The sequence below is a fragment of the Kogia breviceps genome, chromosome 10, assembly GCF_026419965.1.
Source record: "Kogia breviceps isolate mKogBre1 chromosome 10, mKogBre1 haplotype 1, whole genome shotgun sequence".
Classification (NCBI taxonomy): domain Eukaryota; kingdom Metazoa; phylum Chordata; class Mammalia; order Artiodactyla; family Physeteridae; genus Kogia; species Kogia breviceps.
In genome coordinates, this window is record NC_081319.1 from 1,942,984 (window position 1) to 3,032,500 (window position 1,089,517).

The following is a 1,089,517-nucleotide window of genomic DNA, read 5'->3' on the forward strand; positions in this document are numbered from 1 at the left end:
TAACCCCCCGGGCGCTGTGCTGGAGACCTGCCCTGGGTGGCTCACAGTGGAAACTCGGCAGACCTGTCCCGGTCTCCAGCGCACTGTGCAACATCAGGAAAACAGCTTAACCTCTCTGTGCTCCAGCTTCCTCTGCTTTTTGTGGGAGGCCCCCAGCTCTGCGAGGGGACATTCACCCTCAGGGAACTGCTTCACAATTATGCGATCAGAAAAGTCTGGAGGAAAATCCAGATTTCAACACCGAGTTCTGATGTTACTTGGATTTGCCGGAATGTTTTTAAACAAACCCCCACGGCACTTTGGCCACTCCTCTCCCCACTTCGCCTGCACGGAGGCGCCAGCGGCGGCCACACCTCACCGCTTCACAGAGGAGGAGACCGAAGCGTGGCCGGGTGGACAGGCTGCCCAGAGGCGGAAGGCTGCAGAACCGGGATTCAACCCCGGCACGTGGCTCCAGGGTCTGGCTCACAAACACGGCTCTGCACGCCGGGCCCCGAGGACCGCAGACACCCTGAGCTGACCTGACCCTGCCCGCGTCAAGGGCTAAGGTCCCCACTTCAAGAAGGAGTCGTGCTCCAGCATCGTGTAAGGGGGAGGCGTGTGCGCGTGCGTGTACGCCTGTGAGTGTGCGTTGTCTGAGTGTATGTGAATGTGCACGAGTGCGTGTTGTGAGTTGTGGCCGCGCGTGAACGTGAAATTGAGTGTGCTGTGAGCGCATTGTGTGTCCGTGTGTGTGTGTGTGTGTGAGAGAGAGGACGTGTGGGTGGGTGTGAGTGTACATGGGAGGTTGGGTGTGTGTGTGTGTCTGCGTGTGTGTGTGTGTGTGTGTGTGTGTGTGGCAGCCTAGAGACTCCTGAGAAGAGCTGCCAAAGAAAGGGGGAGGCGGGGCAGGAGGGAGACTTTGGGATGCGCCTAAAATATTAAAGAGCGATTAGTCAAAACTGAATTGTTTTTCTAAACTCCTAATGCAAACAACATGTGGGGCAGCGCCCAGATGGTGCCCGGGAGCCCCTGACAGGGTCCTCAGGAAACAGGTGCTCTTGGAATGTTTCCTGCCGCCGGCTTGTGGCAGGCGAGCGAGGTGGCCACGATCTTCATTACCGTCAGGCGAGCCCAGCTGCAGCCCCATCCAGCTGGCTGGAAGCCGCAGGCAGCGGTCACGACAGCGCAGGCCTTAGCCGGGCCGGACCCCGCAGCCTGCGTGCCTGGCCTCACCGGCCGGCGCGAGCGCGTCCCTGGCCAGGGCCGGCGAACAGGGCTCTGTTGACCCCGTGGGATTGCTGGCAAGGGGTTTATGGGCATCTTTACTTGGGAAAGCCGTTGTCAATTACTCTCCCAGGCATTGCACCGATGAGCGGTCTCCCTACACCCTCCACAGATGTGGAGCCTTCTCTGCCGCCTTCATCCTTGTGCATCTGATAGAGGAAAACGGCATCTCCCAAGGGGCAGATTTCCAGCAGAAGGGGGGCACAGTCATGCCTGTTTTAGGAAGACCGTGATGGGGGCTCAGCTGATGACAGGCTGGGGAACAGCCTGGATTGTGTTCAGACACAAACAGTATCTCAGCCACTTAAACAAATAGGGATTGATTTTTCTCACATAATGAGAAATCCAAAATGTTCAGCGGCTGAAGCATGCTTGGACTGAAATCTCTGTGCTTCTCTTTCCTCAGGGTCACAAAATGACTGCTGTAGCTCCAGCCAATAGATCCATGTTCAAGGCAAGGAGAAGGAGGCAAGAGGAAGGGCTGGACCAGCTGAGTTCATCTCTTTTTATCAGGAAAGAAAGACTTTCCTCGAAGCCACCCCCAGCAGATAGCTGCTAATATATCATGGGCCAAAACTACCACCTCTGGCTACAGTGGGGTCTGTGGAAGTCTTTTGCTTTCTTGTCTCCAAAGTGGAAGGCTCCAGGGGAGCAGAAGGTTGCGGATGGGTACTGGGCAGCCTGGGCCCCGCCCATGCGGCTCCATGGCGGTGAGCCTCTAGCCACCCCCCAACTGTGTGCCCCGTCCTGGCACCAGAGAGAACTCAGCCCACAGCGACACCAGGAGATTTCTTCCAGCTCAAGGCAAGAAAATTGCCTCCAAACTTCTGGTGAGAGTCACAAGGCAACTCCTTGTCTGTCCCGGTGTGGAGCCAGTCGGTGGCGTATGAGGCCCCTTGACAGTTCCTTTGCCACGGTCTCTGGGGTATCAGGCCCCTAGACAGTCCATCTGCCTTGGTCTCTGACACCCAAAGAAGTCCAGCCCTGTGTCTAAGAGACGCTCCAGCTCCCACCAGCCTTCTCCCGGTGTGGCCTCCTGCCTTGAGTGCCCGTCCTGGCCAACAGGCCGCTGCTCTGACCGGCCACCCTGCCCAGCCGTCCCAGAGGCTTCCTGGGCTGCCGTCCACGCCCTGCCCCTCTCACACCCCTAAGGACACTCCCAGACACGTCCTGCGCACACATGTCCTCCCAGATCCTGTTTTTCTGGGAAGACCAAGCACGACAAGAAGATGTCCACGAATGTATTCACATAATGAAAAAGCCAAGTACCCAGAAAATGGACTGAGGGTTGCAAGAGCTGGGGGAGGGGGCGGGGGAGGGGGAGGGGAGGGGGAGGGGAGGGGGGGAGGGGAGGGGAGGGGGAGGGGGCGTTTCACGGGGACAGAGCTTCAGTTTGGGAAGAAGAGTTCTGTAGATGATGGTGGTTGCACAACTGCGTGGACGTCCTTAATGCTCTGAAGTGGGCACTTGAAAGTGGCTAAGGTGGGACATGTTATGTTACATGTATTTTACCACAATAAAAAAAGGTCAGGTAGCCCAAACATAAAATAAACATCCACACTGGTATCAGTAAATGATCGAGTACATTACTAAGAGCGGAAGAATTTCTCTCTAATAAGGTCTCAAGCTGTCCCACACCAAAGGAGGGAGCGCGTGGGCTGTGACATCCTTCCCAGGCGCTGGGCGTGGAAAGAGGGAAGAGTTACTCACACGGAGACACCTGACAACACGGCCTGGCCACGTGGTCAAGGTCCACACCGGGGGTGATAGGACATGGTGGCAGCAGGCACCCTTGACGTGACATGGTGAGAAGGCCCCTGACCTCTGTCGTCTTCCTCCCCAAAACTCTTTATCTTCCAGTGAAATCACAAAGCCAGCACAGAGAGCTCTCACGTACCCCTCACCCTGTCCCCCGTCAGTGATAGCTTACATCACTACAGCACCTGTGTTACAATTCGCCACCCAACATTGACGTTATTATTATCCTTAACTAATTACATTATTGTTAATTATTAACTCAAAGCCATACTTTTTCAGATTTCCCTAGTTTTTCCCTAATATCCTTTATCTGGCGCCTGCATCCCGGGTCTCCCAAGCCTCGGTCACTGTCACAGCACCTTCACACTGTTTCTGCATCCATCCAGCACCTACCTGGACTATCATAACTTACTATTTATCCTTTCCACTGGCTTGCTTTTAAAAATGAAAGTATTTTAAAAGAAAGTCTTTATGTCGCTATCACTTTTAAAATCTTACACTAAGACACATTTAAACAAACATCCATGTCCTTCAACACACCACCTAAACCCTCTCCCTCACCCCGAGGTACCTGTCTCACACCTTCAAGGTTAAATCATGGGATTTGAACCTCAGCTCTCCTCCGTGTATCGTCACAGCTCCGTGTGGCAGCTGCCTCTCTCCTACCTTCGGACCTGCTCCTCCCTCGGAACTCCCATCCTGGCTGACAGCGACTCCATCTTCCCCATCGCTCAGGGCAGTCACCCACACCCACCTGGATGTCTGACGGGCCCCGCAAATCTCACCCGCCCCAAAGTGTGGAGTCCCCAGTGGGATATACGAGTCTGGAGTCAGGGGAGACATCGGGGCTGGAGATGATTCATTTGGAAGTCACCAGTGTGTACCGGTGTTTAAAGACCTGGGACTGAGTGAGTTCCCAAGAGAGTGAGTAAGACGGAGGAGAGGCCTAAGGACTGAGTCCTGGGGCTGAAGTTTAGCATTCCAAAATGAGGAGGAGCCAGCCTCAGGGCCTGACTCAGAGCAGCCAGGAAAGGCCAGGAGAGGCGGGAGAGAGTGCGCTGCTGACCGTAGGTAATAGACAGATGATATACAGACAATAGACAGATGATAGATAATAGATAGATAGGTGATAGACAGATGATAGATAACAGATAGATGATTGATAGGTAGATGATAGATGATAGAAAATAGATAGATGACAGATAGATGATAGATAGTAGATAGATGATAGATAGATGATAGATGATAGATACATGATAGATGATAGATGATAGATGATTGATAGGTAGATGATAGATGATAGATAATAGATGACAGATAGATGATAGATAGATGATAGATGATAGATACATGATAGATAGATGATAGATATATACATAGATATATAATAGATGGATAGATGATAAATGGATAGATGATAGATAGTAGATAGATAGATGATAGACAGATGATAGATAATAGATGGATAAATGATAGATAGATAGATAATAGGTAATGGATAGATGATAGATAGATAGATAGATAACAGATGGATACATGATAGATAGAGAGATAGATGGATGGATGATATATAGATCCATAGACAGATGTACTGACTTGTAGTGTTTTCCAATTTCTATGGTGAAACACTCCCACCATGGTTCATTTCAAGCTACCATTGTGGTATCACTGAACAGGTTGTTGGCACACAGTCAACACTTGCAAGCTGATATGAGCTGGCTCCTGCTCAGCACTGCCTGGAAACCAAGTGAAGAAAGAGTCACAAGAAAGAATTAGAAGAACGGAAGAGTGATCCTCATATTAAATGCTGTTGACATGTCAAATTAGATGAGGACTTCTGCAGTGATGTATATAACATTTTGACATACAAAAATGTTAAACTTCATTCATGCAAGATGCAAAAATAGCATGACCTCATACCCTGTTTGTAAAGTCAAGTTCTCCCAATGTGACTTAAAAACCAGAGAAAGGAAGAGAAATAACTGCTTAGCTCATTTATTTTCAACCTTTACCCTTTTTTCTAATATATGTATTAAGGCTATAATTTTCCCTCTAAGCATGGCTTTAACTGCATTCCACACATTTTTATGTTTGGTATTTTATATATCATTCTCTCAAAATATATTTTTTATTGCCATAGTGTGTTCTCTTTGGCTCTTATGGTTTGGGGTTTGGTTTTTGTTGCTGTTTTGCTTAATTTTTTAAGCAAAAATCACTTAATATTCTTAAATTCAGAGACAGGAAGAGGACGTATTCAAAGAAACAGTGGTTTGACCCCAGGCTGATTCATTTTTACCTGGGTCCACTTTTTTCTTCAGTTTCTTTCTTTTTGATGGAATTACTCCTCATATCCTGTGCTTAGTTAACATCTGGAAATTTTAGTCAGATTTAAAGTGGCACACTTGGGACTTCCCTGGTGGCGCAGTGGTCTAGAGTCCGCCTGCCAATGCAGGGGACACAGGTTCGATCCCTGGTCTGGGAAGATCCCACACTCCACGAAGCAACTAAGCCCATGTGCCACAACTACTGAACCTGTGCTCTAGAGCCCACGAGCCACAACTACTGAAGCCCGTGAGCCACAACTACTGAAGCCCGCACGCCTGGAGCCCGTGGTCCGCAACCAGAGAAGCCACCGCAATGAGAAGTCCGTGCACCGTAACAAAGAGTAGCCGCCAGTCTCCGTAACTAGAGAAAGCCTATGCGCAGCAACGAAGACCCAATGCAGCCAAAAATAGATAAATAAATAAATTTATTAAAATAATAAGAAACAAAGAGACACACTCAAATACTTCTCCATAATCTTTAGATTGTTTTAGGACATACTGTTTTATTACTGCAAAAACTTTGAATTTTTCTACTGTAAGCATTAATAACATTTCAATTAAATGACTGTCTACGTAATGGGTAACATTTCTTTTTTTTTTTTTTTTTTTTTTTCCGGTACGCGGGCCTCTCACTGCCATGGCCTCTCCTGCTGTGGAGCACAGGCTCCGGACGCACAGGCTCAGCGGCCATGGCTCACGGGCCCAGCCGCTCCGTGGCACGTGGGATCCTCCCGGACCGGGGCACAAACCCGCGTCCCCCCTGCATCGGCAGGCGGACTCTCAACCACTGCGCCACCAGGGAAGCCCTCATTTTTTTAAGAAAAGGATTTTTTTGGTTTACTTTTAAATCATTATTTCTAACTTAATTTTATTGTGCTCAGAGAACACTTCCTGTAATATTCCAATTCTTTGAAACTTTTTGAGACCTGCTTCCTGGTATGAGTACATTTTTGGTAAACTTCCAACGTGTGCTTGAAAAGAGTGTTTTCTAAAGTAGTTGTGCGTCCAATGTACTACACAGGTCCAACAGGTCAAGTTCACTGATCCTGTTATTTGAATCTTTTATATTCTTACTGAGTTTTTTCCGCTTGTTCAACACGTTACTGAGAGAGGTAAGAGGTGTATTAATACATCCCACTCTAGCTCTGGATTTAGCCATTTCTCCTTGTCTGTTTTCTGTTGTCTGTTGTTCCTCCTAGTTTCTGTTCGTGTGGTCTTTTCTCTGTCTGGCCTGGTTACTTTCGTCGTGTGCTTGATATTAAAATTTTAAACATTGTTGGTAGGAATTATTTGAGGCCTCGAATGCTGTTATCTTCCTTCAGAGAGGTATTTAATACCTTTAAATACAATACTAGAAAGGTTTTTCTAGTGCCTTAGACCCTAAACTCTAAATCTAGTCTTGGGGTTTGAGATTATGTGAGACTGAACAGCAGCTCCTGCAGGGCTGGTGGAGGTCTGCCTGCAGGTCACCCTGGGTCCCAGAGGTGCTGCTTCAAGGCTCGGAACCAGCTTCACTAGCTCTTCCCTTCCTCACCCCGCCAGCTGCCAAAAGCACTACTCAGGTCCTGCACCCTCGGTCGAAATCGGCAAACAGCCTCAAGGAGAAGGTGATCCCAAATGTTGAACTCCCATTTTTGGAATTTTTACTTTATACTAGGTTCTGGGCCCAGCAATCCCTCACGGTGTTGTTAGCTCTCCAGTGCCTTCAAGCAGGCATTTTGCTTTGTTCTGTTTTGTTTTCTTTTGCCTGGTTTTTCTAACTGTCTTCAGTGGACAGGTTGGTACCAATCACTCAGTCACCTTTACAAAAAAAGCAAACGTCTTGCCTCATTTTTCAAAGGAAAGGGTCATGGCTTCCTATCTCCCAGAAGAAGGAGTACCTTATTTTCATTCCCAAAGAGTTCCCTTCCATGATGAGTATCTCCACTGATGAAAACTGGAGGGAAGAGGTTTGCTAGGAAGGACTCCTAAAGGCAGACAGTATTAAGAGCACAATTGACAACGGCCAGCCAAAATGCTAAATGCAGAATTCTGTTTCCACACACAAATTGTTAAGCTAATTTCTTCAATTCCTGCAAACCTCAGCCACCGTTAAACCCCGGAGCAAGTAGGCAAGATGGATATGGCACAGCCACTTGGTGACAGCACGTCCTAACTATAGGAAATATACCTAAATGGGAACCAAAGGTCCAAAATCAAATCACAGGTTAGGACACCATCACTACAGGAGGTTTGACAGCCAAGCCCCTGCCTCAAGATATGACAGGGAAGGGATGATGTAGAAGGCAGATCCTGGAGAAGAGAGACTCAGCACCGCCCCAGGCCAGCACCTCCCCTCCCCGGCGCCCGGCTCAGCCCATCTCCGCACAGGCCTCACCCCTTAGCGCTCACCAAAGGGAGGGGTGGACTTGCACTTGAAGCTCTAGGATCTCAGGAGAAATCTCGGTGGGTATCTTAGCCACTTCCTTACATTCGGCCTCACTCAAGACCTCTCTTCATGACGGCCCCGTCCTAACCCACTTTCCCACTGATAAAACTTCCACTTCTAGTTCTTGCGCTAACAACCAGAGACAAGGTGTTGGTGTTGGAACTGCTCCTGGGAAATCTCGAGTGACCCTTCGTGTTAAGAGAGGAGGAAGGAGAAGTTGAGAAAGCCTGACAGGCCTGCTCACCGTCGCAGCCACTGAGGCAGGGCCGGGGCAGCTGCCGCCTGGCCTCCCGTCGCTGTCTACGTGGCCTCAGTCACAACACTTTCTAGCAGCTCAAGGCTCGGGGACCAGGCCGGTGGGCGCCGGGCTGGGGAACTGACTTCCCAGGGCTATTGCAGGAGGGTCTGCTGAGACAGAAGGCGGTGTGGTGAGAGCAGAGGAGAGGGTCAGACCCCCCCCCCCCACCCCGGGACCGGTGAGGGCCTCAACGCTCCCGCCAGCCCTCGGCCTGGCCTCCCGTGCCACCCGCCAGCGCCACAGACGGGACGCAGCTGGACTTCAGGCACCCGGCAGCCAAGCAACGTGCGAGTCTACGGACTGACTCCCTCCTGAGCGAGACCTCTCCAGGCAAACGACAGCCCGGTTCCGCATCGAACTCACTGTGTGACTCTGGGTGGGTGGCTTCACCCCTCCGATCCTTCCTTCCTCCTCTGTGCTGGGGACACGGTAGCAGCACCCATCCACGGGTTATTGTGTGTCAAGCACTTGAGGCCGTGCCTGCCTCACAGTGGGTGCTCAGTGCATGGGAGCTTTGCTGGCAGAAAAGGAAAGTCGAGGGAGGTGTAATGCCGCGGGGGAAGGATCTGGGCAAACCCGGAATCGGCACGCGTCAAAGGCCTACCCCGGGCCAGGTATCGCTCTCAGTGGCTGCTGTGCGTTCTCTCCTTCGACAGCCTCTGCTTGAACACCCTCAGTGACGGGGAGCTCACTGCCGGACATTCCATTTTTGAAGCCTTGATGGATTAGGAAGCGTTTTCGTCAGGAGAAATGTACCACCTACAGCTCCCTGACCCCGGGCCTCCCATCCTGAGCCACACAGCCTTTGCCTCCATGCGAGACCACAATAACAGTAATAATAATAATAGGAGGGCGGCAGTTTTTTGAGTCGGTCTGGCGCGCTAATCACCGCGCTCCAGGCCTTTGAATGTATTATCTCACTTTAGCGTTGAAAGGCAGCTATTGTGCCCAACCCCCCACCCCAACAAAGACAGGAAGTTCCCAATTTATGAACTAATTGTGTTCCTAAAATTCTTTCCTATGGCTGTTGTTTGGATGGCAGAACCGCTTTCCCACATAAACAAGTTCTAAATGGCTGTGGGCGCCCAAGGAGGCCCCCGAGGCCCACCACGCCCGATGGACCACCAGGCATCCGCGGCGACAGAACAGACTCGGCCAGGTTACAGCCGCAGCCATTCAACAGCGCAGGGAAAGCGGACGTCGAGGGGCGGCGGGGGGGGGGGGGGGGGGGGGAAAGACGCTCGTTCGTCTTCAACGGGGCTGCTTGACGAAGCGCCGGCCCGGAAGCACGGCCGACTTTCCACGCAGGGAACCAGCCCCAGAGCCACCAGTGAGAGACCTGGACAGCCGTGCTGGGAACTGGACCCAAAGGCTGGCCCCCCCGGCCGGTGGGAGTGGTGTGGGGGTCCCAGAAGAGCTGGCCGGCCGGGCTTTGCCACCTCCTGCACGTGTGGCCCTGAGCAAACTTCCTGCCATCTCGAGGGTCCTGCGTGGAAAGTGGGGTCACCACACAGCTTCCTGGGGGCAGTTCTCACCCACACCCCAAGCCCCTCCGACGCCCGGCCCGCGGGGCTGTCTGGCGGCTGGGCGGCTGGGAGAACCCAGGTTTGCAGTCAGCAGGTCCGCGTGACTCCAGCGGGTCACCCAGCCTCCCTGGGCCTCAGTTTCCCATCTGTGCGCTGGGCGCAGACAAGCTGGGGTGTGTAGGGCTAACCTGAGGACTGGCGATAATGCACGTCAGGTGGTGGCGCGGGGCCGGGCACACACGCGCTCAGTAGCTGGTACTTGGGGTTGGGAGTCGGGAGCTGGGAGAGGCCGCCCCGGCCGGCATGAAACGGACGGACAGACAGCCGAGAGCGGCCGGGTGGGCAGCTGTTTTCCCGGGGCAGCTCCTTCCCAGACGGCTCCGCCCGAAGTGCACAGGTGCTTCCTGGAGGGGGCGCACCTTTCACCGGGGACTGGACACGGCCTGGCACTTTAGCTCTGCAAAATGGGACGGAGGTTGTCAAGGGGAGATCCCTTCTTACCAGAGATGAGACTAGAGCTGGGGAAACCCTCGCCTCTTTCTCCCCCGGCCACCTGGCTCTGCCTGCAGCTCACGCCTGATGCAGCCTCTCCCCGGAAGACAAGGCCGCTCACCAGCAGCGGTTCAGAGCCTGCCGCGGGTTTTGAGCAAATCCCTCACCCTCTCTGAGTCTGAGATCCTCATCTCTCACTACGGGGAGGAAGGTGACAAGCATTCATTCACCCAGGAGATTTTTCCTGAGCGTCTACCCGGGTGCGGAGGAGGCGGCGGTGGTGGGAGGGGGCGAAACCCACGGTGAACACGGCAGAGACAGCCTCACCCCCACGGTGGGCCATCCGGTGGGAGAGCCAGGCTTTAGTCAAAGCGTCTGCAAATACCTAATTGCAAAACCAAATATCTAGCTTAGAAAGTTGTGGTTAGGCGAAGGTCCTTCCAACCACTTTTTAGCAGCAGAACCCTTTGTTCAAATAAGGTCTCACACAGAAAGTGGGCATGGGAAAAGAGATCAGAGGGAAGCGGCTCGGAGGGCTCCGGGAGGGGGGGGCGGGTCTGTCCAGGACCCCAGGCCTTCGAGGAGCACAGCTGGCAACTGTGCTGGGGGGGGGGTGGGGGGTGGAGGGAGGAAATGTCTGCAGGTGGCCGAGCGGTCCTGGCCCGGGTGGCACTGGGGGATCAGCACTGTCATCCTTCTGTGTCTAGGGGAGCAGAGGGCAGCACTTCAGATGGTAGTGGGGGCAGGGGTGCTGGGTGCCAGGGCAGGCTCAGCCCTGGAGCCCCGTGTCTCTCAGCGGGCCGAGGGTGCCCTGGGGGCTGTGAGCCGGGGTCACCGGGTGGCGGGGACGCGTTGACGCGTTGACGCAGGGGGACTCACGCTGGAAACCAGCTCCCTGCCGCGGCCGATTATCTGATGGAACGCTTCCTTCATCAGCGCTAATATCCATGTAGTGAAACAATGAAAGGGTTTCCTATCAGTTCCAAATAGGACGTGAAAAACTCTCAGTGCTAAGAGTAGAGGATACTCGAATAGGGCAATGGGAAACGCCTGCGTCACCAGAGGGCTCTTTGATTCCAACGGCCAATTGGTGAAAGGAAAGAGAGAGAGAGAGTGGTTCATCAGTGGCCACGGGGGGGACAGGAAGGACGGTCTTTCACGTGGGACCCCCGAGGGCCGAGAGCGGAAGGAGCCCAGCTGTCAGGACGCCACCTGGACAGAGGGACGGAGCCCCCGGCTTCACCGGCCCCCACCTGCGCTCCACAGCAGCTACGGGGTCCTTGTTCAAGGAGGAACTTCCAGGACATACCCGTCTCAGAGCACCCCTCGCCCTGGAGCTGGACGGCCGCGGGGCTGGCCCCGGGCAAGGAGGCCAGTCCACCCACTGCCTTGTCCTGGGGCTCGGGGCAGCCCCCGGGGCCTCACCCGCAGCTCCGATTTTCTGCAGGAAAAACGGGAGAGTTCCTCAGGCCCGATTCCTGCCCAAACCCTTTGGAACCGACCTGCCAGCTCCCCCCGGCTGGACGCAGGCCGTCTTCTCCCTGTTCTCTAAGATGACACCGGGCCATTTTTCCGGAAAAGACGAAGTGTGTACCTGCCCAGCAGGGCAGGATGGCGGTTAGCTTCGTGGCTGCTGCGGGCACTCAGACCTGTGCTCCTCAACTTAACTGTCTGTTAAAGTCAAACCACAGGCCCGGGTATCAGCCTGGGAAGTTACAGGGGGGCCTGGCGTGGCTCGAGCCTACGGGAACCTCAGCCTTCGCTTCACTTCAAGGAGCCGGCCTCCTCCGGGACTTGCGTGGCCCAAGGAAACGATGCAGGCCAGAGTCTCGCTTACGCAATGACTCTCTCTGGGGTCAGAAATGACCGGAATGAATGACTTTCCCTTCCTTACTGGTGATGTTAGACTGTCCCCACCTTTAAGCTTCCCGGCGAGGTGAGAACGTTTGAGCCTGCCTGCGGCCATATCACCTGGGGGCCTGCCTACACCTAGCTGCCCGGGGAGGGGCGCATGGAAGCCGAGCTCTGCTCCGCGCTGACAACAGCTCGTAGGAGAAGCAACCATCTGGGCGATCTGCTGGCACGGGCCCGGGTCCTGTGCACAGTAGGGGCTTTCTGAGCGCACATCAGCTGAACCTGAGCCAAAGGGAGCTTACTCAACACGTGTCATCCAGGCTCTCCTTCCCCGGGAAATGGCATGTCGGGTGCAGGGAAGGCTCCTTGGGCTCCGTTCCAGATCAACCTGGAGGCTCCCGAGAGAAAGGGGCCCAGCTCAGCTTCGGGCTTAGAACAATGCCGAGCGCTCAACATGGTGCAGGTGTGTGTGCGCTGGAAACTCCTTCCTGGAGTCTCTGAGGTCAGGGGCCAGGGCCCGGCGGGCTGGCTGCCTTTATTGTCCACTGTCCTGGCTGGGACAGGAAGCACTTTCTGTTCCCGATTGCTCGGGTGGATGATTTACAGCGGGAGCTCAGGGTCAGCGTGCTGGCACCTGCTTTCCCACCGAGAGGCCCACTTCCGGGCTCGGGGGCCTTCGGGAGGGGTCCCCCTCTGCCCAGATACAGCTTCCCCAGACCTCCCGGCTGCCCTCTCCGCCACGCCGGCCTGTGGGCCCCCAGACCTGCTGGGCCGCGGCTGAGGTTGCCGTTGGGCACCCCGTCCACGGGGGACAGTTCAGCCCCCTGGGGTACATGCCACACTGGCCCCGTGATGAATAAGGACCATCAACCCTCACAGACCGTGGCCTCCCTGCCGTCGAGGACCCACTCCTGTGCCTGGAGTGGCTACGTGACACCCACACGCTCCTCCTCTTTTCACCTGATGGGGATGGTGGGTCCCATTTCACAGACCAAGAAACTGAGGCTCAGAGAGGTCACTACCCAGGTCGTAAACGGAAGTGCTGGGGTTCGAGCACAAGTCTGTCCGGGGCCCTGGGTTCTCTTGCAAACGCAGATGCCTCCAGGGTCCAGGCAAAGCACCCCACGGGGAGGTGCTGGCCACGGGCAAGCGCGGGGCAGTGGGCGAGGAGAGCCTGCTGAGACCCGGAACCCAGGTAGGCCTGTGTGGCCAGACCTCTACGTGGAACCTCCACGTTCCCGCGTTAGTAGCTGGTACGAAACGCCGGGTGGGTCAGAGTAAGCCTGCGCGCCGTACCAGTGGCAGCAGCGGGCACCTCCTGTATGCACTGGTCCCCCGGCCTCTCCATGCCCCCCTGCAGCTGGTTCCCTATCGGACAGACGAGGAGACCGAGGCCAAAGAGGCAAACCAGCTGACCGCGGGCACCCGGCCAGCCCCGGTTTGCTCGCTGCCTTCCTACCTGATCATATTGACATCTCGCCCATCTAGAAACAGGGGAAGAGTTTAGGGGTCCGGCGGAGGATGGTGACACCGACCTGTTTCCGGAGGTCGTCTTCCTGTTCCTGGGACCGGCCCTGAGACCGGCACCCAGAGCCCGCACTAACCGCCGGCTGGTACCACCAGGACCGGCCCAGCGGAAGCTCGGCTCCCTGACTCCAGTGGCCCGAGCTGGCCCCAGGCTCCTGCTCTCTGCCCTGGGCCCCTGGCCCCTGGCCCGGCCTCCCCCAGCCCCGGGCAGGGTGGGTGCATCGCCGTGTGCCCAGCCCCAGGCCCGCCGGCTCCCCTGAGTGACGGGCTGCCCTTTGTGGAGGGGGAGATCAGGCGCGGGCGAGGGGGCCGCCAGGCCCTCCCGGATGACAGGGGCCGTCAGCCCTACACGCCACGCAGCAGCCCGGAGCGAGGGAGCCTTGACAGGCCTGGAGGGGATCCAGGAGGGAGCGCGCGGGGGCCGCACCCCTCAGCACAAAGGCCAGGCCTGTCTTCGCACCTGCGGGAGGATGGAGCCGGCTGGGGGGGGCGGGAGGGGGGCCGGGGCGCATGAATAATTCGCTCTGAAAGAAGCATGTCACAGGGAGATAGCTCAGCCAGACACTTCAAATAAAGGCAAGCAGCCGCGGTGACAGGGGACATTCTTTCCCACCGATGCGCGGCTGGGACCTAAGTGCTGGGATGTCGTGAAAGAAAGGCGTCTTGAACCCTCCGTGGTTATTTTTATTAAAAAAAAAAAAAAAAAAAAAAAAAAAAGAGCACCGGAGAGAAAGAATGAAAAATACCACCACGATGCAGAGATGAGCCTGCAGCCCTGAGAAAGGCCAGATAACAAGCGCGGCACCTCCGTTCTGCCCTTGCTGGGACCCTCGCAGTTAGGCTTAGGCCCGCCCACCCCAGCGCCCTCGCCACCCCCGGCCCAAACTTGCAGAGCAGCCCCGGCGACCCCTCCCCTCCTGCTTCACAAGGACCACCCCGGTCAACCACCCCACCTCCTGGCTCTCTCCTCCCCGGACCCCATGACGTGGGGCTCACGTGTGACCCCGTCCACCCAGCCAAGCCCTCACAGCAAGGGTCCTGTTGCATTCCGCTCCGTGTCCCCCGTCAGAGCACAGGGTCCTGTACACAGTGGCTGCCACTACATGTCAACCAATGGGGACGGTGACAGTGGTTTCTTTTTTCTGGGGAGAAGGCGGCAATGAGGCCACAAATAACAAAACTGGAGTGAAAAACTGACCCTCTCAGTTTCCATTCGTAGAGGAACTAGAGCCCAACAGGGGACCCCTCTGGGGACCCTCAAGACTGAGGCCGACCTGTGTGTGTCCACGTGGATGGAAGGCATGTGGGGGGCTTCTCCCCGAACCATGGCCTGGGGCTACCTCTGCCGAGTCAGGATTTAGTGGGAGAACGACGCTGAGGGAGTTGTACTTTTCATCATAGGCACTTGGGTAGATTTTGATTTTTTACATTGAGTGTGTGTTACTTTTGCAACTAAAAGTATATATTCTCAAGCCCTGTGGTTTAGCAAGAGCTAAACCCTTTCCCAAGCTGGGTTCCAAGGCATTCTTTGTTGGCGGAAGAAAGAGGGGTCTGAAGATGGTGGCTTTGCATCCACCGTCCTCCAGCCGTGATGCCCGGCGGGGAGGCCGGGAGGCCAAGACCCTCGTCCTCAGGAGGACCCAAGAAGCCATCCTTCCTCCTTGGTTTCCTCCCTCCCACTGCAGCCCTGCGGGGTCCCAGGTACGGGGAAGGACCTGGGAGGAGGCCTGCAGGATGTCCAGTGTCCAGCGTCCAGCGTGAGCCCCTGACAATAGCTCTTGTGGGAACCCAGTGGGCAGGGCCGTGAGGCCAGGGGTCCTTTTTATCGAAGCCTTGCTTTCACAGAGGACCTCGAGTTTAGACTTCTTTTATATTACCTCCAAATTAGGTTCCACCTACAGCAGCCTTTTAGCTGGGGCATCAATCTGTGTTATTTGAACAATTCATCACATGCTGTTCTGTCTTGTCTTCGTTGTTAGTATTCTAGAAGGCCCCTGGCTCCTGGAGGGAGCAGCCTTGGGACACAGCTCCCAGGGTTCCCGGAGGACACGTGCTGCTTGTACACAGGGAACTGTCGGGACTTAATGCTGTGCCCCTGAGGCCAGGCCCGGAGCCACCAGACAACCCCCCAGAGAGCCAGGAGAGACCCGAGCCCAAGTGTAGTCATATCGAATTCTCCTTCTGGGGGGAGGCTCATCCCCAAGCCACTGTCCCTTCAAAGGCCATCAGGCTGGCCCTGGATGTGGAAGATGCGGCCCAGGGCACCAGCAGCTGCACCGGGGCTGGGCCGTCCCTTCCCTGAGCGGTGGCTGCCCCCAAGAGGACAAACACAGGCGGCCAGGCATTTCCGGGGCAGGGGAAGCTGGCCGACGGGAGACGGGGGAAGGAGGGCCCGAGGGCCGGACACACTGGGCTGTGAAAGGGACTGAGCAGGGGCCCTGCACCTCACGTGTTTTAGTTTAACAAACTACAGCTGTTATGGGAAAAATTAAAATATGCCAGCCAGTGATTGTGCTCACACAAGGTAATGAGAAGATTTACAGAAATACGTGTGTATATATATATATATTTTTTTTTAATTTTTTATTTATTTATTTTTGGCTGCGTTGGGTCTTCGTTGCTGCGCGCGGGCTTTCTCTAGTTGCGGCGAGCGGGGGCCACGCTTTGTGGCGGTGTGCGGGCTTCTCATTGCGGTGGCTTCTCTCGTTGAGAAGCATGGGCTCTAGGCGTGCGGGTTTCAGTAGTTGCAGCCCGTGGGCTCAGTAGTTGTGGCTCGCGGGCTCTAGAGCACAGGCTCAGTAGTCGTGGTGCACGGGCTTTGCTGCTCCGCGGCACGTGGGATCTTCCCGGACCAGGGCTCGAACCCGTGTCCCCTGCATTGGCTGGTGGATTCTTAACCACTGCGCCACCAGGGAAATCCCGAAGTACGTGTATATTAACCTGGAGTCGCTCTAAGGAGGGCAACTGAGGAACACGAATCAGTGGAAACGCTGAGGGAGGAACAGCATCTTCTTCCAGCCCTGTCAGTGGGTTTCTGCAATTGTGTTCAACCTCGTTTTTGTTTTTGTTTGTTTTTAATTTTTAAACGGCTTTATGTTTTGAGCCGTTTTAGAGTCACAGCGAGATTGAGTGGAAAGTACAGAATTGTAACGTGGTACATTTGTTACAATTGATGAACCCACATTAACACATCATAAGCAACCAGGGCCCATGGCTTCCATGCAGGTTCATTCTTGGTGACGTACATCCTGTGGGTTGTGATAAATGTATAAGGACACATATTCACCACGACAGCATCGTACAGAATCCTTTCATCGCCCTGAATTCCTCTGGGCGCCACCAGTTCATCCTTGCCTCCCTGTAACCGCTGGTGGCTACTGACCTTTTCACTGTCTCTACCGTTTTGCATCTTCCAGAATGAAATATAGTTGAAATCACCCGGTGTGCAGTCTTCTCGGATCGGCTTCTTTCACTGAAGAAGCGTAGGTTCCCAGGTTTCCACTCTGGTTTAGCGAAATGGACCACAGTGTATATATTCATTCGCCTGCCGAAGGACCTCTTGGTGGCTTCTATAATTAGAAAGCTGCTGTAAACGTACACGTGCAGGCTCTTTGTGGACATAAATTTTCAACTCCTTCGGGTGAATACCAGGGAGCGTGACTGCTCGATAGCACGGCAAGAGTATGTTTAGTTTGGGGAGAATCTGCCAGACCGCCTTCCAGAGCGGCCGCGCCGCCCTGCGCTCCCTCCAGCGGGGAGGGAGAGCTCCTTCGCTCCGCAGCCTCGCCAGCGTCTGGCGACGTCGGCGCCCTGGATTCTGACCGCGCTGAGCGGCGTGCAGTGGTGCCTCGTCGTTGTTTTAATCTGCCTCTTTCCCCGATGACACGGCAGGTGCAGCATCTTTTCCACGTGCTTATTTGCCACCTGTAGGTCTCGTTTGGTGAGGTGCCTGTCCGGGCCCCTCGCCCGTCTTTAAATTGGCTGGCTTGCCCTCTTATTGAGGAGAAGAGGGCCCTTATGGAGCCCTCTGTGTATTTTGGACAACAGCCCTTTACCGGATGTAAACCTTGTGCAAAGGTTTCCTCGGTCCGTGGCTTGTCTTGTCAACCTCTCGGTATTTGACCTCTTTCAGGGAAAATGTGGAAAGCCTGAGTTTGAGACCCAGCCACGTGCAGCATCAGTGGGACCCCCCCACCCTCCTCACGGCCCGTGGTCCCTGAGGGGAGGGGAGGGGCCTGTAGGCCTCACAGGGAGGGACAGAGATTCCTCCCTTGTGGGGGTCGGACGGGCGGAGAGTTGGGCCTGCAAGAGAAAGCTCGGTGTGGGCGGGGGGGGGAAGTAAGAGGGTGGGGGAATGAGGGGACACTTGGGACGGGCAGGGAGGCCGGGTGGGAAGCAGAGTCCACCTGAGGCTTCTGTCCCAGAGGCTGGAGTCCTGGAGACAGATCCACACGGACTTTCCTCCGCCAGGCCGGCAGGACCCTGGAGCCGGGGGGTCCTATGCTGTCACTAGGGGGCCCTAGTGAGCTGCTCCGAAACCTTGTCAAGGTGCCCTTGTCAGCTGAGACCGAGTGGAGAGGCCATCCCTGGCACTTTCCAAGGTCAGACCCTAAAAGGGCCCGTAACCAAATGCAAGGGTCAGGTTTTGCTATGTTCACCCGTGCCACGCATCCTGGGCATAAAGCAGAATCCAAATTCAAACCGTTCCTTGAGGCCCGAGTTGGCGGCTAGCCGTCCAGGCAGAACCTTCACATAAATATTCCGTGACTGGACCAAACAGGCCGCTTTAAGGGGGTCAGTGAAACTGCTGGCATTTGAGTTCCCCTCTCGAAACCCATATCACCAAAAATAATCGGAGGTAAACGTAACACCAGGCTGGAGCCCAGCTGGTCTCTGCAGGCCTGAGCTGCTGCCAATTTCACACAAATTCATCAACTGTCAAAGCAGAACTGTGGCTCTATCTCCACCTCCCCAGGAAGCACAGAAGTCGTCACCAGGCCCTGATCGTAAGATCTCAAATCGGAAATCTTAGCCCAATTTCTTCAGCTCCCAGGTACTGAGAAATAAGCCCAACAAGGAACCTAAATTCTGACAGTCCTGGTTCGGGATGACTTTTCCGCATCATTAGCCCCTGGAGGTCCTCACAGGACCTCAGGTTTGGTCCTGATCACCGGGCGGGGGGGTGGGGGTGGTGGTGGTGGTGGTGGTGGTGGTGGAGGACATAAGAAGGAGAAGCTGGAAAAAGTGAAGCGCAGAAAGGAAGTAAGATAAACACTGAAGAGCATCTGAGTCACCAACCTGCAGATGTCACGGGCAGGAAGCACGCTGATACCCGCCCCCCCGCCCCCGGACAACTGGGCACAGACCCCTAGGCCTCCAGGCACCTGACCTCCGTGGGGACGTGTGCCCCCAGCAGCACCCGGAGCCCCGCCCCCAGTGCTTTCTCGGGGCCTGTCCTGTGCCCAGCACCCCACCACTGGAGGCTCTGATCTCCTCTGGGACGCACACAGAGACCCAGGAGTCCGCCTACACGGACACAAGTAAGAGACAGCTCAAACAAGCGACGGTGCCTATATCACAACAGAACGGGACACAGCTGTAAAAGAGAGGGAAGAAACTCATTATTGGTGGGTCTCCAAGAGACCTCGTTCAGGGAAAAAAATCAAAGGCGCAGAACCCTGGTGTAAGAAGCGGGGAGACAGAAATACGACTCAGCCGTAAAAAAGAAGGAAACCCTGCCATTTGCAACAACATGGATGGACCTCGAGGGCGTTATGATAAGTGACATAGGCCAGAGAAAGACAAAGATCGTATGATCTCACTTATATGTAAAATGTTAAAAACAAACAAACAGGAAACCTGAACTCATAGCAACAGAGACTGGTGGCTGCCAGAGGCGAGGGATGGGAGGGTGGGCAAAAAAGGTGAAGGGGGGCTTCCCTGGTGGCGCCGTGGTTGAGAGTCCGCCTGCCGATGCAGGGGACGCGGGTTCGTGCCCCGGTCCGGGAAGATCCCACGTGCCGCGGAGCGGCTGGGCCCGTGAGCCGTGGCCGCTGAGCCTGCGCGTCCGGAGCCTGTGCTCCGCAACGGGAGAGGGCGCAACGGTGAGAGGCCCGCGTACCGCAAAAAAAGTCCCCTGATGAACTAAATTTTTTTTTAAAAAAAAAAAAGGTGAAGGGGGTCAAAAGGGACAAACTCCCAGTTATAAAATAAATAAGTCCTAGGAATGTAATGTGGAACATGGTGACTATAGTTAATAATACTGGGCTGCATAGTTGAAAGCTGCTAAGAAAGTAGAACTTAAAGAAAGATCCCAAGGAAAAAAAATCTGTAACTATGTGTGGGGATAGGTGTTAACTAGACTTACTGCAGTGATCGTTTCGTAAGATATACATATATTGAATCATTATGTTGCACGCCTGAAATGAATATAATGTTGCCTGTCAATTACATCTCAAGTTAAAAAGAGGATCTAGGGGACTTCCCTGGTGGCGCGGTGATTAAGAACCCACCTGCCAATGCAGGGGACACGGGTTCGAGCCCTGCTCCAGAAGATTCCACATGCTGCGGAGCAACTAAGCCCGTGCGCCACAACTACTGAGCCTGCGCTCTAGCGCCCACGAGCCACAACTACTGAAGCCCACGTGCCTATAGCCCGTGCTCCGCAACAAGGGAAGCCCGTACGCCGCAAGGAAGAGTAGCGCCCGCTCGCCGCAACTAGAGAAAGCCCGTGCACAGCAATGAAGACCCAATGCAGCCAAAAATAAAGAAAGAAACAAATTTGTAAAAATCAAATGAAAAGAGGATCTATAGACACGTACGCTTGTTCCTAGGAGAGCTGTCTCTAGAACTCACCAGAGGCCAGTGGGGCTGGCTGTCTCTGCGGACTGTAACTGGGGGACAGTGGGGGAAGGGGGCTTTCCACTGTGTGCTCTTTTGTACCTTTTGGATCTTAGATCACATGAATGTGTTACCCTTTAAAACATATTTGGATTTTAAAAGGAAGGGAATGGAAAGGATCTCCATGGAGAGATGTTGAGAGTGATACAGATTAATGATTAAATGAAAGCTATTAACAGGGTGTCCGGGGTGCATAAACCTGTGTTGAAAAAAAAAAAAAAGAATATTCACAGATTTTCCTTCCTTTCGGAAAACCAAATTGACGGAGCAGGCTTCTGCAGTCTTTGAGGGCGTCCCTCCCACCGTTTCCTAGAGCCCCTTCCCTTGAAGGAGGAAACACCCAGAAAGGCAAAACTTTCACCTAAGAACATCACCAGCACATCCCTTTACAGGAGAGGCCACACTGGGGCCGCAGTTCCTAACCCTAAAGGATGCTTCCTGGCCCCCACACCCTCCGTGTGTACACGTGCTCACCAGTGCCACAGTACGCACCACTCCCTGTTGCACCCTGACACTGAAGCTGAGATACTGTTTTCATCTCTAAAGGTCTTTACACAGTTGCTCTTCCTACGGTGGAGACATAGTTCGTGGTAGCACGTCTCCGTCAAAAATTGGCAAATAGGAAGTACCGTGGGTGTTACTTTATGGACACGAGGAATGTGCACATGGAGCCAACCTGCACACACCGTCCTGTTCCTGCTTACCACGTGCATTACCAGCTTGGCCAGAGCTGCCTCATCAGGTTGTCTAGGTTGTGCACTGCTCATTCCAGGGCCCCGTCCAGTACAGTCTGCCCGGAGGGCAGCTCCTGGAGCCCACCACCTGCACAGCTGGCACGGCAGAGGTCCAGCTCTCAGCCCCTGTCCCCGGCCGTGTGCTCAGGGCTCTGCCTCTCTGAGTGATCGACACTCGCCCTCCGTGGTGTGCGTCTGTCTCACGAGAAATCCCAAGGAAAGGCTGAGTCTGGCCATGTCCGTCTCTACTAGGCCCTCGCGCTTCCTGAAATGGCCTCAGATAACGCAGTGCAGATGACCGTGGCGATAGTGATGCCTGGGACCTCGGCACTTCCCATCAGCCTCTGAAAAGCGATCTAAGATACGGCTTCTTATCTGTGACTCCCCACATGCAGCCTCCACAAACGGGAATTCCCTTGTTTAAGGCTGGGCTTCGCACGAGAGCTGCCGGGAACCATTTGGAAGATTTTTTTTAACGTATCCCCCTTGCCTTGTTCACCTATTTCTGGAAATCTAGCCTCAGAAAGGCATAAAAAGAAAGGGAGGGAGGGAGGGAGGGAGGGAGGGAAAGCTACATTCGTGAAAACGTCCGTTGGGCAAAAACACATCCAATGGTCACGGCGGGCATGCAGTTGTGCGGGCAAAGGTCGTGTTTATTCATTTTGCTCCTGTTACTTTGAAAACCTTGTGCAATGTGATGTTAGTTTGATAATTCAGACTAAACCGATGCAACCTGACAACCTGATGTGTCTTAGGGACTCCAGGCTACCCACGATCCCCAAGGGCAGGACTCCGGAGCCGGACGGCCTAGGCCCCTGGCGGCTCCTCCACTCCTGGGCCGAGTGTCTCCAGAAGGTCCCTGACATCTCTTTGGCTCGGTTTCCTTATTTTCAAACGGGCACAGTAACAGTACCAACCTCGTCGTAAGGCTGCTGCTGGCATCCAGTGCGTTAATAAAGGCGAAGGCACCGGCGCTAAATAAACCCTCTCAGTTGCCATTAGCGGTGCTAACAGTGGGGTGTGCCATTGTTCCCGACCCACCAGCTCTGCCCAAACCCCGTGGCTCCCCGGCACCAGCCTGGTCATCCTCCAGCCCCAGGGTGGCCCAAACCCAACTCTGCCACGAAACGCCCGAAGCACTGGCCTCCGGCTCCAGGTGGCTGCCCGGGAGGGAAGATCCGGTGCCGCAGGGCCGCCCTGCACCCCCTGCCGCCCCCTGCAGGGCCCTTCGCCCTCTCCCCATGCCCTGCACCACCGCCTCACCCCCCCCCCACGCCCTGCCTTCGACCAGCCCCCCCACCCCGTTCAGAGCATCCTCTTCCTCAGCCTGTCCCCACCCTCAGGACCTATATGTTCACAGCAGCACTGTTCACAATAACCAAGACACGGAAGCAGCCTGAATGTCCATGACCTACAGATGATCCTACTAAGCGAAGAAAGCCACACAGAGGAAGACCGATACCATATGACGCCACTTATATGTGGAATCTAGAATATGATACGAATGAACTTACTTGCAAAACAGAAACAGACTCACAGACGTAGAAAACAAACTTATGGTTACCAAAGGGGAAAAGCAAGGAAGGGATAAGTTAGGAGTTTGGGATTAACAGATACACACCACTATATACAAAAGAGATAAGCAACAAGGACCTACTGTAGAGCGCAGGGAACTATATTCAGTACCTTATAATAACCTGTAATGGAAAAGAATCTGAAAAAGAATATTTATATATATATATAACTGAATCACTTTGCTGTACACCTGAAACTAATACAACATTATAAAACAACTATACTTCAATAAAAAGCTGTTTGTTTTGGAAAAAATACATATATATAAAACTGACATTCACATTTTCTCCAAAACAGAGGGAAGGAGTCAGACGCCGCAGGCTGTGTGGTACACGCACTCTGTTATCTGTGGAGAGACCCACAGCCATGGATCTGAGCCCAAGATGTGCAGACCCGCCAGGCAAGCACTCGGAGGGCAGCAGTGGGCGTGGGGCAGGCATCCCCAACAAGAAAGTAGAGAAGGGGGTGGGCCCTGGCCGAGTTAGCCCTTGGGACTTGCCCCGAGGACGGGACCTGGCTCTGCCGGAACCATCCTGACAGCAAATGCTGCCTCTGTCACTCTTGTCAGGGCCCCAGACGTGGCCGGCTGGGCCCCCAAGCTGGGTCTTGGCAACTGCATTGCCATAGTTTGGGCATGCGGCCACAAGGCCCCCGCAGGCCCTGTCCTCCCCTTGGGCCCGCGCAGGAGGGTGGGGCTGGCCCTGGGCCTGGCTCTGGACCTTTGCATCACCGCAGGTGCTCCAGCCCGGCCTGGGCGGTGCGGCCTGGGGGCGTCTTGCTCAGCAAATGGCCCAGAATCCTGGACGCGGTGGGGAGCACGTCCTGTGCCAGCCAAGCCGGGGCCTCTCTGTCGCCTCCCAGCCAGACCAGGCCTCTGCACTCGTGGTTGGCGGGAAGGGGCTGCAGGGGAGATGTGTGATCGGCCCTCCAATCCCTGCCCTGCTCCGGCCCCCCTACTGGCAGAGGGGCCAAGACCTGGCAGAGGACCGGGGGAGCAGGAGGCAGAATGGGGCCGCCTCGCCCTGCCACTTTTCACTCCCATCCGTTGGGGCCACAACGACAAAGGAGCTTCTTCGCAAGGGCGCAGCCTGGTGGGTGGACGGTGCTGCCGGGTCACCGTGATGCGAAAGATCCCGAGGCACCGTCCAGGCGTGAAGGAAAGAGCGCAGTGCTGATCTACGGGCCGCGTCCGCACGACGTGGGATGGGAAACTGGGAACGTACAGACCATGCGTTTCCATCCCCAAAGCGGGGTGTCTCCATTTCCCCAAGTTGTAAGCACGACCTCAACTTGCTGGGGGGAGGGCTTCAGCACAATTATTGCGACGGTGACTCCCGTTACTATGGTGAGTATCGTTACTACTACTATCAGCACTCTCACTGGAGCTCGCTGAGCAGTCCTCCCGGGCAGGCACTTTACAGGTGCGTCCCTGTGAGCCCCGCAACAGTCCTAAAACTGTTGCGAGAATCAACGAGGGCTGGAGTCTCACTGTCTCCGAGTCTCTATCGAACTGAGGGGTGACCATCATAAGCCCATTTCCAGCTGCGGCCACGGAGACTCACAGAGCACTTGCCGGGGTCCCACTGCAGCAGGGGGTGGATCCCAGAGTGGACCCCAAACCTGGCTGCTCCCCACCCCCCCGCCTCTCCCCCATCCACCCTGCCCATCCCAGGGCCCGGCCCCCGGCTGCCTCCCCTGAGCCCCTACCCTGGGCCTGAGCCCCCTGCAGACACGGGGGACATCTGCCCGCAGGACCTCGGGTGCCACTGGGCGGGGGGGCGGGGGGGTGCAGCAAGGTGGGCGGGGACTCGCCGCCCCTGCAGGCAGTGGACCGGGCCTCCCTGCATCCGTTACGGCCCCCGGCCCGGGCTCTGCCCACCACACAGCAGTGATAGATAGTTTGTGAAATACCCCGAGTTTGCGGTTGACCAGAATTCTGAAATAATTCCATTGAGACCGGAATTCATGCAATGTTCTGTATCCTGATGTGGTAAAGAAGGCAGCCCGCGGCGGGGGTGAGGGGATGTGAAGGCCAAGGATGGTGAGGCAGCCTCCAGGCCCTGCAGCAGGGGCTCCCGCCACCCCCCTTCGCCCACGGGCTCCGGAAGGCCCATCTGACAGGAGCAGAGCCCTGATAAGCACCACCTGACCAGGAGGCCCCGGGCAGAGAGATTAATGCACAACTTGCCAACAGCCTCCCGCTGCTCCCCAACAGGGGAGCAGGGGCAGGTGGGGGGCACGCCGGGAGAGGAAAGCCAGACGGGGCCTCAGCCAGGGCAGGCAGGAGGGCGGCCCGGCCTGCTCCACACCTCAGCCTCGGCCTGGCTTCCCGGCCTGCGGCACCAGCCCTGACTCCCCGAGGGGGACAGGCGCAAGGTGCGAGGCCGGGAGAGCACCACGGCAGCCCCGGTTCACTGCCCAGCCGGCCCTCGCTGTGCATGGGGAGGGCTGGGAGCCGGCAGAGACCCCCCTCAGCCTGGAAGCTCCCCACGGCGGGGTTGACGCCCGAGCCTCCGTGCCCAGCACTAGGGCTTCAGGCCGACCGGGGCTTCACCAGCTCCTGGGCCAATGTGCTGGAAAAGGGGACGGGAGCGTCTGCTCGGTGGGGTCCCCCTCCCAGTGCTGCAGAACACCCTTCTACCTCGGCAGCTGGGCAGCGACCCCAGGCCCGGACTCGACAGGAGGAGGGCAGGCCCGGGGTGGCTCCGGGGTCACCACGTTCGGAGCCCTCCTCACAGGCCCTCGACAGGTTCAGGCCAATGACACCTCCTCTCTCCTCGCCGGGAAACCAGAAGCCTGAGGGCAACCCAGTGGGTTTTCCGTAAAGCAAAACACATTCATGCAACGGGCCTCCCTGTCCTCTGAGGTTAGGGGTATCCCTCTCTTTAGGGAAAAAAAAAATGAATAAAATCTTTTCTCAGAAGAAAAGATGGTGCTAGCCATCAGACATGGCAAACCGAAGGCCCACTGGTATACTGAGTTTGCTATGTGGGTTTCCGTCTTTAAGTCTCTGGGTCCACTCTTAAGTTATATTTCCAGCTTTGTTTTGGAAGCTCTGAGCCCCAGGCCCCATCTCAAATGTTTAGGGAATATCTCCTGACTTTTTTTTTTTTTTTTTTTTTTTTTTTTTTTGCGGTGCGCGGGCCTCTCACTGTTGTGGCCTCTCCCGTTGCGGAGCACAGGCTCCGGACGCGCAGGCGCAGCGGCCATGGCTCACGGGCTTAGTTGCTCCGCGGCACGTGGGATCTTCCCGGACCAGGGCACGAACCCGTGTCTCCTGCATCGGCAGGCGGATTCTCAACCACTGCGCCACCAGGGAAGCCCTCTCCTGACTTTTAAATCTGGATAATGACCTCAGCTTTCCATAGTGATGATAACATTCTTCAAGAAAAGAAAGCACATCTGCATCCAGCAACAAGATGATTCGCCAGATCCCAGGCTACACGCAGCCAGCTGGGGTCATGAGGACGCAAAACCAGCCCTAGCGACACTGTCTGAGCAGCCCTGGGCACCCACGTAAGGCAGCCCCCATCCTAGGCCTCAGGAGGTAGGCACGGAATGGTGGACAGAGACAGATCAGGAAAGAGCAGTGAAAGAGTGTGAACATTCTTGTGCAGAGTGCAGAGTTTCCCGGGGAATTTACAAGGAATTGCTAATGAGGTTTTCTCCTGGAAGGGAGGTTGGCCCCTGGGGGCTGGTAGGAAGGTGGGGAGCTTTCACTCTTCCTCTTGACACTTCTGACCTGCTAAAACGTTTACCACGAACAGGTATTACTTTTACAATTTTTAAAATACAGTATACGTTTTTTAATGAATCTGAATGCAAACCAATGCAGCGATACCGTTACGACACTGTGACTCAAAGGGACAGAAAGCCCAGCGAGGCAGTAACTGTCTCCATATAGGAGAGAGGAGGAGCGTGGCATTAAGCCTTCCCAGGGGCAATGCTGGCGGCTGGGTTTTAGAGAATGAGTAGGAGTTTTTCCAGGCAGACAAGGAGGGAAGCTTCCTCGCAGGCCAAGGAAATCAGTGGCTATCAGCCACCAGATACGGTTTCATGGAGTTTATGGAGGGGCGGGCTTCGGCGGGATCTTGGAGGATACGGAGGATGTGAATGAGAGCGGTCAACGTGGTGGGCGCAGACCAAGCATGGACACAGGGGGAGGAATGAGCCTGACACGTGTCAGGGGCTGTGGGCCCTAGCTGGGCTCCAGGAAGGCCATCTCCCAGACCACCTATTCCAGCACCGAGCCGTAGCCTCCAAGCTACCACAGGGCAGTTCCAGAGCAGGGACCACAGCCTGAGGACGTCCCCAGGTCCCCACAGGACCTGGCCCGGAGCTGCCACCCAGAGTCCGGGAGGCCGCCTCGGGCACTCTGCCCACCGGTGCGTCCCGGGCTCTCAGGGGAGCCTGGGTCGGCAGCACTGGTTGTGGCAAAGGCCTGAGCAATGTGGCAGGACCAGCCGGCAACTGGGAGCCGGTCACTGGGCCCGGATCCCAATGGGACCCGCGCTCACCACGGGGGGCCCTGAGCTGACTTTCCCCCTCCGCCCACGGGGCAGCTGTGAGGGCTCAGGGGTGTGAGAATCCGGGCTCCCACTGCAGGACCTCGCCCGGAACAGGCGCCCAGCAATAACTGCTGACACGTACCCGGCGCCCACCCCTCTCAGAGCTCCGCCACCACCGGCTCGTCCCGTCTGCACAGGGGCCTGTGAGGCAGCTCCGGTGACAATCCTAGGTGACAGGTGAGGAACCAAGGCAGAGAGGGCTGCACACAGCTGGTGAGGGTGCGGGAGGACCCGGCGGTCGCCACCTCACCCCTCAGGCAGGCCCCACGCTGCTCCACCCTCCAAAGTAGAATCCGCCCCCCCCACCACCACCACCACCACCAGAGCTCCTCGGGGCACAGGTCCCGCAGGCGGCACAAAACGTGCGGCCCCTGTGCCCTGGGCTGCTCGGCCCTGCTGTGGGCACAAGCGTGGATTTCCTGGGCGGGGGCGCCCTCTGGAGGCCACGAGGTCACAGTCCCCGCCGGCCTCGGAGGGTCTTTGGCGCAGAGAGAGGCGAGTCCAGCCCTTACCTGAACCTCGCTCACCACTCAGGGGTTGGGGTCCAGCCACCCCGCTTTGCAGAGGGGAAACCCAGGCCCTGAACCCCGAGCAGTAACTCTGTCCAGACCCACCGAACACGTCCCTGGAAGGACGACAGGAAGCCAGATCGGTGCCCAGTGGCCGGCCTGGGGCGTGACGTGAGACTCCAGCATTTATTGAGAGCCCACTGTGTGCTCTACAACTATGGTCTCCCATGACCCCTATCAAGGAAAAAATTATTCAAGGCCCTTGTTAAGGACAGTAAGGAAGACTGTTATCAACAGGCCCCTACAAGGCGGCCTTGCAGCGGGGCAGTGATGGGGCCTAACCTGAACACATCAAGCAAAAGGCAATTTACTGTCGAGGAGCAGGTGGGGGCAGTGGATAGAAAATGACCAAGAGGAAACAGCGGGGCGCCGGGTTTCTCGCTAAACCAACCTCACAGGATTCTCGAGGAAGGCGGGCCAGGTGATCAGGGGTCAGATATCCTGGGTGGGGGAATGCCAGCTAAACTGACCTAGCAGGATTCTTGCTAAAATGGGACCGTGCAGAGAGGGACACAGAAGCCCGAATGTCAGGGCCTAGGTGAGAAGAGGGTTCAGAGGACCCCGACTGGAATCTGGTCAAGGAGAGGGTCCCTGTCGCACCCACAGCAATCCCGGAAGTGTCCCATCCTATGTTTGAGACCCAAGGCTCCGAGGCCAGGCTCCCAGAGAACCACCTCTCAGCCGCCCCTGTATCCCCGGGGTGCAGGGGAGTGCGGCACACGACAAAAGGGACTCAGTTCCCCTCCGCAGTGGCAGCTAAGTTAGAAGGTATTTGGTCAGCGGTCGACTCCCCCTTCACAGCGGTGCCAGATGCTCCCAGCCCCCAGGCTAAACGTTCCCATAAACAACAGACCCCCACCCGGCACTTACTGTTGGCCACCGCCCAGCCTGTCAACTCCTGTGAGCCTCATAGCAACAGTGACTCTCAGAGTTAGGAATGACTATTACCCCATTTTACAGATGGGGAAATCAAGGCACAGGGCACACAGCTAAGTGGTGGCAAAGCCAGCAATCTGCCCCAGCAGCCTGCCTGGAGCTCTCTGCCATCTCGCATCCTCCCTACTCCGGTGAGTCTCTAGCCTAATTTAGTTTCCAATGAGAGTTTGTATCCCTACCTTAGTGGAAAGCCAGTTGCACTCGCCTAAATAAAAAGTAACTGTAAAGAGATACTGTGTTGCCAGGTGTGAGATTCCCGCTGCCCCCAGGGTTTCTCTCACGTCACCCGGGTGCTGCACCCCCGGACTCTCTTTCCCAACAGCGGGCATGGCTGCGCTCTGGGGACCCCGATACTTCAGAGCAGCCAGGGGCTTTGCGGCGGCGCCCGTCTCGGGTCAGGCAAGGCGCAGCTCCCAGCGCTGGGTGGGTGACAGCACGTACCGGTCATTTTGCAAGTCCCTGCTGCCAGCCCGGCGCCTGACCTGCCTGATGGTCGTGTGGCCCCAGAAGAGCCACCTCTCCTCCCGGGGGTCCTGTTCTCACTGGAAATGGAAATGAGTTACACCCCTCCCCCCAGGTCTGCTGTAGGGACTCAACAGATACAAACTGCACAAAGCAGGGGGGACACGGCTGAGGAGGGGACACACCGTGGCCATGCTGGCAGAGCCTGTGAGCTCCCAGTCCCCCTGCAGACTCCTGTGGGGAGGAAGGAAGATGGGCCCAGCCTGCAGAGCGGGGTCACGTCACTGCAGGCTGGGTGGTCGAGAGGCAGAGGACACGCAGCAAGATACTCCAGGACAGGACATCCCAGATGTACACACGGCAACGTGAATCGACCCCAAAACCTGACACAAGTGAGACCAGCAAGAAACAGAGTGAGCTCTAGAGCCAAGTGGACACACACGCGTGGAGACAAGCCACATACTTCACCAGGGTGCACGCACGCCTGCACCGTGGGCCCTGGGTAAGGCCATGTCTCTGTGTCCCTGTGTCCATGTCTGTCAGATCAGAGCCCTGCGACAGGGCTGCTGTCTGTGCCAGGTCCACAGACGGTGGCTCTGGGCCCCGAGTAACAGGTGGGCTGCGCACCTAGAACCAAAGGACGGCCGCGCTGGGACGGGCCTTCGAGACCAGCTCTGCCAGGAGCTGCAATTCACAAGCCTGGAAAGGGCCCCAACACCCTCCCCTGACACACACACACACACAAATAAGTCACAACTGCCCTGTCAAGACGCCGACTTGCACACTTTTCACCCTCGTAACACAGGTATCATGTGGTCTGTAGCCTGAGTCAGGAAATGTGTGCAAAGGACCCAAGTGACTTGCAGAACCAAGACTCAACCCCAGGCAGGTCTGAGGCTCCCCCTTGCAACTGGCCCAGCTGCTGCCCACAATTTGGCAAAACAAACAAAGCCCCATGTCTCCTCCCTCCTCAACAGAGGCTGGGCCAGCATCCGTCCCAGAGTCAGGGCAGAAGGGCCCTCAGACATGGGCTTGTGCAGGAAGACTTCAGGCCGGGGAGGGGAAGGCACCTGCCCAAGGAGAGGCAGCTGGGGGCACCCCGAGGGAAGACGTGGAGGCAGGAGGTTCTGCCGCCACCAAGGCCTGGCTGGGTGGAGCACAGCAGACGCCCGCAGGACGCGGCAGGACTTGGGGGGCTCGCTGAGCCCTAGCGCCAACCCTGCCGCCGCCTTCTCCATGCCTGCTTCCTCCTCCCAGAGAGCCTCCCCAAGCCTGCAGGCTAACCCCACTGATCACATCACCCTATTTTATTTCCTCAATAGCACTGCCCGCAGTGATTTGTTTTCTAGTTTCCTGTCCTCCTGAAAGTCACACAGGACTTTGCCTACTTGCTGCATCCCCGGTGTCTAGAACTGTGCCTGAGACAGAGTGAAGATATTTGCGAAATGCATCAATTGCAGCCTCGACAGGCTGCCTCTTCAGCCCCACAGAGAGCGCTCCGGGGCTAGGGCAGCAAGCAGTCACTGCACCTCAGAGAGCAGTGCCGATCTGTGTAAGGTTGGGGCCTCCCAGACACCTGGGGAATCGGGAAGGTCACCTGGGAGGCAAAGCTAGACGGGGTCTCTGCTGCTTTCGTCCACGGAGCTGGGGGGAGGCACGGCCAACTGCTCAGAGATCTCCCTTGAAACCCCTGTTCAGCCCTCCATCCCTTCCAGTTCTGCTGTTCGGGACTCCTTCTCTTGACCGGCGCCTTCTCTCCTGGATCTGCGACCTTTCCGTCCCCATGACCTCCTTCCTTCCCTCCAGCATTGAAAGGCGCTCCTGTCTTTCTCATCTTAAAACATACCTTTCTGGATTCCACCTCCTGAACGAAAGGCAAAAAGGGGGCTGGAGTCTGGGCTTCTCCTTCCCCACCACCCCCACCTGCAACTCCTCCAGGCCCTTTGACCACTCCTCTTAAACTGTGTCCCATTCGGCCTGCTCTTCACGTCCCCACGGCCAATACCGTGGCCTTCTGTTCACTTCTGTTTCCCTGCAGTTGGTTCTGGGCCTGTCACAGTGACCATGGAAGCAGCGACAGCAGGGACGCCGGGAATGTAAACGGCTGGGTCGGGGGCACCACAAGGGCTCGGCCATGGGAGGGAGAGGCCGCCCTTCCTCTGGCTCAGGTCAGGCCCAGGCGGCAGGCTCCATCTTCCCTCCATGTCACCTCCAGGCAGGTGACAGGTGGGTCCCCAGGTCCGGGTCCCGGTCCCCGGCCACCGGGCTCCGGTCTGGCCCCGCCATCGGGGCAGCAGCCGGCGTAGTGAGGCCGCGGGCCGGGCGCGGGGGCCTTTCCTGTCTGGGCCGCGGCCCCAACCGCTGGCAGCGCTTCCGGCGGGGCTGCGGCCAGGCTGCACTATCAGCTCGGCGCCAGACGCCCGGCCAGGATACTTGTGGTGAAACTGTGAGGGCGCACTTGGCCCTCTGGGGTTTCTCCGTGTCAGCCTCCAAGACAAATGGAGGGGGAGACTGACACCCGGCCCTCTTCTTCAGCCACCTTTTCCTCCCTGTGACCACCCGCGGCCGTGGGCAGCTCGAGGCCCGTCCGTGGAGGAGGCAGGCTGGACGACGGGGCTGGACAGCGTGGCTGGAAAACGGGCTGGACAGCGGGGTCGGATGATGGGCTGGACGGTGGGGTCGGGTGATGGGCTGGACGGCAGGCTGGCCTGGGTGCCTAGAACCGCAGGTGGCCCAGGAGCGCCCACTCCCCACTGTGGGCCCAGGGAGGAGGCTGCTCCTCGACCAGTGAACGTGTCCGTGTCTGGGGCACCTCGACATGCACCACGGGCCAGGCCAGTCCACCCTCGCCCCGGGCATAGGAGGGGGAACCAGGCCCCGCTGGCCACTGGGGAATCCAGGACCAGGTAGGAACAGGGGGGCCCGCGCTCCAGAGCTGGGGATGCGCAGAGCTGGGGCAGCGGGCGCGCAGGCCTAGCCCGGACCCCGCTGGGGTGATGGACGAGGCCCGGGCTCCTGCCGGCCCAGCGCAAGTCTGGTCCAGGCCGGGCGGCGACTCCCGGCCCCCGCCCCTAGGTGGCACCACCGCTAGCGCCCTGGGCTTCACCGTGGGTGCGGCCTTGCGCATGCGCGGCTGCCCTAGCCGCGTCTCCCCGGCGGGCCCTCTGCGCCTGCGTACCCGGCGCCGCCCGTGTAGTGTCGGCGGGTTTCCGGGAGTCGCAAGGACGCCGCGCAGCTTGCTCCCCGGCCTGCGCGCGGCCCGCCGGCCCAGCAGAGGGCGCCCGCCGGCACGACCCTCGGTTTCTGCCCCCGGTTCTTCCCTTCCCTGCTCCGAAGTGAGGGATTTACCCGAACTAAGCGGGCGGGGAGGCTGGAGGAGAAGCTGCATAACAGCCGGCCGAGGCGGACCCCGCCCTGCAGCCCGGGGCCCCGGCGGAACGCAGTCCCGTCCTGCGGCCTCGAGAGCGGAACCTCAGGACCCGGCGCGGCCAGAAGCTCTTCGGAGGAGCCAGCATTAAGGCCCAGGGAGCGGCCGCGAGGTACCGTCACCTGTTCCCTCCCGAGGGCTAACCGAGCACCGCCCGTCGGTCTCCCAGGCTCCCCGAGACCACAGTGTCGGTGGGACTGGGGGTCGTGCAGCCCCGCTCTGGAGCTGGAGCCCCGCTCTGGAGCGTCTTCCGTACCCTCCCCAGCCTCCTCTTGGTCGACCCGAGACACACACTGCCCGAATCCACGCGGTCCTGCGCTCCCTTGCCTCACCCGCCGCGGCGTCGTGCTCCAGGCGGCCGCGGCACCCTGGGGCCCTAATACTCAGTCCTGGGTCTCCACCTCCCCACACCCTTCCCCGGCAGCGGACCCGCAGCAGCCTCCAGCTCGCCGTTTCCGCAGCCGTCTCCACGCCGAATATCTAGCTCCCACGGACGGTCCAACCGGGCGGCTCAGGCACACACCCCCCCCCCCCACCAGGTCTGAAGCAGAATTCATCACCGTCTTCCTCGAAACTGGCCTCGTGCAGACTTCCCCACATTAGGTGAATGGCACAGCCATCCTACCACGCTCCCCACCAAGATGTAAGCCACCAACTGGGTGTCACACGCTGATCTGAACATCTAGCTGATAACACAAGGGCGAGCGTTTCAGACGAGAGCTCTGCTTTATCAGGTCTGGTCCAGTGATCACACGCGTTCCGACCGCGCTGGACGATGTGGAGGACGGGTACAGGGTAGCACAAGAGGGCACAACAGGATGGGTCCCAGAGGTCGTGGTAGGCTTTCCAGGGGCAGTACTTAAGCTTTTCCCTGAAGGACGAGCAGGACTTCACTCGGTGAGGATAAGGCGGCCACCCCAGGTGGAGAGGAGAGTGAAGTGGAGGGAGTTGATCACTCAGCAGCCGATTCCCCACCTAAGTCTCTCCACTCCATCCGTGTCTCTACATCACCACACCTTCTTCTTCTGCCTGGGCTTCAACAGGCTCGCAGGCCTTCTCCCACATCTACTTATAGCCTTCAGTTCGTTCTCAGCCAAAATCAAAGCTAAGCGTGTCTCTCATACACGGGTCGGTCTTCCCTTGACTTGAGGGTCAAGCCAAAAGCCTGGGCAGACCTATGAAGCCCTATCTCGTCTGGGCTCTTCCAGCTCAGCAGCCCTGTGTCATATACTTTATACCCCACTCTCTGGATTCCCTTCAAGTCCTCAAGCCCCAGGGCCTTGGCACATGCTATGCCACTTTGTCAGGGAAACTTTCCCCAATTCCCATCGCCATCCAGTGCTCTCCTGTATTTACCATCAGAGGACCTTGTCCCTCTTCCTTACAGGGTTCTGTCAGTTTGTGACATGAGTCTGTGTTGCTCACGTGACTGTTCTCCACGAGAGCCATCTCTGCTCTGCTCATTGTTTCTTTAGTGCCCAGAAGAGCCCATGACACAAGCACTCTGACACCCCACCACTCTGTTCTGGACCTTACCTAGGCCACTTTACCTTTGTGGTGTCAGTATTCTAATATGTAAAATGTAACCAATACTTGCCATGCAGGCTTGGTCTCAGGAGCGAATCCATTATTTAATGGATAAAAAGCACTTGATAAAAGTACTATCCCCAAAGTTAAGAAATAGAGTTATGAGAGACTTTCAACAGAACAGATGTCACCGTTCCAGCTTTATTTTCATTTGGTCACACATGCTTTAAAAAACATACACACGCGCCTGTAAAATACCCAAACATCAGGAATTAGAAGGGCATAAAACAAGGGGCTTACAGGTGGAAAGAATGTCCTAGGCTTCAGAACAAACAAAACCAACTCAAAAATTTCTTTGTTCAAAACACAAAAATATTTTGTTTTTAATGACATTTAGGTTTTTTTGTTTTTGTTTTTTTTTAAAGGAACATTTTAGGGACAAAAACTAAGCTTCTTGTATTGCCCGAGGCAGAGCCTGGCTTCTTTCTTCCTGGAAGGCCTTTTGCAAACTACAGAAGCCAGCATTTGCTGGCCCTGATGTTCACCACTCCCCGCTGCCCTCTGGAAGTGCAGGGCTACAGGGCATCCAGGATGTGGTCGATCTTGGTGACCAGCTCCTGTCGCTTTCCCGAGATGAGCTTCTCGTTCTCGATGTACGTGTCTTTCTTGAGCTTGCCAGCCACTAGCCGCTCAGCCTCCACTGCCGACTTCAGTACCAGCTCCTTGACCTGCGCGTCCAGTTTCTGCATTTCGCTCACCTGGCCGAGGCAAGAGCAGGGCAGGGCTCGAGTGTCCTCCGCGGCCCCGCCCCACAGACCCACCACCTCCCGGGGCAGAGGGGCTGCTGTGGACGGAGAGGCCAGCTTCACCCCCTCTAAGGCCTGTTCCTGCAAGCTCTGGCCCCTGTGAGCCAGGCCCTTCACCACCCCCGGCCCCAGATGTGGAGAGACTGTAAGGACACGGTGTGGAAATACCGACACCCCCGAGTGAACGTTTATTCTCTTCCCTCCCACGACCATACTTGGCCAGGGACTTGGTCGGGCAGAGGGCCAATGGCAGCAGGTGGGCGACTCCTGTTATCACCAGCTGGGTGTCAGGCTGAGGCCTTTTATAGCCACATTCATTCAACACTCAACAAATACTTGTGAGCCACAAAGCCAGGCACAAGTCTACGCTACGGCAGTAACGACAGATGAGGCATCTCACCCTCGGGAAGCTGACGCACAATAAACACTTAAGCACGCGGATACGTGGTTCCACAAAGGGGCGGGTGCGCGGAAGAGAACAGCACAGGGTGCGGAGAGGGAGCAGGAGTGGGTGGGGGTGCATGGAGAGGGTAGCTGGGGGCTCAGAGGGGCACCCCGGGGGCTTTTCAGCCTCATTCACAGGCGCCAAGAACTCATGCAGCGCGTCCTAGGCAGGGTTCCCAGCGCTTCACATGCACTAACTCATTTCACATGACCGCTGTGAGCTCGGTAAGAATTAACAGCTCCCCCATTTTAGAGATGAGGGAACTGAGGCACACAAGTTAGGTAACCTGCTCAGGTTCAGAAAGTATGAATCAGCCTGGATTCAAACCCACAGTTCTAAGTCTGGGTGCTTCTCCCTGCAGCCCGAGCAACCTGGAGCCTCGTCCAGTCTGGCCTCCAGGAGAGGAAGCAGCTGCTCTCAACACCAGTGCTGTGGAGGCGAGCAGCGCTTCCTCCAAATCCAGCTCACCACCAAGAGCTCAGATCTCATTCCACCCCAAGGGTCAGCACCACGCGACACGGCCATAACTGGGTGCGCCCAGCCAGCGGCGAGCAAGGCCACGTTGGGTGAGGCCGGAACGAGCCGGGTGACTCGGCGACGGCAGGCACTTACTCTGTCGCACAGGTCAGAGCCCTCTGTCTTCAGCCTGGACTGCAGCAGCGCCACCTCGCTGGCCAAGGCCTTGTGCTCCGTTTCCAGGCTCTTCTTGCCACTGTTGAGGGTGGACACGTCCCGGGACTGTTTGTACCTATTGACTGTCTCGTCAAAGTGACGGTAGAGACCTAGTCTCTTGTTGACCAGGGTCAAGACCTGCTCTGTGATGCAGGCCACCTTCATCCTGGCTTCTGCAGCCGGATCCTGGGGGAGAGACACCGTGTGTGATGACATCCAGCCCTGAGCCCACTCCGACCTTCTCCTCCCAAGGAGCACCCACCACTAGCACACAAACGAGAAAAGCCGCCAATCTTGGAAGGTCAGAGAATCACACTCTTGCCGACACCGACCCTGGAACGGTTCAGCAATGGGCAGGACGGGACAGGAAGATGAAGCAGACGTTCACATCCAAGTCCAGTGGACAGACAGACTGGTTCAAAAGGGATACTCATGCCAGGGTGCACCGTGAGAAGGGTATGAGGTGCTGAGGGAGGAGAAATTCCATCTCGGGCCGGGGAAGGCTTCCAGGACATGTTTCCAGGGCCTGAAGGATGAAGCCCAAGCTCCTTAGCCAGCCACGGCCCTTCAGACGCAGCCCCATGTACTCCCCAGAATCCCTCACCAGTGGGCTACTGCAGAAGCCCTAACTGGGCAGGCTCAAAGGCCAACTCTGGCCTGCAGAAGGCCGATTCGGCCCACAATTAGTATTTTTTTTCCTTGATAAATTATCAAAGCTTTAAAATAGAGATGTATACACAGAAAACTGGTTGAATAAACTATGACCTATCCATATAAGAGAGTCCTCTGCAGCTATAAAAAAATAACAAGGAAGAAAGCTCTCTATGAACTGATATGAGTGATTTTCAGGATACGTTAGTTAAGTGAAAAAAACAAAGTTAAAAATAGATAGGCTGTTGCTACCTTCTGTGTACAAAAGAAGAAAATAAGAATGAAATATCTGCCTATTTTTGCAAAATAAACAAATCAGAGACTACCTAGGGGACTGATGAAATTGTTCCCTACAAGGCAGGGTGGGACAGGGTGGAGGAAACCACAGCATTTTCAAGTTCTCAATTTATAACTTTGTTAATGTTCTACAGTATCAAAACCAACATTAAATATTACCAACGACGGAGGAAGAAAGCAGAATGAAATTCAAGCATAAACGGACCTACCTTTCAGATGAGTAACGTGCGAAAGAAGAACAGAGCAACTACCTTGGGATCACAGTACTTTGACACTATAGTCTCCATCTAAAGACCAAAAAAGAGGGCTTTCCTGGTGGCGCAGTGCTTGAGAATACGCCTGCCAACGCAGGGGACACGGGTTCGATCCCCGATACCGGAAGATCCCGCATGCCACGGACCAACTAAGCCTGTGCGCCACAACTACTGAGCCCACACTCTATAGAGCCCACGAGCCACAACTACTGAAGCCCGGGAGCCTAGAGCCCGTGCTCCACAACAAGAGAGGCCACCGCAATGAGAAGCCCGCGCACCGCAACAAAGAGTAGCCCCCGCTCGCCGCAACTAGAGAAAGCCCCGGCGCAGCAACGAAGACCCAATGCAGCCAAAAATAAGTAAGTTTATTTAAAAAAAAATAAAGACAAAAAGAACTGCCAAGGAACCTGGCGCTCTACTGGTGGGTTTGGTGTTTGTAGTGGTATGAGTGTAGCAACTGTGGAACTGTTTTGTTTACAGACTTCAGCAAATAAACAGACACTGACTGATGTTGGGATCCAGGCAAAGAACCCTGCGGTGTTAGACTGGAATAACTCACATTTCAAATACCACATGTATTTATCTCCCGGCTCTGTCTGCTGAAAGGGCTGAGGAGCAGAGATGCTCCAAAAGCAGTGATCACAACCAGCTCCCAGATCATGGTCTCCAGGTACCATTCTGCACTGAAAGGAACTGAAGCTCCTTGGAGAAAGTACAAGATATGCCGGAAACGTATTGCTGCACCCTACAATAAGGAAGTGCTCAAAAATACGATGTAGACAGAAAGACAGTCAAACCTGGGACACTTGAGCATCAAAAGGAACAGCACAGTGGACAGTCATCCAATAAAATAACACATGAATCCAAACGAATAATGAACCAACCAACCAACAACAAAAGCTTTTCCTTACAGTAGAAAACCGCCTAGTAAGGTACAAGGCACCATAGTTTTTCAGCTACCACAACTATCAGAGTCAGGTAAGAATTAGTAATAAATACTGTAACTAATGGGTGAATATATATGATATTTATATAGCCTCAAAGAGATTATATAGTAATTGCAAAGAAAGAAATAGTAACTTTACGGTGAATAAACCAAGAAAGGCAGCAACTCAACCAAGGAGAGTCAGTATCACCGAGCCCGGACTCGATGACGTCAGGCGCCTCCCGGCGCGGCGCACTGCAGACACAGCGCCGCTTTGTAATGTTCTTGCCAGAAATAAACAACTTGAACTTTCAAGGAGAAACATAAGAAACCTAAATTACATACAAAGGCTGAGGAATGTCCCAGATCACGGCAGACTAAGGAAATAGCACAACTAAGTGAAAGGCATCATCCTCAGCTGAATTCTGAAGTATGAAAAATAAAGGCTGCAGTAGCGACCCTTGGGGCGATGAGCAAAATTTGAGCCGGGACCGGGTGCCGGCTGTTACTAGAGCAACGTCACATCCCCGACTCCGATCATCGTGCTCTGGCCGTGCGAAACGGGGCCCTTGGGGTCAGGCTGTGCACACGCGCAAGCGTTCAAGGCAGGTGGGCAACTAACTTCCTCCCGAACGGCTCAAGAAGGGTACGTACGGCAGAGAGGCCAAGTGTTAACCACTCCGTCCGGGTGAACAGTGCACGAGAGTTCGTTTCACTATTCTTGCAAAGTGTCTAAATGCAGAATTATTTTAAAACTCGGGATTTTTTAAATTAATAAAACAAAAGCAATTTTTATAGCCTAGAAAATGGGGATGTGTCACAGTAAAACCTAGGCTCAGCCCTTCTGCGTGACAAGGCTAGCAGCTGCCCCGGTGGCACCCCCACCCCAGGGCAGCCTCGCCGGTCTACGGAACCAGCCAGAGCGACGTCCTTGCTCATTCGTACCAAGTGCCACCCACAGGCCCCAGCGAAAGCCTGCCAGGCCGCCCCCCTCCTGCCGGTCGCCTCCCCGGGAGCCTTGCTAGGCACGCGCCCTGCCCACCGCCCTTCCCCACGGAACTGGCCGCCAGCAGCAACCGGTCTGCAACAGCGCATGTCCGTGACCACGGCAACAAAAGGAGGGGTCTCCAGGGCAACGGTCAGCTGAGGCCACGGGCAGGGCAGAGGCTATGTCGCGCGGCCGGGCGCTGGGAAAGCGGGTCGGGCGCACTCTGCCGGCGGCCGAGTGGGGTACCTTTGTGATGGAGAAGTCCAGCCTGACGTAGACGATGACGGTGAAGAACAGGATGTAGAAGGCAGCCACCACCAGCAGGGGCTCCTGCAGCATGAGCACCTTGTTGAAGGTGTAGTGTACCTGGGGGGAGCCGGGAACGCACGCTGACGCACAGGTCCGCACGGGCTCGGAAACCGGCGGGCGAAGGGGCCTCCCCAGGCCTACGACTGTCCGGGCTGCCTCTGCCGTCTGCCCCACCCCCGCCCCCGGCGGCGGCTGTGCCCAAACCACTCCAGGCGAGGAGGAGAGGATGGCGAGTCCCTGACCCGGCAGCCACTCTCCAGGGAGGAGGCCTGGGACGCAGGGCTGTGGAGTGCATACCACCATGTCCTGAATGTGCTGCTCCACCAGGTTTTTCTTGTGGGCCACGATCACGGGGCGGCCAAACGTGTCCAGGTAGGTGTAGTGCAGCTCATCAGGGGCTCGGCTGATCTCATAGGGACTGTCCACTTGGATGTTCCTAGATGCCGATGGGGGGAAAGTGAGCCTCAGACACACTGCACTGACCCGCTGGGCTCACAGTGAGGAGCCAAAGCCCAAGGGCTCTTCCAGGGTCACGAGTTCTGCTCCCCTCCGCTCCCCTCCCATCACGGGAAACACCCGACCCCCCGAGACCGCGGACCCATTGGCAGAAAGCCCTGAGTATGAGAACGTTTTGTCGCCCATGCCAAGGGCAGGTGGCCCTGTGAGTGTCCACTGGTTTCTGCCAACTGGACTCCTAGAGACGCCGCGGCTCTGTCCTTTCCCAAGCCTGGTTCTTCAACTTAGGCCAACATTTGATGAGATCCCTTACCCTTCCAGATTCCTTCCTTTCTGCTTAAACTGGCCAAAGATAGCTCCCTCTGTTTATAACCATGGAACCTGCTATACCATCTGAGAGCCCCCCCGCCCCGCCCTTCTGAACCTGGTGTGACACGCCCAGGACAAGACAAAGCCGTCTCCGCTATCCCTCCCCGTCCTAGGAGCGCAGCCCAAGGCCGCCCAGCTGCCTCAACTCTGCGTTCTTCCCTTTGGCCAGTCACCTCATCAGACTCAGGCCACCGCTCTGGCCTGCTGTGACTCCTGACCCTGTCACAGAAAGGGCTGTGTTCGGGTAGCTCATAAGTGAATCTTGTGCCCTCACTGAGTCAAATGTCTCAGTTTAAACTCCACCGGAAGACCCTCCTCTGTGCCCTAGAACCCAACGTCCCCCTGAGGTGCCAAGAGGGCACCACCAGGAAGGGAGAGAGGAAGGGAGGTCAGACTCACTTGGCCCCTTCTGGCAGGATGATTTTCACAGTCAGAGAGTCTATCACTTGTTCATCAAACACATGGTCCACAAGCCTCATCTTCAATGCATACTGGTCTCCTGGAGGGTCAAGCAGACACAGCTGTGACTGGTTTTGTCCATGTCTTTCTCGTAAGTAAAGTACTAGAATCTAGGCCCCGAACGTCACAAAAGGAGACACCAGCCACCACCGACTGTGTGCCTTCAATGAAAGAAAACATCAGCCGAGTCTTGCTGAAAGGATCGACCTGAGTCCGATCAGGCTGCAGAGACAGCTGTCAATGGGCTAGAAATACGGAAGACAGGAATGTGCCGCCCTGCACGCTGACCCGCAATCAGCAAAATCCAGACCACAGGCTACACTACCAATAGGGTCAAGTTCTTCAACAGAAAAACCATGAGGAACACAGATGGAGGAGGAAACTGGATTACTAGAGACTGACAAGACAAATCAACTTTTTAGAAAAACGCAGAACTAGAGTATCTAGAGACATACAAGTGGGTGATAGAACGATGAAGAAATTCAACAGAGTGGCCCCCAAAAGTCAGGACCATGATCACTGTTGTGGGGAAAAGAGGAGGTACATGACGGCCTTCTGAGTGGCTGGCAAATTTCAATTTCTTGACCTGAGCGATGGTTACAAGGTGTTCCTCTTATAATTTATCAAGCTTTACATTTGTGTGATTTGCTATATTTTATTTTGCATTAAAAAGGTTTTAAAAAGACTTGGAAATATGACAGAATGTTTATAATCAGTAGTTCTGGGTGCTTGTGTAAAAGTGTTTATTAATATTCTCTGAATTTTTTATTTTTTAAATATTTCAAATTTAAATAATTTAAGCAGTTCCTTCTTATGCTAGAACTGGGGGTAAGAAGAAGCTTTTTACCGTCCTATGTGAATTGATTACCGTATGCAGGTATCACTTTTAGAACAGTAATTTATACCCACCCATGAAAAGTTGTTGCTGATATCCCAGCCTTCCTAAGAATGACAAGAGAATACCCTCTCCCCATCTAAAAGGACTGGCAATTAGCGCACCCGCACGCGCACACACACACACACACACACACACACACCCCACAAAACAAACCCACAGGAAATTAAAGAAAAAGACAGTCTTTCCCTTTTGAACTCTCTAACAATTGAAAACTGACCCAAATTATAGAGGTACTCATAGCTTGGGAGGTTGTAGCCGACGATGTAATGGGTCTTCCACCCGCCAAAAAGAGGAAAGCGAGGCCGGATTTCCATCTCTACGGAGTCATCCAAAATAAGAAGGTGGCTGGTGGAAACGTTGCCAATCTCATCCCGATAATAAACATCCTGTGCAGCAGCAGGAAGGATGGTCTGCAAGAGAGTGAGTATACCTTCTGAAGACTCCGGAAACTGACGCAGAGGAAGTGATCCTCAGTCCAGAAAAGACTTCCTGCACCAAGCTCTTCATCACACGACTACTTAATAGTCTCCAAACTGTGAACAACCTGAGGAAAGTCTAACTTCCCCGCAAAGGCTTCAAAATATCTAGATACCTCATCTGCTTCTCAATCAACGTTGGTAAATAGCCCAATTCTTCTAAACAGTAAATAACAGACTCATAAATACCTTTGCAAATGCTAAAGACCTAATACAAAGGTAAAAATAATCTGTAAGTTATTTTGCAGTTTGAAAGCAAACTAAAGATGGAGGAAATCACATGAAATCGCTAGGTGGTTTATGGTTTACTTATGAAAGGGGTTTCTCCACCTAATATTTTTAACTTATTTTTTAAATCTTTACTTATTTTTAATTATTAATTTCCAAATCTGTAAGCATATTTTGATAATCGAGGGGAAAATGTAACGCCTTTGTTCGCAGTGAGCGCTTCTGTAATACTTAAGTATGTGGAAATGCTTCTAGGAGTTCATTTATAAGACAGAAAAACATATAAAACTATATATGCAATATGATCAAATGTTTTTTAAAAACAGTATTACAAAAGAAAAAGGAAATATATAAGAGTGTCAGCAAAACTGGTGCTTGGGTTTATTTTTCCTTTTTTCCATTATTCAGATTTTCTTTAAAAAACATGTTGACTTACTTATATAAATGGGGGCTTTTTTTTTTTTTTTTTTTTTTTTTTTGGGCCTTGATGCTACTTCCCCAACCAGGGATTGAACCTGGGCCACAGCAGTGAAAATGCCAAGTCCTAACCACTAGACCAACAGGGAATTCCTGGGGGCAGTTTCTTTTTTAACATTCTGTCGGTTCTAATACCGTCGTCACTCAGCTACCTGAACACCAGTCAATCCCAACGACTATCCATAATGAGCTACTTTCAGAAAGCAAAAGGAAGGACAGATGTGGACAGTCGTCGTTTCCCCGATGTCCAAGTCCAACAGTGCAGTGCATACCTTAAAAGAACGGATGGAGGAGACTCCACTGTCGGGCTGTCTCTGGTAATCATACCGCGAAAAGGGCCCCTTCAGCACAGCCCCCGTGTGCTTCAGGTCCACGTTTTCCTCCACGGCAATGTTACCCCAGTGGGAGACCTCGATGACTCGCGTCATGCTGGTGATGGTCAGGAAAGGGCTGTTGTTCTCAGAGTGTACTTTAAAAGTGTCCTGGAGAGGAAGGAAACAAGCAGCTCAAAGTTTGGTGACAGAGGAGTCAACACTAGCTTAAAGCAAACTGATTGGAGACAACCTATATGCATCAGTGCCAGGTCGGTTAAACTGTGACACGTCTAATGTTTGCAACAGAATGGTTCGATTGTGCTGTCTCCAATGTAGTGACGTGGAAATAGTCACGATGTGTTATTAATTGAAAAGATAGAATACACAAAGCTGTATTTAGGTTCCAACATAAACATCATTTGTTTTACAAACAAAATTGTCTATACTTATTATTTTATAGCGACTATGTGAGAAAAAGAAAACAGAGCCTGAACTGAGACACGTGAGAATCTCAACACAGATAGGAAACAGAATTACAGATTATTTCTACTTTCTCCTTGTAGTTTTTATTTTCCAAATTTCTGCACATGAGCTTTTTAAACTGATTTTTTTAACCAATTTTTACAGTTTTAAAATAAAATCTTAAGCTGTAAATAAAGAAAAACTGTAACTAGGAAATAAATATAAAATCTAATGAAGAGATAACCTCTCACCAGTGAGCTAACAAATAACTCATAACTGAGGGAGACATGTAGCATTACTGGATTTTTCTAACCTGAAGAAAATTCATCTGGAAAAGTTCACAGAAGAGACTTTTTAAGATAACGTTTACGGAGTTAACGTGTGTATGTATCAGGCACTCTTTATGAGCTCTGAATCAGCACATAATTTCATTTAATCCTCAAAACATCACAATGAGGTAAGTACTACATATCCCCAATTTTACAAATAAAAAGCCCAGAGGCCCAGCAGTTAATATTAAGAAATCTTTCTGGTCACAGATACAAAGAACAGATTGGTGGTTGCCAGAGGCATGGGTGGGAGAAATGGGTGAACTGTTTTGTTTCTTTTTAATTTAAATAAACTGAGTAACAAACTTTTTTTTAAGTAAAATTACAAAAAGACCAGAAAAACATCAAATCAAAAAGCTTTTGTACAGCTAAGGAAACTACCAACAAAATGAAAAGGTTGCCTACTGAATGGAAGAAGATATTTGCAAATGATACAGCCAATAGGGGATTAACATCCAGACTGTACAAACAACTCCTACAACCAGACATCAAAAAACAAAGGACCCAATTTACAAATGGGCAGAGGATCTCAGCAGACATTTTTCCAAGGAAGATATTCAGAGAGCCAACAGGCAAATGAGAAGATGCTCGACACCACGAGTCATCAGGCAAATGCAAATCAAAACCACGGGTGAGCTACTATCACTTCACACCTGTCAGAGTGGCTATTATCAAAAGACAATAAATAACAAGCTTTAGCGAGGATGTAGAGAAAAAGGAAACCTCGTGCACTGTTGGTGGAAATGTAAACTGGGGCAGCCACAACAGAAAACAGTATGAAGGTCCCTTAACAAATTAAAAATACAGCTGCCATATGACCCAGCAATTCCACTCCTGGCTATTTATCCAAACAAAATGAAAAACGCTCATTAGAAAAGTTATATGCACCTCAAAGTTCATAGCAGCATCATTTACAGCAGCCAAGATACAGAAGCAACCTAAGTGCCCATCAACAGGTGAAGGGATAAAGAAGATGTGAGACACACACACACACACACACACACACACACACACACACACACACACACACACACACACACACACTGGAACACTACTGAGTCATAAAAAAGAATGGAATCTTGCCATTTGTGACAACATGGCTGGATCTAGAGGGCACTATGCTAAGTGAAATAAGTCAGAAAAGGACAAATACTGTATGATTTCACTTATATGTGGACTCCAGAAAACAGATGAACAAGACAGAAACAGAGTTATAGAGAGCAAACAGGTGGTTACCAGAGGGGAGGGGGGTCAGGGAAGGAGAAAAATAGGTGAGGCACATTAAGAGGTGCAACCTTCCAGCTGCAAAATAAATGAGACAAGTATGAAATGTACAGTGTGGGGAAGTCAGTAGCTATGTAATACCTTTGTATGGTGACATATCATAACTGCACTTATTGTGATCATTTTGAAATGTACGGAAATACTGAATCAATACATTGTATAACAGGAACTAACATAGCATTGTAGGTCAATTATACTTCGAAAACCAAAAACTAAACAAACAAACTCATAGAGAAAGAGATCAGATTTGTGGCCCCCAGAGGCGGGGGCGGGACGGAGGGAAAATTGGAGGAAGGTGGTCAAAAGGTCCAAACTTCCAGCTGTAACATAAATAAGTACTAGGGATGTGACATACAACGTGGTAAATATAATTAGCACTGCTGTACATTACATATGAAAGCTAAGAGAGGAAATCCTGAGAGTTCTTATCACAAGGAAAAAATTTATTTTCTATTTCCTTAACTTTTTTTTTTTTTTAATTTCACAGCCCCTCGTCCCATATAATTTATATATGAAGCACCAAAACTGGAGCCAAGGTCTGAACATGTATCTGTCTCTTTAATTTTGTATCTGTATGAGATAATGAATGTGCACTGAGCTCCTTGTGATAATCATTTCATGATATAAGTCAAATCATTATGCTGTACACCTTGAACTTATTCAGTGCTGTATGTCAATTTAATCGCATTAAAAGTGGAAGAGGGCTTCCTTGGTGGCGCAGTGGTTGAGAATCTGCCTGCCGATGCAGGGGACGCGGGTTCGTGCCCCGGTCCGGGAAGATCCCACGTGCCGCGGAGCGGCTGGGCCCGTGAGCCATGGCCACTGAGCCTGCGCGTCCGGAGCCTGTGCTCCGCAACGGGAGAGGCCACAACGGTGAGAGGCCCGTGTACCGCAAAAAAAAAAAAAGTGGAAGAAAAAAAAAAGTTAAAGGACAAAAGGACCAGAAAAACACCTTTCTTTCCCAAAAGTCCAATAAGTAGACAGGTTAATTTATTTTGTTATTTTATTATAATTGCAGTTAACAGCATTTAATGCCAATACCGGCACGGGTATGGGGAAACTGGCGAAACTGGCAGTTTCATAGTGCTGGTGCCCTAATAAATTGGCTAAATTTTCTGAAAAAGCACTTGGCAATACAGCAAGAGATTTTTAAATGTTCATATGCTTTGGTTTGAAAATCTGTACTTCAGAAAATCTATCCTGAGAGTACAGAGCAAAGAAAAGAAAAAGAGAAAGGACGGCTGAAGCATTGTAGCAATAGCCTGACAACCACTGAATCTCAGCGACAGAGGGCTGTCCGTTTCCAATACTCTATACTGCTGTATGTTTGAAACGTCCCATAATTACCACATCTTTTTTAAGCCTTCATCACTCCCTCTGCCTTTAAGGCCCACGCCCGAGGCGCAGCAACACCACCAGCAGCTAACCCCAGCCACCAGGGCCAGCACAGCTCACGTTTTCCCATCCCCACGCCTTTGTCCCCCCCATCGCCTCTGCCCAGAATGCCTTGTTTCCTGCTCCCCCAGCCCCCGTCTCCTTTAAAAAGTCCTCCTCAAGCCCCAGCCTCTATGTGATCTGCCGGAATGAGGACAGCGAGCCCCGTGGAGCCACTTCTCGGCAGGTTAGAGCTCTGGGGATGGTCGTACATAGTGCTCTGGGTTCCCACCCAAGCCCCTCGACGCGGAGTCACCCCCGCGGGAGATACGCTCTGCAGCGGACAGGGGCGGCCCGGACTCCGCAAGGGCCCACCTGACTGTAGGCAGGGACATCACGGAAAGGTCCGTAATCCAGGAGGTCCTCGGAGCGCGTGGGGTTCCCCAACTTGGTGTAGCTCTCCACGTTTCGGGAGGCGAGTTTCACACGCATGGTTTGTGTCTTGGCCGGGTAGGGAGAGTAGAAATAGTGGTTCCCCTCAAACACCACGAACTGTTTCTCCGACTGGGTGATCTGGGTTGGATATGGCTGAAGCACATGGGTATAAACGGCTTCCACAATGACTGAAATCTTGGCCCCGGGATCAAGAGCGACTGGGAGCTTGACGGTGAAGAATCTCCCGCTGGAGTAAGATGGAGGAGAAACAATTAAGAGAGATTGAGAAACTGAAAAGAGAACAGCAGCTTAAAATCACAGCAAAATTTTGTACCAAGATAAAAGCAGTTACTTCTAACAGATTACCTTCAACCTATTAATTTAAGCCTCTTTTTAAAAAATTTATTTATTTTATGTTTGGCTGCGTTGTGTCTTCATTGCTGCGTGCGGGCTTTCTCTAGTTGCGGCGAGCTGGGGCTACTCTTCGTTGCGGTGCACGGGCTTCTCATTGCGGTGGCTTCTCTTGTTGCGGAGCACGGGCTCTAGGCATGTGGGCTTCAGTAGTTGTGGCACGTGGGCTCAGTTGTTGTGCCTTGCAGGTTCCAGAGCGGGGGCTCGGTAGTTGTGGCGCACGGGCTTAGTTGCTCCGCAGCATGTGGTATCTTCCCGGACCAGGGCTTGAACCCATGTCCCCTGCATTGGCAGGCGGATTCTTAAGCACTGCGCCACCAGGGAAGTCCCTTCCTGCTTTTTAATGTGTGTTTGAAAACTATCCTTAGTAATGTGTTTTAAAATAAATAACAAGTGCCAGGCCCCCTGCTAGGTACTGAGGTTAAAGCAGAGAAGAAGGCAAGTTCAAACCCAGGCTTCATGTTCAAAGAGCTCAGTCTACCTCCTGCGAAAAAGCATCACTTTGGGGCTTCCCTGGTGGCACAGTGGTTAAGAATCCGCCTGCCAACACAAGAGACATGGGTTCAAGCCCTGGTCCGGGAAGATCCCACATGCTGCGGAGCAACTAAGCCTGTGCGCCACAACTACTGAGCCTGCGCTCTAGAGCCCGCGTGCCACAACTACTGAAGCCCACGCACCCTAGAGCCTATACTCCACAACAAGGGAAGCCAGCGCAATGAGAAGCCCACGCACCACAACGAAGAGTAGCCCCGCTCGCCGCAGCTTAGAGAAAGCCCACGCAGCAACAAAGACCCGACACAGACAAAAATTTTTAAAAATAAAAATAATAATAAAATAAAATTAAAAGCATCACTTTCAGTGCCATGAAGGCTGGCGAGGAGGTGTGGTAAGGCTGTCTACCCTTTGGAAACAGGACGGTAGCCAAGCAGCGATGGGAGGGTATCTGCTGAGGCAAACAGCCTGCAGGTCCCACCCACCAGTTTCCCATCTATTGGCTGGGGATCCCTACCCCCATAGATTAGAGACCTGATCTGGCATGGTAGTAACTACTTTCCCATTGTGAAACTCACTGCCACTCTCAGGGGAGTCCAATTTTAGCAGGAGTCAGAAATGACATCATAAATGGGTCTAGAATGCAGGGAGCCTGTCGCCTGCTACTACACACTCTATTAACTGAGACAGCCTCTAACACGCTGGGCCCATCCTAAGCGACTCTCCTAGTTATGATTCCAGCCCTGATATGATAACCTACAACCAGACAAGGCAAGACAGACATAGATATTCTGACTGTTACCTTACCTTTTACCCTTAATTTTGGTTTCTCGTACTTCCAGATTGTTCTCTTCCTCATCCTCACCCTTCACCTGTAAAAGGACAAAGGAAGTTATTCTTTTTTGTCTTTTAGTCTCTAAATTTTGAGTCAACAATTAACGAACTGCCGCTGAAGTCCATATTAAAACATTCAAACCACCAGAACTTTGCAAAGATTGAATTCTGGTTTCAGTAACAATTTTTCAAGTGAAATACAAGAACACTGTCAAAAGACCTACTTTTGCACTGAATAAGCTGTATAATATGCTCTAGAAAATCATAATATTTTCCTGAATGATCAAATACACACATACAAAATTAAAATTACGCTTCCAAATACAGTTTACACTTCCAAACAGAAAGGCCAGAAAGGTTTCTTTCTGGATGTTTTCTTCTTCATTTACATTCCAATATGCCTATGCATAGAAAAAGCCCCAGTATTATTTATTATTTTTTCATTTCTTATTTTGGCTGCGTTGGGTCTTCGTTGCTGCGCAAGGGCTTTCTCTAGTTGTGGCGAGCAGGGGCTACTCTTTGTTGCGGTGCACGGGCTTCTCATTGTGGTGGCTTCTCTTGCTGCGGCACGCAGGCCTTAGAGTGTGCGATGCGGGCTTCAGTAGTTGTGGCGCATGGGCTCAGTAGTTGTGGCTCAAGGGCTGTAGAGCGCCGGCTCAGTAGTTGTGGCACACGAGCTTATCCCACATGTTGCTCCGCAACATGTGGGATGTTCCTGGACCAGGGCTCGAACCCATGTCCCCTGCACTGGCAGGCGGATTCTTAACCACTGCACCACCAGGGAAGTCCCTATTTATTGTTGTAGAAGAAAAGTCTCACGCATAACCAAAACTGATTTCACTTGCGCAAAAGAAGCTAAGAGTGGCAAAAGCAATGGCCACTGTGTGGCACACTCTTTTATTCGTATCCTTCATTGCAACCGGCTGTGCAACCAGGAAAAGGATGCCAACTCTGGCAGGCTGCAGGGTCTCTCTGAGAAAGAGTAGGCATCTTGAATGAGACTGTGGAACAGAGTCTAAGGAAAAAACTTACACACACAGCACTGATCTCTTTGCCAACCCAACCTCCAACAAAAGAAAAAAAATTTAAGACCACCTTTTAAGACTGGAGCAGTGATTCCCAATAAGGTATACAAAGCTGTAATGAGAAAGCTATTTGTAATATTTCAAAAAGCCTAAAGGTTATCATACAATCAACCTCAACAAAGTTGTACAGCCTAATCAAAACAACAAATTTCACTACTTTTACTAGAATCCTATCACAGTGGGGACATTCTAGTATACTTGTGCTTATCAGGAACTCTCATTGTTCAGTTATATGTTGATCTGTCTTAAGAAATATTTATTATCACTTCTAAATATTTACTAGATTCAATGTATAATCTAATAAAAGGTTAGAGAAACAAAATATTTCAAATATAGACTCCAAATGAAAGCAAAAATAGTAAGATGAGTCTTTGGTAGTAAAGAGACAAGGAACCACTGGCTCCTAGTCAATAATCATCACGGCCTCCTCTACCAGTTCCTAAACTTCTACATGTAGCTTTGAGGGTAATTCACTGAAACAATTTCTAGCAACCTCACCAAAGGCTCCCAGTCAGTTGTTGGAAAATACACATCTTCTTGGTTAAGTTTTTCATCCAGTTACGTTTCCCATTGGGATAGGGGTACAAGGGAGCACATACACCCGTTTAACTCATCTCGCTCTTGGACTGCAAATCAAAAAATGGTTCTGAATAAACCTGTTGATGGGACTACAGGTTTTATACCCCAACAGAACCCGACCTCACACCATCTAGGCCAGAAGAGGCAGTGTCGTACAGTGAAGAGCACACACACAAAAAGCGTGAAACAGACGAACCTGACTCTTTATTCTAAGACATCATGTAGGTTAAACAACTTAACCTCCCAGGCTACAGTCCTCACCAGCAGTAACAGTACACCTCGAAGGACTCTTACGAGAGTTAAATGAGAATGTACTTAAAATACCTACCACAATACCCGACACAAGGTAAATTCTCAATTAGACACCAGTACCGTAACCCAGCTTGTAAGCGCTCTCCGGCATAATGGCCACATAGCTTCTGCTGTCGTCTTGTTGTACTGTGGCAACCTCACTAAATGAGAACTAGCTTTTACAAAAGAATGGGATTTAACATTCAGAACATTCAAATGAAGTTTTAATCCATCCTTCCACAAACCTTTAAGTAAAACTGCGTGTTTCATCATGGACAAAGCATGAGAAAGAAACAGGAGTCATTTCAGAAGCATGATCTCCATAAAGGCAACTTTATAGCTCCAAATTCAGCAGTCAGGTATGCTAAGAAGAAATACGACACTGGAATGACTATTCTCCAAACCAGTAACTGGGTAATCACTTAATGGATGTTGTTTAAGGAAAACAGTAATAGAAGGCAAACCTCTGTATACGTCTATTCCCTCTATTCCCAAAGCCAACACCGTTTCCTTGAGAGCCCTAAAAATGACCACTGAAATGCATGGAACAACAGAAGCAAAGTTGGGAGGCATTTACTGCCTCACTGTAAGAATGAGAACCGGTCGGGGGGAGGGAGAGAACTGGACTTTCCCTTTCTGTACTGCCTAACTTGCACGAGTTTTTAAACTAACTTTAAGGAAAAGGAAATTTTTTGAAGCGTCCGTTCGCAACCGTAAGAAGTGCGTTATATTAACAGCGGTTTCAAACGATTCCAAACTTGGAAGCAGGGAACCTGCTCCATTTGCGATCGCACTGGACGGAGCCCAGCTCCCTGGCGAATCTGCGCTCCGGCCGCACCACCGCGCGGCGCCCCCGCAGGCCCCGGGCCCAGCCGCCCGCGCCGCCGGCCGGGGCTGACGTGTCCGGGGCGGGGACGGGCGCCGGTCCTCCCGGCCGGCCCGTGTCCCCGGGCCCCGCTCACCTGCACGCCGAGGTACGCCAGCCGGGCCTCCAACTCGGGCTCCAGAGCCAGCAGGAAGGAGGCGACGCGGGACGAGGAACTACCGCCCGCATGCGCCAGGACCACCTCGGCCGTCACCTTGGCCAAGTGGCTGCTCAGGTCCACGGTGCGCTTCACGTCCTCGTTGATCAGCGGCGGCGCCTCCGCGGAGGCGCGGCCCGGCGCCGGGGCCCAGGCCCCGATCAGCAGCAGCAGCGGCAGCAGGCGGGCTGCGGACGACTCCATGGCCGTGACTGAGCTGGGCCGCGGGTCGCCCGCCAGCGCGCGCACCCCGTGTCCGCCACGGCGCAGCCGCCCATTGGGCCCGCCGGCGCCCAAGATGGCGGCGCCCAGGGGCGAGGACCCCGTCTCCATGACAACGAGCGGCCCGCCGGGCGCCTACTTGCGCGCCCTGGCCGGTCTCAGGTCCCTGCAAGGCGCCCTGGCCGCCCCACCGCTGTCCCACAGAGGTAACACTGGCAAAGATAAAGGAAGGGCACAGGCTGCGTCTGTCCACAAGAAGTGCTGATGATGAGTGAACGGTATGTTACTTTTTAGCTTAGAAAATACTGCCCCCAAATTCTCCGTTAAACATGAAGCCATTTTCATTCTATTAATTCATCCTTTCACTCCCTCAAGAAACATTTATTGAGCTTTAAGTTGCACACCCATCCGAAAGAGAGGCAGTAAAACATCCTTTTAACAGAGAACATACTTTTGATATGGATGAGTGAGAGGGAAGATGTCTTGTAGACGCGGAGCAGTCTGGGCCACAGAACTCCACAATCCTTTTGAGGAACTTGCATTAGTTCCGTTGGGGGGAACGAGACCCAATCTAGGCCAGACTCGCTCGACCAGAAGCTGGAATCTGAAGGCAGCAACTACACCTGAAAACTGAAGAACTGATTCATGTGCGCTGGGAGGCCTGCAGAGCTGGCCAGGATCCCGCTCTGATCTCCAGCTTCTCCGTGTCTGCTTCTTCAACGCCTCCCACTCTGGGGAGCACAGGCTCTTCTCCAAAATAGAGGAGGAAGGAACTCATTCCACGAGGCCATCATTACTCTGATTTCAAAAACAAAGACATCACAAGTGAAAAGAAACTACAGACCAATGTGGGTTTTGGGTGTTTTTTTTGATAAATTTATTTATTTATTTTTGGTTGCTTTGGGTCTTCGTTGCTGCGCGCGGGCTTTCTCTAGTTGCGCGAGCAGGGGCTACTGTTTGTTGTGGTGCGCGGGCTTCTCATTGCGGTGGCTTCTTTTGTTGCTGAGCCTGGGCTGTAGGCACGCGGGCTCAGTAGTTGTAGCTCGCGAGCTCTAGAGCGCAGGCTCAGTAGTTGTGGCGCACCGGCTTAGTTGCTTTGCGGCATATGGGATCTTCCCAGACCAGGGCTTGAACCCGTGTCCCCTGCATTGGCAGGCGGATTCTTAACCATTGTGCCACCAGGGAAACCCCCAAACCAATGTTTTATGAATATATTTGCAGATATTCTCAACAACATATTAGCAAACCAAATCCAGCAACATATAAAAAGAATTATATACCATGATCAGGTAGGCTTTCCCAAGAACAGGAGCTTGGTTTAACATCCAAAAGTCAATTAAAGTAATACAGTATAATAATAAAATAAAAATGAAAGAGAAATGAAGATTCCCAGATAAACAAAAATTGAGAGAATTTATTGCTAGCAGACCTGCATTCCAAGAAATAATAAAGGGAATCTTTCAGGCTAAAATGAAATGACACTAGACAGTAACTCAATTCCAAACGGTGGGGGCTGGGGGTGGAGAGAGTACCAATCAAGGTAACTACGTGGGTAAATATAAAAGACAACATAAAGTACTTTTTGTTTGTAGGTTTTTTTCTTTCTTTTTTTTTTGCAGTACGCAGGTCTCTCACTGTTGTGGCCTCTCCCGTTGCGGAGCACAGGCTCCGGACGCGCAGGCTCAGCGGCCGTGGCTCACGGGCCCAGCCACTCCGCAGCACGTGGGATACTCCCGGACCGGGGCACGAACCCACGTCCGCTGCATCGGCAGGCGGACTCTCAGCCACTGCGCCACCAGGGAAGCCCTTCTTTCTTTCTTTTTAATTCTGATTTAAAAGACAACTGCATAGAGAATTCCCTGGCGGTCCAGTGGTCAGGACTCAGCGCTTTCACTGTGGGGCCCAGGTTTGATCCCTGGTTAGGAAACTAGGATCCCACAAGACGAGGGGCACAGCCAAAAAAAAAAAGACTACATAAATCATTAATTATACACATTATGTGGATAGAAGTGCAAAGGCCTGATGTTCCTGTTTGCTTTGGTTTGTGTTGTCCAGCACGAATGTTACTCATAACATTCAGGACGATATTTGACAATTTCAGTGTTCAACAGAAAAACAGGATGAGGTTTCCTTCCTTCATTTCTTCCACGACAAGGCAATAATACCTGTGCATTTGCACACCTGGCTTAACAAATCTTGTCTATTTCCCAAGGACAGAAACGGCATCTTCCCTGGGTCCTGGACTCTCACCCAAGAGTGTGATGAGGATGAGGATGAAAACTCCCAGACTTGCCCTTAACTACACTCATCACCTATGTGGGAACTGATACCAGATACAAAGGTTACTTTTGCACTTTAAAGAGAGGTCTCCTGAAGCTCTGGAATGCATCCAAACAGGAAGCTACCCTGATGGAATGGGAGGTGGTCTGATTGGTGGACTGAAGCAAGTAGAGCAGGTAGTGTTATCTAAAGAGTCCTCAAATCACTGTATTTGCACTTATGACACAGAATATAAGTGCTACGCATCTTGAAAGTGTGAATCCCAAAGACATCCATGAAGGAGGACAAGCAGGAGCCCTGCAAGGGAGGCCAGGCTGCCAGACTCCTGTGACACAGCCAGGGCTGCCGCCTCCGGGGCACTGCCCAACCAGTCAGGTCCCTGAGGGCTGAGAGAGCTGATAGCCAGGTCTACCAGAACACCAGCCCGTGGCGACCCATCACCAGCCACAGATAAGGGACAACTTCTGGGTGGGCCTGGGGATGGTGCTTCCCTGGGCCGTCTCCATAACCACTGCCGTCTGCTTCACGGACCCCCTGGACACCCTCCAACGTGTCGCTGGCCTCGTTCAAATGAGCAGGTATGTTCATGCCTCGTCTGCTCCGCGGCTGGCCCTCTGCAGAAGCTTCCTCAGCTCCCGTCATTAATGTCCCCACCCCGTGCACCACGCTGCCCCCACTGTCCTTTACCACTTCAACGCTCCCTGCCCAGGAGGATCCTCCAGGAGACCTGTGCAGACCCCGGGCAGCCCAGGGGCCATCTGCACGGGATTGTTGTTATCACTATCACCGATGGAGAAGAAACGGACGTTAAGAACCAGGTACTGTCATCCGGAAACTCAATCCTCGCAATAACCCCTCGATTAAGTAATGTTACCCATTTTACAAAAAGGCGGGACGGATCTCCAGGCCATCTTCACCGGGGTTTACCAGAGTGGGCAAGGAGGGCGCGTGTTCTCAACCGTAAATGGTAACAACAGCACGAGCCTCCCAGTTGGGGGCGAGGTAACAGACCACGCAGAACCCTCGCCCCACGCGATCCCCGCCCGCAGCCCCGCGCCGTCGCCGTGGCGCATGCTCGGGTGCCACCCCAGCCGCGACCCTGTTCGGCGCTCACGTCAACGCCCCACCCCCAGGAGACCCGGAAGCAGAATTCCCCGCAGGTCAAAGCTGGCGGCGCTACTGCGGCGCCGCCGCCAGAGGGTGCTCACGCCACCTTTGTTGGCTCGCGCCTCACGGGTCAAGTCCGCGGTCGGTCCCGGAAATGGAGGACTTCGCCGTACAAGATTACAAGATGGCGGCTTCCTGTGTGGCTGTACGGCACGCTGAGAGGCTGGCCTGTTTCTGGGACACGCGGGGATTGTAGCAGGCTCCTCGCGAAAGGCGGCTCCCGCGGAGTTTCCCGGCGTCTTTGGCGTCGGGTAGGTGGCCGAAAGCAAAAGATGGCGGCCCCCACTGCGTAGCCGGAAGTGGAGGCGAGCGTGCGGCGTGGCCCGTGGCCCGGCCGCCGGCGCAGGGCGCTCGTGCTGTGCCGCGGTGGGGCGGCCTTTGGGGCTCCCGGCCCTTCCCGGCCTCGGCTTTGGGCTGACAGTGCCCCGCGGCCACGTTAGGGGTTCCCTCTCGACCGTTTAGCGAGGGGCGCCGGTGCCCTCAGCTGCCTCGCGTGGACACGAAGGCTGATCTTGTTTTGACCACGAAACCAGGAACAACCAGGTGACATGAGGTAGTCTCTCCCTTCAGAGGAGTGACCTGCCGTCACTAGAAACCGCGAGACGGTTCCTACACTAATGTGGACCCAACCCCAGGAGACACTGAGTGAAAAAAGCAAAGCGCGGAAAAACGTGTGAGGATGTACATTGTTGGCGGGTTTGAGGTGTTTTTTGAAAAGACCCACGAGGGCAGAGATGCCCACGAGCTGGCAGAGGCAGAGCCCCAGCCAAAGGGCCAAAACGGGCTGTGAGGAAGGCAGCAGAGATGGGAGGACGGGAACGGGGCGGACAAGTTTGGGGATATTTGAGTGTGTGATCTAAATACACGAAATCTTTTTATGAGGTTATCACATCATAAAGCGAGAAGTCAACGTTAAAAAAAAATAGGGTTGGGCTTCCCTGGTGTCAGAATTTCCTTCCCTTTAAAGGCAGATTAATATTCTCTTGTGTGTGTACAGCACTGAAGGGGAGCAGAATATGCCACCCCAAATGTGCCACCTTGTCATGTGAATTATTTTTATTTTTTTGCGTTACGCGGGCCTCTCACTGTCGTGGCCTCTCCCGTCGCGGAGCACAGGCTCCGGACGCGCAGGCTCAGCGGCCGCGGCTCACGGGCCCAGCCGCTCCGCGGCACGTGGGATCCTCCCGGACCGGGGCACGAACCCACGTCCCCTGCATCGGCAGGCGGACTCTCAGCCACTGCGCCACCAGGGAAGCCCATGTGAATTATTTTGAGCCAAAGCTATCAGGACCTAGCAGTTTCAGGAAAAATTTTTACCTCTTCTTTATCAGCCTAAAAGAATTTAAATAGGGGGCCAGCCCCTAAAAAAAGCGATTATGAGAGTTGACTTATTTATGTTAAAGACATAACCTGCTGGCAGGGCAGACATCTAATCACCAGACATCCGCTCTTCTCAGGTGCTGTGAATGGCCCTCCTTCCCTCTGCAGCCCCAGCTTCTATCCCTTTCCTCGTTCAGGGATGTAGATAAGCCTCAATTGCCTGACTGCCTTTGGCTCTCATATTTTTACGGGGCTCCCGTACATATGAAATTAAATCTGTTTTTCCCCCTGTTAATCTGTCTAATGTCAGTTTAACCATTAGACCAGCCAAAGAACCTAGAAAGGTGGAAAGAAAAATTTTCCACCCTGACACCACATTTTGTTTCTTCATCTGTCAGTGGACACCTGGGTTGTGTCTACCTTTTGGCTGTTTTGAGTAATGCTGCTATGAACGTGGGTGCGTACGTATTTTAACATGAAGTAGTATCTAATAGGATTATAGAGAGTAGAGTGTGTTTTATATAATTGCATTTGACAGAGTAATTCTGAATCATAAAAAATGCACTATTAAGCTGTTTACAAGATCATTAGAGGATTTAAAAGATGTAGTTAGTCATTGTGCATCATGGGCCATGACGTGGCCCAGTGATGGGACACTGGTTTAAGGTATTGTGATGATCGTGGATTCCCTGCTGCCCTACCAGTGGGTTTCGGGGATTTTGTGGATAATCTTATTTAGAGATGGCATCGGAAACCTATGGAATAGGTGCACAAAGATAGGAATCAAAGACCTTTAACAAAGGATCGTGAAGTGAAATATTGGAAGCCCCTACCTAAGGCCTAATGTACTCATGTGTGAGGTGTGGATAATGAGAGTATTCATCTCAGGGTATGTTTTGGGGACAGTAGAGTCACGTGGATAAAGGGCTCACCTGGCCATTAAAAGGAAGCAGTATATCTGGGAGAAGGGTACCCAGGGATTCACAGGGGGTCTTTTTACTATCCTTGCAACTTTTTTGTAAGTTTATATCAAAATAAGTTGAAAAAAACAAAGACATCAAAATAGCATGGAAAGTAAAACACAACTTTGAGGAAAAATTTATGCACACAAAAAAGACATATTTTTATGTTAAAATTGCTAATCGTGGTTATCTCTGGGTGGTAGAATTACATATTTCCCCCTCCCTTGGTGTTTTCTTGAATTTACCAAGTGTTTTTTGTTGTTGTCACTGATATTGTTGTTTTGTGCATGTATCATGCACGTAGTTTAATAACTATGGAGAAAAAATCATTAGTACGTAGTTAAATAAAAATCTGGAGTCTAGTAGTTATCTAATACTTGTCAATAGAAACGTCTGAGACCTTGCATGAAATTGAGTACCATCCAGATGGCCCCTGGCTTGGGCTTCCCTGGTGGTGCAGTGGTTGAGAGTCCGCCGGCCGATGCAGGGGACGCGGGTTCGTGCCCCGGTCCGGGAGGATCCCACGTGCCGCGGAGCGGCTGGGCCCGTGAGCCGTGGCCGCTGAGCCTGCGCGTCTGGAGCCTGTGCTCCGCAACGGGAGAGGCCACAGCAGTGAGAGGCTGGCGTACCGCAAAAAAAAAAAAAAAAAAAGTAGGTTTTTTCTGCTGGAACCACGGTGGTTAATAGATTCATGAGATTGAATTTGTGAGGATAAAAATTTTAAAGGTCAATACTGTAGTATCAATACTTGCTGCAAAGGTTTCGAACCGATGAGACGACCCGAGTCTTGAAAGCGAGATTTTTGTTCTTGTTTTTGTTTCTGTTTTTGAGGGGAGGAGGAGGAGCCGGGCAGACAGAAGGCGCTCAAGACCTGTTTGTTGAATGAATGAATGAATAAATGCCTTTTTGCTACAAGCTCACATATTTTCAGTAGGTTCTGTTGCTGGTATATCTTCCTGTGTTTTTAGGGTTAGTACCATGGAACACAATGGCAGCATTGAGTTAGAAACTGAAGCAAGTGCTGCCTTAAAATCATCCCGAAATGTCTTCTTAATGTTTAAAAACTAAAGTAGTAGCAGTTTCAGAACTCGTATTGGTTTTGGGAATCACATATTTGAATGTGAGAGCCACGTCCTCCTTCCTGAAGCAACTGACCATTATTGAGCTTCCCCAGCGTGCTGGTGCTGGACAAGTGGGCACCCTTGCGCGTACCAGTCGGGCCTATGGTATACACATAATGCCATAGCTCTGGTGATGGAACTAGAGAGAGTTAGCCAAGTTCCTAAGCTGTGCTAAATGCTCAGGAAAGAGCATTTACTATTTGGGGGCAACCCTGAGTTGCTTGATACATTTTTGCATCTGGGACCTTATAGGGGCTTTAAAAATATGCTAGTTGCCCTATGGATCTTACTTTTATTTTTATCATCTTAGAGGCCATATAAGGCAAAGAATTTAGCTCCCTATTGTGTATCGTTGAGTAAGTTACCTAACCTTTCCAGACTTCAGTCTCCTCATGAGTAAGACGAGAATCACAAAACCTCTTTCGTAGGGTCACCGTGAAAATGATTAGAGACAATGTATGTAAAGCACCTTGTGCAGGGCATACAGCAGGCATTCAGTAGTGGTCTCTAGTTCTGCAGTATTTCAACCTCAGGATTAAGGAACTAATACTGCACTCAGAAGCAGGAGAATTTCTCCGAAGGGTAAGGAACAGGCGGCCTCAGGGTGACAGTTAACACAGGAAGCCTGCAAGGAGAAGTGGGGGCCAGCACGTCTGCTGGCTTCAGGGCCCCCGGCTTCCCATCTCCAGTGGGAGAATGCAGACATGGTCTGCAGGCCGTTTGTGGAGAGGCCTCCTTGCTCACAGCCACCTGCACTGTTCAGCTCACAGGCACCTCTTCCAGGCGTCTTCCAATGCCTTTCAGAGGCATCAGCCTCCGTTTCTGCAGCTCCTTGCTCATATTTCATTGCTCATTTAATATGAAACACGTACCACGTATGTTCAAAATTTTTCTTTTAGTTTAATAGTGGTAATGTACACATAATGTAGAACTCAGCATCTTAATATTTTTAAGTGTACATTTCGGTGGCATTAAGTACATTCACACTGATGTGTTAGCAATCTCCGGAAGTCTTTTCCTTTTACAAAAAGATGAAACTGTGTACCCATTAAACAATACCTCTCCATTTTTCCCTCCCCTGAGTCCCTGGCAGCCACCATTGTACTTTCTGTCTCTGTGAAGTTGACTGCTCCAGGGACCTCATATAAGAGGAGTCATAGAGTATATTTTTGTGACTGGCTTATTTCACTGAGTATAATGTCTTCAAGGTTCACCCAGAACCTTGGTTCTGGCCTGTGAGCTGGGCCTGTGAGCCGTGGCCACTGGGCCTGCGCGTCCGGAGCCTGTGCTCTGCAACGGGAGAGGCCACGGCAGTGAGAGGCCCGCGTACCACAAAAACAAACAAACAAACAAACGGCCCCTGGCTTCTATGAAAGACCGTAGCATCAGGGCAAGGATGGGGGCCCTTCGACTCCTGGTCTCACTGTTGGGTGGGTCCTTTTTCCAAGGTTGATAACATCACACTTCAGAACCAAATCAGATGCTTAGAATACCAGCAGCTCAAGGTTTGAAAGATGCGAAACAGTCATGGAATCCACTTCCCGCTGCTCCGGACCTCTCCCCCGCTTCTCCAGCACCCAGTCTCTGCTTGCACTGCTCAAGGAGCACAGTGCTCCCTGACTAGGCGACCCGTTCCTTTCTTGGGCAGCTCTGACTGTGACAGGTTCTTCCGTATTTGTAGTCCAAATCTGACCCCTGCTCTGTTCCTCAGAGATGGTCAGAATGTGTTTGTGCCCCACCCAAGACCAGCAGTGACGGACTCTGAAGTGTCCACCCTGAAGTCTTTTGACCTGTCTTTGCTTTTTCTTTAAAATTTATGTATTATTTATTTATTTACTTTTGGCTGTGTTGGGTCTTCGTTGCTGTGCGTGGCCTTTCTCTAGTTGTGGCGAGCGGGGGCTACTCTTCGTGGAGGTGTGCAGGCTTCTCATTGCACGGGCTCTAGAGCGTGGGCTCCGTAGTTGTGATGCACGGACTTAGTTGCTCTGCGGCATGTGGGATCTTCCCAGACCAGGGCTCAAACCCGTGTCCCCTGCATTGACAGGCGGATTCCTAACCACTGCGCCACCAGGGAAGTCCCTGACCTGTCCTTTTCTAGCCCAGCTCTTTTCCCCAAGCTCCAAACCCACACCTCCTGCTCTCTCCTGGTTCTCTGTGTTTGTCTGTCCCACCGGCACCTCACACTCAGCATCTCCAAAGCGTGGCTGTTCTCTCCTTTCTTACCCAGGACCCTAGAATGATGCATGTTACTTGTCTCTGCTACAAGTGATGAACAAATTAGGGCTACATCTTTCTCTTTTGTAAAAGAAGTTTACATTTCTGCTAGAGTGGCTGCCCCATGGGACCATCAAGGACCCAGACTCCTATCTTTTGATAGAAAACCCAACCCATAGTGCCTTAGAGGAACATAGATTTCCCTTTTCTCATGGAGCAAGAAGTTCTGAGAAGTACAGTAGATCCGTGAAGCCGTCGGAGGCCGAAGCTGCTTTTGTCGTTTTGCTCACTTATCCTTACCCTGTGGTTTTCATCCTCATGCTTGTCACCTCAGGGTCACCAGATGACTCCAGGCAGGGTGAAGGGGAAGGGAAGACGGCAAAGGGTACTTGCCGGCTCAGTCAGCTTTCTTGTTATGAGCTGCTCAGGAAGCCCCACCCAGCAGCTTCCCCCTCGTTGCCTGGAGTCCTGTCACCTGGCCACCTCTAGCTGCAGGGCCTGCTGAGAAACGGAGTTCTTTAGCTGGGCCCATTGTTGCCCTGAACAAATCACGCTTACATTCTAGGAAGCAACGGGAGACTGGACACGTGAGCAGTGGTGTCTATCACAATAACGCTTCGTTGGGACCTCCCTGGTGGCGCAGTGGTTAAGAATCCACCTGCCAATGCAGGGGACACGGGTTGGAGCCCCGGTCCGGGAAGGTCCCACAGGTTGTGGAGCAACTAAGCCCGTGCGCCGCAGCTACTGAGCCTGCGCTCTAGAGCCCACGAACCACAACTGCTGAGCCCGCGTGCCGCAACTACTGAAGCCGATGCACCTAGAGCCCGTGCTCCACAACAAGAGAAGCCACTGCGATGAGAAGCCCGCGCACCGCAACGAAGAGTAGCCCCCGCTCGCCGCAACTAGAGAAAGCCCGTGCGCAGCAACAGAGACCCAATACAGCCAAAAATAAATAAATAAATAAATTTATTTATTTTAAAAAAAATCTTAAAAAAAAAAGCTTCCTTAAGCGACAGTAACCATGTTGCCTAACTGCAGGATTTCTCAGAGCCTCTCAAATTCCGGGGAGAGCACTGTGCATCCACAGAACCTTTTTGACAGTGGTCACGTCTCAGGGATCGTTTCATGGTGCGTGCTTCAGGAAGCACAAAACGAGCCATAGTCTCTCTTTCAATCTTCAAAAGAAAAGTTGGGGACTTCCCTGGCAGTCCAGTGGTTGGGACTCCACGCTTTCACTGCCAAGGACATGGGTTTGATCCCTGGTCAGGGGACTAATCCCACAAGCTGTGTGGCGCGGCCATAAACAAAAAAGTTATATCTGAATTCAGGATGAATCTGTTAAATGTATCTGCTTTACTATCATGTAGTAAGAGTGGCGGTTTTACTGACTTTGATGGTAAACGCATAATTTCAGTTTCCTAATGTAGAAAGCTTCTGGTCATTTTCAGCACTCCCTTCTCTTTCATGGTACTTAGGTCTCTTCCCTGGGATCTTGCAGCAGAGTCCTCACTCTTAACGCGTTGAAATATTTCCTTCTAATCATTTTTCTGTGCATGGGTATACGGTTTGTTTGTTTGTTTGTTTGGGCTGTGTTGGGTTTTCGTTGCTGCACGCAGGCTTTCTCTAGTTGCAACGAGCAGCGGCTACTCTTCGTTGTAGTGCGCGGGCTTCTCACTGCGCTGGCTTCTCTTGTTGTGGAGCATGGGCTCTAGGCACGTGGGCTTCAGTAGTTGTGGTGCACGAGCTCAGTAGTTGTGGCTTGTGGGCTCTAGAGTGCAGGCTCAGTAGTTGTGGCGCACAGGATTAGTTGTTCCGCGTCATGTGGGATCTTCTGGGACCAGGGCTCGAACCTGTGTCCCCTGCATTGGCAGCCAGATTCTTAACCGCTGCACCATCAGGGAAGTCCCGGGTATATGTATTTTTATCAATAGTTGAAATTATATGCATATATGCAGCAGTAAGAGCAGTGTTTGTTTCCCATTCCCCGTTCTAGGATGAGGAATACACTGAGATGAGTAAGAGAGGGACGTCTTTGGTCACCGTTGTGGCCTCTTTGGGTTGACACTCCTCACTACCCCCCGCAAGACACTCCTATCTCCTCGCCGAGGCGCACTGGTGAGAAAGCTCAGAGTTAAGAAATAGATAGAGCTGCTGTGACAGAGATGCAAAATAACCGTGACTTTGTTAAGGTGAAAGTGTGTCTCCACATAAAAGTCCAATCTCGGTGGCTCCATCGGCCAAAGCATGATGGGTCAAAGTCAGAGTGGTGGGCGTGGTCTTGTAGATGGCAAAAGGATTACAAAGACAAGAAAGAGAAATATGACCCTCCTCTACCTATAGAGTGAGAAAAAGGAAAAGAAAATAGTGACCAGATGCTGCCAGCAAACTGTCTCCGGTGCCCCCTCATACTCAGTGCCAGTTAAAATTATTCAAGTTGGAGAGAATTAAAGACTATGTTCTCTGGTGGAAGAACTCATTAGAATTCAGAGAAAAGTGAAGCCTTTAGAGGAAAAGCAAGAGGAGGAGAGATCAAAGGTGGGCGGTCTGAGGGGATGGCAGTGTCGGTGGGAAGCGCAGAAACGGTGATTGTTGACCAGATCACAGCAGGTGGAGCCCCATAGGCTAGGATAAGGTAATCATCCTTAATTGGAGTGAGATGAAAACCTCTGCAGATTTGTGTGCAGGCCGGATGGCATTTACATTTTAAAGATCGCGTTGATTTAACAAGTTACGAACTCTGCATACTGTGGATCACAGGCCTAAATGTAAGAGCTAAAACCGTAAAACTCTTAGAACAAAATATAGGGCAAAAGCTTCATGACATGGGGTTTGGCAGTGATTTTGTGGATTTGACACCAAAGACACAGGCAATGACAGAAAAAATAAATCGGACTTCATCAAAATTTAAAATGTTTGTGCGTCAAAGAATGCAATCAACGGAGTAAAAAGACAACGTATAGAGTGGGAAAAAATATTGGCAAATCACACATCTGATAAGGAATTAATACCCAGAATATATAAAGAACTACTAAAAGTCAGCAGTACCAAACAACCCAATTCAAAAATGGGTAAGAGTTGCACAAAAATATGAATGTATTTAATGCCACTGGTATACTGAAAAATAGTTAATTTTGTTATGAATATTTTACCATAATTTTAAAAATGAATTTTAAATAGAATGCCCAAAGGACTTGAAAAGGTATTTCACCAGAGGAGTTATCCAAATACCAATAAACACATGAAAATATGCTCAACATCACTGATCATTAAGGAATAGAAATCAAAACCACAATAAGATAACACTTCACACCCATTAGGAATCATCAAAAAAGCAGAAATTGGAACCCTTTTACACTTCTAGTGGGAATGTAAAATGGTGTGGCTGCTGTGGAAAACAGTATGGAGGTTCCTTTAAAAAAAAAAAATAGAATGTCCATATGATCCAGCAATTCCATTTCTGGGCATATTCCCAAAAGAACTGGAAGCAGGTACTCAAACAGGTATTTGTACAACAATGTTCACAACAGTATTTTTTAAAATAAATTTATTTATTTTTCTCTTTGGCTGTGTTGGGTCTTTGTTGCTGCGCGCGGGCTTTCTCTAGTTGCGGCGAGCGGGGGCTATTCTTCGTTGCGGTGTGCGGGCTTCTCATTGCGGTGGCTTCTCTTGTTGTGGAGCACAGGCTCTAGGTGCATGGGTTTCAGTAGTTGTGGCTCGTGGGCTCTAGAGCACAGGCTCAATAGTTGTGACGCACGGGCTCTAGAGCACAAGCTCAGTAGTTGTGGCTTGCAGGGTCTAGAGCACAGGCTCAGTAGTTGTGACACATGGGCTCAGTTGCTCCGCGGCATGTGGGAACTTCCTGGACCAGCGTTTGAACCTGTGTCCCCTGCATTGGCGGGAGGATTCTAACCACTGCTCCACCAGGGAAGCCCCACACAGTAGTATTATTCACAGTAGCCAAAAGGTGGAAACACCGCAAATATCCTTCAGTGGACAATGAATAGAAAACAAAATGCTGCCTATCCATACATACAATTGAATGTTATTCATCTGTAAAAAGCAAGGAAATTCTGACATACTCTACAACGTAGGTGAACTTTGAGGAAATTATGTTAAGTGAAGTAAGCCAAGAGGACAAAAGACAGATGTTGTGTGATGCCATTTTTTATGAGATCTCTAGAGTAGCCTTAGAGATGGAAGTAGAGCAGTGGTCCCAGGGGCTGCGGGTGGGGGTGGGGATTGAGGAGTTCATGTTTAATGGGGACAGTTTCAGTGCAGGATGATGAAGTTACGCAACGGATGGTGGCAATGGTCGCACGACAGTGAGAATGTACTTAATATCACTGACCTGTGCACTCCTTTTTATGTATATTTTACCACTACAAAAATTTAATTTAGGGCTTCCCTGGTGGCACAGTGGTTGGGGGTCCGCCTGCCAATGCAGGGGACATGGGTTCGTTCCCCGGTCTGGGAGGATCCCACATGCCGCGGAGCGGCTGGGCCGGTGAGCCATGGCCGCTGGGCGTCCGGAGCCTGTGCTCCGCAGCGGGGGAGGCCACAGCAGTGGGAGGCCCGCGTGCCACAAAAAAAAAAAAAAAAAATTTAATTTAATTTTTAAAATTTAAATCTACCTACTCAAATTAGCATATGGTCATTTAAAAAATTGGAAGACCTTTGACATACTGTCAAGTAAAAGAAGTTGAATGCAAGGAAAATCAAAGGCTGCCCAAGAAAGGAGATGTAACCATAGTACACTGCTTGGTTGTGCGGGTAATAATATTTCTATCGTGCTAATCATATGAGCCAAGTATTTATTGAGAGAGTCCACCTGTCAACTCAGCAAGGAAGACAATTATGGTTACAGAACATAACATATTATCAGTGTGGCAGTGTAAAGTTATAGTTAAAGAGGTAGACAGGTGTCAGGGTGAGGGAAGGAAAAGGTACAGAGCTGGAGCTCAGATACTGCCGGAGTGGAAATTACAGAAGGACTAGAGATAGTGACGAAAACCCTTGACAACAGTGGAGGGAGGTGTACGTGAATTAAATCCCCACGCAAAGCAGGAAGTCAGTGTACCATTCGTACACCCAGAAACAGCAGGTTAAGCGTGTTATTAGAGCTATAGGGGTAAGCACCAGCAAAACAAACAGTTAGGAGTGGCTGCTCCTCAGAGCAGCCTTGGGGTCAGGAAGGGGTGGGGCATTTGAAGCCCTTCAGTACCGTTACTGTTGAACCATATGCATATATTGCTTTGATCTAAAGAAAAAACTTTTAAAAATCAAATTGTAGGGTAACATGTAATCTATGACCCTGTTTTTAAAAAGAGACCAAACCCCAGCAAACCATGCATCTGTGTATAGATGATCATCTGAGCCCAGAGAAATACGTGAAAGATCGTGCTTGTGTCTGGGAGGTGACAGCAAAGGGTGTGGGAGAAACCTTCACCTGTCCTCCGTGCTCTGTTGTCTGACTTGACCATGGATTATTTAGGTAAATTTATTGCGTTTATCATTCTCTCTCTCTCTAAACCACTTGAGAGTGAATTGAAAACATCTTTGTGTTTAACCTCTAACTTCAGGGTTTATTTCCTAAATTCAGAGGCATTCTGGAACAAAACCAGAGTACAACTATCAAACTCTGGAAATTCAGCATTGATACAATCCTGTTATCTAAGTTACAGCCCGTATTCAGTTTCTTCCATAGTCCCAATAATGTCCTCTTTATGGTGGTGGTGGTGGTGGTGGTGTTTTCATGGTCTAAGATCCATTCCAGTACAATGCATTGCATTTTGTTTTCATGTTCCTTAAGTCTCTTGATCTGGAACAGTTTCTTAGCCTTTCTGTGTCTTTTTCGACCTTGAGATTTTTTTAAGAGCATAGGCCAGTTATTCTGTAGACTGTCCCTCAGTTTGGGTCTGCCTGATGTTTCCCTCTTAATACATCCAGGCTTTGCATTTTTGACAGAAATACTATATGTGATATTGGGTCCGACTCCATTCATCTTGTCAAGAGGTCCATGGTGTTGCTTTATGCCAATGTTGCCAATGTTAAATGAGATCATTTGGTTACAGTGGCAGTTTCCCCAGTCTTTCTCTTTCTTACTTCACCTAGTATGATAATTTCTAGTTGCATCCATGTTGCTGCAAATGGCATTATTCTGTTCTTTTTGATGGCTGAGTAGTATTCCATTGTTTGTATGTACCACGTCATTTATTTATTTATTTATTTGGCTGCTCTGTGTGGCATGTGAGATCTTAGTTCCCCCACCAGGATTGAACCTGTGCCCCCTGCAGTGGAAGTGCAGAGTCTTAACCACTGGACTGCCAGGGAAGTCCCGACCACATCTTTATTCATTCATCTGTCAATGGGCATTTAGGTTGTTTATAAATTTTATTTTTTAATTGGTTATTTATTTTTAAAATTTTATTTATTTTATTTTTTTGCACCTGGACAGAGACTTGAACACTGGGCCCTCAGATTAAAAGTCTGATGCTCTAGGGGAGTTCCCTGGTGGTCCAGTGGTTAGGACTCGGTGCTTTCACTGCCATGGCCCCAGATTCAGTCCCTGGTTGGGGAACTAAGATTGCACAAGCCATGTGGCTGGCCCAAAAAAAAAAAAAAAAAAGTCTGATGCTCTACCGACTGAGCTACCCAGGCATTCTCCCAACGTGTATTTTTAAGCTAGGCAGGAATGACAAGGAAGCACTTTAGAAGAGCGTTTGGTAAAGGCCAGCGTCCAGAACCCGCTGTCCTTCCTGCTCACCTGGTTCCCCAGGCCCCTCGGTCATCACTTGCCATCACTCCTCTATCCTATCCATTTCTGCCCTGGATATCTTCAGAGGCAGTGTGGGCCCAGTGCACAGTTCTTCAAACCTGAGGCCTAGGAGATGCTAAGGCAGTGGTTCTCAAACTGTTGGCTTTTGTTTTTAGGCCACACCATGCGGCTTGCGGGATCTTAGTTCCCCGACTAGGGATCGAAGCCGGGCCCCCTGCAGTGGAAGCACAGAGTCCTAACCACGGCACTGCCAGGCAATTCCCCCTCACACTGTTTTTAGAATGTGAAACAGATGAAATGGAAGTTGTTTGGGTTGCAGAAGAGCAGTGAGCTGCAGCCGTGCCCAGAAGACCTTCGCCTTCCTTGCTGGTTGGCTTCTGAGGCCCCAAGCTGGCGCCCTGGGGCAGCGTTGGAGCCTCGGGCACAGGAGGCACACTGATGGCCACCGGCCCCTCAGGAGGGCTGGCTAGAACAGCTCTGATCCTGAGACCTGGGCCACACGAATCATGGGCTTTTGAGAAGGGACTCTCAGCCTGTGCCCAGGCAGCACCCCAACCCCCACACCATCCCAGCTGCACTTTCTCATTTGTTTTCCTGAGATATCAGCTGCAGCCCAGAGAGGAGGCCAAGAAGAAGCATGAGAGACCCAGCAAGGGCCCCCCTCTCTGCCCTGAACCTGAAGGTGGCTGCTTCCTTCCAGGCTGCACCCTGGAGGAGGCAGCCTACTCGCATGTCCAGGCCACACCTCCTGAGCTCTCCCTGCAGCACACCAGCCCCATCAGAGGGCAGCCAGGAACCTGGTGGATGACCACAGCCGCCAGGAGGAAGTGGACTGGAAGAGTCTTCACTTCTCCAAAGTGATGCTTACGGGTGGCTTTCGGAGTCTGTATAAGGTGGGGGTGGGACTGGGGTGAAGACCATGCCAGCCAGGAATGAATCCCAGCTTTGTCACTGACCACTAGCAGCTATGTGACACTGAGGTCATTTCAATTTTCTGATCCTCACTCTCCATTCTACAGTGGAGGCAAAAACTGAACAACTCCTACTGTTGTCACAGGGACCAAATGTCATCTTGCAGTGGGGTTTCCAAATCTTAGGGATTGGCATGCCACCTGCATGATTTTGGCCGTATCTTCATGCCAGTTCTATTGCTTACCTAATTATCCCCCCAATTGGTTTGCCTTTTAAACATGTCCTAAAGAGATACTGCTCATGAAATTGGGTTTGTTTCACATGTTATATTTTCCTACTCTACCTTAAAATAAGTAGACAGTGATTAAAATTTAAAATGTTCCTGGTGTACCACAGTCAGGTAATGGATGCAGAGTGATGGCCCTGCTCTCTGCTAACGAACCACCAGCAGTCCCCCTCCCCCACCGTCTCCCCGGAGTCTCCCATTTAACTTCATGGCTTTGTTTGTAGGGAGGTGAAGGAAGACCCAAATCTCTATGATGATAGGTATTTTAACTCCTTCTGTGTGTTGTTGCAGACACTCAATTGGCCTGAGCAGTGGCTAGGATTGTACAGCCCTTACCTTTGGGTGTGGAAGGAGGACAGATCTGTCAGAAGCAGGATCCCTGCAGCGAAGGCTGTGTCTGTGCTTGCCCTCAGCTGCTCTCAGAAGTGATCTGTTCTCCACTGAGGTAGGCCAGGTCAGGGGAGCTTTTTGGTGGTGGTGGGGTGCTGTCCATGCTGCTTCTTGGGCATAACAACAAGAGGCTCTCCAGGATGTAAGCCAGAGCCTGGACTTGAGCCACATTTTAGGTGGAATGTGGTTGAATAGTCAGTTTTAACGGCAAGCCTCTGCATTAATCAGAGTTCAGTTAGAGGAAACAAGCCATTCTACCAATTTTAATCAGAAAGGGATTTAATCCAGGGTGTTAGATGCTTACAAAGTTATTGGAGGGCCTCAAGGAATGTCTCTGAGTGGGCCTTCAAGAATGCAGCCAGAACAACACAGCAGAACTTGCCTACCAGGGGAGCTGCAGCCTCTCCCACAATCAGAAAAAGGGGGCATCACTGGAGCTATGTTCCAGATATAAGAGAGCCACTGCCATGGCTGCAACTCTCTCAGTCTCTTAGTTCACACAAAGCTGAATTGCTGGGCTTCCCTAGTGGTGCAGTGGTTAAGAACCCTCCTGCCAGTGCAGGGGACACAGTTTCGAGCCCTGGTCTGGGAAGATCCCACATGCCGCAGAGCAACGAAGCCCATGCACCACAACTACTGAGCCTGTGCTCTAGAGCCCACCAGCCACAACTACTGAGCCTGTGTGCCTAGAGCCCATGCTCTGCAACATGAGAAGCCACTGCAATGAGAAGCCCACGCACTGCAACAGAGAGTAGCCCCTGCTCGCCACAACTAGAGGAAGCCCATGTGCAGCAACAAAGACCCAACACAGCTAAAAATAAAATGAATAAAATAAATAAATTTATTCTCTTTTTAAAGCTGAATTGCTGCTGAAACATAGTGTTTCCCTGGCTGTGCTAGCCAGCAATAGCAACCAGAGAAGCAAAAAGATGGCCATGACCTCACTCCTAGCTGCATCAGTGCACTTCACTGGTGGAGCTAACTCATCCAGAATTCTAGCTGCAAGGAAGACAGGGAAATGTAGTTTTCAGCTTTATGGCCTCAGCAGCCTGTGAAGGCACATGAGGAAGTTGAAACGGATGATGAGAGCCAGTTCACATACCACCACAGTCGGACAAGTGAGGTGCCTTCCCCTCCAAGACCTGGGCCCAGTATCATCTCTAGCCACCATCCACCCTGTGTTCAGTTGAGTTGCTGGGGTGCCTCCAACGTTCAGTGCCTTTGCTCAAGATTTTCCCATTGTCAGGAAGGCTCTTTCTTGTTTTTTTCTGGATGAATTTGGATTTCCTCTTCTTAGAAGCTTTCTCTTTCCTCCTGGGAGAAGTTTGGTTCTCGGCTTCTATAGCTTTTTGTGTTTTCCTTCTGTAATGATTTATTTACGTGTTTGTCTCCCACACCAGACCTGGAAGGCAGAGACTAGGTCTCACCCGTCTTTGGTTACACAGCTGAGCAAGGTCTGGGCCAATTCCTTTTAGCTCCTGGCATATAAAAAGAAGAAGACTGAAACAGGGTAGCACGTTTTCTGGTACAGTGTAAAGGTTTCAGTTTACCAACCTAATGCTGTTAACATAAAAATGATGATGCGGTATAACTGGGGTATTTTTAAAATAAGTACAGAAAAAAATTAAATAGATAAATCTGTAGAACATAAAAAGTATTAATTCATTTTTTAAAGGTATTGGAAACTGTAGGAGAGAATGCTAATTTTGCCCTAGATCAGTTCTCCTCTACTTTTCATGTTATGACCCTCAGTTTTTAGCTGGATATATGGTCAGCCAGATCAAATGCTACATTTCCCAGATTCCCTTGCAGCTACGTGAGCTGTATGATTAAGTCTGGGCTGTGGCATGTGGAACCAAGTGCTCTGTGCAATTCAGGTCCCCTGAAAGGGAAGAGGCCTTTTCCAATAAGCAGTCAGCCACATTGGGCCATGCAGACCAGGGCACCCCAGGGACAGTTGAGCAACAGTATGTATATTTGCAGCCTGGCTCCTTGATACTGCAAACTGGGCTATTAATAGATAAGAAAGAAACCTGTCGGGTACACAAGTGTTCTGGTTCTGTTCGAGCAGCTGAAAGTACATCCTGATTATTCCTGGTTTGCAACTATGCAGTTATGTGATGAGCACCACTGTCTTGCAGATATGACTTAATCTGTACACAGTGTACACAGCATTAAAATTCTAAATGTAGGGTGTTCCCTGGTGGCGCAGTTGTTGAGAGTCTGCCTGCCAATGCAGGGGACGCAGGTTCGTGCCCCGGTCTGGGAAGATCCCACGAGCCGCAGAGTGGCTGGGCCTGTGAGCCATGGCTGCTGATCCTGCGCGTCCGGAGCCTGTGCTGTGCAGCGGGAGAGGCCACAGCAGTGAGAGACCTGCGTACAGCAAAAACAAAAACAAAAACAAACAAAAAAACCCCCATAAAATCCTAAATGTAGTACCTGTTTGTGAATGTGTGGTGCAGGTGTTTTCTTCCTGAGTCCCTGTAATAGGGAGTTGGGCACAGAAAAGAAATTTACTGTGTAAAAGAATTAATGATCTAGGAGGTCATATGTGTTTTTTACTCTGTCTCAGGTGTTCTTTTGGCAAGGTAGCCTGTTCCCAGCTTTAAAGGAGTATAGAAAGCTCATTTCATGGAGATGTTCATCACCGTGAAATACTGGAAATGAAGTAATAATAAATCGACATGGGAGGGGTTAAAGAAATATTCATTTAGTCAAAGGAAAATTGCAGCCATTAAAATAATGGCAATTATGTGTCAAGTATAATATGCTTTAAAGTTATGCTGAATCTAAGAAGATTATAAAATAAGGTTCAAAATGGGAATCCACCTATGTCAGGAAGTGTGTACACAAAAAGAACAAAAAGCCCTGGTCACCTACTGTGTGCTAGGCCTCCAGCTGAGTCTTAAGGATACACAAATTAATAAAACGTGGTCCTAGGCTTCCTTAGTGGTCCAGTGGTTAAGACTCTGCACTTCCACTGTAGGGCACAAGTTCAGTCCCTGATCGGGGAACTAAGATCCCACATGCCACGCAGCCAAAACAAAACAAAACAAAACAAACACGTGGTCCTATTATGGCTCTCTGTTACGATACCTGCACCCAGTGATGTGCAGTTAAATGCTTAAAAGCTGCCTGTCATTTGTGGGTGGGGGGAAATATTTTGTAATTTTGCCAGTTTCTGTGGTGTAAGTGTCTCCACCATGGCTGATTTCAAGCTACCAATGGAACTTTACTGAAGGAGGGAATTGGGAAGAGATGTACACAAGTGGCTCTTCAGAGTCAGCACAAGCTGGTTCCTGCATGTCCCTGGAGCCTTCCACCACCTAATGTCTACCAGTCAGGAGGTGGCTGTTAAATAAACAATAATGTATTCATAGAATGGAATGCTAATCAGTCATGAGAAGATCATACTTTGGAATAATTAGTCATATTTGAAAAATTTCAAGGTTTAGTTTCAAGTTTCAACACAAGTAAGTGTGAGTGGAAATGATGGTGTGAGTGGAAATGATGGTGTGAGTGAAAATGGCAGTGTGAGGATTACAAAAATTGCCTCCTCCATAAAGTCAACCAGAACGTTGGCAAAAATTGTCAGAATCAACTTTTTGAGAAGTGTGGAAACTAGCCAAGGTCTTGAAACAAGCTGGAGAGCATTTATTCAAGAATAAGGGTGAACACTACAGATTCAATGCAATGCCTTTCAAATTACCAATGGCATTTTTTATAGAACTGGAACAAAAAATCTTAAAATTTGTATGGAGACACAAAAGACCCCAAATAGCCAAAGCAGTCTTGAGAGAAAAAAATGGAGCTGAAGGAAACAGACTCCCTGACTTCAGACTATACTACAAAGCTATAGTAATCAAGACAACATGGTCCTGCTGCAAAAACAGAAATATAGATCAGTGGAACAGGATAGAAAGCTCAGAGGTAAACCCACACACCTATGGTCAACTAATGTACAACAAAGGAGGCAAGGATATACAATGGAGAAAAGACAGTCTCTTCAATAAGTGGTGCTGGGAAAACTGGACAGCTCCATGTAAAAGAATGAAATTAGAACAGTCCCTAACACCATATACAAAAATAAACTCAGAGTGGATTAGAGACCTAAATGTAAGACTGGACACCATAAAACTCTTAGAGGAAAACATAGGAAGAACACTCTTTGACATAAATCACAGCAAGATCTTTTTTGATCCACCTCCTAGAGTAATGGAAATAAAAACAAAAATAAACAAATGGGACCTAATGAAACTTAAAAGCTTTTGCACAGCAAAGGAAACTACAAACAAGACGAAAAGACAACCCTCAACCCTCAGAATGGGAGAAAATATTTACAAATGAATCAACAGACAAAGGATTAATCTCCAAAATATATAAACAGCTCATGCAGCTCAATCTTAAAAGAAATAATAACCCAATCAAAAAATGGGCAGAAGACCTAAATAGACATTTCTCCAAAGAAGACATACAGATGGCCAAGAAGCACATGAAAAGCTGCTCAACATCACTAATTATTAGAGAAATGCAAATCAAAACTACAGTGAGGTGTATCATCTCACACCAGTTAGAATGGGCATCATCAGAAAATGTACAAACAACAAATGCTGGAGAGGGTGTGGAGAAAAGGGAACCCTCTTGCACTGTTGGTGGCAATGTAAATTGATACAGCCACTATGGAGAACCGTATGTAGGTTCCTTAAAAAACTAAAAATAGAATTACCATATGACCCGGCAATCCCACTACTAGGCATATACCCAGAGAAAACCATAATTTAAAAAGACACATGCACCCCAATGTTCAAATACTATTTGAACAGCAGCACTATTTACAATAAATAGCCAGCTCATGGAAGCAACCTAAATGCCCATCGACAGATGAATGGATAAAGAAGATGTGGTACATATATACAATGGAACATTACTCAGCCATAAAAAAGAACAAAATTGGGTCATTTGTAGAGACATGGATGGATCTAGAGAGTGTCATACAGAGTGAAGTAAGTCAGAAAGAGAGAAACAAATATCGTATATTAACGCTTATATGTGGAACCTAGAAAAATTGTACAGATGAACTGGTTTGCAGGGCAGAAGTAGAGGCACAGATGTAGAGAACAAACGTATGGACACCAAGGGGAGAAAGTGGCGGGGGAGTGGTGGTGGGATGAATTGGGAGATTGGGATTGACATGTATACACTGATATGTGTAAAATGGGTAACTAATAAGAACCTGCTGTATAAAAAATAAAATTCAAAAAAAAAAAGAAGAAGGGTGAACAGTGACTTATGACATTTTAACTTGCCCTAGACTCATCCTCTGTTCTCCAGGTCCACAGTAGCCTTTAGATATAACAGCCTGCCTGGTGCCGCATGGCAGCTACCAGAGGCAGAAGAATGGAGCTAGAACTCTTTGAAGACACGTTCTCAAATGGATGCCATTATTTGATCAGTCTGGTGGTTCCCTGGAAGCCCTCAGTTGCAAGGCTGCCTTGGAGCTCACTCAGTGTGAAAAGTCTTCTCTCTAGGGGACATTTTTAAAAAAACAATTGCAGGCATGTTTTTTAACTATGTGATTGTTAGAGGCAGCAGAAAAGAGTTGGGTCAAACAGTAGATCTGAAAAAAAAAAAAAAAAAGGCTTAAAAGTTTAGGGAATAGAGTTCCATAAGGGCTTTGGAACATTTGATGCATTCCGGGAAGTCTGGGTGGTCGTGCACACATGTGGGTCTGTGTGCCCAGGGATGTGCACTTGCTAAGAAAAGAACTGAGAGAGCCCTAAGCTCTCACCTTTGTTGACCTTGAAGCATTGCCCACTCAGGAAATGAAGTCTAAGGTGGAGTTGTAAACTGCCTGTCTGCACCCTGAAGGCCTGTCCTAGCTACACTCACAGCCCCTTGGCAAAGAATGGGAGATTTATTTGTTCCAGGCATTTAAAGAAATCTCTGTCCTATCATTAGCTGGCCATTAACTGAATGGAGACTTCAGTGACCTTATGTGACAAAGAATACAGACACTATAGAATTAGTTCAGGGTAGTCACTTAACAATTACTACGACAAGCAGTAATGACAACAGACCTTGGGGACAGAGAAAATCTTATTTCTAGAGCTGTACATTCAATTATTTTAAATGACCGGTTTTCACCAAAAATTATGAGAACACTTCCCAACTCATTTTCTGAAGTCAGAATTACCCGAAACCAGACAAAGACATCCCAAGAAAAGAAAACTACCGGCCGGTATGTTTTATGATCGTAGATACAGAAGTCCTGAACAAAATACTAGCAAACTGAATCCAGTAGCATATAAAAAGGATTATACACCATGACCAACTGGGATTTATCTCAGGATGCAAAGCTGGTTGAACATATGAAAATCAATTAATGTAATATACCATATTAATTGAACAAAATGGGACAAAAACACATGAGCATCTCAGTAGATGTAGAAAAAGCATTTGACAAAATCCAATACTCCATATGATTTTTTTTTTTTTTTTTTTTGCTGTATGCGGGCCTCTCACTGCTGTGGCCTCTCCCGTTGCGGAGCACAGGCTCCGGACGCGCAGGCTCAGCGGCCATGGCTCACGGGCTTAGTTGCTCCGCGGCATGTGGGATCTTCCCAGACCAGGGCACGAACCCGTGACCCCTGCATCGGCAGGCGGATTCTCAACCACTGCGCCACCAGGGAAGCCCCTCCATATGATTTTTAAAAAACACTTAACAAAATAAGAACAGAAGAGAACTTCCTCAAGTGGATAAAGGGCATCTAAGAAAAACCCATGGCTAACATATTTAATGGTGAAAGAATAAGAGCTTTTCCCTGAGATTAGGAATAAGACAAGGATGTCTGCTTTCATTACTTCCTTTCATCATTGTTCTGGAAGTTCTTGCCAAGGCAGTTAGGCAAGAAAATGACATAAAAGGCATTCAGGGGCTTCCCTGGTGGCGCAGTGCTTGAGAGTCCTCCTGCCGATGCAGGGGACGCGGGTTCGTGCCCCGGTCCGGGAAGATTCCGCATGCCGCGGAGCGGCTGGGCCCGTGAGCCATGGCCGCTGAGCTTGTGCGTCCGGAGCCTGTGCTTCGCAACGGGAGAGGCCACAACAGTGAGAGGCCCGCGTACCGAAAAAAAAAAAAAAAAGGCATTCAGATTGGAAAGAAAGATGACACGATCTTACATATAGAAACTCTTAAGGAATAAATACACACATACACAACACACAGTGCTAATAAACAAGCTTAGCAAGGTTACTAGATACAAGATAAATTTACAAAAAAGTTCTATGTGCACTAGCAATGAAGAATCTGAAAATGAAATTAAGAAAATTCCATTTGTAATAGATTGAAAAGGATAAAATACTTAGGAATAAATTTAACAAAAGTGCAAGATTTATACACTGAATAGTTCAAAACATTGTTGAAATAAAGAAGATCTAAATAGGGCTTCCCTGGTGGCACAGTGGTTGAGAGCCCGCCTGCCGATGCAGGGGACGTGGGTTCGTGCCCCGGTCTGGGAAGATCCCACATAACGCGGAGCGGCTGGGCCCGTGAGCCATGGCCGCTGAGCCTGCGCGTCCGGAGCCTGTGCTCCGCAACGGGAGAGGCCACAACAGGCCACAACAGTGAGAGGCCCGCGTACCGCAAAAAAAAAAGAAGATCTAAATAAATGGAAACACACCTTGCATTCATAGATTGGAAGACATAATATTGTTAAGATGATAATCCACTCCAAACTGATCTATAGATACAATGCAATTTGTATCAAAACCCAACTGCCTTTTTTTTTTTTTTTGGTAGACACTGACAAGCTGATCCTAACCTCTTGGAAATGCAAGGGACCCAGAATAGTCAAAACAACCTTGGAAAATAGGACAAAGTTAGAGGACTTCACACTCCCCAATTTCAGAACTACTACATAGTAACAATAATCCAGACAGCGTGGTAGTGGCATCAAGATAGATGGCGGATTAATGGTACAGATTAGAGTCCAGAAATAAACCCATACATCTACAGGCAATTGATTTCAGTTAGGATGACAAGCTCATTTAATGGGATCAGAATATTCTTTTCAACAAATGGTACTGGGACCACTGCAAAAGAATGAAGTTGGATCCCTAACAATACCATATACAGAAGTTAATTCAAATTGATCAAAGGCCCAAATGTAACCGCTAAAACCGTAAAACTTTTAGAAGAAAATGTGGGAATTCCCTGGCAGTCCAGTGGTTGGGAATCCACACTTTCACTGCTGAGGGCCCAGGTTCCGTCCCTGGTTGGGTGGCTGGGATCCTGCAAGCTGCGCGGCCAACAAAACAAAGAAGAAAACGTAGATGTAAATATTTACGACCTTAGAGTACACCATGGTTTCTTAGCTCTGACATCTAAACCACAAGCAACCAAAAAAATTAATGGGACTTCACCAAATTTTGAAACTTTCAATAATAAGACAACCCAATCGAAAAATGGACAAAGGATTTGAATGGACGTTTCTCCAGAGAAGGTTTACAAAATAAGCACAATAAGCACATGAAAATATACAAACTTCATTAGCCACTAGGAAAATGCAAATCAAATCCACAATGAGAAACCACTTCACACCCACTAGAACGAGTACAGGAAAAGAAAAATGGGCGATGACAAGCGTTGTCCAGGATATTAGGAAGTCAGAACTCTCGTACACTGCCGACGGGAATGTAAAATGATGCAGCGGCTTTGGAAAGTAGTTTGGCAGTTCCTCAAAAAATTATACGTAGAGTTACCGTATGACCAGCCAGGTTTATACCCGAGAGTTGAAAACATAGGTTCACAAAAATGTGTACGTGGGTATTAATAGCAGCATGATTCCTAATAGCCAAAAAAGAGAACAAATATCCATCATCTGATGAATGGATAAACAAAATGTGTCTCTCCATACAGTGGAATCTTTCTTGGCCATAGAGAGGAATGAGCACTGACGACACCCTGCAACACGGAAGAACCTTGAAAACATTATAGCTCGGAAGCCAAAACACAAGGCCGCATATATATGCAACTCATATGTATCCACATATGTAACATCCAGATGCTGCATATGTGCATTTATGTGCAGTATTCAGAATAGGCAAATCCATAGAGACGGAAAGTAGATCACTGGTCTCCGGGGCTGGGAAAGAGGGAATGGGGAGTGGCTACAAATGGCATGGAGTTTCTCTATGGGTTCATGAAAATGCCCTGGAGTAAGTGGTGCTATTTCCACAACCCTGTGAATATACTAAAAACCACTGAGTTGTACACTTTAAAATTGGTGAATGGTAAGTTTTGTGGAATATGAACTGTAGCTCAAATAAACAAAAAACAAGTAGGTTACAAAATAATGTTTCATGTAACTGGTAGGAAGGCAGCCTCTAAAATGACCCCCAGTGATTTTCATCCCCTTGTGTATCTCTTGGTCTTTGGTGCGGGCCAGATTCAGGGACTCAACTTGTAGCAAACAACATAGCAGAAGTGGTGGAATGTCGCTTTTGATACTAAGTTCTAAAAAGATGGAGCCTCTCCATCACCCTTCCTCTCACACGCATCCCTCGCCCTGGGGAAGTGGCTCCAGGCCCTGAGCAGCTCTGTGGGGCTCCCGGGTGGGGAGGAACTGCTGTCTCAGACGAGCCAGTGCAGACCTACGCCTGCCAACAGCCGCGAGAGTCAGCATCCAGGTGGGTCCTTCCCCCGTCAAGCCTCAAGGTGACTGTAGCTGCAGCCAGCACGTCAACTGCAGCCACATACACGCAGCCCAGTTACCCCTGGATTCCCGACCCTCAGAAACTGTGACATGATAAAGGCTTGTCGTTTTCAGCTGCTAAGTTCTAAGGTGAGTTTGATATTTTCTGAAGGTAACTACTGCAGTGTGTTATAGCAAACATAGACAAGAGACACCAATGATATGTACCACATATTGTTTTACCAGTTGTCTCTAGGTGGGATGATTTTGTTGTTGTTGTTGTTGTTTAAATGTAATTGGCAAATACTCATCTTTAATATAATTGATCTTGGTGTCTGTTTGTTTAAATGTTTTTTTGCGGTACGCGGGCCTCTCACGTTGTGGCCCCTCCCGTTGCGGAGCACAGGCTCCGGACGCACAGGCTCAGCGGCCACGGCTCACGGGCCCAGCCGCTCCGCGGCACGTGGGATCTTCCCGGACCGGGGCGCGAACCCGTGTCCCCTGCATCGGCAGGCGGACTCCCAACCACTGCGCCACCAGGGAAGCCCAAGGTGGGATGATTGTTGTTGCCTCATTTTCCTATTCACAGATGCCTGATTTTTCTAAAATGTTCAGTAATGAACATATGTTGTTTACATAATCAGAGAGAAAGTGAAAGTGATAGCTGATTTTAGGATGCTTAGGAACCATTTGGTAACATAAGTGCATTTGGTATAACATTAGGTAAAATAGGCAGTATAAAAATGGTCCATAGGGAATTTCCTGGCAGTCCAGTGGTTAGAACTCCGTGCTCTCATTGCCAACAGCCTGGGTTCCATCCCTGATCGGGGAACTAAAATCTCACAAGCCACGTGGTGCAGCCAAAAATAACCCCAAAAAGTCTGTATACTGATATTATTGCATGAAAATTCCATCTGCATCTGGACAAAGCCTGGAAAGGAAAGCTCAAAACAGTTGGTTCTTTGGAGTCTCTGTTTTGAGTATCAAATTAATTGTTATCACGATGTTTAATTATTGAGTTCCATTTGGCGGAAACATTGAAAGTAAAGAAAGATCCCTGAGGCAGAGTGGAGGCCAGGTCCCAGTAGGAGGGTGGAATCGTGGTGCGTGCTGTGTGGGATGCAAGGTCAGGCGTTGGAATGGAACAAAGGATGAACCCAGGAGAGGAATAGGACGCCAGATGGGTGGATCCTGGTGCCTGGTTTAATGAAAGGGCAGAGAGAGAGGTGATCCAGATAACTGTCCCACACTTGAGATAGCTCCAGAGAACACGGAGAAGGAAAATGAGGCTACTCTCTCAGCATTATTAATAACAGCTTTCCCCCACTATCCGAAAGTAAGGCATTCCTAAGAAACCTTTCATAAGCCAAATGGCATAAAGCGAAGGAGCAGTTACCTTAGGACACATCTTGCTCACAGATGCACAGAATAAATCAGGATAAGATGCTTGCAGACACAGTCGAAAGCTTGCGGCGGCTTGACGCTGAGGCGCTGAGTGTCGTTCCTGGGGGAAGGAGCTTGGCAGGACCACGCCTGCTGCTCAGAGCGCGTGCTGCTTCTGTGACAGCCGGCTGCAGAACACACGATGAACACTATTTCTGCTTTTTGCCTTTTCTCGTAGAAGTGAAAATCCTCTTTAGAGATCTTTGGGTTAGTGAAAACGGGTACTAACGTAGGTCTTTCGTAAAAGCCAAGTGGCATAGAGCGAACTTGCAAAAAGTGGGGAATACCTGTGTTAGGTTATTTTGAAAGTTTTACGTAACAGTTTGTGTTCTACTGGCCTTGTTTCTTCCGAGAATGGAATAGAGTCCTGGCCTTTCAGCTTGCTCACTAGTGCTGTCAGTGGGAGAGAAGCGTCTAAACGGTGTGATAATGGTCGTTAATATTCAAATACTGTCCAAACATTCAATGCTGTTCATTAATACTCAGATTATCCTCCTTTCAGGGTCGTAGTAAGATCACGCTTCCCTGCCTCATGGAAGCTGTTGTGACCAGGTGACAGGCTTTGTCTGAGGAAACATGAATGGAGGCATCATGTTTTTTTTAGTGTGGGCAGAGGCCTTGAAGAGGCAGAGCAGGCCTTTCCACATCGGCGCCCTGGAACAAACACAGCAGCGGGTGGTCTGCAGGGGTGGAGGCTGGCGCCATCGGCCCGGGTTCCTGAGTGAGGACGAAATTAAAAACAGTCTGGTGGTGGATACACAGACCGACACAGGGGATTCAGTTATATAGCACGTAGCATGCACGCGCATGGGTGCGCGCGCACACACACGCAGAAAGGAGCACAAGTAAGGCTGAGGGGCTCTGCACGCGACCAGTATCAGTGTCCTTGCGCTGAAGAGCTGTGGCTTTGCAAAAATGTCTCCCTTGGGGGACATTCAGTAAAGTGTTCAAGCCATCTCTCTGGATTATTTCTTACACCTACATGTGAATCTACAATTAGCTCCAAAAGAGAAAAGTGACAAAGTTATTCCTTTTCCAGTTATTTTCTGGTCTTTCTGAATACCTCAAGGAGAAATTCTAAGTATGATGGCAGTGCGTATGTTGCATTTCTCTGACACTTGCAAATACACATTTTGAACAAAGAGAGCAGGCTTCCTTCAGCAGACAATATCTGGTTATAATGCAATAATGCTTATTTTCATTATGCTTATTTTGCCAATTATCTTCTATATATGTCAAGAGAGACTCATTACCCCCTTACGATGGTGATACAAAGTTTTTCTTTAAAAAAAGTTTTAAAAATTTCTAAGTCAACTCCCTTTCCATAAATGGCGGTATTGATGACATGGGAAGATGGTATGCAAACAGTGGAATTTGAGGGAACACAGACCTCCCCCTGGGAAAAAATGTAGAATTTTTCTAAGAAATTTAGTGTTAATTGGTTGAAGAATCTCAGTGTCTTGTAATATAAGTATGAAATATGCTCTGGGTAGCAGATTTATTTATTTATTTATTTATTGCAGTACGCGGGCCTCTCACCGCCGTGGCCTCTCCCGTTGCGGAGCGCAGGCTCCGGACGCGCAGGGTCGGCGGCCACGGCTCACGGGCCCAGCCGCTCCGCGGCACGTGGGATCTTCCCGGACCGGGGCGCGAACCCACGTCCCCTGCATCGGCAGGCGGACTCTCAACCACTGCGCCACCAGGGAAGCCAGGGTAGCAGATTTCTTAATGACATTAAACATTTTTGAAGTGTTAACATACATAGGAAAAAGCATTCAAATAATAAGTAAGTGTACAACTCAATAAAATTCTCCCCAAGTGGAGTATAAATGCCATGCAATTCCAGTCTATCTTCTAGCAGAATTTTTGGGGGTGGAAATTGACAAGTTGATTCTAAAATGTACATGGAACTGTAGAAGGCCGGCAACAGCCAAGGCCATCCAGGAGAGGAGGAAGGAGTTGCAGGACTAACACTGCCGGATATCAGGGTCTAGAATGTCAGTGTAGTGATTAATCTAGCGTGGTACTGGCATCGGGATGGGCAGACAGATCAGTGGAACAGGACGGTCTAGAAATAGACCCATAAACGGCCGGTCATCCTGTTTATGGCAGAGGTGACACTGGAGAGCAGTGGGGAAAGGGCCATCTTGTGAACAGACCTCTCGGGTCGCAGCTGCTCCGTGAGCACTGCCATCTCCGTTGGGCCTGCCGCCGCACAGGCCAGGTGTGAGTTATCCGCAGAGCCCTTTGGGGCCGTCCCACAGCTCGGGTCCGTGACGAGGGAGGGCTGACTCAGGCTTGAACTCTTCCTCCCCGTCTGGCTCATCCTCTCCAGGCGCCCCGTCCCTGGCCAGCCCTCCTGGCTGCGGAGCCAATGAGAGGGCCGCGGGCTCCAGCCTCCACGTGGGCCCCCGTGATTCTTACCGCCGGGGTTCACGTCCTTCCGTGGTCCCCTCTCCCAGCGAGTGGGAGCTGACCTGTGTGACGAGCTGAGTTCTGTGGAGGTGATGACACAGGACTTCTGAGGCTCGGTCCTATCCGACGTCACAGCGTCGAAGTCCTCTGCACAGTTTTCCCAGGGGGAAGCCGGCTGCCGTGTTGCGTGCGCACAGACAGCCCTATGGAAGGACGCTTCTTGGGCAGCACCAGCCGGCCAGCGTGTGAGCGAGCCCTGGGCAGGCCTTCAGGTCATCTTGGCTCCCGGCCTGCACGGCCCCTCAGACAGCACGGAGTAGAGAGAGGTCACGCACATGACCTTCAGTCTGACCTCCTGGCCCACAGGAATCATGAGATAAGAAATGACCCCAAGTTTATGGCCCTCAGGTTTGGGGGTGTTTAGTTTTATAGCAGTAGATCGCTGATACAGAGGCTCAAGCCTGCTGCCCTTTGGACCAACCCCTTGACTCTGGGAAAGGCCTGCCTAGTGGCTTTACCCACGCAGGTTTGCAGGCAGCCGCCCTGCAGCCTCCTCTGTGAGCCCCTCTCCTGTCCCTGCCAGGAAGGCAGAGGGCAGGATCCACACATCTGCTGCCGATGACGCAGTGGTTCCCTTGGGAAATGAGATGCTAGTCCGTCCTGCTTCCCCCACCCCAGCTTTACACCTCACCTTGGCAGCGGCGGGGGAGGGGGAGCCCCGCGCTCTGGCCTCAGCGGCCCTGTGACCGCAAGAATCCCCTCTGTCCCCTCTGCCTGTGATTCTGCTGCTGCTCGGTGTGGGGAGGGGAGGAGGGGAGCAGTCGTGGCGGGGCCAATCCTGCCGCTTCTCTGCGCGTGCGCGCCCCCGCCTCAGCCGATGTCCTAGTCATCCGAAGTGTCAGATCCTCCGTGCTCTTTGCCCTCAGTTTTGGATCTTGGCTGTCAATAGGAGGAAAACGGGAAGAGGCCCCGTTGACCCCTGGATCAAAGGCATTCACGACCCACCACGACCCAGTCTTTGTGCGTGTTTCCTTACTGCTCTTGCTCCCGTCCCTTGAACTCTGTTCCCCAGGAACACTAAGCTGTCAGCAATTTCTGCACGGAGTTATGCCCTGCGCTCTCTTTTCTCTAAACGTTCGCACCCAGCATTCCCTCCCAAGCGGTCGCCTTCCTCTTGGCCCAGCAGGTGCTTAATCATCCTTCGTGAGTCACCGCAGCACCTCCTGCTCTGGGAAGCCCTCCTTGACTACTCCGTCTCCCGGGCTACCTCAGGTGTTTCTCCTGGGCCACCCTCGCTCCTTCACTTCCTGTACCCAGAGATCACCGCGCTGTATCAGTGGCAGAGGCAGACAGCTCCCTAAGCGAGGTTTGCTCTCCCTCTTCTGGAGTGCACAGCTGTTGCCTCACCTGGGCCCCTGCTTCATGGGTCCTCTTGCATCCGGGCGTGCAGCGTGACTAGCTCTTACCAAAGTAACAGGAGCAGAGGTGGCATGTGTCCCTCGCACACCCAGGCATTAAGAAGAAGATGTGCCATCTCCAGAAAGTTCCGCCCCTGCTACCAGCTCTATCTAGACAATGACAAGCCCCTTGGGAATGGTGTGGCCACAGGGGAGAACGAGCCCGGTCCCCACATCAGTGTGTGGAGGAAAGCCGCCTGCTTCTGTTTTGGTTGAGATCTGACTCATTTGGAGGTCTATTTGTTATAGTGGTCTTCATTGCTGCACACGGGCTTTCTCTAGTTGTGGTGAGCCGGGGCTACTCTTTGTCGCGGTGCACGGGCTTCTCTTTGCGGTGGCTTTTCTTGTTGCGGACCACGGGCTCTAGGTGCGCGGGCTTCAGTAGACGCGGCACGCAGGCTCAGTAATGGTGGCTCGCAGGCTCAGTAGTTGTGGTGCACGGGCTTAGTTGCTCCGCGGCATGTGGGATCTTCCCGGACCGGGGCTCAAACCCGTGTCCCCTGCATCGGCAGGCGAACTCTCAACCACTGCGCCACCAGGGAAGCCCCCTAATTACTTTTGAATGAATGGATGAGTGATCACATCTTAAAGAAAAGTGCCTGAAGCCACCACCCAGGAACCGACGTGTAACTCTGGTCTCCCCCCACATGTGATGGAGCACTTTGTAAGCCACTTTCACATCTGAGTCCCACAATGACCCAGAGAGGCGGGCTTATCAACACCATTTCAGAACGAGGGCACTGAGGCCCAGGGAGCTCAGGAGAGTACCTCAAAGGCACAGGGGCTCAGGCTGAGTGCTGGGGTCAGGGGAAGTACCAAGAAGGAAAGACTAGAGCAGGGGTGGGGAGCCAGCCAGCCTAACTCCTGGATTAGTGAAGACTGACAAGGGTGGAGCCCTTGAGCCAAACCCGACGTGTTTGAGTAGAAAATCTCAGAGAACTTTCTAAACCATGCAAAGCTGCATCACACAGAAAAATTCAACATTTGAATTGGTCAGACACGTACCCAGCGGGTGCTGGGCCATTGAGGCAGGCCAGGGCACATGCTGGTCCCCAGGCTGGACGAGGAGGCAATGAATCAGCAGACATCAAGCAAGCAGTATCCTGGGGCTGCGGCGGGCCTGGGCCACGGGTCGCCGTGGGAACAGGGGAAGGGCCGCAGTGACGCAGCCTGTGAAGGGAGACACCCCTCACACATAGACACGCACACGCTCTGCATCAGACCCGCCCCAGGCTTCTCCTCGCACGCAACGCACACGTCAGAGGCCTTCCCACCACCCATGAGATTCTGCGTGAGCCAGCTCTGCCCGTCTCCCCGCCCCCTCTCTCCCCTCTCTCCCTCCCTCATTCTGTCCAACCCCACTGGAACAGGACACCTTGTCTCTGCACAGAGGAATTGCCTCTGCTGTTCCCTTGTACCGTAACACCTTCTGCTCAGGTAATCTCAGCAGGGTCGCTCCATCTTGTCAACAGGTCTCTCTGCTCGAATGTCACCTCCTTAGGGAGATTTCTCACCACCTGTGTCGAATACCACCTGTCCTCCAACTTCCCTCCCTGTCCGAGAAGCCTGTCTTATCGCCTGCATCCCATTTTATCACTCTGTGGATTTCTTTTTTTTTAATCGAAATATTTTTTAATTAAAAAAATTAATTTACTTGTTTGGCTGCACCGGGTCTTAGTTGTGGCACGCGGGATCTTCGTTGCCGTGTGCGGGATCTTCAGTTGCGGCGTTCCCCGACCAGGGATCAATCGAATGTGGGCTCCCTGCATTGGGAGTGCAGAGTCTTAACCACTGGACCACCAGGGAAGTCCCTAATTTAAATATCTGGTAGTTAATACAGTCCCATAGTTAAAACTTAAAGATAATATAGGGACTTCCCTGGTGGCGCAGTGGTTAAAAATCTGCCTGCCAATGCAGGGGACACGGGTTCGAGCCCTGGTCCGGGAAGATCCCACATGCCGCGGAGCACCTAAGCCCGTGCACCACGACTACTGAGCCTGCGCTCTAGAGCCGTGCTGCGGAACAAGAGAAGTCACCGCAATGAGAAGCCTGCACACCGCAACGAAGAGCAGCCCCTGTTCACCACAACTAGAGAAAGCCTGCGTGAAGCAACGAAGACCCAACGCAGCCAAAAATAAATATATAAATAAATTTATTAGGAAAAAAAAATAGTAAGGCCAACCCAAATTCAAAAGGAAGGGAAGTAGATGCCACAACTCCAAGGAAGGAGGAACAAAGAATTTACTACCTTTTTTAATCTACCGTGGTCTACCTTCAGCACACAGATTTTGTCTAGTTCTCCTGTGTGCCAGATATGCTCACCTCGTCCCAAAGGCCCTAAAAATCTCATCCCAGTACATCATTGGCTCATAGTGGGTCTTGTGTAAATCAGGTCCTGGTGCAAATGAGGCTCCTCAGAAGACGAAGTTCCTGTGATTCCTCAAGAACAGCTTCTTGAATATGTTTCTCTTGATCTGAAGACCTGTGAGCTACAGACATGTTTTCTAGTCTCCACGGAACCAACAAATAGAGTTGAGAAGCAGATGACAACCGGAGCAGACCCTTCTGTTCAAAAGGGGAAAAACAGGAGTGACATAGCTACGACTGGGTCACAGCCATTTTGAAATCCAGTCAGGCACATGTTGTCAGTTTTCTGATAAGGGTCCAATCCTGCTCCTTGGGAATAATTCTCTGCAGCTCCTGACTCCACCTTCTTAGAGGCTGATGGGTTTCTCCGGAGTAGTCCTTTCTTTTTCATGAGAAACAGCCATGTTTGCATTTGAATCGCCATCTTGGTCTGCTTCTTAGAAAGCTGTGGGGTTCACAGGTCTCTTAATTTTTGTGCTCTGCCTTTTTCTGTGTTCTCTAGTTGTTTCTTTAAGCCTAGCATTTTGAATGGCTGCAGAGTGGGGTGGAATTACCATAATTCTTGGCTTCTGAGTCCATTTCCAACTTCCATTTCCCTGAATACTCTATAAATGGTACTCACTGAGCATCTGCTGTGCCCCAGCACTGTTCTAATCAAGGATATGGCAATGAATGAAACAGACAAAATCCCTACCCTTACGGAACTGCCATTCTAGTGGGGGAGATGGACAGGAAGCAAACAAGAAAGCAATATGAAGAAACAAAAAAGCAGGAAGGGAGATAGCAAGTGGATGTTTTATGTCTAGCGTGATAGGAAGGGGAACTTCAGTTTTATTTAGGGAAGGCCATTCTCACTGAGAAGATGACATTTAAGTCATCTTTCTTCAAAACATGAAGAAAGTGAGGGAGTGGCCATACAGATACCTGAGGGAAGAACTGTCCAGATCCAAAGAAGTACAACTGCAAAGGCTTTAGTTACATGTGTGCCTTCTCTTTTCTTAAACTAGTGTAGTTTGAGCAGACTGATCAGAGGGGATGTTAGAAGGAGATGAGGTCCGAGAAGTATCTAAGGGGTCAGGAATTTTTTTTTTTTTTTTTGGCGGCTTGCGGGATCTTAATTCCCCAAGCAGGGATCCAACATGGGCCCTTGGTAATGAAAGCACAGAGTCCTAACCACTGGACTGCCAGGGAATTCCCAGGATAGGACCTTTTGTTTGTAAAGCCTTTAGTTTTTCTTCTGACCTATGGGAATAGTTTGAGCAGGAGAATGACATGGTTTGACATTTTTATAGAATTACACTGGCTACTGTGTTAAGACTGGATAGGGAATGAGGTGGGAGCAGGAAACCAAGGTTGTTGCCATAATCCAGGTGAAAAATGATGGCGGTTCAGACCAGGGCATAGTGGCAGAGACAGTAAGGAGTCACATTTCGGATATCTTTTGAAGCTTGTGGATGAGGGGTCCGAGAGATAGGGGAGTTGAGTTAGTTTCCTAGAACTGCTGTCACAAATCATCACAAGCTTGGCAGTTAAAACAAGAGAAATATGTTCTCTCAAATACAAAAGTCTAAACTCAACACCGTTTCTCCCTGCCCTCCCCCCCCCCCTTGCTGTTGGCATTCTTTGGGTTGTGGCTACTCACTCCAGCCTCTGACTCCATCTCCACGTGGCCTTCTCTTCTGTGTCTCTTACATGGACACTTATCATTGGATTTAGCCCCCCCCCCCCCATGGTAATCCAGGATGGTCTCATCTCCAGATCCTTAATTACACCTTCAAATACCCTTTTTGCAAATCAGGTCACACCCACGGGTTCCAGGATGTGTAGGGGGGTCACTATTCAACCCACTACGGGGATCAAGAATGATTCCAAAGTTTTTGTACCCAGCAACCAAAAGAATGAAGTTTGCATGAACCAATAAGAAAAGGCTATGAAAGGAGCATGTTTTTGAAGATGGGGCCAAAGTTCTGAGTAGATTCTAATCTGTGCAGGTGGAGCTGGAGCTGGATAGGGTGCCCCGCCCTCCGCAGAGCTCTAGTGGGTTCAATTTCTTTGCTTCTCTTTTGGTGCTAAGTTCAGGGACTGAGGCATCGGTGGGTGGGTCCAGCATGGCGCCACCCTGCTCCCGGCCGGGCCTCAAAGATGGCCGCAGCCACTGGGAGCAGACATGTTTGTGCCACGTGACCCAGGGCCGGGCCAGAGGCGGCTGAACGTGACGTACGGTAGAGGCGGGGCTCCTCCCCCGCAGCCCTGGCGTCGAGCGTCTCGTGACAGGTACTTCCGCTCGGGGCGGCGGCGGTGGCGGAAGTGGGAGCGGAGCCGGAGTCTTGGCCATAAAGCCCGAGGCGGCGGCGGCGGCGGCGTTGGAAGCTTGGACAGGCCGAGGAGCCCCCCGGAATCGGAGCTTGGACTTTCCTTCGCTCCTGTCGTCCCGTCGTCTCCTCCTCGGCGGAGCCCTCGCGACGCGCCCGGCCCGGAGCCCAGCGGAGCGGCCGCGGTAAGTGGCGGCCCGGCCCCATCCCCCTCCCGGCTCTCGGTCGCCGGTACGCGCCGTCCGCGTCTTGGGCAGGCCCGGCCCGGTCTTTTGGGGAGTTCCGTGTCTTCGTGCCCGGCGGCAGTGTGGCCGAGCGTCCGCGGGGGTGTCAGAGGTCGCCGGGTGTGACCCCGGCTGGCGCCGCGCACGCCTGTTTCCCGGGGCGTCCGGCCCGAGACGGCCAGGGCGACTTGGCCTGGGCGGCCCGGCACTGGGGCGGCGGCCGAGGGCGGGGGCCGGCCGACCAGCGGCGGGGGTGCCGCCCACCCTGCCCCGGTGCCAGGCAGAGCCGCGTGTCCGCCGTCCGGTTCTACCGACGCGGGTGATGGTCCCCGACGCCGCGAGTCCGCGGAGACCCGGGTCACGTGCCGCGGGATCCCTCGGGCGCCTCGGGCTCCCGGGACTGGGAGCTTTTTATCACAAAGACGTTATGGTGAGGCGTGGAAGAAGTTTCCAAACTTGCTGGGGGAAAGACGGTGGCTGGGTGCAGAGCTGTGTTTGGTTCGGACCGCAGCGGGGCCCGCTTAGGGCGTTCAGTTCGGGCTTCCCCGAAAGGAATGGTTCGCAAAACTGGGGAAATTGAAAATAACAGTAGCAAACATTGGAGCGGTTACTGCATGTTAGGCAGCGTGGCGGTATTTTTGCACCGATTATTGTGTTTAATTCTCAGAATAGACTTCTCAAGTACCATTATTGTGCCCACTTATAGATAGGGGAATGGAAGATCGGAGAGGTTAAGTCGTTTGCCCAAGGTCGCAGAACTAATAAGTTATGGAACGGAGATTCGAGTCCAGGCACCTAGACTCCAGAGCACTGTGCTCGGCCTCTGGATTGTACTGCTTTCTGATGTCTCTGAAGCTTGTGGAGTATCTTTTGCCACCTGGTATCTGCGTCTCTCCGCCTCCTTTCTTTCTAGTGATGTCATTTTGGCAGCCTTTTTTGGTGGCATTAGTTTTGCCTTAAAACCATAACGTATTCCATTTGCAGTTGTGAGTTTTAACACGCTTTTTTGTTTTTAAATAGTGTAGCGCCAGGAAACTGGGAGTTCTAGTGTCATAACAGAGTACTCAATTGAGGTTTGAAAGTTTTTGTTACCTACGTCTTTTGTCAAATGAGTTGGGCTAGCAGTCCTGCCATGTGGACCTTTCTTGAAGCCTTAGTGCATGGGTGTCCAGCTAGCTGGTTCTTTCCTGTTGAAAATACTGTATCTTCTCTTTGGATTCCAAAAGAACAGGCTCTTGTCTCTTCCTTGTGACTGAAGCAGCTGATTACCCACATGACTTCTCATCCATGGATTGATAAAGTCTCCTATTGGTGTGCTTCTCTCTTCAGACTTAGGAGAGTTTGTTCAGATTTGAGTCTAAGAACTGGGAAGTGAGTTGTGAGTACTTCTCCTGAAGATCTTGTCCAAACCCTGTTGTAGTCTGATTTCTTTCTTTTTTTTTTTAAACTTTGTTTGCCAGCCTGATATACTTAAGTGGCTATTAAGTGTGGTAGTCTTAAGTATTGTTTACATTTAGAGGAGTGTAATGATGAGTAGCGTTTCATCCATTCATCAGATGTTTTGAGTATCCACCATGTATCAGGCATTGCCTATTGACTCAGGGAGATAGGCCTGGTTCCTATCCTCAAGGAATTTAAAGATGGTGAGTGATCATGGCCAGGAATTCTCTTGTGGAATGGCTTGGTGGTAGAATTTGAGATTTTTTTGTAAAGAGGAGTTATTTTTCATCTCAGCAAGTGCTTCCAGAGTAATCCAGGCAGCACGATGTTCTGGGTAACTTGGAAGCTTTGTTCATTTTAACAACAGCATTTGATTTGGTTTGCTTTTGAAGAGAGTTCGTAGAAGATAATATCATAGTTTCTAAATTGGTCGTGTTTTTTGAAGGGTAATTTTCATCTCTAAACTTGTTTTACCTTTTGCTCTCCAGCATTTTTTGTTGTTCACTGAAGAGGGGGTTGGTGTCACTGTCTTCTTACAGTGCGGATGTCAGCTTCGGGGGCTGCCTGAGCAGAGGTGCACTTGGCAGGCTGGGGCTGCTGCTTCAGCCAACAGTGAAAGTTTCATGTGCCGCCTCCCAGTCTCAGTACCAGTATCATCCGAGACAAAACCCTCCGGCCACCCGACGTCCCACAAGTCCTCTGGTTCCCCTTCTTTAAGAGGGAACGTGAGTTTTGCATTTGTGGTAGAATTTCAGGAGTAGAGAAACAGAAGGGGGAGGGGAATGTAGAAGATACTCCAAAACAGCTTTATTTGGACATTTTTTCAGGTAATTGTTAGCAACCTCAAGGAGCAAAAATATTTCTTGGTGCCAGCCAGGCCTAACCCCCTGCCCCAACCCCATAATCAAAGAGCATTGCTTTATAGTACAGTGTGGCTTTGAATCCAATTCCTGACCCCACCACCAAGCCAAGCAGAAGGCTTTGGTTGTTTGATTAGCTCTTAATAAATTCCCAAAGGGACCTGCGCTGAGAACATCCGTGCCCTTAGGTTTGGAGTTAGTCTTTCTATGCAAAGGTGTAGCAAACCCAGACCACACACGTGGGAGAGCCGTTTTATGCACTATTTCTTTTTGAGATTTGACGTAAATATTTACCATTATTACTGTCGTGAGTTTTCTAGCTCTGCGTGTACGTGATCCACATATGGCTGAGGAGAACTCATCGGGCTGTTGGTCTGGGAGTTAAGAGTCCGCGTGTTCCGGGGAGGTCAGGGGGAGTCCTCCTCAGGCATGAGGCCCAGACGGTGGTTCACCCGGCACTGATGTCATCCCTGAAGGAGGCTGGAGCTGGGGAAATTAGCTCCCCCCACTTCGCTGCGCCTGGCTTTCTGCTGCTTCCTGCCCCCCCTGTAAGGTGGCGGTTGTATTCGCGGCATCTGCCCCTCTGCGCGCGGGCACCCCCGCGTCTGTGGCCGCCGCCCGCTAGAGCTGTGCGCCTCTGCCTGCGGTTTGCTGCGGTGTGCTGGTCTCTTCAGCTGTTTGCTCTCGCGCCTTCCCTGCATTTTCTGCTCCTTCCTTCCCGCGTGGGGCATTAAACACAGAAAAATAGTTTGCGCTTATATCTTAAAACTTGCTAATGGCGGTCGTGGTTAGTGTGATTTGTGAATCAAAAGTAAGAGTGATGCGGTGCGGGAAATCAGAACAGGCTTTTTAGCACCGTCTCCGACTAGTTTCAATTTTAGTACTCCAGGCTGTGATTTCAAAAACAATTTAAGAATAGCTACATGCAGAATGTCTCCATGGGGGAGGAAGAGAGCTTGGGAGTTGGTTCCAGTGGTGACATGCAGTATTGGCCTTGTTCATCTTCCTGAAGATGCCGGGCTGAGTGCAGGGGATCTCAGGCCTCGCCCGGGGCTCTCAGTTTTGGTGATGCCGTCACTGGCGCGGAGATCAGTCTCACTGATTCTGTTGTCCATTTACTGGTTGTCTAGGACTGCTTGCTGTCCGGACGGAGCAGGTTTGAGCGAGCCCATCAAGGGAGGCAGGGACCTTGCTTGGCTCTCAAGTGGCCTTGCGTGCGTGCCCGCCCCCAGGTGCAGGGAAGCGCCTTCTCTGGTCTCCCAACCCTCTCACGGCTAGAGGGCTTGCTCCTACTACTGCCTTTGCTGGACTTACGCTCAGCTCAGTTAGGGAATACTTGAAAATTTCCATTGTGAAGTAAAAAGTGACATCATTGGTTTCCAATCTTGGTATGCGGTTTTAATTTTAAAAATTTATGGGCTTCCCTGGTGGCGCAGTGGTTGGGAGTCCGCCTGCCGATGCAGGAGACGCGGGTTCGTGCCCTGGTCCGGGAGGATCCCACGTGCTGCGGAGCGGCTGGGCCCGTGAGCCATGGCCGCTGGGCCTGTGCGTCCGGAGCCTGTGCTCCGCAACGGGAGAGGCCACAACAGTGAGAGGCCCGCATACCGAAAAAAAAAAAAAAAAAAAAAAAAAAAAAATTTATTACCATTTGAATTGTTTGAGAGTACACAACAAAGCTACTATGAATTAACCTTTAAAAAGCTGATAATAACGGCACAGACTTTATGAAAAATAGTGCCTCTTACATGTGTTACTCACTCAGTCAGGCTACCGACAGTTCTCTGTGTACTATAGGCCAGGGGCCCCAGAAATAACTCTGGGTCGTTTGGGCAGCCCACAGGTTAAGAGCCTCCTCCACCCTCTCCTGTTCAGTTGATGGTTGTTAAAGAGCGTTCATTTTTTTTTAAAAAAAATTATTTATTTATTTATTTATTTATTTATGGCTGTATTGGGTCTTCATTGCTGTGCACGGGCTTTCTCTAGTTGTGGTTAGCCGGGGCTACTCTTTGTTGCACTACACGGGCTTCTCATTGCGGTGGCTTCTCTTGTTGCGGAGCACGGGCTCTAGAGCGCAGGCTTCAGTAGTTGTGGTGCACGGGTGTAGTTGCTCCGCGGCATGTGGGATCTTCCTGGCCCAGGGCTCGAACCCGTGTCCCCTGCATTGGCAGGCGGATTCTTAACCACTGCGCCACCAGGGAAGTCTGCATTCATGTTTTGTAGAAACTTTTCCTACATGGTATTTGTCTTTCAGTGTTTTTAAATGTTTGAATAGTGCTTAACAGTTCACATAGGATTTCAGCTGGTGTTCACAGCAGCCCTGCAGGCTTAGAGGGTGGCTGAGCCTGGGTGCTCAGGTGGCCCGGCTACTCTAATGCTAGTCTGGGTCTCCTGAAACACAGCTGAGGCTCTTTCTGATGCACACGCTTGGCTTTTTGATTATTCATGATTGTTGTAAAGCACTCAGCATTTGACTCCTTATAAAAATGTATCTTTCCTCCACTACTTTTTATTTAAAATGACATTTCTGTTTTGCTGATTATTAAATAAGTCGTTTTTAAAGAAAAAAAAAAAGCTAGGAAAATACAGAAGTAAAAAGAAGAAAAATTCAAGTCACTACTCCGAGGAAGACCAGAGTGTTAACTGGTTATTTTCTTCTCATGAATGTATACTTTGATATCTTCCTTTAATGAGATTGAATTTTTAAAGTATGGTATGAGAGATTAACTTTGGAGGGCCCTGGATATTCTTTGGATCCTTTGACCGGTGGGACCCCTCTAGATAGACACTCAGTGGTGGGAAGCTGGGATCAGGAGACTAGCTGTATTTTTCAGGTGTTTAGTGGCAACAGGTGAAGAACCTGATGCGTTCAGTACCATAATAAGGTTTTTTTTGCTGTGGTGACGGTGGATCAGTAAGTTGTTGCAACTTGTCTTTTCTACGTTTTAGCGGACTATGAATTTGCAGTAGGGCGTGTGGAAAGTGTACAGATACGTGAACAACTTCGGGAGTTTTCATCAACTCAGAAGCCCCCTTGCGCCTCCTTCAGGTCCTTGTCATCCCCTCCTGCTGCTTTTCAAAAAAATGTTCTAGTTTTCCATTTACCTTTTTTAAAAAAAATATTCATTTATTTATTTAGGCTGCACTCAGTCAGTTGTGGCATGCGGGCTCTTAGTCGTGGCATGCATGCAGGATCTAGTTCCCCAACCAGGGATCGAACCCTGGACCCCTGCATCGGGAACTTGGAGTCTTACCCACTGTACCACCAGGGAAGTCCCTCCTCCCGCTGATTTTTAACACTGTAGTTTAATTTTGTCTGATTCGGACTTTGTGTAAATCATACACTGTGTATCCTTTTGTATCTGTTTCTTTGAGTCATTGTGGCCTGTGAGATTTTCTTTTGGGTGCAGTGGTAACTCCATTTTCATTGCTCAGTAGTATTTGATTATATGATATACCGTAGTGTTTTTATTAACTTATTGATGGGCATTTGGGTAGCTTGTAGTTTGTGGATGGTAAAAATAATGCTGTATCGGGACTTGCCTGGTGGTTCAGTGGTTAAGATTCCACGATTCCACTGCAAGGGGCACAGGTTCAGCCCCTGGTCAGGGAAGTCCCACATGCCACGCGGCGTGGCCAAAAAAAAAAATGCTGTATGAATATTCTTGGGTTTGTCTTCTGACGACTTTATGCACACATATCCATAAGTTAATACTGAGGAGTGGAAAGTTTTAGCATATGTGTCTGTATATTGCTAGGGCTGCTATAACAAATACCACAGACTGGGTGGCTTAAATAGCAGAAATTTATTTTCTCATGATTCTGGGGCCTAGAAGTCCGAGACCGAGGTGTTGGCAGGGTGGTTTCTTTAGAGGCCTCTTTCCTCGGCTTGTAGGTGAATGTCTTCTCCTTGTGTCCTCGTATGGTCTTTTCAGTGTAGGGGTCTGTGTCCTAACCTCCTCTTACAAGGACACCAGTCTGATGAGGGCCCACCCTCATGACCTCGTTTAACTTTACTCACTCCTTTGAGAGCTCCATCTCCAAATGCAGTCACATTTTGACATTTTGAGGTACCAGAGGGTAGGACTTCATAAATTCTGGGGGTGGGGGACGACAAAATTCAGTCTGTAACGGTGTGTGTTCAGTCCGTGGTGGTCAACACCGCCAGCTTTCCAGAGCTGCGTACCGCTTTACACCCCCATCGGCGGTATGTGATAGTTCCGGATCTTCCGCGTCTTTGCTGACGCTTATTTTCATTTTGCCCTCGTGGTGTTAGCATCGTAGCTCCCTCCAGCACCAGCATGGGCAGTCCTTGAGGGGGTGGGGAGGTTGCTTCTGGAGCCGTATGTGTCATAACTTGAGACTGCCTCTTGTAAATGCTTTTTAAATCCGTTGGGGATAGAAAAGCAGAATGACTTCCGTCTAGTGAGCCGTTAGCCCCCCTTAGTTGCCCTTATGGGTTTCTTTTTGCATTTATAATCTGGACTCATTCCTGGGGATGGAATTGGCTTCAAAGTGTCACCTGTAGGGTATAAATCTAGCCATGGTAGAGAGTGCTTTCATTGACGTTCTTCTTTGGTCTGACACTTGCATCCTTAGAATATTGGATTCCCTCATACACGTGCTAGGAATAGGTCTGATTTGCATGTTCTGACTGACCGTTTAGATGTTAGTTGGTGTTTGACCAGCTGCTTTCTGGCTGCGTGATCTTGAGCTTTGTGCATCCACTGTAGACCTCGGTTTGATTGGAATAGTATTACATGCACCTGCCCCTCCCCCACTCTCATCTCCTTGAGGGCAGGGGTGAATCATTATTCTAGCATGGTTCTTGAAATATAACTCAGTAAACTTAAAAATATTTTTCCAGTTCTCACTTTGGACACTGTTTTACTATTTGTAGCATGTAAGTTTTGCTTCTGGGCCAGTGATTAATATGGATAGCCTTCCTGAATGATAAATTATGTGTTCTGTGTTCATCTGACCCAGTTTTATTGTCTACTGTAAGAAAATACTGCTGACAGCTGTGGGGAGTATCAAATTAAAAACACTGGAGGTTTAGGAATAATTGTAAAAACAAGACAGGTGAGAGTCACACAAACAGTAGAAGTGTTCAGTGGCTGGGTTAGGTGGTGCTGAGTAGATTTTGGATGAATTGATAGGGAGGGGAGACTCGGGAAAGCCCTTGTCGTTGGAGGGAATGGTGTAGCAAAGGAATGGAGGTGGGCGAACGTAGGGCACATGGAGGGACGATGGTACCTCACCTTGGGGAATGGCAGTATGTCTGGGGGCCAGACTGGGGGGGGAGGGCACAGACTCCAGTGCCACGTTGAAGGAGTTACGTTTAACAGAGTGGCACTTCTCTGGGTGATGCTAGGAGAGGGCATAATCCTTTCATTTGAACCTCACAGTCCTGTTGGGTAAGACCGGTGCTGTCCCAGTCATGGATTTATAGATTGCCTAAAGACACCCACAGTCAGAGGTGGGTGGGGCTAGGACTGCAATACAGGCGGGTGCGTAAGCCTTCAGAGGGGTGCTTGCTCAGAAGTGCCTGCAGCACAGGTTAAAAGTAGGAGCTGGTTTGGGGGATGGGCTGCAGAAAGAGAGCAGTTAGCTTGGTTTTCTTCTTGAGCCAGCCAGCCCATGTGGACACTTGTGACCAGTTTATGGGCAGTGTTTTATTGGCTAAATGCCTGAGATAATCTAGGGTTCATATCAAACGTTCAAGCTATTGAAAAATAGTTGTGTGTAACTCTCTCTTGTTTTCCATTCTGTCTTAACCAACAGGTTAAAAAAAAAAAAAAAGGCACTGTCATCGTGGTCTGTCAGTACAGACTCTTCGCTCTTGGTTTGGCACTTGCATTTAGATCGGTAGGAGCATCATAGTCAAGAATCTATTGATCGTAACAAGAATTGCTTTCCAAGGAACTTGATTCTTTGAGAAAGTGGCTTTCGTTTTTGCCCGCTCCACACACGAATGTGATACCTTGGACAAAGTATATATACACACACACACAAATAATCTTACATTTTGTAGAGCTTAATGGTTACCTTGTTGATGCTTCACTTCCAAGTTCAAACTAAGCAGCAGCATTTGCCTTGTCAGAATCTTTTTGCAGATGCAAGACCAGCCTGAAAGAACATGCTCAGCATCCCGACTAGCGCTCCGTAGTCCAGGTTGGCAGAGGTGTCTTTAACCCCAAGGATGGTGAGAAGAATAGCACCTTCTTTTTTTTTTAAAGATAAGTACTTTTTTTTTTTTAAATTTATTTTTAGCTGCGTTGGGTCTTTGTTGTTGCGGTGCGTGGGCTTTCTCTAGTTGCAGCGAGCGGGGGCTACTCTTCGTTGCGGTGCGTGGGCTTCTCATTGCGGTGGCTTCTCTTGTTGTGGAGCACGGGCTCTAAGCGCACGAGCTTCAGTAGTTGTGGCTCACGGGCTCTAGAGCGCAGGCTCAGTAGTAGTGGTGCACGGGCTTAGTTGGTCCGTGGCATGTGGGATCTTTCCGGACCAGGGCTCGAACTCGTGTCCCCTGCATTGGCAGGCAGATTCTTAAGCACTGCGCCACCAGGGAAGCCCAGGATAGCACCTTCTATGGAAGAAAATAGCCCTTGTAAACTTTAGTGATCGGTTTTATTTAAGTGTTCTTTTAAAGCGTTTTTGAAAAGAGGGATGCTTTGACTGTTCTGTTTCTTTTGAAATATAAATTTCCAGGTAGTGAGTTTTCCAGCAGCATCTGACTGAATTGGCTGGGTTTTTCTGTAGTAACAAATACTCTCAAAATGGCCAGCGTGTTCAGTATGGATTTTCCAGGGGCTCTGTGTCATCCTTACTCCAGCTGAAGAAGCAGCCACAACAGTGTGGGACGCTGTTGGCTGTCTTGGCGAAGTAAAGGAGAACTGTTGGAGGGTCTTGCTCGCGTGGTTAAGTGTTAAGTGTTCCAGCCCAGAGGTGACACGTCACTTCTGCTCACAGCTCACTGGTTAGAGTGAGTCACACCGCACAAGGGATCAAGAGGCACTTGACTTGGAAAGCAGACTTGGGAATATTGGAGCAATGGTGCTGGTTTTACAGTGGCTGGCGTCTGTGGGTAACAGCTGATGGGGGAAAGTGCCTCATTTGTGGATTCTTGTTCCGTTAGCTAGTAATTGAAATGCAAACAAGGATACCAGGTTGCCCATAAATCTTCTCTCACAAATCAGCTTCCTATCGTAAGAAATCTATTTCTTTTAAATGGTAAGTGGGATGATCTCAATTCGAGAGCCTTGCAGTATCCTTCCCACGAAGGAACGTTTGAGTGTGAGCCCTCCCTTGCCTTCTGCATTTTCAGTACCTTCGCCCAGCCCCCCCATCCTTCTGGTGAAGTGCTATCAGAGAGTCTTGAAGTGGTCCTTAGGTCCCATTCCTTCCCTGGACACAGAACCCTATGTTTTTCTACACAAACTGTCTCCAACTTGTCTTCCTGGCTTTATCCTTTTGATGCAGACCCTGTGTTACCCTGACTTGCTGTATTTAACCTTTTCCTGACCACACTTTGTTCCCTGCTTCCTACAGTTTGGTTCCTGCCCCTCCCCTTCATGTCTGTGTTCTGTCTCTTGGCGTCCCGCCTTGCTCAGGCACCACCAGCTTCATTTCCTACGTTTTCCCCACCGTATTCCCACCTTTCACTGAATCCCTGGGACCTGTATATGTGTGTCTTAAACACGTTTTATAGATGTTTTACCTGCTCTAGGAGAGGGTCTGAGGGTAGATCCCAGACTTATTTATTTAAACCAGTAAGCCTTTTGTGGTGGGCGGGCTCCGTGCAGCTTGCGGGATCTCAGTTCTCGGACCAGGGGTTGAACCCGGGCCACGGCAGTGCGAGCGCTGAATGCTAATCACGAGGCAACCGGGGAACTCCCAGATCCTAGGCTAATTTATGTTTTCCCTGCAAAGGTAACCGTATGAAGGAAAGAACTAAAAATACGTTCCCCGAGTGGCTTTTGATAGATACATATACACACACATCTGTTGTGCTCCCTGGTGAAAATTCCTCACCTTGTTTGAAATTGATGGGCCAGAAGCGGGAGGATTGTAGAGGCTTCCTTAAGCAGGGCCACGGGGTGGGTCTCAAGGGAGTTGATAAGCTTCCGTTTCCACTGCTGGAAAATGAGAGTACACTGGTCCCCCCTTATCCCCAGTTTAACTTTCTGCGGTTTTAGTTACCTGCTGTCAACCGTGGTCCAAAAATATTACGTGGAGAATTCCAGAAGTAAACAATTCGTAATTTTAAATTGCATGCTGTCCTGAGTAGCGTGATGAAACCTCGTGCCGTCCTGCTCCTTCCCGCCTGGAATCCCCAACCGTCCACATTCTCCGCTCCAGACGTCCAGGCCTTGACACCGTCATGGCCCCACCATCTGGGATCGCTCCAAGCCATGGTCCTCCTTTAGATGTGTAATCAGGAGGCCGGCAGTGGCATAGCGCCATTTTATCCTCTCACGTCACAAGAAGAGGTGGGGTGAGTACAGTACAGTAAGCTATTTTGAGGGAAATCACATTCACATAACTTTTATTACAGTATATCGTTATCATCTGTTTTGTTATTTGTTATTGCTGTTAATTTCTTTGCATGCGTGGCTGAAAGTTAGACTTTATCATAGGCGTGTGTGTATAGGAAGAACAGAATGTACAGGGTTGGGTGCTGTGTGTGGTTTCAGGCATCCACTAGGGTTTGACCGTGTGTCCCGTGGATAAGCGGGGGGCTAAGTACCCGCGGGATCCTTGCTACTCTCGTTCTCTTTGGCTCCTGCTCACACTGCAGCGGCTTTGGCAGCAGCCTCACTGGCAAGGTGACGCCATGGAAACGTGAAGGACCCTTCAGCCACGGAGACGCTGCCACCGACGTGGAGCCCTGCTCATCCACTTCTTCAGAGGAGTAGGCGCGCCTCACTGCTAGGCGGCTAGAGTTTTCTAGAATGACGTGTTTCTAAATCACAGAAGCAGTGTAGAAGTCTTAAAGTCCTTCCGATATTTGGTGACCGTACTTCCAGACTTACATTTTTCTGTTTAAAGGGGGTCATACAGTGCACACTCTGTGTCTCTTGCTTGTTCAAGACCTCACTCAGCACCCGTCCTGTCAGTGCCTGCTGTCGCTCGAGGCTGTGTGCTGCTGCTGGCGTAGGCTGGCCGTCCTCTCGGTGAGCACTTCGGTGCCTCTTACCTTTTCTCTGTCACAAAATTATTTACTGTTCATTTTTGCCCACTTACCTGATCGTTTCCCTGAGATGTAGTGGTTATATGTACTTACAATTTGGCATTCATTACTATAGTACCCCCAGGAAGGGTGTGCACTTAATATTTGTAGTCGGAGAGCTCTATTTATATAGTTGCCAATTGTCACGTTTCTTAGTGTTCGCCAGTTTAACTAGTGGGGAAATTTTTTTTTTTTTTTTTTTTTTTTTTAGTGGGGCAGTTTAAATGGTGCCTCATTGTTTAACATTTCCATTTCTTTGATAAATTGATTAAACTTAAAAAAGATTAGCCATTTATTTTTCTTTTGTGAATTGGCTTTTGTTCTTGAAAGCCCATCTGAGGGTTTTAAAAAATATCTATAGCAAGGGACCTCCACGTTGGCACAGTGGTTAAGAATCCGCCTGCCAATGCGGGGGACACGGGTTCGAGCCCTGGTCCGGGAAGATCCCACGTGCCGCGGAGTAGCTAAGCCCATGCTCCGCAACAAGAGAGGCCACTGCGATGAGAAGCCCATGCACCGCAAGTAGAGAAAGGCTGCGTGCAGCAACGAAGACCCAATGCAGCCAGAAATAAAAGATAAATAAATTTATTTAAAAAACAAAAAACATATATACGTATCAAGAATGTTTCTTATATAGTAAGAATATTTTTTATATAGGAAGAATATCAACGCTTTTTCATGTTGCAGTGTTCCTGGCTTGTTTCTTTTGGCTTGGTTTGGTTGATGCTGTGTTTTTGTAGTAGAGAAACTTTTCTGTAGTCACATCTGTCAATTTGTTTTGTTTTCTGGGTTTCATATTATACTTAGGCCTTCTCCTTTCCTAGGACAATGAAAACAATGGTTATTTTTTTCCTCGTACTTAGCACGTTTGGAATTCTTCTGTATGATGTGATGTCAGACTCTTCTTCCAAATGCATAGTTGCCTCAGTATTTCATTGTATTGTCATCCTTTCCTCACTGACCAGAAATTTTTTTTATCACGCACACTAATTTCCCACCTACATGTGTCTTTTGTGAATGCTTCTGTTCCGTTCTTTGTTTCTGGGACAGTGCCGCTGTCTTGCTTGCTTCTCTGCTTCATGATACGTTTTCATAAATTAGGCAGTTTTCCATCTTTCATAGAACTCTGTTGAAGCTGTGCTCAAAGACCTGTTTGCTGCTGATTAAATTGGTGCTCCTCCTACGCTTGTCCTGTTTTCTTGATCAGTTTGTCAGGCAGATTCATTTATCACGAAATTTAGAGGAAGCCTTTTCCCAAGGTGCCCTGGTAGGGGGAAGGAGCTACCTCCAACCCACCTGCCATGTGTCTGGGACAAACACCATATACTTGCTCATTCAGTCAGCAGGTTTTATGGAGCACCTACCACACCACAAGCTCCCGTACAGCAGGAGTTGTACAAACAGTAGAAAACCTTGTTACTGAGCCCCAGAGAGCCTTGGGTTTGGGGGGCAGTGTACGTATCTTTTCATCCTCGTATGTATGCCTGTTGCCTTGTGTAATGGGTTGGAAAGCAAGTATTGGGTTTTAAACTGTGTTTGTGATGCTTTTAAGCATTTCATGTTTTGCCATCTCTGGCCTTTTCTTGCAGTATTTGAGCAGTTACTTCATAATCAGCACTCTGGATGGATTTTTTGGTTAAATTTTAATTTACTTTTTGGCCATGCCATACTGCGTGGTGTGCGGGATCTTAGTTCCCCAACCAGGGATAGTACCCGTGCCCCCTGCAGTGGACGTGTGGAGTTGTAACCGCCGGACCGGCAGTCCCCCGGATGGGTTTTTCTTGTCAACTGTTCTTGTCTAACTTTGACAAGTGAGATTTCTCTTTCTTAGAGAAGGGTTGTTCATAGAAGATTCCATAAGAATGTGCCAGGCTTGGCATGCATTAAAATGTTTCTTTTTACTAATTAATTTTCACAGATACAGAGTAGACCATCGAGCCAGTCTTTATTTTCAGGGCTTTTGAGGAAATGTTAGCCATCTCAATTGGGAAAAACAATTACCTTTTTGACAGAAAAAGTACACTGGGTCAACCAGTTCTTTCTTTTTTCTGTTGCTTGTTATCTTCTAAAGGTGTAGCTCGTCATTTGTGCAGTTGTGATAGGAAGTCCTGTCCGTGGCCTCCTTTGTTGCGGGTACCCACGGTCTGCGAGGGGAGGAGGGTGAAGCCTGGTGCCCAGGACCCCTGTTAGCCCAGTGGAGAGGCAAGGCTGCGTAGTCAAGAGCCCTGGGAGTGGGGGCAGGTCGGGGCGGGAGAGGAGGAGCTCACGTGGGCTGGCCCTGCCGCATAGCCCCTCTCTGGGCACACAGTCAACCAGTAACTGCACCCGTAGCTGCTCACAGGCCAGAATCAAACCCTGTGTGTGTGAATCTGAGAACTACGTTGGTTTTTGGCTTCCTGTCGCTGTGGTGCGGGGGTGGAAGTGCGGTCTGTGGATGCCTGAGCTTGCCTCCTAGGGAAGCGCCCAAGGGAGAGGCGGCTCCTGTCCTGGGGGGCCTCCTTCGGGCTGTGTGACACTTGAAGAGCTACCTACAAAGGGGATGATGTCATGTGAAAAACGATTTGCTAGGAGGCTTCCGGACAGGTGAACAGGCGATGACGCACTTGATGAGTCCAAAAGGCAACCTGGAAAACAAGTCTGTGTCTCCTCTCAACGCCTCCGACCTAGAGATGACCGTGGACCCTGTAATTGCTTGGCTTTGACGTTCAAAACTTGACATTTCGTAGGCTTTAACCTAATAAACACAATGGAAGCATAATTTGTTCTGTATGCCTTTAAAAAAAATCTAACTACATTTTAGAATGTCCATTAATAATACTTGTAAGTCTGCCTGGTATGTATTTAATATATTCTGAATATGTATTTTGAAGGAGGGGCAGAGTATTTTCCCTTCTTGGGTCATTTTTTGGCTGAGAGAAGTGCATGGAGGGGAGGATAGAAGTGGACCTGTGACCCGCCAAACATGCTGACGTGGCAGAACCTGGGAGCAGGCTGTGAGATTCCGGGCCTGGTTGACTGAGATGGTGGTAGGCCTTGAAAACGCGAGGCGGGAGGATCGGGACTGAGGGCCGTTCGAGAGAGCGGCCTCGTGTGCAGCGCTGTGCACGTGACTGCACGGGCGGTGGGCTTTGCGCTTTTCAGCTGTGTTTTTCGAGAGCCCGGGTGGCAAGTACGTGATGGGGCTGAAAGCAGGTTTCCGGTATTCTTATTTTCACATTAATCACATTTTGTCATGGCAGCCTGTCCATACTTACATGTCGAAAGGGAAAGGACAAGAAAACGCAGAGGAGATCATTCTGGGTGAAAGGATTTGCAGCTGAAATAGGCGTGGCGTGAAGCGCCGGAGCCCTGCCCAGGACGATGGCTGTGGCGTGAAAGCAGGAGAGCTTGTTGGGCAGGTGTTGGGTAGCTGGGGGCTGGGCGGGGCAAGCGCAGTGGAGTTGGTGAGGGAAGGGAGCAGGGCGAAGTGCTCCCGAAGAAAGGAGGGACCAGAGGTGCCCAGGCAGTGCTGCGTGCTGCGCTGCCCCGGCCTGTATCAGCTTCCAGTGACACGGAGAGTTCCCAGCTTCCCCTTGCTGCTCATTGGTGATGACGTCACGCTCGGGGCCCCTGAGGACCAGCTCATGGTGCAGTTTTCCTGTTATTGTTGGAGGAACTTGTTGGGTAGGAATTGCTGGCTGTTAGCACATCGGTTTTTCACGTCGTATCCTCCGGCTTACCCACTGGTACAAATTAATTGCCTCAAAAATGGCGTGTTTAATTTTTAAAATTTATTTATTTTATTTATTTATTTTGGGCTGTTTTGGGTCTTCGTCGCGGTGCGTGGGTTTCTCATTGCGGTAGCTTCTCTTGTTGGGGAGCACGGGCTCCAGGTGTGCGGGCTTCAATAGTTATGGCACGCGGGCTCAGTAGTTATGGCTCACGGGCTCTAGGTGCACGGGCTTCAGTAGTTGTGGCGCACAGGCTTAGTTACTCCGCAGCATGAGGGATCTTCCCGGACCAGGGTTTGAACCCGTGTCCCCTGTGTTGGCAGGCGGATTCTTAACCACTGCGCCACCAGGGAAGCCCAAAGCCATGTTTTAGAGAAGGTTTCTGGAGTGAGAGCTAAGTCGTTCTCCTGCACAGAGCATTCTTTGTATTTTTTCTTATGTATGCTTCCAGAAAGAAGTTTCTATTAAGATAGAGGAAGGTAAATATTCTAGCAAATGTCCAGGCTCCTAATGTGGTTAGGGTTAGGGCACGGAGTTGGAAGTATTAAGTTCAGCTGCAGCCGCGGGCAGTCGGAAGTTGTCCCCGGAATGGAGACTCTAGAAGTAGATTCTTTGTCACGCTCCTTGTCAGCCACCTCTTAATAACAACGTTCCACCCTGGTGCTTTGAACAGTACTTAAACCCTGGAGCATCTAGGTTGATGCGGGGGTCTGTGCTGTGAGCTGAGATGATCTTTGCCTGTTGCCACACACTGTCTCTCTTGCTGTGGTCTTCTGTGGTCACAAGAGGTTTAAGGAAGGAGTTACATTCAAGGAAGAGTGAGTCACCCTGATCCTTTACCAAAACTAGGAAACAAATCATACCTTATATTTAAAGAATATGCATGTACCTGGCATTTTCTGCTGAGAGAATTAGCAGTGATTCAAGGGCTTGAATGTTTGGTCAGGGTCTAAAAATTGGACTGAGTCGCTGATATTTAAATTAAAAGACTGTAGACCACAGTGATGTCACACAAAATGACAAAGCAGGAAGCTTTAGTGGCCGGTTCCTCTACCAGCTCAGCCGTTGAGCTGGAAAGAGCGGTTGGAATCAGCTGTTTTGGAATTCTGGGACCTGATTGGATGAAGCCTTCCTGAGGGCATAGTCTGCTGGTCTTTCCTAAGCGAGTGGTGGGCTCACAAGTGGACAGTTCTAGCCCTGAACAGGCAACAGTCAGCAATCCTTGGAGAGTCGGAGAATCAGATTTCCAGAATTCCACACTATAAAATACTCAGAGTGTCCATTTCTTAACAAAAAATATTATGGAACATAACAAAGAAACAGGAACGTGTGGCCTATTCACAGGGGAAAAAAAGAATTTGACAGAAACCATCCCAGAGTAGGCACAGATGTTGGGATTACTAGTCAGACATTACATCAACTGTCTTTTAAATATGCTCAAGGAGCCAAAGGAAACCATGGGCAAAGAAGTAAAGGAAATTGGGAGTACAGTGTCTGAACAAAATGAGGTTATCAAGAAAGAGTAATTATCAAAGCGAACCAAACAATTCTGGAACAGAAAAGCATAGTAACTGGAAGGAGGAACTTACTAGAAGGGTCCAGGAGGGGTGTCAGCAGAAGGAACGACCAGCAAGCTGAATGCGAAGACAGCTGAAGCCATTCAGTGTGAGGAACAGAAAGAAAAGAATGAGGAGAAAGGAACGCAGCCTGAGTGTAAATGGATTCAACCCTCCTGTTCTGACTTGGACTAATGAGGGAAATAAGAGGCAGCCACGGCCCAGACCCGGCCCCAGGCTCAAGGGGGAGGAGAGCTGAGCGCTCCATCATTGCAGCCGCCTGCTTCCAGGCCCGGAGCTGCATGCGCTGAGCACGGTGCACCAGTGGGCGGTCCTGGAAGCGGGGGTGGGGTGGGTGGTGGCGTGTGTGGGCGGGTGGGGGAGAAGGCGGCCCAGCCCCTGCCTCCTAGCCTCGCTCCCCATTTCTGTCCTGCGTGTGCCTGACACTCCGGCTTCCTGCCGCCCGGATGCCTGCTCTCCGTTTCTTGCACTCACACCCACGCCTCGGGACCCAGGTGGACTTCACCTCCTTCACGAAGCTGCCCTGATCCCTCCCACCGCAGGTGAGCATAGGCTGTGCTGTGTGTCCTCCTTGGTCCCTGTGAACAGGTGACTGCCCTGCAGTTGGGTCCCTGTCTCATCTCCCCAGCTGGACTGGGAGCTCTTCAGGCAAGATCTGTGTCTGATTCCTCTTGGGGAGCCTAATGGTGCTTGGCCTGGGTTGTGGGCACCCCAGGGAGAAAACTGCACATGCAAAGTGTCTGTGGGGAACTGAGCGGTTCAGTGAGTAACGTGCAAGGCATGGGCGGCGCTGAAAGCTCTGCAGGGGGACTGGCACACCAGGTCCCGAAAGCCCAGTAAGGAACTGGGACTCGCCGGGGAGGGGTTGGGAGCTGGCAGTGGATTTCAGGGAGAGCAGCACTGGTTCACTGCACATTGGGCTGCTTAGCGTAAAAAAACCAAAACTGGGGCTTCCTTGGTGGCGCAGTGGTTGAGAGTCCGCCTGCCGATGCAGGGGACGCGGGTTCGTGCCCCGGTCCGGGAGGATCCCACGTGCCGCGGAGCGGCTGGGCCCGTGAGCCGTGGCCGGTGAGCCTGCGCGTCCGGAGCCTGTGCTCCGCAACGGGAGAGGCCCCGACAGTGAGAGGCCCGCGTACCGAAAAAAACAAACAGAAAACCAAATCTGGGGAGATTAAGGGGTGCAGCAAGATCCCCAGACCGTCCTAGTCCTCCTCTTGCTTCCCCAGCTGCGCTCTCAGGGTGTGGCACGAAGGAGGAGCCTCCCTGATGGGTCAGATGCAGACTCGTGGGCAGGGTCCCTGAGCGTTGAAAGGCTGTACACACAGTGCCGGTGGGCTGCGCAACGTTCCTCGGGCTTCCCAGGAGCCCACGCGGGTTTTTTTGTTTTTTTTTTTTTTTTTGCGGTACGCGGGCCTCTCACCGTTGTGGCCTCTCCCGTTGCGGAGCACAGGCTCTGGACGCGCAGGCTCAGCGGCCACGGCTCACGGGCCCAGCCGCTCCGCGGCACGTGGGATCTTCCCAGACCGGGGCACGAACCCGTGTCCCCTGCATCGGCAGGCGGACTCTCAACCACTGCGCCACCAGGGAAGCCCTGGAACTTGCTTTTTAAAAGGCACCTTTCCATCATCCCCTCCATCCCTCTGGGCTGCTGTGTGTTATCCAGACTCCTCCCTGTGGACCCCCCAGGATGTCTGGCTCATGCGGAGCTTCCCCCTAGAACCTCAAGCTGCTGAACAGCCCATGCTTTGGTCAAGCCTCTTAGAGGGGCTGCCCCATGCCACTGTTATAAAAAGGAGAAATCACAGCAGAATACAACTCCCATATTATAGTCAGGGAACTCGACTCTACAGGAAAGTGACCCCAAGCCTCTTTGGGGGGCACACCCCCTGTCACTTCTCCGACTCCCCACACAGGCTGGTTCATGGTGCTTTGTTATCCTATAATGAACCTCCTGCTTGTAATGAACACAGCCTGCGTTCTCTGCCATAAAGCACACCAGTGTCTTCTTAGGTCATTTTTTCAAGGTAATAGAAATAAAAACAAAAATAAACGGGACCTAATCAAACTTAGAAGCTTTTGCACAGCAAAGGAAACCATAAACGAGATGAAAAGACAGTTACGGACTGGGACAAAATATTTGCAAACAGTGGGACTGACAGTGGCTTAATTTGCAAAATGGATAAATAGCTCACACAACTCAATAACAAAAAAACAACCCAGTCAAAATATGGGCAAAAGACCTAAATAGACATTTCTCCAAAGAAGACATACAGATGGCCAATAGGCACGTAAAAAGATGATCATCGCTAATTATTAGAGAAATGCAAATCAGAACTACAATGAGGTATCTCCTTAGACCAGTCAGATTGGCCATCATCAAAAAGTTTACAAATAACGAATTTTGGAGAGGGTGAGGAGAAAAGGGAACCCTCCTGCACTGTTGTGGGAATGTAAGTTGGTGCAGCCACTATGGAAAACAGTATGGAGGTTCCTCAAAAAACTAAAAACAGAATTACCATATGATCCAGCAATCCCACTCCTGGGCATGTATCCAGACAACACTCTAATTCAGAAAGATACGTTCACCCCAAGTGTTCATAGCAGCACTATTTACAGTAATCAGGACATGGAAGCAACCTAAATGTCCATCGAGAGATGAATGGGTAAAGAAGATGTGGTACGTGTATACAGTGGAATACTACTCCGCCATAAAAAGAGTGGAATAATGCCATTTGCAGCAACATGGATGGAATTAGAGATTATCATACTAAGTGAAGTCAGAAAGAGAAAGAAAAATACCATGTGATATCACTTATCTGTGGAATCTAAAATATGACACAAATGAAACTATGAAACAGAAAGAGACTCACAGACGTAGAAAACAAACTTATGGTTACCAAAGAGGAAAGGGAGTGGGGGAGGGATAAATTAGGACTTTGGGATTAACATATCTTGTACAAACTACTATATGTAAAATATATAAATAACAAAGATCTGTATAGCACAGGGAACTATATTCAGTGTCCTGTGATAAACCATAATGGAAAAGAATATAAAAAAGAAGGTATATATGTATAACTGAATCATTTTACTGTGCAGCATAAGTTAACACAACATTGTAAATCAACTGTACTTTAAGAAATAAAATAATTAAAAAAAAAAAAAACCTTCATGCTGTGGACTTCATGGAAAAGTGCCTGCAGGCTGGAGGAGCTCTTTTGATTTTTTTTTTTTTAAGGACCTTGATGGCCATCTGGGCCAGCATCACTTTAGTGAAGTTACCTTGGCCTGTGGTTTTGAGGAGCTTTGACTCGTCCATACGAGCCTCCTTGTCAGCAGGGAGGCCTCAGTGAGGCCCTGCACCGTGGCCACCTGCTAACCACGCTAACTGACAGTATTCACGAGCAGTGCTGTGCTCTGCTAACATTGCTAACTGCCTTGCTTTACTGCAGTTTGCTTTACTGCACGTAGCAAATATGCATGTTTAATTATTGGAGTGTAATTGCTTTACAATGTTGTGTTAGTTTCTGCTGCACAACAAAGTGAATCAGCTGTATGGGTATGTGTATCCCCGTATCCTCTCCCTCTTGCGTCTTCCTCCCACCCTCCCTCTCCCACTCCTCTAGGGGGTCACAGAGCACCGGGCTGATCGCCGTGTGTTATGCAGCAGCTTCCCGCTAGCCATCCATTTTACATTTGGTAGTGTATATATGTCAGTGCTACTCTCATTTCGTCCCAGCTTCCCCTTCCCCACCATGTCCTCAAGTCCGTTCTGTACCTCTGCATCTTTATTCCTGCCCTGCCCCTAGGTTCATCAGTACTGGTTTTTTTTTTTTTTAGATTCCATATATGTGCGTTAGTATACAGTATTCATTTTTCTCTTTCTGACTTACTTCACTCTGTATGACAGACTCTAGGTCCATCCACCTCATTACAAATAGCTCAGCGAATATGCATTTTTTACAAATTGAAGGTTTGTGGCAACCCTGCGTCCAGCAAGTCTGTCAGTGCCATTTCTCCAACAGCATTTGCTCAGTTCATGTCTCTTTGTCACTTTTTTTTGTTTTTGTTTTTGTGCGGTACGCGGGCCTCTCCCGTTGCGGAGCACAGGCTCCGGACGCGCAGGCTCAGCGGCCATGGCTCACGGGCCCAGCCGCTCCGGGCACGAACCCGTGTCCCTGCATCGACAGGCGGACTCTCAACCACTGCGCCACGAGGGAAGCCCTGTCACATTTTGATAATTCTCAAAATGTGTCAGACTTTTTCATTATTATTATATTTGTTATAGTGATCTGTGATCAGGGATCTTTAATGTTACGGTTGCAAAAAGATTACACCTCCCTGAAGGCTTAGAGGATCTTTCGTAGTTTCAGTAATTAAGTATTTTAAAATTAAGGCCATGTACATTTTCTTAGACATAACACTATTGCACACTTAATAGACTACAGTATAGTGTAAACATAACTTTTATATACACCAAAAAGTTTGTGTGCATATAAAATGCCTAAAAGTTTGTGTGCATATAAAGACTTGATTTATGACGGTATTCACTTTATTGCAGTGGTCTGGAAGCAAACCTGCAGTATCTGAGCTGCCTGCATACTACCTGTGCTATCCAACTACAGTTACAATACTAATTTTATTAACAAGACTATGCTAATGATACTAACTAAATAAAAATTTTTTATTTCAAGGAAGAAAATGAGAAAAAAAGCGCTAAAGATCAAATAAAGATTATCAGTAGATTTCTCATCAGAAACTTTGGAGGCCAGATGGCATGGTTTGATGTATTCAAAGTATTGAAGGGGAAAGCTGTCAACCAAGGATCCTATATCTGGCAAAACTGTCCTTCAAAAATGAGGGAGGAATTAAGACCTTCCCAGATAAACCAAAGCTGAGAGAGTTTTTTTTACCACCAGACCTGCCTGCGAGGGGCTCGTCCTGCAAAATCTGGTGCTATTGTAGCTGCTGTTAAGAGACTAACTTACTTAAAAACCCAATTGTTAATCCTTTGTAGGGGGGCACACAACATAAAGATGTAATTTTGTAACATCAGTAAGTGAAAGGGAGGCGGGTCAGAGTTGTATAGGAACAGTTCTTGTATGTTTTTGAAGTTAAGCTGGTATAAATTGGCCTTATACTGTTACTAGGATGTCAAATGTAATTCCATGATAACCAGAAAAAAAGAAGAGCCATAGGATATATGCAAAAGGAAATGAGAAGGGAATTAAAATGTTTCACTATAAAAAATCAGCTAAGGACAAAAGAAGATAGCCATGCAGGAAATGAGGGGAAAAAAGCCATAAGGCATATGAAACACAAACAGGAAAATGACTGAAATAAGTACTTCGTTATTAGTAATTCCTTTAACTGTAAATGCAATAAACTCTTCAGTCAAAAGACAGATTGGCAGGGCTTCCCTGGTGGCGCAGTGGTTGAGAATCCGCCTGCCGATGCAGGAGACACGGGTTCGTGCCCTGGTCCGGGAAGATCCCACATGCCGCGGAGCAACTAAGCCCGTGAGCCATGGCCGCTAGGCCTGCGCGTCCGGAGCCTGTGCTCCGCAACGGGAGAGGCCACAACAGTGAGAGGCCCGCATACCGCAAAAAAAAAAAAAAAAGACAGATTGGCAGATTGGAGAGAAAAACATCTATCTACTTGCTGTCCACAAGAGACTCACTTCATAGCCAAAGACATAAAAATGTTTAATGTGAAAGAGTGGGGAAAAGATCCAAGCAAATAGTAACCAAAAGAGAGGGCGACTATACTAATCTGAGGTAAAGTAGATTAAGTACAGCAAGAAGATAAAACAGGGATAAACATTTACACACCATTTGACAGGCCATCAAAATATATGAAGCAAAAATTAACAGAAGTGAAGGGACAAGTAGTTTGACAATAATACTGAGTGACCCAGACAGAAGATAAGTGAGGAAGTGGAGTACTTGAATGACACAGTAAACCAATTCAGTCCAGCCGGCACACGCACGACCCTGTCCACCACCAACAGAACACGCCTTCTTCTCAAGTAGACATGGGCCATTCGCCACGGTAGAATATATGTTGGGCCACAATGAAAGTCTCAGTAGGTTTTAAAAAGTAGATTGTCAAACAGAGTACCTTTGTGAGCACAAAGAGATGAAGTTTAGAAATCAGTAACAGGAAGAAAACTAGAAAATCCAGAGATGTGTAGATGTTAAATAACACATTCTTAAAGAACTAATGGGCCAAAGAAGAAATCACAAGAGAAATGTAAAAATATTTAGGGACAGGGAGTTCAGTGGCAGTGCAGTGGTTAGGACTTGGTGCTTTCATTGCCACGGCCCGGGTTCAATCCCTGGTTGGGGAACAAAGACACCCCACAAGCCATGAGATGTGGAAAAAAAAATTTTGGGGGGACAGATAAAATAAAAACAACATACTAAAACTTACGGGAGATGGGACTTCCCCGGCGATCTAGTGGTTAACACACTACGCTCCCAACGCAGGGGGCATGGGTTCGATCCCTGGTTGGGGAACTAAGATCCCGAGTGCTGTGTGGTGTGGCCAAAATAAATAAATAAAATTTTAAAAATAAATAAAACTTACGGGATACATCAAAGAAGTGCTATGGGGGAAATTTATAGCTATAAACGGTAACAAAGATTAGCACAGAAAACCCTTTAGTTTGACTAAGAATTTTAAAAAGGCTCATATTACTAAAATCAGAAATGAAAGTGGGGATGTTACTACCTATTCTCTGAATAAAAAGGATTATAAGAGAGTCTTAGGAACACTTGCACACCAACAAATTGGATAGCCTGGATGAAACTGACAGTTTCGTAGAAGCACACAAACTGCCAGAGGTAAATAGAAAATAGAACATCATACTTGTCAAGCTAGGAGATTGAATCAGTTATCGTAAACCTCCTGACAAAGAAAAGCCCTGGATCTAATGGCTTCACTGGTGAATTCTAACACATTTAAAGATAACACCAGTTCTTCTCAAATTCTTCCCGAAAATTGAAGAGGGGGGAAGATTTCTTAACTCATTCTATGAGGCCAGCATTGCTCTGATACTAAAGCCAGACAAACACTACAAAAAAAAGAAAACCACGGAGTAGTATCTCTTACGAACAGTGATGCAAAAGCCCTTAACAAAATACCAGCAAATCAGATTCAGCAGCATATTAAAAGGATCATATACCATGACCAAGTGGGATTTATTCCTGGAATGCTAGGATGGTTCCACGACCAAACAGCGATCATGAATACACCGCATCAACAGAATGAAAGGGAAAAAAACCATGTCATCTCAGTTGATGCAGAAAAAGCCTTTGACAAAATTCAACACCATTTCACAATGAAAAGGAAACACTGGGAATAGAAGGAAATTATTTCAACATAATAAAAGCCTTGTATGAAAAACCCACAGTGAATGTTATACTCAGTGGTGAAAGACTAATACTTTGTCTTCTAAGATCAGGAACAAGGCAAGGATGCTCACTTTTACCCCTTCTATTCCAAACACTACTGGAAGTTCTAGCCAGAGCAGTGTGGCAAGAAAAAGAAATAAAACATCCAAATTGGAAAGCAAAGAGATACATGGTCTTATACGTGGAGTACCTTAAAGATTTCATACCAAAAAATTAAAAAACTAAAACCTGCTAAGAGCTAATAAACTAGTTCAACAAAGTTTCAGGATACAAAGTGAACATAGAAAACTCAGCTGCATTTCTTTTTCTTTTGTTTTTTTTTATAATTAATTTATTTTTGGCTGCACTGGGTCTTCGTCGCTGTGCTCAGGCTTTCTCTAGTTGTGGCGAGGGGGGGCTACTCTTCTGCCCGGTGCATGGGCTTCTCATTGCTGTGGCTTCTCTTGTTGCAGAGCACGGGCTCTGGGCGCGTGGGCTTCAGTAGCTGTGGCTTGCGGGCTCAAGAGTGCAGGCTCAGTGGTTGTGGCGCACAGGCTTAGTTGCTCCGTGGCATGTGGGATCTTCCCAGACCAGGGCTCGAACCTGTGTCCCCTGCATTGGCAGGCGGATTCTTTTTTTTTTTTTTTTTTTTTTTTTTTTTTTTTTTTTTTTTTTAGTGAGGTATTTTGATGTAATTGCCTTATTAATAAAAATATGGAGCGCTTTGCGAATTTGCGTGTCATCCTTGTGCAAGGGCCATGCTGATCTTCTCTGTATTGTTCCAATTTTAGTATATGTGCTGCTGAAGCAAGCATGGCAGGCGGATTCTTAACCACTGTACCACCAGGGAAGTCCCCATCAACTGCATTTCTATATACTAAAAATGAACAATCCAAAGAGGAAATTAAGGAAACAACTCCATGTACAGGAGTATCAAAAAGAATAAAATACCTACGAATAAATTTAACTTGGTAGGAGAGAAAGACTTATAAACTAAAAACTATAAACATTGCTGAGAGAAGTTAAAGATGTAAATAAGTGGAAAGACATCTCACATTCATGGATTAGAAAAATTAATATTCTTGAGAAACCATCTACAGATTCAATGCAATCCGTATCAAAATCCCAGTGACGTTTTTGCAGAAATAGAAAAACCTATCCTAAAATTCATGTAGAAAATCATGGGACCCTCAATAGTCAAACAATTTTGAAAGCTCAATGTTGGAGGTCTCTCACTTCCTGATTTTATAACTTACTACAGGGGACTTCCGTGGTGATGCAGTGGCTAATACTCCACGCTCCCAATGCAGGGGGCGTGGGTTCAATCCCTTGTCAGGGAACTAGATTCCACATGCCACAACTAAGAGTTTGCATGTCACAACTAAAGACCTTGCGTGCCTCAACTAAAGACTCCACATTGCTGCAACTAAAAGATTCCTCGTGCCCCAAGTAAAAGACTCCGCATGCCACAGCGAAGATCCCGCACGCAGCAAAGGAGATCCTGCGTGCCACAACTAAGACCCAGCGCAGCTAAATAAATAAATATTTTAAAAAATAAATGAATGAAAAAAAAAAAAATAAATAAATAAATGAATGAATAAAACTTACTACAAAACTATAGTAATGAAAACAGTGTGGTACCGGGATAAGGATACACATGTAAACCAGTGGAACAGAATAGAAAGCCCAGAAATTAATCTTCACATTCATGGTGAGTTGAATTTTGACAAAGGTGCCAAGTCCATTCAGTGGTGAAAGCACAGTGTCTTCAACAAATGATAATGGTGCTGAGAAAACATCTACCTGCAGAAGGATTTGGACCCGGACCTATCATCATATAAAAAAATTAAAACCAATCAAAGACCTAAGTCTATTTTTTTTTTCTTTTAAAAATTTATTTTATTAATTTATTTTTCTCTGTGTTGGGTCTTTGTTTCTGTGCACGGACTTTCTCTAGTTGTGGTGAGTGGGGGCTACTCTTTGTTGTGGTGTGCAGGCTTCTCATTGTGGTGGCTTCTCTTGTGGAGCACGGGCTCTAGGTGCGCGGGCTTCAGTAGTTGTGGCGCACGGGCCCAGTAGTTGTGGCACACGGGCTCTAGAGCTCAGGCTCAGTAGTTGTGGTGCACAGGCTTAGTTGCTCCGCGGCATGTGATATCTTCCTGGACCACGGCTCGAACCTGTGTCCCCTGCACTGGCAGGCATATTCGTAACCACTGTGCCACCAGGGAAGCCCAGACCTAAATCTTTTTAAAAAAAATTTTATTGACGTATAGTTGATTTACCATGTTGTGTTAATTTCTGCTGTATAGCACAGTGACTTCATTATGCATATTCTTTTTCATATTTTTTTCCATTATGGCGTATCACAGAATATTGAATATAGTTCTTGTGCTATACAGTAAGACCTTGTTTATCCATTCTATATATACTAGTTTGCATCTGCTAATCCCAAACTCCCAATCCATCCCTACCCCACCCCCTCCCCCCTGGCAACCACACGTGTTCTCTATGTGTGTGAGTCTGTTTCGGTTTCATAGGTATGTTCATTTGTGTTGTATTTTAGATTCCACATGTAAGTGATATCATATGCTATTTGTCTGTCTCTTTCTGACTTACTTTGCTTAGTATGGTAATCTCTAGGTCCATCCGTGTTGCTGCAGATGGCATTATTTCATTCCTTTTTATGGCTGAGTAATATTCCAGAGCGCACGTGTGCGTGTGTGTGTGTACACATATATATGTATATATATACACACACACACCCACATCTTCTTTATCCATTCATCTGTCAATGGACATTTAGGTTGTTTCCATATCTTGGCTATTGTAAATAATGCTGTGATGAACATAGGGGAATGTATCTTTTTTGTGTGTGTGGTACGCGGGCCTCTCACTGCTGTGACCTCTCCCGCTGCGGAGCACAGGCTCCGGACGCGCAGGCCTAGCGGCCATGGCTCACGGGCCCAGCTGCTCCGCGGCACGTGGGATCCTCCCCGACTGGGGCACGAACCCACATCCCCTGTATGGGCAGGCAGCCTCTCAACCACTGTGCCACCAGGGAAGCCCAAGAATGTATCTTTTTGAATTAAAATTTTGTCTGGGTATGTGCCCAGCAGTGGGATTGCTGGATCATATGGTAATTCTATTTTTAGTTTTCTGAGGAACCTCCATACTGTTTTCAATAATGGTTGCACCAACTTACATTCCTACTCACAGTGTAGGAGGGTTCCCTTTTCTCCACACCCTCTCCAATATTTATTATATGTACACTTTAAAAAAATTATATGGATGCGTCGGGTTTTAGTTGCAGCATGTAGGATCTTAGTTGTGGCATGTGTGCTCCAGAGTGCTCAGGCTCAATAGTTGTGGCATGCTGGCTCTCTAGCTGTGGCATGTGGGCTTAGTTGCCCCACGGCACGTGGGATCTTAGTTCCCCGACCTGGGATTGAATGTACGCCCCCTGCATTGGAAGGCGGATTCTTAACCACTGGATCACCAGGGAGTCCCTTGTAGCCTTTTTGCTTTTGTTTTTGTTTTTGTTTTTGTTTTGGCTGCACTGGGTCTTCCGTTGTGGTGTGCAGGCTTCTCTTGTTGCAGAGCACAGGCTCTAAGCACGTGGACTTGAGTAGTTGCAGCACACGGGCTCAGGAGTTGCGGCACGCGGGCCCTAGAGCACATGGGCTTCAGTAGTTGTGGTGCATGGGCTTAGTTGCTCTGTGGCATGTGGGACCTTCCCAGACCATGGATCAAACCCGTGTCCCCTGCATTGGCAGGTGGATTCTTAATCACTGTGCCACCAGGGAAGTCCCCATTGTAGACTTTTTAACGATGGCCATTCTGACCTGTGTGAGGTGGTACCTCATTTTTTTTTTTTTTTTTAATTTGGTTGCACCATGTCTTAGTTGTGGCACGTGAGATCTTTAGTTGCAGCCTGTGGGATCTTTAGTTGTGGCATGCAGGATCCTTTAGTTGCAGCATGTGGGATCTAGTTCCCTGACCTGGGATCGGACCCAGGCCCCCTGCATTGAGAGTGCGGAGTCTTAGCCCCTGGACTACCAGGGAAATGCCCCTCATTGTAATTTTGATTTGCATTTCTCTAATAATTAGCGATGGTTGAGCCTCTTTTTAGGTGCCCATTGGCCACCTGTATTTCTTTGGAGAAATGTCTGTTTAGGTCTTTTGCTTTTTTTTTTTTTTTTTTTTGTGGTACGTGGGCCTCTCAGTGCTGTGGCCTCTCCCATTGCGGAGCACAGGCTCTGGACGCGCAGGCTCAGCGGCCATGGCTCACGGGCCCAGCTGCTCCGCGGCACGTGGGATCCTCCCGGACCGGGGCACAAACCCGTGTCCCCTGCATCGGCAGGCGGACTCTCAACCACTGCGCCACCAGGGAAGCCCTGCATATATTTGATTGGGTTGTTTTTTTGTTATTGAGTAGTGTGAGCTGTTTGTATATTTTGGCAATTAAGCCCTTGTCAGTTGCATTGTTTGCAAATATTTTCTCCCAGTCCATAGGTTGTCTTTTCATTTTGTTTATGGTTTCCTTTGCTGTGCAAAAGCTTGTAAGTTTGATTAGGTCCCATCTGTTTATTTTTGGTTTTATCTCTGTTGCTTTGGGAGACTGACCTAAGAAAACATTGGTATGATTTACATCAGAAAATGTTTTGCCTATGTTCTCTTTTAGGAGTTTTATGGTGTCACGTCTTATATTTAAATCTCAAAGACTTAAATCTAAAGAGTTAAAACATTGAGGGACTTTTGTGGTGGTCCAGTGGTGTTAAGACTCCGTACTTCCACTGCATGGGGCGTGGGTTTGATCCCTGCTCGGGGAACTAAGATCCCACATACCACGTGGTGTGGCCAGAAAAAAGAGTTGAAAACGGATATTTCAGGAGATGGATTCAGCAGTGATTTTGTGGATATGATACCAAAGGCACAGGCAACAGTAGAGAAAAGGTAAATTAGACTTTATCACAATTAAAAACTTTTCTGTTTCCAAGGATAGCATTAGGAGAGTAAAAAGTCAGCCTACAGAATGGGAGAAGATGTTTATAAATTATACATCTGATAAGGCTTAATATTCAGCATATATATTTAAAGCTCCTACAAGTCAACAACAAACAAGCAGTTTGATTAAAAATGGGTTCAGGACCCAAACAGACATTTCTCCAAAGAAGATATAGAAATGGCTGATCCACACACAAAAAATACACAGCATTAGTAGTCGTTAGGAAATTCATAACAGTGATATACTATTTCACATGGATTATGATGGTTCTTATTTTTTAAAATGCAAAAAATATGTGTGTTGGTGAGGAAGTGGAGAAATTGGGACCCTCGTGTCTTGCTGGTAGGAATGTAACATGGTGCTGGAGTTGTGGAAAGCAGTGTGGTGGTTCCTTGGAAGATTAAGCAAAAGTACTGTTATGTCCTGGCACCTAGGTGTCTATACCCACGAGATTTGAAATCAGGATCTCAGACAGATACTCGTACACTGTTGTTCACGGCAGAATTATTCACAGCAGTCAACAGGCAGAGAGAACCCGTGTACTCACCAAGTGGTAGATGGATAAGCCAAATATGGTATCTAGATACCGCGTTGTGTTATTTACCGTATAAAGCAGTGAAGTTCTGGTGTGGGCTGCAGTGTGGACGCATCTTGAGATGGAAGCGTGCCAAGTGAGAAGCCAGACAAGAAAGGACAAATATTGTATGACCCTGCTTACGACAGCTGTTTAGATAAGGCCAGTTCAGAGACAGAAGGTAGAATAGAGATTACCAGAGGCTGGGGGAGCAGGAGATGGGGAGTTATTGCTTAATCTGCATGGAGTTTCTGTTTGCCCTGAAACAAGTTCTTTCTCCCCGATAAAAGCCAGACAGCATCTTAGCTGACAGATCTCTGACCTTGAAATGTGATTGTGTAGTTACATCAAGGTTGGGAAACTGAGAACCTCTATTCTACAGCTGCTGTCCTAAGGCGACCACGCATCACCCCCTGTAGCGTGCTCAGCAGCGCTGCGTGGACCTGTGCAAAAGCGCACAAAGCTGACCGAGTTACAGACCGTTCGGCCCTTTTCCTTTTTGGCGTGGTCCTGGTGTGTTTCCACCTTGAGTACTGTTTGGCGGTGGTATTCCTAAACGTTATCCGAAGCAAGCTGTGCGTGGGTGATCTTCCGAGGCATGTGCATCTTTATTTTGCCGGAATCTTGCCAGCACGGTTTGAGTCCCTGTAAACCTATCCTTCAGTAATAACCTGTGGATAGTAACCTTTGAAATGGAAGCAGAGCGTTTGGAAACTTCTGACATCCTGTGCGTTAGCACTTCCTCCTCAGCCTAAGGAGCTGGGCTTTTGCCTGAGCCCTGCAGTCTGCTGGGTTTTCACCTCTGCCTGGTGTGATGGTTAATTCTGTGTGTCAGCGTGACCGGGCAAGGGACGCCCAGGTATTTGCCTAAAGCATCATATTCTGAGGGTGTCTTTGCCATGTTTCTGGATGAGATTCACAGTTGAATGTGTGGACTGAGCAAAGCAGACTGCCCTCCTCCAATCCTGGGAGGTCCAACTAGAAAGAAGGGCTGAGGAAGAGAATTCACTCTGGCTGCAGCTTTTCTCCTGTCTTCCATCTCAGACTGGATCTGACACCACCAGCTTGCCTGGTTCTCAGGCCTTCTAACTGCAGATCGTGGGACATCTCGGCCTCCATAGTCACGTGAGAACTTCCGTACTAAATCTAAGTACTAAATCTCATGTATGGATTATATAATCTCACACAGTGTTACATAAACATAAATCTCATATATATGAAGTTTTATTTTTTTTACAAACAAAAAAATTTTATTGTAGTTGAATTTTGTGTAAATTTCTGCTGTACAGCAAAGTGACAGTGATACGTTTATGTATACATTCTTTTTCTTTTTTTTTTTCTGACATCTTTTTTGGAGTATAATTGCTTTACAGCGTTATGTTTCTGCTGTATAACAAGTGAGTCAGCTATATGTATACGTGTATCCCCATATCCCCTCCCTCTTGCGTCTCCCTCCCACCCTCCCTATCCCACCCGTCTAGGTGGTCACAGAGCGCCGAGCTGATCTCCCTGTGCCCTGCCGCTGCTTCCCACTAGCTGTCTGTTTTACGTTTGGTAGTGTGTATATGTGTATAGTAGTGTATATATGTATATACATATTTACACTAGTGTATATAAGTAGTGTATATATGTCCATGCCACTCTCTCACTTCGTCCCAGCTTACCTTCCCCCCACCCCTTTTCTCAAGTCCAGTCCATTTTCTACGTCTGTGTCTTTATTCCTGTCCTGCCCCTAGGTTCTTCAGAACCTTCTTTTTTTTTTTTAAGATTCCATATATATGTGTTAGCATACGGTATTTGTTTATCTCTTTCTGACACACTGAAGTTTATTTTTAACGACAGATTTTTAATTATCACTTAAAGGTAACTGGTAAATCACGGGCTAATAGATGGTGTCAACAGAACCGTAGGCTCTGTCCCTTCATCCTAATGGTTCTGTTTCTCTGGAGAACCCTGACTAGTGTATCTGGCGTTAATAGAGTTACCCTTCCTAGAGGCAGGCCCCAGAGCATCACTGTGCTGATCTTTTCCATCCGTCTGCTTCACGAGTACTTCTTACAAGTCAGGGGACTAGTCTGATTTGAGAACGGCCACATGTACTCTGACTGCCAAAAAGGTCGTTGCAGTCGCCACGCCAACAGGCTTTTTTGATCGGTAAGTCCTTTGAGTCCCAGTGGGGAAGTTCATCCGGGAACCAGACGTGTGAGGTAGAAATGAAAAGCTAGTGAGAGCTGCGGGAAACATGGGGTCGAGAAGATGGGACTAGCGGGAACTCTGAGATCTTTTCCAGTCTAGCCATTGTTGTAGGGAGCAAGGCAGAACCACGTCGTTCCCCACTGCCTGTCCCACAGTGACTTCATTCAGGTAGGGTGCGGACCTCTGTAAAGCCTTCTCTTGTTTATAAGGTGCCTTTACCAATTTGCCTATGGGATGAGCCGGACAGCCCTAGGAGGTGGGCGGGAAGTCCTCCTACAACAAGGAAGGAAATTGAAATGCAGATGTGAAAATTCATCATCACCCCTACCCCCCTTATTCTGTGTTGAGAGTTTCTTTTGATTGCAAAAATTATATATGCTTGCTATTTCAAAACGTCAAAGGAGGCGAATTTTATATATACGTATACGATGTCAGTGTCCCGTACACTCCTCATATCCCACTCTTAGGAAGAAGTCTTGACTATATCCTTATGACCCAGCACATATCTTCCTGTTTGCTTACCAAGTGTCTCGTTAAACCGAGCTCAAGACATGGAGACTAGCTCAGTCATCTTTGTATCTCTAGCATTTCTCAGTGCAGGCACTTGAGTAATCGATCTGTTCCAAGGTCACCGGCCTCTGAATAGGCCTTATGCACCAAGGCCTACCTGTCCCAGTTGACATGACCTCTGAGCCAGCAGTCCTTTATTTAGATTTTCAAGACTTGGTTCTATACAGTAGATTTCTCTTCTGGAAGAATGGGGTACATCTACTCTAGAGCAACAGCTGTCAACCAACAATCCTGTTGTAAAAAATAATTTGAGTTTTAGTTAAACTACAGGAAAAGGGTCTATGTATACAGAACTCCGTGTATTGAAATAGTAATCTGAATTACTGCCTGAAAAGCGGTCAGGCATTTAGGATTTCATTTCTGTCAGTGCCTTTCGCCCCGTGGTGTCGTCCTCATGAGCAGACACTGCCGGTGTTCCTGCTTTGCGGCAGCTGCGGCGCCTTTGCCTTGCCGTATCCCCCCTTCCCCGCGCTTGGCCGCCCATGTACGCCCGGGTTTTGCCGGTCACCTTCGGTGAGATTGAAAATGTCTTGTTGAAAATAAACTTCATGGGACTTAATGCCATTGACTGTACACTTAAAAATGGTTAAAATGGTAAATTTTACGTTATGTATACTTTACCACATACATTATAATAAAGTAAGAATGCTTTCTATACTTTTATGCTAATACATTCGAAAACCTGGGAGCTGAAAGTGATGGGTCGGTGTGTTCTAGGCGGTAGGTAGGTTTCGCAGTGTGAAGGTGAAAGGTGAAGAGGGCTAAGGGGGAGGGACAGGGGCGGGGAGATGGGCGCTTGGAGGGTCTCTGCTCGCTCTACCCCAAGAATTCGGAGGAGCATCTACCAGCGTTCCTTTCCCTTCGAGCCTTTCTCCCTCCAGCACGGTAAACTAAGCAAACCATGTCGTTTATCCTTTATTAGGGATCTCTCCCACACTTTTTCTTAACTTTCTGAAGTGTTCCGCACACACTCCTCTAAAAACAAGAAACAGAAAGGAGGGAATTATATAGTGTCCTGAAGGATTACTTAAATCTGATTTAGTAGTGAGGGCCTTTCTGGCTTGAGGAGGGGTGTTTCCTAGTGCAGCACACCTGAAGTTCTTTGGAAGGTTCTGCTTGAGGCATTTCCCTGGTGGGTCTCACAGGCCCTGGGGGGCGAGGGTCAGAAGCCGTTTAAGCAGAGGATGATCTGGCCAGAGACGGTGCCCTGGTAGCACTGTGTCAGGGAGCCACCTCTCTCGTGTGGGGTGGCTCTTTTTATTTTTTATTTATTTCTTTTTGGGGTCTCTTTTTAAAATGTTCGATTATGAAAAAATTCCAAATATATGAAAAGTAAATAGACTCATATAGTACATGAACGCACACACTCCTACCACATTTCAGCAGGTAACATTTTATCTCTGTTTTATCTGCATATTTGGTTGAATGAATACAAAGTATATTAGACATCATGACACTTCACCCATAAATGGCTGCGTCTTTTCATCAAGAATGTGGTCTCCTCTCCCCCACTTTTATATCGTTACCTTTAACTTTGACAAGCTCAAGCTAGGTGTCCTAACAGAATGTTCCACACTTCAGGTTTGGCTGGTTTCATCCTTTGATGTTGAATGTGTTCCCTGAGTCCTGGTACTTCTTGTGAACCGGAAGTTAGATGTGAAAGCTTGAGTACATTTGGTTGTACATTTTTGACAAGAAGACTTCGTAGTGTCCCACCGTCCCACTGTTAGTGAGGATAAGTTCAGTCACTGTGTTATGAGGACGACGGTCACTGCTCTTCCTCCCTGACCTTCGTGACTGCAAAGTCATCTGCGAGGTAGGTAATATTTTGGCACCATGTGGAGCTTTAGTTTTCCACCTACCTTCACCTGTATGGTATTAGCATCACTGATGATCTTGACCTGACTTTTCTTGTTTTCATTAAGGATTACAAAGTGATTTTTTAAAATTAATTAATTTATTTATTTTTGGCTGCATTGGGTGTTCGTTGCGGTGCGCAGGCCCCTCATTGCGGTGGCTTCTCTTGTTACGGAGCATGGGCTCTAGAGCGCAGGCTCAGTAGTTGCAGCACACGGGCTCAGTAGTTGTGGCGCACGGGCTTAGTTGCTCCGCGACATGTGAGATCTTCCCGGACCAGGGCTCGAACGCATGTCCCCTGCATTGGCAGGTGGATTCTTAACCACTGTGCCACCAGGGAAGCCCCGAAATGATTTTTAAAAATTCTATTTCAGTCATTCCTTCTGTATTCCTTCTACTCTCTTTTTTAAATTAAAGTAGTTGATTTACAATGTTGTATTATTTTCATGTGTACAGCAAAATGATATAGATATATATGTCTATTCTTTTTCAGATTCTTTTCCATTATAGGTTATTACAAGATACTGAATGTAGTTCCCTGTACTATACAGTAGGTTCTTATTTTTTTTTACCATGTATTCCTTCTACTGGCATTCATGTGTTAAAAATTTTTCCCCACTTGTCAACTGGCAAATTTTTTTCCACTTGTACAATTCCTTTTTTTTCTCCCCCATAAATTTATTTATTTTATTTATTTATTTTTGGCTGCGTTGGGTCTTCGTTGCCGTGCACGGGCTGTCTCTAGTTGGCGGCGATCGGGGGCTGCTCTTCATTGCAGTGCGCAGGCTTCTCTTTGCGGTGGCTTCTCGTTGTGGAGCACGGGCTCTAGGTGTGTGAGCTCAGTATTTGTGGCTGTCAGGTGCTAGAGTGCAGGCTCAGTAGTTGTGACGCACGGGCTTATTTGCTCCATGGCATGTGGGATCTTCCCGGACCAGGATTCAAACCCATGTCCCCTGCATTGGCAGGCGGATTCTTAACCACTGTGCCAGTAGGGAAGTCCTACAATTCCTATTAAAAAGGCAGGATACACTAATTGTTTTTCTCTAATCATGGACTTTCAGAGTGAGGAATTATTATATGAAATAATCTTCATCAGAATTTATACTCTGTAACATTTTTGGTAGCTGATTATAAAGTCATGACTGCAGAAAGGAATCGTGTGGTACATTTAGTTCAATCTTAACACTTGCTGTCCTGATGAGTGTCCTGTCTTCTGCTTCCCATGACGGTGTTTTTCCCAGTGCTTCTTGGTATATCCTACTTTATTCAGCAACTGGTGGTAATTCCGTCTCCTTGATTCAAAACTCGTTTGTTAAAGCGCTGGTCCAGATCCTGCCCTCTGGAGCAGTGCAGTTGGGCACACGTTTATTGTGTATTGAGGCTGCCAGTGTTTGAGTGCCTTTTTTCAGTGGAGCACATCAGAGTTCACGTGATGTTTTTGTGTCTGTGTCTGTACAGGTAGCGGGGCCAGCTGAGAACCTAGAGATTTCTTCACGTCAGAGGTGTTGCGGTGTTGTTTGGGTTGGGTTAGGCAGGACAGGTGAGTAGGTGTGAGAAGCAGTGATGGTGAGGAGGGGCAGCAAGGGCGTTCCATGAGTCGAGGGCGCTGGAAAGGGGCCGGATCTGGGGAAGCGGGCAGCCGCGGGCGGGGCCCGGTGTGCGCTCGGGGCCATCCCCGCACTGCTCCTGGTTCCCCCGGACTGGCTGCAGGGTTCCTGGCGGCCTCCCAGGAGAACCTGGTGAATCCACGTCCCGCCCGGCGTGGCGACGGTGAGACATCTCGTGATTTCTCATCTTTTCTCCGTTTTTGACTTTTTAGTCGTGGGGGCCCAGGTTGTTTTGCTTACCTGTAGTTTGTTCTCCGTCCGTCGGTTGATGCACGTTTGGATGTGTGTTTTGGAGCCGTGCTTCAGCACAGGTGGACTAGCTGGGGCTTATGGGTGTCCCTGAGGGCTGTGTGTGTTCGTTGCAGATGCTTAGTTCTCGATTAGACTCTTGGTGCTGTTTCTTGTATCTTTAAATGTTAAGAAAGAATAGATCTTAATTTTAAGTTTTGTATTTGGTGGAAGATTCCCTAAGTCATGGGGCTCATCTCAGGAAGAAGGGTAGAGACTAAAATAGGTTCTGCGGTTGAGCTGTCACAGGACAAGGAGCCCCAGAGCACGCTGAGTTGGAGAATGTTGTACTGAGTTATTTCACCAGGACCCAGCTGTAGCTCCGGGGGTTTGAGAAGTAGAGACACGCTGGTCTCTGGTTCCTCTACCTCTTCGTTCTCGTATCTTCTCAGGAGCAGACCCACCTTTTTCAGAGTTAGGAATTCAGTGTAAGGCCCAAGGAGAGCAAGTGACTTACCTCAACTTGCACAGCTAGTACGTTTCAGAGCCTGACTTGAACCACAGCGTTCCCGCCCCAAGCCCTTGATTGGTCTCTCGTCCCCAGAGTTCCTCCTGCATGTGAGTGAGGAGTGGATCTAAGCCCCCCTGGGGAGAGGAATTGGGAGCCCCTGAAGCCGTAGCATGCTGGCCGGCCTTTGTGTGGCCAGCTGTAGGCTAGTAGGAAGCTTGTCACTCTTCATGTTCTCTTCAGAGGATTGCGTTTTTGCCTCTGAAGATGAACCAAAATGCTTAAAACTTTTTTGGAAATGTTGGCTGTTAAGTCTAGGTGATGGGTTTTTTGCTGTTGTTTTTGGTTTTGGGGGGCTGGGGGGGCGAGCGGAATGCAGGATATTAGTTTCCCGACCAGGGATCGAACCTGTGCCCCCTGCAGTGGAAGCGTGGAGTCTTAACCAGTGGACCACCAGGGAAGCCCCTAGGTGATGGGTATTGTTAAAAGATAATTTTCAAGAAAATGTAAGATCATGACTGTCATTTAAATATGACATGAACAAAGACCAGATATATCGTGGAAGTTGGTAATGTTGCAGGGAACCTGCAGATGGACACAAAACTGGCTTTTCCATGGTGGAAGTTTGTCCAGATAGAATTCATTTGTGTAGACAAGAGCCATTTGTTCTACCATCATTCCTCCAACCTACAGTAGGTCAAGGGCAGTGAGACCCCAGAGTGAAATAGCCCAAGGAAGTGATCTAGAATCGAGAGTCTAAGTAGTGCATCATTTCCCATTGGAGGCATCCCATACTCTTTTTTTTTTTTTTTTTTTTGGCTGTGCTGGGTCTTAGTTGCAGCACGTGAGATCTAGTTCCCTGACCAGGGATTGAACCTAGGCCCCCTGCATTGGGAGCACAGAGTCTTAACCACTGGACCACCAGGGAAGTCCTCCATACTCCTTTTCTGCGGTACGTGGGCCTTTCACTGTTGTGGCCTCTCCCGTTGCGGAGCGCAGGCTCCAGACGCACAGGCTCAGCGGCCATGGCTCATGGGCCCAGCCGCTCCACCGCATGTGGGATCCTCCCGGACTGGGGCACGAACCTGTGTCCCCTGCATTGGCAGACGGACTCTCAACCACTGCGCCACCAGGGAAGCCCCACCGCCCCCGACCCCATACTCTTTTTAATTGCGAGTTTCCTTACAGAATATGAGTTGATAATGCTATTCTCCCTACTTCTTTCCTTTCATTTAAAATTTTTGAACACTTGTTTTAAAAATGTTTTTGCTGCGGAGGCTTTGTGATTTGAAGCCCCAGTGGTTACATATTAGGTTTAATGTACTTTGATGACATGATATGAAATATGGTCTTTATTTTAAAGCTGATGTACTTGGGAACATTTTCTTCTTCCGGTATGTGTTCTGAGAGTGATGGCCCTTGTGACAAGGTACGGGACCCCTGGTGCTCCTGCATTACTAGCATCTGACTTGGAAGCAATACCCAGGGTTTCGAGCCTGCAGACCCTTAAACTTTGGGCAAGAGTTTGTGTTCTAACTAGCATTTCCCCTGGGGGTAACTCCACCCGCGCGCTTCCGCGTTGGAGAGGTAAATACTGTGTAGTAGCCACAGTTTTGTATTCCGTTGATCTTATTCTTTGGAGAGGTGGAGGGATTTGGGTGGTGTGATGGTGCAAAAGTTGAAATTGAAGTTCATGTTTGGAAGAAACCAACCAGTCTTTGGAACTGCATACCATGGACAGCCAGGGGCCATTGAGAGTCCTTATGTCTTCAGTTAGATGTGAGGAGGGGTGGGCTGCCGTGCAGGGAGAGTCCTATTCGGGGGTCTGTTGACTGGAGAATAGCAGGAGCGCTGGGGAGGAGAGGTAGCACTAATGCAACCTGCACATTCATAGCCTGGCCTTTGGCCTCAGCTTGTGTTGACTTGGGGAGGAAGGCTGCCGGCTTGATGAGGCTCTCCACCTCGCCCTCCTGTGGGCTCCGGTTGAATCTGTCTTCCATTGGTTTCCACCTTTCCGCTCTTAGGAGGGTAAAGGACACATTTGCTCTTCATCCGATAGAGCTCAGCGTGCCTCTCTCACTTCTTGCCCTCTCTCTCGGTGGCATGTTGTATCATGTGACCTGGGCTTCCCTGCCTGAGATTCTGGAACATGGACCTGTGGCATTAACTTGTTGGCGTCTCACCTGCCAGGCGTATTACATTCTGCAGTGTCTGCTGTACTCGTTTTGGAGCTTTAAAAATTGCCCAGTGTGGAGACAGATTATCACTTACCTGACTGGATTTTTTTTTAATTTTGGCTTCTTGATTAGGAAGTGTCCAGGAAGAAATTGTTTTCAAATGTGAGTCTAGCTGTGTGACACACCTCAGTCACCACGGTTCTTCCAAGGGTGCTTGAGAGCAAAAGACGTGTGACCACCTTACACACTCGCATCCAGCTCCTAAGAGGATCTGATGAAGCTCTCTGCCCTCTCCGGAGAGGACTTGCACACCGAATCAAAAGGAGGGTTTCAAGATTTGGTTGACGTTTTCGTAATGTTACCTTACGCAGGCAAACTGTCCCTGTGGACCAGTGCGCTCGGGGTCTGGCCCTCGATGCTCCTTGTGGCGTTCACAGCGTGCTTTGCTTTCACACAGTCAACTGAACCGCGGTCTCGGTGGGTTACAAAGGACTTCGGGTAGTGTTTGCACATCCCTAGTCTGCTAGGACCAGTGGCTCCAAATAGTTTGAGGTGGTTATGATGCAGCCAATATCTTGCTGTAGTATTCTAACGAGAAATTCGCATGTTAACGAATACTTTCTAAAATTTGCTCTTGAGGAGCTAGTACCTTTACTGTGTTTTCAAGAGTGAAAGAAGATGGGCTAGATAATCAGTAATTAATGGCCGTAAATCGAGATTTGAGATGTTTGAGGACTATCTACTAATGCTAGTAAAATCCTCCAGGGTTGTTTAGACCAGCACCATCCCATAAAACTTACTGTGGTGATGGAAATGTTCTCTGTTTGCACTGGCCGGTGCGGTAGGTGCTAGCTATGTGGCTTGTGAGCACTTAAAGTGTGGCTGGTATGGCTGAGGAGCTGCATGTGATTTCATTTCAATGGCTAGTGACTGCTGTATCGGACCGCACAGGCATAGAGCAGCCTTTCTCAGCCACTTTTCATTATCGCACCTCCCTTCTGCCCCGCGGGCCTTTTTAGATTTTTTTCCTCGAATTGTCTCCCCTACCCCAGTAAAGTTTTAATACCATGGATGTACTGTGTCTGTCTGTTTTTATATTGGGCCTTCTAGAGGGCCACAATCCATTGTTAATGACACCCCTGCTGGGCATGCGTGGCCTGGACTAACTGAGGGTCGGCATTACCGAGAAGCTTAGCCCACCGGCCGTACACTTCCTGGACAGTTAGAACGACTGCTAAGGCTGCTGGTACCTGGGAATGCAATTAAGAACATCAAAGCTGAGTGAGTTCTTAGAGGTTTGTAAAATTCTCCACATCCTTATGTCATCACCGTGTGTTAGTAATGGGTGGTACTTTTACAAAGAGGCAGGCATTTTAAGAAGTACAGTGAATCTGATCCGGTCAGAGGTAGGCAACCAGGAAGTTGAGTGATCTGGAAGCCTTGTTGCATGGACAGGAGTTGAGAAAAGATGTTGGCACTGGTGATGGAGTGTCTGAGTGTCTCTAAATCCCTCTGCAGCCTTTGACAGTGGAACACTGCACAGGAGGTACTTCATGGTCACTGTGAGTGTGCGGGCAGGAACTGGGCGAGGTGTCGGTGCCACGGAAGAAGTGTCTCTGCTAATAAAAGGTCAGGATAAAATAACTTCTAAGGACCCACTATGGCTGAGTTTAAGGTAATTTGGCTTTGTTCTACACTTGGCCTCACTGTTTTTTCCCCCCATCTATCTATCTGTTTATTTATGGCAGCGTTGGGTCTTCACTGCTGCGCGCGGGCTTTCTCTAGTTGCGGCGAGCAGGGCCTTCTCTTCATTGCGGTGCGCGGGCTTCTCATTGCGGTGGCTTCTCTTGTTGCGGAGCATGGGCTCTAGGCACGCAGGCTTCAGTAGCTGTGGCTCACGGGCTCAGTTGCTCTGCGGCCTGTGGGATCTTCCCGGAGCAGGGCTCGAACCCTTGTCTCATGCATTGGCAGGTGGATTCTTAACCAGTGCGCCACCAGGGAAGCCCCCTCACTGTTTTTAGAATCACATGGAACCCCTTGTCCAGCAAGGAGTTGTGAAATAGCCAGCTGAATTTGGCCACTGAAGTTTCCAGTTTAACACTTGAAAGCTACAAAACTGCATGCTTTGTTCAGCTTACAGAGAATTATGATGGCCTCCTTTTGAAATAAGTGTTTGTAGTTTTCTGTAGGTAAACCCCAGCCTCCAACCCAGTAACTGACACTTACTGGACCCTCAGCAGGTGTTTGAACTGACCTAGGTGTGCTTACCCTTAGGTCGTGGTTAGTGACCAGTGTTCCTGAAAAAAATGGGGATACGTGATGGGACATGTTTAAGTCTGAAGCATGGAGGAGAGATTGCAGGACATGGGATGTTTTAGTCTGAGGTCGTCTGATCGACGTGGGTCAGGATCTTGGGAGCAGTGAGCCATCCTCCACATGCCTGTACGGTTACTGCACAACAGTAGGGGCAGAGGCAAGAATTCAAACTGTAAGTCACTTAGTGACCCAGTGCCCACTTCTCAGTCCTGCTTTTGCTTCCATGGCTTTGGCCACGGATCTTCCTCCTGTGATAGGACTTACGCCAGATACGACTCCACTGCAGTGTTTGCTGATGTCCTGCACAGGGCCTCAGTGTCTGGTATACAGTGTGATTTTAGGAAGCACGTAAGTGAAGGTGCGATTTGTCTTAGAGGAATAACTAGGACCTCAGACACACTTATGTGGGTTAACGTGTGAGTACAGCAAAAGTCAAACAGGCGGTATGAGAGGCTGTAGTGACGAGATTTGGAAAGTGAAATACTAGTTGACTAGGTACAAGTTTTCATTCACTGTTAGAAAAGCCCTCATGTCATAACAGCCACTTATGAGTAGATTTAAGGAGCCAGTTAGAGCTTCCTCTGCATTGTCTCATTTGTAGGGGGTGCTCACGTTGCCCACGGAAGCACATTTAAGCTCACACAGCTGAACGCGCGAGGTGGGGCTCCGTCCCGCGGTCGTGACCCACAGCCTCTAGTCTTCCCATGGCTGTTGCACCTCCCCCGTGGAGGGGTGGCCTTTAGACGGCCTCGCTTGGTCAGCTTCTAGCCACCCTTCTCTCCCTGGCGTTCAGTACAGTCACTTGTCTGTGTCTCCCTGCGCGCTCGGGAATGCCTGCTTCTGCTTACCATTCAGTGGGGCCGTGAGCGCAAGTTCCTTAAGCAAGTTGGAGTGGGACAGTCAGAGCACAACTATAAAACAGAACCTGGCCTGGTGCCTTGCACTTAGATACCCAGTGAAAATTTGAATGTTGGAGAAGCCAGTGATTCTTGTTGGGAGAACTCTGGAGCCGGACTGCCTCATTTCAAATCCTGACTCCAGGGACTTCCCCTAGTGGTCCAGCGGTTAGGAATCCGCCTTCCAATGCAGGGGACGTGGGTTTGATCCCTGGTCGGGGAAGTGAGATCCCACATGCCGCGGAGCAACTAAGCCCATGCACCGCAACTGCTGAGCTCTTGCGCTCTAGAGCCTGCGCACCACAACGAAAGATCCCGTGTGCCACAACTAAGACCCGAAGCAGCCAGATACATAGATAAATAAATATTTTTTTAAAAATCCTGGCTCCAAGATGACTAGCTGTGTGGCCTTGGACAAGTTACCTTACTTTTCTCTGTGTGTACGTCTTGAGTTCTAGGGAGAGGCTGCCATTTCATCCGGAGCTGAATGGAAAAGCATTGCAAATGCCAGGACAGTTCTCCGTGTGGCAGAGGCTGGTGCCCGAGGGGTGGGGATGCTTGCTGTGTGCCTCCTGCTCCTTTTACCTGCGTGATGGTTGGACATAACCTACCCGGGCTAGAGCTGAGGAGCAGCACCGAGGGCTGCGGAGGCCTCTAACGGAGCAGTGCTGTGCGCGAGCGGGCACCGAGTCCCCTCTTGGCCCAGGCGGACCTTAGTGAGAGGCGGGGCTAGCCGTGAAAATGATCCAGGCCTGGGACTTCCCTGGTGGTCCAGGAGGTAAGACTCTGCGCTGCCAGTGCAGGGGGCCCAGGTTCGATCCCTGGTCGGGGAGGTAGATCCCATGTGCCACAACTAAGAAGCCCACATGCTGCAACTAAGAAGCCCGCGTGCCACAACCAAGAGTCCGCATGCTGCAACTTAAAAAAAAAAGGTCCCGTATGCCACAATGAAGATCGTGCGTTCCGCAACTAAGACGCGGGGTAGCCATAAATAAATATTTTTTTAAAAGAAAATGATCCAGGCCTGGGGAGGAAACAGAGCTGCCAAGGCATTTCTTTATGTCTTGTGTAATCCATCTAGATTTTTACCTACTCCCTTAAACCTTTACTGCTAAAGGATCACAGATCGCTGCACACAGAAAGTAACGTCTCCACCTTATAAGCGAGAGCACAGACGACAGTTAATACTGTGGCGGATCCAGAGAATGTGCCCTGGTGAGAATGGTCAGCCAGGCTTTTCCTGCTGAGTGAGGGGCAGGAGGCTTGAAGTCTTCACGTGAACAAGTGCTAGCCTTGTGCTCGGAAGCTTGGCATCGTCAGTGTGGGCCGAGCCTAGAAGAAGGCGCCCGCGGGGGCAGCCCCCGGACCCGTGTCTCCACCGGGCAGGGCTGTGCTCTCCAGGCCCGTGCGGGGCCCCGTGGGGAGTGGCCGGCGCACCTGAGACGGGGCATTTGCGGGGAGATGAGGCCTGTTGGGAGCCGTGTTGCCGGGTTAGACGAGATAGCTCCCTCGGAAGGTTGCCGGGAGCAGCGAGGTGGCTGTGCTTGGGCTTCGTGTGCAGCTCAGGCCCCCCACCTTGGCGACGCTGTACCCCCGTGTCCCGCCTGGCTTGCCCCAGGCCCGGCGCCCCACAGTCCGGCTCTTCCTCATCTCAGTCCCCTAGCACTTTCCGCCGGGCTTCCTGGGACTGTCTCTGCAGCTTCTGAGGCGCTGGCAACAGCGAAGCGTCCCGGCAGTTTGGACGCACTGAATGCTCCTTCCGAGGCATCCGTCTTGCTTTGGGGAATGTTCGGTATTTCCGCTGGTGGGGTTCTCTCTGCTACACCACTCTTCTCTGGAAGCCCGTATTTGTCCCGCCCCGCGCACCGCTTGTCTTCTTGCCGCCGGGCAGCAGCCTCTGGGCGGCCAGGCCCACCAGCTGTGTCCTCCACACTCTGTCCAGGGAGTGCTGACGCTCCCGAGTTAGCACCGGGGTGGAGACTGAAGTCATAAATCCAGCACAGTGAACACTGAAACTTAAGAGGTACCTAAGTACAACCGTATCTTTTAAAAATCGATTTGATTGCAAGATTACCCCGGGCCCTCTAGTACTGGAGGAAAGGGGAATATGATAAAATTCAACTGAGTTCGTGTTTTTCATAGTCTTGGAAATCCCTGTAAACGATAACGTGGAAGTAGGTGAATGTGAATCTCAGAATACCTGTTCCTTATCAGATCTTGAGTCCGTTAAAGCAGTGGCTCTTGAACTTTGCAGAGTACAAACCGATTCAGCAAGGCAGGAAGTTCCACGCGTCCTGCGCACTGCCCCCAGCCATTCGCCACCCTCGTGTGGGTGCCCTCTTCGGGCAGACTCCATTCTGGGTTGGTCAGAGATACTGGCGGGATCTCTGCTTTTAGTGGGGTTTTCCTGCAGTGAGAGGTAACTGTTACTCCGAGTCTCTATCACATCTGTATTTTGATCCACGTCTGTCCTCCACTCAGCTATATATCTGCCACTTAAAGACATGTTGAGCATTAACCAAGCAAACCATATACTTAATTGAGTAAAGACCTTCTCTTCTTTATGTCAGGGTCACTTCACACTTAGCATGTCTAAATCTAACGTAATTCCCTTCCAAGAAACGCCTGGCTCTCTTTCAGGCTTCCCTGTCCGAGGATGCTTTCGGTTGCGCTGCATATGGACCTGGGCGCTTCGTGGCCCTCCCCTCGTGTCCCGCCTCTTCTTGGCGCTGCCCCTCTTTCCGTGACCCTGGGGGCACCTCCGTTCCCCTCGTCTCCCCACGGCTCTGGCGCGGTCGCCTTGCCTGGAGGTCACAGTAGCCTCTTCACCGTCCGCTGCGGGGTCTCCTGCCCGACACTGCCCCGCCCCCCACGGCAGGCAGGTTGACGGCTTCACAGCACGAACGCTACTGCGTGACAATCGCAAGGGGTGGGCTTCTCGGTGCTCTGGTTTCAGGGCCCCGCCGTGGCCTGCTAGGTCCCCTGTGACCTGGCTGTCAACCCCCAGGTGTCCGTGCCTCCCCGCAACGAGGCCTTTGCATGCTGCGTGCGCTGGTTTACCTGCCAGGGAAAGTTTGGCGCGCTTGTCCTCCTTCAGACCCAGATTCAGTCAGATCTTCCTGGAGGAGTCCTTCCCTCACTCTCCCAACCAAGGTAATTACCCTTAAAATTAATATGTCTCGATCACGGTAGTATCTTAAAGTATTGGGCAGCTCCTTAATGTGCTTCTCTCACTAGATATTTTTACTGTGTAATGAAAGAGTGTCTATCCCTACCTCTGGGGCCCTCACAGTGTGCTTTTGAAGGCTTCTAGTAACATCTGCCTGCTGAGTTTCCCACACGGAGGTGGTGGTTCTAAGTGGAACATCAGACCAGCAGCCTATTTGCTAATATCGTTACAGTAGAAGTCTTACTAGGAGCATACAGGTTATGCACTATCTGCAGACCACGTATTTCAAGCTGTATAACCCCAGTGTCTCAGAACAAATGCATGGGTGGCAGCGGCGCTCGGTTAGAGGACCGCAGTCCGGGGCGGAGAGCCTTTTGAGGACGGCGGCAGAGGTGAAGATGGTCTTGCAGGTGACTGTCATCCTGTCCTGCGCTGCCCGCAGGCTTCCACGTGGTCAGAGAGCCACGCCCTGAAGGCTGACCTCTTCCACCAGAGGGCCCTGTAGAGCCCCATCCTCCCCTGGCGGTGCGGGAGAGTGTAGCGGACACAGCGGAGGGAGGCTTGAGTCTGTCCTGGGCTCTGGGGAGGTCAGGGGAAGCTTCTCAGTGAAGGTGGCATTTGACCTCAAGGGAGTGAGGAACAGCTCACCACAGACAAAACCTGGTGCCCTGGGAGTTTATAGCCAACATTTAAGGGTTTAAGGTTATTCTGAAACAGTTGTGTTGAATGAAGGGGAACTGGGGACTGGACAGTGGAGGGGCGCGGAAGGCGTGCGAGGCCAGGCTGATGCCTCGGGGGAGAGGAGAAGAGTGCAAACAAGGCCAAGGCCAGTCACAAGCGAAAAGGAGGCCTGACTGCCCGAACGCCTGCTGTACGTTCGGAGGTAGTGATGGTCGTGACCAGTTGCTAAGTCCTGTGCTCCAGTCTAACCGTGCCCCCGTCCCTAGAACAGCAGCATTGTCCTGAGCGCCCTGGGAGTGCCTGGACGGCTCCACAGAAACGGCGCTTGGCCTCCTACATCTTTCTCTCCTTCACTTCCTGGTACCTACCTGCCTTTGGTCCCTGTACCGCCTGACCATGGAGTTTCAAAACATCTCCAGTTTCCATCTTCCTTTATTGGTGGGACATTGTTGCTGCTGTTTGAAGTTATGACTTCAGTTTTCGTTCTGTAGCTTTCAAAACGTTATGCAGTGATGCTTTCTTTTGCCTCTCGCCTGGGCTTAGCACTTGGAAGCCATGTTCATCTTTAACCCAAGCCAGTCTGTCACACCCCACCCTTCTTCCTGTTTCCTGTAGTGGAATTTTCCCTAGATTGGCTAACCCTCGGGTCGTTAGGGTGGCCACGCTTCAACTCCCATCCCCAGGGACACGCTGGCCACCCTTAGGGACACTAAGTTGTCTTCACCGTCCTGCTTCCCCAGGTGAGGTGAGCGGTTAAAATGCTTATTAGCCTAGAGACAGTCAGTAGTGAGCTTGCAAGGGAAGCAGTTGGTGATGAGAGCTTACTACATACATCAAAGTGGCCCCTTTGAGCTCAGGCCTCTGGGTGACTAGTCCTCCTGCACGGACTTGTGGTCTGTGTTCCCCAGGCCCGTCAGGCAGCCCTCCCTTCTGCAGCCAGCATGACTTCCTTCCTTCCTTCCACCTCCTGGCTGGGAGGTGCTGTTGATAGACATTTTTTATTCACCTTACAACACTTTATGGCTCTTGCCTGATACTTTAGAACCCTTGCACCGTGCCTTTTAGCCACTGGAATTGAAGTTGTCTGGGCGGTAATATTGGCTGAAAATTCTGATCTCATTCTGACTTTTCTCTTTACTTCTTAAGCTCCTCTGGGATCGGAATCCAAATTCATATTTGTGTTACCTTTTTCTCTCTCAGACTGATGTTAAAAGGAGTTACCTGGGGACTTCCCTGGTGGCCCAGTGGTAAAGAATCCGCCTTACAGTGCAGGGGACGCAGGTTCCATCCCTGGTCAGGGAAATAAGATCCCACATGCCACGGGGCAGCTAAGCCTGCGCACCACAACTACTGAGCTCCTGTGCCTAACTAGAGCCCGCGTGCTGCAAACCACAGAGCCCACGTGCTCTGGAGCCCGCGCACCACAACGAGAGAAGAGAAAACCCGCACGCCACAACGAGAGAAGAGAAAACCCGCATGGCACACAACTAGAGAGAAGTCCCCACACCACATCGAAGAGCCCACGTGCCACTTAATAACAAAGGAGTGGGATTATCAATATGCTAAAGTATTATCAGGCTTAATAACGTGGGAAGATATTTAATGTAGAAGCAAACGGGATGCAAAGTTATGAACAACAGTATGATGTCAGCCGTCTGAAGGAAAACTGGAAAGACTTACACCCTGATGCTAATAGTGATTGCTTCTAAGAGATGGAACTGTGCTTGGCCTTGGTCTTTGCTTCATTCTTCTGTACTTTTCTGAATGTTGTACAGTTCAGTACTTTAATGGGGGGCAGAAAGGTCAGCTGTCCGGTTAGGCTGTAGCTGTTAAAGGCAGGCAACTTGGAAACACAGACCAAGTAAAAATGTTAATGGACTACAGAAAATCAGTTGGTTTAACTGTCCCAGCTTTGTTGAACCTTTAGCTCTTGTTCAGATATTTCGTGCCATCGTTAGTTTTGTATCAGACACACGTGTCAACCAGAACAGCAGTTGGTGACCTCCCGTCACTGATTTCCAAACCTTGAGTGTGCACCTCAGTCCCCAGAGGGAGCTTTTTTAAACGCCTCGTTCCTGGCGAACCAGGGGAAAGCTGGTATTGCTGATGGCAGGGCAGTCACGTGTTGGGTCTGGGCTTACACACCTGTTAACTCCAGCTCTGCCACTTGTTTGCTCTGTGACCTTGGACTTGATGACACCTCGTTCAGTTTCATCCCCTGCGTTTTACACTGTTGTCTTGACGGCTTTGCAGACACTTGGCTTTCACCTCCTTGGCCCTGCATCTCCCTGTGGAGCCTCACCTCCACTTGAGCACAGTCAGCGTGTTTGTGATCACCAGGCAAAGTCGTTCTACCTCCAAGAACGCAGACTGTGCTGTGGCCCGCTGACCCCCAGCTTCCTGCTCTTGCCCTCCCCAGCCCTTGCTCCTCATTGCCCGCCGCTGACCCCTCTCCGTCAGTCCCTTTCTGTCCGCACTGACCCTGCCCAGCCCAGAGCCGGGAACGGTATTTTCCTGATGGTTTTACCTGCTTGGGGCTTCCTTATTTTGTCTGCCTTTATGGCCAGCTGGCTGCTGTGCTTCAGCAGTGAGGAAAGCGGCAACTCCAGCTGATGGGGGGAAGTTCTGGTTTTTGATTCATGACACGGGAAACACTGTACGTGAGGGAACGAATTGATTCAGCGTATGGAATGGTTAGTGTTCTTTAAAAAAAATGCTTGTTCTTCCAAGGAAGAATGCACCCCAGAGCACACTGATCAAGTTTGGTTTGATAGCAGAAGGAAGGAAGTGTGTTCTGAATACATCTTATTCTGGAAAGGCTTTTAGAGAGCTTCCTGGATTAATGGATGCTATCTGAAATGTTCGTGTCCCGGCCCGGCAGCAGGGGTCAGGGGCCTCACACAGCTCCCTGCGTTCTCTCTGTCTGCTTCCCTTTCTCCTGGAAAAGGGTAAAAGGAAGTGGTCTGTGCGTCGAAGAATGGAGTTCCACTTAGAAATTTCTAACTTGGTAGGATTTTTTTTTTTTTTTTTTGCGGTACGCGGGCCTCTCTCTGTCGTGGCCTCTCCCGTCGCGGAGCACAGGCTCCGGACGCGCAGGCTCAGCGGCCACGGCTCACGGGCCCAGCCGCTCCGCGGCACGTGGGATCCTCCCGGGCCGGGACTCGAAGCCGCGTCCCCTGCATCGGCAGGCGGACTCCCAACCACTGCGCCAACAGGGAAGCCCGGTAGGATTTTTAAAAGTAATTACAGTCTTCGAAAATTCATGAAGATGGTGATGGAAATGGGTAACAGAAAGCAGAAACTGCCAGTGAAGGTTTTAAAGCCACTGCTTCTTGGGGCAAAAGTTGTGTTCAAGGTTTCGTTTTGTTTTTTCTTAGCTCTTTTCTAGAAACAAGTGCCCCATTCTTGGTCCTGGAGAACATTAAGTACAAAAACGTAGCTCTTAGCTTCTGCCAGTTTGAAGCCGTCAAGAGTCCTGGTGAAGCCAGCCGGGGGTTTCCTCCGGGCCGGCGCCCTGTTTGCAAAAGGCCGACTGTTGACAGGCACCGAGCAAAGAGGAAAGTCTGCCTCTAGGTGCACCTCATGGCGAACAGGAATATTCTCGCAAGCAGAAAATTTACCTGAAAAATCAACAGGTGAACATTGTCCTCCAAAATGGAAATAGCTTTTTCAGTTTAAGAGAAATGCGCTCTTCACATGAATATAAAGAAAACAAAATCATTCGGAATCCCACCGCCCAGGAAAAACCTGCTCATCTTGTATGTATTCCTTTCAGCTTCATACATAGCCTTTCTTACATTTACGTCTTTACTCCTGAGGGAATCTGTCGTGGAAGATGAGGGTTAAGGATGTTAATTCTGGCTCTCGCCACTCGGTAAGTCGTTCATCCTTTTGCTGCTGAATTGCGTAACGCTGGCCCTGCTGAAGCTGTTCCTTCCGGAGCCGCTGCTGTTTCTTCCAGCCCGTGGTGTTCATGTACTTTGATAACATACTTTCCAAGACTGTTAGGCAAATCCCTGCCATTACTCTCTTTTGAGAGGAATGGGAGGGACTCTTGTGCATTTATTTTTATGAATAAAGTTATAATTACTTCATCAAATTCCCAAAAAAACCCCTGGAATTGTTTAAATAGGGAAGAATTCATATTTTTACATTAAGGCTTCCTATTGGAGGTATCTCTTCATTTATTCAGATTTTTTTGTCTCAGTAAAATTGTCATTTTTCTCATTTAGATGCTATATGCCGTTAATCACTGCAACAGTGGGTGCAGTGTAAATTTGGAAAATCCTTCCGGAAAGTGAATTAGCAAAAGTTATGAAAGCGTTTATACTTTTGACTCAGTTACCCCATTCCTAAACAATACCCGTGGGTCAAGGTGGACGAAACCCCTGCCCGTGAGTGAGAATTTGCCCTTTGTTTAACTTTCTGGCTGTTTCCCTGGGATCCCCACTGAAGGCAGCGCGGTTTGCGATGAGTCGTCTCCTGCTTGGTGATCGCATCTGACAGATGGGGAGGGGCCGTGAGTACCTGGTGGGCCCCAGGCCCGGTGGAGCACAGTGGCTCTCGTGCTGGGCGTGTCCGTCGCGGGGAGCTCCCCGGGAAGGAGGGCTCAGAGCCAGGGCGGCGAGTCCAGGCCTCCTCCCTGTGCCTGAGCGGTGTGCGGTGTGGGCTGCCGCGGGGACAGCCAGCGATCCGTGCTCCTCGGGGCCGGCGTGGCCTGCGATGGCCTCGTGAGTCTGAGCCTGCGAGACCTCCCCGGCGGCACTGCTGCGGCCCAGGAAAACGAGCCCACGGGTGAAAGTTCAGAGCTGTTCCTTGTGGCGTCGTTTTTCCCAGATTTTTGATACATTAGACAAAAGGGAGGAATGGCTGTTAAAATGCTTGATTCACTCAAAGAAGTATTAGACGCCGAGACTGTCATGGAAGCAGGCACTGGAAGACAAGGCTAAACAGTAACATGGGAGAGACAGAGTGCCGGCTTGTGTGCGGGGCTGGGCGAGCTCTGCCGGCGACTCGGGACTTCCCGGGCGCGCCCTCCGCCGGGTTCGGGGGGCTCGGGGGGTTCTGGGACTGGCTGTGCAGGCGAGGAACGGCGCTGAGGCGTCGAGCTCTGCCGCCCAGGAAGGGCGAGGACACAAGCGTGGGGCCCGTCGTGTGGGAGCCGGGTGGGCGAGTGCGTTTCTTATTTCCCTCCAATGTGATGAGCCAATACTTGGTGCGCCGTGAACCGGTCACGGAAATCCCCCTTCCCGGTCTCAGAATCAGTGACTTAAATATTCCTTAAGAGTTTCTTTGCAAAGCTCACCTTCTTTTCATACCTTTCCTTAATTTGCCCTTTGGATTTGAAACTTGTCCCAACTGTCATAATCTGATCTCTAGCCCAAAATATGGTACCAGACCTTGGGGTGAGACTCTTACACTTTGGTCAAGGTAGTGCCCAGGGAGGAAGGTAGGGCTGCGGGTCTCGTGGATGATCGTGGGAGACTGGGGGTGTGTACCTCTAACTGCAGAGAGAAAGAACCAACACCAACCCTAGATCTGATGGAGGGCTAGAGGAAACAGGCAGGACTCGGGCTTGTCTTATGCCACCCCCAGCTAGCACGGGTGGGCGCTTCAGAGACGGAAGCTGGTGTCTCCAGAGACCGCACAGACACCAGGCTTTGGGCTCTGAGACAGCTTACCCCAGGCTAGGTCGTGGTGGCAACGCCAGAGGAGCACGGGATCGGGGTTTGTATGCTTCAGTCACGCCCACCGTAGGCCTGCAGTGTGCTCGTCGTCTCCTTCAGGAAGCCCGGTGGAAAAACGTGGAATAAGGGTAGCTTTCTTCAGACCTACTCTCGGCCGTCCTGTCTTCCCAAACCGTGGAAGGATAACAGGCTTTATTTAACCCACATCCTTACCTCCTTTGCTTACGTACAGACACTTAGTTTCCCCCAGCTCCACTGAAGGTAGGAGTCGGATATCGCCCCACGACTCTTAGTGGTGCTCTCCTGCCCGAGGATAGTGGCCAGGGCTAGAGGTTCTCAGAAGGCATAGGTGTCGTTTCTGAGGCTCACACGCGGTCATAAATTGCTGACTCTAGAGGAGGTTGCAGCTCTCTCCTGGGGGTCAGCTACCCGAGGAGTGCTCCTCTGGCAGTTTTTAGTTAAGTCACTGACATCGAGGCCCCGAATTTAGGGCTCCCGCTTTCTTGAGAGTTGTTCATCTTCTGAACGTTACTGGGTCAGGCCCTGAGGACTGAGGGGCAATGAAGACAGGAGGCCAGTCTTGATAAGTAAACTGACCGCGCGGTCACGTGGTGGCAGAGAGTTGAGCACAGATGAGGCCTCTGACATGCTGTGTGGTCGAGGCTGTGGAAGGCTACCTGAAAGGCTTTCTGGGGAAAGGTGGGCTCGGGAGGTAAGTCAAGTATTAACTTGTGCACTAACCCGGTATTTGATGATTCTCTACTTGGCACTGGAGAATAAAACCGCGGGGAACAAAAGTGAAATTATTAGGAAAGGGAGAAGAGAAATGAGTGTCATACGGGAAAATGTCAAGTGCAGTTGACCCTTGAACAGCACAAGTGACGCCACCCTGCTTGGCTGATACTGTGGAGGCGGAGGGCCGACGGTAAAGTTCTAAGCGACTTTCAGCTGAGTGGAGGGTCAGTGCCCCCTAACCCTTGAGATGTTCAAGCGTCAACTGTGGTGGTAAGTACTCTGAAGGAAAATAAGGCAGAGTAAAAGGATCGACAGCAAACGGGGAGAGGGTGTGCTGCTTTACTTCAGAGAAAGTGGTCGCCTCCGAGGAGTGATGTTGGAGCAGAGACCTGCCTGAAGCAGGACCCGGCTCTTGAGTAAGTGGAGCATGGATCCAGCATCCAAGCGGGAGAAGCACTCCTTCAGACTCCTCCCGGGGGCGGCATGGCCCTGGCACGCCGCGTGGCCGAGCTCGTGGGTCCGGGGTTCCAGTGCTGATGCCGTGCTCTGCCGAAGGCCCCGGGCGGCGGGGAGCGGCCGGCAGAAGGGCCCAGGGGCGGTGCTCTCGGGGCTGCCGCGCCGTTTCGCGCCCCGCGAGGCGGGCCCCTGGCCGTTCCCACCCTGCTCACGCGCGTGTCCTCTCTTCCAGCTGAAGGATGGCCTCGAGGAAGAAAGTGCTGCTGAAGGTCATCATCCTGGGAGACTCTGGGTGAGTGTCCCTCCCGATTCCACCCGCTTGCAGCTCACGCCCTCCGTGCTGACGCTTGCCGCCTCCATCTCTGATAGCCGTGGCATCGGGGCCCTATTTCCGTGCTCTCAGGAGCGCAGCAAAAATCTGCGTGGGCCCTGGTCAGGCAGTCCCCAGTTTGGGGCATGGTTTAGGGAAAAGGGTGGCTGTGTGAACTCAATTAATGGTAGTTTCATGGGGGACTTCCCTGGTGGCACAGTGTTTAGGAGCCCGCCTGCCAGTGTAGGGGACACGGGTTCGAGCCCTCCCCGTGGCTCCGAGAAGATCCCACATGCCGCAGAGCAGCTGAGCCCCCGAGCCACAACTGCTGAAGCCCGCGTGCCTAGAGCCCATGCTCTGCAACAAGAGAAGCCACTGCAATGAGAAGCCCGCACACCATGAGGAAGAGAAGCCCCCGCTCGTCGCAACTAGAGGAAGCCCACGCGCAGCAATGAAGACCCAACGTGGCAATAAATAAATAAACAAGCAGACAAACAAATTTATTTTAGAATCCACCTGCCAATGTATGGGACATGGGTTCAATCCCTGGTCTGGGAGGATCCCACATGCCATGGAGCAACTAAGCCCATGTGTCACAACTACTGAGCCTGCGCTCTAGAGCCCGCGAGCTACAACTACTGAGCCCGCGCATCTAGAGCCCGTGCTCCGCAACAAGAGAAGCCACCACAATGAGAAGCCCACGCACCACAACGAAGAGTAGCCCCCTATCGCCACAACTAGAGAAAGCCGGTATGCAGCAATGAAGACCCAACGCAGCCAAAAACAAAGAAAATATACACATTTTTAAAAATTCATGGAATCCCTTTCCCAAGCTGCTTAGACTAGGGCGCGCTGTTTATGTAGGCTTGTTGCCGTTGGCGCCGTGTCCACGAGATGGAGGCTTGGGGTGCACTGTGCAGCACACGCAGACCCCAGAGACACTGGGCTTGGTTCTGGACTGCCGCGACGAAGTGGGTGTCGCAGAGAAGGGAGTCGTGTGAGCGCTGTGGTTTCCCAGGGCCTCTAAAAGTTTCGTTTGCACTGTACTGTAGTCTCTTACGTGTGCAGTAGCCTTATGCCTAAAAACAGCGTACACACCTCACTTTAAATGCTTTTACGGCTAGAGAATGCTAACCATCATCTCAGCCTTCAGGGAGTCGTAATATTTGTGCAGTAGTAACATCCAAATCACTGATCGTCATAACACATACACTAATGAAGTGTGAACTATTGCGAGAACTGACAACGTGACACAGACATGAAGTGAGCAAATGCCATTGGAAAAATGGCACCGATAGACGAGCTCAACACAGACCTTTTTACAGACCTTCAGTCTGTAAAAAGCGCAGTTTGCGCAGAGCTCATTAAAGTGAGGTATGCCTGTATCCTCCTCCTGCTGTGCCTGAGTCACTAGAGCCTGGGGCTGGAGACTGGGTTCGGGTCTTAGATCTGCCGCTAACCAGGTAGCTAACTAGTTCTTTCATCACTGTTAAGATTCAGGGGGTTACGGGGGGGAGCTTTTCAGGCTTGGCATCTGAAGTGACCCATGAAAACAGACTGGAGGCTACATATTTTTAAAAACAATATGATGATAAATGCAGGTGCACGTCCTTACTCCACAGTTCTTTTTAAAAGGCAGTGATTTCTCTACTGTGGCTGGCTTTTTTAATCACCCGAGGAGCCTTTTAACAATTAGCATTTGCCCAGACCAGCGGGTAGGACCCGGTTGGCAGTGCTTAAATCCACACGCACTCATCTCTCCCCCCACTCCCCCTCCTCTCTCCCTGTCCCCCTCCCACTCACCTACATTCTCCCGGTGCCTCTGGTATGCTGTCAGGATTGAAAGTACTGCTTTTAGCCTGTGTGACCCAAACTTGCCTGATTACACATTTCCTGTCCTTTCCCCCCTGGAAATTCTGGTGCACGCGATGGGTGGAGAACACTGCCTTGGGCTGTTTGTATTTCCAGGTCCCTCTGCATGTGAAATGAATGTGTTCTTGTCTTTGGCCTGTGCTACCTACCTACCTCATCACCAAAAAAAAAAAATTCACACATTGTCTCTTGCTGAGTTTTCTTACTGGAAACTACCTCTGGAGGAGCATCCTTGGAGGTAGACTCTGGTTTGGTGGAATATTGGTGCTTTTTTCTGCTTCAGATTTTAAACTTTGAAGCAGCAGATTGGTTAACTGGTGTAAACGTCTGCTCAGAGCCAGTGGCTTCCTCTGGCTATTATTTGCTCGGACTGAATAGCAACCACTAAATGGAGACACACCCAAGGCGGCAGAGATATTTTTGGACTAGTGGAGCGATCTCATTGCTGGGGCTTCTTTTAGAAGGAGAGTATTTGTTGGCATGCTTCTGGAAGGAGAGAAATAAGAATCCTAGGCTCTATCAACTATACCAGAGCCTAGAAGCAGCTTTTCCAGATCTGGCCCGCGTCTGTGCCTGTGTTTTTGTCCCAGGAGAAGGCATGTCGCCAGGCAAGTGAACTGGGAGGTTTTCGTCCTCTGACGGGGGTGGGCAGGACCTTGTTCTCCTGCAGGACGGGCAGGTTCCTTCCGAGCTGCAGGCGTCAGAGTCAGTTTTCAGTGCCTTCCTAGTTGACTTATACTTGTGGTTTTTCTCCACTTTCAGAGTCGGTAAGACATCACTCATGAACCAGTATGTGAACAAGAAATTCAGTAATCAGTACAAAGCCACAATAGGAGCAGACTTTCTGACAAAGGAGGTGATGGTGGATGACAGACTAGTTACAATGCAGGTAAGCGCACGTCTCACCTTTGCCAGCCAAGCCTTGGTCATTCCGTCTTTACCCCTTTTTCATGCCCAGGCACTTTCCCCTCCCTGTTCTTTAGATCTCACTATTACAGTCACGGATAATTGGCTTATAGGTAGGATTGCCAGATAAAATGCAAGACGTTAAGTATGTCCCAAATACTGTGTGAGACATACTAAAAATTTTTCATCTTTTTCCAGAGTTCAGATTTAACTGGACTTCCTGTTTTTCATTGTTTTTTTGTTTGTTTGCTGTTAAGTTTGGCAACCTACAGGTTCCTGTCTTACGTCTCCAAAATGTGTAACTTGTCTCTTTCCTAATACCTTCGCCTAGTTCTTTAGGCCAAAAAAACCTTTGTGTCTCTCCTCGGTTCTTACAGCAGCTGTTAAATTAGTTTTCCTGTTTTTCTAGCTTCTTATAATCTGTCCTATCTGTAGCCCTTAAAGTCGTGTTTCTATTAAGCCAATCATGTATCGGCTTAATCTGATTTCAAGGGCTTCCCTTTCAACAGTTAGGATAAAAACAAATTCCTTCACGTGGCTCTTTCAAAGCCTTCGCCTTCTGGCTACAAACTATTCTTCACTTTTTCATCTCCTGCCAGTCCTTCCAGGTCACGTGCTGCCCTTACAAAGCTGTAGTTGCACATGTCTTTGCTTGCTAGGTCCTCTGGTCACAGGTGCACCCATCCTGAAGTCGCCAACTTTCAGCCCAGATGTTGTCTTTGCAGGCTCCCACCTCCACACCGGTTGTTCCTTACTTTCTCTGCTGAATGATGTCCTGGGGAGACTAAGACAGGGGGGTCCTCGCGAGCACCGGGCTCGCTGAAATGTGTGGACGGTCCAGGTTGCAGGTCGTTCTTACGTGTGTTGGCCTCAAGCTGTCACATGCTCCCAGGGGAACCTCCGGGATGGGACTAACGTGGCTCCCCCATACTGCAAGCACACACACAGAGGTGTGCGGCGTACGGCTGGAGGTGGGCAAGATGCGTCAAGGGGATTAAGAGGTACGAACATCCAGTCATACAGTCAGTCAGTCCTGGGGAGGTAATGTATAGCTGGCAGTGTTGTAATAACTCTGTGTGATGCCAGATGGTAGCGAGACATCGTGGTGGTCCCTTTGTAACTTACAGAAATACACAATCACAGTGTCGTACACCTGAGACTGATACGATACTGTAAGTCAGTTATACTTTACTAGTGTGTGTGTGTGTGTGTGTGTGTGTGTGTGTGTGTGTGTGTGTGTGTGTGTGTGTGTGTGTGTGTGTGTGTGTGTGTGTGTGTAACTAAAGTTTGAATAAGCCAAGCTTGAGAGAAAAGGAAATTACCAGATAACAGGAAAGAAGAGAGAACTGAAAGCTCATCATAAGCTCAGGGGCTCCTGCCATGGTGGTTTGTGAATTTATAACGGGGACTTGAGTTCTGTCTGTCATCAAGGACCAGAGGCGTGAACTGCACAAGGTACGGGCCCAGAACTCAGAACCCCCTTGCACACATAGACACACTTATCTGGGACCTTGGAAAGATGTGAAAACAGGACCCCAAACCTCAGCCTATGCAAGTGGCAAAGCTGGCATGTGGGGTGCAGGCTGGGGCTTTGCTGCTTGCTTCCTGGTTGGAGACTCCCAGTCCCACTGTGCCCGTGTGTGGACTCTCCGTTTCTGCTCTGCCGGGCACAGAGGATCTGACATAATCTTCTGTCACTCCAGGCAAAAACAAAGATAAGACCACCCTATAGGGACAGAGGATGAGCTCAAGGGGAAATAATGTCCTGCAGAAAATGCTCACAATGACTAGAGATTTCTTGGAACGGAAACCATAATGAAAAGGGGCACTATAAAAAATGAGGATATGGAAAGCTTAGTAGAACTTCAAGAAGTGAAAAAACAGTCACGGAAATAAACTGAACAGTTAAACCTCAGATTAAAACAGTAAACTTCAAGATTAAGGAGAGTAAATTACCTCAAGAGTAAACTCAAAGCTGGAGTGCCAAAATTCAGAATCCTAAAAATCTCTCCTGAACTGGAGCGAGAAGACAGGTTACAGATAAAGGAACAGCAGTTAGAGAAGTTCCCGGCTGCACCAGAAAGCAGAGGGAAATGGGATGCATTCAGGGGGCCAGGGGGTCGGACGCCACCTGAAGAGCCCCCGCGTCCCGTAGCAGAAGCAAGTGGAGAGCCACGCTGTGGTTCTGACAGCCGGGTGGGCTGATGAGAAGCGAGACCCAGTCCCTCCTGGCCCAGGGGCCCTTCTGATGGAGCCCCACAGGTACCCTGAGCTCGGAGCTCGGCGTTTCCTGGAGTCAACCCCATCTGGAGAACCCAGGGCGCCAAGCTGAGTCTGGAAGGGGTGGAAAAAAGAACATGGCCCTGAGGCTGAAACAAAAGGCTGGCCCTTGTGCTCCTGCGGCCAGTTTAAAAGACTAGAATGAAATGAAAACCTTCATCATCTCCGGACAAAGGCGTCATCATTATAGATCTTCAGGAATCCTCACCTATTCTTCACGGGCCTTTAGCAGCTTGCAAAGAAAGATAGTTCAAATTAAGACAACAAGGCAAGAACCAGTGGAACCCCCCCCCTGGCAATTCAGAGTGGTCTTTGTATTTCAGGAAATCAGGCAATGTTGAGTATACAGATACACAAGAAGAAACTAAGCAGCTGGTTTGGTCAGTAGAGCTTCTAAACATGAAATACAATAACCACAATTTGGAAATACAGAGAGTGTTTTTAGCAACAGGATACACCACACGAGGGCGGAAAGGAAGAAAAATGGTGGGAAATGGGGAAAAGGGTAAAAACAGGATTCCGTGAGTAGGTCGGACTTAATTTTAATGAGTCTCAGACAGGCGAAGAGGTGAAAGGTGTTTGCTGAGGGTTTTTCAGAGCTGATGTGGCACCAAACCCACAGATTCAGGAGAAATAAGTCGAAAAAAATCATGCGGGAGAAAAATTCTGCTTTATTTTTTAAGACAAACTTTGCAGCCAGCCAGAGGAAACAGAATGACCTGGCGCAGCGGCAGTGAGGCTGACAGGGGGACCTGGCAGGCCGTGGGGGTGAGCCAGGGGGTGGTCCGCAGAGTTTCCTGACGCCCTGGAAACGCCCTCCGCCAAGAAGGAAGCCAGCGCCGCCTCAGGCTCGGGGGCAGAAGTCCTAAGCGAGACACTCGGGCAGAAGTGGAAAGGTCTGCGATGAGAATCGTACGCATGCATCTGTTTTCAGAATTGCGACGCTAACAGGAAGAGCATGTAGCTGCAAACCAGTACCAGGAAGCTGGGATTGGAACTGGGGAGAGATTAGTGACGGTCGTGCGTGTTTAAAGTTTCTTACATTGTTCAGGAAGAAGCTAGAAATCAATCGGTGTTAAACATGAGATGGAGTCAGGTGTGCATGAAAAACCTGAAGGTAACTTGCGAAGCCACAGTCATGGAAACAGTATGATACAGTCACAGAGACCCACAGACCAAGGGGACGGAGCGCACAGAAACAGGGCACAGCTAGCTGGACTCTGGGTACGGAGAGGTGGCTTTGCAGAATGGGGAAAGGACAAGTCAGAGGACAAGTCATACTGCAAACAGGCCTGGCCCGGTGGCTTTCCACTTGGTGAGGCGTAGCCACAGTGTTCAGGACCTCAATGGAGAAAGCACACAATGAAAACCTGTAGAATGAAAAGACAGGGGTTGTTTTGTTTTTGTTTTTTTAACACTTAAAATAGAGAAAGCACAAATCATAAAACGTTAAAGATTGATAGCAGACCACAGTAAACATCTGAATAACAAGATTCTAAGTAACTGCAAATTTAAAAGGCTGACAAAATCGAGTTTTGGCTAGAAGTAGAATATTCTCAAACTGATGCTGGGAATACATCCGTGCAGCCTTTCGAATGGAGACTTCTGTTGGCCCTCCACCGTCACACACACACATCCCTGACAAGCAGCCGCTCTGCATCTGGCTTCAGAGCCTAGGAAACTGGGGGCCCGACGAGAAGTGAGGAAGAATGCTCACTGCAGCCTCTGTGCAGTCATGAAAAACGACGGATAATGTAGAGGACCAGGGAGTCAGTGGGGGTGTTTGAAGGCACTGGGATACTGTACAGCTGTTAACATCTGGAGGAAGAAAACAGCAAAAAGAGGCAGAGGATCTTGTGCGTAATAGATGAAATTCTGTTACATACCCTGTCTCTGTGATACAGGTCTCAGGAGCCGCTTACTTCTCGTGGGGGAAGGGAATGGAAGGCGGGCTGTGAGGAAGCGCTGGCTCTTCCTGAAGAGCTGATGTACAAACAGCAGCGATAACAGTTGTCACCTTGGAGTTGTGGGTAGATGGATATATTGGGTGTATTTTGAAGGTAGAAAATAAAGTATTTCAGTTAAAATATTACGAATTTTGAAAGATCATAGCCACAAGACTGTAGTTTTCTAAGTGCTAAATTAATTTTGGAAACGTGCTAAGAATAACCCCCAGTTTTTCAACTTTTCTTTTTAATTCCTTACTTTGCCTTCTCGGTATCTGAGTTCCAAATACCATGTAGTTCTGCTCTTGGGATCCTGTCCTAAAGAAGCAATCGGAAATACAGCAAAGACTCTCTGTGTTAAAGCTCATTACTGAGCTACTTACACTTACGGAAAATTGGCAGCGATATTTTTTTAAACCGAGTGAAGTGGCTTTCTGAGCCCGCTGGGCGGAGTAAGGCTGTGCGCTCTCGCCGGGGGCGGGGGGGCGCTGTGGGTTTGGGGGGGCGCGGAGGAGTGGCCCGTGCGCCGAGACTCCAGCTGCGGGAGTCAGCGCGGCACCTAGAGAAAGACCAAGACGTGTGCTCCTGACGACCTGGCAGGGGACGCCGCCGAGAGTCTCGGGGCGTTTTTTGGCTTTTGCTGTACTTATCCGGGTGTTTACGTAGTGACAGTGTTATGTCTCTAATGGGGCTTTTGTTGTCGTTGTCCGGGCCTGTATTGAACTGTGCTCACGGTTCTTTTTCCCGTGTCTCTCGTTGTAGAAGTAGTTGTGGGTTTTTACCTGCTCTGGCGGAGCTCCCTGTTCTCCCTCCAGCTCGGTCTTTTTCCACTCAGGGACACGCGTTCAGGGTGGGACGCTGGACAGCAGGAGAGCACAGAGCGACCCTCACAGGGTCCGGCTGCTGCCGCGCCGCCCACGGAGCCCATTTGTCCGCACGCGCGCTCCGCGGCTCTCGTGGGCCAGGGCGGTGCTCTTGCGCAGAGCCTCCGGCTTTGTTTCTTCCACTGCCCTTCGGCCTTATCGTCACTTCTCCTGGTTTCCAGTGGCTGCTTCCTTCCGCGTAGTGTGAGCGCCGCTAGGCCCCGCGTGGACGCTCCCGCAGCCTCCCGAGTGCACGCCTGCAGGCACGCTGAGCCCCCGCGGCCACTAGGACGTGTCCTCTTCAGGAAGGTTCTTCCCAGAGTGCTTGGAGCACGCGTGGGCTGGAGGTTCCCAGGGGGGGGGCGGGGTAGGCTGCCGTGGTCGGGCCCCGTGCGGCCAGAGCTGTGACCCAGAGTCTGGGCGCCTGTGGCGTCGTGTGCTGGTTGTGGAGGGCCCCATACGTCGGAAGAGAGGGCTGCGTGGGCCTGGCAGAGCCGCCCTCCTTGGAGGGTAGCCTCTGGGCTGGGGTGGGCACTCTTTGCCCGGCACTGACGGGCGACCACGACAGCCCCCTTCCACTTGCACCGTCCTTGGCCCGTCTCTGAGCCAGAGTTTAGCCTGTGTAGTCGCACTGCTTTATGGGAACTTATTTAAGGAGTTCTAATGCTGCCGTTTCCAGCTTTGCATATTTCCAGACAATATTTAAGTCCTGGCCCTGCTCCTGTCTGCCGTGATGTTGTTTGAGCCCGTCCCCAAGGGAAAACCAACCTTCAGCATTTGCATGTTATGTTTCAGGGCTCCTTTTGGAGAACATTCTGGGAGGTTTTGTGGGGTTTAGAACATCATGAGCTTGGTAGTATTAAAGAAATGCAAATCCCGTGATACTGCCGTGTCCTGCTGGATTACCCTCGTGTGTATTCACTCTCTCTGCACAAGCATCCTGTGCGCATCCTGTGCGGTGAGGCTCTGCCTTCCTCACCTGGACGCTGTCTGTGGCTGCAGTGGAGTTGGCGTGTCCCTGAGTGCTGTGGGCTGCCTGGGAGGAGCTCAGAAGCTGCTTCTGCAGATGAAACCGTCGTGGCTCGGTCCACACTCCACGTTGGTCTAAGTCGCAGGCCTTCGGCTCATCGGCTGGTGCTTCGGACATAAGGGTGAAATTTATTTGGGTTATGAGGATGGTCCAGGTTCTCAGGTGGCTCTGAAGCTAAGTGGTTTCCTGCAGACAGACAGTGGAGCCAAGAGGTGACTGCGCACCGCTTGGGACCCTGGCCCCACGGCTCGCCGCGGGTGTGCGGCCACTCTGGAGAGCACTAGTCCTCTCCAGGCAAACCGGGCGCCCCGTTGGGATCTGGGGCGTCGAGGAGGTGCATCTTTGCTCTTGGAGCTGGTGCGGCAGGAAGCGGTGGGGAGCTCTGCGAGCCGAGCGCCTGGCGGTCCGCTGGTCAGAAGCGACTTCAGTGTGTCTTCCGTGGCGCGTTCCCGCGTGGCTTGTCCCTCTCTCTCTCTCCCCCTCTCTCCTTCCCGGCCCCCCACCCTTTCTGGTACTTTTGTCTCTTAATTAAGGCATAATATAAATAAAACGTAACCGGGGTTTTTTAGGTCAACTTTATATATACAGTAAAATGCATACATTAAAACGTACAGTTTGGGCTTCCCTGGTGGCGCAGTGGTTGGGAATCCGCCTGCCGATGCAGGGGGTGCGGGTTCGAGCCCCGGTCCGGGAAGATCCCACGTGCCGTGGAGCGGCTGGGCCCGTGAGCCGTGGCCGCTGAGACTGCACATCTGGAGCCTGTGCTCCGCAACGGGAGAGGCCACAACGGTGAGAGGCCCGCCTACCGCAAAAAAAAAAAAAAAGTTCAGTTTGGGAGTTCCCTGCTTGTGCAGTGCTCAGGACTTGGTGCTTTCACACTGCCGTGGCCTGGGTCAAGTCCCTGGTTGAGGAACTGAGATCCCACGAGCCACACGGCACGGCCAAAATTAAAAATAAATGTACAATTCAGTGAATAATCACGTCCCTAGATTTCCATCACCCCCACAAAGTTCCCCGGGTACATAAATCTTACGTTTACAGTGCAGATTTTACATAAATACCTACCCATGTGACCACCGCCTGGGTCAAGATGAACATTTCTGCAGCATCTGCCAGACTCACGGGACACGTCCACTCACATGCTGTCGGGGTGCTCTGGACACTCGGGTGCTGAATTCTGTTCCCTGATGAATCCTGACGCGCTTGTCTCTGGGGGGGCCCCTGGCGTCCTCCACACGCCCCACTCCTGGCACTCCGCCCCAAAGGACAACCGTTTTGTCTCTCGCAGATCTGGGACACGGCCGGACAGGAGAGGTTCCAGTCTCTGGGTGTGGCCTTCTACAGAGGCGCAGACTGCTGCGTCCTGGTGTTCGACGTGACTGCCCCCAACACGTTCAAAACCCTCGACAGCTGGAGAGACGAGTTCCTCATCCAGGCCAGCCCCCGGGATCCTGAGAACTTCCCCTTCGTCGTGCTGGGAAACAAGATCGACCTCGAAAACAGACAGGCGAGTGCCAGCGGCGCTGGGGGTCCTCGCTCTGGGGCTTGAGAACGTGAGAGCCTGCCCTCACCTGGGCTGGGGCTGCCGAGTCACAGGAAGGGCCTTCTTGTAAAGGGGCAGCTAAGTTTTGCATGACAGGTGCCGTTTTAGATTTGACTGGTGAGAAACTACACTCCTCAGGGGTGTACACCCCGCGTCTCCGGCTGCGTGTGCCCGTGCGGGCGTGGGTGCGGGGGACAGCTCACTTGCCCGGCCCTCGGCGTGGGGCCTTGCTGCCCAGCCTGTAACGGCCGACCAGCCTGGCCCCCCCATGGAGAGACGGGCGGCAGAAGCCCGCGGTGGCTGCTGTCCCCTTGGGGCTTGCGGCCACAGGGCAGGTCCTCGCTGTGGCGCGGGCGGCGCCGGCCAGCCCTCTCGGGCCCGGGCACGCGATTTGCCTTGAGGCCGCCGTGTGCCACTCCGCTCTCGGACGCAAAGGCGGACTCGCGCTCAGTCTGGCTGGTGCGCTCTTAAACTGGGGGCGCTTCCTGGGTCGGATGCTGGGTTCGTCTGACGAGGACACTCAGATGCCGGATGCCGGTGCGTCGGGGCCTGCGGTGCCCCCGCCCGGGAGGGGCCTTCTAGCATTTCCCTCTCCTGTGAGAGCCCCCTGCCTCTGGGGCACCGTGTGAACTTGCAGGGTGCTGGCCATCTGCCTTTGGGGACCGGGGCCCAGGAGGCCGTTCACATCCCCATGCTGCCCCCGCAGCTGTGACTTGCGAGTCTCATTCCCTTTCTGTGCTGCAAGGGAGGAGGGGATTCGAGTGTGACCGCCTCGGGGGCTTCCCTTGATCCCTGTGTGTACAGGAGGTGCTTTGGGCTTTGAGCAAAATCGCTCTAGGTTGCTTTCAAACAGCACGCTTCTCTGGGGCGTGCAGACTCTTAGTCGTAGCTCGGTGTGTTTGTGACCACTCATCTTTTGCTCCCTCTCCTAAGTGACTTAGTCCTTCTCATGCCTGAAGACGGGCTAGGGTGGCCTCGGGGCTCTGGTGCCTCGGTGTGTGGCCAGGCGAGGCGCCGTGGGCAGTAACAACAGAAGGGGCTGCAGAGCTTAAGAGCAAGCTGCCAGGCCTGCAGGAGGGACGGTTACCTCTTCCTGGGCCAGCGTCTTACTCCCCTCAGAAGCTGCTTCTAATCTTAGTGAAGCTGTGGGCGGTAGACGGGGTGCTTTGGCTCCTGGCTCTACGGTGTGTAGCCAGCGGGGTGACCGGGGCGGTGGGGGGGACAGTCCTTGCCGGGTGGGATTCCCGCTGTTCCCCGCACACACGTGCCCTGCCTCCTCTTCCAGGTGGCCACAAAGCGGGCACAGGCCTGGTGCTACAGCAAAAACAACATTCCCTACTTCGAGACCAGTGCCAAGGAGGCCATCAACGTGGAGCAGGCCTTCCAGACGATTGCCCGAAACGCGCTGAAGCAGGTGGGTGTGTCTGGCTCCCTCTGGCCATGGCCTGCCGAGCCCGCCCCGGCCTGGCTCCTGTCCTTCACCTGCTTTCCTCGCTGACTCTTTCCCATGTAGCCAGAAACCCCCGTGCTTATCCGGGAACGTAATGGCACGGTCTGCCAAGGCTTCCAGAAATTCCACTCATTTGTGAATAACGTCAATCGTGCGGGGCAGCAGAGCCTCTGCCGGGGTCTCTCTGGTCTGGCCGGCTGCGTTCTTTCCTGTCGCAGCTGCCAGGTGGCCAGGTCGCCAGCTGGCCCTGGTCAGACTGGCCCTTCTCTTTGACGAGGGGGCAACTTGAATTCGAGACCCAGCTCTGCTGCCCATCATTGGATCTAGTTTTGTTTTTTAACAAATTTATTATTTATTTATGTATGTAAGGCTCTGTTGGGTCTTTGCTGCTGCGCAGCGAGTGGGGGCCACTCTTTGCCGTGGTGCGTGGGCCCCTCACTGCAGTAGCTTCTGTTGTGGAGCGCGGGCTCTAGAGCGCAGGCTCAGTAGTTATGGCACACGGGCTTAGTTGCTCCGCGATATGTGGGATCTTCCCCGGAACCCCTGTCTGTCCATTGCGCCACCAGGTAAGTCCCATTTGTTTTTTTTTCTAATCATATCTGAGCTGTAAGAGACTGTGGGCTTTTGGGGGCACTTGTGAAGATTAAATGAGATACACTGACTTTTGGAATTCTCGCAAATGATCCCTGGAAAGGTTAAGCCAAAGCTCTAGGAATTGTATTCCTTGGATAAAGTTTTCCTACATTTTACTTTGTTCAGCTGTCCCCCGAAATAACAGTGGCTTCTTGTTGGCAAGTGCCAGCCGAAGACTTTTGGACGCAGCCGCTGTGTCGGGGCAGGTGCCAGCATTGTCAGTCGTCTGTAGGGGGCAGGTGAGGGATGCGGTCGGAGGCCAGGGGCCCATGGCAGCTGCAGAGGGCGGGCTGGCCCTGCAGCTCCTGGGAGCGGCGGGCTCACAGCGGAAGGCGCGCTTCGTCTCTAGAGCCTTGTTATGGTGATGAGGTGGCATCTCGGGAGTGAGACTGTTAGATTGAAAGGTGTGTGTGTTTTTGCGGGCAAGTGCCCCCTGGCTTTCCCAGGGACAGCAGTAATCCTTCGGTTCCTGCCAGCACGGCGCAGGCCTCCCCGTGGAGCCCCGCTGACACTCCGCACGGCGGAGCCCGTACGCAGCGCTCCGGCAGGACCCCGCCGTGCTGAGCGCTCGCAGAGAATCTTGTAGCCGAGTAGCCAGTTGCACATGCGTTGGGGCCTGCTCCGTGCCTGGGCCACCTTGATTTCGCTGCCTCTGCGTCTGACCCCGATCAGGCAGGCCTCCCCTCACTAATTTTATCTTTTTTCTTGGCTGTTTTTGGCTCATTTTATTCATTTTTTCTTTCCTCACCCTCCCTCCAAATAAGACCTTACTGGGATTCTGATTGGAATTGCGTCGCACCCGATGTCTTCGTCTCTCTGGCTGTGCCTCAAATACCACAGGCTGGGCGGCCGAAGCAACAGACTTTTATTTTCCTCTCAGCTCTGGAGCCAGAAGCCCACAATCAGGGTGCCAGCAAATTCAGTCTCTCCTAAGGACCCTCTGTTAAGACGGAAAGTAGCTACGTGTGGGTGAAGGGCTGAGGGCGTCAGATAGGGTCCGGGTGGCTGCGCACGGTGCAGACTTTCTGGGGGCGGTGGAAGCGTCCTGGGATCAGGGCGTGGTGGCAGCGGGCAAGTTTTGAATATGCTAAACGTAGTCCTAGAGGTTGTTACTTTTATAGCAATCGTGAATGGAATGGAACTTCTGATGGAGAGAACCAGTCCCTGCTTTTCCAAATCCTTGAACAGCTCCTGACGCACAGGTGCTTGTAGTGTGTAAGCGACCGCGGAAGTCCCACTGAACGGGCCCGACCCCAGTCTGTGCCCTGTGATCCCCACAGACAGAGAGATCCGTCCTCTGCTGGGCGCTGTGTGTGCGCATTTGCAGATAAGAAAAGGAAGCTAGACCCCGAGTCCAGAAAGATGAGAGCAGATAGGGGGCTGGAGGAGCACCTCCTTCTCGTCAGGCGCTGGGAGAGGCCCCGGAGCGGGCGGAGGGCACGCCAGCCCTGTCCTGCCGGCCTGCTCAGTGCACCGCGCCCTGGACAGGGCTCACTTGGCTGTGAGCGCCTTCTGCCACGGCCCTCACTTCACCGCCGGGCCTGTTCCGTGCCCGTGCCCCCATGTGCCCGGGCTGAGCTCGGGAGTCGCCCCGAGCCTGGGCTCGCCCCCCTAACCAAGCTGTTTCTCTCTCCCCGCCCAGGAAACGGAGGTGGAGCTGTACAATGAATTCCCTGAGCCCATCAAACTGGACAAGAACGAGCGGGCCAAGGCCTCGGCAGAAAGCTGCAGCTGCTGAAGTGGCAGAGAGAGCAGAGCACCCAGTCTTCACGAACCAAGAACACACGTAGGCCTTCCACCATGAGCCCCTCTCCTCTCCACACAACAGTCATCTCTCACATCCAGCTGCCAAAAGAACCCCCAAAGTTTCCCCTGCGCACACACACACCCACCCCTGACACAGACAGACTCCACAGCCCAGGCCTGTGACGGCTCTGTCGGGGTCCCTGCGTCAGCAGATGGCAGCAGGCTGGGCCGGCTGTAGAAATCGTTCCGGTTTGGAGTCGGCCTCGGAGGCTGCTTCTTTTTGTCCACTGGAGAGAGAGAACTGTTACAGTCAACCTGTGTCTAAATTAGTTGGTTTTTTTTTAACTGTCTTGTGGTTTTACCCCCCCGCCACCCCACCCCTGTGAAGGCTACCACTTGGGAAGGCTGGTGCCCTGCGCTTCCTTACAGGCTCACACCCGGTCCGCTCAGGCTGCGGTTTTGTATGTATCTGTTAATGCTACTTTTAACTAATCAGATCTTTTTACAGTATCCATTTATTATGTAATGCTTCTTAGAAAAGAATCTTATAGTACATGTTAATATATGCAACCAATTAAAAATGTATAAATTAGTGTAAGAAATTCTTGGATTACGTGCTGAAGTCCTGTGATGCAGGCGTAGAGATGGAGGGTTGAAGCCCGTCTGGATCGCAGAGCGTTCAGCCACTCAGATTTCAGAAATCCAGCTGGAGGCAGTGTTCTGATCAAAGACTTAGGAGCCAAAAAGCTTTTCCTCTCTCCAGGGGGAAAACTGTCTAGTCCCCTTCTGTATCTAAATTTTTCCAAGAGGTTGATTTGCATAATACCGTGGTGTGTGCAATGGAGAAACGGCCGTTTCAGAAATGTAAAACTCCCATTTTTCTTTTTTTTTCTCTGCTCCACACTTTGAAACTCCCCTATTAGATCAGCATCCACGTACAAGAGAGAAAGGAAAAGGAAAATCCTACCAGACCTGTCCTAGTGACTTTACCTTGTTCTGGAAGGTGCTCCTTTCAGGGCTGTGGCATCCTTAGGTGAGCAGACCTTCTCTCCTTCCCAGTACAACCCGCCATGCCTTCCCCGTGTCCTGGGTGTGGAACCAGGCAGCTGTGCCCCAGGACCTGCCCCGCGTTGTAGCTTGCTTCTCAGAGCACCTCCCTCTCTCCAGAGGCCTGCATTCTAGAGTGTGGGCCAAGTTCTTCTGTAAAGAGATGAACGTGATGCCAATAAAATGTAACAAGAACAAAGACCGTCTGTCTTCGCCCTGTCTTTTTTCCCTCTTCCAGACTCGGGCTCAGGAGAGACCCTGTTAGCTAATCACGGCCGTTGCTTTTTCTGGGCCCGCGGGCCTCAGAGGCAGAAAGACCTTCTCCTCTCCAGCCCTGCAGTACCTGCCCTGCAGTACCTGTCCGTGGCTTTCGTCTTTTGCATTTTTAATCACAGTATTGGGGGGGACCCTGCATGGAGAGAGCACTGTCCCTTTAGAGGAGCAACCACGAGCTGCTGCTGACCCACGGACCACGCACAGCCTGTGAGTGTGACTCGGCCTTTGTGCTGTCTTGTTTTTAACTGGCGTGGTTGCTAATGCTTTGATGGTCGGCCATCCCATAGTGGTGGGTTTCTGATTTCTCACAGGACAGGAAGGTCCGGCGGCCCCGGCCCCGTATTCCAACATAGATAAGCAACAGCCGGGATTGAGCAGATGCCGCCCAGAACCAACTGTACGAACTAGTCATGTTTCCTGCAGCAGGACAGTGTAGGTTTTGCACACTTAGCCTTTGGATTCTACCGGGGTCCACTTCTCCAGCCCCTCAGTCGGTCGCTTTCCCCCCGCTGCTCTCAGCTCGTGTACTTCCCGTGTTAGAGTAGCGTCCTGAGGGGCTCAAGCACGGTGCCGCCGCGGAAGCGGGGCTCACCCCTTCTGTGGCCCTGCACCCTGGGCTGGGCTTGGTGGGTATGCTGTTGGGCCTCGACAGGAGCAGCGCCCTTCCCTGCTGGCGGCCCAGTGCTGGGCCCGTGCTGTGTGCGCCAGGCGGCTCTTCTCAGACCGGGTCCCTCTGGTCCTGACCCTGAACATGACCTGGAAATGGACTTTGACCTCCGACCTCAACCATGCCCTAAAACTGATCATCCTTACACTGACCTGCTGTATTTTGAAATGAGTTGGAACATAACCTTGCGGCCCTGATCCCAACCGTAGCGAGCCGATTCGAAATTTGACTTTCACCCGACCTTACTCTGTTCTCAGCTTCCTCTTGTCACTGACAGTCATCCTCCCCCTTGAAATGACCTTGAATCTGACCGTCCCCCTGACCCTGTCATATTCCAACTTTGAGGTTAACACTGAACCCTACCTACCATGACAGCCTTGCTCTGCAACCTGAGACTAATCCACGTAATGTCCCGTCAGCCCGATGTCTGGCTGACCCTGATCTCACCTTATTTACCTAAACTCTACACATACAGCTACGCTTGTCTAGATGTGGTTTTTGCACAGTACGAAGTAAGGCTGAGACTGAACTCGGCACTAATACAGCATCTTTTCCCATATTCCTACTACGAGTCAGCATCAGCACGTGCTTTTGAGAGAAACAAGTTTGCTCCAACAAGCAGTGAGGTCTGCTTTTGAGGAGAATGGGATTTGGAGTGTTTGCACGAATGCAGATTCTTCTCAGTAACACAGTTAAGTTCTTCTGAATTTGCTGTGCCTCCCGGTAAGAATGTGAATCGAGAGGAACGTGTGCGGCCGTGTCTACATTCCTCTGGGTTTGTTCTGACAAGAGGAAGTGACTTCTGAGAAGAATGGGAATGATGTGCTGCACGGACGCACGTGCACCTCAGCAGCACACTCCTCAGCGTGGCCCAAACCCACCACCGCCCTGCGGACGTGCACTGCTGCGCCTGCGTCCAGCTCACTCCAACAAGCCGCAAGGAGTCTGGGACTCTGACACTGTTGCACTGGTGGGAGTTCTTATCAAAACCTCTGTTCAGATTTGCTCCTAATGTCTCCCCCTCCTCAGTAACAAAGTTGCCTTTCGATGAAGCTGTGTTGCCTGGCTTCCGTTCGTGCTGGTTAACCCTGAGCAGCAGTGAGGTCTCACCTTTGAGAAGAGGGCCTGAGGCCGAGCTTGGGTGACCGTCGCGCCCGAGAGCTGAACGCGGGTCCATCACGTCACGGTTTACGCTGACCTGCAACGGTTGAGACTAAGCCTGCTGGCACGAATACGGATTCTCCCCATTACCACTAATCAGACTCATCCTCGGTGGCTCGAGCTCCCAGCAAGAGCTTTTTGCTGTTGAGGTGAAAGCATATTGCTGAGCACGTTCTTCTTGTCTCATTAATCCTGACCCAGACCCTGATTCTCAGCCAGAAACACTCTGAGGTTGAACCTCTTGCCTTGTCACGACCCCAAAGATCTTCCTGGACCTCACGCCGATGCTGGCACTTGTTTGCTTCCAAATGACCTGACCACATGGTGTCCTCATTTTAGGCTGACTTCCTACTTCGCCTCAAACCAGATGTTGACCTTGAGTCTGACCCTGATCCAGTCTCCCACCCTGTGGATATGTGTTCCCCGTGACTGCCCTAATTTTCACCTTGTCCTGAACGTGACCCTGTCACACTTACGTGACAACCTCGGAGTGACCCTCCCGATGCACGTTAACCAAAGTCAGCGCCGAACGGGTCCTTGAATTTGATCATCCTGAAGGTGACCTTGGAATGGACCCTCACCCCTGATCCAGATCATGCTGCCAATGTCTCACACTGAGAAACTGATTTCAACCTTGAACTTCTCAACTCCAGTCTTGTCCTTCATACCGGGATGTTCCTGACCATAATCCCCTTGAAGCAACCTTGGGTAAGCTTTCACATTAACCTAGAACCTGACCTTGACCCGGTGTTCTGTGCCTCGCTCTTTTCAGCTTGATCTTGAACTTCACCTTGAACCCGTGCACTGAAAATCACCTGGCCTTAATCCTCCTTGAATTTCAATAAGAACTTCACCTCACATTTGAAAGTGGCCCTGTACAACTCAACACCAAAAAGCAACCCAGTAGAAAAACAATCCCATGGGTGGACAACCTTAATAGACATTTCTCCAAAGAAGACATATACAGGTGGCCTACAAGCACGTGAAAAGCTGCTCAACATCGCTAATCATTACAGAAATGCAAATCAAAACTACAGTGAGGTATCACCTCATACCAGTCAGAATGGCCATCATTAAGAAGTCCACAGGAGTTCCCTGGTGGTCCAGTGGTTAGGATGCCATGCTTCAACTGCAACAGGAACAGGGGTTCAATCCCTGGTTGGGGAACTAAGATCCTGCATGTGTGGGGGCAAAAAAAAAAAAAAAAAAAATTAAAAAGCTGTTCTTTAAAAAAAAAAGTCTACAGATAACAAATGCTGGAGAGGGTGCAGAGAAAAGGGGACCCTCCTGCACTGTTTGTGGGAATGCAAGCTGGTGCAGCCACTATGGAGAACAGTATGGAGGTTCCTCAGAAAACTAAAAATCGAACCACCATATGAGCTGACAATCCCACTCATGGGTGTATGTCCAGAGAAAACTCTAATTCAAAAAGATACAAGCACCCCTATGTTCACTGCAGCACTGTTACAATAGACAAGACATGGAAACAACCTAAATATCCATCGACAGATAAACAGATAAAGAAGATGTGGTACATAAATACACTGGAATACTACTCAGCCATAAAAACACTCCCAAAAAAACCATTACAGGCCAGCCAGTATCTTTGAATATAGATGCAAAAATTCTCAACAAAATATTAGCAAACCGAATCCAACAACACATAAAAAAAGATCATACACCACGATCCCAAGTTTGAATCCAAGTGGGATTTAACCCAAGTTCACAATGATGGTTCAGCATTTCCAAAATCAATGTGATATATACTACATTAACAAAAGAAAAGTCAAAAACCAAATGATCATCTCAATAGATGCAGAAAAATTATTTGACAAAATTCAGCATCCATTCATGATAAAACCTCTTACCAAATTAGAATAGAGGGAACATATCTCAACATAATAAAAGCCATTTATGACAAACCCACAGCCAATATAATAATGGTGAAAAACCTAAAAGCCTTCCCACTAAAATCTGAAACAAGACAAGGACACTCACTCTCACCACTTCAATTCAACATAGCATTGAAAGTCCTAGCCACAGCAATCAGATAAGGAAAAGAAAAGTTACCCACATTGCAAGCAAAGAGGTAAAAACTGTCATATACAGATGCTATGATACTATATATAGAAAACCCTGAAGACTCCACACAAAAATTACTAGATCTAGTAAATGAATTCAGCAAAGTAGCAGGATACAAGATTAACATTCAAAAATCAGTTGCAGGGACTTTCCTGGTGGTCCAGTGGTTAAGACTCCAGCCTTCGACTGCAGGTGGCATGGGTTCCATCCCTGATTGGGGAAGTTATGCATGCCACGAGGTGAGGCCATAAAAACCAAACCAAAACAAAAAAATCAGTTGCCTTTCTTTACACTGACAATGAAATATCAGAAAGGGAATGTAAAAAACAAGTAACTTTTAAAATAGAACCCCCCCAAAAAAAATCCTAGAAATAAACCTGACCAAGTAGGTGAAACACACCCTGAGAACTATGAAACGTTAATAAAGGAAATTAAAAAGGATTCAAAGAAATGGAAAGATATGCCATGCTCTTAGATTGGAAGAATATTGTTAACATGGCGATACTACCCAAAGTAATCTACAGATTTAATACCACCCCTATCAAAATTCCCAAGACATTTTTCACAGAAATAGAATAAATAATCCAAAACTTTATATGAAACCACAAAAGACCCGGAAATGCCAGACCAATAATGAGGGAAAAAACAAAGCAGGAGGCATAACTCCCGTATACTTCAAACAATACTACAAAGCTACAGTAATCAAAACAGTGTCGTATTGGTACAAAAACAGACATACAGATCAATGGAACAGAAAAGAGAGCCCAGAAATAAACTCACACCTATGCTCAATTAATTTTTGACAAAGGAGGCAAGAATATACACTGGAGGGCTCCTCTGGTGGCGCAGTGGTTGAGAGTCCGCCTGCTGATGGAGGGGACATGGGTTTGTGCCCCGCTCCGGGATGATCCCACATGCCGCGGAGCGGCTGGGCCCGTGAGCCATGGCCTCTGAGGCTGCGCGTCTGGAGCCTGTGCTCCGCAACAGCAGAGGCCACAACACTGACAGGCGTGTGTACCGCCAAAAAAGAAAAAAAAAAAAATAATAATATATATATACACACACACACACACACACACACAAAGGAAAAAAGACAGTCTCTTCAGCTAGCGGTGCTGGGAAAGTCTGACAGCTGCATGTAAATCAATGAAGTTGGCACACTCCCTCACACCACACACAAAAATAAACTCAAAATGGCTTAAAGACTTAAACACAATACATGACACCATAAAAGTCCCAGAAGAGATCGTAGGTAAAACATTCTCTGATGGGATTTCCCTGGTGGCGCACTAGTTGAGAATCCGCCTGCCAATGCAGGGGACACGGGTTCGATCGCTGGTCCAGGAAGTTCCCACATGCCGTGGAGCACCTAAGCCTGTGTGCCACAACTACTCAGCGTGAGCTCTAGAGCCTGCAAGCCACAACTACTGAGCCCACGCACCACAACTACTGTAGCCCACGAGCCTAGAGCCTGCGCTTCGCAGCAACAGAAGCCACTGCAACAAGAAGCCCGTGCACTGCAAGGAAGAGTAGTGCCCACCCACGGCAACTAGAGAAAGCCCGCACACAGCAATGAAGACCCAACACAGCCAAAAGTAAAATAAATTTGTAAAAAAAAAAAAAAAAAAAAACCTGAAAAATAATTTTAAAAACCCAATTTAAAAATGGGCAGAAGACCTTAATAGACATTTCTCCAAAGAAGACATACAGATGGCCAGTAGGCAAATGAAAAGATGCTCAACATCTCTAATTATTAGAAAAATGCAAATCAAAACTACAATGAGATATCACCTCACACTGGTCAGAAGGGCCATCATTAAAAAGTCTACAAATAACAAATGCTGGAGAGGGTGTGGAGCAAAGGGAACCCTCCTACACTGTTGGCGGGAATGTAGATTGGTGCAGCCACTATGGAGAACAGTATGGAGGTTCCTCAAAAAACTAAAAATAGAGTTCCGTATGATCCAGCAGTCCCATTTTTGGACATTTACCCAGACAAAATTATAATTCAGAAAGATACATGTACCCCAATGTTCACAACAGGATTATTTACAATAGTCAAAACATGGAATCCACCTAAAGGTCCATCAGCACATGAATGGATAAAGGAGATGTGGTACAGGACTTCCCTGGTGGCGAAGTGGTTAAGAATCTGCCTGCCAATGCAGGGTACACGGGTTCGAGCCCTGGTCCGGGAAGATGCCACATGCCGCGAAGCAACTAAGCCCGTGTGCCACAACTACTGAGCCCATGTGCCACAACTGCTGAAGCCCACAAGCCTAGAGCCCGTACTCCACAGGAAGAGAAGCCACCGCCATGCACGGTACCCCCTGCTCGTTGCAACTAGAGAAAGCCTGTGTGCAGCAATGAAGACCCAATGCAGCCAACAACAAATAAAATTTATTTTTTTAAAATTAAGGATCTCAAATAATGCACTTGCTCTCCTCACCACCCCCACTAGGCTGCAGTCCTGCATGTATTCTTTGGTCCACTTCCCCTACACACATCCCACCAGTATTTCTGTTTTCCCCCGCAGCGTACAGAACCTTAGTTCCCCGATCAAGGATCGAACCTACACCCGCTGCACTGGAGAGTTAAGTCTAAACCCCAGGACCACCAGGGAATTCCCCCCATCAGTATTTTGAAATTGGAAAACACCAGGCAAAGTCCAGTTTTCCACCTGCTCCTATGGATCACTAACTGAGGACCCGCCGCGTTGCACACCTGCCTTCTCCCTGTGTGCGTCACTTGCACGCGCCGGCCAAGCAGCGTGTGCCTGGCACCGGGTGCTGCCGGAGCTCCGGTGTGTGGGGAGCGAGGAGCTGGCGGGGCTGCTCTGCCAGGCGGGCTCCGGCTCCCGAGGTTCCTGACGTCTGGGGAGAAGCGAGCTCGCTGGCGGGAGTCCTGCCTCAGTTGGCGCTGCAGGGCTAGAGCCGCCCCTGTTGCTGGGCGCTCGCCATTTTGCCAGAGCTCCGGGGAGAGGAGCCAGTGCTGGAAGTATGTTACCTTAGGGTCTAGTCTAGCTCATGGGCGAACCTCGAGTCCCTGCTTTAGGCCGGAGGGGAGGAAGGGTAAGGGCTGTAATAAACCCCTCGCTTTAGGGGAGCAAAGGCCAACTGGCTGAAGTGGGGTCTGCACGTGTATCTATCTGTTGCTTCTACTTGGAGAAGCCAGCATGGCTGTCAGTTCAGAGAAGCACGCTGGGGCCCTCCCTGGCAGTCCAGTGGTTAAGACTTCCTCTTCCAATGCAGGGGGTGCGGGTTTGATCCCTGGTGGGGGAGCTAAGATCCCACGTGCCACACTGCCAAAAAACCACAACATAAGACAGAAGCACTATTGTACCATATTCAATAAAGACTTGTAACAAATGGTCCACATCAAAAAAAAAAAAAAAAAAAAAACTTAAAAAAAAAATAAATAAATAAGGACCCTGGCTCTCTCTCCAGTCAGCTCTCCAGGCCTGGAAAGGGCTGTTTGAGGGCTGTCTTGTCCAGGGGTTGTGGAAGGACAGGGAAACTGCCTGCCATCCCCCACTTCTGGCCCTGGGATAGGATCCTCCAACTCTGAGATCAACTCAGGTTACCCTCGGGATCGTCAGAATCCTATCAGGTCACTGATTCTCCGGCTCTTCTCACTGGAAAAAACGGAAATTGCTAAAACATATCAAAAGGATTATACACTATGTCTAAGTGGAATTTAGTCCTAGAATTCAAGGACGATTCAACATACAAAAGTCTATCGACACACGACACGTACAGGATGAAAACAAAAACACACGATCTCAACTGATGCAGAAAAAGCATTTGAAAACCTTAAACTAGAAAGCTTCTGCAAAGTGGGCCATGAACACAATGAAAAGACAGCCTGGCGAATGGGATAAAATATGTGCAAATCCTACAGCTGATAAGGGCTTAATATCCAAAATATATTAAAAAACGCATGCAACTCAAAAGCAAAAGAACAAACAGTACAATTTAAAAACGGGCAAAGGATCTGAAGAGACATTTCTCCAGAAGACACACACAGGTGGGCAACGGGTTCATGAACAGATGCTCAACCTCGCGCATCACCGGGGAAACGAGGCCAGACCACGATGCGCAATCGCCTCACACCTGTCAGCATGGCTATTTATCCAAGACAAGAAATAACAAGTGTCGGTGATGATGTGGAGAAAAGGGAACCCTTGTGCGCTGTTGGTGCCGAGCCGTCTGTAGACGAGCCGCTTCTGGGTCGGGGCTCGAACGCAGCAGAGCGGCTCCCTCGCCGCGATCTACTGAAAGTCAGCCCTCGACACAGGGCTTTGTGCAAAAGTAAAACAGACAAGTAAATTTCAAAATGGAACTATCAACCCATCCAGCAATTGCCCTGCTCGGTATGTATCTGAAGGAAGTGCAAACACAACTCGAAAGGCAGCCGCACCCTCGCGTTCACCGCAGCACCATTCACAACAGTCAAGACACGGAAACAACCTGAGTGTCCGTCAACAGATGAACGGAAAAGGACGCGGCACGCGGATGCGACGGGCTCTCGCTCAGCCACAGACACGAAGGAGATCCCGACACTTAGGACACCGTGGATGGACTCTACTAGGGCATCAGGCTAAGCGAAGCAAGTCACAGAGAGACTAATGCTTATGATCTCCTTGAAGGACATGTGCAATCTAAAAATACCTAAGCCAAACCCACGGACACAGGGAACAGAGTGGAGGCGGCCAGAGCCGGCGGGGGTGGGGGTGACATGGGTCGAGAGGGCCAGGCTTCCGGTTACAACGTCGGTCCTGGGAACGTATCGCTCAGGACGGCGCCCAGGGCTAATCACACTCGATTGCAAATTTCAAAGTTGCGGAAACGAGCTGTCTTACCTGGCGCGCAGCAAGCCACAGGCTGAGATGCCCAGGTCGGCCAGCCGAGCGAGGAGCCCGGAGAACAGACGCCCCGGCAGGCCAGGGGCCCGGGCGGTCTCGCGATAAGGACGAAGGGAGCAGGGCGGGGTCTGCGCGTGCGGGGCGTGCGGGGCGGGGGGCAAAGTGATGGAAGAAGGCTGTGAGCGCGTGGAACTAGGCCACCGGCCTCCGCAGGTTCAAAAGGCCGCCCCGGGGACAGCTGCGCAGGCCCAGTTGGAGGGCCGGCGGTCCTAACCGGTTTCCACCGGCTCCGCCCCAAGCGGGTGCAGCTGACTCTGGGCTTCCGGACACCGTTAGGCTGCGTGGAGGACGCGCAGGTCTTTTTGCAGCAACAATCAACACCTCCTTGATGAGTCACGGCAGGTTCCAGGTGAAATGGATTTAACTCAGTCCCTGCAGTTTCACTGAGAGCCTAGACCTTAAAAGTTCCCGTCAGAAGAAAAAAAATGTCGTCACGATGTCCGGTGACGGATGTGAGTACACAGTTACCGCGGTGACCACGTCACAGTGTATACAGAGAGCGGCACACCTGAACCAACATCATGGCGCGCGTCAGCTGTACCGCAGTGTTGAACACTTCAACGCCTCGTTGTGACACAGACACTGCGTAAACTAGCAACGGAAGGAAACTGCCTCAACATAATAAAACCCACATATGAAACTCCCACGGTCAACATCATACTCCGCGGTTATAAACCGAAAGCCTTTTCCCGAAGATCAGGAACAAGACAAAGGTGCCCCCTTCCATCCCCGCGTTCCACTGGGCCCCGGCAGTTCTATCCAGAACACTTAGGGAAGAAAAAGGAACAAAAGGCCTCCACATCGGAAAGGAAGACGGCAAAGTATCTTTGTTCACAGAGGGCACAGTCTTATGTAGAAAACCCTGAAGAGGCCACAACATAATTAGAGATGATAAACTACTCAGCAACACCACAGAATACAAACATCAACACACAAAAGTCTGCTGCTAACAATAAACAATCCAAAAAAATGAAGAAAATAATTCCATTTACGACAGCATCAAAAATGATAAAATATTAGGAATAAATGTAACCAGGCAGGTGAAAAGTACGAAGCAATGCTGACAGAAATTAAAGACCTAAATAAATGGAAACGTACAGTCTTCATGGATTGGAGGCTTAATAAGTGTTACGATGACGAATAACTTCCCGATTCAAAGCTTAATACAAAACCACTGTAATCCAGACAGTGAGGCGCTGGCATAAGGACAGACATACACACCAATGGAACAGAACAGAGCGCCTGGAAACGGTATATATATATATACGGTCTATTAACTTGCAACGAGGGTGCCAAGACCATTCGAGAGTCTGGGAGAGAAGAGTCTTCAACAGATTGTACTGGGGAAACTGGACAGCCACACCAAAGAATGAAGCTGGGGTTTCCCCGGTGGCACAGTGGTTGGGAGTCCGCCTGCCGATGCGGGGGACGCGGGTTCGTGCCCCGGTCCGGGAAGATCCCACATGCCACAGAGCGGCTGGGCCCGTGAGCCGTGGCCGCTGAGCCTGCACGTCCGGAGCCTGTGCTCCGCAACGGGAGAGGTCACAGCAGTGAGAGGCCCGCGTACCACAAAAGAAAACAAAAAGATGAAGCTGGACCCTTACCTTAACACATATACAAAAATTAACTTGAAATGGATCAAAGGTCTAAGTGTCATAGCTAAAACTATAAAACCCTTAGAAGAAAACACAGGGGAAAAGTTCATGACACTGGATTTGACAATGACTTTTTAGATATGACAGCAAAAGCACAGGAAACAAAGGAAATAAATAGGTAAGTTGGACTTCATCAAAATTAAGAACTTTTGTGCAGCAAAAGTTAATATCCGAACATATAAAGAACTTCTACAACTCAGTAAGAAAAAATCAATGCAATTGAAAAATGGTCAAAAGACTCGGATATGTGTCCAAAGAAGATACACAGGTGGCCAATAAGAACATGAAAAGATGCTCAATGTCACTAGGCATTTGGGAAATGCAAATCAAAGCCACTTTCACCCAGTAGTATGGCTATTGTTCAAAACAAAACAAAAGGGACCTCCCTGGTGGTGCAGTGGTTAAGCATCCGCCTGCCAATGCAGGGGACACGGCTTTGATCCCCGATCTGGGAAGATCCCACGTGCCGCGGAGGACCCGCCGCGTTGCACACCTGCCTTCTCCCTGTGTGCGTCACTTGCACGCGCCGGCCAAGCAGCGTGTGCCTGGCACCGGTGCTGCCGGAGCTCCGGTGTGTGGGGAACGAGGAGCTGGCGGGGCTGCTCTGCCAGGCGGGCTCCGGCTCCCGAGGTTCCTGACCTCTGGGGAGAAGCGAGCTCGCTGGCGGGAGTCCTGCCTCAGTTGGCGCTGCAGGGCTAGAGCCGCCCCTGTTGCTGGGTGCTCGCCATTTTGCCAGAGCTCCGGGGAGAGGAGCCAGTGCTGGAAGTATGTTACCTTAGGGTCTAGTCTAGCTCATGGGCGAACCTCGAGTCCCTGCTTTAGGCCGGAGGGGAGGATGGGTAAGGGCTGTAATAAACCCCTCGCTTTAGGGGAGCAAAGGCCAACTGGCTGAAGTGGGGTCTGCACGTGTATCTGTTGCTTCTACTTGGAGAAGCCAGCATGGCTGTCAGTTCAGAAAAGCACGCTGGGGCCCTCCCTGGCAGTCCAGTGGTTAAGACTTCCTCTTCCAATGCAGGGGGTGCGGGTTTGATCCCTGGTGGGGGAGCTAAGATCCCACGTGCCACACTGCCAAAAAACCACAACATAAGACAGAAGCACTATTGTACCATATTCAATAAAGACTTGTAACAAATGGTCCACATTAAAAAAAAAAAAAAAAAAAAAAGGACCCTGGCTCTCTCTCCAGTCAGGTCTCCACGCCTGGAAACTACTGTTTGGGGGCTGTCTTGTCCAGGGGTTGTGGAAGGACAGGGAAACTGCCTGCCATCCCCCACTTCTGGCCCTGGGATAGGATCCTCCAACTCTGAGATCAACTCAGGTTACCCTCGGGATCGTCAGAATCCTATCAGGTCACTAATTCTCCGGCTCTTCTCACTGGAAAAACGGAAACTGCTAAAACATATCAAAAGGATTATACACTATGTCTAAGTGGAATTTAGTCCTAGAATTCAAGGACGATTCCACATACAAAAGTCTATCGATACACGACACGTACAGGATGAAGACAAAAACACACGATCTCAACTGATGCAGAAAAAGCATTTGAAAACCTTCAACTAGAAAGCTTCTGCAAAGGAGGCCATGAACACCATGAAAAGACAGCCTGCCGAGTGGGATAAAATATGTGCAAATCCTACAGCTGATAAGGGCTTAATATCCAAAATATATTAAAAAACACATGCAACTCAAAAGCAAAAGATCAAACAGTGCAATTTAAAAACGGGCAAAGGATCTGAAGAGACATTTCTCCAGAAGACACACACAGAAGGGCAACGGGTTCATGAACAGATGCTCAACCTTGCGCATCACCGGGGAAACGAGCCCAGACCACGATGAGCTACCGCCTCACACCTGTCAGCATGGCTATTTATGCAAGACAAGAAGTAACAAGTGTCGGTGATGATGTGGAGAAAGGGAACCCTTGTGCGCTGTTGGTGCCGAGCCGTCTGTAGACGAGCCGCTTCTGGGTCGGGGCTCGAACGCAGCAGAGCGGCTCCCTCGCCGCGATCTACTGAAAGTCAGCCCTCGACACAGGGCTTTGTGCAAAAGTAAAACAGACAAGTAAATCTAAAAAATGGAACTATCAACCCATCCAGCAATTGCCCTGCTCGGTATTTATCTGAAGGAAGTGCAAACACAACTCGAAAGGCAGCCGCACCCTCGCGTTCACCGCAGCACCATTCACAACAGTCAAGACACGGAAACAACCTGAGTGTCCGTCAACAGATGAACGGAAAAGGACGCGGCACGCGGATGCGACGGGCTCTCGCTCGGCCACAGACACGAAGGAGATCCTGACACTTACGACACCGTGGATGGACTCTACTAGGGCATCAGGCTAAGCGAAGCAAGTCACAGAGAGACAAATGCTTATGATCTCCTTGAAGGACATGTGCAATCTAAAAATACCTAAGCCAAACCCACGGACACAGGGAACACACTGGAGGCGGCCAAGGCCGGCGGGGGTGGGGGGTGACACGGGTCGAGAGGGCCAGGCTTCCGGTTACAACGTCGGTCCTGGGAACGTATCGCTCAGGACGGCGTCCGGGGTTAATCACACTCGATTGCAAATTTCAAAGTTGCGGAAACGAGCTGTCTTACCTGGCGCGCAGCAAGCCACAGGCTGAGATGCCCAGTTCGGCCAGCCGAGCGAGGAGCCCGGAGAACAGACGCCCCGGCAGGCCAGGGGCCCGGGCGGTCTCGCGATAAGGACGAAGGGAGCAGGGCGGGGTCTGTGCGTGCGGGGGGCGTGCGGGGCGTGCGGGGCGTGCGGGGCGTGCGGGGCAAAGTGAGGGAAGAAGGCTGTGAGCGCGTGGAACTAGGCCACCGGCCTCCGCAGGTTCAAAAGGCCGCCCCGGGGACAGCTGCGCAGGCCCAGTTGGAGGGCCGGCGGTCCTAACCGGTTTCCACCGGCTCCGCCCCAAGCGGGTGCAGCTGACTCTGGGCTTCCGGACACCGTTAGGCTGCGTGGAGGACGCGCAGGTCTTTTTGCAGCAACAATCAACACCTCCTTGATGAGTCACGGCAGGTTCCAGGTGAAATGGATTTAACTCAGTCCCTGCAGTTTCACTGAGAGCCTAGGCCTTAAGAGTTCCCGTCAGAAGAAAAACAATGTCGTCACGATGTCCGGTGACGGATGTGAGTACACAGTTACCGCGGTGACCACGTCACAGTGTATACAGAGAGCGGCACACCTGAACCAACATGATGGCGCGCGTCAGCTGTACCGCAGTGTTGAACACTTCAACGCCTGCTGTGACACAGACACTGCGTAAACTAGCAACGGAAGGAAACTGCCTCAACATAATAAAACCCACATATGAAACTCCCACGGTCAACATCATACTCCACGGTTATAGACCGAAAGCCTTTTCCCTAAGATCAGGAACAAGACAAAGGTGCCCCCTTCCATCCCCGCGTTCCACTGGGCCCCGGCAGTTCTATCCAGAACACTTAGGGAAGAAAAAGGAACAAAAGGCCTCCACATCGGAAAGGAAGACGGCAAAGTATCTTTGTTCACAGAGAGCACAGTCTTATGTAGAAAACCCTGAAGAGGCCACAACATAATTAGAGATGATAAACTACTCAGCAACACCACAGAATACAAACATCAACACACAAAAGTCTGCTGCTAACAATAAACAATCCAAAAAAATGAAGAAAATAATTCCATTTACGACAGCATCAAAAATGATAAAATATTAGGAATAAATGTAACCAGGCAGGTGAAAAGTACGAAGCAATGCTGACAGAAATTAAAGACCTAAATAAATGGAAACGTACAGTCTTCATGGGTTGGAGGCTTAATAATTGTTAAGATGATGAATAACTTCCTGATTCAAAGCTTAATACAAAACCACTGTAATCCAGACAGTGAGGCGCTGGCATAAGGACAGACATACACACCAATGGAACAGAACAGAGCGCCTGGAAACGGTATATATATATATACGGTCTATTAACTTGCAACGAGGGTGCCAAGACCATTCGAGAGTCTGGGAGAGAAGAGTCTTCAACAGATTGTACTGGGGAAACTGGACAGCCACACCAAAGAATGAAGCTGGGGTTTCCCCGGTGGCACAGTGGTTGGGAGTCCGCCTGCCGATGCGGGGGACGCGGGTTCGTGCCCCGGTCCGGGAAGATCCCACATGCCACAGAGCGGCTGGGCCCGTGAGCCGTGGCCGCTGAGCCTGCACGTCCGGAGCCTGTGCTCCGCAACGGGAGAGGTCACAGCAGTGAGAGGCCCGCGTACCACAAAAGAAAACAAAAAGATGAAGCTGGACCCTTACCTTAACACATATACAAAAATTAACTTGAAATGGATCAAAGGTCTAAGTGTCATAGCTAAAACTATAAAACCCTTAGAAGAAAACACAGGGGAAAAGTTCATGACACTGGATTTGACAATGACTTTTTAGATATGACAGCAAAAGCACAGGAAACAAAGGAAATAAATAGGTAAGTTGGACTTCATCAAAATTAAGAACTTTTGTGCAGCAAAAGTTAATATCCGAACATATAAAGAACTTCTACAACTCAGTAAGAAAAAATCAATGCAATTGAAAAATGGTCAAAAGACTCGGATATGTGTCCAAAGAAGATACACAGGTGGCCAATAAGAACATGAAAAGATGCTCAATGTCACTAGGCATTTGGGAAATGCAAATCAAAGCCACTTTCACCCAGTAGTATGGCTATTGTTCAAAACAAAACAAAAGGGACCTCCCTGGTGGTGCAGTGGTTAAGCATCCGCCTGCCAATGCAGGGGACACGGCTTTGATCCCCGATCTGGGAAGATCCCACGTGCCACGGAGGACCCGCCGCGCTGCACACCTGCCTTCTCCCTGTGTGCGTCACTTGCACGCGCCGGCCAAGCAGCGTGTGCCTGGCACCGGGTGCTGCCGGAGCTCCGGTGTGTGGGGAGCGAGGAGCTGGCGGGGCTGCTCTGCCAGGCGGGCTCCGGCTCCCGAGGTTCCTGACCTCTGGGGAGAAGCGAGCTCGCTGGCGGGAGTCCTGCCTCAGTTGGCGCTGCAGGGCTAGAGCCGCCCCTGTTGCTGGGCGCTCGCCATTTTGCCAGAGCTCCGGGGAGAGGAGCCAGTGCTGGAAGTATGTTACCTTAGGGTCTAGTCTAGCTCATGGGCGAACCTCGAGTCCCTGCTTTAGGCCGGAGGGGAGGATGGGTAAGGGCTGTAATAAACCCCTCGCTTTAGGGGAGCAAAGGCCAACTGGCTGAAGTGGGGTCTGCACGTGTATCTGTTGCTTCTACTTGGAGAAGCCAGCATGGCTGTCAGTTCAGAGAAGCACGCTGGGGCCCTCCCTGGCAGTCCAGTGGTTAAGACTTCCTCTTCCAATGCAGGGGGTGCGGGTTTGATCCCTGGTGGGCGAGCTAAGATCCCACGTGCCACACAGCCAAAAAACCACAACATAAGACAGAAGCACTATTGTACCACATTCAATAAAGACTTGTAACAAATGGTCCACATTAAAAAAAAAAAAAAAAAAAAAGGACCCTGGCTCTCTCTCCAGTCAGGTCTCCACGCCTGGAAACTACTGTTTGGGGGCTGTCTTGTCCAGGGGTTGTGGAAGGACAGGGAAACTGCCTGCCATCCCCCACTTCTGGCCCTGGGATAGGATCCTCCAACTCTGAGATCAACTCAGGTTACCCTCGGGATCGTCAGAATCCTATCAGGTCACTGATTCTCCGGCTCTTCTCACTGGAAAAACGGAAACTGCTAAAACATATCAAAAGGATTATACACTATGTCTAAGTGGAATTTAGTCCTAGAATTCAAGGACGATTCAACATACAAAAGTCTATCGACACACGACATGTACAGGATGAAGACAAAAACACACGATCTCAACTGATGCAGAAACAGCATTTGAAAACCTTCAACTAGAAAGCTTCTGCAAAGAAGGCCATGAACACAATGAAAACACAGCCTGCCGAATGGGATAAAATATGTGCAAATCCTACAGCTGATAAGGGCTCAATATCTGTCAGAATGGCTATTTATCCAAGACAAGAAGTAACAAGTGTCGGTGATGATGTGGAGAAAAGGGAACCCTCGTGCGCTGTTGGTGCCGAGCCGTCTGTAGACGAGCCGCTTCTGGGTCGGGGCTCGAACGCAGCAGAGCTAATCCCTCGCCGCGATCTACTGAAAGTCAGCCCTCGACTGAAAGTCAGCCCTCGACACAGGGCTTTGTGCAAAAGTAAAACAGACAAGTAAATCTAAAAAATGGAACTATCAACCCATCCAGCAATTCCCCTGCTCGGTATTTATCTGAAGGAAGTGCAAACACAACTCGAAAGGCAGCCGCACCCTCGCGTTCACCGCAACACCATTCACAACAGTCAAGACACGGAAACAACCTGAGTGTCCGTCAACAGATGAACGGAAAAGGACGCGGCACGCGGATGCGACGGGCTCTCGCTCAGCCACAGACACGAAGGAGATCCCGACACTTAGGACACCGTGGATGGACTCTACTAGGGCATCAGGCTAAGCGAAGCACGTCACAGAGAGACAAATGCTTATGATCTCCTTGAAGGACATGTGCAATCTAAAAATACCTAAGCCAAACCCACGGACACAGGGAACAGAGTGGAGGCGGCCAGAGCCGGCGGGGGTGGGGGTGACATGGGTCGAGAGGGCCAGGCTTCCGGTTACAACGTCGGTCCTGGGAACGTATCGCTCAGGACGGCGCCCGGGGCTAATCACACTCGATTGCAAATTTCAAAGTTGCGGAAACGAGCTGTCTTACCTGGCGCGCAGCAAGCCACAGGCTGAGATGCCCAGGTCGGCCAGCCGAGCGAGGAGCCCGGAGAACAGACGCCCCGGCAGGCCAGGGGCCCGGGCGGTCTCGCGATAAGGACGAAGGGAGCAGGGCGGGGTCTGCGCGTGTGGGGCGGGGGGCAAAGTGATGGAAGAAGGCTGTGAGCGCGTGGAACTAGGCCACCGGCCTCCGCAGGTTCAAAAGGCCGCCCCGGGGACAGCTGCGCAGGCCCAGTTGGAGGGCCGCGGTCCTAACCGGTTTCCACCGGCTCCGCCCCAAGCGGGTGCAGCTGACTCTGGGCTTCCGGACACCTTTAGGCTGCGTGGAGGACGCGCAGGTCTTTTTGCAGCAACAATCAACACCTCCTTGATGAGTCACGGCAGGTTCCAGGTGAAATGGATTTAACTCAGTCCCTGCAGTTTCACTGAGAGCCTAGACCTTAAGAGTTCCCGTCCGAAGAAAAAAAATGTCGTCACGATGTCCGGTGACGGATGTGAGTACACAGTTACCGCGGTGACCACGTCACAGTGTATACAGAGAGCGGCACACCTGAACCAACATCATGGCGCGCGTCAGCTGTACCGCAGTGTTGAACACTTCAACGCCTGTTGTGACACAGACACTGCGTAAAATAGCAACGGAAGGAAACTGCCTCAACATAATAAAACCCACATATGAAACTCCCACGGTCAACATCATACTCCGCGGTTAAAGACCGAAAGCCTTTTCCCGAAGATCAGGAACAAGACAAAGGTGCCCCCTCCCATCACCGCGTTCCACTGGGCCCCGGCAGTTCCATCCAGAACACTTAGGGAAGAAAAAGGAACAAAAGGCCTCCACATCGGAAAGGAAGACGTCAAAGTATCTTTGTTCACAGACGGCACAGTCTTATATGTAGAAAACCCTGAAGAGGCCACAATATAATTAGAGATGATAAACTACTCAGCAACACCGCAGAATACAAACATCAACACACAAAAGTCAGCTGCGTTTCTATATGCTAACAACAAACAATCCAAAAAAATGAAGAAAATAATTCCATTTACGACAGCATCAAAAATGATAAAATATTAGGCATAAATGTAACCAGGCAGGTGAAAGACTTGTACACTGGAAAGTACGAAGCAATGCTGATAGATAGTAAAGACCTCAGTAAATGGCAAGATACAGTGTTCATGGATTGGAGGCTTAATAATTGTTAAGATGACGAATAACTTCCCGATTCAAAGCTTAATACAAAACAACTGTAATCCAGACAGTGAGGCACTGGCATAAGAACAGACATACACACCAATGGAACAGAACAGAGCGCCTGGAAACGCTATATATATATATATATATATATATATATACGGTCTATTAACTTTCAACGAGGGTGCCAAGACCATTCGAGAGTCTGGGAAAGAAGAGTCTTCAACAGATTGTACTGGGGAAACTGGACAGCCACACAATAGAAGGACGTTGGATCCTTACCTTAACACACATACAAAGATGAACTGGAAGTGGATCAAATGTCTAACTGTGATAGCTGAAACCACAGCAGCCTTAGAAGAAAACACAGGGCAAAGTTTCATGACTCTGGATTTGACAATGATTTCTTAGATATGACAGCAAAAGCACAGGAAATAAAGAAATAGGTAACTTGCACTTCATCGAAATTTAGGACTTTTTTACAGGAAAGTTAATATCTGAACATATAAAGAACTTCTACAACTCGGTAAGAAAAAATCGGTGCAATTGAAAAATGGTCAAAAGACTCGGATATGTGTCCAAAGAAGATACACAGGTGGCCAATAAGAACATGAAAAGATGCTCAATGTCACTAGGCATTTGGGAAATGCAAATCAAAGCCACTTTCACCCAGTAGTATGGCTATTGTTCAAAACAAAACAAAAGGGACCTCCCTGGTGGTGCGGCGGTAATGCATCCGCCTGCCAATGCAGGGGACACGGCTTTGAGCCCCGGTCTGGGAAGGTCCCACGTGCCGCGGAGGACCCGCCGCGTTGCACACCTGCCTTCTCCCTGTGTGCGTCACTTGCACGCGCCGGCCAAGCAGCGTGTGCCTGGCACCGGTACTGCCGGAGCTCCGGTGTGTGGGGAGCGAGGAGCTGGCGGGGCTGCTCTGCCAGGCAGGCTCCGGCTCCCGAGGTTCCTGACCTCTGGGGAGAAGCGAGCTCGCTGGCGGGAGTCCTGCCTCAGTTGGCGCTGCAGGGCTAGAGCCGCCCCTGTTGCTGGGCGCTCGCCATTTTGCCAGAGCTCCGGGGAGAGGAGCCAGTGCTGGAAGTATGTTACCTTAGGGTCTGGTCTAGCTCACGGGCGAACCTCGAGTCCCTGCTTTAGGCCGGAGGGGAGGATGCGTAAGGGCTGTAATAAAACCCTCGCTTTAGGGGAGCAAAGCCCAACTGGCTGAAGTGGGGTCTGCACGTGTATCTGTTGCTTCTACTTGGAGAAGCCAGCATGGCTGTCAGTTCAGAAAAGCACGCTGGGGCCCTCCCTGGCAGTCCAGTGGTTAAGACTTCCTCTTCCAATGCAGGGGGTGCGGGTTTGATCCCTGGTGGGGGAGCTACGATCCCACGTGCCACACAGCCAAAAAACCACAACATAAGACAGAAGCACTATTGTACCACATTCAATAAAGACTTATAACAAATGGTCCACATAAAAAAAAAAAAAAAAAAAAAAAGGACCCTGGCTCTCTCTCCAATCAGGTCTCCACGCCTGGAAAGGACTGTCTGGGGGCTGTCTTGTCCAGGGGTTGTGGAAGGACAGGGAAACTGCCTGCCGTCCCCCACTTCTGGCCCTGGGATAGGATCCTCCAACTCTGAGATCAACTCAGGTTACCCTCGGGATCGTCAGAATCCTATCAGGTCACTGATTCTCCGGCTCTTCTCACTGGAAAAACGGAAAGTGCTAAAACATATCAAAAGGATTATACACTATGTCTAAGTGGAATTTAGTCCTAGAATTCAAGGACGATTCAACATACATGTACAGGATGAAGAGAAAAACACACGATCTCAACTGATGCAGAAAAAGCATTTGAAAACCTTCAACTAGAAAGCTTCTGCAAAGGAGGCCATGAACACCATGAAAAGACAGCCTGCCGAATGGGATAAAATATGTGCAAATCCTACAGCTGATAAGGGCTTAATATCCAAAATATATTAAAAAACTCATACAACTCAAAAGCAAAAGAACAAACAGTGCAATTTAAAAACGGGCAAAGGATCTGAAGAGACATTTCTCCAGAAGACACACACAGATGGGCAACGGGTTCATAAACAGATGCTCAACCTCGTGCATCACCGGGGAAACGAGGCCAGACCACGATGAGCTATCGCCTCACACCTGTCAGCATGGCTATTTATGCAAGACAAGAAATAACACGTGTCGGTGATGATGTGGAGAAAAGGGAACCCTTGTGCGCTGTTGGTGCCGAGCCGTCTGTAGACGAGCCGCTTCTGGGTCGGGGCTCGAACGCAGCAGAGCGGCTCCCTCGCCGCGATCTACTGAACGTCAGCCCTCGACACAGGGCTTTGTGCAAAAGTAAAACAGACAAGTAAATCTAAAAAATGGAACTATCAACCCATCCAGCAATTCCCCTGCTCGGTATGTATCTGAAGGAAGTGCAAACACAACTCGAAAGACAGCCGCACCCTCGCGTTCACCGCAGCACCATTCACAACAGTCAAGACACGGAAACAACCTGAGTGTCCGTCAACAGATGAACGGAAAAGGACGCGGCACGCGGATGCCATGGGCTCTCGCTCAGCCACAGACACGAAGGAGATCCCGACACTTAGGACACCGTGGGTGGACTCTACTAGGGCATCAGGCTAAGCGAAGCAAGTCACAGAGAGACAAATGCTTATGATCTCCTTGAAGGACATGTGCAATCTAAAAATAACTAAGCCAACCCCACGGACACAGGGAACAGACTGGAGGCGGCCAGAGCCGGCGGGGGTGGGGGTTGACATGGGTCGAGAGGGCCAGGCTTCCGGTTACAACGTCGGTCCTGGGAACGTATCGCTCAGGACGGCGCCCGGGGCTAATCACACTCGATTGCAAATTTCAAAGTTGCGGAAACGAGCTGTCTTACCTGGCGCGCAGCAAGCCACAGGCTGAGATGCCCAGGTCGGCCAGCCGAGCGAGGAGCCCGGAGAACAGACGCCCCGGCAGGCCAGGGGCCCGGGCGGTCTCGCGATAAGGACGAAGGGAGCAGGGCGGGGTCTGTGCGTGCGGGGGGCGTGCGGGACGTGCGGGGCGTGCGGGGCGTGCGGGGCGTGCGGGGCGGGGGGCAAAGTGATGGAAGAAGGCTGTGAGCGCGTGGAACTAGGCCACCGGCCTCCGCAGGTTCAAAAGGCCGCCCCGGGGACAGCTGCGCAGGCCCAATTGGAGGGCCGGCGGTCCTAACCGGTTTCCACCGGCTCCGCCCCAAGCGGGTGCAGCTGACTCTGGGCTTCCGGACACTGTTAGGCTGCGTGGAGGACGCGCAGGTCTTTTTGTAGCAACAATCAAAACCTCCTTGATGAGTCACGGCAGGTTCCAGGTGAAATGGATTTAACTCAGTCCCTGCAGTTTCACTGAGAGCCTAGACCTTAAAAGTTCCCGTCAGAAGAAAAAATGTCACGATGTCCGGTGACGGATGTGAGTACACAGTTACCGCGGTGACCACGTCACAGTGTATACAGAGAGCGGCACACCTGAACCAACATCATGGCGCGCGTCAGCTGTACCGCAGTGTTGAACACTTCAACGCCTCGTTGTGACACAGACACTGCGTCACAGGACGCAGGAAACTGCCTCAACATAATAAAACCCACATATGAAACTCCCACGGTCAACATCATACTCCGCGGTTAAAGACCGAAAGCCTTTTCCCGAAGATCAGGAACAAGACAAAGGGGCCCCCTTCCATCACCGCTTTCCACTGGGCACCGGCATTTCTATCCAGAACACTTAGGGAAGAAAAAGGAACAAAAGGCCTCCACATCGGAAAGGAAGACGGCAAAGTATCTTTGTTCACAGAGGGCACAGTCTTATATGTAGAAAACCCTGAAGAGGCCACAATATAATTAGAGATGATAAACTACTTAGCAACACTGCAGAATACAAACATCAACACACAAAAGTCTGCTGCGTTTCTATATGCTAACAATAAACAATCCAAAAAAATGAAGAAAATAATTCCATTTACGACAGCATCAAAAATGATAAAATATTAGGAATAAATGTAACCAGGCAGGGGAAAGACTTGTACACTGGAAAGTACGAAGCAATGCTGATAGAAATTAAAGACCTCAGTAAATGGAAAGATACAGTGTTCATGGATTGGAGGCTTAATAAGTGTTAAGATGACGAATAACTTCCTGATTCAAAGCTTAATACAAAACCACTGTAATCCAGACAGTGAGGCACTGGCATAAGGACAGACAGACACACCAATGGAACAGAACAGAGCGCCTGGAAATGGTATATATATATGGTCTATTAACTTTCAACGAGGGTGCCAAGACCATTCGAGAGTCTGGGAAAGAAGAGTCTTCAACAGATTGTACTGGGGAAACTGGACAGCCACACCAAAGAATGACGCTGGGTCCTTACCTTAACACACATACAAAGATGAACTGGAAGTGGATCAAGTGTCTAACTGTGATAGCTGAAACCACAGCAGCCTTAGAAGAAAACACAGGGCAAAGTTTCATGACTCTGGATTTGACAATTATTTCTCAGACATGACAGCAAAAGCACAGGAAGCAAAAGAAATAGGTGAGTTGCACTTCATCGAAATTTAGGACTTTTTTACAGGAAAGTTAATATCCGAACATATAAAGAACTTCTACAACTCAGTAAGAAAAAATCAGTGCAATTGAAAAATGGTCTAAACACTTGGATATGTGTCCAAAGAAGATACACAGGTGGCCAATAAGACCATGAAAAGATGCTCAATGTCACTAGGCATTTGGGAAATGCAAATCAAAGCCACTTTCACCCAGTAGTATGGCTATTGTTCAAAACAAAACAAAAGGGACCTCCCTGGTGGCGCAGTGGTTAAGCATCCGCCTGCCAATGCAGGGGACACGGCTTTGAGCCCCGATCTGGGAAGATCCCACGTGCCGCGGAGGACCCGCCGCGTTGCACACCTGCCTTCTCCCTGTGTGCGTCACTTGCACGTGCCGGCCAAGCAGCGTGTGACTAGCATCGGGTGCTGCCGGAGCTCCGGTGTGTGGGGAGCGAGGAGCTGGCGGGGCTGCTCTGCCAGGCGGGCTCCGGCTCCCGAGGTTCCTGACGTCTGGGGAGAAGCGAGCTCGCTGGCGGGAGTCCTGCCTCAGTTGGCGCTGCAGGGCTAGAGCCGCCCCTGTTGCTGGGCGCTCGCCATTTGGCCAGAGCTCCGGGGAGAGGAGCCAGTGCTGGAAGTATGTTACCTTAGGGTCTAGTCTAGCTCATGGGCGAACCTCGAGTCCCTGCTTTAGGCCGGAGGGGAGGTAGGGTAAGGGCTGTAATAAACCCCTCGCTTTAGGGGAGCAAAGGCCAACTGGCTGAAGTGGGGTCTGCACGTGTATCTGTTGCTTCTACTTGGAGAAGCCAGCATGGCTGTCAGTTCAGAAAAGCACGCTGGGGCCCTCCCTGGCAGTCCAGTGGTTAAGACTTCCTCTTCCAATGCAGGGGGTGCAGGTTTGATCCCTGGTCGGGGAGCTAAGATCCCACGTGCCACACAGCCAAAAAAACCACAACATAAGAGAGAAGCACTATTGTACCAGATTCAATAAAGACTTGTAACAAATGGTCCACATCAAATTTTTAAAAAAAACCAAAAACTTAAAAAAAAAAAAAAAAAAAAAAGGACCCTGGCTCTCTCTCCAGTCAGGTCTCCACGCCTGGAAAGGACTGTTTGAGGGCTGTCTTGTCCAGGGGTTGTGGAAGGACAGGGAAACTGCCTGCCATCCCCCACTTCTGGCCCTGGGATAGGAACCTCCAAATCTGAGATCAACTCAGGTTACTCTCGGGATCGTCAGAATCCTATCAGGTCACTGATTCTCCGGCTCTTCTCACTGGAAAAACGGAAATTGCTAAAACATATCAAAAGGATTATACACTATGTCCAAGTGGAATTTAGTCCTAGAATTCAAGGACGATTCAACATACAAAAGTCTATCGACACACGACACGTACAGGATGAAGACAAAAACACACGATCTCAACTGATGCAGAAAAAGCATTTGAAAACCTTCAACTAGAAAGCTTCTGCAAAGGAGGCCATGAACACAATGAAAAGACAGCCTGGCGAGTGGGATAAAATATTTGCAAATCCTACAGCTGATAAGGGCTTAATATCCAAAATATATTAAAAAACGCATGCAACTCAAAAGCAAAAGAACAAACAGTGCAATTTAAAAACGGGCAAAGGATCTGAAGAGACATTTCTCCAGAAGACACACACAGAAGGGCAACGGGTTCATGAACAGATGCTCAACCTCGCGCATCACCGGGGAAACGAGCCCAGACCACTATGTGCTATCGCCTCACACCTGTCAGCATGGCTATTTATCCAAGACAAGAAATAACACGTGTCGGTGATGATGTGGAGAAAGGGAACCCTCGTGCGCTGTTGGTGCCGAGCCGTCTGTAGACGAGCCGCTTCTGGGTCGGGGCTCGAACGCAGCAGAGCGGCTCCCTCGCCGCGATCTACTGAAAGTCAGCCCTCGATACAGGGCTTTGTGCAAAAGTAAAACAGACAAGTAAATCTAAAAAATGGAACTACCAACCCATCCAGCAATTCCCCTGCTCGGTATGTATCTGAAGGAAGTGCAAACACAACTCGAAAGGCAGCCGCACCCTCGCGTTCACCGCAGCACCATTCACAACAGTCAAGACACGGAAACAACCTGAGTGTCCGTCAACAGATGAACGGAAAAGGACGCGGCACGCAGATGCGACGGGCTCTCGCTCAGCCACAAGACACGAAGGAGATCCCGACACTTATGACACCGTGGATGGACTCTACTAGGGCATCAGGCTAAGCGAAGCAAGTCACAGAGAGACAAATGCTTATGATCTCCTTGAAGGACATGTGCAATCTAAAAATACCTAAGCCAAACCCACGGACACAGGGAACACACTGGAGGCGGCCAGAGCCGGTGGGGGTGGGGGGTGACATGGGTCGAGAGGGCCAGGCTTCCGGTTACAACGTCGGTCCTGGGAACGTATCGCTCAGGACGGCGCCCAGGGCTAATCACACTCGATTGCAAATTTCAAAGTTGCGGAAACGAGCTGTCTTACCTGGCGCGCAGCAAGCCACAGGCTGAGATGCCCAGGTCGGCCAGCCGAGCGAGGAGCCCGGAGAACAGACGCCCCGGCAGGCCAGGGGCCCGGGCGGTCTCGCGATAAGGACGAAGGGAGCAGGGCGGGGTCTGCGCGTGCGGGGCGTGCGGGGCGGGGGGCAAAGTGATGGAAGAAGGCTGTGAGCGCGTGGAACTAGGCCACCGGCCTCCGCAGGTTCAAAAGGCCGCCCCGGGGACGGCTGCGCAGGCCCAGTTGGAGGGCCGGCGGTCCTAACCGGTTTCCACCGGCTCCGCCCCAAGCGGGTGCAGCTGACTCTGGGCTTCCGGACACCGTTAGGCTGCGTGGAGGACGCGCAGGTCTTTTTGCAGCAACAATCAACACCTCCTTGATGAGTCACGGCAGGTTCCAGGTGAAATGGATTTAACTCAGTGCCTGCAGTTTCACTGAGAGCCTAGACCTTAAAAGTTCCCGTCAGAAGAAAAAAAATGTCGTCACGATGTCCGGTGACGGATGTGAGTACACAGTTACCGCGGTGACCATGTCACAGTGTATACAAAGAGCGGCACACCTGAACCAACATCATGGCGCGCGTCAGCTGTACCGCAGTGTTGAACACTTCAACGCCTGTTGTGACACAGACGCTGCGTAAACTAGCAATGGAAGGAAACTGCCTCAACATAATAAAACCCACATATGAAAATCCCACGGTCAACATCATACTCCGCGGTTAAACACCGAAAGCCTTTTCCCGAAGATCAGGAACAAAACAAAGGTGCCCCCTCCCATCCCCGCATTCTACTGGGCCCCAGCAGTTCTATCCAGAACACTTAGGGAAGAAAAAGGAACAAAAGGCCTCCACATCGGAAAGGAAGACGTCAAAGTATCTTTGTTCACAGATGGCACAGTCTTATATGTAGAAAACCCTGAAGAGGCCACAATATAATTAGAGATGATAAACTACTCAGCAACACCGCAGAATACAAACATCAACACAAAAAAATCAGCTGCATTTCTATATGCTAACAATAAACAATCCAAAATAATGAAGAAAATAATTCCATTTACGACAGCATCAAAAATGATAAAATATTAGGAATAAATGTAACCAGGCAGGTGAAAGACTTGTACACTGGAAAGTACGAAGCAATGCCGATAGAAATTAAAGACCTCAGTAAATGGAAAGATACAGTGTTCATGGATTGGAGGCTTAATAAGTGTTAAGATGACGAATAACTTCCTGACTCAAAGCTTAATACAAAACCAGTGTAATCCAGACAGTGAGGCACTGGCATAAGAACAGACAGACACACCAGTGGAACAGAACAGAGCGCCTGGAAACGCTATATATATATATATATATATACGGTCTATTAACTTTCAACGAGGGTGCCAAGACCATTCGAGAGTCTGGGACAGAAGAGTCTTCAACGGATTGTCCTGGGGAAACTGGACAGCCACACCAAAGAATGAAGCTGGGTCCTTACCTTAACACACATACAAAGATGAACTGGAAGTGGATCAAGTGTCTAACTGTGATAGCTGAAACCACAGCAGCCTTAGAAGAAAACACAGGGCAAAGTTTCATGACACTGGATTTGACAATTATTTCTCAGACATGACAGCAAAAGCACAGGAAGCAAAAGAAATAGGTGAGTTGCACTTCATCGAAATTTAGGACTTTTTTACAGGAAAGTTAATATCCGAACATATAAAGAACTTCTACAACTCAGTAACAAAAAATCAGTGCAATTGAAAAATGGTCTAAAGACTTGGATATGTGTCCAAAGAAGATACACAGGTGGCCAATAAGACCATGAAAAGATGCTCAATGTCACTAGGCATTTGGGAAATGCAAATCAAAGCCACTTTCACCCAGCAGTATGGCTATTGTTCAAAACAAAACAAAAGGCACCTCCCTGGTGGCGCGGCGGTTAAGCATCCGCCTGCCAATGCAGGGGACACGGCTTTGAGCCCCGGTCTGGGAAGGTCCCACGTGCCGCGGAGGACCCGCCGCGTTGCACACCTGCCTTCTCCCTGTGTGCGTCACTTGCACGCGCCGGCCAAGCAGCGTGTGACTGGCACCGGTGCTGCCGGAGCTCCGGTGTGTGGGGAGCGAGGAGCTGGCGGGTCTGCTCTGCCAGGCGGGCTCCGGCTCCCGAGGTTCCTGACGTCTGGGGAGAAGCGAGCTCGCTGGCGGGAGTCCTGCCTCAGTTGGCGCTGCAGGGCTAGAGCCGCCCCTGTTGCTGGGCGCTCGCCATTTGGCCAGAGCTCCGGGGAGAGGAGCCAGTGCTGGAAGTATGTTACCTTAGGGTCTGGTCTAGCTCATGGGCGAACCTCGAGTCCCTGCTTTAGGCCGTAGGGGAGGAAGGGTAAGGGCTGTAATAAACCCCTCGCTTTAGGGGAGCAAAGGCCAACTGGCTGAAGTGGGGTCTGCACGTGTATCTGTTGCTTCTACTTGGAGAAGCCAGCACGGCTGTCAGTTCAGAAAAGCACGCTGGGGCCCTCCCTGGCAGTCCAGTGGTTAAGACTTCCTCTTCCAATGCAGGGGGTGCGGGTTTGATCCCTGGTGGGCGAGCTAAGATCCCACGTGCCACACAGCCAAAAAACCACAACATAAGACAGAAGCACTATTGTACCAGATTCAATAAAGACTTGTAACAAATGGTCCTCATCAAATTTTTTAAAAAACCAAAAACTTAAAAAAAAAAAAAAAAAAAAAGGACCCTGGCTCTCTCTCCAGTCAGGTCTCCACGCCTGGAAAGGACTGTCTGGGGGCTGTCGTGTCCAGGGGTTGTGGAAGGACAGGGAAACTGCCTGCCATCCCCCACTTCTGGCCCTGGGATAGGATCCTCGTTACCCTCGGGATTGTCAGAATCCTATCAGGTCACTGATTCTCCGGCTCTTCTCACTGGAAAAACGGAAATTGCTAAAACATATCAAAAGGATTATATACTATGTCTAAGTGGAATTTAGTCCTAGAATTCAAGGACAATTCAACATACAAAAGTCTATCGACACACGACATGTACAGGATGAAGACAAAAACACACGATCTCAACTGATGCAGAAAAAGCATTTGAAAACCTTCAACTAGAAAGCTTCTGCAAAGGAGGCCATGAACACCATGAAAAGACAGCCTGCCGAGTGGGATAAAATATGTGCAAATCCTACAGCTGATAAGGGCTTAATATCCAAAATATATTAAAAAACACATGCAACTCAAAAGCAAAAGAACAAACAGTGCAATTTAAAAACGGGCAAAGGATCTGAAGAGACATTTCTCCAGAAGACACACACAGATGGGCAACGGGTTCATGAACAGATGCTCAACCTCGCGCATCACCGGGGAAACGAGGCCAGAGCACGATGCGCTATCGCCTTACACCTGTCAGCATGGCTATTTATCCAAGACAAGAAATAACAAGTGTCGGTGATGATGTGGAGAAAAGGGAACCCTTGTGCGCTGTTGGTGCCGAGCCGTCTGTAGACGAGCCGCTTCTGGGTCGGGGCTCGAACGCAGCAGAGCGGCTCCCTCGCCGCGATCTACTGAAAGTCAGCCCTCGACACAGGGCTTTGTGCAAAAGTAAAACAGACAAGTAAATCTAAAAAATGTTACTATCAACCCATCCAGCAATTCCCCTGCTCGGTATGTATCTGAAGGAAGTGCAAACACAACTCGAAAGGCAGCCGCACCCTCGCGTTCACCGCAGCACCATTCACAACAGTCAAGACACGGAAACAACCTGAGTGTCCGTCAACAGATGAACGGAAAAGGACGCGGCACGCGGATGCGATGGGCTCTCGCTCAGCCACAGACACGAAGGAGATCCCGACACTTAGGACACCGTGGGTGGACTCTACTAGGGCATCAGGCTAAGCGAAGCAAGTCACAGAGAGACAAATGCTTATGATCTCCTTGAAGGACATGTGCAATCTAAAAATACCTAAGCCAAACCCACGGACACAGGGAACACACTGGAGGCGGCCAGAGCCGGCGGGGGTGGGGGGTGACATGGGTCGAGAGGGCCAGGCTTCCGGTTACAACGTCGGTCCTGGGAACGTATCGCTCAGGACGGCGCCCAGGGCTAATCACACTCGATTGCAAATTTCAAAGTTGCGGAAACGAGCTGTCTTACCTGGCGCGCAGCAAGCCACAGGCTGAGATGCCCAGGTCGGCCAGCCGAGCGAGGAGCCCGGAGAACAGACGCCCCGGCAGGCCAGGGGCCCGGGCGGTCTCGCGATAAGGACGAAGGGAGCAGGGCGGGGTCTGTGCGTGCGGGGGGCGTGCGGGGCGTGCGGGGCGTGCGGGGCGTGCGGGGCGGGGGGGCAAAGTGATGGAAGAAGGCTGTGAGCGCGTGGAACTAGGCCACTGGCCTCTGCAGGTTCAAAAGGCCGCCCCGGGGACGGCTGCGCAGGCCCAGTTGGAGGGCCGGCGGTCCTAACCGGTTTCCACCGGCTCCGCCCCAAGCGGGTGCAGCTGACACTGGGCTTCCGGACACCGTTAGGCTACGTGGAGGACGCGCAGGTCTTTTTGCAGCAACAATCAACACCTCCTTGATGAGTCACGGCAGGTTCCAGGTGAAATGGATTTAACTCAGTCCCTGCAGTTTCACTGAGAGCCTAGACCTTAAAAGTTCCCGTGCGAAGAAAAAAAATGTCGTCACGATGTCCGGTGACGGATGTGAGTACACAGTTACCGCGGTGACCATGTCACAGTGCATACAAAGAGCGGCACACCTGAACCAACATCATGGCGCGCGTCAGCTGTACCGCAGTGTTGAACACTTCAACGCCTGTTGTGACACAGACACTGCGTAAACTAGCAACGGAAGGAAACTGCCTCAACATAATAAAACCCACATATGAAACTCCCACGGTCAACATCATACTCCGCGGTTAAAGACCGAAAGCCTGTTCCCGAAGATCAGGAACAAGACAAAGGTGCCCCCTCCCATCACCGCTTTCCACAGGGCCCCGGCAGTTCTATCCAGAACACTTAGGGAAGAAAAAGGAACAAAAGGCCTCCAAATCGGAAAGGAAGACGTCAAAGTATCTTTGTTCACAGAAGGCACAGTCTTATATGTAGAAAACCCTGAAGAGGCCACAATATAATTAGAGATGATAAACTACTCAGCAACACCGCAGAATACAAACATCAACACACAAAAGTCTGCTGCGTTTCTATATGCTAACAATAAAGAATCCAAAAGAATTAAGAAAATAATTCCATTTACGACAGCATCAAAAATGATAAAATATTAGGAATAAATGTAACCAGGCAGGGGAAAGACTTGTACACTGGAAAGTACGAAGCAATGCCGATAGAAATTAAAGACCTCAGTAAATGGAAAGATACAGTGTTCATGGATTGGAGGCTTAATGATTGTTAAGATGACAAATAACTTCCCGATTCAAAGCTTAATACAAAACCACTGTAATCCAGACAGTGAGGCGCTGGCATAAGGACAGACAGACACACCAATGGAACAGAACAGAGCGCCTGGAAATGCTATATATATATATACGGTCTATTAACTTTCAACGAGGGTGCCAAGACCATTCGAGAGTCTGGGAAAGAAGAGTCTTCAACGGATTGTACTGGGGAAACTGGACAGCCACACCAAAGAATGAGGCTGGGTCCTTACCTTAACACACATACAAAGATGAACTGGAAGTGGATCAAGTGTCTAACTGTGATAGCTGAAACCACAGCAGCCTTAGAAGAAAACACAGGGCAAAGTTTCATGACACTGGATTTGACAATGATTTCTTAGATATGACAGCAAAAGCACAGGAAGCAAAAGAAATAGGTAAGTTGCACTTCATCGAAATTTAGGACTTTTTTACAGGAAAGTTAATATCCGAACATATAAAGAACTTCTACAACTCAGTAAGAAAAAATCAGTGCAATTGAAAAATGGTCTAAAGACTTGGATATGTGTCCAAAGAAGATACACAGGTGGCCAATAAGACCATGAAAAGATGCTCAATGTCACTAGGCATTTGGGAAATGCAAATCAAAGCCACTTTCACCCAGTAGTATGGCTACTGTTCAAAACAAAACAAAAGGGACCTCCCTGGTGGCGCGGCGGTTAAGCATCCGCCTGCCAGTGCAGGGGACACGGCTTTGAGCCCCGGTCTGGGAAGGTCCCACGTGCCGCGGAGGACCCGCCGCGTTGCACACCTGCCTTCTCCCTGTGTGCGTCACTTGCACGCGCCGGCCAAGCAGCGTGTGACTGGCACCGGGTGCTGCCGGAGCTCCGGTGTGTGGAGAGCGAGGAGCTGGCGGGGCTGCTCTGCCAGGCGGGCTCCGGCTCCCGAGGTTCCTGACGTCTGGGGAGAAGCGAGCTCGCTGGCGGGAGTCCTGCCTCAGTTGGCGCTGCAGGGCTAGAGCCGCCCCTGTTGCTGGGCGCTCGCCATTTGGCCAGAGCTCCGGGGAGAGGAGCCAGTGCTGGAAGTATGTTACCTTAGGGTCTAGTCTAGCTCACGGGCGAACCTCGAGTCCCTGCTTTAGGCCGGAGGGGACTTGTACACTGGAAGATCCCACATGCTCTGGAGCAACTAAGCCCATGGGCCACAGCTACTGAAGCCCGTGCGCCTAGAGACCAATCTCCACAAGAGAAGCCACCGCAATGAGAAGCCCACGCACCGCAACGAAGAGTAGCCTCCGCTCATCTAACTAGAGAAAGCCTGTGCGCAGCAAGGACCCAACGCAACCAAAACAAAACAAACAAACAAACCCCAAAAAACAGAAAATAAGTGTTCCCAAGGATGTGCAGAAACTGGAACCTTTGTGCACATGGAAGTAATGTAAAATGGTGCGGCTGCATGGAAAATAGTTTGGTAATTCCTCAAAAATTTAAACATAGGATTACCATATGACCCAGCAATGCCACTCCTATGTATTTACCCAAAAGAACTGAAAGCTGGGACTCAGAGAGATGGTCGTATAGCAAGTTCATAGCAGCATTATTTGCAATAGCCATAAGGTGGAAGCAACCCAAGTGTCCATCAACAGATGATGGGTCAACAAAACGTGGTTTATATATGCATGTCGGAATACTATTCAGCCACAAAAATGGAACAAAGTCTGAATAATGCTGCAACATGGATGAACCTTTAAGCCATTTCGCTAAGTAAAATTAGCCTGACATAGTAAAATAAATATTGTATGACTTCACTTAGATGAAGGAGCTACAATAGGAAAAATCCTATCGACCGAAAATCGATGTTGTGGGCAGTGGGGGATTGGAGAGTTACTCTTTCGTTGGTACAGAGTTTCTGTTAGGAATGATGGAAAAGTTCTAGAAATAAACAGTGGTGATGGTTGCACAACATTGTGAATAGATGTCATGACACTGAACTGTATACTTAAAAATGGTTAAAATGGTAAAAAGTTTATGTGCATTTCATTTCTGTTTTTTAAAAAAGGGTAAAAAGGAAACTGCCGAGCTAAAGAAGTCAAAGGCCGTTAGTGTCTGCAGCTCACGAAACCTGAAAAGAGGGCTCAGCCTCCCAAAACCCCAGGAGCCCCCTCCTCTGCCCGCAAGCACCCTCCGTCCTCTGTGATGTCCCCGCGCGGGTTGCCCTTTCAGCGGGAGCGCCCGTGCGTGGGCGAAGCCACACCGCACACGGGACGGCTCGGCCAGCTCGACTCTCCCGCCAGCCCCTGGTGTATATAGAGAACACGAGCTTCTTCCAAGGTGTGGGAGGGCGCAGTGGGGTGGGGCTGATTTCTTTGGCCGTCGAGCCCTTTTTAGAGCTCGTGCGGGCAAGGCCAGTGGGCAAGGCCTGCCAGCCTCACTACGTGAAGGAGGTGGAAGCGGAGAGGGCCAAAGAACACCCTCTCAGGCACCCCTCCCTCCCCCGAGAAAGGCCCCCGACTCAGATTGACCCCACCCCGCCCTTGGAGTGGCTCTCACGCACCCGGCATCCCGGAAGCTGGGAAGCCTGGCCCTGGACCACGCGCAGGGCTCACCTCCCCTCGCTGGGCGCAGGCCAGTGTTTCCACCGCCCCGAGGCAGGCATTCTTTCTCTGGTAATGCCCTAGACACGCCCCCCCCCCCCCCCGCCGGAAATCCTAGTGTCCCTCAATTATATCCCAATAAAACTGGAAGAAAAAATGCTCATGCCTGGGCCCTACCTTTGCCCTTTGGATTTCACTGTCCTGGGAGAAGGCGCTGGTAGTTTTTAGAGCTCACCAGGTAATGTGAGCGTGCAGCCAGGTTGCGAACCACTCTTCTGGATTTTGACCAATCAGCAGAGGCCGTGGCCCAAGGCTCCTTAGGGAACTAGGAAAGGAGCCGGCGTCACCGTGGTCCTCGTGTTCCAGTGTCCGTGGTCCTGCAAGATGACGGGTTGGCAGCAGACAAGTATTAGAGGGCAGAGCAGTTGGTTTCTATTTCTGTTTGTACGTTTCTGGAAAGGGGAAGAGAGAAACGCCCTCCCCTTCTCAGTCAAGGCCTGAAGCCCGAGGAACTACCGTCACATGCCTGTGCGCAGGAACTGTCCCCCTGGGAAGTCACACCTGGATCTGGAGGAGCCCAGGGCTCCCTGGAGCAACAGGGCTTCTGAATGGACCGCTGGCGCCCCAGAGCAGGGCGCTGGCTTATGCACAAATGCACGTTGCTTGTTAGCACAGAAACCATCCGGAAAGGGGCCAGGAACGAGGTGCAGATTGTCAGGGCTGAGTTTGGGAATCTCAGTACCGGGCGGATGCTGCCAGGAAGCTGCTGGAAGCCAAGCTGGTGTGTGCTGCTCTTTCCACCCTGACCCGTAGGTGCAGGGGGTGGGAGGGGCTTTTGAGAAAGTCGGCTCACAAGTCTGGGGACAAACTCAAAGCGGGAAGAGTGCACCGTGCGGCTGGTCTGGCACCTGGTGCTGAGAGGCCCAGAGACCCTCTCCTCCCCCTCCATCTCCTACACTGGTTGCAGGATCAGTCCGGTAAAGAGTCTTTGGGCAGCCCTTGCTGCTCAGGGAGAAGGGTCCTTGAGGGTCCCGTCCTGAGGAGCCCCAACCGGCCAGCAACACGGAGGGATCTCTGGGGCTCAGGCACATGCAAAGAAGAGTGTCCAGGGGGTCTGCACACAGCAGGCTTAAGTGGAGTTTTCACAGAATCACAGGCAGACAGGGCTGAATCTGCACTGAAGCCCAGGCTAGCAAGCCAGGCAGGCCAACCCTGAGCTGCAGACGTGCCTTGTTTTACTTCTTACAATTTTTTCTTTAATCTAAAATTTTTTTTTCCACTTTTTTTTTTTTTTCTTTTTGCGGTACACGGGCCTCTCACCGCTGCGGCCTCTCCCGTTGCGGAGCACAGGCTCCGGACACGCAGGCTCAGCGACCACGGCTCACGGGCCCAGCCGCTCCGCGGCACGTGGGATCCCCCCGGACCGGGGCACGAACCCGCGTCCCCTGCATCGGCAGGCGGACTCTCAACCACTGCGCCACCAGGGAAGCCCTTTAATCTAAATTTCTAAAAAATTTTATTTATTTATTTTTGGCTGCGTTGGGTCTTCGTTGCTGCGCACAGGCTTTCTCTTTGCGGCGAGCAGGGGCTACTCTTCGTTGTGGTGCGCGGGCTTCTCATTGCAGTGGCTTCTCTCGTTGCAGAGCACAGGCTCTAGGCATGTGGGCTTCAGTAGTTGCAGCACATGGGCTCCGTAGTTGTGGCTCGTGGGCTCTAGAGCGCAGACTCAGCAGTTGTGGCCCACGGGCTTAGCTGCTCCGCGGCATGTGGGATCTTCCCGGACCAGGGCTCGAACCCGTGTTCCCTGCATTGGCAGGCGGATTCTTAACCACTGTGCCACCAGGGAAGTCCTTTAATCTGAATTTTGAATAATGTTTAAAGAACAAAACAAGAGATCATATACTAAAAAATACCGTTTTGCCAGTTCTCTTCAGAGCATTCTGCAGCCCGGGGCCTGCCTTCTACCTGGCATAGCAGCGGGGGCTCTGCTCATGGCCCCTTTATGGGCCCACTGTGGCCCCCAGGTCACCAGTTCCTCGCAAACCATCTCATTCATTGACATTTTCTATCTGGCCAGGTAGGCCTGTAAGTCTGTGAACACCGGGACAGACAAACTTAATGCTTTTGTCTTCTGTTTTGGTTTGGACTTTTGTTTTTGTGTCTCCTGGGACAACATTTGAATAGAAAAGCATCCCAGACAGGTGGACAAGGAAGGCACAGAGGTGTGCGGTGCGGTGGTTCCACGTGAGGACAGACCTCTGGTGGTTTTACCTTCAGGCAAATCTGCGAAGCTCTGGTCCCCAGGGTCCGGTGTCACCACAGGGGCTGGCGGCGTGGATTCCTGACATACAAAGGCCAGCAGGTGCCGACTGTACAGACCTTGAAGGCAGCGTCAGGAGTGGCCACTGAGGACCAGTGAAAAGGTCACTCTGGAAGCCAGCTCTAGTGGTTGGTGCAGTGGCGGCTCAGGTGTGCACCAGCTGTCACTTGGCCATATCCCGGGAGAAGTCAGCTTTCACGTTAGCCAGTCCTCTCCTGGGGCTGTGGACATCTAAACATCTGTGCAGGGTGCGGGTCTCGGGAGGAAACCAGCAGTTGGTCTCCTTGGCGGGCGTAGATGTGGCCTAGGCTGTTCTCTGAGCCTACCAGGCAGAGGTCCAAGACCGAAGTCACCTTTGCAGAGCTTCTGCCATAGCCTGGCTGGGATCTGTGGGGGCAAGCGGTCCCCACAGCGGGACGCCTTCCCTGGTGGCTGCCCGGCGGCATCGGGGGGAGCCCTTGCAGCGTCCTTCACAGAACGTCATCTCAGAGCCTCCTCCAGTGCAGCCCCGTGAGGAGTGACCAGAGGGATCTGTGCCCAGGGGACGAAGTCTTGGGGTCTGGCCTCGGCGCCACCCCAGGGAAACCTCAGCAAGGCCTCGGGAGGACCTGTGGCAGGAAAGCTCCAGCGCAGGTCCTGGACCAGCAACCGTACCCAAGGGTTGGTCCAAGCTCTCCAGGCTTTGGGTCAATTCCTTTTCCCAAACCTGTCCCGGCATCGACCCTTCGTTAAACGAGACACGCCCCCCCACCTGCCCTCCCTGGGCCTGTCGAGAAGGGGTCTGGGGGTCCGCGTGTTGACGTGCGTCTCCGGGCTTTAGGATCCGCGCGGCCGGCGGGCTGTTGGGAGGCGGGCGCGCGGTCTCCATGGAGACGGGGCGGGGCGCGCGCCCAACGGCCGGCGGCGGCGGCGGCGGGCCGAGCGCAGTTACCCGCCCGGCAGTCCAGCCGCAGCGGCGGGGCGGGAGGGAGGCGGGCGCGGAAGGGCCGGGGACGCGGGTGAGACCACGCGGCGCGCCCCTGAAGCCCGGAGGGGACTTGGGCAGCCGAAAACGCAGAGGCTGGGCGCCTGCTCCCGGCTCTTCCTGACGCAGAGACGAGCATCGTTTCCGAGCATCCCGGGGACCCTTTCCGTTCGGTCCCCTGCACAGCGATTGACCCCGGCCGTGGTCGTTACTCACCCGAGGGGTGAAGGCTGTCCTTCCCGAGAACTGTCCCCGCTCCCCACACAGAAAGCCGCCCCACGGCCCCAACCGCCCCCGTTTGAAATGCTAGCTCCTCCACTGGCGCTAACTGCTCACTCGTCGAAGGCCTAGGGTATGGGGGAGGGCAGGGGAAGGTGCGGTCCTGGCCCTGCAACCCCCAGGCTCTCCAGACGCGCAGTTTAATACCTCGGGCAGAAAAAACGGGATGAATCTCTGTACTCCCCGTGAGGGCCCTTTCTCTGTCACTTATTCAAACAAATGTTTATTGAGCATCTACTGTATGCTAAGTACGGAGAATTCGGTGACCCACACACCAGACAAGCTGACCCCAGGTGGGGAGGAGAGACTAGACTATGAATGCAAAAGCTCAAGTAGTGATATAAGTGCTTTAAAGAAAAACTTGTCAAAGTGATGATGAAAGATGGGGGTGGGTGGCCCTACTTCAGATGGGGTGTTTAGGGAAGGCTTTCCTGAGGTGTTACTCACCTGACTGGCAAGAAGGAATAGGGCCGGAGAGTCCAAGGAGGAGGGAACAGATAGCGCGTGGGGTGGCCGGCTGTCCAGGGCAGGGACAGCAAGGCAAGCCGCAGAAGGCCGTGGGGAGACGTCTGTATTTTATGGTAAGTGTGGTGGGGAGCCGCCCGCGTGTTTGAGGGCTGGGCAGGATCTGATGGGGTCCAACGGGGGCTTTGAGAAAACCTCGCCCTCCGTGAAGATCTGGCAACAGGGAGATCCACTCTGAGGCTTTCTCAATCTTCTGGGGCAGATGGCGCCTAACAGGCAGGTCCAGAGTGAGCTTAGATGCCTGAAGAGTGCTTGGGCCTCCTGAGGCTGCCCTTCCGCTGTTCCCTGGCTCCAGGGCCTGGCCCGGATGGAAAGACTTCCGCGTCCAGACAAGGCTGGAGCTCGGCGAACACCTGTCCTCATCCTGGGACCTAGCCTTGGCCTTGCTGTCCCTCCCCCGCCCCTGGCTAACTGGACAGATGAAGGGTCAGGAAGGGCAAGGGCACTGCACTAGGAATCAGACTCGGAGCGCAAGCCGATGGCACCGCGTGAGCCCTGCCTCTTCTCTGGACCTCAGCTTCTTCATGTAAGATGGGGACGGGGCAGACAGGACGACAAGACGGGGTCTGAGGGTCCTTCCCGCTGGATCTCGACGGTCCCAAAGCGTTCAAGAATTATATCTGATTAGAGGGGAATAAAGTAAGGGAACTCATTTTTGCAGAGCCATGTATGTCAAGCTCTAGACTAGGTGTTGGTTTGGTGGCTTTTGTTTCCCCCTTTCACAAATATAATTCTGAGTCCTGATGGACCTAACTCCTGAGTTTAGAGTTAGATTCCTTTCTAGATTCTCATCATTCAATGCTACACAAGACAGACAAGGTCTTGGGGGTGGGGGACAGATGCTAAGATAAAAGATACTTTAGCTACAGAAAACTTATGAGAAAAGGAATCAGGATGACAGGACTGAAGGAGCCGATGGAAATCAAACCAGGGGTGGGAAGTGGGTTCCGGGAGGGAGGCCGCGGGGATGGCAGGGGCGCCAGGACATAAAGTCTGAAGAGGTCAGCAGGCCTGCCCGAGTGCTGCAGGACGGTCAGGGAGCCCTGGAGGGTCCTGAGCGGGGAGGGCAGGGGACCGGGCTGGGGGGTGGCAGCCCCCCCGGACAACGGCAGTTAGGGAGCCAAGTCCCAGCCTCTCAGGGCAGCTGTGAATTGTTCTTGACCAGGAGAGAATGTCGGGTTCTCCAGTCACACTGACGTGAGTGTCTGCGAGCCTCGCAAGCCCCGTGGGCCCTCGGCTCGGCCCTGGGACCGCGCAGACTCGCACCGGGACGGGTTTGACTCCCACCTCATTCAACGAATATTTATTGAGGACCTACCACGTGCCAGGCCTCGTGCAGCATGGGTTGACCGGGTCCCTGCTCTCCTGGGGGTGGCAGGCATGAGAAAGCAATAGGTGGTGTAAGACCAAGTGCTAGAAAGTGGGGTGGGGGGGCCGCCTTGAAATGAGGTAAACAGCAAATGCTCTGCCATCTCTTCCTGGCCAGCGGTCACCGGGGACCTTACCCAGTCTCTCCTGGGTCCCGGTTTTCCACCGCAGGCAGTAAACGCAGCCCCGGCCGCACGGGATGGGTGGATGCCGGGCGCCTGGGCCCGGGCTGCTCTCGCCCCCTGTAGGGCTTTGCGGGTCCCCCGCCCCGGCCCCCGCGGGAGCGTCTCCACAGCTGAGGCTGCTTGTAAGAAAGGCGATAAAGCCAAGATTCCCTTGTCGGTGCCTCTGCCTCACAGGGCGACGCTGGAAGATGGTTTCTCTGTTTGTTGGGTTTTGTTCTGGTCGCTGGGGCCCCTCCCCAAATGGTCTCTCCATCGCAAACCCGCTGGGGCTCCTCGGGGCCTTCCGGAGAAGAGATGTCAAGCTCTACCACGGCCCAGGGCTGGAAGACACGTCTGGCCTCGCCCACTGGGCCGGCTCCCTCCCGGGGGGCACTGGAGCGGGCAGCCTGGGTCCCAGGAGACCCCTGCCCCGCAGACAGGGGGGCCGGGAGCCCGCGTCTCCCGGGCCAGGAGAGTCGCCGGCTCCCCTGTCCTTGAAACAAAGGCCCAAACGCCACCCAACTCCACTGCTGCCCCCAGGCTTGGCCCTGCGAGGCAGAGACCCCCGCAGGGGAGGCCCTTGGGGAGGCTGGGCTGGGCCAAGGCCAAAAGGAAGAAGGACAGGGGAAGGTGGGGAGGGCAGAGCCAGGCTGTGAGGGGGGCAGGATGCCACGTCCCTTCATGCCCCCAAAGGCTGGTGGCCGTGGCCCAGAAGAGATGGGGGTCGGGAAGCCCTGAGGAGGCAGCCAGGTCACGGGGGCGCGGGGAGGGCGGTGCCTGAAATGGGGCGGGGAGGTGGGGGACACACACAGGCCAGGCTGGGTGCAGTCACAGAAGCCGGGGTGGGTGCTCATGGGGGACGTGGGTGCGGGGAGGAGGGGGCGCTCGGAGGGCTGCACGGTCGCGGGGCAGCAAGGCTTAACTCGATTTATAACAGTGAATCTGGCGGCTAGTCCTGGGCTCGTGAACAAAGGACAGTCACGGGAACACCTTAGTAACAGCCCCGCCTGCCCCGCAGGAGGACACGACCAGACGGCTGGCGCTGCAGCCGTTCAGGACAGGCCACCTGGACGCGGACCCGGTGTCCAGAGTCAGCGACACGCAGCCCTGTGCGCGCAGAGCTCGCGAGCTGGGGCCAAGGGCAGGGGCTTTGTTTTCGCTTCACGTCCTTCTGTTCCCGTTGGGTTGTATATAAACCGCAAATAACTTCACCAAGAAAAAGCTACCCAGCACTTGAGGAAAGGAAAGGGAAAGTCCTGGAGAAGGTCCCCAGCACGCAGAGGAGGCAGAGGGGGAGGGGGTAGGACCCCTCCTGGAGCCGAGCCACTGCTTATGCCCCAGGGTTCGGGCTCCAGCCTCCACGCCGCGCCTCTCATCAGCACTGCAGGCCCGTCTCTAGGCTGGGGTCCTTAAGCGGCACCCACGGTCCTCAGTGCCCCGGAGGGGGGGGCCTCCCTCACCGTGACCCTGACCCTGACCCTAGGCGGTGGTGGGTCCCGCCGAGGTCTGGCTCCCTCCACACTGAGGGGCACCTAAGTCCCTTCTTGACAAACTGCACATTAAGCGCAGCAGCACCTTGGGGGCGTCTGCAGCGGGGGACCCTGCGGGGAAGCAGAGGTGGTGGGCAGCCGGGGCCCCCGGGGACAGGACAGGACGCGGTGGCAGCTCAGTCCCCCGTTCCACCTCCTCTAAGCGTCAGCGTCGACTCGCCCGCTCCTTTGATCTCAGCCTCCCGCCTGGCGGCCCCGACCCCACCCCGCCGCCCAGCCCTGCGGGTGAGGGGCCAGAGGCCTTCACCACGTCCCCATTCAGGCCTTCACAATACACATTTGCATCTTAAAGGCAACCTCCCCACAGTCTCGTCTGGTGAAGTCCCCTTTGTCTCCCCTTAAATACTGAAAAGCACTTAACGCCTCTCATTTACATTTCAAACCCCAAACTGGGCCCAGCCCAGGCTAAGGCTGGAGCCAACCTCTCAGCTTAAAATACCGTCTGGGGGAGACAGACCCTTTGGCCTCTTAACTGTTACCCCAGCAGCCCAGCCAGAGCCGACTGGGCCTTTCCTACAGCAGGCTGGTGACCCCACAGCCCTCTGGGCCTCCCCCCCAGGCTGTCAGAAACACTCCGAGGTGGAGGTGCCTCTGTTTGCCCTTTTGTGCGTGTACCCCTTATACAGATGGCAACCCTGAGCCCGCCCGGGGCCCAGGCAGGTGGGTCACACAGGGAGTTTGGGGGAGGGGAGCTCCTGACTCCCAGAGTCCACCTTCCTGCTGCTGCGTCGCCAAGCAGGGTGTGCCCGGGGCTGGGGGCCGGCAAGGAGCAAGGCAGACCCAGCTACGCTCTCGGAGCCCCCTCCCACCCCCAGAAATAGGCAAAACAGGGTCAGATGATCGCAAGTGCTGTGAAGAAAATAAAGCAAGGTGACGAGACAGGAATCCCAGAGAGACGTCTTGGCCCGGCTGGCCTGGAGGCTGCACTGAATGGGTTCTGGGTGAAAGGAGCTAAGCACACAGCAGGCACAAAGGCCCCAAGGTGAGAGCCCCTACTGTGTGGGAGCAACAAAAGGGCTGGAGAGGGAGGGCGGCGAGCGTGGCGGCTGTGGAGGAGTGCACACAGGCACCTCTGGGTTGGGGGAGAGGGGAGAGGGGAGAAGAGATGAGGAAGGGCCCATGCTTTCTGCAAGTTTGGGGAGGAGCCGGATTGCAAGAGAAAATGGGGAGTTTTTATTTCAGCGATGACACAGAAGAGACACTTTTTAGACATCCCAGAGGAAGCGGCGGGCAGTCCGTGGCTGTCTGTTAGTTGGGAGAGAGACAGAAATGGGCGTCACCAACGTATGGATGGTGTTTGGAGCCGCAGGACTGTAGGAGCCTGCCTAGGGAGAGGGGACCCGCCCAGAATATGCACCCCTGGGGAAGGGGTGGCCCTCTCCGCCAGGCCCTGGCCAACTCCAGGTGCTCCTTTGCCCGTCTTTTGGCATTTTCCCATTGGCCACGTGAGGCCTTCCCAACTTGTGATGTCCTTAGAAGGATGGCAGGGGCTACCCCGGAGCGTTCGTTCAAGAGGCATCCCTGAAGGCCTAGGGTCCTGGAGAACTGGATAAAGCTACTAACTGCCACTCAGGCCTCAGTGTCCTCACTTGTATAATGAGGTCACCAGGAGGAAATCACCTCCCTGCACACTCCCAAAGCCTAGAATTAGTCTCCCTGAGCCCTGGGCCCCAGGCAGCAAACCCCTCTGGGCAGGCCAAGGAGCCCACCAGGGCCAGTGTGGACTCCGGAGCTGTGTCTGCTGTGTCCTCCCTGTGGACTGCCCTGCCTACGTGTGTCCATTCCCTGCTTTGACTCCTTCTCTCCTCCAGTTACGGCCAGGCCTCCGCCAGGGCAAGAGAGCTTCCAGCACCCCTCACTGAACAGTTACTCAGGCCCTGCACCCTCTACCCGCTCCCCCCAACCCACCCCGGTCAAATCTTCAGATTTTTTTAAAGGGAAATCTGAAATCTGGACTGTATTTTTACTGAAATCGCCTAATTTTTAACTCCTGGAACTAATTTAGGTTTGAGTAAAGCACCAGGCGAAACAGGCAGGGTCCAGGCAGAGGGTCTCACAAGCCGGCTCTGAGGATCAACCAGCTTCCTGAGGGAGCTGCACTGGACAGACCAGCCCTTCTTTCTTGAAACTCTCCTCCTCGGCTTCCAGGACACCAGCCACGCCTGGCCCTCCCTTGCTCTCTGGCCGTTCTTCCTCTGTCTCCAATGGGCAGCCTCCCTCCCCGGCCAGCCCCACGTCCTTCCTTCCCCCCTGATGACCCGGGGAGACAGCCCTCCCCCCGCCTGCTGCTGCAACCAGCTCTAGATTCACATCTAGATTCACATTGCCAGCGACCTGCCCCCCTCCACGGCGACGGCTGGGCAGCTTTCAGTCAGGGGTCCTTCGAGAGTATCACCCTCTGCTCTCCCTTTGACCTTTCAGAGACCCAAGCTGGAACCCCTCTTGCCAGTCTCCCGGGTGCCTTGGGCCAGCTCTCTCGTGGGCGCCCCTGCTCCCACACTGCACCTCAACGCGCCCCGGTCCTCCCGGGAGGGCTGCCACGCCCACCCCCAGCACACCCACCCTCTGCTCGCTCCAGGGGCTTCTGCTCGCAGGCAGACACCCGGGGGGCACGGGGTCTACACCTCGCTGCTTCTCACCCTGCGTCTTCGGAACCCGAGGTCTGTGCTCAAGCCATGCAGTATCTGCAAGCTCCATGCCACTGCTCCCGGCTCCTCCCAGGTCTCAGCTCTCACAGACCCGTGTCGTCGTCCCCCGCCCCCACAACCCCGTTAGGAACTTCGGACGGTCTTTCGTCACCAGGGCTGGGCTCGGTAAGCGGCCCTCCTCCCTGGGAGAGGGGCTTGGCCTTCTCTGCAGGAGCCCGGGCTGAGATCCATCTTCCATCTTCCCTCTCTTACGGGCTGTACTCTGACCCCTTTTGTGGCTCAAGCCCCTGACCCCCGCAAACACCCCACCTGCCTCAATTTCCTTCTCCCCTGGGGTTTATTCCCCAGCTTGTCGGAAAGCAAATGGGGGCCGGACAAGCGCTGTGACAGGGGGAAGCACAGACCGTTCAGGGGGCCTGTTGGGTCAGAAGGCCCGAAACGTGCCCCGCTATTTTGGCTTTCACGGCCTGCAGCTCTCCTCACCCCTGGAGCTCCAGTCCAACCCCCCCACCCCGCCCACCCACTCTCCTCCATGCTCTGGCCTCAGGAAACTAACTGTTTATCCTGCCGTGGCCGCGGCCGCAGGATCCGGGCCTAAATCACTCACCCCAAAGGGATCCGCCCTCCTCCCGGAGCGTCTCCCCGTGGCCTCAGCTCCCCAAGTGGGGGCTCCTTTGGCTTCGAGAAAGATGGTCCAGAGCCTCCTCCACACCCCCAATACTGGACCCAGCGGAAGGGCTACCAGATTTGCACAAGCCTCCGCGTGGTACCCGGAGAGGGAGCCCCCGCTCTCAACTGCGCTCCCCACACGGGAGGAGGAGGGGTGTGGCCCGGAACGAGGAGCAACTCCCCTCCCCCATCCTCTCCGGGAAACCGTCCGGGGTCCGCGGCCTACCCCTCTCTCCCGCCGGAGCCGCCATTTGGCTTTGGGGGGAATGGTGGAGGCTGCTCACCCTCCATAAAATGGGGGCACTTGTAGCAGCTGCGGCAGGGGCGGTGGGGGGCGTCGACTAGGAAATGTCCCCAGAGAAGCACCTGCGGTCCTCTCCGCCGCCTCCCGCGTCCTGCCCAGGCCCCCGAGGCCTAAGGAGACACCGGGCGCGCAAGAGAGGGCGCCAGCATCCGCTCTCCTCTTGCACTCTGGCGGAGACCCCCCTCGAAGACGTCCCGGCTCCCTCCACACTGCCCCAGCCGACCGCGTGAGGGCGTGCCCTGTGTTAGTTCGGACAAATTAAAGCGCGTCCAGCGAGCAGGCCCGGGCCCCCCCGGACGCGGTCTGGGCTTGGGGGCCCGTGGACCACTCTTGGCTGACGGCCGCCGAGCTCCGGGCCGCGAGGCCTCCCCGGGGGCCCGCGCTATTCGGCCCTAAACGGGGTGCCCCCCTCCTCTCGCGCTCCCGCAGCCTAGGGTGCACCCCTCCGTTCCCCTCTGCCGAGCCCTCCCTGGGCGCGGGCCGCCTCTCCGCCGCGCCGCAGGCTCGGGCCCTGTCCGGGGCGCACGGCGGCGGGCGCGGCGGCGCCGGGGAGGCGCGGTCTGAGAAGCCAGCGGCCGGGGAAGGGGCTCCAAGAAGCACAAGTTGGCGCTGGCCCCGGACCAGGCTGTTGTTGTTCTCAACGTGGTCCGCCGTAGAGCCATAAAAGCGGAGCGGGGCGCCCTCCTCGCCAGAGCCCAGCGCGCACGCCCAGCGAGCTCTGGCGGAGGCGGCGGCGGCAGCGACGCTCGCGAGGCCGACTAAACCCGCTCCGAGACGGTCCCCGCTCCGGCTGCTTCGCGCCGGACTCCTGCGCTCCAGCCGCCCCCGCGCCGGCCCCGGCTCGGGACCCCCGCTCCGGCCGGCCCGGCCCCCACCCCAGCCCTGCCGCCCGGCCCCAGGCACGGCCGCGGCCGCTCCCGCCTGGAGCCGCCGCGCGCCCCCAGCCCCCCGGCGCCCCCGCGGCCCCTCGCCTTTCTCTTCCCGGCGCGGCCCCCGGGCTTCCGCGCCCCGCCCGCCACCAACCCGCTCGCCACCATGTCTGTGGAGCTGGAGGAGGCCCTGCCGCTGACGACCGCCGAGGGGGCGGCCAAGAAGGCGGCCAAGGCCGGCGGCTCGGCCTCGCTGTCCCCATCCAAAAAAAGGAAGAATAGCAAGAAGAAGAACCAGCCAGGAAAATACAGCCAGCTGGTGGTGGAGACCATCCGCCGACTCGGCGAGCGCAACGGCTCGTCGCTGGCCAAGATCTACGCGGAGGCCAAGAAGGTGGCATGGTTCGACCAGCAAAACGGGCGCACCTACCTCAAGTACTCCATCAAGGCGCTGGTGCAGAACGATACGCTGCTGCAGGTGAAGGGCACCGGCGCCAACGGCTCCTTCAAGCTCAACCGCAAGAAGCTGGAGGGCGGCGGGGAGCGGCGCGGAGCCCCGGCGCCCGCCTCCGCCCCGGCGCCTGCTGCGCACAAGGCCAAGAAGGCGGCCCCGAGCGCGGCCGCTGCCCGGCGCGCGGACAAGAAGCCCGCCAAGGGCCCGCAGCCCGAGAAGCGCTCGCACAAGAAGGGTGCCGCCTCCAAGAAGGACAAAGGCAGCAAGGCCAAGAAGGCGGCAGCCGCGGGCGGCAAGAAGGTGAAGAAGGCGGCCAAGCCCAGCGTGCCCAAAGTGCCCAAGGGCCGCAAGTGAACGCAGGGCCCCGGCGCCCGCTTTTCCACCCCGAGTGCACGTAGGTTTTGCGCGGGGCACCGGCCTGGGCCGCCGTGCGCGCTCCTACTTCAGGGGACCCGAGCCCGCGCCGGCCTGCCCATCCCCCGCGTGGGAGCGTTTTTTTGTTTGCTTTAGATTTTTGAAACGGCCCTGGCGATGACCCTATTGGCTCTCGCCCTCGGCAACGGGTGTCGCCTTGGTTACCGGGCACCGAAGGCCGCGCCGCGCCTGCGCGCGAGGACGCGACGGCCGCGCAGCCCTTCCCGCCCCCGCCCTCGCTGTCTCCGGGCGCGCGCCGAGCAATCGCGCGGGGCGCGGGGCCGCGCGGCGCTCCTTTTTCTCGTCACCTTTTTTTGGGGCACAATAAATTGGGTACAATAAATTGTTTAAACCTTTGAACCGCTCTCGTTTTCTTCCGAGTGGAGTAGGGTTGGGTGCGGCCGCATCGAGGCTTGGGCGGGGCGGGTCCCCAGCACCCGGATCTGTTAGAGGTGCAGGGCCGGAGCCCGGCACGAGCGGGGGCCGGTTGGGTCCCGAAGGAGGTGCGGAGTTGACCTTAGTAGATGGGCAGTTGAGTCCACCGCCTGGGGGGTGGGGAAGCCGGGGGCGTTGCGGGGTCTGCGAGTTAGAGACCCTCAGGTCTCACAAGGTCGCCGCACCCGGGCCCTTCACAGAGCTTACCGACTCCGAATTCCGTGAGGCTTCGTGTTGCTATGACAGGGACAGTGGGGCCGGGTTCTGGTTCACTCATCACTAACTGAGGTGTGGTCTGAGCAAGGCACTGACGCTCCCGGAGCCTGTAAGATAATCTGGAGCGCACACGGGACCCGGAGGGTTACAGACAAATTGGCAGGAATGATCCTCAGCCCTGGGACACTCTCCCACTCTTTGTGTGCAGCGTATGGAACAGGTGTGCCTCTAGTTGGGCACTGGACTTGAGGCCTATTCTGACAGATGCTCCTATGAAGGGACAACGCTGCAAAGCAGGGAGGGCCCTGGAGCAGTGGAAAGCCGGACAACATTGCAGGATAGTGCATATGCACAGACCGGGCTGAGCAAGCAGGTGAGAGAGCGTCAGGGCATCTCCGCTGGAGAAGAGCCCTGAGCAGCAAGTGACCCTGATCATGGCCTGGCAGCCACTACCCTCCTCTAGCACACAGGCTGGGTAACACGGCAGACCCTTCCCCGTTGGGCAAGTGGCCAGCCAGTCCCACTTCGAGTCTTTCTCCACCCTGCTGCAGGCTCTCCGCACTGCTTCCCGCCGCAGGGAACTGCAGGGCCAGCTGCCAGTGCGTCACTGCCCTGCCCTGGCCTGCGCCCAGGGGACACAGCAGCGGGCCAAACCAGCACAGGTGCCTGCCTTGCCCAAGCTTCCAGTCAGTGTGGGACAAGTGGGGAGACAGAAGTCACAGCGGTACCACATCATGGCCCTCCAGGCAGAAGCTTGGAGAGAGACACTTGAGAGGCAGATGGGGCCCTGATCTGGCTGGCATTAGGGCAGAGGCTGCTTTCAATTCTTGGGAACGCCACCCACCTTGCCAGCCCATGTCCTGGCCACTTACTGATCAGTAGCAGCTTCATCTACTTCGCAGTTTCGATTTTGGGCCAGTGAGCCCAGTGCCCTGCTGCAGGGCCACCGTGCCAGCCTCGGCCGGTCCCAAGCTGCCTGCAGAGCCAACCGATAGGCCACCAACAGCAGTGAGAGGCCGCAGCCTCCCCAGGGTTCTCGGGGATGGTGCTTCTGACCAGCTACACGGGAGCCCTCCCATTCCACACCCTCTTTCCCTAAACCAGAACCCCAAGCCCAGATGCCACCTGGGCTCACCCCAGTTGTCCAAGTCAGCATCTGAGGCTGGGGCCTGGGGCTTGGGTTTCTGACCCTCTCCTAGGTAGCCCTGAGGTTCAGACGGGGTCGGGAAGGGCTGCAGGGACCTGGGCACGTGGACACTGCTCCTTCCTGCCCAACCCTTCGCACTGAGCCACCTCTCCTTCCCAGAGTCCTCCTTGACCAAAGCTCCATCCCTACTGACTGTCCTTTGAAGACATCCCGTGAGCTCCGAGGCCCCAAAGTGCCCTTCAGGTCGGCCTTATTAGGCACCGTCCTTCGAGATTTCCCACTGAAATCCGCCCTTCACTGCTCACACCACCTGGCTCTTCCAGCAGCCCCTTACTCTGGATGCTGCTGCCCACACCCTTCTCTTGTCACCACCGCCCCCCTCCATTCTTTGAAGACTTAGCCTCTGGCTCGTTGTCCACGCCAAGGCCTATCTTCTCCAGGTAGCATCCCTCATTCTTCTGATAATAAAAAGCACTTTAATTTTCTTCTGGGGACAAACCGCCCCCCTAACTCTCAGGCCACATGGCTCTGGGGGGTCTGACCCTTCCAGTCCCAGGGATGGTCATGCGACCAAAGACCTGGCTGTTGAGTGTTTAGTCTGTTCCTTGGCCACAGTGATTGGAGAAACTGGTTCTTGACCCCAGTGAGTTCAATGAGTCAATCCTGAGACTTCCTGAACGAGTGAGAAAGAGGTGCTCTCTTGCCCAGGATCACTAAGGGTAGAGACATGGGGGCCAGAGCTGCCAGTGGCCATCTTGGTCAACACATAGGGAAAACCCACCTGAAAAAAGAGCCAAGAACTAAGGACATTAATGCAGCATCTGGATCCAGCCATGCCTGAAGCTACACAGACCTGGCTATTCTGTGAGCTGATACTTGCTTTTCACATAAGCTAGTGGAAATTGGGTTTATGTCACTTGCAATCTGGTCTCTCATTCGTTTAACTCACTTTATCCTCCCATGCCCATATCCTGGACCTTGTCATCTATTCAAACTGCTCTTCCTCAAAACCACTCTCCTAGGGTCCCACTCTCCTCCACCCACAGGTCCCCCACCTTCCCAACTTGCTCACTCAGACCCTCCGGCCGAGCTGCATCTCTGTAGGTGGGTCCCACACCCTGAAGTTGAATGAACACTCGGCGTGTGCCAGGCACTGAGGAAGGCTAGAGACCTCACCCTCAAGACAGCCCGGCGAGGGAGGTGTTCCAACCCTCACCTTACTGGTGCCGAAGGTGCATTTTCTGCCCTGACACCACACTCAGCTCCTGCACAGAGTGGAGGAGCCCATTTACTTACTGTGTCTCTTGGACTTGGCTTCAAGGGGCCTCAATTCCAGGTGGACACTGAAGGCACGTGACACCGTGAGGCCCTGGAGGAGGTATCCACTGTGCAGCAAAGGAGACAAAGGACTAGGTGGTTCTCTTGTCTGTAAGATAGGGCGCAGCAACAGCCCAGGCCCGCACCCACTGATGGAGGGGACTTGGGCGGGGGGGCCCGCAGAGGATGAGGTCAGGGTTCTGAGCCTGGGTCCACCATGGTTTTTTCTCCGGGGCAAGACTGTTTTCCCCAAGCCTCAGTTCCCTCACCCATAAACAGAGCCAAAAAAGATTTCTCTTACTCACCCACCTGCTGACCAGGGCGGTCTGAACACACCACCCCTGGCCAGGGCCTCAGGTTCCGGTCTCTCACACCCTTGGGGTAGCGCTCTCTCCTCCTGTGAAGCCTCCTCCTTCCTGTCACAGGGCTGGGACCCTGCCTCCCTGTGAATCCCCTCAGGATCTCAGGTCTACCCTCTGCGCTCCTGGGTCCTACTTCTCCCTGGGCCGGACAGCTCTGCACACACTGCAAAGGCCCCTTTCCAGGTCGAGCAGCCTGAGTGACCCAAAGGATGGGGTCTCCACCCATTCAACTGCTGGGGACCAACCCAGCTAAAGCTGTTCTCTGCCGGGACAGGGCCTGGCACTGAGCACAGGACTGAAACCCACGTCCATGTTGCCTCTGACCTTGGCGATGAGCATATCCTGCAGAAGCTGAGACCTTTCATCCAGAGCTCAACATGTCCACACCTGGCCCAGTAGTCAGAAAAACTGAAGGAGAGTCCAGGGCAAGTAGAGTAATTGCAGGCCCAGGTACCACTTCCCAACAAGGAGGTAAATCAGCAGCTCACCAACCAAAATGGTTGCTTCCTTCCCAACCTGGCAAGAATCTGCCTGTGGCCCACCCTACCGGGAAACCCAGAAGCGAGGGCGCTCTGCGAGAGGTAGTACAGTGCAGCCAAACTGACGCAGTATGAAGCCATCATGGTTCCCCACTACAGAATGGGTGCGTGTGAACTGCAGCAGGCTCTCAGACACAGAGGTGCACAGGCCCCAGGCCGGGCAGGACAGCCTGCCCAACTGGAGGACACAGACCCCCGTGAAGAGGGGCAGTGACCACCCAGTCCTGCTGATGGTCTCCAGGCAGCAATGCAGCAGAATGTGGACAGAGCTTCCCACCTTCTCAGACCTATTAGGAGTACCTCCAGAAAGTTTCTGATTTCCCCTCCCGAGGCGGGGAGGGGCGTGGGCCATCCAGGGAGGCCTGGCAGGAGGGTGTCCCGGCTGGCAGTGGTCCCACAGGGGGCTCAGTCATCAGAGCCACCTCCTGAGAATATGTTTTAAAAATTATTTATTTCTCTTGGCTGCGTTGGGTCTTCGTTGCTGCACGTGGGCTTTCTCTAGTTGCGGTGAGCAGGGCCACTCTTTGTCATGGTGCGCGGGCTTCTCATTGTGGTGGCTTCTCTTGTTGCAGAGCACGGGCTTCAGCAGTTGTGGCTTGAGGGCTCTAGAGCACAGGCTCAGTAGTTGTGGCGCACGGGCTTAGTGGCTCCGCAGCATGTGGGATCTTCCTGGACCAGGGCTTGAACCCGTGTCCCCGGCATTGTCGGGTAAATTCTTAACCACTGTGCCACCAGGGAAGTCCCTCCTGAGAATTTTTTATGTGGAAACTGTAAACTTCTTTTTGTGAAACCTCCCACTTTTAAAATGTGGGCTTAAAAAAAGAAATACTCCACCTCACACCCATTAGGATGGCTACCATTAAAAACAAAAAAAAAGTGTTGGTGAGGATGTGGAGAAATTGGAACTTTGTGCCCTGCTGGTGGGGAGGTAAGATGGTGCAGCTGCTGGAAAACGGTATGGAGGTTCCTCAGTCACATGTAGAATTGATCCAGCAATTTTACTTCTGGGGACACACCCAAAAGCACTGAAAACAGTGACTCAAAGAGAGAGATTCGCACACCCACGTTCATAGCAACGCTATTCACAACAGCCAAAAGGTGGAAGCGACCCAGGCGTCCATCAATGGATGATGGATGAACAAAGTGTGGTCTCTCCACACAGTGGAATATTATTCAGGCTTAAAAGGAAGTTCTGACACCTGTTACAACACGGACGAACCTGGAGGACAGCGTGCTCAGTGAACTAAGCCGGTCACAAAGGGACAAGAACTGTATGATCCCACTTACATGAGGTCCCTAGAGGGGTCAGCTTCACAGAGACAGAAAGCAGGATGCTGGGTGCCAGGGGCTGGCGGGGGATGGAGAGTTAGTGCTCAATGGGGTCGGAATTTCAGTTTTGCACAATGAAAAGAGTTCTGAGGAGGGATGGTGGTGATGGTTGCACAATAATGTGAATGTACTGTATTTAATACCACTGAACCGTACACTTAAAAATGGCTGAGATGGTAAATCTGGCGTCCTGTGTTTTACCACAACTAAAAATAAATAAATACCGTACGGCCCGAGCAAATCCTGTGTGACTCAGTGTGGCCTTCGGTCCCCACCTTCGCGATCACTCAACTTCATCTTCTATGTGGGCTGTTCTGGCTGCTTCACGAGACAAGAAGCTTCAAATGGTGGTGTCCTGATGGAGCCAGAGCCAAAGGACGCCACACAGTGGTGACAGGCTGCCCTTGCTGAGGGCCTGCACCAGGGTGACCCCCTCCTCCCACAGGGCTGTTCCTAGGACCCCAGAGCCTTGCACAGTGCACCCTGCACATATGTGCTTCCCTATTCTCACTCACCTCCTCTTGCCTCTCCCAGCTCCTGGCTTTTTTTCTGGCAGCCTCCATCAGGGGCCAAAAGTGTGGCACTGGGGCCCTGCCCCAGCCTGCTTGCCCTAGAAAACCTTTTGTGGTACTCAGTGTGACCATCCTCCCCCTTTCACTGAAGCCCCAGCTCCTCCAAACAGTCCTTTAGCTTCCACTGCCCACTGGGAGTGTTGCCTGCGGAGCCTGCAGCATGTCTCTCTTCCCTGGAGCCCTGGGACGCAAGGGGACCCTCACCCATCACCACATGAGGGACACCATGACAAAAGGTAGGTTCTCGGTCTCCAACAACCAGCGCCTGTGGCTGTGGGATCCTGGGAGTTCAACTGTGAGCACCCACTCTCCTGATTCAGAGACGGGCAAACCAAGTCTCAGAGAGGGCCAAGGACCTGGTCAGTTTTGTATGTACTAGGGACCCTTCCATACAGCCCTAGCCAAAGCTCCTTTCCCCGAGGAATGAGGTTCCACACATCCCATCACGGAGACCTCCTCATTCTGGTTGAGAAGAGGGAGAGAGTCTGAGGCCACGCATTACCCTCTCTGTTTCCCACCACCGACCTACCCTCTGGGCTCTCCTGGCAGCAAGCAGGGTCTTGTCCAAACTCTCCAAAATGAGGCCAGGAGCCCCTCAGATTTGCCCTCAACTTACCTATGCCGAGCTGTGCGCTGTGGGCCAAGCCCCTCCCTTGCCTGCGTCTGTTTTGCTTGCTTCTATACAAAGCAGGACTGTGCTTCAGGTACACAAGCTTTGCAGGAAGAGACGGACCCAGAGGGACCACAGACAGCAGCAGGGGAGACACCTGGAGTCTAGGGGACCCTCTGCCTGCTCTAAGGCTGCAGAGCAGGAAAGGGTCCCCTAAGGCCTGGAGCCAAGCCTGGTTATCATGCAGGTAGGGTGGGGTGAGGAGGGCCTGCCAGCCGGGAGCCCAGCTGAGAGGCCAGACAGCCTCATTCAAGAGCTGTACCTCCTGCCCTGAGAGCAGTTGGGGTCCTGGTCTACTAGATCACACCACGACAGGAAACCCAATGCAGCCAAAAATAAAAATAAAATAAAAAATGAATACATTTTTTAAAAAAAGGGCAGGACAGGATGCTATGCTGCTCTAACAGCAGGAGAAAGTATTGGCAAAAGGTGCGAAAATGGTAATCACATGCCCCTGACACTAGTGAAAATTTGGAGAGCAACTTGGCAATACCTCGTAAAGCTGATGACTCAGATAGGGGGAAAAAACTGCCGAAGGAAGTGCCCAAGATGATACCATTTATGTAAACCTGAATATCACAAAACAATGTTTTGATACAAGAATGTGCTTTTAACATCACATTTATGTCAAAGTATAAAAACCTGAATGAAAAGGACACAGGCTCCTGAGGACACTATTCTGCCTGGTAAAAGACCCCACCAAACTGACAACCCTGAAATAGAGTAGGTAAAAGCGAGGAGAAACAAAGGGAATTTTACTTTTGTCGCTCATTAAACTTGAAGCAAATACGACAAAAGCCGTTAACAGTCAGTGTTCTGGTAAGGTATCTGTATCTGTAAGATCTCTTACTACAACCCCGTGCCAAAAAGCCCACAGAAAACTGCAGGGCCCGGGAAAGCGCCCCGCGGCCCTCGCGCCGAGACTGGTCTCCAAACCCCACCCGCCACTCCGCCGCTGCCGCCGCCCCCGGAAGAATTTGGAGGCCTAGGGTCTGGGGCGGGGATCCCGCCCGCCGGCGCCGCTCGCCCCCATTGGCAGGAACAGCGCCGGGGCCCCGCTCTGATTGGTGAGGTTGCGATCCCTTATTTGCATAGGCCCGGCGGCGTCACGCGCGCCTCAGCCTGTGCGCGGAGGCGCCCCATCCATCCCGCTGCCAGGACCGCGTTTGGCGGGTTCCGTCTCCCGGACGCCCGGAGGCGGGGTGGGGGAAGAGGGGGCGTGCCCGGCGCGGCCCTCCTAGAGGCTGTCCCCGGACCCATGGGAAGGCCCCTCGGCCTCGGCGCCCCAACCGTGGGCGGCCCGCTCCTCGCCCCCCCCCCCGAGGCGTGGCATCCGGTTAAGCCTGGAGGGCTGCGCGGCGCAGCTACATTATAGGAGCCTTTGCGGGCCTCCTGTTCACGTGGGCAGAAAGCGGTCCCTGCCTTCACGGACCCAGTCATCTGGGTGGGGAGGCGTACAGTCACAACCACCCAAACATCTAATTACAGAGTGACTGGTGCCTGGGACGAGCCTGCAGAACAACCCGCGGGGGCGCTGACCAGGCTGGGGCAGATGGCCCCCAAACCCGTGTCGCCCTCCGTGCCCTGCTCCACCCAGGGGCCGCGAATCCGGGTAGGGCTCGCACCCAGATCCTACGCTCCCCATGCAGGGGTCTTGGCCTCTGCAACCCCTCGTGTTTGGCAGGCACTCTGGCTGGTTTTAAGCTAAAAGATTCGGGCAACTTCCAAGTATTAAGAGTGAACAGAGACTCAATAAAGAGCGGCCCACCAAGCCTTTTTGTTGTTTCCAGAAAAGCAGTTTTGTCCACAAAAACCCCAGTGCCCCACATTGTGACGAAACCGCTCCCTAGGCCTATGCCAGGAGAAAACAGTGAGATCCAGAGTTCCTCCCACCAGCAGCATTTTCTGAAATGTAAACAGTTTATCAAACACTTTATTCAGAAAAAAATAGTGTTTTAAGAACTTAATTCCAAAGCACTGAAAGAGCCCGAAGGCTAAACAGAAAACAGCCTCTACTAAGCAGTACCAGGTCACGCTGAGAATTGCCAGCACGGTCAGACTCTGAGGGGAGGTCCCCGGGCTACCAGGAGAGAGCTGTGGGCACAAGGGCCACCGCCCCCCATCATAAGCTGGTGGTGGTACCTCTCCCTTTTCCCAGGCTGCCCACCCACCCCACTGGGGGTTCCCGGTCACAGGACAGCCACTCCCCCAAGAAGCCACAACTGTTAACACTCTGCTACCTCCTCCAAGCAACACCCCTCCCCCCAACCTGTCATCACCATGGTATTCGCGGCAGCACACCTCGGCCTTGGCCTCTGAAAAGTCCTGCGCTACTGGGTGTGAGGCCGCTTGGCCACAGGCTCCTCCTCCTTCTCCCGCTTCAGCCATCGCTCCAGGAGGTCAGCGCCGCCTCTCCTGGGGGAGAACGGGCTCTTCTTCAAGAACTGGCTGGACCACTGGGGCACATCTGACTCCGCCTTTTGGGGTGTTTTGGTGTCTTCCTTTTTGGGTGACTTTGTGGCCAGCCATTGCAACATCTTCTGGCTACTGCCACTTGCCCTGATCTCCTAGGAGAAAGAAGGAAAAGCTCAAACCACCAGCTCAAGCTTTTGGAAACAGGCCAACTCCAAGGGAAGAAAGAGGGGAAGAGGCATTAGGTATTGACCTAGGCATGGAAAATGTCACCAGGGGCCAGATGGGGCCCCTAATCAGGAGTGGGAGGAGAGGAGCAGAGTGTGTTTCAGGGCTGCAAGGAGTAGGGAGCAGCTCTCAAAGGAGGCTTCCCAGAGGTGTGCGGGACGAGCCAGAGAAGAGAGCTGCTGGGCACTCCAAACACGGACAGACAATGAAGCAGTGTGTGTGTGTGTGGGGGGGGGGAGTGTGTGCTTCAGCAAGACCAGGCAGGGCGGGGAGGTGAGCTGGAGGGCGGGAATCTCCTGCTGCGGCACCGCACCGGCATCGCCGTCCGCCCCCGCCCCCACCAGCCCCACTCGCTCTGCTTCCTCTACACCTTCGCCAACCCCGGACTGAAGCTTCTGAGTTCACACGGTGCCACCTCTCCAGCATGTGAATTCTTCTGGAGGAAAGACTGTGGCAGAAATGGGGCAGTTTCTAGTGCAAAAGGAATACATACAATGACATTTTTCGAGACAGGTAATAAAAAAAAGTGTCGGGGGTGCAGGAGTTTGAGAGAACTGAGAGAAAAAAGATGACACTGACAGTGAGTATGAAGACTGAATAAACTTTTAGAAAAGTGGGGAAGGGGGCAGCTGTTCCAGCCATCACTGTCTTCACCCTTCCCAGGCACCCTAAGATGCCTACTCGGGAACACTCAGACCCATGTCTTACTTCAGGTCCCTCTGGTCCCTATGCCACCTACAAAGAGCTGCTACTCCTAAACCTTCACCCCGGGTATCAGCAGGGCCCAGCTTCTGCTCTGCAACTTCCTTCTCACTGAGGCCTCTTGCCTGTTCACCTTCCCTTCAAAATACACCATCTGGACCCCTGCCAATGCTAAGAAGTTAAAGTTCACGGCAGGAGTGTTCTCAGATCCCCCTGAAGGAGAGCGAGGATTGGAATTCCTCCATCTTGTACTTGGGAAAACAGAGGTGCAGAAAGCAGGCGGAAATCACACATCTGGTTGGCGAGAGATACAGTTATGGTCAAGGGCTCCTTTGTTCTTCTCACAATCACCCTCTAGATTCGGAATCCTCCAACTTGGGTTATTATCAGACCCACCAAGATACAGAAGCCCCAGCCCAGGCCTGAACACTGAAGCAGGAGGCCTAGATAGAGGCCGGCATTTACATTTTGAAACAGGTCCCCTAAGGACTCCCGAGTCACAGCCAGCTTTGAGAGACTCACTGCTCTGGTCCACCTTGCCGTGCACGAGGAAGGTGAACTTGGGGTGGTTTGTATTCAATCTCTGATTGTGAAAGGTCGTGGCATAAAATTAAGAGGTCACCCTGACAAGACAGAAAGCTCAGAAAGGACTATCGTATCCGTATCATAGGCCCCTACCTTTGTGACCAGAGAGCCGACAGGAAGCACACACTCAGGAGTGTTGTTTCGGGAGTTGTTCACCACGGACGAGACTGGATGGAAGGTGATGTTCTCTGTGGGGCGAATTAACTTCAGAGCTTCTTGAGCTGAGACCTCCGCGAAGTCCAGCCACTTAGAGACTGCCTCCTCTCCATCTAATATGGCAGGCATCCTAGGCCGTGAGGTGAGGACAGTGGTTGGAAGCCGGTGGGGGGAAGGTGGGGGGAAGGGCCGGTCAGCTGAAGCGCAACTGCCCCAGGCAGCAGCTCACCCGCCCACTGTGCCCCACTGCCAGTTGCTGCCCGGTGTACCCCCCACCCCCCCGGCACAAAACTCAGCACCAGGAGACCCAGCTTAACAGAGTCAGATGGCAAAGACAGCGCCCCGTGCTATGAGTGGATCCACTCTAGTGTACACGCAAGCACACTGGTGACCTTTACGACACTCCAGCCTAGACTTAAAGGGAAAATAAACCCTGGAAATCTTGTCTATCAACAATACTCTCCAGCCTTATCACCCACGGCAGATTTATCTAAGAAAGAGCTATTTATATAATTGTGAACAAAAGGAAACTATGCCTCAGAAAAGCAAAGCGCCTGCCTCAGATGACTCCTGGTACCCAGCAGATCTTAGGAAAAGATCCCTTGTTTAGCCCCCAATTTTATGTTCTAGGCCAATGCAAAGAACATACACACTTCATTGGTGGGTGGTACAGATAGGAGGATAAATGCGTTAACATCTATTTTAATAATTATTATTACTTCAACAAGTCAAACATTTTATTTTACTTTAATTTATTTTTTTTGCCACACTGCATGGCTTATGGGATTCTTAGTTCCCCGACCAGAGATCGAACCCGGGCCCTCAGCAGTGGAAGCACGGAGTCCTAACCACTGGATCGCCAGGGAATTCTTCCAAACATGTACTTTTAAAAAGTATTTTAAGGGACTTCCCTGGTGGTGCAGTGGTTGGGACTCCAAGCTCCCAATGCAGGGGGCCCAGTTTCGATCCCTGGTCAGGGAACTAGATCTCACACACATGCCGCAACTGAGAGTTTGCATGCCACAACTAAGAAGCCCACATGCTGCAACTAAGGAGCCCACCTGCCACAACTAAGACCTGGGGCAACCAAATAAGTTTAAATAAATCAATAAATATTTTTTTTAAAAGGGTATTTTAAGATCTTTTAAATCCAGATGCATTTTATGATGAATGGCATCTCTGCACTGTATCACAGTTTAATTGGCAATAATTGGCAGCACTGTATTTTTCTTAACAATGTATAAAATAGTGGTACAAAATCTTAGATTAGATGAAACAGGAATTTATTTTAAGGTGAATTAGCAAAAACTAGAACTATTAGATCCCATGAAAGCATCATTTCAGACAGAACGCTTAGGACAAGAGGGCTAAAATAGGTAATCCAGTATGTGCAGCACTGCATTCTTTTCAGCAAAAGTTCATAAAATTACTTCTGATGACACTCAGACCTGGCAAAAACTGTGAAAAGTGTTACACAAGTATAGTCAGTTCTGCTAATGTTTTTAATTTTATTAAATATATTTAAAAATATTTATTTGGCTGCGTTGGGTCTTAGTTGCAGCACACAGGATCTTTGTTGCCTCGTGCGGGATCTTTGCTGCAGCACGCGAACTCAGTTGCGGCATGCATGTGGGACCTAGTTCCATGACCAGGTATTGAACCCAGGCTCCCTGCATCGGGAGCGCAGAGTCTTAGCCACTGGACCACCAGCGAGGTCTCGTAACGCTTGTTTTTAAAATGAAAATCTGTTCCAATGTGATTGATCTATCAGAACATAATGCAAATTTTGCCTTTGCTTATATACGGTTTTGTCCGTGAGAAACACAAAGTGAACACAGAAAACTGCAGCCCGCTGAACTGAGCCTTGTAAGAGTACACAAAATGCACACATCTCAAACACTGATGGCTACCTTGGCTCACTGCATATTATCCTCCAAAGTTGTGTTCTGCTCTTACTTCGCATTTGTAAACTTTTCTCTATATTAACAAAAACTATTCATTCAACATCTGAAACATGTCTAAGCTTCCTGGCTCAAACACGCTAAGCAGTGCACACCAACAGAAAACTTGTAAGTCTTGAAGAGAAGCTTGAAATAATAATAAAGCGTCTTGAAAGCAAGAAGAGAACATGTGATATCTCCTGAGCAACAGACATAAAGGATCCACAACAGTAACAGGGGTGGGAAAAAAGGCACATCCGCGGCTGTAACAACTGCAAGAAGTGTTATAAAGTCAATAATACCAGCCAGGTCTGAAGGAATAGAGGCGATGGAAAGATTTAGTGTATGGACTGAAAGCTGAACAGTAAAAAAAAAAAACTAAAAAACTGGAAGCTTTCTCACAAAGAGAGTGCCCTCTCTATGCACAAAGACCACAAAAACACCACAGAGGTGGCTCCTTTTAGTGCTAGTAATGGCTGTTTTGGTGGTCTCAAACACTGCTGCAATTTCCAGAACTCTCAGCTGTTGGGAGAAGACATGAGCACAGATGGAGATGCCGCTAAGGAATTTCCACTAGTGATACTGAAGTTAATTGGAGGAGGCCGTACATTGGACCAAAATGTTCAGTTTTGATTAAATACGTGTCTATTATAAAGGCACGCCTCGAAGGAACAACGTTTCAAAGGCAGAAGAACATGGCCCAGGATTTAAGATGGCCAAAAACGGTGATCTTGCAGAATCTTCCTTCTACCACTGCACAATAACACAAGCTGCAACTCTTCCGACACTCACTTCCACAAGTCGCTTTCAGGTCTTTCTAAGGTAAAGTGCCATATTCATTGTAATATCTATGTCCTTCTTAACCACTTAACGCATGGAACGACAGTACTGTTTTTACTAGATTCCTATTTTTTTTTTTTTTACTGTTTCACTGACAAAATTTTTAAGTGTTGTCCCCTTAGTCCCACATTTCCCGTATGTTCTATGGTTTTCATAGTGCAATCTGGCATAGTGTGGTGATTTTTAGGAATGCATGTCACGTTACAGCCAAACGGACCGCATTTTGTGAAGCAACTGTCTCAGTTTCCTACTCTCTAAATCTGTGCGTACAGAAGCTTCCAATCTAAAAGCAAAGAGGACAAACCCTGCCCTGAATCCTTCTGGGCCCGGGCATGAGAAGTGTGACTTGCCGGTGGTGGATGTCATTCAAGCCTTTGCAGGAATCCACTGTGATGATGGTGTAAGAATACAGGCAGTCTCCTCCCTCCGGGGGCTCCCAGCAGTCAAAGAGCCCGGCCATTGTCAGCGGCCTCCAGCTGTCCCAGACCTTCTCCCAGTCCTCAGGGCCATCTGCAGCACCCATGCTCTCTGACTGGAAGCAAAATCCGTGGTAGATTAGATACTCAGCAGCCACCTTCCCCCTTGCAGGTTGGGTACTATTTCAGACGTAAGAGCACGGCCATCATTTTAGAAGTAATTCGGCCCAGGCCTTTCGCATGGGTCCTCCTGATCCACCGTGTGGCAGAAGGAAAGAGGCTTGGTGGCAGATGCTCAATGAAGCAATACGTTTATGACTCCTTAACGCTTTCACAATACAGTCTGACACCTTCAGCGGATATTCAGGCCTTCCGTGCTCTGGGCCATCATTCCAGCTTACAATCACACTGTTAACTTGCATTAAGCCCAGCTATTTCTAACTGAGGCCCTCATGCAATTTCATGCCCCTGCATCTCGCAGAAGCAACTTCCCTCTGCCCCAAAGGTCTTTGCTCCCCTTTTTCATCATGCCAACTCCTACTTCCCATCTAAGATTCAGTCCAAGGCCTAGAACAGAAAGCTGGAAAGTCTCACCTCCACTCTAACCAAAAAACAGGTAGAGAATCTAAATAATTGTAACTTAAACTCATCAGAGAACTGAGGTCACCGGGCAACCAATTAGCCTGAACTTTATGGAGAGACAGGGTCATCCAAGAGGAGATGAGACACCAGTACTGGCTTCCCAGTGGTAACAGAAGGAAAACAAGGCCTCCTTCACACAGCAGGTAAGAATTCAGATAAAATTATCAACCAAATTGCTCCACGCAGAGTGTGGGCTAGCCTGAGGGCACAGAACCCCTGGAGGCTGCAGACATCGGGGCAGTCTGCCTCAGCTTGCAGGCCACGCTCCACGGGTGCTCGGATGCTCACGAGAGAGACTGGGGGCAGGAGACTGGAGAAAGCTTCCTTGCCAATGCGTGCTAGACACAGGGAGCTCTTCTGCCTCAGCAGTGGTGAGAAGCCTTACCTGGTCACTTCTCCTCTTAGGAACAAAAAGCTTAAGGGGCCAGGGGAAAAGTGATAAATCCTACTGCTCCTAAGATACAGGTAAAGACCGCCAGAGGCTGGAAAAGGGCAAAAGAGAAAAACGCTCTATGCCCCGGGAGAAGGAGCAGGATCACTGAGAAAGCCTGAGCCTGAGAGCCCGGGACACAGTTCTGCTTAAGACTGAGACTGAACCAAGACAATGGAGAACTCCCTCCACCTCCCTGTACACCAAAGGACAAGCAACAGCAGTCTACTTCTGGGGGAGAGGCAAGAGCATGGAGAGAGCCTCTCGAAGGCACAGGCTCAAAGGGAAGTAACAACAGCTGCAGGGAGCAGGGCTATTGAGGAAAACCCTCTGGAAAACCAACCCTTACCCTAAACACAAGGTGCCAGCAGAGAAATATTTAAAGCCTGTGGTGCACAACAAAACCAAACCCAGTTCAGCTCCAGACAAGATCAACTCAACCTTGGACATTAATGGCCTAATAGAATAAACAAGGACTTCGCTGCTGGCGCAGTTTAAGAATCCGCCTGCCAATGCAGGCAACATGGGTTCGATCCCTGGTCCGGGAAGATCCCACATACAGCAGAGCAACTAAGCCCGTGCACCACAACTACTGAGCCCGCATGCCACAACTACTAAAGCCCGTGCGCCTAGAGCCTGTGCTCTGCAACAACAGAAGCCACCGCAATGAGAAGCCCGCACACCGCAACTAAGAGTTGCCCCGGCTAGCCACAACTAGAGAAAGCCTGCACGCAGCAACAAAGACCCAATACAGCCAAAAAAAAGGAATAAACATATCCATTTCCAGGCATAAATATTATTAATCTCAGTCTCTGTCCTATCTACTACGTCTGGCAATCAATAAAAAATTATAAGACATACAAAAAGCCAAAAATAACCAATGAACTGCCAAGATATATAGAAATCAACAGGACCAGACTCAAGAGGTTACATTTCCCAAATGCTGAAACTATGAGACAGGAATTTAAGTGTAATTACTATATATGTATATTAGCTATGTATTACATATATATATATATATATATATATATAAAATAGCTCTTATAGAAAAGGTAGACAACATGCATGAACAGGCAGATAAGCTGTTTCAGTGAAATAAGAAAGAAGAGTGAACTTAAAAACAGGTCAGTAAAAATCACTCAAACTGAAACACAGAGAAAAAAGAATGAAATATACAGAAGAGAACATCCAAAAACTATAGGACAATATCAAACTGTCTAACACATATATAATTAGAATGCCAGAAAGAGAAGAGAAAATGGGACAGAAGAAATAGTTGAATAGATAATGGCTGAGAATTTTCAAAAAAATAGGAAAGACATCAAACCAAAAATCCAAGAAGCTCAGAGAACATACCAAACACACACAGACACAGGCACAGATATACACTGCTGATGATACCTTTTCTGCTTTGATTTGGGGGAAGTAGATGAAGTAGGGCTGCGTCTTGTTTGTTCCATGACATCGCTGCCACTCATAGAAACCATCCGCTAAAACAACACAGCGCCTTCCCTTTCCCAGAGGCACCTGAGGGAAAACACGAGCAAGATATGGTCTTAGTGACAGAAACATGTTTCACGGACTTAAAATCTCAGATCTGCCAATGTGTGACCTCAGAGCAGTTAATTCCTCTGTATGTCACATTTCTTATGTATAAAGTCACACTTACACAGATGTTGAAAAGATTAAATAATGTATATAGCAGGAAACAGGCACTGTGGTAGCTAGTCTCCAAAGCTGGCCCCACAGAGAACCATGCCTACCAATATTCACATGCTCTGTAGTCCCCTCCCTCAGTGATGTCAGGCTGCCTCTGTATGACCAATAGAACGCAGCAGAAGTGACGCTGTTATGACTTCCAAGGCAAGGTCACAAATCCCTGCAGCTCCTGCCCTGCTCTCTTGGATGGTGAACTCTGGGTAGGCCAGATGCCATGTGAGATGCCTGACCACCCTGACACCCACTAACAGGCACATGGAAAGGCCTCCAGTTGTTCTACTCATCCCAGCTGAGGTGTCACACGTGTGGGTTAAGAAGCCACCTGGGATATCCAGCTGTCATCTGATTAGAACTGCATGAGAACCTCTGGTTGAGTAAAAACTGTCTAGTTGAGCCCAGGCAGCCCATGGTTTATTAGGAGAAATAATAAACTGTTGTCTTGGCATGCTTTGTCACACAGTAATAAACAGAACAACACTCTACATTAATAACTGGAAACACACTTTGGAACTATTTCGCAGGTACATAAGGCACTAATAGTTCTGTTAGATAAAATAACAGAATATGTGCCTTTTCCCTAGACCAGCTACCTACCTTAAAGGACCGTTTCTCCATTATGGTATCACTGCGACAGTTGCTAGTGTTGAATTGCAGCTTGGAAGGATCAGCTTCTTTAAACCAAGATGGGACCAAGCCCCACCGCATGGGAGCAATGATACGCTCACATGAGTCTGCGCCCTGCCACGAAAAAGGTTAAGATCCAGTGAGGAGATCATAATGAGATTCAGAAAACCTAATTCAGTACATGCATTACATTACTACTAGTATCAAAATACAAAGATGACTATTAATAGGGAAAGATTCTACTTGAAAACAATTTTAATGACGTATCATGATGTGAGTAATTTGAGTTCTCTAGCAATCATATTTATTATAATGCATGACATTCGGCTTGGGTAGGATGGGGGATACAAAGAGGTTTAATTTCTGTAAGTTTTTAATTAGTGCCTACTGCAGGAGAGACATAGTACCAGGCCCTGCACTTCACACGGTCCCAGCTCTCAAGAAGCACACGTTACAGGCAACCATCACACGCAAAGGTACATGCTATGATTAAGGGACACACAGGGTAGTATGGGGGCACATGGAAGGTGCTTAACCTCAAAGGGCTTGCACTATAACTGGTGAGGCCGCACAGACATTACAAATATGAAGTAGTACGATACTATAGGCTAAGGGCCATATAAGTGGTACAAGGAGTGTCAGAAAAGCTCAGTGGCGAGTGCTCTGTGAGAGACGGAATGGATAAGGATTATCAGCTCCTTGGGAGGGGCAGAAGGGGAGGGAATGGGGTGAGGTGGATCTTGGATTGGCTCCCACAAGAGGTACAGGAATCAGACGGAGAAGAGATGGGAGGAAAGACCAGATATGAAATTAGGGGCCGTGTCAAGAATGTGCAGGAAGTGGTCTTGTGCAGCCGAGTTACAGCAAGCCTGAGGATGCTATTTTTAGGAAGGCCTGCTTACAGGACTGGCCCTCACTTAGGATCTGAGAACTTGGATTTGGAGTGTTTCCACCTTTCCCTAACGGATAAAGATGGTATACTATGCCTACTTTGTGCAAAAAATGAGGTTTATGCTGAGCACCTGCTTTCCTTCTAGGAGTCTAGAATTTTGGTACTTGCTAGGCAGAGAGTGCCTACATGACCAGCCCCCAACAAAAACCTTGGGCCTAAGTTTCTAATGGGTTTCCCTGGGCAGAAACAGTGTACAAAGTTACCACATTTTTCACTGCTGGAGAGAAAACATGCCTGGTGTGTCCCCTCACAGGAAGGAGAGACTATAAGGAAGCTTATGCATGAATTTCTCCAGATTTCCGTTTGTTTCTTTTCCCTTGCTGATTCTACTGTGTGTGCTTTCACTGTAAAAAACCTTAGCCACATCATACACTGAGTCCTTTGAACGCATCTCCAAATTGGGGGTAGTCTTGGGGCCTCACCCTCAACACATGGTTGTTAAACTCTTTGGGGGTAACTGGCCCCCTGAGAATTTGATGAAATCTACAGATTTAAATATGCGCGCACACACACACTATTCTCATGGTGTACTACACTGAGTTGGAAGACACCAGTGAGCAGAGAGTGCATTTTAGGTTCTACTAGGGTGGTACAGTAGGTCTGGTGACAGTAGTGAGAATAAAAGACATTCAAAAGATAGAAAGAAAAAAAAAAGAAAGAAAGAAATTGTGGCATCAAATGGACAAAGAAAACGGATGATTAAGTTTTCAGGCCCAGAAGCCTGAAATAATGATGGTGCTATTGAACAAAAGAGAAAAATCCAAAAAGAGGTTTGATGTGGGGAAAGATCACACGTTGAATTTCAGATAACAGCGGGAAGTCTGTGGCAGCTTAGAAAAACGGTCCCAAAGTCTTTGACGCTTCTCCCATCGAGAGCTGTGTGGGAGACCTATGTGCCCTTTTCTTGAATCTGGACGGACCTGTGACCTGCTTCTATCCAACAGAATATGGCACGAGTGACACTGCAGGATTTCTAAGGCTAAGTCAGAAAAGGTTTTTCAGCTTCCTCCTTGTTTGCTGAGACACTGCCTTCGCTGCCCTGAGCTGCCATATAAGAAATCCAGCTACCTTGGTGAAAAAGCCAGGCTTTGTGGAGAGGCCACATGTAGGGGCTTTGGTCAAAAGGCCCAGCTCAGAGCCAACATCAACTGCCAGATAAGAGAGTGAAGATGCCTCTAGATCAGATGTTGGTAAACTTAAACTTTTCTCTAAAAGCCTAAATATTAAGTACTGTAGACTTTACAGTCTTTGTTATAAACGCTATTATAGGGACAGAGCAGCCATAGACAACAGACAAATGGATGTTGCTCTGTCCCATAAAATTTCATTTACAAAAATGATCAGAGGGCCCTAGTTTTCTGCCTCCTGCTCTAGATGATTCTAGCCCCAATGCCTTCTCAGCTGAGGCCCCAGACTCCAGGGAAGAGACAAACCATACCTGCAATGCCCTGTCCTAATTCCTTACTGGTGAACATAATATAAAGGTTGTTCTGAGTTAGTTCTACAATAAAATCCACAGACAGAGGCTTACTATGTCCAACAAGCATGTGGAATTAAAGCTTAGGAGAGAGGCAGCATGGTAGAGAGAATGGGTCAGCAATCTTTTTCTGTAATGGACCAGAGAGTAAATATTTTTGGCGAGTCCACACAGCCTCTCCTGCAACTCAGCTCAACTCTGCCACCGTTGGTAGTGTGAAAGCAGCCAAAGAACAAGTGAGCATGGCTGTATTCTAATAAAACTTTATTTACAAAAACAGGCAGTGAGCCAAATTTGGTCTGAGGACCATGGTTTGCCAACCTCTGGTATGAAGGAAAGAATACGGCCTTTGTAAGAAGACCCTGGTTCAAAAGTCCCTTCTCCGCTACTTATGAGGTTAGATGTGTGGCATGGAATAGGCACACTAATTGTAGTTTTATATTTGTTGAGGTTATGATGAAAAAGAAACAGCAAAATCTTCTCTACAAAGGTACTGGTAAAGCCATTAGGATGAAGTTTCTTAGAGAGCAAATCAATCATAGGATCAAAGCTGGGGGTACAAAAACAAAAAGGAGAAATGAAGAAAAAGTGCAGTCCAACAAAAAGTTCCTAGAGAGATAAAAGCAGAAAGAAAAAAGTTGAGAGGATGGAATTCCAAGAGGGGAATCGTCAGTAGCAGTGTCTTAGAAGGTCTTCCCTTTTTTTTTTCTCTTAAATTTATTTGGCTGCACCGGGTCTTAGTTGCAGCACGTGGGATCTAGTTCCCTGACCAGGGATCGAACCCGGGACCCTTGCACTAGGATCGTGGAGTCTTAACCGATGGACCACCTGGGAAGTCCCAAGCTTCCTTTTTGTTTAAAGCTAATTCCTCCACCGTGCTCTTCACAAGGTCCTGTCCCACTTCTTTCAAAATCTTGCCTATATTAGTTAATCCCCTTGCCACACACACACACACACCCACACACACACACCCACCACAGAGCCACTCTTGTTATACACGGCAGGTAGGTTGTACAAAGTTGCCAAGAACACTGAAGTAGGGAACACGGAACTGCAGCTCTTAGGGGAAACACCGTTAGGTTGCCAGGAACCTACAGTGACAACATTTTCATCAACTGATCAATATACAACCTTGTCTTCTGTGTGTTTTTGTTTAACATATTTATTATTATATGTTAAACTTCATTTAACATATATTGTTGGTTCATTAATATTGAATTCATGACCAGCAGCCACAGTAACTCAAGCCTGAACGAAGTGTCTCTAACACATGTATTTTCTCTGTAAGGCATATTATGCCCTTCTTGCATTTAGGAATTCTAGCCTGCACTTTACCACTATGCTTGGGGACAATTTTAAACACTAAGATCACCAACAAAAAGCATAGAAATGCAAAAAACATGGCAATAAACAGATCTCAAAAAAGACACTTGTTTATAGGATAAAAAGTGAAACAAGAAAGTAGAACTTCATCTTACTTGATCTCAGTTAGGAATACGTATTTGGGTAACTTGAATATTTCACCGCTCTGTATGTCCACGAATGACTACGAAAGCATCATGAGTATTATTTTCGGGGTTACAAAGTAGGCAAGTAGGCAAATTTACCACCACAGATCTACAAAGAATGCGGACCAACTGTATGTATACACACATACACACATACACACATATATGTGTTTCTTCCTCCTTAAAGACAGAAGCAGCCTTTAAAACCAATACCTGAGCTCGCAGGATAACTACGGAAAAGGTGGCCCTGGAAGAAATGGTAGGGCAGAGAATGAAGGAAGAGAAAGAATATGAGAAAACACAGAGCTTTTGTAAATCCTCTTTCCCTTCCGGAATCAAATGTGTCAAATGTGCCTTCCAAGCAGAAGGGCCCCCTGTACAAAGCATAAATGAAAATAAGAGAGAACATTATCTCACAGCCAACTAAACAATCTCGCATCAGAAATTTACAAGACCAAACTCTAAATCTGAGGTTCTGGACATGGGGCGATTCTGACACCGCCGCCCCCACCTTCACTTCACCAAGCCCACAGGGGTGAGGGCTGGCCCACTGGCATCGAATGGGTACATCGAATGGGTATTTGGCAATGTCAGGAGTCATTTTTGGTTATGATGACCTAGGGAAAACTGGCATCTACTGCGTAGAGAGGCCAGTGACGCTGCTAAACATTCTACAATGCACAGGTCAGCTTCCCGCAACAATTATTCCACTTAAAATGTCAATAGTGCCAAGGCTGAGAAATCACGCTCGTACAAATTCCACTGATCACCTTCAACCTGAGCGTGTTCAATGGACAATTGTAAACCAAACCCCAACACAGGGCTGCCCCATACTGGGAGCAATGAATAGAAAGCGGTTTCTAAGCCAAAATACTGAAAATATTGCTCAATATTAGTCATCTTTTCCTCTACCCCCTTGGACTTGTAACCTGAACAGCTGGTAGCACTGGGGGTAGATAAATGAAAGAGGAAGTAATTTGCAAGTCAGTGGCTTCAAATGCAAATGTTACATACAATCTATACACATGTGCTGACATTGATGATACGGATTAGTGATCTGAAATAGTTCTATTTTCGCTTTACAATTTACTATTTTCATTTTTAGATAAATGAAACCTCAAATATTTATCAAAATTAGGAAACCCTAGCAATCTTTATAAAATTTATTAGAGATGTGGAGTCAAAACATTCCACCAGCAAACTGACACCACCGACCGAAGAGGAGGGCTATGCTGTGCTTAGGGGCTCCACCTCCCCCATTCCTAGTTCCAGGAAGTACCCACTGGAGTGGGGACAGTGGACTGGACCTCGGTACCAGCTCTTCCCTCACTGACTGGGTAACCCAGGACCACCCACAATCTTTCTACATCTGTTAAAGTTTTCTTCCAGCTAACATTCATTCTATAATTTTCATGACGTGGTACAAAGAGAACCAAGGCTAAAAAATAAGAAACCTCAAACAGTTCATCCTTTCTCTTCAGATTATACCTCCCTCTGAAACGTTTTATTTTTTCCTTTCCCAGTCAAGGTTCCCCATGATATTGATTTTACTTTGATTTGCCTCTCATTAAAAAAAGTTTTTTTTAGTTTCAACAAGTATCCATCCACTAAAAATGGCTCGAAAATAAACTATTGCATGTAAATGGCTTCATTCAACCAAAAAGATCAAAGTCATCCGGTTTTTTTTTTTTCAAAATAATTTGATTCCTATAATGGAAAAATGAATCTTTTTTGACTACCATATTATCACTACAGTTCTGGAGAATATGCAGCAGGGGTATAATCAATTGTATCCAGTGACTTAAGCATTATGGATCAGACAGAATAAAAATCCAGGATGGAAACAATCAGGATTTTAAAAAACATATCAAGGATATTTAAAATATTTAAGACATGGAAAAACTACTAATTTCTGGAAAGAAGCATTTTTATTACACTGCAAGTATGCATGCATACAGACACACCCTCTCTTTCAGGAGATAAAGCCAAGAACCAAAACATGATTATAAATTATCGGCCACTCCAACACTACAGAAGTAGATTCTACAAAAATAAAGAATGCAATTAAACTTCAGAATACCAAACCAAATACCTCTGTTCCTAGCTTCTGTTAAAGACAAACATAAAAGGACGGAAGGGGCTTCCCTGTTGGCGCAGTGGCTGGGAGTCCGCCTGCCGATGCAGGGGACGCGGGTTCGTGTCCCGGTCCGGGAGGATCCCACGTGCCGCGGAGCGGCTGGGCCCGTGAGCCGTGGCCGCTGCGCCTGCGCGTCCGGAGCCTGTGCTCCGCAACGGGAGACGCCACAGCAGTGAGAGGCCCGCGTACGGCAAAAAAAAAAAAAAAAAAGACTGAAGACGCAAGCAGAAAGAATAGAAAGTTAAACGTTCAAAAAACGTCAGAGGTGTTTTTAGACTAGCTAGTCTAAATCCTACCCTAGGCCCAGAGATTCTGACTTCGCCGGACTCAAAAGGGGCATGGAAATCCTTTTTTTTTTTTTTTTTAAGTTATTGAAAAGTCCCTGATGATCAGTGAGGTCTGAAAGACGCTACCTTAAAGTGTTTTCAAATGCATATGAACCAGGCAGGCACCAGGGCTGGCGCGCCTCGTGCAGAGCAGCACTCAGCTGGGGCCCCAGGAACAGTGACCTGTCCCGGAGGCGTCAGCACAGGCGCAGCGACGGGCTTAGGGCAGGTCAGCGCTCACCTTCTCCATGTGCAGCCGGGACAGGAGCACCGGGCTGCTGGACTGCGGGCTCTTGTTGTATGACGGGCAGTACCGGTCCGGGTCCTTCCACTCTGGGAGCCGCCGCTGGCCCTGCCGGTCCCGGTAGGCGCAGGCCCGGGCGAGGACCTCCTTGGGCAGGTGGCAGGACGTCCGCCCGCACATCCTCGGCGCTGAGAACACCGCGGCCCTGGACGCGAGGACGGGGTTCGAGCGCCTCAGACGCGGGTCTCGGGCCTCCGCCCCCAGGGTCTCCCTCCGCGCCCCGCCCCGCCCCACCCTACCCCCACCCCACCCCCACCCCAGGCCCGTGCGCCCGGCTCACAGGGACACCTCCCGCCCCGCGGCCCGGCCGGGCGAGGAAAGGAAGCTTCTCGGCCGGGGGCTCCCCTGCCTAGCCGGCCCCGGCCGCCCCCGCTCCACCCCTCTCTCCCGTTCCGAACCGCTGACCTCGAGGGCCGCGCCCCCCCACCCCCACCCCCGCCGCCCGTCCGGTCTCACTTCCCCCTCAGGCCCGCCGCCCGTCCGGTCCCACTTCCCCCTCAGGCCCGCCGCCCTCCCATCCCGCCTCGGCCCCGCTCACCCCCGCTCAGCCCCTGTCCGTCCCACTGCGCCTCTCCCTCAGGCCCGCCTGCCCACCTCCACCTCAGACCCAGCGTCCGCGTCGCTCTCAGCGCGCCCGCGATCCACGCGCCAGGCCCCGCCCCCAGCAGGCCGCCCCGCCCCCAACAGGTCGGCCCCGCCCCCCAGCGGCCGGCGGTTCCGCCTAGCGCTGGGGCTTCTTCCCGTCCCGCATCTTTGCAGAGGGTTGGGATTGCGGAACCTGACTCTCCTGAAGGAGCCCGAGCAGGAGCCGCTGATTGTCTCGGGGACTCGTCCTCCGTGTGCGCCGTTCTCCTGCGGGGTTAACTCCCTACCAGGGAGAAGCTCGGGACTGGGCCGGGAAGGGTCCCGAGGGTGCAGGCTGGCAGAGACACTAGATGCGACCCGGGGCCTGCAGCCCCTTCTCCGTACAGCGGGAACCACGACTCCAGGGCACCAGGTTCTCGTAGGGGTGAAATCGGGAAATTTCCTTTACTTCGCAGTCCTACTAACGGCCCATAGTTTCGGGCAAAAATTGAAAAACCATCGGGAAAACTGCCATGGATCACACAAGTCACTCTGAAACTTCTGTGGGCACCAGAACACTTTCCAAGGCCCCACCTTTCCCCCACCCCCAAACCTGAATCTCTAAGGGTTGAGGCTTATGTTTTTTAAAAATAGGCTTTACAGACTAAACACCTGGCTTGTGTTTAAAAGCCCAGCAGAGGAAACCAGGGACTTCTGCTCTGTAAAGGCTGTTCCTCCGGTCGAAGTGCACCGGCCACCTCAGACCTGGCACTAGGCAACGGCCAGATAATCCACCCAAACCCTCCGGCCTCACTGATCTCCTATGAAAGGAGGGTGGTTTAAGGGCAAAGACTCAACGCCTGCCAGCTGCCGTCATTCCCTCAGCGAACCTGCACTGCTCCTGCTCCTGGGCACGGGGCTCGGATGGAGGCCAGTGAGAGGGTCCTGCCTCATGGTAAATACAGTGGCAGAGGGCTGCAGGTGCAAAGGGGACACAGAGGTGTTCCTGGTGGTAGGGAAGCCGGACTCCTAAGCACGAGTCTGCAGAAGTAGCAGTCATTCAATAAATACATGCTGATTTATTTATAGGGATAAGATGGTTCCTTAGGGGATCAATTCAAGAGGTGGTGCAAGCACTTTATTCATTTGAGATGTCCCTTCCCTGCCAGGCAAGGCAGCAAGTTCTAGGACAAGCTAAAATCATCCCCCTCTTTCAAAAATTACCCTCAGCAGGGAGTTTTGGGCCAGGGGTTAAATTTAAAAAAAAAAAAAGGAAAAAAAACCCCTCATTGATTCCTAATTGTTTCTGAATACAACTGGCTTGGAAAGGAGTTTCCACTGGGTTCATAAGGAAGGCCTGAATTCTGCAGTGTTGTGGGGGGAACGGTAGGACTTGGCCCTATGCAGGCTGGCCTCTTAGCCCACAGACGCCAAGACGATGTCCACTGGCAGCTCCTCCGAACTTCTGGCTGTCACCTGCATTGTGACTGTGTCCAGAAGCAGCAGCCGCGAGCGCACCAGGATGTCATGACCCCCCCGGAATACGCCTGGAAGAGAAGAGAGAAGGACAGGTGTGTAAGGCAGAAGGGGGCTGAGAGCCGGGCTGAGAGGGGCACCTGCAACAACGGGCGAAGGCAACTGTGGGGCGTGAGACGGGAGGGACCCGCAACTAGGAGCACTGGCTGAAATCCCTGCGTGAGGCCCTGGGCACGTCATTTTACCTCTTGAGCTGCATCATCATCAATGATCTCAGTAGAGATCACTCCACAAGCTGTATTTCACGCTTCGGCCAAGCTACAATGAATTAGTGGACACATACGGCTTGTGTCTGACATCACAGGGGCGCTCACACACGCTGACGGCAACTAAGAGCAGAGACGAGGGGACAGCCCCACCATGACAAAACCGCAGCGCAGGTGTCTGCAAAACCCAGGGGACTGGGTTGCTTCACTGTGGTCAGAAGTGATGGGCTTGGGGGCTGTCAGCTGTGAGCAGGGCACTGAAGCACAACTACTTCCTAACCCTGTTTATAAACACTCAGGAAAAAAAATTTCCTTTCGTTCATTGTTTTAGGTGTGATAAGTGTATCGCCTCCCTTTTAAACAAAGGGTCATTAGCTTTTAGAGAAGCATACAGATCAGAAACATTTACATATGAAATGTCTATATATGGAGTTTGCTCTAAAATAATCTGGGGGTGGAGAATGAGTATAGGTAGAGCCGCTATCTGCTGTTGCAGCTGCAGGATGCGTACTTGGGGGCTCCATTTTTGTGTAAATTTGAAAATCTCCATGTTAAGTGCTTAAAATCCCACTCCTATTAGAAAAGACCAACCAACCCAACAGAAAATTAGACAAAGGATCTGAAAACAATTCACAGAAAAGGAAATACAAATGGCACTTTGCACTTGAGAATATACTTAACTTCCTTCAATATACAAGAAAGGTAAAGTAAAACTACACGGAGGGTTTCCCTGGTGGCGCAGTGGTTAAGAATCTGCCTGACAATGCTAGGTTCAAGCCTACACGGGGTTCAAGCCCTGGTCCCGGAAAAGCCCACATGCCGCGGAGCAACTAAGCCCGTGTGCCACGACTACTGAGCCTGCGCTCTAGAGCCCGTGAGCCACAACTTCTGAGCCTGTGTGCCACAACTACTGAAGCCCGCGCGCCTAGAGCCCGTGCTCCACAACAAAGAGTAGCCCCTGCTCGCCGCAACTAGAGAAAGCCTGCGTGCAGCTACAAAGACCCAATGCAGACAGAAATAAATAAATTTAAAAAACAAACAAAACTACATGGAGACACCATTCTTTACACCTGACAAAGATCATAAAGTTTGGTAACACATTGTGTTGTCCAAAGTGTGGGAGAAAAGGCATACAATTCCTATGGAAGGCAACTGGAAATATTTACCAAAATGAAAAATGCACTCTAACCTGGTTAAAGTCTTGGGAAACTTACCCTACAAATACCCTCAGTGCACACAGGCAAAATAAAGTGGTATGTATACACGTATGTATGGGATTATTCCCTGCAGCACAGTTTGTAACACCAAAAGACTAGAGCAGGGGCTTCCCTGGTGGCACAGTGGTTGAGAATCCGCCTGCCAATGCAGGGGACACGGGTTCAATCCCTGGTCCGGGAAGATCCCACATGCCACAGAACAACTAAGCCCGAGTGCCACAACTACTGAGCCTGTGCTCTAGAGCCCGTGAGCCGCAACTACTGAGCCCACGTGCTGCAGCTACTGAAGCCCACGTGCCTAGAGCCCGCACCGCCACGAAGAGTAGCCCCCGCTTGCCGTAACTAGAGAAAGACCGCGCGCAGCAGCGAAGACCCAACACAGCCAAAAATAAATAAAAAGACTAGAACAATCTGAATGTTCATTAATACGTGAATTGGTTCTACAAAATATGGTCCATCCACAGAATGGAATAGTAATCAACTACAGCAAAGAATGAGCACACAGTTTGGGATGATGAAAAAGTTCTGGAGTTGGATGGTGTGGTAGGTGCACAACAGTGTGAATGTACTTAATGCCACTGAACTGTACACCTAAAAATGGTTAAAATGGTAAATTTCATGTTACTTAAAAAAAAAAAAGAAAAGAGGAAGCTCTGGTATCGACAGGGAAGCTCTCCAAGACGCACCGTCAAGTGAAAAACCAAGCGCAGAACAACATATACGCCAGCTGTACATAAACATTTGAGTTTAAGAAGGGAACTGCGTACACATTTGCTTTTACATCCCTGTGCTCACAGGAAGGACATACAGCAGCCTCTATAATGTAGCACCGGCTGCCTGGCGGAAGGGGAGCGGAATTGCCGGCAGCAGGTGCTGGGAGGGAGACGTTTCCCCGCGGGTCTCTTGACGCCCTGTGAGCGTCCAACGCTGTGAACTCCGAGTCCCCAGGTTCCCAGGGGGCGCAGCGGCACCAAGGCCCTCCCCACCGGAAACGCCGCTTACCTGCCAGGAGCAGCGTGTGCGTGTTCTTGTTGTCCGGCACTTTGTCTGACCTCTCACAGGGATGCATTCCTAAGAACTTCACAATATTGCCCACAGCCTCTGTGGGGAGAGACCCCAGTGCTACTAACCCACCATCTCCCCCGGGCGCCACCACCACCTTCCCCATCCCCTGGCCCCACTCTGCAGTTTTTAATGAAGTGGCATCTGAAGTACGTGCTCTAGACACGGCCCTGGATCTTGGGGGACTTGGGGGCGGGGGACGGGGGGGGGAGCTCTTCAACCGTAGCCAAGGATCTTGCAAGGCAAGCAAGCAGGAGACAGCGCCCCCAGGATTTACCTTCAAGTGTCTTGATGGTGGACAAGGTGAATGTCTCCTCCTTCTCAAACTCCTCCCCCACCTCATCCCAGGCGGCTTCAAAGTTCAGCTTCATAACCTTCTGGACGTGATCGGCTACCGTGACCTCCAGGTCCTCCAGCTGGGGGGAGGCAGGGGCGCGTGAGGCTCACAGCTCTAGCGGGGAGACACCCCCGAGCCTCCGCTCCGCTCTGGCCACCCGCCCCTTCCCACCACGCAGCCGCAGGTGCTCCCTGTCCTCGGGCTGCTCACAGCCGAGCGCTGTCCCCTCAGCAGAAAACGCCTCACCCCTTTACAGCCGCCCCCCACCATCTGTGGGGACTGGTTCCAGGACCCCCTCGGATACCGAAATCCGCAGATTCTCAAGTCCTTCATATAAAACGCTGCAGTATTTGCGTTTCACCTACACACATCCTCCCTTATACTTTGAGTCATCTCTAGGTTACTTGTGATACCTGATACAATGTAGATGTTATGTCAATAGTTGTAAGTACAATGCAAACACTATGGAGATAGTTGCCTCGTGTGGCAAACTCAAGTTTTGCTTTTTGGAATTTTCTGGAAAACCCCCCACCCCAATTCTGAAGATTTTCTATGTGTTGGTTGAACACACGGAGGCAGAACCAACAGATATGGAGGGCCCGCTGTCCGCACCCTCGGATGAGACAGCTATGAGAACACATCACTCTGAAGCCTAGACAAGTGCCCGACGGGACGCAGGGAGGCCTGCATCCTGTCTCAGCCGTGTCCCCCCTGGGGCCGACATGCCACACTGCCCCCCACCTGGAACTAACTGTACATAAAGGTTCCCCATTCATTCGCCCAACAGCTCCTCCCTGAGCCCCTAACTCCTGTGCACATGTAAGGTGTTCACAATCAGGACTCAGCTCCTACGGTAGAAGCTACGCCTCAGACCCAGCCCTGCTATCCTAGGGCAGTTCCCGCCCTTAGGTCGCTGCTGGCTCAGGGAAGGCCCGTCCTTAACAATGGACCTGGGAGGACACAGGTGACCTTCAGCTGCACTCAGTGACTGCCGCGCTGGACATGAGGGCGCTGACAATCTCCATCCCAGGTTTAGTATCAGGGTCTGCACTCAGATGGCACTGAGCCACTGTGACCTGGGCAAACCCCAAAACAACCCTGCACTCAGTTCCACGCAAGCTCCGAGAGCAGGAACTGGAAGGGCCGTTTCAGTGCATGAAAGGACTGCCCAGCAGATGCAAACTCATCCAATTTCTCTAGAAAGCAATTTGACAGTATGAATCAAAGTCCTTTTTTTTTTTTTTTTGGCTGTGTTGGTCTTCACTGCTGTGCACGAGGTTTGTCTAGTTGCAGCGAGCGGGGGCTACTCTTCATTGCGGTGCACGGGCTTCTCAATGCGGTGGCTTCTCTTGTTGCGGAGCATGGGCTCTAGGGCACACGGGCTCTAGAGTGCACGCTCCGTAGCTGTGGCACACGGGCTTAGTTGCTCCGCGGCACGTGGGATCTTCCCAGACCAGGGCTCGAACTCGTCTCCCCTGCATTGGCAGGCGGATTCTTAACCACTGCGCCACCAGGGAAGTCCCTCAAAAAGTCTTAAAATCAGGCTTAGCCTTTGACCCAATTATTCTACTTCTAGGAATCTGTCCTAAGAAGATAACTTGAAATGCAGATAAAAATTTGTACCCAAAGGGATGCTTAATGTAGCATTTAAAAAGTGAACATTTGGGAATTCCCTGGCAGTCCAGAGGTTAGGAGTCCATGCTTCCACTGCTAAGGGCCCAGGTTCAATGCCTGGTTGGGGGACTAAGATCCCACAAGCCGTGCAGTGCGGCCAAAAAAAAAAAAAAATTTTTTTTTTTTTTTTTTTTTGCCGTACGCGGGCCTCTCACTGTTGTGGCCTCCCCCGTTGCGGAGCACAGGCTCCGGACGCGCAGGCTCAGCGGCCATGGCTCACGGGCCCAGCCGCTCCGCGGCATGTGGGATCTTCCCGGACCGGGGCACGAACCCATATCCCCTGCATCGGCAGGCGGACTCTCAACCACTGCGCCACCAGGGAAGCCCATAAATTTGTTTTTTTAAAGTGAAAATTTGGAATCACAAATGCCAAGTGTTTAAGGAATACGAGGTCAAGTGAGTCAGGATATATTAAGATAAGGGAGTATCTTAAAGTCATTAAAAATTGGGTTTATGAAGTATTTGTAATGGCAGGAAAACACAGTCTGGTTCTAAGTGAGCACAGCAAGATCTGTAATGTACAGAATAACCGCAACGATACAACTCGCCCCGCCCCGAGTCATTCCCAAGGACTATGGGTAACGTCTTCCTGTTTGTGTATACTTTGTTTTTGCACTTGCCAAGTTTTCTTTTTACACACGAACATGCATTTCCTTTTAAGTTAAGAAAAACAATTCTCTCGGAACCCGAGCCCGCAAGAAGGCGCTTCACGGCTGGCTGTCAGCCCCTGAAGGCTCCTCGCCCCGGCTTCTTACCACATACTCGTCCTCATAGCCTTCGGCGTCGGTCTCCCCAGTGGTGGGGTCGCAGTCCTTGACAGTGAACTTCATCATGCAGCTGAACGTGCAGCCCACTGCGGAGAGGGAAGGCCGGGCGGTCGGGCGGCCGCAGACTGCCCTTGAGGCCGCAGCTGCATCTGCACCAGCGGCACATGCCACCGGCCCCACAAATCTGGACGGAGGCCACCGGCCTGTAGAAGGCGGGAGGGCCAGGTTGCCGCCCGCAGGAGTGGCCCTCACAGGGAAGGCAGAGAGAGGACTGCAGCGATGCTGCAGGGTGGCTGCTGGAAAAAGCACCTGGTTTCTCTGGTTGGAGCGGACCTGGGACGGTCCGTGTGTGTGCCTGTCTCTGGGCCCTCCTCTGGGCTCTCTCCTGGTACGATGAGAGAGCCCTGGTTTGAGGACCAGGCAGAGCTGGGCTCTGCGTCCTACCGGCCACGTGAACGCAGACAAACCATTTAACCCGAGTCTTACTTTCCTGCTCCCCGGGGGTCTACGAGGAGAAAATGAGCGGATGTGTGAAAAGCCCCCAGGACTTGGCCATCCTTCTCTTCTTCTCGGGACTGACCTCAAGGAGCTGAAGCTCTGACAGGAGACAAACAGCTGGTGCGTGGGCCACCCACCCCACCCCCAGGGGCTCCCACAAGGCCCGGGGGGCATCTGCAGAGGGGCTCACCCGCCGTGGGGTCGTCCTTGGGCAGGGCCACCAGCGTGTAGCAGGTACCGGGCTGATTGTAGGGCAGGCTCCGGGCGGGCACGTAACACAGCACCTCGTAGGCCTCCGTGGGCTCCATCTGCACTGTGACGTTCTCCAGGGTCTGGTCGTTGAGCGTGTTCGTGCAGTCAAACTGGACCAGGGAGCGGGCGGTGGGCGCTCAGACACTGCCCTGGACCCAAGCTTGCTGCACAGGGGCAGCCGGGAGGTCCCGCCTCTCACCCCAGGGCCACGCCGACGCCCGTCCCAGGCCCCCGCCCCGGGCCCCCGTCTGCACGTGGACACTCCGGAGCCACAGAGGCCCCGCGTCAAGGACTCGAGGGACACAGCGGCCGGGCGCGGATGTGGCACCGGGCTGGGCTCCAAGCGCCGGTGTGGGGTGCCGGGGCCCTGCGGGAGGGCCTCCCCCGGGCTCACCTGGAAGACCATGTGCTCAGGGAAGGTGTGTTTGGTGCAGCGGATCACGTACTCCGTCTCCGACTCGGTGAGGGCCACGGGCTCAGGCGAGGACTTGAAGAGGGGCCCCAGCCCCTGGAACTCCGGCACTGCCGCCAGCTGCTCTGAAACCCCCAAGACACAAGCTTGCTCAGCTGCTCATCGATGTCCCTAGACAATCCTCAGGCCCGGTCCTCAAGCCCTCCCACCCACTGAGGGAGCCACTCCCGACTTCCCGAACGAACCCGAGCGTTTCCTCACCTCCCTCGCCCTGCTCAGCTTGTGCCACCCACGTGAAACACTCCGCCCCGCTGCCCCACGCAAGACGCCAGGGCAACCGGTGGGCATCAGGCCCAGCGCCCCAGGCCTAACCCATTTGGAGACTCCCTCAACCGCAGCAGCTCAGCAAGGGTTCTGAAAAGAGGGAGGCTGGGAAGAGACTAAGAGGGGCTGAACGCTGTGATGGCCGCGGAACCAGGTGAAAGAACGAACTGGTCTTCGACATGGGGCACTTAAGACAGCGGCCCCAAAGGAGAGGCTTCAGATTCAGAGTGTTGCAGAAAACCCAACGTAGCGTGGACACTGGGCGTCTGGTAAGGCCTCTCCCTGCAGCCCACAGCCAGGCTCCAGCCCTGGGGAGTCCAGGTGAACAAGGCGTCTGGCGGCTGCCGCTATCCCACGGCAGGGGCAGAGTTCCCCCCAGAGTGGCCATGAATCACCTGTGTCAGAATTACCTGGGGGCGAGGGCTTGTTAACAACGCAGATTCTTGGACCCATCCCAGATCGGCTCTATCAAAATCTCTGGGTTTGGGATCCACCAATCTGCATTTCTAACAAGTTTTCCTCGGATGACTCTGATGTATACTGATATTTGAAGACCACTACTCGAGATTTTTAACTTGTCTTCCCAGTTAAATTGAACTCCGTGTGGAAAAGAACTGTGCCTGGGGCCAGGGATTTGATATGCTGCCTGAGTAGGTAGGTACTCGAGTCACATTTCAGGGATAGGGAGAGAAAGAAGGCATTATCATTATTTGGCCTTCTCCCCCCACAGAGGCAGCCTGTGTGCCCACTTCAGCCCTCTGAACGTGCAGGCGATAAAAATCCCAGAAAGAGCCAGCTTACATATCAGGAGGCACATTCAGGCCTCCGGTGAGCACCAGCCACCAGAGTGCTTTTCTACGGGAATTTATTTCATTGGGCATCAAGTTTGCGGACGTGCCCCTTACTGCCCGCGGGATTCTGCTGGTGTAAGAAAAACTAACGCCCCTGAGTTTCAGACCCTTCATCAATAAGATAGATACAACAATCACGTCCACAGGGTTCTTGTAAAGATAGAAGAGGCAACAAAGCTCAAGATCTAGCGAAGATCCTGGAACTGAACATGGGATCAATAAATATCAGGCTTCGGAAGGTTGTTTACAAATGGGCTTGAGTCCCTCGAAGAGGCTTCAAAGGAGTCTTCCTTGGAGGGCGTGGCAGAACAACGGCCCCCAGGACGCGCACGAGCTAATTCCCAGAACCTGTGAGCACGTTCCCTCACTTTGCAGGGATTACGTTGGCTCTTGAGCTGGGGAGCGTCTCCCAAATTATCTGGGTGAGTCCAAAGTGACCACAAGGTCCTGCTGAGAGGGAGGCAGGAGGGTCAGAGGCAGAGAGATGTGACTGTGGCTGTGCTTCCGGCTTTGAAGACAGAGGACGGGGGGGCTCTAGGCAGCGAACGTAGGCGGCCGCCAAAGACGAACCCCTCAGAGCCTCCAGAGGGAGCTCGGCACCGCCAACACGGCGAAACCCATTTTGGATCTCTGTCCTCAGAACAAGGTAATAAATTTGTGTTATGTAAAAGCAGCGACTTCCGGGGACCTTGTGACAGCGGCGAGAGAGAACTAACACACGAGGAAAAGTTCCCGATTAGAGTGAGGCCAGTCAGCTCAGGATCCTAGTTTTGCTGAATCTGAGTCAGTATGTTGATGGAAGACTGGGTTCGGGAAGGGAACGGCGAAGGTGGGGTTTAATTTAACTCAACGATAATCGGGAGCCTACTGTGAGGAAGGCACGAAGCGCGATGACAGAGAATCTAGACGACAGAACGTGGAGAACTGCACAGGACCACGGAAGAGAAGACAGGAGCTCAGGGAGGGCATCCCCAAGGACGAGGGACACGTGCTAGGCCTCAAAGGTAGGAATCTAGTGGATAACGTGGTCCGGCAACTGGACGCGCAGCCTCTCCCCTTAAAAAATGCAGAGGGACAGATGAAGACCTAAACAACACCCTGCAAGGCAACGTGGACGGAACACATCTGGAACTCAAGACAAAGGACTGTGTCCCCCGAGTCAGCTATATGGCATCAGACATCCGGAACTGGCCTGGGCCTCAGGGAACTGAGCCTCAGATCCGAGGCCGAGGCAGCTCTGAGTCAGCTGGAGCTGGATCTTAATTCCACCTCCACCCCCCGCACCGCCCCTTCTTGCTGTGCAAACTTGGGCAAATCACCATCTCTCTCTGGACGTCCAAATCTTCCAATACCAAATGGACCCAATAACCTCCACCTGAGGGTCAAAGATGCTGTCTAAATACTCTCAGAGCCCAGCACTCAGGAGAGACCCAACCGATGACCGTTCCTCCTCTTAATTCCCTGGACAAGAACCGCTACCCTAGCCGCGGTCCCGGGAAGCCCCGCCAAGCACCGCTACTCACCTTGGAAGATCTCCTGACGGGTGGCTGCCACCTTCTCAGGCTGCTTGGCTGCTGTGATGGGGGTGCTTTCTGCAGGAACAAACATGCATGGTGACCCACAACCCCAGGAACGGGCCAGGGCAGTGTTGACGACGGCGCTGTTACTCAGGGATTATAACTTCCACCCCCGAGCGTGTGAAGTACAGAGCGCGTGAGGAAGAGAGCAGGTGTTTGTGCCTACGTGTCTTCATTTCCTGCGGCCAGAGGCAGACGGGGTAACTCCCTCCACCCAGCACAGCCCTATCCATCCCGGGCAGGTTTAGTGACTTTGCAGCCAACGCAGACCCTCCAGCGGAGGCCTGGACCGGAGGGCCTATGAAAGGAGTGCAGGTGTCACTTACCTGTTCTCTGCTCTGCCATGGGTGTGGTGGCCAGGGGCACAGACTTGAGGTCAAAAGGCTTTTCCGATGGTTCTAGAGTGTACTGCTGCAGAGCCTTCTCCAGACCAGGGATGGACACGGTCAGACCTAGAGGCCAGTGGGAGACTGAGGTCCTGGGGTCGAGGTCGTAGGACCTTGAGAAAACCACTTAGGCCTCTGAGGTCCCACTTTCTCATGACATCGTCCTTCGCAGGACTGACGTGGGGAGTAAACGGACACAGGAGAGGGACTTATAAAGGGTAAGGCACTCTGCAGGTGCAGGCTCTTATGAGGAACTGGTGTTTCAATTCACTGGGCTGTTTCCACCCACAGGGCTGTGAACGCAGGGCCCCGGGTCTCCCGAGGTGACAGTGATGCCCTGCAGCCGCCGTGGAGGCCCAGCCGAGAGCGCCTCGCCTCGGGGACCGCCGCCTGGCGGGGCGGGGTCGGCCAGGGAGGGCTCACCGTTCAGGATGTAGCCTGCGCTGAGGGCCCTCTGCTTCTGCTCCAGGACACCCAGACAGAAGGTGGCTCGGTCCCTTACTTCGTTATCATCGTCCATCACACACCTGTGGCCACAACAACACAAGGTCCTCCTGACCAGGGCCCCGCAGGGTGGCAGGAGGGAGGCCGCAGGGCTTCAGCAGAGGTCAGCGAGAGGAAGCAGGTCTCTTAAAGCTCAGTCCTCGGATGCGGACCCAGGCGTCACATGCACAGAAGGGCCCGCGGGACTCTAATTAACTAGGAGGTGGCCGTATTCATGTTCCCTGGACCCTCTCCGCAGAGCCCACCCAGTGAGAGAGGCGATCTCCTATTTCCACAGCGTACATCATCAAAGAATGTAATATGTCCCAACAATTCCACTCCTGGGTAGACACACAAGAGAACTGAAAACACGTCATGCAGAGTCGCACACAACTGTTCACGGCAGCACTAGTCACAACAGCCACGAAGCGGAAACACCCCAGATGCCTATCAACGGATGTACGGACAAACGAAACGTGGTCTTATCCATGCAATGAAATATTATTTGCCCCTAGGAAGGAATGAAGTACTGGCACATGCTACAACACGGATGAGCCCTGAAAACATCATGAAGAAGCCAGACTCATGAAAGGTGGCACCCTGTATGCCTGAGTCTATATGAGGTGTCCAGAACGGGCAAATCCAGAGCCAGAAGGCAAGCGAGTGGCTGACGAGGGCTGGAGGGCTGGGGGGAGTTGTGACGGGTATTAATCGGTACACTGTTTCTTTTGGGGGCGCGAAAAATGTTGTCGGGGCTTCCCCAGGGGCCCACTGGTTAGGCCTCCGCACCTCCACTGCAGGGGACACAGGTTCCACCCCTGGTTGGGAACTAAGATCCCACAAGCTACGTGACATGGCCAAAAAAAAAAAAAACGTTTTCAGCTTAGGCTGTGGCAATCATCATGCAACTCTGAATGTACCGAAACCATCGTGTCATACATTTTAAATGGGTGCAGCGTATGAGTCTCGAATTATATCTCAGTAAAGCTGTTTTTTAAAATAGAGAACACCTCAAATTAACGCCTAGGTGGAGGGATTTTTGCGTGACATTATTTTTCGTGCTTTTTAAAAAAAAAATTAATTAATTTAGGCTGTGCAGGGTCTTAGTTGCGGCATGCGGGATGTAGTTCCCCGACCTGGGATCGAACCTGGGCCCCTTCCATTGGGTGGGCAGAATCTTACCCACTGAACCCCCAGGGAAGTCCCATACTTGTCTGTGTTTCCATTTTATCCTACAATCAATAGTTGTGTATCTTTTCTCCCTTTTTTCAATTAAACAGAGACAAAGGACAGCCACCTGGGCCCAAGGGAACACTGCTGTCCACCAGGCCTGTGGCCTGGACTCACCTCTTCAGCAACACCAAGATACTGGGCAGCATCTCTTCATTCTGCGCTCCGAACTTGGCCAGAGCACTGACAGCACCTGCGTTTGTGAAGCAAATACGATTTACTGCCAGGGCTTGGAACGGGCCACCCAGAGCCAAGCAGCCCCGACCCGACACCATGAAACAAGGCGCCTCGGTCACGTGGGCACAACCCGGCCTCAAGTCCTCGCCTCTCACGGGAAAGGCAGCCCTGTTCTTGGGTCCCAGGAGTCCTTTCCAGCATTAACTACGAAGAGGCCATGAGAGCTGCCCTCAACTTCTGCATCCAAATGGCCTCAGCTCACAGAGAAGCACTACACGACCATAAACGAGAGAACAAACTACTACTGAACGAGTAAGAACTGCTGAAAGAGGAACATCTGTCCGGAGAGGTCATGAGAAAAAAAGAGCAATAAATTAGAAGTAAAATTAAGAATATGATGGTTTCACATTGAATTGCACACTCGTTTAAAAGAGTGAGCTTTATCGCATGTGAATTATATCTCAACAAAGACATTATTAAAAATAAAAAACTAAACACCGAAAAGGAAGGAAGGAAGGAAGAAAGAAAGGAAAAAGGGAGCGAGAAAGAGAGAAAGAAAGTTAAATGACAACATATAGTGACACTTAAAAACAAAAACATCACTAAGGCGAGTTAGAGGTTAAGAACCATTCACCTAGATGATGCCCAAACGTCTCAGGTCCTTCCTACAAGATTATAAAACACCGAGCTTGTGAGGCAACACCACCAGGTGCCCGTGTCCCCGCGGGGGCTCAGGGCCCTTTGCCGGGGGGTCTCTACTCCAGGGCAAGCCCGGGGCCCAGGGGCAGCCCTGCTCTGACCCACCTGCCCGGACCTCCTCATGCTCCAGGACCACTCGGTTGTAGATGAAGCGGATGTACTTGGACGGGTTGTTGGTCTTGGGCCCCTCCTGGCCCAGCAGGTGCAGGATGCGCGTGGCCAGCACGGTGAACTCGCAGTCCTCGATGAACTCGCACAGGTGTGACAGCCCCGTCTCTTTGCTCTCCGAGTTCTCCTCGATGATGCCGATGATACAGTCCACGATGGCCCGCTTGTACTCGAAGCCGCCCTGCAGCACAAGGGGCGGGCCGAGTGCCGAGGCTCCGCTCTCCAGAGCCTAACCGGGACCCGGCGCAGCGGTCCAGGCGCTGAACCTGGCGGCCAGGGCCCGGCTCTCCCGGCCTCTACCTCCCTTCTGTGTAAACCAGGAGGCTCAGGCTGAACGCTCGCCGGGGCCCTGCCTGTTCCGAGAGTAGATGGTTTCATAGAAATACCTGGGACTTCATGTTCTTTTCAAGTTAGAGATAAAGGCAGAATGGGTGATGTGGATGCTGGAGGAGGAGTGGGGTGTTAGTGTTTAATGGGAACAGAGCTCAGTTTTGCGGTATGAAAAAGTTCTGGAGGTTAACTGCACGCCAACGTGAATGTACTTCACGATACTGAACTCTACACTTCAAGACAGATAAGATGATAGCATTCTATGTCGTGGGTATTTTATGACAGTTTAAGAAAAGGCAGAACAGGGCAGCAGAGAGACAAATGGTCCCGGGTCAGATCTACGCTCTGCCACTTACCGACTTTACTAACAGAAGCGGCAAGTGAGGTACCGCCTAGGCGCCCGGCCGTAGCCCGGCAATGCCCAGCACGCTGGATGGGACGGTGGCGCATGCGTCGTGCCAATCCCGTCTAAGGAGCGAAATCACCACGCAGCCTAGCGCCGCCAGGTCTTAGAAGTTTTTAAAGAGAAACTGGGAATCTGTCGAGGTGGTTGTCCTCGTTTTTAAATGACGGCTACTAATTCAAAATGTGTGAAACTCCGCACAACCCAAGTAGAGCTTGTCTGTGGGGCAAAGCTGGCCCCTGTTCTCAGATTAGCTCGTTTTACGGCCGTGATAAGTCACTCTCTTTGTCTGAGCCTCAGGCACCTTCATAACAAGGGCCATCAGCGTCCTGACCTCCCGGGTCATCATGAAGAATAAATACGCTCTGTCAATTACACACGCGCCTTACATTCCAATGAGGCTGCTCTGCCAGCAGGTGCCCTAGTTATAACAGCGGTTCTGCAGCCCGCCCGCCGACGGGGCACTGACAGCGTTAGAGCAACTGCAGGGCTTCGCCTGCCGCGGCTCACGGCTGGCTCACCCTGTGCTCGGGCACAGGCCCTCTTCTAGCAGACAGGGTCTCGGTGTCTGAGCGCTGCGCCCGAACGAGTGGCGCTCTCACACGGTCTCCCGTGGAGCTTCCTTGGAGGCAGGGGGTCCGGGAGGAAACCACGGGCTCTGGAGCCCGACGCTTACTGACCAGGCGGCCACAGGCAGCTGGCCTCAGGCCCCTGATTTTTAAAGGGAGAAAATAACGTCTACGACAAGGCCCGTTCTGAGGATCCCAAGATCTTATACGCCGTGTGGTGTCTCCACGACGCTGGGCCGTCAGCTGAAGGCACCCTAAGCCCTGCTCCCTTCTCATGTTCTTGTGAACCCCAAAGGCACCCAAGGCTCCAGCTCCTCCACTGCCTTGGTCCAAGGGCCCATCTGGGGCTGGAGCAAAAGGCCGCCAGGTATCCGGGGACCAAAGCCACGGCACGGGCACTCTGCTTCTGCTCCTCTGAGCGCACCGGTGTCCTTAGACAACCAGGAAAGGTGGCCCCGCGAACCAGGAATTCACGTCGGGAACAAAAATAGAACCAAAGTCACGTTATTAGCCTCCGTTTCCCAAGAAACCAGCCCGGAGCTCCCGGAACGGCTGGAATATTGCTACGCGAGGTGACACCAGCCAGGACTAGGTTTCCCGTCTTCTACACAAGCGTCACCTTGGGGCACCTGCTGGGTCTTTAGAGGCCGGGTAGCAGCGTCATGAGGGCTATTAGTGGGATCACAGTGACTGGTGCATGTTTACCCTGTCAGCCCATGAGGAAAGCAGCCGGCCAGCAGGTGGACTGGGCACACCCGAGAACTAGTTGGGTGTGGAGCCAGCGGCCGGGCCACCACCCGCACAGGAGACCACCTGGCGCCCGAGCGCCGTGCTCTTACCTCCTCTCGCAGCATGGAGAACAGGAAGTTCATGAGCACGGCGTGCTTGCGAGGGTACTTCTGACACAGTGCGCTGATGGCCTGGACCACCACCACCTGGGCCAAACAGACATGCGTGAGCGGCGGCCCTGCCTCCTGGTGGTTGCTTCACGCACCCAGTGCCAGCGGAGTCCTTCCTCAGGCAGGGCCAGGCCCTGGGAGCAACAGGGCAAGACGCGAGGGGAGCCCCACCCCCACCCTCGGGGGGCCCGCGGCCCCAAGCCCCCCAGACAGGGAGGCATGCACCGCAGCCCTGAGGCCCACATCCAGACCCTGGGTCCCCCTAATCAGACTTCAAAGGAAGTCCGCCGGCCCCTCCACCCGCCTGCGCTGCTTCTCCCCTCCCCCACCCCTCCCACCCCTGAGCCTCCCAGCTCTGGCCGCCCCTCGGGGCGCGCTGGCCCCAGCCCCCTCCCTTTCTCAGTCTCTGTGGCACTCTCATCTCCTCCCGCGGTTTTAACCACCGCTTCTATGCCCCCAACGCCCAAATCTTCATCTCTGGTCTGAGTTCAAGGGCAGTGCTTCCAAACGGCTACCACACAACTGCACCTGGTGCCCACGGGCAGCTCAAACTTGGCCGCAATCACCACCATTACCCTCGCTTCCCTCCTCTCAGCCCTGACCGTCTGCCTCCTTCCCCAAACGCATCCACAGCACCGTGAACCCAAACTAGAACACGGACTCACCTGAGGACCTTCACGCCCTCAGCTGTCACATGGCGCCCTGACACCTGGCTCTGTTCCCCAGGGGCTCTGAGACCAGCCCCCCTCCCGCTTCCCAGGCCTGCGGGTGCCCTGGCCTCTCTGCCCAACTCCCACAACCAAGCCTCAGTGCAGTTCACCCTCCAGCAGCTTCAGAAGGATCCCTCTACACGCGAGTCTCCCCGTGTCATTCCACAGTCTACAGAGTATTCCTCTAAGCCACAGGCAGAGTTTATTCTAGCTACTTTCCTGCCGTTCCTGTGCTCTACCGCGGTCATTCACGTTGCCGCGGTGGGCGGGGATGGGGAGGAGGGGATGGGCGTGGCTACGCAGGGAGCGCCAGGGAGGCTCCTGGTGGTGGTGCAGCTGAGCATCCCGTATCTTACGCAGTCACACACACACACACACACACACACACACACACACACACACACACACACACACACACACACACACACACACACACACACACACACACACACACACACACACACGTAACTGGTGAGCAAACTGCGGCCTGCGCCTGTGCTGTGACGCTGTCCTGTGGCCCTGCGGGTGCGGGAGGACGAGGCAGCCGGGGGAGGGGAGCGTGGGGACGCTCAGCATATTTCTTTACAACCTTCTGTGAATTGTTTGAACATAAAGGTTTAGAGAACACTACAGAAAACGCCTGAGCAGCTTCCTTAAAACCACAGCTCTGTATCACGAGCCCCCGGGCCTCGCACGGTCTCGCCACCACCCGCTCCGACCTCACGGCCTCCACCGGCCGCGAAGCCCCCAACCCGGCACTTCAGCCCCTTCCTCTTGTTCCCAACACGCTCGCTTCTGCCTTTTCTCCCGTGTCTTCCCGGGCACCTCGCCGGGGCGGCTCCTCCTGGGAAACTCTCCCCGGTGGGGCCCCCTCCCTGCACCAGTGTGTGGAACGACCGTGTCCCCGCCTTGCCGACTGCCCGCCTCCCGTCCGCAGCGAGCAGCTCCACGGGAGCAGGCCCGCTCTGTCGAACGCTCCGCTCCCCGTTCTCCAAACTCTGCCCAGCACGTGGCAAGCGCACGAGAAACACTGAAGAACTTATGAACAAGCTGGCCCGGAGGCAGCCGGCCGCAGCATCGCGCGCCGCCCCGGCCCCCCAGAACCCCCGCCCCGGCTCGCAGCGGGGACGCGGCAGGCGGGGACCGTGGACCTTGAACTCGTCCGAGATCTCTGACATGAAGGAGGAGATCTGCTTCATGAGGCGGTCGATGCTGCCCTCGCTGCCCGTCTTGAGGAGGGTGGTGATGGCCAGCGTGGCAATGCTACGGTTCGAGTCCGTAACCAGGTTCTCCAGGTCCAGGTTACAAGCCGTCACCGCAGATGGATGCTTCATGGCCACCTGTTTTGATTCGGGAGGAGAGAGATGAGGACAGGGACGGGGTACAGCAGGCCCCCCACCGTTCCGCTGATCCTTCGGGGGAGCTCAGGTCACCGCCGGAGGACAGAGGCGGACCAGGGCCGCATCTCCCGCAGGGCGGGGGCCGGGAGACACTCCCCCAGCCCCACTCCGAACTCACCTTGTTGAGGGTGCGGACGGCGGCGTAACGGAGCGCAGCCTTGGGGGAGCTGCAGAAGAGCTGGAGCACTGCGGGAACACAGAGACGGGGGCGGGGCTGCCGGGAAGCCCAGGGGCCCCCACGAGGGGAAGGGACCGGGCACACGTGCAAGGGCCCTGGGGCTGCGTCCAGCTGTCCCCCTGCTGGTGCCACCACCCCAACCAAGGAGACAGCCGTCCTCCCCGTGGACACCTGAGCCTCGCACGGACCCCTGGGCACGCTGGCAACCGCCCAGCGGTTCACACGCAGGAGCCTACGGTGCCAGGCACAGGGCTGAGAACTGCCCGCCGTGTCCCCACAAGTCCCCACACGCCTGCAAAGCAGCTCCCGTATCTCCCCATTTCACAGACACAGAGCCAAGGCACAAAAGGGCAGAGCAACTGAAGGAACGAGGGCAGCAGCCAGGAAGTGGTAGAACCAGGACTGACATCCGGGGCTGCCTGCCCCGGGGCCTGAGCCGTTGCCCTGCCGGGGTCCCGGCAGAGCATCGGCTGCCCCAGCCCACGCCTTGGCCTCAGGAAGCTCAGGCTCCGGGTGCACTCGCTGGAGCGGTGAATGTGACTGCTGTTTTCTGCAGTGTCTACGCTCCTCTCCTCATAACTTGGCTTCCATTCGCTTATACTTTTTCAGCACTTATTTACGGTTTCCTTAAACAACCCTTATTGTAAAAGCTCTCTCTGACTTTCGCTATCCTGCAACGTGAGTGATATAACAAGAAAGAACAAACATTCGAACCAGGGCATGAATTCATTTAGTTCTTTTGCTTCTGTCGCCAAGGAAGAGGAGAGACTTCTCTCTGCAAATGTGAACCCCATCTCTCTGCCTGACAGGTCTGCAACCTTATTCTGGAGAACATGAGAAAAGCAGGAGGGCCAACCATTCCTCAACCTCTGCAGCTAGAACTCTCTGGCCAGAACATCACGCCTTGCATTACCAGGTCTGTCCTTCCGGGACGCTTGCCCCTTCTCTCCTGCTCCAAGTCCCACTTCTCGATGCACCCGCCTTCCAGGACCAAACACAGCCCACCGGCACGTGCCTGCCACCCCAACATGTAGTGAGATCTCAACGCTCAGCACAGGGGCCTGCACGACCAAGGCACTGATCACTCAGCAGCCGGCCCGACAGCAGTGGGAGCCCAGCGGATCCTGCTGCACGACCACCCAGAGCTCAGGTGCCGCGTGCACCGTGCTGCCAGCGTAATGGCACGACTCTTATCCTTCCCGCGGAGAGGACGGCTGGCTCGCCCAGGCTCGCCCGGCTGCCCCGCCACAGAGCCAGGACTGCAACCCGGGCTCCTGCCCAGACTCTGACCAAGACGTCCTTCTCCTCCCTGAGATGGCCCCGGCCCTGGTTTCATAAATGCGGGCTTCCTCCGCGGGGCCCTCCTGCCGTGGCAGCCACCCGCAGGCGGCAGGGCGCCTCTGAACCTCGCCTCCGCCCGCTGCCCGAGCCCACGTGAGAGCGCCTGGCCCGGCAGGGAGCAGGTGCTGCCCGGGCACCGATGCCCTCTCTTAACCGTAGCCCGCGGCCCGCCTGGGGGCGTTTCCTTCCTTTCCCGCGCCCCCGGCCCAGGGCCTAGCTCCTGGCAGGCACAGCCGCGCGGGCCTTGGGTGGGGAGCGCCTGGTCACCTGACACGGCCGGGGCCAGCTCCTTGGCACTGCAGCCCGGCAGGTTGACGATGGCCGAGGCGGCTTCGTACACCACCATCTCGTGCTTGTTGCGCAAGCAGCTCTCGATGAAGTCGAACAGCGGGCTGTCGCGGCTGCGGGACAACAGGCGGCAAGAGGACGCTGGGGGGCCGCCCGGGGGCCGGGGGGGGCCTCGCGTGCCATGAGGGGGGACGCGGGGCCACTACCTGCCGTCCTCCTCCTCCAGCTGCCGGCTGGCCACGCGGATCAGCATGCAGTAGGCGAAGGGGGACTTGAGGCCGTGCCGCGTGAACTTGCTGATCATCTTGCTGACAGCCAGGCGGTCGTTCTTCCGCACGTGGTACAGGAGCCCCAGCGCGTGGTACTAGAGAGCGGGAGAGGGCAGCAGAGCACGGGCGTGTGAGGCCGGGCCCCCTGGCCGTGGGGCTCTGCAGGTCACGGTCCCTCTGGGCTCCGGCCTCCTCGTCTCTGGGGTGGGCACCGTGGTCTCTTCCTGCAGAGCCTGGGTGCGACCGTGCCCCACAAGCCACCTGGGTGTCTGCGGTCCCCGTCCGCCCCCATTTCAGCCAGGGCCTCGACAGGCAGCGGGAGCGCGGGCGCGGAGGGGACAACAGGAGCCACAGATGGAAGCAGGGGAGGAGGCCAGGTGTCTCTGACCAGACAGAGACAGTGGGAGCCAGGCCTCGGGGGGGGGGGACACGCGTCGTAAGGCGCCGTGCAGACGCGAGCCCTCACAGCGTCAGACCTTACGTGTGACACCGTGTGACAGGGACTTCTGCCCCCACTGCCCTGCCCAAGGACTCGTGGCTGCTGCCGGCAAGGCTAGGTCTGGAGAGGCAAGGCACACGGAGTCACCTCCTGTCCCCTCTGCTCTTTCCTCATTCCTTACCAGGGTGACACTCAAGGGCCTTCGACGTGGGAAGCTTCTCTGACCCTGGGAAGGGTTTCAGGGGCCACGGCTGGTCCCGGAGAGGAGATCCAGCACAAAGGGCACAGAGGGAGGGAACAGATGCCCACACAGGGAGGCTGCAGGTGGGGGCCCGACGGGGCTACAGAGGCTCTCAGTTTATCCTCACAGCTCTGTGAGGCAAGGACTTCCATTCCTGTCTTACAGACGAGGAAACTGAGGCTCGTGGAAATGAAGGGGTTCCTGGCTGAAGCTGCTGAAGGAGCGATCTGCACGTGAAAGCCGCACCAGGATGCTTCCCTGCATCGCTAACAAAGCCAGCTGGGCACAGGCCCGCCGCCCGCCGGGGCCAGGTCAGCTACGTCGCACACCCCAAAACAACACTCTGGCTATCAAGACACTCGATGTTCCGGTACCAGTGAGTAACGTCTCTAACCCAACTCCCCCTGCAAGTGGCGCCCTGGAGTCTTCCCCCAAACCCCCCGAGTCTCCCCACGAGGACACAACGATTAAAGGCTGCTCCCGCCAGGGGCCGCCAGGATCTCCGTGGTCAGGGCCCATGCTGTCTGGCCAGGACAGTGCCCCCAGCCTAAGCATCTCCAGTATCACTGCTCTGCTCACCTGGACCATGATGTTATCACTGGATGCCGCCTCCTGGGCCTCATTCACCCAGCGCTTGACCACGTCAAAGCTGCACTTGAGCAGGTGCTGTGGGGCACAGGGCACACTGAGGGCTGGGCTGGCGGGATGCTCTGCCGTCACGCCTCCCGGCCCGGCCACAGTCCAGCTGGCTCTGGGTCTCCCCTCAGACGCAGGCCGGGCCCCCATCGTCTGCTCCTCGGAAGGGGCGCACGGACTCGGCACAGCTCCCACCCTGACTCTCCCTGCCCTGGCAGGCTTCCTCCCGGGCTCAAATTCCAAGATCTGTCACCCCAAAGGATGGGTCAAGGCTGTCCCACTGGCTCCTCAATTGAGGAGTTCCCCAGAGTTCCCCAGGCGCTCTTCACTGAGAAGGGCGTGGGACTCTCAGAGCTGGGGATACAAAGCTCTTTTTTTTCTTTTGGAAAGCGACTTTGATGTTTCTTCGGTCTCCCAATCCAGCCCCCACCCCCGGCGCCGCCGGCCCCTGCTGAGGCTACACACCAGGGAAGACACCAGAGCAGAGCTGGAGACGCTGGGCACCTTGTCCACGATGGCCTGCTTCATGTAGCGCTCGATAGCCTGCAGCATGGTGCTCTGCGGGGACAAGGGGTGGGCCGGAGGGGGCCCGGTCAGTCCCCGCCGCCCTCAGGAGTGCAGGTGACAGCGTGCGCGGGAGGGACGGCCAGGCGGAAGCAGGCTCACGTCCTGTGTTCCCGCACCCCTCCCAGGAGCCGGGGGGCGAGCTAGAGCACGCAAAGGGTGGGACCCCGCAGTGACCGAGCTGGCCGAGGGAGACTCACGTCAGTGATCTGGCAGAGGGCGCGCACGGCCGGGCCCCGGTAGCTGTCTTCCTTGCCGGTCATGTCCTTCGTCAGGCTGCGGGGACAAGGCGATGGCCTCACGCAGGGCCGGGCCTATCCCCCCGGCCCTGCCCTGCCCACCCCGGGTCACCACGCCAGTCTCCGAACGGGCGTCCTCTCCGTGCTCTTAACCCCGCCCCACCAAACACCACACAGCAGCCAGAGGGTTTTTCATAAAACTGAAAACCGACCGGGTCGCTGCCCTGCTCTGACTGGAACCTTCCCGCGGCCTCCTGCTGCCATCCCCATCCGCCCCTCACAGAGACGTCCCCAAACAGGCCGCGCTCTCCACCCCAGGCCCTGGCACCTGCGGCCCCCCGGCCGGGCGCACTGTCCCCTCGTCTCCACCTGTCCTGCTACTTCCCACTCGGCCCTCAGGACTCCACTCAGACAGGCCCAGGAGGCCTTTCCCGAACCAAGTTCAAGCTGGCTGTCCTGAGCTGCTCTCACAGCCGTCACGCTTCCCTGATGCCTGTCTGCTAGGTTACTTCTCGGTAAATTCTGGGGCTGCAGAGGCCATGCCTATCGTGTTTGCTGCTCTATTCCCAGAGTTCCACGGGGGCTGACAGACCATAAATATTGTCTAAATGAACCTACACACGAATGTACAACGTCCCCCCCGAAACCGTGGCAAGAATAAAAGATGTGATGAGCCCAGGGATTATATTTCAGTCCACTCTGTCCCCTGAATCCCCCAGCCTGACACTTAGCGAGCAAAGCAGCTCTTAGTGAGCGAGCCCTGTGCTCCCCGTGTACATGTACCCCTACGTGTACCCTCCCTGCGCTTTCTCTTGGTACTCGCTGGGGTCTCTGTGAAACTTCCGGCTGCCTCAGCTGACTGAGAGGAATCAAGGGAAGGAGGGCTCGGTGCCTAAGTTCAGGCCAGAGAATTAAAAGGGAAACCGCCCACCCTGGAGGCCACCACGGGTGGGCACGGTAACTGAAGGATGAGCGAGACAGGAGAGCAAAGGAGAAAAGGGCGCGGGCGGGCTTCCCCGGTGGCGCAGTGGTTGGGAGTCCGCCTGCCGATGCAGGGGACGCGGGTTCGTGCCCCGGTCCGGGAGGATCCCACGTGCCGCGGAGCGGCTGGGCCCGTGAGCCGTGGCCGCTGCGCCTGTGCGTCCGGAGCCCGTGCTCCGCAATGGGAGGGGCCGCGACAGTGAGAGGCCCACGCACCGCGATGAAGAGTGGCCCCCGCTCGCCACAGCTAGAGAAAGCCCTTGCGCAGAAACAAAGACCCAAACACAGCCAAGAATAAAGAAAGAAAGAAAGAAAAGGAAGGAAGGAAAGAGGAAAGGAAGAAAGAAAAAAAGAACTGAGTTGAATATTTAAAAAAAAAAAAAAAAAAAGGCACAGGCAACGCGTCAGCCAAAGTCTGAGTGCCTGGTGCTCGTGAGAAGCTGGGCTCTGTGTCGGTGGACCCTTCAGACACCAAGACTTGCCTGCTGGTCACGATGATGACATCCTCTGCAATGCAGGACATCTCCTTGATGGTCAAGTAGCACATCCGCCGGAGCGTGGGCTGCGCAAGAGATGCGAAAAGCTCTCTGACCCCTGGCGCAGCATGAGGCAGCCTCGCTGATGGGAGGCCCTCCCACCACCCTGTCGGAGCTGCCCCCTCTGGAGGAGGGCTGGGGTGGGGACACTTACGTCGTTGGACTGAAAGAGTTTGGTCATGGCAAAGAAGGCCTCGGTGGCTTCTGTGGTCCCCAGGTGCTCTCCCTGTTTTAATCAAGAAAGAAGTCTCAGCTTGGGACAGACGGGCCGGAATGCTCTTCCTGCCAGATCAGCCCAGGCCAGATCCTCGGACCCTGCAGAGGCTCCGTCAAGGGCGACACATTGGAGTGAGGCGCTGAGGGGACCCAGAGCTGGGCCTCTGGCTACAACTACACAGAGGCTGCGCCCCTCGCCCCAACACACCCCAGTACCACCTTCCCCACCCCCAAGCCTCACCCTGTTACCTGGTTTATGAGGTAGAGGATCTTGGTGAGGATGTGGGCACATTTCCGAGGATTGATAGGCGTTTCGTTAAACACGCGGGCCTAGGGAGAAGCGACCAAGGATCAAGCGTGTTCGAGGTCTGAGAAGGCCCAGGGTAAATAAACACACGTGCCCAACCTTATTTTCATAAGGAAAGAGTCTTGTTTTGCTTTTTTCTTACTTCACCTATTAACAACTCCTGAAATTTTCCCTAAATATTAGCTGAGCATGTGCTAACTTAGTGACTAACGGATAGTCAGGCAACGCTTATTAATTAACTAGAAGGAGAAATGAAGACGAAGAAAAAGATAGGCCTAATGAACCCTCTCTGGGAACAAAGTGACCCCATCTTTCCAGGAGCAGGTCTCTCCCCTGCTGTCTTTTTTTTTTTTTTGCTGGCCTCCCACTGTTGTGGCCTCTCCCGTTGCGGAGCACAGGGAGGCTCCAGACGTGCAGGCTCAGCGGCCATGGCTCACGGGCCCAGCCGCTCCGCGGCACGTGGGATCCTCCCGGACCGGGGCACGAACCCGCGTCCCCTGCGTCGGCAGGCGGACTCCCAACCACTGCGCCACCAGGGAAGCCCCTCCCCTGCTGTCCTTTAAAGCAGCACTCTGAACGCGCCCGTACGCCGACTGGGAACACTTGTGACGTAAGACATGGGAGCAAACGACACTTGCCTCCTGGAGCACTGCGCTCTTCTCAAGGTGCTGGAACGGGTTGGAGCCTCCACCTACAGTCAGAGAACAGGCAGGATTGAGCACAGGCTGTGACACTGAATTTCAGAACTCTCTCAGATGCAGCCAAGGGAAACATGTCCCAGTGCCCGACCTAGTCAAGTTCCAACTCCTCTGAACGGCAACCAAAGCTCTACAACCTGCCAGTAGATCCAGCCATCCTCCTGCAATGGGGGCTCCCTCCATCCCAAGCCACCGACTCACAGTCACCCAGCAGCCCTGGTACAGTCCTTGTGTGCCTCTCAGAGTGTCACGTCTTGCATACATTTATGCAACTGGTACTTAACTGAGTTCCTACTACGTGCGGGACCACCACCTCCAACGACTAGGGTCTGTGCTTGGCAGATATTACACGTGTAATTAGTTACACATCTCAGTATCTGACTGACGTCTGTTTCCTCCACTACGTCGCGATCATTCTAATATTCCCGGCTCGAGCACTGAGCGTCTCACTTGTTCCACTGCTATGTCAGGGCACAGTACAGCCTAGCATGCAGTAAGCGCTCAATATATGTTTACTGGGTAAATGCATGAGAGTCAGAGTTCTCAGCCACGGGACACTGTGCTCTCCAGTCTGGCCAACACCGAAGCAGCCCCAGCGAATCCCCACAAGAGCATCGCGCGCGGTCCTCTCCCCTGACAAATGGGGAAACTGAGGCCCAGAGAGGCGTGCGACGCCCCCAAGGTCACCCAGCGAATCGCGGTCCGAGCTTACGAGTGCGTAACAGTGGAGCCTGCTCGGGCTCTCCAAGGCTTGCCACTGACCAGCGGCAGCCCATCGCACAAGCCCCCGTCCCTCCCGGGGCGTCGGGTCGGGACAGAGGCCTCCGGGGAGGGCGCCGAGAGCCTGAGCAGTGGTCTGGCCTCCCCCAGGCCTCGCCCCCCTCACCCGATTCCTCGTCCTTCTTGTCAAATTTCTTCAGCATGGTGGTGCCGGCGGGGACGCGAACCAGCACCTAGCGCAGGACTGACCGACTGACGACTGTGGTCCTCCGAAAGGTCCGCACGGGCCACTTCCGGCCGGCCACGTCGCCCGGCGCTGTGCGCAGGCGTACTCCACGCTCCGCGCATGCGCACACTCGGGACGCTTCGCCCCGTCAGGCATTAACCCCGTCCCTGCCGGGAGGGGCCGGGGCTTAATTCGGGGCGGGGCCTTACGCCCTCTTCTCGGTACATCCGCTCCCGCCCTCACTGCCTATGGCGGGAGTTTAAACGTGCTTTCGGTGGCGAGGCCCTACCTGGCACGCTGGCCCGAGCAGCCGCCCACCTCCAAGGTGCTACTTCTTCTGGCCGCCTCCTCCGGGAGGCCCGCCAGCCCCGCCTCACTTCAGCCCCTTCCCTGCCGTATTTCTCTGCCTACCTCGAATCGCCGTCTGGCACACTAACTACATTCTTACTTTACCGCTTTGACTGCCTTTTATTCCCTGCGGTGGATGATGTTGGCATCCAGACAACTGTTGCATGAATGGGCTCCTACAGTTCACCTCTGCCCGCCGCCCTCACGTCCGCTCCCGGGGCGAACTGCTTGGTACTTGGTTAACTTCCAGGGATCTGACTAGAGTGAAAGGTCGGCGCGGCAGCGTCAACTTGCTCTTTAAATCTGTGGGTATTTATCGAGCACCTACTGGATGCGCCGCCTGGCGCTGTGGGCGGGAAAGGACGCGAAGGAGAGACGGACGTCGCCCAGGGTTACCTCCACGGAGCTGGGAAGACACCCCGAGGCCAAGGTGAGGACTTGCGCGACACCGAGACGGAGTCCCCTGGCCCGAGGGGAGGAGTCCAGGTGAGCCGGGGCGCGGGCGGTGCCCAAGGTGCGGGGGGCGTGGACCCCGGATGCGCAGGGGCCCGCCTCTGCAGTCCCGCTTTACAGAAGCTGGGGCCCGGGGCCGCGGGGGAGGGCGGGCGGGGCTCTTGCGCCAACGTGAAATTGTCAAGAGCCAGAAAGATGTGCAAAATCTTTAACCAGTAACCCCACCCTTTCCTTATCCGGAGGAAATCTTCCAAAGGAAGAAAATCAAGTTGCTCACTGCAGGAGTTTGCAGCGAGATAATTGGAAATTATACCTAAATGCCCCGCAGTAACGGGATGATTAAGGGAATTGTGGTGCATCCATCGGATGAAAGATTCCCCACCCTTATAAAGGGATGTTTCTGAGGACTTGGGAGGCAGTATCCAAACTTCTTAAACAAAAGGAGACGTTAAAAGGGAAAAGCAGTGTGTAAAAGTGTTCATAATTAAGGTGAAATAAGTATGCCTCATGGTTAAAAACCAGAAAAGAACCCCAGAGTTTTGCGTTGTTGTGTTAAGACCGTGAGGTACAGATAAAGTGTGTTGAGATAAATATCCTTTTATATTATATTAATTCTATAGGACTATATACCAAGGGCAATTTTTATAATACCTCATTTTTATAATGAGAACTGTGGGTTGTGAGTCCAGCTTTCTTTATGAGTTAATACGTAATTGTGGGGTTTTTATTATCTTATTATTATTTTACTATTTTTTAACTGTAATAATACTTTTTTAAAAAAGTATTTTCAAGGTTCATCCACATTACAGCATGTATCAGTACTTCATTCCCTTTTAAAAACAAAATTTTCGTTATTATTTATTTATTTTGGAACCCGGGCCCCCTGCCCTGGGAGTGTGGAGTCTTACCCACTGGACCACCAGGGAAGTCCCTGTGATATACATTCTTCATGATAATTGCTGAGTCCTTTGTAGAAACATAGGATACTGAAAGTACAGGAGAAATTAGGGAATCTGAATACGATTAGTAGGTTGTACCAATATCAATATCCTGCTTGTGGTATTGTTTTCTTATTAACTTTACTCGTTTTGAAAAATTGAGATATAATCCACATACCTTAAAATTCACCCTTTTATAAGTGTACACTTCAGTGGTTCTTAGTATATTCAAACATTTGAGCGTGCCTCACCACTACTTCCAGAATATTCTCATCACCCCAAAGAAATCTGTCTCCATTTCTAGTCATTCACCATCCCTCACTCCCCGCCCCAGCCATTGATCTACTTTCTGTCTCTGTGGATTTGCCTGTTCTGAGTATTTCACGTAAATAGAGTTATACAATGTGGCCTTTTGTGTGTCTGCTTCTTTCACTTAGCATAGTGTTTTCAAGGTTCATGTCACAGCATCAATCAGTATTTCATTCTTTTTTATTGCTGAATTATATTGCATTTATGAATATATATATATATACACACACACACACATTTTGTTTATTCAACATTCATCAGTTAATGGACACTTGGGCTGTTTCCACTTTTTGACTCTTGTGAGTAATGCTGCTGTGAATACTTGTGTACAAGCTTTTGTGTGACACGTGTTTTCATTTCTCTTGAGCATATAAGAGTAGAAATGCTGGCCATATGATAACTCTGTTTAACTTTTTGCAAAACTGCCTGGTTTCCAAAGCATCTGCCCCACTTTATTTTCCCACTAGCAGTGTATTAATTTTCAATTTCTCCGCATCCTCAGTAACGTTTATTGACTTTTTGATTATAGCCATTCTAGTGGGTGTGAAGTGGTATCTCGCTGTGGTTTTGATTTGCATTTTCCTGATGGCTAATGATGTTAAGTATCTTTTTTTAAAAAATTAATTAATTTATTTATTTTTGGCTGCGTTGGGTCTTCATTGCTGTGTGTGGGCATTCTCGGGTTGCAGCAAGCTGGGGCTACTCTTCGTTGCAGTGCGCGGGCTTCTCATTGCGGTGACGTCTCTTGTTGCAGAGCACGGGCTCTAGGTGCTTGAGCTTCAGTAGTTGTGGTACATGGGCTTCAGCAGTTGTGGCTCATGGGCTCTAGAGCGTGGGCTCAGTAGCTGTGGCACACGGGCTTAGTTGCTCCGCGGCATGTGGGATCTTCCCAGACCAGGGCTCGAACCCGTGTCCCCTGCATTCGGCAGGCGGATTCTCAACCACTGTGCCAACCCACCAGGGAAGCCCCGATGTTGAGCGTCTTTTCAGGTGCTTTTTGGCCATCTGTATTCTTTGAAGAAATGTCTGTTCAAATCCCTTGCCCATTTTTAAATTGAGTTATTTATCTTTTTATCATAGAGTTATGAGTTCTTTATATAATCTGAATACTAGGCCCTTATCAGGTATATGATTTGCAGATACTCTCTCGCATTCCGTGGGTTGTCTTTTCACTTTCTTTATGGTGTACTTTGAAGCACAAAAGTTTTTTACTGTGATGAGGTGCAATTTATTCACTTTTGTTGTTGTTGTTGCTTACGTTTTTGGTGTCATATGTAAGAAATCATTGCTTGATCCAAGGTCATGAAGATTTATCCCTATGTTTTCTTCTGAGAGTTTTATAGTTTTACCTCTTACATTTAGGTCTTTGGCCCATTTTGAATTAGTTTGTGTATAAGGCGTGAGGTTTGGTCCAACGTCATTCTTTTGCCCGTGACCATCCAGTTGTTGCAACAACATTTGTTGAAAAGACTGTTCTTTCTCCCATTGAATTGTGTTGGCACTTTTTTCAAGGGCAGTTAACCATAAATGTGTGAATTTATTTCTGGACTCTCAATTCTATTCCACTGATCTAGGTACTACTATCGTTTTGCAAGATATTACCATTGTGGGAAACTGGACAAAGGGTATGAAAGATCTTTCGGTATTATTTCTCACAACTGCAGCTGAATCTACACTTACCTGAATAAACACTTAATTTTAAAAGGCAGAGATTATTTTAATGGTACCTTCTCACCACCTCCACCGCCACACGGACACCACACCCCACCCCAACCTAAAAAAACTGTTTTGTACTAAGAGTGTCCTCAGCCTTCCTCTGAGGTGCCCACTGTTGCCCTCCAGGTGGCGCCAACTCTCTCTTTTTACCTCTAGTTTTTCAGAAGCCACAGCAGGAAGAGGTTCTGCCAGGACCTCTCGCCAAGAGCAGGGCCCCTTGCCAGGCCCTGGCTGCCCACCAGCATGGCTCCAGGCAGAGTCCTGGGCCTGCCCTGTCTGTCCCCAAGGTAACAGGGAGACTCACGGCTGCCTTTGCTTTAGGGGCAGCTTCTAGGCTTATAAGATGAGTTCTCCCTGTTTCTTCTCTGCTCCCGCTTTGAGAGCATTCATTCATTCACTCACTCACTCATTCATTCAGCACTTACTGAGGACCCAGTATTATATAATGCTTGTAAACACAGCCAGTGCTCTAGACGTGTAAGTCGTTATTAGTAATAAAAATTAGACTTTTTGGGAATTCCCTGGAGGTCCAGTGATTAGGACTTGGCGCTTTTACTGCTGAGGGCCCGGATTCAATTACTGAAGCCTCACGGCATGGCCAAAAAAGAAAAAAAAAAAAAAAGCCAAAACAATTTTAAAAAATTAGACATTTGAAGGATGAGATAAAGAATATAACCGCGCCACCTCCCCCACGCGCACCTTTGCAAACTGTCAAGGGCTACTCTTTAATAAGCTACCATCATTACTGAGGCAGGGGGGTACAATGCAAGTGCTGGCATTTAGCAAGGACTCACCAGGAGACAGACACTTCATGTACTTTATCCTTAACCACCAGAAGAAAGTTCAAAGCAAACATCACGATGCTTTCATAGTCACAAAAATGAATCTCAGAGAGGTTATGTCCGTGTCCGAGGGAGACACAGCTGCTGAGGGACAGAGCTGGGTTTCCAAAGACCGCTGCTTCCCTGAACCGCAATCCACCAACTGAGGAGAAGTCTCAGGGTGAAGCCACCCTTCAGGAAGCTTTGCCCTGGACACACGGTTATTAGACGGCCACCGAGATACGCCTTCTTACACCGTTTCTTTTCAGCCCTTTAGCACAATTCTGCTTGCAAACAACTCCTGAATTTATCAAGAGACATTTCCCAGGTCATTTAATATATTTCTTTTTTTGCTGATTAGGATAAAAAGCATATGTATTTGAGGGGAGGGAACATTAGAACCATACAACAAAGTTTTTTCAAAAAGGAGAAAATTGGCCCCTTTTTTTCCTTTACTACATTTTTATTTATATTTGATGCACACGAAAGAGTATATGTTCACATTTAAGTTCTAGAGCATAGCAACGCAATCGCACCCGAGAACTCGCCTCCCAAGTGCAGATCTAGAACATTACCGATAACCAGAGTCCCCGCGCACTGTCATGCCCTGCCCGTGCCCAGAGGTAACTGTCATCCTGAGGTTTTAGTTTATTGTCTCCCTGCCTTTTGAAAAAAAAATCACGTATGTGTAGACGCTTAATGAACCCTATAGTTTTTGCTCGCTTCTGGGCTTCATGAAAATCGTATCACACAACAGGTAGTATTCTGTGGCTTGGTGCCCTCAGAACTATCCAAGATTTATCCGGAGCGAACATAGCTGTGGTTGATCATTTTCACTGCTATATAATATCCCATTGTGAATACACCACAACATACTTACCTGTTTTCTTATTGCTGGGCATTTAAATTGTTTCCAGGGTGTTTTTTTTGGTGGGGGAGGGGTTCGTAGTCACAGGTGTATGTTTATTTATTTATTTGGCTGCGTTGGGCCTTCGTTGCTGCGCGCGGACTTTCTCTAGTTGCAGCGAGCGGGGGCTACTCTTCGTTGCGGTGCACGGACTCCTCATTGCGGTGGCTTCTCTTGTGGAGCACGGGCTCTAGGCGCGTGGGCTTCATTAGTTGCGGTGCGTGGGCTCCGTAGTTGTGGCTCTCGGGCTGTAGAGCGCTGACTCACTAGTTGTGGTGCATGGGCTTAGCTGCTCTGCATGTGGGATCTTCCCGGACCAGGGCTTGAACCTGTGTCCCCTGCACTGGCAGGTGGATTCTTAACCATTGTGCCACCAGGGAAGACCCGCAAGTATCTTTTTGAATTAGAGTTTTCGTCTTTTCCTGATATATGCTCAGGAGGGGTATTGCTGGATCATATGGTAGTTCTATTTATAGGTGTTTTTTTTTTTTAAAGGAACCTGCATACTGTTCTCTATAGTGGCTGCACCAATTTACATTCCCACCCACATTGTAGGAGACTTCCTTTTTCTCCACATCCTCTCCAGCGTTTATTATTTTTAAATTTTTTGATGACGGCCATTCTGACTGGTGTGTGGTGATACCTCACTGTGGTTCTGATTTGCATTTCTCTAACGATTAGCAACGTTGAGCCTCTTTTCATGTGCCTGTTGGCCATCTGGGTATCTTCTTTGTAGAAATGTCTATTTAGGTCTTCTGCCCATATTTTGATTGAGTTGTTTGGTCTTTTGGTATTGAGCTGTATCGAACAGCACAGTTTTATGTTTTCTTCCAAAGATTTTAAATTTGCCTTTCACATTTAAGTTCTGACTTCATCATAAATTTTTTTTGTATGGTGTGAGGTAAGGAGTCAATTTCATGTTTTTCCATTTGGATAATCAATTGCCTAACACATTTTATTGAATAATCCTTTCTTTCCACACTGATTTGCAGTGGCATTTTTGCCCCATATCAAACTTGCATTCATATTCTGTTTGTACGTTATTTATCAAGGGCCATCTCTGTGAGTCTGTTTCTGGGCTTCCTATTCTGTATCATTGTCAGTCTGTCTATCCCTGTGTCAATTCCGTACTGCGTGAATCATCATAGTCAGGATAAGCGTTGATGTTATTATCTAGGAAGGCGAGTCCTTCCATCTTATTCTCAGAGCATGTCTCGCCTCTGCTTGTTCCATAGACAAACCATGGGATTTTAATTAGAATTGAATTAAATCAGGCTTCCCTGGTGGCGCAGGGGTTAAGAATCCACCTGCCGATGCAGGGGACACGGGTTTGAGCCCTGGTCCGGGAAGATCCCACGTGCTGCGGAAAAACTAAGCCCATGCGCCACAGCAACTGAGCCCGTGAGCCACAACTACTGAGCCTGCGTGCCACAACTACTGAAGCCCGCGTGCCTAGAGCCCCTGCTCCGCAGCAAGAGAAGCCACTGCAATGAGAAACCCACACACTGCAACAAGGAGTAGCCCCACTCACCGCAACTAGAGAAAGCCTGCACGCAGCAACGAAGACCCAACATAGCCAAAAATAAATAAAATAAATAAATTTTCAAAAGTTAAGGTAACCTTGGTACTTGCATTTCCCCCAGTGTCTCTGACAGGTCCCAGGTACTGTGTTATGGGTTGCACAAGCTCTCTAATTTAATTCTCACAGTCTCCATTTTCCAAGTTCACTGAAGCTTACAGAATTTGATGATTTGCCAAAAGTTGCCCCCAGGGGAGGCAGCGGAAGAGCCAAAGTTTGAACCCAAGTCTGTCTGACTACAAGTTGTTTCTTTTAAAGAGGTATTTATTATTTTTTTAAAAATTTAATTTTATTATTATTATTATTATTATTATTTTGCAGTACGCGGGCGTCTCACTGTTGTGGCCCCTCCCGTTGCGGAGCACAGGCTCCGGACGCGCAGGCTCAGCGGCCACGGCTCACAGGCCCAGCTGCTCCGCGGCATGTGGGATCTTCCCGGACCGGGGCACGAACCCGTGTCCCCCGCATCGGCAGGCGGACTTCCAACCACTGCGCCACCAGGGAAGCCCCCAAAGAGGTATTTATTATTTTAAAATTTTATTTATTTTTGGCTGTGTCGGGTCTTAGTTGTGGTGTGTGGGCTACTCTCTAGTTGTGGCATGCGGGTTTTCTCTTCTCTAGTTGTGGCGTGCAGGCTTCAGGGTGCGTGTGCTCTGTAGTTGTGGTGCAGGGGTTCCCGAGCGCATGGGCTCTGTAGTTTGTGGCACACGGGCTCTCTCGTTGAAGCATCCGAGGTCAGTAGTTGTGGCACACGGGCTTAGTTGCACTGCGGCATGTGGGACCTTAGTTCCCTGACCAGGGATCGAACCTGTGTCTCCTGCACTGCAAGGTGGATTCTTTACCACTGGACCACCAGGGAAGTCCCCACACCTCTAGCTTTAATGCACCAAAGCGTCTTCCTCTCAGGCATTTAGCTGTTTCCAGTTTTTCCACGTGTAAACGACATTGTGATAAACATCTCTGGTATACATTTTGCCCCTGTTTCCAGAAAGTTCATGTCAGTTTTACTTCCCCAGCTAGTTCTTGTGTCAGCATTTACCAATCAGTGCCCCCGTTGAACAACCAGCAAAAGAAACTGACATTTCCACAGCCGCTTCTTTGCGCCAGACAGGACGCTATCTTTGCGCCAGACAGGACGCTAACTCATTCTCTTACGTGATCTCATTGGATCGTCACAACAACACCAGGAAACTGAAGCTCAGAGAGGTACATTCATTTGCTCAAGATCACACAGCAAGCTAGGGACACAAAGCAGCCAGAGGGTTAACAACTTCTTAAATGCTTCCAGGACTTCCCTGGTGGTCCAATGGTTAAGACGCTGTGCTTCCACTGCGAGGGGCACGGGTTCAATCCCTGGTCGGGGAACTAAGCTCCTGCATGCTGTGAGGTGCGGTCCCCCCCACAAAAAAGTAGAAAAGCTTCCAGAGGATTCCCCTCACACTGGGAATAAAATCCATACTCCCGCCTGTGGCCTGTGAGGCCCTAACACCCTGCATCCTGTCTCACTCTCCTGCGTGGTCGCCTCCAGCCTCGCTGGACTTCTTCCTGTTCCTCCAGCTCTCCCGTGACCCTGCCCTGTGGGCAAGGCCTCTGCCCAGGCAGTCCCCCACAGCTTTTGTGAGCCTGTTGCTCTCCTGCTGTGGTCAGCTGAAAGGCCACCTGCTCAGAGAGGCGTTCCTGACTTCTGTGGCTAAAGCACCACCCCCTCTCTTTTTCACGATCTTGTTTTACTTTCTTCATGGCAATTTATCACTGTCCAAATTGATCATTTGTTGGTCTGTCGTATTAGTCAAGATTCTCCAAAAAGACAGAAATAATAGGATGTGTATGTGTGTGTGTGTGTATATGTAGAGGCAGAGAGACAGAGAGCTTGAGATTTACTGTAAGGAATTGGCTCATGCGCTTATGGGAGTGGGCAGGTCCCGAGACCTGCAGGGTGAGTCAGCAGTGTGGAGCCCCAGGAGAGCCAATGATTAACTTCTGGTCCGAGTCCAAAGGTCTGAGGAGTAGGAGCGCTGAGTAGTGGCTTCTGTCTGAAGACTGGCAGGCCCAGGTCGCAGGAAGAGCTGTTGTTTCGATTTGAGTCCAAAGGCAGGAAGAAAGCTGACATCCTAGTTTGAGAGGCCGTTAGGCAGGTTTAGTTCCCTCTCATTCAGTTTTTTTTTTTGGTTTGTTTTACTCAGGCCCTCAGCTGTTTGGGTGAGGCCCACCCACACTGGGGAGGGCAGTTTGCTTTACTCAGTCTAGTGGTTTAAATGTAATCTCATCCAAAAACACCCTCACAGAAACACCCAGGGTGATGTTTGACCAGATATCTGGGTGCCCCATGGCCCAGTCAGGTTGACACATAAAGTTAACCATCACACTTGTTTACTGTCATCTCTCCACCTTCAGCTGCTAAGGCAGCTCCTTGCCTGGCATATTCCTGACATCTGGCGCATAATAAGTGGCCAGTAAATAGCAGTGAGATGAATGAATGACAGAGCCCAGACTCCAGCCCTTCTCTGAGCGACCCCGTGTTTATTCTTTTTCTGCAATAAGACGTTCCTTCAGGTTGATCACTGCTCGTCGACTGAGAAGAAAAACATAACATCTGAAGTCAGATCAGTGTCCACACGCAAATGCATGGTGTTCTTTTTGTGTGATGAAAGAGCCCCGGACTGGGAGTGTCAGGCAACTCAGCTTCTTGTGGCTTCTCAGTTCCCAAGCGCAACAAGGCTTCAAGGTTCCCCAGAGACAGTTTTCCTGTGGCTGCAAAGTAGGAGGAGAAGCAGTCCTCTGCAGGCAGGCTCTCACCCTCCGGGAGGGGAGGCGGGGCTGGATTGTTTATTAGTGACTCACTGGGAGCTGGTGACAGTGAAGAGAAAGGTTTGAGCACATCTCCACCCGCCAGCAGAGTGGAGGACGGTGACAGGATAGTGACAGCTCCATAAACCAACAGGGAGTGCCCGCGATGAGCTCTCTGAGCCCTATACCCACCCCACGGGGCCCGCCGACCTTGGGTTGTACGTGGTTCTGCGGATTTTGTAGTCAGAAAGGCCCCAGAGCAAGTCTGCCTTTGCATGAACAGCTAAAATACACACGCATGGTATCGTGGAGTGTACACAAGTCACACTGCGTGACTAAGGCGGGGACCTGGTGCTGGCATTCCCCTGGAGGCTGACCCTGGAGCGGCTTGTAAAGGGCCTGTGACTTGGCGACCCCCAGGAAGTTCAGCCCTGGGGCGATATGCGCGTAGTTAACAGTACTGAACACGACACTTCAGATGGCTAAGATGGTAAATTTTACGCTTCGTGCTTTTCACCACATCCATTTCTTATCTCACAGTTTGTGCAGCTAGGAGTCTGGGCCCAGCTCCGCCGGGTCCTCTGCTTCAGGCTGTCTCGCGAGGCTGCACAGGGGCTGGGGTCTCATCTGAAGGCTGGGGAAAGGCCTTCCAAAACCGCGTGACCGTTGGCAGGATTCAGTTCCCCGTGTGCCACTGGCCCGAGGGCCTCTGTCGGTCAATGGCTTTGGCCAGACGCTGCCCTCGGCCCCTTGCCACGCGGGCCTCTCCACGTGCCGGCTCACTTGCTCAGAGTGTGTGAACCAGGAGGGCAATAGAGCGAGAAGGGCGAGTGTCCTAGTGAGATGGGAGTCAGAGTCTTTTGTAATCTAACTACAGATGTGACATCACATCACTTTGGTCACGTCCTACTTGGCAGAGTCAAGTAATCAGGTCCCGCCCACGTTCAGAGAGGGCTTTGCACAGCGGCTCACCCGGCAGACCCGATCCGCACCTCTGTCACTGGCACCACCCAGTTGCCTCACCCAGAGCCCGAGATGCGTCCTCAGCACCTTCCTTCCCCCGTCTCCACATCCAGTCCGTCCGCACGCTTCTGTCTCTCCAGCAAATACATCCAGGGTTCCTGCTTATGGACCAGGCTGTGTGCCTGGCTTCTGCATCAGCAATAACCTGGACAGGCAGGCTCCCTGCCCTCCTCGTGCCCGCAGGCCTGTTGAGGCAGTAGTTTTAAACTTGTTTCCTTAGTTGTAAAGTTAATTTAAAACGGAATGGGGTCAATGAGGACCAAGTGAACTGATAGGAAGTGATCTGCTTCGAGCAGCGTCTGGCACACAGTAAATGCTCAACAAGTCCTCGCTGTGATTGTCGGAGAAAGTGAGAAAAGTTGTAAATGAGAACAAAAGAGGAGGCTGTAGAAGAGGACAGCGTGGCCTCCTCTCCCTGGGTGGGCAGGGAAAGCGTCTCTGAGGAGCCACATCTTGCACGAAGCCAGAGGGTTGAGAAGGAACTAGCCAGGCAGGCATCCCGGGACAGAGCAGCTGATGCAGAGGCCAAGGGGGTGCCGGCCTGCACTTTGGTGGTGGAGGTGGAGAGAGAGAAAAGAGGGCCCTTGCAGATCTATTTCAGAAGTAGACATGACATGATTTGCTGGGGTGAGAGAAGCAAGGGGAAGGAAGGGACCAGAGGATGCTGTGTTTCTCACTCTGGTGCTGAAGCCGGGACACCACCGGTTTGGGGAAGGTGGGGGCGGATTCCCAGCAGAGAGGCCCAACAGCCATTTCCTGTGGTGGCTTGAATCCACCCTGCCTCTCTCTCCCCACTGCCACCCCTGGTCCATGCACCAGCCTGTCTGCAGGGCTTCTGCAGTCGCCTCTGCCCTGTTTCACTCCAGGTCCTCCCTCACTCTGCAGCTCCAACGGCCTCACCTACACGAACCTTCTCCAGTCACTCCCTGGCTAGAAAATTGTCGCTTAGTCGAAGAGTTCAATAGATGCCTATTGGCGTGTGGATTTATGAGTTGTTGGAGTCAGGAGGGGCCTCAGCCATCCCTACTTCAGCTTCTCAGTCAAGTGGCCTTCCTGCTTCCACATTCCTCAGCCCCTGCTCCGACCTTGCCAGAGGCAGTACACGGTGTGCGGTGACGGGGGCCAGGCCTTTGGGGTCAAGTGGAACCTGCATCCAGTTCAGTTAAGTTACGTAAGTTCTGGGGACCCTAGACGTTTTGTCTCTGGGAAGAACAAAGTTTCCTGTTTCATTGGTGTGTTGGGGGTCTCCAGGACCACCCTCAGCTTCAGTGATTTGCTAGGAGGACTCATACAACTCAGAAAAACTGTTAAACTAGTGGTTACAGTTCATTATAGCAGAAGAATAGAGATTAAAATCAGCAAAGGAGGGACTTTGGAAGTGGCGGCGCAGTGGTCAAGAATCCGCCTGTCAATGCAGGGGACACGGGTTCGAGCCCTGGTCCGGGAAGATCCCACGCGTGGCGGAGCAACTACGCCCGTGCGCCGCAACTACTGAGCCCCCCTGGTCCACACGGCAGCCTGTCTCTCTGGGCTTCTGCAGTCGCCTCCGCCCTCTTTTACTCCTGGTCCTCCCTCACTCTGCAGCTAGAGTGACCTCACCCACACGAACCTTCTCTGGTCACTCCCTGGCTAGCGAATGGTCAGTTAGTCAAAGGGTTCAACAGATGCCGGTTGACGTATGGAGCACGCCTAGAGCCCTTGCTCCGCAACAAGAGAAGCCGCTGCAGCGAGAAGCCCGCGCACCGCGATGAAAAGTAACCCCCGCTGGCCGCAAGTAGAGAAAGCCCGCGCACAGCGACGAAGACCCAACGCAGCCAAAAATAAATGAATAACTAAATTTATAAAATCAGCGAAGGAAAAAATGTACAGAGTGGGGTCCAGGAGCGACCAAGTGAGAGCGTCTGTCTGTCCTCACCCATAGGAGACCTGCAGACAGCACTTAGTTTTCCCAGCAACCAGGTGTGACAATATGCACAAAATGTGGCCAACCGGGGAAGCTCATCTGAGCCTCAGGGTTCGGGGTTTTTTTGGAGGGCCAGTCTCGTAGGCAGGGAGCAACCCCGTGACTGACCACAGGTGTTTGGTCTCCACTACCACCCCCTAACCACGTCGAACTAAAACAGTGTGGCCAAAGGTCCCAGGCAAATAAAAATAAGCGTTCACCGTAAGTCGCATTGTTAGCATTAGCTGTCTGGCGTGGCCCCCGACTCCAGGTACACAAAGGCACTCTTGCCAGGCGGGGTATTCCAAGAGTCTATAGGTTAGCTCCCACGAGCCAGTCAAGGGCAGTGCTTTCCATAGAATGTGCAGGGTTTGGGCTGCCCAAGCCTGCTGAGTTATCCCCTTACTGCATACTTGATCTGAACACTTACATGCGTACCAGCCAGGGTCCAGCCCTGGCTGGAAAACTGAAACCACTGTAGGTATTTCAAACGGACAGAATTTAATACAAGGAGTTGGTCTCCCAGGTGTGGGGCTGCCTGCTGGGCGCTGGGGCACAGAGGGAGAGCTGTCAGCAGGTGCCAGGACGACAGAGGAGGGTCAGCTCCCACGCCACCCCCTGCCAGGGAGAAGGGGAGAAGAACCCTGGTTTCTCCCTCCTCCTGCCTGCCCAGCCCCCACTGGCATCTCCCATTGGCTGGAGCCAGCCGTGAGCAGGGCGGGGGTTCCCCAGGAAATGAGTCAGACACCATTTACTTAGGGCCAGTGCCTGACAATGTGCTAGCCAGAGTCACACACACACACACACACACACACACACACACACACACACACACACACGCACACACGCGCGCACACACACACACACACACACACACACACGCACACACCCCGTGTGGCCCTGCCCGAGAGCTGCCCTGCAAGCAGTTATCGCCTCATGACAGGGGTGAAGACGCTTAGGGACTCGGATAAAGAAAAACAGTCTGTGAGGGAGATGGAGCCAGAGGGGTGGAGGAACGGAGATAGGGCTGCAGAGGAGGCACAGAGGGCTTCTGCACAAACCTTCCAGGGCAGGAAGCGTCCCCTGTGGCACGCCCCGCCCCCAACCTCCCCGGAGACCGGCAGAGGTGGAAGAGCGAGGTGCCCCTCCAGCACATTCCGTACTCAGTTCACAAGCCACGGACTTCCTCCTGCCCGAGAGCCTCCTGTCCTTCCTCAGGCCAACTGTCCCCACCCAGCTCACCCCACGGGGAAGACCTGGGTTCATTCACCGCAGAAATTGTTTGCACTGAAATCTCTTCTGTTTCCCGCACGTGCTTGATTTGTGGCTACAGTTAGTTTTGTCTCTCAGAGACCCCCTTAGTTCTATCTTTCAAGCCATTTCCACACTGCTGATGGGGGAGCTGGCCCGGAGCTTGCTAAGGCAAAGGCAGTTACTCAGGCGGGCTCAGAATCCAGGAGCTGGGGCGCTCCCATAAGTGGTTTAAAACACAACTTTGAAGGGCGCCAGGTCCACGCCTTTGCCCCGCCTTTGAGGATCAGAAAGCCCTCTCGCTCCCTCTCCCACACTTGGCCCAGCACCCTGGCCAAGTAGCCTGTGCTCCCAGGTAAGAAGTGAAAACGAAGGTGTTCTCTCTTTCCCCCAAGCCCTGTGTTCCAAGACTGTCGCGTGAGGTTACTTTTTTAGGTGTGATGATGCTGTGGTGGTTGGAAAATTGAAGTTTCCTCCAAATCTTTGAGGAAAACACACACACACACACACACACACACACACACGCGCATATAAAGTGAATATGGCAACTTAATGACAATTGTTGCATCTTTTAAGTCTGCATATTCGACTTTTTTTTTTTTTTTTTTTGCGGTACGCGGGCCTCTCACTGCTGTGGCCTCTCCCGTTGCGGAGCACAGGCTCCGGACGCGCAGGCTCAGCGGCCACGGCTCACGGGCCCAGCCGCTCCGCGGCACGTGGGATCTTCCCGGACCGGGGCACGAACCCGCATCCCCTGCATCGGCAGGCGGGCTCTCAACCACTGCGCCACCAGGGAAGCCCTCGACTTTTTTTAACAATAAAAAGTTTGGGGGTAAAAGAACCCCCACTTCCTGCCTTAAATTTTTTTAATGTATTTATTTTTAACTGTAAAATTAATTTTTTAACTTTCAAATCACCAATCATAGCTTCTAATCTACCTGAGATAAACTGTGTCATCACTTTGGATTTATTTAATTCATCCAAGAGGGAAAAAGAAATGAAGAAGTAAGACTTTCTAAGTAAACGTAGGTTTCGGGCAGTATAGAGTAGGGTTTGTTTCTTGTTTTTTAAGACATGAATGAACTTCAAGTTTAGGCAGACCTACCCCATGCTCTCTGTCTCCCAGAGAGCAATTGTTGCTGAGGGAAAAAGTGTAGGACGTCAGGCCCAGGCAGAGGGCAGTGACCCGGCTGCGAAGTCTGCAGGAAGCTCACCCCTGCTGGCCCAGCTGCTGCAGCCCTTCACAAGCTCTGTGACCAGGGACGAGCCGGGAAACGGCCCTACTGACTGACACCTCTGGGCTGACCTTAAAGACCACGGAGAAAATGACCCGCACCGTCTCCATCACACACACGAGTAGCACAGAGACTAGCTTGGAGAGGTCAGTAAAGTTCTGAATGAACTCTTGACTTTAATTTGTGTGGGATGCTGGGTAAAGTGTGGAAGACAGAGGGAACTATGTCGCAGCCCTTTGCCTTGGGCTCTGGCTCATAGACTCACACACGACCATGCATAACGGAAGGTAAGCTGGTGTTTCAGCTGCTTACTGCTGAAGTGAGCAAGTCAAACTTATTTTTAAAGTGATTTCCTATTTCTCCTGGCTCTGCACTCTGGGCAGGGCTCAGCTGGGTGGTTCTTCCGCCCTGCCTGGTATCTCCGGTGGTGAAAGGTGAGTGAAGAGAGCGTCTTCTCTCACATTTCTAGGGCTTCAGCTGGGATGGCTGGAAAAGGGGGCTGGCTGGGCTCCCTTGTCCCTCTGTGTGGTCTCTTCTCTTCATCACGGTAGCTGGACCTCTTTGGAGAGAAACCCAAGACCTTAAGAGACAGTGTCCCAAGAGGACAGACGCCAGCATTCCAGAACTTACCAAGGCTCTGTGCCCAGCACACTTCCTATTGCACCATTGGCCAAAGCAAGTCACATGGCCAATCCCGGAATTTACACTTGAGGGACCACAAAAGGCTGATGTTCATTGGAGACCGCTGATGTGTCGACCGGCCACAACCAGGAAGAGTACTGCATACAGGAGTAAGTGAACTGCCATGGGTCGCCCGGGAGGAAGCTGTGCATTCAGCTATGAAGACGCCATGAAAGATTTCACTCATTCATTCATTTAACAAGTATTTCTTGGACGTGCAGATGCCGGGGACTCAGTACGGACACGTTAGGCGAGCTCTTGCTTCTGTGGGGTATCAAACAACCTATACACAGGTGAGACAAGTTCACATGATGACAAGTGCTGTGAAGAAAATAAAATAGCACAATAGGACAGAGAGTGAGCAGGGGTTGAGGGGGGGGATGCCTTAGCTATAGGGGTCAGGAGAGGCCTTCCTTGCAGCGGGTAGCTTAGAGGATGAGGTGGAGCCAGCCCTGTGGAGATCTGGGTCAGAAAGTCATAGGAGGAGGGATCCAAGGACAAAGGAAGGAGCAGGAATACACCTTGACTAAGACTCAGCTTGACGTGTTTTAGGGACGGAAGAAAGGCCAGGGTGGCTGGAGTATGAAAGACGGGAGGGAAGCTCAGAGGATGCAGCCCAGAAGTATTGCTTGAGTGTCAGGAACTGCCACCTGTAGTTCCTTGCCCATGGGCCTGCCCCTTTCCTGTGCTCCTCTGCATTTCCAGAAGCATTCCAAGAAGCTAGCTAGATTTGGGAACTGCCAAAAGGTCAGGGGAGCTCAGAAGGAAGCTAAAAAGAATATCCTAGCATGTGAGGGCTAGCATCCCTGTGCTGGAAATTGAGAGGCAGTGCAAAAGCCTCCTGCCACCACCATCTTACACACAGACACGCTGTCTTGACACGGATTCCAGGTCCCTGTTGCCCATTTCTAATTATAACCAACATCTGTTTTCACATATATCATCCCACGTAATCCTCACGTCCAGCCAGAGAGAGACGGTCCAAGGAGGTAAACATTTGAGCAACCTTTGCGCTAAATCTTGTGCTAAGCCATTCTGCGCATGATCTCAGTTTACCTTCCCCACAAGCCTGTGCAACTTTTACGACTATCTCCATCTCGCTGTGGAGGACATAGGCTCAGAGTCACACAAGAAAGAGCAGCGCTGCAATTCCAACCTGAGTCCTTTGATGCTGAGTCACAGGCTCCACCCCCTGCAGCTCTGCTGTCTCCTAGCAGGGCCTGCCCTGGGCAGGTGTCCAGGTTGCGCATGCTCCAAGAGCTCCATCTCCATACAAGGGCCTTCGTGAGTCAGAGATGAAAAGGATTTAAAAAAAAAAAAATGCTGGGGCTTCCCAGGTGGCGTAGTGGTTGAGAGTCTGCCTGCTAATGCAGCGGACACGGGTTCGAGCCCTGGTCTGGGAGGATCCCGCATGCCGCGGAGCAGCTGGGCCCGTGAGCCACAACTGCTGAGCCTGTGCATCTGGAGCCTGTGCTCCGCAACGGCAGAGGCCGCGATAGTGAGAGGCCCGCGCACCGCGATGAAGAGTGGCCCCCGCTCGCCCCAACTAGAGAAAGCCCTCGCACAGAGACGAAGACCCAACACAGCCAAAATAAATAAATTAATTAATAAACTCCTACCCCCAACATCCTCTTAAAAAAAAAAAAAAAAGATTCAGGAGGAGCCTTTAAAAAAAAATGCTTATCGTATTACCTTGAATTTGTCTTCCTTTATCAAACCAGTACACCTGTGGTATACCGTGAGCAGATATATAGAGACTATTACACAATATGTGTAAAAATTTCCCTGTGTATTTACTGTGCTTTTTCAAATAAACAATTGGAGCTATTGCTTTAAAGCAAGCTGTGTGGCACAGCCAAAAACAAAAAGCAAAAAAATAAAATAAACTTATCCTTTTTCCTGACTTTAAAATATATCTATACATTCCAAAAAGGAAATATATGTATCTCCATCCATATATATGTATATATATAATTCTGTAGTCATCTTTAGGATAGCACTATTATAAATGCAAATGTGTTGTAAGTGTTAGTTATCTAAATATTTAAAATATATCACGATTTTGAATACCAATTTGATATTTCTTCATATTGTAAAACCAAATTAGAAGTGGCTGGAGCCTCTCTCAACCCGAGAGACCCCCTGATCCAGCTGATTTGAACCATATCGAGTCTTGGATTGAGTTTGTTTTTAAAACTGCAGGGAAAGTGACCTGCTTGGGTCATGTTCAATCTGCAGTCCGTGTTTAGACATGGCACAAACATCCTCCGCGAGCTTGGCGGAGATTGCCAGGGAAGTCCCGGGCCTCCTTCCTGGAGCATCGGCTTCAGACCTACTCTGGTGTCCCCTCCATGTGTCGGACCCAGCAACCCCTCTGCCCAGGGCGGGGCTGTAACCAGGGGTGAATCACCCTCACTGAAGCTGGAGCCGGATCACATCTCCACATGGTCTCTGATTCGCTTTCCAAAGGTCAGCAGCTTGAGGTAATGTGTTTCAGGGACGACCCGATCAGCTAGAATTTAAAACAGAGACGTTTTATAATTGGAAAAAGAACATAGAGCCTCTGGCAACTGGGAAAACACAAATTAAAAGTTTTTCCCTCTACTCTTTTTTTAAAATTAATTAATTTTTATTGAAGTATAGTTGATTTATGTGTTAGTTTCAGGTATACAGCAAAGTGATTCAGTTATACATACATATATATCTGTTTTTTCAGATTCTTCTCTGTTATAGGTTATTACGAAATATTGAGTAGGGTTCACTGTGCTGTACGGTAGGTCTTTGTTGGTTATCTATTTTATATATAGTAGTGTGTATATGTTAATCCCAAACTCCTAATTTATCCCTCTCCCAACTTTCCCCTTTGGTAGCAAAAATTTGTTTTCTATGTGTGTCTATTTCTGTTTTGTATATAAGTTCCTTTGTATTACTATTATGATATATATATATATATATTTTTTTTTTTTTTTTTTTTGCGGTACGCGGGCCTCTCACTGTTGTGACCTCTCCTGCTGCAGAGCACAGGCTCCGGACGTGCAGGCCCAGCGGCCATGGCTCATGGGCCCAGCCGCTCCGCGGCATGTGGGATCTTCCCAGACCGGGGCACGAACCTGTGTCCCCTGCATCGGCAGGCGGACTCTCAACCACTGCGCCACCAGGGAAGCCCTGTATTATTATTTCTTAGGTTCAACAAATAAGTGATATCATATGCTATTTGTCTTTCTCTGTCTGCTACTTCACTTAGTGTATGATCATCTCTAGGTCCATCCACGTTGCTGCGAATGCTTCCCCCCTACTCTTGATTTGTATTTTTTTGCAGTATAACAGTAAAGGAAATAGAAATTAGAAACCTCAACCATCTAAGCCTTGTTCTTTCTAGTCCTTGTCCATATAGGGGTTTATGTTGACAAAGCTGATAACATTTGTTTCTTCTTTTCTCCTAATGTCATTGATTCCAGAAAAGAGTACCTAGCTTCTCGGAGGGGAGGAGTTACTTTTTATTCTAAGATGCGGTAATATTACATAAAGTTTGGGGAAATGAAAAAAAATTATTCATAAGCCTGCCATCTTTACTGAACCACTTCAGTTTTTGCATTTTCTATCTATACTTTGTTCACTGTGTGCATATTTTGCATATTTTACATAATAGAACTATTCTGGTTATTGCCTGGAAGCATTCACAGGTTTAAAAAAAAAAGAATACAGGGCTTCCCTGGTGGCGCAGTGGTTGAGAGTCCGCCTGACGATGCAGGGGACGTGGGTTCGTGCCCCGGTCCAGGAAGATCCCACGTGCCGCGGAGCGGCTGGGCCCGTGAGCCATGGCCGCTGAGCCTGTGCGTCCGGAGCCTGTGCTCCGCAACGGGAGAGGCCACAACAGTGAGAGGCCCGCGTACCGCAAAAAAAACCCAAAAAACAAAAAACTTACTCCTACACTCTACAGAACTCTAAAAACCTATTTTGAGTTCTCCTTACCAGTCCTTATCCACATGCATATTTCATTTTTCCAGTTGTAATTAAAGCACGAATTCAATTTAATATTTTTATCCTATTTTATATTATAAAACATTTAATGATACCTTATACTCGTTATCATTTTTTTCTTAAATTTTCTTTGACTTGAAAGAATTACAAATGTAATTCATGCTTATTTTTTACAATTGAAATCATTCAAAATTTTGTGAAAGAAAAATTATATCTACCCCACACCCTACTCTAATTCCATTCCCTAAAGTAATAAATAGATATTAACAGCTTGAAGTGCTCAATCCATATTTTTTCCTCTATCTTTCAGATATAAACAATATATCAAAAAATATATTTTTTTTAACAAAAATGGAATACCATGCACATTTCTTGACACCTCACTTTTTAATTTTTTTTACCATAGCATGCATATTCCTCAAGGCTGATAGATACTAGTTTCACTTATTTTTTGAAGTGGGTTTATAATATTTTACATTAAGGATCTATTGTAATTTATTATATTTTCCTGATGATAAACATTCCTATCAGTTCCAGTTGTTTTGCCTCTAAAAACAATACTGCAAGAAAACACCCATCTACATATATTCTTCTATACTGGTACTTCGGGACTTCCCTGGCGGTCCAGTGGTTAGGATGTCACCGCCCAGTGCAGGGGGTGCCGGTTCGATCCCTGGTTGGGGAGCTAAGATCCCACGTGCCTCGCGGCCAAAAAACCAAAACGTAAAACAGAAGCAATATTTTAACAAATTCAATAAAGACTTATAAAAGTACCAGTATATCTTCTTTTTTTTTATCTGCGGGCCTGATTCTCCAAAATGGGATTTGCAAGGTCAAAAAACATATATTTGTACTTAAAATTTTTTTTTTAAATTTATTTATTTATTTATTTTTGGCTGTGTTGGCTCTTCGTTTCTGTGCAAGCGGGGGCCACTCTTCATCGCGGTGCGCGGGCCCCTCACTGTCGCGGCCTGTCTTGTTGCGGAGCACAAGCTCCGGACGCGCAGGCTCAGTAGTTGTGGCTCACGGGCCCAGTTGCTCCGCGGCACGTGGGATCTTCCCAGACCAGGGCTCGAACCCGTGTCCCCTGCATCGGCAGACGGATTCTCAGCCACTGCGCCACCAGGGAAGCCCTGTATTTTTAAATCAACTTTTTGCAGATACCACGTTCATGCAAATAAAATGCTCCCCTTTTCAGTGTATGAGTCAGTGAGTTTTGACAAGCGCATTCACCAGTATCACCACCAATACAACCCAGATACACAACTTTCCACCCCCCCCCAAGGTCCTTGCACCTTCGCAGGAGAGCCTTTCCCCCACTGCCCATGCAGTTTCCCATTTCCGGGGACTTCACGTACCTGGGGTCACTCAGCGTGCAGCTGCCTGGGTTTTGCTCTTTCACGTGGCCCAACGACCTGCACATTCATCCACCTCGTGGCTCATCTCGGAAGTTGCTTCCTTTTTGCTGCCGAGTATTTTGAGAGAACCAAGTTACTTTCCAAAAAGGTCATAGCTGGCCACATTCCTACCAGCGATGAACAGGAGTGTCTCTTTCCCTGAATCTTTGCAAGCACTGGGTGTTCTCATTCTTTTCAGTTTTTGCCAATTCCACAAATGAAAATGAGTTTCTCATTATTGCCTGAATTTGCATTTTGCCGACTGCCGAGTTTGTGTTTCTTGGATTTCCACCCATTATTCGATTGGATTTTGATTTCTAGCAATTCTTTGTGTACTAAAGATGTTAACCTTTGTTGTAGATATTATCATGTTTTTCCCTGACCTATCCTTTTTGTCTTCTAACTTTCTAAGTGTTTTTTGTCATAAAACTTAAAATTTCAAGTAGTCAAATAAGAGTCTCTTTGCTTTTTTTTTTTTTTTTTTGCGGTACGCGGGCCTCTCACTGCCGTGGCCTCTCCCGTTGCGGAGCACAGGCTCCGGGCGCGCAGGCTCAGCGGCCATGGCTCACGGGCCCAGCTGCTCCGCGGCATGTGGGATCTTCCCGGACCGGGGCACGAACCCGTGTTCCCTGCATCGGCAGGCGGATTCTCAACAACTGCGCCACCAGGGAAGCCCGAGTCTCTTTGCTTTGATAGCTTCTGGATTCCCTGATAAGCATAATGTCTGTGTACTTCCGTGTTCTGTTTCTTCACTTAAGATGTAAGCATTTCTCATGTGTTACAGTCCTCAAAATTACACTTGTTAGTGGCTGCACAATATCGCATCCAGAGACAGCCCGTACATTAATGAAAATTATTCTTCTCTTGGATACTCGATTTTTCCCTTTTTAGTAAAACGTCTTTGTGCATATGCCTTTTTCTAGTTATTAATTTAATTACTTTCAATACATTCCCAAGAGTAACGCCCTAGGTTTTGAAAGTATTATGTGATTTTTTTCGTTTTTTGGTTGTGCCGCACGGCTTGCAGGATCTTAGTTCCCCAATCAGGGATTGAACCCAGGCCCTCAGCAGGGGAAGCGCAGAGTCCTAACCACTGGACCACCAGGCATTTCCCATTATGTCTTTTATAAAATATATCAGTAATCTAGAGAAATTACCGACACAGCGTCATTAATGGTTTCATATCTGAGTGTAAAATGGGGCTAATAATAGACCTAGAGAGTCAAGGGATGACACAGCAGCCCCATGTGTGCCTAGAACCCTCTGCTATCTGGTTTATGGTAGAAAAAAAACAGAAACAATGTTACCTGCTCTACGCATCCGCATACCTCATGTAGGGGTCCCCTCTCTCCCCTCTCCCCACTCCCACCTCCTCTCTACAGCTGCGTAAACAAGCTCGGAGCTGGGTGGGTAGAGCCAGGACTGGATCCCAGCTCTGAACTGACTCCAAAGCCTGGTCCTCGGGCTGTGTCCACGAATAAAATAATGTTTGTAGAGCACAGATCTCTTACAGTTTACAAAGGCCCTTTCACAGCCACGAACAACGGGATTCCCTCCCTGCTTTTCTCAGCCCAGTGAATGCCTTCTCATTCTTCAAGACACAGGGGAAATATCTCCTCCTCCTCCGGGAAGTCTTCCCTCATTCTCTCGGGATGGTCTTGCCGTTTACACGCTGTATTTTAGTTTGTCCTTTGCATCAGTCCTCCTGACTACGCCCGGATCCTCTGGCCCAGTGGGTCTCTCTGGAGGAGGGCAGGAAGTGCCTTTGCAGGTGGAGCCTCAGGAGGGGTCCAGCACGGTGAGATCAGCTTGGTGGCAGGATGGAGGTGGGAGATGGAGCTGGGAAGGCTGGCTGGAGCGGGGTCACTGAGAACCTTGCTTTCCACGCTGCAGGCTGGACTCTGTCCCCGGGTCAGTATGGAGCCGGTGGGGGGGCTTAAATATGACTCCACTTGAGTGAGTGGTGGTTGTGCGCAGGCTGGTGACAGTGAGGGTCTAGCAGAGGCAGCTGGGCTGAAAGAAAAGGAAGGGTCTGGATTCCAGAGAAAAACTGGATTTTTTTTTTAAACATCTTTATTGGAGTATAAGTGCTTTACAATGGTGTGTTAGTTTCCACTTTATAACAAAGTGAATCAGTTATACATATACATATGTTCCCATATCTCTTCCTTCTTGCGTCTCCCTCCCTCCCACCCTCCCTATCCCACCCCTCTAGGTGGTCACAAAGCACCGAGCTGATCTCCCTGTGCTGTGGCTGCTTCCTACTAGCCATCTATTCTACGATTGGTAGTGTATATACGTCCATGCCACTCTCTCACTTCGTCCCAGCTTACCCTTCCCCCTCCCCACATCCTCAAGTCCATTCTCTAGTAGGTCTGTGTCTTTATTCCCATCTTGCCCCTAGGTTCTTCATGACCTTTTTTTTTTTTTCTTAGATTCCACATATATGTGTTAGCATACGGTATTTGTTTTTCTCCTTCTGACTTACTTCACTCTGTATGACAGACTCCAGGTCCATCCACCTCACTACAAATAACTCAGTTTCATTTCTTTTTATGGCTGAGTAATATTCCATTGTATCTATGTGCCACGTCTTCTTTATCCATTCACCTGTCGATGGACACTTAGGTTGCTTCCATGTCCTGGCTATCGTAAATAGTGCAGCAGTGAACATTGTGGTTACATGACTTTTTGAATTATGGTTTTCTCAGGGTATATGCCCAGTAGTGGGATTGCTGGGTCGTATGGTAGTTCTATTTGTAGTTCTTTAAGGAACCTCCATACTGTTCTCCATAGTGGCTGTGTCAATTTGCATTCCCACCAGCAGTGCAAGAGAAAAACTGGATTTTGAAACAATAATTCTTGGCCACTGTAGTGTCTGCCGCTATTCGGGAATGCCTAGATGGATTTCTCCCTTGAGAACTTTCCAGGCCAACCAGGGTGGGCTGTATACGTGCTTTGGGGGTAGACATGGCGTCGAGGTAGGGGCTTGAGACTGGGTGCAGGCTCTGGGGCTGGTCTGCCTGGGCTGATACCCGAGCTCTCTGCGTATGAGTGCTTTTCCACATTGAAGTGAGAAGAGCATCTCGCTGTGCTGTTGGGAGGGGTAAGAGCTGAGGAAGGCAAAGTGCTTGACACACACGGAGCACCCAATAAATATAAGGTATCATGGGTATCAGACTATTACAAGTTAGCCCAGGGAGGGGAGTGTGCCTCTTGGCCTCAAGCAGCCATAAGAGTGAGGCAGAGAAGAGCCAGAGCGAGGGCAGGGCTCCTGCACCCCAGAGACACAGACGCAGAGAATCTAGGGGCTTCCTTGTCAGGGGCGTAGAGGAAAATGAGGTTTCCACGTGCGCACCGTTAACGCACAACTTATGAATCTTGTGTCTTCTCCTTGTGGCCAGCTCCTAAATATTTGTTAAATGAATGAATGCTTCCAAAATGTTTAAAACATATTTGCAATTTTTTTATTAAAAAAAATTTTAGGGCTTCCCCGGTGGCGCAGCGGTTGAGAGTCCGCCTGCCGATGCAGGGGACACGGGTTCGTGCCCCGGTCCGGGAAGATCCCACGTGCCGCGGAGCGGCTGGGCCCGTGAGCCGTGGCCGCTGAGCCTGCGCGTCCGGAGCCTGTGCTCCGCAGCGGGAGAGGCCACGACAGTGAGAGGCCGGCATAACGCAAAAAAAAAAAAAATAAAAAAATAAATTTTAATACAATTTTAAAGGTTACTTTGTATTTACAGGTATTACAACATGTTGTACAATACGTCCTTGAGCCCATCTTACACCCAAGAGTTTGTACCTCCCACTCCCCCATCCCAATGTTGCCCCTCCCCCCGATTATGTTTTTATGACAAAATGCTTCATTAAAGAAACTTTAGACCATAGACGTTGTCAAAGCTATTTAGTGAATTGAGTTATAGTCGCACCACTTGCTCTAACAGAGTGATGTGGTAACTTGGGCAGCCTTTTCAAATGACTTGTATTTGTTGTAAAATTATTCAACCTAACAAAAATTGTCCAATATATTGTTACAAGTATCTAATCTACCCAAGCATCCTATTGAACAACAGCACACATGGCAGATTTCCGCGAGGTAGGGGCAGAGGCCACACCTGGTACCGTAACTTCTAGGTGGTATCATGTTAGGGTGGCCCCTCCTTGCAGCTGTCTAGGCCTTTGCTCACTGTGGGTTGGATCCAGGACAAGGGCTCCCCCACTGGAGTGAGGGCCAGAGCCTGCAGCCCACTTCCACATTAACGATGGGGAAATTTAACAAAATTTCCTGCAGCCCACTTCCACTCCCCCCACTTCCAGAGTTGGAGCATGGAGGACAGCATGGCGCCGTGCTGCACTGGGTACAGATGCCACCATGCTCGGGGATCCTGAACTCCAGAGTGGGGCGTGGCCCTCTGATCTGATAGGCTCCATGCAAATGAGCAACCCCTGGCACGTTGGTCCTAGGGATGACAGGTGCACCTCTGGCCCTGCCGTAGGTCTTAGGAAAATGCAAACAGCAAACCCCGCGCATTGTGTTGTGTTGACTCACCCTCGGGTAGGGCAGGCCCCAGGGGCTGGTAATGAGTAAGATCCTGCACCATATTTCATAGCCAGACCCACTCAACACAGGTCAACCGAAAGGAGGAGAAGCATAATTTCTCATAATCCCACCACTGCACTTTGTAGAGGTTATATGTGTGTTGTGTATGTATGTATATGTTGTTATGTCTTACATATGTGCACAGACACCGATTTTGAAAAAAGTAAAACAAAAACTACAGCAATAAAAATGGGATAATACTGCACATATTGTTACATACCTGATTTTTTACTTAAGCAAAAATTAATAAAAAAAAAAAAATTAATGGATATGTTTCTGGGCTTGTCACTTTGTAACTAGGTTGTCTTTAGCAAGTTACTTCACTCCCAATACGTCAGTATTCTCATCTGTAAATACAAGTGTTTTATCACAGTGAGTTATAGTGTAAAGATTAAATGAGATAATACATATGCTTAATTGGAGTCCCGTAAATGTTAGTTACTATTATTAAGTGATTAAATAGTCTTCTTCAAAAGTTTAAATGGCTTTATAGCATTCCACTGTATTGATACATTGACAACTGTTAAATATATATTGATATAATACAAATATATTTACATGTAATTTATATTATATTTACTTGCATATGTGATATATCTCTGGCATATGAATTGATATATTGATATAATGGCATACGTATATACTGCCGTATGTTTATATGTATGCTGTTATATCAATACATATATGTATTATACATATAAAACCAATTCCTTAAGACATTTAGGTTGTTTCTTCTTTTTCAGTATTATAAACAATTATCTTAGTCTTATCTGGGCTGCTATAACAAATTATCTGGCTGGTTTAAACAGCAGACATTTATTTCTCACAGTTCTGGAGGCTGGGAAGTCTAAGATCAAGGTGCTGGCAGAGCTGGTATCTAGTGAGGGTCCGCTTCGTGGTTTGCAGACAGCTGTCCCCTCATTGTATCCTCACATGGCAGAAAAGGAGCATGCTCGCTCCCTGACCTCTTCTTAGAAGGGCGCTAATCCCCCTCATGAGGTCTCCACCCTTATGAGCTAATTACTTTCCAAAGGTCCCACCTCCTAATACTATCACACTGAGGATTAGAGTTTCAATACAAATTTTGGGGGGACATAAACATTCAGTCTGTAACAACAATCGTTCAGTGAATATGCATATAACTAATAGCTGTGCACATCACTGAATATTTCATTAGGATAAATACCTAGAAGTGAAACTGATGAGTTAAATAAGATCTTATCTTCAGTATTTTTCCAGCTGTTACATATTTTATTTTTAAAGCCAAAGTTAACTCATGCTGGAGTGCTGTGGAATCAGGAAAAGCACGGTCAGTTAATTTCACCCACTTCTGAACGCTTCACAGAGGGGAGTGGTACAGGGTCTATGATTGGGAGACTCATCTGCATTGTGGTAGGAAGTTGTGCTGAGTTCTGAGTCACCGCTGTATAGTATTCCACTGCCACACCTGTTTTACTGCCTCCTCTTAGTTGCTTCTACCTTCAATGACGCATTACTAATATCCAGATTCTTCTCAACATCTTAGGCTTACATTTGTAGGCTAAGAGTAGAAAGAATAACTGCTCTTTCCTCTGGAAAATTTCTTTTACGAAAATCCTAATATTGTAATGGACTGAAATTATCGCATAACTGAAATTATTGTGTAACAGCCTCAAAACTCTTAACTTGGACACATTAAATTTTTTTTCATTTCTCTCTCAAGAAACCTTAAAGGCTGTCCCAGGTGCTCTGATGAGAGTAAAATCATCAATTGAAAATTTCACGAAAAGTTTCTCCTTTGAAGGAAGTTGCTTCTGGTACTTCCCTGGTGGTCCAGCAGCCAAGACTCCATACTCCCAATGCAGTGGGCCCGGGTTCAATCCCTGGTCAGGGAACTAGAGCCCGCATGCCGCAACTAAAATCCAGCGCAGCCAAATTAAAAAAAGAAAAAGGGTTGCTTTTATCTTGCTGTACTCTGTGCCCAAGTTTATTCCCCAAAGCCTGGAACTGAAAGCACTCTTGGAGATCCCAGTCCAACCCTCTCATTTTACAGAAGAGAAAGCAGGTCGAGAGAGGGGCAGTGGGTGGGTGGGTGGTCCACCATCACCCTATTAGCTGGTGGCAGAGGGGACCTGGAACCTCTGTCTTCGGATGCCAAGTCCTGTGGCCTTTCTGCTGGAGCATACACCGTGTCCTAAGCCATCACCTTGGCCAGCCCCTACCTCTGCTCTCTCTCCTTCCTCTCTGGGTCCTTCAGATTACTGAGCAGACAGCCCCTGTGCGAGCCCACATGACTCAGAGTTGAGGCCTAGGAGGGGGCAGGGTGGGCCAGTAGGTGGTTCAGGATTGGCCAGTTACTCACTGGACTGGGTGAGACACTCAGACCGGGAATTGGAGAAGACCCAGTCGAGCTGGGCCAGAAGGACTGGGTGTCGGCCAGGACCAGCCGGGGAGCCTGAAAAGGCAGAGAAGGGCCCTGCCCACCAGCCAGGATGCATGCACTTTGAGTTCTAAGAAGCTGTGGAGCCACTGAAGGGTTTTTTGTTCATTTGATTTTGTTTATTTGTTTGTTTTGATGGGGGAAAATATATACAATTCGCCATTTTCACCATTTTAAGGTGTGCCATTCGGTGGCATTAATTACAGTGTCGTGCAGCCACCACCACTATCTATTTCCAAAGTTTTTCCATCACCGCAAACAGGAACTCTGTCCCCATGAAGTAATAGCTCCCCACCCCCGCCACCTTCCAACCCTCGGTAACCTCTCGCCCACTCTGTGCCTCTATGAATTTTCTCACGATAGCTATTTCATATAAGTGGAATCGTGTCGTATTTGTCCTTTTGTGTCCAGCTTATTTCACTCAGAAGTGTTTTAAAGATTTGCCCATGTTATAGAATGTGTCAGAACTCAATTCCCCCATCCCTCCCTTTTTTTGTGCTGAATATATCATGCTTTTGTTTTTATTTTGGTAGAATCTACAGAACGTAAAATTTACCATTTAACCACTTCTAAGTGTACGGCTCAGTGGGATTAAGTACATTCATGTTGTTGTGTAACCATCACCATCCATCTCCAGAATTTTTTTTTCATCTTCCCAAACTGAAACTCTGTCCCCATTAAACACTAACTTCCCCCTCCCTGCTCCGTGCCCTGCCAACCCCCATTCTACTGTCTGTGATTACTCGGGGCTTCCCTGGGGGCGCAGTGGTTGAGAGTCCGCCTGCTGACGCGGGGGACGCGGGTCCGCGCCCCGGTCCGGGAGGATCCCACGTGCCGCGGAGCGGCTGGGCCCGTGAGCCGTGGCCGCTGCGCCTGCGCGTCCGGAGCCTGTGCTCCGCAGCGGGAGGGGCCACAACAGTGAGAGGCCCGCGTACCGCAAAAAAAAAAAAAAAAGAAACTGACTCCTCTAGGGACCTCGTCTAAGTGGAATCATATAGTATTTGTCCTTCCATGACTGCTTATTTCACTGAGCAAGGGTTATACATGTTGTAGCATGTATCAAAATTTCATTCATTTGTTGTTTTTTGGCCGTGCCACGCAGCATGTGGGATCTTAGTTCCCCAACCAGGATCAAACCCGCAGCCCCTGCATTGGAAGGGGAGGTCTTAACCACTGGACTGCCAGGGAAGTCCCCAGAAGTTCATTTACTTTTAAAGCAGAATATTTGTTTATCCACTGTTGATCCACTCAATCTGTTTATCCATTCATCCACGGTTGGACATTTGGGTTGTTTCCACCCCTTGGCTACTGTGAATAATGCTTCTGTGACCACCGGTGTGCAAATGTCTATTCAACTCCCTGCTTTCGATTCTTTGGGGGTTTATACCTAGAAGTGGAACTGCTGAATCATACAGTAATGTTCAATTTTTTGAGGAACCACCAAAGTGTCTTCCACAGTGACTGTACCATTTCACTTTCCCACCAGCAATACAAGAGGGTTCCAATTCCTCTACATCCTTGTCAACCCTTGTTATTTTCTGTTTTCATTCCTTTTTATGGCAGAGTAATATTCCGCTGAATGTGTATATTACTTTTTTTTTTTTTTTTTGGTGGTATGCGGGCCTCTCACTGCTGTGGCCTCTCCCGTTGCGGAGCACAGGCTCAGCAGCCATGGCTCACGGGCCCAGACGCTCCGCGTCATGTGGGATCTTCCCGAACCGGGGCACGAACCCGCGTCCCCTGCATCCGCAGGCGGACTCTCAACCACTGCGCCACCAGGGAAGCCCTGTATATTACTTTTTATTTATTCATCATCTGTGATGGTCACTTGGGTCATTTCCGCCTGTTGACTACTGCAAATAATGCTCCAGTGAACATTGGCCTACAAGTATCTGTTTGAGTCCCTGTTTTCAATTACTTTGTGGATATATATCAGAGTGGAATTACTGGATCATGCAATAGTTCTATGTTTAACTTTTTGAGGAACCGTCAAACTGTTTTCCACAGTGGGTGCAAGGTTTTACATTCCCAGGAGTAATGTACAAGGGCCACTCCAGTGTTGTGAAGAAAATAACCTTCTCCAAGCCACCTCCCTCCTAGCCTACTTTAGCATTTTTCAGGGATTAGGAAATCACTTCTCCTGTATAAACTGCTTATTTCTGGGCTATTTCAGTGCCACACCTGAGGGTTTCTTTTCTTTTTGGTGTCAGTATTTAATTCTGTAGTGATTACCTCTCTCCTTAATCCTAATACAACTCACTGTATAAAAATGGTCAGCAAAACCGATTTCTCTTATTCCAGAATATTTCTGTTTTGTTGTATATTTTCTCCTGTTCTTGAAAACCTTCTTATTAGAGCCTATTGGATTTCAGGAAAGGGTTGGTATCCTGGCTCTGTGGCCATCAGCAAGTCGCTGAAGTTTTCTGGGCTTGTTGCTTTGTGGAGGATGTTCGGAGGTGTGAAGTCTAAGTTATATTTTTCAGAAGACTGTCTTGCTACTTGGAATAAAAGAACGTGGTTATATAGTGTATTTTCACAGTATTTCTGATAGTCTCAAGTTTCATGTTGAGCTTTTAAAACTGAGCTCCTAATTATCTTTAAAAATTTTTTTAAAATTTCAGTCCATATGGAATCATTCAAGTTCTCACTCCACATGCAGTTAAAATATTGTTAGAATTATTTGTATTCATTTTTATTTTTCAAAAATTTTATTGAAGTATAATTGATTTACAATGTTGTGTTAATTTCTTCTGTACAGTGACGTGTACAGTTATACATATATGTATATATATATTCTTTTTCATGTTCTTTTCCATTATGGTTTGTTACAGGATATTGAATGTAGTTGCCTGTGCTATACAGTATTACCTTGTTGTTTATCCATCCTGTATATAATAGTTTGCTTCTGCTAATCCCAAACTCCCATTCCTTCCCTCCCTTACCCTGGTTGTATCCTTTTTTTTTGCGGGCCTCTCCCGTTGTGGAGCACAGGCTCCGGACGCGCAGGCTCAGCGGCCACGGCTCACGGGCCCAGCCGCTCCGCGACATGTGGGATCCTCCCAAACCGGGGCACGAACCCGCGTCCCCTGCATCGGCAGGCGGACTCCCAACCACTGCGCCAGCAGGGAAGCCCTGCATTTTTAAATAACAGTATTTATCTTGTCTTGAATTTTCCTCCTATGGTGGATGTTGATAAAATCATCAAGGCAGCTTTTATTTGTCACAATTAATACACTCGGAGGCCATCTTTTAAATTTGGTCAAAACCAGTAAATACCATGCAATTTTACATATATACACATATATAAATATATATTTACACTCTTCATAATAATATAAATATACAATATATATACTTATACATACAGACTATAACTACATTTTTTATGGTGATACAATGTAAGAAAGCAGTTGGATTTTTTTTCTAGATGAACCAGCAGTTATTGCTTTGACTTTTCAGTTTGATAAGTTTACAATAGGAAGAGGTGATAAAATTACGGCACTTAGAAAATTATATGAAAAAGTATATATAGTAAAATATTAACGTACAAGAATAAATCATTATCTGCTTTATATGTTGCCGTTTTCTATAGACTAGAAATTTCCTCGCACCAATTAATGCTCTCCTTTTATAAAGATTTGTATAATACAAACCACAGTTCGTTAGTTGGCTTGTCCTAGATTAGGAGGGCCTGAAATATTTTGCTTATGGACTCTGCCAACTCATATGTATCTGTTTCTCAGAAGCACGGTTTCAGGACACAGGCCGATTAGCTCAGAGCCTGCCTGATAAAGTGAAATATCTAAAAGCAAGCAATGTTTATAGTTGCTCTGATTCAGCATAATTTAGATTCTCTTTTGGCAAAGAAAACTCAATAATGCTCTGCTGCTTCTCAGCCATGGTCAATAGAGAGGTTTGAGCTCCTTGTGCAAATGACCATCCTTGCAAAGGCAGCAGCCTCTGGAGACGGTGGTTACCCTGTCTTTAGGTCACCTCCACACAGCACGTTCATTTGCTAAATCAGGACTGATTTGTACTGTTGTAGTTTTAATTTGAAACAAAATGGAGAAATAAAAATTCAGATGGAGACTTAAAAAGAAAGGAAATTCTGGCAATCACAGAAAGACAAATGCTGTATGATTCACTTGCATGAGGTCCCTAGAGCGGTCAAATCCATAGAGACAGAAAGGAGGATGGGGGTGGGGGGGTCATGGGCTGGGGGAGGGGGAGTTAGTGTTCAGCGGGGACAGAGTGTCAGTTTGGGAAGATGAGAAAGTTCTGGAGCTGATGGTGGTGACGGCTGCACAACAGCGTGAGTATACTTAATGCCACTGAACCGTACCCTTAAAAATGGTTGCGAAGGTAAATTTTTTGTTAGGTATATTTTACCACAATAAAAAAATTGAGAAGGGGAATCTACCCCCAATCCGCGTGGCTTGGTACATTTAGGCCACGGTTTGTTAAACAGAAATCCGCTTAGTTTTCCTTTACTGAACACTGAGTCTTTTATTTTAAATTGTAGAAATCAGTTTAAAACACAGAGAGGTGGAGATTTGGACATATTTTTTTTTTAGGTGATTAATCCTTCTAGATTAAAGTTAGACTCAGACTCAGCTCAGATGCTGCAGATTCAGTGATGTCAGTACTCAGGGCCATGACCTCTGCCCTGTAACACGGGGTGACCCCATGACGCCAGCCTACTCCCAGACCGTGTGGGATTAAAATAGGAATGAGTAAGAGAGAGAGATCTGGAAAGCACCCCCCCAGATACTTGGAGATTAAACAACACACTTCTAAACAACATGTGGGTTAAAGAAGAAATCTCAGAGAAACTTTTAAATATTGTGAATATACAAAGAACTCTTAAAACGCAACAATAAGAAAAAGAGCAACTCAATTTAAAAATGAGCAAAACAGCTGAACAAGCACCTCACCAAAGAAGATGTAGAGATGGCAGATATACACGTGAAGAGATGCTCAGTGTCATACGTCGTCAGGGAGCTGCAGATTAAAAACAGTGCCGAGGTATCATTACACGCCTGTCAGAGGCCCCAAACCAAAGACTGACGACACTGGCGAGGACGTGGAGGCACGTGAATTCTCACTCGTTGCTGGTGGGGAGGCACAATGGTGCAGTCACTTTGTAAGACGGTTTGGCAGACTCGTACGAAACTAAACATACTCTTACTGCATGATCCAGCGATCATACTCCTTGGTATTTACCCAAAGGAGGTGAAAGTTTATGTCAACAGGAAAACCTGCACACAGGCATTTGTAGCAGATTTGTTTATCATTGCCAAAACTTGGAAGCAACCAAGACACCCTTCAGTAAATGAATGGATATGCATAAACTGTGGTACCTTCAGACCACGGAATATTATTTGGCAGTAAAAAGCAAGGAGCTATCAAGCCATGAAAAGCTGTGGAGAAAACGGAAATGCATATGAGTAAGTGAAAGAAGCCCATCTGAAAAGGCTACAAACTGTATGATTCCAACTCTTGGACACGCTGGAAAAGGCAGAACTAGGGAGATAGTGAGATGAGTGGTGGCTGCCAAGATTTCTGGAGCAGGGATGTGGGAGCTCTGTACTCTCCACTCAATTTTGCTCTGAACCTAAAGCTGCCCTAAAAAAAAAAATGTCTGGAATTAGGTAATGGTTGCATGGCTTTGTGAAAGTACTGAAACCCAGTTAACTGTACATTATAAAAGGGTAACTTTTGTCTTCCGTGGTGGCGCAGTGGTTGAGAGTCCGCCTGCCGATTCAGGGGACACGGGTTCGTGCCCCGGTCCGGGAGGATCCCACGTGCCGCGGAGCGGCTGGGCCCCTTCTTTAACCCGTGGCCGCTGAGCCTGCGCGTCCGGAGCCTGTGCTCCGCAACGGGAGAGGCCACAACAGTGAGAGGCCCACGTACCGCAAAAAAAAAAAAGGTGACTTGTAAAAAAAAATTAATTTTATTTATTTATATTTGGCTGCATTGGCTCTTCGTTACTGCGCACAGGCTTTCCTCTAGTTGTGGCGAGTGGGGGCTACTCTTCATTGAGGTGCACGGGCTTCTCACTGCGGCGGGGCTTCTCTTGTTGCGGAGCACAGGCTGTAGGCGTGCGGGCTCAGTAGTTGTGGCGCACGGGCTTAGTTGCTCCGCGGCATGTGGGATCTTCCCGGACCTGGGATTGAACCTGTGTCCCCTGCATAGGCAGGCGGATTCTTAACCACTGCACCACCAGGGCAGACCTAAAAGGGTGACTTTTATAGCATATCTGGATATTAAAAATAGCTCTATTCTTCCCACTTATTCTCCTAAAAGTCTTGGATTGGATGGTAAGAGTGAATGAGATGGCAAGTCTTGAGGTATTTTTGCCAAAATGATTAACTGATCACAAAAGCTGGAGAATCAGTGCTTCGTTACAGAGAGTAAAAATGACCTGGAATAATGACTCTTTGTAAGGTCCTGTGGGTTGTTTTCTGATATTGCAGTAATGACTAATAAATGGATAGCACTTTACAGTGTAAAAAGCACTTCTGACATACATTGTTGTAAACTCACAACCCTCTCTGGTGAGATAAGTGTCAACCTTCCCTTTGTGTGGCGGTTCCATTTACAAACTATTTGTGTTGATATCGATTCTGGAGATTCCACATTGTCTGCTGTACCATCGCAAAGGCAGCGTAAAGCCCATGCCAGTGGTGTTGTCACTGGACTGGTGTCGGAAGGTACTTAGGAAACAGGAAAAGCCTGCGGAACATGCCTCGTCTTAGCAACTTGCTCGTGAGGTCTGAGACGTGCCGGCTGTGAGGATCTCAGGCAGTTTGGGCGATCTCAGGGGTGATGTGCACGGGGACAGTGCTCGTGCACTCCGGAATGGTCCCCTGGAGACCTCTGCTAGGAGCTGCCACTGTAAACCTTAGTCACGTCTTGCCTACCCTTGACCTTGGAGGGTCTACAGTTTAGAATCATGTAATGAAACTAAGCCGTGTGTTTTCCACAACTTCCTTTGATTTGACTTTTCGGAATTCTCTTCTTTTCCCTATTGCAGATCTTAAACTACGGTTTCATTGTTTATGGCCCTATATAATAGCCCAAAGTTCTGTCCTTTATAGAAGAATGTATAAAGCTCTTAAAAGATGGTAGGAGAAGAAAGTAGGTAAGGGTCTGTAGTTATGATGTGAACAGCCTTCAGGAGATTGTATTTGCTAGTCTCTCCGTGAAATCTACCACAAAGGCTTTAATGGGGTCTCCAAGAAGGACCCATGGATGAAACCCTGGAAAAGCTAAGACTGTTGGCTAATGTCCCCTAACCTCTCCGGGGAAAGTGATTTATTGGCTCTATTCAGCTGGGGCCACTACCTAAGAGTACCGGAAAGATAATAGTAAGGAAGGGGAAAGGGAGTGAAAAGGAAATAAAAACCAGAAATCAAAGACAACTTTCACCTCCAGTGGGGTCTTAGATCCCCCTGAGGCCCAGTCAACACACTTGGGGTTGTTTATCTTGAGAGGGGGTTTTACCGTCTGTGTTATTCTTCCAATTCTTCCACAGACACACACACACACACACACCACACACACACACACCACACACACACCACACACACACACACACACACACACACACACACACACACACACACACACACAGAGTGAGACTGCTGCTCTGTACTTGAGATGCTGCCTGTGGCTAAAAAGACCTTCCACCTACCACCTACACTGGATTTTTAGACATACACGACCTGCAGGGGCTGGACCTCTCCGAAGTCCCTTCTGCTAACACTTCACCCCCTCCCCACCCCCACCCAACAGCCCTGCAGACAGCTGCCCGTGAAGAGCAAGGGAGCAGGAAAAGCTGGTGGACCTGCGAATCTGCAGACATTCGAGTGCCCCAGCGCCAGCCCTGCTCCAGCTTCTTCTGTCTGAAGACTCTGCACACAGAGGACGGAAGCGGCAGGAACTTGGTTCTGCCCTCTTATTTTCCCCTCAATTTAAAACACTGTCAATCCTCCAGGATAGTTGACCATTGTGTTGATTCTTCAACAGCTTTCTTGCCACAGTCAAGAAAATCTTGGGTTTTACGTCTAATGGCAGTGGTGTATTTCTTGAGGCTCTTTTCTTCCACCGTGGTTATCACACAGATTACTCTGACAGCGGACCCTGAAGGCCCATCAGAGCCCAAAGGCAGACCCCAGGCCAGGCGACAGGCTCTGAAGATGCTGCCCTGGGTGCTTTCCTCTCCTCCGCCGCCGATAGACGGTCCTCTGGATTTCACTAAGTTTCCACGCTGGCTCCACTGGCACAGCCATGACTCCCTTTTGTCCCATCCACCTATCCTTGTGACTCTTCACATTGGTGTACTTCCTCTGCTCTTATTTACTTCATGTTTATTTTTAGAGTAACTCACATTTTATTCTGATTTTAAGTGGAAACTTGTGGAAGCGACCTAAGTGTCTTTTGACAGATGAATGGTTACAGAAATTTTGGTACATATAAATAACTGAATATTATGCAGCCGTAAAAAAGGAGGAAATCTTGCCATTGGCAACAGCATGGATGGACCTCGAGGGTATCATGCTAAGTGAAATAACCCAGAGGGAGACTAATACCATGTGATCTCACTTATATGTGGAATTAAAAAAAAAATCGAGCTCATGGAAACAGAGGACAGATTGGTGGTTGCTGGGTTGTGAGGGGTTGGGTAGGTGAAAATCAGTGAAGGGGGTCAAAAGGTACAAACTCCCAGTTATAAAATAAATAAGTCCTGGGAATAGAATGTAGAGCGTGATGAATATAGTTAATGATACTGTATTGTGTATTTGAAAGTTGTTGAGAGAACAGGTCTTTGTTTTGGTATGAAGTGGTTTTTTTTTTTATTGAAGTAAAATTGATTTACAGTGTTGTGGTAGTTTCAGGTATACAGCAAAGTCATTCAGTCATACATACACATATATTTATTTTTTCAGATTCCTTTCCCTTATAGGTTATTACAAAATATTGAGTAGAGTTCCCGTGCTATACTGTAGGTCCTTGTTGGTTATCTAATGTATATATAGTAGTGTGTATGTGTTAATCCCAAACTCCTGATTTATCCCTCCGAGAGACTAGATCTTAAAAGTTCTCATCAGGACTTCGCTGGTGGCGCAGTGGTTAAGAATCCTCCTGCCAATGCAGGAGACACAGGTTCGAGCCCTGGTCCGGGAAGATCCCACATGCCACGGAGCAACTAAGCCCGTGCGCCACAACTACTGAGCCTGCGCTCTAGAGCCCGCGAGCCACAACTACTGAGCCCATGTGCTGCAACTGCTGAAGCCCACGCACCTAGAGCCAGTGCTCCGCAACAAGAGAAGCCACTGCAAGGAAGAGTAGCCTCCTCTCGCCGCAACTAGAGAAAGCCCGTGCGCAGCAAAAAAGACCCAACGCAGCCAGAAATAAATATAAATAAATAAATTTTTTTTAAAAAAAGTTCTCATCACAAGGAAAAGATGAGTAACTGTGGGGAAGGATGCTAACTAGACTTTCGTGGTGATCATTTTGCAATATATACAAATATGGAATCATTGTGGTGTATACCTGAAACTAATATAATGTTATATGTCAATTATATCTCTGTAAAAACAATGTACAAAATCTGCAACTTTCTCTCAGATGGTTCAGCCATAAAATAAAGCATCTATATGTGTGTATGTCCAAAAAGAAAAAAAAAAAGAGGAGACGCTACTGCACAAGTGAGAAAACAGCATAACTTGTATATTATGTTATCACAATAAAATGATAACATCCAAGACGGCTACTCAACACAGGGTGGGTAAAGTGTCACAGAGGAGTTAAAGGCTGGTAAGCACCAAACTGAGGCTTTCTCCTTGAGATGACACTTTATTACCATACGGCTCAGTTTTAGTTGATGCCCTGTCATATACCACCAAAAGCATCCAGGCATCTCACCCTGTGAAAAACAGTAGGTTAGGGTGCTAATGTCTCCTACTTAAATATCTAGATCCCACCTAGAGAGGTCGTGCTTGAATCTATGAGATTTTTAAACCTCATAGGTTCAGGACTACCCTGGTGGTGCAGTGAGTAAGAACCCGCCTGCCGGGCTTCCCTGGTGGCGCAGTGTGAGAGTCTGCCTGCCGATGCCGGGGATACAGGTTCGTGCCTCGGCCCGGGAAGATCCCACGTGCCGCGGAGCGGCTGGGCCCGTGAGCCGTGGCCGCTGAGCCTGCGCGTCCGGAGCCTGTGCTCCGGAACGGGAGAGGCCACAACGGTGAGAGGCCCGCGTACCGCAAAAAAAAAAAAAAAACCCGCCTGCCAACGTAGGGGACACGGATTCGATCCCTGGTCCAGGAAGATCCCACATGCTGCGGAGCAGCTAAGCCCATGCACCGCAACTACTGAGCCTGCTCTCTGGAGCCTGCGAGCCATGACTGCTGAGCCTGCACGCCACAACTACTGAAGCCCACGCACCTAGAGCCCATGCTCCGCAACAAGAGAAGCCACCGCAATGAGAAGTCTGCTCACTGCAACAAAGAGTAGCCCCCGCTCGCCGCAACTAGAGAAAGCCCCCGTGCATCAACAAAGACCCAACGCAGCCAAAAATAAATAAATAAATTTATTTTTTTAAAAAAACTCATAGATTCAAATAATAAGATGACAAACGACTAAATAATGTAACAAAGGTGGAACTGCCCAGCAGAGTGTGGCACGTAATAATCTCACAATAAATTCTGACTGAATTTTTATGTGCAAACTATGAAATGCTATGTAAATGAGGTGATTATTATCGTAGCATATGTGGGTTGAATGCAGTCCCTGATGGAATGGGGCTAGTCAACCTGGAAGAGAGAAGGAACTGGCCCTGGTCAACTCAGGAAATCCCTAGGAAACTAGATGTGGATTTGAAGTGTCCAGAAGGAAGAAAGGAGGAAGCACAGAAAAGATTGAATTCACTACTCACTTCAGTTTGGTCCAGAGCTGTCTTTGAATTCTGTGCCACTCAAAGCAGACTTCATTTTGGATAAATCTTCAGCACCAGTAACTTTTAGAGTCAGTTGTCGTCCCCTGAGAACTTCTATTGCATTAAATGAGGAAACCAACCCCTAAATAAAGGGAAAAATTACTTCCAATCATTCTTCAAATGCAAGAAAAATACGATTGCTTATTCATGTGTCCAAACTATTTTCTTTACTTGTAATAAATCAGTGTAGAAAAAAAATTTCTTTCTAAAAATTAATTAATTAATTTTTAAATTTTTGGCTGCATTGGGTCTCCGTTGCTGCGCGCGGGCTTTCTCTAGTTGTGGCGAGCTGGGGCTACTCTTTGTTGCGGTGCGTGGGCTTCTCATTGCGGTGGCTTCTCTTTGTTGCGGAGCACTGGCTCCAGGCACGTGGGCTTCCGTAGTTGTGGCTCGCAGGCTCAGTAGCTGTGGCTTGCGGGCTCTAGAGCGCAGGCTCAGTAGTTGTGGCGCACGGGCTTAGTTGCTTCGCGGCATGTGGGATCTTCTGGGACCAGGGCTCGAACCCCTGTCCCCTGCATTGGCAGGCAGATTCTTAACCACTGCGTCACCGGGGAAGCCCTAGAAAAAGAATTTCATGACATGTGTCAGGCTAACAGAAATTGATCTTAATCACAGTTTACCTTGGTAAAACAGTGTGGAATTTGCAAAGCATTTTCATATATTATAAGTATTTGACCTTCACCACAGACCTTTGAATATCCAAAGCTTCTTTTCTTTAATATTTATTTGGTATAACACTTTATAGGTATAAGTTTCATGCTCCTCGAAATCCCGTTACCTGGCTTTATGGTTTTTCTATGAGTTGAGGGGAAATTATAAGAAACTGTGTGTATCAGTTTCTCGACTGCAATTTGGGGAACTGCAATGTGCATAAAAGATAATCAAGATAATTTTGAGAGTGAATGTTTTATAAGGTAATCTATCAAAACGCAATCTGAATTTGGAATTGTAACTCAGTTCTGCAGACCGTTGCACTGTGGGTGCTGCCCCCCCAGCCGGGACTTCAGTGCTGATGGCAAAGACAGCTCTCTGAGCTCAGAAGGACAGTGTTGGCTCTGCCGGCTCGTACAATCTGCAGCTTTCTGGCCAGGATTGCAGGAGCGAGCCTTCTGCATCTGCCAAGGCAGAAAGAACAAGAGGCTGAGCAGATGAGAGTCAGGAAAGAAAAGGCCTCCCTGTTACCTGAGGTCGCACTGGCTTGGGCTTGTCCAGAAGCTATTTCCCCCATCAAAGTCCCTTTGAGAGCACTGACCATACCAGGATAATCAGCGTCCCCGGTGGCTGGCTGGAGGGTGAGTCAGGCTTCTAAATTCTGGCTGCAGCGCTGGGGAAAATGGCAGCATCGTGAAGAAAGTACATCATGAAGTCAGCAGCTTCCGAGGGTCGAAATGCTGAGAAGCAATGGGTTTGTGATGCAATAACGCGTCTGAATGCCTCCTCTGCATGAGGCAAAGCGTTTGTGAAAAGCAAACGTAAGGATGCCTGGCATTTGCCCTGCAGCAGGCAGAGGCTTTGATGCTCTCTGGCTGGCATCCGGCATGCCACCGTTAAAACATAGTTGGCATATAACAGAGGCAAAGGTGGTGCTACAGAGCGTTGGGGAGAGGGCAGCCGTCTCCCCGAACACAGTGTGGGCAGCCTGAATGAAACCCCTCGCTCCCTTCATCCAAATGCAAGTTTCAGAAACTCTCTATCAATTCTGACTCTTTACATACATCACTTTGAGAAACAGTGACCACTAAACCGTCAATAAACACAACATCGTATAACCGACAAAGGATTGGTATCCAGAGCATATAAAGAACTCTTTCAAGTCAGTAGGAAAATGGCAGACAACAAAATCGAAAAAAATGAGCAAATCAGTCTTTCTCACAAGGGGAAACTTGAATGGCCTACAAATACGTGAAGTGTGTTCAACCTCACTGTGATGTGGGAAAAAGACAAGATACCAGGTGGAAGCATGTGCACACAAAAGCCTTTACACAAATGTTCACAGCAGCTTTATTTGTAATACTTGAAGACTGTGTAACCAGGCAGGGCAGGTGGTCTCTGGAGAAGGAGAACCAGGCATGGCTTTCTTGACATAAGAGAAGCCATTTTTGGCCTAAGCCGTGTTGGGATGGAAGCCTGGCCACAGTGCTTGCCTTGGAACAGGTCTCAGTAATGAAGGATCTTAAGGGAAGTGAGGGAACGCAGGAATAAAGGAAAAGCAGTCAAGAAACAATAGTTCAGCCATAAAATAGAGTCCTAGTTCCTCCTCAAGAGATATACATGGCATACATGTCTTTGAGTTCCGCAGGAACTCAACGTTGCAGCCGTTCAGTCTCTTGAGTGCAGAGATGGATGCACAGACCTATGCATGAGACGTACTTGTAAAGAACAACACACCCACAGAGTACAAGTAAAACTGAGGACAGCTGAACAGAGTCAGTGGGCAGTATCGACTTCAATATCCTGATGGTGACATTGTATTATGCAAGATGTTACTATTGGGGGAAGTTGGGTAAAGCGTACATCTGATCTCTCTGTATTATTTCTTTCAGCTACACGTGAATCTACAATTATCTCAATAGAAGCAAACAAACAAGAGAGACCCCGTGTTGCACCCATCAGATAGGCAAAAATTAAATCACCTCGCGGTATAAAATGTTGGCAAAGATTTGAGAAACATGGCACCCTTAGCCACTGCAGCTGGGAGTATAATTTGGTATGGCCACTTTGAGAGTCACATGGTGGGCGACCAGAGAAACGTAAAATACAGCCTGTTCGCTGCCAGCACCTCTCCTCTGGGTTTGTGTACCATAGAGAAACCCTCCCACATGTGCCTGAGGAGACCTGTACGCAAGGGTGCTTATTACAACATTGTATAATAGCAAAGGAGGGGAAATAACATAAATACCCTCCATTAGGGAAATGGCTATGGAAATGGATAAGTAACATATAGTATATCTATAATACACAGCAGTAAAAAAATAATGAACTAGAAAAGAATACAGATATATGTGTGTATATACATTTATATGGATAGACAGATCTCAGAAACATAATACCAAATTTAAAAAGCAAGATAAAAATTGATATTGATTCATTCAGCAACTATGTTAAGTGCCTTTCATGTATAGGGAGCCATTCTAGGAGGTGGAAGTACAGCAGAAAACAGACAAAGCAAGACAAAGTCCCTGCCTTGCAGCTCTTAGGTTCTTGTAAGGGAACACAAACAAGTAAGCAGATAGATATGATACTATGTATGTACTGTTTGATATATATAACCTACATTTATATAATTAAATTATTCATAGTATAGATGATATAAATTTTATATAATTTATACATATGGGGATACATAAGTTACAGAATATATTATAAATTTTACATGTTTATAAAAATTTTATATTTAAATAGTCTGTCCAAGTTTATACATTTAATGTATACATACATTTATTTATGTAATATAAAAAATGGGCCAGAAGGATATATACCATTTGCATGATATTGGGAGGAAGAGAAAGACGTGGGCCTTGGGGTAGGGATGGTTAAAGGGAACATTAGCTGTAACTGTAATATTTAATTACCTAAAAGCCATTCTTCAGCCAGGTATAAATTCAAACATTCTCTTTTGTAGTTATAATTGGAGGACATTTTCATAGTCCTTATGAAAATGCAGCGTCTAAAGTTTATGTTTCTTAAATTCAAGTCTGAGTATATTTCTCAAGGTTGAGAAATTGATTATGGATTCATCCTTGCCAAACTCATAAGTTACTAATTTAGAAACTAGAATGGCCATTTGTGTAAATTTCCACAGAGAAGGGCAGGAGACACAATGAAGAAATGTATAGGATTAGATTTGGGGCCTCCTTTTCCTACCTCCACTGCAGTTAACTGGCCTAATCAGGGCACAGGCACAGCTAACAGCCTTTATGACATGTGGGTGGCACCTGTTTTCATAGTAAAAACATCATTTTTTTTTTCACATTAAAAGAATGTATGTGGGCTTCCCTGGTGGCGCAGTGGTTGGGAGTCCGCCTGCCGATGCAGGGGACACGGGTTCGTGCCCCGGTCCGGGAGGATCCCACGTGCCGCGGAGCGGCTGGGCCCGTGAGCCGTGGCTGCTGAGCCTGCGCGTCCGGAGCCTGTGCTCCGCAACGGGAGAGGCCGCAACAGTGAGAGGCCCGCGTACCGCAAAAAAAAAAAAAAAAAAAAAAAAAAAAATGTATGTATGTTATTGAAGTATAGTTGATTTATAATGTGTTAATTTCTACTGTACAGAAAAGTGATTCTGGTGTGTGTGTGTATATATATATATATATACACACACACATTTTTTTCCATTATAGTTTATCACAGGATATTGAATATAGTTTCCTGTGCTGTATAGGAGGACCTTGTTATTTATCCATTCTATCTATACCAGTTTGCTGCGAATCCCAAACTCCCAATCCATCCCTCCCCCAACCCCCTCCCCCTTGGCAACCACAAGTCTATTCTCTATGTGAGTCTATTTCTGTTTCGTACATAAGTTCATTGGTGTCATATTTTAGATTCCACATATAAGTGATATCATATGGTATTTGTCTTTCTGTTTCTGACTTACTTCACGTATATGATAATCTCTAGGTCCATCCATGTTGCTGCAAATGGCATTATTTCTTTCTTTTCTATGGCTGAAGAAACATCAGTTCTTTTTAGCACTTGTAGGAACTCTGTGCAATTCTATAGGTCTTCTTTAAATTTAAATTTAAAATGAGAGGATTAGACTAAATACTATGAGATTAGACTAAATGTCCTTCTAGGTTTTAGATCCTAATATACCCAATTATATAATAGTTCTTTTTAACTTTAATCTTTAAAAATCAATTACATTATGTTTATAGATTGAGAGCTACATGATCCAATTTTGCACTGTATAATGCTCTCTCAAAACACAACGTGAGACATCTTGTAAAATACTCTTTGGAAACAACAGAAACACACCATTATCTTGCTATTCACTACCTATTTCAAAGTTTAAATAATGTAGATGCTTGACATGAAATTACTTTAAAATATATATTTATTTATTTATTTGGCTGCACCGGGTCTTAGTTGCAACACGAGGGATCTTCACTGAGGCATGCGGGCTGTTAGTTGTGGCATGCGGGATCTTTTAGTTGCGGCATATGGGATCTAATTCCCTGACCAGGGGTCGAACCCGGGCCCCCTGCATTAGGAGCACGGAGTCTTAACCACTGGACCACCAGGGAAGTCCTGAAATTACTTTTTAAAAATGAATGCATCTACTTCTCTGTTAATTAAAAAAAGATGGGTGGTTTTATTTTGAAACTTTTAAACTATTTGCAAATAAAGTTTTTCTTTTACCACTTAGTTTGCAGAAGTAGAGATAGTTTCAACATAAGGTCACAGAGGAGGAAGCCAACCAATAGAAAGCTCACTAAATGATTAGTCAGTGTTTGATACTTTCCTTGTCATCAGCTATCCTTCCCCACTCTGTCACTTTAAGGAGTCAATGGGAAATTGCAGGATTCGGTCTCAGTAACTACCGGGAGGCTGGAAGCTTTGTGTGAAGCACTTCAGCCGCCCTTGTTTGAAGCCTGCCCAGTCATTTATTTACTCTCTGACCTTGGGCAGACTACTTAAATTCTCTGGACCTATTTCCCCATAGGGGTAATAAAAGTATTTATCTCACAGGGGTTTTGTGAAAACTTACAAAGAGGTTATAAACAATGCCTGGTGTATAGTAAGCACTCAGCAGATAATGATAATAATAATGATGGATAATACTTTACAGTAATTACTTTATGCCAGGCACTGTAATAAGAACTCTCACTATATTACTTATTAGCTATTTTTTTAAGGGAATTCCTTTGTTTTTATTATTTATTTATTTATTTTTGGCTGTGTTGGGTCTTCGTTTCTGTGCAAGGGCTTTATCTAGTTGCTGCAAGTGGGGGCCACTCTTCATCTCGGTGCGTGGGCCTCTCACTATCGCGGCCTCTCTTGTTGCGGAGCACAGGCTCCAGATGCGCAGGCTCAGTAGTTGTGGCTCGTGGGCCTAGTTGCTCCGCGGCATGTGGGATTTTCCCAGACCAGGGCTCGAACCCGTGTCCCCTGCCTTGGCAGGCAGATTCTCAACCACTGCGCCACCAGGGAAGCCCACCTATTAGCTATTACTGTATAACTGCTTTCTATTTCAGGATTTAGCTTAGTAAGCTATGTTTCTGCTTTAGAAGCCTGCATGAGAGGTGGAAACAACTTATTCTCCTTAACCTTAGTTGCATACTTTCCAAGCAAAGTCAGAGACTATTGCCCCGTTGGCAGGGGAAACAAGACATGGAAGGGTTTAGAAGGATATACACGGTATCACCTCCATTTAACAGCAGGATCTAAGGCCTGTGCTGGACAGTTGGGCATTTTAGGCGGAAATGAGGAGTTGGCAGATATTGCTGCTCCACTGGCACTCATTTGAAAGAATCCTGAATCATGCTGAATCACAGCATTGTAGCTGGTCCTTTGAGGACGCGGAATCCTTCCTTTTGGCCCGTGTCATCCTGCAAGATCTTCAAGGGCATGGTGTGTGTCTTAACTCACCTTTGTAACCCCTGCAGTGCTGTGCACAATACCCTGGGTTAGACTGAACACTGGAGGGCGGGAGGGGATAAAATACATCTCCAAGGGAGGGAAACATAATAGGAGCCTCTTCCTCCAAATACACTTGGCAGCTTATCTTTTGAGTGGGGTGGCCTTTTCCCTTTATTTTCAAAACATCGCTAGTGAAACAGGTGTCCCGAGGCGCATAACCATGCAACACGAGTCACGGTAGCTCAGCTCCATCCCAGACCTTCTCTGGGTCAGTCGGAATGAATGCCTCGTGACCAGACTGGCTCTGTGAATAATAGTCATTACGGAAAGCTGGATGCCAGGTAGAGGAGAGCCGAGCCGTTAGCTGTTCCTCCCAGAGCCAAACAGCAAAGGCCACATTATGTTTCCATTCCTCTACTTAAGTCTTTTAAACCTACAGAAGAACATTATGTCTAGTATCTTTATTTCACACCCACCCTTTTAAAAAAAAAAGTCTCTTGTAAATATTAGGAACATTCAGGCCCTGCGTCTATATTGAATAGCAAAAATTTTATGTCGCACTGTGGTTGGAATGGTAAACAAAAGTCAAGTCAGAAAATATTAATTTGTGGTTCCTACGACAATTTTAATTCATCCTCCTGGGGTGGCGTGGAGGCACCCAGGCTGGACTTCCTACATAGGCTCTTGCGTCGCACTGACTCACTGTTAGGGCTTAGGAAATCACTAGTTGTGTCTGCAATTACCACACTACGCCTCACCTCAAGATTCAGCAGTTAGGGAGGGGAAGTCCATGAAGCTGTATAAGCTTCTTAGTAATAAAAACTATGTAAGCACAAAATACCGTTTTATTATTGGTAACTCTGGTGTTGTAACTTAACGCATCAAGTGCCAGGCAACTCAATCTTATTGGAAATGGGGACTTTTCATACTTAATTTAAAAACATTTTTACTTTAAATTGCCTTGATTAACAAGTTAAAAAAAAAAAATCATTGGTACTTAAAATCGTCCATCCACTCTGATAATTGCTACCCTCTCTCTTAAGGACTTAGTTGAACACAATCTGCTAAACGCTTTACAGTAATTAAGTGATTTGACTCAGGTTTGCCCCTGACTCAGCATCTGAGCTCTCGACCACGGTGCTATACTACCTCCTCACAACAGGATTTAAGAAGCCATACAGCCTTGCGACTAGGATTCAAATGAGGTGAAACCCGGGGGCAAATGAATAGCTCAAGTCTACACAGCCACCTGCGGAACTAACGCTACAAACAAGCACTGATCACCCCAGTTTTAACATCTTAATAACAAAAGATAGGAGCGCTTACTTTCCAAGTGTGAGTCATTAAAAGAATGAAAAATACACTCCTGGCATGCATCAGCCAACATGGGCCGCAGGCTAACCTCAAGAGCACACCAAGTTTAGTATGAGGCTGGAGTGATTTTAGGGCCTTTTAGGGCTCAAGAGACTGGGGACTCTTCCTTTTTTTTTTTTTTTTTTTCCTTTCATGTTTTTAATAAAGGCCATTCCCAAATGGGACACAAAGTTCTGTAACTTCTTAGTTTACCACTGAACGGTTTGACTTTATTCCACCATGACAGAATATCTATGCTATATATAGTGTCTTTTGGAGAAAATCTAAAGGCCTTTCGGGACCGTGACAGCCCAGGCCGGGTGGCCCTCCTGTCGCAGGGAACGTCACTCATCACATGCTCCTCCGGTGACAAGGGTGTTGGGACCGAGGTCGCGGGCTGTCCTTCCACCTCCGCCCGCTCCCCAGGGAGGGACTTTTATTTGAAAGGGGGTGTTATCAGTCCTGCAAGTGGGAGCTGCGAGGCCTTCGGGGCTCTGCCTGGGCCCCAGAAAAACCCAAACGAATCTCAGGCCTGCGGGCCGCAGCCACGGCCACCTGCGTGATTGGGCAGTTCGACTTCCCCAAACCGAGAGGCCCCGGAAGTGGGGCCGGGCTCCGGCCGCGCCGAGCTCAGGGACCGCGGGCACACGCTTTCCGGAGCCCGCCATCGGGAGGAGTCCTCCCGGCCCCATGCGCACCACAGCCGCCTCCCTGAGACCCCCCCACCCCCACCTCTCGGCACCCCTCGACACTGCTGCCACAACGGTCGCCGAGCCAGGAATCCCGACATCCCCGATCCTGAGAGGCCGGGTCTCGGAGCCGGAAGGCCGCACGCGCAGCACGGCGGCAAGGGCCGCGCGCTCAGGGGAAGAGCCCCGCCCGACGCGGTGCGTCGGGCGGGGCGGCCCTCCCCACAGGCGGCCCTAATTGGACGGCCGAGCCCCGCGCGCTGATTGGCCGCGTGGGCGAGGCGGAGGAGAGCCGTGCGCAGCGGCGTGTGTGGGGCCGTGTGCAGACCCGCGTGTGGCGCAGGCGAGGACCCTGAAAATAAACAGCCGCTGCCTCACGATCCGCGTTCTCGGCCTGTGTCCGAGTCTCCGCCGTTGCGGGCCCCTCCGACGCCGAAGGTGAGGCCGCGAGCATGCCGGGGGCCGCGGTGCGGTGACCGCGGGCGAAGGGTCGGGAGCAGGGAGGCGGCGATGGCGGCCGCGCTCCGGCCTGCGCCGCTGCTGCGTCAGGCGGGAAACGGGCCGCCGCCGCCCGGCCCCGGACTGCGCCCCGCGGCCGGCCGCCCTCTCGCCCTGCCTGCCGCCCGGGACGCGGGGTCGCCGCAGTCGGGCCGCCGGGCCCAGGCCGCAGCCTCGCCGCGGACGAGGCCGCGCGTCCTTGGGGCCGAGGCGGGGGCTCCGGGGCCGCGGAACATAGGGCGGGGGTGGATTTGGCGGGAACGTGCGGGGAGGGGGCCGTGTGGGGGGGAGGGCCCTGGAGCGGCGGGGGGCACGGGGGCTGGGCTTGGCGCGGGCCATGTGCCAGGGGCTCTGTGGGTTTAGGTGGGGCCTTGGAGAAGCTCTCCGTTTAGAGTGGGGGGACACCCCACCGGAAGGCCCGTGAGGCTTCGGGACTCGCTCTGTCTACTTCCCGATAGCTTCTCGCTTCTTGAATTTTTATCGTCATTGACATGTAAGTTACTTGTTTTACGGTGCAGTTCGGGAAAGGGCAGATAAGGCCTGCTTTTCTTGAGTCAACACTAATTTAAGTTACGGAGGCGTCTAAAAAACCCCGTTTTCAGAAAAAAGCATGAATTTGTCAAACTTCCAAAATCATGGCAGCAGCAGTAACCTTTGCATCATCTCTTGGATAGGTGAAACGAATACAATTTAATATAAAAACGAGGTGAGACGATTAATTAGCCAATCTCCATTTGGATTTTCCAAACGTGAAAACCTATTTTAGAATGGCATAATGGCCCACATTGGGGTTTGGGTGTTGATTTTATTACGGGTAAAGCTTGTGCTTGTTGCCACATGTTAACCACATGGCCGCAGCCACAGGGCACTTGCAAAGGAAGTGACTACATCTGGTTTTGGGGGTCTTAGGAAAAGAAAACATTGCTCAGTTTTCCTCTGTGACTTCAGATAGTGTGTTTCAGGCATTATTCAGAAGGATCCACCGAAAGGGTAGGGTAAAGAAGCCAAGAGTCGGGATTAGTTTTTTTCCTTTTCAGGAGGATTAATTTACGTCCTCATCTTGTACCCCCAAATGACAAGTTTTTAAAAACAGATTTTTCCCTTTTTCCTGTTGTTTGACGCAGTTCTGGGAGAGAAACATAACCAGTTAATTTTTGCATCAGTGAGTTGACCTTAATTTAAATTAAGAACTTTGTTATTCTTTTGCTCAAGCCCTACAAGTTGAGTGTGAGGTTTTGAGGTTCTAAAGAGATGGAGGAAAAGAAGTTCCTACCTCTTAGGCTTTTTTTTCCCCCTCTGCAAAGCAGTTATTTTCAAACGCTTCTTAAAAATTACTGTGATGGAGGCTTAATCAAACACCTACAAAGTGCCGCGTACATAGTTTCATGCTGTTTTTAGTTTGTTGGGCCTGATTCTTGTCTACAAGGAGCTCTCTGGACTGGAATATAAAAGGAATAATTTATTAGGTTCCCAAGGGCTGAATTAAGGACTTAAAATTTTTCCAAATCGCAACTCTTGGCAACAGTATTTGAAAAAAGCTAACAGTATATATTTATGTATTTATCTAATATGTCACAGGTAAGTTGGGTTTTTCTCAGCAACCAAAGGTCCACATTCCTTTTCATATTGGTCACAAGCTAGGTGTTTCATACGTGCGGTCTCTTTAGAATATTTTGAGCCAAATCAGTGGAAAACTTAAGGGGCGTTTATTACACTTGCATTTGAACATCTGGAACAGGCCGAATGCTATCTTTTTTAAAGTATTACAAGCGAGTTTTGTAATACAGTTTTATGATTGGATTCTTTTTACCTTTCTTAAAATCTAATTGAAGTCTGTGGTACCTAAATGGAAGCTTAAAATGGGTACTTAAAGGCAGTAGAACCACAGTTTGACTAATTGGAATGATTGGTCTGTTGTCTAAACGCTTGACAAGAAGAGAGATTTGCCCCCCCGCCCCCTTGCAGGAGTGCGAGTTTCTTTTAAGAATTGCTGGCGTCTTTCCTCTTCCTAGCCTTCTGACGGTAAGTGGAGAGCCGAAGACTGATGCCAAGGCATCCTGGCCTGCTGTGTGGAGCACGCTCTTTCTGTACTGTCTCACTTAATAGAACTCTTACTCTGGCAGTGTCAGACGCTGCTGCAGTAAGGGCACGCTGTTGAGAGATCCACAGTAAAGTGTACACCATTTTCATGTTGTAAAAACTGCTGGAATAATAAAATAGAGCTTGTGGCTACCAGCATTCACGTTGTGAGTGGATGGGCTCCGTTAAGCAGGGCTCTCTGAGAGTGCGGTATGGTGGTCTCCTGGGCTGGCTCCATGATTACAGGTGAGGGTATTAACTAGTGAAGGCAGGCTGCCTGCCAGTCTTTGGGCTGTGGTGACACTCCTGAGTTCTGCCTCAGCAAGAAGGTTAAAATCTAAAGTGGCTTTAAATTCATTCATGGGTGTGGATTTTTAGAAATGGATCGATGCTTGTTTTATTTTGACTTCTCTAAATTGCTGTGCTTTTCTGATAGCATTTTCATGTACTGGATCACTTAACCCTAACAGAAGCCTCTGCAGAGGACTTGGAGCCAACTGTTGAAATCCTGACTCTAGAACTTTGTAGGGTTAGCCAAAAAATTCTAGGAATAAGATGTTATGGGAAAACCCGAGCGGACTTTGTGGCCAACCCAGTAGTTGTGTGGCTTTGGGAAGTCATTTGGTCTCAGATCCTCGGTTTCCTTATTGTCAAATGGGGGCAAGAATCCACGAGTAGCAAGGTGGCAGGGATCACAGATCAGTGTTTGTCGTCCGTGACTCGCAGCAGGTACTCAGCTGCTGATCAACCCTTCAGGGCGGGCAGAAATGGGGTGAGCAGCGCTGCTCCCAGGACTGTGCTCTGTCCTCCTGTGTTCTGGCCAGAACACAGGTAGTGCACAGTGTCACTTGCCTCCTGCCATTCTGTCTGTAGTTTATCTTTATTTCAACAGTTTGAAGTGTTTCAGTACCATGTTGGAACTCTGAACCAACTTATTAGGGCGTAAAAGTGGGTGAGTGCATTCAAGGGGCAGAAGCTCCCCTGTGGTCTCGGTGCAGGTCAGGTCAACGTGGATGAGTCAGGGGTAACCCTGAGTTTGGGGAAGGTGACTGGAGACACAGCAAATGTGGATCGATATGGCTGTTAAGAAAACACTCTGACCCGGTCCTCATCGACTGCTTCATGTCACGTTCCCCACTCCCCCCTTGCCTGTTGCTACTTCTGTTAAACGTATTTATAGAGAGTTATGGTCTCTTATTCGTTGGAATGCATTGTTCGTCTTGACCGTGTGCTGTTAAGATTTAAGTAATTTACTGGCTTTGTTCTTAGTATCAAAAATATGGTAGAATTAGATTCACGAAGGCATTTGTATTACCATTTACGTTTTGGTACCCATTCCAGGATTTAAGCCTTAAGGCCTAGACGAGTGCAGCGTCTGTAAAAGGGGCCTCATAGTTTAGCTTACACGGCCCTCACAGTGAGTCTTGGCAAAGCACATCTTGACCGCCTTACTCCTCCTGCCGCCTGGCCTGCCTTGCGCTCCTCCCACATCTTCACATGTGACTTATATCAATGAGAATTCAATCCACAGCAATCGAGAGGGAAACATCCTGATTCCTGTTGTTGAAAATGTAAGTCCTTAGGATTTCACCCTTTTTCTTGTCTTACCTCTAATCCATTCCACTCAGGAAGTAGGTCTTATGAGATGGGAAGCTGGAGTATAAGCAGGGTTGGGTGGGCCCACTTCAAGCCTAGAGATTGTATAGATTGGTTTTGTTTGTTTGTTTGTTTTGGCTGTGTTGTGCGGCTTGCAGGATGGATGCCCAGAATCCTAACCACTAGGCCACCAGCGGATTCCCTGGACTGAGTGCTCATCTGTCTGTGTACAGTCCGGCCTAACTGGGAGAAGAGTAGAAAGGCAGGAAGAACCGTGTAATCAGTGGACATAAATCCATACGTTTTTTAAATGCAGCACCTGTTAGTAATGTGGTTACAGATCAGTTTTATCTTCCTCAAGACAGGAGAGGGGTCAGGTGTCTTGAGGTAACGGCAGCAAGTGGTTAAGCTGGGTTAAGTGGTTAGCCCTGTAATCCCCGAGTCTTTTTATACTGTGTGAGGATGCGTGGGTGTAGATAACAGCAATGATTTTTAGCAGCAAAAGGAAGAAAAATATGCTCTCCTACTGCCTGGCAGCAGTGAAAATACGGTATTTGTTTTTTAAATTCGTATATATGTTTTGTAGCATTCCATAAAATGTTGCTGAGAGTCTGGATGGCAAGTTAGGGGTCCGGGCTCAGTTGCTGATTTTAGTAACCTGGAGTGAAAGTTTCTCAGCTACATGTGGGGATTTTACTAGACAATCTGAAATACATACTGAATTTAGGGTGATTGTAGTCAATGCTTATTGAGTACTTAGTTGAAAATACATCGTTAACTTTTTTTTTTTCCCCTGGGGGGTGCCGGGCTACGTGGCTTGTGAGATTTTAGTTCGAACCTGGGCCCCGGCAGTGAAAGCGCTGAGTCCTAACCACTGGACCACCAGGGAGTTCTCAGCATCATTACTTTAAATTAAGGGTGCAGCACCTCTTGTGATAGCAGGAATTCAGGTGTTTTATTGTCAGTACTTACAGGATTGGATCGGGTCTGTACAAGAAACACAATTTGTTTCATTCAGCAAATGACTATTGGTGCACCACCACCACCCCAAAAAACCCACAAACAACCCAGCAGTTAAAATACTGAGTTATACTGCTACTAAAAGGATAATTGTATGGGGTATTTTGATTCAAAGGTGAATTACTTGGTGTCTACTCTGAAGGAATATGTTAAAAAGCAAAATGGTAGTGCAGAGTGCCCTGGGTCTTACTAGGGGTTAAGGATAGCTCCAGGCTGGGTGGTGTGGTCAGGTTCTTTTATAGAGTTGGCCCTGGAAGGCTGCACAAGGTTGTGACAGGCGGGAGAGGCGGGGGCAGGGCAGTGCCGCAAACTGGGGCCAAGAGCAGTGGGAGTGAGGGAGCCATGATAGATTTGCAGCTTTGTCGTAGCGCCTCTCGTTTTCCTGAGGAGTACTCCCAGGCCATTCTCTAAAGACCTTATAACTAAGTACATTTGTATGTAAGATGAGTACCAGGACCAGTAGCATGCCTTAAAAACACAGTGGGAATCAGTTGGGTTACTGTTACTAAAGAGCTCTCTGTCATAAAGGAGTCAGTGAGAATGTAGACCAGCTGATTGAGGTCGGCTTGGCCAAAGAGAGAGAAAGAGCTCATGGAAAATCCACATGTCGCTTAATCAGTTCTTGAGTAGCTAAATTTTTTAAACTAATATTTGTAGGCTAAAAGTAAACCTAAAATGTTAACTGCTGACTTTATTCAGTACACTGATAAACATCTGATAATTCATTGTAACGTATTTCCTTTGTACTTTACCATTGTGAAGCAAGAGGTCCTTGGGAGGTTGCCCGGAACTATCATTTCTTTAGCTTTGAAAATGCATATTGAATATTGGCTTGTCATTTTTCTACAAGATAAGTATCTTATTGAAATAAAATTATAAAATACTCAGAACTTGTCAGATTGCCTGGATTACCTTGTGAAAGGAAGTGATCGTTGGTGCAAAGAACTCCTTGGGACCAAGAGGTAATGTGCTCACATTGGTCCCGAGTAAACAAGGTGCAAAATGAAAGTGGGGTTGAAGGGAGGATGACATACCATAAGCTGCACTTTTCTGTGATCATCTTACGTGCCATTCGTTTTGTAATCACGAGTATTCTCTCTGGTGGAAACCAGCCCTCCACATGACTTAGAATGCCAGCACCTGTATAAGAAAGCAAATGTAATTTTGCAAAAATACGTTTTTAATCTTCGCTGACTGGTTTCATCTGACTAGAAATGTGCGTTATGCATTCAGGCACTTTCCCCTACCGCCTTTTGGTAATAAGTTTATACGGCAAGTGGCAAGAGTTGGTAGAAAGATTCCTCTGAAGATTTATCCTGGCTCTGATTGCAGAGTTGAGATAGGTAATGAGTTCTTTTCAATATTTGATGATGGAGACTTGAAACTTGAGCATAATTTTTAGTCACTAGATTTCTCTACAACGTGTTTTAAAAACTTTGTTTACCGTTGTTTGACACTGGAATTAAGGGTAAAAATGTTTAGATGTGGAAGTGTGGAAATGTAGAAGTTACATTGTTTTTAACTAGTTTGTTTTTTAAAGGCCACTTTACTAGGACTTTGTCCTGCAACATTCCATTCTGTTCTCTTCCATTCCATTCTATTCTATTCTAGGAATAGCCCCTGCTTATTTTTAGATTGTTACATAAGTATAAAATGCATTTGCTTTAGTTGGAGTTTTTGCTTTTATTTTGAAACAATACCCAATAAAGGAGTCTACTGTGAAATTCTAAGTAACCTTGTTTTAAATGTAAAATTACAGAAAAAATTGGAAATGGGAGAATAGAAGAGGGAAAAAATGGTCCTAGTGCTACTGGTGTTTTACTTTGGTGTTCCTCTTTGTCATTTTTCTAATATTTTTAACATACGCTGCCATCTAGAGACAAAATTGCCTGCATTTCTTCTAACGTGTCTGCTCTAAATACTGAATCAGCACGTAGGGCTGCAGTTTAATTAGGCACTGTGTGGGGTGCTAAGGGCGCAGAGGAGAATGTTTCTTCATCCACTTTCAGAATCCATACTGCAGCTCCACGGGGTTATTCCAATTTTATAACCAGTAAATGACTTCCAGTTGCCCACAATAAAGTTTACTGGCTTGTAACCATGAAAATGTCCCTTAAGTTGGACCTGGAATGAGGTATTACTGTTTCTAATGATACTCACGGATACTAACCCTGTAAGTCCCATCATCCCATTAATAATTGGATTAACATGTATGTATAATCTTAATGATTGTAAAGATCACAAGTTTTACGAAAATATATGTTTTCAATGTGTTTTTCACTTTAAATATATTTCATAATAGATATATAATGCCTATATATATAGTTATGTGATTGTTTTTCTAACCAATATATTGGTTGGCTTTTTTTTATCCAGAATAATTATCCAGAAATACACTAAACGGGGAATAAAAGCTAAAAGTAATTTCAAGTGGTTTAATGTTGTCATTTTTAATGTTTTGAAGATCTGGCTGCAGCCATGAGCAGTAATGAATGCTTCAAGTGTGGACGATCTGGCCACTGGGCCCGGGAATGCCCCACCGGTGGGGGCCGTGGTCGTGGAATGAGAAGCCGTGGCAGAGGTGGTTTTACCTCGGATAGAGGTATTTTTGTCGAATAAAAAATTTTGAAGTACTTTCGTATTCGTAAGTATCAAGACTGGTCTAATTAGCCAAATTCTTTTTGTTTCTGCCCAAAATAGGTTTCCAGTTTGTTTCCTCGTCTCTTCCGGACATCTGTTACCGCTGCGGTGAGTCTGGTCACCTTGCCAAGGATTGTGATCTACAGGAGGATGGTAAGTATTGAACACTCCCTCTTCATACGAGCATGCACCACTGCGTCGGAGGAGATTTTCCGCCTCTGAGCGTGTGTGCTGTGTGCTTTGAAACGTAGCGGCGTCTGTACGGTTTTTATAGTCTTGGTCTGCTTCTTTTCCTTATTGTTGAAGCCTGCTATAACTGCGGCCGAGGAGGCCACATTGCCAAGGACTGCAAGGAGCCCAAGCGGGAGCGAGAGCAGTGCTGCTACAACTGCGGCAAACCCGGCCACCTGGCCCGGGACTGTGACCACGCGGACGAGCAGAAGTGCTATTCTTGCGGAGAGTTTGGACACATTCAGAAAGACTGCACCAAAGTGAAGTGCTATCGGTGAGTTGCTGGCGTGCTGCCGGCGGAGAGCCCGTTGCAGGGGCTCCTGCAGACTGAGCTGGCGGTACACGGGAGGGCCCTGGGGAGAGCGCATTCCCCGGGGTGGCTGCGACCGTACGAGAAGTGTCCGGCGTGCGTCGCCCAACCGTCTGCCTTGGGCGGCGTCCCGCCGTGATGCCTGGTGGGTTGTGGCAGCTGGGCAGCGCGCGGCACAACTTCGGAATTTTTAATGTTCTCAAAATAAGAATGTTGGGGCTTCCCTGGCGGTCCAGTGCTCAGGACTCCGTGTGTGCTCCCGCTTCACGGGGCGTGGCTCTGGTCCCTGGTCAGGGAGCTAAGATCCCGCCTACTGTGCAGGGTGCCCACCCCCCCACCCCCCCGCCAAAAAAAAATGTTTTGTTTTAATAATTTGGGGTTTTCAGAGACTCTGTAGAAAACCGTGTAATTCATACACACAAATCTTTTGTCATGAAACCAGAAGACTCTGCCTGTCTGTGAATGTGACATATAATAATATGTACCCGTGAAAGTGTAAAATTTTATAAGTTTTGATATGTATGTACCTGTGAAATCTTAGGGGTTAATTTGTGTGAAACTCTAACATTGGCCAGGGTTTTGGTTGTGGTGTTGGTTGGACTCTTAAGGCAAAGGTTTTGGTTTTATGCCTTAGGCTGCACAATTCGGTAGCTTCGCTATCAAGTTCCTCCTTTTTGGTCTTAGTTTAGGGGATAATAAGACTTACTGTCCTGAAAACAAAACTGTACTGGTTTATTGTTGCGTTTTGTTCTGCAGTCGCCTATTGCTTTAGTCCAGGTAGGCATTTTCTGAGTGCTGTTCTGAAGTTGTTCTACTTTCCTTTCTTTAGGTGTGGCGAGACTGGTCACGTAGCCATCAACTGCAGCAAGACGAGTGAAGTCAACTGTTACCGCTGTGGCGAGTCAGGGCACCTTGCACGGGAGTGCACGATCGAGGCCACGGCTTAATTACTGTCCTCTGTCGCCCCTCCTTTTCTGATTGAATCCTCTTCACTGGCCAAAGGTTGGCAGATAGAGGCTACTCCCAGGCCAGTGAGCTTTACTTGCCGTGTAAAAGGAGGAAAGGGGTGGAAAAAAACCGACTTCCTGCATTTAACTACAAAAAAAAGTTTATGTTTAGTTTGGTAGAGGTGTTATGTATAATGCTTTGTTAAAGAACCCCCTTTCCGCGCCACTGGTGAATAGGGATTGATGAATGGGAAGAGTTGAGTCAGACCAGTGAGCCCGTTCTGGGTTTCTCAAATATGTTCCCATGTAGGAGGTAAAAACCAATCCTGGAAGTGTCCATGAGCTTCCATAAATAACTTTAATTTTAGCATAATGACTGCCTTGGATTGTCTGACCTCAGTAGCTGTTAAATAACATCAAGTAACATCTGTACAGGCCCTACATAGGACATACAGTTGACTGGGAGTAAACAAAATAAAAACCAAACACGCGTGTTAACGGCTGTGCGAGAAAACTTGGGATAAAAGCCTGAACAGGAACAACTTCCCCGCAGCGTTGATGCTGGCTAAACAGATGGCGATGGCAAAGGTGTAGAACACATTTTTTCAAAGACTAAATCTAAAGCCCAGAGTCAACATCTATGCTCAGAGCTAGCATAATTTGGAGCTATTCAGGAATTGCAGAGAAATGCATTTTCACAGAAATCAAGATGTTATTTTTGTATACTATATCACTTAGACAACTGTGTTTCATTTGCTGTAATCAGTTTTTAAAAGTCAGATGGAAGAAGCACCTGAAGTCCTAGAAAATAGAAAGATGTAATTTTAAACTGTCCAATAAAGCTGGAGGAGGAAGGGGAGTTTGACTAAAGTTCTTTCTGTTTGTTTCAGATTTCCATTAATGTATATAGTGCAAAATGCCATATTAAACAGGGGAGTGTGGAGCACTGAAAGCTCACAGTTTGGACTTTTCTTTTTGTGCCAAGTCATGTTTTCAGTAATGAAAAATAGCTGTTAACAAGGAAGCACAGGCTTCAGATACTTTGGGGTCATTTGTTTTGCAGGGATATAGAAAATTTAATTTGTTCTAATCCATTCATTATAATGACGGCCTTTAGCTCTGTGTTCATTCTGAACAGTTCTAATACCATTGCTGTTTTAGCATTTCATGTTTTTCCTGGGCTTCACGGGGATCTGAACTGTTGGCTTCCTTCTTTTTTTCCTAGGGTCTGAGCTAGAGTTGAGATGGACCTTAGAAGTTATCTGGTTTAATGAGCTCACTTTATAGGTGAGTTGCTAGAAGCTTAACTTGGCTTGAAGGGCGCCTAGAGCCGGGAACTTGAAGTAAGCTTCCTACCCTATGCCCTCTATACTCTTTTTCGTCACCCCACCCCAAACTACATACAGTTAGTGGCACGTGCTTCCCCAGATTAGCTCATTTGTTCCCCCTTCATACCGCCATGTGATTTCACCTTGGATGTACTGTCTATTTTTCACACTCTACTATGTAACGTGTGGTCAGTTTGTGTTGGTATATCACTGCACTGTTAAGGTTTGGTGTTTCAGCTGTGCTGTGCTAATTCCGGCTTGGTCAAATTAATAGTCCAGAGCAGGCAAGAAAGTGAAATCATGGCATGGGTTCATTTCCTTATGAGTACAAGCTTACTTTCTATTTGATTTTTTTTTTAGTTTCTAGCACAAGCATGAGGCAGCGTAAGGGAAGCCCTGTTTTCAAAGGCATCACTGTTAACATGTAATTAAATTCAGGGTTGGGGGCCAGTGCACAAGAGGTTATTTTCCCCCCGAGGTTTCCAATCTCCAGTGGGAAACATAAAACGGCAAATGAGATATTTAAAACGGTTTTGTTCCAACGTAGCACCATCGTTTGTGCTACGTTTGTAGTACCTAGCAGTTGCCTTTTGTTCGAGACCCTTTGATGCACATAATTAAGGACCTGTTTGAAACAGACCACAAAGCGTGCTTTCATAAGGTAGCATTTCTTTGCATTGACCTTGATGACTGAACAAGTGCAGTGAGAAAATGTGTTTTACAGGGATATTGAGCGAATTGCCAGGAGCCAGTGAGCACTTTGTGTCGGCTTAATGCTTTGCTGTCAGACTTGGTTTTAAGGCTACTTTGTGTTTTCTTAAATGCTTCTTTAGATATCTTTTTAATTCTGTTTATGTTTTGGCTGCGTTGGGTCTTGGTTGCTGCGTGCGAGCTTTTCTCTAGTTGCGGCGAGAGCGGGGGCGGCTAGTCTTCGTTGTGGTGTGTGTGGTTCTCATTGCGGTGGCTTCTCGTTATGGAGCACGGGCTCTAGGCGTGTGGACTTTAGTAGTTGCAGCAGACAGGTTCAGTAGTTGCGGCACACGGGCCCTAGAGTGCACTGCCTTCAGTAGTTGTGGCGAGCAGGCTTAGCTGTTCTGTGGCGTGGGATCTTCCTGGACCACGGCTCAAACCTGTGTCCCCTGCATTGACAGTTGTTGTTTTTTTTTTTTTTTTGCGGTACGCGGGCCTCTCACTGTTGTGGCCTCTCCCGTTGCGGAGCACAGGCTCCGGACGCGCAGGCTCAGCGGCCACGGCTCACGGGCCCAGCCGCTCCGCGGCAGGTGGGATCTTTCCGGACCGGGGCACGAACCCGCGTCCCCTGTATTGGCAGGCGGACTCTCAACCACTGCGCCACCAGGGAAGTCCTTAAGGCTACTTGTTAAAAACAGTTTTCAGATAGTAACATTGCCTTGATACATGAATGGTTTTGTCAAAAGTGAGGCTTGTTTGGATGTAGCATCTTTCTTTCACCTGTTAGGGTTTGCTTCCCTTTTGCGTACTTCTAGAATAGCTATTTCTCCTCAGCTTCTTGAAACTTCTTCATCAGTGACTTCAGTGAGTGGATCAGGAGGAGCTCTTGCCTGCAATCCTATTTTGAAGAATTTTGTAAGTGGTATTTAGAATAATCAGCACAGTGAACCCTTATGTGTACCCATCCCTCTGAGCAGTTGTTCAGAGGCATTTGTGAGTAAGTTGTAGGGGTGACTGTTTCGGCATGCATCTTGTGGGAACTAAGGTGTTCTCTCTCAGCATCACGATACCACCGTCATGCTTAAGAAATTTGACATTATTTCCCTAGTACCATCTGATCCCTAATACAGCTGTTCAGGTAGCCCCAGTTGTATCAAAAAAGCCTTACATAGCCGGTTTTCCCAAACCAGGGTCCGGGCAGCGTTTGTAAGTTGCATTTGGTTGGTACGTTTCCTTAGTCTGTCCTAACAGTTACCAACTTTTCCCGCCTCATAAGCTTGATTTTTTTTTTTTTTTTTTTTTGAGACTGGCACGATTTTCTTGAGTGTCCTATATTTACTAATTGATTTTCTTTGGTGTCATTTCACTGGTTTATATCCCCTTTATTTCCTGGTCTACAGGCTTGATTATTAGGGTCAGCTTGAACTTGTGTTGGCGAGGATGTCTTCAAAGTGTGTAATGTTGCATTATATCAGTTTTACTTGATACAGAACTTGATCATTTAATGCAGCCTCTTTTTTTTTTTTCGTTGTAGTGATGTGCATTTCCCTTGAATAGTTAGGAATATCTTGGTCTCCATTATCCATTCACTTGATGATTTTAGCATTTATTGTCCCCCATGCGGATGTTGATTTGAGTTCATAAACTTGTTATGCAGTTGGGGGAAATGGGGAACGTCGCTCCCTGGTTCAGCAAAACCAGGTTGTACGGAGTGATACAGCGCCCTTTGTGGTTTTGAGGTTCCCGGTAAATACTGAATATTACCCATTAAGGAAAAGTTGATTTTCTTAATAGAAATAGTCAAATTTCTGTTGAAGTTGTAGGGAAAAGAGTGCCCTGAAGGATTTTGTCTGGGAAGATTGTAGCTGTTGAGCTTCAGTTATTTTGACTACTTGATATGTTAAATTATTCATGGAACAGTCAGTCTGTCCTTAGCATGTAGCAGTTCCAGGGTCAGGAGGTCAGCTTCCTGGCTTCTAATCATGGCAGTGAGACATTGTCCCCTGGGAGATCAAGTCCACCTAGCTGCAGGTGGGTAGCTCATTTAATTCTCTGTTCCTTTTAATTTAGATACACATAGCAAAGAAAGCCACACTGTTGTTAATAGTTTTTAGCTGTGAGGAACCACGGAGCCTGCATCTTACTGCCTATCTAGCAAAACAAGTTTTACAAATGCTAATTTGACTGGTCAGTGCATTCTCGCTTTGACACTTTAAAAGCAACCGAGAAGATTCCTCCCTTTCCCTGCCTTAGATAAGTCAGGAATTCCAGTCCTCCCCACAGAACCTGTATGCTGTATTGCAGTGAAAGGCCACAGTGATGGAATGAACTTAGTGACTCGGTAACATCCGAGGCCCCTGTGCACAGGGCTTTGTGTTTTCAGGAGTCCAGTGCAGAACAAAAAACTGCACGTTTCCCTTTGATTAGTAGCACAGGGCTTTGGGGTGGTTGACTCTTCCAGAAAACATTCAGGTCATGCTGTCTGCTACAAGTACATTTGTAACCTTGTCTAAGTGTTGGAAGCAAAATCGTGAGAATTTTGGGCTGTCAAAGAAGTCTTTAGCACATATCTGTCTTTTAACATCTGTCTTATCCCGTTTGGGGATGTGTTTGCCTTGATATGTATTAGTACTGCTTGCGACAGTCTTCAGTTAAACTTCATAATTTAGAAAAAAATTTTATATATCTTTCTGTTTATTTATTTATGGTTGCATTGGGTCTTCTTCGCTGCATGTGGGCTTTCTCTAGCTGCGGCGAGCGGGGGCTTCTCGTTGCGGAGCACGGGCTGTAGGCGCACGAGCTTCAGTAGTTGTGGCTCGTGGGCTCTAGAGCACAGGCTCAGTAGTTGTAGCTCACAGGCTTAGTTGCTCCGCGGCATGTGGGATCTTCGCAGACCAGGGCTCGAACCCGTGTCTCCTACATTAGCAGGAGAATTCTTAATCAGTGCACCACCAGGGAAGTCCCTTAACTCCATAATTTTAAAACTGGAAGAAAATGTAAGTTCTCCGAAAGATTCTGACTACACTGTTTTTGTATTGGGCTCTGATATGTAATAATAAGCATTAGGCATTCCATTTGCTGTATGTGACCTGAAGTATTAAGGGCTCCATCTCTGACCTGTAAGTGCGTGCTGTGTAGAGCATATAACTGCTAAAGCCGTTGAAAAGTGTCAGTCCTGACAACAGTTGTATGGAGTAGGTGTTAAGGAACTTCTTTACTAGAATTATGAGATGTAGGCATTTGGCTGGAATTTCTCAGAGTGGGTCCTGAGCAGTATTTTATAAGCTTCCCGGTAATTCTTGGGTGCCAGTGGGTTGACAGCTCCTGGGATAAGGAAGCAAGGTCAGAGCCTCAGTGGCGTGGTTGGAATTTGAGAACAGCTGAGTGCAGAGCTTATGCTGTAAATTACAGTGGTTTATGTGCATGTAATTATCCTTTCTGCTTTTGCCATAGAACTGAAAGCGCGTTCATTAAACCTAACTGCTTCCCGTCTGTCCCTTTCCACCTCCACTACCAACCTTGGCAAGGAGTTTAGCTACTTGTAATCGCTTAGGAAAGGTTCTGATGGCAAGTTGTGGTGTCAGCCCCGCCTCTCCCAGCTGATACGTATGTGATGGCAAGGGTGGTCATAGTTGTGTCTTCAACATCATAAACGTATTCTTCACACTTCCATTTCTACTCTTGCGCTTGACAAAACTCCTCCGTGCGCCTGAGGCGACCACACGGCAGCTGCACTGAGTAGTGTGCGTGCCCTTCCGTCCGTCCGCGCTCCCCGTCTTCATCACTGCCTTTTCCATGGAAGATACTCTGCGACATGGAGTGTGAACCATGGCCTGGAACCTGACTACTCTTGTCCTCGCCCGAGGACACGACTACGTTACCAAGCTTGGGCCAAGATAATCTGGTGGCAGAGGTAATGAATTGAGTGACTTCTCAGTCGGCCTGCCCGCAGCTCACCGAGACGGACTTCTTTCACAAGCACGGCTGCCGGAGCTCGCCGTCTTCCTCCCTCGCACGGAAACCGTCCGCTTCCGCCGGCTGCAGCGTCGACGTTACTGGTTGCGGTCAGCTCGCCCTCTTGTGCCCCGTCATGATAGTCATTGGAGCGTGGGTGCTGCAGTCAGGGCCTCCTCTTAAGGTGGGTGCATGTGGGGGGCAGTTCCCCAAAAGGAGGATATGGGGAACTCGTGTTGTTCGACCTACATTTATGCTTCCTGGTCAGGCCACAGAGATTCATGCATTAGGCACATTTTCTCAGTACTTGATGCTTAGGTGACGTTCCTCCCATTTAGGAGGCAGCCTTGTTTCATCATTGGGAGTTTTGGGGGAGCCTTCGAACCAAGAACCGATTAGACCTGGATGAACGTTTCAAGGTCCGGAAAAGATGGCTGGCTGATGGAGAGGGATGGGCATGCCTTTCATTGCGTCCAGGTGGTGGTTTTAATTTGGGAAAGTGAAACTGTGCAGATGATACGGTCTGTTTACCACAGATGAGGTGACGCTCGTCTCCAAGCTGAGACCGTTTGCTTATCCACTAATATTTTGGCAGAAATATTCTCCAACATGAACCTGAGCAGATAAGACAGAGATCAGAGTTTTCAGTCACAGACCCCAGGAGTTATAAGTGACTTCTAAAAACCGGGCTGAGTAATCTCTCGCCTTCCTCCACGGTTATTGGTGCCTCTGTACCCGGGCCTCCAAAACCCTTCTGGTTTTAGCAGCAGGGCCTTGCTCGTGTTTGAAACTATGTATCATCGTGCAGGTAGCATGGGCTGTGGTGTCAGACCACGTTGAAATCTCGGCTCTAGGTCAGTTGTTCGCTCATATTTGAAACTGAGCCAGTAGCTCTAAGCTCATCTGTAAAGTGGGAAAAAAACCTACATTGAAGAATCGTTATGATGGATGACGTGAGATGTTTTTAAACGGCCTAGCACTTGGTAGAATAATCAGGGGTACCTATTGTTTGTTTTCAAGCTCCTCCTGCTGTGCCACCAGATTGCATGCCACTTGGGAGGAGTACCCCTCAGTGTCGGGCAAGTCTGAAATGGGACTGGATGAGCCAGCTCTGGGACACTTAGTGTCCAGCCACTGACTCCGGAGGCTGGAAGGCAAAAGCTGATGCGGGTGAAGCTGGTGAGCTGCGAAGTGGAGGAGGTGGTGCTGCAGGGAGCTGGAGAAGAGCCCTGTCCCACCAGGGACAGCAGCAGCTCCCAGGCTTTGCTCTGCTGCAGAGACACTCTCCAGGGCTGGGGTGCACGGGGGAGCCATCTACTGTTCTAAAGTGTGTTTAGGGCTTCCCTGGTGGCGCAGTGGTTGAGAGTCCGCCTGCCGATGCGGGGGACGCGGGTTCGTGCCCCGGTCCGGGAAGATCCCACGTGCCGCGGAGCGGCTGGGCCGGTGAGCCATGGCTGCTGAGCTTGCGCGTCCGGAGCCTGTGCCCCGCAATGGGAGAGGCCACAACGGTGAGAGGCCCATGTACCGCAAAACAAAAAAACAAACAAACAAAAAAACCACATAAAGTGTGTTTAACGCATTCTTGGCTAAACGTGAGCCACACTTTGAAAATCACTTTTTCTTGGGCATTTAGATCTTGATTCCCAGTTAGTTTACAATTTAAACTTTGGTTAGAAATGCGATTTGGCTTTGACAGTTTGAAAGAAACACTACAAATGTAATGGATTACAGTTTTGTTAATAACTAACATTTTTCTTAACTTTGGGATGCTCCAGTCATACCCCTTCCTGAGGATTTTACCATACTCCATTTTTGTTCTTTTCTTGGGTGTTAATACTCCTGGGATACCCAAAAGAATGCCATCTCATCATGAGCATGGGAGTTTCTGGTGTTTGGGGCTGGTTAACTCTAGGTTGGGGCCCGGAGGCCAAAGTCAATTAAAACCTGAGATTCTAGAAGTGAGGTTGAATCCTCTTGCAGAACAGTCCTCTTAATACATTAATACACGATGAGTCTCTTTTTCATTGCTATCTTTCAGACATTTTAAATGTTGGAACCCTTTTTTCAAGAAACGAGGGGTTCTTACAATATGTTTTTATAGTAGGCCACAGGTGTTGAGCATGCCTTTTCGTTCTTTGTATAGTTTATAAATTTTCTGGATTGTTTGATATGTTTCTATTCACTTCTTCACAGGCAAAATAGGTACACACCTGTATAATCAGAAGTATCCATAACTTTTTTTTGTAAACGTTTGACTTTTCTTAGCAAAATTACAAACTCATGGCCTTTTATGAATTACTTTTTATTATTTTTTTCTCATATTGTCACATCCTTATTTTCCCCTAAGACAGAATGCTCCAACATCTATTCTGATTACAAGGAATCAACCACTGTCTTACTTTCCCATCTACAAAGTCTTTTGTAATATAAGGTAACGTTCACAGGGTTTGGGGATCGGGACACGTACATAAAGGGGGAGGGTATGCTACTACCTCACGCTGCACTCTGTTCCCTCAAGATTCACAGCCATCTCACATGCAAAATGCATCCACCTCATCCCGACATCACTGCCAGTGTCAGCCCACCACAGTCTTTCAGTCTCATCTAAACGTCCTCAGCTCCACAGTTCCCAATCTCATTCCCTTAAGTCAGGTGTGGGTGAGATCTGGCTGTGATCCATCCCAGGGCAAAACTCAACGCCTGCGGTTTTATAACTTGTTCTAAAGTTATCTGCTCCCCCAAATCAATGGGAGGCATAGGACACCAGCCGTCGGACAGAGGACATCACCTTTGACAATGGGAGACAGTGGAAGGAAAAGGCAGCACTGGTCTCAACCAGTTACAGAATCCAGCAGGGCAAACAGTAATAGGTTTTAAGGCCTGAGCACTTCCTCTGCTTGAGCTGCCTCCCCCCGGAGCCATCCATTCTTTCCCGTGAAGGGTGGCACCTGTTTACAGTTGCGTACTTCCATCAGTCTGTTTGCTGCCCCTACAGTTTCGGGAGTTGAACAGCCTTTCGTTTTTGTCCCCTCTCTGTCCCTCGTCGAAGTCCAAGCTGGCAGCGGTTCTGCTGGTGTAAAATGTTCAGCCTAGGGGGTCTCCTGTGTGTGTCTTGGGAATTCACTCTGTTACACAAGAGGTTTCTCCACGGATCATTTCTGGATAATCCCATCTCTCTTCCCGGCTTCTGCTGAAATGGTTGAGGGGACCCATGAGTCACACCTAATCTCTTCCAAAAGCCATCTGTCCTTTTAATCCTGAGACACTAGAAAAGGGCTGCCCACCCACACCCTTGGCTTTTCCTCCAGAGCACACGTCCTGTGATAGTGAATCTCCTAATTTTAGCAGATTTTACAGTTTTACTGTGGATATATAGATAAAATATATAGACATATAGATAGTTGATACTGGGATATGAGTACATAGACGCTTACTACAAAAACACTGTTACAGCACACGGTCACTAGGAAGCAGCAGCATCTGGGGCTGTTGGCCCGAACAGAAGGCAGCACAGCCTTGTTGTATGTGCCCTTTATTCAGCCATAAAATCTTCCATGTCAGACCTGTGCCTGAGGTGGGTGTGGAGGTGGACATAGAAAACAAGAGAGGATTACAGTAAGGGCAGGCCTGCCTGTCGATCTTAAACCTAGTGACTTAAAGGCTATGAGAGCTTTTACAAAGCCCTCCAAGCCCCAGAGCCTGGCCAGCTGACGGTACATGGGAGTTAGGTGAGGCCACACACTAGATCTGACTGCAGTGCATGGGGTTTTTGTTTTTGAAATAGTTGAGAACTTTACGTAGATCTGCTTTGAGCAGTTTTTGTGTATAGTGTCTCCTTTAAAACCACAGCTCCTTAAGGCAAATGTCCCAATTTCATGGATGAGGTAAAATGAGATCAGGAAGGTAAATACTCTTAGGCCAGTTTCACAGCAGAGGAAAAATTAAACAGAGAGGTTGAGTATGTCATCTGAAGCCACAGAGCTAAGAAGCGTTGGAATCAGGTTATGAATCCAGGCTGCCTGAACGGCCTTAAATGATAAGCAGGCATGAACGGGGGATTAGGTGGCTGGATGGAGGGGACGGGTTCTGCAGGCAACAGGGACAGTTGATGTGGACAAAGACAGGATCAGTGTGAGCCTAGAGAGGAAGGACACTTAGCCGACTGTGGCGAGATAGGTGGATCAGGATGCTCTTGAGTCTCAAGTACCAGAAAGTGACTATGGGCTGCAACACTAAAAGGAGTTTATTGGTTCATACAACTGAAGATTGAGTAGTGGGCTCCAGGCAAAGACTCTTTAAGCAACTCAGTGATGTCACCAAATACTAAGGATTATCTGCCTTTGGAGTCTGAAAGTGGCTGTCAGCCTGGAAGGGAAGCGCCCAATTCTCAAAATATTTCATTTCTTCCTTCAAGGTGGCTGCTCCCATAGTCACCAGTCAGCAGAGAGGGGAAAAGGGCAAGGCACGTCCATGCTTTTCAGGGCACCGCCTAAGTGGCACACGTTCCTTTCATTCAATTCCCATTGGCCATTACTGGTAAACCCATACCTAGCCGTCAGGGAGGTGGGACGATGGAGTCTAGCAGAATGGCCTAAAGTTTTAAGGAGAAAACTTGTCATGGTTCAGGCACGAGCTCCTGGTGTCTATCCCTAGTACATGTCTGTCCTGACTGATCCTGAACCACACATGTCAGCTGCTTCTCCCGCTGGCCTGTGCTTCCCGCCTGCAGCCGGAGTTCCCGGCATCGGTTAGGCCCTGTGACGGAGCAAGTCCCCCGGCGAAGCACCATTTTGCAAAGGGGGAGCCGCTGGAAATGGCTGAGTAGCCACCGGCCCCCGCCTGAATCTCACACCACAGCTCGCTCCATCACTGACACCCTGACGGAGGAGCCACCAGGACCATCCCTGCCGGTGGCCTCTCCCCTGCCTCCCTGGTCCTGCTCTGTGGCCCTTCTGATCCCCGCGACGTGCCCAGCAGACACCGACTGACCGTCCCTCTCTCACCACTCCTTACATAAGTGGCCTTTTCTCCCCTGGACCTTACATTTCTTATTTTAAAAGGGTGACCTCAAGCCCTGGTCCAGCTCCGACAGGCCCCTCCATTCCAGGAGGAGAAAATCTCATAAAAAGCACAGGCCGCAAGTAAACGCCTGGGAGGCGAGTGGGGGTTGGCGAGGCCGGGCCAGCTCCTGCCCCTGGAGAGCACGCAGGCGGGGGGAGGGCCCAGTCCAGCGGCCCCGTCCACTCAGAGGGATGAGGGCGAGTAACTTCCACAGGGCGTGTCTGCTCTCGCAGAACGAGACAGGTCAGGAGGGTTGCGCACACATCTCAGGTAGCTTCACACACAACTGCAAGACCGAGTATGCAGGAGCAACAGTTACCGCGGGATGTCTCGCCGTTGTTATCGCGAGAGCAAAACCAGCGCCCCGCCCCCAGTCAGAGGCACGTCGGTTCCACTGCGCAAGCGCGGTTCTCCCAGCTCTCCTATTTGCCGCACGGTCGTGTCGGTGCGAGGTCCAGAGGACGAGGGAGCCGCCTACGGGAGCTCGCCTGCGTTTTCTCCCCTTCCCCGGGTCAATTCTCCATTTCGCTTCCGGTCCCTCACTTCTGGTCCTTCCCAGTTATCCTTCCGACTCAGAAGCCGGTGGTGCGGTCAGCTAGAACCTTCAGTTCCCGTCCGGGTCGGCCGCGCCTGGGGCGGCGAAGCTCCCTGGGCTGGGGCCGCGCGGCCTGAGGGCGGCGCCCTCCTCCCTCGCACCATGGTGAGCGGGGTGGGGAGTGAGGGAGGCGAGCGGCGGGCCGGGGCCGGGGCGCCCAGGGGACCCCTGCGGGCTACAGGATCCGCGGCCGGGACGCGGGGGTCTTCGCGCCGCGTGAGCCCAGAGGCTGGAGGAAGCTGAGCCTCGGTGCCCGCCGCGCCGTCCGCGGCCGTGCTTATTCCGGACGGCGTGCTGTAGTTCCCCACCGGGAAGCCGAGGCCCCGGGAGGCGCAGAGCCGGCACCGCGTGCCTTGGGGGGCCCAGCAGCGGTTCCCGCTATTTGTCTTGTGTCTGCTCTCCGGCTCTCCGATGGGGAGCTTCCCGAGGGCAGGGTCTTCCCACCTCTGCCTCCTTAACGCCTGACGCGGGGTCTGGCGCGTTGTCGGGGTCCAGGGATGGAAGAGTGGCCGGCGTCGTGTGACCGCAGGAGAGTGTGATCGCAGTGGGCGGGCGCGGGTGGTCGGCTGCTTCATTTGTTCTAGAAGCGCTCACGACGGAGCATGCAGAGTGCCGGCACAAGGAAGATACTCTTACGTGTTGGTTACCATGATGGTCGCATTAAGCGAAGCACACGACGCCGTAATAAATGGTAGAAGGTGTAACGGATGCCACTGTGGATTGATGAGCCCAAGATCCCGAGGACGAGAGAAACCGGTGGACAAAAAGCAGCCCTTTCAATTCTCCAGCCCTCGGAGGATATGCTTCGTCTTACTGCTTCATACTAGCCGGCTCAGCCTCTTGATTCTGCCTCTTGTTTCTGAACTCTGGCAAACATAGGGAATCGGCGGGCTCCGTTCCCTAGCAGGACAGAAGGATCCCTGGGCCTGGATGTTTCTGGCAAACTGTCACCAACACGCATTCATATTTGTGGGTTTCCATCACCCCTGGCACATGCCCTTATCACAAGATTCATGGTTTTTGGGGGGAAATTCTTATGAGTTCCCTCAAAAGGAAGAACCGTGACCAAATTCCTGGTACCCAGCGTGGTGTTTCAAGCATGGAGTAAGCATTGAGAAACATTAAATTAAATACTTAGAATCTGTGGTAGGCTTTAATGAAATAGGTAGGACACAGCCTCAACCTTCAAGATGATGTATTTTCCTGGGAGAACCTCTGTTTTATTCCTTAGTAGATATTGTGTTCATTTATCTACCAAACAAACTTGACGAGTTTGTTTCGGTGTCCATCGAAAGGGAGAGTCAGAAAGATTTAAATTGAGCTCGCTTTTGCTGAGCATCTGATGACTTCATGTATTTATGTCATTAAATCATCATGACATCTTTATGAGGTAAAAGGTATGATCTTTGCTGTAAAGGTGGGGGAACTGAGGCTTAGAGAGACAACTTCTCAGGGATGGTAAGTTGGAGAGCCGGGAGTGAAACTCAAGTCCTTGACTCAGCAAGTACTCTTTCTACTTACAGTACAACCCAGAAGATGTGTTCTGTGCCTGACACTGTGTTTCAGGGATAATTGACTTGACATTAGTGCAGCAGCATTTAGATAAAACTCACTTTGTAAAAGCCAGTCTTTCCTTCCTCACATTTCAAATGTGGTAGGTATAATCCCAGACAAAGGGGGGCAGCCTGGCTAGGGTGAAGGGGCCACAGAAGAATTGTCTGGGACAGTGATAACACAGGTAAATTCTGAAGGATGAGTGACCAGATCCAGGGGGTTTGGGGGAGTGGGGGAGTAAAGACTAGGTAGAGAGAGCAGCCACAGGATGCGGGTATCTTGTGATGGTTGTTGCGATTGTTGCTGCGTTCATGTACTAGTTCAGGCATTCTGCTTGTGCCCGTGTCCTTGTGAAACTTTTCTCTGCAAAGTAAATGAAACGTTTTTCTAGAAAGGAAAAGAAAAAGTTCTTTAAACGTGGACATTTTTCTTCCCTTCTCTCTCTCCTTTTAGGCCCGGAATGCGGAAAAGGCCATGTACGTATCAACTCAATTTCGTCTGTAAATTTCTGTTTGGTCTTTTAGTATAGCTTTCTCTCTCTCCCTGTGTTGAAACAGTATTTCTACAGTATTTGCCCATACATTTGTTCTCCCCATAGTGTTTTCTGACAGCTCCCAGAACTTACTCTGGATGAACATTCGCTCACCTGGGGTGGTGCAGGGGCTGTTAGAGTGACAGCCCATAATATTAGTCTTTTTAACATCTGGGTGTGTTGCTCACCACAGTGGCCTGAGGAGTAGAGTTTCCCACAGTCCAGTCCTTACACGCCGTATGGGTGAAAGGAGCACAGATCCTTACAAGCCCTACTTTTGGGAACATGGAATCCCATAACTTCTCTGTGGTCTCTTGATTGCAGTATGTGCATATGTTTATGAGTGACGGGTGACATTCAGTATGGTCATGATCAGAGTCACCCCGCCAGGAACTTGAATGCTAAGAGATCTTTGAGCAGGACCTGACGGAGTCTTCTCTGTTCCCGGTAGGACGGCCTTAGCAAGATTTCGCCAGGCTCAGCTGGAAGAGGGAAAAGTAAAGGTTGGTTTAAATCTTCCTCATGGATTTTTAAAGCATTGAGAAGGAGTGCAGTGAAACCCCCTCCTGAGCAGACTGCAGACTGCAGATCTTCCTCTTTCTCGCCCACGCTTCCCTGTGTCTCACGAGTCTGCACCCGGGAACCCCGGGGGGCTGGGGCAGCGTGATGGTCTGACTGCTCGCGCTGCTGTCTGCTCTGTAATATGAGGACTGGGGTTCCATGTTATCCCAGCTCTGTCTAATACTGAAGAGTACAAAGTGGGGTGTGCTGTGAGGAGCGGCTCTAACCTGAAACCAGTAATGACCTTATAGCTCACGGAGGCTCAGCCAGCTGAGGGGTAATAGGTACTGTTGTTTGAATATTTTTGTTTTGTGTTTTGAAATTATACCCACACCCGCACACACACCTGTATACACACGGCCACGCATGTGTGTTTATTCTGAACCCTGACGGCTGCCATTCCCTAAGGTAGTGTAAATAGGCCGTGAAATGGGTATAACCGGGTGTACTTCGCCACCTCTCTGTAACAACTGACCCTGAACAACACAGGTTTGAACTGCATCCGTGCACTTACGCATGGATGTTTTTCAACGGTAAATGCTACAGAACTACACGGTTTGTGCTTGGTTGAATCTGTGGGTGTGGAGGAAACACGGATAGTGAAGCCCGACTGTAAGTTATACTTGGGTTAAGCCCCATGTTGCTCAAGGGTCAAGTGTACTGGACTTCTGCGGTGTTTCCAGTAGCTGCCTGTACCCGGTAGGAGGCAGTGAATGTTTTTGCCTGTGTAGTTCTTTCCTAAGGAGAGGCTGCAGCGTGAGCCATAAGGCTTGATGAAGAGCACCTGGAACTGGAGCTGCAGGTGTGTCTTTAGCCTGTTAGACATTTCAGGCTTCAGGCCTGAGTCAGTCATGAATGTTGCACAAAGCTTGTAGTTTCATACAGTACAGCGGCAGCATGTGTTTTGCTTTTCCTTAGGAGCGAAGACCCTTCCTTGCCTCAGAGTGTACTGAGCTGCCCAAAGCTGAGAAGTGGAGACGACAGGTACGTGCTGGGTGAATCTGATCTTACAGAAGAACAGGACTCTGATGGCTTTCGTACCTACATGACTCTTCAGCCAGAATTCTGAGAATTTTTAATTACTCATTTTGAATTCTATATTTCTTATGCTTTCAGACTTACTCAGAAGTCATAAAAATATATTGCCTTTTATTTTTTTCACAGATCATTGGAGAGATCTCAAAAAAAGTGGCTCAAATTCAGAATGGTAAGCTAGCCTGTCTGTTTGAAGTGCTCGATTCTCAAATCCACAATTAGCCTTGGGAACGTCAGCCTCCTCTCTCAATAATCAATAGAACAAGTAGGTGCAAAATGAGTAAGAACATAGAAGAACTGAGCAACACTATCCATCAGTTTGACCTAGTTGGCCTTTATGGAACACTCCACCTCACAGAAAAGAGTACATTTTCTTTTTGTAAGAGCAAATGGAATATTCACCAAAATAAAGCATATTTTAGGTTATAATAGGAACGTTAGCAAACTTAAAATAATTAAAATTTTGTAAAGTATGTTCACTGATTATAACACAGTTAACCTAGAAATCGATAACAAAAAGATATCGGAAAATTCCTAACTATTTAGAAATTAAACATACTTCTAAACAACCCATATATCTAAGAGGAAACCTCAAGGAGATTAGAAAATATTTTGCATTGAATGAGAATGAAAACATAATGTCAGAATTCAGGGGACAAAAAAATTTATGGCAGGCAGGTAAAGCAGTGTTTAGGTGAAAATTTATAGCATTAAAATAAAATAAGAAAGGTCTCAAGTCAGTGATCTAAGCTTCTAACCTAAGAAACTAAAAAGGAAGAGCAAATTAATTCCAAAGTAAGCAGAAGGAAGGAAATAATAAAGAGAAGAAATCAATGAAATTGAAAACAGAAGATGAATAGAGAAAATAGAACAAAAGCGGGTTCTTTAAAAAGATCAGGACTTACCTGGTGGCGCAGTAGTTAAAAATCTGCCGGCCAGTGCAGGGGCCCACGTGCTGCACGCAGCAGCAAAGGAGACCCAGTGCAGCCAAAAATAAATAAATAAATAAATAAAATTTTAAAAATAAAAAGATCAGTAAAATCGATAAACTTCCAGTCAGTCAGACTGATCAAGAAAAAACGAAGACACATGGGACTTCCCTGGTGGTCCAGCGGTATAGAGTCTGCCTTCCAGTGCAGGGGACACAGGTTCAATCCCTGGTCAGGGAACTAAAATTCCGCATGCCGCAGGGCAGCTAAGCCCGTGTACCACAACTAGAGAGCCTTGTGTGCCACAAACTACAGAGCCCATGCTCCCTGGAGCCTGCACGCCACAACTAGAGAGAGAAAGCCCGCTTGCTGCAACAAGAGAGAACCCTGCACACCGCAAAGAAGAGCCCACACACCGCAACAAGCGCTGCAACGAAAGCCCGTGTACAGCAACAAAGACCCAGTGCAGGCAAAAATAAATAAATAAAATTAAAAACAAAAACCTCAGCTAACTGGGAATTGAAGGGAACTTTTTAAAATTTTTCCTGATAAGGCACTTCTACCAAAAACCCTATAGCCAGCTATAGGTTGAATGCTTTCCTCCTAAGATCAGGAACAAGGTGGAGATATCCATTCTCACCGATTCTGTTCAGTATTGTACTGGAATTCCTTTCCAGTACAATAAAGCAAGAAAAGGAAATAAAAGGGCCAAAGATTGGAAGGGAAGAAAAATGCTCTATTCTGAGATGACATAATTTTCTGTGTAGAAAATCCCAAGGAATCTACAGAAAGATTTCTAAAATGAATAAATGAGTTTAGCAAGATCACAGAATAGAAAGTCAATACACAAAAATCAATTCAGTTTCTATGTACTAGCAGTGAACATTTGGAACTAGAACTTTTATGAAAGTGTTATTTACAGAAGCATCAAAACACAAGAAATACTTAGGTATAAATCTAACAAAATATATGTATGATCTGTATGCTGAAAACTATAAAACAATAATGAAAGAAGTCAAAGAACCAATCAAATGGAGACATGGACAGTGTTTGTGGATGGGAAGACTCAATACGGGAAAGGTGTTGATTCTTTTTCTTTCCAAAATCTATCGCAGTCAGAATCCCAGCAGTGGTTTTTGGTTTATGTTGACAAAGTGTTTCTAAAATTTAAATGGAAAGGCAAAGGAACTAGAATAGCCAAAACAGTTTTGAAAACGAAAAAAATTGGAGTATTCATAACACCTAATTTCATGACTTAATGTAAAGCTAAAGGTATTCAAGACAGTTGGGTATTGGTGAAAGATAAGATACACAGACCAATTGAACAGAGTGAGAAGTCCAGAAATAGGGGCACTCGTATGTGGTCGGTGGACTTGACAAAGGTACAAAAGCAGTGCAGTGGAGAAAGGGAGGCCTTCTCCCTTGGAATAGCCCCAACTGCTCCTGGCTCCCAGCCGCCAACGACAGAACCTCAGCAAACTCCCTTTCGTCATCCCTTTGAATCCGTCCCTTAGGGAGTTCCCTGGCGGCCCAGTGATTAAGAACCCGCGCTTCCACTGCAGGGGTCGCGGGTTCGATCCCTGGTCGGGGAAGTAAGATACGGCGTGCTGTGCGGTGCGGCCAAAAAATAAATAAGTAAAAAATAAAGACTATAAATCTGTCCCTTAGGCTCAGTTCTCAGGCCCCGGTCTTTGTCAAAGATGTTCCCACTTAACAAGGTGTTGCTTTCCTGAAAGGACTTGACTAACAGACTGCCACCAGCCATGATGCTGACGCAGCCTCACTGCACCTTGGCTGACGTTGACTGTACGCTGTGTCCCCACCCCTAAGAGGTTACTGTTTCAGTGGTGGTGTCAATGGGGCTGCAGGATCGCTTCAGTTTGTATTCCTGTGGTTGCTAATGAGGGTGACGTGCTCCCCGCCCAGCGCTGCTGGAACTCTGCGCCTGACCGGGGCCCTTCCATGAGTTCCGTGTGGATGGGTTTTCTTATACATTGAAATCGTTTCTTTGTGTTACGCACCTTTGCAGGTGTTGACGTTCACTCTTAAGGCTACGACATCGAGTGCTCTTTTCAAGAAACGAAAGGACATTTTTGTTTTCTAGCTGGTCTAGGTGAATTCCGAATTCGTGACCTGAATGATGAGATTAACAAGCTGCTAAGAGAGAAGGGACACTGGGAGGCCCGGATCAAGGAGCTGGGTGGTCCTGACTATGGGGTAAGCAAGCCGCGGCCCTGGGGGCTGAGCTCGGGTGCCGTCTGCCTGCAGGGTGGCTCCTGCCGCCCCGGCAGCCCTGCCACAGAGTGGGCGCTGGAGGGATGAAAGGAGGCTTGAAGGTGTCTGCCGCGCGTGGACAGGAGACATGAAAGCACGGGCCAGTGGCGCTTAAAGGTCCGCAGCGCAGGCCTCAGCACTGTACTGGCCAGGTGTTCCAGAGTGAGCCACTCGGGCTCCCTGGGCCTCTGGTTTGAAGTGGCCTTGACCCCTCACGGTCTTCTCCGAACTCCTTGCGAGTCGGGACAGCCATTCCGTTGTCGGCTTCTGTACTCACGGGGGCCCTGGGGACGTGGCTGTGTTTCCTTTCTCTGGATTCTTTACATGCAGTATTCTAGAACAGTGACTTGCAAGCTCTTAGGCCCGTGACCCGCTATAAAATACACACACACACACACACACACACACACACACACACGCTCGCTCACTCACTCACTCACTCACTATATCCCAACACGGTACGGAAAAAATACTTGGTATGTGTTGCTGCACTTTGACATTTTCTATTCAGTTCTATCTTGATTTTTAAAAAATTGATGATTATGAGCGACGTAATGGATTTTACAACCTGCCAGTGGGTCTCAACTTTGAAAAATGCCGCCCCAGGCCCTGCCCCATTTACCCAGGTCATTTGAACCAGTAGTATCTAGTCAGTGGACTGTAGTATGTTATGTAAGAAACATGTACAGTTTTCCTCTGTACTTAATGCGAAACCACAGTTCTCACGTTAGTTCCTGGCCTAAAAATGAGGCATTTATTCTTGTTGCAGAAGGAAAGGCACTTCCACTCCTGGAGTACCTGTGCTACAGACGTTCTCGCTGCATCTCCAGTAGTTCCGTGACGGTGATTTTGCTCCGTCAGACTGCTTTAGTGCAGACGTTTATTACCCTTCCTGGAAGGGTTACAAAATTAATATGTACGATATTCTTAAGTTCCACCACCCAGAGTCAACAGTAATGTTTTTATGTATTTCCTTCTAGAGTCTTTATTTTTTTAATTTATTTTTTAAATTTTTGGCTGCAGTGGGTCTTTGTTGCTGCGCGCGGGCTTTCTCTAGTTGCGGCGAGCGGGGGCTACTCTTCACTACGGTGCGCGGGCTTCTCATTGCGGTGGCTTCTCTTGTTGCGGAGCACGGGCTCTAGGCGCACGGGCTTCAGTAGTTGTGACTCGCGGGCTCTAGAACACAGGCTCAGTAGTTGTGGCTCAGTAGTTCTTTTTAATGCTAAAGAATTTTATTTTCGTTTTCTATGTACAAAAGTAACATTTAGGGGATTCCCTGGTGGTCCAGTGGTTAGGACTCAGCACTTTCACTGCCGTGACCCAGGTTCTGTCCCTTGTTGGGGAACTAAGATCCTGCAAGCCGCTCAGCACAGCTGAAAAAAAAATGTGGCCCATTTAGAGTTTGTTTTACAAGATGGTGGTGATGGTTGCATGACGCTCTGAATGTACTAATACCACTGACCTGGACCCTTAAAAATGGTTAAGATGGTAAATTTTATGTTATGTGTATTTTAGTACGATAATAAGAGAAAAAGTATTATATTGTTACTAAGTTCAGGAAAGTATAGAGCAGAACACCATGCAGTCATGATCCTTTTAACTCGGAGCAACTTCTGGAATATTTCCGTCCATTGTTTTTCCATGAGCCCTGTAACTGAGGTCATACTCATGTATGTACAATTTGGGTTCTAGGTTTTATACTTCTTTTCAGAATGGTAACTTTGGTTGTATAAAGAGTGCCTACTTTTATGCCAAAAAGAAAAAAAATACATAACAAAAAATATAAAAATTCTAAAATATAAAAATACTTTATATATTCTATGTGTGATACAGATTACATTATATATTTTCCTACCACCCAGAAATTACTGCTATTAACATTTTCTGCTTATCTTTCTAGAATTTTTTCTATACATGTGTATATATTTATTTTTACAGATAATGGTTCATTATTCTAACTGTATGCGTTGTTCACTTATCAGATGCATATGTTCATGTCAGTAAATAATACTTTATATAATCGTTTCAAAAAGCATTTCTGAGCTCACAGAAAGTTCCACAAATTGTATAGAGAAATCCTATGTACCCTTTATACAGATTGACCAGTTTATTTTTTGCTGTATTTGCTTTATCATTTTCTGTGTGTACCTTGAGATTTATTTTCTCTGAACCGTTTGAGGCTTAAATACATCATGTTCCTTTACCCCTTAGTACTTAAGGGGTTATTTCCTGAGAAATATTTTTGTGTGTATTTCCTGAGAATAAGAATGTTTTCTTCTATAACCATGGTAGAGTTTAAGACATTTGGCTTTGATAGACTCATTTGGCTCTTTTATGGCCCTTCCTGCTTTATGGCCTCTCCCCTTATCGTGCAGAGCCTTGTCCAGGGTCACATGCTGTGTGCAGCCGTCAGCATCATCGTCTTCAGTGGGGAGAATTCCATCTTCTGCTCATTTCATGTGTCTTCTACGTTTGTCATTTAGGTTTTTTGCAATTTTTTTTTCATTTAACATTATATTGTGTTTTTCTAAGTCAGTATAAGAGTTCCATATGAACCATCATTTTTAAGCTATAGGATATATTCCATCCTGAATATGCTATAATTTACTTAAATCATACTCTTACTGTTAGGTACTTAGGTTGACTTTTAAGGGATTAAAAAAAGTACCTAAATATATTTCTGTGTTCATTAATATTTTCTACCTTTAGCATTATTATCTTAAATCTGTTTGCAAACATGGAAATACAGGGTTTAAGGATCAGATCCATTTTCTCTTTTTCCTCCCCAATAAGAAAGTTGGCCCTAAGATGCTGGATCATGAGGGGAAAGAAGTCCCAGGCAATCGAGGCTACAAGTACTTCGGGGCAGCAAAAGACTTGCCCGGCGTCAGAGAGCTGTTTGAGAGAGAACGTGAGTAACTGGGGCTCGCTGGGGTGTTAGCCTGGAATTCTTGGTCCTGCCTGTAACAGTAGACATGCCGCCTGCAGGGCGCTCTCCCTATGCTATTTCTTAGCCGCACAGCAGTCCCGTGTCCTCAGAGGATTATCGTTCTCAGGTGGGCAGACAGTTGGGGTGAGAACGGGCGCCCGGAACTGACGGGTGTCAGATTGTAGGCTCTGCCCACACCCGTCTGAGTGTGAACGAGGAGTCTCCCTGTTTGCAGTTCAGTCAGCTTCATTTTCAGTTGCGTGTTTAGTTGACAAAACTCTTAACTGAAGGACACGTGACAGCTTGGGCCGAACCCCGAAATGCACAAGTGGAGGAGAGTGAATCCAGGCCGGGTACCCTCTCCGCTCCTGCCCTTCCCTCCACGGCCCTGGGAGCCCCCAAAATGCAGCTGGAAACCAACCGCTGGTCTGGAATTTCTGTGTATCTTAATTTTGACTTTTCAAAAGGCAGTCCAAGCATTTTATAGAAAGCAGTGTGGAAAGTAGAGAAGGATGAGACCTGGATTCCTCCCGCTGCTGGCGTTCTGTTGTTTCCTTCCAGTTGGTTTTCCTGTTTGTTGAAAAAGGCAACTCTGCTTTCATGAAGCCCTGCTCACTCTTAAATTCATCATGCACACCCTGGTTTTGCACGCGCGATGGACATCCCTTAAAATAATTCAGAGTTTAAATATCATGCTGTTTACTATGAATGCAGTATAATTTTATTATAGACAAGTTGGAAAATACAGAAAATCGGAAGAGACACCCACGTTTTCACAACTTATAGATGATGGTGGTTGACATGTTGGGGTGTGTCCCCTTCCCTTTTTTTAAGGCTCCTAAAGTGAGGGTGTGCTGTGTATGTTACTTTTTTTTTTTTGCTTTTACATTGTTTCTAGATTTATTTTTATTTATTCCAGTCACGGAGTGTTTTTTTTTTTTTTTTTAACCAAGAAAGTACGCAACTTAGTCTTAATGCGTATAATGGAAATAGTAGCATAGGGACTTCCCTGGCGGTCCAGTGGTTAAGACTCCGTGCTTCCACTACAGGGGGCACGGGTTTAAGCCCTGGTCGGGAAACTAATATCCCGAACGCCGCACGCCAAAAAAAAATAAAAATAGTAGCACAGTCCTCTTGACCCCCATCCCAGTGCCCTGCTAGAGGTGACCCGTCACTGTTGTCATCTGTTTGGAATGTTCCCTTCCAGCCTTTTCCATGCACTTCCATGCTTATTTCATCAACTAAACTGCATCAGCATAAGTGACAGGTGACTCAACCCCAATTACTTTTGGCAGAAAAGTCTATAAATTTATTGGATCACATAACTGACAGGTTTGCCTTCAGGAATGGCCGGTTCCAGGTCACATTGCCCCGTTTTGCAGTTTTGGCTTCCATCCTGTGAGCTTTTTTCTCTGTCTCAGTCTCCTCCTGTGGTGGCTGGTTGTGCGTCGTCGATTTAAATTTTGTTCTCTCTCAGCAACAGATTTTTTCCCCCCAAACAGTTCAAGCAGAATTCCCAGAATTGAGTCTGGTTGGCTTTGGTTGGGTCACAGCTCCACCCTGTGGCCGGAATGCATGCAGTGCTGTGAGCCTGCTAGGTTTCAGCCCTGTCCTGGAGGCAGCCCACGCGGTGGAGCAGTGGACAGGGTCGTGTGTGCGGTCCGTCCACGTCCTCTCATGGTTCTCCTTAGAATGCCAAGTGATATGTCGGATTAGAGTCTCAGGGATTAACCGTACTTGCTGTGACCACCCCTCCTTTGGTGTTTAGTTATTTCTAGATGTTTATAATTAAAACATTTTTGCTGATCTGGTGCTTGAAACGGTGTATTATTTTTATTTTTTTGTTCCCCTCCCCCATTAAGAGTTTTTTCTTCTTCAATTATCAGCTTTTGTTCTTTGACTAATCTGTTGGGTTGTCATTTCCCTTTTGACTTTCAAGTATTACTAAATATTCTGAATAGTAATGCTTAGTCTGAAAGTATTTTCTTCAGGAATTTCTCATTTATCTTTTTTGCTTGTAGTTTGTTTTGTTTTATCTGTATTCTTAGTTTTTTCATTAAATATTATGGCATTTCCTGTGTTGTTAAAGCACCCTGTGAAGCAGCATTACTGGGGCTGCAGGATCCCCTCCCCTCCGCCATGGTTGAATTGCAGATCAGAGCCCTTGGGTGTCCAAGTTTTCACTGTTGTATAAATAACGCTGTGATGCACACCTCTGTTCATAAAGCTTTGTTTCTGTTTTTTAAATTAGGATAGATTCCTTCTAAATGGACTAATGGGGTCAAAAATTTCAACACTGATTTAATTTTATTTATTTATTTTAAATTTATTTTATTTATCTATTTTTGGCCGCATTGGGTCTCCGTTGCTGCACACAGGCTCTCTCTAGTTGTGGTGGGCGGGGGCTACTCTTCGTTGCGGTGCACACGCTTCTCATCATGGTAGCTTCTCTTGTTGTGGAGCACAGGCTCTAGGCGTGCGGGCTTTTAGTACTTGTGGCTTGTGAGCTCAGTAGTTGTGGCACGCTAGCTGTGGTGCAAGGGCTTAGTTGCTATCCGCGGCATGTGGGATCTTCCGGGACCAGGGCTTGAACCCGTGTCCCCTGCGTTGGCAGGTGGATTCTTAACCACTACTCCACCGCGGAAGCCCTCAACCCTGATTTTAAAAAGGGTGGTACCACGTATATAATCCCATTACTAGTGTAGAGAAGTGCCTATTTCATGACATTTTCATGAACACACCTACTATATGCCTGCGTAACATTGTGTGAGGAGAAGGCTTGAGTGAGATTATGACGGGGAATTCAGCTAAGCTGGTGAATTCTTTCTTTTAGCTCTTCCTCCTCCAAGAAAGACACGCGCTGAGCTCATGAAGGCGATCGATTTTGAATACTACGGTTACCTAGATGAAGACGATGGTGTTATTGTGCCTTTGGAACAGGAATATGAAAAGAAACGTAGGTCTACGGGCATTTCATTTCATTGCTGCTGGCATCTGGTTTCTTTTCTCTCCCTTGAAAATGGGGTTTTATTTTTATTTTTATAAAGAACATTGTTTTTTTTAGGGCTTTTTAAAAAATTGAAGTAGTTGATGTACAATATTATATAAGTTACACGGGTACAGTATAAAGATTAACAATTTTTAAAGGTATATTCCATTAGCAGTTCTTATAAAATATTGGCTGTATTCCCCATGTTGTATAATATATCCTTGTATAGGGCTTCCCTGGTGGCGCAGTGGTTGAGAATCCGCCTGCCGATGCAGGGGTCACGGGTTCGTGCCCTGGTCCGGGAAGATCCCACATGCCGCGGAGCAACTAAGCCCGTGAGCCATGGCCGCTGAGCCTGCGCGTCCGGAGCCTGTGCTCCGCAACGGGAGAGGCCACAGCAGTGAGAGGCCCGCATACAGCAAAAAAAAAAATATATCCTTGTATAGCTTATTTTATCTTTTTTTTTTTAAAATTTTATTTATTTATTTATTTATTTATTTATTTATTTTGGCTGTGTTGGGTCTTCGTTTCTGTGCGAGGGCTTTCTCTAGTTGCGGCGAGCGGGGGCCACTCTTCATCGCGGTGCGCGGGCCTCTCACTATCGCGGCCTCTCTTGTTGCGGAGCACAGGCTCCAGACGCGCTGGCTCAGTAGTGTGGCTCACGGGCCTAGCCGCTCCATGGCATGTGGGATCTTCCCAGACCAGGGCTCGAACCCGTGTCCCCTGCCTTGGCAGGCAGATTCTCAACCACTGCGCCACCAGGGAAGCCCCAGCTTATTTTATCTTAATAGTTTGTACCTCTTAATCCCCTACCACTAAATTGCCTCTCCCCGCTTCCCTCTCTCCACTGGTAACCAGTTTGTTCTCTATACCTGTGAGTCTGCTTCTTTTTTGTTATATTCACTAGTTTGTTGTATTTTTTAGATTCCACATATAAGTGATATCATACAGTATTTGTTTTTCTCCATCTGACTTACTTCACTTAGTATGATAATCTGTAGGTCCATCCACGTTGCTGCAAATGGCATTTCATTCTTTTTTTATGGCTGAGTAGGATCCCATTATGTATATGCATGTGTGTGTGTGTGTGTGTGTGTGTGTGTGTGTGTGTGTGTCTGTCTGTCTGTCTGTCTGTTTGTCTGTCTGTATATACACCACATCTTATTTACCCATCCGTTGATGGGCACTTAGTTTACTTCCATGTCTTGGCAACTGTAAATAATACTGCTATGAACATTGGGGTGCGTGTATCTTTTCGAATTAGTGTTTTTGTTTTTTTTGTTTTGGATATATACCCAGGGATGGAATTGCTGGATCACATGGTAGTTGTAGTTTTTTGGGAACCTCGGGGTGCTGAACCGGGGAGGATCTGGCTGCATCCCCTAAAGACTGCCCTCCCGTCCGATTCCTGTCTGATTCCTGCCCACCAGGGCAGGCTGAAGGTGATCCTTTATAGCAGGGAGGCGTTGGCGTCGCCCTGCGTGGTGTTTAACGCTTTCTTAGAGGCCAGAGTGAGTAACGCCTGCTCTCCTGTGTCTGCAGTCAGAGCTGAATTAGTGGACAAGTGGAAAGCAGAGAGAGAGGCCCGGCTGGCAAGAGGGGAGAAGGAGGAGGAGGAGGAGGAAGAGGAGGAGGAGGAGGAGGAGGTCAACATCTATGCTGTCACCGACGAGGAGGTACTGGGTGGGCGGAAAGGGGCCCCCTGGCACTCACCGCCTTCTCTGTGCCGTGGAGGATGGGGGGGCGGTGGCAGGAAGCACCGACGAGGGGTCAGGGTCAAGGCCGGGCTCTTGCCCCTGCCGCCCTCTGAGGCTTCGGCCTTCTCTCCTAGGCGGTGGGGATGAAGGTCACCCTCTGGGTTCACAGGGAGGGTTCCAGAGAGGAACGGCTGCGAGGGCACTTGTTCAGCTGCTCTCCACCAGGGATGCCTTACTTTCATCTCAAGAGATAGGCCCTCCTGAACATGCTGGAATTGGATTTATAAACACATTTGAAGCCAGTGTGTTTCAGCCCATGACCTCATTGTTTCTGCTTAAGTGGCAGTGTCAGTAAGTCTTCTGTAGTCTTAACCACCCCCTGTTACAGCTGGAAACCAGCCCAGCGCAGAGAAGGGACTTCCTCAGGGGCTCCCGGTTGGGGATGGAGCTCTGGTCCCTCAGGCAGAGCCCCCTTGCGCCCAGCACCCCTGCAGGCCTTGCTCCCTGGGCAGGTCCAGGATGGAACTGGTTTGCTCAGCTGAGCAAGGGGAGGGGCAGCACGCATGCCTGGACTATGGGTCAGGCCCTGTGTGACATCACGTGGCCATGATGTCAGTGGCAAGGCCGCAGGCTCAGAGGGGCTTAGTGACTTCGTCACCGTCACACAGCATCTAGCAGACCTGAGGTTCGGGCCCTCAGGCAGGCATTGGAAGCAGGATGGCAGCGTGCCCCAGGGATGTTTGTTTAATGAGTGGCTACTGTGAGGCCCACGGGAGGGGCAGGACAGCAAACACGCTTCGCTTGTAGCTTGAAGCCCAGGGGGACAGTCTGGTCAGCAGACACGGTGGGAAACGGCACCTGTGTTAGGAGCTCTGGGTAGCGACGTGGTGAAGGCAGGGCCAGTGAAGGCTTTGCTGGGGACGTGACCCTGCAGCTGAGATCCGGAAACAAGGGGGAATTAAGCAAGCGAAGAGGCAGCGGGGAACAGCGTGAGCAGACGACCCCATGGCAGCGCGGAGGACAGAGGACAGGCCGGCGGCTGGAGGGCAGAGTGGAGGCTGGGGGAGGGGAGGTGGGCCACGCAAGGGCCCCGGCTCCCCTGGGGAAGCGTTTTCCTTTACTGTGAGAGGGATGGAAAGCCATCAGAGGATGTAAAAATCGTTTATCCTGAAATGCTTAAGATTTACGGGAAGTTGCACAGCTGCTGCCAGGGGTCCTGTGGGGTCCTTCACGCGGTGTCCCCAGTGGCTTGCACAGTGACACTGCCCTGTCCACCGAGGGACCTGACGTGGTGTGACGCGCGTGGGCAGTGCCGTGTCTTTCATCGTGTGTGTGGATTCTTCGGGGCTGCGGCAGCCTGCCTTGCTGGCTTCTGCCCTGAGGAGTGGGCCTGCCCCCCGGGGGCTCGCCTCGCTGGATGTAGCCCGGCTGTCCCAGATCCCCGGGGCCAGTTTCTCCTACCAGCAGCATCTGAGAGCTTCCACCGGGGCTCTCCTGGCAGCTGGTGACCTGGGGCGGGGGGTGGGGTCACGGTCCAGCCCAGAGACCTGCGGGCAGTGGACCTGCCTCTGCACAGGCCTCCTCTCTCCTCACGCCTCCAGGGCTACGTCATTCCTTAGGTTATGAGAAATCTCTGCTGACTCACAGGCAGCCTCTGAGTGATGCTTTCTTCTATATATGCTTTTTTCAAGTTTAATTTAAAAAACAGATAATGTATTCACAAGACTCAAAACGCAAAAAGTGTACGGAGATTCAACACAGCTTCTCTTTCGCAGCCCTGTCCCCTCTGTCCACTGGCTCTCGCTGAGATCACCGGCTTCTCTTTTCTTCCTCGTACAAGAGGTCGCGCAGTGCACAGTGTTCTGTTGCTCCTCGTACTTAACGCTGTGTCTTGGGTGTCTCTCTGTCTGAGAACAGAGCTTCCTCGTCGCTGTTTTTCCTTTTAAATGGCTGCAGGCTGGTGCACGTTACGGCGGTGCCAGCACTCACTAACGGTCTCCTCCGCACGGCTTCTGGTTGTACTCTTTTGCAGTCTGATGAGGAGGGCGGCCAGGAGAAAGGAGGGGAGGACGGGCAGCAGAAGTTCATCGCTCACGTCCCGGTGCCGTCGCAGCAAGAGGTAGGACAGGCTGGGGGCCGCCTGGCCTCTGAGGGGCCCCACGGGGCGCTGCGTGGTTTTCTCGGTCCTTCCTGTCCCTTTGGGCGGCTCTCACACCCTTCCACAGGGCGCTGGTCCCTGGGCTCAGGTTAGGGCGACGCGTCCAGACGAGGCAGCGTTCCGTCTACCTTGGAGGCAGCAGTCGAGCCCTCTGTCGCTCACCTGCTCCCCCGGCGGAGATCGGGGCCCTCGGACGCAGGGCGCTGGGCTCCGGGCCGGGCCCAGGCGGCGTGTTGGCCTTGCGGGGCCTGCGGCCTGAGCCCTCCGCTCTCCCGCCCGCAGATCGAGGAGGCGCTCGTGCGGAGGAAGAAGATGGAGCTCCTGCAGAAGTACACCAGCGAGACGCTGCAGGCCCAGAGCGAGGAGGCCAGGCGGCTCCTGGGCTACTAGGGCCGAGCCGGGGCCGCCGCCCAGCGCCGTGGGAGGTGGGCAGGCCGCGCTGCCGGCCACTTCTCCTCCTTCCTCCCTCCCCTGCTCGCGCCTGTGTGCCGACCGAGGGCCGTTTGCCGGCCGGATGCCCCGGTGTCACCTGGTCCCCGTGTTCTGCTGACGGGTGAACCCACTTACTTCCGTCTTGAGTGTGTAGGAGACGCTGCTCCGTGTCAGCCTTTGAGTGTCTGACTTAGCCGCCTCCTGTCGTTTGGTGGGGAGGGTGACCAGTTTGTGACACTCCTAAAAAGCGCAGACGTGTGTGTAACTCCTCTTGAAGGATGAGAAGGTGTGTGAGCCCCGAGCCCACATCCCACACGTCGCAGCAGCCGGAGCAGCTCCGCCTTCGGGGCGGCCCTGCCCTCCGTTCAGACCCCTCAGCTGGCCTTGCTCCTTCCTGCCCAGGTGGCAGGAGTTTGAGTTTGCTACTGCTGTCTAGGACTGGTTCTGCAGAGAGCTATCTTTATTAAAGATGTTTGTGTGAAAGGCCACCTCCAGGTCTGGGCTGCCTGTCTTGAGGCCACGTCTGTGCTGGGACCTGAGTGAGGTGCACAGCCACCGTAGGGGACGGGGTCCCGAAACACGCAGCCCTGGTGCGGGAGGGCTGGGACCATCGGCGGCCCCTCTGGGATCTGAGGAGGTGGCGGGGCTGTCCTCCTGTGGCCCCCGCGGCCCCCGCACCGACGGCTGCGGATCGGGGCTGGAGCCGCAGGGCCCGCAGCGCCGGCCCGTGGGGAGCGCACAGAGGATGCCCGGGAGTCGGTCCGAACCCGCCATCCCGGCCGAGTCTGTCCCTCCCGGTGGGGAGAACCCACAGCAGAGGCCGCAGCTCCGGGCAGAGTGGGGCGTCTCCCCACCCTCGGGAGGGGTCCCGGGCGTGTCGGCAGAACCGTGTGTAGCTGCCGCGGTCGCAGCGGGCCTCCCGGAGGAGACTGGGGGTGGCGGGGCAGTGCCAGCCTGAGCGAGGGGGCGACCGGCAGCGTGTGACCTGCCTTCGGATGTTCCCGAGCCGGGGGAGGGGGTCAGGCGGGGGCCGGGCAGGGTGGGGAGTGGCCGTGGGGAAGGTGACCTGGGGCTTCAGAGCTGTGAGGGGGAGGGGAGGGGAGGGTCAGGACTGGGCCGGGGGCTTCCCTTCCCTGGAGGCAGGGCTGGAGGGGCCCCTGGGCGAGTGTGTGCCGGGGGGAGCAGAGAGGGTCACGGCTGGAGCGCCGGGAGCCCCGGGGCCGGGCGGGGTCACACTCAGCCCTGGGACCCACAGCCAGCCCGGGGCTGGCCCCAGGCAGGGGCTCGGGAGCGAACTCAGCGGGGACCTGGAGCGGGTCCCTCTGGACCCCGGCCTCAGGTTCCCTATGCTAAAGGCCAGGCCTGGACCTGGTGCCCCCCGAGTTCCCCCCGGGTCTGGGCAGTGCCGAGGGGTGGGCAGAGGCGGGGGGGGGGCGGGGCTTGGGACAGCCGGGCCCCGGGGAGCGCCTGCAGGGCCCGGCTCAGATGGCCCAGTTCCAGGGTTTTCCGTGCAGGGGTGCGCGGGTGGGGGCCTTGCACTCAGAGAGAGCAGGCGGTTCAAACGACAGGTGTTTCTTGTCCCTGGAAAGACGGTTGGCAGGTGCATGGAGCTCGGCCCACCTGGACGGTTCCCCGAGTCTCCTCCCCACGGCCCCCCAGGGTCTCGCGGTGGCCTCCCCGGATGGGGTAAGGGCAGCACAGGAATCCGTGTCTGGCGCCTGAGGAAACGGGGGCCCTGCTGGTGACGCGCAGGTGTCCCTGGCAGAGGGGGGCCAAACCCCAGGCTTCTTCCTGTACTGCAGGCCCCGGTTATTTGTCTGCCAGGGGCCGGAGGGGAGGCCTCTGCAGGGCTCCCCCCAGGCCTGGAACAGCAGGGGAGCGTGGCCACCGGTGGGGGTGTGGTCTCCATGGCCCAGCTCCACGGAAACTTTGACAAAACCTGTTTCACGGTTTATACCAGCTTTGGCTCTGCCCACAGTTTCCCAAACATAGATACACATGTCCATGGACTTCGCTCCCCTTCCCTCTCCCCTCTGCCCCACCGGCGCGGGTAGTGAGTCTGAAACACCAGTCTCCTGTCATGCCTTAAGACTCCTACAGCAGCCCCACCTGGGCCCCGCAGCGCCCTCCGCCCCTGCACCCCAGCCCTCTGCACTCTGCCCCGAGCCCACGTGCTCTGGCTCGGGCAACGTGTAAACCTAGACGAGATTAAAACCTTTCAGGGCGAGGAGGCCCATTTCGTTTCCTCCCAGACCGCCCCATGCCCACCCCATCCTCTGCTACCATCAGCGTCTCACTGCTTCCTCCCAAGCCCCTGCTCATACTAATAGAAGCAGTGACAGCAGGATCCAGCCGGGGGGCATCAGGTCTACTAAAGAGCAGACAGGTCCACGGTGGGGATGGCGGATTTTCACATGTGCTCCCCTCCTGCCTCACCCTCTTGCACTCTCCCCCGCAGAAGAAGGCCGACTGTAGAGGAAGGGGCTCCTGTAGGGCTGCCCCTGGAGCTTTTCTGCGTCACCTCGCCCCAGGGAGACGAGCTGTGGCCCAGGTCCCTCTGGTGGGGCCGGTAGGACTGTGTGAGAACTAGCAAGTGTGAGGGGCTGGGAACTAGGGGCGGAGCCTCAGGCCAGGGGAGCAGAGGGGAATAGACGCAGTGGGAGAGGTGAGAGGGGCTTCCCCAGGGGCCGGGGCCCGTCCCTGGCGTCTGTCTAGCAGGCCCACTTGGTGAGGGCTAGGTGGCTGGGGGCCAGCGGGAAGCTGCGAGGGGAGGAAGCCAGGGCGCCCCTCCAGGGCGGGCACACAGTGCCTGGGGTGGGAGGGCACCGCGCGGCTGGCGGAGGTTGGGGCGGAGGTGCTGAGCCTGGTGCCCCTGTGTTTCCAGTCAGAGCCTCCTGTGTGTGACTGGTACCTTGGAATGAAGCAGGGCTCCTTTGGCCTCCAGTAGGAGGTTTGGGGCCACTGGGAGGGGAGAGGGGACGTCTGACGTTTCTCTGGCCACCAGGAGGCTGCCCCGAGGCCCAGGGCACCTAAGTCCTTCTACAGCTGCTGTGGCATATTTTTGCATTCTTGCTGCTTTCAGTTTTTTAACATTTTGCAGCAAGCACTCTTCTGTATTAGGAACACAGGGCGTCATGGCTGGTGTCTGGTCTTTGTGGTGTTTTCCACCTTTGTTTCTGACCAGGGGCACGTTTTCATCCCTAGCCTGGGCTCTTCCAAAGAAAGAAAACTCGGAGGATATCGTTAGAGGCTATATATTTTAATAATAATGGTGACTGTAGAAGGGAAGGAAAAGATGAAAAAAGAAGGAAGGAAGGGGTAGAAAGTCCCTCTCTCACCACTTGGAGGAGTCTGATCCACGCTACGCTGGGGTCACAGCAGGTGCTTCCGAATGTCAGCTAGGACGGTGCCACCGTGTGGCAATAGCACAAACAGTGAAAATTCGTTCAGCTCACCCACCGTTAGCTTTAAGAATGTTAAATTCTTGACACTTTTTTTTTTTTTTTTTTTTTTTTGGCGGTACGCGGGCCTCTCACTGTTGTGGCCCCTCCCGTTGCGGAGCACAGGCTCCGGACGCGCAGGCGCAGCGGCCATGGCTCACGGGCCGCGGACCAGGGCACGAACCCGTGTCCCCTGCATCGGCAGGCGGATTCTCAGCCACTGCGCCACCAGGGAAGCCCTCTTGACACATTTAAAAGATTTTGGGATGTGCACTATTTAAAATTTGGGGCCTTGGACTTCCCTGGCAGTCCAGTGGTTAAGACTCTGCGCTTCCAGTGCAGGGGGTGCAGGTTTGATCCCTGGTCGGTCGGGGAACTAGGATCCCACACGCCATGTGGTGCAACCAAAAAAAAAAAAAATGGGGGGGGCATTAAGTGAGACATCATAAACATTTTTTAATTACTCCATTTCAGGCTCATAATTCAGTTTCAGATAAAATGCCACTGTGCTATCCAAGAATTTACCACCAAAGAGAGGAAATGCAGATATTTTTTAACAGCATTGCTGAGGTATACTTGCCATACCATAAAAACCTACTGCGAGCGTACAACTTAATGATTTTAATAAATCTCCCGGGTCATGCAGCCCTCACGACAGTCCAGTTTTAGAACGATTCCATCACCCCACAAATGCAGATGGGGGCTGTGTTTTCTGGCAAAGTCCATACCCAGGCCAACACTCCCCACCCCAAACCAGTTCCAGGCAAGGCCGGTGGAGAGGCCAGTTCAGCTGGCCAGCCACTTGCCCAGTACACCCACAGCTGCCCAAGCCTCCTCCCTCTCCCCGTGCCTGTGGTTGGTGGGACTTTGGCCCTTCCTGGAGCCACCTTTCCCCTCCTCCTCTCCACCTGTTGCTGTGGGTAGCCACTGGGACAGACGTTTTCTGGGGTCCTGGGCTTTGACGTGTCCCCGCTTCCCAGAGCCAGCCCAGCAGGGGGAAGCCTTCCATCCCATGTCCTTCAGCCTACGTCTGCCTTGGATGGAGGCTATGTCCTTGGCTCCAGTGTGATGTAACAAAGCTGGGCTCCCACACCTGCTTTCCCTGGCACTTGGGGAGCTCCTGTCTGGTGCCGTTGGGTGTTTCTCATGGGAGTGGAGATCAGTAACTCTTCCCCCATCTCCATGGGTCTGCGTTTGCCTCCTGGTCCAGTCTCTCCCCCACTTGGCCAGGAAAGCTGGTCAGGGTCCTTGGGGGTCCTAGTCCTGGTGAACTTGCTTTCTGTGGTCTCCTTAAGCTACAGGAAGGCCATCTTCTCTTTTCTACTGGGGAGGATATGGATTTTTCTCTGCTTTGTTCACTGATGGATTCCAAGGCCTTAGAACAGTACCTGACCCATAGCAGGCATTAATCGAATTTTAAAATGACACGGAATTGAAGTTCTGCGGCCCCTTTGTAAGGGTACTGTCTGAAGAGGGCAGGGGTGTTCTCAATTCCCTTCCATCTGGGTAACTGAGGAGACTTTGGGGAATAGGTCCTATTTGATCTATTTTAAGCTCCTGATAGACATTTGGGTCTCATTTCTCTGAAGAGCCCTGGTTCACCAGGCCATCTGGGGAGCGGGTCTGCCCTACCACAGAACTCCCCATGAACCTCCCTTGTTCCTCAGCTCAGGTCAGTCTTATCAGGTGGGTCAGTTCCCCCAACTGGACCCAAATCCCCAACTGAGCCAGCCCATCCTGAGACGGTTGGGCAGCTGCTTCCACCACTGCTAGGCTGCCTTTTGGGCTTTGGAATCCCCCAAACCTAGCCTCCCACCAAACGGGGCTCCCTAATTTCACTCTCCCAGAATCCTGGGAGGGTCACCTTGAGCACACAGCCACACAAGGATTCTGGCCTCCTCCCCAGTTCCGTAGCCAGCTTAGTTTTTGGCCTCATGGAAACCTTCTCTTTTCCTCCTTGCAGTGTGCGCCAGGCCTTTCCCTTCTTCAGTACAGGAAAAATGCTACCGCCTCTCCCATCCTCTGTTAGAGGGATTCTGCAGCCCCTTTGGTGTGAGCAGCGAGGTGATCCAGTGGTCTCCCTTCCCCAGAGATCATTCTCAAGGAGGCCATTCTGGGCCCAAGGGCTAGGTTTAACAGGCCACCCTTCCCTCGAGCCCACTCCTTTCTGTGGGTCTGGGAGAGACCAGGTAGGAGAACCCAGGTTGGTAGGAGAACCCAGGTTGGTAGGAGAGTCCAAGCAGCTGGCTAGTCCTGGGTGAGCGGGAGGGGCGGGGGCGGGGGCGGGGAGAGGGGGAGGAGGCGGAGGCAGAGGATAAATTGGCAGTGGGATGCGTGGCGGGTACGGGGGTCGGTTCTGTGGGCGGGCTTAAGGGCGGAGCCAAGGAGTGTTAATGGGCTGAGGGCAGCCCTGAGGGCGCAGTCGGGATGAGGACGGGGTCGGGAGCAGTGCTGGGGGCGGAGTCTGGCCGGGGCTGGTCTGAAGGTGGATTCTGATTGGGTCAAGTCTGAGGGCGGAGTCGCATTGGAGGCGGGCCAGAGGCAGTGCCGAGGGCCCAGTAGGCCTGGGGGCGGGACCGAGAACAGCGCTGGAAGAATACGGTCGGGGGCGGGCCCGGGGCGGTGCCCACCGCGGCCCTGAGGGCCGGACTGGCCTGGCGCGGCGCGGAGGGCCGGGCCAGGCGAGTCCGGGGCGGGGCCGCGGTCTCAGGGTCTGGCCGGCCGGGCTGGCCGGGGCGGGCCGGGGCGGGCCGGGGCGGGCTGGGGCGGGGCGGCCGGCGGGCGGTGGCGCCCCTTCCCCAGGTGTTGCGGCGCTTCCACGTCGCCAGGCGGCCCGCGGCTTGCGCGAGCCGAGGCCGCCCCAGCGTCCGGAGCGCCGGCCCTTGGGCTCCCGCGGCCATGGCGGGGCCGGGCCCGGGGGACCCGGACGAGCAGTACGATTTCCTGTTCAAGCTGGTGCTGGTGGGCGACGCGAGCGTGGGCAAGACGTGCGTGGTGCAGCGCTTCAAGACAGGCGTCTTCTCCGAGCGCCAGGGCAGCACCATCGGCGTGGACTTCACCATGAAGACGCTGGAGATCCAGGGCCAGCGGGTCAAGGTGGGAGGCCCGGCCCGGGGTCGCCGCGCAGCCGGGCGCCACGGCGCTGGGGGTCGGCCAGGGCCCTGGAGGGTCTCCCCGGAGGGGTCGGGGTCGGGGGCCGCGGCGAGCACCCGACTGGTCCGCGGGGCCTGGAGTCCCCTCTGGCCCCCTGTCCGAGCAGGCCTGGGCCTGGGCTTTGGGGCCGGCCTCTGGGCGCAGAGCGCGGGCCTCGGGGCGCTGGGGTGCGCGTGCTGGGGGGAGTGCGGAGGAGAGGCCCTGCCTTCCGAGCTACACCCCGGGGGACTTTGCTCCAGAATAGCGTCTCCGGTGCCCGGCGGCTGAGCGCCTCGGGTGCGAGCACGGGGGGCGCCTGGCCGGCCTACCCCTGCTCCACCGCGGTCGAAGGCCCCAGCTCGGCCCTCGGGTGGGGACCCCGGGCAGAAAGGGACACCCCGACGACTAGGAGGGACCAGGAAGTAGTTGCTTCTAGGACCGGAGGGCCAAAACTTTTTGTCAGAATTTCCGGCCTGGCCACGCCTCCCTGCAGTCTCTTTGTGGACCTGGTGGTGGAACTTTACTCGGCCGGGGCGGCCCGGGTCCCCTCCCCCAGCTGAAGCCCGATAGGAACTGAAAACTTCACGGGCCCCGGAAGGTGGGGGAGAGGACCGAGCTTTGGCAGTGGCTCCGCACTAAACCGGCAGGATGTGGCTGTCACAGAGTCCTGGCAGTGGTCTGATAACTAATATTTGTGATTAGTGAATCAGTTTCTTAACCTGGGTGTCAGCTTTCCCGAACGGAGTGAGAGACCATTGTTCTTGCTCGGGAACTTGACTGAACTGCGCCGGACGGAAATCCTTTCCCCTCTTTGGTGGTTTTGAGTTCCCACCGGCTCCGGGACGGCTCCTAAGAGCCCTCGGTGGGGCAGCACAGGGCCAGGGCATCTCCTGGTATCTCCGTGTTTTCAGGTGGAGCCGGGTGATTGAGTCCCGTGAGCCCCGATACTGTGGCGCCCGGCCTCCCTGGACTGCTGTGGGCCTGCTACCGGCTGGCTTTTGGCAGGATGCTTAGCTCTTTGTTTCTGCAAAATTGGGATATTTTCTCCCTCCTGCTCCAGCATGGAGAAGAAGTCAGCCAGAAGCCTTTCCATGCACACGGTACCCCTGGAGTTGATGTGACAGGGGAAGCAGAAACTCCCTGCCAGAAGGGTTGCTTTTTTCTTTCTTTTCTTTTTTCAACACTCTTTTGGGTTTCTGTGTGTTTTGGGCCTCCTTAGGATAGGAAAAAAGAACAAGGGGTGGCAGGCAGTTTTGAGTCATTATTCGGGACCACCCTTTGGAGCAGGTGGAGAGGGAAGGGCTGTGGGATGGGGTCCGCGGATGAGTCTGTGCCGTGAGACGCTGCCAGCAGCGTCTGGGGGAAGTGGCGAGTTGAAGGATAGGCGTAAACAAGCGGGCGGCCCGCTCCCGCTCCCCTCCCTTCCCCTCTCCTCTCCTCCCCTTCCCCCTCCCCTCCCCTCCCTCCTCCGCCTCCCCTCCCCTTCCTCCTCCTCCTCCCCTCCCCTCTCCTTCCCCCTCCCCTCCCCTCCCCTTCTCCGTCCCCTCCCCCTCCCTTCCCCCTCCCCTCCCTCCCCCCTCCCCCTCCCCTCCCCCTCCCCTCCCCCTCCCCTCCCCCTCCCTTCCCCCTCCCCTCCCCTTCCCCCTCCCTTCCCCTTCCCCCTCCCCTCCCCTTCCCCCTTCCCTCCTCTTTCCCCTCTCCCGGTGCTGACGGTGGTCAAGGAGGGGCTGGGTGTTCCTGTTTACCTGGGGAGATAACCTGTGTGGAGCCCTGGGTGCACTGTGTACCGAGCACAGGTTATGCAATGCAGGGCAGGCACTTCGAGGTTTCTTTTCCTGCTGGTCACCTTCAGATTGTTCTACTTGGGAGGCAGCCGGGTGGTTCTGGGATCAGGAGAGCAGTGTGGGCGTGGTAACCCCCCGAGAGTTAACAGCAGCCACCCCTCTCAAGAGTCTGATGTGTGCCAGCTGTTTTACAGATGTGTTCTTGTGATTAACCCCACCTCACACGGGGCAGGCTTCCGCAGGCACACAGCTGGGAAGTGACAGACGTGCAAGTTTTCTTCCAGCTTTTCGGACTCCAGGGCGTTGGGGTCTTTCCCTACCCCAGACTGCTTCTTCTGATTGCGTGGAGTGGGAAAGCCTCCGCAAGTATTTACTTCCTGATCTTGCAGCCAGAGAATCCTGAGGCCCAGGCCCCCAAGAGGCTGTGAATTGCAGTTGGGTGGGTGGGATGAGAGGAGAGCCTCCCCGGCCCCCAGGTGCTGGGCTCTTGGGACTCAGCGGGGACAGGTCATTTTTCCTCACCCATAAACTATCTCTGGGGTGTCTTCCAGCAATGTGATTTTTTTAAAAATCAAGTTTATTGGAATTCAGCTTACACACAGTAAATGTGCCTCGTTTCAGGTGTCGAGGTCTGTGAATCTTGACAAACGTATGCAATCCTGTCACCACCACCACATTCAGAGTATAGATTCCTTCCATCAACCCAGAAAGTTCTCCTGTGTCCCTTTGTGTCAGCGTCCTCCCTTCACCCCAGGCCCTGACAACCACTGATCTCTTTTCTGTCCCTATAGTTTCAACATTGTGGTTTTGAACTGGAACCTTTGAGGAGCCAGAGTTTATTGTTGTTGTTTCTGCAGAAAGCATGTCCACATCAGGGATTTAGTTTAAAACCTTCCCAGGCCTCTCTGGGGTCCAGGAAACATCCAGCAGGATCTCCAAGCCGCCTCTCCCGTGCTTGCTGGCTCTCGTTGGCTCTTGAGGAACCTCAGAGAGAGATCATCTAGCGCTTTCCCAGCTGCTCTATGCTTGGGGAGCTGTGGACTGAAGAGGGCAGGCTTAGAGACCGCAGGGTCAGAAGGGCCTTAACTAGCTTACTTTTATCCAGTTTTATATTGAGGTTCCGCTTGTCTTTGTCTGCTGCCAAAAAAAAAAAAAAAGTTGGAAACATCACAGATTGAATTAAATCCCTTCAATTCTATAGTCACTTCCTCTTGTCACCAGAATGACATCACAACACCTGACCTGGAGAGCTGGGCCCCTGTCTGCCTTGGCCGCTTCATCTCCCTGCCTCTGCCCCCCACTCAGTCCCCAGCCTCACTGGCCCTTTCTGTCCTTCCAACATGGCTGCCTCAGGCCCTTTGCATGTGCTGCCCTGCCTGCCACGTTCCACCCCCAGATCCTCATGTAACCGCTGCTTCCTCATTTGGCTGCCCCTGCACAGGCCACCTCTTCAGAGGGGCCTTCCCTGACCTCCCAGGCCCTCCGTCCCATTGCAGGGTAGGTTCATAGCATTTACCAGGACTTGACATTCCCTTGTTTGTGGGTCTCTCCCGTACAGTGTCTGCCTCTTGAAAGTGGACACCGCCTTGTGTACCTGTGAATCCCCGCACCTACAATAGTGTCAGACACAACGGTGCTCACTACCTGTGTGTTCCTTGATTTTTATTTATAGGGAGGAAGCTGAGGCCACAATAAAGGAAGTGACCGACACGCCCAAGGCCCCACCCAAGTCAGTGGCAAAACCAGGCTTTGAACCCAGGCTCTCCCTGGCTGCTAGTTCCAGCGCCTGTTTTTACACTTGACCACCCTTCTGAGTCCCTCTCAGTTCCTAACGGTGCCCCCGAGATTCTGCTCGTTATTGACTCTAGTGAAAAGACAGCTGTGGTCACTGCACTTGGAGAGAAGCGTATGGACTTGGGCATTTTCTAGGTTTTCAGGAATGAGGGTAGAAACCCCCAAGGAGTTTCAGGGTGTTGTCAGCTAACAGAGCATCAGGCAGCCCCGGGCAGCTCCCGCGGCAGCCCTGCTGGTGGGAAGGCTTTGGCCTTGGCGCGCCCCCCGGGCGGCCCTGTGTGAGTTCACTGGGCTCTAGATGTGCAGGCCGAAGCTGGGGGCAACTCTGGGGGCTGCTGGCCTCTCAGCGGTGATGTCTCTGCAGGAGAACCCTGGACTAGGTGTCCGAAGGTCTGTGCAGCCCCATCCTAGCGCTGGCCAGTTCCTTGTCCCTTTTTGGAGCCCCGGGCTTCCTCCTTTGTGAAACGGAAGCAGTGATCTTTGCTCTGCCTACTTCTCGGGATTGTTGGACGGCTATGGACACGCTCAAAATAGTTAAAAGTTCCCCTTGTATGTTTTTGGATAATTCATCCACATGGTTCAGAATTTCAAAATTTCAAAGACATAAAAGGGCGTACCGTTAAAAAAACAACAACAACAAAAAAAAACCCTCCTTTCCATTTCTGACGCCCTGTAAGAAAAGGCAGACAACAGCTACCCATCTCTTGTCTATCTTAAAAGCGCTATTGTGAATAAAACCAAGGAATTAGAAACATAAGGGATTATTTGATTGTTGCTGTTGTTAGCATTTTCCTCCCTAGGGATTATTATTAGGATTATTTCTTAGCCTGCCCCTCCCCACCTCACCATCCCCCAGGAAATCTCAGCCGCCTCTAAATCCTGAACACATCCAGGGCTGCTCACCCACCCTTATCTGGGACGACACAAAGGCCTGTTATGTAAACTGGTCTGTGCACCTCACAGGGGACGCGCGCACACGGGTCGGCCGTGGACAGCTGCGCCCCTTTATTCGGCCTTCTGTCGGAGTCACTGTCCCCATGCTGGGAAGGCAGCCAGGGTCCTCCGGCACAGAGCTCAGTCTCTGCCCTGGGGCCCAGGCCCCACGCTGTGGGACCTTGCGCTCCATCGCTGTCCTGGTCCGAAAGCGCTTCTCTTTAAGGTTTGCATCCTCGGCCTTTCCATCTGGGGGTCTGGCCTTGCTCGTGTGCTTTTCCTATTTGGATAAAATTGGTTTGACCCTTCCGATTTTGATCAGAGATAGCAAAAGGATCTCTAGATAAGAGATAAGTTCTGGGTCACGCTGGTTGTCTGAAGAAATCTGTTCTTGATGCTGGTGACAGCCATCCTCATGGCAAAACGAACCTGCCTCCCGAGGTTTCTGACGGCCCCGAGGCAGCACGTGCTCTGTGGCAAGACGGTGGAAAGGGGGCCCGTGGTATAGAGCCTCGGGCCCCAGGTCACGATCTCGGCTTTGCCGCCTGGGGTACGTGGCATCACCGCTCCTGATCTGTTTACCTGTCAACCCCGAGCTTAAGGACCTGACGCACAGCAGAGCATCAGCGGGTGGGAGCTGACACGGGCGTGGGTCCCGCGAGAGAGATGGCGGCCTGGGGCTCAGGAGGCTCAGCTTCTCAGCCTGGCCGCCCCGCTGCCCTTGTGCACTGATCTGCTTCCCCAGCGATGAAATGAAGGCAGAATCCCCGTGTCCGTGCCATGGAGGGCCCTCTGCGTATGAAAAGGCGAGCCCACTGGGGTCACAGGGTGGGGCGGCATCTCCCAGACCGGGCCTCCTCACAGCCCAGGGCCTCCACCAGCCTCCTTTCTTTGTTTCCATCCCTTTGGTGTTTCGGCCTGTTTGCGTTTTTCCTTCCTTCCATTGGCGTTGTGTGGCCCTTGCAGAGAGGCTTCGGGCGTAAGGGATCGTAAAGCTTAGTAGTAAGGGGGCGGCCCTCCCTGCCTGAGTCCCCCATCTCCCTAGTTTTCACCACTGTTCTTGTGCTCTGTTCTGCCTGGTCCTTGCAGCTGCCCCGTGAGACCCCATTTCACAGACGGGGAGATGAAGGCCATGCGCGGCAGGTCTGAACCGGAACCTTGCCTGCCAGCTCCTCGTGTGGCGCCTTTTCCTCATTGCTGTGCGCGCCCTCGACCACTGCCAGCCGCCACACGCACGTGTGTGAGCTCATGCGCGCACGCACTCGCGCACACACACGTGCACGAGCACACGCACGGAAAGGTTTGGGACCAATGTGAAATCGGGGCCGTCGTGTATCACTTGCAGTTTATATTTTCTTACATTTTGATTAGCGGTGTCACATCAGCATGCTAATGCCATCTGCTTGCTAAACAAATCCTTCTTAATTCAGATTAATTGGCAGAAGTGGTGCTTATGGCCACTGTGAACAAAAGGAGGCGCCTGCCTTCTAGAATGGCCTACGTAATGCTGTTTTTTTTTTTTTTTTTTAATATAAATGTATTTATTTATTTTTGGCTGCGTTGGGTCTCCGTTGCTGCGCGCGGGCTTTTCTCTAGTGGCGGCGAGCGGGGGCTACTCTTCGTTGCGGTGCGTGGGCTTCTCATCGCGGTGGCTTCTCTTGTTGTGGAGCACGGGCTCCAGGCGCGTGAGCTTCAGTAGTTGTGGCTCGCGGGCTCTGGAGTACAGGCTCAGTAGTTGTGGCACACGGGCTTAGTTGCTCCGCGGCACGTGGGATCTTCCCGGAACAGGGCTCGAACCCGTGTCTCCTGCATTGGCAGGCGGACTCTTAACCACCGCGCCACCAGGGAAGCCCCGTAATGCTGTTTTATTGAACATACATCCAGTGCTGGTAGGTAGAGGCGTCTGCAGCCTGCTCTGGGGATGTCGTGAGTCAGGGCTGTTAGTCACCAGCAGCGCCCTTCTCCGCGGGTTACATACGCGTCCCCTCCCTCTTACCTGCCCTGCTTGGCCTTGCAGGCCTCCCTCTCCTACCCCAGGAAGGGGTCCGAGTAGCCCTAGACCAGGTATGTGACTTCCCACACAGGTTGTTTAAAAGGCAACAACAGCCTGGAGCTTAGATGTGTCGCTAGGACCTGTCCCTCTCAAAGTGGTCTCCTTGGGAAATTGCTTAAGTATTTCTGGATGTTGGATCACAGGGTGGGTTTGATGACTCAGAAGGGTCAGAGGCCACCGGAGCAGAGCCTGCCACGCTGTCAGGAGGCCTTTGGTCCCAGATGAGGTCTGACTGTGAAAGCAGAGTCCAGGCTCGCGTTAGGCCGGGCCTGGCCCGAGGGCGGTCGCCATGTGTGGGCGACAAGGTTCCTCCTGATCCCGGAGGCCTGCAGAGGTGGCCTCCACCTCGCAGCGGACAATCGGCGGGTCATTTCCCTTCCGCCTGTCAGTTTCCTCGGGCGCCATGTGAGGAGGCTGGACCACGGTCACTGAGGGATTCCATCTTCCTTGAGGCAAGTTCCTTGCAGTTTCAAGCGAGGTAGTCCCCACCTCTGCCTTTTTTTATGTCTGAGAAGTGTTAAAAATCAGATTTTTTTAAAATTAAAAATATTCTGTTTATATTTTTCAGTGAAACACCTTGATTTTTTTGGTTTAACTTGTTTTTTACTCTCGGGTTTTAAGTCTGTAGTGGGGACACGAACAGTGCATGATTTCATCATGAAAAAATGGATCACAGGATAAACTTCAGTTTGCCAGCTATGAATTGTCAGTATCTGCCATGTTTACATTACAGATGAAATAACATGGGAAAAATCAACCTTAATATTGAAATCACAAGGTAAATACCTCAGTGTAAACTCCAGCGCTGCGGTTTGCATCGGGTTATTTTCCCCAGAATAAGCCCTTGACCAGTATTGGCTGAATGAAGGAGCGAGTGAGGGACGGGGGTGGGGGGGGTGGGGAGAGGCAGAGGGGCTTGTCTGCGCCGGAGGTGGGTCCGGAACCTCGGCTTGCAGAGTGGGGTCCGTGCGAGAGCCGGGGGGATGGAAGGCGGCCCCTGTGTGCTAGGATGCCTGGGGCAGTTTGCTCCGTGTGTGTGTACGTGTGTATGTACATCAACACGTCATTGTTTTGCTGTACGTAAGTCAGCCTTACCTGACCGTCCTGTCCAAAGTAATACGCCACCAAGTTCCTTTTAAAAAAAATCTGTATTGAGATATAATTCATATACTGTGAATTCCCCCATTTAAAGTGTGCAATTCAGTGTTTTTTCCTGTTGTTTTGAATACTCACCAGGGTCAGCTTTAGGATATGTTCGTCACCCAGACAGGAACCCGGTAGCGATCAGCAGCCATGCCTGTTCCACTCTCCCGCAGCCCATGTCTGCGGAGCTGCTCCTTCTGGACACACGTGTACACGGAGCCACATACGGTCGCGGGGTCCTCGGGGTCATGTTTCTGAGATCTGAGTTGCTTTTCATCCCTTCCTCGCCCTGCTGCGTTTTTCTTCCTAGCGCTCCACCCGCCCCCGCCAGCCACGCTCCCCGTGTCGTTCCCGTGCGTCTGCACCTGACACTGTGCCTTCCCCGTGTGTCCCGGCAGGTGAGTGAAGCACTCTCTCCAGGGGACGGGATGCTCCCCTTCATCCCCTCTGAGCTCAGTAGGTGTAGTCAGCCTGAGAAGTCCCGTGTTCCTGAAGCTCTATGGGATTTGCTTGTATGGCTTCGATTCATTTCTTCTTGTCACTCTCCCTGTTCTCCTCTGGAGGTTGCGCGCGCAGGGTGGGAGCTGGGCGTGGGGTCTGGACTCTGCAGTGACAGCGTGTTCTGCTGTGCTGGGTTCTGGCCACCCATGCCCCACCTTCCAGAATCCCTGATTTACTTTTCAGCTGCCTCTGTTCCGATGTTCATTTCATCTTTTAGTTTCTGTATTCTGACGGTTAACATTTCTCATTTCCCAGATCTCCAGCTGGTACTTTTTCCTATCAGTAATATTTTCATTCTCAGGATATGATGAATACTTCTGTTTTCCCCAATTTTTCACTATGAAAAAGTTAAAAAATGTAGAAAATTTGGAAGAATGACATAGCGAGCCCCATTATATGCTCTACATAGATTTAACGATTGCTCATGTTTTGCTGAATTTGCCTTATCTTTTTGTATGTGTAATGTAAGTTTTTTTATTTGAAAGTCAGTTGCAGATAGCATGATACTTCACCCCTGGATAGCTGGACATACAGCTTTTAAGAATAAGCACAGTGTGTTATCGTACCTAAGCAAATCATTGTTTCTATAAGCATCTACTTGGTCCATTTTTAAGTTTCCCCAACTTCCTCCAAAATGTCTTTTATAGGGTCTTCCCCCTTGAGCTGGAGTCCATTGTGGGTTTAGTCCAGAACGATGCCTCACTTCTGTTTTGATGACTGATGTGTTTTAAGACTCGGTGTCTGGGTTTGTCTCCCGTTTCCCTCGTGGAGTCTTTTCCCTTGTTCCACCATCCTTTGTATTTTCTGTAAACTGGAGGTTGAGTTTAGAGCTTCAGAGACGCTCACGTGGAAGGGTTTTGGCGAGAATGGCTCACGGGTAGTGTTTGCATCCACACCTGCCCCACGGCAGGCGGGACGTGACGAAGGTCCCCCGCTGGAGGTGAGGCCAAGTTTAGTCTCCACTAACATTTATTGTTAAAGATTCCTTTTGGCTCCCTTTTCCTTTGTTTCTTGGGTTATAATTTAAGAGCCAGGGCCTTGAGCTGGCCTCTTCTGTCCGGAGCAACAGACAAGTTAAGTGAGAGGAAAAGATAAAAACACCCGCAACTTAGAAGGTGCGCTGTCGAGCTTAACCGTGGTTGTTGGCTGGAAGTTTCCATGTGACCCCCAGGACAGAAGCTGCACGTCAGTGGGTTCAGGCTTTGTTCTGTGAGTACCTCCTCTCTCCCAGGTGCTGTTCTGAGTACCTACAGAAGGAAGACACGTGAGATGTGTCCCTGTGCCTCGGAGCTCATGTCTGGCTTGGGGGACAGATGTGCAAAGCACCTAAGTAGCATGAGTGCCGTCCACACTGCTGTTGCAGGGACTGAACTGCCAAACCAGGAACCGAACCACGCGGCCTTACAAGCACACGCGTGTTTACTGTGGCCCTAGCAGGACCAGATATTTGCAATTCGGACTGTTCCCGCTCGGGTGCCGTGCTGTCCCGGGGCCGCTTGCCCGGTGCCCAGGACACAGACGATGCACAGTCCTCTTCCCGGGCTTGGAGCTGGGCGTTGAGGGAGGACAGTTCCCAGTGAGGAAAGACAGGGGCTGTGCTCCAGGGCCGTGGTCATGGGCAGCCCTGGAAGCAGGAGAGGGCCTGGTGTTCATCCGACCAGGGGAAGCGGGGCCCCGCGGGGCATGGGAGCCACCTTCCGGTCATGCTGGAAGGCGTGCGCCGGGCCAAGGAGCAGATGGGTTGGCTTTGTCTGATGCTGGGTGGCGGCCCAGCCGCAAGTCCTGGTCCAGGTGCTGCGGCCCCTGCTCTTGACCTCCCTGGGGGGCACGGACTGCTGCCGGGCGTCCTGCCTGGGTTTCGTCCCCACGTACCCCCTTGTGCCTGAAGGGGCTACAAGCAGGTAGGAGGCCGCCGGTGGGTGCCCCTGTGGTCGCCAGCACAGGGCCACCAGCTCCCCAGGCCCTCCTTGCTGCACTGGGAGCTCAGGCTGCCTGCATTCCCCATGGGTGGAGGCTGGGCCCTTCTTCCCGCCAGGACTTAAGGCCAGGCTGACTGACTCCTGCAGGAGGGGGGGGGTTTCGTGAAAAAAGCACAGGACATGTTCTGTGGAGGAGCCGTGCACACAACGAGGGGCACAGGTTTCGGAGTCAGACTGAGCTCTCCTTTCCTGTGCCCTGGGACCCGTCTCGTCAAAGGCTCTAAGATGCACCCGCAGGGCTGCCTGAGGATGCAATGTACCGAGACAGGGAGCTCCGGCAGAGTCAGCCTGGCCAGGGCCCCACGGCACGTCTGTCACCTGCATCACCCGCGTTCCCACGGCTGTTCCCGAGATGCCGCAGGTGAAACGCAGATGCCAGGCAGCCACCAGATCACCCTTGGTCCCCCGGCTGGCGGAGCAGGGCAGGGAGCCAGGGGTCCCACCTCTCTCCTTCCAGTGGCGGTGGCTCTATAGGGAGAGCTGCGTGGTGACCAGGGACACAGAAAGTTGCCTCTGACGCTGGGATCCGGAGCAGTCGTGTTTCGGGGGCGGGAGGGACCCGGGCCCAGGAATCCGTCCGCAGCCCGTGTCAGCCGCTGGGAGGCGCGTCTGTGTCGGGTCCGCGCGGCCCCCCGGCCGGTGCTGCTGCCCCGGTTCTCCTCACCTGGCCTCCGTCCCCTCCTGCCTGTCTCGCCCGCTAACACGTTGGACGTCTTGCCGGGTCTTACCGTGGCTCCTGGCAGCGCACCTGCCTCTCGGCCGAGGCTTCTTTTCAAGCCCGGGGCTGAGCTCTTCCCCGAAGACTGAGGCTGAAGTGGCAGCGGCTGGCCAGGGAGCAGCTCGCAGACCACCGCCTGGTTCAGACTCCCCGCCTTCCGAGACACGACGAACAGCAGCACGGAGGCTCGTATTTGGGTCTCTCCAACCAGTTTTGGGAGTTTTGTCTTGAGAACTCGTTTTTCCAAGGTCCCTTTCTGCTATGAAGAAGCAAGGAACTTCCCACTGCTGGCCTCATCCTGTGGGAGAAAGGCTGTTCGGATAAAATCCTCTTCTGTTTCCATCGGGAGGGGTGGTGCTGGACAAAGGTTCTGGGACCTGAATCGCCAACGGTGGAGTTGATTTTACTTATTAGGTTTATTTAACCTACTAAGCAGAATTGACTTCCCACCGGGGCACATGGGAACCCTCCCTGGAGAGCAGCCCTTGCCCCGCCAGCCTCATCTCGCTCCCAGCGGCCTGACCGCAGGACCTGCCCTCAGAGGGCTTCCTTCCTGGTCAGGCACCTGCTCTGCGCCAGGTTGCAAAGGAATGAGATGGGGTCTGTCCCCACCAGAGCCCGTTTTTCGTTTTTTAATTTTTAGCTGCGTTGGGTCTTCGTTGCTGCACGCGGGGCTTTCTCTAGTTGCGCTGAGCGGGGGCTACTCTTCGTTGCGGTGCGCGGGCTTCTCATTGCGGTGGCTTCTCTTTTTGCGGAGCACAGGCTCTAGGCACGCGGGCTTCAGTAGTTGTGGTGCGTGGGCTTCAGTAGTTGTGGCGTGGGCTTCAGTAGTTGTGGTGCCTGGGCTTCAGTAGTTGTGGCGTGGGCTTCAGTAGTTGTGGCATATGGGCTCTAGAGCGCAGGCTCAGTATTTGCGGCTCACAGGCTTAGTCGCTCCACGGTATGTGGGACCTTCCCGGACCAGGGATTGAACCCGTGTCCCCTGCATTGGCAGGTGGGTTCTTAACCACTGCGCCACCAGGGAAGTCCCCAGAGCCCGTTCTTGGTGGCGAGAGGTAGAGTTACAAACCAGGAGCCCCGCACATACAGCCCTGGGCCAGTTTCCACCGTGAACCATTTCATTTGGCTTGCGCAGTGGTGATTTGCTGGTTTGTTTTTTGTTGAATTTGCTTTAGGCAGGATATCCTTTTCTGTCACCTTGCTGCATTTTATGTTCCCTGCCTGGCCTCCAGAGGCACGCAAGTTTGGGACAGTTGCCACCCTCTGTGGTGTATGCTGTCACAGAGGCAAGAGTAAAGAGCTGTGGACCACGAAGAAAAAGCTGAGTCCGCTTGGTGTGGGGCCCAGGCCTGTGCGTCGGGGAAGCGCCACTGACCGGGTGACCTTGAACTGGGGCCCTGACGGTTAGGTAGGAGTTCACCAAAAGGTCAAGAGGAATGCAGTCTGTCCTAGAAAAGGAGACAATGACAAAATGATAACACCCTTCATGGGTGTGGGGACCCCGAGGGACAGTGTGAACTGGGAGTTGTTAGGTGTGGAGCTTAGAAGGGAAAATAGCCTCGTCCCTCACCTTGATGCTGTACTTCCCCTTGAAACCCCCACCCCACGTGTTTGCAACTCACCTGACTGACCCCTGCGAAGCTGGAGCGGGGCAGCTCCCCTCTGCCGGGCATCTGTGCTCTGGGAGCCCTTTTCCATCCTGGCCGGGCCTCAGTCCTACCCTCTGTGCCCCAGAGATGCTTCCGGACTTCCCTCTGGGTGACGTCAGCAGCCCAGAGCATTTTCCCCAGAGTCAACTGTCAGACGAGAGAGCCTGGCCGGGGAGGTCGGAGAAACTGGCGATGTGCCCGGTGGGAGGTGGGTGGCAGGTGGGCGTCGGGGAGGGGGCTCGGGCGTGATCTGTGAACAAGGCCCCCGTCGCTCTGTCCGGTGAGTGCAGGTGGAGAACTTCCAGGTGGGGACGGAGGTGGGCGGGGGGGGGGGTGGCTTCAACGCGGCAGGCAGGTGCTCATCCAGACGATGGGCCGTGTATTCATGGAGCGCCTTCGACCTGCCAGGTACTGTGCTGGCTGGTGGGCCTATGCAGAGAGCCAGCCAGGCGCAGCCCCTGCCCTCAAGGGTCCCACGTGAGGGAGGGACGGTGAACGTGTGAGAAGCGTGCGTGCGCGCCCGTGTCCAGCCAGGCGGTGGCGAGAGGCTGAGGAGGGGCCGTGGGGTGCGGGGCTGGGATGGCGAGCGTCTGGGACAAGAGCGTTTCAGGCAGGCGCCCTGGTGCGGCCTCCCGGGAGCTGGGCACACGGGGTGGGCGGCGGCAGAAAGTCGGGTCCCGTGGGGCCTGCGGGCGATACGGAGGGCTCGGGGACGCGCTTGAGGGTGGAGGCTGGAGAGCGCAGGGGCTGCAGGATCTCAGCTGGGCTCTGGCGGCTCCACAGTGGCTGCTGCGCGGGGCGTGGACCGGCCGCTGGGCCGGTGGAGGCCGTCCGCAGGGAGCCTGGTGCCGGCTTGGTGGTGATGCGTGTGAAGGGGCGGGAGCCGCAGAGCAGAGGGGCCTCCACAGCCATGATTTCCTGGGTGCCGGGCCCCTGCCGAGGTCTGTGGCGGGGAGGGAGCAGGCAGGCAGATGGGCTTGGACCCCGCACTGTGTCGAGATGCCTTCCTCGGCCAATCACTGCACCTCCGGAGCCGGCTTTCCCCTCTGTGACGTGGGGCTCACGGTCTCTGCCCACAGCCCCGTGGGACCCCGAGCGAGGCCGGCACCCCCCGCGGGTCCCCGCACTACCCTGCATGCACAGGTCCCCACTGCGTCCACGCGGAGCTCCTGTTCTGGTTTCTAATTTCTTTTTTTTTTTTTTTTAACTTTTTGTCTGAGTAGTTGTGGCCCACGGGCCTAGTTGCTCCGCGGCACGTGGGATCTTCCCGGACCGGGGATCGAACCCGCGTCCCCCGCATCGGCAGGCGGACTCCCAACCACTGCGCCACCAGGGAGGCCCCTGCTCTGGTTTCTAAGGCAGAGCCCGGCCCGTGCTGCCCAGGACGATGCTGCTCTGCTCGCCTGGTGCCTGGGTCTCCGGTAGCTCAGGGGGCTGATCAGCCTCACTGACCTTCTCACCAGCCTCCCGGGGCCCTGCCTGCTGGAGGAGCTGTGCTTGGCTGCCCGGAAAGCGGGGCCGCTCCCAGCCTGGCTTCTCCCAGCTCTTGGAACACAGGGGGCATTCGGGCCAAGCCATAGGGCCGCCCCTGTAGGACCGTCCTCCACCCAGCAGCCGGCAGCTTTACAGACATACGTCGGGGCACGTCCCGGCTCTGCCTGGGCTCCCCGAGCATAGCCGTAGGCAAGAGCGTGCGCAGAGCTCACCTGTTTCTAGAACAGAGAAGGGAGGAGAGGCTGTGCACGCTGCATTCTCATGCTGGTCCCTCTGTGGGCAAGTGGGGCTTGATCGGGCCCGGCACCCCTGCCCTGCACTGGCTGAGTGTCGATCCAAAGGCTGGCGGGTCCCCCTCGTCTGGGTCCCGAGTCCCGCGTGCTTGGTGGTTTCCAGCGGGCCTCCCGGGCTAGGATCAGGGAGGCTCGAAGGCTGTTTCTGTGCGAGGCTGGTTGCTGCGGCGGTGGCTGGAGCACAGGGTGCTGCTGAGACATGTGAAGCGGAATGAGAGGCGTGTCTGATACGCGTCCTCTGCTTCGGACGATCTGCCGCCGCCTCCCACCACAGTGAAGTAACGCCCACCCACCCTCAGGCTCTGGCTCCGGCACCGCCTCGCCTTCCGGGGTGCTGCTTTGCTGCCATCTGGCTACACTGCCCTTGCTGTGTTTCCAACGTGGCAGGCTCTGTCCTGCCTCCGGGCCTTTGTCCCCCGCGCCTGAACACTGCCCCCCACATCTGGCAGGAGCCTCAGCCCAGGCGCCACCTTCTGTGACCACCCTCGGAGGTTCCATCCGGGGGAGCCCTCCCGTTACCTTTGCTTTCTTCCGGGCTCTCGTCCCCCCTCTCTGCAAGTATGCCGCTTGCCTTTACTGGAAAGGGAGCTCTGTTCCTGTTTCACCCTCTGCAACGTTGCTGGTCCCTCCGACAGGGGCTGGGACCTGGCTGGCGCTCAGTTCATACTGAATGAACAAATGTGTGGTCATGGACAGCCCGGCGCGCCTTTCTTTGAGCACTTTGCGTGTTCTGCTTTGCATTCGAGCTCCTTGGCGTGTATTAAAAACGCCAGCCCAAATGATGCCAGCTCAGTGATACCGTTAAGTGGACGCGTTTCTCCAGCCGCTTCTCTGCGCTCGGCTCTGGGCACGCGGAGTCGGTCATTCACCCTTACGGCACCTTTTTGGACAGATGAAAGCTGAATTAGGTTTTAGCCTGCAGCCACCAAGGCGGGAAGTGGCGGGGCTGGTTCGGGACCTCAGGCTGCCGGCCGAGCACTGACCCTGCTCTTGCCCTTTCCCTGGCTCTGATGGGGGAAGTGGGGTGAGCGCATTACCAGTCACGGGAAGGACCTACTTTCCAAAAATGTTTCCTCCGTTCCCGCCCAGATTCCACGAGCTGGTTGACCCAGATACCGTAATCTGTAGCTATTGTGTTGGGTTTTTAACTTATTTTTAATTGTTATCGGTTACACTTGCGTATGATGGTTCAGCAAGGCTTGTTACAAAACGGTGTCCTGATACACGCGCTGCCCCCAACCTCTAAGGGATTCCCAACCTCTAGGGGCAATCCCTTCCGGCTCTTCTCTGTTTCTCCTTCTCTCTCTCTCTCTTTTTTTTTTATATGGTACGCGGGCCTCTCACCGCTGTGGCCTCTCCCGTCGCGGAGCACAGGCTCAAGACGCCAGGCGCAGCGGCCACGGCTCACGGGCCCAGCCGCTCCGGACGCGCAGGCGCAGCGGCCACGGCTCACGGGCCCAGCTGCTCCGCGGCACGCGGGATCCTCCCGGACCGGGGCACGAACCCGCGTCCCCTGCATCGGCCGGCGGACTCTCAACCGCTGCGCCACCAGGGAAGCCCTCTCCTTCTCTTGCCTGTGTTGCTACCTCTCTTTCCCCAGGTACACGCATCATCTATTGACTTCCTGCTTTGGAAGATGAGGGTTGAACTCTCAGCACTACCCTAGCCCCTATCACGCGCACACGCATACACACACACACACGCACACGCACACGCACACACACACTCACACTCTTTGCATCCTCCCAGTAGAGGTGTGTGGTAATGTTGATTAGATCAGCATTAAGTTCCTTTCAGTTCTATTTGCAAAACATAGCCCCAGTTTGATCACTTCTCCCTAACTTCACTGGTACGACTGTGCTCTTTTACCTGGATTATGGCCACAACCGTCTAACTGGGCTCCCTGTTCCTGTCCTTCCTCTTTTTTTGGCTGCACAGCTTGCGAGATCCTAGCTCCCCGACCAGGGATTGAACCCGCACCCTCAGCAGTGAACCCATGGAATCCTAACTAGTGGATCACCAGGGAATTCCCTGTCCTTGCTCTCTTTTGATCTGTTCTCCATACAGTAGTCAGAGTGATCCTGTTTAAAAGTAAATTTGATTGGCTTCAAACTCCCTGGCTTCCCCTTCACTCACAGTGAAGGGCAAAGTTCTTGCTCTGGTCTCCAGGGCACTGCATGATCTGGCTCAATTCCTTGGTCATCCCTCGTTTCTCTCTCCCTTTTCACTCTGTTTCCAACACACTGATCTTCGTACACCAGTCATGTCTCTGCCTCAGGGCCTTTGCACTTGCTCTCTCTCTCTCCCTGGAATGCTTGTCTCGCAGGCATCTGCACAGCTAGCCAACTTTCTTCAGATCTTTACCAAACTGTTATCTCAATGAGGCCTTCCTATCTAAAACATCATTCCTCACCATACTTGATAACTTCTTCCCCTGCTTGTTTTTTCCATCTTATCACTATCTAGCATACTGATTATTGTATTACTTATTTTATTTTTTTTTGCGGTACGCGGGCCTCTCACTGCTGTGGCCTCTCCCAACGCGCAGGCTCGGCGGCCACGGCTCACGGGCCCAGCTGCTCCGCGGCACGTGGGATCCTCCCGGACCGGGGCACGAACCTGCGTCCCCTGCATCGGCAGGTGGACTCTCAACCACTGCGCCACCGGGGAAGCCCCTAGAGTGATATTTTGCTTCAGTTCTTTGAACATATTTTCCTTTAATTCTCTGATCATATTTAAAATAACTGCTTTAAAGTCTTTGTCTACTAAATCCAATATTTGGGCCATTTTGGCATCATTGTCTATTGACTGCTTTTCTCTCTTGGGGTCAAATTGTCTTTTTTTTTTTTTTGCATGTTTAGCAGTTTTTTAATTGTATACTGGAAATACCAGTTGATACTGGTTAGTTACTCTGGATCGTGTTTGAAGGGCACTGATTCGTGTCCTAGCAGTCAGTTCAGTGACTGGCTGATCCCCTTGAACCTGTGTCGCTTGTCTTCATGTTCTGTCAGGGCAGCGAGAAGCAGGTCTGACAGTGTTTCTCTAGCCTCTCACCTTGACAGAACGCGGCCTCCCAACCTGAGAGCTTGGCTTAGGGTTTCTTGGGCAGGTGTCGGGACGCCGGCCTGTTGCCGTGGTCCTCACTCATAGGGCACAGCCTTCCCGATGTCTCCGCTCAGTATCTGGGTCCTTCTCAAGGCGCTAAGGAGGCCTCTTCCCCGTGGCTGGGTTGGAATATCCCCCAGCACTGCTCAGCCTCCACCTCTGGTGTGTTCTCACCCCCGGAGGAGCCGCTCTCTGCTTAGAACCGGGGAGCCTCACCCTGTGCGCGGAGCCCGCGGGCTAGGACCCGCCAGGGACTCCCCGGACATCACGCCTCATCACAGTCACACCAGCTGCTCCAGCCTCCAGGCTCCAGGCCCTGCTTGGAGTCTAGCCCCCTGTCCTGTGGTCGGGAAACCGTCTCCAGTCGAGTGCTGGCAATCGTGGGGCGCCTTCCGTGAGTTTTGCTTCTTTCCAGGATTAGGGTCTCGTGCTGTGTTCTTTGCATCCTGCAAACAGTAGCCTCCCGTGTTTTTCTCAGTCTCCCGGTTGTTTAAGGAGGGAGGTCTCGACGGCCACTAAATACCCTGCCAGAACTGGAGGCTCCCGACCGGCCCGCATCCTGGCGTGCGGCTTGGCTGCTGTCTTGGGATCTCCCTACCACCCTGGGGGTTTCGCTTCGCCTCTCTTTTGAGTTGGATTCTCTTTCTGGATCCCCCCGTTTTCTTCGTGTTGGTTGATTTCAGCAGCTTCCTTAGAAAGGGTGGCAGAAAGGTAAATTTTGTGAGGCCCCTGTGTCTGAAAATGCCTCTGTTAAACCATCACACTTGACTCATAGTGATTAGGTAGAGAATTCTAGGCTGGAAATTATTTTCCCTTGTAATTTTAGGCATCATTTCAGTGAATGGCGAATGCGATATGGATCTTTTCTGTGAAGGCTTCAAACCCGTTTTTCCTTTCTCTCTTTTTTTTTTTCCCTGCAACTTTTTAGGGTCCTTTCTTCTCCCTCACTGTTCTGGAGTTCTCACGGCCAAGTGTCTTGTGTGGGTCTGTTTTCCTCCATCGTGTACTTAATGGGCCTTTTCAATCAGTTCTGGGGAATTTTCTTGAAGCATTTCTTGGATTTTACTCTTCTTTTTTCCCCAAACTCTTACTATCCTGATGGTGGACCTTCTAGGCTGGTTCCACAGTTCCTTTTCTCTCTTTTCCATCTCTTTGCATTTTTTCCCCCTACTTGGAAATTCTTCAAGTTTATCTTCCAATGCTTATGTTGCATTTTTCTTTTATGTTATATTTTTAATTTTCAAGAGCTCGCTTTTCCTTTCCGAATGTTCCCTCTACTGAAAATAAGAGTGTTCTTTTATCATTTCATGGACCTTTTCTTATCTCTGAAAACACTGTTGATTATTTTGGAGATAGTTTTGAGAAACTCTGCCTAGTTTCTCTTTCCGCCAAGTTGCCTTTTCCCGTGTCCGCTTGGCCTCTGTGTTCGATGCTCCCCTCTGGCGTGGAGGGGAGTCCTAGGTCGTCTGGATCCCGGGCTGCTGTGGTGCCGAGGTCCCGCCTTTCATGTCACCAATGCGTGAGCTGTGCCCCGGCGCCTGCTTCCTGGAGCCTCTCACCCCGCGGAGCAAATGGGACGCCTCAGGCCGGGGGTTTGGTTTGGCGGGTCGTGGCTCAGGGCGCGTCAACCCGCGGACCCCTCTTGTGAGGCCCAGGAAGAGGCGGTCGCCGCCACAGTGCCGGGGCCAGAAGCCCCGCCCGCAGGAAGTGTCTGAGGCCTCTGGGTCTGTCCCCACCCCGGACGCCCCTTGAGAACGGGATAGAGAGGCACCCGGAGTGCTTGTGCCCGCGGAGGAGGGTGGACGGCCTGCGGCTCAGGATGTCATCTTCAGGGCCCCCGAGGACGCGTGGTCTGTGGAGCAGAGAAGGCGGGCCCAGAGCCGCCGAGAGCCCTGCACCGGCCCATCCTGCTGCCGTCCGCGGCGCAGCCTCGTGGCCCGGGCGCAGTGACCGTCCAGGTGGGCGCCTGGCCCCGCCTCCGCCGCCCTGCGTGCTGCAGCTGCTGGAAGCCAGGGATGCACCCCCCACATCCCCCACCCCGCCGGGGCCCGTCCAGGCAGGCCCGGCAGCGGCCCTGGTGGGTACTGGTGAAGCGAGGCCCTGGGCTGGAGGAGGGCGGGGACCGGGGTTAGGGCTAGCGGGCTGCGGCAGCTGATGGCAGAGGCTGCCTGAGAGGAGCCTCCCCGGGCCGCCCCTGCCCAGCGCGAGCATCTTCCCCAGCGCCGCGGAGGCAGCACAGAGAGAGCCCGAGTGCTGGCGGCCTCCCGACGGCGGGGGCAGCGGGCACTCACGGCCCAGAGGGGCGGGCACTGGACACGGCGCCAGCAGCGAGCCTGGTGTCCAGGGCAGAGAGGATTCGGGGTCCAGTGTGCTTCCCGCCACGGTGCACAACCCACCCCCTTGTCCTGGGACTCTGGAGGTGGAAACGGGGCTGCCCGCCTCCGCTTTGCTCCCCCCGTCCTGCTCAGGCCGCTGAGTTGCCTTCCAGGGGCTCAGAAGGCCTCTCCGCTCTGTCCACCTTCTGGCCCGTCCTACGTGGTGCCTGCCGAGGTGCGGCCGGTGGCCCCGCCCCCGGAAGCAGCGCTTTGGGGGTGGGTCTGGGGGCTCGGCCTCCCCGTGCCCTGCGCTCGGCTGCACCCCCGGGTTCACGGGACCCCTGTTCCTTTAGCTGCAGATCTGGGACACGGCTGGCCAGGAGCGCTTCCGCACCATCACCCAGAGCTACTACCGCAGCGCCAACGGGGCCATCCTGGCATACGACATCACCAAGAGGAGCTCCTTCCTGTCGGTGCCTCACTGGATCGAGGACGTGAGGAAGTACGCGGGCTCCAACATCGTGCAGCTTCTCATCGGTGAGCGGGGGCCCCTGCGGTCCACCCGTCTGTCTGTCTCAGTCTCTCCTTTTTAAACAAAGGGCAAACAGAGCACAGAGAGGGCTGAGCTTGCCCAGGTAGGAGCGGAGCCAGGACCGTGATCTAGAAAATTCGGGGACTTCCCTGTTGGTCCGACGGTTAAGGCTCTGAGCTTCCGCTGCGGGGGCCACGGGTTCGATCCCTGGTCAGGGAACTAAGATCCCACACGCCACGAGGCGCAGCCAAGAGGAAAGAAAATCCGGACCCCGCTAATCGCTTGTAAAGTTACAGTCAGAGTGGAAATGAGACGACGCAGGCCAGGAAGCGGTCGCCACGCGGCTGCCACGCGGTCCACGCTAGTTCAGTCTTCATCGTGTGTGTTCTCATAACCCTGCCTGCTCCCCACGTGTCAGGGACGGGGCCGAGGGTCAGAAGGGTGAAGTCATTTATCCCGGTCCACGTAGCCTGTGAGCGTGTAAACGTGGCCGACCGTAATTCAGTGACCTGCTGTCGGCCACCCTGCGGGGGGTGCTTCTCAGGTGCCCACACCCCCCCTGAGTCACTCTGAAGTCTCGGCCCCGCTCACGGGGCGTCTGATCCGGGAGCACTGGGCCGGGCCCATGAAGGTGCATTTCTAACACGTTCCCAGGAGACTCAGCGCTCCCACTTTGGGAACCGACGCTGCAGGGGGTGCTGTGACCTCCATTTTACCTTCTCCTCCTGCATAAACTTCTCGGGCCTGGATTCAAGAAGCTTTGGGCCGTTGTGTGTGGTCCCTGGGGTCCTCGCCCCCCAACAGTCAGGCTGATTCCTCTAAGGTGAGCGAGTACAGATGGGTCTGGACTGGACTCCCCGGGCAGGACGGGAGTTCTCCCCCCCCGGCCTGGTGCTCCCCTTTCATCCAGGACTTTTTTTTTTTTTTTTTAGTTTTTTTTTTTTTTTTGGCCTCTCCACTCAGCTTGCAGGATCTCAGTTCCCTGACCAGGGATCGAACTGGGGCCCGCTGCAGTGGAGGCGCAAAGTCCTAACCACTGGACCGCCACGGAATCCCCAATTCAGGACTTTAAAAATAAAACATTCTGTCATAGAGCACTCTATACAAGGACGTACAAGGAATCGCATAACAAAACCCAGATTCAGCAGAGCCGCCAAGTCCTGTCCACGCTCCTTTCAGCCCTCAGCCCCTCCCCCGACCTCATATTATTTTGAGGCAAATCCCAACACCAAATGATTTCATTTGCAAACGTTCCAGCATGAATCTATAACAGATACAAACACTTAAAAGTATATAGTAACAGCACACTTTTCACATTTAAAACATACTGACATCTCCTTATACAATCAACTTAGCTGATCTGTGGTCAGATTTATAATTGCTGATAAATATCACATGTGCTTTTCTTTGCAGTTTGTTGAAATCAGGATCCAAATAAGTTCCAAACATTGAAATTGGTTGCTGCATTGTTTAAGGTTACCAAAGAAATTTTAGATATTTTCTTTCTTTTTTTTTTTGGCCATTCCGCATGGCTTGCGGGTTCTTAGGGATTGAACCTGGGCCCCCACAGTGAAAGCAACAAGCCATAGCCACTAGACCACCAGGGAAGTCCCTAGATCTTCATAGATGCTTATCTCTCTTTTTTGCCGCTATCATCACATTATAAACGTCAATCACTTAGAGACTTAAAAAAAAATTCTTGTAGAAATTGGACCAAGGAGCAATTGACCAGATTATTTAAAACAATGAAACATCTCACACCTCATGGGAGAAGCAAAGGTGTGCTCTCAGGGGCAGCTGTAGTCTGTGCCCTCATTATCAGAAAAGTAAAATAATCAAAACCCGCAATCCTACGGAGAATTAAAAAGTTCCAAAGGAAAATAGGAGAGCATAAATCGTCAGAAAAATGACAAAATTTTAGCCAAAAAAAAATAGCAAGGCCAGATTTCTGTAACTTCAGCATTGGCGGAGCGCCCGCTAGGTGCTAGCTCACGTCCACTGTGTCATTTAATCCCTGCTCTGCGGAAGGTGGCGTCGTAGATGGGGAGGCTGCGACTCTGAGATGGAGTGAGCCGCCCCAGCGGCACACAGCAGGTGGCAGGAAGCTGGCGTCTCCGCCCAGGTCGTCTTCCAGTTCTAAGCACCCCGTTCTTTTCACCAAACCTCCCCGCTTCTATTTCTTAGGAAAAAAGCCATAAAATGCACAAGCCCCTGGCAAAGATAAGGAAGAGATGAGATGAGGGACTGCAGGGTGGGATAAGAGCATTAAAGATAGACCCTCCGGCGGGCTGCCTTTAGCTGTAGCCGCGCCCACGCGGGGCCCCGGGCCTCACCACTGCCCCGCCTCCCCGCAGGGAACAAGTCGGACCTCAGGGAGCTGAGGGAGGTGCCGCTGGCGGAGGCGCAGAGCCTGGCGGAGCACCACGACATCCTGTGCGCCATCGAGACGTCAGCCAAGGACTCGAGCAACGTGGAGGAGGCCTTCGTGAGGGTGGCCACGGAGCTGGTCATGCGGCACGGGGGCCCTCTGCTCAGCGAGAAGGGCACTGACCACATCCAGCTGGACAGCAAGGACGTCGGAGAGAGCTGGGGCTGCGGGTGCTGACCGGGGCGCAGGGCAGGCAGGCGGGCAGGCAGGGCTGCCCCACCTCCTCCCGCCCTCTGGCCTGCTCGCCCAGCCCTCCAGAGCTGGCCTCCAGGGTGCCAGCCAGATAAAGGCCTGGAATTACCCCGCCTGTGGCCTGGATGCTTGACGGGAGCACTGCCCTCCAGGAAGGAAGAAGCAAGATTCCTCCCGCGGGAGGCCCTGTTGGCACAGGGTAGGGTGTGGGGCCCTTCCTGCCAGCCGGCCGCCGTCCCCGCCACGCGTGGCACGTCCCAGGACTGGCCCGAGCCCGGCGGTGTGGACCTTGGCCCAGGGGCTGGGAGCGGGCCTCCCGGGCCACACGCTGCCTGGTTGGGACCCTTTCACACTCGAGGCCGCAGCAGGGCTTTGCTTTCCAGGGATGTGGCCGGAGTTCCGGGTCCACCCAGGGCATTCCAGGGCCTCCTGTGCAGGAGCAACGGCCCAGCAGACTCAGTCCTGAGCTCCGTCCCGGGGGGTCCCTGCCTCCCTCCTTCCTTCACGGCCGGCTCTCAGCTCACGGGCGCCCGGGGCCGGCTCCTGCCTCAGCGGAGCCTCCCTCTCCCATTTCCACGGAGCTTCTCGTTTTCGCCCGGATGGCGCTGGGTCACGACCCACAGCGCTCGTCTGCCGGCTTGCGGCCCAAAGTTTTGCCACTCGGGTGGCACAAGCAGCGAATCCTTTAGCTCCGGCTCTGAGAAGCGGGGGGTAGTGGGAATGAGATAGGAGTGTGGACATTTAAGGGAAGAGTGAACGCTCGCACCCCTGAGCCCAGCCTGTCCCGCCCCGCTGGCAGAGATCCTTCCTGCCACGTCCAGAGTGCCAGCTTCTCCGCCCGCTCCCAGTACAGCTTAGGGAGTTCCCCGCACAGAAAAGGCGAGGCCCCGGCAGGCCTGGGGCTGGGCCCACGCACTCTCATGGCCTCTGCGTACGCTGGGCACTGAGGTGAGACAGCAGGGGACCAGGATCTCTGGGGCCCTTGGAAGCAGCACCGCTCTCTGAGTGCAGCTCAGAGGAGCGCAGGAACTGGACTGGGGGAGCAGGTGGTCTTCCCAAGCGAATCCCAGTCCCTCCCATCAGCCCAGGTCAGCCCTGAAGGCACCCCCCACTCCCAGTGTGGGGCCCCAGGAAATCAGCTGCTCTCAGAGCCATGGGCGAGGCCACATTAGGGAGACACAGCCCAGGGCCCCTGAGAGCCCAGAGGTGCTGCACAGCTGCAGTGGGGCTCCCTGCCTTCCATCCCAGCGCCTGGTCTGCGTCGCACCCTCCCAGGCAGGCCTGGACGCAGAGCAGGAAGTCGGACCCTGCCGGGCAGCCCTTGCAGCCGCGGAGGCTGAGCCTGGTCCTGGAGGGGAAGGATGCTGGCCCGGATGGGCCAGGAGCTGCTGAGCAGGGGGCAGCCCGCTGTCGGCCGAGTGGGGTGGGGCCCAGCCCCTCCACCTGCACAGTACAAAGTGGCTGCACCGAGGGGTTCCCCAGAGAGGGACCCCCTTCAGGCCAATGGCAGACGTCCTCCAGCCCCATGACCTCTCTGCAGGGGGCTAATGTTAGGGCAGAGCTGGGCGTTCAGTCCAGGCCCAGCTGGGAGAGAAGTCTCACAAAGACCGCCTTGCACAGACCTGCTGCTCTGGGGGGTGGGGTGCATATGCAAGGAGCAGCGGCTGGGACTGCACCCCAGTTCCAGCGAGCACAGGTACTGACCCCGGGCCCAGGGCTGCCTCACAGGGCTTAGGGAAGGAGGGAGGCCCCCAGCTCACCTCCTCCAGAAGGAGCCCTGCCGGGCTGCCGGGAGCATCCAGCAGCCCACATCCAGGAACATCCAGGGTGCACAGGTATAGGAAACACCGGTGACAGGGGCTCAGCTGCCACCTTGGGCTGTGAGCCACCCCCCTGCTCCTGTGCCCGGAAGGCTGCACAGGGGAGGTGGCCTCACGATGGCCCTTCCTCACCCAGAACCAAGGAAGCAGCACTTCACTCTCTCCTTTCACAATCCCAGGGCCCACTGGGTCTCCTGCCACCCGTCCTCCGCACGGAGCAGCCTCGCTGCAGGGCTGTAGCCTAGAACTCAGGGGTCATTTCGGGCTCCCCACTTTCTCCCCCACCCTACAACCGTGCCCCCGGCCCCTCTGCCCAGATGGGCCCCATCCCCTCTCCTGGATGCCTCCCTGACCTCCTTGGCCTGGGCTTCCACCAGCCCAAGCACCGTCCTGCTGCTGTGAGGGCGGCAGCTATGAAAGGTCCCTCCGCCATCCTGACACCTTCCAGTCGCCCCCGGGCCCTCGGGACGCAGTCCGTCCTCACGCGGGTGTCCAGGGCCTCACACAGCTCCGTTCCTTCTCCCCTGCACCGTCTCGCCCACAGGAGCAGCTTCGGTCCAGGCAGACCCCTTCCTGCGCTGCCCCCCTTACCGACCCTGCCCTTGAATACGTGCTATTTAGAGTCCCACGGATGACCAGCAGGACGCCTCTGAGGACAGGCCGCGGCTGGCCCCTTGCTCACGTGCCCGCTGGCAAGAACGCGTTCCTTCGCTACCCACCCTTGGCCCGCAAGTTTCCCATCGTGGGCTGAGGCCATTTCCTACACAGGCTTCCTGTCCTCCGTCTCAGAGCCAAATGCTAGCGCTCGGGGGCTCCCTGGGCATGTGCTAGCTACCTGCTCTGGGGCGCCCTGGCAGGTGGGGGCCTCACTACCTCTCCGGGCCCAAGTCCTCTGTCAGGTGGGCGCAGACGGATGGACTTGGCCAAGGGGCAACGGGGAAGCGTGTGTGAGACAGCACGGCCCCTCCTCTTCCTTCTCCCAGCGCCTCTTCCTTTGTTTATAAGTTTCCCAAGAACAGGAGCAGGTGAGGTCAGGGGCCGGGGGCCAGGAGAGGAAGCCGGGCAGGAGGGCCAGGAAGTGTCCCAGCCGCCGGGCAGAGGAGGGCGGTCTGGGGCCTGGGCTGAAGGAGGACCAGAGGAAGGCTGGTGTTTTATACGCCGGGGACAGGGATCCTGACTCGCGAGCCAGAGAGGTGGGCCCGGTCCAGAGGGCGGGGTGGGTGTGGGGGGTGGAGCTCGAGGACACAGGACCCAGCAGGCAGGAAGCTGGAGGAAGTTCCTAATTCACATTGAATGCAGTTACTTCTCCCCGGAGGGCTGCCGAGGCTGGGGCCTCAGAGACCTCTGAGCCCGCACCTGGGCTGGGGTGGGGAGGGCTCAGCCCAGGGATGCCATTGCATTGGGGGGTATTTCACGTTGCCTATTTATGAATATATAAATCTTTATAGCGAATCTATTTTTTAAAACATGGAAAAGTTGCCTTTATGGAGACTTAGCAGAGCCAGAGTGTACGCATTCCTAAACCATTAAACGTTTCTCTAACGAGCCGGCAGCACCCAGACTGGTTCTCTTGGCTTGGAGCTCGGAGCTGGCTCCTGTGCCCACAGATCCGCAGGTGTCCCACCTGCCTGGCCGGCTCCCCCGACTGGCCTCCGGGCCCACCGCGCCCTGCCCGTCGGTGGCCCAGAGCCCTGTTCAGAGCACCGGGACCCCTGGCCGAAGGAGCAGACAGCGCCTTAGGGGCGAGGAGGCGCTGGGGCTGGGTCCCATCTCTGCCAGGGATACCTTGGGCGAGTCACTGCACCTCTCCGGGCCCCAGGATCCCTCATCTGCTTTCGTGTTGGGGAGGCAGGTTGGGAAGTGCTACTTGGTGAATGCCAGGGGCACCAGCCCAGCAGCCTGCGAGGCACAGGTGTTAACCATCCCTCCGCCCTTGATTCATTCAGATGAGCCGACATGCTCGGAGTAGGGGGTTCCTTGCCTGGGTCGCGCAGCCACGAGGAAGTACAGCTGTTATTCCAAGTTGGGCTCTGCGAGGTCCTGGAGGGCGGGATGGGTCCTGCTCATCACTGTTCTGCAGCGCCGTGCCCGGATCCGTGCACACAGTAGGCGCTCAGAGAGCTGCTGAGCACCTGGATCAGAGCCTTGGCACCGGGGACCCCACGAATCCATAGCCCCCCGAGATCAGCGGAGTCCGTCCCTGGTCCCTCACAGAGGGGGCCCCTGCTGACGGGAGGGCAGAGCCGCTCAGGGCACCGGGTGGGCCGTGCCCACCTGCCAAGCCTCCCGCAAGACAGGCTAATAGGCTGGGGGGGGGGTCACACCAGCCTCCACTCAAACCCCACGTCTGCCCGGGCTGGCCTGTGACCTTGGACGAGACACTGCTCCACCAGACTCTGGTTTCTTCGGGACACTGAGTCCTGCACTGCCTGCATCCCATCCCAGGAAGCCACTGCGAGGCCCGGGGAGCCGCGGGTGGGGTGGGTGGGGGGGTGGGAAGAAGAGGGGTGGTCCAGGTGGGCCACAACCCAGGCACCTGCCAACCGCCTTTGCAGAGACAAGAAACACCTGTCGGGGCTTCCCTGGTGGCGCAGTGGTCGGGAGTCCACCTGCCGATGCGGGGGACGCGGGTTCGTGCCCCGGTCCGGGAAGGGCTGGGCCCGTGGGCCGTGGCCGCTGAGCCTGCGCGTCCGGAGCCTGTGCTGCCCTTACCCCATCCGGGGAGGCCACCGCGAGACCCTGGGGGCCCGTGGGGAGGAGACTCGGGGAACCGTCCAGGTGGGCCGAGCTCCATGCCCCTGCCAACCGTCTTTCCAGGGACAAGAAACACCTGTCGTTTGAACCGCCTGCTCTCTCTGAATGCAAGGCCCCCACCCGAGCACCCCTGCACGAAAACCCTGGAACTGGGCCATCTGAGCCGGGCCCTGCAGGCGCTCCCCGGGGCCCGGCTGTCCCAAGCACCCCCGCCTCTGCCCACCCCTCGGCACCGCCCAGACCCGGGGGGAACTCGGGGGGCACCAGGTCCAGGCCTGGCCTTTAGGACAGGAAACCTGAGGCCGGGGTCCAGAGGGACCCGCTCCAGGTCCCCGCTGAGTTTGCTCCCGAGCCCCTGCCTGGGGCCAGCCCCGGGCTGGCTGTGGGTCCCAGGGCTGAGTGTGACCCCGCCCGGCCCCGGGGCTCCCGGCGCTCCAGCCGTGACCCTCTCTGCTCCCCCCGGCACACACTCGCCCAGGGGCCCCTCCGGCCCTGCCTCCAGGGAAGGGAAGCCCCCCGGCCCAGTCCTGAGCCCTCCCCTCCCCTCCCCCTCGCAGCTCTGAAGCCCCAGGTCACCTTCCCCACGGCCGCTCCCCACCCTGCCCGGCCCCCGCCTGACCCCCTCCACCCCGGCTCGGGAACATCCGAAGGCAGGTCACACGCTGACCGTCGCCCCCTCGCTCAGGCTGGCACTGCCCCGCCGCCCCCAGTCTCCTCCGGGAGGCCCGCTGCGACCGCGGCAGCTACACGGTTCTGCCGACACGCCCGGGACCCCTCCCGAGGGTGGGGAGACGCCCCACTCTGCCCGGAGCTGCGGCCTCTGCTGTGGGTTCTCCCCACCGGGAGGGACAGACTCGGCCGGGATGGCGGGTTCGGACCGACTCCCGGGCATCCTCTGTGCGCTCCCCACGGGCCGGCGCTGCGGGCCCTGCGGCTCCAGCCCCGATCCGCAGCCGTCGGTGCGGGGGCCGCGGGGGCCACGGGAGGACAGCCCCCCGGGAAGGAGCAGGGCGGGATTTCGGGGCGCCCCACTTGGGGACTTGAGGCTGAAGGGGCTCGGCTCTGGGAGCGCAGGGCCAGGAAGCTTCCAAGGGCTGATGGGGGACGTGTCTGGCCTGTGCCCGTGAAGTGAGCACGGGCCTGGGCCTGAGTCCACCTCCATGTGGTGCAGGAGGACAGCACCTCCTCACAGGGTTCACAGGGTACAGGAGAAAGGCCCGTGGGGGGCGGGGGGCTTTAGGCAGAGCCTCCCACATACTAAGTGCCCAGCGAGTGGATGCCAGCTGCTTCCTAATGCAGAAACCAAACTCTCAGCCTCCGGACTATTCATGTTGATTAGTATGTTTTATTTGTCCCGTTGATGTATATTTTAAAAAATTTAAATTTAGTCGCCAATGCTTGACTAATTCAGTTTAACATAAACTTCTTCCAACCTCTCTGGAAGAACGGGCACCTGGCCACCTTTCCACGTGGCAACATCCCACGGGACCTCTGGATGGAGCGTGGGCTCCTGGGTTGACGACAGTCCCCACCGTTCCCTATTGTCCACCAGCCCCGAGTTTGGGGCTCCCGGTCCAGCCTCACCTCTGTGGGTCACTGCCCTCCAGTGGCGCCTGGTGCCCACTTGGCCCTCCTCGTGGCACCTCTGACCCACAGCCCCACCATGTGGACCTCCTTGTGGGGGGGAATCTTTGGTATAATTATATTAGATGTGGGTTGGCCAGTAATGTATCTGTAATTAGTATCTCATGTGGTGGAAAAAAGTTAAATATTTTAACTGCTGGCACCAGAAACCCACTGAGGGAGAGAAGCATCTTGTTTGAAGACTTTGGTGACCGTTGCTTAGGGTAGAGGTGGGAGCCCAGAGTTTGCAGGTGTCTGATGCCAGCATCAGGAGGGGAGTTGCTGCCATGAGAAAGGCGGGAGTTGGTTGTTTTGTTTCTGAAGAAGAGGCGTAGAGAGGAGGAAAAGGAGAGAGAGCGAGAGAGAAGAAGATGACAAAGGACAGGGTGGGGTGAGGCCAGGTGGCCTCGTGGCCAGGTCAGGGTGGCCAAAGCCCATGTTGGGAACAGTGACGTGCCTTCCAAGGTCCGTCACAGCTGTGTCTCCTCTCCTCCCACCCGGGGTCTGTTCGCTGCTGCGTCGTTAGGACAAGGTTTTTTGTGGAACTTAGAACACTGATGTGAGGGTGGCCTGGGCTGTCTGGCGGCCCGTGTGGGAAGGAGGTGCCAGCGGCCAGGAGGGTGTGAGAACGGGACTCCCGGGACCTGGGGAAGTGCCCGGGGTGTCCAGAGATGGTGGCATTGGGGGTGGCTGGAGGAGGTGTAGACGTGGGACGAAACATTTTGCTAGGATCTTGGTGGACAGAGAAGCCCCAGTCAATATCGGTCAAAACAAACATGGTCGCAGGTTTCCAGGAAGAGACAGACTCGGGTGCTAAGAGGGAAACATCTCCGAGCCTGGGTAACAGCTGAGCCGCTGGTTTATTTTAAGCTACCGGTGCTTGGAATGCCCAGGGCCCCGGGCCCGGTTGAACGGGGCGGGGGGGGGGGGGGCGGCGGCTCTCAGGCCCGGGGCACGGAGACGGTGCACAGCAGGCCCGCCAGGAGAGCCAGGCCCAGCGCGGCCACGACGGCCAGCGCCGCGTCCCACCAGAGCCCCGGGTCGGCCCAGGACGCCCGCAGGCTCCAGCCGCAGCTGCCCAGCTCGGAGCCGCTGAGCTGCCCGAGGGCGCGGCCGTAGGCGGGGCCGGGGCCGGCACAGCGCACGCGCAGCAGCTCCGCGGGCGCGCGGTCCTCCAGCCAGAGGCGCAGGTAGGTGACGCCACAGTCGCAGCGCCAGGGGTTGTGCGCCACGTCGAGGCTCTGCAGCTGCAGCAGGTGGTCGAAGGAGCCCGGGGGCACCGAGCGCAGGCTGTTGTTGGCCAGCAGGAGGTGGCGCGTGTGTGGTGGGAGGGCGGGCAGCGCCGCGAGTCCCCGGCCCCCGCAGTCCACCAGCAGCCCCATGGTGTCCAGGGCCCGGCAGGCGCACGCGGCGGGGCAGTCCTCGGAGGCCTCGGCGGCCGCCCAGAACACAAGCAGAGCGACCCAGATGGACATCGGGCAGGACGGGCTGCGGGGACAGTGGCCGTGAGGTCCTGGCGGCCCGCACCCGGCCCAAGGGCTGGTGGGACCCGACCGGACGAGAGACCACTCACCTCCGTCTCCGGCCGGGCTGTCTCCTCCGTGAAATGCGTGCTGGGATCAAGGAAGTGAAGCGTGCGGGGTCCAGGCCGGCTGACCCTTCCCGGATGGCCAGCAGGCAGGGCCGTGACGTCCGCTGCGGTGGGAGCACGGAGCGGGCTTAGTCCTTCCTTGGGAAGAGGAAGGACCCTCCCGTCCTCTGGCAGAGACCCAGCCTGTACTCCGCGGTGGGGGGAGCAGGCCTGGCCCCGGCGGAGTGAACTCTCACAAGCCGTCTCTGGTGTGGAAGGCAGCTGGCTGAGGATGCTGCCGGGGGAATAGGGAAGGTGACCCAGAAGGGGCTGCGCCTGGAAAGCTGTTGATCGACGCTCACGCTTGGAGTTGGGAAATTGAGGCCCAGAGAGGGAGAGTGACTTGTGCAGGGCTGCCCAGCGCTCCACGTCAGAGACCACATTGGCACTCAAGTCTCTGCTTTCTGCCTGGTTCACCGCCCCTCCAGGACTCGGTGCGGGCTGTTTCCTCTCGCGAAGACAAGCTTCCAATAAACGTTTGTTGAATAAACCAATGAATCTTGACTCAGCCAAGGACCTGCTGTTTCAGGGCGAACGTCTGCCGATGCCCCCCACCCCCCAGGAGGGACAGAAGTTGGACTTGCCTGCCGGCCTCCTCTCTCTCTGCCTGGCCTAGTCCCACCGCCTCCCCTACCAGGAGCCCACACGGCGGGAGGTGGTGCTGGGGTGATGAGGGCCGCTTACCTTTCAGGCCTGCTGGCGGGGCGCCCCGTTCCCGGCCTGAGCTGTCCTGGCTGAGGCCACAGTGATCGCTCTGTGTGGTGCAGCGGATGGCAGCCCCTGCCCGAGCGGGAGGAAGGAAATGGTGAAAACAGCCTGGCTTATCCCTGTGTGCAGCCCCCAGAGGGCCTATCTCCAGAGGTCGGGGCCCTCGGGGTCCCAGGGACTTGCGCACAGAACCGCAGGTCAAGCCCAGTTTACGGAAGGGTACAGTGCATCTCACTGCACCGCCAGTGCCCCGTGATCCTCAGTCCAGGGCGTGCGGGAGAACCAAGGGCGGCCCCGGTCCCAGAAGGGGTGCGAGGCTTCCAGGAGGTGGGTGCCGTTGCATCTTCAGCGCCTTTCAACACTTTCTGATCCTTCTTTTTAACAAAGAGCTGCATCAGTCTCAGGCTAGAAGTCAAGACCATAGTCGTACATGCATTGTATTTATTTCTATAGCGACATTCTACTCTGCAGAGTGACATCAGCTTCCCATCTATGTTAGTGATATAAAGTTCTCTATAAAAGATTAATGTATCTTTAATTATACTTTAACGTTATAAAATATGAATTAGGGCTTCCCTGGTGGCACGGTGGTTGAGAGTCCGCCTGCCGATGCAGGGGACGCGGGCTCATGCCCGGGTCCGGGAGGATCCCACGTGCCGCGGAGCGGCTGGGCCTGTGAGCCGTGGCCGCTGGGCCTGCGCGTCTGGAGCCTGTGCTCCGCAACGGGAGAGGCCGCAGCAGTGAGAGGCCCGCGTACCGAAAAAAAAAAAAAAAAAAAAAGAAAGAAAGAAAAATAAATAAAATATGAATTAAAATCAAGCTGAACAGTGAAATATTACAAAGAATTATATCAGAAAATTAAAACGCTAATGTATACTTTTTATTATAAGTTATAAAAATGTGAGCAATATGAAATGTTAACTTAGTCAATAAGGGATTTGCAGAGATGGCAAAAGTTCCACCTGTGGCAGGGTGTGGGGGCTGAGGTGTGGGAGCCCCTGGGGTATAGCAATGCTTTGGGAACAGGGAGAAGCGGTTCTAGCAACCAGAGGGGCCCAGGAGAGGAGCCCAGAGTGGGGGGCTGCTGAGGAGAGGGGCCCCTGGCCATCCCCCATGGCCGTGGCTAGCATCAGCCAAGGACGTGTCAGTCTTGGGCCCCCGGTCCGGACGGTTGTAAACCCTCTAAAACTCAGAGGGTTGGGGCTGGAGAGCGAAACTGAGGCCCAGAGCTGCCATGCTGCCAGCCGAGGGGACACTGGACCGTGAGCAGGGCCAGGTGTCCCCTCAGCCAGGAGGGAGGGAGCCCGCACCCTCTCCAGCTGATCCTTGTTCTTAAAAGAGGGTCGTTGCACCGGAGGTCACGGCGCTGGGCAGGAGAAATCAAAGTCAGGGGGCTGAGGGCGCTTTACCCCCGGCACCCCAGACCCACAGGAACGTTCCTCTCGTTCAGGACAGGGAGCGGGTGTCGGCCCCGCGACTCCCAGGCCGTTCCTGCCCTGAGCTCATCTGGCCGGGCCCACGCTCGCTCCTCCTCTCGGGCCTCTGAGGTTCCGTTCTTATTTTCAACACGTACAACTTTAAACCACAAAAACCGACACAAATAAGAAATCGTTTTCATCGTGGAAAACCCGCACTCCGCAGATGAGCAGGAAGAAGATGATACAAATTGTCCTCAACCCCAATATCCAGCAAGACTGCCTTTTATTTCTGTCCTGTGAGTATGGTTTTCTTACCCAAACAGGGCAGGGTCCACGGCCTAGGGGAACCTGCTTTCGCGCCTGTGGGTACAGCCACAGGTCACCAGCATTCACACGGCTCCACTCTGGACACATCTTCTATGTGGGGATCCCGGGCATGCAGGGCTCGCCTGCTCTCCTTATCTCCCCGCAACAGGCGTTTGTGGGGACGGGGCGGGGGACAGCCTCTGGGCTTCCGGAGGGGACCCCCGCTTCCAGGGCTGCCTGAGCCGGCCGGCCTGGCTGACCACACGGTTTCCCGGGCGGGGAGGCTGAGGCGTTCCTGCTCCGGCCTCTCGGGCTCCTTGCTGGGTCCCTCCCTCCCTCCCTGCCTGCCTGTGGAGGCCCCTGTCTCTGGCTCCTTCTGTCTGTAAACGTGCTCAGGCCTCCTTTATTCTGGAAAAATCCCATGTGCGTGCGTGTGCGTGCGTGTGTGTGTGTGTGCGCGCGCACACAGGCCTCCATGTCCTGCCTTCCCACCTGCTCCAGCGCAAGGGGTTCCTGCTCCTGTAGGAATCCTGAGGAACGGCCCCCACCATCCCACAGCCTGATCCCTGGACCCAGAGAATCGGGTGCGACCTCAGGGCTGTGTTTCACGGGACGGCTGACCCCGAAAGAGGGAGGTTTTCCAGGAGGCCTGAGCTGAACGTGGGAGCCCCTAGGTGCAGACAGCCTTCTGCGGCTGGTGCAGAAGAGGAAGCGAGAGACTCAGCGGAAGGGGACGTTGTTGCGATCACCTCTGCGTGGCAGGGCTTGGTTACAGCAGCAAGAGAAGATCAACACGAGGGCCGACTCTGCTCTTGAGCTCTCGGTTCTGCCCCCTTCACCGGTTCAAGGTCATGGCTCCTGCAGCGAAACCACTGCCATGGCCCTTCCTTCTCCACTGGACCCTTCCCGTCAGATTACAGATGCCAAGAACACGGTGCTTCTGGAAAGTCCGCCCCTTTCTCCAAATGCCTCTGCTTTCTCTGCCTCATCCACAGCACTTTGCAGGACCTAAAATTATCTTCTGTTTACATTTTGCGTGCGTTTATGCAATGTCTCCTCCCACTGGATGTGAACTTCAGAAGGGTAACCGCTGTTTAGGACACACCGGTGCCTGGCACAGAGCAGGTGTAACAGGCATGTGTCAGCCTTGTGGACCATGTCTCCTCTGGTTCCAGCCAATCCGCTTCTCTCTAGGACGGCTGTCTCCTGAGTGCCGGGCTCCGCCTCTGGTGACAGAGGTTTGACCTCATCTTCAGTGTCCTCAGGTTAACATCAGCTCCTCGGCAGGGTCCTCCCTGGCCTCCTCTCCAGCCTCCCCTGTCATTGCCGGAAGCTTCACAGGAGGTCATCCTTGTCCCCTCTCCCCACCACAGGCCGTTCTCTTTCTGGAGCCCTCCCCTAAACTCCACCTGGCACTCTCCATCCTTTCAGATCCACCTAGGGCATGACCTCCTCCAGGAAGCTCTCCTGGACTGCTCCCCCAGCAGAGTTAGTGGTGCTGCTGTTTGCTGTGTGTCTGCCCACGAGCCCAACACCTCCGGGGGACCATGGTGGCCACACGGGAAGTGTCCTGGGTGCTGGTCACAGAGCAGGTGCGACTGAAAGTTGGGCAGGGCTCTTAGGTGGTTTCAGGCGGTACTTGCCTAAGAAATAATGAGAAACACAAGGCGCAGAGCCCCCTTTCCCCTGCCCTGACCTGGAGGCGGAGCCTTAGCCCGTTCGCTGTGCAATAATGGAGGACTCTGAGGAAGACCTTTATCCTGCGGGCCCAGGACCCTACACTGTCCCCCTGAAACAATTCTTCCTTCTCGCAGAAGCAGAAACCCTGCCTGTGAGCCTCAGGGCGATCATCACCTAGACACATCACACCTGTAACCTGCCCCCTACGGGTTCGCTGGAACCCTTGCACCTCCTCCAGGCCGCCTGGAGCCTAGAAAAGATGTTTCCCGGAGTTGTTTCCCAGGAACTTGGAGACATCTGTGCCCAGTTTGAGCTTGAGCCGGTTAAGACTGGTTAGGACGACCGACCCTCCAACAGGGCCTGCGCGAGTGTCCGCTCCCTGACCTTTGACATCAGAGGCCCCAAACTCCACCCTCCGAAGATGTTAACTAGCGCTTTTTCTGAGCATGCGTCCCATGAAGAGGCCTGGAGCGGAAGGGCCGCACCGCACGTTTTTCTTCTGTCCAATCACCGTTCCCTCCTCCGCAGCCTCGGCTTTATCCCGTAGATACCCCAGCCCCTCGCCTTCCGGGAGGGGGATTTGAGGTTTACTCTCCCGTCTTCTCCCTTGGCGGCTCGTGAATAAGCCCTCTCTCTGCTGCAAACCTGGCGTCTCAGCGCACGTGCGCGACTGTCCCTCACTGCGTCTTTGCAGACACGCGCCTCTATCAACAGGGCTGTTTGCGGCCGGGCTGGGGGGCTACGCCTGGCTCCCGAGCCCGGTGTGCTTCGCGCCAGCTCTGTGGTCTGGGAGAGTCGCAGCCTCCCTCTGCCTCAGTTTGCTCGTCTGTAAAGGGGGGAGAATGAAGCGTGAGGCTTGAGCGCGGCCGGCGTTGACCGAGGGCTGCTCGGAGCCGGCCTCCTCAGGCGCAGGGGTGGCCTGAAGCCCCTGCGCTGCCCACCCCGGAGTCGGAGGGCTTCCTGCGGCCATGACACGGGCCTCCCCGCGCTGGTCTCTTCAGGCTCAGCAGACACACCTGGTCGGAAGCGAACGACGTCGCCGCATCTTCCGTGAACTTACGTCGTGCTTCGGCCTCTGCAGGGCAGGTAAGGCTGCTGTCTCCGCGAACGTAGAACACACACTTTCCTTCTTAAGGTCATTTTCGTAACTTTAAAAAGTGAGCCGATTCTAGGGAAGATGTAGAGTCGGTAGGAGCACAGGTGGTGGGGGGACATGGCACATCCCCAGGGAGGGGACTGAAGCGAGTCAAAACCTCCCCCACCCCTCCCCAACCTGCTTCGAGCGCTTGGACCGGCTCGCCTTCACTCCGAGCCGTCGCCACCTGGTGGCGAGAGTGGGAATCTACAGGATGTTTTCATGGCCGGGGTCGGGGAGGCAATTCCAGGCCAACAGAATGATTTTGTTGCCAGAAGGTGAGAGAGGACATTAGTTAGAATTTCCTAGAAAACACGTTTAATGAGTTACAGACCAGTTGAACAACCCCAAAGGAGCCTTTCTAGAAAAAGGCAAAAGGAGAGTGGTGGACGGGGCGGCTGTTCACAAATATCCCATGCTCCTCCTCTTCCAGAAACACGGCTGGGTTCGTGCCCCGCCCCTGCCCCTACCCTCCTCTGCCCACCCAGGGCCAGCTGCAGGGCCTGCCACCAGTGCAGCTGCCCAGGGCCCACTCGGAAAGGCCCTGGGCTTGGGGTTTGGTGCTCTGTGGCCACTGTCCCGAAATCCATACTCATGGTACCTTTGCGTTGGCCTGTCAGTGAAGTCCAGTGGGACAGTGGCTAATGCACCGGGCGCTTGGAGCCTCGGCTGCACAGTCTCCGCTTCCTGACACCTCAGCTCCTGGCTGCCCCCTGGTTCCCCAGGCCCCCAGGATGCCCTCGGCCAGGGTGTGTTGCGTCAGTCTGCGGCTGCTGCCGGGGGGATACATCAGGCCTGCGTCCTCCCCCAGCATCTCTGTGCCCTTGAGTGCTCCTTCAGCCGGCTCTGTGTCTGGGGTACGGGGAGCAGGGTTATTACCGTCAGGCCTCCTAAGGTTACTAATATACCTAAACACCTGCCAAAACATTCCCAAATCACCCCATGTGCCGAGGAAGCATGGTTTTTCACTAGGAAACGTATTTGTTATCTCTTGCTGCTGCATAACACATCATTCCCCAAACTAGCAGCTTCAAACAGTAACGTGCGTTCATTTATGATCTCAGTTCCTGTGGGTGAAGCCCTAGGGGAGTGACTTAGCTGGGCAGGTCTGGTTCTGGATACTGCAGTCAGGACCTCAGCTGGGGCTACACTCATCTAAAGACCTGACCTGGGCTGGAGGACACGTTTCTGAGATGTGAGCTGGGCCGTCGGCTGGAGGCCTTGGTCCCCTGCTGGCTATTGACAGAGGACGCTGATGTCCTGTCACATGGCCTTTTCCCACAGGGCGCCTGGGTGTCTTCTTGACATGGGGAGCGAGGAGGCTGCCCGGGCCTTTCATGGCCCGGTGTCCGAGAGCACCCCAGCAATTCCGCCGTTCTCTGTTAGAAGTGAGTCACGGGACTTCCCTGGTGGCGCAGTGGTTCAGAATCCGCTTGCCAATGCAGGGGCCACGGGTTCCAGCCCTAGTCCGGGAAGATCCCACGTGCCGCGGAGCAACTGAGCCCGTGCGCCACAACTACTGAGCCTGCGCTCTAGAGCCCGCAAGCCACAAATACTGAACCCGCGTGCCACAACTACGGAAGCCTGCGTGCCTAGAGCCCCTGCTCTGCAACAAGGGAAGCCACCACAGTGAGAAGCCCGTGCAACGCAACAAAGAGTAGCCCCCGCTTGCCACAACTAGAGAAAGCCTGTGCACAGCAACGAAGACCCAATGCAGCCACAAATAAATAAAATAAATTAAAAAAAAAAAAAAGAAATGAGTCACTAAGTCTAGCTCACACTCAAAGGGAAGAGAATTTGGCTTTATATCTCAAAGGAGACTTTGTAGACATTTTAACAGGAAATTTTCAAATTCAAATATCAATCGTTGCAAGGCCTCTGTCAGGAAAACTCTACAGCTTTATTGAGAGGCCCTGTGAAGGGCTAATTGGTTAATGGCGCTCCCGGGAGCCTCAAGGGACGGGAAACTTCCAGGTCCAGGTCGTGACTGATTTTCAGGCCCTGTTTTTGGTGAGAGTTTCTCAGGAATCGTCACTTTTCTGCTTCTGACGGAAGGAAGCCCTGTTTCCCGTGATGTCAGCTCCCCGGGCTCCACATTTCTTCCCTGGAGACAGCACCCCAGTCTTCAGCTCAGCAAAGCTTGGCCCCACCTTTCTGTGAAACTGTACCTTTTTTTTTTTTTTTTTTTTTTTTTTGCAGTACGCGGGCCTCTCACTGTCGTGGCCTCTCCCGTTGCGGAGCACAGGCTCTGGACGCGCAGGCTCAGTGGCCACAGCTCACGGGCCCAGCCGCTCCGCGGCACGTGGGATCCTCCCGGACCGGGGCTCGAACCCGCGTCCCCTGCATCGGCAGGCGGACTCTCAACCACTGCGCCACCAGGGAAGCCCGAAACTGTACCCTTTGACTCCCCCTTTCCTGTCAGTGACCTCAGGCCTTGGTGCCCAGTGAAGGCCCTGCCTGTTTATCATGGTGACAGGGTGGTTAAGTGGTCCTGAGTGTGGGCTTGGGTCGGCCAGCCCGGGGCCTGAACCCTGGCTCGGTGGCTGGGCTGCGTGGCCGTGGGCACGGCCCCAAATCAGCATCCTCGTCAGTCAGGGTGGAGGTGGGAGGAAACCCCGCACCTGGCTTCTTTCGGTCACAGACCCAGGCCTTTCTCCAGGCAAGTCCGTGGTCTTCTCGGGATCCGTCGCCCTGAGGCCTTGGGCCAGGCTTCGCTGGGCTGTGGGAGCAGCAGCCTGACCTGGGGCCAGGGCAGAGCATCAGACAGGTGCTCAGGTCACGTCCAAGTTCAAGGTCCGGGATGGAGGGCGTCCCAGCCTCTCCCTGCTGGGTAAAAGGGAAGGCCGCCAGGCTGCAGGCCGGCAAGGCTGAGGGTCCAGGAGGCCCCTGACGCCCCGGCTGACTCTGCCCAAAGGTGGCTGAGGGGCCTCCTGTGTCCCTTCTCCCTTTCTCCTTTTTTTTAAATAGACATTACTTTTTAGATCAGTTTTAGGTTCCCAGCAAAACGGAGTGGAAAGTGCAGAGTTCCCCTTTACCCCCACAGACGCCCCCACTAATGTGCATTTGGTACACCTGGCGAACCTACAGCATCACCCAGAGTCCATAGTTTACATGAGGGTTCATGCTTGGGGGTCGTACCTTCCATGGGCTTTGACCAGTGTATATCGGGCATCGTTGTATCATACAGAGCATTTTTACTGCTCTGAATTCCTCCGTACCTCCCCTGTTCAGCCTTCCCTCCTCACCCAGCCCTTAGCAACCACTGATCTTTTCACTGCGTCCATAGTTGTTTCATTGCCAGAATGTCATATAGTTGGAATCGTACAGTTTGTAGCCTTTTCACATGGGCTTCTTTCGCATGATAATATGCACTTAAGGTTCCTCTGTGTCTTTTCATGGCTTGATGGTTCACGTCTTTCCAGCACTGAATAATATTCCATTGTCTGAATGGACCACAGTTTATTTATCCATCACCTCTCCTGAAGGACATCTTGGTCACTTCCAAGATTTGGCAGCTATGAATAAAGCTGCTGTAAACATCTGTGTGCAGGTTTTTGTGTGGGCATAGCTTTTCATTTGATTTGGGTAAATGCCACGGAGCACAACTGCTGGATCATATGGTAAGAATATGTTTCGTTTTTAAGAAATTGCCGAACTGTCTTCCAAAGTGGTTCTACGGCTTGTGCCATTTCTAGCAGCAAAGCGGCAATTCCATCAGCAGTGAGGGCATGAGGATCCACATCCTTGTCAGCACTTGGCGCTGTCAACGTTTGGGATTTTGGCCATCCTACAGGCATGCAGTGGTAGCTCATTGTTTTAATTTGCATTTCCCTGATGACATATGTCGAGCATCTCTTCATTTGCGTATTTGCCAGCTCTGTATCTTCTTTGGTGGTTTGTCTGTTCAGGGTCTTTGCCCATTAAAAAAAAAAATCAGGTTGTTTTCTCATTATTGAGTTTAAGTGTTCTTTGTATATTTTGGATAATAGTCCTTTATCACATGTGTCTTTTGTGAATATTTTCTCCCAGTCTGTGCCTTGTCTTGTGGCTCATTCTCTTGACAGTGTCTTTCTCAGAGCAGAAATTTTTAATTTTAACAAAGTCCAGCTTATCAACCATTTTTTTTTTTTTTTTTTTTTTTTTTTTTTTTTTTTTTTTTTTTTTTTTTTTTGCGGTATGCGGGCCTCTCACTGTCGTGGCCTCTCCCGCCGCGGAGCACAGGCTCCGGACACGCAGGCCCAGCAGCCATGGCTCACGGGCTTAGCTGCTCCGCGGCATGTGGGATCCTCCAGGACCAGGGCACGAACCCGTGTCCCCTGCATCGGCAGGCGGACCCCCAACCACTGCGCCACCAGGGAAGCCCTATCAACCATTTTTGATGGATCATGCCTTTGTTGTATTTAAAAAATCATAGCCATATTTACAGTCATCTAGATTTTCTCCTGTGTTGTATTCTAGGGCTTTTAAAGTTTTGCATTTTATGTTTAGATCTGTGATTCACTTTGAGTTAATTTTTATGAAGGGTAGAAGGTCTGTGTCTAATTTTTAAAAAATTATTGGAGTATAGTGGATTTACAATGTTGTGTTAGGTTCAGGCGTACAGCAAAGTGAATCTGTTATACGTATACATATATCCACTCTTTTTTAGAGTCTTTTTCCATATAGGCCATTACAGAGTGTTGAGTAGAGTTCTCTGCTATACAGTAGGTTCTTATTAGATATCTATTTTATATATAGTAGTGTGTATACATCAGTCCCAATCTCCCATTTTATCCCTACCCTGCCTTACCCTCTGGTAAGCATAATTTTGTTTTCTACATCTGTAGCTCTATTTCTGTTATGTAGATAAGTTCATTTGTACCCTTTTTTAAAGATTCCACATATAAGCGATATCACATGACATTTGTCTTTCTCTATCTGACTTACTTAACTCAGTATGGCAATCTCTAGGTCCATCCGTGTTGCTGCAAGTGGCATTATTCCAATCTTTTTTATGGCTGAGTAATATTCCATGGTATATATGTACCACAAATTCTTTATCCATTCCTCTGTCAACACTTAGGTTGTTTCCATGTCTTGGATATTGCAAATAGTGCTGCAATGAACATTGGGGTGCGAGTATCTTTTCGAATTATGGTTTTCTCTGGATATATGCCCAGGAGTGGGATTGCTGGATCATATGGTTGTTCTATTTTTATTTTTCTGAGGAACCTCCATACTGTTTTCCATAGAGGCTGCACCAATTTACATTCCCACCAACAGTGTAGGAGGGTTCCCTTTTCTCCACACCCTCTCCAGCATTTGTTATTTGTAGACTTTTTAATGATGGCCATTCTGACCAGTGTGAGGTAGTACAATTCCACACTGTTTTGGTGACTGTAGTTTTTTAGTAAGTCTTGAAGTCTGATACTGCCAGTCCTTCAAGTTTGTTCTTCTCTTTCAATATTGAGTTGGCAACTCTGGGTCTTTGGCCTCTCCATATAAACTTCAGAATCAGATGGTCAATACCCACAAAATAAGTTGCTGGAATTTTGATCAGAAATGCATTGAATGGAGAGATCAGCTTGAAGAACTGACATCTTGATAATATTGAGTCTTCTTGTCCATGAACATGGACTATACCTCCAATTATTTCATTAAAAAATAAATTTATTTTGTTATTTTATTTTATTTATTTTTTGTTTATTTTTGGCTGCGTTGGGTCTTTGTTGCTGCGTGGGGGCTACTCTTCATTGCGGTGCATGGGCTCCAGGTGCGTGGGCTTCTATAGTTGTGGCATGTGGGCTCAGTAGTTGTGGCTCACGGGGTCTAGAGCACAGGCTCAGTAGTTGTGGCACACGGGCTTAGTTGCTCCGCGGCATGTGGGATCCTCCCAGACCAGGGATCGAACCTGTGTCCCCTGCATTGGCAGGTGGATTCTTAACCACTGTGCCACCAGGGAAGCCCTCCATTTATTTCTATAATTTATTTTATTGGAGTTTTCTACTTTTCCTCATGTAGATCTGGTACACATTTGTTATATTCATATCTAAGTGTTTCATTTTTGAGGGTGCTAATGTAAATGGCGTTGTGTTTAGATTTCAAATTTCACTTGTTTGTTGCTGGTATTAGAAAAACAGTTGCCTTTTTTTTTTTAACAGTTGCCTTTTGTATATTAACCTTGTATCCTGCAATCTTACTATAGTTGCTTTTTAATTCCCTTTTTCATTGATTTTTTTGGATTTCAATGTAGATGATCATGTCATCTGCAAATGAAGGCAGTTTTGTTTCTTCCTTCCTAATCTGTATTGCCTTTTGCCTTAGTCACAAGATACTATACACTGGGGGGCTTAAACAACAAGTATATTTATTTCTCACAGTTCTGGAGGCTGGGAGTCCGAGATCAGGGTGCTAGCATGTTCCGGTCCGGTTCTTGGTCGGGCCCTCCTCCTGTTTTACAGATGGCCCCCTTTCTCGTTGTAGCCTCACATGATGGAGACACAGAGAGAGGAAGCGTGTTCCATGTCCGTTCTCATAAGGGCACTAATCACCCTGAGGGCTGCACCCTTGTGACCTAATCATCTCTCAAATGTCTCATCTTCCAGTACCATCACTTTGGAGATTAGGGTTTCAACATATGTTGGGATACAGATATTCAGTCCATAGCACCTTTTGTTTCCTTTTCTTGTCTTTTACATTGGCTAGGAATTCCAGTAAGATGTTGAAGATGAACGCTGAGAGGGACATCTTGCCTTGTTCCTGATCTTAGTGGGAGTGTCTAGTTTCTCACCATTAAGTGTGATGTTCACTGTAGGTTTTCTGTAGATGTTCTTTATCAAATTGAGGAAGTTCCCCTCTATTCCTAGTTTGCTGACAGTTGTTTTTTTAAAATCATTAATGGATGTTGGATTTTTTTTCAAATGCCTTTTCCGCATCTATTGATATGATCATGTGATTTTTCTTCATCCTGTTGATGTGATGGATTACATTAGTTGATTATTGGATGTTGAAACAGCCTTGCATACCTGGGATAAATCCCACTTGTTCGTGGTGTATAATTCTTTTTATACAGCGTTGGATTCGATTTGCTAATATTTTGTTGACGATTTTTGCATCAGTGTTCATGAGACATACCATCTTCAGTTTTCCTTTTTTTTTGGCTGCACCGTGTGGCTTGCGGGATCTTAGTTTCCCGACCAGGGATTGAACCTGCACCACAGCAGTGAAAGCACTGAATCCTAACCACTAGAATTCCAGGCAATTCCCCAGTTTTCTTTTCTTATAATGTCATTGTACAGTTTTGGTATTAGGGTAATGCTGGCCTCATAGAGTGAGTTAGGAAGTATTCCCTCTGCTTCTATCTTCTGGGAGAGATTGTAAAGCATTGGAAAAAATTTCTTCCTTAAATGTTTGGTAGAATTTACCAGTGAACCCATCTGGGCCTGTACTTTCTCTTTTGGAAGGTTATTAGTTATTAATTCAATTGTTTAATAGATATAGGTCTATTCAGATTTCTTCTTGTGTGAGTTTTGACAGTGTCTTTCACAGAATTGGTTCATTTCATTTAGGTTCAGATTTGTGGGCTTAGAGTTCATAGTTTTCCTTTATTATCCTTTCAATGTCAATGGAGTCTATAGTAAGATCGCCTCTTTTATTCCTGATATTAGTAATTTGTGTCTTCTCTCTTTTTCTTTTTTTTCTTTTTTTTTCCCCTTTTTTATTTTTGGCTGCGTTGGGTCTTCATTGCTGCACTTCATTGGGCTTTTCTCTAGCTGTGGCGAGCAGGAGCTAGTCTTCCTTGCGATGCACGGGCTTCTCATTGCAGGTGGCTTCTCTTCAGGCTTTACGCACGCGGGCTGCAGTAGTTGTGGCACATGGGCTCAGTAGTTGTGGCTCGCAGGCTCTAGAGCTCAGGCTCAGTAGTTGTGATACACGGGCTTAGTTGCTCCACGGCATGTGGGATCTTCCCGGACCAGAGATCGAACCCATGTCCCCTGCACTGGCAGGCGGATTCTTAACCACTGCGCCGCCATGGAAGTCCCTTCTCTCTTTTTCTTAATTAGCCTGCCTAGAGGCTAGTTGACTTTATTGGTCTTTTCAAAGAATCAGCTTTTGGTGTCATTGATTTTTTCCTCTATTTTCCTATTTTTAATTTTATTGATTTCTGCTGAAATTTTTATTATTGAAATATAGTTGATTTAAAATATTGTGTTAGTTTCATGTGTACAGCATAGTGTTTAAGTATTTTTCAGATTATATTTTATTATAGGTTATTATAAGATATTATCTTATAATTATAAAATATTATCTTATAATTATAAGATAATGGGTGTATTCCCTGTGCTTTATAGTATATCTTTGTTGCTTATTTGTTTTATATATATGTAGTTTTGTATCTGATAATTCCATAATTATCCATAATTCCATAATTTTTTTGTGTGTGTGTGTGTGCGGTACGCGGGCCTCTCACTGTTGTGGCCTCTCCCATTGAGGAGCACAAGCTCCGGACGCGCAGGCTCAGCGGCCATGGCTCACGGGCCCAGCCGCTCCGCAGCATGTGGGATCTTCCCAGACCGGGGCACGAACCTGTGTCCCCTGCATCGGCAGGCGGATTCTCAACCACTGCGCCACCAGGGAAGCCCATAATTCCATAATTTCTTACCCCCTTCCCTCTCCCCTTTGGTAACTACAAGTTTATTTTTTATATCTGTGAGTCTGTTTTTGCATATACATTCATTTGTATTATTTTTTAGATTCCAAATATGAGTGATATCATATAGTATATCTTTCTGTCTTATTTCACTAAGCATAATATTCCCTAGGTCCATCCACGTTGCTGCAAATGGCAGTATTTCGTTTCTTTTTTTTATGGCGGAGTAATATTCCTGTGTGTGTGTGTGTGTATGTATCTTAATCCACTTGGCTGTTCATGGGCACTAAAGTTGCTTCCATGTCTTGGCTGTTGTACATAGTGCCGCAATGAATGTTGGGGTGCATGTATCTTTTCAAATTATTGTTTTTGTTGTCTTCAGATATATGCCCAGGGGTGGAATTGATGGATCATATGGTAGTTCTAGTTTTAGTTTTTTGAGAAAACTCCATACTGTTTTCTATAGTGGCTGCACCAATTTACATTCCCACTGACAGTGAACAAAGGTTCCCTTTCTCCACATCCTTGCCAACATTTGTTTTTTGTGGTCTTTTTGACAGTAGCCATTCTGACAGGTATGAGGTGATATCTCATTGTGGTTTTGATTTGCATTTCTCTGATTAGCAGTGTTGAGCATCTTGTCACATGTCTGTTGGCCGTCTGTATGTCTTTGGGAAAATGTCTATTCAGGTCTTCTGCCTGTTTTAAAAACTGGGTTTTTAAAAAAATTTTGAATTGTTTGAGCTGTTTACATAATTTTGGATATTAACACCTTAATGGTTATATCACTTGCAAATATTTTCTCCCATTCAGTAGGTTATCTTTTCATTTTGTTGATGGTTTTCTTTTTTGTGCAGAAGCTTTTAAGTTGACCTTTTAAACAAAGGTTCCATTTGTTTATTTTTGTTTTGTTTTTTCCTTTGCCTTAGGAGACAGATCCAAAAAATTCCTATGATTTATGTCAGAGTGTCTGCCTGTGTTTTCCTCTAGGAGTTTTATCCCTCTAGGAGTTTTCCTCCAGGAGTTCCAGCCTTGTATTTAAGCCTTTAATCCATTTCGAGTTTATTTTTGTATATGGTTTGAGAAGATATTCTAATTTCATTGTTTTACATGTAGCTGTCCAGTTTTCCCAGCCCACTTTTTGAAGAGATTCTTTCTCACATTGTAAATTCTTGCCTCCACTGTTGTAGATTAATTGGCCATAGGTGTGTGGGTTTATTTCTGGGCTCTCTATTCTGTTCCATTGATCTATGTGTCTGTTTTTGTACCAATACCATACTGCCTTGATTACTGTAGTTTTGTAGTATAATCTGAATCGCAGAGCATGGTACCTCCTCTTCTGTTCTTTCTCAAGATTGTTTTGGCTATTCAGGGTCTTTTGTATTTCCATACAAATGAAAAACATTTTCTAGTTTTGTGTAAAATGCCATTGGTAATTTGATAGAGATTGCATTGAATCTGTAGATTGCCTTGAGTAGTATGATCATTTTAACAATATTCTTCCAACCATGAACATGGTAAACCTTTTCCATCTGTTTGTGTTGTCTTTGATTTCTTTCATCAGTGTCTTACAGTTTTTTGAGTACAGGCCTTTTGCCTCCTTAGTTAGATTTACTCCTGGGTGTTTTCTTCTTCTTCTTTTTTTTGCTGCACCATGTGGCTTGTGGGATCTCAGTTCCCCAACCAGGGACTGAACCCAGGCCACGGCAGTGAAAGCCCAGAATCCTAACCACTAGGCCACCTGCAAACTCCCTATTTTATTCTTTTTGATGTGATTGTAAATGGAATTGTTTCCTTAATTTCTCTTTCTGATAGTTCATTGTTAGTGTATAGAAATGTCATAGATTTCTGTACATTAACTTTGTATCTACGAATTTACCAAATTCATTGAGCTCTAGTAGTTTTTTTGGTGGCATCTTTAGGATTTTCTGTGTGTAGCTTCATGTCATCTGCAAACTGCGATAATTTTACCCTTCCTTTCCAATTTGGATTCCTTTTATTTCTTTTTCTTGTCTGATTGCTGTGGCTAGGTCTTCCAATACTATGTTAAATAAAAGTGGTAGAGTGGATATCCCTGATCTTAGAGGAAATGCATTCACCTTTTCACCATTGAATATATTAGCTGTGGGCTTATTGTATATGGCCTTTATTATGTTGAGGTATATTCCCTCTATATCCACTTTCTGGAGAGTTTTTTTTTTTATCATAAAAGGATGTTGAATTTTGTCAAAAGCTTTTTCTGCATCTATTGAGATGATCGTATGATTTTTAAAAATTAATTAATTAATTTTGGCTGCATCTGGGTCTTCGTTGCTGCGCACGGGCTTTCTCTAGTTGTAACGAGCAGGGGCAACTCTTCATTGCAGTGTGCAGGTTTCTCTTGTTGTGGAGCATGGGCTCTAGGTGCACAGGCTTCAGTAGTTGTGACACATGGGCTCAGTAGTTGTGGCTTGCAGGCTCCAGAGCACAGGCTCAGCAGTTGTGGCGCGTGGGCCCAGTTGCTCTGCGACATGTGGGATCTTCCTGGACCAGGGCTTGAACCCATGTCCCCCGTATTGGCAGGCAGATTCTTAACTACTGCACCACCAGGAAAGTCTGATCATACGATTTTTTTATTCTGCAATTTGTTAACATGGTGTATCACGTTGATATTTTTGTGTGTGGATATTGAAATATCCTTACATCCCTGGGATAAATCCCACCTGATCATGATGCATGATCCTTTTAATGTATTGTTGGATTTCGTTTGCTAATATTTTGTTGAGGATTTTTTCATCTATGTTCATCAGTGATACTGGCCTGTAATTGTCTTTTCTTTGTGTATGTGTGTGTGTGTGTGTGTGTGTGTGTGTGTGTGTGTGTGTTTGGTTTTGGTATCAGGGTGATGCTGGCCTCATAAAGTGAATTTGGAAGCATTCCTTCCTCAGCAATTTTTTGGAATAGTTTGAGAAGGATACGTGTTTAACTCTTCTCTATATGTTTGGCAGAATTCACCTGTGAAGCCACCTGGTCCTGGACTTTTGTTGGGAGTTTTTTTCCTTTTAATTACTGATTCAGTTTCAGATTTCAGCACTGGTAATTAGTCTGTTCATTTTCTCTATTTCTTCCTGGTTCAGCCTTGCGAGGTTGTATATTTCTAGGAATTTGTCCATTTTTTTAGGTTGTCCATTTTATTGGTGTATGGTTGTTTGTAGTAATATCTTATGCTCCTTTGTATTTCTGTGGTGTAGGTTGTAACTTCTCCTTTTTCATTTCTGATTTTTCTGATTTGGGCCCTCTTTTTTCCTTGATGAGTGTGGCTAAAGGTTTATCAATATTTATCTTTTCAAAGAACGAGCTCTTAGTTTCATTGATTTTTTTTCAGTCTCAGTTTCATTTATTTCCATTCTGATCTTTATGATTTATTTCTAACTTTAGGTTTTGTTTTCCTTTTTCTAGTTCCTCTAGGTATAAAGTTAGGATGGTTGGTTTGAGATTTTTCTTTTTCCTAAGATAGGTGTGTACTGCTATAAACTTCCCTCTCTGAATTGCTTTTGCTGTGTTCCGTAGATTTTTTAAACATCTTTATTGGAGTATAATTGTGTATATTTCCATATAATTCCATAGATTTTGTGGGGGGTGGGGATGGTTGTGTTTTCATTTGTCTCCAAGTATTTTTAATTTCCTCTTTGACTTTTTTTTTCAGTGATTCATTGGTTGTTTAGTAGCATATTGTTTAGCCTCCATATGTTCGTGTTTTTTTTGCAGTTTTTTCCCTTGTAGTTGATTTCTTAGCTTTTGTGGTCAGAAAAGATGCGTGATACAACTTCAGGTTTTTAAAATTTGATGAGATTTGTTTTGTGGCCTAGCAAGTAATCTATGAGGGAGAATGTTCTATGTGCACTTGATAAGAAGTATATTCTGCTGTTTTTGTATGGAATGATCTACACATTCTCTTAAGTCCATCTGTTCTAATGTGTCATTTAAGGCTAGTGTTTCCTTATTGATTTTGTTCTGTCTGGATGGTCTGTCCATTGATGTAAGTGGGGTGTTAAAATTCCCTACTATTATTCTGTTACTGTCAATTTCTCCGTTTATGTCTGTTAATATTTGCTTTATGTATTTAGGCACTCCTTCCTATGTTGGGTGCATATTTACAGTTGTTATATCTTCTTGGATTGATCCCTTGATCATTACGTAATGTCCTTTTTTGTCTCTTGTTGCAGTCTTTGTTTTAAAATCTATTTTGTCTGACGTAAGTATTGCTATCCCAACTTTCTTTAGATTTCCATTTGCATGGAATGTCTTTTTTCATCCCCTCACTTTCAGTCTGTGTGTCTCTTTAGATCTGAAGTGAGTCCCTTGTAGGCAGCATATATACATTTTTATATCCATTCAGCCACTCTGTCTTTTGATTGGAGCATTTAGTTCATTTACATTTGAAGTAATTTTTGATAGGCATGTAATTATTGACACTTTGTTTAATTGTTTTGGGGTTTTTGTTCCCTCATTCTTCTCTTCCCTTATGATATGACTATCTTTAGTGTTGTATTTAGATTCCTTTCTCTTTTTGTGCGTGTATCTATTATAGATTTTTAGTTTGAGGTTACCATGAGGTTTATATGTAGCAACTGTATATGTGTGATTATTTTAAGTTGCTGACCTTTTAATTTCAAACACATTTTAACATCCCTGCATTTGTACTCCCCTCCCCTCATAATTGCTGTGATTTTTTTTTGGGGGGGGGCCTTGCTGCATGGCATGCGGGATCTTAGTTCCCTGACCAGGGATGGAGCTTGCGCCCCTTGTCTTGGAAGCACGGAGTCTTAACCACTGGACCACCAGAGAACTCCCGCTGTGATATTTTTGACATCACATTTTACGTGTTTTTGTGTATCCCTTAACTGCTTACTGTGGATATAGATTTTACTACTTTTGTCTTTTAACCTTCCTGCTAGCTTTGTATGTAGTTGATTTACTACCTTTAGTGTATATTTGCTTTACCAATTAGTTTTTTCCTTTCATAATTTTCATGTTTATAGTTGTGGCCTCTTCTTTTTTGCTTAGAGACATCTCTTGAACATTTCTTGTAAAGCTGGTTGGGTGATACTGTAAAACTTTTGATCTCTCCCTCAAATCTGAATGAGAGTCTTGCCAGGTAAAGTATTCTTTTTTTTTTTTTTTTTTTTTTTTTTTTGTGGTACGCAGGCCTGTCACGGCTGTGGCCTCTCCCGTCGCGGAGCACAGGCTCCGGACGCGCAGGCTCAGCGGCCATGGCTCACGGGCCCAGCCGCTCCGCGGCATGTGGGATCTTCCCGGACCGGGTCACGAACCCGCGTCCCCTGCATCGGCAGGCGGATTCTCAACCGCTGCGCCACCAGGGAAGCCCCAGGTAAAGTATTCTTGGCTGTAGGTTTTTCCCTTTCATCACTTTAAATATATCGTGCCACTCCCTTCTGGCCTGCAGAGTTTCTGCTGAAAAGTCAGCCGATAGCCTTATGGGAGTTCCCTTGTATGTAACTTGTTGCTTTTCCTTGCTGTTATTAATGTTCTCTCTTTATCTTTAATTTTGCCATTTTAATTAGAATGTGTCTTGGTGTGGTCCTTTTTGCGGTTGCTCTTGTTGGGATTCTCTGTGATTCCTGGACCTGAATGTGTGTTTCCTTTTCCAGGTTAGGGAAGTTTTCAGCTACAATGTCTTCAAATAAATTCTCTGTCCCTTTTTCTTTCTCTTTTCCTTCTAGGACCCCTGTAATGCTAATGTGAGTACACTTCATGTTATCCCAGAGGTCTCTTAAACCGTTTTCATTTCTGTTCTTTTTTCTCTTCAGCTTCAGTGATTTCCACTACTCTCTTCCAATTTGCTGATCTGTTCCTCTGTATCATATAATCTACTGTCGATTCCTTCCACTCTATGTTTTTCATTTCATTTATTGTATTCTTCATCTCTGTTTGGTGGTTCTTTATATTTTCTAACTCTTTGTTAAAAACTTCTAACTTCTCACTCTGGTTATGTATTCTTCTCCTGAGTTCTTTGATTATCTTTATGATCATTACCTTGAGCTCTCTCTTGGGGAGATTGCCTATCTCCGCTTCACTTAACTCTTATGGGGTTTTATGTTATTCCTTCATTTGGAACACTTTCCTCTGTCACCTCATTTTGCCTAATTTGCTATTTTTATTTCTATGTATCTGGTTGGTTGGTTACATTACCCAGCTTTGGAGGAGCAGCGTTTTGTAGGAGATATCCTATGTGTCCCAGCAGTGCACTCTCCTCCAGCCAGGCTGTATGCCGTAAGGTGCCCCTTATGTGGACTGTATAGGTCCTTCTGTTGTGGCAGGCTGTCTACTGTGGGTGGTCTGGTGGGTGTGGCTGGCTCTGGTCCAGTTGGTCGCCTTTTTTCTTTTAATAATATTAGCATTAGCTTGATATGTGGTTTCCCAGCATCCCTTGCAGCTAGGTATGGCCAATGGGATGAGTAGAGACGTGAGCCAGAGTGCCTGACCCTTCCTTTGCTCTCTCCTCCTTCCTGTGGAGGGCAGATGCAATGCTGGTGAACTGGCTTCCACCATGCAAAGGAAGATGACACCCTAGGGCAAGGCAGAGCAACAAAATGGAAAGAACCTTGATCCCTGGGTGAGTACATGGAGCAGAGCTGCTCTGTCAACCAGGGCCACTCACCTCTGGACTGTTACAGGAGAGAGAGTTCTATCCTGTTTGACCCAGAGTATATCAGGGTCTCTTTTATCAGGGTGGTTTAGCCTGTACCATAACTAATCCAGACCCCACGCCTGGGGTTTCCTAGCCAGAGACAGCTGGAAATGGTAGGAATTGTGTGAGATATGAGGTTAGAAAACAGGCCTCAGTCCATTCTTGGATGCTAATTTGCTGTGTGACGCTGGGTAGGTCATCCAGCCTCTCTGGGCACCTCTACATCCTAGTCCACATTATAAACTTGCCTCCAATGAGATGAGGTTCGTACAAGACACGAGGCTGGGCATTGTCCTCCAGCCCTCCCTGTGGCTCCTGCCCAGGAGTGCCTGCTGGTCCTGGGCTCCCCTGATCTCCCTCCCCCACGGTTCCCCTTCTGTGTCGCCATGACTCTGTTCCAGCCCCCTGGCAACCCCCTGCTCCCAGAGTCCTGCAGCCTCCTGTCTCCTCCCCTCTGCTCCACCCCCTGGGAGGCAGGTCAGAACTCTCCAGGGCCCCCATTGCCTGGGGGATGGAGTCCTAAACCCTCGTCTGTCATCAAGGCCCCCCTGACTTGCCCTGTCCCTGCCAGGCGCCCCCGTCCCTGCCAGGCATCTGCCCTCATCCTGCCATCTCTGTAGTGCTTCATCCTCCTTGGATCGAACTGAGCCCTCTCAGCTGAGCTCTCAGACCCTCTCTTCTTTTTTTTTTTAAATAAAAATATTATCAAACCATTACCTTTGATAATTGACTTTATTTGTGGAGTTTTTTGTGTATACAAAAATTTTAATTTTCGTATATTCTCATATGGCTTCACATTCTTACATAGCTTTGGGGTTTGCAGTTTTAATTAAGAACCCTCTCTTCTACGTCAGGGTAGCCTGGATTTCACCCGCGTTGCAGTACTTGCCAACATATCTTTCTCCCCTACGAGAGTTTAAGGTAGATGAGACCGGCAGCTTGTCCTCCTTCTTCCTGTGACCCCATGAGGCCTAGTACCTACTGTGTGCTCAGGAAAGAGGGGCTCTGGGTTCTGTACCAATGGTGGCCCTTTCTGGCACCACACTTCTGCTCTCGCTGTCACCTCACATGAAATGCCCTTCCCTCCTCTCTACCCATCTAAATCCTATCCCTCTTCTAGAGCTAGTTCAAGGCCAGCTCCACCAGGAAGCCTGCAGTGATCACGCTGCCCCCCTTGGAGTTCCCCCAGCCCTGCCCGGCCTTCCACAATTCCTGGGGCATGAGTAGTTTCCCTGGTGGACCGGGGGACACAGAGTCCCTGCAGCAGGCATGCTGTGGGGAGGAAGGGGTGGAGACCCTGGGAGCCCAGGGAAGGGATTCTGGACTGGACTCCGCAGAAGAGCGTGCAGCTCCACTCCAAGGGCAGGGGAGACTGCAGCAGGTACAGGCTGATCCAGCAACCGTAGGGCAGTGTGGACCCTGGCAGCAGGAGTGCAGGGGCTGCAAGGGAATCTGGGAGCAACCCAAGGAAGGGATGGCTGCCGGGCTCTGAACTTGAGCCAGTCTCAGAAGGAGCCTGCGCCTCCAGGGTCCTGAGGATGTGATGGTGGCCAGGCTGTTCCTTGAGGCTGGTCTGATGGTGGCCAGGCTGCCCAGGGGGCCCACAGACTGGGCTGGCAACCTCAGCAGGAGATGAGGAGGGAGTTGCTGAGTGCTGGGGCTGCAGAGGCTGGTGCCGAGGGCTCTCTACGCAGGAGCTCACAGCCAGCCAAAGCTCGGTGCAGGGCATCCAGCGTGGCTGAGGGGCCAGACGTCCCCTCTGGAAAGAAAGAGTGGCCAGCAGGGCGGGTCAGTCTGCCCACTCTGGCCCACAGAGCTGCTCCCCGTCCTCCCTGGGCCCTCCCCAGCCCAGTTCAGCTGTCCCCCCTCTTGCTTCTCTCCCACTGAGGACCCTGGGGAAGGGACCTTCTAATGCACAGTTTCTGGCCTCCTCCTTGGTGCCAGGGACCATTCAGGGCACTGGACATACCTGAGCCTTGCCCAGCGGCGCCCAGTGAGGCCAGCGAGCAAATGCTCATCACCAGGCTGTCTCCCCGTCAGCCTGTGAGGCCCTGTCAGGCAGGAGCCGGCCTTGCTCTTCCTGATTTCATTGGGCACAAGCTGGCACTGATGAAATCCTGCTGCCCTGAACTTGGTCTAAACAGTGGGGCCACGTGGCCTAGTACTTAAGGGAGAGACCTGAGGTCTTGGCACGGCTGGCCCCTGGCCTCTCTGTGCCTCCATCTTCCCATCTGTGGAATGGGTATGATAACAGCCCTTCCTCCGCAGTAAGCCCAGGACTGTGGGTGAGTCTAAACTGCCCACAGGGAACTGCCTGGCTCCCCTGAGGTCTGGCCACACTGGCTTCTGTTTGGCCTTTTCCCTGGGGTGTGTGCTCCCTGCTCTTTGTCAAATAGCACCTTCAGCTTCCCAAAGCCTGTTCCTGAATGTACCCTTTGCAGGTGGGCAGGGCAGGAATGAGGTGGCATTTTGCAGCCCAGACACTTAGGACAGAGGTGCTAGGTCAGGATGCCCTCCAGCCGAGGCCAGGCTCTGGAAGACGGGGTCAGGGGGCTCACCTACCATGTGCAGGGTCCCTGCAAGCATCCAGTGTGCTCAGCAGAATCCTCCCCAGGGCTCTTTTTGATATGTTCTTAAAAAGAAATGGAGGGCGGGTGGCACTTGGTGGCCCTTGCGAGCTTCTGTGGCCCTTCTGCTCCCTGTGGCAGATAGAGTCCCCCCGCCCATGGCCCCTCCCTCGCCCCCACCCCTAGGGTGGCCACACTGCCCAGACTCTAGGTGGGTGATGGAGCAGCGTGCAGGACCCATTTCTTCAAAGATCACGTGCTTTCAGATGACTGTCCTTGTGCCCAGGTAGGCACTTGGGAAATGACTGTGAACAGAGAGCCTCTTGATGCATCAGCTCCTTTAATCCTTGAAAGAGCTCATTTTATTCTCATTTTAAGCAGTGAAAAAAAGCAATTCTGGGGACTTCCCTGGTGGCACAGTGGTTAAGAATCCACCTGCCATTGCAGGGGACACGGGTTCGAGCCCTGGTCCGGGAAGATCCCACATGCCGCGGAGCAACGAAGCCCGTGCGCCACAACTACTGAGCCTGCGCTCTAGAGCCCGCAAGCCACAACTGCTGAGCCCACGTGCCACAACTACTGAAGCCCGCGTGCCTACAGCCCGTGCTTGGCAACAAGAAAAGCCACCGCAATGAGAAGCCCACGCACCGCAACAAAGAGTAGCCCCCACTCGCTGCAACGAGAGAAAGCCCGCACGCAGCAACGAAGACCCAACGCAGCCAGAAACAATAAATAAATAAATAAATAAATTTATTTTTTAAAAAAAAGACTGAGGCAGGTCAGGGCCCAGAGCTGCCCGCTCAGCCTGCACCTCCCTGCCCCCACGTCACTGAACACACACGTCCAGGACAACGGGGCCCCACCCCACCTCACAGATGAGGTAACTGAGGCACAGGGGGAGGGGCCGGCTCAAGGTCCCACCGTAAAGATCTGGAAAAGCTGGGATTGAAGCCCAGGTTGGGCTGGGCCTCCCGAGCCTGGGCCTCCACCCACCGAGCCCCCCTCTGCATCTCGACAGCCCCGGGTGGGCCTGCAGCAGGTGCTGGGCCAGCAGCGTCCCTTTGTAAGCCCGGGGTATTGTCCTCTGGACAAAGGCCTCAATTCCCACTAGCGGCCACCCACATGCTCACTTCACTTCTAAGGATAATGGAATCCGCAGCCAGCCGCCCCCCAGCTCCAGATGGCGCCCCCCCGCCCGTCTGCTTCCCTCCTGACCTGCTGACGCTGCGCCCACCCCCCATCAGGCCGGGCTGCCGCACTGGGGCGGAAGAAAGAAGGTGGCCCTCCAAGGCCTCATCTCCGTGTGCTCAGCACGGTGGCCGGCCCTGTTAGCTGCCCTACGCCTCCCTCCCCCCCATCCGCGCCAGCCTTTTCATCCTCCCAGACAAGGACAACAAAGCCACAGAGGCGGCCCCTCCTCCGGCTCCAGCTGAGCTAGGTTTTCTGTCTTCTGGGCGTTGGAGCCCAGCCCCTGCCCAGCAGTGCTGGCCCCGGACAGCTGCCCAGGTGTCTTAAAGGCCCAGCTTCTCCTCCGTGGCGCAGAGCAAGGGGCGGCAGGGCAGAGAAACGGCCGAGACACGGGGCTTCAAGAGAATCTAGTCACTGGGTGGAGGCTGGTTCCCCTCGAAGCAGGATCAGGCCATTGGAGCAGTCGGCGCTCGCCTGGCGCTGCACCCCCGCACGCCACGCCCTTTCCGCCAAGACGTTTTTGAGGCTGCATCCATCCACATGCATGTCGGTCCATTCACTGGTTCATTCACCGTCTTACTGGGAGGCTTGGTGCTGGGCCTGTCCACATCAAGACACCGTGCCTCCCTAGGAGGGCTCACGGGCTGGGCCAGGAGGCCAGCAGTAGGGATCCTTTTGGCCCATCCTCCCAGCAGGTTCCGAAGCACTGAGACAGGCAAGGTTGGGTGCCCCCAACCGCCCCAAAGCGCTCAGCAGCCTGGGAGAGCTGACTGTGAGACACGCCTGTCCTGCGTTAAGCAGGCTTCCTTCCGGGGCCTCCACTCAGAGCTTCTCCAGTTGCCACAGGTGGGCTGTTCCCGAGACAAGAAAGGGGGTTTGGGCTGTGGGTTCCCGAGAGGAGCAAAGGCAGGGGTGTGTGTTGTTTAACATGTTTGGGATACGTGCTCCCGTGATTCTCCTGGGAGGATCTCAGTCTCGGAGTTCGACAGGGTTGGCTGTGGGTTTGTATATGTTTGGTGGGTAAGTGACTAAAGTTTGGTCAATCAGAGCATCCAATCATCCTGGCCCCCTGATGGGTTCTGGGATGGACATGTTTCCAAGGTTGTCCATTGAGGCTCAGCCTGGCACTCCAGTGGGATAGCTCAGACAAGAGATGACCTTTTGAGATGTAAATGCCCCACAGGCTACCAGGGGAGAGAACCTGCCTGAGAGTGAAGCAGAGCTTCCATATCCTGGTGACATTGTTTGAGCACCTGGATCCAGCCATGCCTGAAGCTGGACATGCTTAAACTTTACTGAGAGCCAGCTTTTTAAAGCAAGTCAGTTTGAGCCGGGCTTTCTGGCACTCATCTAAGAGACCTGGCTGCCAGGAAGAAAGAGAAAACAGAGGAGAGAAAGGTGGAGAGGGTTTGGGTGTAGTTTGGGAGGAGTGACGGGGAAACACTCTAGACGGACGGGGGCAGACGTTAAATGACACTGTATGAATCGCGATGCCAAATACTCCATATGAAACGATTTGCATCATTGCAACGTAATCCGCGTCTTCCCCTCTGGATCATCTGTCAGGGTTACTATGCTCACAAATGTGCTGGGAGGAGGGACTGTCCTGTGGGATTTGGAGGAGCTGAGTCTCCCATCTGGGACGAGGTGGACCCAGGAGACCAGCCGTGGGAAGCAGAAGCTGATGGGGTGGTGGTGGGCCGGGTAATCCTCTGCAGACTGGGCTGGCTGGGTGAGCCCAGGGGCTTTGCCCAGCGCCAGGAGGCTGCAGATCGTGTTGACGTGTGGAATACTTGTATCTGATCCAGGACTCCCGTGGTTCTGAAAGCAGCACTTGCTCTCTTGGGGCCCCTCTGCACAAAGCATGTTTGTGTCCCAACATGTGTGTTCATGGCCTGTTCCACTCGGGCCCAGGAGACCCTCGGAGGGCAGTGGGCATGCCTGTACCAGTTCTGTGTGCCCAGGTATCCGCACAGGGCTTTGTCCGTAGAAGGTGCTTGGAAAACGTGGAACGAATACACGAGTGTTTCCAATGGCTTAAATATTTACTGTCTGTTCTCTTAGGTTCCTGGTCAGGATGGCGGATTGAGGTGCTATGGGAAGCTCTCTTTCTATCTACAAACCCACAGAAGTGCAGGATAGAATATAACCATTTAAAATAATCCAGAGCCAAGGTCAAAACCAAAAAGGTAAGATGCCCAGCTTGGGTGGGGAGCAGGAGATAGAGCTGAATTGCTCCTGAGGGGTCAGGACTTGGGTTCTGAGGCCCAAGTGGGGAAGGGGCAGGGGACCCTGCATGCTGAGTGAGGACAAGGAGGCCCCTGCATGAAGCCCGGGGCCATCCAGGGCCATCTCATCCACAGACATCGCGGCCAGAAAAACCCTGCTGACTGACCTTGGGATGTTGTCCTAAGGTGTGGAGCTCAATCGTGTAGTGAGAAACTTGGAGCTAGGAAACGCAGTTAGAAACCAGGCCAGAATAATCAGGCCCTGGTTGAGGCAGAGGGCGAGCTCCATGACCCTGGAGATCAGGGGGACCCTCCAGGATCCTGGCTTCTGCTAATCTAGGCTCGTGGGCAGCAACCACAGAGCACACTGTGAACTCATCATCACGACGGGAAGAGCTGGGCGAGCTCGGGGTTACAGCAACCCCAACGACACGTGACAGGAGGAGGTTCACCTGAGGAACAGGGAAAGGACTGGTTAGAACCCACAACAGAGGACTGAGTGGGAGGGAAAAGAAGGTGCAGGTTTGAGAAAGAACTAAATAGACGTCTGAGCAATGAGGAAGAGCGTTGCTGAGGTCGCCCTTGAGGAGGTGGCAGAGAAGGGGAAGGAGGTTTGATTTGGAGTTGGGAAGCTCAGCTGAGTTCCGGATCCATCAAGCTTGGCTACGTGACTAGTGTTCTCAACTATTCTATCCCCTCCCCTTTCCTTTCTCCAAAGACGGAGAGCTTTGGGGGCAAGTCAGCCCACAAACCTGCAAGCTCTGACTACAGAAACGGGGAGAGGAGGTTTGCTTCTGGGGCTGGGTGAGGTTTAGGGACAGGGAAACAGACGACGCCCATCACCTAATCACCGTGTGAAGGTCACTCTCTGGTCCTTGGTTTCCTCATTCACTGGGCATCTCCTTTGGAGCCTCTGTAATATCTGCTTCCTTTTTCCTTCCTAAGAGAGCCTCAGGTTTGTTTGGGGTATGAATATCACCAGACTCTCTTGCAGGTAGGGGCAGCCACATGACTCAGTTCTGGCCAAGTTGATGGAGGTACAAGTTCTGGTGGGAGAAGGTGGGGGAGCCTCTCGCTGAATACAAAGGCAAAGCTCACTAGAAGAAAATCCTTCCCACCCCCAATATCACTGGTCCTTCTTATGCCTGGACAGCAGACATGAGGCCTGGAGGTGCAGCAGCCATCTTGTAACCATGAGTCAGCCACAAAAAAGGTAAAGTGGAAAGACAGAAAGAACACAGGCTGTGGGGACAGACAGACCTTCCTTTTCCACTTTCTGGCTGTGTGGCCTTGGGTACGTCACTTAACTTCTCGGAGCCTCACTTCCCACAACCTGTAAGATGGGGATAAAACCTCTCCCTTGAACAGTCCTCCTGAGGATTAAATACTGCGTTGACTATGGATCCACTTTTTCTCCTGTAAAGAGGTATCCCAATGTTTGGAGTTATTTTTACAATCATGCTGTGACAGTTACTTGAGAGCAAAAGAAAGAAGAGACCCTTTATTTCTCCCCTTGGAGAAAGTTCCAAGGCGGGATACGGGCCTCAAGCCAACGGGCCCTGCTCTTTGGCCGATCAGTTATGCAAACAGGAAGTGACTATCCAAACATTTGGAGCTGCAGAAGCCTAGCCCAGAACCAGCCTCCTCTCTCCACCATGGTGCCTCCTCGTCTCCCCGCTGGGAGCACCTCAAAAGTCAAGGACATGGTCCCCCCCCCGATGAGGAACTAGGTTCAAAGCCACCCCTTCTGGCTGCCCTGCCCACCAGTCTGGGCCGGACCGCCTGCCTCTCGGGCTGAAGTCGGACGGCGGCCCCTTGCCCGGCTCCCACAGTCTTCTGCCCTTTCCCTCTCCTTCCATCTCTTTGTCACAACCACAGCCAGGGTGGTTGTTTTGCAGCGCAAGTCTGTTCCTGTCTCCCCCTTGCAAGAACTTTCCCGTGGCTTCATGCTCTCTCGAGGGAAAGGCTGAAGACCTCGTCACAACCATTGGGGTTGGCCTGGCCTCGGCCTGCCTCTCCAGCTTTACCCCTCCAGCTGCTGTTTTAGCTGCTGGACTGGGCCAAGATCCCTCCTGCCTCTGCGCTTGGCCCGCACTATTCCCGTTTTCTAGCACGCTCTCCCCCCTCCCCCTCCCCGGCCCATCTCGCCAGGTAACGTCCCACCCTCACACCTCACTCCCGGGTCAGGTCTGCAGGCGCTGGCTGAGCCTGCAGCAGGCATGGCGAGGGCCCTGCTCTCCCGGACAGCAGGCAGCCAGCCGTTGCCACGCATCTGCTCACGTGGGGACCTCACATGCTCACGAGCGCTGCTCGGGGCGAGGACTTCGGAGTGGCTCGTTCAGAATGACACCCCCTGTGGCCGGCACGGCCCCTGGCGCTCAGTAAACGTGCAAGGCAGGCAGGCCGGGCGCCTTGTGATTTGAAAGGGACGGAGCTCTATTTACCGAGCGTCTAAGTGAGCCACGCAGGGCCTCACGGCCTCTTCACTGCCTCCCTGGCAGGCAGGGGCCCCAAGCTCTGCTCCATCCAAGAGGAAACAGGGACTCCGAGGGGGGCCGTGACTTGCCCGAAGTCACACATCTGTCAGAGGCCCTGCCAGGATTTGAACCTTGGTCCCGCGCCCAGCTTCCTACCCTGGTGGAGCTAGCACAAGGGATCACTGCGCATCTGTTTCCTCCCCTGGCGAACGGGGACATACCGGTACCTACCTCACAGGCCCGGTGGCTGTGAGCACTCAGTGCGTGAAGTCAGGTTAAGCGCTCAGCTCAGAGCCTGGCACCCCTTAGGTGCGCGGTACGCGTTAGCTGTTATCAGCATTGTTATTGCACTGATCAAAGGACAAAGAAGAACAAGTATATCCTATTGCCCCCAGCGAACAGGCCAATGGAGGGGCTTTATGGGTGAACAGGCCCACGGATGGCTGGGTGGGCGGATACCTGAAGGCGTGAACAACGCGGGGACGCGCGGAGGGGAGGAAAGCACACCTGAGGTTCAGGAGAACGGGAGCTGATCTGCCGCACCCGGGCCGCCGGCTCACCTGTAGCGCCGCAGCTCGCCCTCCAGCCGCCGCACCCAGCGCCGCAGGCCGGGCACCTGCCGCGCCAGCGCCTCGAGCTCGCGCACGCGCGCCAGGCTGCGCAGCACTGCCTGCCGGGCCTCCTCCGCGCGCCGCCGCACCTCGGCCTGGCCCCGGCGCAGGCGCCCCGCGCGGGCCTCGGCTGCCGCCAGCGCGCCCCGCGCCTGCCGCAGCTCCCGCGCCGCCGCCGCCGCCGCCGCCTCGGGCCCGCCGTGCGCCGCCTCCTGGGCGCCCGCCTGGCTCTTCCAGAGGCCGACCTGCCGGAACAGGGCAGCAGGGCAGGCGGTGAGCGCCTCGCGCCAGACCCCACCCGGCCCAGGGCGCGGGAGCAAAGCAACGCGGCACGTTGCTCGCGCTCGTGCTCGCCGCCCCGGGCCCAGGTGAACTCGTTCAACCCTCGCCCGAACTCTCCCGAGGCGGGAGCTCGTGTCACTCCTTTTTAATGGGTGCGGGCCACTGAGGCACAAAGCCCGTATTCTGTTGTTTGCACAGTTCCAGTGAGTCCCAAACGCCTGCGCTCTTCTCTGCCCGCCTCCTGCCCTCGGGGCACTCGGCTCGCCCGTGCTCCTCCACCCGCTAGACTGGGGAGCCCTCTATGGGCGTTCCCGGCCCCCCGCCCCCCGCGCTGTGCTGCTAGGCAGCCGGCGCCTTGAGGGTGCGGTTTTCTTCTGTCGTGTTCACTGCTGGGCGTCGGGCGCCTAAAACAGGCCTGGCACACAGTAGGTGCTCAGCAAATTCTTGGAGAACTAATGATCCTTGACGATCTTATTCCGCATAATGGCAGTACTTTCCCGCGCCGGACTTGGCTTCTCCGATGCCCGCTGGCCGTGGCCCCTGCAATCCGCGCCTTGCACCCCTGCGCACTCCCTGGTCTCTCTGTACCCCTCAGGGCTGTGACCCCGGGCTGTGTGGGGACCGGGCAGGGCTACTAGAACGTCAGCTCCCTCCTGGCCTGTGTTCCCTTGGGTCAGAGGCAGTCTGGTCCTCGTCTGACCCCCCACCCCCGCGTGGCGTTTGACACACGGCTGGGCACAGCGCTCAAGTGCTTCTTGACTGAATTGCAGATGCGTGGGCTGGGTCCATGCCTCTCTCGGTGCCTGGCCCGCGCAGCGCTGAGTGGCCAGACCTTCCTGGTCCACAGCGACACTATCTAGCATCGGAACGCCTGAGAGAGGCCCTCCAATGTTCGTTGAGTGACTGCGCCGAGCTGCCTGTGTACCTCGTTAGCTCCTTAAGGGTGGGGACAGGCCCTCCTCACACCTTATCTCCTAGGCCTCCTGGAATCCTGGCACCGCGGAGAGCTCCGGAGGTGAGACGGCCCAGGTTTCCTGCGAGGGTCCACGGCTGGGTCAGAGAGGCAGGACGAGATGGGCTGTGTGCGTGTGTGTGGTGGGGGAATGGTTTTCTCGGAGGGACTGGCGTTTTGGGGGGCTGGAATGGGTGATGTGAGTAGGGGAGGGGGCTGGAGTGTGTTGGAGTGGAACGGGGTGGCTAGGGACAGGATGCAAATAGGCTGAAGCGGGGAGGGCTGCCCTTTCTCCCCGTCCTCTTCCCCTGCCCAGCAGGGGCTCTGCAGCCAGCCCGCTGTCAAATGCCACCACCGCCCGCCCCATTCCGTCATCACCCTCCGCCCCGGGACCGAGCGCACCTGCAGTGCGAGGCAGCGCGCGTCACTGCTCTGCAGCGCGGCCCGCAGGTCCTCCACCAGCTCGCGCAGGCCGCTGTTTTCTTCCGCCAGGCGCGCCAGGCGTTCGCTGTCCGGGCCGCCGTCGGGGCCGGGCGTACGGGGCGCTCGGCGGCGGCGGCGGCGCGGACGGCGCAGGCGGATCTGCGTCTCGATGTGCTCGCTGAGGGCGCCGCGGGGCAGACGGGGCCCGGCGCGGGTGCCGAAGTAGCCGCAGAGGCGCGCGTGGAACTGGCGGAAGGTGAGCTCGGGCGGCTCGGCGCGCAGTGCCAGGCGCGCCTCCTCCTCCGCATCCGCGTCCCCCTCGGTGGCCACCCCGGCGATCACATCCCCGGAGTTCGCGTCTCCCGCGGCTGTGTCCCCGGCGGCCTCCCAGGTGGCGGCAGCCTCCTCGGCGCGCAGCCCCAGCACCGCGCAGAGCGCGCGGAAGTCGGCGCGGGGCAGGCGGCCGGCGCCACGGCAGCCCAGGTGGTGGAAGAGCTCCTGCAGGTACTGGTCCAGGCCCGCGGCCAGCACCACGGTCTCGTTCTCCACGCCTCGGTCCAGCCCGTGGTGGCGCGCCGGGGCGCTCAGCAGCCACTGCGTGCGCCGCGCCGGTCGCTGGTACGGGTCGCCCGCCGCGCCTTCCACGCCGGCCCCCGTGCCCGGGCCGCTGGGCTCCATCGCCGCCGAGCGCCGCTCCTCGGCTCCCTCCGCCCCGCCGCTTCCAGGGGCGGCCCCAGAGTTTCTTGAAAGGAGGGGCTTAGCGGTGGCGGTCTGGTTGGAGCGGTTTGGTTGGAGGGCCGTGTCCAGCAGCTGCACTGGCCTTGGCAGGGCGTCTGTGTTTACCCGGCTTGGCTTGGAGGTTGCTTGGTTAGGGGACCCAGGAGCCCCGAGACCCCCCGGGGCCACCACTGCCTGGTCTCCCTCCTGATCTCGCTTCTCTCGGTGACCCCTGCACCCTTCTCCCGTCATCACTCCCGGGGCGTTCCTGGCACCCCCTCTTTTCCTCCCGTTCCCGGCTCTGTCTGCTTTCAACTCCCCCACTCTCCACCCAGCTGCGTTGTGCAGAGTGTGTGCCCCGAGACGGGGACAAGGGGTGGGCTCGGGATAGGAAGCTGGGGAGGGGCTGGAGGGTGGCCCCCTGGTCCGGTGGCCCCCTGGGCTGGTCCGCGCCCACGCGTCACGCCACCCCTTCTCGCCAGAAAACCTTTCGAGGGTAGCCCCGCAAGCTAGCTGGGGCCGTACTCTACTCCCCCCTCCCCTTAAATTCAGCGACTGGGTTCCTAAACCCGCTCCTCGCTCCACCGGGGCTGGTGCAAAGGGCCTCACGTGGTGACTCGAGCAGAGGAGAACCCGGCTCCGAGAAGTGAGGGGAGGCGCTAGGGCCATCCCTCCGCATAGAAACCGATCTGAGCCGGACCCTTGCTCTCTCAGCTCTGCGCGTGTTGAAGCGGGGGTGGGTGGGTAGGAAAGCCGTGGCCCTCCGTCTTCTCACCCGTTTGTGCCCGGGGAGTGGATTGGCCCTGTGGCCGGAATTCCATCTCTGAGCTGGGGTTAGGCGACCAGTTAGCTGTTTGGCCAACATTTCCCCTGGTGCCTTAGAACACCTTTCTGGAAGATGAAAGAAAAATCAGCCTCTCAGGTGAAAGTAAGGCTGCTTTTTCTTTTCTTTTTCCTTTTTTTTTTTTTTTCTTTTTTGACAAGAGAGGGGTAGAGATGTCCTAACCTGATACCTGCACTGGGAACCCTCCTCCCTCCTCGCCGGAGCAAGAGGCAGATTTCTTCAACTGCCCTTGGCTATACGATGGGCAGAATCTGGCCTGTGTACAGCTCTAGGAATTTACATGTTAAATCCTGGAATTTGAAAAAGCACTAAAACTCTATCTCCTCTGCTGCAGTACCCCAGAATAAGCACTTTGTCCATTTGGCAAATGTCTACTCATTCTTGAAGACTTTGCCCACCACACCCCTCTGCCAGGAAGGAGTTGGATGCTTCTCCCCAACTATTTTGGATGTGCATTTTAAAAAAAGTATTAAAGTGGTAGCAATTTGACAAAAAATCTTGCATCAACTCCAATTCCTGGCTTCTGCCTTAGAAAAACCACATGTGTACAAGATGTTCATTGCATCGTTGTTTATAATAGTGAGAAACTGGAGACAACGTTTTGCCCATTGGTACAGCAGCCAGGGTGAAGCACCCCAAAAGGATGAGTGAAAAAAGCGACAATAACAGTAAACCCACACAAAACGATACTAAATATTTTCTGTGAGGACATGTGTATGTAAGTGCATAGAAAGAGAGGGAGGGGTTCACAAATGGATTCAGTGGTTATTTCCAGGGGTCGGAGGAGTTTGGCTTTCAGTGTAACACCTCTGTTTTTGACAAAGGACGTGTTTTTGTTTGTTTGTTTTCTCTTTTTCTTTTGCGGGGGGAAGACATGCTTTATTTGCCATTTACAGACCCACAGAGTTCACTCATTTAAGGTATATTAATAAGTGGTTTCCGGTATAGTTATAGAGCATATAACCAGCATCACAATTTCATTTTTAGGACATTCTCATCACTCACCCCCCCCACCCCAAAAAACACACCTTGTACTAGGTATAGCCCGCCCACTGCTCCGGTTTCCTACCCTCCACTCCCACCCCCCAGCCCTAGGAAACCACTATTTTCTGTTTCTATGGATTTGACTATTCTGGACATTGCGTATAAAACAGAATTATACAACATGTAACCTTTGGGACTGGCTCCTTTTTGAGAACATTAATGTTTTCCAGGTTCATCCAGGTTGTAGTTGGCATGCGTTTCATTCCTTTTTATTGTTGAGTAATATTCCATTGTATGGATGGACCACCTTTTGTTTATCTGGTCGTCTGTCGATGGACGCTTGGATCGTTTCCGCTCTTTGGCTGTTATGAAGAATGCTGCTGTAGACATTCATGCAGAAGTTTTTGTGTGTTCATATGTTTTCACTTTCCTTGGGTATATACCTAGGGGTGAGATTCCTGGGTTGTGTGGTACTTTTCTGTTTAACTTTTGAGGGCCTGCCAGGCCATTTTCCAAAGTGGTTGCACCATTTTCATTCCTACCAGCAGTGTAATTCATGTATTTCTCAATGGGTAAAGGAATACAGACGTTCTCAGTCCTGGACTCCTTCCCCTAGTCCCCTCCACCACCTCCATCTCAGTTCGCGGGGCCTCCAGCCTCCCTCGGCAAACCCCTACCATCTTGGGTTCTTCTGTCACTTTCACGCCCACATCTGGTCTGTCAGGCCATGTACCTTCAGAGCTCACCCCCAATCTGACCCCCTCTTCCTGCTCCACTGCTACCCTGGACCAAACCCCCAGCATCTCTCACCTGTATCAATGCAACAGCCTCCTCCCAAGAAGTGCCCTTGAATTCCTACGTCGGTCCTCCACAGCCAGAGGACGCCCTCCTTCGCTCAGCACCCACTGTTATCTCCCTCTCTCAGGGACTAAAGGCCCAGTGCAGTGGGCGCCCATGTCCCCCATGACCTCCCGCAATGCCTCCCTCACTGACCTCCTTGCCGTTCTTCTAACTCACCTCAGGGCCTTTGCATCTGCTTCCCCAGATGTTTACAGCCCGCCCCCTCACCTCCAAGTCCCTTGCTCCAGGGTCAGCCCCTCAGTGTGGCCTTCGGTGACACTGCAAGCCCTTGAGCCCCTAACAGACTCTCTTGCCTGGTGCGTCTGTCTGTCTCCCTCTAACGCACTATCAGCCGTGAGGGGAGGGACGCTTGCCTGTCTGTCCGCCGGGCCCACTGAGAGAAGAGCTCCAGCCCCCTTCTGAGCTGCCTGCCCGCAGCTGCTGCCTGGCACAGTGTGGCATGAGGCTCTCCATGTGCTTCCTTTGCCTACAGGTGAGACGTACTTTTTCATTTGTATTTTAAGAAACAGCATTGTACCACATTGCCATTTATTTGCAGGCCTGCCACGAGGGCTGAGCTTCACAAGGCCAGAGACCTGGTACCCCCATGCCCAGCACAGGACCTGGCATTAAGTAGGCACTAATTATGTCATTTTGTAGATGTGGACACAGTGCATCAGAAGGAAAATTACGTGTAGCTGGCATCCCTGGGACTCAAGCATCCTTGGGCCCAGAGATGCTGGAGTCAGCGAGACTCCAGATGTTAGGTTGATTGGACTCCCAGCTGGACCACAGAAACTTCTAGGCCGGGAGTCCCACCGCTGGGGGCGTTGCCGTCTGCACTTAGAACAGGACTCCGGGGACTTCCCTGGTGGTCCAGCGGCTAAGACTCTGCAGTCCCAGCGCGGGGGTCCCAGGTCCGATCCCCGGTCCGGGAACCAGGGCCCGCATGCCTGCCGCAACTGAAGATCCCACATGCGCCGACAAAGATCCCGCGTGCCGCAACTAAGACCCAGCGCAGCCAAATTAAACAGGAAAAAAAAAAAAAAAAAAAGAATGGGACGCTGGAACTTGACTCTGGACTTCTTTTCCCCCCATATCTTTATGGGAGTATAAATGCTTTACAATGTTGTGTTAGTATCTGCTGTACAGCAAAGTGAGGCAGCGTTATATATACGTATATCCCCATATCCCCTCCCTCTTGTGGCTCTGGACTTTTGAGCCGCGTCTCTGCAGATGAATCTGATTCAATTTCACGTTAATGCTGAGAGCTGGTGACCCAGGGGAGACGACCCCCGTTGCTGCAGCTGGCGACGGCTTTTGCAGAAGGAATCCTTTGCACAGGAGCTTTTCTGGGCCAGTCGGTATTGAAAAGAAAGACTTCAAATATCTTGCCGTGGAGCCATCGCCGGGCCTCTGCTCCGCGCAGCTCCTTGGGGGCAGGGGAGTCCGGGTTGATAATGGGACGCTGTCAGTCTGCGGGCAGTGTTACCAGGCGCCTCTGAAATCATCCCGGTGGGACCCACGAGGTTTTTGTTTACGGCTCGAAGTGAGCAAACTCAGAGGTCTCCTGCGCTTTTGGGTGAGCCGGGGGGTGGGTGTGTGTCTGCGTCGCGGAGAGCCGAGAGACGTGGTTTTTCCGAAGTCAGCTCAGTATTGTTTTAGCCATTCCAAATGGTATATTGTTCACAGTGTGTAGAAACAGCCCAGCAAAATACTAAAAAGTAAAAAAAACATGCCCCGGGCTTCCCTGGTGGCGCAGTGGTTGAGAATCCGCCTGCCGATGCAGGGGACGCGGGTTCGTGCCCTGGTCCGGGGAGATCCCACGTGCTGCGGAGCAACGAAGCCCGTGAGCCATGGCCGCTGAGCCTGCGCGTCCGGAGCGTGTGCTCCGCAACGGGAGAGGCCACAACAGTGAGAGGCCCGCATACCGAAAAAAAAAAAAAAAAAAAAAAAAAAAAACCATGCCCCCTTGTGCCAACAAGAGAAGAACACAGGGTTCTTTTGATGTATTTGTTTTCCGATGTTTTCCATGCATTTAAGCATGAAAGAGCTTTTGGGGGTGGTGAAGACATTCTATATCTTCATTGGGGTGGTAGTTACATGACTCTATACACCTGTCAAAGCACTGGAAAGGGTGAATTTTACAGGATGTCAGTTGTACCTCCTTCAGTGTGACATAAAGAAACGAGTTGAAATGCTGCTGTTCCTAAATGGCTCCGTCACTACCATTCCTGCATAACGTTCTCAAAGGCTGGTCCGCACGCCCTCTTAGGACTGACCGGGGAGGTGCTTTGTCCCCCCAATAGGTGCACGTAGAGGTGGTTTGCAGTTTTTTTCCACTCAAACAACACTGTGAACAGTTGGCTCTGTTTCCTGGGTGCTTTACTGCAGGGCCAAGGAGTGCGGACATTTTATAAGCTCTTGATGTCAAACCGTTTTTCAGAAAGTTTGTGTCATTCTGTACAGTCCCCTGGGGTGTCTGGGATTCTCCGCGAGCCATCATTACTAGTGTCAAAGCTTTTACGTTTTTAGGGGTCTTGGTTAGTGGATTTGCTTAGTGTTCAGATGACAAGCTTGACTTCTCTCTATTAAAAATGGGCCTGGGTTCGGCCAAGATTTCTTAGATACAACACCAAACACATGGTCCATAAAAAGAAAAAAAAATCAATACATTGGATCTCATCAAAATTCAGAACTTTTGCATTTCAAAGCGCAGTGGTAAAGACGCCATTAAGAAATGACGAGAGAAGCAGGCGACTGGGAGAAAATCTTGACGAAACACATACCCAATACGGGCCTTGTATTCAGAATTGACAAAGAACTCCAACAGCTCGATAAGAAGACAAACAACCCAATCGAAAAATGGGTGAAAGACAGGGACAGACATTTCCCAAAAGAATATATATGAACAGCCAATAAGCACGAGAAAAGATCCCAGTACCGTTAGGCATTAGGGAAATACAAAGCCGAACCTCAGTGAGAGACTATTTGGCCCTCACAAGAATGGTGAAAACAACTGATGGACAATAAATGTTCTTTTATTTGTTTCTTTTGTTTTTTTGCGGTATGCCGGCCTCTCACTGCTGCAACCTCTCCCGTTGCGGAGCACAGGCTCTGGACGCGCAGGCTCAGCGGCCACGGCTCACGGGCCCAGCCGCTCCGTCGCACGTGGGATCTTCCCGGACCGGGGCACGAACCCGCGTCCCCTGCATCGGCAGGCGGACTCCCAACCACTGCGCCACCAGGGAAGCCCGACAATAAATGTTTTTGAGGATGTAGAGAAATAGGAACCCTCACACGTTGCTGGTGGGAATGTGAAATGCAGCCACGTTGGAGAACAGTCTGGCAGTAAAAGATAAGCATAAAGCCTGATGCATACGTGACCCAGCTCTCCCACTGCCACATGCCTCTGCTCAAGAGAAACGGACACATCTGTCCACACAGAGACCCTCATGTGAATGTCCTCAGCAGCATTCTTCATAAGTGTCTAAATGTCTAACCTTAATGTCCAAGAACTGATGGCTGGATAGACAAAATGGATTTATGGCTCCATTTATAGGAAATGTTCAGAAAAAGGCACGTTTTTAGAGACAGAAAGTCGATTAATGGTTGTCTAGGGCTTGGGGTGGGAACAGAGATGAATTTTAATTAACTATAGTACTTTTGGGTGAAACTTGTGCATGAAGGATCTTATTAGGGAGATGAAAATGTTCTAAAACTTATTTACGGTGATGATTTCACCACGTGGTGAAGTTACTAAAAATCATTGAATTATACACTTGAAATGGGTGCACCATATGATATAAAATACACCTCAGGAAAGTTGTTAGAAGGTGGGGGGTGCTTTGCTTAGGAGAGGGATGGCAGGAAGATGAGTTTATGGTTCCAGCTGCCAGAGTCTTGCCATAACTACTGCAGGAAGCTCTCTGGGTGCCGTGGGAGCTTTGGCGCTCCACTGCCCTGTCAGAAGAAGGAAGCAGGGACCGATTGCCCTCAGATTGCTGCCCTCCACGGGGTGCCCCTTTGCAATGTGACTTTGCACTTCCTCCTGTCCTATTCCTCACCCCCTTGAGTCTGGGCTGGCCCTTGTGACTTGTTCTGGTCAATGCAAGTGACGCCATGCTAGTTCTAAGCTTAGGTCTCAAGAGGCCTTGCAGCTTCTACCTTGGCCCTCTTTTTTTTTTTTTTTTTTTTTTTTTGCAGTAAGCGGGCCTCTCACTGTTGTGGCCTCTCCCGTTGCGGAGCACAGGCTCCGGACGCGCAGGCTCAGCGGCCACGGCTCACGGGCTCAGCCGCTCCGTCGCACGTGGGATCTTCCCGGACCGGGGCACGAACCCGCGTCCCCCGCATCAGCAGGCGGACTCTCAACGACCGCGCCTCCAGGGAAGCCCTACGTTGGCCCTCTTGGAAGCCTGCCCTGAGAATCCTGTCTGAGGAAGCCACTGCCGCCTGGAGGATGAGCGGCCACGTGGAGAGGAAGTGAGGTGTCCTAAGCAACGGCACCAACCTCCAGACATGTGGGCCAGGCCAGCTTGGACCTTCCAGCCCCGTCGACCCTCCACATGAGTATAACCCAGTGAGTGAGCCCAGGGGCCACCAGTAAAAAACCGCCCAGCTGACCCACAGAACTGTGAGAAATGGCTAGTGGCTGTTGTCTTATCCACTAAGTTTTTGGGGTGGTTTGTTACGCAGCAATAGACAACTGAAACAAATAACCCCTGTCCTCTCCTTTGACTTTGCCAGCCCTGAAGCCGTCTTTGCTGAGGGGAGGTTGTAGACCCACCCCTCGTGCCTCAGTCTCAGGTGGCACACGTGTGCCCTCATTCCTTCCCATGATGCCCCGGCTCTTGACCTGGACGCTACCTCCCTCAGGAGTGGTTCCAGATCTTGGCTGTGCCATGGGGTCTTGGTGGAGGTGACTTTAACTGACAAGGGTTCTGTTCCAGTTATTTATTATTGCACAACAAATAACCCCCAGGTTTAGTGGGTCAGGACGACAGTAACTGACTTTGCTGATAAATCTGCAATTTGCGGAGGGCTTGATGGGGACAGCTGGTTTCTGCTACACATGGTGTCAGCCGGGTGCCTCAAAGGCTGGGGGCTGGAATCACCTGAGGTCTGGCTCTCACATTTTGGGCAGTGAGGCTGGCAGTCGGCCGGGAACCCTGCCGGCTGTCGGCCAGAGCATCTACACGTGGCCTTTCCGTGAGGCTGCTCGGGCATCCTCACAATATGGTGCTGGGTTCCTAGAGTGGGCGCCCCAAAGAACAAGGCAGAAGCACGTGGCATTTGTATGACCTGGCTTCAGATGTCACCTAGTGTCACTTCCACCTCACTCTGTTGGCTGAGGTGGTCCAAAAGTTCTGTCTGGGTTCAAGGGGGAGGGGACTAGACCCCCCACGGGATGTGAAGAGCGTTGACGTCACAGTGTAAGAAGAGAGGGGGGGAGGGAATCTATTGAGGTGTTTGGAAAATACAATCTATCACCGCTTCCTAAGCCCCACCCCTGGAGAATCAATCCTACAGGTCTGGAGTGAAGCCTCAGCATTGAAGATGTGACATGACCCTGGGTGATTCTCGTGCACATCCAGGACCAAGGCTCTTGGGTCTAAGACCTCTCAAGCCTGAGTTCAGGGCCTCCCCACAGGAGATGCTGGGGAGACTGGCTGCGGCCCTTGGTAACAAGGTGATCGAGGACCCCTTGGAGCAAAACCAGCCTCAGGCAGCAGGTGGCACCGGACGGGCAGGAGGCCTGCTCTCTTTCCCAGGGAGGGTGGTTTCACTGACCGGCTCTTGTGACTGGGACCTTTTGGGAGCTGGTGTGTCCTAGTCGCCTTTTCCCCTGGCAACCCTGGGCGTGTCTTTTTAGTACTTCCTCGCTTATGGACGGTAGTCTGCAGGCTGCTGGACAGGGTGTCCTGGCACTCAGTGGTGAAACTTGAGTCCTTCTCCCCAGGGGACCTCACCGCCATTTGGAGACTTCCCCTCACAGCTGTTCTGGAGGTTCAGTTTTTTTAGACTGACCGAACCCGAGGACCGTCGGAGGGCCCCCGTCAGTGAGCAGTATTCTGGAACACTGGACTGCTGTCCCCAGCCCCTGGGGACGGCCTCGGGAGGTGGGCATTGCAAGGCAGGGGGCTTGCGTCCACAGTTTTGCTCTTTGGCCACGGGTAGGTTGTGTCTCAGCTCAGAGCCTCAGTTTCTGCAACAGCTAAGTGTGTGTCGAGATTCCGCGCCCATTCGCTTGAACAAACTACTGCCCAGGGGCTCGGTCGCGGGGCCCCCGTGTGCCACTCCAGCCTCCTCATCCCTTCCCTGAACTTGCCACCCATTTTCCCTCCGCTTGGCCTTTGCATATGCTGCGTCCTCTGCCTGGAATGCCTTCTCTTGCTTTCCTCGCCTGGCAAACCCCACACTTTGGCTTTTGTCACCTCTTCCGTGAAGCCTGCCCCAACCCCTCCGGACAGTCTCTCTTCTGCGATGTGTCCCTCCGCCGCAGCCCCTTTGGTGGTCTGTGGTCTTCTACATCGGGGGCAGCAGCTAGGGGTCTGTCATCTGGGAGTGGGGGGCAGGGTGTCCGTCAGATGGTCTGGATTTCAATCCACTGCTGCCATATACCTGTGTGACCTCAGGCAAATCGCTTCACCTCTCTAAGCCTCGTTTTCCTCATCGCTGAGTTCGGGGCTCACGATGACTAAAAAGAATTCTCATGGTATTTGAAGGACGTCAGTGACAGAAGCAGAGTCTATGCCAAAGAGGGATGGGGTGGGGGGTGGGGTCGGTTCATCTGAGTTTGCAGAGCCCAGTGCTTCCTTTGCCTTCATCAAAGAACGGGGGGGGGGCGCTGATGGAGCTGTAGTGGGAAGCTGGCAACGCCTCTCCCCTGTACTGCAGGTAAGGCTCAGGCGCATAATAGGTGCTCAAATTCAGAGCACGAATTCCTTAAAGACTGAATGGGGGCTTCCCTGGCGGTCCAGTGGTTAAGATTTCGCCTTCCAGTGCAGGGGGTGCGGGTTCGATCCCTGATCGGGGAGCTAAGATGGCACATGCCTCACGGCCCAAAACACACAAAACACAAAAAACCAAAACATAAAAAGCAGTGTTGTAAACCATTCAATAAAGGCTTAAAAAATGGTCTACATCAAAAAAATTTAAAAACCGCGACTGAGTGGGTAAGCGAATAACTGAAGGCACGAAGGCAGCTGGTTCTGCATTTGTATACACCTCTCTGCCGGACCTGTCCGGGCACCTGGCCTGGGACGAGCGGCTGAGGCGGGGAGCCCCGCCCCCAGGAGAGGAGCCCCGCCCCGGGGCTGCGGCCACGCGCGTCTCCTAGCAACCGGCAAACAGAACGGCGAGGCGGCTGCCCGCGCGGACAGACCAGGTCCTCTGCGCGTCCTCGGCGAGGAGGCTGTGCAGCTGCTGTGCGAGCTGCCCGACGCCGTCGTCTGAGCCCACGCGGCTGCCCGGCGCGTCCGCTCACAGGTGCCGCAGGTACCCCCCCCCTACTCCGCCCCGTCCCCCGCTCCAGCTGCGCTGCCCCTTCTTAGCGTTTGCTGGCGTGCGGCGTCCACGCAGGGCGCTAGTGCGCTGAGCCCAGTACTCAGTGCTCGGTCGGGGCTTGCGTCGGGGTCCTCGCCCTCCTTGGCCTCACCAGGCTCTTGGGCGTGCTGTCCCCAAACCAAGGTCATATTGTGCTTTGGCACAGCTAACCCGAGGCCCTCACCCCCCACCCCCTCCCTTGTGGTTCTTGGGGAATTGCACTCACCTGGAGCAGGCGTTCCAGACGTGCTGAATGATTAACTTTGATCGTGAAAGGAGGAACAGCTGGGGCCGGGGGGCGGGGAGGGCGGGGCTCAATTTGGAGGCCCTGGCTTTGCTGATTATCACGATTACTGCCGGCCCCATTCTCTGAGCTTCGTCTAATCTTTGTTGAGTGCCCGCTGTGTGCCAGGCAGTGTCTGAGGCCTCGGCTGGGCAGCCCGGAACAGGACAAGGCACGGGTGGAGGGGGGGAGTTGGGGGCAGGCAGGGCTTCCCACCTGGGAGCAATGGTGGTGACGGCAGTGCCTTTGTTTCCTTGCAGCCGGGAGTGCTGGCCGCGCGGGCCGCCCTGCAGCATGAGGCTGCACGCCTGTGAGGGGGAGGTCGAGGGCCAGGTGAGCGTGGGGGCCGTCTCCTCTGTGGGCGGCTTTGACCGGTCCGGCAGCGAGTGTGAAGCGGAGGGGAACCTGACGGTTAGGGTGGGGGCGCGGGAGTCGGCCACCGGCCACCAGTGCAGCGGCGCGTCCTCAGGAGGGCCTGCCAACGCCTTCGACTCCGACGCGCCCCACGCCGTCCCCTGCAAGTTCATCATCTCTCTGGCCTTCCCAGTGACCGCGGGTAAGTGTGACAGCAGAGACGGAGTGTAGGGCACCCGTGCTCCCTCCTGCTGGCTCCCTAAGTAGGGTGGCCGGTGACAGGAGCAGAGGTCCGGAAAGAAACTGCCACTTTAGGGCCCACTGTGGCCCAGGCAAGGAACAGTTGTATGGGCTTCCCACACTCCATCCTCTCAGAACCCCAAGAAGCAGGTGATGTTATTTTTGCTTTTTGCAAATAAAGAAATGTTGGAGAGGTTAAGGCATGTTTTTCCCCCGTAAGCTGGGGGGAAGCTGCACACATCACCTAATTCCTTGTTTAAATACAGATTCTCAGATGACTGGATCAAAATCCCTGAGTGCAAAGGTAATCAGCTACTGCCAAAAACTGCTGTGTAGCAAACGCAAACAACTCCCCATTTCATTGGCTTCAAACAGAAATCCCTGTCCTGGGTGAGCGGGCCAGCTGATCTGGGCTGGGCTTCCTGCAGTAGCTCTGCCCTGCTTGTGTCTCTCATCCTCCTCTCGGATGTGTGGGCAACCCAGACGCATTCCTGTCATAGAAAGGCAGGGCACAGAAGAGGGCGAGCCCAGTCACCCCCCAGCATCTTCAGGTCTTTGGACACCTCCCTCCCACCTGCAGACATTTTATTGGCCAAAGCAAGGCACATGGTTGAACCCCAAGATTAAGGGCAGAGAAAAGTATTCCACTTTTTTTAAGGTGGACTGTCTTTTTTAGTATCAGGTTTTTAATTGAAATATAGTTAATTTACAGTGTTGTCTTAGTTTCAAGTGTACAGCAAAGTAATTCAGTCATACGTTCTTTTTCAGATTCTTTTCCATTGTAGGTTGTTACAAGATATGGAGTATAGTTCCTTGTGCTATACAGTAGGTCCTTGTTGTTTATCTATTTTATATACAGTGGTGTGTATATGTTAATCCCAACCTCCTAATTTATCTCCCCTCCCCTACTATCCCTTTTGGTAACCATAAGTTTGTTTTCTATGTCTGTGAGTCTATTTCTGTTTTGTAAATAAGTTCATTTGTTTCATTTCTTTAGGTTCTGCATCTAAGTGATATCAGATAATATTTGTCTGAGTTACTTCACTTAATGTGATCGTCTCTAGGTCCATCTATGTTTCTGCAAATGGCATTATTTTATTCTTTTCATGGCTGAGTAATATTCCATTGTGTATATATACTGCATCTTCTTTATCCATTCTTCTGTCACTGGACATTTAGGTTGCTTCCAGGTCTTGGCTATTGTGTACAGTGCTGCTATGAACACTGAGGTGCATGTTTGTTTTTGAATTAGAGTTTTCTCAAGATCTATGCCCAGGAGTGGAATTGCAGGATCATATGGTAACTCTATTTTTAGTTTTTTAATGAACCTCCACACTGTTCTCCACACTGGCTGCACCAATATACATTCCCACCAACAGTGTAGGAGGGTTCCCTTTTCTCCACACCCTCTGCAGCATTTACTGTTTGTGGATTTTTAATGATGGCCATTCTGACTGGTGTGAGGTGATGCCTCACTGTAGTTTTGATTTTTCATTTCTCTAATAATGAGTGACCTTGAGCATCTTTTTTTAAACATCTTTTTTGGAGTATAATTGCTTTACAATGGTGTGTTAGTTTCTGCTTTACAACAGTGTGAATCAGTTATACATATACATATGTTCCCATATCTCTTCCCTCTTGCGTCTCCCTCCCTCCCACCCTCCCTATCCCACCCTCCCTATCCCACCCCTCTAGGTGGTCACAAAGCACCGAGCTGATCTCCCTGTGCTGTGGCTGCCTCCCACTAGCTCTCTAATTTACGTTTGGTAGTGTATATATGTCCATGCACTGACTCACTTCGTCCCAGCTTACCCTTCTCCCTCCCCATATCCTCAAGTCCATGCTCTAGTTGGTCTGTGTCTTTATTCCCATTCTACCCCTAGGCTCTTCATGACATTTTTTTTTCTTCTTAGATTTCATATATATGTGTTAGCACACGGTATTTGTTTTTCTCCTTCTGACTTACTTCACTCTGTATGAGAGACTCCAGGTCCATCCACCTCACTACAAATAACTCAATTTTGTTTCTTTTAATGGCTGAGTAATATTCCATTGTATATATGTGCCACATCTTCTTTATCCATTCATCTGTCGATGGACACTTAGGTTGCTTCCATGTCCTGGCTATTGTAAATAGAGCTGCAATAAACATTTTGGTACATGACTTTTTTTGAATTATGGTTTTCTCAGGGTATGTGCTCAGTAGTGGGATTGCTGGGTCGTATGGTAGTTCTATTTGTAGTTTCTTAAGGAATCTCCATACTGTTCTCCATAGTGGCTGTATCAATTTACATTCCCACCAGCAGTGCAAGAGGGTTCCATTTTCTCCACACCCTCTCCAGCATTTATTGTTTCTAGATTTTTTGATGATGGCTATTCTGACTGGTGTGAGATGATATCTCACCGTAGTTTTGATTTGCATTTTTCTAATGATTAATGATGTTGAGCATTCTTTCATGTGTTTGTTAGCAATCTGTATATCTTCTATGGAGAAATGTCTATTTAGGTCTTCTGCCCATTTTAGGATTGGGTTGTTTGTTCTTTTGTTATTGAGCTGCATGAGCTGCTTGTAAATTTTGGAGATTAATCCTTTGTCAGTTGCTTCATTTGCAACTATTTTCTCCCATTCTGAGGGTTGTCTTTTGGTCTTGTTTATGGTTTCCATTGCTGTGCAAAAGCTTTTAAGTTTCATTGGGTCCCATTTGTTTATTTTTGTTTTTATTTCCATTTCTCTAGGAGGTGGGTCAAAAAGGATCTTGCTGTGATTTATGTCATAGAGTGTCCTGCCTATGTTTTCCTCTAAGAGTTTGATAGTGTCTGGCCTTACATTTAGATCTTTAATCCATTTTGAGTTTATTTTTGTGTATGGTGTTAGGGAGTGTTCTAATTTCAACTGTTTTTTTTTTTTTTTTTTTTTTTGCGGTACGCGGGCCTCTCACTGTTGTGGCCTCTCCCGCTGCGGAGCACAGGCTCCAGACGCACAGGCTCAGCGGCCATGGCTCACGGGCCCAGCTGCTCCGCGGCATGTGGGATCTTCCCGGACCAGGACACGAACCCGTGTCTGCTGCATCGGCAGGCGGACTCTCAACCACTGCGCCACCAGGGAAGCCCTAATTTCAACTTTTACATGTATCTGTCCAGTTTTCCCAGCACCACTTATTGAAGAGGTTGACTTTTCTCCACTCTATATTCTTGCCTGCTTTATCAAAGATAAGATGACTATATGTGTGTGGGTTTATCTCTGGGCTTTCTATCCTGTTCCATTGGTCTATATTTCTGTTTTGTGTTTTTTTTTTTTTTTTTTTTTTTTGTGGTACGCAGGCCTCTCACTGTTGTGGCCTCTCCTGTTGCGGAGCACAGGTTCTGGACGTGCAGGCTCAGTGGCCATGGCTCACGGGCCTAGCCGCTCTGTGGCACGTAGGATCTTCCTGGACCGGGGCATGAACCCATGTCCCCTGCGTCAGCAGGCGGACTCTCAACCACTGTGCCACCAGGGAAGCCCCTGTATTTCTGTTTTTATGCCAGTACCATACTGTCTTGATTACTGTAGCTTTGTAGTGTAGTCTGATGTCAGGGAGCCTGATTCCTACAGTTCCATTTTTCGTTCTCAAGATTGCTTTGGCTGCTCAGGGTCTTTTTTGTTTCCATACAAATTGTGAAATTTGTATGGAAGAAATGTTTGAAAGAAAACTACAGGCCAATATCACTGATGAACAGATATGCAAAAATCCTTAACAAAATACTAGTGAACAGAATCCAACAGCACATTAAAAGGATCATACACCATGATCAAGTGGGGTTTATTCCAGGAATGCAAGGATTCTTCAGTATATGCAAATCAATCAACGTGATACACCATATTAACAAATTGAAGGATAAAAACCATATGATCATCTCAATAGATGCAGAAAAAGCTTTCGACAAAATTCAACACCCATTTATGATAAAAAACCTGCAGAAAGTAGGCATAGAGGGAACTTTCCTCAACGTAATAAAGGCCATATATGACAAACCCACAGCCAGCATCATCCTCAGTGGTGAAAAACTGAAACCATTTCCACTAAGGTCAGGAACAAGACAAGGTTGCCCACTCTCACCACTCTTATTCAACATAGTTTTGGAAGTTCTAGCCACAGCAGTCAGAGAAGAAAAAGAAATAAAAGGAATCCAAATTGGAAAGAAGAAGTAAAGCTGTTACTGTTTGCAGATGACATGATACTCTACATAGAGAATCCTAAAGATGCCACCAGAAAACTACTAGGGCTAATCAATGAATTTGGTAAAGTAGCAGGATACAAAATTTATGCACAGAAATCTCTGGCATTCTTATACACTAATGATGAAAAATCTGAAAGTGAAATTAAGAAAACACTGCCATTTACCATTGCAACAAAAAGAATAAAATACCTAGGAATAAACCTACCTAAGGAGACAAAAGACCTGTATGCAGAAAACTATAAGACACTGATGAAAGAAATTAAAGATGTTACAAATAGATGGAGAGATATACCATGTTCTTGGATTGGAAGAATCAACATTGTGAAAATGACTCTACTACCCAAAGCAATCTACAGATTCAATGCAATCCCTATCAAACTACCAATGGCATTTTTTTACAGAACTAGAACAAAAAATTTCACAATTTGTATGAGCATCTTTTCTTGTGCTTGTTGGCCAACTATATGTCTTCTTGGAGAAATGCCTACTTATGTCTTCTGCCCATTTTTTCATTGCATTGTTTGTTTTTTTTGATATTGAGCTGCATGAGCTGTTTGTAAATTTTGGAAATTAATCCTTGTTGGTAGCTTCATTTGCAAATATTTGCTCCCAGACCTTAGGTTATCTTTTCATTTTGTTTATGGTTTCATTTTCTGTGTAAAAGCTTTTAAGTTGAATTAGGTCCCATTTGTTTATGTTTGTTTTTATTTCCATCACTCTAGAAGACGGATCCAAAAAAATATTTCTGCTATTTATGTCAAAGAGTGTTCTGCCTATGTTTTCCTCTAGGAGTTTTATAGTATCCTGTCTTACATGTAGCTCTTTAATCCATTTTGAGTTCGTTTTTGTGTATGGTGTTAGAGAATGTTCTAATTTCATTCTTTTACACGTAGCTGTCCAGTTTTTCCAGCACCACTTACCACTTACTGAAGAGACTGTCTCATCTCCAATGTATATTCTTGCCTCCTTTGTCATAGGTTAATTGACCATAAATGCGTGGGTTTGTTGCTGGGCTCTCTGTCCTGTTCCATAAATCTCTGTGTCTGTTTTTGTGCCAGTACCATACTGTTTTGGTCCCCATAGCTTTGTTGTATAGTCTGAAGTCAGGGAGCATGATTTCTCCAGCTCCATTCTTTCTCAATATTTCAGGGTCTTTTTTGTTTCCATACAAAGTAAAAAATTTGTTGTTTTAGTTCTGTGAAAAATGCCATTGACAGTTTGATAGGGATTGTGTTGAATCTGTAGATTGCCTTAGATATTATGGTCCTTTTAACAATGTTGACTTTTCCAATACAAGAACATGTGGTATATCTTTCCATCTGTTTGTGTCATCTTTGATTTCTTTCATCGGTGTCTTATAGTTTTTGGAGTACAGGTCTTTTGCCTCCTTAGGTAGATGTATTCCTAGATATATCAAGAAGTATTCCATTTTTTGATATGTCTTTTTTTGTTGTTCTGCCTGAAATATCTCCCCATGATGATTAATTTCAACTCCTCCTTGTAGTTCTGTTGATGGTTGCTTCAGATATTTTGGAGGCTATTTGGTTAGTTGTATACCATCTTTTAGAATTGACCTATCTACTTGGTGAATTGAATTTTTGGTCATTGTGTGTCACCTCCTCTATCCATAATGGTGCTTTTTATCTTTGGTCGGTTGATATCAAGCAAAAGAGCATGGAAAAAGACATCTGCAAATACCACACAAAAGAAAAGTGGTGCTTATTTGATTACCTTTAATCCTCACATCTCTTGCAGCATCTCCTAGATTTGTTTTTTTTAGTTTGGCACTTATTCCAAAGGTGTTTACAAAATAGATCGCTGTGCCGCTCAACTTATGAGACCTTGCCTGAGAGTATTTTTATGGCGCCAGTACCTTCGAAGGATCTATCTTTGGCTGGATATAAAATTCTAGCTTCAATGTTTTTTCCTTCAATACCTAAATAGTTATGAATTTATTTACGAATGTTTATGTAAGTTGTTTACTTAAGAGAAATGAGATCCTATGTATCCTGTTCTACAACTTGCTCTTTAAAAATGTGATGGTACCTCTTAGATATCTTACAAGATATGAGCAGACCTGGTTTTACTTTGTTGTCATTTGTTTTAAACACCGATATAGTATTCCATCGTATGTGTCTAATTTATCCTACCCTGTGTTGGAGGGTTTTTTTTGTTTCTTTTTTTTTTTTTTTTTTTTTTTTTTTTTTGCGGTACGCAGGCCTCTCACTCTTGTGGCCTCTCCCATTGCGGAGCACAGGCTCCTGACACGCAGCCTCAGCGGCCATGGCTCACGGGCCCAGCCGCTCCGCAGCATGTGGGATCTTCCCAGACTGGGGCACGAATCTGTGTCTCCCGCATCGTCAGGTGGACCCTCAACCACTGTGCCACCAGGGAAGCCCCTGGGTTTTTTTAAACCTGCCTCTTACTGTTGAGACCAGGGGCAGGCAGGTAAGTGCCTACAGTAAAAAAATTTAAGGAGATGCTCACCTCAGAGTTATGCGCTATAATTCTGCACACTGGCTTCCAGCCCTGGGGCTGCTCCTCTGGTGGCTGGGAGGACCAGACATGCATCTTAACTCCAAGCGGGCGGCAGTGGGGAGTCTGCACACGGCACCTCCTCCAGCCTTGGGCTCTTCTTTGTTCTAGGGAATCGTGGAGACGGGTCTGCTTTCCCACGTGAGGTTAGAAGTCTCATTACGTCTGTATCTTCTAGGTCACAAAGGAAAATATTCCAGTTTGGTTGAAAAATATAGGACACACCCTAAAATGGACAAACCTAGTGCAAAGGGTCTCCATTACTACCACATCGAGTACTTCCTCCTGCCTGATGATGGGGAGCCTAAAAAGGTCGATGTGGTGGTGTATCCAGCCTTGGCCAAAGTGTTCCTGGATTCAGGAATAAAGGTGAGTGTGTGTGTGTGTGTGTGTGTGTGTGTGTGTGTGTGTCCGTCCCTGCATATAGTCTGATACCCACAAGAAATAGCAAGAGCCACAAAGGATGCTCACTTCCCCTGGAACTTGCTAGAAATGTAGGATCTTGGTCGCCACTCTGGGCCTACTGAAGGGGAATCTGCACGAACCTAATACTATTGATAGCAACTCTATGATTTTCTATGAAGGTATTTTTACCTAATAATTTCTTTGGTGTTTCGAAAATTTTGGCAGCTCTTGTTATTTCTTTCTGTGTGTACACGTGAGTACGTGTGTACACGCACACGCACGTGTGTGTGCACACCCACCACCCACACACGCACGCACACCTCCGCCTGGGGCAGGGCTCTGGGGCAGGATGGGGGGTCCCTGGGAGGGACACTCTTTGCAGGGAGTTGCTTTTAGTTTATTTTTCCGAGCAACTCAGAGGTATGCAGACCCCTGTCTGTGGCCCGCATTTCCTGATTCCCTATGTGAGTTGGGAGCCAGGAGGGGGTGGGATGTACAGACAGACAAGCGGAAGGCGGGCCCTGCCACATCGTGGCAGCGGTCAGATCTCGGCCTCTGAGCTTTCAACGCTGAGAGTCTCTTGTTGTCCTTTCCCACAGACCATCAGGCCATGGCAAGAAGGGGACAAGGTCTGGGTGTCGTGGACCCAAAGTTTTACCATCAACGTGACAAAGGAGTTACTAAAGAAAATAAATTTTCACAAAATCACCTTGAGGCTCTGGGACACCAAGGACAAGCTTTCGAAAAAAGCCAAGCATTATCGATTAAAACCTTCTGGGTTTCTGGAAGACGCAGGATCTTTTGGTAAGTCAGGCATTCGTGTTTGATTTGAAATGTTTCCAGAGGCGTGTGGCTTCTCACCGCTAACAGCAGAAAAGGCAGCCAGCATCTCCTCGTTTGGTGCACCCGGTTTTCCTGGGGCCCACGCTGGGTTCTGTCAGCACAGGGACACCCCCTCCCTCCAGGACATGTGCGGCGATGGGAAGGGCGCCCCAAGTCTGTGTGCCGCCCGCCCGTCAGCCACCGCCCTGGGCAGTGCGGAGGCAGGCACCCGCCCCTGGCCTGCATCCCAGGAAGAGTCTGGTGTGCTCCCTGAACAAAAAAATGAGAGGCTATCGAGAAACGAAACAGAAAACTCAAAAGTCCCACAGCCCTGTTTCCATTAGGCCCTTCAGACTCTTCCTCGTGTAAAGATTGTATCAGTGCCAGGAAGTCTCCTTTCGAACTCCCCTCAAAGGAGAGAGGCCTAGGTTGAAGTCAGGCAGCTGAATGGAACCCTGTCTCCATCCTGAGCGAATGGTGACCTTGGGTACCTACTTCGTCTGGCCAGGTGCCTGGGGGCAGGGTGGTGGGCGTGCGGCCACCCTCCCCCCGCGATAAGGAGGATTGCATTGCGTAGAGGGGATGTTAAAACTGTAATAAAATGCTGCCCCTTAAAATATGCAGCGGCATTCTTGTAAGATACATCCCAGTTTTCGGAGATATTAGAAGATGAAGTCGACGTGCTTCAGAGAATGGGTGGAATGAGGTGCGGTTACGGCTGCTGCTCGCGGCTTCCAGACAAGTACAACCCTCCCCACTTTCCATGAGCAAAGTAGGCCTGGACTTGCTTGTAGCGAGAGGCAGCGCCAGAATCAGAACCCAGTTTTGTGTGACTGGAAAGTTTTTTTCTCGGGTTTCCAGCCTGCCCTCCTCAAAGAGCCTTCCTGACCTTGGGGGCTTGGGGCTTCTGAGTTTTAATCTTTCATTGCTATCCCGGGTTTCTTGCCCTCGGCAGTGTTGGCATCTCGGGTCGGGTCGTTCCTTGTTGCAGGGACCGTCCTGGGCACTGGAGGACTGTTAGGAACATCCCTGACCTCTACCCACTAGATGCCAGGACTAGCCTCCCAGCTGTGACAACTAGAAATTTCTTCAGACATTGTCCGCAGGTGCAAAATCACTCCTGGCTGAAAATCACCGATTTGCCTCTAAACTGCTAGTCCTGGGTGAGAAAATGGGATGGAAGTTCTATTTTCTTACTTGGACCAAAGGAAAGACCCGTGTCCTCAGAGCGTGGGCTCTAAACCACGTGCATTGGACACACTTGGAGTGCAGCCTCAACGCAGATTCCAGGGCTTGCCCCAGAGCTGCCGAGCCCAAATTTCTGGTAAACATCTGCCTGGCAGTGGGCTAACCCTGGAGCAGAGGTGCCAGGGTAGGTATACCAGGAGGACTTCCTGGAGAAGGGGCCATGGAGACAAGTTTGGAAGGGTAAATGGAATCAGCTGGCAGGAAAAGGGAGGAGGAAGGGTGTCACGGGCCCTTCATTGAGGGCCCTTGGGCCTTTTGCTGTGAGCGTCCTTGGGGCCTCTGCTCCTCCATGAACCCTGTCCCACGCCTGGCGTCACTGCGTCTTAAGTTAACTAATTTTTTTCCGTTAAAAATATCAGTGTGGGGCTTCCCTGGTGGCGCAGTGGTTGAGAGTCCGCCTGCCGATGCAGGGGACACGGGTTCATGCCCCAGTCTGGGAAGATCCCACATGCCGCGGAGCGGCTGGGCCCGTGAGCCATGGCCGCTGACCCTGCGCGTCCGGAGCCTGTGCTCTGCAATGGGAGAGGCCACGACAGTGAGAGGCCCGTGTACCACAAAAAAAAAAAAAAAAAAAAAAAAATCAGGGTGTGTTCACTTTGCAAAACAATTTAGAAGTAGATTAGCCAAAGGGAGAAAAAATTAAAATCATATGATGTCTGAGCAGAGACAGCCATTGCTAACATTTTCCTGTGCGTTTTACAACTGGGTACAAAATTTTAACAAAGACGGATCCAGTGTACATACTGTCTTAAGTCCTGCCTTTTTCCACTTAAGAAGTTATCTTTTTTTTTATTTTGGAGGAGCTTTTTTTAAATCAATATATTTTTAATTGAAGTATAGTTGATTTACAATGTTTATTGCTGTACACTAATGTGATTCAGTTATTTGTGTATACATTCTTCTTTTTAAAAATATTCTTTTCCATTATGGTTTATCACAGGATATTGACTGTAGTTCCCTGTGCTATACAGTAAGGCCTTGTTGTTATCCATTCTATATATAATAGCTTAGATCCGCTAACCCCAACCTCCCACTCCATCCCTCCCCCAGCCCCTCCCCCTTGGCAACCACAGGTCTGTTCTCTATGTGTGTGAGTCTGTTTCTGTTTCATAGATAGGTTCAGTTGTGCCATATTTTAGATTCCACATATATGATATCATATGATGTTTGTCTTTCTCTTTCTGACTTACTTCACTTAGTGTGATAATCTCTAGTTGCATCCATGTTGCTGCAGATGGCATTATTTCATTCTTTTTTATGGCTGAGTAATATTCCATTGTATACATGTACTGCATCTTTTTTTTTTAACATCTTTACTGGAGTATAATTGTTTTACAATGGTGTGTTTCTGCTTTACAACAAAGTGAATCAGTTATACATATACATATGTTGCCATATCTCTTCCCTCTTGCGTCTCCCTCCCTCCCACCCTCCCTATCCCACCCCTCTAGATGGTCACAAAGCACAGAGCTGATCTCCCTGTGCTATGTGGCTGCTTCCCACTAGCTATCTATTTTACATTTGGTCGTGTATATATGTCAGTGCTACCCTCTCACTTCATCCCAGCTTACCCTTCCCCCTCCCCATGTCCTCAAGGTACCACATCTTCTTTTTACGTTCATCCATTGATGGATATTTAGGTTGTTTCCATGTCTTGGCTATTGTGAATAGTGCTGCTGTGAACATAGGGATGCCTGTATCTTTTTGAATTATAGTTTTGTCTCAATATATGCCCAGGAGTGGGATTGCTGGATTGTATGGTAATTCTATTTTTAGTTTTCTGAGGAACCTTCATACTGTTCTCCATAGTGGCTCCCACCAACAGGGTATGAGGGTTCTGTTTTCTCCACATCCTCTCCATTTGTAAGACATTTTAATGGTGTCCATTCTGACCAATGTGAGGTGGTACCTCACTGAAGTTTTGATTTGCATTTCTCTAATAATTAGCAGCATTGGGCATCTTTTCATGTGCCTCTTGGCCATCTGTATGTCTTCTTTGGAGAAATGTCTATTTAGGTCTTCTGCCCATTTTTGGATTGGGTTGTTTTTTTGTTGTTGTTATTGAAGTGTATGAGCTGTTTGTGCACTTTAGAAATTAAGCCCTTGATGGTTGCATCATTTCCAAATATTTTCCCCCAATCTGTAGGTTGTCTTTTCATTTTATTTATGGTTTCCTTTGCTGTGCAAAAGCTTATGAGTTTGATTAGGTCCCATTTGTTTATTTTTGTTTTTATTTCTATTGCTTTGAGAGACTGACTTAAGAAAAGATTGGTACGATTTATGTCAGAGAATGTCTTGTCTATGATGTCTTCTAGGAGTTTAATGGTGTCATGTCTTATGTTTAAGTCTTTAAGCCATTTTGAGTTTATTTTTGTGTGTGGTGTGAGGGTGTGTTCTAACTTCATTGATTTGCATGCAGCTGTCCAACTTTCCCAGCACCACTTGCTGAAGAGACTGTATTTTTCCCATTGTATATTCTTGCCTCCTTTGTTGAAGATTAATTGACCATAGGTGTGTGGGTTTATTTCTGGGCTGTCTGTTCTGTTCCATTGATCCATATGTCTGTTTTTGTGCCGGTACCGCACTGTTTTGATTCCCGTAGCTTTATGGTATCATCTGAAGTCTGGGAGGGCTATGCCTCCTGCTTTGTTCTTTTTCTTCAGGATTGCTTTGGCCATTCTGGGTCTTTTATGGTCCCACATGAATTTTAGGATTATTTGTTCTAGTTCTGTGAAAAAGGTCATGGGTAATTTGATGGGGATCACATTAAATCTGTAGATTGCTTTGGGTAGTATGGCCATTTTAACACTATTAATTCTTCCAACCAAGAGCATGGGATATCTTTCCATTTCTTTGAATCCTCTTCAGTTTCCTTTATTAATGTTTTATAGTCCTCAGTGTATAAGTCTTTCATCTCCTTAGTCAGATTTATTCCTAAATATTTTATTTTTGGGGGTGTGAGTTTAAAAGGGATTGTTGTTTACATCCCCTATCTGATATTTCATTGTTGATGAAGAACTTATCTTCTTTTTAAAAAAATTTATTAAATTTATTTATTTTTGGCTGCGTTGGGTCTTCGTTGCTGCACGTGGGCTTTCTCTAGCTGCGGCGGCTCTTCGTTGCGGTGCATGGGCTTCTCACTGTGGTGGCTTCTCTTGTTGCAGAGCATGGGCTCTAGGCATGTGGGCTCAGTAGTTGTGGCACGCGGGCTCAGTAGTTGTGGCACATGGGCTCTAGAGCACAGGCTCAGTAATTGTGGTTCAAGGGCTTAGTTGCTCTGTGGCACGTGGGATCTTCCCGTACCAGGGCTGGAACCCGTGTCCCCTGCACTGGCAGGCGGATTCTTAGCCACTGTGCCACCAAGGAAGCCTGAGAAGTTATTCTTGAAACTCCTGTTTCCTGGGAGCAGAGACACAAGAGGCCAAGGGAATGGGAAGTTCATCACCTGTGAGAACTTGTCAGCTTTCAGCCTCCTGGTCTTGAACGGACCATCCCAACAAGAGTTAGCATCTTCTTCTCTTAAATCTGCTCAGCCCCTTGGTTTGTCAGTACTGTCAGACAAAGACCGTCTGAAGCCCCCCAGGTCATGGCTGACTCCTGTTGTGCCCTCAACTCTTGGCCACGCCCCACCCAGCACCTACTTGGTGTCACTGCCTGCGTGTTGCTCTCTGGAGTTCTCTAGGCCTCAGCTGCCTCTTCTCTCTGCACCCACGTTTATTTTTGTCTCGTCTCTCCTGCAGCGCTCCCTGACCTTCCTGTATCACCCCTCCGACCCTCGCACTTCACTGTTCTGCAGCTTTTCATGGCCGCCCCGTGCCTTTGGGAAGCAAGTCTGACATCTGAGTCCAGCCTCGAAGGCGTCGTGAACCTTGCTACACACGCCTGCTTTCTCATCGCTGCTGTCACCTTCACACCTGCTCCAGCCCTGCTCCCTGCAAACACTAGCCTTTTCCCCACTGTAGGGCTTGCCTTCGGGCATCAGGGGCTCTTAGCCTAAGCTCTTGCTCCAAGAATGGTGAAGCCTCCTTCAGCGCTGCATCCCGTCACATCTCTCTTCTCTCCGCATCTCCCTTCAGCATCCGTCACTGCCCTTCGTTCGCTCCTTTCCTCTGCTCGTCCTTCGCTGCACGCGTGTTGGCTGCTGCTGTGTGCGTGCAAAGCCCCACGCTGATAGACGAGAAGGACACGGAGGGGTGGCCCCCTCGCTGGGGATTGTGCTCACCTTGGTCAAGGATCGGCTCGCTGACCACGGGAGGGCGACTTAATCGTCAGTCAAATGGGGAGGCGGTGACGCCTTTTCTTAGAGCGCCGCGTGAACATCGAATGCAGCAACAGATACCGAGTGCTTAGTGACCTAGTCTGGGAGCAGCCGCTGCCGGTTGAGGTTTGCATTTCCTGGCGTTTTGAAGCAGCTGCCCAGGCAGCAGCTCCAGGAGGGCAGCGGCCTTGTCTCCCTTATTAGTCCAGCACAGAAGAGTGACTGTCACAGCGTGGGTATCAGGGTGTATTTCTGATTGAGTCCGTGATGCTTCCTTCTCCTGCATTCTAGAGGAGGTGAAACATTTGGTTTTAAGTCAGAGAAGATCGTCCGAACAGGGCATTCACGTCAAAGAGAAGCTGCACCAGGACCGCGCACCAGGGAAGCCAGAAAAAGCAAGAGAATGCCTCACGTCTGGACGTGGTGAGTGGAGAGCGCGGCAGGGAAGGTGGTTGGTTGGTGGCGCTGGAGCGGCGCGTGTGCAGTGGCCGCGCTGCACCCCTTCACCCTGCGAAGCGGGCGCGGCTCTCCCTGCACGACTCTTGCGTCGTGGATTCTTGTCCTTTCATTTTTGTGACTTACCAAAAACAAACAAACAAACAAACAAACAAACCCTTTCCTAGCCGTGGAAGTTAGGTACCTCTTTTTTGTTTGTTTTTTTAGAATATTCACTGAATATGGTGGGTTGGCCAAAAAGTTGGTTGGGGTTTTTTTTCCGTAAGATGTTATAAAAGCATAAAACAAGCAGGGAAAATAATCTATCGTTCCGTCACCAGGAACAAAGGTAATATTTTGGGTTATCACATTATGGCAACTCCTTTGTCTTTGTGCTAAGGTTGTTTTTTTTTTTTTTTTTTAACATGGATGAGGTTATTCTGGACACATAATTTTCAGTTCTGAGATACTACATCACATGCACTGTCCTGTTTCCTTAAGAACTTTCCGCAAACTTCGTCTGTGGTGACTTTGCACTATTTCCTCTGCCGGCGGCACTGTAATTTGCTTAACTCTTTCCTGTCGGTGGGAGCTGAGGAATCTTGGGGGGGCGTTTTCAGTATTCTCTGCGGTGCTGAAGTGGACAGTTGAACAGATGATAGACTTTTCTTCTTTTTTGCTCTCTGGGGTGGGTTAGATAAGGACTTTGAGGGCTTCTCTTGCCTCCATTTGTCCAAAGAAACCATAGTTCTTCCGTGTGTTCATTCATTACTCCCGTATTATCGACAGAGCTTGTTACTGAATGCTTGGCGACTGTTGCCTGGGGGCTGGCATTGCATGTGCCTTAGCGAACGCGTATAGAGCAGGAAGTTTGGCGACGCTGGCTAATGTCACCGGCTTCTCACCCAGCAGGAAAGGCACCTCTTCCCAAGAGCACCGAGGAGTACGAGGAGCTGCTCAGGACGGAAGATCTTGACCCAGCACAGTAAGGACGGCCCTGCGTTATTTTGGGGTGCGGGAGTGGAACCCCCTCTTGTAAGTGCCCCACAGAGCCTCACCCAGAGTCAGGTCGATTTGGGGTCACTTCAGTTATGTTCGATCGCACGCGATCCAGCTGAGGTGAACGGAACGGAGAGAGGCGTGCTGTGTCTTGGAGTGTGTTTTGTGCACCGGGCCCCGGGCTTTTGCGTGCGTTACTGTCTCGCGTGCGTTTAATCACCAGCGTTATCGCTCTGGGGGGGGGTATTAGCATCTCCCTTGTCGCCACAAAGTGACCGAGAGCTCACGTGATTTTTGCAGAGTCACGAAACTAGAATTCTTGGTCACCCTGAGGGTGTCGGTAACGCCGGGATCCCAGCCCACACCTTCAGGTGACAGAGTCCACAGCCTTTCCCGGCGGGAGAGCGGTTGCTCTTGGGGCCTCCTGTAGCCTAATGCGGGGCTAGCAAGGGAGGCTTCTCAGCTGCGGCGGGGACTCAGGGAGAATGGAGGCCCAGCGGGTGGCTTGACGGGGTAGCACGGGAAGAACCAGAGAACATGTCATGTTTTTCGAAAATTTTATTGAATTATAGTTGATTTACAGTGTTGTGTTAATTTCTTCTGTACAGCGAAGTGACTCAGAACATGTTTTAAAGTGTTGATTAAAAAATTTTTTGCAGGAATTTACAGATTAATTTGGGGAGAATTGACTTTCTTCCCCTAGAATATATATATATACAAAACATCTTTATTGGAATATAATTGCTTTACAATGGTGTGTTAGTTTCTGCTTTATAACAAAGTGAATCAGCTATACATATACACATGTTCCCATATCTCTTTCCTCTTGCGTCTCCCTCCCACCCTCCCTCTCCCACCCTCCCTCTCCCACCCCTCTAGGTGGTCACAGAGCACTGAGCTGATCTCCCTGTGCTATGCGGCTGCTTCCCACTAGCTGTCTATTTTACGTTTGGTAGTGTGTATATGTCCACGCCACTCTCTCACTTCGTCCCAGCTTACCCTTCCCCCTCCCCGTGTCCTCAAGTCCATGCTCTAGTAGGTCTGCGTCTTTATTCCCGTCCTGCCCGTAGGTTCTTCATGACCTTTTTTTTTTTCTTAGATTCCACATATATGTGTTAGCATACAGTATTTGTTTTTCTCTTTCTGACTTACTTCACTCTGTATGACAGACTCCAGGTCCACCCACCTCACTACAAATAACTCAGTTTCACTTCTTTTTATGGCTGAGTAATAGTCCATTGTATATATGTGCCACGTCTTCTTTATCCATTCCTCTGTCAATGGACACTTAGGTTGCTTCCGTGTCCTGGCTGTTGTAAACAGAGCTGCAGTGAACATTGTGGTACGTGACTCTCTTTGTGATTTTTTTTGTTTTTTTATGCCTGTGTGGACAATGATAATAATCCAATAGTATCATCAACAACAGATTTTTTTTACTTTTTGAATTTTATTTTATTTATTTTTTTATACAGCAGGTTCTTATGAGTCATCAATTTTATACACATCAGTGTATACATGTCAATCCCAATCGCCCAATTCAGCACACCGCCACCCACCCCCTGCCGCTTTCCCCCTTTGGTGTCCATACGTTTTTTCTCTACACTTGTGTCTCAATTTCTGCCCTGCAAACCGGTTCATCTGTACCATTTTTCTAGGTTCCACATACATGCATTAATATACGATATTTTTTTTCTCTTTCTGACTTACTTCACTCTGTATGACAGTCTCTAGATCCATCCATGTCTCAAAAAATGACCCAGTTTCGTTCTTTTTTATGGCTGAGTAATGTTCCATTGTATATCTGTACCACAACTTCTTTATCCATTCGTCTGTCGATGGGCATTTACGTTGCTTCCATGACCTGGCTATTGTAAGCAGTGCTGCAATGAACATTGGGGTGCATGTGTCTTTTTGAATTATGGTTTTCTCTGGGTATATGCCCAGTAGTGGGTGGGATTGCTGGATCATATGGTAATTCTATTTTTAGTTTTTTAAGGAACCTCCATACTGTTCTCCATAGTGGCTGTGTCAATTTGCATTCTCACCAATAGTGCGAGAGGTTTTCCTTATCTCCACACCCTCTCCAGCATTTGTTGTTTGTACATCTTCTGATGATGCCCATTCTAACTGGTGTGAGGTGATACCTCATTATAGTTTTGATTTGCATTTCTCTAATAATTAGTGATGTTGAGCAGCTTTTCATGTGCTTCTTGGCCATCTGTATGTCTTCTTTGGAGAAATGTCTATTTAGATCTGCCCATTTTTGGACTGGGTTGTTTGTTTCTTTAATATTAAGCTACATGAGCTGTTTATATATTTTGGAGTTTAATCCTTTGTCCACTGATTAGTTTGCAAATATTTTTTCCCATTCTGAGGTTATCTTTTCGTCTTGTTTGTAGTTTCCTTTGCTGTGCAAAAGCTTTGAAGTTTCATTAGGTCCCATTTGTTTATTTTTGTTTTTATTTCCATTACTCTAGGAGGTGGATCAAAAAATATCTTGCTGTGATTTATGTCAAAGAGTGTTCTTCCTATGTTTTCCTCTAAGAGTTTTATAGTGCCCGGTCTTACATTTAGGGCTCTAATCCATTTTGAGTTTATTTTTGTATATGGTGTTAGGAAGTGTTCTAATTTCATTCTTTTACATGTAGCTGTCCAGATTTCCCAGCAGCACTTACTGAAGAGACTGTCTTTTCTCCATTGTATATCCTTGCCTCCTTTGTCATAGATTAGTTGACCGTAGGTGTGTGGGCTTATCTCTGGGCTTTCTATCTTGTCCCATTGATCTATGTTTCTGTTTTTGAGCCAGTACCATATTGTCCTGATTACTACAGCTTTGTAGTATAGTCTGAAGTCAGGGAGTCTGATTCCTCCAGCTCCGTTTTTTTTCCCTCAAGACTGCTTTGGCTATTCGGAGTCTTTTGTGTCTCTATGCAAGTTTTAAGATGATTTGTTCTAGTTCTGTAAAAAATGCCATTGGTAATTTGATAGGGATTGCATTCAATCTGTAGATTGCTTTGGGTAGTATAGTCATTTTCACAATATTGATTCTTCCAATCCAAGAACATGGTATATCTCTCCATCTGTTGGTGTCATCTTTAATTTCTTTCATCAGTGTCTTATAGTTTTCTGCATACAGGTCTTTTGTCTCCCTAGGTAGGTTTATTCCTAGGTATTTTATTCTTTTTTTGCAGTGGTAAATGGGAGTGTTTCCTTAATTTCTCTTTCAGATTTTTCATCATTAGTGTATAGGAATGCAAGAGATTTCTGTGCATTAATTTTGTATCCTGCAACTTTACCAAATTCATAGATTAGCTGTAGTAGTTTTCTGGTGGCATTTTTAGGATTCTCTATGTATAGTATCATGTCATCTGCAAACAGTGACCGTTTTACTTCTTCTTTTCCAATTTGTATTCCTTTTATTTCTTTTTCTTCTCTGATTGCCATGGCTAGGACTTCCAAAACTATGTTGAATAAGAGTGGTGAGAGTAGACGTCCTTGTCTCCTTTCTGATCTTAGAAGAAATGGTTTCAGTTTTTCACCACTGAGTATGATGTTTGCTGTGGGTTTGTCATATATGGCCTTTACAATGTTGAGGTAGGTTCCTTCTATGCCCACTTTCTGGAGAGTTTTTTTTTTTTTATCATAAATCGGTGTTGAATTTTGTCAAAAGCTTTTTCTGCATCTATTGGGATGATCATATGGTTTTTATTCTTCAATTTATTAATATGGTTTATCACATTGATTGATTTGTATATATTGAAGAATGCTTGTATCCCTGGGATAAATCACACTTGATCGTGGTGTATGATGCTTTTAATGTGTTGTTGGATTCTGTTTGCTAGTATTTTGTTGAGGATTTTTGCATCTATATTCATCAGTGATATTGGTCTTTAATTTTCTTGTTTTGTAGTGTCTTTGTCTGGTTTTGGTATCAGTGTGATGGTGGCCTCATAGAATGAGTTTGGGAGTGTTCCTACCTCTGTAATTTTTTGGAAGAGTTTGAGAAGGATTGGTGTTAGATCTCCTCTAAATGTTTGATACAATTCACCTGTGAAGCCATCTGGTCCTGGACTTTGGTTTGTTGGAAGATTTTTAATCACAGTTTCAATTTCATAACTTGTGATTGGTCTGTTCATATTTTCTATTTCTTCCTGATTCAGTCTTGGAAGTTTATACCTTTCTAAGAAGATGTCCATTTCTTCCAGATTGTTCATTTTATTGGTATAGAGTTGCTTGTAGTAGTCTCTTAGGATGCTTTGTATTTCTGCGGTGTCTGTTGTAACTTCTTTTTCATTTCCAATTTTATTGATTTGAGTCCTCTCCCTCTTGATGAGTCTGGCTAATAGTTTATCAATTTTGTTTATCTTCTCAAAGAACCAGCTTTTAGTTTTATTGATCTTTGAAATTGTTTTCTTTGTTTCTATTTCATTTATTTCTGCTCTGATCTTTATGATTTCTTTCCTTCTGCTAATTTTGGGTTTTGTTTGTTCTTCTTTCTCTAGGTTCTTCAGGTGTAAGGTTAGATTGTTTATTTAAGATTTTTCTTGTTTCTTGAGGTAGGGTTGTATAGCTATAACCTTCCCTCTTAGAACTGCTTTTGCTGCATCCCATAGGTTTTGGATCGTTGTGTTTTCATTGTCATTTGTCTCTAGGTATTTTTTGATTTCCTCTTTGATTTTTTCAGTGAGCTCTTGGTTATTTAGTAACATATTGCTTAGCCTCCATGTGTTTGTGTGTTTTATGTTTTTTTCCCTGTAATTCATTTCTAATTTCATAGCATTGTGGTCAGAAAAGATGCTTGATATGATTTAAATTTTCTTAAGTTTCCTGAGGCTGGATTTGTGACCCAAGATGTGATCTATCCTGCAGAATGTTCTGTGCACACTGGAGAAGAAAGTGTAATCTGCTGCTTTTGGCTGGAATGTCCTATAAATATCAATTAAATCTATCTGATCTCTTGTGTCATTTAAAGCTTCTGTTTCCTTATTTATTTTCACTTTGGATGATCTGTCCATTGGTGTAAGTGAGGTGTTAAAGTCCCCAACTATTATTGTGTTACTGTTGATTTCCTCTTTTATAGCTGTTAGCAGTTGCCTTATGTATTGAGGTGCTCCTATGTTGGGTGCATATATGTTTATAACTGTTATATCTTCTTCTTGGATTGATTCCTTGATCATTATGTAGTGTTCTTCCTTGTGTCTTGTAACATTCTTTATTTTAAAGTCTATTTTATCTGATATGAGTATAGCTACTCCAGTTGTCTTTTGATTTCCATTTGCACGGAATATCTTTTTCCAGCCCCTCACTTTCAGTCTGTATGTGTCCCTATTTCTGAAGTGGGTCTCTTGTAGACAGCATATATATGGGTCTTGTTTTTGTATCCATTCAACAAGCCTGTGTCTTTTGGTTGGAGCATTTAATCCATTCACGTTTAAGGTAATTATTGATATGTATGTTCCTATGACCATTTTCTTAATTGTTTTGGGTTTGTTTTTGTAGGTCCTTTTCTTCTCTTGTGTTTCCCACTTAGAGAAGTTCCTGTAGCATTTGTTGTAGAGCTGGTTTGGTGGTGTTGAATTCTCTTAGCTTTCGCTTGTCTGTAAATCTTTGATTTCTCCATCGAATCTGAATGAGATCCTTGCTGGGTAGAGTAATCTTGGCTGTAGGTTCTTCACTTTCATCACTTTAAGTGCCAATCCCTTCTGGCTTGTAGAGTTTCTGCTGAGAAATCAGCTGTTAACCTTGTGGGAGTTTCCTTGTATGTTATTTGTTGTTTTTCCCTTGCTGCTTTCAGTAATTTGTCTTTTTCTTTAATTTTTGCCAATTTGATTACTATGTCTCGGCATGTTTCTCCTTGGGTTTATCCTCTGTGGGACCCTCTGTGCTTCCTGGACTTGGGTGGCTATTTCCTTTCCCATGTTAGGGAAGTTTTCGACTATAATCTCTTCAAATATTTTCTCGGGGCCTTTCTCTCTCTCTCCTCCTTCTGGGACCCCTATAATATGAATGTTGTTGTGTTTAATGTTGTCCCAGAGGTCTCTTAGGCTGTGTTCGTTTCTTTTCAGTCTTTTTTCTTTATTCTGTTTCGCAGCAGTGAATTCCACCATTCTGTCTTCCTGGTCACTTATCCGTTCTTCTGCCTCGTTTATTCTGCTATTGATTCCTTCTAGTTTATTTTTCATTTCAGTTATTGTATTGTTCATCTCTGTTTGTTTGTTCTTTAATTCTTCTAGGTCTTTGTTAAACATTTTTTGCATCTTCTTGATCTTTGCCTCCATTCTTTTTCCAAGGTCCTGGATCATCTTCACCATCATTCTGAATTCTTTTTCTGAAAGGTTGCCTATCTCCATTTCATTTAGTTGTTTTTCTGGGGTTTTATCTTGTTCCTTCATCTGGTACATAGCCCTCTGCCTTTTCATCTTGTCTGTCTTTCTGTGAATGTGGTTTTTGTTCCACAGGCTGAAGGATTGTAGTTCTTCTTGCTTCTGCTGTCAGCCCTCTGGTGGATCAGGCTATCTATGAGGCTTGTGCAAGTTTCCTGATGTGAGGGACTGGTACATGACTCTTTTTTTCCCTTTTTTTTTTTTTTTTTTTTTTGTGGTATGTGGGCCTCTCACTGTTGTGGCCTCTCCCGTTGCGGAGCACAGGCTCCGGACGCGCAGGCTCAGTGGCCATGGCTCACGGGCCCAGCCGCTCCGCGGCATGTGGGATCTTCCTGGACCGGAGCACGAACCCGTGTCCCCTGCATCAGCAGGCAGATTCTCAACCACCGCGCCACCAGGGAAGCCCATGACTCTTTTTGAATTATGGTTTTCTCAGGGTAGAGAATTGACATTTTTACATTGCGAAGTTCTCCCATCCATGATCATGGTGTATCTTTTCACCTAATTCAGCTCCTCCTTTATGACTTTTAATAGGGTTGATTTTTTTTTTCTTCCTATAGATGTTGTGGATAATTCCTGTAAAAGAATTCCTGAATATTTTAGAGTTTCAGTTCCTTTTTATAAAATATATTATTTTTTCCATCATAAATGATAATGCAAGTTTGTCTGTAGACTGGCAGCCTCAGCATGACTGGGAGCTTGTTAGAAATGGGAATCTCAGGGCCACCCCAGGTTTGCTGAACCACAATCTGCATTTTATTCAGTGATTCATATGCATGTTGAAATTTGAGAAGCACTGGGTTAGAGGAATGCAGTGTTATATTTTAAAAAATCTGCTTACATGCAGTCCAGTAAATAGATTCTTAGATCTGGTCCCTGATTTTTCTCACTTTCATTTATTTTTCTCTTTGTGAATTTTCTAGATGTGGTACTTCAAGACCAGTTATTTCTTTGGGAGGGGCCACCACGACGGAGATGCAGGAGTTAATTGAGAGGCCGTCATTTAGCAGCTTAACAAACTTGTTGGAAAAGCAAAAATTTCAAAGTAAGTTAGGATGGGACTTTGGAAATTTATAGTATAACTAGATCTGGAAAAGAATGGTGAAATATTTCAAATTCAGGATCCTTCCATCAGGTTCAAATATTATTCAAAAGTAAAAACTACTACATGCAATATTAACTTACCTGGTCCATCTCACCTCATCTGTCCGTCCGTCCATCCATCCATCCATCCATCCATCCCATCCCATCCCATCCCATCCCATCCCATCCTTTCCCACTCCACCAATATTTCTGTGCTCCTGGTCCATGGGGGGGTGTGTGTGTGTGTGTATGGGAAACATGAAAATCTCTAATATTGACCAGCGACTTCCAGATAAATAATTACACTTCTATGTGATAGATGCTGTGTCGGGTGGGTATGTGGGATGTGCCGGGATGGAGAGACTCTCTTTGGAAGATGAGAAGCCATTTGCTTCTTACGGTGGAATGAGGGAAATGGCACTCCTGAAAGCATGTGATCTGAGTGTCCGACTCCCAGCAAGGACCCTCGGGTCCCTGAATGTACCTCCTCGTTCTTGGCCTAGATCTCCTCAGCAGTGTTTCAGCAAGCGGTTGTGTTTCCAGTATGAGATGGAAAATTCTAGAGGCGGGGCACTTGCTTCCCATTTCCCATTCATTGAGCTGTAACTGCTGCAAATCGTTTCCTTAACCCTCAGTCACCCTGCTTTTCCCGGTTCTAGTCCAACCCTGAAGCTTCTGGAGTCAGGCTCCTCATTGGCTATGGGAGATGTAGGGGAGTAACATCAGTCCTGTTTTTCAGGCCCTAAAAGACTAGGAACACCTTGCAACTCCTTCCGAGTTTTCTCTTTCCAGGTTAAACAGCCTCAGTGCTTTTTAATGTCCTTTAAGCATTTTAATGAGGTTTTCAAGCCATGCTTTTTTTTTTCGAAGTAGAGAAAAGTACACAGAAAAATGTACAACAATGTACCCACAATTTAGGTATTAATATTTTGCCATATTTCCTTTATTTCTTTCTTGTTCCTTTTTTCTTTTCTTTCTTTCTTTTCTGTTTTTTTTTTTAAGAAATAAGAGGCTACAGATACAGTTTACGCGCCCTTGGCTTCCCGTGCTTCTGAGAAGCGTACAGCCACCCTCGCCTAGAAATCGGTGTAACCCCCCTGCCCCCCTCTTTCTCACACGTTCACGCAACATTGTAGTGATTTTTGGTTTCGTGAGTTACAGAAATGACTTCACGCATGCGTATTTAACAGCAACATGCTCTTTCTCTCGACTTTATTTCTGAGATTTATTGGTGTCAGTACATCTCAGTCCAGCCCCTTCTTCTACCTTCTGTGAAGTGCCCTGTCGGGCAGTGCCCCCTTCATCCCTGCAGGCCCCGCTGAGGGATGTTTGAAGAGTCACGTTTCCTGCTGTCACCAGCACTGCGACAGCGACCGTCCTTGCGCGGGGCTCCAGCGCACGCGTAGGAGGGTCTAGGGTGCCTGCCCGGCGGGGTCACGGGCGTCGGAAATGCTCTGTGGCCGCTCAGGGTATGCTGCCGGTTTAGGGTCCTGGTTGTACATCTTTGCCCTCCTGACAGCAGCCCCGAGATTTCCCGCTTCTCCTCCATGTCACCCTTGTATAGTCCGGGGCCCAGTTCCTGATTATTGGGATTGAGAGTGTCTAGAATGCTTATCTGGTCAGCACTTAGGTCATTTGCCTATTCCCATTTTTTCACTTATGTCGTTCTGTTGTGTTTAAATTTTTTTTCTTGTTGATCCCCAAGCCTTTTTTTTTTTTAAGGTCTTTTGAAGAACTCTGCATAGTTTCATGCACTGTGAACATCACAGGCTGGGGTCTGTATCTTACCCTTTCCCTTCAAGTAGGGTGTCTTGTTGTGTACCCCGGGTATTTACCTCTTCCCATACAGTTTGTACTTTGGGAAACACTTAAGAGACCCTTCCTCAAACACATGGCAGGCTAGTCTCCCAAGTTCTTCTAATGATTTGGAAGTTTTTGTTTGCCACCTTCAGTCTGCAGCTCACTTTGCTTACGGCATGAGGTGCCCTATAGTTTCATCTGCCTCCAGATGGATAGTCAGTGTCATTGATCGACTGGTCCATCTTTTCCCACTTATTTGAAACGCCACCTCTGGCCTCTGTTAAGTCTCCCTATGTGTGTGCCTCTATTTCTGGGCTTGCCCGCCATGGTCTGTTCCATTGGTCTCTCTGTCACAGAACCTATAGCTCATGGCTTTAGTTACCCACACTTACGTGTCTTATCATCTCCTCTTTCTTCGTGATCTAAGCTGGGTGCTGAGCTGAGCACCTTATGTGCCTTTGCCCACTGACCCTTCTCGACGCCCTTAGGAGGCAGGTGCTGCCCCCATTCGACAGACGGGGGCGTCGAGGCTCAGAATGGTTAAGGCGCTTTCCCTGCAGGAGGGAGAGAGCAGATTCTAGAACTTTGGTGGTTCAGCTTCAAAGCCCAACCCTCAGCGCTGCACTGCGGTTATAAGCCGACGGGGAGGAGAAGTTGGGTATTGTGTGGCACTGGTGTTGCCACAGCTGGCTCTGGGTAGCGGCGAGTGGGGGATCAGGACCCCGTAATTTCCTGCTGCGTGTAACCGACGACTGCTGTCCGCGTTGAGATGCGTCTCCCGGTTGCTGGGATAGAGCAGGGGCCCAGACTCTGCCCCCAGAGCCTTCCGCATCCCTGCCGCGTGAAGCGGTCACATACAGCCTCCGGGACAGGAGCTCCCCGTAACGTTTATTCCCTTACTCTGATTTCACAGTTAAACGGAAAGCATCAGACTTGAGGAGGAAAAGCCAGGGCACGCGGGCGAAATCTCGCGCGAAGACGGACTCCAAGCTGGCAGGCCACAGGAAGCAGGGCACCTTCACCATGCAGCTGGCGGTGACGCCGCTCCTCGCAGGTAGCCACGCCCGTTCCCAGCAGCGTCCGGTCTCCTTGCCCCGTGTGGCTAGAAAGCCCGTAAACAGGACGCACTCGCGGTGAGCGAGCCCCTGCCCTACGCTCTCAGGCGCCCCCGCCGAGTGGGCGTGTCTCCGCGCTACCGAGCGGGAAGCGCAGGCGCAGCGACGTCAAACGCGTCGGCCCAGATGACGCAGCGAGTAAGCGAAGCGTGGGTCTGAACCGGTCTGATTCCCAAGTCCCAGCAAACGTGAGAATAAGAAACGTCACGGTTTTGTTTGCTACATAAGATGCTACTCTGTATAAACACGTGCCTGCAGATTTTTTTTTTTTTTTTTTTTTTTTGCGGTACGTGGGCCTCTGCTGTGGCGTCTCCCGTTGCGGAGCACAGGCTCCGGACGCGCAGGCTCAGCGGCCATGGCTCTCGGGCGCAGCCGCTCCGCGGGCACGTGGGATCCTCCCGGACCGGGGCACGAACCCGTGTCGACTCTCAACCACTGTGCCACCAGGGAAGCCCCGTTCCTGCAGATTTTTACAAAGACGTCTGCTAAAGGAAATGAGGACAGGCGACCAGTATTTTTGTTCTATCGTTTACTTCTCACAACCAGCTCTGATCTTCCCAGTGAACTGGAGATGGCGGTATAGGGCGTGGTTATCATTGTCACGATTTTTTCAGGGAGGAGTCAAAACTCAGAGAAGTCAAGCAGCTAAACCTGAAGGCACACAGCTCAGTGGCAGAACAGGGGTTTGCTTCATTTGCTTTGCAAGATCTATCACAGTTTATAAACTAAGTTTGATAAATAATAAGTAGGTATTATGTCCATATGTTTAGATAATGGAAGGTTCAGAATATATTTTGGGTAAAATTATGTGACTTTGTTTTAAAAAGGGAATATCGGGGGAACCCTCTTTCTTTTTAGAGAAAATAATTTCAAACTTATTTCACTGTGGGGTTTTTGGCCATCGGGGTGAACGAGTGCCCCCTTCTGGCCTATCTGGAGAAACTTAGGGAAACGCGGAGGGTCAGTGAAACCCCATAGGGTCAGAGTCCAGTGCCGGGGGTGCCGGGAAAATCCTTATTCCCATAGGCGCTTGGGTTGATGTCGATATGTTTTGAGGAACTACTTTTAACTTTTTTGTCTACACGTTTAGATGGAGTTTTGAAAATTAGTTCCACCCAAAGTGAGCTTTCAGAGACTCTTACCCACTGCTGAGCCTTGTCCAGGAGGACCGGGCCTTTCACGAAGCAGCCACGTGGCCCCGCCTGGGGCAGTGACTTTGGTTCATGCTTCTTTGGTCTTGAACCCAGAAGCAGCCGGTGCTGCTCCAGGCGGGTGGGCCCCGGGGGACCTGCCTGACCTGCTCCTTTCTTTGCTGTGAGGGGAGGGAGACACTGAATGGTCCTGGTCTGCCCGGTGTGACCATTTCCAGCAGGTGAAGCCGAGAGGTGCCTGGGCCTCCCCTCCGTTTAACCTGTGCCGCCATGGCCCTGTCCAGCGACAGTTATTGCAAGAGTGACAAACAGACTTTGGATCCTGGCGCAGCCCTTTACCAGCAGGTCGCTTGCTTTCTCTGAGTCTCAATTTCCTCATCTGTAAAATGGGGACAGTAACTCCCACCCCAGAGGGCTGTAGGAAGGATCACGAGAGATAATGTGTGTAAACAGCTTAGCGGGGAGCTCTGCACACAGCAGAACTCGGGCAGGTTACTGGTGAGGAGGTGGCAGCTGCTTCGCCCGGACATCTGGGTGGGCTGCGTGTAGGGCCCTGGGCCTCCGGCAAGGGGCGCAGAAAGATCCCTGCGCCCTGGCACCAAGGCCACGGGTCATGGTCATGACTACAAGTGGCCGTGGCTCAGCAGGCCAGTTGTACGTTTCTTTTTGCCGTAAAATAGAATAGCATAAGATTATTCCCAAACTAGAATGATTATTTTTGGTCATCTTCAATTTAATTTTTTAAAATAAATTATTTTATTGTATTTATTTTTGGCTGTGTTGGGTCTCCATTGCTGCGTGCGGGCTTTCCCTAGTTGCGGTGAGTGGGGGCTACTCTTCATTGCAGTGCACGGGCCTCTCATTGCAGTGGCTTCTCGTTGCAGAGCACGGGCTCTAGGTGTGTGGGCTTCAGTAGTTGCGGTACATGGGTTCAGTAGTTGTGGCGTGTGGACTCTGGAGCACAGGCTCAGTAGTTGTGGCGCACGGGCTTAGTTGCTCCGTGGCATGTGGGATCTTCCCGGACTAGGGCTTGAACCCGTGTCTCCTGCATTGGCAGGTGGATTCTCAACCATGGCACCGCCAGGGAAGCCCCATCTTCAATTTAAGATTAGGCCGCAGACTTTGCATACCTTAGTGGTAAATATTGTTGGCCAGTAAGTGTCTAGAAAGGTTCTGTGTTTGGAGTGAACTCTTACGTTTACTGCATAGAGGAGGGGCCACACTTTTAGTCACGCAGGACTGGTTTCAACACTGGTTCCGCTGCTTATTGGCCAAGAGTCCTTGGACGATCACTTGACCTCCGTGGACTATCATGTTCAAGTCCGGCAGCTGTAGGTGCACAAACCTTGTGGTGGCCGCTCGCCCTTGCCTTGTTCCTTACGTGGGACGCTGGTTCTCACCTTGGGCGCTTATGTCCCTGGTGCCGCTTGGCACTCCGTGAGGCATCTTTGGGTGTCACAAGTGGGAGGAGGACACTGCTGAATGTCCCATGATGCACAGGATGGTCCTCATGGTCCTCAAGTGTCAGGAGTGCCGAGGTTGAGATCCCTGCCCTGGATCGTGGCTGACATCACCTGAGGTTTCTGAGTGATGATATGAGTAGATGTTTGCACTAGAGAGTCCTTCTAAACTGGGCAATCTTCTGTGAAAAGGCTTGCAAAGTTCTAGCATACAGATCAGAATTGGCTCTGGTCTTCATGAGTTGGTTTATTGAAGAGAGTCGCAGGGAGAAGTGGGGGGTGGTGTCCCCAGGAGATGCCCACGGCCCAGGCAGACAGTGCACACATCGGACCCAGGACTTGTTCTGGAAGCAACTGCTCTTTCTGAGTGCGAGTGATGGGGCTCTCACGTGCCCTAAAAATATATTTACCAGCATCATGAAAGAAACAGAACTGGTCTTTTTGAGCACAGACCCTGTGCTAGGAGGGGCAGTGCTCCTGACACCTTCCCGTACATAATCCCTCTTCATCCCCTAAGCCTAAGAAAGGTGGTATCTCTGGCCATTTTGCATATACCACGAAACCGAGCCTCAAAGAGCCTCTAACTTGTTGTAGGTCCCGTGATGCCTAACAGTCGGATTTACGGTTTGAAAAATCTGCTTGCAAATCTGGAGCTTTGCTTTTTTTTTTTTTTTTTTTTTAGCCTTCACCAGTGTCTCTCCACCTGGTGAAATGTATGGGCCCCTTTTGTCAGAAAAGTATTCTCACAGCCGCCCACGTGCCCTGCAGTGGGCAGGTCACCCACCCTTTTCTGCAGTCGCACTGTTGCACAGCTGTCACGGCAGGAGGCGTGCCCGGCTGGGTTTGGCTGCAATGTGCCACTTGTGTTCTACGGCAGTGCCTACACTTCCCTCCCTGGGTTACAACAGTGGAAGGGACACCGCTGGGCACCGAACACGGTCACTGCTGTTATTTGTTCCTGAATGTGTGCTAGTCTAAGAGAACTGACTGGAGAAGTGCTCCAGAGCTTTCTGCAGTGAAGGACTTGTTCCCTGTCTGTGCATATAGCCACACGTGGCTGCTGAGCGTGTGACGTGGAACTCAGGTGATGAAGGAAGTGCCTTTTATGTAATTAATTAATTTATTTATTGGCCATGCTGCGCGGCATGTGGGATCTTACTTCCCCGGCCAGGGGTTGAACCTGTGCCCCCTGCGGTGGAAGCGCAGAGTCTTAACCACTGGACCTCCAGGGAAGTCCGAAGGAAGTGCATTTTAAATTATATTGAATTTTAATTAATTTAAACATAAATATCCACATACGGCCAGTAACTATGGGACTCGGAGCACAAGTCTGGTGCTTCCAGAATTACCTGGAGAGATTTTAAACATCCCAGTGTGGAGGCTACAGCCCAGACCAAGCCCATGAGACTGGGGGTGGGACCCAAGCGTCATTGTTCCTGATTGTAGCCTATAGATGATTCCGGAAATGCTTATATCACAGTGATCATCAAGGTTAAATCACAAGATGAAATTGTCTTCGAGAACCTATGGGACCCCAGTTGAAAAAGTGGTGTGCAGACATGCTGCCTGTAGGTGTTTCCCAATTATTATTATTATTATTTTTTTTTGCGGTACGCGGGCCTCTCACTGTTGTGGCCCCTCCCGTTGCGGAGCACAGGCTCCGGACGCGCAGGCTCAGCGGCCACGGCTCACGGGCCCAGCCGCTCCGCGGCATGTGGGATCTTCCCGGACCGGGGCACGAACCCGTGTCCCCTGCATCGGCAGGCGGACTCTCAACCGCTGCGCCACCAGGGAAGCCCCCAATTATTACTTTTTAAAGTTTTCCTCTTTTCTATGTAATTTTATCCTTGGCTCTCAGGTTGCCTGATCCCTCCCGTGCGGTCTCGGGGTCGTTCTGAGTAACATTCTAACGCTGTGTGTATCTCCCCGCAGGATGGCAAACTGTCGTGAGTCGTGGCAGTGGGGTGTCGGCCAACGTCTCAGATTGTTTTTTGACCCTAAAAACAGAAGTTCCCCTCATGACTGAAGAGCAAAAGCGGGACTTAAACCCCCTGACCATAGAGATCAAGTGTGTTTCCTGCCTTCCCTCACGGCCTGTGTCCTTCGGTGAACTGGAGGTAAGAGTGAGCCAGGCCAGCTGGTTTGAGAGCTGCTTTTCCCAGCCACCTGTCCATCTCCTGTCGCGCCTCACCCACAATGGCCCTGCATTAGACGTATGATCATCAACTCCATTTCCTCATCTAGGATCTCACAGCCAGACAGCAAAGAGATTAGGTTCCTGGGATCAGGAGTTATCGAGTGTGAGGTCTCCTCTGCTACACCACAGGGTTCTTCAGGTGCAGGTAGCAACCCTCAGCTCAGGAGGAGCCCTATGCTTCCTTGTTACAGCAGCGGTGCTCACCCAGTGCTCACTGCTTTTGAACCAGCTAGTTTAGTGCTGCTGTTTACCTTGGGAGTCCCCTGTTCCTCTCCTGTTGGGTCCCTGTCCCTGGATTCTATGTCTTGCTCTTGCTTTGTTTCCTTTTTGATTTTGCTGGAGCACATCCTCCTGTAGCTTTCTGAGAAGAGGTTAATGGGAGATACTTGTTTTATGATCTTCTGTGTCTGAAAATATCCTTATTCTGCCCTTATACTTGATTGATAGTTAGGGTATAGAATTCTAGGTTAAAAAATCATTTTCCTTCAGTTTAAAACATTTTTTATTGGAGTATAGTTGATTTACAATGTGTTAGTTTCAGGTACACAGTAAAGTGAATCAGTTATACATATACACATATCCACTCTTTTTACATTCTTTTCCTATATAGATCATTACAGAGTATTGAGTAGAATTCCCTGTGCTAGACAGTAGCTCCTTGTTAGTTATCTATTTTAAATATAGTGGTGTGTATATATCAATCCCAATCTCCCAGTTTATCCCTCCCCCCTGTCCCCTGGTAACCATAGGTTTGTTTTCTACATCTCTGACTCTCCGTTTTGTAAATAAGTTCATTTGTACCATTTTTTTTTAGATTCCACATATAAGCAATATCGTATGATATTGGTCCTCTGTCTGACTTACTTCACTTAGTAGGATAATTTCTAGGTCCATCCATGTTCCTGCAAATGGCATTATTTCATTCTGTTTAATGGCTGAGTAATATTGCATTGTGTATATGTACCACAACTTCTTTATCCACTCCTGGATAAATTATCCATCCATCGATGGTCAATTAGGTTTCTTCCTTGTCTTAGCTGTTGTAAACAGAGCTGCAGTGAACACTGGGGTACATGTATCTTTTAAAAAAATGTATATAAATTTATTTATTTAAGACGCTGCATTGCGTCTTTGTTGCTGCATGCAGGCTTTTCTCTAGTTGAGGCGAGCGGGGGCTACTCTTCATTGTGGTGCGCAGGCTTCTCATTGCGGTGGCTTCTCTTGTTGTGGAGCATGGGCTCTAGGTGCACGGGCTTCAGTAGCTGTGGCACACCGGCTCAGTAGTTGTGGCTTGTGGGCTCTAGAGCACAGGCTCAGTAGTTGTGGCACACAGGCTTAGTTGTTCCACGGCATGTGAGATCTTCCTGGACCAGGGCTCAAACCCATGTCCCCTGCATTGGCAGGTGGATTCTTAACCACTGTGCCACCAGGGAAGCCCCAGGTATCTTTTTGAATTACGGTTTTCTCTGGATATATGCCCAGTAGTGGGATTGCTGGGTCATATGGTAGATTTATTTTTAGTTTTTTAAGGAACCTCCATACTGTTCTTCATAGTGGTGGCACCAATTTATATTCTCACCACCAGTGTAGGAGGATTCCCTTTTCTCCACACCCTCTCCAGCATTTATTGTTTGCAGATTTTTTTGATGATGGCCATTCTGACCGGTGTGAGGTGATACCTCATTGTATTTTTGATTTGCATTTCTCTGATTTAGAGATGTTGAACATCTTTTTATGTGCTTTTTGGCGATCTGTATGTATTCTTTAGAGAATTGTCTGTTTGGATCTTCTGTCCATTTTTAAATTGGGTTGTTTGTTTTTTTGATATTGAGCTGCATGAGCTGCTGTTTGTATATTTTGGAGATTAATCCTTTGTTGGTCTTTTCATTTGCAAATATTTTCTCCCATTCTGTGGGTTGTCTTTTTGTTTTGTTTTTGGTTCCCTTTGCTGTGCAAAAGCTTTTAAGTTTAATTAGGCTCCATTTGTTTATTTTTTGTTTTTATTTTCATTACTCTAGGAGGTGGAGCCAAAAAGATATTGCTGCAGTTTATGTCAGAGAGTGTTCTGCCTATGTTTTCCTCTAAGAGTTTAATAGTATCCAGTCTTACATTTAGGTCTTTAATCCATTTTGAGTTTATTTTTGTGTATGGTGTTAAGGAGTGTTCAAATTTCATTCTTTTACATGTAGTTGTCCAGTTTTTCCAGCACCACTTACTTTTTAAAAATTAATTTATTTTATATTTATTTTTGGCTGTGTTGGGTCTTTGTTTCTGTGCGAGGGCTTTCTCCAGTTGCGGTGAGCAGGGGCCACTCTTCATCACGGTGCACGGGCCTCTCACTGTCGTGGCCTCTCCCGTTGCAGAGCACAGGCTCCAGACGCTCAGGCTCAGTAGCTGTGGCTCATGGGCCTAGCCACTCCGTGGCATGTGGGATCTTCCTGGACCAGGGCACAAAGCTGTGTCCCCTGCACTGGTAGGCGGATTCCTAACCACTGCACCACCAGGGAAGCCCCAGCACCACTTATTGAAGAGATTTTTTCCTCCATTTTATATGCTTGCTTCCTCTGTCACAGATTAGGTGACCATAGGTGCATGGGTTTATTTCTGGGCCTTCTATCCTGATCCATTGATCTATATATTTTTGTTTTTGTGCCCGTACCATACTGTTTTGATTACTGTAGCTTTGTAGTATAGTCTGAAGTCAGGGAGTGTGATTCCTCCAGCTCCATTTTTCTGTCTCAAGATTGCTTTGGCTATTTGGGGTCTTTTGTGTTTTGATACAAATTTTAAAAAATTTTGTTCTAGTTCTGTGAAAAATGCCATTGGTAATTTAATAGGGATTGTGTGGAATCTAGATTGCCAAGGTGACTGTCTTTAAAAAGGTCTGCTTGAAAGGCTGGCCCTTGGCAGGTGTCTAGGAACTTGAATCTTTCTCTGATGAGAGTGGTTCCTGGGTCTGACTGTTTCTGCCAGCAGTGGTGACCATGCTTTCCTCCAGGGCGCTTGGCATATTGGGACACAGGCTGGGGGAGCCTAGTACCCAGCCCCAATCAAAACCCTGGGTGCTAGGTCTCCAGTGAGCTCCCTGGTGGACAGTACGTCACCTGAGTTGTCACAGTCAGTTGTGCAGCAGCTCGGTGCATCCTGGGACACACAGGAGGAGGCCATGGGGAGCTGGTGCCTGTCCCCCTGCCTTGCCTCGCAGCCCTTTTCCCTTGGCAGGTTTTGCCTGGTCTCCTCTGGCCTTTGTGAAGCCCAGCTGTGGGTCCAACCACAGCCGAGTCCTGAGGTCCTCCTAGAGAATCACGGATCAGAGGATGGCCCTGGGGTGGCCGACTCAGCAGCGTTTTCCTGCCTCGTGGGTCGCCGTCCCTGTTTGCACAGTCCTTGTTTCCTCAAGTTGGTTTTCTGTTTGTTTGGTCTCCATTGTCACATCTGTCTTCATCCCCTGGCTTGCTGCTCATAGGTAAGAATGGGGGCCTCAGAAGCAGCCTTGGGTGCTGAGTGGGCTTTGCGGGCTCTGAGCCCCTGCTGTGGTGGCCTGGGTGGGCTGGTGGTGGGGGGACCTCAAGGTCGGTCTCTGGAGGTCTCTCCCAGTTGCCCGCCTGGAGGGTAAGGGTCTGGTAGCCAAGGGATGAAAAGGACGTGGGGTCCGCATTGGATGGTCCGTGAGCATTTGGTCACCTAATACATCTGGTTTGGATAGGAGCCGAATGCCATTAGCTGTCCCTCATTGCAGAGACCCTCTGGGTTTTTTTTTTTAAATTTTTAAAATAGCAAGCAGAAAAGTAAAAATATCCTACAAAATGTCCTACAAAATGGACTATTTTCTCTTGGTGTACAGTTCTGTAAATTTCAACTCATGTGTGGATGTGTGTTGTCAGCACCACAGTGAGGCTGCAGAACACGTCTGTGACCGCCCCCCAGACTCCTTTGTACTAGCCCTTTATGACCACAGCTTCCCCACCCACACTCCCGGCAACCACAGATGTGCTTGTCGTGATAGTTCTAACCGCTGAAGATTGTCGTACCGATGGGGTTATATACTGCGTAACACCCACACTGACGACCTGCGCTCCAGCGGGGAACAACACGCGCAGCCTCCTTCACTGAGCGCGATGCCGGTGGGACTCCCGCAAGCTGGAACTCATCCCTTCGTGCTGCTGAGCCGTATTCTGCAGCTGGACGTAACCGCAGTCTCGTCTCTGTCCGCTAACCCATGGAGGATGTTTAGGTTGTTTCTGGTTCGGGGCAGTTATGAGTGCAGCTGCTGAAACATCTGTGTACATGCTGTTGTGTGAACATAAGCCTTCAGTTCTTCAGGATAAATGCCCACAAGTGGGCTTCCCGGGCTCCGCGGAGAGGGTTTGGCTGCATTCTCACCAGTGGTGTGCGCGGGTTCCAGCTGCTCCCTGTCCTCCCCAGACCTTGGTATTGTCAGTGTTTCATTTTTAATTTTGGCCACTCTACTGAGCATGCAGTGTTATCTCATCGGGGATGACCGTGCCTTTCCCCGGCGCAGAGGGATGTGACGCATCTCTTAATCTGCTTATCTGCCACTTTATGGCCCCTTTGGTGAAGTGTCAATTCAAGTTTTCGCCCACATTTCAACTGAGTTCTTTTTTTAAAAAATAAATTTATTTATTTTTGGCTGCATTGGGTTTTCGTTGCTATGCACGGGCTTTCTCTAGTTGCGGCGAGAGGGAACTACACTTCGTTGTGGTGCGTGGGCTTCTCATCACGGTGGCTTCTCTTGTTGCGGAGCACAGGCTTCAGTAGCTGTGGCTCGCGGGTTCCAGAGCGCAGGCTCAGTAGTTTTGGCTCACGGGCCCAGCCGCTCCGCGGCATGTGGGATCTTCCCAGACCGGGGCACGAACCCGTGTCCCCTGCATTGGCAGGCCCACCAGGGAAGTTCTGAACTGAGTTCTTAGTTTTTCTGTTGTTGAGTTGAGAGTTTTAAAATCTATTCTGGATGCAAGTCCTCTTTGGGATATATTCTTTGCAGATATTTTCTCCCAGCCTGTAGTCTGCCTTTTTATTCTCTCATTTTCATTGTGATGAAGTCCAAATCATACATTTTTGTCTTCTACGGATTGTGTTTTTGTGTCACATCTAAGAACTCTTTGCCTAACCCCTGGTGACAGGGGTTTTCTTCTATATGTTTATAGTTTTACATTTGGATCTATTATCAGTTTTGAGTTCATTTATGTATAAGGTTTAAGTTAATGTTCATTTTCTTTTGTATACACATGACTAACTGTTCTAGCACCATTTGTAGAAAAGCCTTTTTTTTTTTTTTTTCATTGAATTTCTTTTGCATTTCTGACAAAAATCAGTTGGCCGTACTGGTAGAGGTCTATTTCTTCATCCTTTATTCTTCTTTTTCAAAATTGTGTTAGCTCTTCCAGTTTCTTTGCCCTTTCATATAAATTTTAGAATCAGTTTGTCCCTATCTACAAAAACTTGTGCTGGGATTTTGCCCGGCTTTGCATTAAATCCATAGATCGGTCTGGGGAGAACTGACGTCTTACTGTGTCGAGCCTTCCAACCCCTGAATTCAGTGTGCCTCTCCACTGGTGCAGGTCTCCTCTTTTCTCTCTTCAGTGTTTTGAAGCTCTCAGGACCCTGCACAGCCAACTAACAGCCTCCCGCCAAGCAGTAGGGGAGGGGCGGGCGCTTGGGCCGGATGGCTTCTCAGGGGACTTGCACCGGTTCCCTTGCTGGGCTCTTCCCTGTGACACCCAGATCCAGAGATGCTGGGCCGTGCCAGTTCCTAAGTCTTTCGAGGATTTTGCAAGAATGTGGCTGGTTCTCGGCTTCTCCAATACATGCTCGGGATCTGGCTTCCTCACCTGTGCTGTGTCTGCCTCGCTTCCTCGCCACTGGCCCAGCGCTCACGCTGGCTTCTGTTCTCTTCTCCTTGTCCTTGTATGTTTACGTCTTAAAAAAAAAATTCCCTCTGGTTTTAGGGGAGTTCGGTGAGGGGTGTGACCAGATGTATGTGTTTAGTCTGTCACTTAAACCGCATGACCTGATGTTTAGTTCATGTCCCCAGTGGGCCGAAGTCGCCCGCACAAGGGACCGTAGTGTCAGCGTCTCCGGCGCCCAGCCCGGGGCCTGGTACAAACAGGAGCTCGGTGACCATCCGTCAAGCATGAGATCCAAGGAACAGGACATTTTGATACACTGTTTGTATCGCAGTTCATCTGTTCAAAGAGGATTCCCCTCACTCAGATTTTCAGTTGCCTGCCCAGCTGCTGCCTCTGCAAAGAGATTACAGGTTGGGAACGTGAACTTGCTGGAGGGCAGGTCCAGGAGAGAAAAGCAATAGGGGATTTCCTTCCACTCTCTCTGTCTCATAAGGTTCCCCCCACCCCATTCCTTGGAACAGAAAGGGAGCTCTGTCTCTCCTTGCCTGGTGCATAATTCTGGCATTCAGGCTTCCTTTGCGTCTAGTCTGGGACATGCAGGAAGAGAATAAAACCCAGGAAACTCACTGGGTTTGGTCTCTTTCTCCAAGCTGCGCACTGCCTTTTACTTTTCAGAAGCTGCTCCGTGTACCTCTCTAGGGTGTTTTTTCTTTAGTATTTATTTATTTATTTAGGCTGCGCCGGATCTCAGTTGCGGCACACGGGACCTTTGTTGCGGCATGCGGGCTTCGTAGTTGCGGCATGCGGACTCTTAGTTGAAGCATGCTTTCTGTTGTATTCAGTGGGAGGTGCAGTGTGGGTGTGCTTCTTCCATTTAACCAGATTTGAAAGCTCCTCTTTTATTTTTCTTTTTGATGACTGATGTATAGATATTCTTTTTATTAATATATTGTGGATACAGGTCCTCTGTCACATACATATGCATTGTACGTATTTTCTGCCCATCTGGAGCTTGACTTTAATTTTCTTAATAGTGTCTTTTTTTTTGGCGGTATGTGGGGGCCTCTCACTGTTGTGGCCTCTCCCGTTGCGGAGCACAGGCTCCGGACGCGCAGGCTCAGCGGCCACGGCTCACGGGCCCAGCCGCTCCACGGCACGTGGGATCCTCCCGGACCGGGGCACGAACCCGTGTCCCCTGCATCGGCAGGCGGACTCCCAACCACTGCGCCACCAGGGAAGCCCTGAATAGTGTCGTTGATGAAGTCCATCTTATCAACTTTTTCTGTTATGATCAGTGCTTTTTGTGTCATAGCAAATACATCTTCTTTCCACCCCAAGTTTATGAGGATACTACCCTGTGTTTTCTTCTAGCAAAGGTATGATTTTAGCCTTAATGGTTAGGTCTATGATTCCTCTAGAATTAATTGCGTTTTCCTAACCATAAAAATGGTATATTTCTTTATTTAGATTTTCTTTAATTTCTCTCTGCAGTGTTTTGTAGTTTTCAGTGTACAGGTCTTAAACATCTTTCATTTCTTCCTAAGCATTTTGTTTTGATGCTGTTGTAGGTGATATTTTAAAATTTTCAGTTTTAGAATTTTCATTGCTAGTAAAGAGAATTACAGTAGTTTTGACCTTGATGATATACTTTTATTTTTTAAAAACCGAACAAATAGATTTATTTTATGTACCTGATCATTCTGATACCTGTGCCTTTGTACATCTGGTTTTGCTAGTGGAACCCTTGTCCCTTAGGAGTTTTGTGGTTTTTACTACGATCCCATGTTTGATGGAACTTTCTCTGTGGGAATTCTTCGAGGCCTAGGTTGGAAGTGGATTTCTCCAGAAGGTTTTCTTAATTATTTCTGCCAGGTACCTGGGAGCCCTACCAACCCAGGATTGTTTTAAAAGAAAATTTCAGCATCAATGGCAAAAGAAATAGTAAAATAAATAGTACCCTTGGAGTGTGCATTCAGACCACACACTTGTGTAACGGTGAGCTCCTGAGGAGAAAGCTGTAGCACGCACAAGGTTCCCCGTTTCTGGCCCGACACAGCCCCCCCCCCCCCCCTCCAGCTCAGCCTGCGAGGCCTCTTAACCCCAGACCCACGTTCTGCTGGGTCACTTCATATGCTAGAGGTGAGCCATGCCGGCCCTCCAGATGCGTGTCTGGGAAGCACGGATTCTCTGTTCTAAAAGCCCCTCGTCTCCGCACTTTCCGTGCCCGGCCGTGGGACGGGAGGAGGGCACGGGGCCTGTCCTCATGGCGCTGGCCGTCGGGGGGAAGCAGCGGCTTCAGCGGCCAGCCGAGCGCTGTACGCGTGGCTCGCGGGCCTCGCGGTGGCCTTGCTGGGTGGGCTCTGTCCTCGGGGTTTGCGAATGAGGAACCACGGGCCGCAGGGGCTGCAGGGCCTGCCGGGGGTGAGCCTGGGGCCGGGATTTGAGCCGCGGGGTGGGGGCCCGGGGCCCCCTGGAGGGGAGGGGGGCCGGCAGGGGGTGCCCGCGGCTGCACCCGTGACCGCCGCCCCCGCTCTCTCGCAGCGGCTGTGCACCCCCGTGTACTGCACGTACCAGTTCCACCGGACCCCGGTGCACAGGACTGAGGGCCGGCCCCACGGGCCCCACGTCTACTTCCGGGACGTCAACGTCATCTTCCTTGGGGCCATGCACCCCAGCGACCTGAGGGAATACCTGGAGGGCCCCCCCATGGTGGTGGAAGTTCACGACCGGGACCGCAAGTCAGAGGGCTGCTCCCGCAAGCCCGCCCTGTTTGGGGAGGACCCGCTCGATGCGTACCTCAACCTCCAGACGCTGATTTCCCCGAAGGAGACGGAGAGCAGCCCCTTTGAAACCCGGGATAAGACGTGGCACCCTTACGGGGTTGCCCAGGTCAGCTTCGCCGACCTCCTCCTTGGCCACAAGTTCTTGAACCTGGGCGTCCCCGTCCACAGCTGTGAGCCTCAGGCCACGCGCCCCAGCCACGACAGCAGGAGCAGGAAGGCGGTGGGCTTCCGGGCGCCCGGAGAGGGCCCGCGGCGCGGCCCGGAGCCGATGCCCGCCGGCGAGTACCTGGAGGCCGGCTGCCGGCTGAAGCTGCGGGTGGGCGTGGCGGGGCCGCTGAGCGCCGCCGAGACCGAGGCCCCGCACGCCGGCCCCGCCGCCCCCCGGCTTGGCCGCGTCATCTTCGCGTTCACCTCCAGCGAGCTCTCACTGCTGCGCGGCCTCCTGCAGGACGTCGCCGTGATCAACGCCGGCGCCCTGGGCCCGCAGCCCCGCCCCGGGGACGGCAGCCAGCCGAGCCCGACCGCCTGGAGGATGCGGGCGGAGATCCAGGAGCGGCCACACCTGGACGTGCTCACCGGCTTCCACCTGCTGGACGGGCGGGGCCACCTCCTCGTCCTGGAGGGCTTGGCCGACGGGGGCCTGAGGCGGCTGTGGGAGAGCCACCAGAGCCGGTAGGTAGCTCGCGCCGCCTTTCCGGGTGGGGAGGGGTGGCCGAGCTCGGGTTCCGTGTCTCCGACTGTCGAGGGAGCTATTGACTCGGTGCGTGTTGGGGTTTCTATAAGGCGCCTCGCGGAGCTCAGCAGCTGGGAGGACCGCTTGCCTTTGGGTGAAGCGAAGACTTCAGGGGTACGTGGAAGGGAGGCTGGTTCCGGAAACTGGGTCCCGCCTCCAGACTCCTGAGGCGCCCCCGGCCGGCAGGGGGCAGAGTGTTCTGCACGGCCCGAGGGGGACACCACAGGGGCGCAGACGTCGGCTCGTCCCCAGGGAGTCCGGGCGGATTACCGTGAGGCTGGAGGGCTGCTTACGCTGCAGAAGTCCCCTTCCCTGGAGGCCCAGGCACCCCCGGTGGCCGCCCCCTGGAGACGGTGCAGAGGCGACGGAAGTGTCCGCTTCTGGGCTGCAGCAGGTGGCCCCTCGTGGTCCTTCCGTTCTTTAGCTTTGGTGACGGGATAACTCTCTTTTTTCTTGCATGATATGCAGCTATCCTAGTTTGGATCAATGGCGCCTTCCTTCTCTAGTCTGGAGGCCCCCCCTATCTGTTCTCAGAGCTCAGATGCCCCAGGACTCAGATGCTGACAACAGCAGGAAGTCCAGATGTTGACTCTGTCCTCCCAGGAGGGGGCCTGTCTTGATGTGCTGATGGCCAAGAGCATGGGGGCAGGGGAGGCGGGGAGGCTGCCTCGTGGCTGGTTATCCTCCCAGGAGAACTGAAAGCGTGCATACACACGAAAACGTGCACATGGATGTTCACAGCACCATTATTTATAATAATCAGAAAGCGAAACAACTCAAATGTCCATCGGCTGATGAACAGAACATCCATACCATGGAATAACATTCAGCCGTCAAAAAGGAATGAAGTATTGATACAGATGCTTCAACACGGATGAACCTCAAAAACATTACACTAGGGGACTTCCCTGGTGGTGCAGCGGGTAAGACTCGCGCTTCCAACGCAGGGGGCCCGGGTTTGATCCGTGGTCCTGGAACTAGATCCCTCATGCATGCCACAGCTAAGAGTTCGCCTGCCACAGCTAAGGAGCCGGTGAGCTGCAACTAAGGAGCCCGCCTGCTGCAGCTGAGACCTGACTCAACCAAAACAAACAAAAACTCATTATGCTAAGTGACCTGGAGGGCATTGCCCTAAGTGAAATAAGTCAGACAGAGAAAGACAAACACTGTACGTTACCGCCTACACGTGGAATATAAAAAATAAACTAGTGACTACAACAAAAAAGAAACAGACTCACAGAGAGGACAAACTAGTGGTGACTAGTGGGGAGGGGGGGGGGCAAGATAGGGGTAGGGGAGGAAGAGGTACAGACTTGCATGTAAAATAAATAAGCTACAAAGATCTATCGTACAGCACAGTACAATATTTTGTAGTAACTATAAATGGAGCATAATCTATAAAAATTTTGAATCACTGTTGTACACCTAAAACTAATATTGTAATCAACTATGCCTCAATTAAAAATTATGCTAAGAGGGACTTCCCTGGTGGCACAGTGGTTAAGAATCCGCCTGTCAGTGCAGGGGACGCGGGTTGAATCCCTGGTCCAGGAAGATCCCACGTGCCGCAGAGCAGCTTAGCCCGTGCGCCACAACTACTGAAGCCCGCGCGCCTAGAGCCTGTGCTCTGCAATGAGAAGCCACCACAGCGAGAAGCCCGCGCACCGCGACGAAGAGTAGCCCCCGCTCGCTGCAACTAGAGAGAGCCCGCGTGCAGGAACAGAGACCCAACGCAGCCAAAAATAAATACAATAAATAAATTTAAATATTATGCTAATAAAAGGAGCCAGACATAAAAAGCTACCTGTTATATGATTCCACTCATATGAAATGTCTAGAATAGTCAAGTCCATAGAGATAGATCAGTGGTTTCCAGGGTCTGAGAGGAGGGGTGCAGGAGAAGTGGGGAGTGATGAAAATGTTCTAGGATTAGACAGTGTTTGTGGTTGCACAACATTGGGAGTATACTAAAACTGCTGAATTGTACACTTATTTGGGGGGGGGTATACTATTTTATTCGAATTTAAATTTCACCATCAAATACTGAACTTAAGTATATGCTGGCCCTGTGTTTAGATTTTTGAAATAAAGGTGGAGAGACAGCTTTCAGGGTGCAATGTATTAAACACTGTACAATGTATTAAACAGTTAGAGAAAATCTAGGGGGGGTGCTATAACTCTATATACCTTTGTACATTGAGTGGCATTCAGGATAAGGGACAAGTCCAGCACCTGGAGGAAAAGCCCATTGAGGACTGAACAGAGGCCCTCGGCTGCTGTCAGAATCTCCCCTTGACGTTCAACAAACCAAGGAGTCTGTCCGTGTACAGAAACCACCGAATCCGGGGCAAACAGCAACAGGATAAATGTTAAGGAATTGGCTCTTGCCAGCTAGGACTCCGGGGGCCAGTCTGAAGCACACGGGGCTGGCTAGAGCTGGGGCGCGGTGCAGCTCAAGTCTGGGATCTGTAGGTCAGAGCAACAATCGATTCTAGAGACAGAATGGTGAGTGCATTCTGCAGAAGCCCCCAGGGTTTGCCGACAAGCTCCCAGGACGCTCTCCCCGAATGGCAGGAATCGTACTTCAAAAGAGTGAACTTCATGGTGTGTAGGAAGGAACTTGGCCTTGCCCAAGAGACGTCTGGCTTTTGCCCTTGGCTTCTGGGAGGTGATCTGTGTCATGCCTGATAGGAGTGTCTTTGGTTAGGTTGGGGGCTGACCACACTGGATCTTAGGCTGAAGCGTCACCAGAGAGTCACAGGATGGAGCTTGGTGGGGCCGGAAGGACCGACAGCGTGACTTCGGGCAGGGGCTTTGGGTCATGCCGTGTCATGGGCACGTTTTTTGTGTGGATGCGTGCTTTCAGTTCTCCTGGGCAGATAGCCAGCCCCGGGGTAGCCTCCTGCTGCCTGCCACCCCCTGCCGTGCCCCTGGCCATTGGCGCATCAAGACACGCCCCCTCCTGACACGGAGACTGGGATTGCTGTGCGGGCCATCAATCAATCAGTCAATCAGCCAATCATTAACGGAGCCTCAATGAAAACTCCGGGCACCAAGGCTAGGGGGAGCCACTCTGTGCGGTGATTCTTTCATCATCTTAAAACTATCTTTTCCAAAGAAAAAGTTTTGAATTGTGATAGAGTCCAATTTATTGATTATTTTTGCTTTTATACACTATGCTTTTGGAGAACATGTTTAAGAATTCTTCACAAAGCCTTAGGTCTTGAGTATTTTTTCTCTGTTTTCTTCTAAAAGATTCATGGTTTTATGGTTTCCTTTTAAGTTTATGATTCGTTTTGAGTTACTTTTTGGATAAAGTGCAAGGTTTAGATTGAGTTCCTCCCTTTTTTAAAAAAAGTGAGGTATACTTCGCCTGTAACAGTATGTTAGCTTTGGGTATACAACTTCATGATTCGATATTTGTATATGTTGGGAAATGATCACCACAGTAAGTCTAGTTAACATCCATCAGTTTACAAGTGACAGAGTTTTTTGTAAAACATGAGAATGTCTGTAAGCATGAGAATGTTTAACGCCTACTCTCTTAGTAACTTTCAGATATGCAATACAGTAGCACGAACTATAGGCACAGTGCCGTACGTAACGAAATGTCTGAGCTAAATGTGTAACCTCTTGACCCCCCCTTCATCCATTTTGCTCACTGCACACACCCCGCCTCTGGGTGGGCGGCCAGCAGGTTGTTCTCTGTACCTGTGAGCTTGGGTTTTTACTGTTTTGCTTCTGTTGTTTTAGATTCCACGTGTAAGTCAGATCATCTGGTATTTGTCTTTCTCTGGCTTATTTCACTCACTGTGATGCCCTGGGGACGCACCCACGTTGCCCCTACTGTCAAGATTCTCTGTTTCTATGATGGAATAATGTTTCATTGCGTAAATGAACACATTTTCTTTCTTTTTTTCTTTTTATTAATCCATCAGCAGACACTTAGGTTGTTTCTGTATCTTGGCCATTGTAAAATAATGCTGCATTCAACACGGTGATGCAGATATCTGTTTGAATTAGTGTTTTTGTTTCCTTAGGATGAATACCCAGAAGTGGAACTGCTGGATCATATGGCAGTTCTTTTTTTTTTTTTTTTTTTTTTCGGTATGCGGGCCTCTCACTGTTGTGGCCTCTCCCGTTGCGGAGCACAGGCTCCGGACGCACAGGCCCAGCGGCCATGGCTCACGGGCTTAGTTGCTCCGCGGCATGTGGGATCTTCCCGGACCAGGGCACGAACCCGTGTCTCCTGCATCGGCAGGCGGACTCTCAACCACTGCGCCACCAGGGAAGCCCGGCAGTTCTTTTTTTTTAACTTTTTGGGGAACCTCCAAAGTGTTTTCCATAGTAGCTGGACCAGCTTATTAATACGTCCTTACCAACAGTGCTTGAGGCTTTCCTGTCCTCCACATCCTCACCAAAATGATCATTTCCTGTCATTTTTATCATAGCCATTCTCAACAGGTATGAGGTAGTATTTCACTTTTGTTTCCATTTGCATTTCCCTGATGATGAGTGATGTTGAGCATCTTTTCCTGTACCTGTTGCCCATCTGTCTGTCATCTTTGGTAAAATGTCTGTTCAGATCTTCTGCCCATTTATTTTTCCTTTTCTGTGATTTTATTGACTTTAAAATTATTTTTTTATTGAAGTATAGTTGATTTACAATGTTGTGTTAATTTCTGCTGTACAGCAAAGTGATTCAGTTTTATATATATATATATATATATATATATACACACACTTTTTTTAGCACCTTCATTTCTTTCCCTTTTTTTTTTTTTATTCGGTACGCGGGCCTCTCACTGTTGTGGCCTCTCCCGTTGCGGAGCACAGGCTCTGGACGCGCAGGCTCAGCGGCCATGGCTCACGGGCCCAGCTGCTCCATGGCATTTGGGATCTTCCCAGACTGGGGCACAAACCCATGTCCCTTGCATCGGCAGGCGGACTCTCAACCACTGCGCCACCAGGGAAGCCCCCTTATTTTAAATTTTATTTATTTATTTTTGGCTGTGTTGGGTCTTCGTTGCTGTGCGCGGGTTCTCATCGCGGCGACTCCTCTTGTGGAGCACAGGCTCTAGGCACGCAGGCTTCAGTAGGTGTGGCATGAGGGCTCAGTAGTTGTGGCCTAGAGTGCAGGCTCAGTAGTTGTGGCGCATGGGCTTAGTTGCTCTGCGGCATGTGGGATCTTCCCAGACCAGGGCTCGAACCATGTCCCCTGCATTGGCAGGCAGAGTCTTAACCACTGCAGCACCAGGGAAGTCCCCACACATTCTTATTTTTATATTCTTTTCCATTACGGTTTATCATAGGATACTGAATATAGTTCCCTGTGCTATACAGTAGAACCTTGTTGTTTATCTATTCTATATATAATAGCTTACACCTGCTAACCTCAACCTCCCACTCATCCCTCTCCCATCCCCCTCTCCCTTGGCAACCACAAGTCTGTTTTTTATGTCCATGAGTCTGTTTGTTTCGTAGATAAGTTCATTTGTGTTATATTTTAGATTCCACGTATAAGTGATATCATATGGTATTTGTCTATTTCTTTGTTTTAAAAAAATTTATCTATTTGGCCATGCCAGGTCTTAGTTGTGGCATGTGGGATCTTTTAGTTGTGGCATGTGGGATCTTTAGTTGCGGCATGTGTGATCTAGTTCCTGACCAGGGATCGAACCTGGGTCCCCTCCATTGGCAGCACACAGTCTTAGCCACTGGACCACCAGGAAAGTCTCTCTCTTTCTCTTTCTGACTTATTTCACTTTTTATGATAATCTCTACATCCATCCATGTTGCTGCAAATGGCATTATTTCGTTTTTTTAATGGCTGAATAGTATCCCATTGTATATATGTACCATATCTTCTTTGTCTATTCATCTGTTGATAGACATTTAGGTTGTTTCCATGTATTGGGTATTGTGAATAGTGCTGCTGTGAACATAGGGGTGCATGTATATTTTTGGATTATAGTTTTGTCTGAATATATGCCCAGGAGTGGGATTGCTGGATCATCTGGTAGCTCTGTTTTTAGTTTTCTGAGGAACCTTCATACTCTTTTCCATAGTGGCTGTACCAGCTTACATTCCTACCAACAGTGCAAGCGGGTTCCCTTTTCTCCACACCCTCTCCAGCATTTATTATTTGTAGACATTTTTTTTTTTTTTTTTTTTTTTTTTTTTTTTTTTTTGCGGTACGCGGGCCTCTCACTGCCGTGGCCTCTCCCGTTGCGGAGCACAGGCTCTGGACGCGCAGGCTCAGCGGCCATGGCTCACGGGCCCAGCTGCTCTGCAGCACGTGGGATCTTCCTGGACTGGGGCACGAGCCCGTGTCCCCTGCATCGGCAGGCAGACTCTCACCCACTGTGCCACCAGGGAAGCCCTAGACTTTTTAATGATGGCCATTCTGACTGGCGTGAGATGGTACCTCACTGCAGTTTTGATTTGCATTTCTCTAATAATTAGCGATGCTAAGCATCTTTTCATGCACCTGTTGGCCATCTGTATGTCTTTTTTGGAGAAATGTCTCTTTAGGTCTTCTGCCCATTTTTTGATTGGGTTGTTTGGTTTGTTGTTGTTGAGTTGTATGAGCTGTTTGTATATGTTGGAAATTAAGCCCTGTCAGTCACATCGTTTGCAAATATTTTCTCCCATTCTATAGGTTTTTCTTTCATTTTGTTTATGGTTTCCTTTTCTCTGCAGAAGCGTGTAAGTTTGATTAGGTCCCATCTGTTTATTTTTGTTTTTATTTCTTTTGCCTTGGGAGATTGACCTAAGAAAACATTGGTACAATTTATGTCAGAGAATGTTTTGCTTATGATCTCTTCTAGGAGTTTTATGGTGTCATGTCTTATGTTTAAGGTTTTTTTTTTTTTTTTTGCGGTACGTGGGCCTTTCACTGTTGTGGCCTCTCCCTTTGCGGAGCACAGGCTCCGGACGCGCAGGCTCAGCGGCCATGGCTCATGGGCCCAGCCGCTCCACGGCATGTGGGATCCTCCCAGACCGGGGCATGAACCCGCGTCCCCTGCATCGGCAGGCGGATTCCCAACCACTGCGCCACCAGGGAAGCCCTATGTTTAAGTTTTTAAGCCACTTTGAGTTTATTTTTGTGTATGGTGAGAGGGTGTGTTCTAACTTCATTGATTTACATGCAGCCGTCCAGCTTTCCCAATACCACTTGCTGAAGAGACTGTCTTTTTCCCATTGTATATTCTATTTTTTTTTTTTAAATATATTTATTTATTTATTTATCTTTGGCTGCATTGGGTCTTCTTTGCTGAGCGTGGGCTTTCTCTAGTTGCCGTGAGCGGGGGGCTTCTTTGTTGCGGTGCGTGGGCTTCTCATTTTGGTGGCTTCTCTTGTTGTAGAGCATGGGCTATAGGTATGCAGGCTTCAGTATTTGTGGCTCACGGGCTATAAAGCATAGGCTCAGTAGTTGTGGTGCATGGGCTTAGTTGCTCCGTGGCATGTGGGATCTTCCCAGACCAGGGCTCAAACCCATGTCCCCTGCATCGGCAGGTGGGTTCTTAACCACTGCACCACCAGGGAAGTCCCTCCTGTTGTATATTCTCACCTCCTTTGTTTAAGATTAATTGACCATAGGTGTGTGGGTTTATTTCTGGGCTGTCTGTTCTGTTCCATTTATCCATATGTCTGTTTTTGTGCCCGTACCATGTTGTTTTGATTACTGTAGCTTTGTAGTATTGTGTGAAGTCTGGGAGAGTTATGCCTCCTGCTTTTTTTATTTTCATTTTTCCCTCAGGATTGCTCTGGCAATTCTGGGTCTTCTATGGGTCCATATAAATTTTTGGATTATTCTACTTCTGTGAAAAATGTCATGGGTAATTTGATAGGGGTCACATTAAACCTGTAGATTGCTTTGGGTAGTATGGTCATTGTAATAATATTATTCAAATGCAAGAGCATGGGGTATCTTTCCATTTCTTTGAATCCTCGTCACTTACCTTTATTAATGTTTTATAGTTCTCAGCATATAAGTCTTTCACCTCCTTTGTGAGGTTGATTCCTATGTGTTTTATTTTTTGGGTTACTATTTTATTTAATTTAATTAATTTATTTATTTAGTTGTTGACCATAGGTGTGTGGGTTTATCTCTGGGCTTTCTATCCTGTTCCATTGATGTATGTTTCTCTTTTTGTGCCAGTACCATATTGTCTTGATTACTGTAGCTTTGTAGTATAGCCTGAAGTCAGGGAGTCTGATTCCTGCAACTGCATTTTTTTCCCTCAAGACTGCTTTGGCTATTCGGGGTCTTTTGTGTCACCATACAAATTTTAAGATGATTTGTTCTAGTTCCATAAAAAATACCGTTGGTAATTTGATAGGGATTGCATTGAATCTGTAGATTGCTTTGGGTAGTATAGTCATTTTCACAATATTGATTCTTCCAATCCAAGAACATGGTATATCTCTCCATCTGTTGGTATCATCTTTAATTTCTTTCATCAGTGTCTTAAAGTTTTCTGCATACAGGTCTTTTGTTTCCCTAGGTAGGTTTATTCCTAGGTATTTTATTCTTTTTGTTGCAGTGGTAAATGGGACTGTTTCCATAATTTCTCTTTCAGATTTTTCATCATTAGTGTATAGGAATGCAAGAGATTTCTGTGCATTAATTTTGTATCCTGCAACTTTACCAAATTCATTGATTAGCTGTAGTAGTTTTCTGGTGGCATTTTTAGGATTCTCTATGTATAGTATCATGTCATCTGCAAACAGTGACCGTTTTACTTCTTCTTTTCCAATTTGTATTCCTTTTATTTCTTTTTCTTCTCTGATTGATTGCCATGGCTAGGACTTCCAAAACTATGTTGAATAATAGTGGTGAGAGTGGACATCCTTGTCTCCTTCCTGATCTTAGAGGAAATGATTTCAGTTTTTCACCATTGAGAATGATGTTTGCTGTGGGTTTGTCATATATGGCCTTTACTATGTTGAGGTAGGCTCCTTCTATGCCCACTTTCTGGAGAGTTTTTTTTATCATAAATGGGTGTTGAAATTTGTCAAAAGCTTTTTCTGCATCTATGGAGATGATCATATGGTTTTTAGTCTTCAGTTTGTTAATATGGTGTATCAGATTGATTGATTTGTGTGTATTGAAGAATCCTTGCATCCCTGAGATAAATCCCACTTGATTGTGGTGTATGATCCTTTTAATGTGTTATTGGATTCTGTTTGCTAGTATTTTGTTGAGGATTTTTGCATCTATATTCATCAGTGATATTGGTCTGTAATTTTGCTTTTTTGTAGTATCTTTCTTTGGTTTTGGTATCATGGTGATGGTGGCCTCATAGAATGAGATTGGGAGTGTTCCTTCCTCTGCAGTTTTTGGAAGAGTTTGAGAAGGATGGGTGTTAGCTCTTCTCTAAATGTTTGATAGAATTCACCTGTGAAGCCATCTGGTCCTGGACTTTTGTTTATTGGAAGATTTTTAATCACAGTTTCAATTTCATTACTTTTGATTGGTCTGTTCATATTTTCTGTTTCTTCCTGGTTCAGTCTTGGAAGGTTATACCTTTCTAAGAATTTGTCCATTTCTTCCAGGTTGTCCATTTTATTGGCATAGAGTTGCTTGTAGTAGTCTCTCAGGATGCTTTGTGTTTCTCCAGTGTCTGTTGTAACTTCTCCTTTTCATTTCTAATTTTATTGATTTGAGTCCTCTCCCTCTTTTTCCTGATGAGTCTGGCTAATGGTTTATCAATTTTGTTTTATCTTCTCAAAGAACCAGCTTTTAGTTTTATTGATCTTTGCAATTGTTTTCTTTGTTTCTATTTCATTTATTTCTGTTCTGGTCTTTATGATTTCTTTCCTTCTGCTAACTTTTGGTTTTGTTTGTTCTTGTTTCTCTGGTTCCTTTAGGTGTAAGGTTAGATTGTTTACTTGAGATTTTTCTTGTTTCCTGAGGTCGGCTTGTATAGCTATAAACTTCCCTCTTAGAACTGCTTTTGCTGCATCCCATAGGTGTTGGATCATCGTGTTTTGTCTTTTGTCTCTAGGTATTTTTTGATTTCCTCTTTGATTTCCTCAGTGATCTCTTGGTTACTTAGTAACGTATTGTTTAGCCTCCATGTGTTTGTGTGTTTTACATTTTTTTCCATGTAACTCATTTCTAATCTCATAGCACTGTGGTCTGAAAAGATGCTTGATATGATTTCAGTTTTCTTAAATTTACTGAGGCTGGATTTGTGACCCAAGATGTGATCTATCCTGGAGAATGTTCCATGCACACTTGAGAAGAAAGTGTAATCTGCTGATTTTGGATGGAATGTCCTATAAATATCAATTAAATCTATCTGGTCTCTTGTGTCATTTAAAGCTTCTGTTTCCTTATTTATTTTCATTTTGGATGATCTGTCCAATGGTGTAAGTGAGGTGTTAAAATCCCCAACTATTATTGTGTTACTGTCAATTTCCTCTTTTATAGCTGTTAGCAGTTGCCTTATGTATTGAGGTGCTCTTATGTTGGGCGCATATATATTTATAATTGTTATATCTTCTTTTTGGATTGATCCCTTGATCCTTACATAGTGTCCTTCCTTGTCTCTTGTAACATTCTTTATTTTAAAGTCTATTTTTCTGATATGAATATAGCTACTCCAGCTGTCTTTTGATTTCCCTTTCCATGGAATACCTTTTTCCATCCCCTCACTTTCAGTCTGTATGTGTCCCTAGGTCTGAAGTGGGTCTCTTGTAGACAGTATATATATATGGGTCTTGTTTTTGTATCCATTCAGTGAGCCTGTGTCTTTTGGTTGGAGCATTTAATCCATTCACGTTTAAGGTAATTATCAATATGTATGTTCCCATTACCATTTTCTTGATTGTTATGGGTTTGTTTTCATAGGTCCTTTTCTTCTCTTGGGTTTCCCACTTAGAGAAGTTCCTTTAGCATTTGTTGTAAAGCTGGTTTGGTGGTGCTGAATTCTCTGAGCTTTTGCTTGTCTGTAAAGGTTTTGATTTTTCCCTCGAATCTGAATGAGATCTTTGCTGGGTCGAGTAATCTTGGTTGTAGGTTCTTCCCTTTCATCACTCTAAGTATATCATGCCACTCCCTTCTGGCTTCTAGAGTTTCTGCTGAGAAATCAGTTGTTAACCTTATGGGAGTTCCCTTGTATGTTATTTTTCGTTTTTCCCTTGCTGCTTTCAATAATTTTTCTTTGTCTTTAATTTTTGCCAGTTTGATTACTGTGTGTCTCAGCATGTTTCTCCTTGCATTTCTCCTGTATGGGACCCTCTGTGCTTCCTGGACTTGGGTGACTATTTCCTTTCCCATGTTAGGGAAGTTTTCGACTATAATCTCTTCAAATATTTTCTCTGGTCCTTTCTCTCTCTCTTCTCCTTCTGGGACCCCTATAATGCGAATGTTGGTGCATTTAATGTTGTCCCAGAGATCTCTTAGGCTGTGTTCATTGCTTTTCATTCTTTTTTGTTTATTCTGTTCCGCAGCAGTGAATTCCACCATTCTGTCTTCCAGGTCCCTTATCCGTTCTTCTGCCTCAGTTATTCTGCTATTGATTCCTTCTAGTGTAGTTTTCATTTCAGTTATTGTATTGTTCATCTCTGTTTGTTCTTTAATTCTCCTAGATCTTTATTAAACATTTCTTGCATCTTCTCGATCTGTGCCTCCATTCTTTTTCTGAGGTCCTGGATCGTCTTCACTATCATGATTCTGATTTCTTTTTCTGAAAGGTTGCCCATCTCCACTTCATTTAGTTGGGTTTTTTTGGGTATTATCTTGTTCCCTCATCCGGTACATAGCCCTCTGCCTTTTCATTTTGTCTGTCTTTCTGTGAATGTGGTTTTTGTTCCACAGGCTGCAGGCTTGTCATTCTTCTTGTTTCTGCTCTGGTTTGCAATTTTAAAAGTTTTTTTTTTTTTTTTATATTCCCTTTCTGATATTTCATTATTAGTGTAAAGAAATGCCACCAATTTCTGTATGTTAATCTTGTATCCTGCTACCTTGTTCAGTTAATTTATCAGTTCTAGTAGTTTTTATGTGGTGTCTTCAGGGTTTTCTATATATAGTATCATACCATCTACATATAATGACAGTTTTACCTCTTCCCTTCCAATTTGGATTCTTTTTATTTCTTTTTCTCATCTGATTGCTGTGGCTAGGACTTCCAATACTATGTTGAAGAGAAGTGGTGAGAGTGGGCATCCTTGTCTTGTTCCAGATTTTAGTGGGAAGGCTTTCAACTTTTCACTATTGAGCATTACATTGGCTTTGGGTTTGTCATAAAAAGCTTTTGCTATTTTGAGATACGTTCCCTCTATACCCACTGTGGTAAGAGTTTTTATTGTGAATGGATGTTGAATTTTGTTAAATGCTTTTTCTGCATCTGTTGAGATTATCATGTGGTTTTTGTCTTTTCTTTATGTGGTGTTTGTGTCAAGGTATTTTTTGTCTTTTGTTGTGGTGGTGTATCACATTGATTGATTTGTGTATACTGAACCATCCTTGTGAACTTGGGATGAATCCCTCTTGGTCATGGCGTATGATCTTTTTTACGTGTTGTTAGATTTGGTTTGTAAATATTTTGTTGAGAATTTTTGCATTTATATTCATCAAAGATATTGGCCTGTAATTTTCTTTTTTTGGTGGTATCTTTGTCTGGTTTTGGTATCAGGGTGATTGTGGTTTCACAGAATGTCTTTGGGAGTGTTCCCTCCTCTTCAATCTTTTGGAAGAGTTTGAGAAGAATCTGTATAAGTTCTTCTTTGTATGCTTGGTAGAATTCGCCTGTGAAGCCATCTGATCCTGGACTTTTGTTTGTAGGAAGTTTTTTATTACAGGTTTGATTTCACTTCTAGTGATTGGTCTGTAGAAATTATCTATTTCTTCTTGATTAAATTTTGGTGGCCTGTATGTTTCTAGACAATTCCATTTCTTCTAGGTTGTCAAATTTGTTGCATATAATTGTTCATAGTATTCTCTCATGGTTTTTTGTATTTCTGTGGTATCAGTTTAGATTTTTCTTTTTCATTTCTTATTTTGTTTATTTGGATTCTCTCTCTTCTTGGTGAGCCTGGCTAGAGGTTTGTCAATTTTGTCATTTTTGTTTACCCTTTCAAAGAACCAGCTTTTGGTTTTGTTGATTTTTTTTCTATTAAAAAAAATCTCTACTTTATTTCCTTCCTTCTGCTGACTTTAGGTTTTGTTTGTTCTTTTTGTGTAATTCTTTTAGATGGTAGGTTAGGTTGTTCATTTGAGATTTTTCTTGTTTTTGATGAAGGCCTGTATTGCTATGAACTTTCCTCTAAGAACTGCTTTTGCTGTGTCCCATAGATTTTGTATGGTTGTGTTTTCTTTGTCCAGGAAGGTGGTGGCTGGGGCTCTCGACCACTCCTGGTGCCTGGGCAGGTGCGTCAGTGGCCCACGACCAGTCTTGTCCGGGAGGGAGTTGGTGGAGTTGGTGGAGGCTCGCAACCACTCCTGGGTTCCAGGCAGGAGTTGGTGCAGTCCCTCAACCACTCCAAGGGTATGGGAGGGTTTTAGTTGGGGCTTGCGACCACTCCTGGCATCAGGGTGGGTGGCGGTGGAGGTCTGCAACTACCCCTGGAGCCTAGGCAGGCAGTGTCTTGCCCTCTGGGAGCACACGTACAGGGAAAAAAGGTTATAGTCTAGGTCCCACCTCTCCCCTCCTACACCACCCAAACAATATTGACTGGCCTCTGAGGTGGCTCAGGCTTCCTCCACTTATACCCCCAGCTGTGGTGGCACTGGATTCCTCCCCCCACCCCCCAGTCTGTCTCTACACAGCCAACCCCAGTTCTCTCCCTGTTTCTGATCTCTGGAGCCCAAGTTCCAGCACCCAGCCGCTGTCAGCACTGGGGACACACATGTCAGGCTGGGGAGTGCAGGTCTGCGGTACTGACCATCTGTACAGTTCTCCCTCTGCTCTGGCGGCCGCAAACTGACTGCTGCATTCTTCTCAGAGGCTCTGAAGCTCCCCTTCTTTCCTGGCAGATCTCCCTGCTGGTGAGGGGGCTTCCCAGGGTGCATGAACCTTTCCTCTTTCACAGCCCCCTCCCAGAGGTGCAGGTCCCATCCGGATACCTTTCTCACTTTCTTTTTTCCTACCGGGTTACATGGAGGTTTTCTTGCCCTTACAGCAGTCTGAAGTCTTCTGCCAGTGTTCACTAGATATTCTGTGAGAATTGTTCCACATGGAGCTGTATTTTTGTTGTAGATGTGGGAGAGAGCGAGCTTTGTGTCCTACTACTCTGCCACCTTGATCAGTCTCATGTTTTCTGTTAGCAATTAGCATCCTTTCTTTTCAACTGAAAGAAGTCCCTTTAACATTTTTATAAGGCCAGTTTAGTGGTGATGAACTCTGTTAGTTTTTCTTACCTGGAAAACTCTTTTATCTCTCCTTCAATTCTGAATGATAACTGCCAGGTAGAGTATTCTTTGTTGGAAGGCTTTTCCTTTTGGCACTTTGAATATATAGTGCCATTCCCTTCCGGCCTACAAAGTGTCTGCTTAAAAATCTGCTGAGGGCTTCCCTGGTGGCGCAGTGGTTGAGAGTCCACCTGCAGATGCAGGGGACGCAGGTTCGTGGCCTGGTCCGGGAGGATCCCGCGTGCCACGGAGCGGCTGGGCCGGTGGGCCATGGCCACTGGGCCTGCGCGTCTGGAGCCTGTGCTCCGCAACGGGAGAGGCCACAGCGGTGAGAGGCCCACGTACCGAAAAAAAAAAAAAATCTGCTGATAGTCTTATGGGAGTTACCTTGTGTGTAACAAGTTGTTTTTCTCTTGCTGCTTTTAAGCTTCTCTCCTTGTCTTTAAGTTTTGACCTTTTAATTATAATGTGTCTTGGTGTGGGTCTCTGGGCTCATCTTATTTGGAATTCTGTTTTGATGTGGCCTGTTTCTCTTTTGCCCTATGTGAAGGGGTCATTCAGCTAGTTTTTAGTTTTTGTTTTTGTATTTTTTCCCCCCAGAGGAAACTGTTCCATATGTAGCTGTAGATTTGGTGTGTCCTTGGGAGGAGGTGAGTTCAGGATCTTCCTCCATCACCATCTTGAACTGGAACCTAGGTTGAATTTTTGTTTTGTTTTGTTTTGCCTACATATATCCAATTGCTATAGCATCATTTGTTGAAAATATTATCTTCCTTTACGGAATTGCTTTTGCATCTTTATAAAAAATAGGTTGGTCATAATTGTATGGATCTATTTCTGGGTTCTCAATTCTGTTCCATTGATCTCTGTGTCTGTCCCTTCACCAATACTACACAGTGTTGATTACTGTAGCTATATAATCAAAGTCAGGCCACTTTATTATTCTTTTTTAAAATTGTTTTTGTTGTTCTAGATCCTTTGCCTTTTCATACAAATTTTACAATATGCTGTATGTATCTACAAAACATCTTTCTAGAATGTTGACAGAAATTATGCTAAACCTATGTATCATTTGGAGAGAACTATTTGAGCCTTCCAATCCATGAATATGGTATGTTTCTCGACTTATTTAGATTTTAAAAAATTTCTTTCATCAGCATATTCAGCATACAAGTCCTGTATGTATTTGGTAGATTTATATCTAAGTATTTTATTTTTTGAGTGATTTTTAAATGGTTCTGTATTTTTTAATTTTAGTTTCCAGCTGTGAATTGCTTGTATATAGAAATATAATTGATTTTTCTATGTTGATTCTATAGCCTTGCTAAACTCACTTATTGGTTTGAGGAGTTCTGTTTGTTTGATTGTTTGTTTTTGGTAGATTCCTTGGGATTTTCTACACTGACCAAGAAGTCATCTGCAAATAGCAATAGTTTAATTCCTTCCTTTCCAGTCTGTATATCTTCATTTCCTTAGTGTGCTAGCTAAGACTTGAAGTACTATTTTATATAAGAGTTGTCACATCCTTGCTTTGTTTCTGGTCTTTGGTGGAAGGCAGTCTTTCCCCATTACGTGTAGGTTTTTTGTAGATGTCCTTTATCAACTTGAGGAAGTTCCACTCTATTCCTTATTCGCTGAGAGTTTCCTAATTTGCTGGCTCACACATTCACAAAAATCAATCGCAGACAGAGTAAAAACTTACTTGAAATAATTATGGACTCGCAATAAGTTGCAGAAATCATAGAGAGGTTCCAGGTGCCCAACACCCTGTCTCCCCCAGTGGTGACATCTGACATATTGATGGATGCAGTACAGTTTAACTAGACCACAGTTGTCTGTTCTTAGATTTCACCAGAAAAATCTTGTTGTTGTTCATTTTATTTTTCAGATTCCACACAGAAGTGAGAACATACAGTATTTGTCTTTCTCTGTCTGACTTATTTTACTAAGTTTAATACCCTTCAAGGTCCATCCATGTTGTTGCAAATGGCAAAATTTCATTCTCTTTAATGGCAGAGCAATATTCCACGGTATCTATATATTGTGTCTTCTTTATCCATTCATCTGCTGATGGGCACTTAGGCTGCTTACATATCTTGGCTGTTGTAAATTGGGGTGCATATATCTTTTCAAAGTATTGTTTTCATTTTCTTTCGATACATACCCAGGAGTAGAATTGTTGGATCATATGGTAGTTTTATTTTTAATTTGTTGAGGAACCTCCATACTGTTTTCCATAGTGGCTGCACCAGTTTACATTCCCACCAAGAGTGTAGGAGGCTTCCCTTTTCTTCACATCCTCACCAACACTTTATTTCTTGTCTTTTTTTTTTTTTTTTTTTTTTTTTTGTGGTACGTGAGCCTCTCACTGCTGTGGCCTCTCCCGTTGCAGAGCACAGGCTCCGGACACGCAGGCTCAGAGGCCATAGCTTACGGGCCCAGCTGCTCCGCGGCACGTGGGATCCTCCTGGACCGGGGCACAAACCCATGTCCCCTGCGTCGGCAGGCGGACTCTCAACCACTGTGCCACCAGGGAAGCCCCTTGTCTTTTTGATGATAGCCATTCTGTGAGATGATACCTCATTGTGGTTTTGATTTACATTTCCCTAATAATTAGTAATATTGAACATCTTTTCATGTACCTGTTTGCCATCTGTATGTCTTCTTTGGAAAAATGCCTTTTCAGGTCTTCTGCCCATTTATTATTGGTTGTTTGCTTTTTTAACACTGAGTTGTATGAGTTCTTTATATATTTTAGATATTAACCCCATATCAGACATATCATTTGCCAATGTTCTCTCATTCAGTAGGTTGCCTTTACATTTTGTTGATGGTTTCCTTTGCTGTGCTAAAGCGTTTAAGTTTGATTAGGTCCCTTTTGATTATTTTTGCTTTTGTTTGCCTTGCCTGAGGAGACAGATCCAAAAAAATTATTGCTAAGACCATTGTCAAAGAACGTATTGCCTATGTTTTCTTCTAAGAGTTTTACAGTTTCAGGTCTTATATTTAGGTCTGTAATCCATTTTGAGTTTATTTTATATATGGTATGAGAAAATGTTCTAATTTCATTGTTTGACATGTAGCTGTCTAGTTTTCCCAGCACCACTTATGGGAGACACTGTCTTTTCCCCGTTGTATGTTCTCACCTTTCTTGTAGAAGAAAAATCTATTTTTAAAAAGCTGAACTGTAAAGCTTTTAGATAATACTATAGGAGGACATATTCATGACCTCAGAATAAAGAAAGACTTCTTGAATAAGACAGAAGTAGAAAAAATAAAGGAAAAAAATGACAGGTTTGGCTATATTAAAATTAGTAACTTCTGTTCACCCAAAGACCACAAAAATTGCGAAAAGAAAAGCCACAAAGTGAGAAAAAAGTATTTGCAATGTATGGAGCTAGTATTCTGAGAATACAGAAACGCCGGTGAACGAATAAAAGAACAGTAAAAACATCCCAGTGGAAGAATGGGCAGAAGACTTGAACAGGAACCCCCCCCAAAGGGGAACCGCCCCCACCCCAAAACATACTCACGGTGGGATGCACAGGCTCCGTGCAGATTCACCGGGTTCAGGAAGGTGGAGGAACCTTCCACACAGTGGGTGGCACAGCGGTGGGGGTGGGGAGGAGGACGCAGCGTCGGTGGGAGGGGCGGGTTGGTAGGGGAGGGGGAGGAGACAGAGATGGGGCGGGGGCGGCGGGACACAAGCAAGCCCAGGCCAGTGCCAGCGTTTTCGCCGCCAGCGTCCCTGGGGAAGCGCCGAGCTCGGTGGCGGGCAGAGCGGCAGCGGCGTGGGACCCTCCTTCTCGCCTGCAGGGTCCTGCGGGCAGAGCCCGGCTCCTACAAGGCGCTCTACAACTCGCAGCTGCGCTTCCGCCGCCGCCTCTACGCCGACCTGGAGACCGTCCCGTACCGCGTGCACCTGTCCCAGCCGCTGGGGCAGCTGGTGAAGCGCGCGGCGCTCTACGTGCGCAACATGGCGCCGCCGGAGGTCTTCCAGGCGCTGAGCAGGTGCGGCCCGGCCCGTGCCCCGCCGCCCCGCACACTCTGCCGGGCGGGGGGCCTTTGGAAGTGTGCCACAGACTGAGGGCAGCCTAACCCCAACCCCAGCTGTGCCTGCTGAATGTGTTTTTTAAAAGGGGGGGTCGGGGCGGGAGAGGGGGGCGTCCACTCACCCCGGTGGGGGTGGGGGTGACCGCTCAGTCCTCGAGCTGCGCTGACACGAGGCTCTGTGCCTCGTACACTCTGCCTGGGTGGGGAGGAGCTCGGGGGTCCACACCCCCGGCGGCCAGGCTGTTGAGGCCACTCCCTGGTGGGGTGTGCGTTGGTGCGAGGTAGGGAGTAAGGCCATCAGAGCCGAAAAATAATCAGAGCAGAAAGTGGGAAGCCTTTAATTGTGGGGGGGGGCGCTGAGAGGGGAAAGGGAAGGGGACATCTCCCCGCGCCCCCACCCCGTGGGCTCCGCACATGGCATGTAAGCTTCTCGTGCCCGAGCTGGGTGACCCGGGACCCGCTCATCAACCTCTCTGTGTTTTCGTTTCCTCTCATAAAATGGGGACCGTCTGACCTGTTGTGCCAGGCAGGCAGGCTGAGTGGGGCTCTACCGTGTTCCAGGATCTACTGCATCTGCCATTACAGCTCCAGGCTCAGGGAGGTGATCGCCGGGGACCTGCTGCCCTCCTCCTCCATGATCAGGCAGCTGAGCCTGGAGTTCGGGTTGCCCATTTCCCCGGAAGATCGTACAGAGGGAAAACTGCTGGCTGTGTCCCCTCCTCCTGCCCCCAAACTGGAGGACCTCCGGAGCCGGAATTCCACCCTCACTTCTGAGATCCAGGCCCCCCAGGAGAAGTACCTGCGGTGGCGGAACACCGTGATCCTGAAGAACAGAGGCCAGACGGACAGCCTGATCCAGGTGGGCACTCCCAGCCCCAGGCGTCCCAGGCCTCCCGCGGCCTGTGTCTGTTTTCCCGTGTCCTGGGCAGGGATTCCCAGGCGGGATGGGCAGGAAGTGCTGCTTGCAGGGTACAAGTGCGCCAGGGCCTTTGCCTCCCAGCCCTGGAGTATCTTGTCCCTCCTGAAAGGTGAGGAGGAACTCTCTTACGTGTAATTCCTCTCCCTTGGCCCTGGAGTTCGTCTTAGAGAAAGAACTGTATGTGTGTGCTAACATTTTGCTTAAGCTGCTGAGGGCATGGGTGTTATAGGACGTCCAAGCGACACAGGAGACAGACTAACCTGTGTGAGGAAATGTGAGTAGAGAGGAAGAGAACAGGAGACTGAGAAGCTGGTGAGGTGATGGAAGGTCAGGTGCGTGTGGCCTGAACGGCCAAGGGCCTCCCTCAGCCCATACCAAGCAAAAAGGCTTAAAAACGCCCACATCTGAGGTGTGCCTTGAACGCGTATTCTGTATGAGTGAAGCCCACCATGGACTGTGTGGGTGAAGCCACTGCCTGGCCCGCCCACCCCAACCTCTAGTAAAAATCACCTTAGAAGTCTCTTAAGTTTTATATATGTGCCTCTTTATGAAAATCAACAAGGAGGTGGTGGTTTTTTTCCGTCAGTGTTCAAGTTTTTAGCTTTCTCAGAAGAACCGGCTCTTTGATTTATCAATCCGTTCTACTTTTTCTGTTTTCCTAATTCATTAACCTCAACTTTTACTTTTCAAATTTTATTTCATTTATTTATTCATTTTGGGTGTTTTGGGTCTTCGTTGCTATGTGGGCTTTCTCTAGTTGTGGCGAGCGGGGGCTACTCTTTATTGAATAAATTGGGAAGTGTTTCTTTCTCTTTTATTTTCTGGAAATTTGTGAAAGGCTGTCCTTCATTCTTTCAATGTTTGGTAGAACTAACCAGTGAAGCCACCTAAGCCTGAGCTTCTCTTTCTTTTTTTTTTTTTTGCGGTACGCGGGCCTCTCACTGTCGTGGCCTCTCCCGTTGCGGAGCACAGGCTCCGGACGCGCAGGCGCAGCGGCCACGGCTCACGGGCCCAGCCGCTCTGCGGCACGTGGGATCCTCCCGGACCGGGGCACGAACCCGTGTCCCCTGCATCAGCAGGCGGATTCTCAACCACTGTGCCGCCAGGGGAGCCCCTGAGCAGATATTTTTAGTGTACAATTTTAACACCTTTGATTTTGACCTTTAAAAAAGTTACTTCTGAGTGGTTTCTCTAGGTTTTTTTCTTTAGTATGCATCTGTTTTAAAAAATATATTTTTTACTTATTTATATTTGGCTGCATTGGGTCTTTGTTGCTATGCGTGGGCTTTGTCTAGTTGTGGCGAGTGGGGGCTACTCTTTGTTGTGGTGCGTGGGCTTCTCACTGCAGTGGCTTCTCTTGTTGTGGAGCATGGGCTCTAGGCGCTTGGGCTTCAGTAGTTGTGGCATGTGGGCTCAGGAGTTGTGGCACTCAGACTCAGGAGTTGTGGCACTCAGACTCAGTAGTTGTGGCTTGCGGGCTCTAGAGTGCAGGCTCAGTAGTTGTGGCGCATGGGCTTAGTTGCTCCATGGAATGTGGGATATTCCTGGACCGGGGCTCAAACCTGTGTCCCCTGCGTTGGCAGGTGGATTCTTTACCACCGTGCCGCCAGGGAAGTCCCTTTAGTATGCATCTTAATTTACCATTCTACTTCAGATGAGGGTAAAATGTAGAAACTATTCTACAATATAGTTCCATGTCCTCCCCTGCTTTGTGCTATTATTGTCATATTAAATCTATATATGCAGTAACCCCACAAATACAATGCTACAATTATTTTATGCAATGTCTTTTAAATTGAAAGTTGAGAAAGGAAAATTTTATTTATATAATCTTTTATATTTACCCAGATACTTTTTCCAGTGATGTTTCTTTCTGTGGATTCTAGTTACCATCTGGCATTACTTTTCCTTTCAGCCTTAAAGCACCTGCTTTAGTATATCTGATAAGGTAGCTCACTACCAACAAACCCTGTGTTTAAATCAGAGAATATCTTTCTTTCACCTTCATTTTTAAAGGATAGTTTTTGCTAAATACAGAACATTTTTTTCTTTTAGCACTTAGAAAATGTCATTGTGTTGTGGTTTCTGTTGTTTCTGATAAGTATTTAGCCATGAATCACATTGTTGTTCCCCTGTACATGATGGGGTTTTTTTTCTTGCTGTTTCTAGGATTTTCTCATTGTCTTTTTCTTTCAACTGTTTGATATGTCCAGTTGTGGCTCTCTTTGTACTTATCCTACTTGGGACTCACTGAGTTTCCTACATTGGTAGATTAATGTTTTGGGTCATTAGCTCTTCAGAAATTTTTTTCTATTCCTCCTCCCTTCCCCCCTTTCCCCAGACTCCTATTACGTGTATGTTGGTTCACTAGATAATGTCCTGCATGTCTTGAAGATCTGTTAATTTTTAAAAAATATTTTTGTTTTTGTTTTTCAGATTGGATAATCTCTGGTTTTTGTTGCCCCCATTTTCAAATTCAGATTCTTTGTCAGCTCAAATCAGCCATTGAGTCCCTGCAGTGAATTTTCAGTTTCAGTTCCTGTATGTTCTAACTCCAGAATTTTCAGTTAGCTCTTTAAAAAAATGATTCCTCTTTATTAATATTGTCTGTTTCTTTCTTCAGTGTTGTATACTTTCCTTGAACTTTCAGAATAATTTTTAAGTTTTTTTTTCTCATAATAGCTGTTTTGAAATCTTTGTCTACTAAGTCAACCTGCTGGACCCACTCTATTGACTGCTTTGCTTTCCTCAATAAGTTTTACACGTTCCCGTTTCTTTGCAGGCCTTCTAATTTTTCATCAAAAGCCGGACATCTAAAATACATGGCGACACCTTTGGATTCTGACTTTCTCGGCCGGGGGGAGAGGGGTTGTTGTTTGCTGAGTAACTTGCCTGCACTTCATCTGTGGAATCTGTCTCCACAAGGGGTGTGGCCATCAGTATCTCTGCCGTTGTTTTCATTGTTTTTATTTTTAAGCCTGGTTTCCCTTGGGTCAACTCCGTGTCTGTGTCACTTAGTGATGAGCCAACCACTGGTCAGGAGTTGTGCTGAAGCACCTGGAGCCAGGAAGGTGCCGGCCTTTCCCAGGGGGTCTGGGGGTGCGTCCAGACTGCGCCAGCTCTGGCTTCCCACTGGGTCCTCTCGTGTCTCCTCTGCACGCGCAGGCGGCCTGTCAGTGAGGGACGTGTGAAGAGCTCACCAAGGTCCTCTGAGGCCATTTCCTGTATCTTCCTGTTCATTTCTGACCAATCTGCTTGTCTGTCGCTCGAGTCATGTAGGATTACCACCTCAGCTCCACAGAGCAGCCGGCCTTCCCGGTTTGCTGCTGAAATGGCTGTTGTCCCTTACGGTGACCGCACACAGGGGGTCCACAAGCTCCGGTCTGGCTCGAGTGAGCAGCGCAGCCGCTGACTTTCACAGCTTGCCCACGGTACGAGGGTGACTGCTCTGAGCACGCTGCGATGTCAGGGATGACGCAGACGCCTCCTCTTCTTACCCGAGGTTCAGTAGTGTTGTGAGTAAACGCTTCTCACCTTGTCGTATGCCTTTGGACAGTTTTGTCCAGTTTTATGCTTGCTCTGTGAGGAGAGGACCAAGCTCCCTGCTTCACCATATTAAAAGTCCTACCATCCTCCTGCCCAACTACAAGCTTTACTTGTTTTTGTGTTTCCTACTATTTTTGGAGTCTGTGTCTACTTTACCCTTTGTTTTGCTAATTTTTTTTTCCTTTTTTTGACAGTAAGCTTTCAGAGTGCTTGCAGATCCAAGGTCTTCACTCTGTCTTTGCACTTGAAAAGTGGCTGGGCTGTTTTCAGGATTATAGAATCAAATCCTCCTCCCCCCCCAACCCCCAGTCCATTGCTTTTTAGAATCGAGTGTTGCAGATAAGTCTGACGCCTATCTGATTATGTTTGCTTTTTAGCTAAACTATGATTTCCTCTACTCTTTTAAAACTTTTTCTTAATCCTTGGTTCTAGGTGTGCAGGTGGGGGATTTTTTTGTTTTGTTTTTCACCAGAACTTAAAGGGCCTTTTCCACCATGATGTTTTTCCCTCTTAATTTGTACTTGTTGGTCTTTTGCACTCAGTTCAGCTGTATCTTCCACTTCACTGATTTAGTCTTCCACTGTGACCACTGTTGGTCACAATTGTTAACAATTTCTCATTTTAAATTGCACTATATTTTATTTTCTAGAAATTCTCATGATTTCCTGTGCTATTTTCATAAATGATATAATTTTGTTAACATTATTAAAATATACATGTAAGAGCGTGTGTGTACTGTCAAAAACAACAAAAGCAGTATTTTTTTTTAAACATCCTTAGTGGAGTATGATTGCTTTACAATGCTGTTAGTTTCTGCTGTATAACAAAGTGAATCAGCTATACGTATACATATATCCCCATATCTCCTCCCTCTTGCATCTCCCTCCCACCCTTCCTGTCCCACCCCTCTAGGTGGTCACAGCACCGAGCTGATCTCCCTGTGCTATGCGGCTGCTTCCCGCTAGCCATCTGTTTTACATGTAGTAGTGTATATATGTCAGTGCTACCCTCTCACTTCATACCAGCTTCCCCTTCCCACTCCCTGTCCCTGTGTCCTCAACTCCATTCTCTACATCTGCATCTTTATTCCTAACCTTCCCCTAGGTTCATCAGAACCAGTTTCTTTTTTTTTTTTTAGATTCCATATACATGTGGTAGCAAACGGTATTTGTTTTTCTCTTTCTGACTTGCCTCACTCTGTATGACAGACTCTAGGTCCATCCACCTCACTACAGATAACTCAATTTTATTCCTTTTTATGGCTGAGTAATATTCCATTGTATATATGTGCCACATCTTCTTTATCCATTCATCTGTCGATGGACACTTAGGTTGATTCCACCTCGTGGCTATTGTAAATAGAGCTGCAATGAACATTTGTGGTACATGTATCTTTTTGAATTATGGTTTGCTCAGGCTATATGCCCAGTAGTGGTATTGCTGGGTCGTATGGTAGTTCTATTTTTAGTTTTCTAAGGAAACTCCTTACCGTTCTCCATAGTGGCCATATTAACTTACATTCCCACCAACAGTGCAAGAGGGTTCCCTTTTCTCCACACCCTCTCCAGTATTTATTGTTTCTAGATTTTTTGATGATGGCCATTCTGACTGGTATGAGGTGATACCTCATTGTAATTTTGATTTGCATTTCTCCGATGGTTAGTGATGTTGAGCATCTTTTCATGTGTTTGTTGGCAATTTGTATGTCTTCTTTGGAGAAGTGTCTCTTTAGGTCTTCTGCCCATTTTTGGATTGGTTTTTTTTTTTTTTTGATATTGAGCTCTATGAGCTGCTTGTATTTTTTGGAGGTTAATCCTTTGTCAGTTGCTTCGTTTGCAAATATTTTCTCCCATTCAGGGGGTTGTCTTTTCATCTTGTTTATGGTTTCCTTTGCTGTGCAAAAGCTAACAAAAGCAATATCTTATACACACTATCCAACTTAAGAAATCAAACATTATCAGTATTTCCATAGTTTTCCATGTGTCCTTTCCCATCTCTTACCCCTTACCCATAAATAACCACTATCTCACCTTTTACCTTTCGCTTGCTTTTCTCTGTAATTTTACTGCATATGTATATAATCTTCTATAATTTTAATTTTTGCTTAGTATTAATGATATTCAACCATGTTTGTGTATATAGCTATAGGAATATGCCATTAGTTATTAATAAGCATTTGTGTTATTTTTGTTATTTTAAACAGTGTGATTGTAAACATGTTAACATGTCTTCTCTTTAAAAATCGGCAAGCTTTTATTTCATAAGATACATACCTAGGATTACAAGCACTGATTGTACTTCCACTTGTCTGCAAAATACTTCCTAGTCAGATTTAAATGATCACTAATATGATGTATAATACCTCATCAAAGTTTTAATTGGCATTTCACTGTTTACTAGTGAGGTTGAGTATCTTTTTATAGACTTGATAATTTCTTCTTTCATGAAAAAGTTTTCCCCTTGAATTTCAGGTTTGGTTTTGTTTTACAATGTTCTTAACGCGATCGCAGTGGTATTTATATATGTGGTAAGTTTCTTCTGGTGTCTAAGTTGTCTTTTTACTTTCTTAATGGTGCCTTTTAATTGACAAAAGTTATTTTAAATTTTGTAAATTATCCATTTGTTCCCTTATCATTGAATTTTTTACCTTAAGATACCTTTTCCTAACCCAGGGTTATAAAATTATTCCGTGGTTTCCTCTACAAGATTTAAAGTTTTGTTCATTTCATTTAAATTTTTAATCCATATGGAATTTATTTTTTGTATGAGGACGGGAATCTAATTTCATTTCCGTCATATGACCTATGGTAGCAGCACTCTGTGAGAAGCCTGTCCCTTCCGCAGTGATCTATATGCCAGGTCTGTCAGAGCAAGTGAGTTGCTCTTTCTTGGGTGACGGGGATCTTTTTCGAAATTGCATTTACGAATGAATTATTCTCTTCAAAGAAAGTGTTCTTTGTTGCATTTTAAAATTTCTATATTTTCTATTGCACTGATAATTTCTTTTAAAAAAATTTCTTTACGTTTATTTTCTGTTTTTTATCCTTTTAAGCTTTACTTTTTATTGAAGTATAGTTGATTTATAATATTAAAATAGTTCCTGGTGTTATTAATTATATACACTTTTCATATTCTTCTCCATCATAGGTAATCATCACAAGATATTGAATATAGTTCCCTGTGTTATAGAGTAGGACCTTGTTTATTTTATACACAGTAGGGTGTACCTGCTAATCCCAAACTCCTACCTTATCCCTCCCCACCCTTAACGGCTTTGGTAACCATAAATTTGTTTTCTATGTCTGATTCTGCTTCTGTTTTGTAAATAAGCCCCTTTCTCTCATGCTGTTTTTTAAACTCTTATAATTTTTTTTTTTTTTTTTTGCGGTATGCGGGCCTCTCACTGCTGTGGCCTCTCCCGTTGCGGAGCACAGGCTCCGGACGCGCAGGCCTAGCGGCCATGGCTCACGGGCTTAGTTGCTCCGCGGCATGTGAGATCTTCCCGGACCAGGGCACGAACCCGTGTCCCCTGCATCGGCAGGCGGATTCTCAACCACTGCGCCACCAGGGAAGCCCTAAACTCTTATAATTTTTATTGGAGTATAGTTGATGAACAATGTTGCTAGTTTCTGCTGTACAGCAAACTGAATCAGTTATACATATAACCACTCTTTTTTAGATTCTTTTCCCATATATATTATTACAGATTATGGAGTATAGTTCCCTGTCTTACACTTGTGTTTTAGATTCCCCGTATAAGTGATATCATATATTGGTCTAACTTTGTCTGACTTGCTTCACTTAGTATGATAATCTCTAGGTGGATCCATGTGGCTGCAAATGGCAATATTTCATTCTTCCTTATGGCTGACTGATATTCCATTGTATTTATTTATTTTTAAAATTTATTTAATATTTATTTATTTTTGGTTGCGTTGGGTCTCCGTTGCTGCGCGCGGGCTTTTCTCTAGTTGCGGCGAGCGGGGGCTGCTCTTTGTTCCGGTGGGCGGGCTTCTCATTGCGGTGGCTTCTCTTGCTGTGGAGCACAGGCTCTAGGTGCGCAGGCTTCAGTAGTTGCAGCACGCAGGCTCTGTAGTTGTGGCTCGCGGGCTCTAGAGCCCAGGCTCAGCAGTTGTGGCGCACAGGCTTAGCTGCTGTGCGGCATGTGGGATCTTCCCGGACCAGGGCTCGAACCCGCGTGCCCTGCATCGGCAGGCGGATCTTAACCGCTGCGCCACCAGGGAAGCCCTCCATTGTGTTTATATACCACGTTTTCCTTACCCATTCATCTGTCAGTGGACACTTAGGTCGCTTCCACGTCTTGGCTATTGTAATAGGAATGCTGTGAACATTAGGGTGCGTGATCTTTTCCAACCACACTTTCCTCCAGAGATAAGCCGAGGAGTATTGGGATTGCTGCACACGGTACGGTAACTCTGCATGTAGTTTTTTAAGGAACCTGCAGACCGTTCTCCATAGTGGCTGCACCAGTTTACTTTCCCACCAACCCTGTGGAGGGTCCCCTCTTTTCTAGGCTCACCCCAGCATTTCCTGCTTGTAGATTTTTTGATGCCGGCCGTTGTGACTGCTGAAGGTGACACCTGGCAGTCGTTTTCACTGGCCTTGCTCTCAGAAGTAGCAACGTTGAGCATCTTGTCATCTTGCTCTTTGGGTTTTTTTTTTTCTCTTTAAAACAGTATAAAATTCGCCTCTTCAAACTGGCTTTTTGAAAGTCGGCTGTGCTTGGAATTCGGCGTCATTCACAGCCTTTCAGGCTTTGTGAGCGTGAGGTGCCCTGAAGCACCGGCTGCAAAGTTGTTCCGGGAAACGTCCACAAGGCGGCAGCATTTCTTCGTGCCCAACCCCGGTTACTTGGCAACAAAGAGCCTTAGGGAAAGTCCGCTTCCCGGGCTGTGAATGAGAGGGGAATGTGTCCGAGCAAAGTCTTAAGGGTTTGGGTCTCACTGCTTCTTCCCCCTTCAGCCTCGCCCCCGCCCCCCGAGACAAACGGCAACTCCTGCAAAACGGGCCCTGGGTGTGTGCTGTGTTTCACAGGTCGGGTGACTCCCAGGAGGGAGGCTGGAGGCCCCCCACCTGCAGGAGACACGCAGACCGGGTCACTTCTCGAAGCTCCTCCAGCCCAGAGGGTCCACCGTCGTTTGGGTGAGCTCGGCTTCACTCAGGTGTAGGAGGGCCCCCCTGGATCTGGAGATTGTGGTCCCCTCCCGAGGGGAACGGACGAGACAGGTCCAGGGGGGCCCCATTTGGGGAGCACACCCTCCCGTGCCCCTCACCCCAGCACAGTGCAGCCTTGGGACTGAAGTCTGCCCAGGCGTCAGGCATGTGATACCGGCCCAGGTCCCCAAGGCCAGAGAGGAAAAGAGCAGACATTTCTTTGCTCTTCTTGTTGATTTTCACGGTATGTTGGAGTACAGCTGACTTACAACGTTGTGGTGTTTTCAGGTATACAGCAACCTGATTCCCTTTTGCTATTCACGTACCTATTCTATTTCGAATTCTTTTCCCATATAGGTTATTGCAGAACGTTGAAGAGAGCTCCCTGTGCTCTACAGCAGGTCCACGTTGATTACCCCTCAAATGTATATACACACACACACACACACACACATATATACACGCACACACATATATAAATATACGTATGTGTGTATGAAGCCCGACCTCCTAATTTACCCTTTGCCCCCACTTCTTTTTGGTAAAAAGCCTGCGTTCCTTCTTTTCCAAGCGTGTGTGTTGCTCTTTTGTAAATGAGTCCACGTGTTAGCCATCGTTCAACCCTAGGTATCCGTGATATCATCAGCTAGTCGTCTTCCTCTGTCTGGCTCCCTTCACCTACCCTGTGAGCACCCCAGGTCCACGCGTGTTGCCGCCAGTAGCATTATTTTATTGTTGTTTACGGCTGAGTAATACTCCCTTGTATACATGTACCACCCTGTCTCTGTCTAGTCATCTGCAGGTGGACATTTTGGTTGTTTCTGTGTCCTGGCTGTTGGAACTAGTGCTGCAGTGAACGGCGGGGGGCCTGGCTCACTTCCAGTTATGGGTTTCTCCAGATATATGCCCAGGAGAGCTCCTGGGGCCGGGCTCTTCTTAGTTTTGTGGGGAACTTCGATCCTGTCCTTTATGGTGGCTTTTACCAATGCACATTCCCACGACGATGTAGGAGGGTTCCACTTTTTGGTCCTCGAATTTCAACGCGGACAGTGAGGGCTTGTCTCGATGGTCGTTTCGGCAGGGGTCTGTTTACGCTCTCAGGAGAGATACCTGCAGTGCAGCCGTGGCCCAGACATCAGCGGGCTGGATACACACTGACAGTTGCTGGCGAGCAGGCCGCTTGTGAGCAATGACTGGTGTCTCTTTCTCCAGAAAAACATCTCGGGGGCCTCCGAGGTCAGCAAGAAGTCTCCCAAGTCTGTTGTGAAGGTGATCAAGATCTCAGCCCCGGCCAAGGATGCTGTCTATAACCACAGTATCCAGACCCTGAACTCCACAGAGCTTGCAAAGGAGGAGCTGTATCGAGAGACGGCCAAGGCGAGTGAGGGCCCAGCGTGGGGAGCGGCCGCGCACCTCCACTCCAGCCAGGGCGGGGCGGGGGTGGGTGTCCAGAGTGGGGAGGAGCCGACGAGGGACGGGCGCCGGCACAGAGAGGCGTGAACCCTGCACACGCCACGTTGAGCCCAGAGGCCCCCGGCGCCTGTCCAGCTGTGCGTGGCTGTGAACGGCCGCGGGCTCTCGGCTCTCGGCAGCCCTTCACTGCTGCCGAGGAAAGGCAGCCTAACCGCGGCGGGAAGAGCCTGGGCTCTGTCAGCGGGGACAGGGACGTGGCCCTCGCTGGGCCGCTGCCTGGCTCTGGTAACCAGCACGCACCCCGCACCGCCAGCACCCTGCCCCCAAGGCCGGCAGCCGGTCAGCCCCACCGAGGTCCGCGGGCAGCCCGTCTATCCACGTCTGCTCGCGTCTCCAGGAGCCGAGGAAGAGACTCACGTACTCCCAGGGCTCCCTGTCAGCCCCAGTGGAGCCTCGGGATTCAGAGGAGGAGGAGAGAAAAGCCGAGAGGAAGCCCCGCGACGCCTGGCTCACACCCAGCGGGTTCCGAGTGACCGGCACGGGCGGGACGCATCACCTGGGCCTGCCACCCCTCGGCGCCCGCACAGAGGTGGGTGGCGGGAGTGGGTCTCCGGCGGGCGTCCGCAGGGGCCTCCCCCTGACCTGCTGCCCCCCGACGTAGGAGTGGCGGGAGAAGGCACCGTTCGCTAATGTGCTGGAGCCGGTGCCGCACCAGGAGAGTTGGCGCTGGGGCCGGCGCCACCAGGACTTCGATCTGCACACGCAGCCACCGCCGTTCTTGGAGCTGCAGCCCCCTCCTGCGCCAAAGCCCGGGACAGGTAACCGGGGGTGGCACCCGTTCTGTTTTAGCAGCCACACTCCTGGGCTGGGCAATCAGGATTCGGCGGGGGCTGGTGTCAGAGCGCAGGCTGGGCTGGAACTTCTGGTTCCAGCTGGATTCATCACTTGTGTGACGGGGGGCGGGGGGGGGGGCAGGTCCTGCCACCGCTCTGGGCCTGGTTTCTATGAAAGGGAGGCGTTGGAAGGTAGGGCTGAGGGCTTTCAGGCTTCTCACTGCGTTAGCCACGACCAGCCCCGGGAGGCTCTGGGCGCCACCGGGTCCTTCCAGCTCCCAGATACGGCCAGTTGTCACCCATGGGGGAGGGCGGGGGCCTGGCCACACCAAGTCCTCCAAGCCCTCTTCATCCCGTTTGTGAAGGGGGACCAAAAGTCATTTATACGTAGAGAACCAAACCCATGAATTAACAGAACCAGAATCTTCAGGGAGACAGAGAGGTGAGTTGATCTGGCCACGGAGCCCTGGCCCAGAAAGCTAGACTGGATGAACGGCGGAGCGCTTTCCTTCCGACTCCTAAAGGCCGTTGGTAACAGCTCCGTGAAGCCGGAGGCCGAAACCGGCCTCTCCCCTCCTCTGGACTGTGCCGCCTCCCTTCGGAAGAGGCCCCAGGCTCCGGGTCGCCGGGCTCGCTGCTCCGGCCCTTCCCAGCCCCAGTTCCCAGGGGGTGAGCACAGCTCCCCACAGCGGGGGACGAAGAGGATCTGCTGCAGACGGGGCTCCCCCTCCCGAGGGCTCCGCGCAGACGGCCGTCCCGGCACCAGGTGAGAAGCCGCGGCCTCTCCATCCACGCCAGCAAAGAAGCTGGGGTGCCGTCGGGAAGATGTCCCAAGGCCGGCAGCAGGCCCCGCCCCCCGGTGGATGACACTCCTATAGCCGCCGCGGGAGGAAAGCCTGGCGGTGTCAAGGCAACGCCTCCGATGGACAGACGGCCGGGAGCCGGCCGGAGCGCGAAGCCTGGCCCGGGGAGCACCCCAGGACGCGTGCGCAGCAAGATGCTGCTGGTCCCGCGGCGGCGAGCAGCACCGCCTGGGAAGGACCCAAACCCTCACGGCGCCGGGGCCCGGCCCCCGCCCCTCTGCTGCCGCAGCCCTCTTCTCACGCGTGAGGACACAAGGCCCTGGGAGCCACCACCAGAGGGCGGATCGGAGGGTCGAGATGCTGGTAGGTGAGCAGTGCGGCAAAGAGCAGCAGGGGACACGCACACCGTCCTCTTCTGTCAAACGGTTCCTGTTTTAAGTGCCTTTGGCTCTAGCTTAAAGAATGACACATACGCGGTTTTCAAGCTGTTTCTTGGACAACGTGTGGTCGGACAGAAACGGCCATCCTGCTGAGACCCGTCCCTTCCGCCCCAGGCCAGCTTCGGCCCCGAAGCCTCCCGGCCGGGCGGCCCACGTCCGCTCAGAGCCCGGGGTCGTGTCAGGCAGCAGTGCCCTCGGGGCCTGGAGAAAGCCCGTCGGAGAACTGCGAGAAATGGCCAACGTGTAATAAAGCAGGTTCTCTACCTTCCGGAAGGCGTGTGTCGGGCAGACAGCGGCAGGGACGCTGTCCCCCTGCTTCAGGACGTCCAGTCCAGAGGGTGGGCGCAGACGTAGGCGCGCTTCTCTAGGACCTGCTGGGACACTTTCTTGATCAGTTCGTCGAGATTTTCCGGAGAACCTGGGAGGGGAAGAGAAGGAGTAGGTGATCCTTCCAGCAGTTCCTGTTACCACGAAGTCAGCCCTCCAGTGTGAAGGAGCCCTGAAGGTGGCAGCCTGTCCACAGGAAGTGATTCTGGGCCGCCCCCCGGCAACCGCACCTGCTGGAGGAGAAGCCGCGGGGACAGCCGCGCCAGCACGGTGGGTGCGCGGCGCGTGGAGGCCCGCGCTCCTCCCTCCGGTCAGCTGGGTACAGGGCCCCCCGAGAGGCTCTCGCCTCGCTGACTGTGTGCGCTCCTGCTGGCAGGCCTCACCCAGCCCTGTGTTCAGCCCGCAGCGCGGGGAGGCCGCCGCAGCTCGCCCGGCGTCAGGCCCCAGCCCCCACTCCCCCCCAGCCTGGGCCGCCCACTTACCCTTGTCCAGCTGAGAGAGGGCGAAAAGATTCTGGTAGTAAGCTTCCGTGCAGAAGAGGTTGGCCAACAGAACCTGACCGAACCAAAGTCAAAGTCAGAGAGGATGATTGCGCAGGACCCGGGGATCTCCGCCCCTGCCTGGAGCCTGACCCTGACCTCGGAGCTTCAGAGAACTCAGTCCGTCAGCCCAGGCGGGCAGCTTGACCACGGTCGGTGGCCTGGCTCGGAAGCCACGGCAGCCCTGAGCCAAACCAGCCCCGTCCCCAGGGCAAGTGACTCAACCCCTCTGAGCCTCAGTTTCCTCCTTGGCGGGAGAACGGCCCAATCCCGCGGCCACGGTGTGCCGCCAGGACAAGGGCGTGCACACGTCAGGTGCTGGGACCGCACCCACCCTCCCTGCTAGCACTGGGGTGAGGGCGCTGGGGTTCGGATTCCGACGCTCACTCCCCCTCCCTGCCCCCCAGGCAGGAAGGTGAAAGGCAGTGGCCCCGTGTCCTGAAGAGCACAGACCCGCCCACGGGAGCCGAGAGCACCGGCCGTGGCCGTGGACACAACTTGGCAACCCCACCCTTCTCTGGGTCAGCCGGCGTGGACCCCGTGCTCACCCCCGGCCCCCGGGACACGGCCCTGGACGTGCCCAGCCCCTCCCGTCCCCATTAAAGTGCGGCCGGATGACCCCCGCAGGGAGGCCGCGTGTGCGCGTGGCGGGGCGGGCCCACCTCGTGGTCGTGGTTCCGGAGCCCCACGCAGATGGAGCGGCTGGCCCGCGACAGCACGGCCGTCATCCCGTACAGGTTGATGAGGATGTTCGCCACTCGCTTCAAGACCAACTGCTCCTCCACGATGGTCTGGGAACAGAGGGCAGGGTGGACACAAGTCCAGCACGCGCTCCCGGGCCCGCCTCCGCTCATCTCTGGGCCTCGCTCTACACCCCGGGGCAGCAGGGCCCACACTGCCTTCCCTTTGGGTTTTCCCTTGGCTCTGTCCAGATCTGGGCACGAGTCAAGACAAGATCACGTCCCAGAAGCCTGGCTGAGACCACTGGCCAGCGCTTATTTGGACGCGAGAGACACAGATCAGGTCCTAAGAGTAAGGTCCAGGTGGGTTGCCCCTCCCGGCTCCAGGGAGCCTCTGGTCACCTAGAAGGTGGCCACCCAGCAGGGGCTCCCCCCGACTCCCCAGCCAGCTGAGTGGTCCTCAGGGCAGGCAGCCAGCCCTGCTTGCTTCCCCAGCGCTCCACGGAGACCAAGATTTCTAGGCCTGGTCCCCCAGGCAGACACTTGGCAAAATACCATCTCACAGACTCTGGCCTGCCTCCCCGCCCCCAGGTACCTTGCCAAAGCGAAGCAGCAGGGTCTCCACGGTGCGGCTGAAGAAGTGTACGTTCTGCTCGAGCTTGCTGGCGCTGTCCTGGGGGGCCGGGGGCAGGATTCCGCTCAGTGCCGCCCTCTCCACCGTGACAGGGCGGAGAGGGCAGCCGGTGACCCTCGGACTGTCTGGTCCTCCCCGGTGCCCCTGGCCACGCCCCCCCTGGGGAGGGGATACCCGACGGGGGGGGGGGTACCCCTGGCTGGGCCCACTCACCGCCATGCTGGGGTGCACGGCTCCGAGCTTCCCTGTCAGCCCGAGGTCCACAGTGCGGCCCAGGGAGTCCCGAAGCCTCTGGCCGACGGTCTCCATGATGGTGGCCACGCTGCCCTGTTTAAGCTGCCTGCAGAGAGCCCAGGTTCCGTGAGCTGAGGCCCTGCAGCCGCCGCCTCCATGCCAGCAGCTCTAGGCAACGCGGGCAAAAGCTCCCCGACTACGCAAAGCCAGAGGGGCCAACCCAGGACCTGGCCGGTCTGTCAGGGAGCAGCCGTCTCCTCTATGGCCACAGGGGACCCCTGGGTCACACCTGCTTCCAGGTCATTTTCTCCCCGAGTAGCCTGAAAAACCCTCCAGGCAAGCCCTGCCTGGGTGCCGGCAGGGACCACTCACTGTTCTGGCCCCAGGATGGGGGTCAGGAGGGAAAACTAGTCTTGTGTTGACCCTGGAGCTGGCACCTAGTCAAGGATCACCTCTCCTTGCCCTGGTTCTAGAAGCAGCTCCCTGCCGCACGGGAGACGGGAGCTGCAGGGGAGGAGGGCAGGGCCCTGGAGGCTTCCCAGGCAGCTGGCCCCTCCCTGTCCCCTCCCTCCAGCCAGCGTGTGAGTCCGCTGAGCCCTGCAAGGCTGCAGGCCTCTGCTGGGCAGGGTGGACCCGAGGGGCAGACGGTGGACGCGGTACCTACTTGACCCTCGCGGTCAGGATGCGGCCGGCGTGCTGCAAGCCCGTCAGGGCGATGTACATCCGGAGAATCTCGTTGGTTCCCTGTGGCCGACATTATCCAGGTCAAAGGCTGCCCACGTCAGGGCAGCCCCAGCAGTGCCGCATGTGTGACTGGCTAGGCCGTGCTGCCTCCTGCTCACTCTTCAGGAGCAGCTGGGAGCAGGGCCGTGACGGGGGACAGGGCGACACGCAGGCTACCGCTTCCCCGGGACCAGTAGGGGCTGACCAGATGGCGGCGGCCTCCCTCTGGGACCTGCCCCATCCCGTGACCCGCTGTGCATGAGTCGTTCCTTTTCCCAAGCTTCCGTTTCAAGCGGAGAAGCAGGCCCCCTTAAAACAAGTGAAGGATACTAGTACCCAGGACGCAGCAAGTCCTCAGTGGACCCATTGCTAGCTCGGCCCAGGCCAGGCCCCTCGGGGAGCCGCTGGCCGCACCGCAGTGCCAGGTGCCACCACCCCGGGGCTGCCTCTTCCCTGCTGCCACCCCCGGGCACTCCCCCCGCCGTAACCACGTGACCTCGGGGACGCAGACCAGGGGCCTTGTGCCCGTCGTGCACGGTGGTGCTGAGGGTGGCAGGGGCTGGACTGAGGCACGCCGCCAGGCCGCGCCACCGACGGAGGCTCCGCGGCAGCAGCAGCAGCAGCAGCAGCAGGGAGAACTCCATCCGGGCTGACCCAGGCCCGTCCGGGGTGGTCTCGGCTTCACGCCGAGGGCCCTGCACCCCTCAGAGCCCCTGAACCCGTGCCGACCAGCCCGCCAGCCAGAGGACCGCACTTGCCCGGGCCAAGGGGAGGGGCCTTGGGAGAGGCAGCAGGGTCGTGATGTGGGACCTGCCCCCGGGGCCTCGGGCTGGCCGCGCCCGGTCTGTCCACCAAGGGAGAGGACACAGGGAACGCCAGCAGCTGATGCGGTCTTCCCCCTGGAGGGGGAGCCCCCCCGGGGGGCCAGCCTCGCGCTGCTCCAAGGGTCTGCCTCTGCACAGCTGCGTCCAGCCTGAAATCCCGCCCGGCCTCCCTCCACGGCCGCTGGCCGCACCGCTGCAACATACGCGCTGGGCGGGCTTGCGGCATTGCCAGGGACATGAACGCAAGCGAGCCATTCTCTGCTCCAACCTTTGTTACCGCTTCTCGGCCCTCCCAGTAAGATCCAAATGGGCTTCCATGGCTGGCTCCTCTCTGGCCTGCCCGCCCCACCGATACCCCAGCCCCGCCGAGCAGGACCAGCCGCTGCTCCCTCCGTCTACCTGCTGCCGGCAGGTGAGGTCCCGTCAGGGCCTGGCACGCTCCACTCCCCTGCCCTCTCCGCCCCCAAGGCCAAGTGCGCTGCTTCCTGAGACGCCAGCCCCTCACCACACAGCTGTTCTAGAGTCGGCAGCTCTCAGCCAGGCTGCACGCCCAGACCAGTAGCGCCCCAAGGGCGACTCTGGGGTCCCAACGCCCTTTCCTTCCTGCTCCCAGCCTGTGAACTCCCAACGTCCGAGTCGCCGGGGAACGCCCTCGGGGTGACCCTGCCAGCCGCCTCATCACCTGGAATGGGCACTGGAGGCTGCAGCCCGGCCTCCCAGGCGGAGACCTGCGGGCCGTCGAGCGAGAGGACGCGCCAGCCGGCCCGGTGCCAGGAGCACGAGGCTCCGGGGCCCACAGCACGCCACTGGGCGGGCGGCGCACTCACCTCGAAGATGAGCAGGATGCGGCTGTCACGCAGCATGCGCTCGTACGGATGGTCCCTCACGTAGCCCGAGCCCCCGAGGACCTGCAGCGCCTCGCTCACGCACTGCCAGGCGGCCTCTGAGCTGAACACCTGCCATGGGCCCGGGGCGGGGTCAGCACGGGGCCGTCGGCACCGAAGCCCCTTCGGGAGGGGGACCCTGTGCCGCGGGGCCAGGTGGCCGCGGACGGGGTGGGAGGCTCCCTGCAGAGAACCGGGCTTTGGCACGAGACGACCCAGGTAGGAGCCCTGACTGTCACATCTCACCGGTGGCCGAAAAATGACCCCCCTCCCCAAAACAAGACAGAAGCACAGGGAACGCTGTGCTCTTTACCTCAGCCCGATATTTCACAAAAGGAAGCTTTGATCCCAAATGCAGGAAGACCACAGACCCAGGACGACACCGTCCTTGCCAAGGACGCCCAGCTGCTTTGTTAGGCAGATATGAAATTACAAGACACGGTCTGTACCCTCGTCTTTTGCTGGGATCACCGTTAGCTGGTGCCGACCGGGCACAGCGCACGCGGGGGGACACTGGCCTCTCGTAAGCTGGACAGTGTCCCCTGCTGCTGCCCCCGCGCCACTCCGCTCTCCCCGGCTGCATCCCAGGGGTGCCTGGCACGGGGGGTACCTCGTAAATACCTAAGCGGTGACCAAGAATGGAGGAAGACGGCAGGCGCGCCGTGTGTGGGGTTACCTTCACCATGGCGGCCTCGATGGAGCAGTCAGGGAGGCCCGGCTGGTCCAGCATCCCCGCCGTGAGGTAGGCCATACTTTCCATCACGTAAGCCTTCTGAGCCATCAGGGCAAACTTCTCCTGGGGCGTTCAGAAAAATACACCATCAAGAAAGGATCGGCCTGTACGGAGAGCCAAACCTGCCGAGCAGTAGGAAGTGAATTCAGACCAAGCCCAGCGCCCCAGAGTACCGAGGCCTGGCGCTCCTCTTCTCCCCGAATGGCCGCCTAGGAGTCGGCAGTACAGGCCGCAAAGCACGCTCTCAGCGCCCACGAGGTAGAGTCAGCCCCGCCATACCTGAATCAAGCCAAACTCGCTGAGGTTCCTGTTGAACTGTTTCCTTGTGCAGGCGTACTCGGCGGTCATTTCTGAAGAGAGCAGAGTATCGAGCTGAAAATGATCTCCTCAGTCGACCGTCACCACCCTTCAAGCGCCCAGGCCAGAAGTACGAGAAGCGGGTCTGCTGAGACCAACACCCTGAAATTGAGAGCCTTGCCTTCCAACAGCTCCGGGTTCAGGAGCGACGGTCCCCTCTGAGGGGCACCCAGGGGGGCACGGAGCAGGATCGGGCCAGTCAGACACGTCTGGACCCGGCTCTCGCCCTCACCAGCCAAGCCTGGGCCACACGGCCTCCCCGCCCTCAGCAACACTGTTGACCTCAGGGGCGCGGCAAAGGCCACAGGGCGCCCCGCGCACAGAAGCAGCCTCACAGCGGCACATGCACCCATCTGGCGGCGGCGGCGGCCCCTCCCTGCAGCCAGCGCTCTCCCAGCGCCCCCCGCGGGCACCCAGGCGCACCCCGCTCTCCCAGCGGGCTCGCAGGGTAGACAGGCTCCCACATTCCCCCATTTCCGGGCCTTGCGGTCTCAGGGGCTCTACATCCTTTGGGGACAGACTGACCACGGAGCAAAGCCCTTGCACTGAGGAGTTTTCCAGACAAGGAAGCAGAGTCCAGATGGGCTTAGGGCCTTGGGGGAAGCTTAGCACAGGGAGATGAGCCCTGAGCTTGCAGCCTGATGGGGGGCTGTGGTCTCGGGCAAATCACCCCCGCGCTCTGAACATCTGTCCCTTCGTCTATAAACGAACTCTGCCCTGAACTCCGAGGAGCTTCCTAAGCAGCCGGTGGGGAGCCAGCCCCGGGTACGCCCGCGCCGCAGCCAGGGCCCTGCGTGTCCCCGTGGTCCCTCCCACAAAGCAAAGATGGCGGTGACGTTCCGTGCCCCCCCAAACCCCTATCAGGCTGTTTCAACTTCACTGGCAAATGGCAGTCTAGGGTTCAGTGACCGTAACAGAAGGAAGGGACGATCCAAAGGCGGAGGGAGCAGAGTCCCCCCCCTGACCCCGTGGCTCACCCGCTGTGCACTCACCCCCAGAGAAGCAGTGCGGAGGCCTTTCGGTGTCCAGCTCCCACTCAGGCGTTCGCCCAGCAGCCCTGTCCTCAGCGGCCAGAGCAGCCACCCCCCTCTACCTCCGTCCCCTGCCTCCCCCACCCCGTGCGCATTGAAACCTCGACACTAGCCCTTCAGGGGCAGCCTCAGCGCACCCTTCAGTCTAAATCGAAGGCCTGAGGCTAGACGCGGACGGGACTGGCTGTCCGTGGCCTGGCTCAGCGCCCCCCGGCGAGGCCGCCGTCCGGACTCACGTACCGATCAGCTTCTTCAGCATCCCGGCCACGGCGCTGCCCATGCTGAACCGCCCGCTGTTGAGGATGCGCATGGCCACCTGCAGAGAGAGGGGGGCTCAGCGCGGGTCGCCCCCTCCGTGCGCAGCTGGGAAAGCCGGGGGCCCGGAGGGCTGGAGGGGACAGACCGCGACAGTGCTCGTCTGCCTGTACCTGAAGCCTTCTTCAAGACAAAAGGCAGCATCGATGGAGTTAATCATCCTGCCGAGCCTCCCTAGCCGGGAGGGAACACGGTGCCAGCGCCTCAGAACCAGCAATCTGTCGCGACATGCTCTCACAAACATCCCTGCAGGCACCGCCGCCCCCCAAAGAAATGGGACACCCTTATTCCAAAGGAAGTGGCCACTTCCCTCAGCCTCCGGGGAAGGGAGCAGGAACTAAGACTGGCTGGGTAGCCCCCGCCAACTCCTCACTTTCCCAGCAGCGCTTCAGGGTCCTCCTCGCACAGATGAAGAGCCAGAGGTTCCAAGCGGTGAGCCCGTCGCAGACAGAGCAAGCACCTGCCTGACGTGCAGGCCCAAGCACCCTGCACCGAGGCCGCCCCTTGCACGGGTGTGACGTGCTCCCCCCCCCCAACGTCTACAGTAACGACGCTAGCTCAGGAGTTGTGCCAGCTTCACTCCTCTCTGCCGACCCCAGCTTTCTACCTAAAGCCGAAGGCAAGCACACACACTGCTTCCCAAGTCCCAGACTAGCCGGGTTCGGGGAGGCACCCCCTTACGGACCTAGAGGGACCTGGAGACCACAGCCACCCGGGCAGCAGGGGAGGAGGGGCATCCCAGGCACACCGTGGACGGCTGGCCACCAGCGCCAGGCTGCAGAACAGAATAAACAAAAAAGACTGAAAAGAAATGAAGACAGCCTAAGAGACCTCTGGGACAACATTAAATGCAACAACATTCGCATTATAGGGGTCCCAGAAGGAAGAGAGAGAGAGAAAGGACCAGAGAAAATATTTGAAAAGATTATAGTTGAAAACTTCCCTAACATGGGAAAGGAAGTAGCCACCCAAGTCCAGGAAGCACAGAGGGTCCCATACAGGATAAACCCAAGGAGAAACATGCCTAGACATAGTAATCAAATTGGCAAAAATTAAAGACAAAGAAAGATTATTGAAAGCAGCAAGGGAAAAACGAAAAATAACATACAAGGGAACTCCCATAAGGTTAGCAGCTGATCTTTCAGCAGAAACTCTACAAGCCAGAAGGGAGCGGCAGGACATACTTAAAGTGATGAAGGAAAAAAACCTACAACCAAGATGACTCTACCCGGCAAGGATCTCATTCAGATTCGACGGAGAAATCAAAAGCTTTACAGACAAGCAAAAGCTGAGAGAATTCAGCACCACCAAACCAGCTCCACAACAAATGCTAAAGGAACTTCTCTAAGTGGGAAACCCAAGAGAAGAAAAGGACCTACAAAAACAAACCCAAAACAATTAAGAAAATGGTCATAGGAACATACATATCGATAATTACCTTAAGTGTGAATGGATTAAATACTCCAACCAAAAGACACAGGCTCACTGAATGGATACAAAAACAAGACCCATATATATGCTGTCTAGAAGAAACCATAATTCAAAAAGACACATGCACCCCAATATTCATTGCAGGACTATTTACAATAGCCAGGTCAGGGAAGCAACCTAAATGCCCACTGACAGAGGAATGGATAAAGAAGATGTGGTACATATATACAATGGAAAATTACTCAGCCATAAAAAGGAATGAAATTGGGTCATTGGTAGAGATGTGGACTGATCTAGAGACTGTCATACAGAGTGAAGTTACGTCAGAAAGAGAAAAAGAAGTATCGTGTATTAACTCATATGTGGAACCTAGAAAAATGGTACAGATGAACCGGTTTGCAGGGCAGAAATAGAGACGCAGGTGTAGAGAACAAGGGTATGGACACCAAGGGGGGAAAGCACCAGGGGGTGGGAGGTGGTGGCGTGATGAACTGGGAGATCGGGATTGACATATATACTAATATATACTACTAAAATGGGTAACTAATAAGAACCTGGTGTATAAAAAATAAAATAAAATTCAAAAACATAAAACAATAAAAAAATAAAATAGGTAAACAAAAAAGTGTGAACAGTGGAGAGCAACTCCCCTGGAATGGGCTTTGGCTTTGGGGGACCCACGTGTTCCCTCATCTGCGTGTGACATCTGCACACGGACGCCCGTCGTGTGCCCTCCACCTCCCCTACCCTCTGCTCCACACTTCCCAGGCAGCGGTGGCTGGAGCCCTGGCTGACGGCCCTTGGGTGATTCTTGTAATGCTCAGGAGGCCAGGGACGTCCTGCTTTGATCCCTGTTCACAGCCAAGGTGGGGGCAGCTTCCCGTTGTGAAGACACTTACCCAGGCCACCCAGTAAATAAGGGCAGAGCAGCAATATAAAGACAAATAGCCCAATATAAAGACAGGCAAAGATTTGGAAAAATATTTCTTCAAAGGAGATAAACAGCCCATGGAAACAACCTTCATGTCCACTGACAGATAAATGGATAAAGAAGATACATATATACAATGGAATATTACTCAGCCATAAAAAAAGAATGAAATAATGCCATTTGCAGCAACATGGGTGCAACTAGAGATTATCATAAAGTAAGTCAGAAAGACTTATTATCTGAAGTAAGTCAGAAAGAAAAGGACAGATACCGCCTGATATCACTTATATGTGTCATCTAAAATATGGCACAAATGAATGTATCTACAAAACGGAAACAGACTCACAGAGAACAGACTTGTGGTTGCCAAGGGGGAGAGGGCAGGGGGAGAAAAGGATTGGGAGTGTGGGACTAGCAAATGTAAACTATTACATATAGACTGGATAAATAACAAGGTCTTACTGTATAGCACAAGGAACCATATTCAGTATCCTGTGACAAACCATAATGAAAAAGAGCATTAAAAAAAAAGAATGTCTGTATGTGTATAACAGTTACTTTGCTGTACAGCAGACAATGGCACAACACTGTAAATTAACTATACTTCAATAAAATATTGGGTTGGCCAAAAACTGACTTCAGTTTTTAAGTAAAAATAAAAGACACATTTTTTTAAAGTTTATTTATTATTTTAAAAAATTTTATTTATTGATTTATTTATTTTTGGCTGTGTTGGGTCTTCGTTTCCGTGAGAGGGCTTTCTCTAGTTGGGGCGAGCGGGGGCCACTCTTCATTGCGGTGCGCGGGCCTCTCTTGCTGCAGAGCACAGGCTCCAGACGTGCAGGCTCAGTAGTTGTGGCACGTGGGCTCAGTAGTTGTGGCTCGCAGGCTCGAGAGCACAGGATCAGTAGTTGTGGCTCACGGGCTTAGTTGCTCTGCGGCATGTGGGACCTTCCCAGACCAGGGCTCGAACCCGTGTCCTCTGCATCGGCAGGCGGACTCTCAACCACTGCGCCACCAGGGAAGCCCAAAAGACACATTTTTCATTTTCATCAAGAACTTTACTGAACAACATATTCACCGTTTTGTTCCACTACTTCCGCCATTTTTCAGGCAACTTTGTAATTCCATCTTCTCAAAACTTTTTATCTTTTTGAGCAAAGAACTGTTCCAGGCGCCTTTTACAGTGTTCCAGGGAACTGAAATTTCTCCCGTTAAGAGAATTTTGTAAAGACCAAAATAAATGGAAATCCGAAGGTGCAAAGCCTGGTGAATATGGAGGATGAATCAGAACTTCGCAGCCAAGCTGTAAGTTTTTGTCTGGTCATCAGAGAAACATGCGGTCTTGCATTATCCTGATGGAAGATTATTCATTTTCTGTTAATTCCGGATGCTTTTCTTCAAGTGCTGCTTTCATTTGGTCTAACTGGGAAGAGTACTTGTTGGAATTAATCGTTTGGTTTTCCGGAAGGAGCTCGTAATAGAGGACTCCCTTCCAATCCCGCCATGTACACAACATCACCTTCTCTGGATGAAGACCAGCCTTTGGTGTGGTTGGTGGTGGTCCATTTCACTTGCCCCACGAGCTCTTCCATCCCACGTTATTGTACAGTATCCACTTTTCATTGCCGGTCACAATTTGTTTTGAAAATGGAATGTTTTCATTACGTGCCAGTAGAGAATCGCATGTGGAAATATGGCCAAAAAGGTTTTTCTCACTTAACTTACGTGGACCCCAAACATCGAAGCGATTAAGATAACCAAGCTGGTGCAGATGATTTTCAACATTTGATTTGGATATTTTGAGTACGTCGGCGATCGCTCTCGTGGTATAACGTTGACTGTTCTCAGTTAATGTCTCGATTGATATCGATCAACTTCAACCGGTCTACCCGACCGTGGAGCATCATCCAGTGAAAAATCTCCAGCACAAGCTTCGCAAACCACTTGTGACACGTTCGATCGGTCACAGGACCTTCTCCATACACTGCACAAATATTTTTTTGTGTTTCAGTTGCGTTTTTACCTTTCCTGAAATAATGAAGCATAATATGCCCAAAATGTTGTTTTTTCCTTCCACCCTCAATATTAAAGTGGCTGCACAAAATTCACCAATTTTGATAAGTTTTTTAAAAAATGCATGCTGGGGCTTCCCTGGTGGCGCAGTGGTTGAGAATCTGCCTGCCAACGAAGGGGACACGGGTTCGAGCCCTGGTCTCGGAGGATCCCACATGCCGCGGAGCAGCTGGGCCCGTGAGCCACAACTGCTGAGCCTGCGTGTCTGGAGCCTGTGCTCCGCAACAAGAGAGGCCGCGACAGCGAGAGGCCCGCGCACCGCGATGAAGAGTGGCCCCCGCTCGCCCCAACTAGAGAAAGCCCTCGCACGGAGACGAAGACCCAACACAGCCAAAAATAAATAAATAAAAATAAATAAATTTATTAAAAAATTCATGCTGATATATAACAGCCGTCAAAATACAATCTAGCAAAATTGTTTCGAATGAAATTAAAGACAACTAAATGCTACTAGAGCCATCTTATGGAAAACACCGAAGAAACTTTTTGGCCAACCCAATAAAATTTAAAAAATCCCCAAAACGCAAAGGAGATAAATAGCCAATAAGTGCATAAAAAGATGCTCAACACGACTAATCATCAGGGAAATGCAAATCCAACCACAACGAGATACACTTCACACCCACGAGGATGGCTGTAGTTTTTTAAATGGACAATCACACTTACTGACAAGGATGTGGAGCAAATGGAACCCTAGCGCACTGCTGGCGGGAATGTGAAACGGTGCGGCTGTTGTGGAAAAGAGTCTGGCGGTTCCTCGAAAAGCTAAACATATAGTCACCATTTTGACCCGCCATTTCTTCCAGGTGTGTACCCAACAGAATGGAAAACAGCGTTCACACAAAAACGTGCACGTGAGTGTTCACAGCAGCATTATTCAAATGGCCCCAAACTGAAACAACCCAGATGTCCATCTGCTGATGACAGATGGACAAAACGTGGTCCATGCACGTGATGGAACGTTACTCAGCTATAAGAAGGCGTGACACCTGCTAGACTTGGATAAACCGTGAAAACATGCAGCGTGACAGAAGCCACACAAGAAAGACCACACATGGATTCCATCTAAATGAAACATTCAACATAGGCAGATGGGGCCTGCCTGGTGGCGCAGTGGTTAAGAATCCACCTGCCAATGCAGGGGACACAGGTTCGAGCCCTGGTCCGGGAAGATCCCACGTGCCGCGGAGCAACGAAGCCCGTGCGCCACAACTACTGAGCCTGTGCTCTAGAGCCTGTGAGCCACAACTACTGAACCCACATGGCACAACTACTGAAACCCACACGCCTAGAGCCCGTGCTCCGCAACCAGAGAAGCCACCGCAATGAGAAGCCCGCACACCACAACGAAGAGTAGCCCCCGCTCGCCGCAACTACAGAAAGCCCGCGCACAGAAACGAAGACCCAACGCAGCCAAAGACAAAAATAAAATAAATTCATAAACAAACAAACAAAACAGGCAGATCCACAGAAGCAGAAAGTGAAACAGCGACGGCCGAAGTCTGGGAGAGGGCAAATGAGACTCAAGTATGGCGTAAGGTCTTGCTGGGGTGACGGCAACGTTCTAGAATTAGACCTTGGAGATGGCCGCACGAGCAGAGTGAATACACTGAAACCCAGCACAGCATTCATTTGAAGATGGTAAATTTTGTCATGTGAATTACCTGTTACGAAAAAAAATACTCTTAAGAAAAAAAAAAATCAGGGTAAAGCACTCAGGACCCAGGGCTGCGCATCCTGAGCTCTGCAGGGCCACTGGGCTGCTTCCTCCACGGGCCGGGGGAGGACTCGACCCCTGCGCGAGGGAGGGTGGGACTGAGTGCCGCCGCAGCCCCGCCTCCCAGGGCTGACTTCTCTCCGCTCTGCGGACCTCCCCACAGAGAGCCACGCACGGCCGCCCGGCCCGCCCGGCCCAGCGCACGGCCGGCAGGGAGGTGACGGGAAGCTGCGCCAACGCACACGAGACTGCAACAGAGGTCAGCACACACAGGGCAACGCACCTTAAAGCCGCCGCCAACTTCTCCGAGGACGTTTCCCACGGGCACCCTGGTGTTCTCAAAGTGGACCTCGCAGGCTGGAACACACGACACCCGGGGCCCCCGCTGAGGGGGACGAAGCGCCCCACCCCAGACCCCCACGCAGGGGACGCGGTTCACGCGCTCACTCGCTCACGCATTCAGACCCTCCACAGTCCGGGCTGAGGGACCCAAGGGGCTGAGCCTCGTGAGGACGGCAGGGCAGCTCCGGGTGGGCCGAGGGCCACTTACAGGACACCAGCCTCGAGCGGACTGAGTGCCGACCGGGCCTGGGTGGGGAGGAGGGAGAAGGGAGGAAGGAGGAGCCCCAGGCCGGAAAGAAGGGGGTCTGCTGCACTGCAACGCTGACCCAGGACCCCCAGCACCACCTCCCCCCGAGGCTGAGCGTCACGAGGCGGCGACGGCCTCACCTTGAAGTCGTCACTGCCCGACATGCGGAGAGATGTCGCCAAACGCTCAGGTGGAGACAAAACTACCTAAGTCTCGTGCTATCTCGACGTCTGCCATCTTTTTAACGAGACAGAGTCCCACCACGTCGCTCCCGCTCACACACACACAGGCGCGCACGTGCCACTCACTGTCGGAGCCTCGAATGCCTAACTTATCCTCGGGTTTCCCGCTGGTCACTCCACCAAAGTCTCTCTCTACGATGAACGCTGTGACCTTGTCCTTCGCTGAGCCGTTAGAATCAACAACTTCTGTCTTCGCAAACACAGTAAAAACACTGGCCAGTCCTCCATTGGTGATCCAGACCTGAGGACAGAAGGCAAAAGGGCTCCAGAGAAAACCAAACTGCTACAAAGTGGCCACCCTCGGCACCAGCCGCCCATCACAGCTCAGGCCAGGGCGGGCTCAACCCAGCATCCCCAGACCACGGATTTCCCCAGGAGACACAGGTGGCCCTGCACGTGTGTCTGTGCGTGTGTCAAGCAGCTCCGGCTCAGCATGGAACAGCTGGGGGTGGGAGGGAGGCAGAAAGGAGTGAGGGAAACGGGGAGGGGAGAGGAGAGGGGAGGGGGGAGGGCGGAGGGGGAACAGACTTCTCAACAAACTGCTCCATATAGAACTTATTTGGATCTTAATTCAAGCAACTTATTTGTAAAAAAGAAGTATGAGACAATGAGGGAAGTTTGAACGTTAAGCAGAGAGTAGGAAGCGATCAAGGTTTAAGTGTACGCCGTGACCTTCTCAGGCCCGTCCTGCAGAGGCGCGCTGAGCTCGTCACGGCTGCCACCCAGAACTGCAGTGTGACGGAGGAAGCACTGAAGCCGGGGGACGGGGGCGGACACTCACGACGCTAAACTTTGGTGTTTCAAATTCCGTGCAAGAAAAAGTTAAAAGAATGGACACAGGAGAGCAGCTGGGGGAGGGGGGCGGCACTACGGAGGCCTGCAGGCTCAGGAGTCAGGACACCTTGCTTCCCATCCTGCCACGAAGCGGACGGTATGGTGGTGGGTCACGTGACCCCCCGGAGCCACCGTTTCCTCTTCCAAAGGAGGAGGTGCGTCACCCGAGGATGGCGGCTAAGGGGTGGCGCGCCTGCCCTTTGTGACCCCCGGAGCGTGGGGAGCGGTCAGCGAGTGGTGGCGAAGGTCGGGACGGAGGCCACGCGGCGGTACCTTGGAGCCGTTGAGGAGGTAGTGTTTCTTATCTTCACTCAACGTGGCCCTGGTCCGGATGGAGGCGGCGTCGCTCCCACTGCAGGGACAGAAATATGCGGCTGAGGGGTAACGCTGGAGACAGAGCAGAGCGGTTTTCCGGCCCCACGGAAAACACAGGGCCACGGCCAATAGATACATTCAGCTGTGCAGCCACAGACCATCTGTAGACGGGCGGGCGGGCTTCAGGAAAACTTCACCTCTGCAAACGGGTGGCGCGGTGGATGTGGCCAACCGTGCCCTGTCACACCGGGGGAAAGGGCGGCAGTGACAACGTCTGGGAGGCCTAGACACGGAAAACGCCGGCTCACACGGGCTCTCAGCTCCCGCAAGGCGCGTGCCGGGGGCCCGGGTCCCCAGGTGGGGAAGCAGGATGGAAAGGGGCTGGATAACGGACTTGCCATCACGGCAGCTGTGAGACTCGGGGCTCATCACCCCATCTCACTGAACCTCAGTTCACAGCCTGTAAAGTGGGGACAACACCACCCGCCCGTCATACCCTAAAAGTCGCTGTGAAGCCTGAACGCATTACTGTATATAAGGAGGGTTGCAAAGCACAAAAAAAACTGCAGGTGCTGTCAGCCATGTTATCTCATTTGTAAAGGTCACCAGGAAAGAGGAGTAAGGTAAAGGTAAGAGAGCGTGAAGAGAATGGGTGAGCAAAGCTGCGGACTCGACTCCCCGGAAGTCTTCAGGGAGGGCAGCAGCCAGCCAGCCCTCTTCAGAGAAAGCCCCGGGGCCCTGAAGCCGTGTGCGGCGCGCGGGGCTGACCTGGCTGGCTCCGTCAGGCAGAAGGCGGCCACGCGCTCCCCGGAAGCCAGCGTGGGCAGGTACCTGGCCTTCTGCTCCTCGCTGCCGGCCAAGATGATGCCCTGGCGACACACAAGGGCTGCTTTCAGCGGCGGCAAGAGACAAGTGTGGGAGACGTGCTTGCAGAACACGGCCCCCTCTGGAACGCGCTTCCTTCGCGCAAGAGCTGGCAGCCACAGTAAAAAGTGGGGAGCTGCCGGGGGGTCTGGGGAGCTGGGCTGCCAGGGAGACCCCCAAGCACAGCTCCAGGGAGGGCCTCAGTCTTTCCGGCAGTTTTTCCACCTCCCGGCAGGGTGGCCGGGGCCGGGTGGCTGGAGCCACAGCTGGTGCTTGGGCAGCGCCACGCCCGGGCGCCAAGCCTGCCGTGCACTCAGCCCCCTCGGTTTCTACGCTGAGCAAGAACCACCCAGGGAATGAGCTGTGGGCCCCTGGACCTGCCCTGAAAGACTCCAAGCCCAGCGGAGCAGGAGGACAGGTGCCAGCAGCAGGGGGGACACGCTCAGGCCCCGAGGGAGCCAATCAAGAGGCGGGGTCACACCTCCAGCCCGCGGTGAAGGCAGGCTCCATGGAGGCAGCAGCATCTGACCTGGGCCTGGAAGGATGGGTCAGAGCCGACGGGGCAGGAGGAGGTTTCAAAAGGAAGGACAGGGCCACCGAAGGGCACTGAGCACGGTACAGAGGCTGCAGGACAGCGGGCCTCCCTCCGAGACACTGAGCCGGCCGGCCGCCCCCTCGCCAGCGCAGAAACCCGGAGCCCTGACCTTGAGGCCGATGGCCTGGTGTGCCGCCAGCGTCACGGCGATGGAGCCGTCCAGGCTGATGATCTCCCCCAGCCGCGCGTACATGGTGTTGGAGAGGCCCAGGCCACCTAGGGCAGAAACAGTCCGGCTTCCCTTACGCTCCAGCCCCAAATTCCTCCCAGGAAAGGCAAGTGGCTTTATAAAGTCAAGTCAGCTCACCATTTTAAAAAAATCACAACACAGAATGGTACAAAGGAAATAGAAATTACTCATAAACCTATCACTCAGAAAGAGCATTTTTGTGTACACCCTTTCTGACTTTTTCTAGGCATATAAGCATATACAAGTGTATATTTTAATATAAAAATGTAATATTTAATACAAAAATGTATAGACACCTAAACCTACATAAAGTTACTTGAAATGCCGTGAACATCTCCTATCACAGACCTTGGGCTTCACAGACGTGAACCCCATTCCGCATCCCACCCCCGGTATCTCGCGGCCTCCAGGAAAGGTCTCTCCGCCTGGGATACTGGCATCCGGGGCTGGGTCCTTCTGTCGCAGGGGCGCCCCGTGTGCTGTAGGACGTGGGGTGGCATCCTTGACCTCTGCCCGCTAGATGTCAGTACTTCCCCCTCCTCCGCAGTTCTGACAACATAAATGTCTACAGATGTTGCCAAATGCCCACCCGGGGTCGGGGGTCAAAGTCACCCTCGGAAGGAGTCGGTGTTGTAGGAGCAAAAAGAGAAAACACTAAAAACACAGACTCCGCTGAACTCGGGTATTCCGCATATATATTATCTTCAACTTCCGGTGGTGGCGGGGTGGCCTTGTGTGCGCCGCCCCGGGGCCGAAGGTCACGCGCGGCCCAGCTGCAGGGGGCGCCTTTCACACAAGGGGAGGGCCGAGTCCCTGCAGGGGTGCGCAGCGCCCCCTGCGCTCAGCGGGGACCCAGGGAAGGCCAGGGCCCTGCGGCACCCGTCAGCGTGCCGCTTTCAATCAAAACGCTTGTGTGCTCCTACTTGTTTCACATACTGAAGGCAGTGTTGCTTGTTCAAAAAAAGAAAACACGATTTTATTCCCCATGAAAGTATCAGAAAAATCATGGGGGGAGGACAAGCAATGGGGACAGATGACAGGCGGGTGGAGACTGCGCGACGGGGGAGGGGCTGAGGGGCCGGAAACGCCCAGGGGGAGCCAGGGAACTGGGGGCGGAAACCCGGCTGCGGGTGGAAAGGCCTCTCCTCCGGGATGGCGGCTTCCAGCCAGCCTTCAGAACACTCCGGGACTGCGGACAATTCCCGAAAATGTGTTGGGCGAGAACATAAGGTTGCTGTCGCCTTAACTTCCCCAGGATTTAGAAAAAGGAAGGACAATGAAATAGCCCCAAATGTGACCACTGGCATCTCATGAAAGAAAAGAGCATTTTCACGCCCAAGAAGGGGACATAAAACAGGAATAAGGGATAGATTTGTGCAACCACACACACACACACACACACACACACACACACACACCCCCCACACACACACCCCACACACACACACGTGCTGGCATAAAACACAGAGATGCAAAAAGACATATTCCAATTTTACACAGGAATTATCTGGAGGAGAACTTAACTGCTGCTTCTCATCGGTCAAGAAGTAGATTCCTAATGATTCTGAAGGGGAAACGGGTACAACCACCAACCTGGCTGTGTCTGCCAGCCTTCCTCCGCTATCTGTTTTCTCCAAACACTTATTTTTCTCAGCTCATGACACCAACCCGCTCTGTGGGTCAGCCCCACCTGGTCTCTATTCTAATATTCGACGCGGCCCCCACCTTACGGCAGACAGTTCCCCGGGGCCTGCGGGTCACCCACAAGTGACACCGACAGGTCTCGAGGTCTGGGGAGAGCTCAGTCCCCTGTCCCCAGCCAGAGGCGGCAGGTGTGGCTCCCCCAAGAGGCCTGTGCTGCACCCCGCCACCCGGGGGAAGCAGCAGCAGCAGCTGTCGCGAGTTTTCTGCACAGACTGTAGTCTTCCGTACATTCGGAAATGCGGTGAGAGGGATTTCATAGGAGGACAAGGAGGAGACGTCCTTTAACAGCTTAATACTCTGCGACAGACACACACATCAACGAAGATTTAACCTGATTAAAATCTGCCTCTAAGTTAAGGAAATCAGGCGTCAAACTCGTCTGTTCTAACTTTTCACGTTTCGTCTCAGACTGGAGCAGCTGCAGGCTAGGTCCCGGCGGGACTTCCTGCACAGGCAGCTGTGGGGTGGGGTGCGCGGAGGCAGAACGTCAAGGACAGCTCCCGCGTCCGGGCCTCGCCGTGCAGGCCTCACCCACAGCCTGCCTGGGAGAACGTACCCGGACGTCACATACCACCCACAGCTCTCGGGTGCAAACCGCTGACCCTGTCCTGAGGGAGCCGGGGCTCGGCGGGAGGGCTCTGAGAGCAGGGGGTGCGGGGCGAAGGCCACACATCTTCGTCAAAAGATCTCGAGAGTGAAAATCCAGGGACGTGCGTTCGGGCCAGTGCTCGCGGGGGACGGTTGGTCCCTCCTCCTCCCTCTCACACTCTGTGCCCGTCCCCTTACTCCCACAGAGCTGAGAGGACCACCCCTAGATCAGGCAGGAGACACCCAAGCTGCATGACGGGCTCAGTCTAACAGGGCACGGCCACCGGGCGAGGATCCGGGGGGAAGGCAGGGCCTTTCACTGTAAACCTCCAACAGCAACGGGCACGGCCCAGAGGACAACGGGCCTGCTCGAAGGCTCCCGAGGCCAGAGCCCCATCCCCGAGGCGGCCCGCGCCCCACAGCTGTGCGCCCACCCCTTTGGCCGCTGGGCCCTGGCCCCTGGGCGCGCACCGCGAGACCTTCCCTACCCACAAAAGCACCGGAGGGACTGCGGCAGCTCCTCCGCCACAGAGACCAAAGGGCTTCACAGTGGAGACCACGCTGCACCGGCCCGAGGTGGCCGGAGGTGATACCCACCCCCTCTCCCCCACCCAGGGGACCCAGAGAGCACAGACATCCTGCAGGGTCCCTCCCCACCTCCGAGCAGGAAGGCACAGAACTGGATAGCTCTTCCGGCTGAAAAGCCTCTTAGGCCACACACTCACCAGCCAGCCACCCTGGATTTAACCCACAAAGGGAGGTTTTACAGCCTGACCTTGGACTTCATGCATTTTCAAAGGCCACCTTTCTGGAACAGAACGCTTTTTTTGACAAATACGGAGGGTTTTCTTAAAAGCCAAACTGGGTGGGTGGTGGTTTCCTTTACTTACCATATTCTTCTGGGACTTGCATCCCAAAAAGCCCCAGCCTCTTCAGCTTCTCTAAAGTTTCATGTGGGATTTTTCCCTCCCGGTCAATTTTTTGAGAGTCCACTGCCAAAAGGAAATATTCTGATTAAACAAAACATAACCTATGTTTACACAAAGAGAAGAAAACAGAACAACTGTTGTATGTTATACAATCCCAGCGTCAGAAACTTCAGAACTGGAAATTGTCTAGCCGTGGTCATTCAGCATCATGTTGGTTCAACTTTACCTCATTCGCCCACAGCAAGAACTGCATTTCAGAAAATTACCACTACCAGGTAATGTTCTGTTTCTTGATCTGGGTGTATTCACTACATAAAACTGCAGAAACTATACATTTATGAGACCTAAACTTCTCTGCAGGCATTTATTACTAAGCTTGAACTTTTGTTTTATCACCTGTACCTTCTAGAAAATTAGACAATGAACACACAAGTGCCAGCACTGCCCTAAAATGTTTTGCTACGTAGCCGGACTCTAGGCAGCTTCTGGACCCAGCTCCGCCGGTGATCAGAGCAACACCCTTTCCCCAGAGCCCACAGGTTCTTGAGGTCAGTCTGTTTACCACCAACACACACAGTCGTCACAGCAAAGCTCAACCATCGCTGCATTAGGTCTGCAACTGCACACTTTTTAAAGTTTTATTTATTTAGTTTTGGCTGCGTTGGGTCTTCGTTTCTGTGCAAGGGCTTTCTCCAGATGCGGCGAGCGGGGGCCACTCTTCATCGCGGTGCGCGGGCCTCTCACTGTCACGGCCTCTCCCGTTGTGGAGCGCAGGCTCCAGACGCACAGGCTCAGTAGTTGTGGCTCACGGGCTTAGTTGCTCCGCGGCATGTGGGATCTTCCCAGACCAGGACTCGAACCCGTGTCCCCTGCATCGGCAGGCAGACTCTCAACCACTGCGCCACCAGGGGAGCCCTGCAACTGCACACTTTTATATGAATCAAGTAAAAGTGTTTTCATCAACTGACAACAAATTAAACTTCATCACTATTATAAATCATAAAAACAACCATAATCACGCTCATAAATTTTTATACATGTGGGTCACTAATGAGAAATATAGGTTCCCCAAATCCCTCATTTTTAACTTTTACAATTCAACTGACATATATAATTGGCACACAATAAACTGCACATATTTAGAATAATTTTTTGAGTTCTGACATCTGTTCACCCATGGAACCATTCCCACAATCAACAAAAGCATTTCCTTTTCCACCGAAATGTCCTCAAGTCCCTCCGTGATCAATCCTTCCCTCCACCTCCATCTCCAGGCAACCACTAATCTTTTCGGCTATAGATTGGTTTGCATTTTTGAGTTTTTAGATAAATGGAATCACAAGGCATCTTTTTTGATCTGGCCTAATCTGGCCTAATGATTTTGAAATTCATCCTTATTGTTGCAGGTATGAATACTTCATTCCTTTCTATTGTTCAGTACCTACTGTATGGGTATAAAATTGTTTATCTGTTCACCCCTTGAAGGACATTTGGTTGGTTCTCAGTTTTTGGCTCTTAGAAATAAAGATCCTGTGAACATTCATATTCAAGTTTTGGTGCAACTACATGTTTTCATTTCACTTTGGAGTGCAGTGGCTGGGCTGTATGGTAGGGGATGTTCAACTCTGAAGAAACTGCCAGGATCTGGGAAGACTTCCTTCCCTCAAGATGGAGATACAGACACTGGATTTATCTTGCTGCCTTAGAATACAGGGTATTAGATACAAGGAGGAAGAGTCATGTGTTACTAGTAGCAAAGAATCAGCCCGAGACCAGGCATTCTCAACAGGGCAGCATCACCCCCAAGGGGGTGAAAACAGTTCTGGAAGAAGAGGAGCAAAAAAATATATTTTAATGTATAAAGCACAGCAACACGTATAACGTAAACAGATAATAATATAGCTGTGGCATTAAAACTTCACAGAGGGATGTGATTAAGGTAAAAAGATGTCTAAAAAGGCTCTGGGGGAAGAGAGAGCAGTAAAAAAAAGTTGAAAAACAGTGCCCTACAGGCTTCTCTGCTCCTCCGGACAACATTTAAAGGCAAGTCTCGAATGGATCAAACTATTCCAAGTAACTTAATTGTGCCCTGGAACAAAGCTTAAGACCATATACACACACACACCCAGCGCGCGCGCACACACACACACACACACACACACACACACAGACACACACAGACACACACACCCAGCACCAATAATGTAAAATCCACAATGACTGACATCCAACAGAAAAATACCAGGCACATGAAGAAGCAGGAAAATATGAGTGATAATGAGAAGAAAAATCAATCAATTGAACATGACCTACAAATAACAAAGATGACAGTGGACAAGGGTATTACATGAGTTATTATAGGGGCTTCCCTGGTGGTGCAGCGGTTGAGAATCCACCTGCCAATGCAGGGGACACGGGTTCGAGCCCTGTGCACAGGAAGATCCCACATGCCGCGGAGCAACTAAGCCCATGCACCACAACTACTGAGCCTGCCTGCCACAACTACTGAAGCCTGCGCGCCTACAGCCTGTACTCCACAGCAAGAGAAGCCACCGCAATGAGAAGCCCGCGCACCGCAACGAAGAGTAGCCCCCGCTGGCCGCAGTTAGAGAAAGCCCGTGTGCAGCAATGAAGACCCAACGCAGCCAAAAATAAATAAATAAAATAAATAAATTTATTTTTTAAAAGTTATTATAACCAAATTCCAAATGCTCAAAAATGTGGAAGAAAATATGAGCATATTAAGGAGAGACATGGAAAAATAAAGACACCAATCAAATTTCCAGAGATGAAACAATGCTTAAGCTGAAAAACACTGGATTGGATTAACAGCAGACCAAATACAGGGGGGAAAAGAAGATTAGTGAACATGAGACATAATAATAAAAGCGATACAAAATAAAAAAGACAAAACAACAACAACAGAGCACCAGTGAGCTGTGGGACAACCCCAAGCGAATACATGTATATCTCTCTTTATACATTATCTACGCCATTTGTACAGACACGCATGCTTTATATATATATATATAAAACATCTCCAAAGGAGAGCAGGGAGGAAGCAGTGTGGGAAAGCGGTATGGTTGGTGATACAACAAAGTTTAAAGAAATAATGACCAAAATTTACCAAAGTTGATAAACACTATAAACCACACAGATCCAGGAAGTTCAAAGAACCCTGAGAAAAAAGTGAAGAAAACTGCACTAATATCCATTTCTCTAAAACCACCTAAAAGCAGCCAGATACAAAGAAACACGCATGAAAAACACCAAAGATACTATGGTAGCAGAGGTCTCATCAGAAACAATGCTAAATCAGAAGAGACTGCTAAAGAAAAATGTTGTCAACACGGAAGTCTTTTCTGATGAAACAGACTTTCCAGATACATAAAAGCTGTAGATCCTCACGCCTGCAAACCTGCACCACAAGAAAAGTGAAAAGAAGTCCCTCCCACAGAAGAATGATGGTACCAAGAGGAGGTCAATACATAAAATGGTAAATTTTATTCCATGTACATTTTATGACAGACAGACAGACAGACAGAAAGAAAGAAAAAAAGTACTGTAGGGTTTATAAAGAATGTAGAAATAAAATGTATGAAACAGGGCTTCCCTGGTGGCGCAGTGGTTGAGGGTCCGCCTGCCGATGCAGGGGACGCGGGTTCGTGCCCTGGTCCGGGAAGATCCCACATGCCGCGGTGCAACTAAGCCCGTGAGCCATGGCCGCTGCGCCTGCGCGTCCGGAGCCTGTGCTCCGCGACGGGAGAGGCCACGGCGGTGAGAGGCCCACGTACAGCAAAAAAAAAAAAAAAAAAAAAAAAAAAAAAAAAAAAAATGTATGAAACAGAACATGGGCTGGGAAAGCAGAAAGGTAAGGTTCTTACACTATACATGAAGTGGTATAATATTAGCTGAAAGCAGATTTGGATAAGACATAGCATATGTTTACATACTATAAATTCTAAAGCAACCACTTATAAAACACAAGAGGCATAACTAATAAACCAACAAAAAAGATAAAATGGAATCATAAAAAATACCCCAGTAATCCAAAAAAAAGCAGGAAAAGAGGGAAAAAGATCAAAGAAAATAAGGGACAAATAAACAGCTAGATGATAACATTAAACCCAACTATATATATCAATAATCACATTAAAATAATCATATATCAAAAACCAATTAAAAGGCACAGAATGCGGGAGGGTGGAATTGGTAAAGGAGATCAAGTGTATGGCGACAGATGGAAACTGAAGTTTGGGTGGTATGGCATAATATACACAGAAATAGGAATAAGTGTTGTACACAGGAAACTTACAATGTTACAAACCAACGTTACCTCAAAAAAAATAATAAATTTAAAAAAGGGGGGCTTCCCTAATGGCACAGTGGTTAAGAATCCGCCTGCCAATGCAGGGGACATGGGTTCGAGCCCCTGGTCCGGGAATATCCTACATGCTGTGGAGCAACGAAGCCCGTGTGCTACAACTACTGAGCCTGTGCTCTACAGCCCATGAGCCACAACTACTGAAGCGCACGCACCTAGAGCCCGTGCTCCGCGACAAGAGAAGCCACCGCAATGAGAAGCCCGTGCACCGCAACAAAGAGTAGCCCCCGCTCGCCGCAACTAGAGAAAGCCCGTGCACGGCAACGAAGACCCAATGCAGCCAAAAATAAGAAAATAAAATAATTAAATTTATTTTAAAAATTAAAAAGGAAAAAGCACTGTCAAATTGGATTAAAAAAACAATATTCAACTATGCTGTCCATAAGAAATCACTTTTTCATTTTTATTTTAAAGTTTTATTTTCACATAATTTTAGATTTAAAGAAAAGTCACAAAAATAGTATAGGGCTCCCGTATACTCTTCATCCAGCTTCTCCTAACAGAAGCTAATAGAACCATGGGGAAACTATCAAAATTAATAAATGGACATTCATACAATATTACTAAGTTACAGAATTAATTTGAAGTCCACCAGTTTGTCCCTTAACGCCCTATTTCTTTCCTGCGACCCAATCCAGGATCCCAACTGTATTTAGCTGTCACGTCCCCTTAACATCGTCCAGAGTGAATCCAACAATACCAAAAAGGATGATATATCACAACCAAGGGGCACCATCCTGGGAATGTAAATGTCGTTCAGTGTTAAGAATCCAGTCAATGGGGCTTCCCTGGTGGCGCAGTGGTTGAGAATCCGCCTGCCGATGCAGGAGACACGGGTTCGTGCCCTGGTCCGGGAAGATCCCACATGCCGCGGAGCAACTAAGCCCGTGAGCCATGGCCGCCAGGCCTGCGCGTCCGGAGCCTGTGCTCCGCAACGGGAGAGGCCACAACAGTGAGAGGCCTGCATACCGCAAAAAAAAAAAAAAAAAAAAAGAAAAAAAAAAAAAAAAAGAATCCAGTCAATGTAATTTACCGCGTCAACAGAATAAACAATAAAAAAGCATAATCATCTTCACAGATGCAGAAGAAAACACTGGACACAATTCGATACAATTTATGATGAAAACACGCAACCGACTAGAAATAAGGGGAAACTTCCTTAACCTGGTACAGGGCAGTCCAAAAAAGTGTACAGCTAACTCATACTTAATGGTAAAAGACAATGTTTTCTCCCTAAAATCAGGCACAAGGCAAGGAAGTTGGCTCTGACCACTCCTATTCAACATACTAGAGATGTCAGCCATTGAATTAAACAAAGAAAAGAAAGGGAAACCAGGCTGGAAAGGAAGACACGTAACTGCCCTCATCACCAACCACGTGACTGTCTATGTACTAAACCCTCTGGGAACGACCAAACAAGTTGCCAAGAGCTAAAAGATGGGCTTAAGAAGGGTGCACCGTACAAGGTCAATAATACAAAAACCAACTGGACCCACTGAAGAGGCTACATTCAGGGGACAACCAAACACATGAAAAAATGTTCAACATCATCGGGCATCAGGGAAACGCAAATTAAAACCACCATGAGATAACACTCCACATCTATCAGAATGGCCAATTTTTTTTTTTTAAAACCAAACCAGTGAGAGCACCAAATCCTGGCAAAAAAGGCCCAGAAACTGGATCACATACACTGCTGCTGGGAACGTAACATGGTACAGCCCACACTTTGAAAATAATTAAACACAGAACTGCCTCAGGGCCCAACAACTGCACTCCTGGGCATTTATCCCAGAGAACAGAAAACCTGTGCACACAAAGCTTGTACACAAATGTACACAGAAGTTTTATTCGTAAGAGCCTCAAAACCGGAAACAACCAAGATGTACTTCAACGTCAGAATTTCAACAAACTGGGTTAACCCGTAACATGGAAAACTACCGAACGATAAAAAAGAACAAGCCACCAATACACGGCAACTTACAGGAGAATTAGGCTGAGTAAAAAAGGCCAATCCCAAAGTTTATATACTGTATGGTTCCATTAATATAACATATTTGAAATAACAAAATTATAAAAATGGAGAACAGACTAGTGGTTTCCAGAAGCTGGGGAGGAGAGGGCAAGAAGTGGCTACGTCTATAAAAGGAACTCACGAGGGATTCTTGTGGTGTAATTGTTCTGTACCACGACTGTGGTGCTTATCACATGAATCTATATATATATGACAAAATTACATAAGTACATACATACATAATCAGTAAACGTACAACTAGCAAAATCTGAATAAGGTTGATGTCGATTTCCTGGTCGTGAAAACGTTCTGAGGTTATGCAAGAGGCACTCCATAAAGCGAGGCATTGGGGGAAACTGGGTGAAGGGTATAACTGATCTCTGAATGATTTCTTACAACTGCATGTGAATCTACAATTATCTCAAACTAAAGTTTTTTTAAAGCAAATAATGTCATCATGAAATGTTATATTGCATACATATTAAATTTAATGGGAATAACCCTGAGGTTGAATTAAGAAATCCCCACGAAAACACCCACATCTGCTAAGTTCAACTAAAACTGATTTTCAACAATAAACACTGTGACACAATGGGTGACATTTTTCTTTCATCTTGTTTATAGTTCCTAAATCTCCTTTAAATGAGTGTGAATTTCTTTTATTAATGAAATAAAATATAGATTATGAAGAAAAATTTCAGAAATAGAAACAAGTATATACAGAAAAAAGTGAACTTCCATACCACTATAAAAATAATGTGTAAAAAATCAACTGTATTTCTATATACAAACAATGAACAATCAGAAATTGGAATTTTAAAAAATACCATTTACGATAATGTCAAAGAATTTTAAATACTTACGGATACATTTTACAAGCCATCAAAAAAACATTAAGGATCAGTTGAGAAACCATCAGAAACTTCTGTCAAAATTTGTCCAAGGTTGGGACTTCTCTGGTGGCGCAGTGGTTAAGAATCCGCCTGCCCGTGCAGGGGACATGGGTTTGATCCATGGTCCGGGAAGATCCCACGTGCCGCAGAGCAAACAACCCTGTGTGCCACAACTACTGAGCCTGCGCTCTAGAGCCCACGTGCCACAACTACTGAAGCCCACGCGCTGCAACTACTAAAGCCCATGTGCTCTAGGGCCTGCATGCCGCAACTACTGAGCCAGTATGCGGCAACTACTGAAGCCTGTGCTCTTCAACAAGTGAAACCACCACGAGAAGCCTATGCACTGCAATGAAGAGTAGCCCCCGCTCGTCGCAACTAGAGAAAGACTGCACACAGCAATGAAGACCCAATGCAGCCAAAAAAAAAAAAAGAAAAAAAGAAAAAAGAAATGTCCAAGGTCTATACACTGACCATGACACACAAAATGCTGCTGAGAGAATTATGTAAGAATCAAACAAATGGGGAGATAATCCCACGATCGTGCATTTGAAAATTCAGTATTGTTATAATCTCAATTCTCCCTCAAACTGATTTACAGATTTATTGTAACCCCAATCATAACACACAAAGGCCTTTTTGTAGAAGCTGAAAAGCTGATTCCAAAATTTACAAGCAAATGCAAAGGGCCTCGAGGAGCCTAGGAAAGAACAAGGCTGGCGGACTGACAGTTCTGGGTCTCAGCCTATTACAAAGCTCAGTAAAGAAGAGGCAACGTAACATTTGCATCAAAATGGACAAGTAGGATTCGGAAGCAGACCCTCACATAAGTGATTTCTTCCATTTTTTTATATTGTGGCAAAATACACATAAAATTTACTATCTTAGCCAGTTTTAAGTGTGCAATTCAGTAGTATTATGTACATTCACATTATTGTGAAACCATCACCACCACCCATCTCCAGAACTCGTTTCACCGTTCAAAACAGTTAACTCTGCGCTCATTACACAATAACTCCCCATTCCTCCCCCCCAAACCCCTGGCAACCACCATTCTACTACTTTCTGTCTCTATGCATTTGACTGCTCTCGGTAGCAATACTTCATACAAGTGACATCAATCAGTAGTTGTCCTTTTCTGACCAGCTCATTTCACTTCGTGTAATGTCCTCAAGGTCCGTGTTGCAGCGCTGGCCCAAAGTTCCCTCCTCTGAGAGGTTAAATGATATTCCATTGTATGCATATGCATTTTGTCTGCCCATTTATCTGTTAAGCTGGTTGTGTCTTTGGATCTAAACTGAATCTCTTGTAGACAAGATACAGCTGGATTGTTTTTTATATCTGGCAACTTCTGACTTTTGATGGAAGAGTTTAATCTACTTACTTTTTTTTTTTTTTTTAAATTTATTTATTTATTTTATATTGGGCTGTGTTGGGTCTTCGTTTCTGTGCGAGGGCTTCCTCCAGCTGTAGCAAGCGGGGGCCACTCTTCATCGCGGCGCGCAGGCCTCTCACCATCGCAGCCTCTCCCATTGCGGAGCACAGGCTCCAGACGCGCAGGCTCAGCAATTATGGCTCACGGGCCTAGTTGCTCCACGGCATGTGGAATCCTCCCAGACCGGGGCTCGAACCCGCGTCCCCTGCATTGGCAGGCAGATTCTCAACCACTGCGCCACCAGGGAAGCCCAAATCTACTTACTTTTAAAGTAATTAGTGATAAGGAAAGACTTCTGTCATTTTGTTATTTATATAGCTTTTCTGTCCATCTTTTTTTCGCATTACTGTCTTCTTTTTACTTGATGTTTTGCAGTGAAACATTTCAATTCCTCCCTCATTTGCTTTCATGTATATTCTTTAGGTATTTTCTTTGTCGTTACCATGGGGAGCACATTGAACATCTCAAAGTTATAACACTCTCATGGGAGTTTACACCACCTTAACTTCAATAACATACGAAAATTCTGCTCCTTTAAAGGCTCCATACCCACCCTTTTCTTTTATTGTTGTCACAAAATTACATCCTTATGCACCATGTCCAAAAACATAATTGTTTCAAACAAGTTGTAGTCTCTTAAATTATTAGAGAACAAAATGTGGAGTTACAAAGTTACCGTGATACTAACATTTATTTATTTATTTTTTTTGTGGTACGTGGGCCTCACTGTTGTGGCCTCTCCCGTTGCGGAACACAAGCTCCGGATGCGCAGGCTCAGCGGCCATGGCTCACGGGCCCAGCCGCTCTGCGGCTCGTGGGATCCTCCCGGACCAGGGCACGAACCCGTGTCCCCTGCATCGGCAGGCGGATTCTCAACCACCGTGCCACCAGGGAAGCCTGATACTAACTTTTAGACTGATGTTTTTCTAAAAAACATATTAGACTCTTAAATCAAGTAGAAAACAAAAACTACAGTTATAAACCATTGTTACAATAATACTCGGTTTTATACCTGCCCATGTATTTACCTTCAATGAGATCTTTATTTCTTTACATGGACTTGAGTTACTGTCTAGTGTCCTGGGCATTTCTTGTAGGGCAGAGCCAGTGGTAACAAACTCCCTCAGCTTTTATCTGGGAATGCCTTAATTTCTCCCTTACTTTTAAACGACAGTTTGCCAGATACAACATTCTTGGTTGAGAATTTTTTCCTTTTAGCACTTTGAATATATTGACCCGCTGCCTTCTGACCTCCAAAGTTTCTGATGAGAAGTCTACTGATAATCTTATTGAGGATCCCTTGTCTGTCGCTTCTCTCTTACAGCTCTCAAGACTCTTTTGGTCTTTGTCTTCTGACAGTGTGATTATATAACGTGTCTTGGTGTAGGTCTCTATGATTCACCCTATTTGGAGTTTGCTTAGCTTCTCGGATGTTTATATTCACATGTCTTCCATGAAATTTGAGAAGTTTTCAACCAACGTTTCTTCAAATAGTCTCTCTTCTCTTTCTGGGACTCCTACAATATGTATGCATTACACAGTGTTCCACAGGTCCCTCAAGTTCACTTGTCTTCAATCCTTTTTTTTCCTGTTCTTCAGACTTGATCATTTTCCATTATCCTATCAGCAAGTTCCCTGATTCCTCTGCCTTCTCAAACCTGTCTTCGAATCTCTCTAGTGAACTCCTCCTTTCAGTCACTGTACTTTTCAGCTCCCAGGTGTCACTTTTGTTTCTTTTTAGGTTTACTACCTCTTTATTGATATTTCCATTTTGTTCGCACATGCTTCACTTCCTGCGTGTCTTGTTAGTTAAGCATCTTTAAGATGTGGCTATTTTTAAGTCTTTGTCTAGTAGATCCTCCGTCAGGCCTTTTACAGGAAGAGTTTTTTTGTTGGTTCTTTTTTTTTTTTTTTTTTCTTCGAATGGGTCATACTTTTCTGCTCTGCTTTTGATGAAAACTGGACATGTGAATTAATAGTGTGGTAACTTTGGAAATCAGATTTTCCCTCTTCCCAGGGTTTGCTCCTTTTTCTTTTTTGGCTGTGCTGTGTGGCATGTGGGATTTCACTTCCGCGACCAGGGATCAAACCTGCGCCCCCTGCAGTGGGAGCACGGAGTCTTAACCACCGGACCGCCCGCGGAATCCCTGGGGTCTGCTCTTTCTTCCTTAATCGAAACATATCTGACGTATAACATCGTCTAAGTTCAAGGTGTACAACATGTTGATTGTATACATTTATATATTGCAATAGGATTGCTAGCACAGCCTTAGCTAATACCTCTACTACATCACACAATTATCATTTCTTTCTGAGGTGGTAATAAATTAAGATCTATTCTGGGGCTTCCCTGGTGGCGCAGTGGTTGAGAGTCCGCCTGCCAATGCAGGGGACACGGGTTCGTGCCCCGGTCCGGGAAGATCCCACGTGCCGCGGAGCGGCTGGGCCCGTGAGCCGTGGCCGCTGAGCCTGCGCGTCCGGAGCCTGTGCTCCGCAACGGGAGAGGCCACTACAGTGAGAGGCCCGTATACCGCAAAAAAAAAAAAAAAAAAAAAAAAAAAAGATCTATTCTGTTAGCACATTTGATATTTACAGTACAGTGTTCACAATAACGTACATTAGATCTCCAGGATACACTTATCTACCAGTTCCAAGTGTATACCCTTAAACAACACCTCTCCAATTCCCCCATTCCCCAGCCCCTAGTAATCACATATTCATTCAACTGTTTTAGGAGTTCAGCTTTTTTAGATTCCACATATAAGTGATTATCACAATACATGTCTTTCTCTGACTTATTACACTAAGCATAGTATCCTCAAGGTCCATCCATGTTGTTGCAAATGGCAGGACTTCCTTCTCATGGATGAATAATATTCTTCATCCATTCAACAACTGGAGAACACCTAGGTTGTTTCTATACCTTGGCTATCGTGAATAATGTTGCGATAAACACGGAGTGCATATTAACCTCTTTGGGTTAGTGTTTTCATTTTTTAAAATTAATTAATTAATTAATCTTGGGCTGCGTTGGGTCTCTGTTGCTGCACACAGACTCTCTCTAGTTGTGGCAAGCGGAGGCTACTCTTCACTGTGGTGGCTTCTCTTGTTGCGGAGCACGGGCTCTAGGCATTGGATAGGTGTTATAGATTTGTGAACAGATATGTCGATATGTAACTATGATACAGATATATACGTGGAACATCACTCAGCCTTAAAAAGGAAAAGAGATGGTGACGCACGCTACAACACGAGGAACCCTGAGGACACGAAGCTGTGAAATAAGCCAGTTATAAAAGGACAAGCCTGTGTGATTCCACTTCAGTGAGGCAGTCACACCCTTAGGGACAGAAAGTGGGTGGGAGTTGCCAGGGGCTGGGAAGAGGGGTGATGGGAGGTAACGTTTAACGGGTACAAGTTTTTGGTTCTGAAGATGAAATGAGCTCTGAAAATGAATGCTGGTGACTGATTGCACAAGAACACGAATGTACGTAATATCACTGAACTGCACACTTCTAAATCATTAAGATAGTTAAATTTTATTATGTGTCTTTTACCACAATAAAAAATTTTCAAAAAACTTAAAAAAATAAAATTTAAATGAATTAAAATTTATTTATTTATTTATTTATTTATTTTAATTTAATTTTATTTTTTTTTGTGGTATGTGGGCCTCTCACTGTTGTGGCCTCTCCCTTTGCGGAGCACAGGCTCCGGACGCGCAGGCTCAGCGGCCACAGCTCACGGGCCCAGCCGGTCCGCGGCACGTGGGATCCTCCCAGACCGGGGCTCGAACCCGTGTCCCCTGCATTGGCAGGCGGATTCTCAACCACTGCGCCACCAGCGAAGCCCTAAATGAATTAAAATTTTTAAAAAAAGCTTCTACATGTGGAACGACTCTTACAGAACATCTACTGAATGCCGGCAGAAGACCTCAGACTTACAAAAGGGCAAGGAAATCTCCGTGTAACTGGGTAGAGCAACGGAAAAAAAGAAAAAGAAAGAGAGAGAGAAAGCCATCAGGATGGGACCTGCGCCTCTGGGAGGGAGCTGTGAAGCAGAAAGGTTTCCACACGCTGGGAAGTCCCCTCACTGGTGGGGACAGAGGGTGAGCTCCAAAGCCTTGGAGGAGGGTGCAGCAACAGGGGTGCAGCGGGCAAAGTGGAAAGAGACCTGCATAGAGGGTTGGTGCCGACCGGCACTCACCAGCCTGAAACAATTGTCACTACCCACCGGGGCAGGTGGGGGCTGGGTACCGAGGCTCGGACTACTGAGGTCAGACCCTGGGGCAAGGACTGGGATTGGCTGGATAAAGACAGCCTGAGGGGGCTGGGGTGTAGTGCGCCAGCACTGAGGGAGTCCAGGAAGAAGGCTGGGCCTGCCAGAGAGGCAAGGCACCACCGCTGGGGGCCGTGCGAGGAGAGGGGCGGGCCCAGCACAGGAGCTTCTTCCTCCGAACGCTCGCAGGCGGCAGGTCACTTCCTACGCGAGCTCCAAGGGCAGGAGCAAGCTGCCATCTTGGACTCCAGAGGTGGGTGCAGGCTGCTGCCGCCGCCACCGCCAAGGGTCTCGGGAGCAGGTGCAGATCAACGCCCCCACTTTCCCAGGAGCCTGCGTGGCTCACCCTGCCGAGGGCCTTGCGACTTGGCGCCAACCACCCAGGGGCACGTGCCCCGCCATCACCACCGCGGAGGGACCTGTGGCCGGAAGCCAACCACTGCTCCCGGCTTCCCGGGAGCCCGCGTGAGCTGTGCACCTGCGTACATGCACGCCCCTACCAAAGGTAAGTGGGCCAGCATATGCTGAGGGAAGAGACAGCAAGCATCCACATCAAAAACTGCCCTCAGGCCAAAAAAAATACTAAACCCACACAAGCTACACAAGGGACGCTCCTGCATATAAGTGGCCCTCCAAGATTACAGTAGGTAACTGCTTCTCCTAGATTCACAGACTAAGAAAAATATAAGCAAAATGAAGAAGAAGAGGAATCACTCTCAGTTAAAAGACCAAGAAAATCCCCCTGAAGGAACAATGAAACAGACCTCTTCAGTCTAATAGACACCAAGGGACTTACCTGGTGGCCCACTGGCTAAGACTCCATGCTCCTAACGTAGGGGGCCTGGGTTCAATCCCTGGTCAGGGAATTAGATCCCACATGCCACAACTAAGAGTTAGCATGCTGCAACTAAAGATTCCCCATGCCACAACTAAAAGATCCCGCATGGCTCAACGAAGACCCAGCACAGCCAAATTAAAAAAAAAAAAAAAAAAAAAAAAAAAGAAAATGAGTTCAGGAAGGAGATAATGAAAATACTGAAGGAATTAAGAAAGGTTATTGACAGAAATTCAGATTACCGTAAAAATGAACTGGAAACTATAAGAAGGACCCAAGAAAAGTTAGAAAACTCATTTGCCGAGACAAAAGCCAAGCTCAAGGCAATGAAGAGCAGAATGAATAATGCAGAAGAGAGAATAAGTGACCTGGAAGACAGACTAATGGAAATTACCCAATCGAAACAGCAAACAAGGAACCACATGCAAAAAAATGAAAGAAATGTAAGAGACCTATGAGATAATATAAAGTGGGTCAATCTACACATAATAGGAATTCCAGAAGGAGAAGAAAAAGAAAAGGGAATTGAAAATGTATTTGAAGAAATTATGGCGAAAAACTTCCCAAACCTAAAGAAGGAAACATATCCAGATACAGGAAGCACAGAGGGTCCCACACAAGTTGAACCCAAACAGACCTACACCAAGACATATTATAATAAAAGTGGCAAAAGTTAAAGAGAGGATTCTAAGGGCAGCAAGAGGAAAACAAACATTTCTTTACAAAGGAACCCCCATAAGGCTATCAGCTGATTTCTCTACAAAAACACACTGCAGGCCAGAAGGGAGTGGCAAAATATATTCAAAGTCTTGAAAGAGAAAAATCTGCAGCCTAGAATACTCTACCCAGCAAGATTATCATTTAGAATAGGAGGAGAGGGCTTCCCTGGTGGCGCAGTAGTTGAGAGTCCGCCTGCCGATGCAGGGGACACGGGTTCGTGCCCCGGTCCGGGAAGATCCCACATGCCACGGAGCAGCTGGGCCCGTGAGCCGTGGCCGCTGAGCCTGCACGTCCGGAGCCCGTGCTCCGCAACGGGAGAGGCCACGGCAGCGAGAGGCCCGCGTACCGCAAAAAAAAAAAAAAAAAAAGAATAGGAGGAGAAATAAAGAATTTCTCAGACAACCAAAAACTAAAAATACAGCAATACTAAACCTATCCTAAAAGAAATACTGAAAGGTCATCATCTCTAAACAGAAAAGAAGGAAGAAGAAATAGGAAAGAGGAAATCACAATTGGAAGTAAATCACTTAAATTAGCCAGTATACAGATCAAAAAGAAAAGAAAAAAAACCTATTTGTGCGAGCAGTGATAAACACGACGAACAGCAAAAGGATAAACATGAAGATGCAAAAAGGGACATCAAAATCACAAAATGTGGGGAAGGGGAGTAAAGAAAATGCAGATTCTTTATGTTTGGAATGTGTTTGAGCCTTTATGACTATCAGTCTAAAGAAAGCAGGTACAGGAAAGGGTTAACATATAACACTTGAGAAACAGGGCAACCACAAATCAAACACATACGACAGATTCACAAGAACCTAGGAGAGGAAAACACAAGCATAAAAGGAAATCATCAAACCACAAAAAGAAAAAAAGAAAAGGGAACAAAGAAGAAACAAGGTTTGAAATGGCAATAAATACTTATGTGACAGTAATTACCTTAAATGTCAATGGACTAAATGCTCCAATCAAACGACAGACTGGCAGGGCTTCCCTGGTGGCACAGCAGTTGAGAGTCCACCTGCCGATGCAGGGGACACAGGTTCGTGCCCCAGTCTGGGAAGATCCCACATAGCGCGGAGCAGCTGGGCCCGTGAGCCATGGCCGCTGAGCCTGCGCGGTCCGGAGCCTGTGCTCCGCAACGGGAGACGCCACAACAGTGAGAGGCCCGCATACCGCAAAAAAAAAAAAAAAAAAAAGACAGACTGGCAAACTGGATAAAAATAAACAAGAGCCTACCATATGCTGCCTACCAGAGACCCACCTGAGGGCAAACACACAGACTGAAAGTGAGGGGATGGTAAAATACATTTCATGTAAAATGAAACGACAGGGCTTCCCTGGTGGCGCAGTGGTTGAGAATCCGCCTGCCGATGCAGGAGACACGGGTTCGTGCCCTGGTCTGGGAAGATCCCACATGCCGCGGAGCAACTAAGCCCATGAGCCATGGCCGCTAGGCCTGCGCGTCCGGAGCCTGTGCTCCGCAACGGGAGAGGCCACAACAGTGAGAGGCCCGCGTACCGCAAAAAAAAAAAATAAAAATAAAAATAAAAATAAAAATAAAAAATAAAATAAAATGAAACGACAAGAAAGCATGATTTACAATACTCATATCAGATAAAATAGATAAAAGCAAACGCTATAGAGAAAGATAAAGAAGGACACTATATAATAACAAGATCAGTACAGGAAGAGGATTTTACACTCATCAACATATATGCACCTAATATAGGACCACCCATACATACAACAAACACTAACAGACATAAAGGGAGAATGGATAGGAATACAATAGTAGAAGACTTTAATACCCCATTCACATCAATGGACAGATCTTGTCCAGACAGAATCAATAAGGCAACAGAGGTCCTAAATGATACAACAGAACAGTTAGACTTAATTGATATTTTCAGGACACTACATCAAAAAAACCCGAATATACATTCATTTCAAGCGTACACAGAACATTCTCTAGGACTGACCACATCCTAGGGCACAAAACTAAACTCAACCAATTTAATAGGAGTACAGAAATTATTTAAAGCATCTTCTCTGACCACAATGGCATGAAACTAGAAATCAATAACAGGAAAAGAAACGAGAAAAAAGATTACATGGAGACAAAATAATACCATGCTACTAAAACACCAATGGGTCAATAAGGAAATTAAAAAGAAAATTTAAAAATACCTTGAGACAAACAACAAGGAAAAAACAACTATGCAAAGTCTATGGGATGTAGCAAAAGCAGTTCTTAGAGGGAAGTTCATAGAGATACAGGCCTTCATCAAAAAATAAGAAAAATCTCAAGTAAACAACCTAACCTACAACCTAAAAAGAATTAGAAAAAGAAGAACAAACTAAACCTTACATCAGTAGAAGGAAGGAAATAATAAAGATCAGGGAGAAAATAAACAAATTAGAGATTTTTTAAAAATAGAAAAACAATCAACAAAAGTAGGAGCTGGTTCTTTGAAAGGGTAAACAAAACTGACAAACCTCTGGTCACGCTCACCAAGAAAAGACAGAGAACCCAACTAAAGAAGAAATGAAAAAGAAGAAATCTCAACTGATATTGCAGAAATACAAAAGACCGTACGAGAATATCGTGAACAATTACACATCAACAAATTTGACAACCTAGAAGAAATGGACAATTTTCTAGAAACATACAGCCCACCAAATTTAATCAAGAAGAAATAGATAATTTGAACAGAACGATCACTAGAAGAGAAATAGAATCGGTAATAAAAAAAACTTGCTACAGGGCTTCCCTGGTGGCGCAGTGGTTGAGAGTCCGCCTGCCGATGCAGGAGACACGGGTTCGTGCCCTGGTCTGGGAAGATCCCACATGCCGTGGAGCGGCTGGGCCTGTGAGCCATGGCCGCTGGGCCTGCGTGTCCGGAGCCTGTGCTCCGCAGCGGGAGGGGCCACAACAGTGAGAGGCCCGCGTACCGCAAAAAAAAAAAAAAAAAAAACTTCCTACAAACAAAAGTGCAGGACCCTATGGCTTCACAGATGAATTCTACCAAACATACAAAGAACTTACACGGATTCTTCTCAAACTCTTCCAAAAGACTGCAGAGGAGGGAACACTCCCAAAGACATTCTGTGAAGCCACAATCACCCTGATATCAAAACCAGACAAAGATACCACCAAAAAAAGGAAATTACAGGTCAATATCTTTGATGAATATAGATGCAAAAATTCTCAACAAGATATTAGCAAACCAAATCCAACAACAGATAAAAAAGATCATACACCATGAGCAAGTGGGATTCATCCCAGGTTCACAAGGATGCTTCAACATATGCAAATCAATGTAATACAAATTAATAAAAGAAAAGTAAAAAACCACATGATCACCTCAATAGATGCAGAAAAAGCATTTGACAAAAGTCAGCATCCATTCATGATAAAAACTCTTACCGAAGTGGGAATAGAGAGAACATATCTCAACATAATAAAACCCATTTATGAGAAATCCCAATATAATACAAACAGCCAATATAATACTCAACGGTGAAAAGCTGAAAGACTTCAGACAAGAAAAAGAAATAAAAGGCATCCATATTGGAAGGGAAGAGGTAAAACTGTCAGTACATGCAGATGACATGATACTATATATAGATAACTCTTAAGGACTCTACACAAAAACTACCAGATCTAATAAATGAATTCAGCAAAGTAGCAGGATACCAGATAAACATTCAGAAATTGGTTGCATCCCTTTACACTAACAATGAAATACCAGAAAGGCAATGTAAAAAAAAAAAAAAAAAACTACCATTTAAAATTGCACCAATTAAAAAAAAAAAAAACACCTAGGAATAAACCTGACCAAGGAGGTGAAAGACTTACATGCTGAGAACTATAAAACATTAATAAAGGAAATAAAAGAGGATTCAAAGAAATGGAAAGATATCCCACACTCTTGGATTGGAAGAATTAATATTGCTAAAATAGCAATACTACCCAAAGCAATCTACAGATTTAATGCGATCCCTATCAAATTACCCATGACACTTTTCACAGAAGTAGAATAATCCAAAAATCTATATGGACCCATAAAAGACCCAGAATTGCCAGAGCAATCCTGAGGGGGGGAAAAACAAACAGGAGGCATAACTCTCCCAGACTTCAGACAATACTACAAAACTACAGGGTCTTCCCTGGTGGTCCAGGGGCTAAGACTCCACGCTCCCAATGCAGGGGGCCTGGGTTCGATCCCTGGTCAGGGAACTAGATCCCACATGCTGCAACTGAGAGTTTGCATGGTGCAACTAAGTCCTGCATGCTGCAACTAAAGATCCCACAGGCCACAACTAAAGATCCCGTATGCCACAACAAAGATCCTGCGTGCTGTAACTAAGACCTGGTGCAGCCAAATAAATAAATATTTTTTTAAAAAACAAAACAAAACTACAGTAATCAAAACAATGTGTTATTGGTACAAAAAAAGACATACGGATCAATGGAACAGAATAGAAAGCCCAAAAGTAAACCCAGACACCTATGGTGAACTAATTTTCGACAAAGGATGCAAGAATATAAAATGGGAAAAAGACTTTCTCTTCAGCAAGTGGTACTGGGAAAGTTTGACAGCTGCATGTAAATCAATGTAGAACACAACCTCACACCATACACAAAAATAAACTCAAAATGGCTTAAAGACTTAAACATGAGACATGACACCACAGAACTCCTAGAAGGAGTTCACAGGCAAAACATTCTCTGACATAAAGCCTACCAATGTTTTCTTAGGTCAGTCTCCCAAGGCAACAGAAAGAAAACCAAAAATAAACAAACAGGCCCTAATCAAACTTACAAGCTTTTGCACAGCAAAGGAAACCATAAAAAAGAAAGAAAAGACAACCTATGGAATGGGAGAAAATATTTGCAATGATGGCACTGACAAGGGCTTAATCTCCAAAATATACAAACAGCTCATACAACTCAACAACAAAAAAACAATCCAAGCAAAAAATGGACAGAAGACCTAAAAAGACATTTCTTCAAACAAGACACACAGCTGGCCAGTAGGCACATGAAAAGATGCTCAACATCTCTAATCATTAGAGAAATGCAAATCAAACTACAATGAGGTACCACCTCACACTGGTCAGAATGGCGATCCTTAAAAAGTTTACAAATGACAAATGCTGGAGAGGGTGTGGAGAAAAGGGAACCCTCCCACACTGTCGGTGGGAATGTAAATTGGTGCAGCCACTATGGAGAACAGTATGGAGGTCCCTCAGAAAACGAAAAATAGAATTAACGTATGATCCAGCAATCCCACACCTGGGAATATATCCAGACAAAACTCTAATCCAGAAAGATACATGCACCCTTATGTTCATAGCAGCACTATTCACAATAGCCAAGACATGGAAACAACCTGAATGTCCACTGACAGACGAATGGATCAAGATGTGGTACATGTATACAATGGAAAACTACTCAGCCATAAAAAAGAATGAAATAATGCCATTTGCAGCAACATAGGTACAACTAGAGATTATCATACTAAGTGAAGTTAAGTCCAAATAAGAAAGACAAATACCGTATGATATCGCTTATATGGGGAATCTAAGATATGGCACAAATGAGCCTATCTACGAAATAGAAACAGACTCACAGACATAGAGAACAGACCTGTGGTTGCCCGAGCGCAGCGGTGGCGGGTAGAGGTGAACTGGGAGTTTGGGGTTGGTAGATGCAAACTATTACATATAGAATGGAGAAAGAACAAGGTCCTACATATAGCACAGGGAACTATATTCAATATTCTGTGATATACCATAATGGAAAACAATATTAAACAAGAACCTATATATGCGTATAGCTGAGTCACTTTGCTGTACAGCAGACACTGGCACAGCATTGTAAGTCAACTATACTTCAATTAAAAAAGGAAAAAAAAAGACCTATTTACAAAGCAGAAAGGGACTCTCAGACATAGAAAACAATCTTATGGTTACCAAAGAGGAAAGGTGTGGAGAGGGATAAATTAGGAGGTTGGGAGTAACACCTACACACGACTATACACAATACAGCTAAGCAACAAGGGCCTACCATACAGCCCAGGGAACTACACTCAGTACTTTGTAACAACCTATAAGGGAAAAGAATCTGAAAAACAATATATATATATATATATATATCTGCATCACTGTGCTGTACACCTGAAACTAACACAACTGTGTAAATGAATGATAATTTTTTTAAAGTTTAATAATAAATTTTAATTGTTAAACTTTGAAAAAAAAACTCTTAGAGGTAACGGGTATGTTTATTACATTAATTGTGCTGATGATTCCTTGGCAGTAATGTTTACATGTCAAAATTTATCAAACTGTACACTTTAAATACATGCAATTTATTGTAAATTAATTATACCTCAATAAAAATTGGAAGAAAATAAAAAAGCCTGACAAACCAGATAGTAAGTATAAATAGAAGAACAAGGAACCAAGGAACTAAAAATAGGTAGTAGTAGTAAGATAACCACTAGAACAAAAATAGAATAGAAACAAAACATATCTATACACAACTCAGGAGCTTTTAAAACTAGAAATATGATAGCTCTGTAGATCAGCAGTTCTCAAACGGTGCCCAGGGGACCCGCCAGACTTCCAGGGGGTCCACAGAAGAAAACTATTTTAATAAAAGAAAGATGCATCTTTGCCTTTTTAATCCTAGTTCTGTCATGAGCCTACAGTGGAGTCTTCCAGGGCCTATGTGGTTTGTATCACAGATTAAATGTAGAAACAGATAGAAGAATCCAGCTGTCCTCCAATAAGCCAAAAAATTTGCAAAACTGTAAAACAATGCCACTCTTCATCAAAAACACTGTTTATTCATTGCAGCACTATTTACAATAGCCAAGACATGGAAGCAACCAAAATGTCCAACAACAGAGGAATGGATAAAGATGTAGTGGACTTCCCTGGTGGTGCAGTGGTTAAGAATCCGCCTGCCAATGCAGAAGACACACAGCAGGGTTCGATCCCTGGTCCGGGAAGATCCCACATGCCGCGGAGCAACTAAGCCCCTGTGCCACAACTACTGAGGCCACGTGCCACAACTACTGAGGCCACGTGCCACAACTACTGAAGCCCGTGAGGCTAGAGCCCATGCTCCACAACAAGAGAAGCCACCGCAATGAGAAGCCCACGCACCGTAACGAAGAGTAGCCCCCGCTCACCGCAACTAGAGAAAGCCCGCACGCAGCAATGACAACCCAACGAAGCCATAAACAAATAAATAAACTTATTTTTAAAAAAAAAAATGTGTCGGGGCTTCCCTGGTGTTGCAATAGTTGAGAGTCTGCCTGCTAATGCAGGGGGCACGGGTTCGAGCCCTGGTCTGGGAGGATCCCACATCCTGCAGAGCAACTGGGCCCGTGAGCCACAACTGCTGAGCCTGCGCGTCTGGAGCCTGTGCTCTGCAAGAAGAGAGGCCGCGAGAGTGAGAGGCCCGCGCACCGCGATGAAGAGTGGCCCCCGCTTGCCAAAACCAGAGAAAGCCCTCGCACAGAAACGAAGACCCAACACAGCAAAAATAAATAAACAAATTAATAAACTCCTACCCCCAACATCTTCTTAAAAAAAAAAAAAAAGATGTGGTACACATATACAATGGAATATACATATACAATGGAATATACACATACAATGGGATATTGCTCAGTAATATACAATGAAATATGACTAAAAATGAAATAATGCCATTTGCAGCAACATGGACGGACCCAGAGATTATCATACGAAGTCCAGTAAGTCAGACAAAGACAAATATCACTCTTATATGGAACCTAATTTTTAAAAAATGATACAAATGAACTTACAAAACAGAAACAGACCTACAGCTATCGCAAACAAAGTCACCAAAGGGGAAACGCGGGAGGGAGGGATAAATTAGGAGGCTGGGATTAACATACACACACTACTGTATATAAGATAGAGAACCAACAAGGACCTACTGCATAGCACAGGGAACTCTACACAAAAATCTGTTATAGGCTTTTCCTGATGGCCAGGGGTTAAGAATCTGTTTGCCAATGCAGGGAACACAGGTTTGAGCCCTGGTCTGGGAAGATCCCACATGCCACGGAGCAGCTAAGCCCGCTCGCTACAACTACTGAGCCCGTGAGCCACAACTACTGAAGCCTGCGGGCCTACAGCCTATGCTCCACAACAAGAGAAGCCACCGCAATGAGCAGCCCCCGCTCGCCGCAACTAGAGAAAGCCCGTGCGCAGCAACAAACACCCAACGCGGCCAAAAAATAAATAAATAAATTTATAAACAATAAATAAATAAAATCTTGTTAAAAAAGTAATCTGTGATAACCTATATCATAAAAGAATCTGAAAAAGAATGAACATATGTATAACTGAAACACTTTGCCGTACGCTTGAAACTAATGCATTATAAATCAACTACACTCCAATAAAATAAATAGTTTAATAACTGAAAAAAGACATTGTTTATGTTAACATGTGATGGGCTTATTATTTTTAAGTGAAGTAATAAACGAACACAGCATTTTAAAAATTCCTCAGTTTTACTTTGTAAAAAGGCACCAGATGATAGATAAAACCCACACAAACAAAACTCCTTGGGGTCCTGAGCAGAGGGGAAGCACTGCTGTCAATCTGTCATTGCTCAACTCCCCAAGGGACTCCCGTAGGCAGAGGTCACTTCCCTCGCTAAGGGCAGTGACCCCTGCGTGAGGGACCCTGCACTCCACACTGGTGCCCTCAACCTATGCTCTGGTCCCTAGATCATCCCTGGTTCCTAACAAGCTAAGTACAGAAGTCAAGAGTAAACCTTCAGAAACATTTACAGCAATTTTACATTGCCACACAACCAAGCACGTGATTGATGTATTTTGCATGTTTTTTACATTCCATTTTTCTAATTGTTCATTTTTATTGTATTTTACAAAAGTGTCAGCCTGCAATAGCTTGAAATGTTTAAAGTAGTCCTTCACCACAGATACATTAAGAAGCACTAAAGGGCTTCCCTGGTGGCGCAGTGGTTGAGAATCCGCCTGCCGATGCAGGAGACACGGGTTTGTGCCCCGGCCCGGGAGGATCCCACGTGCCGCGGAGCGGCTGGGCCCGTGAGCCATGGCCGCTGAGCCTGCGCGTCCGGAGCCTGTGCTCCGCAACGGGAGAGGCCACAACAGTGAGAGGCCCGCATACCGAAAAAAAAAAAAAAAAAAAAAGAAGCACTAAAGTAGGGACTTCCCTGGCGTTCCAGTGGCTTAAACTCTGTGCTCCCAATGCAGGGGGCCTGGGTTCAATCCCTGGTCAGGCAACTGGTTCCCACATGCAGCCCCCCCCCACCAAAAAAAAAAAAAAAAAAGGCACTGAACTAGATATCATATAATTAAAGAGCAGCTGGATTTATGTATTTATTTATTTTTGGCAGCGTTGGGTCTTCGTTGCAGCGAGCCGGCTTTTCTCTAGTTGCGGCGAGCAGGGGCCACTCTCTGTTGCAGTGCGCAGGCTTCTCACCGCGGTAGCTTCGCTTATTGTGGAGCACGGGCCCCAGAGCGCAGGCTCAGTAGTTGTGGCGCACGGGCTTAGATGCTCCGCGGCAATGGGGGGTCTCCCCGGACCAGGGCTCAAACCCGTGTCCCCTGCATTGGCAGGCAGATTCTTAACCACCGCACTGCCAGGGAAGCCCTGGAATGATCTTTTAAGCAAAATAGGTCGATAGTACTATTTCTCCATGATTAATGTACACTGCTTCTAATATAAATATCAAAGCATTGCCATTAAAATGGAAACCGGTAACGATAAAGAAAATCATACATACCCTCTTCAGTGAAGAATTTTTCTACAGGTCCCACAAACTGATTAATTTCATTAAGTTCCTCTTGGCTGACTTCTGGAAATGGGAAAACTTCTTTCTAAAAATGAGAAACATGTAGCAAAAAGTTAGTTTTTGGCAACCTCCCGTAGTGGCCGTATCAGCCGAAAGGGAAGGAAGAAGGCTTGCTGGTTTCCACGCCGGCTGGCAGGGCCTTCCTCGCTGAAGGAACCGAAAGCAAACTTCAGAAGGGGCTTAACACACGGAATGGCGTTAGACTCCAGCACCTTGGTTCATCCTCCTCCCTGACCCCAAACTGTTCCTAATGCTGGTCAGCTTGCCCCATGGAGCAGGGAGCCTGGAATAACCTTTCAAGCCCCAGTGTGGGCCCTGATTTGCAGCTTACTAACTGGGCAGCCGTAGTCGCGTCCCATCACCTGTCCACACTGCCGTTTTCTCACCTATGATGAGCACGTAATGTTTACTCAAGGTCGTTGTGAGGACCACGGATGAGCAAGCTCTTTACCAAAACACAGAAGTCCACCTCAGTTATCCTGCGAGCTCGAAGACGCCGCCGCCGGCAAGGACGTACTGCGGTCACGGCTCTGACATCTCGCCGGGCTCCCACCTGGCTGCTCGCTCGAGCACCCGCCCGCCCCGCCTGACGATCCCCCCGCCGCGTGCTGAGGAGCCAGACCCACCGGAACGCAGCCCTGGCTCTGCCGATTCTTAGAGGTGTGACGGGCAAGTCACTCCCCTTCTCGGGGTCAGCTTCTCTCCTGCTGCAGGTGACGCCTCAGGATGCAGCTGTGAGGCTCAAAGGAGATGCGGCGTCCTAAACACGGAATCGCTGCAATGATCTGTAACGGGTACTGGCTCTGCTCCTGACCCCACAGCCTGGAAAGCGACTCCACTTCAAGTCTACCTCACACTGACAGAGGAGTGGACGATGTTTCCAGCTGACCCGGGATTCCCAACCAGGCCATCGCTATATACGCTGCCTAAAATCATCCCGCTGTGCCTTCTGGCTTTGGGGCTCCACCCCGCCATTAGCTGCCGGCGCGACCCAAGTATCTGGATTTGACCGACACCTGCTGAGAAGTGACGTCCCAGGCCCTAAGCTGCCCCCAGGAGCCCTGCCTCTCCTCACAGCACCTCTCACCAGGCGTCTTGAGAAAGGTCTTCAAAGCAGAGGAGTCCTGTCTCCTCTCCAGCCCTGTAAATAATCAGCCACTCGAGTTACAGGCTCCCAAATCTACTTTCTTCTCTCCGGCCACCTGTACAGGTGATAGGTGGGTACCATGCCCAAACTTAAAGGAAGCCCTGCCTCCAGGCCACCTTCGACCCTGCCCCTAAGGTGGTCTACAAGGAAATTACGCTGAGCCGTCACCACCCCGCAGCCGCTTAGAACAAAGCTGGCTCTTTAGCCAAATGTAGAGGCCACATCCACTGCGCCGGCCTGCACGGGCTCACCTGGGCCTGGTGCAATGGCTGTGTTAGAGGGAGATGATTCTGGTACCAGCGAGCAGCCAGGTGAGAGGAGAGAACAGGCTGCGAGCCAGGTGGCCTCAGCAGCAACCAAAGGACAAGTGTCCCCAGCAGAGAGATCTCGAGCACATGTGAGAACAAACCTCTGATGGCAGCGTTCAGAGTCTAAGTGGGGTGCCTCATGGGTGGTGGGGTCAATTTCATCAGCACTTTCCAAATTTTTGAAAGTACCACCGGTTTTTCAAATAAATCCAGCGCAGAAACCAAATATGCAAAACAGACGCAAGCCAAGCTGCTCCGGCTGAGGCTGTGAACGGGGAGAAAAGTCACCCAGATCCCTCCCACCTGACTCCCCCACTGGTCCCTGCAGCAGCCCTGGGGGTGCTCTCAGGAACAGCCTGGGTCCAACTGAGGCCGGGGGACAGCTGCCGGCCTGCGTGATCAAGAAGGTCTCCTTCTATTCTGAGATTCTAAGCATCTCAGATACAACGTTGCTGCTCAAACCCCAACAGTGCTGAGAGAGACGATGTCTGCCTGAACCAGGGAGGTACCGGTGGAAGTGCTTAAAAGCTGTCAGATTCTAAATAGAACCTGAACATAGAGAAAATGGGACTTGCTGTCGGATGAGATGTGGATTATGAGAACAGGAGGTGTCACAGCTGACTCCAGGTATTTGACCTGAACAAGTGGAACAGCAGGGTCACCACCCTCTCTGATAAGAAGAGCAGGAGGAGGTTTCCCCGGTGGCGCGGTGGTTGAGAATCCGCCTGCCGACGCAGGGGACGCGGGTTCGTGCCCCGGTCCGGGAGGATCCCACGTGCCGCGGAGCGGCTGGGCCCGTGAGTCGTGGCCGCTGAGCCTGTGCTCCACAGCGGGAGAGGCCACAGCAGTGAGAGGCCCGCGTACCACAAAAAAAAAAAAAAAAAAACACAAGAAGAAGAGCAGGAGGAAAGAAAGACATGACTGGGTGGAGAGACCAGGAGCTCAGCTTTGGGTGGGCTAGACCGGCGATGCCTAGTGACATCCAAGTGTAGCTTTTGGGTAGAAAGGTAGATATGAAGAGTATGGAGTTCAGGGGAGCAATCTCAGCTGGAGAAATAAATGTGCATCTTCAGGATACTGACAGCATGATACTGAATTAGATTATCAGAGGAATGCTTGTAGATGAAAAGAGAAGTCCACATACCAAACCTTAGAAAACTTAAACTCCGACTGAGCTGGTTGGAAATGTTGTCTAATGTTTGGACTTGTCAAGGATCCAAGAAAGAATCAATGTCCTTGAGTAGCTGAGAAAGCTTGGGGTACAGTTGGCCTTTGCTGGGAGTGGACGGTTCCCCCACATCAATGCAGAGAACGCAGACCACATGGGCACACACGTGGGGAGGAGGGGGTAAGCGTGGGGTAGAAGTTCTTACCTGACTGTGTGTAATTTGTCAGTGAAACAGGAAGCAAAGCCAACAGGTGAGAGTGAGGATGGGGGAGGTGGCGCCATAGGTTTGGAGAAAGAGGAGCATGAAATGAGACAGGCTGGGACCTGGGACTCTGCTGCAGTGCTGCAATCATTGCATCTGGACACACCTCTCCTTGAGCAAGAAAACACAAAGAAACTGTATGGGATTAAAAATAACTGCGAGCATGCGCAGTTGGGGCAAATTCTGGATCCAACAGTTACAAAAAGACCAAAAAAAAAAAAAAAAAGAAAAAAAACCAAACCAACTGCCACTTTTGAAGAGCCTGGAGCAAAACCAAGGTACCCCACATGCCCCATGCACACACCACCACCTAAGGGGTGGAAAAAACACCTAAGCCACCCCTCCGGCCTGAACCCTGGACACGTTTCTACCCTCACCCCATATAAGAAACAAGTTTGCCCCCCCACCGCCCCCGTCACCCCGGGGATTGAGCGAGCAAGGGAACATGCTGTTCTTGCTCCCTCCTGCTGCAGCAGAGGCCCCGATAAAGCCTTGCCTGAATTTCGTGTCTGGCCTCTAGTAAATTTCTATTTCTTGGGGAAGGCCCAAAACCCTGGTCGGTTACAGAAAAATGTGTGTTCTTTCTTCCCCAAGCTGCTGGGAGCCACGGAGGTCCCACGACAGAGCACCACACAGCCCCAGGTTCTGGAGGAAACGGCTTCCCTAACTTTAAGACCTAGCTTCGTACTTCTGGCAGGGCAAACCACTCCAGTCAGAGCGTCTGCATCTGTAATGCCTGACGACCTTAGAGAATGTCCGAGAAAAACCAGGGAATAACTCCTCAAGTAATACAGAATCAGCCAACATCGCGGCCAAGCTCAAAGCACTTTACCCACATTTTTCTTTGGCTTGCGGGCCACCTGTAGGAGGGGGCGAGGGCTGTTTTTACTCCTATTTTCTGTATGAGAGCACTGAGGCACTTCACAGGAGTTATTCGCCCAAGGTCACAAGACTAGCAGGTGTTGACGCCAGCACCGACTAATCATTCTGCTGCTTCACGAATCTCTACCGCATCTTAACAGTTTAAAAAGCGTTTCCGCGTATATACGTCTCGTTACAACACATCTGAGACGCAGACACATCGCAAGCTCCGTTTTAAGGCCGAAAGAACTGGGACTCAAAGTCATAGAGTCAAGGTCAAATCCAAGTCTTCTGACTTATAATATAAGAGTCCGGTGAGTGCTTAGTAACACTAGGTCGTGCGACCCGTGGAAGGGACGGGCGGGGAAGGCACCTTTGAGCCGGGCTTCTGGGGAACCTGAAAGGTGGGGTGAGGCGTTGAGCCTCGGCCGTGGAAGCCAACAGAGGGAAGAGCGGCATGGTCTGGGCTGTGCTTAGCAAACAGGAAACCCCCTCCCGCCCCCCCAGTTCGCGGCCGGAGCGCCGAGTTGAGGATCACTTAGGGACCACCTCGCCTAGGGTTTCTCAGCGTGTCCCGGCAGGCGTTAGTTCGAACACAGGTCAACACCATAGCTCCTCAGAGTCACAGGATTAGCACGCCCGCCCGCAGGTGCGTTTCTGAGGCAGGTGTGGGGACTAAAGGCGAGGAGGAAGGGCAATGGCCGGCCAGGGCTCGCCGTTACCTTCTCGATTTTGCCCAGGAAGAGCTCCTTGGCGAAAGCTTGGCTCGGTGGACTGGTGCGCAGCGGCCGCCGACTCGCGGTGAAGGCCACCAGGGCACGGCACAGGCGCGCCGCCGCCGCCGAGCGCAAGAAGAACCCGCAGCCGCTCATGCTGTCCCGAGACGCTCTCGCCGCCGCTGCTTTCCCAGCGCCTTAATCACTTGCCTCGGGATCGCGCCTGCCGATGACGCCACCCACCTGCGTCGCCCCGCCGGCCGCCAACGCGCTTGCGCGGCGGCGTCGGCGGCGTCGGCGTCGGCGGCGGCCTGTTTTCAAACTCCTGCAGTTGTTGCCTGAATGCCGTAAATTACCAGCCGGGGCAGCGTCTCTGGGAGCCGGAACCCAAGCTGTGGCCCAGCTGCCTCCACTTGCCTCCCTCTCGCCAGTTGGGGCGACGAGGACATGGTGGAACTACAAAGCGGGGGGTGGGGGAAATTCACGATATTGGTGATCTCGAGGGAGCGCACACACGGGTTACGGCCCTTGCTTTAAGTGGGTGGTTGATTGGTGAGGATTCCTTTGGTTTTGCTTCATAGCTTACGTATTTGTCACATATATGGGGGGGTGGGGAGAAGAAAAGGAAAGAGCTATTCCACCAGAGAGGTCTGGATAAAACCCTGTAGGTACTACGTCCCTGGGAAACGCCAACCTGGAAGGGCAAGGGTGGGCGGGAATGGGCGAGAAGCTGGAGCTGGGACCGGTGGCGGGGACGGGATAGCGGGGAGGGCGCCCCCCTCCCCACACCCAGAGATGCCCTGAAGGCCCTCCTCACCTGTGCCTGTGCCCGCGCCCTGCCTGTCCCATTTACAGGGCAGTAACAATACGCCTTTTTCTCATTGGAAATGCTCTCTGCCACCGTCAATATTCAGAGAGCAGTGGGAAACGCATTCAGCTCAGCGTGCTGTGCCAGACCCAATAAAAGGTACACTGTTTGGGTCAAGACTTGATGTTGAAAACGCAGTCCTTCTCGGGAGGGACTCGAACCCAGCCAAAACTCTGAATGGGACTCAACCACCCCCTGCATCTCAGATGTGGACGCGAACCCACTGTCTTTTTTTTTTTTTTTTTTTTTTTTTTTTGCGGTATGCGGGCCTCTCACTGTTGTGGCCTCTCCCGTTGCGGAGCACAGGCTCCGGACGCACAGGCTCAGCGGCCATGGCTCACGGGCTTAGTTGCTCCGCGGCATGTGGGATCTTCCCGGACCAGGGCACGAACCCGTGTCCCCTGCATCGGCAGGCGGATTCTCAACCACTGCGCCACCAGGGAAGCCCCCCACTGTCTTTTAATTAAAACCTCTCACCTGGTGTTAGGACTTAACTGAAGCTCAGGTACTTTTGTCTGGTTGCAGAAGGAAGTCGGTGTGAGGCAAAGAGTGAGTCTGTTAGCATAGGACGCTTGTGAGAGATACAAGCCGGCTGGCAAGGAAACGGAGCCCTGAGAACCAAGAGGGCTACAGCTTTATCATCCAAGAAAAAGTGGGGAGGGGAGAAGACCACCTTCTTCCTCATTCTCAGGCAAACGTCAAGGCTTACATCATTAGCTCCTCCTGTGACTCTGTATGGTTTGACCAGGGCTGTCATGGCGCTATTTAATTCATATTTATATTAGCAAAAGGGTAGTAACATAGACTAAAATATGGTAATTAATCTCAGGTTTCAGTATAATGTCCCCTTTCACCTAGTTTCTTTCCTTTTCACCTATATTTCTGTCTTGGCTACACGCAGAAATGCTATTCTTAAAGGATGATTCACTCCCTGACTTCATGTAACAACATTCAGACCCCATGTCTTTTGTCTTGTGCTTTAACTATCAGGGTTTGTGGCTTGAGTGTGCCCGGCACTTGGAGGTACCTGTCTTCCTTAAGGTAGTGTAGATCGTTGCTAGGTTACTGGATTCTTCTCTTGAGTGGTCATTAGCTTACACAGTCTCCCAAACTCCCTTAAAATTCCCTCTCTGTCTTTAATCCCTTAGTGGGATTTCTAAACTGACTATTTGATTATCCTACTCTATCCCGATCAATGACATAGCATCAGGGAAAAAAGAGCTCAAAAACTTTCTTGGTTGCAAAATACCTGTACTTGGCAGGCATCTTCTGCAATGTGTTCTCTATTTTGTCTTTCACTTTTAAAGGCTTGTCACCTGGTTTCTTCTTCAGTGGTCAGTATTGCCAGTTTCAGGATTCAGCGTCTCAAGAAGGCATTTGGTAACAAGTGCCTTTGTGAATTAACTCTGCGGGTGAAACAGAAAAAGTGACATTGCTGGGTTTTAAGTTTGAGCTGGTGTACATGTTGGCCACAACAAATGTAGTCAAATCAGTCAAGTCATCTGATAATGTGTTGGGTCCTCTTTAGTGGATCCTAATTTGGTTGGCTCCTCCCTAAATTAACCAAGTGAGAAATTCAGTGGCACACAGTTTCCAAAACAAAAATTCGAAAAAAATTAAGGCGTAATTTCTACGTACTCTAGCAGCATGTACAATGGGAAAAGTTTTGGAGTTCTACTACCTTGCCAGTTTCTAAATTCAGTTTTCTCACCTGTAAAAAATGAGTATAATATCACTTACCTCACAGAACTTTTGTGAGGATTAACTAAATCCTTCCAAATCGCATCTACCACAGCAAATGGTCAATGTTTTTCTTGTAATAATATAAAAATAAAAAATGGTTACACACTGAGATTTCCATCTTCTACTTGAGTATTAGGCTCTGAGAAATAGGATGCCATTTTTAAAGCTTGCTTTAGATGTAGCATTTCCACATTTCATATTTAAAACACTCTCACCGAGTACCTCTGAATGTCCTTCTGTATGATCATGTCAGTACAACTGGTTCTCATACATGACTTACCAGCAAATAATCTGGCACTCTAGTGTGGCCATCGTGTTGCTGTTAGCATACCAGGACGCTTGGCTCTGGGCCTCTGGCACATCCTCTAAGTAGGAAACTATTCCTACACCCCTCAGTGTGAAAGCCATACAGTGGGGAAGGTCATGGAGACATTTATGAACACAGAATTAGAAGAAAGGGGTGGCGTTGTCTCCTGTCCTAAGGCTACAAGGTCAGTAGTCAGTCATGTGAAAAGTGAGCGTCAAGCTTCCTGCCTTGTAGCCATCAGCGTCCTAACTAAAGGCTCACGGGTAATTCGTGCAGTTATCACCAGTGCATTTCCTGCTGAGAGAAGGTGGCCGACACCTCACTGTCCAGACATCAAATACCTGCAAGAAGAGACGTGTCCCTCAAAGAATAATGTTGTCTCCTACACTAAATTACGTTGTCCACGACTACTTCCTTCCTTGTTGATGTGTATTTGTCCACTTTATTACGGAAACATGGAAGTCACTGGCTTGCTGAAAGCCACGAAGGTAACGAGGTGTTACGGGTTGAATTGTGTCCCCCAAGATTCATTTGTTGAAATCCTAACCCCCAGCGCCTGAGAGGGTGACCTTATTTGGAATGAGGGTTTCCTGTGGCATTGTGTTGCAGATGTCACGAGCTAAGTTAGGAAGAGGTCATGGTGGGGTGGGGTGGACTCCTAGTCCAGGACAACCGGTGCCCTTATAAAAAGGAGAAGTGTGGACAAAGACGTGCACGCAGGGGGATGCCATGTGAGGGGGAACACAGAGATCAGGTTAACGCTTCTACAGGCCAAGGAAGGCCAAGATGGCCGGCAAACTGCAGAAGCTGGGAGAGAGGCCTGGGACAGATTCTCAGCCCTCAGAAGGAACCAACCCTGCCAACACCTTGACCTTGGGCTTCTAGCCAGCAGCAGTGGGAGACAGTAGACTGTTTAAGCCCCCAGTCCGTGGTTCTTTGTTAAAGCGGCCCTTGCAGACTAAGACATGAGGGCCTGTGATCCTTGGCTTACGGCAACATCAATACATAGGGCCTCACGGCGACCCCGGGGCTGGGGCTGGGGCTCACAGCCCAAACAGCCAGGGTTCCTGCGACGGTTGAGGGTCAGGGGCTTCCTCGCAGCTTTTAGGCAATGAGTGGGAATTCTCTGCTGCCTCCTCTTCCACCAGCTGGAAACCGAGGACTCGGCCCTAGTGGGTGGTGAGACGAGATGGGAGAAGCCTAGGTCTCTGAATAATCGGTCTTTTCCTCCAAAGGAAGAAAGCCAGCCACGGAATAGGGACACCCATGTTTGATATTCACAGGAGCAAGGAATGTGTACCGTATGAGGCCACTGACATTTGGGGGGTTGTTACAGCAGCCCCCAACTAATACAAACACCTTCCAAGCGTCAAGGACAACACTATAATGAACAGTACAAACATAAAGAGTCGTCATTTTAGGGGCCAGTCACACCTGTCATGCAGGTCGACTGAGCGCCAAGCGACCAGATTATTATCATCGAGCCCCATCCCGGTCACCCAGGATGAGTGCCCTTCTATGCCAGACACTGGCTCATGTGCTTTACATGTGTCAGTATCACTTAATCCTCTAAACGAGGATTAAATGAGGCGGTGAAGCAAAGCCAGGCTCCGGGCCCCCGCCGGCTGGCTCCTGGGCCCGTGTCCTCACCCCCCGGGCCGTACCGCCTTCCTGAAGGTGGCAAGGCAAGACGTGGCAGGTGAGAAATGACCTCTTTCTCTGTCATCACTCGTCCCCATTACCGGCCGAACCGAAGTCAGGTGAAATTACCCTGACGGAGGGCAGGGACGCCGTCAGGCCTTGGTGTCACTCTCCACCTCTGCCAGCTCGATGGGGTGACCTGCCCTTAGGTCAAGTTGCAAGGAGGAGCAAGCGTGGCCCTTGGTACTTAGGAGCCCATTTTACGTGTGCTCTGACTCTTCTTCCCTTTGTGGGATCGTCAGTCTGAATGCCCCGGACTGACTTGTCGAAGGGACCCTGCTGCTCAGGGATGCGTGTTCACCAGTTCCCCTCCTCCTCCTCCTCCCCCGCCAGACCTCGGGCAACGCACGTCCTATCCCAGAGTCTCCGTTTCCTCGCCCATCAGATGATGAAATCAACACAAAACATGGAGGGTTTTATGCAAATCAAGTGCTCCAACGTTTAGGTCTCCTCCCACTCCACACACTAGATTCCAGGGTCTAGCAACCCTGAAAAGAAAAGAGTCTAAAAATAGGGGCTCTTAAGTTGAGACTTGGTCCTAGTGATAACAGTTTTTCAAAATCTCAGGAGAGCTGGAATTTTAACAGCATCAACAACGACAAAAACAAAATACCTCTGATTTTTCCTTATGCTTCAAAAGCCAAAAGAACCTAAGATTCAACCAAGTTCGAGAGCGTGTGTCCCCCACTATTGGAGTATGAAAAGCATGTGAAAATAACATGCAGCAAACGCTGTGTTGAAACGGCCAGCATTCCCAAAGCAACTGCTGTAATATAAGAGCCCAACAAGCACATTGTCTCACTGGGGGGTCTTGTCTGTTTGCACAAAAGCCAGTAGAGCCTGAAATCTTATTTCAAGAAGCCCAAGTGGCAGAGCCAGCATCCTCAACTCATGGGAAACTGCCCGGAAAGAAGGTGCGATGTCAGTCCTTGCTGAAGGGACTTACTGTGGACTATTCCTCTTCAACTCCAACAAGTAACTCCCAGGCGACATACTGGGGGAAGCACAGTGCATCACCCTGACGCCTGCAGTAGCGGAGTCCTGACGCACAGCGAGATCCGGCTGGGTCATTGTCGGGAACCCCCCCACCCCCCCGCAGTCAGCCTCTTTGCCAGAAAACCCTGGGGACCCCTGCAGAGGCGCCTGGCGCTCGGCACTCACATTTCTTTGAAACCAACAACAGTATTTTTTGGTAATGCTTTAAGCCAGTGGCTGTGGGGGTGCAAAGCAGACAATGAAGCGTTACGGGGGAGAATTCATCTTAATGGTTCACCCACTGATCCCGGGAGGTAGAGACAGCTCAGGCCCCACGTCGGTCCCTGCGTTTCAGAAAGCTTTCAGTGCTCACTCAGCAAGAGCTGATAAAGAGTAAAGTTTGCTCTCCATTAAAGCTCAATAAAAATATCTAGCGGGCCACACTGTGACTTCCTAGGCAGAGACCGATAACCAGCTCTGTTCTCCACATTTGTTCGCTTATCATTTCTACCCTGCCCGCCTCCAAGAACGGACTGGCCTGCATGTTCACACACCATGGTGAGAATGAAATGCACGAAAAAAATCCTCTTTCCGTCGTTCCTGGATGTTGTAAATGCAGATTACAGGACCATGGAGAGTCGGCATTAAGTGAAAAATTATTGATAATTGCTGTGTCTTTTCTCTTTTAATGAAAATTACTCCTCTTGATCTTTAAAAATAAAATTGATTATTTATTTATTTATTTTTGGCTGCATTGGGCCTTCATTGCTGCGCGCGGGCTTTCTCTAGCTGCGGCGAGCGGGGGCTGCTCTTCATTGCGGTGCGCGGGCTTCTCATTGCGGTGGCTTGTCTTTGTTGCGGAGCACGGGCTCTAGGCGCGTGGGCTTCAGTAGTTGTGGCACGCAGGCTCAGTAGTTGTGGCACGCGGGCTTAGCTGCTCCGCGGCATGTGGGATCTTCCCGGGCCAGGGCTTGAACTTGTGTCCCCTGCATTGGCAGGTGGGTTCTTAACCACTGCACCACCAGGGAAGCCCCACTCCTCTTAATTACTTAATGGAACTTGGCACTTAACTCAAATTCATTTTTTTCCCAGTTGTAATTTGTAGGAGAGATAACCAAGTGAAACTCATCTGAGGACCTCATTTTGTATTTTTCCCTGCAATACACTGTAATTAATAGTGGTTGTTTTTTTTTCCCTTCTTTTCCTGAAGATCCAATATTCTCTTGCCGGCCAGATTGCAATATGTAAATAGGTGCCCAGCACTGCCCTACAAACAGCTCCCGTCCTGGCTGTTGATTACAAAAGGCCAACAGCGGTGGGTTTTCAGGAGGTCTAGCCAAAGGTGTCAGACATCCCAGTTTGGACTCCAGGCCACAAGGAAAGGGCCATTTGGGGTGCCATTTACTAAGAAATACTCTCTAGAATGAAGGCTGGTCCCGCCAACTGTGGAGGAGTAAGCACCTCCCCAACTTGGATGCAAAGTCCAGTTAAGCGTATGAATCCAGCTCGTGAGATAAAGCAGCCTTGCGTCACCAACACTTTTCCTGTGGACAGCAGAGATGTTTTTTAAGAGAATAAACGCTCAACATATATTATAGCTGTATTACGCTAGCTCCTTATGGGTGTTAAAGATCATGAGTTGAGCTTGAGTCCATGACATGCAAAATGGGTTTTAACCAGCAAAGTGAGCAGGAAGACTGGGGGGGAAAGGATGGCCTTCGGACCCGAAGTTGATGCAAAGGTATTTCCCCTTTCAAACCGCTCCCTCCTTATGGCTTTGATGCCAGATAAGGCTACAGGATTTACCTGAATACTACTGTGACCCAGCAGGACACTATGGGGTCTTTCTAGAACAGGACCAACACCCATGTCCTCTGCCTGCCTTTTTTTTGTCTGTAGAAAAACTTTAGTTGAAGAATAATTAAATCAGAGAAGTGAGAAAATGCAGAAAGAAAAGCAAACAGTCAAGCAAGACAAAATAATAACAGTTTAGCCATTAACCAAAGTCAAGGACCTTTAGTTCCTCCTCAAGGGCTATAGGTAATATTTCTGACTCATGTCCTTTGAGCTGTTTTGCAGCTACTGAAACCCTTATCGGGTGGAAGAAGTTAACTGTCTGCTGCCCCCGGAAGCCCACAGACCCCAGACCGGCTGGAACCAGAAGGTTGGTGACGCCGACTCCCGGTTACCTCACCACCAGCCAATCAGAAGGAAGTCCATGAGCTGACCACGCCCCACAAACCCCTTCACTCACCTTGTCTTTATACACCTTTCCCTGAAAGCCTTTGGGGACTTTGGGCCTTTTAAGCACTAGCTACCTGACTCCTTGCTTGGGGACTGCAATAAACGCCGCACTTTCCTTCACCCCAACCTGGTGTCAGCAGATCCCGCCCCACCCAGAGGTCCTATAGCCGTTGTCATTGCCGTCATCCCCCGCAAGGGCAGCCCTCCTGAGGCTCCAAAGGCATTCACTTCAATGACGCTTCATCCAGTCATCACAGACGGCAGCCACTGCATGCCCGGACCACCAGCATCCTGTTTCCCACGGGGTGCACTCAAGCCCAGGCCTCCCCACAAGTAGCTCCCAACTCCCCTCGCTGTGGGGCTATCTTCTCGTACCGCTCACGGCACCAGTGCTGAATCTGTCAGAGTCCAGAAACCTCAGGGTAATTTGATCAGGGAAGGTTTAATACAAGCACTTTTAAACTGTTTAGAGGGGCTTCAATACTAAGAAGGGATAGAAAAAGGATTCTCAAAAAAATACCCTTGGGCTTCTCAGGTGACGCCGTGGCTGCCCCGGGCCACCAAAGTGGTGTCGCTGTTCACCCCAGGAGCTCTGGCCTGAAGTCAGACTCAGGGGCGGCCCACTCCCCCAGGCCCCACGTCCTACCAGAGTCACCAAATCTGCTCAAAAACTCTATGATCTCCATTCATCTGTTCCTTATTCACCAAAACGACACTGTCTGATGGCAAAAGCACATCAGGGGCCGCCCACACGGTGGGCCAGTGTGCAAACGTCATCCCCTGTTGCATCTTTTAGAACACCGGGATATACTAAGGAAAAAAGGAAACACGATTTACACATACGAACTCCAACTAAATGGCACGCTGTGGAACGCAACAGAGCTCCACCGCTACAGACGTTTGGGAAACGTGGCACAGACTATCTTTCGGAGACTTAACGACAAATGTCATCTTTCGGAGAGGCTCTTGAAACAGAGCAGGACCCTGTGGTCCTTGCCCCCCGTGTCCTCAGCCTGACTCTTGTCTGTAGAAAAACTTTAGCCAAAGAGTAAGTTTAATCAGAGACGTGAGAAAATGCAGAAACAGGGGAAAACAGTCAACGGAGACCAAATAACAATAGTTCAGTCATTAAACAAAGTCAAGGACCTTTTAGTCCCTCCTCAAGGGCTATAGATAATATCCTGAGCCACATCCTGCGAGCTGTCTTCTAGATACTGAAACCTCCACCAGGTGCAAGAAGTGAACGACATGATGACCAGACCACAGACATGACATCAGCTGCCACAGTTCCTAGAAGTGGCCTCAGAGAAATGGGAACAAACCGATCCTGGAACTGAAGACCAACTGTACTTAAAACAATCAAGATGAGGCCGATCAGGGCACTGTAGGACCAGTCTCAAGACGACTGTCAGAGCTGACTGTGCTGTTTCTGCCTGGAGCCCCCTCCCTCTGTCTATAAAAGCTCTTCTCCACTGATTGTCGGGGGGAGGGTGTTGCCCTCTGGACAGGCGTCTCTGTCCCCCACCGTCCCCTCCCATGCTGGCCTCCAAAATAAAGCAAACTTTCCTTTCCACTAACCTTGCCTCTTTACTGTCTGTCTTCCGAGCTGCGGGCAGCCGGATCCCACTTTTGGTAACACTCTGAGACGTCCTGCAGGACAGAGACAGTTTAACTCTGATCTGACCTGGCGTCTCCTAGACGGCTTCCACTGTGAAACTCTTTTCTTCACGAGGGGCACCGAATTAACACTTACAGACTGTTTGGGACACACATCAAAGATCCGAACTCATACATAAAGTTACCATAAAAAAAAAAAATCGGAACTAGGTAACCGAGAAACATGCCCAAAGACAGGGTGGGAAGGAGGGAGACTAAATGCTCCATTATAACTGTTTTTGTTTGTTTGTTTTTTGGGTTTTTTTTTTGCTGTACGCGGGCCTCTCACTGCTGTGGCGTCTCCCACTGCGGAGCACAGGCTCCGGACGCACAGGCTCAGCGGCCATGGCTCACGGGCTCAGTCGCTCCGCGGCATGTGGGATCCTCCCGGACCAGGGCACGAACCCGTGTCCCCTGCATCGGCAGGCGGGCTCCCAACCACTGCGCCACCAGGGAAGCCCTATAACTGTTTTTTGGATGGTGGGATTGTGGGTGATTTTCCCCCCTGCTTGTTATGGATCTATTCTTTCCAAATCCTCTGAATGTTAAAAACATATTTGATGAAGTTAAAACAGTGATTGAAAGCCTCCAGCCACCACCCAAATTGTTCCTTGAATTAACAAGGAAGCGGCAGGAGCCAGTCTTTCCCTGCCTCTGGCCCAGGCCGCTTCCCTAGGTCTCTGATCTCACCGTGAGCCACCAAAGTGCTTTGTGCGTCTCAGCACTAAGTCTCCTTCTTCGGGCGCTGGTACTCAGCTACTCACTCAACAAACCCTGGCTGAAGCCTTTCGTGCCGCGTGTTAGGATTACAGCTGTGCAAGGACCTGGCCCTGTTGACGCTTTGGCAACGGAACAGTCACACATCACTGAATGTGCAACTGTGCGAACGCATTGCAGAGCGGGTAGTGGCCGAGCTGAAATGTGATGCAGGAAATAGAAGCTAACTCCACAAAGATGCAAGGAAAAGCACCCTACCTTCGGGGAACGGCCAGGCTCATACTTGCACAGGCCCGGAGGCAGGGGACACACGGCTTCCCCGGGCGTCGGAAGGGCTACTGTGGCTGGAATGAAAGGGTTCAGCGAGGGTCAAGGGCCAGACCATGCAGACCTCACGCAGCCCATGTCAAGTGTCTTCTGTTATTTCCTTTTTAATCCTGAGGACAACAGGAAGCCACTGACGTGGCTTCAGGCAGGCATCATCTTCAAAAGACCCCTCTGGTGCCAGGGGAGGACGGGGTCGAGGGACCCACCGTGCAGATCGGGAGCCCAGGCACTGAGCAGGTGACAGACAGACAACGGCCTGAAGGCAGGTGAGAGATGTGAAGAGGCACAGGTAGATTCAAGAACACACAGGAGGGCTTCCCTGGTGGCGCAGCGGTTGAGAGTCCGCCTGCCGATGCAGGGGACGCGGGTTCGTGCCCCGGTCCGGGAGGATCCCGCGTGCCGCGGAGTGGCTGGGCCCGTGAACCGTGGCCGCTGAGCCTGCGCTCCGCAACGGGAGAGGCCACAGCGGTGAGAGGCCCGCGTACCGCAAAAAAAAAAAAAAAAAAAAAAAAAAAGAACACACAGGAGGTAAAAATCAAGAGGGCAAGGGACCTCCCCGGTGATCCAGTGGCTGGGACTCTGCGCTCCCAACGCAGTGGGCCCGGGTTCGATCCGTGGTCGGGGAACCAGATCCCGCGTGCATGCTGCAACTGAAGATCCCACGTGCCGCAACTAAGACCTGGTGCAGCCAAATAAATAAATATTTAAAAGAAAAATCAAAAGGGCTTTGGTGACAGCACAGATTTGGGGAGTCAGGGAAAAGACAGGTGTCCAGAACACTTCCTAAATTCGAACTTACACCCCTCACAGGGATGCTATTCATCAATGCGGGGGACCCAGGGAGGCCCCAGGTCCACGTGTGTGTCCGTGTGCGACCACGGATTTGGTCCTCCTGGAGAGAGCTGCTACTGAAAGATCCAAGGGATGTGGGTGTTGGGGACGGAGGCCTGGGCTGGAGATTCGAATTTGGGAATCTCTATAGGAAAACAGAAAGGCAGCCGAAGCTGTGGGCTCGTGTGACGTCGCCAAGGAGCCGGAAGAAAGGAAGAGGGCTTTCTGCGTCCCTGAGACGAACACGTCACGGCCGTGGGGCGGGGTGTTAGCCTGCAAAGGAGACACAGCAGGGGCTCACCTCCTCGCCAAAGACACCACGTGCTTCACGAAGGGACGTGTGAACGGCGTTGAAAGCTTTGAGAGGCCAAATAAAACGTGGGCTAAAGGACACGGTCAGTGAGCAGGAAACAATCTCAGAGAAGTTGCACTGTGTCACCCGCATCCCCGGCTGGATTCTCGGCGGCAAAAGCAGCAGAGGGCCGAGCAAACAACTGTCCGTCAATTGGCAATTGGCGATGCTGACCATCTACACGCCCTCGGATCAGCCAGTGGTTGCGCTGTGAGCCCTGCCCCCTTCCAACCACTAATTCGTTCTCGGACGCATCTTGACAGGAGCAGCCCTGTGCTGGGACCGCGTGCACCCTCTGCCCCAGGAGCTCGCAGTCTGCTGGGGAGACAGACCCGAAACCCAGAGGACGGTCGCACCGCAGCACCGGCTGAGCGGCTCGGGTGCCCCGAGGGGCCGGTGTCAGCAGCCCCGCGCGCGCGTGGTGGCGGACCTAGGTATTCCCAGGAATTCCGGGAACCGGCTCCCCTCCCTCGGAGGCCCCCGAGGGCCTGGGAGAGGGCCGGCCTCCCCGCTGCAGAGACCTGAGACCATCTTCCCCCAGGGCCCACTCCTCCGTGAAGGGCGGGCCACGGCTGATTGCGGCCGCTGACGCCAACCTCTTTGTGTTTCCCACAGATGAGGCCTAGCGGTCTCACTTGGTCTTATGATACGTACTGAAACTAGTAAGGGGTATCCTCTGGGGCTGAGTTTGGCTCAAGGAAAGGAGAAACAGTACAAGCCAATCACGTTCCCACAGAACGCCTGCTCGCAGCACGATCAGAATTCCTGCCCTGTGGCTTCCACATCACGCGGCGGGGACCGGGCCCTCGGGTGTCTCTCTGGCCCCACCAGTCACCCCCAGCCCACCTGCACAATTCGCACGGTCCACCTCCTGTCTCTTCTGAACTCAACGAAAGCACAAAATTGTGTCGAAAGTTGCTCGAAATTACAAATGCCTCTGAAATCCTCTACCGGCGCCTACGTTGAGACGTGTACCTTTACCTTAAGCCGTCCGCCAGCATCCTGAAATTAACGTCTTCCCGGAAAGCCGGAGCCCACAGCAGTCAAGGCAAGGGGTGGGCCGCCCTGTCACCTGGAGATCTCTGTGTGTGGCCGACAGGGAGAGTGCTGGACTTCCCAGAAAAAGTAAGAACTCGAGGGTTTGGAAGCGTTTATTTGATTTCTCCGCACGATCACAGCTACGGTTTTGCACGGGTAGCGTCTGTTACTACTCACACACAGAACGCATAGGAAAACAAAAGCACTTCTTTCCTCCCTAAAGTTACATCGTGGGTGCCGGGCTTCCCGCGAGCGTGGTGGCCCCTCGAGGTGTGAAGAGCCTGCATTCGAGACCTGGTTCTAAGTGTGTGAGACGACTCGACGTGTGTGACAGCGCCCCAGAGGAGACGGTCCCGCACACGGCCTTGGCATGGCCGCGGGCGGGCCGCACGGGGACGCCCCCCTCCCCGCCCCGCCCCGCCCCGGCGTGCGCCCATTCACCGCCCTCACCTCACGCCGATTCACTCCGCAACCCGCTTCCTGGATGATTGTTGTTGTATTGAAAATACTTACAAAAGGACTCGATTTTCCGGCGGGAAGGGTGATGATGCTTGACGACGGACTGTAAGATGCGTGCTTACCTGCAGCGACACAGCTTCGTACGGTGGTGCTGAGTCAACACCTAGGCTCATGTTTAACATCTGCTGTCTTTCCAGCTCATCTTAAAGACAACCAAGGGGTTTCTGCTGCATGCGGTGCGAGATGGAAAGATTGCTCTGCACGGGGCGACTGAGGGTGTTTCTAAGCAAGATGTGCACGTCATATTAGGATGAACTTTATTTTTACATCGTTGTGCAATATGCATTCATAAACTTAAAAAAAAAAAAAAAAACCCAAAACATGATTTAATTGTTGTCCCAGAAAAGATTTCTGCGATGGTAGCAACTGCTTTCTCTAAGGGTCACCCGCTGAGATAATCTGTGACTTGAGCAAAATGCCCCCCGTGTATCTTGACAGTGAGAAAGGGTGACACACATCCCGGTGGTGCTTAGCCTCCCACCTCCTGCGCCGGGGGGTGAACCACAAGTGCCCACAGCTGCGACCCTGGGATGGGCTGGGATCCCGAGAGCGCAGTCTCAGGAGAGCTACATGGGGCCACAAGCTTTTCACGAGCATCTGCTTCGCCAACGAGTTGGGAGCAGCCTGGCTCCAGCCTCCTCCAGGGAACAGTGTACCTCTTGGGAACACGCGTTCCGTGACGAGTTTGGAAACGAAACACAAAGACTGAGGAAACCTCACTGAGCAGAACCCAATCCAGCAGAAAGTTGGAAACACGGGGAGAGACTCCCCCCACCCTTAGGGACCCAGCCCGGTGACAGTCTGGAGGTGGCGGGGGGGGGGGGTCCCGAACGGCCTGCAGAGAGAGGGCACCCTCCCCGCCGGCTCTACCCAGCTCGGCTCTGTTTCCACCAGTGACCGCCCTTGGGAAGGGCGACCTGGTGTCAATCAGCCTGCCTGCATCTTTTCTGGAACAACCTGGAGTTTACAGTTGGATCCTACGATTGGTACAGAGGGTGAAGAAAAGCCGACATACTTAATATGTTATCACTTTACTTCAACTATTTGTCAACAGTAACACAGAGAGAGTTTGCAAATACACAGAACACAGAGTGTGGCCTCTGCCTGACGCCAGAGGACATGCAGTACAATTCGACTGTCCCTTGTCGTCACAACGCCCTTTAAACCACAAGACGGAGAACGCCTCGGGAGCGGGACTCCGGAGGGAAACCAAGGAGCTGCGGGGTCCGCGGAACCGGGGCGCCTCCCACCAGCCCGGCCTGGACCACATCAGACACGCCCGTGCTTTTCGTTTCTCTCTTTCTGAGCAGATGAGAGAGAAGGACGACACGGACGGGAAGATGAAGGCGGGCAGGTCAAAGTCACACTTCTTTCAAAAAAGGAAAAAGAAAAAGAAAAAAAAAAAAAAAAAAAAAAAAAAGCTCAACTCTAGATTGCTGTACTCGCTCTCCATGGAGATTATCAAAGCGCTCGGTTTGCAGATCTGCTGGTTCGGTGGCCGGGATGATGCGACAAAGGGGGCGGTGGGCGGGCAGAGCCCCGGCCGCCGCCGCCAGGGTGGGGCGGTGGGCCCCCCCTCCGTCGTCCCGTGCCAGCTTCGCGCTCTCCGGAAGAGCTCCCCGCCCGGCAGGTGCCGGGGCCCATCCTCGGGTCCACGGCTTAGGGGCACAGCACGGGCGGCTGCGGTGGCTCGAACGGCTGAAACCACAAAGTACGGCCCGCGGGTGACCCAGCCGGGGGAGTGGATGGTGTCGCCACGACACGGAAGCGACAAGAGCACAGCGCAGAGTCCCGTGCTGCCCCGGCAGCCGCCTGACCGTGAGGAGGCGGCGGGGCCGCGCTGGCGGGGCCGGGCGCTCGTCGGCTGGGGTCAGACGGGCCGCGGCGATGACACGGGGGTCGTGCTAGCACACGGCCACGTGGCGTCACGATGCTCAGGGCCACCACTCAGAAAACAAAGCGGGAAACACACACACCGCCCCGGGGTTGCTCAACGCTAAGAGCAGCCTTCCGGTTCCGGGGCGTCCGCCTGCCGCGCGCGGTCGCAGACGGGATGAGGGAGCTACTATGGTGCCGGGGACACAGGATGAGCGGGTCGCTTCCATGTCGGGGACGAATGCCTCTGGCGCGTATGGGGCCCCCGCAGAGGGCTCTGAACGAGCGCGCGTTAAGTCAGATGCACACAGAAGGGACGCGGATCATGGGAACTCACAGTTATAGCAGCCATTAAAGTGTCTAAGAATCTGTAACCAATAGTCCAAGGCAACCAGTTCTTAACTCGCTGTCTCGAGTTGCTACTGTAGCGTTTACCGCAGCTTATCTATTCGCTTACCTGAAATAACAGAGCACTCATAATACTGGTTACTTATGATAGTTTTCTGTTAATAAAATAAGGATTTATACAAAGCAGTAGCGGACTTTTACAACAGTTAGATGCTATGTTACTTGGCACAGTTAGTAATGAGCGTGTAAAGATTTCCGCCAGTCCTAGGGGGGGCTTCTCTTCTTTTTATGAAAATACGGAAGAATATGAATTTTGTCCCTAGCATTGACGTTTCTGGTCTACCCTCTCACACGTTTGTCTAAGGTACTGTCTTCCTATCAGGTAAGTGGAGCTCCTTGTAAAGTCTCTATTGCTGATTTCGTGGACTGAAACGCCTGCCTTTCACACACAAACACTACCTATACAGTATACATATACATATATTTATATATTTATATATTTATATTATATAAAGTTTACTTACGTATTTTCATCACAACCATATCAGGTCTACTTAATTTTTGCCCATTGTCAAGAAAAGAGCAATAATGCAGCAAGTTGGGGGTTTTTTGTTTGGTTCTGTCTCTGGTTTTTTGTGTCGTCTCTTCTTTTCCTAGGCTGGGTTCCCATCTGCGTGTACAGTGAGGGAGCACAGAGCTGGGGGCTGCAGGTGGGGGGGTCAGGGCGGGGAGCTCAACATCTACTCGGCCGGCGGCACCGTTTCAGGGCTGACGGCGGCCAAGGCCCACCTCCTGGGCTGAGGTGGATGGAGCCCAGGGCGCCACCGCTAAATGCAACTGGGGGAGGGGGTCTGCTCCCTGTGACACAAGCCCCGGGGCTCAGGGGGCTCCATCCGGGCCGGGAGCTGACGGGGAGGTGGAAACAGAAAGGGCCCTGGGTCTGGTGTGGGGCTGCCGCCCCTTGGCGCGCCTGCGTGGTGTGCACTTGTTCTGGGGGGCCCGGGAGCCCCGCCCAGGCTGTCTACACAATGGTGCTGATGCCGCTGGGTTTGACCTTGCTGCTGGGGAGGGGCGGCGGGGCAGGGGGCTGCCCGTGGTGGTGCACGGCGTGGCCCGCGTGGCCCGGGTGGCCGGCGTGGGCCGAGGGCAGCGGCGGGTGGCTGTGCGCGTGGGCCCCGTAGGCGGGCTGCCCCCCGTGGGGGCCGTGGTGGTACTGGTGTGCGTGCTGGATGTGCTGGGGCGGGTGGTAGTGGTGGTGGTGATGGTAGGGGGGCGGGTTCTGCTGGAGGGGGCAGTACTGGCCGTGGTGCCCGTGCACGGGGGCCTGCAAGGGGCCCTCCGCGGGCCCCTGGGGGTGGCCGGGCGAGGGATGAGGCGGGTGGGGGGGCGGCTGGGGAGGGGCTGGGGGCAAGTGGGCCTGGGGAGGGGGCTTCCCTCTCTTACTCCCAAATAAGGAGCCCAGGAGGGAGGAGGAGTTGGGCATGGCCTGGTGTGGGCGAGGTGGACACTCTCGTGTTGATGTAGCTCTCCGGCGCATGTGAGGACTGCTAATGATGGACCCCTAAAAAGGAAATTCATAGAAACCCAAATTAAAAGAGCTTAGAGCACTTACATCAGAATGATTCTTAAAAAATGTCCAAAAAAAGTTCGCCCACTGACTGCTAAGCCTTAGTTCAACGGGCTAGCCGAAGAGGCCGGGCCGCGTGAGGCTCGACGCAGGCACCACCTCCGGACACTGCCATGCAGGTCGGCTGGGGGGGGGCCAGGAGGGGGCCTTCGGGGAGAAAGGTCGGTGGGTGGGTGGGGGGGACGCCGCCGCGGCGGGTCAAGGTTGACCTCCGCTCTTGGCCCAATGAGCGCCCTGTTGGCGGAGGCGGCTGGAGCTTTCAGAGCAGAACCGTGCGTCTGCGGGTGTGTGTAAGCGGCGTGTGCGGGGGAGGGCGGGGCGGGCGGGCCGCGTGCAGGGCAAGGGCCGGTCCTGCCACCTCCCGCCCTAAGCTCTCCTGAGTTCTCTCAGCGTCCGAGGGCGTGTGCTCTGCCTGTGCCGGCCGGTCCCGAGGTTTCTGGGGAGGTGGCGAGGGGGACGGGAGGGGCTGGGGAAGCCCCGTCCTGGGGGTGGGCACCGCCTACAGGCATTTCACTGCGGCTACCTACTGCAAACCAAACACGGGAAAAGAAGGAAACAGCAAGGTCTGCAAGCTGAGGTCAGATGTGAGCGGGACTATCGAGGTGGCTGGAGAATGAATGAAATCTCATGAAATCCACACTGAACTCCTCTTGCTCTCATGGCTCTCCTCCCCCCCGAGCTAGCTGAGCAATTCCGCGCTGCCCTCACTGCAGACACACAGCAATCGAACCTCCGGGAAGGAAGCGATGGGGATGGCGGAGCATGGAAGTCCCGAGGTGGCGGAAGCCGACAGCGAGGGGGCGGGGGAGGGTGCCCGGCGGCCGCCGCCTCCGGCCCGGGAAGAGCGGGAAGCCGGATGTTACAGCCCATGCTCGGGACCGCGGGGATGGGGGAGGCGGAGACGGCACCGCAACATCCAGACCCGCCCCCTGCGCGGCAGCCCCAACAAGCGGTGGGGGGCACGGGAACGCCAGGCGGGCGGCATGCACGGACGAGGCAGGCGGGGGGGTCTGAGCCTCTGTGCAGAAGGGGAGGAGGAGCAAAACGAAAAGACACCGGGAGGCGACACACGACAGCCAGCTGGGCGGGGGCTTCCGACTTACTTCCACATTGCTCTCTAGCGATCCCGCACTGCTGCGACGCCCTCGCTTCCCTGCCCAGAACATGCAATACCACAGGTTAGACGCGACACGGGGCGGGGCGCTGCCGCCGGATGGCCCGGGGGAGCCGGTGGCAGGGCAGTAATGAGTTAACAAGACAATGAGGTTCTCAAAAAGCAAAAGAAAACAAACACAAACAAACAAACAAAAAAAATCTTTTTCAACCAGCCCAACTTTAACCCCCTCTCCTGGAACGGGAGCCTGGGGGGAGGGGCCTCTGGGGGGCTGGGGCCGGCGCACAGGCCCGGCTGACCCCGAGCTCCAGGGGGCAAGGGCAGCTCCTCCCACAGCTAAGACGAGCCGAGCGCGCTCCCGCCCGGCCTGGCCTGCGGTGGATTTCACATACGTATGTATGGACATACGCACGCACACGCACACACATACATCTGCCTCCCCGGCTGCTGCTGGGCCTGACGGTTAGGAGACGGAACTCCGCGTCCTCTTTCTCCTGGTGGAGCAGAGGGGCCGCACCCTGGGGCCGTGTTTGGTTTGTGCAGTGTCTGGCCAGGGACAGGGACGCTGGGACTTCCTCCCAGCCCAGGGCCTGGAGTCCTCTGTGGGCACGGCCGCGCCGGGACGGCCACACGCGTTCCCCACTCGTGAGCCCTCACTGCCAACGCCTCTGCGTCCCCCGCACACGGCACGTAGCAGGCACGCAACCTGTGTCGGCTGTGCCAGAGGAGACTGAGTCTTCCCCTTGGTCTGGACGTCCAGCGCCCGCCCTGGCCCCCGCAGGTCCCCCGGACGACTTCTCCAGGCATTTCTGCAGGACACCGAGGCTGAGGCAGAGAAGGGGCTCCAAGACGTTCTTCCAGCTTCCACCTGTGCAGGCCTGGCCAAGCCCCACCGCGCAGGACACGTGTCCCTCTGTCCGCACCAGGAGGAGACGGAGGCTCTGGCCGATGCACGGACCGGCTCAATCCCCACGGGGAGCGCGTTCACGCCGTGTCCGCCCGTCCAGCTGAGGCGGGAAATCTTGGCCATGCTGCCTCCTGCGCTGGACCCGGGCTGGACCCAGGAGCCTGGAAGATGGAAGGCGCTGCCTCGTGCGGCCCTGTGGCCCACACCCCGACCCGCGCTGGGTGGAGACGGCGTGTCTGGACCCTTCGGGCCTCATGGTGGCAGCTGCGCGTGCCTGGGCTCACAACGGCAGGCTCAGGGGAGCTCCGGTGACTCTGCCTTGCCTGCTGACCCGCAAACCTGAGTTCCAGCTGGGAGCCTGGGGTCCACCGAAGGCCGTGCTGGACCCTGGCCTCAGAACCCACTCGGAACTGCGCCACACAGCGGATGAGGTTGCTGAAGACCACGGACCACCCGGCGGGAACTGGCCCTCGTTCCCAGCTGAAAATGACCCTTCCGTTCCTCATCTTTCTGCTGGTGTGAGAAGAGGAGGTGACCTCTCCTTCCTGCCTTCTGTCCCAACACGGTGGCCCAGGGACATGGAACAGAATTCGAGTCCAGCCTCCAGAAGGGGGGGCTCTGCAGCTGGAGGGGTGACCCTACCTGGCACGCCGTCCACCCTTTGCCTCAGTTTCCACATCTGTCCACTACGCATGGCCCCCGCTCCTTGCAGTGGCTATGCTCCGACCTCTGCTGTCCTTGGGGTGTCTCAACCTGCCCTCTAGCCCCTCTAAGGCTGGGGACACTCCTCTGACTAAGGACCAGGGACAGAGAGGGAAGACAGAGGCCCCGGCGGGCTAGCAGCGCCCTCCAGCCGGCCTGCTTCTCCCAACGGGAGTGGGCCAGGCCCGGGGCCGGGGATTGCGGCCTCATACGCTGCCCCATCTGGAGCTGAACAGGCCCCGCTCCTGCCCACCGTGGGCCAAGACTCGGGAGAGCTCTAACTTGGATGTCTTGGAGCGATGCCGAGCTTCTCAGGCTTCATCTCTTCCACTTCTCAACTCAGCAGGAGGTACGGGACGTCCCCGCAGGGATCCTCTGCACTCCAGCCCCAGGCACGCCGGCGGCCGCCCGCCCACGGCAGACGCACGTGCGGGCGTTTGCGCACGCGCGCGCCACCTAGTGGCGGAGGAGGAGCCGAGACGGCTGCTCCCACTCACATATCCCCACCACTCCTTCCTCGCCCGCCCTGTTCTGGGGTCCCCCGGAACCATCTCCGGATCCCGCACAAGCCTCAGGTGAGCCCTGCCCCAGCTGGCGCCTCTCGAGGGCCAGAGCAGGCCCCGCCAGCCCGGCCACGGACAGCCTGGGAGCTGCATCCCGACGGGGTACCCGGCGAGGCTCTTCCCAGCCTTCCTGGCTTCTCAGCGTCGGGACAGCAGGCTGACGGGGCTCTGCCCGAGGTCTCGCGCCGTGGCCCTAGCAACGCTGAGGGTGACAACGGCCGGCACGCGGGCCGGGCCCCACCCCCCAGTGCTCTGTGCGTATTGACAGATCCCGGAGAGCATCACTAGTCCCACCTGCATCTGGGGAACCCAAGCCCAGAGGTGCAACTCGACCGGGGCCCGGAGCCAAAGACCCCGGAATCGGCGTGCCGCGCGGCCCTCCGACGGGCTCTGCTTGGCTGCTTGGGAGGCCGCCCCGAGAGTGGCCCCCGCCCCGGGAGAGGCAGCGGCCGGCGCGCTGGCTGCTGCACGTGCAGAGTGCCCGTCGCGGGACAGCAGGGGCTGCTCTGGAAACCGGCCGCCAGGAGCCGCCAGCTCCTCCCCAACAGGTGCGGGACGTGGCGGGCTTCCGGCCGTGGCCCGGGTAACGACGGCGGCACACGCCGCGGGCCCGGGAGGTGTCCTCTCCGTGGGGACTGGTGTTGGCCGGCTCGGCTGGTGAGGGCCTGGGGGCCTCGGGGTTCGTGGACAGAGTCCACCGTGACTTGACTGATCTGTGGCAGGAGCTAAGGCTCAGTCACACCTGTGTCGGAGGTCCTTGACCTCAGGCTGGCAGGGCTCTGGTGCCACTGAAACGAGCAGGGGGCCCAGCTGAAGGAAGGCCAATTGGAGACACGAGACGAGGCCTCCCAGCTCGGCGGGGAGCCGGGCTGGGGGCCAGGCCCCTCCCCCTGCCTCTCGGAAAGTCTGCTGCCCGGTGCTTCCTGGGCCATCAAACCACGACTGCCTCCCAGGTCCCCGAGGTTCGTGCCGGGCCGAGGGCACGTCCCTGGGTGCTGTCTCCTGGAGGGGCGTGTGTTCGCAGGTCGTGGGCAGCTGCTCTGGGGACGATGACAAGCCAGCTGCTGGGCGCCACTGTCCCGAGGGGAGCGGCTGGCCCCGAGCCTCGCCTCTTGCCGACAAGCCCGTCTCGGCCGGGGCACGGCGGGTCGGGGAGAGCTTCGCCCCGACTTAGTCCAGCACGTAGGGGCACGTCTCCGGCATCTTCCGGCAGGCAGCTGGCGTTGGCCCGTCTTCCTCCGGAGGTCGCAGGGGGGCTTTGGCGGCCACCAGGACTCAAACACCCACCCTGCCGCCCCTCTCATCTCCGGGGCAGGGGGCGCTTTCCCGGGGGTTCTCTTCACGGTGGTTTAGGACCCGAGAGGACTCGCTCCCCAAACAAAAACGGCAACGGTAACGATAAACAGAAATCAGCCAGACCTCGGAGCTCCGCCCCTCACACGGCCATGCACCCGGGCACGCGGCTCTGTCTGGCCCCTAAGCAGAGAGTGGACAGCTGAGGCCCCGATCACCGGGAGCTGGAGCGGCCATAGCCGGCTGCGCTGAGGCCGCCGCCACCCGAGGGGGCTGGACAGGACCCAGCGAGGCCAGAACCTGCCCCACTGCACAAACTCAAACACGGGCCCCGGGCCCCCAGCCTGCAGAGGCCCCGAGCGGTCTGGTTACGATTAGCTGGGTGTAACAAGCCACGGGGAAAACCAGTGGTTCTCAACCACGGCAATGCTGCCAACCAGGGGTGGTATTTCTCCCCCAGGGGGCACCTGGCAATTTGGCTGTCACGACTGGGGGGTGTTACTGGCATCTAGTGGGCAGAGGCCAGGGATGCTGCCAAGCATCCTGCCCAGAGCAGCCCCCACGGCCAGGAACGATCTGGCACAAGATGTCAACAGAGCCGGGGTTGAGAAGCCCTGCTTGACTCTCACGCTGGCCATGCAATGCGGACTTTCACTATGGAAAATTAAAAAAAATGACAAGACAGAAACAAAGAAAAAAATCCAACTCAAAAAAAGAAAGAAGAAAAAAGGAAAAAAATTTCTGGGAAATGAATAAGCTGAAGGGAGGGATGGGGTCATCAGCAGGCTCTCTACGGGGCCCAGCGCTGGTCAAGCGGGGATGCCAGAGGCTGGTGGGGTGGGCGAGGCCCTGGGGGCAGGGGTCCGCTGGGCCCTGGAGAGGAGGAGGCTGGTCTCTCAGCCTGAGAGGGTCTTTGCCAGCGGGGCCGCGGTTACGTCAGGCTCCTGCGGCTGGGACAGGTGGGGCCTCGGGGTGGTAGCCTGGGCTCCTGGCACGGCCATGTGCCCCCGTGTCCGGTTCCCTCCGCTCCACTGCGGCCCCTGAGCTTCCTCATGGGAGAAGCTGCCTGGCTAGACACGCCTGGTGGGGGGCTGAAGAGCCGCTGGCGTGCACCCCCTCACCCCGTGGCTCCTCCCCGCCCGCCCGCCGCCGGCGCTGGCAGGCAAAGCAGGCTGCAGCAGCGCTCCCCTCCCCCCGCCCCTCCCCAGCCGAGGTCAGGCAGGGCCACCAGCAGAAGCTCCCTGCTCCGCGATGCTCCACGCACAGCCCCAGAAAACCTGGGCGGCTCAGGGGGTGCTGCTTGCTCGCACGCTAAGAGGCCGGCAGCGGATCAGACACACACAGGACCAGAGAAACAACAAGGAAAATCAAATGTCCGCCAGGGCTTTCCCCTGACGTCCCAGGGCCAGGCGGGGCCGCGTCTCTGGGCCGGACAGAGGTCCGGGTTTCCCAGGAAGGGAGACCTCTGTGGGGAAAGCAAGACCTGGGACAGTGGCCGACGGGGTCCCTGACACAGTGTCAAGGGCTCCGCTCCATCTCATTCATCAGCATGAAGCACAGGGACGGGGCAGCACAGAGTACAGGGGACACGCCCATCAGCGGGGCCCGACTCACTCTGCGCGAGAGCAAATTTCAGAAAACAAATAAAAGAATAAAATAAATAAGCAAGGGAGACCAGGCGTGACCTCCCGGCTGTCCTGCCCTTGACCACTTGGCCCTGTCTCCTTTGGCCTTTGGGGGACGTCCTCTCTGCGTGGCCAGATGCTGCTGTGGCTTGGGGACGGCCACCCAAGTGAGCTCCGTCCGAGCCCCTCCACTGTCCGAGCCTCCGACACAGCCCCTTCCGGCCGACGCAAGCCCCGCCGGCCACGGGCGGCCGAGTCCCGCGTGCGCTGGGTAGGGGGCGGCCCTGGGCCCAGCTCTTACCCGCTTCTGAGAGGTCGCGCAGGGAGCTGCTGAGGGCGCTGCGCTTGAGGCCCTCGCCGCTGGCGTAGCTGTCATCCAGGCAGGCCCGGCTCAGTGTCCCGCCGCCCGTTTCCTTTTTGAGGCTGGAGCACTGGGACATGCTGGGCCGCACGACGCCCTTCTGCTTCTCGAGCTCCGCTGGAACAGAGGCCGAGGGGCCCAGTGAGGGGAGCGTGGCCCCCGGCCGAGGGTGGCTTGGGGAGGTTAAGGGGCTGGGTCCCCCCGGAGGGCAACGCAGAGGCCTCGGCGGGGCCCCCTGCTCAGGCGGCACCGGGTTGAGCCGCCAGTCCCCTGGAAGGGGGCAAGCGAGGGGCAAGGTCGTCTGGGAAAGAGCAGGAGCGATGGCACCTGCGACCAAAGGGGCCGAAAGGAGACCCCGGAAAGGAGGCTGGAGAGGCCAGAGTGCCCGAGGTCTGCAGGAAGGTCAGTCACTTTCCTAGGAGGCGGATCTGCCCGGGTCTGGAGAGGAGTTAACTCGGCCTGGCTGTGGATGGAGGCCAGGGTTGGGGGCACCCACGGACCTCCAGGAAGGAGGCTTAGAGCCAGGAGAAGCGGGGGTGTCACCGGCTTCAACGAAAACCAGGGGATGGCCCCAGCCCTGACCCCTCCGGGTGGTCGGGCGCAGAAGATACAAAACCCGACCACTTTCGAGTGCAAAGGGCTCAGGTCCAGGGCTCTGGACACGGGTTGACCAGGGTCCCGAGAGGCCCCCCTCAGGGCACACGATGTAGTTTCCCGGGCAGCACAGGCCTGGGCCTTGGAAGCCCAGCTCCCGCCCAGAGACCCCTGCCCTCCCCTCCTTCCTCCCTGGTCACGTGGCCGTGGGAAGGCCAGAAGAGGCCGAGGGCATCTCACCTCTGGGCTCACAGAGTCACTGCACCCTGGCCTCTCACCACTGCCTTGGCCCCCAGATGGGAGGCAACGCCTGCACCCAGCAGGACCCCCGCCGGGCATCCCTGACTTACTCTCTATCCTGTGCTTCTCCATCTCCTGCACCTCCGCGATGGACTCCCGCAGGTCATCAGTGAATTTCTTCCGGTCTTGAGGATTGGGAGCGTTGAAGTTGATTAGCACTCTGATGTCTGCTCCGGGGACGGAGGATGTGAGCCGGATGCCGTTGGGGTAGTCTGCGGAGGAGGAGGAGAGCGCGGGCCTCAGGGCGGGCCCTGCCACCTCCCTTCTGGCTGGCAAAGTACCAGCGGGCCTCCATTCAGCCGGGCCGTGGGAGCACGCTGAGGCCAGGCCCCCAGAGGACGCACCCCTGCAGGGAGGAGAGGCTTCACGGTGCAGCCCGGAGGGCCCACCAGGCAGTCTTGCCTCCTGGCCCGGGTCTGTGTTTGCTCCATGTTCAAGTCGAGGGCAGATCCGACTGACCTGAGGCAAAGCCAGGGCCCTCGTTCCTCCCCACCAGAAGGGCCCGGAGCCTGCACTCTAGGTCAGGATCCTTGGTCACTCGGCCAGGCGCCGAGCCTGGGAGGAGGGAGAGGTGGTGTCCCCGGTGGGGGGGGACAGTCTTGTCCAGTCACTTCGGACTCTTCTGTCCTCTCCCGACCGGTCTCCGGGCCCCCAGCTCCCTTGGGGTACGCTGTGGGCACCCCACACCCAACAGAGTCTTCTGCTCAGACCTGCCCGGTGCCTCCTCCGAGCTCTCGGGGTCTGTGGGGCTTTGGTGTCCCGGCAGCCTCTCTTCTCAGTGGGCATCGAGCATCCACCACTGAGTGTGTGAAGCTTTTTGGCCCAAACACCAATCCCACCACGGTTCAGAGCTGGGTCAGGGCCGGGAGCTCAAACGCCTAGAGGCCTGAGTGGGTTTCCTAAATGCAGGAAGCGGGCAGGGTCAAGACCACGGCTGCAGAGTCTGGGGAGGGTGGGCAGCCCGCCACTACCCGCCGTCTGCCCAAACCTAGCTTTACAAGATGGGCCACGGACACCTGAATCTTATGGGAAGATGTCAGTATGAGCTCAACGAATCTAAAATGAAGTTCAAATGTAACATAACGGAGCTGTGACCGACCAGGGGCTGCCGGTTTGAGACCCCGGGTGCGAGGCACGTCCTACAGAAGGTGGGAATGAGAACACTGGAGAGGCCACCCTGGGGTCGTCCCTGACGGAGCCAGGAGGAAGGAGAGGGGACAGCGGAAGAGGGCTGCCTCGCTACACGGATGGAGCAAGCGAGGCCGCCTCCTGCCAGGGGGTGCAGGCCACGTGCGGACGGGCCCAGGGACTCACTCACACTGATTCTCGAAGAGTAGGACCTGCATGCCGTACAGGGAGAAGGACTGGCGGAAGCTGTACGTCACCGAGTTCTTCTTCTTCTGGAAGATCTTGGTGACCTGGGGGCAGCCAGAGACAGAGGCTGAGCGCCCGGGCCCGAGCGGCCGGGAGCGGCCCTGGGCGCCCAGGACTCTACGCGGGCCCCACTTCGAGTTCTCCTGTGTGAGGGCCCTCCTGCAGCTCCAAGGTCAGGAGGCCCCGGGCGGGGGAGGGCCGGCACAGGGGCGGACACTCACGCCCGACATCCCCGTGCACGGCCCCAAGGCACCGTGAAACCCTCGGAGAGGTGAGTTCTGCAGAGGAGGACACTGAGGCCAGAGGTCTGAAACGACCTGCACGAGGTCAGGAACCCCTAAAGGACTTGAACCCACGTGTCCAGATTCCAGCCTCAGGAACCCGAGAAGAGCGGCTGGTCCTCCATCAGGTGGGGGAAGGGGACAGGGTCTCGGGCAAGAAGGGGGCCTGCAGGAGGCAAGAGCTCCAAAGGGCAGGCCCCCTGCTCCCTGCGGAAACATCTACATCGGTGCTACCCGTTTTGGGGCAAGAGCTCGACTTCCCTTTGGGGAGCCCATCTCTGCCGTGTTCAGCCCATTAGTCCTGGGGCTGAGACCCGGGCCAGCACCACACCCGCCTGGCCCCAGGGACGGGCTTGGGCAGCAGCCAGACCAGTGCTCGGTCTCTGGAAGAGGATCCCCCCGCGGCCGAGGGGGCAGGGTTAGGCCGGGGCCTGCGGAGGCGGACTTTGCCTTCCTGGAGGGGCCTGCCTGAGGTGGGAGCCCAGGCAGCCGGCGCTGGGAGCGGCCGGGGCCACTCTCCCAAGCCGCCGAGGGGCCTGCAGACCCAGCCCCTCACCCGTGGGGACCACGTACCACCAGGAGGTCATTGAACAGGAAGATTTCTCGCTGGTGCAGCCCAAGCTTCTGGGGCTTATTTGGGTCTGGAACCTCGAAGAGCCGGCAGTAGCAGACCAGGCGCCGGTGCGGCAGTGAGAGCACCTGCGAGGAGGGGCGGCGTCAGCTCCACGCACCCGCGGGGACGAAGGACTCCCCCACCCTGCCCCCCCTCGGGCCTGCGGAGGCCCCTGCTCCAGGGAGACCGCCTTCCGACTCCTCTCAGCACCGGGCTCGTGGAGCCCCGCGAGGCAGCCACGCGTATCTTCTGAGCCCCCGAAGCACCCGTCACGCGCGCCCCGAGCCACACACACAGGGGGCTGCAGAGCCCGGGCTTCCCCGCCCCCAGGCCCTCCCTCCTGAAGGCTCTCAGCCCCGACCGCTGGGTCTGGGGGAGCCACGCGGGGTCCCGAGCTGGCAGTCACCACCTCGAGGGCCCGGTCCCTGCCCTCTGCACACACGGCCCTACGTGGGGCTGCTCTCCAGGCCCGCAGATGAGAGGCGGGGGACGCGTGCCCAGACCGGCGCCCTCAGGGGGCAGCGCTGTCCTCAGCAGAGCGTGAGCGAGAAAGGAGGGCAGGACGCAGGGCCGGGGAGGTGGGCGAGGGCAGGTCACGGGAGTGCCGGGGGTCTCGGGCCCTCTGCAGGGGCAGCTGAGCCGGCTGCCCGGCTGGGGTAAGGAGTAGACCACGTGCCAGCCCCGGCAGCGAGAGGGACCTGGGAGGCACGGCGCGGGCTGGGTGGGGAGGGGGAGGCCTCAACGCCACACCAGGGTCACTGTTCAGGCACAGGGTCTCGGGGCCGCGGGACAAGCGGGGTCTCTGAGCTCAACCGGGCCCAGACAAGACGGGAGGGGACCACCTGCTCTGGGCCTGACAGCACAACCCTCCCGCGTGCTCGCAGAGATCTGAGGTGGAGATAACCGCGAAAAGCAAATTTCTTATGGCTCCGGAAAGTAACTCAGGCAGCCGGAACTGGGGGTCCGGGAGCCGCGAGCTGCGGGGAAGTGGGGATCACGGAAGGCGACAGCCGAGGGGAACTCACACAGCCAAGCCCGTGGTGCAGGGATCCAATCTACAGGGGGAAGCGGTGAACAAACAGGAAGAGACGTTAATGTTCCAAATACACATCTGGGCCCCGACAGAGACCCCGGGGTGACACCCCACCCCCAGCACGCCCCTTGCGGGCTCTGACGGGGAGCCCAGGCCGCCAGGGAGCCACTGCACAGCCCCGGCCACTGGTTTATGAAGAGCCGCAGAGTCTCACCAAAGGGGACCCAGAGAGAAGGGCTGTTACTCCCGTAAAAAGCCCCAAGCCTGACGTCACTCACCAACCCCACCCGGAAGGGAACAGGCTCCAAGGGCACTGCGGCTCCCGGCCGAAGCTGAGCCCGCGGGGCAGCCTGGGGTCGCGGGCACCCCGGGCCTCCCGCGGCGGCTCCCCCCGCGGCGGGGACGGACACCACCTACCGGCTTCTTCCCCACGATGAGCTTCTCCACCTTCTGCACCTGCGACACGTGGTCCTCGTTGGTCTTCAGCTCCCGCTTCCGGATCCGCTCGTAGATCCCGATCAGCATCTCCCGGGGGATGTCCTCCCCGTCGTCCACGCCTGGTAGGGGACAGGGGCAGGGCTCACCCCAAGGCACTGGCTTCTGAAACCGAATCCGGACAGCGGTCCCCCGGCCGGTCCCCAACTGATCCAAAGGCCTCCAGACCCATAGCAGCTGGCCCTGCTCCGCCCACGACGCGTGTTCTCGCAGCCCCCACCCCAGGGACCGGGCTGGCACTGCCCCCGGCTGAGGGTGGAGGGGCCTGCGCCACCTTTGCAGCCACGCCCGGGGGGCTCCGCACACACGGCCCCGCTCGACCCGGCCGCCGCCCCGTGGGGCGGGCACCACGGTCCCCGTTGCACCGCCGGGCTGGCGGGGGCCTGGGCACGGGGCTGGGGTGTGGGGCAGCGGTGCGGACGGGGCTGCCCAGCCCGCGTCCTCACTTTGCCCCCCGTCGGCCTGAGTTGTGGTCTCTCTGAGCTACGAGTCGTCTCCGCAGTGACACAGGCCACCAGGAACACGGTGACTTTACAGGGACCAGGGCAGCTCACGGGGCCACCCCCGCCCCCCGACACGAGAGCTCAGGGGCTCTGAGGGGCTGCTGTCCCAGGTCTGGGACTCGAGGCCGGGTCGCTCTGACAGTAAGCTCGCGCCCTTTCCGCCGCACGGCTCCGGAAGTGCCGTCAGGAAGGCCCAGCCCGGCTCACGACGGAGACGCGAAGCCCCCGGTCTCGGTCTGCAGGCCGCCGGCGGTGCGTGCAGCAGTGTGACGGCTCCAACCCTCTGCCGGGCTGTCCGGCACCTGCTGCCGGTCATACATTCAAACACCCCCGGCCCCGCTGAGCGGATCTGGGGGGCCTGGCCCATGACATGCAACGCGGAGCCGCTTCCCAACGGCAGAAGAGGGGAGCTAAGCCATTGGCACACTCCCAGGGGACTGGCTAAGCGGTCCGCAAACGAGGACTCCTCGGACAGGGATTACCGTACGTCCTCAGGGACGAGGAGGGCCCTGGCAACAGCCCTCAGACGTGCCGAACGAAAAGCGTGAGGCGCCGAGTGGAAGAGGGTCAAACCAGCCGTGCACGTTTGTACTGACTCCCGCGAGGAGCTCCGGGAGGCGCAGCACGGACTCAAAGCCCACGACCTCCAGGGACGGGAAGGGCCCTGCTGTGCACCTTTCACGCTTTCTGGCTTTTGTCTAATTGGCTGTTTCTTTCAGAGCAGTTTTAAGGTCATAGCAGAATTCAGGGGAAAGCACAGAGAGCTCCCATATACCCCCAGCTCCCCGACCGGAACGGCGCCGTCGTTACAACTGAAGAACCTGCGCGGACACGTCCCAGTCGCCGGAGTCCGCGGTCCGCACGAGAGTTCGCTCTTGGTGTTGTCCACCCTATGGGTCTGGACGAACGGACGATGCCGTGTGTCTGCCGGTATAATACCGTACGGAATTTTCACTGCCCTGAAGACCCCTCTGTGCTTCTCCTCTTCATCCCTCCCCCACGACCACTGGCAACCACTGGTCTCTTGACGGTCTCCACAGCTTCGCCTCCTGCAGAACGTGGCACGGCTGGAATCAGGGTGCAGGCTTCCAGGTAGGTTGCTTTCACTTCGCGACGTTCCTTTAAGGTGCCCCCGTGTCTTTTCATGACTCGGCAGCGCGTTTCTTCTCAGGGCTGAGTAATAGCCCATTGTCTGCATGCACCAAGGTTCATCCAGTCACATACGGAAGGGCAGCTTGCTCGCGTCCTAGTTTTGGTGAATGTGAATAAAGCTGCTGTAAACATCCGCGTGCAGGTTTCTGCGTGGACGTAAGCGTTCAGCTCATTTGGGTAAAAATTCCAAGGAGGGCAACTGCTGGGTCATGTTACTTTCTGGTTTTTGAACTATGTGAGGATAAGACCCATTCAAAATATACATTTACAAAGTCTGAAGGCAAATATCAATAAATGCAAAATATCGCTTGCCTGGCTTCCAGGTTCCTCCCCCGCCTATCCCTGAACTCCCAGAGGCCCCCTCTGCTGCTGGGTCCACTGAGCGATTCCAGAGAAAACGTGTGTCTGGTGCATGTTGGGGCAGGGGGGCACTCTGTAAAAAGCACGAGGTGGGACGTGTGCTCAGCACAGAGCGCCAAGCCGGCTTTGGGAGGCCAGCGTCCAGCCTCCTCTGACACACACTTGCCATGTGACCTTGGGCAAGTCCCCTCCCTCTCTGAAGCTCAAGGAAGATGGGGCAGAGAACGCCCGAGTCCCTGGCTTGAAGAAAAGAGGTGATTGGTGGGAACAGCCCAGGCTCGCGAGAAAGAATCAGTGGCTTCCTCGCCTGGTTCTGGGGTGCTCGGTCCCTGCCCTGGGAACTGGGGTGACGAAGCTCTCCGTCCCCCAGACAGCAGCGATGATGGAGGCAAGGATGCCCACGAACCAGGAAGCTGCAGACACGGGCGGCCGACCGGCAGGTATCTGACCCAGCAGCCCTGCCTTCCCCTGAGCCTCGTTTCTGTCTCATCTCTCACACGGGACAGGCCCCGGTTACGCGGCTGAGCTGCTAAATGGGAGAAAAGAAACCAGAGTCCCTGAAGCTCCCCGGCGTCGCCAACAGCACGCAGCTCGCGGCCAGCCTTCCCAGCAGCTACCGAGCGGCCACCTGCACCCGGGGCCGGGCCATGGCGACGCCGCGGAGACCAGGCCAGACCAGGCCCCGCGAGGAGAGGGGCTTGAGGTGACAGAGAGGAGGGGAGGGGGCGCAGCCCCCCGGGCCATCAGTGTCTGCTGACCGCCGTGCTCCCTCACCTGGCCTGGCGACTTGATCTCTTATTAATGAGGTTCCTGGGAACCACAGCCAAGACCTGCCCCTCCCTGGGGCCTGGGGAGGGCCGCATGGGGAGGGCCCTGAGCCCGCCTCCCTGCGAGCCCCGCCCATCAGGGTGGGCCCCCACCCCACCCCCCAGGAGCACCAGCACAGACCCCCCGCTCTGGGGGGCGGGACGACGGAGCAGTTTTACAGAAATGAAGGACAAAATGAAAAATTTAAACAGCTCAAAAAGTTGCACTTGATTCAGATAAGTTGTTTCCCTTCTATAAAATTATGATGCCATTTTTAAAGGGACTTCAGTCCCTTACAGCTGCTTCCCAAGGAGAGGGACACTCCCCCAGCCCGGGACTCCGTGGACAGGAGGGGCCCGCCGGCAGCAAACACGGAGACAGCCGTTCCCTTTTCTGTCCCTCTCCTGCCTGGCGACACAGGAGGAAGCCTCCGTCTGGCTGCCCAGCCGCTGGTCACCTGCCCCACATGGGCCCACCTGCCAGGGAGGAGAGGGCAGCCTCAGGCCTGGGGCCCAGCCGGGAACAGCTTGCCTGGAACCCACAGCGGCTTTGCCTCTTCACGGCGCTCATTTTTGTAAATGACGCCCACGTGTGACAAATGCTACCAGTTTCCCGCTTACAGCGATGACATAAAGTTCCTTTTAAAGATACATACGTTTAAGTAAGGAAACAAAAACAAAAAGGCAAGTCTGTGCCAAGAGGACCACTGAGGGAGGGGGGTGGTGGGCGATGCTGTATGGGCAGCAGTGAGGGGGGCAGGACAGTGCCGGTCCCCACCCCCCGCGCTCGGGGGCCCCGGGGCGCCCAGCCCCCAGCCTGCGGCCCATCCTCCCTCCGCCCCTGCAACCAGGCCTGGATCCACCGTGTGCGGCCCGTCGGCGGGCCGCGAGCCTAGCCGCGCTCTCAGGCCTCTGCCCTCTGGCGCCCTGGGCCTGCGGGCCGGGCGGTCCTCTGAGACAACACGCCGCCTCCCCCTCGGAGGGCCCCCGCCACAGCATTCAGCGCCCTCTACGGGAACGTGCGCCGCGTGGGCTACTTCGGGGAGGAACCCCACCCCTCCCCACGAGAGGCCGCGCTGCGCACACCCCCGTCGGGTGCGTGCTGGCGGCGGGGGCGGGGCCGTCCCGCCGGGGCCAGGGCAGCTCACCTCGGAGGTTCTTGACGAAGTCCTCCAGCTTCATCTTGCGCTCGGGCTTGACGTTGGGGCTGTACATGTCCGTGTTGAGCAGGATGACGGCGAAGGCCAGGATGAAGATGGTGTCTGGGTTCCGGAACTGCCGCACCACCCCGGGGTTGCAGATGCAGTACCGCTGGCTGCGGGCGGACGCGGGTGGCGCTTCAGCCCAGCCGGGGCAGGAGGCCGGCTCGCCCCTCCCCCACGAGCGGCCCTAAACAGCGGAGACTGGTCCCTGACCTCGGAGCCTCCGCTTCTGGTGCACGGGGAAGTCGCCTGCCTGGCAGAGCCGGCCCTGACCGTCCACTCACCCCACCCCCACGTGAGGTAAGTCCCACCTGCCCACGGCTCGGCCGGCACGTGGCTGCTCGGGGCTGAGGACCGCATCCCTCGCTCCCCGCGCAGCCACACGCTAACTTCCGGCCGATGCGATGTGGGCACCTTCGAGGCTGTGCCTTAAAGGCCGGGGGTGCCCTGCATGCTCTCTGCCTGCCCGGAATGTGCATGTGATGGGTGTTGAATCTGCTCCCGGGGACCTCAGGTGACGGGAGCCCGGGCCTCCTCCATGCCAGCTCAGAGGGCGGCCCACCTCCGGGGCATTTCAGCCACGGCAGCTGTGGCGGACGTCTTTGTTGCGGCAGCCGCTCTAAGCCTCACTACAAACTGCCTCACAGAGTCATCTGCTCACGTCCTCAGCGCCTCGAATACGCCCTACCCCACGGTTCCCTCCACTGGAGGCCTTGTGCAGGGGTAGGTGGGGGGGGTAGGGATGGAGAAGAGGAACCGGGTGGGGCACCGTGACCCAGGCCCACAACCCGCAGGCAGCAGCCATGGGAGCTTAGACGATGTGGGCTTCAATTTCGTCTTCCCTGTTAAGTGCCGCCCCCTCCAGGAAGCCCTCCTGAATGGAAGTGTCTGAACGCTCCCCCCCCAGGGCCTGGGGTTTCTCCTCCTGCGACCCCTGCTGAGCCCAGAGGGCTGGGTCTCCCACACCCAGTACGGGGCACGGACCCCCGGCGCGGCCAGTGAGCACACCATCCCAGTATGGAAGATGGTGCAGGGACAACCCGCCTTGACTGCAGGCTCTCTGGGGGGCCAGGCGCTGGGCGGAGTGCGCCCACACGGCCTGAGTGGTTTACTCCTTCCACCCCCTCCAGGGTAGGTGCCTTCATCAAGCCCTCTCTACTGGCAAGGACGTGACGCACAGAGAGGTTAAGTAACCAGTGCAAGGTCACACAGCGGTGCAGGTGTCAGAACCAGGCCCTCTGCGTCACTGAGGGAGCATCTGCCCCTGTGAATGAGCAGAAGAGTGACGACACAGATGGACTCACGAACCCGTGAGGACGTGAGGACCATGAAGACGTGCGAGGCCCTGGCTCCAGCGCTGAGCCGCACCGCACGCGGCAGAGGAGGGGCTGCTGCCCCCCACACCCGCCTCCCGGAAAGCTCATGGCCACCTGACCCTGAAGGGGAGCCTGCCCTTGAGCCACGGTCTTGGAGAGAGGACGCTTTTTCTACCCGACACCTGCCCCGCCCCCACCTGACACCTGCCCCACCCCCACCTGAAGGCCTCGATCAGCCGCTCCACCTTCTGGGCCTCCCCCTGGACCCGGATGTGCGCCTGGAACTTCCGGAGGGCCTCGTCCAGCTCCATGGCGGAGAAGTCCATTTCGTCCACCACGCAGCTGAAATGAGAGGAGGAGGCCCCTTGAGCGTCTCCTGCCCACGTTCCCGCCGGCGCAGAGGCGAGCGCGGCCCGCAGAGGGCGGAGGGGGCACGAGGGGTCAGCGCAGGGAGGCCCGAGAGGGAGGGCGGCCGGAGCCGGCTCCCTCCTCCACAGGAGGAGGCCGAGGTCTGGGCACCCCCTGGCCCTGCAGCCACCGCGCCCTGGGCCTGCCCCTCACGTCAGCGCTTTGCCAGGCACTTCTGCGGGGCCTCTGGAGGGGCTGTGCTGCCCTCACCTGCCGACCCCACAAGGAGGGCAGAGCTGGGGAGGCCGCAGGTCACAGGTACCTCTTATCACAGCCCCGCCCCCCGCACAGCCTGCTCCTGCCTCTGACCGTGACCCCGAACGGTAGGTGGGTCTGCAACAGGGACCCTGGCGTGACCGCCCCCGGTGGGGCTGCAGAGAGCCCGGCCGAGGGCCCCCCTCCCCTGGTGCGATGCTCTGAGCGCTCAAGGCTCGAGGCTGTTGGGGCAGGGTGAGGGCGGCGGCCCCACAGGACAATTTGCTGACCAGCATCCCAGTAGGGTGCCTGGGGGGCGTCTCGCTGCTTCCTGAGGCCGCTGCTATTTTCTGATCCGAGGAGAACAATGTGCGGATTTCCTACGGCCCAGAAGCAGCTCGGAGGGGGTGTGGGGGGAGAGCAGGGGTGGCTGCAGGGCAGGGGGCCGGACCACATGGTCTTGGGCCCCATTCACGGAGCAGCTAGGCTCTCCTTGGACGGTTCCTGCCGGATTCCAAAGGGGGAGGGGGCACCAACCATACTATCAGGGCGGAGCCAGAACAGAAAGGCTGGGCTGGGAGAGAGCAGCCCAGGTGGGACAGACGCCAGAGCCAGCCACACACCAGGCACCGCCAACGGCTCGCCGCCTCTCCGGTGTGTGCGTCTGCGTGACTGAGTGAACGCTAGTGTACATATATGTGTGCGCACGTGGGTGTGTCTGTACGGGGGGGGGGGGCACCCAGGCCAGACCCCCCGCCCCTCCCCGAGCGTGGGTCTGCTCACCTGTGAAACAGAGAGGCCGCAGCCCACGCCCACCTCCTCCCAGGGGCACCCGGAGGTGGCAGGTGTACGTGGCCAAGCCACCCTGCCGTTTTTACTGAGGGTCAATCTTTACCCTGCTTTGATCCCGTTCCCGGCCCACCGGCTGGGTCACCCATGCCGCGTGCAGTGACCGGGTCGGCAATGTGCCCACAGCAGGCCTGGAGCTGCACCCCCCAGGTCCCGGCAAAGGGGAGCAGGGCACCTGTTCTGAGCCGGCCTCCTGCTGGCCCTGGCCCCTCGTCTGCGGAAGGGGTTATGGACCCGACACCCCCACGGACGAGGTGAGGACACGGCCTGCACGAGCACCTGCCCAGTGACCACAGGACCCACGTGTGGTGGCTTTCTACTCAGGACAGTCTGGAGGAGGACTGGGGGGTGCAGGATACGTGCGGGCAGGACTCTTCAAAGCCGTCAGCGGTTCCCGGGGGGCTGGAATCCTGTTCTTCTGCAGGGTTCCAAGTAGCTGAGAGTCTATGGCCGCCAGCCTGGTTGGACCGTCATCCCATCTCCCGCCAGGAGAGGGAGGAGGAGGGGGGCTGAGCTCACCGGTTCCCCTCCCGCTGCCGCTGCGGGAGGTCGGCCCAGAGGCCGCTGGGCCAGGGGAAGGGGCTGGCCCTGATGGATGGGGCCAGAGGTGCTGGCAGGGCAGCTCCGTGTGTCCGGGGCGCGGGGAGCCCGGGGTGTGCGCGCGGCGCCCCCAGCCCCACTCACTCGAGCACGTCGCGGTTGAACTGCTTCTGCCGGTTGCCCAGGAACTCCCCGATCATCTGCCGGCTCAGGCCCTTGCGCTGCAGCAGGAAGTGGGCCACCCCCACCGGCGTGTCGGGCACGAAGCCGCGCTCGATGAGGTACTGGACGCCCTTCTCGGGCTTCCTGGGGGACGAGAGATGGGCTCAGCCGGGCGCTCCTACCCCTCCAGCTCCCCAGCCCTCGTGCCCTCCTCCTCTACGGCACCCTGTCCTGCGCCACCGCGAGCCCACAACTCGGGGGAACCGGGACGGCTTGGGCAGGGGGGCTGGGCCGGTGCAGGAGCGCGGAGGGGGCCGGGGGCCGGGGGGGGCACAGAAGGGCCCCACGCCTCCCCGCGCCACAGCGCCCTCTGTGCCGAGCTTCCAGGCGGGCCTGTGGCACGTGCTCGGTGCCGTCACCGGCCGAGGACCCTGCAGCCAACTCGGCTCCCGCACGACCCCCAGGGCTTGGCACGCTGGTCACCTGTGCTGCCCGACAGCCACGCGACCTCGCTGGGGACTCGCCTGCCCGTTTCGTGAGCCTCGTGTGTTCACACAGGCGGGCGCCTGGAACGCCGCACGCAGCAGGCGAGCGCCGGGAAGGTTCAGGATAAACCTCAACGGACGGCAGAGGGCGTGGAGGCGCAGCACCCGCCCCACCTGCAGTCAGAGGCCTGAGCGTGCACCCGAACCAGGAGCCCAGTGGCCGGGGTGCCCTCGGGGGCTGAGCGGCGAGCCAGCAGGTCCCTTCTTCCCGGCGGCCTCGGGGCCCGGTGCCGGCTCGGCTGACCTCGCGGGGAGGCAGCGGTCGAAAGAGACAGGGCAGGGGGAGGCGCCACCGAGCCCTCCCTCTGCACCCGCGACCCTCGGAGGGCGGTGTCCTCCTCTGACGAACCCGGAGCCTCGGACGGGCGGAGGAGCTGCGGAGGCCCTGTGTATAGCCGGCACCCCACGCCTCGCCCCGGTGGTAGAGGTCAGCATCCTGCTGGCCCCTGGGGGCGTGGAGGCGAGGGCCAGGCTCTCCCTGCCACCGCCGGCCGCGCACGGCCAGTGGGTCCCGCGGATGCCGTATTCCCGCACGCGGGCCGACCTCCCGCCTCACGATGACCCTGCTGGCTTCGTCCCCGGTGGCCACGTGCCCCAGCCTCGCGCTCAGAGCCGCGCAGGGAGCGAGTGCCGGCCCCCTGGGCCCGGGCACGGAAACGGCCACCGCGCGGCCCCGTTCCCCCTAGTCCCCGTTCCTCCCGGCAACCCTGGGCTCTCCAGCCGAGACCTGCCCCGACCCCAGGCCTCTCCAGGCACTGGGCTACTGGTGCTGACGCTGCCACCGGGGGTGGGGTCAGAGGCGGGGCGGGCCACGCTTCCTCGCCGCCAGCTCCACAGCGGCCTCCGCAGGGCCCCAGCCCGGACCTGACCGCCCCCCACTTCCACGGTAGCCCACAGACGTGTTTTCTTCGGCCCACACGACGTTAACAGAAAGAATTCCAGTTGGTCGCCCATGTTTAGAAACCGGGAGCTCGGACGCGGGACCCGGATTTCCGGCTTCTCTTGAGAAGACGGCGTGGCGCCCCCCTGGCCTGGCTCCCACGTGGGAGTGACTGGAGAAAGCCCTCTCGGGCGCCCTTGTCACCCACCTGGGCCAGCCTGGCCCGCCGAGGCCCTGGCACCTCGCCCTGGCCCAGCGCAGCCTCCTCCCGCCACCCTGGGGTGGCCGCTCCCCCTCTGCCCCAGCTGCTCCTGCCTGTGTTCACGGGCCGATGTCGTGCAGCCTCACAGCCGCCAGGCCCACCGGCAGGAGCCCCCAGCCCCGTGGGGTGGGCAAGGCTGCGCAGGGGCCGTAGGATGCGGACTCCCCGTGACCGCGGCGAGCGCGGCTGGCCTCGAGCGCCCGGCACGACAGCTGCCGGCGCCCGGTCTGAAGGGCAAAGTGGCCGAGCGAGGGCGGGAGGGGTTCCGGCAGGGGAGGCAGAGGCCTTCTTTGAGCAGGTGACACAGTGACAGGGTGCTCAAGGAGCTTTCTGGTGGAGGCAATGGCGAATGCAAAGGCCCTGAGGTGGGAGTGGGTTTTGTAGGGTTGAGGCCATGAGGCTGCTCCAGGGCTCAGAGTAGGGGCCCTGGGGGAGGGGCAGGGGGGCCGACAGGCCGCAGGGGCATCTGGCTCTCCTCTGAGCGAGATGAGAAGCCCGGCATGCTCTGAACAGGGCAGTGGAGGGACCTGGGTCCCCGTTTAAGAAGCCGCCTCTGGCCGTTCTACGGGAGCCCAGCCAGAAGACCCTCGCAGGCGCCCCAGCACTGGTGCAGGAGTGGGGGGCGAGTGGCTGGCTCAGGACACCGTCTGGGATCAGCGATCACAAAATATGCTAGTGAACCCGCGTGTGAGCCTGCGGGCTCCAGCTCTCAGCGCGAGGCGAAGGGGGCAGGAGCCGCCCCCACCTGGCACCCTTCGCAAGATGCTGCAGGAGAGGAATGAGGACTGACCAGGCCACGACCGGAGACCAGGGGCTCTCAGCAAACCGAGAGCAAAGGTGCTGCGGCCGGAGGTACAGGCGGGGGCTCCAGGCTCGGGACGCACGCGGCCGGCAAGGGGAGTGATCTCCCTGACCGTGGAGAGCCAGCACTGACTTGAGTCCCTGGCCCACAGGATCTTGCTGGCCCCCAGCTGCCCCACGTGTACTCCGGGGGCCCTGCTGGGCACGGGTGCTGGGTCCACTGGCCCCTCACAGGGCTCCGCGCTGACCGGAGCAGCGCAGATGTCCTGCGTGGGTAGGTCACACACTCGGCCTGCTGCTCTCCCACAGCCCTGCCCGCCCCCCTGGGGCAGTGAGGGGCGCTGGACGGGCTCGGGCCAAGGCAGGAGGGTGGAAGGCACGTCCTGTGGGGCTTCGAGATCCCCCAGAGCACCCAGGGGACGCCATGGAAAGGAGCCCCTGCCCGCCTTGTCCCTGAGAGGCCGGAAGAGCGCAGCAGGCCCGGCCGACACGCAGCGGACGCGGCTGGGACAGAGACGTCCACTCGGCTGAGAGAGAGCCCACCCGACCGGGCAGACGGGCTCGCCGCCACCCCCAGCTGTGGCTCCCCCGTCCCTGCCTGCGAGCTTGCACGGGGCTCCAGGCCCTCGGGACCGAAGGGGCGCAGCCTGGGGCCCTGCTGAGTGCGCCTGCAGGGGCCAGCGGGGGCCCCGGCCCACAGAGCGCACGTCAGACCAGAGAAACAGAACGCGCTGCGTCCGTCCGCGCCCGGGGCTGGGGCCGACGTGGCTCTGGGAGGGGCTGCTTTGGCCCGTGCTCCCAGGACTCTGGTCTAGAACCTTCAGGACCTCCCCAGCCTGCAGGGCAAGTTCCGGCCCCTCGGCCCTCATCCACTTCTCCATTCACCCCCTGGAGGGGGCGGGTGTCTGTGCTGCAAAGCTCCCTCCCCGGAGTGGGTGGGACCTAAGAACTGTTTGAAAGGCAGCCTGGGTGTGGGGCCGGGGAGGGGCTGGGGAGGGAGGGAAATGGTGGCGGGAGAGGAAGCCCACAGGGAGAGCATGCGGAGCAGAGGTGGGCAGTGGACGGGGGGTGGGGGGGTGGGGGGGGGTGGGGGTAAGAGAAGGGTGCCCGGAAGGGAAGGGTCAGAGGCGCTAAGGCCGGGCCTCCCAGGGCGGCGCCCCGGCTACCTGCTCCGTGTCCACCCTCGCCCAGCGGCTCCAGGGCCCACTCAGGGGCATCCGGCTCCCAGCTTTGCTCGCCCCGCACAGGGCCTGGCGCTCCATCTACTCGGGTAGGACCACCAGCCCTTTCTGGGCCTGGGGAGACTCCGGAGATGGCCGGTGGCCACAGTGCTATGGCTGCGCCTTCAATCCTCCAAACAACCCCCCAGCTGGACAACCAAGGCTGAGGAGGAGGAGGAGGAGGAGGAGGGGGGGGGGAGGAGGGGGGGGGAGGAGGAGGAGGAGGAGGGGGAGGAGGAGGAGGAGGGGGGAGGAGGAGGAGGAGGGGGGGAGGAGGAGGGGGGGAGGAGGAGGGGGGGAGGAGGAGGAGGAGGAGGGGGGAGGAGGAGGAGGGGGGGGGAGGAGGAGGAGGGGGGGAGGAGGAGGAGGAGGGGGGAGGAGGAGGAGGAGGGGGGAGGAGGAGGAGGGGGGAGGAGGAGGAGGAGGGGGGGAGGAGGAGGGGGGAGGAGGGGGGAGGAGGGGGGAGGAGGGGGGGAGGAGGAGGGAGGAGGAGGAGGGGGAGGAGGAGGGGGGAGGGGGAGGGGGAGGAGGAGGGGGGAGGGGGAGGAGGAGGGGGAGGGGAGGGGGAGGGGGGAGGAGGAGGAGACGGAGGAGGGCCGGAGCTTGTAGCCGCACGACCTCCCAACACCTGCCCCACACGCCACTCGGAGAAGCCAGCCTGCCACCTTGCCCTTCTCTGCGTGCAAGACCCGCGTCCTCCAACGGCAGGCTCTGCAGCTGGGGGACCATCCTGGACCCTCACTGCCAGGGACGCAGCCGCCAAGCACGCATGGCCGGTGACCGCCTGCGCTGCGGCTTGCCACCGGGGGAGCTGGACGGACTCAACACCACCTGTGGCTGGACCTCACCTCTGTCCCTCGACTTGTAAAGGGGCGAAGTCCCCCAAGCTCAAGGGGCTCCAGTGCAAAGTCCACCAGGAGTTTTCACGGTCTTAACGAGCCGACTCTGCAAAATCCGCGTGGAAGAGTGACTACCAGCGAGGAGCCAAGACCACTTTTTAAAAGAACAAAAGAGAGGTTTCTGTCCTAAAAAACCCCCATAAAACGGAAAGTCTGATGTTGGCAAAGGAACACACAGAGCCTCTACCCGCTAGCGCGGAGCGTCGCAAGGATCTTTACGCTGTTCAGGGCTGAGTCCAGGCCCCCGACACAGGGCCTGGCAGGCAGCAGGTGTTCAATAAATATTTGCCAAGTGAACGAAAGGATCCAGGCACAGGCCCCGCGCACACAGGAACCAGACAGGATTTCAAGTCAACAGAGAAAGGACAGACTACTCAATACACGGTCTGCAGACAACCAGCTAATTTACCAAGAACTATAAAAACTACACCCCTCACCTTGTGCCGTGCTCCAAACCAAACGCCAGGTTAAAGTCCTAAAGCATATAAAACAAAACTAAGAAAGCCCGGATGAAAATATTTTAAAACTATATTATGATCCGGGGTGGAGTCTTTCAAGATAAAACATAAAAAAAACCAAAGTAATAAACAAAGAGAACACTGATCAATTGACTACATATATACAAATACTGAATCATTACATTGTATGCCTGATACGTTACATGTCAATTCTACCTCGATAAAAAAAATGCAAACAAAATAGACCAACAAAGCATACACAAAGTTAAAAGATATATAATTAAAAACCACTGGGCTTCCCTGGTGGCGCAGTGGTTGAGAGTCCGCCTGCCAATGCAGGGGATACGGGTTCGTGCCCCGGTCCGGGAGGATCCCACATGCCGCGGAGCGGCTGGGCCCGTGAGCCATGGCCGCTGAGCCTGCGCGTCCGGAGCCTGTGCCCCGCAACGGGAGGGGCCACAGCAGTGAGAGGCCCGCATACCACAAAACAAACAAACAAACAAACAAACAAACAAAAAACCACTGAACTGTATACTTTATTAAGGATGAATCTTATGGTCTGTGAATTCTATTTCAGAAGTCTAAAAAAAAAAAAAAGAAGGCCAGTGACAGACAGGAAGAAAATGTTTGTAATTACAAAGGATTAGTATCCACAATATATAAAGAACCACTAGTAAATCAAAATGAGAAATAACAGAAAAATGGGCAAAAAATAGGAAAAGGAATCTTGTAGAAGCAAAAACCCAAATGGCCGAAAGACACGTATGGATGCTGCATCTGAGAAGCAGGCAGAGAAATCCAAATTGAAGCAACAGAGACACTATTTCTACGCTTTGATTGGGGTGGGAGACAAGGCTGAGTGCTGTCCAGCGTGTGGGGAAACGAGCCCTCCGGCTCCAGCTGCAGGCTCTACTTCAGTCCACAACAGGCCCGCGTGAGCCCCAAACACACCGCCTCCTCCAGCTATCCCCTTCCCCAGAGACTCGGGCGTGTGTGGGAGGGGCAGGCCCACGGTCACTGTCGTGTGGTTGGTGACCGTGAAAACATGGGAGGGAGCGGCCAGGCCACCCTGGACAGCCGCACGTGGACCCCACGTAGCAGCACAGAGACCAGGGGGCCCACGGCACCAATGGGAACGGCCTCCAACAGCAAACTGCGTGGCAGCATCGCAGGGGGGCGGTGAGCGCGGCCTGGGCCTAGGTAACGTCAACAGGGGCCACGGGCACAGCAGAGAGGCTCGGGCCCAGCTCGCCACGCGTCTGGCGCTGCCGAGCACCCTATGCACCCGCTCATCTCCAACTCACACTCCGCGAGGTGGACGCTGCTGGGCTCAGCGCCACCACGCGGACGAAGCCGCCGTGGCGGAGACCGAGCTGCCCAGGGACACACAGACGGAAAGTGCAAGGGCCGGGGTCTGCACCCAGGCGGCCTGGCCTGCAGCTGCGCTCTGGGCCACGCGTGCACAGAAACCCCAGCGGGAAGGCTTTCGGCTTCTACGCGGAGTGGGGGATGCCTTCATGCGTTCCAGGTGAAATTAAAAACGAACCGAGCCAGGAGGACTCTACAGAGGCCAAGGCTGCCCGGGTGAGGGACGCAGCTTTTTGTGGCCGCCACCCGTCCACGCAGCTGGGACGCCCACGTCAGGACACGACGTCTGCCGGGGATGAGGGAACCTTGGGCACTGGGGGAGCCCCCAGGTCACGCCAGCCTCCCCCAAGAGGGTCCGAGACGATCCGGGAACTGGCTGTGCCTGGAAGCAGGGGGGCGCAGGCTTTCAGGACCGACCCCAGGATGGCCTTGGCAGCTCATGGCCTCCCCGGTTCAGCGAGCTGTTCTGGCCACAGACTGCGTGGCAGTGGGACGGGTCCTCACATGCAGACGGAGTCCCAGGAGAGCACCCCTGGCAGACGGGACGGGTCCAAGACTCGTAGTCCTTAGCTGATCGAGAGCCAAGGACCCCCCCAGCCCCTAGCGGCTCCCGTGGGACTGCACGGGTCCCCCATACCCGCCCTTCGGGACAGGTCTCTCTGAGTCCCCCAGCCGGCGCTGCCAGCTGCACCAGGGATGGCTCAGAAGTGCCCCCAAGACTCTCCAGCCCCTGCTAGCAGAGGAAGCGGGGAGCAGGGGAGCACAGTGGACAGGCGTCAGCAGCCACCAAGCAGGCTGGCCACATTCCCTCCGCGTCCCCCTCCCTGGAGGAGCCAGCGCCAGGCCGGCGTCTGGGGACCCTAAGTCCAGAGGCCCTGTGGATAGACGTGAGGAGAAACCCGAGGTTTAACAACCAGAGCCGCCAGCGTCGCCTCTGAGGGAGCGCTCAGCCCGCCCGCCCTTCCACTGGCTATTTTCAGCTGTGCTAAGAATAGTGGGTTTTAAATACCAGCCTCCTGCCCCGGACCTGCTCTCAAGGCTGCCCCGACGGCGCGTTGCCAGAACGCAGCGTGGTGGCCACGCCGCGGACCCAACGTACGATCTCCCAGAGGGCGTAGGGCCTACCGGTGCCCTGCTCCCGGGTGCGGGCCCGAGCCCAGGCTGCACAGACACGGCCACGGACCTGCCCCCCAGCCCGCCGCGGCTCAAAGACCCCCGTGCCCGCACCACCCCGGGCCGGACGCCGGGGCCAGCGCGGTGCCGCAGGCGCCACACCACGCGCCCCCCGCCCCGGCCCCCGCGACCACCCCGCCCGGGCGGCCGGTGGCCGGGGACTCACTTGTTGAAGAGGTTGAGGCCGATGCGGTAGTGCCGCCGGCGGATGACGTCGTTGCTGAAGGTGGGCGAGTCCCAGCTGTTGCGGGTCTCCTTGTGGTAGGTCTGCTTGCTGAGCGTCTGCTCGCGCAGGCTGTCGCGGGACGAAGACTCGGAGCTGCAGTTGATGGTGTCGTTGGAGTTGGACGTGCTGTTCAGGCTGTCGTTGTCCCCGTCCGAGTAGTCCGACTCGGACTTGCTCTGCCTGTTGGCCGAGCCGTTGATGGCCAGGTGGCCGTCCAGGGGCCTGGGCGCCCGGCCCCGCGGCTCCGGCTCCTCCCGGGGGAGGCCCCTGGGGGGCCCGGGGGGGCCGTGCTTGGGGCTGCCCTGCAGCCCGCCCAGGCCGCGCTCGTAGGCGCCCTGCCTCTTAAGCGAGCTGCGGTCCGAGCGGTCGCTGAGGTCCACGGAGCTGTCACTGGGCGGCTCGATGGTGAGGAGCGGGAGGTGCTCCCCGCGCGGCCGCGGCTCCGGCGGCTCCAGCGAGGGCGTGCTCCGGCAGCTGGTGTCCGTGTCCCCCTTGTCGTCCTTGTGGGCCAGGGCCCAGTAGTCCTGGGCGGCGGCCCCGGGCCGCAGCCGCAGGTCCGACTCGGCGCTGGACGGCCGGCGGCCCGCCTGCCTCGGGGGCAGGGGCGGCGACAGCTCCTCCTCGTCGATGTACAGGGTGACGTCGCTGTACGAGGCGGTCAGCTCGTCCAGCTGGCGGGGCTCGGCGCCGCGCGGGGCCGGCGGGGGCTCGGCGTCCCGGGTCCGCCCCACGTCGGGCGCGGGCGCCCCCTCGGCGTGCAGGCTGCGGCAGTTGAGCGCGTCGTCGATGGACTCGGCCAGCGACTTCACCTGCCGAGAGAAGGCGTCCTCCAGCTCCGTGATGGCGTCCGCGAAGTCGCCGGCCGGGGCGGGGGCCTGGAGGGCAGGCGGCGGGCCCAGGTCTCCGCACTGGGCCGGCACCAGGGCCTCCAGCGGGGCACCCTTGTCGGTCACGGAGACCTGCTTGCCCTCGAAGTAGGAGCTGTGCACCTTCTCGGGCCCCTCGAAGGAGAACTGCATCCTCATGTTGGACAGCACGATGCGGCGCGACATGCGGTTCTCGGACATGGAGCTGCGCAGCCGCTCAAAGTTCTTGTTCATCTGGTACTGGCGGAAGGCTGTCTGGATGGTGCGGGCCGCATGGCGGGTCACGAGGCGGCCCCCATACTTCCGTTCTAGCATCTCCACCTGCGGGGGAAGGAGAGGAGCGTGAGGACGGCCCAGGAGGCCCAGCGTGTCCCAGGCGTCAGACCCAGTTAAAGCAAGTGATCCCTGCAGGACTGCTCAGAACCTTTAAAGGGTGGTGTTTTCCCAAAGTTCTCTGGCCACAGCAGGCCGAGCGGCCCTGGTGTACCTGGGGCACGCACTTGAATGAGACTTGGAGGTGGTGGAAGAGGTGCAGGCAGCCCCTCCAGAGAGAAGAAGCCCGCGGCAGGTGCAGGTTAAGAGACCGTCCCCAGGGGCTTCGCTGGCGGTCCAGCGGTTAAGAATCCGCCTCCCAATGCAGGGGACGCCGGTTTGATCCCTGGTCAGGGAACTAAGATCCCACACGCCGCAGGGCAATGAAGCCCACGCGCCGCAACTTCTGAGCCCGCACGCCACAGCTAGAGAGAAGCCCACGCGCTGCAACGAGGAGCCTGTGCGCTGCAGCAGAGGATCCCGCACACCGAGATCCCACGTAATGCAACTAAGACCCAACGCAGCCAAAAAATAATAATTAAAAAAAAAAAATAGCGAGAGACGGGCCCGAGGCCCGAGCAGGCCCTGGGCGCTGAGCACTGTCTGCAGGCCTCCAGCCTCGCTTCCGCCTGCAGCACCGCCCGAGGGCCTGGGTCTAGTCCCGGCCCCGCCCTTGGCAGTGGAGTGACTCTGAGAAGCCTTGGACCCGGCGGTCGCCGAGTCCCATCAGACGGACCTCGCAGGGCAGCGGTGGGCACAGGTGAGACAGGCTCTCGGCACGCGCCAGCACGGGGCTGAGGAAGTGCAGGACCCTCAGCTGCACTCCTTGGAGGTGTAGACAGTTTGCGGGGGCCCCAAGTCCCCTCCCTGACAGATGGGGAAACCGAGGCCCAGAGAAGAGGTCCAGCACAGCCCCGGATGCCTCCAGACGCACAGCAGGCTCTGTGAGCCCGGTGATGGGGCCGGGCTGCAGGCAGGCAGGGGCGCTGGGCCTCGCGCGTGCCACGTGGGCCCGCGAAGTCCTAGGCTCAGGCCGGCCAAGGACTACGGACAGCCCCGAGAGCCGCTCCCCGTGCCTGCTTCGCAAGCGAGGCCGGAGCCGCTCTGTGGAAGCCGGGAAGGCCCAGGATGAGGAGCCGGCTGGCCGGCCCAGCCGAGCCCGTGGGCACTGGGCAGAGTGACGTGGGTGACGAGGCCTCAGGCCCCCGGGGGCGCTCACATCCCGAGGGGGCGCGGCTCCGCGGTCTGCTCCACGCCGGCGGCCGGGGGACAAGGCCCCACCCTCAAGAGGCCAAGTGCCCCCAGAACGGAGGCACACGCGGCACCGAGCAAACCCCAGGCGGTGGCCGAGGGGGGCACGGGGCCGCTCAGAGCCGCCTGGGGGTGGGCGGGAGGGGGGAGGGGGCTCCGAGCCCCACTCAGGACTCGGGGTGGGTCCTGGTCTCCCCGAGGGACGCCAGCCCCCCAAGCCCGACACAGACGTGCAGCTCTCCGGGGCCCACAGGAGGGGGGGCGGCAGGCCCCTGGCACGAGAGGAGGTGGGGGGCGGGGTGAGGATCAGAACGACTTTTCCAAGCCCGGCCCTGGAGTCAGCCAGGGCGGGTCTGTTTCTCCTCTCGCCCTGAAGTCACTGAACGGCATCCAAAGGGATGACCTCACTTCCGCAGCGTCTGTTTTCTGGGTTTGCAGTGGAGCTCTGACAGCCCACGGCGCCGACAAAGGGCCCACGGCTGAGCTCTGGGAAGCCCTCTCCTCTCTGCCCTCCAAGGCCCGGGTTCCGGGCGCCGCGGGAGAGGAGGGGGGGGGGCACCGCACAGGTCAGGGCGCGCGCTCCACGGCCCCTCCTCTCCTTCTGACTCTGGATCTCACGAACCCAGGAGCGGCACTCCTGGCCTGAGACCGGCCCCCGAATCTGGGTGGGGACGGGAGGGACTTCGGGAAGGCAGACGTGGGCTCTGCTCTGTGTCGTCGTCAAAGCCCCCTCAGCCCCTCCGACCGGCGCCCCCCCCCCCGCCCCCAGGGGACACACAGACCCAGGCCCGCTCTCACTCAGCGCCCGGGCCCACCACCGTGGTCATTCATTCTTGCTTCCGGGCCAGAACCAAGCCAAGGCCCAGTCTGAACGCCAACTGGGGGTGCAGGGCAGGGACCCCAACCCGTCTGTGCCCCTCTGCTGGGCATCAGCCTCACCTGGCACAGCGTCTGGTCTGCAGAGGGACCCCAGGAAGCCCCCCCACACCCTGCAGAGGGGGACAGAGGCTCTGACAAGTGACGGGACGAGGGGCTGAGAGGCTCGGCCTCCCACAAAGCAGAACCGCCACCCTCGCCAACTCAGCCCTCCTGCTCAGACAGGAAACGGCCAGGAGGTGCGGAGGCCGCGGGCCAGCGGACGCTACACGGCCTTGCGCTGGGCTCCTTCCACCAAAATGGGGCTTCGCGTCACCCAGACTCCGCCCCCTCGTGGAACCGGGCACCCTACCTTCATCTGGAAATTCCTGCGTCATCTGTCCTGTTCCTGTTTTCACCTTGACTGCCAGGAGGCTCAGCAGAGAGTCGAATGCTCGGTGGCCCTCGGCATCACCTCCCCACCCCTCCCCTCTTCCCGGCCATCCTTTCCGCCAAGCAGCTCTGCCCCTGGCGTTCGTGCCTGCTGCTACCGCTTCCTGCAAGACCCCGCCCTCAAACACCCCGTCCTGATAGCACCTTGGAGAGGGGCCCCCACGCCTCATCCAAGCTGTCTCCTCCCACGGGTGCCCGGCTTCTCTCCCCGCTTTCCTCATCCCCGGAGTTTGTATCACGCTCTGCAGTTAACCTGTGTCTCTACTGTTAACCTGTCTCTGGACCACCGCGTCTGCCTGGGGGCTGGGGCCGCACCCTGTCCCCTGGTGACTCCGCGGCGCCCAGCACGGGGTCTGGCACACAGTGGGCGTCAGGCTAACGTGCGAGGGGTGAAAATGAACAGCTGTGCCGCATTGAGGCTGCAGGAAGCGTATGAGTACCTCCACAGGCCTCTCGGAAGTTTTAACCTTTCCCACTTCTATTTTAATGGTCCTGCCGCAGACGTTTGTTACTATAAACTGTTTTTAATCCACTTTGGATATGGGTGAAACTGACAAATGGAACAGAGGCCCCTGCCGTGGGCCTAGCCACGAGGCCAAGCGCCACGAGGCCAGGGGTCTATTTGCTCCCAAATATTGGCCTGACAGGGATCATCTGCTTCGGGCTCCGGCCACTTGCGGGCCCCACCCCCCGTCAGTCCCAACTCACAGGCCGACAAGGCAGGGCTGTCCAAGGTTACAGGGCAGCCCCAAGAACAGGGAGAGGGGGCCCGCTAAGGACTGTGCTGGGGGAAGACCCGCCCTGGGCAGTACCCACGCCGCACCGCTCCCCGCAGAAGTCTGGGGCTGCACCGGGCCCAGACCTCTGCTCTGTAAGACACAAACCGTCAGAGTGGGTAGCACACAGAGGGTCCAGGCCAGGGTAGGTGTGGGAGGTGAGGGGGCAAGGAGACTTCTGCAGCCTGGTGTCTGAGGGGCTGCCGGGCAGGTCCTGCAGCCAGGCCGGGCTCACAAGGAGACTCTGCCCACAGCTCGGTGCACAGCAGCTGGGGACGGGGACGGGCAGGCCGGCCCCGCACGCCGGCCCCGCTGCTTCCGGAAGCCGGGGGTGCTCCCGAAGCCTGGAGCTTTCTGGGAGAGCTTCACACAAGAATTCTCGGTGGAGCGCCTACTATGTGCCTGCACTCGGAGGGGCTGGGAGGGAGAAGCCTGCCCCCTCATGAGCTCTCCCTCCCCCGGACCCCACCTGCCACCCAACCGGGACCCTCCCCTCCCTCCCTCCCTCCCTCCCTCCCTCCCTCCCATCAACCTAAGAGGCCAAGCAGGCAGGCCACGCGTGCCGTCGCCCTGTACACACGTGCCAGCCCCACGGTGGGTCTGGGCCAAGGCCCCCGGGGAGGAAGGGCGACGCGCAAGGAGGCGGTTTCCCCCAGGACACGGGGCTGTAGGCCGAGGGGTGGAATGAAAGCCTGGCCTCACTGGCTGGGGACGGGCTCGCTGCTCGGTTCAGAGCACGTGCTCTTTCTGTGGTGAACTGACCGCCCCTTCCCCGGGGACCCCTCCTGCTGACCCCCCAAGGTTCAGCTCTCTCCTGGATCCCAGGACCTCGGTGGCCGCCACGGAACCCACGCGCACCGGCGGCACCAGGTCCTGACCCCCAGCGTGGGCCCCGGAGCCCAGCGAGGACGGCTGTGAGCCGGGCAGAGGCCGAGGCCGGACAGGAACGTGCCGCATCGGCTCCTTCCCTCGGAACCCTCCGCGCGCCGGGAGGAGCCGGCCCGGGCTGGGGCCGAGGCGGAGGCCGCGTCCGCGGGGAACGGCCCCCGCCTTGGCGCGGCTGTGGAGCACACGGGCCCCCCCCGCGGTCCCGGGCGGCCCCGGCAAAGGGCCGCGTCGTCGTCCGAGGCCACGCAGGCGCCGCAGCCTCCCCCGACCCCCGACGCCTCTCCCCGCGTGGCCCGCGTGGCCGGCTGCCTACCTGCTTGTCCTGCAGGTCGGAGGAGAGCTCATAGCTCTCGGAGAGGGACCGTGAGCGCTTGATGGCCTCCTCCTCGGCCTGCTTCCGCAGGACGGAGGTCGAGTGCTGCAGCTTGGGCCTCCGCGTGCGCTGCTGCCCGGCCGGCCCCGCGTACAGCCCATAGGCGCCCCCGGGCGTGTGCTCCGAGTGGGCCAGGCCCAGGCCGCAGCCGGGCGCCGAGGGGCCCTGGTGGTAGGCGGAGGGGCTGTCCAGCGACGTGCCAGTCTCGCTGCTGGGGGCCTCGCCCTCGACACTGCAGAGAGAGGACGGGCCTCCGGTGAGCAGGAAGCCAGAGCCCAAGGCCCCGCAGGCGTCCCGCCTCCCCGCCCTCCTACAGGTGGGGTCCCCAGGGGCGGCCGAGGCCGAGGGCCGTGACCCTCCCCTCCTCCCCTGGTGACTCCACTTTCTCTGTACGGCTCGCCCCTCCTCACAGCCAACACCCCTCCCTGCAGGATCCCGTTCACTGTGCGTCTCCCACGGGAAGGTCGGCCCCGTGCGTCCACTGACGAGCCCAGGACCTCGAGCCGGCCGGTCCAGAGCAGGCGCCCAGTGACGTTCACGGACGGACAGAGGGTCCCGTCCCCTCCACTCCCTCACTCCCACTGCCTGGTTTAAGTAAACCACTCTTTTTTAAAAAAAAAAAACCAATAATTAACAAAATGACTCTTCACTGCATACATACGGGGGGGGGGTCAGGCATGGTGCTGGTGTGTTTGTTATGGGCAGCACGGGTCCCTCCCCACCAACATTTGCATACTTCAAGCCCTATCAGCCAGCACCTCAGAATGTGTCTGGGTTTGGAGATTGTCTTTAAGGAGGTAATTGAGTTAAAATGAGGTCATGAGGGTCCTAATCAAACTGACTGGTGTCCCCGAAGGCGAGATTAGGGGACACACACACACACACACACACACACACACACACACAGACACAGACACACACACACACACAGACAGACAGACAGACACACACACACACAGACACACACACACACACACAGACACACACACACAGACACACACACACAGAGACACACACACACACACACACACAGACACACACACACACAGACACACACACACACAGACACACACACACACACAGACACACACACAGACACACACACACACACAGACACACACACACACACAGACACACACACACACACAGACACACACACAGACACACACACACACAGACACACACACACACACACAGACACACACACACACACAGACACACACACACAGACACACACACACACAGACAGACACACACACACACACACACACGCGCGCGCGGAGGGCGTACCCCGTGAGGAGGCGGGGAGAAGAGGGCTGTCTACGCGCCAAGGAGGGGCCTCAGGAGGAGCCACCCTGCCTGCACCCCATCTCGGCCTCCAGCCTCCCATGGTGAGGCGTCAACACCTGCCGTTCAAGCCGCCCCATCTGCACTGCTGCTCACAGCCAGTTGGAGACAAACCCAGAGCTGTGTACACACTTTCTCTAAACCTTAAAGCCAGTCTCCCTCCAGAGGCCGGATTATTAACCCCTTTTCCAGGTGAGGAGACTGAGGCCCACACAGCACAGGCCTTGTCCGAGGTTGCACAGGTAGAACGTAGGTGAGTCGGGATTAAAGCCCAACACCGGGGGCTCCCCGCCACCCCACCGCCCTCGTCCCAGGCCTGTGCAGATCCCTCAATCCTCCAAGTGCCTGGCGGGGGGACGGAGGGGTGGCTTACTCACCCCAAACTCATGACCTTAGAAGACTTGGGACACAGAGAAAAGGGAGAAACGTGCAACGGAGTTTCTGGCAGCTTCTGGCGGCCTCTCCCGAGGCGCCCTGCCACTCCCTGGCCCATCGGATCCCTGGGGCCAGGGCGGGGTCCCTCTGGAAGTGGCCCAGCGGAGGGAAGGGCTCACAGACCCCGTGAGCTACAGTCCGGCCGTCCTCCAGAGTCCCGCCTTCAGAACAGTGGGAACGCCCTGCATCCAGCAGCCTCCGTGACCGGCCCACCTGCCCAGCTCCGCTCACACTGTCCCCACGGGTCCAGGGCCAGCAGAGCCACCTGCCCAGCACGAAACATGCCTCCTGGGGAGGGGGCATGGGCACGGAGGCCCTGGAGCCAGCACACCCCAGCCCACCTGGTTGTGAAGCCCATCACGTGCTGCCCAGCGGGCCGTCTAAGAGGAGCGCAGGCCTTCCACTCTGGCCCGCGGGGATACACAGCGGGTCTCCCGCAGCAGAGGACATCGCAGCCGGCGCCCAGGGGCTGGGGTATGACGAGGCTCCGTCCGCGGGGAAGAGTCCCGGGTGCCTGGCCTCGGTGCGGCTTTGAGTCAAGGGCTCACGCTCATTGCAAGGCCTGGCTCCCGTCCATGACCCAGGCGGGCCGCTCTCGGCGCCTCGGGCCACCACCACTCGAGACCCCCGTGCCGTTCGTGGCCACCCGGCAGCAGCTTCCTCGGGGCCTGTGGACGGGGACGGGGACGGGGACGGGCGGCACTGCAGACTCCCCCGTTCTCCCGAGGAAGCCCACCACCCGGGACGGACGGCTGCAGGGGAGAGTGAAGGAGCCCACGGGCCCCAGAGGGGATGGCCGCCCCGGAGGTGCCCGCGGCCGACCGGAGCCCCCCGCTGAGCCACGCCTCCCCTGGAAGCACTTCTGCCTTTCCCGGCAAGAGGGTGACAGCAAACAGAACCACGTCCTTGAGGAGAAGCAGCCGGGGCTCAGCTCGCCAGGATTTTAAATTGCCCCTGTGCCCTGAGTCTGCAGAGGCCACGGAGACGGGGCGGGTTCCGTGCAGGTCCGAGCGGGAAGCCCCTCGGTGCCTCACGGGCCCCTCCTGCTGGGGGCCTGGACTCTCCCCCAGCGCCCGACGCCCCCCCCGACAAAGGGGGCGTTCACGCTCACGGGGAAGGGGCTTGGCCCCTTGCCCCTACCCCGCCCGCGCTCACCTGATCTCGGAGCGGCGTGAACAGGTGTCAGCAGGTGACAGGCCGTTCCCCTATCCCCCGCGGTGGCCGGGCAGGGCCGGTCTGGGGCAGAGGCAGCGGAGGAGGGACAGGCAGGGGACTCTGCCCCCGGCCCACGGCCGCGCTCTGCCCTGCGGAGGGGCCAGGCCCGGCCGTCCGGCTGAGCTCATGGGCAGGACATCCGTGCGGAGCCCCTCCGTGTGGAGGCTGCGCCCCAGCAGGACGGGTGCACTCGGCCGCGGACGGGGATGGAGGTGCCTGGGGGGACGCAAGGGCTTTCTGGGGCGGTGCCAGCCCCGGGGCTCCTGCTCCGCCCACGACCTGGCCCCCGGCCGTCTCGAGCCAGCAGGTTCCAGAAGGTGCCTGGCGGGGAGGGCCGGGCCTCCTTCCAGGCCAAGAGCAGGGGTTGACAGTCACCCGCAGCCTCCTCTCCCGTGAGCCCGACCTTCGAGACACCCCTACCTGCCCGCCTGCCAGCAGGTGTTCCAGGCCACCGCCACCGCGGCTCCCTGGATGGTCACTCACGCCCCCGCCCCTCTCCTCCCCACGGCGGTCAGAGCCGTCCCGACCCCACGGGAGCCACATCGAGTGCCCACACCGTCCTTCCTGCAGTGCCCTTCAGGCCTGACCTCGGCTGACTGCACTCGGGCCCCTCTTCCCGTCGCTCATCCTATTCCAGCCTCACTGGCTTCCTTCCTCTCTTCTCCAAGGGGCCAGGCAGGCCTCAGGGCCTTTGCCCCGGCTGCTCCGGCTGCCTGGAACGCTGTTCCCCGGATCGCGGCACGGGCCACACCTTCAGCTCCCTTGGGGCTTGACTCAGTGCCACCTTCCGGTGAGGGCCCCGCTACTCGCCCGAGATACAGCCACGCCGCCCTCTCTCTCCCCAGCATCCTTCATCCCACACTCGGCGGTCTGCCCACCAGCACGCTGTGTAGGGTGACGTATTCTTCCCGTCTTGCCTTTGCCGTCTGCCCCCCACATCAGTATCTGGGCCCCGTGAGGACACGGGTCCTTTTTCTGCGTTGCTGGCGGATGCTCCCCGCATGCTGACGCATGCGCCAGGCTAACGGGGCCCAGTGACACCTGCCGAGCGGGTGCAGGCACTTCCCAGGCCAGCCACCTGCCGGTCCCGGGACGCGGCTTCTTACGTCGCCCCCGCCGGCACGTCCCACCGGCCCCAGACCTAACCGGTGACGCTCGCCCACCACCACGCAGTGACGGAGCCAGCGTGCCGGGCTGAGTCACCAGGGCAGTCCCTCCCCGACGGCCACCCCCCCCTTGGGGGCAGATGGGGTGGGGCCTCCCCCCATTCCATCTGTCCCCAGGTCCCGCCAGATCTACGTGAATATGGGGTCCCTTGAGTCGTGCAACGGGGCAGCCCTCGCGCACCCCAGATCGAAACCTCCAACCATCCCGACAAGAAACGGCCGGGCCGTCCTACTGCAACCAGCATGACTCACTGTCCTCCGAGAAAGGCGTGGACAAAAGCGAGCAGAGCCACACGGAGCCTAAGAACCCGTCCTGGGCCAGGGAACATCACTCCTTCGTGGTCCCAGACGCAAGAGGGACAGCATCAGACCCTGAGAGAGTCTCCTGAACCAGAGCCAAGCCCCGGCGAACACAAGGACGACGCGTGACGTGAAAACGCCTGGTGACGACACGCGCGGGAAGCAACAGATGCTCTCAGGACACGCTGCTCTGAATTCTTCAGGGCGGCAGCTAGACCTGGTCGTTGACCTTCAGCCCTGCAGATGCTTGACCTGAACCTCTGGAGACGTTCACCCGCACCCCGGAGCTCAGGGCTCGAAGCCCCTCTGTCCTGGTTAGCGCTCGCCTCTTCCCCCAGCTCCTTCCTGGGGGAGAAGGGACTGTGCCCTGAGCAGGACAGGCCCCCCCACTGCAGGCTGCCCCAGGGACACAGATCTCCGTGTCCGGCCCCTGGCCCGCCCTGCACGCCTCTACTGCGCTCGCTCGACAGGACGGGAGCTCCACCCCTCGCCGCCCAGGTCCTCTTTCTCTCGTGGCGAAGCTTCTCCCAAAGCCTGTGTCCATCGGCCAGGAGCGGACACCCCCGGGTGGGTCCTCAGCTGCACACTGGGATTCGTGAGCACGCACAGACTCCCGGGCCGCGTGCAAATCTAGGAATGGGCAGGCGCCGGCCCAAGTCCCTGCCATTCCCTGACAGTTTAGAGTTTCTGGGACGTTCCATGACAGTTAAGGCTCTGAGAAAATGCTCCTGATGCAGCAATCCCTTTTCTGGAGATTCACGCAAAGGAAATAAGACCAATATGCAAAGAGACGTGTACAAGCAATTCCACCGCAGTGTTGTTTCTAATTATAAAAACTTAGAAGTAATCCCAATGCTTGTCAACAAGGGATTGATTTAAATTAATTATATAACAATACACTGGAAACAATGTCAAGATGGGGGAAGGTTTAGCTTGATGGCTGTTCTCATGAAAAAGACTGGGGGACCTTTTTGGCTGACATGAGTTTCATACAAGCCGAGAAGCCAGTCACTAACAAGAACGAGTAAAAAGCCAGAAGCAGATCCAGCCCTACCGTCCATTACAAGTATCGGATCACAGCGGAAGGCCGTCTGAGCCCCACGTGGGTTCTTAAGGCCGGGCGCTTTGGCTCCCACCTCCTCCCGCCAGCCCAGGGCAGACATCGCTAATCCATCACAGACTCCCTTCTGCACGTCTGCCAGCACGGCGCACCGCACGACCATGATGGACGCCAGCTGGGGGCGAGAGGGGCCCCGTCTGCCAACCCCAATTACAGCACAAGGCGACCTCCCACCAAGGGCTGAGACCGCGTAGCCAGGAGAACGGCGGCCAGAGGGGATATGAGGCCTGCGGTCAAGCCTCTGATGGGCGGACAGGCAGAGGACAGAGCAGATCCTGCTGCAGACAGAACTAGGACCTGCACCGCCCTGCTCGAGAAAAAACGCTCTCACGGGGGCAGGGCTGCTCTGGAGGTGATGAGCTCCCTGTCACAGGAGGTGTGCAAGCTGCGGCAGGTCAGACACCTGTCAGAGGCGCGGCTGAAGGACTCCTGCACTGGCTGGAAGCTGCCACACATCTGCACCCCGATGCCGCTTCACTTGCATTTCTTGGCCTCTGAGGCCACACCCAGGTATCAGTTCAAGTCCCACTTCCTCTACAAGGCCACCCCTGCCTGCTGCGGCCCCCCACTCCTGCACTCCCGGTCTCCGTGGAGATCACCTGGGCGAGTGGGTGTGGGGTCCACCCACCCCACTGGGACTCCTGCTCTGTGAGGGCTGAGTCCCCGAAAGCCTCAGCCTCCGGCAAAGACCGGGACCCAAGACTGGCTCCTTCCTGAGAGGCCAAGCTCCGCACATGCACAACGGGGCCCCGAGGCTACGGAGCAGGAGGGGGCTGCGTCGGGGGGAGCTGCAGAGCGGCGGGTGCCGGAGTGCACGGAGACCTGCACACAGAGGCGTCCACAGTGGTCCTAGTGGCCCGGCCCTACCCACACCAGCCTGGGGGCTCCAAGCTCTGCGTCGCCAAGTTACCCCGGGCTCCTCCTCCCCTTCTCCAGTTTTCCAAACATGTCTCCTTGCACTCGAGGCTGGTCTGTGATATGTTTACGTGGGGAAATGGCTGGATCACAGCGCCGGAGCTTCCAACAGCCCTGGGATGACGGAAACCACATAAGAACAGAGGACACATTTGAAGCCTCTCCGCCTCCTCTCTGCCAAACGAGGGGCTGGACGGGCTCCTGGCCGCCGCCTCCTAGCCAGACGTCTGGGTTGGAATTCTGGCTCCACTGCTCACCAGCTGTGTGACCACAGGCAGGAATCCTTCCGTGCCTCGGTTTCCTTTCCTGTAAAATGGGGGCGATTAGAGAGCCAACTTCACATGCCTGTTGTGAGGCTTTACAGAGTCGGTACAGGAAAAGTCCTTAAAAGTTGCTCGGCTCATAAAAGCGCTTTCTGACTGCTGTCTCCAGTTATTCTCAGACGGACAGGGCCTTGCCTGCATGTGCCAGCAGTTAGAGGTGGGTCACCTACCCTGCCTGCCATAGGGCCCCTCCTCCTGCGGACACCCCCCTGCAGCACTGAGCCACGGATGCGGGGAAGGCAGGAGGGTCCTAGAAAGGGGCCCAGGCCCCACAGCCGCGACGCCACATCCTGACTCGAGCCGGGGAGAGTCTCGGCCCCTCGGGCCACGGATGTCTAATTACGGCCTGTGAGGTCATGAACGACTTTTCTTAAGAAAGATGTTAGAGGAGGCGCGGGGCAGAAGCAGGGACCCGCCGCTCACGGCCAACACTGCTGATGCTGATGACAGAAATAATACTAACGTCTGCAGAGTCAGTGGTGCTCTCAGCTGTACGTGAGGCCCGTTTGGTCCTCCTGACTGCCCAGCACAGCCCCACGGGCACAGAGAGGGTGGGCCCATCCTGAGGCCACACAGCTCACGAGCGAAATCAGAACCCAGGCAGCCCGGCCTCAGAGCCGACAGACGTACGCCCTGTGCTTCTGTGGCTTCTGAGTGAAACACACACACACACACACACACACGGGGGTTTGGGTTATACAGCAGCAACTCTCCTCTGTAAACCTGCTGGGTACAGGAGCTGTGTTGGGTGTTTAACCTACGTGGCCTGTAACCCAATCACCGTCCCTGGGGACCGAGGCGGGGGTGGGGGTGGGTGCTAGGCCACTGTCCCTTCTGTAGATGAGGAATGTGGGGCTGGTGGGGCTGAGTCACTGGGCCAAGGTCACCCATGCAGGGGACCTGATCCCAGGGGGGTGCACCTGCCAGCTGGCAGCTCAGAGGAAGGTGTGCAGTTGACATGCTGGGGGCAGAGCTGGGGTTCAGGGCCTGGGGGTCTCGGGCTCTCGCATGGTCACGAGATAAGCCAGCCCGGGCTGCGTGGGGCCACCTGTGGTCACACGACACGGAAAAGCCACCCTCTTCTGAGGGGGCCGGCCCCACACAGAGGAAGAGCGATCTGCAGGCCTACCCGTGGTTAGACGCCCAGGCCAGAGCCTCCCTCCAGACTCCCGGCGGTACGCACAGGCCCGAGCAAGACAGCCTCCCAAACGCACACGCCCTCGCGCCTCCGGGCCTCGTGGCCTCCGCCACGCTCCGCTCAGGGTTTCCAATTTCCAGAAAGGGAGCCCAGGCCGGAGACAGATGACGCCCGGCCCTCGCAAGCTCCCCCCGGGCTCCTGTGACTCTGCCGCCCAGGCCATGTTAACAGAGGTGTGTCGCCCAGAACGGGGAGGGGACCGTCTTGCTCTGCACTAGGTTCTGGGGGAGGAACTCAGGCAGACCAGGGCACGGTCTGGAGGGGAGGGGAAGGCGGCGAGGAACTGGTGGCCGTGTCCTCCATCCCGGGGCAACAAGGGCAGGCAGGTCTGCGGGGCCACACAGGCAGGGAGCAGGCAGCCTGGAGGCTTCGCGAGGTGAGGCGTTTAGCAGTTCAGCTACTGGGGAAGGGCTGCCTTGGGGTAGTGCAGGCGTTCCATCAGGGTCTGGAAAACCCGTCTTCAGGGACTGCTGCGGCTTGGGGTGGGTCGTCACCCACATACACCCACCCAGCGTGCCACGCGGGAGCCCTGGCACAAGCTAAGTCCATGTATTTAATCCCTGCCGTGACCCCGTGGGGAAGGCACAGCTCTCCCCCCTCCGCTGACGGGAAAACGGAGACTCGGGGTTCAGGGCTCGCCCAAGGATGCAGAGCTTGGAGCAGAGTCAGGATGCAAGTGCAGGCCATTCTCCCAGTCTCTCCCAGTCTCTCCCACTCTGACACATGCCTGGCCCCAGGCAGCAGCGTACAAGGACACAGGGTGGAGGTGAAGGGAGAAGTGAGTGTGTAAAGGGACCAAGAGCTGGTGTGCCAGCAAGAAGGGGGCAGAGGGCTTCCCCAGGGGAGCGGGGAGGCCGCACCTACGCCACTCACCCACCCTCCTCCCTGGCCGCCGTGGAGGCAGCATCTCCACAGGGAGGACTAAAGCCTCGCAGCCTGGACCCCAGTTGGTAAGCGGTCCTCAGTGAAGACGGACGCCTGGCCGGCCACCGAAGGGACTTATGGATCCTGGCGGACACCCCTCAGCACTTCCCGCCCAGGGAGGAGAAGCCGGGGACCCCCCCAGACCGAGGCCGGGCAATGCTAGGCACCTGCGCTGGCGGGCAGGTTGGGTCAGTGTGACCTAGAGGGACCTCAGGAGGGGTGGTGAGCAGGCGCGGGTGCGTCTCAGCCTGCAGGGCTGGGTGGACGGAGAGGCAGAGCGTGCGAGCCCACGGGGGGCGCTCGGGGCCTCCAGACACGGCCGAGGCCCCAGACAGAGGGGCTGGGGGAGGGAGGCTGGAGCCACTTCCACCTGATCACCCACCGCAGCATCCAAGGTCACTTTGGACTGCTTGACGAGGAGCACCATATCCAGAATGAGGGAGGGGACGAGCTTTCGGGACAATGTGGAGACGGCCCTAGGGCTTGGCAGGCTCAGGAGAGTCAGGAGACTTCCTGCTTTTACCCAGTTCCTAAACGTGCTTCAGTGAGGCTCTACGGGGATCACAGAGGAACTGAACAAACGTGTGTCCGGCCCCAGGCGCACCCTCTTTGCTGCCCAGCAGACCCCGGGAGCACAGGCTCCCCTGAGCTCCGGCGTGGCCCCTGCGTGTCCGCCCCTGCAGCCGCCCCACCTCGGCCGATGGCAACTCCATCCTTCCAGCTGCTCAGGCCAAAAAGCTGACGGCAGCTCTTGGCAATTCTCTTTTCCTCACACCCAGCTCCGCGTCTGTCAGCAAATTGGGCCGCTCCACCTTCAAAACAGAGCCAGCACCTGACTGCTTGGCCACCCCCCACTAGCCCGGTCTGCGCAGGCCTCGCCTCCTCCCTGCCTCGTGGCCACAGCCTCTCCAGCAGGCTCATCCGGCCCCTCTCACCCCTCCATTCAGCAGCTGGGATCTGTTAAAACACAACTCGGACCAGGTCCCTCCTCTGCTGTCCCTCACGGGGCTTAGAGCCAAGTCCTCACAGTGACCCGGAAGGCTCTGCAGGACCGGCTGTCCCCCTGCCACCCCTCCTCCATGCCCCCTTGGCCATCCCACCCCCACCCTGCTGGCCCGCTGGCTCTTCCTCCACATTCCTGACACACTCCAACCGCAGGGCCTTTGCACATGCTTTCCCTCTGCTGGTGTCTTTTCCCAGAGGTCCACCTGGCTCACTCCCTCACCTCCTTCAGGTCTCTGCTCAAAGGCTGCCCGAGTCTCAGAGAGGACCCCAGCCCTCCCCCAATCCTCCCCTGCTGCATCTCTCTACAGTGCTATGCCACCGCCTCGCCACCATCTGTGGGAATGTCCGTCCCGTGAGATCTAGGCCCCAGAACGGCACCTGGCACGTAGGAGGTGCACACGCTCTGAACTACCCCTACCAAGCCAGGGAAGCCTTTTTAAAGAAACCCAGACTCCTGAGCGCTGCTCTGTCTGCCACGTGGACCGCAAGGTCTGTGGGAGCGGGACCTGGGCCCAGGTGGGCACCAACTTACAACAAAGTGTCTCAGCCGGGCTGGCTGGACCCAACCCTCCGGTAAGGTTTCAGATCCTGGTTGGGGATGGCGGGATACGGAGCCACTGAGAACCAAAACACACCCAAAGTGACAATTTCAATGCAGAAAATCCACGTAAACGTGACTCAGAATTGTCTAGAAATGGGTTTTTAAAGGAAAGCTGGAAGCTTTTCTACCTCCCCGCCCCTAACTTCTGGGCTCAAAAGGGACAAGGACCCTCTGGCCGGACACTGACACCCCTCCCTCACGAGGTGGTGCCCAGGTGACAGACACGAGACAACTGCAGAGAGCCTGGGGCACGTGGCCCCCAAACCGGGCTGGTCCCTAGACTCCCCTGGGAGCGTCGGCAGCCGATTCCCACCCAAGTCTGGAGATCCCAAGAATTCAAAGGGTCAGCCGGCAGTGCGGCCCCTGAAACGGGATTTCAACAAGAGCCCCGGCTGGCTGTGACCCGTGGCCTGTCTGGAATCCTGACTACCAAGCCAAGCCCCCCGTCAGACACAGAGGAAACTGGGGCTCAGGAGGAGAGACCCGGCCACACCCCTCCCCTCCCGCCGCCCCACAGCCCTGGCGCTGGAAGCCCACCCACGGGCAAGGTGCACACCTGAGGCGAAGGGCCTGAGTCCAGCCCACGTGGCTCTGTTTGGCCTACGCAGAGCGGTGGCCACCATCTTCTTCTTTCTCAAGTGAGAACTACGTACCAGGAGCGTCCACTCACCCGGATCTGTGGCTTTTCTTAGATAAAATCAGAGGAGAACACATTCGTGCGTGGCCTCCGTCGCCGAGCTCAGGGGCAGCCACGTGCAGCGCCCTGGGCCCCCGCCGGCCGCCTGCCTCGTGGCGGACGCCTGTCTGCCTGCCCCGCAGGTGCCAGGGCTGGTCCTGCGTCGCTGGTGCCAAGGGCACAGAGCCGCAGCCACGGGCCCAAGTTCCCCGAAGGGATGACTTCCCCTGGCCTGACCTCCGGTTCCCAACGGTAAAATGGCCCAGCCAGGGCCCTGCAGCAGCGGCCTGACGGCTCCGTCCCCTCCAGGGCCCCCAAGGGACATGGTGCCTGCAGGCCGAAGCCGAAGCATTTGGCCTGACCAGCTCCCTTACTGAGGCTTTAAACACAGCCACAGAGCGAATAAGATAACGTACTACGGAGTTTTGATTTTTAAAAAAAGAATGGTGATTTCAAAACCTCACCGGTTTTAATCTCTCGAGATTTTCCCTGGACCCGAAAAGTCTCACTCACCAAACCGTGGACGGGGCAGCTGGGCTGCACGGGGAACGCAATGTAGACCCCAAAGCAGCCGCCCAAGGGAAGGTCTGTTCTCCCCCAGGAGCCCCCCTGCAACCCCCTCCCCCAGGCTGGTCACTTCATTCCGTGAACTGAAGCCAACTGTATGACACACCCAGGTGAGGGCCAGGGGCGCGGGGGGACGTGGACAATGACGACGGCTGGCATCGGGAACAGCCGCGGGGGTGCATCGGGTGCCGCAGGCCGGCGAGCAGAGCCCGAGCCCCAGCGCCCGGGCGGGAAGCTTCCTGGCAGGCACACACCCTCTGCCAGGACCCCAGAGGGGCAGCGGGGGGCGGCTGAGGGCTCTTCCCGGCTCAGGACGCTGTGTGGAGGCTGAACAGCGGGGGCCGCGGTCCACCGTGTGCACGGGGGATGGGAAAGCGCAGTCAGGCGGGGCGCACGCGGGGCTGCGGGAGCCAGAGCGTTCGGGGCCTCGCAAGGCCGGTCAGGGAGGGCGCGGCGCGGCGCACGGTCGGGGCAAGGCCAAGGGAGGGTCTAGGGTTTACCTGGGGTGGCACGGACGGCAGTGGCGCCTAGGAAGGGGCCCACAGGCCCCTCGGCCCCCGAGTCACTGCCTCCGCCTCCCCCCGTCCTTCCCCTGCGCTGACCCTGGGGGCACAAGCAGGCCCTGACCGAGGGGTGGGGGAGAGGGCTGCTCCCAGGGACAGTGAGGAGCCGGAAGAGCGAGACAGCGATGCCCGTCCTCAGGGCCTGGCAGCCACGCTGGTGGGGCCAGAGGCCACCGAGGAGCTGGGGAGGCTAAGGAGCGGGCTGTGAGGGCCCGGGGGCTGGGGCAGGAGGAGGACGGGTGGGCGAGAGGAGGGGACGGGTGGTGGCTGAAGGAGCCGGCGCCCCAGGGGACGCCTGTGGTGTGCAAGCTGGCAGGGACCTGGGCACACCTGAACGGCGCCGGGAGAGGGCCCTGGAGGAGCACCAGAGGAGAGGGCCGCAGTGGGCAGGACCCGGCAGCCCAGTAGGACCTCTCCCCTGCCCTGCTTCTCCGAGAGGCGGTGGGGAGGGGGGTGGTCAGTGGGCTGCCCCCGACTCCCAGCAAGCTGGGGCTCGGGCAGGGCCAGTTTCGGGAGCCCGAGGTCTGAATTAGACCAAAGCACGAGAAACGGGGTTCACTCCGACCCTGTGTCCAGTTGCAGGGAGGGCCCGCAGCCCTGACACTGGCCCTGGGTCTCCACCCCCGCGCCTCTTGGCCTCTGTGACCTGCAGACCCCTCGGATGGCCCCTGAGCCCGGAACAGCCCCTCCCCGGCCGCCCAGCACCACCCTCCCTGACGTGGGCGGACAGGTCGCTGGCCCGTGGCCGCAGAGCACCCCCTCCCCTGCCCCAAGGCCTGCCCTGCCGGGGATGAGGTCCAGCTCAGCTCCGCCTCCTGCCTCCCGGGCTGCAGACGGGCTCTACTGGCACCAAGGCCTCCAGAAGTGGTTTTTATATACGTATAAAAATATAGGACTCGGAACAATGAACTTCTCAGAGTGGGAGGCTATTTTTGCAGCCCTGCTAACGGCGCCAGCGTTCAGCATCTCCCTGTTTGTCAGCTGCTGCCGGCGAGATGGGCCTCGGGCAGGAGCGGGGTCTCCTCAGGACGCGGGCGCAGCAGGAGAGGCGCGGTGCCGGGATGCCTGAGCCGTGGGGCGTGGGGGCCGCGGCCTGGCACTCCCCACCGCAGGTCCTGAGAGCCCACAGAGCCCTGCGGGGCACCCAGCACTCCAAGGTGTCCCGACGTGAGTCGGCAAGAGTGTGGGCGGGCGGCCAGCACCCCGGAGTCCAGCCACCCTCCCCAAGCCTCGGCTTCCCACCTGCAGAGCCGGAGCGAGGCCGCCGCCTCGGGGGAATAGGGTCGGGGACCCGCTGCCGGCCAAGGAGCCCTACGGACAGCCAGTGCCGAGCCTAGCTGGACAGGAACCCTTCCAGGGGCACAGCACACGGCCAGAGGGAGGGAAAAGAAGTCCGCTGCGTGGCCAGGCCCTCGCCGTGTCCTGCCAACGTGTTTCCAAGTCGCCCTTCCGGCCCTGGGGAGCTGGCGGCTCCAGCATCCCCGGCGCAGGCCTGACTCCTAAACATGAAGAACGTCTGTCTGTCTACACGCCCGCCCGCCGGCCGGAGCCCGGGGTGCACCTGCCGGCAGCTCTTCGTGAGTCACTCCCATTAAAATCGCCCGGGGGGCCAAGGGTCAGAGGTCAGCACCAACAGCCTGCAGTCAGGTCCAGCGAAGACCACGCCACGAGACTCAGGGCACAGCAAACGCGGGGCATAAGGGTCACCCTGGCAGCAGGGAAGGGAAAGGGGTCCTGCAGCTACCAGCCCGGCCTCCCCCACCTCCACTGTCTCCACCTCACGGAGCAGGCTGGTTATCTGACGGCCTTTCCCCTGCATCCTGTGTCTCTGCCTCGGAAAGCTGGGCGGGGGCTGCGTGCCCCCCTTGCTCAGGCGTCCGGGGCTGACAACAGGGCTCGGGGAGCTCAGGGAGCATTTGCGGAAAGAGTGAATGAGTGACGCTACACGGGCGACGCCACCGGGGGCTAAGGGGCCCCGCTGCATCTGGGAAGTAGCACCCCTCGTTCGTTCGCTTATTCACTCAACAAACACAGAGATGAGAAGGGTGAGGCCCACTGGACCATCAGGATCCAGAGCTGGGCACCGGGCGAACCTCCCAGCCTCCCCTCCCACACCTGTGCCCTCTCTTAGCTACTCCTGGACCAGGGGCCGTGTGCCCCTAACTTTCCCTGTACGAGCTCTGGGCAGCGCCCTCAGCCCCTCGGCCAGGCATTTCACCGGGGCCACCCCCGTCCGGCCCAGTAAGCCCGCAGCCGGGCTCACTCCTCCCCCACCTACAAGCAGGGGCACCGATGCCTGGGGGAGGGGGCAGACCCATCCGACCCCCCCAGACACACCCACGGCCGCGACGGGGCCTGGGACTCCGGACCTGCGCCCACGCCTGCTCCCTGGCCCTGCCACCCGGCCCGGGCAGCACCGAACGGCCGCCGACACGGGCAAGTTTCTCTGAGGAACAGACGTGCGCTCTGCACCCAGAACGCCGCTCCCCAGGCCTCGAGGCTCAGAGGAACAGGGGCCGCATGCAGGACACCTCCGCCCGCGCCCGCCGCCCCGGGCCTGGGAGGCCTGCTGGCCGGCCCCGAGGGGGCCTCAGACGGGAGGCAGGCACAGGGACCCCCTCCGCAGGCGGCAAGCGTGCGCTTTTACCTGGGCTGGCATCCAGCTGGCGGGGAAGCCGCAGGCCCGGGTGGAGGCAGCGTCGTGGGGAAGGGGTGAGGGCCGACACAGGCCACCCCCAGTCCAGCCCGGCCAGGGCCTCTGCTCGGCGAGGGGCTGCTCACGTGGCATCACCAGCGGTCCCGGGGGGCCCCAACCTGCCTGAGGATCCCCCCCCACATCCCAGGCACCGGAGCACCCAGCCAGGGGACAGGCCTGAACCAAGGGAGACGGGGCCTCTAACGCCAGCCCTGCGGCCAAGCACCCAGCCAGGGGACAGGCCTGAACCAAGGGAGACGGGGCCTCTAGCGCCAGCCCTGCGGCCAAGCACCCAGCCAGGGGACAGGCCTGAACCAAGGGAGACGGGGCCTCTAGCGCCAGCCCTGCGGCCAAGCACCCAGCCAGGGGACAGGCCTGAACCAAGGGAGACGGGGCCTCTAGCGCCAGCCCTGCGGCCAAGCACCCAGCCAGGGGACAGGCCTGAACCAAGGGAGACGGGGCCTCTAGCGCCAGCCCTGCGGCCAAGCACCCAGCCAGGGGACAGGCCTGAACCAAGGGAGACGGGGCCTCTAGCGCCAGCCCTGCGGCCAAGCACCCAGCCAGGGGACAGGCCTGAACCAAGGGAGACGGGGCCTCTAACGCCAGCCCTGCGGCCAAGCACCCAGCCAGGGGACAGGCCTGAACCAAGGGAGACGGGGCCTCTAACGCCAGCCCTGCGGCCAAGCACCCAGCCAGGGGACAGGCCTGAACCAAGGGAGACGGGGCCTCTAACGCCAGCCCTGCGGCCAAGCACCCAGCCAGGGGACAGGCCTGAACCAAGGGAGACGGGGCCTCTAGCGCCAGCCCTGCGGCCAAGCACCCAGCCAGGGGACAGGCCTGAACCAAGGGAGACGGGGCCTCTAATGCCAGCCCTGCGGCCAAGCACCCAGCCAGGGGACAGGCCTGAACCAAGGGAGACGGGGCCTCTAACGCCAGCCCTGCGGCCAAAGCCACGATGGGCAGCCTTTCCAGAGAAAGGCTGTGAAAACGCCTGTTATTCTCCGCAGCGCCATCTGGGCGAGGACCGAGGGAAGGGGGAGGCCCAGCCATCTGGGACCCCGCGCCGCACCCCCAGGACGGCCGGCTGGGAGGCCTGGCACCCGCCCTGCCACTCCTCACGCGGGCACCTGAGGGGCAGAGCTCTCTGGGAGACAAGGGTCTCTGCGAGGGGAGCTCACGAGGTCTCACCCCAGAGCTCCAGATGGGCAACTAAGGACCAGGCCACGCGGGCCCATATCCCAGCCTGCTAACAATGAGGTGGGGCTGGGTGGCAGCCACTCCCATGAGAGGGCAGGCGCTCTCCCGCCGCTCCCGCCGCCGCCGCCGCAGCCCTCACCGCTCCCTAAAGCCCGCCCACACCTGGCCTGCTCCTCTCCCTCCTGCCGCCGCCTTCCTTTCAGAGCGTCTGCATTTGCTCGCCGTGCCTGCAAAGGACCAACATTCGAGAGCCAACGCAAAGAGCAGAGAAGTCAGATCTGCAGCGCCGGGATCTGCTGTTCCCAAGGAACCTGACTTAGAACACCAAGTCCCGGGGGGCAGGGTTCCAGAATTCCCACAGCTCTGCACAGCGGTGGCAACGCCCAGGCCTTCGGCTCTGCCACACCCTCTGAGCGTCCGGTTTTTGCAAGACCCGCCAAGGTGGGTCCACACGGAGGACGACCCACGATCACGTGGCCGTCACGGCCACCAAACTTCAACTCGCCGGACGTCCTCCTTCCTCAATGTCACGTGGCTAGGATGTAACTTAAAAAGCGTTCATCCAGACCTGGATGCCCAGGTGACGTCCCGGGCTTTGCCCACCCTCAGCAGCCCCCTCCACCCGTCTGTGCACGGAACGGCGCCCTGCAGCTCGGGAAGCGCCCGCAGGGAGCGCAGGGCGGCTCCGGGAGGAGGTCAGACCAGGTCGAGCTCCAGCTGGCCCACTGCCGGGCTGAGTGACCCCAGGCAGGTGACCTCACCTCTCCAGCATTCCGCTGGCTCATCTTAGCCATGGGTATCACTCCTGCCCACTACCCAGCAGGCAAGGGGGAATCAAGTGAGGACAGGCTTTGCCAACTGCAAGCCCCCGTGTGAGCGCGGGGGCTATTTCTGCTCTACACACGGACGGACAAGGGCTTGACCGAGAGCCTTTGCCGGGTCTGTCGAGGCCGGAGAGAGATGTGGCAGACGTGGCCTCCGGTCCAGCACCAACCTAAGCACTGCCTGCTCGGGAACCAGGAACGCCCTGGTGCAGCCGCACAGAGCTTCACCCTTTCACTCCACCCACAGGCTACCTGCACGTCTACAAAACTGCTCCCCTCGCCGGGATCTCATCTGCAGACAGCACCACCTCCTCCCTGTCTGTATTTTTTTATTGCCCACTTCCTACAGCCCGCCCCCTGCCAGACACTCACCCCCGGCTAAGCCAGGGCGGTTCTTGTTGGTTTTGACTGTTTGACTGCATGAGGCTGACTGGGGCTTCCAATCCCCGGCGCACTTGGAAAGATTTTTCCAAACACACACACGCACACGCACGCACACAGCCAAAAATCTTCCCAGCTGAGCCAAATTAAATACAGAGGCCTCTAGTTATTTCCATACGCGCAACATGGACTTAAATAAAGCAGTTCTCTGTGGCAGGCTCCAGCAGACTGGGCTGGGCCGGGTCCCAGGGACTCTACCCACCCACCCTCCCGGCAGGGCAGGCAAGAGGCACCAGCTGGGGAGGAGGCTCGGGGGAGCGAGCGGGCAGAGAGGGGACACCCGGCACGCAGGCCTCCCGTCTGCAGCCCACCCTGTCGGCCAGGGCCCGGCGCGGGGCCCTCTCAGAGCCCGGGACGCTCTCGGCCCAGCTGTCCAGTCCCATCCTAGACGGCGGGCCACCAGGCTGTTCTCGCCCCCTCCGCTGCGAGAAAGCACTTTCCAGACTGCAGATCATCCAAGTCCTTGCCGACCTAAAATCTTTGTCACGGTCCGACTCCCTGGGGCAGTGCCCGCGCCCCCTCCCACGGGGCCCTGCACACCCCTCCCCGCCTCGTGCTCCAGCCTGTGGCGCTGTCCACGCCCTTCCCGGGACACTGGGTGCCCACGACGGAGGGGGCGCGGCCCACAGGAGGCCCCGGGACGCCCTGCCCGACCGTGAGCCGACGCTGGGCCGGGCGCACGCGTTGTGCGTCTGCGTCCCCAGGGCCCGCACATCCTAGGATGAGCGAAGGAAGGAACTGACGGTGACAAGGATCACTGCACAGCAGCCTAGTGACAGCCACGCGCCCGGGCTGCCGAGCGCCTCACAGGGAGCTAACTAGCCATCCAACACCTTCTTCCTTAATGGAGGTTTACGCTTCAGAGTAGTTTCGGGTTCTCGGCAAAACAGAGCGTCGAGTGCAGGGTTCCCATCCACCCGCCCCGACACGTGCACGGCCGTACCCCCATCAACACCTCCACCAGAGTGGCACCTCTGTCACCGTGGGGAACGCGTGGACACTGCGCCGTCACCCGGGGGCCGCAGGTCACTGAGGGCTCACGCTCGGAGCTAAAGTCAGAGGTAGGTGCTCGGTCACCTACCCATTTAGTCGACAGAGAAAGTGAGACACAGAGATAATGTAACTGAGCGAGTGGGGGCGGGGAGCAGGGGGGAAGCCGACCAAGGCAGCGGGCCGCCGGCCGACGGGCCACCGTGCTTCACACCCGCACCTCCGCAATCCCTGCCTCGGGAGGGGGAGCCCACACCCCCCCGTCTGCCCCCCGACGCCCGCCTGCCTCTCAGGACCTGGACCTGCAGCATCGCCGACAGGCCCCCACCCGCACGCGGCAGCCGGAGCCGGGACAGCGAGGGCCTGGGGAAGGATGCTGCCCCTCGACCTCCCGTGACAGCGGCACACAGCCCTCCCCTGCCTGGCACCCGGCAAGCAGGAGCTGTGCAACCTCGGGCAAGTGACTAGGCCTCTCTGTGCCTCAGCTTCTTAGCCGTAAGATGGGGGTGTTGTCCAGCTCACAGGGCCGCCGTGAGGGCCACACGGCAACGCGCGCAAGTCCTCACCTGGGGCCTGCGAATCGGACGTGCTGGGGGCTGCGTTGCACGGCGCCACGGGGACCGGGCGGCTGGCAGCAGGAAGAGACCTTAAGGAGCGGCCTTTGCTCAGGACCAGGCATCAGACCGTGTGACCCAAGCGCAGCTCCTGCCTGAGGAGAGGGCGGGGTGCGCCGAGTGGGTGGGCACCGGTTCGGAGCAGGAGTGCCCGGGGACTGGGGCACACTGTGGCTTTCTCACTGAACCTGGTCGCGGGCCCACCGTGTGCCCGGCACTGTGTCAGACGCCGGGGCGGTGACAGCGACATGTTAACATGTTCCCAAGGACCAGACCAAGTCACATTTCCTATGCACCCACCGTGTGCCGGGCTGAGACACAATGCAGGGCGGGGAGGGGGTGGGTGGGTGTCAGGATGACTCCAGCCTTCTATCCAGAGCCCGAGCCAGGGTTGGGCGGGGAGATCTGGGGAGGGGGAGGCCGTAAGGAGCCAGGTTAGAAGCTGCAGCGCAGAGAGGAAGAGGCCCGGGTGGGAGAGGGCTGGCCACGAGGGCTTGGAAGGAGCTGCCGTGGTGCGTGTGGATGTCTCTTAAGCCAGAGGAAAGAGCACTTGGGGGCCACGTGTCAGGCCACCCAGAGGCCAGGCGAGATGAGAGGCCACTGTGGGCGGGGGGGGGGGACGGGGGCGCGGGGGCCACTGCTACGCCACCACCGGGCGAGGGCAGCCCCGGGGCAGCAGGCAGGGCCCCGTGGGGACACCGAGCAGGGAGCCCAGTCCTGCCTGGGGGCCTGCGGGGTGAAGGCCAGCGCCTCGGGCATCCCACCCTACGACCTGACGGAGGGGCCTCGCGGGCCTGGCCTCCCCCGGGGGCTGGCGTCACTTGGGTCTCAAGGCCCGGAAACCGGGCGGGCCAGGCTCTGGGTTCCCAGGCTGGGCCACCACAGCCAAGGGCCATTGGAGGAACGCAGATGTTCCCTAGGGACCCACCCCAGCCACACGACACCTCCACTGCCAGACATGAGGCTGACCGCACGACAGGTCCTTGATTTAAAATCAACAAAATGTCTGGGATCTGCCTCAGAATAATCCGGGAGCAAGGAAGTAAAAGTGCCTGTGGGAGCCATTAGGCCATTCTCTCTACTTTGTATATGTTTGGAGTTTTCCATAAGAAAGAGTTTAAAACAGTGCCAAGAATCTGCTGTCTACATCAAGGCCTATCATCGTCCTCGGACATTCTGCCATCTTTACTGCATGGGGGAGAAAACCCAAACCCTGCCCATGTGATTTATGGCTTTGAGAAAGTCAAGGCCGGAGGGAACAGAGAAGCCGAATCTGCAGGGCCGCACCTCGCCCCTCTCACGGCAGAGGAAAGCCCAGGCCCCAGCACGGCACTGAGCTACCCTGGGGCCTGTCCAGGGTCTACACGGGGAAATAAGACCGATTCATAAGAACCCGGGAGCAGCCGGCAGTTCCTGAACAACTGCCACCAGCCCCTCCGCGGGGGAGCCTTCCTGACACCGTCAGGGGACCTGGAGGGCCCTTCTCACGCCAGGTGGCCTCCCGGGTGACCTCATGGGCCAGCAAACATGCTTTTGAGGTGCCAGGCCACTAGCCAGAGCTGCAAGGGTGCCGTGCCCACTGCGAGGCGGGCTCTGCTCTCAACTCGTGGCTGCTGCGAGAACCCAGTGCTGCTGTTTGGCCTGGGGTTGGGGGGGGGGTGTCCCACTCATTCCTGTCTGCCCCCCGCCCCTTCCTGCCTCTGCCTCATCCTCCATTCTTGAAAGCCCAAACCCTCGCCACAACGAGGTCAGGGAGGAGGAAAGATATACTTTAACCTGAAGACCAAATCTATATTGTACAATACTTAAATAGGTTATGTTCATTTTCTCACCTCAGTTTCCTTGTCCGTAAAATGGGAATTAATACCAGCTACTTACTTCACAAGGCTCTTGGGAGGTTCAAACCGGATAAGTGTGTGTAAGATTCGAAGGCCACCCGGGTGTCAGATATTACCATTTTTATGCTGTGGCCCATTCCAGTCTGGATCAAACCTGCGCCAACTCCAGACCCACCAAACCCAGCCAAGCCCTCCCCCTTCCCTGCAGGTGCCCAGCTGCACGTTTCCCAGCCTCTGGGCAAAACACTCCACTGTCCATCCTCCGTGGGAGGTTTCAAGCCTCAGCTGTAAGCAGAGGCTAGGGGCACACACACAAGCCCACGGGGCGGCTCACCCCTCACCAAGGCTGCCACCTGGGTCCTCCGGCCACGGCCGCCACGCACCACGAGCAGCCCTGGCCCTGCCCGCAGCCAAAAAGAGGGGCCATCCGCTCCTGTCGAGGAACAGCACCGTGGAACCCCTCAACTCTGAGAGAGTGAGAAGCTACCGTCTACCAGGTGTTCACGTTACACGTTTAAGCCCTTTATGTGGATCAACTCATGTAATGAGCTCTTACTGTCACTCACCTTTCGCAAACGGGGAAACCAAGGCACAGAAAGGCTAAAGAACATTCCCGGGATCACAGAGAGTGTGAGGCCCAGGGCAGGGGTCACAGGCTACAGTACCTGCCCCCCAACCACTGGACCAACCATCCTCCCCTCAGCAAATGACCATGGGGGCCCCGCGGCCTTCACAGAGGTGGAAACCGAGGCCCAGAAAGGGGACGCGACGTGATGCGTGAGGCCAGGGCTCCCAGGGGCACCTCCTCTCTCTGGAGTCATCAGGATAATAGTCAGGATAAATAAGAACACTGACAATGACCCATAACTGATATTTACTGAGCCCTTACTTCTGTAACCCAGTGAGGCACCGTGTTTCACTCGGACGACGGCGTCCAGCTCTCACGCCACCGAGCCTCCCGGCCAGAGATAGAAAAGCAAACACCGTTTGCTTCCGTCTTCCCTCTTCAGGCGTCGGGAAGAAAGCGCACCCATTGGCAGACAGATGCGGACCCTGCCTGGGCCACAGCCATTCCGGGAAACCCAGACAAGGAGGCTGCCTCCCAGCTGGGACTCTTTCAAATTTTCCAGTTTTTTAAATATGGTCCTTCTCGCCTCCCATGGGATGGAATTCAAGAGCCCACATGTGCGTGTGTCCCCTCATGACGTCAGAGGCCATGCCCTTGGGCTTCCTCACCACGCACAGGCCAGCTGTGTCCGCACGGGCCCCTCGGCGAGTCAGGGGCAGTTGGCTATTGTCCCTGAGACCCCGTGCCACACCGAGACTGGCCTGGGGGTAAGCGTGCCACCCTCAAAATGCGGCAAGTACTTGGGACCAAGGGCATCCTCCGGCATCCTGCTGGAGTGTCTGGGGAAGGAGCTCTGGGGTCTGTCAAGATATTAGGAGAATGGAGAGAGGTGTCATCAACCTGCCTATAGCTGGCGCGTTTGGGGACACTCTGGGAAGCCTCACGGCAGGGGATGCTAGACTCCCGTTCTGTGGTTTGGGAAAGATGCAAAAGGTTCTATTTGCGATGTGACATATTTTGCTGAAGGTCATTTCGTCCGAGAGGGAGCAGAGCCTGGCGGTGAGGAGTGCAGACCTCGGAGGAAGGCGGACCGAGTTCAAAGCTCAGCGCTCGGGGTTACTGGCTGGGGACCCCGGGCAAGGCGTGTAACCTTCCCCCAACTGAAAACTGGGCCCAGCAGAAGCTCCTTCTCGTAAACTGCTTTGAGGACTAAGTACTTCATACAGAGTTCACCAAGTGGCAACCGCTGCTATCATTATTATTATACCAACCTTTGAACAAAGAGGAAAAAACAATGTCGTCATAGTTTCCCCATCTATACAAAGAGGGAGGGGACTCCGGCTATGGTTCTACACCTGGGCCTTAAGTTCACATGAAACTGTCTCCGTGTTAGGAAACTGCAAAGCAAGGAAATGAAATGGAGAGAACGGTCCTTTCCGTCCAGGAGCAGAGAAGCTACAGCCATGTACGAATAAGGCATTAAAAGCTATTAAAAGTCAGAGCAACTAGGACCAGGCCCAGCGCCCCACGCAGACGCCAAAAACCGGCAAGGAGGAAAGCAATGAGGATAGGTAATGATGGGCCAAGGGCTGCTGCTCCTTTCTGGGCTCGTACCAGGGGTCCTCAGCCACCAGGCAGAGCTGCAGGTGCCTCACGGTGTACTCTGGGGTCCCACTTCACAGATGAGAAAATCCAGGCTCAGACAGGGGAGGCAATATGTCTGAAGTCACGCAGCTGGGAAGAGTCAGGGCTCTGTGCAAGGCCAAGGTCCAGGCCCCGGGACTCCTCACGGCTTCACACGGGTAACCTGGCCCCCCTACGTCGAGCCCAGGGGCTGGCAGAGCAGGTGCTCGGCGACCGTTTGGTGAGTGAATAAAGGAACACAGGAGGCGGGACGCAGCTGCCCCTGGGGCCGCACGCGCCTCTCCCGAGAACAAAGCGCCCTCCGGGCCGGAGAGCATGTACAACCACGGGTGCGCGGCTCGCCACGACGGCCGAGCACCGACCGCGGCCCGGGGCTCGGGGGCACACGCCCAACCCAAGCGCAGGCACGGCAGCCAGAAGAGCAGCAGTTACCATGCCACGTCCTCCACCACGGGTGCCACCACTTTCCCCTCAGGAGCCACTCACGCAGTAGGAACAGCCAGATCCTCTAAGGCCAGACCGATGACTTCTTCAAGAGCTGTAATGGCCTTTAAACTCGTTACGATTTGCTTTTTGAGAACAAATAATAAATCACACTCAACAGCCTCGGCACCCCCTCCCCGCCGCCCCCCAGGAACACCCGGCTCCAGGGCGCCCGGGCTATCTCCACAGGACTCTCCCCTGGCTGGGTCCACACCCAGCAGCCCCGGCCGTCGCCTTGCCTCGGTGCTTACTGGGCGGATATTCCAAACGTCATCATAATGCAGAGGAAATTTACAAAAGAGGAAGGAAGAAAATCCAATGGGTCCCTGGTGGTGGGAAGCACCTAGAGCCGACCTGGGGCAGCCAGCCCAGCGAGGGCTGTTAGCCGCCCACCGGGAGGGCCTCGGGCCCCTCTGTGAACCAGCAGCCCCATTCCCTGCCACAGACGGGTCAACAGAGGTTCGCAGGGTGTGGAAACTTGCATAAACTCACAGAGCTGAGACGGGGCTTGGAATAACGTCTGTCCGCCTCCCCAGGCCCTTCTTTCCTGACGCCCTGAGCCGCCCTGGACCCACGGATTCTCCCAGCAAACCACGATGGCACATTCCAGAGCCCGGCCGGATGACACCCGCACACGCACACACGTGTACACTGAGCTCCTGGAGCCTGGAGTCCTGCCCATACCCTTCCAGAAGGACCTATGTGTCCAGTCACCACGCTGTCTGACCGTGCAGCTGGCAGTCCTGTCCGTGTCTCGGAACCAAAGCTGTGTGTAAATATTAGCACAACCAGCTCAGAGTCCGACTTCCTTGAGCGAAAAAGCCCAAGGATGGCGGCAGGGCCGGCAGGGACCCTCTGCAGGCCTCCATCAGATCGTGTGGGTTCTACTCTGGGCTCGCCTTGTAATACTCTGGTCATGTCTCTGGATTCCCTGCCTCCGTGTGCCCATGTTGAAGGGTAGGGTGGGAGAGGCTCAAAGAGCAGAGCACCCAGGACAGGTGCCAGGCACGCTGTTGGCCAAGGGGCGCGGCCGTGCTGGGACAGGTTGCCTCGGACCTGTTACACGCTGGGGGCGTCCCGAGGCCTCCGCAGCCTGCTGGGTCCTCTCTGTGTTCAGAGAAGGGGAGATGGCCCTCCCGGAAGGACTCTGGGCTGGGGGCAAGCTGGCTAGCCCAAGGAGCGCCCTGCTAAGCCTCCGCAGGCCGGGGCTGGGCTGATCCTCTCCCGCCCTCCCCCAGGCACTCCGTAGCAAATGGGCCCCACCTGCTCGGAGGCCCGAGGGGGCGCTGCGGGCTGGGCCTGAGCAGGGCTTAATCTCCAGGGCACCTGGCCCGGCGGACGCCAAGGAGCAGCTGCTCCTCACCAGCTCTGACCGCACAGGGGCCCAAGCAGGCTTCTCCGTATCTGGAAGATTCAGACTTGGCTACACGGAGGGACTTCCAACGAGAAGAGGTGCAGGACGTAGGAACATGCAGAAGAGGTGGCCACGGACACCCCAACGGGAAGGGTGGCACCGGACAAGTCCTAACGGACGGAGAGACCCCTCAGGCTCTCTCTGCCGGCGATGGAGGAGGCCCAGGCAGCAGAGCGTGCCGACTACCGCGTCCCCGCCAGCCTGTGGCCCCAGGAGGACAAAGACTCTGAGTTCTGCTCACTGCTGTGTCCCCAGTGCCTGCAGCAGGGCCTGTATACAGCAGGCACTCGCACCGCAGAGCCCTGGCGCCGACGACAGAAGGCTCAACCTCAGTTTGCTCCCCTGCAGCATGGGGATGCCGTACCCCAAGGACAAGAACGCAAAGGAATACGGGGCGGACAGCTGCGCACGGCAGCTGCAGCCGGCCCGGCCTCCACCCCAGACGCAAGGAGCCACGGATTCCTGGGAACCACACCCCACAACCCCACGTGGAGCCTCAGTCCCAGGGCCCTGGCCCCTGAGGAGAGGCTGGGGGGCGCAGAGAGGAACATACGTGCGTTCGCAGCGCACCTGCCGGACACACACTGCAGAATTTCTGAACTCGGAGATCAGACGGCCGAAGGTGGGCTCCCGCCGCAAGGGGCCTGACACGAGCCGAGACGGTTTGTCAACAAATCCCCTCCGCCCCACAGCCCTGCTCCCCCGGTGGGCCGGCCGACAGCTCAGGGGGCAGCTGTGCTGGCGGGCAGAGCGAGGAAATCGATATTCCCAGCACACACGCGCTCTCTCCCGCTCTCTCCAGAAACACAGGCCCTTGGATGCTCAGCCAGCCACCCGCAGGCCCCGAAGAAGAACGGGGACGATCTCTGGGGCACACACTCGTCCCCGCCAGACTCCATCCCGGGCCGCACCACACACACGTCAACAGACGCCCCCGACCCCACCGGCGAGCCCCTCGCAGCCCCGCTCAGACACCGCAGCAGCCACACAGAGCTCGACCTTCCTGCTCCAGGTGCCCCGGCGCACTCCCGGGGGTCCCCGCCAGAGCAGAGCACACCCGGGCACCTGCGCACAGCCCCGCACACTCTCCCCGGGGGCCTCCAGACACAGCGGACACAGGACCAGGGTCCAGCATCAACAGGCCTGTGCGAGGACTCCCTGACACCTCGGCCGGCCCGCCACCAGACACAGCACAGACGCCCGCTGGCCACGCTCCCTCCCACAAACTCCCGGGCCGCCTGCGGGACGCCTGCGCCGGATACCAGCTCCCAGTGGTCTCCCCACGACACTCGCCCACACGGACTCCCATCCGACAGTCGCTGAAGAGCGAGCGCGAACGCACACCGTCCCCCCCCCACCCCGCTCTCGGGCCGCTCCCGGCCCGCACGCACACTGGCGGGGAGCGCTGCCCCCGGAACCCCCCAACCCCTCGCTCACACTCGCTCGGACCCGCGTCGCACGGCCGCACAAGCCCACCCCGCTCAGCCGGCCGCCCCGCCCCGGCCCTTACCCGCTGTCAAGCTCCAGCTCCAGCAGGGACTGCGTCCGCTCCGAGTTGCAGTGCAGGCACCACATGGCGGCCGCGGAGGAGGAGCTGGCGGGGCCGGGCGCCCGGGACCCAGGCCGGGCCAGCGGCGGCCGGACCCGGGCCGACACCCGACCGCCCGCGCCCTGCCCGCCCGCCCGCCCGCCGCGCGACCACCTCGGGTCGCCCGGCCCAGCGCCCGCAGGTTCCCGGCGCTCCCGACCCCAAGTCCGAGCCCCAGGCCAGCCGAGTCCGCCCCGCCGCCGCCGCCCGCCGCCCGCCGCCCGCCTGGCGCAGCACAAGGCCAGGCCGGAGGAATGTGGCCCCGGCGGGGGCGGGGCCGGGGCCGTGACCGTGGGCGCGAGCGCGAGCGCGGGAGGAAGGCGCGAGGGGCGGGGCCGCGGGCGCGGGAGGAAGGCGCGAGGGGCGGGGCCGCGGGCGGGAGGGAGCGAGGGGCGGGGCCGCGAACTGGAGCGGGATTCTCCCAAGGCAGCATCATCCCCCGTCCCAGACACGGGCCCTCTCCTGGGAGGACCGCGCACTCCCTCCAAGACGGAGCCCCCACTAGCCGTACGTCCCTCCCAAGCGTGTAAGCGCAACAAATACAAAACCCCAAACCAGCCAACTGCAGCCTCTCCTCTGCCAACGGCGCCAACCTCTGCCACTCCTGACTTTGGCCTCGGTCTGTAAAACGGGGCTTTTGCTTTCCCAGACAGTGCGGGTCTGGGCTCTGACACCCCTGCCCTGGAGGTAGGGGAGTGGGTCCCACCCTGAGGCTGGGGATACCCTTTCGGGGACTTTTTGGGTAGGATCTGATGGAAGCAGCTTCTTTCTCCCTAAGCCCACCCACCCCTTTGCCCTCCCCTCACCCAGAGACAACTTCCAGACCCCCATGGCAAGCTTAAAGTCATACTAGTTAGCACTTTAGAGCTTTTTACTGACATCTGGTCCTCCAGACAACACTGTGATGCAGGTGGCGTTATTGCTGACCCCACTTTCCAGAAGAGGAAACTGTGGCTCAGTTTAACTGGGTTAACTCTGAGAGGATTTGCCTCACCTTCCCGGCTCCCAGGCTGCACAGCTCTCCCTACTAGAAGCAGTCATGCCTTGCTGTTCTCAGTTTGCACATTTTTTGTATTGTCTGTCCTCCAGCTCCTCCTTGAAGGCAGGCACAGTGCCCAGCACCCACACTTGTGGAATGCCCAAATGTAGTTGGGAGACCTCAAGCAGACAGACACGATCCAAACCCCACCTGTCCTGGGCCCCGTCCCACCCGCAGGGACATCTCCCGGAGGGCCAGGCAGCCGGCAGGTCTGCAGGGGTCAGGAAGCCACGGGAAGGCACGCACGCAGGGGCATCTGCCCTTCTGACTCTTTCATTTGGAGGGGGTGGTACAACGGGCCCGATGAGGAGCATTATTCCCAGATGGGAAACTGGGGAGGGTGGGGAACAGCGGAGGAAGAGGGCTGGGCTGGCCCTGCTGGCGGGCCAGGAAAGGGCAAGCCCTTGGGCTTCCCTGGCGGCGCAGTGGTTGAGAGCCTGCCTGCCTATGCAGGGGACGCGGGTTCGTGCCCCGGTCCGGGAAGATCCCACATGCCGCGGAGCGGCTGGGCCTGTGAGTCATGGCCGCTGAGCCTGCGCGTCTGGAGCCTGTGCTCCGCAATGGGAGAGGCCACAGCGGTGAGAGGCCCACGTACCGCAAAAAAAAAAAAAAAAAAGAAAGGGCAAGCCCTAGCGCCAGTTTAGCGCTCCAGGGTTCCCAGGCAGGAGGCTGGGCAGGAATCCACAGCCCATCTCCACATGCCTCCTCTTCACTTCTGACGCTTTCTTTGCCACGTTAGAAATAAATGAAGACCCGCGAAGGAAGTCCCGTGCGCCGCCTGCGCGGGCAGGGGTCCCCAAGTGGGTCGCGGAGACGACGGAGGCCTTTTGGCGTTGTTTGACCCCCGTGACCGCCGGGGCCTCGACCCGCGAGGTTGGAAAAATTACAGGGTGCACGGGCGGCCTCGGTTCTACAAACAACCAGCTGGGTGTTTAAAGCCCTAAGTAAAGACGAAATCAGACGCGTGGGAGCATTTTTCTTTTCAACAATAAAGGTCATCATTCGGAAAAAAATAAAATAAAAATCAATGAAGACACAGGACGGGAGAAAATATTTTCAAATTATGCATCAAATAAGGGTCTAGTATCCATACTAGATAAAGGACTCTTACAACTCAATAATACAATGGCAAATAACCCAGTTAGAAAATGGGCAAAGGATCTGAGCAGACACTTCTCCAGAAAAGATATGTGAATGGCCAATAAGCACATGAAATTTGCTCAACGTCACTAGTCATTAGGGAAACGCGAATCGAAACCACAGTGAGGTGTCACCTCACAGCTACTAGGGTCGCTGGGACCAAGAAGGACCAAAGCCCCTCCACAGAAGGTTCTGGAAGGAGAAGACCTTCACACGCTGCATCCTGGCTGGGGGTGGGGACATGGGAGGGGATATAGTTGATAGGGTTGAAACAGTCCAGTTGGGGAGGGGGGGGGTGGAGAAGTCCCACCCCCACTTGAACTGCCCTCTAAAAATAGGCTGTAATAAATGGAGCCAAGAGAGTCGCCCCTCAGCTGCTGGAGTGCTCCAGACGCTGGCTCTGACCGCCTCGCGACCCGGATTCTCCAAGAATTCCAGGCACTTCTCCAGGCCCAGGGCCTCACCGCCCGCCAGGATAGTCTTGGCGACATAGTTCCGGCTGGGATTTAGAAAGAGGGCGTTGAGTCTCCCCGTTAAGTGTTTGGCCTACCAGAGGATGGAGACCCTGGAAACCAAATGCCTCTTCGTTCTCTCCTTTTATCTTCCTGCGGAGCGTGACTTTTGCTTCTGGCTCTCAGTTCATTTCCTCACAGATTAATAATTTAAGGAATCGTGAGGCAAGTGAGAAAGCCAAGCCTGGAGAGGTAGAGAAAGTCAATTTTTCTGCTGGGCAGAAATGACGAGACCGGGCAGAAGTCTTACGCGTGCCATTTGGGCAAATTGCTTAGGCTTCTAAGCCCCAGTTTCCGCAGCTGTACAGTGAGGCTCATCAGCCACCTCTCCGCTGGCTAATTCACCTTGTCCTTCCCTTTCATTTCGCAAACATGCATCGGTGCTTATTCCATGCTGCTGGTCTGAGGCACAGGGGGGAGACATTGCCGTGACAAGTGTCCCTGGGGGTGATGTTATGATAGTCTGGAGGAAGTCGCCTGTAACTGTGCCCCGCAAGACGCTCTGAAGATGAAGGGACATTTAGGCTGGGCCTTGAGAGGTGAGTAGGAGCCCACCTACGAGGCTGTAAGATGCAAGAAGTGCATGAAAATGTTTAGTTTCACTGTACCGTCCTGGGTTTCAGTCCTAACCTACTTGCCTTGGCCCATTTCACACGCCCCCAACCTGACTTCATCCCCTCCTCCTGGGCCTCTGACAGCCTCCCGTCTTCCACCGCCTCCTTGCTCTCCTCTGACCAGACATGTGGCACGCGTGCCCCCAAAGGCCAACCTTTGCAGTCCGTCTCCCAGAGCCGTCCATCTGTGACCCCGCTGTGCTGGCTGGTAGCCAGGACTTGGGTTTCAGCTTTCGATGTGACCTTACCCAGGAAGCCACCCTGACTGGCCCCCAATCCAAGTCAGAAACTCCCTTTACATGCCCCCCGGCTCCTTGCCAGGGGCAGAGGAACTTTCCCGTCCTTGCCAGGCAGAGCCGGCCTGCGTCATTCTCTGCAGCATCCCCTGTGCCCACTATAGGGCTGGGACACCGAGGTGCTCAGGCAAATCAATCAAATGCAAACTAAGGCCTGGGGGCAAGTCCGGCCCCCTGCATGCTTTTTTAAATAAAGTTTTATTGGAACAAAGTCACACTCATTCCGTTATGCATTGTCTATGGATACTTTCGTGCCACAACAAAGTTGAAGAGAGACTATGGCTCGCGAGCCTGAACTATTTCTGTCTAGCTCTCCACAGAAAAGGTCTGTCAGCCCGACATAATGAAGCTCCCCTGAGGGAGTTTTGCATTAGGCTCCACCGGAATTCTCTGCCTGTTCAGCCAACCCCCAGTTCCCTGCCTCAGGGCTGTGGATGAGATCTGGGAAAGAGAGTCCACGTGTCACGGGGAAGATGGTGATCAAAACGAGAGGGCCAGGCCAGGCAACCTTCAGACACGTGGCCACAAGATGGGACCATCCACTGTTCGGAACAGATACTTACAGAGACAGCTACCTGCCCGGGTGCACATTGACGACAGGTCCAAGGGTCTTAGTTGTTTGTAACAGCAGAACGCGGAGAAGGACACGGGCAGCACCTGTCAACTGGCTGTGTAAACTGCGGAACGGAGGAGCCCTACGTTAAAAGAACGGCGGCAGCACCGTCCACACTTGCAGCAAAAGGTCTGAGACACAACATCGTGACAAGGAGTCCAGACAAATGTGACATGTACAGACGATAAAACACACAGAACACTAGTATGCTGATGTAGCATGATACGCTCACAGACTGTTTCTTAAAGGAGACCCAAGAAACGGGTACTGGTGGTTGCCTCTGGGAAGGGAAACGGGGGTTCCAGAGATTCCTGGGGACACGCCTCTGCCCTCTAAGCTTGGGACACAGGGTGGGAAGGAGGAAGGAGCCCTTTAGAACTACGGTGTTTGCAAAGTTTTAAATAATTTTTTAAAAAGCCAGGGAAATGAAGAAATCCACAATAGACGTAACAATCCAAGGGGCTACAGGTCTTCTAGCATCTTCTAGGAGACTCTGAAGCCCACCAGAGCCAGTCCGCAGAGAGCCCAAATGCCAGACTGTACTGAAGCCGCCTCTCGGGCCACTCCGTGAGAGGTTGTGTCCTATGACAGCCATAAACGCAGGTTGTGGTCAAGTCCATCCGAGCTGCCCTCCTAGTGTCTGTGGATCACCAATAAGTTACTCTTCACATCACTGAAAGGATCCTCCACATGTCACAGCCACAGCTCTGCGACCCTCCCTCCAGCCCAATCCTTCACTCCGCCTTCCTCAGGGAAACTGAGGCCCAGAGAGACAAAGGGGTGAGCGCAGGCGTGTGGCCAGGTCCTAGAAACAGTGACCCTGGCCCAAGCGTCCTACCTCCCGGGCCACAAGCCCCCCACGGCTGGGATGGCATGGCAGGGACGGGGACTGTCCATCATACAGCCCGGGCGTGGGCGAGTCGTGGGCTCCGTACGGAATGGAACTTATCTATCTGAGCGTCGGATGCCATGAAAAACCACAGACACTGCACAGAACAGAGAACTCTGTAGCGTGATCTCTCTGGGAGCCCAGTCAACCCCCCAGACGAGAACTTTCCCAGGTAAATAAAGCTGCTCTTATTAAGAGCCAAGTGATTTTTTAAAATTTCAACCAGTTTTCATAGAAATCTCTGCGAATCACGGACTTCCCTAATCTTACTAAACAAAGTAAACTAAATGACTCTGGGATAACTTATCTTGGGAGCCTGGGGTCACCCGGAGGTGGTGTAGGGGTTGTTTACCGCGAATCAGACTATTTGCCTGCTCGGGTACTACCTTGGTGACATCTAGCCCCTGACTCTTTCCAGCCTCATCCCCAGCTACCATCCCTCCCATACAGTGACTCCCAGAATGCACCAAGCAGTTTCCTGCCCCAGTGCCTTTGCTTATGCTGTTCCCACTTCCTGGGTTGCCCTCTTCCACTGCTCGGCAACCTCCGACTCGACCTTCAAGGCCCAGCCCGAATGTCACCTTCTCTTTGAAGCCTCCTCTAGTGCCCCCGCCCCCCTAGGCTAAGTGAGAACCCCTCACCCAGACTGTGGGCACCTTGAGGGCGGGGACAATGGCGCTCCATCACTCTCCCAGTGGTGGGGCTCAGGTGCGACTACTGCTTCACATAACTGGCCTGGTTCCAGACACCTGTCCTGGTGCCAGGGGAAATGGGTCCCAACCACAAAAAACTCACTGGTACTTGGGTTGGCCAAGCCCTGACCCATGCTGGTGAGACGAAAGCGGCCTTAACATTAGCGTACCCTAGAACTTGAGAGCTGGAAGGAGTTGCCGCGACCCAGTGCAGCCTGCTCTTATTCAGATGACGAACCTGAGTCCTACGGTCCCCCAGTCGGTCTGGGGCACAGCCAAGAACAGGGCGTCCTTTCCTCAGCTCCTTTCCACTGCTCTGGCAAAGGAAGCCGCAGAGGGAGGGAACCCTCGTGGTTGGCGGTGTACGGAGGTCTTTTCTTGTGGTCTTTAAATGAACACACTAAAAATTCGATGCAGTTGTTATTAACGCCAACAGTTGACAAATGGGTGAACAGTCCTGCAAGGGCCTGGGAAAGCTCCTCCAGGAGGGTTACAATAATCGAGCCACGTGGTCGGGACGCGGGGTCAGGTGCAAGGAGGAAGAAAACCCCCACAGGGGATGGGGTGGCTCTGTGGCGCTCTGACACACCTAGCACGACAACGCTCAGCGACTGACAAAGTCAAGAGAACAGCCAAGGGAGGGTGGGAGAGAGGGTGATGCAAGAGGGAAGAGATATGGGAACATAGGTACATGTATAACTGATTCAGTTTGTTGTAAAGGAAAAACTAACACACTATTGTAAAACAATTATACTCCAATAAAGATGTTAAAAAAAAAAAAAAAAAAAAAGAGAGAACAGCCAAGAATGATCACCTCCTCTAAGAAGACCTCCTAGCCTGGACCCCCAGAGCGCCTGCCACCCCTGCCACACAGCAGATGCCCGTTTGTTATCAAAGTGAAGGAAGACGGGGGCGGTGGCCACAGGTGAGACCGTGCTCACCGCATCCCTCGCCGGTCTGGGCAGCAGCCCCTCTGCCCCCGTCCCTCTGCTGGGCCCGGCCAGGACAGCGGGACAGCTCGTCCTGAAGCCCCGGGGGGAAGGGCCTGCAGAAAACAGAGCCGAGGCTTCTACGTGCGGCCGCTTGAGTCGTGTGAGCCTATTCAAGTGGCCGGGAAATGGCCATTTGCTGGATTTCTTGCGGGATTCAAGGGGCCTGACAATGTCAGGAAGAAACTCAGAAGCAGAACTGCTTTCACCAGCGATAGTCTCCTCCCCGGGAGCCCCCTCGGCCCCGAAATGGCCCTGTTCCTCACGCTCCCCGTCCGGGGGCCCTGCCGGCCCCAGGACACAATCAGGAGCGCCCCTCACACTCAACCCTCTCTTCCTGGCTGCTGGTACAAGGAAGCCACCGCCGGATCTCAGGGACGGAGGGGTACGGCCCACGAGGCTTACGCCGAGCCCCCCCCTCGGGGACAGCTCCGGGAAATGGGCTCCAGGCTGGGCCAGGACTGCCCCGTGCCCACTCTCCGTGCCCGAGAACAGCCTAAGCCGCCCCCAGGTGAAGCACACCCCCGTTCCCTCCATCTTGTCTAATTCCCTTTAAAGCCCATCTCACCGCCTCTTCATCCGGCTCAATTACTCGCCCCCTTGTTTACCGTCGATCGTCTGTAGCAGAACGAAGCGTCGCCACGGTGTCCCCGGCGTCCGGAAGGCGCCTGGTCTGCAGCACGCGCTCAGTCAATGATGAACAAACAGGTCACGTAAAACCGGATTCACTCTGCTTCAGGGCCAGCCACGGGGCCAGCCCCCTTCGCGCGCCCCGTTCACACCCTGCTCCTATCCAGTCTGGGCCAACGCCCCTCTTCTCGTGAAACTGGTCTTCAAAGACACTGCTTCTCATAACCAGGGTGCCCAGTACTCAAGGAACCTGTCAGCTGAAGATTCTCTAAAGAGAAGGTACCCCTGGGGCAAAGCGGGTGACCATTCTTGAGGCGTTTGGCTTTCTTTCCCAGAAGTTGCGTGTCACCAGGGCCCACCTGCGCTAAAAGGGGGCAGAGAGGGGCTGCTAGGCCTTGCCCTGCCACGGACCACCCCGCTGGCGGCAGTGATTCTTAACTGTCACGCCCACACCGCCGCCAAGGGCCAGCCAAGCCGAGCCTCAGTGGCCCTCTGCTTTAATGAAGAGAGCGTCCTTTCATAACACGTGCTTGGGACGCCTGTTTTGCAGACGGACGCCACCAAGTGCTCCGAAAACAACGGCTTCTCTTAAGTGGGTTAAACGTTCCCCTCTGCAATCTTCTTTATGTTATTGATTTAAACAACCCCTTCTCTGGTGCCCGTGGGAGGAAGATTTCGACCAGCTTGACCCGGCTCCGCGGACTTGGAATCAATGGGCGCGGGAGATGGGCAACATCTGCTTCACGATTTGAATAAACGGATAACCGGCAGGTGTGCGTTCCTGAATGTGGCCACCAGCTGCCCCCCACGCACAGCCTGGGTGTCTCAGAGCATCCGAGACACGTCAGATGTGGGCCCTGCCCTCGGGAAGTTCGGTGGGGAGGGGGCGGGAGGCAAGTCATGTGGGTCGAGGCCAGCCCTGCTTCCACACACGTTCACACAATTCTCTACACGGTGGGGTCACCTCTCGGTTTCCCACGAAGGCTCTGAAGCCCAGAGAGGGTGAGTCATTTGTCCAGAGACACACAGCCCATAAATGAGGGAGCCAGGAGGAGGACCCAGGAGAACACTGTGTCTTTGCCCCTCCACCAGCAGTTCTCAGAGTGTGGTCCCAGGAACAGCAGCAACCGCAGTCCCAGCCGGGAATTCTGAGACACGTACATTCTCACCCTCCAGGTGATTCTGACACCTGCAGAGGTTTGAGGATCTCGCACTGCGCCAGGGCGCTACAGTGGGTGATCGATGAAACCGTGGGATCAACCTGGCACCGAGGCAGGAATGACTGTGAGCTGATGGGGGTGGCCATCAGGGAGGGCTTCCTGGAGGAGGTGAGGCCTGTGCTGGGATTTGTGGCATGGATGGGAATTCGCTGAAGGGCACCCCACGTACAGGAACAGCATATGTGGGAGCGTGAAGTGTGGGGATGGGTGCGGCGTGAGGAACGAGGCCAGAGGATGGGGCTGGGCTTTCACCCTATGGGTGTGTGTCGGTGGGGAGGAAGCTGGCAGGACAGGCCTGGATCTATCCCCAGGTTACTTTTCCCAACGACCACAGAAGCACCTGTATACCAATTACTTAATACGACTCTTCATATCAGGCGCACGTTATATCTGCTCCACCTGTGAGAAGCCAGTCTCGCTGGGCATAAATTGAACTTTCTCATGAAAAGAAATCACCCAAACCAAAACACGGTTATAAAATCCTGCTCACATCTTGTTATCAGAAGAAGGCCTATGCTTGAGGCTTGCTCTGTCTTTCTTTAGAACAGAGATTAGCCGATCTAGAGAATCCATGTTACGGAGGGCAGTCATAAAACAGAAGAAGGATGCTCTTTCTATTCTGATAGGGAATGAGATACAAGATATATTATTAGTGAAAAGGCTAAACTTAGAATGCTGTGTGGGCCTAAAAAAAAGGCACACACACACACACACCCCCCACACGCTGATAGACACACAAAGTATCCCTGGACGGTGGTTACCTCTGGGGGGCTGGGGCTGGGAGGGAGCTCACTGTTTGCCTTGTAGCCTTTTATATCTTCCACTGTTTAACCATGTGACACATTACTTCCTATAAAACAAGGAAATAGAATTAAGCTTCTTTTGGAGTGATAAAGAGGCATTAAAGAGATATGAGCCCCAACCAACACTCTGGGCTCAGTGTAAACGGAGGGGCTAAAAGAACTCCAGGAGGGGACTAGCTTTCTCCCGGGTTCATATGATTGGCTCCGTGTCACCCAATGCAGCATCTATAGCTCACCTGGAATCACTTCACACCCACCTGTGGCCTCTGTGGGTCTTACACTTGCAGAAACCCAGGAATCTGAGGGTACACTCTCTGCAGCCAGAAATAACGCCCTGAAGCACGTAAGGAGTTCACAGCAACCTAAGGCTGGGGAGGGCCGCCTGGTGCCAGCGGGACCGAAGGCGGGGTTCCAGGGCCCTGGGGCCCCTCCCTCCTCTTGGGAACAAAGCCTGGCTGCTGCCTCACTGTGCACCTGCTGCATTGTGAGAGAGGAGAAAAGGCCCCCGGGGGCACCTCTTGCACGGAGGCGGGTGCCTGCAGCTGGACGGCCGCTATGTCTAGCAATCGCTCATCAAGTCCCGTTATTTAGTCCATAAGGAAATAGAGACACAGAGAGGTGAGTGGCTGGAGGCCACTCAGCCGGTCCTGGCAGAGCTGGGATTCCGACCTGGGGGTCCATGTGTGAAAAGTCTGGGGCTGGGGGACTTCCCTGGTGGCGCAGTGGTTGAGAATCCGCCTGCCGATGCAGAGGATATGGGTTCGAGCCCTGGTCCGGGAAGATCCCACATGCCGCGGAGCAACTAAGCCTGTGCGCCACAACTACCGAGCCTGCACTCTAGAGCCTGCGAGCCACAACTACTGAGCCCGCATGCCACAACTACTGAGCCCACATGCCACAACTACTGAAGCCCACATGCCTAGAGCCCGTGCCCCACAACAAGAGAAGCCAAAACGAGAAGCCCGTGCACCGCAACGAAGAGTAGCCCCAGCTCGCCACAACTAGAGAAAGCCCACGTGCAGCAGCAAAGACCCAACGCAGCCAAAAAAAAAGTCTAGGGCTGGGAATAGAATCTGACCCCATGAAACAGGAGCAAAGCTCGAGGCCCACACTGGGCCCCTCCAGGCTCCTGGAGCACATCCGCCAATGAGCATCTCTTACAGAACACAATCCACAGACAATTCTGGTCTCTCTGGCAATCTCCACAAATGACTGTAATTTATGTGTTAATAGCACAGATATCAAGGTTTGGAACCCCCTGGAGTGTTAGAAACGTAATTTGTAATTACAAGCACACAACAGTTTGTTCAGTGTCAGCGATGTGTCCAGTAATTGTCACGCTGGTGAAGAGGAACCCATATCGAGTCCAGCGGGGTGCAAGGGGGCCAGGGACAGAGAGCCAGCGCTGGGGGTGCTGGGCTTGGACCTGGGCGGCTTCCCTCCGGCCACGTCCTATTCCAGGATCCCTCCTTTCCCTCCCGCAGTGCTCCGTCCTGGGAGCATTTGCACCCGGTGGGCCTCTCACGGGGCTCGGTCCTGCCTGCGGGCACCCAAGCACGGACAAGTAGGCACCCCTTCCGGGGGGCATTCCTAGAGAAAACTGCCTCCTGCCCTCGGGGGGGGCCCTGTGCGCGGGCCTGTTTCCTGTCCTTCCTGGGCAGTCTGGGGACAATGCTACCTTCCAGTAAATTCCCCCGGGCTTTGGTCAGCCAGCTTACTGAAGGCTGCTTGCAGTCGTGGCTCCAGCTTCGGCCCTTGGTCTCCCCTAGTGACCACCCACGGTTCCGAGGCACGGCTGGCTGGCTGCACTCCCAGGGGCACTGGGCGCCCAATTCGCTGCTGGGTGCTCCAAGGGACTCCCGTCAGGCGATCAGCCCTGCCACCTGCAGAGAGGGTACCCTCCACATCTTACAGGAGGAGTAGGCCTCAGAAGGACCGAACCACTTGCCCAAGGTGCCAGATGGCACACCAGCCTCAGGGAGCTGGGATGTGATACCGCCGATGGGCCGGGTGTGCGCGTTCCCACGCTGGGGCTCAGCCTCTGGGGGGTAAGGCACGTCTTCACCCAACACATGTCGCCTTCCTGGGCTTGCAGCCCCCATGCCAGCTGCGGGGGCCCCGGTGGAGCAGGGGAGGCACGGCCAGGCCCTGCAGGCCTCCTGGGTGCCCAGCCCTGGCTGGGCCAGCATTCCTCGGGCACTCAGTGTGTGCTGACGCACGCCCCCCTGGGAGGGGGCACCCCATCACCCGCATCTCACTGGCTGAGGCCGCAGAGTGGAGATCTGGACCGCAGTACTCCCCTGCAGAGGGTGGCTTCACCCGGCTGTCCCCCCCGTCAGGCTTGGTGGCAAATTTAGATCGGCTTAAAACGTCAGCTCAGGTCACAACGGATGGATGGTCCTCGGAGGGGATGAAAGACGGGGTGCTGGCAACTGCGGGCTGGAGCCACCGAACCAGCAGTCTGGGTGCCACTTGGGGTGCGGGTGAGGGCAAGGGCAAGCGGGGCCCCGCCCCGGCCTGACCAGAGCTAGACCCAACCCCACCTGACCTGTGCTGGTCCCTGCTGGGCCAGCCCACCGGTCACCTCTGAGGGGCTGGCGCCACCTGTCGCCCTGCTGGAGAACTGCAGTCTGGCCTTCCCAGCCCCAAGCCTCCTGCCCAGCCACGGGGCAGGGGCCCACAGGGGCAGCTGAGGCAGCCTCTGGACCCCACGGTAAGCGTCCTCATTCAGATCTCCTCCTTCCGGCACAACCTGAGACACCCTCCACCCCACCGCCCCCGTCCCCGTCATACAGCGGGAGGGCAGCTTGATCAGGAAGCAGAGCCAGGACTCAAACCCAATTTCACTGACACTTTTATCTAACAAGTCACTGACCTGCTTCAAACCCTGGCTCCTCGCGGCTTAAGAAATGAGCAGCGAACTGCTCACCACGCCCACAAGCCCCTGTGGATTCGGCCGCTGCCTCTGCCTCTGGCCTCCGTCTCGGCTCCAGCCTCATACCTGCCAAGCTGGCTCCTGCCCCTGGGCCTTTACACGTGCTGTTCCCACTGCCGGGTGCCTACGTCTCTCTCTTTTCACCTACTTATATCCCTGACTCCGCTTTCAAGGAAGCCTTGCCTGACCTCCTTACAGGCCCCACTGAGCAAGTCCTCCCGCCCCTGGTCCATGCTGGTCTTGGGGGCATTTCCCTCTCCCTCACTGGACAGCTCCATGAGGATAAAAGTCACGTCTGTGGGACTCACCATTTACTGCCAGCTTGGCACACACTAGGCGCTGGAGAAATATTTGTGCATGAGATGAGCTCATATGAGTTCCTGTCCCCACATCAACACGCCTTCATAAATAAAGAGGCCCTGCTCAAGGGGCTGGGCACAGAGGTAAGGGTCCTTCATACTTGAGCTTTGGTGGGAGTATTAACAGGTGCAAAAGTGGAGGGTCTCTGCTGAGGAGTCCTGACCAGGAACAGCTAGAGCTGCAATGTGGATGCAGGTCTACTCTGAGCCATGGCCCCGTTCCCTCCCAGGATCCACTGGGCTGGGTTTACCCAAGCTGCTCCCACAGACAGAGGAGAGTGTTTGGAGCTGCCTTTCCCCTGGGGTTACCAGCAGAGTCCTGGAGGGAGATTCTAGAAAACTGAGCAGAGGAAGACCGCGTAAGTGGAGAGCACACACCTCACCAGGCACCTCTCCTTCACTAGTGAGCATGTAGGGCCTGCCTGTGAATTTGGAAAAAGCGCCCTCTTCTGGTGGACACAGCCTCTCGGGCCTGTGGCTTGGTAACAGTGCATTCTTCCTTTGCCAACTGCTCTTGTGCAGTGCACAACCTGAACATCTGCACACGGGCAGCGCCTGGAGCTCGGCCCCACTGGGCAACCGGCCACCCTCCCGACACCGACGGTGGATCCTGCTCTTGCTTCAAGGGGGCAGGGAGCCTTTCTGACGAAGCCTCCTAGTCACGCACATAGGGTAGGTTGCCGCCTGTGGCCACCTGCTGCCTGCCTTTCTCAGAGGCTGGGAGAGATAAAGCCCTGCCCCCAGCCCTCTGGGAGCTTTCCCTGGCAGAGATAAGAAGCCCGCAGGTCCAGGAGTCACAAGGCCCACAGAGAACATATATCAGTGAGACTTAGCGCTGGTCTCGGCTGTCTCCCGGAGAGCACCATCAAAGCTCCAGGGGAAGCAGTGAGAACTCCAGCCTACATCATGCGCTTCTTCCCTGGGCGGGATGGGGGAGGCGTGGCTCGCCGGGTCCTCGAGAAGACAGACCCTTGGTCCTCTCACTGGGGCCACCGCGCGCCCTGGGTTTCCGCACCGAGGCGGGAACCCAGAGGAGGCTCAAGGTCACCCGACGGACAGCTGGCAGCGGGCTGGGCCTCAGCCAGGCCCCCAGGCTCCGCCCTTGCTCCAGACCCAGATCTGCTGGAGCGGGGAGGAGGGGGAGCCGGGCTCCAGCTGGGGCCTTCACTGGGCACAGAGGGACCGTTCTTTGCAGCTCAACAATCCCCGTTTGCCCCGTGCCAGGCTGCAGCCTCCCTCCAGTACTGCTGACGAGGAAGATCTGGTGCCAGCATCCACAAATATGCGTGCCTTCTGCAGGGAAGCAGCCATCCGGCTCTCTAACCGAGTGGGTGGATTTAAAGGCCCAGAGGGAAGTCACAGGGTAGGGGCAGAGCAAGCTGCTGGGTGCTCTCTTTAAAATATGACAGAGGAACAAATATATATATAGGAACATTTCTGACCAGATACCCCCCCAGATGCTCATCCCGTGTGCTCTGGGGATGGCGCGGGGGCATACATCGCTTGCATTGTATACTCTTATAACGTTGAACACTTTACCACGTGCCTGTGTTTCCTAAGCAAGTATTAAACTCATAGCAATAAGTGCATGCATAAAGCCCAGGAAGCAAAGACATGCACAGGAGCTCAGAAATTCAGAGGACGCACTGCGCTCAGGTACTGACCTTCCCTGTAAAAACAAAAGCTAAGTGCCCGAGTGCCTGCTGGGAGCGGCCGTGTTTGGAAGCCCTTTCATGCACGGTGGCACTTCAGAGCAACCTGGAGAGGTGGGGCTTACTACTGTCACCCCACCATGGCAAGAACGAGGAGACGGAGCCCGAGTCTTACCCGCTAGCCTAGGCTGAGCTGGGCCCAGGGCCGCCGGCTCTTGTTCCCGCCCTGATGCCCCCCGCAAGGACCCAGAGTTCTCAAAGAGCCCCAGGGAGCAGCAGCTCCGCACCAGAGGGACTGTGCCTTTGGGCAGTGGGTGAGCAGAGCCTGAGACTCCTGGGGTCACACAGGCCGGCTGCTGAGATGCCGGGGACCGTCCTCTCAGCCCGGGCCCCAGCTGCGCCACAGTGCATCTCCGAGCCTCAGTTTCCTCATCTATTAAATGGGCGTATCTTCCCTCCCTTGCAGGATTGGAATAGAGATCACCCCAGGGGAGGTTCCCCGCACACAGACGGTGCTCAGCACACACCCACTTCTTCTCCCTCTTCCTCTCCCCGAAGACTCCAGGAGCACGAAGGTACCGGCCATTGCGGGGGGGGGGGGGAGGCACCAGGATCTGAAGGGCAGAGACTGGAGGTTGGCAGTGCCACCCCCGTCCCCCCTCGCCCCCCGCCAGTGGGCAGGCCCTCGTCACCGAAGAGGACGCGGAGCCCCTCGGGAGCCGGTGGGCAGGTGCGTGTACATGCGTGTGTGAGCCCGAGTGGGTGAGTGTGCACAGGGGCCTGAGACCGGCAGGTCCTTGCTCTCGGCCGCCGCCCTCCACCTCCCGGCTCTCGGCTTCCCCCAACACACCCGGATGGAAAGAGGTTGCGCGGGGGAGTGAGGGGGGGACGTTTAATTTTCCAGACAGAAGTTCCCAGAGCTGGGCAGGGAAGACACAGCCAGGGCCCCCCGGCCCTCTCTTACCTTGCTGCAGTGCCCCGGCTGGGGGTGTCCTGAGGCAAACGGCGCAGCCTCGCTGGCCTCTGGGGGTCTCCTCTGCAGCTCCCGGAGCTGAGCTCCCTCGGCCCTCCCGGGGGTCTGCGCGGCGGACGGTGCGGGTCGTAAGCCCTGAGCCCCTGCTTAATCCGCCAGAGCCCGAGTCAGCGCCAGCTGGACACGTGACGGGGCCCACAGACCTGTTTGGCAGGAGCTGCAGCTGGTCCAGTGGGGGAGGGCCGTCCGCCCTGCCCTGCCCCCGGGGGCTGTCCCTGCCGGGGTTCCCAGGCCAGAGCCTGCGGGCCTGGGCTCCCGCCTGCCCGGGAAAGGGACACACGTGTCACCCAACGGCGCTGGGCAGGCTGGGAAACGGGGTGTGCGTGTGCGTGTGCGTGTGCGTGCGTGTGGGAAGTGACAGCCTTAACTCACGCGCTTTACTAACATCAATTCCTCGTAGACTAAAGATCTAATGCGAAAGGTGAATTCATGACCACAGGGTAGGAAAGGATTCTCAAAACACAAAACAAAAATAAAGTGAAAGATAGATTTGATAGAAATTAAGAACTCTGAAATGAAGACGTTCATTCCAAGACCCCAGGAAAAGTGAAAAATGCAAGATATTTACAACGTATACAACTGACAAAGGACTGGAATCCAGAATACCTAAAGAATCCTCCAAATCAACAAGAAAACAGACAAGCCCAAGGGAGGCAAGAAGCTTGAACAGTCACCTCCGGAGGAGGAGATCCAAACGGCCAATAACCGTGGGAAAAATGCTCAACCCCACCAGCGGTCAAGGAAATGCGGATTAAAACCATTACACACCCACCAGGAGAGCAAAAAACGGCAGAGTGACAATAGGTGGTGCCCCTGGGGGGTCGGGGGGCGACTGGACGGAAGGACCCGTTGGTCTGCTCTATGACATTGAACGTGCGCGTGCTGTGTGGCCCAGTTCCACACAGATGCCGGGAAGGAGGTCATGCGTGCACTAGGACGTGGGCAGGTTCAAGAACACAGCCCCGAACTGAAGACACCCTGTGTGTCCATCACAGAGACTGGGTAATAAACCGTGGCCTGGCGATGCCGTGGAATACTACGCAGCCGTGACAAGGACAAGCAACAGCTCCTCGTGACTTGAAGCAGAAGCCAGACCCAAACGAGTATCTACAGCCTAAGGCTGTGTGTAAACAAGTCAAAAATAAGGACAAGGCCACGTGGGAAAGAGTTGTTCAGACAGGTGGTAGGACAGGGACAGCCAGAGCGATATTATCACAGAAATCGGGATGGCGAGCATCCCTGAGGGGCTCACGGTGGGGGGGGAGCCCACGGGGTGGGGCAGGGGGCTTCTGGCGGCGCTTCGACTCGGGCCGCGGGTGGCGGTCCCACGTGTGCGTGCCTCTTCTCTCCCCTGAAGCTGCTGCGTGCCTGTCTTTCTGCCTTTCTGTTTGACACGTTACCTGTCCCGTCTAAAATGGAAAGGTATGTGTGGTGTGGCACACGGCGGGGACAGGCAGGGACCCCAGCTACGACGGCCGTGCAGACTTCAGTGCGGCCCCACAGGGCAGACAGCCCAGCCACGCACGGCACCCGAGCTGGAGGAGCCCACCTGCTGTCTCATTTCACAAACGAGAAGCGAGGATCAGACAGGAAGGAAAGTGCCCAAGTCTGCACAGCAAGTGGGAGGCCAGCAGGGCCGGGACTGGAATCTAGGTCTCCGGAGCCCAGAGAGGGTGAGGGGGCTCCTCTCCTCCCCCTTCCGGAAGAGTTCTTCCATGCTAAAGCACCTTTAACACCGACCAGGGCAGACTCATTCTTTTGAGCACTCACTGAAATTCTCTGTGTTTTGTTTTCTTTTTTGTTGTGGGTCTCCCGCTGCTGAAATCAAAGCTCCTGGAGGGCAAGGCGTTGTGTCTGTGTGGCTCCTGTGCTATCATCACAGGCGCTCCATAAATATTTGCTGAATGAGAAAATCAACAGAGCTGGCATTTCTATTTGGACTTTGAGGCCTTAGGAATACTGGCTCCTCAATATCCCCAAAGGAGAAAATGGAAACTAGCTGTAGGACATTGACACACTTTCCAGAATTACCTTCCTAACTGCCTTAGGAGGCTGGCCCTGTCATCACTCCCATTTTAAAGAGGAGGAGACTGAGGCTCACGGAGGTCCAGGAAGCTAGGGAGCTGAGAGCCGGGACTTGAACCCATCCCAGCGGCAGGCTGGCCCTCGGCTGGTCCATGCACCTGAGACGATCAGGATCTGCTGCGTCAGCCCCTCCTCCCGGCCCCCAACCCTTACAATTTCCAAAGGGCTTTCCGGACTCTTTCGAACTTCTTCAGCTCAGGGAGGGGAAGAAACTTGTCCAAAGCAACAAGGAGTTCAGGTCTGACCCACGGTGACCCCAGGGCTCCTGGATTGGCCGTAAGACTCTCAGTTTCCTTCCTGCTTCACGCCAAATCCTCAGGCCCCTCGGCCAAGTCCAAATCCTGGTCCTAATTCCGAATCTGGAGGAGCCGAATAATGGAGTGTTCCCATAATACCCCGAGGCAATTGGCTTTATTACAACAGACTGGCACTGAGCCTTTTTCCAAACCTATGTTACCATCCTGACAGCTTTCACTAAGTCCTCAGATAATAATTTTTTAAAAAAAGAAAAAAAAGTCATTGGCTCTTGGAGTCCTGGAGCTAAAATGGCCCTCCAGGGCATCTCGCCTAACTGAGGCACAGAAGTCTTCTCGACTGCCGCAGCTTGTATACCTCCAATGAGGGCAACTCACTCCCTTTTTTCTTGTTTGGACCCACCTCAGTTGAGCACAGGACTTCCTTCGAAAGAGGCAGCAGATGAGGCACAAACGCATGTGCCCTTTGCAAGCCTTCCTACCTCCGTCCACACAGCCCGCGTGGATTCAGGGGCTCGGTCCCCTCTGAGCACCCTATAACCCCCAGCGCCTCCCCAGGCCATCTGGGTGCGCAAACTGCCAAGCTGTCGGGACGCTAGGGCCCAAGTCACGGAAAAGACTCCGGGCCAGCGGGGGGCGGGGGTGCGCAGCATTCTCAGTGGGTCCCATTGGCCCGCGCGGCTGACATCATCGTTTTGATATTACGCTTCTAGAGGCTTCATATACATTAGCAGATGGGTTTGTGCTTTCGAAGATGAAATGGGCTGCTGCAAGTGAGACCCCGTGACAAGGTCACGCACGGAGTAGATGCTTACAAGATGCCTGCTGGGTGTGAACTGCAATCGTACTGGATCGTCCGGGCCACACACACTCAGCTCTTCGAAGAGTCACCGAGAACTTGGCCGCCCGCACCCTGCCTTTCCAAGCCGGCACTTGTGTGGCAGGGCCACCGAAGAGCTCAGGCAGTGGCGCGCGGGGGGGGGGGGGGTGTCCTGCAGTCAGGCCTACCTATGTCCCTGCACACTGCCCCCCACCCCAGTTCGGTGGCAACGCGACCCCCAGGGGAGGCAGACACAGAGACTCTGGGCACGTTTTGCCGCAGGGGTGACACCCACGGGTGAAGGCCGAGCCCAGGTTTCTGGGTGGCGCAGGTGGGATGGGTATACTTGCAGGAGCCAGGACGGGCAAAGGGCGGAAGGCTGGGCCCGGTGGGAAGGCGGCAGGCACCGGAAGACGTTGCCCCCAGAAGCGGGTCACAGTGTGGACACCAGGTCTGAACAACGGCGGCAGGTGGAGCCCTGGGCCTCACACAGGCACCCGCCCCAGTGCCTTCACCCAGCCTCTTTCGTGCAAGAAACATCATCTCCGGATAGGTGCAAGCAACCCCGTTCCCTACCCCCTAATTCTGAGGGACAGGGTGGGGCGGTGACGAGACATGTGGTCAGTCCTCCCACCAGAGGCCAAATTCACGGCCTCCCTAACCGGCGAGTATTCAGCTGCAGCTTGCACACCCCGGCGACGGGGAGCTCACTACGAGAACAGAGGACGGTTGCGCTCTTCCAGGGACGCCTAGGTGCTTAGCACCCCGGCAGTTAGAACACTGGTTGGAGGAAAGGTGAGGACACAGAGGGTCCCGGTGCTGGCTTGGCCCTGGCATCGCCTCTGCACGACAGGGCAGGGGCACGACCGAGACCACGGTGTCGTTGTGGGGCTGGCAGCCACGGGGTGAGCAGAGAAGTGCTGGAAGGGCAGGCAGCCACGGGAGAGGGTGGCAACTCCACTCGCGGGACTCAAGATTGCTTAATGTCTGCAACCTGTGCGGGGGCCCGGGTCCCCCCTCCCTGTCCCTCCGCTGCAGGGGCCTCTGGGGGGGCACCGAGTCCTCTGAGCCTTTTCCCCAGGGACGGCTAGACTGCTGGAGAGCTGGGGACACTGGGGCGCTGTGCGACCTTGGACATGTCCCTGCCTCTCTCCAGCCTCAGTTCCTCCATCTCTAATAGGAGACTGGCCCCCAGATGCTCCATCCCCAGACGCTGATGCCCAGGGGCTGGGCCGTGCCACTGTGGCACCCCGAACACCTCTTAGCTTGTCCTTTCCTGTCTCTGCGGCGCCTGGGGCTGCTGCTTTTCTCTCCTCTCAAAGCCAACTGCTGCACATGGGATCTCTGGCCACACACGGTTTCAGAGGCTTGGCCACGGTGCCGGCCCAAGGGAGGAGCCAGGCGTAAAGCTGGGGGCAGGGAAGGGTGACCAGAGGTCACCTTCGTTCCGAGTTGCTCCCAGGGGCTGCGCAGGCCGGCACGCGCGCTGTCTGGCGGTGCCTGACCACCGAGCGGAGCAGGGGCTCCCCGGTGCAGAGCAAGTGCCCCGCACCCACCCCGTGATGGAGCACGCCCAGAGCCTAGCGCACAAAGCCGGCCAGGCAGAGGGGACCGCTGGCCTGCGAGCCGCCTCATCTCTCGGACAGGCCCGGGGGAGGGGACACCCACTGTCATCTTTCTGCTCCGTTTGCTCTGCACACAGATCAGCTGTGACAGCCGAGAGCTTAGCGATTTAAAGGGGCAACTGCGTGGCAGAAACTTGGGAGGGCGGGCGCCCCCCATGACTGTGGGGGGCAGGGTGACGGCCTGGCCACCCCTCTGGCAACCGGCCCTGCCTCCTCACAGCCCAGGGGCAGCTGGTTTGGGCCGGGCAGGGCTTTCCCGCACTCAGGGCCCCCTGGTCCACGAGGGCTCCCCCCGCAGGCTGGCAAGTGGAACAGAGTGTCCTGATACCTGCGACAGCCCCGTCGTCACTTCACAGACTGCTCTGCCTCCTGCCCCATTTGGGACTGGGTCCGGAGATCGCAGTGGCTCCTCCAGCCCCCAGGCACGGCCCCTTAAACCGACTCCTCGCCCACTGGGGGTCTGACCCAGAGGATCCCCAAGACCACCCGCCAGCCTCCTGCCCACGTGGTAGTGGGAGGAGGGGCTGCCCAAGGTCACGCAAAGGGTCGGGGCAGGGCTGAATTCGGGGCCAGCCATCCAGCCCACCCCAAGAGCGTCTAACTGGCTCACAGCGAATTCCTGAGATGCCTCAACCTCCCGCCCGCGGGCTCCGGACCCTGGACCCGCGGCAGGATTTCTCCGCGGAGAGGCGGGAGCACGGCGGAAGGGGGGAGAAAAGGGAGGGGGGGGCGGGCAGCTTCCCCCTGCGACCCTCGCGACCTGGGTTCACGTTTCCCAGCCCAGGCAGCCAGCTGCATAGACGCGGAGATCCTCAGCCCCCCTCCCCCAGATCGCGCCTTCCACGTCCGCAAGGTTTCGGAGGAGCGATCCGCAGAGCCGCGGAGGCTCCATCTCCTGCGACCCAGGGAGCGACACCGCAGAGCGCCGGTTCCGAAAGCCCGGCGCCGACGCCCCCGCCCCATCCCCGCGAGCCCGGCGCCGCGGGTGCCCGACCCTGCAACCCCGGGGCCCGCCGCGTCCCCGCGACTGCGGCCTCGGCCCTCGTCCCGGCTCCGGCTCCGCAAAGCCTCCGAGAGCCACCCGGCTCCCGAAAGCCGCTCGCGCGTCGGTGCACCGCGGCCCCCGCCGACCCCCGGCCTGGCCCCCGGCCCCCGGCCCCCGGCCCCGGCCGCCCCGCCCGCTGCCGCGCGCGTCCCCCGCCGGCCCGCCTCCTACCTCGCGGGGCCGCCCGCAGCCTCCGAGCGCGCGCCGTCCCCGCCGTCCCCGCCGTCCCCGCGGCGGGCAGGAGCGCGGGCGGGCGGGCGCGCGGCGCGGGGGGGCGGGCGCGCGGGAGCCCCAGCCTGAGCCCGAGCGCCGCCGGCCGGCCGGCCAGCCTCCGCGCAGCGACCGTGGCGTGCGCGGCCTCTCCGCGCCCGGCCTCAGTTTCCCCGGACGGGGCTGCGGGCGCGGAGACGGGTGCCGCCCCGGCCGCCGACGTCACCCGAACCCCGGCCAGTTGAGGGCGCCCGGGGCGGTGGGGCCGCCGAGGGGACGGGCCGGGGAGCGAGGTCCGCACAGCCAAGCGCGGCGGAGGGGCGCTGGGGCCCCCGGCCTTTGGCTCACACGCCCCGAGACCCCCTAGGGAAACACCTGGGAGCCGCTGCCGCAGGCCCCTCCCACGGAGAACTGCGGTCCCCGCCGGCCCTGCCCAGCCCCCTCCCCGAAGCCTCCCCAGTTCTCAGATGAGAAGACCGAGGCCCAGAAAGCAGCAGCCACTGGCCCAGAGTCGCCCCGCGCGGTCGTGGGGCTCCGTGTCCCCTCCAGGACGCGCGCTCCTGGCAGTTTGGGGAGGGGGGTCCGGGCCTGCCGGCGCCGCCCCTTACCCCACAGCAAACAGGGACTCGGCGCGCACTGAATGCTGCGGACGGGCCTCGGTGGGGCGGCACGGCCTCGGAGCGGGGCCAGCCCCGTGGGTAAGGCGTGGAGTAGGCGGGAAGGGGCTGGAAGGGGGAGGGCACTCCGGGAAGACTGTACCCAAGGAACAAGCAAGCAGGGGAAGGCGCGCTGCCCGGTGCGTAGGGAGACTCTGGCAGCCCTGAACACCGGATTAAGGAACGCTTCCTCTCGTGGGCGGCCGGGAGACCCCCACCGGGCGGGAGCAAGGGCAGCCGCAGTCTGGGCTGGGTTAGGGCGCGCCCCCTGGTGGCCAGAAGCGGCGAGACAGGAGGCCGGGGGACGGGCCGCAGTGGTCCGGCCTGGCGAGTGATGTAATGAGTCAGGAGACTGGAGTCTCTGCGGGCTCTGCCCTCCGTGGGCTGTGTGACCTTGGGCAAGGCACTTCCCCTCTCTGGGCTTCCGGAGGGGGGAGGGAGCCTGACTCTCCACCGTGAAGTGTCATGACCCTGGATACTGGGGCCAGGAGGGAGTAGGCAGTGGACCCCCCACGGGACAGGCCGATCAGAGGTGAGAGGTGGACATTCTGTTCATCCCTTTATGAGGTTAATGTCATTTACTTGAGGTGTAAACCGTTATCCCAATTTCAGAGGCAAGGACAGCGCAGCACACACAAGGTAAGTCAACTGCCCACAATCACATGGCAGGCTAAGCGGCCGAGCTGGGATTTGAACACAGGCCTGTGGGGCTGCAGAGTGTAAGCTAAGAGGGGTGCCTGACCACCTCAGTCTCGTCTCGCAGCATTTATGAGCACCTGAGCTGCACTGGTGATGGGCAGAGGCGGATAAGGAACGGTCCGGCTCCCGCTGGGTCTTCCTCACCACTGGTGTTCACAGCACACAGGACAGCGGTCCCCCTGGGGGATGGGCTTTCAGGGCAAGGCATGAGCGCCCCCCCGCCCCCCGCCGAAACCCCGTGTTACACTCTCTTGTATCATTGGACAATTTGTTTTTAAAAACTATGAACTAATTTTATAATTTCAAAAACTTTAAAAAAACAGAGCTCTTGAAGGAAAGATTGTTGTAGTTTTAATAATTAAAAATGCTTTCCCAGAGAAGCTACATCCTTTTGTTGTCGGTGCCAGGAGTGAGTTACCTGGCTGGCAGGAAGGCGGGTGAGGGACCCGGGAAGAGCAAGGGTTTTAGAATCTGTTCCTCCTGTGAATTCATCTGTAAGACAGACCTGATGATTAAAACCCTCACCCTGCCTCCTTTCAAAGGCTGCTCTGAGGATCAACTGTGATCATGTGTGAAAAGGTTGTGTAAAATGTACTGTATAAATATTTGTCTTCCCAGAAGCTATGGAGGAAAATATTGATAAATTTAACTATATAGGAATGAAAACTTCTAAATGGAATGAAACATACCACAGAGTTAAAAAACACAAAAGGGTAAACTTAAAAAGAGTATCTGCAGCACACATGACAGATGTTAATTGAGGAGAATGAGATGAAAGTTACTTTCCCGGATAAGTAAAAAGCCCTTTCAGAGCTATAGGAAAAGATGACTAACCAATTAGAAAAAAGAGCAGAGGACAGAAACAAGCGGCTCAGGGAAAGATACTCAATCTCACTTGTAATTAAATGCATATTGAAGAAATACAAACTCAAACACGGCATGCTTGTCATGTTTTGGGTCTACCAAGTGGGCAGAAAAGAGCAAGTATGATGATGCTTTTGCTGTTGAAGGTGGGAGATGAATGCACCTGAAGTACTGGAGGGTGAGGTGCAAGACGGGGCGAGCTGTTTTTGAAGGGTGATCTGGCAAAGCCATCCAGCATGCTGGCATAAAGACGCAAGGGCAGTGCACACAGCGCTCTGTGTCAGTCAGCAAACTAAGAAGAGAGACACCTCTGGTGTCCAACATCGGGGGAGGGCGAGCCGGCATGAACACACCCACAGGCCGGAACTTCGCGGAATATCTCCAGGAGGCACTTCTGCTGAAAACCGCAGGGGACAGGACACTGTGTATGCTGAGAGCCCTCCTGTGCTCATTGCAAAAGGTTATACATATATGCGTACTGTAATTTCCTACTTCTTCTCCCCGAGAGGGTACCCACATACCCAAACAACCTGCTATGGATGGCTGCCTTGGGGAGGGCGCTGAGGTGTGTGGAATGCGTGTGGCAGGAGCTTTTACTTTTCACCTGATACTTTTCTGAGGGTTTGTTGATTTGTAAAAAGTCGCCAGGGATTATCTGGACATAGGCACAGGCTCACGGGCTGATTAAATCTTCTTCTTTATGTGCCTTTAAAAAAATTAAGCAACACCTGTCTTTAAAGTGAACAAAAATTATTGGAGTCTTCTTGTTACCTAAAGCGCGCCAAAGAGGGCTTGCTTGACAGATGCCTGTTATGATACATCTGTCCGGTGGAAACCTACGCAGCGGTCAAAAAGGACGCAGCTTCTGTACCTGACGGACAAGGAACAATCTCCAAGGTATCTTTGTAAGTGGAAAAAGCAAGGTGCAGTACAGGGTATGGTGTGTTCTTTTTTATGTAAGAAAAAGAGCAGGGTATAGGGTACCTGCTGGTGTGTGGATGTGTTATCCCTGACAAAGATGCTTAAGAAACAGGTACACTGGTGCCCTGGGGAAGGGTGTGGAGAACTGGGGGCCAGCGTGGGAAGGAGAATGGCTTTTCACCGAAATGTTCCATTTAAATATTTTTTGCGCCCTCTGCATGGACTGCTGTTTTAAAAAAATTATGTTTTAAAAAGAATCCTTTCTGAGACTGCACGCGTAGTTGGGAGGCCTGCTCTGACCCGGGCTGGGGCTAACTCCCTGTGTGACCGCGGGAGGATCGTCTTCCTCTGAGCCTCGAGGTCCCCTCAATCGAGCAGGCAGGAAGCCTGAGATAAGGCAAGTGCCAAGGCTCCGTGCAGCTCTGACGTCAGACCAGACCGAGAACCTTCTCACTGGAAGAGCCAGCCTGATGCGGACTGCTGCCGGGAGGTGGGGCCTCCCGGCCTTGGGCTGTGGGAGCGGAAGCCGAGGGTCAGCTTCCTTAGCCTGTGGAACGCGTGACTTCTGAGCCCCCTCCAGGCTGGCCACCATGCTCTTCCCCTTTCCTTCTCCCGCCCGCAGCGCCCTGCCTGGAAACTCCTGGTTCAGCTTTCTTCTCCAGATCAGCCCTGGCAACAATCCCGTCTGTCTGGCTGGAGATCAGTTCCACGGAGCAGGAAGAGACGAACCGGCACTGGGCACCCATGTGGGAAGGAGAAGTCAGTGGGGGCAAAGCCTCCTGCAGGGAGACTGAACCACTTACCCCACCGGGGATCAGCCATGGCCTTGATCCTGCTCCTTTCCCCTCCCCACCCCCAGTCATTACCCAGAACGTTCCCCATTGCCCGGCAAACCAAACTGACGCTCTTCGGCGGGACAGTCACGGTTCTATACTTTCTGGACTCAAGTTACCCCCCTAGCCCCCCCCCCATCCATCATTGTCCCTTATTTACAACTTGCAAAAATACAGCTTCAGGGCTTCCCTGGTGGCGCAGTGGCTAAGGACGGCCTGCCAAGGCGGGGGACACGGGTTCGAGCCCTGGTCCGGGAGGATCCCACACGCCGCGTAGCAGCCAAGCCCGGGCGCCACGACTACCGGGCCTGCGTGGCACTCCTACGGAAGCCCGTGCGCCTGGAGCCCGTGCTCCGCAATGCGAAGCCCACGCACTACAATGAAGAGGAGCCCCCGCTCGCCGCAACTAGAGAGAAAGCCCGCACGCAGCAACGAAGGCCCAACGAAGCCGAAGATAAATAAAATAAATAAATAAATTTATTTAAAAAAAAATACAGCTTCAATCACATCCCTTCCCTGTTCAAAACCCTTGTAAGTCTCCCCATGGCCTGGAGGATAAAGTCTAAGCTCCCAGTTCAGCACCAGAACTAGTTTCTGCCTCCCTGGCCCACCTCCCCACCCCCATCTTCAGCTGCTTCCCCCAAAGTCAAGCTACCCTTAAAATGTCTTGTGAGTACGCCACGCTGTTTCACAACACTGAGTATTTGCACATACTGTGCCCTTTGGTTCATCAATATACAAAGAGTTCTAACAAATCAGTAAGAAAACCATGAAAATAAAAGTGTCCAGCTGATTTAACTAGGTAGCTCAGAGAAGAAATACAAATGGCCTATAAACATACCGAAAGATTATATAACCTTACTGATAAAGAATCACATACCATAATAATGAGATACCATTTTCACCCGCCAAATTAGTAAAAATTCCTAAAGAGTGCTTTTTGCCTGTTAGCTCAAGTCCAAACCCATCCTTAAGATCCAGCTGCAAAAAGTCACCTCCTCTAGATGTCTTGGCTCGCACAATGCCCTGTACCTCCTGACACAGTTCTTAGAACAGGACCAGGCATGTAGGAGAAACTCAATAGCCGTTAGCTATTGATTGCAAAAATAACCATTGCCAAGCTGTCCTGTAATCATCAGCTAATGAGTCTATTCATTGCCCAAAGTCCCCGAGGGCGGGGATGGAGTAGGAATCATCTCTGTCTTGCCAGCATCAGTACAGGGCCTGCGACAGAGCCGTGCCCAGTAAGTGGCTGAGCACTGGGGACAGGTGAGGTGAGGGAGGGGAGGGACAGCTGGAGCCAGGAGCCGGCCCTCGGGGCTGCTGTGTTGGGGAGAGGAGGGGCTGCGGAGGAGGGGGCCGGGTGCAAGGCCAGGCGGTGGGCACACGTGGTGTCCACTCTGCGTCAGGCAGGAGCTGAGCTGGGCTCTTTACCCACACTGTCTCTATTGCTCCTGCTTCTAGAGATGGGTGACGCCCCCTCCATGTTACAGGTGGGAAAACCGGGCGGGTGCTGGACGACTTCCTAAGTGGCTCTCATTTGCTCCACGCGGCCTCCGCGCTGGCTTGTGGGCACTCACAGATGCATGACTTTGGACGCGTCGCTTTCTCTAGAAGGGCCTCTACTTTCCCGTCTGAGAGATGGCTCTATAGTAAGGGTTTCTCAAACTTAAGGACTGGTGGACCCCTAAGCATACAGTTTGCAACGTTCATCAGACCCCACTTCAGGGAACACTGCATCCAGAGTTAAATGAGACCACGCTGGAGGGTCCCTTGAAGACCACGTGTTCAAAAAGAGAATAGAAAAGGCAGCCGCAGAAACCAGACAGCAGAACTCAGTTTTTAGAGAGCCGTCCGGGTGGTCTGGAGAAACTGGAACCCTCATACAGTGCTGGTGGGAATGAAAAATGGTGCAGCCACTTTGGAAAACAGTTGTGTTTTTTTTAAAAAGTTAAACATAGAGTTACTATCTGACCTGGCAATTCCACTCCTTGGTATCTACCCAAGAGAAATGAAAACATATGTCCACATAAAAACTTGTATGAGAATATCCCTAGCAGTATATTCATAATAGCGAAAAAGTGGAAACAGCCCAAATACCCATCAACTGGGGAAAAAACCTAAATGTCCATCAACTGGGGAAACAACCTAAATATCCATCAACTGCGAACAGTAGATAAACTAAATGTGGTCTATCTATACAACGGAGTCTTAATCAGCAAAAAAAAAAAAAAAAAAAAGGAATGAAGTTCTCACACCTGCTACAGCATGCCTGACCCTTGAAAACATTAGGCTAAGTGCAAGAAGCCAGTCACAAAAGGTCATTTACTATACGATTCCATTTATATGAAATGCTCAGAAAGGCAAGTTTATTGACAGAAAGTAGATTAGTGTCTGTCGGGGGCTGGGGTGGGACAAAAGAGTGATAGATAGAAAATAGACACAAGATTTCTTTTCAAGATGATTTAAAATTATGGTGACGATTACACAGCTCTGTAAGTATACCAATCACCATTAAATTGTACACTTAACACAAGTGAATTTTATGATACAGAGTAAACCTTGGTAAAGCTTCAAGAAAACCCATGATGAGTAAATGCAATGCAAGGTTCTGGACTGGGGAAAAACTTGACATAAAGGACATCATTGGGATAATTGGTGAAATGCAACTCTAAATTGTATTTTATTTTATTTATTTATTTTTTACTTTTTGGACATACCCTGTGGCATGTGGGATCTCAGTTCCCTGACCAGGGATCGAACCACACACACCCCTGAATTGGAAGCTCGGTGTCTTAACCACAGGACCGCCGGGGAAGTCCCTAAATTGTACTTTAGATCCTAGTACTGTGACCGTATTAAGTTTCATGAATTCGGCTATTGGACCGCAGATATGTAAGAGAGTGTCCTTGCTCTTATGAAACATGCTGAAGTATTATTTAGGAGTAAGAGTCATCACGTTGCATGTTTGTGATGACCTCTCAAATAGTTCTGGGAGAAAAAAAATGTTTTTGTGAGAGACTGAAATTTGGTGAAATGTTACTTAGGATTGAAGTTGGGTGAAGGGTACATGGGAGAATTTTTTGAAAAAAATTCTTGCAGGCCTTCTTCAAGATTGAAATTGTTACAGAATAACTCTTAATGGATACACACGTAAAAACATGACTGAGTGGAACTTGAATACCCCTGAGAATAAACCCATGGCCCCCAGAGGAGAAAAGGCACTGATGCAGTTGTGAACACACCTCCCACAGGGGGTGTCCCTGTTCATCCCATGTCTAGGTGCCCCCACACACCCCTCCACCGCCCGGCGCTACCCATCCCATTCCTGGAGATTCCACCGATTCCCAGGCTGGGAGCCCCCGAATTATTCTAGGGGTTCTTGCATCCCATATACGCTGCTGGTAGACCAAACAAATACTATGTTTCACACACGAACATCTTTCAAACCCAAACAGATGCTGTGCGATGAACAAAATTCAAAGACTTCACATTCATCTAAAATGCGTTCTCAGTGGCTCACTGTGATTTTTCAGCCACGGATACTAAGCCTCGTGTGCACAGGTCGGGGGGGGGTATGTGTGGGATTTGGGGTGGTGAAAAGGCACCCTCCCTTTACCAGAAAAGCCTGGCAAGCGCACACGGAGCCATCCCAACTCCCTACGCCGCTGCTTCGTGGCGGGGAGGACAGGGTTGGAGCGGCGAGAGGGAGGCCCTAGGGCTCCCACCTCAGCAAGTCTCCGGGGGCCTGGCCACCCAGTTCCCACGCTGGCACCACGTTTCCCCAGCCCGCCTGCTCCCAGCGGGTCGGGAGCCTCTAGAGGGCAGTGAACGGGATGGGGCCGATTCCCTCTGAGTCTCAAGCGGCCAGCACTGGGCCTGGGTGGCCATGAAGGTGAGGGCTGGGTGAAGGGGGCTGGCTGGGGCCAGCTGACCCCCGGCTCTCCACTTCTTAGCCATGTGGTCACTGAGCGCTCGGAATGGGGCTAGCTGGGGAGCGGACTTCTTTAAAATTTGAATGATTTTCAGCAGTTGACGTTTAAATAGCCATCTATGGCCAGCGGCCTCTGTCCCGGGCAGTGCAGCTTCTAGAGGCTTAACGGAAACACAGAATGGAGCCGACGCAGAAGGTGAGCTGGCCGGCTGAGACCCCTCCATTCCCAGCTGGGCTCTGGGGTTCCCCCCACCCCCGACCCGAGCAAAGCCTGGAATGCCTGGGCAAGCCTCACCCCCGCATCTGGCCTGCTTCAGGGACTCGCCCGCTCAGTGGGAACGGAGCTCCCTGCAGGGTGGGTGCCGAACCAGGGGCTCTGAACGCCGTGGCAACGTAAGGGGTCTTCAAGGGTAGTTCTACCGGGTAATTTTTGGCTCTGTATCCAATGACTTTAGAACCTGCTCCCCTGACCCCAACCCTTGTAAGGTAAGAAGCTGGCAAAATCCTAATGACACATACTCTGTGACTGCAAAATATGGCCAGAGATCCCCTGCATCCGGTACCCAGGTCCCTCAGCTCCGGGACTCGTCCCCTCCTCCTCCTCCCACAGGCGGGGTCCGTCTCCCCTCCCCCTGGCCACGGGACGTTCATTGCACAACAGAATGTGGCGGGAGGGATGGACGTCTCAGTTCCGAGGCTCCACCTTCGCCCCCTTGGAACGCTGCCCTCAGATGCCATGGCCTCTGGCTGCCCGCTGGGGGCCAAACTGCCGGGCGGGGGGGGGGGGGGGAGAAACAGAGGTGCCCCGGCACCAACTGCAGCCGTGTGAGTGGGGCCACCTGGCACCTTCTGGTGAGCCCCGGGGGACCAGCAGGGCGGCCCGGGTTCTCGCCGGCACGGTCACACACTGCTGTCGCAGCCACGACATGCGGGGTGGTTTGTTACACAGCAAACACTAACCGAAGCAGGAAATGGCACGTCCATCACCAGTGTGGCTGCCCGGGGCTGGGGCAGTGGTCACAGCTCAGGGTGCAGCCCACGCCCCGGAAGGCAGACCCAGGGACCTAAAGCGTTCCCGGGAGGGGTGGGGGACCCACAAGCGGTGTCCCGGGCCCCAGGGGAACTTATGTGCCCTTTAAACAGAACAGAGTCCTGAGCGGGGCTGAGGGAGGCAGCCTTTGGGAGGCGCCTGCACCCTGCACCGAGCTGGGCTCTGATCGGCCTGGACTGGCCGAAGTGCGGAGGGCTTCTGGGTCGGCGGTGCCCTGCAGCCCAGCCCCTCCCGGGGCGTTTACGGGACAAGGTTACAATACAAAGCCCTTGCCGTGGGTGGGTGTCTTTCTCCCCTTTTACAGGGGAGGAGACGGACTCAGGAGCAAAGGCGCTTGTCGGAGTCACCCTGCCTGTACTTGCCCTCCTCCAGATCCGGCTTCTGGGTGCAAAAGCCTCCACGCTGCAGGCAGGGGACACCCCGCAGACACTCCTCCAGCTCCCAACTGGGGCCACAGGGGAAGGCAGCAGGAGACTGCCACACGGGGGTGGGGGGGTGGGGATACTGACCCAGCCCGATGCAAGGAGGACGGGGGCACGCGGACCCCCAGAAGAGGCCCGGGGAGCTGCCAGCAAAGGACCCCGCCTTCGGCAGCCGTGCGGCAGCCAGAGGCAGGCACCACGGGGGCCCTTCTCCCACAACTGGCCCACCAGCTGATGGAACAGCGGTGGCACCAGCTGGGGGCCAGCTGCCACCCGGGAGAGGGGACGCCAGGGATCACGGTCTGCCCTCCTCATCGCTTGGGCGGTGGCTGGCACACTGCAGCCGCTCAGCTGAAAGATTTACCAATAGAGTGACTCACTGGATCCCCTCCCAGGGCAGGAAGGGGAGTCCTCGGGGAGGGGACGTCCAACCGCCCAGTGGGAAAGAGACGCCCCAGAAAACCCCATCCCGTGGACCGGGTATTCCATCGATCCGCTCAGTGACCCCCGAGGTGGTGATTCGAAAGCTATTTCCCAGCTAAAGCAACTGAGGCCCAGAGAAACGAGGTGACTTGCCCAAGGCCATAGAGCCTGGACGGCGGAGCTGGGTCTTGGGCCCCCGGCCTCCTGGGAGCTACAGCTGTTCGTTCCTCTGAGTTCACCATGCAAAGGAAGGAGTCGTCACAGCCAACATCCACTGACACCTGCGAGGTGCCTGGCACTGCACCCGGTCCTTTCAAGGTTTTCTCACTCGCCCACAGCGAGAGGTGATCGTAGGTCCACTTTGCAGCTATAACTGAGGCCCAGCGCAGCTCTGTGGCTGGCCCTAGGTCACAAACCAAGGCAGCAGGCCATCCGGGGCTGGGACTCCCACCGCCAGACTTCCCCATGCGGCGACAGCGAGGCAGAACTCGCCGTGCCCCCAGTGCCTCGGCGGCCTCTTTGCGCAAGGAAGGTGTGGGCAGGATGACCTCTGACCTGGTGTGATGTCATGGGGGGGGACGGGACTCTCCTGGGAAGTCTTAGGGCTGAAAAGGGAAGTGAGGAGCGGCCGTTTCCCCATCCCGCCCGCTCCCCACCCTGGCCCTGTGCCAGGTGGGTGGTCGCCTCCCTTTGACCGCCTCCTCCGGAAACTGCCCCGGAAGTGCCCCTGTGCCCACAGCTGCAGCATAAAGCCAGCCTCCAGCCCCGGAGCCTCACAACCTCACACCCTCCTGCTGAGATCGCCCCAGTGCGAAACCGGGAGCCACGATAATGAATACACACACATGTGTGGGTGTGCACACGTACTCATGTCACCGTGACTTCTCTCTACTTCAGGAAACATCACAGGACAGCTGGGTTGGCGGTGTCTGGGGACCAGGGGGGCTATGTGTGCCCCGGGGCTGCCCTCCTCTCGGCCTGCGTGGCGCCAGCCTCCTGCCCATCCTCTGCCTCTGGTGCCCCCTGCAATCCGTCCCCCACCTGAGGTCCTGAGGCCCCTTCTTCAAACACAGATCTGACCACCATGAGGCAGCAGAGCAGACGGTTCAGAGCCTGGGCTTCGGGGCCAGGATGATTTGAGGTGTGAGGCCGTTTGTTAACGACGTGAGCTTGGGCAAGTGACAATCTCCCTAAGCCTTGGCTTTCTCGCCTGCAAAATGGGTATCATGAGAAACCCTCGCCTATGGTGCTGGCAGGAAGGGACGCTTCAGGTCAAGCCGCCAAGCACGGCGCCGGGAGGGTCCTATCAGACCCCAGCGGGGAGGCTGGATGTCTGTGCCTGCCCAGCCTCCCAGCGCACGTCCAGTAGGGCACCCCACTTTTCCCCGGGGGACCCCCCTCCTCCACTCTTAGTCTATGTAATTTGTGTCCATGGACTCCGTCCCTCACTTGACGGTATTCCACCCTGTTAGCAAAGTGACTGGTCCAGCGATGGGCATGTGAGCCAAGCCCGTTACTGGGAGTTTGCTGGAACCCTTTCTGTTGGGACCATTAGCCGTCACACTACGGTAGACCTGGAGCTGTCAGTCCCACCCCGAGCAGAGACGCCGCCTGGGAGTGAAGCCGGGAAAGAAGACAAGAAGACACCAGCGTCTCTGACAAACAGTTTGAGCTCCTGAATTAAACCTAAAGCCCTGTCTGTTTCAGAAGGTAGAAGGCAATAAATTCAGCCTTCAGCTTGAGCCAGCCTGGGTTTTTGTTTGCTTGTTTTTGTCACTTGCCACCGCAAGAATACTGTTTTAGTCTGACCTCCCTGCTCAAAAGCCCCGATGGCGCCTCTGTGCCCACGGAGAGAGCGCAGCACTCCGGGCTCGCGGCCCACCCGCCTTCCTTTTTGGCCCCAATCTGGCCCTCGCCCCCTCCAGACCCGACACCGCCCAACTCTGACTGCGACTCCCCAAACACGCGGGGACTCGACCTACAGATTCCACCCACCACCTCCTGCCTCTCCACCTGCCCAGTTCTTCTCACACTGCAGACCCAGCTCAGGCGCCTCCGCTTCCCTGAAAACCTCTCCTAAATGCTCCCCCCCTACCCCCGAAGAGCCACTGCCATCCAGCTCTGGCCTGCGCCACTCTTGATTATATCCCTCGGACAAAGTCCACTAGTGTTTTTCTCTTGTCTCACTGGAGCTTTTAGGAAAAGAACTCCCTGGATTGACTTGGGATCTGACAAATTCGAAATCTGCTCTTAACTCACCAGGTGCCTTTCCTGAACTTCAGGCCTCCCTGGCCGGGTGCCTGCCCTCAGGGGGCATATACCCGGAACCAAACAATTTCCCATTTGTCTCAAATCCATGGTTGCAAAAAAACACGACAATTTAAAAAACGTGACAGTCCAACTGAGAACAGCAGTTTTACTCAAAGTAATCACCGACCTTTACGGAGCCACTGTTCTTTAATCCTCACCTGGTGAAATGCTACCCTCGTTTGGCAGAGGAGGAAACGGAGGCTCAGAGGGGTACAGGGTGCTGCCCAAGGAGTCAGAGCAAGCAAAGCGGGGGCTGGGATCTGACCCTCCGCCTTCCCGCTCCCACCCTGCCTTATCTCAGCCGCCCGCGAACACCCGTGAGGAGCAGTTTAGAACGGGTTTAAAAATTTGCCGCTTAAAGCTCAGAACCAAGCTGGTTTCCCGGCTGCTCCGGGCGGGTGGCCGTCCATACCCACTGCGGCGTTGGGGTCTCGGGCTTCACAATTCACACCTGGCCTCTGGCTCTGACGCGCCCCCGTTTTGCAGGCGTCAGGCTCCAGATTTACCGTGTTTGCTGCCAGTGTGAGGGGAGGCCTGGTGGTTAGTCTTCTGGGAAGGTGTTTCAACACACAACTGCTTTGAACACGGTGACTTCCCCGTGCGACCCTGCCACGGGGCGGCCCTGCAGCCTCTTGATGGCAGAGCGGAGGCCGCTGAGCCCGGCCAGCGGGGAAGCAGCACCTTCTAACTTTGCAGGGAAATACGACTGATTGGCTTATTTAGAAAAGGCTTGTTCTAATCAAGCACCCGGTTCCTCCTCTGCAAAGAGGGGATGAGGAGCTTCCAGGGGCTGTTGTGTGGCCAGAACGAGGCCAGATGGAAAGTTACAGGCACACAGTAGGTGCGCACTAAGCGCTCGCTCTTTCTTGTCCTCACAGCCTAGAAGCCGGGCCATCTATCACCCAAATGCAGGCCCCGTCGCTCCCTCACTGCCACCCCCCAGGCATCCTGACCTCCGAGCCTGGGCAGGAACGCCAAGAACCCGGCACAGTCAGGTCGGTCCCACCGTGTGCGGATCCTGAGCTGACCTGAGCCCCAGACTGGAGCCCAGGGCTCCTGCTCCCTCACTTCTCATTGCCCAGGCCAACTCCAAGACCTCGAAGTCTAGCTGAGCTGCCACCTCTTCCAGGAAGCCTTTGGGGAACGTCCGGATGTAAACTCTGACTCTCCTCCTCTGAGCTCCCACGGGCCTCGGAGCTCACCCCCCCCACCCCCCCCACCACCCCCCGCTCAGCTCTGACCGCCTGTGTCGTAACTTCCTCTTTTCCTGTCCCATCTTCCCCGGGGCACTGTCAACATCCCGGGACAGAAACAGCGTGCGGCTCGGCTCGCCACAGCCTGGCCCTGCAGCCGGCCCGTTGCAGGGTCGGGGAACACGCCCGACACGCCGGGCACCCACGTGCAGAAGGCCAAAATGAAGACGGTAGAGAGAAAGCAGCGTGAGGGTTGAAAAGTCCAAACCCAGGACATAAATTGAACTCCTGGATCCAGCCATTCCTGAAGCTAGTTACCCCTCGACTTTTCAGTTCCAAGGGCCAGAGGAGCCCCTTCAATACATAAGCCTGTCTGTTTTGGATTTCTCTGTCACTTGCAACTAGAAGGTCCTCTACTACGAGGCTTGGCGAGGTGACCTGAAGCGCCCAAGGTCACGTATCCAAGAAAGCAGCAGAGTGAGACTCACACCAAAGTCTGGGCTCTCGGCCTGCTTCAGCAGCCTGACCACAGCCCAGCGTCCAGGCCCAGCACTCTGGGTGCAGCCCAGACACCCTGCTCTGCCGGGCCATAGCCCTCTCACCTGTTTGCCAGAAGCAGGTGATGTCACGCTGATAGGGATTTCTGGGCACTGGTTTGCTCATCCGTCGAACGCGGCTAAGGACTCCTCCTTCACAGACCCTCAGTGAAGGTCAGAGAATGACCTTCACGCTCGCCTGGCCCACATGGGGGTGGGGGGGACTCGGAGTGGAGGCCACGGTGCGGACCCTCCTTCCCGCCCTCACCTGGCAGACGGCCTGCAGGTGCTGTGCTCAGCAGACCCCCGCCCCAGCTCGGGGGCCGCATGGAGCTCCAGGCACACCCTGCCCACGCCTGGCCGGTCCTCCTGCCGTGGCAGTAGCCCCACTTCTGGGCAGGGGTCTCGAAGGCCGAGCTGCTCTGGTTCTCTGCTGGTGTAGGTGAGGGTCCTGCAGAGCCCCAGCTCACTCCAAGCCCAGGGGAAGGGCTCCAAACTGGATGAGGCCAGCAGGCCTCTGGGAGATGGGCCCAAGGCGGCTCCGTGGACTCCGTGTCCCACCCAGGCCATGCCCCGGGGGAAAGGGTCACCTGGAAAGTATCCAGGCCCGAGGAAAACTCTCTGAGGATGTGGGTTCTTCAAGGTGTGGCAGGGAAGGAACGCCCATCAGACCTGAATGCATCTGGTGACCACGAAGCAGTCTCCTTTCGTGCTCGAGCCAGCGGAGCCTGACCTGGCCCCCACAGGCAGGGGTGCAGAGCCGGGACCCCCGGGGGGCTATGAGACCCTAATGTCTACACAGCCGCGACCCACTCACTCGGGGGCTCAGGAGGAGCGATGGTTGGGCGTGACGACCGATTCTAGCAGCGCCAAGTTGAGGGGGGTCACGTCACGACTGGGATGTGGTCTGGGGACTTCCAGAAGCTTCAGGGGAGGGAGCCGCTGGGATGCCCTACATCCCTCCCTCCTCACAGCCCGGCTGCAGATACGCTTCTGCTCAGAGCTCCAGGCACCCACGGCCCTGCGCCACTCGGGCCCCTCTGCCTGCCACCTGCTCTCCAAATCAACGTCACATCTACTTACTTCTTGATTTTTTAGCTTTGCTTCATCCTAAGGATTGATGACGGTGCAATCATGAATCTGGTATGCTAGCCGGCTTTGTTTCAAATAGGCCACGTGTACCCATGAAAATGAATCACGTCCGCCCCGGTGCCCCTTCCCTGCTATCCATCCCCCTCCCCTCACTTTTCCTCTGCTCCGTCTGTGTCCCTTTTGGATCCTCAGACAACACGGTGCTCGGCGCCACAGTAGGTGCTCAATAAAAGTGGAATCCTTGAACTTATGGACAAGCGAGGTGCTGAGACAGCACGGAGTCGTGGGGGGCTTGGCTCCCGACTCCATGGCCTGTGCGCAGGCGAGGACAGGAGGCCTCGCGAGTGAAAGCGGCTCGTCCGAGGCACCAGCCCAAGAGCCGGCCCCAGAGCCCCGCGTGCCCTCGGGGTGGCCTTTGCCCGGCCGGACCGGCGTCCGTCCACCTGGCCAGGCTCAGCAGCTGGGCCCTGGGGCCTGGCAGAAGGCAGCTCACTGCCGGAGACGCCGAGCTGGGGGCCGGAGCCCTGGGCTCTGAGCCGCCTGACCTCTGGGGTCCTCCTTGGCCCCTGGCCCTCTGCGCCATCAGGCAGCTCTATGGATGGGTCAGAGGAGGCCGACCCCATCTCAGAGGGCAGCCTTGGAGCTCTCACTCCTCTTGCAGCCAAGCCTCCTCCACCCCAGTCCCGGCTACTGGGGGCCCATGGGGCAGCAGCCCCTCTGCAGGACTGGAGTCCAAGCCCTGCAAAGGGAGAAGCGGACCCAGCGACGGGGTTGCCATGGGATCCACTGACCCCCGTCGCCTGCACTTCCTGCCCCGACAGAGGCTGCTTGGTGCACCGAGGGGCTGGGGGTAGCTCCAGGTTCAAACTCCAGCTCCCCTATGTACTCCGGCAGCGGGACGCCGCACGGATGCCCTCACGTCACCCGAGGCGACAGCCGTCCTCCTTCCCAGTCTCTGTGAGGGTTAGAGGGGGAATCTCCCCGAGGGGCAGGTGGCCCAGGTCCCCAGCGCGCCAGAGGGGATCTCCCGAGGGGCGGCGGCAGCGCTACGCTGAGCTGCTCCTTCTGCGTGGACAGAGCTGCCCGCCCACCCGGGACTGTGCCCGGGTCCCTCCCGGCCCGGGATCCGCAGAGCCTCACGGCTCCACGCGGGACCAGTTCAGAGAGAAGGTGACCCTGTCGGCGGGGCCGGGGGCCGCTGGGGGGACACGCGCTGGGCCGCTGCGGGGCCGCTGGGGGGAGATCCGCCCAGGCAGCGTCCTCTCGGGACGAAGCTGACCCTGACGGACCGACAGACGGGAAGCCCGGGTCCCAGAGCCCGGGGACGCCTCCCGCGCCCTCGGCCCAGCCTCCCCGTGCTCCGAGCGTGGGCTCCTGGGGCGAGGGAGTCGGGGGGGTGCACCGACCACCCCGTGGAGGCCTCTGGAGCCTCAGTTCACCTGGCTGTGAAGTGGGCCTGGGCCAGAGTCCCTCTCTCTCGGGTGGTGGTGGGGGGGTGGGTGGGTCGCGGGGCCCCAGGCAGAGAACCCACCGGCCCGGGGGGGCTGAGGGGGCCCTGGCCGTCCTCCCTCCAGGGCGTGGGGCGGGCCTAACCCCCGGGGGAGCGGGCGGACTTCCCTCCCGCAGCCGTGGCCGCCCTTCCCGGCAGCTGTGGGGAAACCCCTGGGGCTCCTGGGCCAGCCGGGCCACACCATCCAGACAGTGAGAAGGCACAAAAAACGGTCCCGAGCAACAGCCAAACCCCAACGGGCGCGCCAGAGACCCTCACTGCGGCCGCTGCCCCGAAGGCTGGCGGCCCCTCGCGGGTCACCCAGGTGGCCGGGCCCCTCGCCCTGCTCCTGGGCGGGCGGTGGGTACTCACGGTGTCACCACGGAGAGGGCGGCGGTCTTCCTGGAGCCCCGGCACCCCGCCTGCCTCCGTGGCCCCTCGGGACCAGCTGTGGGCCCTCCCCCCCCCAGCAGGGCCTGACCGACTTCCTCCCTGCGCAGCCGGCGTCCAGGAAGCCACGCCCCGGGCACCCTGCGGCCCCCGCCCGCCCCCCCCACCCCGGGCCCGGGCACTGCCCAGTGGGCCCCGTCAAGGTCTGGCCTGTCCAAGGGGCCCCAGACCAGGCGGGCCCCAGGGGCTCTGCTCAATAAATAATACAGCTTCCTGCCTGGCCGGTCTCTCGTGGCCGATCGCGTTTCGGGGCCACTCGAGTTTCGTCGAGGCTGCTTTGTTCAGAGCGCCGGCCCGGCTGGGTCTCCGGCCACACGGAGCTAACGCTCTCACTGTGGGCCGGCCCGGGCAGGCAGGACAAAGGTGTGTGACAGGTGGCCCTGGAGGACGCTACCCTACTTACTCTGAAAGCCGCTTCAGCCCACAGGGGATCGGGGATGGCAGGGGTGGGGCGGTCAGCCCGCCTCCCCTGTGGCCGGGCGGGTCTCTGAGGCCTTCACGCGCTCAAGCCCCCGTGCTCACACCGGTGGGGTCACCTGGAGAGTCCCCGGCCACTGCCCCCCCCCTGCCCAGGCCCCCTCCTCCAGGAAGCCCGCCCCACCGCGGGGCCGATCTCTCTGCCACCTTCTGCCAGTTTGTCTCCTTGGGGTGTCCGTCGTCGTCTCTCTCCTGCCTGGCCTCTCCAGCCCCCGCCAGCCCACACCCTGCCCCCTCCACCGCCTCATTTCCTCGCAGCAGGGACTGTTTTAAAACAGAAAGCGCGTCATGTCATTACCCTGCTTCAAACCCTGCCGTCTCTCTTCCAACCTCAGTCAACTCTCAAGTCCTCAGAAGGATGTGGTCCTGGACCCCGGGGACGCGCATTCTTTCCCTCCCTGACCTTTGTCTCTAACATTATGTTACGTTACGCCTCCGGGTCTTTGCACCTGCTGTGCTCGCTGCTGGAACGTTAGTTCTCCCCCAGCTCTGCCCCCGCTCTACTCAAGGCCACTCCCTCCCACAGGCCTTTCTTTCCTTTGTCTTGTTTTTAAAACAGTTTCCTCGAGATACGATTTGCGTTCCATAAAATTCACCCATTTAAAGTGTGCAATTCACGGGACTTCCCTGGAGGTCCGGCGGTTGGCGCTCCGCGCTTCCACCACCGTGGGGGGCACGGGTTCGATCCCTGGTCGGGGAACTAGGATCCCGCATATGCCTTGCAGCACAGCCAAAAAAATAAAAAATATAAAAATAAAGTGTGCACTTCAATGGTTTCAGTATATTCAGAGTGGTGCAAACGTCACCACCATCTAAGTCTGGAACGTTTTCATCATCCCAGAAAGAAACACCCGTTAAGCAGTCCCTCCCGGCCCCGCCCCAGCCTCAACAACCACTAGTCTATTCCTGTGTCTGTGGACCTGGCTCTCGGGGACGTTTGTGCAAGTGGAACCACACACTCTGCGGCCTTTCCTGACTGGCTCGCGCTGCTTAGTCTGGTGTTCTCAAGGTTTGGCCACGTCCTAGCACGTACCGGCACGTCACTCCTTTGCACGGCTGCATAACATCCCGTTGCACGGATGGACCCACTCATCAGCTGAAGGACACCTGGGAGCGGCCCTTCTGGACCACCCAGCTCACGTGGCCCCTCCTGCCCCTTGGCTCCATCACGCCTCCCAGTTTAACCCTCTTCCCTGACTCCCCGTCTGAAGACCTCTTCGTCTCTCTGTTTTCCTGTTTGTCTCCCGTCTGAACTGCAGCCCTGTGAGACCCTGGCCGACCACGTCCTCACTGCCGGATCCCCGGGGCCCGGCGCCCAGTAAGCACTCAGCCTTTCCCACGCCTGCTGGGGTGGCTTGGGCCCCGCCACCTCCCTGCCCGGCTCTCTGAGGGCAAGCGCGCTCCCACCAAGAAAGGTCTCCCCGGTGACCCCGAGAGGGAACCAGTAACGCCAGGCCCGGAGCCCCTGGCTCCTCCTCTGCCCCGGGGATGGCGCCCCTCCCTCCCAGGTGGATGTGCGAAAGCAGCGTGCCTGCACAGAGGCGATGGATGGAGCAGCACGTGATAGGGGGGCAGGCCTGCAGGGCTGAGGCTCAGGGAGGCCCACGTATGAGAGGGGAGAGCGGCTGCCAGAAGAATCCACGTGAGCTTTGGGCAGCGCCCGGAGCAAGGAGGCGGCAGCTCCTCTGCCCTGCCTGGGATCTCCCGGCCCGGCCGCACTCGGCTCTCGTGCCGAGAGAGGGACCAGCAGAGCCTGGCGTGTGTCCACAGGAGAAGGAGGTGAGGAGGAGACTGGAGACCCCGTCCCCAGCCTCAGGGAGTCCTGGCCACTGCAGGCTGCGTCAGGACAGGGGCGGGAGTGGGCTGGGGGCCTGAGCACAGGGCCAGCACCCCCAACCCAGAGTGGGGGGTGGCATCCCAGGAAGAGAAGCGCCAGCTCCAAGTGGGAAAGGATCTGCACGCCCGCGAGCTGGCCAGGCTGGGAGGCAGCGAGCCCCCCGCTTCCGGGCATCAGATGGCTAATTGTCCGGAAGCTCCCTGGGAGCTCCCGGAGCTTGGCTGCCAGCTGCTCCCCAGCCCTCCTCCCCACGTTCACCACAGCGGGGGAGGGGCCGGGGGCAGGGTCTGCATCCCAACTGCCCCCCCCCCCCGCAGCTCAAATGCCCTTCTGGCCCCCAGGGCACAAAGCAACCTCTCGTTCCCCAAAGAATGCCAGGTGCACCAGTGATTTTCCGGCCTGACCCCCGAGGCTGAGGGTTACCTGCAGCGCAGAGGAGGGGCTGTAACAGACAGGGCCCCACCCCGGAGGTGGGCGCTCAGACACGGCCGCACGTGGCACCCACCCCGCAGGCATCGACTCAGTTAACTTCAGAACCACCCTAAAAGTCACTCACGTGGTAGAAAGGGCTGAGCTGCTTCCAAACTCGGGGCAGCCTGACTGCCAAGCCCGACCTCCCCCGCACTCCATCACCGTCCTCCGGGACGCAGACGACACCCGGAGGGAAGGCAGGGGACGGGGTCGGGGGTGCCGAGCCGACAGAACCCCCTTAGGATCTCCCCAAGAAGCCCGCCCGGCTGGCACCGCTTCCCTCACCGTACAGGCGAGGGGAGGGACCCGAGAGGGTCAGCATCTGGCGCGCGACTGCACATCTCACAACCTACTGCTGCTGGCTGGGACGCCGTGCGCCCAGCTCCCGGGAGATCTGTCCGGGAGATGCCCCGCGCCCAGGGGTCCCTTCTCAGAGACTTCAGGCCAAGTCCCAGGGGTCCTGCCACCTGCAGCTTCTTGGCTGCAGCCACCGGGGCCCTGGGCAGAGGGCCAGGGCGGGCCAGCCGGCGGCCTGTTCCCCACTCACCTCGCGCTTTTCCAGACGTGCGCGGCCCAGCCAGGGCGACGGGCACACGTGCAGGGGAATCTGAAGACGCAAGTGGGAAACTATGCGCTGTCCGAGCACACAACCCTCCGATCTGTCCCTGTGGCCGCTGCCAGCCCCGCCTGGGGCCGCAGACCTGCTGACTCAGGTCTCCCACCGCCCCCCCCGCCCCCCGGCAGCCAAGGGGGCTGGGATCCCGCCGAGGGCCCGCTCCAGCTGTCTGTCCGTCTGTCTGTCTCAGGCAGTGGCCTTACTTACGCCCTCTTGGGGGCCCTCCAACAAAATGGGGTGGGGGGTGCAGGGCGCAGGGTGTGTGTGCTGAAGCCTGGAGCCCACCCCGTGCGTCCCACACCGGGCCCATCCTCCTTGCTGACCACACAGCGCCCTGTACTTACGGGCGCTAAGCGGGGGTTTGGGGAGAACCCAGGGCCAATCACGGTGCCCTCACCCACCCCAAGCCGGTCCTCTGTCATTGACGGCCAGGCGGCCACCCGGCCAGTGTGCCCTGCAGGCCTGCCCGTCGCTCCTGTACGGCCAGCAGCGCCCACAAACGCCGAGGGGGCACCGACCTCGAGCCCCGCAAGCCCTCAGGTGGCTGTGCAATGACTCCCACCCTGAAGATGAGGAAACTGAGGCCTGGAGAGGGCAGCCTGCAAGGGCTCCATGAGGCTGGGCTGTTCCTCCTCAGAGCTGGTGAGCCCCTGGCAGAGCACAGCAGGGCCTCCCAGGCCTGGGCCCACTGCATCCTGTAAACAACCCCTGAGGTTTCCAGAGTGCCAATCCCCGGAAACCGCAGGAAAGAACGAGACACAGGAAAATCCTGCTGCGGTTAGAGGGAAAGGCACCCAGGGACTCACCCCCTGCCTGGCCCAGCCTCCAAGGTGCCTGCCTGAGGAGGTCTGTCCCAGGGTTTGAGGAGGGACAAGCGGCTGCTGACTCACTCCAGGGGTGAGCTTCTCTCTCCATTCCTACAGCCAGCCTGCATCCCCACCCAAGAAAAACCCTCAGCCCTTACTGTCTGCCCTGTTTCCCTAAAGCCAGGCCCAAGGCCTGTCCCTGCAATGCTTCTCACCCACCCATCTACCCAGGATGAGGCCCAGGGTCCCAAACACTCTCCCCCAGCAGCAGAGACAACTGTGGTCCTGGAGATGATAGCTTCTTATCACTGTGAGAGTGACCTGGGTGGCTGGGTTTCCCTTTTTCCTTTGGCTGCTAGGAAGCTCAGCAATTTTCATCTCAACAAAAGGACCTCAGGCCCCTGCATATCTCTGTTCTATGTTTTTTTTCTGCTAGGTCATGACATCCTGATCTAAATTGTGTTTTTCCTGATCCCAATGTTTTATTATTTATTTTACTGTAGGTATTTCATGTAAGTGGTCACAAATATCTTGGGAAGGAAAGAAGGAAGGAAGGCAGGAAGGAAGGAAGCAAGGGAAAGTTTATATAGTTTACATACCAGGTAATGAGGGTGGGAAGAAAGAGGTGGGGGGGGGCGGGCGGGGTTCCAATCCCTTATCCTTCCTAAAACCTCCCCTTGAAGTAAAAAACATGCCCAAAGGAAGATGTTATCCAAATAGGCGGGGCCTCTAAGCCCTTCCCAGCCCCTGGACAGATGTGGAGCCCAGCCTTGTCTGAGATCACACAGGATCCATTGGTCACTGCTCCTGGCTCTGAACGCTTTTAGCAGCTGCCGAGGCTGGAGCCAACCCGGGGGTGGGGCTGGGATTGGCGTTGTGGGTTGGGGGAGCGCCCCCTCCCCAGGGGCGGAGCTCTGCTCTACCTCCTTCTCCACCCCCACTGCACCTGGTTCCGGACACCCCCCAGCTCACGGAGGGGGAATTCAGCAGCTACCTCTTACCCAAAGCCGGCCCCATGCCAGGCTCCGCCCTCTGTTCCCTCACTTAATCCTCCCTTGGAGCCTCCAAGGATCTGCAGGTGGGAAACTCTGGCCCCAGAGGTGAAGTCACTTCACTCTCAAAAGCCAGTGACCCTGGGCTGCCTGGTGCCCAAGTCCGGGCTCAGCGACTGCGTGGCCAACACCGTGAAACGGTCCTGCCTGCCCGCGTTCTGAGCCCATCGCACCGAGGGGTGACAGTGAGGGAGGCTGGGGACGGGCCCAGGTCACGCAGACGTGCCCGAGGCTGGTGAGCTCTGTGATCAGCGCGGTTCCGTGCACGCTGGGGACACTGCCAGCCACACCGAACCTGCCAGGCACATCCTCCGGGGCACCTGGGCACCCCGGAACCTTGGCCCTCTGTCCCGCTCCCTCCCCGTCAGAGGCTCCGAGGAGAGCGCCAGGGTGGCCTTTCCTGCCTCCTTCCGTGCTCCCCCAGGGCGGGCCGCCCTGGACCTCGCAGAGCCAATGCAACTGGCCAGCCCAGCGACTGCCTGCGTCGGCCCGCGGGGGACAGCCGGGCACGGCTGCATACACACACACGCCCCCTGGTACCTGAGGGTCCTCACGGAGATGCAGTACTTCCACATAAGGCTCCACACGGCGCTGCCGCCGCCCTTCATGCTTGGCTAGAGGGGAGCGGGCGGCCGAGGGCCCACGGCGCTGCCCTCCGGCCCTGGTCCGCTCTGGCCAGGGGGCTGGCTCCTCAGGTCGCTTCCTTCTTCATGGCGGGAAGAAGAAAGGAAAGGCCCAAAGCCTGGGGGGGAGGAGGCGCTGGCTCCACAGGCCACCGCAGGTCCCAGCCGCCGGTCCTGCAGTCCCCGGGCAGCTGCGCCAGACCCTCCTGGCTGAGCGGCCCTCGTGCACCAGACCCCGTGGCTCCTGCACAAACTTGCGCCGGCTTCCTGCCAGGAGACGGCGGCGGCCCGGGGCCAGGGGAGCGGTGAGTCACTCAGGGCGGGCTGGGCGAGGGGCGTCCGCCTGGAGCCCAGGGTCTGGTCCTGCGTTCAGAGGCCGGCCTGGGACTGGGACAGGAGAGGCTGAGCCTGAGGAGGGAGGTGGGCGGGGAGGCGAGGGCGGGCCCACGTCCTCCCTCATCTCCCCAGAGGCCTAAACCCAACACCCGCCCGCCGCAGCCCTGCCCACCCGCTGCAGCCCTGCCCACCGAAGCCCTGGCCAGGATGCCGCCGAGAGGGGCTGTCTGCTTCCTGGGACAGCGCCAGCCCTCGAGGATCTCCGTCTGGTGGGGGAGATGAGGTTTCTAGCCCTGGCCAGGCCACCTCCCTGCTGTGTGGCGACCCTGGGGGTGGCTTGCCCCCCCCTTGGCCTCAATTAGTTCCACCCCACCCCCGGACCTTGGCCTCATGGAGCCCCGAGCACTGGTCCAGAACTGACTATCCAATTCTCCCAACTGCTTTCCGAGGTGCATTTCATCATCAGCTCCGTTTCACACGTGAGGAAAGTGAGGCACAGACAGAGGTGGTCGGTCAGTCACCCAGGCCACAGACCCAGGAGGTGGCGGAGGCGGGGCGTGAGCCGTGCGACGGGTGCCCGGAGGCCGCGCTGGAGCAGCCAGCGCACGCCAGCTCCTCCGTGCGCAGGTGGGGCAGGAGGAGGGTCGGGGGGCTGGGCCCCTCTCAGCAGCTGTGGGCTCTGGCCCTGAGCTGGGTTTGGGGCATTTCCAGGCACGGCCCCAGCTGGAGCCTCTGCCCTCGCCCCCCGCCAGCTGCTCCCAGGCCCAGCCCAGGGCAGGCAGCTGGGGCTTCCCAGGCGAAGCCCCTGGGGACGGTGACTCACAGCTCAAGGTCAGTGCGCACAGAACCCACTTCTCCCAGCCCACGGCCGCCAGGAAGTCCTCCAGAAGGCACGTGGGCCCAGACCCCGGCACCCTGCAGCCCTGGCCATCACACCCAGTCGCCGTTGCCCTCACGTCCAGTGGCTGTCGGGACCCCCGCTTCACCCACGAGGAGACCGAGGCCCAGAGAGCAGCATCACCTGCCCACGGACAGGCAGGGAGGACGGAGCTGGGCCTGACCGGGTCTCCGGGTCAAAGCCTTGCTCCGTCCCTGGGGCCCCCGCCCTGGCCCGTGCAGGATAGGAGTTCTGTTGTGGATTCCAGCCCGATTCCCACAGTGAGGACAGCGGCTGCACGCTTGTCTCTCCCCCAAGCCAGGAAAGAACTTTCTATCTGAAAGGAAGATAGGCTTCTACAAAGGCCACGGCCTCCCTGGGGGCCTTGTGAGCCCAAACTCTCACTCTTTGTTATCAGACACCACCGTAGTAGGCCCCTGCCTGCCACAGGACCTCCTCCACAGCACTCTGAGGAAGTGGCTGCCCGTCCTCAGCTTGGGCACCCTTGAGTACGCCCAGTGACGGGAGCCTCACTACCTCTCAAAGTCGCACATTCCATCACGGGCCTCCACTGACCTAGGGCAACTCTCCCTTGCATAGAGCCTCCCTTGTCACTTTTCATACTGGCTTCACTTCCTGCGCCCCACAGAGCAAGACCTCCCTTCAAAGGTCTTTCGGGTCCGTCCTCCTACTAGTGGAAGTTTCCTCAACATCTGCTGTGGGTGGGGGCCGCCTCTGTTTACACATCTCTACCCACCCCTGTGTTCACACATCCATTCACCCACCCACCTGTCCGACTAATCATCCATGGACCCATTCATCCATTCACAGATCCACACACATCTCCCTCCCTCTGTTCCAGTCAAGCATCCATTTACCCTCTTATCCAACCTCCCCGTCGATCCATCCATGCCCTCAGCCGTCCACCGCCTCCCTCACCCACCGGCCTGGGCCCCCGTCCCCACAGGGTCACGAGGTGGAACAGGTGGTGGCAGCGAGCCCTTCCTCCTCCTGTCTTCCGGAACCCCCCTCCCTGTCAGCCCTCGCCTCTCGCTCGGTCCCCGGCTTTCCATCCGTGACCCGTCATGTCCCTGGCAAACCGGAGCCTTCTCTGTCTCTGCCCCACGCCTTGTGTGGCCCCCAGGCTCCGGGTCCCCATGTCTCCTGGGTCCTACTGCCCCAGGCTCTGGGGCAGACCCCTGGCTCCTGGGCTCAGCACTGGGACGCCCAGCTCGAGGAGTATTTGTCACAGGCTTGCTCTGTGCCAGACACCAGTCACGGCAGGCACCCGGTAGAGGGGAGCACGTGGCACTTTTGCCCTGGAGGTGATCTTAGAGAGAGTGCCATTTTTAGGACCGGAGGCCCAGGACCCTTGCGGGGGGACCTCCTTCGAGTCTCTCTCGTCCTGGAGGACACACCTGTCCCATCACCAAAAGCTCTGGAGGTCCTGGGCCCCACTCTTCATCCCTCCTCTTGGCTGTGTCCACCTGGTCCATCTCCTTTCCAACAGCACCGACTTAGGGCTTCCCTCCCTCCACTTTACAGATGGGGAAACTGAGGCCGGGCGAGGAGCACGGCTTTCTCAGCTCCCAGGGAGTCACTTGCTCCTCAGAAGGCTGGCTGCTCCTTGGTGAGGATGGGCTGGGGAGACGGTGTGAGGGTTTAGAAAACCCTTGGGGGCACAAGAGGAGCTCACTCCCTGGGCCCACCCAGCGGGGGCCAATCCAGGCAGCGTCACCCACGCTCTCCTTCCCCGGTGGCCCCTGACGATCTGCCTCTTGAACCCCCGGCAGCCCCACTCCATGGCCGTCACTCTGCTCCAGCCTCGAACCTGAGCTGCACATGGCCCTGCACTGGCCTGATACCGGCCCCAGGGCTGATGGTAGCGGGGGCTGTCCCATGGCAGAGGGCCCGGTGGGGTGGCCTGGGAGTGTACAGGGGCTGCCCCGCTGATCCCACACTGCGTCTGTCGTGTCCTCTCTCTGCTTCCTCCATCCCCGAGCGGTGGGTGTCACTATCCCCGTTTTACGGGTGAGGACACTGAGGCTCCAAGCGTTTCGAGGTTTCCCGAATGCCGACGGTGGCTTGTCCTCGAAAACGGGGGCAGACTCCTGGTTCATCTCTGATGCCCCGTCCCTGCACACATCGTCCGCTGAGCCTCACTTTGTCCCTCTGCGCAATGGGACTAGCCTCCCTCCCCTCCCGGCTGTGCCGACGGGTAAGTGCTACCGGGCCACAGAACCGTGCGACCCCGGGCGTGGGACTTAACCCCTCAGGGCCACCGCCTGCAGGACCGGTGAGCTCCCGTCAGCATCATGTCGAGAGCCCCTGGCACGGCTGGGTGCTCAGTGACTGCTGTGCCCCCTCCCGGCCCCCCTAGGACACGGGGCCACAGCAGCAGGCGGGGCCAGGGCACGGAAACCTTCACACCCTCCGCTGGTCCCTCTCCCAGCCTCGTGGCCAAAGCCAGACTCTGCGGAGAGCTGCCCAGGCCTCCGCCCTCGGCCCAGTGACTCACATGGCCCACCGGGGGTGAGGTCACTGCCGCCCAGGCAGAGAAAAGGACACCCCTGTTCCCCAGGAGACGCCAGCGCCGCGGTGCACTTGGCCTGAGAGGGCTTCTGTTCACCTGAGGGAGGCGGCAGCCCAGGCGGAGGGGGACGGTGGGCGGGGGCCGGCCGGAGGCTGGGGGCGGGGCCCACCGCTGGGCCCCAAGTGACGGTCTGCGAACCTCAGTCCAGCCTCCCGGCCCGGCGGGCTTCGTCCCCTCTGCTGGCCTGCTGAGGGGCGTCCGTGGTCTTAGGGCTCTGAACCCCCCCAACTCCCACCTCTGACTTAAGGGGCTCCTCCATGCCGGCCCGTCTCATCCAGCAAACGGGCGCCCCCAACCCACTCCCTGGCGGTGAGCTGGGGGTGATGGGGTCTCTGAGGGCCCTCCCCCTGGCTGGGTCCGTGCGCAGCCTCTGCAGGCTCATCCTGCCCTCCCTCCCCGAGCCCCCATCCACCATGAGGGTCCTTCCAGCACCCTGCAACCTCGCCAGGCAGGCAAGGCCCTTTCCCATCTGCCACCTGCACGCCACTCTGCTCTGGGACATGGACTGCACCCCCAGGCACCCCCTTTTCCGGTGGGTGTGGCCAGTGGGAGGCATGGCAGGAGCACAGGCGGAGGAGCTCACCGCCCCACCCCCTCCCGCCCTGCCCCCTCTGCAGCTGCGGTGCCTGGTGCGTGCTTTCTGCACGGGGCTCTCTCTGGGTTCTCGCAGAGGCTCCCTCGCCCGCCCTCGGGCCCAGGTAAGGCCCCCCCCCTCCACCGTTGCCAGCCCAGGTGCTACACCTCCCCCTTAACCCTTAACCCCGCCCCTGCGCACAGACCCCCCCCCACGGCCAGCCCACCAACTCCTAGCGAACCCGCTGTTGCCGCCAGGACTCCAAACACCGCCCTTCAAGGTGCAACTCAAAGGCCACCGCCTCCAGGAAGCAATTGTCTGTTCGTTCCTTCATCCATTCCACGCGTACTGACCGCCAGACACCACGTGAGGGCTGGGTGAGGAAGACGGGGAGCCTAGGAGGGCGGACCCTCTGCTGGGACGGATGACCAGCAGCAGGTGAATAAAGATGACTTCGGCGGCAGCGACCGGGGCCTCAAGGACGAGAAGTAAGGCGGAGTTTCCTGCCGTGGGTTTACCCTGGTGCCCCTCTCCCGCCCACATACCCCCCATTCGCTGGGCCCGGGCTGCGGACTTTCCCGCCCTGCAGTTCCCGCGTCTGTCCCTCCGCCCCTGCACTGAGAGCCTGGGGCGGGGTGGGGCGGGGCGGGGCGAACGGCGTGACCCCGCTGTCCGCACATCACCCGGATCAGCCTCTCAGCAGCCTAAGGAGTAACAGTCCTTACCACGTCCGTGCTCCACAAACTCACAAACCGCGCTTCCAACACCTTGCCCGGGGTGAAACCCACACCCAGCGCTGCCTGCCTGACTTCACAGCCGCGCTCTTCCTCCTGCTTCAGGCTGAGAGCGAAGCGCACCACCGTCATCTCTATTTGCAGACGCTCCCAGGGGTGCCCAGAGCAGGGCCCAGCACGAGGCCGGTGCTAGACCTCCCGTCAAGTGGGCCGAACATCAAAGACCGCCGTCGTCCTGCTCCTTAAGCAGCGTGTGGCCTTGTGGGGAGGGGGCCTCGGATGCCTCTATTTTCCAGATGGGAAAACGGAGGCCCAAGGCCGCCAAGAGCGTTGGGTCACGTGGGATCCTGAGTTCCGCCTTCTCCTCAGGCCCGGGAGGCCACTCAGGGGGCAGGTGTGGGGCGGACACCAGAGAAGAGTTTCACCAGGTCCATCGTAGGGGGCACGGGGGCCGGCGGCCAAGCCCCCGCCTGGGCCTGCAGGGTCTCACTGTGCTTGCCAAGCCGAGGGGAGGCTGCAGGGGGGCAAGGACGGACCAAGGACCAGGGAGCAGCTGCTGCTTGGACCCAGGTGGTGGCCCAGAGGTGGGGACAAGCGACTGCATTCTAGAACCGCTCACCAAGCGGAGCCAGCAGGGGCTGCTGACGGACATGACAGGGGGAGGGGGAAAGAGGCGTGGAAGGCGATGCCTGGGATTCTGGTCTGAACTACTGGGCGGACGGAGGTTCCACTGACGGCAGCGGGCAGGTGGGCAGCAGCTATGGGGGGTGACTGGGCGGGACACGGGGGTGAGGGACTGACTACAAGTGGTCTAAAGGGAAAAGTGTTGCTCTGTAGGACTGAAGGCTCCCGATTTTCAGAAGTCAGAAATCCAGATTTTTTTTCATAAAGGCTCTAGGGTTCTAGATGTTTGCGATAAATTCAAATTTAAAGTGCCATGTGGGCTAATCCCGTGCACGGCAAATAAAGTACACCTGCGGGTGTCTGGCCCTCAGGCTACCTCTCGTACCCTTTGCTCCTTCTCCCCCGTCAAGATTCACGGAGCTGCCACTTCCTCCAGGAAGCTGCCTGTGATTGCTCCCGCTCTAGAGGTGCTTGTGCCTCCTCACAGCACTGAAACCACCAGACTGGCAGTGACTTGAGGGTGGGTGTGGGTTTGCTTATCCGTTTCTCAAGCCCGCAGCAGACGCTCTGGCCGAGAGGAGGCGCTCTCGAGTGAGTACCTACTGAATGAATGAGGCTCTCTCTCCCTTGATCCTCCCACCTTTCATTTTGCAGATGAGGAAACTGAGGCCCAGGGAAGGGAGGTGACCTGTCCATGCTGGGCTCTGGGGCCAGGGCCTGCTTACTGTCCAGCCTGTTTGTCAGCTGCCCCCGAGACCCGGCGAGTAGGAAGTATGAAGATAATTGCCCAATCTCACCAGGTTTTGCCACCTGAGGGGAAAACAGGATCCTGGGTAGCTCCTGAGTGTCCAGGGAGGGTAGGGAGCCCGTTCCAGGGCGACGGTGGCCACCCACTGGGGTCCGGGCAGAGCCAGACCCCTAGGACTGAACATCGCTGTGGGTGGCCTGGCTGTGGACAGAGAGACACCGCCCCGAAGGCAGGGTCTGACATCAGGAGGCAGTTAAAGCGACAGCCGGCCCTCCTGGGCTCTCTCCTGAGAGTTCCGACCCACTTCCCTGTTGGCCCTGCGAGGGCAGACGGTGCCAGGGACCTCCAGGGTCTGTGCTCGGATCTGCCACGTAGAGAAATCAGATGACGGAGGCGATGGGGGCCCGGCCCAGCTCCCAGCACTGGAAATGGAGAAACGGAGTCCCCGAGGTGTGCGGTGACCTACCTAAGGTCACACAGCCTGGGGGCAGCAGATCTGGGGTCCCGACTCCAAGTCCTGTATCCTTCCCAGGCTGCTGAGCTGCACGGGCCCTGGGGTCTTCACAGGCCAGCCCCCACACCCTTCTCCCCCACCTCAGATTCCTCATCCACAAAACGGGGAGACAGGCGGAAGCCGCCCCCGCGGGGCCCCGTGCACCTCAGCGCCCCTGAGGGCCGCTGCTGTGTGAACGTGCTTGTGGCGTGCGGTGCCGTGTGCAGGCTTGTGACTACAGAGCCGCACTCTTCTTAGCTTCTGGTCTCTGAATGGTCTGGGCGCGGCAACCTTTCCAACCTCCGAGGAGACGCATCTCACTTTCATCCGAGAGAAGTAATACCTAGTGGTTACTGGGTGCTCACTGGGGCCGCTGCCCTAGGCGTGATGACCTCAGCAAATGCTTAGGTTCATCCTATAAGGCAGCTTCTATTATTATCTGCAGGGCGTGGAAACCAAGGCACAGGCAGCTTTACAGACGTGCCCGGGGTGATACAAAGAGGAAACGGGAGAGCAAGGATTTGAACCAATCCCGCTCCCAAGCACCCACTATAACCACCATGCAACACGGCTGTCCTAGTACGGCACGGAAGTCCTTCTCAAGGTCTAACCTGAATCCCCTTTGCTGTAGCCTGTGCCCTTCCCTAGCTCCTCAAGGGGAAAGGCTCTGCCCATGTCCCCCATTCTATGCTAAGTCCTTTGGGCCCTGGCTCCCAGCTCCCTGGGTCCTGGCATGCGGGCCAGGTTACCCCAAACAGGAACCCTCCCGTTGACTGTGCCTGCATGTGCGTGTACGTGCGCGCGTGCGTGCATGTGTGTGTGTGTGTGTGTGTGTATGTGTGTGTGTGTGTGTGTATACAGAGGCCTGGTGAGGACCACCCCGCCCTGGGCCAGGACCTCACCTCCTCACTTGCTTCCCTGCATCCTGTTCCCAGAGCCCAGCCCCGTCGGGGCGAGGCCCTCTGCCTGCATCTTCTCCGTCGCTTGTCTCCATGCACAGGCAGTTCCCAAGGCCCTCTGCGTGGACGTTACAGCACTTAATACTATTTAATGTGTTCCTTTAAGACCAACTGGTTTAAAAAGCTGTACCCTAGTCTGATCAAGCTTCTAGGCCTAACTCCCAGGTTGTAGGAACTACAGGAGGCAGAGGAACAAGCTGACGGGCGGACAAAGCCACGGCATGTGGTGCAGGCACGTGGTTCACGGCGGGACGTTGAGCCACGGGACTTTAAAGCGGCCTCCAACTAGGTTCGAATTTGCGAGAATGAAAAGGTAAGAACAGCGCGCAAAATGCCAAACGCACTGGCTTTCGCCCCCGAGTACGGTTATTTGAAAAGGAAACTTTAGATCACTCCCCGACGTGGAAAACTAGTATCACTTGCTGTAAGTAGAAGGTTACCATGAAAACAAGACGGTGGGATCCGGTTTCAGGAGGATTCTCTGTCCTGCCCAGGGTGCCTCGCAAACCGGCCCGCCTCTGTTCCGAGAAGCCCTGGGCAGAGAGGTGAGCGCCTGCACCCTCGTCCTGGGCCCACCGGGGACGCTGGGCTGCAGGTAGGTCCCCGAAACGCCTTTTCTCGCCTTCCGCTCGTGCATCAGGGAGGGAGGGGTGGTGAGAGTCGGAGCAGAGCCCTCCTCCTCCCCGCCCGCCCCCCGGCAGCCGGCAGCCAGCAGTCTCTGCAGCAGAGGGGGGCTCGGTGGGGACTCGGCCTCGGTGTCAGCCTGGGCCTTTCTGAGTCACACAATCCACAGGCTCAGAGCTGGGGCAGGGACGAAGAAACTGAGTCCCCGGCGGGGCAGGCACCGCCCAAGTCGCATGGAAAGTCTGGGGGTGGGGAACCAGGAAACTCCAGGTTTTCTGACCTTCAGCCGCACGATCATGGAACCTTGTTCACAGGTATATTCCCTGAGCTCCGACTGTGTGCGAGGCGCAGAGGGTGGGGGGCGGGGGTGAACAGGACAAAGTCCCAAAGAGCTGACCCTTAGAGGCAGGGGACAGAGGACAAAAGCTAAGCAAACGAATGAGATCATTTCCGATGCTGGTGAGGACGCTAAAGAAACCAAGCTGGAGGGCGTGCAGGATGGCAGTCGGGGAGGTGGAGGAGGAGGTGCCACTCAGGCCGAGGCCCCAAGCGCCCAGGAGGAGGGAGGGGGAGACCTGGGGCCAGGGGGCGCCAGAAGAGCGAGAGCCTGAGCACAGGCAACCAGCCCTCAGCAAGTCCTGACTCTTTTCTTTTCACACTTTGTATTTGGGGTTAATTTCACACTTACAGAAAAGTTGCAAGAAGCCTACAAAGAATTCTGTACAGCCTTTGCCCAGATTCCCCCCATGTTAAGTGTATCCCGTTTACCTTATTCCTCCTCGCCATACGTGCGCGCGCGCACGCGCACGCGCACACACACACACACGCTTGCGCTCGGCATTCTCTGAGCGTTAAGTCGCCCCCCCTCGAGTCCCTGCTACGTTGATGTGTTCCCTGAAAACAAGGACGTTCTCTGACATAAGCGAAGGACAGTTCTCAAAGTCGGGACATTCACATTGCTTCAATACTGCTATCTTATCCTCAGATCTTATTCAGAGTTGCCAGCTGACCTAGCGATGTCCTCCACGGAGCACAGTCCCTGAACTTAAGGCTCCTTTGCAAGCACGCAGAGGGAACTGCGTTCCCAGGACGGCCTTCAAGGAGAGCACCAGCCTGGCCCTTTGGGGGTGGACCATTCAGCCCACGGGCTGGCTCGCTCAGGGCCTGTGTGTGTTGGAGCCTGAAGCCAAGGGGAAATGAGCACCGTATGCACACCTACCAGGATAGCCTCTGTATTTCTGACCCAAGGGAAAAAGTTAACAAACCTTTAAAATGGAAAAAATGATTATGAAAAGAGCTCACGGTTACTCGATCTCTTCTTCGATACTGTCGGCCCTCCTAACCCACCCTGCGGGGCACGGAAGGTTGCAGCCCCTTGAAATGACCGTCCCCGCCGCACAACAACGCACGGTTGTAAACCAAACAACGGCCCGTCTTTATGTGCAATTTCCACGTTCCGTTGGTGGCCTGATCGCTGAATTTTGGGGGCCACCTTAAATTCCGCACCCAGGCTGAATGCCTCACTTGCCTCACCCGGCTCCAAGCTCTGCCCACCCCACGCCACACACGTGGGCTCTGCCGCTGTGCACGTACCGTGCTCCACAGAGACCCACGGCAAGCCTGAGAATGGGTCCTGGTACCCACTTCACGGATGAAGAAAGGGAGGTCCCAGAGAAGTCTGCCAGCGCTGCCATCACAAACACCATAGACTGGGTGGCTGAAACCACAGAAATTTATTGTCTCACATTGTGGAGGCCAGGAGTCGGAGATCAAGGTGCTGGCAGGGTTGGTTTCTCCCGAGACCTCTCTCCTCGGCCTGCAGACAGCCCCCTTCCTGCTGTGTCCTCACATGGTGTATTAGGGTTCTTGAGAAAAAGAGAACCATTAGGATGTACGTGTGTGTGTGTGTGCATAACTAAATACGCACGCGTATAGTTATTTATTATCACACATACGTACATGTATATATGTATATAAACACGTAGATATATTTATTTACTATGAAGAATTGGCTCGTACTGCTATGGAGGCTGACAAGTCACAAGATCTGCAGCTGGTGAGCTGGAGACCTTGAACTTCAGAACAGCTAGGAAAGCTGATGAAATTCTTCTAGTCCTAATGCCAGGAGGCTTGAGATCCAGGAAGAGCCAAAGTTTCACTTTGAGTCCAGAGGCTGCGGAAAACTGATGTCCCAGCTCGAGGACGGTCAGGCGGGTGTAGTTCCCTCTTATTCAACGTTTTTGTTCTAGTCAGGCCTTCAACTGATTGGGTAAGGCCCACCCACACTGGAGAGGGCAATCTGTTTTGCTCAGTCTAGTGATGTAAATGTTAATCTCATCCAGAAACACCCTCACAGACACACCCAGAATAATGCTGAGCCAGGTATCCGGGCGCCCCAGGGCCAGTCAAGCCGACACACGAAATTAACTGTTACTAGACGTGGTTGTCCCTCGGCGTCTGTCTGTGTCCTCGTCTCCTCTTCTTATAAGGACACCAGTCCTATTGGATTAGAGCCACCCTAGTGACCTCGTTTCACCTTAACTGCCTCTTTAAAAGCCCCATCTCCACACGCAGTCACATTTTCAGGCACTGGAGGTTACGGCCTCTACATATGAATCTGCCCCCATAACAGGCCCTGACAGGAGGAGGGTCTCAGCTCAGAAACACGCAGGCCCAGCTCTTCCCTCCTCTGATTTGCCTGGACACGTGGAGCCCCTCAGGCAGGCCGACCCATCCGTCCGACGGCTGCCAAGACGTGGCTGGGGTGCAGACGGTCACTCAGTATGGATTAATCTCACGTGCTAAGTCCGGCAGTTACACTGAAGGCAGGCAGGGTCTGGCAGGGGGAGCCCAGTGGGGTGTCGTCCAGGCAACAGCATCCCCCTGAGTGAACTCTCCACGACCGTAACGCCCATCTCCCGCCACCCTCCGGCACCAGCGGGACCTCGCTAGGACACAGAAGGCCTCCAGCAGGGGAGCAGCGGTCGTTCGGAAGCCCGGAGCCCTGGAGCCCACCCACGCCTGCAGCGTCCGCTTTCCACGCCCTCTAGATGCCGCTGGCAAGGACACGCTGGTGTTCCACCCGAGGACGTTCGTTCCTCTGTCCTGGGCCGGGTTCAGCTCCGGCTGCTTGATTCTTAAACATTCACCGGTTATTCGGCCGAAGACAAGCTTCTCAAGGCCCCTGGCCGCTGGGTCAAAGTGAGCCTTCGGCCTGTTTCTCACCCGCGCCGCGCTCTGCTCCAGCAGGAGCGCCTGAGCCAGGAGGACACACTTTGGGGGAACGACGGGCATTCTGCACCGCCCGGCACGCACAGCCCTTCCTGCCTGCCCACCCGGGGCGCCTGGGGACCGGCCCTGCCGCACACGGTGCAGGGCCGCTGGAGCCCCTGTGTCTCTGCGTGGCCCCACGGGCTCTCTGTCGCTCACCCCCAAAGACTCTGTCCGATACAACGCTCTAGCTCCACCCCCTCTCACTGCCTTTCCATGCCTTTGCTGTCAAGGGCACTGCTTCCCTCTGTCGGTGGGAAAACCCTCTTCAGCCCTCAAGACCCGTCTCTGCTCTACAAGAAGCCCTTCTGGCTTTCCCAGCCGAAGTGCTCACCCCCTCTCCCGAGTAACACCCACGCTTTCTTTGAACTTACTTCATTAATAAAAAGAAACCCCCCCCCCCATTTACCCAGAGCCAACTGTTTCCCAGGCACCCTCACACCCATCGGGTCCTCTTCCTAAGCCCATCCGTTTCGGCTCAGGACCCGAAGGTCAGAGAGCAGAAGCGACTGGGGTGTCACTGTGCCCTGAGACGGTCCCAACTGTGACGCTCCGATGAACGGATGCAAGGGAAGTGACGCTCCGGGACCTCTGAGGCCTGGTCATAAAAGCTGGCAACGCCTTCTGCTTGGCTCTGTCTGCCCCCACCCCCACCCCCACCCCCCCGACCCTGCTTTCTCTCTTTTTCCCGGGACACTTGCTCTGGGAACCCAGCCACCGCGCTGTGAGGAAGCCCAGGCCGCGCGGGGAGGTCACGTCTAAGTTCAGCGCGCAGCCTGCAGCAGCTGCGAGGTGAGTGGCTGGGTGGGGGAGGCCTCGGAGGAAGCCAGCCCCCAGTCTTTGCTGAGCAGGACAGGCCCCACCCAAACCGCAGACCTGCGGGAGAAACAAACACTGTCGCCGTCTGAAGCCGCCGCCCAGTGTGCGGTAATCGGTGACGGAGCCGCGGCGGGTGGAGAAGCTGCCCAGAGCCGGAGGGGGCTGGGCGGCGAGGGCGACAGGTGCGGCCGCGCCGCTCTGCGGAGCTGGTCACGGGGAGCGCGCTGAGCACACCTCCGCTCCGCCACCTTGAGCAGGTCCCTTGCCCTCTCCGGGCCGCCGCTTCCTTGTCTGAAACGTGGGGAAAAGAACAGTGTCTATCTCAGGAGGCTGTTGAGAGGATTCGCGGAGACACCCCGCGCGCCGCATGCAGCACCTAAACGGACACCCTGGGAAAGTAACAGCGGTCCTAACGACGCCCAGAGGGACGGGCCAGGTCGGACCCCCAGCCAGCCTGACGTCATCAGCGGCCTCGCCGTCCCCCCAAGTCACAAAGCCTCCGGGACTGAGCAGACGCGTGTGGCTCCAGCGTGCGTGCGGGCGCCCTGCAGCCTCCAACCAGCCCCGAGTCTCCGTGCCCGGCTTCCTGGGCCGTGTGCTCAGAGCGGCCAGGCCACCGCGTCCACCGGCGGTGACTGGGGTTGGGGAGCCCTCTTCAAAACGAGTGTCTTTACCGTGTTTTCGATACACCCGGCTTCCGCCGTCTCCAGCGGCAGGGGCTGGCGAAAACTGCCCATCAGGAAGCAAGGTGACGGCAGGCCTAACCCCGAACTAGTCCTGTATCTAAAAGCACATGGGGGTACCCAGCACGTGCGTGGAGGGGAGGCGCCAAAGTCAGGTTGCGGGGCAAGGAAACACAGAGTTACAATCACCCTCGAAAATCCGTTACCGCGGAGGACCTGCAACTACACAGACCGAGGGGACGGCACGTGCTATCTCAGCTTCCACTCCAGGATGCCTGACGCTGCGCAGAGCTGGGGTGGACACCCACGCCATTTCCAGTCTTCTCCTCTCCTCTCCTCTCTCTCTTTCTCTCCTTTATACATTAAAAATACCATCCGGGGGGCTTCCCCGGTGGCGCGGTGGTCGAGGGTCCGCCTGCCGATGCAGGGGGCGCCGTTTCGTGCCCCGGTCCGGGAGGATCCCGTGTGTCACGGAGCGGCTGGGCCCGTGAGCCGTGGCCGCCGAGACTGCGCGTCCGGAGCCTGTGCTCCGCAACGGGAGGGGCCACAGCGGTGAGAGGCCTGCGTACCGCAAAAAAAAAAAAAAAAAAAATCATCCGGCTTTTAATACCAAGTGTAGGTAAGAATGTAGAGACACGGGACCCTCACTCATTGCTGGTGAGGAGGTGCACTGCTACACCACCTTGGAAAGCAACTTCGCAAAGCCCGGTGAAGTTGAAGGTCCTCATATACTGCCCTGGTACAAACCCTACACGCACCACACGTGTCTGCAAGGAGCTAGTGAAGGAACCCTTACTGCAGCCCTCCCTGGAGCATCAAAAAAATGGGAAACCACCGAAATCTATATCAACAGCAGAACAGTGGAATACTTTACACCAAAAAAAAAATAAACATGAGAACTATACACAGCCGCACGGATGACTCTACCGGTAAAATGTGGCGTGAAAAGAGCAAGCTGCATCTTGAAGAGCTATCCGTACACCCATGTTCACAGCCGCATGACTCACAAGAGCCAAAAGGTGGAAACCACACATGTCCATCGGTGGATGAAGAGATAAACTAAATGTGGTCTACGCACAGAGTGGAATATTATACAGCTCTGAAAAGGAAGCACATTCTGACACCTGCTACGACATGGATGAACCCAAAGGATATCATGGCAAGGGAGACGAGTCAGTCACAGAAGGACGGATCCTGAATGACTCCACTTATACGAGGTCCCGAGAGCAGTCCAGTTCATAGACGGAAAGCCGGATGGTGGGTGCCAGGGGCTGGGAGGGCGGGGTGGAGAGTGAGTGTTTAATAGGAACTGAGCTTCAGTTTGGGAAGACGAAAAGGACCTGGAGATGATGGCAGTGACGGTTTCACAAGAGCGTGAACGTACTTAATGCCACCGACCAGTACACTTAAAAATGGACAAGATGGTCAGTTTTACGTTATGTGTGTTTTACCACAATTCAAAAGTTTGGAAAAGCAAGTTGTAGGTTATGACATCATGCATGTAAAGTTCTAAAACTTGTAGAATGAGCTTTGTGTTAGCCAAATTATAAAAATGTGCATGTGAAATAAACACAGCAAATGGGCAGGGTGGGGGCACTATTGCTTAGGTTTAGCTCCGGGGGGATCGGGGTGAGATGGGATTTGAGGGAGGCCCACAGGGGCCATCCACCGCGTCGCAACAGTTTCTTTCTGAAGCCAGGTGACGGGTATACCACTTTCTACTTTTTCTTCCCACCCGAACTGTTTCCCTAACCAGAGTGCCCCGAGGTCCGCCAGCCTCTAGCGCCTGGGGAGAGGGCTCTGTGCCTCCCAGGATGGGCTCTGGGCCAAGGCTAGGGGCTCTGCGGAATGGCCATCGCCCCAGGCAGAAGGCAGAGGTGCCAAGAACTTCCTTTGCTCTTTCCAGTTGAAATAAGCATCTCCTCCCCTCCTCCTGCAGCCTCAGCCTCTGGCAGGGCTCCAGGATTATTTTACATGAATTTAAGATCACTAATGAAGAAGAATTAACAGCTTCAAGGGAGCCTGGCACACCCTGTGTTTAGAAGTGGTTAATTATGCATTGTCTGCAAAACACCCTTTTCACACTCGAAAGTTTTGGGTCGCTGTTTTAAACAATGGAATATGGCATCAGGAAAAACGCCAAGTGGTTCCATATGCCAAGTTCCTGGGGTTGGATCTCTCTGGACAGAGGTGACCACGGCTCCCTAAGCCCCCTAAGTGAGGTGCCTTAAGTGCTTCCCTGGCACTGACACTGTCAGTCCCCCGCAGGGGCCGTGAAAGGTGGGCTAGCTCCCTCCCACCGTCAGCGTGCAGTCAGAGCCCCGCCAGGATGCGGTCTGGCCATAAAGCTGGCGTCTCTTGTCCACCTGACTGACACGTCACCATTATTTATGAACACTAGTCGATGGAAAGAGGACTGTCCCCAGCCCCGGGCATCTCATTTGCCAGTCGGAGCTCCTTGGCTGGCCCCGTGCAGCCTGTGAAATCCCTCGGTCCCCCTGACAGGCCATGTGACTCTGCGCCAGCCACTTCTCCCCCACGAGTCTCTATTTGTTCACCTGGAAAATGGGACAATTACATCCTCCCCTTCACGGGGTTGGTGGGCTTAGAACGATGCCTCCCACGTAGCGGGTACTCCGTGAGCCTCCGCACCACACTGCCCACCCGGCCTCCCTTTCTAGCCTCGTTGCCTGACAGGCACCCCATACTTCAGCCTCATCTGTGACCATTTCTGAACCACACCAGGCTCGGTCCTACCGCCACACGTTTGCTCATGCTGTGCTCCCTGCCTACTGTCCCTTCCTCATCTGGAAAAATCCTGCTCCTACGTTCAGGCCCAGCTCAAATGACACCTCCTGCAGGAAGCCTTCCTAGATTTCTCCCAGGCCAGACGGCCTCCCTCATACTGCTGGTATCTTTGTGCCGCCTCTATTTATCCCCCATCCTCCACTTTCATGGCTCGTTACTGGGTCTCTTTCCCCTCGTAGGCCGGGAGCCCCTTGAGGACTATGTCCCATTTGTCTTCCGGTCACGGTTGGGCCTTGAGAAAAGAGCACCTGCTCTGAATAAGAACCTCCCATGGTGGGAGGGGCCAAGGGGGCTCTCACTGGTTGGCCTGGAGGCTGAGCCAGGTCTCTCACAAGCACCACGTGACTCCCAGAGGGGCTCTCAGCTTGCTACTCCCACCCTGGGAGCCCCTCTGGGCTCCCCACTGTGCGCAGCAGGAGGCCCAGCCCCTGGCCTTAGACTCAGGTCCCCAGCGCCCCTCTCAGCTCCATGGCTTCTCACCACCACCCAAAGACACGTGCCCTTTGAAAGCCTCTGGGGTTTGTCACATGCCTTCCCCTCTGCCTAGAACACCCATCTCCCCCTCTCGGCCCAGCCAACTCCTGCAGACACTTGGTTGCCTGCTCAGCTGTCACCTCCTCCATGAAGCCCCACATCCAGATCCACTCCTCCTACCGTGTCCACCTGAGCCCCTGTGGGGTGGGGACATGCTTCCTTCATCCCTCTCGCCTCAGGACCCTGGCATACTCCTCTCCTGAGCACGCGAGACAGAGTCCGCCTTGGAACAAGAGAGACCTGGCCCAAATCCTGTGGCCACGCTTACTTGTCTGCCTGCCCTGGGTCGCACCTGCTCGAAGGGGGGCCTCAACGCCCCTCTGGAGGTAGGGCTTGAGGATTAACCAGAGTGTAAAGTGCGCCCTCAGCAGACACTTAATAACTAACAGCCAGAACATTCCAGGTGCCCCAGGCCCATAGGAGCAAGCTCCCAGGATGGTGGGAAAGGCTGGTCCACCTGCATGAATGGAAGACGTCCCGAGATGCCGGGCGGGCCTCTCTCCCTGGCACCCACCCAAGAGCGGGGACTTCCTTTCTGAGGCTGCTGTGAGACCCGCAGGACCTGCCCCCTTCGGAGAAAGCCTTGGAAGAGAAAAGAAAAGCTCCCACACTTTCCCAGAACGGCTCGCATGCTAATAGCCGCCGACTTCACAGAGTGTGAAATCAGGAAAAACGAATTCCCTCAGGAGAGCCGGTATTCTAACTCCCTCCCCCAAGGCCTTTAATTACAGGCCGTGGAAGGCGCCCTTCCTGCTGGCCTGGGCACCGGTGCCCCTCAGCCAAGGTGTGTGTGAGCACAGAATGCACGTGCGGAAGATACTGTCACTTTTGCTAACATTCGGGGTCGTGCCCGCATCGTTTCAGGGAGAGGTGCCCAAGAGCCACTACCTGTCAACAGGTCCAAATCCCTAAAGATGGGGCAACTGGGGCTCAGAGAGGGAAAGTGACCTGCCCAGAGTCACAAAGCAAGCGGAGGGACTTGAACTCTGCTCTTCTGACTTCCACGCCAGGGATACCCTCATTCTGCACAAGTAAGGCAGATACTCTCATTACCCCAAGTGTGTCTCAGATCTCTGCTTGGGATGGAGGCCGTCAAACCCCCTAGTCACATGAGCCGCCAGTGAGGTCAGGGGGCATGGACCCCAGCAGGGCCAGGCCAGGGTGGAGGGTGCCCTCCTGTGGGGTGACAGTGCTCCAAGCAAGTCCGCTCCAGGGCCAATCTCAGCAGCAAGGAACAATGAAACTCAGCGCGTGGCCACAGAACACTCGGGGGTGACCCCTTCTCTGCAGAAATCCTACCAGCTTCGGGGCTGCAGGGAGAGGAGGGGACAACTGAGCCAAGTTGCCCAGTGGCCCAGAGCAAAGGCCCTGCCCCAGGACGAGGAGGCCCTGTGGTCGCCAGGCAGGGGACGGTCCCGCCAGCTCGGCCGCCCCACGGCAGAGGCCCTCCCGGGGCACGTACCTTTTATAGACTCCGTGCAGCGGCTGCAGGCACAGGAACTGCCAGGAATCCAGGCAGAAGGCCTTGAACTTGAGCATTTTCGCCTTTGGTCTCCTGCCGGACCCCCGTGGCACCTCCACCGAGACGTGGAGACGGGGCTGGGGGAGCTGGGGGACGGGCCGCTCCGGCCGCCCCGGTCCCCGCTGCCACACTGGCCCCACTCACATGGCCCGGCGCTGCCAGCGGCCCCTCCAGCACAGCCTCCGATACAAAGAGCAGCGCACACAAAAGCCCAGCGACTCCCTCCTCCGTCAGGCTTGCCCAGGCAGCCTCAGGCTGCCGCCGCCGCGGGGGGCTGGAGCTTCTCGGGGCTTCCCCGGGGGTCCCCGGGACAAACGGGGGCAGCCCTGGCTGTGCTGAGTGGTGGGGGCCCCCGGCCCGTCATCCTGGGGGCCTGGATGCCGGGGCTCCTCACGGCGGCTCCAAAAGCTTCCTCTTCCAACTGGTCCCCGGGTCCCCGGTGGCTGCGCCGGCACCTGGCCAGGCAGTGGCCCAGCCGCCCGCCTGGCCCGAAGTGGCCGAGGCTGGCAAGGCCAGGCGTGTGGGGTGCGGGCAGGGAGGGGGCGAGGTGACAAATGCCGGCCTCCTCGCCAGGTCAGTTATGCTTGGCGGAATCCCCGCTCGGCCCCGAGAGCGGAAACTCACCGCGTCGCCACATGGTGCCGTGGGAGCCGCTGTCTCTGAAAGGCAGCGGAGAAAGACTGACAGGGCCACCGTGGTTGCCTGGGTGACAGGGACACATTGATAAAATCCAAAATGGAACCTCGATGACAGCCGCTCATTGGCTGCCAGGAGGGGACTCCCGACGCCGAGGGGGGGGGGGCTGGGCTGAGGGGCCGGGGCCAGCGGGGCATTGTCAGGCAGGGACGGGGCCCACAGGCAGAACGGGTGGCCCCGCGGCCCACGACCCTGTGTCGCGGGCGGCCGAGCGGAGCCGCTGGGCCCCTCCTGGCAGGTCTGGCTTCTCCTCCGGACGCCCTGCGGCCCTTTCCCTACTCGCCAGCCACAGGGATCTCAAACGGCCCCCTCTGCTCCACCGGGTCTCCGGGCTGCTCTCCGGATAAAGGCCCAACTCCTGACTGTCCGCCGGCCCCCAGGGCCCCGACTCCTGCCCGACGCCCAGACCCCCGGCCCCCGCCAGGTCCCAGAAGCCAGCCCCTCTTCCAGGCCTTCCGGGCAGTGCGCTTGGCCTGAGGTGCCCTTCTCGGCCCCTCTGCACCCACGGGATCCTACCGCCAGCCTCGCGGCCGAGCCACCCCCCCCCCCCCCCCAGGGCCTGCCCTGACTTTCCCTGCGGGACGCGCCCTCCTCTGAGATGATCCTGTGGATTTACTTCTCTGCTCCTCCTCCCAACCGCGGCGCAAGCCTCCCGGCCCAGCCCGGCTCAGGGCAGCACCTGGCCCACTGCAGGCGCCCCGGCATCTGTTGCAGGAGTGAAGGGGCCTGGAGAGCGGGATGGAAGGGTCCTCCTGAGCACACCACCCTCACCCCTCCTGCTACCTGGGGTCCCTGGTTTGCTCAACACTGGACAAAGCAGCGGTCCCATCGCATCCTTGTGAGGAGGGCTCGCTCCCCCTCCCCCCAACCGCAGATGAGGAAACAGAGCTCAGAGAAGACCCCAGCACCGTGTGGGAGGGATGACGTCCAGGCCCATCGGCCTCAGACAGGAGTGGCTGCCACCAGAGTGCCGGGCCTGCGTGTCCTGTGCCGGCGGCCGGGCGTCCCAGGCTGGGTGCGGAACCGGGCCTGACCCCAGCACCCCCCGCCCCCCGGCAGAGCCAAAAACGAAGTCACCGGCCTCAGGAGGGAGTCTCCTCCGTCCATCATCTCGGACGCGCTGCTTCTAGAGCAGTGGTTCTCCCGCCAGGGCGATTCTGCCACCACCACCACCCCCGCCCCAGGAAACAGTGGCCATGCCTGGGGACACTGTGGGTTGTCACAAGGGGGAGGGCGGCGCTACGCCAAACACCCCACGGCGCCCAGGACGCCCCCCTCCGCCAGGAGCGACGCAGTCCAGCGGCTCTGCAGGGTGGCTCTCCTTCGGCCAGAAGGGAAGGGCGCGCGCGATGGCTCAGTCGATCGGCGAGCGCGAAGCCCAGCGAGGGGAAGGGCGCGGACCAGACGGCATCTTCGGGACGGCCGAGCTGGGCGCAGCGTGGGGCGCGGTCCTGCAGCCCAGCCCGGGGAGAGGGCAGCCGCTGGGTACCCGGGCTGCTGACAAGGCAGGAGGGGAAGGAGGCCAACATGGCGGGCTGCCGAGGGCGAGGGGCCTGCCTGCCGGCCTCCCTGGAGGGCCGTCCGCCCTCCCCCAACAGGACATCAGCTTCCCTCTCACGCCTGTGGCAGAGGAAGCCGGCTGTTCCTTTGAAAGGAGGCAATTGCTGGCTGGGACCTTTGTTTCTGAATTTCCCAGGCTGTAGGCCGGCCTCCAGAACCTCCGTGGGACGGGCCACCAGAGCCCGAGGGGAGGGCCGGCTTTCCCAGAGGCTCCCACAAAGCAGCAAAGCCAGCGGCCCCGCTGCGCATAAAGGGCAGAGGCCAGGAGGTCCTGCCGCGGGGGGGTGGGGGGGGTGGGGGGCGGCTGGGTCTGGCACCAGCAGTCCTCGGGTCTCTGGACCTCAGTTTTCCTCATCTGTGAAATGGGAACACTAAGCTAGGCTCTGCCTAGGTCCCAGGGGGACGAGGACAGAGCTCACGCGGCACCCGCCGCTCCTCAAACGCGCCGGGCGCGCTCCACCTCTGAACCTTCGCACTGGCTGCCCCAGAGGACAGCCAGTGACGCCCCTACCCCAGAGCCTTGCGCGGCTCAGCCCTGACGCGCCTTCCCTTCTGGTGTCGGGTTAGACAGCGCCGCCTCCAAAAGCCCTTCCCCGACCACCCTCCCATCAGTGTCCCCTTTACCCTGCTTTACTTTTCTTGTGGACAAAAAATGTTGCTGCCACTTCAGTAAACAGAGAATGCTGCTGCCATCAAACTGTCAGCCACTGTGGCGGCCCCTGAGGGTGCACCCCGAGGGGGTCCAAGATGCCGAAAAACAGGACACCCGCCCTACGTAGTGGAGATGCACCTCTAAGGAATAATTTCTCGGACTCTTGCATCGTCCCATACGTAGAAAAGCACTAAAGTCACTAACTTGAGATGGCTGGGTTTTTGTGATTAGCAGTCGTCTTTGATGGTGGAGCACATGTTTCCCAGCAAAAAGCCCTCTGTCTCCGGGCTTCCCCCTTCCCTCTTGGCAGCGGGGGGCTGTCGCAGGGGCTGTCTCCCGGGCTACAGTCCTCAGTAAGGTCCAGATAAAACAGAACTCGCAACTTCTGGGCTGTGCGCTTTTCTTCAGTCGGCGCACTTGTCACCACCCGACGTATCATATGAAAACCCGATTTCTCTGTGCGTTTGCCGCCTGATACGGTAGCGCTGCAAAGGGAGCAGGACAGGTCCCTGTGGTTTCCTGGGTCCCCCCACACCCGCAGGTACTCAAGAGGGCGGACGGCAGAGGGGGCAGGCAGAGCCAAGGGGCCCTGCTGTCTTTGCTCTCTGAAGGTGCAGGGGGTCACTGGCTGTGAGGTCAAGTGTGGCCACAGCCGCAAGCAGCGGTGGTTACCGTGGCCACTCCCTGACCATGACCTCCATCACTATGTGCCCCAAGTGGAGTGAGGCAGTGGGTGTGCGTGGACCCACGTGCAGGGGGACGGCGTGAGGGTCCGAGTGCCGAGGTAAGGGAGCGTGCAGACGTCGGGGAGTCCGCGTGCGTGTGCGTGTGCGTGTGCGTGGCTGTGCAGGAAGTGCACACACACGGGCGAGGAGTGTGCTGCGGCGTCGGGCAGTGTTCACACCAGGGTCTGGGTTCAAAGCCCAGCCCTGCTCACCAGCCGAGGGTCCTGAAAATGTGACGCCTGTAAAATGGGCCGATCGTTGTGCGCGCTCGTGCGGAGGCGGGACGCCGCCAGCTCGCAGCCAACAGAAGCGACAGCCCTTCCTGCCACGTGTGCTGTGGCTGCAGAGAGCCCGTGTACGGGGTCACACGAGAGTGTGAACGCGCGTGGGCCACCCGATTCTCCGTCCTCCAGCAGTGCCCCCGAGGGTACCCAGCCCGGAGCTGCTCCGGGAAGCCGCGCCCGCGAGCCCACCCCCAGCCCTTCTCACAGCCTCAGCCGCCTCGCGCGTCTAGCTTTCGCTAGACCACCTCATCCCCACAGAGCGCTGCCACCCGACAGCTGGGGCCCAGCCCCTGCTTGACGGCTCCGGTTCAGGGGCGCACCGCCTTTGTGCAGAAGCTCCCTCTCACCGAGGCCGAGCTCCCCAGCGGGACTTGGGCCTGCCGTCCACCCGCCCCCTCGCTTTCCAGGCCCTGGGTCCACATCCACTCCTGAGGGCCTCACAAAGTCTGCCCCCTCCTGGGAGCGGGCACCCCCAGCCCACTTCTAGGGTGACCTCCAGTCACGCCCACGTGTAGCGCAGACGTCCCCTCCCAGCCCCCCGTCCATGCCAGCCCCACTCGGGGACCAGCTGCCCGTTCCTGCTCTTCCATGCCCACCCGCTGCCCCATCCAGGGGCCTCCCCTCTACCACAGTCTGCAGCCCTTCCTGCCGAAGACGTCGTACAGAAACAGCAAGATACCAGACCCTCAGACCACCATCCCCACTCCCACCAAGTACAGCGCGGGAGCTGACAGACAAGGTCGGCTTCTCCCTTGGGCTGCAGCCTTGGTCGTCATGGGAACCACGGCTGTAGGCCAGCCCTCAGGGGACCACCAGCCTTGAGTCTCCGAGGAACTGTGGGCTGAGCCACGGTCCAGGAGGGGCCACTGCTAGCTGGACGCGTTCTCAGGGGATGTGTCAGCACTGTCTCCGGTCCCTGGGGGAATTTTAGGGCCAAATGGGGGGCTAATTTCCCCCACGGCCTCTTGGGGCTGAGCCTAGGTGCTGGTGGGGAGAGTGGGCCAGTGGTCCCGAGCAGGTCCAGGGTGGATGGTACAACAGTACCTGTATCGGTCAGTGGAGAGGCTGCTTCCGGTCTCCAGGGAGCTCCTGAGGTGGCAAAAGTGAGACAGGATTACCGGTGACCCCAGACAACAAGCCCCCTCCCCGGGGGGGGTGCCATGCCAGCGCAGGCCACGCTGGGTGGTCCCAGGTCGGGTCCTGGGGTAGGTGAGCAGCCCTGGGGAAAGCCTGTGGCCCCCACATGCAAGAAACCATGTGCTTTTTTGTCCTCTGACGGGTCAGCCAAGACACCGCCCCATGCCCGCCCCCCACGCCAGTGCAAGGGCTCAGTCCCAGGGGGCCCTCGGCAACGACAAGTCCAACTGCTCCCTGCTCAATGGGGACGCCAAGGCCTGAGGTCCCACAGGGAGTCTCCCAGCGGAGGTTCTCTGCAGGCAGAGCTGCAGCCTGGGGTGTGGCCTGGGCCTGCCAGCTGGCAGGTCTGTCCACAGCCCCCGACCACAGACAACTCCTTCCCAGCAGGAGCTGGCCTCTGCCCCCTCACGCTCCTCTCATCATCCCCGCCCCAGGGCCTTTGCACTTGCCGTTGCCCCCGCAATGGGATGCTCTGTCCCCATCACATCTGACAACTTTCCAACTCCAGGAGGGCTTCCCTGTCCGTAGCAGCTTTCCGCCACCCTTCAGTACCCTCGCGCCCGGCTCGTTCTCTTTCAGAGCCCCACGTGAAACAGGCCGAGTCATCTATCTGTTTGCTTATTCACTCCCGTCTGCCTGTCAGAGTCCCCTCCCGAAGGCAGGGCCCCGTGTGTCCTGGTCATTGTCCCACTGAGGGGACCGGCCGTGACAGTGCCTCCTTTGATCTGTCACCTGCTACAAACCTGGTCAGAGGTGGGGAGGGCAGTCGGTTGGGGGGGGGGGCCGGCTGAGGCCCCACAGACGCCCGTGAGGAAACAGGCTCCGAGAAGGTAAGTGCTGTGGGTCCCCTGCTCTACAGACTGGGTGGCACGGAGACTCGGTGTGTCTGCCTGAGACCAGCATGTCCTCCCCAAAAAGGCCCGGACCACGGGCAGGGCCCAACACCCCCATGCCATGCCGGGAGCCCTGGCAGAGAGGCTCGGCGTCCCGCTGTGGGTCTGGGCTCCGAGCCAGCCCACCTGGGGTCAGATCCCACCCCACCCCCGACCAGCCAGGCGCTTGGTACAAGTGCCTCTCTGAGCCTCAACGTCCTCATTTGTAAAACGGGGCTGAGAGTGCAAAGCTCCTGCAGGCAAATAACTGATCGGAAACGACGTCGAGAAACGCGAGCCTCTGCTGGCTCTGCTTGGCGCCGTGCCCGCTGACCGAGGCCTTCGGGTCTGGGGGTGCCTTCCACGAGGCGGGGGCCCAGCTCCCCAGCACACCCTGTCCCTGCCCTCCTGGGCAGCGGCTGCTGCAACACAGGACACGCCCCTGGAGGCGGTGTCATTGGGCTACAGCTCTCCTCCGATGGGTGCCCTGCATGCCTCTCCCCACGCGACACCCAGAAGTCCAGGGCACCTGCTCCGAGAGGGCCTGAGCTTGGCACCGTGGGCCCTGCCCTTCTGGGCCACCGCTGGGAGCCCACCGCGGGTCCTCGGAGCTCCGGCCTCGCTCCCTGACCCTCCTGCCACAGCCCCGCGGCGACCTGTGATTCTGCTACTTCCGGTCCAGCTGAAGCATCGTTGGTTGCCGGACCCCACGTGCAGCAGATGGGATGCCCCAGGACCTGCCTCAGGCACCCCCCTTCTCCAGCCTCAGCCGAAGAGGCCACAGACGGCTCCCCCCTGCCCTGGAGCCAGAGGCCACTTGGGGCCGCACACCATGGGCTCAGCACCTCTGCCTGTGTGTCAACAGGCCTGGCCGGGGACCGGGAGGAACACAGGACGTGAGGGCTGGTGTCAGGACGCCCTCGAGTCACTTTGCTGGACTGTCACTGTCCTGTGCCCGCTGTGGGGGGGACAGCGGCTCTCGAGGATGGAGAGGGCAGGGCTGGCAAGGCAGGCCTTCCCTCCCTCCCAGGCCAGGAACCGTGCTGGGACCTGTGCTGGGAGAGGTGAGGAGAGCTGGCCTCCTGGAAGCCCCCAAGTCTGGATAATCGCCCACCTGGCTGCTCAGACATGGACGTGCCACGCGAGGTAACACCGATGTGACGTGACAGGGACACAGCCAATGGTGCTGGGGCTCCCGGAGCCCACTCTGCCCAGGCCCAGGGCTGCTCTGACTACGTCGTGATGACACGGCACCATCTCGGCCTGCCGCAGACAGTCCACCTAGTGAGCGCTAGGTTCTTTCTCCAAACGCTTCCTCTCCTGACCCCCGCGTGAACCTCACGAGGCACGTGGGATCATGACCCCCCCTTTACCAAGGCTGACCATGCGGCCCAGGGGCTCCCTGGCCATGGAACACCACCCCATTCCCTGCCTTTTCATCCTGCAGCAAACTCCTATTCACCCTCCAAAACCCCGCTCAAAGGTCAATCCCTTCGTGCAGACTTCTTTGCCTACTTTATCCCCCAATCAGACTCCTTCCTTCCTTCCTTTTCTCCTCACTCCCCCCTGCCTTCCCCGCTTCGCCCCTCTCCCACTCCTTTAACGACAGCATTTTCTGAGCAGTTCCTATGGACTAGGCATTGGTATTAACAGTTGACCAGTGTCACCTCATTTGGTTGTCAGCACAGCCTGTGAGGGAGGCACGGGGACACGCCACCGCATTGTGACGCTCGGGTCCAAGATTCGGAAGGGTGCACAATAATTCCCCCCCAGGCACTAGTGTCCACAAGGCACACACGTGAACACGGGGACCCTCCCAGACGTGCAAGGCTGACCTGGCCTGCTGTGGCCCAGCGCTAAACCCTGTGACAAGCGGTGGTCCCTGCCTGGGCTCCCCACTCCTCCCCACCCATGTCCCGCCCATCCCGGGGAACCCCTCGGTGGCCTGAACCCCTCGGCAGTCCCCCTCTCAGGCTGCTACTGACCCCGACAGCCCAGCTGGGACTGGCTCTGAACGGGGACCCTCCCTCTACCCTGCCGGGTCCACGCAGCCTTGCTGGCCACAGACCAAGGGCCACGCCGCCCATCCCCCTCCTTCCCCGCACAGCCCAGCTGCCAACAGGAGGGGCACGGCCCGGCGCCTGGACTGGGAACCAACGGCCTGCGACATGCCGGAGCGCCTCCCCATCCAGAATGAGGGGCGGCGGTAACAGCTCCACCTCACACAGTCGCTGTGAGAAAGGTGAGGTGCTGCCCACGGAGCAGAAGCGCCTCGGAGACGAGAAGGTGCAGAGCAGGTGTGCCTGCGGTATCACACGCTATTACACGGTTACCTCCAATAACATTTAGTGAGACGTTACAGCCTAGAGGTTACAACGTGAATTCGAGAGCCAAGAGGGCCGGCGTTCAGATCCCAGCTTTGCCACACGCTAGCTGTGTGACCTTGGGCAAGTTAATGAACCTCTCTGTGCCTCAGTTTAGGGTCCTCTTTTATTGTGTTTTGGGAAGATTAAATAGGTTAATACGTTTAAAGTACTTAGAACAGTGCCAGGCACAGAGTCAGGATTCCACAAATCCAGCTACGACCAGTACAGAACTCAAAACCGTAGCATATTATGCTACGTAGTATATGAAGGTGTGATAGGGACAGTATACGAACGATCTCAGTGTGCTGTAAAATCCTCACTTATGGGGGAAAGGGGCTCTGAGCGGCGACCGCGCGGTGTGGCGGCCCCAAGTCCAGAGCTCTGCCTGCTCTGCCGGGCTGCAGAGAGCCCCCCAGCACCTCTGGAGGCCCACAGACCAGGCTCACAGACACGGCACTCGGGGTCAGCCGGGCAGGGCTCCGGCCCTCCTCCCGCCTCCAGTGCAGGCTCCGGGGACACAGCCCCTTCCGGCCACCCTGGACAAGGCGACTGCCCTGCGGACAGTCCCTTCTGAAGCCCCTGTCCCCCGCCCTCCATGATCGGGCTCCTGGGGAGGCCACTTCCTTCCCCCTCAGAGTAAACTGGCTGTTCCGGTCCGACTCCCTGGCACGGCTCCAAACAGCGGCCGGCCACCTACCAAGTTCAAGAACAGGAAAGAAGGCTCTGTGCTGCGAGTCAAGAGAGGGTCCCCTGGATGCGGAGGAGGGGGCCGGTCAGCTTCTGCTTGGGGGTCTAGGTGCTGGTTCCGTGACTGTGTTCAGCTTGTGACAATTCAACAAGCTACACACCGGATTTCAATAAAAACTTACTTTAAAAAAAAACACCCAGCCTGGTTCAGCCCCAGCCTGGAGCAGCGGTAAAAACCCAAGGCCTCAGAGCTGGCGGCCTTCCTCTCCCGCCACCCGCTCCCTCCGCAGCAGCTGTGTGGCCTTGGGAAAACCTCTTCCCCTCTCTGGCCTCCGTTTCCCTCTGCCGAATGAGGGAGCAGCAGCGCTTGCAACCCTGGCCGTGCGGGAGACACATGGACGCTTCTAAGAAATACAGACGTACTGACGCCTAGGCCCAGACCCAGACGGAAGAGTTAGAACCCCTGAGGGCCATGCTCCTGCAGCTTGGGCGCTTTTCTGGTTTGTTTGTTTCTGTTTCTTTAACTGCTCACTTTGAAATAACCACAGATTCACAGTAAGTTGCAAAATAAAATGTACAGGGAGGACCCATGCAACCCTCCCCCAGCAATAACAACAGTGCACAAAAAAAATGGTGCCCACCGTGAAGCCATCGGCCACTGCAGCTGACCTGACAGCGCGCCCTGAGGGGATTCAGGATGGAGAAAAAGGAGACCGGCCCTAGAGAGTTAAGATGCATATCGAAGGGTAATTTCAACGAGTCCGGACTCTCGCATCTTTCCATACACGGAAAAGCGCTAAAATCATTACCTCGAGAAATCTGGTTTTTTGTGATCAGCAGTCATCTTCTGATGTTGTGTGCGTGCATGCGTGCATGTGCGTGTGCATATCTATGCAATTCCACCAGATGTGTGGCTTTCTGTGACCCCCCCACGATCGAGTTCCAAGACGGTCTATCACATGGCACTCGCATGCCACCCCTCCCTCCAGAGCCACACCCACTTCTCCCCCAACCCTGCACTCCCAACAGCCACCCATCTGTCGGTCATTTTGTCATTTCAGAGTGTTATACAAAGTGAATCGTACAGGATGTAACTTTTCAAGACTGGCTTTTATCACTCACCATAATTCCCCGGAGGCTTATTCAAGCTGTTCACGTATCAACAGTCCCTTCCTTTTTACAGCTGAGTAATATTCCGCAGCATAGACGTACCACAGTTTTTTTTTAATCTATCCCCCCTGGGAAGGTCATCTGGGCAGGTTACAGGCTGGGGGGCTGTCGGGGACAGGACTGCTATGAACTTCTCCTACAAGTTTTTGTGTGAACGTAAGTCTTCCCTTCTCGGGAACAAATGCCCAGGAGTGCCACAGCCAGGGTGTTTGGTCAGAGGACACTTACTCTGGAAAACCCCCTTCCAGCGTGGCTGTACCCTTGTACCTTCCTAGCAGCAAGGCAAGAGGGATCCAGCTCCTCTGCGTCTTGGCCAGTGTTTCGTGTTGCCCCTATTTCTACTTCCAGCCGTTCTGATGGACGTGCAGTGAAACCTCACCGTGGTTTCGTTCAAGATTCCCTAACAGCTTACAACGCTGACCCATCACTTCATGTGCTTATCTGCCACCTGCCTATCTTGTTCGGGGAAACAAACGGGCACCTTCATTTTTAAAAGCTGCCCAGATGGGTCTAACGTGGAACCAGCTAATCCTCGAGGGCCCTCCGAACCTAGAAAGTTCTGTCAGTTGTACTCTCTATTTTTTAATATGATTTATTTATTGGGCTGCGCTGGGTCTTAGTTGCTGCACGTGGGATCCAGTTCCCCGACCGGGGGTCAAACCCGGGCTCCCTGCATCGGGAGTGCGAGTGTCTTAGCCACTGGACCGCCAGGCAAGACCCAGTTCTGTCAGTTTTAAAAAGAACATGCTGACGGGTGTTAAGAATTCTTCCTGGCACCCTGTGCTTTCTGGAAGGGCCCGAGGGAGGGTTCCAGACTACCAGAGGTGGCTCTGAGCCAGCGTGCTGAGGCCAGAGGGTGACTCGGTTTGTTCCTGAGAAGAAATAGGGAGAAAACAGAGACAGGGGCGGTGTGGGCAGAGGTCAGGCTCTCCACGTAGCCCTCGCCCAAGGGAGTCTGCTCAAAGCCCACAGGGGCCTGAGCGGGCCGGGCGGCAGGGGGCCAGCGGGCAAGGGCACGGCCCGCGAGGGACCTCGGGCAGGGCGGGCTCCAGACTCTCACGGGCCCTGGCTTGGAGTTATTTGTGGATTTACCCCCATTTCCAGAGGGGCAGGGGAGCCCGCACGCCTCCCTTTGACTAAATAATACATAGCCACCGCGTCAACTATGGAAAATAACAACAGAGTACATACAGCAAGGAAAATAAAGCAAGCCGCCTTCCCGGCTCCCTGGGGCTTTGCTGGTGTTGACATCGGAGGCCTCTCGAAACGTGTGCCTGGGACGGGGGCTGGGCCTGGGTGTGTCGCGGTTGCACAGAAGGACATTCTGTCCTGTGGCCCGCGCTCCCCGCCCACTTAACACTTCCCCATGTCTTTCGGTCGTCCAACATTCCTCCGCGTCACCCTTTGGAAGCGGCCCGGGACCCTGGGCGCACCCCCCGCTGCCCGCGTCGGGGTCAGGCCTGCTGTGTCTCTCCCCATCCTTGGCTGCTGGGCTGTCCCGTCAATGAGGTCTCTGTGCAGGCGGCGGATGGGCCTCTAGGACCCATTGCTGGGATTTCTGGGTCAAGGGGAGGGATGTTTTCACGGCTCTGGGTACCCACGGATGCAGGGCCGGGGGGCTGGACCAGCGCTCTTAGGGCAGTGACGGGGGTGCCTGGCCATCCCCAGGGCTCCCGAAGTTTCTGCCTGGGGCAGAGCCTGGGCGCCCCCGCTCCTGGGTCACCAGGCAGCCTGTCCGGGGCGGGCTCCCCCCTCGCCGCTGTCCCCCTCCTCCTCTGGGACTCCGGAAGGGGGCACACAGAGGAGGTAGGGGGTGGCCAGGCCGCCCCGAGGTCTCGTGCCCATTATCCCCGAGGGCCGAGGCTGCTGTCCCGTGTCACCCGCCGCGTGCCCTGCTCTGGTCTGCCTCAGACTCGGGCTCCTTGTCCGTGGAGCGGGGCGGCCTCCTGCCTTGGAGACTCCGGTGCGGCTCCCGGGAGCGGACAGACGGACAGGCGGACGGGGGGCGCCTCGTAAACCAGACCGACCCCAGGAGCTGCCCTGCTGGCTCCCCTCCCTGGCCTCTCGCTGTCTTGCCCGGTCCCCAACGCCCGCCCTGGGCCTGCCTCTGGGAAAGCCACAGGGGCCCTGCCCACCCACCCGGCCTTCCCAGCCTGGCTCTGGGCCCCAGACAGCCCTGCGTGCAGGCACAGTGAGTGACTGTCCCCGGGCTGGCCTCCACGCCCCTGCGTCCTGCCAGGCTGCCCTGCCCAGGAGCTCAGCCCGAGTCTGGGGAAGTCTCCGCTGCGGGGGGAGGGGGTGTCTCTGCCAAGCCCCCCCCCCCCCCCCCGCCGCTTCTGGACAGAGGTGTGGAGAGAGAGCTAGGCCGGCGGGCAGCGGCCCTGGGGTGAGACCCGGGGCGGGGGGTACCAAATCCCCCTCTGGGCCTCATCTGCACCACGAGGAGGTTTGTCTAGAGAAGGGGTACTTAGGGGGTAATGGTGGGGTGTCTCAGGCCACTTGGGACAAGGGTTTGTTCATCCCCCCTCCACGCAGCCCCCGCCTCGTGCCCAGCTCTCCGAGAGCGTCATCCTCCCTCACGTCACCCTGACAAGGAGCCCACTTTACAGATGAGGAAACTGAGGCATCATCAGAGCACAGGGAGAAACCCTGCGAGTAAGATGCATGGCTGCCCACGGAGGGAGGGGCGCACCCCGGCCGGGTCTCTCCGACTGGGTGTGTGAGCCAGTGGGGGGCAAGGGCGGGGCTCCCCTCGGACACAGTGACTCGGCCCAGACCTCGGCTCAGAGGGGGCAGCGTGCAGGGGGTCAGCCAGGGCAGGGTCTGAGCGTGTTCGAGGGGAGGGTCCCGGAGCGGGACACGGAGGGGCACACGGGGGCCTGGCTTGGCAAGGGAGCCTCCCTGGCTGCCCCCACCTGCCGAGAAGCACCCCAAAGGCCCCAGCAACCCGGCACCCCAGCTTCTTCTGTGACCCCGAAGCTCCCACCAGGATCCTCTTCTTGAGGCAGAGCACCGGCCGCGGGTACAGGGCCACAGGGCACGTCCAGCCTCTCCGGCTGGTGGGAGTGGGGCTGAGGCCTTGCCACTCGGCCACGAGCCTGGCCGGGCCTGTGGCCGGGGCCCTCGGGTGCCGTGGCTGGGAGCCACATCCTGTCGCTCTTGGACCTGGTTCGCTGATGGGCAGGGAGCACGGATGCCTCGGTCCAGCCCGGCCGGGAGGGGGGCCGACCATGCTGGAACTCCCTTCAGACGCCAACGTGATCTTATTTTACCCTCAAGCCTGCCTGGGGAGCTGGAGTTTCGTATCCCCATTTGACAGACGAGGAAACCGAGGCTCAGAGGGACTGAGCCCTGCCCGAGGACCTCCAGCTGGCAAGCGGCCACAGCAGATCCTGACCTGGGTACCCCGCCCTCTGCTCCGGAGCCCTCACTGTCCACAGCCGTCCGGGCAGCTGACGCCCAACCGGGACGTCCTGACCCCACCCACCCTGAGGGTGGGGGATGTGCTGAGGCACATGTTTCCTGAGAGCAGCCCTTCCTTGGGGGGGGGGGGTGCATCCCTCAGATATCCAGAAAACAAGCCGATTCACCCCAAACCCAGCAACCTACAGACCTGACAAACTTAATTTTTAAACGGCGAATGCACTCTCTTACAGTTCACAAGTACAACAGAAAAGATATCAAGTGGAAAGTCCCCCTCCCAAAGGCACCACGTCCACCAAGGTCCCCCTGTCCCACAGGGAGCCCCCCCACGAGCTTCTTGTGCCTTGCCACAGAAATCCCTAATGCAGCCACGGACACACCCAGCTGGGGGAGTCGTGCACCATGCGTGCACCAGGCTCCTGCTTGTCACCCTGGACACACGGCCCTGGATTTGTCCTAATGCCCGGTCCCGGAGCTCGCCCCTCAGCCTGGGGCACGGCGGCCAAGTCTGACCGAAGTCTGAGCCAGAGGAAGGATGGGGCCCCGGCTCCACGGACCCTCCAGGGCCAGAGCGAAGGGCAGCCGTCCTCTGCGGCAGGGCGAGGTTGGGGTACCCTGCCTGACCAGAGCCCCTGACCCGGAAGGCTGGCAAGGGCACGGTGGACTCCGCCCAGCTGCCTCCCCTTCCAGGTCTGACCTGGGGCCCACCGGACGGCATCCCAACCACAAACACGCTTTCGGATCCACGCTGACCTCACACGGTCGGACAAACACGCGTACAAGACACCTCTTAACTTACATCTGAAACTCCCGCTACATTGGAAATCAACTGCATTTCAATTAAAAAAGCAAGACACCTCTGAACCATCACACGCGCACAAGCTTGCAGAGCACACGTGCGCACACGACCGCAGGCACGTATGCGCGTGCAGTCCCTCCTGCGGGCGGCAGGAAGCACCCCGCCCCCCGGCCTCGGGCCTGGTCTCGGGGTCACACGCGAGCAAGAGTCGGGCTGAGATGTGCCCCAGGCCCCGCACTCAACAACCGCGGTCAAGGAAAATCCGCCAAGGTCTTTCCATGCAAACCGGGTGTGTTAATTCCCTTGAGCTGAATGAAAGTTACAAACAACATGGAATATTTCCAGAACCCCCTGGAGCTGGGGGCTTCTGGGGAAACTTCAAGGGGAAGCCGAGGCTGGGGCGCTCAGGAACCATGAGGCCGCTGCGCTGAGCGCCAGGCACCAGCTGGCTTCTGTCCTCGCAAACGCCCTATCATCTGTTCCGGAGCTTTGTTTTGTTTTGTTTTGTTTTAGCAGCGGGCTTCACAGGCCTCACGGTCTCCCCGCTCCGCCTCCTGCATGTTGGCGCGGTGGCCGTGCCGTCCACGGGGCCCCGTCGCTGCTCCGCGGCACCATCTCTCTCGGGGTTTACCGAGAAGGGCTGCAGGCCGTGCACCGGGGGATGGCGCCAACCCCTTCCAGGCCTAGCGGGATGTGGGCCTGGCCCGACGCGGGCGCAGACGCGACGTCTGTCCCAGCAGACTGTCTCCCATGTGCTTCCTGCGGCCACGCAGCTGTGGCATCTCCCACACGCCCTGCACTTCCACGACCCCACCGCTGGACGTCCCCTGAGGGGTTGGTGTCTCCTGGACGCCCTGCAGAGGAGCAAGCTGGGTGCAGAGCGGGGGAGGGGCTCATCCCCAGTCTCAGCAAGAGAGAGCTCCTGGGTGCCCTCTTTGACTGCAGGGCGTGGGGATTGGGGAGTGGGTGGGGGTGGGGCAGGAGGGAAGGGACGGGAGCTGGGTCTGCACGGCTGCTGGGGGACCTCAGCCTGCAGCAGCAGGAGTCCGACGCCAGCCCTGTGGGGGGACACTTTCTCGACGGCTGCAGAGGGGCCTGGAGGCGGAGCCTTGGGGACCATCCGCCCCTGGGTCCATGGTTGCGGTGGCCCCTGGGTACAGGGGGAGCCCTAACCCACCGGCTCTGTGCACGAGGAGGTGGAGAACTCAGCCTGGAGGCCACGGGCGGCGGCGTCTGTTGCAGGGGCAGCAAGATGCCATCACAGCATGCGCTGTACCCCACGTGTCTGGCCTCTGCTCAGGACGCAGACTGGTCTCCTGGCAGATGGCTTGAGCCCAGGCGGAAGGCCTAGGGTGCCCTCGGTCCACGGGGTGGCTGACGGCTACAGCATCAGGGAGGATGTACCCTTGGCCGGCTGGGCGGCGCTGAGCCCCGGGGGCAGGGCAGAGCGGATGGATGCAGGAGCGGCGTCCTCACTGGGGCTGGAGAGTGGGGGGCGTCCCGGCCTCTGACCTGCCCCCCCAATCTAGAGACACAGAAAGCTGGTGCTCCCCGGCCCCTCCTTGGCCCCCCACGGGCATCTCCCTGCACCGGGGCGCCCATCTTGGTGGTGGCACTGCCACCCACCCAGACCTCCGAGCCAGAGCCCTGGGCACGGTGGTCTGCACGCCTTTGATGCCTTCCTCTCCCCGCCGCCCCCCGGCCTCAGGCCGACCTGCAGCATGCACCCCTGTCACTGCCCCATCAGCTGCCTGGGCCCCCCCCATCAGACATCTCCAGGTTTTCCCATCATCCCGTGGCGGCTCACTGACACCGCAGCTGCCCCTGGCCAGAGGGCCCAGCTCAGGGGCCACCCCCTCGTGCCCCGCCCCCAGGGGCTCCACTCTCAGTTGGTAGAGGGATACCTGTGGCGCAGCAACCGTCCCCGGGTGCCGCTCCAGGAGTGGGCACCCAGCGGCAGGCTGGTGGGAAAGCTGGGGTTGAAAGGACAAAGGCGGGCAGTGGACAGAAGCCAGGCACATAGGCACGGGGGGAGCGAGAGGGTGGGGAGGCCGAGGGGGCAGGCAACGGAGACCCCGCACCCTGATGTCAGAGGGACAGACGTGGCTCTAGGAGAGGGTGAGCAGCCCTGCTGTCCCCGAGCCCGACTCTGCGCCCTGGCTTTCCACTGGGCCACCCCAGGGAGAGCCCTGCCTTCTCCGGTATCACGTCCCTTCTGGACCTGGGGCTCCTGAGCCGGGACACCTGTCCAAAGGCGCATGTGTGTGCGTGTGCGTGCGTGCGCGTCTGTGTGTGTGTGTGTGTGTGTGTGTGTGTGTGTGTGTGTGGAGCAAGGACAGGATGGAGGCAGGGCTGCTGGAGGGTGGGGCCCGCCCACGGACTCGGGGTTGGGAGGCTCCCGAGGCCAGGAGGGAGGGGCGCCAGAGGGCTGAGCCCAGGACCCAGCCCCTGCCCGGGGGGTGGGGGGGGTGGGGGGGTGTCTGGAGCTGAGCCCTGCTCTGCCTCCAGGGCAACTCTGTAAACTGGGAAGTGCGGCGGACAAAGGTGAGGGCGCTGTTTCCTGCAGATGCGGGATCCCGGGCATCATCGGCCGTCGCCCTGGCGGAGAGGCTGCTCCTGCCTGAGCACCCACGCGCTGTCTGCGGTCACCTCAGGGGCCAGGAATGGCCCGTTTTACAGATGGGGACGTGGGGCCCGCAGCCGGCAGCAGGGCACGCCTGCCCCCAGTGGGGAGGCTCGGCACAGCCAGCCCCCTCCGGAGGTGCTGGTGAAAAGGGTGTGAGGTCACTCCGAAAAAGGTGATGAGTTTTCTTGGGTAACACACAGTGCCCCAGGCAGCTTTAAAAAAAGTTTTTAGTATATACCACTGGGAAAAGAGGGAAGACGAAATAACAGGAAAAAGATTCTTATTTCTAGGTCCCAGTTGGCTAAGAAAGAGGGAGATAGGAGAGCCTGGCTGCAGGGTGGGAGGGCCAGCCAGAGCCCTCGCGTCGGGGGCCCCGTGGGCTTACGCAACACCCGCAGCCACACAGCCCTCCCCTCCCAGCCACAGAGCCCCTGGGACTCGGGTCAATGAGGCCAGGCTCTGCTCCAGGGCCAGGGCCCAGCCACCCAGCCGAGGGCTTGCCTCCCTGGCGCCTGGCTGTGGGCGTCTGCCCAGCGCCGAGTTGAGGCTGCCGGCTCAGCACGCTGCCCTCTCACCCCAAGCGTACCCCGTGCACCGTCTCCAGCCTCGGTTTACCGCCCCCTCCCCAGTAAACACACATTTGAACCCCCTCCGAAATGCGCAGCACAGCGGTTCAGGTGGAGTTGACCCCGTCCGCCCAGCTCCAGGGCTGGCGAATCAGCAGACGGCCTTCTCGGGCCGTGGACGTGGTCTCAGGAATGACCACGAACCCCAGGGCTGACCAGCAGGAGGTGAGGGGTCCTGAGGGGACCAGAGCCCCCACGTGGGAACACATCCCAGGCGGAAGGCAAGCAGGAGACGGCAACGAGAGCACTAGAGCCCCCAGACCCAGCCACGCCGAAGCCTGAGCCCTGGGCCGTTCACCAACAGTGACCATTAAAAATTTCCCTTCTGACTTGAGTTTCTGTCCCTTGCATCCCAGAGACTTCTCACTCCCTCCGGCCCAGCCTGGCTTCCTTCCCCTTCCCAGGCCTGTGTTTCTGAAGTCCCAGCCTGTCCCCAAGTCTACCCCTGTGCAGTGAGTCCAGGGGAGGAAGGTGACGAGGATATTTATAAGTTTCTGACCCACCATGTGGGTCAATGAATCCTTATGGCCACCCTGCAAAGTTTCAATTATTGGCCCCATCGTACTGAAAAGAAACCTGAGGTTCAGAGAGGTTAAGTCATCTGCCTCAAGTCACACAGCCACTGGGCAGCAGATAAGGGGTTCCATCCGAGTAGCTACTGAGGCAGGGGGAGGTGATGGGAAAAGGCCCTGATCACCCCGATACCTCAGCCCCCACTTCTGCTTGGCCCAGCCGGTTTCAGGCAGCTCGTCCGAGGTACCAGAATCGCTCATCAACCCCGGAGATGGTCAGGGACTGAAGCCCGACCAAGGACGAGGGATCTGAGAGGGGCGTCGGGGCGCCCGCGGCCATGCCCCCTGGACTAGGTAGGGCCGGAACTGATAACCGCGCAAACGTGAGAAGACACTTGTGTCATCTCGGCCTGGTGAGGCCTTCCGAGAGCCGGGCTGAGGATTCCAGCGAGAGCCGCACTGATTAAAAATGTATCGCTTCCCTTATTAACCATTGCAAACAGATGCCGGGACCGGCCTGACGAGGGATGAGATCAGCCGTACGCTGGCTGCCGCCCCGATGGGACCCTCTCACGGGGACTCCCGGGGACAGGGAACAGGGGGCATCTCGGGCTCCTGGAGCCCTCAGTTCCCCCCCTCATCCCCGGGAAATCGGATAAACTGGAGGGAAGGCCAGGGCCCGCCGCTGGGTCTGTCCAGCGAGCCTGGCCCCGAGGTACAGGGGGGCCGGACCCCGAGCCGGCACCACGCGCAGGCTGGCTTGGACCCTGCTGCCCTGCAACCCGTGACGAGTCCGTTTGCCAGAAGCCGAGCCACTGAACGGTCCACGTGCTGGAGGACAAACGCATCAAGAACACGCGCTTCCTTTAACCTCTCACTTTTTGGTCGGCTTCAAAACGGCACTTGAAGGAGCAGTCGGTCTGGGTCTGTCCCAGCTCCCGCTCCTGGGTCGGAGGGGGACGTGGGGTCCGAGGGCGGGAGAGCCAGCTGCCCGCGTGGCCACTGTGCTGGCGGCACTGGGCAGCAGGGTCCGGGGAGCAGGCCGCCCGGTCGAGGGCGGCTCGGGGTGGGGGGCAGGGAGCCCGCGTCCCAGCTCCGCCAGGGGCTCTGGGAGCCTGGACCAGACCCTGCTCCAAGGTCTCAAAGTGGGTGCCAGGGACCGAGCAGGCCCCAGCTGGCAGCTAAAGGGAGGAGGCTGGTCCCAGTGGCCTGCTGGGGTTCAGCCTTGGGGAGAAGGCCGGTGACCACGCGGGCCTCCCATGGAGGGACTGAGACAGGGTGTGGCGTGGTCGCCAGCCTTCCGGTCCCACAGTCACCGAGGGGCCAGCTCATCCGCCCCGACGCCTGCCCCAGGCCTTTCTTTTCCAATCAAACTTTAAATTTTGAGATAACTGCAGATTCACCTATGGTTGCTCAACACAATACAGAGAGAGCCTATCTCTACTTCACCCTGTTTCCCCCAACGTCCTGCAAAGCTACAGGACGACATCACCCGCCACAATGCTGAGCGTACCAGCCGCCATCTCGGACAGATTTCCTGTTTCACGCCCACTCGTGTGTCTCTGGTAGCGGAGGGAGGGCTTAGTTCCCCGTGGTTCCACGTGCATGTTCACGTCTAGACGCACAATAGTTCCATCACCGCAAAGACCCCTGGTCCAAGCCCCCCGTCTTGACAGCTCCAACCTGCGCTACCCTTTCTCTGGTCTAGAGCGAAGTTCAAGAATCATACGATCTACCTACACACATATTTTAAAACAAAAATCAACAGAATGCCCTAGCGGTAACAATACAGAGAGAGAAACAGCCAGAAAGCAGCTCATGATGAAGCGACCTGCGGATTAGCGGTGGGCGCACAGGGGGGCGGTGAGCGGCCCGCCCCTCTAGGTGACAGCGGCTACACACCCAGGCGGGTACAGGGCTCTGCTCGCCACGCGGGTGCCACGAGGGACGCCGCCGCCCTCGGTGCCGTGGCGCTCTCCGTGGTGGCGGCTCCTGGCAGAGCTCTGAGCTTATCAGAGTCTGGTCTCCCCCGGGGTTGCGAGGAAAGCAGCCGCATCCCTGGAAAGGTCAACGCACGTGACCGTCACGAGGAACGTGTTCAGCGGCTTAGGTGTCACGCGGAGTGAGGCGCAGGTTCAGATAACCCCGAGCGGGTTTTCACTTTCACGGGGACCTGGGGAGACATCCGCGGGCCTCGGCCGTGCGGCGCTGCCCCCGACACCGTAGGGAATGGGCTCCCCGGGCTCCACCGGCCGGACCCCTCTCCTTGCGTCCACCCCGAAGGCCGCCCACGTGTCCGGCGGCCCCTGCTGAAAGCCCCTGGCACACTCTCTAACCCCGCACTGGCAACGCCACCTGGGTCTGTGTCCTCTGGGCAGGGGTCGCTGCCCCCCAGGATGCAGTCCACGCGCGGCGCTGAACAGAAGCTGATAAAGGTGCCAGCAGAACGGATCTGGACCGACAGCCAGCCCAGGGCAAACAGGCTGCTGGGAGGCCTGGTGTGATCTTACCCTCGGACGCCCCGGGACCAGACCCGCCCACCTCCGCTCTCCTGCCGCGGCTTTGCTTCCTTCACGGAGACCACTCTCGCAGCCACCGGTCAGGGCTTCCCGCGAGAGGGAGAACATCACCTCCTTCAAGGGCTTGCTGGTTACCACGTCCCCCCAGTGGGCCCTCAAACCCGGAACTGCAAAGCAGCGATTGCAAAGCAGCGATTGCAAACTCTTTGTGTAACTGGCTGGGTGGTTGAGGCGCTTCAACGATAAAGTCTTTACATCGACGCACAGAACTTCCCCAGAAGGACCCCAAGAAACTGGACACAGTGGTGGCCTCTGGACAGAGGGACAGGGGTGGGAGGTGCCTTTGCACCGTGTACAGACATTTTTGTACCATGTGGATGAATTATCTCTCAATTATATGAATAAACAAAGAACAGCCAAAAAAGATGGAAGCAGGTATTATTGGTGTGATTAAAAACTTCTGAGCACCTACTGCGTGCCACGTACCCGCAAGGACCCAACCCCGTGGGCTACTTATATCCTGGAGGACTGGGTTCTGGTGGGGAGACCAGAGCCTCACGTCCATGCCCCGTCCCCGACTCTCCCCTAGGACAGAAACTGGGACAAAGGCAGTGCTGAGGCATCAGCCAGCAGGTGGCCAGCAGACCCCGCCCTCCCCAGACAACGCCAGGGGTCCCTGGGGCTGAGTGGTCCATCAGCAGAGAAGGAGGCTGAACTTTACCACACACACCTGCCTTTATTCAAGAAAGGATAAATCAAAACCACAGTGAGGTGCTACTTCACACCCCGCGGACTGCTCTCACTAAAACGAACAAGCAAACAAAAACCACAAAGCAAAAGGGCAAGTGTGAGCAAAGATGTGGAGAAACTGGAATCCGCGTGCGAGGGTGGTGGGAATGCAAAAGAGTGCAGCTGCTGTGGAAAACTGTACGGAGGTTCCTCGGAAAAGTTAAACATAGAATCACCATATGATCCAGCAATTTTTCTGGGTATATACACAAAAGAATTGAAAGCAGGGTCTCAAGGGTATATTTGAACACCCATGTTCAATTATTCACAATAGCCAAAAGGTGGTGGCAACACAGGTGTCCACAGACAGACAAATGGATCAGCAAAGTGTGGTCTGTACACACAATGGAATATCATTCAGCCTTAAAAGGAAGGAAATCCTGACACAGGCTACAACATGGATTAACCTTGAAAACATTATGCCAAGCGAAATAAGCCAGTCACAAAAAGACAAATACTGACTGATTCCACTTAAACGAGGCCCTAGAGCAGTCAAATCCATAGAGACAGAAAGGAGGATGGTGGGGGCCCGGGGCCCGGGGCAGGGGAAGGGGGGCTCGTGCGTAGTGGGGACTGAGCTTCAGTTTGGGAAGATGAGAAGGTTCTGGAGATGATGGTGGTGACGGCTGCACAACAGTGTGAATGTTCTTAATGCCGCCGAACCGCACGCTTAAAAACGGCTGAACTGGTCAATTTTATGCTACGCGTATTTTACCACAATTCTAAAAAGAAGGTTATTGGTGTCTTGCTGGGCCAGGGCCTACACGGATGCCAGGAAACAAAGGCAGGGCCCTGCCTGGGAAGGTCCCAGTCAGTGCGGGAGCCAGAGAAGCGGGTGGCTGGAAACAACAGAGGGGCCTGCACCGGGGCAAAGGAGAGGACCGGTGACGGGGACCTCGGCGAGGAGACGGTTTGCCTGGGGAGTCGAGAGAGGCGTGATCGGATCGAGGGGAGGGGGAGAAAGGGCCCTCCCGGCAGAGGGGCCAGCAAGGGCTCTCCTGAAAGGGCAGGCAGGACGGGCGTGGGGTGGGCCTCTGGGGCCCTATTTGTCGTGTCCCCCCGCTTCGGACTGTCAGCTGCAGGCGGCAGGGCCGGGCCCGGCACACAGACTAGGTGCTTGACAACGACTGTGGAGTGAGCGAATGAATGAGCCGGTGGGTGATGCCCCCCGCCCCCCCTCCCCTGCCACCGGGGAAAGAGCCAGAACGTCTGAAACTCAGCTTCTGCTCCTGGTAGGCCCTGGTCCCTCTCCCCTCGGCCTCCTGTGTGAGCCCGCATAACAGAACCGTCAAAAGCTGACCCTGCCGCTCTCGTTCCCGGTGAGGTCACGGGCCCAGAGAGGGCAAGAGGCTGGCCCAGGGTCACACAGCAAGGCCGGGGCAGAGCTGGAGCGCAGCGTCCTTCCCCTGCTCTGTGAGCTCCAGGGAGGGCCAGGGCCTCAGAGACCAAGGGGCAGGGGTGAGTGGAGGGAGAGAGAGAGAGAGAGAGAGAACAAGAGCCAGTGAGCAGGTCGGTGGGGAGGGAGGGGCAGACACGGGCTTTGGGGAAAGCAGCAGGCCTCAAGGTGAGCCTGGTGGGCACTTAGCACCTGGCAACAATGCCTCCTAGGTCCCTGCAGAGGGAGGCAAAACCAATGCCACTCGCAGGCCCCACGTGCTGGGCTCCCTGCCGCTGCCAGACAAGGCACCCTCAGCGCCCCGGACGAGGGCCGGAGCCGTGGCCACGTTCTAGTTCCAGGCGGAGCACGCGTGGGGGGAGGGGCAGAGCCCCGTGGCCGGAGGTCAGGAACCTGATCAGGGACAAGGCGCCAGGGGCCGTGTCTGCCACCCGGCTCTTCCTGGCCGTCCTGCGGCCCTGCTGTGTGCCCGCCTTCTGTGTACCTGCGTCTTCCCTCAAGGGCGGGCAGGACGGGCTGCTGAAGAGTGGGGTCTGGGGAGGAGGGACACACCCCACAGGAGACGGTGCAGGAAAGCTCTTTGCCAAGGGCGTGCGGCAAGGGCGGGCCCCACCCCGGTCCTGGCTTGGTGGTGTCCCTCGGGGCGAGCTGGGGGGCCCTCTCCACACCCCCGGGCACTGGAACTGAGCGTGAAGGTCAGCCTGACGGCGGAGAGGGGACGGGTCCCTCTCACCCGGGCCACAGAGCTGCCTGGCCGGCCACGCGCCGGGACCCCCTGGGGACCACCCTGGCTCCCGGGCCGGCCCTGAGCAGACCTGCAGGCAGCAGCTGCCAACGGCCCGAGGCGGTGCGGAGGGCCAAGGGCCTGGGATGAGGACGCTTTGGCTCTCCGGGGACACATGTGCCCCGCCGTGGGCACAGGAAAAGGCTGGCTGAGAGCCCTGCCCGGCCTCCCTAGCCCCAACTTCCTTCTACAGTCCAGCGACGTCCCTGCGGCCGCCACCTCGGATCAGAGCCCTCCGTGGCTGCCCACGGCCCCTGCCTGCAGGGAGAGCCCCTCCGCCTCCTGTCCTGGTCCCGCCCACGCCTCCGGGCTCACGACGACGCACCTCCTTCTTGCTCGCCCTCAGGGGTGCGGGGCTGGAGGCAGACCCGATCGCTCTGAGTAAAAGCCTGCGGTACCTCACAGAGCACTAGAGCCGGGCTCTGGGGCTGCCCTGTCTGCCTGCAAGCCCAGCTCCACCCCTCAGTGGGGCAAGTGATTCGGTGACTCAGTTGCACTGTCTGTACAAAGGGGATAACAAGAGCCCCACTTCCCAGGGTCTCTGGGAAGGTCCAGTGAGCTAGCGCCTGCAGAATGCCTGCAACCTGAGGCCCGAGGTTTGCATACCTGCAGCGCCCTCCCCTCAACTGCCTGGCAACCTCCCTCCACCCTCCACGCCTGCTGTGGGTTGCGGGAACCCTCCCCACCTCTGGGACATCGTCCTGTCCCAGCCCTTGGCACTCTATACTGACACCGTCTGTTCACGGCCTGCAGGCTGCCAGAAGGCAGAAACTATTTCTTACTGGGCTCTGTACCCCCTTGCTTAGGGCAATGCCTGGCACGAGATCCATCATTCACTCAATCGACAAAGATTTGCTGAGCAACGACTATATGCCCAGAGCTTTTCTAGGTGCTGGAGATGCAGCCGCTGACACGCTGTCAACCTCTCTGCCCTGGTGCAGCCGACGCTCTGGTGGCCAAGATGGAGCAACCGAGCCCCAAGCAGGGCCACAGCGGCAGAGGCCAGACGGAGACAGTGCTGGGCAGGGAAGGGGCGGGGGAACGACAGGCTGGGATCCGCCATCTAGATTTGGTGGCTCCAGCAGAGTGAACGAATGAATGAGCAAACGAATGAATGAATGATAACTGAGCGCCTCACTTCAGCCCCCTCCCCGCCAGCAGCTCCGAGAGTCTCACACTCTCACTGCAAACTCCCTGCAGCCCGACTCCCTGCATTCCAGTAGCAGGAAGTGACGTGCTGTGTTAGGCGTAGCTACGGCTGGGAGGGGGCTGACATTAATTAAGACACCATTAATTAAGCTGTCAGTAGAGTAATGGCCTCGGTTGTTAGCAGCTTTGATTAAGGAACTGATTCTTGGAGGCCTCATGATTTCCCCATCTCATTAATAAATCTTCTCCCCCTCCCGTTAGCATCCCTTCTCCCGTTCACTCGGCTGCCACCTCCATCAGTGCCTGAGCTCCCAGGCGGGGAGCCGACGCCGCCTCCTCTTGGTGCCTACGGAGCCTAGATTCCAAAGCTCTCTTGGGAGCCCAAAAGGCGGGGGGCGGGGGGTGGGGGAGAGACTGGGGGACAGGGAGGCGGGGAAGGGATGGGGCGGGTTGCTGGCAGGGCTCCTTCTGGAGCTCGTCTGTCTAGGCCTGCTGTGCGGCATATTGCGGGAGGGCTGTACCGCCAAGTGCACGGCAGGAAGCTGCCACGAGACCTCAGCCAAGTTGCTACCCCTTTCTGAGCCTCAGTTTCCTGCTCTGTAAAATGGGATCATTACCACCCCACTTCATGGCAGTGGTGAGAAACAATGAGGCAAGCGGCGTGAGAAGCCCCGAAGCCCAGCAGTGCAGCTCTGATGGTGGCTACGGTGGTCCTGGGCTGGCGTCTCCAGCTGTCCTGGAAGTTAAGCATCTGGAGAAACTCAACTCCCCAGCCCTCCCCATGCTGGAAGCCCGGGGAACAACAAGGTTTGAGCTGCAGGTGCGGGATACCCCTGGTTCTGGTCCCCAAATCTTTCTATAAAGCAGTGTGACACCTCCTCTTCAGCCACCCCCTCCGCAGTCTCTCTGCAATCTCTGGTGCCTGTGGGTTTGGTGGCAGCATGTCGGGGGACGGCCTGGGTGTGGTGCTGCCAGACTGCGGGAGCCTGACAGCCAGGGCAGCGTGAAGAGACACACGGGAGGGAGGCGGGGAGCCCAGAGCGCCCAGCGGGCTGCCCTTCCCACCAGCCCGGCCCCTCTCCCAGGCGAGCAAGTCTGTGGGTCCTTCCAGGGGCCATGTGTTCAAATGCAGGTTCCCGGGCTCCCGGCAGACCGAATGAGTCTGCACTGGTATCCAGGAGGGGTACTGAAATCGGATGTATGGTAGCCGTGTCCTCAGCAAAATCCCGGGCAGATAGGATGGGGCAGTGACGGCAGGGGAAGTGCTTGCATCTGTGAACATCAGCCACAGCTGTGCATCAGAATCACGTGGACAACGAAGCCGATCCTGAGGCTTGGGCCCTGCCCGGACCCGTAAACTGGAATCTCTGGGGACGGGACTGAGGCATGGGAGTTTTAAAAGATTCTCCAGGGCTTCTAGCGCAGGGCCTGGGCGGAGACCCCCGCCCTCAGGCCAGGACACTCCACGTTTCCCGGGGAGCTTTGCTGAGCCTCAGTTTCCCCATCTCTAGAATGGGAGTCTGAGCGTCCGCCCAGCCAAGGCTGCTGTGCGGGTTCCATCACTGAGCCCAGGCGCTGGGCCCCGTGCAGGCGACGTCCGGCGTCACATTGCACCCTGGCGACACCCCCTCTCCGCCGGGGTTTAACAGTCCCTGAGAGTCGAGAATTTCTCTGACATCGGGCTCCTGGGTCCAGGCAAAGGTGTGGCAGATAAAAGATGGCTGCCTCGGACCTATTCCCAGCAACAGCAGAAGTTCCATGCCGGGAAAGCACCTACTATTTGTTTCCCAGAAAAGCCGGGGCCTGGTCACAGGGAGGGAGAACTCTGGCGTGTTCTGCTCACATCAGCAAACTGACCTGTGGGCTCTTCCGCTTAAAAAGCAAATGAACATCACAGCCATCCACAGACCCAGGCCACCTTCGTCACCCCAGGGGCTCCCGCCCGGGCCGGCTGACACAGTGGCAGGAGCAATGTTTCCTTTCCTTCACGCTCCGTTAGCGAGAGAGCTGTCTGTCCCCTGATGGAGGGGAGTGGGTGCTGCTTCACTAGGGGCTCTTAGGGCCCTTGTCATGATATAGGGGGGTTCAAGGCCTTGGAGTGGCCCCCAGATGTCCCCCTACATAATGTTCCAGGCCTCACCTTTCTAGGCCGGGGGGACTGAGCCCAGCCTGAGCGTCCAGCTCTGCCCTCTGATCTTACAAGGTCTGAGGTCACTGAACAGCGCCAAGAGGCCTGGCCTGCACAAGGTACCTAGGGCAGGAGGAGACGTGGCTCTGCGTCTCAACCCCTATGGCTTCCGGTCCCAGAGGAGGGGTCCTGTGAGGCCAGAGACCAAAGGCTGCTCACCCCAGAACAGAACATCGCAGAGCCCCGGAGAGCTGCGAAGGAAGCTGGCATTCTAACGTGACGCCCCAGGAAGCCTGGCTTAACGAGGCCCAGGCTTGGCTTTCCATAAATACCCAGACCTGTGATGTCACTGCCCCGTGCAGGCTTTCACAGCCTCTGCCCCTGGCCTGGGGCCCAGCAGACAGGTGTTTGCCTCTGGCCCACAGAACGCCTGGGTGGCACAGAGGAACACTGTTGCCCCCTGCTCGCAGGGCAGGCTGGGCCTTCACCTGTCCCTGGAGGGCACAGCACCCTGCACCCAGCCCGACCTTCCTGCCAGTTTTCCATCAGAGGTGGCTGAAGTGCCGGTCACGGAAGAGCCGGGCGCGAGAAGCTTTTTCCAAATGGACACAGGAGGGCTGTACCAAACGCCACAATGGTAGCAGCAGGTCGGGGGGCCCTGCACATAGATTTGGGGTGCTACCCACCCTCAGAGACAGGGAATTTTACAGCCCAACAGAGTCCTGCTGACTAACAGCCTTTTCCTCATCGTCACCGCTGACAAACACCTCCACTGCAGGGGACAAATGCTGGCACCTCTGCCGGGTGGCCAGCTCCCTCTGCAAAGCCACCTGCACGGCAACCCACCCCTCCCCGCACACAGAGCCCCGCTCCAGCTCCAAGCTGGGCTGCGGCGCCTCTGGCCTCGAGTTCCAGGCATAAACCTGCCACCTGTACTCACAAATAGCGTCTTCTGCACGCCATCCTGTTTGGGGGCAGTTTTCCCTTCTCTCTCCCCCTCCAGTGGTGAAGGCTCAGCGTGGCTGGAGGAGCGCGATGCTCAGGCGAGAAGTGGAAGGGAACGAAATTGAATCGAGGGCGAGTCACATTCCCGGGGGTGGCGGGCTGCTCCACGGAGGCTGGGCCAGGAGCAGGGGGTGGCAGCAGCGGGCTCCGAGGGGCCCAGGCAACGCAGGGGTCACGCCGAGCCTGGCAGCCTGCGAAGACGTCGAGTCACCATGGTCGCCAGGTTGGGCGGGGGGCGTGGGCCTCGCTGCTACCTGAGACCACCTCGGGCTTTTTCCCTCCCGCACATCCTGGGTGGCGGGGCGCTGGGGGGCGGGGGGGGAGGGCTGGGGGAGTGTCCGCACCCGCTTTGCTCTCGCAGTATCCGGAGGAGGGACCGGCGCAGAGACTCCCCCGCGCCCCAGGAGCTACGTAGTGCGGCCGCGCTGGACCAATCGCCGAGGCGCTCGTCGCCATGGCAACCGCAGCATCAGGCGCGGCCGCCCAGTGGCGCCCTCGCTGCAAAGTCACCCACCAGGCGGAGAGCGCCCGCGCCACGGCTGGCACTCGGAACCTGGAAATCTGTTGCCAAAATGCATGCGCTGCCCCGGAGCCTACGATGCTGCTGCTTCCCAGGGTGGCTTCTCTGTCTTTGCGACGGAGACGTGTGAGGCACGGAGTGCACGGGGTCGGCGCCCTGGAGTCAGGCCGACAGATTCCCACACTGGCTCTGCCTCCCAAAGGCCCTGAGAGCTTGGGCAAGCCGCCTCTCCTCTGGGAGCCTCGATCTAGGATACTGTAAAATGGGATCACAGCAGCTATGTCACAGGGTTCCGGGAGGGCTCACCACACACAGCAGACGCCTGGATGTGGAGCTGCTATCATTCGTGCCGGCCGTGTCCTGGGGCTAGCGGAATCTCTGGTCTGGCTGTGGTGCCCGCTCATTCATTCACCCACTCACTCACTCATTCCAAAGGCACTGCTGTGGGGCTGGCAACCCAGTGGTGAATAAGGCAAAGTTATCTGCCCTCATTCATTCATGAGAATGCCCCGTTTACATTCCACGGCGGAAACAGGAAGTCAACATGTAGTCAAGGATATAATTTTGCATAGTAATAAGGATCAGGATAAAAATAAAGCAGAAGGCTGGAGGGAGGGGGAGGGGAGGGAGGGAAGCCCCCTCCCTCACATCAGAGGTAGTGGGGGGGGGTCAGAGAGGGCACACGTGGGCTGAGACATGTATGATGGAAGATCTAGAGGGGGGGGAACATTCCAGAAGAGGGAAGGTCTAGTGTCAAGGTCCTGAGGCAGAAATGAGCTTAGTGTGTCTGAGTACCATTGAGGCTGGAGTGAGCGAGTCACCGGGAGGTGACGATGAGAAGGTCGCCATCCATCCTCCCCTCCCAGATTCATTTTAAACTCTGATATCAGAGTCTGTTTCCTCACATGTAAACCAGGAAACTCCAAATCTACTTCATGTATACATATATATATATATATATATATAACTTTTAAGCGCATTATAATCCTAATAACGACCTCAGTGGGATATAAGGTTTGACAGAAGAGGAAACTAAAGCCAGAGGTTCAGCAACTGGCCCAGGGTCACACAGCCGGTGCCCGGCACACCAGGGCAGTCTGGCTCCAGAGTCTCGGCAACTTAAGCTCTTGCAAAACTTCCTCACTGGGACAATTACATCAGCAAATGGGTAGGAATGCTCCGGCCCCTTGGTGACAACTCAGAAGGACGTTCTCTTCTTCCCGTTTTCTCTGGGCTTTCAGACCCGCTGAATTTGGGTGAAGGAGGGTTGCTGCATCGTCTAGTTTTGTTTTAGTCTTTCCTTTACAGTGGAGGAAACAGAACTCAGAGAAGGCAAGTGGCTTGCCTGAAGCTGCACAGCACAGAGTGACAGGGGTGGGACTGGGAGCCAGCTCTTCTGGCTGTGCACCCTCACCTGGCGCAGGGGTAGAGATGAGGGCTGGGCGACGGAGGTGAAGGGCATCAGAGCTGCAAGAGGCTTCCGGAATCACACCCTGGAAGGACCCATCTTCCTCCAGCAGGTACTTGACTCCCCGAGAAGAAGGCCGTCAGGTAAGTGGGCTGAACTTGTGGCGGAGCCCACCCACCTCTCTCCCCACTGCAGCTGCACAAGATTTTAAGAACAACACAAAAATCACAACAACTATGACCACGAGGCTGGTTTTGTTTCAGCTCCGATGTTTAGTGACTCCTCAGAGGCTCCCCACTCGAAGGCGGCTCACCTCCATGCATGGCACAGCCAAGACTCAAACCCCCATCTCTGTGGCTTCCAGGACTGGGCCCTAGCGTCTCTCCTCAGGACCTTCTCAGAGTGCGGGTTATTTTATCACATCCATTTTCCAGAGGAGGAAACTGAGACTCAAAGGAGTGCGGTGGGTGGACCTGATGGCAGGGCCGGCTCCAGTGTCCCTCTCCTGGGTCTCCACTTTCAGAACCCTGGAGCCTCCCTGGGGGTCATGCTATCACCTGCACGCCCACTGCTTTTTGACACTTCGTCCTCACAAACTTACACGTGTGTTTCTTACACGTTAGTCTGTTATTTCAAAAGAAGGCAAATGGAGGAGACCCCGGAGTTCACACGCGAATGCCAAGACTGTGGGTGTCTACAAGGCACGTGGGTGGGAGCTAGATTTCTGAAGGTGGGTTTCTAGCACAGGCTCAGGTGCAAGGCAGTCTCCAAAAGTTGTCGAGCTGAGATTAGAGACCCACGGGCTTCTCCTTTCGGGAAGTGACTAAGGTCACTCAGCAAGGGGGGCGTGCGCACATGTGCAGGCGTGTGTGTGTGTGTGTGTGTGTGTGTGTGTGTGTGTGTGTGTTGGGGGGGGGGCTTTGCCTGCATCACACCAAGCCCGCACCATCAGCATCGGAGGGTGGGTTTGTCAGCACACTTTCCAGATGTGAAGGCTGAGGTCATGAGCGGGTCCAAGGGCACACAGTGAGGAAGTGGTGCCGCGGGACTCTGTACTGAGCGCTTGCTGGGGCTCTGCCAACAGTAACCGGTTGCCTGAGGTGGGGAGCACAGGGCAGCCGGCCCTTCCAAAGGCAGCCTCACCCACCCTCCCCCTCCTGCAGGCCCGGGACTGGGGAGCATCGGAACCGGAGTTGGGACGGGTCCTCACCCCAGCGGTCACCCACTCTCCGGGTCGCTCCGGAAAGGCCGGCATTCGCCCCCTGCCCCCCACCTGGTCACTGTGGACCCTGGAAGCAACACAGACTGCGAGGAGAAAGCAGAGGCCAAAGGTGGCCGGGAAACGGTTCACACCCAGGACTTCCCGCCTCCACTGGAAAATTCCACCCTGCGGGCACACGGGCACCTTCGCACAGAGAGCAACCTGGGGCCACTGCCCCCATCTGTCCCCACCGTGAAAGGAGCACAACAGCATGTGCTGGAGGAAGGACGGAGAGGGCTGGAGCAGGGAGTGAACAGGTCCCCAGGGCACGGGACCTTCCAGGCCACCGCTTGCAGGGGGGGGAAGGGGGGGGTCCCAGCATCTTCCCATCTACATTCTGACTCTTCAAATCTCAGAATCACAAAGCCTTCAAGGCCTGGAATTTTCTTTTCATTCTTGCTTAAGCTTTACGGTTTACAGGAACAATCTTAAATTCAGAAATAACAAGAAAACCTCTTCTCCTTAAACGAAACAAGGTCCCCGTGACCACTCCGCCAATTCTCACTGCCGCAGCCCACCTCTGCAGAGGTACCCGCTGTCATCTGTCAGGAGGTGCCCTCCAGAACGTCTCCTATGCATTTAGCTACATACACAGGCCTGGAGAAAGCGTCAAGTGCTATGCAGACCCTAAAAAGGGGCCTCATACTGAGTTACGCAATTAAAAAGTAAATACACCAAAGAGCACGAAGATGCAGACAGTGAGCTCTGGGTCTGGCCCACCCACTAGGAGAGCTGGGACGCAGCGGGTCTGATGGCAGCCAGGGCCGCCTCTGCTCCATTCCCACACCAGCCCCCCTCCTCACACACCCACAGTGAACTCACTCCCACAGCAAACCTCTCCGTGCAGTCTTCCTACGGAGCTAGGCACCCACAAACAGCAGGAACACGCGTGCCTGCTTCTAGACTTCACATAAACGGAATCACGCCACGTGTCATCTTCCATGAAGCTCTTTCGCCCTCAACATACACTCAGGACACTGAATCCTGGGACACCTAATCCGCAGGCCCTCCTGCGCAGTTGCCAAATCACAGGCGTGGACCCGGCTCCTGCAGCTGGGGAGGGGGGTCCCACAGGCTGTGAACAGCCCTCGCATCCCTGCCCCCGCCCCACCACGTCCAGGGAGCTGAGGAAGGGAGGAAGCGGCCACAGCAATGATCTCTGGAAACGTGAGCGGGCTTCTGGGGGCTGGGCACACCCCGTCTGCTGCGCACCAGTTACTACCCGTGTCCTGTCCCCTGTCCTGGGGGAGAAGGGGTCCCTGACACGCGGCTGAAACGCAATGGCTGCTGCTTCTTGGGAGTCCTTCCGGAGCCCCGGCTGACGGAGAGGTGGAGACCACCTGGCTGGCATGGGTCTCTGCGCCCCCGCTGCCGCGCCAGGCTTGCCAAGGACACCCGGTCCAAGGAGCCCGCCGGGGAGAAGCGAGGGAGCCGGGGCCCCGCAGATGCTCGAGCAGAGGCCGGTGGCACTTGGGATGTGCTGGGGGGAGGGAGGGGGCGTGGAGGCCCGCGCTGCAGGCTGTGTCGGCTTCTGCGGGACTGGGACTCGACTTGGCATCCCGATCGCCCAGAGGGCGAGAGCAAGTGGGGCCGGAGCGGTCCCGGGAGCCTCCGCTCAGGAGCCTGTGAGCCGGTTCCCGCGGGATGCAGGGTGGGCGGGAAGGTGCAGGTGGGGCATCGCTGGCCGGCCCAAGGCCCGCGTGGGCGGCAGGGCAGGAGGACCAGCCCCAGACGCCCAGCCAGAGGTGACGGGTCCGAGCATGCGCGGGGCGGCGGGCCCCTCCCTCTCGCACCAGGTGCGGTACCCCCTCTCCGCCCCCCTCCAGCGGCTGCACCTTCTCGGCAGGCAGTGCAGCCCGGCGGTCAAGACCAGGAGCCACCTCTGCCACTAGCTGTGGGACTCGGGGCAGGTGAGCCAAGCTCAGCCTCTTCCGAAAGCCTCAGCTAGTCTGGGTGTCGCTTCTCTCGAGCGGGGCCGAGGCCTCCGCACATGGCCTCGCCTGCCGCCAGGTGCAAGTGAGAGCGGGCGGCGGCCCCCACGGCCCCGGCGGCGGCTCCCGTTTACCACCCGGCTTGTATATGTGATTAATAGTTTCCTCGAAGTCTAAAATAATTTTCATTTAAAAGCAAAACTTCCAGTCGCTATTACAAATCGTGTACCTGACAGGCTGGTTAGATCGCCAAGAAATATTCACATAAATATGGTTACGAAAGAAAAGCTGCCCACCTGAGGCCCTCCCTTGGCTGTGGGGTGTCCGGGCGCCCCAGCCTGGGAAACCGCATGCTGACGCCGGGGAGGCGGGCCGGTGGCGGGGTCGGCCCTGCTCACGGGCTGGGTCAGGGTAGACCGGGGACCTGCGCGTGCTCCCTGCCGGGCTGGTAACTGCTCCTTTCCTTTCCAGAAGGCCCACCTGCCCTTCTGTGTGTGTGTGTGTCTGTGTGTGTGAGGCTGTGACTGTCTGTCTGTCTTGGGTGATTTGCACTGCTCCCTGGGACAGGGCTGAGGCCTCTGAGATCCGTATGAAGGAGGCAGCACCCCCCATGCTACCTGACAGCATCCCTAGGGGCCGGTCTCCTCCCAGGTCCTCCTGGGAATCTACGAGCCGAGCCGAGCTGGGCTGTGTGTGTGCTTGACGGCCAGGAGTGCAGCGTCGCGGCCCCGCCCCGGCCCCGGGGCCGGGAGCGTTCCCCGATCGCACAGCGGCACTGATTCCCTACCCACAGAACGCCGACTGACGCCAGCCGCGTGCAGGCAGTGGGGGTCCGAGGTGAGAAAGAGCCACGTCTCCCGCCGGGAGGAAGGGAATGGGCCCGTCCTGGGGCTGTGGTGCACCGTCACCCGTCTCCCTGCCCCGAGCGCCCCTCCTGCGCTCACCCCTGCACCCCCTGGGCGCCTGGGGTCTGGGTGGGGCTGGTTCTTCTCCCGGCTCAGGATCCCGCACGGGACTCGAGCCGGGCCCTGAGAGGAAGCCCGACTTCGCTGGCCTTGTTGGGAGAGGGAACCTCTGGACTTAAGCTCGGGCTCAGACCTGAGAGATCCAAGCTGGTGCTTCACGCAGGCCGCTGACAAGGAGCCCGACTGAGAGCTGAAGAGGGACAGCCCTGGGGTCGTCACTGCAGCCTCGGCACCCAGCGGCGCCTGAAGCCGGGAGGTCACGTGAGCTGATAATCCCACTTCACTTGGGCCAGTCTGAAGTGGGCCCTCCGTCACTTACAGCCCAAAGTCCCAATACCTGTGCCTTTTCACAGTTATAGTTCTCAGTGAATGTTGTAATACTGAGCGACTGTTTCCATACAAGTCACACAGAATATGAGGGAAGGAGGAGTAAGTTCTGGGGGAGAAGGAAATGGGAAGGAAAAGTGGAAGTTTCCTGAAAGGCAGGATGTGGACGCTGAGCCTCGAAGGGTGAGTAGAAACTCATCGGGCAGACAGTGCATGGAAAGGCGTTACTTGCACGTGGAACAGCATGTGCAAAGGCGTGCAGGTGAGAGGCAGAGAGTGAGGAGCCTCAGCCTTTGAGGGCCTTGGACTTTGTCTGAGGGGAAAGGGAAGCAGAGGAGGGGCATGTGATTAAACCTGTGATTAAACAGATCCTTCATGGGGGATGGGTGGAGGGGGGAGATTAGAGGCTGGAGGGCTTTACCTCTGGAGGGAGGAGGAGGGGGAGGCCCGCACACAGCGCGGGGTGGGATGGAGAGAAGGGGTGTTTTGGGGAGAAGTGTGGGGGAGGTCTGGGGACGAGGGCGACACCCAGGTTCCTGGGTTGGGCGCTGGGTGGCGGGAGGCACCATTTACCTACACTGGGACGCGGGAAGAGGTGCGCGGTGCAAGAGAGATGACCCTCCTCTCTGGATGTGTTGGGGTGCGGCGCCCGGGAGCCAGGGGGAGCGTCCAGGAGGCTCTAAGGGTCCGGCTGGAGGCTCAGCTCTGGGGCAGAGGGGAGGGAAAGTGTGAGGGGTGAGGAGGGGAGGTCGGCAGAGCCCTGGGAATACAGACATGTAAGGGGAGAAGCAAAGGCCAGCAAAGGAGGTGGAGAGACCCGGTGGAGCCCGGGTCCTCAGCTGCAGGCTCTCCCACAGCTCACTGCCCAGCCCCCGCCCCGCCCGTCCTCCCGGGGGGTCCATCAACCACCCTGTCCTGTCACAGAGACGCGGGCCATGTCCCCGTGTCCCCCAGGACCTGACATAACACAGGAACGACACGTCTTAGCAAAAACGAATCCAAGGTAAGCTCTCAGCTTTATGCTCATCACGGCACTATTTACAACAATAAACAAACTAAAACCCCAAACAAATCGGAAGGTGAACGCCCAGTACTGAAGCTGCTAAAAACACAGGATTCCTGCCTGGCATGGGGCATCAGCCAGCCTTCAAAAGGGATGTTGACAGGGCTTCCCCGGTGGCGCAGTGGTTGAGAGTCCGCCTGCCGATGCAGGGGACGCGGGTTCGAGCCCCGGTCCGGGAGGATCCCACGTGCCGCGGAGCGGCTGGGCCCGTGAGCCGTGGCCGCTGCGCCTGCGCGTCCGGAGCCTGTGCTCCGCAACGGGAGAGGCCACAACAGTGAGAGGCCCGCGTACTACAGAAAAAAAAAAAAAAAAAAAAAAAAAAGGGATGTTGACAAACCATAACATTAACGATTTTTAGTTAAAAAGAAAAAAAAAATGTAGGTTCTCAAAGTGTGTATTCGGTACGAACCTAAGAATGTGACCGAGACACAACCAGAAAAACACCACGTCGGTAGCTGGCCCTCGAGTGGGGGTCACTGATCGACTTTATTTCCCTTTTCATTTTCATTTATTTTTCAAATGTTCTGCAATATACTTAACTATAATATGGGAAAAAGACATTATGACAAAACATTCGCCCGTCACCTGAAAGTGGCTGCAGCACCAATGAGCTATCACGTAAGGGTGAGAGACGCGTCCTGCGGGGCGCAGCGCGCAGGTCTGGGGTCGGACGTGGGTTTGAACCCCGGCTCCACGCCGCCTGCCTTGGGGCCCATCCCCACTCCCTGCTCCCCTGGGCTTCCTGTCTGAGGACCGGTCCCACCTGGCCCCTGGCAGAGGCTGCTGGGAACACCCCGGGTTGGGTGCCGGCAGCGCCTGGGAGCGGGGGGGGGGGGGCCCGTGACCTGTATTCCCCAAAGGCGGCAGCATCCGAAGGGGTAGGAAGGTCAGGGTGCCGAGAAGGCGGCCCTGGAACCCTGGGTGCAGTTGGCTTGGCACCCGGCCACAGCCCCGAGGCGTTCTTACTGGACCGAGTGCCCCGGGGTTGAGGACAGCCCTGCCCTCGGAGCCCCTTTTATAGTTTTCAGGTCGTGTTGTGGCCGTTACCCAAGTGGATCCCCTCGCCACCTTCTGACTCAGGTGTCGTTTCCCCATTTTACGGATGGGGGACGAGGCTGGACCACCTCTCGCCCTGTGAGACTGTCCAGGACGGTCCTGGCCCGAGGGGCACGTGGGCCGCAGCCCAGGCCAGGCTCCGCTGGGCTGCAGGGGCAGAGCTGGCCCAGGGGCGCCTGGGCCCTGCGGTCTCCTCTCCCCCATCTCCAGGCAGCCATGGGCCCGGTTTGGTCACCTGTTCATCTTTACCCAAGGAGGGGGTACTTGGAAGGAGGCTCCTCTCCAGGCAGGTGGGGGCCTGGTCTGGCCGGGGACCTGCAGAGATGCAGCCCCATCTGGTCGGATGAAGGCTGCTCCCAGGCAGACTGGGGCGGGGTCGGCGGGGGGGCCTGGCAGGCATGGACTCTGCCATCAAACCTGTCAGCTCAGGTCCCAACCCACCACTCACCTGCTGTGTGACGCCCGGCAAGTGACTACCTGTCTCTGAGCCTCAGTTCATACCCTGGGAGATGGGAAAAGCGGGGTCCTCCCAGAGAATGGACACGACGAGGGTTGCCGGGCACACAGCTCATCAGCAGAGCTGAGAGGCCTACCTGTCTCCGAGCCGGTTCAGCCCCCGGGGAGTGGCCTGGAGGAAGCTGGGTGCACAGAGCTACCCCCAGGGCTGCGAACCAGAGCCCGTCTTTTTCCTGGGAGGGCCAGGGTCCTTCTCCGTCCTGACCGGGGCTACCTCCCATTCCCCACGCTGTGACGTAGCATCCTGCACAAACGCCAGTCAGGTCCAGGCCTCCCCAGATTCCCACACCTCCACCCCTCAGCTCCCTGCCTTGTTCCTGCCTCAGGGCCTTTGCACATGTGCTCCCTCCATCAGAACACACTTCTCCCAGGTCTCTGCACATCTCGCTCTATTCCAATCTCAGCTCAGAGCTCACCCTCCTGGGAAGCCTTTCCTGAGCACCCTCGCTGAAATGCTCCCCCCCACCCCAGGTGCCCATTTCATTTCGTCCAGAGCATTAAAAATGATCCTGTTGCATTGTGTTTTTTTTCAACATCTGTCTTCCCTCAAGAGAATGTCAGGTCCACAGGGGCAGGGTCACCACCTGTCTGGCCACCACAGCATCCCTCAGGGCACTGATGGCGCCCGCACACAGTAGGTGTCTAATAAATGTCCACCGACAGAAAGGATTAATGGATGCCCTCAAGCCATGCTCCCTGGCTCGCCCCCAGCTGCATCCGTGGGAACACAGGTACACCCTGTAGCTTCCCCTTATTTCCACACGCCTTACCCCTCGCGGGTCTGGTAAACCCCCCACCCCGACGAAGACTCTTCCGACAGTGAATCTGCTCTGGGTAATCATGCTTGCCTCCTCGCTAATAATAGGTCTTGTGATTATGGTTTATTTGCTGTGATTTTAGTTAATGGACCGGATGGAATATTTGCCTGTGGAAAGTTCCCCAGCTGTTTCAGGGAGCTCCCAAATTTGCTGCTCACGGGGGAAGAAGCTCTTGGTGCAGGAAGAGCCCCAGAGGGCAGGCGGGAGGCCTGGAGGCAAGCCCTTCACCTCTCTCGGCCTCAGTCTCCTCATCTGTAAAATGGGACGATAACACCTGCCTCGCAGGGAAGGAGACAAAGAGCCCAAGCCTCCATCGCCGCGATGACCGTCAACTCGCTAGGACCTCTGCACCAGCATCCAAGTGACAGCTTTCTTTTAAGCGGACTTTTTTTTCCCCACTCGAATGCATTTTAAAGGGAAAGTCTTTTCACTACCCTAAATGGAAAACCAGGGCCGCCTGCCTTACGCTTATCTCGTGGGAGCGCACCTCTGAAGCGTCACAGCACACTGATGGGTTTTTGTGGTCATTGTCTGTCTCTCGCACTGGGTCGTCAGCTCCCTTGTCTGGCCGCTAAACTGCTGAGCCCCGGGGGCTGAAACCAGTGCCCGGCGCATAGTAGGTCTCACTCAGTAGGTGGTAAAGGAGCCAATGGCTGAGGTCTGCCAGCAGGGGAACTGAAGGGTCCAAAGGAGCCGGCCATCCATGCGTTCGTTCATTCCACACTATTGAGTGAGCACCTACTGTGCGCTGGAGCCTGCTCGGTGCAGGGACACAACCGTGAATGAGATGATGATGTCCTTCCGTTTCCCCTCGGGCCCCACAGCCCCTTCCTGGTCTCGGTGCCTGGCTCCTCCTGGTCCCCTCATCCCCGGCCTCCTCTGCCCGTGCTCTCACACCCCGGCGGTCCCATCCAGCCCCCCGGCTTTGTAAACCACCCATTCGCTGACGAGACCCATGGTGATGCTTTTAACCTCCACCCCTGGGCCAACTCCCGACCGCAGGTCCTGCTGCCTCCGAGTTGCTTTCGTTCAGACGGACATCCAGGAGGAGGCCAGCTCGCCAGGCCTAGTGGCCGCCCCGCCTGCCCTGATGGCCGCGCCTCCGCAGCCCTGTTCTCTCGGCAAACGACCACCTAACCCTCCCAATTGCCTCTCCTCTCTCACACCCCACGGGCCTGCTCTGACCTCTACCTGGCTCCACGGCGCACCCTGGCCCGGCCACCCCCTCTTCCCTGGGCGACAGTGGAAGCCCCCTGTTCCCCCGATTCCCACGGACTATCTCCAGAGAGCAGCCGGACCACTCCTCTGGCTAACGTTAAGTGAGACCATGTCCCTGTTCTGCTCAGCACCCTCCGGGGCTCCCGCCTCACTCAGAACAAAAGCCAAAGTCCTGTAGTGACCCACCAGGCCCTGCGTGATCCTCTCCCCCTGCCCCCTCCCCGTCCCTGGCTCTGCTCCCGGCACAGTGGCCTCTTCTTTCCTCCAGTCTGCCAGGCCCTCTCCTGCCCCAGGGCCTTTGCATGTGCTGTGCTTTTTGCCCGGGGGAATATTCAGAATATTTGTATATATACTCAGAAACACCTCTGCTACACTGAGCATTAACTCCTTCATTGTAGGTCCTGGGGGTGTCTGAGGGGGACCGGGGGAGGGACAGGACAGCAGAGCTGCAATAGGGGCCAGTTTGGGGGCTCAGGCACAGTCTGCAACTTCTGACATGAACCATATTTCAATATTTTAATGAGGGGGACATGCAGATGGACCTGACTCCCTGTGTCTGATGTGGGCTGGGGAGAGATCTCCAATTTGGACCCTTGGGCCAGGAGGCCCACACCGTCCAGTGCTCGGCCAGGGACACTCTTGTGAGAAAGGGCTGAGGCTGAGCCTGGGCATCCACGGTCCCCACGGCTGACTTCGCCAAGAACCACGGCCGCGGGGAGCATACACGGGGACCGCACTGCGCTTCACCTCCCACAGCCGGCCTCCCATCCTGCTGCCTCCCCAGGGGGGTGTTTATGTAAGACACAGCTGAGGGGGCAAGGCAGGGCGGCCATCCTGCCATAGGAGGGAAAGTAGGACCCCCACTCCGGCTAGGTGAGGGACCCGCTGAGGACCATGGGCGGGGAGGGGGGGCCACGGCCTGCTCAGCCCCAGCCAGACCCCAAACGGGTCTCCTTACACGAGCTTCAGATACTTGCGTCCAGGGGTTGCCGAGGACTAACTTGCATGGCTTGATGCAGTTATTATTTCTCACTGTTACTTAAAAAAACATACTTTCATAATACATTTGCAGGATTCAGAAGCGAAAATGTAAGAGGTTTCTAGTGAAGTCTGGTCCCCACCTCTGGCCCCACCTTTGCAGTTCTGCAGCTCCCAGCCACAAAGGCAGACACTTCCATTCATTTCTTCGGCAATCTTCTTGCGTAGGCATTGCTTTTTGTTTTCAAAAACAAGCAAACGTGGGGCAAAGAAACTGAAGAGACATTTCTCCAAAGAAGAGACACAAATGGCCAATAAGCACATGGAAGGATGCTCAGTATCGCTTGCTGTTAGGGAAATGCAAACCCAAACCACAGTGAGAAACTACGTCACACCCACTAGGATCAAAAATGGACAATAACAAGTGCTGGTCACGATGTGGAGAAACACGCTGCTCACAAACGCCCACCATGGAAAATGCTGCAGCCGCTTGGGACAACAGTTTGTCCATCCCTCAAAATATGAAACATGGAGTTACCACGTGACCCAGCAGTTCCCCTCCTAGACACATGCCCACGAGCCCTGGACACATACATTCACACAAAAACCTGTACACAAATCCTCACAGCAGCATTTTTCACAACAGCAAACAGTGGCAACAGCCCATATGTCCCACTGATGATGGATAAATAAAATGTCTTATATACACACAACGGGATATGATCTGGCTATAACAGGAGCAAAGTACTGATAGATGCTACAACATGAATGGGCCTTAAAAATGCGGTGCTAGGGGCTTCCCTGGTGGCGCAGTGGTTGAGAATCCGCCTGCCGATGCAGGAGACACGGGTTCGTGCCCCGGTCCGGGAAGATCCCACGTGCCGCGGAGCGGCTGGGCCCGTGAGCCGTGGCCGCTGAGCCTGCGCGTCCGCAGCCTGTGCTCCGCAACGGGAGAGGCCACAACAGTGAGAGGCCCGCGTAACGCAAAAAAAAAAAAAAAATGCGGTGCTAAGTGAAAGGAGCCCATCGCGAAAGACCAGGATTGCAAGATTCCATCTACCGGAAACGTCTAGAAGAGCCGGCGCCACAGAGATAGAGAGTAGACGAATGGTTGCCGGGGGCTGGGGGAGAGTGGGGACGGGGTGATGCTAGTGGATGCGGGGTTTTGGGGGCTGACGCAAATGCTCTAAAATTGAGGGGGGTGGTGGTCACACAGATCTGCATATACTAAAACCCACTCAACTGTACACTTCACATGGGTGAACCCTATGCTATGTGACTTACATCTCCGGCTGTTAAAAATAAGCAAATGTGTATAAATGACACATTGCTCCACGTTTCCACCTGGCCGGCCCTTCCCATCACTCAGGTCTCTTCTCAGAGGCCTCCCGTGCCCATCTCTGCCCCCTCCCCGCTCCGTCCTCAGAGCACTTATCCCTCTCTGAAAGCACCTTGTTCGCATGCTGACTGCTTTCTTCATTAAAGTGTTAGACTCCCATGAGCACAAACGGTCCTGTCTGTTTCATTCACCGATGGAGCCTCGAGGCGTAGGACTGCGCCTGGCTCACTGCGGGTTCTCAAAGAGTATTTGAGAAATTAATGAATCTGTTTACGCGACGGATTAAGTTGCTGGGCTCCGTACTGGAGGGTCCTGCCCCTCTGCCACCAAAGGCTGCTCACTTTCCTCCTCGCCCCCCTCCCCTCCCCTCTGCTCTTGGCCTCCCTGAGAACACCCTCATTTGCAGAAGCAGGGGCCGGGGCTGGAAAGTCCTGGAAAGGCAGTGTGGGACGAGTCCACGATGCTCCAGGGTCCCCTGTGCTGCAGCCTCGCCCCTGCTGGCCTCTGACTCAGCCGTTCGCCCCCCTGTTCATGCCCAGCTGTTCCCCAAGACCAGGCCCCCTGCCGACCTCCCTTTGGATTCAGGGGAACTCAGAGGGGCACATTTGGGAGGTCTGCAGGGCTCTTCCTGAGAAAGCCACGTCCTCTGCAGGGGCCGAGGATGTTTGCACCTCCCGCAAGGTCCTCTCTTTGGTCCACGAGGCTGTATGGAAGATGGACAGGCATAAGGCTGTCTCGGTGGGGTGGGGGTGGGCGGGGCCTGGAGCAGCCCAGCCCAGAGCAAGGCAGCTGGTGAGGGGGAGGTCAGTCACCCGGCACCCTACAGCCAGTCCTGAGACCCAGAGGGCAGGGCTGAGACCGGGAGGAGGCCAAGTGCAACTCCTTCTGGGGTCAAGCTGACCTGTGCTGTATAGAGTCGAAACAGACTGTCTCAAAAGGGAGTGAGCTCCCCGTCACTAGGAGTAAGCAAGCAAGGATCTATCAGGGGCAGAAGGTGGCCTCGGGAGCCCCTTGCATCCCTGAGGACCACGGATCCCAGCGACGTTCCATGAAGTTCTCAGGGAAGTTCTGGGGTTGTTCCAGCCTGACACCATGGGTGTAATACTCAGACACCCCAGCAGAGGGCAGCACTCGGCTGCTACATAGTCCTGGAAAGGGTGGCCTGCGCAGCCCCAAAACCTGGTACCCAAGGAGATCCAGAGACCCAACCCACCCAGCCCCAGGCCTCCAGCCCCCTGGTCATGCCTGTGGGTCCCCATCCTGCACTCCCGGTCTGGGCCTTGTTCCCAGCCGCCAGGCCGTCTCCCACCGGCATGGGCTCCGGCCCCGCGCCTTCCCAGTCCCAGCGCTGGCTCCTTCCCACACTGAATTCTCGGCCCAAACGTCACGGGCGCAGGGGCCTCCCTGACCACCCCCGGGCAAGCTCGCTGGGTCCACAGGCGCCTGTCTCAGTACCTGGGTTGTTGTAGCACTTCCCGGCCAATGCATGGACCCGGTGACCTCCACCTGCGAACCGCATCACTCCTTGGGGGCCCTGCCCGGGTCCTAAGTCCTACACGCCCCTCTGGGGGAGTGGCTGAGCTGCCCCTGGTCAGCCGTCGCGTCTCACCCGAGGACACTGCATTCAGCATCTACCAACTTCCGCTTCTCAGGTATTTCTCACCCAAGACGTTTTGAGGGCCTGTCTCTCACGTCCCTGTGGGGTGCCTTTCGGCCAGGCCCTGCCCTTCCTGTGCTTGGGGAGCCGGCCCCCCGGGTCTGACGACACCAGAGCCCCAGGTTCAGGGGGAGCTCCGGCCGGACACCGTCTCCTAGGAGGCCGCTGGCCCCGACGAACTCAGCTTCCAGACGCAGAGCGATGTCTCGGGGAGGGGCCCACACCGCGGACCCGGGGAATTGCCCACCGACCCTCAGGCCCCCTGTCTGCTAAACGGGTGCACGGCAGCCCCGCCCCCGCCGCCGAGGTTTGCCAGGAGGAGGTGAGGACACGGGAGGCTCCTGGACCAATGATCGGGGGCTCGGGCAGTTCCTGCTGCAGACTCCCCTTCTCAGACCCATAGTACAGATGCAGAAACTGAGGACACAGAGGTCGGGGCTGCCCACGGCCACAGGACTGGCAGAGGGGCGCAGGTATAAGCTCAGGCCGACCGGCTTCAGCCAGCACAAGTGAGTCCCGCACCCTCCAAGCGAGTCCCGCACCCTCCAAGCTGTGTGGCCTGAGGTAGAGCACGTGACCTCTCTGGGCCTCTGCTGGAAATTCAGGGAGGGTGGGAAAGTGGAGTTAAGTCACGGGGACGCCCTTCGACGGTTCACGAACACAGACTCCAGGGACATCAGGTCATTCGCCAGGAGGCACCACGCCTGCTGCACGGCGGGCGCTGGGCTGCTGTTTCACGCTGGTGTGAGCTGGGACGCGGGGCCAGCACCCTCCCCCTCCCCGCCTGTCCTGGCGGACTGCAGCTCCACGAGGGTGCTCCACTAGCAGGTGAGCTAGAGCTGCCTCCGTCCCCCCCAGAGGTGAGCCCAGCCTCTCGTGGTCCCGGCCCTTCCTTCCCAAGCCCCCTCGTGGTTCCCAAGGTGTGGCCCCCTAACCCCAAGCACCGGAGCATCGAAGGTGAATCTGTGAGAGCAGCACAGTGTCAGGTCCACCCCCGCCCTCCCGCACCAGACCCAGTGGGCCGAGCCTTGGGGCTCTCACAGCCCTCCTTCCTGACGCGAGGGATGCCACCCCGGGGAGGCGACGGCACAGGCTCTGGGGGAGGACGGCTGAAAGATATTTTAGAACCGCATTCCCTGCTTACCTGCAGGCCAAGCTCACTTCCTGCTCAGTGATAATCACTGACACCCCCCCCCCCACCCCGGCCCCAGCCATCTGGGGCTTTCCTGCCACTCCCAGTTGCCGGGCAGGCCTGGCGGGAACGCTGAGGACGCAATCACCAGCCTTTTAGGAGCTAGGCTTGTGAAGGAGGCGTGCACGCCTCCTCTCTGAGGATGCTTAGCGAGCCGTTTGGGGGCTGGCAATTTGCACAGCACTCCAGATGCCTCAGGACAATGGGGTCTGATTGGCAGGGGAGTGGGAGGGGCCAGCAGCTGCTGCCTCAGAGCGGGGAGAGGCAGGGGGTGGCGGGGCGGAGGCACTGCAGGAAAATCTGGGGGGTCCTGCAGACGCCTGGTTTCATTCTAGAGCCCCAAAGAAAAGTGCTGAGCCAGCTGCCCAGGAGACTGGCCGGGCGGGAGGCTGGGGTAAGACAGGGAGGAGGTGGCAAGGTACACATGAGAACTCAGTCACTCGTTCGTTCATTCATTCATTCATTTGCACTTCACCTCCTTGGAAGGCATCGTGAGGGAGTGGCAAGAGCTCTCAGAATCATCCAGAATCCATGTTTAAATCCTGGCTCCTCCACTACGAGGGTCCCTCTGCTTCAGTATCCGTATCTGTGAACCGGCCTTGGTACAAGGGAAAGAAAGAATCCTACGGGCGAAAGGTCCGGCCACCCTCCTGCCCCTTAGCAGGTGCTTACGGAACGTGGGCTCAGCTTTCCCGCTCCTCTTTTTCATCTTAGTCATGCTGACCTCTGTTGAGTACGTACCACGTAGCAAGAACAGACCTGGGCAGTGAGGGACGGACAAGACCCCCAGCCGGGCCCTGGCACTCAGGGAGCTCAAAGGGGGCAGGGGGCAGTGAGGGGAGGCCTCTAGGTGATCTCAGCGCAGGCGTGAGTGTTCAGAGAGCTATCCACTCATCTAGTCACTCATTTCTTTGCCTGTTCATCCAACAAGATGTCTCATGTCACTGCACACCAGGGCACAGGGTACAAACCCTTCCCACAAGGATTCACAGTTTAGCAAGAATCAAGTATTTTTGAAACACAGAGGGCAAGAAGCTGACTCAGCATCAGGAAGGCACCAAGAGGAGGTGCCATGCGAGGAGGGTTTTGAAGGATGCATAGGAGTTCCCTGGGGACAGGAGATAACTGAGGAAAGCACCCTTCCAGAAACGGCACAGCATGAGCAAAGGCACAGTGGCTGCCTGGTGCTTTGAAAGACTGTCCTGGCAAAGGGAAACTCACTTGGCTCTAGGCCAGAATACTGTCTTCATGCCCCAGGGAGGTACAGAAGCAATCCCAGCTGCCCTCAGGGACCAGTTCTGGGCCTCTGCACTGCTGGGGAGAGAGTTGTCATTTACTGAGTACCAACTGTATGTCTAAGGTACTCTCCCTAAGTGCCTAAGACCTTGACATACGTGGCCTCCCTTCATCTTTGCAAACCTTTGAGGGTGTCCTCCTGGCTCAGGAGGAAACTGAGACTCAGAGAGGGAAGGTGATGTGCCCCTCGATGCTGCTGGTTGGGAAGTGCTGGGATCCGGCTCCGGTCTGCCCGACTCTGGACCACGCTCCTCCCCGGCCCAGCATCTGGACGTGGCTCCAGTGCCCTCCCGTCACTAAGTCCTCCGGATGGGACCTGGACTCTGCCTGGCTGCCCACCCGTGCGCCCCCCAAGGACCTGCACCTGGAGGTCCTAGCTGCCAACCACAGCCGTTTCCAGATTTCACACCACCGCCCTGCTCTAGACGCAGCCTTTCCCTCTGTGAAATGGGCCAGGCGCTCAGCTCTGCACTCCCGGCACCCACTCTCCGCTCTCCACACCCACAACTACAAAACCCTGATAAACCATCTCTGGGCCTTTAAGGGCCTTTTATATCTCCAGCCGTGCTTTTCTCTACATTTGAATAAGCTGCTTGCAAAACTGGTGATTGATGAGTAACAACAACAAGGAAGATGTGGGGCTGAACATCTCTTTTCTGGGGAATCGCTTCTGGCTGCACTTTCGACTGTAAATTGATCAGTAATGTGCAGGCCCAACATTAATTATCAGCCATTTGCCACTGGGGTAGGTGGGCGCCCTTGCCCCCGTTTGCAGCCTGCTTCTTCAGGACCAGCTCCGGGCATTGTGGGAGATGCCTATTGGCTGGCCTGAGCCCCGGTCCCCAAGCCCTATGGGGGCTCCTGGAGGCCGAGACCAAGCATCCCAGGGCGATGGTGCCTGACGCCTATCCTGCCCCAGGTGGCCCACGGCCTGGCCTGACCCTCGGCTGGGCCTGAATGGGATCTCAGGAGACCCCAGAGTTTCTTCGTTCATTCAGCAAACACTGATTGAGTAGATAGTACGTGCAGCCGTCTTTCTGGCACTGAGGGCACAGCAGAGAAAAGGACAAAGCCTGGATCTGGGGAGGCTGATAACACAGTAGGGAAGTTTGGGGATGTCAGAAGAAACACTGGTAAGATGGGGAGGCTGGGACAGGGCAGTGACCCACTTAGATGGGGGGGGGTGCGGGGAGGACCTCGCTGAGGAGGGGAGTGTGGGAAGGAGCCATGGAGTTGTCTGGGAAGAGCATTCTGGGCAGAGGAGCAGCAGTGCAAAGGCCCTGAGGTGGGAGCACGCCTGGGGCACTCCAGGAACAGCGAGGGGGCCAGAGCGGCTGGCGCAAAGGAAGTGAAGGGGAGAGGAGGTCAGAGGTAACAGAACCGGCTGGTGACGGCTGAGGGAGCCAGGGAGGATCCCCAGGGAGGGTGGGAAGGAGGCCTCTGCTTTGTGCTGACAGACAGTGGGGGTGGGGGCAGGAGAAGGGGGACGGGAGGAAGAGACCCCCGTGGTCTCGAGGGCAGACCCGCCAGACCCCTCAGCTGGAGGAGGGAGGGGGATCAAATGAGGCAGAAGAGGACCACGGTCCTCCTGCTGAAGCGGGGCCTCTCTTCTCCTGATATCAGCTTTCCCAACGCCCAGGGCCTTTGCACGCACTGTTCCCGCTGCTCACAACATCCTTCCCTTCTCCTCATCTGCCTGGGGAATGTTCAGCCTCAAGTTCCTATCCTCTGGGTGGAGGAGTTAGTTCCTCCCCCTGTGGGGCGGGGCTCCCCAAGATGAGGGGCTCCCCGCCCCCGCCGCCCCTGCAGAGGATGGGGTCTCAGCACAGACCAGCCCCCAGGACTTCTCCCGGAGCCCCGCCTCTCAGATCTGGAGCTGGGTCAGGGTCCGGGTCACCCATCCTCAGGTCAGTAGTTGCGGGTGAAGGTGGGGGACACTCAGTACAATGCCACCAAGTGCTGGCAGATCCAGCAAAGCCCAGAATTCCAGGCTGAGCGAGGCTGCATCTCCAGCTGAACTCCTGCAGAGCCTCACGTTTCGTTCATCAGTTGATTCCGCAAATGTTTACTGAACCTTACCCTGGGCCATGGCAACTAGGAAGTAAGTAGGAAAGACAGTACCTGCTGCCATGGGGTGGGGGACAGACGGTAAAGTCCTGCACAGGTGCGCTAAAGAACCTTGGAGGGGGCGTCAAGTGCTGGGCAGGTATAAGGGGGTGGTCAGTCGGGCGGGGGCCCTCAGAGCCTCCTGAAGAGCTGAGAAATGAACAGGCACAAGGCACCAGCCATGCCAAGACCTAGGGCACGTGTGGTCTGGACAGGGAGCAGCAAGTGCAAAGGCCCTGAGATCAGAGGACACCCATGTGCTCGAAAAGCTGCAAGGGCAGTAGAGTGTGGGGGGAGGGTATCGCGGGGAGAGGGGGTTCAGGGAGCAAAGTTTGGGGGGAGGGTATCGCGGGGAGAGGGGGTTCAGGGAGCAGAGTTTGGGGGGAGGGTATCGCGGGGAGAGGGGGTTCAGGGAGCAGAGTTTGGGGGAGGCCACGGGGGGAGGGGGGATTTGGGTGACGGCAGGGCCAGTGCAGTGCGGGGTCTGGATTTTACACCTAATGCTGTGGGAAGCCACTCTTGGGTTTCATGCCCGTGACAAGATGTGGTTTGTGTTTCTAAAAGCTCTCTTGGCTGCTGAGAGGATAGACCAGAGCCAGGGGACCAGGTCGGTGGCGGGGGGGGGGGGGGTCAGGGTGAGTGGGGGATGGTCACGCCTGAGGAGGCACTAATGCAGGAGCCCCAAGTTCAGGGGCAGACTGCGGAGGGGAGGTGCTACGGGCTTATAAAGTCCAGGAGTCAATAAACAGACTAACAGTGCCATTCTCTCCACCCAGATCCTGGGAGAGCACTTCGCAAGTAAGCGCTTTCAAGATGACTCCTGGGGAGGGAGAGGAGTGCAGGGGGACGGGAGCCCCTCCTCAGCAGGTGCCTGAGAAGCCCTGCCCAGGCCTCCAAGGCCTCCAGTCCCCAGAGACTTCCCATGGCCACACCTCTCTGAGAAACGGGCGCCAAAGCACGGGGCGCCCCAGGGTCTGTAAGGAGGAAGAGAGCAGACCCATGCTGCGTGCGGCAGTGCTGCGGCCGCCCCATCCCCGCACGCACGGGGCCCTGGAGACCTTGGCGTGGGGGGGGGCAGGGGGGGGGTTGTCGGCTGCCAAGACAATCGGCTATTCACATCACAGGCTGCAGTTGTCACCTGCTGGCTGCTGGGTTCTCACCCTTCGGGGCCCGGCCCACGCACTGCTCCCTGAGGCTGCGAGTTACCGTGTAATAAACAGACTCTTTGTGGTCTGTCCTGTGTCCTGCCCACTAAGGCGAGCCCCACGAGGGCCGGGGCTTGGGGCAGGTTATTCAACTCCGTAGCCCCAGTGCTGAGGACGACACAGCCTGCCACTGCCTGACGACGATCACGTTTAACCCCACAACATGCCCAGGGCTCAGGAGTTTCCGGAGGAGGAAACTGAGGCCTGAAGAGGTCCGTCACCTTGCGCAGCCAGGGGGCTTCCCCGGGGGTGGGGGGTGACCTCAGAGGAGGCTCCGACCCCAGCACAAGCACAACTTGCTCTCCTGCTCTGACCCAGAGTCAGCGCCTGGGGCTCTGCAGGGAGCGGGGGAGGTATGGAGGCTGGGGGCCCCTCCCCGGCCCAGCCGTGTCCCCAGCAGGCCCCGGCAGGTCAGCTCGCAGAAGCGGCTGCATCGATCTCCCTAAGCCAGAGCTGTCTGCTCCCTCTGATACTATCGGCTTCCCATTAAATGGATCAATAGCTTCCACTGGCTTCCGATTCGTGTTTCCAGAAATTCATCTCCCAGACACCTTTTTAATTAACTCCCGTCCAACACACCCAAGGCAGCCACAGATCGCCCACGCCAGGCCACATCTACAGACCACGGACCACGAGGCTTGAGCCTCAGGAGAGCTGCGGGTGTGTTTAAAGCTGACGGATCACAGTACCCCCATCACTGGCAGAGCCAGCCCCGCGCCTGGATGCCATCTACGTCTGTCCCTTGCCCCTCTCCACAGCCCGGGGAAGGGACTGGGTCCTCCATCACAGAGAGAGAGCCAAGGACCAGAGAGGTCAAGGCAGTGCCCTAAGGCTCCCCAGCTGGCAAGAGCTAGGGCAAGGGAGCCTCTTAGGGCAGGCGATTTGCAAAAGCCCTCCGGATGCTGCAGGACCACGGGGTCTGGTTGGCAGGGGAGCAGCGGGGGCAAGCAGCTGCGGCTTCTGGGCAGGAAAGCGGGGAGGCATGAGCCCAAGAGGGTCTGCCTTCGGCACCGTGGGGCCTCCCACCCCACGAGGGCAAGGGCTCGTGCCTGTCTCCATCACTGCTCCACCCTCAGTGTCTGGCCCATGGTAGGTGCTCAGTAAATCCTTGCTACATGTACGGTAATACTTGCCAACAGAGCACTCCTTTTGTGCAGGCATTGTCCTGTGTACCCTACTACATTATCTTATTTAATCTTCACGGCAAACCCCAAGGTGCGCACTGCTAGTATCTTCATTTTCTAGGTGGGAAAACTGAGGCACAGAGAGGTAGAACGACTCGCCTAAGGTCACACAGCTAGCGAGTGGTGGAGCTGAGGTCCGAACCCAGGCCATCCGACTCAAGCTGTGCTTAATACTCACTCCACTCTCCCTTACCTGCTCCCCCAACCTGAAGGGCCGGGACTGTGTCCTGCGCCCCGTGTAACTTCCTGACATACACCCTTCATGGAGACGTGCTTACTGAATGAATAAATGAGTGAATTCTGCACTCCCTGCTTTCTCGGAAACACAGCACAGTTGACCAGTCTGTGGGGGGCAAACCTGGAATGTACCAGGCTGGGGATGAAGGGGAGGGAAGGGGTGAGTCCCCTGGGGGGCCCCGAGGTGACAAACCCCCCCGGTGAGTGCACTCTGGGGGCCGTCACCAGGGACCCTCTGAGTCCACCCGGACTCCCTCTCACCAGTCCCTTGGATCCAGGTTCTTTGCAGTCTACAAAGTGGGTTCAGAGCCATGATTTCGCTTTTATGCGGAGTCTTAGAACTTTCTAGCAAGTGGATTACAGTTACCCAACATCCAGGCAGAAGCCACCCAGTGGGGGCCAGAGCTCAGCCCTGGGCCGCCCCTTGTCCTCTCCCCCCACCAGCCCCCTCGGCCAGGCTCTGGACTCAGTTGCTCTCAGGGACCACAGGTACAGGGACCATCCCGGCCCCTCCCGTTCATCCCTCACCTCTGGCCTCCACCACATGCTGACCTGGGCAATACTGGGTCCTCCTGGGGGGCAGAGCCTTCAGGCACCCGCCCCCAACACGTGGCAGGGGTCAGGGGTCATCCAGGCACCCAGCCGGTGCGGCACGAAGTGAGCGAGGTGGGTGGAAGGGACTTGTGAGGAGGGAACCCCTCCAGAGCTGCCAGATCTTCTGAGCCACCAAGAGAAGACAGAAACCCAGAGACTCATCACCAAAAAAAACCAAATCTTTTGGTTTTCAAATGTCCATAGGTAATTAGACTGTAAAATTTAAAATTTTTAAATTTTAACTCACACTCTGCAGACCAGAGGCCGTTTTCCGGGGGTTCATTTGCGGCTTCTGTCCACTCGGGGTGAACTCTCGGCTCGGCACTCAGGGCCTTTCACGGTCTGGCCCTTTCGAGTCCAGAGTGCACTTCTAGTCCCCTCCACCCAGAAGGACGCTGCTTCCTTCAGGAAGCTGTCCCTGACTGCTCCTCCGCCCCGCCAGGGCATAACCCTCCACGACCTTCGATTCTGCGCACAGATCCTCCTGCCTAGGCCCCACCAGCAGCCGAGGCAGAACCTGGTCTGGAGCCCAGGGTCCTGACCGCACATCCCAGGTCCTTTCTGCTGCCATCAGGGCTGGTCAGCAGACAAGATACTGCCCGGAGACTACCAACCGCTCCCCGGGACCCTACCCCCGCCAGCAAAGTGCAGAGAAAATGGAGGAGAGACATTCCAGGAGCCTCGGGAGTCCCATACAACACACAGTCCAGGTGACATTTGCATTTAAAAATATCCAGTTACCAAGAACTACAACCCCCATGCACACGTATGCACTCTCCTTACCACCACTCTCCTTCCTTCTACACCCCCCCCGCCCCGTCTCCATTCCCCCTCCCCTAGCGCAGCATGAGGCTGACCAGTGAAGTATGGCCATGTGGGGGAAGATGTGTAACAGAGCAGGACGCCATGAGGCCTTCCTGGGACAGACCCTGCTCCCTCCCCCAACACCATGCCCTCCTCCTGCCTCTTGTCTGTAGACAAACGTTAGCCAAAGAATAAATTTAATCAGAGAAGCGAGAAAATGCAGAAACAATGGGAAACAGTCAAACAAGACAAAACAATAATAGTTTGGCCACTAAACAAAGTCAAGGACCTTTAGCTCCTCCTCAAGGGCTATAGGTAATATTCTGAGCCATGTCCCTTGAGCTGTTTTGTAGATACTGAAGTCCCCACCGGGTGAAAGCTACTGCATGATGACCAGACTATAGCCATGACATAAGCCACTCCATCTTGCACAATTCCAAGAACTGGCTTCAAAGAAATGGGAACAAAACAGCCCTGGAACTGAAGATTAACCGTACTGAAAACAATCAAGATGATGCTGGTCAGACCACCGTGTGACCAATTTCAAGATGACTGTCGCAGCCGACTGCGCTGTTCTGCATATAGCCACCCCCCCCGCTCCTGGCCTGTGCACCCCTGAAACTCCCCTTAAAAACTCTTGCCCCCTGATCCACAAGGGGGTATTAGTTCTTTGGGACATGAGTCCACCTTCTCTGCAGGATTGCCGGCTTCCACAATAAAGCTGTCTTTCCTTTTACCCACCCTGGTCTCTCAGTGTTGCATTCCTGAGCCTCAGGCAGCCAAACCTGAGTTCAGTAATAAACGGAGAGCCAGGGCTTCCCTGGTGGCGCAGTGGTTAAGAATCCACCTACCAATGCAGGGGACATGCGTTCGAGCCCTGGTCTGGGAAGATCCCACATGCCGCGGAGCAACTAAGCCTGTGCTCCACAGCTACCGAGCCTGTGCTCTAGAGCCCGCGTGCCACAGCTACTGAGCCCGTGTGCCACAACGACTGAAGCCCGCGCGCCTAGAGCCCGCGCTCCGCAACAAGAGAAGCCACCGCGATGAGAAGCCCGGGCCCCGCAACGAAGAGTAGCCCCCGCTCGCCGCAACTAGAGAAAGCCCGCGCGCGGCAACGAAGACCCAATGCAGCCAGAGATAAAAATAAATAAAAATAAATAAAATAATTAAATAAATAAATAAATGGAGAGCCAGCCTCGGCTGAGGGAACGGTAGAACCGCAGGACTGGGGTCCCTGGGTCCCTGGGTCCCTGGGGGGCTCTGTGGAGCAGAGCCCTGGCCTCATCCAGGCTCTGCCTCGGAGCCCAACTCTGGACTCAATAGAAACGAGCGTGGATCCACTGCCTGGAGCCCTGAGCTGAGTCCTCCGGGAGGTCCTCCCTGCCCCCATCAGCACCCAGGCCCACCCTCCATTGTGACCTCCCCCCAGGACCCCCACGGCCCCCGGTGACTCTGCCCCCATGCCAGTGCCTGAGGACACAGGGCCACGCTAATTCCTCTTTTTATTCCAGACCCAGCACTGGGCCCACCGTAGTCAGAGACTCCATCTTTGAGCGCCTACTATGTGCTAGGTATGGTTGTGAGCTCTTTATCTCGCGTTATCCTGACAACAACGCCATGAAATTGTACAGGTGAGAAAGCTGAGGCCGGGTGGCAAGCCCCGACTTGCACCGTAGCAGGAGGTGGGGCAGTGATTGAAACTTGGACCCCAGCACGCCCTTCCTTAACCACTGGTCGGCACTGCCTCTTGGCAGAGCCGGGCTACAATCCATGGTGAGTAACCAGTGAAGAATAAGTGATCATATTCTGCCGTTGCCTCCGGGAGACCGGGAGCCTCTCAGAATCAGAAACGAATTCCTACCCATTCCTACCCTGTGGGCTAGCACAGGGCCAAGCTCTGAGCATGTGCTCAGTGTATTTATAAAACGAGTGACTGAATAAACAAACATCTTGGTGGTCAGCCGTCTCCAGAAGTTAGAATATCTTGGAGGTCACAACCTTGAAATCCTAAGTACACATTTCCCCCAATACATCACGTCAAGCCTGTGTGAGAAGAGATACCGAATGCCAGCTCTGTGGCCTACTGAAGTCACCCAACCATGCGGAGTTAGCAGGAATAATGAAAGTAGGAAAAGACTCGGGTGGTTTTATGGAAACGCTTCAATCTTAATGAAATGCCAACCCAAAGTAGCAATGAACATGTAAAATGCCACAAAGTTGGCATACCCCTGGCCGTCTCTCATAGCCTGTGTTTTTTTTTTGATGTGGAGAAGGGGTGAGACGGCTCGTGTGACCCCCCAGCACCACGCCGGACAGGTGTCTAAAGACAGTCATCCAGGAACTGAAAGAAAGTCCAAGCCAGGGCCGATCAGAGCAGTGGCTGGAGAAAAATAAAGCCAGTTCCCACTTCTAACCTTGAGCTCCAGACCCTCTAGAAACCATCCAGGTAAGTAAAGGCAGAGGACATCACCCACATGAGTACCATCCCCGTGGCCACTACAATAGAGTGCCTACTATGTGGCCAGCACAGTTAGATGCTTCCCACCTGTTTAACCTTCCCAGCAACCAGTTCAGGTAATCGTTATCTCCGCTGTATGCGTGAAGAAACTAGACAGGCTCAGAGAGGTTAAGTCACTTGCCCAAGGTCACACAGCTGGTGAGAGAGGTAGGATTAGGACCAGGGATTTGCTCAGACCTGAGCTGGAACCCAAATCCGGCAGCTGGTACAATGTCTGCTGCTGTCATGGTGGCTGTGCTTTCTTACCACTTAGCTTGGTTTTGCCAGGACTTCCACTGATGGTCGAAGACCTGCTACTGACTGCCAGACCCCACAGAACTCTGGGCTGGTGGGTCTGACACTCCAGGAGAGCCCCACTGGGCATGGACACGGTGGTGGAGTTGTGGCTTCACTGCCAGTTGGCTCAGAACCCAGCCAGCGAGATGCATGAGGACTGCCCCCCGCCCCCGCCACTCTGTGCACCAGCCTGGCCCACCTTGGCCCTGAGCAGAGCTCCCCAGCCCCCAATCCAGGGAGCCCTGGGGGACTAAACCCTTCAGGCGGCCGCTAATATCACTGGAGCTTTTAAATCTAGAAAACTATAGAGAAGTACAAAAGTCACCCATAGGCCCACCACCTAGAAACCACCTCTCCGCCTTTTTGTTCATTTTCTCCTAGGCGTTTTCTCAAGGTATTTATTTTTTACCTAAGTGACACTCTGCTGGAGTTTTTAGTTTTGCCTTCACTTTTCTAGTGAATGTAACTTCACGGGCAAGCTTCCACCTCATCTTCTTAAAACCCTAATTTGTAACAATTCTCTTACCCTCATACACGTGGCTGTTGTGTCAACTATGCAACCAAACGTCTATTTTTAGAGAGCAAGGTTATTGCTCGTATTTTGTGACCATAAAACAACGTGGCGAGGCATCCTTGTTCTTAGCCATGAGGAGTTCCTTCAGGAGCATTCCAAGAGGCGGGATTACGGGTCAAGCCTGTGGTTATTTGGGGATACTCGACACAAACGCCCACGCTGTCCTCCAGGCTGCAGCGCACGTGGTCCTGCGTTACTTTCCAGCCGCGCACACCCATCTCCCCTCTCGCACGAGGGCGTCCCCTCACCCTGTCGTGAGTCAGTCTTGGTGGGAACCTCCCTCGCTAGCTCGGGCTGGACAAGGCCACCCCTCTGAGTCGGCAGTCCTGAGCTGCCGGGCTCCCAGGCAGAGAAGCACGTGTTCCCTTGCTGGTCACGTCTTCCTGGAGCCGGTAAAGCTTCAAAACACCACGGCAGCTCAAACAGGGCAGGCTGCACGGAGATAAGCAGCCTGTGATAGAATCTGTACAAATCACACAGATGAAACAACAGCCTATGGACCTCACAGCCCCTCTGCGCGGGTGGGGGAGGGACCTGCAGGTTACGGCCCCCCAGTCGGGAAACGCTTGGGAGGGAAATATGAGGGACAGTGGGCGTGGGTGGGTAGGGTGTGGCCTCCTCCAAGCTCGGGGTGGGGGGTCACACGGCCAATACGTCCCTCTGGTGCCCTGCCCTCAGTCACAGACCTCCAGCCAGCAGCCACGGAAAGGCGCATCCGGAGAGTGGGCAGCGTGTGGCGGAGGGGTTCAGACGGGCTGCCAGGGTCCTCACGGGCCCTGGGCTCCAGGGCCAATGCTCAGACTTACGCAGAGGACCGCCCACCCTGGGAGGCAGGGGCAGGGGCAGCCGGAGTGGCAGCTTCCTTCCCCTCCACCCCTCCCTCCTTTTAAGCGCATCTGGATGGCGCGGCTGGCCGTGTACCGGGCTCTCCATCCACACGGCCCCGGCTCACCTGGGCAGTCGCTCTGAGCCTGTTTCTTTACCTGAAAACACTGTACCTGCCTCAGGGGGTCATCACGAGGATTCAAGGAATTTTTGTTTATTAAATGCTTAGAATGCTTCTGGGCACATAGGATGTGTTATATACATATAGGCTGCTATTCTGATTTTCCCTAGGTTTGAAATGCTTTATAATCTAAAAACCCCATACAAATGTAAATTGGTGTAGCCGCTATGGAAAACAGTATGGAGATCCCTCAAAAAACTAAAAACAGAATTACCATATGACCCAGCAATCCCACTCCTGGGCCTATATCCAGACAAAACTCTAATTCAAGGGCTTCCCTGGTGGCTCAGTGGTTGGGTGTCCGCCTGCCGATGCAGGGGACGCGGGTTCATGCCCCGGTCCGGGAGGATCCCACGTGCCGCGGAGCGGCTGGGCCCGTGGGCCATGGCCGCTGAGCCTGCGCGTCCAGAGCCTGTGCTCCGCCACGGGAGAGGCCACGACAGTGAGAGGCCCGCATACCACAAAAAAACAAAACAAAAACTATAATTCAAAAAGGTACACACACCCCTATGTTCATAGCAGCACTATTCACAATAGTCAAGACATGGAAACAACGTACACGACCATTGACAGATGAATGGATAAAAAAGAGGTATATATACAAAACAGAATACTACGCAGCCATGAAAAAAGAAAGAAAGAATGCCATTTGTAGCAACACGGATGGACCTAGAGGTTATCATACTAAGTGAAGTAAGTCAGACAGAGAAAGACAAATACCATATGCTGTCACTTATATGTGGAATGTAAAATACAACACAAATGAACTTAACTATGAAACAGAAACAGACTCACACACATAGAGAACAGACTGGCGGTTGCCAAGGCGGTGGATGGGGGAGGGAAGGATTGGGAGTTTGGGATTAGCGACGCAAGTTAGTATATACAGGATGGATAACCGTCAAGGGCCGACTGTACAGCACAGGGAACTATATTCAATATCCTGTGACAAACCATAACAGAAAAGAATATGAAAAAGAATGTATATATGTGTATAACTGAGTCACTTTGCTGTACAGCAGAAATTATCACAGCATCGTACATCAACTAGACTTCAATACAAATAAATTAAGAAAAAATAAAAATAGAAAAACCCCATGTAATGGCAGCCGAGTGATTCCAACAGGGTGTCTGGACAAGCCCGCCCACCGGTTCCTGCTCCCTGGCCCCCACCAAGCTGCCCTGGCTCTGGCTTCCGCGGACCTGGTCCTGCACCCACTACACCCCTGCCCGTGTGGGCATCCCCCCCGCCCTCACCCATCTCTGATTCTCTTTTAGCCAAAGTTGGCTTCTGTGTCTTGAACATAAAAACGCTGCCTGGTACCCCATCATAGGCACCTTCTGGGCTGCTGGATGACTGAGCCCAGCTGCCACCCCATAAGAAGAAACACAGAGGGGCCTGGAGGGACACAAAGAGGACGGTCCAGGGAGCAGGCAAGAAACAAAAGGGAACGCCGGCCCCGCCTGCCCAGCCGGGCTGGGGACCCCATTCCCTGCAGCCGGGGCTCGGGGCGTCCTGGCCTGGCCTCTCCGGCTCCTGCAGCACCCTCCCAGCACACACACGGGTCAACGGCCATGCTTCCTGGATGCTGACCGTAGCCTGGCTTCCTGACCCTTCGACTGGCAGCCCCCGGACCCCACCACCCATTTTCCTCATTGTGGCAAAGCCCGCAGCAACTCCCCCCGCTCCCGCCACCCTATCTCTGTAGTGTTGTTCTGGGCTCCTTCCTCGGGACCTGCCCAGAACCTGTGCCTCCAGACTTTCCAAGGATGTGCATGAGCGTCTAACCCCGTCTGGAGACTCTTTCTGCTTCAGAGAGCTGAGTGTGATGGACCAAATGTTCGTGGCCCCAGATTCATGTGCTGAAGCCCTAATCCCCCGGGGTGACGGGGTGTAGAGGTGGGGCCTTTGGGAGGCGATTAGGTTAGATGAGGTCGTGAGGGTGGGGCCCGCGTGATGGGATTAGTGTCCTGAGAAGAAGAAAAGCAGAGGCCGGAGTGTTAGATGTCTTCCTTTTCCTTTGTCTGCACAGCAGGAAGGCAGCCGTCTGCCCGCCAGAAAGAGAGCTCTCACCGGACACTGAACACACCAGCACCTCCACCCTGGACAGCCAGCCTCCACACCTGGGAAAAATAAGCTTCTGCTGCTGAAGCCACCCAGCCCGTGGGATTTTGTCACAGCAGCCCGAGCTGCCTAACACGTGGGGTGACTCTGTTTTCTGCAAACTCCCCAGCCTTCGCCCTGGGCAGCCTCCCCATCTCCTCTCCCTGCCCGGCCCCTGCCCCTCCCCACTGTTCCCTGAACCCGCCATGCCTTTGCATATGCTGGACCCTCTGCCTGGGCTGCCCTTCCTCACATCCACCTGCCCGCTGGACCCTTACTCAGCCTGAAAGGCAGAGCTGAGTCGCCCCCCTCCCCTGTCCCTGGTGTCCTTCCTGACATCTTCTCCCGGCGCTGCTGGTGCACGAGTTAGCGGCTTCCTCCTGGGCCCCCAGCACTCAGAATAGCACTCACAAGGGCAACACGCACCACTGCTGATGGAGCGCCCACCAGGTGTCTGGAGCATTCTCACCACCGGGAGCCCACAGGGAGAAGCGCAGCACACGCAGGCCGGGAATGCCGGGAACACCCAGCTTACCAGCCAGCCCAGCTCGCTGCAAGCGGGACGACCTCACGCAATTCCTGACCTTCTCTGTGCCTATCTGAAAAGCGAGGCTGTCGGGACTGCTAACACCTGCGAAGGGCCTGGCATAGTACCCTGAGCAGAGTACCCAGCCCACAGTACCCTGCACACAGTACTCAGCCCATAGTACCCAGCCCACAGTACCCTGCACATAGTACCCAGCACACAGCACCTACTACATAGTACTCTGCCCGCAGTACATAGCACATAGTACTCTGCACACAGTACCTTGCATAGTACCCAGCACACAGTACCCTGCAGAGTACCCAGCACACAGTACCCTGCACATAGTACCCAGCACACAGCACCTACTACATAGTACTCTGCCCGCAGTACATAGCACATAGTACTCTGCACACAGTACCTTGCATAGTACCCAGCACACAGTACCCTGCACAGAGTACCCAGCACACAGTACCCTGCAGAGTACCCAGCACACAGTACCCAGCACACAGTACCCTGCACATAGTACCCAGCACACAGCACCTACTACATAGTACTCTGCCCGCAGTACATAGCACATAGTATTCTGCACACAATACCTTGCATAGTACCCAGCACAGAGTACCCAGCACACAGTACCCTGCACACAATACTCAGTCCATAGTACTCTGCACACAGTACCCTGCACATAGTACCCAGCACACAGCACCTACTACATAGTACTCTGCCCGCAGTACATAGCACATAGTACTCTGCACACAGTACCTTGCATAGTACCCAGCACACAGTACCCTGCACAGAGTACCCAGCACACAGTACCCTGCACAGAGTACCCAGCACACAGTACCCAGCACACAGCACCTACTACATAGTACTCTGCCCGCAGTACATAGCACATAGTATTCTGCACACAGTACCTTGCATAGTACCCAGCACACAGTACCCTGCACAGAGTACCCAGCACACAGTACCCTGCATAGTACCCAGCACACAGTACCCTGCACACAGTACCCTGCACATAGTACCCAGCACACAGCACCTACTACATAGTACTCTGCCCGCAGTACATAGCACATAGTATTCTGCACACAATACCTTGCATAGTACCCAGCACATAGTACCCAGCACAGAGTACCCTGCACACAATACTCAGTCCATAGTACTCTGCACACAGTACCCTGCACATAGTACCCACTACATAGCACTCTGCCCGCAGTACATAGCATAGTACTCTGCACACAGTACCTTGCATAGTACCCAGTACATAGTACCCTGCACAGAGTACCCAGCACACAGTACCCTGCACAGAGTACCCAGCACATGTCTTCGAGTGCCGCATAGGTGCCAGTGATCACTCTCTGTGGACAGACAACAGACAAGTAGACCTATGTGCAGAAAGCTCTGCCCCAGCCCTGAGAGCTGTGAAGGGGACAGTCTGTGTAGGGTGGTCAGGGAGGGCTTCCCTGAGGAAGTGACACCCGAGTGGAGGTGGCCTCGACACCTCCGAGTAACTCCCATCGCAGATACAGAAGCCTCTTAGGCTGTGAGTCCAGCCGTGGCAGGCCAGGCGGTCCGCCCGGCAGAGGAGCATGTGCTGGCGGGCAGGGGGGCTCACAGGGAAGGAGCAGGGGCCGCAGGCTAGGAGAGTCCCACCACCCTGCCCCCACGCCCCTCTCCTTAACTCGCTGCACAGGCCTGGCCTCAGGGCCCGGGCCCAGCGCAGCACTAGGCATGGGAGAGGCAGGGGCGCCTGAGGGACTCTGGGGGAGCTCCCAAGAGCAGAAGCCCGCCACCTGCACCCCCCATGTCGCCACGAGGCCAGGGGAAGCTGAGTGAGACCCGAGACAGCGCTGTCACATGAATCCGCGTCTGGATCTGCCCAATTTCCTCTTGCTGTGATTAAAAACCAGCCGGAGCATCTCAAGCGCTCCCTGGCTCCGGGCTGCACAGCTGCACATCCATCACTGGGTGCGAGGTGGCCGGGCCTGAACCGACGAGCCGCTCTCGGTGGCAGCGGGTGCTCTCGCCTCAGGCCCCTGCTGAGCACCTGGCGCTGCAGGGGTCCCTCCAACGCCGCCCCCCCTCAAGGAGGGTTCTGCTACCAGCCGCTCTCACAGTGAAGAAACTGAGGCTCAGAAAGGGCACGCGACCAACCGAGGTCACACAGCTTGTAACTGAGCCCTTGTCAGCGGCCCCTTGGCCCAGATCCAGGGCGAGGGGAGAAGGCAGGTGGCAGTAATGAAAGGGCTGTTGCCGGGCAGGGGGGATTCAATTCACTTGGGCAGGTTCCATGTTGAAGAGCTAGCGGTGAAACGCACAGGCCCTGGAGCCAATCGGGCCGCCCTCGCTGCCGCGTGACCTTGCCCCGCTCCAGGACTCTCTGGGTGTCTGTGTGTGTCTGTGAGACGAGGCTCACGCCTGCCCGCCTTGGGGCGGGGAGTGAGGGTTAGAGAAATCACGGCAGGTGCGGCACCCAGAGGAGAGCTCACCCGTAACCAGGAGGTGGGCAAGGGCCTAGGCAGGGGTGGGGTGGCCAGGGGGCAAGACCCCCACCCTCTGGGAGTTCACGTCTCCTGAGGGTGATGAGCAGGTGTGGGCACACTGCACGGAGGGGAGGGGTGGGTGCCAGCTGCGAGGGGCCCGTGTTGCAGGGGCCCATCAAATAAAAGGAAAGCAGAACCAAAGAGCAACCTGGATGTCCCTCGGTGGGGGACAGGCTAGGATGTGCTGTGAGGCATTCCAAGCTGCAGGTCACAGGTGACAATGAGGAGAGGTTCCGGGGCCGCAGGGCCAGCTGCAGAAGCCTCCGACACAGCACGACTCTGCTTGTGGGGGAGGGAAATGTGCACAGAACACTGTCAGCTGAGCGCGTGTGGTGCCTGAAAATGCACAGAAAGCCTTGCGAGGACACAGTCCAAACAGACGACGGCGGGTACCCGTCTCAGGATGAGGGTCCGGCCAGAAATGGGTCCAAGTCACGGTGTTCCGCAGAGGTCTGGGCCCGCAAGGTGTCCTCTGGCGGGGTGTCGCCCTTATTCGCTCCGTGACCGTGGATGAGTCTCCTCTGTGATGCGTCTCCTCATCTGTAAACAGGGCACCGTGCTGCCTCGTCTTTGCCAGAGAGGGACACGTTGGCAGCTGGACCCAGGCACTCAGAACATCTTGGCCCCAATTACTGCATCCACGGCCCCAACAAATGCCCAGGGCCAGGTGCCGGAAGTGGGCACCACCCGTGGGCCACAGCCGGCCCTAGGCCCCCTCCCACCAGATGAGGTCGGTATACTGGGATCGAGGGCTGCTGAATGGTAAACACCCTGGTCTGCTTGGTAAGTCGCCGTTGCCCTGAGCCCCTCCCACAGCCTGGCCACCTGCGTGGACCTGCTGCCCACTTTCCTACAAGTCAGCCACCGAAAGGTTAACATCTGGTGCAGCGGGAGCCTCCAGGACCCTGCGAAATAGTTTACCCATCGCCTACACTATACAGCCCCTGCCTCTCAGCTTTGCCCCTGGCCCAGTGTCTAGGGAAGGGGGCCCTCAGGGAAGCAATGAGGGGCCTTAGGGGTGAATGAGGGGTCCTGTAGTACTTTAACCTCTTTGCCACTTCTCCCTGGAAGATGAACCAGCCAGAGGCAGCTGTGAATCCTCCTGGCTCAACGGGAAGCAATAAAAGAACCACAGCGGAAGGCCCACGATGCGCTAGGCCTGGCGCTGCTGCCGGGGGTGGGGGGTGGGGACATTGTAGGTGACCGTCCGGGGCGCTCACGGACCAGGGAGGCCCGGTGGGGCTGTGTAGCCGGGGCGTGGGCTGGACCAGGGTGCAGTATTTTTGGCTTTGAGCACCAAGTGTTCTTTGTCACAACTACTCTGACGCTGCCAGTTTTCTCTCGAAAGCAGCCGCAGACAATACATAAACAGATGAGTGAAGCCATGTCCCAGTACAACTTTACCTACAGAGACGGGACAGAACAGAGATCCCAGATGTAAGCCCGCACCTACACAGTCATGTGATCTTCAACAAGGGTGCAAAGACCACTCCGTGATGGAAGGGTAGTTCTTCAATAGACGGTGCCTGGAAAACTGGATTCCACGCACAGAAGAATAAAGTTAGACCCACACCTAAACAGCAGAACCAAAATACAAAAATTAATTCAAAATGTATCAAAGACCTAAACCTAAGACATAAAATGATAGAAGTCTCAGAAGAAAACATAGAGGCAAAGCTCCGTGACAACCGATTTGGCAATGATTTATCGAATATGACACCAAAGGCAAAGGCAACAAAAAAATACTTAAATTGAAATTCATCAAAATTCAAAACTTCTGTACATCAAAGGGCACGATGATAGAGTGAAAAGAAAACCCACAGGATGGGAGAAAATATTTGCAAATCACATATTTGATAAGAGACTGATATCAGACATACAAAGAACTCCTAAAACTCAACAACAAAAACGCAAATAACTGAATTCAAAAATGGGCCAAGGGCCTGAATATATATATATATATATAAAAGACCGATATCCACAGGAAAAGATGCTTAACTTAGGGAAATGCAAATCAAAGCCACAGTGAGATACCACTTCACAGCCGTTAGGTTGGCTACTATTAAAAAAAAAACCCACAAAATCTCAAAACAAACAAACAAAAAGCATTGGTGAGGATTCTGAAGAATTGGCACCTTTGCGCACTGTTGGTGGGAATGTAAAATGGTGCAGCTGCTCTGGGACACGATATGGAGGTTTCTCAAAAGATGAAAATAAACCAGCCTGGGGTCCAGCAATCCCACTTTGGGGCATACGCTGAAAAGTGAAAACAAGCTCTTAAAGAGACATATGCACGCCCACGTGCCGATATTCACAGTAGCTAAAACGTGGAACAAGCCAAGTGTACATCAATGGATGACGGATAAACAAGGCGCGGTCCATCCATACAACGGAATATTATTCAGCCTTAAAAAGGAAGGACATGTGACACCGGCTACAGCGTGGATGAACTGTGGGGATGCTATGCTCAGCGAAACAAGCCAGTCACAAAGGACAACTACTATACGATTCCACTCATGTGAGGTCCCTAGAGGAGTCAGATTCATAGAGACAGAAAGCAAATGGTGGGGTCCAGGGGCTGGGGGAGGGGGAGGAGGAGTTAGTGCTTGATGGGTTTCAGTTTGGGAAGATGAAAGGTTCTGGAGACGATGTTGGTCATAGCTGTACCACAATGTGAGTGTTCTTAATGCTACTGACCTGCACACCTAAAAATGGCTAAAATGGTAAATTTTATGTCATGTGGTGTTTTTTTTTTTTTTTTTTTTTTTTGGCTGCACTGGGTCTTCGTTGCCGCACGCGTGCTTTCTCTAGTTGCTGCGAGCAGGGGTTACTCTTCGTGGCGGTGCGTGGGCTTCTCATCATCGCGGTAGCTTCTCTTGTTGTGGAGCACGGGCTCTAGGTGCACAGGTTTCAGTAGTCGTGGTACACGGGCTCAGTAGTTGTGTCTTGTGGGCTCTAGAGCTCAGGCTCAGTAGTTGTGACGCACGGGCTTAGATGCTCCGCGGCATGTGGGATCTTCCCGGACCAGAGCTCTAACTGTTGTCCCCTGCGTCGGCAGGCGGATTCTTTCTCTTCATAAATTTATTTATTTATTTGTTTGTTTGTTTTTGGCTGTGTTGGGTCCTCATTGCTGCACGCGGGCTTTCTTTCAGTTGCGGCCAGCGGGGGCTACTCTTCGTTGTGGTGAGCGGGCTTCTCATTGCGGTGGCTTCTCTTGTTGCGGAGCACGGGCTCTAGGCACGCGGGCTTCAGTAGTTGTGGCTCACGGGCTCTAGAGCACAGGCTCAGTAGTTGTGGCTCACGGGCTCTAGAGAGCAGGCTCAGTAGCTGTGGCGCACGGGCTTAGTTGCTTCACGGCATGTGGGATCTTCCCGGACAAGGGCTCGAACCCATCCCCTGCATTGGCAGGCAGATTCTTAACCACCGTGCCACCAGGGAAGTCCTGTCACGTAGATTTTTATCACAATAAAAATGTAAACAAAAACTACAAAGCGTATGACCACGTGAACACATCTTTTAGTCCCTCCAACCCCATCCTTAAAAGGGATCCAGGGAACCAAGGGGCCCAGAGCTAAGGTTTCCTCAGCTGTAAACCTGCTTCTGCCAACAACTGAAGAAACAAACTTTTAAAGGCAGTTCCATGGTGTTGCAAGCAGAGCGAGGGAGCTGACTGTGGAGTATGAACGGCGAGTGGAGATAATCTCAGATGACTTGATACCATCACCACACTGCATCTCACGGTTTATAATTTAATACAGAGATTCTAATAAACTGCAAAATCATCTTAAGGCCACTAAAGTTCTGGTTTTTTTACACAAGTGACACTTTTTAGTAAATAAATGGTCAAAACGTTTCACAAAAGAAAGAAAAAAGCAGCCAGTGGGCTGGATGTGGTGGTGGTTTCTAGACCCCGGTGTAGAGCATCTCGGACAGGCTGGCTGCGCAGAAGGTCGGTGTAGAATGAGGGCGGCTGCAGATATAACGCTCATGGTACACGATGATGAAGCTGACCATGGACGCGCGCACCCGGATCCCTGACTACGGTACCCGCTCTGGTTCCCGCAGGACGACGCGCGCACCCGGATCCCTGACTGCGGCACCCGCTCTGGTTCCCGCAGGGTAACGTGCGGACCCGGATCCCTGACTACGGCACCCGCTCTGGTTCCCGCAGGACGACGCGCGCACCCGGATCCCTGACTGCGGCACCCGCTCTGGTTCCCGCAGGGTAACGTGCGGACCCGGATCCCTGACTGCGGCACCCGCTCTGGTTCCCGCAGGACGACGCGCGCACCCGGATCCCTGACTGCGGCACCCGCTCTGGTTCCCGCAGGGTAACGTGCGGACCCGGATCCCTGACTACGGCACCCGCTCTGGTTCCCGCAGGACGACGCGCGCACCCGGATCCCTGACTGCGGCACCCGCTCTGGTTCCCGCAGGGTAACGTGCGGACCCGGATCCCTGACTGCGGCACCCGCTCTGGTTCCCGCAGGACGACGCGCGCACCCGGATCCCTGACTGCGGCACCCGCTCTGGTTCCCGAAGGGCAGCACAGCACTGCTCTCGGCCTCTGTAAGTATCCAAGACCACCCGCACGCAACCTCATCGGCTGAGCACAGCCTCTCCAGTTCTCTGCAGCCCTGCCTGGGAGGCGGCCAAGGCCTGGGGGGTGGAGAGGGGTCCACCGCCAGCGGCTCTCACCTCCCCAGGAAGGCTCTGGAGTCTGTTTTTGGCCACGGCGGCATTTTCCTTGGAAGGCCTCCCCTTTGGCACAGGGACACTGCACGCAGGCCTGCCGCCAGCCACTCCAGCTCCGGGAGGAGGGGGCACACGGGTCCGGCCAGGCAGTCTGCAGCAGCAGTGACCTTCAGGGCCCAAGAGACAGGCAAGGACTCTGTCCTCCCCTGCCTGCCTCCCTCCCGGCCTCGCTGAATCCTCAGAGCCACTCTGTGAGGTGGTGACCGTCACTGTGTCTAGTTTACAGATGAGCAAACTGAGGCTCTGGGAGAGAGACCTATTGCCACCCAGGTCTCTCCGACTCCAGCCTGGGTTCCTCCTGCCTGCCCTCTCCCAGGGGATCGAGGGAGGGTCCTCATCCAGATCCCAGCTCTGCGGCTCTTAGGCTGTGTGTCCTCAGGCAGGCATGGAACCTCTCTGGGCTCCCCCACGGCTCCCCAAGGCCACACGTGGCACAGACTTCATTAACGTTAATTCCTCCTCTTCCCTTCTCTGAGGAGGAGCTGCTCGCAGTCTAGAGGGAGGAGGCGTACATTTAATTACGAAAAGCTCACCACGTGATCTGAGATGGGGTTGGACAGAGCACTCGGCGGAGAGATCTCGGAGTTCCGGGGAGCGAGCGAGGGGAGGGCCAGCTGAGGAGTCTTGCAGACAAGGAAGCAGGGTCCATGAGACCCTCATGGCCCCCAGGGGCACAGCCCAGGCTTCCTTCAAAACGGTGGTGAAATCAGCCGCCTCTGCTGGGCTCCGGGCAGCCCTCGGTCACGAGTTAAATCCTAGCTTCCCTCTCTCAGAGAGTGTACCCCACTAGGTCAGGGATTACACGTGGAGCCAGGGAACCCCCGATTAAACGACGTTTAAACAGATCTAAACAGAAGGCAGCTTTGTTTAAGTCTCACCTCCTGCCTGCGTACCCCCAGTGCCCTGCTGCCCCCGGACCGCGAGTCTCCCATAGCCCTGCATCCCAGACAGGAACGGCACCTCAGCGTCATCACGCTGTCATTCTCAGATACGATGACAGCGCCAGCTGCCCCTTATCCTGCGTCCACCCCAGACTCTCTACACCAGGGGAGAGCAAGCCCCCGCGCCACCTCCAGTCGCCGTCTGTTTTTGTAAGTAATGCCCGTTCACGTACGTTTCGTCTGTGGCTGAGACAGATGCAGGGTGGAGCGGTGGTGACGGAGCCCGTACGGCCCACAAAGCCTAACCCCCATTAGGCTCGACCCCCACTCTACACCTGCCTCACGGACTCCTCATGGCCTCCTGGAGAAGCCGTGTTAGTTCTCTCATTTCTCTGGAGGAACCCAGCGCTGGGAGAGGAAAGGCCAGCCCCATGGAGGCAGGGCTACTGTCCCGTTCCCAGCACGCGGAGCAGGCTTGGGCACAGAACAGCTGCTTGGTGACTATTTGCCGAATGGGTGGGTGGACGGATGGACAGATGGATGGATGGGTGGGTGATGTCGTGGCTTAACGACTGAGCTCGGTGCGGACTTTGAGGTCGCAGGGACCTTCCTGGCGGCCTGTGGGGATAAGGCACTCGCTGGCCTGGGAGGCGGTGGCCCTGAGCAGAGCTGTGCACCAGCGATATGCCCGGCAGCCGCCAAGGTCTTGGGCAGCCAGAACACAACAGGACAAAAGCCAGCCCTGAGAGGACAGAGCATCGGGCTGACCATCCCGTGCAGCCAGGCAGGCACAAGACAGGCTGTTTCTGTCTCTGGAAGACGGCAGGCTTGGGGGCCTGGTCCGGGCAGACAGAAGGGAGCTAGCAGTTCCTGGCCCACAGGAAGAAGGCGCCCTGCTTCTCGAACGCTGAATCAAGGGAGCACGGCCAGGACAGGAGCTGAGCCGGGCCTGCAGAACTCCCGGCTGCGACACGGAGGGGACAGACCAACCACGGTCTGCCTCGTGAGCTGGTGACGAGCAGCCCTGCAGAACCTCCCCCCGGCTTCGGGGGGCCGCTGAGGCAACAGGAAGTTGAAAGGGGGCCTCCATCTAAATTAAAGGCCACGCCTGTGCAGCCTGGGTGGAAACCATCCAGGTCACCCAGGGGCAGCAGGAGCTCCCAGCACCTGTCCTGGGCCAGGCTGCCCACAGGGCCTTCACCTTCCAGTGGGGAGATGACAGCCAGCCAAATCCAACAGGTGGTGACATGCACCGTGAAGAGCAACCCCACCCCGGGGAAGGGGACGAGGCTGCAGATGAAGCAGGTGGCCCAGGGGCGGCCGCTGTGAGAAGACCTGAAGCAGGTGAGGGAGCCACAGGGTGCCTGGGGGAAGGGCAAGCCAGGCAGCAGGCACTGCCAGTGCAAAGGCCCTGGGGCAGGAGCGTGCCTGGAGCCCAGTGAGTGACACGGAGCCCAGGAACGGCTGAGGCCAGATGGTCAGGGCCGTGATGGCTACTGGGAGGACCTTGTCTCTGCCTTGAGTGAGGAGGGGCCAGGGCAGGTGCCGAGCAGGAGGGTTTTATCAGGGTCACTCTGGCTGCTCGGTGTGGAATGGGATGACTGTGGGAAGGAAGGGAGGGAGGGCGGAAGGAGGGAGGGAGGGGGAGGGGGGAGGAGGGAGGGAGGGCATAGGGAGGGAGGGAGGGGGAGGAGGGAGGAGGGAGGGAGGGTGTAGGGAGGGAGGGAGGGGGAGGAGGGAGGAGGGAGGGAGGGCATAGGGAGGGAGGGAGGGGGAGGAGGGAGGAGGGAGGGAGGGTGTAGGGAGGGGGGAGGGAGGGAGGGAGGAAGGAGGAGGGAGGGAGGAGGGAGGGAGTGTGGAAGGAGGGAGGGAGGGGGAGGAGGGAGGAGGGAGGGAGGGCGTAGGGAGGGGGGAGGGAGGGAGGGAGGAAGGAGGAGGGAGGGAGGAGGGAGGGAGTGTGGAAGGAGGGAGGGAGGGGGAGGAGGGAGGAGGGAGGGAGGGCATAGGGAGGGAGGGAGGGGGAGGAGGGAGGAGGGAGGGAGGGCGTAGGGAGGGGGGAGGGAGGGAGGGAGGAAGGAGGAGGGAGGGAGGAGGGAGGGAGGGTGTAGGGAGGGAGGGAGGGGGAGGAGGGAGGAGGGAGGGAGGAGGGAGGCAGGGAGGGAGGGACCAATGAGTGAATTAATTGAAAGAGGGGGTGATGGGCACAAGCAGCCAGGCAGAGCTCCACGCAGAGCTGAGGGCAGCCTGTGGCCCGCGTGCCCCTCATCAGGCCCTGCAGGTGCTGCCCTTTGCCCGTGGCACTGGGGCTCAGGGCGGGCCTCCGGAGAAGCCCAACCCCCAGCTCCCCTGACTGCCTTCACTTTGCTGCCACGGCCCCCGAAGCTCAGAGGTGACAAGGTCACAGGGGCTCATCACTGGACACCTTCACAACCACAAGACCAGGCTCCGGGCCACCGAGGGGCCGGCAGCGTGCCCACTCCTCGGATACCGCAGGAGCCACACCGAGTCAGCCGCATCTAGAAAGAGAGGCTGGCGAACCTCCTCGGGATGCAGCCTGGGGCCCTGCTCCCCTGGAGCTCCCATGAGAGGGTTGCTGGGGCTCCCTTGGCCCCCGGGACAGGGCCAGGGTTCACCACGCTCACGAGTTTCATAAAGACCATTCAAAGCCCTGGAAATTAATTTCCCCTAGGATGACAATTACATGTCAAATAAGACACCCACTGAGCAAACGATTAAGAAAAAGCCCAGCCAGGGAGGCTCTGTGCGGGCTGATTCTGAGACGGGGGCTCAGCACAGGAGGCCTCGGAAGGCATCACCGGGCAGTGATGAAGGAGGCGCTTGCTCTAATATTTGTGTCCCCCCCACCACCCGCAATTGATTTCAGACCTATAACCAGCATCTGCAGGAAAGGCAATCTTCGTCTTCTAATCAAAGGACTGTAAGAGCACCACCGAGGGCTGGAGAGGGAGGAATCAGTCACGCTCAAGCTGGGGGGCTGGCTGCAAGGGGACACGGCCCGTGACCTCGGTTGGCCCCCCACGGGCGAGGCTGGCCTGGGTCAGTGGCCAGCACACAACCGGGCGGGCGCACGTCGCCATGTGGGCTGGTGACTTCTGAGAGGTTGCGGGACAGCTGCACCTGTGGCTGTCCTTTGACAAGTGACACACCTGAGTGGGGGGCGGGGGTGGGGATGTGAGTGGCCCCTCGCACACTGGATCGAGAAGGTGCTGACTGAGGAGACACCCAGGCTGTGACGGGCCAGGTCGGCTGGCAAGGGTTAGGAGCTCAGGAAAGGGCACTAGTGGGGCTGTCCTTAGTGATGTAACTGGCCTAGGTCTCGGGGACTGACCCTGCCACCTGACCCCATCCCCAGGCAGCCATTGATTCATAAGAACTCGTTTGCACTTTCTAGAATTTTAGAGAAACGGAATCACACAGCACATATTTCAGCCTGGCTTCTTTTACTCGGCTTAATTATTTTAGATCCATCCAAGTTGTTGCATGTATCATCAGTTCGTTGCTTTTCATTGCCAAGTAGAATTCCATTGTATGGATATACTACTGTTTGTTTATCTACTCATCAGCTGATGGGCGTCTGTTTACTTCCACTTTTTGGCTATTATGAATCGGACTGCTCTGTGCTTTCCTGTACAAGTTTTTGTGTGAACATGTTTTCATTTCTCTTGGATAAATATCTAGGAGTGGAATGGCTGGAGCATATGGTAGGTATATATTTAACCTTTTAAGAAACTGCTAAACTGTTTTCCAATATGCTTACACCAGTTCACATTCCCACCAGCAGATCGTAAAAGTTTCAGTTCCTCCACATTCTCACAGGCACTTGCTATGATAAGTCTTCTTTTTTTTTTTTTTTTTTTGCGTTACTTGGGCCTCTCACTGTTGTGGCCTCTCCCGTTGTGGAGCACAGGCTCCGGACGCGCAGGCTCAGCGGCCACGGCTCACGGGCCCAGCCGCTCCGCGGCACGTGGGATCCTCCAGGACCGGGGCACGAGCCCACGTCCCCTGCATCGGCAGGCGGACTCTCAACCACTGCGCCACCAGGGAAGCCCTTATGACAAGTCATTTTAATTGTTGCCATCCTAATAGGTATGTAGAAATTTATGTCATTTTGGTTTTAATTTGTGTTTCTCTAATATGTAATGAGGCCAAGCATCATCCCTTTAACAGAGTCTTTCCCAGAGCAAAAGTTTTTAATTTTTTAAGTCCAATTTTTCCTTTAATAAATTGTGCCTTTGGTGTCAAGTCTAAGAACTCTTTGCTTCCCGAAGATTTTCTTCTATTTTTTTTTCCCCTAAAGGTTTTATAGCTTTATATTTAAGTCCATAATCCACTTTGAGTTAAATTTTGTATAATGTATGAGACTTAGGTTGACATTCATTTATTCAGTCTATGGATATCTAATTGCTTTAGCACCACCGTTGAAAAGGCTATTTTCTGTCCATTAAATTGCTTTTGCATCTTTGTTAAAAGTCAGTTGGGCATATTTCTGGGCTCTATATGTTCCATTGATCCATATGTCTGTCCTCCTGCCAATAACACACTGTCTTAATTACTGTAGCGATATAATAAGCCTGTAAGTAAGTAATATAAGTAAGTGATTCCTTGTCCTTTATTCTTCTCTTCCAAAATTGTTTCAAGTTATCCTAGGTCCTTTATCTCTCCATATAAGTTTTAGAACAAGCTTGCATATGTCTACATAATCCTAGATAGGATTTTGGTAGGAACTGCATTAAGCCTATTGATCAATTTGGGGAAACAAACATCCTCACTATGTTGAGTTTTCCAACACAGTCCATCCATAATCCATGAACATGGTATAGCTATGTATTTAGGTCTTCTTTGCTTTCTTTCATCTGCATTTTTATGTATCAAATCCTGCACGTGTTTATTAGATTTATGCATAAGTAATTTATTTCCTTGTAGAAATTATAAATTGTATGTGTTTTAAATTTTGGTTTCTACATGTTTATTTTTGGTACGTAGAAATGTAATTTTTGTGCGTGTTGATCTCGTTTCCTGCTACCATGCTGAATTTTTTCGTTAGTTCTAGAAAGGTTTTTTTTTTGGTAGATTCTTTGGGATTTTCTATGTAGAGAATCACCTTGTCTGAAAATAGGGACAATTTTATTTCTTCCTTTCCAATCTATATGTCTTTTATTTCTTTTTCTTTACTTATTGCTCTGTGATATATTAAATAAGAATGGTGAGAGTGGACATACTTTTCTTGTTCCCAAACTTAGAGAGAAAGCATTCAGTCTTCATCACTAAGTATGATGGTAGCTGTAAGTTTTTTGTGGATCTTTAAAAAGTTAAACCTCTATTCCTATTTATCTGAGAGTTTTAAAAATTGTGAATGATGGAGTCCCCTGGTGATCTAGTGGTTAGGATTCAGTGCTTTCACTGCCATGGCTGGGTTCAATACCTTGTCAGGGAACTGAGATCTGGCAAACCACACAGTGCCACTCCCCCAACAAAAAAAATTGTGAATGGGTGTTGGTTTTTTCTGCATCACTGATATGGTCATAGGATTTATGCCTTCTTTAGACTGTTGAGATGATGGATTATGTTGATTGATTTTTGAATACTGAACCAGCCTAGCATATCTGGAATAAATCCCACTTAGTCATGGTATAAATTTTTTTATACATTACTGGATTAGATTTTCTAACATTTTGTTTAGAATTTTTGCATCTACGTTCACGAGAAAGTCACGCCTATAGTTTTCAAAGTCCAGAGTGCTAACCATTACACCTTGGGACCTGTTTGTAGTTTTCTTTTTTTGTATTTCTTTGCCTGATTTTGGTAACAGATAAGGCAGGTCTTTAAGAATGAGCTGGGAAATATTCCCTCCTTTTCAGTTTTCCAGAAGATTTTGTGTAGAATTCACGTTATTTCTTCCCTAAATGTGTGCTAGAGTTCACCAGTAAAAACATGTAGGTCTGGAGCTTTCTTTGTGAGATTTTAAAATATAATTTCCATTTCTTTGATAGATATAAAGCTATTTGGGTTATCTATTTCCTCTTGAGTGAGATTTCTTAGTTTTTGTCTTTCAAGGAATTAATATATTTAAGTTTTTAAATTTACTGGCATAAAGTTATTCACAATATTCTCTCCTTTTCCTTTAGATATGTATCAAACCTGTAGAGATGTCATTGTTTTCATTCTTGGTATTGGTAGTTTGGGTCTTTTTTCTTTTTTCCCTGGATTAATCTATCTTAAGGGTTTATTACCTATATTGATCTTCTCAAAGAGCAAGGTTTTGGTTTCATTTATTTTCTCTACTGTCTGTGTATTTTCTGTTTCATTGATTTCCACTCTGATATTCATGTTTCCTTTCTTCTACTTACTTTGGGCTTAATTTGTTCTTCTTAAACAACAACAACAACAACAAAAAAAAACCCCAGGGCTTCCCTGGTGGCGCAGTGGTTGAGAGTCCACCTGCTGATGCAGGAGACACGGGTTCGTGCCCCAGTCCGGGAAGATCCCACATGCCGTGGAGCGGCTGGGCCCGTGAGCCATGGCCGCTGAGCCTGCGCGTCCGGAGCCTGTGCTCCGCAACGGGAGAGGCCACAACAGTGAGAGGCCCGCGTACCACAAAAATTAAAAAAAAAACAAAAAAAAAACAAACCCAAACTTGTTTCTTTTTCTTTTTTTTTTTTTTTTGTGGTACGCGGGCCTCTCACTGTGTGGCCTCTCTCGTTGCGGAGCACAGGCTCCAGACATACAGGCTCAGTGGCCATGGCTCACGGGCCCAGCCGCTCCGCGGCACGTGGGATCTTCCCGGACCGGGGCACGAACCCATGTCCTCTGCATCGGCAGGTGGATTCTCAACCACTGCGCCACCAGGGAAGCCCCAAACTTGTTTCTTAAGATGGAAGATTCGAGATCCTTCCTCTTTTCTATTATTGGCATCTAGCGACTTAAAATTTCCCCTACTTATGTATCCCTTTAGTAGCATTCCACAAATTTTGATATGCAGTGTTTTCATTATCATTCAGTCAGTAAGACTTTGATTTCGTCGTTCACCCATAGGTTATTTAGAAATGTGTTATTTATCTTCCAAATATTTGGGGATTTTCTTGAAAATATTTCTGTTCTTGATGTTTAATTTCACTGTGTCATAGATCATACCCTGTATGATTTGAATCTGTTCAAGTTAGTTTTATCACACAGAATTTGTTTTATTTTGGCAAACAATCCAGGTGCACTTGAGAAGAATGTTTATCTGCTGCTGTTGGTTGGAATGTCAAACAGGTAAAGTTGGCTGAGAATATTGTTCAAATCTTCTATATCCTTACTGGTTTCTGTCTACTTGCTCTGTTCTTCTTTCTCAGGATTGTTTTGGCTATTCAGGGTCTTTTGTGTTTCCGCACAAATTTTTAAAATATTTGCTCTAGTTCTGTGAAAAATGCCATTAGGTAACTTGATAGGGATTGCACTGAATCTGTAGACTGCATTGGGTAGTATGGTCATTTTAAAAGTATTGATTCTTCCAATCCAAGAACATGGTATATCATTCCATCTGTTTGTATTGTCTTTAACTTCTTTCATCAGTGTCTTATAGTTTCCCGAGTACAGGTCTTTTACCTCCTTAGATAGGTTTATTCTTTGGTATTTTATCCTTTTTGACGTGATGATAAATGTGATTGTTTTCTTAATTTCCGTTTCCGATAGTTCATTGTTAGTGTATAGAAATGCAATAGATTTCTGTATATTAATTTCCAATTAATAGGCAAAATTTTAAAAACCAAATTCATTGACGGGCTCTAAGTAGTTTTCTGGTGGCACCTTTAGGATTTTCTATGTATAGTATCATGTCACCTGCAAACAGTGACAGTTTTACTTCTTCCTTTCCAATTTGAATTCCTTTTATTTCTTTTTCTCCTCTGATTGCCGTAGCTAGGACTTCCAATACTACATTGAGTAAAAGTGGCAAGAGTGGGCATCCTTGTCTTGCTCCTGATCTTAGAGGAAATGTTTTCAGCTCTTCACCGCTGAGTATGATGTTAGCTGTGGGTTTGTCATATACGGCCTTTATGATGTTTGTCCATTATTTGAAAGTTTCAGGCATCCCATTCAGTTTGAAGCCCGATTTTGAGCATCAAAATCAGGTTTTGTTCTCCAGCAAATTTCAGGGAACCCTGGGGGATACTGGAAGTTGATCCCACGTTATAAGCAGAGACTCCCTTCACACCTGGACCTCCTCCCCATGCCCACAGCACGGTCACCTCTGCCCTCTGAATACAGGAATGGGGAGGGGGTTGAAGCTTTGTTTAGAGAAAAGAAAAGCAGACATGTTTATCTTGCAACCATTTGATATTAAAATTTGATGTCAACATTGGTGGCCCAGGTGAACTTACGGTGAGGAGATATCACCGTACACGTCTAACCAGCTGGCCCCGTTAGTACCTGCTCTGTCCAGAGGGCCGGTGGTGGTGAAGGAAAGGCTGGCCAGGGGTCCTATCACTCTGTACAGCCTGTATCAGGCATGGATACACTTGTGTCCCCAGAAGAGAGCACTAGAATCAGCAGGAAGCTAACTTCTTGTCAGTGGGAATGTCCTGAGTGGTGATGAGCTCTCCATCCATGGAAGGGTGTAAGCAGGCCCTGGATGATCCCCTAGCAGGGGTATCACCGGGGAGGCTGAACCAGATGGTGCTCTCTGCCCCTTCCATGTGGCTCAGATCCCACGACCTTGCGCTGGGAGTGAGAATCCGGCCTCATTACTTTGTAAACACTTGCTCCTTGCTAGGAGTTCATTTCCATGGAAATGCCGGTGAACCGCACGGTCCTGCAGCATCTCCCTGCATTGTCCCCTGTGGTCCTGGGTAGCCAGCACCCTTGCCAGGACTGGCTCAGCCCTGACTCTCTGAGGGGCCCAGTCTGTGCCTTATTCAGTTACATAACTGGCCGCTTTGAAGAGCCATGAGTCACACGGGTTAGCAAATTAGTTCAAGGTAATTTATGACTCTGGGATGCTTGGGTTTCTAAATACAACAGACAACGACAAACTGCAAAGGCTTCAAACTCCTTCCCCAAGGAGAGAGGGCCTGGCCCGGCCAGGGCAATAGCTCTGATGGCCCAGTTTGCAGGGAGGGAGGGTTCACACACTAGCAGCCCGGCCTAACCCACTGTGGGTCCTGGCGAGGCCCACCCTGGAGACTCAGTGAAGACCACCTCACCTCCGCCATCCTTCTCTCCTTCACCTCTGCTGTGCACGATAAGGTGACAAGGATTTTTCTCCTGCCCTGTGGCGGTGTAGAAACTGCACTGCATTCAGAGTTGTCACATCCCAAGAGGCTTGTCTTTTTATGATCATAATATTTATTTGGGGTAAGTCAGAATTCAGGCAGCAGAAACTCTGTAACTGGAAATTAACTACCTGCCCACTGCTGCCCTTGAACCCCCGGAGGGTCCTCTGCATCCCCTCCTGCGGGTCACCTTCCTGTCCCGTGCCTGTGCCCTGAGTGGCACAGCCGTTGCCCACTGTCTGAAGGGCACTGTGGTGCCCGCCGTCTCCTTGTCCCCATGCACTTTGCACCGTGACTGGGCAGCTGTCCGGAAGCATCACAGGTGAGGTCCAGTTTCCCAGCCTTGAACCTGCCTCCAGGACTTGCTCTGGCCTCTGGCCAACAGGGGTGCTGGAAAGGACACTGTGCCTGTGCCGGGTATAGGTCTCGAGGGCCTTGTGGCCTTATGTGCCCACCCTCTTGGGACTCTGTCACACCATGTGTGACATTCTTCTAGCCCTCCAGAAGAATGAGAGACACGTAGCCCAGTCACCGCCACCCCTGGTCACCTCAGCCAGCAGCCAGCTGACAGCTGACCCCCAGCCGCAGACAGGCCCTGCCGCCCTGTTTGACCATGCACACCTGAGGGAGCCCAGGAGACCCACCCAGGCTGCTATAGCTAGTTGGCTAGTAAACGGTTATTGTTGTAAGCTGCTCCATGTTGGAGTGGTTGTTACGCAGCAGAAGCTAACTGATACAGGCTCCGCAGAATTCTGAGCACACAGTCCTCCACGCACAGGCTCTGGGATTTATGGGCAGAGTCCTGCCTGCAGACAGATGGACTGGCCTCGGGGCTCTTGCCTCCCTGCCCTCACGTTAGCCATCATCCAGGCTCTGTCCTACAGATTGGACCTCAGGCCTCAGTCTGCACTGTTACAACCGAGATACAGTCCCCCTGGCATCCCCATGCCCAAGCCCTCTGGGCTCCCCTTCTTATGGGCCCTACTCAAAGCCTTCCAGTGGCTTCCCGTGACACTCAGGATGAAATCCAACCTCCTCGCCCCACCACCACAGCTCTCACCACCCCTGCTCCCCTCTCAGCTTCCTGTCTCCCACCCTCTCACGCTATTCCAGGCACACTGGCCTCCAACCCACAGAACCCAGCCCTACCCCAGGGCCTTTGCACGTGCAGCTCCCCGGGCTGGAATATTCCTCCCTGGCACCCACACAGCTCCTTCCCCACTTCCTGCAGGCCCCTGCTCCAACCTGCTTTAGCAAATAGCCAGCAGACTGCTCTTGTCAGAGGGCCCCTGCCACCCTCCAGGCCCTCCTGCTGCTTTCTTTGTCTTCAGAGCACTTAGCACCTGGCCCAACAATGCCCAAGCCGTGAGGCCTCCAGTGGGAGCCAGCGAGAGCTAGGAAGGGGGCGGGTGGTGAGGAAGGTCAGCCTGGGGTCCTCCAGGGCAAAGAGCCTGGGTGTCCTGCTGCACCCCACCTTCCTCTCTGCCCGACACCTGACGTGCTTCAGCCACTTCTAGGAGCTGGGGTCTCACTCAGCAACACAAGTCCAAGCCCAGATTTATGGCCGTGGCACAATTGCTTACAAGCCTCCCGTGGGTGACAAGTTTGTCGAAAATACCTTCACTTAAGGTGGTACTAGAGGTCCGTTCCATGGAACATAGGAACCCCTGCTGTGTAAAATACTCTAAAATTAAAGGCCCAGCATTCAGGGCCTCTCTCAGAATTGGTAGAGCTAATCCTCTTACTGTAGGGAGCTAGGACTCCCCTACAGCAGGCGGGAGGCCCCAAGGCTGGCCCGGCCCGGCCACAGAAGCTGGGGAGGGAGTTCTCTGGGGCCAGGGAGGCCCAGGGCAGGTCCAGGTCCACCATGGATCCAGGGCTCAGGGACAAAGCTCTTCTACACTCTGCAAGGGGGGACAGTCCCCATGAGGTCTGAGGCCTCAGATCAGTCACTGGGAGGCAGAGCTGGGGGCCATGTCCAGGTCTGCAGGGACCATGTGGCATTGTGGCGAGGAGCACGAGTCTGGAGCCAGGCAGCCTGGCTTCAAACCCCAGCCCACTCTCCAAGCTGCTGAGTGACCCTGGGCTCTGAGCCTCAGCTTCCTCATCTGTCAGATGGGCACAAACAGCACATCTCCCTACAGGGCTGTGAGGAGCCCATGAAATGCTTATTGAGACCAGGGCCTGGCACATCACAGCTGTCATCATCGTTATCCTCTTAGGTTTCGGGTCTGGGCGCCTCCAAGAGCCTCTCTGTGTGCGAGACTGTCCTGGAACCTGGGCCCTCCTGACCCTGCGGACGGGGCCGGACAAGGATAGGGCGGAGACGGCAGTGGGCTGGACTGAGTGCTCGCTCCTGGTCATGGGTCAGGGAAGGGAGGCCACCTCCATTCCTGGCTCAAGACCTCTGAGTGGGGCCTGTGTCAAAGGGCCAGGAGGCAGGGAGGGGCAGAGGAGGCAGAGGGCCATGACTCCGAACCCCGCACAGCTGGGCTGGAGCCCTCCTGGCAAGGACAGCCTCTCTGATCCAGGTTCCAGGGTGAGGGGGGGTGCTGCTCCCAGCGTTCTCCGCCTCACTACCAGGTCAGGAGCTGGACTTCACTAAAGCACAGGTAACTTTATTGTCAAGAGGACACGAGGAGGGACGCTGCAGGGGATGGGAAGCAGAAGCAGCGAGCACCTCTCTGAGAGGCGCCGTAGGGGAAATGTACCAGAAATGTCTCCGCGGCGGTGCAGGGGAGCCCACAGGAGGGAAATGGCAAGGCAGGCTGGGGGTCGGACACCTCTGCTGCCAGCCCCAGATCCCAGCCCACCAGCCCTACTTTGCGCAGCCAGGCTTCCAGAGGAACACAGACCCTGCCCTCGCGAAGTCCCAGCCACCCTCCACATTGGGTCAGCCCACATGGTCATACAGTCATGATGGACTCAGCCCCTCCTCCACGTTCGTGTTTCCACAAAAACATCCAGGGATCACGACACTGGGCGTTCTGGGGTCCTCGCACCCACCAGAAATTGCAACGGTAAAAAGAGGGAGACGGAGAAGACACAGACAGGAGGCAGGAGCTCTGAGTGCTCACAAATCACCAAAGGTCTGAGGGCCTCAATACTGAGGAATTTTAGAAAGGCTTCTTGATATGAGACTGGAGAAAGGAGGCCCATTTAGTCAACGGTGCAGGAAAACTGAATATCCATAGGGGAAAATGAACTTGGACCCCTACCTCACACCACACCCCCAAGCCAAGTCCAGATATGTTAAAAACCTGCAATTGATAGTGAAAACTTTACAACTTTCAGAATAGTTTTCTATGAGGGATTATCTTTCTACAGTTGGGGCTGGGAATAATTTCTTAAACAAGGAACAAAAAGCTCACTAGGCATAAAAAAATGGATAGATTTGAGTACAATAAAATGAAGAATTTCTGTACTTCCCTGGTGGCGCAGTGGTTGGGAGTCCGCCTGCTGATGCAGGGGACACGGGTTCGTGCCCCGGTCCGGGAAGATCCCACATGCCGCGGAGCAACTGTGCCCACGAGCCACGGCCGCTGAGCCTGCGCATCTGGAGCCTGTGCTGCCCAACGGGAGAGGCCACAACAGTGAGAGGCCCGCGTACCACACACACACACACACACACACACAAAAAAAAAAAAAAAAAAAAAAAGAATTTCTTTTTACCAGAAGACAGGAAAAAGACAAACCACAGACAGCAAGAAGACATTTGGAATATGCACAACCAGCAAAGGATTAGGATCCAGAATATATACAGAACTCCTACAAATCCACAGGAAAAAGAGAAGCAAGAAGCCAAAAGCCTGGAGCAGGCATTTCTTAGAGAAGGAAACGGGCACACAAATGAAAACGTGAGAAGACGCTTGGCTTTACTAGCGCACGGGGAAATGCAATTAACATCCCAATATTTCACTGTATGCCCACCAGACTGGCAAAAAGTGAGGCATCTGACAGTACCAAGGGCCCAAGAGGGTAAAGACCCGCTGGAATATCTAAGTACTGCTGATGAGAGAGAAAACTGGTATAACCACTGTGGAAATCACTTTGGCATTTTCTTGTAGGTGGACCATTCACACACCTTATAACCCTGCAAGTCCACTCCTGGGCATGACACAAGGCACGAGCAAGAAGATCTCCTAGCAGCACTGTTAATAACAGGAAAAAAGAACCCAGAAAACAACCAAAGACTCATTGACAGGAGAATGCAAAAATAAATTGTCGAATAGTCACAGAGTTTATTTTCACACCAGTGTAAACTAGCTACAGCTACACACAGCAGCATGAAGAAAGCTTAAAAAAGGCAAAATGTTGATTGAAAACTGCAAATCTTAGAAGTCCACACATAGTGTACCATTTTTATAAAGCCCAAGAACAAACAAAGCAATATATTGTTTAGACAGATGTAGTAAACCTATGAGCAAGAGAATGACAAACACAAAATTCAGGATAGTGGAGACTCCAGGGTGAGTCAAGATTCAAATTATTAAGAAGGTCCTAGTTCTGGAGTTGAGTGGTGTATTCACAGATGTTCATTATTTTACTACCCTTTATAATGGACAAAATGCATTAAATATTAAAAAGATACAGGCAAGGAGAAAATAGAGGAGGAACACAGTGTGGATCCAGACAGATCCAGTATGACTGATTCCCTGTCACACAGTTCACTGTTTTCTCTTTGCATCCCAGTGGGTACCCAGAGACCAGACCAGGAGGCAGAAGAACCTAGGCCTGTTTCTCCATAAGCCGAATAACAGGCTGCACCAGGAATGACAAATGGCTGGCACGCATTAACACAGGTCTCCCTTTCACCCACTGCAGACATTACTAATGGATTGCAGCACTCTTTCACGTTGAGCACATATACAGCTTTGGACTCCTCCTCAGCTTCACACTGTCGGCTGCCAGTGACAGTCGATCAAAGATGGAACACTAAATGATGCCTGACTTGGAGAGTCCAGCCAGCTCTGGCCTGGAAGATTTGAAGCCCAGCTGGTCGGCAGAAGCTGCTCTGAAAGCCAGTGCCTCTCGAGGAGCAGCCCACTGGCTTTGGAGCTGGCCAGTGAAACCTCAGCTGCTACAGTGCCTAACCCTGTGGCCTCCGGTCTCTGCAGCCCCTCGCTGACCCCCTGCCATCCTCCTGGGCCCCCAGGTTGCCGTCTGCCCGGTGGGCAGGCTCATGTCTACACAATGCTGATGAGTTTCGCCGGACTTGAAACCAGCTCCACTAGCACAGAGGGCCAGGCAGGATCATCGTCACCTCTAGTCTCTAGGGCACGTCCCTGCTGAGCCTTATCCATCCCCCCAGACAGAGGGAGTGCATTCCTCTCTCCACCTTTGCCTCCTCAGGCCCCAGGCCTTTGTCCCTTTGGTCCTGCCCTCCCCCTGCCTGGGAAGCCCCCATCTCCCCCAGCCCCCCATCTGCTCCCTCCCCAGCAGGAGTTAACTTCCTTCCTCTCAACGTCCAGGACGCACAGGTCAGCTTTCTCATGGAGAACTTGTGTGCTGCCGGGTCAGGGTCCAGTTTCTGTGGGCTTATATCCCCCCAGTTCAGGGACCCCCTCAGGGTCCACCTCACAACTGGCATGAAATTAATAATACCACCAGGACAACAACGATCCCTCGGAATAAGTGGGCTTTTCCAAGCCCGGTCCCCTGACTGCAAGAGCCTCACACCAGGGAAGTCGACAGTGGGGGACACGCTTCATTTCCCTTTGTAACAACCAGAAAATCAAGGGCCATGAAGGGGGGGTGACTTTCCAGCATCACGCCCACTCTCCCACCTTTTCAGGGGCTGGGAGCTTTCCTGCCACATCCCATCAGGGCCCTGAAGCCCCAGGCCTGTGTGGACACACCTCCCTCCCCAGCACAGGGGACGCTGAGTGGCCGGGGTCACTAGTCACCGAGCAACGGGCTCCCCTGGTCTCACCCTGCCCTGAAGACTATTTTAATAACGCAATCACATCCGAGACATTACATCCAGCGACATGGTGTTTTGGGTGATTCATCTCGCTGCCATTTTATTCATCTTATGCAAATATTAAATGGCTGCTGCGACTGTGGGCATAGGAAGTCTTGATTTACTAGAAAGAACTGTGGCAGGTTCTTAGGAAACGAGGACAGGAACTTAAGGCATCCAGCCATCTCCAATGAACAGACAAAGTGGTCTCCCGCTGCTTCATCCCGAACAAAGCCAGCCACGTGCCCGCACAGGGTCCACCTGACCCCCAGGCCAGAGTGCGCCATGACACCCAATGTGTGGAAGGGCCTGGAACCTTCTAGAATCATCACTGTCCACAGGCTCCAAACACCACACTCTGCTTTTCACCTGCAAAGGCGCCGAAACAATACCGTTTGGCTTCACAGGAACACAGATGCCAGGTGTTCATTTCTGGTCCCTGCTGCTCCCGGGCGCATGCTCTTTCAAGCCTTGGACGCTCTGGGCACTGCTTCTTGCTCTATGATTCCCCCACCACACCCCTAGCGGCGGTGGGAATGGAAGCTCACTTCCAGATGCTTCCTCGGACAGAACTCGTTGCCATTGGAAGGCTCCTGCCCACTACTCAGAACAACGGACAGTCTGGAAAATTCATAACAGCCCATAGTAGGTGCGCTGTGTAACAGAAGCGGGGCGGCGCTGTTAGCACGCACGCCTGCGCTACCGTTACTAGGCAACCGTTACTGCGAGATCTCTAGCGCACACCATTAACCTTAGTACAAGACTGCTACCAGGGCGATTAGAGGCGGGCCGGACGGTGGTCCTCGCGGGGGAGGGTGCAGTAAGAGGCGGATCACGGCCCTCTCCCCGGGGCTCTCCAGGCCCTCCCGCCTCGGGCCGGCGGGTGAGCTGGGCGTCCCGGGGGACAGGCTGCGTCCCGCAGGGCCCTCGCCACGGCTGCCCACGGGCCGGGCCCAGGCCTTGAGATGGCGGTGAACCTCTCCCCATCCCCTCACCTACGGGAGCCAGTGGCGGCAGCAGTCTGCATGGGTTGCGGTCCGTGGGACCTGGCACACGCTCCCCCCGCCTCCCGTTTGCGTGGCCTGAGGAGCCTGAGGGCCGGCCGGGTCCTGAGCTGCCGGCTCCCTCGGCGATGACAGCTGGGCAGGGTCTGGGGACCGGGCCTTGAGGGCGCCGCCAGCTGAGATCGGCCTCTTCAGCCAGGCCTGGCCACTGGCGGGTGGACCCAGACGGATGCTCCCAGGCAGGGTACCCAGCCCCCCAAGGGACCCCCTCCTCTTAGCCAGGCCTGCACCTCGGAGGGCGAAAGGCGAGTCTTGGGACCTTGTCCTTTCTTGTCAGAACAGAGAATAACATTTGTTTTGGTGGAGGGTTACAGGAACGTCGTTCCCTGCCCAGGCCCCGACCTCAAGAACAAAGGATCTGACACCGAGAAGTTCTCAACAATCAGCCACGCCCCTCGCTCCCCTTTGGGGGTTTTTAAGGCATGGGCCACCTGTCTCCTTGAACAGCCCTGCAATCACCCTTTCTCTGCTCCACACGCCGACATTTTCGTATTGTCTGGATTCACTGTGCGTCGGGCACATGGACTTGCATTCTGTAACAAGTGGGCATATGTTGGGTGAAAAAATGACAGTAATGAGACACAAAAAGCAAGCCTTGAGGCTGGGAGGGGATCCCCAGTCCTGTCTTCAAACAGGAGGTCTTGCTCCTTTTTGGTGTGGGTAGGAAGGGAAGAGGGGCTGCCATGAATTCTTTTGTAAACAAAGGACACGGTGCGGGAAGAGGATGTGAGCAGGCACATCTCAGGAAACTGGGCACAGAGGACACAGTGGCTGGACCCTCACCCTTGCCCTCCGGGGCATCCCACTGTCTCCTATGCCGAAACAGGGTGAGCAGCTCACAGGTTTCCTCAGAGAGGGTGGTCACATGACCACGACTAATTAGCATATTCCATCCCCCTTGGCTACTGTGATTGGCTCAGGGCTAGGCATGTGACCAATCAGGTCCTACAGGTCAGGCCAGGCACTGGAATCTGGGGAAGAGAAGCTCTATTTCGGTTGGGAGCTGAGGGGATAGGACACCAGCCTGTGAGTGTTGGTGACCCTCTTGCTTTCATAAGAGGAAAGCCCATGTGAAGGTGACACCAGTAAGCAGAGCTGAGAGGTCGGGAGAGATGATTCCTGCTGACTTCACGGAGCACCCAGGTACAGCCTTGCCTGAAGCTGTCTGCCTTTAGACTTCTTAGTTACATACATTGTTCTCGCCCACTTTGCTTGCTAGTTTAAACCACTTTGAGCTTTCCATCACTGGCTATCAAAAAATATTTTGACCGTTCCTTCCAGCTGGCTAAATGGAGCACCCGGCACTGCCACAGTACGGATTTAGGCTAGCTTCAAGGAAGAACTTCCAGATAACACTACGAGACTCCATCTAACTGGAGATCCAAGTGGATCTAAGCAGCATCTGTTGAGATACATTACCCCAATTAATCCTCATGGAATTAACCCACTTAAGGTAGCAACCGCTGTCCCCATTTTGGAGGACAGGACTGAAGCTCAGAGGAGGGAGGTAACTGGGCTGTAGTGACGAAGTGTGGCCCCAGACAGAACCCCCAGATCCTGCTGTTTGAACTCGGGGAAACCACATGGTCCGGCTTGGCCATGGGATGGGGCTAAGGCACCCAGCGCCACGCCAGCTACTGTGGGGGCCTGAGACTTGGGGACCGCCACACGGCTGCTCCGAGACTCACAAAAGCAATTCACACTAAAGACAGGAGGGGGACCTTCCTTCAGCAGCCCCTCACACACCCTCCCAGCTCCCCCCACACCCAGCACACCTTTCTCTTGCTTTGTGTGACAGTTAGTCATGCTCATGTGACCACAGGGGCAGTCCCCCATCCAGGGGCTGCAGCTGCTACAGGGGAGGTCAAGCAGCCCCTACTGACCCTCATCCCCTACTACCATACCTGGGGACCTCTCCTTCCTTTGGGCCTTGGGAAACCCTATTCCCCACTGGCTCACCAGAGGTCTTTTCCAGAACATGCAGAGAACCTCACTCCGTTTGGAATGAAACGTATCCGGTCCTGCCCTTTCCACATCTCCCTTGAAACTCCGCTCATGTGCTCCTTTCTCTGCATCGCAGCCCTCGTGGCTGCCACAGGAAGAGACCAAGCTGGCACAGAATTGACAACTCAGCCCTGGAAGGCACATGTGAGGTGAGGTCCGAAAGGTGGAAAACTCTGTTTACAAGGGACCTTGATCTTCATGATGTAGAGGCTTTAGAAGCCCCCTTCCAGGGTCTGGAAGCAGTGCTTGGGCCAAAATGAATCTGCAGGCATTGTGAATCAGGCTGGGGGCTTCTGGCCATGGTGGGGGTGGGGCGAGGTCCCCGAGGTTCTAAACGTCCACTGTGTGCAGGCTCAGGGTGCACAGAGAAGAGATGGCAGAGGCCTGCTCCGTAGGTGTTCACAGACCAAATGTGGTCGAACCAGACAGGCAGACAGGGCACCATAGCACCTGAGCTGCTTTCACGGGTGAAGGGGACAAGGGCAGAGACCCAATTCTGCTGGGGAACTGATTAAGGACAGAAAATTTTCGACTGAGACTTGAAGGCTATATCAGTTAGTTACATGTTTGGCTGAAGTGACAGAAATCCCTACTGAGAGTGGCTTAAACTACGTAGGCATCTAACATTTAATGTTTAAAGACAATGCAAGAGGGGACTTCCCTGGTGGTGCAGTGGTTAAGAATCCGCCTGCCAGTGTGGGGGACATGGGTTCGAGCCCTGGTCCAGGAAGATCCCACATGCTGCAGAGCAACTAAGCCCGTGTGCCACAACTACTGAGCCCAGGAGCCACAACTAGAAGTCCACATGCCTAAAGCCTGTGCTCCACAATAAGAGAAGCCACCACAATAAGCAGCCCACACACAGCAATGAAGAGTAGCCCCCGCTCGCCGCAACTAGAGAAAGCCTGCGTGCAGCAATGAAGACCCAATGCAGCCAAAAAAAATAAATCTTAAAAAATGGTTAAAATGGTAAATTTTTAAAAAATAAAGACAACGTGAGAGATGGGAGGTCCAGAGGTAGTCTGTTGGCCCAGCAATGTCATCAGATGCCACCCACCTCTCTACTGCACCATTATCAGAACGTTGGTGTCACTCCCTCATGGATGCAGGGTGGCTGCCTCTGCTCCAGCCATCACCTCTGCATAGTTAACACTCAAACCAGAAGCAAGGGGGTACCCTCTTCCCTGTGCAGCTCTTTCTTTTCAGGAAGGAAAATCTCTCACAGAAGCCCCCCACAGACTTCCTCTAATATGTCACTGGCCAGAACTGGGTCATGAGCCCTTGTCCTGACCAATCACTAGTGAGTGTGGGGGAAGCAGCTGCCATGACTGGCTTGGACCAACTGTGATTCCTCCAAATTGAGCATCCACGGGAAGAAGGCGGGATGGCCTGGGCAAAGGCTGCTGGGTAAGCAACAAACACCATTTGCACAAGGGAGCTGAGGGTTCAAAGACAAGGGAACAGTAGAGCAGCACAGGCAGAGGTTCAGAGGTGCCAGGGACAAACTGGGGGCTCGGGATCACTGGTGGTTCACTGCTGTAGGAACACAGCACAGGTGGGGAAGGTGGGCAGGGCCTCATAGGAGGTTTTCTGCCTGGAGAGGGGCAGGCCCTGGGCAACGGGGAGCTACTGAGAGTAAGAGAGCGAGTGCAGGAGCGGATGGGAAATCACGGTGCACGGAGGCCCCTGTGCTTAGGAGCTGGGCAGAGCCATTCAGTGACGGGCAGTAATGTCGCTAATAGACTCCAGAGGCCTCTGTTCACACAGATGATTGTAATTGACAAGAGACAGTAAACATGACCTTGGGTAACGAATGTGCTGCTGGCAGCTACCTGTTTCTGGATATTAGAATGCACAGACTCAGCCCAATTCTTAGACAGCGCTGCCATCACACCTGCTTCACCCACACTTCTTCTCTCCCACCTGCCCCCAGCCCAGCCTAGGGCCCGCACACCCCAGGGCGCCCAAAGAAGCCAGCGCTTTGTGTTGTAATTTACACGGGGCGCCCCCATGTCTGGGGGCAAGGGTGACTGGGTTGCAGTTTACAGAGGAGAAAACAGGCTGGACGCGGTTGAGGGGCTCACTGGGGAGTCGGGGGGGTGGGATTCCAATCCGCCATCCCCTTTATGACTTCAGAGTGGGACAGCCTCTCCACCCCCGGCCAGGATGCTTGCTAGATGGGGAGGCCTTTTCTCTCCACACGCTCAGCCCTGCAGAGGGCACACGTGGGACCCCACAGACATGCCAGTCTTCCCTTATGACCCGGTGGGCCTGGCATGACGAGTGCCCTGACCCATGGGGGCCACAGTCCGTGGGTGGACACGTGGGCAGGTGTGCCCAGTTAAGGTCCCCCAACGCCCAGACAATCACATCCTGGAATTGAAGGGGCACAGGGGTCAGGTGGCCATTTCCAGCCTTAAAGGGCAAACTGTCATCATCCAGGGGGCTATGTTTTAAATTAAATTACATATTTACGACCCAGCAGTCAAGCCTCTTTGCCAGCAACTGCGTAAGCTTCAGCTTCTCGGCTTTTATTTCTCTCTGGGACTGAGTTTTTAGCATCCAGTTGAGTCCGATTATGGACATAAATACTGTCCCTTTCATGTGTCACCTTCAGTATAAGAGGCCACCCCAGACTCTCCCTCCCTTCCTCTTGTAGACACCTCCACAGAGGCTGGCAGGGCTCTTTTCATGCAGCTCTGCAGATCTGTGAGCTAAGGACTGAAAATAACGAGAGAGGAGGGGCTGCCCCACAGGAGGGCAGCGTGGGCGGGCGGTGATGATTCACCTGTAAGACCTCAGCTGGCGGAAGTGTCACCGGCAGCAGGAGAGCAGCAGTCAAGGGCTGAGCAGGTGCAGAGTAAATGGATTAGGGGTTAATCCAGCAGCCTCTGGGATGGCCGGCCCTGGAGCACCGCTCTAAGCGTGGAAGAGGGAGGGTCGCCAGTGCCTGGACCCCCGCCTTCTAGAAATCAGGGTTATGTGCCTTTGAAACCAGAACACTGGAGTTCTTGGGGGCTCCACCTCTTGGTCAGTTATTAAAAGCAAAAGGAGGGCTTCCCTGGTGGCGCAGTGGTGGAGAGTCCGCCTGCCGATGCGGGGGACGCGGGTCCGCGCCCCGGTCCGGGAGGATCCCACGTGCCGCGGAGCGGCTGGGCCCGTGAGCCATGGCCGCTGCGCCTGCGCGTCCGGAGCCTGTGCTCCGCAACGGGAGAGGCCACAACAGTGAGACGCCCACGTACTGCAAACAAACAAACAAAAAGCAAAAGGAGCCTCAGTTTCTTCACCTGTAAAATGAGAATACTGAAGTGTCTCCCTCTTAGGGTAGGACGGGGGATTAAATGGGGCGACCAGTGGGGCACAGGAGCCGGCGTGGCTGAGCGAGCACCCAGGCACGCCGTCGCTGGACAGCCGCTGTCTTCCGGGATCGACTCGCCTCTCCCATGAAGTCCCAAACAGTAAATATTTCAGGCTTCGTAGGACCTACGGACTCTGTCCCAGTTACGGCCCTCGGTTGCTGCAGGGCAAACGCAGCTTTTGTCCACGCTCTCACCGCTGCTCTCTCATTTTTAAAAATTGAGATATAATCGTCATGGTGTGAGTTTCAGGTGTACAGCATGATTGACGTCCATAGTGTGCAGTGATCACCACAGTAAGTCTAGGTAACATCCGTCACCACCCAGACTCACGATGTGTTTTTCCTTGTGACAAGAACTGTTAAGATCTACTCTCTTTGCAACTGCCAGATACACAGCACGGCGTTTTTAATGACCTGCTGTACAGGACATCGCAGGACTTACTTATGGTATAACCGGGAGTTTGTACCTTTTGACCCTTTCATCCATTTCTGCTTCCCTGCCCCCCACGTCTGGCAACCACCAATCTGTTCTCTGTGTCGGGGGGTTCCGGTTTGTTTTTTTTCAGATTCCACATATGAGATTGTATGGTATTTGTCTTTCTCTGTCTGACTTGTTTCACTCAGCCTAACGCCCTCAAGGTCCATGTTGTTGCAAATGGCAGGATGTCCTTCTCTCTTTCCGGCTGAATTCGATTTCATCACACACACACACACACACACACACACACACACACACACACACACACACACACACACACACACACACACACACACACACACACACACACACACACACACACATTTTCTTCATCCATTCCTTTCTCCATGGACACTGAGGTTGTTCCCATGTCTTGGCTTTTGTAAGTAACGCTGTAATGAACATGAGGGCGCAGGTATTTCTCAGCATGGTGATTTCCTTTCCTTCAGATAAATACCCAGAAGTGGAATTGCTGGACCACATGGTAGTTCTCTTTTTAATTTTTTTGTGGACTTTCCGTAGTGGCTACACCAATTTCCATTCCTATCAACAGTGCACGGAGGTTCCCTTTTCTCCACATCCTTGCCAACACTTGCTATTTTTTGTCTTTTGATGACAGCCATTCTGACAGGTGTGAGGTGATAACGATATCTTACTGTGGTTTTGATTTACATCTCCCTGATGATTAGCAATGCTGAGCGTATCTGCTGGCCCCGTGAATGTCTTCTTTAGAAAGATGTCTATTCAGATCCTCTACCCATCTTTCAACTGGGTTGCTTGGTCTTTTGCTGTTGAGTTGTGTGAGTTCTTTATATATTTTGGGTATTAACCCCTCATCAGATATGTGATTTCTAAATACTTTCTTCTGCTCTGGAGGCACCTTGACCCCTGCTCTCTGGAGGACGGGGTCCAGGCACTGGGGAGGTTCCGTTTTTCACCCTTGTGTTTTCAATAGTGGGTGAGGCTGTGTTCTGATAAAACATGCCCATGGATCACTAACCCCTCTTTTCTAGGAGGCCAGCTACAAGGACAGTGGTGGGTGGACATGATTCCCCCGAAGTCACTGGGCAGACAGTCACATGCTCAGGAATTCACATCTCCTGGCCCCAAAGTGATGGGCGATTTGTAAAGGGAGGACCTGGCCGCTAAAACACTGAGCAGGTGCTCTCGTTCCTTGTTGGAACGACCTGGAAACCAAGTTGTGGGGAACAGGGAATACTCTCAAGGCACAGAGCTCAGTTGAGACTTCCTGGGACGCTGTGACCTGCTCCAAGCCACTGTTACGGAGCAGGGAGGGCCTCAGGCAGGGGCGGGAGGACCTGCTGGACTGCACTTGCCCTGCTTGTCAAGGAGCAGCTCTGTGATGCGTGGCACATGTGCTTTGCTTTGGGCGTGTAATAGGAGAGGTTCTTCGGGGAGGACTGGCTTTTTACTCCGGTTGAGGGCCTACTGTGTCCTCTGACTCGGGGTTGGAAAGGCGGACACGGAGAGGTCGGGGAACATTTCCAGGTCCCACAGCTGGCAGGGGCAGAGCTGGGGTCTGACGCAGACCTGACGTCCAGGCCACACTCTCTCTCCTTTCCCCGGAGCCATCATGACCCCACACGTCAGCGTCCCTCAGAGAGGCCCGGGGATCGCGGCGAGGAGCCCCCCCGCCTAAGAAGCCAGGACGCCGCTGTGACAGGGCGGCCGGGCGCCTCCCGGGTCCGTGATGCCCGGAGGCTGCTCTCAGCGAGGGGCCCAGCGCACACGCTCCGGCCTGAGCCCTGGCTCTGTCCTAGGGGCGTCACTGTGTCCTCCGAGCCTCCGTTCTCCTGTCCACGTGGGACTGGAGTCAGCAGGCACTTCACAAGGTTCTGAGGAACCTACAGAATCCCTGAAGCAGCACCCAGCACGCAGGGGGCACCTTGGCGTCATCTGTACTCGTCTTCTTACCTTTTCCTCTCTCCTCTGCCGGATGAGGAGACCTAGTGGAGGCCAGGCCTGGCCTAATTCTCACCCCCACTCACTGTCCAGCAGGGAGCGCTGCCAGCCTCGACTCTGTCCACTGCCCCCTCCTGGGCACCACTGTTCCCGCACCTCGGCTGCCTGGAGACTGTCTTCCAGAGGCCTCTCCGCGCCTCCCCACTGCCTCACCGGAGTCCCCCCCACCCGGGGGTTCTTCCAGCGCCCTCTGGCCCTCGGTCCCCACACCGTCTCCGTGCTGGGTGTGAGTGAGGTGATGGACATGCTGTGTCTCCTTGATGGTCTGGGGGAGCCCGACGCCCCAGTCCAGCCCACGGCCCCGAGAGCCCAAGGCGGGGAGCAGGGCTTGTCTTCACTCATCCATTAACTTGCTCAGAGATTCTTAGCATCTACTTTGCTGGGTGGTTACGGGGGACAGAGAGACAAGGTGAACGCGGGAGAGCTGGACAGAGACGGGACATCAGCACAGCATGAGGAGGGGCTGAGCCCGAGCTGGTCTCACAGCCCCTCTCAGCCTTGGTTTTCTCATCTCTAAAATGGGGACAGACTGTTGTGAGGTGAGCGGCAGCCTGACCCACTGCCAGACACCGTCCTACGTGCCTTTTAGAAGCGGGAACCCCCTTAATCCTCATGGGAATCTGTGGGGGAGGTGCCAACGTCATCACCCCTTTCTGCAGGTGGGAAACTGAGGCACAGAGAGGTGAGGTGACAGCCCAGGTCACAGAGCCCAGGCCGTCCAGCCCCAGCATCCAGGCTCGTGGTCAGTGCCCGTGGCGGGTGTCCCTTGCCTCCTTTACCCTCCACTGGGACCCACGGCTGCAGGCTCAGCTCAGAGTGATTATTCGTGGGGAGCAGGGTGGGGGCCCTGGGGGCCCGTTTCTCTGAGCACTGCTTTCCCAGGAGGCAGGCAGCTCAAGGAGCTGTGCTGTATTCACTGCTGGACACCAAGGCCCGGGCCCAGGCCGGCCACACTGCAAGGCCTGAATCAGTGTTTGTTGAGTGAAGACCTGAACATCTGCATGTACCTGCACTGTGCCCACTGTGTCCTCATCTCCACAGCACTCCTGGCTGCACGGCTGTCACCTCCAACAGGCTCCCTGCCAGGGACAGTCGGGGAACCAGAGCCGCGCAGCTGGGGACAGGGAGCCTCCACGGGCCTGTGGCTGCTCCAGGCCTCTCCTGGGCTGTCCCAGGCCAAATCACAGGGAGGCCTGGCCAGCTTCCAGGAACACCAACGAGCTCCGGCCTGGGGCTGTGCCAGTAGGTGTTGGGGGGTGTTTCCCGAGGGCATCTCGGCATTGGACGGGGCACTGGGGCTCAGACTGCTTTCATCATCCATTCCAGGCCTGCACCCCTGCAGAGAGTCGGTCGTAAAAGACACTGACCGTGTGACCCGGATTAAGCTGGTTCCCTGCTGTGTGACCTTCGGCGGCCACTGCCCTCTCTGTGCCTCAGTGGCCTCATCTGTAGTAAAGAACTAGAAACAGGGCCCCAGGACGGCTCACTAAGCTGCTCTCATCATCTTCCCCACCATCACAGAGGAAAGGGGGATGGAGGCCTGCTACAGGGTCACATCCCCCAACCCCCCACAGCTTCTTAGCCACTGTGCATGCTGTTCCACCCAGCACACCCACACCCTTCCCCGTCCCCACCAGATCACATTGTGGAGATGCTCCGAAGCCACCCCAGACCCCAGCTCCCCTCCCCCATCAGAGGTATCCCCCCTTCTCCTCGAAGCCCTCCACATCTGGCGCTAGTTGGTCTCTTGTGGACAGACACCCAGGCCCCCTTCTCCTCACAGTGCCCTGAGCCCCGAGCCTGGGACCAAGCACACAGCAGGGGCTGCAGGCAGATTTTCTGTAAATACATCCTGTTTTAAACCAGCCTGACAAGATACTTTGCAGACACTTAAACAAGTTAACAAATGAACCGCATACCTTTTTAACAAGTCCTCAATCAGCTGAATACTTTCATGTTAGAGTTCCTTTCCCCCATAAAATCGCAAGCTTCGTAAGTGGAGGGCATATAGGCAATTAAACAGAGGCAGCCACCCAGGAGGCCCTAAATATCCATCTACCCAAACGGACAGCTCAGGCCAAGGCTTGACCAAGCCCCAGTCTCTGCTTTCACACTGTGTATGAAATTTGGTTGGATTTTCAAATTAAGTTTTTGTTTTGTTTTGTTTTGTTTGCGGTACACGGGCCTCTCACCGTTGTGGCCTCTCCTGTTGCGGAGCACAGGCTCCGGACGCGCAGGCTCAGCGGCCACGGCTCACGGGCCCAGCCGCTCCGCGGCATGTGGGATCCTCCCGGACCGGGGCACGAACCCGCGTCCCCCGCATCGGCAGGCGGACTCTCAACCACTGCGCCACCAGGGAAGCCCCAAAATGAAGCTTTTTTTTTTGCGGTACAAATTAAGTTTTTATACTTGTCAGCCTAGCAGGGAACTTCTCAGTTCCAAACTCATCTTTCTAGCGATAATCAAGTTACACCACGCATGAGACAGCCTGTTCCCTGAGTTATCTAATTAGAATCTACAGATATTAGCAGGGAGAGAGTCAGTGCAGAATACTTCACAACAACCTACGTCTCTGAGATTGAGTGGGGCTGGTGCCCCTGGAAGACATCAGTTCCTGGCTCGTTCAGTCGGGAGCATCTGTCTTCCTGCGTTAGATTTCCAGAGAAGCGCCCAGAGAAGAGTGGGCTGGCGCTGAGTTTGGCTGTTACCTATGGAAGGGTGGGCTGGAAATGTCAGACACCTGTGATCCTGGGAGCAGCCGGACCCAAGGGAACCACAAGAAATGCCCCCCCCAGGATTGCTGTCCTACTTAGGAAAAGGCTCAGCGGCTGTAACACAGGGCCTCACAGCAGAGTGGCAAGCGGAAGTTGGCATCCGTCACACTGGGTCTGGAGGCTGACGGTCCAGGACTGGTCCATGAAGCCCCTGTCCCTGCTGCCGTCGTCCCAGAGGAGTTGCCTCGTCCCCACGGGCAGGACAGAGCTCCAGCCTCAGCACTTACGTTTCCAGGGGCAGGACAGAGGGGGAAGCAGAAGGGGCCCGCTTCTCCCTCCTGGGACATACTCTAGAGCTGGTGCAAGTTGCTTCCCTTCCCGTCCACGAGGGAGAGCTTGGTCACACAAGCGGCCTCGCTGCAGAGGGGGTGGGATCTCTGTAGTCCCGGGCGGCCGCGTGACCAGCAGAAAGTCAGTGCTCGGTGCTCTGGGAAGCGGACAAGGCCACTGGGAGCCCCCCGGACCCCTCGGCCCCGGCCCTTCTGGTTCCCCCTCCCACCTCCCCGCCACTCTCAACCCTGAAGTCATGTTGTTTGAAAGACTGTCCACCAAATTGCACTAAGCAATTCATAATTCAGGAACCAGCTAAAAATCATGAGATTCTGGGGGTTTTTCATGAGTTTGGCTGGCAAATCGCTGGCGGGGCTCCCTCACGGACGGAGGCTCTCGCCCCTGCCCCCATCCCGAGCCCCCTGGACACCTGCAGCCAGACGCGTCTTGTCCAGCGGAAGGCAGCCGTGTCACTCCCTGCTCGTGGGTCCCCTGCTCTTTAGGAAAAACCCCAAGCCCTCCCTGTGGGACTGAGCTTGGACTGATGAGGGAAATAAGCAGCAGCCATGGCCCAGCCCAGGCCCGAGGTTCACAGAAGAGGAGGAGACGGTCTCGGGAGCTGAGAGCTCTGACATCGGAGACTCCTGCTTCCGGGCCCTGAGCTGGGGGAGCGTGAGTTTGGGGCCGCCGAACACGGTGCACCAGTGGGGGTGGTCCTGGAAGCGAGGGGGGGCCGGCCCAGCCGACGCCTCCCAGACTCGCTCCCCATTTCTGTCCTGCGTGTACCTGACACCCCGGCTTCCCGCCGCCCGGACGCCTGCTCTCCGTTTCCTGCGCTCACACCCACGCCTCGGGGCCCCTGCTAGACGGGGAAAGGGGAAAAGGCCCAACTCCTACATGACAGTCAGAAAAGCCAGCTGCACCGGAAAGAGTCCCCAAGCGTCTCCAGGGGGCCATGCCCCCCCCACACTTCTCCGACTCCCCACACAGGCTGCTTCATGGGGCTTTGTTATCCTATAATGAACCTCTTGGTCATAATGAACACAGGGCGCAGGACCAAAAGTTCCCCGCGGTCCTTCTGGAAACGTTCGGTGGTGTTCGTGCAGGAAGGCAACGCACAACGTCCGCATTCCTGCCCTGAGTGCGACTCCCGGCCTTCTCCCTTCAGCACCGCGTGGATGGCTGCTGGGGGTTGCCGGGTAATTCTTTAAAGTCGTTATTCCATTTGGTTGTTCTGATGAGCTCCAAGCACCACGTCACTCCCTGCTTCTCAGACCGGAGCATACGCAGCCCCGATTCTGGGCAGGAGGGTGCAGAACAGAGCGTCTGTGTTGCAGCTTTCTGGAGCATCGAGTTCAAGATGAGGAAGAACCGAGTACTTGACGAGAACCGTCTCCCTCCCCCCCAGGATGGAAGAAAAGACAGAGAAGAGCTGGGGAGGGGAGCGCCCCAGGAAAGACTGTCCAGCCTCTGCAGTGACACCCAGGCAGGGGCCGAGGGGCAGACCTGCCCCAGGCGGCTCCAGGTCGTCCTCGAAGCTCACCATGGTTTTGGATACGGTGCCCTGGAGGTGCTGGATACCCTCCTGATTTGAATCTTGGTCAGAGAGCACCCCCCTCGTCCACTGGCATCCGTGCACACGGCGCGCACGTCCTGCCCTGCTCCCGCTTGCAGGAGGGAGTGTGTGCCCAGCCCCGGCCCACCTCTCGCACCTGTCGCCAGGCTCCTGGGCTCTGCGTCCTCTTGCTCTGCATTTAAATGCAGGGAGTGCGGTCTGCCCTTCCTCGGCCGTCCAAAAGGGGTCACACTGGGCTCACTTTGCTGTGACGCTTCTTGCCCGGCAGCCTGAAACATGGCTGCTTTGTGATAAAGTTCGAGAATCTCCCAGCCACCCGCTGCCGGTTCTGGCTGCCAGAGGGCGAGGCTGGGGTCCCAGCGTCAGGGTGCCCAGGAGGGCCCCGCCCTGGGGGCTTGTGGCTTTCTCCGAGGCTCCAGTGTGGCAGCTGGTGCTGTGGGTGGAGGGGAGGCCCCGGGCCCCGCCGCAGGGCTGCTGGCGGGCTCTCTGGCCTCTGCCCTGACTCCTGGCCCTCCTCAGGCCGCCCGCTTTCTCCCCGTACAGCCGCGTGGGGACGCGAGGCTCCTCTGCCCGTGAACTCACGCTGGGGCCCGAGCCTGCAGCTGTCGTGTCCATCTCATCCTCAGAGAGGAGGTATCCTGGCTCAGGTCCCAGCCTCGATCCCCTCCTGGTGGCCGTGCTGCAGGGCGGAGACCAGCTGCCCATGTGCCCCGGGCCTCCGTCTGTCCTGCGGCCGTGGTCCTGTAACTGGTCCAACAGGTCTGCTCCGGTCAGTCACCTCGGATAACTTTATGATGTCGGGTGATTTAAAATCTTCATGCTGTGGACTTCATGGAAAAGTGCCTGGAGGCTGGAGGAGCTCTGCTGATTTTCCTTAACGACCCTGATGGCCATCTGGGCCGATGTCACCTTGGCGAAGCCACCTTGGCCAGTGGTCCTGAGGAGGCTGGAACGGTCCATACGAGCCTCCTTGTCAGCAGGGAGGCCTCGGTGAGGCCCTGCACCGTGGCGACCTGCTAACTACACTAACTGACAGTATTAACGAACAACACTAACTATACTTACTATGCTAATGAATACTAACTGCACCAACGATACCAACAATTCTAACGATACTAACTGTACTAAAAATACCAAAAAAATTCAGATAAAATGAGAAAAAGAACATAGAAAATTAAGAAAAACAGAAGAGTAGAGAAAAACGAAGAAATAAACACAATGGGGGTAAAAAGGAAAAAACAAGCCAGCTCTGGGTCCAAGGCCATCAGGTCACCAAAGGCAGCTTCCTGGGCTGTAAGGACCCCAAACCTGGGCCCAGCGGGGACTTCTATAGGTTTTCTGTGAATACATCACAGTGGCACCTATGAGGTCAGAGCAAGAAACGGACCAGGCACAGCTGGGGATAAACCACAGGGTTTTCTCACTGATTGGTCTCAAGACCCCTTTACTCTTTAACAAACAAACAAAACAAAACAAAACAAAAAACAAACAAAAGGACCCAAAGAGCTTTCTGTTTTTGTGGGTTATTAGAGATGGATATTTACTGTATTTGAAATGAAAACTGTAGGATAATCCAGTGGCCTTTTCATTTCTAGCTTGAAAATCTGCAATAATTTTTGGCTTCTAAAGACCTCATAACATAGACACTTGGAATATTAAATTCCGCTTCCTTAAACTCTGGTCTCAAAATAATACTACAACTTAACTGACATCATGACACTGTAGGAAAATGTTCTGTTGCATGAGACATGGTAAGGTAAGTATCTTTATTATTTTTGTTATTATGTAGAATACATAGTATTTGAAAACCTGGGATGTTGAGGGGTGATTCCAGAACTTCCCCTTGTGGAGCTCACAATGCAACTAACCCACATAGAGGAAACAGTGAGAATAGAATTTAAATGGGAATTCATTTACTATCAGTTCTAAGAACTATCGGCTCCAGGAAGTAATGTATATGAAGAAACTTCGTGGAAGACGAGTAGAGACCTGGCCTGGGTGTGAAGGTACATTGTTAGCATCTACAGAGCTGAGAGAAAAATAGCTTTCATCTGATTTTCTCCAGTAAGATCAGAAGATTTCTCATCAGAAACCTTGGAGGCCACATGGTGTGGGCTTGACGTATTCAAAGCGTTGAAGGAAAAAAGCTATCAACGAAGAATCCTGTATCTGGCAAAACTGTCCTTCAAAAACGAGGGAGAAATTTAGACCTTCCCAGATAAACCAAAGCTGAGAGAGTTCTTTAGCACCAGACCTGCCTGCAACGAGGGGCATCCTTCAGGTTGAAATGAAGGACACTGGACAGTAACTCAAAGCCTTGTGAAAAAATAAAGTAAATACACAGATGATTAGAAAAGCTGGTACTATTGTAATATCAGTTTGTAGTCCACTTTTTATTTTCTACCAGATTTAAGAGGTTAATGTAATTAAAAACCCAATTATTAGTCTGTTTTTGGATGCAAAATGCGTGAAGATGTAATTCTGTGACATCAGTAACTGAAAGGGAGTGGGGTCAGAGCTGTATAGGAGCAGAATTTCTGTATGTTATTGAAGTTAAGCTGGCATAACTTGGCATTAGAGTGTTATAACTTTCGGAAGTTAAATGTAATCCCATGGTAACCAGAAAGAAAAGAGCCATAGAATATACACAAAAGGAAATGAGAAGGACATTAAAATTGTTCACTACAAAAAATCTGATAAGAGCAAAAGAAGATGGCCATGTAGGAAATAAGGGACAAAAAAGCCATAAAGTGTATAGAAAACAAACAGCAAAATAAAAGAAATGAGTCTTTCCTTATTAGTAATTACTTTAAATGTAAATGGCTTAAATTCTCCAAACAAAAGACTGATTGGCAGAAAGGATAAAAACGTAGTATCCTACACCATGTTCAAGTGGGGTTTATCCCAGGAAAGCAAGGATTCTTCAATATGCACAAATCAATCAATGTGATACACCATATTAACAAACTGAAGTATAAAAACCATATGATAGGGGCTTCTCTGGTGGCGCAGCGGTTGAGAGTCCGCCTGCCGATGCAGGGGACACGAGTTCGTGCCCTGGTCCGGGAAGATCCCACATGCCGCGGAGTGGCTAGGCCCGTAAGCCATGGCCGCAGAGCCTGCGCGTCCGGAGCCTGTGCTCCGCAATGGGAGAGGTCGCAACAGTGAGAGGCCCGCGTACCGCAAAAAAACCCCACAACCATATGATAATCTCAATAGATGCAGAAAAAGCTTTTGACAAAATTCAACAGCCATTTATGAGAAAAACTCTCCAGAAAGTAGGCATAGAGGGAACTTACCTCAACATAATAAAGGCCATATATGACAAACCCACAGCCAACATCGTTCTCAATGGTGAAAAACTGAAACCATTTCCACTAAGATCAGGAACAAGACAAAGTTGCCCACTCTCACTACTTTTATTCAACATAGTTTTGGAAGTTTTAGCCACAGCAAAAAGAGACGAAAAAGAAATAAAAGGAACCCAATTTGGAAAAGAAGAAGTAAAACTGTCACTGTTTGCAGATGACATGATATTATACATAGAGAATCCTAAAGATGCTACCAGAAAACTACTAGAGCTAATCAATGAATTTGGTAAAGCAGCAAGACACAAAATTAATGCACAGAAATCTCTTGCATTCTTATACACTAATGATGAAAAATCTGAAAGAGAAATTAAGGAAACACTCCCATTTACCACTGCAACAAAAAGAATAAAATACCTAGGAATAAACCTACTTAGGGAGACAAAAGGCCTGTATGCAGAAAACTATAAGACACTGATGAAAGAAATTAAAGATGGAGAGATATACCATGTTCTTGGATTGGAAGAATCAATATTGTGAAAATGACTCTACAACCCAAAGCAATCTACAGATTCAATGCAATCCCTATCAAACTACCAATGGCATTTTTCACAGAACTAGAACAAAAAATTTCACTATTTGTATGGAAACACAAAAGACCCTGAATAGCCAAAGCAATCTTGAGAAAGAAGAATGGAGCTGGAGGAATCATGCTTCCTGACTTCAGACTATACTACAAACCTACAGTAATCAAGACAGTATGGTGCTGGCACAAAAACAGAAATATAGATCAATGGAACAGGACAGAAAGCCCAGAGATAAACCCACACACATATGGTCACCTTACCTCTGATAAAGGAGGCAAGAATATACAATGGAGAAAAGACAGCCTCTTCAATAAGTGGTGCTGGGAAAACTGGACAGCTACACATAAAAGAATGAAATTAGAACACTCCCTAACACCAAACACAAAAATGAACTCAAAATGGATTAAAGACCTAAATGTAAGGCCAGACACTATCAAACTCTTAGAGGAAAACATAGGCAGAACACTCTAGGACATACATCACAGCAAGATCCTTTTTGACCCACCTCCTAGAGAAATGGAAATAAAAACAAAAATGAACAAATGGGACCTAATGAAACTTAAAAGCTTTTGCACAGCAAAGGAAACCATAAACAAGACCAAAAGAGAGCCCTCAGAATCGGAGAAAATAGTTGCAAATGAAGCAACTGACAAAGGATTAATCTCCAAAATTTACAAGCAGCTCATGCAGCTCAATAACAAAAAAACAAACAACCCAATCCAAAAATAGGCAGAAGACCTAAATAGACATTTCTCCAAAGAAGATATACAGATTGCCAACAAACACATGAAAGGAGGCTCAACATCACTAATCATTAGAGAAATGCAAATCAAAACTACAATGAGGTATCATCTCACACCAGTCAGAATGGCCATCATCCAAAAATCTACAAAAAATAAATGCTGGAGAGGGTGTGGAGAAAAGGGAACCCTCTTGCACTGCTGGTGGGAATGTAAATTGATACAGCCACTATGGAGAACAGTATGGAGGTTCCTTAAAAAACTAAAAATAGAACTACCATATGACCCAGAAATCCCACTACTAGGCATATACCCTGAAAAAACCATAATTCAAAAAAGAGTCATGTACCACAATGTTCACTGCAGTACTATTTACAATAGCCAGGACATGGAAGCAACTTACATGTCCATCGACAGATGAATGGATAAAGAAGATGTGGCATGTATATACAATGGAATATTACTCAGCCATAAAAAGAAATGAAATTCAGTTATTTGTAGTGAGGTGGATGGACCTAGAGTCTGTCATACAGAGTGAAGTAAGTCAGAAAGAGAAAAACAAACAGTGTATGCTAACACATATATGTGGAATCTAAAAAAAAAAGAAAAAGGTTCTGAAGAACCTAGGAGCAGGACAGGAATAAAGACGCAGACATAGAGAATGGACTTAAGGACACGGGGAGGGGGAAGGGTAAGCTGGGACGAAGTGAGAGAGTGGCATGGACATATATACACTACCAAATGTAGTGTATATATTTTTTCACCCCTAATGATGGATCATCAAGATATATGAAGCGAAAATGGGCATAACTGAGGGAGAAAGAGTCGGTTCTACGTAAGAGTTGGAGCTTTCAATACCCCACTCTCAGGGATGGATAGAACGACCACACAGAGGATAAGTGAGGAAGTAGAGGACTTGAACAACACAGTGAACCAACCAGATCTAAGACACATGCGACCCTACCCACCAACACAACACACAAGTGCACGTGGGGCCTTCTCCAGGACAGACCACGTGTTAGAGTACAATTTATGTCTTAGTAGATTTTCAAAGATAGATATCATACAAGGTATCTTCTCCAACCACAGTGGGATGAAGTTAGAAATCAGTAACAGAGGAAAAGTGGGAAGTTCACAAATTTGTGGAAATTACACAACGCACTCAAAAGAACCTTGTATCAAAGAATAAATCACAAGGGAAATTAGAACATACTTAGAGATGAAGGCAAATGAAACAGGACATACCAAACTTAGCAGTGCTAAGAGGGTAATTTATAGTTATAAATGCTTGCACTAAAAAACAAGATCACAAATCAATAACCTAACTTTATACAACTTGGGGAACGAAAAAGAGAAGAACAAATTAAACCCAAAGCTAGCAGAAGGAAGCTGACAATAAAGATTAGAAGAGAGATAAAATAGAGAATAGGAAAGCAATAGAGAAAATCAACAAAACCCAAAGTAGGTGCTTTGGAAAGATTAGCAAAGGAGGCAGACTGTTAGCTAGACTGACTAAGAAAAAAAGGGAGACAAATTATTAAAATAGAAGTGAACGCGGAGATATTATCACTGACTGTGGAGAAATAAAAAGGATTATGAGCAATTGTACGCTAACGAACTAGATAACCTGGATAAAACGACAAATTCCTAGAAATACAAAACCTGCCTAGACCGAGTCACAAAGAAATAGAAAATCTGAATAGACTCACAACTAGTAAGGTGACTAGATCAGTAATCAAAAACTCTGGACAAAAAAAAAGCTGTGGACCTGATTGATGGCTTCACTGGTGAATTCTACCAAATATTTTAAGAAGAACTTACTCCAAGCCTTCTCAAACTCATCTAAAAAAATTCAGGAGAAAGAACATTTCCAATTCACTCTATGAGGCTGGCATTGTCGTGATACCCCCCAAATGTCCCTGGCCCATCTTCTAGACGGTCACCAGAGGATTTTTCTAAAACATCCAGCCAGAGGGAATTCCCTAGCGGTCCTGTGGTTAGGACTCCACGCTCTCATTGCCGAGGCTCGGGTTCAATCCCTGATCGGGGAACTAAGATCCCACAAGCTGTGTGGGGTGGCCCAAAAATAAATAAAAATGAAAATAAAAACAAAATAAAATATCCAGCCAGATGGGTTCTTCACCCAGTGACCTGAATCTGGTTCCTGTAAAACCTTTCTATTTCCTGCTGTAAAGAGAGAAGCAATGGTGCCTCCAGAATCAGGCTGAACACATATGGACCCCATCCAAGAGCCTCAGCCCCCCAGGGATGGGCCTTACAGCAGACAGACACAGCTGAAGGGAGTATTAGTGAACTGAAAGGCCATCCTGAGGAAACGGCTCAGGACGCAGCACAGAGCCAAGGAGATGCAAATTAAGAAACAGGCCCTGGGGATTCCCTGGTGGCACAGTGGTTGAGAGTCCACCTGCCGATGCAGGAGACGCGGGTTCGTGCCCCGGTCCGGGAAGATCCCACGTGCCGCGGAGCGGCTGGGCCCGTGAGCCATGGCCGCTGAGCCTGTGCGTCCGGAGCCTGTGCTCCGCAACGGGAGAGGCCACAGCAGTGAGAGGCCGCGTACCGAAATAAAAACCAAAAAACGAAAAAAAAAAGAAACAGGCCCTGAGAGACAAGAAGTCTCGCGGGGGAGGGAAGGGAGGATGGAAGACAGCCACGTGGATGTTCCCCAGGCTGGGGCAAGCACTTCCTGCTCCAGCAAACATGAGATTGCCTCCAATCCTCCCTCTGGATTCTGAGGAGGTGAGTCTCCAGAGACTGGTGGAGGGAGGAGAAAGGAGAGAAGAAGGTAGAAGCGAACTGAATGGTACTTTGTGTCACACAATGTCCCACCAACAGCCTTGTCTGACAGGCCCACTGGCTGTGGGCTGAGACCTTTGCTCCCATTTCATTCACTGTATCTCACTGGTCTTCACGCACTTAGTGGTTAGCATACAGAAGATGTTTATATTTTTTAAAAATACATGTATTTTATTTACTTATTTTATTTTTGGCTGTGTTGGGTCTTCATTGCTGAGCGTGGGCTTGCTCTAGTTGCGGCAAGCGGGGTCTACTCTTCGTAGCGGCGTGCGGCCTTCTCACTGTGGTAGCTCTCCTTGCTGCGGAGCACAGGCTCTAGGCCCACGGGCTTCAGTAGTTGTGGCACGTGGGCTCAGTAATTGTGGCTTGCGTGCTCTAGAGCACAGGCTCAGTAGTTGTGGCGCATGGGCCTAGTTGCTCCACAGCACGTGGGATCTTCCCAGACCAGGGCTCAAACCCGTGTCCCCTGCATCGGTGGCAGGACTTCCAACCACTGCGCCACCAGGGAACCCCTCAGCAGGTGTTTAATAAAGACTGCTGAATGACTGAAATTAGAGGCCTGGAGAGTTCAGCGTCTGATCCCTGGTGACCCGAGGGTTAGATGAGGAGAAAGGATTTGGATTCAGAGTTGTCTAAATCCAGTGCCTCTACTCCTTCCATTCCAAGGTGCTAAGAAAGATTTTGCTCACCTCCTAGGCCACCTGCTCAGCCCCTCGTCCAGGATCTCTGGACACCGGCCACACTGCTGCACAAGGCCCCCAGCCCTTCTCTCTGATTCGGAACCAGCTCCCAGTCCATCCTGGAGGCGAGCGTTCAGCTCTGTTCACCCGGCACAGCAAACATTCCCAGCTGCGTTCAAACACGATAAGGACGGGCCTGGAAATCTGAATTTTCAACAAGGACGCCAGGAATTCTGACTTGGGAAGGTTTGGTGTTCCACGTCCTGGCTCCCAGGGAAGCTGGTTAGTATTTCTCAGCCTCAATTTCCCAGAGCTGAAAAAATGAGGCTAATAATTCACATGCAGGGGTGGCGCTGGCACAGATGAGGTGAGGCCCCGACCCACGGTGAACACTCGTTGAACGATACTTAATTCCTACCAGTGAATATGAGTTAATTTCAAGGGGTTGATGAGAGCCAGGGAGAGAAAAAATAACTCTTTACCCTGCAGAAAGTCCTTGCATCTTAAATACAGTATCAGCACTCCTTCTGGGGCCTCCACGCAGCTCATCATTCTTTTCAAACTCCAAACTCTGCAAACCTCTCCTTTCCCACTAAATAAAACATTAAAAGATTCAAAGTCTGGGTCTCGAAAGCTTCCCCTGGAATGGAGTGAAAAGCAGACACGTGCTCCCCGGGCACCAGGAGCAAAGTCCTACGTTTGCAAAATGGTCAAAAATGAGTCATTTCATTTGTGGAAAATGAATACATCTGATCTTGCAAATGTTTCGCCTCGGGGAAAAGAAGAGCTCACGAATTCTCAAACAGCCTTCTCCTGGAAAAGCACTTTCCTACTGCGCGGGGAGGCTGAGACAGCCAAGCAGAAAGACAGTGCCTCAGATCACTGGAGTCTAAGGAGAAATATCCTCCCCATGAAGGGGCCCTGGGGAGGGTGTGAGCAACAGGGGGTCTCCCAGGGTTCAGTTCCTTAACATTCAGCAAAGAATCAGCTCAGGGCGTCCATCAATACCTCACTTTGCCAGCCTAATGAAACCCAGACGTCAAAGGTGGCCCCTTCTGGGCTTCCCTGGTGGCGCAGTGGTTGAGAGTCCGCCTGCCGATGCAGGGGACACGGGTTCGTGTCCCGGTCCGGGAAGATCCCACATGCCGCGGAGCGGCTGGGCCCGTGAGCCGTGGCCGCTGAGCCTGCGCGTCCGGAGCCTGCGCTCCGCAACGGGAGAGGCCACAGCGGTGAGAGGCCCGCGTACCACAAAACAAAAAATAACAAAAGGTGGCCCCTTCTGCCCACTATTTTTAGTGAGGGTTTGTTGTGGACGTAGGGGTGTGAAGGATTCTCCACTGACCAAGGTAAATGGTCCACTTTTCTTTTTTCCTCCAAGTTCATGGCCTGAAAATATTCACGGGTCCTGAATCCAATAAAACAAACATTAGCTTGTCCATGTTCTACATGCAAGATATCACTGGGGCTCCAATGATACCTAGTGATACCAAGGTAAATTCATTCCACTAAGGCCCTTGCGGCCTGCTGTGTGCCTAGCAGGTGCTGGCCTACCTGGAAAAGACCCAGGGCCATATCCGGGGCCCATGACTCTGCCCGGGGAAGTAAGACAGGGGCTCACATCACTAGGACGCGAAAGCAACATAACTTGGATATCAAAAGCAAGCACAGCAGCCACAGAAGGCAAGGGTGAAACCAAGCAGGACCCTGTGGGGCTCCTCCTGGGCAAGGAGCCTCTCTGTTCAGCCTCTATGACCTTCCCTGAGTTCCAAAGGGCAGTTCAAACAGTTGCCAATCAGGGAAGGGAGGGGATGCAGAGACAAGGTAAGAGTAGCCAAGAAACAACAGTGCAGCCTTGGGGCAGGGTCCTGGCGCCCCCTCAAGGGACACACAAAACAATATCTTTGAGCTCTTTACAGAACTAAAACCCCTACAAATGGAAGACGTCAGCACTCTTCATTCCAGAGAAGACCACCTGAGGTCAGATTAAAGGAACCAGAGAAGCTCATCAAGAGACCAGATTAAAGGACTGCAGGTCCCGCACACACTGTAATCCCTATCAGCAACCCCACCCTTGAACCACTGCTGTAAAACTCCTCACCAAATCCTCCTGGGGGGGGACAACACAGTTTTCAAGGGCAGGAGTCTGCTGTGTCCCCCTTTGCCTGGCAAAGCAATAAAGCTCTTCTTTTCTACTTCACCCCAAACTGTCTCTGAGATTCGATTCGGCACCGGTGCACAGAGGCCAGGTTTCCAGCATCAAGGGGTGGAGGGGAGGACAGCACTTCATCCGTGCCCCCCTCAATCCCCCCAAGCTGCTGCCTCCCTCAAAGTTTCAGGGAGGCGGCAGCTTGGGGGAATTCCGAGCAAGGCCCAGGTTGGCCCCGTGGAGGGGGCAGAGGACACAGCACAAGTCACGCGCACGAGCCGGAAGGCAGGCCAGGAGTCACTGGGTGCATTCAGAAGCCGAGGAGCACCGCTGGGTGAGAGCGGGCAGGAGGTCGAGGGGGACTTAGCGGAAAACCAGGCCGCCCAGGTGGGAGGTGCCGGCCGAGGGGCCACGGGGATCGTGGAGAGAAGCAGAGGGTCCCTGGTTCAGAGCACCCCCTCTGGCGGCCCTGAGGGCCGAGGGGCTGGGGAGGGGCCACCCGGCGGGCTCCGGGCTCACTGACAGAAGAGACCCCACGACACCCTTCCCTGGAAACCCAGTTCTGCAGACTGGGACCCATCAGGGGTCACATGTGGGCAGTCTGGCAGCTCCTGGTCCTGAGCAAAGGGAGGGCTGTGCATGCGTGCGTGCATGCGGGTGTGTGTGTGTGTGTGTGTGTGTGTGTGTGTGTGTGCGCGCTGTGCCCACACCGGCGAGCAAAGGGTGTGACATGTGGCCAAGGCCTGATGCCGGCGTCCACAGCTCCGGGGCTGAAACGCAGGATGGAGACGCAGTCCAGACCTGACCACGGCACCTTCAGGTCCTGACAGTTTCCACTCACGACCCAGGCGTGCACACAGCCAAGCGGGCTGGAGCCGTCGGGGTGGGGTCCTCAGCCCTAGAAGAGCTGAAACGCAGCCTTCTCTGCCCGCGCCCCCATCAGTTTTCTTCCTTGCCTGGCGCCTCAGCGCCAGGCGTCCTGCCGAGAACCGTCTGGCTGGAGCTCGGAGCGTATGTTCACGCTGCACTCCGCCGCCCGCGTCCCGAGGCCGTTCCTGTCCCCGCCAGGCAGCCAAGCGATGCAGCTCCGGTCCCGGCACACGTCCTCCCCCCTCCCCCCTCCCCTGAGGGGAGCACCCTCCTCCCTGGGCCGGGCTCCAGCATCAGTGCCTTCAAAGAACCACCTTCCCGACACCCCTCCACCACCACCACGAGATGCTGAGGCTGGAGGTGGGGGACTGGCTGGGCGCCCAAGCTCTTCAGGGCCATTCGCTGGCCACCTCGAGGTTCGCGCATCCTGCACACACCTCCCACCGCTACCCACGGGGAGCCCGGCCTGACCCACAGGTCTCAGGAGACCCCAGTGCAGGGCCCCATCTCAGCCGCAGCACCTTCTGGGTGAGTGTGTCAGTCAGAGAGGGGGGTTCTCAGATCCCAGGGGACCCTCACGCCCCCATCCGCGAGCCAAGCCCCTTCCAGCGTCGTTGCACACCCCCAGCGCCGGGACGCTCACTGCTCAGCAACCCACCCTCCCGTGGGACGGCTCTTGATTTTTAATAAGAGGTCATACACGGTACAGTTCACGGCCCAGCAACAGCACAGGGGCTCAGGGGAGGCTCGCGGCCACCCCGTCCCGGTCTGCCCCGCCCCCCACCTCCTGAGAGAACATTCTATGGCTGCCTGTGTCTCCTGCCCTTGCCCCAGGATGTAACGTGAGGCCCACGCTCTCCTGCACCTGGCTCTGTTCACGGACGGCACCCCTGGGCCTCTTCCCCGCCGGCAGCCGACAGCACACTCCTCTCTCACAGCTGCTGCACTGGGATGGCCCTGAATGCCCAGCCGGGCCTCCTCCCGCATCTCCTGGACACCCTCTGGCCCTCAGAGCGTCTCCCCCAGCCCCTTCAGGGACTCATCCTTGTGACACTCTGTTCGGTCCCCTTGAGTGTGGGTGCCTCTGCTTCCGGCTGGGACCGTGCATGACTCAGGGCCACCAGCCCCAGCCCCTCTACTGGCCCCGCCCGTGTCTCCTGGGCTAAGCCACAGCCGAGTGCGTTGGGTACTGACCCCAGGGAGCCTCCCGAGGACGCAGCCTCCTTCACCTCTGCCTCTGGCTCCGCAGGCTGCCCAGAGGACCCCACCCTGCCTGACACGCCCAGCGCCAGACCCGGATGAGCATCTCCTCTCTCCAGGGTATCACGGGAAGGTACCTCCCATCCGTTCTGCAGCCAGTGGGCCCCGGGGCCCCTGTGGCTCTTTAACTGCCTCCTTGTCTCTCCTTCCTGCCCCCACTCTCTCTACCACCCATTGTTTCCCATCCCCCATGGCTTTCTTGGCCCCAGCTCAAGCCTTGCGAGCTGCTGCACCAGCCCCTGGGCTGAGGTACTAACACACTCCGCGCGGCCCAGTCAGAGCCCCCAGCTGGTAGGGCTGGGGAGGCGGAGGGGTCTCCGCTGCAGGCCCCGAGAAAGTACCGTCAGCCTGCTGCACGCACCCCGGAGAAACTCTGCAGTCCAGGCTGAGAGCCCGTGCCTCCACCAAACTCCGCAAAGACTTGCCCCACCTGCCCAGCCTGGCCTCAGGGGCTGTCTGAGCTCAGACGATTCTGGTCCCACGCGGGTCACAGCCCAGGCAAACCCGGTCACCATCAGCCGTGATGGGAAAGAACCACCACCAGGCGGGGTGACCTCCGTGAAGGTCACTCAAGGACCAGGAAAGCCCACACAGTAAACTGGCGCTCTCGCTCCAGGACCCCAAGCCAGCACAGCACGGCCAAGGTGCCCAGGTGGCGGGCAGGGCTCTGACCTGGCCAGACCCCGTCAGAGAGAAAGCGAAGCACATGGTTTCACCGACGCCGCCCACTCCCAGGACAGAGGCACAGACGGAGGCTGATGACACACGTACCTGACGCTGCGGGAGCTTTCTCCTTCCAACCTGCAACGAGAGAGGACACACGCTTAGAATGCAGACCCTCCGCTGCCAGGGACCCACGCGAGGATGTTAGACGTGGGGCCCCTGAGCCCCGCTGCCCAGGATCCCTTCTCCAGCCTGAGCAAGCTGCCCCCACCCAGCCCCAGGGCCACCTCTAGGAGCTTTAGGGCTCCTCTCCTACCCCCCTCATGCCCATAACTTCGAAGGTAATTGTTTTCACAGGAGTTGGGGAGCGACCCCAGCGTTGCAGGGGGAGCTACGGTTCCAGAACTCTGTGCCCAGGCTCTGCAAGGCAGCAGCCAGACCAGTGCATGAACGAATGCGCGTGGGCACTGCTCCGGCCTTGCTGCTGCCCCTGCCTGCTATTTGCAGCGTGTCTGCCCACTGCCAGCTCTATTTTCAAGCTCCCAGAAATCAATTACACTGCTTTACAAAGGAGACAAGGCTGAACGTCAAGAAACTAGACAATAAGATCGTATCACGCGCACTTGAACTTTCACGTACACCGAGAAACACGTGGAATCCATCAACAGCTACAACTTCTGCTCTATAAGCCGAGGGAAAGGGACTTTGGGATTAAACAGCTCAAGGCGAAAGAGGCTGGTGGGCTTCCTGGGTCTGAACAAGCAAAGGGCTGCGGGTAAGCACATTTGAGACTCTAATCCCTGAACATCCCAAACGGGATTTCACTGCCAGAGAGCCTGAGAAATAAAAACACGCTTATCCCAAAGTCAGATGACTTTTCTTTCGGCAAGTTGCCTTTCCAAGTCATCTTGAAGACTGGCTGCACGGCCCCCTCAGCACGGAAGCCAGGGGGCGGCTTCTCCCACTGAGCCAGCCTGGCTGTCCTCAGGAGACCACCCTGTGTCGGAGAAGATGTCATCCCGGTTGCCTTGCAAGCTGACTGACAGGCCGGTGCCGGACCGTGTCTTTGGGACGTCGGCAGCTGGTGGCTGTCCTGAACGCCATGTCCACGGCTCCCGCTGTAGCCACACAATGCCACAGGCCGTGGAGCGTGTCTCGTCGTCACGCTCAGGTGTCTGTGTCACAGCCACAGGCGACATCCCGTCAAGCCTCGGGTGCCACCAATGATGACGACGATGAGACACGCTCCTTATTCGGTCCTCACTGTGTGCCAGGCCCTGGGCTGGGCCCTGACGCATGTAATCTGCGATTAACACAGCAACCTGGCAGGTCCAGCACGGTCCCCGCTGAGCACATGAGGGACGGAGGGTCCCAGAGGCTAAGTGCCACAGTCACATGACCGGCCAGTGCCCAGGTGCATTTTGAACCCAGATATGCGAACTCCACCCTCTTCCTGCCAGGCTGAGCTCCTGATGCAACCTCAGGGGTCAGCAAACCACATTCTGCCGTGTTCAAAGTCTGGGCAGAGGTGACGGGGCTGGTGATGGAAGGGGACACGGGTTTGCAGGTGTGTGACTCCTGATCAGGGTTACCCAGGGATAATGTCATTTATAAGAAAAGTGTATTTACATATTTGGTCATTCAGATGACCAAAGTGTTACCAAACGCAAGGCCACGTGCCCGACGCACAGTGAATCCAGACAATACGAAAATGTCGGCGTGTGGAGCAGAGAAAGGGTGATTGCAGGGCTGTGCAAGGAGACAGGTGGCTCATGCCTTAAAAACCCACAAAGGGGAGCGAGGGGCGTGGCTGATTGTTGAGAACTTCTCGGTGCCAGATCCTTTGTTCTTGAGGTCGGGGCCTGGGCAGGGAACGACGTTCCTGTAACCGTCCACCAAAACAAATGTTATTCTCTGTTCTGACAAGAAAGGACAAGGTCCCAAGACTCGCCTTTCGCCCTCCGAGGTGCAGGCCTGGCTAAGAGGAGGGGGTCCCTTCGGGGGCTGGGTACCCTACCTGGGAGCATCCGTCTGGGTCCACCCGCCAGTGGCCAGGCCTGGCTGAAGAGGCCGATCTCAGCTGGCGGCGCCCTCAAGGCCCGGTCCCCAGACCCTGCCCAGCTGTCATCGCCGAGGGAGCCGGCAGCTCAGGACCCGGCCGGCCCTCAGGCTCCTCAGGCCACGCAAACGGGAGGCGGGGGGAGCGTGTGCCAGGTCCCACGGACCGCAACCCATGCAGACTGCTGCCGCCACTGGGTCCCGTAGGTGAGGGGATGGGGAGAGGTTCACCGCCACCTCAAGGCCTGGGCCCGGCCTGTGGGCAGCCGTGGCGAGGGCCCTGCGGGACGCAGCCTGTCCCCTGGGACGCCCAGCTCACCCGCCGGCCCGAGGTGGGAGGGCCTGGAGAGCCCCGGGGAGAGGGCCGTGATCCGCCTCTTACTGCACCCTCCCCCGCGAGGACCACCGGCGGCGGAGGGTGGCTTCTAACCGTGGAGCTAAAGGTCTCGCGGTAACCTTCCCACTCTCAGGGTGTCGCGGTAACCTTCCCGCTCTCAGGGTCTCGCGGTAACCTTCCCGCTCTCAGGGTCTCGCGGTAACCTTCCCACTCTCAGGGTGTCGCGGTAACCTTCCCGCTCTCAGGGTCTCGCGGTAACCTTCCTGCTCTCAGGGTCTCGCGGTAACCTTCCTGCTCTCACGGTCTCGCGGTAACGGCTTTGGTTGCTCAGTAACGGCCGAGTGCTATGGGTCACGCGCCTGCCCAAGCCCCTATTACAAAAATGTATTTCTCACATGCAACTGGTCTTCATCCACAGTTTCCTGCTCAAAGCTTCCAAAACCCTTGGAATTTCCTGAGAGATAAGAGCAGTGGGGGCAGCACAAAGGGGGACAGAGCCCCCAGTTCGCCACTCAAGCACCCAGGCCCATTGTCACGGGCAGATGAGCCTGGGCTCCCCTGGCAGCGCCCAGCCCGCCTCTTGCTCTCACCAGCAGCAATGAGACAGCAGGTAGTTCCCAGCTGCCTGAGTGTAAACCCCTGTCCAGAAGGACCCTGGACCCCCTTCCAAGTGGGCATCAGCACCCACCATCACGGCCACACTGCCTGGATGCTGGCAGGTGATGAAGACCGGAACAGACCTTGTGCCCTCTCCCCCAGGGGCCAAGACAAGGTCAAACCAGCCCTCTGTCAGCTGGAGAGTCTCCAAAGCCGTTCTCAGGAAGCCCTGGCAAAAGCCGGCACGGACGGGTGAGGTAGGCTGATGCCCGATCAGAGTTGCTGGTCAGTAAAGCTGCCGAGGGAAGGGTGGCTTCCACAGGAAGTGAGGCATCCCATGCCCGGAGCCCAGCAAGGGCCTGGCACCCAGCAGGCTCCATGGAAAAGGCTGCTGTGTGAACCCATGATGGAGCTGTCCCAAACCTCACACACTAAAAGCCACACATAGCACAGTCACATTTACACCAAGGACAGCACATTCAGAGGACCCCTGGAACTCCAGGGCATATCGCTGTCAGGCCTAGGACAGAAGAAGCAATGAACAACGCAGAGGGGGGTGCGCAGATGAGGCCTGAGTGTGCGTAGATGTGGCACTAGCGTGGACTGGGCAGCAGACAATGGGAGCATCCCAGAGCCCTCTGGTTTCCTGCCCATGAATGGGAACCAGGAACAGGACGACTTCCTAAACTGGCATGAATGGAGGTGAGGTCACAGAAGCGGTCTCATACCTCTTAACCCGACCTCAGGGGACTGTCCCCAGTGGGTCGTCCAGAGCTAGGATGAGGCTTTACATGTGTGATGCTCAGGTCAGAGATGCCTTAGTTTGGGATGCTCTAGACACACCTGGAGATGAGGATTCTGGCACCAGGAGTTTACTTGGGAGGTGAAGGCAAGGGAAGTGAGAAGACAAAGAGAAGTTGCCTAATTACGGCTGTTATCAAGCTGCTCCCCACTGTGGGAGCCCTCCACTGCAGGCAACAAGAATTGGTCCACCAGGGAGCCCTTGGGGCCAGTGCAGAGTTCCCACCCAAGGGGTAAGGCTGCTGCAGTCCTAGCTGAGTCTGCTCCTAGGGGACAGTAAGTCTCCACACTCCAGCCTGCCACACAGGAGGCCAAGGGGTCTCCAGCCTCAAGAGAAGACCCCAGGCACAGAGGTGCTGGCGGTGGGAAGTGAGAGGCTGGGGTGAGGGGCTCTGCAGCTAGTGCTCCCTGGACTAAGAGAGAGCCCCCTGCTGTTCTTATGATAACGCCATGGATATCTGAGCCGCCATGTGGACTTCAGAATGTCAAGGGTACAAGTGATCATTTCGTCCTCTTGTTTCACTTGTGTGGTGGACCCTGAAGACTGACTCATTCAACATGTGTGCCAACCCCTCCTTCCATGCCTTGTGTATGTTAGCCTCTGGAAAACTGAAATCTACATTTCTCAGACACCCTTGCATCTAGAGTTTGGCAGGTGACCTGAGTTCCTCTGGACAGATGTCTATGTAAGATTTAAAAGGTGGAAGCAAACAACACAGGGTGGTGGAGGGATGGGGCTCCTGGCTGGCAAGGAACAGAGAGGTCTGGGCCTGAGCATTACAGACAGTGGGGTTTCCATGGCAACAGGGTCAGGTGTGGGTAGGCGACTGTCCAGGCTGTGTTGTCCCTGGCTATGCGGCATCCAATCTTGGTCCCCTGGTTGTCCTGGAATCTCGGTCCTAACACCCAGGAATAAGTCCGCTCCTGCTCAAATCAGAAAGAGTGGATTCTGTCATCTACAGCTAATCACTGTGACCGATACAACATCAGATTCTGAAATAACCTCTATTGTTTTTCTTGTGTGGAAGAAATACAGAAACGCTTAAGATAAACAAGTAAAAATCATCTGTAATCCACCACCTGGAGCTACTGAAACACACCGAGACACATAGTAATCAAATTGACAAAAATTAAAGACAAAGAAAAATTATTGAAGGCAAGGTGGGAAAAACGACAAATAACATACAAGGGAACTCCCATAAGGTTAACAGCTGATTTCTCAGCAGAAACTCTACAAGCCAGAAGGAAGTGGCATGATAAACTTAAAGTGATGAAAGGGAAGAACCTACAACCAAGATGACTCTACCCAGCAAGGATCTCATTCAGATTTGATGGAGAAATTAAAAGCTTTACAGACAAGCAAAAGCTGAGAGAATTCAGCACCACCAAACCAGCTCTACAACAAATGCTAAAGGAACTTCTCTAAGTGGGAAACACAAGAGAAGAAAAGGACCTACAAAAACAAACCCAAAACAATTAAGAAAATGGTCATAGGAACATACATATCAATAATTACCTTAAACGTGAATGGATTAAATGCTCCAACCAAAAGACACAGGCTCGCTGAATGGATACAAAAACAAGACCAATATATATGCTGTCTACAAGAGACCCACTTCAGACCTAGGGACACATACAGACTGAAAGTGAGGAGATGGAAAAAGATATTCCATGCAAATAGAAATCAAAACAAAGGTGGACTAGCAATACTCATATCAGATAAAATAGACTTTCAAATAAAGAATGTTACAAGAGACAAGTAAGGACACTACATAATAATCAAGGGATCAATCCAAGAAGAAGACATAACAATTATAAATATATATGCACCCAACACAGGAGCACCTCAATAGATAAGGCAACTGCTAACAGCTATAAAAGAGGAAATCGACAGTAACACAATAATAGTGGGGGACTTTAACACCTCACTTACACCAATGGACAGATCATCCAAGATGAAAATAAATCAGGAAAGAGAAGCTTTAAATGACACAACAGACCAGATAGATTTCATTGATATTTATAGAACATTCCATCCAAAAACAGCAGATTACACTTTCTTCTCAAGTGAACATGGAACATTCTCCAGGATAGATCACATCTTGGGTCACAAATCAAGCCTTGGTAAATTTAAGAAAATTGAAATCGTATCAAGCATCTTTTCCGACCACAGCGCTATGAGATCAGAAATCAGTTACAGGGAAAAAAATGCGTAAAACACACAAACACATGGAGATTAAACAATACGTTACTAAATAACCAAGAGAGCACTGAAGAAATCAAAGAGGAAATCAAAAAATACCTAGAAACAAATTACAATGAAACCACGATGATCCAAAACCTATGGGATGCAGCAAAAGCAGTTCTAAGAGGGAAGTTTATAGCAATACAAGCCTACCTCAAGAAACAAGAAAAATCTCAAATGAACAATCTAACCTTACACCTAAGGGAACTAGAGAAGGAAGAACAAAGAAAAACCCCAAAGTTAGTAGAAGGAAAGAAATCATAAAGATCAGAGCAGAAATAAATGAAATAGAAACAAAGAAAACAATAGCACAGATCAATAAAACTAAAAGCTGGTTCTTTGAGAAGATAAACAAAACTGATAAACCTTTAAGCCAGACTCATCAGGAAAAAGAGGGAGAGGACTCAAATCAATAAAATTAGAAATGAAAAAGGAGATGTTACAACAGACACTGCAGAAATACAAAGCATCCTAAGAGACTACTACAAGCAACTCTATGCCAATAAAATGGACAACCTGGAAGAAATGGACAAATTCTTAGAAAGGTATAACCTTCCAAGACTGAACCCGGAAGAAATAGAAAATATGAACAGACCAATCACAAGTAATGAAATTGAAACTGTGATTAAAAATTTTCCAACTGGGCTTCCCTGGTGGTGCAGTGGTTCAGAGTCTGCCTGCTGATGCAGGGGACGCAGGTTCGTGCCCCGGTCCGGGAGGATCCCACATACCGCAGAGCGGCTGGGCCCGTGAGCCATGGCCACTGAGCCTGCATGTCCGGAGCCTGTGCTCCACAACGGGAGAGGCCACAACAGTGAGAGGCCCACGTACCGCAAAAAAAAAAAAAGAATTACCATATGACCCAGAAATCCCACTACTGGGTATATACCCAGAGAAAACCATAATTCAAAAAGACACATGCACCCCAGTGTTCATTGCAGCACTATTTACAATAGCCAGGTCATGGGAGCAACCAAAATGCCCATTGACAGACGAATGGATAAAGAAGATGTGGTACATATACATATACAATGGAATATTAGCCATAAAAAGGAACGAAATTGGGTCATCTGTAGAGACATGGATGGATCTAGAGACTGTCATACAGATTGAAGTAAGTCAGAAAGAGAAAAACAAATATCGTATATTAACGCATATATGTGGAATCTAGAAAAATGGTACAAATGACCTGGTTTGCAGGGCAGAAATAGAGACACAGATGTAGAGAACAAACGTATGGACACTAAGCGGGGAAAGTGGTGCAGGGGTGGTGGTGGGATGAATTAGGAGATTGGGATTGACATGTACACACTCATATGTATAAAATAGGTAACGAATAAGAACCTGCTGTATAAAAAATAAATAAAATAAAATTCAAAAATTCCAGAAAAAAACACAAATACAATCCATACATTAAAAAAAAAAATCATCTGTAATCCACCACCTGGAGGTACTGTAATATTTTTGCATATTTATCTCCAGGCTTTGTTTTTTATTATTTTAATATAGTCAAAATGATGCAGTGTATATCATTCTATTTACGCCAGCTCTGCTCACTTAATGTGGATTATGAACATCCCAGGGGCCTTGTCCACGAGGCCTTCAGCTCCCTAGACCAAATCAGGTTCTTCTCCATCCACTCTTTTTAATTAATTAATTTATTTATTTTTAAATTACTGTATTGAGGTATAATTGACACAGAAAAAGCTGTATGTATCTAGATGACTTTGGAGATAAGTATATGTCTGTGAAACCGTCACCACAATCAATGCCATCAACATATCCATCACCTCCAGAAGTTTCCTCCACCCCCGTTATTTACTGTTTTTTTGTGATAAGAACACTTGACAGAAGATCTATCCTCTTAGCTAAGTTCCAAGCATTTAATAAGGCATTATTATCTCTGTGGACTATGCCATGCAAATCTCTAGAACTTACGCATGTTGCATGACTGAAACTTTGTACCCTTTGACCATCACCTGTCCATTTCCCTCTCCCCAGCCGCTGGCAGCCACCGCTCTACTCTCTTCTACGAGTTTGACTATTTTAAATCCCTCATACAAGTGGCATTATGTAGAATTTGTCCTTCTGACATTTCACTGAGCATCACATCCTCCAGGTTTATCCATGTTGTGACATGACAGGATTCCCTTTCTTAAGGCGGAATCATAGTCCGTTGCATGTATATATCACATTTTCTTTATCCTTTCATCAGTCAATGCACATTTAGGTTGCTTCCGTGTGTCTTGGCTGTTGTGATCCATGATGCAATGAACAGGGAGGGCAGATATCTCCTTGAGATCCTGATTTCAATTCCTTTGTGTACATACTCAGAAGTGGGATTGCTGGATCACACGGTAGCTCTCTTTCTAATTTTTTGTCCGGCTTTGGTGTCAGAATAATGCTGGCTCATGAAATTAGTTCAGAAGTGTTCCTTCTTCTATTTTTTGTTAGAGTTTAAGAAGGATTGGTATTCATTCTTATCAGCACCGTGAGGGTGTCCCCACTGAGCCCAGCACTCTGCCTGCTCCAGATGGAAACGCTATAAAAATGCCGAAGCCTGAGTGTGAAAGAGATCTTCTCTCAGACCGTCAATGGTGACAGAAATTTGTATAAATACGGTCATTATCGGAAATGAAAAGTCTGACCAAAAGGGTGTTTACAACTGCTTAAAATACCCCACACCTGGGAAGAAGTCATGGGGGGGTGGTGGGAAAATCTGGGAAATTGGGCTCTTCTGCGTTTAAAAGACTTGCCTACTTCCCAGTTCAAAAAAAAAAAAGAATCAATAGCTTGGGTGGGAGGCTCCTGGAACTCTGGGAGGAGCCGCCGATCAGCCGGCCGAGACGTCTCAGGCATTCACGCGCACGGTGAGCGTCTGGAGGGTGAGCTGGTCGGTCAGAGCGCGGCGCGCCCGCCCCTCCCAGGAGCCCGCCAGGCCCCTCTGCGCGGCCAAGGGGCTGCGGGCGGGGCTGAGTCCAGCCAGCCAGGCCTCGGCGGCCGCACCGCCCAGGGCACCACGCGGGCTCCGCAGCAGCTGCATCCCAGGGACAGAGAAACAGGAGGAGCACAGCGCTGTCCTTCTTCCCTCCCAGACGGCGCAAGCACTCTCCAGCTCTTTTATTACATCTCTCCTTCTTTAGATTAAATCTCAGCACCTTGGACACTGAGGATGGAGGGTTCCTGAGGTCATCTGGCCCAGTCCTGCCCTGGATGCTTCAACATCCTCGCGGACTCACCAACTCCACAAAAGCAATAAGTATTTCCGAGACCAAACCAAACAACCAACAACGAGCTTCCGGGCAATAACTTCTCAGCTGCCGGTCACTTTCGTACCTGCTCCTCACAGGGGTGGGGACCCCGCCGACGGGCCGTCGACCCTGGGGCACGGGCTCCGCAGCCGCGTGACCCGGGGCCACCCCAGCCTGCAGGTCTGGGGCCGGGGCCCCAGGGGTGAAGGCAGGAGAGCAAAGTGCAGCCCGCTGGGCCAGGCAGCAGGGACAAACTCCCCACCCTCCAGCCCCAAACGCCCCTTTTGGAAGGGCGGGGAGCTGCAGAAATCTCCACGCCCATGACGGATGCCGGGCGTCCTTTCATCAGCCTCCTGCCACAGCCTGCAGGCAGCTGGTCCCCTGACGTGGCTGCCAGGGTCCTCTCTCGATTGCAAATGCACGCTCATCTCCGTCCTCCCCACCCTCTGTCACCCTCTCATGGGGCTCAGCCCCAGGAACTGCATTTGCCGTAAGAGAGGGGCGGCGTCCAGCGGCAGCTGTGTGGTGCCGGCGACGCCCGGGAACGGGTCTGTTTGCTGCTTCCTAACAAGCAACTTCCGTGACTATGGAAGGCTGAACCACATCCCCGTCATGGGGCCAGACAGGCTCTAACTTCCCTTCGAAGGATTAAAACAAAACAAAACTGTGCTCAGGCAGGAGACCGACTGTCTGCAATCACCATCCATTTCTAACTGGCATGAAAGAGGCCCTTCAGGCAAACACGAGCCCCGTAAACGACCTGCCAGCTGCCCCAAAGCCCAATACCATAATAATGATAATTACTGTTACCGTTATTATAATAGTAACTTGTATTTTAATAGTCCTTTGCACGATGAACAAAAATCATTGCAGACATTCAGGGAGAACCGGCTGCACACAGGCAGACAGTCAAATCATCGGAGGAAGCTCACCCTTCTTCGGGAGACAAGTGAAGCCACAGCTTGAAAACTGGGTAATGGACCCAAATATGAAGCAGAAAAGTTAAAGCCCAGCCCAGCCCGGGCAGTCAGAGAGGTCTGCCTGGAGGAAGCAGCCTCTCTTTGGAGCCTGGACAGGATAAGCAGACCGTTTCTAGGTAGAGGGGCAGGAAGGGTTCCCGGGAGGAGGAAACAGAATGAGGACATCTATACACTACCAGACGTAGGGTGGACAGCTGGTGGGAAGCAGCCGCACGGCACGGGGAGATCAGCTCGGGGCTCTGTGACCACCTAGAGGGGTGGGAGGGAGGGAGACGCAAGAGGGAGGGGATATGGGAACCTATGTACAGCTGGTTCACTTTGTTGTAAAGTAGAAACTAACACACACACGCAAAAGTTAATACATCAAAAAATGTTAATAAACATTAAAAAAAAAAAAAGAATGAGGAAAGGCGGGAGCAGGGTGCTGTGTCGGGAGGGCTCCAGGTACTGAGCACGGCTGGCGTCCAGGGGTCCAGGGGGCTGGGAAGGAACACACTGGCAAGGTGGGTACAGAGCAGGCACCGCAGTCTGTGCAGAAGAGTTCGGAGTTTACCACGAGGCGACGGGACGCACAGATTTTATGTATTGTGCTCTGTACTGTGTGTGTTTGTGTGTGTGTGTGTGTGTGTGTGTGTGTGTGTTTCCAGATGAGAAGGACGTGTGCTGCTGTTCAGCCTCAAAAATATTCAGACATGGGGGGCTTCCCTGGTGGCGCAGTGGTTGAGAGTCCGCCTGCCGATGCGGGAGACACGGGTTCGTGCCCCGGTCCGGGAGGATCCCACGTGCCGCGGAGCGGCTGGGCCCGTGAGCCGTGGCCGCTGAGCCTGCGCGTCCGGACAACGGGAGAGGTCGCAGCAGTGAAAGGCCCGCCCGCGTACCAAAAAAAAAAAAAAAAAAATTCAGACATCACAGCCTCCATCGCTTGTCTGCTGCCCCCTGGAGGCTGGCATCCAAGTACTGCAACTGGCTTTTCATCTCGTAATTCTTAGCTTAGGAAGAAATCCCTAGAAAGGGAGGCACCCTGGGTTGTGTCTTGGCTTGTGAGGATTTCAGATCCACCTGTGAGGTGCGGGCAGGGCTGGCTCCTCCTCAGGCCTCCCCCCTGGGCGTGCAGGCGGCCACCTCCTCCCCGTGTCCTCACGCGGCTGTCCCTCGGGGCTCTCAGTGTCGTCATCTCCTCCTTTCATGGGGACACCAGTCCGACTAGAGCGGGGCCCAGCCACATGACTCCATTTCAACTTAGTCACCTCGTAAGGCTTCATCTCCAAATACTGTAGAGATTGAGAGGTGGGAGTCTATGTTCCCCACAGCCACAGGTGCCCTGACCACTGGGAAACACAGTTGAAATCAGGACAGCGAGCCGACTTCTAAGGTCAGACATCCACAGGCGATCAAGGTGAACCCTGACCTGAACCTCACACCTCACACAGGAATGAACCCTGCACGGATCACGGCCTCACCCGAAAAATGCAAACCCAGAAACCACTGAGGAGAAAACCAAGGCCTAGAATTGGCGAGTCTTACGCTTGACACTAAAAGTACGACCCACAAAAGGACAAGTCAGTAAGCTGGACCTCAGTGAGTTTATCATTTTTGCTTCGTGAAGGACGCTACAAAGAGGGTGAAAAGACAGGCTTTTTACGGGGACGAGTAATTGCAAGCCACACGCCGGACAAAGGAGCGGTGGATATATTTATCCAGAATACAGAAAGGGCGTGCACAGCTCAACAGAACAAAACCAACCAGCTTAACTAGAAGATGGGCCAAAGACATGGATGGACACTTCACCTACCCAGACAGACAGGTGGCAAATAAGTACACAGAAGCGCTCAACGTCACTAGCCGTTAACCCTTTGGGCGTTTATCCCAGAGAAACGGAAACCTATGTTCACACAAACACCTGCACAGAAACACGTATAGCAGTTTTCGTGTAACAGTCCCAAACTAGAGACAACTCAGATGCCCTTCCGTGGCATCCACAGCGCAGAACACTACCCAAAAGGGAGTGATCTACAGCCACTTGGCGGGATCCCAAGGCCATTATCCAGAGTGAAGAAAGCCAACCCCAAGAGGTTCCATACTGTACAATTCCATTTATATAACATTCTTGAAATGACAGAATTATAGAGACGGAGACAGATGAGTGGCTGCCAGGGCTGATGGAGGCGGGAGGAGGTGAGTGTGGTTATGAACGGGCAACCGGAGGGACCCCTGTGGTGGTGTAACTCCTCCGTATCCTGCCCGTGGGACCGCGTGGGCTACAGCGGCCCATCTGTCTCTCTGTCTCTCTCTCTCTGTCTCTCTGTCTCTGTCTCAGGATACTCACCCCTGGAGCCCGGCCACCACGCTCTGAGGACGCCCACGGTCACAAGGAGAGGGTGTTACAGCCAACAGCGTCAGCTGGACGCCGAGGAGGGGTAAGCGGTCTACCAGTTCTCCCCGCTTCCTTCCAAAGATCGTGCGCGTCCATGGCAGGGGTCCAGGCGGGCATGACAGGGGGCAGCAGGCCCAGTCCAGAACCCAGGGCTTGTCTCAGGCAGAGACGTGCAGGGGTCATCGGGGGGCTCCGAGGGCCGCTGCAAACGGGACCCCCGCCCCCGAGGTCAGCCTCCACCCGGACCTGGAGGGCGGCCTGGGCCTGGGTGTCTGCGGATCGCAGGCCGGGAAGCCAAGCGCTTCAAAGGCAACCTCCCCCGGTGCTGTAGAAATTGCTAGGCTTCTTGGGACCCACAGAGAAATCTTACCAGAGATGCAAACGAGCCCTTGTCCTCCTTCGGTAGAATGGGACGTGCCTGCCCTGTGGGCACAATGGGATTTCAAACATCAACTCTGCCAACCCACGGGCGCGTACACAGAGGCGTGACGGGCGGCCTCCCGCCAGAGAAGGCAGGAGGCCCTGGCCGGCTGGAGGATGCCTGCCCGGCCTGAGGCAGGGAGAAGGCCCTCTCTCCATGAATCCTCCCTTATCTCCACTCTGGAGGCAGGAAACACTGCCTGGCCTGTCTCCTGCCGGGAGGGGGCTTCCACACAGCACCCCCCGGGCCAGCATTTACAGCTCAAACCAACTTCAGGGCGAAGCTGCATACGTGACTTGGGAACCCACTTGCAACAAGGCCGCAGGGTCCCTGGGGCCTCAGGTGTTCCTGGCTGGAGAGTGACCAGGGCCCCGATGGAGCCGTCCGCATCAGCGGCGCCTTGAGGAGCATCCAGACCCAGGCCCTGAGGTCCTCACGACGGTAGGAGGTGGTCACTAGGTGGAGCCCCATCTTACAGATGAGAAGACTGAGGTTCAGAGAGGTGACCTGCCAGGCATGGGCTGGTGTCTGACATCTGAACCAGCTAGGGATCCACGTGCCCCTTCTACAGACGGGCACACCGAGGTCCAGACACGGCACAGAAGAAAGTCAAGGCCACGTGGCCTTGTGTTGCAGCGGGAAGAGCTGATGTTCTGAGCAGCTGTTCGATGAAACTTTTTGGTGAGCTGGTGTCATGTCAAGGCTGTGAGGGTCCAGCTTCTAAGCTCAGGCAAAGCTTCTAGTGGCCCCACCACCCTGCTCTTTCGCCCCAGCCCCGCTCCGGCCCGCCCGTCTCTCCAAGAAGGGACCCCGGGAAGTGAGGGCTGCCCGACGGCCGGCTGCTGGGTCCGCCCCATCCCTGCGGGCCAGTGCCTGAGCTTCAGCACGAGGCTGGCTGTGAGGTGGGTGGCAGCGAGCCCCCCCCAGCCAGTACAGGGGGGGACTCTCTGCTGGGAGGGCTCTGCCCTGTGCTCCCAGAAAGGGTTTCTGTTCCGAGCAGCATGGTCTGAAATGGCAGAGAAGAAGACCCGTTCCCGGGGAGACTGGAGCAGAGAAGCGCCGAGCCCATCCGGAACACAGGGGGCCAAGTGGCCGGTCTGTTTCTCTAATCCTAACAATTTCCGCTTATTCCCCCCCAGAGGGCCTCTGCAATTTAGCCCCGTGGTCAGCAAGCTTATCTGAACATTAAAAGTTAATTTATTCTCTGCTTCTCCTGCCCGTTATAGCCCGTTTGCGGGCTTTTCTCCCCCCAGAGCATAAGCCCTGCATCCTTGTAAACATAAAGCATTTAGCTGGCAATTCCAAGGCCTGAGCTGGCCGATCACCACCGTCGCGGGGGCTCTGTGGGGCCCATGGCCGCGGCTCCACAACACGCGGGCCCCTCGGAGACCCAGTCTGAGAACTCGCCCTCTGGGGCAGGCAGGGGGCAGGGAGGCGCTCGCCCAGGGTCAGAGGCAAATCCAGCACCTGGCGTTTGGTGGGGCGGCTGGAATATTCCGCAGCCACGGGGACTCCTGTCCTGATGCTCTGGGCAGCACTGGGAAAGGTCCGTGTGCTGACGGGGCAGTGGCACGGTGGATGCTCGGAGCCGGACCCTGACACAGGCCCTGGTCCTGAGTTCCGACGCCGATGCCAGCTGGCTGTGCCCATGTGCTCCTGCATGATGCTGAGCGAGTCCTTCAACTGTCCAAGCCTGTGCTCCTTGGCCGTAAAGCGGGGTGAAGACTAGCTGTCCCCAGAGCATTGGGACGCGAGGAATATGAAAGCTTAGGCCCCATGCTCCCAGAGTGGGGTTATTATTCTGAAGCAAGGCGGAACCCTGTATTTTCTGCTGCTGGGTAAGAAAAAGCTCACTGATGGAAAAACTTACGAGGAGGAAATACACCAAAGTGAAACAGCAGGGCTCGGGAAGGCTGATGGGCTGGGTTGTTTTTTTTTTTTTAAGCCTAGACTTTCTAAACTTTCTGTCGTGATTCTATCCTGCACTGATAATAAAAACATACTGACGTCAAAAGAGTGCCTCCGATCATTCACGCAATCAACAGGCACGGACTGCCTGCAGGTGGCCCTGGGAGAGAAGCCCAGCGGAGCAGGTGACACAGAACAGACTGAGATCAGCCTCATGTCACAGAAGCTATGGGGTGGGAGGAGGCCCCTGGCCCAGTGAGGGGTGGAGAGGGGTTGGGGAGCAGGACTTCCTGGAGGAGGTGACACCTGTCCCCTTCTCAGAGAGGGGGGAGACGTGTGACGGGCCCTCGTGGAGAGGTTCAAGGGTGGACATGGGGGCTTAGGGCTCCGTCCCCCGCTCCCAGCTGTTATGACTCAGAAAACGTGACGGGTCAAATCTCCATCCCAAGGTGTGGGCCAAGTACCCCGACTTCCTTACAGGGGACACCAGGGCTGGGGGCCACACGCAACCTTCTCTGCACAGTGATGGCCCCTCTGAGCCTCGCCCCTCAGGCAGGATGGGCCTGCATCCAACAGCCCAGAGGGGGGACCCCGAAGCCTACCTCACAGGGGAGGCCACCGAGGCGCGGAGCTCAGGGCCCTGTCCAGGTGGCTCAGGGCACAGCGTGGACCCAGACGTGTGGCCGCCAGCGCTGCTCGCCACCCTCCTCCACCTGCTTGCAGGCCGGCCTCTCAGTTCCCGCCCCCCACCCAGCCCCGCGCTGCAGAGGCCAGTCCCGCGCTGTCCGCTCAGGGGTCACCCAGGCTCCCTTTGTCAAAGTCCGCAGTGGCTACCGGAAGAGCTGCCTGCTTACCGAGGGGCCTGCTGGCCCCGAGTGACCCCCCCCTCCCCAGGCCCCTCTGCCCCCAGCCGGCTGCCCTCGCAGCCTAGGCAGCAGGGCTGACCACGGCCTCTGAGGGCGCCCTTCCCGCTGCACAGAGTCAAAGCCCCCCGCAAGACCCCCTTCCCTACAGGTAACTGGGAAAGACGGCAGAGGCAACCCTGCAGAATTCGTTCACCCCGGCTTTACTGGGTGTAATTGACAAATAAACTCATATCTACTGAAAGTGCACACGATGATTTGATAAACGTACATTACGAAATGTTTACCACAATCAAATTAACTGACACCTCCATGACCTCACGGCTAACTTTCTTCGCGGGGGGTTGTGGTGAGCACACTTAGAATCTACTCCCCTGGTAACTTTCACGTACACAATATAGTATCGTTAAGTACAGTCACCAGGCTGGCCCTGCACACTGGAGCCTCAGAATCCATTCGTAACTGGAAGTGTGTGCCCTCTGGCCAACATCTCCCCCTTTCCCCCACCCCCAGCCCCTGGCAACGACCATTCTACTCGACGAGATTCTTCATGTAAGCGATGCCATCTTCCTCCACCCGGCTGACCTCACTCAGCATAAGGCCCTCCAGCCTCTTCCGTGGTGTCAGGAGTGGTAGGATTTCCTTCTTTTTATGGCTGAACGGTATTCCCAACAGCCGAGCTAAGGAAACAAGCTGAGCATCCTTCCACCAAGAAGAGGCGGCACACAGACACAGCGGGGTGTCACTCAGCCTTGTGGAATTCTCGGCACCCACACCCCTTCCCATTAGCGAGCAATCTCCCAGGTTGTTTCAACTGCGAAAGGTCCACACACACAAGACAGACTGGCAGGAAACTCCCCCCCGACGTCGACAGCGTTTGCTTCATTTACATGGGGCCCTGCGATGGTTATGCTGTTCTATCTGCTTCCCTGGACTCTCCAGATCTGAAACAATGACCATGCGTCCCCTCTGTAACTGCCAACAACAGCTCTTTTAAAAGGACTTGCATCAAAACTCAGGGTTGGGGTCTTCCTCAAACGAGGCAGTTGAGGCGGTAAACTAAGGCTCCAAGGTCACAGGGCTAGTGCCCGGCAGGGGAAGGACTGAAACTCAGGTGTGTGTGGCTCCTGTCAGGCAGGTGGCAGGGAGGCAGGGAGAGGGGTCAGAGGAAGCTCTCGCTCCCTCCTGCAAGGATGGGGATGCTTGAGGAGAGAAGGCGGAGTGACAGAAGGGGTCAGCATGGGGGTCCCCACTTCCAAAGCCAGCCCGACACCTTCACCTGACACCTTACACCTTCCCACACTGCGTCACACCGCCTTTCTTTCATCCGCTCTTTTCACTTATGGCCTTGCTGTGTGACTCTGGGTGAGTCACTAGACCTCTCTGTGCTTCCATGTCCCTGTTTCTAAGTTAGAGGCAATGATTTCTTGGGACGATCAAGGGAGATGATGAGTATGAAAGCTGCAACACGGGCCAGGAGACAGAAGTGTGTGCAGGATGGGGAAACTGAGGCAAGACCGCATCCCACGTTTCCTGGGTCCCACCTGCTGCCACCCCTTCAGGAACAAGAAGCCACATGGAACCTGCCTGAGGAGGGACCGCCTATGATCATCTCACTTCACCTTCACAACAAGCCTGCAAGGTGAGTCAAATCCTTCCCACTCTGTAGCAGAGGGGACTGGTGGTCCACAAAGAAATAGAACTCAGCTGGCCCAAGGCACACAGCCAGGGAGGGAGGTGACGGGAACTCACCCTTCGGGCCTCTGACCTTCCCTCCGCACCTGCCGACTGCCCCTGTACTCCTGCGGGCTACTTTGCTCTTTTAAAGCTGGGCAGGAGGCCGGGAGAGGGGACAATGGGAAGGGCTGATTTAAGAGGATTTCCCGTGCAAAGGGCAGACCGCCATGGTCACAGGCAGCGCCCTGGACAGAAGCTTCTCTCGTGATGGTTTAAGACAAAGCTTTCTCTGTAGGGGAAGCTGCGTTTTCATTTCCAGGGTTACGATAACACGGAATGTGTTCTAAACGCCACAGCAAAGCACCCCCGCTAATTCAGCCTCAACTCCGTGCCTCTGTGTTGCCAAGCCAGTTCATCTGTGATCACAAACACTGGCATTCTAGATAGTTTTGCTACATCAAACTCCTACTGGTAGGACACGTGGAGAAAGAAGGAGGGAGTTATTACAGAGCGCTTTAGAAGAACTATTATACTATTTTCCAATCCACAGTGACACTTCAGCCAACTGGTAGCCAAGTGGTCCCAAGAGGAGTCTTGTTCTAACAGACAGACACTGTCACCATCCATCCACCCATCCATCCATCCATCCTATGTACAAAAGTCTGTGCTAGAGCCTCACACCCATTAGAATGGCAACTATGAAAAACACAGAAAATAACAAGGATGTGGAGACACTGGAACCCTGGTGCTCTGCTGCTGACAAGGTAAAATGGTGCAGCCAGTGTCAAAAACAGTATGGCGGTTCCTCAAAGAAACCTGAATTTAGAACCACCGTTTGATCCAGCAAGTCCACTTCTGGGGATATGACCACAAGAATTGAAAGCAGGGTCTCAAAGAGGTATTTGCGCACCCACGTTCATAGCAGCATCATTCACGCTAGCCAAGACGTAGAAACAACTCAAGGGTCCATCAACATTTTTCTCCCTAAGGGATGACAGAAAAACAGAACGTGGTCTATACATACAATGGAGTATTACTCACCTTAAAAAATAAGGAAATTCTGACACACGCTACGATATGCACGAAATGTTAAGGACATGATGTGAAATAAGCCAGTCACAGCAGTGCAGACGCTGTATGGCTCCACGTATACGAGGTCCCTAGAGGAGTCAAATCCACAGACGCAGAAAGGAGGTGGTGGCCGGGGGCTGGGGGAGGGGGATGGGAGTCAGCGGTTAATGGGGACAGAGATTCAGTTTGGGAAGATGAGAGAGTTCTGGAGGTGATGGTGGTGACGGCTGCACAAATGCCACTGAACTGGACACTTAAAAGTGGTTACAGTGGTCCATTTTATGTTATGTGTATTTTATTACACAGAAACGTCTGTGCTGGACACGTACTGTGAGGGGAGAAACAACCCTGTAATGATCGTAATGACCCTTTTTCTGGGAGCGCTCAGGTGCCAGCCACCGTCCTGAGCGCCGCGCCGGGCAATTCCTCACTTGTTCCCCACGCTGCCCCGTTAGGGGTGTGCCTTAATTACACCCACCTTACAGGTGCCTCCTCTGCCCGTCTCCGTGTCCTGCGAGGGTGACTCACACAGATGCATCAGCTGGGCTCCCCTGCGCTCCTGTCTGAGCTCTTCTAGCCAATGGGAGGTCCCGGCAGGAGACAGAGGCTGGCCGTCATCGCCCTGCTCCCCGCCTGCCGGCCTGCAGCTTTGCCTCCTGCCCCGAGCATGGAGCCCCATCAGGCAGGCCTCTCTTGGAGCTGCAGGGCTCACAGGGTTCCTCTAATACCCGGCACGCACACACAGACACAGGAACATGGGTGCCCACACGTGCCCACACGCCCTTCAGGCCGACAATAGTAACGGCTCCCTGTTGCTGCTTGTCCCTGGGTGCTGCACCAGCCCCGCTGCTTTCCTTGACCTTACTCACACCTCTGCTGATCATCCCCCGTTAATCCTCCCCACGAGTGGGCCTCGGTTTCCCCGGCAACCCCTCACCCATCTGTTTGCCCACATGCCCAGGACAAGTTCCCAGTTGGGGCCTCCGCAGGCTGCAGAGACGCGCGATCCTATCTGGACACGCCTGCCCTCCGGGCCTCCAGGAGACAGGGGTGTGAACGGAGCGCCCAGGACACAGAGGGCACGCAGGAGTGTAAGGGTCGGTCATCCTGAGAACAAACAGACCTCACTTCGGCAGCACTCGCTGTGCAAATCAGTAAGATGCATGGGCCTGATCTGGCAGCTCGGAGCCAAGTCCAGGAACACACGTGCTGAATAACAAAGGATTCCAGTAAACTGACAGGAAGGAGCTGCCAGTTAGCAGAAGGCTGACCTCGGTCACATGGCCCTAAGCCCCCAAATTAACCCTTCCTTCTCCCCTCCTTCCTTCCTCTCATATTTACTCAGCACCCACCACGCGCCAGGTGTCAGGAATATGCCCACGAACACACAGGGACTCAGGTGGGCGTCTGGAGGGTCCCACCAGGGCCATCCCCCCGCCCCACGCCCAGCCTTCCCGCCCTGGACCCCTGGTCTGTGTCCAGGCCACGCTGAGGGTGGAACTGGGCTGCCCCGCCCCCCGCCCCCGCCCACGTGTGAAACCCCTTCCTGGGCGGGTACTGTCCAGACCTCGGAAGTGAGGGGTAGGGATTTCCCACCGTAAATGGGCCACAGTGATAAGTCCCTGCTGGTCAGGGAAGATCACAACCCAAATCAAGCCCAGGCAGGGCCGCAGGGGGTGGGTGCCACCTCCTGCATCCCTCACGGCCTCCGGTGGGGCCACGAGAAAGAAAACCCTCAGCAAGCGGCTCGGGCAGCAGAGCCAAGGCGGCAGAAAGGAACCAGGCGTCACGATGAGCAGCTGGTCCCACCAGGTCCACGGGAAAGCCAAGCCGGGAAAGACGAAGGGACAGTGACCGAGCCACGCCTGGGAGGACGCAGCATCACGTCGGGCTGGACAACTTGCAAAGCCCTTTCAACCTAGCCTCACATTTCGGCCGCCCCCAACAATCCCAATCTTACCAGGCAGCGCCGTTCTTACCCGTGCCTTACAGTTAAGGGAACTGGGGTCTCGGAGAGCTGAGGGAACTCGCCCAGGCAGCTGAGCCGAGCCTCGGCTTTCTGATCTCCAAAATGCGGACAGCGACGCTTGGCTTTTAGGAGGTCTGTGAGGACTGTGTGGGACGCACGGGCGTGAAAGCCCCTTAGCGCTGCGCCACTTTGCAGGACCCTCTTCATGCTCTGCTGAGCTGCGCGCCCTCCCACTGCCACCCAAGTCACCAATTTTGCACAGAAACGTCTTCCTGCTCTTACTGCTCACTGGCCCCAAGGGGAAGCCACTCCTGGCCTAAACAGTAGGGACACAGCCTTAAGGTGAGACAGCATCCATCTCAGAATGGAGCCACCCTGAAACACTAGGGACTGTTCCGTGCCACAAATTCTCCTCCGTGTGGGATAGAGCAGACGCATTCAGCCACGTAGCCCATCAGAGCCACCAGACAGGACTACAAACGTTCACCTGCACCAAGACCCAAGACTACGAAACTGCTGCCACACGGCTTAAACATGCCTCCTATTGATACAGGAGATGCTTCCTGGCCACCCCATCCATCTACCCATCATGCGTTCATCCACTCACCCATCCACCCATCCACCCATCCACCCATCCACCCATCCACCCATCCACCCATCCATCCACCCATCCACCCATCCACCCATCCACCCATCCACCCATCCACCCACCCATCCATCCATCCACCCATCCATCCAGTCACCTGTCCACCCATCCACCCATCCATCCATCCATCCATCCATCCACCCATCCACCCATCCATCCATCCATCCATCCACCCATCCATCCACCCATCCATCCATCCATCCACCCATCCACCCATCCATCCATCCATCCATCCATCCATCCATCCACCCATCCACCCATCCATCCATCCATCCATCCACCCATCCATCCATCCATCCATCCATCCATCCACCCATCCACCCATCCATCCATCCATCTATCCACCCATCCATCCATCCATCCACCCATCCATCCACCCATTCACCCATCCATCCACCCATCCACCCATCCATCCACCCATCCATCCATCCATCCATCCATCCATCCACCCATCCATCCACCCATCCACCCATCCACCCATCCACCCATCCACCCATCCACCCACCCATCCATCCATCCACCCATCCATCCAGTCACCTGTCCACCCATCCACCCACCCATCCATCCATCCACCCATCCACCCATCCACCCATCCATCCACCCATCCATCCATCCATCCACCCATCCACCCATCCACCATCCACCCAACCACCCATCCACCCATCCATCCATCCATCCACCCATCCATCCATCCATCCACCCATCCATCCAGTCACTCATCCATGCATCCAGTCATTCATCTATCCATCCATCCATTCACTCATCCATCCATCCACTGATCCATGCATGCATCCATCCATCCATTCATTCACCCATCCATCCATTCACCGATCCAACCATCCATCTATCTATCCAGTCACCCATCCATCCATCTCTCCAGCAATCTATATGCCAAGAAGTGTTATGAGGCACTGGGGACCCAGCAGTGAAGAGGACAGAGAAGAATCCCCACCTTGTGGAGCCGTTGGACTCATGGAAGAGAATAACAGACAAGTCAAGGCATCAGCACAGCAGTAGAGCGCCCAGAGAAGGGCATGAGGGTGATGTGACGAGGTAAGCGGGGGGCATTATACAAGGCAGGTGAAAGATGAGGCCATTTGTGCGCCCACAGCCCAGCTCATTCCTCCTCCACTACCTTCTGATTTCTGTGTGAGCTCCACTACTAGTTTAACGCCATCCACGTTATCCAGCTCACACTCTGTTCACAACTGGATTTCCCAATCATTCTGTACACATGTGGATTAAACGTTCAGCGCCAGCCTTTTAATTTTTGTCAGCATCTCCTTTCCTGGATTCTTCGCTCTGATTCATCTGCAAACCGAACGCATTTCTCTTGTTTGTCCATCTTTGAGGAGGTCTGCCTGTTGCATTGATATACAAACAACCGCAAGGCTGTGTACATACATTATTCTCTGGGAACACACCCTTTGCCCCCAGCTCAGAACCGTGTGGACCTTTCTCCATTCCTCTCTGGCACTGAGTCGGCAGAGGCGAGGCGAGCCTGCTGTTTCTATCCTTGTAGGTGACGCGCTCTTTCTGCCTGGATGCCTGGGGGATTCTACCTTTGGTCCGAACGTGGACACAGCTTGGCGTTGAGGATTTGATCAAATGATTCCAGAACATCGACTCAAGCAGGGACTGTCCGACCTGCCGGTGCGGCTCTTCCGTTCTCCTGTAGTAAGGACATCACGGGGTGCGTCTTCTGTCTCACTGTTAGGACCGTCAGCTGTGCTGTGAGCATCACAGGAGTTTTCTTCTGTACCCGCCGCCTCTCTTCTAATTGCTTCTACCTCTTTCTCTCTTTTTCCAGCTGCATCCACTCTGGTTATCTTTTCTTCCCTTTTTGACACTTCCTCCTTTTCAGCAGTGCTTCTTCTGTTCCTTGCTGCTCCTAATTTATTTATCTGCTCCTTAAAAATACCACTTTGATCTTCAATTCTTTTCCTTAGGTCTTCAATCTCCCTTTTCATCTCATTCTGATTTTTTTTCTCATCTTCTAATTTTTGAGCTCTCCAACTGGAGTTCTTAAGTTGCTTTAGAGCATGAAGCAATTATGAGAAATTTTTATTATGTTCTTTGATTTTTTTTTTTAATTTTGAGGTGGGATTCTCTTTTTTTCTATCATCATATTACAAAAATTTTCAAACAGGGAGAGCAATTAAAAATCGCTTTAGGGGACTTCCCTGGTGGTCCAGTGGTTAAAACTCCACGGCTTCCACTGCAGGGGGCACAGGTTTGATCCCTAGTCAGGGAAGTTCTGCATGACGCAGGGTGTGGCCGGAAAAAAAAAAAAAAAAAAAAGACAGAGCAATTATTCTAGCAATGGTGAAGAGATACTTATAAAAAAAACTGAATAGAAAACGGCTTTAGGGGCCTTCCCTGGCGATCCAGTGGTTAAGACTTCACCTTCCAGTGCAGGGGGTGCGTGTTCGATCCCTGGTCGGGGAGCCAAGATCCCACATGCCTCATGGCCAAAAACCAAAAAACATAAAACAGAAGCAATATTGTAACAAATTCAATAAAGACTTTAAAAATGGTCCACATCAAAAAAAAAAAAAGAAAGAAAAATGGCTTTAGGTTGAACCCTATGAAATTGTGAATATGTGACCATTTTGATCTCTAAAACCAGCAATTTCGTGGTTGAAACTAATACCATGAAAACTCAGTTAAATACTTACTTACACACTTTTTTTGCTAAAAAAATAAGTTACCAGGATCACCATACTTCACGCCTAAAGATTTCAGCCTGCATCTCGTAAGGAGGACATTGTCCGATAAAAACCACGATTCTATGTTGGTTACTTATCTGTCCCTTCCTTCCCTCTGTCTGGCCCTCTTCCCATCCTCCTTGCTTTATTTTATCCTGGAATGCGTCTACACAGCCCATTTCCTCTCACGGACACTGTGCTGGCTCTGATATGGGGGGCGTGGATCCCCCACTCTCTTGGGGGTCTGTAGACCAAGGGCTGAGTATCTGGGCTCCCACCCACTTCCAAACCGTAAAGGCTGCAAGCAGGAGGCAAAGAGCTCAGGGGGACGGTGTGAAGCCCTTGTTGAGACACCCAAGTTCGGGAACCAAAATTCCAGGTCATAGTCTGGCCCAGGGCAGCAACCCCGAGTCATCTGGAGCTGCCTGCAGAGGGCTGGGATAGCCAGGGAGGTGAAGGAGGGCATTCCAGCCCTTTCTGCCCTCTACCTGAGGAATCCCTTCTGCCCCTGTCGCCCTCTTCTTTGCCTGCCTACCCTCTTTCTATCATTCAGGGCTCAGCTGACATGTCACCTCCTCCAGAAAGCCATCCATGTTCCCCCAAACTGAGTTAGGGGATCCTCCTCTAGACGCCCACTGCCCTAAGGGTTTTCCCCATCCCTCAGGGATGTCATACATGAACTATGCATCTATCTCCTCCTGTTAGGCTATGCAGGGAATGGCTCTGCACCACAGCCCTGCCGGGCAAGCACAGGGCCTGACACATACTTCAAAACATGCAAAACACAGGTGGTGTCAAAAAACTTGTATCTGGGACTTCCCTGGTGGTGCAGTGGTTAAGAATCCACCTGCCGATGCAGGAGACATGGGTTCGATTCCCTGGTCCGGGAAAAGCCCACACGCCGCGGTGCAACAAAGCCCGTGAGCCGCAACTACTGAGGCTGCATGCTCCAACTCCTGAAGCTCACGCACCTAGAGCCCGTGCTCCGCAACAAGAGAAGCCATCGCAATGAGAAGCACGCACACCGCAATGAAGAGTAGCCCCCGCTCGACGCAACTAGAGGAAACCTGCACACAGCAACGAAGACCCAATGCAACCAAAAATAAATAAATTAAATTAAAATTTAAAAAAAAACTTGTATCACCAATAAAGAATGTGTATCAAGATTATATAAAGACATACATTAAATTACAGTGAAATTTAAAAATTCTGTTGGGCTTCCCTGGTGGCGCAGTGGTTGAGAGTCCGCCTGCCGATGCAGGGGACACGGGTTCGTGCCCCGGTCCGGGAGGATCCCACGTGCCGCGGAGCGGCTGGGCCCGTGAGCCGTGGCCGCTGAGCCTGCGCGTCCGGAGCCTGCGCTCCGCGACGGGAGAGGCCACAACAGTGAGAGGCCCGCGTACCGCAAAAAAAAAAAAAAAAAAAAAAATTCTGTCACCACAACACCATAAATAGACTGCGAAGACAAAACTCAGAGTTGGACAAGACAGTCACACAGCTAAATCTCACAAAGAACTCACATCCACAATGTGTATTTTTTAGAACCTCCCACAACTTGGTAACAAAAAGACAGACGATTTGTTTTTTAAAAAAATAAGCGAAAGGCCTGGATAGACATTTCACATGGAGGAAATTCTAAAGGCTGGGAAACCTCTAACAGATGTCCAATATCCTCAGTCATTGGGAAAACGCAAATGAAAAGCACAAGGAGGTCGCGGTGTACACCCATCAGAGGGGCCAAAATCAAACGTTGAGACAGGAACTTTCCTTCTTCCTTGGTGGGAAAGCAAAAAGCTGTTTGGAAATTTGTTTCTACGAAAGCCTCTGCCCTTTGCAATTCCACTCCTAGGTACATACCCAGCAGACATGTACATATGTGCCCGCCAAAGTCCCAGAACATCTAACGGCACTGAAAATGAACCAGCCCCCAATTACACACCAAAACATGCGCCTCTCACACAATGTTGAGTGAGAGAAGCCAGACACAGGAAATATACACTGTGTGACTCCACTTATACAAATACAAAAACACCCACAACTCATCTACGCTGGTGGAGGTCAGGGCAGTGATGGGGGTGGGGAAATGGCTGGGAGGGGGCGTGAGAGAGAATTCTGCGGCACTGGGGATGTTTTGCATCTTCATCTCGGCGGTAGGCACGTGGAAAAACTCAATGAGACCGCAGCGGAGACGTGCCCTTTACTCTGTGTAGGCATAGCTTAAGAAAAAGTTTTAAAATCATAGGCAAAACTAAAAAAGTTCTTTTGTATGCATTACGTAATAGAACAAAGCCAGGAAAGGGTCAGACACAAGGACAGCTGTCACCTGTGGGGGGCAGGGCTGGGCAGCAGCCCAATACCCAGCACTGTGGCCACGTCCCCCTCACTGGCCCTGAGCCAAGGCTCTCTCCTCCTCCATCTCAGGGCAGCGGAGCGGAGCGAGGCCATCACTGGGCTTCACTTCATGTCCTGCAGTGGAAGGTCACCAAGTCACAGCCCGGCGGTGTCCGATGGCTGCTGTGTGACCTTGGGCAGGTTGCTTCACCCCTCGGAGCCTTGGGTTCCCAGCCCTTGGGCCCTGTGGGAGGGCGTGTCAGCCTTGGCGGGGTGTTGAAACCGAGCCCCATCAAATGCAGGGATGTGGCCTGGGGGAGTGGCTCTACCCAGCCCGCCCCCCACCGGTCCTCAGTGGCCCCATGAGTAAGTGGGGGATCCAATGAGGTCTCACAGGCCCCGCCCCCAGCACACAGGAGGCCCTCAGTGAGGGGAAGCTGCCCTTCTCCCCGGACGATCTCCTCTCTGCCTCCCACCTGGTCTCCCGCATGCCAGTGGGAGAGGTGTCGCACGAAGCTATCGGGGTCCCCATCTCCCTGCGCCGCCCTGGGGACCCCCGTCTCCAAGCATCCCCTCCAGCCACGCAGAGGCTCAGAGCTGCCAGACCACCGGCTCCTTCCCTGGAGAACTGGGCTCAGCCCCAGGGAGCAGGGGCCTCATTCGTGCCAGCGGAGATGATCCTGGGAGCTCTGGCAACCACTCTAGACGATTCCAACTTACACAGACAGAGCCAGGTCCCTGGAAGCTGCAGGCCCACCTGTCACAGCCGTCAGAGCCCACTAAGGGCCCGGGCGCCTCTGCCCTGACTTTCCTTAACAAGGAGCGGGCGCCCGGCAAATCTCCGAGGGCATGAAATGGCATTTTATGGGGGGGTTTCAGGAAGGTTTTTAATCCCACGGGGACATTCCTGGGAGGAGGAGGGGACGGAGGCAGGGCTCCAGGCCACCCGTGTGGAGGGCATGGCCTGTTTCGGAGTAAAAGGATGACTGCCTGCTTAGTGACTCTGGGAGGTCTCGCGGGAGGGGGTCAGCCCCCGAATCCATAAACACGGTGAGACTGACACCAGATACAGCCTCCTGGTAAGATTCACTCAACCAACATTGCCACTCCATCCCTGGTACCCACAGGGTTCGTGCTGGACACAGGGGACAAGGAGGCAACGAAAGGCCCCCAGAAAGTAGGGACCTTGTGTGCTCTGGACCCTGCTACAGCCTAAGTGTCTAGCACATAGTAAGGCTGCAGTACAGGTTTGCTGAGTGACTAAGCCATCTCCCCGCTCAGGAGCTCCAAGCAGGGGGACAGGACAGAAGAACGGGAGAGTGCAGCGCTCCTGCCTTTGATCCCCGCATGCCGGGAAGGCACAGCCTGGGGAGGTGAGTACTAAGTCCCTGTTTTCATGCCTGTGGTGACAGGGGCCTCACTGCCTGCTGGGCAGCACGGACCAAGGAAAGGCTTCCCCACAGTGAGCTCCTTACCCTTTGGTTAGAGACCCCGGTATTTCCAACGATATGCGTTCCATAAAGGTTACTGAACTGGGAAGGTAAGGAGGAAATACTCCTGCCAGGTGTCTCTCCTCTGCAAACGCCACCTTCTCCCTGCCCCCCCCCCCCCCCGTTCATCTTACAAAGACCTCAGATCCCGGGGCCCCTCACGTATCCATCCTCCAACCCTTTCAGGAGCATGTCCCCTGACAAGTCCCTCCCCCGAGGTAAGAGCCCAGCAGGCCTGGGGAGGATTCCAGGCCCTGAGCAAATCCCTGAGGGCCACCCCAGGTCCCGGAGCTCTGCCCCACCCCAGTCCGGCTCAGTAGCTGAACTCGACTCAAATCTAGCTGCCCGGACTCCAAGCCTCTGCCCTTGAACTCACCTCCGCCTGGAATGCCCTCCCTCACGGCCCCCCATCCAAACGCATGCAAATATTGAAAGCCCGCCTCAGGTGCCACATCCTTGCAGCCACAATCTCTCTGCTCCAGCCGCCTGTTCCCACACCCCTTTGCTTATGCCCCACGGGGCGCTGGTCTCATCCGAGCACCTGTGGGTTTCTTGGGAGCGCAGCTGCTCAAACTCACCGAGAGCCCTGGGGAGGGGGTGTGGTTGAGAGCACTGGCTTTGGAGTCAGGCCGTGTAGAACCTGCATGCCACCTCTGCCACATTTGTGCTGTGTGGCCTCAGAGACAGATTCCTTAACCTCTCTGAACATCAGTTTTCTCATCTGTAAAATGGGGACAATTGTACTTCTTACCAAGATTATTGTAAAGACTGAATAAGTCAAAATCCTGGAACACAGCCTTGCACACAGCAGGTTCTGATAAAGAGGACATTAATACGACCAATAATAATGATCCCTAATGATACTGTCATTCCATAAGCACCTGGTGAATTTTCATGAATGCAAGTGAAACCCCAGCTCCCACTTGCCCCTGCACCTCGGGGGCAGGCCTGTCCCTCTTCTACACCTGACCCTTCTGTGCACAGGCCCCGAGTTGAGCAGGGCTCAGGAAATGATGATAGCAGGAAGGCAGGCAGGCAGGGGGCAAGGGAGGAGGAAAGCCCCTCCCATAACTGATAAACCAAAAGGTCAGACAAATGCCCAAGAAGCCAGATTTTACAGCCCCGAGTCCACACACACACAAATCAGAGGAAGAAGGTGCCTGCCACACACACACACACACACACACACACACACACACACACACACACACACACACACTGCCTGCCAGGACACACACACACACACACACACACACACACACACACACACACACACACACACACACACACACACACACACACACACACACACACACACACACACACACACACACCCCGAGGGGCTGGGCTGCCAATCCAACGCCTCCCCCTAAGCCTGGCAAAATGCGGCTCCAAGGCGAGGGTGGGTTTCACAGGGGACACCGACTGGCTCCCGCCCACAGGCACCGGGTGGCCTGCCGGTCGCCACGCCCAGCCACTGCGCGCTCCCCGCACCTTGCCACCCCCCGCAGTGCGGGGCTGATTGTGCGCACCTGAGACACGGCCCCAGCTGGACCGCGCACCTGCAGCCCCTGCACACCACGGGTGCCATCCAGGGTGCCCCAGCACCCAGGTCTCTGTCCCCCACAAGGATGGCTCATCATGCGTCCACACAGTGTCCTCCTAGGTGGGACGGGGCCTCGCCTGGCCTACCCACGGGGGCAGCAACTCCCAGCACAGCAGCCCAGGCCTGGGGGCGTCTCCTTGTGTGCTCACTGATGGCTCCACGGCACGGGGCACCAGGACGGGCCTGCCCGCCCCCCCTCCCAGAGAGGCAGTATCCTCTGCCCAGCTCCCTCCACCAGGCTCTCAGCAAATCTCACTTTACGTACAGGGAAACGAGGCTCCAGGACATCAGAGAACCAGACTGTGGGCTGCAGAGCACCTGAGGTCAGAGGCCCACCCACATCTGTGTCCCCAGGGCCAAACCCAGCAAGTGTTTCCTGCCCTGAATACATCACTAATCACACTGATCGATGGGCAGCAAATCAGTCAAGGAGGTCAAGGTCACAGCAGCCCTCCTCTTCTATTTGCTCCCCTGAGGCCCCACCCTGGCTTCCTCCACCACGAAGAAGAAGGCGTTCCAAGAAAACCGCAGAAGGTCAAGTCCCACAGGGCTGGAAAGGATTGACAAGTTCTGTCTCAATCAAGTGCTCCAAAAAGTCAACCATCCTACCCCCAACAAGGTAGGAATCTCCTCTGCTGCATTCCTGAACGATGGCTGTGAGCTGCTTCTTTTCTTCTTTTTTTTTAACATCTTTATTGGAGTGTAATTGCTTTACAATGGTGTGTTAGCTTCTGCTGTATAACAAAGTGAGTCAGCTATATGTGTACAGATATCCCCATATCTCCTCCCTCTTGCGTCTCCCTCCCACCCTCCCTGTCCCACCCCTCTAGGTGGTCACAGAGCACCGAGCTGATCTCCCTGTGCTCTGCGGCTGCTTCCCACCAGCCATCTGTTTTACATTTGGTAGTGTGTATATGTCCACGCCACTCTCTCACTTTGTCCCAGCTTACCCTTCCCCCTCCCCGTGTCCTCAAGTCCATTCTCTACGTCTGCGTCTTTTTTCCTGTCCTGCCCCTATGTTCTTCAGAAACTTTTTTTTTTTTTTTTTTTTTTTTTTTTTGCCGTACGCGGGCCTCTCACCGCTGCAGCCTCTCCCGTTGCGGAGCACAGGCTCCGGACGCGCAGGCTCAGCGGCCACTGCTCACGGGCCCAGCCGCTCCGCGGCACGTGGGATCCTCCCGGACCGGGGCGCGAACCCACACCCCCCGCATCGGCAGGCGTACTCCCAACCACCGCGCCGCCGGGGAGGCCCGCAATTCTTGATCAGTACGAACCCGCAGGAAAGACCGCACCCAGGGCTCCTTTAAACTTCCACGTCCTTTCCCTCTGAGTCAAGTTTTTCAGCCATAAGAGATGAGATTAAACCTGATCAAATCCAATCGGCACATTTAGTCATTACCAGGCTGTAACCCAAGTGACTGCTGCCCTGTGCACCTGCCTGGTGTGACCAAGGCCCCAGACCGGGACTGAGGAAAAGAGGATGGAAGAGACCCGGCAGGCGCTGCGCTCCGGGGCCGTCTTGGGAACGGCCGCCAGCCACCCCACCACCCAAGCCAGGGACATCGATGCCCGGAGCAGCATCTCGTTCTTCATGGCGCGCACCCTCAGGCTCCCTCGGAAAAGCGAAGGACGACGACGGCACCGTTTTTATTTCAAAAATATTCTGAGACTGGACGGCTTCCGAGTCCTCAGTGACAAGCAGAGCAGTCTGCACGTGTGAGGGCGTTAACGCATGCCTCTCTGCGGCCGGGGCGGGGCGGCAACGCGACACAGGTGGTAAAAAGCCCAGACGTTACACAACACCCTCAGCGCAGACACGCGGAGGCGTGGACGGGGCTCGGAGAAGGCGACGTGCGGCCTCTGCATCTCGTCCCCGGTACCGCGGGCCACGCGCTCACCCAGCTCATCACGCCGTTTCAGCTGACTCCGCGGCTCCGTGGGGGCTCCGTGGGCCCCTGACGGCCAATATCACTGCTTCACTGCTGGCCGGCGGCCGGGCAGGGCTGGAGCCCACTTCTGCCGGGGGCTCACTGGGTCTCTTGCGATTTCCAGCCTGGGCGCCGGGTGGGGCAGAGCCTGCTGGCAGAGCTCACAGAACAAACGTCCTCAAGGCTCCAGGATAACGGGTTCCCCCAAGCCAACGTGCTGCTTTCAGCCCCCGGAGCCTGTTCTCCTCACGATTCATGAATGTCCCCGAAAGTGGGGCCTGGAACGGGAGGAGCCACGCCCTCGGAGCTGGACTGCCTTCAAGAGTCCCGTCCAGCACCCCCTGGAACCAGGCTGAAGTGGGCCTTCCCTACGCATTCTAGGGACCTACCCAAAGTACAGAATCGTCACTCTAAGATGCAAAACACACTGGTGGCGACCAACTGCTCCACAGCAGATTAAATGTATAACGACGTCATACATGTGATACGATTACGGGAAATTCCGAAGCCACTAAAAAGGCTTCTGTAGGGGCTTCGCTGGTGGCGCAGTGGTTAAGTATCCGCCTGCCAGTGCAGGGGACACGAGTTCGAGCCCTGGTCCGGAAAGATCCCACGTGCCGCAGACCAACTAAGCCCGTGCGCCACAACTACTGAAGCTCGTGCGCCTAGAGCCCGTGCTCCGCAACAAGAGAAGCCACCACAGTGAGAAGCCTGCGCACCGCAACGAAGAGTAGCCCCCGCTCGCCGCAACTAGAGAAACCCCGTGCACAGCAACGAAGACCCAACGAAGAAAGGAAAGGAAGGAAGGGAGGGAGGGAGGGAGGGAGAAAGGAAGGAAGGAAGGAAGGAAGGAAGGAAGGAAGGAAGGAAGGAAGATGCTGCTGCAGAACCATCTTCATCAAACGTGAGTCCCACACACCACTCGCCCATGTGACCTCTGTGAGAAGCACGAGGTCAGGTACCTTTCGGGCTCCCTACCTGGCAGGGCACAGAAGACTCACAAGAGGCGGTGGGGGTGAGGTACAGGAAGGGGCTGCTGCAGGGGTGTGGGCAGGGTGAGGGGAGCCAGCCGGAGACGCTGAAGCTCCCAGGGCTGGCAAAGGCGGGCAGCGGCTCACCCCTCGTCCTCGGGAACAGGGGAGGGAGCGTGCACAGACCCTGAAAGGCTCGCCAGAGAGCTCCTCAGCAGGAGCTGTGGATGGAGGGACAACGGCACGGCCCCCCTGGCCCAGCAGGGCGGGGCCGGAGCAATGGACCCCCAGCCTTACTCCACCCTGCCCACTGATCCCGGGCCCGGGCCGCCCACGGGTGAGCCAACGGGAGCCAGCGACGGAGGGCATCCTCCCCGGCCCAGAGCTGGGAGGAGGGCAGTAAGCAGAGGGGGTCCAGGTGGACGGGTGAATCTCGGAGAATCAGGACACGGGTCGAGCAGCGCACTCCACGGACACGTTTAGCCGCGTCCACTCCTGCCCCTTCCCCAAGTTACTGACCTCTCCTGCTGCAACTTTGGGTTCCCCTGGCCTAGAACAGTTGACAACGTAGGACAAAGCGTATCATTCAGTAGGTGAAATGAAACCAGTGCACGGACTCTAGGAGCTCAGTGTGGGCACAGAGGGAAACCTGCATCGTGGACAACTAAAGAGGATTTTCATTTTGTCCTTAGTGCTTCTTTTCTTGCCCCCAATTCAATGATTTTTAGTAACTTTCCTGAGCGGTGCATTAATCAGTTTTAAAACATTTTCTTCCCCCGATAAGACCCCTCACGCCTACTTACACGCACTGCACCCCTTTCCCATCACCAGCCCCCCAGCAACCACGAATCTACTTCTGTCTCTACGGATTTGCCTGTTCTGGACTTTCACATGATGGAATCGTACAATAAGTGGTCTTTTTCCGTTTGGCTTCTTTCACCGCACGTTTTCAAGGTTCACCTGTAACACGGGATGTAGCTGTATGTAGTTCGTTCCTTCTCAAGGGCTGAGTCGTATATTCCACCACGCACCACGCACCCTACTGTCTGTGCATTCACACCGCTTACCAGAGCATTTCCACCCAGAAACCAGCGAGGGGCAGCCCACTCTCCAGAAAGACAGCCAAGTAGGGGCGGCACTCCACAGCCGTGCCAGCAACCTCGGACCCAACCAGCTCCAAACTGCCCCAGCTTGCCCCGTTCCAACCCCTTTCCCCAAGCTTGTCCCTGATCCCTGTGATTTCCTTAGTATCTTCCTTTATGTCGGCTCACTTTTGAAACTTAAATACATTTATTTTGAAAAGAAGATTCATATTTACGCGTATTCACACTTGAAATGTAAAAATACTATCACCTGCCCGAAAAGAGCAAGAACCCCCCCCAAAATAAACGCCATGCAAACGTGGCGACCCGGCTCCGGGCTATGCAGAGCGCTTCTCCCTCAGGGAAGCAGGTGCAGGGAACAGCTGGAACAGAGTAGTTTCTCAAGCGGGGGTGTGGGGGGCGCGGGGGAGGTCGAGGCCTCTAGGAGCAGCGGTACAACCGCTCGCCCACCACCCAAACGGAAGGTGCACCTGCCGCTTCTGAGGCCCTGTCCTGCCAACTGTGAAACTCCGGCGTCCAGGATCCCCAAGTGCAGAGGCTCGGAACCTCCCAGAAGCCGCGGTGGGAAGCTCCCGCAGAATCCCCGGCGTCCGCTGGCCAACTCCTTCCACGCGCACCCATGACACTCGGAGACGTGCCAGGCCCCGAGCAGACGTTCGGGGCCAGGGGGCGGTGGCGGAAGGGCAGTCTGGATCTGTTCTGACCTCCAGGCCCTTGAACGTTAGGCCATTTCTTATTCCCATTAGTCACCCCGGGGTTGGGCTCAGCGCTGAGTATACAGCAGGTGTCCACTCAATGCAGAATGAATGATCCACAGATGTGCGATGAATGAGCTGGCCGGTAAGAGAGAAAAGACAGGCTAACGTGACCCACACGGTGAGAAAGGGGCTGAGTTCTGAGCACGGGGCCTCTCGTCAGGAGGTGAAGGAAACCTCGGCGGACACGGCAGCTCCTGGGCTGATTTACAAACAAGACGTTTAACCTCTAGTGATGGTGGAAGGGGAAAAGTTTTTAAAAGACAACAGGAACAGAAGCTGGGAAAAGAGGCTCTAGCGTTCCGTCTGCTCCTGAGGGACGGGGGCAGCAGGGAGGGCCGTTTGGGGAGGCGCCGGAATGCCATCCTTAAGGCTGTGCTTGGGTCCTGAAGACAGTGGGAGCCACTGAATGTTCTTGAGCGAGGGTGGCCTCTTCAGACTGGGCTCTAGCATGACTCGTCCGGCGGCAGGTGTGCAAGGGAGGGAGACTGGAGACAGGAGGACTCCCCCCACCACCTCCACCCCCATCCCACCCCCGGTGACTCCTACACTTGCTGAAACCCTCCCGAGTCACCGACCACACCTCCTTCTCCCCAACCCACGACGTGCCATTATCAGAGGTGCCCCGACAACCCCCTCCGACGTGCACCTAAGATCACCCGCTCTGCCCCAAGGCCACCACGCCGCCACGTGCCAGCAGCACCTCTCCCTGGACCACCGCACCAGCCACCCAACCGGTCTGGCAGGCCCTCGGGCCGTCTACAATTCCTTCAGCCGCAGGAGGGGCCTTGTAAACCACGACACACCACGTCACCCCCAAACACCGACACGAGCGCCCCAAGGCTCCCCTTCCGCGCCAGCCCCCCAACACCTGCTCCCAAGTTCACCAGCAAGAGGAAGCCGAGGGCAGCGGATCCGGACCACCGAGCAAGCGGCCGTGGCGCCTATTTTGTGCAGGTGCAGGAGTCCCTCCCTGAAGCCGCTCCCTGTGATGTCACCCCCAGGGACTCCCCCAAGCTGGAAACATCTCCTCCAGGGCCCCGGTGGCCCCAAGCTGGGATGGTCCCACGGCCATGGCCTCACCCCAGTGGGAAGGAACACGAAGCGGACACACCAGGCAGCAGAACGCTGCCTCGTTAATATTCGCTACGGTCTCACCGACTGCCCACCCCCCGCGGGTCCTGGGGGAACCAGCGGAGGACAGCCGTGAAAACCGGGCCCGTTAAGATGTTAAATAATTCAACGACAAGCAGAGCCTGCCAAACCCGCGCGCTTTCTGCTCTGCAGAGGCATCAACGCTCGCCCAAGGCCTGGCCGCCTCCGCAGGCCCGCCCAGCCCGGGGGGTGGCACTCGCCGGCCACGCGGCCACGGGGCAGCGGGGCGCCTCTCGCAAGGAGGGAGACGGCGAGTCTTCATCTCCAGCTCATCACTCATTTCAGCAAGGCCCCCGAGGTCGCAGCTGCAATAAGCTCACGGCCGATTTCAATAATGCTGATGGCACCCAAGGCAGTCGGGGAAGCGACGTCGGGACGTGACCATGTCTGTGGAGAGAGAACCCAGCCGGGTGGGGCTCGGGCCGGCGTGGCCTGTCCACAGGAACAGCGTCGCTCCACTTCAGGGCCACATCTTCTGAGAGCCCCAGATTTCGAACCCGGAAAGCATCGCCTGGGACAGAGGTAGCCTCTCGCCAACACTGGGTGTCCAGGGAAGAAGACATCCTAATAGTTACTCATTGAATCGAGCGACTAATGAACAATCGAGCCTATTTTCTGCAAAGTGAAGCCTAGCCTGAAAGCAAGGGCTGACTTACTTCTCTGGTTTCTTTTCTTGTCTCGGTGCAGCTCCCCGAAAAGCAGCACCGGATTTGTCTGCAGGTGCATTTCAACCTTACAGAACCTTCTCCCCACGTGGGAAGGGCGAGGCCCACCTGGACGCCCACGTCTTGGGACGTGTGGCTAAATGAGCCTTGCGGACGGCCGGCCACCCGCCCCTCACACGTCCCTTCATCCAGATCTGTGTGGATGGGCTCCAGCTGCCAAACTCCCGTTACTATGATTAGCTGCCAACTTGGGAAGGCCTGTTCCTCAAACTGGCGTCACAAGCCACTTACCCCGCGGGGAAGGGAAGATGCGGGGGGCGGCGAGGAGCCTGAGGGAGGCCAGGGAGCAGGGGGCCAGTTGGGGGGCCCACAGCGTCCGGCTCTGAGGCCATGGGAAGGCCTCCAGCAGAGACCAGCGAAGACGGGGTGGGGACAGAGGGGGCGTTGCTACCCCCGAGCGCTATGCCAGGTCCCGGGGGCAGAGGCCAGGCCTTCCCAAGCCGGCCAAGGTGGGATCACCTGGGGTCGGTGCCCCAGAGGCTCGGTGGCCCTCCCGAGCGCAGAGGCAGCTGCAGTCGGGGCCGCACGCGGCTCACGGACTGAATCCAAGGGGCTCCTGCACCAGCATCTGCCACAGAAAGGACGTCCCGCCTGCGATCCGTGATCTGGGAGACGAGGCTCGGCGCCCACGGTGACGAGGTTCACAAAGGACCCCAGGGCCAGGCAGCTGCCGGATCCGGCAGCTCACTGTGTTCCAGAGATGAGCCGAGACCCGCCCAGAGGTAGGAGCCCCCAGAGCGGACAAGCAGGAGGGAGAAGCAGCGGCCGGCCCAGCCCACAGCCCTGCATCCCCAAGAGGACTTTCTTTTTATTGTGATAAAAGATGCCTAACATGAAATTCACCGCTGTGCGGTGCACGGCTCAGTGGCATTAAGTACGTCCACATTGCTCTGCAACCATCACACCCTCATCTCCAGAACGCTTCATCTTCCCAAGCTGACACCCTGTGCCCATTAACCACTAGCTTCCCATCCCCCAGTCCCGGGCACCCACCGTCTACTTTCTGTCTCTGTGGACGCGACTGCTCTAGGGGCCTCATATAAGTGGAATCGTGTAGTATGTGTCGTTTCGTGACTGGCTTATTTCACCGAGCATAATGTCCTCCAGGTCCAGCCATGTTGCAGCAGGTGTCAGAACGCCCTTCCTTTTAAAGGCTAAGTAATATTCCATGGATATAGGCCACACTTTCTTTATCGATCCATCTGTTACTGGACACTTGGCGTGCTTCCACCTTTCGACGATTGTGAATAGTGCTGCTATGAACATGCATGTACAAATACCTGTTTGAGCGCCTGCTTTCGGTTATTCTGGGCACATGCCCAGAAGTGGACTAGTTGGCTCATACGGTGATCCTATGTTTAAGTTTTTGAGGAACCGCCACGCTGTTTTCCATAATGGCTGCACCATTTTGCATTCCCACCAGCAGTGCAGAAATTGGAAGGCTCCAATTTCTCCACATCCTCACCCACTGGAAAAGAGTTTCTAGAAGCAAACTCTGGCGTATGAGCTCTGTGGCAGGCGATGAAAAGCATTCCAAGGTCAAAGAGGTTTGGGAATCAGTGGGCATGTTTCTTTCCCACAGGACTCCTGAGAACTGTTAATACCCCCGTGAGCTCAGGGACCAGACAACGTCAGTGCAGCTGCTCCAAACTCTGCAGGCTTTTGCTGAGGAAGCTGTGCTCCGAGAGGGTAGCCCCGGCACTGGCCAGTCCCCACGTCACAGGCCCACAGCACAGTAAGTACAGAAACTGAGTCAACATTCAGAAACTTGTGCGGCCGTCTGACGGTGCCCTGACGTCCAGAGCAGGATTTTGTATTCTACCAAAGCATCAATCTCGATGGATTGAAAATTTAAAAAAGGAACTGGGTAGGGGGTCGGGGAGGGCTTCCCCGTAAATGTGCACGTCAGGAGCTGGTCCGCCTGCCTGGCCATGCTTTGTAAATAATCACCCAGAATGTAATCTCTTAAGGAAAAAAATAAATGCTTCACAGCGTAATTGGCCTCTTCCGAGCTGGAGCTGCAGACGCAGGAGGAAATCACGCAAGGACAGAAGCTCAGGTTTAGAAGAACCCTTAAAAGGCTCAAGTTCTCCCGCTGAGATGCAAATCCTCTAGACTGTAGGCAAGTGGCTGCCCAGCCTCTGCCCACACCCCTCTGCTGGAAAGGGGGGTCCCCACCCCCTGGGCCAGCCTCCTCCTTCCCTGGGGAGTGACAGAGCTTTACCGCACACTAAACGGAACCTTCCTGCGCGGTGGGACTCCCGGTGGCCGAATTCCTTGGGGCGGGCAGACCTGCCATGTGAGAAGGAAGCTGGGAAGGGACGGGCGAGGCGGGCGGGTCCGGCCCTTCCCTGCCTGTCACACCAGATCCGGAATCCAAGCTTCCACCTACGAGAGATACGCTTGGGACACCAGGGAGATGGTGGCCCTCTGCAGAAGTCAAAACAAAGGCATTAGGGGGAAAAGGAAAAGCTTATTAATTTTTGGGCCCCATTCCAGACTCCACACCTGGCCCATTTCAGCGTTTTCTGAATTGACAGACTCAGGCAGAAGGAGGGAAGGGAGAAGGACATCTGGTGCCCTAGAAATTCACTGCCCCGAGCCACCTACCGAGGTGACGCTGATTTAGAATCACAGGACATTAATTAGCTTTTGGAGGAAGAGGGAGGCCAGCGCCATGTGGGGTTCAGAGCTGGGCTCTGGGGCTGGATGGTGGGGCTGAGTCCTCACCGGGCCACAGAGTCACTGGGCGACCTTGAGCAAGTGACTCAACCTCTCTGAACCTCCAGTTCTTTATCTCGGAAATGAAGCCAATAAGACGCCTCTTGAGACTGTCGGGGGGTGCAACTGGGGGAAGGCAGGAAGTGGTGCCATCCAGGGCGGCACAGAGCAAGAGGGGGTGACGGGGGCCCTCAGAGCTGGCACCCCTAACTCTCCACCCAGGCTGAAGTCCCCGCCACAGCTGGTCCAACCAGAGGGAGGGAGGAGACCGGCCCTGCCCCGGCCCTCCAGGTCAGAAGGAAGAAAGATGCTCACCACACCCAGGTACCAGCCCCACCAGCAAAGCATCCAGGCTCTCAAGGGACATGGCCAGCCCAAGAGCCACCGGGCCCGCAGCCCAAGCCTGGCGGCCCACCAGGTGTGTAGGGCCCCAACCCGTCCAGACGCAATTACCAACCAAGAGATGCTTTACCTTAGGCAACGCTGCCTAGCAACAAAGGTGACAGTGACCCGGTTCCCAGGGAAACACTAGAAAGTTAAGCAAAGGTCAAATTCTCATGCGAAAGAAAGGGTTCCCATAATCCACACGTATGGCTCTGGGTTAACGCCGTTACACAGACATTAATGCGTTTATGACCACTAGCATTGGCCTTCCCCCATGGGACACGAATGTCCCTTTTATCCCCTAACCAGTCCCCCGCATCGGCAGGCGGACTCTCAGCCACTGCGCCACCAGGGAAGTCCCAATGTCTGTGTTTAATACACCAAAGCCAGAACAGTATTTTACCAGAAGCATTTCCCTCTAAGTGCATGACATGAAGAGTTACCACAGATAGGATTTTATTAGACTTTGTTAGGATCTGGGCCCGCTTTTCTCTCTTTGGAACATATGGGCCGTGTAAAAACGAAAGTTCATCAAATAGGATTCAATATGCATATATTTACTAGGCAGGCTGTAAGTGCCAGAAACACTTTCAGTCACACGTTCAACAAATATTCATTCATTCGTTCACAGGTGAGAAAACATGTGTGAGACACAGGCTGGGGGAGACAAAGAAAACAAAACAAGGCCCCTGCCATCAAGAATCTCAAAGTGGGGATTCAGGAGGACACGGAAATAAGTGGCTTCTCGGGGCTCTGACGAAGGTATATCCACAGGGCAATGAAAGCAAGGATGAGAGAGAAATCGCCTCTGCCTGGTGAAGGAACAACTTAGTTTGGGTTCTGAAGAATGAATAGGAGTTCGCTATGTGAATGGGCATTCTAATCAGAGGGAACAGCACGTGCAAAGGAATGGAGGCAGGACAGAGACTCAAAAGCAAGAAAAGGTTTGATGATCTAGTGCACAGGATACAAGAAGAATCTAGAAAGGCTATGGGATTCATTAATTCATCACTTCTTAATCAGACAGGCAAAAACTTAGAAATTGAGAACGTAGATTCGAACGTAGATTCTGAAGCCAGTCTGCCTGGGTTTGAATCCCAAATCTGTCATCTAGTAGCTGTGTGACCCCGGATTAGTTACTGAACCTCTCTGTGCCTCAACTGACTCAAGAGCAAAAAGACAGCAATCATACTCAGATCACTGTTCATTCATTCAGCAAATAATTGCTGAGCACCTACTGTGTACCAGGAATCATTCTAGGCATGGGGAGACGTCAGGGAGCAAAACGAAGATTCCTGCCCCCTCGTAGCTCACGCTCTAGTGGGGGACGGGAAAGGGAGCAGAGGACGCGCAGTAAGACAGGAAGGCGGCGGGGTGACGAGGACAGATGGTGCAGGGCCTGCGCCCACGCACCCTGGGTGAAGCGGGAGCCGTGGGGCCCTGAGCAGAAAGGGTCGAGGGCCGACTTGGGTCTCGTCGGGCGCTGCGGCTGAGGGCTGAGCGGGGAGACCCCTTAGGAGGCTGGTGGGGGCGTGGCCCACGCGGAGGGGGGGAGGAGTCGGATTCTGGGCGATCCCCGCCCCCAGATCTGGAGCCCGCCCCCAGGCCCAGCAGCCTCCCAAGTGGGGTGAGGGCAGGAGATGCCTTCCACCCTGACCCTCCCGGCCTGCTGCGCTGCCCACCCCTCACCCGGCCCCGCAGCAGGAGCCCACACATCCTTCCACTCCCCTCACTCTCGGGGACTCGGCGGCAGGAGCTGTGATTTATTCACCCACAAGCCCCGGGCAGCCTGGCTCCCGCTAATAAATGAACTGAAAAGTCAGTCTTTCCTGCTCCCAGCCCTATTGAGAGAGTCCCAGAGCCCGTCACGTGGGAACAAGGTGCTGTTTTGTTTTATGACACTTGCTAAGAAGCGCAGAGTTGCCGTTTCTTCCCACGGCTCACGGGCACACCGGGTTGTACGAACTTCCCAGAAGCTTCAACTGCACTCAAGATCCCCATTTAGCAGGCAGGGAACGATGGAGCAGAGAGAAGGAAGGCTCTGCAGACGACCTTGACCTTGCTGGGCTGGGCCCGAGCTAGGCTCCTCCAAGGCCGGGCCGCCAGCCAGCCTCCCCCTCCGCAGGCATTTCGCTCCGGGCTCTGCGAGACTGCACCTGCCCAAACCCTGAGACCAGCTGCGTGACCCTGGCCGAGTCAAGCCTCTGCAAAGCCTCCCTCGGTGAACCGGACGCAGGTGGCAATGACGCCCTAGGGGCAGGTGGTCAGAATGCAGGGCAGTGGGCATGAAAGGCTTGGTGAGAGGGAGACACGAAGAATTACAGCAATGACTTTCACTGACTTTATATGGAAGTAGACCTTGGAACTTTGCAAAGCCAAAATCTTACTGTGACTGGCAAAGGCCTTAACGTCTTTTTTTTTTAAAAAAAATCGATCTGGTTTTAAAACATTACCAAACCCCTTTGCATGGCCTGTAATGTGCCACATGATCTGTCCCTGCTGGTCCCTCCCTTTCCAGGTCATCTCTGTCACCCCTGCCCTCCAGGCTCCAGACTCACTGGCCTCTTAGTTTTCCAAACAAGAAAACATATGCTCACCTCAGGGCCTTTGTGCATGCTGTTCTCCCTGCCCTGAGCCCTCCCCCCCACTCAGTCCCTGACAGTCTCCTTCCCTGTCTTTCCTCAGACTTCAGCGTAAATACGACTTCCTCAGCAAGCTCTGCCAGGCCGCTCAGGCTACATGCAGCCCCTCGTACATTTTCTCCCCGTGGTGCTGAGGACAATTTCTCTTCAGTCTGAGAACTCCCTAAGAATGTCTGTCTGTGTTTTTCTTTTAACCGCTAAAGCCCAGCCTGGCACCTGGCACCTGGTAGGCACGGGTACAGATTATAGAATAAATAACGATGTGACGTTAGTTGGCACCACTGGTGCACACATACAGAGAATTGCATACAGTGGTGTCAAATTCTGGGCTGCCTGAGTTCAAAACTCCCCTTGCCCTAAACAGCCCTTAGTTACATGCCAATTTTTAAGGCTAGAGTATTGTTCCGGCTTGCCAAGATCTGAGCGCCACAACATTATATCGGGACTGTATGCCCTGTGATGTATATACAATACGTTATGATAGCCGCAGCTGCCACAAACTGATCGCTACTTAAATGTGAACTATCACTAGCATTACCAACATCATACACACAGACCGTTCGGCCCTCCAATGTGTCCTGAGTCCACAGTGGGCCGGCCACAGCCGCCATGGGACACTGAGGTGGCAGCCCCCACCCCAGCTCGCAAGCTGTTCACAGCCTCCTGGGTGACAATTGAAACAGCAGAGCAGGAGGTGAAAGAGCAATGGAGGAAGCAAGCCTGAGCTGTCCCGACTGCCCAGGGCTGACCGTCACATGCCTAGACCACAGGCCAGTGCACAAGACACAGGGGAGACAGCTGAGAGGTCAGCAGGGGCTTCGCCAAGGAGGACCTCACCAAGTAGGACTCACACTCATTTATTCATTCGTTCATTCTCCCCTCAAACTCACCAAGTTTGATCCTGCCCCAGGGCCTTCGCACATGCTATTCCGCCTCTGCTGGAATGCTTCTCCCAGATCCATCCCTGACTTCTCTTCTGCACGGCTCAGCTCTCAACTAGAAAGTTAGTTTCTCTGAGAGCCTCACTCAGGCCAGCTCAGCTCACTCTGGATGACTCTGCCTGGATCTACCACTTCCTAGCTGGGTGACCTCGGGCAAGTGACCCAACCTCTGTCTGCCTCACTTTCTTCGCATGTCAAATGAGAACAGGAACAGTACTTACGGCGTTGATTTGAAGTTTGAGTTAATATGTGTAAAATACACAGAACAGTACCTGGCGTATAGTGAGCGCTCCCTCCCTCTCCTTCTCTCTCTCTCTCTATGTGTATACACATATTATTGTTCCCTGTGAAGTGGGGATTATAAGGCCTTCTTGGCTTTCACCATCAAATGCAATAATGATTATGAATGTTTTTATAAACCACAGATTGTTATGCAAAGATAATCCTCATGTCATTAGACCTGGGTAATTCTAGTACCAGCAACCCATGCCAGGTGGCCGGGAGGGTGAAATGAGGTAAACGTGCAGTGTTCCGCGCGGGGGCGGGCCCCGCGAGGGGTGCTATTTAAGTGTCTGCTGTGATTATCGCCGACAACGTGGAACAGATGCTCTCAATGTGACTTCTGGGATCTGAATGGAATTTTTTAAAAATACAAGCTTCCTCTCGCTCTTGAATACTGGGTGTGTCTAATTTTATGCTTTAAAACTTTGGCAAAGATTGCCTCCGTGTGCGTGTGAGTCTGTGCGCCTGTGCGCATGTTCACGTGTGGTCTTCCTCTGTGCGGGCTGGCGTGCCTCTACCCAGGGGAGGCATCTCCGGCACACGCCCGCTACCAGGAGGACAGAACAAGGCACCACGGCCTATGGCCCCCCTTTGGGAAGCAGCCCACCTTCCCCCGCAGGTCCCTTCCCGCCCTCTGTGCCCCCTCCATCCTGTGCCACCCCCACCAGACACACACACACGTGCAGCACTGTCCCTCCACCCGCCGGGCGCCACCAGACTCTGTGCCGCTACTCGTGCCGTCCCCCTGCTGGACCCCTTTCCCAGGCCCCCCGAAGGCCCTGACTCGCTCTCCCAGAACCACCTCCAAGCCCCTGTGCGCCTCACCAGGCCTGCTCTGCCCACACCTCCCCAGCTCCGAGGCACTTCCTACACGTCCCTCCGCCCCAGGCGGGCATCTCCTCCGCCCTTGGGACCGTCCGGGTGCCGCGGGGCTCCCGGGTGGGGTATGGGCGCCCCGGCCCTGTGCCAGCAGAGCAGTCCCCGTCCTCTGCCTGGACCGGGTGGCCACAGCCCCAGGTCTCGTGCACTGCAGCCCCGCCCTGCCCACCCTTAGGTGGGCTGTGACATCTCTCCAGGAGGACTCCCCCGGGCCTTCCCTTCCCCAGGAGCCCATCTCGAGCCCCCGTGCTGGAGACACAGGAACTTTCTCTAAATTCATCTCCTCTCCTTGTTACCTTGTCCTGTTGCTGCCAACATGAATACATCCTTGCATCTGGACAAGAGGGGTTACTGGGATACCCCCAAATCATCCCTTCTGGGGGCTGCTCTGGCTGGGACAGAAAAAGAAAATAAATTCCCAGGCAGGTTACGTGCGCAGCGATGGCGGGATGGAGTGACACGGCCCTGTGGGAGCCTGAGGCCCAAATCACAGCTGTCCAACGCCCTGCACCGCACAGCTCTCGTTGTGCTTGATGAAGGACAGAAAATGAGTGTTCCTTAACTCTTTCCCAGCGTTTACAACTGATGAGAAATGTATCCTATTATTCCGGTCCTTTTGGCTTCTCACCGTGAAAGCTAATAAATCTCCCTCGCTTTCCTGCGACCGTTGCTCACGGGATTTATTTTGAAACGCGGTGAGAGTTTGCTGGCAGCCGGCACCAAGATGTGGATTGCTGCCGCGGCACTGGGGCAAGACGGAAGGGGGGGGGCGTGTGGGGAGGAGGGGCTCCGATCCCACAGGCCTGGGGCGAGGCTCCAGGGGTCCCCGATGAAACGCGCCAGCCGTGTGTCTGTGCATCCGACTGTCTTTGAGGGAGGAGATCCATCGGGCTCCGCCGTGGCATCGGAGACCCGGAGAAGGGCTCAGAGGGGGCCCCCGTCAGAAGTCGGACTGGGCTGCACGGCCCCTCCCTCACCCTGTTGGGGGCTCCATTGACACCTCCCCTGCACCCGGCTCTCCAGGGAGGCACTGGGGCCCCACCTCCCGCTGGGGTCAGAGGGGGGTGACCGTCCCCTCCCAGCTGGTGGTCTGCGGGTACCAGCCATGTAAGGACCTGCAGGCACCTTCCTCCGTCGGCTCAGAGGAGGGGAGAGCCCAGATCCATCGGGAAACATCCCTGGCTCACGTGTGGGATCTGTGCACCCCACCCCACAACAAAATGCCCGATGAGAGGGCCCAGGAGGACCCCCTCTGGGTAGATGCCCCCCATTGCTGGGCCTCTGTCTCCAGTGTCCCCCAATAATCCGAGCTGGTCACGGGGTGCTGGTGGTTAGGGTGATGAGGGCTGGCCACTGAACCAGATGGGGCCGTGCAAACGTGACAGCAAGAGGAGGGCACTGCCTTTTGAGAGGGGAGGGAAATGCTGTCTGCTGTTGCTGAGGCCACGCACCTGTCTGAAGGCTCCAAGCCTGCTGCCCTCCCTCTCCGCCCATGGACATGGATCCAGGCCCCCCCGGCGGCCTGGGCAGCTGAGGAACAAGCCCCTGGTGCTGGTGACAAACGGCCAAGCAGATTCTTCTTGCATCTGAGAAACATGTCAAGTCACTGCCACTGTGGCTTTACAGACCGCTTGTCACTTGGAGGTACGAGGCAGTAACAGACTTGGGGGGTTGGGCGCAGAGCGGGGACCCCCTGGGGAGGCAGGTCTTTAACGCCTGCTCTCACATCGCCCCTCGGGCTCATCTGAGAAGCAGGCAGAGGCAGGAGAGAAGGGCCCCGCTGCCTGTAGATGGGGGACCCTCCGCAAGAGACACAGCTGCTTGATGCCTGTTTCCCCCCGCAAGGACCCGCTGAGGGTGGCCGTGACAGTGGCCTTGCTGGCACAGCTGACGTCTGCTAACCGCCGCTCCCCTCAGCCTGAGACAGACAAGTTCAAGGCGAGACCGCTCTGCCAGCTCCCAGGCGGAGAGTGGGTGGGAGACCCGGCCCTTCGACGGGCAGCTCAGCAGACCAGGGCCCAGACCCCCGTCTGGATGCCTCAGGCGCCCCAGCCCCGGGGCTGCGTCCCTCACAGCCTGGCCACGCGGGACTGGAGACCCTGACGACCCCCATCTGCCAGAGTTTTCCACATGAAACCGGCTACCCTGTCTCCTTAGCTGACATTGCCAGGGGCTGGGCCTCCTGCCAGGAGTGGGGCCCAAGTCTCCGCCCTGCTTTCGCTCGTGGGGAGACTATGGTTCCAGGTGGCCCTAAAGGCGCCCCAAACCTCCCTCCCCACTCACATCACCCGGAAAGTCTGCGGAGTTTTCCAAAAAGAAGAAAGCTGGTGCCTCGGGTGGATTAATTCACTCCAGCCACACATCGGCCCCAAGAGGTGGGTCCCACGTTCACCCCCAAGTTGTCAGATGAGGAAACACAGCACCCAGGCTGTCTGGCTCCAACCCAGGCTCTGAATGACCACAGCCCGTGGCCTCCAGAGAGGAGCCTGGTGGAGAAAGCGGAAGAGAGCTGCAGTCAGCCGAGGTCTCCTGAGACCCAGGTGGACCCCCTCCAAGCCTTCGCTCCTCACCCACTGTGCACCTGCCTGCGCGTTCTCCAGCAGCGGGAGGCTTGCTACCTTCCAGGGGCCTTCACCCCATCGTCAAGCACTTGCCTCTGCCGTCGAGCTGAGACCCCTCTGCCTTCTCGAGGGAAGAGCATCCGTGACACCCCCAAACACACACACACACACACACACCAACACACACACACACACCACACACACCCAAACACACACACACCAACACACACACACACCACACACACACACACACACACACACACACGCTCACACACACACACACACACAGAGATGCAGACCTCTGAAGGTGCTGACTCCACGCAGGGCCTGCGCTGGGGCTGCGACACAGTGGAAGGGGCAGGGCCGCCGCCTTCACCTCCCAGGCTGGCTCTCTGCACCCGGGGCTTCTGGCCTCTGCTGGACGCAGCCCATGCTGCCCTCCTACCCCTGCTGGCCGGACCTCGAGTGTCCCGGGGGCTTTGGGGAGGGCCGTTCTGCTTGTCCACGGCTGAGGGCCTGGTCCGGAGACCCCAGGGGTAGCCAGAGGCTGCTCCACACTTACTACCAGCCCCTGATGCTCCCGCCCGCGGAGCAGCTTCCTGATGCTGGACGGATGCTCCACCGTGCTCCCCTAGATGCCCTGTCCCGAGGGGGGGGCCGCCTCAGGGAGACCTCACCCCGTCCCCCCGCCCAGAGCGTCTCTGCTCTTCTCCGATGTATACATCATGGTTCCACAGAAGATTTCATTTGGAGAGAAGGTTCTGCTGATAAAAAATTAAAGATATAAGAAGCCTGGAAACCTCTGCCATCCAAGATCCATTCCTAGGCGTGCGTTGCCCGGAGCCAGGGTGGCCCAGAGCAGTCGCTCGGGCAGGGGACTCACAAGCCCGGTGGCACCCAGCGTGGAGGAGGAGAGAGCACCGGCTGACCCTCGAAGGCTGCCACGCCAGACGACGACAGGGTGGAGGGCTGTCTGCACATCCGGGGCCCGCAGGTCGCCCGGGCCACGGCCAGCTCGGAGCCTCTTGGAGGGAGTGCGTCGGGCCGCCCTTCTGGAGCCATGCCTTCCTCCTGCGGGTGGTTCTCAGCTACAGACGGCAGGAAGGAGGGGCTGCTGGCCTCTTGTCTCCCAGAAGCATCAGCAATGGTAGAAGCCGAGGTGAGGCAGCTGTGCTTCGCCGGAGGCGGCGGGGGCCGAGGGCGAGGCGGCCCCGCTCCCCCAGCGCCGAGGGCCCTGAGACCAGGACAAGTTCCGAGAACAGCCTGACCATCAGGCTTTCTCCTCCTGCAGGGCCTCCTCTCACCGTCCAGGATAAGCTGATATGGGTGTCCCTTGTCCCCCGACGGCCTCCCTCGTAGAAGCATGTGGATTTGCAGCTCTCCATTCCTGGGGAGGTAGTTTAGTGGAGAGGGAAGTAGCTCAGAACAGCGGGTTTCCACTCGGCCTCTTCCGCCTCCTCGCTGGGCGGCCCTGGGAGCCCCTGGGGCCCCTGCATCCTTCGGGGCCAGGCTCCCTCATCCATAGATGAGGCTGCACGGTGATTAGGAAAATCAAACGGCAGGTACATCCTTTCATTTCTCCACACGTACCTGTGCAACACCTGCTCTGGGCCAGGCGCTGGGGACACAGCAGTGAGCCAGGGAGGGGGCGGCCCCGCTGTGACCAGAGCTGAAGACCTATCCCCAGCCGGTCTCACTGCACGCCTCGCTGCTGCTTTCTAAATAAACAGCTGACAGAAAAAAGCAACTGATAATTAAATACAACGCCATCTATTTTTTTAACACCTAGAGAGATAGCTCCTCTACACAAGTGCAGAAACAGCTGAGCTGCAACAGTTACACACCAACAGCCCAGCGGTTACCAGTCAGTGTAATTCACTCAGCGGGCCCTGGGCTTGGCATACAGTGGGGCGAAATAAATGCGTGCTGACTCAGTGAATGGGGAGGTCCACCGTGTCAGAATATAGTAACCGCAGGGAATGGACAGCAAGCCTTTACGCCCTCGAGCGTGTGACCCCGGCACACCTATACTGGTGCCCGCTTCTGGTCCCAGGCTTGTGATAAACCCGTGGCCAAGGGCTGTCAAGAGGGCACAGAGGGCTTCCCTCCCCTCCAGACCTCCCAGCTATCAAGACCACCACGCAAACATCTCTAAGACAAAACAGCACCGGGAAAGGTACCACGGGGCTCTGGGGGTGACGCTGTGTGTGGGGGGGGCTCCTGTGACACTGCCAACTGGGAACCCCAGCTCCACACCCACTGAGGAATCCTTAGCACCCAGCGGGGTCACCCAGACGGAGTCCACAGTCTTGGGGAGCATCTATTGCTATGACGACGCCACAAAACAAATGGCCCCAATTTAGTGGCTTAAAGCAGCCACCGTTTATCATCTGTCACAAGTCTAGAGGGTGCCTGGGTCCCGGCCTGGGCTCCACAGATCTTGTTTCTGCGGTCAGTGGGCAGTTGGGCAGGGGGCTGGCCGGCCTGGGCTGGCCCAGGAGCAACGACTGGTAGTCAAATCCATAGAGACAGAAAGCAGGACGCTGGGTGCCGGGGGCTGCAGGAGGGGTATGGGGGGCGTTAGTGGTTAACGGGGACAGAGTTTCAGTTTGGGAAGATGGAACAGTTCTGGAGATGGATGGGGGGGGACGGCTGCTCAGCACTGTGGATGTTCTTAATGCCACTGGACACTTAAAACTGGTTAAGATAGGGCTTCCCCAGTGGCGCAGTGGTTGAGAGTCCGCCTGCCGATGCAGGGGACGCGGGTTCGTGCCCCGGTCCGGGAGGATCCCACGTGCCGCGGAGCAGCTGGGCCCGTGAGCCATGGCCGCTGAACCTGTGTGTCCGGAGCCTGTGCTCCGCAACGGGAGAGGCCACAGCAGTGAGAGGCCCACGCACCGCAAAAAGAAAAGAAAAAAAATGGTTAAGATGGTCCATTTTCCATCATGTGTATCTCATTACAATGAAAAAAAAATAAGAAAAATAGGGACTTCCCTACAAGACAAAAAATAAGAAAAATAGGGACTTCCCTGGCAGTCCCGTGGTTAAGACTTCGCCTTCCAGTGCAGGGGTGCAGGTTCATTCCCTGGTCAGGGAGCTAAATGGTCCACATCAAAAAAAAAAAAGAAAAAGAGTAGTGCAAAGGAAATACGGATGTGGCAAAGGCCGTGCTGGCGGGTTTCAGAAGCCTCCTGGTTACAGACCCAAGTCCAGCTGAAAATCCTCTCAGCCTGACACCGTGCCCTGCGAGGCTCAGGCCTGGGGGCAGGCAGGACCGCCCGCTGCCAGCGGGGCAGCCCGGTTGCTGTGTGCCCCCCACTCCCCAGTCTGCAGCCAGGTCCAAAGGTCTGGCGAGGCAGCAGAAGGTAAGGTCAGGACAGGCTCTCCCAGGTCAGATGAGCAGCTTGCTAAACTAGCACGACCGACGTGGGAGGGGGTTCTCACCGGCCAGAGGCGGCGATCCCGCCAGGATCCCGCAGACCGCCCTCCCCCGTATGGACAGGTATGAACGGCTAGGAGGCCCCGTCCTCGTGGGGCTGCAGGGCCGGTGCCGTCTGCAGGGGCTGGAGTCTCGCTGACCTCCCGACCCGGGCCGCTCCTTGAGTCCTGCCCCCCGACCCTGACCACTCTCTCCAGGAATGCTTCAGAGCCGGAGGCACGACGGCGGGTGGCTGCCCGTGGGCAGAATTCGGCCTAACTCCTGCTTTCCCTAGAACCTGCTCCTGAGGGTTGCAGAGGAAGCTGCAACCTCATCCACAGCCGCCCGGACCTCCAAAGGCTACTCAAATGCACCTACAGATGTGCACCCGCCTGGCTGGCTTTGCCCCGTGCCTCCCAGACACCCCAGGACGTTCTGGCGCCCCATTCCATTCCCCCAGGTAACACAACCCCTAACAGCCTGTCGCCCTCACCTCCTCCACTGCCCAAGCCCCGCCTCTGGACCCCCCAGGTCAAGCTCCCAGCCTCTGTCCAGGGACAGCCCGAGGCACAGGCGGGGCCTGGGATGGACGCCTGGGTTCCCGTGGCCCCGAAGCCCCGCGGGCTCTCAGGCCACCTGGGCAGACACGGCGCCCCCTCCCCTCTGACCTCACCCTGTCAGCAAGCCCTCTCCTCACTCCGCCCCTTTCACCCAAAGCTGGGCCAGACGCTTCTCTCTCATAATTTTCACTCCGTGGGCTTTTCACCCGCAGTTAGGGGTGTCACAACCACGGACAGCCTTGATTCCATCACATCAGCAGCCTTCTCGGTTCTGTGTCAAGGAGAAATTTGATAAGTGGGCCCCATGCAGATCTCAGGGCAGACTTCCAGTCTGGGAGGCGGGGCTCCGGGGCCTTCTTCTGGGCTCCCAGCCAGCCCAGGGCCACCGCAGGCTCGTTCCGGACCTCCCACAGAGGCGAGACTGCCTCCCAGGCCCCAGGAAACGCGGCCACAGGCGCTCCTCCCTGGGCCCAGGGCTCCCACTGACCCTGCGGTCTCCTGTCCACGAGCCTGACGGTGCAGGCTCCGATGTCCGAACGCCCTGGACCAGGAACCACCACCCCCACCCCCGAGTCACCAGGACTGGGGTATCCCCACCTCCAGCTCCCTTTCAAAAGCGCAGGCAGAGGATGCTCTGGACTTAGAAACCGGGGCTCTTTCCAAGTTTCCAACTGCATCTTTGCAGCCATTGGAAATTCAGACTCTGCGCTGACGCAGGAGGACCTGGGCTTCTCCCCAGAGCTTCCTAAAGGTGGTTCTCACCAGATCAGCACCTGCTGAACAAAGGTGCATCCCCACGGGCGTTCAAGGCTGCGTGTGTTCAGGCCTTCCAGCCTCCTAGGACTCCCCACCTCCCACCCTCACTCCACCCGTGCCCAGACCCCAGGCAGTCTAAGCCCCTCTGGTTTCTAATCAGGCTCACATGTCCACCCCTCAAAACCTGCTCCTGTGCCACTAGAGACTATCATACTAAGTGAAGTCAGACAGAGAAAGTCAAATGCTATATGATATCACTTGTATGTGGAATCTAAAATATGGCACAACTGAACCTATCTATGAAACAGAAACAGACTCACACACATAGAGAACAGACCTGTGGTTGCCAAGGGGGAGGGGCTGGGGGAGGGGTGGAGTGGGAGGTTGGGGTTAGCGGATCTAAGCTATTATATATAGAATGGATAACAACAAGGCCCTACTGTATAGCACAGGGAACTATAGTCAATATCCTGTGATAAACCATAATGGAAAAGAATTTTTTAAAAAGAATGTGTGTGTGTGTGTGTGTGTGTGTATATGTGTATATATATATATATATATATATATATATATATATATATATATATATACCAGCTCCTAGACCCCCCATGGAATGGCCACCTCTCTCTCTGCTGGGAGCCTCCCACCCTTCAAGACCCGTCCTCACCGTCCCCTCTTCCAGGGGACCTTTCCTGACGGCTACAAACCATACATGGTGTCCTGCTTCCTCAGAACTCTTTTCCACCCTGTAACAAGGATGGCTTACATTTATTGAGTTTCTCCACCCGTCCGGGGAGGTCCCCTCCTGCACTGTCACCTCCTGCACGTCTGAGTTCTGAGACTTTATTTTGTTGTGGACTAAGTATCCTGTCTGCTGCTGCTGCGGTTAATGCTGTACAGCCTGGTTCCACGTTGCCACAAACAAGCTACGGGAGGACATTTCCTTTTTGGCCTTTCTAGGGCTGGTCACAAGCTTTCGGGGACACCGCAAACAGCAACAAAAGGTCTGTGGACTCAAAGAAGACAAGCCAGATCCTCTGGTGTGGACCAACCACAGAGGGGATGCCGCCACACCAGCCACCATCACTGCTTGCCTGGATTGTTGCAATGGCCTCCACCCTCAGCCCCTCAGGCTCCTCCCCATGCAGCATCCAGGGGGGTCCAGATCCAGATCATGTCCTTCCTCTGCTCAGAAACGTCCATGGCCCGCCCCTCCCTGGGCTAAAAGCCAGAGTCCCCCTCGCTCACCCTCAGCCACTCGGGCCTCCTTGCCATTCCTCCAACATGCCAGGTGCATGCCTGCCTCAGGGCCTTTGCACCAGCTGTGCCCTCTGCCTGGCTCGCTCTTCCCAGATAAGCACTTAGCTCACTGCCTCGCTTCCTTTAGGTCTAAAATTCCAACAACGTCTCACCCACCCCAGTTCTCCCTGCCCCTGCCTCCTTTTTCTCCTCTCCACATTTCCTGTCTAACACACTAAATATTGTCCAAATTTATCTCAATTACTATCTGTTTCTCCCCACTGCAGTGTAAGCCCATTAGGACAGGGATTTTCTTGTTTTGTGCACTGTCGTAACCTCTCGGCACCTGGAATGATGCCTGGCATACGCAGTAGGTGCTCGATAAATATTTCTTGAATGAATGAATGGTGTCGGCTGAAAGAACCCAAGCACACAGGAATACCTTAAATGTTGCTGTGATTCCCAGCCTGAAAAATGCAGGGGCAGACCTCGAGAAGCTGACTGTCACAGGCAGGAGCCAGAGGACGGAAACCACAGTGTTTACACACCAGCATCTGAAAGAGTGAACTATCTGGAGCCTGGGTGAGGAAGACAAAGGTCCTGACAAGGACTGCAAAAGACTCCTGAATTAAAGGGCCCAAGCCAGGCATCCTGGCCTGCTCAGGGGGCTGAGCAACAACTCCTGGACCTCGTGCCAGAGTTACAGACCGGGCAGCAGGTTCAACAAAAGCAGCCCTCGGGGCTGAGTGCTGAGACCACAAAGCCCCCAAAATGGTGGATTTCTAACCTCAGGTGGCTCGCAGCTTAACAAGCATGGCGGCAGCAGCAAACACAAACCCCAGCTCACTAGAGATCAGATGCTATTTTAAGCGCTTTGCAAACATTAGCCCACGTAAGCCCCAAACAGCCCTATGGGGTCGGTACCACGGTTATCCCCATTACACAGATGTGAACACTGAGGCACAGAGAGGTCTAGTGACTTTGCCAAAGGGTACGGAAGCTGACGTCCTGAGTGGCACAGCCCAGATCCGCACCCAGAATGTCAGACTCCAGAGAAAGTGCAAAAGGCGTCCAGAGAAAGGGCATGACACCCCCTGGGCAAATGACTCCTCCCTGGAAATAACCCCTCACCCCCAGACAGCGCTTAAGATGCAACTCCGGCCAACTCGGCTTGCATGTCGGTTACTGGGTGGTGCCGTGACACCAAGGAGGGGGTCGGAAGAGCTCGCACCAAAGTCAAATGGAGCCTCAGTGATGCTTTATTATAAAATGCACTTCGGTACTGCCTTAGAGAACGTGAAGTTCAACTCCATTTTCATGAAAATTACATCCATCAAAATATTAGAGAAGGAACAGTCAGTGTTTGATTTCTAAAATGCAAGATGTATGTGCACACCAGGGGAGAAATGTAATGATACTCTTCAGCAACTCTATTTTTGAAGCATCAGGAGCCTCATTTCCGGGGAGATCACTGCCTGCAGGGTGGCCATCGTGTATCTGTGCCCTCGGCCTGCACGGCCCCGCGCCTGCTCCCCGGGGTGGGGGCGGGGGCTGGTAGACGCCCAGCAAAGGCTGCTGGAGGCTGAACTTGGAGGCCCGGGCAGATGGGACACTCCCAGCAGTGCCCTGGCTGCTCTGGATTCCCGCCCACCGCCTGCCACCCCTCCTCCCTGCTCCGCGAGCCAGCAGCGGTTCTCAGCACATTAACCACCTGCAGCTGGGCCCGGACGCAGGCCTCGGGGGTCTGACCCCGAGACGCAACACGATTTCAACATCCTGACAAAGGTCCACGTGGAACAAGCCACGTCCATGCGGCCCTCACCTGGCTCTGCCCTCAATGACCCTGGAAACGCGGAGAAACATCCAGAAGGGCTGGGCGGAACCTCCACGTCCAGCAGCGCTAGGAGCTGCATCCGTTTTAATTAAACACTAATTTTCTGGCACGGAGGAAGGAGCCAGGAGCGGGTTATAACCTTTCCAAACCTGCTGGGTTTCACCAGAGAGCAGGCGGGTGGGAGGGAGACACAGGCGTCGGGTCCAAGGGAGGGAGAGGTCACAGCAGCCTGGGCCCTGAGGACGGGGCTGGTCCCCGATCCTGGGACAACGGGCGCAGCCGTGGACAGGCCTGTACGTGAAAGGCGGAACTGGCGCCTGGATTCCAACGGCTCCATCACCCCAGCTGCCGCCTCTGCCCGGGGTTTCCTCCAGGCCGAGAGCCTCAGCTCACACAGGAGAAAGTCTATACGAAGGACAGGTGGCTCGGGGACCCAAACAGTAAGAAGGGGCTCTTCTTGATGGCTGGAAAAGCTTCACACGGGTGTAATGATTGAGCTGCTTCCCAAAATGGGGAGCCTGGTTTTCCAGCTAGCTTCAAACTCTTAGGCCAGTGGTGTCCAATCAGAGGCAATTTCCAAGCCAACCCCAGGGGCATGGGTAATGCCCGGAGACATTTTTTCATTTCTTTATATACTTTTAAACAGAACTTGCATATATTTAAGGTGCAGGACACGATGATTTGATGTACATACAGAGTGAAATGGTTCCTACATTCAAGCTAGCTCACCATCTCTTCACAGTTACATTTCACGTGTGATGAGAGCCTGAAATCTACGCCCTCGGCATATGTCCTGTGTTCAATCCAGTCCTACCAAGTAGGACCGTCAGCCCTGTACCTGAGATCTCTGGACTTGCCATCCTACATAGCTGCAACTCTGTGCCTGTCTGGACTGCAGTCTTCATTGTAGAGACTGAGGAGGGCATGCTACTGGCATGTCGCGGGTTGAGGTCAGGGAGGCTGCTCAACGTCCTACGACACACCAGGTGGATCCCGGGCGAGGAGCTGACCACCTGGTGCAAGACGTCAAGGGGCCCAAGGTCGAGAAACTCTGTCAATAAACAGGTGGACGCTTAGCTCAAGTTGTCTCAGGAAAAGAAATAATAATAGTTACTAGCACCTTATAACACAACATATTATAATGTGCTTCTGATTTGGAGAAGATGTAGAAGTTCTGGAGATGGATGTGATAGTTTCACAAGAAGTTTATGTACTTAATGCCACTGAACTAGACACTGAGAAATGGTAAAAATGGTACACTTCGTGTTACGTAGACTTTACCACGGTAAAAACAGAACACCTACAAATCATCTTATTTAATTACATCGTATATATTACCTGATTACAATTACTGCACCACACACCAGTCCCCTTCATAACCGGGACGCTGGTCCCATCCTTATCCCCACTGGGGGGGCGCTGACCGAAGCCGAGGGGGTAGAGCGACACGTCAGCGGCCCAGGTGGGGAGCCTGGCAGGCTCATCGACCCCCAAGCACCCTCCGGGACAGTTCACTCAGCAAACAGCACGGCCTCTGTGCCAGGCCCTGGGGAGGCAGAAACCCCGCCCCTCGGGGGGCTGGGCCGCGCCGGGGAGCCGGAGCGCGGACCAGGAACCAAACCCAGGGGGACACGCGGTAAGGCACGTCAGGTGGCAGATGCAGCGGAGAGAAGCCAAGAGCAGAGCAGCGACGGGAAGCCGGGGCGCACAGGCACCCACCGCGAAGGCATCACCGGAGTAAAGAGCTTCGGGGGCCCGGGACCCCCAGCCCACCCCCAAGGGAAGTGGCCGCCACTCCTTCTCTGCTCCGCAGCCCAGGACCCGCTCCTGCCCGGGCACTCTGGCCACCTGCTGTGTGTTCACAGGCAAGTTCCATAACCTCTCCCTGCCCACTTTTCTGTTCTGTGAAATGGGAATGCTAACCAGGATGTCCTTCAGTAAATGGATGGATACATACACGGCGGAATATCATCCGACACTGCAAAGAAAGGGGCTATCAAGCCACGAAAAGCCATGGAGGAAACGAAGTCAAAGAAGCCAGTCTGAAAAGGCTACATACTGTGTGACTCCGACTCTGTGACGTTCTGGAAGCAGCAAAACTAGGAAGACAGTAGAAAGATCGGGTCAGACAAGGGTTGGAGGAGGGGGACACATAGACAGGTGGAGCCCAGGGGATATTTAGGGCAGTTCAACTACTCTGTATGATACCGTTACGGTGGGTCCGTATCACCACACATTTGTCCAAACCCACAGAACGCATATCGCCAAGAGTGAACCCTCACTACACTGGACTTTTGCCACAAATAATGCAGCAGCGTTGGCTCATCAATTGTGATGACCGTGCCCCACTAATTCAAGATGTTCATAAGAGGGGAAACTGGAAGGGGTATATGGCAGTTCTCCGAACTGAATGCTGACTTTTCTTGCAAATCCAAAATATTATTTTTAAATTGTCTATTTTTTTTAAAAAAAGGTTAAAAAATGTAGAACCTGGAGAAGCTGACAGAGTCCGGGGACGGTAGCCAGTGAGAAGCAGAGCCAATAGGGGAACCGAAGCATCTCACCACCCGCCCTGGAAGCGCACCCTCTGCCACACCCCGCTCACCACTAGCCACTGCCAGAAACCTAGGCTTTCTTCTGTGGTTCTAAACATCAGCCCCTGCCCATCTGTGAGTCTTGGGCTTTGCTCACAGCAGCCCCCAAATCTGGGCTTCTGACCACGTCCACCCACCTCCCTCGCCCAAGCCTACCATCCCTCTGCTGGGCCCGCTGCAGCCCGTGCTTTCCCTCCTTACAGTTTCCGGCCACGGCCAGAGAGGTCTTCTACAACGACGGCTTGGACCTTATTCCACAGCGAGCAGAGCAAAATCCCACCCCGCCCCCCTCCCGAGTCCCCACCAACCTCTCTGCTTCACCTCCACTACCCTCACACACGCGGGCAGCGGCACACGACGTTTCCACTAGAGCACGACTCGACACACAGTCGGCATTCAGTAAACACTGCTGAACATCCGAAGAAATGAAAAGCCCCCAACGTGCTGGACAGATGTGATCATCTGCATTCTATGGATGGGAATCAGGGAAGCACTGCCACCCCCCCACCCCCCCCGGGGCCTGCATGACGATGAACGCTGTGTTTAAGCCATAACTGTTCAGGAAGCGTATGTTAACTTGATCGCAGGAGACCCGTTACACTGTTGCCGTTCAACACTCAGAGCTTTGGAACCACCTCCTCCGGTCCTTAGGGTCCCCGGCCACCTGCTGCCACTCTGATTATTATTATTATATATATATATTTTTTTGCGGTACGCGGGCCTCTCCCTGCTGTGGCCTCTCCTGTTGCGGAGCACAGGCTCCGGACGCGCGGGCTCGGCGGCCACGGCTCACGGGCCCGGCCTCTCCGCGGCACGTGGGATCCTCCCGGACCGGGGCACGAACCCGCGTCCCCCGCATCGGCAGGCGGACTCCCAACCACTGCGCCGCCAGGGAAGCCCCACTCTGGTTATTGATCGATGCCGGGAGGGGGCTGGCGGGACACCACCATCGAGCCGGGGCTCCCCAAGGGGCCACCTGTTGTGGTGCCCTGTGGGAGGATTTTCTGCATATGCAGTTATTAATGACTTTATTTATGTACCAATATTTAGTACCTCTTGCAATTAAGCAGATCTGCTTTCAAAATGACTAATTAGAACAGTCATGCTGGCAGGGAGAAGGCACAGCGTTCCAGCAAAAGTTGCCCCTGCCAGAGACGAGCGCAGGCGCTGGATGTCGGGGAGCGGCCTTGGCGCCCAGCCCTGGAGGACCCCGGCGGTGGGGAGCAAGAGGAGGAGAGGTGCGGGGGTGGAGGGAGAAGGGCGGGAAAGGTGCAGTCGTCGAGCCAGGAGCCTTCATTTGTACGGTGCTTGTTAACTGTGTTCTCTGGCCTGACGTTTTCTGCTACCTGGAAGCCAACGGAAAGGTATGCGGCTGCCTTATCTCAGGCCGCCATTTTGGGGAGAGCCCACGGAGGGAGCCTGTACGGTGATGCAGAGACCCAGAGCAGTGTAGGGTGGTGAGTAAAACCGTTATTCATGACCGATGGGCAACTGTCCTCACAGCAGCGTCACGGATTTCCACCCTCTAAGAGGCAAGGTTTTCTCTCTCCAATTTTTCACTGAGGGACCATTTGTGGTCAGAACAGGTGCTCGCAGTAAAGGTGGCGGGAAGCCCTAGCTCCCGGGGGCATCGTCACCAAGCCTGGCGCGAGTCCCAGCGTCCCAGGTGGTCTGAGAACGAGTGTCCCTCGCAGGCGCCTGAATCTGCCTTCACCTACCTGACCCACAACTGCCCGTTCCCTGACGTCCAGCTCATGTTCCTATTCTGTGCCACAGCTGAGGACACGGAGACCAAGACGGCCCGGGGGCTAACCCTGACCTTGACCCCAAGGTCCCCCAGGCGGGCGACATGGACGAGGAAACAGACCGCCACAGTGCCCAGAGGCCCGGGGTGCAAGGCGCAGCCAGGGAGGCCTCCTGGAGGAGGTGGCTCAGGGCTGAGGGGAGGCGGGTCCTCTGGGCAGAGCAAGCCCGTGGAGGCAAGAAGTGCGTGGTGGATACACGGAGCCTCGGGAGTGGCCCATCCTGGTCCCCGGGGGCTGGCCTCTCGCCCCGCACTTCCACTGCTCTCTGCTCAAGGTCACCCACTGGAGGCTGTCCTGCCCCACCTGCCGAAAAATGCAGCTCGTCACTCCCCACCTCCCAGCCCTGCTGGACATTGCAATCCCCACGGACCTGCTGCTCTCCCGAGTGCCTGTCCCCCCACGAGCACGTAAGCCCCCCAGGACAGGGGAGCCTGGGGGAAAGCACAGAACCTGATACCCAGTGGGAACCCCAAACACAGCCTGGATGCATAAGTGAGGAATAAGGAGCTTCAAAGCCACCCGCAGCCCGCAGGGCCGAGCCGCAGGGGTCCGCCAGGACCCTGGGCGGGGGAAGCCCATGGGGACGGCAGCCCAGGGCTGCCCCGTGCAGGGGAGGGGGCACTGCTTAGTATCAAGAGAGGCCGGAAGTCAGGCTTTATGTGAAATCTCCTGATCTGTAAATGTTGCCAAGTAATTCAGGTTTTAAATTTATATCTCTGTAGGTTGGGTGTGATCTTGGGAGCCCAATTTGCCAACTCAGAGGGTAAGGAGAGCAAAGGAGGGAAGAGGGGTTTTCACAGCAGAAGGGATGCAGTCTGATTTGCATATGGAAAGATCAGCCCAACCAGCTACAGTGGACACTGTGGTGGCCAAGGTCCGCGCCCCCCCACCCCGGGACGGGGCCCGCGTGCCACTCCTGCCAGGGCTGCTGGCTGCCGATGGCTCTCAGCTGAGTCCCTTTCGGGGAGCCACCTTTGGCCTAGGACGTGCCTCCCTCCCCCAGGGGCAACCACATCCAACGTGTGATCCATGCAGAGGGACAAAGGCCGCCTCCCGGCCTCTATTAGGGACATCTCTGCAGGGTCAGCACAGCTCCAGAGCTCCCGGTGCACGGCTGTGGGAAGTCACGGATGGGGCTATGTCCCCCACTGCCCTCTGCTCCCCTCCCTCCGTGACCACCTGCACAGCAGTAAGTGGTGGATGTGTGTCTGTCCCCGGGCTCCTGGGGCAGGCGGCTCTGTTCCCTTCATAATCCACGGGGCTCCAGGCTCCAAGCCCGGTCAGGCGTGACCCCGGCCGCTGCATCTGGGCAGGTCAGCTGGGAGCCAGCATAAAAGAGCCCTACTCTGGGGCTTTGTGGACGTGTGAAGTATCTGTCCCATTTCTTCCTAGGCAAGTTTCGTAAATCACTGCATTTTCTCTCTGGGGAAGTCGGCAGCTCCGATGACAGCACGAAGCCGCTTTGCACTCCGTGATGTAAACTCAGGTGACGGGAACGAGGGTCTCTTCCTGTGGCCGTGAAATCGGGTCTGGAGCAGGCCAGCCCCGCCACGTGCTGGGTGTCAAGGGCGATGAGCACCCAGCCCTGAACCGCAGGCACCCTGGCCCGTCAATCGCATAAGCAGACAATGAGAAATAATAGCGATAATCATCACGATCGCCAGACTACACGGACCACAACCTGCAGGCCAGGGCCTCACCCTCAACAATCTTCTGAGGTGCAAATATTCAACGTATTTCACTGATGAGGAAACCGAGACACACGGTGGTGAACAAAGCGCTCAGGGTCACAGTTGGTCCTGGACGCCGGCGGCTCTGGCTGCGGGCAACAGCCCATGCTCTGAGCCACGAAGCCAGTCCAGGAAGCCCACTCCAGCCCACCCGCCCACGGGGGGCCCTTCCAAGGGCAGGTGGGAGCAGGCCTTCCAGAGCCTGGGGGGGGTGGGCACCAGGCCCTCCTGACACTTGGGAACCACTACGTCCTCCCCCGACTCCGGCAGGGTGGGCTCATTCACCACTCCCCCCCCCCATCACAGATGAGGAAACCGAGGCGCTGAGAGGAGTCAGGAACAGGCCTCCTGGTCCCCGGCATCTCCCAGGGTCTCCTCTGGCCGTCTCGGCAGAGCAATGGAAGGAGAGACCCCACCCCCAGCTCGGTGGGGACAAAAGACACCCTTCCCTCTAAGCACAGGTGGCCCCAAGGAACAGGGAAGGCAAGGAGAAGGAGGCAGGGCGTCTCCCCCACCGAGGGGAGCCTGTGGGCTGGACCCCTCCTCCATCCAGTGTACAGACACATCTGGAGCACACAGATGACCCCACGGGGTCCCCAGCCCCCGAATGCCCACCCAAGAGAGGAGGCAGAGCCCAAGTCCCCGCAGCATCGCCACACTGCCACAGCAGTGAAACCAGCTGGGCCTGCAGAGGGGCCGCAGGAAGCACCAGGAAGGCTTCCCAGAGGAGGTGACATCCGAGCTCAGTCACTGACCAGCAGGCAGCGGGGGAGACCAGGAGCCTCCCAAGAGCCGTAAAGCCAGGAGGGGTAGGAGGAGCACCATGAGGAGGTGACAACGCCCCCCGCGGGCGCGGGCGTGCAGACCGGCCCCACTGCAGGCACGCAGCTGGTGCCGCCTTTCAGAGAACAATCCCTCGCTGCTGGGGTAGATGCGCCCTGTGGGCAGTGGCTCCACTCCTGGGCACGCGTCCACCCGAGGGAAATGCTCACGCGAGTCCCTGGGCGCCACGCATGCTCGCCGCTCACCAAGCATCCCCTGCAGCGGAGGCAGCCTGGGCGCCCGTCCCGCAGGAGTGGGTGGTGGGGTGCGCTGGACGCCCACTCCCCAGCCTCAGAGGATTCTGATCAGGGAGAAGCGACCAGCTGGGTGCACAAGCAAGGACACCGAAGTGTCTCAGGGCCGCTTTCCAGCAGCAGATGGCTGCTCCCAGGGGAGCCTGCAAAGCGGGGGGGGCGGGGGGGGAGCAGGGGCTCACAGGGGTCTGCGCGGCCTGATCCACGGGGTCTGGATAGCGGATGCACCAGGGATGTCCTGCCTTGGGGTGGGACCAACAGCTTTTGTGGCCCCATCGTGGGTCACTGGAGCCCGGATGGGGGTGTGAGGTCTGGGGGGCTCCCCAGGTGAGGACCCCATCAGCCAAGGCATCTCTCCGGAGAAGGCCAGCCGCACCCCCTCGGCAGCGGCTGGTGGCAAAGGGATGTGTGCACAGGAACCCTGTGTGCTGTGCACACCGAGGAAGGACACAGAGAGACAGGGGCCCCGAAAAGCAGAGGAGCGTGGCCACGATACCGGGGGAGGAGCAGGAGGGACTCGGGGCCGGGGAAATGAACGGGCAGAGCCGGAGAGAGGTCTTGGCTGGTAGCGGTGACAAATGCACCAGGCCAGCCCGGGTGTGATGAACTCACCTCCCCAGCCCTGCGCGGAGGCCAGAACGGGAGAGGGAGGTTGTGTGCTGTGCACCGTGCAGGGGGGGGGTGACACCTGCACCCGGCAGCGGGGTCACTGACCCCGAGAAGCTCCCAACCCAAACGGCAGCCCCGACTCTGGTTCTGCGAGAGCCCTCAGAAGCGGAGTTGATAACCGGAGCGGCGGAGGGCCGTTCATCACCGTCAGCCTGGGCACAGGGCCAGGCGGCCGAGGGCACCCACTCCACAGGAAGAGGTGGGAGACCCTCGGCGGGGGGGGCAGGCCGGGTCCGGGGTGGCGCAGGTGAGGTGGGGCCGCCCAGAGCCAGCAGGGAAGGGAGGGAACGCCCAGCCACACACCATCGGCCACTCATGAGTACCTCCCGAGGGCCCACCGTGTGCTGGCCACGGGGGCTTCGAGAGGGAGCGGACGGGAGGAACCGGCCCTCGCGCAGCCCACGCGCTGGGGGCAGCAGGTGACGGGCAAACGCCCAGGACGTGCTGCGCGGGGGTGAGCCGTGAAGGAGAGCAGAGCGGAGGAAAGGGCCTGGCGGGGGGGAAGCTCGCATCTCAGGGGCCCCCGAGAGGATGAGAGGAGGCCGGCCGCATGCCTCTCGGGCTCAGAGCTGGCACACGGCGGGGGGGGGGGGGTCGTGCAGCCGCCCTGCAATCAGCGCTCTCTTCCCCGCACTCCTCTGCACAACACAGACACCAACACCTACCTTGGCCGGTCGCGTGGAGGCTGCGCTCCTGTGTCTAAAGTCTCTGGCACATCAGTACATGATCCACTGAAGCACTGTCGCTTCCGGGGACACACCCAAGAGGATGGGAAGCAGGGTCTCAAAGAGACGTTTGCACACGCATGTTCACGACAGCATTATTCACAGTAGCCAAGAGGAGGAAGCGACCCCCGTGTCCCCGACGGATGGATGGGTAGACCAAGTGCGGTCCGTCCGTGCAATGGAATTATCATTCAGCCTTAAAAACAAAGGAGGGCTTCCCTGGTGGCGCAGTGGTTGAGAATCTGCCTGCTAATGCAGGGGACAAGGGTTCGAGCCCTGGTCTGGGAAGATCCCACATGCCGCGGAGCAACTAAGCCCGTGAGCCACAATTACTGAGCCTGCGCTCCGTAACAAGAGAGGCCGCGATAGTGAGAGGCCCGCGCACCGCGATGAAGAGTGCCCCCCGCATGCCACAACTAGAGAAAGCCCTCGCAAAGAAACGAAGACCCAACACAGCAAAAATAAATAAATAAATAATTTAAAAAAAAAAAAAAAAAAAACAAAGGAAATTCTGACACCTGCTGCAACATGAGTGAACCTTGAGGACATGCGGCTCAGTGAAATAAGCCAGTCACAAACGACGCATACTGCATGATCCCACTTATATGGGGGCCCTAGAGTCAGATTCGTAGAGACAGAAAGTAGAATGGTAGGTGCCAGGGGCTGGGGGGAGGGGATGGGAGTTAGTGGTTAATGGGCACAGAGTTTCAGCTTGGGAAGAAGCAAAGGCTCTGGAGATGAGGGTGATGGTTTCACGAGAGTATGACTGTACTTACTGCCACTGAATTGTACACTTTAAAATGGTTAAAATGGTACATTTTATGTTATGTACATTTACCACAATTTTTAAAAATAAGATAAACAAGGCTCTTTTGGAAAACAAAAAAAAGTACTTCCGTACACAGTAGGTGCTCAAGTAATACCTGTTTCCTGCCAGCCTCCTCCTCACCCTAAGGACAGAGAAACAACTGCCCAGAGCAGGGGCACAGGGCCCGGGGCCGAGCTCTCAGCCTCGGAGCCAGGGGTGGACGAGGAGGCCCTGCAGCCCAGCCCTTCCCTGCACCCGGTCCTCGTCCCTGAACTGCCACCCAGGGAGGCCGGCGTGCAAGAGGCCAGCACGACGCAGCCTTTGAACAGGATCCCTGAGATCAGAAGATTTGCTGGAGTGGATATAAATAGCCCAAAGCTCCCGGTCTCAGCTGCTGAGCCAGCATTGCGGGCCTGACGGCCAAGGGGACCCAGCAAGCCTGGCTCCAAACTCACCTTCAGGGAGCAGCCGCCCCACAGGCCCTGCAGCAGAGCCGCATCCTCATCGGCTCTCCAGGGCTCGAGCTCAGGCCCTGTGCTCCAACCCCATCTCGTTGCCTGTCACAGGTTCTCTTTCCAAACTCAAACCAAAATGTTCACTGCAGCTCTGTTTACAACAGCCAGGACACGGAAGCAACCTAAGTGTCCATCGACAGAGGAATGGATAAAGAAGATGTGGCACATATATATACAATGGAATATTACTCAGCCATAAAAAGAAACGAAATTGAGTTATTTGTAGTGAGGTGGATAGACCTGGAGTCTGTCATACAGAGTGAAGTCAGAAGGAGAAAAACAAATACCTTATGCTAACACATATATATGGAATCTAAGAAAAAAAATGTCATGAAGACACCAGGGGTAGGACGGGAATAAAACAGAGACCTCCTAGAGCATGGACTTGAGGACACGGGGAGGGGGAAGGGGAAGCTGGGACAAAGCGAGAGAGTGGCGTGGACACATACACTACCAAACGTAAACTAGACAGCTAGTGGGAAGCTGCCGCAGAGCACGGGGAGATCAGCTCGGTGCTCTGTGACCACCTAGAGGGGTGGGAGAGGGAGGGTGGGAGGGAGGGAGACGCAAGAGGGAAGAGATATGGGAACATATGTATAACTGATTCACTTTGTCGTAAAGCAGAAACTAACACACCATTGTAAGGCACTTATACTGCAATGAAGATGTTAAAAAATAATAATAACTTTTTAAAAACCCAAAGCAGAATCATCAGCAGGCCCCTCCCCTGGTTTGCTGTGTAAGGACTCAAGGAACCAAGGGACAGGGGGGCACACCTGGATGAGGACACCTGGGGTGTGGGGGGAGGGGCGGAGCTGGAAGCAAACTGTAAGAACAAGCCCCCCGGTCTGTGACCCCAGCCTGGGGCCCAGTCTTGCTTCCACCCCCCTGTGAGGAATCTCATCAGTGTCAAAATCAACCTGCAGGTACGGCACCTTCCAAACACGTGGCAGAGGCATTTTCCGACGGGTACACAACACACCCTTCTCTTCCCCACCTCCCTCCCGACAGAACTGCGTCCCCCCTGGGGGTAGCTGACCCTGACGGCTCTGCTCCAGTATCCCCCAGCCGCAGGCTGGCACTTACGAGGCTTGGGAAGTGCTAGTTACCAATGGATAAATGAGGAATCTATGGCTAATTCAACACACGGGGGAGAGAAGAGGGTCAGATACACGGAGCTGCCTGCAATCTCTCAGTCTGTCTCTCTGTCTCCCCCTCTGTCTCAGCCTCTTCTCCCACCACCCCAGGCAGTGCCCTGTCATCAGACACCCACCATCCCCTGAGGGTCAGGGTCCAGGGGACTTGGCCGTCTCTCCACCTCTGTATCTCACACCGCGTGAAAGTAACTGGCCCTCATCTGCTGAGTCATTAAAGTCAGCAACTATCCCAAAACTACGGTCCTGGGGGGACCCACCTCGACCCCCACTGGCTCCAACGCTGAGGCCTCGGGCTCCCAGGGATGTGGTCAAACATCTTCAAATCACAGCCGTAAAACCACGCTCTTTGTAACCTTAGGATTGACTAAGAGGGATCAAAAGTAAATACAGTTGGCCTTTGAACAGCACAAGTTGGAACTGCACAAGTCCACGTATAGGCGGATTTTTTTCCTATAGTAAATACTACAGTACTATACGATCCACAGTTGGTTGAATCCGGGGATGTACAACTGCAGATACGGAGGGCTGACTTAACTTAGACACTGATTTTCAACCGCACGGAGGGTCGGCATCCCTAACCCCCACATTGTGCAAGGGTCCGCTGTACATCAACATGGACTTAAGCACACAGTTCTATTCTCTCATGTAACAGTCTAGAGGTGGGTAGTCCAGGCTGTATTGGGCAGTTCCCCCCAGGTTGTCAGGGTCCCAGGCTTCTTCCAGCTCACTGCCCTGTCACCCCTACAGTGCAGCCATTGTCCTCACAATCCAAAATGGCTGCCTGAGCCCCAGCCATCACATTCTCATTCCAGCCAACAGGAAGGAGGAGCAACAGGCAAAGGACCCATCTCTTCCTTTTAAAGACACTTCCTGGAAGCTGCACATCACACTTCTGCTTACCTCTTATTGGCCAGAGCAGTCACATGGCCATACCTAACAAGCAGGGAGGCTGGGGAAGGCAGTCTTTATTCTGGTTGGCAACGTGGCCACATTAAAACACAAAAACACACCCAAAATGCTAAATGCTAAAACGCTTTAATGCTAAAGAAAAAGGGCAAGTAGATCCTGGAAGGCAGCTATTTGGATCATGCATTCTCCCCACCTAGGTCAGGGATCACCCCCTTTCCACCTCCAAGACCCCTTTTACTATCTTCCCCATAACCTGCTCAGTAATTATGACTGAGAACTTCTGCAGAGTGAGCTCTCCTCCTCACCCGTGCTGTGCTGACTGGCTCTGTCCCATGAGGAGGGCTCTGTCTCCATTCTTATGCCCACTTGCAGGCGAGGAAACCTGCCCAGCCCGCTAGGATGGGGCCAGAACCCAAACCCAGACCCGGGTGCTCCCAGCTCAGCCATTTTTGTTAATCAAACTGCACTTGGCAAGTTGGGGCATGAGAGGTCCACAGCCCTTGACCTCCCCGTGGGATGGAGCAGCCTCAGAAACACCTGCCCTGGAGGTGTCTCAACTGTGGAAAGTGCCCCAGTACGCCGTGCGGGTCTGACTACACCAAAGCCGGCCTTTCACAGACACAAAGCCAAGCTCTGCCTGTGGTACGGCCGGACGGCTGAGCACGCGAGCCCTGGAGGCCCAGACCCCGGCCGGGGTCCTTCTCATTAAACCAGGGGCTCAGGGCGCCCCAACTGGGGGCACAGAGAGGCCCCCTCCAGCTTGCAGGCAGGGGAGGGCGCGCAGTCTGCTTCAATCAAATGAAAGCAAAGGAGAGCCGTTCAGGGAGGAAAACTGTGAGCTCTGGCTGAAGCTGTCACCTTGAGAGACATCAAAAGCCAACCCCTCCCTAGAGGGACATGGCAGAACCAGGAGGCGGAGCCCCCGAGGGCCGCGCGAGACGGGGTGTGCACTCACCCGGGGCTCGCTGCCCCCCACCCCCGACAACCGCCCTCGCCCCGTGCACGGGGGTGTGGGGGGGGAGGTCGAGGGGCATCTGCTTCCCTGCGCCCCTACCCTCCCAACCCCACACACGTCCGCACATAAGGAGGCTCGTGAACGCTTGCTGAACGATACCTGGAGTGAAGTTCGGTGGAGAGATAAAAGACCCACCTCTGCAACAGAAACAGCCCACACAGAGGCGGCTGACATGTGGACAAAACTGAAGCCGTCTTTCCCACCCCCTGGTCTCCTCCCGCTGAGGGGGACAGGACTTTTGGCATCTGGTGAATGAAAACCTGGGAAGATGGTGACGAATCAGCTCCCCCCACCTCCACAAGCCGCCCTCACCCTCGGGGACCAGAGTCAGCAGGTTTCTTAATAAGAAGCCCATGTGCCCCAAGGATGCCGGTCCTGCTTGGCCACTGGCCTCTCCTCCTGGCCTGGGGCTTTCAGGTTCCGGGGGACGAGAGAGAAGGGGCTTACTGAGTCCTACCCATGGGGAAGGGGCCTTTGCATGCCTTGTCCAGACCACTGCTAGCAGGACCACCCCCGCCAGAGGCCACGGAAACATGGAGGAGGCCAGCTCCCATCACCGCCACGGCCCGGCCACGGGCAGAGCCCCAGAGCACAGCCAGCCATGTCTCAGGACCACAGACACAGAGCAGAACGTAAAGAACACAGGTTTGGGAGTCACCCAGGCCCGGTCATATCTGGCCCTGCCACTTACTAGCTGTGCAACCCTCAGCAAGGCACATGACCACACGCTGAGCCTCACTTTCCTCGGCTGTAAAGTGGGGCCACACAGCTAGCACACAGCAGGTGCTCAATAAACGCCTACTTCAGCCCATCTCACAGCGGAGAGCCCTGTACCAGGAGAGGAACTGCCTCAAGAAGAAAAGTAGTGAAGACTCCGCTGCGGTTGAAGACACCGGCCACTAGACTCTTGATGAGTCTTCCCTGCCCGAAGCGAGTGTGGGCGCACATCCGCGTAATAACCGTATGTGTACATATTTACGGATCATGTGCAGGCACCACTGCACTAATGTCATTCGTGTCGCCAAAGAAGCCACGAAAAGACACTGAAGGATGAATTTAAGGATCCATGGAAAGAGAAGTCCCCACATTTTTCCCTGCACCTCAAAGGATGCTATCATTTGCCCCCAGGGGCGCACACACGCCATTCTGCAGACCCCGGACTTGCGCACGTGACAACGGTGGACTCACCTTAAACATCTCGTCTTTAATATAAGCAGTCTGCACCCTAACGGAAGCGTGATCTGGCGCTGCCTGCCGGATGGAGCCTAGAGGCAAGCACCCCAGCAGGGCACAGTCAAAGTAAGTCAGACGGGAGGCCCCAGGGGGCCCAGGGCCGCAGCACAGATATAAAGAAAAGGCTCAAAACCACAGAAAGTTCCAAGATGGGCGCCGGTCCCTACCGGACACGTGGGGTTTCTAGAGGCAGGAACGGAGGTGTGGGAAGGGTGCCTAAGGCAGAGCGACCAGCGTGACCAAAGGCACGGAGCGTGAAAACCGCACGGTGCCACCGGCCGCCCCACCCAGGGCAGGTTTCTATGAGCAAGAAGGGGCCTTCAGGGAAACGCCGCGTCTGTGCCGAGATGCCCCGGGAAGGGGAGAAACAGAGAGAAAGGAGGGACATGCACCTCTGGCGAAAGCAGGGGCTCTGCGCACTCCATCCCCCAACCCCCCCACCGTGCGCGAGCCGCCAGCCACGTGACGGCCCTGCCCCCGCAGGCAGGAGCGAGTCTGTGGGATCCCCCAAGCCCTCGGGACGGCCGCCGCCCCCCACGCAGGAGTGACGCAGCTCCAAGCACCCACGATGCCGGGCGCGGGGGGCGGGAATGGGCGCGCTGCACGCTTAATCACTGCAGTTATCAAAAACGCATTAGCGGGGATGATTTCCTCCAGACCCCCGTTCCCTTCCCTGGATGTTTTAGCTGCTTCGCCATATGGCAGGAGTTAAAAATACAGCTCAGAGTGAGGGGGCTGCAGACGGAGTGGGCAGGCTACCTGAGCAGTGGGGTGCGGATCGGGCCGGGCGGGGCCTGGGAAGCACTCTCGGCCAAGGTGCCCAGCTCCTGGCGGCCTGTGGCAGGACAGCGCCCTTCGGACACACAGCACCACGGAGGGAGACCCACCGGCGGCGGGACAGGCTGTCACCCGCCACGCAGAGAGAGGAGCAACCCTTCCGCAGCCTTAAGAGGTGGAAGTGACAGCACAAGGCCCGGGCACCCCGAAGGTGGGGCGTGAAGATGGCTGGGAATCCTTGCCCCCTCCTCCCACCGCGGGCGCAGTCCAAGCCCCTCCCCTGGAACCTGGCCTTCGGATCTGCTTGAGCAACGGCAGGTGGCAGAAGTGACCTTGTGGTACTCCCAAGGTCAAGCCACGAGAAGCCTCACGTCTCCCACCAGGCCTTGGAACACCGGTTCTGGGATGCCTGAGCCCCCGTGCTCGAGATGCCACGTGCAGACACTCTGGTCCACAGGGCCAGCCTTCCAGGTGTCTCTACAGGTTCCCTGATATGTGAGTTAAGGTGTTTTGGACCCTCCAGACTAGTCCATCCACTAGGTGAATAACACTGAGTAACTTCCAGTAACAACACAGGGAACAGAAGACCCAACCAGCCAAGCCCTGCCAACCCCTGCCCTACAGAATCTGAGCTGTAAGAACGGGGGGCTTGTTTTAAGCCTCTAGATTTTAGAATAATGTGTTCCTCGGCCACAGATAACTAGAACATTCATTCGTTCACTCACTCACTCATTCATTCATGCACCTGGAAGTTTGAGGACTGCTGAGCTGGGTGAGAGTAAAGCCTCTAAGAAGCCTCGAGAGAGCTGCGCACAGGCAATGCGTTGCCAGGGGAGGGTGGGGGACATTCCAGAAGCCTCTGCTTTGCTGTGGGGAGCCCTCGCTCTATGTTAATAGCATTAAGTCCCCACAAGCTTAATACATGTGAAGAGGCTGTAACTGAGAGCTAAAGGGACTGTGGTGGCACACCTTACAAAGGGTTGGATTCAAAATCAGCTACATTAGATGTGCAGAAGGTGGGTGGATAATAGAGAAACAAGTGCCAAAACCCAAGTCATCTGATTCTAAATCCCATGACTTTTCTCTAACATCAAATTTCTTCTCGACTTAGAAGGAGGGAAGAACAGTGATTAAAGTTAGCCAGAATGAGGCGGACTCTGCCTGTACACGGGATGTAACCCTCACAGCCCCTCTAGGAGGAAGGTGAGGCTTTATGACCCCATTTTATAGGTGAGGCACGGCCAGGACATGGCAGAGAGAGTGGCCTGACCCCAAGCGCATGTCCTGACTATTGCTCTGCCCACATACTACATGGGTACCCCGACCAGGAGCTGTCTATAACCCCAAGCCACCCCCCACTCACTCACCAGTCCAAGAAGCTCTGCAAAAGACAAAGGCCAGCATCTGGACCCTTTCCTCCTGCTTAAGCGATGATCTCTCCCTCCTATCTGGACAGGCAGCCGTTGGGGGTAAGGCAGGATGGGGCTCAACCCTTCCAAGCAACACCCATGTGCTCCCGCTTGCCCCCAGCACCCCAAGTCCTGCAGCGTCTCCTGCAGCCCCTGCTCGCTGGTCCCCGCCTCCCCCCAGAGCCAGGTGTCCCGCCCACACCTAAGTGCCTCCCCTGGGCAGCACCCTCCAGGGACTCCTGTCTCCCCCCCAGTGTCCCTCGGGGCCTCCCCAGCCTGCTGGCCCTGCCCAGCCCCGCCTGTGGGTCCCCTCTCCCTCCTCTCCTTTGCCGTCCCCTCGGTCACTCTGCTGTAGACACGCCAGTCTCCTCGCTGTGAACGGCCCACGCCAGGCACACTCCCCTCTCAGGCAACCCCAAAGGGAGACCCAGCCCCCCCCTCGTCCCCACTGGAGACACTGACGCCAGAGCCCCAGGAGGTCCCTTCCACGTGCCAAGGGAAGCAGGAAGAGCTGGGCCTCCAGACCAGGGCCCCAGGCGGGGTCTCAGCCCCGGCTGACCACACGCACCACCCCCCCGCTGATGTTCAACTTCAGGCTGGCAGGGACCCCCTCAGTCTGTCCCCACATCTCATCCACTCATGTGCTCACCCCGTAAGGGTCCCTGGAGGCCGCCCCGGTACCCCTGGACAAGGGCTGAGGACCTGTCACTCAAGCACTGAGGCCATCCGGGAGGACACGGGGGTTTCACGGGCACCTCACGCCAGCCTTGTCCCGCTGGACACTTCACAGGCACGACCCACCTTGACAGCCCCGCCAGGTCTGCCACCCAGGACACCGCCGGTGGAAGCCCCGTCCTCTGGTTGCAGCGAGCCCTGTTCCCTGCGGTTCAGAGGCTCCACCGTGTCTGACAGTCTACGCGCTGAGAAAACAGGCCGCTGAAACCAACAAGATGGGGAGGGGGGTGGGCAGAGCCGGGAGAGGGGCCCCAACACCAACCCTCCCATTCAACCAAGCACCCAGTGTGTCCCGAGGGACGGACAGGCACAGGAAGGCCTGGGCTTGCCTCACCAGCAGGCTGGCCAACGCACACGTGTTTGGGGTGGGGAAACGGGCCGATTCAAAGGGAACTGCCCGGCTGGCTGGTGCCTGACGGCTTAGGAGTCCCTCCCCTGCACGTGTCACCTCCCACCCACCACCACCCCGCCGGCGGGGGCCACCGCCATCATTTTCACCAAAAGGGGACTCAGGCTCCTGGTGGTAAAATAACTTCCCAAAGGTGACCACGGCGAGGGAGAGGCCAGACCCAGCACACAAAGGGAAAAGCCAGGGCTGTCCCTGGGTAGGCACTGGTGCTGGGGGCAGTTTGGGTTCCTGGAAACAAAAGCCTGGGTGAGCTGACCACGCACGTGCTGAGACGGCCCCAAACGTCTCTCCAGACACGGACACCACTCAGCGGATTAGCTGTGGAGCCACAGGGCGGTGGCAAAGGGCACGGGCTCTGGAAGCAGACACACCCGGGTGCAAATCCACCTCTGTCGCTGGGTAACCGCGGGCAACTGCTTACCCTCTCTGAGCCTCGGGGTTCACATCTGCAGAATGGGATGGCGGCAGCGCTCACGTGTCAGCAGGGTTGGGGCATCAGCAGAGATCCCAAGGAGAAGGCAGTCGGCACGCGGCACCAAGAACGGCTTGGTTATTTCCGCGGTTTAATTATAATTGAAGCGTTCTAAGTTTAGGTGCCCCGAACGCAGGATTTCTGTCCTGTTCCTTTGCGAACCCTGCCTCCTCCAAGGAAAGCTGAGCATTTCACATCGAGGCGCCAAGAGAGCACAGCTTGGTTGGGGGTGACCCAGGCTTGTTCACCGCCTCCCCACCCCCACCCCAACCTCACAAGGCTGAAGTCTGGGTTCTGAGCAGGCGTCCTGGGCCGTCCAGGCCCGTCTGGGCCTCGTGTGGCCCACCGTCCCCGCTCCCAGGCCCGGCGAAACCACCCACAACACCTCCCTGCCTGAAACACGCCACGCGCCCCCCTCCCCGCCTTGGTGCCCCCACGAGTGCGGCTCCGAACACCCTCCCGGATGGCCAGGCACATAATAAACAAATACTGTGAAACCTTCACTACAGCATCTGGGGGGTGTTCTGCCTGGTACGGTTCTTTCAACTTTTCCATAGGTTTGAAAATGTTCATAAGAAAATGCTAGGGGCAAACAATCCTTAAGGGCGCTCTCAATACCTATTCCTCCCCCAAGCCAGTGTTCACCGCATCCTGCGGTGCCCGGCGCCCCGCAATCCCTCCACCTGGATCTCCCGGAACAGGGCCACCTCCCCATCTTACATGGGGACCGGCCTCCGGGCACCCGGGGCAAAGCCTGCCTTCCTTGGACGGTCCTCCTGCCGGGAGGGGGCTGAGGCCGACGGGGTCCCGCAGAGACCCAAGCAGGGCTCAGCTGCTCAGGTGTCATCACGGAGGGTCCCCGTGAGGCTGGGGGAGGCACTTGAAAAACTCCAGGCTGCAGTTCCCTACTCCATAAAAGATAAGCACTCAGCATGTGTCATAACTGGTCTGGCATCTCCCGCCAACATGCCAGGCCCCTGGAGGGCCAGGATTCAGACGCCAAAGGCCTCGCTGCCGTCGCTCTGTGAAGCTCGGTTCGCAGTCGGGGCCATTTCCGACGCAGCCTGGCCTGCGTCTACACGGGGGAGGGGGTGGTAAACTGGAGGCCCGCTGACTTTCCAGGCCCCGGGCACAGCCCCGGCTGCCTCACGGTCTCATCTGGAGCTGCTGCTCCGTTTCAGTGAGGTCAGTTTATGCCCCTCCTCCCAGTTCCTGCCCAACGCCCGGCCAGTCGGTTTGTTTTTTCTGCTACTCTGTGGCAATTACACGGATGACACCCTGACCAGCTCAGAACAGTGCCCTCCCCAAGTTGGGCAAAGCGTGGCTCTTTCTTACAGAAACAGAAAGCAAAGAACAAAAAAATGAGATGAGCTGTCAAAATAATGTCATCGACAAAACAGCTGACAAGCAGCCACCCAGCCGACCAAAGATGCTGATGCCCGCAAACTCCCAAATCCAGGACTCTTCATCCCAGAGTCCACATGCTCCCAGGGCACAGCCCTGAGGTCTCTGCAGGCGCGGAGGCCCGAACCCGGACAGCGGAGGCGAAAACAAGAGCAGCTCTCCACTTCACACACGGCGCTGCCCCATCTCTCTCAACCTGAGCTAAATAAAGATGCATCTCACGATTTATCCTCTAGGTTGTAAAAGAATCATTTGCCTACGTTGTCAGACGGCTGGGAGAGAGCTTCAGAGAAGCATCTCCTTGTCCTTCTACGGACTCTACCATCTGCTGGAGAAAGAACGGCTCGCCCCGCTCGCTCCCACGGACTTGAACACACTTCGTCCAACAGGGACCAGGCCCCGCCAGCACGCTGCAGCCTGTTGCCAGCTGGGGGACGTCCTCCCCAGCACTGGCTACTCCGCTCTGTCTCAACCGGGAGAACAAGAGAACCGACTCGCAGATCGGAAAAGCCCGCTCAGCCTCTCTCGGCCCCCGTTCTCTGCTCCGAGGGGAAGAGGAGATGGAACAGAGTGGCCAGGACCTCAGACCCCGCGGCCCGGGCCTGGGGCTCCGCGGCTGCTCTGAAGATGAACGCGCTTTCAGAGGCTCCTGGCCAAGGACCCGCCCCAGTACAGCAGCTCGTGTCCCTACTCTGGCCACACCCTCGTCACTGGCCACCCTCGAGCTTCCCCCCGCCCAGCTGATGCACCCCCGTCATGGTTAATGTCAGCACAGACCAGAGGAGCGCTTGTTTGGAAAGCCAACAGAGACTGAATGCCACTGGAAACCTCCCCCAGAGTGAGTCACCAGCTTGGAGCTTCAGAAAAACGTCCTCTCCAGTGATGTGACAGCACTCAAGGGCTGGAGGGGACGAGAGCACGAGGGAGGCAGCTCCACAGGCCTCTCCAACCTCTCCGGGCCAATGTTGACCTCTGCCGGGAAACCCTGGCGGAACAGAGGCTGGGAGGGAGCGCCTCTTTCCATCCTGGTCCCCTCCGCACGGCAACCTCAGGAGATGCCGAGGACCCGGCCTCGGCGACAAGGGCCCACGAGGCAGGACGAGGACCACACGTGCTGGGCTTCCTCCAGCACTGGAGGCCGGGAGTCCCGCAGGATCCCGGGAGGTCTGACCACCGGGCGGCACAAAGGGCAGGTGGGAGACGGGTGAGAGAGAAGGGCCTGGGACCAGACACCCGAGCCTCCGCTCCTGGCCAGGTGAGAGGGCTGGAGCCGGCCGTGGGACCTCTCTGAGATTCAGTCTCCACGTCCGTAAAATGGGAGAGGCAACCGCTCCTGCCGCGTGGGAGGGCTGGGACCACGAAGTGAGCTGGTAAATGCAAAGCCCTGGAGCAGCGCCGGGCACACAGGGCGCCCTCGTGGATGGAGCCGGAGCGCACGCCCCTGCCTCCTGCGCATCTGGCTCTCGGTGCTCACCGGTACCGGCTGTATCTGCTAAAGCCCAAGCGGACTTTCTAATGGAAAACACAGGGATCCTGATCAATCCCCTGCGCCTTCCTCCACTGGACACCACCTACTGAGCAGCTATTATGTGCCCAGATCTCTAGAGGGATGGGAGGGGGCAGTTCTAGAAACATCATTAGGATGTAGCTAACTAAACACTGGATGTGAATTCTGATGTCAGAAAAAAAAATAGTTAAATACCCAGCATAACCAAAGGCATCCTATTTCTTTCCTTGTGGTAACCCTGTTTTCCCCAGAGCTGAGAAACTCATGAGGACATCCTTCAGCTGTGGTCAAGAGAGGACTTCCTGAGAAAGGGTGTAAAGGTCGCTGGGCTTAAGGGTTTCCCCCACGCCCAGGAACCCTCCCGAGGACTGCCTGGGGGAGGTGGTACAGAGACTGCTGCAGTCCCAGTGCGAGCCTGTCCCACGGCATCTATCTGTACATCCCCCAGCAGGACACTGTACCTGCCGGGCACGCAGGGGCACCCTGTCCAGTGGCCACAGGGGGCCTGGGGCTCCGGACTCAAGCTGCAGCAGCAGGAGGCTGTTTAGGAAAGGGGAAGCCAGGCCCGGCCTAGCCTGCATGCTCGCCAGACCCTCACCCACAGGGGCCCCTGTCTGCAGGCGGGGGGCCTGGGGGATGGTGGGCGCACCAGCACTGGGCAAAGTGGAGCGGAGTCCCGCAGCAGGAAGTAATCCCAATGGCTAACTGCCTGTCGCCTTGGGACGCCCACACACAGAGGCTCTAGTCTTGACTGCAGGGGGCCAACCCCCGCCCCAGCCCTCTGCGCGGACGCTGGGCCCCCAGAGGTCTCACCCAGCTTCTCAGGAAGTGCACTCGCCTCCTCCCTGTGCTCAGTTGGCCCCCGCCCCAAAATGAGACCCTGCCCGGCAAGGGAAGAGTGTGCATTAAGCACCTACTGTGTACTGTTGCCTCCACTCCCATCATCTTCGCTTAATCCTCAGAAAGAGCATGGGAGACAGCTCTGCTCATCCCCATGTCCGTGCATTAGACACCTCGAGGCTAAGAGAGGTGACTTGTCCCACAGCCCCCGGGGCCAGTGCAGAGCCGGTCCTGGGGCCCGTCCACCTGCCCACGTCCCCTTCCCTGTGCGGGGCTGTGTATTTCCTGCCTGGCCTCCCCACTCTCCCTTTTTGGTCTCCAGCACATCACTGATGGCTCCGCATGCAGTAGGTGCTTAATAAAAGCTGGTTGTTCTCAGGGGGTGGGTTACCCCATGCTACCTAGGCATAAATCATTTTCTCCATGGATGGGCAGGGGCCCCCCAAATCCAGCTGTCTCCCCTCACGCTGCAGGGGCCGGAAACCCATGGATGTGACCCACCGGCGCCATGCAGGGGCCCTGTGGAAGGTGGGTGGCTCCAGCACCCTCCCTGCCCAAAGACTGGGCAAAGACGCGGATGGGGGACAGTGGGCCTGGAGTGCTGTCTTGAGGGGACCCCCAGTTCTGTTCAATACACTGGAGCCTCCCAGCCCCCTCCTCACTCCTCGTGTGTGGCCCCAAAGCCGCAGCATGTCCACTTCCGGGAGCTTGTTAGAAACACAGGCCCGCCAGCCCGTCCCAGACCCACTGATCAGAATCTGCGTTTCAGCACCATCCCCAGGCACTTGTGTGCACGTTCAAGTTTGAGAAGCTCCCCTCCACCTAGAACGTGGGCCAAGGCCTGTGTTGCCACAGTTTCTCTGGAAAGGGATATTATCATAGGCTCTGAAGCCAGGCTCACAGAGCTGGGGACTCACGACACAAGTCCTGCCTCAGCACCTCGAGCTCCCTCCAAGGCTGCCACCCAGACCTGCACTGGGGGAGGCCCCACACAGACCTCTCAGTATCTTCCCACCCATACCTGGTCACCAGAGGCGACTTCGAAGGGAAAGAAGGAATCCATCCCCAGGACGGTGCACCTGCCGACACCGCGTGTCCCTGTTCCCTAGGAAAGCGGGGCGCGTGTCCCAGCCCTGGCGCGTTGCCTCCCCGAGCGACTGACGACTTCACTGGGCCCCTGGCTCTTCCTTAAGTCCTTGCCTGGGGGGTGAGGGCTCAGGCCCTGCAACTAGCACCAGGTGACGGCAGAAGAGACCAAGTGACAAAGGGGGTCTTGGAGGCACCAGAGAGCCGGGGGCAGAGCTACGGAGGCAGTGGGGGTCTGTTCTTTGTCTCAGTGCCGCCAGCTAGGAGAGGTTCCATGCCTCCCTCCTCCCTTCCAGCATAAACAGAGTGCTGAAGTGTGCCACTGGCCGGCCACCACAGAGCCACCAGGCTCACCCATGCCCTGACCCCACCCTACAAGGCTCCTCTTCCAGGGCCCCCCAGAGCCCAGGAGCACCGCCCAGAACCATGCAGGAAGCAGGGCGATAGCCCTGCACACACAGCCTGCACAGCCCGGCCTGGGGCAGGGGGGACACAGGGTCTCCGGTGACCAGAGGACCAGATAACCATACCTGGAGTCCTGGAAATCAGGAGCCCCTCCCCCACAGGATTTTGGAGTCAGGGTTAACTCCTCCCCCATCACTTCTGCCCAGCCCCAGCCTCCCCGGAAACCTGTCCTGAAGCTGCGGACCACCAGCACTCCACCCCCCAACACACACACACACTCACACACACACACACACACACACACACACACACACGGTTTCTCCTCACCGCTCCACCCCCCCAACACACTCACACACACACTCACACACTCTCACACATACACACACTCACACACACACACTCACACACACACACACACACTCACACACTCTCTCTCTCTCTCTCTTCTCTGCCTGGCAGAGATGGGCGCCGGGCTTCTGCGGAGCCGGGCCGCGCACGCGACTTCAGAGCCCACGGGAGGCAAACGCGCGGCCAGGACGCTGTGTCCAGCGCGGCCGGGCAGTCCCGCCCCATCCCGGCGCCCGCTTAATCCTCGCTCCGACATAACCCCGGGTAATCCCGGGGCGAGGCGGGCGGGGTATTAACCCGGAGCCGCGAAGGAAGAGACGGAGGAGTCCAGAGGGAGGAGGGCTCGGCGCGTCCCGGGCTGGAGGCAGCACAGAGTCCCTTCAGGAGGGGTGCGACCCGCCAGTGACCCAGGCCCGCTCGAGGGCGGGATCTGCGCCTGACGCGCCCCCTGCCCTCCGGGTCTAGAGTCTCCGAGTCAGGAGTTCTGGTCCCGCCACCCAGAGCCCCGGGGCTGCGCCCGGACGGCCCCCTGTGGCGAGGCCGACCCCGCATCCAAGCTCCCGAGCTCCAGGGTCGCTGGAGCCCGAGTCCCGAGCCGGCCGGCCGCGGAAAGCCGGGCGGGCGGGAGCGCCGGGCAGCGCCCCGGAGCCCCTTTCCCAGGGAGCTCGGTAGCGCCGAGCCCGAGCCCCAGGTCGGGCCCCGACCCCGCCGGGGATACCCTCCCCCCCACAACCCAAGCCGACACCCTCCACGCCCGGCCCCGAGGGGAACGGGGCCCCCCAAGAAGTTCGCGCGCCCCCGACACGCTCACCGCCCCCGGTCCCCACTTACTTGTCGCGGCGGCCTCCGAGCTCCGGGATGGCGCCGAGCGGCTGCGGGCCGGGGCCGGGGTCGGGGCGGCGGGCGCACGCGGCCAGGTGCCGCCGGTGCCGCTCCAGCAGGCCGGCGTTCTCGCAGCTCAGCCGCGCCACTTGGCGCTCCAGCTCCTCGATGCGCCGCCGCCGCCGCGCCAGCAGCTCCTGCTGCGCCGCGACGATCCGGGTCAGCTCCTGCAGGTACTCGTCCGCCTGGCCGGGGGGCTCAGCGGCGCTCGCCATGGTACCCGCCTCAGGCGCGCGGGCGGCGGGGCGGCAGCGGCGCGGCCATGGCTGCGCGGCGGTGACGGCGGCTCCGCGCGGCGCGGCGCGGGGCTCGGCCCGGGGGGCGCGGCGCGCGGGGCCGACGCGGCCCCGCCTTGGCGCCCTGCTCCCGCCTCCGCCCGCGCCCGCCCCCGGCGCCTCCGCGCCGCCCGCGGCCCCGAGGACGCGCCGGGCCGGACAGTGCGTGGAGCTGCGGCCGCCGCGGGCGGGCGAGGAGTTTGCAAAGTGCCGGCTGCGGCGCTCGGGGAGCGGGAGCCGGAACCTGGCTGCCGGCGCGGGAGGAGCGGGCGGGAGGAGCGGGCGGCGGCGGAGGGAGGGCGCCGCCTGCCGGCCCGCGCCCCACGCCCCGCGCCCGTCTCCGCACAGCCGCCTGGGCCGCACTGATGTACAAATTTCCACAAAGTAGGAATTCGGCAAAACGGACCTTCCTACTACGTATTGTCAGCCGACGACTGAGCTGTGAATTGGAAAATAAGGAACTCAGAAGCACTTTGACATTTTTTCTCAGTCCGATAAAACGCGCGGTTCATTTTGTTGAGCCAGCAAGGCAAGTTTCCTAACTGTTCTAGGCGGTTGGTGGCACTGAGGCCTCCACGATGTTGTTATTTTGTGAAGGGCACAATTATATGACATCCTGCTTGTGTGTGTAAACTGTGTTTATCATTTCAGTTTATACATTGAAAATATACCAAAAATGTTTTACTATTTCCTCATTTTATAAAGGTACCAGGAGCCTTCCCACAAGGGCTATGTCCTCGGCTTCTCTTGACTTATTTGGGAGACCTGACCCTGGAGTCACACATGGGGTCTCTGCCAGTTTGGCAATGAAGGAAATTCAGATCTAAATCCTGGGGCGTGTGAGTGAAGCTTGTGGGGGGCAGAAGATGACTGGGGGGAGGAGCAGCTTCCCCCTCCCCCCACCCCAACCCCATCTGCCTGTCCCCCACCCTCACCCTGCAACCTGCTTCCAGCACTTCTGGGTTGAAGCTGACCTCACATTTCCATCTCCACGCTGCCTCTCCCCCAAGCCCCCAGATGCAGTGAGCTGATAGACAAACCCCCCCAAATGAAAGACTAGACTCTGGACTCTCAGCCACCCAGATGTCCCTTACCGTCTCCGCACATAAGCCCATGACGTAAGAGCATTGATGGGCGAGGTGGCAGAAGTGGACAAGGAGGGGTAATCCAGGCTGCTTGAACACACCTGCAAAACGAAGCAGTGAAAACACATGCAGGCTGTCCAGTTCAGACGCTGCCTCTCATCTTAATTCCCACAGGGTACAACAAAGGAGAACTGTGCAATGGACACTGTGGTGGCCAACAGGACCCCCATTTCAGGACGAGGCTCTCATCCCCCACCAGCCAGACATGTTGGCATCTAACGGCTCACAGCCACATCCCTCTTAGGAAATTGCCCTGTGCCCATGGAATCTGCCTCACCCAAGGTTATGTCCCCACTTCCCTGGGGCCAGACAGTGACTGGTCCATGCAGGGGTACAAGAGCTCGGTGCCCTGTCCAAACTTGGGCAACCATGCAGGGTCATCCCAGCTCCAGAGGCCCTGACAGGACCCTCTGAGGCCTCTGCTGGGCTCAGACCCAGGCCAGCCCTAGCCCTGCCCAGCAGTGCTCCTCCACGCCCACGCTGGCGCTTGTCCTGAGAGCTCTGCCAGGGAGCCTCCTGCACCCAACCTCCTTTCCCCTCCTCTCCCGACTGTGTCGCCCACTACTTGGACCTGGTGATGATTTATGGGATTTAGATGCTGTCCAGCAACTCTAGTGAAAATCTCCGTGCTTTGTATGGAGAGAGATTTTAAACCTGAAAAACCAGTAATAGGCTTTTCCAATATTATCATTACATGAATACAAGGCCAAGGAGTTTACATTGCACTGCAGGAAAAAAGATGTAACTACATACTCTAAAGAAAATAAAGGTAACAAAAATTTGGAGGAGGAAAGAGGGGAAGGGGAGGCATAGTATGATCATCTATTAATTTTTACTACTATTATCTGCATTCAGCTGCTCCGTAAGACCATCTATCTTTTTAATATTACCATTTGTTGAAGAACATTCATTTTTCTCCTTAAAAATCTTCCTCTGAGAGCTCTCTCACTCACTGTTGTCATTTGGCCTGGCGCTTCCTTGGCCTGCTATGCAGCTGTCATCGGCGATTTCCTGGCATTACTCTTCTGGAATGGGTCCATGCTCTCTTGGATCTTATGTATTCTCTTTCTTGGATTCATTTTCTATTTTGCTGTGTACATCCTCTAGCAATTCTCCCAGAGATGGCCCGGGGGAAGGTCTTTGAGTCCTTGTGTGTCTGAAATTATTTATTTTGCCCTTACACTCAGCTGACAGTTTTGCTGGGTATAGAATTCTAGGTTAAAAATCAATTTCCTCAGAACCTGGAAGGGTTTGCACCATTTTCCTCTATCATCTAGTGCTGCTGATGCTAATCTGATTCTTGTTCCTTTGAGGAAGAGATTCTTTTGGGGGGGAGGTACTGCATCCAGTCAGGACTTTTGGAAATATGGTCGGGGGGGGCATTTTTGATCATCACAATGACTGGGGACAGTGTGGTATTCAATGGACAGGGGCCTGGTATTTAATGCAGGGAACTCCCATCTAACAAAAGCTGCCCCGCTCCAATTGCCAAAAAGAAGAACAAAGTTGGAGGGCTCACACTGCATGATTTCAAGACTTATTATAAAGCAGGAGTAATCAAAGCAAGTGGTCCTGGTGTAAGCTGCACAAAAAGGTCAATAGAATAGAGTGCAGAAATAGACCCACACCTACGTGGTCAATTGATTTTAACAAAGATGCCAAGGCAGCCTAACAGGGGAAAGGATAGTCTTTCAACAAATGTTGCTGGCACAATGTGAAAGAATGAAAACTCATACCTGTCAGTATCTACAAAAATTAACTTGGAATACAGTGTATACCTAAATGTGACAGCTAAATATATAAAACTTCTAGAGAAAAAAACCACAGGAGAAAATCTTAATGGCCTTGAGTTTGGCAAAGATTTCTTAAGTATGACACCAAAAGCACGAACTCTGAAAGAAAAAAACATCAATAAACTGGACTTCATCACAACAATAACAAAAAACCTTGCTCTTCCAATGTCACTGTTAAGAAAAAGAAAACACAAGCCACAGTATGGGAGCAAATATTTTCAATATGTACATTCAACAAAGAAATCGTGTACAGACTATATAAAGAACTCTTATGACTTAATAATAACAAGACAAACAACCCAATTAAAAATGGGCAAAAGATTTGAACAGACATTTTACCAAAGAAGATATATAAATGGCAAATAAGCACACAAAAAGATGCTCAACATCATTAGTCATTAGGGAAATGCAAATCAAAATCACAATGATTTACACATGAAACCAAAACCATAAGGAACAAAAGAAAAACGAGATAAACTGGACATCGGTGAAATGAAAAATTTTTGTGCGTCAAAGGACATCAGTCAAGAAACTGAAATGACAACCCTCAGAACAGGAGAAAATTTTTCTGAATCATACATTTGATGAGATCCTTCTTTCTAGAATACATAAAGAACTTTTACAACTCAATAATTTAAAATAACAACCCAATGTAAAATGGGCAAAGGATCTGAATAGACATTTCTCAAAAAAATATAATAAGTACATGAAAGATGCTTGACACCATTAGTGATCAGGGAAATACAAATCAAAACCAAAATGAGATACCACTTTACACCCACTAGGTTAGCTAAAAATACAGAAAATAATAAGTGTTGACGAGGACATAGGGAAATGGGACACTCATACATTGCTGGTGGGAATCTAAAGTGGTGCAGCCGCTTTGGAAAATAGTCTGGCAGTACCTCAAACATTTAAGCATTTACACCATATGACCCAGAAATTCCAGCCCTAGGTATATAGCCAAGAGAATTGAAAACATACAGCCTCACAAAAACTTGTACACAAATGTCGTAAGAGCATTATTTATAAGAGCTAACAAGAGGAAACAACCCAACGTCCATCAGTTGATCAATAGATAGATACAATGTGGTCTATGCATGCAATGAATATTCTTTGGTAATAAAAAAACAATAAAATGCTGACACCTGCCACAACATGGGTGAAACTTGAAAACATGCTAAGTGGAATTAATCAGTCACAAAAGACCACACACTGTAGGATTCCATTTACATGAAATGTCCAGAAGAGGCAAATCTATAGAGACAGAAAGTAGATTAGTGGTAGCCTAGGGCCGGGGGTGGGTGAGTAGTAGGTAGGTGAAGATTTCTTTATGGGGTAATGAAAATGTTCTGAAATTGATTGTAAAATACTGTGAATGTACTGAAAATCATTGAATCGTACACTTCTAAAGGGAGAATTGTGTAGTATGTTAATTATATCTCACTGAAGCTATTCAAAGAAAGAAAATACACACACCATATCTGCTAGAATGGCTTCAATTAAGGAGTCTGACCATGCTTCCCGTGTCTCCATTGGGGCTCATCTGAAGCGGGTAGGAGGCGAGGAGTTGGGTAAACAGCTTCTTCAGGCTAAGCATGCAGCCCACCCAGGAGCTCCTGACTGACGGGGGGCCTCCACGTAACTGCCGGGAAAGCCTTGACTGCCTCTCACCTCAGTGCTCCTGTGTGTAACCTCCAGCCAAAGGCCTGGCCCAGAGAAGTCAAGATCCCTGTGGTCTTGTTGAAGGAGGAACTGTGACCTTGAATTCCAGGCTCTGTATGTGGCTTCTCCCCACCCTGCCCCACTTCCAGTGGTTTACTGATTATTCCACAAAGCCTCACCCTGAAGTGAAGGCTGTTTTCATACCCTATCAGAGAGGGTGCAGAGGAGAAAGGGGTGAAGGCACAGCCGCATGGCCCCTCATCCTGGGCAGCTGGGTCCCCGCCTCTCCACTCCATCCCTCTCTGTACTTTCTTGCCTTGGACACACCACATGCTCCCACACCTCTGCGCTTTTGTACATGCTGTTCCTTCTTCCAGACACTCCTTCCCCACATTCCCCAGACTGACAAACTCCTATGCATCCTTCAAAACCCAATCCAAGTGGCACCTCCCTCCAGGAGACCTCCCTGACTCCCCCAGCCCAGGTGGGGGCTCCTTTTAGCTCCCGAGGCTCTTCTTCCTGCTGTGTTTAAAAGATGGTCTTTAGTTTGGTGGGGCTGTGGAAAAACAAGCACTAACTCTCAGTCACAGCTGGGGTGACAATGGCACAGGCTCCTCAGAAGACAAGTGGGGAATTGAACTGTCCTCCAGGTTTCACACGCACACACCCTTTGAGCCGACAATTCCAAGCTTAGAAATTTATTCCACAATAAACCCACTCACTGGTTCAAAGGAATCGTGGAAAATCCAGCCTGTGGAAATCTGCAGCCTTAGCAGAGGTTGGCCTTTATGGACCGACAAGGGTGATCTTCAGGAAAATGGCAGTGATGAAAGTCAGGCACAGAACAGAAGCTGTGGGCTGCTCCTAGCAGTGTGAAAATAAGACGGAACATGCAGAATTGTGTGCTTGAATTTGTACAGACTATTTCCAGAAGGATGTGCTCCAGATAATGCGAAAGTTGGGTGCCTCTGGATTTTTTACACTTCCTCATGTATGTTTTACCTTTTATATAATAACAATATCCTAGGGGTGGAAAGAAGACGGACTCTAAAGCCTTTTATAAAGTTCAGATACTGTTTTCCTTTGCATGTCTGTATTACCTTTTCAAAATAGAGCCATAATAGTAAGTGCATTGAAAGGGAACAAATAATCTCCTAATCTCCAGGTATCTTATTCTCTTTGCACGTCTCCCTCTCACCTCGCCTGGATTCTGATGGATCCCTGAACCTCCACTCCCATGAACTGCCACCAAGAAGGGCTCAGGAAGCATCTGAGGAATGAGTAACTGAGTGGGGCAGCGCCCCCACCCCCAGAATCAGCACAGCTGTCGTACCCAGAGCCTGTGGGCAGGAAGGTGCCCACCTAGGGCTCTGTGGGGCTCCCAGGCACCCTGAACCCTCACTGGTAGGAAGCAGGGGCCAGACAACAATGGGGGGCTCTCCCCTCCCCCTGCACATGCTCACCTCTACCTCTGTCTTCATGCTCCAGCTCACCCAGATCTTTGTTGAGGAAGTGCAGACAAGTGGTGGAAAGTTCAGAAAGACAGACCAAAAGTGGTGGAAAGAGCAAGGACTTAGAAATCCTGCTTGGCCACCAACTTGCTAATAAGCCCTGGACCACCATCTTCAGCTCTTGAGCTTCACTTAACTTTTCTGTAAATGGAAAGACTAATCCTCCTTTCCAGGCTGCTCTAAGGATAAATTAAGGTCATATATGGAAACATGGAGAAAGTGCCTGGCACGGGGTAGGTGTATATGACCTCATCCTACCTTTCCCTGACTCCCTGATCCCTACCTCAGGGATTTATCAGCATTCACAAAGACCAAGTTGGAACATAGACGCTGTTAAACAATAAACATTATTAGAAAATGAACTATGTGTGTTAAAAATATAAAATCAGTCACTAGAAAAACTGAGATAGAAGGCATAGTTTTCAAAGCAGTGGGAGGGGGGTGGAATAAAGATAATTTGATCAATTTTAAAATGAAACACAATGAAATCATGATGAATTAAAATTAAAATAAGATGGCCAAGTAAGTCTAAACAGATCAACAGTACAATAAAGGTTAACGTCTCCCGCTCTCCTATCAAAAGGCAGAGACTCAGATAGGAGTCTCATAATGCCGAGAGGCATGTGTTTAGGAGAGTTACGGCATCTCAAGGGCTCCCTGGGGGTTGGGGTCTCTGCTGGCCACCTCCCACCCCCCTCACCTGTCCTGATGCTCCACACTGCTAATCCTCAGAGCTGGTCATCAGGCCCTCCTCTCTCTGGATGGCTGAGGAGCACTGTGCGGCCACACTAGCTAAGGCTGGTTGGTGATTGCAGGCACCTTATCAATCACCTTGTTTCTGCAAATCAGGGAGGTCCTCATTCCTCAACTGTCCCACGTTTTAGGAGCAGGTAACTGGTCCTAAACTGGTCCTACGACACTGCTGCTTTCAGTGACTCTCAGAGCAGCTGCACACAACCCACCACAGAACTGAAGCACTCACCACGTCTCTCATCTGCAGTGCCAAGCTCCTGGAGCTTATGTGCACAGAACATAATATCAGGATTCAGGCCTGTTCTAAGTGCCTTTGGTCCACAGTCTGCTGAACCTATAGGGAAGACATTGACCTGCCCTTGAAAGAAGCAGAAGACTATCAGAATAAGGAAACTTCAGAGTTAGGTCCTTCGCACTGGAGCTTGTCTGGGTTAGCAATCCTTATTACAACTGGGAAGGCCCAGAGAGGGGGACTGATTTGTCTGAGGATGCACAGCATGTTAATTGCAGTCCACCCCAATGGAACCCCAAGCTAGGTCATTCAAATGCTGCCTTCATGACGGCCATCATTAAAAAGTCTACAAATAATAAATGCTGGAGAGGGTGTAGAGAAAAGGGAACCCTCTTACACTGTTTGTGGGAATGTAAATTGGTGCAGCCACTATGGAAAACAGTATGATGGTTCTTTAAAAAACTAAAAATAGAGTTGCCATATGATCTAGCAATCCCACTCCTGAGCATATATCCAGACAAAACTATAATTCAAAACTACACATGCACCCCTATTTCATAGCAGCACTATTCACAACAGCTAAGACATGGAAACAACCTAAGTGTCCAGCAACAGATGAGTGGATAAAGAAGATGTGGTACATATTGACAGTGGAATATTACTCAGCCATAAAAAAGAATGACATAATGCCATCTGCAGCAACACAGATGGACTTTGAGATTATCATACTAAGCGAAGTAAGTCAGAAAGAGAAAGACAAATACTATATAATATCACTTATATATGGAATCTAAAATACAACACAAATGAACATATCTATGAAACAGAAACAGACTCATAGACATAAAGAGCAAACTTACGGTTGCCAAAGTGGGGAGCGGAGGAAAGGATTGGGAGTTTGGGGTTAGCAGATGCAAACTATTATATATAGAACGGATAAACAACAGGGTCCTACTGTGTAGCACAGGGAACTATATTCAACTATATCCTGTGGAAAAGAATATGAAAAAGAATATGCATATGTATAACTGAATCACTTTGCTGTACAGCAGAAATTAACATAACACTGTGAATCAACTAAAAATGCTGCCTTCATGAATTTTGCCCTTACTGAGTACACGCTAAACATGTATTTGATTTTTTCTTTACTTTGTTAAACAAAAATATTTTTAGTTTAAGTTTTCTTATCAAATATATTTAGTCTGAAATGAAACTTTACATCAGTTGCCATAATTATAAGGTCATCCATAAAGTAAAATAGAATGGAAAAAAAACGTTAATTTCTAGCTAGAAATTGTTGTCATTCTACACCGTGAGTGTGGGGCCCGTTCTTTCTCGATTAGCAAGTGCCGGAGGGGCGTTGAAGACCCATCAGCAAGTGGCCAAGTGCTTCTCCTTCCTATAATCAGAAACGAAGGGAAATGGGCCTCTCTGCCCTGTCATCCCATGATATTTAATGCTCTTTGGCCCACATCTCCTCAAACAGCCTTGGGGACTTTGTCTCAGGTGTACCAGGGCTCCACAGCATTGTCCTAACGTCCCAGCCTCTGCCTTTTCATCTGTAAAATGGGGATAAGAACATCTGCTGTTGTTGTAGGCTGTGGAATTCAAGTCAAGAACATCTGCTGATGTTGGAGGCTGTGGAATTCAACGTCCCTCTGAGGGACTGCAGTTCGTATCACTCCGCGGACTCTGTAGGAACGGCGGTGGGGGGCTCTAACATTCCTCCTCGTGGGAGGAGCATGCCCAGTGGGGGGTCACCTCTTCCAACCTTCCCCTTTTACAGACGGGGCGCCTGCCGCCCTGAGACAAGGCCGCCCCTTTAGCCGCTGGGGCAGAGCTTCGGCCGCCAGGAGCCTGTCAGGGGCCCAGGAATGTGTTTGAGATGGGGTAGAGGAGGGAGGAAGAAGACACACTGACACGTCAAAATGAATAAACGTTTAATTAAATGTCCATAGAACAGAATATCAGTCAACTAGTCAATTGCATCTTGACTCAGCGCCATATAGTTATATATAAATTCTATTTAATGAGGCATGTGGGTGCTTTTTAATGTCTGCTGTGACACGGTGTGGAGGTGCCCACACAGGGCCTAGCAGGAGGCTTAAAATAGCCCTGCCAGGAAAAGGAGGGGTTTGCCAAAGAGCCCTTGTTCGTTCGTTCATTCATTCATTCATTCATTCATTCTTTCAGCAAGCGCTGAGTCTGCGGGGCCAGCAGAGGCCAAGTGAGGGGCCCTGATTCTCCCTCTGGGATCCTGTCCTGAACTTGGTTCTGCATCCTTCCCCCAGGCTCAGAGGGAGCAGGGCAGGCCTGATGTCACAATTCACCCAGTTAGCGGGCAGGCCCGCATCCCCCTGGACCCTCTCCCGGCTCCCCATGAATATTTATACAGCTGACCCTGGCCTCCCCCTTCCAGAAGTGTGCAAGGAAGCCCATTACAGATTCGTGGGGCACTGGCTGCATCTCTGATTAGGAGAACCGGATTGTTCTAATTTTAGCATCACTCCCTACTACCTCCACCGCCTCCCCTCCCTGTCATTCCTGTGAGGGAGGTTTTTACCTCCCGGGAGCGGAGCGCGATGCGGCCCCAGCTCTCTTGTCTGTTACTGGGGGTGAGTCATCTTTTGGAGAATTCTCCATGACGTGGGTGGCTTGAACCACTTGTTCCGGGGTCCCTGACAGACACTTCCCCCATTAAGCTAAAACGCCCACCCATTTAGCACCTGGAGCAGGATGGAAGCTGGAGGCCACGGCCCTGTTAACCATGACCCTGAGAGTGAAATCCAGCCGCCTCCCCAGGTCGGCCAAGCCCCGCCTGCTTGCTGACTCATCTCCCCCAACTTCCCCCCTCCAGCCTAGGATTGCCAGATAAAATAGAGGTTCCCGGTTAAATTGGAATTTCAAATAAACAACAAATGTTTCTTTTTTAGTACAAGTATGTCCCATGCATCACTTGGGACATACTGACACTAAAAAATCCTCTGCTGTTTACCTGAAATTCTAATTGCAGACATTTAACTGGGTGCCCTATTATTTTTATTTGCTAAAACCTGGCCACCCTTCTCCAGCCACATTGCCCCCATGCTGATCCACAGTCAGACCCGAAGCACTCCCACCTCAGGGCCTTTGCACACGCTGTTCCTTTGGCCTGGCACGCTCCTCCTGCCCCATCTTTGCTGATTCCTTGGCTCTGAGATCTCAACTCAAATATCACTGCAGAAAAGTCTTCCCCGACCACCAAACTGATTCAGGGTCCCCTCCACCACGCCATCATCCTCTCTCCTACCATCTTGCTTCTCAGGGCACTTAGCACTATCTCCGCAACCGGGTTATCTATTTATACTTTTTCCGTGTCCCCCACTACAGTGCCAACTCCACGAGAGAAGCCGAGCCTGCCAGGCAGAAGGCCAGGCACATGCATGTCTATTGGATGTTGCTGAACATTTACAAACGCCCCTGCAGGAGACGTTTCACACTGCCCACAGTGCAGCTGAGGAAGTTGAGGATCGGAGCAGCGGACCACCCATCCTTGGTCTCTGGCTGGCCCTTTATATGCCGAGAACTCTTCCCAGTACTTTCCATTAATTAACTCATTTAATCTCACATCAGCCCAAATGATGGAAGCACCATCATTGCCTCCATTTCCCAGGTAAGGAAACGGAGGCACAGAGAGGTTCATCAACTAACTCAGAGTCACACAGCACATGAGAAGCAGAGTCAGAATTTGAACCCAGGCCTCCTGGTTCCAGAGCCTGCACACAGAAAACAGTGGCCTGGTACAGCCCTTAACTTCACTTGCTTAAGTGTTTACAACAGACCTGCAGAAACCCTGCCCCAGACACATAACCTCAACATTCTCCTGACCTCTGCTACACACTTCCCTGCTACTGCCACTGCCCGCCCAGCACGCACACACATGCGCAAACACACACACACACACACCCCTCCTTGTCCTCTCCCTGGTCATCTTTGCAAGTGCTGTTCCTTCTTCTTGGGAATCCTTCCCTCTTTCTCTTGATCACCAGAAAAAGCTGTTACTATTCCACCAAGATGCCTGAGCAAGTGTCCCCTCTTCCAGGCAGCCCTCCCTGACCATCCTCTCCCCTACACTTGGCTGTGCCTCCGAGCTCCCTCAGGACCGCTCCCACTCTGGCCCTGGTCTAAGCCTGGGCTGTCTCCGCATGGGACATTAGGTCTGGGAGTGCAGGGAGGGGTCGGAAGCCTCCTGGGGCCCTGCGGCCAGTGCAGGCTGGGCTTAGAGGGTGAGTGAAGTTCAGGACCGCGAGGACCATCCCTCCCATCAGCAGGGAACCTCAACTGCTTTTGCCGTTTCTGTCCTCAGCAGGACTTTGGTCCCCATCCCTGGGACAGAGACGGCCACAGTCAGGGCGGCTGGTTCAGGGAGGGGCTTCCAGAAATTAAATCCCAGCTGGGATTTCGGCTCAACAAGTCTTACAACCCACCCAGAGAAAAGCACATAATGCCATTTGCAGCAACAGGGGTGGATCTAGAAATCATCATACTAAGGGAAGTAAGTCAGATAGAGAAAGACAGATATCATATGATATCACTTCTGTGGAATCTTAAAAAAATGAGACCAATGAGCTTATTTACAAAACAAAAAGAGACTCACAGGGTTAGAAAGGAAACTCGTGGTTACCAAAGGGGAAGTTTGGGGAGGGAGGGATAAATTAGGAGGCTGGGATTAACATACACACACTACTATATATCAAATAGAACACCACCAAGGACCTGCTGTAGAGCACAGGGAACTCTACTCAACATTCTGCAATAACCTAAATGGGAAAAGAATCTGAAAAAGAATAGATATGTACAACGGAATCACTTGGCTGTACACCTGAAACTTACACAGCACTGTAAATCAACTGTACTCTAATATAAAATAAAAGTAAAGGAAAAAATCTTGGGAAGAAAGAGCAGCAAATTGAAGACGGAGCTGGCAGTCAGCAGGGGGGCTACAGGTGATGTTTCTTTTCTTGTCTATATTTTCTACTTCAATTAACTCAGATTACTCTGTAATTAGAAAAGGGCACACAAGTCACCTGGGGGTCTTGCTGAAACGCAGGTCCTGATCCAGCAGGTCGGGGGCGGGTCCTGAGAGTCTGCTTTTCTAACAGGCCCCCCGGGGGGCGCCCACGCTGTTGATCCGAGGAGGAGGACCAGAGTGTGAGTAGCGTGGCTGTAGGGTGTTGTAGGGATAAGGAGGGGGAGGAGGAGGGGTGCGGGAGGCGGAGGGGAAGAAGAGAAATTGCAGAAGAGGTGAGACTCCTACCCTGAGGGGGGAGCCAGGCAGGGGCAGAAGGGAGAAGAGACAAACGGAAGGGCAGACCGGCCCAGGGGCTGATGGGAGCCCCAAGGCCCCAGCGGACCTGGGGTGGGAGGAGCCAATGAGGCGCAGATGTTCCGAATCAGTCAGGAAAGCGGGTCCTGGGTGTCCTGCCCTTCAGAGCCTCACAGCGGCGGCGTGCTGGTTAAATCGGGCCGCCCAGCCCCACTCAGCTGTGGCCTCTGAGGTTTAGTCTCTCTCCTGCCAAGAGCGGGGCAGCCCCCGGAGGCGGCAGCTGTGCTCCGTGAGGCTGTGGATCCAGCGGGCGGGTAGGCGGGGCCGCGTGTTGGGTCTGCTCCCTTCCTGGACCCGCAGCCTTTTGGAGCTGGGGCACCTGATCAGAACCGAGGGGAAGCTGAGACCCAGAGAGGGGAGGGGACTGGCTGGACAGTCAGGGCCGGAAGCAGAAGCCTGGGGGAGCCAGGGTAAAGGACCAAGGGGCAGAGGTGAGGTGAGTGCACGTGTTTTCCCCCAACAGAGCCCATCAGCTCGCCTTGGACGAGCAGTCATCCTACTGGCTGCCCTGAAGGGATTCCACTCGCACAGTCACCTACCGCTAGAGTGACCCTCTGAGCCAGCCTCTGGCCATGGCACACGCCTGCTCTGGCACCCTCCATGGCTCCTCATTGCCTATAGGGGAAGTTTCACAGCTTTTCGTGTGCTCCCTCATAGAATTTGGGAAAAACTCTATCCCCCACCACCCTTCCTAAGTTGACATCTGTTGTAGGCTTTTATCAGTAGGAAGTAGAACATACGAAACAATTTACAGGATGAAATACAATGAGGATTAACCATAATTCGAGTATTTTCTGACAGGACTTGATAAAATAGGTTTTCATTATCAACTTAAATAACCTACTCCGAATCTGAAATTATGTGAAATTTTAATGAAAATGGGTTTTAATGTAGTTCGAAAAGTGAAACCTCAAAGAAAGTCCAGTTAGATTGGGAAGAATTAACTTTGCTGACTCCTCCTCTCTGGGTGTCCTGAACTCAGAACATCTCAACCCAGTCACGTGTGGCCCTGGGGAATGTTACAGGACCCGGTGTGGCGGGGGGTGGGGTGGACAGGAAGCCTGGTTTGAATATACTGACCCCGGTCACCCCAGATCAGTATTTCCCCACATCCCCTAGCTTGGGAGCCAAGAGCTTTTTATACTCAGAACAACATGCCATAACTCTATCCCAAAGGGGTGAGGACCGGAACCCAGGCCACTGTCTGTTCCTCCCCACAGGAGGCTAGAGGTGTCTGACCTTAGGCTCAAACTGGCCCCTCCTCCTAGACACCCATCGTTCCCGCCCTGATTCTGACTCGCCTCCTCCCAGGAGCCTCCTCCAGCCCTCCAACCCACCAAGGTCCCTTTCCCCACCTGTAGAAGGTGCTCTGGGCCTTCTCTGTCTGTCCACCCCTCCACAGAGAAGCCCCATCTGATTCATCACTCTGCTTTCTGCCCTGCCAGCTCCTTGGGAAACAGGGCTTTGATAAAGGCTGCCAACAGCCCCTGGAGGTGGTAACAGCATCTCAACCTTCCTGGCGTAGGGAACAAAATTACCGACTTGACAGCCGACACGAATCTGTCTCTGACTGGGGTGCCCAAGAAACAGCCCTTGATCATTTTCCTTTGACTTAGACCATGAGCGCACATTCCCCTCCCCACATGGATGGCGAATGTCATTTCAGTGGTTCCTGAAAACTCAATAAACTGATTACAGTTATACACTTATACTTCCTACCTCTTCCCATCAATCTCCTCACCCTGGACCCCTGGACCCTGTGGGCAGTAGGGGCAGGTAGCTGGGGCTGCAACATTTGCTTACTTCTTCTGCATTTTAAGATGCTTCAGTCCCAAATCTATACCTCTGAAGGAAAAAAAAAAAAGATACATTCTAACATACACAGCATCTTTTAGCCACTCCCTCTGTGTCCGGTTGCCAGAGAAAAGATGATACCTTCACATCTTTGGTTATAGGTGAGCTAAAACTAGTCCTTTCCTGCCTCTAAAATGAGGGGCTTGGAGTAGATTAGGGAGGACGATGGGACTCCTCTCCTCTGTCAACACCAGCTGACTGGCGGTGGCTGCCTGGATGCTGGATTGTAGGGAATCTGAGGCAGAGTCCTTCTTGAGCAGGAAAGAGTGCTGGGAGCGATTAGTAATGTCTGCCAGGGCCACAGGAAAGGACTGGGGAAACACACAAACCAGAATTTTACCAGTTATGAAGAAATTCAGAGATTGAAAACTGGTGGCCTGAGGACAGGTTTCTTCGGCCCACACAAGCTTTTTTTTTTTTTTAAATATTTTTAAACTTTAATTTTATTACCATTATTTATAAGGTGGAAGGTTTTACTGCCCCCCAAAGGATTTTTGGAGTCTCTAGAAAACTAGAAGAATGGGCCTCACTGGGCTTTGTCCCCACCTGGCAGCTGGTGAGGCCATGCACTCAGGTTGCCAGCATCCACCCCCAGCCCCTTGCATTCGGGGGCCGCCTGCCTGGCCCATCATCCACGTTTGTGAGCCTGGACCTGACTGTTGATTTGCTTCAGTTGGCTGGGTGAGCAGTGACAGGGACTCCTGGGGAATGTGTCATGGCCGCCAAGAGAGTGAGGACAACTGTCTCTAATCACCAGGGAGAAGAGGGCAGAAAAGTTCATATTTACTGAGCACCAAATGTTTGCTCACCACCACGCTGGGGGTTTTAATACAGGAGCTCATTCAGTCCACACGGCACACCTACGGAGGAGGTAGTGTGATAATTACCACTCTGCAGACGGGGAAACTGAGGCTCAGAGAGGTGACAGAAAGTACTCAAAGGTCAAGGTCCCCTGGCTGGTTAGTGGCACAGGCAGGAGATCTACCTGGTGCCTGGGCCTTGTCCACCAGGCTCTGGGCTGCGGCCCTTGGCCTCCTGATGTGCCCTTCTGTGTAGAAGGACCCAGAGAGGGAGCCGCCACTGCCCTGGAGCCATTACACCTTGCAGCTGTGGAGCAATGGGAAAATGGGATTCCACTTTCCTGGCTCTTATAAATTGTCTTTATTTGCCTTCAGTAAATACTCCTCACATGAAAGTGGTCACCTGATGAGTCTGCTTATGAAAGCTTCCACGGAAGTTTATGTGCTAATCACATACAACATAAAACTTAACAAAATAATAGACAATCATCAAACCCACGGTCCTGGGCTTTGTTTTCTCCCTTTCTCTCTCTTTAACTGAGATTGCTTGCTTTATGTGATGTTGAAATTGTGGACCTAGACAGGATCCTTGAGAATTAATCATAGGGTGAAAGGCCCACGCCGTTGACTAATGCGTCCTCATGACCTATGTCACTGCTCTGGGGAGGCGGGGGTGGTGGTGCGGGGGCCGACGACCTTGACCTTCAGGGCCGGGGCCTGGTGTGCTACTCAGGGGTGGCCCCTGCTAGTCCCTTCCCGTCTCTGGGCCTCAGTTTTCCCGTCTGTATGATGTACAATGAGGGAGTTGAACAACAAGAAAAAAGACAACCCATGATTGCTTTGTGTTAATGACCTTGACTATTTTTAAAAATAAACTTATTTGTTTATTTAATGACCTTGACTCTTGACCCCCTCCGTTCACATCTGTGGCTTTGCAGCTCCTCCCAGCCAAGGTAGACTATTCCTGAGCCTTGATTCTAGATTCAGACTCGTGTCTGGTTTTGTTCAAGGGACTGGAGAGCACAGGCCAGCAGGCCGGTCCCAGCCCAGCCCCTGGGGGGCCGTGTGTTCCCTCCTGCTCTCTTGCTCCAGGCTGTCAGCACGAGCAGGACGCGTCTCACCCAGCCCATCTCATCCTGACAACGGGATGAGAGCAGCAGCCCGAGGGTGAGGTTGACGGGCCCCTCCCGAGATGGGGGAAACCGGGGCCCCTGAGGTGCCTGCCTGAGTGCCTGGCCCCGGCTCTGAGCACCAGGCACCCTTCCGGCCTCTGCCAGGGCCACTGGAAAGCCCTGTCCAGCGGGATGGGCCAAAGGGGCAGCCCCGGGCAGGGCCCAGGAGAACAGACTGAAGGGAGGGGGCCAAAAGGCTGCAGCCATGTCAATCAGACTCTGTGACAAGTGGCAGAAACCTGCCCCGATGGCCTCAGCCAGAAGGGAATCCGTGCCACGTTTTGTATCAGTCACCTACTGCTGCAACAACACTGCCTAACAAACTGTCCCCAAAGTCAGTGGTTTGTAACTATCGTCATTTACTCTCAAGGTCACAAGTCTGCAGGTCAGCTGGTCTGGGATGGGCAGATTTGGCTCAGGTCCCTCTTGGATGTCTCTCCTCCTCCCGGGGCCAGCAGCTCCCCGGGTCTCCTTGTCCTTCTGTCAACGGCAGAAGGACGAGGAAGGTGAGTAGAAACTGGTGAGGCCCCTTTAAGCGCAGGCTCTGAACTGACGTGCGGTCACTTCCACCCACTTTCCGTTGGGCAAAGCAAGACACGTGACCACGGCGCCCCCCGCAATCAGCCTCTGGGGGAGGCGCTGGGAGGCTGAGGGCTGAGATGAGCACGCAGCCCACCTACCACCTCTTCCCCCAGAGCCGCTCGGGGTGGCAGGCAGGCCAGATGCAGACAGGGGAGGGAACGCAATTCCGCTCTAGCCCCACGTGGGGAGGCCTGCACCCCTGGCCACCTCACCCCTAAACTCCATGCCTTTCCCACCCACCTGGATGCCCAGGTTCTGGGCTGTCTCGCAGTTGGTATTTCAGACCTCGAGATGTAACATTTCCAGTATGCCCCCCACCCCCCAACACACACACACACAGAAAAACAGGGGGAGACAGAGAGACAGAGAGACACACACAGTTATTTTGGGGCCAAACTTAGGAATTCTGGTGGAAAAAAATATCTATATGCAGTACTATAATTTTAGCACTAAATGGTGCTAAAAGCATTTCTTGGCACCCTTTAGAGAGTGCAAGTCGCTTGGTTAGTTTGGGAACAGCAAAAGCTGAAGCACGTCACCGGGTTTTGTGAACACCCTCGCCTCTGGCCGGGTCTGGTTGCTTCTAGCAGCACGTGCTTTAAGATGACGGTGACGTCTGGGGAGAAGAAAGCCCAGATCTCTTGCCCGCACGCCTGGGCGTCAGGGGAGGCCGTCCCGGGTTGGGGTGCAGGCTGGTCACGGTGACGGCCCAGCGACTCTGGTGGCCTGCCCGTCCTTGCCAGGCAGAGCCCCACCGGGTCTGCTGAGCCGGCGATGATGGGACGGGAGGTGAACAGGGCACCCCTCCCTTCAGGGCACCGTTTCACCAGCTGCCTGGGACACAGCCGCTCTGTTCTGGCCCCAAATGTAGTCACATGCTGGCTTCCAGCAGCACAAGGGGCTGGGAAATGCAAATTTTGCATTGAAATTCTGGCTGCTCTTTACCCAGCTCCTCGTCACGGGCTCCGACTCCGAGGAGGCCGGCAAGTGACGTCGGGGACAACGGGTCCCACCAGCGGCACCTCTGGGTGGCCTGCGACCTTGGGTGGCTACCTGTCTCTAAGCCTCCGTTCCCACCCCTGTGACACGTGATGCCAGGCCCTGGCCCACGGGGCACTCAGGACGACCCCGCACGAGTGCCCCGTGAAGGCGGCAGGGCCCGGGGCTGGGAGGGCGGACACGCCGCGGGGCACAGGGTGAGGGTCCGGGGGCCACAGAGGAGGGGCTGCCAGCAAGGCAGGGCCAGCTAACTAACGGGGTCGGTGTCTGGCTGTAGAGGCCGGGCAGAGTGCTGGTGACCCGGGGAAGACGGTCTCAGGGGGTAGGGTGGTGGAGCCAGAGCTGCAGAGAAAAGGGGACGGCGGGAGAGGGAGGGGAGCCGAGGGGCCGTCGAGGTGACGCCAGCGACGTGTGGGCAGGGCTGCCACGTCCCTCCAACGGGGAAGGCCTGTCCGGGGGCCTTGAGCAGGCAGCTGTGGGCAGACACCACGGCCCCCTGCCCCGGCTGCCTGCCAGCGCCTCAGGGGTGCGAGGGAGGCTGGGCCGTCCAGCCAGAGAAAAGAGATTGGCGGGACACAGACCTGCTCCCCAAATGCACACAGCGGCAGGCGAGGTCACCAGGCCTGGGTCACTTCTGGGCAGGGCGCATGTGATTCCGGCAATAGTCATGCTCATCTTAAGAAATTATATAGCGCTTTATTAAATAAACCAAGTAGAAATGCGCCTATTTACATCCAAGCTGCCAGTTTGAGCTCAAGTAATATGCAAGGCACAGTTCTTCCCGTCTCCAGCTTTAACAAAGTAAATCGCGTGGCCCAGGCCCAAAGGGCTGAGGCGGATTCACGTGTGCAGCTCGGGGTCCGCGCCTGCCGGGCTCCGGGCCTTCCGGGGGGCGGCAGGGCACCCCGGCCTCGGGAGGGGCCACGTCCTGGAGGTCTCAGCTGCCGTGTGGACGAGGGCTGGGAAGGAGGGCATTTTCCGAGTCGCCCCCTCCCCGGCCCGGCCCGGGAGCTTGCCCGGAGGGAGGCCGTCCCGAGGGGCGGCAGAGGCTCAGATCCGCAAGGTGCTTTGTACAGAGGGAGGGACAGAGAACACGGGTCTGTGCGTGGGCGGAACAGTGGAACACAAGGGAAGTCCCTGTCTCCAGGCCAAGGACGTTTCCCAGCTCCGATTCCGAAGTCCCTGTGCTGATAGCGCAGCCAGGACAGGGAGGAAGAGCCGGACCCCCCCGGGGCCGAGGCCAAGTACACCGCTCGCCCGGGGAAACAAAGCACCACAGAGGATGGCCGTCCACTCACAGTGGCCCGAGGGGGGGCAGGAGGCCCAGCTCCCAGCTCCCCGGCGTCTCGGGCGCCCCCGAGGCTGAGCCGGGCGCCCTGGCCCCGGTCCTGAGGCTCCTTGTGCAGGGACGGGGCGGCCCCGGTCACTCGTGTCTGTTCGCCGCAATCATTTCCCAGCAGCAGCCCGACGGGGGGAAAAGTCCAGTTTCCATAGAGAGAAGAACCCACGCAAGTAAAAAATCCAATAGAAAGTCCTTTCCCTGAGACCACTGCTATCACAGCATCTACAGACCCCCTTCTCCACAGACTCCCACTGGCTCCAGGTCCTGAGAAGGGAGCGATGTTAGAGACCAAGAAACTAAAAGCCGAAGTGTACATCGTCCCCAAACCCCAGACAACCAAGCTGAGGAATAGGCCAAGGTCTTTGCCTTTGCAAGACGCTCAGCAGAACAAGAAAACCACCACAAAAAGCCCCAGACAACAAACTTCCACTCCTACTTATAAGAACAAGCTTGTGAGCATGGCCTAAACTACAGTTACAGGAAGCGGGGCGGCTCCAGGCTGCACCCGGCAGGCCCGGCCCCGGGGTGGTGGAGGCACGGGGGTCCCGGCCCTGCCGACTAGTGGGAGGGGTACACCCGGCTCCACAGCCCTGAGGGAGGGCTGGCTCTGCGAGCAGGAAGCAGCGCGTTGAAAGGCGTTGGCGATGAGGCAGGAACATCTGGGGGGGGAAGAGAGCCCCGGTGAGCAGGGAGCCAAAGGGACACCTCTACGTTCCTCACACCCTGCAGGGCCTACGCCAGACAGCGGCCCCGAGGGGCTGCTGCCCAGCTACGCCCCCGGCTCCCGGGCCGGCGCACGAGGCCCACAGGGGCCTGCTGAGCTGCGCACGCAGTGGCCTGGACCGTGACCCCGACCTCCCGGCGCACACGGGCCTGCCAGGTCCCAGGATCCCACGGCCGCGTCCCGTCCACGGGGCACACGGGGCGCGGGCCTGTCCACCCGGGCAGAGAAAGCTGCACAAACAGACTCCAACGTGTGCGAAGGGTCTGCAGTGCTCAGGAGGCAACGCGAAGCCCCTGGCGTGGCTCCAGCACACCGGGGAGGGGTGTGCTGGGGGACGCAGTGAGCAGCAGCTGGCGGTGGGCGAGCGCCCACTGCAAGGACAGCTGGATGATGACTCGGAGGCGACCCGGGGAAGCGAGCTGCTGAGCGGTGCACGGCTTTCCCTGGGCGTCGCAGGCCTGAGAGTAGGCTGTGATTCTACGGGTCCAGGATGCATGTAGGATCTCGTTACCCCAGGAACACCAATCTATATACTCAGTTGTGCCCTCTTTCAAAAAACTCACGGAGCCCTTGAAGCCAGGCCACGGCCCCATAAGTCAGTAGACACCTGCTCAAGGATTCCTTGTGGAGGGGAGACAACCCTTGAATGGGAATCCGGAGACACAGGGCTGCCATGTACAGCTGTGTGGGTTGGGTACTGCACAGCCTCAGGGGACACCACTCACAGAGAGAGGAGCTCCCTGGGGCTGTGCAGGGTCACCAGGGCTTCAGGACCACCAGAGGCAGGTGGACCATTAACAGGGATGAGTCCAGTGATTCTTCTCCATCTGAGAAACACCTCATCGGGACCTCCCAGAACCCTCATCTCTGAGTCAGCCTGTCCAGCCCCAGCTGAGAGCCCTTCACGGTAGCCCCAGCAGGGGGGGACCCCGGCCCCCCACGCACACCCGCGGAGAGAGGGCTCCCTGGCACCAGCCCCTCCGGGACCAGCATCCGCCAGCTCCCGTTCCCCCACCAGCTCCCAGGCCTGCCCTCTGGGCCTCACACCCCAGCCGCAGCTCATGCCCAGGGCCAGGCCTTCTGAGGCGTGGGGATCCTCCCCCGCCGCCCACTCCTCAGGGAGGCTACTCACAGTGCGGGCTGTGCCGAGGGCTGGCTCGCGGGGAGAGGGCCGGTGCTGCAGCGGGCTCCCGGGGTGTGCAGACCGCGTGGTAGGCTGCGAGACGCACGGCTGGTTAGAGCGGGGGTGGGGACGGGGGAGCGATCGGGGGGTGGGGACACGGCACGCCCGCCTCACCTATGATCGTGACCGCGGTCCCGGCCAGCAGGGCAAAGAGCGTGAAGAACATGACCTGGTAGGAGTCCAGGATGTGCTGGAAGAGGCCGGCGCCGTCTGCGGTCCAAGGAAAGAGAGTGACCAAACGGTCCGCGGAGCCCCCGAGGGTGAGGCCCCGGTGAGCGACGCGTTCCGCATTTGTGCTCCTGCAGCCCCCAGACTCATGGCTCCACTCCCACCCGGAGCCCCCCAGCGGGTGTCCCGTCCCGTAACTCACGAGTACCGGGTCCCCGGCGATCCATCACGAAGGCCACGGTGACGGGCAGGGTGACGGCCTGGTTAGCGGCGGGGCTGGAGAAGGTCAGGGTGGTGGACAGAGGCCCCTGGCTGCCGGCCGTGGGGTCCGAGATGCCGACTGTGTAGGTGACGCAGCTGGGCAGCCCCAGGGACTTCTCCTTCACGAAGGCCAGCACGGCCGGGGACCCCGACTTCACCTGCAAGAGACGGCGCGGCTGAGGGGCACACCCCACGTCTGCCTGACGCCCGTGAGCTGCCCTCCTGGGCCCGCGGGCCGACGGCGGAGACCCTACCGGTTCCCGCTTCCCAGGCGGGTGAGGAGGCCCGGGCACTGCTAACTGACAGGCGTGCAGTCCGCCAACTCAGGGGAGCACGCCGTCTACGCCGGGGCACTTTTAGGGAAAGGACAAATCGATATCATGGAAATCTAATCAAGAGCTCCTTTAAAAAAAAAAATGCTGCACTGCGTGAGTGAGCAGCAAACTCCAGCTTCACAGGGGAGCAGCCGGGAGCTCTGTCCATGGCCCGTGGCCAGCAGCCCAGCCTGGGGCTCAGCAGGCGCTCCACCACCAATAGTGACTTCATCCCTGTGTCGCTGTGAGGACATTCAGCTACATTTGCCGCAGCGAGACCAGAGAAGGAGCCGGCGGAGACACCGGCGAGCCCTTCGCACATCACCCCGACCTCCTCCCAGCCTGCCGGGCCGCAGGACCAGTGTCACGCACCGCCACTCAACGGACGGGGAAACCCAGGCCCGGAGATGGGGACGCCATCGTCCCCAGGTGTGCGACACCAGTGGATCAGTGGTAGGTTAGAGGTTAGAGCTTTTCTTCCTGCCTCTCGTCAGCGTGCCCTCCTGCCCTGAACTCATTCACGGACACGTGACACGTTGGCGGAGCAGATGCCCTGTGTCACGCGGGTCCTGCACTCCGCGCCTCCCCCCATACGTCGCTTCCAGCTGGGGAAGACCGGGAGCAATGATGACCGTTCACACGACTACACGGGCCGACAGGCAGCAGCAGTGCTACGGGGAAAAGGGGAAAGGGACCGAAGTTTTCAAAATTTTTAGTTTTCTCATTTTGCGCCATGTACCTTGCAGGACCTCAGTTCCCTGACCAGGGACTGGACGAGGGCCCTCAGCAGTGAAAGTGCGGAGTCCTAACCACTGGACCGCCAGGGAATTTCCTTAAAATTTTTAATTTTTTTTTTTTTTTTTTTTTTTTTTTTTTTTTTTTTTGAGGTACGCGGGCCTCTCACCGCTGTAGCCTCTCCCGTTGCGGAGCACAGGCTCCGGACGCGCAGGCTCAGCGGCCACGGCTCGCGGGCCCAGCCGCTCCGAGTCACGTGGGATCCTCCCGGACCGGGGCACGAACCCGCGTCCCCTGAATCAGCAGGCGGACTCTCAACCATTGCGCCACCAGGGAAGCCCCCAAAATTCTAATTTTAAAGAGAGGTGGCCCAGGATTTCCACACCCCAGCTGGTCCTCCCTGCCTCTTGGTCCCCTCTGAGGCCTTGGCTCCTGCCTGGTCACCACTCACCTCCAGGTTCTCCAGAACTTCCATGGCACCAAAGACCTTGACCTCGGAGCTGGTGTAGTGGTTGCTCAAAAGGATTTCAGCCTGGTCAGTGTAAAGCCCTGGGCTGAAGGGGACCTCGGCCCCGACCTGCTCTCCGGAGAAGTGGCTGCCTGGGAGAGAGGGAGTGACCAGCAGTGCTGTCCTCTTCAGGCTCAGGTGCTTCAGCTGCTTGTCCGTAAGCCTGAGCATTGTCACCGAGCAGAGGTACCGGCCTGCGCAGATGAGAGCATTATTCTACCTCGTGTCCTCTCCACCTAGGCCCTGATGCTAATCCTGCTCCCTGGAGGACTCCTACTCATCCTGCAGAGCCCAGGTGAGGCATGCCCTCCTCCAGGGGCCTCCTGGGAAGTCCCTCTTCAGTGCCCCACCACCACCTTGGACACCCTTTCTGTGACCAGCTCTCCCCCTCGCTGTCTCAGAATCCTCTGTTCATGGATTCCCCCCGGGGCAGGAGTGCCTGGTCCAGCTCTGCATTTCAGGGCCCGGCCACTCTGGCTCAGAACAGGGGTGAGGGAATGGTGAACAGATACCACGGCCCAGCACTGGCCGTACGTGAGCGGGGCTGAGCCCCAGTACTGCTGACGCCCCAGGTGCGGCAGGAAGTTCTGTGGAGGCCTGGTTGGGGCTATTCAGGGTCCGTGCCTGACCCACAGTGGGTAAAAGAGCTGAGTGAACACTGTTGAGTGGTGCCTTGGAAAGCTCCAGATCCAGGAATCAGGATACCTGGGTCGGGGTCCCTCCCGTGCTCCCACCAGCCAGGCGCCTCTAGGTGAGTCCTTTCCATTCCTCCTCTCTCCCCACCACCAGCCAGGAGCCCCCAGGTGAGTCGGCTTCCTTGCTGACTCTGTTTCCCTTGTCGAGTGGGCGTAACATCGCACCCCTTGTGGGGCTGTGCTGGTGAATCCACAGGGCCCAGGACCACCAAGTGCCTACTCTGTGCTGAGCCCCAAGCTCAGGTCTTGCACACGGTGTGCCCTCAGGAGACACCGCCTGTATCCCACGCGGCAGCCTGGGTGCTGAGGATGCTTCTGTGCTGCTGCCAGAGGGACAGAGACGCAGAGTGAACCAGGGAGAGGAGGGTCTCGCCCGGCCCCTGGGAGCTGCAGGCTGGTGGCAGCGGATTCTCGGAAAGAACTGAGCAGCGTGCCGAATGGTCACCCCCAGACCCTCTCGCGACCACGCCGACAGTCTCGTTGCCCGAGCACGGGACTCAGCGTCTCGGCATGTGCGTGAGCTGGGCACCGTGCAAGCCCGCCCCAGGGACTGTCTGAGCACCCATGGCATCCCGTGAGGGGTGGCCCTCCTCTCAGAGGGACCCGGCGACACTCGGCCAGCACGTACGGGGCCGGCACGCCGCTCCAGCCCGTGCGGCCGGCTGCCGGTTCCACGGCCCTGGTTACCAGTCCCGTGGAGCAGTTACACTCCACAGACGCCCGTGCCCTCGACTACCGGTTGAATCGAGTCCCTTCCATCCCTCTCAGAGCGCCGCCATGCCAGCAGGGCGGGGCACCACCCTTCCCATTTCACGAGGGAAAGCAGCCTCCTCGCCTGCAGGCTCTGAGCCAAGAAGAGCAGGAAAGGCCTGGAGCCAGGCTCCCAACTCTGAACCTTTCCGCCAGGTGTAGAGCAGCCCGGAATGCCAACCCCTCCCGGCGGCTGCAGGGAACCGGAGGCCGGGGTGACGGCATCAGTCCCCAGGCTGGGCTCCTGACAGACACCGCCCCCTGGACAGACGGCCACCGTGAGCCCAGCGAACCGCGGACAAGCCTGCCACGCAGGTCAGTGTTCACTTCCAGACCCCGCAGACTCACCCAGGGCAGCGTCAAACTCCGGTTCTACGGTGAAAACCTCACGGGCTGGGAAGTCGAAGATGTCCTGCTTGAACTGTAGCTGGCAGCCGAGGAGCGATTCCGGGCGCAGGGCTGCGATGCTTTCCACCTGGCCGGGGGAGCACTCGCCTAGAGACGGGAGGGGTCGAGAAGGCTGTGCACCCAGACCCCCGAGGCCCCCACCTGCAGAGCCCCGGCACGAGGGCGTGAGAGCAGGCCACGTGGGGGCCGGCCGGCCCGAGAACCGGGCCTGTGCCCACATTCCTCCTGATGACGCCGCAGTTTATAAAAGCTGAGGACAGACAGACGACTCATTGTGGGGGAATGGGGGGCATCCCGTAGCATGGGCAATTTCAGCGCTTTTTCAGAGCCCACGTCCAGGGGCACGGCAGCGGGTCAAGCCCGCTAGTGCATGTCGTCTGCTCCCGTCAGCAGGGAAAACGGGCAAGTTATCTCCGGACATCAGGAGGGCACGAGTTCCCCGCTAACACCCTGAGCGTCGTTTGGGCACCGGCACCGTGCCGTCCACTCGCGCTGGGGCAGGGAGAGAGGCGCCCACGAGGCAGTAGGCGTGCATCGGAACGACGACAGTGGCGTGGAATTCTACCAGTTAAGTGGTTTTCAAACAACAGCCTGTATTGATGCATTTATTTCCGGCAGCTGCCGTCCGGGGCTGTCACGGGCAGGGGATGAGGTCGAACGTTCCATGCACGACTCGGGAGAGGTCATTACGAAAATCAAAATCGGCGGCGAGGCCTGCTAGGCCACGTTTTCTGGGATGAAGAGTGGCTTTCCCTGCTTGGGTGCCCTCGGGCTGACGTGGCATCTCCAGCCCAGAAACAGGCAGCTTCGCGGCGCTGCGCTTTCAGGAAGATGCCTTCCCTGCTTCTGCCTGTGGAGGACTCGAATTTCTAAACAGCTGGAAGGGGTGGGCCAGCGGGGGTTAAATGCCCTCCTTGGAGTCAGCGAGTTTGCGTAGGAAAAGCGGCAAATCCCCGTCAGAAGGGCCCGAGGCCCCTAGCCTGGCAGGGCCCACGCGGGACACCCGACCCCTCGCTCCTTACCTCTCAGGTTAGAGCTCCGGTCTCCCACGGTGACCACCACTTTGGAGGCCGCGACCTCCTGGAAGCTGGTCTGGACGGGGCGGGCGTACCGGGCCACGATCCTCTGAGGGACGCTGACCACTATCTGGGGGGGAAGCCGAGGCAGGCCCTTGAGCGCGGACCGTGCAGGCCCAGCGCCTGGGACACAGGTACTGCCCTTCCCGCGGTACAGGGGACAGGACTGAGGCTCCGGGGCTACGTGACCCGCTCGGACGGGGCAGAGCTGGACTAGACCCCAGGCTGGCCCGACTCTCCCCGGGGCCGGCTGCCCCAGCAGCGGGCCAGGGCGACACCAGGCCTGAATGCAAAGCAGCGGTCGGGGCGGGCTGCAGTTACGATCGCATCTCTGCACGTCGCTTGGGTTACTTAATCTTTCAGCAAAGAGAGAAGGATCCGTTTCACTTCACTGCCATTTATTCAGAATCAATCAGCCTGACCAAAATGCAGACCCCCACGGCCCAGTGGTGGCGGCCGAGGCTCACCTCCCCAAGTGATCTCCCGGCTCACCCCTCCCACCTAACCACTGAGCACCTTCCCGGGGCAGGACGAGCCTTCCTAGGCCGGGTGCCCCTTCCACCCTCCTGCAGGGCCAGCACCCCGCCCTGCAGGCCCAGCTGTGGGCCACCGCCTCCCGGGGGAAGGCCGTCTCCGGCTCTGGGCAGGCGCCGAGCACTTCCTGCCCTCCACGGGCCTGCTTCCGCCCGCACGTGAGTCCCTCGAGACCTCCCCAAGCTCCCGCAGACCCCGCAGCCGTGGCCGACGCTGAGCCGGAGGGCGGGCCGGCCCATCACCCTCCAGACTGAGCGCGGTCACCTGCGCCCCTGCCCGGGTCCTTCCCGCTACCCCCGCCTCCTCTGCTCCTAACTTCCGCTCTGCAGTCTCCTGCCCCGTCCTCCTCCACGCCTGGCAGAGGGCCCCAGGCCCGGCCCCGTCCCCTCCTGCTCCGGTAGGCCCTGCGTGTTCCCGCCACCCCCAGGGCTTCAGACCCACGTCTGTGCTGCAGGCACCCCACCCTCCACTGTCCCCAGCTTTGGGCCCCGGAGCTCCAGACGCGCCGGCCCAGCTGCGTCACCACCAGCCCCACCTGGAGGAGCTACGAACACCTCAAACTCCCCGTCATCCTCCCCCCACACTGGCGCCTCCTTTCGTGCTCCCCCTCTCTGCAAAGGGCCGTCCTCCCCCTCGTCCCCCCCCCAGCCGGACCTGGAGACTCATCCCCAAGGCCTCCCTCCCCCAAGCCCCGCTTCCAAACGGTCACCAAGCTCTGATGACCCTCCCTCCTGAGTCTCTCCAAACCCACCCTGAGTTTCGGCCTCCCCAGGGGTGCCAGTGAGGGCCCAGTCTCTGTCTCCCAGCTGCCACCCTGCAGCTAGGCCCCCTCCCTCAGGCTCTTAGACTCAGCCAGGCACCAGGCAGTCTTTCCAAACATACCTCTGATCTCTATCACTCTTTGCCTTAAAACAATCTCTGATGAATCCCTACTGTGTCTGGCAGCAGCTCATACCCACGGAGCACGTGCTCTGTGCCGAGTACCATTCTAAGGGCTTCACACACATTAATGATTCATTTAATCCACACAACAATGTTAGCCCCATTTTACCAGTAAGAAAACGGAGGCACAGAGAGGTCAAGTAACTTGCCCAAGGTCACACAGCCTCTCAGTGGCCCAGCTGCGATTTGAACCCAGGCAGCCTGGTCCCAGAGCTTAACCACTGTCGTGATCTGATCGCAAAGCTAGACTCCGCTCCCACGCACCCCAGGTTCTAGCCCCAGGGCTGGCTCTCGAACCCTGCCCACCTTTCCCGTGCGGTGCCCTCCACTGCCAGCGCCCCCAGCCCTGCCCGACCACCCTCCAGGCCTTCTTCACTGCTTTATTCGTCGCAAGGTGCCTCTATCTGCACTGGGCTCGCCCACACTGCAGGGTCGCAGCGCTAAGGACACCCGCTATTAGGTTAAACTGCTGGATTCCACAGGGCACACGCTGCTCTAAAAATGAGACGCGTGGAACGCAGCCAGACTCTGCTCATCGATTCATTCTCGGCTGGAGATAGGCAGAAGAGAGAGTGGTTCCGTTCACCTCCAGAAAGACTCAAAAGGTGCCTTGCTGGGGGAGGTTAACTTTACACTAAGCGGGACCACCTACGGCTGTGACTCCCGGGGGACGCCCACGCAGACGGCCCTGCCCCCGGGCTCGGCCGAAGCGCCTCCGTCCTCCCACCACTGTGGACAAGGGAGCCGGCAGCCCGGGAGGGGGAACCCGCCCCCATCGGGCTCACAAATCCTCATCCGCCTGCCTCCTGAGGTGCTGGAGCCTCCTGCTTCCTCACAAACGGGAATCAGTCAGTACGGAATCTGAGGGTTCCACCCCGAGAGTTCGGCCACGTGGGCCCCAAAGCCCCACCTCCTTGTAGGTCTTCAGGTGCCCGGCGAGCTCGTAGTAAACGGTCACAGCTCCCGCTTCCCGGGCCACGGCCACGCCCGTCTTGGGGTCGACGTGGAGGATACTGCGGGCCGATGAGCTCCAGGTCCCGGAGATGCCTGGGAGGGGAAGCTGCACGTGACCCCTCTTCCCCGTGACTGACACCCCAGCCCCCGCGCCTCTGCTGGGTCACCTGGGCAGTGTCCTTGCCACCCCTGGCCCCGCGCTCCACTGCCCCACCGCCCGGCTCCTGTCTGCGACCACAGCGCCTCCCTGCTGGGAATCTCTTTTTTGTGTGTGTGTGTGTGATATGCGGGCCTCTCACTGTTGTGGCCTCTCCCGTTGCAAAGCACAGGCTCCGGACGCGCAGGCTCAGCGGCCATGGCTCACGGGCCCACCCGCTCCGCGGCACGTGGGATCTTCCCGGACCGGGGCACGAACCCGCGTCCCCTGCATCGGCAGGCGGATTCTCAACCACTGCGCCACCAGGGAAGCCCTGGGAATCTCTTGGTCGTTTCCCGCCCTGGGGTGACCCGGGCGCTGGCCCCCCGGGGCCGGCCCATGGCACACCTCCCCACTGCATAGCCCCCGCCCGCCCACCCTGCTCGGCAAAATCCCCTGTGAACAAACAAGGCGGTGGCGGACGCTGAGCTGTCACTAGACGGCGGTCCTCAGTGAAGAGCCAATCTCAGCGCGTGATACACGCGATGAAAGGATTCAACAACCACATTCTCTTTGTGGCAAATAACACGTGCTTTTCTTTAAAGGCAGCGTGCAACTTCCTTTTACAATGAGTTTGTTTAATTAGGTTTAAAACAAGGGAGCCAATGAGGAAAATATTTAAGTCAACGATGGCCCGTGTGGCCCGTGGATGCACGGGCGGTGTGGACGGTCGCCCCACCGCCTAGCGGCTTCCTTGGCTGAGGTTCCCTCCTAGAGGCACCTGCCCGTGCAGCAGCCCCGCCAAGAAGCTCATCGACACCGAACAGTCAGGGACTTCCCTGGTGGTCCAGCAGGTAAGACACCGCACTTCCAGTGCCGGGGGCGCGGGACCAGGGCAACTACGATCCCACGTGCCGTGCGGCGCGGCCACGACCACAGCCAAACGAAACACCGAGGAGTCAGCGCCTCAGCTGCGCCAGCCATGTTTCCAGGGTCCCGTGGCTCGTGGCTACGGGGGCAGACGATTTCCACAAGGGTGGAAAACCCCTAGAGCCGGGGGGCAAGCTTCTCTGTAGAGGGCCAGGTTGTAAGTCTTTGGGGCTGTGTGGGCCCGAGGGTCTCTGATGCCACCACTCGGCCCAGCAGATGCAGCGTGAAAACGGCCACTGGTGACACGGAGGTGGAGGGGTGCGGCCGAGCACCAGTAAGAGACGGCAGGCTGGCTCTGGCCGGGGCAGCAGCTATCCGACGCCCGCTCTAGAACGTCACCAAGCTCCACGTGGACGCCTGTCACAGCGGGCTGAGAGCCCCGTCCCACCCCCCAACCACAGAGACGGCTCCCTCGGCCGGAGTCTCTCGTACCTTCCGGGCTGACCAGAACCGTGGCCAGACAGAGGACGTCCCCCACCGCCACCGCTCCGGACAGCTCGGGGGAGATGGCCTGCAGCACAGGCAGCGGGACGAAGTCAGAGAGGCCGCCGTGCGCCGCGTCCCACGCTCTCAGCAGGGTCAGGCCCACGCTGACCGCGCGGACCACACAGGTGTTGTTGGCGGCGCCCTTCCCGATCTGCACGAACTCGTCCCTGCGCACAGGAGACGTGGCCCTCAGTCTCGGGAGAGGCCCCAGCTCTGAGGGGGGAGCCAGCGAAGGGCCCCCGCACCTGCCCACCGCGCCCTGATGTCACCCGGGTGAAGGACCCGCAGGCCACACTGACCTGATTCACCCACCACCCGGGTGGGGCGGGGGGACCCACAGCCCAGACAGCACGGCCAGGGTCACCATCCACCACCCCCCCAGAGGAAAGTGATGTACCCTGTGCTCCCACCCCTTCCCAGTAGGGAACCGGGACACTCGGGGAGGCACAGGCTGCCTTCTGCCGTGTTACTGGGACCAGTGACATCGCCCCTGCCCGCTTCCTCATCTGCCGAGTGGGGCTGACAATGTACCCACGTCACAGGCTTGACGTGAGCAGCAAACCCGGTCAGCAGCTGGAAAGGGCTTAGGCCAGCGCCCGGCACATGGGCACACGGGGGGCACTCAGGGACGGCAGCCCCCGCGGGGCCGGAGGGACGGCTGGGCTGGGCGGGGGGAGGGTCAGGGTCTCTGCTCCATCCATTGCCGGAGACGGATGCTCCCCACCACAGAAGGCCTGTGTGACTTCTGCAGGGGAGCTGGACATGGGGCTCCGTTCCCTCCAGGGCAGCCTTCGCCCCACACCGGCAGATACCCTGCTGTGTGCACAGAGCGCCACGGCGTGCCAGAGGCCCTGGCGACCACAGCCTCGGGTGGTGGCCCCGGGGACTAGGCCACGTTCTCCACGTGACAGGTGTGGACACAGCGGCCTGGAAGGGTGACCCGCCCAAGCTCACGGGCCCCATAGCGGGCCGAGCCCGGCTTGAACAGGGCCCAACTCCAAACCCCGCTCTCCCAGGGCCCGGCCCTGGCTGTGTTCAGCCGCAGGGGACACATCCGCTCCAGGGCCCATGGGAAGCCCAAGCTGCAACGGTCACCAACACCGGGACACGAGCTTCTGTGCCCGAAGAGCGCTCTCTGGAGCGCTACTCCTTCCTCCTAGGTCTGGGGCTCCTCTCTCCTGCTCTTAGCTTGGTCTGCGTCCCCCAGGACGATGGCTCCTAACCTTTAGAATCACCTGAAGGCCTCGTTACAGCCCAGACTGTTGGGCCCTGAGCATGTGCATTTCTAAGTGTCCCAGGCAGTGGTAATGACGCTGGTCTGGGGACCACACTTTGAGAACCGCTGCTCCAGTAGACTCAGACATGGGGGCAGGTCTAGCCTGAGGCCACAGCTCTCTTTCCTGGAGACCACCCCCTCTCTCCTCACTTTAGGCCTGAGGCCGCATGCGTATTTCAGAAGCATCAGCCAAAAAGAACTGCCCTTGGAGCCCAATGGGACCTGGTATTCAAACCCCACTTCCTGGCTGTGTGGCCCTGGACAAGTGGCTTGACCTCTCTGGGCCTCTACAAATGGGTGACAGCGAGGAGTCGGCGAGACGGCACGCAGAAGGGCCTGAGCGTTGGAAGGTGTGTGACTTCTCTGACCAGCTTTTGTAGCAGGTATTAACTGGTGCTCTGCATCCACTGACCCCAGGGCCAGGCCGGCGGCCAGGGCTGTATGCATCTCCCCTGCAACCCAGCCTTCACGGCTGCACAAAGCCTCATTACAAACCTTCCAACCACAAACCCCAACATCTGGGTTTTGCTTGCAGCCCACTGGGGACACCTCTGCTGAATGCTTTTGTGCCTTCTGGTAATAAAGCCTCGGCCACGCCTCCCCTTGCTCCTGATGCCTGGCCGAGCCTGGTGCGTCCCCCGTGGCCCTGCGAGCAAGGCACACCCCCTGCTCTTGGGAACCGTGAGTAACAAACTCTCCTCTCGGTGGCACTGGCCTCTCTGCGTGGTCATCAGTCACCTGCGTGAATCGGATCTGGGTCTGATCGAGACGTGACTTCATGTGGGGAACGAGGGGGGCCCACCCTCTACCTGTTAGTTGCGAAGTTGAGGACAGAGTTGTGAGCGTGGAAGACGTCTCCGGAGTTGTCGTGGAAGTGGACGGTGAAAGTCACGGTCACTCCCAGGGGCAGGGCCGCCAGAGCCTCCTTGTTCTGGGTGTGCAGGGTGGGGCTCATGGAGATCCTCAGGTAAGAAACAGGGGACACCTGGGGACGGTGAGCAGGTGCGGTGACAACTGCGCCAGGAACACCTCCCCGAAGCGCCCCCTCCCGAGAACGGACGCCTGCCCCTAGCCGGTCCCCATCTCAGGAGGCACGGGGGCTGGACCGACTTGGGGTCATGGAAAGAGCGGCTCAGCCCGCGCCGTCGGCCCCCTCCTTGCATGGCGGCCGGCCTTGCTCTCAGGAAACCCAACCCACAAGGATCAGAAGCCATGACTGTGAAAAATTAGATCATTATTCATGTTGCAAAAATATCCTCTGGGCTTTGACTGCTCAGCTTCTTTGGAGGATCTGGCTCTCCGGGCATTTAAAGTAGAAACAATGCCCGCTCGGACTGCAGGGGCAGCGTTGCCCGGGGGCCCTCGGACGCTACAGAGCCGCCAGGAGCAGGTGCCTCAGTTAAACCGGGGAGACGGGAAAAGGAGGGGATGACGGGTTTCGGGAACCCTAGAGCACAAGCTCTTCAGAGAGCAGACTTGGTTCTCTGACTCCAGGTAAAATCCATCCTGGCCGAGAGGCCAGCCCCCCAAAAACCCAATTTCTTTGACAAAGATCGGCGCGTCGCTGGTGCCCAGTACTATTTGTTGACACAGGACGGGTAGTCAGTCACTTTCACTTACTCCAAAACTAGGGAGGAGAGTTCCCTGCCAGACACCCATCTTGAAACAAAAAGATGTCAGTAAGGAAACAGGCCCACAACCCAAGCGAAATCTAAATATTCCAGGGGTCGTGTATTTTCTCTGTCATCGAGGATCTGTCGTGCCAAGAAAACTCTGTTCAGGATAAACCCCAGGACCCGACCCAGGGACGCCGGAGGACAAAGTCCTGCCTCTGAGGAGCACGGAATGGCTCAGGGACACGGGAGTGCTGGCCGGGACTGGAGGCCACCAACCCGGGCCAGGCCGATGTGGGCTAGAACCCAGAGCCTGGCTGACTCCCCATTACTGTGTGACACTCTGAGTCTTGGTCTCCTTGCCCGTAAGACGGGTCACCTCATCATCCTACGAGGTGCCGTCTGTAATGTAACGGCTTCTGGGTCAAGAGCCGGCACGCACGTTCAATGCTGACTGGCCAGGACACTGGACTGCCGGTCTCAGAGAACCAGGGGCCTCTCTGGGCCTCACGTTCCCCATCTAGGAGACGAGGTCACCGCCATCCATCATCTCCAAGGATCTCCGGCTCCGACATCCAGAAGATGCTGCAGCTTCTCACCTAGGACCTTTAATGAACTCTGCCAGACAATTTCTTGGCCGGAAGGTGAGTATATTCACTTAAGCACCTCCGAGGGGAAAACGGTGCTGCTGATTTAATTACCCCGAAAAGGAGGCGGACGTGATCCTACCTTGACAGCCACGATGACGGTCTGGTTGGCCCCAAAAGCCTCTTGAGCAGTCACTTCGACCATGGATGTCCCGATCACGGACCCCGACACCAGGAAGCCCTTCTCGTCAACGTGCACGATGGGAACCTTCTCAGGCCCGTCCAGGACGTGATAGCTCAGAGAGGCGGCACCATCCCTTCGGAAAACCGACCAGACCCGTGTTCACAGACAGCAAGGGGCCCGGGGGTCTGGGACTCCCGTCGCTCCCGGGAGAAGAGGCCCCATCTCAGCCCCGCCGTGCACCCGGACTCTGTGCACCGCCGGCTGCAGCTCACCGGTCGCCGACAGGAAACCTAATTAGCAAAACCAAGGGTTGCAAGGAGAGCGGCACCTTCCACGAGCCGGGCGGCGGGAGGGAAGGACGCGGGAGCCGAGGGTCCCGTCAGCAGCACGGGCACCTGCTGTCAAAGACCCTTCCGTGGTAAACTGCCTTCAGTTTGCTGAAATAAGGCAGACTGGTGCAGCGGGAGGGGATGGGGCTCTGAGCTGGATGGAGCCCAAAGGCAGACCCAACAGCCCGCCAACAGCTGTGCATCTTTACACACGCGCCCCCTCTCTCGGCCTCGGCTTCCTCGGCCGTGAAATGGGAGTTATGGCCCTGCCCTGTCCTCTTTCCAAGGGCCGGTAACGATGAAAACGGGCCAGGTGCTAAGAACGTGGTTTGGAAAACTACTGATAACATGCACTGGGGAGAAGACAAATTATGCAGTATTTTATGCTCTTTTACATATTCATTGATGTTACAAGGAAAGAAAGGAAGGAAAAGCCTCCCGGGCCCGGCCCCCTCTCACCCTCTCCCTGTGCTGCGGCCCCACAAACCCTCTGCAGATGACTTTAAGCAAATGTCATTGCTTCTGCCTCAAATTTCTCCTCCCTCCTCAACTCCAGCCTCTTAACCTCCCGTGCGTCCTTTAAGTCCCAGCCCCAGCATCTCCTCTGGGGGCATGCCTCCCCGAATCCTCGCGTGGAAGGCCTTCCTTTGGGCCGTGGCTTCAACATGGTACCTCGTTTCGTTACAGCCCTTCTCTCTCCACACTGCCCTCCTCCCCACTGGACTCCTCAAGGGCACGGCTGTCACCCACCTCTGACCTAGAGCCCTGCACGGAGCCGGGAGGTGACACTTTTGGCTGTGTGCCCCCCCCGTGTGTGTGTGTGTTTCTCCAGTGGCCCTTACAAGGCCCAACCCTGCACCCGCAGTTCACACACAAGGCGTCACTACCCAACGCATCGTCTTAGAACGCCGGGCAGGAGGCAGGTTTGCAGGCAGGGTTCAAAGCCCCGCTGCTCTGCGTTCATGCATGTCCCCACCACCCAGCAGGGGCCGAGATCCGCATTTTCACGAACCCCCAGGTGACACCCCGGCTCCTAGACCACTACACCGAACAGCAAGTCTTGAAGAGAAAAGGGGCTCGAGAAATTGAAGACCCGCAAGCTGGCACGTTTCCCCCCTTTGAAGCGGTGGATGGCCCCACAAAGCGTGAGAGGTTCTGGGCCCCAGGGGGAAGAGGGACCCACGGGGAGATGCTGCAGACGAGCAGGCGACGTCCACAGTGACGGGGGTGAGGGCGGAGGTCGCACCCGCTTCCCGCATGAAACCGGGGGGGCGGGGGGGAGGGCGTGCAGCTCGCCCGAGGCCCCCACGGCTCCTGACGACTTTGACAAATGAGCCGGCGGATATGAGCACAGCTTCGCAACCTGGACGAAGCCGCGCCGAGTCACGTACCTGTTTGTCTGGAGCTTGACAAATGAGTTGGGCGACATTAACACGTGTTCTGCTTCTATTTCGGGGTTCAGCAGCCGCAGCTTTTCAAACACCTGGAAGAGAGGGTGAGTTTTGTTTCCTGTGATCCATGGAACCACGGCCAGGCTTCCACGCCTGTCTCCCAGGGGTGAGAGAGCCCCGTGCCAGCACCTGTTATGCAGCTGGTGAGGAGGTGGCGAGGGCTGAGCTCTAAGAGGCGCAGGAGGTGTGCTGGGGGAGCCCCTGGGGCTGCTTCCCAGAAGCACGGGCCCCCCCCTAACTCTCGGGACATATGCGTGTGCAAAGCGGCAGGGACAGGGCCCAGGGTCCTGCTCGGTGGTGCTGCCACGACCGAGCCTGCGGGAAGCTCTAAATTCGCCTCTCAGAGACACATGCCGCTCCTTAAGTGCCCCTCCCAGATCCCCCCCCCCCCAGCCCTGCCTCTCACCCTCCATCCTCCCAGGCTCCGGCAGGATCCGCACGGAACTGGCTCGGGGTGAGCCTGGTGGGCTCAGGCCAACAGCCGATAAGCCCGATGATGTCGGACGGACTCTAATCCTGCCACGGAGGCAGCCCTGCCCTGGGGCTCCAGACCCCTCTGTGCACGCGGCGTGACGCCACCAGCACACCCTTCAGGTCCCTATCTCCAGGGAGCCTCGGGGCTGCTGGCACGCTTGGCGTCCGAGCCTAGAGGCCAAGCACAGCTTCGGCTCCCCGCCGGCTGCTGATCCGATCAGGCCCGCTGGACGCTCCTGAGGGCCTGTGTCTAAAATCATCTGGGGCTTCCCTGGTGGCGCAGTGGTTGAGAATCCGCCTGCCGATGCAGGGGTCACGGGTTCGTGCCCTGGTCCGGGAAGATCCCACATGCCGCGGAGCAACTAAGCCCGTGAGCCATGGCCGCTAGGCCTGCGCGTCCGGAGCCTGTGCTCCGCAACGGGAGAGGCCACAGCAGTGAGAGGCCCGCATACCACAAAAAAATAAAAAAAATAAAAAAATAAAATAAAAAAATAAAATCATCTGAACCGACGGATGATCTTCCGAGAGGAAGCTGGCCTGACTCCCCTCCCTCCAAGCACCGTCTCGTTCTGACCACACACTCAACCTCCATCTCCTCATCTGTAAGAAGGGTCTAGAAGTAATCATGTCTGCCACGCTCGTCTCACAGACCTGGGGGATTCGTGCAACACGATGGAGGGGCAGCGCTCCCTAACAGGGCATGGAGCACGGCCTTGGCAGCTAGACCGCGTTCTGGAGTCACGGGAGCACTTCTGCCAGGCAGGCGGCACCCACAGTGAAGCTGCCTCGCTGGTTACACGCATCTCGCAGGAAATACACGCACAGACAGGCCCCCTCCCACTTTTCTTAGGCATGGACCTCTGTGGTCCCTCTTGAGATGAAGGTGAAGGTACAAGGGGGACCCTCCTCTCCTGTCATGTGACAGGCAGAAACGCACCAGTGCCAGCACCACGGTGAACGGCCTCGGTGCCAGGGAGACGACGGGGGCCGGGGGGCCTGTGATACTGGGTGGGGGGGGCGCACCTCTCTATCACCGGGAGGCTGGCCCTTATCTCTTGCTGGTTTTGCCGTGTGGCAGCATGCCATGTATTCATACTGGGCTTTTAGGCAAAATCTTCCTATTTTTAAATGTTGGCAACCAATAAAAATGGTTTCAAAGCACTGAATGAGCCAAATAAAACACCTCTGTGGGCTGGATCCAGCGTCTCTAAGTTTCCGATGTACTCAGAGCCCATCTGCTGTCAGCCAGGGACACCGAGGCGCAGAGACGTTAGATGACCTGACTGAGGTCACAGAACTTGGCAGCTGCAAAGCCCTGTCTTTAATTTCAGGATAGGTGTCAGAACTCGCTTCGTTTTGTTTTCAGCTAGGAAGAGCATGTATCTGTGTGTTTCTGTGTGTGTCCTTGTCTGTGTGTGTGTCTATGTGTGTGTGTTTGTGTATGTGCCTGTGTAGGCAGGGGTGAGGGGCGTTGGCAGACAGGCGTTTCTCTCTTTGAAATCTGCTTCTTTGCCCCTAATGAGGTATGTGCCTGGTGTAGAAATGGTTTGCTCCTTCCTGAAGAGGGGGCTTGAACCCATTTCTTTTCTCATGATACTTAGGGGCTGCTATCAGATTTTTCTTTGCAATTTAGGGGAGCCCAGACATTACTGAGTCCCAGATTAGCAGAATGGGGTCCCTGAAACTAAAAAGGCTCTTCCTTGTTTTTACAGAGGGGCCCAGAGGGGGCAGGGGTGGTAGAGAGAGACGTGGGTCGAGCCCTGGGCTGGACAGGGGTGGCTGGGCTCTGGTCCTGCCTGGTCCGAGTCCCGCTGGGTGCCCCCTCGAGGGGCTCTGAGCAGGCTACCTCCCGTCCTGAGGCTCGGTCTCCATCAGTGAACGACGGGTCGCACCCTCTGTCTTCCAGGGCACTTCCCTCGAGGCCTTTCAGGACCCTCTGCTGCCCGCTCCCTGGGACCCTCATGGGCACTTCACCCCCGGGGCTGTGGGCTCATCTAGGGCAGCCACACCCGCAGGCTTTGTGGGAGCTGGCCTGGGAAGTGGGGAGAGGGTGCCTACCTCTGCCACATGCACCACGTTTGTGAAATATACAAACAACTAAATGAATGCCCGGCTCAGACAATTTTCCAGCCTTTTCCCCCAAGAAGGCACCCCAGACTCTGAGCTCAGAATTATCTGCTATTCTGGGAGCCCATCAAGCTACTTCAGCCCTTCAGCCCTGTGCACATGCCAGGCGCCCCAATCCTGAAACGTCCCCCCTCCGTGAAGCCCTGGGTCACCCCATCTCTGGGCTCCGACAGCGCCTCATACCCCCAGCCCCAGCCCCCAGCCCCCAGCCCCCTGACACGTGCCCACACGGCCCCTGGCAGGAGCAGGGCCGCTGGGCTGGCCTTGGCTCTCCCGCTAACGGTGGCTTCTGCCCACCTGTCCTTTACCTGGATCTGGATCTCGTCAGAGAGCTCCTTGGCGAGGCCCAGCAGCTGCCCGGCTGTGGGGTCCAGGGCCCTGACCACCACCCTCAGGCCGGTACGGCCCTTCACCCGGCCGTGCACGTTCATGGCAAAGTTGTACTGCGACGGCAGCCGGAGAGATGCCTGCGACAGACGTCGAAAGTGTCCCCAGAGGGCAGAGCCGGCAGGAGCCCCAGACTCCCTGCCCTGCCGGCCTGCTCTCATCCTGCTGCCCTCCCGCCCCGTCAGGGCCTGCCAACTGGGGGCTGCAGCCCGTGGCCACCCCGGCATGAGCGCGGGGCACCCCAGGCTGCGATGCACGTCGCTCACGGCAGCCTGGGGAGGAGGCTAGGCCAACCAGCGTTCTCACACAGGACTTCTCAGAGCCTTGACTGTGCGGGGGGCCAGGCGGATCACCAAGAGGATGTTGTACTTGGGGTGTTCCCCCCCAGAGCCCCCGTCGTGGGCTGCGAAAAAGTCACACGTCCGGCTACCACGGGAACAGTCTGGGGACAGGACTCTGGTCCCATAGGGTCAGGGGGAGGCCCTCGTCCTGCACCAGATGAGCTTCAGGCGGCCTCCAGGAGACCCCCATCCCATGCCCGGCCCCCTCCCCCACTGTCCACGGATAAGACAAGAAGAAACCCCCAGCACCAACCCCACTCGGGTCCTGGGGGACCAAGGCCCACCAGGGGTGGCAGCCTGTAGTCACCAGGGCCGGCACCCGGCCCACAGCCCACTGGCTGGGCGACCCGGGGTGCATCCCCCCTCCTCACGCATGGGCTCCAGCTCATACAAACGGGGGCAGCACGTTCTCTCCAGCTGAGACTTAGGGAGGGGCCAGGGACCCCCTAGGGAGGCCTAAGGGGACAGGGGTGGGGTCCTGGGATAAACCTGGAGAAAACCCCAGGGCTGCCAGGCGTCATCTCGGAAAGGGGGTCAGAAGCTACAGACTGGGGACCCCGACCGGGACCCCGAGACGTTCTGGAACCCCTGTGACACCCCCACCAGGCTGTCGTTTATGCTGCCTTCCGCTAGCAGGTCACTAAGCCCCTGTGCAGCACGGCTGGTCGGCAAGAACGTGCTTAAAGTGAAAAGGCTCCGGACAGTCCCGGGAACCGCGAGGGGGGAGCTGGGCGGCCGGGTTCCTGGACACGAGCGCGACTGAGAGGCCGGGAGGGACAGCGGGGAGGGACGGCGTGGCCGCAGCCTTGGGAGAAGGAGTCGGGGAGCCACGGGAGGGCATGAAGCGCAGACGCGTGGTGAGAACCCTCCCACCCCAACGCTTTCTGGGGTGGAGTCAGGGGACTCTGGGAGGGCGGGTACCTCGTGGTGCCGCCCCCGGATGTCCAAGATGTCTCGCTTGGTGACAGACCAGTGGAAGGTCAGGCCCGGCACGGCGTTGCCGAAGGAGAAAGGGTTCTGGTTGTTGGTGATCCCCGTGACGTAGACGGGCATCTGCAGGGAGAAGCCAGGCCCGTGACCGCCAGGGTCTAGCGGCCGGAGCCTCAGCCTCCGGACGCTCCAGGGCACTGCCTGAGCTGCCGCCCACCGCCGGGTGCTTCCCCGTCTCCGAGGGGCAACGGGGAGCCGCACCCAATTCCTCCCTAACCAGCGGCAGGCGCAGCACGGGTCCCGGGAGGCCTGAGGAAACAGCAAAGGACCAGGCGGAACACAGCGCCAGCCCCGCCCCTCCCGTCCTTCTCGGGCCGCGGGCTGTCGCAGCTCGGCCGGGAGACCCCACCCCTAAATGACCGCCTCAGGCTCTGGGACACCTGCAGCGCCCCCAGCCCCCGCCACACAGCTTACCCTGCTCCCCTCTTTCTCAGCCTAGCGGGGGTCCCTGCTCACGAGGGGTGGACTCAGCCTCCTACCGTCGGAACTGACCGAGTGCCGACCAGAGGGAACACGTGGACGTGACGCAGCGAGAGGCAGGGACGGACCCGAGCCAGGCTGTGGGGCGGCGCCCCGTCCCGCCGCTCACTAGCTGCGCGGACGCCCTAAGCCCGCCACGTGCGCACCTCCTCCTCTGTGACACGGACGTGACCCCGGAGCTGCCTCTCGGGGCTGTTACGAGCACCGTGTGGACTGACACACAGAAAGCACCGTCCAAACACTGGCTCCTGCCACGTGCCAGGTGCTATTCTAGGTGCGGGAGGGCGACAGACTGGTGGAGACACGGGCGTCACCCGCTGACGGCACCCACACGGGGCGACAGGCGTAAGCGCCGTGCGTAAGGGGAGATGGCGCCGTTGGGGAGAAGGGCAGGGAGCCTTTGGGCTGCAGCAGGAAAGGCAGGGGAGTGAAGCTGGACCCCCGGGGTAACAGGGTTCAGCAGGTGCTGAACAGGCAGCACGGAGAATCGTCCCAGCAGAGGGAACCCAGCGTCCGGCCAGCCAGCCCCAAGCTCGTCCTGAAGCAGAGCTCAGGGCCTGAGCCCTGCCAAGAGGGCGCTCCGAGAGCTCAGACAGGAGGGCCTGCAGAGGTTCCCGCCTCACCTGGGTCCCCGTCCTCATGCGAGTGATGGGGGCACGGATCCTCACAGCCTGCAGCAGCAACACCTCCACCTCCACGAGATCCTAGGAGAAGGGCTCTGGGGTTCAGGCTGACTGTGGGTAGGGGCTATGTGCTGGCGGCGGGAGGCGCGGGGAGGGACACCCCTCGCCCAGGAGGGAGGCTCCTGCCGAGGCCAGCCCAGTCACGTGACCAGAAGGCACTCAGGATGTTCCTCTTCCCTATAGGAGGCCTGGCCTCGTGGGTGGCTCGCCCCACGCGGACCCGGCTGCTGCCTCTTCCCCGCCCCTGGGGCCGCCAGCCTGGTCCTCCGCGCCTACAGACCTGTGTGATCCAGATGCTCCAGGTCAGCACTGCGGAGACCTGGGGACACGGACCAGGGACTGTGCCTCTCTAGGCCAGGTAGCCCTCACGGGACAGGTCTCCAGACCTCCCAACCCCAAATCCAGCCTGTCTGTCTCCGAGCAGAGTACCGGGACAAATGCAGGAGCCAGGGAGAGTGTGATTAGAATAGACTTCATATCCTCCTTCATTCTGAATTCTATACTCCCGCTAATTTGGCCAAAGAGTAACTTTACTGGCTTCTTTGTAGTGCTGCTGACACATGCTGAAGCGAGGCTACTACAACCCTTAAGCCCCGTTTACATACACTCACGTGAGCCCACCTCCTGCGCCTCGTGATCTGGGCTCACTCCTGGCACACAGCAGGTGCCCAACTAGCACCCCTTCCCTCCATCCTTCTCACTGCTGCCTTCTCTTGCTAGTCCTGGACTATTCCTCGGCTTTGGGAGCTGATTCTTAAGGGTGACCTGAATTGCACAGATGGAACCGTGAGCTTCTGACCAGACTCGCATACCCTTCTGGGACACGCGGAACTCAGGGCCTCAGGCTGAGCCCCCACCTGGCTGGGCTCAAGGAGACACCTTTCGGATGGAGCTGGCGGGGCAGCCTTTCCATCTACCAAGGGGCCCCGGGGCCTTCCCCCGGCCCCTCCCCCAGCCTGCCAGATGGGAGACACAGAGAGGTGGCCCGGTGAGGTCAGCCTAGAGAGAAGGGTGGCCAGGAGGGACCGCATGGCCCTGTGTCCTCTGCACCAACCTCCAGCCAGTTGCTGTGTCCGCCACGCGGGCCCCCAGGAGGAGAAAAACAAGCCCGTTCCTGAGGCTGCAACCCTTTCTTTAGAGAGGAACAAAGCAGGGCCTCCTTGGTCCTTAATTTTACTCTCACATGCCCAGTGCTTTCTCGTCTTTATAAAATAGATGAGGTAAACTTGGAGTGTCCACCGAGCGGTTCAAAAGGACTTTGCGGCGCAAGCAGGACACTTGGAGAGAGAGCAGGGCTGCTGGGAAAGGGCCGGGTCAAAGTCAGCCCCAGCCCCGCCAGGGGCTCCCCGCGCCCAGAGCTGTGTGTTCAGGTGCTCCTAACTGGGCAGTGCTCCTGGACCACTGTCACAGCACCCAGGACAAAACGCCCTCTTCGAGCCACGGTTCCAGCATGGCCTGACCCCCAGGCCGACGCTCCTGCGGGTCACAGCAGGCCAAGGGCACGGGGCAGAATCCCAGCACCCTGAGCTCTTCTCAGGAGGGGGACATGCCCTGCCCTGTCCTTCCCAGAGGCCCACGGAAGTGCCTGCCCCTGGGAAAGACAGAAAGGATCAGACTTAGAGACACCTGCTTTCACCTGCTTGGAGCCAGTGCCACCGATCTGGGACAGGGGGACCCTCCTGGGTGAGGCTTCCCCTGAGGCGGCCTCCACCATCTCTGCTGACCCAGGAAATTGGTCAGGAAATATCCCCCACTCCGGTGAGGAGGCGGGGGAGATGACTTCACTTCTAGCTGAGCCAAGGTACTGGCGGATGACTCAGGCTTTCTTTTTCTCCTGGAAATATAAATCCAGGTCTGAAACACTACTGGCGTCCAGTTACCCTCGTGTACAGAAGCCAAGTCAGCACAAGTCTCCAAAAACATACCCCGTAACCCAGCAAGTGTGTCAGAGCCTAGAGCAGCCCAACTCTGCCAGGAGAACATCTCCAAGCCCAGCTGGAAAAGAAGACCTGAAGGCGGGAGGGCTCTGATGCTGGCAATGCTAGGTCAGGTCCTAGAGCAGCCGTGCGGTGGCTGTGGGTCCCTAGCCCGTCCCTCGGGCCCATCACCTGCACACGGGCAGAGCAGAGGGTCCAGAGAGGACTCGGGGAGGCACGTAAAGCAGAGTCTGCTGTCGCAACGGCTACTGTCAGCCTGCACTGGAATGGCCCAGGGTGTGGGGCTTGGGGACCCTGCCCCTGAAGGAGCAGCCGGGGAGCCTCAGTCTGGAGGAGGGCAACCTCGGGGGTGCGAGTGCAGGGCCGGCCCTGGTGGGGGTAGGTGACAGGCAGGGGCTTGGGCTCAGGGGGCAGAAGTAAGACCCTGGGAGAGGGTGGCCCTTGGCAAGAGCCCCAGCCCAGCAGGCAGGGCTTCCTCCCGGCCGGCTCACCAACTCCGCCAGCTGCCTGGGGAGCGGTGAGCCTCACCCGAGAGGCTGTGTCCAGCGTGGATTCGGAAGGTGCCCACCGCGGTGCAGCCCACGCCCTCACCTCTGACACGACGACGAGCCTGCCGCTCTCGGCGTCCACGGCCTGCACGACCCCCGACACGGCGCCGTGGCCCACGGAGAGGCCTCGCACGAGCCCGGTGCCGCCCACCAGCGCCACGCTCTCGTTGCTGATGGAGAAGAGGATGTTGGACTGAGGCTGGGGGCCGCCCTCGGAGGTGATCTGGAGGGAGAAGAGCAGCGCCCGTCAGCCCGTCCCCCGGCCGGCCCATGCCTCACCCCCGCGGGCAAGGGTGCCAACACCCCAGCGCTCTCCACAGCCCGCTCTGAAGCCCCAGGCAGGGGACACGGCCAGAGCCCGGCCGCGGGTGGGGGTGGGGTGGGGGAGAGGCCTCTGGTTCCTACCTGCATCGTGGCCCCGATAATCAGCGTCACCTTCCTGGGTATCAACCTAAACGGGGGAAAGACCTGGGTGTGGAAACACAAGGGAGAAAGGGGCCCGTTGTGTTCCAAGCTCCTAGAGCCAGGCACAGTCACATTCAATTCCAGAGAAGCACGGTGCACAGACATCACTCCTCTGAAGGGGGCGCCGGCGAGCGCCTGGGGTCCCGGCCAACCCCGGGGGAGCCCGAGCCGTCCCCACGAGACCTCATCCCACCCCCGGGCCCGAGGATCTGCGCTTCTCAGGGCCGTGTTCTGCTCCTGCGGAAGCCACCTGGGAACTGGAGAAACGCCCGCTCCCCGGCCTGCCCCGGGCCTGTCGGTCAGAGGTGGGGTCCTGCGATGTGTTTCAGCAAAAGTCCCCACGAGATCTGGCACGTGTCCAAGCTTCCAACCCACTGCTCTCGAGATCTCCCCAGCTCCTTCTGGAAGGCTGTCTCTTCCACTAAATGTCTCCAGATTTCTACTGACTGATTGCCTTAGAGGAGCTCTCTACTTCGATGGCCTCAACATCTTCCAGAGGACGAAAGCGGGGCTCGAGGGGCGGGGACGAGGGTACGCCCGTCTCTGCAGCAGGGCAAAGCCCCCACGTCCTCCTCCTGTACCCCTACGACCCCTGCTTCGCCGTAAGGTGTGCCCGTTGGCCCGGGGCTGGTTTGTGCGTGAGGAGTCGTCTCCGTACGGCTGCGTCATTTATAGGTAGACAGGACTTTCTTCTCAGCAGGAGAAGAAAGGTGCACTGCCATCTAGAAGCACCAGCCGCATCCGCCAACACCGAGCCCACCGGCCCTATGTGGCCGAGACGGTGGAGGAGGGGGCAGGACCGGTTTAGGGCTGCAGAAGAATAAACTTGCACACACGGCTTCCTGGCCCTGGCGGCTGCGGGGCTCCCGTCACAGCTGAGACGGTGTCGGGGCCCCAGTGCTCCCTCACCCAGAACTGCTGCTCCCGGAGTTCCCTCGAGGAGCGCACCACCTCTAAGGCCCCGACTGTCAGTGGGCACCTCTGCACACGAGCCCAGACCGGTCCGCACTCCTCCCCAGCCACCCCCTTGCTGTGCGGCAGTAGCTCCCCTCCCCTGAGCCACGCCACGGCCCCTCCATCCCGGAGAGAGTGAAGTAACCCAGCCCCCTCCCTCCTGTGGCCCCAGGTCTCCGGGACCAGCGAAGGCCCCCTTTTCATCAGAGGACACAGTAGGGCAGTTTAATACGGCCCCTCCACGTGGCTTCCTGGGCTGCCCCTAAAACACCCAGCCTATCACAAAAAAGCCCCAACATGCAACAGGGGCTGGGCTGAGGCCACGAAGCATGAAGAGGAACAGCTTTACCTCAATCTGCTGTGGGGCTGAGTTGATTCTCTGTGCAGCCTTGTCGGTCACGGTTGCAGTGAGACTGGTCTGGCCGATGGCCACGCCGTGGACGCGAAACACGGCGGTGTAGTCGTCTGGGGCCTCGTCGAGGGCCCTGGAACAGAGGGAGGGGCTGGGACTTCTCCCCCGCCACAGACCTGTCGGCAGTGCCCCGAGATGCCCTCCTCTGACCCCTGATACTGCAAGGACTCACAGCAGCGTGACGATCTGGGAGGCGGCCCGGAGCTTCAGGTCCATGAAGGCCAAGTACTTGGCCAGGAAAGGCTTCTTGTGGAAGTCCAGCACGCGAACATATGCCTTGACCGTCTTCCCAATCTCCACCTACATCGAGGGGTACAGAGACTCAGGGGGTGGCCTTCCAATGACCAAGGCCACCACCTGTGGTCACTACGGCTCCTCTGCAAAAGCATCAACAACCTCTAACCCACAGACCCAAGTTGACCTTCAGACTATCAGCCCATCAACAAGTGAGATCGGTTACGTGCTTTCTGTATTCAAGGGGCCTCGGGGATACTTCCATGAATAAATGACACATCCCACTCTGAGAGAACTAACAATCTTGGGGGGGGGGCATAAATTAGAAGTATGGGATTAACAGATACACAGTACTATGTATAGATAAACAACTGGGTTTACTGTATAGCACAGGGGCTGATATATTCAATACCTTATAACCTAAAACGGAAAAGAATCTGGAAAAGAATATATATACGTATAACTGAATCACTTTGCTGTACACCAGAGACTAACACGACATTGTAAATCAACTAGACTCCAATAAAAAGAAAGAACTAACAATCTAGTTAGAAAGATACTCCACAGCTTAGAATAGCAACAGGCATACAGTCGGGGCTTAATAAGTGCTCACTGGCCTGGCACATAATACACACAGTGAAAACTCTGGGAGACATGAGTCAGAAATGCTTTAGTGAAAGAACTCAAGTCTGGAAGCGAATCACCAGAGGACGTGGGATCAGAGGAGGACTACCTGAGACTAAGAGAATATTGACTTTTAAGGAGTCCAAGTTGCTTGAATGTCCCTCTTTAATTACCAACTATTCTCTCCCCCCAGGAAGACAGGACTCTGACAGCATCCCTCTTTCAGCCTCACTGCAGTTACTTCAGGTATTTGGAGTAATATAAAATCCCTCTTTACGTTAAAGAAAAGCCTAGATCTGTTCTGTATTCATTTTGCAAAAGCACTTGGCATTAGTACATCTCATTCATTTGCCGCTGCAATTGCTGAGAAGCCAAAACGTACATAGTGGGGAGAAAATTCACGTTCAGCAATGCATGTACCGGGCTGGTTAGCCACTTGCACCAGTCAGAGGACAGGAATTCCCAAGGTGCAGCTAACGTGGGGACAACTTCCAGCGGGGTTTACAGCCAGGCTTTACAGGTGTCAACTGAGATGAAGACGGATACCCTCGGAGGCCGCTCTGCACTGAGCCCAGGATGCTGGGTGAAACAGCAGTGAGAGCTGCAGGTGGACACGAGGGAAACACCCCCTGAACCCCCATCGCTCCCCAGGCTTCTGCAGGGAGGGAGCCGCATCGGGAAGTTGACGCTGACCTTGTCCACCACGCGGATGTACAGCTCCTGAATGTCCGAGACATAAACGTCAGCCTTCGCCGGGGCCGGGAAGGCTAAGCACAAGTCGTGGATCATGATGGCTGAGGTGCCCGGGAGCAAAGGGTGCACCTGCAAGGTCAGAGGTGGGTGTGGTTACACAGCTGCCCAGGGCAGCAGCCTATCGCCCGTGGGACACTGTCTCCCAGAGACTGCGGACCAGGGCTTGGAAAACCCTACTGTTGCCCTGCCCACCCCTCCTCATGAGCCCCCACTGCCAGCCAGGGGAGGGGCTTGGGGTGTAAAATGTTAGCGCCGGGATAGATTTCAGAGAGCATGTATTTCAACTCTGCACAATTTACAGAGAAGGAGACGGAAGCTGCTTCACGGTGGGGGTGGTCAGAGCTTGGCAGAGTAAGGACTCACACCCAGGGTTCCGTATCTCCTGTCCAGGCCACCTGCCCCTGCAGCTCCCAGAAGAGAAAAGCGTCCCATGGGGTCTCCTGTGAAACTGCAGGTCAGGGGCTGGTAGAGTGTGAGACCACTGCTCTCCAAATGAAGCTCTCACTGAGAAATCCTAATCTGAACCCACAGACTCTCAGAACCTGGGAACGGGCCGCGGAGGCCACAAAGCCTTCAGTGCGAGCTCTCTGAATCTTGCCCATCCCCACATTCACCTCTGCCTCTGCTGTGTTTGCAGTAGAGCCCTCATAAAATGTCTGGGGTGCAGGAATTCATCTAAGCTCCTGTTTTCCACACTTGCGCTGCCAAAGGCCCCCTTTAAGTCTTCTTCTCTCTCTACCTCCTTCCAGGGATCCCACCTTCAGAAGAGTCTCTCCCCCAGACAAACTGCATCATCACCACTCTCTCATGCTGGGGATGGACTCGCAGTAATTTGTCATATTGCTTAGGCGTGCATCTCAACTGAGTGGGCTTGGGGGCTGGGCAGGTGGAGGCATGTCATGGAGCTAGTGGGTGGGCCCCGCGGCTGCCTCCCATCTCTACCTGGCCCTGGCTTTGCTGCCTGAGATTTGTGGTCTTATATTCACCGGGGGTGGGAGGTGGGCGGTGGGTACAGTGAACTGCTCAGTGTTGGCAAAGCTACGATTTCAATATCAAGAACCTGTGGGGGAAAAACGTCAGGAGACAACCAAATACTATCCCACTGCACCCAGGTTAGAAGCCTTCAGAGGCTGCCCAGAGTGAGCCCACATCCTTAACACATCCTATAAGAACCTGGCACGATCTGGCCCCTACCCAGGGCTCTGGTTTCACCACAAAACACCCTTCCCCATGGCCATCACACTCCAGCCAGCTGGCGCCAGTCTACCCGCCTCAGGGCTGCACAGTCCACCTTTGAGATCTGGGGGTCTTGTCCTCCCCCTGTGTCCACCTGCTGGCTCCCACTCACCCTCAGTCCCATTCCAGTGCCCCTCCTTGGTAAACTCTCCCCCGATCCGGAAGGTCGGGATCTTCGCCCCTCTGTTCTCTTCTCCTGCTGCAGCTGTACCACTCTTCACTCCAACTCGATGTAGACCTCCCTGTGCATCCTCCCCGCAGGCTGTCTTCTCCCCTAATGCAGCCTCAGGACCGAACCTCACACCTGGCCGAGACTCAGCCCCCACCCAGCGTGTCGAGTACACTGAGATCCAGGGTCACAGCCCCAAGTCGCTGGTTAACGTGAGGAGACCTGCACTTCCACCAGCTCAGCTTCAGTCCTGGCTTTGTCAACCCTTGGGAATTTTTGAAAAAAGGCGTCGGCAAACCCCAGGTACCTCCATCTATTTGGGAAGTGCTGATTCTGGTCCACATCCTTCAGGGAACATATGGGGAGACAGGCCCACCCAGGGTGGGAACCCAGCCTTGCAGGGGCGGCACTGGGGAGGGAACACGGTGCCCGAGCCCCCAGTTTAGGGCTTCTTCTCCCACACTCGGCGCTTCCCAGAGCTGGATGCCACCGGCAGCCAGGAAGGAACCGTCAGGCAGGGGAGGCGGCAGGGGCTGGCAGCCTGAGAACTCTGCCAGCAGCACCGGGCTCACAGACACATCCACAGATGAAGGGGGCCCAGGGTATCTCACACAAGGACTCAAGTCGCTTAATAAAGATTCCAGAGTGGAAATCACGCTGGCGCTCGGAACAACGGCTGTGTGGTTTGACCCGGGGCCATGCCAGCCTGGTATCAAATATGCCAAGGACTGGGGGCTGGAGGCCACAGGGCTCCAGTTTTGCGGAGGACGATTCACCTGGCTTACTCCACATCCCCCAGAGAGAACCCATTTAACCATCACAGGGAGAAGCGAGAGCTCTAATCTGATCCTCCTGCAAAAGGTGCCGCTGTCAGGAGCGGCACGTCCTTCGCGACGCAGAGAAATTACGCACTCGCTGTAACGACGGGGCCAGACCTGCGCGGGGCTGCACGGAGGCATTTTCTCTGCTTCTTTTTCGCTCCTTCGAAAGAGCCATTTTAAACAAAGCCGTAAATGGCGGTGGGGAAATTGATTCCTTTTCCACTTGATTTCCCAGCAGCTGGACGTCCGGGCGCCTTCCAGACGATGGAGCGGAAGATGGCGTCAGGCTGCCACCCACCAACGGGCTGCACGGCCCGTCCGCACATCAGCTCCTGCCAGCCCACTGGACGTGGGCTGCCCACCCCTCACTCCAGAGACAAACCACTGGAGGAAGCGAGGGGACGTGCCGGCCAGCAGACGGCGCAGGGGTGGGGGTGGCGGGGGAGGGATCCTGCCCCCCTCCCCCGCAACCGTGTGTGTCACCACCCCCTTCTCCAGGCTCCAGACCCACTTGCTTCCTGACGGACGTGTGGGGGATGCATGGGCGGGAGGGGAGGTGGGTAAACCCACGCCCAGCACGAGTTCTCGTTCCCAGGGGGTAAAGGTGCCCACTGAGAGCCCAGGAGAAGTCCTGCCGTCTCTTTGGAGACGGGAACGCGTTATTGTGCATTAAGATGCCATGTGCGGAGCCAGGGGGCCGCTCTGCTCGCGCCGTCCACCTGCGCCCGCCAGGCCCCGAGGGGCCGCCGCGTCCTCACGGCCCCTCGCTTCCCAGGGCCCATCACCCTTCACGCCTGTTCCCTGACAGGTGGCATCTATAGAAGAGCAAGGACCCTGAAGACATTTGCGAACGTCGCTGGCACCACCCGCTTCCGTTTCCCAGGCGTGCCCGTCGACGTCTCGTGGTGGCCAGGCCGCGCCATGCGAGAGGGTGGGGATCCGTGCCCCTGCCCCCGGCAGACACGGACGCCCCTGAGGCTGGTGGGGGACGACCAGGGTCACAGTGAGATGAGAAACTTCATCTAAGGGCCCCAGCCGGCCCGGAGGCTTCCCGCAGGCGAACACCCCGCAGGCGGGACGCACCCGAGTTCACGCCCCACGGCTAGCACTCACCACCTGCCCCAACCCAAGGAAGGACGCCCTTCTGATGCACCTCCTCAGAGCTACGACGTCACCGTGACCAGCCGCACGTCCCAGGACCCAGGGAGGCCCTGTCTGACTGCTCCCCGCGGAATCCCTGGAGCCTGGACCAGGCCTGGCACGTGACGGGCAGCCACCTCTGCAGGGTGAATGCGTTAATGAAAGGCGTGAGGGCTCAGCACACGCTAGGTTGCTTCCCAGCCGCCGATCTTATAATCACACAGCTTCTGCGTGGAGGGCTTATTCTGAGATGTAAAGAACTGGTGAGAAGAAAGAAACCCTGAGTTTAAATCAGGTAAACACTCCCATGTGTAAACTAGCCAAGAAGGAAAGAGAGGTGCATTGCAGAGGGTCTGGGTCTGTGTGAGCCTGCACAGCCCTGGGTGCATGGCGTGGGCGTAATCACCCCACCACAGCCCCGGTGCAGTGCGTGAGCGCAGACTCCCTTCCAGAGACGCTTGGAAGCCGACACACACCCACCAGCCATTCTTGCCTCCAAATGGGTATCAATAGGAAAGAAAGAAACAATTCTCTCTGAGCTAACTGAAGAAATGTTGTGGGCTTCCTTGTCTCTGTGATTAAGGGAAATGAGGATGCTGCTAATTAGCAGCTGGAAAATGCCACAGAAACGCGTAAACGTCCTTCAGAAACAGCCCTCCGAGAAGCTGCGAGGAGCTGTCATCGGCTATCAACACTCCGTGCAAAATCCCTCCCGCACTTTACAGAAGAGGCAAAGGGAACCAGAACCCGATCCCACCTGGAGCCGCGGTGGTCTCTGCACAGGCCTGAGGTGGGGGGAAGCAGAGACCCTGGCGGCCAAGGCGCCTCCAGGATACCTTCTGGGCAAACACAATCCTGGTGGATCGGGCACTGAACGTCAGGCACGGCTGGCACGTCCTGAACTCGGTGCCACACGTGTCCTGGGGTCGTGTCTGCAGTGGGGCACTTAGCCCCACTCAACAAGAGCCACGGAGGATGACACATGTGGGCGAAGGCCAGTCCTACAGTCTGGAGAGAGAACTGCTATAGCTCTTTGGGACCATCTGAAAACGGGATGTCAGCCTTATCTTGGCCGGGAGAAGCCTAGAGTCTGTTGCTGACAGGGACTGCACATTGTAGGACATTGCTAGACTAAGCAGGGGTTCGTAGGTTTCGGGAAACGTGACTCTGACGCTGGAATCCCATCTTGAGTCAGACAAGCATGCTAGCCTCTGTTTGAATGCCTCCAGAGATGGGGAGCTCACTATCTGAAGTGGCAGCCTAGTCCGTCACAGACTCTCAGAACCTCTCGTTCTTGGAAGAAGGGTCTCTCTCCGGCCACAGGGCTGCCCTCAGGGCTCACTCAAAATGTATGGTGCAGGGTAAATGTGAGTAAAAAGGTGCCCAAGTTTTGCTGGCACTGCACACATTTTTCTGAACTTGAAATTTCCCTTTTTTATATAACAGGGGAGTTATTTTTAATCTCCAGAGATAAAGCAAAAAAAAAAAGGCATATTTCAAGCAGTTGGAATCATTTACAATTTGAGGTTTTCCCTTTAATGTTAAGGATTTGGCAGTGAACACTTACTTACACGGAAGAGGAACGGCCAGGGAATTATTCTTTCTTTTATAGAGGCGATACAAGCTCCTGGGGGAGAGCTTCCTACCATCTCAGGCATCCAGCTGCCCCCAAGCTCCCTCTAACGACACATATTTGTCCACAGGTGCCGAGAGATGGCTTTTTCTTGCTCTGATCTATGGTGATAGACCTGAGAGGCCCCAACATCTGTAATTCTGCCTCTGAGAAAAACAGGAATGTTAGGACGCGCTTCCTCACCCTTCACCAAGGGGCTGCACTGTGAGAGAGCATCCTTCCAACAAGACAGCTAAAGACCAAAGTCGCCCACTGGAGGGAGGTAAGAAAATGTTAGGGAAACAAAATAACAAAAAAACTTGATCATCCTAGAAAGACACATGCTACCAAAACTGACTCAAAAAGAAATAAACAATCTGGATAGACATGTAAGAAGGTTTGAATTCATATCAAAAACTACCCATGAGGAAAGCCCGTGACCAGATAGATGGCTCCCCGGGTTAATTCTACCAAACATTCAAGAGTTACTGTTACCAATTCTAATCAGACTCTTCCAAAACTTAGAAGAGGGAGAGTTTCTAAGTCATTCTATGAGGGTGATATCACCCTGACACCCAAACCAGACAAAGACATCACAAAAAAGAAAATCACAAACCAAAATCTCTCAGGAATATGAACGTAAACTCAACAAGATACCAGCAAACTTTAACCAGTTACACGTAAAAGGAATTATATATCATGAGCAAGTAGGGTTTATCCTAGAATGCAAGGTTGGTTTAATATCTGAAAGCCGATTAATGTAACACATCATATCGATAGAATAAAAAACAAACAAACAAAAAGATTATTTTAAGAGACACAGAAAAAGCATTTGACAAAATCCAATACCCTCTCCTATGTGTATGTGTGTAAGAATAGGGAGGTGATTACTAAGGTATCTGGGGTTTTTTTGAGGTGATAAAAAACCTAAAACTAACTGTGGTGATGGTTGCCTGCATCTATGAATACACTAAAAACCACTGAATTGTGACATTAAATGGGTGAATTGTATGGTATGTGAAGGACACCTCAATAAAACTGACACTAAACATAATAAAAGTCGGCGGGGGTGCGGGGCATCTGTCCCTTAGCCACAGTCTCTGCCGTCTAGTTTACCGCAGTCCCCACCACGCCGTTACCCCCGACGCTGAAGCTGAGCATCTGGTGCCGGTGAGCCCAGCTCTTCCAGGTATGTTCCTCACACCTGTCCCACTTCAGAGACAACTCATGTTGTGGCCACTGTATCAAGACAGTCAACAGATGCAAAAAAAAAAGTGAAGAGAAAGGGACCAGTGGGGAGTTATGGCTGGAAACCCTGCAGAGAGTGAGGAGACATACTCCTGATTCCCGGCTAGGACACACATTTACTGCACAACCATCGGCAAGACAGCCGCGCTGTATTTCTGAAAGGAGGTTGTGCGACCAGGTCTCCGTGAAGGCTAAGTCCCTGGAATGCGCGTTTTGTGCGCTCGCCAGTGGTGAGGGCTCCCCCGCACGGACAGGCGGTGCTGCAAGCAAGCACGGGCGGCAGGATGGCAGGATGGCTCTCCCCTAGCTTCCCTGGCTGCACCACAGGAACCCCCACCATGCGTCAAGCACAGAGTGCCCCTGCCTCTCTCGAGTCCGGGACAAAGTCTCGCTCGGTGCGGGGATGACCGGAAAACTCCTCCAACCCCTGGCAACCAGCCTTCACTAGAGGAAAGCAGGTCTTAGGCTCTGAGTAACCCAAAGGCCACGGCAGAGCTGCAATTTCAGGACACCGCATGGGTGTCACGGTCTCTTGGTTCCTGGCTGCCTGCAATTGCGACTCACAGCAGTGGTTTGACACACCCGGCGGTCAGAGATTCCCTTTAAAGAAAGTTCAGTTTTCACGACAGCATAATAACTCACTGTGCCAATATGCAGACATTTAGGATGTTGGTGTCTGTTTGCCTTTACTCTTTGTCATAATTATAGGGCGAGTCTTTAAAAATAAAAAAAAAATTAAACAACCTAAATGCTCTACAAGGAAAGAATGGCTGAGTACAAATGACTGTGAGAAAATAATCAGCCAGGCTACATAGCAACACGGAGAAAAAAACCCTTAGAATAAAAGCACTTGGGCTTCCCTGGTGGCGCAGTGGTGGAGAGTCCGCCTGCCGATGCAGGGGACACGGGTTCGTGCCCCGGTCCGGGAGGATCCCACGTGCCGCGGAGCAGCTGGGCCCGTGAGCCGTGGCCACTGAGCCTGCGCGTCCGGAGCCTGTGCTCCGCAACGGGAGAGGCCACAGCAGTGAGAGGCCCCCGTACCACAAAAAAAAAAAAAAAAAAAAAAAAAAAAAAAAAAAAAAAAAAAAAAAAAAAGCACTGAAAAGAGCAGAATGCTCATTTCTTCCACACCATGGGCACAGCTAGGGAGAGGGTCAGGAAAGGAACATGGAGAATCAGAAAAAGCTGATACGTCTTTTAAGGCAATTTCCTTATGGTTCTTATAGCGGCACTTACGTAATAATATTTGCATCTGAATTGAAAGGAAACCAATTGAGATGAAGATATTATTACTAGGTAATCATAATAATTCTATAATTATTAAATTTAATTAATAATTAAATTTAATTATTAAATTAAATAATAATAGTTATGGTCATTAGGTAACTTCAGTGCGGGTAGTTTGCGGAGACACTATACAAACCGCAGAGGTGGCCCGTGAGTTTCACAAACAGTGAATCAGAGAATCAGAAGACTCTGCTCGGCACTCCAGCCGAGGTTCAATGCCAGCTTCTGCAACAATCTGTTCACCGAAACGAAGAGGAAGGCGGGGGCGGGGCCCACACTCACCGTGGCGATGCCCCGGGCTTCCTGATAGGCCACCCTGACCACATCTGCGCTGCTGGTGTTGAGGAAGAAGTAGCCAGAGCCTTCTCGGATGTGCAGCTCCGCCTGTTAGGAGGGGCCGGGCTGGCGTCAGAGGCCTGGGGTCCCCCAGGGGTCACGCCCAGGCAGTGGAGCGGTGGAGGGTGGCGGGGAGGCTGTACCTGCACGCCCGGGTGGTTGTAGATGGCCACCTCTTCCGGACTGACCCTCACGTCCTCCACCAGCATGAGTTCGATGGACGCCGACACGGGCATGAGGGGATGGTGCTGAAGGGGCAGAGCCAGCACTGTCAGAGCCAGGGGGGCTGGGGGCCTCCCCCAGAAGAGCAGAACGAGTGGCCCCAGGGGCTGGTGCGCCCCCCTCCCCGGGACCTCCTTATGTCAGGGACACGAGCCCAGTAACACCCATCGCGCTTTGAGACCGCAGCCCTGCGAGGCCTCCCGGAGTCCCGCCCGGGCGGGCACCCCACCCCGCCTGCCAGGCTCCCGGGCGGACGCCTCACACACGCGCCAGGAAAGCGGGACGGCGCTGCAGGCGGTGGGGTGGGGCGCGCCTGCGGGCTCAGGGGGCAGGGCTGAACCAGCTGGGGCCGTAAGTCGGGCCGCGGCGGGGAAGAGGCTGCGGCCCGAAGACCTGAGGGCCCCTGAGGTGTGCGCCCAAGACGGCACGTGGCGAGGCCCCTCTGCCTTTCGGCTGGGTCCCCCCCCCCCCATCGCCTGCGTGCAGGGCGTGCAGCCGGGGAGATTGAGGCAGGGAGCCCGGTGAGGAAGCAGCCCTGACCGGGGAGCGGGGGGTGACCGGGGCGCAGCCCAGCACGGGGCTCAGGACCCTGGGATGCCGGGCACAGCACAGGAGAAGCAGGAGGGCTCCCCTCCCCCCTCCAGGGCCCTGGTCAGTACCGGCTGCTTCGCTCTGGCCATGTCCAGGTGGGACTGCTGGTAGCCAGTGGCGGTGGCAGAGATGGCCGTGGTGCCCGAGGCCTGGTGAACTGAAATGGCCTGCAAGCCTGAGTGCGGGAGAGAAAGCGGCGTCGGGTTTGGGCCCCATTGCTGTATCTGTGAGGCGGCCCCCTCGTTCCCTCTGTCTAATTTGTAGCTTTAAATCTCCCACAGCCCTAAAAAGAGGTGACGGGCTTCGTTCACACTGTGTGCACCGTAAGAGTTAACGGGCCCTGAGCAAGGTTCCTGGGGCAGCTTAGAGGAGCTGGAGGAGACAGCTCAGCTCCCGGCCATCGAGGGGTCTGTGATGGCAGCGTCACAGGGCCTCGGCGCCAGGCCGGTCTGTGTACAACCTGGGGTTTGAGACTCAGCCACCGTGCGCCCTGAGCTGTTTGCCCATCTCCCACAGAGAGGCCATTCCTACGTCACAGACGTGTGAGGATCAAAGGAGGGTCCTGAAGCTCCCTGAGCTTTAGTCCTGGACAGAGGGGGTCCCAGCCATCCACCCGCAGCTGCCGGCCCCTCTCGGCACACGGCTCGTCTGCCTGGGGCCGCCGCTCACCACCCGGCTCACCGTGCAACTTCTTTTGGCCGCTCCCGTCGTCCCGGGACACCAGCTGCAAGGGCGGGTCCAGCTCGATGCTGGCCAGCGACGGCCTGGTGGACTCCCACTGGACGCTCAGCGAGCTGAAATTGTCAAACCTGCGGCCCTGCTGGTCATAGGCGGCCAGGTCCAGCAGGGGGTTGCGATGGCTGGAGACCGGAACCTGCAAGAAGCCGAGGTTACCCGCTATGGCTGCGCCCCAGACTGGGCGGGGCCGCCCCTGACCACACGGTGCAGCGGACCTGCCGGCTGCCTTGTAAGCTCGTAGGGGTCCCGGTGGGCCAGTGGGGGACAAGTCGCGAACGGATGGTCACTCCTGCCAGCCAGCAAGGTGCCCCCCAGCCCTATGCAGCCTGGCCTCCCGCTCCAGTCCGTACGGGGGCCTTGGCGGGGTCTGGAAGCCATTTTGGTTGTCACACCGCAGGGGGCGCAACTGGCATCTAGTGCGTAGAGGTTGGGGTGCTGCCGAACATCCCAGGGTGCACTGGGCAGCCCCCCAAGAAGGGAGGATCTGGCCCCAAACGTCAGCAGTGCCAAGGCTGGGGGACGCTGCCCTCGGCCTCCCCACCCGAGCCAGGCTGCTCTCCTCCACTCAGCCCTCCCCTCTCCAAATCCTGCCGCCTCCCCCGGCCCCATGCCCACCTCAGCCCCTCCAGGACGCACCCCCTCGTGGTTTAACAGGAACGCCAATTACACCCCAAAGTGTCCCAGAGCCACTGGGGTGGCAAAGCTTTCAGAGCCGAGTTCTCACCCGGCCTTGACCACCCCGCTGATTGGGGGTTGCCACGCCCCACTGAGGGTGAGGACGGGTCCCGGGGGAGGGAAGGGACAGAGGTCCTCGGCGGCCGAGCGGCAGGCCCCTAGGATTCCACTCCAGAAGCCCACCTCCTGCTGCTCCTGCCGCGCACCTGAGCAGCTCTGCTCCTCGGAGCCCGTGGGGGGCAGCCTCACCCCCCCAGACCGCGGTTCACCCCGCCCTCCCGGCCCGAACGGACGCCCGGCTCCCACAGCCTGGACTCGAGCCCACCTCCGCCCAGGCAAGCCACCCACTGGCCGGAGTTTCTCCACGTGAAGTGGGAGTTGCACGAGATCCTCCTTCCAGGGCTCTGTTTAAAATAAGCGTCGCGTGAGAGCATTTTAACGGGCCTAGCTCGTGTCACTAACGTGTCACTCAGGCAGGAACCTGAGCTCAGCAGTATCCATAGCTCACCAGGCACGGGTCCAGGAGGAAGGACTGGGCTTCTCTGGCCCCTGCAGTCAGCAGTGAGGGCATCACTTGCTTTGGCCACTGAAATGCGACAAGTGACAGTTCCGGGGGCAGGAGCTTGAATGGTCAGAACGTGATCTGCCAGCTCTCCTTCTCTGCCCACGTTCAACTTGGGGGCCGCTCCGCCGCCCAAGTCTCAGAAGGAAGATAATGGCGAAGCGGGGCCCCCAGCCCCCTGCGACGCACACGCTGCGTGAGCGAGAAGCGAGCCCTTACTGTGCAGGGGTGTCGGCACTGCCGCCGGGCCCACCTGGCCTGCCTGATGCAGTCAGCAAACTCCCACCTCCTTCGCCCCCGGAGAACTCTGGACCAAAGCAGGTCCCAAATTCTAAATGCAGAACAACCACTGTGGACACGAGTCGGGAGCTGTGTCTGTGGGCGGGGAGAACAAGGTGCGCGTTCCAGAGGCCCCACTCTGTCCCCCAGATGCGACCTGGGGTGGAAAACCAACGTTCTTCCCTTCTTCCTCCTCCCCGGGGCGGGGCGGGGCGGGGCGGGGTTGGGGGGGGACATGAACAAAGCATCAATCATGCCCGCAGGTTCACTGGTCCTGCCAATGGCAAGAGCATCGTCCCCAAACGGGGAGGCGGAGGCTCAGAGACGTTAAGTTGCTTGCCCAAAAGGTCACACACAGGTGTAGGGGCGGAACCCTCTGGTAGGATTTTAAAGCCCACAGGCCTGGCCAGCCGCTCTGCAGCCTCTCCCCACCACACGAGTCAGGTGGCGGCTCCACTCAAGCCCCGGCCTGTCACCTTCTGGCAGTGCCCAGCTCAGAGGAGTGGGGTCAGGCCGGAGTGCAGTCCCACTCTGTCACCCCGACAGGTCAGCCCCGTTCGAGTGCCTGGCCTCGCCAGTGACCGACTCTGCAAACACCTCCTGGGCAGCCTCTGGCCGTGGAGGCGTATACAGTGACACTGAAGTGCGGCACGGTGCGTGGCAGGGATACGTCTGCCTCGGGGCCCCCTGGTGAGACCATGCATCTCGGCAGCCACGCCTGACTGGCTTGCGGCTCCGGGATCCCAGCACGGACGGATCACAAGGCAATTCTGCGTTCGAGCAAAGATCTACGACACACGAGAGCCAATTCAGAGCCGCGCTCGCTGCCCGACCGACCTCTTTCAGCCAAGAGCCAACCCTGGGCTGACCCCGAGGTCACAGCCGACAGACGGCCAGACTCGGCTCCTTCAGCGAGTAGCCAGTGTTTAAGTGCAGGAAAGAGGCACGTGGATCTGACTGTTTTTTCCTTTGAAATTAAGAAGGTTTGGCCAGCCTGGGGTTGGACAGGCTGGAGCTGAGGGGGCTTTGGAGGAGCAGTCGCTGTTCAGGCCTGACCATCCCCCCGGCCCTGTCCTCAGCACCAGGCACGTGAGCCTCTGCAGAATAAGGGCGGGGGGCGGGGGCGTCGGGGAGGGGTCCCTGGGTCACTCATCCATCCACCATTCACTGAGCTCCCACCACCAGCTGGGCCCTGAGAGAGAGACTCACAAAGATGAAAACGACGACAGGCGCAGCTCGGAGATGCTGCGCTTCGCAGGTCCCTCGGGGTTTTACAACCTGAAGGTTCGTGGCGACCGTGTGTCGAGAGATCCTGTCAGTGCCATTTCCCCAACAGCATTTGTTCACTTCATGTCTCTGGGTCACGTTCCGGTAATTCTCGCAACAGTTCAGACTTTTGCCTCATTATTATATGCACTTGTTAGGCTGTCTGTGATCAGGGCCCTTTGAAGTTACTTCCGTGACTCACTGAAGGCTCAGAGGTCGGTTAGCATATTTTAGCTATAAAGTCCTTTTTAATTAAGGTCTGTACATTGTTTCTTTAGCCACAACACTATTGCACACTTAATAGACTATAGGATAATATAAATGTAGCTTTTACATGCCCCGGGAAACCAAAAAGCTCCTGAGACTCGTTTTATTGCGATATCTGCACTATACTGCACGGTCTGGAAGCGAGCCCACGCTGTCCCTGAGGTCTGCCTGTGCGTAAATTCTACAGCATTAGGTGATGTTAGGAGCTTGGGGGCGGGGAGGGGGAGAAGGGAACCGTGTAGGAAATGCTGAGTGGGGACCTTCAGATAAGGTCTAAGGCTGAGGAAGGGCACCCCCCGCACCCGAGAAAGTAACGTGTGAATAAAGAGCCGTGGGTCCGGGAGGGAAACAATTCCAGCCAGGGGACAGCGATCCAGAACGTGGGACGGTCCCAGCATCCGAGCACTGACCGCGGGGGGAAGGTGACGGGCGGTCTCAGGGCCTGCAGGTCCCACCCTGACTCCCCATGTCCAGTCCCGCTTGATGTCACTGTCGCCACTCAAAGGAGGCCGCTGCACAGCGGGGGGGACCCAGGCCGGGCCCGAATCCGGCTCCCCGGCGCACACACGGTGGACCCAGCAAGCCGGGTCTTCCAAGCATCCAAACTTATATGATGTCTTCCTTTCCACGAGGGACAATTTGCTGAGTACGTAAAAGTGACTTAAAACATAAAACGTTCAGGACATTCATCTCAACAGCCCCCAAAGTCTTTTCCTGAACACACGCAGGTTTTCACCTTAGGGAAGATGGTCAGCCGCTCCATGACATGCACACCCAGGCCTGGGACGGGGAGGATGCGGCACCATGGCAACGAGCCTGAGAAGGGGCCCTGGGCTCTGAGCCCGGGTCTCCTCCCGCAGAAGAACGCTCCCTGCAGGCCCGCGGGGCAGGGGAGAGGGCCCTGAGACGCACACACAGACTCCTCACTTTAACCAGTGCCGTCGAGGCCCCAGTCCTCATGGGACCAGCGGAGGGGCTCACATGCCTCAGAGCTGAGGGGTGAGTGAAGCCGCCCACGATCACCAGAGCAGCGGGAGAAGAAGCTGAACTAAGCTCACAAGGACAGGAGGCCCAGAGGCACGGGCCAGATGGCGGGCTGGTTCCCAAGTCCCAGGCCCTGGAGTCTGGCGCCTCCCCTAGAGCTTCAAAGGGATGCAACTTGAGCAAACAGCAGCAGGAGCCGACTCCCAGTCTCGCTGCCCCAGGCAGGCAGCTGGACACGCCCCGGGGCTGACTGCGGGCTGGGGCTGGTAGAGAAGCATCTGCAGGGCTGCTGAGGAGGCCCCGGACCTGGAGCTGGACAGATGTACGTTCTGCCTGCGGGTCTAGCCCTCAGGGACGAGGAACAAGACACACACAGCGTCTCTGATCACCGTGTGGGCAGCAGGGATGCAGAGACCCCGGGCTGGCCCCGGGGCCTTTGCACTTGCTGCCCTACCTTCCGGGGGCACCCTGAGCTTGGCCCCTCTTGGCTGGCACCCCGAGCACAGGCGTGAGCCTGTGTGCCCTCCTCACAGGGGCCTTTCCCTATAGTCTGAGGTCCCCTGTCTCCACAGGGCCACCCACCCTCCCATCCACCACGTCTGCTGCGGGCCTCCTGTCGGCTCTGAGGCCCGAGCCTCGCCTGCCCTGGGTACTCTGCGTTCCAGAACCTGACGTGTGCCCGGCACAGGCGGTGAGATCCAACAAACGTATGCTGAGGAATGAGAAGAAAGAAGCCTGTCTCCCTTCCGAGAAGGGCCGCAGCCGGCCAGCAGGCCGTGTGCATGCCTGACCCTGACCACGGGGCTTCCAAACCCCCCACGTCCAGCCATCCGGTCTCTAGGGTCTCAGGGGTGGAGGCTGGACTGCTGTCACCTCACATCCCTGCTGTCAGGGACCCCGGTGACTCTCTTCCCTCTGCTTGAAGTGACCTTGGAAACACAGGGCCATCCCCCGCACCGTGGAGAAGGCTACAGCCAGCCACTCCTGCCTTGAGACAAGAGCCCCACCTTAACAGCCTCGAGCCACAGAGGAAAGCGACGAGATGTGTACAGACCGCCAAGTGCCCGCGCAGAGAGGCGGCAGGGTCCGGGCGCTGCCACCAGCAGCTGTGACGCAGGGGATGCCCCACCCCTCCAGGTCCCGGGCCCCACGTGTCACACACAGACAAGTGCCCACCGGACAAGGCGAGTGTAGGGCTGAGGGGGCAGCGCCGGGCGTCGCCTGGCCTGCCCACGCCGCCCCCCCAGAGGCCACTCACCACCTGCTTGTTCTGCTGCAGCAGCGGGCAGGACAGGTCCAGCTGGGGGCTGGCGTAGACGGGCGCCAGGGTGAGCCTGGAGGGCGGCGCACACACGAACTTCACCACAGCGGGCTCCAGCGCCGGGAAGGGGTTCGTGATGCTGGGCCTGTTCCCCACCGTGAGGGCGATGACCTGGCAGAGCAAGAAGCAGCCATCAGACACGCCAAGTCTAGTCCCTGCCCCTCCGGGAGCCCCCGGGACTCAGTGCGCTCTTCTGCAGAGCCGGGATGGTGGTGGGGCCCACATCCCAAGCGGGTTACGACGGTCCAGCGACTCACGCCCAGGGGAGAGCTCCCTCAACGTGCAAGAGACCTTCCGACAGGGGCCCTGGCGCCCCCTACTGACAGGACAGAACCACTGCCTGCTCCTGGGCCTGAGGAAGAGGTGGGGCGGGGGGGGGGCGGGACACACTGTGCAGCTTCCTGGGACCCTATGAAGACCCCAAGGCTGATTGGCAAACTGACAAGCCTGTGGGTTTTGAACGAGGACTCCACAGTGACTTGAAGACGCCCATCACGACGAGGTGCGGGTGCCGGCGAGTGTGTCTGCCGGACTGAGCCCCTTGGGGAGGGACCAGCTAAGGGGTACGGAGGGCGGGGCCGGTGACCAGGGGCTGGAGCCACAGCCCCGCCCTCCCTGCGGCTCTCAGAGCAGCTCAGTGGGAGGCTGCAAGGACGGAAATTAAAGGCGCAGGAAAAGACACGGAGATTGATGTTTGCTTTCAGAGCTGGGACCTCGGAAATCAAGCCTGGCCCGCGTTTTACGAGCCACGCGGCTCACGGCCGGTCCTGAGGGAGTGGCCCCCGGCCCCTCAGGGACACTCACTTTCACAGGCCAGAACGGTCCGGTCCAGAAGCCCCTCAGCCTTCCTGACCAGCAGGCAGGACAGAGGGCAGTGTCCTCGCGGACCCCCAACACCCCAGGGCACCAGGGTAGGGGGCCCTCGGGGCAACCCTGCTGAGGCTCCAACCCCTACGGCCCGAGGGGGACACAGGTGACTGAGCCGGGGATAGGAGGCTTCTCTCCGTTAATTTTTGACTAAAGTTTATTCTTGTTGTGGTATTTATTGTTATGTGTTTATTTTTCTTATTCTTCAATTGATTTTGTAAAAAAAAAAAAAAACAGTGAAGCCAGTGGAAGTGGGCCTCCACTGTGCATCTCTTCCGCTCACACCAAGCCGGTCTCGGGGTGGCATGAGGGTGCCTGGGGGCCGTGTGTGTGTGTGTGTGTGTGTGTGTGTGTGTGTGTGTGTGTGTGTGTGTGTGTGTGTCTTAACATCAACCGACATGCTTTGTACTAGTAAATAAACACAGACAGGTGTTCTTCACGTCCCCCGAGAAATGGGCTCTCTCCTATCTTTCTTGATTCACGCTGGCCTCCTCGCCCCTTGCTTTCTGTTTCCTGGCACCCTGGGAATGGAGGGTTACACCCCTACTACCACCAGACAAGCGTGCAGCCCTGAGCCTGGGAGTGCCAGGCACGGGGGAACGGAGGGGCGAGCCGCTGCTCTATCCAGCCGAGGCCGGCCCTGCAGGGGTCACGGGTGCACTGTGCCGAGTCCACCCAGGCTAATGTTTTTGGTTTTCAGCATTAAAAAAAAAAAAAAAAAAAAAAAATCAAGACACTTCATACACTTGGAGTTAATATAATATTGTAAATCAACTAGATTTCAATCTAAAACAAAGATTTTCACAGAAAAAAAATAATGGGATTCTCGGCTCATCCCGAAACACCGAAAAGAGCTGCCCGCCCTGGGTCTGCAGTCTCACTCATGTATCGTACTGATACTTGCCTGGCCCTGGAGGCCTCCGACTTGGCGAGCCCGATCTCATCCCACCCGGACTTGACAGTGGGGAGTGCTGACGCCCTGGAGCAAGAGGAGAGCGCCCCGGGTGTGGAAAGAGAGGCAGGGCCGGCCAGGCGTGTGGCGCGGTCCCAAGTGCCACACCCCGCTAGGCCCGGATGCTGTTCACCCCACCACCCCACCAGCCTGACCCTCAGTCTGCCTGTCTGTGAAACGGGTACAACAGCCACGGCTGTCCCTCAGGGTTGCCTCGAGGAGTTAGATAAAATAATGCTGCGAGGCACAGAGGGGCACTCGGGGGGACGTGCCTTTCCATCCCTCGCTCTGGGCAAGGGGGCTCTGGGGGTGGCCGCCCGCTCACCTGCTCGCCCAAGACCTGGCAGGTCACGAGGATCCAGTGCTGCTGGTGATTCCGGGCGGCAGGGGGCCCAAAGAGAGCCAGGCTGACGCTGTCCATGTCCTCAGAGGTGACGTTGCGGAAGAACTTGGAAGGCTCCAGGACCCAGGGTCTGGGACCCCCCTCGAAAAGCATCTCCTTTGAGGAGCCGAGGGTCACCAGGGCGACAGAGGAGGGGTCCACAGCCTGTGGGAGAAAAGAGGGGAGGAGTCAATGTCTCCCTGGGAGAGGCGAGCCTGCCAGGGCTGGGGGGCGGGGCTCACTCTCTGTTCCTTGCTTTACCTGGTGCTCGCTGGCCTGCCAGGAAATGATCTGCCCGGGCATCTGCCTCCCCAGCTGGCCTACAGGCTCATTAAAGGAAAGGCATGTCTGTTTTCTCTCGTATCCGCAGCGTGATCTCAATCACACGAGAAATGAAAGGCCGTACAAACTGAAATATTTTTAAAAGAGTAATTTACTCTTTTAAAAATACTTCAGACATGCCTTTCCTTTAATACACTGTGATACTGTTTCTCTGCCATCTGACTAGCAAAAATCCAAAGGTCTGAGCACACACACTGCTGGTGAGTCTGTAGGGAAACACGTACTCTTTTATAAAATTAATTAACTTGTTTTTTGAGATATAATTGACATACAACATTATATCAGTTTCATTAGTACAATATAGTGTTTTGCTATTGGTATATGTTGCAAAATGATCGCCACAAGAAGTCTAGTTAACACCTGTCACCACACAAAGTTACAGTTTTTTCTTCTTGTGGTGAGAATTTTTAAGATCTATTCTCTCAGCAATTTTCAAAAACAGTATTATTGAGAAACGTGTTCTATCCTGCTGGGGAGACAGGAAAATGGCGCAACCCCAACAGAGGGAAATTCGGCAATGTCTACTACAATGACAGTCGTATTCCTCCCTTGTCCAAACAACACTCCTTCTGGGAATGGACTCTGAAGATACACCTCCATGAATGTATAAAATATACGCACAGGGCTACGCCTTACGGTATTATCTTTAAGAGTAAAAGCTTGGAAACAGCACCAACACCCATCAGCAGGGGCCTAGTTAGGTAAACTGTGGTCTATCCATACGATGGAACGTCAAACAAAGATCTGCCCGTGTGGATGTGGAGAGATTTGCAGGTTATTTTCTTTATTTTCCAAGCAAAGAAGCAAGGTGCAGAACAGGATATCTAGCATACTACCCGTGAGTAAGAGAGGAACGGGCAGGGCGTAAGAACATATAATCATTCTCGCTGACTTTTGCAAAAAGAGACGCTGACACTGTAAAATGGAAACGAATCAAAACAGTTTTTGACAAGAGGCAGGGAAGGGATGGAAGTGAGGCTTCTGGGTGTACTCTGAATACAGGTTTAACTTGGGAACCACATAAACAACTTAGACAAAAAATAAGGTTAAAAAAAGCAAACCCTAAAACTGAGAAGAAATGGAAACAAATGATTCTACCTGTGACAGGCTGATCGTCTCAATGCTGAGAAGACCAAACCTGCATCAATCCCCTCTTCTTGGACTAATTGACCTTAGCCTCTTGTGAGTCCCAATATCTTTTAGGCCAAGAGTTGCAAACACCTGTTAGCCCCAAGGTCCAACTCTGATTGGCTGGTAACGGCTATGGGGGTGGGGACCTGTGCTCCTGAGGCTGAATCAGTGCTTGGCGAGAAAGGCAGCCAGGATTGATTAGCAATGTCTGCAGTGGGCACAGACGGGCACACACAGAAGCTGTACCTGCATTAGACCAGCGTCCACAAAGGCAGAGTGACTTCTCGTTCAGAATCGCCAGTGTCCTACGCACGTGGAGGTTACCAGGAACCCACATCAAGTGAGTCCTTGACAGCTTAATGCCCAGAACGCACAGAACACTTGACAGTTACCTCCAGGCCCGGCTCCCCCAAGCCCTACTCACCTGGACCCCTTAAAGCCCTGTGCGTGTTCGTGCAGATCGGGGCACAAAGACCCGTCTCAGACCCGCTGCAGCGGAGACCCTGTGGGGATGTCGTGAGCCTGGGCTGAGCCAAAGCCTCCCCTACCCAGCCAGTGCCAGCCTCCCCTGTTCCCTCCATTTTGGCCCACCGTGTTTGCCAGCCCGCTGCTGGGGTCATCTCTGCTGACCTGCTCAGACCCCTGACGCTCCGCTCAGCTCTTTCCAGGCTTTCACCCCCATGGGGGCTGCTTCCCCCCAACTGCCAACAGCCTGAAGCCCTCGCAGGTACAGACGGATAATCACCCAGCTGTCACCGCAGTCCTGGACCTGGAGCAGTGCCCCGGCCAGATGCACCTCCACGTGGAGAGGGCATGTCACTGCGTGACAGCCTTAAGATGTCACATACCCTTGAGGATGGGAGCGGGTCGGGGCAAGGTGATGATCTGCCGAGGCCTGTGGGGCTCAGGTCTCCCTTGGTTGGGTGCTAGACCCTTAGTAAAGAGAGGGCATCACTTGTCAGTGAGGATTCTGTCCTTTGGACTTTCTTTTTTTGCCATATGAATAATTTTCTGAATTTGCTGTCAGTTAGCTCTCCAGGCATCCCTCCCTGAACACGTGTGCACAGGTGTGTACACACGCACAGTTCCAAGGAGCACCCCCCAGACTCTATCTTGCTACATGCCCACCAAAGAAACCATCAACAGGGCCCTTTTCCTGCACGTGACGAGGGCCTTTGGCCCTTCCTCCCCGGACCACCCCTCCCTCCTCGAGACAGCTGCACGGCCTGCTCCCGTGCTTCACTCAGGCCTCTGCGCAAACCTGCTCCTCAGGGAGGCCTTCTTGGATCCCCCGTCCAAGGCGGGACCTCCTCTCACCTGTTACCTCCCTTCCCAGCTGCACCGCCCTTCTCACCACCTGCCATCACTTCCTGTGTGTTCTTAAGTGCATTTGCTTCTCTGTCCCCAAAGCTTGAATGAAGCTGTCACTCAGCTGTGTGACCTTAAGCAGCTTAATGTCTATAAGGCTCAGTCTCCCGTCCTATAAAATGGGTACAGTGAGAACCCTGCCTCATGGGTTATCACAGATTCAAGGGGCATGAATGGGAGCCCTGAACACACACGTAGCATATGCTCAGTAAACGGCCCCCACTACTGTCAACTGTCACGCCCATTTCGCAGATGGAAAGAGTGAAGCCCAGCAAGTGGAAGCAACTCGTCCAAGTTCACCCAGCCGGCGGGCCTGGGTCTGTTCCGACTCCAGATGCCCTGCTCTCATCCGTCTCATCACCACAGCCAGAACAGCTCTGCTATGGACAAAGCAGGTCACTGCAAACCTTGCAGGAGGATTTTTTTCCTGACCAGCCCAATAGGAAAGATTGTGCAAAAGTACCACATGTCCTCTAATTAAAGCTGGAGAATGATCAGTTATCACCTTGCTGTGCAATTCTCTTCCCATCCAGGCAGAAAAGTGTCACTGAACCGCGTGCCAGGGAGATAGGTTAATAATGAGCGTGGCCAATGAAGGGCACTGGTAAATCGTACCGGGGGTGTCAACACGCAGACACCAGAGCAGGCCAAGCGGGAGAGGGGGGGGCCCTGCATCGCAGTCGAGACCTTCTCTCCCAGGGACTCAATTTCCTGGTCTGCAAAACAGGAGGGCGTCTGGTCCTCAAGAGGCCCTTAGCACCAGCAGTCTGCGTTTCCAGGAGGTGGGCTACCCGCCTCAGTCCAGGATCCAGAGAAAAAGAGAGGGGAGGGGCAGTCGGAGGTGACAGTCCCCCCGCCGCCCCGGCACCTGGCTGACCCAGAGGCTCCAGGGTGCACAGCCCATGCTGACATCACGGGGATGAAGGAGCCAGGTGGGGACCCCAGGCCCCGGCACTCCAGGCCCCCAAAGGGTAACCCCCAGGTGGGCTGACAACGTACCCCAAACTGCTGCAGCCAACCGGGCTGAAGAGGAAGGGGGGTGTTGGCCGTGAAGGGAGTTAGGGAACCGGCAAGACAGCCCCCCTCTGTCCGCGGGCCAATTAGACAGAAGAGGTTACAGGTAAGTCGGGCCGGGGGGTGGGGTGGGGGGCTGGCGAGGGGCACCTAGAAGATCTAGGGAGGGTCTTTCTTCTGCCAGTGGGGGGGGGGCATCCTTACAGTGTGCTTCCAGGACACAGCCACTCACCCTCTCCGCCAGCAGGAGGGGTCTCGTGGGTGTGACCGTCCTTCCCTGACCTCACCCGCTGCCCACTGGTGCACGAGAACATCCAGCTCCTAACGCATCTAGACCCTCGCTCGACCTGACCCCGGGAGCCTCCCGTCTCCGGCCTCACCCTGAGATACACACACCAGCCGAGCTTCCTGCTTTCACACTCCCCTTCTGCTTCTGTGTTCACAGGTGACCTGTGCCCGCGGGACTCTTCGTTACCTCTACTACACTCACCGTTTGCCTGCACGTCTGCATTCCTCACAGACGGGCAGCCTCCCAGGGCACAGAGGGTGAGATATTTCCCTAGATCTGCCTCCCCACCCTGAGCCTTGTACTAACAAAGCACTAGGGACTGTCTGCAGAGTGAACTGGCAAAGCACAGGCTGCACAAGAACTGTGAGCTGCCCTTCCAGTTCCCACACTCCTCTCTTCCTCAGAGAAAGAACTTCCATTTTACTAGGGTGGTAAATTGCCCAGCTGAAATGATTCCCCAGTCTCTTACAGCTAGCTGTGGCCAGCAGATTAAGTTCCGGCCAATGAGGTGCAGGTGGAAGCTGCTCTTTTAAACTTCTGACGAGGCTACTACAGGAAACTAACTCGGCTGAGAGATGACCTCTTTCCCCTTCTGGCTAGATGGAATGCAGATGTGATAGCTGCAGCTCCAGCAGCCACTTTACAGCATGAGGCAACTTTGAGGATGAACTCCACATACTAGGATGATGAAGTAGAAAGACAGAAACCTGGGTCCCTGATGACTACAGAGCTGCCACATTAGACCTGTGTGAAACCTCTCATGTGAAAGAGGAATAAACTCTCTATTCACTAAGCCACTGTTATTTTGCATATTGTTACTTGCAAATACACCTAATCTTAACAGATATCAAGGCACAAGACAGATGAGAGAAGAGATGCATATCCTGTTCTTTTCCCTATAATTTCTCCAGTCAGGAAGCCACCTTTATTGGGGACATGTCCACCTTATCTTCATCCTTACATCCCAGCTTGGGACAGTGAGCTCAGGGGTTGGTCCCTGATGCTCCACCAAACACCCAGATAATCAGAACATGTGGTCGTCTGGACAAGCACCCAGGAGGGGTCCTGAAGAACCTCCTACCCAGGCTCCGTCACACAGCTGGCTGTGGCAGGGCCTCCCCAGGATGACCACTGCCACCTTAGGAATTTTAGTTTTCTCTCAGCCCTGCTCCCTGAGCCCTCTCACCTCCAGGGTCCTGATCAGTGAGAGGATCTCGACCTTTCAATTTTATGCTGCCATCTTTCCGTCCTCCGCCCTCCCTATCACCCTTTCAACGCTTTACTTTTTCCATGGCATGCATATCCAAAATACATTACTTATTAGTTTATTTACTGTCTCTCTCTACCTCTGTCTCTGCTACAACGTCAGCTCATGAGGAAAAGGATTTCTGTGTGGTTTTTTGCACTGTTGTACCCCTAACGTTTAGAGCAGGGACCGGCACCTGTGAGTAGGTATTCATATATATTTTGGTTTGGGGCATCAGGAGACCTTGGATTCAGCCCTAGCTAGGTAACCCTGGACACATTTCCCCACTCATTCCTTCTGAATTAAACAACTCTTCTCAAAAACTTGAAAACAGAACTACCACATGACCCAGCAATGCCCATAAATACTTATGGGCGTTTACCCAAAGGGAAGAAAAACACTTACTTTAAAGGAAATCTGTACCCCACGTTCATAGCAGTGTGATTCACAATAGCCAAGATATGGAAACAACTGAAATGCCCATCAATGGAAGAATGAATAAAGAAGATGTGACATAGAGATAGAGATATAGATATATAGATATAATAGAATATTATCCACGCATAAAAAGAAAGAAATTCTGCCATTTGCAACAACGTGGATGGACCCTGAGGGTATCACACTAAGCGAAATAAACCAAGACAGACAAAGATAAATACCTTATGATCTCACTCATAGATGGAATCTAGAAACAAAAAAACAAAAACCACAAACTCACAGAAACAGAGAACAGACTGGTGGCTGCCAGAGGCAGGAATTGGGGGCAAAACGGGTGAAAGTGGTCAAAAAGTACAAACTTCCTATTCCAAAATAAGTAAGTCCTGGGGCTGTGAGCTACAGCATGGCGACTGTAGGTAATAACACTGTGCTGCATATTTGAAAGCTGCCAAGAGGGTAGATCTTAAAAGTTCTCATCACTCACACAAAATCTGTAACAATGTGCCGTGATGGATGTTAACTAGACTTACTGTGGTGATCATTTTACAATAGATACAAATACTAAGGAAACTAACACAAGGTTATATGTCAATTATATCTCAGTAAAAAATCCAAAACAACCCTTGGCTGTTGTCTGCTCTGTATCAGGCAGTATGCCCAGGGCTAGGGGGGCAGTGATGAAGAATTCTTATGTCACTGAGCTTGCTTCTAATGGCTGAGGGGGAGAAGAAAATGCATCCCTAATCAAGAGGACCAGAGGTGTCCTAGAGGCTGGGACTGGCGCCTGGGAAATGCAAGTGCTGACTGGCCCAGCCTGGGAGGCTCTCCCCACAGGAGGGGCAGGCCTACACTCCCCGGGCCTCCCGAGTGAGGCTGCCTGGACGCACCCTGGAGGAAGGGCCAGGTCTTCCTTGTTCACGCAGTACCAGCTAAGCCTTACTGAGCGCTCAGTACCTCCTAGGGACGGTTCTCAGCCCACTTGGTTCGTTAGCTCAGCTCATCCTCACCGCAACCCTGGGAGGCAGGGGCTGTATTAGCCCCATTTACAGGCAGGGGAACTGAGGCCCAGGGGAATTACATCAGCCAAAGTCACCGAGTTGGTGTTGGACCTGGATGAAAACTCGGGAGTTGGTGTCAAACAAAGGCAGCGCGCTCTGAGGAGGAACACGCTAAATGCCTCCTGCACGGATCCGCACGGGGGACCCGGACGCTGATGGTTACCTGGCATCAGGTGAGTGGCACGTCCAGACCTGACCCAGGGCCCCGCGGCCCCAGAATCTGCACCACGTGCCAGGGCCACTGTCCCCACCCCAGGGTTCTGTGGAGAGCCTGCAGGGTGACTCTCTACTGGACCAGGAGCCCCTCCGTCCCGACCCCTGTGGGAATCACTTCATCCACAAGGATGTCGGCACTCACTGTCTGCCATCGAGGAGGCCCTGCTCCTGCTTCATACTCCTGACTTCAGCTTGACAGTCACCTCTGTAGCTGTCCCCAAAGCTATTCTGAACAGTCAGTGTTTCAACAGACATTCACCAGAGCAGGTGGATGATTTGCGTCAGGGACGCGGGGGGAGGGCAGGGCCTGGGGCTCACCTTGAGGGGCAGGTAGGCGGCAATGGTGATGCGGGCGCTCAGGTGGATGTGGCCGTGCTTGTAGCTCACAAGGAGCGCGGTATAGCCCTGGGCCTCTGCCCTCACCGTGACACCGCTGCAGTGCTCAGGCCCCGGCCGCAGCCTCCCTGCAAGAAGAGAACCACGAGGTCACTGAGACCTTGCCTCTGCCGGGAAAGACAGGACAGGCTGACCGCCCTCTTCCATTCTGCGCTTGAAACGAACCTTTTAAACTTACCATTTTAAAGTATAATCCCCATACCAAAAAGCACAGGACACGCTGTGAAGCACACAACTCACAATTTTTCCCCCACAAGCTGAACACGCCGTTTCCAGGACCAGGATCCAGAAACAGTATGCCCTGCACGCCACCCCTGGCGTCGCCTGTGGACCCTTGGGGTCAGGAGCCCCCCGCCCCAGAGGAAAACCACTGTTCACCGGCTTCTAAGAGCACAGCTGAATTCCGCTGGCTCTGGACTCCATACGAAGGGAGCCGCCTTGGTACCTGCCCTCTTCAACTCTACACTGGCCGTCAGGTTCCACCGTATGTTTCGCACGCCGTACACCTTGCACTCACGTGTGTGCGTTACGCTGCTGTGTGAACAGGCAGCGGCTTCTCCATGCTACAGGGACCCTGCGGGGCTGCGACGGGTCGCGCAGCTGTGCGCGTGTGTGCGAGCTTCTTTGGGGACGTATTCCCCTCTTCGGACGCGTGCGCCCCGAGGGGTGGGAGCACGGATAACGGGTGTGTGTGCTCAGCTTCCCTCATTATCGCCAATTATCTTTCCCCAAACGGCTGATGGACTTAGGCTGCCTCTAGTGGCTGTGAAACACCCCTGCCAATCCTTGGTAAATATTTTCCATCTTCTATTAATTTTTAAAAATTCCGGTAAAATACACATTAACATAAACTTTCACCATGGTAACAACGTTTCCAGTTCAGTGGCATTAGGGTACATTCACACTGTTGTGAACCAGCGTTACCACCCATCTCTAGACCACTCTTCATCTTGCAAAACGGAAACTCTGTGGCTTCCCTGGAGGCGCAGCGGTTGAGAGTCCGCCTGCCGATGCAGGGGACGCGGGTTTGTGCCCCGGTCCGGGAAGATCCCACGTGCCGCGGAGCGGCTGGGCCCGTGAGCCGTGGCCGCTGAGCCTGCGCGTCCGGAGCCTGTGCTCCGCAACGGGAGAGGCCGTAACAGTGAGAGGCCCGTGTACCACAAAAAAAAAAAAAAAAAAAAAAAAAAAAACTGAAACTCTGAACCCATTAAATATAACTTCCCAACCCTCACCCCCTCCAGCTCCTGGCAACCACCATTCTACTCTCTGTCTATATGAATTAATGCTGCTGTAAAAACATGGACATACAAATATTTCATCAAGATTCTGCTTGCAGTTATTTTGGGTATATACCCAGAAATGGGATTGCTGGATCATATAGTGGTTCCATGTTTACTGTTTTTTTCTTCATTTTTTTGGCTGCATCAGGTCTTACTTTTGGCACGCGGGATCTTTCGTTGAGGCACGCGGGATCTTTCATTGCGGCATGCAGGCTTCTCTCTCTAGTTGTGGCACCGGGCTCCAGGGCACACGGGCTCTGTAGTTTGTGGCCGGTGGGCTCTCTCACCGAGGCCCGCGAGCTCAGCAGTCGTGGCACGCGGGCTTAGTTGCCCCAGGGCATGTGGGATCTTAGTTCCCTGAGCAGGGATCAAACTCACGTCGCCTGCGTTGGAAGGCAGATTCTTTCCCACCGGACCACGGGGGAAGTCCCCTGTGTTTAATTTTTTCATGACCCTCCACACTGTTTTCCACAGTGGCTGCACCATTTTACATTCCCACCAACAGAGCACAAGGGTTTTAATATCGCCACATCCCCACCAACACTTGTGTTTTTTTGTCTTTTTGGTAGGAGCCATCCTAAAGGGGTTTATGTGGTATCTCACTGTGGTCTTAATTTGAATTTACATCATGATTAGAGATGCTGAATTTATATCATGATTAGAGATGATCTTTTCATATACTGGTTGGCCATTTGTATATCATCTTTAGAGCAATGTCTGTTCAAGTCCTTCATCCATTTTTTTCATTAGGTTATTTGTTTTATTATTGTCAACTTGTAGGTGTTCTTTATATATTCTATAAATTTATTTATTTATTTATTTATTTATTGGCTGCATTGGGTCTTCGTTGCTGTGCACGGGCTTTCTCTAGCTGCGGCGAGCAGGGGCTACTCTTCGTTGTGGTGTGCGGGTTTCTCCTTGCGGTGGCTTCTCTTGCTGTGCAACACCAGCTCTAGACGCCTGGGCTTCAGTAGTTGTGGCACACGGGCTTGGTAGTTGTGGCTCGCGGGCTCTAGAGCACAGGCTCACTAGTTGTGGCGCACGGGCTTAGCTGCTCCGCGGCATGTGGGATCTTCCCGGACCAGGGCTGGAACCCGTGTCCCCTGCATTGGCAGGCGGATTCTTAACCCCTGTGCCACCAGGGGAGTCCCAACTTTTTTGTGTCTTTGGAACTAAAATGAGTCTCTTATAGATAGCATGGCGGGATCATACATTTTTATCCATTCTGCTAATCTGCCTTTTGTTTGGAGAATTTAATCCACTTACAGTTAAAATAATTACTAAAGACATTTCTTTTACTTTGCTGTTTGTTTTCTGTATGCCTTTTGGCTCTTTTGTCCCTCATTTCCTGCATGGCCATCTTCTTCTGCTCTTATAGCTGATCTTCCGTAGTGAATCATCTTACTACCCTTCTCATTTCCTACTGTGTGTATTCTATGGCTCTTTTCTTTCTGGTTACCATAGGATTACATTCAACATCCTAAAGTTATAATGGTCTAATGCCAACTTACACCAGCTGAACTTCAATAACATATAACAACTCTGCCCCTGTACAGCTCTGGCCCCACCCCCTTTCAGTTACTGAGGTCACAGAATTACACCTTTATGCATCGTGTGTCCAAAACCAGACTGAGTGTGTTTTTTAAAAATACATTAGTCTCTTAAATCAAGTAGAAAACAAAAAGTGGAGCTACCAACTGAAGTTACAATAGCGCCAGCTTTTCTAATCATCTGTGTATTTACTTAATTTCTTCACGGGGCTTTGTCCTGCATTTCAACCTGAAGGATGCCCCTTGTTGCAGCCAGGTCTGGTGGTAAAGGTCGCTCAGCTTTGGTTGATCTGGGAAAGTCTAAATTTCTCCCTGTTTTGAAGGACAGTTTTGCCAGATATAGGATTCTCGGTTGACAGCTTCTTCCCTCCAACACTTTGAATACATCAAGCCCACGCCGTCTGGCCTCCAAGGTTTCTGATGAGAAATCTCCTGATCTTACTGGAGAAAATCTAACTTCCTCTCAGCTCTACAGACGCTAACAATGTACCTTCACACCCAGGCCAGGTCTCTACTCATTTTCCACGCAGTTTCTTCATACGCATTACTTCCCGGAGCCGATAGTTCTTAGAATTGATAGTAAATGAATTCCCTTTTTTTGCGTGTGTGTGAAGAATCGCTCTTTAATTGCACAGGGACGGCCCACACAGAGAACACCTGGATTCCAGGTCTAGCTTTGCTCAAGCCAAGTGGTCCTTGCTGAGTTACTTGTTATAGGAATCATCACAGAGAGCTAGGCAAACAGAAGGCATTTGTGTTTTTCTCTTTTAATCCCGAGATCAATTGTTTCCAGACTCCAGTATTTTCCAGACCAGCAAAGTTGTTCCCTTTGCCTTACTGGACTGCTCGGTGAGATGCTGGAATAGATAATAATCATTTGTAATTAGAACATCAATTCTTTGTAGGTAAGTAGGTGTCTTTGGGTTGTTTTAAAAGCCCTTTAATAGTAGTTTCCTTTGACTCCCAAAGAGACTAAATATTCCTCCTGTTATTTTCTTGTCTCTATCCTTGTGCCAATAAGGCTTTTTCAAAAAATACATAGCACAAAGGAAAATTTGGGGCCAATGAATTCCCATTTAAATTCTATTCTAATTTTCTCCTTCAAACTAGAAATGAAAAGGCACTGAATTATCCTACAGTTTTAATTTCAAATCAAGTATATATCCATCTCTAATAATCCGCATAAACAAAAAGCTCTTTACGTCCTTTTATTTTAAGAGTAAAGGGGTCTTGAGACCAAACAGTGAGAAAACCACTGTAGTTTATCCCCGTCTGTCACTGGTCCGTTTCTTGTTCTGACCTCATAAGGTGCCACTGTGACGTATTCACAGAAAACCTACATGAGTCCCTGATAAACGCAGGTTTTTGGTCCTTACAGCCCAGGAAGCTGCCCGTGGTGACCTGATGGCCTTGGACCCAGAGCTGGCTTGTTCCCTTCACCCCCCATTTTGTTTATTTTTTTCATTCTTCCTCTACTCTTTTGTTTTTCTTTATTTTCTTTTTAAAAAGTTGTCTTTGTTCTTTTTCTCATTTTATCTTAATTTTTTTTTCTTAGTATTTTAGTACAGTTAGAATGGTTGGTACAGCTAGCACAGTTAGTGTAGTTAGTATTTATTACCATAGTTAGTAAGGATAGCTTTGCTAGCATCACTAGTTAGTATCAGTTACCATTGTCAGTATAGTTAATGCAGGGCCTCACCGAGGCCTCCCTGCTGACAAGGAGGCTCGTATGGACCGTTCCAGCCTCCTCAGGACCACTGGCCAAGGTGGCTTCGCCAAGGTGACATCGGCCCAGATGGCCATCAGGGTCGTTAAGGAAAATCAGCAGAGCTCCTCCAGCCTCCACGCACTTTTCCATGAAGTCCACAGCATGAAGATTTTAAATCACCCAACATCATAAAGTTATCCGAGGTGACTGACCGGAGCAGACCTGTTGGACCAGTTACAGGACCACGGCCGCAGGACAGACGGAGGCCCGGGGCACATGGGCAGCTGGTCTCCGCCCTGCAGCACGGCCACCAGGAGGGGATCGAGGCTGGCACCTGAGCCAGGATACCTCCTCTCTGAGGGTGAGATGGACACGACAGCTGCAGGCTTGGGCCCCAGCGTGAGTTCACGGGCAGAGGAGCCTCGCGTCCCCACGCGGCTGTACGGGGAGAAAGCGGGCGGCCTGAGGAGGGCCAGGAGTCAGGGCAGAGGCCAGAGAGCCTGCCAGCAGCCCTGCGGCGGGGCCCGGGGCCTCCCCTCCACCCACAGCACCAGCTGCCACACTGGAGCCTCGGAGAAAGCCACAAGCCCCCAGGGCGGGGCCCTCCCGGGCACCCTGACGCTGGGACCCCAGCCTCGCCCTCTGGCAGCCAGAACCGGCAGCGGGTGGCTGGGAGATTCTCGAACTTTATCACAAAGCATCCATGTTTCAGGCTGCCGGGCAAGAAGCGTCACAGCAAAGTGAGCCCAGTGTGACCCCTTTTGGACAGCGGAGGAAAGGCAGACCGCACTCCCTGAATTTAAATGCAGAGCAAGAGGACAGGAGCCGGGAGTCTGGTGACACTCTGGGGACCACGTGGGTCCATGAGGGATGCGTCGTGCTGCTCTGAGCGCGTGTGGCGTTTCTCTGGGGGGCGTATTTCAGCATTTCTGTCGGGTGTGCCCCAAGGAGGGCAGGATTTCACCTCCGGTCCTTAGCACCTATGTTCAGCTTTTGTCACTTTTGCCAACTATCCTTCCCAAAATGGCTGCGTCGAGTCACGATGCTACTCACAGCTGCACTACATCCCTGCCAATACTTGGTATTTTCCACCTGTTTAAAAAATGCCATTCTGGTGGAATTTTATAGTTTTCTTTCCAAACACTGAGGAAGAAATCATGCTGTGAAGCTCCGCAAGCCCGTCCCCTAGATTCTGCAGCTAACATTTGTTTCTGTTTCTCCGCTGCATACCTATCCACCACCTTCCCATCCATCAGGCCTCTCCCGTCGCGGAGCGCAGGCTCCGGACGCGCAGGCTCAGCGGCCGTGGCTCACGGGCCCAGCCGCTCCGCGGCACGTGGGATCTTCCCGGACCGGGGCACGGACCCGTGTCCCCCGCATCGGCAGGCGGACTCTCAACCACTGCGCCACCAGGGAAGCCCCACCCCACTTTTTTATGCCTCGAAAAGTGAGCCGTGGGACTTCCCTGGCGGTCCAGTGGTTGAGACTTCGCCTTCCAGTGCCGGGGTGCGGGTTCGATCCTTGGTCGGGGAGCTAAGATCCCACGTGCCTCGTGGGCAAAAAACCAAAACATAAAACAGATGCAATACTGTAACAAACTGAATAAAGACTTCAAAAAATGGTCCACATCAAAACAATCTTAAAGGAAAAACAAAAAAATGAGCCGCAGGCATCAGTACACTTCATCCTAAACGCTTTCGCACACACATAATTATCTGCAGGTCAGTATTTCTTTAGGGTTCTTTTTCTCTTAAGGTCAAATTTACACCGGTGAAACGCACAGATCTGGAGCAGAGCACGCCGGGAATTCTGACAAATGCAGAGCTGGGACCTAGGACTGTGGAACCCAAACCCTGTCCGTTATCCTTCATTCCTGGGAGCTCCTGGCTGCAGCCTGTGGACGCCCCTCCGGGACGCGCGCGGGGGGCAGCGCAAGCGGCGGGCTCCTCCCCTGCCTTTGGTGGGCCTCTCCCTCCCACACTGAGGTTTGCCTCCACCCTATACGGTGGCCTCACTGGGGACACAATCCATAAAGTCCGGTTTCTCCTGGACGGTCCGAGAGGATGCAGCAGCACCTCCAGGGAAGGATGTGGATGCGGTGATGTCCGGGGACGTCCTGTGACGTCCGAGCAGCGTCACGCTCAAACGGCTCCGTGAGTGCCGACAACCACGGTGGCGACGTGGAAAGCCGCTCGGTCCCACAGGCGAGCCTACAAACACCTCTGCTGTCAAGCTTCCTAAGCTCTGCCAGCATCACGTGGCCACTCCTCTGCTCCAAAACCAGCAGCGGCCCCCACTTCTGGCCCCTGAGGTCCACACGCCCCACCAAGCCCCCTGTGATTCTGGATTCGACAGGTTCCGCCACGCCAGGCCACTGGGTGCACACACACCCCACGGGCGTGCCCACGAACGCTGCTCCCCGTCCCCTCTAACGCTGCCCAGGGCACACTCACCATCAGTCCTTGGTCTTGGTCATCTGCAATCGAAGGGCACTCCCTGGGTTGACGCCCCTGGGAGGCCCTGTTTCCCGGGGGACTAAGGCTCCAGGGTCAGTGTCAGACACACCCAGAGGGGACCTCACGGGACCTTGGGTAGCGCGACGCAGCCTCAGTCTCTTCGTCTGACCCGTGGCCCAACCACAGCCCTTCCTCCCACGGTGGCCATGACGCCGAGTGAGGTCACGCACGCCAAGTGCACACGCCACACCCGGCAGGGGTGACACCCCCATAAGACGGTGGCTGAGCACAGCTGCCATCACCACCGGTATCACTGCCCAGCCCTGCAGGGGGTTCCTGGCTTCGATGGCCCTGGAGGGATGGACTGTGCAGTCACTAAGGTGTTATAATTCTATAACTCGTCAGAACCCCTACTGACAGTATATTCTGAGCACCTGTCACATTCCAGGCACTGTGACAGGCATGGCGACATGCGCCTCTACTTCGGATGACACCCATTTGAGAGATGTGGAAACTGAGGCTCAGAAAGCCGAGTGACGTGCAGTCACATGCAGTAAGATCCAGACCAGACCACTGCTGATGGCAGACAAGAGGACAAATGCCATTTCTTAGGCTATGACCCTGCTGCTGGTTCAGCCCCTGAATCAGGAATCTGGGGCAGCCCACGCGGAGAACCCAGGCCGGCGGCCCCGACCCTGCCGTCCGGCGGCCGCTCACAGCGCTGCTTTACCTGGGAGCGGCTGGAACACGCCCTGGTTCTCCATCTCCACTGCCAAGTCGAAGTGGGAGCAGTCGCTCAGCGTGACCACCTCGTCAGCCCCACCGGGCATGAGGCCGTGGATCCTCAGGGGCAGCTCCAGGCTCTGGCCCATGCTGGCCTCCACTGGGCACGGGGCGAACTCCATGCCGCTGGGCTCAATCACGTACACCTGGAGGACAGGGGCGTGCACGGTCGGCAGGCTCCTCAGAGGAGGAACAGCCGCCGCTCAGCTTTCCTGATACCCTGTGTATGAGCACGGAGGACCCATCGGTGAGAAGCCTGAGCTTGGGGGACACGATGGTGTGTGCTGGGGGCTGGGAGACCTTCAGGACAGAGCCGTCAGGGAAGGCCTCCCTGGGAAGGTGCTGTAGAAGCTCAGACCTGGGAGCCATGTCAGAGGCAGCCAGACAAAGGTCTGGGAAGACGAGACGGTCCGTGCAAAGGTCCTGAGGCACATTCGGCTCGGCACGTTGGAGGGACATAAAGAAGCTGAGTGTGCAGGGTGAGAGAGGCATCACCAGCGACAACAGCACTAACACTTACGCCACACAAAACTTCTCACACGCCAGGCTCTGTCCCAAGAACAGAATGAAGTCATCCCATCCTCTCAGCCTCCTTGTTAAGAAGGTTCTATTACCATCCTATCTGTCTGATGAGGAGCCTGGCAAGGGAGGTTAAGAGCCTGCCCGGCTGGAGCACAGGGTGTCTGGACCAGGCAGGCGGCCCTGGAAGCCAGGTTCTGACCACTACACACGCTCAGGAACTGTCCTCAGGCTCCGGGCTGAGCAGTCAGGTGAGAGGGGCACATTTCCTGTGATAAAGAAGCTTGGGGGCAACCGGGTCACAGATTATCCAAATACTTGACATGTGCGCTGCAGTTAAGGGGTCTCAGTTACAACCTTCCTTACACGAGTTAGATGGATGTTTAGGTAGGTGTGTGTGTGGATCGAAATAAAAAGAGGACAAAAACCTGTACGTCAACGTCCCAAACAGCGTAGGAGAAGGTTGGGGATGGACACGCTACATACGGAGCTTTCATTTCAGCCCTAAGTGAGGTCATAAAACAGGCTGAGATCAGGGTCAGGCGGTCAGGAAAGAGCTGGGGTCCGGAGGCCACCAGCTGGGGCTGGCAGAGGCTCGGCTGCAGGTGGCCACTCCCACCTTCGGCCTTTGCCGAGTTGGTGCCACATCACTTGGGACAAACACCAGGTGTAGGGGCCCCGTGCAGCGACTCCAGACTTGGACCTGAACGGGAGTCAGAGGAAAGGAGTGGGGCCGGGCTCCTGGAGTCTGGGGGCTCTCCCTTCGCTGGGAATTTACAACCCAATGCCCAGTGGCCCTTCCAACTTGGAGATTCACAGCTTCCAGGTTGCGGGAATCTTCTAGAGTGACTCCTTTGAATACCTCGTGTCTCTGTGTCCTCTGGTCTCCCTCCCAGAAGCCCGGCAGGTCCCATCCCTGCCTGGTGTGGGATGAGACGACCATCTCCCTGAACTGGCCGTGAGTCCAGGGGCAGGGCGGCACCTGACACCCAGTGCCCTCACCACCACCACCAAAGCCAAGGGCAAGACCGAGGGCGAAAGGGTGTCTCTGAATTCAGCCTGAGGCTGGTTCAGCCGGCGGCTGCAGACCACCGCCCGAGCCCCCCCAGGGCCGCTCCGGCCCAAGGTCTCACCTTCATCTCACCGAAATGTAGCGGGTTCTGCAAATCATGGGCCTGGATCACACTGAGTCCAGTGTCGCTACCTGTAGTCATCACGCCCTTGACGGTGACCGTGGCAACCGCAGAGCTCGAGGAAGACCAGCTGAAGTTCCCACTCCCACCGTGGGCCTGGGGAGGGAAATCATCATCAGCGGAGCCCACCTGCCCGTCCCTTGGTCCCTCTCTCTCCCCCACAGCCCCACTCTCTCTCACACGCGGTCGGCATCGCGCCGCCGCACGGTGACGTGTGGCATCAGCCAGCGTCGGGCTGGCTCTGCCTCTGCCCCGCGCTCTCCCCACCCTGTCTCCTTCTGGCCCTCATATTCTGGGGACCTCGTGGCTGACACGAGCGTGTGCGTGTGCCAGTGACAGTGGCCCCGGGACCCAGGGGCACCTCCTGAGCTCAGGCTGGAATGGGAGGACCCGTGCCCCAGAGCCGGGTGCGGGACTCGGCTTCCCTGGCCCCTCCGAGTCATCTGCCATGAAGTCAAGGACAGCCCAGAGGCTTCCAGACCAGGGGCCACCATCCCAGGACCCCAGAGGGGCCAAGAAGGTGACACACCTGAGTGAAGAGGCAGTAGGTCCCAGTACACACACGGGACACCTGTCCTCACTGCCGTGAGACAGCAAGGACTGCTGGGACGGGGCAGGCCACGTGCGCTCCTGCCCCGACGGGCGTCAGGCGCTGCCACTAACGCCAGGTGGGCACGTGAACATCAAAGCCCACGAACACGTTATGTGTGTGACAGAGCTGGAGACGCCTTCCCCTCGGATTCCAAATTTTTCTCTAAAGATCTTTACACTGCTTCCGGAAAACAATAATTTTTTACAAAAAGAAACACATGTGGAAGTTATATCCGTGTTCAGGACTTTCTTTATCACGCTTTCTTTACAATTTTTCAAGGTTTTTTTCCTAATTACCAAAATACACTACTGTGATAGAAACCTCAGAAAATATAGAAAGCATAAAGGGCTTCCCTGGTGGCGCAGTGGTTGAGAGTCCGCCTGCCGGTGCAGGGGACACGGGTTCGTGCCCCGGTCCGGGAAGATCCCACGTGCCGCAGAGCGGCTGGGCCCGTGAGCCGTGGCCGCTGAGCCTGCGCGTCCAGAGCCTGTGCTCCGCAACGGGGGAGGCCACAGCAGTGAGAGGCCCGCGTACCACAAAAAAAAAAAAAAAAAAAAAAACAAAAAAAAGAAAGCATAAAGACTCCGATTTTGAATTCTCTCCTGACCCCTAGAAGGTAATTATAACAGAAACAGAATGGACGTAAAGCCCCAACCCCATGGAAACACCCGAAGGAATGCACCCAGACGGGGTCTCACGGTTACCTTTATCGTGTACTGATAGGCGCCCGTCTTTGGTTGCCAGGGAAACGTCAAGATGCTTGGATAGAGGGTGATGGGGACGTGGATTTCCACCTCCTGCTGGTTCCACACAGGCACCCGCAACGTGTGGACCCCTCCGTCCTGCAAGGGGGTGAGGGTGCCGTATGCCACCATGGCAACCAGCTCAGCACTCAAGCGGGCCCCCGCCCCTCCCTGGGCACTGGGTCCCCAGGGTGGATTTTTCAGTCGTGGGCAGTGGGAAGACGCCAGGCACCCTGCGGCCTTCTCCATCTCCACGGAGGTGGCTTTGGGTGGCTCTGCAACAGCCACGCAGATAAATACGCTGCTTGACTGCAGCCTCACAGCACCCCTGAAGGGATGGATGTGGTTATCCCCGCTTTACGGACAGGGAAATCTAGTCACGGGGCATGAAAGCAACTCGCCCCAAACCCCCGGAACAGAAGTGGTCACGTTGGTAGGAATCTCTGCCTGGTTCACAGGCCATTTGTGCTGCTGCCAGGTCCGGGAGAGGTTTGTGTGGGGTAGGAAGCTAAGAACACCCACGCCAAGCTTCCAGTCGGTAAAATTTGCTCCCACCGAAACCGACTGGCCTCTTAAATACAGGGGGGAAACCTAAAAACTGTGAAGGATCCAAGCAGCCGAAACAGCCAAAGAGAGGCCCGTGGGTCCTGGTCAGTGCACGGCTGGACACCCAGGCCCCAGGCTGCTCCCAGCAAGGGTTTCTAGCCCCCGTCCCAGAGGTGCAGGCTCCCTTTCACAGGGGCCAGCAAAGGGCAGAGGAGGAGGGGCTCTGGCCCAGCACAGGGACAGGGGACAAGGAGAGGCCCAACCCCCTACCCCCAGACACCACTGTGAGCCCAGAGCAGGGGGGACCCCTGTGGTGCCCACGACAGCAGCGCACTCTTGGGGCCCCAGCTCCCCCCGGGCTCATGTCCAGCCTGGTTTGACATTTCCGTCTGCAAAGGTCCCGGGAGGTCAGGGGGAGCCGAGGGAGGCGCCAACTTGCCTGGTCCACCACGGAGGTGAGGGCGGCCTCGATGGCCGTCTGGCCCCTCTTTGTTGCCCTGACACGATGGTACGACCCGTTCCGGGAAGAAGCCAGAACCTCAAAGAACTCCGCGGGGAGCATGGTTTCGATGTGGATGTTCTGGAAGGTGAGGCAGGAAGGTGAGAGGAGCTTCCGGGACAACTCAGGGACGTTGGGACGCAGCAAAGAAGCCGTGTGGCCCCAAAACAGCAGCCAGGCCAGGCTGATGAACTCCACGAAGCCCTGGATCTGAGCTCTGAGTGCTCTGGCCTCTGACCTCTGACCCCTCCCAGGCTGCCCTCCCCTCGTGACCCGAGGACCTGGCGCTCGCAAGCCCGAAGGCTACTGTCGGCTCTCAGACCCTGTGGTCCCAACAAGGAAACCACCAAACACAAAAAAGGACATCGAAAGCCCTTATAGCTGATTTCACCCAAAATGGTGATCGACCGAGTCTTTGTCTAGTAACACAAGGAAGGCAGTGGCTTCTGCAGAGAGGCTGAAGGGGAACCTCGCCCCGTCCGTGAAACCTCAGAGCCCACAAGGAAGGTCCGGAGATTCTCATGATCCTGGGAATTTCTCACAAAGGATCAAACACGGCCGAGACTTCTTTCCACCTGCCCATTTGTGACGCTCTTTCCAGAGCCAGGAAGCTACTGAGCTCGGCCCCAGTCAAGGGGCCTTCTGGACAGGTTGCAGGCATTCCTGGCCCTGAGGCTCTGCAGGGCAGGGAAGGATGGATTCTCAGTGCTGTGAGGTCCCCGGGCTAACGAGGAGGGGCAGGAGGGCAGCAGCCAGACGCCACCTCTGCGGCACTGCCTTCGTGACCCTGCTGCCCGCGGCCCCCTCTCCCAGCTCCAGCCCTGTAGGAAGCGGGGCCCCTGGTGCAGACTCACAGGCTTACAGGCTCTTGAGACGCCCGAGGGGTCCCACGACAGTGTCTTCCAAGGACGCAGCAGCGCCGCTAGGAAGCACCCCAACTCAGCCTGCCTGCTCAGGTCCCCCTGTGTTTGGGGGCTGCTCATTGGGCAGCTGCTCCAGGAGATGCACCCCACCCCCCAACCCCGTCAGGCCCGAAGGGGGACTCACATCCGACAGGTAGACCTGGTTGCCAGACTTGTCAAGCACTTCGACGGTGATTTCATACAGGCGGCCGGTCTCGAGCACCCACCTGCCACCGGGGTGGACTGTGAAGCCTACAAGACAGGCAGGCGCAGAGCCTCAGCGCTGAGGCCACAGGGGCCTGTGGCGGAGGGAGAGGATGGCACCAGGCCTGGTCAGCACCGAGGCCCCAAGGCCGCTCCTCTGCACTCCTCCGGGGAGGAGCCAGCTGTGCGTGACGGTGACATCTAACGCCCATATCAGGCCTGAGCCCTCAGAACCTGAGCTGACTTCAGATGCACCAGGACCAAACATTCCCCACCGGCTGCTCCAGGGCCCATTCAAACTTGACCGTATCCACGGTGGCTCTGACCCACAGTGAGACGTCTACGCTCTGAGTCCATGGTGAGTCTGTGCTCTGAACCCACAGTAGGTCTACGGTCTGAGTGCACAGTAGGTCTACACCCTGAATCCATAGCGAGTCTACAGTCTGAATCCACAGAGTCTACACTCTGAACCCACAGTAGGTCTACACTCTGAGTCCATGGTGAGTCTGTGCTCTGAACCCACAGTAGGTCTACGGTCTGAGTGCACAGTAGGTCTACACCCTGAATCCATAGTGAATCTATACTCTGAATCCACAGAGTCTACCCCCTGAACCCACAGTAGGTCTACACTCTGAGCACTCAGTAGGTCTACACCCTGAATCCATAGTGAGTCTACAGTCTGAATCCATAGAGTCTACACCCTGAATACACCGTGAATCTATACTCTGAATCCAGAGTCTACCCCGAACCCACAGTAGGTCTACACTCTGAGCGCTCAGTAGGTCTGCACCCTGAATCCATAGTGAGTCTACAGTCTGAATCCACAGAGTCTACACCCTGAATACACCATGAATCTATACTCTGAATCCACAGAGTCTACCCCCTGAACCCACAGCAGGTCTACACTCTGAGCACTCAGTAGGTCTGCACCCTGAATCCATAGCGAGTCTACAGTCTGAATCCACAGAGTCTACCCCCTGAACCCACAGCAGGTCTACACTCTGAGCGCTCTCCCTGTGAGCCGGCCCTGCCCTCCCAGGCCTCCAGCTCTGTTCCCACACACGATGCCGCCAGCTGCTGGCTGACCCCCTGCAACGCCACGTGCTTCCCACCTCCACACCATCGCCTGAGCTGTGCCTCTGCCAGGATCACGAACCCGCACGAGAGCAGCTTCTGAGAAAACGTCTGCCTCGAGCACCATCTCCCAGAAGCCCTTCCGCTGCACTCACGTTTACTCACTCTTTACCACTGTCCTGTCACTCACCGTCTGTCTGCAGTGGTCTCTCTCTGCAAAACCAAGCACAAGGCCCCCACTTCCCTCCTCCAGACTCCAGTGCTGAGCCGATGGTGCTCCCAAGACACACAGGGCCGCCCCGCCCGAGGTCACTACATGTCAGCGTGGGCCTCACCCAGCAGCAGCCGCACTCAGCAGCCAACAGGAGGGCCAGGGCGCTGCTGGGAATCAGCCAACGGCTCTCTCACCCAAACCACCTCAGGGCGCCCAACAGGAGAGGCGGCTCGGGCCCAGGTAACACGTGCGTCCAGACATCTTTCCAGGGGTCGTCTCTACGCCAGCTCCTGGGCCCTGGCTGTGCCCGTCCGGCTCCTCCACGGCTGTGGACCCCTCCCCTCCTCTCTCGGCCTCAAGATGCCAAGGCATCTTCCGAGCGTCCATAGCCACGGTGAGGTCTGGGCAGAGCCCTGGTATAAAACCAGAAGACAGAGCCCTCCCCCACTCTACCCTACCCTCTTTCCCTCCTGCAGAGCTGGCCACCAGCCGACCTTGGTCTACCCTCTGCTTACTCTGTGCACAGACAGGGGAAGGGCAGCGGGGCACTGGCGTCCCGGGCCTCCCCGCTGGCAGAGCTGGCCAGAGTGAAGCATTTCCCGGGGGGCTGTTACTTTAATTTGACTTTTTAACTCCTGTAAAATCACAAACGACCCGGGATGCCCACACTCACCCAGGTACCCGGGTTCCACCACGTAGATGGTGCTATTGGGCAACCGGGAAGCGCCCTGCATGCGGATACCTGCATTCTGAATGAAGGAACAAATAAACCAGCTGGCAGGCGTTGGGCTTGGCTCCGGAGGCTTCGTTATCATCAACATCACGTGGGGAGAAGAGGGGATGGGAAGGTCCCGGCCCGAGGCCACACACGGCACAGGCCTCTTCTAGAATCAGCGGCCACAGGGCACTTCCTCCACTCCAAAAGGGGGCCCTCTGCAAGGACCCTGGAGACCAGCCGGGGCACGCAAAACAAGTTGGGGACACAGGACAAACCCACACGATGGTGCGGAAACAGCCTCGGCCAGGCCCCTCAGGTGAGACCAGAGAAGGTTCCGGAGGCGGGGATGGGGCTCCACTCCGGCCACCACCCCTCACCTCAAAACTTCTCCAGCAAGTCTCCCCAGAGGTGAGCGACTCCGCGCAGATGGGGTGCGATTTTGGTCCTTTCTGATTTTCAGAGCCTGAGGGAAAACGGGGCTATGTTTAGCCTCGCCAAGCTTTCAGGGAGAAAAGCGACTTGGCTTCCAAGCAGCGTATCTCCTGTGCGAGACACGCCGATGTGTGCGCGCCGCCCGGGAAAAGGATACTCCTGTGGCCAAGTACCAGGCTGCTCTGTCCCAGCTGCACCGCGGTCACCAACGATGTGTCCTGGGCCAGGACCGCCACGGGCCGGCCCGGGTCTCCCTCGGGGCCCCAGACGTTGTTCTGAAGCTGTAGCTCGTACTGATCCGAGGGCATTGAGAGCTCTGGCCACACCCAGAAACGAAGAAGAACGAAGAGGGGAGAGAGAGAGCAACGACAGGAAATGTTAAAAGTCAATGTCACCTCCCTCCCCCACCCCACTCCGGGGACCCTGCTGTCAGTACAGCTACTTGATTTCTTTTTTTTTTTTTGCTTAATTTTTTTCCAGTGCTTTAAATTTTAATATTATTCCCCATGGCTGTGGACACAGCTGACACTCTCCATGAATTTTCAGAGGCAATCACTTTTTTGTGGACGCCACGAGCAGCTTTTTTTTTTTTTTTTTAATTAAGCACAGCCTGTGACTCAAACCGCCAGTTGCTGGCAGGATACCAACATCAGCCCCTTTTCCGTTCATCACGGAAGCACGTGAACTCTGCTTCTGCATCCAGGGGCCCAGGGTGCGGCTCACTGGACCTCGGGGTCCTTTGGGGGTTTCCAAATAACCCACTCACTGTGCCTGCGTATGTGGCCCCGTTCCAGCCCTCTTGCCTGAGAGAGGGACGGGGACCACAGACAGCTTCCCTGCTCACCACCGGCTCCCAGGCAGGGGCTGCCATGGGAGGCACCCAGGACAAGGATCCTGGAGGAGTTTCAGCTAGAACATCCTTCAAAACTCCCAGGAATTCTGAAAGGGGGGCAACTTGCCCATCTCTTGTCCTAGGGTATCTGCTGTATGTTCCAACAAGTCGCCAAGAATTTGCCCTGGAACGGAGGGTTCTCAGAATGTGTTCCCTGGACCATCAGCCTCACCCGGGAAACTGCAAATAACTGGCCCCATGCCAGACCTACTGAACCAAACTCGGGGGATGGGAGAGGAGGGGTGTAGGTGGGGCAGCCAGCACTCCGCATTTGCACAGGCCCTGCAGGGGATTCTGACACTTGCTGGAACTGAAAAGCCCTTCCAGTCCACACAACCCACTTCCTGGTCTCTAATGGGGAAGCCCAGCCATGCTGGGCTGAGACTCTCGTAGACGGCGTACCCAGTGATCAGAACACAGCAGCAGTGCATCAAGAATACACGTCATAATAAAATCATAAGGTAACGCCACTGCTCACAGAGCAGCATTACTCGGTCCTGCTTCAGGAAGCAGTAGCGTCCTCCCTTGTTTAACATTCTGCAATGAAAAAGGCCCTTTTAGGAAATAAATAGACCGACTCCGGACGGATCTTGCAGCACATGGTGTAACCCTATTTACAAAGCCTGAAGGTGATGTTGTCTGGCGGACCCCTTCAACACCTCTTGAACTGCAGGACCTCACTACTTCTCAGAGGCACTGAACAAGGAAGCCTTTGTGGATGTGAAAGGTCCCCGTCTGTCCACAGGCAGAGGAGGGCTGCTCCTGGGGCCCCAATCCAGCCCTGCTATCACCCGCTGAGGGTGACAGGTCATCCTGTAGGCTGCCCTTCCGTGGCCAGGAGGCCCACGTTCTCCTAGGAGACCCGGTCTCTGACCCCTCCCGACCCTGGCTGACCCCTCCCGACCCTGGCTGACCCCCCAGACGTGCTTCTGATTGTCAGAACCCCCCACTCCCACCCCATGCAGGGTCCGGGGAGGACCGTGGAGCTCCGGGGGCGGCGGGTCCGAGCCCAGAATGACAAGGAGCCCACTGCCCTGCCTCCGAGCCCAGCCCATCAGGCAGCCCAGCGCATGCACTCGCTCTGGGAGGTCAAGGCTCAGGGTGCGATGGGTCCTTTACCAGCTGAGCCTCGGACGCAGGAACCCCTGTCCCACACCCGTCCTTTTTCCAACCTCAGCACAATTTACCCCAGTAATCTCCAGCACTCGCGCCACCCGAGCTCTTTTCAGACATCGACCCCCTCAGCCAGCTCGTCCTCCCCACATCTCGTTCTGTCTGATAGGTTGGTTACTGGGCCGGGCACATCTGCAACGCCAGCACCAGGCACCGAGCAGCAAGGAGAGAAGGCTGTGCCCCCTCCCCGTGCTGGGAACGCTGCCCATGGCCTCACAGACACCCCTTCTCCAGGCCCCTCTCTTCCCTCGCCTGGCCCACTGGCGGGGGTGCCTGCAGCTCATCACTGGAGCTGCAGGCGGGAGGAACCCGGGCCGCCCCCTGACCGCTGCAGCCCCCCAGCAGTGCCCACAGTACAGAGTAGGGGCTCCGTACACGGGCCCGAGAGAAAGGAAGCCACTGCTTAACAGCAGGCAGGCAGATGTCGGGAAATAAAAATAGGGAAGGCAAGAAGGAACATTACATTTTTAAGGAAGAAAGACTGAAAGAAAATATGAAGAACTAATCTGGGGTAACTGCCCTCTCACCCGGAATTCTCTGAACCTTCTGCGGGGTGCCGTGCAAGACAGGGGCTTTGCCAAAATTCATGTTCCCTGTAATGATGTCATCCCCTGACTCTCCTGTCTAACAGCCAGTTAAAAATGACAGTGATGTGAATTGTAGCTCAATTAAAAAAAAAAAAAAAAAAAAAAAACACACCCCATCAAAACAAACGGACAGTGAGCTTCCACCCGGATGTCTTGCGCTCGGTGGACCTTTGCAGGCTCCTCCCCCACCTGTTCCCCTAGAGCATCTGTCTGGAATCCACTCCAGCCCTGTGGCAACCCATACCATCAGTCACGGAGGTATGTTTATTTTTGGAAGCGTTTTCCATCTCATTACCACACAGCTGCAAGAGAGGCAGCTTAACTACTTCCTGCCCGGGGCTATCTTTCATGTGCTCCATATTCTTTGACTTCTACCGGAGGTCAGCGAGCAAACCCCCGAGTCCTCTGGGTGTCGTGGGATGTGCTGCCCATCTGGGCCATGCACCAAAGGGTAAGCTCTGAATCCCTCTTCATTAACTCCCCTCTAACCTCCCTGGTGGGGGCACAGCTCCCCGCCCCCCATCTGCCCTCCCACGGGGGCCAGCCGCCCTGCCCTGGGAGGACAGAAAGCCCTGCTCGCGCTCCTCTGGGGCCCAGGACCACCCGACCCTGCAGCAGTGATTCAGGCCAAGGACCCGACAGCTTTGTGACTATCAGGCGCTCTGTGCCTCGGTTTCTTCGTCCGTAAAACAGGGTATTAACGAAACCCGCCTCGCAGAGTTGCTGGGTCATAATGTGAAAAGCACAACGCCTAGGAAACTCTCATGACGGTCAGATGTTGCAGACTGTCTCCATCGGGCCACAGGGTGTCCGAGACAGTGCTCCGGTGGAGACGATATTTCTGAGAAGCCCCTGTGGGTGCCCTCCGGCCTTTCAACTTTGTCTGCGCTGCGTCTCCCGAGGACGCAGGGGCGGGGTCCTGAGAACTCCACCGCTGAGCCATCTCCCCTTTAAGAGTCTCAGAAAGCCACAGCCAGGTCCGTCCCTTTGCTTTCAGACTCTGCTTCCCTAAAGTCTGCGGCGAACGCCGGGCTCTGGCCAGGACCCCCAGCCCAGCTTCGTACACAGCCCGCCTGCATGTTGACAGGGGCAAGGGAGCCGGACGCCGCACGCCCAGCACGCGGAGACGCCTGGGGTCCCCAGTCTACTGCCCTTCAGCAGGGCACCCCGCGTGGGAGAGAACCGGGCCTCGGGGCAGGAGGGGCCTGTCCTCGGCTCGGAGGCCTCCCCAGGGCTGCAGCACCCTGCCACACAGTAATGACTGACCAGACCCACCGCCCTCAGACTTGCAGACCCAACTGCGGGCCAAGTCCAGGCTGCTTGGACGCCGAGGCATCTACACGCATCTTAACTGACGCCCTGTATTAACAGACAGAGCAGCCAGCCACCTGGGGGAAGCACCTGCCCAGACAGGCGTCCAAGCGCTCGGGCCTGGAACGGGACACTCTCGTACCCGAGATACTAGATGACCGGTGCTCCGACCAAGCAATGTGTGTAAGCTGAACAAAAAGATGAAAACGATGCTAATTCTTAGGAGGCTTGGTGCTGCATTAAGAACGCTCACCGCCGAAAGCGCATCACGTGTACACGGCACTGTAGAATCTCCAGAAACAGTCCACGTCCATTAATTCACTCCGCCCCCAGCACAGGCAGAAAGGCCCTGAGGGCTCCAAGGGAGAAACTGAGGCCCAAAAGGGAGCGGGGTCTCGCCAAGGCTGCCCTGCGGTCAGCGGCAGACCCGCTGGCAAAACCCAGCCCGACGTGAAGCTCACGGCTTCGGACACTCTGTAAACAAAGGGATATAAACCCAGAAAGATGGAATGCGGGGTCTCGAAGAGATAGGTATACACCTGTGTTCACAGCAGCACTATTTACAAGAGGTGGACGCAAACCGAGTGTCCATCAACGGCCGAGTGTCTAAAACGTGGTCCACGCAGACAATGGGATGCTATCTGGCCACACGCGAAGGAAGGAGATTCGGACACACCTGCTGCAACGCGGAGGGGCCCCGAGGACATTCTGCTCAGTGAGGTAAGCCAGTCACAGGCGGACAAACGCCACGTGACTCCCCTTACACGAGGCCCCGAGAACAGTCCGACTCCCGGGAACAGCGAGGACGGGGTGGCTGTCAGGCTCTGGGGAAGGCGGGTGGGGAGCCAGCGTTTAATGGGCACAGGGTTTCGGTTTGGGAAGGTGAGAAAATTCTGGCGACGGAGGGTGCTGACGGCTGCACACGATGGGAATGTAATCAATGTCACTAAAATTAACAACAGTTAAAATGGCAAATTTTGTGGTGTGCCGATTTCACCACGACAAAAAAGGGGAGCCGTTGCCACGAGGACCCGGCTGAGCTGTTGACCCACCTGTAATCTTTCCTTGCCTGATCTTCTGCACCTTGTAGCGGATGGACGTCCCCACCATGAGGTAGACGTCATAAGCTGGGTTCAGGAGGATGTTCTCCAAAATCAGCAGCCTGACCTCCGCGGGGCGGACGTTCTTAGCGTGAGGAAGAGAGAAAAGGTGAGGTGAGCCCGGAGCAGGAGTCAGCGTGAGCAAGAGAAAGGGTCTTTAGGACTTTTCAGTCTGTTCCTGTGGGCACGGGGAGGTTAGGGTGAGAACAGAAGGCGGCACCTTTGGACACCCCAGAACCCCAGGGGAGCCCTGTGGTACAGCAGGCAGCCATTTAGAGGTCATTGCCAAAGTATACCGAGCCAGGAGTGAGGGCTATGGAGACAGAGGCCACCAGGGGCCCAGGGGCTCCACCACGAAAGCCCCAAAGGCCCGTGCTGGGGGCCGTACTCCTGCGTCCCACAGGACCGTGACGATTGGAGAGCCTATTCTTGACGGGACCCCACCCCTAGGGCGCTGCACAGACAGCACACCGACACGCGCCGGGCTTTCTGAGAAAGAGGCTTATCTGCCTGCCCAGGGGGTCCCACGGAGGGCTCTCAGGAACGGGGGCGGGGAGGGCACCGTCACAGCCCCTCTCCTCACGTGGGCGCGCCTGTTTCTTACAGAAAGGACTATATACCACCCCACTCTGGTGCCCTGACTCTGGCAGCTGCTGCCAGAGAACGTGTCTCCATGCCCGTGTCTGGTGCCCAGCCGTGGGCTCTTGGGTCCCGCAGGACCGGAACCAACGGAGAAAGAGTTCTTAATCAGCTACCGGCCCCAGAGCACAGCAGAGAAACCCGATCTTTCTGGAAAGAGGCCCATGCGCTAATCATCGCGGCTGCACCTGAGGGGCGGCTTCTGGTTAAACACACATCTAAGGGCTGACAGTAAACCCTTCCTGGGGCCTTGGGGGTTGGGGGGGACACACCTTCATGCCCTCCCTTTGCCCCACTCCACAGCACCGGCATCTCTAGGAGAGGGGCGCTTATATGTGTCTAGGACCCCAGCTCTTACACCTGGTGCCCTGGGTTTTGCGGCTGCCGCCCAGGGGATGCCCCTGGATCCCCTGGCCCTGGGGGCCCTTGGGCCCCACAGGACGGTCAATCAGAGACAGTGCTTGGGCTACAACCCCCGACACTGCATACACAGCTGACTGACACCCCTTCCCAGCCATTAGGTGAAGAGGCCTACCTGCTGGAAAGAGGCTTTGGCCTGGAGGGCAGGCTTCAGGGTTGTCACATTGTAGGGTCTACAGAGGGGCTCTCGGGGAACGTAGGCTGGGGACACTATCTTGGTACCCCCCCATTGCCTCACTACAGCTCATGGCATCTCCCAGAAAGGAGCCTGCACCCTCGTCTGGAGCCCCGATTCCTGTGACTGCCGTCCAGGAGACACCTCCAGATCCCCTGGCTCTCGGGGCCACGGAGGCTCTGCTCGCAAGCCCAGAGGACTGTACATATGTGTGTCCTTTAAAAGCTGTTGTCTGGGGACTTGCCTGGTGGTCCAGTGGTAGAGAATCCACCTTCCAATGCAGGGGACGCGGGTTCGATCCCTGCTCGGGGAACTAAGATCCCACGTGCCGTGTGGGGCACCTAAGCCCGTGCGCCTCAACTAGAGAGCCCGTGTGCCCAAAGTACAGTGATCTGGAATCCACGCGCCACAACTAGAGAAGAGAAAACCCGCACGCCACAACGAGAGAGAAGCCTGTGCGCTGCAACTAAGACCCGACGTGGCCCCAAAATAAATAATAAGTTAAAATCCAAAAAAAAAAAAAAAAAAATTAATTAGAAATTTTAAAAAGCTGTTTGTTGTCTGAGGGTCTGGCTTCTAACCAGTCTGGATGTGGATCTAGGTGCTGACTGAGATCCTCCCCTTCGGGACAGAGAAAGACAAATAACATATGGTCTCACTTACACGTGGAATCTAAAAAACACAACAAAACACCCAAGCTCACAGACACAGAGAACAGATTAGTGGATGGCAAAAAGGGGGTGGGCTAAATGGGTGAAGAGGGTCAAAAAGTACCAACTTCCAGCTACAAAATAAATAAGCCCTGGGATGTCCTGTATAGCGTGGGAACTATAATTAACGATACCGTATTGCATACTTGAAAGTTGCTAACAGCATAGACCTTAAAAGTTGCCATCACAAGAAAAATATACTCTGTAACTACATAGAGTGACAAATGTTAACTAGACATGTTATGAACATTTTGCAATGTATACAAATATCGAATTGTTATGCTGTACACCTGAAACTACTATAATGTTGTATGTCAGCTATACCTCAATAGGAAAAACCAATAAGTTAAATAATATCTTCGATACATTAAAAAGAAAAAACCACCACACAGAGCACCCACCTTGGGCCGGGCTCTGAGGCGGGTGCTTTCCACAGGCAGGACAAGGCCACCTTTGCAGCTCAGCGGGGGCCCGGTCCCAGTCCAGCTCTGTGCCCCCATGGGGCCCAGGACACAAGGAGACAAACTCCCCAAATACTGATTGCAATCCCAGACACGCTGCAGGACTGCCCCGCACGTGGCTGCCTCGTGTCTCCAAAACCCTCCAGGATTCCCAAACTACGGTTAAACCACCGAAGAGAGTGAATTCTCATCTGTCACTTTAGAAATTAATCAGCAGATGTACCGCAAAGTTCCTGCTTGGGCTCCAGGAACCAGGCAAACAAGAGGAAGACCCCAGGTCTGCAGCTCAAAAGGAGGCCCAGGCAGGGCAGACCTGAGCCCACAAGAAGAAGCGTGAGGCCTCGGCCAAACCCACTTCTCGCTGTCCTTTCTGCCCCTGACCCACTTCCACTCCCAAAACGGGGCTTTGATGGAGAAGCAGGTGCGGGTGAGGCCAGACAATGGTGTGGGGGGGGGGGGGGGGGTCCGGGGTCCGAGCCCTCCACATGCGGGACCAGGCAACCAGTGTCAGGGCTCCAGGTGCGGCACCGGGTGAAATGGCTGGCGGACCCCGGGAGTTCCACAGGCTCGGCTGTGTCTCTACAGCAGGACAGGGGAGCTCACTGAGGATAAGCTAGTTGATGCCAGCCCCAATGCTCCTGGACCTCCCTGGAAATCGAGGAGAGAAGGTGCCTTGTGACTGTAGAGGTGGCAGCTCTGGTGCCCCGGCCCCCTGTGCCTAAGCCGTGACTCACACCAGACACCGTTCCCGTCGGGCATCTCCCCTGTGCTACTACCTACGTGAGGGAACCAGTCGTCCAGACCCCGCCCCGGAGCGCAGGTGCCCGCCTGCGCCCACCTTGTACACGGCCTCCTGGATGCGTGCCTTCAGCTTGGAGCTCCCCGTCTTCATCCCGGACACCAAGATGGTGTCCCCCTGCTTGGCCGCCTTCTCCATCTCTGAGATGTAGGAGGGAGGGATGTACGTGGACTCCAAAAAAGTCAGGATGCTGGAAAAGGAACGTGCGGTCAGACCTGATGCGTGGAACCCAGGAACCTCACATGCTCGCTCTCCGTAGCTCCCCTGCGTGGCGCCAGACCCCGTGTAAGTGGTGCTGACCTAGTCGGTGCTGCCTAGAAACCTGTCCCTGGAATGTCCTGCATCGGAATGGCCAACGTCCCTGTGAAACCTGCAGGCTCTCGGCCCCGGCCCGGCCCTTGGTCTGCACGAAGCCTGGGGGTCTGCATTTTATAAAAATCCCAACGTGGTGATGATAAAAGGCAGGCACTGAAATTTGAAGACCGCCCGCTTAGTCGAAATGTTTTGGTGTCACAGACGTGAAAGGTGAGGCTCACGGAAGCTGAGAGTAGGCCCGGGAGCACAGGCCCAGCCAGGGCTCTCCAGGGCTCCCCACGTGTCCCAGGCCCCTTCCTTGGCCAGCTCCTGCATCTGGGAAGTGGTTCGATGACCACGCCCTCAAGGGCTCGGAATAGGGGATACACCGAATCCTACCTTCCCCGGGGTTAGGCTGTGGGGAGCAGGGAGGGAGAATTCGGGATGGGGGGAACCCCCAGAGCACAGGCTGGTGAGCGGGGCCAGCCTGAGTCTCTCCCTGGCAGCCCGCGATTTACAGATAAGCCCCCCTGGAATCCCGAATGAGAGCAGTCAGTGGGACACGCTTTCATTCTCCCCAAGATCTGTCGGGCGGTATACTACTACTCAGCGATTTGTTTCCTTGTCCAGTTTTACGAGGTGTCACACACTGAATTCAATGAAAATCCAGGACACTCTGGTTCCGGCACCCCTTAGCACCTTGGACTTCGGTCAGCATTCGACTTACATACCGGGTGCTTGGAAGCTCCGGGGGCCATCAGGGCAGGAAACAAGCCCGGTGGCGCGAAGCGGGACAGGCAACCGGCACCCCCTGAACATCTAGTATGTGCCGGGCCCGGAGAGGGGCTCTCACCGCCGTCAACGTGCTCGCCCACCCTGCCACCCTCAGAGGTGGGCACGGTGACACCTCCATCTGCTGCAGGGGGAAGCTGGTGCTCAGGTGGTCACAGTCCTTGATGACGGCCACAGGCAGGACATCACAAGGCCAGGACCAGAAGGCAGGTCTCTTGGACCTAAAGCCCACGTTCCTGGCTTACTGAGACCCCAGAAATTCCAGAGCTCAACCAGAGACAGAGACCGACAGCCCGGCCCCCAAAGAGCTCTGACCCAAGAGGGCAAGCCGGCTTGCACAGCCTCAGGGCATGCGGGTGCCGCCGTGGAAATGGCCGTGAGCTGGGCCTGGGTGTGGCCTGGAACCCTGAGCTGGACTGCTGAAGGTGCAAACCAAAGGCCAGACTTGTAACTCCCCACAAAATACTTCTCAACTGCAAGGGAGTAAGAAAGTGACTTCAGAGCAGGGCACCTGGCAGACCCCACCCTATCCAAGTGATGACAGCCAACAAAATCACAATACGACACGAGAATACGGAATCTCGCCTCTGTGATGGTCCTGCAAACATGCAGAACTCTGGGTCTAATCAGGAGGAACGTCAGATAAACCCGAAACGGGGGAGGGTCTGTAAAATAACCGGACTACAGTCTTCAAGAGTGCAACGTCCCAGAAGCTGAAGAAGGACCGAGAAACACTTCCATGCCGACGGGGACTAGGAGAGACAGGGCAACACGCGGCAGGCGACCCTGAGGGGCATGTTCTGCTACAAAGGATACAACCGGGATAAACTGGCAAAACTGGAACAAGGTCTGGTGACTGCAGACGTCAGGGTTAATTCCCTAGTTGTGATGTCTGTCTCCTCGATGTGCAGGAAGACGTCCTCAGAGGTAGTAAATATGCACATTAAAATAATTGGGGGTTACGGGCACCAGGGTGGCAGCTTGTCCTCAGATGGTTCGGGGAATCCACTTTCTGTACCACACTTGCAACTTTTCTGTAGGCTAAAAATTGCTGCAGAGTTTTTAAAAAAATAAGTCTTCCTCCCCCAAAAAGGGACTATGCTCTAACAGTTTTATAATACAGCATGAGGCAATGCAGCATAGCAGGGGAGCACTGGCCAGCAGAACCTTCTGTGATGGAAATGCTCCACGTCTGCCCTGTCTACTGTGTGGTAACACCAGCCACACAGCTAACGAGCCCTTGACATGCGGCCAGTGCATCAAGGACCTGAATTTTCCACTGCACCTAGTTTAAATTTAAACAGCCAGGATAGGGTTCATGGCTACCACGCTGCACTGTGAGAATCTACGGACATCTGGGTTCAAGTTCTAGCTCCGCCCCTTACCACCCCAAGGCACGTGGACAGTGGTACGGAAGCCACACGGCTGTTGGGGGGACTGGCTGAGTCAAGATGGGTAACGAGTCCGTCTCACAAGGAGTCTGCCTGCAGGCCCACCTCCACCCCCCGTGCTGGGGAAGGTAGCCTCCTGCGCCTGGGAGAGGTCACTGCAGGAAGGTCACCCCAGGCGGAACTGTCTCCCCGTTAGCTCACCCCCAGTGGGGCCGCACCCCACCCCTCGCCTGCGCCCCGGGACAGCCCCCACTGTCTGGGACAAGCTTTCTCTTGTGCAGCTGGGCAGCCCAGCCTCCTCGACAATGTCCCACAGAACACACGCCCATGGGCTGCACAAGCAGCAAGATTCCCGCACAACCGTGAGAGCCGAGGGGGATGGACGGGGATGATGATGATGATGGAAGCCCCCAGCCCACACGGAGCCAAGCGACAACCCCCTTTCCGCCTCCCTTCCAAGGCAGGCGCCTCTTACCGGAGCGCGTTGTGGGTGTCTGAGTACCCGTCGGCCTCTGTGTCCTTTACGATCATCCAGTCAAAGACCAGCCCGGCCAGGGTGCTGAACGTGTTTCCTGTAGGAACAGGAGGAGAGAGGCGCACCCGAGTTAACCCCGGGGCCAGGGGGAGGGGAGACGCACCAGCCCCTGCAGAGCAGGTGGCACTGCCTGCAGCCTCGGGCCTCCAATCGGCAGGGAGGGAGGGAGGGGCAACGAGGCTAAAAGGATCAGGGTCACGTGACTGTGAGGGCTAAGCCGCGTGAGCGAGCCCTGGCCTCTGGGGGGAACCGTGTCCTTCCCGCTGTACCTCCTGCCCACGCGCACCCAGCACCCCTCCCGTCGGTAAGTGCCTGATAGTTTAGACGGTGGTTCCTGGGGCTGTCACTCACTCCGCCCTCACCACCCCCCTGTGCTGGGAAGGGAAGCCAGGCCATCTGCTTTCATGTGCCAGTCCTTGTCCCTTGGCCGAGACGCTGAGACCCCGAGTCCCGGGCGGAGGAGCTGGGTGCTCGCACAGCTGGCCTCGGCTCTGAAGCCCTGGCTGCCGCCCGCGTGCCTCGGACCAGACGCCAGAACACGTGGAGCCTGGCACGTGACTGGGCGACCATTCCTGGAGGAGCTGGGCTCAGGGTGGGTCTGAAACACTCCGTAAACACCTTCTCAGCGTAAGTGCCACACCTGGTTCTACGCAGACACCCGGGAACAGGGCGGGAGATGAAAACTGGGGGCTCATCAAAGGCCTGATCTGCTGGGAACTGTGGTTTGCTCTTTCCCCAGGTGATGTTGATTTTACGTTTTTTAATTGGCTCCCATCATCTCAAGTTAAGAAATGCAGTATACTATATCCACCTTCCAAGTTCAGAAGTCTGAAGACCCAGCTGCCTGGGCCCTGCTCCCTCTGGTGACCAGAGGCTGCCTCAGCCTCTCCAGCTGGTTTGTCCCACTCCCCACCACACCCACCACACCCTGTCGCCCACACCCACTCCACCTCCACCTCCATCATCTACCTGCCTGCCTGGCCAGCCCCCAAAACAGAGCATCTGGGGCCTAGGAAAGCTCTTTCTTCGGCGCAAAGGGCAGAGCAATTAGAGTCAGGCCCCACCCCCACCTCTGAGGTCTCAGGGCCGTTAAGAAGATCGAAAGAAAGTGTCCCCAGCAAGGTGCCTGGGGGGGCGGGGGGGGTGCCAGCCAGCTCAGGGGCCAGTACGGTTCACCACGGCCTTCTGAGGACGAGGAGACCGAGGCTGGGGGAGGCCTCCTTGGGTCTGTTAACCTGGAAAATGGAGACAGGAAACCCTGTGTTCATCCATTTCAGTGGTTACGCTTGGAGCTCTGTTTTTCAGAGTCAGAATCCCTGCATCTCTGTCATGTTAGGATGTGATGTGAGGAATGAATGTGGGATCATCCCGGGAGCAGAAAGCATCCTTGGGCTTCCAGAAGTTTCACCCACATGGGCAGGTGCGTGTGCAGGACCAGCTGCCTAATTTGCGGGGCTCTATGCAAAGGAGAACCTGTGGCTCCTCGTCCCAAAGGCAGGGGGGGGCACCAGGAGGAGGCAAGTCAGACTTCGGAGAGTCAGAAAGGGACAGAGAAAGCCCCAGGCAAGGGTCTGGCTGAGGGGGTGCTCCCTTGGGCGGGTAGGGATACTCTAGGGTGAGTGCAGGCCCTCAGAGGTACCCAGAGGCCATGGCCTGCAATTTGGAGTACACACGGATGTGCCGGTTACAGGGGTCCCCTCATGCCAGCCGCTGGACCTAACACACTGAGTCAGGCATCTCTCCTTCCCACCCTGCTGACCCCAACGCTAAGCCTCTGCAGCCTGTGCGCGGATATGCTAGGAAACCAGAAGAGCGTGGGTGAGAGGCTCACTCCGGCCAAAATGCAGCCTCCAGGACGGACGTACCCTGGGACAGGGATGGCCTCTGCCACGCTCCACCCCGACTTACCCTGGGGACATGCGCCTATCCCAGGCCCCCGCTGGGGATGGAAGGTGGCCGTCGTCACAGGACAAGGATGGGGAGGGAGAGGACAGGCAGGACCCAGGACACCAGGAGACAGGGCACAGGTGGCCAAGAACCCAGCCCAGGAGACAGGGAGGTGGCAGGGAAGCAGGATCTCAAATCACTGAGGCTCCAAGTCCCATCAGACCCCACTCACAAAACACGAGTACAGGGCTTCCCTGGTGGCGCAGTGGGTGAGAATCTGCCTGCTAATGCAGGGGACACGGGTTCGAGCCCTAGTCTGGGAAGATCCCACGTGCCGCGGAGCAACTGGGTCCATGAGCCACAACTACTGAGCCTGCGCGTCCGGAGCCTGTGCTCCGCAACAAGAGAGGCCGCGACAGTGAGAGGCCCGCGCACCGCGACGAAGAGTGGCCCCCGCTCGCCGCAACTAGAGAAAGCCCTCGCGCAGAAACGAAGACTCAACACAGCCAAAATAAATAAATTAATTAATAAACTCCTACCCCAACATCTTCAAAAAAAAAAAAAACCACGAGTACAAAAATAAATTTATTAAAATTTCAAGACGGCAACAGTGGAGCGTTAAACCAAGCCCGGGGACCTGTGGAGCACGAGGCCCTGTGTGAAGCTGGCCCTGACGTCTGGGTGACAAAATAAAACCACAGGAGATAGCATGTGACCTGGCTACAACTCCCCAGAGTGGACACAGAGCAAGGGCACCTTCCAGGAAAACAGGCTCCAAGACCCACACATTCAGCAGGAATCTGCAGGCTTGGGGGTAGGGGCGGTTCAAGAAGCTTCTGCCTAGAGATTTGCCTTGTCTGTTTGAAAGGCAGCTATTACGTACTCCTGAAACTAACACAACACTGTTAATCAAATATACTCCACCTCCAGACAAGGTGAGTCCTGGCTTGGACTTGAAGTTTTAGAAGATCCTTCGTCTGGAAGATGCCTTTTGCCTGACCTACTTTCTTCAACAAGAACCTTAACCTACAAATTTTCCCTTTGCTCCTTGACCAAGAGGTCAGGCTACAGCCAAGACAGTCTGCCAACCAGCAGAACAGACCTTCTACAAAGAATCCCAGCCCAGAACAAGCCAACGTTCTGCTACGAAGTGAAGGATGGTACGTGGGGCAGGCAGCACAGACGTGCTCTCTTGCACACCCACACACGCGCGCGCGCACGCGTAGGCTGCAGTCTGGATCAGGCAGCCAGCCCCAGACCCCAGAGCCTCTGTTGTTCACAGCAGTGACCCCGTGAGCCCCTCCCAGCTGTGCACAGGCACGGAGCTGGCCTCAGGCCCTGTGGAGAAGTGGCCGTGGCCTCGCTGCCACCGTGAGCGTGGCGTCCACTTAGAGGTGGTCCTGACCTCTTCCACGTTGCCCCCCCTGGCCGGAGCAGCCCGCCCTGGGGGAGAGTGGGCCGCACACAAGGAGAGGAAGAAAAGAGAGCCCGCCAGGCCAGTGGCCTCACCTTCCGAGTCCAGGGCCTGGATCTTAAGCTCCAGCGGGGAGTCCTCCAGGTAGAGCTCGCGGGTGGTGGAGACGATCTGAATGCCGTGGATGAGGTCCACGATGGCGTCGCAGCGCAGGACCTGGCCGGTGGCTGCAGGGGCGGGAACACAGGGTCAGCCGGAGGGCGGCCACCCCGCCTCCAGCGCCTCATAGGTTGGGTGGTCTTATTCTTTGGCAAAGACAAGGGAAACCAACAATCCCCCCCCAAAAAACGGGGCTGGAAGAACCGAGTCGACCCTCAGGAGCTCCACGAGGCCCGAGAGTCAGCACAGACGTCCAGGAAGTAAGGGCCTTCCAGACACTTTCATTGCCCATCTTGTACTTTTCCACCGCGAGCGCCAGCGTTTAACGCCGTGTGCAAAACACTCTTCCTAGAATTCCTAGTTTTGTTCAGAGTGTAACCACTGAGCTAAACGACAAGGGTTCTGGTATAACTTAGCATCCGAAAGGACGATGCTGTTCTGAACGCCTGTCTCTAGCCTGAGATTAGCAATTACACCCGGAATTGGTGCGTGTGTGTGTGTCTGTGTTTACGCTGCAGTTTTTGCGTAAGACTATCAACTACACTATAGTATAAGAAGTGTGCACGTCTACGCGGACTTTTTACTTGCTCCATCAATAAGACACATAAATGGCATTACCTGGAGAATCCTCCAATGTAAAAAATAACAGCTTGTGGGGGCTTCCCTGGCGGCGCAGCGGTTGAGAGTCCGCCTGCCGATGCAGGGGACGCGGGTTCGTGCCCCAGTCCGGGAGGATCCCACGTGCCGCGGAGCGGCTGGGCCCGTGAGCCATGGCCGCTGAGCCTGGGCGTCCGGAGCCTGTGCTCCGCAACGGGAGAGGCCACAGCAGGGAGAGGCCCGCGTACCGCAAAAAAAAAAAAAAAAAAAAAAAGCTTGTGACACAAAACCATTCTGACCATTCTCCAGGCACCATATAACTACTTGTACGACCTTAACTTTGTAAGAAAGCCATTCAGCCCCATTTATCAAAAACCTTAAAAATATTCACAGGCTGTGACCCAGTAAAGCTGGGCATCTATCCTTGGCAGGAAATAACCTGAAAGAACCCCAAATTGTTCCCTGCATAAAACTATTCATTTTCCTATATAACACTGAAACAAACATCTGCAAACAATCTGAATGCCTCATATAAGGGAATGCTTACGGCACAACCTCTGGTAAAGAGTATTATTCGGCCATTAAAAATACATCTATAATAAAATGGGAAACTTTTCACACCATGTTAGGTGGGGGGAAAGCATGACAGAAAATTCACTGTTTTTTTTTTTTTTTTTTTTTTTTTTTTTTTTGCGGTACGTGGGCCTCTCACTGCCGTGGCCTCTCCCGTTGCGGAGCACAGGCTCAGCGGCCACGGCTCACAGGCCCAGCCGCTCCGCGGCACGTGGGATCCTCCCGGACCGGGGCACGAACCCGCGTCCCCTGCATTGGCAGGCGGACTCTCAACCGCTGCGCCACCAGGGAAGCCCAAATTCACTGTTTTGTAAGCATCTTACGACCATAAAATGGCAAATTAAATATGGGGAAGTGAAACATTGCACAACTTACTTCATTTTGAATCAACGCCCATTAGGAGTTATTTTGGTAACAAATAATAACTTGGAAAGGAAAGGCAGCCTCCACGGGAGGGAAAGCAGGACAAGGTGCTGGCAGGAGGGACCAGGATTCACGTTGCTTGCTCAGCGCCCCCCCCCAGCTCCACGGGCGTCCTCACACCCAACAAGAGAAGGGAAAGCGTGGCCACGGGGCTCTCCAGTCCCTGCGGCCCAAGGTCTCAGCGGGGTGTCTCCCGCCCCTCAGCCCCCACCCCCGCCGGGGGCCACGCGGGACGCTGGGAGGCCTTACTGACGTCCTCCGCGAAGACGATACTCGTCAGGCGAGCGGGCTGGGACAGGCGGGCCTGCACCACCGCCTTCCGGGAGCACTGGTGCTTGTCCGGGCCCAGCGGCTCGATGCTGGCCACCTCCGGCCGGGTCGATGACCTGCGGCGAGAAGAAGAGGGTTCACCCTCTGGAGCCACCGGAGAGACAGGGCTGGGGCCAGAAGCCAGAGCCGCAGCCCCCATCTGTCCCAGACTCGCAGGAGAGAGGGGCCAGGCTCCACCAGCTTCAAACCCAGAGGAGACAGGCAGCCGAGGCCCCCCTGGTAGGAGCAGGACATCCTGAGGGCGTGGACCTCCCCTCCCACCTCACCGCCACCCCAGCCCTGAACACAACACACAGGCAGAGAGTCACTGCTCGGGACACTGGAAAACACCTCCACGTTCAACAGTCACCTGACAGGACTATTCCACGGAACTGGAAATAACTATTGGTGGGAAAAGCGCCTACGGTCCCTGAGGAGGAGAGGCCAGGCACCTGCCGACCTCCAGGCCTGACCTGGCACACGGCAGCCTCCCAGACGGTCACCTCCGTCCCCAACAGGCCCTACAAACCCAGAGCTCACCGACGGGAACCTTGGCAACGGGCACAAGGCCCAGCGCACGGGGCCGAGGTTACAGGCGAGGTGCGCGGAAGGGCAGGTAAACACACACACAGATGGAGCTGTAAGATCCGTGAGATGACTTCCCACGGACACTCGGGCCTTGGAATAAACAGCTGCAGGGAAAGCATGACAGAGAGGCACCCAGGGTCAGGGCACGCCTTCTCATCTGAGACCGGGGATAACAGCAGTTCCCGGGGGAGGGAAATGGGACAAGTCGGGAGGAGCAGAGCAGACACTGCGTTGTTGCGTGAGCACGGACCACGAGCGTCACTGTAGACGGCGCTGGGGAGGGTCTCTGAGGGTGGCCCCTACTCAACACCACGCAGAGGTCTGGAGCTTCAGGGAGGGCCCCGGGGTGGGAGCAGCTGGCCAGCTCCAAGAACAGAGGCCGGTGCCATCTGGGCCCTGGGATATGGGGGTGCTGAGGTCAAAGAGACGGGGTGCTGAGGTCAAGGAGACATTGGAGGCCGCAGTAAGGAGCTTAGATTTATTCTGAGGGCGATTCCCACTTTTCAGAGCAGAGAGTCAGGGCTGTCTTCAGTGAGCTCTGGGCGGGGAGGCCCCAGGGAAGGGCATCCGAGGTTCCCAGGGCTGCATTCAGCGCGGTGCCCAGCGCAGAGCGGGCACTCCGGAGTCACGGCTGCCATCCCCTCCCTTTGCTTTAACTCCCTGGAGCGTCAGTGTTCTCGGTTATTCAGGAGGAAACTTGTGAAGACAGCCTGGCGTTGAAAAGCAATGGTGTGAAACGCACCCAGACAGACATCTCCAAGTCGACGCAAGTATCCCCGGGGCCAGGCAGGCACAGCAGCCTCTCCAAACTCACGAAGGACGCTTGGATGGCACAGACACCGCGGGCACATATGCTGAGATGCATCAACACCTCTACTCTGAGAATAAACTCACCCACAGTAGAGGAAAGAAATCTAAGCCTCCAGGGAAATGCACCTGTGGTCCCCGCACTGAGAGACTTTCTCTGAGAAAAGAGCGTTTCAGAGACCAAGGGAGACCACAAAGGGGACAGAAAGGCACGCCTAGGCCAGGAGGTGCGAACAGGTCCCCGGGCACACCCTGGCACCACGCCACTCAACGGTAGCAGCTTTGTTGCTCCAAGAAGATTCTGAAGGGCATCAGACCTCCCCACTCATGCACACGCGTGCACACAGACAAACAAACCGGACATGGAAACAAGAACAAAACAGAAAATGCACACAGATCAGAGCAGACTGAGGAGACAACCATGACGGAGGATCCTGGCTCGGACCCAGGAACAGAAAGGGAACCTCAGAGGATAAACTGATGAAATCCAAGTAGTCTTGAGCTTAGTTCACTCATGTACCAGGGTTAATGTTTTCCTTTTCTCAATATTCATGGTTTTGAAGGATGCTAACTTTAGGGGAAGCTGGGTGAAGGGTACACAGGAACTCTCTGTATTATCTTTGCAACTTTCCTATAAATCTAAAATTATTCCAAATTTTAAAAAAAATTTTTTTAAAGGACAGGGTATGTGAAGGATGAATAGTCCCAGCACAGAGGATTTTTAAGGCAGTGAAGCCATTCTGTGTGATACTCCAACGATGATACAAGTCATGACACATTTGTCTACACTTGGAGAATCAATGCCAGCCATGAACCATAACATGAAATATGGACTTGGGTGATAATAATGCGTCCACGTAGGTTCATCAACTGTAACTAATGCACCATCTGGTAGGGGATGTTGATGGTGGGGGACGCTGAGGGTGTGCTATACAGCAAATTGCTGTCATTTCGGTTCAGTTTTTTTGTTTTTGTATTTTTGCGGTACGCGGGCCTCTCACCGCTGTGTCCTCTCCCGCCGCGGAGCACAGGCTCCGGACGCACAGGCCCAGCGGCCACGGCTCACGGGCCCAGCCGCTCCGCGGCACGTGGGATCCTCCCGGACCGGGGCGCGAACCCACGTCCCCCGCACCGGCAGGCGGGCTCTCAACCACTGCGCCACCAGGGAAGCCCTCAGTTCAGTTTTTTAACAAAGCTAAAACTGCTCTAAAAAGTAAAGTCTTTTTTTAAAATAAGACCATTGATCGTTTGTTCCTGCTTCTACCTTTGAGAAACAGTGTGACGTGTCTTATTCAGTGGCCCCTGGGTTCCCTGGGGATCTGGGCTCCCGTCTGGGTTGTAAATCCGCCCCCCATGGAACCCCAGGCTCCTCAAGAACGGGACAGGGATGACAAGCTCTTTTCTCCCTCCCTCAGGGCAGTGGATTAACCTCAGACACAGTCCCACTAAAGAAATCAATGCAGAGAAGAGCAGACTGCCCTGCTTCAAGCTGGAGAGGCCTGAAGTCCTGCTCCCGTGCCCAGGCCCTCCACGGGCTGCCCCCAAATGCCCACAGGCCGAGAGCACCCCATCCCTCGTGTGATGCCTCCAGGACTGCAGGGCTCTGATAAGCCGCCCCATCCAATAGAAACACAGCAAATTACATTTAAAATTTCCTCATGGCCGGGAAGCCTGCCGACGCAGGGGACGCGGGTTCGTGCCCCGGTCCGGGAGGATCCCACGTGCCGCGGAGCGCCTGGGCCCGTGAGCCGGAAGAGGTGAAATCAATTTCACAGGCTTTATTTTTTAAATCAGTTTCAGGTTCACGGCAAAATTCGGTGGAAAGCGTGGAGCGTTCCCACACATCCTCTACCTCCACACACGCAGCTGTCCCGCGGTCCACATCCCCCCCGAACGGCGCTTCTGGCACAGCTGATGAACCCACACTGAATAATCATTCTCACCCAGAGTCCGCGGTTCACACGCGGGCTCCCTCTTGGGGTTGCACGTTCCACGGGCTGGGACAAATGTATAAGGACGTGCGATCACCATGACAGTATCATCAGAGTCGTTTCCCTGCCCTGCGCTCGGCTGAGTCATCCTTTTTTTAAAGTCCATGTTAAAAAGCCACATGAGGGACTTCCCTGGCGGCCCGGCGGTGAGGACTCCACGCCTCCACTGCGGGGGGCACAGGTTCGCTCCCTAGTCGAAGTTAATTTTAATGACACGTATCATCTAACCCAACATCATCTTTCCGACGTGTGGCCCTGGCTGCCCTTCGGGTGCTCAGAGTCAGGTGCGCGGAGTGGCCCCGGGTCGGGCCTTCCAGTGGAGAGCCAGGCGGTCAGGCGGCCCCAGGGATGACGTCTAATCCTCGCCGTGGACTGAGTGCTCCCAAGAGCTCTTAAGAAAAGTCCCTCCTCTTCTCACTTAGGGCAGGTACTGCAGCCTGGAGATGAGACAGAGCAGCCAAAGCAGCTGCCCGCCCACCCTCAGAGCTGCAACAAGGTCCAGCCAGCAGACGGGGGGCTGCCACGCAGGGGGTGCAGCTCTGCTGTGGCGCCGGCCTGCAGGCCCACGCCCACCCACCTCGGCTAAGCTCAGGGCAAGGGAGCCGGCGTCCGTCCTCACGGGGTAGCTGGGAGGCTGCAAAGCACGGCCCAGCCCGCCCCTCGCCCGGCTCCAGGACCCCGCATCTGAAGCTGCAGGGTCCATCCCGACGGCTTACAAACGGTTTAAGACAGTCCTGGGTGGTGTTTCCGTGCCCAGCAGAGGGTTATTTTCAGTTATCTGACTCCTTCTGGAGCATTCGGAGGCCCGTGTGCTGTGGCTGTGCCTTTAAGAGACACAAGACAGAGACCAGCAGTGACCTGCCCCTGGGCCTGGTATCGGGTGTCAGCGGCACATGGGGTGAAAAAGCACTCGAAAGCGCTTGCTAGGGATTCTACAGGGAAAGGGACACATGGTACTCAAACTCAGGACGGGGACTGTGGGGGGGCCGGGAGGGGGGTGAAAACGGGGGGCGGGCAGCACAGGGGGCGGCAGCTTTACCTGTAACGTTGCATTTCTTACCAAAAAAATCCAGACTGGAGGCAACTACGCCAATTACTAACAACAGCTAATTCTGACGGTAGAAATATGGGTATCCATTGTTCTCTGTTCTTTTCTGTATTATTCTAACTTCTAAATAGAAGTATTTCCTCTCTAACATTGGATGTAACTGAGAGAAAGATTGCTCTGCCCTCATTTTACAGGTGAGTAAACTGAGACCGAAAAGGACGAGGGGACTGGTTTAGGGCCACGCCGAGGGTCAGGGTCAGGACACGGGTGTTCCAACTCCACATCTGGAATTTGGAAAGTTTTCTGCTATTTGGAAATTTGGGAATTTAGAAAAGTTGGATTTGGGAAAGTTTTCTTCCATTCCAATCACCTCTTGGCCCCTCAGAAGTACCTGTCTCTGCATCTCAGAGCTCTCAAAACACCTGAGCAGCCCCAGAGGCGGGCGCTGTCTCTCTCCTGGGCTGGGAAGGGAAGAGCTGCCACATGTGCAATTCTGGAATGTTCTGCCTCCAGGATCTGGCTAGAGAAGGATCACCTTCGCCACGGAGGGAGGATGGGTCCTTCTTCACAGAAGCGATGGTTAATCAACCTGCGCCCCGAGCCGGGCAGAGAGCGCCGGACGTAAGAGGGGAGGACAGGCAGCAGCGGGTCCTGTCTGGCAAACGCAGAGGCACCCAGAGACTGTTATTAAAATATAGACGTGTGCTGGGGGAGTGCGGTGGTTAATTTTACATGTCAACCTGGCCAGGCCACTTGGTCACACGTTATTCTGGGTGTGTCTGAGGGTGTTTTGAGATGAGATTAACATTTTAACCAGTAGACTGGGTAAAGGAGATTGCCTCCCCTGGTGTCGGTGGGCCTCACCCAATCAGTTGAGGCCTGAATAGAACAAAAAGGCGGACCCATCTGCAAATGAGAGGGAATTCCTCCTGCCCGATAGCCTTCAGAGGTGGGTATACACACACACATACACACATATTGTTTCTCTGGAGAGCCCTGACCGATACGGGGAGGGCAAAGAAGATAACGAAAGAAACTACCTACCATGTGTTAAGCCCAGAGCTAAATACTTCTGTCCATCAGATTACTTACTCCTCCAGTAGGCCTATATGGGAAAACCAAACCGAGGCTCAGAGAGGTTGAGTAATTCCCCAAAGCCGCACAGCTGTACGTGGCAGGGCCAGTGATCACAGCCAGGTCTGTGTGACTCCAGATCAGACAATCCTCCCACTACACGAGTGCCTTCCCCAGGGCACGGAGCACACAACACCAGAGAGCGGTGCGGCACTGATGAACTATTTTTAAATTGACTCTTTATGTCATGTAATTACTACACATGCATTTTTAGTTGTTTCAGGAAAAACAAATGTATCTAACTTATGAGATCCTAAATGTTAATACTGAAGAGGATGTCCGATGTCCAAAAAAGGAGTCATTTTGAAGGAAACAGTAAGTTTTCGCATACGTGGTACACTAAAAAGGTAGCCCTCTGACGGTGGCATGAGGCGGCTGCGGTTTGGGAAGGAAACACAGCACTCCCAGGACGGCTGTGAGGGGCGGGGTCTGCCCATCAGCTGCCATTTCCCAGTGTTTCTACAAAACAAGGACAGAGCAGCCTCTCACACTGACAGCTGGAGCTCTCAGAACCAGTCTGCGCCCACACTGGTCGGAGAGGACCCACGTGAGGAACGGAGGGAATGGGGGGAGAAGGCACGTGGGCTGCATCAGCTCCCTCAGCCTAACCCTCGCGGGCTCCGGGCTCACGGCCCAGGAGGCAGGACGGGTCCAGGGAACAGGGCTCGGAGAAGGCGGGGTCTGCACAGAGCTGGCAGCTGAGAGGCCCACCCAGAAACCCGCTCCCACGGCCAGGTCGCTTGGACACAGCATCACGCTCTGCTAGGGAAGCAGGTCCGGGCTCAGTGGCTTTTCTGCCGAAAGAGCCTCCCTCTGCCTCCAGCTTAAACGAACGGCTGCTGCTCAGAAAGGGTGAGAGCTGCTCCAGCTTGCACACCTGGTCACTCTCTGCATCTCAGCCGGTGGTCAGCACGCCTGCCCACCCTCCCCACTCATGGACTCGCCTTAAGGCCCGAGGGAGGAGCTTCAGAGGCCTCCCCAGGCCCCTGGCGCAGGCAGTGAGGGTGACATGGCCTCACTCTCTGCTGAGAAGGTGAAGGCCTAGGGCAGCGGGGTGCCGCCACTAGCCAGCTGTGTGACACTGAGCAAACAAGCCACCTCAATTCTCTGTGCCTCTGTTTCCTCAGCTGTACAATGGCAATAAAAGTGGTACCTGCTGCAAAGGGTTGGGCGGATTAGATAGGACGGCAGATGTAAAGCTCTTACTGCAGGGCGTCACACACTGTAAGCTCTCAAACTCAGGCACCAGGAGGAGGTGCCTAAATGAAGGGCTTCTGGCCCTGAGGTGTCTGGCGAGATTCTGACCACAAGAACTTTGCTTTTTAACGAAAGTAAGAAAACATGGGCCCTTCTAGATTGTGATCATTCATGTGTGACCTGTCCACCCCCTTCCCTGAAGGAAGCCTGACCCTGATCCCTGCTGGTGGGGCCCTACCCCCAACCGCAGACATCCTCAGAGCCACAAGCAAAGATTCAGGCCCGAAGTAGGGTTCACCACGGGCAAGAGCCTGAAGCTTCTGACTTCAAATCTAACCTCTGCTCCGAAGTTCCCCCTCCCCCAGCTTCCCCCCCATCCCTCCACTGAGGCTGACCCCTCCACGTCCCGGGTCCCTCCCACCAGCTCTTGCGCGGCCCGGCCCCGAGGGCTCATGGGAAATGGTAACTCTTCCACGGACCCATCCCTGATCCTCCTCAACCTCCACTCAGCTCCCACAGCTGGTCCTCCTTGGGGTCCCTAGTGCATCCATTCATTCATTCGTTCACTGAATCCATATTTATTGGGTGATGTGCAATATTCCAGTTACTGCTCTAGGTGCGAGGGACACAACGAAGTACAAAATACACATTAATCCCCACCTTCACGGAGTTTACGTTTTGGTGGGAGGAGAACAAGAACAGAGAAAATGGGCTTCCCTGGCGGCGCAGTGGTTGAGAGTCCGCCTGCCGATGCAGGGGACGCGGGTTCGTGCCCCGGTCCGGGATGATCCCACATGCCGCGGAGCGGCTGGGCCCGTGAGCCGTGGCCGCTGAGCCCGCGCGTCCGCAGCCTGTGCTCCGTAACGGGAGAGGCCACAGCGGTGAGAGGCCCGCGTACCGCCAAAAAAAAAAAGAATAGAAGGCAGGGGAGGGAAAGGCTGTAGTTTCCAACTGGATGATGAAGGGAGCCTCCCTCCGAGGGGACATGCGAGGGGGAGGGGCAGACACGGGACCCCTGCATATCTGGGAGAAGGGCATTCGGGGAAAAGCACTGGCGAGTGCAAAGGCCCCGGGACCATGGCTGACACGATCCTTCTGCCTGTCCGACCCCCTCGGACGCTGAGTGTGAGGACAGCGCCCGTGGCGTGCTCATTTCTTGCCCTCACTGCACCCAGCATAAGACTCTGGTGCAAGTTTTTGTAGACGCCCCTTATCAGGTTATGGATTCTCTTCTACTCCGAACTTGCTGCAAATTTCTATCATGAATGACTGTTGAATGCTCTGCACCTATTGAGACCATTATATGGCTTTTCTTCTTCCTTTTGTTGATAGAAGAATTAATTGTTTATTGTTGATCAAGCAATTACATTGATTGGTGCGCGTTAAACCAACCTTGCGTTCCTGAGATCCACCCCAGTTGGTCATAATACAATACCCTTTTTTATATTTTTCTGGATTTGATGTGCTGCTCTTTTGTTAAGGAATTTTGTACTCTGCGTCTGTGGATTTCTTTTTCTTATAACGTTTGAGCCTGGTTTGCAATCAGTGTAATGTTGGCCTCATAAAAAGGAGCTAGGAAATGAGTGCTCTTCCCGCCTTTCCTGAAAGAGTTTATGAAAGATTTGTACTATTTCCTCCTTAAACGTTTCATAGAATTTACAAGTGAGGCCACCTGGGCTTGGAGTTTTTTTTATGAGAAGATCTGTAATTCTAAACTTAATTTTACCGAATGTCCTAAGTGTACCGAGAGGCACCAAGGGCTCCATGCCTGAGAACCCTTCCCCAAGTCCTGCACAGGAGGTGGGGAGCCTGTGGTTCAGTGCTGGTGGGCATGTTGCTTCCTCTCCTCTCGAATTGTTCACCCACATCCCAGCGAGACCCCCTCCCAGATCACAGCAGCTCCCGACAAGGGCCCCAGGTGAGCAAATCCAGGGTATATATACTGCCCTCCCCGCACGCGCACACGCACACACACAGAGCTGGGCAAACAGGAAGCAAGGCAAACGTGCACACGTGGGTGTCATTCCTGCAGGGGACCTGTGCTGGGTTTTGGCTGCCCAGACTCCATTCCCCCTCCGCAGTAACAGCATCCAGCTTTTCTGGGGGTGCTGCTCTCTTCCACCCTCAGACCATGAGGCTCCAGGGCACCCATGCTCCTTGGACCCTGGGAGGCAGGTGGCTGGGGCCTGGCCGATCGGCTGTGCATCCCCCTGGATGGAGGTGTTCAGACCCAGCGTGCAAGGCTTGACAAGGGCTGCAGGGCTGGACCCGTCCTCCTGCTACCCCGGGGGGTACCCGGCTGAGGCCCGAGACCAGGTCCTGCTGACATCACTGAGCCCTGTGTGCAGCCTGAAACAAACTCTGCCAAAACAACATCCCTGCTTTATTTAAACTATTTTGGTTTGAGTTTCCTGTCACATGCAGGAAAGTCAGGAGAGTTGAGACAAGTGAAATCCCCTGACTGAATTCTTCAAGACTCGTCGCCTCATTTCATTCAAACTGCTGGTACTATATTTTTTAAAAAAGAAAAAACAGGGGCTTCCCTGGTGGCGCAGTGGTTGAGAGTCCGTCTGCAGATGCAGAGGACACGGGTTTGTGCCCCGGTCCGGGAAGATCCCACGTGCCGCGGAGCGGCTGGGCCCGTGAGCCGTGGCCACTGAGCCTGCGCGTCCGGAGCCTGTGCTCCGCAACGGGAGAGGCCACGACAGTGGGAGGCCCGCGTACAGCAAAAAAAAAAAAAAAAAAAAAAAAGAAAAAACAATCGCCATTTCTCATGTGCTCACTGTGTGTCAGGCTCGGAATAAAACATATCACAAATGTTTTATGTGCCTCCCAACAGTCCTGTCGAAAGCCCCCATTTGATGCACAAGGAAACCCCTGCGTGGATGTGAAGGAACCTGTCCAGGGTTACATTCCCGGAAGACACCTCAGTCGGGCCCGGCTCTAGACCCCTAATCCAGACTCCACCTCCCCCCTTGCGGTGAACGCACACGCAGATCGTTCAAAACAGCGCGAATGGCCTCCACCTACCTGGAGCTGCCCGTGGGAGGGCCTAGGCTGCTAGACCCCAGTGAGAAACGGCTCCGTGTCCTCCTCAATCACCCCTACCCCACATGCACCCTTAATACCACTTCTTAATGTGTCATCGACTTCCCTAGAATCCTACTGAACTGGGTAAAGCAGCCACGGAGGAGAAGCTCTGGCACCACTTCCTGTGCATCCCAGGACTGAGCCGAGTCCGTGACCTGGTTTTGAATGTGGTTCTGCCGGTGAGCGGCTCCGCGGCGCCTGGTCTCAGCTCCCCATTTGCGCAGTGGGTGATCATTCTTGCCAGACAGGTGTTCTGTTTTGTTTTTAGCACTGAGTGGGGAATGACATGCAAAGTATGCAATGGAAATAGCAGAAAAACTGGTTCTGCTCTTGGGTTCCGTCTGCCATCCCCACCTGCAACATTCAAAGTCCCTGCCTCTGGGGCTTCCCTGGTGGCGCAGTGGTTGAGAGTCCGCCTGCCGATGCAGGGGACGCGGGTTCGTGCCCCGGTCCGGGAAGATCCCACGTGCCGTGGAGCGGCTGGGCCCGTAAGCCACGGCCGCTGAGCCTGCGCGTCCAGAGCCTGTGCTCCGCGATGGGAGAGGCCACAAAAGTGAGAGGCCCACGTACCGGAAAAATAATAATAATGATAAAAAAAAAAGTCCCTGCCTCTGGACTTGAGTCTCTGGCCACCCACCGGGGCAGCTGCCTGGACACCTGCACCTTCCACACTTCCCGGCCCCCAATCCGGTTACATCCTAGTAACCTTCATATCTTTTTCTTACTTTTTTATTTGTTTTTTTAAATTTTTTTTTACGATTTTTTTTTTTTTTTTTTAATGTGGACCTTTCAAAAGTCTCTATTGAATTTGTTACAATACTGCTTCTGTTTTATGTTTGGGTTTTTTGGCTGCAAGGCATGTGGGATCCTAGGCATATGGGATCCTAGCTGCCCGACCAGGGATCAAAGCCTCAAGCCCCTGCATTGGAAGGTGAAGTCTTAACCACTGGACTACCAGGGAAGTCCCTTACGTTTTTCTTTTAAATTGATTCTTCCTTATTGAAAAAGTACTTTGTTTATGTATTGGCCGTGCCCCGCAGCATGTGGAATCTTGGTTCCCCGACCAGGGATTGAACCCGCAGCCCCTGCAGTGGAAGTGCCAGGGAAGTCCTGAAACAATACTTTAAAAGTAAACTTTATATCACTAGTGTAAATAGAAAGCCTACACACCATTTGCCATTCATCTGAGGTAACCATAAAAACAAACAAGAATCGAAACAATGTTACTGCATTCGGGGGTGGGGTGGGGGACACTGTCACCCCCCAAAATGAAACAGGCAGATCTCACAGGGTATTAGGAAAAGCAGAAGGTGGAGGTAGGGGCCAGGGGAGGGGGAGGGGTTAGCGTTTAACGGGGACAGAGTTTGTTTGGGAAGCTGAAAAAGTTCTGGAGATGATGGTGGTGATGGTTATATAACAGTGTGAATGTCTTGATGCCACTGAACTGGACACTTTAAAATGGTTAATTTTGGGCTTCCCTGGTGGCGCAGTGGTTGAGAGTCCGCCTGCCGATGCGGGGGACGCAGGTTCGTGCCCCGGTCCGGGAAGATCCCACGTGCCGTGGAGCGGCTGGGCCCGTGAGCCGTGGCCGCTGAGCCTGCGCGTCCGGAGCCTGTGCCCCGCAACGGGAGAGGCCACAACAGTGAGAGGCCCGCATACCACAAAAAAAATAAAAATAAAATAAAATAAAATGGTTAATTTTATGATATGTATATTTTACCAAATTTTTTTTAAAAACAAAAAATGGAAACATGTTGGCACCAGAAATGAATTTTTTATCTTGAGGGTGTCTAATGGGACAGGGGAACCCGCCGATAGGGAGGGTCAGGCCAGAAAGCCACAGCAGAAAAAGAAGAAGTGACGGTTGTGCAAAGAAGGGGTGAGTGGGGGCAGGGGAAGACACAGCCCTCCCTCCACCCACCTGCAGGTCCTCCCTTCCCTGCCCCCCATGACAGAGGCAGGGCCTGCAGGGCGGAAACCACCTCAAGGGGCAGAGCAGGCTTGGGCTGGGGCGGGGGCGGTGGGGGGGGCACCCACAAGGGAAGCAGGAAGAAAACCACCCGCGGAAGCAGGTCCACTGAGTAAACACACTTGCTGTCACATCCTTCTGTGGGTCTGGGTGGGGGGACCTGACCAGCCCTGGGGGAACCAGGGCTGCGACAGCCCGGGGGTCTGGTGCAGAAGTGAGAGTCAGGCCCAGGCCACCCTGCCCAACTCCTCACCCAACAGCCCCCTTCCGTCTCCCGTCCACCCTGTCCAGAGAGGCACCCCGCCCCTGCGGTCATCGCAGCAGGCCCTTCTCCCAGACTTGCCATCATGTGAAACACAGCCATTGACTTCACCTTGGTTTCTTATTTAACTCCCACAATCAACTACAAAGGCCATGAAAGCAGGGCCTCACCTGCTTGTTCACCATCCAAGCCCCAGGACCTGGCTCAGGGCAAGACTCACAGATATCCATCACTTAGCTGGTGAGCCCCCAGCGCTCACCTGTGAGACACCCCTGCTGATCAGGGCTCGTCCCCGGGCATCAATGGGACAGCCCTTCCCAGTGAGCCGTGCCCTGGACACTGCGGTGGCTCTGGCCTCTCTGCCCAAACCTCAAACCGCCAGAAATATGAGCTCCAGTTGAGAGGTGTACAGTCCCAAGGCCCCCACAGCGGAAAGAGGAGGGAGGTTTGATCCTGGTGTGTGAGGAGACACAGGGCCCACAGACAGACTATAAAGGGCGAACGCTCTAGACCCAGAGGAACAGAGGACAGCTTCGGGGTCAGCGAGGGCCAAGTGACGGGCCTCTGGTTAAATTAAAGCCACTTTTTCCGTAGGGCTTGCGCACTGCAAAAGTTTTACGTCCATTTCTGAGCCTGCCGCTGCAACGTCCGTCGGGCGCTACGGCCTCCCCTGCCCGACCTCCAGCGCCTGCCCGCGTCTGCCCCGCAGGCTCTGAGCAGAGGCGGCGGGGCTGGAGGCCGTGCCAGCCTGGCTCCCTGGGTGGGCAGAGGGGCCCCGGGACACGCACGGCCTCGGGCCTCCCGAAGTCACGGGGGGGCAAGGACAGAGCGGCTGGGGGCTCTTTCCGCCCACTGCCTCTCCAAGGGTCACCTGAGCCGCCTGGCACATGGCACGCTCCACAGCTGAGCCCCACTCAACGGGCCCCAGGCAGCAGAGCGGGCTCCCTCTGGCCTCCCAGAGAACACTTCCCCCCTCGTCTGAGAGGCGCCTGGGCTGGGGACCGTGGTGAGAGACCAAGCCTGGCCAACGCATCAGGCAGCTCCCAGGCGCTCGGGAGAGGACGAGGCATCCGGGCCCAGCTCAGTACAGTGGGCGCGCTGTGGACACCCTGCCAGATGCTCTTTACCAGGCAGGTCCACCCATCCCCGCCCCAGCTGGAGGCGGGCTGCGCAGCTCACAGTTGACACCTGCGACCTTACTCAGCCCAACACCCTTGGCCAATAGGTGCTTTGCCCAGAGGCCCGGGAGGCTGCACACACCCCCTTCCCCGGGGCAGCCAGTGGCTGACTTACAGGGGGTGAAAAAATGCAAAAGCATGGTCTCCGGCTGGCCTCAAGGGAGGACAACCCGCAGCCAGCGCAGTTCAACCCCAGAGGGTCACAGGATGGGCGCACAGCTGGGCTCTCCCCCGGGACCGCATCCTCGCTCTCTCCCCACCCCCCGACCTCCCTTCCCAGCAGAGCGCCCTCTCGGTAAACCATACCGTCTTGGGCTCTACTTCTGGGAAGCCCACCTAAGACACTGACTGCCTCCAGGACAGGGCAGCCCCCTGGAAGATCCAGAACACCCTGGACTTCCAACTGTCAACCGCAGGGAAGAGAGTCAACGGACGATGGAACACCTACACAGCAGCATGGTGCTCAGACACTGAAAACGTAAGACCACGAAGCGACATAGAAAAACAGCTGGGCTTTAGCATTTGCTGGTGGTTGGTAGAGAAGGAAGTTCCCAAGGGACCTGAATATCAGGTTTGAGCTTCGTGGGGTGGGGGGAGGGGATAAGTGATCAAAAGGAAAACAAAACGGTGACTGACTGTGTTACAGTCAAAGGATTATGGGAGACTTGGTGGTCCAGTGGTCAAGATTCTGCGCTTCCAATGCAAGGCGTGTGGGTGTGATCCCTGGTCGGGGAACTAAGATGCCACATGCCACTCGGCCAAAAAAAAAAAAAAAAAAAAGGATTATGAGATACTTCTCTTTTTCTCCCTTTTTCCAACTTTCTCTCTTGTGTCATTTATATAAAGGATGCCTTCAAAAGAAGCTAACGGGGCTTCCCCGGTGGCGCAGTGGTTGAGAGTCTGCCTGCCGATGCAGGGGACGCGGGTTCGTGCCCCGGTCCGGGAGGATCCCACGTGCCGCGGAGCGGCTGGGCCCGTGAGCCATGGCCGCCGAGCCTGCGCGTCCGGAGCCTGTGCTCCGCAACGGGAGAGGCCACAACAGTGAGAGGCCCGCGTACCGAAAAAAAAAAAAGCAAAAAAAAAAAAAGCTAATGAAAGATGCTTTGGAGCCCTTTCAATAACATGAAATATCAAAAAAGAATCAGGAGTTTGCCACATAACCAGCAATCCCTCGGTGTGACTGGAGGGGTTCAATCAGGTCTGGCCAATTCGCCAGAGGCTACAAACCCCTGAAAGAGGTAGAACAGGGGGCACGGTCCCAAACTCAAGACCGTCACTACTTATATGTGTCTCCCAGAGCACTGCCCTCTCTGAGGCTCCGACTGAAACGTGAAGTTTTAACCTGATGCTCTCTACAGTTCCCCTGACCTTAAAATTGCCTGATTATTTGATGCTATAAAATCAAGAAACAGGAAAAGTAGACTTAAAGCCCCTGGGGCTCAGGCACGCAGTGATTCCAGTAAAGTTGGAGCTTGGCCGAAAAGTCAAAGGATGAGCAAAAATTCCCCCAAGGTCAAGGAAGGTTTTCATTTTCTCTGTTCTTCACCTCACAGACTTCACAATGAACTCCTTGGGTGAAGAGGCTATTTTCCTTCCAGGTAAAGATGAATGCAGATAGAACGCTTGCCTTCAGGCCCACTCTTAAAACTCCAGAGGGGACTCTTCAAAAACTAAAGCAATACGTGACTGAACTAGGAAGAGCATACTAAAAATAAGGAAAACATTTCCAATGCTTGATTGACAGAAGCTTTTCCTGTGAAGTTAAGAGGAAAATCACAACCACCAAACACCTCCAAGACACTTAAGGTAAGCAGTTACACATTTGCAATAAAAGCTACGGATCAGATTCAAAACAAGTTATAAGATACTTAGCATCCCTCTGATGGCATCAGCGATTAGGAATCATTTTTTTCCCTTCCTCCTCAGAAACTATACAAGTAAATTAAAATCCACCAGCTCTTCTCAGAAAAGAAAATGCAGGTAGAAAAAAAAAAATGTTGTTACTTCAGAAACAAAAAACACAGCTCTAGAATCTCAGAGGAAGTAGCATACAAATACACCCAAACGGATTCATTTGAAGCCACCTGTTTTTCATAGCCAGCTTCCTCTTTCTTGCCCCCCATATCAAGAGAACGACTTCAACCAGAGAATGAAGAAAAGTTAAAGACAAGATGTGATATCAAGGCAGAAATACGACCCTCCAGAGAAGGAAGGCATTAAACCCAAAATGCATTTGACTGACGTGGCCTGTCCTTATTGCAGGAGGTGACCTTCAGAACACAGATAGGTACTAGTAAAGCACATAAGCTAGAAGGTAGTCTGAGCTCCAGCACCAGGCTCGCAGATGTGCACGGATGACTATCCCAACAGACTTAACACACGTTGGACTCTCTGTACCGTGATCACACCCCGTTACACTGTCTAGCCTTGAAACAGGGAACCAAAGGGAGGAGCAAGGGTGTAGCTCGCGGATGTGCACGGATGACTATCCCAACAGACTTAACACACGTTGGACTCTCTGTACCGTGATCACACCCCGTTACACTGTCTAGCCTTGAAACAGGGAACCAAAGGGAGGAGCAAGGGTGTAGCGCGTGGGGATCACCCCCTCCTTTTCATCTCCAGCAAGGTGGCGGGGAGGTGTGGGGTAGGGCCTTGGTCACACCCTGCGCCGCCCGCACCCTGCTAGGAGTGGAGCCCCGAGGCCACTTCAGGCTGCTGCTTCTCCATCTGAAGGATGGAAGGGCTGGACCACATCACCCAGCTACCGTGAAGTGGGGCGGACCTCTAGTTTCATTAGGTCCTGGGGTTCCCAGATCACATCCCCCACAAAAGGTGCAGAACTCGTAAGTCCCCCCAGGAAGCTAGGGATCAAGGCAACCCTGCTCTGTGGGCAACCTGGGGTGAACCACCAACCATTCCCTTGCATGGCTCATCTGTGAAACAGGTGCTTCATCTGTTAAACACCTAGGGTTTCCTCCGAAAGACCTTTCATCAAAGGTTTACTCTCAAAGACAATGAACGACTGATTCGACTCCCACACACACCTTCCCCACTTCTCCACAAGCCCAATTCCCACACCAGTCCGGACCCGGAGATGAATCCTGGTCACCAAACTCCGGAAAGCGGCGTCCCCAGCCTAGGGCTCTGCAGCGCCCTGACCGCCTCTCCCGGAGCTTGGACGAGAAAGACGTGCGACCACGTGGACGCGCATCCCGGAACCAGCAGCGCCGGTGCGACCCTCTCCCTCCGGCAGAAAGTCCCTCCGGAAGCCCCGGGCCAGGCAGGCCTTCGCGGGCCCGCCGCACGCCCTCCGCGAGTCCCGCCGACAGCGGGGCTCCCGCCCGCACCACCTCCCCGGAGGGCCCCCTCCCGCCAGAGCGCGCGGAGACCTGGGCGCCGCCATGCGCAGTGGGGGCGACCCACGCGCACGCCGCCGGGTCACGCGCGACCAGCCGCCAAGCCGGCGCACCTGCTGCGCGGGCCTGCTGGGGGCGCGCGGCTCCCGGCCTCCTGGCGCCGGCCGGACCCGAAGGCCGCGCGCCGCAGGCCCCGCCGGGCCCGCCTGGGGCCGCGGCCTCCTCCCCGCGCCCGCGCACCTGCAGCGCGCCCGTCCGGCCGCCCGCGCCCGAGGCCTGCCTCCCGCCCCGGCCCCGCGCCTGGCCGCGCCTCACCAGCGGTAGCAGCCCTCCGAGGCCTCCAGCGTGAAGTTCACGCGCGTGGCCCGCGTGAAGGGCAGCAGCACCTTGGGGATGTTGAGCTTGGACGCCGGCGCGCCGGGGCCCAGCGCCAGCAGCCCCAAGAGCGCAAGCAGCAGCGGCCACGGCCGCCGGCCCCGCGCCGCCATCCTCGCCGCGCTTCACCTCCCGGGACCCGGAGCCCGGCCGCGCGCGCACGCGCGCGCGAGCTTCCCGCGCGCCCGGCCGGCAGGTGATTAGCGCGGGAGGGAGGGAGGGGGCGGGGCGAGGGCCGAGGCCTCGGGCCCCTTCCTGGGCCCCGGCGGGACCTGAGCGCTGGAGCTGAGGGTGCCGGGCTCCCACATCCGGCCCCCGGCCTGCCGTGCGGAGGGAGGGGCTGGGGAGCGCACCCGGGGCCACGCGGGCCTGGGTGAGTGGGATGGGGCGCGCGCCCGAGTCACCGTGGGCGGGGGAGAAGGGATGAGGCGCCCTGCGGCGGTGGCGCCTCTCGGCCACGCGGGAAGCCCTGCTCGGTTTTCTGACCTCCACACTCGTACCCCTGGTTTCAAACTCTCGGGCGGCACTGCACGCGGATGTGGAGCCTCTCGGCCGTCCGGCAGCCATTCATTCGGCCCTGTTCAGCGCCTCTGGCCAATGACCCTGGCCAGGGCCCAACAAACAAGTCCGCCAGGCTCCTGAGACCTTGAGCTCAGACCATCAACACACAAAGGAACAGGCCGCCAGGAAATCTGGAATGCGGAGCGCATCCTGGCATCCAGTAGAGGGGCCCAGTTCCGCAAGGGCAAGCGACCTGCTGGGGCCCTGGGGGTGCTCCCTTCCCCTTCACCCTCCTCCAAGCCTTGCCAGGGAGGCGTCATGATCCCCAGTTCACCAGGAGGAAACAGGGTGAGTTGGCCTGAAGACCACGCGGCCACGAAGGGCAGCACTGAGGCTCTCAGATTCCCAAAGCCCTTCTTCTCTGCGCTGCACCCACTGTCTTCCGGAAGCCGTGAGGAAGTTACCCAAAGGGCAGATTTAAGGCGCCAACACTGCCAGAGCATATCCTACCCCTCCCCCTCACCCACCAGAGGGTGGGGGGGACGTTCAGCATCACTGAATTGTGCGTGCAGAAATCTGAAATCTTAAATTCACTTTACAGGCTCTGCCCTAGGTTTGTAGGCGTCTTTGTCACGAATTACAGAAGTGGGTGAGCTCTGCAGGTACCCTGTGCACCGGTGCCTTTAAGATGTTCATCTGCTGCGGTGAGGGCCCAGCCTAGTGAGAGGTCAGGAAGAGGCGGGTAAGTGCACTGGGGCCCAGCCTGTGTGAAGGGTCCAGGAAGTGTGCCCTGGATTGTAACCGGATAGGCACATGGATGCCCCTGCCTGATGAGGGAGGGAGAAGCTTAATTTCAGTCAGGCTGGGAAAGGCTTCTTGGAGCAGGTGGCCCCTGGGCTGGGCATAGACACCTCACTAGGCTTCAGAGAGGCCCAGATGGTCTGAGCGTGCCCCTCAGGGGTCATCCAGCTTTTGGATGGTGAGGAGGGGTGTTTGGGGATCACCCTCAAAGCCTAAAGGCCCCAGACCATAGATCTCTTGGAGCTGGGCTCTTCCCTGGGTGGGGAAATTCCAATGGGTCCTCTCGTCTAACGAAACAAGAGTTGTATGGACAAAGCAGCCTCAGAGCAGGTATCGGTGAGGAATTTTTAGTGTTCTTGTTTGCATGTTTTTATTGATTCTTTTTAAAGTAAATAACAGATGGGTTTAAGCTAAAAAAAGGCTCACAAGGGCTCATAGTAAAAGTGACTTGGGCTTCCCTGGTGGCGCAGTGGTTGAGAATCCACCTGCCGATGCAGGGGACGCGGGTCCGTGCCCCGGTCCGGGAAAATCCCACATGCCGCGGAGCGGCTGGGCCCGTGAGCCGTGGCCGCTGAGCCTGCGCGTCCGGAGCCAAAAAAAAAAAAAAAAAGTGACTCCCCCTTACTGCCCCTCACCCAGTACCCTTCCCAGAGGCAACCAGTATTTTCTGCTTGTGTATACTTCCAGACAGACTTTATTCACATACAAGCAAATACCTGGTGTGTATACAGTTAAAATTCATGATATAACTTATCATGTTCCAATTATGCCCACTTAAATTGGCAAACCAGGAGCCTTGCCCAGCAGGTAAATAAATACACAGGACTAGGCGCGGTAATCAGGGATCTTAAGCCCATCTGGCCTGTTAGGATCATGAGTGCCTATGGCCCCATCTTTCCAGATCTTCTGATTATTGAGAAGAACTCAGTAATGTGGATTTGTAGATGAAACAGCTCAATTGTAAATGAATGCAATTGATGTGTTAAAAACAAACATCCACACTCTTGGCCATTTATCCCAGGAAAATGAAAACGTTATGTTTACACAAAAGCCCATACATAAAATGTTCAAAGCAGCTTTATTCATAATAACCCCAAACTGAAAACATCACAGAGGTCCTTCCACGGGTGATGGTTAAACAGAACGGGGGCATCCACACCATGGAATGCTACCCGGCAGTAAAGGAACAAACTGTTGACAGACTGGACCACTCAGATGGGCAGGAAATTATGCTGAGTGGGAAAAAAAGCCAATCCCAAAGGGTTACATACGGCATAATTCCATTCATATAACGTTCTTGAAAAGCAACCTTATGGAACTGGAGAACAGGTGAGTGACTGACAGGGGCTGATGTGGCAATAAAAAGGACAACGTGTGAGATCTTTGTGCGGCTGGAAATGTTCTGTGTCTTGACTGCGTCTATGGTAAATCCTGGTTGCAATGTCCTATGGGTTTTTTTGTTGTTGTTTAATTGAAGTGTAGTTGATTTACAGTGTTGTGTTAATTTCAGGTGTGCAGCAAAGTGGTTCATTTATATATATATTTTTTCACGTTCTGTTCCACTGTAGGTTATGACAAGATATTGAATATAGCTCCCTGTGTGTCCTATCGTTTTGCAAGCAGTCACCGTTGGGGGAAACTGGGAAAAGGGTGCATGAGTCTCTCTGTATGTCTTAAATACGTCTCTCTCTATGTCTTTTTTTCTTTTTTTTTTAAGATTCACTTTTATTTATTTATTTGTATTTGTTTGCGTCGGGTCTTCGTTGCTGCGCACCGGCTTCCTCTAGTTGTGGAGAGCGGGGGCTACTCTTTGTTGCGGTGCGTGGGCTTCTCAGGCTCAGTAGTTGTGGCGCACGGGCTTAGTTGAGTGGGATCTTCCCGGACCAGGGCTCGAACCCATGTCCCCTGCATTGGCAGGCGGATTCTTAACCACTGCGCCACCAGGGAAGCCCTCTCTCTATCTATGTCTTAAAACTGCATGTGGATCTACAGTTATCTAAAAAGAAAAAAGTTTAATTACACAAACAAAAAGGCAAACATACACACAGGCCTAACAAAATAAGCCGGGTGGACACAGCTTGCTGACCACCTGTATGCTTAATTTAAGGCAGTCAGGAAATTTCCCCAGCAAAAAACTACGAATGGGACGCAACACAATGATGACTAGAACATCTTCCCATTAGAGATGTTGCCCTTTATATTGTCCTTAACTCTGCCCCCCCCTCCCACTTTCACTTGCCAGTGAACCTGGTAAGGGACCATGTCGGGGCCCCGGGGTCCATGCAGCACCCTCCTTCCCTGCCTTTGGGCGCCTTCTCTGGGTATCGAGTGCTTTATCTGCGATTCAAGGAGACAGTGGGCGTGGCCTGAGCAGGCCGTGCTGCCCCAGGCACAGAGACCCCCGGGGATGAAGGGACCCCAGATTTGTCTACCTGATAAATAAAATGAGAGAGGAAAATGACTTCTATCGGTGACTTCCACGCTGGGCATTTCCTACCACTTGGAAAAAACTTACAGTATCTGAATACCATCTGTGCTGTTCTTTCCTATTTGTCTTTAAATCAAAGGGCTTACATATATTCAAAAAGGAAACTTTGTCACTCCAGTAAGTAGAAAAACAGTATCTGCTGCCAAAATAGAAGTAGCCATAAAATAAATACAACGAAACAAAGGGGTGCCATTAAGTTACAAGGAGACACTGTTTCCTGCCAAAGGCTCAGAGCCCAAGGCCTGTTCTCACCATTCAGCGGGAGAGGACCAAGCACTGGACTTCTGGAGCGAATAAGGGTTGAGAAGGAATGTCAAAGGCAAGGAACTATTCTTGGTGGCATGTTGTCGTATTAGAACCTACCTACCATCTTTTTGCAACAAATATAGATTTTAAATTGTGCAGTGGAGAAGCTCAAGCGTTCACAATAGTTGATAAAATAGTATAATGAAGCCCCAGGCATGACATCCGGCCCCGTGGCCATGCACCTGCAGCCAACCCCAGCCCTCACCCGTATCATTTTGCAACAAATCTGAGACATCCTATCTCTAAAAGATAAGGACCGTTTTAGATGTACACGCTAACAATACTGTTATCACATCTAAAATATGAACAGTAATTCCTCAGTCATAAAGTATCCAGAGTTCAAACTTCCAACTGTCTCATAAACATCATAGCTTTTTTTTCCCCACAGTTTGTATTTTCAGAATCAGGATCCACGTAAGGTTCACACTGAAATGGCTTGAGATGAGCTTTTAATGTCCAGGTTCCCCCTTTAGAGCTCTTTCCCTCCTGGCGTTGTCTGTGTTGCCCCTTTCTGCTGGAGTAAGTTTTTCTTTAGAGCACCCTAGCACCCAGCACACCCCCATATGCAGGACCCAGCCCAGCAGCAGTGGTTTCCCTGCTGTACCTGCTGGTCACGGTCCCTGGGGACTGAGGAAAGGGGGTCCCACGGTGGGCCTTCCGCACTGTCTCTGGGCTGGAAACCTTGACGTTTGGGCAAATAAAAAATAAGAAAAAGTCTGGGAGCATCGGAACAGTTTCAGCCTTGGCAGAATGCTTGCCAAAACTTCATCTTGCGTAAGATAATGGCGCCATTTAATTACAGAAATCGCTGCTTTTTATCAATGCGCAGACATGCTGCCTGCTCACAGGATCTAGTTTCTATTTGTGCTTTTACTCTCACTCAGGACGGTTTTCTTCCACTGGCCACGTCCATCCTCTGCCGGAGTCAGGGACTGCTTCGGCCATTTAGCTGCCCCTGGACCACTGAACACCTCATCCTCACCCACCTACTCCCTTCGTCCCCAAAGGCATCGCTATGGGACAGTGGCTGCAGGATAAGCTGATAGCAGCTTCATACCATCAGGCCCCCTTAGAAGTTCTGGCGCGTGTGTTATCCCAGCAGGCTAAGTCCGACACCAGCAGCCCTGGAGGGACACAGGAGTCCTCAGACATCACTAGGCCACCAGCACTGGAGGAGGGTACGTCCTACCCTACCCCTGGCTCCCCAAATGGCTATTTCCTACCTCCAGTGTCATACCTAGCTCATCAGACCCCTTAGGTAGGAAGATTTCTTTTAATACTCCTTTATAAGAAAAAATTATTTTCTGTAATAAACATTAAATGAGGGAGTTCCCTGGCGGTCCAGTGGTCAGGACTGGGCGCTTTCACTGCCATGGGCCTGGGTTCAATGTTCAATCCCTGGTGGGGGAACTAAGATCCCACAAGCCATGTGGTGTGGCAAAAAAAAAACAAAAACAAAACCAAAAAAACCATTAAATGCAACATAATAATGGCTGGGAAAAAATAACTTCTTAAAACTTATTTGATTGAGCTTTGTATATACAAGCAAGCCAGCAAAAGCAAGTTTTTAATAAAATAAAATATTACTTAATAGCCAAAAAGGGAAAGGTAATAGATTAATAATTTTTAATGACATTAATGTATTTTTTAAAAACTTATACTGACATATTGGCCTGTTGCAATAATAAATAATATCAGAGTGTACTGGCCCATTTAATAAATGAGAATAGCAACAAAAAAGAAATTTTCATTCTTAATCTAATACGAAAATTCAGTAAAGTAGTTCAAGTAGAAGGTAAGATTTGCACTTAAGCAACAAAAATAGTACCCCTTACAGTTTGCACTCTGTGTCACTGTCTTAAAATTTAAACCAGGTAAGAATCATAAGTGGGCTCATAGGATGGCTGAATAACGATAACACGAGTTGTTTTCTCTGTCTTGACAATCACGGTGCCATCATTGATCATTTCGGATCTACTGTTCAGACACAGAAATGTGTACCGTAGTGGGGGCTGGAGACAAGAACCGTGTCTGAGGCAAATGCACAGGATTCCAAAAGTTACTCTGGAAACAAACACAAATCCATACGTATGGGGCCGACTGTGTCACTAAGAGTTTTCAGAATTAACATCCATGTAGAGTACATTGTGTGTTAAAGCATACATTTTTAGAGTATGTAATTTTAATGTTTATATGTTATTAAAATTCAACAGTGCACAGGCAACCAAAGTAAAAATACATAAATAGTACCACATCAAACTTCAAAACTTCTATGCATCAAAGGACGCAATCAGGGCTTCCCTGGTGGCACAGTGGTTGAGAGTCCGCCTGCCGATGCAGGGGACGCGGGTTCGTGCCCCGGTCCGGGAGGATCCCACGTGCCGCGGAGCGGCTGGGCCCGTGAGCCACGGCCGCTGAGCCTGCGCGTCCGGAGCCTGCGCTCCGCGACGGGAGAGGCCACAACAGTGAGAGGCCCGCGTACCACAAAAAAAAAAAAAAAAAAAAAAAAAAGGACGCAATCGATGGAGTTAGAAGGCCACCTGTGGAACGGGAGAAAACATTTGCAAGTCACGTATCTGTTAAGGGGCTAATATCCCAATATAGAAAGAACTCCTACAACTCCATGACAGCAATATAAATAAGCCGATTTAAAAAAAAGAATGGGCAAAGGACTTGAATACATTTCTCCAAAGAAGATATACAAATGGCCAATAGGTACATGAAAAGATGTTCAACATCATATAATCATTGGGGAAATGCAGATGATTTTTGCATGAGATCTCATCTCACACCCATCATGATGGCTACTATTTTTTTTTTTAAAAAAAAAAAAGCAAAACCAGAAAACATGTTGGTGAAGATGTGGCGAAATAGGATCCCTCGTGCACTGTTGGTGGGAATGTAAAATGGTGCAGCCACTATGGAGGTTCCTCAGAAAAATATACAATTACTATATGATGCAGTAATTCCACTTATGGAACCCAAACCATTGAAAGCAGGGTCTCAAAGAGATATGTTCATAGCAGCACTGTTCACAACAGCCAAAAGATAGAAGCAACCCAAGCATCCATCCACAGATGAATGGATAAACGGAATGTGTGATGTATACGCACAACGGAATGTTATTCAGCCTTGAAGAAGGGAGTACTGACACGTGCTACGATATGGATGAACCTTGAGGATATTATGCTCAGTGAAAAAAACCAGTCCCAAGAAGACAAGTAGAAAGAAGTTCCACTTAGATGAGGTCCCTGGAGCAGTCAGATTCATAGAGACAGAAAGTTGGACGGTAGCAGAATATGCCACCCCGAAACATGCCACTCTCACATGTGGATCATTCTGAACTGAAGACAGTCATGGCCCAAAAGACGCAGCAAGAGCTGTGTACCTCCCTTAACTGCCTGAAAGAATCAGAAGGCACGGTCCGGCAACAGAGCTGCCACCACACAGAACCGCAGAGTGTGGGCTGGCGTGGTGAGCTGGGCGTTTGCCAGGGCCCGACCCCGTCGTGCTGCAGGGCCTGGCAAACCTGTGTGCACCGAGCACGTGCTCTTCCCAGCTTCCTGTGACTTGTCTTCCTCCCCCTGGAGCCCCAGAGCCCTAGCCCTTCCCCTCAGCTCAGCCGGCACACAAACCTCCATTGCCTGACCGTCTTGGAACCTCTCATGTCTATGTGAGGCTCCCGTAAGTACGACAATAAATTTGTTTTTCTCCCGTTAGCCCGTCACATGTCAATCTAATGAACAGACCAGCCAAAAGAACCGAGAAGGGTAGAGGAAAAATATTCCTCCCCTACAGTTGCCAAGGGCTAGGGGAAGGGGGAATGAGAGGTGGTACTTCACGGGTATGGGGCTTCTGTTTTGCGAGATGACATTCCTGGAGATTGATTGCAAAATAATGTTAATATGTGTAACGCTAATGACAGGGAAGTCTACTCAGTGCTCTGTGGTGACCTAAATGTGAAGGAAATCCAAGGAAGAGGGGATATATGTATACGTGTGGCTGATTCACTTTGCTGTACAGCAGAAACTAACACAACATTGTAAAGCAACTATACTCCAATTTAAATATATATATATATACACACACACATACTTAATGTTAATGAACTGCACACTTAAAAATGATTAAGATGGTAAACTTCATGTTATGTGAATTTTACCACAGTTTAAAAAAAAAAATTTTTTTTAAACCCCTTAACAGTAGCCACAGCAATTCTTTAGAACTTAAACCCACAGAAGTTTGCAGGGACTTGTGTATTTTATCCCTGTGCGCTAAATAATAAATACCCAGTGTGTATTTTATCACTGACATTATTTAATATTGCCTGTGCACGATGGTTATAAAAACCAGACAAGCTTCAGTCCATCTTGTTCCTGTTTTCAAAATCTCTGTGGGCAATGCAGCCTCATGCTGTGGGCAGCCCCCCGGCCCACCTTGGGCACAGCTGGCTTTGAGGGCTTTGCAAATGCTGGGCAGAGGCTGGCTCTGCACCCTACTGGCTGCGCGGCCCTGAGAAGTTAGTTAGTTACACCTTCATCGGTAACATGGAGCTCCTCGTGGTATCTAAGGCACAAAGATTCCATTAATAACACGTGTAGCATTCGGACAGTGCTTACTTAGCACAGTAAGTGGACAAGTATTCACTCCACAAGGAGGCCCTATTAACCCCTGGACAAAAAAACACTGCCCAGATTTCTTTAATTTGAATTGTTTCCCAATATTTAAAAATCAGGCTATTTTATATAAAATCTAGATTTATAATTTCTTTCGAACCCTCAGAAGTGCAGGCAACACTGGGCTCAAATTTCCACACGGCAATGACATGCTGGAGATGAGTGGCAGCCACTTTTAAACGAAGGATTCGTGACCTCCCCGGTTCGCCACAGTCCCCACCACTCCCTTTTGTCCACCCCAGCCAGCTTCACACGATACATAAAAAAAAATTCACACCCGAGAAACCAATACATGTAAGGATACTCATTTCACGCACAGCTTCGCCAGCGCAGTGATCAAGAGGAATCTTGTTGTTTCCATAACTTCCCATCTGTTCACAGAAGGGGGAGCCACAGTTATCCTGTCAACCTCCCTCTGTCAGAGGGAGGGCCACCTTCTGTGTGATGCCCACAGAGCAGGCTTACTTAATCATTTAACAGATCAGCCAGGTAAGTTTAGCTAAACTGTTGACAATATCACAACATTTACATTACAAGGGTGCACATTAGACTGTGACAAACTATAACGTCCTTAAGTCATAACCTGACTTGACCGGATAATTTAAGTTTTGAGGTTTTGCACCCATAAGAAACTTAAGTGAGCTCAAGATTTAATTAACTGCGGGGAGGGTGTCTTTCCTGCCATTTTTACCATGTGGGCCCTGAATGCTTCTTGTAGGATTGAGAAAGGCAGTGTCCAGAGGGAAACTAATAATAAAATTGACACAAGACACGTGAACAGGAGAAAAAGAAGTAAATGTTAATTTGTGCTCATAGAGGTTTCATAGAAATGGGACCTAAGAAGTGGCCAAAGCAAGCAGCTTTTATATTTTTTAGACAAACCAATTTGAGAGGAATTGACAGGAAAAAGAAACTTAGGCTTTGGGTACTTAATTAGGGAAGACTTTGCGTTTGGAGTGGTGAATTAAAGAAGCTACAGGTGGTTTTTATAGACTCGCGGCCCTGAATGCCCTATTTGTGGCAATAAGGGCGTCCTTCTACCTCCAAGTGCAGAGAGTGGACCCTTCACATGAGAGATTTATTTCCTGCTTTCAGGAAGACAGAGAGGGTGACAGTGCCCCTCTCGTGTCAGCTATCTCTTAAGTAACTTTAATTCAAAATAGCTACTATGCCATTAAGGCATATTTGGGGGTGGCCTGCCCTGGGTCCCAACAGCAGAAATCATCTTTATTTGAGATTTCTTAGTTTCTGTCCTGCCATTATTATCTCATGGAAAAAAGATAAGATTGTGAGACTAAATCCAACTCCTCTTCACTTCATGAGAACAAAAGACCCTCCTATCAGCCGGGGAATCGCAAGGGATTTAAGAGCTAGCTCTGTGTAAGGATGCAGCGTAAGCTCTCTGTAAGGGCCAGATATTAGAACAAACGATGCTCCTAGTACTTTTATCATTTAGGAAATTAAAAGGGTTTTAGGAGCTCTGTGCCATGAACTGGGGAGGGGGGGGGAGACCAATTACACATTTCCTGCTATTTCATAGTAGGCAAGTAAAACCAACCCCATTTCACAGATCTGGAAACTGAGCAAGGCCAGTGGCTTCTGAAAGGTCACATGATCAGTTGGTTGGTAGAAAAACACTTAAAACCCAGTTCTCATGACATCCAGGCCAGTGCTAAGGATATTTCCAATGACATGTGGGGTTTTTTGTTTTTTTGTGGTACGCGGGCCTCTCACCGTTGTGGCCTCTCCCGTTGCGGAGCACAGGCCTCGGACGCACAGGCTCAGCGGCCATGGCTCACGGGCCCAGCCGCTCTGCGGCACGTGGGATCTTCCTGGACCAGGGCACGAACCCGCGTTCCCCGCATCGGCAGACGGACTCTCAACCACTGCACCACCAGGGAAACCCATATGTGGGGTTTTTGGGGTTGTTTTTTGAAAAATATTTATTTATTTATTTTGGCTACAGTGGGTCTTAGTTGTGGCATGTGGGATCTCTTTTTTTTGTGGCATGTGGGATCTTTTTTTTTTTTTTTTTTTTTTTTTTAGTTGCAGCATGTGGGCTCTTAGTTGTGGCATGTGGGATCTAGTTCCCTGACCAGGGATTGAACCCGGGCCATCTGCATTGGGAGCACGGAGTCTTAACCACTGGACCACCAGGAAAGTCCCAACATGTTTTTTTAAAAATGAGAATTCTTTTCCTGTTTCGTTGTTACTTTGAGTGTGAGGTGTCCATGAGAACAGGAACTGGACCCATCGGTGTTATCTCCCTCACACTAATTAGTCTCAGTTTGATTTTGCTCAGGTCAGTTCAGGGACACACCGAAACGAGGATATTAGTCATTAAAAGAGATTTAAAAGGAGCTGCTGTGAAGTGCTCTGTTGTTTTCTAATGCCAATTTTCATCCCTGAGGTGGGATGAGACGTTTGCCTGGCACAGAACTCTGTGTGTCTTTCAGCAAAAATGGGCTGCATTTGGATGCTAAAGAGTTGACATCCTGAGAAACTTGGGCTTCAAATATCAGCTTCTTTTCCTCCTGGGCAGAAGAAAATGACACCCTGCCTGCACCTCAGCTGTTAACTTTCCAGATGCCATTGTCAACTGTGATCTTTCCATCCTCACTAAATATCAAAGCACAAGACATAGGAATTGGGAAAGTGTTTTCAAGAGACCCAGCAAATGCACGCTTTTAAGCTCACTCTCATCCTACAGGCGAGGACACTGAGACGCAGAGACGCAGAGTGAGGTGCCCATGACAACCACTGTGTCTGACCGAGACCTTGGCCGCAGTGCATGTTCCTGTAGTTGGGGGCTGCGATCGAGGTGAGGTTAGAACACTCCACACACCCCGGGGCAAGAGCATTTTGTTAGTTGGTTTAATTATTTCTCTTTTAAAAAGTAGGATCTTGTTCATTCATGTATTTATATTTTTTATTGAAGTATAGTTGATTTACAATGTTTCGGGTGTATAGCAGAGTGGCTCAGATAGATATATCTACCTTCAGATTCTTTTCCATTATAGGTTTTATAAGGTATTGAATATCGTTCCCTGTGCTATACAGTAGGACCTCGTTGGTTATCTATTGTATACATAGTAATTATTTCTTTTCAGTGAGGGAAATGCACCACGTTCCTGCTTAAAATAGCTTCATGGTCTTTAGACCCATGACCGGAAAATTGTGACTAGTAATCATTTTTTAAAGAAACATGACAGGGTAGGCAGAACATGCTAGCTTCTCGACGAGCGCCCGTGGACTCCTGGTTGGAACAGGAATGGTAGGTTTTGCCTGTGAGCCGAGACAAGCTATAGCGCCTCCGGGGATGAAGGCTCCATCGGCACCTAAGCCGGCTGCTTGCTCCTGCCCCACTCAGTCGAGGACCTGCCTTCCCACAGCTTCCCTCCGCCCCGTCGGCCCGAACCCCCCCCCACCCCCCCCCCCGGGATAAAGATGTTAAAAAATATATGTTGGAAATTAGAATCCAGAAAGATATAAAGATATAACACATCATGACCAAGAAGTACTTATCCCAGGAATGTGAGTTTGGTTTAGCATTCCAAACTCAATCAGTAGATATCATCACATTAAGGAATTAAAAGGGAAAAGTCATATGCCCATCTCATTAAGGCAGGAAAAGCACGTGAGAACAATTCAACACCCGCTCATGCTAACAGCTTGCAATGAACTAGGAAGAAAACTAATAAATAAAATGCACCTGTGAAATACACATAGTTACCAACCTGCTTAATGGTGAGACGTGGAAAGCTTTCCTTCATATCAGCAGCCAGGCAAGGATGTCTAATCTTACCACGTCGATTCAACATTGTATTGGAAGTTCTGGCCAGTGCAGCAAAGTAAGGGGAAAAAAAAGAACGTGTTGGGGACTTCCTGGAGGTGCAGCGGGTCAGACTCTACGCTCCCAGCGCAGCGGGCCCGGGTTCAAGCCCTGCTCAGGGAACTAGATCCCACATGCATGCCGCAACTAAGACCCAGTGAAACCAAATGAATAAAACCGCTAAATAAGTTTTTTAAAAAGAAAACAAAAACATATTGCAGGAAGAAATAAAGCTGTTTCTATTTGCAGGCAACATGATCCTGTATACAGAAAACCCAAAGAATCATAAAAACAAAACCAAACAACTACAAAAACCAGTAAGTGAATTTAACAGTGTTGCAGGTGATAGGGAGGAGGAATTTTCCCTCTACCCTTCTAGGTTCTTCTGGCTGGTCTAAGAATTAAATTGACATGAGACAGATGAACAGGAGAAAATCAGACAAAATGTAATAACATGTTTGCATAGGAGAGACCAAGGAAAATGCAGGAATTCAATAAAATGGCTGAATCCATCACCTTAAATACCATGTTCAGCTTAAGACAGAGAGGATGCTGGGGGAAGTAGTTTGGGACTTCAAAGGGGAGGAAGGTGATTCACACAGAGACGGAAAAGCACGTGTTTGGTACACAAGCTGTTGCTGGGCCAGGCAGAGACAATGGGACACAGAGAGGAAGTTTAACCAACAGACTTTGCTGGGTTCCTCCTTGTGTACACACCTAGTTCACGTTATCTATAGTTATCTGTGGAGACAGCTCCCTTCCTGGAACAGGTCCTCTATCTACATTCTTTTCAGGCAGTTAGGGGGATGTCAAAGATTCTGCTGGAATCTTTTGGGCCTTGATGATTTTCACCTTGAAATAATCCCCATGCCAGAGAGATACATTTGGCATGGCAAACCTTGCTCCTTTACACGGGATACAAGATCAACATACAAAATTTGAGTTTACATACACTAGCAGCAAGAAATGGTGAAAAAAATGTAAAAAGACATCATTTGTAATACCATAAAAATATCACATATTTAGAAATTAATTTGATAAAATAAATGCATGGTTTCGACAGTGAAAAATATGAAACAACGTTGAGAGGGCGGATACACCATGTTCATAGATTGGAGGATGAAAAATTCATAAGCTGGGGCTTCTCTGGTGGCGCAGTGGTTGAGAGTCCGCCTGCCGATGCAGGGGACGCGGGTTCGTGCCCCGGTCCGGGAGGATCCCACGTGCCGCGGAGCGGCTGGGCCCGTGAGCCATGGCCGCTGAGCCTGCGCGTCCGGAGCCTGTGCTCCGCAACGGGAGAGGCCACAACGGTGAGAGGTCCGCGTACCGCAAAAAAAAATAATAATAATAATCATAAGCTGCCCATCGTCCCCAGATTCACCTATAATTTAACACAAATCGAAGGAAACAATTCAGTAGGCTGCTTAGAAGGAACTGACAAGCTGATCTTGAAATCGACATGAAAATGAAAATGATCTAGAAGAGCCAAAATGATTCTAGAAAAGAACAAACTTGGAAGACTTCTACTTTTTTATTCCAACACTCACTGCAAAGTAATCAAGTTTTATGGAATTGACATAAGAATAGACAAATATATTTATGGAACAAAATGGAGTCAGAAATAGACCCTCACATACATAGTCAAATGAATATTGACAAAGATCCTAAAGTAATTCAGTTGGGGAATGCAAGCTTTTCAGAAAAGTGCACAAAAACATAAAAAATAATTTGAGATACAGGCAGAACCATAAATCTTCTAGAAGAAAACATAGAAGAATACGTTTGTGACCTAGGGGCACGCAGAGATTTCTAAGTAACAAAACCATACAAGAAAAAAAGTGGTAAACTGGATTTCATCAAAATTTTAAATGTCTCCTCTTTGAAGACACCGATAAGAGAATGAAAAGACAGCCACAGACTTGGAGAAAATATTTGCAAATCACGTGTCGGATAAAGGAATTGTACTCAGAACAAGAACGCTCAAAACTAAATAAGGAAACAAACAATCCAATAAAAAAAAAATACACAACAGATTAGAGCCAACACTCCACCAAAGACATATAAGTGGCAAATAAGTAAAGGAAGATATACACAACACCCTTAGTCATAAAAGAAATGCAACCACAGTGAGATACATTTACATAGCTATGAAAATAGCTGGAAGGAAAAAGATGTATCAAACGAAATGCTGATGAGATTGTGTTGGAACTGGAATCCTTACGGAGAAGTAGTGGGAATGTGAAATGGTACAGACACTTTGGAAATCACCTTGGAAAGTTTTAATAAATTAAACGTATACATACTCTAGGATACACTAATCACAGTCCTAGGTACTTACACAACGAAATTACAGCATGTGTCTCAAAAATATGCTTCCGTTGATTTAGCAAAAAACTGTAAATTACCAAATATCCATCAGCAGAAGGAATTAAAAAACTGTGGTTTCCCATAAAATGGAATACGTCGCAATCATAAAAGAACAAGGCGTTAATAACTATAGAAACATGAATGAATTTTTAAAAAGTATGCTGACAGAGGAGGGCAGCAGGGAGGGTGTGAAAGGGACTCCAAGTGAGGGAGGGCGTGAGGGAGCCTGAGTGAGGGAGGGCGAGAGGGAGCCTGAGTGAGGGAGCCTGAGTGAGGGAGCCTGAGTGAGGGAGGGTGTGAGGGAGCCTGAGTGAGGGAGGGTGTGAGGGGGCCTGAGTGAGGGAGGGTGAGAGGGAGCCTGAGTGAGGGAGGGTGTGAGGGAGGGTGAGAGGGAGCCTGAGTGAGGGAGGGTGTGAGGGAGCCTGAGTGAGGGAGGGCAAGAGGGAGCCTGAGTGAGGGAGGGCGTGAGGGAGCCTGAGTGAGGGAGGGCGAGAGGGAGCCTGAGTGAGGGAGGGTGTGAGGGAGCCTGAGTGAGGGAGGGTGAGAGGGAGGGTGAGAGGGAGCCTGAGGGAGGGAGGGCGAGAGGGAGCCTGAGTGAGGGAGGGCGAGAGGGAGCCTGAGTGAGGGAGGGTGAGAGGGAGGGTGAGAGGGAGCCTGAGTGAGGGAGGGTGTGAGGGAGGGTGAGAGGGAGCCTGAGTGAGGGAGGGTGTGAGGGAGCCTGAGTGAGGGAGGGCAAGAGGGAGCCTGAGTGAGGGAGGGCGTGAGGGAGCCTGAGTGAGGGAGGGCGAGAGGGAGCCTGAGTGAGGGAGGGTGTGAGGGAGCCTGAGTGAGGGAGGGTGAGAGGGAGGGTGAGAGGGAGCCTGAGGGAGGGAGGGCGAGAGGGAGCCTGAGTGAGGGAGGGCGAGAGGGAGCCTGAGTGAGGGAGGGTGAGAGGGAGGGTGAGAGGGAGCCTGAGGGAGGGAGGGTGTGAGGGAGCCTGAGGGAGGGAGGGTGTGAGGGAGGGTGAGAGGGAGCCTGAGTGAGGGAGGGTGAGAGGGAGCCTGAGTGAGGGAGGGTGAGAGGGAGCCTGAGTGAGGGAGGGTGAGAGGGAGCCTGAGGGAGGGAGGGTGAGAGGGAGCCTGAGGGAGGGAGGGCGAGAGGGAGCCTGAGTGAGGGAGGGCGAGAGGGAGCCTGAGTGAGGGAGGGCGTGAGGGAAGCTAAGTGAGAGCGCTGTAAAAAGAAAAAAACAAAGCAAAACAAAGAAACAAACGAAAAAAAATTTTTTTAAACCCAGCTGAATAAAAGAAGGCAGACACAAAGGGAGGTACACTGCACCATTTCAAATATATACAAAGATGTAGACAATGAAAACTCATCTATGGTCCCAGAACACCGATGTGTGGGTTTCTGTTTGTGGGTTTTCGGAGAAGCGCCAAGGGTGCACCTGGGAGGAACCACAAAGGGGCATCAGGAGCGCTTTGGGGGTGATGGATACTTCAGTACCTTGATTGTAGTCTTGGTTTTTCCTGATGTACATAATTGAAATGTTATTAAATTATACACTTGAAACATGTGCAGTTATTTTAAGTCACTTACACCCCGAAGCCGTTTTTAAAAGTGAAAAGAAAATTCAGCTAGGCAAAACTCAGAGAAAATATTTAGAATACGTAGGTTCTGACAAGGGAATTGTTTCCAGAATATCTGGAATATAAAAACAATTTCACAAATTAATATCAAAAAGACGAAGAGTCCAATACAAAACAGTACGTCAAAATGAAGACATTTCCTAAAAGATACACAACTGTCCAATAAGTATATGAAGAAGAGTGCAGTGTCATTGGTCATCGGGCAATACAAGGAAATACGGCAGTGAGACAGCACTTCCCGCCCACTAGAACAGCTGATCCAAAGCAAAGTGACGATCCCAGTGTCCCCAGGGCTATGGATCTGCAGAACTCTCATCTGTTGCTGGTGGGAGTTTGAACCGGTACAATGGCTTCCAAGAGCAGTTTCTTATAAAATGAAACCAGCTCTATGATCCAGCAATTGCAGCTAGATATTTACCCAATTAAAGTGATATGTCGAGAGAGGGTGATGCAAGAGGGAAGAGATATGGGAACATATGTATATGTATAACTGATTCAGTTTGTTGTAAAGGAAAAACTAACACACTATTGTAAAACAATTATACTCCAATAAAGATGTTAAAAAAAAAAAGTGATATGTCCACACACACACACACACACACACACACACACATTTTGTATGCAAATGTTCATAGCAGCCATACATATCATAGCTCCAGACTAGAAGTAACCCAAATGGCCGTCAGCGGTAGAACTCATAACTAAACTGTGGTGTATTCATAAAATGGGTACCAGTCAGCAGTAAAATAGAACAGACTCGCGGTGCACATGAAGATGGACACAGATGCTACAGGCATAATGTTGAAGGAAGGAAGCCAGAGACAAAAACAATATCCAAAATATATAAAGAACCCATACAACTCAATAGCAAAAACCCCCCAACTAATCCAACTTAAAAAGGGGCAAAATACCTAAGACATTTTTTCAAAGAAGATATACGAATGGCCACTAAGTATATGAAAGATACACAGTTTTACTGGTCATTAGGGAAGCGCAAAGCAAAACCACGAGATACGACCTCACGCCTGTGAGGATGGCCATCATCAGAAAGACAAGGAATGAGAAGCACTGGCCACGATGTGGAGAAAACGGAACCCTCGGGTACTGCTGGTGAGAGTGTGAAGTGGCGCAGCCACTATGAAAAACAGCATGGAGGTTCCTAAAATAATGAAAAACAGAACTGCCATATGATCCAGTAATTCGTCTTCTGGGAATATATCCAAAGCAAATGAGAACACTGATTTGAAAATATATCTGTACCCGCACATTCACGGCAGCATTATTTTCAGTAGCCAAGATATGAAAGCAACCCAAGTGTCCATAGATGGATGAATGGATAAAGCAAATGTGGTCTATACCTATGTACAGAAATGATGGAATATTGTTTACCCATATAAAAGAGCAAATGCTGCCATCTGTGACACCGTGGATGGACCTTGAGGGCGTTATGCGAAGTGAGATAAGTCAGACAGATAAATACCGCATGATCTCACTTATATGTGGAATCTACAACAAAACAAAAACAGAAAAAGACATCAGATCTGTGGCTATCACAGGCTGTGGTGTGGGGGAGGTGACTTTGGAGGAAGGTGGTCAAAAGATACAAACTTCTGGTTATAAGATAAATAACTAGTAGGGATGTAACGTACACCATGATCGCTACAGGAACCACAGCTCTGTGGTGTATAGGAAAGTTATTAGGAGAAAAAAACATGAGTCCTCTTTATAAGAAGAAAACATTTTTTCCATTTCTTTTTACTGTATGTATCTGAGATGATGGATGTTCGCTAAACTTATTGTGCTAATCATGTCACAATCCACGCAAGTCAAACCTTCATGCTGAACCCCTGAAACTCATCAGTGACACATGTCCATTATATCCCAATAAAACTGGGGGGAGGGGGAAGATTGGGATTCCAAGAGAGTCTTCCACATCTATGTCCTAGATGCTAGATCAGAGTAGGTCTGCTTTCTTCCAGGAATTAGGTGAGAGTTTCACCTGCTCTGTCCCAGTTTAGGAGATAGGAGAGTCCATGGAACGTGGGGAATGAAACCCTGGCGCAGGCGCTGGGGCCTGATGTACCTGTGAGCAGCTGTTTCACACCTGGCCACCGCCCAACTTCGTGGCTCAGAAAACCATCACTTAACTGCTCATGGCTCTGTGGGTCAGTGTGGTGGTTCTGAGCTGAGCCAGGCCTGGCGGATCCTAGCCGTAGTCCACGGGCAGCTCAGCCGGGCTGGCAGGTCTAGGATGGCCTCACATGTGCCGGGCAGCTGGCCAGCTGTTGGCTGGGACGACGACAGGAGTCACTGGGCCACGGCTCTGTCACCCTCCAGCAGAGCAGCCTGGGCTCCTTCGCACGGAAGCTGGGCTTCTTTCAGTGACACAGGGGAAGCGTGAGGGGCCTCTCGGGCTGAGGTTCGTTACCGGTGCAGCCTTGCTCCAGTGGCAGTAAAACCATCAAAGCAAGGGGTAAACCACAGACGCCGCCTCTCGATGGGAAGACCTGCCACGTCACCTCGCCACGGGCAGGGATGTTAGAGAAATGCACATCAAAACCACCACGAGATACCACCTCACACCCACCGGGATGGCTGCAATCAAAGCGACACAAAACAACACGTGTTGGCCAGGACGTGGAGACCTCCGAACCCTTGTGCACTGCTGGTGGGACTGTGAAATGGTGCAGCTGCTGAGAACGACAGGATGGTGGTTCCTCAAAAAGTTAAAAATAGAATTAATATGATCCAGCAATTCTACTTCTGGGGATATACAGAAAACAACTGAAAGCAGTGTCTTGAAGAGGTATCTGTATATTCATGTCTACAGCAGCCCTCTTCCCAAAAGCCAAAAGGTGGAAACACAAGTGTCCATTGATGGATTAATGGACAAGCAAAACGTGGCCTGTACATACAGTGGAATACCATTCAACCTTAAAAAGGGAGGAATTTCTTCCGGATACACGTAACACCGCAGATGAACCTCGAGGACCCTATGCTAAGCGAAAGAAGCCAGTCGCAAAAGGGCAAACACTGTATGATTCCACACATATGAGGTCTCTGGAGTAGTCAGACCCCTACGGGCAGTAGGAGATGGTGGGGGCTGGGGGAGGGGGATGGGGAGGTGTCGTTTACTGAGGACGGTTTCAGTTTTGCAAAGTGAAGGGTTCTGGAGGTTGGTTACTCAACGATACAAAGGTACGTAACACCACTAAACTGTCAACTTTATGTTATGTGTATTTTACCAAAATGAAAAGAAAAGAGGTACAGATATTGAGACGAGTGGAGGATTGGGACTAATTTTGTAACACATCCACCACACTAGGGTTCTAAGCGGTCGGACCTTCCCAGGTTACCTCTCTGAGGTTACCTCTGAGGCTGAACTTGCTGGGGCCCAGGGCAGGCCACCCCCAAATATACCTCAATGGCATATTGATTATTTTACATGAAAGTTACTTAGGAAATGGCCCATGCAAGAGGGACACTTTGACCCTCCTCTCTGTCTCCCCGAAAGCAGGAAGTAAATCTCCCATGTGGAAGGTGCCCTCCCTATACCGGGAGAAAGACATCCTTATTGCCAGACGCAGGGAATTCAGAGCCAAGAAGCCTGTGTAAGCTAACCTCGTTACTTTTTTACTACTTTACTACCCAAGCCCAAACTGAGCTTACATTCCTGACTAGTTAAGCACCCAAAGATGTTTCTTTGTCCGGTCAATTCCTCTCACATGTATTGTTTCTTTGTCTAAAAAGTATAAAAGCTGCGTGCTTTTACGGAGGTCCCATTTCTACGAGACCTCCGTAAGTACAAATGACATTTCTTTCTTTTCCTCCTGGTAATCTGCCTTGTGCCAATTTTATTATGAGTCCAGCCACGAGAACTCAAGAAGGATAGAGGAGAAATGTCCCCTCCCCGACAAACTTCCTTCTGTGATCTTTATTTCTGTTTCACAGAGGTGCACGTGAGACAGCTGAAGGCCTTGCTCCAAGATTAGAGAGCTGGCCTTGGCCTTTCTCTCGGCCACGTGGTCCTTCAGCCGCCTCGGAACGGCAGCTATGGGCATCTGGGGCCGCCTCTCACGGTCGGCAAGGGACTTTCTCCCCGGCATTTTGAGAATTCTCTTCCCCAGCCCTCATCTCGCCTGCCTCCTGCGTATCACTCTGGTCCCAGCTCAGACATCACCTCCTCCCTGCCCGCTCCAGACAAAGCAGCCCCCCTGACTCGCTCTTCACCCGTCACCCTGTCTTATCTTTCCCACAGCAGAAATGGCTTATTTACATGTTTTCTTAGTGTCTTGTGTGTGTCTCTCCCACCTAGAATAGACGTTCCTTGAGGGCAGGAGGCAGTCTGGTTTGTTGTTGGTAATGCTCATTTCTGTCCCCCCCCCCCCGGAAGCTAGGATATGCTCACAGAGTGTTTGTGGAGTGAAGGAATTTGATCGCCAAAGTCCTATGAGATAAGGATAACCATCTTCATTTAATAGACGAGAAAACTGAGTCTCAGAGAGGCCAAGTAACTTCCAAAAATCACACAACAGGTAGCTGAAGAGTCTGGGGCTGCAAGATAGACCCCTCGATACCCTATCTTGTGACTACCGCGGCGCAGGAATTTCAGTCCGGCTCTTGGTGGGGAGGGGATACATTACCAGTAAACCAGTCCCACAAATCCAGATGAGTGGGAAGGGTGTGAGTCACTTGAAGCCATGCAAGCACTGGTGGAGCCTTGCACAGGAGCACGCCCTGACCCCCAGAGACCCGTAGGGCTTCCTCTCGTTCCCCACTCCTGTGCTGTGTTACGCCCGGTAAGTCACTGCCCTTCTCTGGGCCTCAGCTCCTCTACCTGTACAATGCGGAGCCAAGGGAAGGAGGGGACGGGGTCTGGAAATGGTCAGCTAGCTCCGCTTCAGATGCCCCGTGTTCTTCTGCCTTTCCTGGTGACCTGCTTACCTGTGAGTGAGCAATACCTGGGGTACAAAGCACTTCCTGTCTGGAAGCTCACCTCCTTGATCCCAAGGCAAGGCTGCACCCCGTGGCTCCCTGGGCCTCAGAGAGTACAAGCAGGAAGTGTCCGGAGGATTGGGGGCAAATTCTACCCTGAAGGGAACTGGTCCCTTCCTATTCACCCTTGTAAAGTCTGAAGCAGAGAGGTGAAGGACGGATCCCTCTGACCAGGGGCTGGTGGCGAGGACAGTGCAAAGAGACCAGTCTGGTCGGGAGGGCCTGCCCTTCTTGAGTCTGGCGATACCCACGCTGGCTCACTTAATCCAAAAGTGAGGCTTACTGAAGGATACTAGGGGCTCCAGGACGGCTGGGAGCCTGGAGAAAAAGGCTGGCAATATTGGCCAGAACCCAGGGTGCTAGCGGTAGGGGGTCGGGCAGCAGGATCTTTAGCAGAGGTCCTGCAGCAGGAGCAGGAATGGGCGACTCTGCATGTCCCCACTTGAGGACAGTCAGTATGGCCTCCAGCTGTAACCGGGAAGGACCCTGAGGGACCTTCCCAAAACAGACCCCCAACCGTGTCCTCTGCCTGCCTCTTTTCTGTAGGAAAACTTCAGTCTCCTAGGCGTTCCCCAAGTTCCAAAGAGTACATTTAATCTCAGAGAAGTGAGAAAATGCAGAAAGAAAGGAAGACAGTCAAGCAAGACAAAATAGTAACCGTTTAGCCATTAAACAAAGTCAAGGACCTTTAGTTCCTCCTCAAGGGCTGTAGATAATATTCTGAATCATGTCCTTTGAGCTGTTCTGCAGACACTGAGACCCTCACCAGGTGGAGGAAGTTAACTGTATGCTGCCCACAAGCCCACAGACCCCAGACCGGGTGGACTCAGAAAATTGATGATGTCACCACCAACCAATCAGAAGAATGTCCACGAGCTGATCACACACCCCACAACATACCTCCCTCACTTCATCTTTAAAAACCTTTTCCTGAAAGCCTTCGAGGAGTTTGGGCCTTTTAAGCATTGGTTACCTTGACTCCTTGCTTGGCACCTGCAATAAACGCTGGGATTTCCTTCACCGCAACCCGGTGTCAGCAGATCGGCTTTCCTGCGCTCAGGCCAGCGGACCCACGTTTGCTTCGGTAGCACGATCATTCATGACCGTGGCTCCGCTGAAGGATCCAGCCCTGGCTCACCGCAGCGGATTGGCCAAACCTACCTCACAAGCGTCTCCACACTCCGCTGGCTGGGCTGGTGAAGGAGGATGTAATGGACGCTGTAGGTTGATGCTCCCTCCGGGCCGAGGTGCTGTTTCTCTGGCTGTCAGAACGCTTGCCCGCTGGCAGCTCATCTGGGCTCCTCCCTCATAGCCTGCCCTGGGTGGAAGTGGGGGGTTGCTTCACCCAAAGCGAATGCAGCACATCCAATGACCCACCCAATGACAGGAACGGCAGGGCGTTTACAAAGGCCCGCTGTGTGTCCTTTCCCACCAGCCGCTTCAACTTGGCTCATCTCTGAAGGGCCATCTCCGCTCCAGAGCTCCTTCCATCATGAGCTCCTCCACCCCCGCATCCCCTGAGGCCTTTCTGCAACTGCTTGGCAGTTCAGTTGCTTGCTTTGCCCAGTCGTACTTCCCCTAGTCCAAGACTCCCTCCCCGCTGTGGAGACTGGGTCCCTGGGAACCCAACCCGCAACGGAGAGGGTGGCTCTCCGTCCTCTGCCCTTGGCTGCTCTCTATACTGCCACCAAAGGTCCACTCCACAGGGGCTCCTGGGCCACTCAGCTCTCCGTGGCCTCCTAACAGAAGCCACGCACTTTAGCAGCGCTCCGGATGCCCAGCTAAACACATTTCCCGCTCTCTTGCAGCTGCAGTCATGTGACTAAGTTGTGGCCAATAGGATGTAAGCAGAATCATGTACGTCACTCGTGGCCAATAGGATGTAAGCAGTCCTATGAGCCGCTCCTGTCCAGTAGTATAAAAGCAGAGCCACAGGAGAAGCTACTGGGGCGAGGACTCAGGAGGAAGGCACTTGTCCTTCCCTTCCTATTTAGCTGCTTATGGAAAGGGAACAGAGGGCAGGCCGGTGGAAGCTGGGGCAGTCGTTTTAGACCCAAGAAGCCATGCACAGGAGATGGCAGAGCGGTTGCTGGATTATTCCAGAGTTGGATTACCTGTCCTGGGTCACCCACACTGACTTTTATGAGAGAGAGAAGTAAAATTCTAGCTGACTTAAGCTTGCTGTTATTTCTAGTTTTAGCAGCCAAGCTTTTAACGCCTCAGAGGATTCTATAAAAGGAAGAGTGGGTATTGAAAGGACAGTCAATAAAAGGGAGGGTTCTAATACACTGACAATGCAGATGGGGTCCTTAGAGGGCGTCATCTCTTTGCCAGCCCCAAGTCTCAAGTTTCCCTCCCCCTGCACAAAGTTCCGGCACAAGCAAGGCTTCCCGGGAAACTGACCCATGATTAGGCGGAATTCAGGAGTGTTGATCAGCTTGGCGGTCCTGGATGAATTCTGAGGCTGGGAAACAAATTGGAATTGTCTTAGATGCACCTGGCCTAGTTTCCCCTTTCCATTTTAAGTGGGAGGTCATTAAGCCTTATCCAATAATCAAGCCCAGGATCTTGCAGTTATAACTGCAGACCTAGGAGCAAAGCAGAAAAGCGAAAAAGAAACCTCAGGAGGGGACTGTGCCTAAAGCGAGGAAAGTTCGTTGAAAAGACAATCTAACAACACAATTAAGGGTAACTTGTGCTTTATTTAGCAGCTTGGGGGTACAAATAAAGTCCACCTCTAATTTTTCAAATTAGAACAGATCTGAGTCTGCACATACTAGGTAAGTTGTTTATCTTCCCGAATTTTTGGAAAACTTTGACGAATTAGTCCAGCAGTTCAAAGGAACTCTTGAAAGAGAGCTGGATCCAGCCTCTAGCAGGGCGCGATTTGGCCGGGATTACTTCTGTCCTGCCACCTGCTGTTTCTGTGGAGCGCCAGTCCTGTGCGGCCATGGGCCAGTGTTCTTACTGTCCTGACACTGTGCTGTCCCACACTGTTGAAGGCTTGGAGTCACAATCTCATATTCAGCCATCGTCCCCAAATCATTCCCACTATGCCAGAGTTCCTAGTTTGGGTACAATATATTCTCCCCTCCCCCTACACAACGAGGCCTGGTGTTGAGCCCCAGTCAGAATGCCCCAGCGGTGACTTCTCCGTTGGTGGCTCTACATGTCCGTTCTTGCAAGGTGTCTTCATTCAGGAACACCCCAGTCTGTCAGACAGGTTTACTAATAGTGGAATCTCAAAAGAGAATGGGCTTGGATCTGGCTTACTTTGTACCCAAGAGGTAATTTGGTCCCGATGCAAAATTTCTTAACTTTTCCCCAGCCGCCGGCTTTGAGAGCTAGTGGAGCCCATTATAATCTCCTTCTGCCAAGGTCTTGGGCGCCCCTCCACACTTGCTTTTTCGGATAAGCTAAGTCAATAACTTAGTGAAGTAGACTAAGGTAGACTAAGAGGAGCCACTTATAATTCTTCTCTAAATAATAACAATTTACTCTAAAGTGACTTTTTGAGTTGACCTAGACAAAGAAATGAAATATAACTTCTAAAAAGCAACTTCTCTGACTTCAAGACAGAACCGGCACCCTAAGTTCTTGTAGTTGGACACCTGCGGCACCAAGTGAGTGACCACCCATCATCCCAGCGGCCATCGCACCCGGCAGAAGTGATGTCTGTGTGCTCTCTTCCTGTCCTTGACGCCACATGCGGACTTACCTTTACAGAGCTGCTCAGGTACCTGGGCCAGGAGAGAACCAACAAGGCAGAAAGCGAGATTCCACCGTACTGGCGTTCCAGAGTGAATCCCGAGGCAGCGGCTACAGTAACGAGGCTGTAGATGGCACTTGCCAGCTCGTCCTCTCTCTGCCTGGTGTTCGCCTGCAGGATGGGGGCGCCCTGGACTAAGTCAGCCCCCAGGGCCCTAGATCCACTGGTTTGGAGGAGGAGACTCAAGGAAGATAAAGGGACCCCTGCCTCCTGTGGACATCAGGTTCTAGAGCCCGCGTACAAGACTCAAATGCATTGTAGTCAAGTCACGCTTGAAAATTCCTTAAAACACCTGAAATTAACAGAAGTTAAGGCCTTGGGAAGTTCCAAAGCTCATAATTAACTTTTTTGTCTTTTCAATTTGGCCTGGCTTGCCTTGGGACAGTGGAGACCAAGGTCTCATTTGAATGGGGTGGGAACTCCAGAAGGCTTAGGGGTTGAAGAGCTGTCTCTCTCGGGTTAGATTTGTTGTAAGTTCAATGTGCCTGTGTTATACAGCTCCTGAGTAGAAATGGTAACATGGGGTATAGTGGTCATGGATGTAGTGTGTCATTTAACCTCACAATAGCTCTATGAGGTGGATATTATTATTTTCCATCCACCCTTTATAGATGTGGAAACTGAAAGTCCGAGATGGCCCACGTGTAGCCTCGGGGCTTGAAAATGGCCACTTAAGTGACCCCCTCCTCAGTCCCGTTGCCTCATCAGATATGCCCGGACGGCTCTAACCCCAGAGCAAGCTCAGCACAGGCTCAGGCTGGAGCCCTGTTACCCGGAACATCACAGAATACTCTTTGCTCCTGGTTCAAATTGAGGGCTGCGACAGGCCGACAGCGTGAGTTAAGTGCCAGTTAAGTGGATGGGAGTCGAGGACGTGTCTCTGAGGGGCAGCGCTTTGCTTTGCTCCTGTAGATATGCCGCCTGTGAAAGATGGGGGTGAACAGAGCAGAAAGGCATGTCCGGAAGAGGCTGGGAAGCAGAGCCTGCTTCCTGGGATTAGAGAGTGTGGCCGCAGTGTCCAGGGGGTGGGGTGGTCCGGGCTAGAGGGCTGGGGGCGCCGAGTCAGGGGGAGCCTTGAGTGCCGTCATGAGGGGTGAGCTTGGGGGGGTCGGGGGGCCTGGGGGATGGTCCACCCCCAAAAGCCCTGCCCAGGATGCCCAGAGATTGCGGCTGCTGGATCCCAAACACAGGGAGAAGATGCCACCGTGCGAGACATCAGTGCAGTGGGCACTTGATGTACGTGAACCCCACACAAGCCTACCGGAGACACCTCGCCGAGCCACTGGGTGGATTCTGTCTTCATGTGAAGCCTCTCTCCGTGCATCTTAGCAGACTGGGGCAGTGTGTCTGTGCGTGGCAGGGACGGAAAAGCCAGATCACGCCGGCACACAGGGAGCTCAGGGGAGCTGGTCACACGGACCTGGCTCTGGGCCCGGCTCAGACCCGCTGGGCCTTGTTCCCGCAGCCGCCCCGCTTTGCTGCCCGAGGAGGAGGAATTGGCCTCCCTCTCAGCCAGCCTCTTGCGAGTTGCCCCAGAGATGGTCCCCAGCGCTCCTGATGTAGATGCTTTTTCCACTAACTTAGCAGCCTCAGGGGAGAAACTGCCTTTTCCCAGAGTTCCAGGAACAATCCCTTCCAGGAAGGGTTTTCATTGGTCCAGCTCAAGTCACATGTCCTTGACCGCATGAGTTAAATGGCCACCCCTGGAGAGCCCATTGGACGGGGGGGGGGGGGGGGGGGCGTGGGGAGGACTGGTTCCCCAAATAGAAGAGATGAGCCCTTTTTTAAAATAAAGGCCACTTCCTTACCCCTCATTTTTTTATTGTGGCAAAATACACATAACACAACTTAACGTTTTAACCATTTTGAAGTATACAATTCGGTGGTATTATGAATATTTACATTGTTGTGCAGCCATACTACTATCTCCAGAAGTTTCTCATCATCCCAACCTAAAACTCTGTACCTGTTAAATAATAATTCTTGGGCTTCCCTGGTGGCGCAGTGGTTGAGAATCCGCCTGCCGATGCAGGGGACGCGGGTTCGGGCCCCGGTCCGGGAGGATCCCACGTGCCGCGGAGCGGCTGGGCCCGTGAGCCATGGCCGCTGAGCCTGCGCGTCCGGAGCCTGTGCTCCGCAACGGGAGAGGCCACAGCAGTGAGAGGCCCACGTACCACAAAATAATAATAATAATAATAATAATAATAATAATTCTTCATTCTCCCTCCCCCCAGCCCCTGGTACCCCCCATTCTGTCTTCTGTCTCTATGAATTTTAGTGCTCTCGGGACCTCATATAGGTGGGATCTTACGGTATTTGTCCTCTCGTGTCTTGTTTATTTCACTTCGTACGATGACTTCAAGGTTTATCCATGTTGTAGTATGAGTCAGAATCTCCTTCCCTTTTTTTTTTTTTTTTTATAAATTTATATATTTATTTTGGGCTGCATTGGGTCTTCATTGCTGCACACGGGCTTTCTCTAGTTGTGGCGAGCCGGGGCTACTCTTTGTTGCGGTGCACGGGCTTCTTTCTCATCGTGGTGGCTTCTCTTGTTGCAGAGCACGGACTCTAGGCGCGCGGACTTCAGTAGTTGTGGCACGTGGGCTCAGTAGTTGTGGCTCACGGGCTCTAGAGCGCAGGCTCAGTAGTTGTGGCGCACGGGCTTAGTTGCTCCGAGGCATGTGGGATCCTCCCGGACCAGGGCTCGAACCCGTGTCCCCTGCGTTGGCAGGCGGACTCTCGACCACTGCGCCACCAGGGAAGCCCTCCTTCCCTTTTAAGACTGATCAATATTCCATTGTATGGATGGACCACATTTTGTGTATCCACTAGCCCATCTTTGGACACCTGGAACGCTGCTGGAAACATGGGTGTCCAAATATCTCTTTGAGACCCTGCTTCTAATTCTTTGGGGTGTACACCCAGAAGTGGAACTGGTTTGATATTTTGAGGAATTGCCCTAATGTTTTCCACAGTGGCCGCACCACCTTACCTTCCCACCCACAAACAGTACATAAGGCTTCTAACGTCTCCATAGCCTCATCAACGCTTGTCATTTTCTCTGTGTGCCTGTGTGTGTGTGTGTTTCATAGGCACCCTAATGAGTGTGAACTTGTATCTCATTGCAGTTTTGATTTCCATTTTTCTAGTGATTAGTGATGTTGAACATCTTTTCATGTGCTTATTGGCCATCTGCATATCTTCTTTGGAGAAATATCTATTCAAGTCCTTTGCCATTTTGGAATAGCATTGTTTGGTTTTTTGTTATTGGGTTATAGGAGTTCTTTATATATTCTGGACAGGAATCCATTACCAATATGTAATTTTTGCAAATATTATCTCCCATGCTCTGGGCGGCTGAGATAGGTCCTTTTAACAAGAGGGGGTGCTGGGCAGGCAATGCCACTGACATCCACCCTGTTGGTCTAGGTTTCGGGAAGGTGGGAATTCGTCTGCCCTGCCGTCACAGCAGAGGCACATCCAAGGCCGAAGGGAAAGATGGGAAAGTTTCCACCCAAATTCATTGATTCCATCACTTTGGATTAGTCAGATCCCATCCCAAATGGGAATTTGAAAGCCCAGTGTGTCCAAGGAATTCTTCCCACTGTTTCTGGAATCAAGCCCAGGGGTGACTCTTTCCCGAGACTACACAGGTTATTTTTTTCCTAAAGTGTCTAATTCCTTACCAGTTCATAGCAGTCACAATTCAGATTCATGATGGAATTTCCCTTTATGGAAGGATTCTGTGAAAAATACTCTCAGGCTTTCCTTTTTTTATACAAATGTCTTCCCAATTGCACGGTTATCTCTGTTTCTCATATTCGGTAGGGTGTGTTACATACAGTTGCTTCTTTTTTTTTTTTTTTAATTGAAATAGTAGCTTCTTAATAAATGTTCAAGATTGCAGCACATTTTATAGTCTGTAAAGGGGTTTTAATTCATGTTCTTTAACTTATGTGCTGACATCAGTCCTGAGAGAGAACCAACGAGGGATTAACCTGTCCATTTTATAATTCAGAAAACCGAGACTCAGAGAAGTGAAGTGACTTGCCCAAGATCACACAGGAATGGGTGGCAGATACGGGCTTTACACGCAGGCCTGTATTACCCCCAGTCTCTGCTCTGAGTGCTGCATCAGGCTGCCTCCAGAGAGCAGAATGGAACAGAATTTTTCATCTGGAGTAGAGCTCTCAGATAAAATACAGGATGCCTAGTTACATTTGAATTTTCGATAAACAACAAAAAAATGTTTGTATAAGTATGTCCCATATTGCACGGATGTACTTAAAAAAACTCTTTGCTGTTTACTGAAATTGGAATGTAAACGAGCATCTTGCATTTTTATTTGCTAAACCCGGTAACCCTAATTTGGGAGACACCCTAAGTGGCCCCTGAGGCCCAGAGAGGGACAGAGATTTGCTCAAGAGCACACGGGGGTTAGTGGCAAATCCAGGACTGAGGCCAGTCTGCCTGTTCTCAGGTCCTGCCTCTCGTGCTGAGGCTGCCAGGTGCTCTCAAGTCCCCGGAGCGGGGGTGATGGTGAGAAGAGCTGCTCCCTCTCTGAAGGACGCCTGCACGACCCATCACCTACCCAGCTGTCCTACCCACCAGGCAAAACCAGGAAGCAAATCCCAGCGCAGAGAGATGAGATGAGAAGAGAAAAGCGAGGTCGCGCCAGTTTAGAAAAGATGGTGCTGACTGAGATTTCCAGGCAGGAAGCAGTCTGCTCAGGCAGCGGCTACTGAAGCAGGAGACTCCAATTAAGAAGCAATTTGAGTGTTTGCAGCAGACCCCAGCCCCAGCCAGTGCAACAGAGAGACCGTGGGCCGCTCTTGCCTCCTGCTCAAACAAGGGACCTCAGCAAGGTGTTTCTCCTGTCTTGGCTCAGCTTTCTGGGCTGTGAAGTAAGAGGGTTATGCTGGCTGCTATTTACGGACCCTGCTGGTCCCCAGATGGGCAATTCCAAGGCAGTGGGGAGATTGTTTCCCTCCAACACTAGACCTTTCTTCACAGCATTCTAAGTGGTTTTTTCCCCTCTCCATTCCACCTAAGGCCATTATTCTCTTGTGTGTAGTGGATTCAAATGCTAGTCTGTAAACCCAGGTGTGCAAGAATTGTACCTCTCTTTAAGTTGCGGAGCAGCTAAGCCCGTGCGCCACAACTACTGAGCCTGCACGCCTAGGGCCCGTGCTCAGCGACAAGAGAAGCCCCCGCAACGAGAAGCCCGTGCACCGCAACCAAGAGTAGCCCCCGCTCGCTTCAGCTAAAGAAAGCCCGCGTGCAACAACCAACAGCCAACACAGACAAAAATGTTTTTTAAAAAAAAGTTTAAAAGATTATATACGATCCAATCTCATATATTCAAAAAAGTGGGGAATGGTAACAGTGGTTGAGTTAGATGGTAGAACTACAGCAGTTTTTATTTCATTTATATATGTTTCTGGATTTTCCATATTTTGTACAATGAGTACAAATAATTTTTATTATCTGAAAAAAAAACCCTTATTTTTATCTATCCGTGTACGTATCCATCTGCAGCCCCGGGAAAACATCAACTACTCCGATGGAACTTAATTCAGGCAATTGGTTACTCAGGTGATGGGGCGGTTGGGAGGGGAAAAGGTGACACTGCGGTAAAGCACTGGTTAGCCCAGCGGAAGCCACTGTCATTCCTATAGGGCGGCGGGAGGCACTGAGTATTCAGTGGTTCCCAGGAGCTGGCCGGGCCTGACAGGAGATAGAACCAGGGAGGAGCCTTCCTAGTAGGAGCTGGGACCCAGAGGAAAAAGGGGAGCTGAAGCCACAGAGGGGAGCCCCCTCCCACTGGCAGAGATGTCACAGGGAGCAGAGGAGGAGAAACATGCTGGCTTCTCTCTTCCCTCGCTTCTGCTTCCGTGCTGCGCCACTGCTGACCATTGGCCGAAGGCAAAGCTGCAGGGCAGGAGAAGGGCAGAGACGGATGTGAGCGCACGTGAGCAGCTGACCAACATAAGGTAACTGGTTTTCAAGTAGCAGAGGTCGGTGGTCATTTATAAACTTGGGTTCCACTTAGTTGTGCTTGGTTAGGAAATACATTTCTGTGTCTCCTCAGAGGCATCGTGGGACTTGTTTCTCTTAATTGCAAAATACTTCACTCACTGGCTTAACCCTTTCCCCCTTGTCTCTTATTTGGGCTCATTCCAGGTTTGTGGCTTCTCCAAACAGAAAGCAGCACCTCTATATACAATGATTTAACATCTTTTATTTTTTTTAACGTCCTCATGGGAGTATAATTGCTTTACAATGGTGTGTTAGTCTCTGCTGTGTAACAAAGTGAGTCAGCTATACATATACATATATCCCCATATCCCCTCCCTCTTGCGTCTCCCTCCCTCCCTCCCTATCCCACCCCCCTAGGTGGTCACAGAGCACCGAGCTGATCTCCCTGTGCTCTGCGGCTGCTTCCCATGGGCTATCTATTTTGCATTTGGGAGTCCATGCCACTCTCTCACTTCAAATTGCTTCTTTCAGCTCCGTTCTTCCAGGATGGGTCACCGTATGTCAGCAATTTAAAAACTATTCATGGAGAGGAAACTTCCGTGTGGTGGAAAGAGTTCTGTATTTAGAATTCTGCTTGCTAAGTGAGAATACCTCTAAGCTTAATTTTTCTCGTCTGCAAAAAGAGCCTCAATCCTGGCCCGCCTTCCCGACAGCCTTTGGGTGGATCAAGGTATGGCTGCTGCCTAAATGACGCACACCTCTGTGGAATGCTGCTGGCACTGGTGGTAATGGTGGTGCGGAGGCTGAAGAGTGGGCGATCGTTGAACGAATGTCCTAAGATGAGGGCCGGCGGGCACCACCAGTGGAGCCAGTTCCCACCAAGGCTTCACCACCCCTGTGATCCCATAATCTGAAGAGAACCATGCCTAGGCCTGACCATGGCCGAGTGTAAGAACCCCAACGATTTCCCTGCGATGGGATACACATTGTACACAAACACGGGACCATTATTCAGCCTTTAAAAAGAAAGCAGGCCTATCGTGCTGCAACATGGATGGACCTCGAGGACATTATGCTCAGTGAAATAAGCCAATCACACACACACAAAACAAATACCATATGATTCCACCTCTATGAGGTCCGTGAAGCAGTCAAAACTATAGAGACTGAAAGGAGTTGGTGGGGATCAGGGCTTGGGGGAGTGGGGAGGAGGAGTTAGTGGTGAATGGGGGCAGAGTTTCAGATTTACAGGATGAAAAGTTTGGAGATCTGCTTCATAGCAATGTGAATATACTTAACACTACGGAACTCTAAACTTCCAAAACGTTAAGATGGTAAATTTTAGGTTATTTTTAAACCGCAATTAAAGGAAAAACTGAGACACTGATGGCCAAATCTTGTTCGCTTTTAGAACACTTCCAAGACCCACCCATGTTGTCAGATTCAGCCCTACCCGTGTATTGGATTTGCAGTGTCAGGAGCGTGGACGGGTTACTTCGCAAAGGAGGTGTTGGAGGGAGTCGCGTGGCGTGTGATGGGGACTCGCAGGAGAGGACACTGTGCTGGAGGGACATGGCGTGGGGGGCTGACATCCCTTGAGTGGACACACCCAGGTGGAGAAGTGGGAGGAGAGGTAGAAGGAAGAGCAAGGGCTACTCTTGGACTCCAGGGTCGCCAGGGCCAGGTTCTCTCCCCATTTACATCTACCACTTGTCAGAAATTGAGAACATCATTAAAACTAACCCCCGCCAAAAAAGGCTCCAGGCCCAAATGGCTTCATGGGAGAACTCGTTCAAACTTTGAAGGAGGAGAAAGTGCAGGTACTAGTTAAGCTGTTCTAGAACATTAAAAGATTTAACTTATACTTAATAATCCAATTCAACATTGTTACCAAAATTCTACAGAGATAGGTTAAAAATGAAAACTAGAACCAGTCTCACATATCCTGCCAAAATCCTAAATGAAATATTACCAAGCAGAACTCGGCATATCTTTAAACGACCACGTGAAGTTCATCCTAAAACTGCAAGGATAGTTCACTCTACAGCAGCTGTTAACATGTCATATTAAAAAGTCAAAGGAGAAAACGATTATCTCAGTAGATACAAGAAAATGTCATTTGACAAAATCCAACACCGTTTCCTTGATAAAGAAAAAAAGTCCTTAGTAGAATAAGAATAGACAGATTCTTTCCTTTCCCTCAAGGTTTATGAAGATGTAATTGACATATAACATTGTGTAAGTTTAAGATGTACAAGACAATGATTTGATACATGTATATATTGCAAGACGTTTACACAACAAGGTCGTTAATACCTCCTTCACCTCACATGATTACCATTTTGTCGTTTTTGTTGTTAGGGGGAGAACATTAAAGCTAGTACCAGCTTTGCTAAGTTTGCTAAGTTGCTTAGCAACTTTGCTAAGACAACAAGTTGCTAAACTGTCTTAGCAACTTTCAAGTATATAATACAGTACTGTTAACTACAGGCGCCAATGCTGTATGTACATCAGATCCCCGGGACTTATTCATCTTATAACTGAAAATTTGTATCCTTTGACCAACATCTCCCCATTTAATAGATACTCTCTGGACACGATGAAATATATCTGCATAAACATACATTTATATACACATCCTTATTTATCATCAACAGACAGCGTAGAAAGCTCTGACATGGGGGTGAGTCGTCACTTGGAGAATATGTGTCCAAAGATCATAAACTGTAGGAGCTGGGGTGCTTGTCCTCCCAAGTGGTTAGAAGTCCTGTTCTTACAAATGTCTCTCATTTGTAACCTTTGGAAAGAGTAGCAATTGAAAATGAATCTCAGGGGCTTCCCTGGTGGTGCAGTGGTTGAGAATCTGCCTGCCGATGCAGGGGACACGGGTTCGTGCCCCGGTCCGGGAGGATCCCACGTGCCGCGGAGCAACGAAGCCCGTGCGCCACAACGACTGAGCCTGCGCGTCTGGAGCCTGTGCTCTGCAAGAAGAGAGGCCGCGACAGCGAAAGGCCCGCGCACCGCAGTGAAGAGTAGCCCCCGCTCGCCACAACTAGAGGGCGCCCGCGCGCAGAAACGAAGACCCAACGCAGCCATAAATAAATAAATAAATAAATAAATAAATTTATAAAATAAAAAAAATAAGAAGATGAATCTAAGTGCAAACTATTGTATAAAGGATGGATAAACCACAAGATCGTACTGTACAGCACAGGAAACTATACTCAATATCCTGGGATAAATCATAATGGAAAAGAATATGAAAAAGGATATATATGTGTAACTGAGTCACTTTGCTGTATGGTAGAAATTAACACAACATTGTAAATCAACTATGCTTCAATAACATTTCTTTACAAATGAATCTCAGGATACGTTGTCTGGGATTTGCTTCAAATGGAGGCAAACATACAGTTGAAACCAGTTTGTCATGAGTTGATCGTTGTTGAGGCCAGATAATGGGGGCTTGGGGCTCTTTTGTACTATTCTCTCCGCGCGTCTGTAAATGTGTGAAATTTTCCAATCGGGGAAAAGCCCCTTCAAGTCCTGCTAATGCTGTGGCTCCATGAAGTCGCGCCCACCCCCGCTGCTGGCAGCCAACTTGGGCTCGGGAAGGTGACACGCGCTGAGTGACAAACTCAACCCCTGGGTGGCAAGCTTAGGGCCGGCATTTAAGCAGGAGCCATGAGCCGGGAGTAGAGGATCCGCCTCACATTCCGATCCGTAAAGCTCCGTGCCCAGCAGCGGCCCAGCCAGGTGGCAGGTTCCCCACCTTCAGCAGGAGCCTGTGCCACGTGGTCCCCACTTGCTTTCAGGCTGCCAGAGGGGCGTTAGCTGTGACGTGTAGGCCCTTGTAGGAGTGGGACTGCTTAGCTAGAAGTCTCCCCGTTAAAGCCAGCGTCTCTTTTAATTGCCATAAAAGCCAGCACCTGGATGAGCTAAGAACAGGAGTAAGAAGACAGCACACATACTGGAGAGGAAGCCCAAGATGATGAGAGAAAAACGCCTTTAAACAATGAGGAAGCTCAGCAGGTTAACAAAATTAAGGTATAAAAAGTCAATACTTGCCCTATAAGTAGGTTGTCAGCAGAAAGGGTAATAGAAGAAAAGGTTCCGCTCACAAAACAACGCTCAGGAGTTGACGGCGTCAGGAGTGTGCAGGACAGACCTTGGCAGCAAGACTCCGTGGGGGCGTGACAGGAGCCACGGGGAGACGCGCTATGGTGACGCTGTGGATCCTCGCCTCTAGCACAGGCGAAGATGGGTGCGCCGTGCTCTCCCCAAGCCCCCCACCCTCCCCCAGGAGACTCACCTTCCCACCGGCCCAGGAAATCGTTTTCTATCTCCTTGCCTGTCCCCAGATCTCCCCTAGCGGATGCCGTGTCCACGCTCTTCAGAGGACACAGAGGCCAGCACTGCCCGTGTCCTCCCGCTGCCCGCATACTGGGCCCCCCCTGCCGTGCCGCCTCCTCCACGCAGGCTTCCACCCCGGCCCTCTGGCACCTGTTGCATCAGCAGCTTCCCCTTCTCTCCTGAGCATCCCTTTTGCTTTAATAGTTTCATCTCGCAAAGCCTTCCCCGTGGCCTGTATCTCCTCCACCTACTTCTCCGTCTCACAGCAAACTCCTTCAAACAGTGATCTGCCCTGACCATGCCCACCACCTCACCTACCATTCTCCACTCAGCCCTCTCCATTTCCGCTCTTATTGTCTCCATAACCAAAAGGCTCTCAACACCAGTGGCTACTGCCCGGGGGGTCATCCTCAGTGACACCCGTCCCTGCTTCAGGAGGTATTCTCTTCTCCAGGCTTCTGTGCCACCCCTGCCCCTCCCCACCTCCGTTCCAGCTCTCCCACCTCACTCCCTCTTCCTCCTGTAGCCTCAGCTCAAATGCCACCTCCTCCGAGAAGCTTTCCTGGACTCCACTCACGTATTTAGTGTCTGTCCCTTCCCCTAGGAGGTAAGGTCTTTGAAGGTGGGTATTTTTATCTTTCTCATTCACTGCTGTATCCTCACTGCCTACAACAGTGCCTGGCACGTAGTAGGTGCTCAGTAAATATCTGTTGGCTGAAGATTAGATCAGTGTGGCTCAAGTGAAGGTAACAGGCGTTTTTCCCACCCCGAATTGACAAAATGACAATAAAGTTCATGTGGAAAACTACATCTGTGAAGAACGGCCAAAATAATTCTGAAAAAGAAGAGTAGTGACAGGGGCCAACTCTAAAAAGACACACTCTGATAGAAAAGAAGTAGCTAGATAGCTCGGTGGAGGGCTACTGAGTGGTGGTTCTTAGCCCTGGCTTCCCGTTGGAATTGCCTAAAGTGCTTCTAAAAAAACAAATGAGGGCTTCCCTGGTGGCGCAGTGGTTGAGAATCCGCCTGCCGATGCAGGGGACACGGGTTCGTGCCCTGGTCCGGGAAGATCCCACATGCCGCGGAGCAACTAAGCCCGTGAGCCATGGCCGCTGAGCCTGTGCGTCCAGAGCCTGTGCTCCGCAACGGGAGAGGCCACAACAGTGAGAGGCCCGCATACCGCAAAAAAAAAAAAAAAGAAAAAAAGAAAAAGAGAACAATACTTGGGTCCTATTCCCAGAGATTCTGATCCAACAGGGTGGCAACTGGATATTGGTCTTTTCTTCCTTAAAAAAATTTTTAGGTCTATAGATTTTTAATTTTGTATTTTCTTAAATGCCTCCAGAGGATTCTGTTATGTAGCCAGGGTTGAGAACTGGGTTGGCAAGTCCCGAAGCGGGTTTGGCCCACAGGAACATGGAATTTATGGTAAAGTGGCATTTCAAATTGGTGGCAACAAGAAAGCTTCTTCAGTTAGAGATGCTGAGATAATTACTTGATCGTTTGGGAAGACGATTGGATCTTTACCCCTGGCACCAAAATAAATCCCATATGGATCAAAGTCTTAAATGTTACAAAATAAGAGGGAGGGGAAGGAAAAAACATGAAGGTTCTTGAAGAAGTTATGAATAAGTTTATAATCTTGGTGGGAAAGACCTTCCAAAGCTGGTTATAAGCCTCAAGAGAAAAAGTTAGTAATTTTATTTTATTTTTTATTTTTTTTGTGGTACGCGGGCCTCTCACTGCTGTGGCCTCTCCCGTTGCGGAGCACAGGCTCGGTAGTTGTGGCTCACGGGCCCAGCCGCTCCGCAGCATGTGGGACCTTCGCGGACCGGGGCGCGAACCCGTGTCCCCTGCATCGGCAGGCGGACCCTCAACCACTGCGCCACCAGGGAAGCCCGAGTTAGTAATTTTAAAAACATAAAAACATTTGATTTCTGAATGTCACCGAATATGGTAAATGAAGTCAAAAGACGGATGAAGAACTAGAAAAATCTATTTAGAACATGCATGCCAGACAGTGGACTACACTTTCTTGATTAACAAAGAGCTCAAATCAGTAGTATGATTCTGACACCAGTTATAATTCTGCCCACCAGTTATAGCGTGTGGGTTCATTTCCCCACACCAGGCAATTCTGTGACGCCAGCTGGGTGTGTCCTACAATTCAGTTCTGACACTGTCTACCCAGAGGTAGTGTCAGATCCCTCAGGTTAAGGGCTCAGTCCTACAAGGCCGCCCCCTCACCCGTCTTCAGATGCCCGTCATATCTTCAGGTGCCCCCCACCTCCGTGCTTCCGACCAACAAGGATGTGAATCTGAGGTTCCACACCCACCTCTTTGGGTTCCATTAACTTGGCTCATGGAACTCAGGAAAAGTTTTCTTACTAGATCACCAGTTTATTATAAAAGGATGTAATTCAGGAACAGCAAAGGTGGAGGAGATGCACGGGGCAAGGTATGTGGGAAGGGGCGGAGCTTCCCTCTCCAAGCGTCCACTCTTCCCGAATCTCCCCAAGTGCACCAACCAGGAAGTTCCCTGAACCCCGTCCTTTTGTGTTTTTATGGAGGCTTCCTTACACAGGCATGAATAATTAGATCATTGGCCACTGGTGACTGAACTCGACCTCCAGCTCCTCTCCCCTCCCTGGAGGTGGTGGGGGGCTCGGACTGGAAGTTCCAACCCTCTAATCAAGGGCTGGGCTCCCCTGGCAACCAGCCCCCGCCCCCTTAGGAGCTGTCCCAGAGCCACGCCATTAACATAACTAAAGACACCTTTAAGGCTCAAGTCAGGAAATTCCAAGGGGTTTTGGAGCTCTGTGCCGGGAACAACAGGACAAAGACCAGCTACTTTATTATAAATCACAATATCACAAATAGGAAACATACAAACAACGCAACAGCAAAATAAGCAATGGATTTAAACAGGCAATTCGTGAAGCTGTTCAGCTTCACTCAGAATTGAGAGGAATGCCTATTAGAACCACACGGAGGCCCAAGTGTCTACCCAAGAGAAATGACGTCACGTGTGCACACAAAAACTTGAACCCTAAGGTGCCTAGCAACATTATTCCCAAAAGCCAAGAGGTGGAAACGACCCAAATGTCTATCGTCCGGTAAATGGATAAAGAAAATGTGGTCTATCCATATAGTGGAACATTATCCTGTCATAAAAAGCAAGGAAGCACTGAGACCAGCTACGACATGCATGAACCTTGACAACGTCATGCGGAGTGAAGTGAGTCAGGCACAAAAATCCATATATTATGCGATTTCGTTTTTATGAATCGTCCAGAATAGGCCCAGCTACAGATGCAGAAAGTGAATGAATGGTTGCCTGGGGCCGGGGGAAATGGGGAAATGGGGCAGAGTGTCTGTTAGTGGTTACAGAGGGGTTTTTTTTTTGGGGGGGGGATAAAAATATTCTAAAATTGAATATGCTGATGGTTTCACAACAGTAAATATATGATGAAATTGTGCACTTTAAATGGGTGAATTGTTTAGCATGTGAATTATATCTCAATAAAGCTGTGAAAAAAACACCGAGAGATGACTTTTCACTGCCCGGGTTGGCAAAGTTAATGAGAGTAGGGAGACAGACTCTCTCTTACATTGTTGATAAAAGTGGAAATTGGTGCCACCTTTTTGAAGAGCATTTTGGCAAATCTCCGCCAGAATTAAAAATGCACAGGCCTTTCTTCCCAGGGTTTCTACTTCTCACTGACCCTGTGGAAATTCCGCACATCCAGGTATATACCAAGGAGCTGCCGCTGGGGCTTTGTAACAGCAAAGAAACTGTAAATAAACACGCAGAGACACAGAATGCAATCCTACAATGGGAATAAAGGACAACCATTAAAAAGAAGGTAGAGATCAAGCCGTGTTGATCTGGAGAGTTCGGCAGAGATATAGTTTAGGTGCAAAATCTGCAAGGTACAAAATAGTGGGCAGAGTGTGATCCTCTGTTGTTCAGTAAAAGCGCTGCTATACCAAAGTATTCAGGAAGGAAATGCAAAGAGCCATCATCTCCAGGGAGAGGGCCCATGACAGGAAAGCTTTTACCTTTTTATTTTATTATCTTTTTGGAACTGCTTACATTTTCTCCATGTGCGTGTACATTAACTTAATTTTGAAATGCCAAGGGGATCGTCTGTGTGGTGGCATTACCAGCCATTTTCATTTTCTTTATTTTTTTCTATATTGAAAAAGAAAACCTAAAATCTCTTGCATTCCAGACAGATGTGTGGTGGTTCTCTGTGTGTGTGTGTGTGTGTGTGTGTGTGTGTGTGTGTGTGTGTGAGAGATGTACAGCTGTTCCCCACAAGGACCCGCACAGAACTCACGCCCTCCCTCTCTGGGCCTGTTTGCCATCCTCAGGGCAAAGGCTGGGACCGGTGGGTTGGGGGCGGTCCACTTCACTGAGAGCCGGAACCTCTCTCCACAGGCAGCTCCCATCCCCTCCTCGTCCTGCCCAGCTGGTGTGCAGCCAGCTCATATGGGGGAGGTGAGCTTGGAGTAGGGGTCCAGGTGACGAGGCAGGAGCAGGATCCACTCCTCGGAAACAGCAAGAACACAGATGGCCGTGGCTCCGAGAGGACGCTCTATTGGTGTGAAGCAGCTGGGCCGAAGCCCGCTTTCCAAGTGAGCGCTGCAGGGGTCTCTGAAGCTGGTGGCCACGGGGGCCCGGCCCCTGCTAGCCTCCTGGAGCGGGTCTGGAGTCCGGGCACCTGTGTCTGTGCTCCCACGTGTGTTCATGGGCTTACACGTCTGTGTTTGACGCATGTGTTAGAAGCCGCTTTACCGTCAAACTCCAGGGCCCTCACTGACACAGGCCCCTTCCAAGGTCTGTCTTTAATCTGGACTCATAGCTTGAGTCTCCTTTTTTGGAAAAACTTCTCCCTCCCCCAATGAATAAACATCGGGCCCAACAAAACCTGCCTCTGCCCCTGACATATTTATATCGTGCTATCACACGTCGATGTCTCTGTCTCCCTCCCTCCCTCCTGCTCTCCGTCCTTCCTCTCTTCCTTCAAGATCTGTGTTCCAGGAACATCCCCCTCTGGGGCAGAGGCACCTCGATGAAGCCATCAGGGATCCACAGGGCACACTGAGGGCTACCCCACCTTCATCCTGGGACAATCCGGAAAACTGGCTGGAAGAACGGAAGAATTGGCCAGGGTGGAGGGTGGCGGGCGGGGCGTGGCGGACCGCGCTGTGGGCGCCTATGCGTTTGTTGTGTGTATCTGGCTGTGATGCGGTGCGTGTTTGCCTGTGGCTGTGGGCTGTGTGTCCCTCCGCGTGTGCAGCTAAGGCACACCCCGAGTGCCTGTGCGCTGTTTGTTGCTGGCCTCCCGGGCCCTCAAGTGACAGAGGCCAGGCAGCTGTGGGCTGAGATGCCGTGGCTGTGGAGTGAGTTCCCTCAGGGCCAGTCCTCCCTGGCGGAGCAAACTGCCGCTAGGAGCCCAGAGACGGGAGCGATGATCTCATCCCACCCAGGACGTCCAAACATCCCTGCTGGTCTCGAAAGGCCCTGCCAGCCTGTCTGTCTGAGGCTAAGGCCCGAGGCTTTACCAGATGCACCACCTGGTCAGCTCTGGCACCAGCTCTTTGATTTGGGGTACGGTTTGGACGGTAGGCAGAGGTGGCCAAGCCGAGTTTCAGGTTTCCATGGTGACAGGCCCTGTGAGTGCTCTGGGTCAACAGTACTGGGGACAGGGTCGATTTTCAAGTCTAACTCACTCCTGTTATAGAGTTGGCTCAGAAAGGGCTGCAGAAATCCCCAAGGTCACCTAGAACCCCAGTGGTTATTCTCCGCTTATCCCCATCCCCCAGATCCACTTACTACAGCTTTCCACTCTGCTTTGTGTCCCCTAATGAAGCTGACCTCTGTGGATATAATCACCTGGGCTTCCTTGGCTAGGCTCCAAGTTGGCTTCAACCAATGGGAGGCACCAAAGGAAGACAGCCAATGGGACCTAGTCAGTGGGAGGCACCAGTGGGAGACAGCCAATGGGAAGCATCAGGGGGCCTCTGAGGGTGGGAGGGGAGAAAAGTTGGGGTATTTTCCCTACCAAGCCCCAGTTTTGGCAGCGGCTGAATCTCTCTAAACGCTGCTCTTCTTAGAGGATCCTTGACTCATACCTGCAGCTCTCACTTCTTCCAGAAAACCACTCCTCCCCAACTCTCTTCAGGTTTAGGGGATGAAGGCTCCCTGCTGTCGCCAGCGCAGGTACTGTACCATCCCCTATTGATTCTCCTACACACACCCCCAAACACACACTTCAGATAAATCACCCCTTCATTAAACTGTTTTCAATAATCAGTTTGAAAACAGTTTAATGAAGTGGGTCCTCTCTTTTCTGCTAAGAGAGTGGGTCCTCTCTTTGCTGCTGAGACCCTGCCTATTACTTACAGTTTCACATTGTGGCAGGAATAAAATATACACTCCCCTTCTTCTGTTTCTTGAATACAAGCTCCTTCTGGCATCCATGCCTCTGCACTTGCAGTTTCCTTTGCTTGTTTAAAAAAATCATCTCGGGGCTTCGCTGGTGGTGCAGTGGTTGAGAATCCGCCTGCCGATGCAGGGGACACGGGTTTTTGCCCCGGTCCGGGAAGATCCCACGTGCCGAGGAGCGGCTGGGCCCGTGAGCCATGGCCGCTGAGCCCGCGCCCTCTGCAACGGGAGAGGCCACAACAGTGAGAGGCCCGCGTACCACACACACACAAAATAAATAAATAATAAAAAAATAATCTCTTCATCAATAAACAAATAGCAAAACACATTTTACATACTTGCTTTGGCCCTGATTCAGGGTTTAATGAATACTAGTTAATATAATTGTTGTTATTGTTGCTGTGGTGTTAAATATGGACAAAATTGCCAAGGTACAGCAGTGGAATGGAAAGAGGGGTGCTTACGTGAACTTAAAGGGCATGGTTTTAAAATCGTGTCAGTTTCACTAGTATTAACTAATACTGAAATATTGGGTGTGTCCCAATTATTACTCACCTTTGGTACATTTCTACAGTTCATGTTGTCCTTTGTATGACTATATTGTTGAAAAGAAGTGTTATGTTTTCGGGGGCTCCTTATTCATTTTCAGTTGAAATATATTCCAAGACTTCATGAAAGGGGGGAAATAATATAAACGTTCGATAATTCCGGGTCTCGCTTTGTCGCACTGACATTTAAACTAAGATATACATGGTTAAAAAGCGAAAAATAATCATCTCTTCCAAGGGGCCTTCCTAATCACTGTCTAAATCAGGGGCCCCGTCATTCTCTCTCACCATCACGCCTTGTCCCTTTCACAACACTTCTCTTTGTAATCATGATTATCTGTTTCCTGGGTGGGTTAAGATTTGTCTCTCCCCCTAACCTGTGAGCTTGACAAAGCCTTCTAGATCGCCTGCTGGGTTCGCTGCTTTGTCCCACTGTGGTGTGTTGGTGAGCAGATAGACTAGGATTCTGTAACAAAGAGGTCCCCAAACACTCAGCACGAATAACATGGTTTATCTCTCCCAGAAGTAACAGCACGTGTAGGTGGTCCAGGCTGGCATGGAGGTTTGAAGGTGTTCTCAAGCCCCAGGGCTCCTCAGACCGCCTCTCTCCTCAGCCACACAGGACACAACTTAAAAAACCCTCTTCCCCAGAGCAATCCCACTCTTTTTGGCCTCAGCTCCCCGATCCAGCCTGCCCCAGATCTTTGTTCTCTCAACAAGAGGTTCATCCATGTGACTTCCCAAACCACAGAGCAAACTCCTGAGATGAAGGCAGCCTCTCTCCGTGACACAGGACCACTGTGTGCACTTTCTCCCTTGTTGTTATTAAATATTACCTGTTTCTTTCTGTGGCTATAGTTTATCGGTCCACATCCCTGACCTTTGGGCAAGTTACTTGAACACCCTGTGCCCCAGTTTCCTCATCTGTAAAATGGGGATAACCGTAGTTCCACTCCTAGGGGTGCTGTAAGGGTCAAATGAGCATAAAGCTTTTAGAATTGAACCTAACACAAGCTATGTGCTATTTAAATAATAATTAGCATGACTATCTCTTTGGATTCTCTCAGCCTCCCCATGGGTGGAGGGGCAGGCATCACTTCATCTTCAGACACAGAAATGAAGGACCAGAGAGCCGAAGCCAGTTAGCGAAGACCACGGGGCTGGCAGGCAGGTGGCTGTCTGGGTTGAATCCAGACCTGAACCTCAGTTACCTCATGATAAAATTAGGGTGATGATGGTAACCCTCGTAGGATTCGGTTGTGAGAATCCAGGGTCATCGTGCAATGAGCTGATGGGCACGTGGAGGGCACTGTTCAAACGTCTGTGCCCTTCCCCTTGTCGGTGCTCCCTCACCTCCACCCCTGTCACGCCGACACCCGCACGCAGCCGCCAGGGATCTCAGCTGCCCTGCTCTTGGCAGCCCTGGGGTCAGCTGCTTCTGTTTGGTGGGCGGGGCAGCTGGGCCGACAGAGAAGCCCATTGTCTCTGTCCTCTGGGGCTCTATTGTTGGGGCCTCCTCCCAGGATCCAGCCCCAAGACACTCTCAGCTGTCACCCGGCTCCTCTTGGCTTCCCCGGGCGGGGGAGGGGGGAGTGTGCAGATAAACAACTGTACCCTGAAGACTGGATCACCAGTCTGGTTCTACTGATAAGGTCACTGAGGCTCAGAGAGCCTAAAGAACTGTGTGGAGAGCGCTTGTCTCATGTCAGAGCCGCCAGATGGGGCTGGGCAGTGGGGGTGTGTGAGTGGCCTCAAGTCAGTGTGGTCATGCATCCCATTAGGTCAGAGATGTCAGGGCCAGAACACACGGCCCCCACTCTCCCATTTTACTCGTGGAAACAGAGACCCCAGAGCCCGGACGCTTGCCCAAGGCCACACAGCGACTCCGCCTCGGAGTCCGCTGGGAAGCCCGGCGTCCCTAACACCCAGGATGTCCAAGCCTTGGGACCGCGCAGAAAGGCCTGGCGGTCGGGGGCGGGTCATAGACTGGCCCCTCCCCTGGGGCGGGGCGATGCCTCCCGTTCCAACTCTGGGACGAGCGGCCCTCCCCATAAGGGGCGCGGTTTCCGAGCCGGGCGAGATCTCACTGGGTGTTAGTCTGAGGAAGGGGGGACTTCGTGCTTGAAGGGCGTTGGGGGGCGTGGCCTCCCTCCCGCAGAGGCGCTCTGTGCGGGACTCCAGAACTCCAGACCTCTGCGACGCAGGCGCGAGCGGGGGCGGGGCGGAGCCGAGCCTTCGGAGCTCCGCCCCCCGTGGAGGCGGCCGAGGCCGGGGGCGTGTCCTGGGCGGGGCCGCGCCCCGGCCCGCCCGGTCGCGGAGCGGTGGCAGCGCTGGGAGGGCCCGGCCCCGGCATGTGAGTGCGGCGGGGGCGGGATTGGGGGCGCGGGATGGGGCGCCGGGCCAAGCCCCGGGGGTTCCCGGGGGTCCCGGTGGGCGGGAGCAGCAGTGCGCGGGCGGCCAGGCGAGCCCGCCAGGTGCGGGCCCAGGTATGGCGGGCGAGGGGCGCTCGGGCCTCTTCTGCCCAGGCCGGCCCCGCGTGCCGGACCAGCCCAGCGCCGCTAATCAGCGGCCCACGGGACGGGCGTCGGCGCGCGGCGCCGTCCCGGCGGGGGCTCGTTACAAGCGCAGGTCTGACGTCTGCCCTCGGGCCCCACCGGCTCAGCGGAGGCCCCCGCAGTGGCAGCCGGGTTTCTGTTCCCTGTGCGGCAGCTGCGGAGGTGTGATGGGGGTCAGCTGCGCGGCGGGGCCCGAGGTGACCCCATTCCTGGCTCCGCGTTGGGCCGCAGCCTGCGTGAGCCCCGACCTGCTGTTTCTGGGAACTGTCACCTCAGCTCTCAGGGAAAGGGCGCCTTCTGTGCTCCGTTGTTAAACGCGTTATATCTCATTCCTCTCAACAGCCACACATTGTACAGTTGAGGAAAGCGAGGCCTAAGGCCACAGAGCTGTTGATGTAATTGTTATCATGTGGAGGTGAGGTGCTGAGGCCTTACAGCCAGACACACCTGGGTTCACATCTGCTGTTCCACAGACCCGTGTGACCTTGGGCGCACCTGGTTCCCTCCCTGAGCCTCCGGTGGGATGGTGGTGCCTACCCCCCAGGGCTGCTGTGAGGATTGGGTTGAATGGTTCAGGGAGCTCAGTAAGGAGCCGCTATTATTACTGTTGTTGCTGTTGGTAAGTGGCTCTTTTTCTGCCACCGAGGGAGCTGGTGGTACCGGGTCAGGGCTGTCTGCTCAGTCCAAGCCTGCTGGCGCAGAAGGGGAAGCTGCTTCCCACAGTGAGGCTGTTCCTGTCTGTGCATGTCTGTCCCTGCGCCCGTGGAAGGCCACACCCAACCCAGCTGTACCAGCATGTGCCGGAGTCACGCTGGCCCATCGTGTACTCGCCGCGCTACAACATAACCTTCCTGGGCCTGGAGAAGCTGCACCCCTTTGATGCAGGAAAATGGGGCAAAGTGATCAGCTTCCTAAAAGGTATGGAAGGCCCCACTCGGACCCTACTTCTGCTTTCTCCAGCCCACCTGCCGCCACCTGCAGCTCTTTCCCTGACGCAAGCGTCAGGCCCTCCCACCTCCAGTGTCAGCCCTGAGACAGCCTCCCGCCCGTGCTGTCAAAAGGATCTTCCCAACACAGACGTCTAAGCATGATATGCCCCCGTATCACACCTTCACTGGCTCTCCTTCGCTGTGGACCTAAGTCCTGTCTCTGCCCCTGGAGACCCAGTAGAAGGGGAGCTGGTGCTTGGAGGAATGCATTGTCCGTAGCCCACAAGCTCCGAGAGTCCGGGAAGTGGACAGCCTTTGCTCCAGCCTCACCGATTACAGATGAAGGAACTTGGGGCCCAGAGAGTTAGAAAATGTGCCCAAAGGCACACAGCTATCGAGTGGGAGAGTGGGGCCTGGGCCTCAGAGCCGCAGGCTCGTCCGCTTCGTGGCTCATCCCCTGAGCGGGCTGGTGCTCTGGGGAGCACGTTGTTTCAATTGTGGTTTGCAGTCTAGGGGTCTGGCTCATGTGAAAAATGCAGGCATCACAGTAGGCTGGTGAAAAAAAATATGCTAGTTCCCTGTATTGTGGGTTCTTTAACTGAGGGAAGTAGGAAATATTACCTGAAATGTTACCTGGCATAGGATGAAACCTTGCATATCTTTAAATTGCACAGTCCCTCAGATGACACCCTGAGGGAAGTCTCAGTTTGGGGCTATAGCCCGTCTTTAACACCTCAGCCCACCTTGCTTTTTAACAAATCTAGAGCGAGCCTGCTCTGCGCCTTGCAGAAAAGAGAGTCAGATTAGAGATCAATAACACTGTTATTTGTTTTTGTATCTTTTGTTTTTATTTTTGGTTAACATCTGTTTATGGCAAGTGAAACTGATTTTCCACTTGTAGCAGTGACCAGAGTGCATATTCAAAGAACAATATTAAGTAGAAAAGAGTGCAAGTGGTGTGCACCCGTGGCAAGAGGTCTGGTGAGGTGAGCGGAGCCATCCTGCCTCTCCCCTGGCTGTTCTCATGCCTTCCTGAATGTGGTCCTTTATGCTCTGCTTCCAGTGGCCCTGAGTCTCTCTGGTCATTGCCCCTTCTTGGGCTCCTGTGTCACCCAGTAGCGCAACATAAGGGCTCCTTGCCCCCTCACTCTGAGCTGACCGTTTTCCTGAGTTCCCTCTGAGGATGTGGGTGGAAAGGAGCCAGGGCCACATGGTGAAGGGCCTCGGGTACCGCCAAGAAAAGAGGTGGTTCCTTGCCGGTAGGCAGTGGGGAGCCATGGAATGTTTGGGGCGGGGGGGATACCTGCTCTATGTGGAGCCCTCTGTGAGATATGTATGCAACTAGTTGGTTTCTACCAGGGTTGGTTTCCAAGAGTGACACATTAGCACAGGTCCCCTAGATTCTGACCTTGTCCTTCGATTTCCCTGGAACCAGAACATCATGGTCCTGTTGTCACTGTGCCCCAGAGCACTTCCTCCTCTCTGCCTTATTTCTTCTATTGCAAGAGGGAGCAAGTCTTGTCTGGTGTATGCGTATGTGGTAATGAAATAACACGGTTTTTCCCAAACATCAGTCGTTTGCAAACCACTCTTGGGACCTTGCCGTCACCTCATACCCCCTGTTCCATTATTTACTTCATAGTTTTTATTGAGTTAGACTTCGTTTCAAGAAACTTAAATAAACCTGTTTTAAAAGAAAACATTATGTCATCTAAATGGAAAAAGCCAGTTTCATTTGCCATAAATAGAAGGTCATGGTAAGAAATAAATGCAATGAAAACAACAGTGCTATTTCAGCTCAGGAAGCTTACTGTTGCGATGGACTGTGAAAATGATTGCTCCTTTTGTGGGGTTAAAGAAAGGGAGGTGAGCAAGGGTCAGGCAGGTGTTAAAGAGAGCGCCCCCGTATACCAAACCCCCCATGATGTCATCCCAAGGTGGAGGGAGAGTCGATCAGAAGAGCTTTTTCTCACCTTAAGAGTCAGCGTTAATGACCTGTGTGCCACCTGCCTCTAAAAGGTGTCCAGTCACACTTGAGCTCGTCTCCCGGCTGTCAGTGGCCCGGGAAGCACAAGGATCGCTGTGCACGATGTCCGATGTCCCCTGGCCCGAGGGCCTGGCTGCTGTCCCCACTGACCTGAGAGGTGGGGACTGCCCACAAGCCAGCAGGGCCCACCTTGTCCTGGGGCAGGGCTGCCAGAGGTCAAGTCTGCAGCCTGTGGGAGGGGCTGGGGCTGGGCCTGGCCTGGCCTGGAGGCGGCAGGGATGCATGGGGCCTGCTTGTGGTTTCAGAAGAGAAACTTCTATCAGACAGCATGCTGGTGGAGGCACGGGAGGCCTCGGACGAAGACCTGCTGGTGGTGCACACGAGACGCTATCTCAACGAGCTGAAGGTACAGGGCCTGGGGGCTGCCAGCCAGAAGGAGGGGCTGGAGGAGGGGGCCGCTCAGCCTGCGGATGCACGGCCTCGAGGGGCTCCATTCCGGTCCCTATGCAGGGGGAGCCTGTGAGCCTGTGATCCCCGACAGGAGACGTGTCCTAGAAAGGCAGATACCGGGGGGGGGCTAGGCTACTCCAGGGGGTAGTGAGCTCCCCGTCCTTGGGAGTATGAAAGCAGGGATGGCCACTTGGTGGGGGTTGAACCTTCATTGGGGTTTTGGGCTTCTGCATCAGTGACTTTCAATCTGTGCTATGTGGACAGGCCTCAAAGACCCCTGCTGCGTTGATGGGTGGGGGGGCCCCAGTCCCTTGTCCCCATTCAACCCAAGCTATTCCACGTTGGCCTATTTTTACCTTGGGCTAAAGTATAAGATGCTGTTTCAAGGGCTTCTGCAGCTAAAGACGTGTTGGAAACTGTTGGGCCGAAGACGAGTTTTTGCACCCCAGGGCCCAGCAGGGGACATAAACCAGTGGTGCGTGGTGTGTGGGACAACTGGAGCTCCTGGCCTTCCCATGCCCCTTCCCTGCCGCCCAGCCTCCACCGTGGGCCCAGCTTTCAAAGAGAAGCCAGAGATCCAGATCATTAAGTGACCGTTCCTGATGTCTTAATGTAGCAACTCATTGGAAGACTTTTGAATCCCACCTGCGGACCACATGGGGTCTGCCCGTGGTGACCTCCTCCTAGAGGAGCTGCATGGCTCTTGTCAGTGTGGTCCTGAGGGTAGAGGCGTTCAGTCAGTCCCCTGTGTGGGAGAAGAGGGCAGGCTGGGCTCGGGGTGGCGTCAGAACCTGGTGCGTCAGGGATGCCACAGGTTCTCTGTCCCCAAGGGCGTGGAGGCCTGACCCCTGACTGCTAGCCTTCCCAGCATGACTCATCCTAGACTCAGAGCTAGAGTGGGTGCCAGAGGTCACCAGGCTCCTCCCCCATAGGTGGAAACACCTAGGCCCAGAAAGAGGCCCCACCTGCTCAAGGTCACCTGGGAAGTCCAGCAGGTCCCGGGGGAGACCCCAGGCATGGCATCCGGTCAGGTCTTCCGGGTTCCTGGCCACGGCAGCTGCCCTCCGTCCTCCTCCACGCTGGCCTGAGCTGTGAGAATTCTAGATGGATCCGTGACAGTGTGAGCTCATGAAAGATTACCAGGAAGAGGTTGAAACCTGGCTCCCGGGAGAGCGAGGTGTGCGAGGCCTTGGCAGGAAGCCCAGCACTTGGCTGCTCTGCTTTTCCAGGGCCTGGACATGCGTGGTCACAGCCCACAGCCCGGCAGCTGGGTCAGGAGGACGTGCCTGCCGGAGTCCAGAGGGTGAGGGTGGGGGCAGGGAGAGACCAGAACAGAGTGGCACCAGGCTGGAGCCAGTGCCAGGCTGATGCTGGGGATGGGGAATGGGCTCCAGGGCTCCATCCGTTGGAGGGGCTTTTCAGGGAACGGTGTGAGACTGACTGCATGCCTGGCCTTGGGACCCCAGAAGCCTGAAGGCAGCTTACTATGTGATAAGCAAGAATGCAAACAAGTAGAGCCCCAAACAAGTAGAGCCCCTCTCTTGATGGGACGGAGTTGGTGTGTTAAAAGGCGCTCAGTGCTTTGGGGAAAGGACAGCGGGAAAGGGGTTGGGGAGGACCGCCCTTCAAAATAGGAGGCCGGGGGTCTCACTGCCGTGTGACCGTGGACTGAGGGCCCTGAGGGAGTGGGCTCGGTGGGCATCTGGGGGTAGGGCCTTCTGAGCAGCAGGATCAGCAGGTGCAAAGGCCCTGAGGCAGGAGTATCTCCCGTGTGTTCCAGCAGCAGCGAGGACTGAGCGACTGGATTGGAGGAATGGGAGGGAGACGGTAAGAGATGGGGTCGGAAAATGATCGGGGCCAGACCACGGAAGGCCTGTGGTCGCTGTGGCTTTGCTGTGAAGGAGGTGGGAGCCCAGGAGTGTTTCAAGCAGGGGGACGTGATCTGACCTAGATTTTAACAGGACTGTTTGGCAGCTGTGATGGGAATGGTTGAGACCAGTGTGTCAGAACAAGAGCGGGGAGCCTGGGAGGGAGCAGGTGGTTGCAATGATCCTGGTGAGGGAGCCCGGCCTCTCAGATGAGGCTGGAAGCAGCTGTGGCCTGGGGAGTACGTGGCAGAACTTGGGGTTTGTTGTGAAGTTGGAACAATAGGATTTTCTTTTGTTCAGACTGGGTGTGGCGTCTGCAAGCCAAGGAAGCCAAGGATGTCCCAGAAATTGTGGCTGGAGCCCCAGGGAGTCTGGGCACCACTTGGGCCTCGTTGCTGCCCTCTCGGCACCCGGCGTCTGTGGGAGGAGAGACACAGGCCCCCGTGTGCGCCACGGAGCATCTGGGGGGGGCGAGTCTCAGGGAAATAGGACGCCTGGGGTTACAGGATCAGCTTCTCCATTTCTGTAGAGAAAAAAAAAAAAAAAAAGGCCATTGGGATTTTGGCAGTGATTGTGCATTTGTAGATGAATTAGGAGAGAACTGACATCTTTACAATGTTAGGTCTTCCAGCCCATGAACACAAGATGTCGTTCCACTTATTTAGATCTTCTTTAAGTTCTTTCAGCAGCGTTTTGTAGTTTTCCGTGTGAGTCTTATACCTGCTTGGTAAATTTATTCTTTTTGAAGGTGTTGTAAATGAAATTGCGTTCTTAATTTCTGTCCGGGGCTGTGGCTTCCTCTTCTTTCATTCTCTGTCCCCTGCTGGCTTGCTGAGGGGGGGAGGGGACAGCGACTCGGTGTTTTCCTTCAGGGGCTTGTTGCTCACTTACTCACAGCAAACAGTGGTTCCCCGCCTCACATGTGCCGGACCCGTGCTGAGTGATGGGCTCGGCGGGACAGATGGGTGGAGCTGGCCGTCTTCCCCTCTCTGGGTCTGCCCCCTACCACACACACATACACATGAATGCATGTGCACATGCACACCTATGCACGCTTGCGCGAACACACACACACACACACACACGCGCGCGCGCACACACACACGTCTTACAGCTGTCCAGCCAGACCACGTTCTCCCTCTCCCCAGCAAGGCTGTCGCATTGCATATCAGTGCCTCCCCGCTAGGCTGCTGTGTATCCGTGAGGCCAGGAGTAGTGCCATCTTGGGACCTGCAGCCTAGCGGGCGCTTAGTAAATATCTACCAAGTGCTGGGGCCCCTCCAGGGCTCTGCTTGGAGTCAGTCGAGAGCAGGGTCCGGACCTCGGGCGTTCCCGGGCAGGCAGGAGATGGTCTAGGAACGGGGTGCATGGACGCTTGCCCAGGGCTCGGGAGGTTATAGGGAAGGCTGTGTCCTTATCTTGGTGCAGACGCCTTCCGGGTGCCCCAGACCCTCCTGCCTCAGCCGTGGAGGATGAGGACATCCAGCCCCACTTGAAGGGATGACTGGTTCCCAGTGGATGGAGAGGCTGTGCTGTGCCCGGGGGGCAGGATCCCCGGACGTTCAGTCCTGCCTCTGTCAGTGACTCCCTGTGACCTTGGAAGGAAAGATCCTCCCCCCAGCCACCACCCCCCCCCCGCCTCTCCGGGGCCTCGGTGCCCCTCTGTGCGGTGGGCGGGCTGGGCCAGTTCTGGGTGGGCTCCGTGGTGACCTGGAGTCCCCTGCAGCTCTCCTTCTGGGCACAAGAGGGCAGCCGAGGGCCTTGGAGCACGAGGACCGAGGGCTGACTTCGCTTTAAGGAGAGCGTGGCCGTCAGCATCTCCGTACTGAGCCCAAAGCTCAGCCACGGTGGGAGCTCCCATTTCTCAGCCAAGGAGCTGCGCTCGCCCGGACCCCGCCCCCGCCCCCGCCACCCCGAAGCTGGCCCGGGGGGAATCTGCTTCCCCGCCGCTGCCTCTGGGCTCACCAGGCAGAGGGAGGCCGACGGCCCTCGTCTCTTTCCACAGTGGTCCTTCGCAGTTGCAACCATCACAGAGATCCCCCCTGTCATCTTCCTGCCCAACTTCCTGGTACAGAGGAAGGTGCTGAAGCCCCTCCGGACCCAGACGGGAGGAACCATAATGGTAGGTGGGGAGCGGGTGGGGTGGGTGGCGGGGAGCAGTGGCTGGGCTGGGCCCTCCACCCCAGGCTCCTTCCCACCCTGGGTCTTTGCCCACCCTGGGCTCTCCATCGAGAATGCCTCGTGCTGCTGAGTAGTTGAGCAAAATCCTCAATACTCCTCAAGGCGGCAACAAGAACTCTTTCTTCCAAAGCCTCTCCCGTCTGGCTGGGACATTAGAATTCACTGTTCTGCCCCCAAGACCACCTGTTAGAGTTACCGTATTTGCTGGTGTATAAGATGGATCTTCACCCCTCCGAGAGTATGTCCTAAAACTGTGACCCCGAGCTACTCAGCTTTCAGATGGAAAGAAACCCCTATGACATCAGCGATGGCTGGTGCCCCGCCCCCCTGTCATGGGTGTGATGGTCACAGACACTTGCAGCAAGACTGGGTTTCCCAGTCCGTGTGTAGCTCTCTCTCAAATTCGCCACAGACCGCTGAGTTGACTGGAGGTAGAGGAGCTGCAACGATTTAAATGTACAATGATCTAACCCAGACACGGATCAATACCTGTTGACCCCTATAGTTTTCTTTTTAGCTTTGCAAATTTGTGCATTTTGAAAGTTTATGACAATATGACCGCCCACCCCAAAATTATGATTTCCTTATTAAGGCGACAGTATTTCCAGGAACAAAAATTTGTCCATTTTCCCTTTGAAAGCTGCCCGAGAATCCTTGTCAGCTCACGTTCCATCCTAAGAGCTGAACTTTGATTTCCTCCACTTTCCTCACCAAATTTCACAGGGGCTTACGCACTGCATGTCTCATCAGCCAGCCAGTTCGGGGTTTGGGGGGGGGGGCGGGGGGGGTGGGTGCTTCCTGTATCCCACCTCCCAGCTCACCCCCAGCTTGGAGCTGGCTGGAAATGGTGTTTATGGGGTGAGTGATTCAGTGAATAAGTAAGTGAAGGAATTGGCCGCCCGCACCCCTCATCCTGTGCTTGTTTCCAAAGGCAGGGAAGCTGGCCGTGGAGCGAGGCTGGGCCATCAACATAGGTGAGTGCCCCGCGGCCTGGCTTGGGTCCTGGGGGCAGCAGCTCTGGTGCCACTGTGGACGGGGGTGGCCACGATGGCAAAGCTGCCTCCTGACCCAGGGACGGTGACACGCCCACGCGGGGTCAGCTGACTTAGGCAACCTAGAGCCCGGAGCCGTCCCCGGGAGCTGAGCGGGGAGGGGGCTCTGGGAGGAAGGTGGGAGTGGGTGTCTGGGCCGTGAGCCTGGCCCTGGCAACACCTCGGCTGTCCTCGCAGGCGGCGGCTTCCACCACTGCTCCAGCGACCGGGGCGGGGGCTTCTGCGCCTACGCAGACATCACGCTCGCCATCAAGGTGTGCCCGAGAGCATGTGGGGGGGTCGCCTCCGAGAGCCTCCCTGGAATCCCCCAATCTGGCGTGCTAACCCCGCATTGTAGAGAAGGCAGCTGAGGCCCAGAGGGCTGGGAGCTCGCCCGGGTCCCTCAGCCGGGCTGGGACCCAAACCCAGATCTGACATTTGCTTTTTCGTGTTGCCTGGGATGGTCCAGAGGTGACAGCCTGCAACAGTGGCAGGGGACGGGAGGGGAACAGCTTCCATGTCAATATTAAATTATGAGAAGGGTGAGGCCGAGAGAGAAATAATGACCCTGATGGTGGTGACAACGGCTGGCACTGACCGCAGGCCCGACCCTGTGGCCGCATCCGTCCTCCAGGGCTCGCCCCTGCATCCTCACGTTTCACAGATGAGGACACGAGGAGACGGGCCCAGAGGGGCGAGGGCACAGCCGGAAGGGGCAGAGCTGGCAGCGGTCTCCACGTCCGTCAGACCGCAGCGCTGCCTCCGCACCTGCGCCTGGCCGCGTGCTGGGGGTCGGCGTGGGCCCCGTGGCGCCTGTCCCCACGGGGCACGGGGCTAATGGGGGGGAGGGACGAGTCAGCAGACCCCGATCATTCGGAGAGGGGGACGCACGGAGACTTTCCTGGAGGCGGGAGGAGGGGAAGGAGGGCTTCTCAGAGGAGGAGGGTTTAGGTCTGGGGCTTGTGGGAAGGTGGAGATGGCAGAATGAGGTTCCGGGCACAGCCTTGGGCGGGGTTCCCTGCTCTGCACCCCACGCGTTTCCCCGGGAATCCTGAGCTGTGGCCGAGGGAGGGCCGACCCTCTTAACCTCTTCACCTCTGGCCCTTCAGGGCACAGCACACGTGCCCCTCCAGGGAGCCTTCCCTGAATGCGCACACGGGCTTCTCCGGAGCCACACAGCTCCCCCGGGCTCTCTGCCTGGTGGCCTGATCTCCCATAAGCATGTACAGGCTTCGGCCCACCCCCTCGATAACTGGGAGCCCCTGCAGGGCTGTGTCCCCTGGCCTGTGTGGTCCTTACCTCTCCCCTCTCCCCGCTCCCGCCCTGGGCAGTTTCTGTTTGAGCGAGTGGAGGGTGTCTCCAGAGCCACCATCGTTGATCTCGATGCGCATCAGGTGAGTGGCTGCTGGGGCCTGGGGTCCCCCGGGCCCGCCCCCTAGGCCCCCTCCCCACCCTCCCCGGCTGCCTCTGACGCGCGCAGCACCGTGCTGTGGGCTCCCCTCCCCCGGGAACAGCCCCTGAGCCCCGGGCTGGGCCTCTGCCGCCCACACCCAGGCACGTGGGGTGTTTCCTGGGGTGTGGTTGGGGGTGCCTTGCCCGGGGCGCCTGCCTGGGAGTGGCTCCCGTGTGTTCCCCACAGGGCAACGGGCACGAGCGGGACTTCATGGGCGACAAGCGCGTGTACATCATGGACGTCTACAACCGCCACATCTACCCCGGGGACCGCTTTGCCAAGCGTAAGCTGCCCCGTCCCGCAGCCCCAGGGCCTCTTGCTTGGATGGGGCTCTCTCCGGGGCATTTCCTCCATGCTGGGGCCTCGCAGAGGTCCCTTCATTTATTTATCCTCAGCATCCCTGCGAGGGGGAGACTGACGAGGAAGCGGAGACCTAAAAAGGTCACTTGACCCACCCCAGACCACATAAACCTGCCCAGTAAACACTGTGAGCCCTTCTCCCGGGGTAGCCACCGGAACACTAAAGGAGACTTTTCTCCGAGGTGTGCAGCTGTCTGGGCAAAAACAGGGAAAGACAAAAAAGAAGAAAGAAGGAAAAATACAGAAATAGAAAATATAAAATAAGACGGCAGAAATCGGTTCGAATTTAATAGTTACTAAGTAAATGCGGGTGGATTAAACTCGTTAATTAAAAGGCAGAGACTCTCAGATGAGCTTTGGAAACACAGAGACCTGCCCACCCTGTGGGGAGGGGACATTGGTGCAGTAAGTGCTGGCGGGTCTGCTGTGGGTACATCAGCCACCTTGCGGCCCCAGGGACCCGTTTCTGAACTGACCGTCAGACGTTCTGGATTTGGACCTGGCGGCACATGGGGTGTCCGTGCATCCGGGCAAGGGCTTACGGAGACGGTGGGCTCAGACACCCGACCTGGGTCCCCGAATCCTCAGGGCGGCGTTTCATCTGTGATCCCCCTTCTTTCCTTTGGGTCCCCCTTGCAGCTCGTGTGCTCTTTTTAGCTCAGTTTTGGGTGAGTGAGAGGTCGAGCACCGGGGAGTCAGACGGGGAAATGGGCCGTCCTCGCCCTCCCCAGCCTTGGTTTTCCCGTCTCTGCACATTGGGGCTGTTGCTGTCTCCCTCGCAGAGGCCATCAGGCGGAAGGTGGAGCTGGAGTGGGGCACGGAGGACGATGAGTACCTGAGGAAGGTGGAGAGGAGCCTGGAGAAAGCCCTCCAGGAGCATCAGCCCGACGTGGTGGTGTACAACGCAGGCACTGACGTCCTCGAGGGGGACCGCCTCGGGGGACTGTCCATCAGTCCGCAGGTACCTCCTGACCCTGGGGCAGGGGGAGGGTCCGGGGACACAGCAGCAGCGGGGAAGGTGGGCGGCACCGGTGCTTCTCCTGAAGCCAGAGGGGAAGGGCAAAAGCAGCAGCAGTCTGGAGCGGGGTTAGACCTGCAGCAGGACTTTCCGGTACCCTGAGGGTCTGGGGCCTGTCTGAGCCAGCCTTCCCCATCCCCCACACCAGGGTGTCGTGAAGCGGGATGAGCTGGTGTTCCGGCTGGTCCGAGGCCGCCGGGTGCCCATCCTCATGGTGACCTCGGGCGGGTACCAGAAGCGTACGGCCCGCATCATCGCCGACTCCATCCTTAATTTGTATGGCCAGGGGCTCATCGGGCCCCGGTCAGCCGACGTCTCAGCACAGAACTCAGACACACCCCTGCTGCCCCTGGAGGTGCCCTGACCACACTGCCCTCTGAGTGGCTCCCTGCCTGCCGCCCACCCGCCCGCCTGCCCCTCAGTGCTTCTCCTTTTCCACATGAAGGGGGGGAACCTCGCACGCAGCTGCACTCTCCCCACTGGGTGTCGCGGTCTCCGGGCCCTTCTGTGGGTGGGGGCAGAGGGCAGGGCCTGAGTCCCAGCAAGACCCACGCGGTCACGGTCACGGCCTGACCAGGCCCAGAGGCGGTGGCGGCAGTTCCCCCAGGAGGGAGGAGGGCAGCTGAAGCTCCCAGGCGCAGGGAGGGACCCCGGGGGTGGGGTGCTCTGGTTTTCAAAACAGTGTGACCGTTTCAGACCGAGGAAGCTTCCATCTCTTCCACAGTTGGGCCCCCTCCCTCCTCTTCTGCACCCTCTCCTCCTCGCTTCAGGGGTGGGAGACCTGAGAGGGGGCTGGAGCCAGGCCTCTGGGGTCCCTGGATTCCCAGCCAGCAGGCAGGGGCCCTGGTCCTGGATGTGAGGGGGCGGCAGGGAAGGGGATGCAGGTGGGTTTTCCCATCTGGCTTCTCCTTCAATAAAGCGAGGGCTGGACCTGCTGTCCCAGAGCTCCTCCCTGGTGGGGAGGGGAGGGGAAGGGAGGCCCGAGGAGCCCCAGACCCCTGCTTCAGCAGCATCTGGCCCGTCCAGGGAGAGCGCCGGCTTTGGGGGAAAGAACGCTTGGCTCAGGGACAGGCCTCGGCTCTGGAGGCTTGAGGGACAGAGGAAGGTGAGGCCTGGACCAGGTAATTGGGGAGGGACAGGTGGCCAAGCTGGGTCCCGCAGGCCCCGAGGCCCAGGTGGGGACTGAGGCGCCGGCGAGGCCAGTGGCGTTGCTGGAGGGGAGCAGAGGGTCTCCATCCTGGCCTGCAGGGTGTACGCATAGGGCGCTAGGGCGGGGCCCCGGGGGGGGGGGCTGCAGCCTCCACTGGGCTCATCCAAAGTGCCAGGCCCTGACGTGCTCTGCCCAGGTGGGCCCTGACCTTGTCGTCAGCTCTACTCTGAAGGGGATGCTCAGGACCCCCCGGGAAGCTGGGGGTCGGGGGGAGCGTCCACTGCTCCGTTGCCTGGGTGTGTCCTTAGTGGTCAAAGCGGGTGGGGAGGGAAAGAGGGCCGTCCCTCATCAACCCCCCCATGGGACTTGTGCTCATGGCCCTCTGGGGGTCTCCTGAATTCTCCTACCTTCTCCCTCACACCCCCCTCGCCACTCCCTCTGCTGGAGGGGGCGGGGCAGGAAGGGTTCCAAGATCACCAAGTGTCAAACACGCTGAACTTCCGGACCAGACCAGAGGCACTAATGACGGCTTGAACGCCCCACCCGGCCTGCCCCGTCCCTGCCCCGCCCCTGCCCTTGGTCCCTGCGTGGACTCGAGGCACCTAACACCCCTTCACCTCCGACACGGCCTGCAGCCTTGGGGGGCAGGCGGCGATGGGCTTGTCACCACGGAGCCTCTGCTCCAGAGAACCATAAAGCCTCTTTTGATCTGACCTGGCTGCCGTGTGGTTTTTTTTTTTTTTTTTAAATTAATTAATTAATTTTATTTTTGGCTGCATTGGGTCTTCGTTGCTGCGCGCAGGCTTTCTCCACCTGTGGCGAGCGGGGGCTACTCTTCGTTGCGGTGCACGGGCTTCTCATTCGGTGGCTTCTCTTGTTGCGGACCCCGGGCTCTAGGCACGCAGGCTTCCGTAGTTGGGGCACGCGGGCTCAGTAGTTGTGTCTCGTGGACTCTAGAGCGCAGGCTCGGTAGTCGTGGAGCATGGGCTTAGTTGCTCCGCGGCATGTGGGATCTTCCCGGACCAGGGCTTGAACCCGTGTCCCCTGCACTGGCAGACGGATTCTTAACCCCTGCGCCACCAGGGAAGCCTTGCCGTGTGTTCTTGAGACGAAGAATCCATACCTCCTAAGGATGAAAGGAAATAGAGATTGAAAGTTCACACAGCAAGAGGCTTGGCGTGGGGTAGCTGCCTGGTAAACGCTAGTGTTTTAGTCCATGCACAGAGTCCCACGAAGAAGGTCATTATTCTCATTCTACAGATGAGGGCACTGAGACTCGGCGAGTTTGCTTCCAGCCACATGTCTCGTGAATGGTAGAGCCAAGTTTGACCTCACCTCTGCCAGGTTCCAAAGTATGTGTTCTCAGCTGCCTCAGGTTTGGCAAGGGTGAAGGGGGGGTGCTCTCCAGCCAGAGAGGGGTTCAGGGGCGGGGAAGGGTGGGGATGGGAGGGCAGGCTGGGCTGGGCTCTGACCAATGTAGGAGGCAGCTGGGGGCCCTGGTGGGGTGGTGTGTGTTGGGGGGGGGCGTGTCTTCCAGCCCTGGGCTGGGAGCACAGGTGGGGATGGGCTGGGTTGGGGCAGGTGGGGAGCAGGACCTTGTCCTCAGCCTGGCAGGGTGACCAGGGCACCCTCAGGGTTAGTGGCACAGCCTGGGTGGGGAATGGGCGGTTCCGTGAGGGTCAGTGCCGGGGCAAGGGCAGGAGATGAAGGCATCAGGGTGGTGGTGGGGTGTCCAGGTGGGCCCTGTGCTAGGTGTGAGGGCGATGAAGGTTGGCACGGCCCCGTCATCTCCCCGTTTTCCAGAGGCGGACACTGGGGCATGGGGAGCCGGTGCCTTGCTCAGAGCACACAGCTAGGAGGTGGAGGAGCAGGATTCCAAGCAAGGCCTTGGTTCCAGAAGCCGCAGCTCTTTCCTCCTCTTGTAATGTGGGCCTTTAAGGATACCGTAGGCACCTGGAGGGTGGGCCCAGGAGTAAAAACACCTAGGACGCCATGAGTGCCCGGGGACGTTGGCAATGAGGGTGGTTCTCCCGCAGGGCAGAGGGAAGAGCCGAGGCCAGTTCCGGTGCAGCGTTCGGGATCTGTTCTTAAGGTGTGTGCGCTTTGCTCTCTTTGCAAGTTCTTCTCCGAGTTATCAAAACCCAGGGGGCACACTCCAAGACCTGGCCGCCCGGGCGGGTGCTGCAGCCCAGCGCCAGACTGGGGCCAGGCTGGGAGCTCTGGGCTCAGACCCGTGCTCCGGGGAGAACCCCCCAAAAGGAGCCTGCACGGGCCAGCCCTATCCTGGCGGGTGTGGGAGTTCTGCAGCAGACAGCTCCAGCGCCTCCTGAACGTCTGAGCGAGCGCAGATGAGGCCCCTTCCCCCCACCATGTGCTGGGGAGCATGCTGGGGAGTGGGTAGGCCCCAAGCCCGCCACGCGGGGAGCCCTGCAGGGCCTGGGCCTGGGTGTGGGGCCTCGGGCAAGTGACGGCCTCTCACAGCCTCCTTCCTCAGCCCTCCTGGCGGGTCACGTTCTGAGCCTGCAAGGCTGAGCAGGGGTGTCGGGTGACCCTGGAGGCAGCTCAGAACCTGGCACCACGTGAGTGCTGTGTGATCGCGGCCGGCCGTCCCCCTCCTCCCCCAGACCCCCGCAGCACCGCACCGTGCTTGGCGGGAGCCTGCTAGGCCTAGGGCAAGGGGGTGCCCTCACAGAGTCATAGCCCTATAGTCATAGCCCGGAGGCTGGTGGCGGGCTGTCAGGCAGCACTGGGGCAGCAGTGTCCCCCCCACCTACCCCCTCCTGAGGCTGCCGGGGGCAGAGGCAGGAACGAATGTACCCAGCCTGATGCCTGGGGCGTAAACAAAGGCGGGGGCGTTGGCAGGGCCCCCCAGCCTAGCAGGACTCCTGGGCAGAGCTGAAGGAGACGTAGGACGCCTCCCTGGCTCCTCGGCCAGATGCTTTGGGTTTAGGGCCAGGAACTCCTCCAGGGCCGCCTGCCCTTGAGCTGGTTTCATTTAGCTCAGCCAGCGCTGGCTGGGGACGCTCCGCTCTGAGCCCAGGGCCAACACGGGGAAGCTCAGTCCACCCAGCCTGGGAGCCATGCTGTCCCGTGATCGTTAGCCTGGCTGCAGGGGGCAGTGGTCAATCCACGCCTCACTGGACGGGCCTTGAGTCCCACCTCCTGCCGTTGCTAGCTGGGTGCCTTTACCTCTGTGTGCCTTAACGCTCATCTGTAAAGTGGGGTGATACCCCAAACGGGGATGACTGTTACGAGAATTAAATGAGTTAATATTTCCAAAGTGCTTAGAGCAGTCCCGGCATGGAGCACAGCCTCAGTACGAGTTACCCATCCTCGGCGTCATTACCATTTTATAATGACGAGATCGAGACTCAGAGACGTCGGGTGACTTGCCCAAGGTCACACAGTCGGGCAATGGAAAAGCCAGGGAAGGGACCCGAGGCCACCTGACTGTAGAACGAGCGCCCTTTTCTCACAACCAGACGTTCTGGCAAAGGTTTGGGATGAGAGTATCTCGGGGGGCATGGCGTCCCCCCGCCCACCTGGACCTCTCAGCCGTTCCCTCGTTCACGGCCTTACCGGGAATCCCGGGAGAGGCAGGTGTCAGACCCTGATGTCCAGATGCGACGGGGGACCCCAAAGACAAGGCAGCCCTCCCGGCTCCCGCGGTGTGGCGTCAGGACCAGGCTGAGGTGCACGTGACGGTTGTAAGTGGCTGGCTGCTCAGGTGGCGTCCGCGTCCTGCCCCGGGGCCGCCTGTTCACCTCTCGTGCAGGTGGCACCCGGAGGTGCCTCGCGCATGGCAGCTGGATGGCGGGCGGGGCGCCCCGCAGGAGAGGGAAGGCTGTCCTCGCGGAGGGCCCCCTGGCATCCTGGCTCGGTGCCGGTGGTCACCGCCGTCAATTTATCAAGGGGGAAAGTGAGGCCCAGGGAGGGCTATTAAGGAGCCTGACGGCCCTGCGGCCAACCGGTACCAGAGCCCAGCCTCCTGGCTTCCTCCCATGAGGGGCCAAGCGTCGCTCCCGCCACCGCCCCAGGCGTTTTCGTCTGCACCCCTTGTTGCCAGCAGGGTCCAGGCACGGCTGTCAGGGCAGATGGGAGTCCTCAGCTCTGCCGGGACGGCGGGGGGCCTCTGGAGAAGGGACGTGGACTTTGGGATTGGCCAGCCTTGGTTTGAACCTGCTCTGCCACCGGCCTGCGAGTGAGCCCGGGCAGGTGTGTCCCCGCTCGGAAGCTGGCCCTCCCTCTGCAGGGGCCTGTGTGAGGTGACAGACGTGGGCTGGCCTCTACCCTCTGGGTCGTTTGAGGGCAGAATCAGGGTCTGGAGGGTGCCTGTGGGCTGCATCCTTCTGGCTGGCTCCCCGCCCTCTCGCTGCGCAGACAGAAGCGGAGACCCGGAGAGACGGGGACCTCGCTGCACGTGGGAGCTCACCCATCGGGAGGCGGTGTACGTGGTGGTCGGATCCTGGCTCTTCCGCCACCCGTGCGGCCCTGAGGAACGCGCTTCCCCCCACGAGGTGCCCTGGCATCAGCGGGTGCTTAGCGAACGTTAGCTAATGATGCCATTCAGCTGGGAACGGGGCAGGATGCTCTCAGAGCCGGGGCATCCGAAGACCGTGTCGCGGCCGGGACACGGTACAGCTTCCGGGTTCACGGCACGGTTCACGCGCAGGCGTGCGTTCAGCCGCTTTGTTCTCAACACAGCTGCGTCTGTGGAGGAGGAAGGGGGCGCAGGGAGGGTGTGGGTGCCCACCCGCACACGGCCCCTGCCCACCCCAGAGCCCGGGCCCGGCGTGCTGCAGGCACCCCACCTTTGGGTGCCCGTGGCCGTGACCTCCCCTCCCAGGGGGTGTGCTAGCGAGGGGTGGTCGGGGATCCAGCCAGGCGGCTGCTGGGACTGCCCACCCCTTTCTGAGTCTGAGCGTGAGATTCTCGGCAGGTTCCCCGGCCTTGGAGGTCTGGGGAAGGGCCCCATCCGAGGGGCGCTCCCGCGGGGCCGTGAGGAGTGGGCAGGGCCCGGCCAGAGACTCCTCCCCGCTGGGACCCCCGAGCCACTGCCTGCAGCCCGCCAGTCGTCGCGGTAACCGATACCCAGGCGGCCAGACGGAGTTATGGTGTGTGGCTGGGAGGCTATTTTGTCTAATACGTTAAAAGGCCTTTGGAAATTCCTGGAGCCCATCTGGTCCTAGTTACACGGCAGTATTGCCGTCTCTTCAGCTCGCAGACAAAGCAACACTTTTATTTCTCCTTTCGGAGCTCAGGAATGTGCTGAGAACACAGGCCGGCAAACGCCCATCTGCTTTCCGAGGTCCTCGATCACGTGAGGACCCATCATCCTTTTAAAGGCCGCGGCTCCTTCCGCAGGGGTCCTGAGATGCCGTGGGGGGCTAAGGCCTGGAAGGGGGGGTGCCTGGCTGTGTGATGTGCCCCCGGCCTCTGTGCTTCCTCGCCCGTGCAGCAGAGACAGGAGCTCCTGGAGGGGCGCACGCTAGCCTGGCGTGTGGTGGGTACCTAGTCAGCACAGGTTCCCCAATCAGCTCCATGAACCCGAGAAAGTTCCTTAACCAATCCAAGCACCAGTAGCCTCTGTCGAACGGGGTCTGCAGCTCTGAGGGATGTCGATAATCGTTCCTGACTCGCCCGGCACCTCCGCCCACCCACGGCCATCCCCAGAACCAGAGGAGAAACAAATACAGAGGCTCCTCATCTAAAACAGCCATGTGGAGTCCAGGCCGGGCCACTCGTGCGTGCTCTGCTTCCCCGGGGCCCTGGTCCCTGTGGGTCCGTCGGGGCTCCTGCTGCGGCAGCGTCCGGAGGCTTGCGTGGCCGCTCGGCGCCCTCGCTCACACACGGCCCTCCCGCCCGGCCTGGCTCACGCTTAGCTGCTGCCCCGGACGATTGTTTAGAGCCGCTGGCACCCTCCTCCCTTCCTGGAGGAACTCCCACCCCTCAGTCCCAGCCCGTAACAGGCACGGTCCCCTGCCCCCCCTCAGCCCAGCCCCCGCTGCCCCAAGAGTAGAATGTGATTCAAGGTCAATCATCCTAGAGGGCTGCACCTCCCCGCCCTCGGAACTTGGATGTGTCCACGGACTTGCTTCATGAGCTGTGAGCTCAGTGGCTTGTGTGTCTCCCGGGGGGAAGCCTTCCCAGCCAGTGGGCGATTCTCCGAGTGCCTCCCCTTGGCTGCAGCAATGGTGGCAGCACATTCTGAGCCGTGGCATCTGTTAATCTGGGTTTCTGAAAGCCCCCGGTGAGGAGAGCCGCCAGGCAGATGGGGGCGGACATTCAGGGTGAGCGAGAAATGAACTGAGGTTTTACACGGCGTATTGCACAGCACAACCTTGGCGGTCCTGACTGATACCCGTCCCCTTCCCCTAACCACAGGGATGGTTCAGTGATGCAGTGTGACTCAAGCTGGACCAGAGTCTTTACCTAGATTTTTAAATTTGGGGGCAGGAAGGGAAGGGACCTTGTCTCACGAGTTACAGAGCAGCCCTACTTCAATCACAAAGATAAAGCCTGTCTAAGGTACAAGAGAGTGAAATGGAGGGAGAAAAAGATAAAACACGATGGAGTAAGAGGGAAACCTGGTGGCGTCAAGACAGGGCTGCCATGGACAGCTGTACAAGTTGTGCACTGCACAACTCTGACGTGTCCTGTTCGCACCGTAATCGGGGTAGATGTGTGTTATTTATCAGGACCGTTTTCCAGCAGGTGGCAGTAAAGTGTCTCAAGGAAGTGGAACCTCGCTCTGCTTGGTACAGAACTGTTGTCCAGGATGGCAGCCTTGCAGGGTCACGTCCCCGAGTTCTGTCCTGGAGTCCCCAGAGCATCCGGAGCTCGAGCAGGACTTGGTGGCATTTGTTCTCGTGATGAATTCCCTTTGTCGTTAAGAGTCTTTGTCCAGTCATTGGCCAGCAAGATGCATCAAGCTTGTTAGCCGCTTTCCAAGCAAACCCTAGGTGCCTGTAGAAGTAACGGTCCAACAATAAGAGAGGAGACAGAACAACCGTTGAAAGCAGACACAAGAACAGCATCAACAAAATATCAGTTTGGAGCCTTTTGTGTAGGTGTGGGGAACCACCCCTCTCTCCACAAGCACCTAGTTTCTTGCTCTGCTGTGCTGTGGCCTGAACATGGCTGGCGTGGTCGTTTTTCTTTAGGAGCACAGAGGAGACATTGTGTGGGCTTCACTTCCTCTTGAATGGTTAAGTATAAGTGTGTTGTTGCTTAAAAGGATAAACCAGAATTATCCGGAGAGGGCACATGTGTGTGTGGCTTAAGCTAGAGAGATAATGTGTCATTGTGAAAGGACGGCGTTGGCCGAGGTCCAGCCCCCCCCCAGCCGTCCCCCGCACAGGAGGGTCTGTCCAGAGGCCAGCGCCCTGACCCCGCTGTGCCCGGCTCAGGAGAGCTCACGACTCGAAATGCCGGGAGTTTCCAGGAAAGGTTTGGGGAAGGCTGGGGGCTCTGGCGTCGGGCCGTCTGGGGTGGCGTCTTGGCAAGGCCTTGTCCAGCTAGGTAACTCCAGGCAAGCGCTCCCCACTTCAGAGCCGCATTGCCACCTCTCGAGAGATGGAAAGCTCACACCCATCTGCCGGGTCGTCGGGGGGGTGGGGGGTCAGGTGGGCGTGGGAGCACGCTGGCACCTAGAGGGTGCTCAGCGCACGGGCTGGCGTGGCGTGGTGGCACGTCGCTTCACTGCTTGGAGCCTCGGTTTCCTGATCCGTCACGTGGGACTTCGCAGGGTGTGAGAAGCAGTCGGGCCCTTCCTGCTTCCGTTCTCTGTGCTCCCTGCCGGACCGGAAGCGCTCAGGGATGGGGTCTGCCCCCCAGAACAGGGCCGGCGGGCACGCAGTAGGTGCTCCATAAACGCTCCATCCGTGTTCCGGTGACGAGGGGGACTGCCTGGTGCCCGTCGGGGTGGTCTGCGCCCTGCAGGCTGGCGGTGTGGACGGGCCAGGAGCAGTCTTTGCCAGGCGAGCCTAGAGACCACCTCCCCATCCCACGTCTGCGGGGGGAGCCCCACCGCCCCCTCTGAATCCTGAGCAAATGCCCCACCACTTGCCCATGCGCAGCCGCTTCCCAGGCCCTTCCCAGCTCTCCCCGTCGGGGCAGCTTGGCATCTGTGGGACACGGAGTGGGGAGCCCCGGGCCCCGCCGGCAGCCCCGGGCCAACACCACAGTTGTTTTTCCACCTGGAGCTTCCAAGGAGCCGCTGGCAGCCAAGCTGGGGGGCTCCGGGTGAGACGCTGGCGGGCACGGGAGGAGCGAGGCTTCCCCCTCTCCGTCCACAGGGGTGAAGTGGATGGTGCTGGTTGGCGCTTTCCTCTGCCGTTGGGTGAGTGACTTACCCTCCTCGGTCTCAAGTCATCCGTAAAACGGGGATGACTTCAGTGCCCACCCCTCAGCCTTGCTGTCGGCCCACGCAAAGCACGTAGAATAATGCCTGGCACGGAATGAATATTCCAGAAACGCGCCGCCGTGATTATTATGATTGTAAGTCATTGTTCTGGCGGGTTCTAGTCTCGCAGTGAAGCAGGTCTGTCCGGCCTCGAGCCTCAGTGGACCGGGTGCGTAGGGAAGCTGGGAGCTGATAGACACGGGGTAGGTGGAAGCCCGTCCCCCACCGCCGCCCCCCGCTCCCCTTCCCCTTCTGTCTTCCTTCTTCCTTCTTTTAGCCCAGGAGCTGCCCCGAGAGGCAGAGGACAGCTCCGTTGGCCGCAGAAACGGTGGACCTATGGCCCTGGATATTGCCATGCCCCGTCCCCCTTTGTTCAGAATGAAAAACGGAGGCTGCGGTGCGGGGGGGGGGGGTGCGCCGCCGCGCAGATGTGAGGTCCAGCATAGCTGAGGTGTGAGCAGCCACACCCCTTGGGCCCGGCTGTGAGAACAAGCCGTCCCCACCCGCCTGGCCGCCGTCCCCCGCCATCCCTCACTGTTGTTTGGAGGAGACGGCAGTCATCAGCCCCCCGCGGCCCCCCGGCCCCTTGGCTTCCCCGGCTCCTTGGCCTGGGACAGCCCCTGACTGACCAAGCCGTGCCCTGGGTGGCCAGCGGTAGGCCTGGTGCTCTCTGGCCCTCCATTCCCCGCTTCCACCCAAAAACCAGGGGATGGAGCTGTCGATCTCCGCGTGGCCTTCCCGCTCCAGGCCTGGGGGACAGCGGGCAGGGGCGCGGCGGGGTGGGGCGGGGCCCCGGAGCCACCTCCTGATGGCATGTGAGAGGGAAGAAGATGCCCAGCTGCGCGTCCAGGGGTGGGGGCACCTCCCCCAGACTGAGTCCCTGCCTGCCCTCCTCCTCCACCCCCTCCTCCCACCCTGACCCATCTGGGTCTGGGCTGAGCGGCGGCTCCTGGACGTTGCCCAGAATGGGACAGGGGCCCTCGGGAAGCGGAGGGCAGATTTATAACATTGGCCTGGGGAGACTGTCCCGGGCCGGGGGGGGGGGGTCCTGGGGACGGGCCGGCCCCAGCTGGGGTCCTGGTACTGTCCGCTGGAACCAGCAGGGGCTGCAGGGCCCAGCCTTCGGGGCGGCAGGAAAATGGAGGCAGGGGCCCAGCTATAGGACCTGATGAACATGACCCAGCAGGGAGACAGCTACTAAGTGGGCACCCAGGCCCCAGGGTCATGGTCAGGGCAGGGCCCACAGCCCTAGCTGCTGATGGAAGAGAGGCTGCTGTCCCCTCCCTCCCGGGTCAGGAAGGCCCGGGCCCCAGGCAGGGAGAGGCCAGCTTGCAGGGCGTTGAGGAGACAGGGCCCCGGTGCTATAACCCTGCCTGGGCTGTTTCCCGGCCGTGTGACCTTGGCCAGTGCCCTTCTCCTCTCTGAGTCCCCACTCCTCTTCCACAAAGCGGGGAAGTAATGCCCCCAAAGGATGCACCTTGGCCCTCGTGTGTACCAACAGCCCGCCGGCACTTGGTGCTCTGTGCCTCTGGCCGCCTCCACCCCGCTTCTCTGTCCGGGGGGCTGAGCGGGCAGGAGCCGGCTCCGGCTCCCGAGGCCCCGGGAACCTCCCGGCCAGCCCTCGGCTGCCTCTCCCGGACGACGCCCTCCCAGAGGCACATTCTCTGCCCGTGGGAACTTGGGTCCATCCCAGGCACGGGAGGGCAGGGGTCTGCCAAGCTCTCCTGGGCCTGGGACGGTGAGTGGGTACTGCCTGCCGGGGACCGCGCCAGGGGCCGCCGGCCAGGGTCGAGAGCAAACAGCGCTGCTCCCCACTGAGGGCTGGAAAGAGGAGCCGGGGGAGCCTGCAGGCTGCGAGCAAATACCTCCCCGAAGGACGAAGGACGCCTGGAACGGGGCTGACTCGGGGAGCTCCCTGTGGCGTCTGGACACGTGGCCTGGGGGGCGGGGAAGGGGAGCGGCTGCCGAGAGTGAGGGGGGGACGGCTAGCCGGGCTCGGCGGGTGGCGTGCGGAGCCAGGGAGCCGGGACCAGGCTTCCAGGCCTGGGGCCGGGACCCCCGGGCTCAGATCTCCGTCCCTGGGAGGGCCGGCGGGACCCAGCGGACCCGGCCTGTGTGGCCCCGCAGAGCAGCTGTAGACCTCGGCATGCCTTTCAGTGTGTTGCAGGAAGGTGGCCCTTCAGCAGACACAGCAGGCGTGCTCCGGCTCGGTGGGGGGCACAGCTCCCCACGCCCCGGTGTCCTGGCGTCGCTACGCACCGCACTCCTGGTCGTCCTCGGAGCTGGTGCTTCCCTTCCCCAGGCCTGGTCCTGGAGGGCCAGCGTCCTTGGTGGGGAAGCTGGATCACGGTGCCCCCGCTGAACTTGACCTCGAGTCCCTTCCCCCCCCACCCATGACTCCAGGCCTTGGGGTGGGCTGGGGGTGACCTTTCTCTGACGCCCTGACCCCAGTGTGCTGGGGTCCTGCCTGGGGTCCTGCACCAGGGCTGGACCGTTTAGAAAACACTGTGAAGACTTAGGCACCGCCAGAGGGAAGCCAGGCCCCAGGGTGAGGCCGCGGTGGTCACCGTGTGTGACCAAAGGGATGCCCGGCTGCCCCTCCCCCAGATACCCACAGTCTCAGGCTGAGGCTGGCTCCCTCGTGCAGGTGCGTTTTCACCCCACGCCGTGGGGTGCTGGGGAAGCCCCGTCGCACCTGACCCCCAGCTCCCCTCCCCACCCCGGGCAGCGCCAGGCTGAGACAGGGCGGCCCTCCCTCCACGGCACCGCAGGGAGGAGCTCTCTGAGGAGTGTGCCCGCTTTGCAGCCTGAGCATCCCAGAGACGTGGGGAGATTTCCCTGACCCGTCTGGGCCTCCGTTTCCCCAACTCCAGCTCCAGCCAGGCTGTCCTTGGATGGATGGAGGGGATTACGAGGTCAGGGGCAGAGAAAGATGAGGCAAGGGACGGTGGCCACAGCTGCCCGGCGGGGGTGGGGGGACAGTGCTGGGACCCCCTCAGGGAGGCCCCCGCCCTCTGAGCATTCCGTCCTGCCCAGACGGCTCCACAGGGAAGGTATCCCCCCGAGATAACGCTGCCTGAGCCCAGGCCAAAATCTTTAACGGGGGGAAGCTGATAGTGTGACCAGGGACACCTGGGCGGCCACCAGTTGGAGGGTCCCCTAGCAGGCCCGGTGCCAGCACCCCCTCCTGACAGCCCCGCAGGACCCCGGGCTGTGGTGGTCTCGGGGTGACGGCAGACTCGTCCTGGGATCGGAAACTCGGGGAGCCTCGCGGTGGGCGCCTGGGGTGGTCGTTACCCGTGCTCTCTACTTCTGCTGGGAATTTGAGGTAGTAAAAAGTCATGAAGCAAATCCTAGAGAGAATAGCAAAGTGCTTTGTCCATTGTGGCATGAAATTTCTCACTTTGAATCTTCGGCCCCAGACTATTTTATTTATGACAATGGAGGGAAGTATTCTGCCTTCACGTGGGTGTAGACGGGCGCTATGGTTTACAGTTTCGTGCAAATACATGTGTGCCCCAAAGTGGAAGCAGCACAAATGTCCATCCATGGATGAACGCGTACAGTGAACGTGGTCTATCCACACAGCGGAATGTTATTTGGCCATGACGGGGCCCAGAGCGCTGGCCCCTGTTACACTGTGGCCGGACCTGGAATGGCATATAGGAATCCGTCAGTATTAAACAGTGAAGTAGTTTGTATTGAAAATTGTAAAATAAAACCAATCATGGTTTCCGAGTCAGTGTTCCGGTAGCCCCAAGCGTGAGACGTCTTCTCTGAGCCTCAGTTTCCTCGCCTATAAAATGTGGGTAATAATGGCGCTTTCTCACTGGGTGCTCGTGAAGTGACTGGGCCAGTGTGAGCCTGTCAGTGGGAGCTGCCCAGCCCCCCTGCAGCCCCACCCTGAGTTCTGGGCCCCGCCGGCTTGAGGCAGCAAGAGGGAGCTCTGCTCTGGGACCCCTGGGTCCCCTGCTGCCTCCTCCTCGTACAGCTGCGTGCCCTTGGGTGGTTGTGCCTCTGGAAGGTCAGTTTCCCTGTCTGGGAAATGGGAATGGAGGCAGCAAGGCTCTCCTCTTCTTCCCCATGTCACGTCCTCGGGGAGACCCTCCCTAGCTTCGGTTTTAAAAACAGCAACCAGTCTGTCCTTTTCCTTCTTCCCTGCTGGATTTTTCTTTTTTTTACCTACCGCTTTCGGACATGTTACCTATTTATTTGTTCATTTATTCTTTTTTACTATCTCTCTTCTCTCTCTGTGTCTGGTTCCATGAGGGTCTAGAACAGTGCCTGGCAGTAAATATCTCAGTAAATATCTCAGAGTTGTTGAATGAACCCCCTGTACTGTTGGCTAATACAGGAAGCCGGCATATTTCCGCCTCAGGGCCTTTGCACGTGCATTCTTTCCCTAAATACGCACACAGCTTACTCCATCATTTTATTTGTTTTTTTGCTTAAATGTTACCTTCTCAGAGGAGCCTGACTCCCTGCTAAATATTCACCCTCCAGCAGGTGCCAGCTCTTCCTGCATTTCTCCTGCTGCCCGAGTCACCGTCGGACACACTGTCTTGTCCAGTGGTCTCTTCCACTAAGCCGTCAGCTCCATGAGAGCGGAGGATCTGACTTGTCGATTGCTGGGTCCCCAGTGCCTGGAGCAGTGACGGGCACAGAGTCAGTGCTCAGGAAGTATGTGTTGAATTAATATTACTTATTGCCTAAGGGGGTGTATTATACATGCATGGAAACCCATAGAAAAATGTCTGAATGTCTCTGCAGCAGAGTCGTGGCCATGGGTCCCTCTGGGCAGTGAGGAGAAGCCGTGATGGTCAATCCTGCGCCTTAAGGAGACATCAGCCTCCTCGGTGGTATGTTACGGAGCACTGCCTAAGTGCCAGGCACTGGTGGCGGGGCTAAGAGTCCATGCTAACGCAGAGGTTCTCAAAGTGTGGTCCGCACAGCCCTGGCCACCCCCGCGACTCTCTTAGAAGATCCACAAGGTCAGAACTACCTTCCTAATAATCCTAAGATATTATTTGCCCTTCTCTCTTGCTGATATTTGCACTGACGATGCAAAAGATGGCGGGTCCAGCATGGATCTGGGCCACAGGACAGCCGCAGTAGTGGTCTGTGGACTCTTCACCACCGTGCCCTTGCGCTCTGTCCTTGCTAAAGCGAGGACATAACTAACTGTATTGCTCTTGAGCACGCATCTTTTTCCCATTCTGTGTGAAGACATGGGAAGCCCACAGAAAGCATCCCCAAGTACGATGGTTGTCTCAGGGAGAAGCACGTGTATGACTATTTGAGTTGCTAGCTCAACCACTTGCCTTTTTATGGAAAGGAAAACTGAAAGAAAAACACGGGTTATTCAGACCTGGGCATCTGACAGACATATTCTTTAAGTGAAGTGAGCTGTCACTTCAAGGGAAGCAGCTGACAGTAATTGTTGCCAGTGATAAAATTTGAGCTAGAAAATTAGAATATGTGAAAACTTCCATGTGCACTAGCAGTCAAAACTTTAAGGCTTTTCTGATGAGATAGGCAGTGCTATCAACAAATGTGAAGTTTAGTAGCTAGTTAATGAAATATGTAAACATTAGGAAGACCAGGAAACCTGCATTTCTCAAATGACCAATTCAGGTCGTTATTAATACAAAATCTTGTGTAAATAAAAGACCCATTCAGAGTGCAAGGTAGACCAATGGATTTTTGTGTAACCAAGTATGAAAAGTTCATTCATAGATTCCATGTAGCAACTGAAGTTTAAGAAATTACCATTTGCTGGGCTTCCCTGGTGGCGCAGTGGTTGGGAGTCCGCCTGCCTATGCAGGGGACGCGGGTTCGTGCCCCGGTCCGGGAAGATCCCACGGGCCGCGGAGCGGCTGGGCCTGTGAGCCGTGGCCGGGGAGGCTGCGCTCCGCGACGGGAGAGGCCACAACAGTGAGAGGCCTGCGTACACGGCCAAAAAAAAAAAAAAAAAAAGAGGAGAAAAAGAAATTACCATTTGTTGAGTTTTGGTGTGAAGGCAAAAACAATTATTCGCAGCAATCTGAAAAGGCTATTAGAATACTCCTCCCTTTGCTGACTGCATTATCTGTGTGAGGTCAGGTGTTCCTCAGTCGCCCAACCAGAATCACATGTCACAGTCAACTGAATGCAGAAGCAGATAACAGAATCCAGCTATCTTCGATTAAGCCAAACATTAAAGAGATTTGCACAAGTGCAGAACAATGCCACTTTTCTTATTAATTTCTTTTGTTTTGCAAAATGGAGCTCTTTTTCATAAAAATATGTTATTTCTTGTTTTTCAAAAATAAATATTTTAGCAATTTTTCCATTTTATTTTCTAATACAGTAAATATCAGTGTTTATAATCCCGTAAACGTAAGCTCTTTGAGGTTTTCAATAATGGTTAAGAGTGTAAAGGAGAGGGTTGCCAGATAAAATGCAAGTATGTCCAAAATTTGAGACACACTTATACTAAAAAAATTGCTTCTCATTTACCTGAAACTCAAATTGAACTTGGCATTCTGTATTTTTATTTATGTGCTAAACCGGGCAACCCTAGTAAAGGATCCAGAGAGGAAACTATTTGAGGCCCGCTGGGTTATACACCTGTACGTGTTACACCGGGTAAGAATGCAGAGAGGGAGGGAGAGCCCTGCTTACACAGCGTGGCCAGGGCCACGGTGACACCAGGGCCCAGACACAGGGCTCCACAGACGCCAGGGCCCGGGCTCCAGGCAGGCTGGGGGATGGGAGACATAGCAAGGAGCAGGGGACACACGGGGACGACGGGGACTGCCACTGTCCTAAGATCTGTTTCGGGAGTTAGAACATCTCTTTGTCCAGGAAGTGGGGCTCAGACTTGTGCAGCTGCTGTGTGGCCATCAGGAGTGGCCCCCTAGGGTGTGACACCAAAGCCCACATTTGACCTTTCTAGCCTTTTCCGCAGCTGCAGCATAAGGGCTGGCCCGCACAGGGCCCTGCGGTGGTAGACGCTAGGCAGGAAACCTCCTTCCTCCCCGGCCTCAGGGAAGGCTGAGATGGGGGGGCCCCGGGGCAACGGCAGCAGAACAAAGGCCTCTTGTGCGTATAGGAGGGATTCTGGCCGCCCCCCGTCTGCGCTCGGGATTCGGGCCATCAGTCTGGCAGAGCAGGCGTGGGTTGAGCCAGGCTGCCTGCTGGGCGCAACATCCCTGCTGGCGTGGGGCTTGGCTTCTGGGTCACGTCTCTGCAGCGGTGGGCTCGCGGCCATCTGGGCTGGGAAAGCGAGAGCCAGAGAGCGAGCGAGCCTGGCGAGTATCTTTCTGGGGTAACAGGGCAGAGCCGGAAATGTCTGCATCCTCAGAGACTACCCCCCCCGGGCCAGCCCTGCCACTACTCAGATCAGAGGCCTGGTGGTCACTCCCGGTGGGACACAGTCAGGGCCAGAACCCCGTTGATCGGATGCCCAGCGGGTGGGCCCAGCAGACAAGACAAAGGCTTCTGCCCCACGGCCCGCGTGGTGGCCCCAGGGCAAGGGCTGGGGAGCAGGACCCTCTCTCACAGCTGGGGACTTCCCGGGGCTGTCTGGACCGGGGGGAACAGCCCCCCATATGCCCCTGACAGCGAACACGGGGGCCTCGCCCGTGCGTGATTTGAATCAATAATAAAGGCGGTCTGCTTTTTATCATCACCATGCGCCAAAACGTCTAGAAAGAGGTCAAGGATGAAATACTTCACTGTGCTCGGCCATCGCCGTGGATGTTGTTTTAATAACGTAGATGCGTGCTTCAGATGTGCGAGTTTTGATGGCGTATCTTTTCTTTTTTTTTTTTTGGTACGCGGGCCTCTCACTGTTGTGGCCTCTCCCGTTGCGGAGCACAGGCTCCGGACGCGCAGGCTCAGCGGCCACGGCTCACGGGCCCAGCCGCTCCGCGGCATGTGGGATCTTCCCGGACCGGGGCACGAACCCGCGTCCCCTGCATCGGCAGGCGGATTCTCAACCACTGCACCACCAGGGAAGCCCGATGGCGTATCTTTTCATAAGCATTGTGTTGTATGTGGAATTTACTTGAGGTCCCCGTGATCCAGTCGCCCCGGCACCTGTGGATTCAGCTCTAGGCACGTGTTTGGGGGGTAAGGTGGTGACGGTTCAGAGTACCCAGGCCACTTACGGTGCGTTCGGTGGCTCTACTGCCTGCGGCGCCACGTACTCTTGTGTTTAGGCAGAGATTTGAAATAATCGGGGACTGCACAGTGATTATAAAGATGGAAAAGCAGAACTTGAGCTACTTTTGTTCTTTCTACGGGACCACAGGGAGCTTTCACTTGGGTTTAAAGTCTAAAAACAGTGCGGAGAAAAAAATGCAAACTCTGAGAGAAATGCTTTCACTTGGTGGGTTGCATGTTTTTGTCCAGGCATAAAATATTTCCGTTTCATGATGAAAAGTGGGGTGTAGGACAGATATCTGCACATCCACGTTTATAGCAGTAGTCTTCACAATAGCCAAAGGTGGGCTGGCTTGGACACCCCAGGGTTGATTCATTTATTCCCATGAATGGATACCCAAAACGTGGTCCGTACATATAATGGAGGATTATTTGGGCATAAAAGGAAGGAATCCTGACACCTGCTGTAAGTAACGTGGATGAGCCTGGAGGACCTTCTGCTCAGTGAAATAAGCCAGTCACAAAACGACAGATAGTGTAGGACTCCACTTATAGGAGGCCCCTGGAGCAGTCAAATCCGTAGAGACGGAAAGGAGGATGGGGGTGTGCGTGGTGGGGGGGCCGGGGGTGGGGGAGGGGGAGTTAGTGTTTAATGGGGACAGAGTGTCAGTTGGGGAAGATGAGAAAGTTCTGGAGCTGACGGTGGTGACGGCTGCACAGCTCTGTGAATGTGCTTCATGTCGCCGAACTGTGCTCTTAACAATAGTTTAGATGGTAAATTCTATGTTATGCGTATTTGACTACAATTATGTGTTATGTATGCATGACTACAATTTAGAGACAGTGGCCGCGATGTTCACGTGGGGAGGGGAAAGGCGGGCCAGGGAGGCTGGCGTGGTGGCACCAGGGCCAGGGCTGCCTGTTCCCAAAGCCCCAGGGCAGCTAGCTCTGCCCCAGGGCAAGGGCTCTGCACGGCCCACGGGGCATTTAGGCCACCAGGTGGGGGCCCAGTGCTGTGGTACGACATCAGCACCGCGGCGGGCCTGGCCGGGGAGGCGCTGAGGGACGCTGGTGTCTGGAAGAGCAATCGGTGTTGAGGTGAGACCGGACACTAGGCATGGGCTCGTCCAGCCCTGCCCTCCGTCTTCTGCAGAAGTGGAATTGATATATTTACACACTTTATCAGCTTACTCGCCACCCCCGTCTGTGCGAAGATGTTGACTTCACTAAGCACTTTTGCCTGTGTCCGTTGAGACGATGGAATGGCCTCTTGCGTCTCTGGTGAGGGCAGGCCCACCTCCCCTCCAGGTGAGGCCAGGCTCCCGAATGGGCCGCGCTTGCACGTGATGCCTTCCTTCCCTCTGCAGAGGCGGCTGGCTTCCGTTCGTTCATCTTTGTTCAGGATTTTTGCATCTGTGTCTCTGCATGAGACCGGCCTGTGCTGGTCCTTCCTTGTACTTGGGGGAGTCTTCTATTTCTCAGCACCCCCTGCCCTGCTGTGCTCTCACCAGCTCAGCCATCTAAGCTGGACGGGGCCCCAAGACCGAGGGCCAGGTCGTCACTGCGGGTGCAGCTTCCTGGGTCTGCTTAGACCTGAGCCCATCTGTACAGCCTGGGGGGTTCTGGGGAGGTGGGGAGCTCCTGATGTGTGAGGCTGGTGGCCGCTGGCAAAGTCCTCAAGAGGGCGGAGACCCCCTTAGTCTGCGTGGCAGGTGGGGGCCCGCCTTGGTGGATGGAGGGCTCCTGCAGCTGGGCCGCAGCCTGGTGCCCCGTGAAGCCCGTCTTTTCCTTCACAAGATCCAGCTTGCTAATTCACCGCCACCGGTTCACTGAGCAAGCAGCCTGCACTCCCGGGGAGACAGAGCGGAAGGTTCTTTTCCGTCCATCCGTGCTGCCCCCAGCTCCGCTGGCCGGCTGTTCCATGATCTCTACCTCCGGCAGGTCCCAGAGGGCTCAGCTATAGGGAAAGTCGGGTTCCGGCCACTGCAGATCTCCTCCCCCTTTTCCCCTCCCGGGTTGGATGTGGTCTGTGGCCCCGGACATGGTGGGAGGGTGCGGCCGGCCTTCCCCTTCCCCCCGGCCCTCCTCTGCCTCCAGCCTGCGGAGGTGGGGGGCTGCAGGGAGGGGGCCGGCGTCCAAGTCCGCCGTCCTCTCTCTGCTGGTCTCTGTAGCCTCTGGGCTGCACCGAGCGGCTGTCAGTGTCCCCAGTGTGGCCTCCATCCCCGCCATCACATTCACGGCACATGTGATTCTTCCAAAAGGGGTTAGGGAGAGGCCCGCTCTGCGGAGAGCCCTGACCTGGGGCACCTGGACCCAGCTGGACGCTTTCCCATCTGCTCGGTTCCTGCCCCAGCGGGGCCCCCTGCTGCTGCAGTGCCCCCGTGGCCAGGCGTCCCTCTAGGGTGGCAAACAGACCAGACAGCCCGCGCCAGGCCCTTCTATTGTGGTGACCGCACAACCAGCAGGCAGTCCCTGCAGCTGCTCTCTGCCCTGCCCGCTCTCTCCTGCCCTCCTCTCCCCTGCACACGGAGGCGCAGGATACAGAGCTGCCGGGCCCCTGCAGGACGTGACATCCAAACGGAGAGTGAGGGGCCTGTGTCCTTGCAGATCCACCTGGTGTCCCGGAGATTTGGCTTCTGGGGGAGGGGAAGTTCGGCTTGTGTCCTGTAAGCACAGTGCGCAGCCCTGAGGGTTGTTGAATGTCCCCCCGGCGCCCCATGTCCTCCGGGTCGGCTACAGATTCAGATGGGTGGGGGGGTGGGGCGTGAGGGGCTCCTGGGGGGATGGCCGGAGCTGCAGGCTTCTGACGCTCTTTAGAATGTGGGCTTTGGGACTTCCTTGGGGGTCCAGCGGTTAGGACTCAGCGCTCTCACTGCCGAGGGCCTGGGTGCGACCCCTGGTCGGGGAACAAAGATCCCACAAGCCGTGTGGTGCAACGCCCCCCCCCCCCCAAAAGAAAACATGTCAGAAAACCATAATCTGAAACTCTCATAGAATGTGGGCTTCGGGGGGGCTTCTTTGTCCTTAGCTTTGGGTCCTGGCCACTAGTTCCTGGAAAAGCAAAAGTCTCTCTCAACACCCCGGGCTACTGACAGGCTCAGATAAGGCGGTGGTGACTCAGCCCCGACTCCGCAGGGTGTCCTGGTTAGATCCGAGGCTGCCTTCCCTCCTCTAGATCCCCAGACAGGGATAATCACTCCATCACCCCCTCTTACTCTGACATCTAAGGACACAAGGAACAGGATTCGGGCACAAGTAGCGACCCCAGAAAGCACCGCGAGGGTGGAGGCAAGAGAAGGAGCAAAGTCACCAGCAGGGGGCGTGTTCATTAGCGGGTCATCACCGGGGCAACTGGGGCGCAAGCCAGCTGGGGGCCCTGAAGGGCCTGTGCAGTACACCCCTCAGAACTGCCCTGGCGGCCCAGCCATCCTGCCCCTCGCCGGCCGATGGTAACTCCGCGGCTCTCGGGTGGCCCTGCACGCACGGGCCACGTGCAGCCCTGCGACCGGAAGCCACGCGAGAGCAGGGCTGACCACGGGGGCTGAGGGGCGGCGGGCAGGGCGCGGACGTCGTCTGCCACTGGACCACGCTGATACCCTCTGGAGACCTAATCGAAGCACCCATAAACAGACCTGGGGGGGACATCGCCGCTCACCGTCCTGTCTTTGGGTAACTTCCTACGCCCCCGGCATCAGTGTGTGCGTGCTGGATTTTCACAGATCACACACACTCATGCAACTGGCCCCCAGATCAAGAATCAGAACCCGAGCAGACCCCCGGAAGGTCCCCTCTGTGCCCCCTCCCGGTCCCAACCACCCTGAGGGTACCCGCTCCCAACCGGCTTCTTGGGCTGAGTCAGTGAGTCATGTCCGCGTTGCCATGTGCGGCTGGGAGTCGTTGCTTTTCACCGCGATACCGTCTGCGGGCGTGTGGACACCCCCTGCCCCGCTCTTCCTTCCCTCTGTGGTGGGCATTCGAGTGGCCTCCAGTGTGGGGACCTTCTTGTCGGGCCGCTGGAGGACGCCCGCTCACCTCCTCCTCCGGAGAGTTTCCGGGTTATCCAAGTTCAAGTGTTCAGCTTTCGCCAGTTCTACCAAACAGTTTTCTGAGACGATCGTACTGTGCGAAGCTCCCACCAGCGGCGGACAAGAATTCCGGCTGCTCTTCCTCCCTGCCCACGCCGGAGACTTCCATCGTCTTCCCTCTGCAAACCTAGCGGGCGTGGGGCTCGTTTGCACACACCACGTCCTTCTGGTCCCCCACGAGCCTCTACCACACCTCACAGGCGACGGAACAGAGGCCCAGAGAGGGAGTCCCTTGGCCCGTGTCACACAGCGTGCGGGAGGCGGGATGGGACTCGAGCCAGGCTCTCTGCGGGAGGCCTTCTGCTGGCAGGCGGCGGGTGGAGGGGACGTGGGCGCAGGCTCCGCAGATTTCCTGACACCCACCGAGTGCTGAGTGGGACTGAGACGCGCTCCTCCCCGTGAAGCTGTGCAGCAGGCCGGGTGATGACAGCCGCCCCTGTCCGTCCTCTGATCTGCCGCGGGGAGGCTGTGCTGCACCCCATCTTCTCGGGGCAGGGTCGGGGGAGGTTGGGTGGAGGACGCCCCTGCTCTGGCTGCTGAGAGCACTGGAGGGCAGCATATGCCGTGACCCCGCGCAGGGAGCCTCTGGGCAGGGCAGCGACGCTCGGTCCAGCCTCCGCCCCTCCTGGCAGAGTCGGAGGGCCCGTGGCCATGACCTCCGAGCCTCTCAAATTCCTCATCTGTTAAACGGGGCTGGTGGCGACGCCTGCCTGGAGGGCTGGTGTGAGCCTGGCACGAGCCAAGGGAGGAACACGCTTTGACTGGCACTGTCGCGCGCACGAGACTCAGAGAGCAGGGCCTGGAGGCCGAGAGGGACGCTGGGACGCTGCCTGCCCACCACCCCCTCTCCCACATGTTGGCATGTGGCTTTGTTCAGCTGCAGCCAAGCTGCTGAAAGAGTCCGGAACACGGCCCCTTTGTTCGGTCCCACATCTGCCCGCTCCCTGGGCCTGAAATGGTGGGTCAGACCTCAAGCTGGCCACCCAGGGCATAATCTCTGATGGGAAGAAGGCCAGGGCTCCCCTCTGTGACACGGGGAAACAGAGAGGGCTTAGTCCGGCAGGACTAGAACCCAGCTCCCGGACTCCCAGTCCAGTGCTCCCCCCTCCTCCACCCTGACGTCGGTTCCCAGTGGTCCCTGGGTCCCTCCCGGGGTCTGTGTCGGGGCCGCCACTCTTCTTAAACAAGCCCATGCTGCCCCTGTCCATCCCCGTCTTCCACAGAGAGTTTTGTTGATCTGGCTCTGTGCAGCCACATTCCCACTTATGAGGACCTTAAGTGGGAGCGAGACAGTCATGTTCTTGACCGTCCGGGAGTCTGCTGTCCAGTGGCAAAGGCCGATGAGGCTGCTGACAATTATGGCACAGGGGCAGTGCCCGGAGACAGAGCACACAGGCACTGTGGCCCCACACAGTCTGGGTTGGGGTGGGGAGAAAGCCAGGAGGGCTCCCTGGAGGAAGTGATGTTTCAGCTGAGACCTGAAGGCTGAGAAAGAAGCAGGCAGGCAAGGATGTGGGGCCGGTGGGGAGAGGCAGGGTGTTTCTGGCAGGTGCCACAGCACGAGCAGGAGCTGGGAGGTTGCAGAGAGCAGGGTGTGGGCAAGCAAGTGGAAGAAGCCCCGTGGGCGTGGAGGGGAAGGGACGCTGTGAGAGGAGAGTCAGAAACACTCTGCTCCTCTTGAGGGTAGACGCAGGTCAGAGCCCAACCACTGTAGGGCCTTGCCGGCCTGGCCTCCGGGCGTGGGCTTTGCTCCATGGCCCCTGGGAAGCCACAGAAGGGCTTAAAGGCAGGGAGTCACACGGCCAGAGTGTGCTTTAGAAATCAGTGATTGCCAAGAAGAAAACAATATCTTCGGGGGCAAAAGACATGAGCAGAACTTTCCCTGGAGAGGAAATGCCGATGGCTGCACGATACCGTTTCACACCTACTACACGGGCTACCACGAACAGGGTCGGAGTGGAGGTATAGCGTCGGCAGCAGCTGGCGGGAGCGCGTGTTGGTACAAACGCTCGGAAACAGCTGTTTGGCTGGAGCTGGTGAACTTGAAAATGTGCACACCCGTGACCCAGCGCTGCCTGTCCTGGACCCTGGCCCTAGAGGACTAGTACAAATGTCACGGGAAGACTGGTGTGAGGGCAGTCAGGTTAGCATCACTTGTCATAGGGAAAATCAGAGAGCAGCCTGCATATCGATAGGCAGGAGATTCACCCCGCGTGTTAGGGGCAGTGGAATATTACACAGCACTGAAAGGAAATGCAGACCAGCTGCAGACTGACATGGGTGCGCTCATCGATGCAAATAGGAACATTTACACGGTGTTTGTTTAGGTCAAGTTCAAATACAGCCCAAACGACATAACAGTTTAGGGAGGTACCCAGAGGTAGTCACCCTTTTAAGGAAAACTGGGGAGACGCTGCAACTGGGGAGGAGCCTGGGAGAGGACTTCTGGATCTGGAAGGCCCTGTCTTTCACAATCTCCCCTTCTGGCATTTTCACAAAATGCGAATCAGCCACTGGGCTCATGTCACATTCTCTCCTGCTGGCTTAACATTTTTGCAATGGGTGTAACCCTCTTGTTTTATTATTAGTCACCAGCCACAGGCGACAGCATTCCTATCAGGCCCACGTTGCTTCCACGGTGGTGCTGTGGCCTCTGGTACCCAGCCCAGCAGGAGTCAATGACTGTGTGAGATCCGGGAATCTCTGGGCTCTCATTGGCTGGACTGGCTCAGGGCTTCCTCGGCTGAGAGCCAATCACTGATGAGCTTGATGAAGTCCCCTTATGTCTGTTGGGGCTTGTACAGAGAACATGCTTTAAGAATGTGTGCTATTATCTGACGGTATCTGAGTTGGATGTAGAAAAAAATCAACTTCAAATCCAAGAATGCAAATTTACCCACCCTGTCGGGGTCATTCATGGATTCCTCTCCAGCATCTGGCAACGGACTCCAGTTTCCAATTAGAGGTTCACCCCGCCCCCAGCCAGGCTTTGGGGAGAGCATATGACCTGGGCTGAGCCAATCAGCACAGCCCATTCCTCTGGCTGCAGTGATTGGTCCAGGCCTGAGCATCTGACTTAAACCCCTCCAACTGGAGAGAAGCTTACCACCAGTGGAGTATTGCTTCATTTTGTCTGGACTTGAAGGGTTGTGGGCCAGAGCTGCTGGGAATTTTGGTCACCAGGAGAGGTGCTTTTGGTGGAAAATGGAGGAGAGGGGAGGAGAGCTGAGAGACAAGTGGGGAGAAACTTGTTCCTGGAGACATTTGAGCACCTGGACCCAGCTATGCTTGAAGTCCTCCCTTTTTTGGCTTCAGCCTCTTTGAGTCAAGTGTCCTGTGACTTGCAGCAGGAAGTCCAGACCGGCACCCCTCCCCAGCTCATCAGTGACACCTCCCGAGCCAGAAACCCAGGAGTCACCCCTGCCCCTCCCTCTCCCCAGCTCCCAGCATCACACCAGTCTGTGTGGTCTCTCTCCTCAGTATCTCTCCAATCCTACCACGTCCTCATGTCACCGCCCTCATCTGAACGCCATCATCTCGCACCTGGACTCTAGTACCAGCCTCCTCAGCACTTCCCACTAAAATCCTCCAGCAGCTCCTCGCAGCTCTCAGAATAAACACCGAATGCTGCCGAGAGCCCACCGGGCCTCGTCAAATCCTGTCCTTCCACAGCCCTTCCTTCAAAGGAGTCCTCAGCCGGCAGCCCAGGGGCGCTGCGGTCCGTGTGTATGGGCAGTTCAATAGTCACCCCAAATAACTACTTCCAGCCTGGGTCACATCGCCTGAGGTCTAACGGTTGGAACGTGGAAGGTGTAACTTCTCTCTAGGCTGCGCAGAGAGCCCCGGGGGCCTGAGCTCAGCCTCTGGCCCGACCTTGGGAGAGGGACAGGCCGAGTTGGCCACAGGGTGCTGCTGGGCTTGGTCGGTGTGGAAAATAGTCACCTTGGGACTCTGACTGAGGAGGAGCAGGGAGGTCTGCAGTTACCAGTGGGCAGGGCTGGAACCCAAGAAGGAGTCGCCTCTCTGTGCGAGGACTTTTCTCTCCACACCTAATAGCCCAGTTTCTGGTTCCTTCTTCCAGGTTCGGCTGGGGCAGGAGGATCCAGGCTCCTCCACTCAGGGAAGGGTGTTCTGGGCCCTGTCCCCTGGCATCGCTACGGCCAAGTGGGGCCCAGGGGTCTCAGAGCTGGATCAGGAGACACAGAGCCTGCTGGGCCATGGCTCTGGACAAGGAGGCCTAGACTGAAGGGCTTGGTACTCTGGGGTGGGAGTGGGCACGTGGCTCACACAAGCTGCCTGGTGGGACAGAGAGAGCCTGGATTTGGACCCAAGCCCAGCTCGGAGTCTCAGCGGTGTGGTGGAGAGGGGTGCAAGAGACATGGGCGTCCCAGAGCCTCATAAAGTGTATGACACCATGACTATTTCAGTTACTGCCTTTACCATTATTCCAAAAAGCTTCAGCCAGGACGAGGGGGCCCTCGGCCACTTTTCTGCCTGGGGGGATACTGGGTCTTGCTGGAGTGTTCCTGCGTTTGTAGCCACTGTGCTCCGTTGCTGGCTGGAGGGCAGCTGAGATGGAGGGGGTGGGCGGTCGCCCGCTCTGCTTGGAGCAGGAGATCTGAGTGATGTGATGCGTACCCGTGGCCGCCGGGAGCTTCATTACCCTAAGCTCCTTGGCACCCAAGGGCTGGTTGGGTGGAGCCCTGTCAGGTAACTGGAGGTCATTTGGAGCCTCAGAGGCCAAGGTTCATTATCTAGAGATGCGTTTCCCCTCCCCACATTCCTAGAAGGGGAGGCTTCCAGGAATTACCGGAAATTCCTGTCCCTCAACAAGGCATTGTGCTAAGGGTCCAGCCACCAGCTCTGTGGACACGGGTAGCCAGAGGACTTGGGGTTAGATTAGAGGGTAACAATGAATGAAGGATGAACAAAAAAAGAGCTGGAAGAAAACATAGGTAGCTTACTACATCTATCTTAGAATGGAGAAAGCCTTTCTAAGCACAAAGGAAAATACTGGAGAGTTTTTCTACGTCAAACTTTACAAGTTCTACACGTAAAAAAAAAAATACAGAAACAAGGTTAAAACAGAGGTGTCTGCTGTATGTACGTGGCAGACAAAGGGCCAGCACTACTACTATACAGAGAAGTCTTAAAAATTATTAAGATGAACGCCTCGAGAATGAAAGTGAATGAAGGACATGTACCTGGAGTTCTCAGAAGACACACAAATGGCTGGTAAACATTTACAAAGGCAATCAGCTTCAAACAAGGGGACAACACCTTCCCCTGGCAGACACATCACAAGCATTTACAAATGTACACGCCCTTCGCCCTTGCAACTTCTGTGAGGTGGACAAATGTCCCAAAATACAGATTCAAGAATATTCTTCAAATCATTTCTCATGATAAAAAAATTGGACATGATCAGTGCAGGATCAGATCAACTGTGGTTATAGCAGATAGTGGAATACTGGGCGGCTCTTGATAGTGATTGTGTAGATACATGTTTTCTTGTAGAAAATGGCCACAATATATCACATAAAAATGTAGCAGAAGAAGTGTTCATTACAATTTGGTCGTGAGTATACATATATACATTCATTCATGCAGCTACTTGTATGTATAAAACAAAAGGGGTTGGAAGAGGGTCTCTTGTGAAGGTGGATTTGCTGGTGTTGAATGTTTTACTATGTGTGTTTCCTAACTCGTTTATTAAAAATCAGAGTCGGCCTCTCCCATTTCACAGATGGGAAAACTGAGGCTTGGAGTGAGCAAGAAACCTGCTGGGACCAGGCCTCCCGTCTCTGGGCTGCTCCGGTAGGGAAACGGCTCTGAGACCCTTCAGCCTAGTTTTCCAGCCCACTAGGGAGGTCCCAGCCCCTGAACGGAGTGCCCCTGGCCTCCTTGCTCTCCCCCCCTGCCGGGAGAGCTGGCCTGATTGCAAGGCTGGGCCAAGTCTTGTCTAGGGTGGCCAGAACTTTTCAGAAGTGCCAGAAATTTCATCACACCAGGCGGAGGGATGGGCGGGGGTGAGTCACGAATGAGCTAGGCCACAGGAGGTAGGGGCTGACCATTCCCAGATGGGAGGCGTTAGGCTGGGCAGCTTTCCTGGAATAAGCAGACAGCTTGGGAAAGTGTGAGTGAGAGAAGAATTGTAATGGCTTCCCCCACCTCCTCTCTCTGCATACCCCACTCCATGGGCATCAGCCCCTCCAGCCACTCTGTCAAGGGGGCGCCCGGCCCCTGTTCATACCCTGGGGATGGGGAACCCACCGCCTGACTGCAAGGTGCTTCCCTCCTGCCTCGGGAAGGGCAGGGAGAGCGGGTGAACTCGAGTCAGACTGCTCTGAGCTGGGGCCCGAGCTATGCCACCGAGCCTCCGTTTCTCTGTCTGTGAAATGGGGGTAATAATATCTAGTCCCTCTAGGATTGTTTTGAGGATCGAATGAATTGATCGGTGCAGGGTGCCTGTTAAAGTGTATGATGAACAGATACGAGTTTATTTTTCATTTGTTTAAGGTAAAGCATCCTTGGGGATCATAAAAAACTGATCCCTGATGGCTCAGGGGTCCAAAGGGATCCTGAGGGCTGACTAACCCCGCGTCCACGATGGGCCTGGGAAATGCCGGTAGGTAATGTCGCCACAGGGAAACTCAGGCTATTAGCCAAGGCCCTTGGGTGCAAGGAATAAAAGCCACATTTAGATTGGCTGAAGCCCCAAAGGGAATTCAGTGGGCCCTGGAACTGAACGGGGTGGGCTGGCTTCAGGCCTTACAGACTCACAGCTTACTGCATTTGAGAGCTCCTTTCTCTTTTAGGTGAAGGTCCGCGCCAGGTACGGTGGCTCCACGGTGCCCAGGGATGCCTTCCACCCAAGTGTGACTTTCACCTGGTAGTCGAGGCGGTGCTGCAGCTCCGTGCCCACCCCAGGCCACCGCTTCAGCCAGCAGGAAGGAGAAAGGCAGGGAGGGGCCACACCACTTTTGCTCTCATTCAATGGCCTCAAATTTTCACTTTCCTACCTGGAGGCTGGAGAGGCTGGGAATGTAGTCTTTAGCCAGGCAGCCGTGGGGCTGTGGCGAGTTCCTATAGTTCTGTTTCTTACAGGAAGAGTGGGGGATGGCTGGTCATGTCTGCCCCGGGCGGCCCTGCACCCACAGGGGATGGGAAGGCCAGGAGGTGGGGAAGTTTTCAGTGCACGATCAGCTTTTCATTGGGTTGAAGGGTAGGAGGCCGGGGCTACGGACAGGAGCGTGCGTGGAGTGGGCGAAGAGGCTGGAGAGGTGGGTGGAGTCCAGACCAGAATTGCGTTCCCAGGACTGCCTGGGTGCCCACAGATCTGAGCTCCATTCACGCCACCTGCCAGCCGCTGCCCTGGGCCACCCCTTGGGCCTGGGGTGTGTCTACCGCGGCCCACACCTGGGGGCAGGGCCAGCACAGACCCTGGGACTCAGGGCCGTCTGAGCAGGGGATGCCAGGGCCTGGCAGGAGGCATCGTGGGCTCCAGGTGGGAGGGACACAGTTGGAAGAAAGGTAGAGACGGGCTGTGCTTTCCCCACGTGGCAGCATCTCCAGGCAACTGGGGCTTAAAAAATACTGAGGCCTAGCTGCATCCTCCGGAGACTCAGCTTGACCCGTTCTGGAGTCGGGTGTAGACGCTCCCGGGTGATTCTAGAGGACGGATGTGGCCTACAGCTGAGGTCTGGGTGGCGCTGCCCCGGGGCTTGTTGGGCAGAAGTCTGACAGGCAGTGCCACCCCTGGGTGAGGAGCGCCGCTGTGTGAAAATCACTGCCCATCCGCTCTATCTACCCCATAGTTACGGAATATTCTCGAGTCTGGCTGGGCCCAGACACTCACTTTCCGTGCTGCCCAGTACTGGTGGCTACATCGGATGCTGTATGTGAGGCCAGAGTGATGATGGAGCCGGCCCAGTGCAGAGCTCACCCCTGGACAAAGGGGGGGCCCCTTGGCCCCCAGAAGCAGCAGCAGGCCAAGTCCTGGCAGAGAGGTCAGGCCTACCCTCCAAGGAGCTAGCTGCCCCCGTGCTGCCGGCACCCAGGTGTGCGGGGAGAGGGGGGCGCCATGCTGGCTCAAGTCGGTCTAGGTCGTGTGCCATTAGGAACAGCAAACATTTAACTGAGGGCTCATCACCTGCCAGACCTGCTCTAAGCATCTCCAAAACAATCATAGGAGACAGGAAATATTTTATAGACGAGGCCACTGGGGGCAGAGGGCTAAAGCCACCGTGAACATCACATAGGGGCACGTGGCTTTAAACCAACCAAGTGGCTACAGAGCCCACGCGTCTAAACCCTACGCTACCGTCGTGTAGATTATTATTATCGTCACTCTCCTTTCTCAGATGCCAGAAGAGGCGCAGTGACCTCCTCCTGGCTACCCAGCGAGGATGCAGACCCAGGAAGCCCGGCGGGCCTCCTCCGCTCCACCGGGGCTGGCCGGGGGTGCAGGTGGGCCCCGCACCCGCCAGCCCTGGCGCCTCGATGCCCGGGAGGCTGCAGAGATGTCACCGATGTGACTCGGCTGCCCACTCTGAGCATTCTGTCTTGGCCTTATCAGCCCGGAACTCCCTCCAACCGTGTCTTGGCCGGGCCCTGGGCTCCAGATTCCTGGTGGGTGATGTGCACTCCATCTGCGATAACAGCCCTGGCAGGGCTCCGAGAGGGTGGCTGCCTTCGTGCATCTCCAGCTCAGATAACAGGGAAATATCTCCACTTGCTCTCCTGGAAAGCTGGCCGGGCCTTGGGGGCGGGCTCGGACACCTGGGGCAGGAAGGGAGCGCATTGGAGGGCAGAGAGTTCCCCGGGCTCACGGGAGGGAAGGCCTGGTGCCTTCCACAAGTAATGGCAGAAGGAAGGATTCCATCTACCAATCACGCACTCAATCACCAGATGCTTCCTGAGCTCGCCCCTGGGGCCAAGCCCTGTTCAAAGTACTCTTGGATTTCAGTTCAGTTAATATTCCCAACAATCCCACCAGATTGGCCCTGACGTCATTCAGCTCATTTTACAGTTGAGGCAGTCGAGACCCAGGGAAGTCAAGCAACTTGCCCAAGGCCACACAGCTGGTGGGTGGGTGGTAGTGGAGTTTTTACCAGGCTATCTCACCTACAGTCACTTATAAATGAATTGTTAAAAGGCCGCTAGTGACGAGTACTCTGAGGGGTAGAGAGGGGAGAGAATGCCCGGGGGAGGGGCAGTTGCTATCTCTGCTGGGGTCTCAGGGAGGCCTCTCTGGGGTGGTGACATTGCACCTGTATCTAATCAAGGATAAGCCAGCCATGGGGATCTGGGGGAAGGGCATTCCAGGCAGAGAGAACAGCATGTGCAGAGGCCCCGAGGGAGAACAAGCTCCAGTGGGGAGAAGGGCCCGGAGAGGAAGGGCCTGGCACGGTTACACAGAAAGCCGGGGTAGCCTGGCCCCAAGGCTCTCAGTGCAGGCTTTGCCCCTCCGTGTCATCGTCTGAGCCCCTGGGCACTTTCTGGCTTTACTGCCTCCCAGCTGTGTGACCCCAGGCAGGTGGCTTCCCCTCTTTTTGCTTTTGCTCTTTGCTGCCTCACCCCAGTCCCGGGCTCCAGAGGCCCCCGGCATGGGGGTGGGGGTACACTCTGGGCCCACGGCTGCTGCTCTGATGTGAGGTGGCAGCCGCTGGGCCATGTGTCTCCTGGCAGGGATGGAAGGGGCTCCCAGAGGTCCTGGGCTTCGCCTCAGGTCCTGGAGAATGTGGCCCCAGGACTGCAAGAGACACAGAGACCAAGGACAGAGTTGGAGGGAAACGCAGAGACCAAGGACAGAGTAAGACAGAGAGACAGACTGCTGTGAAAACTGAGATGGAGACCCAGAGGGAGACCCAGAGCTGGGGAGACAGGGTGGGTGAAGAGTGAGACGCTCCAGAGAGTCAGGGAGACATGGGCCATCTGAAGGGGACACCGAGAACTACAGAGAGACGTCGATTCACAGCAGCGAAGAGAGATCAAGACGGAGTGGCTAAGAGATAACGAGAGAAAAAGTTGTGAATGCTCTAAATGCCCCTGAATTGTACACTTCCAATGGTGAATTTCACACTATGTGCATTTTACTCCATTAAGAAGAGAGAGACAGAAGGTGGCAAAGAGAGAGACAGAGATGGAAGCGGACGGAGTTCTGGGATCCCGACTCTCTTTGGGACTCTAAGCTGGTGCTGGGGGAAAGACCAGGGTGTGGGTCCCGGTGCCAGAGTCCAGGCCTGCAGGGCCCAGTGGGTTTGGGGCCAGTCCCCCTTTCACTGGGTCTGCTCTGGTGCCAAATGTTTGCCCTGGTCTGGCAGTGCCTGATTTTGCTTGTGTGGGTTTTGGGACGGGGTCGTTTGAGCCCTTGGCCTGCAGAAAGCATCTGGGAGGTAGCCTGTTCCCTGTAGGTCCTCTTACCAGGCACAGGTTCCAAGGCTGAGAAACCCGGTGAGTGGGGACCCGACGATGACCCGTCCTGCCTAAGGTCTTGGGGTGAGAGTTACGGTACTTAACGTTTTGAGCTGAGAGCCTGGCCTCTTCACTGCCTGTTGGGTCCTGTGCTGAGGGCACAAAAACACGGGGTTCTCCATGGCTCCCCACCAACAGCCCAGGGTGAATCTGCCCAAGAGATGAGGAGGCTGGGCTCTGAGAGGTCAAGGGGCCTTGGCTGAGGTCACACAGTGGCCACAGGCAGATGTGGAGGTTAGGGAAAGGACAAACCGAGGCTGGAGGCTGGGACCCGGTGCCAGCAGGCCGGGGTGGGGCGGGGGAGGGGTGTGGGAGCCCGCAGGGCAGGCAGCAAGGGGATGGGGGGCGGCCAAGCTGGGCCTCCCTCCTGCCAGTGTTACCCCTAAGTCCCTCAGGCCCTCCCAACGTGCCCGGGGTAGCCGGGCCCATCTTCCCGGCGGGGACACTGAGGCCCAGGCTGGCCGAGGTGCCGGGCCAAAGAACGCTGAGGGCGGCAGGGCGGGAGCCGGGACTCGGCGTTTAGACGGCGCGACGAGCGAGTACTGCGAGAGGGGCGCGCCACGGGGGAGGGGGGCGCGCCACGGGGGAGCGGGGCTCGGAGCGCACGCGCGGCGCGGCCACGTCCGGCCCCGGGCGCGCGTCTGGGCGAGGAGCGTCGGCGCCGGCTCGGCCCCCTCCCCGGCCGCGGCTGAGACCCCGCCCCGGAGGTGGAGGGGGCAGGGCGGGCAGGGGGCCCGGCGCCGGCTCAGCCCGCCCCTCGACCCGCCCCGCCCCGCCTCGCGCCGCCCCGCGCCGCCGCCGGACTCTCGAGCTCTAGACGCGCCGACGGCGGGGCGGACGGACTAGCGGACAGACGCGCCCGCGGCGGGACGAGCGGAGCGCAGCGCGGTGAGTGCACGCGGACCTCGGCGCGCGCCGCGGGCTCCACGCCCCCGGGCCGGCCGTGGGGACGGCGTCCCGGCGGGCAGATGCGACACCCTGGCCGGCGCCCGGCGGGGCGCGAGGTGGCGGAGGACCGGAGGACCCCCACCCGCCCGGGTTCCGCCGCCCCCTCCCTCTTCCGCGCCCCCCCCCCCCCCGCCAACTCCCCGCAAGTCCCGAGCCCGGGTCACCGTCCCGGGAGGGAACTGGGCCCTCGGTCAGGCACCGCCGCCGCCGCGCTCTCTCCTCCCCTTCGCGTCCGCCCATCGCAGGCGGCAGAAGTTCCTCAGGCTCCGCGGGGCGGCCCCGCGTCTCTGTCCCGCATCCCCCCTCCAGGCCCTTTCGCTCGCACGCACGCCCGGCCCTTCACACTCAAATGTCACACGTCGCTCTTGCGCTTCACACACACGTGCCTGGCACACGGGCGTCTCCCAGACACGCACGCCTCTGTCAGCCCGCCGTCTGTGAAACGCGTGTGCCTCCTTAACACACGCGTGTCTGTCACACACATATGTCTCACACGTGTCTCTCACATCCCTGGGGCGGCAAACAGACCCCCTCCCCCCCCCACCGTGAATCTTGCACACAGAGTCGTACAGGCCAGCAACTTCAGGGTCCAGCGGAGCCCGGCCCTCCCCCCTGGGCGGGCACAGCCCTCCGTGCCGTCCTGAGCCGGGTGGGCCCCGAGTCGGGCTGGGGGAGGCTCTGGGCTGAGGCTCCCTTAGGGTGTGGGGAGCACAGGCAGGGGGCTCAGCAGGCAGGGGTGGGCCCGACTCCCGGGACCTCCCCATTGCTCATCACCCCCTTCCCACTCTCCCCGCAGGGGTGCCCTCCCTCCCTTTGCTGTCACGAGGTCTCACCCCACCTCGGTTCGTGACCACCACTTGGGCGGGTCCGAGCCAGCAGGTGTCGCTGTGACAGACCAGAAATGGAAAGAACATTTGGGTGGTGGTCGTCACCCAGAGCCCCTTGAGTAAGGGTGCCGGTTCAGGGCCCTGCCTGAGCGAGCCCCGATGCCTGGTCCTGGCACGTGTTTGTGGCCGAATCACTGGGGCTCTGAGCCTCACCGTCGCCACGTGCAAATAGGGGGGACGATCCCCGCCAGGAGGAAGGGAGCGCCTGGGAACTACTGCCCCCATCCTCCCCTCTTGGCGTCCAGCGCCCGCCCTGTAAAGAGGAAGGGGCAGGGGAGGGCTGAAGTCAAAGGCTGTTACCTCCTGCAGGCGCAAACTTGCCAGCCCCTACCGCAGCTGGCTGTGCATGTTTTGTTTGGCTCTTACCATGTTGTTATTATTTTTAAAAAGTTAATTAGCTGCCAGCATTTACAAATTGGCAGCTTTCACATAAAAGTCCGGATTTCCGTCTTCTGAAAACTCACGGGGTCTGGAGCTCAGGACCCACTTCCCTGCGAGGTGCCCTCGGCGAGTGCTGCTTTTCTGCCGCCCCTGGGGTGGGGCAGGAGACCATTTGGCCGCAGTTCCCACCCGGCCTGCGTAGACCTCTGTGTTGGCTGTGCCTGCTGTGTAAACCGGGCTGTGTCTGCAGCAGTGCCCACCCCACAGTGGACCTAGGGCAGTCCCCTCGCCCATGGCTGGGGAAGCCTTGAGGGAGCCTCGTGTGGCCTTAGTGGTGTGAGCCACGAGGGGACCTGGACCACGGGCCTCCTGGTGACGGTGGCCGGCAGCGTCGGCTGGGCTCTGCGGGTGGGGGCCGGGGTCCCTGTGGGAGGAGGCAGGGATCTCAGAGCCAGGCCCCGTCCTGCGCTTTTCTCCCCAGATCCCATCCGTGATGCTGCAAGGTCGCAGGCTTCCCCCTTTTGAAAGATGGGAGACTGAGGCCCAGGAAGGGTTTCCCAGCAAACAAAACGCACAGCTGGCATTTCAACCTAGGTTTTTCTGCCTCTGAAACCAAGCTCTTTGCCAGTCTTTCAGTGAGTCCACGAGGGGAGGGGCTTGGTCTCATGGACCTTGGGCCAATTCCCCAAACCACGTTCACACCTGACAACGCCTGTGGAAGGACTGAGGGCAGTGAAGCTGCCTTCTCAGCAGGGGTCAGGGTGGAGCTCAGTTCGGGGCCTGAGGTGACAGTCTCACGTGACCTAGAGGCCCACTGTGGTTCCATTTGATCTGCTCTGCTCTCGAGTGACTGTGACACCAAGACCACTGTGGTGAAGACCCCAGGTCCCTGCAGGGCCTCGGGAGGACCACGGTGTGTCCTGTTGGGCGTCAGAATTCTGTGTTTGCCTTGCACGTGGGGCTGTGGGTGGGAGCATTTTTTCCTTCACTGTCTGGCTGGCCTTGGTGGGGGAGGCGCTCTGCAGGCAGGGACTCGGGCCGAGGGACAGGCCCAGCTCCCGCTCTCGGGCTCCTTGGTGGCCTCTTGCTGGGTGGCGTGGGGTGGGGCCTGGTTCCTGTGACTCTGCTCTGTTTACCACGTGTGTGCGGCTGAATTCATGGGATCTGAATGTCCCTGTGATGTGTGACCTCCTGGAAGTTTGTTGGCTGACTGAACGAGGACCAGCCCTATTGGCCGCACACGGGACTTGGGGATGGTGGGCAGGCCCTGGCCTCATCCGTGTACCTGTTGGAGGTTCTCGTTCCTGCTGGGGAGGAAGGTGCTGGGCCTGGCCGCACAGGTGGTGCAGAGGGTCTCTCCCTCCCATCACTGAGCCTCAGTCTTCCCTTCTGTAAAGTGGGTGCTGTCTGACCGCTTTCTGGGGCTCACAGTACTGAAGTGGGTGTTGGGAGTGGGAGCCGGCGGTCTGTTGCCTAGGAGGTAGGTGGCGTATCCCCTCTCTGGCTTCTTGAGCTCTGAGCACCCGCCTCCCCACCAACTGAAGGCCCTGCCCTGGGATGTAGTTCCAGCTCGCAGTGGGCAACCCAGTCCAGGCGGGAGGGCAGGTCCCCTGAGAAGGGGATCTCTGAGCTGAGGTGGGAGGGTGTGGGCAGAGGGTACAGCTGGTGCAAAGAAAGGACTTTCGGGTGGGGCCTGGCTTGGTGTGTGCCAGGGACAGGAAGAGAGGAGGCTGGAGCGGGGAGGGGAGGGGAGGGGAGGGGGGAGGAGGAGAGGGGTGGGGCAGGACATTTGAGAGCTACGGAGAAGTTTCTCTCCAGGGAGCAATGAGATCTGATTCCCATTTTAAGACACCCTCCCTAGCTGCAGGATCTAGAGGTTGTGGGCCTCCGCAGTGAGGATGTTGGCAGGAGTGCGGAGGCCCTGTCCCGGTCTCCCGGGTCCTGTGCCGGAGGGCAGGTCTCAGCCTTGAGAAGCCACAGGTAGCTGGGGAAGCAGGGCTGTGGAGAGACACTTGAGATCCAGAGTGATATGTGCTGGTCAAATAGATGTTGGTGCGGCCATACAATGGGATATTATGCAGCTGTAAAAAATGGGGAGGCTTTGATCTTCAAGATCTGTTGAGGGAGGAAAACAAGGTGCTGAATGGTGTGTAAAATACGCTGCCTCGTGTGTCAAATAGGACGTAAATCCACGTTTGCTTATAGGCTCATAGGCAGACGCTGAGAGGGAGCACTGGGCCAAGTTGCAGTGATTACCTGTGGTTACCTGGAGGGCGTGTGCAGGTGGGGGACAAGGGTGCAAGGTGAGGTAACACTCCCATTGTGTGCCGCCTTATATTTTCTGGATTTTGGGCCGTACCACTGTGTTGCCTGTTCAAATATTACATTAAATTCAAAAGCGGTTGGGCAGTTGGGTGACGGTTCATTTGTGAGTTTTAAGTGCAGTGTTTAAGGATGGGTTTTAAGTTCCCTTTACCGACCTTGTTGTGGAACAGACTGACTTCTTCCTGGCGTGGTATACAAAGGTTTCCACTGTGATTAAAATTAGATGGGAACAAAGTCACTTTTTTGCAAAGTTTGGCAATCGGACAAAAGAAAAAATGCCCCCTTTTTGTCTTCCCCTTTTCCTGTGGGTGTTTCCTTCTGCTGATTTGACTGCTGGCTTTTCCTGGGGTGGGCACCACAGCAGCTAGCATCCCATCCTCAGCCTGTTTCCACAGCCCGCCTCCCAGCCGGACCGGAGCTTAGCGACAGGTCCAGGCCCCTGGGGGTCTGTGCAGGTAGCGGCTGGGCACAGGGAAGTAGTCCCCGCTTTGGACACCTGCCAGGCTCAGATCCCACCTCTGCCTCTTACAGGCCGTGCTTTCTTCGGGCCAGTGGCCTTTTCTGAGCCTCAGTTTCCTCATCTGTCAAATGGGTGTCGTAACCCCTCTCTTAGGGTTGTTGGAAGGAGGAAGTAAGTGATACCTACCAGGGTGCTGGTCACTGTTCTTGGGATAAGGCAGTACCAATACGACCTCCACTGCCCCCACGGAGCTTGCTTTCTGTGGGGAGATGCAGACGGACGCTCACTGTAACGTCAGAGCTGGCCGTGTGCGCCAGGGCTAAAAAGCCGGCGCAGCTGGCTGAGACCAGGGTGGGGGTGGGGCTGCTTTAGGTAGGGCGTCAGAGGAGGCCCGTGGAGTACGGACGCTCACGCAGAGGGCACAGCACGTGCAAATGACCTGGAGCAGCTGGAGGACAGGACCCCTGTGAGCAAGGAGGGCGGTCAGATCTGGGGGTACAGGAGGGCTTCCAGTTTTATCTTGGGTGTGGTGAGGATTCAGTTCGGGGAGGGGTGAGGTCTTCCTGGGATTTTCAGGCTCCCTCCACTCCCCACCCCAGCTGCTGGGAGGGGAGCAGGCTGGAGGGTGGCAGCAGCCTGGGGCCTCGATCCGGGCCTTGTGGGGCAGTGGAGTTGCAGCCTCCCTCCTCGAGGGTGGGCAACCCAGGGCAGGGGTTGTGTGGGAGCAGCTGGGAGAGACTGGCTGGACTCGGGGTTCCTTCCACATCAGGGGCCTTGGTCTCTCTCCTTGCACACAGCACTCAAAATAGCCTCTGGTGTGGGCCGGCCCGGGGTCCCTCCCTGGCCATCCCGAGGGCCCCAGAGACCCATGTAGGCAGTTCCGAAATTCTTCAGTCACGGCTGTCCTGGGGGAGAGCACAGAGGCTCCGGGAGCCTAGGCCTGGTCAGGGAGGGCTCCCTGGAGGGCGTGATACTGGCACTGTGATGTGAAGGTTGAGGGGTGGACAGTGGAAGGTGGATTGGAGGAGGCGGGAAGTAAGGCTGGCCTCCTGCACTGGACCAGACATGGAGGACCTCATGTCCTGCTCTGAGGGTGGCAGGTGGGCAGCCTCGGGGTGTTTGTGAGCAGGGGAGGGGCCCTCTGGCAGCCCAGGTGTGTGTGTGGGGGAAATGGAGGGGCAGGCCTGCAGGCAGGAGGCCTGAGCCGGTGACGGCAGGGAAACAGGCTCAGAGGGGGTGGGCCTGACTGCAGCTGCCCAGCAAGTGAGGAGGAGGGGCTGGGCCGGAGCTAGGTCCGTCCACCTCGAGGTCCTGCCCCCGGCTGGCCGCCCCTGGATTACGGGGTACTGTGGCACGTACGCACCACTAATTCCTCTCCTTTGGGCCCGTCCCTTCCTGGGGCCCCTCTGGGGTCAAGCCATGCGTCATTTTGCCCCATTGTCCTCACGGTTGGAAACATTGCAAGAACGCCTCTGTCTTCTCTTATATGGAGATTACTGCAAAGAAAGTGCTGGTTTGGGGAAAGGTTATTTCCTTCCTCGAGGGTGGGGAGCCAGGCTTTGCGGTGGGGCGGGGGGCTATAATGCGGGCGGCCACGGCAACCCCGCCCGGGTCAGTGTTGGTGAGGAAGTGGTGCCACCTGTCTGCCCGTCTGCTGGGGGCGCGGGTGCGGCCAGGGGTTGGGGGGAGCATCGGGAGCCTCCGCGTGGCCAAGAGGGTGGGGGCCGCGGGCACCCATGTGCCCTGGAGTGGATGGTCGCCTGCGGCCACGGGAGGCTTTTGTCTTCAAGCAGACCCTGCTGGCCTCAGGCCATCTCACCTCTCAGGGCCTCAGTTTCCTCATCTGCGCATTAGGGACAGCCCTCCTGGTTCTGCTGTCATTTGGTGCCCAGGAATGGCCTGAAGCATGGGAAGAGGGTTCTGAGGGGCTGGGTGGTGGTGGGGTGAGGACCCCGCCAGGCCAGGGAAGCACCTGCCTGGGCCCAGATGATGGGGGCCTTGGCCTCTCCATCTGTAACCTGGGCCTGGTGGCGGTGCCCGCCTAGGAGGGCCCTGTGGAAAGCCCCCAGCACGGCTCTTGGCACGTTTGCAGTGCTTAGTTAACACGTGTTAGCTCGGTTCTGCCGAGGGCCACGGCCCCCTTCTCCGTGACCACTGAGATGCCGTCGTCTGCATCAGGGCCGGCCGCCCTGGGCCTCGTGCTCCGGGCTCACCCATCGTTGATAAGCCTCCCAGAGTTCTTCCTGCCTCAGCCTGGGTCTCTCATCCAGCTGTGTCTGCGATCACCAAGTGAGCTTTTGGCGCTCCAGAAAATTCTGTTCTTTGAGTCTCCCCGCAATGGTCTTGACACACGTGCACAACCACACGGTACCCTCCTTGACCTGAAACACACACAGGCGCCTGTAAACACGCACACGCACACACATGTTCAAGACCACCGTGCTTCACTCTGGTTTCCATGTCAACTTTCCGAGTCCTCTGGAGCTGAGAGATTAGCCATCCTCTTGGGGGTTCAGTGCCGGCCGAGCTCCCTCATCTGATCCCCTGCATATCCTCAGAGCAGATGAATTCAAGTGTTGTCTGAACATGGGCGCTGCATAGGGGGTCTTGTGCCCTTTCTTGGCAAAAAAAAAAAAAAAAAAAAAAGCCAGGGCATGTTGGCTTCCTCTTGCGCTCAAGCGGCCGTTAACACAACGCCATCATGTTCTCTGCTGGATTGCCCCCACCTCCTGTGCCTTTACATTATAGTTAATAGATTTTAAACAGTTCCTCCCCTGTTTTACTTACACTTATACTAAAAGGAGGCCGTTTTCACAACTGTAGCTAGAATCAGGATCACTCGCTCCGAATCAGCAATGCCCGTGAGAACAAAGATGACAGCCCCAGTGCAGGACTAACTCCCAGCCCCTGCTGTTCCCTGTCTGTCACCCTTAAGCCCACAGCCCCCTCTGTGCTACGAAGGAAGGTTGGCAAGGGTCGGGTTCGCTCCACACAGACCTCTCTGCCGTCCTGACCGCGTAAGAGGATTAAGGGGGGTGATTACTCGCCACGGGGCCGCCGATACTTCCGCCTTCTCCCTGAGGTCTCACCTCACCCCGAGAGGTCATCTCCAGCCCGACTGGGAGAGGACCCTCTAGCTGGTCGTTACACACCTTGCATCTTCTGGGGATCCCTTCCTGCTTTCTGGGCCCCCCTTGGCGCATTTCCTGCTGGGCGGGGCCGTGAGAGGAGGCTGCTGTCCCTCCAGCAGAGACGTCTTCTCTGAGACCAAGTTCCTGGTTCTCAGGTAGCGGCTGGTCGCCATTCCCACGTGGGAGCTGGGGTGTCCCCTACACCCCAGCTCTGTGCCCTTCTGGCTGCCTGGGCAGAGCCCTGGAGGGTGAAGGCAGCTTAGCCTGGGCTGTCCTGCGGCCTGGGGTCCACGCTAGTGGGGGACAGGCTGGAGCTCAGGGCCACGGCTCCAGTGCCGGGAAAAGAGGGCGATGGCGCCTGACAAGGTGAGGCTGGGCCCAGTCCAGGGAGGAGGTGGGGAACTAGGCCTGGCCAGATGGGAGGGCGCCTTGTAAACTGTAAGGTTCTGCGCCCAGCTGAGCAGTCATTAATGTTACTTCTTGCGGATCACACCACTGACACCACAGTAACGGCCGGTCAGGCCCTACTTAGCCACGGGATCTGGCGTGGAGGAAAGTTTGCCCCAGTCCTCGTACCACCCCCCCACCTAATGTGTTTTCTTTTCTTTTTTAAAAAAGTTTTATTTATTTATTTATTTATTTATTTATTTTTGGCTGCGTTGGCTCTTTGTTGCTGCGTGTGGGCTTTCTCTAGTTGCGGCCAGCGGGGGCTACTCTTCGTTGCGGTGCACGGGCTTCTCATTGCAGTGGCCTCTCTTGTCGAGGAGCACGGGCTCTAGTCGCTGGGCTTCAGTAGTTGTGGCTCACGGGCTCTAGAGCTCAGGCTCAGTAGCTGTGGCACACGGGCTCAGTTGCTCCGTGGCACGTGGGATCCTCCCGGACCAGGGCTCGAACCCGTGTCCCCTGCACTGGCAGGTGGACTCCCAGCCACTACGCCACCAGTCCCCTAATGTGTTTTCTGAGTGCCCGACCTTACACTCTCACAAGTGAGAGAGAATCGTTTAAGGGATTGCTGGGGATGGAAAGGTTGTGGTGACATCACCTGCCTGTCCCCACGGCAGGACATGCCTGACCCAGGTACACCTCCTCGGCGTGGCTGTGGCTTCCCATGCGTGGAGTGGGAGGAGTGTCCCTTCCTTGGCCTCAGACTCCGGGGGGTCCCACAGGGATGGTGGAGCCTGAGCACACGGCCAGGTAGCCCACCACGACCTGGGATCAGACCCCCATAATGCTCTCCCTGCTCCTGGCGTCAGGAGGGGCCTTCCCATTGCTGTGGGGGAGGTTCTCCCTCATATGGGCTTATCTGTGTCTGAGGGGGTCCCTGCATGGTCAGTGTGGGGCCGGGGACTCCATGCCACCAAGGCTGCCTCACGCCCCATCTTTTTTTGTCTCTGCTTTTTTCTGTGAGTCTGGTTGATTCTCTCAAAATGTCTTAAATATGCACACCCTCAACTCACAGTTTCTTCCCACCAGAGATGGTCTGTGTTTTCTTCTAGTTCCAGTTCAAAATCCTGGGGAAGAGCTCTGATTGGCCCAGTTTGGGGTGGGGGAGCTCTGATTGGCTGAGCTGAGGGTGAAGAACTCTCATTGGCCCAGTTTGTTGGGGGAGAGCTCTGATTGGCCCAGCTTGGGCACACCTCCACTCTGGGCCAGTCAGTCGGCTGTGGCTAGTGGTGGGGTCACTTAGTCCTGACAGTGACTGTAGCTCCAGCTGGTCCCTAAGGATGGGCATTGAATGAAGCCGGCTGCCACCCCAGGAGGTGTCCACTTCAGGGACAGAGTTCAGTAACTCCAGAGACTCAGATGTTCTAGGAATCTAGTCAGTGACACATACAACACAGTTGCTACTCTTGCTTCCTCATCACAGCTGTCTGGATTGCAGGTGATAGAAAGTACGAGTTAAGCAAAAATGTCATGGGACTAAAATGTATGATGGCTGGCTTCAGGCTTGGCTGTATCCGTGGGCTCTAGAGATGCCGTGAGGGCTCTGTCTCCATCCTCCACGTTGGTTATTCTCAGGCGGGCTCTGCCGTGTGGCAGTCAGGTGGCCCAGCAGCTCCAGGCTCCCTCCCTTCGGCCCAGCGGCTTCACCGTGGGCCCGCGCAACGGGGTTACAGGACCATCCCTCGCCAGTCATTGTGAAGGAGGAAGGAGCCTCTGATTGGCCATTCTGTGGGCCACGCAGCCTGAAGAGTGGGGAAGTTGGGGTTCTCTTACCAGGAGGAGGGGGCAGAGAGCCGCACAGCATCGCCAGCCTGCTCTCCATAAACGGCCCCCACATTTCCTTCCCCGTGCCCATCTCACATGGTGGACCCGTCCCGAGGGAACGTGAGGATGTCCCGGTGTGAGTGAACGCAGCTCTTCACCACCTGGGGTGGTTCCTGTTAGAATGGGGAGTCGGAGGTTGGGGTTGGCGCTGCGGGGTCCTGGCCTCCAGCCCAGCCACACTTAAGTCCAAGTGGTCGGGAACTCCATGGACAGAGCGCAGGGGGGTCGAAACAGGCAGCCGTGAGCTCTGAGGAAAGGTTTCCCGGAAGAGGGGATACTGAGCTGGGCTTTCCGGGATGAACAGGAGTTATAGCGCAGGGGCGGAAGGAATAAAGGAATGGGCAGGCGTGAGGAGCTGCGAAAGGTTTCGAGGAGCTGGGGCAGCCCATTTATTTTTTATATTGACTGTGTCTTGAATGCCTGCTGTTTGCCCGGTGAAGCGCTGGGGTCTTTACGTCCCCCCCTTGGGAGCTCCCCGTGTTGCTGGGAGGCCACTGTGATTGGGCCCACGAGCAGATGGGAGCGAGTCTGTGCCGGGGTCATGTGCTCTGAGCCGCCTGGCAGCCTTGGGGGAGCAGGGTTCACGTCTGAACCCTGACCTCTGGGGCCCAGGGCTTGATCCTGCTTTGCTGCCCGTCTCTGCTCCGGCGGGGGCGGCTGACGGCCTCGGGGGCCCTACGGTCATGCCACAGCCTGGGCTAGACCCCGCGGTTGGCTGCACCCCAGCTGCTCTGCTGGCAGCCTTGAGAAATTCCTAAATTTCAGGGCCATGAAAGTGAATAGGGGCGCTGGCCCGGCAACGGCGTGAGAGAGTTGCCCAGCCTCCCTGGCTGAGCAGCGTGCTACGCCTCTGTGAGGCTCAGAGGGGGACACGCGAGATGGGGCTTCTGTCCGAAGGGTGGACGGTGGTGGTTACGGTGTGAGGCTCCCAGCTCAGTCCCTGACTTGCTAGGGCGCCGTCGACAAGGTTTTCTCCGTCTTTGAAGGCCCTACGGGGATGAGTGTTGGTGACACTCACGTTTGTAACTCACCTCGTGTCCTGTGTCAGCCCTGTGCTGGGGCCGTGCAAGTTAATCAATCCACCCATCCCCACCCTGCCACCCACCAAAAGCATCTGAGTGCCCATGTGGGCCAGAGCCCGGGTCAGGGCTGAGCAGGAGAGCAGCGTCCCTGCCTCCGTCTCATCCGTGTGAGGTGTCAGCTCCTAGCGTGGGGAGGGAACCTGCCAGCCTCGGCCCCAGTGAGCATCCCGTCTGGTGAGAGAGGAGGTGGTAGCAGAACGCGCCTCCCAGGGCGGCCCCAGTGAGCATCCCGTCTGCTTAGAGAGGAGGTGGTAGCAGAACGCGCCTCCCAGGGCGGGGGATGTTGGCAGGGCTGCCTGCGCTGAGACCTGACAGGACACGTGATGCCTTAGGCGCTGACGGGCTCCAGTGCAGCTGTGAACCCGGCGGGAGCAGGAAGCAAGTCCTGGGTTCTAGGAAGCGGCGTGGTCTGGGCGGAGAGTCAGGGTCAGGGGCTTTGGGGACTAGGGACCCCCTGCCCCCTGCTGGGGCTGGAGAAGGGACAGGACCCACCAGGTAAGGGCGGCCCAGCATGCGTGTGTATGCACACGCATGCTCACACACACACACACACACACACGTACATGCCTACATATGCCTCATGTGCACACACCTGCCCACGCTCACACAGACTTAAATTTCACATACACACAGATGCACTTACACACCCAAACTCCCCCCCGCCTGCCGGCCCCCCAGCACTCACACGGACCCGCATGTACACGCACCTCTCACGCAGGGACCCTCGGTCTTTCAGCTTCCCTTGAAAACACATCTTGTATCCAAAGGAGAAGGAAAAGAGAAAGCAGGAGACGGTCTGCGTGAGCTCAGAGGTGGGGTGAGGACGGGGTCCGGGCCCCGCTCTGGGGACTCCCTCACCTCCTGGAACGGTTTCTTAGTGTAGACGGACCCCTGGACTCAACTCCAGGATCTGGAGAAGGAGTGAGAAGGGGCCATACCATGGTTTGGGAGGCTCTGGGGGAGAGATGGACCCCAAAGTTTATCTTCTACCTTTGTCTTCCTTTCAGGGGAGGAATTAAATCCCCCAAAGGCCAGTTTATTCTGTGAGAGGGGTGATGGGTAAACCCATTCTCAGTGCCTGGTACGGAGGGGCCCCTCCCGTAGGGACCTAGTAGATGATCGCCTTTACCAGGAGAAGCTTACTTTTCTCAGGGCTTTTAGTCACAAAATGTTGAAGATTATTGACTAGCATCTACTGAACTGATCACGTGGATTTGCCTTCTAGTGAATTGCATTGATTTGTTGCTATTGCACTAGTTTGCATTCCTGAGGTAAAACCCTATTTGGACACAATATGTTACTATCCCTGTAACATGCTGCTGGGTTCAATTTTCTGC

General features: G+C 54.1%; 17 protein-coding genes, 8 long non-coding RNA genes and 2 other non-coding genes across 65 annotated transcripts in view; 15 read left to right on the forward strand and 12 right to left on the reverse strand.

Annotated features, from left to right (window-relative positions):
• Positions 1 to 32,407: 32,407 nt before the first annotated feature.
• On the forward strand, positions 32,408 to 41,487 carry LOC136794952 (uncharacterized). The gene is made up of 2 exons (XR_010842433.1): positions 32,408 to 32,756; positions 35,784 to 41,487. It is a non-coding gene; the product is annotated as an uncharacterized lncRNA (long non-coding RNA).
• On the reverse strand, positions 34,342 to 52,097 carry RPN1 (ribophorin I). Its single transcript, XM_059076707.2, has 10 exons — positions 51,734 to 52,097; positions 48,790 to 48,854; positions 47,020 to 47,326; positions 43,154 to 43,363; positions 41,918 to 42,110; positions 40,743 to 40,842; positions 39,816 to 39,954; positions 39,456 to 39,575; positions 36,035 to 36,280; positions 34,342 to 34,929 (listed from the first exon to the last, which is right to left on the reverse strand). Exons 1-10 carry the CDS (start codon positions 51,995 to 51,997, stop codon positions 34,747 to 34,749), a joined length of 1,827 nt encoding a protein of 608 aa, XP_058932690.1. The 5' UTR covers positions 51,998 to 52,097; the 3' UTR covers positions 34,342 to 34,746.
• A 46-nt stretch (positions 52,098 to 52,143) lies between these two features.
• RAB7A (RAB7A, member RAS oncogene family) lies at positions 52,144 to 158,043 on the forward strand. 2 transcript variants are annotated; one of them, XM_067043327.1, is made up of 7 exons: positions 52,144 to 52,293; positions 54,228 to 55,713; positions 142,451 to 142,510; positions 145,163 to 145,289; positions 152,714 to 152,932; positions 154,254 to 154,382; positions 156,694 to 158,043. In XM_067043327.1, exons 3-7 carry the CDS (start codon positions 142,458 to 142,460, stop codon positions 156,787 to 156,789), a joined length of 624 nt encoding a protein of 207 aa, XP_066899428.1. In that variant the 5' UTR covers positions 52,144 to 52,293; positions 54,228 to 55,713; positions 142,451 to 142,457; the 3' UTR covers positions 156,790 to 158,043. The 2 variants fall into 2 exon arrangements, with proteins under 2 accessions (XP_066899428.1, XP_058932712.1); XM_059076729.2 differs by lacking the exons at positions 52,144 to 52,293; positions 54,228 to 55,713 and adding an exon at positions 89,089 to 89,310.
• Positions 114,265 to 114,367, reverse strand: LOC131764737 (U6 spliceosomal RNA). Its single transcript, XR_009337938.1, has one exon. It is a non-coding gene; the product is annotated as a U6 spliceosomal RNA (small nuclear RNA).
• Positions 149,187 to 157,154, reverse strand: LOC136794953 (uncharacterized). Its single transcript, XR_010842434.1, has 3 exons — positions 152,491 to 157,154; positions 152,038 to 152,227; positions 149,187 to 149,603 (listed from the first exon to the last, which is right to left on the reverse strand). It is a non-coding gene; the product is annotated as an uncharacterized lncRNA (long non-coding RNA).
• Positions 158,044 to 159,769: 1,726 nt separating the features above from the next.
• LOC136794954 (uncharacterized) lies at positions 159,770 to 192,008 on the reverse strand. Of its 2 annotated transcripts, none has more exons than XR_010842436.1 (3): positions 191,813 to 192,008; positions 161,004 to 161,123; positions 159,770 to 159,985 (listed from the first exon to the last, which is right to left on the reverse strand). It is a non-coding gene; the product is annotated as an uncharacterized lncRNA (long non-coding RNA). The 2 variants fall into 2 exon arrangements; XR_010842435.1 differs by having other exon boundaries at positions 159,770 to 160,089.
• Positions 192,009 to 203,360: 11,352 nt separating this feature from the next.
• Positions 203,361 to 204,523, forward strand: H1-10 (H1.10 linker histone). Its single transcript, XM_059076717.2, has one exon. It carries the CDS (start codon positions 203,462 to 203,464, stop codon positions 204,101 to 204,103), a length of 642 nt encoding a protein of 213 aa, XP_058932700.1. The 5' UTR covers positions 203,361 to 203,461; the 3' UTR covers positions 204,104 to 204,523.
• An 8,142-nt stretch (positions 204,524 to 212,665) lies between these two features.
• Positions 212,666 to 228,843, reverse strand: HMCES (5-hydroxymethylcytosine binding, ES cell specific). 3 transcript variants are annotated; one of them, XM_067043328.1, is made up of 7 exons: positions 228,743 to 228,843; positions 228,086 to 228,293; positions 221,415 to 221,558; positions 220,503 to 220,628; positions 217,964 to 218,145; positions 214,771 to 214,963; positions 212,666 to 213,317 (listed from the first exon to the last, which is right to left on the reverse strand). In XM_067043328.1, exons 2-7 carry the CDS (start codon positions 228,266 to 228,268, stop codon positions 213,081 to 213,083), a joined length of 1,065 nt encoding a protein of 354 aa, XP_066899429.1. In that variant the 5' UTR covers positions 228,269 to 228,293; positions 228,743 to 228,843; the 3' UTR covers positions 212,666 to 213,080. The 3 variants fall into 3 exon arrangements, with proteins under 3 accessions (XP_066899429.1, XP_058932693.1, XP_066899430.1); XM_059076710.2 differs by having other exon boundaries at positions 228,687 to 228,811; XM_067043329.1 differs by lacking the exon at positions 228,743 to 228,843 and adding an exon at positions 228,429 to 228,528.
• A 928-nt stretch (positions 228,844 to 229,771) lies between these two features.
• COPG1 (COPI coat complex subunit gamma 1) lies at positions 229,772 to 254,895 on the reverse strand. Its single transcript, XM_059076706.2, has 24 exons — positions 254,699 to 254,895; positions 253,753 to 253,805; positions 253,057 to 253,137; positions 252,746 to 252,817; positions 252,538 to 252,617; positions 251,036 to 251,111; positions 250,737 to 250,829; positions 250,215 to 250,301; positions 248,893 to 249,050; positions 248,666 to 248,799; positions 246,998 to 247,065; positions 246,631 to 246,819; positions 244,710 to 244,805; positions 242,506 to 242,749; positions 241,642 to 241,717; positions 240,235 to 240,338; positions 239,752 to 239,877; positions 239,372 to 239,440; positions 236,656 to 236,798; positions 236,200 to 236,371; positions 235,500 to 235,597; positions 233,011 to 233,149; positions 232,674 to 232,772; positions 229,772 to 230,259 (listed from the first exon to the last, which is right to left on the reverse strand). Exons 1-24 carry the CDS (start codon positions 254,733 to 254,735, stop codon positions 230,129 to 230,131), a joined length of 2,625 nt encoding a protein of 874 aa, XP_058932689.1. The 5' UTR covers positions 254,736 to 254,895; the 3' UTR covers positions 229,772 to 230,128.
• A 44,413-nt stretch (positions 254,896 to 299,308) lies between these two features.
• Positions 299,309 to 299,381, reverse strand: TRNAR-CCU (transfer RNA arginine (anticodon CCU)). Its single transcript has one exon. It is a non-coding gene; the product is annotated as a tRNA-Arg (tRNA).
• Positions 299,382 to 302,469: 3,088 nt separating this feature from the next.
• On the forward strand, positions 302,470 to 313,032 carry CNBP (CCHC-type zinc finger nucleic acid binding protein). Of its 10 annotated transcripts, none has more exons than XM_067043336.1 (7): positions 302,553 to 303,197; positions 305,223 to 305,279; positions 306,678 to 306,907; positions 310,417 to 310,533; positions 310,653 to 310,745; positions 310,899 to 311,097; positions 311,963 to 313,032. In XM_067043336.1, exons 4-7 carry the CDS (start codon positions 310,431 to 310,433, stop codon positions 312,078 to 312,080), a joined length of 513 nt encoding a protein of 170 aa, XP_066899437.1. In that variant the 5' UTR covers positions 302,553 to 303,197; positions 305,223 to 305,279; positions 306,678 to 306,907; positions 310,417 to 310,430; the 3' UTR covers positions 312,081 to 313,032. The 10 variants fall into 10 exon arrangements, with proteins under 10 accessions (XP_058932703.1, XP_058932704.1, XP_066899436.1 ...); XM_067043333.1 differs by having other exon boundaries at positions 302,711 to 303,197; positions 310,417 to 310,554; XM_059076721.2 differs by lacking the exon at positions 306,678 to 306,907 and having other exon boundaries at positions 302,537 to 303,197; positions 310,417 to 310,554.
• Positions 313,033 to 323,511: 10,479 nt separating this feature from the next.
• ISY1 (ISY1 splicing factor homolog) lies at positions 323,512 to 341,286 on the forward strand. 2 transcript variants are annotated; one of them, XM_059076713.2, is made up of 11 exons: positions 323,512 to 323,813; positions 325,716 to 325,738; positions 326,246 to 326,297; positions 327,274 to 327,339; positions 327,520 to 327,562; positions 330,424 to 330,536; positions 333,387 to 333,504; positions 336,356 to 336,478; positions 338,054 to 338,187; positions 340,241 to 340,327; positions 340,649 to 341,286. In XM_059076713.2, the coding sequence occupies exons 1-11, from the start codon at positions 323,811 to 323,813 to the stop codon at positions 340,754 to 340,756; spliced, it is 870 nt and encodes a 289-aa protein (XP_058932696.1). In that variant the 5' UTR covers positions 323,512 to 323,810; the 3' UTR covers positions 340,757 to 341,286. The 2 variants fall into 2 exon arrangements, with proteins under 2 accessions (XP_058932696.1, XP_066899438.1); XM_067043337.1 differs by lacking the exon at positions 336,356 to 336,478 and having other exon boundaries at positions 323,578 to 323,813.
• Positions 341,287 to 347,030: 5,744 nt separating this feature from the next.
• On the forward strand, positions 347,031 to 370,392 carry RAB43 (RAB43, member RAS oncogene family). Of its 2 annotated transcripts, none has more exons than XM_059076718.2 (3): positions 347,031 to 347,334; positions 367,485 to 367,668; positions 370,018 to 370,392. In XM_059076718.2, exons 1-3 carry the CDS (start codon positions 347,137 to 347,139, stop codon positions 370,266 to 370,268), a joined length of 633 nt encoding a protein of 210 aa, XP_058932701.1. In that variant the 5' UTR covers positions 347,031 to 347,136; the 3' UTR covers positions 370,269 to 370,392. The 2 variants fall into 2 exon arrangements, with proteins under 2 accessions (XP_058932701.1, XP_058932702.1); XM_059076719.2 differs by having other exon boundaries at positions 347,045 to 347,334; positions 367,491 to 367,668.
• Positions 370,393 to 376,186: 5,794 nt separating this feature from the next.
• Positions 376,187 to 407,805, reverse strand: GP9 (glycoprotein IX platelet). Of its 2 annotated transcripts, none has more exons than XM_067043338.1 (4): positions 407,698 to 407,805; positions 378,795 to 378,890; positions 378,054 to 378,175; positions 376,187 to 377,968 (listed from the first exon to the last, which is right to left on the reverse strand). In XM_067043338.1, exon 4 carries the CDS (start codon positions 377,953 to 377,955, stop codon positions 377,422 to 377,424), a length of 534 nt encoding a protein of 177 aa, XP_066899439.1. In that variant the 5' UTR covers positions 377,956 to 377,968; positions 378,054 to 378,175; positions 378,795 to 378,890; positions 407,698 to 407,805; the 3' UTR covers positions 376,187 to 377,421. The 2 variants fall into 2 exon arrangements, with proteins under 2 accessions (XP_066899439.1, XP_066899440.1); XM_067043339.1 differs by lacking the exon at positions 407,698 to 407,805 and adding an exon at positions 407,597 to 407,643 and having other exon boundaries at positions 376,664 to 377,968.
• EFCC1 (EF-hand and coiled-coil domain containing 1) lies at positions 399,393 to 410,083 on the reverse strand. Its single transcript, XM_059076030.2, has 4 exons — positions 409,385 to 410,083; positions 407,698 to 407,993; positions 401,240 to 401,376; positions 399,393 to 400,436 (listed from the first exon to the last, which is right to left on the reverse strand). The coding sequence occupies exons 1-4, from the start codon at positions 410,081 to 410,083 to the stop codon at positions 400,300 to 400,302; spliced, it is 1,269 nt and encodes a 422-aa protein (XP_058932013.1). The 3' UTR covers positions 399,393 to 400,299.
• A 10,121-nt stretch (positions 410,084 to 420,204) lies between these two features.
• On the forward strand, positions 420,205 to 492,498 carry CFAP92 (cilia and flagella associated protein 92 (putative)). Its single transcript, XM_067043089.1, has 17 exons — positions 420,205 to 420,278; positions 420,879 to 421,174; positions 428,144 to 428,334; positions 428,970 to 429,189; positions 434,990 to 435,121; positions 436,043 to 436,118; positions 443,439 to 443,560; positions 446,312 to 446,452; positions 451,057 to 451,241; positions 459,733 to 460,646; positions 478,886 to 479,080; positions 479,684 to 479,981; positions 489,975 to 490,139; positions 490,573 to 490,764; positions 490,837 to 491,200; positions 491,887 to 492,178; positions 492,366 to 492,498. Exons 2-17 carry the CDS (start codon positions 420,913 to 420,915, stop codon positions 492,496 to 492,498), a joined length of 3,882 nt encoding a protein of 1,293 aa, XP_066899190.1. The 5' UTR covers positions 420,205 to 420,278; positions 420,879 to 420,912.
• On the reverse strand, positions 492,286 to 541,921 carry ACAD9 (acyl-CoA dehydrogenase family member 9). Its single transcript, XM_059076728.2, has 18 exons — positions 541,463 to 541,921; positions 536,926 to 537,019; positions 512,499 to 512,600; positions 509,236 to 509,342; positions 508,436 to 508,536; positions 507,626 to 507,704; positions 506,585 to 506,759; positions 505,971 to 506,044; positions 499,458 to 499,533; positions 498,109 to 498,179; positions 497,773 to 497,892; positions 497,040 to 497,168; positions 495,330 to 495,409; positions 494,645 to 494,771; positions 494,393 to 494,470; positions 493,780 to 493,908; positions 493,061 to 493,133; positions 492,286 to 492,669 (listed from the first exon to the last, which is right to left on the reverse strand). Exons 1-18 carry the CDS (start codon positions 541,610 to 541,612, stop codon positions 492,569 to 492,571), a joined length of 1,866 nt encoding a protein of 621 aa, XP_058932711.1. The 5' UTR covers positions 541,613 to 541,921; the 3' UTR covers positions 492,286 to 492,568.
• Positions 541,922 to 555,746: 13,825 nt separating this feature from the next.
• Positions 555,747 to 867,513, reverse strand: IQSEC1 (IQ motif and Sec7 domain ArfGEF 1). 10 transcript variants are annotated; one of them, XM_067043340.1, is made up of 16 exons: positions 867,213 to 867,513; positions 788,675 to 788,704; positions 684,959 to 685,003; positions 590,879 to 591,170; positions 585,105 to 586,351; positions 577,315 to 577,476; positions 575,398 to 575,520; positions 573,809 to 573,975; positions 569,762 to 569,901; positions 569,337 to 569,366; positions 568,272 to 568,397; positions 567,362 to 567,461; positions 566,094 to 566,255; positions 565,090 to 565,266; positions 559,688 to 559,737; positions 555,747 to 558,518 (listed from the first exon to the last, which is right to left on the reverse strand). In XM_067043340.1, the coding sequence occupies exons 1-16, from the start codon at positions 867,476 to 867,478 to the stop codon at positions 557,979 to 557,981; spliced, it is 3,657 nt and encodes a 1,218-aa protein (XP_066899441.1). In that variant the 5' UTR covers positions 867,479 to 867,513; the 3' UTR covers positions 555,747 to 557,978. The 10 variants fall into 10 exon arrangements, with proteins under 10 accessions (XP_066899441.1, XP_066899442.1, XP_066899449.1 ...); XM_067043341.1 differs by lacking the exon at positions 684,959 to 685,003; XM_067043345.1 differs by lacking the exon at positions 559,688 to 559,737 and having other exon boundaries at positions 558,422 to 558,518.
• On the forward strand, positions 666,195 to 667,562 carry LOC136794955 (uncharacterized). Its single transcript, XR_010842437.1, has 3 exons — positions 666,195 to 666,303; positions 666,437 to 666,667; positions 667,058 to 667,562. It is a non-coding gene; the product is annotated as an uncharacterized lncRNA (long non-coding RNA).
• Positions 669,658 to 671,631, forward strand: LOC136794956 (uncharacterized). The gene is made up of 3 exons (XR_010842438.1): positions 669,658 to 670,050; positions 670,232 to 670,332; positions 671,347 to 671,631. It is a non-coding gene; the product is annotated as an uncharacterized lncRNA (long non-coding RNA).
• Positions 867,514 to 886,085: 18,572 nt separating the features above from the next.
• On the reverse strand, positions 886,086 to 988,414 carry NUP210 (nucleoporin 210). Of its 3 annotated transcripts, none has more exons than XM_067043350.1 (40): positions 988,396 to 988,414; positions 970,852 to 970,988; positions 968,946 to 969,077; positions 965,490 to 965,586; positions 962,577 to 962,727; positions 959,286 to 959,418; positions 954,428 to 954,586; positions 953,794 to 953,862; positions 951,774 to 951,880; positions 950,667 to 950,807; positions 949,643 to 949,780; positions 948,287 to 948,442; positions 946,582 to 946,780; positions 938,780 to 938,925; positions 931,303 to 931,524; positions 929,096 to 929,269; positions 923,748 to 923,940; positions 923,135 to 923,241; positions 922,397 to 922,501; positions 922,200 to 922,301; positions 914,345 to 914,473; positions 912,966 to 913,093; positions 912,731 to 912,866; positions 911,368 to 911,430; positions 911,006 to 911,185; positions 908,418 to 908,498; positions 907,246 to 907,377; positions 905,905 to 906,063; positions 902,936 to 903,027; positions 901,174 to 901,348; positions 899,641 to 899,816; positions 897,502 to 897,722; positions 895,960 to 896,096; positions 893,520 to 893,643; positions 892,438 to 892,584; positions 890,588 to 890,838; positions 889,029 to 889,245; positions 888,773 to 888,868; positions 888,608 to 888,691; positions 886,086 to 887,410 (listed from the first exon to the last, which is right to left on the reverse strand). In XM_067043350.1, exons 4-40 carry the CDS (start codon positions 965,543 to 965,545, stop codon positions 887,310 to 887,312), a joined length of 5,187 nt encoding a protein of 1,728 aa, XP_066899451.1. In that variant the 5' UTR covers positions 965,546 to 965,586; positions 968,946 to 969,077; positions 970,852 to 970,988; positions 988,396 to 988,414; the 3' UTR covers positions 886,086 to 887,309. The 3 variants fall into 3 exon arrangements, with proteins under 3 accessions (XP_066899451.1, XP_066899450.1, XP_058932710.1); XM_067043349.1 differs by lacking the exon at positions 988,396 to 988,414 and adding an exon at positions 987,850 to 988,264 and having other exon boundaries at positions 889,035 to 889,245; XM_059076727.2 differs by lacking the exon at positions 988,396 to 988,414 and adding an exon at positions 987,850 to 988,264.
• Positions 987,810 to 1,011,676, forward strand: LOC136794957 (uncharacterized). Of its 6 annotated transcripts, none has more exons than XR_010842442.1 (4): positions 987,810 to 988,105; positions 989,012 to 989,152; positions 994,840 to 995,689; positions 1,010,240 to 1,011,676. It is a non-coding gene; the product is annotated as an uncharacterized lncRNA (long non-coding RNA). The 6 variants fall into 6 exon arrangements; XR_010842440.1 differs by lacking the exons at positions 994,840 to 995,689; positions 1,010,240 to 1,011,676 and adding exons at positions 992,890 to 993,183; positions 999,392 to 999,761; XR_010842443.1 differs by lacking the exon at positions 1,010,240 to 1,011,676 and adding an exon at positions 999,392 to 999,761.
• A 7,517-nt stretch (positions 1,011,677 to 1,019,193) lies between these two features.
• Positions 1,019,194 to 1,021,112, forward strand: LOC136794958 (uncharacterized). The gene is made up of 2 exons (XR_010842445.1): positions 1,019,194 to 1,019,262; positions 1,019,780 to 1,021,112. It is a non-coding gene; the product is annotated as an uncharacterized lncRNA (long non-coding RNA).
• An 11,757-nt stretch (positions 1,021,113 to 1,032,869) lies between these two features.
• On the forward strand, positions 1,032,870 to 1,046,298 carry HDAC11 (histone deacetylase 11). 4 transcript variants are annotated; one of them, XM_059075390.2, is made up of 10 exons: positions 1,032,870 to 1,032,956; positions 1,033,928 to 1,034,076; positions 1,036,380 to 1,036,480; positions 1,040,398 to 1,040,514; positions 1,041,505 to 1,041,547; positions 1,041,803 to 1,041,879; positions 1,042,936 to 1,042,998; positions 1,043,244 to 1,043,340; positions 1,044,200 to 1,044,378; positions 1,044,584 to 1,046,298. In XM_059075390.2, coding segments are annotated over exons 1-10 (1,044 nt in total). In that variant the 5' UTR covers positions 1,032,870 to 1,032,954; the 3' UTR covers positions 1,044,800 to 1,046,298. The 4 variants fall into 4 exon arrangements, with proteins under 4 accessions (XP_058931373.1, XP_066899453.1, XP_066899455.1 ...); XM_067043352.1 differs by having other exon boundaries at positions 1,032,886 to 1,032,956; positions 1,033,805 to 1,034,076; XM_067043354.1 differs by having other exon boundaries at positions 1,032,891 to 1,032,956; positions 1,033,632 to 1,034,076.
• A 547-nt stretch (positions 1,046,299 to 1,046,845) lies between these two features.
• Positions 1,046,846 to 1,048,868, forward strand: LOC136794959 (uncharacterized). Its single transcript, XR_010842446.1, has 2 exons — positions 1,046,846 to 1,046,937; positions 1,047,622 to 1,048,868. It is a non-coding gene; the product is annotated as an uncharacterized lncRNA (long non-coding RNA).
• Positions 1,048,869 to 1,077,457: 28,589 nt separating this feature from the next.
• The window catches only part of FBLN2 (fibulin 2), a 69,820-nt gene continuing 57,760 nt past the window's right edge, over positions 1,077,458 to 1,089,517 (forward strand). For 2 of the 4 annotated variants that reach the window (XM_067043356.1, XM_067043358.1), the window contains exon 1: positions 1,077,498 to 1,077,586. The gene's annotated coding sequence lies outside the window, so the exon portion shown is untranslated. Of the gene's footprint in view, positions 1,077,587 to 1,089,517 lie in introns of all 4 variants that reach the window. The other 2 variants (XM_067043357.1, XM_067043355.1) reach the window with 2 other exon arrangements.
• LOC131763648 (guanine nucleotide exchange factor subunit RIC1-like) overlaps positions 1,085,182 to 1,089,517 on the forward strand; it is an 8,976-nt gene continuing 4,640 nt past the window's right edge. Inside the window, exon 1 of the mRNA XM_059076046.1 lies at positions 1,085,182 to 1,085,196. Within this exon, the coding sequence (XP_058932029.1) occupies positions 1,085,182 to 1,085,196 (15 nt within the window). The remainder of the gene's footprint in view (positions 1,085,197 to 1,089,517) is intronic.

Bases quoted from the DNA above. Each gene is read 5' to 3' on its own strand.
- RPN1 (XM_059076707.2), bottom strand. From the start codon at position 51,997: ATGGAGTCGTCCGCAGCCCGCCTGCTGCCGCTGCTGCTGCTGATCGGG. The intron at 48,855-51,733 runs GTGAGCGGGGCC...GTCCTTTTACAG, and splicing joins TGGCGTACCTCGGCGTGCAG to GTGAAGGGTGAGGATGAGGA. The intron at 39,576-39,815 runs GTATGCACTCCA...GGCTCCCCCCAG, and splicing joins AGCACATTCAGGACATGGTG to GTACACTACACCTTCAACAA.
- RAB7A (XM_067043327.1), top strand. From the start codon at position 142,458: ATGGCCTCGAGGAAGAAAGTGCTGCTGAAGGTCATCATCCTGGGAGAC. The intron at 145,290-152,713 runs GTAAGCGCACGT...TGTCTCTCGCAG, and splicing joins ACAGACTAGTTACAATGCAG to ATCTGGGACACGGCCGGACA. The intron at 152,933-154,253 runs GCGAGTGCCAGC...CTCCTCTTCCAG, and splicing joins TCGACCTCGAAAACAGACAG to GTGGCCACAAAGCGGGCACA.
- H1-10 (XM_059076717.2), top strand. From the start codon at position 203,462: ATGTCTGTGGAGCTGGAGGAGGCCCTGCCGCTGACGACCGCCGAGGGG.
- HMCES (XM_067043328.1), bottom strand. From the start codon at position 228,268: ATGTGCGGGCGGACGTCCTGCCACCTGCCCAAGGAGGTCCTCGCCCGG. The intron at 214,964-217,963 runs GCAAGTCACACT...CTCACGGCCTAG, and splicing joins TTGAATGACATCCACCACCG to GATGCCTGCCATATTAGATG. The intron at 213,318-214,770 runs GTAGGGGCCTAT...TCTTTCTCCTAG, and splicing joins TCGGCTCTCTGGTCACAAAG to GAGATCAGGGCAAGTGGCAG.
- COPG1 (XM_059076706.2), bottom strand. From the start codon at position 254,735: ATGCTGAAGAAATTTGACAAGAAGGACGAGGAATCGG. The intron at 251,112-252,537 runs GCAAGTCTTGGT...TTGTCCCCGCAG, and splicing joins GTCATCATCGTGACCAGCAG to CCTGACGAAGGACATGACCG. The intron at 233,150-235,499 runs GTAAGAAGCCGG...GCCTCCCCCCAG, and splicing joins GCTATGAGGACGAGTATGTG to CTGGAGGACCTGGAGGTCAC.
- CNBP (XM_067043330.1), top strand. From the start codon at position 310,431: ATGAGCAGTAATGAATGCTTCAAGTGTGGACGATCTGGCCACTGGGCC. The intron at 310,744-310,893 runs TGGTAAGTATTG...TTTCCTTATTGT, and splicing joins GATTGTGATCTACAGGAGGA to TGAAGCCTGCTATAACTGCG. The intron at 311,098-311,962 runs GTGAGTTGCTGG...TCCTTTCTTTAG, and splicing joins ACCAAAGTGAAGTGCTATCG to GTGTGGCGAGACTGGTCACG.
- ISY1 (XM_059076713.2), top strand. The intron at 327,563-330,423 runs GTAAGCTAGCCT...TTTGTTTTCTAG, and splicing joins AGTGGCTCAAATTCAGAATG to CTGGTCTAGGTGAATTCCGA. The intron at 340,328-340,648 runs GTAGGACAGGCT...TCCCGCCCGCAG, and splicing joins CGGTGCCGTCGCAGCAAGAG to ATCGAGGAGGCGCTCGTGCG.
- RAB43 (XM_059076718.2), top strand. From the start codon at position 347,137: ATGGCGGGGCCGGGCCCGGGGGACCCGGACGAGCAGTACGATTTCCTG. The intron at 347,335-367,484 runs GTGGGAGGCCCG...CTGTTCCTTTAG, and splicing joins TCCAGGGCCAGCGGGTCAAG to CTGCAGATCTGGGACACGGC. The intron at 367,669-370,017 runs GTGAGCGGGGGC...GCCTCCCCGCAG, and splicing joins CATCGTGCAGCTTCTCATCG to GGAACAAGTCGGACCTCAGG.
- GP9 (XM_067043338.1), bottom strand. From the start codon at position 377,955: ATGTCCATCTGGGTCGCTCTGCTTGTGTTCTGGGCGGCCGCCGAGGCC.
- EFCC1 (XM_059076030.2), bottom strand. From the start codon at position 410,083: ATGGAGCCCAGCGGCCCGGGCACGGGGGCCGGCGTGGAAGGCGCGGCG. The intron at 407,994-409,384 runs GTGCGCTCGGTC...CTGTTCCGGCAG, and splicing joins CGCGCTGCCTCGCACTGCAG to GTCGGCCTCTGGAAGAGCCA. The intron at 401,377-407,697 runs GTGAGCCGGCGG...TATCTGCCACAG, and splicing joins GGCGAGCTGCGGCGCTACAG to GGAGCAGAAGGGCCACAGAA.
- CFAP92 (XM_067043089.1), top strand. From the start codon at position 420,913: ATGAGGCTGCACGCCTGTGAGGGGGAGGTCGAGGGCCAGGTGAGCGTG. The intron at 443,561-446,311 runs GTAAGTTAGGAT...CTGATTTCACAG, and splicing joins GGAAAAGCAAAAATTTCAAA to TTAAACGGAAAGCATCAGAC. The intron at 460,647-478,885 runs GTAGGTAGCTCG...TCTCGCCTGCAG, and splicing joins TGGGAGAGCCACCAGAGCCG to GGTCCTGCGGGCAGAGCCCG.
- ACAD9 (XM_059076728.2), bottom strand. From the start codon at position 541,612: ATGAGCGGCTGCGGGTTCTTCTTGCGCTCGGCGGCGGCGGCGCGCCTG. The intron at 499,534-505,970 runs GTGCGTTGCCCT...CTCTCTCTGCAG, and splicing joins AAGTTGGCGGCGGCTTTAAG to GTGGCCATGCGCATCCTCAA. The intron at 494,471-494,644 runs GTGAGTGGGCCC...CCGGCCCCCCAG, and splicing joins CCGTGCACCCCAGCATGGCG to GACAGCGCCAGCAAGCTCGA.
- IQSEC1 (XM_067043340.1), bottom strand. From the start codon at position 867,478: ATGGCGAGCGCCGCTGAGCCCCCCGGCCAGGCGGACGAGTACCTGCAG. The intron at 567,462-568,271 runs GTACGTGGTCCC...GGCTGCCCCCAG, and splicing joins TGTTCAATGACCTCCTGGTG to GTCACCAAGATCTTCCAGAA. The intron at 558,519-559,687 runs GTAAGTCGGAAG...TTTCCTTTTTAG, and splicing joins CGCTAGAGAGCAATGTGGAA to GGGTCCATCATTAGCAGTCC.
- NUP210 (XM_059076727.2), bottom strand. From the start codon at position 988,022: ATGGCGGCGCGGGGCCGGCGGCCGTGGCCGCTGCTGCTTGCGCTCTTG. The intron at 970,989-987,849 runs GTGAGGCGCGGC...TTCTCGCCGCAG, and splicing joins TCGGAGGGCTGCTACCGCTG to GTCATCGACCCGGCCGGAGG. The intron at 899,817-901,173 runs GTAGGATCACGT...CACCGTCCCCAG, and splicing joins CCGTCATCGTGGCTGTCAAG to GTGTCCCCTGTTTCTTACCT.
- HDAC11 (XM_067043352.1), top strand. The intron at 1,036,481-1,040,397 runs GTACAGGGCCTG...CTCTTTCCACAG, and splicing joins GCTATCTCAACGAGCTGAAG to TGGTCCTTCGCAGTTGCAAC. The intron at 1,041,548-1,041,802 runs GTGAGTGCCCCG...CTGTCCTCGCAG, and splicing joins AGGCTGGGCCATCAACATAG to GCGGCGGCTTCCACCACTGC.